The sequence below is a fragment of the Eubalaena glacialis genome, chromosome X (genome assembly GCF_028564815.1).
Source record: "Eubalaena glacialis isolate mEubGla1 chromosome X, mEubGla1.1.hap2.+ XY, whole genome shotgun sequence".
Taxonomy (NCBI): Eukaryota; Metazoa; Chordata; class Mammalia; order Artiodactyla; family Balaenidae; genus Eubalaena; species Eubalaena glacialis.
In genome coordinates, this window is record NC_083736.1 from 99,606,017 (window position 1) to 100,759,449 (window position 1,153,433).

General features: G+C 39.0%; 9 protein-coding genes, 1 non-coding gene and 1 pseudogene across 20 annotated transcripts; 7 read left to right on the forward strand and 4 right to left on the reverse strand.

Annotated features, from left to right (window-relative positions):
- The first annotated feature begins 1,059 nt into the window (after positions 1–1,059).
- MID2 (midline 2) lies at positions 1,060–95,740 on the forward strand. 4 transcript variants are annotated; one of them, XM_061177848.1, is made up of 10 exons: positions 1,060–1,361; positions 13,602–14,317; positions 29,237–29,332; positions 74,419–74,526; positions 75,783–75,931; positions 84,964–85,091; positions 86,192–86,425; positions 92,945–93,106; positions 94,553–94,760; positions 95,130–95,740. In XM_061177848.1, the coding sequence occupies exons 2-10, from the start codon at positions 13,658–13,660 to the stop codon at positions 95,530–95,532; spliced, it is 2,148 nt and encodes a 715-aa protein (XP_061033831.1). In that variant the 5' UTR covers positions 1,060–1,361; positions 13,602–13,657; the 3' UTR covers positions 95,533–95,740. The 4 variants fall into 4 exon arrangements, with proteins under 4 accessions (XP_061033831.1, XP_061033832.1, XP_061033829.1 ...); XM_061177849.1 differs by having other exon boundaries at positions 86,192–86,335; XM_061177846.1 differs by lacking the exon at positions 1,060–1,361 and adding an exon at positions 1,947–2,003.
- LOC133082641 (cytochrome c-like) lies at positions 76,173–81,620 on the forward strand (annotated as a pseudogene).
- Positions 95,741–105,959: 10,219 nt separating the features above from the next.
- Positions 105,960–152,062, forward strand: LOC133081868 (NACHT, LRR and PYD domains-containing protein 3-like). The gene is made up of 15 exons (XM_061178196.1): positions 105,960–105,983; positions 106,236–106,350; positions 107,749–107,815; positions 128,488–128,558; positions 129,601–129,645; positions 132,341–134,000; positions 135,986–136,075; positions 141,312–141,482; positions 141,598–141,768; positions 143,390–143,569; positions 144,265–144,435; positions 144,544–144,714; positions 145,404–145,574; positions 145,693–145,863; positions 149,983–152,062. Exons 1-15 carry the CDS (start codon positions 105,960–105,962, stop codon positions 150,062–150,064), a joined length of 3,360 nt encoding a protein of 1,119 aa, XP_061034179.1. The 3' UTR covers positions 150,065–152,062.
- TEX13B (testis expressed 13B) lies at positions 137,196–139,236 on the reverse strand. The gene is made up of 4 exons (XM_061179310.1): positions 138,778–139,236; positions 138,414–138,651; positions 138,127–138,254; positions 137,196–137,351 (listed from the first exon to the last, which is right to left on the reverse strand). The coding sequence occupies exons 1-4, from the start codon at positions 139,234–139,236 to the stop codon at positions 137,196–137,198; spliced, it is 981 nt and encodes a 326-aa protein (XP_061035293.1).
- Positions 152,063–199,549: 47,487 nt separating the features above from the next.
- Positions 199,550–234,418, forward strand: VSIG1 (V-set and immunoglobulin domain containing 1). Of its 2 annotated transcripts, none has more exons than XM_061178480.1 (7): positions 199,550–199,775; positions 213,778–213,938; positions 221,678–221,753; positions 227,667–227,822; positions 228,216–228,335; positions 232,160–232,307; positions 233,070–234,418. In XM_061178480.1, exons 1-7 carry the CDS (start codon positions 199,727–199,729, stop codon positions 233,371–233,373), a joined length of 1,014 nt encoding a protein of 337 aa, XP_061034463.1. In that variant the 5' UTR covers positions 199,550–199,726; the 3' UTR covers positions 233,374–234,418. The 2 variants fall into 2 exon arrangements, with proteins under 2 accessions (XP_061034463.1, XP_061034462.1); XM_061178479.1 differs by having other exon boundaries at positions 221,678–221,876; positions 233,070–234,412.
- Positions 234,419–238,463: 4,045 nt separating this feature from the next.
- On the reverse strand, positions 238,464–245,502 carry PSMD10 (proteasome 26S subunit, non-ATPase 10). Of its 3 annotated transcripts, none has more exons than XM_061178398.1 (5): positions 243,460–243,646; positions 243,034–243,132; positions 241,847–241,993; positions 241,586–241,752; positions 238,464–239,350 (listed from the first exon to the last, which is right to left on the reverse strand). In XM_061178398.1, exons 1-5 carry the CDS (start codon positions 243,514–243,516, stop codon positions 239,197–239,199), a joined length of 624 nt encoding a protein of 207 aa, XP_061034381.1. In that variant the 5' UTR covers positions 243,517–243,646; the 3' UTR covers positions 238,464–239,196. The 3 variants fall into 3 exon arrangements, with proteins under 3 accessions (XP_061034381.1, XP_061034380.1, XP_061034382.1); XM_061178397.1 differs by lacking the exon at positions 243,460–243,646 and adding an exon at positions 245,308–245,502 and having other exon boundaries at positions 238,466–239,350; XM_061178399.1 differs by lacking the exon at positions 243,460–243,646 and adding an exon at positions 245,308–245,502 and having other exon boundaries at positions 239,263–239,350; positions 241,665–241,752.
- Positions 245,503–245,561: 59 nt separating this feature from the next.
- ATG4A (autophagy related 4A cysteine peptidase) lies at positions 245,562–313,615 on the forward strand. Of its 3 annotated transcripts, XM_061178394.1 has the most exons (13): positions 245,562–245,732; positions 286,211–286,321; positions 289,431–289,502; positions 291,622–291,720; positions 294,106–294,207; positions 294,430–294,502; positions 296,852–296,931; positions 297,644–297,831; positions 297,953–298,031; positions 302,188–302,333; positions 303,804–303,860; positions 305,285–305,393; positions 313,002–313,615. In XM_061178394.1, the coding sequence occupies exons 1-13, from the start codon at positions 245,723–245,725 to the stop codon at positions 313,070–313,072; spliced, it is 1,197 nt and encodes a 398-aa protein (XP_061034377.1). In that variant the 5' UTR covers positions 245,562–245,722; the 3' UTR covers positions 313,073–313,615. The 3 variants fall into 3 exon arrangements, with proteins under 3 accessions (XP_061034377.1, XP_061034378.1, XP_061034379.1); XM_061178395.1 differs by lacking the exon at positions 303,804–303,860; XM_061178396.1 differs by lacking the exon at positions 289,431–289,502.
- Positions 313,616–315,025: 1,410 nt separating this feature from the next.
- On the reverse strand, positions 315,026–607,085 carry COL4A6 (collagen type IV alpha 6 chain). Of its 3 annotated transcripts, XM_061179437.1 has the most exons (46): positions 606,835–607,085; positions 606,589–606,640; positions 483,795–483,878; positions 393,433–393,567; positions 392,200–392,244; positions 385,877–385,993; positions 383,156–383,224; positions 381,431–381,466; positions 374,404–374,466; positions 373,553–373,588; positions 373,332–373,373; positions 372,314–372,406; positions 371,020–371,073; positions 364,465–364,524; positions 363,160–363,204; positions 362,620–362,673; positions 361,388–361,457; positions 360,207–360,314; positions 359,150–359,290; positions 358,219–358,323; positions 348,581–348,741; positions 347,930–348,109; positions 347,212–347,395; positions 344,538–344,591; positions 341,784–341,855; positions 341,266–341,373; positions 339,978–340,199; positions 339,437–339,598; positions 337,618–337,788; positions 336,755–336,898; positions 336,182–336,307; positions 335,563–335,744; positions 333,573–333,636; positions 332,978–333,052; positions 332,357–332,464; positions 332,156–332,263; positions 331,503–331,574; positions 331,058–331,183; positions 322,082–322,198; positions 321,590–321,751; positions 321,303–321,401; positions 319,894–320,040; positions 319,034–319,150; positions 318,256–318,447; positions 317,257–317,543; positions 315,026–316,536 (listed from the first exon to the last, which is right to left on the reverse strand). In XM_061179437.1, the coding sequence occupies exons 1-46, from the start codon at positions 606,843–606,845 to the stop codon at positions 316,276–316,278; spliced, it is 5,121 nt and encodes a 1,706-aa protein (XP_061035420.1). In that variant the 5' UTR covers positions 606,846–607,085; the 3' UTR covers positions 315,026–316,275. The 3 variants fall into 3 exon arrangements, with proteins under 3 accessions (XP_061035420.1, XP_061035419.1, XP_061035418.1); XM_061179436.1 differs by lacking the exon at positions 344,538–344,591 and having other exon boundaries at positions 348,581–348,732; XM_061179435.1 differs by lacking the exon at positions 344,538–344,591.
- Positions 607,086–608,529: 1,444 nt separating this feature from the next.
- Positions 608,530–867,024, forward strand: COL4A5 (collagen type IV alpha 5 chain). The gene is made up of 51 exons (XM_061179490.1): positions 608,530–608,909; positions 730,629–730,688; positions 751,744–751,833; positions 758,920–758,964; positions 761,505–761,549; positions 761,635–761,697; positions 764,031–764,084; positions 764,734–764,760; positions 767,465–767,545; positions 769,282–769,344; positions 770,966–771,001; positions 771,103–771,144; positions 771,304–771,396; positions 773,029–773,082; positions 773,179–773,235; positions 773,524–773,568; positions 775,131–775,184; positions 776,706–776,747; positions 778,771–778,903; positions 785,520–785,693; positions 786,036–786,119; positions 789,119–789,211; positions 791,490–791,560; positions 791,844–792,035; positions 792,850–793,018; positions 794,995–795,087; positions 795,175–795,279; positions 799,991–800,088; positions 801,368–801,518; positions 807,100–807,213; positions 812,429–812,596; positions 813,444–813,533; positions 814,008–814,157; positions 815,544–815,642; positions 817,032–817,121; positions 817,525–817,664; positions 836,515–836,641; positions 839,465–839,545; positions 840,190–840,288; positions 840,847–840,897; positions 842,209–842,394; positions 851,018–851,151; positions 853,619–853,691; positions 853,828–853,899; positions 854,719–854,847; positions 855,675–855,773; positions 857,280–857,492; positions 861,912–862,089; positions 864,301–864,415; positions 864,763–864,935; positions 865,770–867,024. The coding sequence occupies exons 1-51, from the start codon at positions 608,829–608,831 to the stop codon at positions 865,849–865,851; spliced, it is 5,058 nt and encodes a 1,685-aa protein (XP_061035473.1). The 5' UTR covers positions 608,530–608,828; the 3' UTR covers positions 865,852–867,024.
- On the forward strand, positions 833,010–833,220 carry LOC133082765 (small nucleolar RNA U3). The gene has a single exon (XR_009698994.1). It is a non-coding gene; the product is annotated as a small nucleolar RNA U3 (small nucleolar RNA).
- A 25,448-nt stretch (positions 867,025–892,472) lies between the features above and the next one.
- Positions 892,473–896,285, reverse strand: IRS4 (insulin receptor substrate 4). The gene has a single exon (XM_061179280.1). The coding sequence runs from the start codon at positions 896,283–896,285 to the stop codon at positions 892,473–892,475; it is 3,813 nt and encodes a 1,270-aa protein (XP_061035263.1).
- Positions 896,286–1,153,433: the final 257,148 nt, after the last annotated feature.

The following is a 1,153,433-nucleotide window of genomic DNA, read 5'->3' on the forward strand; positions in this document are numbered from 1 at the left end:
GAAATTTTTAAGTTCGATGTAGTCCCACTTGTCTATTTTTGCTTTATTTTTGCCTGTGCTTTTGGTGTGACTCTTTTACTTCTCTTAGGGCCAGATTTTCATCAGGATAGCTTGGTTGTGATTTTTGCCTTCCTTTCCACCTCAGTACTCTCTAGCACATTGTTTTGTTTTTAAATAAATTTATTTATTTATTTTTGGCTGCCTTGGGTCTTCATTGTGGTGCGCAGGCTTCTCATTGCCGTGGCTTCTCTTGTTGCCGAGCACGGGCTCATGGGCTCTAGAGCGCAGGCTCAGTAGTTGTGGCGCACAGACTTAGTTGCTCCGCGGCATGTGGGATCTTCCTGGACCAGGGCTCGAACCCCGTGTCTCCTGCATTGGCAGGCAGATTCTTAACCACTGCACCACCAGGGAAGTCCTAGCACATTGTTTTACAGGGGTGTTGGCTAATTACTATTGGTTCTCTGATGGGATACACCCAGAATTACCTTAATTTTTCTGGAATCATTCCCATGGAAGAAGGTAATGGGAGGCCTATGTGAGAGGGGGTTGTTTCCTCCCATTTTCTCACTTCTTTCCCTTTCATCTCCCCTTTTTCTCCCCTTCCAGAATCTCCTCTGGGGCCTCCTTCCCTCTCCCACCCTCCTCGTGAGTGGGGCGGTGGTCTCTGAGCCAATGACAGGTCAGCCCAAGGGCTGACTCCAGACCAATGAGCGCTTCTGGGTTCCAGAAGGACCAATTAGCTTATTAGGGACATTGAATACCTGTATGGCTGGCATCTGTCCCATTGTCCTCTTATTAACGACCCTCTTGTTTTGTCCATCAAGGATTTGAATGTGTAAATGAAGCCATATTCTCTCTCTCCCATTTTTTTTTGGTTTTGTTTTTAAATTTTGGTGGCTTTAATCCATCCCCACAACTTCTGCCCAAAGCCAATAAAACACAGCCATTCTCCCTTTGTAAAAAGAAAGAGGGGTTGGGTTTCCTTCAATTGTCTGCCCTTTTCTGTCTCCTCCACTATTTTTGTTTTACTCTGTAGTTAACTTTGCATAGAGCAGCTTCGTCCGAGGACCTGTGCGGTGGACCTAGGCACTCTTTTCTCACTGCCGGTTGCAACCGCCTTTTCGTTGTTCTAAGCTGGGGGTTTGTGGGACCAGGGGCTTGGCGGCTGGGAGAAGAGTTTGGCCAGAGCCTTCCTTCGCATTTCACACACATTCTGCTCTCGCTCTCTCTCTCTTACACACACACACACACACACACACACACACACACACACACACACACACACACCCGTTCGGGCCCCTCTCCGTGTGTCTTCCTTCAAGATGACAGGGCGCTGGAGAAAAGGCTGCTGGAATCAGCTGGTAGGTACAGTAGTAGCCCGAACCCCACCCACCCGCTGCCTTTGCTCGCTCAGGTTTCTCCGGTCACTCCTGCCAGGGGAGAAAACATGTAAACGCGCCTCTAGAGGAGGGGCAGGGGGAGCTGGGAGCTGCGGGGGCGGCGGAAGGTGAGCCGGGGAAGGTGGCCGAGCACCCGTGCTGCCGGGCCCTTCCCAGAGCTCCCTCGGGGCGGCAGTCCCAGCCCGGTTCGCCCCCACCCCATCCCCCTTTTCGTCAGGATTGCCTTTTTTCCCCCTCCTTCTGCGGCGGCGGAAATGACAGTGTGGTGCTGCCGCGGTGTCATGGTGCTGCCCCTGGACTGAGGAGCGAAAACTCTAAGTTTGGCTCGGGAGACCCAGCCGCGGTAGCTTGGCGGCCGCCGTGCTGTCCCCGGCGGGGCGCGCGGGCGGGCGGATCCCGGCTGCTGCGCGGCGGCGGCGGCGAAGGCGGGCGGCGGCCTAGAGCGGCGACGGCAACGGCGGCAGCGGCGGCGGCGGCGGCGGCGGCGGCGGCGGCGGCCGGAGAGCTCGCGCCGGAGCCCGAGCCAGTTCGCGCAGGAGGCAGGCGAGCACCCGGCGCCCTCGGGCGCGCCGAGGACATGGCCGGCAACCGGGAATGCTCTGGGTAAAACGCGTCCCCTCGCCGCGGCCCCGGGGGCCGAGCGCCACCGCCGGCGCAGGGCTCGGCCCCGGCTCGGGCCGCGTCTCAGGTGCGGCCGGGGCCCGGCGCGGGCAGAAGGCTGCTCCGGGGCTCGGCGGGGCGTGATGACGGGGCCCGCGAGGCTCGAGGTGGCGGCGGCGACGGAGGGCGCCCCGGCCCGGCCCTGGCTTCCCGTTGCGCCGCTGGGGCCCGGGCACCCGTCGCTGCCCTCCCGGGACGGAGTTTGCACTCCGCGATGCGGGGCGGGGGCGGGTCCGAGGCCTCCCGCGCAGCCTGGTCGGGCCGGGTGCGGCCCCTCGAGCGGCTCTCCTGGAGCCTGGGTGCTGGTCTGGGAAAGGGCACCGCCGCCTTCCCACGCTCCCGCGGCCGGCAGCCTCCTCGGCCCGGGCGGCGCCCCTCGGCCGCCCGGCGGTGGCTGCTGCGGCAGCCGGTTGCTGCGGACAGCCTGCCCGCAGGAAGGCCCGGTGAAACTTAATCCCTTTGCTGCCGGGGGAGCGATCCTCGAGTCTCCGTCTGGGTGGTTCCTTATTTCTGGCCTAGCTGTGAAAGCAGCTCAGTGGGGGAGAGGGAAAACTTACAGGTCCCCAGGACAGGCTGCGACTGAACCCGGGAGAGGTGGGGTTTTTCCATTCCTGGCTCGTAAGAATTAAGTAAATAACGGCGGAGTAGATTTACAGAAACATTTTCGGTGATAAGGATTAGGTTACTTAGCATTTCGTATGCAGCGCATTTCTTGGAGGTGTTTCTTCTCGGAGCAGGAAATTGGGATCCTGAGGGTCGTTGGGTTCTTCACTTTCTCTCTTCCACACTCCCCTACCCGCCTTCACGCTCACTCGCCTTCTTCCTACGTGGTCGTCACACATCTACCTGCCCACCCGAATCTCCCACCAACCACCCGTCCCCTGGACTCCTCCCCATCAATCTGTGCACTCCCAGCCTCCCAGCCATGCAGCCTCTGGTTTGTGAGCCAGTTTGCCTTTTTGAGGGTTTCTGAGTGTGGGGAGGGTGGATGGTGATGGTTGTTTGTGAAGAGGAGCCCTTACAAAGGAATATGTTGGAGGCTATGTAAATAGACAAGTACTGTGTGTGAGTTGATTCTTCTGATTCTCAAATTGGGCCAAGAGGGCTGCCTTTAACCCCATTCTGTTCCCTCCCAGTACTCTAATCAGTTCTCTGGCAATGTTCCAAAAGAAGGGAACTGCTGAATAGGGAGACTCCCTCCCTACTCTACCCGGGCTGGTTACCCCTAACCCTCACATGCCCCTTTTCACTTCTCTCCACTGATCACTGCCCTGGGGGGAAAGAGTCTTTGCTATTTTTCTATATTCCTGCCCAATCAATTAACTTAATGCAGATATATAATGTAAATTAGATTTCTCCTGATTGTTCCTCACAACTTGATTTATGTGCTTGAAATACAAGTCTAGGAGCCAAGAAGATCAGAGAGTTCATCCCAAATCTGATGTTGCATTGGCTTTGTGGCCTTAGGACATTCCTATGACCTTTCACTTGTATGAAAGGCATCATATTGTGTACTGGCTATTGTGAGTCTTGGCTTGGCCCTTTGAAGATGAAAGGGTTCTATAAACTCTCAGCACTATACTTTTCGAAGAAAGTTCTTCATTTACCTTTTATTGGGGTAATAGATTGGGTGTAAGTAGCAACCCTAGTTTACTGGGAACCCTAACTTGCCATTATTAATCCCCTTGGGAGCCAAATCTATCACTCTACTTTGGTCCTAAGTCTGTTTCTTTTTTTTTCCTCTAGTGCACATGCAACTGAATGAAAACATGCATAAAAGTAGGCATACAGAGTAATTGGTGATTATTTTATGCTAAGGCTTGAATCATATCTAATGTACTCCAACCTAACAATCTGAGTCAGACTCATTTGAAAACATAACCTCACTAATTTTTAGCCCATATGGGGGCAGGTAGTTAATTTCTACTGAAAAGTGGCATAAATAATTTTAGGCATGGCTATCTGAGCATGATTAGCATCTAGCAGTGGTGAGTCAACAATATTTATTAAAAGCACCTACAGTGTGCAGAATCCTCTGTTGACTGGTCTAAGGCCCCAGCCTTGGCCTTGTATCTTGGCCTCCTGCTTGTTTAAGGCCTACCTCCTTACTCGAAGCTCCGGGATTAGGACAGGGAGGGGCTGTGCGGGGCAGGGGTAGAGGCTAGGGACATGAAGGAGCGACTGTTTCCCTCCCATTTACTTTCATGACTACTAGACTCCTCATCTAGCATGTTGTACCTTGCAAGGCCACCCCCCCGGGAAGTACTGCCGCAAATCAGAATGACTTGCTTGCTTCATGAACATATCATCTGAACAGTGCAAATTGATTTAGGTGAAATTGGTTTAGTTAATCCCTCCTCTAAGTGCAGGGCAACTTGCTCAAACTTGTATATCCTAAAGCAGTGCCAGTGGAGTCTCATAATAGCGTCCAAAAATTGCTGTGGGTAGTGAGCCTGTCCATTCCCTCATCCCTCCTCCCATGAAATCTGCTGACACCATGACAATTGAGAAGGAAACTGCAGAAGGAGTATGTCTTTGCTACTTGGTGAGGAGGAGAGAATGTCCTCCCTTGACTCTGTCCCTTAGTACTCAGGTTCTCTCTTTCCCAACAGGGACAGACAGCCCTAAAAAGGAGGTGAAGACAGGGCGGAGGCACAGAATGTGTCTCAAATGGCTGTTCTCAGAGGTACCTGCTTGGCCTTGTGTGTGTGTGTCATTCAGTCTCTATGGGTCTTGGTAAGTCCCTAGCTGTTAGGCCATGGGCCTCTGCTGCTAGTGGAGGCCAGGGGGTGTTCCATTTCCAGTTAGCATTAAGTTTTTGGTCTTCTCTTCTGTGCAAAAGGGGAACATGTTGTACTGTGTTTGCGAAGCACCTCCTTACTTAGGCTGAGTGCCTTGACTTAGAGCATTGCATCACCAAGATATGACATGTAACATGTTGTTACTGCATATACGACAGTTCAGGAGAGTTCACAATTGTTCACTTTTTGATGAATGAAATTTGGGTACCAAGGTGGTGGTGTGCTAATGTCTGTATTTCAGGTCTCTCAACAAACATTGTGTTCATCACTGAGCAGTGTGAAAAATAGACTAGAAAAGTGTTTCTCAACCAGTGTGTTGGATCATGCTAACATGTGAGAAGACCAGATGAGTGGTGTTGAGACAAGATGTTCCAACTCCAATGATCCCTCTGTACGGGCTGCTAGCCCTCTTTTTATTTCCCCTCTCTTCCAAGGATCAATATATGTTTCTGTCTCCATTTTCATGAATTAAAACTCTGCTAAGAGTCTTCTGTGGGCACTGGAGGTTTGTGGCTCTTTCTACAGTTTCTCTTTTTCCATCTTCCCCTTCTGCATGATCACAGACAGACATATTCTTTTTTGACAATCTCCCAGCTCCTGCATTGCCCTTAGAAATCCTGTAAGCTGCTAAGACTACTAGATGGTTAAAGTATAGGAGGTGGAGGGATTTTGAGTAATGTGCCAACATCCCTACTCCCTTCTCTGTGTTGGGTTCAACTGAATACATAATAAGGGTGTTGGTTCTGCCTAAGTGGGTTAGCAAGGTATCCTTAGGAAGACTTGTCCTACTTGGGTTCTTTTCTCCCTGCAGAGCTCTGACTGCCTGACTTTGGGCTTTGTCTCAGACTCTTTCCTGCAGGTCACACTCCTCTAGTTGATGAACAGCATCCCCAGTCTCTGGATCTTCCTCTTACAGAGACCAGAAGATCTGATAACAAATTCATTATATAACCTAAAATCCTCCTGAAACAGAAAATCCCGGTATTTACAATTTGCCCAGTTAGGGGAATAATGTATGGGCATGGTAGACAGTGCTAATGCAGGACAGTGACATGTCTGAATGTATACAGCCCAGAGATAGAAAAATGGTTTACAGTCCAGAATCCTCCATCGCTTTGTCTATAGCCCTTTGTTCAGTGTTGCTAAGATCCATGTGGTTCCCAGGGGAGTAGAAGCTTGATTTCAAATAGGCTTCTGTTCTCTGTCCCTTGTTTCTGACCTGAACTTGGGGTCCTCTCAGCCTAACACTCAACAGCATGCCCTACATACATATATTGCCAATTTTATTCTGTAGTAGAGATGACTGCCCATCCAGGGGGGGCACTGAACATTAAAAAATTTACAAATATTTTATTGGGTAACAGAGATTGGGAAAAGCAGTCCTAGAATAGATGGAAAGCTGTGCTGGTAGCAGTAGGTAAATTAAGTTTTTTCTTCATTTGTTCTCCAATCTGGAAACTGCTAGTGTAATTGGCATTAAGATAAAGGTGTTATGAATTATACTTAACGATTTGTGACAATTATCATGTGTTACCTTCGCAAATCTGTTTCTTGGTTACTTAGATTAATCTACTGTGTTTGTAGCAGATCTAGGACTTTTAGTTCTGCTATTGTGATATTCCTTTTAATGTTTATGATGACTATATTGTATAAAATAGTCAATGGCTGGATTTAGGAGCTAATTATTGTAAAAAAAAAAAAAAAAAGATCATTAAGGAACTTCCCTGGTTGAGACTTCGCCTTCCAATGCAGGGGGTATGGGTTGGATCCCTGGTGGGGGAGCTGGGATCCCACATGCCTTGGGGCCAAAAGACCAAGACATGGAACAGAAGCAACATTGCAACAAATTCAATAAAGACTTTGAAAATGGTCCACATCAAAACCATCTTTAAAAAAAGTATAGGTCTCAAGTCATTAAAAAAAATCATTAAATCCATGTACTATAAAATATTAAGTAGGCTTTAATAACCTATTAGACAGGAACTGGCTCTGGTGCTGTCAGTCGGTAATCAACCTCCAGTCCTGAGCTCACCCTGTGCGTGATAAAAGCTTAAGAAAAAAGAAGAGAGACAGTTCTTCCCTTTGGGGGGGACTCCAGTCTAACAGGGGAGACATATGAGCATAATAAATACCACAAGCAGACCCATGGTCCTCCAGAAAACTTGTGGGGGAGTGTAATTGTCCTCCATTATGTCAACCATGCATTTGGGGTGAATTTCCAAACATGTGCTATTTCCTTAATAACTTGCTCTGTGTCTGTCATCTGTGAATGTGTGTTGAGAATATCTGTATTTGTAAAGCAAGTTAATAATTTTATTTTATTCTCATCTGATCCTCACAAGAGCCCGTGAGATGGGTAGGGCAGGTATTTTTCATTTGACAGACGAGGAGGCTGTGGCCCAAACAGTTTAAATATCTTACCTGGGATCACTCAGCTAATTCAGTTTAGAGCCAAGACTACAACCAGGCTCTGTTGTGAGGATCAAATGAGATAGTGGCTTTGGAACCATTTGAAAAGTGTAAAATAGGTACACAAATGTAAGGTGACTGTTATTATTAATTATGCTTACTGACCACCTAGCCTCTTTTTTCTGGGTTTCTATTTTCAGTCTATCTTTTTAGGGTGAGAATTCTATGCATTGGTTGCCTTTTATGTTCCCGAATGATCATTTCTGAAATTAAAGGGGTCTTTTCCTACTAATAGTATTCTAGGATTTGGTTGTCTTCCTTTTCTTCCAAAAGGTGTTGTCATTAGTTTGTACTCCCATGGGACTCTCCTCGCCTTTAGTTGTCCCCTGGAACACCCATTATATCTTCTTTGAAGTACAACAGGCAAAACCAGCCACTGTCCTTGGGCACCTTGGCTTAGCCAAGGGTAAGTAATGCATTTTGTTTATTTCCAGTTCGTTTCATGATGACGCCCATCGCTTGTCAGCCTTTCTAGTCACACTAATGAATAAGACTTGTGTCTTGAGGAGCTGGTTTTCAGTAATCCAAGGTGTCTTTCCTATGTGGTAACAGATAGCAAGAGCTCTGTAATAATAGGATGTCGGAGCTGGAACACATGTTAAAGAGATTGTCTGGTGATTCTAGTCCAACTTGAATGACATTTTACAGTTAAGGGAACATCAGACTAAGCCAGGACTCATTTGCTCATCCTCCAAGGCAGAGAGACAGTTTCTGGTGTTTTTAGGAAGAGCTCATGGGACATTACTGTTAATATCCTGAAGAATGTAAATCCTACAAGCCAGCTCAATCCTCATTGTACAGCCCAGGGGTCAGGTTGGGTTTTACACTCATGGTTTTTCTGTGAAGAAAGGGAGACTGTGGCTCCTCAGGGAGGTAATGAGAGCCCAGACCCATGCTCCGCGGACCTGGAAGATGAAAACTAGATGGAATATAAGCTGTTGAAATAAGTGGGCATTTAATTATGTTCAAATAACACTTGAAATAATAGCATTCTGCCAAGTGCAGATCATGGCTTCTCTCTCTGATCAGAGTTAACTGAATGTTGGATTTGAAGGGCAACGCTGAAATCAATCTTTCATTTTGTAAGTGCAGAATGTATTATTTTTATTCTAATCGCCTGCATTGAAAACTCCTCCTTTGTATTTCTATCTACTCACACAGCCTTATGATACCTTCTTAAGGTTTATTCTCATCAACTTTTTTTTCAGGAGTCTCAGCCTGAAGGGGGGTGCAGGGTGACGATAAGCCATACAGAAACAATTTTATACTAGAACAAGGGCAAATACATAAGCATCCTTATTTGACTACACAGCAGTAACTTAATGATATGGAAGGGAACAAATCAGTGGATGTGGATGTGGGCATTTGTTTCTTAACGTGGCATTTGGTCTGCCCGCCTAGGCATTTCATCAGTGCGTTTTTATGACAAACCATTGTGTTTTCTGGCAAAAGCTTCATGATTACCTGTCATTCGGTGACACTCTATCAGGTTTACATCCTGTCTTTATCCTTAGTATATTCTCTAATTCTGCATAGATTAGTGATTCACAAACTTTTTGAAGTTGCAGCACTGCCATTGTTTTATTTTTTGTCATACCACTTCCTCCTGTACTTCCTAAAGGTATTTTGTGATCTAGGAGTCAAATATTTTTTAGGAGTCTTATCATTTTTAAATGAATAAAAAATTGGGAGCTGATAATTTTCGGACACCCATTGATCATTAGAGATATCCCAGGTATTGCAAAACCTAGACAGGGAATCACTAACCTAGAAAAACAATTGAAAGGAGTAAGCAATTCAGTAGAGTTTAGAAATAGTACATAGTTACACAGTTGGCAGTATGGAATAGTGGTTAGCTGTTTGTTCACACTCTGGATTGTGGGTTTGAATCTGTTTTAAAAATTAAGGTAAAATCCATATACCATAATATCCACCATTTTAAAGTGTACAATTCTGTGGTTTTTAGTATGTTCACAAAGCTGTGCAATCATCACTGCTAATTCCTAAACATTTTCATCATCACCAAGAGAAAACCCATACCATAAGCAGCCACTCTCCATTCCCTCTACCCCCATGCCCCACGACCCAGGCCCTTGACAAACACTAATCTACTTTCTGTTCTTATGGGTTTGCCTATTCTGGGCATTTCCTATAAAGGGAATCATATAATCTGTGACCTTTTGTGACTAGCTTCTTTCACTTAGCATAATGTTTTCAAAGATTATCCATGTCGTAGCATGTATCAGTACCTCATTCCTTTTTCTTGCTAAATTATATTCTATTGTATGGACATACCACATTTGTTTATCTGTTCATAAGTTGAGGGACATTTGGATTGTTTCCACCATTTGGTTATTGTGAATAATGCTGCTATGAACATTTGTGTACAAGTTTTTGAGTGAGCATATCTTCAGTTCTTCTGGATCATATGGTAACTCTACATTTAACATTTTGAGGAACTGCCAAACTATTTCCCAAAGCAGCTGCATCATTTTACATTCCCACCAGCAATGTATGAGGGTCCCAATTTCTCTATATCCTGGCTGACATTTGCTATGTTTTTAAATTATGGCCATCCTAGTGTGTGTGAAGTAATATTATAGGTATCCTAGTGAGTGTAAAGTGGTATCTCAATGTGGTTTTGATTTGTATTTCCCTAATGGCTAATGATGTTGAGTACATTTTCATATGCTTACTGATCATTTGCATATCTTCTTTGGAGAAATGTCTATTCAGATCCTTTGCCATTTAAAATATATTTTTTTTGCCTTTTTATTGTTGAGCTGTAAGAGTTCTGTTTATTTCTAGATACTTGGCCTGTATCACATGTATGATCTGCAAATATTTTTCCTATTCTGTGAGTTGTCTTTTCACTTTTTTGATGGTGTCATTTATAGTACAGAAGTTTTAAATTTTGATGAAGTCCAATTTATTTTTTTCTTCAGTTACTTGTGCATTTGGTGTCATCTAAGAAACCCTTGCTTAACCTAAGTTCATGAAGATTTACACTTATGTTTCCTTCTAAGAGTTTTATAGTTTCTGTGCTTACATTTAGATTGTGGATCCATTTTGAGTAAATTTTTATGTATAGTGTGAGATAAGGCTGTAACTTCACCCTTTTGCCTGTGGGCATCCGGTTATCCCAGAACCACTTGTCGAAAAGATTATTATTTCCCTGTTGAATGGTTTTGGAACCCTTATCAAAAGTCAGTTGACCATAAATATATGAGTTTATTTTTGGACTCTCATTTTTATCTGGTTTTGAATCTTAACTTTGCTACTTGCAAACAAGTGTGACCCTGGGCACGTTACCTTTTTTGTTGTTGTAAAATAGTACCTGCCTTTTAGAGGGTTGTGCCTGGCGCATGGCAAAAGCACAATAAATTTTAAGGGGAAATGTGCTTAGGTAATCAGGGAGGTAGGGAAAATGGGAGATAGGTTGAAAGGATGCTGAAATATTAGGAGTGACCAGAACAAGGTGGCCTCATAAATGAGAGATGAGATGAACAGATGTTTGGAGAAGTTGCAAAAATACTCAGTTCCCCGAAATTGTAAAATAAAACAGAATAGAAGCAGTATAATAGAAAAAGTTACTTACCGTAAGGAACAGACTGTAACCATCTTATATTATTCTCTATACAGCCGAAATCAGTTAAGGTAGTTATTTTAAAGCACTGATGTTTGGCTTTTTTTCTGTCAAGGACTCTTTTGAGAACATTTTGAATGCTATGGACAACCCTCTCCCCGTGAAAGTGTATATATGATATACATACAGCATCCTTTAAACATTTCTGGAAGGTTCAGGAATCCCTGGTTAAAAATCCTATTTTGACCTTATCCAAGGCAATCCTGACCCATAGCATGCTTTCCTAAGCTTAGTTTCATAGTGAGGTTTAAGTGTCTCACTTAGTCAGGAACAACTCTTAGGACTGCAGGAAAATTCGCAGAGCTTTTCCTCTGTACAGAAGAATTAATATGGCATGCTCCTAAGATTTAGAAGAGTTGTGGTACTCTAATTGTTTTTGTAAAGGTTACAACACAGAGGCAGGTCTATCAGCGATGCATCTTGACCAACTATAATTTTGGCAGGAGGCCTTACTCGATTCTCCCAGGTAGCTTCCAGCACAGACACTGAGGAATGCAGACCTGCAGTTCTGGAAGAGACAGTAATAGAAATGCAGAGTAAGGTGGAGATGGGCCTAGAAGAAAGAGATATGATTCTGAAAGGGACTAGGAGTGAGAGGCAGATTCAGAGAAACTCAGAGGGACACAGAGAGACACAAATAGAAGTGGAAACGTGGTGTCTAGAAACCCTCTTGTAAATAGTCAAGATATTTGTCAAGTGAAGGAGGTGAGATGATTGAAATAAAGGTGTGTGGGAAAGAGCACAGGCCTTGGCATTAGACTGCCCCAGTGCTCTGGGTGTGTATGTTCCTGGTTCATTTACTTAATAACACTGAGCCCCAGTTTCCCAACCATAATATGCGTATAGTATTAGTACCTTCCGTACAGCCTTCCTGATAGAATTTAATGAAATATTGTGTGTAAAGTTCTTAACATGGCACTCAGAATACAGGAGGTGCTCAATAAATGCTAGGTCCCTTCTTTAACTTCCTCTACTTGAAGGGATCCTTCATTTAACAATTTTTAAATACTCTGTGAGTGTGAGGCACTGTACTATGAATAAAAATATGAAATAGTTGATGCCCTTGAGCAAGGAGGGTTAGCTGGAGACACAGATGTGTAAATGAAATAAAACAGAATGTTCTGGAAGCCACCAAGTGGTTGAAGTGATAAACATGTTCAGTGAGAGAACTCCTAGGTCTCTAGGCTTGGATGGTGATATTCAACAGATAGGGAAAATTGGAAGAGGAGCAGGTGTTTTGTTTTGGGGGGCAGGGAAGAATAGCAAGTTCATTTATGGACATGTTGAATTTGACCAATGGAACTACCAAAGGCAATATTCCTGCCTTGAGTGGAAGTTGGAATCTATCATCTCTAAAGTCTCTTCCAATTCTCAGATTCTATGATATATGTACATTTTAATTGTTTTACTTTTTCATCTCTATAGGTGAAGGCTGATAGATGTTATAAGCTACAAAATACTAGCCAACAATTTCCAAGCTCTTGTAAATTCTAAAATAAGAATACCACACATCTCACTTTTTTAAAAAGTGGTTATACAAACATCTAAACTTATCAAACCAACTGAGAGTGACCATTTTACCAAAAGATTCTTCACTTTTACAGTCCAATTTCCTATAGATTTCCATTAAATAGCTAGTTAGTTCAGTGCACTTAAAAGGTTTGATTTAGAAACAGCTTTTAGGGACACATCTATTGTGCTTATGCACAATGTATAATTGCACTCAGTATTTAAGTTTCCTGTGAGAGGGCTATGCAGATATCTCTGACAGATGACAAAACCTGAACAAATACCAGTGGCAGAATCAAACTTTCAAGTCCTGATGAGAGTCTCCGGTGATAGTGAGATGATGAACAAAAGTTATTCAAAAGCAAAAGATGCCTTTCTCTTTCCTATAAATAAGATTAACACCTTAAACCGACAGAATATATTTTATAATTTTTATATTTTAATATTTTTCCTAGTTGTCTCAAGTAACTCAGTTTACTAGAAATAAGATGGAACAGAAGTTTCCATGTGTGGTAACAGGAAGTAATTCAAGTTCACACATCTGAAGAATTTATTATCCTGTGCCGAGAACTACATTTTTCTAAAGCTCTCTCTTCTCTTTTTATGCAGGCTCTGAGAATGGGATCATTTCAAGAACTAGAGAGTTAGTTTCAAATATGGCCTTGTTTTCCTTCCACTAGACGTGAAATAGGAGCAGCCTCTGTATTTTAACTGGAAGTAAAATAGAGAACAATATTGGAGAATGGAGACTGAGAATTTGGCAGGGCCTCAGGTGCATCATAGTCCAGGACAAGAGATGTCAGTGGAGAGGGTGTGTGAGAGACTGATCCGCACCAGTGTGGTGAGTTGGAACAGGAATGTGAGTCAGTAAACCGGGATTCAGAGATGGCCTCTAGCTTCTATTTATTAGCGCAGGAAAATAAACCCAGGCATTTGTCAAAAACAAGGTTTAAAGGGGGAGAATGGCTTTTTGATTAATTCCCAACTCACTTTCCTATTGCTCCAGCATCCCTGGGGAATCCAGCCTATAAAACCTCCATTGGTTAGTGTGTCATTATGCTACATCCACGTTTCCTTTGGAAATGCTTAATGACTCTTGCTTCGTGTTCCTTGCAGGTGAAAGCCCAGCCTCTGCGGTTCTTAATGCCTCAGCAGGATTATTTTCACTAAAGATGGAAACACTGGAGTCTGAATTGACCTGTCCAATCTGCCTAGAGTTGTTTGAAGACCCCCTTCTGCTCCCTTGTGCTCACAGCCTCTGCTTCAGCTGTGCCCATCGCATCTTGGTCTCAAGCTGCAGCTCTGGTGAATCCGTTGAACCCATTACTGCTTTTCAGTGTCCTACGTGCAGGTATGTTATCTCACTGAACCACCGGGGCCTGGACGGCCTCAAGAGGAATGTGACTCTGCAGAACATTATTGACCGCTTCCAGAAGGCTTCCGTCAGTGGACCCAATTCCCCAAGTGAGAGCCGCCGGGAGAGGACTTACAGGCCCAGCAGCGCCATGTCTAGTGAGCGAATTGCTTGCCAGTTTTGTGAGCAGGACCCGCCAAGGGATGCAGTGAAAACATGCATCACCTGCGAGGTCTCCTACTGTGACCGTTGCCTGCGGGCCACGCACCCCAATAAGAAACCTTTCACCAGCCACCGCCTGGTGGAACCAGTGCCGGACACACATCTTCGAGGGATCACCTGCCTGGACCATGAGAATGAGAAAGTGAACATGTATTGTGTATCTGATGACCAATTGATCTGTGCCTTATGCAAACTGGTGGGGCGTCACCGAGACCATCAGGTCGCGTCCCTGAATGATCGGTTTGAGAAGCTCAAGGTAAGGGATCTGGGAGATACCCCTTACACGACTTTGTCTCTTTATACACAGTTATACAGTTAGCAAGTTCCCTAGTAAAACAGGTCACTTTTTCTATATGACAAGTGAATTAACTCCAAATTCTTCTCGTGACAAATAGCCTCCTCGCCTGCAGGCTCTCACTGGAACCTGTTTCATCTGTTGCACAAACCTGCTTGCGTTCGTTCACCTCTGGCCAGTTCTGGGGGAATTAGCCTATGGCTCATACTAATAGTACGTCCAGGGAAACAGCACCCTCTCTCCTCTGACAGTGATATATTGTACCCTATATATCTTTGCCATGATCTTTCTACCTCTTCTTTTAAGTATGTGAGTACCCATGTAGGTGTATTACAATTAGCATATGTGCTGATTTGCATATATATGCGTATAGCTATGGGAAGGTTGGGTGTGTCTCCGGTATGTGTGGGTGGAGGTGTCTGAGTGTATCTATGTAGGTGAGACGTTTTTGTGGAGGACAGTAGTGTATGTGTTTGCACACTCAGTACACTGAATAAACAAAGCTTTGGTACTGGCCGCTACAAATTGCCACCAAGCCCTTAAGAGGGGGCTAATTCTAAACCTGCCTTAAAAAACAGAGCAAAACAAAACAAACAGACAAAAAAGGGACTTCAGTGTACCACGAAGTTAGGAAGGATAATCAAATACCTGAACTAAAAATTTAAACTGAAGGCAATAAATATTTAATCCAGTATCATATTTTGTGCCAGTGTTCGTTTTGAAGTGCTTGTTTGCAGTCTCTGCCTGGGAAGTTCCTGTTCAGTGGCCAGAGTTTTCTGAAGTTGTTGTGCCAGCATAGTATTTATATGCAAGTCTAAGTGCCTATTTTTTTTAAAGCACTACTACCTCACGTTGATGTTAACAAATGTCAGATCCAGCAAAATTGTTTTACTCCCATTGCCTGTCTGCTGTGTGGCTTGATTTCTCTTAAGAAGCTACTTAACAGAAATTCCAGAAAAATAAAAATTTAACTGAATAATAAGATTACCACTCCAGAATCAGGCCTAGATATATAAGCCAAGCTGGAAGGAAGACCCAGATGGGATGGAAGGAAGGCAATAAGGGAGTGGAGATCTTCCTCTTGCCATGCTACGGAAAAGTCATTGTAACATATGTAAAAATTATGATGTTGGTGAGGGTGGTAATACTCAGAATAAGATACATTTTCCGTTCTGTAATTTATTGAAAACAATATTGAGAGTCACATTGACAATGGTTTGTGCTGTTTTTGATTTTTTATTTACATTTAATATTTATAAATTTGTACAAAGTTTAATGTTTGTTGATTTCACTAAGGGTGATATTCTCATTCATATCAAGATGCAGAGAGCAACAATCTCAGTGGCTGCAATTCTTTTTTTTCCCCCATTTTTTATTTTTATTTATTTATTTTTTTAACATCTTTATTGGAGTATAATTGCTGTACAATGGTGTGTTAGTTTCTGCTTTATAACAAAGTGAATCAGCTATACATATACATATATCCCCATATCTCCTCCCTCTTGCGTCTCCCTCCCATCCTCCCTATCCCACCCCTCTAGGTGGTCACAAAGCACCAAGCTGGTCTCCCTGTGCTATGCAGCTGCTTCCCACTAGCTATCTATTTTACGTTTGGTAGTGTATATATGTCCATGCCACTCTCTCACTTCATCCCAACTTACCCTTCCCCCTCCCCATGTCCTCAAGTCCATTCTCTACGTCTGCGTCTTGATTCCTGTCCTGCCCCTAGGTTCTTCAGAACCATTTTTTTTTAGATTCCATATATATATATGTGTTAGCGTATGGTATTTGTTTTTCTCTTTCTGACTTACTTCACTCTGTATGACAGACTCTAACTCCATCCACCTCATTACAAATACCTCCATTTCGTTTCTTTTTATGGCTGAGTAATATTCTATTGTATATATGTGCCACATCTTCTTTATCCATTCATCTGATGACGGACACTTAGGTTGCTTCCATGTCCTGGCTATTGTAAATAGAGCTGCGATGAACATTTTGGTACATGACTCTTTTTGAATTATGGTTTTCTCAGGGTATATGCCCAGTAGTGTGATTGCTGGGTCATATGGTAGTTCTATTTTTAGTTTTTTAAGGAACCTCCATACTGTTCTCCATAGTGGCTGTATCAATTTACATTCCCACCCACAGTGCAAGAGGGTTCCCTTTTCTCCACAACCTTTTTTGATTATGGCCATTCTGACTGGTGTGAGGTGATACCTCATTGTAGCTTTGATTTGCATTTCTCTAATGATTAGTGATGTTGAGCATCCTTTCATGTGTTTGTTGACAATCTGTATATCTTCTTTGGAGAAATGTCTGTTTAGGTCTCTGCCCATTTTTGGATTGGGTGGTTTGTTTTTTTGATATTGAGCTGCATGAGCTGCTTATATATTTTGGAGATTAATCCTTCGTCCGTTGATTCGTTTGCAAATATTTTCTCCCATTCTGAGGGTTGTCTTTTCGTCTTGTTTATGGTTTCCTTTGCTGTGCAAAAGCTTTGAAGTTTCATTAGGTCCCATTTGTTTATTTTTGTTTTTATTTCCATTTCTCTAGGAGGTGGGTCAAAAAGGATCTTGCTGTGATTTATGTCATGGAGTGCTCTGCCTATGTTTTCCTCTAAGAGTTTTATAGTGTCTGGCCTTACACTTAGGTCTTTAATCCATTTTGAGTTTATTTTTGTGTATGGTGTTAGGGAGTGTTCTAATTTCATTCTTTTACATGTAGCTGTCCAGTTTTCCCAGCACCACTTATTGAAGAGCCTGTCTTTTCTCCATTGTATATTCTTGCCTCCTTTATCAAAAATAAGGTGACCATATGTGCGTGGGTTTATCTCTGGGCTTTCTATCCTGTTCCATTGATCTATATTTCTGTTTTTGTGCCAGTACCATATTGTCTTGATTAATGTAGCTTTGTAGTGTAGTCTGAAGTCTGGGAGCCTGATTCCGCCAGCTCCATTTTTCTTTCTCAAGATTGCTTTGGCTACTCGGGGTCTTTTGTGTTTCCATACAAATTGTGAAATTTTTTGTTCTAGTTCTGTGAAAAATGCCATTGGTAGTTTGATAGGGATTGCACTGAATCTGTAGATTGCTTTGGGTAGTATAGTCATTTTCACAGTGTTGATTCTTCCAATCCAAGAACATGGTATATCTCTCCACCTGTTTGTATCATCTTTAATTTCTTTCATCAGTGTCTTACAGTTTTCTGCATACAGGTCTTTTGTCTCCTTAGGTAGGTTTATTCCTAGGTATTTTATTCTTTTTGTTGCAATGGTAAATGGGAGTGTTTCCTTAATTTCTCTTTCAGATTTTTCATCATTAGTGTATAGGAATGCAAGAGATTTCTGTGCATTAATTTTGTATCCTGCTACTTTACCAAATTCATTGATTAGCTCTAGTAGTTTTCTGGTAGAGTCTTTAGGATTCTCTATGTATAGTATCATGTCATCTAGTGGCTGCAGTTCTTAGACTCCTAAGACGGTAGGCCTTGGACTTGGTCTAGTTGAAGCTCTACGCTTTAAAGTGGTATAAATGGAGGCTTTGAGAGGTTAAGCAATTTGGTCAAAGTCCCAGAACTGGAACTGGAACTCAGCTTCTAGAGCTGAGTTGAATTAAGTACCCTTTCTATTGCAGCCTGCTGCCACTTTGTTTTGGACCTAAACTTTCCCTATGAAATGTGATTTGAAACTTGCTTTTATGCTCCAGCAACTGCACATTTCATGGGTCACAGATAAACGGTTAACAGCATCAAGGAAAAGACATAGTATAAACTTACAGCTTTTTACTGGCAAGAGGTGGGGGCAGGGTGCAGCAAGAGTGGGGGACATGGAGAGGTAGAACAATCTCTTGCCAAATATTTGCAGGTGTTGGAACTATAATAAGGCATTGGCCTTGAGAAATATTCCAAACAGAAAAATCTGTATCCATATGTACTGTTGAGATAACAAAAGACTGGATAGAATAAGCCTGTATCTACAGAGCACCAGCTTTTTGAAAACATCCGAAAACATGAAAACATTGGATGATTGATTAGATATTTGGCATCGTGCAGCTATAGTCCTTGTCTCCAGGGATAGATGGAACACAAAAGTATTTTACCAAAAGATCCTTTACTCTGTAACTAATCAGTAATTTTTGGAGAAAGAGAGGCCAAGTTTTGAATCGTTCCCCTTTAAGTTTTTAGGAAATGTGCAGAAAATTGAGATTATAAATTAAGTGGAAACTTCTTTGCTCATTTTTGGACGGAGAGTGGAAACATATGAATCATTCCCAACCGTGTGGTTTGTTATGTTGTCTGGAACATCTTGGGCTTTGAGGGGGGAGAGGGAGGTGCTGCTTGTGTGAGAGGGGGATGGAGTGGGGTAGGAATCACTTTGGTTTGGTGCCAAGTATAAAAGGATATTAGTTCTCCACATTAAGCAGAGAGGAAGTCTGACTTTTAGTGTCACATATCCTCACTTCTTTGAGTTAATTTTAATTTAGAAAAGCATTTAGGATTATCCCCTTAAGCTGCTTGATTCTTCCCCAAGGAGAAAGGAGAAAGCCAGCTGTCAGAAGCTATGGGGGAGATGGCCTTGAGCATACCACCCTGGCCCTGAGAGGAGCACGGGAGTCCTACAGGAGAAGGGAAAGGGGTTTGACTTTCTGGCCAGTGACTGATACAGTGTTTGTTTGTACTTTTTTGTTCTGGAGATTCATTGTTGGCGTTTATAACTACACTTTTTGTACTAATCCCTGATTAGGATTAGTGGTCTCTAATATTTATTTGTTCAATAAAGAATAAACAGATCATTACATTATAGATGAAAGGTCAGAATAACCAGAAGCCAGCCTGTCATCTTAACGTGTACTCAAAATGGGCTAGAGGGTTTGGGATACTTAGTATAGTTTATTATCCTTAGTTAATTGTCCAGTCTACCTAAATATCCTTCAGAAGGCTACCAGTGGTTCTTCAATTTGAAAGAATAATTGTGTTCATGACAGTTATTACAGTTGTAAGGCCTATCAGAGTAACTATTTTCTCTATTACTTCTCTTTTCATTTACTACTCCCAATATATATCTTAGTTCATGATCTGTGTCGCGTGTCTAATGCTTCACATTTTAGAGTTTTCATTGTCACATGAGTTCCTCCCCTTAGAAAAGACTGATATTATTGTATTAATAAATGTGGCTTTATAAAAGAGGTCAAATTTGGGTGACTCTCTATTGGTGACAGATCTCAACTCAATATTCCAAGTTCTGTACAACTTGGTTCTCATGCTTGCCCACCTGTCTCTTCTTCCTGCCACTCTCAAACATGTGACCTTCACCTGTCCAGTCTAACCTGTCTGCTAGACATACTACTCTCTTTCCTGACTCTTAACTTTCACTCATACTGTTCTCTTGGCCTGCTTAGGAATCCTACCTATTCTTTAGTGCTCAATTAAAATCCCACAAGGCCGCTCCAACATACCCCAGCTATACCATAAATTCTTTGGGGGCCAGGCACAATGTCTTTTATTTCTCCATTGTCTTCCTTAGTGTCTAGCACACATAGTATATGCTCAAGAAATCCAAGTGAATTAAATCTTTGTAATGGATTTGCAGTAAGTATACCAGCATCTATAGCTTGTTTCCATACTCATAAGATATAAAGCTGTCTTACCATTATGAATACCTTAGAAGTCTGGGGAGAAAAATCTCCTGTGAACTACTGATAATGTTAAAAACCACAGTGTTAGCAAAAGTACGACATGTCCTTAATTTTAGGTGCCTATCCATTTTGATTGCTGGATTTTCCAACTGCCTAACCCCATGGTGACATCTGTATAAATCAGATGTGATTATTGTAATTCTCTTTGAGAGTGATGGCTTCACATTTCCATGCCCACAGCCTGCCAAAAATATAGCTGATGAAAACCAGGGGGAATAGAGGAATTTCCTGAAAGGAATAAACAAGTACATTTTCTTTATCTCATTACATTTCCACAAATTCATTACTACAAATAATTCTTTTTTTTTAAGATATTGGAAATGTCTGTTTCTTTTTTTTAAATATTTCTTTATTTCTTTATTTATTTGGCTGCATTGGATCTTAGTTGCGGCACGTGGGATCTTCATTGCGGCATGTGGGATCTTTCATTGCTGTGTGCGGGCTCTTCCTTGCAGCACGTGGGCTCTTCATTGTGGCGTGTGGGCTTCTCTAGTTGTGGCGCGCAGACTCTAGAGCACACGGGCTCAGTAGTTGTGGCTCGGGCTTAGTTGCCCCGCGACATGTGAGGTCTTAGTTCCCCAACCAGGGATCGAACCCATGCCCCCTGCATTGGCAGGCGGCTTCTTAACCCCTGGACCACCAGGGAAGTCCCTACAAATAATTCTTAAATGTAGTTACATTTACCTATCAGGGGTCTTGTTGTTATAAAATATTACCTGGTATTAGAGTAAGCTTTTTGTTGTGGGAAAGTAAAATACACACACCACACACACAAAGAGAGACTGAGACAGAGAGAGCTAAAGATTGCCAAAGAGAAGGGAGATATGAGACTTGGAGAATATTCAAAGGAAAACCACAACGAGAGTCAAAAGGTTGGAAAATATGATATCCTAGAATCTTATCATAGTTGGTTACTTCTCCTTCTTCCTACTCAGTCACTCTATCATCTACCCACCCGTTCTCACTCAGCCACCACCTTCTCCCAGTCATTTGTCTACTCACCCACTCCTGTCTGCCAAAACAGATACCCTCTCAACTTATCTACCAATGGACGTTTGACTGTTTCTGAACCAGTATGAATATGAGTATAAGAGAAGGAAGGAGAAATATCTTTATGAGAGACTGGGTTGAGAGAGGGCATATTTGCATACATCTGTATGTGCCACTATATACAAGTGTGTGTATTTCTGCATGGGTGAGTGGCTGAGAATTTAATCTGTGTGTGTCTGCGTGTATCTATAAATGTGTGTCACTGTGTGTGAGGAGGAGAGAGTGCCTGTGTTAATCTTCTGTGGGCTTATCTGTGGATAACTTGGGTATGAGGGGGCCATGAGTGTAGGGCAAGTTTTCTGTGGTCACCCTAGGGAGAGTTAGGGCTTCAGTAGAACCTATCCTGAGACTAGGGATCTCCCTAATAAATGAGCCTCATGATGAGACAAATCTTCAGTGGAGGCCAGGGTGGGTTACCATAGCTGAGGGAACAGAAAAAGTTGTTTCTCACTTTCACTCACTTAGGTACTGAATCACAGTAGCTAAATATTATAAGAGCAAAGCATTTGTGTCTAGATTTGGACTCTCTAAGGTATGGTGGTGGACATGTGTGCATGGGGTGGGTGTAATATCTGTCATGGGGTTTTTAGCAAAACCAGCCTTCAGCTCAACAATCGTAAAATCATTCTTGCTTGTAGATCTGGCTTCTCTGTGGTCTCTTAATTGTCCAAGACTTGCTCCCCATTACTTATAATATGTATAAATCTGTACATGTTTTGTATGTGTGTGAGAGGGTAAAAAATGCATTTTATTCCATTTCTACTCGAACTGTGTGCTAAGACTCATTTGAACCCCCCTTTCCCCCCTCCAATAATTGTATTGATTCTCTGGCTCTACTGTCACATAGTATTAACAGGACTCTGTTGGAAGATGTTTTCTATTGTTTCTTAGGTTTGAGAGCAAGTTTAGCTAGTGGATACTCCAACTACCTGTGTTCTTATCTTTCTGTTTTTCTTTTATTTCTTTTGTCCCAAGTCTCCTCCTCATCAACATCTGAAAGAGCTAACAATCATCAGTCTGCGAACAGCTTACAAAACATTGACTCAGAGATTGTTCTTGGGTGGATGAAAATCCTGTCTGTTATTATTGGGCAAAAGAACATGTTACAGAAATATAATATAGGTGAAGAAAGATGAAAGAAACAAGAATTATTGAACCCAAAGAAGTGAGGTTTAAAGGGGAAAATGGGATAATGACACTCAAGTTCATGAAGGGTTGATATAAAGAGGTACTGTCTTGTTCTTTATCTCCCCTGAAGATGGACCAGACGAGAACTTAAACTGTAGCCCCAGGGATTTAGGCCAGGGGCTCATTCATTCATTTAAAAAACAATTAATGAACATGCACTTTGTTTATTAAACACTTAAATTGTTCAAGTCATTGTAGTAGGAGCTGGGAACACAGGAACTAAGGCACAGAGCCCGCCCTGAGGAGCTTTGAGCTCAGTAAGGGAGATAGATAAGGAAATCTTCGAATTCAGTATGGTAAGTGCCATGGCAGAGATTTGCACAGGGTTCTCCGAAGCACAGAGGAAGGGTCAGTGAAAGGAAGTCATTGAGCTCAAAAGCAGGGAATCATAAATGAATTCATCGGAGAAGAGGGCCAACTGGAGAGAGACTGTGAAGAAAGAATTGACAGGACTTGGAGAACGACTGTAGTGGTTATAGATGATGGAGAGAAAGAATTAAAAAATGATTTTTGAGGAGGAGATGTCTTGAAGAATGGTGGTATTGGGCACAGAAATAGAGAAATTAGGAAGGGACTAGCAGTTTTGGGCGATGACTTCAGACTTGAGTCTGAAGGTGCCAAGCGCTAGAAAAGGGGTTGCGGTTCCAGTGATAAGGACAGCACATCCCAACCCTGGTGGAGGTGTCAGCGTAGTGTGCAGAGGCAGACGAGTGAGGACACAGTTACAAGACAGTGTGGTGAGTCCTGTGGCAGTGGAGGCACGGGGCGGGGGGGGGTGTGTGTGTGTGTGTGTGTGAGAGCCCATAGGAGGGACATCAGAAGAGACTTTGGGCGGCGTTTTGGACCCCTAGTTGGGGGACAGGGATGGGGTCAGGGACAGGGAGTGTTCTAGTCCAGAGAAAATAGTTTGTTCAAATATCTGGTGGAGATAGAGCATGGGGCAGTCTCAGAACTGAAAGGGCAAGTGTTCCAGAAAGGGTCGAAATTCAGGCCTTTGTGGTGGCCGAAAGATCAGGGCCAGAGACATAGGTTTGAGGGTCTTTAGCGTGGAGGTAGAGCCAGGAAGTAGGGAGCTGAATGAAGGCTGAGGAGTGAGCCTTGCGGCACACTCCTGGTCTAGAAGGTAGACAGAGAGGAAGGGCAAGTGAAGGAGAAAGGGGAGGATGTGTATGAGAGGCAGGAACCGAAGAGGAATCGTGCAAGTGGAATACAATATGGAGGCCTCCGGGAAAGTAGAGTGGTTTCGGCTCAATATTACCAAAATGAACACTGGATTTAGGTTTTTAGTATAGGTTTTCTTTTCGAAGGTCCAAATAATAATTTATACATTTAAGCTAGAGATTTAACCATGCTATGCACCTGAACAGAGGGAAAAGAAAAGAATGTGGGATTGTTTGTGTAACATTTCTGATAAGGGGACTGGGAGAGGGTGTGTCTTTGCTGGATGATTTCAGAACCTTCTGAGAAGAGGAGGGCTGGCCACCTGTTTCACCTGGCTTGAAGACCAGTCTGGTGATTCCCCAGCAAACCTCAGGTAGAGTAGACCTCATGCCTCCAGTATGTCACCTGCATCTCATTCTGGGACATAGCCCGTGTCTATACAACAGCGAATAAATGTTTGGGGAAAGAATAAACTCAGGCATAAGGGTGTGGGCTTCAGTTTGTGGACCAGATGGTGTGTTCTGCTGTTGAAAGGCCATATGTAATTGATACATAAAGTGACAGACTGAAGCAAAAGCAAAGTAAGTATTTTAAGACAAGCAGTTAAAAAAAGAAGGCAGAATGTGACCCCAAAAGTGTGCTAAGATTTTGGCTACTGGCTTTTGGAAGAGCTGGGAACATCCGTGAATAGACAAGATGTCAAAAAAGAGCTTGTCAAAGAATAGTAACGGGGTCACTGGCTCCGAGTATTTTTAAAGATGAAATTGTCTTCTGTCAATTGGGAAGGCTCGGGTTTGGGGTGGGTTGGCCCTTCTTCCCTTCACTTCTCTTCGAAATCTTCAAGGTTCAATTCCCACATCAAAACAGTTGGGATCTTGTCTAGTTTTAGATAATGTTCGCCTTGTACCTTGTAGAAGGTAAGAGAGAATATAGGCATTCAATGGCAATAAAACATGTTTCAATAGAACAAACAGAAAGGCTCTGCCCCTTTTTAGGCTTCAAGACTCGCTTTGTCAGGTAGGTGTATGTAAGTGTGCTCATACATGTGTGAAGACATGTGCCTTCCCGGAGCGTGACGTATGAAGATCACAGTCAAGTGTGTGCCATGAGGGGACTCTCTGGCTTCAGTGAAGAGCTGGTGTTTGGACATGTAGCTAGGTTTCTTCAGGGAGCCAGTGAGAAAGTTATCTGAAATAACCTGTGTCTGAAGAAGTGAAAAAAAAAACCCAGCAATTATTTGAGAGTGTTAGTGAAGCCATTTCTTTTTATGGGAAGCTGTCTGGAAGAAGAATAGCCTGTGCCTAGCTTTCTCAGAAATAGCAAAACATTTTCCTCTTTGGGAAGGGTATAACAGAACACAAACAGGCCAAGTCTATATGACACAAATGAAGTGGGACTTGGATAAAAATGGAATCAGTGTAGACTGCCAATTTAGCTAACTTGGGCCTTTTAAAATCTCAATTATGCAAATCAGCCAAATCTTCCCCTCACTTTGTGCTGTTTAGACACATGTAGAATTTTGTGAGAGCTCTAACAATGTAGTCACCTGGGGGTGTGGAGGGTCTCACGGTTTCATAGCTGAAATGGCTTCTCTAACCTTCACACAGGGAAGCACAGAAGGGCCCAGAGGTAACCTCCTGCAGCAGGAAATGGGAGCTTCATCCTGCTCTCCCTGCCAACCTCCTGTCCGGTTTCCTCACGGCAGATATCTCCATTCCAATCTCCCCTGCCACTTGGGCTCGCTCGTCATCACAGTTCAAGTATTCTGAGAAAGCTGCACTAACTAGGCTTGGGCAGAAGGAGGCTGGCCCAGTCACTAAGCGGACTGCATGAGAAAAGAGCACAGCAAACCGGTTCTTCACAACCAAACCACCACAACAACAACACAACAAAGAGACGTGTTTAGTTTTACATAAAATTTTGCACACACACACACACACACACATCCTTTTTGTTTACTTAGTCTGCGTGTAGACATGATAATTACTTGGCCAAATCAATGAAATCATTCATACCTAGAGTGGCCCAGAATTTCTAGTTCGAAATGATTCATCAGGGCTAAGCATGATAAGGAAGGGTGAGGAAATCAACTGCATAATTGCTTCAATTCTCTGCTTCCCTTTGCATATGTTGATTATTGAGAATCAATTCCAGCTTGAGAGGAGGCTTTAATTCCTGGTAAATGAATAGGAAGTGAGTAAGTAAATGTTCGGTGTTTCCCTCAAATTATGTCTCGTAATGTAAGAAAACAGTGGCAAAAAGCCATCAACAGATGGTGTTTTCATTAGCCAAAGATTTATTTTTCAAAGCCTTTTCATATTAATGAAGTAAGGATGAAATTAGAGTCATCTTGTCAGTTCTAGTTCTGGATTGTTAAAATGTGCTGGCATTCTGCAAATTGCTAGGGGGCCAGAGCAAAATAACCATTTGCCATAATGTTGTGATGGAGACCCAAGGTCCATAGTCTAACCAGACCCCAAATTATGTGTTCAGCCCTAATTTTTGTTTTCAGTGGCTTTACAGAAGCTGTGAGTCTCAGTTGTGGGCCACAAATGAGGAACACACAGCAGGGATCTTAGTCCTGCTCTGCATTATGAATTATTTATAAGATATCAGTTTCATGACAAGTGTTGCAACAGGTTGCATACACTTGTTAGAAAACATTCTCCCCTTGGAATCCCATGTTTGAAGGAAAACACATTACAGTTGAAACACAGATTTCTTACACTGTATCTGCTCTGAGTTCCTCAATCTACATTATATTTACCTAATATGTCCATAAACTCATTTGTGAGACGTGGAATTTCCATTGATCTAGGAATCTGGACCACTCTGTGGGAGGAAATCACAAACTGATTGGGCCCATTACGCATGCCCACTCTCTAACTTGAGCTGGACCTTTTCATCAAACTACAGCTCCATCATATTCACCTTACGTTCGAATTTTTGAAGAGGAGTCCAGACTTGTAGCCTCCACATCGTCACTATTGACGTACTCACTAACCCTGTACAGTTTGGCATTTGCTTCCAAAACTCTACTGAAACTCCTTTTTCGAAGGTCACCAGTGACCTCTAATTACCAAATCCAGCTGCCTTTTCTCAGGCCTCGTATTTCTTGCACTCTCTGCATATCTGAGAGTGACAAATCCTTTCTTGAAACATGTTTCTCTCGATTATCCTCTTAGCTTGGCCCAGATCTGCATTACCAACTGCTTTGCATATTGCAGTCTCCTCCTAACCAGTGCCCCTGCCCCCAGGCTCTCCTGTTTTAGTCTGCCCCACATAGGTTGATCTCATAAATGCAGCCCTGATTATGTCATTATCTTGCTCAAAAGCCTTTGGTAAACCCCTACTGCTTTCAAAAATAGGTAGAGACTCTTCACCCAGACATTTAAGACCTTCATAACAGGGCCTCTGTCTCCATTTCCAGCCTGTGCCCCTCTATTTTCTTGTACCCTCTGTTCTAGCCAAACTCAACTCTGTTCCCTGGACATGTCCTACACTTTATTCCCTTTTACTTTTTTTTTTTTAAGGTTAGCTATTTGAATTTATTTATTTTTGGCTGTGTTGGGTCTTCGTTTCTGTGCGTGGGCTTTCTCTAGTTGTGGCAAGCGGGGGCCACTCTTCATCGCGGTGCGTGGGCCTCTCACTATCGCGGCCTCTCTTGTTGCGGAGCACAGGCTCCAGACGCGCAGGCTCAGTAGCTGTGGCTCACGGGTCTAGTTGCTCCGCGGCATGTGGGATCTTCCCAGACCAGGGATCGAACCCGTGTCCCCTGCATTGGCAGGCAGATTCTCAACAACTGCGCCACCAGGGAAGCCCCGATTCCCTTTTACTTTTGCTCATGCTACTCCCTGTGCCTGGAACGCCCTGCCCGCCTCCATCTCTGTCTATTAAAATCCTGCTTATCCTTCAAGACCCAGCATAATTTCACCTCCTCTTTATCTCTGAAGTCAAAGCACCTTGAATAGAGTAGGTGCTCAATACCTTTTGTATTAAGTACAAATGAAATACCTTTTGTATTAAATCTCCGAACTGCCATTTCTTTTTTTTCCCCTGACATCTACTTAGCTTAGAACTCATGTCCAAATCAACAATTGCGGCCCTTCGTTTTTCCTTTTTCTCTCCCTTTTTCCTTGCTAAGGAGAAGACCACAGATTGAGATGGTGGTGGAGTTAAAGAAGGTCAGGGGAGACACAGTATCCAACCTAAGAAAAATAGAATAAGTGGTGAAAAAATCACTCCCGTGGGCATAAAGCCAAAGAAACCAAACAAGATCTGGCAAGAAGCAGAGATTAAGCTGATTCTCATAATCCAGATTGAGAACAAGTGAAATCAGACTGCCTGTCCTAGAAATACATATATCTGTGGGAATACTCTTCTGGGATGGATTCATGGGACAGTGCCAAGGGTACTAAGGAGCCACAGCTACCTAGCGGAGAAGAAAGGGGCCAACACGAGTCCTCTCCCCTTCTTCCCACTTTCCCTTGCCCCCTCTCCCCCCAGCCCGCCCCGCCCAAAACATGCACTTTGAACAACTATAAACCGTAGGAACCGTGGAGACAGCAATGAAGCAATGAACACGACCAAGGGAAGGAATGCTGTGCTAGCAGAATAAGGGCCAGGAAGTTGGGGTATTCCATTTGGAACAGACTTTGTGGGGATGTTGGGATGGTGAGTGAGAGAGGAGTGGATATTGGGGCAGGTCCTGGAAGAAGCAGCCGCCAGAGCTGAAGACTTGGAAATGAGGAGGAATAAAAAAAGCCCATTACCAATCTAGAGTGAATAACATTCTATTTTTTTCACATGAGGAATGTAAGAGAGTAGCTTACTCAACTGAAAATATGCGAGGAGGTCTTAGTGCTGTTTTAACTATGTTATAATAAACAGATTTGCAAAGTGCTGCTAATGTTTCCCTAAAAGGATCTATGTCCCAGTAAACAACAGTAAACAATGGATGTCCTGTCTTGATACATACAGCTAGGCTTTGCATTTTGAAGTCTGGCATTTCTGTAGGCTATTGCTTAGTGCCAAAGGAGGGAAGCTGTGAGATACAACGCTAGATTTTGATGAATTCCACACTGAAAATACCATCTTTTTTTCTGAAGGAACCTACTGATAAATATAAAGTGTTATCAACAAGACAAAAAAATCATGGAATACTGGGGCAAAGCTGTATCTGAAGACTAGAGACCTGGATTCCAGTCCTAGCTTTGCTACATACTAGTTATATGACTGTGCAAAACATTTTAAGCCCACTCTGCAGCTCAGTTCTCTCATCTGTAAAACGCTGACATCTCCTACTTCATAGGCTGTCATGATTATTAAATGATATGTATGAAATTGCCTAGCATAGTGTCTGGCAAGTAGTAATTGTTCAATAAATTATAGTTTTCTTAGTCAACTCATCTGTAAAAAAGAGAGAATAAAATCTGTTCTCCCTATGTCACAGGATTACTATGAGGGCAAAATGAGATATTGACTATGAAATACTTTTAAAAGTTAAAAAATATTATAGAAAACATAAAGTTGCTTTAATGTCATTAAATTCCTACATTCACAAAGTCATGAATGTCATCTTTTCCCCAATAATGACAGTCTGGAGCAAAGGTACAGCATTATTAATTGGCACCTAGAACAGTGCTTGGCCCATGTGCAATGAATCTTTGAAATATTTGTTGACTGACTGACTGATTTCCACGTGATACTGGGTCTCAAACTCATTGAACATTTCTTCTTTTTTCCCCTCTTCCCTGTTTCCCTCTGGCTTCATACTCTGCGATGGCAGCAAACTCTGGAGATGAACCTCACCAACCTGGTTAAGCGCAACAGTGAACTAGAAAATCAAATGGCCAAGCTAATACAGATCTGCCAGCAGGTTGAGGTATGTAACAGAAACATCTGTCATTCTTTCGAAGAACCTGGATCAGGGGATCCTTTTGGGGGGGACTTGTTTTGTCAGAGTGTAGCTCGGCCATTTGGAGTGAAGGGCTGAATGATAATTTTAAGAAGTCTCATTCCTTTAGGATGCTTGTTCCAAGAAAAGTGGCAGATAGCTATTGTTTAAAAAATAATAATAAGTGGTGGTGGTGGGTTGGGGAGACGTTAGTCCCAGGGGCAATCCCTTCTCCTTTTCCAATAGCAGGTGGTGTGAGAATCCAACATGAAGTGTGTTTCTTTCTTCATCAGACTGAACATCCTAGCTCCTTAAAAAGATTGCTAGGGAGTAAGGGAAGCTGGGAACCCCAGGTCCTCAGGGTAGAGTGAGGTTTGTTCAGTGCAATATTGTTTCTATAAGAATATTATCAGAACTGCTTCTCCTCTTCCTAACCTCTCCTCCCTTCTTCCCCATGCACCTTACCTGGTCCTCACTCATTGCCTTTCCACTTATTCTTGTCATCAACAAATGATATCTGTGTTAGAGTTATCTGTGAATTATCAAGTGTTGTACAATATGAGGTTATCTACATCAGATCTCAGAACAGAGCCTACAAGAGGAGTCGACCTCTTCATAAGTGGACATAATAAAACAAAGATGTTATTTCTCTCTTTTCTGCAAGAGTGTGAAACTTCAGCCATAGCATTTGGTTTTGTGTTGATTTTGTTGAAGAGGTGATGGTAGGTAGGGCTTAAAGTGTAAACAGGGTCGGGTAAAATATTATACAGGACTCCTCATGGGCAGTGGTTGGATAAAAATGTTTCTGTTTATAACCTGCTAGTCTAGTTCTAATCTTACTTGTATGACAGAAAACGTAATGGTTCAAGTTTATTTTACTTTAAGCAATAAAATAATTTTATTAAGATCTCATCTCTTAATCCCCCCTGGGGAGTCCTATTTAAGAGAATGTGGAGAGTCTTCTTCTAAGGCAAATAATCTTCTTATATAAGTAACCACTCCTGATTGTTTGGATATCTTAAAGTATTGGGTTTCTTAAAGTAGATTGTTGTTGTATGATGGGCATACCATAGCAATTTAATCCCTGCTGGGCACTCCATTTGTGGAAGAGACTGGTGCTATAGGTAGAGTACACAGGATACCAGTTAAACTCAGGTGTGAGATTATGGAATGGGGTGGGGAATTTAGGAAGAAACATAAGGAATGGAAAGAAAGAATGCTGGAATGTAAGTTGGAAAATTGGTTTCTGAACTTGACTCTGTCATTAACTGGTAGTATGAACTTGAGTAAGTCATCTAGCCTCTCAACTTCAGTGTCCTTACCTATAAAATGAGGGATTGAACTGAATACATGACCTTCAGTGTCACTTCCAGATTTCTCAAGTTGTGATTCTATGAATGGTTGCTTTCTTTATTCTTTTCTTTTTCTCTTCGGTCTCATCCTTTCCAAGAGGGGAGAAGCAAAACAAAAGGCATTTTAGAGTGGTTTTCAGCTAATCAGAATCCCTTTATGTTCTACTCTATCAAAGCTTCTGATTATGCTGTTAGATTACAGTATAAGAAACCCACACTGGTGAAGAGACAAGGAAGTATTGTGAGCAGGAGACAAGATAAGAAATCCCTTGGTTTAGAATTTACATGATTGAGGGTGGGGTAACATCTTACAGTGAATAAAATGTGGTTAGAAATTGTAATCATCACTTCCTCATTCTCATCAAAAAGTTGTTTAAGTAGAGAGCAAGTTGTAGTCAAATTAGCAAAGTAAGCAGTTTATTTTCATTGCTTATTCACTTTAGCACCTCTCTAACATCTTATCATCCCACCCCCCCTGCACCGCCCCCCCGCCCCCCCCCAGGGAGCTTATCACTCTGGCCAGCCTCACCCAAACATAGGCCTATTCCAACCGTTCCCAGCCCATCGCACCAATCAAACCTTTATGATTCAGGGCCCTACTCTTTTCAAGTGGCAAGGAGCTAGTCTCATAAAACAGTGCATCGTTGTGTTAGTGGAGGAGGACTCATCCTGGTCCTCTAGGTTATAGGTGATGTTTTCACAGTGCCTTTCTGAAGTTAGTATTCCTGCTTGAGCCTACAGGAGATGACACTAGTGGTGCCATATGTAAGCAAAGTAGGTGGGAAAAGTAGCCCCATGGCAACCAGCAAAGGAGGGGTTTAAGAGACTCCCTCAGGGATGCTTACTAATCCTCGGCCAATCGTCTGCTCTGGTACACAAAAGGTCACCTTTTATTAATACTTACTTATGCATAGCACTGTACCAGGTACAAAGAAAACAGCATAGACACAGTATTTACCCTCTGGGGGCTTACATGTTATACAAATCCACCCTGATGTGGATACACATGTGCAAGAAGTACAGACAATGGAATTAAAATGTTAACTGAGAATTGGGAAAGAATCTTGAGATACTGCATTACATGTCAAGGGCGAGAGTGTATTTTGGGAGTTAACTCCATGGTCTTATTCAGTTTAGGATTCTGTCTTCGACAGGGGCCCTACAGGATGGTTTATGGAAGGCCATGGCTGTGCTCTATGACATCATCCCTTCTGAAAGGTTAGGGATGTGCCCTAACTTCCCCATAATAATAGGGTGAATCCAGGGTACTTATTATGTTCGTTCAGCACAGAGCCTGTGTGTCCAGAAGGCTTCAAGACAAGCCCCGGGATTAGAAATGCAGTTAAAGAAGAGATTTGAGACTTCATAAATGCTTATAAATACTTTATAAAATGAAATAAATAGTAGGATACTTTCATGCAAGCCAGACATTGAGGGGTGGTTTGAATTTTTTTCATTTTATCTAATCCAGATTTGTCTATCGGGAATGACTATATTCAGTGTAAACCAGGCATTTCACATCGGGCGGGGGTGGAGGATACCAGCTAAGGCACTTCTGAGAAAACTAGAATAGGCTATTTTCCTGCCAAACCTGTTCCCCTTCCTGATTGTCTGCAAATGTTTTTGTCACAGATTGACTTTTCATAAAAGAGCCATAAATACTGCCTCCTTCTCCTGGTTCTTTCTCCCTGTTCTCTATTCTCCTCAGAAAGTAAACAAAGCTGCAGTCTTCCTATTATTACAGAAACAGAGATTAGGATCACCACAGATTTGTTAGCTGAATTCTTTGGTAACGCAGCCTGTTAGAGTCACTGCCCAGCTTTCAGAATTCAGTGGATAGGCAGCTGGAAAATATTTTCTGTCGGGGCTGGAGAACATGGGAAGGAGGGAGAGGCAGGCCCAAGACTCCTTTAATCTGGTTAAGGAAGGGCATGCTCTGACCTTGCTACTCTGGCCACTTGATCTCTATATATAGTTCTTTGTCCCGTCTCATCAGGCATCCTTTGTTTACATTTCCAAAGGAAATTTCTGTTTAATGCATAGCCAAGGGAAAATGTATACCAACAGATGAATAGTTCCTCTTGGCTTCCAAGTCTGCATGGTTTTGTGAATAAATAAGCATTCCGGAAAATATTGAGGGGAAGAAAAATGGTTAAATACTTAGTAATCAGTCAGGCAACAACATTTCTTGAGCAAACGCGATGTACTCAGTGTGGTAGGTCATTTGGGGGCTACAAAAGAAACGTATGTTGTTGATGACCTCCAGAAACTTTTATTAGTCTAGCTAGGGACAACCCAGTATCCAGTGAGAAAGAGGAGTATTTATAAAACAGCGTGCAGTACAGGGAGCACAGATGAATGTAGTATAGCCCTTCTGTGTTTACTATTTTAGTCTTATTGTTAACTTTTAGGGCATGGAGCATATTAAAGCACTTTCCTGGCTATTTTGTGTGCCATCTGTTTTCCTCCCCTCCAGAACTGCTGCAGGACAATGGGTTGGTCCATCCCAGAAGCTCCATGGGCAGATTGATTTCTTTCTGGCTCTTCTCAAGCCTTTTAAGGGGCTGGGTGGCATGGCTCTTTAGCATTAAGAGAAAGAAAAAAGAAAGGAGACGAGCTGGAAGAGAGGGAAAGGCTTCCCTTAGTTTGGGGAATTTCAGCGTTTCATCTTGCCACCAGGTCTTTGCTCCAATAGCTTTCAGGAGTCTTAGAGCTCAAACCGTAGGTGGCTTGGAGTTCTCCCCTTTCTGCTCATGTTGCTCATTGAAATGGTATTTGGTTTGGGAAGAGCAAGATTCAATGTCTGACTACTTCTCCAAGCATAAAAATAGGTGTCTTAATAGAAATTAGTTAAAAAAACACACCACTATGGATGATTTCAGCAGATGATCCTGAAATGTTTTAGAGTGGTGGAGCTAGAAGCAATAATAGAATCTAAATCATTAAAGCACAAATACGTTTGTTGGAGGACTCTTCTGCAAGCACGGAGGACATGATAAAATGAAGGAGTGATTAGACTGAAGTAAGTGTAATTAGGGAAAATTTAATGGATAAAATGCATTTTAGCCAAATGTTGCAGGAGGAAAAATAAATTCCTCCCTCTGCTGAGACAGAGAGCAGTGATATTAATGGAGGTGAAAATGAGCAAATTGTATGGGCAAAGTGGTACACTATGCACTAGGTATACACTGGGTATATAGAGATAAATAGCAAATGGTCCCTGACCTCAAGGAACTTGCTTAACAGGTAAAATGTCAAATATAATGTGAAGTCATGATTATTGTAATGAAGGTAAGTGCAAGATGACAAGCTAGCATAGAGAAAGAAACACCTAAGTCTGCCTGAGGGACTTAGGAAGGACTGCAAAATGTAAATAAAAATCAAATTGTCTTGAAATAAGAGTAGAATTTTGCCAAAAAATGAGAAAAGGGAGCAAAGGGAACACCATGTGAGAACATAGAAGGGTAAACACCATAGAGGTGTTCAGGAAATCACCAGAAGTTTGGTTCAGCCAGAATGTGAGATGTGAGATCATTGCAAGAGGTGAGTGTGGAGAAGTAGCTAGGGCCTGGATGGTGAAGGGCCTTGTATGCCATGCATAGGTGTTTGGACTTTATCCTGAAGACTCTAGGGACCCATGGAAGGATTAAAAGTAGGTGAATAACTAGATAAGGTCTTCATTTCAGTATTGCTCTGGCTGTAGTATGCAGGATGGAGCAAGGGTCAGGGGTCAAAACTGAAGGTAAAGAGACCAGTTAGGTGGCTTTTACTGATCCATGGAGAGATGAAAGCCCAACCTAAGGCAATGGCAGTCGGGCTAGGGAGCAGGGGATAAATTCAAAACACATTTGTAGTAGGTAGAATCAGTATGACTTGGTGATCAGTTAGATGCAGTGGGTAGAGAGATGAGAGAATAGTAGGGTGATCTATAGGTTTCTGTCTTGGGTAACTGAGTGGACGTGTTTCCTTTAACTAGGTTAGGAAATAGATGGAGTTCTTTTTATTTTTTAAATTAAAAAATTTTTTTTGAATTTTATTTTTTAATACAGCAGGTTCCTATTAGTTATCTATTTTATACGTATTAGTGTATATATGTCAGTCCCAATCTTCCATTTCATCCCCACCCCACCCCACTGCTTCCCTCCCCCCTTGGTGTCCATACGTTTGTTCTCTACATCTTTGTCTCTATTTCTGCCTTGCAAACCAGTTCATCTGTACCATTTTTCTAGATTCCACATATATGCATTAATATACGATATTTGTTTTTCTCTTTCTGACTTACTTCACTCTGTATGACAGTCTCCAAGTCCATCCACGTCTCTACAAACGACCCAATTTCATTCCTTGTTATGGCTGAGTAATATTCCATTGTATATACGTACCACATCTTCTTTATCCATTCGTCTGTTGATGGGCATTTAGGTTGCTTCCATGTCCTGGCTATTGTAAATAGTGCTGCAATGAACATTGGGGTGCATGTGTCTTTTTGAATTATGGTTTTCTCTGGGTATATGCCCAGGACTGGGATTGCTGGGTCATATGGTAGTTCTGTTTTTAGTTTCTTAAGGAACCTCCATACTGTTCTCCATAGTGGCTGTATCAATTTACATTCCCACCAACAGTGCAAGGGGGTTCCCTTTTCTCCACACCCTCTCCAGCGTTTGTTGTTTGTAGATTTTCTGATGATGGCCATTCTGACTGGTGTGAGGTGATACCTCACTGTAGTTTTGATTTGCATTTCTCTAATGATTAATGATGTTGAGCATCCTTTCATGTGTTTGTTGGCAATCTGTATATCTTCTTTGGAGAAATGTCTGTTTAGGTCTTCTGCCCATTTTTGGATTCGGTTGTTTTTTTGATATTGAGTTGATGTGCTGGTTATATATTTTGGAGATTAATCCTTTGTCCGTTGATTTGTTTGCAAATAATTTTTTGCATTCTGAGGGTTGTCTTTTCATCTTGTTTATAGCTTCCTTTGCTGTGCAAAAGCTTTTAAGTTTCATTAGGTCCCATTTGTTTATTTTTGTTATTATTTCCATTACTCTAGGAGGTGGGTCAAAAAAGATCTTGCTGTGATTTATGTCAAGAGTGTTCTTCCTATGTTTTCCTCTAAGAGTTTTATGGTGTCCGGTCTTATTTTTGGGTCTTTAATCCATTTTGAGTTTATTTTTGTGTATGGTATTAGGGAGTTTTCTAATTTCATTCTTTTCCAGGTAGCTGTCCAGTTTTCCCAGCACCACTTATTGAAGAGCCTGTCTTTTCTCCATTGTATATCCTTGCCTCCTTTGTCATAGATTAGTTGACCATAGGTGCGTGGGTTTATCTCTGGGCTTTCTATCTTCTTCCATTGATCTATGTTTCTGTTTTTGTGCCAGTACCATATTGTCTTGATTACTGTAGCTTTGTAGTATAGTCTGAAGTCAGAGAGTCTGATTCCTCCAGCTCCGTTTTTTTCCCTCAAGACTGCTTTGGCTATTCGGGGTCTTTTGTGTCTCCATACAAATTTTAAGATGATTTGTTCTAGTTCTGTAAAAAATGCCATTGGTAATTTGATAGGGATTGCATTGAATCTGTAGATTGCTTTGGGTAGTATAGTCATTTTCACAATATTGATTCTTCCAATCCAAGAACATGGTATATCTCTCCATCTGTTGGTATCATCTTTAATTTCTTTCATCAGTGTCTTATAGTTTTCTGCATACAGGTCTTTTGTCTCCCTAGGTAGGTTTATTCCTAGGTATTTTATTCTTTTTGTTGCAATAGTAAATGGGAGTGTTTCCATAATTTCTCTTTCAGATTTTTCATCATTAGTGTATAGGAATGCAAGAGATTTCTGTGCATTAATTTTGTATCCTGCAACTTTACCAAATTCATTGATTAGCTCTAGTAGTTTTCTGCTGGCATTTTTAGGATTCTCTATGTATAGTATCATGTCATCTGCAAACAGTGACAGTTTTACTTCTTCTTTTCCAATTTGTATTCCTTTTATTTCTTTTTCCTCTCTGATTGCCATGGCTAGGACTTCCAAAACTATGTTGAATAATAGTGGTGAGAGTGGGCATCCTTGTCTCGTTCCTGATCTTAGAGGAAATGCGTTCAGTTTTTCACCATTGAGAATGATGTTTGCTGTGGGTTTGTCATATATGGCCTTTATTATGTTGAGGGAGGTTCCCTCTATGCCCACTTTCTGGAGAGTTTTTATCATAAATGGGTGTTGAATTTTGTCAAAAGCTTTTTCTGCATCTATTGAGATGATCATATGGTTTTTATTCTTCAATTTGTTAATATGGTGTATCACATTGATTGATTTGTGTATATTGAAGAATCCTTGCATCCCTGGGATAAATCCCACTTGATCGTGGTGTATGATCCTTTTAATGTGTTGTTGGACTCTGTTTGCTAGTATTTTGTTGAGGATTTCTGCATCTATATTCATCAGTGATATTGGTCTGTAATTTTCTTTTTTTGTAGTATCTTTGCCTGGTTTTGGTATCAGGGTGATGGTGCCCTTATAGAATGAGTTTGGGAGTGTTCCTTCCTCTGCAAATGTTTGGAAGAGTTTGAGAAGGATGGGTGTGAGCTCTTCTCTAAATGTTTGATAGAATTCACCTGTGAAGCCATCTGGTCCTGGACTTTTGTTTGTTGGAAGATTTTTAATCACAGTTTCAATTTCATTACTTGTGATTGGTCTGTTCATATTTTCTGTTTCTTCCTGGTTCAGTCTTGGAAAGTTATACCTTTCTAAGAATTTGTCCATTTCTTCCAGGTTGTCCATTTTATTGACATAGAGTTGCTTGTAGTAGTCTCTTATGATGCTCTGTATTCCTGCGGTGTCTGTTGTAACTTCTCTTTTTTCATTTCCAATTTTATTGATTTGAGTCCTCTCCCTCTTTTTCTTGATGAGTCTGGCTAAAGGTTTGTCAGTTTTGTTTATCTTCTCAAAGAACCAGCTTTTAGTTTTATTGGTCTTTGCTGTTGTTTTCTTTGTTTCTATTTCATTTATTTCTGCTCTGATCTTTATGATCTCTTTCCTTCTACTAACTTTGGGTTTTGTTTGTTCTTCTTTCTCTAGTTCGTTTAGGTGTGAGGTTAGATTGCTTATTTGAGATTTTTCTTGTTTCTTGAGGTAGGAGTGTATTGCTATAAACTTCTCTCTTAGAACTGCTTTTGCTGCATCCCATAGGTTTTGGATTGTCGTGTTTTCATTGTCATTTGTGTCCAGGCAGTTTTTGATTTCCTCTTTGATTTCTTCAGTGATCTGTTGATTATTCAGTAACGTATTGTTTAGCCTCCATGTGTTTTGTGTTTTTTACGTTTTTTCCCCTGTAATTGATTTCTAATCTCATAGTGTTGTGGTCGGAAAAGATGCTTGATATGATTTCAATTTTCTTAAATTCCCCGAGGCTTGATTTGTGACCCACGATGTGATCTATCCTGGAGAATGTTCCGTGTGCACTTGAGAAGAAAATGTAATCTGCTGTTTTCAGATGGAATGTCCTATAAATATCAATTAAATCTATCTGGTCTATTGTGTCACTTAAAGCTTGTGTTTTCTTATTAATTTTCTGTCTGGATGATCTGTCCATTGGTGTAAGTGAGCTGTTAAAGTCCCCCACTATTATTGTGTTACTGTCAATTTCCTCTTTTATAGATGTTAGCAGTTCCCTTATGTATTAAGGAGCTCTTACATTGGGTGCGTGTATATTTATAATTGTTATTATCTTCTTCTTGGATTGATCCCTTGATCATTATGTAGTGTCCTTCCTTGTCTCTTGTAACATTATTTATTTTAAATTCTATTTTATCTGATACGAGTATTGCTACTCCAGCTTTCTTTTGATTTCCATTTGCATGGAATATCTTTTTCCATCCCCTCACTTTCAGTCTTTGTGTGTCCTTAGGTCTGAATTGGGTCTTTTGTAGACAGCATATATGTGGGTCTTTTTTTTTGTATCCATTCAGCGAGCCTGTGTCTTTTGATTGGAGCATTTAATCCATTCACATTTAAGGTAATTATCGATATGTATGTTCCTATTACCATTTTCTTAATTGTTTTGGGTTTGTTTTTGTAGGTCCTTTTCTTCTCTTGTGTTTCCCGCTTAGAGAAGTTCCTTTAGCATTTGTTGTAGAGCTGGTTTGGTAGTGCTGAATTCTCTTAGCTTTTGCTTGTCTGTAAGGCTTTTGATTACTCTGTCGAATCTGAATGAGATCTTTGCCGGGTAGAGTAATCTTGGCTGTAGGTTCTTCCCTTTCATCACTTTAAACATATTGTGCCACTCCCTTCTGACTTGTAGAGTTCCTGCTGAGAAATCAGCTGTTAACCTTATGGGAGTTCACTTGTATGTTATTTGTCGTTTTTCCCTTGTTGCTTTTCATAAGTTTTCTTTGTCTTTAATTTTTGTCAATTTGATTACTATGTGTCTTGGTGTGTTTCTCCTTGAGTTTATCCTGCCTGGGACTCTCTGCGCTTCCTGGACTTGGGTGGCCATTTCCTTTCCCATGTTAGGGAAGTTTTTGACTACAATCTCTTCACATATTTTCTCTGGTCCTTCCTCTCTCTCGTCTCCTTCTGGGACCCCTATAATGTGAATGCTGTTGCGTTTAATGTTGTCCCAGAGGTCTCTTAGGCTGTCTTCATTTCTTTTCATTCTTTTTGCCTTATTCTGTTCCATGGCAGTGAATTCCACTGTTCTGTCTTCCAGGTCACTTATCCATTCTTCTGTCTCAGTCATTCTGCTATTGATTCCTTCTAGTGTATTTTTCATTTCAGTTATTGTATTCATCTCTGTTTGTTTGTTCTTTAGTTCTTCTAGGTCTTTGTTAAACATTTCTTGCATCTTCTTGATCTTTGCCTCCATTCTTTTTCTGAAGTCCTGGATCATCTTCACTGTCATTATTCTGAATTCTTTTTCTGGAAGGTTGCCTATCTCCACTTCATTTAGTTGTTTTTCTGGGGTTTTATCTTGTTCCTTCATCTGGTACATAATCCTCTGCCTTTTCATCTTGTCTATCTTTCTGTGAATGTGGTTTTCGTTCCACTGGCTGCAGGGTTGTAGTTCTTCTTGCTTCTGCTGTCTGCCCTCAGGTGGATGAGGCTGTCTAAGAGGCTTGTGCAAGCTTCCTGATGGGAGGGACCGGTGGTGGGTAGAGCTGGGTGTTGCTCTGGTGGGCAGAGCTCAGTAAAACTTTAATACGCTTGTCACTTGTCCGCTGGTGGGTGGGGCTGAGTTCCCTCCCTCTTGGTTGTTTGCCCTGAGGCGACCCAGCACTGGAGGCTACAGGCTCTTTGGTGGGGATAATGGCGGACTCCGGGAGGGCTCACGCCAAGGAGTACTTCCCAGAACTTCTGCTGCCAGTGTCCTTGTCCTCACGGTGAGCCACAGCCACTCCCCGCCTCTGCAGGAGACCTCCCAACACTAGCAGGTAGGTCTGGTTCAGTCTCCTATGGGGTCACTGCTCCTTCCCCTGGGTCCCGATGCGCACACTACTTTGTGTGTGCCCTCCAAGAGTGGAGTCTCTGTTTCCCCCAGTCCTGTCGAAGTCCTGCAGTCAAATCCTGCTAGCCTTCAAAGTCTGATTCTCTGGGAATTCCCCCTCCTGTTGCCGGACTCCCAGGTTGGGAAGCCTGACGTGACGTGGGGCTCAGAACCTTCACTCCAGTGGGTGGACTTCTGTGGTATAAGTGTTCTCCAGTTTGTGAGTCACCCACCCAGCAGTTATGGGATTTGATTTCATTGTGATTGCGCCCCTCCTACCATCTCATTGCGGCTTCTCCTTTGTCTTTGGATGTGGGGTATCTTTTTTGGTGAGTTCCAGTGTCTTCCTGTTGATGATTGTTCAGCAGTTGGTTGTGATTCCGGTGCTCTCACAAGAGGGAGTGAGAACACGTCCTTCTACTCCGCCATCTTGAACCAGTCTCCCAGAGTTCTTTTTAGACATGTGAGGTTTGTTGTGCTGTCAGTCAGAGAGTCAAGTAGGAAATGCCTAGTGGACTGCTGGCTGGATCTGGAGGTCAGGAGAGAGGTCTGGGAAAGGGATAAAAACTTGGGAGTCATCTAAGTGGCACTGAAAGCCACAGAGAATGTACAATGTACAATGAGAAGAAAGCCTAGGGAACAGAAATCCAATTGTTTCACTCAGAATACAACAACAAACTGACTTTCCAAAAATAAATGGAAAGACTGTGGAGTTTTTTATGAGATTATTGAGGGATGGCGTGTTTAAAAAATTAAATATCAGGAGCAAATTTTTCATTTGTGGGAATAGTCAACATTTTAGAAATTACCTCTGTAAAGACTATAATAATAAGTGACACTTAATGAAGATTTCATATATTGCAGGTAAGCACTTTATATGTGTTAACTCATTTAAATCCTCACAACAACTCTATGAAGTAAACACTGTTATTATTCTTGCTTTACAGATAAAGACATTGAGATACAGAGAGATTGAAGTGATTTGCCAAGGTCATGCTGCTAGTAGGTAACAGAGTGGGGATTTGAATCCAGGCACTTTAGCTCCAGAGCCTATGCCCCTAACCACACCATTATACTTCCTTTTGCAAGGCCAAGGTACACATCACTTGGATGTCCCTTGTTTATCACCAGTGGTTCCTGACCCATCATGAGGATGGCTTGTAGTCAGTAAGGGGAATGATATATGGGTGTGAATTCTGGAAGAAAGCAAAAGAGAAACAGATGGAGCAGAAGGGAGGAAGAAAACTGACAAAGCAGAGGCTGAAAATAGCAAAGGAAGAGAGGCCTTCAAGGTGTGGAACTTTTAATAGAGTCCATTGGAGCAGCACCATTATACAGGAAGATATCATTAATGACCTTTGAGGGAGAAGGTTCAGTGGAAAGGTGAGGATAGAAGATAGAGTCAGAGAGGTCAAAGAGAAAGTAAGTTGTAAGGAAATGCACGCTGTGAGAAGTTTGATCATGAAAGTGAAGAGAGAAATAGAGTGGTAGTTATTATCCTTTTGAAGTGCAAAACAATCAGACTCACAAACACTCGTACAATATTCTAGTCGTTTATTTTGTTACTGGGTAGCTAACAGTAGGAGTCACTAGATCCACTGACTCTGACCGCACATGCTTCATTTCCCATCCTGACTTGGCTTCCAGCCATCTTTCCAATCCTGGGCCCTCCTGCCCAGCTCCTAGCCTCAGTTTCTACAACTCACTCCTCCTAGAAAGTGTGTAGGTTCTGGGATGCAATGTGATGTGGTAGCTTTGGAGTTGGGCATACTAGCTGTGTAACCTTGGACACACACATAACTTCTCTGAGCCTCAGTTTCATTATCTATGACACTTAGACTAATCATATTTTGAAGGGAAAGGTAGTACATGTAAAACACTTGCTACTGTAATTGGCAGATAGTCAAGGCTCAGTAAATGGTAGTAGCAGCAGCAGCAGCAGTGACAATAGGAGCAGTTGTTAGTATCAATGGTACTAGTAGTACTAGCAGTATTTCTGGGCACCTCACCTTTGCCAGAGATTCCTAGCCCTGACCTCAGGACTTCTAGAGGATCATCATTATTTCTGAGGGTGGGGAAAACAGTCAATTCCCAATGTTCACAATCAATCTTAAATTTAGCACATGAACCAGAACTTTCCTTGGGAAGGGGGAGTGGTAATGAAATTGCAGCACTAAAAATGTTGGAAATCTCAGCCATATGGCCCTATTTAATCACCCACCAACAACTGTGCAAAGGTGGTACACTAAAAAGGGTTATTATGCTCAATAAGCTGCCAGTTTTCAGTTACTGAATTAAGCAAATTTTATTTAGTATGGAAAAGTTCACTGCCCTTCTGCAAGAATATCTAAGGGATTCTTTAAGTTGATATTTAAGTAAACTTGCCTATTATCCTGCCCAAATTCCTCTTTTTTTTTTTTTTAAATGAACCTGGGAGGGAGACTTTTTTTTTTTTTTTTTTTTTATTTATGGCTGGGTTGGGTCTTCGTTTCTGTGCGAGGGCTTTCTCTAGTTGCGGCAAGTGGGGGCCACTCTTCATCGTGGTGCGCAGGCCTCTCACTCTCGCGGCCTCTCTTGTTGCGGAGCACAAACTCCAGACGCGCAGGCTCAGTAGTTGTGGCTCACGGGCCTAGTCGCTCCGCGGCATGTGGGATCTTCCCAGACCAGGGCTCGAACCCGTGTCCCCTGCATTGGCAGGCAGATTCTCAACCACTGCGCCACCAGGGAAGCCCACCAAATTCCTCTTGATTACTGCCCCTAAGCAAAGGCAAAAGAAAAGTTTTGGGGAGGGACAGATGCTTTCACCTCTAGTGGTTTTAAAAACAGAGAGCTTGGGGGATTTTTTTTTTTTATTGAAATGTAATTGACATACAACTCTGTTAGTTCCAGGTGCACAACATAGCGATTCAATATTTACTTGGGATTTTAAAATGTTTATTAGCCAGAATGTTCTGTATTTTTGTGGGACATGGAAGAGCAAGAGCAGCAGACTTAATATTAAGCTCCTGAGGACGATTTGGGCTATGAGTGCCTCGTGAAAATGAAATAGCTATTTTGAAACCAATGTGGAATTATAGGTGGAGAAAATGGTTTTCATGAACAATGGGAAATAAGTACATAGTGACCTAGTCAGTGTATTCGTTTATACTACTGAAATGACTAATTCAGAGTATTATATTCAATCTTATTAAGTATATGGCAATTAATATTTAATATAGATGAAAGACCTAAATCAACTGTGCAATCTGAAGTGTGGGCATAGCCTATTTTTATACTAGAAAAGAAAATGCTTTATAATTTTCCAGACACCTAATGTGTTTGATTCTTTTTCAAAAATACTTTGTGACAATTCTTGATATATTCCAGTGAAATAAAATTTTCGAGGACATTAAAGGTTGCATTTGAAACATTTGGAGGTTATGGACACATGACAGGGTTGTAAGGATAAAATGAGTTAGGATTAACATTGTTTTCCCTCCCCTCCTCCCCCATATCTATAGGGCATATAAACTTTCCAGTGTGGCCATGTTTTCATAGTCAGAACAGTTCATATAGGCATGCGCTCTTGTTCTGTTTTTGCCCTTTTTATGTTCAGTGCAGTGAAGCTCATTTTATAACTCCATTCCCCATCTGCTGCCTTCTTCCTCCAGTTCCCGTTTCTCAGTGTTCAAATTCTATGTTAAATGACCAGAACACTTGCCTAATGTTGGACCCTTCTGCTTACTTCACTCTTTGCACAATCCACCCAAGTTCCCCATTTCCAGTGTGCTCTTGGAAAGTTGGTGGAGTTCTAATAATTCAAGTTAAAGCCCTATCAAGCCTACCCTGTACCTTTAAATGTTTCCAGTTCCACCCCTACCTCCAATCTCTCTTGCCATCAACCCATCCAAAATACCAAACAAATAAAACAAAACAAAGACCAAAAAAAACCCCTAAAATGGAAACGACTACCACTATAACAGACATGCACACAGCCCTTGAAATGCCCTTTCTGTCTCTGCCTGTCTAGAAGAGTCCAGCTGTATGATATGGTAAGCAGAGATTGGGAGTGGGAGAGAATCATATCTGAATCATATGTGCTGGTCTTTGTGCTAGAGGCATTCTTGTTTCTAATCTCAGTGTTCATGACAACCCTGTGATAACGTTGGTGATATCTCCATTTTACAAATGAGGAACCTGAGAGTGAGAGAAATTAGATGACTTATTCAAGGTCACACATAGAGTAAGCTCAGGCTCTGTCTTGCATCTCTCTGACTCTGAAGTCCATGTTCTTTCCGCTGCACTATTTGTTTACTTGCCACGGATTCATTTGTGTTCAGATAGAAAGGAGACGGCTTAGGATGTCCACTGCTTTTCCTCCCTTCATTAAACAGCTCCAGAAGAATAGATGATCTATTTGGGGCCTTGGCATTCCTGACTCCATGGTAAGCCTCTTATGTACCTATATTTGATAGCCCAGAGTGGCTCTCTGTCCTAACAGCCGTTCGTGGGGTTAGGAAGCAGAGGGAGAACGGCTGCTAGAGTTGGCAGAAGGAAGCAGTAGTGCCTACTGTTAAGACACTTACTTGCTCAGATTATTTTTGTGCCATGAGACCCAAGTCAGGGGTTGAAAACAGAGTGGGCAGCTCCAGGTATCGATACTGACCCTGGTCATACAGTCAGTTTACTGTGGGACCCGGACTTCCTTCCTGAGACTGTCTGGCTGGGTCGTCCTAGGGCATGACTGTCGTCTCCACGCGACACAGATTTTCTTAATCATTACAAAAGAGTTTGACAGTAAAGATTTACTCTCAAAAAGTGTCCTTAATCTTATCATACTTTGACTATAACTAACAAATATAATACCACAGTGACTGCAAATATATGGATCTCCTCAGAAAAAGTGCATATATTGTTACTATTTTTAAAAATTCAATTTATTTAAACTAAAAAAAAATAGAAACAGTTCACCCATTTCTTCCACCCCCCCCCCCACCATCCCTCGCCTCTGGCAACCACCAATTTGTTTTGTATCTATGAGCTTATTTTTTTTAATTAAAAAAAATTTTTTTTAGATTCCACATATAAGAGAGATCACACAGTACCAGTCTTTCTCTGCCTGACTTATTTCAGTTAGTATAATGCCCTCGAGGGCCATCCATATTGTCACAAATGGCAAGATTTCATTCTTTTTTATGACTGAATAGTATTCCATTATATAGGTATATCGCAATTTCTTTATCCGTTCATCCACTGATGAACACTTAGATTGTTTCCATGTCTTAGCTATTGTAAATAATGCTACAATGGACACGGGGGTGCATATTTTTCAATTAGTGTTTTCATTTTCTTGGGGTAAATACTTGGAAGTGGAGTTGCTGGATCATATATGGTAGTTCTATTTTTAATTTCTTGAGGAACCTCCATACTGTTTTCCATAGCAGCTGCACCAATTTACATTCCCACCAAAAGTACACAGGGGTTTTCTCCACGGTGTTCTTACTGCCTATGTTTTCTTCTAGGAGCTTTATGGTTTTAGGTCTTATGTTCAAGTATTTAATCCATTTTGAGTTAATTTTTGTGTATGGTATTAGGTAGTGGTCCAGATACATTGTTACTATTAACAGCGGGCCCATGTCCTTTGATGGAATGATTATTGAGAAGTGCATGTACACCCACGGACTCAGCTATTTACCACCTCAGGACAGAAAGAGAATTCCACATCTCAGCCCATTCCCACTACCTCTCCTCTCACCTACATCATATCTCAAATCTAAGTTTACCCCGTCTCAGGCAGTTCTAGGAACTCTTATTACTCTTAAGAGCTTTATATGCATTCATTCATTTAATCTTTACAATAACCCTATGAGATAAGTATTATTATTATTCTCCTTTTGCAGACGGGGAACCTGAGGCACAGGGCAGGTAACTAATTTGTACAAAGTCACACAGGGAGTAAGTGGCAGAGTGAGGGTTTGTATCCAGTTAGACTCTAGAATTCATGCTCTTAATCACTATGCTGTATTAAAAGTGAAAGGCAAAGCTAACCAGATCACTTAGTGGCTCTATGTGCAGTGCCTTCCAAGTTGCTGATTACTGTGCCTATGATCTGGGTAAGGACAGACGTCTGTCTGTATAACCAGTCTTGGTGTGTTATGTGAATGTGTGTCCATGTGGGAAGGACATGGTGTGTATCTGGAGCAGTGTTTGGGCATGTCCTTCTTTGTGGTGATAAGCTTCCTATAGAGCATGCATCTTAGCACCCTTGCACATGCTATGCATCTCTCTATTTCATACATGGCTGACTGAGTGTTCATCTCGTGTGTGTGTGTGTGTGTGTGTGTGTGTGTAGGGGGTATATTGTAAAGAGGATATATGTGGAAAGAAGAACATGTCTAGTAAGAGAATTAGTGTTTAATTAATTAAACATTAAACTGGGTCGTGAGGACTGCTTTGACATCTGTTTTTTTTTTCCCCTCAAAGGGTTCTTTCCAAACCCTCGGAATTTTCCCCATATAGGGGAAGAAACTGGGAAACAACTAGAGGAGGTTGTCTTCTGTTTCCTCTGATTGGAAACGTTGTCTCTTGTGTTCAGAGCAGTTTTTCAGCCCTCTTCTCCTCCATATCCCAGGCCTGTTCCAGCTTCTTCTAGTAACATCAAAAGCACAAGGCAATCATTGGCTTTGGAATAATTTCTAAACCAATAAGACTTTAGCCAAAAGATTGCATTGTACCAATGGGAGACCATGTCGCATAGAATCACACACTTCTGCCTTTAGCTCCTCCACTCCCAATCTATATACAGGTAGTCACGCATTGGCACACAATGGCAGGCTTACGAGTGCACAAAGACGTCTTCTTTGAAACATCTCAGGTGGAGGGGCAAGCACAGGACAGGAGGAGGATTAGAGAAGAGGGCGAGAGGACCAGGCAGGAAGGGATCACAATGGTACACTGTGAGAAAGTATGTGAAAAGGAAGGGGGAAACCAATCATAAGATGCCAGTTTAGTATATAGTGCACATAACAACGAAATTCTTGCCAAATCTGTGACGTGTTCTAGGATCTGAAGAGCTCTGAATCTTCTAGCCTCCTGGGGCTATTCTGGGCTTCTGATTGCCACCGAGTCATCAGCCAAGAAATCCAAACTATTTTAGGAGGATTCCATTGGCTTTCGAATGAAGTGGAATTTATATTATATTGGTAGCACAGATAGAACATTTTATTTAAGAAGAATCTGATCTCACAGGTGAGTAGGCAAATTGCATATTGTCTGCAGGCCAGGGAGTAGAATTAAACATCTTCATGCTTTCACATTCCATTTCTGTCAAAAACAGGATATTGGCAGCAAACCATCTGAAAAAAACCCCACTGACCTACAGTGAGTACTGCCAAGCACCATGCTTAATGCTAACCTACTGTACAGCTGGTAACACAGTGACACATCATTAGCCCAGGCGGTAAAAGCAAACGGTGTTCCCAGGATATTAGTGTTTACTATTTATGGTCTTCTTTTTTAAAAAATAACTACCCTTATAGAGAGTCAGTAAAACTTCTGTCACTTTTCCTATGTGAACCTTTATCAAAAGGTATTTATTAAACTCCACTCAGTGCTTAGCATCGTGCTAAGTACTACAGGGGACTAGAGCAGGTATGTAAGTCACTATCCTTCTCTTCAAGGACATTATAGTCTAGTTGGGGAAACAAGAACTAACAGTATGAAGCAATGGTAAACAATACAAAATAAAATAATTGGGTCCTCAATTGTGTGATGAGGGCTATAAGAGTTCAGAGGAGAGGGAGATCAAAGAAGGCTGACATTATCATCACTCTCATCAATAGCTAACATTTGTTGATACTTAAAATGTGCCAGATATTGTGCTAAGTGCTTTACACATATTATCTCATTTAATAGTCTCAGCTACCTCTGAGATAAGCATTATTATTATCCCCAAAAGATAAGGAAACTCAGATAACTAGGTGACTTATCCAAGGGGAGTAATGAGACCTGAGACTTAGAGAGGCAAGGAAGGACCTGATCACAAAGGACCTTAAGAGCCATGTTAAGAAGTTTGTAATTCATCCCAAGGTCAGAGGGAAGCCAGTTGAAAATTAGAATGAAGCCGTTTTAAGCCTGGGAGGAGTGCGTATTTTAAAAAGATTATGCTGCCTAACTGCTGGATTAAGAACACATTTTGTATTGGGAAGATACAGACCAGAGACAGAGGGACCAGTTAGATGACTATTGTAGCATAGTGTCTGGTACATATGTATTAGGCACTCAATGCCTATTTGTTGGATGGATGGATAGATTAAGGAAGAGATTCTAGTGGACAGAACTAGTGAAGTAATAATAAAGGATAGAAAGGGATAGGTTCAAATTATATTTAGGAGGTAAACTATATGGGATTTAATGATTAATCGGATGTGGAGGATGAGAAAGAGAAGTTAAGAACAATGCCCAGGATTTCTGAGGGGCTGGTGGTGCCATTCATTCATTTAGGGAGTATTAGAGAAGAATCAGATTTAATGGAAAAGTGTGGGGGAAGGAGATGAGTTCAGTTTTGGAAACACTGATTTTATGGTTCCTGTGGTTATACAAATTAAAGTGTCCAGTAAACAGTTAGATATATGGGTCTAAATTTCAGGAGGGAGATTTAGGATGGAGAGAAAGATAAGTGAGGCAAATAGGGATCTTTTTGGGGTGACAGAATTATTCTAAAATTGGATTGTGGTAATGGTTGCACAGTTCTGTAAATTAATAAAAACTCATTGAATTCTCTAGCAGCACTATTTGCAATAGCCAAGACATAGAAGCAACCTAAGTGTGCACCAACAGATGAATAGATAAAGAAGATGTGGTACATATATACAATGGAATATTACTCAGCCATAAAAAAGAATGAAATAATGCCATTTGCACCAACATGGTTGGACCTAGAGGTTATCAAACTAAGTGAAGTAAGTCAGACAGAGAAAGACAAATATTATATGATGTCACTTACATGTGGAATCTAAAAAATAATACAAATGAATATACAAAACAGAAACAGACTCACAAACTTAGAAAACAAACTTATGGTTACCAAAGGGGAAAAGTGGGGAGAGGGATAAATTAGGAGTATGGGATTAACAGATATACACTACTATGTATAAAATAGATAAGCAACAAGGATTTGCTACATAACACAGGGAACAATATTCAATATCTTGTAATAACCTATAATAGAAAAGAATCTGAAAAAATATATATGAAAAAATATCATTGAATTCTCCACTTAAAATAGATGAATTTTATGGTATGTAAATTGTATCTCAATAAAGCTCTGTTTTTTTGGGTTTTTTTTGGCCACGCCATGCAGCATGTGGGATCTTAGTTCCCTGACCAGAGATTGAACCTGCGCCCCCCTACATTGGAAGCACAGAGTCTTAACCACTGGACCACCAGGAGAGTCCCAAATAAAGCTCTTTTTAAAAAAAGATAAGCAAGGCACTGGCATATAGGTGGTATTGAGGCCTTAAAAATGGATAAGATCACGAAAGACTGAGGGTGATAGAATTCTTGGAATACTGGCATTTAAGGTTCAGGCAAAGGAGTTAGAGTGATCAGAAGGAAAACTAGGAGAGTTAGTGTCATGGAAGCCAAGGGAAGAGAGCATTTCCAGAAGAAGTAAATGGATGATTTTTTTTGAAACTATAGGAGAGACTTAAATATCTTTAAATGTCAATGGGATCCAGGAACCAGTTGACAGAGAGAGGTTGAATGAAGCAGAGAGAAGGGAAGATTGATTAAATGAGGACCCCAAGAGGGCAGGAGAGGATGAGATGCAGAGCACAGGTAGAGGGATGAACTTTCTAGAGGAAGAGAGATACCACTTTTTTTTTTTAAACATCTTTATTGAAGTATAATTGCTTTACAATGGTGTGTTAGCTTCTGCTTTATAACAAAGTGAATCAGTGATACATAAACATATGTTCCCATATCTCTTCCCTCTTGCATCTCCCTCCCTCCCACCCTCCCTATCCCACCCCTCTAGGTGGTCACAAAGCACCGAGCTGATCTCCCTGTGCTATGCGGCTGCTTCCCACTAGCTATCTATTTTACATTTGGTAGTGTATATATGTCCATGACACTCTCTCACCCTCTCACATCTCACCCCTTCCCCTCCCCATATCCTCAAGTCCATTCTCTAGTAGGTCTGTGTCTTTATTCCCGTCTTGCCACTGGGTTCTTCATGACCTTTTTTTTTTTCCTTAGATTCCATATATATGTGTTAGCATACTGTATTTGTTTTTCTCTTTCTGACTTACTTCACTCTGTATGACAGACTCTAACTCCATCCACCTCATTACAAATACCTCCATTTCATTTCTTTTTATGGCTGAGTAACATTCCATTGTATATATGTGCCACATCTTCTTTATCCATTCATCCGATGATGGACACCTAGGTTGCTTCCGTGTCCTGGCTATTGTAAACAGAGCTGCAATGAACATTTTGGTACATGACTCTTTCTGAATTATGGTTTTCTCAGGGTATATGCCCAGTAGTGGGATTGCTGGGTCGTGTGGTAGTTCTATTTTTAGTTTTTTTTTTTTTTTTTTAGAGTTTGATCCTATTTTTATTTTTAAAATATATTTAACTGCTTATAAAGAAATGTATAGAGTGATGTACACCAAATTTTAAACAGTGGTTATACCATGGAGTAGACTCAGAGAGTGAGGCAAAGTACATTTTTACTTTACATACTTAAATGTTGCTTAAAAATTTTACAATAAGCGTGCATTGTTTTTGTCTTTTCTTTTTCTTTTTTTGGAAGAAAAATCTGAGCCTCAGATAAGTGAAGTAACTTGTTCAAATCACTCAAATGGTTAGTGAAAATGACAGGACGAGAACCCAGGTTTTCTAATCCCAATCAGACACTTTTTCTCCTACAGCAAGGCCCTGAGAGACTTTACCTAAACATCTAGCTTCCCGCAGATCTAGTCAGATCTCATATTTCTTAAGAAAGTAGGTAAAATGTGTGGTTTCCTGCTTTTATCAAGGCAAATAAATTTTTGGGTCTCTTAAACAACAATATATCCTTCTCAAAAATTTTTTCTCTATGTACTATTGTAATCATCATGGAAATATTCATTGACGGTTACCATATTTTACTTAGATGACCAGTTCTGATCATTTCCCTAACCACTAGCCCACAAAGACAGGATCGAAATTAACCTGGATATTATTTCATAGTTGAACAGAAGACCCAGACTTTCCAACAGAGCTCAAAAGTTTATTCTCGAACTACAGAGGTATTTGCTATCATGCTTCCTCATCTGTCCTTAGAATATCTTCTGCAGTCTTACTATTGTTGTTATTTTTAGCTGCATTTTGGTATTCATGATGGATGGCACCATTAAGTAAAATAAAATATATGAAATCTTTGTTTAAAATCTACAGCAATAGTAGTTTTTTCTGTATGTTTAATTTTTTTTTTAAACATCTTTATTGAAGTATAATTGCTTTACAATGGTGTGTTAGTTTCTGCTTTATAACAAAGTGAATCAGTTATACATATACATATGTTCCCATATCTTCCCTCTTGCATCTCCCTCCCTCCCACCCTCCCTATCCCACCCCTCTAGGTGGTCACAAAGCACCGAGCTGATCTCCCTGTGCTACGCGGCTGCTTCCCACTAGCTATCTATTTTACATTTGGTAGTGTATATATGTCCATGACACTCTCTCACCCTCTCACATCTCACCCCTCCCCCTCCCCATATCCTCAAGTCCATTCTCTAGTAGGTCTGTGTCTTTATTCCCGTCTTGCCACTGGGTTCTTCATGACCTTTTTTTTTTTTTCCTTAGATTCCATATATATGTGTTAGCATACTGTATTTCTTTTTCTCTTTCTGACTTACTTCACTCTGTATGACAGACTCTAACTCCATCCACCTCATTACAAATACCTCCATTTCATTTCTTTTTATGGCTGAGTAATATTCCATTGTATATATGTGCCACATCTTCTTTATCCATTCATCCGATGATGGACACCTAGGTTGCTTCCATGTCCTGGCTATTGTAAACAGAGCTGCAATGAATATTTTGGTACATGACTCTTTCTGAATTATGGTTTTCTCAGGGTATATGCCCAGTAGTGGGATTGCTGGGTCGTATGGTAGTTTTATTTTTAGTTTTTTAAGGAACCTCCATACTGTTCTCCATAGTGGCTGTATCAATTTACATTCCCACCAACAGTGCAAGAGTGTTCCCTTTTCTCCACACCCTCTCCAGCATTTATTGTTTCTAGATTTTTTGATGATGGCCATTCTGACTGGTGTGAGATGATACCTCATTGTAGTTTTGATTTGCATTTCTCTAATGATTAATGATGTTGAGCATTCTTTCATGTGTCTGTTGGCAATCTGTATATCTTCTTTAGAGAAATGTCTATTTAGGTCTTCTGCCCATTTTTGGATTGGGTTGTTTGTTTTTTTGTTATTGAGCTGCATGAGCTGCTTGTAAATCTTGGAGATTAATCCTTTGTCAGTTGCTTCATTTGCAAATATTTTCTCCCATTCTGAGGGTTGTCTTTTGGTCTTGTTTATGGTTTCCTTTGCTGTGCAAAAGCTTTTAAGTTTCATTAGGTCCCATTTGTTTATTTTTGTTTTTATTTCCATTTCTCTAGGAGGTGGGTCAAAAAGGATCTTGCTGTGATTTATGTCATAGAGTGTTCTGCCTATGCTTTCCTCTAAGACTTTTATAGTGTCTGGCCTTACACTTAGGTCTTTAATCCATTTTGAGTTTATTTTTGTGTATGGTGTTAGGGAGTGTTCTAATTTCATTCTTTTACATGTAGCTGTCTAGTTTTCCCAGCACCACTTATTGAAGAGCCTGTCTTTTCTCCATTGTATATTCTTGCCTCCTTTATCAAAAATAAGGTGACCATATGTGCGTGGGTTTATCTCTGGGCTTTCTATCCTGTTCCATTGATCTATATTTCTGTTTTTGTGCCAGTACCATACTATCTTGATTACTGTAGCTTTGTAGTATAGTCTAAAGTCAGGGAGCCTGATTCCTGCAGCTCCGTTTTTCTTTCTCAAGATTGTTTTGGCTATTTGGGGTCTTTTGTGTTTCCATACAAATTGTGAAATTTTTTGTTCTAGTTCTGTGAAAAATGCCATTGGTAGTTTGATAGGGATTGCACTGAATCTGTAGATTGCTTTGGGTAGTATAGTCATTTTCACAATGTTGATTCTTCCAATCCAAGAACGTGGCATATCTCTCCATCTGTTTGTATCATCTTTGATTTCTTACATCAGTGTCTTATAGTTTCCTGAGTACAGGTCTTTTACCTCCTTAGGTAGGTTTATTCCTAGGTATTTTATTCTTTTTGTTGCAATCGTAAAATGGGAGTGTTTCCTTAATTTCTCTTTCAGATTTTTCACCATTAGTGTATAGGAATGCAAGAGATTTCTGTGCATTAATTTTGTATCCTGCTACTTTACCAAATTCATTGATTAGCTCTAGTAGTTTTTTGGTAGCATCTTTAGGATTCTCTATGTAGAGTATCATGTCATCTGTATGGTAACTTTTAATATTTGGTAATATCTTGTATTTCTTTGTCATAATTTTCTTGCTATTCTTGGATATTTTGTTCTCCATATGAATTTAGAATAATTTTATCTAGTTACTAAATATACTTAATTTGGATTGTGGTTATCATATTACATTGGGAAGAAATGGTGTTAAATCGTCCTAAACAGAATCATGGTATATCCCTGCAGTTTTTTAGGTTTTATTTTTGGGAACTTCTCTTTAGTATTTTATTGTATTCTTTGAATAGGTACACCTTTCTTGTTAAATTGATCCTTAGGTATCTTATGGTCTTTTCCATGTTGTGAGTGGATTGCTTTTCTATTTCCATTTAAAATAGCATGTGGAGGAAACTCTTGATTTTATGTCTTTTCTTATATGTAATAATCTTAACAAATTAATATTTTTAGAATTTTTTAAAAAGCTAGAGTCTCTTAGGTTTATTTGAAGTACTTAAATCTCTTTTTTCACCAATATTTATATCAATTAATTTTCTTATTTTCTTTTGCCTCAGCTAAAACATTAAAAACACTGTTGAATAATAGTGGTGATATCAAACAGCTTTGCCTTGTTCATGTTCTGGGATGGACCTTAGCATTTTCACCATTGAATATCATGTTTGTTATTTGCTTTCTTTATCATATTTAAAAGTCCTTTATGTATAGTTTTTATTTGGATTGCCTGCTGAATTTTGTTTAAAAACCTTTAAGAATGTATCAGTATAATCCTGTATGTTGATATATATTTCTAATGTTGAATCATTCTTTTATTTCTGGAATAAACCCTGTTTGATTATAGTGTTTTATTCTTTTGTTACCCTTCTGGATTTCATTTTCTATTTTATGTAGAATTTTTCCGTATATATTCAGAAGTGAAATCAATCTATTGTCTTATTATTTCCGATACCTTTTTTAGATTTCTGGTATTGTGGTTATACTAGATTCACTGAATGCAGTTGGGATCTTTTTATCTTTCTCTGTGGTCTTCATAGTTTAAGCAGCATGGGAATGATCTGTTTTCTAAAGAGTTTGTGGAACACAGTTCTGAAACCATCTGAACCTGGAGTCTTTTAAAAAACAATTACACATCTTTAATTCCAGTCTGGCCTAAAGTTATCAGTCTCTCTAGGTTTTGTTACTTCTTCTTGGGTAAAATTAGGTAGTATTTAATAGATTTTTCAACTGTACGCTGTAGGTTGCACGTAATATTCCCTTGTAATTACTTTTATGTCCATCTAGTGGTATGCTGCAGTTGGCTAGCCAGTTGTGCACATTTCTGGGTTAAGTGACTACACATTGGTAGCTTAAAATCCACCATGGTGGGAGTTTTTACACCATGAAAATCAGCAAGCACTACAAATAGAGGGTTTTTTTGAGAGCTGATTGTTAAATGTTTACCAGCATACTGTTGTCTGTATCAATGAGTGTATCTCCTTTTCCACTGTGGTTTTTATTTTTTTGTTTTGGCTTTGCTTTCTCTCTTTATCCTTAATCAGGATTTTCAAAGAACCCACTTTTTAAAAAAAATTTCATTTTATTTATTTTTTATACAGCAGGTTCTTATTAGTTATCTATTTTATATATATTAGTGTATATATGTCAATCCCAAACTCCCGATTCATCCCACCACTGTCACCCCCTCCCCCCGCTTTCCCCCCTTGGTGACCATATGTTTGTTCTCTACATCTGTGTCTCTATTTCTGCCTTGCAAACAGGTTCATTGGTACCATTTTTCTAGATTCCACATATATGCATTAATATACGATATTTGTTTTTCTCTTTCTGACTTACTTCACTCTGTAAGACAGACTCTAGGTCCATCCACGTCTCTACAAATGACCCAATTTCATTCCTTTTTATGGCTGAGTAATATTCCATTGTATATATGTACCACATCTTCTTTATCCATTCGTCTGTTGATGGGCATTTAGGTTGCTTCCATGACCTGGCTATTGTAAATAGTGCTGCAATGAACATTGGGGTGCGTGTGTCTTTTTTTTTTTGTAATTTATTTATTTTTCTCATTTTTTTTCACACACACACACTGTATTTTATTTTTACAAGAGATAAATAAACTGACACCAAGCATTGTAAATGGATGACCACAACAAAAGCAACAATGATTGCAATTACCAAACACGAAACACACTCATACTATGTCATAATATTGACATTCAGTCCAGTAATCCTCCACTGTAACAGCTCCTTTACTTTGCAGTGAAAATTGATTTCTATATTTTTTGCCTCTGATTCCTTGTGGGATTTTTTTTTTATTCAAACAGAAAGTCACAAAAATTATAATCATCCTCATCAGTTCACTCAGTCCCATGTAATTAATTTTTTTTTCATCTTGATCTTTTGTTAGCACTTTTATGAATTCATCAGTTTTCCATTAGAGTTCTGAAAATGCTTATTCATTCAGTTCTGCAGTATAGTCAGTTACCAGAAACCTGTACTTGTCAGAGTCTTTTCCATGAATTCCTTGAAGATGAAACCCTTTTATAGGAACATTTTTGCAAAAGCATCAGAGTACACCCAGAACTGTCTGTAAATGACAAAAGACTTAAAAATGACCACGGTTAAAGATTTGATGAAAGGTCATAATAATGCAATTGACAAGGAAATTTAGTTATTTCTGAGATATACATTTTAAAGTAATAACTAGAATTATGACTTATAACATTATACCGGGACATATAAGATTTTTAGAAATTTCATGTAATGTCTGAAACATTTATGTTAACATATTTCCATACAAATAACCCAAAGAAAGTTTAGTATTAGTTGTTTTTTGGTTTGTTTGTTTGTTTTTTTATACTGCAGGTTCAAAGAACCCACTTTTGATTTTAATTATATTTTGTATGATAGTTTCATTTTTATTTCATTAATTTTAACTTTTCAAAAATGAATTCCTTCCTTCTGTGTCCTTTTAGTTTATTTTATTGTCCTTTACCAGTTTGTTAACTTGAAAAATTAATTCATTTATTTTTCATCTTTATGCATTTTCCTGAGTAGAGCTTTAAGCATATCCTGTAGATTTTGTTACTGTGTGCCTTTTCATTCTTTTCTATAAAATTAAGAATTTCAGTTTTAATTTCCTCTTTGATTCCAAAATTGTTTAGGCATATGTTTCTTAATTTCCAAGTACTTAAGGATTCAGGAGTTCATATTCTTGTTATTTTCTTCCTATTTTACAGGATTATAATCAGAGAAGGTAGACTATAAAATCTTTTTAAAATGTATCTATATTATGTTGTTCTTTGTGGTGAAGTACATGATGAATTGTCAATGTTCCATGAATAGAAGAGAAGAATGTATATTTTCTGTAGGGTACAAAGTTCTACATGTAACTATTTTAAAAAATTAATTAATTAATTAATTATATTTATTTTTGGCTGTGTTGGGTCTTCGTTGCTGTGCGCAGGCTTTCTCTAGTTGCAGCTAGCAGGGGCTACTCTTCATTGCGGTATGCGGGCTTCTCATTGCTGTGGCTTCTCTTGTTGCAGAGCATGGGCTCTAGGCATGCGGACTTCAGCAGTTGCAGCACGTGGGCTCGGTCGTTGTGGCTCGTGGGCTCTAGAGTGCAGGCTCAGTAGTTGTGGTGCACAGGCTTTGTTGCTCCGTGGCATGTGGGATCTTCCCGGACCACGGCTCAAACCCGTGTCCCCTGCATTGGTGGGTGGATTCTTAACCACTGTGCCACCAGGGTAGCCCACATTGTTTTACTGATATTTTTTTTCCCATATTCTCTATGTCCTTGATTATTTTTTAGTCTGAAACCTACTTATTTCATCTGTCTGCTTCACACTGTACTGTATCTTTTCCCCTTGTCATTTCTCCTATTTTTAAGAATATTTGTTTCCTAGAAGTGCAACTGACAGGTTTTTTTCTGACAGTTTAAAGAAAAGGCACATCTTTAAAGTTATTAATACATATTGTCAACATTCTCTGTTCACCAAGGCAATTTACGCTCCCACCAGAAATGTACAAGGGAGCAGATGGGGCTTTCCTGTGTTTTCATCTACCATACAGTTACAGAATGCTACTGAATTCAGTCAACTCCACCTAGCCTTTTCGGTCTTCTTTTTCTTTTTTATTTATTTATTTATTATTTATTTTTGGCTGTGTTGGGTCTTCGCTTCTGTGCGAGGGCTTTCTCTAGTTGTGGCAAGCGGGGGCCACTCTTCATCGCGGCGTGCGGGCCTCTCACTCTCGCGGCCTCTCTTGTTGCGGAGCACAAACTCCAGACGCGCAGGCTCAGTAGTTGTGGCGCATGGGCTTAGTTGCTCCGCGGCATGTGGGATCTTCCCAGACCAGGGCTCGAACCCGTGTCCCCTGCATTGGCAGGCAGATTCTCAACCACTGCGCCACCAGGGAAGCCCTCGGTCTTCTTTATAAGAGAAAAATCACTGGATGCCAAGCAGTAGTTAAGAGCAGGAGCTCCCACCGGATTAGGGTTAGGGTTGACAAAACTGACATGTCATCCAGTAGGCCTACTAACTCCTGTTGCAAGGAAGACGGTTGAGTCTTTGGGGTTTGGGTTGTTTCCATACAGAACGAGGTCAGAGAAATCAAAAGCAGTTGTGAGTAAGCAATGAAATATCCCCATGTTGGTCCTTAAGTAGTTTTCTTCACAATTCCTGCCACCCCTGCATCCCCCAGGTTTCTCACTCTCTTTGTTCTGCCCAGTGATGGCTTTTTCTTCTCTCCAGTATCTTTCAAAACTTGTTTTCTGGGACACTGAAATTCACAATGCTTTCTTAATGAATGAAAACTGCTGTACAGAGATCTGCATTTTCAAAAAAGACATACATTTCTGAAAACAGAATTTTAAGGGTCAATAATTAAAGTGGAAAGAGTGCATGGTACTGATGGGGTCTTCCATTTTTTTTTTCACCATGAAACAGCAGTATTTAATTATTCATTAGAAATATACATGTCCTTTGAAAAATCAGTATTAAATTCCTCTTCGTAAAGTATCTGATTCAAAGAAATCAACTGTAAAAGCATGTTTTTTACATAATTGGGAAAATTTAAATATGAAACAAGCACTAGATGAATGATATTAAGGCACTATTTTAGTCATTGTGATTGTGCAATAAAATATCCTTTTATTTTTGAGCTGCAAACTGAAGTATTTAAAGGGTAGAATAATATAATATCATAGATATGCTTTAAAATACTCCAGCAAAAAAGGGAAATAAATCAAACAAGTATAACAAAATGTTGATGGCTTTTGAAGCTGGGGGATGGGTACGTGAGGCTTTTATCTAGAGCATGTCTAGTTTTAAATATGCTTAGAAAATTTCATAATAAAATGTTTAAAATGGTAATAGTGATGTATGTTCACTGCAACCAGTAAAACAATGCTAAAATGAATAAGGAAAACATTTTAATTTTCCCTCCCCTCTCTTCAGTCAGAGTCACAGCCTAGCTTATTTTCTGTCTGCTGAATCCATTTCTATCCAAGTCCTATATCCCCACTCTCGGGACTAGCCCAGTTTTCTCCCATGCCCACTTTATCTTCCTTTTTTTTTGGTCACATTGTTTGAAGCTCCTCAGTGAGGTGAACGTGACAACAGGGAAAGATCCAGGTGCAAGAACTAAACCACATTACTATCTAAAGACAGACCACAAGAATTGGCTGCTTGTGGATGCATCCTTCCTTAGAAAATGCAGTTGGAATCTGGTGCTGGAGATGTGAGATTTGAACTCTAAGGGATCTTAGACCTGAATTTCTACAGTATATTCATAACAAAGTAACTGAATAAGTTAGCTCATCATTCAAATAAGGCCAACCCAGCCCTTTAGGTTCTAGATGAGATTAAGAAGAATGAGAGAATGGAAATAACTTCCGAGTAATAATTGAAGCCTTTAAATGATTTGGAAACACATTCATACGTGCACACATACACACCTACATGTTTTAAATTCCAAAACTATCTCAATTAACCAACAAAAGATTACAGAAATATCAGTTGTAAATGATAAGCCATCAAGAGTTGAAATGCCAGTCATCCTATTTTTACAGTAATATAAATAAGTATAGACATAAATCTAAGACTGAATTTCAGCTTTCTGGGAAAGAAGTACTGCATATTTCCAGTCTAGAGTAGCAAGTAGGGGTGTGGGAGGAGTGGGAAAGGGAATCAATATTTATTTAACTCCTACTATGTTCCGAGTTCTGTGCTAAGGCTGTTATCTCTATTTTCTCATTTGGTTTTTAGAACAATCTGTGAGATAGGTGACAGTGATTCTATTTTACTTGCTGGAAAGATGGGCTCAGAGATGTTAAGTAACTTGTCTGAGGTCACTCAGCTTATAAGTGTTAAAGCTAGAATTCAGACTCAGACCTGCTTGACTTTAAATCCAGAGCTTTTCCCAGTCTACTTTGTTGCCTCCCGGGAGAAAAAAGTGCTAAGAAGAAATGGCAACTTAGCACATGAAAACCCTCAAAAAGAAAAAAAAGAAGGGTGCTTTTTCTCTCTAGTTATAGCTACAAAGAGAGTGATCAAAGAGCAGGATTTCTTTGATGGTTAGAATGAAACATGAGGAATCTGAAGGAGCCGTGGCTTTGAAATTAGAAAACCTAATTTGGGTTGTAACTCCATCACTTCGTAGTTTATATGACTTTGATAACTCACTTTACCTCTCTGGATCTCAGTTTCCTCATCTATAAAATGCAGACAGTAATGCCTGCCCTAGCAATCTTGTAAGGTTGTTATGAAGATCAAATGTAGAGATCAAATATACCTGAAAGCACTCTCTAGTCTAAACCATAACAACTACACAGCTATATTAACTACACAACTGTAACTAATGATTTCCTTGGTTATAATAACATTGTATTAAGATGATCAGCTCTTTGGAATTTCCCAGCAAGTCCTTCTTGCTTCTCCTTTTCTTTGTATTTTCTCTAGGAGCTACTGGACTTCCCAAAGTGAGAAACTGAGCCCTGAGCCCTAGGCAGAAAGTAAAGACCCAAAGTAAATCACATTCTGTGCCCCCTCATACCGTCACTATTTATGTATAGGTGAATCAGGTTAAGGGCAACATCAAGGGCAGACTTATAAGGGAAAAGAAGCTCCCAAAAGGTAGCCTTTTGTCTGAGCAAGTGTGAGGTTGGGGGACACAGACCTACCTGCTTTGTCCTAGTGAAGGTGGAGAGAGATTATGAATAACAGGAATTATACACACACAAACACATATGCAAACACTCACACATATGTGAGCCTCAGGGGCTTTTCACCATAAGGCAATGCCCATCAGGATAGAGTCCCTAGATGTAACCTAGGGCCATCGCTGATTCCAGTAATACTTGCATAATACCATACTTTCTGTTCATATTTTTGACAACTGCCTCTCATCTTTCCTCATCAATACCACAGGCAGGCTAACTGGTGAATCCCTGCTCTATAGAGCAGGGATTGTGTGTGGGAAGGTGCATATTCATCAATGCATTAACAAGTATTTTAATGAGCCTCCAAGGTATAGTGCTCTACTATGCTTGGAGCTCAGAGTACAGGACAGATGGGGTCCTCTCCCTTAGGGAGCACCGCAGAGGAAACTGAAACAGAATGTAATTACGGTATTATATTTTTGTAAGTGAGGGAATGTGTTAGCTTTCTTGCTTACACACCTATTTCTTCGAGACCCACCCTAATATCTTTTGGGCTCTGAGCCTGGGACTTGTGTTAATTATGAGGGAGCCCAGAGCAGAAAAACAGAGAATAACAAGCTTGAGCCAGCCAAATTCCTTCCCAGCCAAAGATGTGAAATGTAATCAGTGTTTTGTCAGAAATCAGCACTTGATCTCCTTTCTGGCATCAGCCTTCTGCTCTGAATGGAGGGGGAAGGTGATGGTCTGGCTCCTGGTAGGAAGAGAGACCGTTTTATCTTCAGATGCAGGGTGAACCCTGTCCAGCAGTGTGGAGGTAACTACATTTGGGCATGAGATCTAGATGCTTAGGTGTGGGAAGAAGAATAAGAAAAGGGACATGGTAATCTCAGAGAAAAGCAAATCATGACCCAGTATGTTCCAGAAAGCAAAACAGATGCAGAAACTGAATAAAAATAAACCAGATGATAAAACAGTGCTTGCTTGTTTGTTCGGCAGAAAACCCCAGAAGATACAGTGGTTTTAGCAATAGTAGTCACAGTCATCATCATCATCAGAGCAGTAGTAGTAAAAAAAAAACCCAACTATTTGGCTACCTATTATATATCAGAAAATGTATTAGGTGCTTTATTTCTGTTGTTTAATCTAATAAGCATGTACAAAACCGTATGAGGCTAGATACTAGTATCATCCTAATTTACAGAAGAGGAAACTTAGGCTGCTTGCCCAAGACCAGACAGGTCGTTGGTAAGTAGCAGAGCTAGGAGGCTAACCTGAGGCTAACTTCAGGTCTGACTTCAAAGCCCATTCTTTTAACAATTTTCAGTTTGGCTTTTGGTTCAGTAAAGACAAACCCCTACCCCAGGACACCCAGGGATCCTTCCCAGCGAGTGCCCGCATGTGTGTGTGTGAGTGTGTGTGTGTGTGCGCGTGTGTGCGCGCGCACGCTCTCTCTCAGTCTCTCTGTCTCTCTCCATCCCCAACCCCATCCCCACCAAGATAGCCTGACCAAGAGCTCTCCTCAGGACCCCTTTATCTCCTTGCACTTTCCCACATAGAAACTCCTTAGCTCTGGTCTCTGTCCTGGCTCATGAGGCAGTCGGGGCCCCTGGAAATATGTTCTCAAGGCATCTTTGTTACCTACTCATGGAACTGGACTTTTTTCTGGGGTCTCCTTTTTCACTGATGCTCTCGCACAGAATTTTTCGGGTCCGTGTCCTGAGGCTCTTTCCTGGTGCTTCTCTGTCTCCTTTCCCTACTCCCCAACTCCTCCACCCTCCACAGCTTAGAAAGCAATACAGGCTCTTCTTCAGCTCTTTCCACTCTTCCACTTGGGCCCTTGCTCTTTCTAGTGACCATCTTCCTTTTCTGAACATAGAACCAGTTTTTTTTTTTTCCTTTTGTCATCTGAAATCCCCTGTCTCATAAAGAATGACTTATTTCTCAGAATTATGGCTTCCCTGACCTTAGCTGTCAGAGTGTGAATTTCCTTGGCTCTCGCAGTAGATTCCTTGTTCTGTATGTATATAGGAAGTATCAGGATACCAAAGCCATCTCCCAGAAACAAAGGTCTTGGGGAGGGATGCTTATGTCAGACTTGAGTACAAAGAAGGGCTAAATTCTCCCCACAGTCTAGTCTGAGGCTAAAGAAGGCATCATCTTTCATTGGCTCGCCCTGCTCTCTTTCTCTTACATAGTTCTGTGGTTGTGAAAGGCAGTTAAAAGGAGGACTTGGGGAAAAGCCCTAGACTCGGAATCAGGAAACCTGGTTTCTGGTACTGGCTCCGCCGCCACCCACTAGCTGCATGACCTTGGGCAGAGTGGCCAGTGCATCGCCTCTGTTACACTGCCTGCTTTGCTGTATTAGAATTACCTGATTCTGTTTTGTGTCCTTCATTGGACTATAAGCTTCTTAAAGGCAGTGGCCATGACCACGCCATATTCATTTTGGAAACCGCAATTCCTAACTGGTCTCTCTGACTCATGCTGTCCCCCCTCTAATCCATTTTCCACATTGTTGTGGGAATGATCTTTTTAAAATGCAAAGCCCACATTTCACTCCCCTACCACAAACCCTTCAATGGTTCTCCATCACCATTCAGATAAAGATTTATAAGACCCATCATGATCTGGACCCTACCTACCTCTAGCATGTGCTTTTTACTACCTGCACTTTATAATTTGTTCATTCATTCCACAGATATTTAAGCATATTTCTGCCTTGGGCCAGGCATTGGGAGCACAGTGTGAACATGGCCCCTGCCCTCACAGAACTTCCACTCCTCCCCTTTTCTCCTGGCTGACTACTACTTGTCTTTTAAGACTCAGCTCAGGCATCACCTCCTCCAGGGAGCCATCACACATGCTCTATACTTCTCTCTCTCTCCTTACCCCGTGTACCTGGAACACCCTGTGCATACTTCTGTCATAGCACTTCTATGTACTGATCTGTCTCCCCACCAGACTGCAAACTCTGAGAGCGGGTACTGTGTCCTATCCACTTTTTTATACCCAGCACATGGCTTGGTACACAATAGGTATTGAGAAAGGATAACTGAATAAACAGTACCCTCTGGTGGCTGACTGTTGTAAGTATAATCTTTTATGCATCATAAGGGTGAGTAAAGCACAGCTGATTATCCGGAGGAGGTAACTTTTTCTTTCTTTTAACATTGGGTGAAGAACCATTTCAGAATATGTGATCTCCTAGCACCCAGGTTGTTATTTGATATCTTTCCAAATCTTCCATAATGCAGCAAACAATACGTAAATGACAGAACAAAATTACCATTTTGAGTAATTGTGTAAAAAGAATATGTGAGGGAAATTTGTCTCATGTAATGAAGAAATGTAATCTAGTATACAATTTTGCATTTGTCCTTTATTTCAGGGCCAACATACTCACATTCATTCATTAATTCAACAGATATTTGTTGAGTACCCACAGTGTGCCAGGCATTATTCTAGGTGTAGTGAACAAAACAAAGTCCTTAACTTTAAGAAGCTTACATTCTAGTTGGGGGAGACACACAATAAACAAATATATTTTTATTAGAGGTTATAAGTGTTATGGATAAATATAAATCAGGGTGCAAAGTGGAGTATGAGATGAGATGCCATTTGGGCAAAGGCCTGAAGACATATTAGTTATAACTTCAGAAAAATACATAAATGTTGGTTCACCAGACCTGCCTAAATCATTGTGGGACATCTAGAGTTTTCTTTCTTTCTTTTTCTTTTAAATTTTGAAATAAGTTTAAGCTCATATAGAAGTTGCTAAAATAAACCTAAGTGTCCATCGACAGAGGAATGGATAAAGAAGATGTGGCACATATATACAATGGAATATTACTCATCCATAAAAAGAAACGAAATTGAGTTATTTGTAGTGAGGTGGATGGACCTAGAGTCTGTCATACAGAGTGAAGTAAGTCAGAAAGAGAAAAACAAATACCGTATGCTAACACATATATATGGAATCTAAAAAAAAAAAAATGGTTCTGATGAACCTGGGGGCAGGACAGGAATAAAGACGCAGGCGTAGAGAATGGACTTGAGGACACAGGGAGGGGGGAGGGTAAGCTGGGACGAAGTGAGAGAGTGGCATGGACATATATACACTACCAAATGTAAAATAGATAGCTAGTGGGAAGCAGCTGCATAGCACAGGGAGATCACTTCAGTGCTTTGTGACCACCTAGAGGGGTGGGATAGGGAGGATGGGAGGGAGATGCAAGAGGGAGGGGATATGGGGATATATGTATACATATAGCTGATTCACTTTGTTATACAGTAGAAACTAACACAACATTGTAAAGCAATTATACTCCAATAAAAAATGTTAAAAAAAGTAAGTTCTTGTATCAAAAAGGGAACTGTAAAAGATCATTAAAATCTAGCAATTTAAAAATAAAAAAAATAATTTAAAAAAATTAAAGAAAAGAATTTGCTAAAATAATAGAGTTCCAACATACCATTCATCTCCCCTTCCCCAGTGTTAACATCTTTCATAACCACGTAACTATTGCAATTAGGAAATTGTCATTGGTACAATATTCTACTATTCAAATTTCACCAGTTTTTACATGTACTCAAACTTTGGGGGGCGGGGGAGTATGTGTATTTCCATGAATTTTATCCCATGTATAGATTCGTGTAATCACCACTATCATCAGAACAATACAGTTTCATCACCCCCAAAAACCTCTGGGGTGCAAAGTCTTTGTCGTCACATCTGCCCCCTGGCAACCACTGATCTGTTCTTCATCACGACGTAATTTGTAGAATGTTATATAAATGGAATCATACATTATGTAACATATTATGATTTGCTTATGCCACTCATCATAATGCCTCTGAGATACATTTGTGTGTATACATAGATTTAAAACATTTTATTGTTGATGTTCCACAATTTGTTTTTTCATGCCTCCACTGAAGAGCATTTCAGTTGTTTTTGGCTAATACAAATAAAGCTGTTATAAACATTCATGCAAGCTTTTTGTGTGTTTAGACATACATGTTCATATTTCTAGGGTAAATACACAAGGGTGAGATCTAGAGAGTTTTATATCTTCAGAGGGGGTTATAAGCAAGTGCTGTGCTTCACAAAACAAGCAGTAGAGTAGGAAGAACACTGGATGGGGAGTCAAAGGACCTTGCTCCAGCCTTGCCCTGTCATTGATCAGTAATATGATGTTGGGTAAGCCCTTCTCCTCTCTAGGCCTCATATTTCTATCTGTAAAGTGAGGGGCTAGGAATTGATGCTTTCTTCAGTCTTTTTAAGATCTAACAGTTCGGTGGTTCTGAAGAGATAGAAAGGAGGTTTCTGCCTCATTTCACGTAGGACTTATAGCTATATATATAGAATCCCAGGTGCAAACCTAGATTATGCCTCTCCTACTTCTGGCATGTTCTAAACAGCAACCTTGTGTGGAAAGAGAATATGGGGGAGAAAGTAACTAACCCTAAGGCTACCAAGGCTTGGGGGTCTGATCGCTGAGGAGAAGGGACTCTAAAACCAACAAAGAATTGCCACATGGCACAGGGCCATTCCTAAGGCATGCGTATGGAGCAAGTTGTCCTCTCTGTTGCCAAAATTTTTGTTAGTTAAACTCAGGGTAAAATAACTCTGGAATACGTGTATGTGTTGATACACATGTGTGTGCATTATATATTCTAAATGTTACATTATATGCATTTTTATACTATATATTATTTTCAAAATCAGGAAGGAATTACACAAAATGTTTGTAATAGTTAACTCTAAGGAATGTGATTATCTTGAGAGGCAACTCTGAGAGGAAAAAAAGTTATGTTTATGAACACGTTTTCTCTGTCTCTGTTTCTCTCTCTCTCTCTCTCTCACGCGTGCGTGCGCGCACACACACGCACACACACGCACACACGCTGGTTAAATCACGGACAAGAGCCAGGCTGCCGGAGGGCAAATGCTGGCTCTGCCATTTACTAGTTATATGTATGACCTTGGGCAAATTACATAAGCTCTACGTTTCTCAGTTTCTTTTGTAAAATGGCAATGATAACAACAGTGCCGACTTCATAGGGTAAATGGGAGAAGTAAATGAGTTAAAATATATGAAGCAATTAGAACAGCACCTAGCACATCGTAAGCACCCACAAGCTGACGGGAAACGTGTCTGTCAGTCGACGTCCATGTCTGTCTCGAGGCCTCCCACAGCATGGATCCCTGGGCCCAATACACTAGGGTTCTTACACTTCAAGAGATGGCCTGGCTGCCACCTCCTCGGCCACACTACTTTTCTAGTGTGTGTGATCCACACCCTAGATGGGAGTGATCCACTGCCATCCCCCACCTACCTCTACCCTGCAACCCCTCATCCACTCCTCTGCCAAAAAATTAAACTTAAGCACTGAGGCAGTAGGTTGCTTAACTATGCCTCAGGAATTTTTAACTTTTTTGTCTCCTAAGCTGCAGTTACTCCAGTACAGGGGACTCAAAATCCTATTAATAGTTTTACATGTCCCCCAGTCTGTTAAGTGACCCCCTCCCTCCAAATCCAATGAAACAGATAAAATTCATAAAAACAGCCCTACTTCATTTAGTTATTTTTATGTAAAGCTGGCAGAATCATCTTTGAAATGTTGCAGTGTTTTGCTTTGGAAAACAAAAAAGAAGGTAGTCTCGTCTTCCTCTTCCTTTTATACATTTGAACCTTCCTTATACGAAGGGCTGCGGAGGTGGTGGTATGGGTGATGGTGTCCTTTAAAGTGTGATCTGGATTAACACCTTAGCTTAGATGCTGCCACAGTAGGTGCAACATCTGTATCATAAACATCGTGGTTTCTTTGTCCCCCCCAGCTTTGTTGACATATAACATTGTGTTTTAATTGACATATATCACATATAATTGACATACAATATATAACACTGACATATAATTGACAGAAAACATTGTGTAAGTTTAAGGTGTACAATGCGATGATTTGATATGCTAATATATCACAAGATTACCACAATAAGGTTAATTAATACATTCCACACCTTACATAGTTACCTGTGTGTGTGTGTGTGTGTGTGGTGAGAATATTTAAGATCCACTCTCATAGCAACTTTCAAGTATACAATACAGTCTTGTTAAGTATAATCAAGGAATCTAAAAAAAAAACCTGAACTCATAGAAACAGAGAGAACATTGTGTTTTCTTGACTGCATCGTTATGAGAGTAATGAATTCTTTGCAGCTCAGCAAGGTGACAGAGTTGTTCGTAACAATTCCTTGATAATTCGTTAGATGTTCAATTTACCTCTCACTTTTCCTTCTCATCTTTGCACAGAAAGTGGCTGCGTGTTGAATGAAGCCCTCAGCCTCTTTTCTCTGACATTTTGGAGTCTGAGAAGGTGGGGCAGTGGTCACCTGGGTGCTCCTGGGCAAGAATGGGAAGTGAGAAATTTGTTGTGCCCTTCCACTTCTTTGAATACTATGCCTGCTTTTTCTCTCCACCTTGTTCTCAACTAAGATGGTTAAGGTGTTACTATGGCATTAAGATCCAGACATTTTATCCAGGTACGTTCAAAGACTCCAAATGACAGTGCAGCTTTCCATAATATATCTGCAGTCTCCGTTTCTAGCCTTATTTCCCTCCCTTGCATCTGTCAGGCTGATCTGCTTTACCCAAACACGTTCTTTGCTTTCCTGCCTGTGTTTTTGCTCATGCTATTTATAGTATTCTCTCTCTGCCTGGAATTCTCTCCCCATAAACCTCATTTCTGCCTGCCCAAGTCTTGTTCATCCTTCAAGACCAGCTCAGCTACATGAAACCTTCCCTAATCCCCTGACTGTCCTTTTTCACAGGCCAAATTATTTTCCCTTCTCTATGCTCTCCTAGAGCTTTGTTTGTATTCTATTGCTTGTTCTGCTATTCATTAAATTGTAATTAGCTGAATTCACACTCATCTTTTGCACTAGACTATAAGTGCCTTGAAGGCAGAAGCTGAGTCTTTTTCATCATTTTGGTCCCACTCAGGAACCCTTGTATGTGGTGTAGGCACTCAATAAGTGTTTGCTGAAATAAAAACATTTCCAAATGATCTTTAATGCTGGCATTTCAAAATCTCCTAGGTGGAAGGGGAAGATCTATTTGGGCAGAAGGTTTCAGGAAATAATCATTTATTTATTTATTATATTTTTGGTTGCGCTGGGTCTTTGCTGCTTCGCGCGGGCTTTCTCTTGTTGCGGCGAGCAGGGGCTACTCTTTGTTGCGGTGCGCGGGCTTCTCGTTGCCGTGGCTTCTCTTGTTGCGGAGCACGGGCTCTAGGCGCACGGGCTTCAGTAGTTGTGGCTCGTCAGCTCTAGAGCACAGGCTCAGTAGTTGTGGCACAGGGGCTTAGTTGCTCCACGGCATGTGGGATCTTCCCGGACCAGGGATCGAACCCGTGTCCCCTGCATTGGCAGGCAGATTCTTAACCACTGCGCCACCAGGGAAGTCCAGGAAATAAACTAAGCTGGCATTGATCTTTTAGAGTGGAGTACACTAAGATGGAGATGCCAAGGAGGAGTTCTATTACCATGTAAATAAATTGCACTTGAGTCTGGGTAGAGGGCTCATCCACTATTTCATACATATTGTTCCACCTGAACATGAAATCGGAGTTCCTCCTGAACTCCAGTGCGGTGCTCTGCAGGACTGATGGACGTGACTGAGCTGAGGGGAGGGTATGAGTGGTGAAGTTTCTCCTGGGGGTGGGCTGGAGGGAAGGCTGATGAACTTAAAACCCAGAGATAAAAGACCTATAGAATGAGTGTGCGGGAGATCTCCCAAGAAACTATGAAATAAGCTCTCTAAAAGAAGGGAAGGGTAAAAGGTTAGTCCATTTACATTTCAATAGGGAACAGGAACAATGACCAAAATAACTTTTTGCAATCTCTTAAACCTTGGCAACTTGTGGCTTTTGTGAACCCCTATGTATTGATTTCCTTGTAGTGACCAGCAAGAAAATCCTTCAAATAGGGAATGTGTGTCTTTGTGTCAGGGAAGGATGGAAATTGGGGAAGACTAGGTCTGACTCTGGGTTTAATCCTTGGGCTGGGAGGTAGGAAAGAACTACAGGAAATAGAGTAGGGTGGGCAGTTGGAAAGAAACATGCGAGTCAAATTCTTGCTGCCTTTGGGAGGAAAGAAGAGAGCACAGAGCAGAAAAGATCTGGAGGCTTAACAGGAAGGCCCATGTTCCCTAGTGCTTAGGCCTTGGAAGACTGGTGCTGAGACTCAGTCTTAAACATCAGAAACTGCCCTTCCTTTACACAAGTAGGTTGCCAAGATTACTCTAATGGTATTTTCAGGGAGGATAGATTTTTCCACAGACATAAAGCCATTTAGTCAAACCCACTAATCTAAACCAAAGAACAAACTTCAAAGAAAAATCTTGAGTCTTCCACAAACCACCAACCAACTAACCAATGAACCAACCAACAGATCAACCGACCAAGAATGCTTATCAAGATAACCCCAGTTGTTTTCAACTGAGGGTTAATAAGCAAGTGAAATACCTCACTGTATTTTCAAAGAAAACTGCAAACAAGGAAAATACCAGGGCTTTCAAGTGCCTTCCAAGCAATTTGAGATGTTTTATTCACATCATGAAGACAGATTTTCCCTGGAGTATTTCCTGTTCAGAAAACACTTAAGGACCCTGCTCTTTTGGGCTGCTTCTCAACATGGAAAGATTTTAATGTCACTGCTTTACCTTTAGTTTGGGATTTTGCCTCTTCAGCCAAGTTTCTGCTCTACTAGTTGCATCTGGCTGTTTTATCTTGCCTGATGCAACTGTCCAAACCCCACCCAAGCTCCCTCACTTCAACCTACATTTTCTCTACAAAATGCATTCACTATAATATATTTTCTGATGTTTGCCATTCCTATTTTGATTTTTCACTTTGCTAAATCCATCAGTAAATGTTTCTTAAGTGTTTGTTATGTTTAAGGCATTGTATCTGTTACAGTGGGAGAAACAAAGTGTCATAAAACCTTTGCTCAAGGAGCTTGCTGTCTAATTGAAGATTTTCAAGCAAGGGGGTGCATCTCATACTTGACCTTTCCTTTCAGTTCCTGTTACCCTCCTTGGCTAGGCCCTGTTCACATCACAATAGCCTCCTAAATTGTCCCCACGCTTACTATTACCCCCAATCACATTCATCCCAGTTCATCTTCTTAAAAAATTTAATTATGGTCATTCTCCCACCATCTTACCTTCTCCCCCCCTCCCAAATTTTCAAAGATACCATATTGTCTAAAGAGTAAGGTTCAATCTCATTAGCTTGGCTCAAAATTTCCCTCCTTCTCACCTTTTAAATCTGAGTCCTATCCATCTCCAAGGCTCAATTCAAGTTCCACTTCATTCAAGTATCTTTTCTCCACTTCCCCACTGAGAGTGATCTTTCCCTTCAATTTCTGTAGATTATAGCCTTCACCACTCATTGATATTTCACTTATGCTAACTTGACTTGTTTGCTTTATATGTATGAGGCTTTCCCCCATAAAATTGGCCAAGGAACCAATAAGCTGAAGCCCCTATCACCCTTTGGACTGCACATTTATTGAGGGCAGGGCCTGAGCATAATGCATTGTACACAAGAGATGGTTAATACATGGTTGATGATGAAGATGGTGATGATTTTCCCTGGTTTCAGGGTGTAGGGTGGATTATGGGGGGCGGTTACAAAGGAAAGATTCTAGAGGTAGGGGGATGAATTAATGAGGCTTTTACAATAATAGTCCAAAAAGATGATAAGGGCTTCAATTTGTTGTTTCCTTGGCCCAGAGCCTCATTGTATTACCAGAAGAACTTTAGTGAGATTGAAAAGAAAAGGAGGGTAGGACTCTGGCAGGACTGCTGTGAATTTATGTGGGAGATGAGGGAGAAGTAGGTAACTGAACCTGAGCAAGTGCAATAATGATAGTAGAAATAACCAAAAAGAGGAAATCAGAGGTGGAAGCTGGATTTAGAGGGAAGGTGATGAGTTTGTTTTTAGACGTACTGAGTTTAGGGTAACTTGAGTAACCAAGTGGACATGTCTGGCAAGCAGTGAGATACTGCCCCCCATTCAATTCAATGCAACAAGTATTTACTGAACACCGACCACATGCCAGTCACTATGCTGGAGATATCATCAAATACGACACAGCCCCTGGCCTCCGGAACTCATGTTTGATCAGGGAAGACAAACTAATAAATTCCTGTAACGTAGTAAAAGGTATAATAGAATTATATGTGAAGTGCTATGGGAATAGAAATAGGGAACCAACTGTATCCAAGCAGGTGAGAAAAAGTTTCAGAAGTGACAATCTTTGATCTGGGCTTGGAAAGATAAGTAGAACTTTGTTCAACAAACAAATAATGAAGTGACTTTCCAAGTGAAAGGAGAGTCTTGAGCAAAGGCACAAGACATGGATGTGCATGGCCTTCTAGGGGAACAACAGGTAGTCTGAAAAGACTAAACAGAATGGGATGACAAAATAAAGATGGATGGTGCAGAAGAGGTAATGATTGTCAGGAACTGAAGACAGGATTCTGTTACACTAGACTGGAGAGGCAGTTCAGTGTGATGGTTAAAGGTGTGGACTCTTAAAGTTGGACTCCCTGGGTTCAAATCCCATCTCTGCCACTTACTAGGCGTGTGGCCTTGAGCAAGTCACTTAGTCTCTCTGTGCTCAGGTTTCCTCATCTGTAAAATGGGGCTAATGGTACCTCCTTCATAGGGTTGTTTTGATGATTGAGAGAGCTAGTATATAAACTGATTAGGGCTGTGCCTGGCATATAGCGAGTGTTATGTCAAGGTTAGTCCAAGGGCTGAATTATAAGAAACAAGGCACCATACCACTGTGTACTATACCATCAGCAGCCTCAAAAGGAAACTATAAATGGGAACTAAGTCTCCAAATAGTCTAAGCACAGATCCAGGGAGCACTAGATGAATCTCTTATTCTCACATGAGTGGGAGTTCTTTGAGAGGGTGATATTATCTGCCTTGGAAAGGTAGATCCAACTTAGGGAGAGAGAGAGGAGTCTGAGAAAAAAAACTAGAATGGCCTGAGTGGGACTGTTCATTCAGGACAAATGGAAGCTCTCATTGTGGCATTTGCCCCCTGGAAAGTGGAAATAAAACAAAACAAGGTTGAAATTCGGCAAGCATATTTTATTTCAGTTAGGTAAGAAACAGAAAATTGGCCAGCAGGGACCTTAGAGGGTGAGAGAGGAGGCAGCAGGGTCCAACGACAGGTATTTTGCTGGGCTTGGGAGTATGTAAAGGAGCCCTTTGAAGAGGGCTAGCAATTGGAAATGCAGCCCTACCTTGCTAATGAAGCACATCTGGCCACTTGAGTTTTGATGCTGTCAAGTAACCCATTGTCTATTCCTCGGCTTTTTAGAGCTCTACTCGAGTGATCCTTGAATAGACTCTTGGAATGATTGTGCTTCCCTGTGTGACTGCTGCTGAAATGGAACTGAACCTTGTCCTCCCACCCCGCCAGCCCAGGGGTTTCCCTTGACACGTCTTGGTTTGAATACTGGTCTCACCACGTCCCAGCTGTGCAATCTTGAGCAAGTTGCTGAAATTCTCTTAGCCTCAGTTTTCGCATCTGTGAAATGGAAATAAGAATAGCTCCTATATTATAAAGTGGTTCTGATAATTATATGAAATAATTTATCTATCGATATAAAGTGATTGACACATTAAATGCTTAAAAGATGTAAGTTCCTTTCCCCTTCCTTTCCTTTTACACTTAGGCAGCCCAAAGATCCTCTGCTCTCATTTTAGCCCAGCTGGGGACTTCATATCATCTAATGTCAACAGTAATAGAGATGGGCAGAAGGAGAAGTCAGTACATGGGAAGACAATGAAGAATGGTGGCTTTTTTTTCACCCCCTACCCTGACTTGGCAGTAAAGATATTTTGATATAGCCAGTATCCCCAAGTAGGAAAGGTATTCAGATACTGGACAGCCCAAAGTGAGAAATATCTACTAAGACATGATGACAACTATGTGAAAATATATCTACACAATCATATATTTAATGTGAAGATATAGCTATGCATTCATATATTTTAAAATGGAAACATTTTCTATATTTTAGAAAGGAACAAGGAAAACTGAAAACACTTTTGTTAGGATGATACAAACATGTTTTTGTAATGTTATCTTAATATTCTTGTGCCTGTGGAGAGGGATCCTCTTTCCCTGATGTACTTAAATCTCCTTACCCTCTTTCCAAAAGAACAGTAAGAGGACAGGGTGCTGGAGTAAAGGGAATTTTACAGTGGGAATAATATGCCCCCATCTCATCTGTCCTTCTGCCCAGCCTCCATTAACCATCATGATCTACCAGAGGCCGGAGAGCTTCCTATCTGTGGTGCTTCAATGCCCTTGCATCATTAATATCATCATCTCTACCCTTCTTCTAGGAGTGGATCTTATGAGGGAGGTATGGAAGAAGTTATGCATGTTTAGCTATCAGTCCGAACCTTTGAGAGCCAGCAGGGGACAAAGGCAGAAATCACTGTGTAACACTCTGGACTTTCTTGGCAGGTGAATACTGCTATGCATGAGGCAAAACTTATGGAAGAATGTGACGAATTGGTAGAGATCATTCAGCAGAGGAAGCAAATGATTGCTGTCAAAATCAAAGAGACAAAGGTAAAGCACAGCAGTTCAGTGAGGCCAAGGCCGAGTTGACTTTACAAATGTCCAAGCTTCATCCCGATGGTTCCAGTTTGAACTTGGATCATGAAAGCAAGAAGAAATGAGGTTTTAGGGAGATGGGCAAAGAAGGAGCAATATTTGGCCTAGTGCTATGAATTCGGTCAAAATGATGGCAGTTCTGGGGTGTTGGAAACGTTCTATATCATGACCTGGTTGGTAGTTACATGGGTGTGTGTATATGCAAAGAATCATGGAGTTGTACACTTCAGATTTGGGTGCTTTGCTGTGTGTATGGTATAAGTCAATACAAAAAGAAAAAAAAAGTAATGGTAGAAATGTGGACCAGAATTACAGAAGGATCATGACTGCCATTGTAAGGACTTTGGGCTTAATCTGAAAGGCATTAGGAAATCATTCTAGTTTCTTAGGAAGGGAGAAGACGGATAGATACGGCAGAAGTGTGCAGGGTAGATCAGAATGGGATGATACTGAAGTCAGGCAAGCATGTTATGAGGCTTATGGAATGATTCTTGGCATGAACTGATGAAGGCCTAACCAGGGAAGTGGTAGCACAAACGGAAGGGAAGAGCATAGCAGGCATTGCTAGCAAGGAACTGATGGGAACTTCTCTGCTGGTCAGTGTAGTGATGATGAGCTCATGCTGTGTGTACAGTGTGAGGAGTTATGAGAGCCTGGAGTGATAACCATTACTTTGTGCCATGCTGGGTGGTTCCAACTAACACAGGAACTGAAGTGTCCGAGAACACAGATCTGTGAACACATAGGTATGCTTAAAGATGCTTAGAGAAATATATACATAGAAATGTAGATACTCATAAAGAAAAAGGAGGTGCTTTTTATTAAACATGTATGTGACAAAAAAGTGTCAACAATGGTGATCTCTGGGTGGTAGGGTTTCTTTTTATACTTTTTATTTTCTAAATTTTCTGTAATGACCACGCATTGCTTTTATGATAAAAATAATTAATGTGATCAATAAAAAGAGGAGGTAGGTAACCTGGAGTATATGACTGTGTTGCAGGGTAAGTGAGCGGGCCGTAGGTGGTAGGAGGGGTTGACAAAACAGACGTGGTGGGTAGGGTGACAAGGTGAGTGCTTAGTACAGGGACCATGGGATGTAAATAGGTCTTATTTTTAGAATCACTGCAGCAGATCTCCTTCATGTTGTTTTATCATTTTAATTAACCACTAGGTATGTTATCTTATTTTTCTTTTGCTAATTCTTTAAGGTTATGAAACTGAGAAAGTTAGCACAGCAGGTTGCTAATTGCCGCCAGTGTCTTGAACGCTCAACAGTCCTCATCAACCAAGCTGAGCATATCCTGAAAGAAAATGACCAGGCACGGTTTCTCCAGTCTGCAAAAAATATTGCTGAGAGGTGAGTTCCTTATGTTCTTTCAGCATGCCTCCTCTTATGAAAAGGGGCCAGCTTAACGTCACTTAATTCTGTTCAGGCATGCATCAATATGTAGCAGCTGCCACCTGAAGATTTTACCAGCTGGCTAGTTACTAAGCCTCAGTGTGGTAGATTGCCCTGTGGACTTCTGGCACCCTTCTCTCTGTCTCTGTAGCCTACCAGTTCTTCTAATGCACAGCCAACCGTGTGCCCTAGTGATGCCATGGCTCTCTGCTGCCCACTCAGGGCTGGAGCTTTCTATGTTGGTGTTGGTGTAGGAGCAGAGAAACTTCTGGCCACATACATAGGTGCATGCCCTTCTTAAGTCTAGACCATAGCACTAGACTCCCTAGATTTGAATCCTGCCTCTGACCCTAAACTAGTTGGCTGCTCTTAGGGAAGTCATATAACCTCTCTGAGCTTCATTCTCATTCTCTCATTTGCAAAATGGGAATGATAATAGTGTCTATCTCATAAAGTTTTTGTGAGGGTTAAATGAGTTACTACTTATAAAGGCTTAGAATAATGTCCAACACAATGTAAATGCTCAATACTAGTATTATTGGAGAGCAGAAATTGGGGATGAGAGGAGATTGCTACTTCTTGCAGTATAACTATTAGCAACATTTGACTATTTAATTAGGTACAAGTATTACGTTAATATAAATAACTTTCAAATGTTTAAGAAGAGTAAATTAGAGGTGAAGAAATGAAAATTCTTTCAAGAAGTTTGCTGTGAAGAGAAGGAGAGAGATATGGCAGTAGCTAGAATGACTATGAGATAGAGGAAAGTTGTGGGTATTAGTTTTTTAGATAGGAGAGATGTGAGTGAGTTTAAAAGTGGATGTAGGTCGGACTTCCCTGATGGTGCAGTGATTAAGAATCTGCCTGCCAATGCAGGGGACAAGGGTTCGATCCCTAGTCCCGGGAAGATCCCACATGCTGTGGAGCAACTAAGCCCGTGCGCCACAACTGCTGAGCTTATGCGCCACAGCTACTGAAGTCCACACGCCTAGAGCCAGTGCTCCACAGCAAGAGAAGCCCGCGCACTGCAACGAAGAGTAGTCCCTGCACGCCACAACTAGAGAAAGCCCGTGCAGCAACGGAGACCCAACACAGCCCAAAATAAATAAATTAAAAAAAAAAGTGGATGCAGGTCAGCTAGAGATGGGGCAAAACTGAAGCTATGGAAAAAAGAAAGTATGTGGCCAAAGCACAAATGAAGGGACATCTCTTCCATTTAACCAGAAGGAAGACGGAAGTAATGGATGTGGATTTCAGTATGCCCAGCAGTTTGGTATGAGAAATTGAGGAATTTATCATTTCATATCTACCCCTCTCTTTGTAAAATAGGAGGCAAAGTCATTTGCTGAGCATGAGCAGGAAGGTAGCAGGGTTCTCTAGCTTTTTGAACATATGGAATACAGTTATAATAATTGCTTTAATGTCTAATTCTAATATCTGGGTCAGTTTCAACTAGTTGCTTTTTTTATCCTTATTATGGGCTTTATTTTCTTGCTTCTTTGCATGTCTGGTTATTTTTTATTGGATGCCAGACATTGTGAATTTTATCTTATTGGGCACTATATATTTTTGTATTCCTATAAGTATTCCTAAACTTTGTTCTGGGACACGGTTAAGTTACTTGAAAATAGCTTGTTCCTTTCAGGTCTTGCTTTTAAGATTTGTTAGGTGTGATCAAAGCAGTGTTTAGTCCAGGGGAAATTTTTCCCCACTACTGAGGCAAGACCCTTCTGAGTACGCTACCAAGTCCCCCATGAATCATGAGATTTTCTGGTCTGGCTGGTGGGAACATACACTATTCCTGGCCCTGTGTGAGCATTAGGGTTTGTTCCCTCTAATCTTTTTGGGTGACTCTTTCTCTAGCATTGGGCAGTTTCCTTATATGCATGTGTTGATCAGTATTTTATTGAATACTAGAGGCAAACCCTCTGAAGGTCCCAGAATTCTCTCTGTGCAGCTTTCTCCTCTCTAGTACTCTGCCCTGTGAACTCCAACCAACTTAGTCTCCTTGGATTCACAGCTCTGTGTTCTTAATTAGGGACTCCATCGGGTTCCACCTGATTTCCCCTTCATGTACCATTTTATTCCCTTAATTTTTGCTGGAACAAATTTTCCCACAGCTTCCTAAGAAAGAGTACAAGGTAAATAAAATTTTGAGAATTTTTTGTTTAAATAATATTTTAAATTTATTTTCTAATTTGCTAGGTTGGAAATAAATTTTCCTTATAATTTTGAAGGCATGGCTCTATTGTCTCCTAACTTCCACTGCTATTTTGATTCCTGATCTTTTGAATGTGACCTATATTTTAAAATCTGAAGCTTTGAAGGTCTTATCTTTAATCTACTTTTTTCTGAAATTTCACCAAGATATGCCTTGGTGTGGGTCTTTTATTATTCATTTTTGTTGGGCACTAAGTGAGTCTTTCCAATCTAAAGACTACTGACTTTTAGTTCTGGGAAACTGTCTTTTATTATTTGCTAAGGACTTCCTCCCCTTCTCTCTTCTCTCTTTCTGGGACTCTAAGTAGCCAGATTTTGGACACCCTTGATTTTCCCTCTAATTTTAAAACATCTTTTATCTCCTACTTTCCATGACTTTATCTTCTTTTTTTTTTTTAATTTTTTAAAAATTTTTATTTATTATTATTATTATTAATTTTTGGCTGTGTTGGGTCTTTGTTTCTGTGCGAGGGCTTCCTCTAGTTGCGGCAAGTGGGGGCCACTCTTCATTGCGGTGCGCAGGCCTCTCACTATCGCGGCCTCTCGTTGCGGAGCACAGGCTCCAGAGGCGCAGGCTCAGCAGTTGTGGCTCACGGGCCCAGTCGCTCCGCGGCATGTGGGATCCTCCCAGACCAGGGCTCGAACCCGTGTCCCCTGCACTGGCAGGCAGACTCCCAACCACTGCACCACCAGGGAAGCCCCATGACTTTATCTTCTTGATCTAAGATGTTTCCTTAATTTTTCATCCAATCCTTCTATTAAAATTTTAATTTAAGTATTTATATTTTTATTTATAAGAGCTCTTTCTTGATCTTTGCTTCTTTTTTAGCACTCTGTCCTTGCTTTATGAATACAAACTATTTATCTTCCTGATGATATTAATGATCACTAAAAAAGTTTTCTTCTAAACTGCATTGTGTTGGTTTCCTCCACGTTCCTTTTCTCTGTTAGTTTCTGTCTTTCCCTAAATGTTTGGGGAGCTTTTCACTGCCTGTTTGAATTTAAGACTAAAAGGTGACTGGGAGATCTGAGGGGGTGGGAACAGTTTGTTGCTTGGTGAACTTTGCTATAGGATTATAAGGCGGAATGCTAGATTTTTAATTTATTTATTTTTATTTTTGGCTGCATTGGGTCTTTGTTGCTGCGCGCGGGCTTTCTCTAGTTGAGGCGAGCGGGGGCTACTCTTCCTTGCGGTGCCCGTGCTTCTCATTGCGGTGGCTTCTCTTGTTGCAGAGCACGGGCTCTAGGCGTGCCAGCTTCAGTAACTGTGGCACGCAGGCTCAGTAGTTGTGTCTCACGGGCTCTAGAGCGCAGGCTCAGTAGTTGTGGCCACGGGCTTAGTTGCTCCGCGGCATGTGGGATCTTCCCGGACCAGAGATGGAACCCGTGTCCCCTGCATTGGCAGGCGGATTCTCAACCACTGCACCACCAGGGAAGTCCGGAATGCCAGATTTTTATTGAGTGGACCCGTCTGTAGGTGTTTTCTCTTGGGTCAGTTACCCGTGGAAGGAATCCACCAATCTCCTGCTTCTGGAGGGGGATGAAGGGTACAAGTCTGGCTGCCATTATTCTAGGAGCCAAGCAGGGAAAGGGTTTTAAGACTGCTTTTAGTATGGCGTCAGGATGAGAGAGGGGTGGTCTGTGGTTGGGTGGATCTAGTGGTCTTGCTGTTCCTCATGCAAACTTTCAACTGTCTGTGGCAATAAATCAGCTTCATGTTTTTGGCTTCCCAATTCAGCTTTCTCTGCTCTGTTGTTGGTTACCACTCATCCATCCCTTTCTAGTTTCCAGACATTTGTTGACAATATCTTACTTGCATCTCTTTTTCCATTCTCTTTGTGGGTTTTGATTTTTTTTCTTTGTCATTTCAGTGGGATTTCATGAGAGCAGAGATAAAACATGTATTTAAACCACTGTATGTAATCATGTCCACTCACTCTTCAAGTCTCTGAAATGTCTTGTGCCACTACCACACTATTGAAAGTATTCTTTCCAAGGTCACCAAATGAATACCTTGTTGCTAAATTATAATAGACATTCCTTTGTTTTATCTTACTGTTTCATCTTACTTGGTCTCTCAGTAGCATTTGTCCCTACTGACCATTGTTACTTGAAATTTCTCTGCCCTTAGCTTGAGAACACTCCTGGTTTTCTTCCTACCTGTCTGGTTTCATTTGCCTTTGTGAGCAACTATTCCTTGACCTATTCCTTTATGCTGTTGTTCTTTGTGATTCTGTCTTAAGCTATTCTCTTTTCTCAGTACACATTCTCCCTGTTGCAGACTTGTAGCACCTAGGGCTTTGGTTACCATTTAGCTGTCGATGATTCCCAACTCTCTATATCTAAATCTTCTTTTCATGGGCTTATGTATAGCCTATGTGGTAGGAAGAATAGATGGCTAACTATGTGGTATGGCTTGAGAATCATCTATGCAACCTAAATATCTTTCTCACTGGTCTCTCATAGGGTCTGAAATTCTTCCCCACAATTATTCATTGTAATGTATTAAGAACCAAGACTTCAGTTAAAATGAAATTTTAACTGAGAGAGTTATTCCTTCCCCCTTACAAATGGCACTTATTACATATTATCCCTAATAGAGATCAGAACCTTGAGAGATAGCTAATGTTGTGTTTTGCTTAAATACAGAAACACAGACACACACACAGACACAAACACTTACATATATGTCAATGTCATTTTTATCTCATCCTTAACCTTCCAGCCACTGTTAACATTTGGGAGTGTGTGTGTATATATATATATATATATATATATACCTCACAAACATAAGGTCATGTCGTATATACTGCATTTTACCTTGTTTGAAACGTAACACATCACGAACTTTCCCCTGGCATTGGATATTTTTTTATAACCTGATTTTCAGTGACCTTATAGTGTTTCATCTTTTGATGTATGACACATTACTTAGCTCAGTCCCCATTGTTAGACAACTAGGTTACATACAATGTGTTGAGTGCTCTTATAGTTGTATCTTTGCATATGTCTTAGTTACTTCTTTAGTAAAAAATTTATGAAGTACTTAGAGAACGGGACGTCTGGTTTGCAAGTGGGAACCTCTGTGTAGTGTGTGATGAAAAAACATATTTTAAAATAGCTGATGTTGAGAAGGGCAAGAAGATTTTGTTCTGAAATGTTCCCAGTGCCATACCGTGGAATGGAGAGCCAAGCACAAGACTGGGCCAAATTTCCATCGTCTACTTGGGTGAAAAACAGGTCAGGTCCCTGGATTCTCTTACACAGAAGTCAACAAGAACAAAAGGCATCACCTGGGGAGAGGAGATATTGAATGGAGTATTTGGAGAATCCCGGGAAGGACATCCCTGGAACAAAAATGATATTTGCTGGTATGAAAAAGGCAGAAAGGACAGACTTGATAGCTTATCTCAAAAAAAGCTACTAGTGAGTAATGTTTGGCCACTGCCTTATTTACTACAAAACAGAAATAGCTCATGACTTTTTTATGTGTACCATATTTAAATTGATCTCATACACCAGAATTCAGATCATGAATGGCTGATAGGATATTTCTGTTGGACAGTCATGACTTAAATAAGATTGGCTTGTGGATAAATGAGTATGATCAGCTTTATGAATTTTGATAGTAATTCCAGTTCAGCAAGTGCCATCACTATTTTCCCCTTCTATAGATATGATTGGGGGACTTCCCTGGTGGCACAGTGGTTAAGAATCCACCTGCCAATGCAGGGGACAAGGGTTCAATCCCTGGTCCGGGAAGATCCCACATGCCACGGAGCAACTAAGCCCGTGCGCCACAACTACTGAGCCTGCGCTGTAGAGCCCGTGAGCCACAACTACTGAAGCCCCCGTGCCTAGAGCCCGTGCTCCGCAACAAGGGAAGCCACCACAATGAGAAACCCGCGCACTGCAATGAAGAGTAGCCCCCGCTCACCGCAACTAGAGAGAAAGCCCTCGTGCAGCAACGAAGACCCAACGCAAAAATAAATAAATAAATTTATTTAAAAAAAGATATGATTGGACTTGATTAATAATGTTCAACTTTGCACAGAGGTGGTGAATGCCATCTCAAAACCTGTGTTTACACAGGTTTTTTTACAAAAAAACCTGTTTTTTTGTGTTTACAAAACTGTGTTTACATTTAGATTTATATAACTGGTGGTATTAATATATTTAAATACTGAGACGATCCCTTCACTGTCTCATTGAACAGAGTAAGACTCACCTGTGCTTCAGGCTGTGTTCATTAGCCTGTTAAGGCCAGGACTAACGATAAGCTGGCAATGTCCACTTTCTCTTTTTGGTCTTAACTATGCCAATTTAATCAAAATTCTCTGTATCTAAAATGTTGCCTTTTACTTAATGACAGGCATTTTAGTCTGGTTTAGGTATAATGCCAAATAAAGAGTATTTAATACTTCTCACATTTTTATAGATAATCTATAAGGTCGGATGTTTTTAAAATTCAGCATGACAAGATACAGTAGCAAATTTTGCTTGTGAATTCTTCACTAAGTCAGACCAAGTTATGGTTCAGGATTGTCTTTTAAACAGCTATCCAAAAACACATACAACTGTAGAACTACTGTATATGTGTGATTGGTAATGGTGCTTTTGCCAACTCATTAGAAGGATTAAAATAGAGGAGATATACCATCAGCACAAATTTTGTACATTATGTGATCATAAGGCTTAAGAATTAAAATCAAAATCACAGATCAAAAAAATTTTATGAAGTAGAACTGTGATGTCAAAGAATATTTACATTTTAAGCTATTTTGATATGTAATGCTAAATTTGGCCTCCAAAATTTGAATCATTTTCAGTCCTAATAAAAACATGTAGGCATTATTTAATATAGACATAAAAAGCTCCTATGATGTCTTTATTTATAATCATAAATGCTATCTCATTTTAATTTACATTTCTTTGATTTTTCATGTAGTTGGGCTTTTTAATATATTTGTTGGCTATTTTCATGTGTTATGAATTAACTTTCTGTTTTATTTGTCTACACTTCTCCTGTCACCACTTTACTTTCTGCTCATTCCCAGACACCTTAAAATCTGATCTGCCTCTAGTTTTGACCCCTTCTAGTCCATCCACTGCAACTGGAGTATTGTTCTTATTTTTTTTAATTTATTTTTTAAAATATTTTTAATTTTTTTTTTTTTTTTGGCTGCGTTGGGTCTTCATTGCTGCGCGCAGGCTTTCTATAGTTGCAGAGAGCGGGGGCTACTCTTCGTTGTGGCGCGCAGGCTACTCATTGCGGTGGCTTCTTTTGTTGTGGAGCATGGGCTCTAGGCGCGTGGGCTTCCGTAGTCGTGGCACACGGGCTCAGTAGTTGTGGCTCACGGGCTTAGTTGCTCTGAGGCGTGTGGGATCTTCCTGGACCAGGGCTCGAACCCGTGTCCCCTGCATTGGCAGGCGGATTCTTAACCACTGCGCTACCAGGGAAGCCCTGGAGTATTGTTCTTGAAACATAAATTTGAGCACATCACTCCTCTGCCTCGAAAGCTTCAGTGGCTCTCATTGTATTAGTCTTTCATTTGTTTATCCTGACCTGAATTTTATTCCTGAAACCTCTCAATTTCCAGAAACAGCCAAAAGCTATTGTAGGTAGATGTGTAACAGGGTATCCATGCATAAGGATATGTATTTGTTTAACTCCTCATCCCCTTACAACTAGTTCACCATACAAGTTTCCTCTCTGGTCTTCCTGCATTCAATGCCTCTTCTCTCCACTCTAACATGCATATTGTTGCCAAGTTAATGTTTCTTTCCATCCTGTTATTTGCATGCTCAAGGATCTTCATTGGCTCTGATTCAGGTCTGGCACAGGACCTAAACATGTATATTTTGATCAAAGCTCAGAGATAAATCTGATGTGGAACAATGGTTTAGAATTGCTGAAGTATGTAAAAATATACCTTTTTTTTTAAAAAAAAAGGAACTGTCTACATGGTTAAGGGTATAAAGTTTAGACTCCAATGAACATAGGTTCAGTTATATATTTTTTTCTGATCCTTGTGTGACCTTGAGCAAGTTCCTTAACCTTTCTATGTCTCATTTACAAAATGGAAATAACCTTTGCTACGCAGGGCGATAGTAAGGAGTAACTTTATGTAGAGTACATGCATGGTGTCTTACATATACTAAATGCTCAATAAGGTTAGCGTTTGTGTTGTTGTTAGTCATTCAGTTATTCATTCAACAATTATTTATTCATTATGTGTCCAACACTGTGTTAGGGACCATGGAAGATGGATCCTGCTCTTGAGACTCTTAGAATTAGTTAAATGGAAATGTTATAAAAGGTCAAACAAAGTAGAGGATTTAGGGGAAGGTTTTAACCAAGTCCCAGCATGCTGGCTTGTTGATTAGCATTAAAAAAATAGAGGGGGAGAAAAAATTCTCTCAAACTGCTCTTACCAAGCCTTCAGAGGTCTAGTTTTGATGCTGCCTGCCAGATGGAAAATGATGCAGAGGGGAAAGAATCCTGTATTTACTTCTCCTAATTAAGACAGGATGGGGGAGTGTGTTTGAGGGGTGAACATATGTGAATAAATATGGTATAACCCTTAATTGGTTCCTGATGATTAAAATTTAAGTGGTTTCCATTGGAAAAGTACAGATATGATATTTTTCACTAAATGAATCAAGCCCTAGCAGTCATTTATTTTCACCTTGTTTAACCAGAAATCAAACATTGGATAAATGTTGCAAACCTATTTTGATGTATACTGATGTACTTTTCTCTCTTCCAGGGTCGCTATGGCAACTGCATCTTCTCAAGTTCTGATTCCAGACATCAATTTTAATGATGCCTTTGAAAACTTTGCTTTAGATTTTTCCAGAGAAAAGAAACTGCTGGAGGGGCTGGATTATTTAACAGGTGTGAAAATACTGTGCTTTCCTTTCCATTTTAGTCCTTTTCTTTTGGTGTGTTTTTACTTTAAAATAATCTGTAAAGGGCAATATTGATCATGAAAATGCTTTTATAATCTTTAAAATGATACATGTATCTCTTTAGATAGAATATATTTTAGTTCATGTAACAGAAAAGAGAAATGAGTTGTCAATGACTCCGGGGACAGAATGGGTATACATACCATCCTTACTTAAAGGTAAAAAACAAGAAGTTGCTGATGGTTTTCTCCTTATGAGCCTGTCAGTAATATAATGTCACTTGTTATAAGGGGTAGAACTCGGGTGGTGATTAAAGAATATTAGAGAATGTCTCACATGGGTATAGGTACCACCCAAATGATTTTAAGGAAATTTAGGAATTAGCAGATTAGGAAGAAAAATATCTGAGTTGCAGAGAATTTTAGAAGATGAGGGAGACAACCAGTCTGTTAAAAATACTGACTACCTTCAGTATTGTTGAATGATCATTCCATGAGAAAAATATACACACAATAACTTTGTGTTTGTAGTTATCTTTGTTACTATGTAAAAATAGTTGTCATTTATTGAACATCTACTTTATACCAGACACTATATATTAATTTTATATCATGATCCTTACAACGAATCTGTGAGGTAATTATCATCCCCATTTTACAGATGAGGGAACTCATATTAATTTGCACAATTAACCCCTATTAATACTGCCAAAAATATATAATACAACTTACTTTGAAAAAAAAGAAATAGGTCGAAGGTCATGTAATAAGGAGACATGTGACCACTTTGCTCTAATATTTACATATGTGTTAGTGCAGGCAGAGTAGACGATGGGCAATCAATCATCTCAATAACTTAGGCTTAGATCTTTGCCTAAAATACCTTTACCATTGAAGCAAAAGTGGTTTGGGGGAACTTGAGGTCTCAGCACTTGGATTCAGGTTGTATGGTACATGCAATCTAAAGCTTCTTATTAAGAAAACCTCCTTTCCACGCGATGTTGGGTTGGGCAGCAAGAATAACGATTGTAAAATTCCAGAACAGAGAGTATGCTTTCCTTACCTTCTTTTCCACCTTTCCTTACAGCCCCAAACCCACCATCTATCCGAGAGGAACTCTGTACTGCTTCCCATGACACCATTACGGTCCACTGGATCTCGGATGATGAGTTCAGCATCAGCTCCTATGAGCTTCAGTACACCATATTCACTGGCCAGGCTAACTTCATCAGTAAGTCATGGTGTAGTTGGGGCCTGTGGCCAGAGATAAGGAAATGTAAGGAAGCAGTAAGCTGCTCAAGATTGGCCGGGGCGCCACGAGGCAAGTGTTTGTAAGACATGTTAGGTTGTTTAGTATAGTGTTTCGTAGTAGACAGTGCAAGCTCCCCCAGGGCATTGCAAAGACCTTACTGATGGGTGACAAGCAAGTTGTGTATTTCCTTGCTGGGCAGTCACTGGGGCCACTCCCATTTGTTATGTAATCCTTAGCTTTTCCTCAGTTAATCCATGTCACTCCACTCTCCCAAATCAGAACACAGCTCAGAATTCATTCCTGAGTAGCTAAGCCACCATCATTGCTGATCCTATGTGTGTGAACATCTCTCTCCTTGACTCTTCTTCCACTTCATTATCATGGTAAAATACATTACATTCAAAGACTACCACTTCCTTTACCACACCTATTTGTATCAGTGAATAAGTGAAGTGACAAGCCTCCTGCCTCTGTCACTCTTCCCTCTACCCCTTCTCCCTTTCCTCCAAGAATTACACCAAATATAAAATGGCCCATCAGTGGGCCATCAAATGAAAGACGTTCGCAAAGCAAAGTCATTTAGCTTACATGTTATGGTTTCGCCTTCTGATGAATTGGAGCAAGACAAGGCAGTAGGATCTTAACTAGAGCTGCAAGTTCCCCTCAATGTGCTGGGGAAAATGGAAATGAAAGCAGAATTAAAAGTGGATTCAAGATTGGAACTGATTTGCACCCTAAGGTTGCATAGCTGCAAATTAGTATTTTCTTTTTACCTTGTGTTTGTGCTTCTGTGTCTGACTTCACAGACCCACATGAGAGGAGTTTTTCCAACGAAACCGTCCCGATAGGCTTCCTTTTCCCGTCTTGTGACAATTTAGGGCCACATGGTGGGATGGGGAGGTGAGAGGACATTTGGGCTCAAACTCTAAAAAACACTTGCCTCGTGCAGCTGCATCCTAAGCCGCTTGGCCCTGGTAGCTGCTTTCCTGGGTGTTTCTTCAGGTTGTGAAGTCGCAAAACGCTAAGGCCTCCCCAACATACTTGTTTGCAGTTGTCTCTCCTGCTCGGGAAAGTCTTAAAGCCAGTAACTGTGCTTCTCTTTCCTGATATGGGGAGAGCAGTGGTCTCCTGGGAGTTGAGAATAAGTCCAAGAAGTGACAAAGATCAAAAGGCTGTCACCTCTGTTTTCAAGGGTACATAGTCCTTTGTAAAGAAAAGCTTAGAGGATAATTCTTAATAGTGAGAGGACCATAGCATCTTAGAATTGGAAGGGACCTCAGACGTCATCTTGTCAAATCTTCCCTTCTACCAGAAACCCTGCAGGTGTTTGTCCTGTCTCTGCTCAAACATTTCCAGTGACGGGTAGCTGAATTCTAGCAAAATAGCCCATTCAGTTGTTGTGCAGCTATAAATAATTGTCAGTGCTTCCTTATAAAAGGCCCAAGACTTCCTCCTAGTGAAAAATAATAACAATTTGGATACGTATTATGCTTTTCCATTTACAAACACTCCCATATATGTTATGTCATTTGGTCCTCATGACTTCTTCCTTAGCCTTATGAAATAGATGATATTAATTCTATTTTATAGACGTAGAAACTCGAGGCTCAAGTTAAATGAGTTGTCCAAGGTCACAGAGCTACAAACTGATGGAGTCATTATTTGAACCCAAGCTTGTCAGACTTCAAGCTTAATGCTCCTTGAATTAAACCAGCTACCAATTAGTCCTAGTCCGCTGAGGATAGCTGTATTATTGCTCTTGTGTGTTAGCTGATGCCCCCTTGTCCTGTACCTTTTTTCCAGCAGCCATGTTGACTGTTGTGTTGACTGAGCATATAGTCAGCTGAAATCCCCAGGCATTCCAAATCCTATTCCTATACAATTGAATATCTAAACTGAAATACAACATCTTGAATTTATTCCTATGACATTTTATCTGGTTAGTCCTGACTCCTCATTCCAGCCTACCAAAATTCTTTTGTATGTAGTTTCTGCCTTTCAATATATTTACTTCCCCTTGCAGCGTGCCTTCTATGTCTTCCTCCTTCGACCATTGATAGAAAAGTAGAATAGGACAGGAACAAAGGCAGAGCCCTGAAGCAAAATTTTGGATGGCAATGGGCAGATAAGTTGAAACTATTTTACTAGGAAAAAATATTCATGAAGATTCCAGTCCTACATGCTGGTCTGGCCTGCCACTGTTGACTGAACCCTGGTTGTGAGAGCTACTTTCCCTTGAGGTTTTCCTATATTTTCTTTTTTAAAACCACTTTATTGAGGTATAATTGACATACAAAAAGTTGTCCATCAACAGATGAATGGATAAAGAAAATGTGGTATATACATAAAATGGAATATTATTAAGCCTTTAAAAAGAAGGAAATCCTGCCACATGCAGTAACATGGATGAACCTGGAGGGCATTATGCTAAGTGAAATAAACCAGACACAGAAGGACAAATACTACATGATACCACTTACATGAAGAATCTTAAAATAGTCAAACTCCACATTTTCTTTAACCAGAAATTTCTTCCTTGCTGGTTAGAATTTTGTCTGGAGAAGTACTTCTCCTTATTTTTTCAACTTTCCCCCTTTATTTTAAACTTTCTCCCCACTTTATGTGAGATTTGAAATTGTCACAAGCCAATAGTTTTTCAGATGATGCTGTTAGCTGAATGAGAATTCCAGCAGATGTTTGGATAATGGTCTTCCCCATTACTGTATATCTTTCCTCTGTTTCAGCTTTGCGTTTTGCATTATGAAAGCACTGGCTATAACCTGTCCCTGGCCAGGCAGTCTGTAACATACTGCCACAAAGATGTAACTTCTATTTCCCCTCATTTTCATTCTCATGCAAATGCTCTCCACACACATTTACACTCAGGTTCATGGATTTCCATATTGTGGTCTTTCCATTTTGAACAAGGTTTATACTTCCATTACCATAATTCAATGATAAATCCCATCTCATTAAGTCTCAGTGATACCCAGAGGATCATATATTTACCTTTTTAAAATTTAGAAATGATTTCAAAATTACAGAAAAGTTGCAAGACCAGCACAAAGAATGCCCATATACTCTTTACCCAGATTCACCTATTGTTAATATTTTATCCCATTTCCTTTATCATTTGCTAACATTCTCTGTTTCTGTCCATTTTTTCTGAACCATTCGAGAGTAATTGGCATACATCATGGCCTTTCACCCCTAAATCCTTCAGTGTGTGTTTCCTAAGAATAAAGAAATTCTCTTATGTATCCACAGTGCGGTTATCAACTTTAAGAGGTATGACGTTGATGCAGTACTTTTAACTAATCCACCATTCATATTCCAATCTTGACGGTTGACCCAATAATATACTTTATGACATATTAAGGACCCAATGTTGTCCTATATAGTCTAGGATCAGGTATTGGACTTAATTGTCATATTTCTAGCATCCTTTAATCTGGAACATTTTCTCAGCCTTTCTTTGTCTTTAATGGCATTGATATTTTTTAAAGTGCCCTTTTATTTGTTTATTATGCTGTTCCTTATTTTGAGTTTGTCTGATGTTTCCTCACGATTACATTCAGATTACACATTTATGGCTGGAAGGCTACATAAGAGGCGTGTTCTCCTTAGGACATCACATCTGGAGACACACGATGTGTACTTGCCCTTCATTGGTGATGCTAATTTTGATCACTTGATCAAAGGTGTTGCCTGATTTCTTCTTTGCATAGTTACTATTTTTCCTTTTGCAACTAATAAGCAATCTGTGCCATGATACTTTAAGGCCATGAAAATATCCTGCTTCCTCATCAAACCCATCCCACCCCCATCCCTGTTTTAGCATCAATCAATAATTCTCACCTGATCCAATCTTTACTCTGATGATGGCAAAATAATGATTTTCCAACTGAGCATCCCCTTCCATGTTTACAAGTTGCCACTCTGCATTCTACTGTAAGCAAAAGTCTCATCCTTCATTTATTTATTTTTTTTACTTCTCAGTATGGACTTATGAATTCTCTTTTTTCAATGGTTTATAATTCTTTACTGCCCTTATTTATTTTGGTGCTCAGATTGCCCAAATTTAGCCAGTGGGAGCCTTTTAAGCTGACTCCTGGGTCCTTATAGTCTTCCATCATTTTCTCCAGTGCTTCCTTACTTTTCAGCATAGCAAAATGTTGTACGTTCATTTTGACCATATCCTGCCCCAGCCCTGAAGTCAGCCATTTTTCCGAGGAACCCTGGTCCCTTTTAGTAGGAGAATGTTATTACAGACCAAAACCTGGGTACTAGAAGTACACACATACACCCATGTACATATACATATTCACACATAATATACGTACACACATACTTAACATATGTGCAATATGTATGCACATACACATACAAATACATATTTTAGAAATCATGAGTTTATACCAATATCTCCAATTCCAGTCCATCCCGCAGGTTCTTTCTTACCTTTCCCCATTTCATATTTGTATGTTCCTACTTCCGCAATGAGAACCCTGGCTCCCAACAACATCAACACGGGTACTCATTTGCTCAATGACATATCTGAAATAGTTTCAGAATGGCGTTGCCCATCCCGCTGCAAACGCAAACAATAGTGAGGATTTGTTTACAGTTCTCCTCTTGCCCTTTGCTGTGATTGTTTACATTTGAAATACAGGTGGCTTCATTTGTTTCGGTTTGCCTTCAGTTTTAGACCCCACTCTTCCCATTCATATTGACAGCATTTAAATTTTTTGAATTTGTAAAACAACAATGTTTCCAAAAGGGAAAACTATACAAAAAAAGGTGTACTCAGAGAAGTGTCATTCTCTCCTGTATCCTTTTCATTTTCTTCCCCCACCTCCATCCCCTGTAGGCAACCAGTTTCATTATTTTCTGGTTTTTCCTTCTTGGTGTTATTGTTTTGTAAATCTAAGCAAATATATGTATGTTTTCTTATTTGCCTTCCTTTCTCGCAAAAAAAAAGGTAGCATACTACATAAACTCTTTTGCAATTTTCTTTTTTAAATTAACAGTATATCTTGGAAATCACTCCATTATCAGTTCATAGAGATCTTCCACCTTCTTTTTTATAGCTGCATAGTACTTCATTGTGAAGTTTGTTTTGGTTTTGTATTGTTAGCAGTATATCTGGAAGATCATATATTTCCCTCTTAGTATTAAAATTTAATGTGCAGTTTATGATTCATACTGTGCATTGGTACATAGGCAACCAAACCCTCAAACATTTTTCCTGGCCCTTATCCTTGTGTCTTTTCATGAGAATCACTGAACATCGCCACCAATTATTCTTCTTTCTATAGCATATCTGTTTGCACCCCATTATGCTTCTTTTTCTAGTTTTAATTTAGACTTCTTCTACTGCTCCCCAAATTAATTATAAAACCCTTCTGATCATATCTCTTTCAAATCACTTATTATTATTTCCAATTTTTAACCTCACTAAATCCTTTGCTAGAGCTGCATAGAAATGACTAAATTCACCACTCACTTTCCCTGCCCTTTCTTTTCTATCTTCTGGTAGAATTATGGTTAAAAAGTGGTAACCTGACTGAAAAGCAGATAACAGAAGAGATAAGTCTAAATTCACAGACTAGAATGTCGATCCCTCTTTTACTAAAAGTTAGCCAAATACATGTTTTTAATTATGTACATTTTCTCTGTTTAAGTCAATGTTTACGGTCTAAAGAGTTTCAAAAGCAGAAACCTAGATCTCTGATCCCTTTCCCTACTTGGGAGGGAAGGAGATTCCAGACAACAATGTGTTCCTGGACCACCCAACCTCAAATGAGTATTGGAATCAGAACCAGGAAGGGGTAAAACTGGGTAGTGTCAAGTGAGGAGATGATATTCTGCTTTGACTGTCATGTCATCTCCTTGGCTTCCCTATGACACCTTGGAGCCCACCAAGATTGGAAGTAAGGGTGAGGATGGTGTGGGAGAGTTGAATCATAAGCCCTGAAAGCTTCGCTACCTTGCAGAGACTAAGGAACATTACTGTTTGCTCCGTGAATTGTGGTGTAGTGGAGAGAACCCTGGACTAGGATTAAAGAGACCAGAGTTCTCCTCTCAGCACCATCGCCAGCTATCTGTGGCCTTGGGCAAGTCACTTTTCTTCTCTCTATCTTAGTTTCCTAGCTGTAAAATGAGGGAAATATAGTGCCTAGTTGTCCTTTTGGCTCTGAGATTCCATGTTACTGTGCTCTGCTCCACCCATTCGAGGTCAGACTCAGATCTCAGAGGATTGGACCTTTGGGGTAAAGACCTAGAGACTCCATAAAAGAGATGATTCTGTGATTTTGTATAGAAGTTTTCCTGTATTATTTGGCAGCAAATTGGAGTAACCTAACTTTCACTAGTGGTTACATTCAGTTACCAGAAGCAAGGAGCCTGGCATAAGCTTAGCTCCGTGGGAGAAAAGAAGCAGAGGAGGTTCATCTCACTATGTCTCCCACGTCTCAAAAGAAAACAAAATGAAATTCACTTTTGGGGGGGGCTTATGATGAATTTTCAGTGTGCTTCTCATCATCCTACCTCTATTACCTTAACATCCTTGCTTTCCCCACGTTACAGGCCTGTATAATTCCGTGGATAGCTGGATGATTGTGCCCAACATCAAACAGAACCATTACACAGTCCACGGACTTCAGAGTGGGACACGCTACATCTTCATTGTTAAAGCCATAAACCAAGCAGGCAGCCGGAACAGTGAGCCTACCCGACTCAAAACAAACAGTACGTTGTGGTGATTCCAAAAGGAGAGAGCAGTTTTGCCCTCTGTGCCAGCAAGTACGCTTAGCCTGACACTGGCACCCACAGCAGTGTAAGAGGGCAGTGGCACTGGGTAGAGGGGCTGTACTGTTGGAGTCTGTGCTTTGGGCAGGGGGTTTGTTTGTGTCCTTGGGAGGTATGTGGACACAGAGATACACATAAAACAGCTGGTGGCCTGGGAGGATGTTAGTGAAGAGTTCTTCTCTGCACTCTGCCTCCATGCTCTGGGGACAATTGAGTAAAAGAGTACTGTTTGTGATAATCTGGTAAAATCCTCCTGCTGAGAAGCCATACCTGCTAGGAATGCTTTTGACTGAAAGTGACAGAAAAATCCAACTAATTTAGCTTAACAAATAGTATTTTTTAGCAGCTTAAACAAATAGTGTTTTTTCTCTCTTTCACGTAGCAAGAGGCTCGAAGGTTAGGCGGTTCAGGGATGGTGCAGCAGTTCTGTGATGTCGTAAGAGACCCAGGCTCCTTCTCCTTTTGTGTGTTGGCTTATTGCCACATGGTCACAACATGGCCACTGCAACCTCTAGACGTCATATTTCCTTTCAAGATAGAAGGGGGAAAGTGTTGGTACACGTGATGGCTGTCCCTTTCATCAAGAAAGCAGACACTTTCCTAGAAGTTTCCTCCACCCTCTCTGACTTCTGCTTCCATCTTCTTAGTCAACCCTAGCAGCGAGGGAGGCTAGGAGCTTGAGTATTTAGCGTTTCTGATCTCTATAGTAAAAGCGGGTAAGAGAGAAAAAGTAGGGGGTGAGTGTTACGTTCGCCAACGGTGTCTGCCAGACGCGTTTTGTGTTATACAGCTCTTGCCATACCCAGCTGTTGGCTTCTAGTAACTAACTGGTTTTGTCTATGACTGTAAGGAATAATTTGTTGTGAATGATCCTGCACAACAAATATTTTTTCTAATTATTGATGATGCAAAAGTCACTCTAACAAAGTTACCTAATTATATGTTATTTACATCCCAGTAGTTAGAGGGCAAACAATTTGTCCTGTAGTTGAGTTATTCTCAGGTTTTTTTGTTCTGCCACCAAGCAGCAGTTATCTTGTCTATTCCCTCACTTTGTCTCACCTCAAATACTCCTTCCCCTGAAATCTGCTCAAAGCCCAAACCACCCACCGAAATAAAGCAAAGTACAAAACTTATTTGAGAACATGAGACCCTGAGAGCCCCCTTTTAACTTGATAGCCTGTGAAGGGAGGACAGCTTATTTTTATTTTATTGAAAACAGTGGCTTCTGGCCTGCTTCCTTAATATAATCCAAACACCAGTCAACTTTCACTGACTCAAGAATGATCATCATGTCGAGGCTCCTCTGATAGTGAGGGTCCTGGAGGACAAAGATAGAATTCTTAAATACTTCCTCATGCATTTTCTTTTTTCTACTTTTTTCAGGCCAACCCTTTAAACTGGATCCCAAAATGACTCACAAGAAGTTGAAGATCTCCAATGATGGACTGCAGATGGAGAAGGATGAAAGCTCTCTGAAGAAGAGCCATACCCCAGAGAGGTTTAGTGGCACAGGATGCTATGGGGCAGCAGGAAATATATTCATTGACAGTGGCTGCCACTACTGGGAGGTGGTCATGGGTTCCTCAACATGGTAAGTGGATCCCACTTTTCTTTTCTCCTCTCTCCCCTGTTGTTAGGTTCCTGGGAGATTCAGTTCTATAGCACAAACGTAATACCAGTAAGTCAAGGTTAAAAGGCGTGTGATGGAAACCACTGCTAGAAATTTGCCAGTTTTTAAAAAATAAAATTAGGGAAAATATACTGAGCTAGGAGTTGAAAATTACAGCACTCTAATTGCTAACTTTTTTTAAAGCTCTAGTGCTGTCAGTATTATGGATCTAAATGTAAACTATTTAAGGAAGAAACATGTATTCTATTTCTTAGATATCCTGTATGGTGTCTAGCATAACTCAGATCATTAATAAATGTTTATTTCTCTCTCCTTTCTACTGTCTCACAGGTATGCAATTGGCATTGCCTACAAATCAGCTCCCAAGAATGAATGGATTGGCAAGAACGCCTCCTCATGGGTCTTCTCTCGATGCAATAGTAACTTCGTAGTCAGACATAACAACAAGGAAATGCTGGTGGATGTGCCACCACAGTTGAAGCGTCTGGGTGTCCTTCTGGATTATGACAACAACATGCTGTCTTTCTATGACCCAGCTAACTCTCTCCATCTTCATACTTTTGATGTGACCTTCATTCTTCCAGTTTGTCCAACATTCACAATCTGGAACAAATCCCTGATGATCCTGTCTGGCTTGCCTGCCCCAGATTTTATTGATTACCCCGAGCGGCAGGAATGCAACTGCAGGCCTCAAGAATCCCCTTACGTTTCTGGGATGAAAGCTTGCCATTAAGTTTCAAGAGAGCGTGTAATTCACTGGCTCTCCAGTTCAGCAGTTCTCCCCCTCCTAAACCTAAAGTTAGTGTCCAATATACAAGATACAAAAATAAAGTTCATTTGAAGCATCCAAAATAACTAGATATTATAGATTTAATTTTTGTGCATTAAAGCTTGTATTTGAATTAATGTATTGAGTTTCTCAGAACAAATTATCTGAGTAGTCTGGGTTCAAACCATTGGAGAAGAAATTTGAAGAATGCTTCTCTTGTCATTGGAGAATTAAAAATTCCCAGTGATTTAGGAGTATAAATGATATGGGAAGGAATTAGGGTCATTCTAGGTAAATAATGTAGAAAGATGCTCTGAACAAGGGGCTAGCCAGCCGGAAAGCAAGGGTGTGTCAGCCTTGCTAGTACTGGCCAATTAGGCCAAGTAGAATTTTGAAGTGTCAAATGACCCCATATTATATATAGCTTTTTATGAGAAAACCTACAATCAAGGATTTATTATAAAGAAAACATGTCTGTGTATATATAATATATATATAAAATGAATAAATAATATATATTATATATTCATTTTATAATTATATATACATAATAAACTTTTTAATTTAGTCATTTGCGTGAGAAATATACTGGAAGGGAAAATAAATGATACCATCCATTTTTGTCCCCTAAAGGGAACATCAAAATCAGTCAACATTTCTCCCCTCCCTCCATTCATCCCTCCCTTCCTCCCTCCTGTCACACACACACATGCACATGCAATAATGACATAGATGGCGGGAAGAGCTCTAGGTTGGATTAGGAGAGATAGGGAGACAAGATTGCACAAGAGATGCTATTGCTGGATAGAAAATTGATCCAGGTAGATGTCTTATATGTAGCACAGTTTCACTGATGCTACCTAATGGAGGAGGTTTGTCCGAATTCTTAAAAATTCTGTCACAGAATATTTCAAAGAAATACAGTTTTCTTACTCTCAAGTACATACAGTTACTAGAATTAGGCTTAAAAAAAAGAGTTGCATAATGGAGGTTCTTTAGGAACCTTCTTTATTTACTTAATCAGTAAGAATGGAGTGTTGTAGATGCAACAACTATTTGCATATAAATGTACTTGTATTTTCAGATAAAACACTTCTGAAGTGCTTAAGAATGCCTGAGAATAGTTTGTTTTCTTAAACAGGTTAAATAATCATTCTTCCCGAAATCTTGTTTACACTATTCATTTGCTTAGCCAACCCTTCATGGCAAATGCGGATGTAAGCTTCAACCCAGTCCTTATCACTATCGTGGAAGGGAATCAAGCTTTGTGGTCTGTGCTTCTGTCAGTTCCGCTGCTGGGATTGGGAGTGTCAGCACCAGAGCTTTCTCCTTTCAGGAGCTGAGTCGGCTTTAAGGAGTCTACTTCTTGGGAGTCGTGAAAATATTGTTGTTGCACAACGTGTTAGTTGTAACAAGTCCCCAGATCGGAGCCTTGAAACAATGCCAAAACTCCCCCTCTTCCTTTCCACAGCCTTGGTGGACGTTCATTCATGAATTCATTCAACCAACTATTAGATGCCGGGTACCACGCTGCAGCTGACCTATTGATAATCCACAGCCCCTGCTGTCAAATGGCTTATTATTCTGTAGGAGAGACAAAGTATCTATATAAATCCCCTAAGGAACAGTTTCGTATTGTTTGTACACCTAACATGGAAAGCAAGACTGATGCAGATACAGATGGCAGGCTCAAACTTACCTATCTAGTGGCAAAGTCAGTTTTTTTGGTTTTAAAAACCCTACGTACTTACTGCTAATCAGGAAATGAGCAACCTCGGTAAGATTCAGCAGTGCTGGGAAATAGCTTGCTGTGATGGAAAGCTCATCATAGCCTTCAGACTAAAATAATCTATTTCCTCTGCCATTTACTAGCTGTGTGACCCAGGGCAAGTACTTCACTTCTCTGAGCCACTGTTTCCTCTTCTGTACAATAATACCTACCTCACAAGGCTGTTGCAAAGATGAAAAAAAGATAGCACATGGAAACTGCTTAGCACACACCCGGCATTTAGTTAAGTATGGCATTAGTGTGGCATACTTAACTATTAAGCATGGCATTTAGTTAAGTATGCAACAAATATTAATCTCCTCCGCTCAGCCCCAGGCCCAGTACAGTGTAGCAGTGCTTTAAAATGGATGTCTTTCATTTCTAAGTTACTCTAAGTCTCTCCTCTAGGGCCTATCTCCAAATTCTTAAACAAAACAGATGATTTTAACCCCTTCATAAAATCTTTCACTGGCTCCCATAGCTTTCAGTAGAAAGTCCCAGTTACTTACCCACTTTGGCTTTTCAAGTCCCTATTTGCTTTCCCAGCTTCATCTTTTGCCACCTTCCCCCTCACACTGATTACTCTAGCCAAGCTTAACGATTTACACAAGTTGTTCTCTGGGCCTGGAATAGAGACATTAGTAACAATTTTGATGCCCAGAGTAAACAGTAGGAATTGTTCTTAAATTAAGGGAATAGTGTGAAAATGCTGTAAGTGCAGAACACTCCACCTTCACCCCAGTCCGATTTTCTTTACCTTGGCCTTGGGACTCCCATGCCATTCATTTTTTGTGCCTTTTAGATTTTAGTGCCCTGAGACAAAACTTCAGTTTCTCTACCCTACTTTTGACTCTAGCCTGGACTTCCTTTCCCCGCCTCTGCCCTGCTCGACTAGATTAACTCCTGAACCCCTAGGCTGGGTTATGTTCTCCTCTTCGGAGCTCCCATGGCACCCTGAGCACTACCCCCTCTCAGCAATAATCACATTGCATAGCAGTGTTTTTCAAAGTGTGGTCCTCAGACCACCTGTTAGAATCATTTTTGGTGTTCGTTAAAACAGTTGATTCCTAGACCTCACCCTCGATCTTCTTAATTAAAACATCTGGGCACATAAGTGGAATTTTACATTTTTAACAAGCTCCCCCAGGTAATTCTGATGCACACAAAGGTTTAACATATAAGAATCGTCTTCCCCACTAGACTGTGAATACCTTGAGGGCAAAGGCTGTGTCTTTTGGTTTTGTTGTATTTTCAACACCTGACATAGGGTGTGGAACAGAGTAGTTGCCTGGCTAATGTTAATTGCATGAATGTATGAATGAACAAATGAATAATCAAAGTTTCCCTGTTGTACTCTGATATCCATATTGGTATTTGTTGTTTTCTGGGCAGAAATGCTTGGCTACTTCTCCATTTGGGCTGTATTGATATTATTTTGCAAATGTCCCGGGACTCATACATATAAATAAGCATTGTCTTCCTCAAAAAGCTCTTTTGGAAGTTGACTTGGGGAATTGTCTGGAGCATGTGGCACCATTCTTTTCAATAACTTTTCAGTCTTTTCAAACTTTGAATGTGGATTTAAGTTTTGGTCATAGCCCAAAATCACTCAGAGCTAAGCCTACTGAATAAAGTAGGAAAATAAACTGGGTTTGGGGTAAGCAATGAAGTTTCTGAGCCAAATAATAAAAAGTGCTTTCCAAGAAAAAACATGGTGGCAAAGTATTCAGTGGGGGTGTGGTGAGTCCCAGATATTTCAGTAAACTTAAGACTTTCATAGAATACTGGCAATGCCAGGTACCTTAAGAGAAGTCATTGACTACCTCTAGCTAAACCCAGTTGGACAAAGGGAATAGGACCTGTATTTAACATCTTCAAGGAAGGAGACTCAAAAAAAAAAAAAAAGGGAAGGAGACTCCATAAGTTTTCATTGTTGCTCTCCTCAGTCTGTTCTCCTACAATCCTTTCTGCTAGCACATTATTCTTTCTGTCTGCAATTTATGCTTATTTTCACTTTTTATATCATCTTATTGAAGAAAGCACAAAAATAATCAGCAATAAAGTTAAACATGTTTTGAGAATATGAAAGAAATTTTAATGCCACATTGGAGTTCTGGCTACTTGTAAGTAAGAGTAACTGCATCTGTATGTGTTTTTATCATGCAATTCCATTGTGTAAACTTTGGATGCAGTGAATTTCAAATTGCAGCAAAATCACTTCTATGTTCTTTTCGGCTAAAATACGCTAGGTGAATTTTCTAAGCTTCCATGGTTTACATATTTATATATGACTACCTGGTTGGAGCAATCCACAGATGGACTTTTTGATAAGTGCAAATGTTTGATACCCTTTCTTCTACAGAATGGAGAATGTGAGGCTGACAGATGAGAACTACTCCCACACTTATTTTAATTCCCGAAGCCAACTGCAGCTTCAGAGCCATTGGGCTGTACTTGGCTGTGTATTACAGGTTGGCCAGGTTGACCGCCATTAGGTCTGGTGAAACTGCCTTTTACAGTCTGGTCTGCCAGCTTCAGATATATGCTATGTTGTTGTTGTTGGCTAGAATATTTATTAGACTATTGTTGGACTATTTTTTATCAAATATTTTATCCCAGGCTTGTTTGTACTGGGAGTTCTGGACCAATAGTGTCTCTCCTAGTGACAGAAATCTGAGCATCTGCGGATTACACAGCCTCATCCCTCTAAAATATCCCAGCCCATTCAAAATGCTATATTATGAATTAAATAAATATATATGTATTCATGAGTTCTTGATTGTCTCTCACTGGAGTTTGAATTGGGGGAAGATTAAAAGGAAAAAGGTCATGAGTTACTGGAATTGTCTAAATGACTTAGGGGAAATTAATTATGTAGTGGGTAGAGATTTGGGCAGGGAGGATCCGGAGCATCTGGAAATCGAGATCCAATCATGAAGACTTTGGTTTCAGGAGCAAGATACAGTCAGGAAGACTAAAGAAATGAAGGTATAAGGCCCAAGGAAACATGGCACATTCAGTTTCAGTGATTGGGCCAGAAGGTGGGAATTAAGGAAGAACAAAGAAAATCCCAGTGCTGGAACCTAGTGGTTAAAGTCAGGATAGGGCCAGATGTAAGCTGACTTGCTGTTAAACATCTGGCCTGTAGGAGGAGCCTGGGAGGGTTAGGAGATCCTCGCCCCCACCCCCACCCCCCAGAGCTGGGCTTGGACATACTTTAATCAGAGTTACTAAAGGGGGAATGCAATGTGAAGTGAAGCAGGCCAGTCAAGGGTGGCAGCTAGCAAAGAGACTAGGAACTATAGCCCAAAGGCAAGAGGGTTAAAATATAAAAGACAAAAATTTGGAATTTCAGGGGTTAGTGGCCCATCTGGAGAACAGCAGCCCATGCAGAAGCTGAATATGGGGCTATTACCCACAGCTAAGAGTTTATACATTTTTGGGGATGTGATGTTTGGAAAGGCTGGCTCCTTCTTAATGTGCCAGGCCAGAGCAGACATGGAGTTCTTTATATTCCCCTTCCTAGAAATAGGGTTGGTCCTAGAGTCTCAGTGAAGCTGAGCCTGTAGGTAGGGGTGAGGTGGTCTGTTACAAAGATTAGGAGTAATGGAGGCCAAATAGGTTGTTACATGGATACTGGAAATGTATATAGCATGATAGCTAATGAGAATGACTCTTCCTCACTGCGAATTTCTAGGAGTTAGGGTTAGGACCAAGGTGGTCTTCCTATAACTGTTGGGCATAATACACAAATTACAGTTGTGATAGGTCTGGCCTGGTCATTCATGAGGCGTTTATTTATGTTCCAAGGACTCTACTCATATCTGCGGAGGCATATTAAAAAGTATTCTTGACTTTATAATCTGGTGGGGTATGCAACTCAATAATTCTTCCCCAATAATTTTCAATCTCTGAATTAGAGTTACTAGTGGTAGCTGAAAAACGAAGCCTTTATTGGAGACGCAGGGGTGAGAGTGGAAGCTCTTACCAGACTTGTACATAGGAGATACTTGGTAAGTGCTGGTTGAATAGAATAAGAACCTGATAAGCAGAATGACAAATGGGCCACCTCATATATTGTGAGGTTTGTCTTAGGTGAACTCCACACCACCACTTATATAATTCCTCTCAGGCATGTATCTCTGGTCCAGCATTCCCACAACTCCCTCTTGGTTAACAGGCTATTGTTCTTTATGGCCAGTCTCTTTCAAAGGGAGCATTTAGAAGAATTAATATATTAGCCATCAGTAATGTGTAAATGGAAGGGCATGGGCAAAATTCACATCTTGGACTTCCATGGTGGTGCAGTGGTTAAGAATCTGCCTGCCAATGCAGGGGACACGGGTTCGATCACAGGTCCGGGAAGATCCCACATGCCGCGGAGCAACTAAGCCCATGCGCCACAACTACCGAGCCTGCACTCTAGAGCCTGTGCTCCGCAACAAGAGAAGCCACCGCAATGAGAAGCCCATGCACAGCAACGAAGACCCAAAACAGCCAAAAAAAAAAAAAAATTCACATCTCTACCAACTCCTCACTCTACCTCTTCCTTCCTTCTCAGAAAACAAGAAAATGTTAACAAGGACCTTCCAGAGGCAATGCTTTTGTTGTCTAACCTAGGGGTGACTGGGGTGGGGCAAGCTTCAGATTTTCAGGTTTGGAAAGGGTCAGCCAACAATGCTCTGGCAAGCCTGTTGGGAACATATTTTGGGCCAAGAGGAGTCTTTCTTTCTTTTTTTTTTAACATCTTTATTGGAGTATAATTGCTTTACAATGGTGTGTTAGTTTCTGCTTTACAACAAAGTGAATCAGTTATACATATACATATGTTCCCAAATCTCTTCCCTCTTGTGTCTCCCTCCCTCCATCCTCCCTATCCCACCCCTCTAGGTGGTCACAAAGCACAGAGCTGATCTCCCTGTGCTATGCGGCTCCTTCCCAGTAGCTATCTATTTTACGTTTGGTAGTGTATATATGTCCATGTCACTCTCTCACTTTGTCACAGCTTACCCCTCCCCCTCCCCATATCCTCAAGTCCATTCTCTAGTAGGTCTGTGTCTTTATTCCCGTCTTGCCCTTAGGTTCTTCATGACCTTTTTTCTTAGATTCCATATATATGTGTTAGCATACGGTATTTCTTTTTCTCTTTCTGACTTACTTCACTCTCTATGACAGACTCTAGGCCCATCCACCTCACTACAAATAACTCAATTTCGTTTCTTTTTATGGCTGAGTAATGTTCCATTGTATATATGTGCCACATCTTCTTTACCCATTCATCTGTTGATGGACACTTAGGTTGCTTCCATGTCCTGGCTATTGTAAATAGAGCTGCAATGAACATTGTGGTACATGACTCTTTTTGAATTCTGGTTTTCTCAGGGTATATGCCCAGTAGTGGGATTGCTGGGTTGTATGGTAGTTCTATTTTTAGTTTTTTAAGGAACCTCCATGCATTTTTCACAGAACTAGAACAAAAAATTTCACAATTTGTATGGAAACACAAAAGACCCCGAATAGCCAAAGCAATCTTGAGAAAGAAAAACGGAGCTGGAGGAATCAGACTCCCTGACTTCAGACTATACTACAAAGCTACAGTAATCAAGACAGTATGGTACTGGCACAAAAACAGAAATATAGATCAATGGAACAGGATAGAAAGCCCAGAGATAAACCCACGCACATATGGTCACCTTATCTTTGATAAAGGAGGCAAGAATATACAGGGGAGAAAAGACAGCCTCTTCAATAAGTGGTGCTGGGAAAACTGGACAGCTACATGTAAAAGAATGAAATTAGAACACTCCCTAACACCATACACAAAAATAAACTCAAAATGGACTAAAGACCTAAATGTAAGGCCAGACACTATAAAAGTCTTAGAGGAAAGCATAGGCAGAACACTCTATGACATAAATCACAGCAAGATCCTTTTTGACCCACCTCCTAGAGAAATGGAAATAAAAACAAAAATAAACAAATGGGACCTAATGAAACTTAAAAGCTTTTGCACAGCAAAGGAAACCATAAACAAGACCAAAAGACAACCCTCAGAATGGGAGAAAATATTTGCAAATGAAGCAACTGACAAAGGATTAATCTCCACAATTTACAAGCAGCTCATGCAGCTCAATATCAAAAAAACAAACAACCCAATCCAAAAATGGGCAGAAGACCTAAATAGACATTTCTCCAAAGAAGATATACAGATTGCCAACAGACACATGAAAGAATGCTCAACATCATTAATCATTAGAGAAATGCAAATCAAAACTACAATGAGATATCATCTCACACCGGTCAGAATGGCCATCATCAAAAAATTTTGAAACAATAAATGCTGGAGAGGGTGTGGAGAAAAGGGAACACTCTTGCACTGTTGGTGGGAACGTAAAAAGGAGTCTTTCAAATAACAGAATGTAAATGCCCACTCTACTTGTGCATAGACGGCAAAGAGGATCTGCTACTCCTCCCGCCAGATTGGAAGTCCCAGAAACATGGAATTTGGGCTGATTCTCCCGATGTACAGTGGCAGGAAAAGGCCATTATGATGTACATATCTTTTTGTTCAGCTCAACTCCCTCAGTGATAAGGGAGGGTGCTGTGATATACCAGAAATGTGAAATTCACAGCAAGCAGCAAGTACACAAGGCAAGGCGAGTCCAAGGCCTAACTCATTTAGCAGGTAAAGATACAATGAATCACGTTCAGAGTCAGTTTTTTATTTTATTAGTGAAAGGAAAAGTAGTCAAAGTTTCCTGCTCCTAGTGGTTGGTATCCCAAGCACCAAAAAGAATTACACTGAAACAAAAGGGGCCAGAGGACTGCAATGGTAGTTATGAGATATCCAGTTGCTCTGAAGCCAATTCTAGACTGCAACTAAATGACTTTATAGTCTGTAGCTCTCTTCTGAGTGGGATGAGTCAGGAAGACTCTTATCTCATCAGATCTCAGCAGGTGGGAGGCGATGAAAAACTGTCTCTTGACAGTTTCCCATGGGAGAGGAGAGATACAGAGGTGAGTGGGAGATGGCCCTGAAGCAACTTCTTGCAAGCCTCCTATCTTCTTGTTCTCTGGGAGGATCACAGGCATTTTGCCAAGACTCAGATTAGCTGTGGTTCAAGCCTTTGCCTGTGGGGTTTATGTGGATAACGCAGTTTCCAGGGTACCGTGGTGGAGCTGTTGTTCTACAGCAGTTAGCTGAAGGCCCAGGTACCTTCCCTGGAGGGGGAAAAAAGGAAGTAAAGTCAGAGTCTGTTGAGGAACTTCCTTTCTCCCTCCTTTCTGCTGACCTTCTATTTATGCCCTTTCATTCAGTCTCTTTGGGGTTTGGGATAGGGTGGGGCAGGAATTAAAGGAATAATGGGACACACAACAGATTCAGGCCCTGAAAGATTCAGTACCAAGGCCAGAGAATCCCAAAGCCCAAGTCCTTTGCTATCCATTTCTGGCTCTTAGTTTTTCAACTCTGAATTGAAATGTATGAGTAATTTCTAAGGTCCCTTCTAGCTCTAACAGTATTAATTTCCATAAATGCAAGTTTAGTGAATGTAGTGGTAGGAGCCTAATCTGCATACCTACCCCAAGAATGTTGGGACATGAGGGCAGATCATCAGGAACCCTATGACTAGAACAGAAAGGTGGATAACATTACTGTCACTTTAGGACCGCTATCAGATTTCCTTTTGGGGTCACTCTACTCCTCCATACACACTTCGATTCATTCAGAGCTCCCCCCACCAATCTCCCCCACTTAACATTTGCCACCATTATTTTTGAGTTTTCCACTTCAGCCCTCTCCCCCTTCCTTCTTTACTTACTAACTGTACAAGATGCAAATACTGATCTAGCTAGCCACAGCTCAGTTTCAAATTTCAGGTCAGCTGTCTGACAGTCGTTCATGTAGGAAACTGCCAAAGACATTCCATTTTCCAAGGGCAGAGCAGGTCACTTGATACAGCAATCAACAGGAGTCCTATGTGCCACCTTTCCCAATCATAGACCTTCTTCCTCAAACTTCCACAAATGCACCCCTTACTTGGCATAGCCACTAGTCCAAGTTATCATTCAATCACCCATTTATTCATTAACTCAACAAATAATTTATTGATAGCTGCTTTGTGTCAGGTGCTGTAGTTCGGTGATAAAGAAAATACGTAGTCTCTGCCCTCATGAGACTCACAATCTAGAGGTGAGACAGACCACCAACAAATGAACACCTTTGTAACAATAGGAGCTATCACTGATGGATTGCTTACAGTGTCCCTGACACTATTCTCAGCACTTGAGTTGTAGTAACTAATTTAATTCTCCCAGTAACACTATGAGGTAAAGACTACTAGTATTGACTCCAAAGGACACGAAGAGTTAATTCCTGTGCCCTTGCCCAGACCAGAAGATTCCGTGGTGCCCGGTAGTTGCTAGCAAGGGTCTTGGCTCTGGCTGCCTTTGGCGCGGGGTAAAGGAGTCAGGTCCCAGCACCTAGGAAAAGATCCAGCCTAGTGGCTCCTGGATTCGGGGTTGACCAGGCAGGATTCCCAGGACTGCGCTAGACACCCTCGAAACCTCTCCCACCGCGGTTTTCCCATCCTCTTTTTTCCTCCCCTTTCCCTACCGCTCCCCAATGCCCCCCCCCGCCCCTTTCCAGGCCGGCCCCTCCCTCTGAGACGCCTCCTCTCTGAGTCATTTCCCCTTCTCCGCCCCAAGACCTTGGCTCTCCCTTCCCTCTGGCTGGAAGGAGAGGAAGGGCAAACTGGCTTTGGGAACCAGGTGAGCGCTTTTCTCAGCGAGGACGAGAAACGCCTCCCGCCGCACCACCCTACCCCCCAGCGCCCACTCCGTTGGGAGGGACAGGAAATCGAGGGAGTTCCCTCCGGCTGAGCGGCTGGCTTCCCCGTAGTCCGAAGGCCCCGGTGGCCGAGCGTGGGAGGTGCCACACCCCGCCCGGTGTCTCCTGGGATGCGAGGAGGGAAGCGGCGGCCCAGTTGGACTGGCCTGCAGCAGGCTCGTGCGGGGTGAGCTCAGCGCGCCGGGGAGGGACCTCGGTGCCCGCGAAGCTGGGGGGCGGGGGGGGACCGGGCCGCCAGCCCCCGAGGAAAGCCCGCCCTGGAAAGAGGAGATGGGAGAGGCTCTAGAGGATGCGCGTGTGGAGGGGGGGGTCGAGGCGCAGGACTTGGGGAACACGCATCTGCGCGGAGAGGCGCGGGAGGACGCGCCTGGTTGCAGCAATTTATGGGGGTGTGTGTGGAGAACCTTAGCGCGTGCGTGCGGCGCGTCCGTGGGGGGGTGCGTGCGTGTGGGGGGCCGTGCGTGTGGGGTGCGTGCGTGTAGGCGTGCGTGGAGGGGGGAGGAGAGAACAGAAAGGAATGCTGAGGGACGCCGGGGGTGGGGACTGACACCGCGAGCTTGCGGGATTGAGGTAAAGATATCAGAGCATCTCTGGCTGACAGCTCCGAGTCAGCATTCTTAACTTTTTTATTTTTTGAAGGGAGGGGTGGAGGGTGGACGTGACCCGTTTGAAATTCTAAGGAAAAGTATCGATCATCTCCTCAAAAAGAAAAAACAAAAACAAAAACCCAAACAAAAGCACATGGTGGTTCCTGGGCCCAAGGACGGCCATCCGTAGACCCCAGACTGTGGCTGAAGTCGGGCAGAAAACCCAAATAGGTGACTTAGGTATTCGCCACTGGGTCTTGTGATTCTGCGACGGGGGAACGGAACAGGTGACCGAGCTGTTGCCTCCTTTCTCTGCGGGCCCGTCCTGGGCTTGGTGGCTTCCAGGCCGTGTCACCGTGCCTTTGGGCGGTGGCGCCCTCAGAGTGGGTGTATGAAACGGGGTCGCTCCCCAGGGTACGGCCGCTCCGGGGCCCATGGCCTTCCCCATCCAGCCGGGGCGCCAGGCCTTGCAACAGGGTCCCGTGAGCCGGCCGGCTGGTCAGCCCAGATCTGGGCACGGGCCTCAGACGTGCTGGTCAGCTCCCTGCTCTTGCTCAGGTCCTCAGGTCGGAGCGCAGCGCGTCCTCGGATCCCCGCACCCGCAAGCGTCTCCACGGCCCGGGTGTAGTGTGGGGAGTGCGGCTCTAAGGTTGGCCCTTGGCTGGGTAAGTGACTAGGAGAGCAGCGGATTGGGGTTCTGATTCCGTCTTTATCATTAACTAACTGTGGGATGTGAAGCGATTTCCCTCATCTTTCTGCGCCTCACTTTCCTCATTTGTAAAATGGGAGAGTAGCTCACAGCGTGGTTGGAAGTGTAAATAAGACTATAATAAATTCCCAGCAAACGGAAGCATTTAATGAATGTCATCATACCTTAAGTATAAATATAAATAAGTAAGTAAGTAGATAAGTTAAAGTAGAAATTGTATCCTGAAAGAATGTATTAAACTGCTGGTTTTCTTTTTGGTCTCTTCTAGGCACACCTAGTTGTGCCATCCTCAGCCAAAGCCCACCAGATCCATCCTGTAAAGTCACACGCCTGAAGTAAGTGGGCTTTTAGTTTGAATCTTTTGTGATGTTCCAAGAGATAAGGCTTAGTCCACCATCAGCTCTCACCTGGATTGCTGCCTTGGTCGCCAAGCCTTCACACTTGGCCTGCTTCCCTCCCGTTCATTTTCTGTGTTGCAGTCAGAGTTATCATTCCCTCTGAGCTACAAAGTAACCTGCTGGTTGGGAGCACAGACCTTGGTGTCAGACAGATCTCTTTCAGATCCCAACTGCACCCTGCTCCATCACTTTTTGTGTGACCTTGCACAAGTTACTTCACCTCTTTAAGAATCCTTTTCCTTATCTGTAAAAGGGGATAATGGTGGTCTCTACCTCATATAGGTGTTGTGAGAAGTTCCAGAAGTAATGCATATAGAGTGGCCCATAGTAACTCATAGTAGCTCAGTAAATGGCAGATTAAAATGGATTAGAGCAGTGAGGCTGCTAACAAGAGTGTTTGAAGTGATGTACCATGGCAACTAGACTGGATAGGGAGTTAAGCAGTGAGGTGGTAATGAGCTGAAGAATGGGAGAAGTCAAAGGATGGGAGATCTTGATGAGAATGAGGAGTGGGTATTCTGAGAACCAAGAAGTAATAAGGGTAAGAGGTTGTAGCCAGAGATTGGGTTAGTGGAGTTCAGAAATTCTGAAGTGGAGCAGCTCCATGTTTATCGGGTGGTCTAGGGCACTAATAGCTAGAAATGGCATGTGAAGTGGCATGTAGTCAGAGGTTGCAGAAGTAGAGGAGGTCAAGGGACAATGAAGCTAGAGTGTTGGATGAGTCATCCATAGCCATTGAGGTTGCTTATCTGATGACATGGGTTGGAATGGAGAGGAAAATGGAGCTAGTGCTGATAAGGTCCACCCTGATTAACAGGGAGCAGTCATTTATTTCACAGATATTTACTGAGCTCTTACTAAATGTCAGGTTATAACAAGACAGACAAGAGTCCTGCTCTCATGGAGCTTACAGTCTAGTAGGAGTGATAACAGACATTAATAATCCCACCTATAAGTAGAAAACTGCAAATTGAGATAAGAGCTATGAAGGAAAAATAAGCATCCTGTAAGTACCTATAACAGGAGGACCTGACTCTGTCTGGAATGTCAGGGAAGACTCTCCTAAAGAAGTGATGAGAACTGAAGGATCAGCTGGGGTAGAAGGAGATAGAGGAGGGATGAATGGAGGAAGTGTTCCACATAGAGGAAACAAACATCATGTGCAGAGACCTGAAGCTAGAACATGTGCAAGGGACTTGAAGTACTGAAAGGTGTCTGCTGTGGCTAGAGCACATTAAGCAAGGGGGAGAGTATTGGGAGCTGAGACTGGATGGCAGGGCCCCTTAATTATTTTGGGCTTTATCCTAGGAGCATTGGGAATACTCCTACTAAAGGGTTTTGATTAGGTGAATGACATGATTTATCTGTATTTGTTTCTTTTTTTAAAAAATAAATTTATTTATTTATTTTTGGCTGCGTTGGGTTTTATTTGCTGCACACAGGCTTTCTCTAGTTGCGGCGAGCGGGGGCTACTCTGTTGTGGTGCACGGGCTTCTCATTGCGGTGGCTTCTCTTGTTGCAGAGCACGGGCTCTAGGCATGTGGGCTTCAGTAGTTGTGGCACGCAGGCTCAGTAGTTGTGGCGAACAGGCTTAGTTGCTCCACAGCATGTGGGATCTTCCCGGACCAGGGCTTGAACCCATGTCCCCTGCATTGGCAGGCAGATTCATAACCACTGCACCAGCAGGGAAGTCCTAGATTTATCTGTATTTCTATGTTTCTTCCTCCCACCTCAGTTTTATTAAGATATAATTGATATATAACATTGTACAGTTTAAGATGTACAACATAATGATTTGATATGTTTATATATTGCAAAATGATTACCATAGTATTTCTTAAGTAATGCACAACTATATGCTCATTAGAACAAAATAATCAAACAACACAAGTATATAAATTGTGAAAGTCCAACTTGTATTTTTCTTTCTATGCATTAGAATACATATGTACACATATATAATACAGTAGATGTATACATTATTCTATATATAGAATTATATATATAATATAGCAACTAGCTTTTTCCACTTAACAGTGTGTCTTTGACTTTTTCCATGTCTTTATTTTTTAATTACTCAATAATATATAAGTATATTTTCATGGTAAAAGATTGAAACAGTACACAGGTGTAGAGATAGTAAATCTTGAGACTTGCCTTTTCTGCTCCCTCTATAGTTGTTACTTCCACCCCCACCCCCCCAAAAAAGCAAAACAAAGAATAAACTAATTGTCAACAGTTTGATGAGTATCCTTACAATCGCCTTTCCATGCATTTATATGAATAAATAAGTCCTTATACCATATATAATTCATTCATATCATTATGCAGCTTTTAAATTTCTTATTTATTGACTTAATTACACAATTGACACACGAATACATTTTTCTTTCAGAGGATTAGAATGTTACAGGGAAGGCTAAAACCTCCTTTAGTCGTCATTGATTTCCTCCCTGATTCTTCCCCTCCCTACTCACTGTTGGACTTAGCTTCTTCCAGACCTTTTCTCTCTCTCTTTCTCTCTCTCTCTCTCTCACACACACACACACAATATATATATAGTATTATTTAGTGTTATTTAAAAATGTAAATTATTTATACTCCAGTAAAGATGTTAAATATATATATATATATAAATTTTATCATGCTTATGTGTATTGTTCTGCTACTTGCTACTTTTCACCCAACATAATGTCTGAGAACTTTTCATGTTAGTACATGTAAATCTAACTTGTTCTTTTTCACTGTTTCGGAGTATTCTACAGAACAGATATGCTATAATTCATGTAGCCATTTCCCCATTGTCATGATTATTTCCAAGTTTTTTGCTAATATAAAATGTGCTGCAATGTATATCCTTCTGCATGCCTCCCTCTTTCCGTTCTCTACTCACTCCAAATGCTACCTTTAATCAATACTAGATTCTTATGCATATTTAGGTTTGTTTCAGAATTCTTTATTTGGTTCTACTGATCCATTTATTTATACTTGCATTCATACCACACTTTAAATTTCTATAGTTTTATAATGTTTGATATCTGACATGGAAAGTCATCTTTTTTCTTCAATTTTGTGTTATTCTTGCATATTTACTTTTTAATATGGATTTTAGGATCAAATTATCATACCCAAATAGAATCTTATTGGCATTTTTGTTGGCCTCGCATTGAGTTTCCGGATTTAACGGGGGAGAATTGGCACCTTTACATTAATGACTCTTCCTTTATATGAATATATGTGGTATGACTCTCCATTTATTCAGATTTTTAAGTCCTTTAATAACGTGTCATTTTCTCCATAAATGTATTGAACATATCTTGTTTGGGCTATTTCTAGATACTTTATAGCTTTTGTTGCTACTATTAATAGGATTTTTTCTTTCATTTTGTAATCAGGGGTATATAAGATAACTTGTTTTTTGTTTGAAATTGTGTCCAACAACTTTACTGAATTCTCCTTCTTTCTAATAGTTTGTTCATTGAGTCTGTTGGATTTTCTAGGTTGGCAAACAGATTATGTGCAAATATTGATAGTTTTCTCTCTGGCTTCAATCTGTATACCACGTGTATTTTTCTTATCTGAATGCATTGTCTAGGACTTCCAGTATAAGACTGAAGAGTAACAACGATATCAGACATCCTTAACTTATCCCTCCCTTTAATGGGAATGCTTCGAAAATTTCATCAAGTATGCTTCTTAGTGTGGGTTCTGGCAGTTGCCCTTTATTAAGTTAAGTAAGTTTTCTTTAATTCCTACTCTTTTGAGGCTTTTTAAAAACAAGAATGGCTATGAAATTTTATCAGTTGCTTTTTCACCTATAAGTTGGACATATAGGTTTTTCCCCTTTAACTTGTTAATGCATTGAATTGCATTGATAGCTTTTTAAAAACTTTCTATTATGATAATTTCCAAACATAAATGACAGTAGAGAGTACAGTAAACCCCCATGCACCCATAACTGAGCTTTAATAGCCATCAACATTTTGCCATACTTGTTTCAGCTATTCCCCTCCCCTCTTTTGTTCTGGGATGTTTTAGGCTAATCATGAGCATCATATGATTTCACTCCTAAATATTTCAGTATGCCTCACCAAAAAAATTGTAGCAAAAATGACATCTTCTCATATAATCATAATGCCATTATAATACTAATACCCAGCATATCTTCCGATTTTTCCAATTGTCTAAAAAATGGTTTTATTTTTTAGACTTTAAAAAAAAATAAATTTATTTTATTGTTGGCTGCGTTGGGTCTTCGTTGCCGCGTGGGCTTTCTCTAGTTGGGAAGAGCCGAGGCTACTCTTTGTTGCACTGCGCGGGCTTCTCTTGTTGCAGTGGCTTCTCTCGTTGCGGAGCATGGGCTCTAGGCACGCGGGCTTCAGTAGTTGTGGCACGCGGGCTCAGTAGTTGTGGCACATGGGCTTAGTTGCTCCACGGCATGTGGGATCTTCCCGGACCAGGGCTCGAACCTGTGTCCCCTGCATTGGCAGGCAGATTCCTAACCACTGCACCACCAGGGAAGTCCTAAAAAATGTTTTTACCATTGGGGTTTCTTCCAGTCAGGACCCAACCAACAACTCATTGTATTAGGTTATATCTCTTAGGTTTCTTTTAAGTTTTTAAAAAGCTAAGACAGGACAACACCTCCTCCCTTTTATTTTCATGGCATTGGTTTGTTGAAGAAACCTGCCATTTGTTCTATAGACTCTCCCACATTCTGGATTTGGCTGATTACTTCCGTGAGGTGCTGTTTTATCTGTTTCTGTATTGCTTGTATTTCCTGTAGACTGGAAGGTGGATCTAAATGCTTGATTAGATTCAGGTTCTTATTATTTGTTGAGACTGTTTAGTGGTTGATACTATGTACTTTCTTTTACATAATGTTTGCTTGTCTCACTCTTAATGATACTAAAAATGGATTGAAGTGGTGTTAGTCTGATCCTGTCATTGTAAAGTTCTCCATCATCCTTTCACCTAGTGGCTTTACCATCCATTTGATAACTATTATCTGAGTCAATTATTTCGTTAAGGATTTCAAAATAATAAGTTTCTAATTCTATTATTCTTTCTGAATTTATTAGCTAGCATACCTCTGTAAGAAGAACTATCTCTCCTCTACTAGGGCTACTTGGTAAGCCTAAAATACAGTTCCTATACGAAAGACAGGATAAACGCTTAACTCTTTCCCTGTAATTGCCAATTTTCCAAGTAAGGAGTTGGTGTCCTGTTCCACATTGACAGGTCTGTAAGTGTTAAACTTCCCTGCATTCCTAATATTAACCTATCAGGTCAGGGAATGATGTGTTTTTTTTTCTTTTTTAATGTACTCTGAGATTTGAGGGACTAATCTTTTATTTAGCAGTTTTTATCTGTGTTCATAAGTCAGATTGCCTATAGTACTGATCCTCAGCCTGGGGCTGAACCATCCCTCTAGGGGACATTTGGAAATGCCCGGAGGTGCTTTTGGTTGTCACAGTTTATTGGTGTGTGTGTGGTGGGAAGTCCTGCTGGCATTTAGTAGATAGGGATCAGGGATACTAAATGAAGAATTGTTCCGCCAAAAATGCCATCAGCATCCCCTTGAAAAATAATGGCCTATAGTTTTCCTGTGCTTGATTATGGTATTAAGGTTATGCATTTTTATATCTACGTTCATAAGTGAGATGGGCCTATAATTTCTTTCCCTTTACTTGTCAGTTTTGGTATCAAGATTATACGAGCCTATAGTTGTATGGTGTCATTTCCCTTCTTTACTTTGCTTTGGAAATTTTTGTATAAAGTTTGATTAATCTGTTCCTAGATGGTGTGGTCAAACTCTCCCACAGAACTTTTTGGGGCTGGTGACTTTTGAGGTAGAGTATTATCATTTCACATTCTTCTATGATTAATTGGTCTATTTAAGTTTTCTATTTCTTAGGCCAATTTTGGTTGTTTATTTTCTTGGAAATTATCCATTTCACCTAGGTTTTTAAAATTATTGCTATAAAAATTATACATACTACTTTTTGGATAATTTTTTAATCTCTTGTTTCTGTAGTTTGGTTCCCTTTCATTTTTTATGTTAATTTATGATGGCTTTATTTTTGAAATCATACTTGCTAAAAATTTGTTCATTCTATTGTTCTTTTCAGAGAACTATCATTTCCTTTTATTGATTTACTCGATTGTTTAATTATTGTTTGCTTTCTATTTTGATAATTATTGATTTTTTTAATTGGGGTATAATTGACATACAATGTTATATTAGTTTCAGGTGTACAAAGTAACTATTTGATATTTGTATATATTGTTAAATGATCACCACAATAAGTCTAGTTAACATCCATCACCGTACATAGTTACAGAATTTTTTTTTCTTGTGATGAGAACTTTAAAGATTTAGTCTCTTAGTAACTTTTAAATATGTAATACAGTATTACTAACTATAGTCACCATGCGGTACATTACATACTCGTGATTCCCATGACTTAGCTATTTTATAACTAGAAGTTTGTACTTTTTGACTCCCCTCACCCACTTTGCCAACTCCCCACCCCCTCCCTCCCTGCCTCTGGCAACCACCAATCTGTTCTCTGTGTCTTTGAGGGTTTTTTTTAAGATTCTGTATGTAAACGAGATCATGTGGTATTTGTCTTTCTATGTCTGACTTACTTCACTTAGCATAATGCCCTCAAGGTCCATGCATGTTGTCACAAATGGCAAGATTTCATGGTTTTTTACGGCTGAACATAGGGGGTATGTTTTGTTTTATGTGAAACTGCCATATCTTTGTACCATTTTACTCTCCTCCCAACATCCTTAGTAGCATTTGGTAGTGTCAGTTTTTTTAATATTAACCATTCTGGTGAGTGTGAACTGGTACCTCACTGCAGTTTTTATTTACATTTCCCTAGTGACTAATGATGTTGAGCATCTTTTCATGTGCTATTGGCCATTTGTATATCTTCCTTTGTGAAAGGTCTGTTCAAATATTTTGCCCATTTTCTTTTTTTATTGTAGTAAAATATATATAACATAAAATTTATCACTTTAGTCACTTTTAAAAAAATTTTTTAATTTAATTTTATTTATTTTTTTATAAAACAGGTTCTTATTAGTCATCAATTTTATACACATCAGTGTATACATGTCAATCCCAATCGCCCAATTCATCACACCACCATCCCTACCCCGCCACCACTTTCCCCCCTTGGTGTCCATACGTTTGTTCTCTACATCTGTGTCTCTATTTCTGCCCTGCAAACCGGTTCATCTGTACCATTTTTCTAGGTTCCACATATATGTGTTAATATATGATATTTGTTTTTCTCTTTCTGACTTACTTAACTCTGTATGACAGTCTCTAGATCCATCCACGTCTCAACAAATGACTCAATTTCGTTCCTTTTTATGGCTGAGTAATATTCCATTGTATATATGTACCACGTCTACTTTATCCATTTGTCTGTCAATGGGCATTTAGGTTGCTTCCATGACCTGGCTATTGTAAATAGTGCTGCAATGAACATTGGAGTGCATGTGTCTTTTTGAATTATGGTTTTCTCTGGGTATATGCCCAGTAGTGGGATTGCTGGATCATATGGTAGTTCTATTTTTAGTTTTTTAAGGAACCTCCATACTGTTCTCCATAGTGGCTGTATCAATTTACATTCCCACCAACAGTGCAAGAGGGTTCCCTTTTCTCCACACCCTCTCCAGCATTTGTTGTTTGTAGATTTTCTGATGCTGCCCATTCTAACTGGTGTGAGGTGGTACCTCATTGTAGTTTTGATTTGCATTTCTCTAATAATTAGTGATGTTGAGCAGCTTTTCATGTGCTTCTTGGCCATCTGTATGTCTTTGGAGAAATGTCTGTTTAAGTCTTCTGCCCATTTTTGAATTGGGTTGTTTGTTTCTTTAATATTGAGCTGCATGAGCTGTTTATATATTTTGGAGATTAATCCTTTGTCTGTTGATTCGTCTGCAAATATTTTCTCCCATTCTGAGGGTTGTCTTTTCGTCTTGTTTATGGTTTCCTTTGCTGTGCAAAACTTTGAAGTTTCATTAGGTCCCATTTGTTTATTTTTGTTTTTATTTCCATTACTCTAGGAGGTGGATCAAAAATGATCTTGCTGTGATTTATGTCAAAGAGTGTTCTTCCTATGTTTTCCTCTAAGAGTTTTATAGTGTCCGGTCTTACATTTAGGTCTCGAATCCATTTTGAGTTTATTTTTGTGTTTGGTGTTAGGGAGTGTTCTAATTTCATTCTTTTACATGTAGCTGTCCAGTTTTCCCAGCACCACTTATTGAAGAGCCTGTCTTTTCTCCATTGTATATCCTTGCCTCCTTTGTCATAGATTAGTTGACCATAGGTGCGTGGGTTTATCTCTGGGCTTTCTATCTTGTTCCATTGATCTATGTTTCTGTTTTTGTGCCAGTACCATATTGTCTTCATTACTGTAGCTTTATAGTATAGTCTGCAGTCAGGGAGTCTGATTCTTCCAGCTCCGTTTTTTTCCCTCAAGACTGCTTTGGCTATTCGGGGTCTTTTGTGTCTCCATACAAATTTTAAGATTTTTTGTTCTAGTTCTGTAAAAAATGCCATTGGTAATTTGATAGGGATTGCATTGAATCTGTAGATTGCTTTGGGTAGTATAGTCATTTTCACAATATTGATTCTTCCAATCCAAGAACATGGTATATCTCTCCATCTGTTGGTATCATCTTTAAGTTCTTTCATCAGTGTCTTATAGTTTTCTGCATACAGGTCTTTTGTCTCCCTAGGTAGGTTTATTCCTAGGTATTTTATTCTTTTTGTTGCAGTGGTAAATGGGAGTGTTTCCTTAATTTCTCTTTCAGATTTTTCATCATTAGTGTATAGGAATGCAAGAGATTTCTGTGCATTAATTTTGTATCCTGCAACTTTACCAAATTCATTGATTAGCTCTAGTAGTTTTCTGGTGGCGTTTTTAGGATTCTCTATGTATAGTATCATGTCATCTGCAAACAGTGACAGTTTTACTTCTGCTTTTCCAATTTGTATTCCTCTTATTTCTTTTTCTTCTCTGATTGCCGTGGCTAGGACTTCCAAAACTATGTTGAATAATAGTGGTGAGAGTGGGCATCCTTGTCTTCTTCCTGATCTTAGAGGAAATGCTTTCAGTTTTTCACCATTGAGAATGATGTTTGCTGTGGGTTTGTCATATATTGCCTTTATTATGTTGAGGGAGGTTCCCTCTATGCCCACTTTCTGGAGAGTTTTTACCATAAATGAGTGTTGGATTTTGTCAAGAGCTTTTTCTGCATCTATTGAGACGATCATATGGTTTTTATTCGTCAATTTGTTAATATGGTGTATCACATTGATTGATTTGCATATATTGAAGAATCCTTGCGTTCCTGGGAAAAATTCCACTTGATCATGGTGTATGATCCTTTTAATGTGTTGTTGGATTCTGTTTGCTAGTATTTTGTTGAGGATTTTTGCATCTATATTCATCAGTGATATTGGTCTGTAATTTTCTTTTTTTGTAGTATCTTTGTCTGGTTTTGGTATCAGGGTGATGGTGGCCTCATAGAATGAGTTTGGGCGTGTTCCTTCTTCCACAATTTTTTGGAAGATTTTGAGAAGGATGAGTGTGAGCTCTTCTCTAAATGTTTGATAGAATTCACTTGTGAAGCCATCTGGTCCTGGACTTTTGTTTGTTGGAAGATTTTTAATTACAGTTTCAATTTCATTACTTGTGATTGGTCTGTTCATATTTTCTATTTCTTCCTGGTTCAGTCTTGGAAGGTTATACCTTTCTAAGAATTTGTCCATTTCTTCCAGGTTGTCCATTTTATTGGCATAGAGTTGCTTGTAGTAGTCTCTTAGGATGCTTTGTATTTCTGCGGTGTCTGTTGTAACTTCTCCTTTTTCATTTCTAATTTTATTGATCTGAGTCCTCTCCCTCTTTTTCTTGATGAGTCTGGCTAATGGTTTATCAGTTTTGTTTATCTTCTCAAAGAACCAGCTTTTAGTTTTATTGGTCTTTGCTATTGTTTTCTTTGTTTCTATTTCATTTATTTCTGCTCTGATCTTTATGATTTCTTTCCTTCTACTAACTTTGGGTTTTGTTTGTTCTTCTTTCTCTAGTTCGTTTAGGTGTGAGGTTAGATTGCTTATTTGAGATTTTTCTTGTTTTTTGAGGTAGGATTGTATTGCTATAAACTTCTCTCTTAGAACTGCTTTTGCTGCATCCCATAGGTTTTGGATTGTCGTGTTTTCATTGTCATTTGTGTCCAGGCAGTTTTTGATTTCCTCTTTGATTTCTTCAGTGATCTGTTGATTATTCAGTAACGTATTGTTTAGCCTCCATGTGTTTTGTGTTTTTTACGTTTTTTCCCCTGTAATTGATTTCTAATCTCATAGTGTTGTGGTCGGAAAAGATGCTTGATATGATTTCAATTTTCTTAAATTCCCCGAGGCTTGATTTGTGACCCACGATGTGATCTGTCCTGGAGAATGTTCCGTGTGCACTTGAGAAGAAAATGTAATCTGCTGTTTTCAGATGGAATGTCCTATAAATATCAATTAAATCTATCTGGTCTATTGTGTCACTTAAAGCTTGTGTTTTCTTATTAATTTTCTGTCTGGATGATCTGTCCATTGGTGTAAGTGAGCTGTTAAAGTCCCCCACTATTATTGTGTTACTGTCAATTTCCTCTTTTAGAGCTGTTAGCAGTTGCCTTATGTATTGAGGTGCTCCTATGTTGGGTGCATATATATTTATAATTGTTATATCTTCTTCTTGGATTGATCCCTTGATCATTATGTAGTGTCCTTCCTTGTCTCTTGTAACATTCTTTATTTTAAAGTCTATTTTATCTGATATGAGTATAGCTACTCCAGCTTTCTTTTGATTTCCATTTGCATGGAATATCTTTTTCCATCCCCTCACATTCAGTCTGTATGTGTCCCTAGGTCTAAAGTGGGTCTCTTGTAGACAGTATATATATGGGTCTTGTTTTTGTATCCATTCAGCAAGCCTGTGTCTTTTGGTTGGAGCATTTAATCCATTCACATTTAAGGTAATTATCGATATGTATGTTCCTATGACCATTTTCTTAATTGTTTTGGGTTTGTTTTTGTAGGTCCTTTTCTTCTCTTGTGTTTCCCACTTAGAGAAGTTCCTTTAGCATTTGTTGTAGAGCTGGTTTGGTAGTGCTGAATTCTCTTAGCTTTTGCTTGTCTGTAAAGCTTTTGATTTCTCCATCAAATCTAAATGAGATCCTTGCCAGGTAGAGTAATCTTGGTTGTAGGTTCTTCCCTTTCATCACTTGAAGTATATCATGCCACTCCCTTCTGGCTTGTAGAGTTTCTGCTGAGAAATCAGCTGTTAACCTTATGGGAGTTCCCTTGTATGTTATTTGTCATTTTTCCGTTGTTGCTTTCAATAATTTTTCTTTGTCTTTAATTTTTGCCAATTTGATTACTATGTGTCTTGGCGTGTTTCTCCTTGGGTTTATCCTGTATGGGACTCTCTGCACTTCCTGGACTTGGGTGGCTATTTCCTTTCCCATGTTAGGGAAGTTTTCGACTATAATCTCTTCAAATATTTTCTCTGGTCCTTTCTCTCTCTCTTCTCCTTCTGGGACCCCTATAATGCGAATGTTGTTGCTTTTAATGTTGTCCCAGAGGTCTCTGAGGCTGTCTTCATTTCTTTTCATTCTTTTTTCTTTAGTCTGTTCCGCAGCAGTGAATTCCACCATTCTGTCTTCCAGGTCACTTATCCGTTCTTCTGCCTCAGTTATTCTGCTATTGATTCCTTCTAGTTTAGTTTTCATTTCAGTTATTGTATTGTTCATCTCTGTTTGTTTGTTCTTTAATTCTTCTAGGTCTTTGTTAAACATTTCTTGCATCTTCTCGATCTTTGCCTCCATTCTTTTTCCGAGGTCCTGGATTATCTTCACTATCATTATTCTGAATTCATTTTCTGGAAGGTTGCTTATCTCCATTTAGTTGTTTTTCTGGGGTTTTATCTTGTTCCTTCATCTGGTACATAGCCCTCTGCCTTTTCATCTTGTCTATCTTTCTGTGAATGTGGTTTTTGTTCCACAGGCTGCAGGATTGTAGTTCTTCTTTCTTCTGCTGGCTGCCCTCTGGTGGATGTGGCTATCTAAGAGGCTTGTGCAAGTTTCCTGATGGGAGGGACTGGTGGTGAGTAGAGCTCACTTTAGTCACTTTTATGTGTACAATTCAGTGGCATTAAGTACATTATATTGTTACCCAAGCATCACCACTAGCCACCTCCAAAATTTTTTCATCTTCCCAAACTGAAACTCTATACCCATTAAACAATAACTCCCCATTACCCTCTCCCCCCAGACCCTGGTAACCACCGTTATACTTTCTGACTCTATGAATTTGACTATTCTATGTACTTCATATAAATAGAATCATATAATATTTTTTATTTTGTGCCTGGCTTATTTCACTTTGCATAATGTTTTCAAATTTAATCCATGTAGCATGTTTCAGAATCTTCTTCTCTTTAAAGGCTGAATAATGTGTTGTATGTCTAGACCACATTTTGTTTATCCATTCATCCGTTGATGGACATTTGGGTTGTTTCCACTTTCTTATTTTCTTCTATAATTGCATTTTTCATTGATTTTTTTCCTACTTTTACAATTGATTTTTTTCTATTTTTTAATTGAGTTATAATTGACATATAACACTGTTTTGGTTTTAGGTGTACAACATAATGACTTGATACATGTATATACTGCAAAATGATTACAAGTTTAGTTTATAGCTTTTATTAAATTGATCTGATTGATTTTATTCACATACCATAAAACCCACCCTTTTAAAGTATACAATTTAGTTATTTTCAGGATATTCACAATGCTGTGTAACCATCACCACTATCTAATTCCAGAATGTTTCCAACACCTCAAAGAGAATCCCATAACCATTAGCAGTCACTACCACTTCCCCTTTTCCCCGAACCCCTGGCAACCACTAATCTACTTTCTTTCTCTATGAATTTGTCTATTATGTACATTTCATATGAATGGAATTTCGTGTCTGGCTTCCTTCATGTAGTGTAATGTTTTCAAGGCTCATCCATGTTATAGCACGCCTCAGTACCTTGTTCCTTTTTATGGCTGGATAGTATTCCACTGTAAATATATACCACATTTTGTTTATTCAGTTCATCAGTTGATGGACATTGGGGTTGTTTCCACCTTTTTTGCTATTTAGTATAGTGATGCTGTGACTATTTTTGTACAAATTTTTGTTTAAGTACCTGTTTTCAGTTGTTTGGGGTATATACCTAGGAGTAAAATTGCTGGGTCACATGGTAATCCTGTGTTTAACTTATTGAGGAGCTGCTGAACTTTTCCATAGTGGCTGCATCGTTTTATATTCCCACTGGCAATGTATAAGTGTTCTAATTTTTCCACATGCTTGCCATTTTTCATTTTTTAAATTACAGCCATTCCAGTGGATGTGAAATAGATTCTTATTCAGTTATAAAAAGGAATGAAGAACTGATACATGCTACAACATGGATGAACCTTGAAAACATTATGCTAAGAAAAGAAGCCAGACACAAAAGGACATGTATTGTATGATTCCATTTATATGAAATGTCCAGAATAGGCAAATCCTTAGAGACATAAAGTAGAATTGTGGTTGCCAGGGGCTGGGGTGGGGGGAGAATGGGGAGTGTCTGCTTAATGAGTATAGCATTTCGTTTTGGGGTGATGAAAATGTTCTGGAATTGGATAGTGGTGATGGTTGCAAAACTTTGTGAATGTACTACAAAGCAATGAATTGTACACTTTAAAAGGGTGAATTTTATGATATGTGAATTATATCTCAATAAAAAAAACCCAGAGTCTCATTTTAGGCCTGGAGGTGAGATTTGTAGCATTTCTTTCTCCTGTTTTTGGCAGCATGCATACCATGTCGAGTCACCATGAAAAGTTGTACAGTTTGTTGACTGAAAAGGCACACAGCCAAGGGTGTGAAGGGGGACTGAAATTAGCCCATACCCTGCTCTCTAACCTGTGTTCCCTAACTTGGTGCTCCCCTAGCCCAGAGGAAGAAGCACCATTTTACCATTTTGTAATTCAACTGCTTGGAGGAGACTGAATTACTTACTTTGATTTGTCTTCTTGAAGAGGGCACCTTTTGGTACTTTGCATAACGATTCCATATATTCTAGTGGAACTCCTAGTACAATGGATACTACTTTCCCATCGTGGAATTTGGGCCATCTCACAGGCTTTTACTCTAACTGGATCTAATAACCAGTTATAAAATACCCCCATAGTTTCCTAAAGGTCTGTTGACTGTAACTCACTCTCTGGTATAATTTCTTTTTCTTTTCAATTTTTTTTTCTAGTTTTTTTGAGATATAATTGACATACAGCACTGTGTAAGTTTAAGATGTACAGCATAGTGATATGACTTACATACATCATGAAATGATTACGTCGTCTCATATAGGTACAACATTAAAGAAATAGAAAAAAATATTTTTTCCTGGCGATGAGAACTCTTAGGATTTACTCTCTTAACAACTTTTATACAGCAGTGTTAATTATCTTCATCATGCTGTATATTACATCCATAGTACTTAATTTATCTTATAACTGGAAGTTTGTACCTTTTGACTGCCTTCACCTAATTCCCCCCTCCCCACCTCTGGTGGTCACAAATCTGATTTCTTTTTCTAGGAGTTTGTTTCTTTGTTTGTTTTGGAAGTATAATTAACCTACAACACTATGTTAGTTTCTGGTACACAACATAGTGATTCAATATTTCTATACATTTCAAAATGTCACCGTAAGTCTAGTTGTCATCTGTTACCATACAGAGATATTACATAATTATTGAGTATATTCCCCACACTGTGACTCATTTACTTTGTAACTGAAAGTTTGTACCTCTTGATCTCCCTCACTTATTTCTCTCCTCCCCCAGTCTCCTCCAATCTGACTACCACCTGTTTGTTCTCTGTATCTATGACTCTGTTTCTGTTTAATTATGCTTGTTAATTCATTTTGTTTTTTAGATTACACATATAAGTGAGATTATGTGGTATTTGTCTTTATCTGTCTGACTTATTTTGCTTAATATAATACACTCTAGGTCCATCCATGTTGTTGCAAATGGCAAGATTTCATGGTTGAGTAATGTTCCATTATATATATATATATATATATATATATATATATATATTCATCTATCAATGGGAACTTAGGTTTCTTCCATATCTTGGTATTATAAATAATGCTGCAGTGCAATATCAGAAAAACAACCCAATCAGAAAATGGGTGGACTATCTAAGTAGACATTTCTCCAAAGAAGATATACAGATGGCTAAAAAGCACATGGAAAGATACTCAACATCACTAATTATTAGAGAAATGCAAATCAAAACTACAATGAGATATCACCTCACACCGGTCAGAATGGCCATCATCAAAAAATCTACAAACAATAAATGCTGGAGAGGGTGTGGAGAAAAGGGAACCATCCTACACTGTTGGTGGGAATGTAAACTGGTACAGCCACTATGGAGAACAGTATGGAGGTTCCTTAAAAAACTAAAAATAGAGCTACCATATTATCCAGAAATCCCACTCCTGGGCATATATCCGGAGAAAACCATAAATTGAAAAGATACATGCACCCCAGTGTTCATTACAGCACTGTTTACAATAGCCAGGACATGTAAGCAACCTAAATGTCCATCAACAGAGCAATGGATAAAGAAGACGTGGTACATATATACAATGGAATATTACTCAGCCATAAAAAAGAACAAAATAATGCCATTTGCAGCAACATGGATGGACCTAGGGATTGTCATACTGAGTGAAGTAAGTCAGACAGAGAAAGACAAATATCATATGATATCACTTATATGTGGAATCTAAAAAAAGGGTACAAATGAACTTATCTACAAAACAGAAATAGAGTTACAGATGTAGAAAACAAACTTATGATTACCAGGGGGTAAGGTGTGAGGGAGGGATAAATTGGAAGATTGGGATTGACATATACACACTACTATATATAAAATAGATAACTAATACGGACCTACTATATAGCACAGGGAACTCTACTCAGTACTCTGTAATGGCCTATATGGAAAAAGAGTCTAAAAAGAGTGGATACCTAGAGGAGTGGGATAAGGAAGGTGGGAGGGAGATGCAAGAGGGAGGAGATATGGGGATATATGTATATGTATAGCTGATTCACTTTGTTATAAAGCAGAAGCTAACACACCATTGTAAAGCAATTATACTCCAGTAAAGATGTTAAAAAAAATTTTTTAAAAATAAAAAACTGGAAAAAATAAAAAAATAAAAAAAATAAAAAAGAGTGGATATATGTATATGTATAACTGATTCACTTTGCTGTACCCCTGAAACTAACACAACATTGTTAATCAACTGTACTCCAATAAAAATTTTAAAAAACTAGTGCTGTGATGAACATAGGGTTGTTTATGTATTTTCTAATTAATATTTTCATTTTCTTCAGATAAATACCCATAAGTGGAATTGCTGGATTTTATGGTAGTTCTATTTTTAATTTTTTGAGGAATCTCCATACTGTTTTCCATAGTGGCTGCACCAATTTACATTCTCACCAACAGTGCACAAGGGTTCCCTTTTCTCCATATTCTTGCGAACACTTGTTACTGTCTTTTTGATAATAGCCATTCTGACAGGTGTGAGGTGATATCTCATTGTGGTTTTCATTTGCATTTCCTTGATGATTAGTGATATTGAGCATCTTTTCATATTCTTGTTGGCCATCTGTATGTCTTCTTTGGAAAAAAGGCTATTCAGTTCCTCTGCCCATTTTTTAATTGGGTTGTTTGTTTTTTTGATGTTGAGTTTTATGAGTTCTTTGTATATTTTTGATATTAACCCCCTATAGGATATATCATTTGCAAATATTGTCTCCCATTCAGCAGGTGGCCTTTTCATTTTGTTGATAGTTTCCTTCACTGTGTAAAAGCTTTTTAGTCTGATGTAGTCCCATTTGTTGATTCTTGCTCTTGCTTCTTTTGCCTGAGGAGACATATCCAAAAAAATATTGCTAAGACTGATATCAAAGAGTGTACTGCCTATGTTTTCTTCTAGAAGTTTTATGGTTTCAGGTCTTACATTTAAGTCTTCAATCTATTTTGAGTTTATTTTTGTATATGGTGTGAGAAAGTAGTCCAGTTGGATTCTTTTGAATGTAGTTGTCCAGTTTTCCCAAGACCATTTATTGAAGAGGCTGTGTTTTCCCCATTGTTTATTTTTGCCTCCTTTGTTGTAGATTAATTGCCCATATAAATGTGGGTTCATTTCTGGGCTGTCTATTGTATTCCATTAATCTGTGTCTGTTTTTGTGCCAGTACCATACTATTTTGATTACTGTAGCTTTGTAGTATAGTTTGAGATCAGGTAGCATGATACTTTATGTTTTGGTTTTCTTTCTCAAGATTATTTTAGCTAATTGGGATCTTTTGTATTGCCACACAAATTTTAGAATATTTGTTCTGTGAAAAATGCCATTGGTATTTTGATAGGGATTGCAGTGAATCTGTAGATTGCCTTGGGTAATATGGTCATTTTAACAATATTAATTTTTCCAATCCATGAGTGCAGTATATCTTTCCATCTCTTTGTGTCATCTTCAGTTTCATCAGTGTCTTATAGTTTTCTGAGTACACGTCTTTTATCTCCTTAGGTAGACTTATTCCCAGGTATTTTATTCTTTTTGATGCAACTGTGAATGGGATTGTTTTCTTAATTTCTCTTTCTGATAGTTTGTTGTTAGTGTTTCTGGTATAATTTCTATGTCAGAGTTCTTTAGTTGCAGGCAATAGAAATTGATTCTGAATAACTTAACTTGAGCAAAAATAGAGATTTTTGGAAGGATACTGGAGTTACTTGAAACTACATGAAGTGCTCAAAAACAAGGTTTCAGGGAGGTCAGGAACTAAGGAAGCTTGGGGCATTTGGGTATCAGAACCTCAGTCTCTATAGTCCCCACTCAGGTTTTAAAATTCAGGCACAGAGAATCTGATTATACCATTAAGAGATATGGGATATCTTATCAAAACCAAGATCAATGAAAGAATGCTGGACAAACCAAACAGTAGTTACCAACAGAGGTAAGAAAAAGAGAGGTGTCAGCATCTAAGTGGAGATGTTGAGTAAGCCTTTAGATGAATAAATCTGGATCTGAGAGAAGAGGGCTAGACTGAGGTAAACAATTAGGAGTTGTAAGGAATGATTGAAATCATGGACATCGTAGAGATTGCCTAGGAAGAGAGTGAGTGACCATGTACCCCTCCAGCTCCATTACCTGAGGGCAGGAGTGCTTACTGGAGGAATTTGTAACTAGAGAATTTTTTTTCTACTTTTTAGAGGACATGCTGTTCCTAGTGACTGGGAAAAGAACCCAGGATGTGGGAATATAACACTGTGCTGGGAACACTCTGTCTCATAAGAAGTTGTTATGTGGAGATTTTAATAGAATGTAACTTCTTTCTGTCAGTTATAATAAATGCCAACTTATTTTTCTCTAACATTATTTATATTGCACTTGGTCCTCTGCTAAGAGTTTTATGTGTGTCATCTTATTTAATCCTCACAACAAAATAATGAAGTAGTTATTATTATCACCATATTTTACAGATGGGTTACTGTAGTCTCAGGAGTTTAAGTAACTTTACTCGAAGTCATCTTGCTAGAAAGCAGTGGAAATGGAATTTAAGTAAGGTCTATCTGAGTTCAGACATTTTTACTCTCTATCAAATGATACAGCAATGCCAACATTAGCTATGGTTTAGGATTATTGAGCCCTTACTGTGTACCATGTAGTGTACTGAATACTTCATATGCATACTTCATTTAATCCTCATAATAACCTTTTAAGAAAGGTTGTGATCAACTGTTGTTATAAACTGTTGTTATCCCTATTTAATAGCTGAGGAATCTGAGGCTTAGAGATGTTAATTCCATGGTTGTCACATAGTAAGTGGTAGAGTCAGGGCCTGAACACATCTGTTTGATTCCAAAGCCTGTGTGTTTCACCAATACACTCTATGAAAAATAACTAATTCTTAGAACAGTGGCTTTTTTCCCTGGCTGTGTATTCGAATCACCTTGGGAACTTAAAAAAAAGTCGATGCCAAACCTCATCATCAAAGATTCTGATTTAATTGATCAGGAATGCAGACTAGGCACTGTATTATTTTTAAGATTTTATTCATTTATTCAATTTATTCAATGAACATTTAATGAATGTCTTCTCTATGTCAAACACTTTCTAGGCATTTACTCTCTAGCAAGATGTATTAGTTAGCTATTGCCACAACAATACATAACGACAACCACAAAATCTCAGTGGCACGAAAAGTTAAGAATTTATTAAGCACTTATTCTCACTGATCCGGAGGCCAGCTGGGACTCAGCTGATTAGGCAGGGTTCTGTTGGGCAACTCTGATTCGGGCTGGGGTGACTCTATTTTTCTTGCTGCAGGACTATGAGTAAACTGGGGTGGCTCTACTGCATGTATTTCTCATCCTTGGATGAGTGGACTACCTGGGGCTTGTTTCTCTCATGGCTCATCTCATGCCAGTGGCAGAATGACAAGAGGGAGCGTGTACAACTGTGCAAGCACATATCAGGCCCCTACTTGAGTCACATCTGTGTACACTCCATTACCCAGAGCAAGTTTCAAAGCTGAGCTCGAAGATAAGAGGTGGGAAAATAAGTTCCACTTCTTTGGTGTGGACCTGCCAAGTTCATGGCAAGGGCTGAGAATTGGGGCCAATAATTCAATTTAAGGGGGAAATACTGAAAGTGAATAATAAACCTAACTCATAAGAAAATAATCAAGTGTGTTAGAAATTGATAAGTAATATTGCAGCAAAGAAAACAAATTCTGGAAGGTGGTGTGAAGGTAATTCTAATGTGCAACTGGGACTTAGGACCACTGATCTTACAATGTTCAACCTGGAAAGAAACCTGGGCTAACATTCTCTCCACCATTTTGAAAATAATAAAACAGATTCAGAAAGTAGAAGAATCTTACTCAAGGTCCATGGTAGATAGTTATAGAAATGGAACTAGGGCTTGGATCTCCTGACTCTCTAGACTGTTTCTCTTATACCACAGTATTCTAATCTGTGGTCTTAGAATTCTCCCTTTACCAGTGGTACCAAACTGACTGTGTTGTAGAAGGACACAGTCATTCTTTCTTATCTTGACCACAAACATTAGAGGTATACTGCCTAAATCCTATCCTTCCCTTAATAACGCATTTTAGAGCTCAATTTGACATTTCCCTTATTTGTACTCTTCAAAAGTCTGTGGACATTCTATCCTCTCTTTAGTTTTTTTTTTTCTCTTCAAGCTGAAGACTGTTGATTTTGGTCTGTCTTCCTGTGATCTCCTAGTCCCACGCTAGCTCTCTACTTGGTTACTGGGCCTTCTCTCTTCCCCAGCTCTGTGATGCTTTGAGTAGTCTTTCTTGAGTTACTTTTTTACTCTGGGCTTCCACCAGGCCTTACAGTCATCATTTCTGTTTTGGGTTACAGTCTTCTTGATTTGCCAGGATGAACAGTCAAAAGAAACGAAAAGATATGGAACCTGCTTGCACCTGGAGCTTATTGTCTGAACAGAAAGGTGAGTAACTGAATGAGGTAAAAGAGGGTATAATCTAGGTAGTCTTGTTCATTCTCTTTCCCCTACTTCTCCTCATGGACTGTGGGATTTTTCTGAATCTTTAAAATTGTGTTGTATGTGTATAGGTGTATGTATATTAAGGTATTACACGGATACAGAATTTACCCATTAATAATCTCTCCACAATTCTTGTGAAGAGGCATCTGGTGTTTATAATGTTTTCCATAGTCCCCAAAGCATCTATAATCATAAAAGACTCTTAAGTCTCTTCCTTTACTGTAACCACAGATTTTCACAGGAGACAGCACAAAAGAGTAAAGAGTGAAGATTTCTGGAGTCCTTCCCCATGTGGCTGATTCCTGAACTCCAAGGAATGTTTAGTTATGGGGAATAGAAACTGGTTATCTTCAACAGACCACTCACTTGCTGCCCATTTCTGTGACATTCTAATATCTGCCTCTCCATACTCTGCTTCCTCCCATACACCTAGTCACTGCTCCCAACTATGTCTCACTCTTGCCTATAAAGGTGTGCAAGTACTAAAAACCTATAGGAATGTGAAGGGACGTGTGTGTGTGTGTGTGTGTGCATTTGAATGTAGGTCATTGTATATTTCTGTCGAACTAACATCACCAATGTCTTATTCTTTCTCATTAACAAGTTAGGCTCAACAGAAGCTCCAACAGAAGCAATAAGCTAACGTTCAAAGGAAAACAAAATACCAGACACAGTCACTTCAAATAATGAATGCCCCTTTAAGTTCATGCCTAAAATTTTCCTTATTTATCATATAAATATAAATGTTTACACCCTAAATATATTTGTGTGGGAATTTCTTAGGTTTACTTTATGTTGGACATTAGCTATGAAATACCTTTTTGGTAAGTTAGAATGGATGTGAGGTGGCTTTCTTTCTTTGTTTTATTTCTGTTTGGGGAAGAGCATGAATGGCTGTAACAGTGTGACTAAATTTCTGTGTATTTCATGTTTTGGTACAAAGGTGTATTTGCGATACTCTTAACCCCAGCTCTTCCTCCCACAGCTGCTTCAAGTTCTCTGGCTTCATTTTCATGGAAGGAGCTTACAGGTAGATGTCTTTTCTGATTTACTCTTTTTCTGTTTTGGGAATAGTGTCTCCCATGAACCCCACTCATCCCCACTCCTCTCCCATTTCTTCCCCCATATTCACTGAGCAACAATCAATGGTTTTTTTGGTAATATTCATGAAGTCCCAAACTGTCATAACAAATAGGACTTTTATATCATTTAGAATAGATATTCAAATACTAGGAGGACCTCTGATGATGGTAGTCAAGCACCAGATGTACAGGACTTTATGGATAGAATAGATCAGTCTGCTTCTGGAATGATCTAGATTGAGGTCAACAAATTACAGCTAGTGGGCCAAATCCAGCCAGCTGCCTGTTTTTGTAAATAAACTTTTACTGGAACCACCCATGCCCATTCATTTACATATTGTCTAGGGCTGCTTTCACGCTAATATGGCAGAGTTGAGTAAAGGTATACCTTGTTTTATTGCGCTTCATTTTATTGTACTTCACAGATATTGTGATTCTTTACAAATTGAAGATTTGTGGCAACCCTGTGTTGCCAGATGATGATTAGCATTTTTTTGCAATAAAGTACTTTTTAATTAAGGTATGTACATTGTTTTTTAGATATAACGCTATTGCACACCTAATAGACTACAGTACAGTTAGTGTAAGTGTAACTTTTATATGCACTAGGAAACCAAAAAGTTTGTGTGACTTGCTTTATTGCAATATTCGCTTTATTGCAGTGGTCTGGAACTAAACCCGCAATATCTCCAAGGTATGCCTGTAATTGCAGCAGAGACCTAAAAGCCTAATCTATTTATGGAACTTTACAGAAAAAGTTTGCAAACACTTATCTAGATCAGCATTCCCCAACCTGCATTCTACAGAATACTGTTCTCCAGGAGTTAATAATTTTGCTTTTAAAAAAGGGTTCTGTAGTCATTTAAGTCCAGAAAATACTGGATTAAACAAAGTTAAACAGTCCGTTTTTTTTTTTTAACTGTTGATTCGCTCAGAGCCTTTCATATGCTAATATGTATTGAGAAACTCTAAAATGGGATAGAAGGTGCATTCCCCTTACCTTGTTTGACCACTGGACACCTTTTTCACAGCTCTCCTATTAATATCTTGCAAAAATGTTACACGAGAAACTTATTTGGAAAATACTAGCTTAGATATTCACTTAACAGAAGTTTGAACTTGATAACTGACTCCTTGGATTATTTTTTCTAGTTGCAGAAAGTGAAAAACTACATAGTATAGTATTTAAGCATATAGGCCATGGCTTCAGACAAACCTGAGTCTTAATTGAAGTCTCTGCCATTTACTAGCTGTCGAACCTTGGACAAGTTACCCAATGCTATAAGCAGGACTGGCTACATATTTATGGGGTATGGTGCAAAATGAAAAGACAGGATTCCTTGTTCAAAAATGATTAAGAATTTCAAGATAGGAACAGCAGAGCATTACACCAAGTATGGATCCTCTGAGCACGAGGCCTAAGCACAGATTGCACACCCATGAATGTATAACCCTGGTTATAAGTTTTCAGTTTCCTCAACTATAAAATCTGGATAATACCTACTTCATGGGATTATTATGATGATTAAATTTTTTAAAAAATCTATGTAAAGGGCCTAGTACAGTATCTGACCCAGAATAGGCATAATAAATGGCTTGTTTTTAATTCAAAAGCAAGCATTTATAGCCATTTTCAATAAATATTGAGTGTCTACCATGTTCCAGGCACCAGCTAGGTACTTAGGGTACTATGATGAAAAAGACAGACAAGGTCCCTGTTTTCATGTAGATTAGTGGGAAAAACAGATAATGAAAAAAATAAACAAGACAATTGTAAATTGTGCTAAGTGCTATAAAGGGAAAACAGGGTCCTGGGAGAGGGTACAGTAGAGAGGATCTGCTTTAAACTGGGTGGTCAGGGAAGTCTTCTTCTAGGAAGTAATGTTTAAGGTCTGAAGGATGAGAAGGGGATCTCCATGGGAAGAGCAGGAAGAAGTGTGTTCCAGGCAGAGAGAATAGCTGGTGGAAAGGCCTGGAAGTGGGAAAGAACATGGCATTTGTGAGGAACTAAAAGTAAGCCGGTGTGGCTTTATAGTATAGGGACTGAGAAGGAGAGTGATATAAAAGGCTGGGGAGTGAAGGTAGATAGGGCCCAGATCGTAGCAGACCTTGTAGGATGAGGTAAGGATTTTGGATTTTATATCAAGTGCAATGAAAAGCTCTTGAAAAGTTTTGGGCCATGGCAGTGACGTGATGTAATTGATAGTTTTAGAAGATCACGTTGGCTGCTTGTGTGGAGAGGAGCCATAGATGGCAAGAGTATAGATGCGTAGGAGGCTGTTTCAGCAGTCCAGGAAAGAGTTGATAGTGCCTTGTACTTGGGTGGTATTTGAGGTTGTAGTGGCAAATAAATGGATTGGAGGCTTATTTTGGAGATATAAATGATAGGCCTTGCTAAATGGATGTGGAGGATTCAAGGGAAAAAAAAGAAGTAATGAATCCTAACATTTTTCTGAGCCCTGAGGAGGGTTTTTTTGTGGGGGCGGGCAGTGGAATAGAAATCAAGAGCTCAGATGCATGAAGTTTGAGGAGCCTTTGAAACATCTGAGTAGAGATGGTGGTGATGGTAGTATTAGTTATAGTTGTTGTTTGTATTGTTGTCTAGGATTCTGTGATTACTGACTCTTGGTGTCACCCCATTAGATTACAGGAAAGTATTTAGAAAACATCTAAAAGAAAAATACCTGAAAAAAGGAGTTGACAAATGTTATCACCATGGCAAGCATATAGAGTCACGACTGCTTGTTGTAAAAGAACACTGTATATCAGAAAAGCCACCATGCGGAATTCCTCAACAAAATAATTTTATTGAGATGGAACATATATTTGATCCTGATGAAGAGGGCTCCAGCTTATCCCAAACTGTGGTGCTTCAGGGATGTGCTGGGATTGGGAAAACAGCTGTGGTGCATAAGTTCATGTTTGACTGGGCAGCAGGAATGGTTACTCCAGGCAGATTTGACTATCTCATCTATGTAAACTGCAGAGAAATAAGCCGTTTTGCTAACCTTAGTGCTGCTGACCTGATCACTAACACTTTTCAAGATATAGACGGACCAATCCTGGACGTTATTCTTGTATATCCAGAGAAGCTTCTGTTCATTCTTGATGGATTTCCTGAGCTTCAGTACCCTGTAGGTGACCAGGAAGAGGATCTTAGTGCCAATCCCCTGGAGAGGAAGCCAGTAGAGACCCTCTTATGTAGTTTCGTGAGGAAAAAACTGTTTCCTGAATCCTCCCTCCTGATAACTGCCCGGCCTACAGCCATGAAGAAGCTTCACTCTCTGTTAAAACAAGCTACCCAGGCAGAGATCCTGTGGTTTACAGATGCTGAGAAGAGAGCATATTTCTTGAGTCAGTTTTCAGGTGCTAATGCTGCAATGAGAGTTTTTTATGGTCTGCGAGAAAATGAAGGCCTTGACATTATGTCTTCTCTTCCCATCATCTCCTGGATGATCTGCAGTGTCCTGCAGTCACAGGGAGATGGTGACAGGACTCTTATGAGATCACTTCAAACCATGACTGATGTGTATCTGTTCTACTTTTCCAAGTGCCTCAAAACCCTTACAGGCATCTCGGTGTGGAAGGGACAGAGTTGCCTGTGGGGCCTTTGCTCTTTGGCTGCAGAGGGACTGCAGAACCAGCAGGTCCTGTTTGAAATCAGTGACCTCAGAAGACATGGGATAGGAGTGTATGATACCAACTGCACTTTTCTCAATCACTTTTTGAAAAAAGTTGAAGGAGGTGTCAGTGTCTACACTTTCCTTCACTTCAGTTTCCAAGAGTTCCTGACTGCTGTGTTCTATGCCCTGAAGAATGACAGCAGCTGGATGTTTTTTGATCAAGTGGGGAAAACGTGGCAAGAAATATTCCAACAATATGGAAAAGGGTTTTCATCATTAACAATACAGTTCTTATTTGGCCTCTTACATAAAGGAAAGGGAAAGTCTGTGGAAACTACCTTTGGGAGAAAAGTCTCTCCAGGACTTCGAGAGGAGTTATTGAAGTGGACTGAGAAAGAAATAAAGGATAAATCTTCTAGGTTACAGATTGAGCCAATGGACTTGTTTCACTGTTTGTATGAGATTCAGGAAGAAGAATATGCAAAAAGGATAATTGATGATTTAGGGTCAATTATACTGCTTCAACCTACCTATACAAAAATGGACATTCTGGCTATGTCATTCTGTGTAAAAAGCAGTCATAGTCACCTGTCAGTGTCTCTGAAGTGTCAGCACCTACTTGGATTTGAGGAGGAAGATCGAGCTTCAGCATTCATGCCACCAACCTTGATACTTAATCAGTGAGTATACTAATGTCTTTTCACCAGTGTTTTGGCCTACAGAAATGATAGGCCTTCTTGTTTATTTCAAGTATTCAGGCACATAATCATTTCTAGCATTGTCAATAAATAAATTGAATTATCTCTGCTTTCCATATTGTATGTCAATCAACACAATAAGGATTTATTGAGTATCTATCACATATTGAACACTGGCCAAGGTAGACACTGAGGGAAAGCTGACACTTGTGAGAACTTAACTATGTGCCAGGCACTGTGCTAGCCACTGTAAGTGTGTGTATGTGAGTGTGTGTGTCTATTAGTCTTCACTGTCTCTCTGTGAAGGTGCTTTATAATTATAAAAAGTTATGAGCATATAAATCATTAAGATTATCATTGAAGACTCTGCTATTTTGGTGTTGATGACTATTCTGGAAAAGGTTGTAAACTTAATGTTCAATTGGTCCTCACTCTTCTCTACATATACTTCATCAGTGAGGCCTCAAAGAGCTCCAGGTTGGTAAGGGACAGAGCTGCACTCCTGTGTATATTGCTATAAAGCCTGGGTTCTTTCTGCTAGACTCACACCTACCTGGAAAGTTGAGAGCTGGAGTTCAAAGAGGCTTAGGTAAACCACTTACACAGTATGTACTCTGTATACTACAAAATACAGCTCTACTGACTTACTAAAGCAGCCAAGAAGACTTATACCTGCATTGTCTGGAAAATGCCACTGGTCATAAGTCTGTTCTCAGTACTCAGGTTAATATGGACAGTGCCTCTCATTTAGTTGTGGGGCCGGGGGAGGGGGAGGGGACCTTGAGAAGGAGACAGGAGTGGGCAGAAAGCTCAACTTGGGAAGTGAGTTAACCCGAGTCTTTTCTCTGGTAATTGTTAGTTCCTCAGTGGGCAGTAGCATAGAGGTGGAATTGAGCATGGCATAGGTGTGTTTGTGGAAAGTGAGGAGGGGAAGGGAGGTGCAGCAAGACTTTGGGACCAGAGGGGAAGGGGTATGAGAAGTTACATGGACTTGGAATTACGAAGCACTTTGGCTACAGTGTCTTCATGAATTCATGACAGCTTCAATCCAACTGTATATTATAAAGTAAAATAATGGACAATATACATTGAGAGATTTTAAGCACTGATGGAAACACAAAGGGGCTTCTAGTTCATTTTGCGTTTCCAGAAAATCAGCCTTAGATGGAGTCCCCATCCTTCAACCCCATTGCTTTCATCAGAAGGCTTAAATTCTTTTCAAAGTTTAAACCCCCCCCAAAAAACCCACAAAAACACCCACTTTTCCCAAGCGTGTTGACTGAGTGAGAGTTTACTGCAGTTGATCCTTGAACAACAAAGATTTGAACTGCGCAGGTCCACTTAACATGGGGATTTTTTTCAATAAATGTGTACTACAGTACTATAGGATTGAGGTTGGTTGAATCCTCAGATGCAGAACCTCCGATATGGAGGGATAGGGAGGGCTCACTGTGAAGTTTTACATGGATTTTCAACTGTGGGGGTGTTGGTACCCCTAACCCCCATATTGTTCAAAGGTCAACCATATTGAACTTTCCTAGTTCTCAATTATTGTCGTTAATTCTTCTATTAGTACTGACAACCAAGAATCAGTTACAGTGTACAGATAGCTTGGGCAAGTCACTTGACCTCTCTGAGCATCTGCAAAATGGTGATTACAATACCTGTCATTGGATTAAGGACCAGATAAGATAAATTCTGTGTGTAAAGTGTTTACCTCGGTGCCTGGCATACAATACCATGGCTTTGGCTTCGGAGTCAGACAGACCTGAGTACTGACCTTCATTCTGTTCCTATGTGACCTTGGGCAAATTACCTTTTTGTGCCTTAATTTCCTTATCTGCAAAATGGGGTAATACCTCCTAAGGTTTTTGTAAATTAGTACTAAGATGGCAACAGAAGCCAAAATAAGGCTTTTACTTAAAATTTTGTTTTTAATTTTATTTTTGCTTTCTCATATCTTTTAGGCCCTTCCAGCTGCATAATTTGCCAGTCTCTCCACTACACTTGCTCTGCCAAGCACTGCGTAACCCATACTGTAAAGTCAAAGACCTGAAGTAAGTTGAACTTTGCTTTAAACTCTTAGGTATTTGCAGGTAAAGACTGGGTTGCTAGAAATTACACTCCCAGCTGATGAAAAGATACGCTACAAGCCTAGAAGGGGTAAGGGAGTCAGGCAGCGATCCCTGCCAACCCCTCCTGCCTCTTCTCCTTTTGTATGTGCTGTTTTTTGCTGTAGCAAGTGGGTGTCAGGCTGTAAAACCCAAGAGTTTGTGTCTGATGCCTGTCCTGGCCCTACCCCACTCCCCTGCCTTTTCCTTCCAGACTCCCATTGTCTTTCCCCTTGGTTTCCTTTTCTCTCCCTCCGTTCCCCACCCCCATCCTCCTCCGCAATTATTCCCCCAAGTGCCACTGCTCTGAAGCCCCCACCCCGCACCTGGACCTTACGTCCTCGCTCACTCTCAGGTGCCTTGTCTGCTTGTCTGTCCACATCATACACACACAGACAGGAGCCTGCTTGGTTTCCCACCTCCTCGCCACACAGATCGGTGTCTGCTTTCCTTCCCTTCTGCCCCAGAGGAAGAGGTAGCCTTTCCAAACTCACCCGAGCCAGTAAATTCACTTACTTTTATTTTTTGTATTTTTGTGAGCATTTATTTTACTTTACACAACACCAAACTATATAAAGACATAAAAGCCCTCCATCCCACTGCCCCGTACCCCTCTCCCCACCCCATACCCCCACTCCTGCTTCCCCACTGGGGACTGGGGAGGCTTCTCCTGTCATGGGGCTGAACGACGATAGCAGTCCTCGTCTGCAGCTGGTGCTGGCGTCCTCTGTATGCAACCCTGAAGGATTCCTCTAGGGGGGGTGGCCCTGTTGTAAGCCCCGGGTTAACCCCAGGCCTGTTTTGTTTCTCATGATATAACTCGCTCAGAACATGAATGAGCTTCCTGGCCAGTTCATTGCTGGAGACTTGGGATGCAGGAATCCCCACTACCCATCACTCCCTGATGCACCGCCCCTGCCAGTTCCGACATTTTCTTTGATGGTTTGTGGTTTGCAACTGCTCTTCTGGTGTAAATTTCTGGCTTGGCAATAATCTGGTTGCCCAGACCAAGGACCCTCTCAAGTTAGCTTAAAGAAAAAAGGATCTGTGTAAAGTGGATTTTCACTCAGCACAACTGCAGGAAGTGAAAAGTGGTCGGGCTGCCACTCTGCACGTCTGGGGTCACGGGATCAACTCCTCTCTGCTTCTCTGTCTCTCTGCTCCCTGGGGCCTCAGACTGTGATTCTCTAAAGGGCACTGGGCCTTTGTAAAGCACGCGGTTCTGTTCCCCCACATCCAAGGCCAGGCCTCAGCTGTGGCCTCGGTGTCCATGACTCCGACCTTGCCCCCGACTCCCAGTGACCCACTGCTTCATTGCCCGACACCATCCTGGCTATGAAATCTGCCTCTCTGTTCAGATTCTCTAGTGTGAGGATCTGTTTGGCTCAGGATGGGTCAAATGTCCACTCCTGCTCCAGTCATCTACAGTCTAGTTTCGGGGGGGGGGGGAAGCAGAGACGGGGGTGTTATATACTGTCTGCCCAGGTCCACCAGATGCTAGAGTTGGGGAGAGACACACACAGAAGCGGCAGTAGTTCTGGGGTGTCGAGTACTAGTGCTCTGGAACACAAAGAGGGTCATCAAAACACGTCTGTCTCTCTAGGTCTCTCTCCCCCTAAGCCCACAATCTACAACTTCCCCAGCCACCACCCCATACCCTACCTTCCACCCCATTTCCCCTCCTCTCTCACAGCTCCCTTGCCCCATTCACCCACCCACCCACCCTTTCCTTCCACTCTTCCCAAGCCCTCCCCCACCCCTCCCCCTCCCACTGAAAACGGATTTCCCATCAGGGTACATTTCTATTCTGTTTCACGTTTCTGAATTCAAAGGTTTTATAGCCAGATTCCCCTCCCACAGTGGAAGCAAGTTTTCTGCCTTGAAAAATTCACTTTACACCAAGGGCAGCCCATTGGCCTTCGAAGTACTGGAGGTGTCCTCTGCTGGTGGGGATCAGAGTCCCTCCCGTCTCTTTGTGGTTCTTGAGGGCCCATTACCTGGCCCCCCACATCAGACCGCAAGCTAGAATCAGAGGGCCCCCAGCGGGGAGACCTCTGAGATGGAGCTCCTGCTGTGAACGGCGCTGCTGGTGGGGAGGACGTGGGTGGGGATGGTGTGGGTGCGTCTGGGAAGGGGAATAAGGGGCGTGAGTGTGAGGATGGGAATGAGGCAGGGAGCTGGACAAGAGGGGGTTCCCGTGAGGCTGTGGACCCGGACTTTGCTATCCCAGATAAATAAAACATGGGTGGGCCCACGGACCTGAGAGCTCCCTCCCTCTGCCCACCAGAGGTGTACTTTTTCTGGTTCCCAACTCCGGGAAGCTGCATAAGGTCTCCGCGCAGCTCCTCTGCTCCCTCGGCAGCTTCTGACCCTTCCACACCCTTCTGTCTTCCTCCTCCTTCTGTGGCTCCAGAAGCGGCTGCAGCAGGAGCAGTGGCCCCTGCCTCCTCTTCCTCCTCACCTGCTCCTTCTGCCCCGGTCCCACTGGCAGTGGCCAGGCCTGGTCCCTTTGCAACCGGCTCCTGGAGAGAAGTGAGCAGATCTGAGACCTGTTCTGGGGGCGGGGGGGGGGGGGGGGCGGGGGAGCGGCGAACGGGACTGGGGGCGGGTCCTGGGACGGGCCAGGGACCAAGTCAGAGTAATCTTACTGCCTGCGCCAGCTTCCACTTCAGGAGGTCCCGCTCTCTCTGCACCTCCGCCAGCCTGGCATGGGCTAGCTGCAGCAGGAAGGCCGCCTCCTTGCGCTCCACCTCCTGCTGTGCCTTGAGCAACTTCAGGTCTGAGACCAAGGCCTCCGCGGCCGACTTGTGCAGTTCGGTGAAGTCTTGCAGCCACTGCACCTTGCGCGTGTGTAACTGGCTCTGCCTGTGGGCGAAGCGCACGCCCAGGGCCAGGCTGCCCCAGACACAGGCCTCTTTGGCCTCGCTGGGCACCTGACGATCCTCCAGTGTGGCCTGGAGCTTGTCCTCCACCTCCGCCCAGGACAAGTGTATATTCCCGAGATAGAACGCAGAGCCTTTCTCGTGCCTGCTCATCCTCTCGTTGATGAAGGCCACCACCATGTCATGCTGGAACCCATTACTGGGGTCCTCGGGTTTCAAGGCCATGATGGCTGAGGGCCTTTGGGGCTTGGCTGGCCCTGCAGGGATGAATCAACCAGTTGTCCCCTCCCCTCCCCCTCCGTCTCCTCATCTCCGCTTGCTCCCCCCTCCCCCCTCCCCCCCTCATAAAGAGCTCTCCCCCCGACTGGCTTGCGCTGCCCCAGGACACCTCCTGCCAAGCCTCACCTTCTGGCCAGCGCGGGTGCAGGCCGAAAACACAGGCCTACCACGCTTAAAGAGAGGGTACCGCTCTCTCTTTCTCCCCGAGGGCTCCGAGGAAAGAAAGCCTCGCGTTACCACTCCCCGCTTTTACCGTGGGACTGTTCCAACTTCCAGAAACAGCGGGGGTGGGTGGGGTGCGTGAGGAAGATTCCCGCCCCCCGCCCCCGACATAAGGGAACCCCCTACGCTGTTGAAAGTCTTTGCAGGCGGGAAGAAACAGGAGTGGTCAGAAAAGATTCAGAACCAAGAACGTGAAGCGCTTGTAATCAAGTACAAAAAGTCTCAGACACCCCCCCCCCACCACCATAATGGTTTGTCCCACTCGGTGGGCCCGCCCTTCCTAGAGGTGGAATATTCTAGAACAGGAAACAGCCGCCATCCCTCAGTGGCCTCCGCTACCCTGTGGAGGAAGAAGGTGGAGCCAGAGTACAGCCTCATCCCCATCACCCTAAGTGGTAATAAATCCTGGCCATACCCCCCCCCAAAAACGTGTCTTGAATTTCTCTACCTCCAGCCCTTCCCCCCTCCCCCTGGGCAGCTTATTCCCTGGACCACTGCAGCCCTCTGACCCCAGGTTTGTTTCCTGCCCTACCCTGGCATCAGAGGGATCTGACCATGTCTCTTTAAACTTCTAATGGTTTTTCCAGGCGTAGAGGATAAACCAGACAGCCCTCAGGTTGAGTACTACTTTGTCACTTACTGCATGACCTTGTGCTATAATTAAATTTCAGTTTTTACCTATGGGCCTAAGATGAGGACTGAATGACAAAGAGCATGTAAAGTAGTAATGTTTTCTATGGTCCCATTTTTGTAAAATGTACAAATCCTGTGTGTGTGTTTGCATATGTTTCTGTGATCTTGGAGAGAGGAGTGGGAGCATACACATCAGACTCTCAACGCTGGGGACCTCTAGGAGGTGGAGTTGGAGGGGAAGTTGGGAAAAGGTTTTCGTCTTCTAAAATAAATCTTTCTGTGATTTCATTTGTTACAGAGAACATATAATGCTATATGTATGCATGCATTAAAAATCTGGAAAATTATATACTAAAATTTTAACAGTGGTTATCTTTGGGTGGTAGGAATACAGAACTTTCTCAAAAAAACTTTATTCTTTATATTTTTCTCTACTGTAAAAATTATTTATAATAAACATGTATTATGTTTTTCAGATTTTTAAGATATTTTTTTCCTGATAACTTCTGATCACTGTAAACAATTTCTAAATATCTAGAAAGTAAATGTCTCCCTGTAATCCAACCCTTCCCTTCAACCTGGAAGATAACCATTGTTAGCAGTTTGATATATATCTTCCAGTGTTTTAAAGTAGGCCATAGCAAATAATTGGCAGTTTCTCAAATGAAGCATCCCATCTCTTGCCTCCTGGCTTTCACTCAGGCTGCTCCACGAGTGGATTGTCCCTCAGCGCCTCCTGCTCTCCCCACTCCCATTCTCCTCATCCATCTAAGTCCGGTTCAATTTTTATTACCCTTTCAGAACAACACTCAAGTAGTGGTTCTTCTTACAAATATTTCTTGCTCCTCCAAACCCCACCTCAAGCTAGGCTGAATTGTGCCACCTTTCTGTGTCCGCATGATACCTTGTGCATACCACTTGCACTACTTTTCACACTGTATTATAATCCATGATTTTCTAATTTTTTCCCCATTAACTGGGCATTCCTTGAGGGCAGGATCTGGATCTTAATTATTTCTGTGTTTTCAGCATCTAGCACAGTGGTAAGAATCTGATAGATTAATTATTGAATGAATTTAAATAATTCATTACATCGGTAAGGGACAAACAGGTACCTTTAAAGAGAGTTCTATTTTCTTCTCTGAAATGCCTTTTTCTCCACACAGACTGATTTTCTGCCACCTCACAGCTTCTTATGGCAGAGACCTCGCCTTAGTATTTGAAACCAACCAATATCTGACAGATTTGGAATTTGTGAAAAATACCCTGGAAGATTCCGGAATGAAGCTTCTGTGTGAAGGATTAAAACAGCCAAACTGTATCTTACAGACATTGAGGTAACTGAGAGCAGGAGAATTTGTTGTCTGTGTTCATGTAGTTTTTTTGTCAATTTCTTTTGTTTTGGGGGAGAGCATGAATAAGGTAATGAGGTCATTCTTCTGTTCTCTGAAGGTTGTACCGATGCCTTATCTCTCCTGCTTCTTGTGGTGCACTAGCAGCTGTTCTCAGCACCAATCAGTGGCTCACTGAGCTGGAATTTAGTGAAACAAAACTGGAAGCTTCAGCTTTGAAATTGCTCTGTGAAGGCTTAAAAGATCCAAATTGCAAAGTACAGAAGCTCAAGTAAGTTGTCACTATTAGTTTCCATACTGCAAGAAAAAATTTAAAAATATGCAGCTCAAGATGGATGTTGTAAGATCAAAACACATTTCAAGGAGTCATGGAGAGGAAGAATAAAAGTGGCAATAATGTTAATGACAGTAATGAAAACCCACACTTACTGAGCAATTACTTTGTGCTAAGCATTCTGCTGAGTGCTTTGTATACATGATTTCCTTTAATGCGCACAACAGCTCTGAGAGATTCAGATTACTATCCCCATTTTAGCAGATGAGGAAACAGAAACCCAAGTTCAAAAGGCTAAGTAACATGGCAAAGGCACAAGTAGAAACCCAGATGTGTCTGACTTCAAAGTCCATGTAGTGACCATAATAAAAAATTTACCATATATGTATTAGTCAGGTTTCTCCAGAGAAGCAGGACCAAAAGGATGTGTATAAATATATAGAGAGATTTATTTTAAGGAATTGGCTCACGCGGATTATGGCAGCTGTCAAGTTCAGTATCTGCGGGGTAGGCCAGCAGACTGGAGACACAAGGAAGAGCCAGTGTTGCAGTTCAAGTCAAAAGGCAGTCCGCCGGCAGAATTCCATCTTCTTCCTGGGAGGTCGGTCTTTCTCTGTTAAACTTTCAACTGATTGGATGAGGCTCACCCACATTATGGAGGGTAGTTTACTTTACTCAAAGTGTACTGATTTAAATGTTAATTTCATCTAAAAAGTACCTTCACAGAAACATCTAGAATAATGTTTGACCAAATATCTTGGTACCATGACCTAGCCAACTACTTGACACACAAAATTAACAATCACAATATATATGTGGGGTTTTCTAAAGTAAAAGCTCTTTAGCATTAAAGCTTTCTAAATCCACTTTGAAACTCATTTTTTTGGCAAAATACCTCTATTTAAAATTTCCAAGTTGGGGAAATATAGATACGTGATGTCCTTATGAGCCCTCTTCAAGACTGAGTTTGGAGCCTGGTAACTCAAGAGAAAATTGAAGACTCAGAGGTTGTAATGTATATCATAGAAATTCTTGAAAGTGATGGAAGAGAAAGTTGATGGGAAATAGTTCAAGGAATTGGACTACCTAATATGGAGAAACAAAGATTGAGAAGACGGGAAGGTCAGTAAAAAACCACTCTTTGTGCCAAAGAAGAAATGTTATATGGATGATGGTGATGAGCTGGGTCTCTCTAAGGATGGCAAATTAATTAGTAATGAACTTATAGATAAAAGAAAAGGAAAGGAAAGATCTTTTGACTGTAAACTTTATTAAGGATGATTATAGCATTTTCCCCTGTGATTCGAAAGAAGATATGAGATAGAGTGCTAAAATCCATGCAGGGAATTAAAATCAGATTAGGTTGTGTTGATATTTCCTCCCAATTCTTTTCTTTTTGGGGGCAGTCAACATGTTTTGAGTTCTCATTGGGGGACACAGTGTTGTGGGAGCAACATACAAGTCCCTCTTCATGGGTAAAAGGGGGTTGTGACATATTCAGGGTTGGGGGGTCTCGTATGGGTGAGCCTGTATTTTCTTTGCTCATGATGTTTTGCGGGTAGGGAGTAGGATGATAAAGTGGCCAATTCTGTGTCTGTTCATCTTTCTTTCTCTCCAGGTTGTGTGCTAGCTTTCTCCCTGGAAGCTCAGAGACTATTTGCAGATACCTTGCCTCTGTTCTCATTTGCAATCCAAACCTCACTGAGCTAGACCTGAGTGAAAATCCCCTGGGGGACACAGGGGTGAAGTATCTTTGTGAGGGTCTCAGACATTCCAACTGTAAAGTAGAGAAACTAGAGTAAGTTTTTTAGAACTATCATCTGGCATCATCTTATAACTATTGAACTTGTTAAATGCCTGCTGTGTGCCAGGATCTATGCTTGGTGCTTGCCAGAAGTTATTTCACGTAATTCACTCCTTGAAATAACTATATAGGGTGGGTTTTCTTACCCCATTGTACAGATGAGGAAACTTTGAGGATTGGGGGGAAAAGTGACTTGTCCAAGGTCACACCATTAAAAAGTGGTATAGTCAGGATGTGACTCCAAAATCTATCTCCATACCCCATGCTCTTTCCAGTATACTGCCATCCTGTGTGTTTACAGGAGTGATGCTAATTAAATATTAACTCTGTAAAGAATACTACTATGTACCCAACACTGGGCTAGACGTGAATGGAGTTATCAGAAGGACTACAAGTGACAGGGCTGCCCTTAAGGACACACAGATATGAAACAGTTAGAGAGCAACACAGTTCAACATGTAATCAAGTGCCGAACACTGTAGAATCATTTAGAAATGCCAGATGAGCCCAGGGAAAGGGAGGAGGTCACTGTGGGCTGGAGACCTCAGGAGGAGGCTCTGTGTAAGTGGTGGGCCGGGAGCTGGAACTTGAAGGACGGCTAGGACTTAGCTAAATGGGGAGGCTGGGAGAACATTCCCAGGAAGCTAAATGACAGCAGTGGCTGATTTTTCTTCTTTGTCTCTGGGTAGCTTGAGCACATGTTACCTAACAGATGCTAGCTGTGTGGAGCTCTCTTCTTTCTTGCAAGTGAGTCAGACTTTAAAAGAGCTGTTTGTGTTTGCCAATGCCCTGGGGGACACAGGAGTACAGCGTCTCTGTGAAGGTCTGCGGCATGCGGATGGTATAATCGAGAATCTTGTGTAAGTGTCTGCTTGTCCTCGTCCTGCTCGTGGGCACTGGCATTTGAGGTTCAGTGGGACTCCCTGCTGCCATGGTTAACAGCCACCTTGGTGTCCCCATCCCTCCAGGCTTTCCGAATGTTCCCTCTCTGCAGCTTGTTGTGAGTCCCTCGCCCAAGTCCTGAGCTCTACCCGGAGCCTGACAAGGCTGCTTCTGATTAATAACAAAATTGAAGATTTGGGACTGAAATTGCTGTGTGAAGGATTAAAACAGCCTGACTGTCAGTTAAAGGATCTGGCGTAAGTATCGTGGACAAGAGCCGCAGGCAGAGTTCCTTGATGTTTCAGCAACTCCCAAAATTAAATGATTTTTTTCTGGCCTGGTGATATAATCTCTGAGGAAACAATAAATGAAGACCCAGATAATTTAGGGGGAATAAATCTTCCCCTCTCCATAATCTCTGTTTGGCTCTGGCCCAAGGGATTTTTTTTTACACGACACTCTGATTTTCTTTTCTTTTCTTTTTAAAATAAATTTATTTACTTATTTATTTATTTATTTTTGGCTGCTTTGGGACTTCGTTGCTGTGCGGGCTTTCTCCAGTTGTGGCGAGCGGGGGCTGCTCTTCGATGCGGTGCACGGGCTTCTCATTGCAGTGGCTTCTCTTGTTGTGGAGCACGGGCTCTAGGCATGCGGGCTTCAGTAGTTGCGGCATGCAGGCCCAGTAGTTGTGGCTCGCGGGCTCTAGAGCGCAGGCTCAGTAGTTGCGGCGCACGGGCCTAGTTGCTCTGCGGCATGTGGGATCCTCCTGGACCAGGGCTCGAACCCGTGTCCCCTGCATTGGCTGGCGGATTCTTAACCACTGCACCACCAGGGAAGCCCGACACTCTGATTTTCTAATGTGTTTTTCTAGTGGGTAATCCCAATACCTAAAGTGACCCAATGCAGATGAAATGATGCCAACCTTATCTACCTTACTTCCTGGCAGACTGTGGACCTGTCACCTGACTGGAGAGTGTTGTCAGGATTTGTGCAATGCACTGTACACCAATGAACACCTACGAGTTCTTGACCTCAGTGACAATGCCTTAGGGGACGAGGGCATGCAGGTGCTGTGTGAAGGGCTGAAACACCCCTCCTGCAAGCTACAGACCTTGTGGTAAGTGCACAGAGACTCTTTGTACCCTGGGCTCTTGTTCCAGGCTGTATATGAAATGGAGGGTCACTGTGGAACTTGGTAAAACCGATTTCTTTCTTGAATCCCCAATCCCCCATAGGCTAGCAGAATGTCATCTCACAGATGCATGCTGTGGAGCCCTCGCCTCTGTCCTCAATAGAAATGAGAACCTAACGTTGCTAGACTTAAGTGGAAATGACCTTAAGGATTTCGGAGTTCAAATGCTGTGTGATGCGCTGATTCATCCAATATGTAAACTACAAACGTTCTAGTAAGTTACTGTAGTGGGGGAAGTGGGAGAGAGGGGGTCAGGACAGGCACGTTGGGTTTGATCATAGTCACTGCAGTGAGAAAAGAGAAGAAAAACTGAGGGCCGGCCACGCCTAGGCAAAATATCAAAGTAAGTGAAATTACCAATAGGCCTCTTCCTTGGACACAGGGACAAGGAGAGAGGTAGAGAACAGGTAGTGCTGGATCCCATTGCTAAGAAAAGCAACAGGGTGTAGGAAAAAGAGCATCAGATCCACATTCTGCTAGGTCTGGCTTAAATACTAGGTCTAGCATCTACTAGCTATATGACCATGCTTACTTAACCTCTCTGAACTTGAGTATCCTTGTCTATAAAATGGGGCTAACATGAGTAGTACCTGACTACCTGGTGTTAGCATGGGGATTGCATGAAGTGAAACGTTAATTATGAATTGCAGCCCCTGGCACATAGGAGGTACTCCATAAATGTTAGACCCTTTCCCTTTCTTCTTCTAATACCTGCCAGAGGGCTTGATGTTTACATTTTGAGAGTCTTCAAGACTCAGGGGGATGAAGCTGTTACAGAATTACAGTTACAGAAAGTGGAGGTCTTCACCCTTTCGGGTCAATGTCCATCTGCCAGCTCAGCAGGCTGGCATAACACACAAAGTAATTCTTAATTAGGATATAGCTATGCTCTGTTGGCAGCTAACCAGTGGCCAAATGGCCATTTATTTCTGGCATTCAGAACTGGAACACATAATGGAAAATAAAGGCTGAGTGCAAAAATTCCACATTCCAAAGCCAATTTGATGGATTGAAGCATAAATGAAAACAGCATAAAGGCCTGATTACAAGTCTGGCTGAAACAGAAGCTGGTTCTCTACTAGCAAAGTGAAGTCTGTTAGACTCGAGACTGCGGTGATTACTGCCCAGGAAGAGGGAATTATTCACAACATAATAAGCCTCAGGGGTTTAGGGACCTCCCTGGTGTCTTTCTCAGAAAAGGGTGACTGGAGTCTGCATTTTCAGTAGGTTGAAATAAACTCAACAATCAATCCTAATGTTTCTTTAAATATAGAGTAATTTAATGTGGTAGCACCCTATGGTGTGTAAGCTTCAACAAAGGTCCTAAACGACATCACAGAGAAATTATTTTGTGATGCCATTATTTATTTTTTTATTGTAAATTGTTGCACCGTTTCCTGTTTCTCTCACCCTTTGTCTTTTAACCAATGTGCTTCCATTGTGTTTTCAGGCCAGCCTTCAAACCCTTGTAATTTGTCAATCTACAAGTTGATAGCAGTGTGCAATAGTAGCTCAAAATACAAAATAAAGGACACACACACACGCACACACAGAGTAGACACCATTCACTGACCTCAAATAAATTTTGAACATCAGGGTGTATATAAGACAGATAACACTGAAATCAATAGACATATATACTTGCCCACGTAAAGTGAGAGGAAACTGTTGATCGTTTAATGTGGTGGTGAGCAAGAGAGGGGATAAATCCAGGAGAGCCTCCTAAAAGGGGAGTCTTGTCTGAAAATTGGAGAGGCTGAAGGAAGAAGGTTGTTTTCTAAGAGCTGCTTCAGTGTGAGGTCTGAATCTTATTCCTCATTGTATTTTCCCCATAAACTTTCTAGTTCAGTGCTTTGCGTTTAGTAAATGCATATAGGAAATCAGTTATTAATTTAGAGCATCCGGGGGCAAGGCAAGGAGACAGTTGATGATATGTTCAGTAAAGACTAGGTATCTAGACCTTCAGAAGATTGAGGGAAAAAAAGAGGTGGTGGCCTCAGAGTGACAGTGCTCACCTTCACTCGTGTTACAAGCACTTGCTCAATATCTGCTATGTGCTAGGCAAATGTGCCAGGTGCTGGGAGACAAGAATGAGTAAGATGAGAGACATGATTTGTACTCTTTAGGGACCAGTGGACCTAGTGGTAGAGACAGGCACATAAACTGATGAATGCAGTAGGGTAATCATGAAATCTTAAGGGAACCATGGCAGGAGACAACTCACCCCGCCCAGGAGGCTCAGGGAAAGATTCCTGGAGGAAGGGCCACCTGAGTTGAGTCTCGGGACTATAGCCAGGGACATGGGGGTAAGGATGGAGAAGGGTAGTCCATGCTCAGGAGATAGCATGAGCAAAGGTAGACAGACAATAAGCAGCATGTTTTGTGGTACTTGAGGGGGATAGAGGTGGGAAACCTCTAGGAAGTTCGCTATTGTTAGAGCATAAAGTGCAAAGCAGAATGTGTCAAGGAATGAGACTGAGGGGGTAGGCAAGGCCTTGTATGCCATGTGTGATTAGTAAGATCTGTTTGCAGAATTCCGGGTTCGAATTCAGTTGTCACTCTTTTCGTTCACATATCTGAGTAGTAGTACATTTGGGGGCCTTTCCTCACCTTTCCAAAACTGGTTCCAAGGATGGAGCCAGTTTTGCTTCCACTGCTACTGCTGTTTCTTACTGCCACATGGGGCTCATCTTGAGAACTGGTGATCCTACCCAGTCCCACAGAAGCTTGGTGACTGGATGGTGATGCCCTGGCTGGTGTGGATCCCTCCCAGCCCTGCAGTGCCGTTAATACTTGGACTCCGAGATTACATATATTTTAGTCCACACCCAAATGTGCAGTCATTGTTCTCTAAAGTACCATATGTGTCAGAGTGTCTGGGTCTAGAAGAGCTCTTTGAATCAGCCACAGGTATGTATGTGTGAAGCCAGTCCTTGCCCACAAAGATGTAGGCCCCTGAGTTGAGTCAGGAGCCCCACTTAAGCCTTCTTCTTTCTTCAAGATATTTTATTTTTGGTGCTTTGGTGCCTTTCCCAGGCACTGGGCCTTGGATAAAGCCCCCTAGATCACCCTGACACATGTTCCTAATTCTAAATTTGGAAAGACGGGGATGAGAGTAGGTGGTCTCTTAACTCCTGGAAGACCTCCAGGCTTCCTAAGCGTATTGGCCTGCCTCTTCTCCAGCAGTGAGTTATACATGTCAGGAGGTAAGACAGCTTTTGCTAAGTCATTCAAAAAATTCTAAACTTCTTGTTACACTTCCATGGCATTAAATGTCTACTTACCCTACAGTTGCATAACTAGCAGGGCTACTCATTTCACTTTGCTAGATAAAGATTAGCTTCTATCTATTAAAAACTGAAAACTGTACCTCACTACACACTTGAAAGAGTTTATACCTTCTTTTGTAGTCAATAGGTTTTAATCAGGGACACACATGTGGAGTTTGAAGTGCCTGCAGGACATTGTGGGAAGTTTTCTAGTAAGTAACAGTTGGATATAGGAGTGTTCCCTGGAGGTGATAGCTGAAGCCATGGCAATGGATGAGATCCTCTAGGGAGAATGAGAAGAGAAGAACCTCTGAGGAACATCTCTTGGGAATTAGCCCTGGGCAGTACCAACTTTTAAGAGGTGGGTATGGAAAGGAAAACCCATGGAGAAAACCAAGAGAGAAAGGTGTCCTGGAAGCTATGGAAACAGTGAGTTTCAAGGAGGAGTTGCTCAACAGTGTCAAATGCAGCAGAGATTTCCAAAATGATGAATACTGAAAAGTGTCCTTTGGATTTACCAATTAGGAGGCCATAGGTGACCTTGTCAGGGGCTGTTTAGTGATGCGATGGGGCTGGAAACCAGATTGCAGTGACTTGAGAAGATGGAAGATAAGGAAGTGGAGAAGGAGTGGAGACTACTTTTTCAAGACTTTTGTGAGAAGGAGAAGAAATGTGGGGTTGTAGGCTGGGGAGGGATTCTTCGTTTTCTTTTTTGTCTTGTTTTTTAGGATAGGCAAATTTGTAAGCTGAGGGAAAGGAGCCCATAGAGAGGGAGAGGTTATAGATACAGGATCGGGAACTGATGGACTCATGGAGCAGGGCCTTGGACAAATGCAGGGAGGGATAGGAGTGAGAGTTCAAGAGGAAGTTAAGCATTTTCTCTTTTGGGATCCGAGGAAGGGAGTTAAGGCTGAGGGAGAAGGTAGATACTGGAGTGGATGAAGTAACTGAGTGGTGTTGTGGTGCAAGTGTGAATAGGAATCTTATCCTTAAGAACAGGAAAGAAAGGTACTGAAGGCGTCTGTTGGCTTGACTTGACACAAGATTCTTTTCATTTTTCATAGCATTGACACGGATCATTTACATGAAGAAACATTCAGAAAAATAGAAGCTTTAAAAATGAGCAAGCCTGGAATCACCTGGTAGTTTCCAAGGAGAGCCCCTGAATCAGCTGCATATAGACCTCCTCTGTCTGGCACCATCTCTAACAGTTGTGCAGTATTCTTGTTCTAAACCTGTTAACCTTTGCTGAGGATGCTAGTGTGAAACAAGCAGCAGTGATTGCTATTTCTTACATAGAACCATCCACTAAATAGGATGTAAAAGGTGGAAGCACCTTAGTTGAAATGTCTTCAGCAATAATACCTTACATTCTTATATTGTGTTACAATGTTTACTGTGTTTTTACAAAAACCTTCCAAGGTCGGAAGATGAGGCTCAGAGAGGTTGTGACGAGCTCCAAGTCACACAGCTCAGTGGGAGAGTTGGGACTAGCATCCAGCCAGGTTTCCCAATACTCAGACAGGGCAGGGAAACAATAGAAAAAAAGACATGTGAAGGAGTCCACTTAAAGAGACAAGATACCTGAAATGATCAAAGAACAAGAGGGTGGACAAACACATGTTATATATTATGGTGCTGATTTTAAGTAAAACTGTAATTCACAAAAGAAAGTGAGAGGAATGAGTTGGGTTAATAGGTAAAGGCTTCATCGAGGTGAGACTTAATGTGGGCCTTGAGAATGAATAGGATTAAGATGCGGGGAGATATACTGGCCAGTGGCTATAAGACTGCAGGCAAAAGGGCTATGTTTGTGAGCAGCTCACCAGAAGCACCTAGGGAGAGAGAAATATTTGCATTAGAGTTTCTTGAGCTGCCACAATATTCATATCCTAGGCTCCTGAGGGTGCTCTCCAGTTCCCAGGCTCCACTCCCTTTCTGAACTTTTAATACCTCCCCCATGTGTTTGTTCTTGTTCATGGACTCTTATGACTGACTCACTACTCATCCCTCACAGCGTATTCCATAGCCTAGCATGGATCCTGCACAACCCCATGTTTGTATCTCTGCCTGGCTTCCACAAAACACTAGATGAGACAAGTGGAGAAAGGGAGCGCCAGGCAAGGAAAATAGCACAGAGCCTGTGGGACCGACAGAAAAGTAGGCTGAGCTGATTAAGGTGTAGAGCTGTCTCTGGAAGCTACTTACTAGCTGTGTGACCCTGAATAAGTCACTTGGATTCTTGGAGCCTCAGTTTTCTAATCTATAAAATGGGGGTAAATTGACATTAACCTTGCAGGGCTGCTGTTCCCAGCATGGTGCCTATCCCACAGTAGGTACTGATTAATGGTAGCTGTATGTATGAGTGTGTACCTATAATATAGTTGAGCTGTGTAGTCTTTGAGCCCCCAGACTGTGTAGTCAGTGTGAACTGTGCATTTGAACTAAATGTGTGTGCTGGAGGTGGTGAATCTAGTGGGGGAAGAGACACACAGTGGAAAGTTATTGCAAGCAAGAGGTCCAGCTCTCCATGTCCTCATCTATCATCAGGTATTGTTCCCTGCTGCCCTGGGAGGTGGTAACTCTCAGAGACCCGGTCTGGCCTGAGAAGAATGGTCAAGGTAGCAATTTGTTTCCAGTTTTCTCAAGTTCTTCTTTCCCTTTAGTTATTTAACACTTATTTATTGAGGATTTATTATGTGCCAGGTTTTGTGCTAAGTGTTGGCTTTACAGAGGTGAATATGCCTTTTTCTGTGCACTTTCCTTACTATGTTCTCTGACTGCCCTAGTCCCTCTGTCAGTCTGGTGAACATCTGATAAAATTCAGTCACGTTAAGAACTCAAAGATATAATGTTAAATGAAAAATTGCAGAACCCTGTGTGTGTGTGTGTGTGTGTGTGTGTGTCCTGTTTGTGTACAAAAGGATAAATATGCATGTGTATGTATGTGTCCAGAGTATGTAAGGAAGGATGTATACAAGAAATTGCTAACAGAAGTTACCTCTGGGAAGAGGAAGTTGGCAAGCAGGGGCATTGGGAGAACAGGAAAGGAACTTTTCATTTTCATCTACAGCCCTCTGTTTTACTTGATTTTTACCATGTGCATGTATTACTTTTATAATTAATAAACTTGATGTTAAAAATAAAACTTATTCATACTGAGGAGTTATTTTTCTTCTTTTAAAACATGACAATTTAGAAGAAAATACAGGGCAGTCATTTATAAACATGACATAAAAACCCAAAGGAAGAGAAAGATCTGACAACATCAAAATTAAAAATTTCTTTATGAAAAAAAATCACCATAAATAAAATTAAAAGAATATTGATAAACTGGAGGAACATATTTGTCATGTGTATAAAGACAAGACTAATGTCCGTATATATAATAACAAATGTCCAAATATAAATAACAAGTCAGTATGAAAAACAAAACATAGAGGACTTCTACTTCCAGCAATAATGAAGTAACAGTGAGTGGATTTACCCTCTCACATGAACGACTCAAAAAATGGGCAAAATATGGGAAACCGCAGTTTCCAGACATTGGATAACAGGCAGGGTTGGGACAAAAAATAGCAAGATGGTAGTTTTGAATAGAACTGTATCAGTAGTCATATTAAAGCCAATGGTCTCACAGCAACCCAATTAAAAGGCTGAGATTGGTAGAATGGAAAAAAATATTTTTTAAAGACTCAACCATATGCTGCTTATAGATAATCCATTTTAAATATAAAAACACAAATAGGTGAAACATAAAAGATGGGGAAAGATACACTATGTTAACATTATTTTTTAAAAAGCTAGAGACTATATTATTATCAGAGAACGTACACTGCAAAGGAAAAAATATTAACAGAGGTAAAGAGGGCCATTTCATAATAATGTGACTAATTCATCATGAGGACATAACAATCCTAAAGATATGTGCATTTTAGTAACATTCAAAATACATGAAGAAAAAACTGACTTGAGAAATAGACAAATCCATAATTTTAGCCAGAGACTTCAATATCTTTCTCAATAATGGATAGACCAAAAAGACAGAAAATAGGAATATGGAAAATTTGAATAACACAAATAATATATTTGACCTAATTGACATCTATACAACACTCGACCCAACAACAACAGAAAACATTCTTTACAAGTGCACATTGAATATTTACCATGATAGACCATATCTGGATCATGTAACAAGTCTCAGTATTAAGTTAAAGGATGCAAGTCATACAAAGTGTGTTCTCTGACCACAACGGAGTTAAATTAAAAATCAATAAAAGAAAAATACATGGAAAGTCCTCCAAATATTTGGAAAGAATTACACACTTCTAAATAATCCATGGCTCAAGAGTAAGTCTCAAGGGAAATTCGAAAGTATTTTAAACAGAATGAAAATGAAAACATGAGACAAATTTGTGGGATATAGCTAATGCAGTGCTTAGAAGGAAATTTATAGCACTAAACAGCTATTTTAGAAAAGAAAGGTCTTAAATCAATGACTTCAGGTTACATAATAAAACACTAGAAAAATGAGATCAAATTTAATCCAAAGTAAGCAGAAAAAAGGAAATGAAGATAAGAGCATAATACACATATATTGCATGATTCCATTTTTATAAAATTCTAGAAAATTCAAAGTATTCTTTAGTGACAGCAGATTAGTGGTTGCCTAGTGGCAGTTGAGGAAAGGAAGGGATACATTATAAAGGTGCACAAGAAAACATTTGGGTGTGATGGATATGCTCCTTATCTTGTTTGTGGTGATTATTATTATATCTAGCTTATTGTATGTGAATTGTACCTCAACAGAGCTGTAAACACATACACACACAAACACCACAAACATGTCTGAAAGAGTCATTTAAGAACACCAGTTGGCTAAGCCCCTTATTCTGCAGATAAGGAGCCTGGGATCCAAAGAGGTCAAGGTCACACAGCCAATTCATGATAAGACTGAGATTAGAACTTGTGTCCTTATTCCTGGTCTTGCTCATCTTAGTATACTAAAGGCAGAGCTCAGATCAAAGGAATAAATTGCAAATGGTTGGTCTTCAGCCTTTTGTGGCATACCAGTGGGAGGGAGACATGTGCATGATGAAAAGGGGTGATTTCCCAGGGTTCTTTCAGTGATGTGCCGGAACTGGCTCATACTGACTGGTGAAAGTTGATGGTTACATTTTCAGGAATTTTGCAATCAGTTGTTAAAGCCATTATTTAAAAATCACATGATATAAACTTGCAATTACATAACTTTTATTAAAGGTAATAAATATTCTAGACTCATGACTTCCTACTTATTTTTATCACATTTTACTATCATCTGTGCTCTTGAGGTAATTCACATCTGTTGTATTTGTGTAGTGGAAATGTTAAATAATGGTGTTCTACTCTGCATCTCTTCGGTAGCTTGAAAATGGCCATAATGTGAGTGTTTACAACACAGAAATGGGCAAATGCTACAAATTAGGGATCCCCCTCCTCCTCCTCCCCAGGAGAGCTGGTTGTTAAAACTTTACCAGCACATTTTTGCCTTAGAGCATCACTTTCTCTGCCATTCATTTAAGGCTGGCCTGGAAGGCAACCCATCAGTACCTAAAGTCATGCTAGATAAACAGTGGGCAGTCAATAAATGTTTGAGGGTAACTTAACTAACCATCCCAGTTTATTCAGGACTCTTGATTCCTGAACATCCCAGGAAACCCCTCAGTCCTGGGAAAGCCAGAATAGTTGATCACCCTAGTGTTGGTACACTTTTTTTTTTAAAAAAAGGGAGGAGGTGGGTAAATCAATTGAAAGCTCTCTCCATTCTTGGGAAAGTAGCTTCAATATATCTCTTTCTGTGAGCTAACTAGTGGCACATTTGTGCATAAAGCTCCACACTTTACACAATCTCAGTAGTAGCCAGGAGGAAAGATAGAACCTTACATGTGATAGGTGTTCAGAGATGTCCACTGGTGGTAGATGATTGCAGAGAGGCAGGCCTGTGATGGGAATGGAGGCCCAAGGATGGTGGAAAGCTGGAGTCTGGTCCACCAGCTGGTGGCAAATGCAGGTGGCAACAGACTCTGGATCTGAGGCAAGCAGGGGTTGGGGAAGCCTCAAAAGAAAAAGGATCACAAAAGGTAGTGTCAATGAGAGTGATAATGAGTGTGAGTACAAAAGGGGGTGGCTGCAACTTTGAGGTGTTTATTGTGGTTGTTAGCACTTTGAGGGCATCAAAGGAGTTTATTGGGAAGCACCTGCCTATTCCACTTTGTTTTCCTTTTCTTCTGTTCAAGACTCACTCCGCCCAAGGGCTAAGTAGGCAGTTGCCTGTGCAGCATGGGAAAGTTTTCTCTGTCCAAAGACTTTCCCCCTTCTGCCCCTTCCCCACCACCCAGACCTGTAATTTTTATAAGCCAGTCTCTCTCATGAGTTAAGGTGCTCAAAAGTGCTGTGCAGGGAGGAAACAAGAAACTATTGCCAGCCTGTTAACATCTCACCTCAGGTTGGTAAGTTAGTTCCTGATTGGTTTCCAAGAGTCTAGAACATACAGAACATGTGAGCTAGGTGGTAAGAACAGGAGAGGGGAAGGTTCTAGAGCACTGACAGACAACACGGAAGCCTGTCTGGGCATATCATTAAAAGCCTAAATTGGAAAGAGAGGTAATGACCTTGGCGTGGAAGGGAGTCACCGCAGACAAATGTCACCCACTTCTCAGTTTTGTTTATGGTTGATTGTTTCTCTTGCTCACTTATCTCTTTCTTGCTTTTCCAATCCAGGAAATCTTCCTTGAAAAAGTTCCATTCTGGGACTTCCTTGGTGGTCCAGTGATTAGGACTTGGTGCTTTCACTGCGGTGGCCCTGGGTTCAATCCCTGGCCAGGGAGGGAACTAAGATCCCTCAAGCCACGTGGCACGGCCAAAAAAAAAAAAGTTCCATTTCCTAGTGTGAATGTATCACACTCTCTCTCACCAAGCCTCTCTCTCACTTAATCCCCATCAGAATGGAGGGAAGGGGGAGGCATGCCCCCTTTTCTGAAAGAAACAGATAACAGTAGTAGTAGTAGTAGTAGTAGGAATTACTGTTCAGGCACTCAGCTGTGACAGGCATTGTGCTTTACTATATATTCTCATTGAATTCTATGAAGTAGATATTTATTTTCTTCATGTTCTATATGAGATGCAGAGTGGTTAAGTAATTTGCCAAAGGTCACACAGGTAAGTGGCAGAGCCAAAATTCAAACCTACCTCACCCCAAAACCTGTGCACTTCATGTGGACTCTGGCTAGGGATGGAGGAAGAAGGAGGTAGACATAAAGGGAGAATATTTTCATTCAACACATGTGTATGCACTACTTACTATGTGCTGGGTTTATGGGGTATAAAAAGATGAGTAGGCACAGTCCTTTCCCTTAACAAGATCTCAGTTGAACAGAGGGGATATGTCCACTGTTCTAATAGCTCTACTAGAAGGCAGAGTTTGATCAGGACCATAATATAATAATGATAATAGGAACCGGTTACTGAGAGCATACCATGTGTCAGGCACTACGCTAATGTAATCTGCATATATTTAATCCTTGTGACAACTCTGGGACGATTACTGCATTTTACAGGTCAGGAGACAAGGCTAGTAGAGGCTTCATTAACTTCTGTGGCTCAGAATAATGTGTTACTGGGCCTTCAGAGGCAGGAGAGGACTGGGCTGAACATTCACTTATGCCTTCCGTTTGAGTGAACTAAATGTATATGCACCCACCTCAGAGCCTACAGACCAGAGCCACCAGCTGCTTCAAGATCATGCATACCTCATCCAGCACTTGGTCTGAAGTACCTTGTCACTATAATTTCGTTGCATTTGGAACCTTGAGAACAGTGAAGGCCACCAGAGTTCATCATTGGCCACCACCACAAATGCGCCCCACCAGCGTTTTTTTGTTTAAAACCATTCATTCGTTATGATTGTACTTTGCTGCCACTGGTCTGTACACTTTCAAATAGATAAAATGATACATTTTATGTTATGTGTAATTTACCACAATAAAAAACATTTATTACACAAAATGTTCACTTTTATACAAAGTTTAATAGACATTGCAGGTTTACAGAAAATCACTTTCCTGCACAAACAATTTCAAAAGCTAAATAGTATAGAGTTCATAATCAGGACAACAGAGCCTTTTCCCAGGAGACCGGCTCTGCCACCACCTCAGCAGTTTGGGAGAGCAGCCTTGCTGCGATCATATCTCACATTCTCATATAGTCATACCTCATTTTATTGTGCTTCTCAGATATTGTGTTTTTTACAGATTGAAACTTTGTGGAGACCCTGTGTTGAGAACAGAACTGCACCCATGTAAGACGATAGAGTTAACCAATAAACGTTGTGTGTGTTCTGACTGCTCCACGGACCAGCCGTTTCCCCATCTCTCTTCCTCTCCTTGAGCCTCTCTATTCACTGAGACACAACAATATTGAAATTAGGCCAATTAATAATGCTAAAATGTTCTCTAAGTGTTCAAGTGAAAGGAAGAGTCACATGTCTTTCGTTTTAAATCAAAAGCTAGAAACAATTAAGCTTAGTGAGGAAGGCATGTCAAAATTCCTTAAGCCAAAGTCTAATCCAGAGCAAGGTCCTAACTCTTCTATTCCGTGAAGGCTGAGAGAGGTGAGGAAGCTACAGAAGAAAAGTTTGAAGCTAGCAGAGGTTGGTTTACGAGGCTTAAGGAAAGAAGCCATCCCCATAACATAAAAGTGCAAGGTGAAGCAACAAGTCCTGATGTAGAAGCTGCAGCAAGTTATCCAGAGAATCTAGCTAAGACAATTAATAAAGGTGGCTACACTAAACAACAGATTTTCAATGTAGATGAAACAGCCTTCTATTGGGAGAAGATGCCATCTAGGACTTTCAGAGCTGGAGAGGAGAAAATACCTGGCTTCAAAGCTTCAAAGCTTCAAAGAACAGGCTGACTCTTGTTAGGGGCTAGTGTAGCTGGTGACTTTAAGTTGAAGCCAATGCTCATTTTAGGATTTCAAAAATCCTAGAGCCCTTAACAATTATGCTAAATCTACTCTGCCTGTGCTCTAAAAATGGAACAACAAAGCCTGGATGACAACACATCTGTTTACGACATGGTTTACTGAATATTTTAACCTTACTGATGGGACCTACTGCTCAGAAAAAAAATATTCCGTTCAAAATATTACTGCTATTGACAATGCACTTGGTCACCCAAGAGCTCTGATGGAGATGTGCAGTGAGATTAATGTTGTTTTTCTGATTGCTAACACAACATTCATTCTGTAGCCTATGGATCTAGGAGTAATTTTGACTTTCAAGTTTTATTATTTAAGAAATACATTTCATGAGGCTATAGCTGCCATGGATAGTGATTCCTCTGATGGATCTGGGCAAAGTCAATTGAAAACCTTCTGGAGAGGATTCACCATTCTAGATGTTGTTAAGAACATTTGTGATTCATGGGAAGAGGTCAAAATCAACACTAACAGGAGTTTGGAAGAAGTTGATTCCAACCCTCACGGATGACTTTGAGGGGTTCAAGACTTCAGTGGAGGAGGTCACTGCAGATGTGGTAGAAATAGCAAAAGAACTAGAATTAGGAATGGAGCCTGAAGATGTGACTGACTTGCTGCAATCTCATGATGAAACTTGAATGGACAAGGAGTTGCTTCTTATGGATGACCAAAGAAATTGATTTATTAAGATGGAATCTACACCTGGGGAAGATGCTGTGAAGATTGTTGAAATGACAACAAAGGATTTAGAATAGTATTGACGCATAAACAGCTGGTAAAGCAGTGTCAAGGTTTGAGAAGATTGACACCATTTTTCATAGAAGTTCTATTGTGGGTAAAATACTATCAAACAGCACTGCATGCTATACAGAAATTGTTTGTGAAACGAAGAATCAATTGATGTGGCAAACTTCATTGCTGTTTTCTTTTAAGACGCAGCCACCGCGACCTTTAGCAAACACCACCGTGATCAGTCAGCAGCCATCAATATCAAAGCAAGCACCTCCACCAGCAAAAAGGTTACAATTTGCTGAAGGCTCAGATGATGGTTAGTATTTTTCAGCAATAAAATATTTTTAAATTAAGGTATGTACATTGTTTTTTTAGACATGACACTACTGCACACGCAATAGACTACAGTATAGTGTAAACATAACTTTTTTTCAATGTGTAAGATTCCTTTATTCTGAGACATCCAAAAGATACATCAAGTAAACTCACTTTGCTAATATTTACTGAGCATATGCTGTGGGTGGCCAGGAAGTGATAGGGGAGGGGGGTGGACCAGCCTCAGACACAAAACCTCCAGGGACATGCTGTGAGGCCATGTGACAGAGAGGACATTTGGGCTTGGGTTTTTTTTCCGAAACCAAAAAAGAAAAAAATTGTGTCACTCCTTCTATTGCAGTATTCACTTTATTGCGGTGGTCTGGAACTGAGCCGCAATATCTCCAAGGTATGCCTGTACTATTTTATGCTTCTTCTCCTCAGCCCTTCTTCCCATGATTTCTCTCCCTCGCAAATATTTGTACTGTGTCCCTCAGATCCTTTGCTGTGTGATAAACAAGCTCTCCTACATGCTCTTCCTAGTCACCATCACCAAATGCTACTCACTCCTCCTTGCCCTAGCTGACTCTGGCACTTTGCCAAGGACACTCATTTATAAGGACTGCAGGAGTGATTTGCAGCCTCCTGCTTTTTTGAGGCAGCTTCCAGGCCATTGTTTCTCTGCCCTGCTGGAAACACAACATTAAGTCACATACTAGTCTAATCATCTACCACAACCTCATTTTTGTTGTCTAGACACTGTTCATGCCCTCAAAGTAAATCAGGCCTTTTAGCTTTTAATACACAGCCTTCCTTGCCAATATCATGTCATTGTCCTGAGGGGCTTCACTGTTCACCCGTTTTATTCATCCAAAATTTTGGCCTAGCAGTTCTTGACTTCTTAAAACCTAATGACTTTGACCTGCCTCCATTTTATTTATTTTTTAATTTTTATTTTATATTAGAGTATAGTGGATTTACAGTGTTGTGTTAGTTTCAGGTGTATGTTGATCTCTTTTATTATGGGCTGAATGGAGTGACTTTGAGGAAGACAATTTTGTTTCTTTGTTTTTTTAATTTAATTTTATTTTATGTTGGAGTATAGTTGATTTACAATGTTGTGTTAGTTTCAGGTGTACAGCAAAGTGGTTCAGTTATACATATACATATATCCATTCTTTTTCAGATTCTTTTCCCATGTAAGTTATTACAGAGTATTGAGTAGAGTTCCCTGTGCTATACGTAGGTTCTTGTTGATTATCTATTTTATACATAGTAGTGTGTATATGTCAATCCCAAACTCCTAATTTATGCCTCTCCCCCCACCTTTCCCCTTTGGTAACCCTAAGTTTGTTTTCTAAATCTGTGAGTCTGTTTCTGTTTTGTAAAGAACTTCATTTGTATCATTTTTTTAGGTTCCACATATAAGTGATATCATATGATATTTGTCTTTCTCTGTCTGACTTACTTCACTCAGTAAGATAATCTCTAGGTCCATCCACGTTGCTGCAAATGACATTATTTCAGTCACCTGTCGATGGACACTTAGTTTGCTTCCATGTCCTGGCTCTTGTAAATAGAGCTGCAATGAACATTGTGGTACATGACTCTTTTTGAATTATGCTTTCCTCAGGGTATCTGCCCAGTAGTGGGATGGCTGGGTCGTATGGCAGTTCTATTTTTAGTTTTTTAAGGAACCTCCATACTGTTCTCCATAGTGACCTGCCTCCACTTTAGTCACGCTCTTTCATGGCTGCTCTCTTGACTTGTACAGCCCAATACATTAGCCACTAGCCACAGGTGGCTATTTATTTATTTATTTTAGACAGGTCTTTTAAAAAATTTATTTATTTAATTTAATTTTGGTTGCATTCAGTCTTCGTTGCTGTGCGCAGGCTTTCTCTAGTTGAGGTGAGAGGGGGCTACTCTTCATTGCAGTGCGCAGGCTTCCCATTGCGGTAGCTTCTCTTGTTGTGGAGCACAGGCTCTAGGTGCATAGGCTTCAGTAGTTGTGGCATGCGGGCTTCAGTAGCTGTGGCTCGCGGGCTCTAGAGCGCAGGCTCAGTAGTTGTGGTGCACAGCTTAGTTGCTCTGCGGCATGTGGGATCTTCCCGGACCAGGGCTCAAACCCGTGTCCCCTGCATTGGCAGGCAGATTCTTAAGCACTGTGCCACCAGGGAAGCCCCACAGGTGGCTATTTAAATTTAAATTAACTAAAATTAAATAAAAATTAAAAATGAGCTCCTCAGTTGCACTAGCCACGTTTCAGGTGCTCAATAGCCACATGTGCCTAGTGGCTGCCATATAGAGAAAATTTTCATCAGTGAAGAAAGTTCTATTAGACAGCGTAGCTTGTGACATCATCCTCACCCAGAATTGCTCCACCCCAGAATGTGTGTCTACAATTTTCTAGACACTGTTCAAGGAGCTGAGGATACAGTGGTGAACAAAATAGGTATCATTTATTAAGGCTTACTACATTTATTAAGCTTACTACTAATCAAGATAATGTGGCATTGGAAGAGGGATAGACACATAGATCACTGAAACAGAATAGAGAACCTAAAAATAGACCCACACAAATATGCCAAGGTTTTTTTTTTTTTTCAAAGCAGTTCAATGGAGGAAGGATAGCCTTTTCAACAAATGGTGTTGGAACAATTGGACATTCATAGTTGAAAAAAAGACAGAAAAAGAAAAAGAAAAAGAAAAAAATGAACCTCAGCCTAAACTTCACACCTTATACAAAAATGAAAATGAATTACAAACTTAGAAGCAAAATATAAAAGTATAGAACTTTAGAAAAAGCATAGGAGAAAATCTTCAGAACCTAGGGCTAGATAAAATTTAAAACTTAATTAAAAACTTTTGCTCTGCAAAAGACTCTGTTAGGAGGATTAAAAGACAAGCTACAGGGCTTCCCTGGTGGTGCAGTGGTTAAGAATCAGCCTGCCAATGCAGGGGTCACGGGTTCGATCCCTGGTCAAGGAAGATCCCACATGCCGCGGAGCAACTAAGCCCGTGTGCCACAACTGTTGAAGCCCGTGCGCCTAGAGCCCATGCTCCGCAACAAGAGAAACCACCGCAACGAGAAGCCCGCGCACCGCAGCAAAGAGTAGTCCCCGCTCGCCGAAACTAGAGAAAGCCCGCGCGCAGCAACGAAGACCCAACACAGCCAAAAAGAAATTAATTAATTAATTAATTAATTTTTAAAAAAGACAAGCTACAAACCAGTAGGAGTGTTACAAACCACATATCCAACAAAGAACTCAAATCTAAAATACATAAAGAAGTCTCAAAACAGTAAAAAACCAAACAGTCCAATTAGAAAATGGGAAAAATACATGAACAAATATTTCACTGAAGAGGATATACAGATGTCAAAGAAGCACATGAAATGATGTCAAACATCATCAACCATTAAAGAAATGCAAATAGAGCTACCAGAAAACCCCCCCCAAAACAAAAAACACTACATTCCTACCAGAATGGCAAAAATAAAAAACAGTGATAATACCAAATGCTGATAACGATGGAGATAAAAAAATCACTCATACATTTCTGGTAAAAAGTGGTACAACCACCCTGGAAAACATTTTGTCAGTTTCTTATGAAACTAAACATAGAACTACTATATGGCCCAGTAATTGTACTCCTGGGCATTTATCCTAGAGAAATGGAAATTTATGTTCACACAAAAACCTATACATGAATGTTCATTGGAGTTTTATTCATAATAGCTCCAAACTGGAAACAACCCAAAATGTCTTTCAACAGGTGAATACAAAACAACTTAAACCATGGTACATCGATACCCTGGACTACTACTCAATAATAAAAAGGAATGAACTACGCAATACACATGATGAGCTGGATGAATCTTCAGAGAATTATGCTGAGTGTCAAAGGCCAGTCTCAAAAGGTTACATACTTTATGACTCCATATATATAACATTCTTGAAATGACGAAATTTAAAAATGAAGGACTGATTAGAGGTTAAGGGCAGGGATGGGGGAGAGCAAGTATCTGGGAGAGAAGAGGGTGTGGCTATTAAAAGACACTGTGAGAGATCCTTGTGGTGATCGAACTGTTCTGTATTTTGACTGTATCAATGTCAATATTCTGGTTAGGATATTATATTATGGTTTTGCAGGATGTTACTGTTGGGAAAAACTAGGTGAAGGATATGAGATCTCTCTGTATTATTTCTTATAGCTGTATGTGAATCTACAATGATCTTAAAAGAGTAATTTCAACTTTTTAAAAAGTCAAGGAGGTGAACATTTTAAGAAGGAGGAAGTCAAAGGCTGCCAAGAAGTCTAGCAAGGTGAGAAATGAAAAATGCCCATTACTTTTGACAGTATGGAGGTTATTGTGACAGGAGCTGTTTTTGCTGTAGTAAAGGGCTGGAAATTAGATGGAAGTGGACTGAGGTGTAGACAGGAAGCATGGAAACAATGACAGTAAGAAAGACCACTGTCTCAAGAAGTTTGGCTGTGAAGGGGAAGGTGGTTGCTTGAGTGAAGTGTGGGGTTAAGCAAGTTTTTGTTTGTTTGTTTTCTTTTGTTTTGTTTTTAATAGAGACACTTCAACATGTTTAAACCTGTTGGGAAGGATCCAGTGGAGAGAAAAAATTTGAACAAATAGGAGAGATGAGTGATCATTAATAGTGTAAGACTTCTGAAAGACATAGACAATGGGATCAAAAGTATACACAGAACTATTGCCAGTGGAGAGAACAAGCAACACCTTTTTTCTAATGTAACAAAAAAGAAGATGAAGATGGAAGGAGATAATTTTCTTTGTGATGCTGGAAGAACTGCTGAGAATAGAGGTGGTTATGAAGGGAAGAGGGAGGTATATGAGGGAGAACTGGGATTTAAGGAGGCCGAGAAGGTTTGAAATACCTGTGTGAATTTCTCTAGCAGTGCTCAGGTGCATGTACAGAGAAGACAGAGTTGGGCTTAGCAGGGTAGGGGGTTTACAAAACAAGTTCAAGGCAAGGGAACTTAGAACTGGCAAGAATGGTACTGAAATGATAAACCATGGCATCTAAGCTAAGTAATGAGGGAAATAAAAAAGAAGAGTCCTGATAGATTGGGAAGAAGTAGAGGGATCCATGGACTTTAGGAGCTGAGGAATTTTCATAGTGCTAGTTGAAGAACTCAAAATAGGAGGTTGTGGCTGGAGGAGTGATGACAACCAGGGTGAGGGCCTGGTGGATTTAATCTCAGCAGATCTTGGAGGAGAGTGGAAACCAGGTCCGATGGCTAGAGTTCGTTCAGCCTAGCATGTATAGTCTCTGCCTATTTGGATTAACATGATGGCAAACCCAGAGGTTACAGTTTCTATACTGCCATAGCCTGGAATGGCATCGATCCCAGAAGAGGTAGCTTCAGTCTCAATCCTTGTGGCCTAGCATTGTGGCATCCCTGGTGGCTAGAGTTCCACTTCTCTGACCAAAACCCTCTATTTCTCTAGTCTTTATTGTCACTACAGTTATTCTTCTAAGTCATTTAACCCTCTACTCCTTTGACCCCTCCATTATTTCCCAAGCAATCTATCAGCCCTCTCTTCTTCATTTCCATCTCAGACAACTTACCAATATTTTCAAACTGCTTGCTGTTTGCCCATCCTTTGTACTTGCATAGTAGCAGAACCCCAAACCTACATCAAACGAAAATGTCTATCTCTTATGCATGGGGATTGGCTTCAGTCTCAGCTGGGTTTTCCACACTGCCATGATGGATACTTTGTGTGCCCTTCATCAGCGTTCTCTCCCATTCGCCCAAGAAGCCAGTTCAGCTCCTCACCAGTTTTCCTAAGCCCCCTTCCCCCTGCCTCTCAGCAGTTAACCTGGACTCCCACTTTTCCATAATTACAGAGGCCAGAAATTACCTCAACTTCCTGCCACCCAACCTGATACACCCCTCACAGACTTAAAGACATCTATTTAACGTTAATCATGGCATCTATGCCCTGTATCCTCCTTCCTTCTTCGGAACTTTGATCCATTGTTTGACAACCCTCCCTTCCTGCCTCCCAGCTGTATCTTCAACCTATCTCTCTCTACTAGTTTCTCCTTATCTCTGACACACACACACACACACACACACACACACACACACACACACTGTTAGGTATAAATATGCTCAAGTGTCATTCAGCTTAAAAAACCCAAATTCTCTTTTCAAACAAGTATTTCTCTGATATTTTATTCAGTTTCTTCATATTTTCTTCAAAATTAAGTCTATTTGAATTAATTACACTTCCAATGCATGATAGCTTGTGTTTGGGGGGTGGGGGTGGGGAGTGGGATGGAAAAGAATGGAAGAGACTAGAAGGAAAGGAAAGGGAATGGAAGGGAAGGGAAGGATGCTGGCTGTGAGAGAAATGATGTTTCAATATGGCCCGTAGGAATAGCAAGCAAATATTAGAATGATGCTTACATAGCACATTTATTGCTATTATCATTGCAAAGTGTTTACTATGTATTTTAATTAAAAAACAAGTTACAAAACAATATGAATGGTTTGATAACATTTTTCTAAAAATGTGTGCGTGTATGTATAGGACAACGATGGACCAGAAAGATAAATGCCAAAATATTACCTGTGATTTTTTCTGGTTTGTGGGATACCATTGATTGACCAATGTCTTCTAAATCTCCTACATTAAACATGTAAGTTTTGTAATAAGAAAAAAACCCCTCCCTTCCTGTAGTTACCACCTTATCTCTTCTTTCCTTCAAATCTAAATGCTTTGAAGCCTCCATTTGCTTTTCCACGTCTTTCCTCTCCAATCTCTCCTCAACTGTCTGCGATCCAGCCTGACTTCCCACCACCTACTGAAACCATCCTCACCAAGGTCACGTATGGCATCCTTGCTGCTCATCTGCTACACTTTTTCTGTACTTTTCTGACCTGCCTATGTTGTTGGACTGGATTAGATGCTATAGATTGCTCTGTTCTTCTTTATATTCCTTAATTCCTTGGATCCCAGGACCACCCTCTTTCCTAGGTTTGCTGGCAGCAAATGTATGAACTGAAAAGGCAGACGAATCTGGGTTTGAATCCTGGCTCTGGCACTGACTAACAGCATACATTTTTGCAGGCTTCCTTAATGTCTCTGGGCCTGTTTCTTTCTCAGGAAAATGGAGATGATAATGCCTACTTCACAAAGTTCTGTTCAGGATTAAATGAGATGATGCTTGTGAAGAACTTGGCATAATCATTGGCACATGGCAAGTGGTAGTAAATGACAGTAGTAGCTTTGGTAGAATTGTTATTCCTCCTTCTCTGAATTCTCACCTCAGGTTCCCCTTTAAATGTCAGTGCTTTCTAGGACTCTGTCCTGGGTCTTGTTCTCTTCTGTTGCTATGCCCTGTCCCTGGGTGATCTCATCCATGCTCATGGCTTCAACTCCCACCACATGCTGATAAACTGTCAAATATGTACCCTCATCTAGACTCATTTCTCCTGAGTTCCAGACCTTTCTAATCATCTGCCTGAGGTTCATCACTTGGATGTCCCCTACCAGAATTTCAGAGATGGGAGGATTGTGTAGCTCAGTGGTTATCAACTGGGGACCACTCCGTCTCGTCAGGGGACATTTGGCAATGTCTAGAGTCATTTTTGGTTGTCAAGACTGGTGGTTGGGGGGCGGGGAGTGTGCCCTACTGGCATCTAGGGGATAAAGGCAAAGGATGCAGCTAAACCTCCTACAATGCACAGGACAGCCATCCACACAAAAGAATTGTCTGGCCCCAAATGTCAATAGTATCAAGATTGAGATACCCTTGCGTAAATAACCCCTAGAGGCCCCACTCTGACATTCTTGCAGGGGACATTCAAGTGATGTTGAACGTCGACTGTGAGGTCTAGGGAAGGAGGTGACAGAAGGAGGTTTCAGTGGCAGAGTGATCATTGATGTCATCCTCCTCACTCCTTGTTTGCCTCCCACCCCTCTTGCTGCTTCCCTCTGCTTCCTTTGTAAACTCTTCTTGTAACTATTCCTTAAACAGCTGTCCCTTCAGTCTTCTGTCCTCATCTGCGCCCCTCTGAATAACTGTCCCTGAGTGAGCGCATCTAGTTCCGTGGCTTCAACTTCAACCTTTATGCTGATGACTTCCAGGTCTATGTTTCCAAGCCAGATTTTGATCTCTCAAGTTCCAGACTCATGTAGCCACCTACTTCCTATTATTCAGAGTATCTTCTGAACATAATTTCTATTCTCATATTTAAGGCTTGAGGATTTTGAAGGACTATATACATGCTACTTTCTGCCTGTACCCTCTGTTTTATTCACTTAACTGCCTAGTGTCTCAAGACCAATTTTCCACTTTTTTCCACCTATCAAAATTTACCCATTTAGCATCACACTCCCCGGAATCCTGGCAGGTGGCAAGTGCTAATCTTATAAATTCTACTCATACAAGTATTTGCCAAATGACTTAGTATGTCTGAGATGCAGCATTGTCTTTGGGGAAGTCAATATAAGGTTACTGTAAGAGATATAATTGATTAACTTGTATCCTGGTTCTGTCACTAACTGGCTGTGTGACTTTGGGTAAATTAGTTTCATTTTCGGGGTCTCAGTTTCCTAACCGGGAAATTGAGAGGGTTAGACGAGAAGAGTTTTGGGAATGTGCCTGATTATAACAATCAATAGAACTACTTGCTAAAAGTAAAAATCTCCAGGCACTTCTCTAGAGTAGGATTCAGGATGGGTTATTATGTCATGGATTTAACCAGCTAAAATCTCCTATAGCAACCTTAATTCCAATAGACAAACTCAAGAGCCAAAAATCTCCATCTGCAAAACTCAGGATTTTCCCCCCCAGTCAGCTGTCTCATCCCAAAGGACCCAACACTCCCCTGCACTCCAGCACTAATGCCTCTCCCTGTCTCCCCCTACTCACTCCATAGCCACAGGAGAGACTGCAACTGCTGGGTTGAAGAGGGGACACAAAATTACCCAGGGCTACACGGATGAGGCTGCGTTTGGGCTGGGCCTTGAGGGATGGGGCAGGATTTCCCCAGAGGTGGAGGGAACGACTGCTTCAGAAAGAGACCGTGGTGTGAATTCATTTATTCAAATGGTGTTTATTGGTATCTACTACGTGCCACAGGCTAAGAGCAAGGTAAAGAAGGGCACGGACTTTGGAGTCAGCGGGACCTGGGCTCTGTCGACTGAAAAAAACGCACAACCTAAAAATTGAGAATTCTGTTTTATTCAGGGGACTTTCTGAGGACTTAAGACTGGGAGGCAGCCTCTCAGATAGCTCTGAGGGACTGCTCTGAAGCAGTAAGGGAGGAGCCAGGATATAGAGGAGTTTTGCAACAAAGGCCAGGTAGTCGGGGACATCAAAAGATTACTGTTAGTAAAGCAATTATACTCCAATAAAGATGTTAAAAAAAAAAAAAGAAAACCCAGACATCTCAAGTTAATGAATTTAGCGCTTTTTAAATTGTTTTGTATTTTTTATTGGGGTATAGTTGCTTTACAATGTTGTGCTACCTCCTGCTGCGCATGGACGTGGACCAGCCATATGTATACACATATCCGCTCCCTTTTGGATTTCCCTCCTATCCAGGTCACCACAGAGCACCGAGTAGAGTTTGCCGTGTTATACTGCAGGCCCTCACTAGTTATCTATCTCATACCCAGCGGCATGTATATGTCAACCCCAATCTCCCAATTCATCCCCCCCACCCCCGCTTTCCCCCCTGGTGTCCACACATTTGTTCTCTACACCTATGTCTCTATTTCTGCTTTGCAGATATGTTCATCTTACCATTTTCATGTGTGGGAAGATGTAAGAGTCTGGGCTCATTGAAATCATTCCTCTGATAGGCACCTTAGCTCTCTAGGGCCAGTATCCTGTTCTTTCCCATCCTGAGTTCACCCAGGGCTCACCGTTGGGGCGGGCTATAGTGGTTGAGGGCATCCTTTATTTGCTAATATGGCAGGCACCGTTTTTCATTCGCAGCTCCAAATACCTGTTTGTACCCTCATCCACAACACCCGCCTGACTGCCTACAGCAGCTCCCTGTTCTCCTTGGGCTCCGGAAGCAGCTCCCAGCCCACCCTCGCTGCTCAAATGCAGCTGTCTGACCCACAGCCATTTTCCATCCAATTGCTGCTCCCCAAATACGCTTCCTAGGCAGCTGGAATTATGTCCCCATGCATCAGAGACCCATTTTGGTGACTTTGGAATTTGTCTGTAGCAACTCCAGCTAAAGTACGGGCAAACTCAGGTGCAAAACTCTTGAGTCCCTCACCCCCAGTATCAGGTCAGGAAAAGCCCTGCAGGCCCTGTTTGCATACTTTGCTCCTGGTCCCTCCCCTCGTCCCCCCCCACGCCCCCCTCCCCCCGTGCCTCTGTGTGCACGTGCAGTTGGCTCTGGCAGCCATATTGTCTCCCTTTTGCTGGTGGTGTGTCGGCGGTTATGTTGTCCCCAGGGGCTGCATGGGTGTGTTTGTGAGGGTTTCTCCTCGAACCCATCAGTATTAGTGCAAGAAGGTTTGGTGACCTTATAGTTTATTGTCCCAGCCAGGTTATAAAAGCAGTGCTGCTAGTCTTTACACTGTGACAAAACTTCCCCCGCGGGGAGGTAAGTCCCTGAACTGCCTGGGGCCAGCTGTGATCTATGGTCACACTATTTATACCCTTATAAATACGAGGGTACAAAATCAGGGGTAAAAATATCCGTATGCAAGCAGGGGTTCTGGCCCAGAAAGGCAGTTTGAACCTCTTGGTAATAAGTCTGAGTTGATTGCATTAGTCTTTTGCAGTACCGAGTCGTTTCTGCTTGCAGCAAAGTGGAGTGGAAAATCAGGGTGTAATGCCCAGTCTCCACTAATCTGTCTGTGATATAGTCATAAAGTGACAATGTCTGCCAAAAGGAAAGGGCGCCTTAGGGCCAACGAGACTACCTTAGGCCAAGGTAGGTATAAGTATTCAGAAAGTTTAGGAAGTTTTAATTTTGAAACCCCATTAGCTCAAGTAGTCAGTTCCAGCAGAAAGCAAGGTGAGATTAGAGCTCCAGCCCTGGAGACGTCCTGGCCAGGGCTGGTCTGTGAGCTGGAAGGGGGGTGGTGGCCAGTGGCTTCGGTACTTCAGTGACCTGGAATCCTTGACACTGCAACCAGTCCGGTCCTGGCCCTGAGGCAGTGGTGACCCCACCCACTGTGACCTGAAGGTTGTATTGGCTTCCCTGGGTCCTGACCACACCTGTAGCTGATGGTCTCCCAGCCCACCCTGGTCAGGCCACCAAGGATGTGGCACCTTTGGGCAGTGAGCTTGGTGGGGCAAGAAGAATGGTGGCATCCCAGGTGCTAGATGGGCTATGAGGAACCCTGAGGACCGGAGAAGGGAGATCAGCATGGGTGTCAGCTAGGCCACTTCAACTTCAGACATTGGACCCACACACGTCTGAGGATCTGGTGTGACCGCTGTTTCCCAGTTGGAGGAGATGCTACTTGGCCCTGGCAACAATGAGCAAAGGCTTTGCCAGAGCAGAAGCCTGCTGGAATCCTGAAAGAAGACAAGTGGAGGGGTCAGTAGCCAATAGGTGGTCTCCATTCTACCAGACCTTGATAATGGAAAAAAGAAGGGGTAAGACAACATACCACATTTGGTCAATAGGAACACTAAGGGAAGATTTTCTGTCTCTTGTTTGAGGTCCTGTGTATATAATTGAAAAGGTTTCTCTTAACTTTCCCCCAAACCATTAAAAAGAAAACTTATTTTGCTATATCTACACAGACCGTCTAGCAGTAAGGACTCTTGTAAATGCTCCATTTTTCCCCTCTTTTTAAAAGTTAAGTTTTGGGGCTTCCCTGGTTGTGCAGTGGTTAAGAATCCGCCTGCCAGTGCAGGGGACACGGGTTCGAGCCCTGGTCCGGGAAGATCCCACATGCTGCGGAGCAACTAAGCCAGTGCGCCACAACTACTGAGCCTGCACTCTAGAGCCCACGAGCCACAACTACTTAGCCTGCGTGCCACAACTACTGAAGCCCGCGTGCTTAGAGCCCGTGCTCCACAACAAGAGAAGCCACCGCTCGCCGCAACTAGAGAAAAGCCCTCGTGCAGCAACAAAGACCCAACGCAGCCAGAAGTAAAGTAAATAAAATAAAATAAATAAACTTTAAAAATTTTAAGAAAAGTAAAAATTAAGTTTTTTGAGATAAATTTCGCTATTTTAACCACTTTTAAGTGTACAGTTTAGTGATTTTTCGTATATTCACAATGTTATGCAACTATCACCACTATTTAATTCCAGAGCATTTTTGTTACCCCAAAGATAAATCCTGTACCCTTTAAACAGTTGTTCCCCATTCTCCCCCTGGCAGTCACTAATTCGTTTCCTGTCTCTATGGACTTGCCTACTCTGAACATTTCATATAAATGAAATCGGACAATATATGGCCTTTAGTGTCTGGCTTGTTTCACTTAGCATAATGTTTTCAGGGGTCATCTATGTTGTAGTATGTATCAGCACTTCATTCCTTTTACTTTTTCTTCAGCTAGGACGACAAAAGAGATGATTTATTGTACACCTGTTACATTCAGCCACAACTGAGAACAGAACTAGCCCATAATGTTACAGGTCCAGGGCAAAGGACAAAAAGGGACCGTTTTGATATGAGCAAGGTGGGTCTCTCAAAGGTAGTCGAGGCAGTCAGAATGGCCATGCATGTTCTAGATCCATTGAGATAAGTTCTAGACAGTAGGCATGCAGTCCAACAATTTGTACCAACATCCCTGGCTATGGCTTCTCTTGTTTCTGCTCCTGTGGCTTCCATGGGTGTACAAGTTTACTTGGACCTCTGCCTCATCTTTCTTCCTTTGTGCTTTAGCCTGCACATTCTCTTCTTCCTCCACTTCACTCTCATGGCACAGAGGTTTCTCAGAAGATGGTGCTAAGGCTGAGAAACTTCACGCCTTTTTTGATGGCTGTATAATATTCCATTGTATGAATATATCATGTTTGTGTATCCATTCATCAGTTGATGGACAATTGGATTCTATCCAGTTTTTGAATAATGCTGCTGTGAACATTTGTGCACAGGTTTTTGTTTGAATGTAGTTTTTCACTTCTCTTAAGTATATATTTAGGTATAGAATTTCTGGGTCATATGGTAACTCTATGTCTAACTTTTTGAAGAACTGCCAAACTTTTTTCCACAGAGGCAGCACCATTTTATATTCACAGCAGCAATGTATGACGGTTCCAATTTCTCCATATCCTCACTGACACATTGTTATTTTTCATTTATTTAATTATAGCCACCCCAGTGAGTGTATCTCATTGTGGTTTTGATTTGCATTTTCCAAATAACTAATGATCTTTTCATATGTTTGTGCCATTTGTATATTTTCTTTGGAGAAATGTCTATTCAAATCCTTTGCCCATTTTTAGACTGGGTTCTTTGTCTTTTTATAGAGTTTATAAAGTTGTAAGCATTCTAATATATTCTATATACTAGACCATTATCAGCTATATCATTTGCAAATATCTTCTCTAATCCCATGGGTTGTCTTTTCATTTTCTTGGTAGTCTCCTTTGACATACAAAAGTTTTAATTTTGATGAAATCCAATTTATTTTTTCATCGGTTGCTTGTCTTTTCAGTATTATGTTTAAGAAACAACTGCTTAGGGCTTCCCTGGTGGCGCAGTGGATAAGAATCTGCCTGCCAATGCAGGGGGCACAGGTTCGATCCCTGGTCCGGGAAGATCCCACATGCCGTGGAGCAACTAAGCCCATGCGCCACAACTACTGAGCCTGCGCTGTAGAGCCCGTGAGCCACAACTACTGAAGCCCGCGTGCCTAGAGCCCGTGCTCCGCAACAAAGAGTAGCCCCTGTTTGCCACAGCTAAAGAAAGCCCACGTGCAGCAACGAAGACCCAACACAGCCAAAAATAAATAAATAAAATAAAAATTTTAAAAAATTTTTAAAAAAAGGAAACAACTGCCTAGTCCAAGGTACAAATATTTATTACCTATCTTCTAAGAGTTTTATAGTATTAGTTATTACATTTGGTTCTTTGATTCACTTTGAGTAAATTTTTACATATTGTGTGAGGTAGGGTTCCAAATTATTATTATTATTAATTTTGCATGTGGATATCCATTTGTTCCAGCACCATTTTTTGAAAAAACTATTCTTTCTCCATTGAATGGCCTTGGCACCCTTGCCAAAAAGTGATTGACCGTAAATTTATTTCTGGACTGTCAGTTCTATTCCATTGATCTACATGTCTGTTCTTATAATACCCCCACTATTTTGATTACTGTAGGTTTGTAGTACGTTTTGAAATTGGGAAGTGTTAGATCCCAGCTTTACTCTCCTTTTTGAAAATTGTTTTTGCTATTCTGGGTCCCTTGTATTTCCATATAAATTTTAGGACCAGCTTGTCAGTTTCTCCAAAGAAGGCAGTTGGAATTTTGATAGGGACTGCTTTGAGTCTGTGGATTAATTTTGACAAGTACTGCCATCTTAATAGTATTAAGTCTTCCAATCCATGAACACAAGATGCCTTTCCATTTATTTAGGTCTTTTAAATTTTTTTTCTACAAATTTTGTAGTTTAGAGTGTACAGGTCTTACACTTCCTTGGTTAAGATTCTTCTTAAGTATTTCATTCTTTTTGATGCTGTTATAAATTGAATTGTTAACTTTTTTTTGATTTTTCGCTGCTAGTGTATAGAAATAACACTGATTTTTTGTATATTGATCTTGTATCCTGCAACTTTGCTGAACTCATTTGTTAGCTGTAATAGTTTATTTGTGGGTACGTTAGGGTTTTCTATATATAAGATCAAGTCATCAGTAATCATTGGCACTTTTAATTCTTCCTTTACTATATGGATGCCATGTATTTCTTTTTCTTGCCTAATTTCCCTGACTAGAACCTCCCATACAATGTTAAGTAGAAGTGTCAAGAGCAGACATCCTTGCCCTGTTCCTGACCTTAGGAGAAAACATTCCTTTTTTCACCATTATGTATGAGGTTACCTGTGTGTGTTTCATAGATACCCTTTATCACCTTTAGGAAGTTCCCTTCTATTCCTAGTATTTTGAGTTCTTTTTAATCATGAAAGTGTGTTGGATTTTTGTTAAATGCTTTTTCTGTGTTTATTGAGATAATTGTGTTTTTCCCCCTGTAGTCTATTAATGTGGTATATTATATTAATTGACTTTCATATGTTGAACCAATCTTGCGTTCTAGGGATAAACCCCACTTAGTCACGTCATATAATCCTTTAATATGCTGATGTATTTGTTTTTCTAGTATTTTGTATCTAGATTCATAAGGGATATTGGTCCATAGTTTTCTTTTCTTCCGATGTCTTTGACTGGCTTTGGCAATGTTGGCCTTATAGAATTAGTTGGGATGTGTTCCCTCCTTTTCTACTTTTTGGAAGAATTTGAGAAGTACTGGTTTTAATTCTTTTATTGTTTCATAGAATTCACCAGTGAGATCATCTGGTCTTAGACTATTTTTTATTGGAAGTTTTTTTTTTGTTTGCTTCTTTTATTTATTTATTTATTTTACTGCTAACTGTGTCAATGATTATACCTGTGGTATTTTAATTTGTAGAGGTGACTGAATGTCAACATGGAGAAGCTAATGCTACTGAAAGAAGATTTTTATTACTTATATTTTCCAGGAGGAGGGAGTATGCCGTACCATGCAAGGCCACATGGGGAAGCACCAGTGTCAGTCAGTAGGCAGAAAGGAGTGAGTGGAAAGCCTAGGCCAGAGCCTTTACTGGGGTTTCCAGGAAAGGCAAGGCAAGGCAAGGCAGAGCAGGGTAAGTAGCTTAGGACTGGCTAGTTTGAATAATTCTAGTGGGCCTTGGGGCATAGGGGGGCTGTCCCTAGTTGTCTGTTATCTGGCCTGGGTTGACTTAGTTCAGGGGAAATATGGGCTTGGTATGTGAGAGTTAGATAAGGAGGTGGCTCAAAGTATGGGCTCTGTTTATATCACAGAGGAGATATAAACAAATTTGGCCATTAGTTTGGCCCTGTAATTAGTGGATGCCAAAGAGACAGATACAGCTTCTAAGAAAACTCAGTCCAAACACTGACTCACTTTACCTGTTATTCAGATTTTCTAGTTTCTTCTTGAGTCACTTTTGATAGTTTGTGTGTTTCTAGGAATTTGTCTGTCCCTAGAAACAGATTATCTGATTTGTTGGCATACATTTGTTTGTAGTATTCTTTATAATCCTTTTTTAAAAAAATTTCTCTAAGGTCAGTAGTAATGTCCTCAGTTTGATTCCTGATCTTAGTAATATGAGACTTCTTTTTTTCTTCATCAGTCTAGATGAAGGTTTGTCAATTTTGCTGTTCTTTTCAAAGAATGATTAATTGATTTTCTCTATTATTTTCTGATCTGCAATTCATTTATTTATGCCCTAATCTTTGTTATTCCTTTTCTTCTGCTTGTTTTGGGGTTAGTTTCCTCTTGTTTTTCTAGTTACTTACGGTGGACATTAGGATATTGTTTGAGATCTTTCTTCTTTTTTAATGTAGGTATTTTACTGCTATAGGCTTCCCTCTGAGCACTACTTTTGCTGCATCCCACATGTTTTGGTATGTTGTGTTTTCATTTTCATTCATCTCAAAATATTTTCTAATTTACTATGTGATTTCTTCTTTGACTCATTGGCTATTTAGGAATGTGCTGTTTAGTTTCCACTTATTTGTGAATTTACCAAATTTCATTCTATTGACTACTAATTTCATTCCATTGTGGCAAGACAGCATACTTTGTATGATTTCAGTCTTTTAAAATTTACTGAAACTTGTTTTGTGGCCTAATATATTGTCTCTTCTGGAGAATGTTCCTTGTGCATTTGAGAAGAATGTTTATTCTACTGTTGCTGGGTGGAGTATTCTCTAGATGTCTGTTAGGTCTAGTGGGTTTATAGTATTACTCAGGTCTTCTATTTCCTTGATAATCTTCTCTCTATTTATTCTATCCATTATTGATAGTGGAACATTGAAATCTCCTACTATTATTGTAGAACTGTATTTCTCACTTCAATTCTGTCAATTTTTGCTTCATATATTTTGGGGCTTAATTTTTGGGGGAACTTATATTTATAATTGTTATATATTCTTGAGTGTTTGACCCTTTTATAATTATGTATTGTCCTTCTTTGTCTCTTGTAACAATCTTTGCCTTAAAGTCTGTTTTGCTTGATATTAGTATAGCCACTCCAGCTCCCTTTTGGTTATTGTTTGCATGGAATACATTTTTCCATCCTTTTATTTTCAACCTATTTGTGGTTTGGGTTATAAATGGGTCTCTTATAGACAGCATATACCTGAATCATGTTTTTTTTTTCTTTCCATTCTGTCATTCTCTGACTTTTAATTGAGAGTTTAATCCATTTACATTAATGTAATTACTGATAAGGAAGAACTTCCTTCTGCCATTTTGCTATTTGTTTTCTATATGCCTCATTTTTTTGTTCTTCAGTTCCTTCATTACTGAATTCTTTTGTGTTCAATTGATATTTTGTAGCATACCATTTTAATTCCCTAGTCACTTCCTTTAATATACATCTTCAAGTTATTTTCTTAGTGGTTGCCCTGGGGGTCACAATTAACATTCTAATCTGTAGTAATCAAGGACCAGGAAAAACTTCTAGCTATCCAGAGTGAAGGCAGACAATAGTAAGTATATATTCAAATTCTTGTGATGTAGGAGGTTGTACAAAGTTCATCTGTAAATGTTCAAAGCATCCCCAAGGCTATGGTTTCTGTCTATGTCCCACCTTAAGAGTTTTTCCAGGGACTTCCCTGACGGTCCAGTGGTTAAGACTCTGCACTTCCACTGATCCCTGGTTGACCCCTGGTTGGTGAATTAAGGGATTTGATCCCTGGTTGGTGAACTAAGATCCCATGTGCTGCGTGGCCAAAAAAAAAAGTTGTCCCAGAGCAGTTTTCAAGTTTGTTTACTATGATAGGTCATAGCCTGCAAATTTTTCATCAAGCTTCATTCCAGAGAGACTGGAGAGACCAAGGGACAGTCTTGGTGTCTCCATAGCCCATTTGATGAAGGGAACATCCAGATTTCTCCCAATATCCTTTTTTTTTTTTCAGAGTCTGATGCTTTAACTGAAGTTTGCTCAAGGTTTCATAGAAGTAATCTGGAGTAACCAGATCATCTTTGATTTGCTGAGCCAAGTGAACTTGTGTGAGAGCACTGTGTTTAGCATACTGATCAGCCAAGGCATTTTCTTTTGCCTCATGGGTTTGTTCCTTAGTATGAGCATGGACTTTAATTACAGTCACTTTCTTGGAGAGGAGTACAGCATCTAGTAAAGCTTGAATGTGCTCACAGCTGCTTAAGTACCAGCAGCTATCAGGAAGCTCTGTTGTTTCATTAGTATGCCAAAGTAATAAACCACACCAAAGGCATATCTTCTTTCTGTGTATATGTTAGCCCTTTCATTCTTTGCTGGTTGGTAGGCTAGAGTCAATCCTATAAGTCAACTAGTTATGTTAAGTGGACTTCAGGAAAATAATTGTATTCAGTAAGCTCTTGGAAAGTGATGACAGTATACCTAACTTGAAAATATACTTGTTCAGTCTCAAGATATGACTTGTCTACAAAGAATTCTAAGTCTGGGTTTTGTGGAGATGTTTCATGGGGATAAGAAAGAGACAGATGGAGTTCTTAGGTTAAAGTTAAACAATCATGAGATTCTCACTTCTTTGGAAGAGGGAATAAGATAGCTGGATTAAGATTATGACAAAAAGACATATGGATGGCTAATAAACACATGAAAAGATGCTCAACAGTACTAGTCATTAGGGAAATGCAAATCAAAACCACACTGAGATACTACTTCATACCCTCAAGGATGGCTCTAAGAAGAAAAGATGGACAATAAGTGTTGTAAGGATGTAGAAAATGGAAACCCTATACATTGCTGGTGGGAATGTAAAATGGTGCAGTCACTGTTGAATAGTTTGATAGTTCCTCAAAAGGTTAAACATAGAGTTACCATATGATCCAGCCATTCTACTCCTAGGTATATAGCCAGGAGAATTAAAAACATATGTCCACACAAAAACTTGTGCATGAATGGTCATAGTAACATTATTCATAATAGTCAAAAAGTGGAAACAACCTGAATGTCCATCAACTGATGAATGGATAAACAAAATATGGTATGTGCCTGCAAATGGAATATTATTTAGCAAGAAAAAGTGATGAAGTACTGATGCCTGCTACAACATGGGTGACAACACATGCTAAGTGTAAGAAGCCAGCCACAAAAGGCCACATATTGTATGGTTCTACTGACATGAAAAGTCCAGAATATGCAAGTCCATACAGACACAAAGTAGATTAATGGTTGACTATGGCTGGTGTGGGAGGAGACTGGGAAGTGACTTCTAATGGATATGGCTTTGCTTTTGGGGATCATGAAAATCTTTGGGAATTATATAGTGGTGATGGTTGAACAACTTTGTGAATATACAAAAAACGACTGAACTGTTCACTGTAAAACATAAATTTTATGGTATATGAATTATATCTCAATTTTGAAAAAGAGTATGACTCCTAGAGAAGGTAATATGAGCTGAGGACAGAAGCAGCAGTTCATGGGAAGTGAGTCTGAAAGCAGAAAAATGTTGCGTGTTTTTGGTGAGAAGAATTTGAACTGCATGAGGTACCATTAGGTGGAAAGGTGACCCCAAGATCAAATGCAGCTGCAGCTATTGCTCTTAGACAAGTGGGATATGTTTAACTACTGAATAGGGAGAAAGATTGTAACACCAAATGAGCCTCTGATTTCCATTATGTTTCTGAGATAAAACACAAAGAACTTGACCATCCCTGTTATGTTCAAAGAGAAGAAAAGACTTCAAAAAATTTGGGGGTGACCCAGAATGGTAGGGTTGTGGATAGTAGCCTTGAGTTGGTCAAAAGCTAACTCTGTAGTACCCTCTGAAGGCAGAGGTTTAGGGATGCCATTTTTAGTCATGTCATAGATGGTGGCAGGTGATTCAGAAAAGTTGGGAATCCAATAACTGCAATATTCTCCAAAGGCTCTAAATCTGCTAAGTTGCCTTTTAGTAATAAGGTGAGGGCGATTTTGAATGGCTGTACTTCTGTCTGCTCAGAGAGATTTGCCTCCCTAGGATATATCATGGCTTAGGTAGTGAATCTGAGTGTAACAAAATTGTAAGTTATCCTTACAAACTGTATGTCCTTTTATAGCCAAAGTTTCTAAGAGATAAAGAGGCCTCTTGAGAGGAGGTTATATCAGGTGAATATAAGAGCAGCTCACCTGTATATTGGATCAAGTTAGAGGAACAGAGAAATTGTAATTCTTGGAGATTATGATTGAGAACCCGAGATAAGTATGAAGGGGCTTCAGTGAGGCCTTCTGGCATCACAGTCAAGGTGTAATAATTTTTGCATGTTAAAGTGAAAAGGTATTGGAAATCAGGATGTAAGGGAACACTAAAGAAGGCTGAAGAGACATCTACTGCTATGAAGTATGTTGAATTTGGAGGTATAGAAACCAGGACAGTGCTGGGTTGGGAACCATAGGGAAATGTGGGATACTATACGGTTTGTAGCCTTACATCTTGTACAAAGAGGTACCTATGTCTATTAGGATGTTTTTACTGGATGGATAAGAGTGTTGCAGACACTAGTACAAGGAATGATTAAGCCTTTAACTATGAAATCTGTCACAATGGGTCATACTCCTTCTAGTGCTTTGGGTTTTAGGAGATATTGGCCAATTTAGGCAGAGGCATTGTGAGGTCAACATTGACTTGCAAGGGTTCTATATCCTTTATTTTTCCCATATCTGTAGATGAGGGGGCCCCGAGGATATTGGGTAATGAAGAAATTAAATCAGAAAACTGAGGTAATTTTAGGGGGAAAGTGAATGGAGGACTCAGGAGTAGTCCTCAGGTACTACTCAGGTAGTTGAGGATAGCCAACTTAAGATGGCATACTGGGTTATCAGAGTCTAAGAGATCAAGAAAAAGCCCTTTGGGTGTACACCTAATAGTAGTTCCCCACTGAACCAAAAGGTCCCATCTGAATTGGTTAGAGAGGGTCTAAGGACAGAAGAGAAAGGTACGTTGAGAAGTTAAGGGTCCCAAAGAGATAGGCAAAGGGCTAAGCAAGAGGGAGAGAGTGTATTCAATTGGTAAATCCCATCATGGAGATTTTTTATTATCCCAAGGGAGGGTGGTGGGAAACTAGAAGGAATTAATGGTAGAGAGTGTGGCTCCAGTGCCTACTAAAAATGAGATTGAATGACCATTTGTGAATAAACAGAGTTATTTCTCCTTGTTGATCCAAAGGCAATTGGGGATACTCTAGGATGCCTTTCTTGGAGGGGAGGAATCACTTTGTTTCTGATTGAGCAACCTGTATGGGGTTGCCAGGTAAAATACAGGAAGTCTAATTAAATGTGAATGTCAGGTAACAAACAAATCACTTTTTAGTGTACGTGTGCCCCAGATATTTCATGAGACATACTCACGCTAAGATATTACTCGTTGTTTATCTGAAATTCAAAATTTCCTGTATTTTATTTTGCTAAATCTGGCAACCCTAGTTGAGTGTCTTGTTTCCTGGCCGAAGTGGGACATTCGCAGGCCCAGTGTCATTTTCTCTGCAATATCTACAAGTATGCATGTCTATCTGTGTTGTATTTGTGGAGGGCCATTTATTTCCTTCAAGCTGTTTAAGTCATAATGACATAAATTTGCAGTGTGCGGTTTTCTCTGTGTTTATTATGCTCTCCTCAAAATGCTGAACAAAAAAGTGCTGGACACAAAGTGTAACTCATGAATGGGTGTAGTGTGCCAGGCTATTTTGTGCTTCTGAATATCTGATATTTCAGGCTTAAGGCCATTAACAAAGAATGTGAGAGAGTGGCATGGACATATATACACTACCAAATGTAAAATAGATAGGTAGTGGGAAGCAGCCACATAGCACAGGGAGATCAGCTCGGTGTTTTGTGACCACCTAGAGGGGTGGGATAGGGAGGGTGGGAGGGAGCCTCAAGAGGGAGGAGATATGGGGATATATGTATATGTATAGCTGATTCACTTTGTTATAAAGCAGAAACTAACACACCATTGTAAAGCAGTTAGCACTAATGCCCAACCCTGAATATTCTTTAAAAGTGGTTTCTAATTGGTCCCTAAAGTTAGAGACAAATTCATTGCGCCTTTGTTGACAGGTTTGAAATATTCCTCAGTCAATGGAAGAGGGAAAACCTTCAGGGATTGCCTTGAAAAGACTTTCTCCTATCTCTATGCCTTGCGCGTATCTGGAGAGTTCTGAAGGTAGGGATCTAAAGGTGAGAGGAAGCTAAGAAAGGGAAAGAGGAGGAGAAAGAGGGCAGAGCAGAGGACAGAGAGCAAGAGAGGAGGAAGGCCAGGAGGGAATTGGTTTATAAGGGGCAGGCACAGAGTTAGAAAGGAGAAGGTCTTTGGGAAGAGAGAAGGCTGAGGTTGTTTTAAGAGAGGACTCAATAGATTGGAATCTTTCTGTACTGTTTCTTTTCTCAGCTTCTCCTTACCAGTTAAAGAAAGCTGCCATCTTATTTCCTTTTATCCCTTTTATTCTAAGGCTCAAGTCTCAATGGGTCCCAAGAGTCCCAAATGGACCACTGCGGTTCAAAATTGTCTTCCTCTACATACAGATGGCCGAAAAGCACATGAAAAGATGCTCAACATCACTAATTATTAGAGAAGTGCAAATCAAAACTACAATGAGGTATCACCTCACACCGGTCAGAATGGCCATCATCAAAAAATCTACAAACAACAAATGCTGGAAAGGGTGTGGAGAAAAGGGAACCCTCTTACACTGTTGGTGGGAATGTAGACTGGTACAGCCACTATGGAGAACAGTATGGAGGTTCCTTAAAAAACTAAAAACAGAGCTACAATATGATCCAGCAATCCCACTCCTGGGCATATATCCAGAGAAAACCATAAATTGAAAAGATACATGCACCCCAATGTTCATTACAGCACTGTTTACGATAGCCAGGACATGGAAGCAACCTAAATGTCCATCAAAAGAGGAATGGATAAAGAAGATGTGGTACATATATACAACGGAATATTACTCAGCCATAAAAAAGGACAAAATAATGCAATTTGCAGCAACATGGATGGACCTAGAGATCGTCAGACTGAGTGAAGTAAGTCAGACAAAGACAAATATCATATGATATTGCTTATATGTGGAATCTTAAAAAAGGATACAAATGAACTTATCTACAAAACAGAAATAGAGTTACAGGTGTAGAAAATAAACTTATGGTTACCGGGGGGTAAAGGGGGGAGGGATAAATTGGAAGATTGGGATTGACACATACACACTACTATCTATAAAATAGGTAGCTAATAAGGACCTACTGTATAGCACAGGGAACTCTACTCAACACTCTGTAATGGCCTACATGGGAAAAGAATCTAAAAAAGAGTGGATATATTTATATGCATAACTGAACCACTTTGGTGTACACCTGAAACTAACACAACACTGTAAATCAACTATACCTCAATAATAAAAAAACAAACAAACACCCTAAAAATAGAACTACCATATGATCCAACAATCCCACTCTTGGGCATATATCCAGAGAAAACCATACTTTGAAAAGATACATGCAACCCGATGTTTATTGTAGCACTGTTTACAATAGCCAAGACATGGAAACAACCTAAATGTCCATGGACAGAGGAATGGGTAAAGAAGATGTGGTACATATATACAATGGAATATTACTCAGCCATAAAAAAGAATGAAATAATGTCATTTGCAGCAACATGGATGGACCTAGAGATGATCATACTAAGTGAAGTAAGTCAGACAAAGACAAATATCATGATATCACTTATATGTGTAATCTAAAAAATAATACAAATGAACTTATTTACAAAACAGAAACTCACAGACTTAGAAAACTTATGGTTACCAAAGGGGAAAGGTGGTGGGGGGAGGGATAAATTGGGAGATTGGGATTGACATATACACACTACTATATATAAAATAAATAACCAACAAGGACCTACTGTATAGCACAGGGAATTCTACTCAATATTCTGTAATAACCTATATGGGAAAAGAATCTGAAAAAGAATGGATATATGTATATGTATAACTGAACCACTTTGGTGTACACCTGAAACTAACACAACATTGTAAATCAACTATACTCCAATATAAAATAAAAATTAAAAACAAAACAAAATTGTCTTCCTCAAAGTCACTCCATTCAGCCCATAATAAAAGAGGTCAATATAGAAGAAGAGAGAAAGGCCTTGCTCAACCTTAGGATCATCATCCCATTCTCTGCTCCCAGAGAACCTGAAAGGCCAGAAAACCTCAAAAGACGAAAAGGAAATAGAAGCAGTGACTTCAGTCAGACAATGGGTTAACCCTTTCAGAGAATCAAAGCCTGAAACTTGAGTGCAACCAAAAAGAACGTGAGTGGGAACTGGACTTACCGTTCAACCCACCAGGGGCCTCCAAGAAGGGAGGAAGAGGTTCCCCAGCTTGCTCTGTCCGCAGCTGAATCTCAGTAGGTCCAAGGGTTATCCAGACCCAATCCGAGTCATAGCACCAGACTGTCAAAAATAGTTAAAGTGACTCAAATAGAGGTTACAGACTTATTCAGTTGATATGCATCCAGGAGCACCTCAGCATCAGGTAACTCCCTGAGCCGAAGTAGGATTGAGGTTTTTACAGGACGAGCAGAAGAGAGGGTTATAGGACTGTGGTCTTGTCTCAGGTTGCAATTTTCTTTAACTGTTAGTGCCGCACAACTTGAAGTTGGAAAATAAGTTGGAGATTGTTCTGGTTTATGGCGACTCTCTGGGCATTGTTGGTGCAATCTCATTTTGGCTGCTCTCAGTTCTTTGGAAAGCTGTCTTTTGTAAGCCTGTGGGTCCTCTGTTAACTCTTTAATGCCAGTTAAGGTACAGGGGACAGACGGCTAGAAAAGAAAGAAAACAACATTCCAAGCAAGGAAAAAGCTGGGATCTGTTTTACTTCTTTCACAGTTGTCGCTCAGCTTCCACCGTTTATGCACTCTCCACTCAGGTACACAGATTCTTAAGTTCAAACCTCAGATTTTTCCTTCCCCCTACAGCACAGCTCGAACCATCCCAGTGCTCCCCACAATACACCCTTGTACCCCAGGTTTGTTGCCTTCATATCCTCCACCCCATAGCCACAGGACAGGTCACATCTCTTGGGTGAGGAGAATGAAATCAGGGAAGGCTTCCTGGAGGAGGCTGTATCTGAGCTGGGCTGAGAGATGGGGCAGGATTTGCCTAGGCAGAGACAGTGGGAAAGACTTTCTAGTAGGAGACAGTGGTATGAATTTGTTCATTCTTCAAATAAAGTATTATGGAGGGCCTTTTTAATGCCAGGCATTAATCGGGTACTGGGTAAGAGTGCGGGTTTTGAGGACAAAGACTCAAACCCCAAGCCTTGCCACTTTCTGGCCATACTAGGGGTTGGGGGATCAGCCATAACATAATCAGTGAAGCAGGCTGAGTGGAGACTGACAAATTGGAGAGCAAGAGCCCTGTTTAATGAGGACAACTGCTCAGATGCTGACAGTCATAGCCATGTGGGCTAGTTGGGTGTGATATTCTGATAGTTCAAGAAAAGCTAAAATACTGGATTTTTATGTGAAATACTTTAATTTTTAAAATATTGGCTACTACATTTAAAAGAATGTTTGTAGCTCAAACTATATACATCTGTAGGCTGGTTCTCTCCATGGTTGAGACTTAAAGGCTTAACTCTGTACTTAGTACAGCAGGCAAGACCCTATAGCTAGCACCTCTGCTTCATGCCCTGACTTGATTCTCCCTACATCTCTCCTTCCCTGCCACTCTGTGGCCCAACACAGTAAAGTTGTTCTCCACATGGGCCTCTATGTTCATGCACATGTTGTCGAAATGCCCTTCTCCACATCCTCACCTCAATTTTCTTCTCTTAACATCTCCTACTCTTCAAGAGCCATCTCCCTTTAAGAAGCAAGCCTTCACCAGCTCCTTCTCTGTGCTTCCAAAAACACTGGGTAGTACTTACTGCACTGTATTGTCATTCCCTGTCTACACATCTTTCTTTTCCACTAGTCTGAATATACAGTGCCTGAGACATAAGGGCATGCAATGAATATTTGTTTGGTAAATGAATAAATGGAATGAATATGTGTTTACAATGTCACTTGCTATATGTAACCACACACCAAGAAAAATATGAAGTCCCCTTTCTAGCCACTCATCCATTTATCCAGCAGATTTGAGCACCCATTATGTGCCGGGGACTGTTCTAGGTGATGGAGATTCAGGAATGAACATGCCAGACAAAGTCCCTATCTTCACATATCTGATATTTCAGTGTGGGAAGACACTAAACAAAATATGTAATATAATACAAGATGGTGATAAATGCCATGAGGAGAAAATAAAAGCCGGTAACGCCTTAGAGGGTGACAGGTGCACTTTTAGACAGGGTAGTTGGGGAAGGAGACATTTGAGCAAAGATTTGTGGGAAGGGTGGGAGCAAACCATACAGATAGCTGGAGGAGAACAGTAAGTGCAAAGGCCCTGGAGTGGGAGTATGATTGGCATGTTCGAGGAATAGCAAGGAGGCCAGAGTGGCTACAGAGGAGTGAGCAAGGGGGAGAGTGGTGGGAGGTCAGAGAGGCAACGGAGGGCTAGACCATGTTATCATCACCCTCCTCGACCACCCACTGAGCACAAAGCCTTAGCTGAGAAATAGGGTAAGGAATTTCAGACTTGCTGGGTTGTGTGGTGGTAGTGCCTGGGAGATATGCATGGGTCAAAACAGCTTCCCCCACAGACACATGCTTCTCTTAGTGCCCTCTCTACCCAGAGTCTTTACCGCAAGGCTCTCAGATGCTGGTCCCACCTGAGACCAGGCACTGTTTGCCTTGGGAGGGTCATGAAGTAGTGGAGATTGGCCAGAGTCATTTCCTGCTGGTTTGGGGCTGGGACCAGGCTGCGCACCTCCGCCCAGTTGGAAAGGGCTCCCGAGTTGTTATTCATCAGATACGTGGGTGTTTAGAACAAGTCTCGAGTTTCCCACTTCTACACCTTTTCCTCTCCCAGGAAGTCATACCAAAAAGCCAGGAGACCTGTGTCCTCCTCCCTGCTCGACCTCTACAAGGCGCTGTGAGACGCAGGGCGAGGTTGGTGCTCCATGAAATGAAGGATTTGGACTCGATGGTCTAGAGGTGTCACATCATGTCCGTGTCTTAACTCTTCCTGAGTGATGGGCAACGTGACTTCTAACCCCAGAAGTGGGCCTCCTGTGGCCCTCTTCGCGAAGCCGCATGCAGGTGTAATAGCCGTGGCACTTATTCAAAGGCAGTGGCAGCCGCGGGGTTTGACTGAAGCCCCAAGGTCTCTTTCTCCAATTATCTCCTCCCACAGCTTTTCCTCTCCTGCATGCCCTGACATTCCCACCGTTAATCATTCCTCACAAGCAAAGGTGGTGACACCTAGGAGCCGGCAGGCCTGCACACCCACCCCGCCCAAGCAGGACTCAGTCACTCGATCGTGCTCCTGGAGGGCGGAAAGAAAGAACACCTCCTCTGAGCGAGAGACACACCGGCTTCGAGACTGTCAGAAAACCACTGGGGGTGGCTCAGGCCAGGGTCTCTACTGAGTGGCCCTGAGCAGCTCCAGCACACGAAGAACCGGGGACCACTAGGAAGCCGACTGCCTGGGAATGCTACAGTGGATGGTGGCTCTGAAGGAAAACTTGGTTGACCTCGCAGCGTGGTTTGGGGCTAGCTGCTGTGTAAATTCTTCCTGAGTCGTGGAGCTTTGGGACCTTGAGGCACAGTTTAATCCCCTAAATGAGCATAGGAGGAGGACATAACTTGTCAAGGCCTGGTCACTCAGGGGAAGCGTACCCATTCCTGCTTTGCTGGTCTCAGCTTTGTGCTTCCCGCACAGTTGCTGCTGCAAAGGATTATGGGAGCCCTAAGTCCTTCTTCCCATCAGAAACGCTGAACTGGGCAGGAAGACCTGAGTCAGTGGAGGAGGCTTTGGGGATGGGGGTGCTGGTGCCTCCCAGTGGCCCAACACCTGGGGCCAAGGAGGGACCCCAGCTGGGGAGGAGGACAGATACTTCCCTTAGACTCTAAGGGTGAGAGCATCCTGTGAGCTCAGCCAGGCCTGGGATCCTGGCCCAAATTGCTTCCTTTATGAGCTCTCTTTGTAAATATAGGGGCTTATTAGGAATCAGGATGTCCCTTTCACTTTAAACCGGGAGTCACAAGAGCACATGAGGTGGGCCAGGTGTAAGCAGTTGGGGGTGACGGGTACTGGGAGCCCTAGAGGGTTACAGCCCCGTGTGAAGGCATCAGCCACTCCTCAGCTGTCCTCAGTTGGTGCCATGCTGCAATCTGCCTGGATGGCCTCATCTACCAGTTGTTTTAGGAGAAGGATCTTTACACAGTGATTTTAGAAATTTCCCACATATTTCAATGTTGATAAGAAATTGCATTTGTATTTATACAAAAAGCACATCTATAGTGCTTACTAAATGTAGGCACTGTTCTAGCACTTTGCAGATAATAACTTGTATGATTCTTGTAGCAATAACAACCTCACGAGATAGGTCTTCTTTTATCTCATTTTATGGGTGAGGAAAATGAGGCACAAAGAATTGAAATAACTTACCCACAGTCCCTCAGCTGGTAAGTGGCAGAGCCCGGGCTTAAAGCCAAGCTGCCTGACTCTGGAGACTGTGCTCTTTGTTGCTTTGCTATGCTGCCTCATTAAAACTAGCAAACGAGCACACTCTTAACGGCAAAAACAAAACACCGCGCAGGACAAAAAACAAGCAGACAAGCAAACACAGAAACAGGCCTTTCATTTGCTTCCCTACTTTAAACCAAATCTGACAGAATTTGACACCTTTGCCATTTTTCCTGCTTTTGTCGTCTATCTTCTTTGTAAGCTCCTTCATGCCTGACCCCCATCTTAACAACTCTTTTTTAGATATTCCCAATGATCTTTTTTCCAGCCCTTCCATAAAGCAACCTGACCTCCTTGCCTTATTGTCCTTCTTGCCCTCTGAAACACTACCTCTCTCTTTTCATTGTTCATTATAGATCTTTACCTTCAAAAATCCTACTCAAATCCTCCCAGAATCCCTCTCTCCTGCCAGGTGGATCCCATGGAGCTCATTCTGTAAGGAAGATTTGGGGGCTTACCGCCATCCCTTGCAGTGGCCCACATTCTGCTTTCTGTACTTGTATTTATTTGTTTTCTGTGTTGCATAATGTGGGCTTTCATAATCTCGTACTTCTTAGCATCACTCCCTGTTTGGTGTGTATTTGTCTTGTCTTCCCAGCAAGAGTGTGAGCCACGCAAGCAGGAGCTGTGTTACCTATGTGTTTTACTGTCCCTTGTTCACAGCTGGGAGGTCACATCACATAATTGGCAAGGGCATGGGCTATGGAGCTGTCACACTTGGGCTCAAGGCCTCGCTCTGCCACTTACAAAGTGTGTGACCAATGAAAGCTCATTTTATCTCTCTGGACTTCATTTCCCTCATTTGTAAACCGAGGAGCATAACTAATACTTCCTTCATAGGATTAGCGTGAGACACAATGCGTATTAAATGCTTAACCCAGGGCCTATCAGCTAGTAAGCCTTCAGCATTTGGCAACTCATTACTATGTCCCAGTACCATTAATCACCTCCCGCAGCTGTGAAACTCTTCAATCTCTTGGCTCCAAAAGGACCTCTGAGTTTTAGGGTTACTTTCACTCAGGTATGGCAATTTTAGGAAGTGTTGAATAAGACTGGCTTAAAAAACCAACCAACCAACCAAACCAGGGCCCTGCAATTGTACAATTAGAATGTGACTTTTCTGGATTCAAGTCAAACTTGACCTCTCCCAACTGGAAGGAATGGGACGGTCTGAGACCTCTTTGGGTTGGATAGGTGTGTGCCTGTATGTGCGCTCATGTGCGTGTGCTTGCGCCTGCACATACATGCAATTTTTTTCCGAAGCAGAGCCTATGACATGTGTTTATACAGTGCGTCAACACAAACTGCCTAGGAGTAGGCTTCCCCAAACACATTAATGTACACAGCAGGTTGAGTCACACTATCGGTTAACATAGGGTTCCTGGTACTAACTCTTTCCAGCCTCCCTACTATCGCTAGGTAAGCAATCCCAGGCTACTCAACACAAGCTGACTCATACTTCTTGTTAAAACACGACTTACCAAAGGAGAACTTTCTGCATGATTCTTCCCTCCAGGACAGGAAACAAAGATTTCCCAAATTCGACACGACAGGAACCTCCATAGTCCTAACTAAATATATTCCTGACGTGCCCTTGCTTCACAGCTTTACTGAAAGCTGCTGCTGGCCGTTCTCTGGAGGCGTCTGGGGGGATTCTCAGCAAGGTGTTCAGAGAGCATATTTAGGGGTTGCGAGTTCACACGGGGTTGAGTGCCGAGGGAAATTCCTGTCCTTACACACAGGGATGGGAGGGAGAAGGAGGACTCTTTCACTGAATAACACCGTCACAGAATTTACTTGAGAGTTTCCCTTTCCGGAATCCCTAGTTTGGGACTCCCAGCCTCCTGGTGTGGAGAATTGTAGAATCACGTGCCACTTCTTTTTATTGTTTTTAAGGCAACTCAGTGTTAACTTGGAATAAGGAAGTTTGTTGTTGTTGATGTTATTCTAGATTTGTTCATCAACAAGTATACGAGATCATGCACATCCAAATGAATGCTACCATTCAAATAGTCACTTTGATATACCATGAACCTGAAAAAGTGAATTCACCAAACATTACTAGGCCGGTTCCTTTAAGTCACAGTCTACCATGAGTTAAGAGCACGTGTCCCAGAGCCAGCTGACTTGGGCTGAAGTCCTGTCTCTGGCATTTATGTGATCTTTGGAAAAATTCTCTCTGAGCCTCATTTTCAGCAATAAGGTGGTTACCAGGGACTGAGGTTTTGACCAACAGCAGCTTTACTTGTGAGGGGGATGACTGGCAGCCGTTTCACAGCAGGGAACTGGTAAAGCAAGATAAACATGGCTGCTCAGTAGATGTGTGCAGTAAAGGACGGGGAGGGGGAACAGGAGCCAATGGGTACTGCCCACTGAAGAGAGCAGAAGACCATCTAACTGTGCATGTGAAATAGGATGCAGGCTATATAACAGGAATATTTGAAGCCAGTTGAGAGGGACGAGAATATGAGTCCTGAGTCTATCTGTTGCTATATGTGAGATTTGTGCAAATTGCTTGATTTCCCTGTGCTTCTGTTTCTTCTGCTATAAAATGGGAATAATAATACTGCCTATATATCATAAAGCTTTGAAGAAGATTGTGATATAATACATATAAAGAACTTAGCATAATGCCTGGCCCATAACAATCTCAGTGTGTGTGTGTGTGTGTGTGTGTGTGTGAGAGAGAGAGAGAGAGAGAGATCACCTAAACACAGTCCTTATCCTCCTTCGGAGCTCGCATTCTTAGAAGCATGAAGAGGACCAGTACATGAGTAGCTGCATTAACCTCTAAGTGCTGAGCAAATGGTATTCACTAGTGCTGTAAAGATGAGATCACATCATATGGGAATCAGGAGACAACCTATGGAGGAGTTAGCATTTGTGATGAGGCTTATAGGATGAGTAGATATTTGACAATGAGACTTGGTGGGGTGAGTGATCTAGAAGGAGGGAATAGCTTTGTAAGGGCACAGGGGTGGAAAAGTGAGGCATATGTTCAGGGAACAGAGAGTATTTTGTTTTGTTTGGAGACTACTTGTAACACTTCGGCCAGCTCTGACATTCTTTGGTGTTACAAATAGCAGAAAATAGACAGGAAAGGTAGGTTGGGTACCTATTGGATGCCAGATAAAAATGTTTATGTCTTGGCAAAAAGGTAATGGGGAGTCATGGAAGATTTTTGGTTATAAGAATGACATGATTACATTGGACTTTAGGAAAACTTATCTGGCAGGGTTTTAAAAGATGAATTTGAGAGGAAGATTTGAGGCCAGGAGATGGGCTAGGAGGCTACTGCAACCATCTAAATGAGAGATAACAGTGACTGAACTGGAGTAAGGCAAGAGATGGAAAGAAGAAGATAGATTATAAAGACGTTCTCAATAGGATTTGGGACTGGTGGATTGGCAGGGTGAATAAAAGTAGAAGTCAACGAATACCCCAATGAAGAGTTATAATGGGAGCACCAGCAACAGTGGCTGGGAAGTGGCACAGGTTTGGAAACAGAGGATGATATGTGTGAGGTAAAGTTTGATGGGCAAGTGGGGTACCTAAGCAGAGATGCCTGGCAGGCAGTTGGAAAAAGCAATGAAGCTTCAATGGTGCTGTGATTGTACAAGGAATTTTTGAAACAACTTCTTCAGAACCATTCCAACAGGAATGAATTAAAATCTTTAGACTCAAAGCACTGAATAGATGGTGCCCTTCTAAATATAATTCAAAATTTTAAAAATCATACAAAGCCATAAATGGTGTATAAGGAAGTCCAATAAATTCTGATTTTCCCACGTTGACTACTTCAACTATCAAAAAATATATATGTCCCAGGGAGGCAAGGATTCTTCAATACATGCAAATCAATGTGATACACCATATTAACAAATTGAAGAATAAAAACCATATGATCATCTCAATAGATGCAGAAAAAGCTTTTGACAAAATTCAACACCCATTTATGATAAAAACTCTCCAGAAAGTGGGCATAGAGGGAACCTCCCTCAACATAATAAAGGCCATATATGACAAACCCAGAGCAAACATCATTCTCAACGGTGAAGAACTGAAAGCAATTCCTCTAAGATCAGGAACGAGACAAGGATGTCCACTCTCACCACTATTATTCAACATAGTTTTGGAAGTCCTAGCCACGGCAATCAGAGAAGAAAAAGAAATAAAAGGAATACAAATTGGAAAAGAAGAAGTAAAACTGTCACTTTTTGCAGATGACATGATACTATACATAGAGAATCCTAAAAATGCCACCAGAAAACTACTAGAGCTAATCAATGAATTCGGTAAAGTAGCAGGATACAAAATTAATGCACAGAAATCTCTTGCATTCCTATACACGAATGATGAAAAATCTGAAAGAGAAATTAAGGAAACACTCCCATATACCACTGCAACAAAAAGAATAAAATACCTAGGAATAAACCTACCTAAGGAGACAAAAGACCTGTATGCAGAAAACTATAAGACACTGATGAAAGAAATTAAAGGTGATACCAACAGATGGAGAGATATACCATGTTCTTGGATTGGAAGAATCAACATTGTGAAAATGACTATACTACCCAAAGCAATCTACAGATTCAATGCAATCCCTATCAAACTACCACTGGCATTTTTTACAGAACTAGAACAAAATATTTCACAATTTGTATGGAAACACAAAAGTCCCCGAATAGCCAAAGCAATCTTGAGAACGAAAAATGGAGCTGGAGGAATCAGACTCCCTGACTTCAGACTATACTACAAAGCTACAGTAATCAAGACAATATGGTACTGGCACAAAAACAGAAATATAGATCCATGGAACAGGATAGAAAACCCAGAGATAAACCCACACACCTAGGGTCAACTAATCTATGACAAAGGAGGCAAGGATATACAATGGAGAAAAGACAGTCTCTTCAGTAAGTGGTGCTGGGAGACTGGACAGCTACATGTAAAAGAATGAAATTAGAACACTCCTTAGCACCATACACAAAAACAAACTCAAAATGGATTAAAGACCTAAATGTAAGACTGGACACTATAAAACTCTTAGAGGAAAACATAGGCAGAACACTCTGTGACATAAATCACAGCAAGATCTTTTTTGACCCACCTCCTAGAGTAAGGGAAATAAAAACAAAAATAAACAAATGGGACCTAATGAAACTTAAAAGCTTTTGCACAGCACACAGCAACGGAAACTATAAACAAGATGAAAAGACAACCCTCAGAATTAGAGAAAATATTTGCAAACAAATCAACGGACAAAGGATTAATCTCCAAAATTTGCAAGCAGCTCATGCAGCTCAATATTAAAAATACAAACAACCCAATCAAAAAATGGGCAGAAGACCTAAATAGACATTTCTCCAAAGAAGACATACAGATGGCCATGAAGCACATGAAAAGCTGCTCAACATCACTAATTATTAGAGACTGCAAATCAAAACTACAAATGAGGTATCATCTCACACTGGTTAGAATGGGCATCATCAGAAAATCTACAAACAACAAATGCTGGAGGAGGTGTGGGGAAAAGGGAACCCGCTTACACTGTTGGTGGGAATGTAAATTGATACAGCATCTATGGAGAATAGTATGGAGGTTCCTTAAAAAACTAAAAATAGAATTACCGTATGACCCAGCAATCTCACTGGGCATATACCCAGAGAAAACCGTAATTCAAAAAGACACATGCACCCCAATGTTCATTGCAGCACTATTTACAATAGCCAGGTCATGGAAGCAACCTAAATGCCCATCGACAGATGAATGGATAAAGAAGATGTGGTACATATATACAATGGAATATTACTCAGCCATGAAAAGGAATGAAATTGGGTCATTTGTAGAGACATAGGTGGACCTAGAGACTGTCATACAGAGTGAAGTAAGTCAGAAAGAGAAAAACAAATATCGTATATTAACGCATGTATGTGGAATCTAGAAAAATGGTACAGATGAACCAGTTTGCAGTGCAGAAATAGAGACACAGATGTAGAGAACAGACATATGGGCACCAAGGGGGGAAAGCAGGGTGGGGGATGGTGGTGGTGTGATGAATTGGGAGATTGGGATTGACATGTATACACTAATATGTATAAAATAGATAACTAATAAGAACCTGCTGTATAAAAAATAAGTAAAATAAAATTTAAAAAACATATATATATGAAAAGCTTTACTCCCAGATCTCTCTGTCTCTGTCTGTTTGTCTCTCTCTCATAATGGTGCCATAAGAATGGCCTTGGTCTGTCTTTTGCAAACCTGAGATTGACTTCTGAGCCAGCTCCCAAGCCACACAAAGACACCAGCCTCATTACCTTATAATTATGCCTCATTTCTTGACCACAAAGCAGCATTACTGAACTTGATCACCTACCTTAACTATTAGAATTAGCCTCAAATGATCTAGCTATTTTCAAAGACAAAATTCCCTTAAAGGGTAAGGCTTTGCTCTAATTTAGGACATTAGGGCATTAAAAAAATATTTCTCCCTATCTCACACAATACACAAAAATAAATTCCAAATGGATTAAGTCCAGATTCACAAATGTGTTCATTTAACAAAAAATTATTGAGTACCTGGTATGTGTAAGGCACCATTCTAGGCCCTTGGAAAAACAGACAGGAATTCCTGCCCTCTTGAAACTTACTTTCTAGTTGGGTGAAAAAGTAAACAATAAGTAAGCTGTATAGTATGTTGGACGTTAATGAGTGCTATGAAAAAAGGAAAAGCTAGTGGTGACTGGGAGGGCTGGAGTGGGGAGAGCTGCAGTTTTAAATTGTGTGAATAAGGGAGACGTTGAAAACTGACGTTTGAGCAAAGACTTGAAGATGAGGGAGTTTGCCCTGTTGATATCTGGGGTTAGAGTGTCACAGACAGAGGCAACTGCCAGTGAAAATGCCCTAAAAAGTGGGAACATGCCTGGCTGGTGTGGAAGGTCAACAAGAAGAGCAGGCGGCTGGAACAGAGTGAGAGAGGGAAGAATGGTAGGAAATAAGGTTGGAGAGGTGGTGGAATGGGTGATGCAGATCACCTTAGGGTCTTCTAAGTTATTTTAAAGACTTTGGCTTTTACTGCGAGAGAAATTGGGAACTATTGGAGGATCTTGAGCAAAAGTGAGACATAATGTGACTTACATAGAAAAGAATCACTCCAGTTGCTGTGAGAATAGACAAGGGGGACAAAGGCGAAGCAAGGAGACCAGTTAGGGGCCTATTGCAGTGAGCCAGGCAATTGACGCTGGTGACTCAGACTCAGATGGTAACAGTGAAAGGTGGGGAAAGTGGTCAGAGCCTGGGTATATTTTGAACACGAACCCAGAAGAATTTGCTGATGAATTAGTTGTGGTACATGAGGGAAGCAGAGGAGTCAAGGATAACACAAAGGCTTTTGGCCTGAGAAAGTGGAAGGAGAGAATTGCCATAACTGAAAGATGGGACAAAATTATAGAAACACTAGAAGAAAATATAATATTATATATTAATATTAACATTATATAATAATATTTCTATAGTCTTGGATTGGAGAAGGATTTCTTAAAGAAGACATGAAACTCAGAAGCTGCAAAGAAAAAAATTGCTAGATTTAACTACAACAAAATGCAAACTTCTTTATAGTAAAAGACAAAATTTTTTAAAAAGTGATGGACTGGAAGAAAATATTTATAATGTATATACCAAACTCAGATTAAGATTCATAACTGTAAAGAGTACTTCTACAATATGAAAAGATAACTCAGTGGGAAAATGGTATAAGGTCATAAAACAGGCAGTTTACAGGAAAAGGAACACAAATTAGGCCAGTAAATCTATGAAAAGAGGCTTAACCTCATTAGAGAAATACAGATTAAAACAACAATGCAATACCAGTTTTCATCCATGATACTAATAAAATTAAAAGACTGATAAATTTAATTGTTGACAAGGCTGTGGAGAAACGGGCACTCTCATACACTCTTAATGGAGGTGTAGATTTGTAAAGAATTTCTGGTGAGCAATGTTTCATAATCTGCCCAAAATTAAAATGTTCATACCCCTTGATCATCCAGAAATTCCATTTCTAGGTACCTAATCTACAGAAATAATCACATAAGTGGGCAGAAATATAAGCAAAAGGATGTTCAGTTCACCATTGTTTATAATAGTGAAATACCAGAAATGACCTAAGAATTCACCAAGAGGAGAATGGTAAAGTAAGTTGTGGTATTGTACATTCATACTATGAAATACTATATAGTCTGAAAACGGATAAGGTAGATCTATAGATGTAGTTGTACATGGTGACATAAAGAGATAACAAAAGCGCTTTCTGGGGGGAAAAAAAACCAACTTAATAGAACAATACATATGTTATGATTACCTTAAAAAAAAAGAAAAAACCCCACCTCATGTGCATGTGTGTAAATTCATAGAAAGGCTGAGAAAAATGCAAAACTCCCATTGCTTGTGAACATGGCATGAGTTTACACATGTGGGTGAGAGAATGGAGACTTTCTTTTTATCCTCTGTATGCTTCTTTGTTCTTTGAAATCCCTTTACAGTCAAAATGTATTACTTTTGTAATTTCTAAGTATAAAAAAAATGAGGGATAAGTCAGATACTGCAGATTTCTGAAAGTTCCCAGAGAAGAACCCTGAAGGCAGTGGCATGTTTGTTACGATATAGTTACACTGTGCAGTGTGACGGGAGGGACAGCATCTAATGCGCGCTCTGTGGCCTTGGGAAAGACACAACGTTTCTGAGCCTCTGTTTTCTTATATAGAGAATGTAGATAATACCTGCCCTATCTATTTTATTATCAGTGGTGAAGATAAAATGGAAAAGCAGTTTAAAAATTGTAAAGCTCTGTAAAACTGTGCAAGATATTTGATAATATTTCACGTGCCAGTGAATGACTCGCTTCTTCTGAGCAATAGTCAATGACATCAAAATTCAGTCCGAAGTGGAAACTTTAGATTATCTCTTATTTTAACAGAGCTCTACCTGTCCAAGTGGTTTCCCATATAGCAACAGTGTAAGCATTTTACTTAAATTTTCTAGAGTGTTTTGTGTTTGTATGAGAGATTCTGGTGCAGATGGATTTTGGCAATAGCCTTAAGTTATACCCTCCACTCCCCATCTCAGGGTCAATCACCTTGGACATACTGAATTAATTAGCAGGCTCTTACTTAGCACCTGCTTTGTGCTTAGCACTCTCCTGTGGGCAGGAGGCCAGACGTTCAGGTTTGCCTGGGACTGTCATGGTTTACACTATCTGTCTCATGTAATTGCTAATAGCACCACTTTCACTCTCAAAACTGTCCTAGTTTTATGATTAATTACATAATCACCCTACTATAGTCACCTATGGCGCACGGAAGGAAACACAGGAAGTCCTTAGCTGATAAACACCAGACTCAGAGAAATTTCTTTCCCCATTTCAGCTCCCCACCACTGGAAAAGCCAGTATTACTTCCAGAGGAGCCATTATGAAAACTATGGGTCTCCTGGAGGCTTGGTGGCTCAGAGGTAAAGGCAGAACCCAGGCTGAGAAGAGCTGGTGTGGGCCTCCAGAAGGCTGCCCTGCAAGCTGTCCTCCTCTGCAAAATCTCCTCCTTCAGACCATTTCTCTTTATTCATTGCCTGATACTCCTGTTCAGAGATTTATCTGCGGGAAGACAAGCATTCTATTTTCAATAGTGTAAACAGGTTGGGGAATGTTCATGGCAATTGATTTTTTTCCCTCCTAGCATGGAGCTGATACCTGCTTATACAGAGGAGGCAGTGTGTTTCTTGGAGGAATAGGATTGGAAAGAAAACAGTAATTTTGCCGCACAGGATTCTGGGGGAGTAAGAGCCTCCCTTAGGGAAGCCTAGGTACACAAGGGGCCAGTGGACCATGAGGGTGGGGGGCAGAAGGGAAGGTGGGTGACAAAGACATGTAATAGTTATTTGGGAAAAAAACGTTGCCTTGTGCTCAACCTGTGTCTTGGGAAAGGAAAGGAATGTTCTTTCTCTGCCACCTGCTACTCCCAGCACCCAGAATTCAAGCCAGTGCTAGACTATGCTCTGTGTAGGTTTGGGAATGAGACTTCATTTATAGCATTGCTTTAGCAGGAATGTGTACTCTTGGGTCCAGACAATGGGCTTACCAATACATATTGGGGCATACCCTTTCTTAAGTTGGGAACTACCTGTATAAGACCTGGTCCCTGCCCTGGAGGGGCTCACAGCCAGTGGATTTAGGGGAGACCCCATTAATAAACAGGAGACTACTGAAGAGTAATCAGGTGCCAACTGTAGGGTATTGGATCTAAGTACAATACAGATTTACCCAAGAGGGAGCCCAGAGAGGGGTGGTTTGTGGGGTCTTCAAAATTTTCACATAGGACAGCATGACTGATCTGCGCTAAGAATATGCTTAGATAGCAAAAGGAGGGAGGAGAAAGTTCTAAGTAGTGATGGAATTCACCTGAAGCCAAAGTTTGGCATCAGACATGAACATGGACAGAGAAGGCTTCGAGAAGGTATCATACCTGATGAGAGCAAAATGGCTTTCTGAGGAGCAGTGGGAAATTGGCTTGGCTGAGATGAGATGGTGTCAAATATTTCCTGTGAATTAAAGTTCATAAAACACCTCACTGCAACTTGCACATATTTCATGTGACTGAACACTTTGAGGCAATAACCTTTGACAGCATTTTTCAGGTGGATGATTTAACATGACTTAAGTTCAGATGAGGTGAGGACCAGATCCTGGAAGGCTGGGAATCCAGAATAAGGACTTTGGACTTGATGAAAGAGTCCATAATGGTGTCATTGAAGATGCGTGATCAAGATTGGAACATTGGCACGTGGCTGGTACACAGAGTGAAGGGGGAGGGAGTCAGGGAGGCCATTTAGGAAGCTGCTACAGTAGGCTAGAGGTGAGGAGCTGCGTGCCTGGACCAGGATGGAAGCAGCAGACTGGAGAAGGGACAGATCTGAGAACTACTGTAGAGACAGAAACACCAGCATTTAGAGATTGCAGGTGAAGAGCCAGAGGAGGCCCTTATGTATCTCAGGGTAACGTAAGCATGAGAGCAACTTTGTTAGAAGTTCATGTTCAGTTGAAGGCCTCTCATCTCTGCAGCCTGCCATTCCTTTCTAGTGAGCCCCCTTTCCAAGTTAACTCTGTAGCACCTATTCAGTATCTTAATTCTGCAAAAATTCAGACTCATCCAGTGGAAGTCTTAAAGCATTTATTCATTCACCTGATTTTGCAAAATTAGGTGGATGAATAAATGCTATCGGGTTTCTAACTTGGAAGACAAAAGCATGCAATTCATCCTACTGCTAGGGCTTCACAAAAGTGTGACATGTCCAGAGTTTGTTCACATAGAAATGAATGCTTTCTTGCTTCATGTCCGCTGTGCCCTTTCTGTGAACCCTGTCTCCTGAGAAAATCTTAGAGCACCAATTTGCTAACTTAATTTGTAAAAGGTTAGTGAATCAATGCCCTGAGACTTTTATAGAAGTATTTGAAATTAATTAGCCTTGTCAACTTTTATTTATATAGGCTCTCTTCCAAAAGGAGCTCTCTTTTCCCCCCCAAGTATAACTTTTCAATAAGATTGATTTTAAGCAATAAAACTTAGAGAATCTGTGTAAGATTGAAGAATTTAAATACGTGGGTTTATTATTAACACAGTAGCAAATATGCCAAGGAAACACGCCCCATGAAAAGTGTTTCAAAGAAAGACACATCTGCTCTGAGAAAGGTTTGTACCCAATAAGTAAGCCCGAAGAGGCTTGTTTGCTTGGTGATGCCAGCAGATAAGCCTGGCAAACCTCGGTGTGACTGAAGAAGCCAGTTTGAGACTCAGCCTAGCCCAGGCGAGCTACTGGACCCTGGCTGCGCTCAGCGAACCTTGGCACGATGGTGTTCACATTTTGGAAGGTCTTTCTGATCCTAAACTGCCTTGCAGGTAAGGAAAGGATCTCCAACTGACCAAAGATCATTGGGAATGGAGTTTCTTTTTAAACTGAAATCGCAAAGTTTTACATAGACTATTCCCCTCCTGTGCTTAAAAGGAACTATGATTAGTATGCTGAGTAAAATAATTTTTGGAAATCTTGCTTAGCAAATATGTGCCATGCCGATATTTTGGGGGCCCAGCCTGTAAATAGAATTGTTTTATGTAGTTTCTGAATTAGGATTTTTTTCACAGAAAAATCACAGTGTCTTCCTTTTTTTCGTTTGAAAGTTGAACACATGAATTTACTCAGAAGCTGAAGTTGTGCCAAGGATACAGTTTTCTCTGTTTTACTTGAGCATTTCCTTCAAACTCACTTTGATTGACTTGCTAAGCCTGGCTGGGAGTGCCTACCATGCTTTACTATCTAACATTTCTTAAGAGTTGTCCTTTTCCAAGCATAAGACTGTATTTAGGAAAATACGTGAGTGATTTATCATTGTGCACAGTATGGGTGTTTTTAGGGGTTTGAGCAGAACAAAATTATTTTTAGAGTCAAAATCCTAATGTTGGTAGACCCAGGAGAGAGCACTAATTCAGAAAAACCCCTTGGCTAGTTTTTTCAAATACCGGATACATTTTGAATCTGTTCTTATGATAAATTAGGTCCATGGCAGATAAAACAAGATTGTTTATCCAATAAATGATATTTTTAAGCCATCAATAATATTAGGCAGTTATTAGAATGAGGTTTACTAAGCATATTTAATGACATAAGAAAATGCTCAGGATAAAATATTGAGTGAAAAAGCAGGATATACCCACAGGATATGCCTAGAATAAATTACAAGAAGGTTATATACCAAACTGCTCATGGTGATTGCCTCCGGCTGCTGGGATTAGAGATGTTTTTTTATCTTATTCTCTGCCTTTTTCATATTTTCCACGGTTTCTACAAAGAATATTACACTATTTCTATAATCAGAAAAAAGTGTTACTTTTCAAAACTATATGGTATTTAGTAATAGTTCTCTAACTGTTCGTTACTGTTTAAACAAACATGTTCCGTGGAGTCACCAGAAGGCAATACTGCATTTATCCAGTGATCTAACCAGGACTTAGAGCTGGAAAAAGCCGCCTTTCTCAATTTCCATCCTGGTGGGAACATATGTTACTATTTTCCCTTTCCCCCAGGGATATTCATTTTAAACCTTAACTTTAGACAGTGAAAGTCTTTGTCCCTTTTAAAGAGCTTCCAGTCATTAGCTAATTGGGTCGCCCCTGGGCCTTCTGCACTAGCCCTCTAAAAATCACACCTGTAGTCAACACCTACTTCCCTATGTGACGCCTTTCTCTGGCCTATACTAGATGCCAGTTTCAGAACTGTTGCAAGAGTGGTTTTTCACTATAACAAACATATATAATTTTTACTGATTATAAATGTAATGTATGGTCTTTGTAGAGAGATTGGAAATACGGAAATGTATAAATAAGAAAATAAAAGTCACCAGAAATCTTACCAGAGATTTGGGTGAATTTCTTATTTTTTTCCTTTGCAAGTGTATATATTACATTACAAAATTGGGTTTATACCTTGTATACATTTTTTTTATTGTTTAAAACTTACTTAGATGATGTCAGGATCTTACTTGATTATGACTTTTGGAACAAAGCCCAATCAGAGTGACCAATAAATACTTCAGAGCCTTTGTTTTAAAATTACTGTATAACTGGTTTTGTTGGTGTATAGTGTACATATACAATTTAGCTGGCCCAAAGCAAAATGTGGTAGTGTCAGTCTAGTAGATAGAATGGAAATATGGTACAATATATTGTTGTTTGCTTACATAAGTATGGAAGTCAGAGAAAGAAAGAGTTCAGTAATCTATGCCTGGCATTAGTAGTGACCATCAGTTGATCCAGAAATGGCTGTGAGGTAACTGGTAACGTTTCCATCCATGTGTAATTTGATGTCCTACCTGAACTTGTTTCCTGGTCAGGAAGAATGCCACATTTTTGGTGTCAAGCATGGTGCTTGGCACATAGTGGGCACATAGGAAAGGTTTACTGAAAGAATTAACTACCTTCCGAAATCTTGCCATTTGTGACATGGATGGACCTTAAGGGCATTATGCAAAGTCAGAGAAAGTCAGAGAAAGACAAACACTGTATGATCTCACTCATATGTAGAATCTAAAAACAAAAACAAAAAAACAAAAACCTGAATTCATAGAAACAGAGAGTATAGCAGTGGTTACCAGGGGTGGTGGGTGTGCAGTAATAGGGAGATGTTGGTCGAAGGGTACAAACTTCTGGTTAGAAGATGAATAAGTTCTGGGGATCTAATGTACAGCATGGTGACTATAATTGACAATACTGTATTATATGGTTGAAAGTTTTTAAAAGGGTAGATCTTAAATATTGTCACCACAAAAAAGAAAACATAATTATGTGATGTGATGGAAGTGTTAGTTAACGTTATGGTAGTAATCATTTTGAAATATATATCAAATCAACACTTTGTACAGCTTAAACTTACACGATGTTATATGTAAATCATATTTGAATAAAGGTGGAAAAATAAAAGAGTGGATTACCTCCTCAAACCCCAGACATCCAGAAATGATTTTCACTTACATATATAAAATGAATTTTTTGTACAGCTAAGCATGACAGATTTTATTTTAATGAAAACTTTTCGGCTGACTTCTAAGGAAGTTAGGTTAAATTCCACTTCAGGAAAATAATGTTAATCAAAAATGTCTTCTGCAAAAGTTCAAGCATATCATTTTAGATGCTTGTAATATATATTAGTCACCTGTTGGAAAGATATGTTAATGTTGTTTCCATTCTCGGGAGGTACGTGCTATGCATTTTAATGCAGTAATATATTTGAACTTTGGTTTTGCAGTCAGATCCATAAAGTTAGTGATCATTTGGTTATATTATTCCCTAACTCAAAAAGGAAGCAATTTTACATGAAGTTGCTGGAAATTAAATCACTTCAAATGCATCAGGTCAAATATGGCTATTTGGTATATTAGGAGAATAATAATCCCCCTACAAGCAAAGTGCCTTCCACATTGTAGGCATTAAATAGATGAATGAACAATCATTACCAAAACATGAGGCATTTAAAATCTTTCTAGAGTGTTGATTAACTCAAGTGTATACAACTTGGATTATTTTCCTTTAATAGTATGCACTGATATTTAAAAGCAGTCACACATATTTCAACCACGTATATGTTTTTTTGGGGGGGGGGTGTTTTTTTTAATTCAGTCAGGTCAGTGAGTGAAATTGCAATTCTGAGTTTTGTTTAAATCAGGTACTAATCTTTATTTTGCTGTTTATTCACAGTCTTGTCAATGTGGAGATTTTTTCTGACTTTTTCAATTTTTAAATAATTTCTCAATTTAGACTAAATGAATCCAAAGGAAGGGAACATTTTTTTCCCTGACACACACAGAATCACTTTCAGTTTAAGACTAAATTTGTACTGTTCAGTATCCACATGTGGCCATTTAAATATAAATGAATTCAAATTAAATAAAATAAGAAATTCTGTTCTTCAGTCACACGAGCCACATTTCAGGTGCTCCATAACTCCATGTGGGTAACGGCTGCTGAATTGGACAGTACAGCTGTAGAACATTTCCATCATCACAGAAAGTTCTACTGGACAGTGCTGGGCTAGACAGTGGTCTCAGAGGTTTAAGTAGTGTGCACTAATTGAATGATGTGACATTTTTTAAAAGTTCATCTGGAAATATATAACTCAGCTCTGAAGTGTATTGTCATTATATTAGAGATGGACAGTTTCTGAAAACTGTCTTTTCTTCAGAATTTAAGGATTGATTATGGTGCTGAGTATTGGGAATCAGGGCAATAAAAATGGCCTGGAAATATTGCCATGCCAGTTGTTACCTATTTCAGAACAATGTGTCGTATTCTTAAAAATATATTGTCTCACAGTAGATTTGGAGGTTACCATACTTATTCCGAGGTGATATTGTTGAGCTTTTACAGATCTCAATTTACATATTTATATGTCTTCTATTAAAAATATGTTGAAAATCCCAAATCCTTGATTTTCATTTGCCTCCATTCTGGTCTGTACTATAAATGGTTCCTCATGCGTTGACATGGCAGGCAGAGATTGTGTCTGTCTTGTTCATTAGTATTTCCCCAGTGTTAGCACTGTTTGTGGCAGAAAATAGGTGCTCAACAGATATTAGCTGATAGGCATCAAGGCTTCTTCCATGGCTTACCTTGTGCGAGAATTGTGTTTACTCTGCCTTCAGGCACTTTTGTCGAGGGTAGCCCTTGAAGGTTTTTTTGGTTTGTTTTTTGTTTTTGTTCTTTTTTTGCCTTACCTATCATAAATTATTACCATTAGCCAATCCCATAATAGATACTGGGACATAAACTAGAGGACAAAAATGATGGCCAAATAATATCTTCAAAATCCCTTTTTTAGGGGAAAGTTTATGGGAAATTTAATGGCCACCAAATCCCCATTCTACCCCTTTAATTTTGGATGCTTTAAAGACATTTGGAAGTCACTATTTGGGCATAGCCAGAGATGGATGTGGCTAACTTCCAGGAGAAATGAGATGGGCTTCTGAGGGCAGGAGAGAGTCACTTAGCTTTCTCCAGTGAACTTTCCATCAAAAAAAGTAGCTGATTTCTGCAGGCCAATTTTGGTTTTGGGGTAGGCATTATGGGAACCAGGAACACATAGGGAGGAGAACATTGGAAAGGGAAAACTGCATGGAGTTAGAAGGTGCTGCATTGGTGTCTACCCTAAAACACTTCTCTCAATTCATCAAGACATTGGTTGCCATGTAAACAGCCAACTCTGACAGAGAAGCAGCTGGACCAGATGGTCTGGCTGTGACAAAGAACATGGCTATTGAATCCAGGAAACCAGGGGTAATCAGTACAATGGTTTGCTTTTTCTTTAAAATTTTCAAAATGTTTGTTAATTCCCTGAGTTCCTTTTGCCTGACCACTGTCATTAAGAAAAAATAAAATCAAAGTCGTCTTTGGGAAGGGGGCCAGGAATTTGTCTTTCTGTACTATTTCCTCTGACCTTCCCACCATCTTTGTATCCTCATCCTGTCCCAACCTGGAAGGCAGCTAGCGTTCTCACTCTAGCCCCCCTGCAGCATAGAGAGCACCTCTTAAACTTGACCTTTTCTAATACCTGCCTGACAGTCTTATGTTCCATCCTGGAAAGCTTCTATACTCTGACTTTGCAATGGAGAATAACCAGTTATTACGATGAGCCAATGCCTCTATAGTGTTACCCAAAGTATTGTCCCCTATAACATCCCTTGGGAAAATGTTTACGTAGTACTAAGGATTTCAAGTACAGTGGTAGGCTGGATTTTGGGGTAGGGAGCTCTTTGGTATTCCTCCAAATCATATGGGCAGCAGATCCTTTTCTAAGGCCAATAGTTCTCTCAGGCCCCTTTTACAATCTTAAATCTTGAGGGAGATTTCTGGTTTGGACAAAATGACATAGATCTGTGTCTCCTTGCTTCTCCCTGCTAAGCACAAGTATAAACCCTCCCTGGAAATAATGCAAGAGACAGCCAAGGGAGAACTCTGAAAGATAGTAAGAAGAAAGCAAACTGGCTTGGACCCTGGGAACTACAGAGAGGCAGGGTATCTTATGCCTCTTTACCCAAAGGAGGAAGGGGCCCCAGTCCTGGCATTTCCTGATCCTAACATAGCAGCCCACAGGGAGACTGATTCTTCCCCCAGACTGAGTGGGAGTCCCTCTAACATCAGATGAGCTCAACACCACTGGCAAGGGGCAATCATCAGGAGACCCACCAACAATAGGAGAAAAAAGAAGCAATCTCCTTCCTCACTGGGCCTGAGACTCCCCACTTTCACCTAGCGATACTGAGGAGGGAGGGTGGAACAGAAAAGAGGGATGAAACCACAGAAACTATCTGGTTCTAGAAGGCTCTTTGTCTCTCCCCCACAGAGAGACACCAGGGCAGCTGGGGGTTCCAATAGGAGTGACCTGCCATACCTATCTCCCACTGAGAGATACCCAGAAACCTGACCTAGGGAAATGCTTCCACGTGCTCAGGCAACAGGATCAGGGATAAATAGAAGCCCTGGTGACCCCAGATAACCAAACAGACCAAAACAACACCACAAAAATTAAACTGGCATGAGAAATATGCAAAAGTAGGCCAAGACCTGTGTGCAAAACATAAAACAAAATAAAAGTGACTGTCCACTAAAATAAAAGATTTAAGTAGGAGTTTTCTAACATAATAGACAAAATGTCTGTAGGTTCTGACAAATGTATAATCACATGTATCTACCATTATATTATTGTACAGAGTATTTTCACTGCCCTAAAAATCCTCTGTGCTCCACTTATTGATGTCTTCCTCTACACCAACCCCTGTCAACCACTCATCTTTTTACTGTCTGCATAGTTTTGCCTTTTCCACAATGTCATATAGTTGGAATCATACAGTGTGTAGCCTTTTCAGATTGGCTTCTTTCACTTAGGAATATGCATTTAAGGTTCCTCCATGTATTTTCATGGCTTGATAGCTCATTTCTTTTTAGCACTGAATAATATTGTCAGTGTCTGGATGTACCACACTTTATTAATCCATTCACCTACTGAAGGACATCTTGGTTGCTTCCAAGTTTTGGCAGTTATAAATAAAGCTGCTATAAACCTGTGTGCAGATTTTTGTGTAGACATAAGTCTTCAACTTCTCTGGTTAAATATCAAGGAACACAATTGCTGGATAGTATGGTAAGAGTATGTTTAATTTTGTAAGAAACCACCAAACTGTCTCAAAATGCCTGTACCATTTTACATTCCCACCAGCAACAAATGTTGCTGGTTCTCCACATCCTCATCAGCATTCAGTGTGTCAGTGTTGTGAATTTTTTAAAAAAATTAAAAAAAATTTTGGCTGCGCCGTGCGGCATGTGGAATCTTAGTTCCCCGACCAGGGATCGAACCTGTGCCCCCTCCATTAGAAGCGCGGAGTCTTAACCACTGGACCACCAGGGAAGTCCCCCAGTAGTGTTGTTTTAATTTGCATTTCCCTGATGACATAAAGTGTGGAGCATCTTTTCATATGCTCATTTGCCATCTATATAGCACCTTTGGTGAGATGTCTCTTTAAGGTCTTTGCCATTTTTTAATCTGGTTGTTTGCTTTCTTATTATTGAGTGTTAAGAGTTCTTTGTATATTTTGGATAATGGTCCTTTATTATCTATGTCTTCTGTAACTAGTTTCTCCTAGTCTGTGGCTTGTCTTTTCATTCTCTTGACAGTGTCTTTCACAGAGCAGTTTTAATTTTAATGAAATTCAGCTTATCAATTTTTTCTTTCATGGATCATGCTTTTGGTGTCATCATCAAACCCAAGGTCATCTAGATTTTCTCTTATGTTATATTGTAGGAGTTTTATAGCTTTGCTTTTTACATTTAGATCTGTGATCCATTTTGAGATAATTTTTATGAAATGTGTAAGTTCTATGTCTAGATTCTTTTTTTTTTTTTTGGCACATGGAAATCCAGTTGTTCCAGCACCATTTGTTGAGAAGATTTTCTTTCCTCCATTGTATTGCCTTTGCTCCTTTGTCAAAGATCAGTTGACTATACTTATGTGGGTCTACTTCTGGCCTCTCTATTCTGTTCCATTGATCTATTTGTCTATTCTTTCACCAGTATTACACAGTCTTGATTACTATAGCTTTATAGGAAGTCTTTAAGTTGGTTAGTGTCAGTCCTCCAACTTTGTTCTTCTTCAGTATTTGTCTTGGTTATTCTGGGTCTTTTGCCTCGCCATATAAACTTTGGAATAACTTTGTTGCTATCCACATAATAACTTGCTGGGATTTTGACTGGGATTACATTGAGTCTATAGATTAAGTTGGGAAGAACTGACATCTCAGAAATATTGAGTCTTCCTTAAACATGGACTATCTCTCCATTTATTAATTCTTGTCTGATTTCTTTCATCAGAATTTTTTAGTTTTCCTCATACAGATCTTGTACATACTTTGTTAGACTTACACTGAAGTATTTCATTTCTGGGGGTGCTAATGTAAATTGTATTGTGTTTTTTTAATTTTAATTTTATTATAGTATAGTTGATTTACAAAGTTGTGTTAGTTTCAGGTGTACAGCAAAGTGATTCAGTTATACATATACATATATTCATTCTTTTTTAGATTCTTTCCCCATGTAAGTTATCCCAGAATATTGAGTAGAGTCCCCTGTGCTATACAGTAGGTCCTTGTTGGTTATCTATCTTATATATAGTAGTGTGCATATGTTCTTCCCAAGCTCCTGATTTATCCCATTGTGTTTTTAATGTCAAATTCCACTTCTTCATCGCTGGTTTATAGATAGGAAAGCGATAAAGTTTTGTACATTAACCTTGTATCCTGAAAATTTGCTATAATCATTTATTAGTTCCAGGAGATTTTTGCTGATTCTTTCGGATTTTCTACATAGGCAGTCATGTCATCTCTCGTTTCCTTCACAATCTGTATACCTTTTATTCCCTTTTTGTGTCTTAATGCATTAGCTAGGACTTCCAGTATGAGGTTGAAAAGGAGTGATGAAAGGGGATATCCTTGCCTTGTTCCTGACCTTAGTAGGAAAGCTTCTAGTTTTTCACCATTAAGTATGATGTTAGCTGTAGGGTTTTTGTAAATGTTCTTCATCAAGTTGAAGAAGTTCTCTGTTCCTAGTTTATTGAGAATTTTTATCATGAATGCATGTTGGATTTTGTCAAATGCTTTCTCTGAATAAATTGATATGATCATGTGATTTTTTTCTTTAGCCTATTGCTGTGATGAGTTACATTAATCAATTTTCAAGTGTTGAACCAGCCTTGCATACTTGGGGTAAATCACACTTGTTCTTGGTGTAGAATTCCTTTTATTCATTGTTGGATTTGATTTGCTAATATTTTGTTGAGGATTTTTGCATCTATGTTCATGAGAGATGTTGTCCTATAGTTTTCTTGTAATGTATTTTTCTGGTTTTAGTATTAGGGTGATGTTGGCATCTTAGGATGAGTTAGGAAGCATTCCCTTTGTTCTGTTTTCTGAAAGAGATTGTAGACAATTTGTACAGTTTCTTCCTTAAATATTTGGTAGAATTCACCAGTGAACCCATCTGAGCCTGGTGCTTTCTGCTTTGGAAAGTTATTAATTGTTGATTCAATTTCTTTAATAGCTATAGAATAGATATAGGCCTGTTCAGATTGTCTACTTTTTGTGTGAGTTTTGGCAGATTGTGTCTTTCAAGGAATTGATCCATTTCATCTAGGTCATCAAATTTGTGGGCATAGATTTGTTCCTAGTATTCCTTTATTATCCTTTTAATGTCCATGGTACCTGCAGTGATGGTCCCTCTTTTATTAGTAATTTGTGTCCTATGTATTTTTTTCTTAGTTAGCCTGGCTAGAGCCTTAACAATTTTCTTTATCTTTTCAAATAACTAGTTTTGGTTTCATTGGTTTTCTCTATTGATTTCCTGTTTTCAATTTCATTGATTTCTCCTCTAATTTTCATTATTTCTTTTGTTTAAAAAATTAAAAAAAAATTTTATGGAAGTATAGTTGATTTACAATATTGTATTAATTTCTGCTGTATAGCAAAGTGATTCAGTTTACATATATATATTCTTTTCCATTATGATTTATCACAGGATACTGAAATAGTTCTTTGTGCTATACAGTAGGACCTTATTGTTTATTACTCTTCTTTTTCTAGTTTCCTAAGGAACAAGCTTAGATGATTGATTTTAGAGCTTTCACATTCAGTGTTGTAAATTTCCCTCTAAGCACTGCTTTGGCTGCATACCACAAATTTTGGTAAGTTGTATTTTCATTTTCATCTAGTTAAAAATATTTGTAAATTTCTCCTGAGCTTTCTTCTTTGACCCATGTGTTATTTTGAAGTGTGTTGTTTAATCTCCATGTGTTTTGGGACTTTTCAGTAATTTTTTTGTTATTGATTTCTACTTTATTTTCATTGTGGTCTGAGAGCAGACACTGTGTGACTTCTTTTAAATTTGTTAAGGTTTGTTTTATGGCCCAGAATCTGGTCTATCTTGGTGAGTATTCATAGTGTTTTAAAAGTGCATCTCTTTGTATAGAACACTCTACCCCAAAACAGCAGAATGCACTTTTTTTCCTCCGAGCACCCACAGAACACTTACCAAAATAGACCATAGGCATGGCCATATAACAGACCTCAGCAACTTTAAAAATTTTTAAATTATACAGTCTGTTCTCTGAGCACAATGGAATCAAACTAGAAACCAAGAACAGAGAGACAACAGGAAAGTCTCTAAATACTTGAAAATTACACAACACACTTCTAAATAATCTGTGGATCAAAGAGAAAGTCTTAAAGGAAATTTTTAAAAAATATATAGAACTGAATGAAAATGAAAATATAACATATAGACAAATATAACATGCAGCTAAAGCAGTGCTGAGAGAGAAATTTATAACACTAAATGCTTACATTTGAAATGAAGAAAAGTCTCAAGTCAATAACTGAAGTTCCTACATCAAGGAACTAGAAAAAGAAGAACAAAATAAACCCAAACAAGCAGAAGGAAGGAAGTAATCAAGAGTTGAAATCAATGGAATTTAAATAGGAAAACTATAGAGAAAATTAAATGAAATAAAAATCTGGTTCTTTGAAAAAAATTGATAAACCTCTAGCAAGACTGGTAAAAATAAAAAGATAAGACACAAATCATCAATATCAGAAGTGAAATATGGGATATCACTATATATCTTGCAGTCATTAAAAATATAAGAAGGAAATACTATGAACAACTTTACATTCATATATTTGACGACTTCTTAGAAGAAATGGATAATTCCTCAAAAACAACAAACTACTAAAACTCACCCAATATAAAATGTATAAGCTGAATATCCCTATAATCATTAAAGAGATTGAATTCGTAATTTAAAAACCTCCTGAAAAAGAAATCGCCAGGCCTAGACACTTTCACTGGATAATTCTACCAAATGTTTAAAAAATAATTAACAACGATTTTACGCAATCTTTTCCAAAAAATAGAAGAGGAGGGAACATTTCAAACTCATTTTTGAGGCTCGTATTAACCTGATACCAAAACCAGACAAAGACAGTACAAAAATAGAAAACTACAGACCAATATCTCTCATGAACTTAAACTCAAAATCCCTCAAGAAAACACTAGCAAATTGAATCCCACGATGTTTAAAAGGAATTCTACCCAAGTGGGATTTATTTAAGCTATGCAAGGCTGGTTCAGTATTCAAAAATCATTCAGTGTAATCTCTCATATCAACAGGCTAACTTAAAAAAAAAGAGCATATCAATTGATACAGAAAAAGTACCTGACAAAATCCAACACCCATTCATGAAAGAAAAAAAACAAAAAAACAAAACAAAAAACCCAAAACCTCTTAGCATGTTAGGAATAGACGATGTGTTAGTTTCCAAAAGCTGCTGCAACAAATTGCCATAAACTGGGTGGCTTAAAACAGACAAATTTATTCTCTCACAGTTCTGGAGGCCAAAATTCCAAAGTCAAAGTGCTGGCAGAATTGATTCTGGAGAATCCATGCCATGCCTTTCTCCTAGCTGGCTGCTAGCAATTCTTGGCGTTCCTTGGCTTGTATAGGCATCACTCCAATTTCTGACTCCATCTTCACATGGCCTTTCCTTCTATGTATCTGTGTGCCAAATCTCACTGTCCTTGTTCTTATAATGACAGCAGTCATTGGGTTTAGGCCCCACCTTAAATCCAGGGTGATCTATGTCATCATTAATTACATTGCAAAGACCCTGTTTCCAAATAAGATCACATTCACAGGCACCAGGGATTAGCACTTGTTCGTATCCTTTTGGGGGCCCCAATTCAACCCATGGCAGGAGAATTCCCTTAACTTGATAAAGAACATCTACAAATATCCTACAGCTAACATTGTATTTAATGGTGAAATACTGAATGCTTTTCCCCTAAGACTGGGAACAAGACAAGGATGTCTACTTTCTCAACTCTCTTATTCAATAAAATACTGGAAGTTATAGCTGCTGTAATAAGGCAATAAAAATTAATTAAAGACATACAGATAGGAAAGGAAGAAATAAAGTTCGCTCTACCCAACAAAAGACTGGCATCTAGGTTGTGTAGAGAACTCTCAAAATTCAACAGTAAAAAATTAAGCAATCAGAAAACGGGCAAAAGACATGAAAGACATTTTGCTGAGGAAGATATACAAATGGCAAATAATCACAGGAAAAGTTATTTAGCATCATTAATTTGCATTAGGGAAATGCAAATTAAAACCACAATAATATATTACTACGCACCTATTAGAATGGCTAAATTAGAAAATAGTGACAACACCAAATGCTGACGAGGATGTGGAGAGGCTGAACCACTCATACACTTTGGAAAACAGTGTGGCTGTTTTTTGCTTACTTTTAATAAAACTAAACATGTAACTACCATCTAACCCAGCAATTGCACTCTTGGGAATTTATCCCAGAGACATGGGAATTTATCCTCATACAAAAATCTGTACATGAATGTTTGTTGGAGTTTTATTCAATTGCTAAAAACTAGAAACAACCCAGATGTCCCTAAATAGGTAAATGGTTAAACAAATCGTGGTACATACATACCATTGAATGTTACTAAGCAATAAAAGGCAATGAACTACTGATACACACAACAACTTGGATGAATTTCTAAGTAATTATGCTGAGTGAAAAAAAGTTAATCAGCAAAAAGGTTACCATGCTTCCATTTATGTAACATTTATGAAATGACAAAATTTTAGAAATGGAAGACAGATTAGTGGTTGCCAATGCTTAGGATCAGGGATGGGGTACAGGACGGAGGTGAGTGCGATTATGGAAGGGAAATATGAGGGATCTTTGTGGTGGTGGACTGTTCAGTATCTTGACTGTGGGTGTGGATACACAAACCTACACATGTGATAAAATTGTGTAGAATTAAATGCATACACACACAGGAGTACAAGTAAAACTGGAGAAACCTGAAATGAATAAAATCAGTGGACTGTATCAATATCAGTGCCCTGGTTGTGATATTATACAGTAGTTTTACAAAATAAGTTACCATGGGGGTGCTGAGTAAAGTGTACATGAGATCTCCATCTTATTTCTTAGAATTGCGTGTGAATCTACTATTATCCCAATAAAATTTTCAATTAAATATTGTTGAGGGCCCAAAAGACTTTTTGCTATGTAGGTTATTTCTATCTATATTTATTGTATTAGAAAGTAAAACTAAAAGAAATTTAAACACAAAAATACACAAGCATGCATTCCATTAGCCACTAGAGGAATATCATTACTTGTCATGTAACTGCTGGAACACTCCGTTGTACACTCATGAGAAGATGAGAGTGAAAAAAGTAACAACTTAGTATTATTATGAACATCATTTTGATCTTGTAGCCTCCCCAAAATGGTCTCAGGGCTAGGATGACCAACTCATCCTAGTTTTACTGGGACCTTCCTGGTTTAAGCACTGAAAGTCCTGGCAAAACCAGTATAGCTTACCCGAGACTCACCTGGTTTTAAAACTGAAAGTGCCATATCTACAGAACCTCATCAGCCCTGGGCAAACTGAATTGGTTGTTCTCCATACTCATGGACTTTTTGGGTCCTTGGACAACACTTTAAGAACCTCTTTGTCAGGCCATCCTTACACAGAAGAAATTCCCAGTTCAGTGTTATTACCTCACCATCACATAGGAGTTGAACATCTTCACATTGTAATTTGTTAGAAACTCCCCTACCCCATGCCAGTTGCTTGCTCGACTTTCCTATATGGTTCATTCTACATTCTCCTTACCTTGGATTCCTCAAATAAGATGTCATTGAAAGTGCTTTGTAATGAAAAAAATGTCATTAGAATGTGAGTGTGTACCATCGTTTTTTGATGATTATCTTTTCAGGTCCAGTTAGTGGAGTGCAAGTGACCATCCCAGACAATTTTGTGAATGTGACTGTTGGATCTGATGTCACTCTCATCTGCACCTACACCACCACTGTGGCCTCACTGGACAAGCTTTCCATCCAGTGGACATTCTTCCATAAGGAGTCACAGCCAGTTTCTGTAAGGACTTCTTCCCCCTAAACTCCTCTCCTTTGGTAGTTCTGACACATAAACTGTTGGGGTCAGTGTGAGAAGAAGGAATGGTAAGCCAGTGGCAACAGGAGCAGAACCTCAGATACAAGGGGTTTGAAGATAGCTGTTTAGGGAAGATCATCATCTAAGTGACTTGGCTTTTGTCCTCTCCTCATATTCAGTTACAGCCTGTTATCTCAATTCTGTGTAGGTCAACATCAAGTATATCATGTATTCTAGAGTAGACAGGAAGGGTCTTTCTCACAGGTGAAATTAGCAGTAGTTCTGAAAGGGCTTCTCCCCTCCCCCAAATCTCTCCCTATTATTTCCAGAAAACCCCAGTTCAAATATATGTCCTAGTTGATCTGCAAATCTCTGTCAAACTTAATATCTGGGCTCTGCCTGTCAAGTGAGCTAGCTCATTGTGCCAGACTGAGTCCTGATGGAATGAGACTCTCCAGGTGGGCGGATAAGGGCAAAGTAGTAATGAACCTTGGGTAATAAAAGGCATCTGGAGGCTAGAGGATAAGGGACAGGAGGGGAGGCTAGGGTCTGGGGAAGAGGTTGCTGGAGGAGGGTGGGTGAAAGTCAAAGGAGGAGGATTATTCTACTTGCAAGCTGCCTATTCCCAGTTTTTTTTCATCTGGCCTTAAGGATAATGCTTTCTTTAAATTAGTCCAGGGACTAAAATTGTATACTCAAAAGTATGTGTGTGTGTGTGCACGTGTACGCCCGTGTACGCATGTGCATGCACTCATGCATGTGAGTGTGCAAGCATGTGTGCCAACACATATCCTTCGAGGGAAAAAGTCTGTAGCTTTCATCAGATTTTCAAAAGGATGTATGAGCCAAAACAAGGAGTTCAGAGAAGAGACAAATCAGTGTGGTTTGGATATAGTGGAGTTGGGCCTTGAAGGAAAGCAAGGGTTCTGATTATAGAAAGACAGAGGGAGAGGCGAGTTGAGCGGACTAGAGGAGGCCCAAGGGCAGAGGTGGAGAAGAAGGAGGGCCAGGGTCTCTTCAGCCATCACTGGTCTTTCGGTCTTTTGTCTTTACCAAAGGTCCTGAACACTTGTTTAGCAGGAAACATCGTTCAAGAGGAGACTATCAATGCCACCCTCTAGTCAAAGTTCAACAATTTTGCTCAGTACTGGTTACCTTAGACAAGTATCTGAATCACTCTGTGCCTCTCTTCAAAATATGGTAGAATAGTAATATTCTTCTACATGGGCAGTATACCATGCAGCATTCAGTTCTCAGATCCACCCACTTCTGTTCAAACACAGCACAGCCCATGCCTCGATATTGAGGGTATGAAGGAAAAGGCAGTCAGTCAGTGTCTAAAAATGGTGCATGCAAGAGATGCTTGGGAAAGATGTAGTTGGACCTGTCAAGCAAGAACACCTGTACTGGACCCCTTCATTGTTTGGGGTCTCTAGGGCAATGGCACCAGCTTTTAGGAGTGGGATGGGAGGGTCTGAGTTTGGTAACAATTCAGATCAGCACAAGCCCCTGGCAAAGCTGGGACAGTCTCGAGTTTGCCTTCTCATGCCCATGTCTGGAATTCCTTTCAGCTTCCTCCAAAAGGCTTTGGGACCTGTGGCTGCCTTGAGCAGGGCAGTGGTCAACTCTTGCCATAAGTTCATCTTCTTTTCCTCCCCCAAGATCATTGTGTTAAAGGAGCAGTTGACTCCAAGACCTAGTATTTCTCAGTACCCAGGGGAGAATATCATCTCTTACTGACTATCCCCGCCATGGGGTTCCTTTGTGAATGGGGGCTACGGAAGTATGCCATAAGTCTTCTGGCCAGGAGCCAGGGTATTCATTAGCATGGTCTTTCTCTTAGAGAAGCCCTCCTCTCAGAAGACATGGACAGATTCAGATAGTCAGTCCCTCAGCAGGGAGTCACAGCTGAAGTCTCTAGGCCCCAGAACAGGCAGGCTAGCATAGAAGTTTTGGTTCCCCTCTGATCACGTGAATGGCCTCCTCTTCCATCCAGCTAGTCACTGGTAAAAGTACAGAGACTTCACCTGCCCATGAACAGAACAGGCATTGACCCTACTTAGCATGAGTCTCTCAAACAACACTTACTCTTCTAGAATAGCCACAGTGGAAGAAACCCTGTGCCGTCTTCATCTTTCTAACACACGTATAATGTGGACAACTTCTTTCTAGAACCTAGTATCTTTATATTCCATGGCTGCTCAGATTCTTCCAACTTGGCCTCTGCAGATAGCATTATATCAAATGCTTTTCAGATGTTGGTGGGGTGAGGTTGCTTCACCTCCTCAGGGGCATTTGAAAATGAGAGGAGTATTGGTTTAAGTGTTATAAATGGGAGTCACTACCGGCATTTAGTGGGTGGTGGCTAGAGAGGCTTAATGTCTTGCAATATGTAGGAGAGACCCACACAGGAAAGAACTGTCTGCCCCAAATGCCAGTGTGGCTCTCACTGAGAAACACTCCAAGTTCTTCTCTTCCCACCACCCCTTCCCATCAAAGTTTATCTATTCTGTGTCCCATTCCCTCAGGTGTCTATTCTTGTTAAATCTGATAAATTAATGTAATGCTAAGGTGTTAAGGACTGGTGATCGTTCACTTTGTTCTCTCCCAAAGAAAATAATCTAAGCAGAAACCTTCCATGCTTCAAAGAAGCAGTTCGGTTGGTGGGTGTCTCAGGCAAATGGCAGGCTGGGAAGGGAGTGGTTTGGAGGCAGGGAAGCCTTCCTTTTGGTGTTATATTCCTTCCACGTGCAATCCCAGCCCCCCCTATGCAGTCTAGAGAAAATTCTGGGCTTGAGACCATTGCCACTCTACACTCCTCACCTCCCATGGCTAGCGCCTTTATGAACAGTGCAGGAAAGCAAGAAGCTGGAAGGGAAAGAATGGGTGGTTTGCTGTGGACTTCCATGCCCTTCTCATTTCCAGAATGTACCCACAAAGCAGCTCTGGAGGCTAAAGGCATTTATTAACTCCAACTCAGACTCAAACAGAAAGCAGGCTGAATTCTTTCAACCCTTCTTGTTTATACTCCAGCTTCTAGTTAGAGAGCAGTGTCACAAAGCTGAGGGGAAAGAAATCTTTTTGGACAAATCTGGCTCCCAGCTGCGTGGCCTCCTGTGAATAGGAACTTGGCACAGTAGGAAGAGAAAGGCTGTCATTGCAGCTGGCAGCCGTCGAAGGCCTCATGCGGTGAACCCACTCGGCATGGGAAGCATCATGCCAATGAATAGCAGCAACTGGCAGGAGAAGGGTTGGGTTGGAGTAGCGGATGGGATGGCCCCAAGAGGGGAAGGTTACCTGGGAATCATCTTCCTCATCTAAGGCAGGGCTATGAGTGCCAGGTTGAGGTATTCAGCGGGAATAGGGAGGTCTGGATTCTAGGTCTGACTACAAATTGTGTGACCTTGGGAAGATCACTTCCTCTACTGGGGCCTCAGTGGCCTTTTCTGTAATAGAAGAGGATGAATCAGAGGTTGCAAACTGGCAGCCTCTGGGCCTGATTTGGCCAGTGGATGCATGTTGGTTGGCCAGCCCAGTATTTTGTTCGTTTCCACAGTTTGAAAGCCTTGTTTGTCTTGGCTCTCCAGTTCACCACAGTTCCCACTATCCTCCATGATCTTACCACTACCCACCAGCCCCTCACAGCCATTTCCCATATGTCCAATATCCAGCTGGTTCCTGAAGGCTCTTCAACCTTAGCAACCATGAGCTAAGTTATCTCTAAGGGGCTCTTATAACTAATGTGCTATTATGTCTCCACATGTCAGCCTCTAACATCACCAAGGGGCAGGCAGAGAGGACCTTGGGGGGAAAGTGGGGCAGTCTGTCATGAACACAGCCACAAAGGGCAAGTGGGCAAAAGAATGAACAAGCACCGCTTAAGGGAACACTTGGATGGGTTTTCTTAAAGCTGACTTGCCAGCCCCCAAATCACCACCCCCAAAGGATGTGGCCTGTTGAATGAACATCCATGGCTGTTCCTGGACCTCAGTTGCTTTGATCTCTAAATTGACAATATACTTTCTTTGAAAAGTGTACAAGACTCACAGGATCATGGGCCGGGATTTGGCCATCGTTCAGCTTTGATTTCTAAAAGCGTTATTCTTTTGTGGAAAATGGAACCAAGTTTCAGTCCTTCCTGTGTGATTAGATAAGTGGTTTCAGGAAAGCATTTCATTTTTTTTCTCTTTACAAGGACAGTGTGACAGTGTGGACTTCCCCTAACAGAAAGCCCCTCCATTTGTGTGTCTGGCCGCTGACTGGCCCTGGGGACTTTCCTTCTCACACAGCACCCTGAGGCCAAGGCCTTTCCCTTTTAGGTCTCCATGTTACACCTCCTTACCTCCATTTCTATCCCAGACACCTCCAGTATTATTTGTGAGAGGGCAGGATATATTAGGCTACAGTGCGAGGAGCAAGGACAGAAGGGTTGGTGAAGGTCCTTTTTGTCGGGAAGTTACAAGTCCAGGGCCTCATGACTTATTTGCTCATTGATTCCTGCCCAACCGTGAGACTTTTACAATGTGGCTTCTTTTCATGTCCTGGTCCTGACCTAAAACACATTCTCTTGGCCCCCTGCTTTCTGCAGAAATAAAGTCCTTTCAACTAGATCCTCTGGGATTTACTGTGGGCCGTAGGCAGGACTGATGTATCTCCTTGTGATGTCATCAGACTTCAACATAAAACAGGCCGACCTACCCTCAGTCCTCCTAGGAGCAGGGGAAGCGGCCAGATGTCTAAGTTGTAAAGGGCTTCCTTGATAGACCACAGGCTGCGTTCCAGGTAAGAGTCCACAGGACCGCAAATTGTTAATTAGAAAGTAAATAAGGCCAGCGCTGGCTAGTGAAATGGAAAGCCGGATATCTTGGATGTCAACTCACATGAAGGTAATAGACCTTTGACAAGTTGAACTTCCTCCCGGCCTACTTGAATACCTTAGGTTACACTGGCTTTCCAGTTTGTAAGTCAAACAAGACCCCTCTGGGGCAAAAGTTTGTGATTTCAGCAGGTGTGAATGGATGAATTGAATTATAAATGGTTCCTTTAGGGCAGAAAAGAAAGCTAGTTGATGTTAGAGAACCGGAGGAGAGAGACAAGTTGTTTTCTCCTTAAATATACTCTTTTCTTTGAATTTTCCATCAGAATCTCCCTTTCTGCTTTAGTTTAAAAGTATATTGGCTTTCTACCTGAAGGAGAATACATTTGAATTTATCTAGACAATATCTTTTGGTTTACTGATTGCCTTCCCTCTCATTAGCCTGTTAATGTAAAAAGCACTGGACAAGGAATTAGAAGAACTGCGTTCTCGACCCAGCCCAGCTGTTAACTTTGTGTGTCTTTTTTTTTAACCTCTTTGGGCTTACAGTCTCTTCTGTAAAGTGAGGAGAGTGAATTAAATGAACCATAAGTCTCTGCTAGTAGATTTTATGAAATATTAATTGCCATTGGACTAGGGCAATCCCAGTTTATTGAATAATAAAAAACAATCCCTGGGATTATACACATTTATATGAAACTAGCAAAGTGTGTACATAGACTTTGTGTATTATGAAGGGACCTCAGGGATCACCTAGTCCAGTGATTCTCAAAGTTTAGTCATTCATGTCTCATCTTCATGAGTTGTGTCATATTTGTGTATTACCAACACTAGTAATTATTTAATGTTGTTTTCTCTATTGACTTGGTTTTTTTTTTTTTTTTTTGGCTGCACCACGCAGCTTGTGGGATCTTAGTTCCCTGACCAGAGATTGAACCCGGGTCCAGTAGTGAAAGTGTTGAGTCCTAACCACTGGACCACCAGGGCACTCCCTGACTTGGTTTTTAAAAGTCTTAAAAATGTCTGGCTTAGTTTCACTGTAAGCAGTAATATCCACGAAGTCACAGATTTGATGTGATAGCTATGTCTCTAATACACATTACATTTTTAAAGTTTCCAATTTCTTGCCACCTAAAATCAACTTGTGGGCCTATGCTTAGGGAGTACATATCATACTTTAGAAAACACTACTCTGGTTCCTCATTCAGATGTGGAAACTAAAGGTTGGAGAGATTAAATAACTTTGTTTCTTATTGCAGAGTAGGTTGCCATGTAGACATGAGGAGAGGCTACTTCCCCTATGTCACAGTCAGAGGTCCAGCATGGCTAAAACCCAGGTCTTATGGAAGCAACCTAAGTGTCCATCAACAGAAGAATGGATAAAGAAGATGTGGCACATATATACAATGGAATATTACTCAGCCATAAGAAGAAACGAAATTGAGTTATTTGTAGTGAGGTGGATGGACCTAGAGTCTGTCATACAGAGTGAAGTAAGTCAGAAAGAGAAAAACAAATACCGTATGCTAACACATATATATATGGAATCTAAAAAAAAAAAAAAGAATCGCTCTAAAGAACCTAGGGGCAGGACAGGGGTAAAGACATAAAGACGCAGACATAGAGAATGGACTTGAGGACACGGGGAGGGGGAAGGGTAAGCTGGGACGAAGTGAGAGAGTGGCATGGACATATATACACTACGAAATGTAAAACAGATAGCTAGTGGGAAGCAGCTGCAGAGCACAGGGAGATCAGCTCGGTGCTTTGTGACCACCTAGAGGGGTGGGATAGGGAGGATGGGAGGGAGATGCAAGAGGGAGGAGATATGGGGATACATGTATATGTATAGCTGATTCACTTTGTTATAAAGCAGAAACTAACACACCACTGTAAAGCAATTATACTGCAATAAAGATGTTAAAAATAAATAAATAAATAAATAAAACCCAGGTCTTCTTACTCCTAGACCAGGTCTCTTTCCATCACACCATGCTGCTTCCACAGTTGTCATTATGATCTGAATATCCATATTCTTTAACAGAGATGGGACTATAATCAAGATCTTTCTTAAATCTAGTAAATATTAATAATAATAAATAAATCTTTATGGCTTTGGGTGAGTCGTTTAATCTCTGTGTTTGAGTGCCCTTATTTGTCTAAAAGCAGTAATAATTCTAGTTCTGCCTCCTGCCATGTGGGGAGAAAGGTAGTAGCTACCGTTGACCAAGCACTTCCTAGGCCCTTGGCTAAGTTACTTTGCTTCATCCTCGCACCACCACTATGAAGTGATGGGGCCAGATGGTTTCTCAGGAGCCTCTCTGCTCTGAAATGTTATTCTTCTAACAAACAGGATGAACTCAGTTTTCCTTACCCAAAGGAATATGCATGTAAGGAGCGTGAATATTCTTTTAGGGAAATCAGATATTCTAGATAATCCCACTGGGTAAAGTAAATTGAAATCAAAAATGTTTATCAAGTAGGAAAGATGATGGTTTTGGTTTTCCCATCAGACGTTTGTGTCCTATATAATGAGTTTCCTCCAGGTAGACTCATCAGGTGAGCATCTTGATCTGTTAGCCTAAGCTTAGGAGTTGAATCCTGTCAGCTCCAGCTGCCTACTGTCTATAAGATCTGCATATCTCCCTGCCCTGATGACATCACAGAGCTGCTTTGAGCACAAATGAGGTCGCGGCTGTGCAATGCTGTGAGAAAGCTAAAGTGTCCCACTGAGCTGAGAAACTTTTGCCACAGGGACCTGTTCCTTACCGGGGGCGGGGGGAGGGGGATACTGCTTCATTTTTCATTCAATGTCAAAGCAGGTAACATTGGATAAGGGGAACTTCCACGTAGCTTATCCTAGCCCCGGACACTGTCCATGTCTCATTTCTGTCATTTTCTGTCCTAGATTTACTATTCTGAAGGTGGACGAGCTACAGCCATCGGGCAATTTAAAGATCGCATTGTAGGGTCCAATGCTCCAGGTAACGCATCCATCACTATTTCGCATATGCAACCAGCAGATAGTGGCATCTACGTCTGTGATGTTAACAACCCCCCTGACTTTTTCGGCAAAAATCAAGGCACCCTCAACGTCAGTGTGTTAGGTATGGACAATTTTTTCTGCTTTTTCTCTTCTTGGAGCAACTTAGGACATTGAATGAGCTAGGGCAGTGAGTTATTGGTACCAATTAAGTCCCAGGGTAAATATCTTCCCTGCTCCTTTTATTATCGGGAAAATAAAGACACACCACAAACCCAACCCATAGAGTAACACTGAGAAATCACTCATAAAACATGTTGAAACAATTGTCAAACCAAAAGGGCTGCCAACATGACAGATAGCAATAGATGACCACTTCCTGGACCCCTATCTCTGAAGGATGCGATGAGAACAGATGGGAAAATGCACAGTCCCACTATATGATCACTAGCAACTCTTTCAGAGGGAACCTCCAATTAGGGTCAGTCCTACCTGGGGGAAACAACTGTCAATTTGTTACCTCTCCAAAGCCAGCCACAATTCCCACCATTAAATCATTCTGTGGAATAAAGGCAGATGGGTCCCTTTCTAAAATATTAATGCTATTTGGAAAAAAGAAAGAGTTGAGAATTAATTTATTTATGCACAGATATTCAGTATGTGACATGGGGCAAGTCATATCTGCTCTTAAATGAATTTGGAGAGGTTCATTTATGCAGCATTTATTGAGTGCCTACTTTGTGCCAGGAGCCAGGATGGAGGCGTGGTTTCTGCTCTTGGGGAAGTTCACAATTTTGGTGATTCTTAGGGATCCTTCCCATCTCTGTCTGAGAGGACACTGGGAGTTTTGCTCCTGTCTGTATGCCTAGCAGGTCCTGTCTGCAGGCCTTCAGATGTACTGAAGGGAGGGATGAAAGGGCTGTCAACCTTTACCAACTAACCAGTTGAGCTAAGGGCTCTCCCACTTCTAAGTAACCCCAAATGGAGCTTATCTAGCCATCGCTGCTCTTGAGCTGTGTATATCCATCACGGGAAAGGAGGAACTAGATCAAACCAGTGACTCGATAATTGAGTAGCTTTGAAAAGCTGCAATTGGTAACCAGGTGCACACCCCAGGAGGACTGCCCAGAACCGTCTGAGCTTGCTGCCCAGGTGATGCCTAAAAAGAACCAGCCATTTACTGTGAGGTTTGCTACTGCATCTACCCACCTGGAAAAGAAGAAAAGGTAATCGAGAGCTGATTTCTAGGAACGGGATAACTCCATCATGTTTTTATTTTGCTGCACCCTGTGCTAGGCTTTGGGGTACAGGGGATGACAAGAGAAGTATACACAAGCCCTTTCCTGGGAGAGTTGATGTTCCAGTGTGGAATAGATGCTAGCACATCAGGCTGGGAGTCAGAAGACCTAGGTTCTAGCTCTTGCTCTGCCACTCAGTGGCCTCAGACAAGTCAGTCCACCTTTCTCTGGCCATTTTGAGATGGGGTTGAAATTCCTGCCCGGTCATATTATCGTTATGAGAATCAAATGATATGCTGGAGATTCAGTGTTCATAGAATTTGAGGGATTAGTCCCCTAATGGTTTTCTGTTACTCCCTGGCTCTGGGTTGTCCTTCTGACCAGAAACAACCCAAAGAAGCCAAACCTCTTTTTCTCTGAGCTTGGAAATAGCCCTGAGGTAAAGTTAGGGTGGTTAATATTCTTAAATTTAAAGTTCAGAGAGTCCCCAATCAACTTCCATAAGAAGTTGAGGGTCATTTCCTCTCTAAGTTGTTTTTTCCCATGAGTCTTTGGGTCAGTTGTTCTTGCAATGACTGTGCCATGACTTTTCCTTAAGCATCCAGTATCCAGGCAAGATAAGAGACAGAAGGCTCTGTGGATTTGTTTGGGAACTCTCAAAATCCTATTTTTATTAATTAGGCTAAGAACAAAGGCATTCCACAAATTTATGCTTTCTGGAAATTTTGAGACTGATAGTTTCCTCTAAAAATTGCAGAGGCTGTTTGCAGTTCTCAAATTCTATTGCACATGAGTGCCTGTTCTGCTTGCCCTGACTGAGGGATGGGGCATGGTAGGGGCAAGTGTGTAAGGGAGACCAACTGAGGAGAGAGGTATTGATATTTCCTTAAATATTGCTCTTCCTAGCAATGCATCTTTCGGAGACTTTTCATAACCCAGTGGTAGACATAGATCCCATGCATTCACTCATTCATGCATAAATTCATTCGGCAAACCCTGAACACATGTTCAGTTACTATGGTAGGCAATGGAGATGGAAAGATGTAAAAATTCAGCTCCCAGCCCTCCTAAACTTCAAAGTCTAGTGGGGGAGGCAAATATATAACATAAGTTTACAGTGGAGGGAGGAGAGGAGAGCTGGGAGATCACAGGGGAAAGGGCATAAAGCCGTGCAGGGGGAACTGGAGAAGGTTTCCTGCAGAAAGTGACTTCTGTATTGAATGTTGAAGGATGTGCAAGAGCGTATCAGGCAGAAGAGGGGCTGAGGTGGCAGGGCACGATTTAGGTGAAAGAAACAGCAATGCGCAAAGGCCCAGGTGGTTTGGACCCACACCATTCATTTGAGAGACTTCCATTAGGTATGATAGCCTTGGAAAATGAATCTCTGAAAAATACCCAGCAGAAGTTTGAATAATTATTTTGTATGCATTTGGAAGGAGCATCATCTTCCTTCTGCAATTTGGCACATAAAAAGAAAATGATGAATTTAGAGAAGGTTTGAGAACACACTGAAGCATTTTCATTTATTTTCTGAGGTGAGCCTCTTCTTCCCATCCCAATTCTGTTGAAAGCAATAAAGCTAAATGGTAGATCAGTGGCTTTGCCAGTAAAACATTCAAGTTCTGTCGGGGACTTTAACTGGATGAAATGTCAATTCAATACTGAATCAGTAGTCTTAGAAAATATATGGGTTTGGGATGTGGTTCAAAGTGATTCACTAAGTGTTTGGTTAATAAAAAATAAAAGAAAAATGTGTTCAGCAAAATAAAAAAATGCCTATCTGGGTTTGATTCTGGGCTCAAGAAATGAACGCAAGTCATTCCAGGTTTTTGTCCATAATTAGTTCAAGTCCTGGGGTCTGGCTCCGTGATGAAGCACCCCCATTTAATTTTCGGTTCAGATTATTCTATTCCACTTACAGTGGAATAAAATCACCATGTTTTTTAAAAAGGCAATATCTAAATCTAGTGATAGGTGCACTGGATTTCTGGTTAAATAGCCTAGTTTATTTAGGGTAGGCAAATCCAAGGAGTTATCTCCATCTGAGGAAATCCACAGTAAGAAAGAATAAAGAGGAACTTCCCTGGTGGCACAGTGGTTAAGAATCTGCCTGCCAATGCAGGGGACACGGGTTCGATCCCTGGTCCAGGAAGATCCCACATGCTGCGGAGCAACTAAGCCCATGTGCCACAACCACTGAGCCTGTGCTCTAGAGCCCGTGAGTCACAACTACTGAAGCCCGTGTGCCTAGAGCCCATGCTCTGCAACAAGAGAAGCCACCACAATAAGAAGCCCACGCACCACAACGCAGAGTAGCCCCTGCTCGCCGCAACTAGAGAAAGCCTGCGCGCAGCAATGAAAACCCAATGCAGCCAAAAATAAATAAATTTATTAAAAAAAAGAAAGAATAAAGAGCTAAACAGAAAAATACTTCTTTTAATTAAAAGACACCTGTTTAAAAGAAGGGATGGCACAACAGACAATTGGCTAAGAAGGTATGGTACATATACACAATGGAATATTACTGAGCCATAAAAAAGAATGGAATACTGCTGGTTGCAGCAGAATGGACGGACCTGATAATATTATGGTTAGTGAAATAAGTCCAACAGAGAAAGACAAATACTGTATATCATTTATACGTGGAATCTAAAAAATAATACAAATGAATGTATATGCAGAACAGACTCACAGACATAGAAAACAAACTAGTGGCTATCAGAGGAAAGAGGGAAGGGGGAGGGACAGATTAGGGGTGTGGGATTAACAGATACAAACTACTATATATATAATAGATAAGCAACAAGGATATACTGTATAGCACAGGGAATTATACCCATTATCATAACCTATAATGGAGCATAATCTGCAAAAATACTGAATCGCTCTGCTGTACATCTGAAACTGTAACAGAATATCGCACATCAAGCATACTTCAATTAAAAGACAAGAAGGGATTGTGAAATTTTCAAAGAACTCTAGCTATATCCATCTGTTTTCCTGCTCACATGTACAGTGGGTTAGAGTCTGAGATTGGAAGGTTGTCAGTGGCAAGGTCGGAAATGAGGCAGCAGGAGTTCATTCCTGCCTGTGGCCAACAGCAATTCCATGTGTACGATACTATATACATTATTTTATTTATATAAATACAATATATTTGGATTAGCTGGAGGCCAGGTAATCTCTTTTTCACATTTTACAGATGAATCAACTGAGGTTTGGCTATGCTAGGTTACTTGCCTAAATACGTCTAGGGTAAAGTTGTGGAGCAGGGTTCGGTGTGGATCCAGAGCTGTGCTCTTAACTGCTGCCTCCCAAGTAAGAGCCAGAGAGCTGGGCAGGCTGGAGCATTTAGGGTCTAACTAGCCTAAGGTAGAGAATCTATGCCTTTGGAGTGTTTTATATCCAAATTAAGGAAGGTGAATTGGAAAGTATCGATTCAGATCCTTATCTATAAGTCAGACTGAGGATAGAATAAGCTGTGAGCATTAAGATAAGTGAGGAGAATCAGATTCTCAGCTTCCCACAGGAGTTCCCCATACGCAGCTGAAACTCAGTATATCCCAACTGACCTCATCATCGCCCCTTCCTCCTCCTCGCTACTTCCCCGAAAACCTGCTCCTTACCCTAACCCTAACCCTCACCCTAACCCTGTATTTCTCTCAGGGGATGGCAAGATCGTGTACCCAGCTGTCAAATCAGGAACCTGGGAGCCATCACTGAGCCCACCCTCTTCCTCATGCCACAGATCCAGCTGGTCCTCAAGCCCTCTCGACTTCTTAATACGGCTTGAATCTGTCTCCTCCTGTCCCTTGGCTCAGGAACCCCTGGAGTCAGAGCAATTCATCTAAAACGTTAAAATGATCATCGTTCCTCCCCTGCTCAAATTCCTTCTGTGGTCCTGCTGTTCTCGGTATAAAATACATGAAACACAAAGCCCCCTAATCTATGGCCTCACTGCTCTCTAGCCTAATCTCTTACCACTCCCCGACCCTACTTCAGAACTGTGTCAGAGTCACTTTTGAATTTCTGGTGCCTAGTCCGGTGCTGGGCACACAGAAGGCACTCAAGTAAATGCTTGTGGCGTGAAGGATGAATCAAGATTTCAGTGCCCTGTAGCACACCCCTCCCCCCCAATGGGTTTCCCCTCCCGATGAGGGACACGGACAAATTCAAACCCTCCATTTTGTGTCACCCCCAGAAGAATAAATGCCAAAAAATGACTCACAAAGGAAAAATATGGCATTAATAAAACAATGTTTTAAAAAGAATAAGTAACCAGTTATCTCCAAGTATTTAAGGGTTCTGTTTTCCTTTAAGACTGTGCTTCCAAAGTATAAACTATGTTCCTAGTTGTTTTTTAATAAAGGCATATTTTAAGGCACAATGCGGAAATTCATGGTTATGAATCTGGGGAGCAGGCAGATAGAATGGATGCTATTAGAATATTAATGGTCCAGTGACGGAAGGTCTTTGTACCTGAAGTGTTCTACTCCCATCTGGTGGTACAGCTAGAAAACTGTCAAAATAAGTTTTTAAAGATTAAAAAAAAAAGTAAGTATACATATTCTACAAAATGAAAGTGAGGAACTGAATGAAAGTGAGGAAGTGACCAAAACTGGTACAGACTGCCATTCATCATGCAGGAGTTTTTACTCTTTGTCATTGCCTTACAGTCAAACCTTCCAAGCCCTTTTGCAGCATCCAAGGAATACCAGAACCTGGCTATCCTATATCTCTTACTTGCCTCTCTGTGCTTGGAACACCTTCCCCGGTGTACTACTGGTATAAACTTGAAGGAAGAGACATCGTCCCAGTGAAAGAAAGCTTCAGTGAGTATAGCCCTCTGCTGCCCCTGGCAAGGCCTGGTGTGTGGGCTTGGTTGACAGCATGTGTGTGTGACTGGCTGCTTGTTCTTAGAGCACAGTCTTCTATTTTTCTGGGGGGAGAATGTACAAAGAATGTCAATCTTCCATCAAGATGGTTGTCCTCTGGTCTTCTCCCTAGCTTCCAGAAGTCAAGACCATTTTTGGCTCACAGGTGGTGGGTGTGGAGAAAATAGGCATGGTCCCAGATGGGAGTCTCCAGGGGTCTAGTCGGACCCTGGACATCTCAAGAAAGGGAGGCCAATGTGAGGAAGTGGGTGGGCATTGAATGGTCTGCTACATTCACATGATCTCTACCCACATAAGAGATTTCAAAATGATATTTCCTGGTTTTGACAGACCCAGCCACCGGGATTTTGTTTATTGGAAATCTGACCAATTTTGTACAAGGTTATTACCAGTGCACCGCTATCAACAACCTTGGCAATAGTTCCTGTGAAATTGACCTAACTTCTTCACGTGAGTTGATCATATAACTTTAACAGTTTCTCCTTAAGTCAAGTATCCTGGGCCTGCCAATCAAGTAAATTAATTAGAATCCCCGGTTAGTCCTTCCTGACTGGAGATTTTGGTGCTTTATTTATAGGTTGACGTGGTGGATGACCATCCTAATATCTAATGCTTACATAATACTTAATATATGCCACATGCTGCTTCAAATTGTTTACAAAAATTAATTTGCTTAACCCTCACAAAACCTCCAGAAAGTAAAACAACAGCCTCATTCATAGTATGAAGCTGAATTTTCTTTGTGATGCTGTTGGTAGATCCAGGTGAAGCTATAGCAATCTGTGTCAAACATGGAGCTCACAAACTTCCCAGTTATTGACTAATTTGCTAAAATCTGCCTCTAATAATAATAGTAATAACGACACTTGCACCTACATTCAGAGTAGCTAATGTTGCGGAGCACAGAATATGTGCCGGACGCTTGGCCGGGTGCTGCGAGCATTATCCCACTCAGTCCTACAATCACCCCGTCTAGGAGGCAGAATATATTGTTAAGCTTCACTTTGCTGAAAAGGAAACTAAAGCTCAGGGAGGTAAGTGACTTGCTCAGGGTCATTCAGTTTGTAACTGGCAGAGTCACGATGCCTCTAAACCTCAACCTTCCAGTTCAAAGGTGCCTAGTTACTAAGCATAGACTTGAGGGCCTGAGATGGTCAAATTGGGCCAATCAGGGGGCAAGTTCTCACAAGGGATATCTTGCTACACCTCTCAAGGATCACTTCATTACATTTCAGATCCTGTCATTTATTCATTTTTTCAAACTTCCTTTGAATCTGTGATTTTAATATATACCATATCCAGGGGGCCCAGTTCCATTGGATTATTATTCTCCTATGAAGCTGAGCTTTCTTCCTTTTATTTGTCCGGAATCAGACATTTTCCAACTCCAGTTTGCTCCTTCATTTTCGTATCACTTTCAGCCATTTTTTTTAACATCTTTATTGGAGTATAATTGCTTTACAATGGTGTGTTATTTTCTGCTTTATAACAAAGTGAATCAGCTATACATATACATATGTCCCCATATCTCTTCCCTCTTGCATCTCCCTCCCTCCCACTCTCCCTATCCCACCCCTCTAGGTGGTCACAAAGCACCGAGCTGATCTCCCTGTGCTATGCGGCTGCTTCCCACTAGCTTTCGGTTTTACATTTGGCAGTGTATGTATGTCCATGCCACTCTCTCACTTTGCCCCAGCTTACCCTTCCCCCTCCCAGTGTCCTCAAGTCCATTCTCTACGTCTGCGTCTTTAACCCTGTCCTGCCCCTAGGTTCTTCAGAACCATTTTTGGTTTTTTTAGATTCCATATATATGTGTTAGCATACGGTATTTGTTTTTCTCTTTCTGACTTACTTCACTCTGTATGACAGACTCTAGGTCCATCCACCTCACTACAAATAATTCAATTTCGTTTCTTTTTATGGCTGGAAACTTCATCTTTTTGTGTGTCCTTTCTTGTGGTCCCGTTCTGTCCCTGCTCCCTTGATCATTTCTGCTGTTTTTCTCCAGATCTTCCCCAATCTCTTTTTGCCTTTCTAGAGGTACAGTCATGTTGCAGATATAGAGACTCCTCAGATTTGTACTTGAGCCTTGCTTCCTTTTGAATCCTCTTTTCAATGATGTCTAGCATTTGGCTTCCTTCCTGCCTTCCTGCCTTCTTGACTTCCTGCCTCCCTCCTTCCCTCCATCCCTCCCTTCCTCAAACCTTCATTGACTATCTACTGTATGCCAGGGAATGTCCTAGGCGATGGAGATTCAGACATTAATAAGATATATGTCTTACACTCAAGGAGCTCACAGATTAGCTAGAGGCACAAACACTAAAATTTGTTAAATGTTATAACAGAGGTCTGCACAGGGTCTATAGGATGCCAAAGAAGAAACAACTAATTATGCTTATAGAACCAGGGCCAGCTTTACCAGTGAAGTGCTATTTGAGATGGAGCTTGCAAAGCCTGTTTCTTTATCTTTAAAATTAGGATGAGGGTAAAAGGAGGTTGAAGGATGACAGCAGAGCAGCAGGCTTAGGAGGGCAACCAGTCCATGCTCGGGGAGGAAGGTGGGGGACTCCAGAAGGGATGTCTCCAAGGGAGGAAACAACAACAACATAAGAAACCGATAGGGCTTCCCTGGTGGCGCAGGGGTTGAGAATCTGCCTGCCAATGCAGGGGACACGGGTTCGAGCCCTGGTCTGGGAAGATCCCACATGCCGCGGAGCAACTAGGCCCGTGAGCCACAACTACTGAGCCTGCGCGTCTGGAGCCTGTGCTCTGCAACAAGAGAGACCGCGATAGTGAGAGGCCCGCGCACCGCAATGAAGAGTGGCCCCCGCTTGCCGCAACTAGAGAAAGCCCTCGCACAGAAACAAAGACCCAACACAGTCAAAAATAAATAAATAAATAAATAAAGAAACCGATAGATTAGCCGATGTGTTTGAAACCACTGAAAGGACTTTTGCTGGAAATTTTGGGGATTAGTAATAATACATTAAAAAACCCATAAATCCCCAAATGAGGCAATTATTAACCTTGGGGAAATTTTTAAAATGTTGTACAAGAAAGAATCATACTATGTTCTGCAGCTGTGAACAGTATTTACATAGTCATAATACTGCAAACATTGATTTAACGATACTTTATGTTATATTAGGAGAATATGGCGGGATGTGAGGGGACTGGTGTAGGAGAGTTAAATCTTCAACCTCCAGAGTAGGAAGCCAATAGAAAAATGACAAAAATTGGAAAAGGCAGAACATATTAGAACAAGTGTAATAGAAACATGGGGGTAAATTCCTCTTGTGAATGGGACTTAGAGATGGGAAGGAGTGGAGAAAGGAACTGCTGATTTTTTTTTTGTTGTTAGAAGCCTAGTAGAACTGTTTGACTTTCTAAATGATGCACATGTATTCCTTTAATCATAGAAAGTTAAAAGAATGATCAGGCAACTCAACTAGCCTTTCATCTCAAAGTGTAAGATATTCATCCTTGCTTGAAGGGAGGCCGATGGGGATGGGCCCACCTGGAACCCAGACATGGTCTCTTGCGGACAATACCTCAGTGCTTGAAGGTCTGGCGCTCAGCTGGATCATCTCACACTCATTAAGTTTCTCCGTAGACTGATCTAATAAACCAGATGCCTGTTTATGGAAATGGGCATATCCCTTCCCAGTGGCCAGAATGCATGAGGCTCTTTGGTGAGCATGGAATCTGTGGAAGAGAAGGTTTTTAGGGAACTACTTCACCCTGCTTTGGGAAAGCCTGGTGAAATGTCCCTGCCTGTAGCAGACGTCATTTCTCTGGTGACTGGATTGCAGCTCCATTGTGTCTCTCTCACTGCCCAAACAAATGCACGGTGAAGACTTACTTCTCCAAACCGCATTTTTTTTGGGGGGGCGGGGTCGTGCCACAGGATCTTAGTTCCCCGACCAGGGACTGAACCCGCACCCCCGGCGGTGGAAGCGCAGAGTCCTAACCACTGGACTGCCAGGGAAGTCCGAAACCGCATTTCTAAAGCAACCCCACTTCCCCCAAGTTGGCATATTTTTTTTCTTTATGTGTGTAAATGTGAATGGGAAGGCTACATAGTCAAGCCAGTCACCTTTCTTCTCCCACTATGAGTCCAGCTGAAAGAGTTCTAGGGGTTTCCACGCTCTCAGCCTATACAAGGCACCTTCCCACTATATGAATGCCCCGGATATTCCCCACTGGTCACGAATGCACGTGGATGAGGCAGACACTATGCTCCACTTTACTAACCAGCTGCTTGTGTCCTCCAGATCCAGAAGTTGGAATCATTGTCGGGGCCTTGGTGGGTACCCTAGTAGGTGCTGCCATTATCTTCTCTGTGGTGTGCTTCGCAAGGAACAAGGCAAAGGCGAAGCGGAAGGAAAGGAAGAGAAATTCTAAATCCACCACAGAACTCGAGTAAGACCTCACTTTGTTGTCTTTACTTGAATAGACATTTCTCAGGCCTATCTCTTTCAGTCAGCTCTTCCTAAGCACTCCTTTTAGCATAAGATACAGAGGTATCTTTCTGCTTACTCACTGCTTTTATAAAAGAATGGTGATGGCTATCGTGTACTGAGTGCTGTGGGCCAGACTCTGTTCTAAGCATTTTATGTGTATCAACTCATTTAACTGCCACGACAATCCTTTTAGGGTTAAGAAAATGTTTTAATATATTAATATACTTGTCGTTCTACCAGTAGTGATAAAATATAATTTTTAATATTTATTTTATGGAACAAGGGGCCCATGGAAGCAAAAGTGCTGAGGGCCCAGGCTCTTGACCACTTTGTTATTTCTTATCAAATGTTATTTCTTATCCATTTCTGTGCTTCCACAATCAAGTGCCAAGCATTGTGCTAGATGGAGTGGGTGCTAGACATGCACCAGAGCCATGGATTTGGCCAAAGACCTTATTAGAACTTTAGACCCTTTCAACCTCACAACAGTTTTCTCACCTCTTAAACACTAGTTTGTCTTTCTTGAACTTTCATTATATTGTTGAGACCTAACCTTTCTGCACTCCAAATGGAGACCCGTGGTCTGACAGTGAGTCAGACTATCAGAAATCACAGAGGTCCCGAACAGATTGGGACCTATGGTCACTGAGGCTACAGAGCCTATGGCTCCATGTGAGATGTCAAACCCTAACTTGTTCTTCCCTGGGCCTTCTTCCTGCAGACTAATGACAAAGATAAACCAAAGTACAGAGTGTGAGACAATACCAGATGAAGATATCATCCAAATAGAAGCAACGCTGCCACCTTCCATCCATGAGGCTGAGCCTAATACCACCCTGGGGCCAGATCACAAGCCTATCCCCAAGCCTGAGCCTGCCTTGCAGCCTGCGCTGGAGCCGGCCTCAGGGCCTGAGCTTGCCCGGGCGCCTGAGCTTGAGATCAAGCTGGAGCCACAGCAGGAACCAGAGCCCTCGATTGTAGTTGAGCCCTCCTGTGACGAGGGAAAGGGGGTGATTAAGACATAGGCCGGTGGCCTGAGTACAGTCTTCATCACTAAGGAACCCATTACCGGCGTTTGGAATTCAGTTGACCTAACTAACCCACCACCTCCCTCCATTCTGACCAACCCTCTTCTAACAAGGTGCTCCTACCATCAATCCAAAACAGACAGGTCAAGATAACTACTAAATAAATGCAAGGGTTCCTGCATTACCAGTATAGAGTACTTACAATTTGACTAACATGTAAACACAACTAATGAAATGACAAGTGATTTTGAACTCAGTTGAAGGTGTTTTGCAACACCTGTGTCTTATTGCAGACAATCTTACTTCTCTATTTTTAGCTACTCTTTGAGATTCCACATGCACACATGACAAGGTGGCATTAACTGGATTCAATATTATTTCTAGGATTTGTTGTTGACAGAGCTTCCCTATTCATTTTCACATTGACCACTAAGAAAAGAATTCACCAGCATTATCTCATAGATTGGAAAAAAATTCCTTAAAATTCCAGAGGGAAATAAAGGGTACATATTAATTGGTACATAGCATTTAAAACTAGGTCTTAAAATTAATGCTTCATTTATCATATTAGATTTCCCAAAGAACCACTGGCTATCCAATATCTGAGCACAGCAAAAATTTAAAATAACCCAATTTTTAAATGCAAAATAACGTACAGGCAAACAATTCCAAATACACTTTTCCTTCAATGAATACAAAATATTGATATTACAGGTGATGTACAATTTAGCTTTGAATGAGCTATTATGTTGTCACACTGTCTGATGCTATCTACTTTGGAAGGGCCAGACTAGGAAACTGTTCTAAATGAACACTTAAGATCTATTTTAGATAATCTGAACTAATTAATCTATTTTACTGTTGGGATATTTCACATTAATAAAGAGATATCATTCTTGTATACATGCTTAATATTAACTAAAATGCATTGATATCACCTCTTCTTCACCTGTTAAAAAGCTTTTCTATTGATCATATTTCACCCACATCTCACTTTGAAGAAATTTACCTGTAGACTTTTTCATCTGTGTAATCAATCAGATTTTAAATCTTATTTTAAGGTTCAATAAGTAATACTCAATAAAAATCTTATTTTAATGATCCTAAGGTAAATCTTTTATAAATAATTTTATTGATATATACATTATGTACAATAAACTGCACCTATTTCAAGTGTAAAATTTGATGAGTTTTGACAGACGTATACACCCATGAAACCACCGTGATAATCTAAATGGAGCATTTCCATCATCCCAAAGTGTTTCCTGTGTCCCTTTGTGCAATCCCACCATCACCCTGGACCCAGGCAACCACTGATTTGTTTTCCATCCTTAGAGATTAGCTTTGCCTTTTCTTGACCTTCATATAAATAGGACCATACAGTATGTACTTTTTTGTGTCTGACTTCCTTCTAAGTGAAGTCTTTTTTTAAAAAAATTTTTATTTATTTTATTTTTTATTTTTGGCTGTGTTGGGTCTCCGTTGCTGTGCGTGGGCTTTCTCTAGTTGCGGTAAGCCGGGGTTACTCTTCGTTGCGGTGTGTGAGCTTCTCATTATGGTGGCTTCTCTTGTTGCAGAGCACAGGCTCTAGGCGCGCAGGCTTCAGTAGTTGTGGCACGTGGGCTCAGTAGTTGTGGCTTGCGGGCTCTAGAGCTCAGGCTCAGTAGTTGTGGCGCATGGGCTTAGTTGCTGTGTGGCATGTGGGATCTTCCCGGGCCAGGGCTCGAACCCGTGTCCCTTGCATTGGCAGGCGGATTCTTAACCACTGTGCCACCAGGGAAGCCCCTAAGTGAAGTCTTTTAAAATAATGAATCTGTAACTTATCACATTCAGATTTTCATGTAGAGGAAACTGTGAAACCTTTTGTATACAGATCATACCTATACACTAATTGAGGTAGAGTCTTAGAAGGTTTTAGGGTAGATTGAAATTGAAATTAATATTACGCTTGTCCAGAGTCACGGAGAGAAGAGATAGCAAGTTTTTACTTATGCATTTTCCTTGATGTGTTAATTTTCAGCCAATCGCAGGGATTTTTGAAGCATCTGTAATTCCATTCAGACCAAATATAATATTATGACATACGGTGTCTGATGTGTTCAGGAAGCAAAATGATGAAGGTCTTAAGAATGATCTAACATTTAGAGCTTAAAAATTTCAATTACCAGAATGCCAAAGTAGCTGGAATTCACCTTCCTTCTACTCTTATGATAGAGGTAAATCGCAAGAGACTAATAATATATAATAGTCAACACCACCCCCAAATTTCTGCTGAATTGGTGCTGAACAGGAAGGCAGGCACCCTTGGTGGTCTTATAGAGCTCTGCTCTTATTAGCACTGTTCTGATCAAAATGCCAATAAATAGTTGGATCAGCGGTTTTTAACCTTTTTTGAGGCCATGGATCACTTTGAGAATACACTGAAAACCCTGGACCCCTCTCCTTAGAAAAATGCTTATACACACAAAATGTCAAGTACAGTTTTAGATAAATTACAGACTCCCTGAATCCAAGAATAAGAACTAGTGAATTAGATAAAAACACAGAAGGTACACTTAATAAATCATGCATCCTGGGATGCGTGGATACTCAAAATGATCTTGATAGTCTGGAAGCTGAGTTGAAATCAACATAATGAATTTGCCAGGAATGGAGGGTATGGTCCAGATTTAAGGATATAGAGTACATGTTGCCAATGCAGAAACCCTAGCTGGGCAAGGTTGGGAAGTAGGTGAGGTTAATCTAAAGTGGTATCTTTGGGTCTCTCCTTTCAGTGCCCTTCTTGGCCTTCTGGCATTACTTTCCAAACACCCAGGATTGTCATGTGCCTACTGGCTCAGTGACCCATTTGGATCTGCGTCCCTCAGGCAGGATTCATTGCTCAACCTATCTCTACCCTTGCCACCCTTTCAAAAGGTAGCTGTTCTGTGACCTGTTCTTGCCCAGTGAACGTTATCTTTCATCATCCAGTGATGTCATTCAGGTTGATAATAAACTAGCTCTCTTAGGAAAATTTATCTTTTAAGAGGGGACTCTTTAAAAAATTTTTTTTTAAATTTTTGGCTGCATTGGGTCTTCGTTGCTGTGCGCGGGCTTTCTCTAGTTGCAGTGAGCGGGGGCTCCTCTTCGTTGTGGTGCGCAGACTTCTCATAGCAGTGGCTTCTCTTGTTGCAGAGCCCGGGCTCTAGGCACGTGGGCTTCAGCAGTTGTGGCACTCGGGCTCAGTAGTTGTGGTTCACGGGCTCTAGAGCGCAGGCTCAGTAGTTGTGGTGCACATGCTTAGTTGCTCCACGGCATGTGGGATCTTCCTGGACCAGGAATCGAACCCGTGTCCCCTGCATTGGCAGGCAGATTCCTAACCACTGCACCACCAGGGAAGTCCCTAAATGGGGACTCTTGAAGACAGATAATTCTTTAATCCAAAGATACTAAAAATGGTGGAATTTCAAGCACTGGAACAATCCAGAGGGGAGATATTCCTGGAGAAAGAAGCTTTCTCAGCCCCTCTCAAATCAAACCATGCGGGTTACCATCTATCTACTCCACCTACTTATAAGGCCATTCTGGGTCAGTGCAACTTTTATCCCAGTCTCCTTAATCTTCTATTAGTACATCCATAATATACCATATATTTATGTTTGTGATGAATCCTGAGACTGTATAAAATACAGAATCGTAACAAAATTGTGTTCACTAAATTTTACTTGGGCAGGAAAATGGACTCCTATGTTAAAGAGATTTCCAATAAGGGAACAAAAGAAAGTTTTTTTTTTCCTGCTTATTCATCAGTGGATCAGAAGATAAGTAATAGAATAGGTCATTACCCAAATAGTCTGATAGCTTAAGCTTCGACCAAATTGTTTCAGCTTAATTCTCACTCAGATAAGGTACTACCTGATTTATTTTGCTACAGGTAGTTAAAAGTTAAGTGGGTAGTCCCAACCAAATCCCAAACCAGCCTTGGCTTCTTAGCCATTCACTTCTCACCACCCAAAAAGACTTCCAGGAACTTCTCTCACCTCTTTGTTTCTGCATTTAGCAACTAGGATATGCTAAAGTCAGTGGAACAGCTTTGGGGCTGTCGGTCCTTATTCTCCCCAATTCATCTGTTTATTCAGTCACCCACTGGACATTTACTGAATGGGTACTATGGACCAGGTACTGTGGCTGATGATACAATGGTGAGCAGAATCAGAGCTAGCTCTTGTCTTCATGTAATATACAGCTTTACGAACTATGACAAGTTCTTGCACGTCATTATCAACAGTAGTGTGCTGACTGAAGGGGAGAAGGCTGGAATTTGTACGGCACTGTGGAGGGCCTCCAAATAATAGTGATCTATGATTAAAAAAAAAAAGGACTAAAACATAGTAATTCTTGATCGACAACCAAGAAACTATGCATTTGAGATCTCCCATGTCCTTTAGAGTACCAAGTGAACTTTCCCCGCAATATTGTATGCTGAGAAGTTAATATTTGCAGCTTTTACACTGGCCTGTAACTCCTGGTTTGATGAACTTTCAGTAAGAACTAGAAAAGAATATGCTTCCCTGATTAATAATTGTAAAGCTCAGCACTCAAAATACTTACGTAAAAGGGTCTGAATATCAACAACACAGTTTGCGTTTACAAAACTCATTTTAGATACTGGTCATTAAGTCTCTGACCCCAAATTAATTGAAGTTTGTGGACTCACTTGGATTACTTATTTCAAGCAATATTTGCAGCATAAAGTTCAAATTAAAAAATAATTTGAAGAGTCACTTGGAGTTCATTAGATTTTATGACTAGTAATCATTTAAAATGCTTCCCTAAATTGAGATGAAGTTTACACTTATTAATTTTCTTTTGCTCCACATTTAATTAGCAATTCAGAAGATTACTATTTTTAAAGATTTTAGCTGTAGTTCAAGCTTCACTAATTTTATTGACTTCAGAGCTACCAAAAACTAAGAAATTGTCTTTATAAAGGATTTAAAGGCTTAAGTGGGTGTCTGATTTGCAAAAAGAATTGGGAGATTCTCTCAACATTTTATTTTTTTAGTTTCTGAAATACAAATCAAAATACATTTTTGTTACACATCATGGTAACAAGCTTGACATTCTTTTCAATACAGGATGACTTAATATAGGTACTTTAAAACTTCCTTTTTAAAAACAATACACTTTATTTTGGAGGGAAATAGCCCATTAAAAACATACATTGGTACACGGGCTATTATTTTTCATTATTTTAGTGTTTATGAATGCCAAACTTGGATAGCATGCCCTCTGAACTGAAAATTTCGTCCTCACAATATATAAGTATTCCTCCTATAACAAAAACAAATTAAACCATACTGTTGGAAAAAACAGAAATATTTGGCATAGGCCTCTGAGTGGGCTTGAAAAACGAGTTACAATGTGTTTCAACTGTATGGAAGAACATTCTAGAATCCACCTAGAAACATTTGGCAAAACAATTGGCCTGGTGCTATTGGGGTTGTTCTGCCTCAGAGGGGGACAGAGGGTGCATGGCAGGGTGCTGAAGACTCACAACAGCCACAGAATCACTTATTCAAAGTTAACCAAGATTCAATACAGAATAATATACAACAGTAGAACAATCTCAATTATTATTATTGTTACTCAATGCCTGGAAAGCAAGTTGTAAGCTAAGAAAAAATACCTCAGCAGGAACAATAGTCAACATGTTTATAAGACTTGGAAGATGAAAAAACTTCATCATTCATAGATGACGTCTTGTGCACAAGTACATTAGTTTCCAGGACATTAGGGGACAACCACAAAACATACAAAGTAAGAGTAAATCCAAGCTGCTTAACTTTCCACCATTCTCTTGAGTATTAAACCCAGACCACCTTTGGCCACTTGCAGGGGTGTCTTTTCTTCTTTATTCTCAATGTAAATACTTGCTCCTTGGGACACCAGCAGTTTTGCTTCTTCCACTCTCTCCTCATCACAGGCTAAGTGTCTGAAATCAAGGACCACAAAGACGGATTAATCATTTGCAGTTCTATGTAATGGTTAGGATTTCCTGACAGGTAGTCTAAACTGCATATTATTAGGTAGTGTAATATTGGAAAGTTACTTAATCTGGAAAGGAAAATCGATTTTCATGGGGAAGACTGTTTATAAGTTAAAATTCATTGGAATAGTCTTATAATACCAGATCATAAATCACAATTCTGGTCCTACTACAACAGAAGTGATCTAAATGTCAGCCTAAGGAATAACGTCCTTATTTTATGAAGATTAGTGGTTTACACCAAACACATGCAATAATTCCAGGCTAGAACTTAGAAAAACCTCCATACACAACCTGCTAACAGCAATTTGTGTGGTTTAAATTTTGGAAAAGCAGTTTAAAAAATTTTATATCATCTGATTGTTACAGACACCTTGTAAGTTAGCAAGGTATTATTATCACCATTTTACAGTTGAAATTGTAACAGAGGTTAGTCTTTGCCTATGATGACATGGCTGAGCAGTAAGTGAGGGGGAAACCTTGTCAGGCACTTAACGGTTTACCAGGTAGGGTATTAGACACTAACATGTTATTTTATTTAACCTTCACAACAATCTAGTGAGGAAGGAATTATTATCCTCATATTACAGATAAGGAAATTAGACTCAGGAATGTTAAGTAACTTCTCTGAGTTACTTAATACAAGTATTTAATATAGTTGTTTAAGTGGCTGAGTTTGGATTGGGTAAACAGCATGTAGCTATTCCTTAATCATAGGCTCTGCTCAGGACCCGATACTGCCTGACTCCTAAATTTCCTCCAGGCCACCCTGCCTTTCTTATTTGGAGAAAAGGGCTAGAATATGTATGTTTTTCTAGACAGAGTCGCTCAGAACTACAGAAAAAAATTGTAAAACTAAGAGTTAAGAAAACAATACTTTAAAAAAAAATTGAATCCTACTTTGGACTAAAAAGAAGACTCACAGAATTTCTGGTTCAAAAAAGTCACCATTCGATAAGGAAGAATAGTGGCTAAGTACTGTAGAAAAAATATCAAGGTAGAGGACGGCTTCAGGTCAAGCATAAATCAATTCCAGATGGATTTGAGTTAAATGAAAAATAATATCCAAACCAAACCAATGCAATGTTTTAAAAAAAACTACAATAAAATACAGGTGAATAGTTAACTAATTTCAGGGTGAGGAAGCACTTTCTAGCTATGAGGGAAGATTAATAGGTTTGACTGTATAGAGTTGAAATCTTTGGTTATTTCAAAAAAAATCATAAACAAAATGAAAAGACAAACTGGGAAAAATATTTTCAACTAACATGGCAGAAGGTTAATATTTGTACTATGTCAAGTCAAGGGTACATAAAAAAATCAGTAAAAATAAATTAATTCTCCAAAAGGAAACAGAGAAAGGGACACAAAAAGTTATAATTTAGAGAAGGAATATAATTAGTCATAGGCATTAAAAAATGTTTAGCTTCATTGATAATAAAAAATGTAAATTACAACTCTGAAATACAATTTTTCCTATAAGAAAAGGATATTTTTGGTGTTGGTGAGGGGTAATAGGCACTCTCACACTGCTATTGGGAGGGTACAATGATACAACTCCTCTGGAAGCAATCTGGGAATATTCAGCAATTGTCTTAAACTATGTGTATCTGTTGACCCAGCAATTCTACTTCTAACTTCTATACTAAGATAATAATCAGCAGTATGGCCAATGATTTTTGTATAAAGTTGGTCAATGTAGCATTATTTATAATAGTGGAAAACTCAAAAAAGCTTAAATATACAGTAATAGAGGAATTATTAAATTATGCCATATCCATAAAATGGAGTTGTGGATAGCCATTCAAAAACGTTTTAGAAATATTTATTAACATTGGAAAATGCTCACAATATACTATGAGGTGAAAAGAACAAGATATAAAACTACATACACAGTATCGTCCCAATTTTACAAAAAAAAAAAGCGTATGTAAAGTATGCACATTTGCATATAAAAGACAGGGAGGAAATACGTTAAAATGTTATCAGTGGTTATTTCTGGGTGGCAAAATGATAGGCATTTTGAATTTTTATCTTTATACTTCTGTGTACTTTCAATTTTGTTTTACCATAAACATGTATTACATTTATAAGCAGACTAAAAAAAGAAATGATGGGTAAGAATTAGTGCAAGAGGGCTGATGTCAGGTAGAATACAAATGACTGCTACTTGTCACTTACAGAGGAGTGTTACCCTCAGTGTCTTGGATGTTTGTGGAAGCTTTGTAGTACAGAAGAATATGAATCATCTTCAAGTTACCCTTGGCTGCTGCCCGGTGCATTGCTGTAGCCTCATAATGGTCCTTAGCGTCTGGATTAGCCCCGCCTTCCAGTAACATGACAGCAATCTGGGAAGATGGAGAAGAAAACAATGCAAAGATCTATTTGTGTTTGCGTACAGGTTTAGAACTCAAAAGAAGTAGCCTAGGAATGGAACCCTACCTCATGCCTGTTTTTGGAAGCTGCATAATGTAGGGGAGTACAGCCATTTTGATTGACAGCATTCACTTGAGCACCTTTTCCCAGAAGAGCTTTTACAATCTCATCCCGGCCAGCGGAAGCAGCAATATGAAGAGGAGACCAACCTGCCTGTAAAAGAGGTGGGCAGAACAAAAACCAGGGAGAAAAGGCACAGGGATTAATGCTAACATTTAGGCAGGGTTTACAGAGCTGTGTGTAAATGGTTTAAAAAAATAATATTCTTTCTCTTTCCCTCATTAAGCACTGCAGGATATTTGGAAACCAGATATATAAAAGAAAAGAAAAGCACCCATAATCCCACAACATGGAAATAATACATAAGTCTAATGCTAATGTGTTTTAAGATTGGGATCAAGGATACCCCAATAGGATATCAAGTTCCATGAGGGGCGTTTTCCACAATGCCCACTTATCATTACTTTGTGAGAATTTTTCTATGTCATTCTTTGGAATCATAACTTTATTGGTTGCATATTATTATCATTATTATTATTATTATTATTATTTTTGGCCACGCCAGGCGGCTTGCGGGATCTTAGTTCCCTGACCAGGGATTGAACCTGTGCCCTCAGCAGCAAAAGCACGGAGTCCCAACCACTGGATCACCAGGGAATCCCCTGGTTGCGTATGATTTTATTAGGTGGATATATATGCTGTATTCAACTGTTCCTCCATTAAACTGTTTTTACTTTTTTGCCATTATCAATATTATTTCATTGAGCATCCTCGAAAAGGAATCTGCCTACAAAAACATTTCCATCCTTATTCTTCACAAGTCTTATCCTAATATAACCAATACCATTACACCAAATCTTTATATAACAAAAAAAGATATCTAGGCCCTCATTATTCAGGCAATATTCACCGAAAACAATTTCCAACATAATAAAAAGGATTTGTAGTCTCTTAGGGGTCATCATAATAAGACTTGACCTGCATGTTTACCTTAAATTACAGGCTATGAGTGGCAAAATGAACATTCTGAAATAATGCAACCACCAGTCCTGTATTTGGTCATTGGGGCCATGCTGTAACTTCCTAGTCATAAAGGTTAAAATTTGTTTGTGAGCTTAATACTCGGGCTTTCGTAAACACCAGTCTGGAGTCTAAAGATAACTGGGAATTTATCAACTCTGCCTAGTACTCACATCATCTTTATCATTCACTGGCACTCCAAGTTGCAGCAAGAATTCAACAATTTCTGTATGTCCGGCTGAGCATGCCCAATGCAAGGCAGTTCTGCTGTCCTATACGGGAAGCAGAGAAGCAATAAGACCAACATTCTTGAAGAGAAATAGAAGAACTAAGGCAAGAAAGCAGAAAAAAAAATTAATATTGGAGCCAGCAAACCTACGGTTTGGGAACAAGAAATGGAGAGCACTGGATCCTCAGGTAGGTAACCTTAAACCATATTACTTACATAAGAGAGACCAAGGTTTTAGTAACATGAGGAGAATACATTGATGAATGTAGGTAATTCTGGGCAGACTAGAGCCATGAAAGCAATAGAGCAAAAAACTGATTTCAGTGCTTTGGCAGAAATACAGCTTTGGCTATTTCCATTATTTACGTACTTTTATGTCAGGCACTGTGCTAAGAGTTTTACGTGCATCATCTCCTGTAGTCCCCATGATCCTATACAGTGGATATTATCCCCATTTTACAGACTCCTCAGGGTAAGCAACTTGTCAAGGTCGCACAGCTAGTAAATCGTGAAGTTGGGACACAAACCCGTCAGCTCTGAATTTTCTAGATGCTCTAGAAAGAACAAATGTATCTTGTGGGAAAGAAATGTTCATGAAACTAGTTGAGATTATAACCATTTAAAAAACATACCACACACAGAATTAGAAAGCAACATTACTTTAAAAAAATAATAAGCTAGGAGTTATGTTTCTCAAAAGGAATCTCTCTCTCTCTCTCTCTTTTTTTTTGCAGTGACTGCTATATTTCTTAGCCCTATGTAAAAGAAAATGGTATTTTAAACTTTATTACAAAAATTTCAAACTCATATAAAAATACAGGGAACATAATATAATCCATATGCCTATCACCTACATCTTATAACTATTTTGCCATATTTGCCTCATCTGTTTTCCTCCTTGATGAGATTTTTAAAAACAAATCTTAAATATTATGACCTTTCATACCTAAATATTTGAGTATCTAAAAAATACTTCACTACATAGCTATTACACTGATTAAAATTAACACTAACTCCTTTATAACATCAAATACCCAGGTTTCCCCAACTGTCCCCCAAATGTCTTTTTGCAGTTGGCTTGTTTCAATCAGGATCCATACAAGCTCCATAAGTTGCAAATGTTTGTTATGTTTCTTAAGTCTTGATCTTGAATAGTTTCTCCCTTTTTTATGCCATTGACTGGATGAAGAATGGTTAGAAGTATTATTAAATCTTAATTTAATATTGTTAAATTAAATCTAAAGTATTAAATATCACCAGACCAAAATGAAGGTAAACTAGACAAAGGCATTTTCAGGTTGAGCAATAAAGGAAAGTTCCAGAAAAAAAGTCTCCGAACTTCTAATTCTCTTCCCAAACACACAAAATGGAGATTTGTAATTATGTGACACTGTCTTACTAGTGCTTAGCACGGTGCCTGTCAAAGAGGAGGCAATCTATACATGTATGTTGGCTTACTGAGGGCACCATGAATCCTTCTAGAAACTCAGGGTGAAAGCATGAGGGTCTTTTGAGCAGGAGGGCAGAAAGAAACACTTCCCAAGGTCCACTCACTTTTGTTCTGCCTTTGCCTAGAATACCCCTTCATCCCCCAGGGAAATCCCACTCGTCCTTCAAGATACAGCCAACCTTCCCTCCTTTGCAAAGCCTCTTCAGTTACGACAACATTCGGCTTTTCTAAGCGAGATTAAATCAGGTCCTTCCATGATATGTCCTGAAAGCCCCACGTCAACTTCTCTCCCGAGTATTTACCACAATTTATAATCGGACATATGATTTGGGATTATTTTATTAACGTCTGCTCCTTCCATTCGACTGTATCCTTAGCTCCCAGCTGAGGCGTTCAGTTACACGTGTTCCATAGAATAAAATCACTAATAAAAGCAAACAAACCCATTTCCAAAAACCAAAAACTTTCCTTCTCACGGATGTCTCAAAGACTGGGCATTTCTGAGAAACGCGCAAACGTTCTAGAAATATCCAAGATACAGCGACTAAGTACTGGGCCAAAAAACAACACTGGCGGTTTGTGGGGCTAGCTCCGGCCGCCCGGTCCCGAGTCCTGAGGTGACCCTGGGGTAAGGATGGGGCGGCGGGGGCGGGGATCTGGCCCTCTCGGCACCGGCCTCCCCATGGGTTGGGCTGGGCCGGGCAGCCACGTTGGTCTCCGCCGCTGCCGCCGCCGCCGCCAGCGGAGAGGCCCCAAGCGTTGCTTTACCTGGTCAGTCCTAGTGGCCAGGGATTTATCGGCCAGGATCGTCTCCTTCAACTCCTCCAGCTTCCCGCTGTAGGCCAGGTTGCAGACCATTAGGTTAGACACACACCCCTCCATTTCGCTTTCCCAGGATCTCGGTGAAGCCTGACCAGGGACCGCCTCACGTCGCCAGCTCCGACTGCCAATCAAAAGAGGCGTTAGAGCTCCCCCAGTCACCAACCTCGCTCGTTCCTTTGCTTCTTTTCCCATCGCAGGGCGCCTCTGGGAGTTGCAGTTTGAGCGCAGTTCCGGGCGGGGAGGCGCCTTTGCCGCTGTCTCAGTCTCTGCCATTAGCAGCGCGGAACTACGAGTCCCGGGGTCCCTTGCGGCCGCCGTAGTCAAGTGGCCGGTGGAATTGGCCCAGGATGACAGCTGGAGAATGGAGTCAGGTACGGGGAGCGGCTTCGTGTAGAACCGGGGTGGGTGGTCGCTGTTGGGGCATTGAGTCGGTGACGCGAAGTGGGTGCGGGGTCATGGCAAGAGAGTTATGGGAGCCAGAAAGTCCTGTCCCACGGGGGCCCTGACCTGCAGTGGTAAGCGGAAGGGAAAACGGTAGCAGCTGAGTACTACCTCCTGAGCTCGAACCAGTGCCTGTGGCCATCCTCCCCCTCGCTGCTACCGCCGCCAAAGGAATGGAAAGAACTAGGGGTTAATTATTCTGACGTTTCGGCGGAGTGGCATTAGGGCAGAATTCTGCCACAACAGTGATAGCATATGACACCGTAGTAAGGTGATGTGCCAGGGTGATGCCAAAGGCAGAGTGTGATGCCATAGGACCCACTGGATATCTAAGAGATCTCGGGAAGTCCATGGCGTGGTGACATCACAACTTGATGAGGGTCATCTTGACACTGTGGTATGGTGTTGGCTCTTTAATATCACGATAATAACGGTGACATCGAAGTCTTGCTAGAACTATTAAGCTAATAGTGTTTCTATTTCTGGGATTCCTAAATAGTGCCATAGCAGAAGAGATGCAAGGCTTATCCTTTATAGGGCATATCCAGACTGGCATCATACCAAAACCAGGTAACGATAAGAATACACTCAAGAAAGAGACTGACTGTGTTTATATTTACCCTGTTATGGTGTAGAACAGGGCTTGGCAACCTTTCCGTAAAGAGCCACATAGTAAATATTTTAGGCTTTGGGGGCCAAAAGGCAAAATCGAGGATAATTTGTAGGTACTTATATGACAAGGGAGAAAACAAATTTCAACAAATATTTATTGATGAAATTCAAGGTATAGTAATAATAATTGAGCACTTTTTTTTTGTAATATGAGACTACTAATGAGAATAATGGAATTCTTTTGGGGGGGGTTAACATTTTGTTTATTTGGGGCTAATAGTCAGTGTTCCCTATCATCAAAATCATTTCAAATGTTCATCTGTTAGTACTGATCTGTAATGAGATTTTACCCATTTCATCTTTGTAAATGTCTTTTCACACAGATAGGTATGAATCCACAAACATATTCTTGTTATTTTTTATTTGAATACATTTTAAATTTCAGAATAGCTTTAGATTTATGGAAAAGTTGCAAAGATAATGCAGAATTCCTGTGTACCCCTCACCCAGTTTCCCCTACTGTTCCTTTCCTATTTTTAACAGCTTTATTGGGATATATTTTTCATATCATAAAATTCACCCATTTTAAGTATAAATATTTTTAGTAACTTTACTGAATGGTGCAACCATAATCATAATCAGTTTCAGAACATTTTCATTTCCCCCCAAAGATCCCTCATGCTCATTTATTTACAGTTAATCCTCGTTCCCTCTCCCAGCCCCAGGTAACCACTGATCTACTTTGTCTCTATAAATTTGCCTATTCGGGGCATTTCATCTAAATTAAATCAAATAAGAAGTGGTCTTTTGTGCCTGGCTTCTTTCACTTAGCATAATATTTTTTGAGGTTCATCCATATTGTAACATGTACCAGTACTTCATTAATTTTTATTGCCAAATAGTATTTCATTATGTGGCTATAACACATTTTGTCTGTCTACTCACTAGACATGTAGGTTGTTTCCAGTTTTTGGCTATTATGAATAATGCTGCTAAGGACATTAGCGTGCGAGTCTTTGTGTAGACAGGTGTTTTCATTTCTCTTTGGTAGGAACCTAAGGGTGGAATGACTGCATGATATGGCAAATTTAATCTTTAACTTTATAAGAAACTATAAAACTATTTTCCAAAGCGGCAGCACTGTTTTGCATTGCCACTAGTAATGTATGAGGGTTTCTGTTTCTCCACTTCCTTGCCAACATTTGTTATTGTCTTTTTGATATAGCCATTCTGAATGGATGTGAAATTATATCTTATTGTGGTTATAATTTGTACGTCCTTAGTGACTAATGATGATGAGCACCTTTTCATTTACTTACTAGCCATTCATACATCTTTTCCATTTTTAAATTGTTATTGTCTTTATTGTCTTTTTATTATTGAGTTGTAAGAATTATTTATATATTCTGGATACAAGTCCCTGTAGATATGATATGTGGATATTTTCTCCCACTCTGTTGCTCGTTTTTTCATTTTCTTAATGATGTCTTTTGAAGTGCAAAAGTTTAAAATTTTGACAAGATCTAACTTATTGTATTTTTTTTCTTTTATGGATCATGCTTTTGGTGTTGTACACTTTTAAAATTTGTACAATTTAATGTTATTAGTATTTTAGAATTGTGTTACCATCACCACACTCTTATTTGAAACATTTCCATTACCCCAGAAAGAAACCTCATGCCTGTTTTCACTCTCTCCCCATTTCCACTCCCAGGCCTAGGCAACCACTAATTTATTTTTTGTCTCTATGGATTTTCATTTTGGGAGATTTCATATAAATAGAATCATACAGTATGTAATCTTTTGTGTCTGGCTTCTTTCACTTAGCATAAGGTTTTTGAAATTTATCCAAATTTTAGTTTGTATCAATACTTCATTCATTTTAATGGCTGAGTAATATTCCATTGTATGGCTATACCATATTTCACTTATCTGTTCATGAGTTCATTGGTTTCTGCCTTTTGGTTATTATGAATAATGCCATTATAAACATTCATGTACACGTTTCTGTGCAGACATGTGTTTTCATTTCTCTTAGCACGTATCTAGGAGTGGAATTGCTGGGCCATATGGTAGCTCTATGTTTAACTTTGTGAGGAACTGCCAGACTTTACCAAAGTGGCTGCACTATTTCCCTTCCCACCAGCAATGTATGAGTGTTAGAATTTCTCCACATCTTTACCAACACTTGTTAATGTCTTTTTTTATTATAGCCATTCTAGTGAGTGCAAAGTGGTATCTCACTGTGATTTTGTTGTTTTGACCTGTGACAGCATGGGATGCATATAAAGCATGTTGACATTACTTATGATTCAAACAATGTTAGCTGTTGAAATGACTTTCCTACAGTGTAAGTTTCACATATAAGTGCTGTTTTGCCTTGTAATTTTAAGTTGAATTAATTAAGAAACATTATCAAGTCTGGAGCAAAAGCTAATTTCCAGGGCCATTTGGTGTTTGGTAATAGTGGTTGAAGGCAGTTCTTCCAACAGTTAAAAAATGTAAAAATCATTCCTACCTTCCTTACCATAAGAAAAACACATAGTGGATCTAATTTGGCCTGCCAGATGTAGTTTGCTGATGGCTGGTGTGTAAAAGTGTCCTGTATTTAGCAGGTGTTCAATAAATATTTATCCAGTTGATTACAGAGGTACAGCAGGCCTGCTGTGTGGTATTCACAAAGGATTGGGTATAGTAACATTTCACCGTAATAATACATCAAGAAATTGGATTTGATTGTCAGAAACAGCTGGAAAAACAACTCCAAGTGCCTCTCCTACTGAGTGACTTGTTTGGGTAATCTTCCTTTATAGATGGTGTGTTGTGCTTTTATTTTATTTGATACGACAGGGTGGTTAACTTTCAATTCTGAGTCCCTTAAGGCCAAGGGTAAGGTATTCTTTGACTTTCTGAAAGCTTTCAAAGGTGTCTTCCCTTTTGTCACTGTCCTCAAGTATGGAGGAACAATGTGGTTACTGTTTATCAAGAAGAGTCAAAGGGGGGCCCTGTTAGGGACTGACTCCGTTGCTGTGCATACAATTGCATATTCCCTTTACTACTGGTCATATAGAGTCTAGGTCCTAGAACAAGCCAAGTTCACCTTCTGGCCTTTAGAATAACTAACGTTTACTGATCACATGTGTCAGGTATTGGGCTTATCTCATTTAATCCTTCACAACAACCCTATGAGGGAGGTACCATTATCCTCCAGTCCCCACCTTTTAAAAAATGAGAATACAGGCACAGAGAAGCGAAGTAGCATGCCTGAGGTCACACAATTTGGTGAAAGTTGGAGCTAAAATTAAAATCCAGTGCTATTCTACCCCAAAGCCCTAGCGCTTAACCACTGCAATGTACTGCTCAATATTGCTGAAGATGAAATTATGTGTAAATGCAAACCTCAGGTAATGCAATACTAATTCCTGTCAGAGCTCTTTGGACTGTAACACTACCTATGATTCTTGGGAAATGACATGATTTTCATGCTCTAGAGCAACACTGTCCAGTAGAACTTTTTGTGATGATGGAAAAGTTCTGTATCTATGCTGTTCTGGTAGGGTAGCCACTAGTCACACTGAGCACTTGAAATGTGTCTAGGGACTAAATTTTAAATTTAATTTTAATTATTTTTAATTTAAATAGCTTCATGTGGCTAGTGGTGATCATTGTGGACAGTGCAGAGCGAGGCAGTTTCCCCCTACTTGCTCCTTTCTAATTATCACTAAACATTTTGTTTAATGTAAATATTCTTTCCGTAGCACAGCTGGAAACCAATATATTCTATAGTGAAACAAACTTGAGGAAACCCTACAGAGGTATATGACAGTTAACTGTATGACAGTCACAGGAATAGGTTCTGGCTTATCCAGAATGAAACTTCTCCATTCCCACCACTTACTAGATAAAGTTTGAACAACTGGCCTGAAGACCCTTTGCGATTGATTTTTTTCACTGTTTGCAGGTGTAAGTTGTTTATGTGGTTAATTGCAAGCAATTCACAATAACCAGTTGCCTGGTTTAAGATGAGACATTTTAATCTGTGGCTCTAATATTTTTTTAAGCACATGTTTTAATCCTACAGATAAAAATGTCCTTGGTATTGTGTGTCACTGACCTATGCAAATCTTCCCCGTTTAAATCTCTCTCTTCATAAAGCTGGCATATTGTTATAGGCTATTATAATAAAACATTTTATTTACTTGCTCCCTGGGTTTTAGCTTCCACACACTCTTGTTTTCTGAGTTATTTGCTTTATAAGTGGTTTACTTTTAAACTTTTTACTATAAAAAGGGACTCACAAGATGTTGCAAAAACAGTGCCATATACTCTTCATCCAGTTTACCCCAATCATTACATTTTATGTAATTATAATACAAGGTAAGAAACAGGAAATTGACATTGGTAGGATGTGTGTGTACAGTTCTATGCTATTTTCTCACTTGCGTAGATTTGTGCAACCATAACTGCAATCAAGATACAGAAATATTCCTTCACTAGAAAGCTACCCCTTCATAGTCACAGCTATCCACAACCCCTGCCAAATACTAATTTGTTTTCCTCCTCTATAATTTTGTCATTTTGAGAATTTTATATAAATGAAATAATGGAGAATGTGATTTTTTCCAATTTTTTCCACTTTGTTTAATGACCTCAAGATCCATCCAGGTTGATACGTGTATCAATAGTCTGTTCTTTTTTATTGCTGAGGAGTGTTTCATGCTATGGGTATACCACAGTTTGTTTAACCATTTACCTAATGAGAGACATTTTGGTTATTTGCAGTTTGGGTCTGTTGCAAATAAAACTGTTATAAACATTTGAGTATAGGATTTAGTGTAGACATAACTCTCATTTGTCTGAGATACATGCCCAGGAGAGTAATTGTTGGGTCATATGGTAAGTGTATGTTTAGTTTTTAAAGAAACTTCTCCAGAGTGGCTATATAGCATTTTACACTCCCACCGGCAATGTATGAGAGATCCAGTTTCTCTGCATCCTTACCAGCATTGTCGTTGTAATTGTTTCTTATTTTAGCCATTCTGATAGGTGCATAGTGATATCTTATTGTGGTTTTATTTGCATTTCTCTAATGGCTAATGATGGTCAGTATTTTTTCATGTGTTTATTTTCCATCCCTGTATCTTCTTCAGTGAAATGTCTCTTCATGTCCTTTGCCTATTTTCTTTAAAATAAAAAATAATTATGAGGTAACAGTGGTTAATAACATTATATGTTTCATATGTACAATATTTTATTTCTGTGTACACTACAGTGTGCTCACCACCAAAAATCTAGTTTCTATCTATCACCATGCAGTTGACCCCCTTTGCCCATTTTGCCCTCCCTCCGCCCCTTCCCTTCTTGTAACCACTACTCTGTTCTCTGTATCTATGTGTTTGTTTATATTTGGTTTCATTTGTTCATTTATTTTGTTTGTTTATACATTTCACATATAAGTGAAATCATACAGTATTTGTCTTTTTCCATCTGACTTATTTCACTTAGCATAATACCTCAAATTCCATCTACATTATTGCAAATCCTTTGCCCATTTTATAATTGCATTGTTTGGGTTTTTTTGTTTTTTACCTGTTGAATTTTGAGAGTTCTTTATATATTCTAGATATAAGTTCTTTGTCACATATGTAGTTTGCAAATATTTTTCTACCAGTCTATGGCTTGTCCTTTCATCTTATTAATAGGATTTTTTCATAGAGCAAAAGCTTTTAAATTTGATGATGTCCAGTTCATCAATTTTTTTCTTTTATGGATTGTGCTTTTGTTGCTATGTCTAAGGACTCTTCACTAAGCCCTGGGTCTCAAAGATTTTCTCCTAGATTTTCTTCTAAAGTTTTTTTAGTTATATTTTACCTTCAAGTCCATGATCCATTTTGAGTTAATTTTTGTATTTAGTGTGAGGTTTAGGTTGAGGTTAATTTTTTTAAACTATGGATGTTCAGTTGCTTCAGCTCTATTGAATTGCTTTTGTACTATAGTAGAAAATGAGTATGCTGTACTTGTATAGGCCTATTTTGGGGTTCTCTGTTCTGATTCATTGATCTGTGTGTCTGTCCCTTTGCCATCTCACACAGTCTTGATTACCATAGCTCTATAATAAATTTTAAAATTGGGTAGAGTGATACTTCTTCCTTTATTATTTTTCAGTATTGTTTGTTTGTCTTTCCCTATACTTTTCAGAATAAGCTTGCCTATATCTAAAAAAAGTTTGCTAGGATGTTGATAGGAATTGTATAAGAGCTGTATATCAATTTGGGGAGAACTGAAATCTTTACTATGGTGAGTCTTTCAATGCATGAACAGGGCATATCTCTCCATTTATTCACTTCTTCTTTTATTTCTTTTGCTAGCATTGTGTCGTTTTCAGCATTGTGTAGTTTTCAACATACAAGTCCTGTATATGTTTTGTTAAAATTATAATTATTTCATTTTTTGTGTGACTGTTAATGGTATTGTATTTTAAATTTTGGTTTCCATGTGTTCATTGCAAGTACATAGCAATACAATTGATTTTTGTATAATTTGTACCCGGCAATGTTGCTGAATTTACTGATTAAGTTCTAGGAGGTTTTTTTCTGTTGTTGGTTTCTTTGGATTTTCTTTGTAGACCATCTTGTCATCTGCAAATAGGGACAGTGGTATTTCTTTCTTTCCACTTTTTATGCCTCTTATTTCTCTGTCTTCCCTTATTGTTCTGGCTCAGAATTCCAGTACTATGTGTAATAGCTGTGGTGAGAGCTGAACCTTTGCTTGTTTCCAATCCTAGGGGGAAAGTAGTCAATCTTTCAGCATTAAGTGTGATGTTAACTGTAGTTTTTTTGGGGTAGATATTCTTTTTAAAATTGAGGCAATTCCCCCCTAATTCCTAGTTTTCTGAGGCTTTTTGTCGTCAATAAATGTTGAATTTTGTCAAACAGCTTTTTCAGTATCCACTAATATGACCATGTGCTTTTTTTTATTACACTGATTGATTTTCAAATATTGAACCCACCTTGCATCCCTGAAATAAATCCACTTGGTCATAGTGTATAAATTTGTTTACATATTGCTGAATTCTATTTGCTAATATTTTGTTAAGGATTTTTATGTCTCTATTCATGAATGATATTGGCTTGTTATTTAATTTTTTGGTACTGTCTTTGATTTACATATCAATGAAATATTAGCCTTATAATAAGAATTGGGAAGTATTTCCTCCTCTTGTATTTTCTGGAAGAGATTGTGTAACAGTCTCTACACAAAATTAATTGTGTATTAATTTTCCTTTAAGTGGTTGGTAGAATTCTCTAGTGTAACCAACTGGGCCTGGAGATTTTTTTTGGAGTTTTTTTTTTTTAAAGGGAATTTTATTTTTATTTATTTATTTATTTATTTTTGGCTGTGTTGGGTCTTCCTTGCTGTGCAGGCTTTCTTTAGTTGTGGTGAGCGGGGGCCACTCCTCATTGTGGTGCACGGGCTTCTCATTGTGGTGGCCTCTCTTGTTGGGGAGCACGGGCTCCAGGCGCGCCGGCTTCAGTAGTTGTGGCTCGCAGGCTCTAGAGCGCAGGCCCAGTAGTTGTGGTGCACGGGCCCAGTTGCTCCATGGCATGTGGGATCTTCCTGGACCAGGGCTCGAACCTGTGTCCCCTTCATTGGCAGGCAGATTCTTAACCACTGCGCCACCAGGGAAGCCCTGGAGTTTTAAAAGTACGGATTCAATTTCCTTAATAGCTATAGGACTACTAAAATTATCTATTTTGTATTGGGTGTTTGTGTTTTTCAAGGAATTGGTCCAGTTTTCAAAATTGTAAAATTTGTTTGTAATATTTCCTTTATCCTTTTGGTGTTTGCAGAGTCTCTAGTGATATCCCCTGTCTCGTTCTGATATTAATAATTTGTGTTTTCTCTCTTTTTTTATTTGTCATTCTCGCTAGAGGTTTGTCTATTTTATTGATCTTTTCAAAGAATCAGCTCTTTACGTCATTGATTTTTCTCTATTAATTTTCAGTTTTCAATCTCATTGATTTTTGCTCTTAAATTGATTATTTCCTTCCTTCTCCTTGCTTTGGGTTTATTTTACTCTTATTTTTCTAGTTTTTTTTTTTAAGGTGGGAAATTATATTTTTAAATTTGAGACTTTTCCTCTTTTCTGAGGTAAGCATTTAGTGCTATAAATTTCCCACTCAGCAGCGGTTTAGCTGCATATCACATATTTTTTAATTGTGGTAAAAAACACATAATATGAAATCTACCCTCTTAAAAAAATTTTTTTAATATAAATGTTTACCTACTTTTTAAAAATTAATTAATTAATTAATTTATTTATTTATTTTTGGCTGTGTTGGACCTTCGTTTCTGTGCGAGGGCTTTCTCTAGTTGCGGCGAGCCGGGGCCACTCTTCATCGCGGTGTGCGGGCCTCTCACTGTCGCGGCCTCTCTTGTTGCAGAGCACGAGCTCCAGACGCGCAGGCTCAGTAGTTGTGGCTCACGGGCCCAGTTGCTCCGCGGCATGTGGGATCTTCCCAGACCAGGGCTCGAACCCGTGTCCCCTGCATTGGCAGGCAGGTTCTCAACCACTGTGCCACTAGGGAAGCCCTACCCTCTTAAAATTTTAAGTGTACATTACACAATATTGTTAACTATAGGCACAATTTTTTTTAAAAAATTATTTTATTTTTAGTTTATTTTTGAAAAATTTATTTTTATTTATTTATTTATTTTTGGCTGCGTTGGGTCTTCATTGCTGCACGTGGGCTCTCTCTAGTTGCGATGAGCGGGGGCTACTCTTCATTGTGGTGCGTGGGCTTCTCATTGCGGTGGCTTCTCTTTGTTGCAGAGCACAGGCTCTAGGTATGTGGCTTCAGTAGTTGTGGAACGTGGGCTCAGTAATTGTAGCTTGCAGGCTCTAGAGCGCAGGCTCAGCAGTTGTGGCGCATGGGCTTAGTTGCTCCGTGGCATGTGGGATCTTCCCAGACCAGGGCTCGAGCCCATGTCCCCTGCATTGGCAGGCGGATTCTTAACCACTGCGCCACCAGGGAAGTCCTCCCCACAATGTTGTTTTCATCTTGCATGACTGAAACTCTATACCCATTGAATAACAACTCCCCATTTCTCCCTCCCCCTAGTCCCTGGCAACCACCATTCTTTCAGTTTCTATGAGTTTGACTACTTTAGATACCTCATTTAAGTGGAACGATGCAGTATTTGATCTTCTGTGACTGGCTTATTTCACTTAGCACAAGGTCCTCAAGTTCCATCTGTGTTGTAGCGTATTGCAGAATTTCCTTTTTATATGGCAGACTAATATTCTATTGTATTTATATACCATATATATACCACATTTTCTTTATTCATTCATTGATGGACACTTAGGTTATTTCTTCCTCTTGGCTTTTGTGAATAATGCTGCAATGAACATGGGAGTGCAAATATCTCTTCCAAAGCCTGTTTTCAATTCTTTTGGATAAATACCCAGAAATGGTATTGCTGGATTATATAGTAGTTCTATTTTTAATTTTTTGATGAGCGTCTATACTATTTTTCCATAACAGTGGCATCATTTTACATTCCTACCAACAGTGTAGAAAGGTTCCATTTCTCTACATCTTTGCCAACATTTGTTATTTTTTTTAAATAGCCATCCTAGCAGGAGTTAGATGATGTCTAATTGTGGTTTTAATTTGCATTTCCCCGATGATTAGTGATTGTGAGCACTTTTTTCATATATCTGTTGGCCATTTGGATGTCTTCTTTGGAGAGATGTCTATTCAAGTCCTTTGCCCATTTTAAAATAAAGTTGCTATTATTATTATTTGCTATTGAGTTGTAGGAGCTCCTTATATATTTTGGATATAAACCCCTTATCAGAGATATGGTTTACATATATATATAACCTCCTATACTGTAGGTTGCCTTTTCATTCTGTTGATTGTTTCCCTTGCTATGCAGAAGATTTTTTTTTTCAGAAGATTTTTAGTTTGATGTAGTCCCACCTGTCTGTTTTTGTTTCGGTAGCCTGTGCTTTTAGTGTCATATCCAAGAAGTCATTGCCAAGACCAATATCTTGAAGTTTTTTCCCTAGGTTTTCTTCTAGGTGTTTTATAGTTTTAGGTCTTCTGTTGAAGGCTTTAATTTTGAGTTGATTTTTGTGTGTGGTGTAAGATAAGGGTCTAGTTTCATTCTTTTGCATGTGAATATTCAGTTTGCCCCACACCATTTGTTGAAGTGACTATCCTTTTCCCATTGTGTACTCTTGGCACCCTTGTTAAAGATCATTTGACCATATATGTGTGGGTTTATTTCTGGGCACTGTGCTCTGTTCCATTGGTCCATATGTCTGTCTTTATGCCAGTGCCATTTTGTTTTGATTACTGTAACTTTGTAATATGTTTTGAAATTAGGAAGTATGAGGTATCTAGCTTTGTTCTTTCTCAAGATTGTTTTGGCTATTTGGGGTTCTTTGTGGTTCTACATGAATTTTAGGATTTTTTTCTATTTCTATAAAAAATGCCATTGGGATTTTGATAGGGATCATATTGAATATGTAGATTGATTTGGATAGTGTGGACATTTGAACAATATTGTCTTACAATCAATTAACATGGGATATCTTTCCATGTATTTGTACCTTTAAATTCCTTCCAGCAATGTTTTGTCATTTTCAGTGTACAAGAGTTTCGCCTCTTTGGTTAAGTTTATTCCTAAGTATTTTATTCTTTTCGATGCTGTTTTGAATGAAATTGGTTTCTAAATTTCCTTTTCAGATGGTTCATTGTTAGCATATAGAAATATAACTGATTTTTGTATATTGATTTTGTATCCTGTAAAGACTTAATAGTTAGAGCATATGCTGAATTAATTTATTAGTTCTAACAATTTTTGTGGTGTCTTTAGAGTTTTCTACATATAAGATCATGTCATATATAAACAGAACTAATTTTACTTCCTCCTTTCTAATTTGAGTGCCTTTTGTTTCCTTTTATTGCCTAATGGCTCTGGCTAGAACTTCCAGTACTATGTTGAATAGAAGTGGTGAGAGTAGGCATCTTTGTCTTGTTCCTGAACGAGGAAATCTTTCAGTTTTTCATGATGGAGTATGATGTTAACTGTGGACTTTTTATACATGGCTTTTATCATGTAGAGGTAATTTCCTTTTATTCCTAGTTTGTTGAGTTTAGAATACTCAACTTTTTAACCTGAAAAAGTGTTGAATTTTGTCAAATGCTTTTTCTGCATCTATTGAGATGATCATGTGATTTTTTTTCTCCCTTCATTCTGTTAATGTGGTGTATCACATTGATTGATTTGCATATGTTGAGTTATCCTTGCATCCTGGAGATAAATTCTACTTGGTTATGGTGTATAATTTTTTTAATGTGCTGTTGAATTTGGTTTGCTAGCATTTTGTTGAAAATTTTTGTATCTGTATTCATCAGGGATATTGGCCTATTGTTTTCTTTTCTTGTAGTGTCTTTCTTCTGGTTTTTGCATCAGGATAGTGCTGACCTCACAAAGTGAACTGGGAAGGGCTCCCTCTTTTTCAGCTTTTTGGAAGAGTTTGAGAAAGATTGGCTTCTGAAACTTTTTAAAAAGGAATGAAGTTAATTCTTTAAGTTAAGAATTAACTTAGACATGAATTTAAAGTTAATTCTTTAAAAGAAGTTAATTTTTCTTTAAATGTTTTATAGAATTCACCAATGAATCCATCTGGTCCTGGGCTTTTTATTTGTTGGAATGTTTTTGATTACTGAGTCAATCTCCTTGCTATTTATAGTTCTGTTCAGATTTTCTGTTTCTTCATGATTGTCTTGATTAGCTATATATTTCTAGGAATTTATCCATTTCTTCTAGGTTATCCAATTTGTTGATGTATAATTGTTCATAGTAGTCACATATAATCCTTTTAATTTCTATGGCATTCATTATAATATCTCCTCTTTCATTTAAAATTTTTTTCCTCTTTCATTTTTGATTTTATTTATCTGAGTATTTTTTTTAAACTACTGTAGTTAAAGGTCTGTAAATTTTGATGATCTTTAAAAAAACCCAACACTTAGTATCATCGATTTCTTTCTATTCTCTATTTTGTTTATTTCTGCTCTTAATTACTTCCTTCCCCTAACTTTGGACTTAATATGTTCTTTTTTCCTAGTTTATTGAGATGTAATATTAGATTGTTCATTTGAAAAATTTCTTCTCTTTTAATGTAGGCAATTTTCACTATAAACTTCCCTCTTAGTACTGCTATTGCTGCATTCCATAAGTTTTAGTATGATGTGCTTTCATTTTCATTTGTCTCAAGGTATTTTCCAATTTCCCTTTTGATTTCTTCTGTGACTAACTGGTTGTTCAAGAGTGTGTTTTTAAATTTCCACATATTTGTGATTTTTCCAGTTTTCCTCCTGCCATTATTTTCCAGTTCCATTCCATTGTGGTTGGAAAATATAGTTGGTATGATCCCAACCTTTTAAAATTTGTTAAGAATTATTTTGTTGCCTAACATGTGATCTGTCCTAGAAAATGTTCTGTGTGCACTTGAGAAGAATGTGTATTTTGCTGCTATTGGGTGGAATGTTCTATATATGTCTGTTAGGCTCATATAGTGTTGCTCAAGTCTTTTGTTTTCTTACTGATCTCATGTCTGAGTGTTCTGTCCATTATTGAGAGTGACATGTTGAAATCCCCTACTACTATTTTGTTGCTGTCTATATCTCCCTTCAGTTTTGTTGGTGTTTGCTTCATATGTTTGTGTCCTCTGATGTTGCATGCTTTATATTTGTAGTTGTTATAACTTACTGGTGAATTGACTTTTTATCATTATATAATGTCTTTCTTTGTATTTCTTGGCAGTTTTTTTAAACTTAAAATCGATTTTGTGTGATATAAGTATACCACGCCTAAGCTCTTTTGGTTACATTTTGCATGGAATGTCTTTTTCCATCCTTTCAAATTCAGCTTATGTGTGTCCTTAAATCTAAAGTGAGTCTCCTGTAGTTTTCTGAGTACAGGTCTTTTGCCTCCTTAGGCAGGTTTATTCCTAGGTATTTTATTCTTTTTGTTGCAATGGTAAATGGGATTGTTTCCTTAATTTCTCTTTCTGATCTTTCACTGTTAGTGTATAGAAATGCAAGAGATTTCTGTGTATTAATTTTGTATTCTGCAACTTTACCAATTTCATTGATTAGCTCTAGTAGTTTTCTGGTGGCATCTTCAGGATTTTCTATATATAGTATCATGTCATCTGCAAACAGTGACAGATTTGCTTCTTCTTTTCTAATTTGGATTCCTTTTATTTCTTTTTCTTCTCTGATTGCCGTGGCTAGGACTTCCAAAACTATGTTGAATAATAGTGGCGAGAGTGGACATCCTTGTATTTTTCCAGATTCTAGAGGAAATGCTTTCAGTTTTTCACCATCGAGAATGATGTTTGCTGTGGGTTTGTTGTATATGGCCTTTATCATGTTGAGGTAGGTTCCCTCTATGCCCACTTTCTGGAGAGTTTTTTTTTATCATAAATGGGTGTTGAATTTTGTCAGAAGCTTTTTCTGCATCTATTGAGATAATCATATGGTTTTTATTCTTCCATTTGTTAATATGGTGTATCACATTGATTGGTTTGCATATATTGAAGAATCCTTGCATCCCTGGGTTAAACCCCACTTGATCATGGTGTATGATCCTTTTTATGTGTTGTTGGATTCTGTTTGCTAGTATTTTGTTAAGGATTTTTGTATGTATGTTCATCAGTGATACTGATGAAAGAAATCAAAGATGACACAAACAGATGGAGAGATATACCATGTTCTTGGATTGGAAGAATCAATATTGTGAAAATGACTGTACTACCCAAAGCAATCTACAGATTCAGTGCAATCCCTATCAAATTACCAATGGCACTTTTCACAGAATTAGAACAAACAATTTTACAATTTGCACGGAAAGACCCTGAATAGCCAAAGACCCTGAATAGCCAAAGCAACCTTGAGAAAGAAAAACAGAGCTGGAGGAATCACTTTCCCTGACTTCAGACTATGCTACAAAGCTACAGTAATCAAGACAGTATTGTACTGGCACAAAAACAGAAATATAGATCAGTGGAACAGGATAGAAAGCCCAGAGATAAACCCACGCATCTATGGTCACCTAATCTATGACAAAGGAGGCAAGAATATAAAATAGAGAAAGGACAGTCTCTTCAATAAGTGGTGCTGGGAAAACTGGACAGCTACATGCAAAAGAATGAAATTAGAACACTCCCTAACACCATACACAAAAATAAACTCAAAACGGATTAAAGACCTAAATGTAAGGCTGGACACTATAAAACTCTTAGAGGAAAACACAGGCAAAACACTCTGTGACATAAATCACAGCAAGATCTTTTTTGACCCACCTCCTAGAGTAATGAAAATAAAAACAAAAATCAACGAATGGGGCCTAATTAAACTTAAAAGCTTTTGCATAGCAAAGGAAACCATAAACGAGATGAAAAGACAACCCTCAGAATGGGAGAAAATATTTGCAAATGAAGCAACTGACAAGGGATTAATCTCCAGAATATACAAACAGCTCATGAAGCTCAATATCAAAAAAATAAAAAACCCAATCAAAAAATGGGCAGAAGGCCTAAATAGACATTTCTCCAAAGAAGACTTACTAATGGTCAATAGACACATGAAAAGATGCTCAACGTCACTAATTATTAGAGAAATGCAAATCAAAACTACAATGAGGTATCACCTCACACCAGTCAGAATGGCCATCATCAAAAAAATCTACAAACAATAAATGCTGGAGAGGGTGTGGAGAAAAGGGAACCTTCTCACACTGTTTTTGGAATGTAAATTGATACAGCCACTATGGAGAATAGTATGGCGATTCCTTAAAAAAACTAAAAATAGAACCATCATATGATCTAGCAATCCCACTCCTGGGCATATACCTGAACCATAATTCAAAAAGACACATGCACCCCAATGTTCATTGCAGCACTGTTTACAACAGCCAGGACATGGAAGCAACCTAAATGTCCATCAACAGAGGAATGCATAAAGAAGATGTGGTATATATATACAATGCAATGTTACTCAGCCATAAAAAGGAATGAAATTGTGCCATTTGCAGAGATGTGGATAGACCTAGAGTCTGTTATACAGTGAAGTAAGCCAGAAAGAGAAAAAAAAAATTTATGATATCTCTTATATGTGGAATCTAGAAAAATGATACAGATGGACTTATTTGCAAAGCAGAAATAGTGACACAGACTTAGAGAACAAATGTATGGATATCAAGGTGGAAAGGCAGGGGTGGGATGAATTGGGAGATTGGGATTGACATATGTACACTACTATGTATAAAATAGATAACTAATGAGAACCTACTGTGTAGCACAGGGAACTCTCCTCAGTGCTCTGTGGTGACCTAAATGGGAAGGAAATCCAAAAAAGAGGGGATATATGTATACGTATAGCTGTTCACTTTGCTGCATAGCAGAAACTAATACAACATTGTAAAGTAGCTCTACTCCAATAAAAATTAATTTAAAAAGAGTTTAAAAGAAAGAATACCAAAAAATAAATAAATAAAGTGAGTCTCTTGTGGACAGCATATAGTTGGATTTTGTTTCTTTGTCCATCAGCCACACTACGTCTTCTGATTGGGGAATTTAATTCGTTTTCATTTAAAGTAATTATTGATAGGGAAGAACCTACCATTGCCACTGTATTATTTTCTGTCTGTCTTGTACCTTTTTTGTTCCTCTTTAACTCCCTTGCTCCCTTCCCTTCTTTCATTCATTTTTTTAGTGACATGCTTTGATTCCTTTCTCATTTTCTTTTGTGTATATTCTATAGGTATTTTCTTTGCAGTTACCATGGGGCTCATGTAAAACATATTACAGTTATAATCATTTATTTAAACTGATAACAACAACTTCAATTACATACAAATATTCTACACTTTTACTTTTCCCCCCACCACACCTTATGTTATCAGTGTCACAAATTACATCTTTTTATATTGTGTATCTATTAACATATTTTAGTTATAGTCATTTTTATACTTTTGTCTTTTAACCTCATACCAGAATTAAAATGATTCACACTCCACTATTACAGTACTCAGTGTTCTGTATTTGCCTATATATTTACTTTTATTAGCTTTGTACTTTTGTATGCTTTCATGTTTCTTTTCATTTCAGTTAGAAAGATTCTCTTCAGAATTTTTCGTAGGACAGATCTAGTAGTAATGAACTGCCTCAGCTTTTGCTTATCTGGGAATGTCTATTTCTCCTTCATTTTTGAAGAATAATTTTCTTGGAGATAGTGTTCTTGGCGGGCATTTTTTTTCTTTCAGTATTTTGAAGGTATTATCCCACTCCCTTCTGGCTTGCAAGGTTTCTGCTGAGAAATACACTGATAGTCTTATAGTAGTTCCCTTGTTGTGATGAGTTGCTTTTCTCTTGCTGCTTTCAAAATTCCCTTTGTCTTTAAATTTTGACAATTTTATTATAACATGTCTTAATTTCAGTTTCTTTGGGTTCTCATGGGAGTCCATTGGGTTTCTGAATGTACATGTCCATTTTCTTCCCCAGATTTGGAAAGTTTTCAGCCATTATTTCTTCAAATAAATTGCCTATCCCTTTATCTTCTCCTTCTGGGACTCCCAAAATGCATTTATCAGTCAATTTGATAGTATCCCATAAGTCTTTTAGACTTTCTTCACTCTTTTTCATTCTTTTTTCTTTTTGTTCCACTGACTGGATAATTTTAAATGACCTGTCTTTGAGTGACTGGTTATTCTGCTTACTCTAGTCTGCTGTTGAACCCTTCCAGTGAATTTTTTAGTTATTATATTCTTCAGCTATAATTTTCTGTTTGGTGCCCTTAAAAATATTTTCTGTCCCTTTGTTGATATTCTCATTTTGTACATACACCATTTTATTGAGCTTGTAGATCATCCATGATGGCTATTTTGAATTCTTTGTCAGATACTTTATATATCTCTGTTTCTTTAGTATCAGTTTCTGGAGATTTATTTTGTTCTTTTTTTTTTTTTTTGGTCATGTTTGCCTGTTACTTTGTGTGTCATGTAACTTTGTGTTGGGGTCTGCGTATTTGAGAACATAGCCATTTCTCCCATTTTTCATGGACTGGCTTGGTACAGTGAAAGACCTTCACCAATCAGCATGGCTAGAGATTCTGGGGTTTCTGAAACCTTTTTTTAGGGGGATGTGACTTCTCTGGTCCTATGCATACAATTTCTCAATTAGAGCGGCTTGCCAGTTTCTCTTTCAGGAGATTGTAAATCCTTGCTCTTACTGGTGCCTCTCTGTGCCAATGCATGTTCTCTGGTTCTACAGGAGCAAGCTGCTCCACTCTCTTTTGTTCTCAGTGACCACCAGGCATCCAAAGTGAGCCAGCTCTCTATCAGCACCCCAATTCTGGTGAGACAGATACCAGTCCCTTGGGCAGCCCTCCTAAGAGCCAGAATGCTGGTGCACATTCCAGTCCTCTCCTTCCCTCTTGTTGAAGCATTTTTATAATGGCTGCTTTAAAATCTTTCTTGGATAATTCCAGTATGTGTGTTATCTCAATGTTGGTTTCTGTTGATTGTCTTTTCTTACTCAACTTAAGATGTTCCTGGTTCTTTGTATGATGAGTGATTTTCTATTGTATCCTGGACGTTTGGGGTATTATGAGACCCTGGATCTTAAATCAATGTTTTCTTTTTAGTGAGTCAGCTCTGAGACTGCTCAGGTGCAAGAATGGGGGCATGGCTTCATTACTGTCAGGGAGGGGTGGGAGTCAGGGTTTCCCACTCACAATCCATTGATACTGAGGTAGGAGTAGGGGTCCCTCATTATTACTGGGCAAGGGTGAAATTTCAGGCTCCCCACTAGACCTCTGCTGACACCACCCTGGCTTAGAGAGAGAAGGACATCTTGCTATTGCTCGTGGCCTCCTCTGCCATCATGTTCTAGGGGCTTCATTACTGCCTGGAAGGGATGAATGTCCCAGATCCCCACTTAAGCCTTTTTTGAAATCACCTCAGGGAGTGGGGGAAGGGTATGTGTGACTCTTTACAGCCAGATGAAGGTAGAAGTCTAGGCTCCCCACTTGGTCTTTGCTGATGGGTGTGGGATGAGGCCACAGGTTTTTCTCTGGTGCTTGGATAGTGTATGGCAGTTACTGTCTTAAAGTTTTCTATCTTGGTAGGCTGCCGCTTTCCTATTCCTTTGGCTAGAGCTTTTGGGAGGACATTTTTGTCTGCATCCTTTGGCATTTCTGGGTTGCTGGCTTCTCCATCACCAGGTCCAGGAGGTATATTACTTAGAAACAAAACACAGGGAACTCATTGCCAGGTCATTGCCTATGTCTTGAGATCGCTAGCCAAACTGTCTTCTCTCTACCTTTCAAAGTTCATATATATATACATATATATATGCACACACATACATGTGCTATATTAATATTATTATATTATATCATTATATTAATATGTTACTTATTATTATATATATTATAATGTCCAGTGTTTTTAGCTGTACTTATTGGGAAGAATAAAGAAATGTATCTATTCTGTCTTTTCTTAGAACCAGAAATTATATAAGTAGTTACTTAAAGAAAACATGGATGCTGTATTAGCTATAGCCTTTCTCCCAGTAAAAATCTAGTTAAGAATAGGTAAAATCACTCTCATCCCTACCTGCATTGGTATACTTCTTTTTTTAGGAATTTTTTTTTTTTTTACTGTGGTATAAAGCACATAACAACAACAAAAAGAAACCCGTCTTAACTAATTTTAGGTGAACAGTTCACTAGTGTTAAGTATATTCACATTATTGTAAAATAGATCTCTAGAACTTTTTCATCTTGCAAATCTGAAACTCTGTACCCATTAAACAACAATTTACCTTTTCCCTAGTTCCTGATAACCACCACTCTACTTTCTGTTTCTATGAGTTTGACTAGTTTAGTTAGATATCTCATATAAGTGGAATGATACAGTATTTGTCCTGTGATTGACATTTAACCTAACATAATTTTCTCAAGATTCATCCATGTTGTAGCATGTGACAGGATTCCCTTCCTTTTTAAGGCCGAATAATATTTCATTGTATGTGTATACCACATTTTGTTTATTCAGTCACCCATCGATGGACATTCAGATTATTTACTTCTACCTTTTGGCTACTGAAAATCATGCTGCTATGAACATGGATGTTCAAATATCTTTTTGAGACCCTGATTTCAATTCGACTCCTTTGGTTTTATTGTCTGTCTTTATGCTAGTATCACTGTTTCGATTACCATAGCTTTGAAACATGTTCTGAAATTAGGAAGTATGCGTCTTCCAACTTTGTTCTTCTCTTTCAAAATTGTTTTGGCTATTTGGGGTCACTTGAGATTCCTTGTGAATTTTGGGATGAATTTACCTATTTCTGCAAAAAACTGCCACTGGGTTTTGAGGAATTGCATTGAATCTGTAGATCGCTTTCAGTTGTATGGACATCTTAACAATATTAAGTCTTTCAACCCATGAACACAGATGTCTTTCCATTTCTTTGTGTCATCTTTAATTTCTTCAGTAATGTTTTGTAGTTTCCCATTGGTATACTTCTATATACTAAATAAAAGTTGACTGTGAAGTAAAAATTCTTTGCTAAACCTTGCTTTTCCAGTAATTTCAGAGTAAAGAACTATGGATGGGGTACCATTCATCATTCCTACAGATTCTCTGCTGTTTGGCACAATTGCTGCCCATACCAGAGACTCTGCTTATTCAGGCATTGAAGCCTTAGCCAGCTCCTTTATGATACAATAGAATGGGGTCAGGGTCTGCATCCCATCTTTCTCTTTATTCATTATCATTAAATTTCCCTTAGGACTAGTCTCCTTTAGTGACATTCAACCTGAGGCCCTGGCAGGTGTGCTTAAGGGTGGAAATCAGTAAAGGCAGAACCAGACTTTGAATGGAAAGAGACTTCAAAGTAAACCCAACCCTGAGCCCTGCCTCCTCCATGAAGCCTTCTCTGACTAAGCTATCCCATGCTCATCTCCTTTTTCAGAAAACCTCTGCTACGTGGCTCTTTCTGGGAAAAAGACATTTTTATTTATTTATTTTTAAAGATTTTTTAAAAATTTATTTATTTTTATTTTATTTTTGGCTGCATTGGGTCTTCGTTGCTGTGCACGGGCTTTCCCTAGTTGCGACGAGTGGGGGTTCCTCTTTGTTGCGGTGCACGGACTTCTCATTGCAGTGGCTTCTCTTGTTGCGGAGCACAGGCTCTAGGCACACGGGCTTCAGTAGTTGTGGCACGTGGTCTCAGTAGTTGTGGCTCATGGGCTCTAGAGTGCAGGCTCAGTAGTTGTGGTGCATGGTCTTAGTTCTGCAGCATGTGGGATCTTCCCGGACCAGGGCTCGAACCCATGCCCCCTGCATTGGCAGGTGGATTCTTAACCACTGCGCCACTGGGGAAGCCTCAAGACATTTTTAATCACTAGGTTTTTCAAATGGCTCGTGATTTCTCTAATTTAAGCACCATGAGTTTTTTTTTTTTAAACATTTTAACCACCCTGAGTGGAATTCTCCTACAACAAACAAAAAACCCCAATGAAACAGTCTACTCCTCTGACTTCTTATACTGTGTTTATGGACATAATTTAATCTTTTTTGGTTAAGGATCATTATTATGACTGTCAGTTGTTGTATTGTGTTATAATATAGTGGTATTCTAAGGCCTATTGAAATGTGATTTAATGTTTGCCCTTGCACTAAATGGTCATAGGCCATTTAGTATGTGTGTGTGTGTGTGTGTGTGTGTGTGTGTGTGTGAATCCATATTAGATTTTCATGGTTTTCTGTCTCGTCCCTTGTCAGTTGACCCTTCTGGCTGCTCTTGATCTACTTTTGTAAAATTCATCCCCATTCCCTAGCTCACTAGGCTCGACAGAGACTTCTAAACTAGGACTTAATGCCTGAAGGGAATGTTTCTCACGGATCTTGTGAGGCTCGGGATTTACCTTCTCTAGTCTGTTTTGTTTGTTTATCTGCAGGCTTGTTCTAGTTTGGGGAGCTTAGCTGTGGAACTAAGAACAAAATCTCCAGGAACAGGAACCACTGGAGTCCTTGAAGCCAGATCATCCTAATTTTTCCTTCTGTCAAGCTCCTCTCACACTGCATGGCTCTCCAATCAGGAGTTTCCTGCTGGGTCCAGTGGAAAGAACAGTTGGTGACAGGAAGCATTTTGAGGCTACTCTGGCCTATATCACTTCCTCTCATCAGAGAAACAAACTTCCAAAGGTGACACAAAAGAGCTTCCATTTGGGGCTCTCTGACTAGGAGTATTCGGGGCTCTGACAAAGATTTCAGAGTGAAGAATATTTAAAAAACTTTTTATAGTGGTCACAATGGATGGCAGAGGGTAGAAATGGGAGCAGCCTTCAGGGGCAGATATTGAGAAGTTCATAATGGAGAGGGGGACTATGGCGTGGGTGTTGCAGACACAGTTCAAAGTTCTAGAAGTGTGAACTGAATATAATGCATATTACATCACTAGAGCTACATCTAGAAGTCATAATTAGGAAAAACAAGGAAGGCAGTTATTAACTCTACTTCCCTGAACATATCTATTTTCAGTATTTATTATAATGGAATTATTTCAACTTTTCAGATATCTTAGAATTTGAGTGTATGTGCTAATCCTGACTCTGGTGAAGTGTAAGATATGTGAAACTGAAATACAAGCTTTGAAATTTAAGTACATTTTCTATTGGCCACACCCAGGCACAAATTCTAATTAAACACAGCTTTGAGGATATTAACACTTCTTTAAATTTTACAAAGCACTTTCACAACCATTTTCTTATTTGATCCTCACTATAGCTTTGTAGGGAGGAAAGTATTATCTCCATTTTATAGATAAGGAAAGGGAATCTTTGCTTGAAGACTGGCCCAAGGTAACTTGGCTAGTAAAAGAGCAGAAATAAAACCCAGCTCTTCTAATTCATAGGCCAGTGTTCTCTTTAGTATACTATGTTTTCTTTCATTAAGCTTTGGGGAACAAATTCAATATATTTCTCTGATGAAGTGACTTTCAAATCAAAATGATCCTGTAAAAATAGATAACATTTTGGAATGCTATAAATGGAAAAATCCAATAAATTAGCCTTATATCTAAATAATATCTGAAGCCCTAAACTACTTGCACTTATATTTGATATGTGTGTGTATGTGTGTGTGTGTGTGTACAGGGATAAATTCATAACTATATCTCTGCTCCTGATAACAAAATAATATTTTGTTGTTAGCATAACTTTTATTTGTATTGCCAATCTGTACCAGAAATAAATCCACTATAGGGACTTATCTTTTTCTTTTTTCTTGAACTGAGGTATTTCTTACAGACAATAAAGTACACAAATCTTAAGTGTACAGCTCAATGAAATTTTATGTATGTGCGTCCTCCACCCATATCAGGACAGAACATTTCTGATCCCCCAGAAGGTTCTCTCTTGCCTCCTCTTAGTCAGTACCTTCTCCCAAGGGTAACAACTACTTTGACTGCTATCATCATAGGTTAGCTTTTCCTGATTTCAAACTTTATATAAATAGAATTGTATTGTATGTACTGTTTTGTGTCTGGTTTCTTTTGTTTAACATAAGGTATGTGAGATCCATCCATGTTTTGCGTATAGTATTAGTTAGTTCTTTTTTGTTGCTGTGTACCATTCCCATGTGTTATTCACCACAATTTATTTATCCATTCCCCTTGTCTTGGTCAATTGAGGCTGCTGTAACAAAATTCCATAGACCGGGGGGATTAAACAGCAAACATTTATTTCTCACAGTTCTGGAGGCTGGGAAGCCCAAGAACATGGAACCAGCAGATTAGGTGTCTGGTGAGGTCCCTCTTTCTGGATTGCAGACGGCCACCTTCTTGCTGTGTCCTTACATGCTGGAGAGAGATCATCTCTTTGGTATCTCTTTTTATAAGGCCACTAATCCCATTCATAAGGGCTCCACCCACATGACCTAATTACCTCTTGAAGACCCCAAATACTGTCACATTGGGGATTAGGGCTTCAATATATGAATTTTGGAAGGACACAAATATTCAGTCCATAACATCCGTGTCGATAGACATTTGTGTTTTTAGGTTTTGGTTATTATGAATAAAACTCCTATGAACATTTTTTACCATATCTTTTGGTGGACATGAGTGCTCATTTTTCTTGGATATAAAACTAAAGAGTGGAATTGCTAGGGTAGGTGCAATAAAATGACATTTTAACTGAATTAATTTAACTTAGAATAATTTAACTTAGTATTAATGAAAGAACTGATGGCAGAGAATGAGAAAACCCACTTTGTGAAGAGCCACTTTTAGGGATTAAAAATGGATCTGTGTTTTGTTCAGCAGGTCAAGATTTTCTGCCTGTCAGATATTAGAGAGTATTTTTGTTGTGGTTGGAGGGTTGGGTCTTTCATGCTTGTGGGTAGATAGATATTTATTTTCCTTGTGTCTGATACATAGAGTGCACATCAGGGCTGAGGAACCATTTTAATACAAGCTGTATCTTTTCTGGATGGGGTCAAATTGTCTTTTCTTGGGTAATGTGGCTCAAATGATCATAAAATAACATTGAAAAATCAAGTTCACTTTACAGAAATCTGCCTTAGGATTAACTTGGGAGTACATCTTTTGTTTTGGAAGTGAAGATACACATATAATTTTATGTAATCCAACAATTTAACTCTGGCAGTATAATTTTACATTACATTGGAGGTAAAGAATTTGTAAACATCATATGTCTGCTAGCAACATTTACTAATGAAGTGTGATGTTGAAAGGGTGTGTGGAAAATTCCTGTGGTCTGGGAAGTGGGTGAGGTGGTTGTAAACAGAGGAGAAAACTGGAAAAGTGTTCCAAATGAAGAGTACTGTTTCTGGAAAGGATTCAGGGTTTCTCCAGTTGTGCTGTACCACTGAGTGTGCTGTAACACAGAGACCCACCTTAAACCCCTCCTTGACAAAGATGGTTACTTCAGGTTTTTGAGGCTTTCTGTTTTGTTTTGTTTTGTTTCTTAACAGAATTTAATTTGATAATGAATGTAAAAAAAACCCAACTACATTACAGGCAATTACTTGTTGCACAGCTTGGTTTCTGCAAATAGTGGAATACCTAGACTTCCTCTTGGATGTATTTGAAACCCTTCAGGGGCTCCATGAAGCCTGGGTTAAGTCCAGAATTTTTACCAAGGCTTCCAAGACCAGCATCTCTCAGCCCTCCTGCCTCATCAACTTCAATCTTTGACAGTCTCCATGTGGCATCACTATTCCATAGTCTCTCAGCCCTCAGTGTTTTGGTACACGTTTCTCCTCGGCCTGGAACGTCCTCCCCCTGCCCAAATTGCCTAACTTTTATCCGTTAAGGCTAAGTCCTGCCATCATCTTTCTTCCCAAAGCCTTCTCTGTACCCTAGGCTGGCTTAGACAACCCTCTGCTGTTCTGCCCTAGCCCCCTGTGCAGACACTGACCATACTATGTCAAAATGAACTCTCCTTCTCCTTATCTTCCCATTAGACTTGAAATTGCTTAAAATATGTTGCTAGCCCCAGGGCCTAGCACAGTGCCGGTCATATGATAGGCACTCAGTAAAGGATTGTTAAATTAATGTGTGGATGGACATATAAACCAGCTTTTGGACTTTAGTCAGTGTGCCCATTCATTCAATAAACATTTGATGGCCCTTAGGGGACAACTTACTGCAGGGCACTATGATCAGAACTGTGGGAGATACAGAGATGAACACTACGTGGGCTGAGATGGGAATTCATTCCAATAGCAGAGAGATGACATGCCTGCAAATAACAATAATCTAAAGTAAAAAGTGCCCAGTGCTATAAAGGAGATATAAATAAAGGACTATAGAGGCTTAGAAGAAGGAGCAAGTATTTCTTGGTGGGAAAATTGAGGAAGAAGGGTTCATAGAGAAGGTAGTATTTGTGGTAGGACTTATGCGCAAGTAGGACATGAATGAGCAAAGAACCTCCTGTGTATCATGTGGTTTATATTGGCTGAAAAGAGTAGATCTCATGAGGGAGTAATGAGCAGTGAGGAACAATTAGAAATGTAGAATGTGGCCATATTGGAGAGGGCCTTAAATGCCAGGCTGATGAATTTGTATTTGATTCCTATCAGTTGGAGCGATCTGGGAAGCTGGTGGAAATTTCTGAGCAGCTTAGTGACATGGGCAGAGAAATCCTTTAAGATTAATCTGGCAATGGTGTATTTTAGTGTTTTCTTAGTAAATCATTATTAGGTAATTAATTGCTAAGCTAATAATTAGTTTTACTAAATAGGGTGGAAAAACTCCAAGGCCTGTAGCTCCTTGACCTTTTTGCACTAGTCCTTTCTCACTGGAAATGTAGATGAGGTAAGAAATCATATGACCAATTAGTTTTCAGAAATGAAAATTGAAATTGACAGAGGAAAGAAACACTATCAAGTCAGAAATGGCTCATAAAAATGCATAGACATATAAAGTGATATTTGCTTAGGAACCATGTCCAAAACATTGCCTACAGCTGTCTGGAAAAGTCCGGACACAGTATATGAATTATATTGTTAATATTTATTCCTTTGGGGGTAGTTTAGATCACTTCCAGTTAAAAATAACTATAGTGTTCTAACCTCAGACTGTCTACTCTTACTCTCCCGTATAAACAGTGGGTACTGAATTGTCAGTCTGCTTTATGGGATATTATATAACCAGAGCATCTGGTTTCTTGCCACCTTAGGTCAGGCCTTCAACACTTCATGCCTGGATTATTACAACTTTCTCATTGGTCTCCCTCTCTCCAGTGCTTCAAATCTAGCTTTTATCCTAACAGCAAGGTATAGTGGGAAGAATACTGAATGGAGAGTAAGATTAACTCAGTTTGAATCCTGGTTATACTGTTCATTAACTATATAACCCTGGGCAAGTCATATCACCTGAGACTCAGTTCCTCAACTCTAAAATGAAAGTAATGATCCTTGCCCTGGCTATCCCAAGGGGCTGTCACAGGATCATGTGAAAGTGCTCTGAAAAGTGTTAATGGCTTTACCGAGACTTTGGACTATACTGCCTGGCTTTCCAGCCTCCACAATCCAGTCCCAAGCCACCTATTTAATCTCTTTGCTCAGTATTCTCTGGAACCTATCCCTGTCTCTGACACACATGAGGTGTTCCTCTCATCTGGAATATTCTCCCCTCTTATCTCTGCTCATCCATATCCAAGCAATAATTTAGGGACCAGTCCAAATCCTACATCGTCCTTGAAATCTTCCCTGATGACTCCAATGCTGACTGACTTCCCCCTTCTCTGAATTTTGACAGCACTTAGTTATTATCAACACTTGCCTATATACATTACCTTATATTTTTAGCTCTTTCATTTACCTAAGGCTCGTATGCTTAACTAGATTACGATTTTATGATGCCTTAGCTTGTTCATTTAACATTTAGTGAATGTTTATAAGGATGTTTCCTCTGTATTCCTCACAGAACCACGTACGGAACTTAATAAATAATTGCTGCCTCAATTACTTAGAAATTCACATACAGGCTCTCTTAAGAAAGAGACAAGTGAACCCATCTTCTCTTCCAAGCACTTGGAGTACCCCTCCTAACAACCCACCCCACCTCCACCTCCTACAGAATCATAGAAATGCCATTAGAATAGGACTGTCCAGTAGAACTGTGATGATGGAACTATTCTACAGCTGTGCTGTCCAGTATGGTAGCCACTAGCTGCATGTGGCTATTGAGTGCTTGAAGTGTGGTTAAGGCAACTAACTGAATTTTTGGTTGTATTTAATTTGAATTAATTTAATTGTAGATAGCTGCACGTGGCTAGTGGCTACTGTACTGGATAGCATAGGTCTAGACCAGTGCTAAGAATTGTTATCCAGCTCTTTATTTTCAAAATTCTTGGTTGTCAGAAAAGCAGGGCACTGGAAGGAAGAGAAATGAAGATGGAGGCAGGGCCTATTCACAGATGAGCAGAGGCTGGGAAGACCAGGACACTAAGTGGACACAGGAGGAAGGGGATGAAGGTACATTTTAGGCTGAGTTTTGTTTTTCTGGATTCCTCCTGTTTTCCTAGGCTCTGCTAATCAACCTGCCATCTACCATGCCCGTCTACATGATCCATATGCAGGTTGATTTTCCTCTTCGCTTTTTTTTTTTTTTAACCTCTCATTCCTTTGTGAACCAAATCCATGACTCCAACAGGTTCTGGCTGGATCAAGATTATTATCCCCCTATCCCCAACCATGTTTTTCTGCTACCATTTCATCACCCACACTTGAAAACTGCAATTTATTTTTGACTCTCTCTCTTTCTCACTCTTCCCAGACCCATCCCACATGCAGTTGCTTGCCAAATCCTTTTGGTGTTCCCCCATACAGGAGTTTCCTCCCTTCCCCCATCCCACTTATATCTTATTTCCATTAAGGTTCAGCTCTGATGCCACCTTTTCAAGGTTGTTGAAGATCCATTCATTCCCAGATTAATCATTTGTTGCCTTCCACATCACCTTCCTTTCTTTTTTTTAAATTGAAATATAGTCGATTTACAATATTAGTTTCAGGTGTACAGCATTGTGATTCAGTATTTTTATAGATTATACTCTGTTAAGCTATTACAAGACAATAGCTATAATTCCCTGTGTTATACAGTATATCCTTGTTGCTTATCTATCTTATACATAGTAGTTTTTATCTCTTAATCCCATACCCCTAATTTGCCCTTCCCCCCTTCCCTCTCCCCTTTGGTAACCATTAATTTGTTTTCTATATCTGTAAGTCTGTTTCCGTTTTACATATATATTTGCTTGTATTATTTTTTATATTCCACATATAAGTGATATCATACAGTATTTGTATTTGTCTAATTTATTTCACTAAGTGTAATATTCTCTAGGTCCATCCATGTTGCTGCAAATGGCAGTATTTCGTTCTTTTTTATGACTGAGTAATATTCCATTGTATATATATACCACATCTTCTTTATCCATTCATCTGTTGATGGGCACTTGGGTTGCTTCCATATCTTGGCTATTGTAAACAGTGTTGCTATGAACATTGGGGTGTATGTATCTTTTTGAATTAGTGTTTTCGTTTTTTCCAGGTGTATACCCAGGAGTAGAATTGCTGGATCATATGGTAGTTCTATTTTTAATTTATTGAGGAACCTCCATACTGTTCTCCATAGAGGCTGCATCAATTTACATTCCCACCAACAGTATACAAGAGTTCCCTTTTCTTCACATCCTCTCCAACATTTATTATTTGTAGGCTTTTTGATGATAGCCTTTCAGGTGTGAGGTCATATCTCCTTGTTGCTTTGATTTGCATTTCTCTGATAACTAGTGATGTTGAGCATCTTTTCATGTGCCTGTTAGTCATCTGTATGTCTTCTTTGGAAAAATGTCAATTCAGGTCTTCTGCTCATTTTTTAATTGGGTTGTTTGTTTTTTTGATATTGAGTTATATGAGCTCTTTGTATATTTTGGATATTAGCCCCTTGTTGGTCATATCATTGGCAAATACTTTCTCCCATTCGTAGTTTATCTTCATTTTGTGGATGATTTACTTTGCTGTACAAAAGCGTTTAAGTTTAATTAGGTTCCATGTGTTTAGCTTTGCTTTTATTTCTTTTGCCTTAGGAGACAGACCCATAAAAATATTGCTAAAATTTATGTCAAAGAGCATTCTACCTATGAGCTCTTCTAGGAGTTTTATGGTTTCAGGTCTTACATTTAGATCTTTAACCCATTTTGAGTTTATTTTTGTATATGATGTGAGGAAATGTTCTAATCTCATTGTTTTACATGTAGCCATCCAGTTTTCCCAGCACCACTTATCGAAGAGACTGTATTTTCTCCATTGTATATTCTTGCCTTCTTTGTTGTAGATTAATTGACCATAGGTGCTTGGGTTTATTTCTGAACTCTCTATTCTATTCTGTTTATCTATATGTTTGTTTTTGTGCCAGTACCATACTGTTTTGATTGCCGTAGCTTTGTAGTATAATTATGAAGTCAGGGAGTATGATACCTCCAGATTTGTTCATTTTTCTCAAGATTGCTTTGGCAAGTCATGGTCTTTTGTGGTTCCATATGAATTTTATTTGTTCCAGTTCTGTGAAAAAAAATGTCATGGGTATTTTGATAGGAATTGCATTAAACCTATAGATTGCTTTGGGTAGGATGGCCATTTTAACAGATATTAATTCTTCCAATCCAAGAGCACAGTGTATCTTTCCATTTCTTTGTATCATCTTCAGTTTCATTCAGAATGCTTTATAGCTTTCAGAGTATAGGTCTTTCACCTCCTTGGTTAAGTTTATTTGTAGATATTTTATTCTTTTTAATGCAATTTTAAAGGGAGTTTTTTTTTACTTTCTCTTTCTGATAGTTCATTATTAGTGTACAGAAAAGCAACAGATTTCTACGTATTAATCTTGTATCCTGCAACTTTGCCAAATTCATTTGTTAGTTCTAATAGTTTTTGGGTGGAGACTTTAGGGTTTTTTGTATAAAGTAGCATGTCATCTGCAAATAGTGACAGTTTTACTTCTTCCCATCCAATTTGGATACTTTTATTTCTTTTTCTTGTCTGATTGCCATGGCTAGGACTTCCAATACTATGTTAAATAGTGGAGAGAATGGGCATTCGTGTCTTGTTCCTGAATTTAGAGAAAAGGCTTTTAGCTTTTTACTGTTGAATATGATGTTAGCTGTGGGTTTGTCATAAATGGCCTTTATTGCATTGAGGTATGTTCCTGCATTGAGGTATGTTCCTGCTAATTTGATGAGAGTTTTTATCATGAATGGATGTTGAACTTTGTCAAATGCTTTTTCTGCATCTATTGAGATAATCATGTGATTTTTGTCCTTCCTTTTGTTAATATGGTGTATCACATTGATTGGTTTGCAAATTTGAACCATCTTTGTGTCCCTGGAATAAATCCAACTTGAATAAATCCAACTTGATTATGGTATATGATCCTTTTTATATATTGTTGGATTCAGTTTGCTAATAGTTTATTGAGGATTTTTGCATGTACATTCATCAAAGATACGGGCCTGTAATTTTCTTTTTTTGTAGCGTCTTTTTGTGGTTTTGGTATTGGGGTAATGGTGGCATTGTAGAAAGAATTTGGGAGTGTTCTATCCTCTTAACTTTTTGGAATAGCTTGAGAAGGAGAGGTATCAGTTCTTCTTTATATGTTTGGTAGAATTTCCCCGTGAAGCCATCCAGTCCTGGAGTTTTGTTTGCTGGGAGTGTTTTTTTTTTTAAAATTACAAATTCAATTTCGCTACTAGTGATCAGTGGATTCAAATTGTCTGTTTCTTCTTGATTCAGTGTTAGCAGGTTGTATGTTTTTTGAAATTGGTCCATTTATTCTAGGTTGTCAATTTGTTGGCATATAACTATTCATAGTATTCTCTTATGACTTTTTGTATCTCTGTGGTATGGATGTCATTTCTCCTCTTTCATTTCATATTTATTTGGGACCTCTCTCTTCTTGGTGAGCCTGGCTAAAGGTTGATCAATTTTGTTTATACTTTCAAAAAAACAGTTCTTGGTTTCATAGATCTTTTCTATTGTTTTTTATCTCTATTTTATTTATTTCCTCTCTGATCTTTATTATTTCCTTCATTCTGCTGACTTGGGCTTTGTTCTTTTTTTTTTTTTAACATCTTTATTGGAGTATAATTGCTTTACAATGGTGTGTTAGTTTCTGCTGTATTGTTTGTTCTTTTTCTAATTCCTTTAGGTGGCATGATAGGTTGTTTATTTGAGATTTTTCTTGTTTCTTGAGGAAGGCCTGTATTGCTATAAACTTCCTTCTTTGAACTGCTTCTGCTACATCCCATAGATTTTGGAATGTTGTTTTTCCATTTTCATTTGTCTCAAGGTATTTTCTGATTTCCTCTTTGATTTCTTCATTGACCTGTTGGGTTTTTAGTAGCATGTCATTTAGTTTCCATGTGTTTGTGATTTTCCCATTTTTCTTCCTGTCATTGATTTCTAGTTTCATACTGTTGTGGTCAGAAAAAATGCTTGATATAATTTCTATCCTCTTAAGTTTGTTGAGACTTGTTTTGAGGCCTAGCATGTGATCTATCCTGGAGAACATTCTATGTGCACTTGAAAAGAATGTGTATTGCTGTTTTTCATTGTAATGTCCTGTAGATATCTATTAAGTCCAACTGGACTATTTTGTCATTTAAGACCACTGTTGCCTTATTGATTTTCTGCCTGGATGATCTGTCCATTGATGTGAGGTGGTAAAGTCCCCTACTATTATTTATTATTGTCAATATCTCCTTTTATGTCTGTTAGTATTTGCTTTATATATTTAGGTGCTCCTGTATTGGGTACATATATGTTAACAAATGTAATATCCTCTTCTTGAATTGATCCCTTTATTATTATATAATATGCTTCTTTGTCTTTTGTTATAGCTTTTGTTTTAAAGTCTATTTTGTCTGATATGAGTATTGCTACCCCCGCTTTCTTTGCATGTTTCTGTTTGCATGAAACATCTTTTTCCATCCCCTCACTTTTATTCTACGTGTCTTTATCCCTGAAGTGAGTCTTTTGTAGGCAGCATACTGAAGGGTCTTGCTTTTTATCTAATCAGCCACCCTATGTCTTTTGATCAGAGCATGTGGTCCATTGACATTTAAAGTAATTATTGATAAGTATGTACTTATTGCTATTTTATTACTTGTTTTCCACTTGTTTTTGTAGTTATTCTCTTTTCATTTCTTCTTCTTTTTGCTTCTCCCCTTGTGGTTTGAGGATTTTCTTTAGCAGTATGCGTGTGTTCCTTTCTTTTTAGTTTTTGTGTATTTATTGTAGGTTTTTGATTTGTAGTTACCATGAGGTTCATATATGCTGACCTATAATTATATCTACTTGTTTTAAAGTAGTAGTCATTTAAGTTCAAACACATTCTAAAAGATCTACATTTTTTACTTCCCTGCCCTACATTTTGTGTTTTTTGGTGTCATATCTTCAATCTTATCCCTTTACTGTTTACTGTAGTTATAGTTGCGTTTACAATTTTTTGTTTTTTAATCTACATACTGGCGTATTTAAGTGTTTGATCCTCAATCCTTACTACATATTTGCCTTTCCTAGTGGGATTTTCCCTTTCCTATAGATTCTTACTTCTTTTCCATTTAGAGAAGACCCTTCAGATTTCTTTTACGGTAGGTTTAGTATTGATGAACTCTTCTAGTTTTTGCATATCTGAGAAGTTCTTTATCTCTCCTTCTAAATGATAATCTTGCTGGGTAGAGTATCCTAGGTTGCAGGTGTTTCCCTTTCAGCACTTTGAATATATTATGTCACTCCCTTCTGGCCTGCAAGGTTTCTGCAAAGAAATCAGCTGATAGCCTTATGGGGGTTCCCTTGCATATGACTCTTTGTTTTCCTCTTGCTGCCTTTAGAATTCTCTCTTCATCTATAACTTTTGCCATTTTAATTATGATATGTCTTGGTGTGGGTCTATTTGGGTTCATCTTGTTTGGGACCCTCTGTGATTCCTGTACCTGGATATCTGTTTCCTTCTTCAGGTTTGGGGAGTTTTCAGGCATAATTTCTTCAAGTACATTTTTGATCCCCTTTTGTCTCTCGTCTCCTTCTGGAACCCATATAATGCAAATGTTTGGATGCTTAATGTTGTCCCAGAGATCTCTTCAATTGCTTTAATTTTTAAAAATTTGTTTTTCTTTCTGCTGTTCTGATTGTGTGGTTTCCATTATTCTGTCTTCTAGATCACTTATGTGCTCCTCTGTATTACTTTGTCTGCTATTCATTCCTTCTAGTGTGTTTTTTATTTCAGCTGTTAAATTATTCATTTCTGATTGGGTTTTTTTATATTTTCTAGTTCCTTGTTGAAATGGTCACTGTTTAGATCAATTCTTTTCCCTAATTCAGTTAACATTTTTATTACCAATGTTTTGAATTCTTTATGTGGTAAATCGTTTATTTCTGTTTCATTATTTATTTTTCAGGGGCTTTCTCTTGCTCTTTCAATTAAGAGTAGTTATTCTGCCTTTTCATTTTGCTTAACTTTCTTGCCTCTGTGATTTAGGTGAAACAGTTATCTACTGCAGTCCTGAAGGTGTATTTTTCTGTGGGACCATCTCTATACAGACTGTGTGTGCCAGATGCCATTGGTGGGAGAGCTGGATTTGATGTGAATGCAAGTCACATCTTTCCTCAGGGTGTGCTGGCAGCTATCACCTTCGTAGCTGGTGTGGCTGGAGATGTAAGGGCTAGAGCTGGAGGTGGGTGTGAGGTGGGACTTCCTCTCTGCTCAGTGGCTGTCACCACCCTCTCAGGGGTGGGGCTGAGCTAACTCTGTTCCCTTTAAGTGTGTGTTTTTCCCTCTCCCCACACCAGGACCTTTGCCCCAGAGGAGGGGAGTGCTGAAGCAAGCGGGGCCCGTGCGCTGACAGAGGTCTAATGCACGGCCTGTATAGGTGTCCGTGGCTCCACACAGACATAGCCTCAGGTGCAGATCCCCTTTGTTCCTCACAGCCTCTGCCACCCCTGCCCTGTTGTGGAACTGCCCTACAGGAAAGACGGTGCCTGTGTGGACTCTCCATGTATATTGGGAGGTTAGCTGTGGTGCAGCGGCCACTGTCAGAGATCCGGGGGGCTTCTGAGGCACTGCTTGAGTAAGAGCTAAGAGTAGCTCCACTCTGGGACTGGGTCACCTCTGTGTCCCATAGTCGAGTCTTCTCCTCTGTCATGGGCACCCCAGATCCAGTTCAGTGCTATGGCATGGGTTGAGCGGGGCTAGAGTATTCACTGAGCTTGGGCTTGGCAGGCACGGCAAGGCAGTCACGGGGCAGTTCCCCTTTGTCTCTCACAGCTGATCACTGTCCCCAGCCTCAGCTGCTCCCATCCTGTTGTGGAACTGCTCTGCAGGGCAGGCGGGGCCCTTGTGGTCACTCTGTGTGTATTGGGGTGGGGGAGTGAGCAGTGGTAGGGTGGCTGCCATCAGAGATCTGGGCGGCTGCTGGGACGCTGCTTGAGTAAGTGTCAACAATGGCCACTGCTGCCCCACCCAGGCTCCACCCCACGACTCAGTCACCTCTGCATCCCATGGTCAAGTCTTTTCTCTGGTCGTGGCTACCCCAGATCCAACTGGCATGCTGTGGCATGGAATGAGTGGGACGGAAGCATTGCTCGGTTCTTCGGGCTGAGGTGCATGGCTAGCTGGTCATGGGAAACCCAGCCGCCTCAGAGCAGATCTCTCTCTGCCCTGCCTCGGGGACAGCCAACGTGCGTGCACTCCTCACAAGTGGAGTCCAGTCTTGTTTGTCTAGCTGTCCTCCAACCAGCCGAGGGGGCTTGTCTCCTCCACAAAGAACCCCAGCTCTGGGACACCCAGTCTGTGGCTCAACCTGATCACTCCCCAGGGTGGGTGTCTACCCATGCGACCTCCCTTTTCCTCTGATTCCCCTCCCAGGGCCACAGGTCTCAACCTGATCACTTCTCCTCCCTTCCTACTGGATTATGTGTGGATCGTTCTTACAATCTTGGTTGTACAGGAGTGCTTCTGCCAGTTTCCAGTTTTTTTAAAAATTAATTAATTAATTTATTTATTTTTGGCTGCGTTGGGTCTTTGTTTCTGCGTGGGGGCTATCTCTAGTTGTGGCGAGAGGGGGCTACTCTTTGTTGTGGTGCATGGGCTTCTCGTTGTGGTGGCTTCTCTTGCGGAGCACGGGCTCTAGGGGTGCGGGCTTCAGTAGTTGTGGCTCGCGGGCTCTAGAGTGCAGGCTTAGTAGTCGTGGTGCAGGGGCTTAGTTGCTTCTCAGCATGTGGGATCTTCCCGGATCAGGGCTCGAATCCGTGTCCTCTGCATTGGCAGATGGACTCTTTTCTTTTTTCTTTTAATTAATTAATTAATTTTTAATTTTTGGCTGCGTTGGGTCTTCGTTGCTGCATGCAGGCTTTCTCTGGTTGCCATGAGCAGGGGCTACTCTTCCTTGCGGTGCATGGGCTTCTCATTGCGGTGGCTTCTCTTGTTGCAGAGCATGGGCTCTTGGCGCACAGGCTTCAGTAGTTGTGGCTCGCGGGCTCTAGAGCGCAGGCTCAGTAGTTGTGGCGCACGGGCTTAGTTGCTCCGCGGCATGTGGGATCTTCCTGGACCAGGGCTCGAACCCGTGTCCCCTGCATTGGCAAGTGGATTCTTAACCACTGCGCCGCCAGGGAAGTCCCTCCAGTTAGTTTTAGTGAGAATTGTTCCACATGTAGATGTATTTTTGATGCTTTTGTGGGGGGAGGTGGGCTCCATGTCTTCTTACTCCACCATCTTGATCTCTTCTCTCTCACTTTCCTTTCTTATAGGATTTATTGTTGTTAGTTGTTTCCAGACCTATCCTCTCTACTAGATTAAAAGCTTTTGGAGGATGGAGGCTACATCTCAGTGATGTCTTATCCTCTGTGCTTAGCACATAGTAGGTACTCTGTAAAAATTTATGGAATGAGTATATTAATGTATATTCAGCCCTTACCATACCTGTCTGACGTGAACATTTTCTTATGTTTTTGAAGCTGTGACCTGACAGTATGTTAAATGTGTATGTATTAAACTAGTGAATATAACAAAAAGGAAACAGACTGACAGATATAGAGAACAACCTAGTGGCTACTAGTAGGGAAGGGCAAGATAAGGGTCGGGGATTAAGAGGCACACACTACTATGTATAAAATATAAGCTACAAGTACATATAATACAAAACAGGGAACATAGCCAACATTTTATAATAACTATAAATGGAATATAACCTTTAAAAATTGTGAATCACTGTGTTGTACACCTGAAACTTAAATAATATTGTACGTCAACTATACCTCAATTTTTTAAAAATTCAAAAAATGTATTGCTGAGAAGGCAGTTTTGGAAGCAGCAGTATCCTGGAGTGCTTTTAGAATAGGGTGATCTACAAGGAAGATACGCTGTGGTGTCTCAGGCTTTTTCTGGCCCTGAGATTCTGTGACCTTTTGATTTCATTTTAGAGTGATTGTATTGTTTGTGGGGCACAAACCCCACAGAATCTGGGAGCCTTGATGTACAAGGTTTGTTAAGCCCTATCAGAAAATCTGTTGTTTAAAATGATTTTTTCTTCATTTACTTGCAGTTTTACAAAATAATCCTTAGAAATATAGCCAATCACTGGAAAGCAAATTATTAAAGTAAGTTATCAGCAAAAATGGCACAGTGAGGACTTCTGAAAATTCTACCCATAATAGAAATGACAAGAAATGGCAACAATGATCAGAATCAACTTTTGCAGCACTCTGGAAATTAACCAAAGGCTTGCACCAATCTGGGGAGTATTTATTCATGAAAAACGGCTGCATTTTTGTAAGAATAGTAAGCTTTGTGGCGTTTTCACTTGCGCTATGCCCATCCTTTGCTCTCCAGCTCTGCAGTAGCCTTGAGAATCCACAGCCTGCAACCATAGGGAAAGCCAGCAACCTGGTAGCCCCTGGAGGACGCAGAACACGGTTGGAGCTCCTGTAAAGCCTCATTTCTAGAGAATTGTCATTATTTGATCTGTCTGACGATTCCCCGGAAGACCCCACTTACAAGACTTGTATTTATTTGTCCTGACTTGGAGGTACAGAAAGCCTTCCCTGCCGGGGCTTTTTTGGAAAATTATTAGAGGCAATTAACTTCACAGCTGTTTGAGGAGTAGATAACCAAAAAGTTTAAAAGGTAAAGCTGAGGAATAATATATCCATTGGGGCTTTGAAAAGTTCAGGCATATTCCTGGGAATCTAGAGGACCACATGCATGTTCAGGGCTATGTGCATTCCTAAGGCTGTGTGCATGCTCAGGAAAGACCTGAGAAGGCCCTCAGCTCTCACTCTGGCTAACCTCGAGCTCTGTACAAGCAGAAAGGGAAAACTAAGGCAGAGTTGATCAACTGCCTGGCTGACTGTTGAAGGCATGCCCCAACATGAACACAGAGCCACTTGGCCAAGACTGGGAGACTTTTTGGTTCCAGGAGTTTATGGAAACCTTTTTATCAATTATTAGTTGACTACTAAGCTAACCCAGCAGAGACTTCGGTGCAATAATTATTGAAGTAGAATGGAACAGAGTGAAGCCTGTTGTCCATCGGACCTTGTAGAAGCTAATTCTTGGTCCACCAAGCTGCAGTATTTGTAGCTCTGCCTGTACAGTTCTATGTCTTTAAACAGGCTGAAAGGGCAAGGAACTCATATGGGGCTGATGTCTTGTTTGTTAATTTTAAGGCAAGACAAAAGTAGTTTTTGAAAATTTTTTTCAAAAAGATTGCCATTAGTGAGAAGTGATTTGTTTGGAAATGCCATTTCACTTCTGCACCTCAACCACATCCCAGCTGGCTTCTTCATCTCTTGGAGGTCTTCTTGTGGAAGACCAATTCCCCTCTCCTCCCCAGACTCCCATTTATATACTCTCCCCGTGTTACTGCTCTTTGCTTCTGTTAATCTCATGTTCCGTTCTGGCTTTCATTTGTTTCATCCATGTAGCTTTCAACTCAGGCTGGCTATGGCCTGACACACTGCATTCTGGGAGTCTATTTTCTAAGAGGAGAATCAGGAAGAATAGAGACTGCAATGCCCTTTTTGCTGGCCTTGGGGGTGGTGTGGAAGAGCAAGAGGAAAATTCTTTGGCTACCATTTTGGTCAGAGCCATCTCAGATGAAGCAGTGCAGTTCTCACAGGCTTTAAGGGGCTGTACTAATTTGACCAGATAGCTGGGCAATGACTCACTGAGACAGGGTTGGCGATAGAAAAATGTTTTTCTTTTTCAGCCAGTACTAAAAAAAGACCCAAGGCTTATATGCATACATGCTGTACATTCATCCAATGCCACCCTTCCTCATCCCTACCAGGGGAATGCCAGAGAGGTTGCCCCTTTCCCACACTCCTCTGAAGCTACTTATTTCCTGACTTCTTTTTTCTCTTTTCTATGCTACACTGGATGTTCGTTTTAAGCTGATTTCTCTTGCCTGTGAGGGGTGGAGAGTAGGGTGGGGAGGTACACAGTGTGATTTATGCCACCTCAGTCCACCACCTCCTGGGGATGGCCTGACCTGGATGATCATTTTTAGCCTGCTGTTTCCTGGGCATGGGCCAGGGGCTGAGGCCAGTGGCAGAAAGGCTAAGACGGCACAAGCTCCCTGGCAGATTCGGCAGTGATGAGTTTTCACTGGGGAATGAAATGGCTGTCTCATTTCTAGCTTCTTTAGGTTTGAAATACTGCCAAGGCTGTAACCCTAATGATTAAAACATCTTGAGGAGAAAGGCTACCTAAATCCCTGAAAGATTGGACTTCTGTAATGTGTTTCAGAAAGGCAGTATCCCTGGGTAGCTGTGTTTCTAAAATTTTAACTTCAAACAAATTATAACTTCAATTTATACAAATTATACAAAGTATAACATCAGCCTTCAACCACGTAACCTGTTTTCATGATCAGATAAGACTCATTTATACTTAAGAACATTTATTTCTATGAAAACAGCATGCCTTAGAAAACAAAGCCAAAAGAAAGCAATTTGTCCTTTCAAGTGAGCTTAAACACATCCCACAATGCCATTTTTTATAGGAAACTATTCCCCTGGCGCTCTTAGGGACTGGTCTGGGAGAGTCCCTGCAGCTACTTGTATCTGCACAAAATGGCCCCTACTCTGTCTGAGCTCCCCTCCCCATAGGGGCTGGGAACCTCCAAGAGCTGAGAAGAGAAGGTGTGTGTTGGGTTGTCTCAGCTTTGAACTTGAAATATGATTTGTCATTGAAATAACACCATAAACTACGAAATATACTAGCAATTTGATTTTTCTGATTACAGGTTAAGATAGATTTTTGTGGGCTGGCTTGGAAACTTATTTACCTACAATACCTACAATATTCTTTCTCTCAGAAAATTACTTAAAGGGAACTTTTGCAATAAGACCCCTTCATAAATCAGTCTCGACTCTTTTAGCAGACCCTTTCTCCGCAGGTGGTACAAAAGTGAATATTAACATATCTCGCATTACATGGCCATAAGTTCTGAGACTGTGGCCTGTGAACTTATGAGATTTAATTGTATTTTGTTTGGTTGCTTTCTCTTGAGAGAGAGTCACTTGTGAATCCCAAGAACAAGTTATATTTATCGGCAGCTTCAAGATTCTTCTTTGCAGAAGTTATAAGTGAATAAAATGGTAAATGAAAGTACTGTTAAAACATCTGGTCTTCCAGCTAAAATATTACGTTTTCACAGTTGTATAGTCTTTCAGGCTTATCATAACCCTCTTCTAAGCCACTGGCTGCTAGAAACCTCACAATATTCCCTGTGATGTGGACAGGGGTTAGGTATGCAGGTATTATTGCGCCACCTGCTACAGTCACACTAGGAGAAGCTGGAAAGTGACTATTTACAAAGAAAGCCCCATTGGAAAAAAAAAAGGTTTGACATAGCTGTGACCAAAAAATTATTCAGAGATGGTGCCAAATGGGACCATGAGAAAGGAAAGGTCAAAATAGGTGGTCAAGAGGAAATCCCTCTACTAAAGGATTTTCAGGCCTTGTGAGTGTCTTTGTTCCTCAAGGAAAAGGATTTGCTTCCATTAAATTCTAGCCAGCGACCTTTTACCTTCAGGACAAAGGTAATAATCAGTAAACCACAGAAGCAAGCCCTCTGTATTAAATTTTGCCTAAGTTTCTTTCTTTTTCTTTCAGTTTTATCCAAGTATGAAAACCAGATTACTATTTTCGCTGACTACCTAGAAGAATTTCCAGATACAGATGAGCTGGTATGGATCTTGGGGAAACAGCATCTCCTTAAAACCGGTAAGGTTTGGTAGCATTGGTCTGTGAGAACCCAAATGAGGTGGGTGCCCAAGGTTAAGGTCCTATCCTGTTTTCCTCCTTGGGTTGATAAGGGTTAATGCTACTCCTAGGCGGATTTACCTGACAACCAGAGGAGTTTAAGCCTCGGGCCCCTTGCTTGCACGCAAGGTCCCTTCTAAGGCCCTGAGGGGCCCCTAGCAGTGTGTTCACATGGTCATTGGTATTTGTACGATTTGAAAAAGTCATATATTTTTGTTCTTTTCCTTAAAGGAGAACCCCCAGATTCTATAAGCCTCGGGTTTCAAAAAACATGGACCTGCTCCTGGTATCACTAACCGGTATCTAGTCTTTGATGACTGGGCTACATACTTCTCATTCCTCTCATGTCCTTTTCTATCTAGATGAAAAACACTGCCACCCAAGGGACTTCTAAACAGCCCATGGCTGTCAGAAACAATATCAGACACTGAGAAGTCTTACAGTTTTAGAGCTTTTGCTGACTGCAGCACTGTCTCAGTTTATTCTGATTTTGTATAGAACTTTTACCCACTGCAGCTAGATGGAAAGGAGGCTTGGATTTTTCTTCCTTACCCTTACGCTCTTATAGATTGGGAAAGACCTTTTCACCTGAAACTGCTAACAACCCAGCACATAGATAAAGCCTGAACTTGGAGAGAGGCAGCTCTGATTTTTGTATCTGAGGAGAGATCCTTTTTGGAGGCCCTAGCATGGAGGGAGGGACAGGAAGAAGCTGATCAAAAGGCAGGAGGGGGGACTCCCCTGGCGGCCCAGTGGTTAAGACTCTGCGCTTCCAATGCAGGGGGCGTGGGTTCGATCCCTGGCTGGGGGACTAGGATCCCACGTGCCACGTGGCACGGCCAAAAAATTAAAAAATTAAAAAAAAAAAAAAGGCAGGAGAGGAAGTTAGCATCTCTTAACTCCATCTGAGTCTGGCTTCATCCTTTTGATTGGAGAATCCTGAATAGTAGAGAGCACCTAGTGCTAGCAATTAGGAGACCTTTTGTATTCAGGCTCTTCTACCTTGGATAATTCACTTTCTCTTTCCAGATCTTAACTCCTTTCACCAGTAATTAACTGGAGGGGAACTGGAGATGATCTCTTCTAGTTCAGCATTCCATGACAACAGGGATCCCCAAGTTGCCAAATATGCCCATTTTCTTTTTTTTAACATCTTTATTAGAGTATAATTGCTTTACAATGGTGTGTTAGTTTCTGCTTTATAACAAAGTGAATCAGCTATACATATACGTACATCCCCATATCTCTTCCCTCTTGCGTCTCCCTATCCCACCCTCCCTATCCCACCCCTCTAGGTGGTCACAAAGCACCGAGCTGATCTCCCTGTGCTATGTGGCTGCTTCCCACTAGCTCTCTATTTTACATTTGGTAGTGTATATATGTCCATGCCACTCTCTCACTTCGTCCCAGCTTACCCTTCCCCCTCCCAGTGTCCTCAAGTCCATTCTCTACGTCTGCGTCTTTATTCCTGTCCTGCCCTTAGGTTCTTCAGAACCATTTTTTTTTTAGATTTCATATATATGTGTTAGCATATGGTATTTGTTTTTCTCCTTCTGAGTTACTTCACTCTGTATGACAGTCTCTAGGTCCATCCACCTTGCTACAGATAACTCAATTTCGTTTCTTTTTATGGCTGAGTAATATTCCATTGTATATATGTGCCACATCTTCTTTATCCATTTCATCTGTCGATGGACACTTAGGTTGCTTCCATGTCCTCAAATATGCCCATTTTCAAACGTTAGGCTGGAAAAGGCCTTTCAAGGTGAAATTATTATTAAAATGTCTCTACAACTTTTCCCCAGACTTTCTAGCATATAGGCAAGCTGGAAGACGTAGAGAATATCAGAGGAAGGAGTGAGTGGCATGAGCATTTGAGAGGAGGGAATATAATAACAGCTAACATTTACCTCAGGCTTACTGCATACTGTACCATATAAGCTACTACTTTCCATGTAGTATTATCTTGTTGAATACTCATAAGTCTATGAAGTAGGTACGATCATTCTCCCCATTTTACAGATGAGGAAACAAGCTTAGAGAGGTTAAGTGACAAGCCCACACAGTTGGTAAGTAGTAGAGTCAGGGATCAAACCCAGGCAGAATATGGCTCCAGAAGTCTTACTCTTAACCGTTTTACGTCTGCTTCCCATAATGTGCTAGGCACCGGCAACATGAAGGGGAAGGAAAATCCAGACAGCTCAACTTTCTGATTTGTTCAAAGGAAAGGCAGGAGAAAAAATAGAGACTATTGGCTAAAATTGAACTTCCTTTTCTTCTTTTAAAGTGCAATGGCTATAAGTTCTCTATAGAATACAAATATAGATGTGTTGTTGAGAAGGGGGAGAGAGAAGACTAAGAAAGACAGAACCACATCTAAGTACAGATGACATGTGGATGCCAGATTTGTGGCCATCGAAGTAAATTTATGCCATAAAATACAAGAAAGCATGCTTTGGAAAAAAAATATACAAAAGCACTTGTGATGTTATACATCCATTTAGATTACAAATGCCAGTTGCAGTAGGTAGTATTGATAAATTTCTTATACATTTAATTTGCTTAGCAGGGACATCTCCTTCTTAGTTAAACATTTGTGTGTACCCCCCCCACATACACACACACACACACACACACATGACCCATCCCTATTTTTAGATAACAGACAGTGGATGCTGATAAGAGATCCAACCAACCATCATCATTCAGGCAGGGGCTGATTGCCTTGTTAGCAGGTTATCCAGGATCCTCGCTTTTCCAAGTCCTTGTCTTTTGGCCATGTGACCCCAGTGTTAAGTACCTGTTGGGGCTTTGGCTCTCAGTGAGAAGGAGGCAGGAACCACTCAGCATCATTGTACTAGCCAGTAGCTCTGGTCAAAACATAGGTGGGAGGAAATGCTGAAATTATTTGGCTAAAATGAGATTGGGTTTCCTATGAATTTCCCTTAGCCTCATAACAATGGAATTGACTGGTTATTTGAAATTGAGTTTGCTGCTGGCTCAGAAATCAAAGGCAGATATCTTCAGATGGGATACGATGATTTAATTTTAATTTCACATTTAATTACAGAAAAATCTAAGCTGTTGTCTGATATAAGTGCTCGTCTATGGTTTACATACAGAAGGAAATTTTCACCAATTGGTAGGTATATCATTTATTATACTGTACTTTCTTCTTTGTAGATAGCTTTCCTGAGGTTATCAGTGACATCATGGAAGCCTCAGAACTAACAGCTCACTATGGCGAAGAATTTAATTTGGGGGAGTAGTTAAGTCTTATGCTTCATCCAGAAATTTCATTGCCGACATGCCTCATCATGTATGGTTCCATGGTGTTAATGTGTAATGCCAGTATACTTTTGAGCCCACCCACCTCCAAGTGTTCAGGCACTTAGAAGTGTTACTTGTTTTAATTCTAAGAGCAAGCAAAAAGTCAAACTTTTAATTTGGACAGTATCTATTAAATTATAATCCACTGCTTTGTGGAGCTATTTGATTATTAAAGATGGCTGTACCTTGAAGGAAAGAAAATAATTCCTTTGCTTTTTTTTTCCCTGTGAGATGAAAACATCTTGCCACTGGAAGATGAATTATAATGGACTTGCTTGGAACTAATTCTAGTCAGTTAAGAGTACCAGCCGCTGTCTAGAAAAAAGGACAGTTCAATGAGCTAAGTGAATAGGATCCCTCCAGAGAAAATTTGTGAAATGTTTGCAAGTAGGGTGACCTCTTCCTAGTCTCGTGGTACTGTAGGAAAGGATCACCAAACTCAAATGGTGGAAGCTATTCTCCTAAGAGGAAACCTGTTTGACTGATTTTGGTCCAGGACTGGACCTAGTAACTGGAGTGAAATCAACCCTTCTGATAAGTGCAAAGAGTGAAGTTCACACAGACATTTTTCTTTTTTTTTTTTTTTTGCTCTCCACAGGAAGTACCTGAGCAAAATACACAAAAGAACAATCTTTAGTACCCAGTGATTCTAAACTGTTAAACTTTTTTCTGGGTGAAGAGATCTTTGCAAGATTTGAAAACATTTGCAGTTCAACTCTGACAGTGTTTCGGAAGAGATGATCTTTTTTTTATGTGGGCTTCCTTGCATCTTTTCCATACTAATCTGGCCCATAATCCCACCATTAGCAAGAGCCAAAGGACTCCCCTTCCAGCTCACAAATTGGCTCAACCTTCCCCATCTTGCTGTAGCAACTCTCCTTCAGTCCCCACAACAAAAGGAAAGGAGCGGCCACCTTGGCCCACTTGTCTTACGTGGTTGATGACCCCCTTTACAGTTAGTCTTGTGAGACCATGCTTATAGCATACTTTTCCACTTCCATGTTGGGAAATGAAGCAATGAAAGCAGAATGTCTCCTCCGCCATCCAAGTTATCTCATTTCACTGGTACCTTGAAAAGGATATTGAGCTCACCCTGGCCACGTTTATGGGATTTTTGTTACATCAAGTGTTCTTAAAATGGAACCCGTTGTCTTATTAACTGGCTTTGTGCCTTTTAAAAAGGTAGTACATTTCTAATTTATTAGTGGTATTTTTAATTATGACCATACTCATAACACCAAATATTTACATCGTCCTGAGTGGGTTGTAGAACACTTTTATACTCTCTCTTTTAATTCTTACAATATCTGCTAATAGTAGGCAAGGCATGTGCTATTATCCCCAGTCTACAGATGAGACTTGGATTAGGTAACTAGAGACTGGTCTTCTGATGCCTAATCTAAGACTCTTTCCTCTATTTTACATTCTCCTTCTTACTGTTCAGACCTTCATAATGTATATTTAGAACAGTCAAGAGCCTTCCAGATTTCCTTGACCATTTTGATAATCAAGTTTGGTAGCATTTACTCCTTAACTAAGGTAAGATTGCCCTCCCCGAGAAGTGAGTTGTGAAAAGTCAGGTTCGGTCAAGCAGATGATGACATGGCATGGACTAAGTGTTGGTAGTCATACATGGTAGTCATGTACCAAAACTGCACGGATACCTGGATGTCTCTAGGCAGAAAACATAAGGGGCAGGTTTTGTTCATTTGTTTGTTTTCCTTTGGCCATAGAACCTGTTTTGGTTAACTCAGCATTATCTTTGCAAGTTCCACCCTGTAACAAACTCTGTTTGATGTCTGGCTATATCTCTTGCCTCTCTATTCCGAGTATGTGTGCCTGTCTGTCTTGTATGATTCCCAAATATGCTGATGTTTCGGGAAAGGGCAGTTCAAGGAACTCATATTCATTCCCATCCATTTTGCCAACAGGGGGAACGGGCCCTTCTTCAGACGCCGGCTGGGGATGTATGCTACGCTGTGGACAGATGATGCTGGCTCAAGCCCTTATCTGCAGACACTTGGGCAGGGGTGAGTTAAATTTGTTCTGGAAACTGCCTCGGAGACCTCTGCAGCTGCACTCGCCGCTGGTAGTTTAGCACTGGTGCTGAGGGGACAGAGCAGCAGGTCCTGAAGTGCTCTCTGCCAGTCCAAGTAGTGGGGCTGACAAGTTGGCAAAACCTCTCGTGAGAAGGAAACAGCCGGCATTTCCTTGTGACTCACCAAGCCGGAGACTTATTTTCCTGGGACAGATGAACGTTGAGGCAGGTGTATCATTTAGAGTTTCCATCTTCACTATTGTTCGCGTGAGTCCTTAAACAGGTCAGATAACAAAGGGAGCAGGAAGAAGGGTGTGGTGGTAAGTCTGTTTTTTGACCTCATTTAAAATATCTGCCTAGTGAAGGATGTCAGTGACCTAAAGGAAGTGCCTAATGAGGGAGCTATTTTGGTTTGGGTTCACTGATGATGTCCATTCGATGATGAAGAAATCCTTAAATTAGCTTCCTCAGGAGGCTGCTTCATTAAGAACCTTCCAGTAATCACTGTTGGAACTCTCGAGTCTTGCTTTCTTAAGACACGTGTGTGCTTCCCTGTTGGCATCTGTAGGCTGACCTTGGGTAGATGCCAGTTCAGGCACTTGGGTGAAAGTCTGGTTTGCCTTGGGGATGAGGGAGTGAAAGAACACCTTGGATGAGATTGGGCTGCCGAACTCATCGGCTGTTGCTCCTTAAGATTCAGAGGTACAGAAACGTCGCTCCCTGTCCGGGACTACGCAACCTCACACATCCTCCTGTGGTTCCCAGAGAAGACTGGGGAAGGGGCTGGGGAGGGTTTAGGGCTTCGTGCCTTCTTTTCAGGGTTTAGCATGTCCTGTGCCTGTGTTCCCTGGGTAGTATCATAATTTCTGTTTTACAGATGAGGAAACTGAGGCTCAGGAAGTAAGGTGACTTGCCCTGGGTCAAACAGCAAGAAGGCATCGATTTGGGAATAGAATGCAGGTCTTCTGACTCCTTGTCCAGTGATTTCTCTACTGTACACATACTTCTTGGAGCAGATCATTCTTCCTGTTTAACTTTCTCATTTATGAAACACTTCAAGATGATTCTTCTGGAAGTGAATTTTGTGGAAAGCAAACGGGGGGGAAAAAACCTCACAGTCAGCAATCTCAATTGTCTTAATATAAAAGCAAGTAGCAGGAAGAGTGTGGAAATAGATCTTGTAGCTAAGACGAATGAGAAGATGTAATTTTATGAAGAAGTATTTTGGAGTGTTTCCTATTCGGTTATTTTACAGTTGAGGAGGGGTGTTCACTTATCACCGTCATCAGTAAATATTTAGTGGTACTTAGCAGCCAGCTAATCAGGATTTCCCCCAGACTTGGACAGTTGGGTAGCTGATGAAAAACAGTTGGGTGCTGTTCACCCTTTGAAGACTGCTGGATACGAAGTTTAAAACTTTGGTTTCAGAAATACTAGAAGCAAAGAGAACTAAAGACTCTGGAGATAGTGGCCTTTGGCTTCAAGTAGATTTCAATTGTGAATTCAAATGCTCTCTAAAACCTCAGGAGAGAAATTTCTGTCTTGGAAGCAAACTAAGTCTCAGAAATCTGTCCCATTAGACAGAGTTCCTAGAGCTGAGGAAAGGGGAATAGTGTGTCCTGTCCACAGCAGTGACGACGAGAGTTTTTGCAGTTGTCCTCAGTAAGCGATAAGCAGCCCCTGTAGGATTTGTGGGGCCGTGCCTGAGGCACAGACGGGATCCCCACAGATGTAATTATTTTAGTTTTGGTCATAAGGAAACCTGGAACACCTGATAACAAAGGTGTTTGTTTTTCCAAAACTCACTGTGGCCTTCTTAAAAGGTTGTGTAAAAATGGCAGCATGCATTTTTAAAAAAAGCTTCCTTAGTTGCAAATTGTGTATATTCCCCTGGGAATAGGTGTGTGTCAGAAGAGCACTTCCCCCCATGAGACTCTGTTGGCAATGCTGCCAAAATATACGGACCAAAGCCGTTGCTGTCTGTGTGGACATGAGACATAACAGCGTCTGGGTGAGACACGGATATACTGCCAGGTTTTGTGGTGACCTCCTGCTCACTGAGTAGCTGACCAGAAAGGCCTTGTGACACTGTCTTCATGTAATATTTATCCAACTCAAGCTCGTGGGCTAAGTCAATTCCTTCGTCAACTTCTTGTTTTGCTTTTACTTTATACCCACTGAGTCTTTGAAATAAATCAGTTTCCAGATTCTTAGTCATCAACATTAAAGATACTTAGGAATGTTCTGACCTGATCGCTCCCACCTTCTACATGTAACTCCTTTGTCTTCCTTCTAACCTCGTAGTCACAGTAAGAGTGCAGAGATAACAAACAGTTATAAAAATGATTTTGACTCATTTTTTCTTTTTCCTAAAAAGACTGGAACTGGGAGAAACAGAAAGAACAACCCAAAGAATACCAACGAATCCTACAGTGCTTCCTAGATAGAAAAGACTGTTGCTACTCTATCCATCAAATGGGTAAGGTCACATGAGTAGTTTAAAGGCTGTCTCTCTGTTCTGTAGTTCAGTTAAGAGGAAAGGAACACTGTATGTGAAATTCAGCTTACATTGCCCGTACTTGCTTTTCTTGTCCCCTGCTTTGTATGTGGCTCTACTAAGTCGTCCCATCTACTTATTTATGCAAAAAATTAGGAGTTTGTGGTTTGCTAACCTGTTTATTATTTTTCCACATAAAAACAGCACAGATGGGTGTAGGAGAAGGGAAATCAATTGGCGAATGGTTTGGACCAAATACAGTTGCACAGGTGTTAAAGTAAGTAAAAGAGTCTGGCATGCGCCTTATTCTACCATCTCCTATGCCTCCCTCCACCAACTCAACATCCCATCAACCCAGCTGTTCCTGCCATCCCACTAAGCCACCAAACATCTGTACCATTTTGCTCAGATAGTTCTTTGAAATGTGTGATGTGTGTGGGCAACTGTCTTGGTAAATCACAGTTATAGTCATTGGTACCAGTCTATAGGGAGGCCCCTCAGGACTCATTCCGTATCCCACTTGTAGATTGGTGCTCACGTGCTCAGCCATCAGCCTGAGGATCACTTTGAAGCCAAAGGGTTTGCACTAAGCGGGGAAGCCTGAGCCAGCCGAGGCAAGACACAGACTCCCACCCTGTATGGTATAAAAAAAAAAATTCTTCACTGATTCATTCAACATTTACTGGGTGCCTCTGTTGCCCTAAGTACTGAGTGCACAGAAATAAACTAGGTGTAGTTCTTGCTTCAAGGACCTCACCACCTATTGGAGGAGACAAACCCCAAGGGAGCCTTAGAATCAGTTTGTCATCTCTTAGGAGACTCAAGGTACCCCAGCATGGTACTTTCGCAATTGTCCTGTTAAGTCTCAGAATTCACCTCCCACAGCAAGAGGCGACATGGAGAGGCCAGGACCAGTGCTTTGGAAATGAATGGGGTGAGTGGCATCAGCACCTACACCTGCAGGCCATCTCACCTATTGTCACTCTCCTTTCTGACAACTTATCACCAAATGGGAACTCCATGAGGGCAGAGATTGTATTTGCCTTGTTCACTCTTGTAATATTAGCACGTGAAGCTGCCTGGCACATGTAAGTGCTCAATAAATACTTGATGAATGAATGAATGAAAATAGCAGATAGAATCTGGGGCTGGATTTAGGCATCAGAAAATTGAAACCGTCTAGCCTCCTTTGGTAGCTACTTCAATTCCTGGGCTCTCTGGCGTGTGATGATGGGACCTGCTCCATGCAAAATACAGATGGGGCACTGTTTCAATTATTAGCCAACCTTCGATGAACTGGAATGCTTTGTAAATGTGCTTTTGAGGGGAGTAGTCTGGACTTCCTGGGGACCCAAGTGAAACCTGTAGCTTTGCATTACTCTTTGCTAACAGGGCAGCCTCTCTGAGACCACTTTCTTACCTTGGTCTGTAGTGGTTTTTGGGGCGGTGTTGATCTGCTGAGTGAGGATCTGGTGGTATTTCGGGAACCACTGTAGGAACCCAGGGCAGAAAGTGTAGAAGATTAGAATGGCTGTGCCGAGCCCAAAACCTAGCTTGATATGGTTGGTTTATAAATGACATCCCTCAGAATTTGCTTGTTTCTTCTAAATTTTGAGCTTCCCAACAACAAGCAAATGGAAACATACATTTTTAAAGAATTTAAGTGGGTTCTGAGTCATTGTGATTGTTATTAACAACAGTAGATGATGATGATGATGATGTCGTCATTATTATTTTGGGGGAAAGATACTACATTAAATGAAATTAAAATATAATGGTAATTAACCTCTTCTTGGGAGTTACTTTGGTTTGGGAGAGAATGTGTCTTTTGTTTTGTTTTGTTTTGTCGGCCATTGAGACTGGGCTTTACTGCAGAATTCCAGAGTAGCCAGGGTAAACATGTCTTCTTCAAACTGGCGAGAGGAGAAGGAAATAAGGGAGAAATAGACAAGGTACTTTACTCAGACATCAGATAATCTCTCTTTTAAAGGGGTTTTCCTTCTAATCTCCTCTGAAGTCATGCACTTCAGCATGCTCTGTCTTCAGCTGTTGACCAGCAAGGCCCGGCACTGAAGCCATCTGCGGCCCAAGTCTCCTGGGACAGCATTCTTACCGCATGTGGGAAGGGACAGAAGAGATCACCTCTCTCTCTCTCTCCCCCCCTCCCTGGATTTCCCTAGAACTTATTGTTTGTATTATGTATGCTCCTAAACAAATATATATATATGTGTGTATATTAATAACAGTTTTCTTTTTTTGGAAAACGGACTAAGTCAGAATGTCTCTTATTTAAGAAAAGAAAACAAAATCTCTTGGGAGAAGATGCACTGGTAACCTCTCTCTTTCGCCCAGTAGGAGTAACATCCTTTTGCAAGGCAGCCTTTTCCATTTTGTAAAGCAGGCCTTCTTTTTGAGGTGCGGAAACAGTGCCTCTGGCATTCTCAAGGTCCCTGGACATAGAATGTTCCAGAGCTCAGTCAAGGGAGCCAGACCTGACCTGAATCCCAACTTCTCTGTGGCTCAATGTTCGGTACCGTCAGGAACGCTGGGCATACATAGGTTGTACTGCTTCCTGCCGAGAGGTCCATCTTCCCTAATTGTGACTTCATTGTATGTTGCTTTGCAGAAAACTTGCTTTATTTGATGAATGGAATTCCTTGGCTGTTTATGTTTCAATGGATAACACCGTGGTTATTGAAGATATCAGTGAGTCCCGGGCCAGTTTACCTTCTCGGGTGGCTGGGTGATGAGGTTCTTCCTCACCATTCAGAATGTGTGTGTGGGGCGCGGTGGGAGAGAAAGACAGAAAGCGAGGGAGAAAAAGAGAAAGAAGATGCACACACACCCACATTCCCCCGCCCCCCGACTCTCTGGCCTGCCCATCTAGCAGGACAGGGGGGCACAGGGCTCCGGTTACTCATTCCCTGTGTCCCTTCTTCTCTTCCCTCTCAGCTTTCTGAAAGGGAGAAAACAATTAGAGGATCTCTGCTGCCCCTCAGTGAGGTACTAGGCCCTTTCCCTGCAGGTCTCCCCGAGTGCAGGTAATCAGTTAAACCACTGACAGGTCTTCTGTGGCGGCCCCCCCTGTGCTCCCCGCCACGGGGTTAGAGGGACCAACAGATACGGTCCCTGTTTCCAAGGCCCTTGCAGTCTAGTTGTGAAATGAGATTCTCCCAGTGAGCCCATAATATCTGACAAGAGGTAAGTGAGTGTTCAGTTGCCAGAAGGAGGAGAAGTAAGGGCTGGAGGAGTGGCCTGGGCTTCCCGTAGGAGGTGGGGCAGCCGGGCCCCGCTGGCAGGGGGAAGGGCCTTCCAGGCAGCGGCTGTCATGTGAGGTCTCCTTTAGTTTTTGCCCTTGGCACATCTCCTAGGGCTGGATGCCCCTTATTTACCCAGCTCTCTTGTCTTCTGTTTCTAGAAAAAATGTGCCGCACCCTCCCCTTGAGCGCCGAAACAGCTGCTGAGAGCCCCCCTGAGTCTCTGAGTGCTTCGACCCAGAGTAAGGGCCCCACTGCCTGCTCTCCAGCCTGGAAACCCTTGCTGCTCATTGTGCCCCTCCGCCTGGGCATAAACCAAATCAATCCTGTCTATGTCGACGCCTTCAAAGTAAGTCGCACCTTTCCCCAAGCCGCTTGCTGCCCGCCCATCCCACCGCCATGTGAGCACGGAGATCCGTGAGCAGCAGTCCACAGATGAGCTGAGAATCTTGCGTTCTCTTTCCCTCCAGGAGTGTTTTAAGATGCCACAGTCTTTAGGGGCATTAGGAGGAAAACCAAATAACGCCTATTATTTCATAGGATTCTTAGGTAAGAAAAGAGGAATCACAAGTAAGTCATCATGGGCTAGGGGAGGGTGGGCAGAAGGTCTGCACGGGAGACCAGGCAATTCCAGTTTTAGGGGGCCCTCACCTAGCCTGGAGATGCTGTGGCCTCTGGGCAGCTCATCTTGTCTCTGGCCTGGAGAGTAACGTTTACCTGTGCCTGACAGAGAGCAGATCCCCCTTCAGTGCCTCTGCTTCATTGCCTCTTGATAAGGTGGTTCCATGGCTGCTTTCCCACTGGACGGCCCCAAGGTCATAGCATTGCTTCAGCACCTGTCTCTCTTTCCTGTGGCGCCCAGGGTGGCAGGGCTTCACTCCCCTGGCCTCGCCGATACCCCTCTTACTGGGGCTCGGGCGTTCGGGCTAGGAGCCGTCCTCTGGCTTCCCGGGCTCATGCAGCCTGGGCTGCTAGCTTATTGTTCAGAGCCCTGACTCTGGTGGGAATAAGAGGAGGTGAAGACAGAGGTATCCCTTTCCTGATACTGGAGGCTAAGCCTTAAAACGACTAACCTCCTAATGTTAGTAGGATCCTGATGAGCAGCCTGGCATTACCTGCCTCAGTAGATGCCTCTGGAAACCCGGCCACCTTACTCACTAGCTGTGACCAGAGACATTTAAGGCCCTTGGCACACGAGGGGAGCTAGCCCGGTGCTTCTCAAACTTTAATGTGCACATGAATTTCTAACTAGGTAGTGCCGGTGCTGCTGGTGCCACACTTTGAGTACCAAGGGCCTAGACACCTGCTTAGTGCCGCGGAGTAAGGGAGTGATGCGGTGAGGGAAGTGGGATACGGGACACCTCTCGCAGGAGTGGGCTTCGAGGAAGCTATGAGCTTAGAGTGCAAGGGAGAGCCAGAGCAGGCGTGGGGAATGGCCTGAGGGATGTGCAGAGGGCTGAGTGAGATGGGCTTGGTCACCTTCCCACTCATCTCCTCCTCGGAGATTCATGGAGGTGGGGCGGGTGGAAACAGACCCAACCCTGTATGTGGCCAGTCTCCCACTGGCTAGCTGTGTGCCAGCAGGAAAAGAGTTTCAGCTCTTTCAGTCTCAAGTTCCCTTTATGGAAGATAGGGCTGACCCCCAGCTCACCATGTTGTCACCTCATAGGAAAGCGCTCAGCAAAAAGAGCCAGCCTGACCCCAGCGCCTCTTTCCTCTGCTTGCTCTTTCTCTCTTTAAGGTAGGGTTTCTCCACAGCTGCTGGGGCTCTCTCGAATGCTGCCATCTACTGGTCGATCCTAAGAACTACAGCTTGATGGAACATTTGCAAAGTGGAGGCTTTTCTTTTTCTAAGTACAAACCCCAGTATTTAGAGTTTTATAAATTTAGGTGTTCTCTGTTTCTAAGCTTTTGGGTTCCTGTCAAAGAAAATGTAGCAAAAATCTATTTCCTATTGTCCGTGCTTGAGGAAAAGGTGGAAACACTGGAAAATAATTTTGGAGGGATCTCAGTGAATCCTGGGCACCCTGGCCTCCTTTATCCCAAGTTACCCAGAGAGAATTCGCCAAGCTGGCATAGTCCTCCTGTTTCCTGGGGCCACTGGGTCGGGGAGACATTGGTGGAGTTGGACTACTTTTGAAAGAGATGTGGGCAATCCTCAGTTCCCAAGACAGAGGTTTACATAGTGCCCATTTGCCCATTAATTTCCATAAATCCTTTGTTTAACCTTCACTTGAGGCTCCAAACTCCCCTCAACCCCCATTTTCTGACTTACCCCCTTACTGTATTAGGCTCGGGTGGGGAGAGTCTGGATTGGCAGAATGTCTGAAGGGAGGGGGCAGATGAGAACTGCCATTTTCTGAACAAGGGACTCTGCAGAGGGTTCTCTCTCAATCTCTCTCCCCCTCTTTCTCTCTCTCTCTCCATGTATAAAAATATATATATTTATATTACTTGTCATTATAATATATTGTTTCCTATATTATATATAAATATATAATTTATATTTATATTATGTAATATATAATTATATATTAAAACATATATACATGTATAGAGAGATACAGATTAATATCGATAGTTATATAGAGATGTATAGCTTTAGATAGATTGATTGATTGATAGAGTTAGCACAACACCCCTGTGAGGTAGAGATCATTATTTCCTTTTATGCCTAGCGGAAGACTTAGAGGGGTTGTTTCCTCAAGGTTACTGAGCTCAAAAGTAGCAAAGCCAGGATTTGATCCCAATTTGGCCGTCCCTGCCAACCACACCACATTGCTTCCCGAGTGCCCTCTTGCCCGGTGGGAAGCTGGGAGAAGCTCCTGGTGCACAAGACTATGGCCAGGGTGAGAGACTGGCTGGGAGATTTTTTTTCTGCTTAGAATATTTGCCCCCTGCGCTTTGGTGGAGGGTGCCACCTGGAGATCCATCGCATGAGCCCAGTGTCTGCGGGTGGTGGACCTGCCTGCCACTCCTTCTTGGGCCTCATTAGAGACCTTGATTTAGTCCCCATATCATTTCTAGGACTTTTTTGATCTCTTACTGTATCTCTTTTAAGCGCTCTCGGAAATAGGGCAGCCCACAAAGCTCCACTACACACACACACACACACACACACACACACACACACCCCCATGGGAAAGGGCCAGAGTCAGAGAGGACACTGTTATTATTCCCAGCACCTTAACTCAAAACTGGCAGGACACTCGGTTCTGATCCTGCTTTGGAGTCGCATTTTCTCGTGCACAGCTTCCTTCTCCCCTTCCCTTTCTATGGTCTTAGGTAGGCTTTCCTCTAAACGTCCTGGTTGTTGCTCTTTATTGAGCCTTGACGCTTTTTTGATATCACTGGTCTCACCCGCCTGTGGTCTGGGGAAATATGTACCTTGACTTTCCTAAAGCAAGCCATATGGGGGCATTGATTTCCATATGCTCTTACACATGTATTTGTAGGAAAATCCTTTTGAGTCTCAGCAAGGTACATCTATGACTACCTTGCGTTTGTATTGTGTTTTAAGCAGTTCACAGAGGTGAGGTCTTCTCATTCTGATAATACCCTGTGAGGTAACTGGAACAGACCCAGTGACCCCAGTTTAAAAGCAAGAAAATTAGGACAGAGTGAAGTGGTTTGTCCTAGGTCTGCGACAGAGATAAGTTAAACTTGGCATCAGACCTCAGAAACACTCTTGGCCAACAGAAGCACTTAGATGTACCCAAAAGAATCCTGGATGCCATTCCAGAGAGCGTCTTCGGGGTGTCCCTTCCCACCCCATCCTCCTGCCTCAGGCAGATCTCTCTCTTTGCTTGTTTAACCCAGTCTAGAACACAGAGGCCCAGATGGTGCTCAAGCCTGGACAGCGGGGTTGGGGTGACCCCTTAGGTACGTCCGCCTACTCAGTATGCTGCTGATGAGCATTAGAGAGACTCTCAACCCTTTGAGCGTTAGATAAAAGTAGAGATTTTATTATCGCAAACTCCCCCCAGATCATTATTGGGCTAGACTTTTTCAATTTAATGAAGCAGCGTTTTTCTCCAATTTGTAACGGTCGACCAATCTCAAAGTGAGTTTTCCCAGCAAGGCGTATCTGTACTGATATTACTGTGACCAAGGCAGTGCTTTCTGACAGGAATTACTGACTTGCTAACAATGACTAACTTGCTAGCGAATCAAGACCAGAAGTCAGCTCCCTGGTATCTCATCCATGGCAGAGTCAGCATTCCCATTTCTTTTGGAGGCCAAGGCCTTTTGCCTTCCCAGATGTGCTCTTTGACCATAGGTCTAAGAACCAATCGCCTAGAGCAAGAGGCTTTCCAGTGTTGGAAGGGTCAGGAAGCTCCCTGATGGCACCTGGACTCATGGCCTGGTGATTCCACCTACCACCTCTGGGCTACTGCTGCTCACCGAGCCCGCCATGTCATCTGTGGTCGCTCACTCCCCCCTTTCCCCAAACCTGTGCCTTTCCGCTTTTGGACTTGGACTTTGAGGAGATACAAATGCTAGGGCAAGTCTTCGCATTGAATGATTGGCTTTGGGTGTGGGTGGCTTCCTTCAAGCATGTGCACCCTCCTTCCGGCTTTCTGTCATCTCATTCTCATTGTCACCAAGGGAGGGGTTAGGACAACCAGAGCGCCTCATCCCAAGGACAGCAGTGCGGCCAGGGCCGGTGGTTCTTCGAAGGTTAAGCATGTCTCATTCAAAACAGGTGATGAGCTCATTTTCCTGGACCCTCACACAACCCAGACCTTTGTTGACACTGAGGAGAACGGAACAGTTGACGACCAGACTTTCCATTGTCTGCAACCTCCACAGAGGATGAACATCCTGAACTTGGATCCTTCCGTAGCATTGGTGGGTATCTGAAGGTTGGGTGGCCCAAGAGACACAACGCTGCCCTATCACAGTTTGGCTCCCTGGAAACTATCCAGGTTGCTAGGTAGGGCGGCAAAAGAATGTTCGCTCCCCACCCCCACGAGAGGTAGTGTCGTGTGGTGTAGTGGGGAAGGAATGGGCCCTGAAGCCGAGTTAGGATCGAAGCCGCTTACCAGCCATGGACTTAGGGGGAGTCCCTTAACTTTTCTGCGCTTCGGCCTTCTCATCCCTCCAGTGGGCAAAACGGTAGTTCCTTCCTTGCATGGCTGTATGAGTACACTGTGTGTAAGGCACATAGCACAGTGCCTGGCATGTTGTAAGCATTCTAGAAATGTTAGTTATGCTCAGTGTTGCCATCTTTGCCCCTTTTCCTTCTTGCCCTCTAAATATTGCTATCCAGGCACCGGGAATAAGGTGAGACATAGGGAAGGAGGGATAAGGAGGCAAGACCTCCTGGGTGGACAATCTCCATTCCTCTGGGCACACAATCCAGGAAGTTGCAGGCTTTCCCCCGCTAGAAATATGACTGCCGTCCACACATGGAAGGGACAGCTGCCTGGGAAGTAGCCAGTGGTTCTGAGGCCTGTCTGCATCCTCTCTACCAGTTTAACCCGATTGTCGGAGGGCCAGTGACGGAGAGCTGACGGAGTCCTCCTCTTGTTTTGGACCATTCTTTTAGTGCTGTAGGATGGTTCTGAGGATGGGGAAGGAGGCTGATGGCTCTCTTTATTCTTTTTTTTTTTTCTTTTTTTTACCACCAGGGAAGTCCCTGACTTTTTTTTTTTTAATTTTTGAATTTTATTTTATTTGATTTTTTATACAGTGGGTTCTCATTAGTTATCCATTTTATACATATTAGTGTATATATGTCAATCCCAATCTCCCAATTCATCCCATCACCACCTCTTTATTCTAAAAGATAATTTCCTTAAGGTCAAAGCCACCTCGTTAAGTGATGCCTCTAGCTAAAAGTACTATTTGGCTTTTGTTTGCTGGTTTTAATGGATTGCTTTTTATAGGTAGGTATATTTGTGCACTGAATGTAATGGAATTAACCCTGTGCTTTGGAGATTGGTTTTCAAGTTACTATATCTCACAGTGTGAAGGGAGAGGATCAGGGAGGGAAAGGGACAGGGTAAAAGGGAAAGGGACAGGGTAAAAGGGAAAGGGACAGGGTAAAAGGGAAAGGGACAGAATAAAAGAAAGAGACAGAGAGAGAGAGAAAATATGAAGATGAATGAGCAGATGTGTGTGTCCAGGTGAGGCCCTGATCTAGGAGACAGATAAGCTCAGACACTCTTCCTCCTTGTTGCTGGGAGGACACATCCAAAGGAAGTGGCCCACATCCTACATCACAACTCTGGGCCAACGGCTCCATCTTGCAATACAAAGGGCCTGCCTGGGTGCCCCTGACCAGTTCTAAGTTGTCTTCTTTTGCTTTCCCCCAAGGGATTTTTCTGCAAAGAAGAAAAAGACTTTGATAGCTGGTGTAGCCTTGTTCAGAAGGTAAAGATGTATGTTTTTCTTAGTCTTAAAAAACAAGTGTTATTCAATATAATTCCTTTTCAAGACGGTTTTTCATAGTAACATAAATCCAGCCTGATATGACTTTATTGCAAGAGAAAGAAACTAGGATGTGGGGAATTGTACATAACTTTGGGGAAACTAAAGAAAAACTTTGGTTTGCAATATGCTTAGTGTGTCAGGTGAGCGATATTTTTAACTACTGAATGTTCCATCTCATTGAGCCCGTGAGTCAATGAAATATTTAACTAATATTCTACCATTTTAACTTAAAAATGCCAATTTCATGTAGCTCAGCCTAAATTCTTCCTTACTCTGTTTGTGACACTGAGATGGTTGAAGAAGCCAAACTACTTTTCTATTTGTTTCGTGTCCATTTACAGTTTAATGTGTTCCACTATGGTTTAAGGGGCTTGCCTTTCTATTAACTGTCTTATTTATATAAAATATAGGCACACTGCCACTTAAAGCAAACACAGTTTGCAGAAATCTGTGTAAATACGAAAGCAAGTTATTCTTTCTTTTTGGCATTTTATGTCGAAGGGTATTTATCATTTTGCTGGCTAACAACTTTTGTATCTGCCTCCCTCATCCTTTGCTTCTAACACATGCCAATTATGTGGAAGATATTGATCAACGCTTATTGAAAGAATGAGGGGAGATCATAGGGAGTAGTTTAAAGAGCCCTGGATGGGGTGGCAGGAGACATCATGTTCTCTTATCTGCAAAACAGAGGGGTTGGAGAGATGGGATCCCAGAGCCTCTTGTAAGTGTAAGGAGGGAAGATTTTTCTTCACAGGTGAACAAATAATTAACACTAAAGTCCCCAGATGAATCTGAAACCCCGGTTAATAATTGGCTGAGACATAATGGAGAATTATTTTCTAAAGGCATTACTTACATTTCAGAATGCCGCAAAACTGTATATCACATTTAATGTTAGAAAGAAAATTTTCTGATAAGACTATGCTATTTAAATTAGGACATATATCATATGTCTTGGATTGAAACTGAAACCATGCCAAAATGTACCAATATTCTTTGGGGGCAGATTTAACTTGATTAACCAACATTTCTTTGGAGCCAACACTTCAGGAACATCTCACCCCTAAATTGAGTTGGTCCCATGCAACTGGCATAAGACCTCATGATGGAGCATGGGCAGTGAGTACTGGCCTTCCATCAGATCCTCCCTCCAGTGTCCTTCCTTCCTGGCCAACAGTATCTAGAATTGAAGAGAGCTGGGTCTTCAGACAGGTCAAGTAGAGGATGGGTGTATTTGCTAAGCCTTTGCTTTCACCTTTCAACAACGAGGCCACTCTCTTAGGGTTTGGAGTCATATACTGCCAACTGGGCAGAAATGTAGTGACTCTGCAGTGTTTACAACTGTTTCTATGTCTCCTCAGGAAATTCTAAAGGAAAATTTAAGGATGTTTGAATTAGTTCAGAAACATCCATCACACTGGCCTCCCTTTGTTCCTCCAGCCAAGCCAGAAGTGACAACCACGGGGGCAGGTAAGCTGTTGTTCAGAAGCTCTCTGGCCAGCAGACCCATGGATAGCAGTTGTTTTGTGAGACAGAAGCAATTGTGGGTCATGTTTTCCGTGGAAATGAAAAATTTCTACTCAGCTGCACTGATCATGGAATGGTGTTTCTTCTGATGAACTGATATTTACCAATTTCAAAGAATGATAGTAAAAACAAATGAGCTCCGTGCAAAAGTTCCATACAAAATCAAAATTACTAGAATTTCTTTCTTTCATGGTCTGGTTCAGAAGGCAAATCAGAGGCCATGGGTAATTCAAAAGGTACCTCGAAGGTCTTACAGAGCTTCAACTTTATCACTTTGAATAGGACTGTGTAACAAGTCCAGTTAGTTTGATTCTTTTTTTTTAATTGAAGTATAGTTGATTTACAATGTTGTGTTAGTTTCAGGTGTACAGTAAGAGATTCAGTTATATATATACTTTTTCAGTTTCTTTTCCATTATAGGTTATTATTAGATATTAAATATAGTTCCCTGTGCTATACAGTAGGTCCTTGTTTATCCATTTTATATATAGTAGTATGTATCTGTTAACCCCAAACTCCTAATTTATCCCTCCCCCCTTTCCTTTTGGTAACCATAAATTTGTTTTCTATGTCTGTGAGTCTGTTTCTGTTTTGTAAATAAGTTCATTTGTATAATTTTTTAAGATTCCACGTATAAATGGTATCATATGGTATTTATCTTTCTCTGACTTACCTCACTTAGTGTGATAATCTCTAGGTCCATCCATGTTGCTGCAAATGGCATTATTTCATTATTTTTTATGGCTGAGTAATATTCCATTGTGTGTGTGTGTGTGTGTGTGTGTGTGTGTGTATCTCACATCTTCTTTACCCATTCACCTGTAGATGGGCATTTAGGTTGCTTCCATGTCTTGGCTATTGTAAATACTGCTGCTGTGAACATTGGGGTACATGTATCTTTTCAAATTAGAGTTTTCGTCTTTTTAGGATATATGCCCAGGAGTGGAATTGCTGGATCATATGGTAACTCTATTTTTAGTTTTTTAAGGAGCCTCCATACTGTTCTCCATAGTGGCTACACCAATTTACATTCCCAGCAACAGTGTAAGAGGGTTCCCTTTTCTCCACACCCTCTCCAGCATTTATTATTCATAGACTTTTTGATGATGCCCATCCTAACTGGTGTGAGGTGATACATCATTGTAGTTTTGATTTGCACTTCTCTAATAATTAGTGATGTTGAGCATCTTTTCATGGGCCTGTTGGCCATTTGTATGTTTTCTTTGGCGAAATGTCTATTTAAGTCTTCTGCCTATTTTTTGATTGGGTTGTTTGTTTTTTTGCTATTGAGCTGTATGAGCTGTTTGTGTATTTGGAAATTAATCCCTTGTCAGTCACATCATTTGCAAATATTTTCTCCCAGTCCGTAGGCTGTCTTTTCATTTTTTTTTTATGATTTCCTTTGCTGTGCAGATGTTTTCAAGTTTAATTAGGGCCCATTTGTTTATTTTTGCTTTTGTTTCCATTACTCTAGGAGATGGATCCAAAAAAATATTGCTGCAATTTATGTCAAAGAGTGTTCTGCCAATGTTTTCTGCTGGGAGTTTTATAGTATCTGGTCTTACATTTAGGTCTTTAATCCATTTTGAGTTTATTTTTGGATATGGTGTTAGAGAATATTCTGATTTCATTCTTTTACATGTAGCTGTCCAATTTTCCCAACACCACTTATTGAAGAGACTGTCTTTTCTCCATTGTATATTCTTGCCTGCTTTGTCGTAGATTAATTGATCATAAGTGCATGGGTTTATTTCTGGGCTTTCTATCCTGTTCCATTGATCTATGCATCTGTTTTTGTGCCAGTACCATTCTGTTTTGATGACTGTAGCTTTGTAGTATAGTCCGAAGTCAGGGAGCCTGATTCCTCCAGATTTGTTTTTCTTTCTCAAGATTGCTTTGGCTATTTGTAGTCTTTTGTGTTTCCATACAAATTGTAAAAATGTTTGTTCTAGTTTTGTGAAAAATGCCATTGGTAATTTGATAGGGATTGCATTGAATCTGTAGATTGCATTGGGTAGTATGGTCTTTTTAACAATATTAATTCTTCCAATCCAAGAACATGGTATATCTTTCCATCTATTTGTGTCATCTTCAGTTTCTTTCATCAGTGTCTTATAGTTTTTGGAGTACAGGTCTTTTGCCTCCTTAGGTAGGTTGATTCCTAGGTATTTTATTCTTTTTGATGTGATAGTAAGTGGGATTGTTTCCTTAATTTCTCTTTCTGATAGTTCATTGTTAGTGTATAGAAATGCAACAGATTTCTGTATATTAATCTTGTACCCTGCAACTTTACCATATTCATTGATGAGCTTTAGTAGTTTTCTGGTGGCATCTTTAGGATTTTCTATGTATAGTATCGTGTCATCTGCAAGCAGTGACCGTTTTACTTCTTTCTTTCCAATTTGGATTCCTTTTATTTCTTCTTCTTCTCTGATTGCTGTGGCTTGGATTTCCAAAACTATGTTGAGTAAAAGTGGCGAGAGTGGACATCCTTGTCTTGTTCCTGATATTAGAGGGAATGCTTTCAGCTTCTTACCATTGAGTAAGATGTTTAGCTGTGGGTTTGTCATATATGGGCTTTATTATGTTAAGGTATGTTTCTTCTATGCCCACTTTCTGGAGAGTTTTTATCATAAATTGATGTTGACTTTAATCGAAAGCTTTTTCTGTATCGAGATGATCGTATGGTTTTTATTCTTCAATTTGTTAATGTGGTGTATCACATTGATTTGCAGATATTGAAAAATCCTTGCATCCCTGGGATAAATCCCACTTGATCATGGTGTATGATCCTTATAATATATTGTTGGAGTCAGTTGGCTAGTATTTTGTTGAGGATTTTTGCATCTACGTTCATCAGTGATATTGACCTGTAATTTTCTTATTTTTTGAGATATCTTTGTTCTGTTTTGGTATCTGGGTGATAGTGGCCTCATGGAATGAGTTTGGAAGTGTTCCTTCCTCTGCACTTTTTTGGAATAGTTTGAGAAGGATAGCTGTTAACTCTTGTCTAAATGTTTGGTAGAATTCATCTGTGATGCCATCTGGTCCTGGTCTTTTGTTTGTGGGGAGTTTTTAAATTACTGACTCAATTTCAGTACTGGTAATTGGTCTATTCATAGTTTCTATTTCTTCCTGGTTCAGTCTTGGGAGATAGTACCTTTCTAAGAATTTTTCCATTTCTTCTAGGCTGTTCATTTTATTGCCGTATAGTTGCTCATAGTAGTTTCTTATGATCCTTCGTATTTCTGTGGTGTTGGTTTTAGCTTCTCTTTTTTCACTTCTGTTTTTATTGATTTGGGCCCTCTCCCTTTTTTTCTTGATGAGTTTGGCTAAAGGTTTATCAATTTTGTTTTTCAAAGAACCAGCTCTTAGTTTCATTGATCATTTCTATTGTTTTTTTAGTCTCTGTTTTATTTCTGCTCTGATCTTAATGATTTCTTTCCTTCTACTAACTTGAGGTTTTGTTTGTTCTTCTTTCTCTGACCTGTTTTAGGTGTCAGGTTAGGTTGTTTGAGATTTTTCTTGTTTCCTGAGGTAAGCTTCTATCGCTATAAACTTCCCTCTTAGAACTGCTTTTGCTGCGTTCCATAGGTTTTGGATCATCATGTTTTCATTTTCATTTGTCTCTAGGTATTTTTTAATTTCATCTTTGATTTCTTCAGTGATCCATTGGTTGTTTAGTAGCATATTGTTTAGCCTCCACATGTTTGTGTTTTTTGCAGGTTTTTTTTTGTAGTTGATTCCTAATCTCATAGTGTTGTGGTTGGAGAAGATGCTTGATATGATTTCAATTTTCTTAAATTTACCAAGGCTTGTTTTATGGCCTGGCATGTAATCTATCCTGGAGAATGTTCCATGTGCACTTGAAAATAATGTGTATTCTGCCACTTTCGGATGGAATGCTCTACAAGTATCAAGTTCATTTGGTCTAATGTGTTATTTAAGACCTGTGTTTCCTTATTGATATTCTATCTGGATGATCCATCCATTGATGTGAGTGGGGTGTTAAAGTCCCCTACTATTATTGTGCTACTGTCAATTTCTCCTTTTATGTCTGTTAATATTTACCTTGTATATTGAGGTGCTCCTATGTTGGGTGCATATATATTTACAATTGTTATATCCTCTTCTTGGATTGATCCCTTGATCATTATGTGGTGTCCTTCTTTGTCTCCTGTAACAGTCTTTATTTTAAAGTCTATTTTGTCTGATATAAGTATTGCTACTCTGGCTTTCTTTTGATTTCCATTTGCGTGGAATACCTTTTTCTATCCCCTTACCTTCAGTCTGTATGTGTCTCTAGATCTGAAGTGAGTCTCTTGTAGGTAGCATATATACAGGTCTTGTTTTTGTATCCATTCAGCCAGTCTATGTCTTTTGGTTGGAGCATTTAATCCATTTACCTTTAAGGTAATTATAGATATGTATGTTCTTATTGCCATTTTGTTAATTGTTTTGGATTTGTTTTTGTAGGTCTTTTTTTACCTTTTCTTCTTTTGTTCTCTTCTCTTGTGATCTGATAACTACCTTTAGTGTTATGTTTGGATTCCTTTTTCTTTTTTGTGTGTATATCTATTATAGGTTTTTGGTTTGCAGTTACTATGAGGTTTTTGTATAACAGTCTATATATAAATGTGATTGTTTAAGTTGCTGATCTCTTAATTTCAAGTGCATTTTAACTACCCTGTATTTGTACTCTCCTCCCCTCACGATTACAGTTTTTGATATCATATTTTACATCTGATTGTTTTCTGTATCCTTTAACTGCTTATTGTGGATACAGGTAACTTTACAAGTTTTGTCTTTTAACCTCCCTACTAGTTTTGTCTGTGTATGATATACTACCTTTATTTGCCTTTACTGGTGAGCTTTTTCATTTTATAATTTTCTTGTTTCTGGTTGTGGCCTTTTCTTTTTCACCCAGAGAAGTTCCTTTAACATTTATTGTAAAGCTGGTTTGGTGGTGCTGAATTCTTTTAGCTTTTGCTTGTCTGTAAAGCTTTTGATTTCTCCATCAAATCTTAAGGAGAGCCTTGCTGGGTAGAGTATTCTTGGTTGTAGGTTTTTCCTTTTCATCACTTTAAATATACTGTGCCACTCCCTTCTGGCCTGCAGAGTTTCTGCTGAAAAATCAGCTGATAGCCTTATGGGAGTTCCCTTGTATATTATTTGTTGCTTTTCTCTTGCTGCTTTTAGTATTCTCTCTTTATCTTTAATTTTTGTAATTTTGATTACAATGTGTCTTGGTGTGTTCCTCTTTGCGTTCATCCTGTATGGGACTCTCTGTGCTTCCTGGACTTGGGTGCCTGTTTCCTTTCCCAGGTTAGGGAAGTTTTTAGCTATTATCTCTTCAAATATTTTCTCAGGCCCTTTCTCTCTCTCTTCTCCTTCTGGGACCCCTACAGTGCGAATATTAGTGCACTTGATGTTGTCCCAGAGATCTCTTAAACTGTCCTCATTTCTTTTCATTCTTTTTCTCTTTTTTCTGTTCAGCTGCAGTGGTTTCCATTACTCTGTCTTCCTGCACACTGGTGCATTCTTCTGTATCATTTGGTCTACTATTGATTCCTTCTAGTGTATTTTTCATTTTAGTTATTGTATTCTCCATCTCTGGTTGTTCTTTATATTTTCTCTTTGTTAAAAACTAGCTTCTCATTCTGTGCATCCATTCTCTTCCTGAGTTCTTTGATCATCTTTATGACCATTACTCTGAACTCTTTCTTGGGTAGATTGCCTATCTCCACTTCACTTAGTTCTTTTTCTGGGGTTTTATCTTGTTCCTTTGTCTGGAACATATTCCTCTGCCACCTCGTTTTGTCTAAGTTGCTATCTGTATTTTTATGTCTGTGGTAGGTTAGTTACGTTTCTCAACCTTGGAGAAGTGGCCCTCTGTAGGAGGCATCCTATGTGTTCCAGCAGTGCGCTCCTCTCGTCACCCAAGCTATATGCTCTAGGTGTTCCCCCTAAGAGGGCTGTGTGGTTCCTTCTGTTGTGGTGGGCTGACTATATGTGGGTGGTCTGCTAGGCTTAGTTGGCTTCTAGTCTGGTTGGTTGCCAGGCCCTGCCTTGTGCAGATGCTGCTGGTTGCTGTTTAGTGGGGCCTGGTCACGAGGTGGCTGGTTGTGGAATCCATGGGGGCCCCGGGGCTAGTGCTGGCTCACTGGTGGCCAGAGTCAGGGTCCCGAAGCCTCTGGGGCTGTTGCCCAACTACTGGCAGGGGTTAGTGCTGGATTACTGGCAGGCAGAGCTGTTTCCTGGAGTGTGGCTCCTGGGCCCAGGGATCCCAGAGCTCATTTCAGATCACTGGTAAGGAGGAGCTGGTTTCTGATACAGTTGGGTATGGGGTCTGGGGTGCCCCTAAGGTTGCAGTGGCCTGCTAGTTGGCAGGGTCAGGGGCCAGCTGGTCCCAGGATAGGGTCTGGCCTGTGTTGTGGGATTGTAGTTTTCTTGCTTCTGGTGTCTGCCCCCTGGTGGGTGAGGCTGCTTTAGAGTCTTGTTCAGGCTTCCTTGTAGGAGGGGCCAGGGCCTGCCCACTGGTGGGTGGAGCTGGGTCTTGGCCCTCAGATGGGCAGGGCCATGTCTAGGGGCTTGTCTAGAGGCCGTGGGCTCAGGACTTCTTTAGGCAGCCTGTCTGCTGATGGGTGGGGCTGTGTCTCTGCCCAATTGGTTGTTTGGCCTGAGATGTCCCAGCACTGGAGCCTATAGGCTGTCGGGTGGGGCCAGGTCTTGGCACTAATGATCCAACATGTCAGCCACCAGGAGTGTTCATGTAGTTGAATGTTCCCCAGTATGTCTGCCACCAGTGTGTATGTCCCCCGGGTGAGCTTCAGCCACCCCCCTGCCTCTCCAGGAGAGTCTCCAAGCCCAACAGGTAGGTCTGGCCTAGGCTCCTATCAAATCACTGCTTTTGTCCTGGGTCCCAGTGCACATGAGATTTTTGTGTGCGCCCTTTAAGGGTGTAGTCTGTATTTCCCCCAGTCCTGTGGGGTTCCTGCAGTAAAGCCCCACTGGCCTTCAAAGCCAAATGCTCTGGGGGCTCCTCCCCCCAGTGCCAGACCCTCAGGCTGGGGAGCCTGATGTGGGGCTCAGAACTCTCACTCCTGTGGGAGAACTTCTGTGATATAATTATTCTCCAGTTTGTGGGTCGCCCACCCGGGGGGTATGGGATTTGATTATATCGCGAGTCTGCCCCTCCTACCCGTCATGTTGTGGATCCTTCTTTATGACTTTAGTCGTAGAAGATCTTTTCTGGTAGGTTCCAGTCTTTTTCATCAATGGTTGTTCTGCAGATAGTTGTGATTTTGGTGTGCTCATGAGAGGAGATGAGCTCAGGGTCTTTCTACTCCTACATCTTGGCCCTTAAACCTGTTTTGATTCTTTATAGAGAATTGCTAATACTCAGCAGTGGTCCCGCCTATAAGTCTCCTCTACACAAGCTTTTCTGTAGCAAAGCAATTTAAAATGTATGGTCTTAACTACTGAGTAACTTATTGACCGCTTGAGCCAAAGTGTCAAGCTTTTTTCTTCCTCTTTTCTGTATTGTGATAGAATTCATTGACTCTACTGAACAACTAGAGGAGTTTGACCTGGAGGAAGATTTCGAGATTCTGAGCATATAGAATAGTGGGAACTCACCTTGGACATCTGTCTTCCATCTGGCACCAGAAGAACATGAACTCATCACATAAAACTTTTCTAGTCAGCAAGTGCCTGATATGCCAACAGCATACAAACTTGATAGCAATCATGACTGAGCCAATCACCTTTTCTCAGAAAAAAACAGACAAGTGAACAATATACCCCTTCCCCAGAAAGAACTAAAACAATCATGGAATCTAGGAGCAGAAAGATTAGGAGTCGTCTCTTGCACTTCCCAGCTTCTTACATGGCCACAGCGGATCTTCAGCTACTGAAATGAGGAGGTGGATGTCTGGAAGATAGACAGCAACTCCCACCTTGCTTCCAGCACCAGCAGATGAGAGATGGTTACCCTGTGCTTCTTCACCCTTTCAGGTTTGACCTCTCTGGGCTAAATACTAAGAAGCAATCTGTTCTCTTGCTCTAATAATAAAGTGATAATCATTGTATCAGGGAAAAAAAGTTCTTGTTAAATTATTTGAATATGTATTTAAATAATTATAATTGATCTCAAAAAGTGTGTCAAAGACATTACATCAAATGTATACTTATTGATCTCCTTCCTATTTGAGGGAACCTTAACTATTTGATGGGTCACTGTCCCCATCTTTACTGATACTTTTGTCAGATGGTCACCCTGTCCTTAAATCATTATCACTTAAATCAGGGGTCTGCAAACTTTTTCTGTCAAGGGTCAGATAGGAAATGTTTTAGGCTCTGAAGACTACATAGTGTCTGTCACAGCTACTCATCTCTGCTGGTGAAACCCCAAGACAGCCATAGACAATGTGCATGCACATGAGCCTGGCCGTAATCCAATAAAACTTTATTTACAAAAACAGGCAGAGGGCTGGCTTTAGCTCACAGGCTGTAGTTTGCTAATCACTGACTTAAATTGTTGATTTTTGTTCAGGAAATTAAAAATTGTGTTTGAATTTGACTCCATTTTGCGTGACAGTCATAACTGCAAAGAATTATTCATGTGGTGACATTAATCTGTGCATCAAATACAATTCCAAACCGTTTCAGGACTAGCAAGCAACATACTAAATTTGAAAGCACATATTCGTCAAATTGGCTCTGCTAAGCACTCTCCTGTGTGGATGCACCTCATGTCCCAGTGGTATCTTCCCCTTTTACTCTCCTTGTCTTCTTAACCTATGCATGTCATCTCCGTGCTCAACCAAGCCCCCAGGAAGGCCAGCAACTGCGGTTTGAAAGCTAGCACCAAACCAAGGTGGGTTTTTTTTTGTGGTGTATTTAGGAATATTTGAACACTTGTTTCCTTAGATTCCATTTTTTTCTTTTCCAGTAGGTAATATATTCCAGCGGTTCAGAATTCGAAAGGTGCAAAATGGTATTCAGTGAAATGTCTCTCCCTCCCACAGGTCAGTTCTCTTTCCTGAACACTCCCAATGTTATTAATTTCTTATCTTTCCAGAGGATATATTTTATGCGCATACAAATATATGCACGTATATCTTAGATTTGATTTTAATGACTTTAAAATTTCTCTACTTTTATCTGTAAATGATCCTGAGGCCCCAGAAATATGGAAATTCCTTTCTTGAACTCTAGCATGTGATGGGGCTAAAAACAGTTGTAGGCTTATCTTGAAGCATGTTGTGGATTTGTTGCCTGTTGGAAGACATTATCAACCCTTGACTTTAATTGTATTTTTCCGTGTCTCAGTGTTTTGTTATAAAGCTCGACTTGCAGTGACAGGAACCCCCATGGCTCTGAGGGGGGCTTATGAATTTCAATGAGATGGACTTTAGAAAAGTTTTCATCAAAGAAAATGTCAAAAGAGTCAAATGTTCATATTGGATTCCTTTTATTTGCAATGTACAAAGCTGACACCATGCTTATTACTGAGGAGATGAAGGTAACAATAGTTCAGATTATACTGATTATGCTTTGTCTGTGTTGGCACAGTTTACATAATATTTAAGGAAACAGAATCACCTGGAAGGAATTGCCTCATGTCAACATAGCTAAGTGTTCTGGGAAACTGATAATTAAAGGAAATGGTTAAAACAAATCCCCCTAAACAGAATATACTTTACAGTCTACTCAGGCTTGCTTTGGGTCTGCTAACTGCTAAAGAGAGGACTGTGCTAGATTTTTATGAGGCTTTAAAAACATATCAAAATGGTTTAACAGGCTACCTGTGAAAGAGCAATTGGATGGACATTTTAGTGGAAAGTCTCTCACAGCCTCAAAATGCAAAGGAACCAACACTGCAGTGTCGATTTGCCACACTGCACACATCTGAATGGCATTTGGAATAAACAGGGGCTTCTGAGAAATTGGGACAAGGGATTTTCCTTTTTGTTCCTGGAGTCAAAAGCAAAATTCACACCTCCTTACCCATCCTCCCCTCTCCCCCCCGGCCCGGGAGAAAGGGCTGCGGTTCTCATTTCCCTTTATGGGTCTGAGCACATTTGGTGCATCCTCTGCTCTACTCTGAACCAGGCCAAGTCTGCTGCCTGTGGCTGGGGAGGGAGCTGGCAAGGAGGAAGTGATTTGTCTACGACCATGTGAAGTTAATGAGCACCTCTCGGCTGCTGGTCTTCCAGCGTCCCTAAGCAATCTGGGGCCCAGTCGTGCTCACCCTCGAAGCAGTCAGAGCGCACCCCGGGACACTGGCTGGCACCTCATTCCAGCTCTGCTGCCTGCCTAGACACAGTGGGTCTCTGGGAAGAGTTGAGAGCTTGCCCTGTGCAGGCTTGAGCCATCCATAATGTTGAGCCAGAGAAATTTTTTTCATGTGGAAACACTGGGTTCTAGTTTAAGCCAAATGATGTGCGGTGACCTCTGGACATAATGAAATGACTCCTTAGCTATCACGAAGAGCTTTCTGATCAAGAGAGTGAGGAAAACTAGCATTCTAAGAAAGTGGTGGCCCAGCAGGTCTTTCTGAGGTAGCCACGAAGAGTCACACAAACATCCAAACCAAACTGTAGCACCGAAATGGGACAGCAGCTCTCAGCAGGGTGGGCTCACCGTGGGGCCTGAGGGTGGAGGCGATCAGCGTCCAGCGGTCCAGCCCAAACGAGACTCCAATGGACAACTTGACAGATGGGCAGAAGGGCTTGGCCTTCCTTCTTCAGACCGTTCAGGTTTGTGAGGTGACCGTTGTGTGGGGCAGGGGAGGGCAAGGGGCAGAGTGGCAGGTGCCACCCTACACGCTTTTCATACACACCTGGCAGCGGCTGACCCGGGTGTGGAGCTGCCCGGCTTTCAGCGTCTCAGATACGGGCTCCTCCCCAAACTGCTGCCTCTCTTCCACCGTCGTCAGCCAGAAGCTGTACTTGTTGGCAAAGTAGTGGCAGGTGCCCCGGGCACCACTGCACTCGATGAAAGGAGTGGCTCGGAAATCCTCTAGGCAGGAGCCGGGGGAGACCAGGGACTGGCCCCCGCCCTCAGCGCCAGCGGCCGTGTGCTGAAACAGATGGGGGTGGCTGTGAGCTGGTCACCTTGGGAGGTGATGGACTCCGCCGCTCCGGCTCTCAGCTCTGGTCCCTTGGCTCAGCCCCCCTGTCTGGCCAGCGGACCAACAGCTATGTTTTAGGACCGGGGGCGCTCATCCTCCCTTGTCTCAGCCTCAGAGCCGGGAGCGCCCCCTCCAAGCTCCCTAGCGCCCTCCTAACCCACGGCTCCTGGGCTGCGGCTGCATCCCAGCCAGTATTTCCCAAACTGCTGCTGTCCCGCCGAATCCAAGGTGTGGTAGGTGCCCCCCGAGCATTTCCACTGACAGATCTGAGAAAGGCTGAATTAAGGAAACTGCCAGCAGGGTTCAGGATGCAGTTCTTCTCAGAGCCCTCCGTCTGCCCCAGGCCCTTGGCGGTGTGCTCCAGAGAAGGGAGAGAGCGCGGAATAGTCCACAAGGTCGTTAGACCATGGGCCCTTCCCCCCAGCGGACCTATTAATAGCTCTGGCTCTGAAGTCCCCTTCATTGGAACTTTTACTGCAATCTGTACCATACCCTTTAGGGTGCCATTTAGTGTTTGTTACCTGCTGAGGACAAGTAGGCCTCGTATTTGGCCTAACGTCCCAGCCCTCTAGTCACAGGGCTCCCTCAGCACTCGATTTCAGAATTTCCCTCCCAGCGCTCCCTGCCCTCGGCCTTCATACTGGTGGAGAGGGCAGTGCGGGACCTTACCATGAGGAAGGAGTACCCAATCCAGAGGCTGCGCCAGCCCAGGGGGCACTGCGGGATGGTGATGTCCTGGCTGTGCACAGCAATGGCTTGTGAGGGCGCCTCACACACAGAGCAGCGGCTGATGTACTGGGGAATCTGCGTCTGGCCGACGGGCATCATGGGGATGGGCGCAGTGGTGGAGAGCCAGTAGGATTTATCGTTGCGCCGGGCATAGTGGCACACTTCGTTGATGTTGCAGTAGATGAAGGGCATGGTGCTGAAGCGGGGCAGGCAGGAGCCAGCAAACCCTGCAAGGAGAGAAGGTGGGCAGGGGCAGGTAAGGTCTGGCTGAGGGGCAGGGCTGGGATTGTCCCTGGAGCCACTACGACTGGACTAGATGGTGGTTTGGGTTCATATCCAACTGCTTGTAGCAGAGCAGGGACGCCTTTCCTTCCTATCCCGGACCACTGTACACACACTGAAGTCTATTTTCTATGCACCAGGGAAGTTTGATAATGAAAAGAATCTTTTTAGAAACTGAATGATGACTCCCTAATTAGTCTGCTTTGTAAAATCAGCATTTAATAGAGTGAGCCTGCGGTTCTCTGAAACACACACCTGAAGACAATTCAATTAATTCTTGGGTAATCGTTGCCGGCAGGTCATATTATTATTACTACTACTAATTGCTAACGTTTAATGGATGCTTAATACGTGTCAAACGTTGTTCTCAGCATTTTACATGGGTGATTCCTGTAATCCTTAGTCCGCCCTGTGGGACAAGTACTAGAATTAGGCTTGTTCCACTGAGAAAGAGGCGGAAGCTTAGACAGGTTGAATAACGCGTCCAGAGTGAGTGGCAGAGCTGGGGTTTGAACCCAGATCTGCCTGACTCCAGAGCTGGTGCTTGTAACCCACCACCCAACATGGGCCCACCAAGGGTTGGGAGGAGCGAGGAGTGTGGCTCTTGGGCCTTGTGGGGACAGAGGGCCAGGGCTGGATGTGCAAGCCGGTACCTACCCAGGTCCTGGTTGTGGGCTTTCTCCTGCCCCTCCACGAACAGCAGGCTATAACCCACCCACAGCTGGCTCATCCCGACGGGGCACAGGGGCACCTGTTCCGACTGGCTGTGCTTCACCAAGGTGTAGCCCACTCTCACGCTCTGCCCAGGCACTCCAGCCCTCCCGAAGGGGCCCGGCTTCCCTGGAGCTCCTGAGATGGAGAGAGCAGAGATAACCAAGGACCTGCTGAATCAGAGGCAGTGAAAAAGCAGAGCTGGGGTTAGCGAGGCAAAATCACACCCTCCTCTCCGGCCCGTGGCAGACGTGGCTGACAATCGCAGCACTTTCCCAGCGAGCTTCAGGACTGTTCTCTACTCAGTACAACTGATTTGCCATCTCTGATATAAAATGGAAGGTAAGTAGCAGAGCAGCCATATCTTATCTCAGATTCTCTTCTCCCTTGAACCAGCCCCCTTCCATCCACGTCAGAATCCCTGGGTAGAAGAGGGGGTGTGCAGGGCAGGGGGCCACGCTATAGTATAGGGTTATAGCTCTTAAGAGCTGGAAGAGAACCCAGAGAACTATGTGGAACAGTCCTTTGCCTTCTGGAATGCAGGGCTCTAATCCTTCACAGGCTCAGAATGGAGTGAATGGATTCGAGCCCAGTTTTCCAGCCTGCTAGTAGTGTCAAGCTTTACTGCCCGGTTTCCTAATGCCACGATTTGAGATTTTGACTCACCCTCAAGCCTCAAACCCTTACAGAAGCCCTCTGCCCCCTAGTGCCGACATTGCCAGACCTTCAAATCCTGGAGGGCCTTGCAGTCCAGGGAGACCAGGGTCACCAAGAGCCCCAGGTGGGCCAGGGAGTCCATTGGGGCCATCTTTGCCAGGGATGCCAGGTAAACCTTTGAAGCCTGCCAGGAGAGAAGGCCCACAGCAGGGTACTCAATGTGCAGGGTCTGGAGGAGCCTTCCCTGGAGAAAGGGGACTCGTGTGTCATGCCCAGGACTCACCAGGAGAGGGCGAACTGGCCATGACCCTGGAGTGCACGCTGAGCTCAGGGCTGAGCCTCCTGGGCTGGTCCTTAGTTCACATCCGGGCAGCTCAGCCCTGGGACCTCACTCTGAACTTAGCCCTTCTGAGCTCCTTCACACCCATGTCCCCCTCCCTTCCTCTCATCTTCCCAGCAATGCTGGGGAGGACGCAGGGCAACTGCTGGGGTCCCATGTCAGAAATGAGTTCACCGAGGCCCAGAGAGACTGCTAGCTTACTCCGGCTGGGGCAAAACTGGGATCGGAAGCCGGGTTTTCCGTCCCCCAGCCCTGGGCTTTCTCCGTTGCTCTCTGTCCCCACACCACGCTCCCTCCTTCCCGCAGCAGCACATTAGCGAGGGACGAGCTGTCTGGATTAGCTGCTGTGCTCTGCCCACGCAGAGCACTTCGTTCGGTGTGCTTCGTTCTCTGAAGCCAAGTACAACTGCTGGCCCTGCTGGTCCCCTCCTTCCTGGCGAGAAGCTTGGAAGCTTTGTGAGGGAGCCGAGGAAACGCTCGATGAAGGCGCCCCCTTGGAGCCGGGGTTCCCAGCCAGTTGCTTCAGCCTGCCAGCCAAAGCCTCCTCAGCTCCCCGTGAAGTCCCCTTTCTCTGGCGCCCTCCTCACCTTGTAGGCCTCCAGGGCCTTGGACCCCAGGGTCCCCCATGAGGCCAGGGATGCCATCGATGCCTGTTAGACCCATGGGTCCAGGAGGAGCCTGGATGTCTTCTGCAATTGGTGTTTGTCCAGGAGCACCTCGGGGGCCGGATAAGCCTGTGGGCACGTGGGAGAAATGGAAATGTCAAGCGGAGGCAGAGGAGGTGGCCAGGGTGGGCTCCCGGAGGTTCAGTTGGCATCACAGCCGAGACCCCAAACCCAGCCAGCTGGCTTACTAATAGAAGCCAAACAAGCCAATTTGCTTATTAATTCATTGAAAAAGTATTTCTCGAGTGCCTACTATGTGCCAGAGCCTGGTAGATCAGGGGATAGAGCAGTGAGTAAGACCTTTATGAGACGATGGTCTGGTGATAAAGATGAAAAATGCATAACCTGACAAAAACCATTAATCTTACTGCAAATTGTAAGAAGTGCTACAAAGGAAATGGACAGTGCACGGACAGTGGGAGGGAGCGGAAGGGCTATGGGGTGGAGAACCTGCTTTAGAGAGAGTTATAAGTGGCCTCTTACAAGCAGTGACACTTAAGCTGAGACCATTAAAGCATTAGAACAAGCTGGGGGGTGGGGGAGAGTATTCCAGAAGTAGAACTAGCATGTGCAAAGGCCCTGTGGCCAGCCAAGGTGTGGTGTTTTTGGATAACTGAAAGAGGCTAGTGTGACAAAAGCACAGTGAACAGCAAAGGGGAAGGGCTGGTAATGAGGATGGAGAGGGAGGCATCACAGAGGGCTTCATGGCCATAGTTAATTCTTATGCCATGGGACGCCCATGAATGATTTCTGTTTTTACAAGACCTCTCTGACCACTGTCTAGAGAAATGATTGTTGGGGGAGGTGAATAATGGAAGCAGGGAGACCAGTTAGCAGTCACCGCAGTGATCCACGTGAGAAACGTTGGTGGCTGGGACCTCAGTGGTAGAGGTGGAGGTGATGAGAGGGGGGCAGATGCAAGGCACATTTATAGGAGACACAGCCCTCAGGGCTTGCTAATGGATTGGATGTGTGTGTGAGGGGAGTGTTGATAAAGGACAGAAAGGATGGTTCTTCATTTCTGGATTCAGCAAATGGGTGAGTGGTGATCTGAGTGCAAACGCAGTGACCGCATATGCAGAAACAATGCAGAGAGGGGAGGTCAGTGGCAAGATCCATGGCGGCAAAGCGGCAATGACCTTGAGTCCTGGGAGCTAATGGAGGCAGAGGTATCACCAAGGTGGAGAAACTCCCTCCCTGGAGGAGCTTTATCCAGCTGCTTCAGCCATCCAGGCTTTCTTGGCGTGCTTAGCAGTGACTCCTGAAGGAATGATACCCCCCCAACCCCTCCCTTGAGCTCAGGATCAGCCCGGCACATGCTCTCAACTCACCTCTTGGCCCTGCCTTCCCCTTCATCCCGGGAAGTCCTGGGTCTCCAGGTGGCCCAACTTTGCCTGGAGTCCCCATGAAGCCAGGCTCACCTCTCATGCCTGGCAAAGTCCAAAGGAAAGCAAGTCAGAGCCTGGCATGGTGGTGCTGGTGGTGGTGGGGTTGAGACTAAGCAGAGGTGAGGGCAGGAAAAGCATCATCAGCTGGTCTCTCTTCACAGGGCTGCAGGAAGGGGCCATCTCTGACAGTGGAGTGGGAAAGGACCCAGTAGCCAGCCACGCAGTCATACCTTTCAGTCCTAGCTCTCCAGGGAGGCCAGAGAAACCTGGAATTCCTTGGTCTCCCTTGGGCCCTTGAGGGCCAGGAATTCCAGGGAAGCCAGGGTCTCCTGGGTCGCCTTGATCCGAGGATGGCCCAGGGGGGCCTGGGGGCCCCGGGGGGCCTGGGCGGCCTAGAGATAAGATTGGAAGAGGGATGAGGGCAGAGGGAAGAGGAAGTGGGCATTGCTGAAAGCCTCGGGACTGATAGGAAGCCAAAGGCTATTCCCGGGGCAGATAATGTTCCCTTGCCTTCTGTGGGGCCCCAGTGCCCAGACCTTCCCAAACCCTTTTAGCAAAATGCAGCCCATTCCAACCCCCTGTGTCCCTGCGGGAGGAGGGAGGTGAGGCCTCACAGGCCCATGCACATCCAGCAGTGGGGATGGGGCTGGACTGTAGACAGGCCCTCCCCAAACTCCAGACAAAAGGTGATGGCCAGCCCTCTTCGGGCTTCCTGGCTTTACCTCGTTCTCCATCTAGGCCTGGTCGCCCGGGGTCGCCAGGCTGTCCTGCTATGACTGAGGGCAAGGAGAGGCCTGGGGCACCAGGGAGACCAGCGGGGCCCTGGAGACCTGGGAAACCTGCAAAGAATAAATAAAAGGGGCTGCAGGGGCTTTGTGTGCTTAAGAGAGGGCCAGGCTCTCTCAGAGAAAATGGAAGTTCACACAAGAAAATGGAAGCCCTTAAGGTAGGAGCCAGACCAGCCGAGGCCAGCAGAGGGCTCTTCTCCCTTTCTCCTCCGTTGGCAGCCATCGGCCCAGCGCAGCTGACAGCGGCTCAGAGACTCCTCGCTCGCAGCAGGCGCTGCATTGAATTGGGACGGATAGAGCTTCGGAAAGTTCTAGCTCCCCAACCTCGCTGGTAATGGAAATACTTTAGACAGATTTCCCCTAAATCAGGAAGAAAAGAAGGTATGACTGCAGCACCTGGAATCGAAGTTTCCTACAGTGATTTTAAACCTACTGTCCCTGTTGCACAACATTTCATCAAGTTAGCCAGTCCTGTCTGCTGCTACTCCGAGGAGGTCACAGATCAAGGTGGGGCACAGGCCCCAGCCAGTCAGAACAGACACCCACTTGCCCGGTCGAGCAGAATGGAGGTGGCAAGGGTGCTATGACCCCCGGTGTCTCCTACAGCTAACTACTGGGTCTTCCAGGCAAGCTGGAAAACAGTTTTATAGGTAATTCATGATATTAGCTGAATGCTTGCTGAATTGCCTGAATCCCTTCTTCCTGTTTGGCCGAAGAGAATAGCCATTTACTAGAGTACATACATAATACTCGTTTGCTCAAAGTTTAATACTGCTTTACATGTTTGTTTTCTGTTTGTGGAATGAGTTCTATTATAATATGTTCAAAACCAAAAATTTCAACCGATTACAGTAGATTTATACAATATGCATACATTGAAAACATAGATGGTAATCTTGCTGGGAAAACACATCAAAGCCATGTATACAAATGTAGAAATCTATTTTATTCTTGTAACATGGAAGAAATGTATTTATTACTTTGGTATATTCTAAAAGATAGTCAAATGAAGAGGAATAGGTTCGAATTGGTTGACAAACTGTTTTGGTGGTTGAGATTCTTGTTTGCGACAAGAAAATCCCAAAATAGGATGTTGAATTTTATTTTTCTGACAAGAAAAGCTGAAAATATTCATGTTGAATTTCTCATATTTTGCTAAGAAATAGTAAATCCACGATAATTTGTAAAGAAAGATGGCAGATTGGTTAATTTGGGTGTCTTTAACAGCTCATTGATTAATTGAATACTGAGGAAATATAAAGGAGGAAAAAATAAATTTAAAGAAAAGTTTCCACTTATTAGAAGTCTGGAAAAGAAACAAAGGAAAAACAAAGAGCAAAACTAGTTGCAAAACCACTTGGTGCTACTTTTAGCATTGTCAGTTATGTCTTGATGAATCTTTGAAGTATTTTTCTTTTTCACAAAGGTAAAAATCGGAAGAGAGACACATTGTATTTTTGTCCTGAAAATATAACTTCATATATCTATACATATATATGTGCTGAAGTTATGCAAAACCAATAAACAAGACACCACATATAGTAGAGTAAGTGTGGACAGCGCACGGATTGTAAAAATCTCTGTTTCCATGGCAATATTTGGAGCCTCCTTCTCTTTTCACCTGTTTCTTGATTTTATAATTACACCAATATATCATTAAACCTGAAATAAAGGTACTACTGACCTCAAGTAGTAAAAAAAAAAAAAAAAGCTCAAGTATTTAAGATTGAGACATTATTTTTTTAATTTTTTAATTTAATTTTATTTATTTTTTTATACAGCAGATTCTTATTAGTCATCCATTTAATACACATCAGTGTATACATGTCAATCCCAATCGCCCAATTCATCACACCACCACCCCCACTCCCCGCCGCTTTCCCCCCTTGGTGTCCATACGTTTGTTCTCTACATCTGTGTCTCTATTTCTGCTCTGCAAACTGGTTCATCTGTACCATTTTTCTAGGTTCCACATATATGCGTTAATATACGATATTTGTTTTTCTCTTTCTGACTTACTTCACTCTGTATGACAGTCTCTAGATCCATCCACGTCTCTACAAATGACTCAATTTCGTTCCTTTTTATGGCTGAGTAATATTCCATTGTATATATGTACCACATCTTCTTTATCCATTCGTCTGTCGATGGGCATTTAGGTTGCTTCCATGACCTGGCTAATGTAAACAGTGCTGCAATGAACATTGGGGTGCATGTGTCTTTTTGAATTATGGTTTTCTCTGGGTATATGCCCAGTAGTGGGATTGCTGGATCATATGGTAATTCTATTTTTAGTTTTTTAAGGAACCTCCATACTGTTCTCCATAGTGGCTGTATCAATTTACATTCCCACCAACAGTGCAAGAGGGTTCCCTTTTCTCCACACCCTCTCCAGCATTTGTTGATGGTAGATTTTCTGATGATGCCCATTCTAACTGGTGTGAGATGATACCTCATTGTAGTTTTGATTTGCATTTCTCTAATAATTATTGATGTTGAGCAGCCTTTCATGTGCTTCTTGGCCATCTGTATGTCTTCTTTGGAGAAATGTCTATTTAGGTCATCTGCCCATTTTTGGATTGGGTTGTTTGTTTTTTTAATATTGAGCTGCATGAGCTGTTTATATATTTTGGAGATTAATCCTTTGTCTGTTCATGCGTTTGCAAATATTTTCTCCCATTCTGAGGGTTGTCTTTTCATCTTGTTTATGGTTTCCTTTGCTGTGCAAAAGCTTTGAAGTTTCATTAGGTCCCATTTGTTTATTTTTGTTATTATTTCCATTACTCTAGGAGGTGGATCAAAAAAGATCTTGCTGTGATTTATGTCAAAGAGTGTTCTTCCTATGTTTTCCTCTAAGAGTTTTATAGTGTCCAGTCTTACATTTAGGTCCCTAATCCATTTTGAGTTTATTTTTGTGTATGGTGTTAGGGAGTGTTCTAATTTCATTCTTTTACATGTAGCTGACCAGTTTTCCCAGCACCACTTATTGAAGAGGCTGTCTTTTCTCCATTGTATATCCTTGCCTCCTTTGTCATAGATTAGTTGACCATAGGTGCGTGGGTTTATCTCTGGGCTTTCTATATTGTTCCATTGATCTATGTTTCTGTTTTTGTGCCAGTACCATATTGTCTTGATTACTGTAGCTTTGTAGTATAGACTGAAGTCAGGGAGTCTGATTCCTTCAGCTCCGTTTTTTTCCCTCAAGAATGCTTTGGCTATTCGGGGTCTTTTGTGTCTCCATACAAATTTTAAGATTTTTTGTTCTAGTTCTGTAAAAAATGCCATTGGTAATTTGATAGGGATTGCATTGAATCTGTAGATTGCTTTGGGTAGTATAGTCATTTTCACAAAATGATTCCTCCAATCCAAGAACATGGTATATCTCTCCATCTGTTGGTATCATCTTTAATTTCTTTCATCAGTGTCTTACAGTTCTCTGCATACAGGTCTTTTGTCTCCCTAGGTAGGTTTATTCCTAGGTATTTTATTCTTTTTGTTGCAATGGTAAATGGGAGTGTTTCCTTAATTTCTCTTTCAGATTTTTCATCATTAGTGTATAGGAACGCAAGAGATTTCCGTGCATTAATTTTGTATCCTGCAACTTTACCAAATTCATTGATTAGCTCTAATAGTTTCCTGGTGGCATCTTTAGGATTCTCTATGTATAGTATCATGTCATCTGCAAACAGTGACAGTTTTACTTCTTCTTTTCCAATTTGTATTCCTTTTTCTTCTCTGATTGCCGTGGCTAGGACTTCCAAAACTATGTTGAATAATAGTGGTGAGAGTGGACATCCTTGTCTTGTTCCTGATCTTAGAGGAAATGCCTTCAGTTTTTCACCATTGAGAATGATGTTTGCTGTGGGTCTGTCGTATATGGCCTTTATTATGTTGAGGTAGATTCCCTCTATGCCCACTTTCTGGAGAGTTTTTATCATAAATGGGTGTTGAATTTTGTCAAAAGCTTTTTCTGCATCTATTGAGATGATCATATGGTTTTTCTCCTTCAATTTGTTAATATGGTGTATCACATTGATTGATTTGCGTATATTGAAAAATCCTTGCATCCCTGGGATAAATCCTACTTGATCGTGGTGTATGATCCTTTTAATGTGTTGTTGGATTCTGTTTGCAGTATTTTGTTGAGGATTTTTGCATCTATATTCATCAGTGATATTGGTCTGTAATTTTCTTTTTTTGTAGTATCTTTGTCTGGTTTTGGTATCAGGGTGATGGTGGCCTCATAGAATGAGTTTGGGAGTGTTCCTTCCTCTGCAATTTTTTGGAAGAGTTTGAGAAGGATGGGTGTTAGCTCTTCTCTAAATGTTTGATAGAATTCACCTGTGAAGCCATCTGGTCCTGGACTTTTGTTTGTTGGAAGATTTTTAATCACAGTTTCAATTTCATTACTTGTGATTGGTCTGTTCATATTTTCTATTTCTTCCTGGTTCAGTCTTGGAAGGTTATACCTTTCTAAGAATTTGTCCATTTCTTCCAGGTTGTCCATTTTATTGGCTAGGGTTGCTGGTAGTAGTCTCTCAGGATGCTTTGTATTTCTGTGGTGTCTGTGGTAACTTCTCCTTGTTCATTTCTAATTTTATTTATTTGAGTCCTCTCCCTCTTTTTCTTGATGAGTCTGGCTAATGTTTTATCAATTTTGTTTATCTTCTCAAAGAACCAGCTTTTAGTTTTATTGATCTTTGCTATTGTTTTCTTTGTTTCTGTTTCATTTATTTCTGCTCTGATCTTTATGATTTCTTTCCTTCTGCTAACTTTGGGTTTTGTTTGTTCTTCTTTCTCTAGTTCCTTTAGGTGTAAGGTTAGATTGTTTATTTGAGATGTTTCTTGTTTCCTGAGGTAGGCTTGTATACCTATAAACTTCCCTCTTAGAACTGCTTTTGCTGCATCCCATAGGTTTTGGATTGTCGTGTTTTCACTGTCATTTGTCTCTAGGTATTTTTTGATTTCCTCTTTGATTTCTTCAGTGATCTCTTGGTTATTTAGTAACGTATTGTTTAGCCTCCATGTGTTTGTGTTTTTTACGTTTTTTTCCCTGTAACTCATTTCTCATCTCATAGCGTTGTGGTCAGAAAAGATGCTTGATATGATTTCAATTTTCTTAAATTTACTGAGGCTTGATTTGTGACCCAAGATGTGATCTATCCTGGAGAAGGTTCCGTGCGCACTTGAGAAGAAAGTGTAATCTGCTGTTTTTGGATGGAATGTCCTATAAATATCAATTAAATCTATCTTGTCTATTGTGTCATTTAAAGCTTCTGTTTCCTTATTTATTTTCATTTTGGATGATCTGTCCACTGGTGTAAATGAGGTGTTAAAGTCCCCCACTATTATTGTGTTACTGTCGATTTCCTCTTTTATAGCTGTTAGCAGTTGCCTTATGTACTGAGGTGCTCCTATGTTGGGTGCATATATATTTATAATTGTTATATCTTCTTCTTGGATTGATCCCTTGATCATTATGATGTAGTGTCCTTCCTTGTCTCTTGTAACATTCTTTATTTTAAAGTCTATTTTATCTGATATGAGTATTGCTACTCCAGCTTTCTTTTGATTTCCATTTGCATGGAATATCTTTTTCCATCCCCTCACTTTCAGTCTGTATGTGTCCCTAGGTCTGAAGTGGGTCTCTTGTAGACAGCATATATATGGGTCTTGTTTGTGTATCCATTCAGCAAGCCTGTGTCTTTTGGTTGGAGCTTTGAATCCATTCACGTTTAAGGTAATTATCAATATGTACGTTCCTATGACCATTTTCTTAATTGTTTTGGGTTTGTTTTTGTAGGTCCTTTTCTTCTCTCGTGTTTCCCACTTAGAGAAATTCCTTTAGCATTTGTTGTAGAGCTGGTTTTGTGGTGCTGAATTCTCTTAGCTTTGGCTTGTCTGTAAAGCTTTTGATCTCTCCATCAAATCTGAATGAGATCCTTGCTGGGTAGAGTAATGTTGGTTGTAGGTTCTTCCCTTTCATTAAAGTATATCATGCCACTCCCTTCTGGCTTGTAGAGTTTCTGCTGAGAAATCAGCTGTTAACCTTATGGGAGTTCCCTTGTATGTTATTTGTCATTTTCCCTTGCTGCTTTCAATAATTTTTCTTTGTCTTCAATTTCTGCCAGTTTGATTACTATGTGTCTTGGTGTGTTTCTCCTTGGGTTTATCCTGTATGGGACTCTCTGCGCTTCCTGGACTTGGGTGGCTATTTCCTTTCCCATGTTAGGGAAGTTTTTGATTTTAATCTCTTCAAATATTTTCTCTGGTCCTTTCTCTCTCTCTTCTCCTTCTGGGACCCCTATAATGCAAATGTTGTTGCATTTAATGTTGCCCCAGAGGTCTCTTAGGCTCTCTTCATTTCTTTTCATTCTTTTTTCTTTATTCTGTTCCACAGCAGTGAATTCCACCATTCTGTCTTCCAGGTCACTTATCCGTTCTTCTGCCTCAGTTATTCTGCTATTGATTCCTTCTAGTGTAGTTTTCATTTCAGTTATTGTATTGTTCATCTCTGTTTGTTTGTTCTTTAATTCTTCTAGGTCTTTGTTAAACATTTCTTGCATCTTCTCGATCTTTGCCTCCATTCTTTTTCCGAGGTCCTGGATCATCTTCAGTATCATTATTCTGAATTCTTTTTCTGGAAGGTTGCCTATCTCTACTTCGTTTAGTTGTTTTTCTGGGGTTTGATCTTGTTCATTAATCTGGTACATAGCCCTCTGCCTTTTCATCTTGTCTATCTTTCTGTGAATGTGGTTTTTGTTCCACAGGCTGCAGGATTGTAGTTCTTCTTGCTTCTGCTGTCTGCCCTCTGGTGGATGAGGCTATCTAAGAGGCTTGTGCAAGTTTCCTTATGGGAGGGACTGGTGGTGGATAGAAGGAATGAGACACTGTAAATGATCACATGAAAATGCAAGATGGCATGTTTTCCCAACTCATTCCATTGTCAGAGACCTAAAAAAAAAAACCTCCAATATACTAATGCAGCCTCTCAATATTTAGTGCAAATACGAAAATGTTTGGCCTAATTTAATGTTATTTAGGTGAAGGTATTGTAGGGATGGGGATTGGTCCTAGGAAATTTTCTTGGGGGTACATCTTCATTGTACACTGATTTCTATAATCAAATCAGAGATTCTGTTCCTGTTGGAATTTCCTATATTCTTTTAAAACAAATTGTTTTAATCAGATATTGAGAAGAACAGAAGAATATTTATAAATCGTATGTAAAAAAATCATCCAGATACAATGAACATCTGTGTTCCAACCACCCAATTTAAGGAAAAGAAGCTAGCGATACCTTTGAATTTCTTTGCATGCCCTTCACAGATTCCACCACCTTCCCTCCCTCCCAGAGGAAACCACTCCTGAAGTTTGTGTTCATCATTCCCTTTTCATCACAGTTTGACCATGCATATTTGTATCCCTAAACAACATTGGTTGGAGTCATACCAAATGTATTCCTCTGCAACTTCCTTTTCTTCCCTGTCGCCATTATGTGCCTGAAATATATCCACCTTGACATGTGCTGTTTACTGCATTTGTAATTGTGATTTTATTACCTCAGATAGCCAAAGGCAATGAATAATTTAATGACCAGGAATTCATAGTCAAGGTTTAAAAACAGAAAAGGCATCATGCCTGTGCTTCCACCCAGGACCCTTCTTCTCTATCTCCTGCCAAAGAAGCCACACAACCTCCCTATAGGCTCAGACCCTGTTGGAGGCCTCACTCTGAAGAAGCTGCTGGCTTTCAGAAAAGTACAGGTTGGTCCAGACAAAGGAAAGAGTAAACACAGAGATGGCAGATGCCCCAATATAAAATGCAACTGGAAATGAATTAATGCATGAATATAGTTCCTAGAAAACCTACACACACATGCACATAAACACATAAAATAATGTGGTGGGACATCAGGCCCCAGAACTATAAGGAACAGAACATTTTGAAAACATGATTTCCCCAGGTAACATGTGATGGTAGAATGGCCAGTGTTTCTTGACCAACTACTATGTGCCATGCACTGTGCTAAGTGATTCCATATACATTACCTCACTCCTCATTGATTCCTCACCAAACCTATGGGGTAGATTCTCTTATTCACCTTTTATGGAAAAGGAAACCCACGTTCCTTTGGGGTGGAGGGGCAAGTAACTTCCTTGTTCAAGGTCATGTAGCTAGTGAGAGGAAGAGCTGGAATTTGAATCCAGCAGTCTGACTTCAGAGCCCATACTCTTAGCTGTGATGCTACACTAAATTCATTTCTTGTTCTACGTTGAGTGGGAGGTATATGCATCTCCAGAACATTTCTAAGGAGAGTTAACAAATCAGAATTCATTCACACTATTTGAGAAGTGGGGAAATGGGGGCTCAGAAAGGGACTTCAGACTATGTGATGAGTCAGGGGCCGAGATTAAGACGAAACTGGATTTCTAGTAAACCTAATAAATCCTAATCAAGTGCTTGCTGTGTGCCTGTCCTAGGGAGACATTTATCCTCTTAGACTTGGGCTCCTTCCAGCAGCCACACTGTCGTCTCAGGGCCCTGGGACAGCCAACCGCACTGGACACCAAGGAACTTCTGGTAAACCTCTTGCTATGTGGACAAGCACAGTCCCTCAGGACCATTAAACTCAGGCTGTGCCAAAGTGAGAAAGGGAGGCCCTGAGGTTAATAAGGGAGAATGGGAGGGAACCTGGAGGCTGGGGGGGTACTCACTGAACTGCTCTCTGACACCCCTTCCCAGGAAAGCCCTAAGTGTAGCCTACCCTCTTTTTGTCAGTAGTCAGTTCCACTGGGTTCTGAGATTCCCAGAGATGCGGAGATACGCACCGCTCATCCTTGTGAGCCGCGTGGCCCTGAGGAAACCCAACCCTGGCTGCCCAGCCAAGCCTGACTTGGGCTCACTTACCTCGGCTACCTTTTGGTCCTCTCACGCCTGGCTTTCCTGGAGCTCCGATGCCAATTCCTAGAGAACCTTTTTCTCCTTTGGGACCAGGCAGGCCAGCTGGCCCAGGCACACCGGTTATACTAGGTCCTAGGAGGAGATGCAGAGAGATGCGGGGACAGAAGTCAGTGGGGGTGAGACCTTTGTGCCTAGCTCACTTGCAGGGGGCCTGCTTGACAGACACCGGAGGCTGAGGATTGAAATGACAGGAAGGAGAGCTCGTTCGGGTAGAAGGACGAACCCCATCCTCCTTCCTCCCCACATCAAGGCATCCCAAATTGGGGGCTGGCAAGGAGACCTAGGAGTCTAAGGATATGGGATACACCGCAGCCAAGAACTCAAGGCCAGCCTCTGTCAAGCTTCCGGAAGAGCGAGTGCTCTCCTCTTTGCCTTTGAGGGTCTTGCTTACCTGGAGTTCCATGGTTTCCCTTGGTTCCTGGCAGCCCATTCAGTCCATGTAAACCAGGAAGTCCAGGGAAACCTGAGGGGAGAGAATATCAGAAATGGCTCCAGCAACTCTGAATCATGAAGGGTCAGCAAAAGGTCCTGCCCCCAGGGGCACTGCAAAGTCCTCATTTCAAAGGTCATGGTCTCTCTTGAGGCATTATTTAATGCCCTAAGGGAGACTGGACCACACCTAGTCTCCACCCTCCACCCTAAGTCTTCCTGCCTCTTATTAGAGACCAATATAGCTTAAGAGCAGGGTGGTAGATAATGAGGTATCTTCAAGAAGAAATCAGAGTGGCAATGCCAAGACCTTGAGTTGCCAGCTCCCAGAGACTTGCTGCCCAATCTCTAAGTCAGGAAAAGGCTACATATGCCAAGGCAACGACCTTCCTTCCCAACTCTGCTCTCCATGGATCCCATGTTCTCCTCTTCCCATTCATGTTTGCACTCCTTTCTTCTTCTTCTTCCTCCTTTCCTGTTATCCCTCATGAAACCCAGTCAATGACTCCCCTGGATACGGCTTAATCCCAGCTAGGTTCTCCTAAGAAAAAGTAGTTGCCATCCTTTTTTGAGGAAAGGACCCTTTATCCCACTGCCCACTCCCAACTCTCATACCTTTGGTTCCTATTAGGCCAGGGGGTCCCAGGGGCCCAGCTGCCCCTGGGTGGCCTGAAGAACCTGGAAGCCCTGGATTGCCTCTCATGCCTGCGACCCCAGGGAGTCCTAAAAGTGAAAACAAGGCAGAAGTTCAGAAGGGGTTGTGATTTGAAGTTGATCTGAACTTTTTCAGAGTAAAGTTGTCATGTGTCATGGTACCTGGGGAGGCAGGAAGGCCAACATCTCCAGAAATACCAACTTTCCCATCTTCACCTTTGTTTCCTGGGAAACCCACATCACCAACTGGTCCATCTTTTCCTTTCACACCTACAAAGTCAAGAAAAATGCTGAGTGATCAGGCCACGGTTCAGGCAGTGTGTTCCTCCACGGGAGAGGGGGAGCAGGAAGGTGAAGCCATTTTGAGTTGCCATGGGAGCTGGATCCAACAAAGATACTCTGAAAGGGATTGTGACAGCTGTCTTCATATTTGAAAGATGCTTCCCAATTGAAAAGTAAGTAAACTTGTTCTGAGTGTTCCCAGCAGTAGGAGTGATGGGTGGAAATGTTCACGAAGTATTTAGTTTAACTAAAAACTAAGGGGGTGGACACCATTATCTTAAAGGTCTTAGACTTATCCCGTAAGTCTGTGAGTCTTGAAGGAAAAGTAGGCTGGTTTGCTTGGGAAAACTGTTGATGGCCTCTGAGTGGATACATGTCAGGTAGGAATTTTTCTGCACTGTATAGAAGTTGCACAACTTGGGGTTGGCCTCCAAAATTCCTTCCGATCCTCAGTTTTGAGGAGTCTGTGAGACATGGGAGACAAAAGTACAGTAGCCTTACCTTTGAAACCAGGCTCCCCAGGTTGTCCCTTGGGTCCTGGGCTACCAGAAATTCCAAGTGTCTGGCCTTGGTCTCCTGGGGATATCAAGACATTGTTCAAGTGGTCAGGAGAAGCTACAGCTCAATTCGCAGCACATAGATTTTTGAGGGAAAAAAATCATAGCCAGAGAGTCTCCTTGACACAGTTACCCACCAGGTAAAAGGTTATGCTTTTATGCCTCAATGAAGGGCTGGGATGCTACCAGACTATTGCCATGAAATGCTGCTACATGCAGCATATCTCCATTGGGAAACACATCACTAGGCTCCGTATGGGCAGAGAAGATGAGAGGAGGGGCCCTAAAACATCACCAGAAGGGGAGACTGTCTAGAGCTGAGGTTCTCCTCTGCTGCTGAGTCTGGAAGGCAGCTGGGTCAAACCACTGTTTGTCGCATATCTTTGAGGAACAAAGACTGCAAAGGGGGTTCAGCCAAGGGGAAATGTAAATTGATTCCTTTTCCTCGAAACACAATGTCTCCCCCAAGGAGAGCCCTGGGCCTGTTAGAAATCCACCTTGCTCTGGAAAAATGCATTAAAGGGGAAAATGCTCCTTACCTTTTAAACCTGGGAGACCAGATGCTCCTGGGAGCCCGGGAGCTCCATTGAGACCCTGTGAACCCTTCAAAGCAAGACGGGAGTCAGTAGTTCTGCCCAGCGCTCAGGGCCTCCCACCCTCTCTTACCCCTCCCTTCCCTGAGCCACTGCTGGAGAGATGTCCATTGAGTAGTCTGTGGCAGGGGCAGACAGGTGGGGGGCATCCTGCAGAGGGGAAAGTGATGAGCAAGGGGGCGGAAATGCATATTTACGGGTTATAGGGGAGGGATTTGATCTACAGATTAATCCTGGTCTTGTCATTCATAACCTCCCAATGCCTATCAAAATTGGTATCTTGGGAAATCAAGGTGTGGATGTTCTAGCAAGTCTCTTAGAAAATACAAAACCTAACAGTCAGGCCAGGCATTTGATTTGCTCTGCATACAGTTGGCTATCACCGCCCATGCCAAAGCTCTGGAGCCATCATGCACGAGAACAAGCGTGGCCTCACCAACGTGGGGCTAGCTCTCTGCTGCGGGTTCCTCAAGGAACAGAGTCTTTCTGCCACCAGGTAGTGGGCTGTATGCATACAGGTACTGGAGTCTGAATTTGGGTTAATATTTCCATGATTTTCACAAGAAAAACTGCCTTCACTGGCTAATGTCCAACACACTATCTGAGTCTGGGAAATGGGCGTGTCAGCTGCCATTGGTACAATTCTTCCCCTGGTGTCTGGTATGGTTTTGATTCATTTGAGATGTACCCAGTAAGGACATACGCTACCTAGTGCCTTGGGTAGGAGTCCAACTTGGGTCACTCTGGTCACTGGACCACGACCCAGGACACCCCCTGCATTCACCTGGCCTTTTCTGCATATTGCCATAGCTACCCATTCTGAGCCTCTGCTCATGCTGGGACCCCTCCCAGAATGCTGTCCCACTTTGATTCCATCCTTTCTAGTGTGTAAGTAGCAGGTTGAGAATTGTTTCTTTTGCAATTGCTTCAGGGGTGTGTGTGTGTGTGTGTGTGTGTGTGTGTGTGTGTGTGTGTGTGTGTGTGGTGTTTTCTCTCCACAAGCTGGATTGACGCTTTTAAAGGACAGGGACTTTGTCTGCAGGGAACACAGGTGTCCTGTGATCCAGTTTATTAGTCCCTTCAATACTACTACTATTATTGCTACTATTTATTCAGAGCCTACCATGTGCCAAATACAACGTAACTGCTTTATACACATCAGCTCACTTAACCCTCACTATGGTCTGAAGAAGGTTTGAAAATGATTCCCATTTTTAACAGATGAGAAAAGCGAGGCTCCGGCAAGTTAAGCGATAAGCACAAAATCACAGAGCTAATGAGTGATGGAGCTGAGATTCAAGCCTACGTCTTCTCATTGCTAAGCCTACTCTACCACCCAACCTTTTAAGAACCCAGAGAAAATGGTTTTGATTCTTTGTTGTCTCCACAAGAGGCAACAACTGGCAAAGACCTTTCTGAAATCAAAACATCAAATAGTCTGTACCGAATTCTTCTGCTGTCCCAAACTCAACGTGGGATGCTGGCGGCGGGATGCAGACAAAAAAGCATGCAAGGCGGTTCTTGTTCTCAAGTCCTAACAGTCTCGTTGAGGAACTCAGACCCACACAGAACCAACTAGGATAAGTGTAAGCAGTGAGGAATGTAGGGTGCCAGCGGGGTGGGAGCTCAGGGACGCCTGGAGGGGCGGGTGCCTGGGCTGGGGCCTGAAGGACAGGCAGGTAGTCAGCGATTTCTAGGCGGAAGCTCTGCCACGTGGGGGAAGATAAAAGGCCCAGGAAGGAAGGGGGGATGTTTGGGAAAGGGTGAGAAGACCTGGCAGACTCAAGGAGGGGCCTTGTCTGGGGTGAGCTGGGGGAGGGAGCTGGGCGAGGGGGCTGGGAAGTGGGCTGGCATCAGAAAGGTGGGCAATAGGAACACATCCCCCTGCTACGGAGGCCGTTCCCTGGTGGGGAGATAAGGATGTGGGCAGACTTACACTTTCCCCTGGTATTCCTGGGAAACCTGTGATTCCAGGGGACCCCTTCAGGCCGGGTAAGCCCCGTAGTCCTGTGGAGCCAGGGGTGCCTGGTCTCCCACTAAGTCCCTTGATGAGGCTGGGGAAGCCAGGAGCTCCAGGCAAGCCTGGTGGCCCGGGGCGGCCAGCCTCTCCTTTGTCACCTGGGAAAGAAGCAAAAGTCTTGGGGAAGGACTCTAGGCAAGAGAAAATCTGCTCCCCAGGGTGCAGGTGCCCTGGGTCACAGGCGGCCGAAGCGCAAGCTTGGGCACGGTTAGCTTAGGGGGAGGAGTGGGGATAGAGGGAGGTGCCCCACTGGCAAAGCCACGCAGTGCCCATCCCCACTGTCTGCCAGGCCCTTCCAGGGATACAGCCGCCCGTGGTTCAAAAACGGAGTTCCACAGTGGCAATGAAAATTGGCAGGCTCACAGCCCAGGCCCCCCTCAGGCCCAGGGAAGGCAGCCTCCGTGGATGCCCAGCTGCCACCCATACTGCTGCTCTGGGGGTTCTTGTCCTTTGGGGCCTTTTCTCAGGAAAGAAGTTGAATTTGGTCATAAAAACTGTCTCGGGCATTTCTCCTGCCCATTCCCTGCCCCAGCACCTCTGGGCCCAGGAAATCCGATGGATCCAGCTGAGCCCTGAGAGCCTTTGTCTCCTGTGAAGTGGAGGTTCAGCACTGGAAGTCTGGGGCTGGGTACTCCGACTGGCCCCGGGTCGCCTCTGTCTCCTGCAGGGATGGAGATCATGAGACCCGTGTGAGCCGGAGCTTAGACACGAGGTCAGGCACGGGCTGACCGCTCATATCAGCTCTTCCCGCACCACCCCAGGCCCCCTTTCTGGGCTCTTCCACCTTCTTCCCCGCCCCTGTTTCCCCAACTTTGCATTAATGTGCACGCCCTCTCCCTCCTTCAACAAGCTCAAGGTCCACCTGCAACTTTAGACCCTACTCAAAACCCTTCTCCGTTGAGCATCGGGAATGTGTGTCCAGGCCTCTAACACGCAGTAGTAACTCAGAGTGATTAGGTCTTTTGGTTTAAAAGGACTTCATTCAGAAACCTCAAATCTTATCATCTAACACAGGGTTGGTATAAGCCACAGGAACGACAAAGTTGATAAACAAAATGTACCGTGGGAAGCATGGGTGGCAATTCCAGAATTCGATTCCCCAGCTCACCTTTTACACCAGGGCTACCAGCCTGTCCAGATGGTCCGACTCTTCCCGCCGACCCAGGAATTCCCTTTAATCCACTTGCACCAGGAATACCAGGGAGACCTGGAATCCCTGGAAAACCTATCAGTCCAACAGACCCCTTCTCACCTGTTGAGAAACAAGAACTTCTATTATTATCCCTGTTTGACATATAAGAAAGTGGAAGCTCAGAGACGTTAATTAACTCACCCAAAGTCACACAGCTAGGAAGTTGCAGAGAAGGGATTCAAACCCAAGTTTCTCTAACCCCAAAGCCCAAGCTCTTAGTCAGTACATGTTATGCTGCTTCCCTGAACAGGGACATTGTACTAAGCACCAGAAAGGAAAGAAGAGGTGGGCACCTCTCATGATTTGCCAAGTTAGAGCTCATGTTTGGCACAGGAGGAAAAAAAAAAGCCTATGGCCAGGAGGCAGGGAAATGAGCTCTAGCCTGGTGCTGTTGCTAACCAGTTGTGTGACCTTGGACCAGTCACTTTCCCCCTCTGCCCAACCTCTGGTGTCTAGCAGGACAGTCACAGGAATTGAGAGCTATCAGGCTCTATGGTAGAAGTTGTGCAAATGAGTAACCTTGGTGTGGCTGTTCCTGTCTTGGGCTCCCTGCCCATGCTATTCAGCCCAGTGATCCACCCAGCAGGCAGGGAAGGCGACTCACCTTGGGTGGGGTTCCTCCTTTAGCACCAGCCTTGTCCAACTATCTTGCCGAAAAAGCCCTGCCCACCTCCCTCCCCATTCCTCTTTTCCAGGCAGAGAGGAGGGAGGGGGCAAGCTGGGCAGCATGGCAGCTCCTTTTTGGCCCCCACTGGTGCCTTCCTGATACCTTCACTTACCCTTCGGACCTGGCAGGCCTGGCAGTCCAGTGGCCCCTGGCAAGCCGGAGTTCCCCAGGAAGCCAATTAGCCCTGGAGATCCCGGAAGGCCTTTCAGCCCAGGCAGGCCTCTCTTTCCAGCTGATGCAGGGGGACCTATATCGCCTCTTGGACCTTTCTTTCCAGGATGTCCTGAATCAGTACAGGAGAGAACACAGGACAGCTGTCAAGTGAGACTCTGTCCAGATCTGGGCCGCTGCCCATTCCCATGGCTTCTGGTTGGTTGGCTTGTTGGCGTTTGTAAACTGCCCTTTAACAATGGCTTAGGCAGGCTGCTAACAGGCAGAGTTCTTAGTTGGCTGAAGCATTAGCACCTACCGCCCAGGGCGCCCCGCCAATGGCGACTTCTTTCAACATGGCACTGTAGCTGGCGGGGGCGGGGAGGGGGGGGTGAGCAAACCCCTTCTGATGATAACTTCCCCCTTTATGAATGTGGTTCACACTTTAGCCTCTGAATGGAGCTCTGGGAAGCCAGGGTGGCAACTGGACTCTAGTTTCCTGGTACTTCCAGTTTGAATCACTCCACAATGGTTGTTTCCTGAGCCAATCGGTGAAGTAGAGGTTAAAGCCAAGCCATTGTTTCAGCCTCCCAGGGAGCCATGGATACAGGGCTGCCCTTTTAATCCCTCATGCAAGCAGTTAAGTCAGCCAGTTCCTTGGCATTAGGGTTGAAAGACCCCCTAGTGCCAAGTACTGTAGAAATCCCCAAGGCCCATCTGGTATCCTAGGTATTCTGAAACTTCTTTCACCAGGCTTTAAGTTGCTCAACGGGATTAACCTCCTGAGCTGCTGCCAAAGTGGAATGTTCAGGTACAAAGCAAGGAAATTAAAAAACCAAAGGATTAAATCAGTGACGACAGAGGTATTTGGGCCCCCAAGGACCTAAATGAATGGCTGACTTGGCCTTCTATGGATTGAAAAGCATCAAGTAGCTGCGAGCCCCAGGATTCTAATGGGAGGCTGTGAAGGGGATTCCACAACAAGGGAAGGAAATTCAATGGGGGCCAACCCCACAGCATGAGTTCAGGGACCCCTGGCCTAGCCAGGTTATAGTGTATAGTAAGATAATTCCCCAAGAGGCCAAGCTAGTGGGAGTGTTAGTCTGTGAGCTTGTGTGCTGTTTTCTCACCTGGACAGCCTATGTGAAGACCCCAGAAACACAGAAGGACAAAGGGGATAAAAAAGATATTAATGGCTGCGTAAAAACTCAACTTCAGTCACGTGGCTGGGAGTCGGGGGGCGGACAGCAGGGTGAGGAGGGGGGTGTGAGAAAAAGGCAAGCTGCAAACAGTAGGCTGGAACCAGGGGCTGTCAGGCCCCGCTGCGGAGTGAAAGGCACTTTGGCCCTGGGTCCTCAGAGGCCTGCTGGCCCGAGAGGCAGGCTGCCAGCACGGTCACCCTCTCTGCCTGAGCTCCTCGCCCGGCCCCAGTGAGGGCGGTGGGCAGGGGCGAGGCCCACCTGCACAAGGAGGGCAGGAAGGCAGGAGGGAGGCTGAAGCCTGAAAAGGGGGACTGAGGCCATGGCGGAGGGGCGGGGAATGATCATATTTGGGGGCCACATTTTGGAGGCTACACTGCAGCCATCGGTTCAGCTTGGCACCGCGAGGGTGACTTGAGATGTGAAACTTGAGAGGTCAGGAAAGTCAGTCTCCTTGTCAACTCTGACCCTGTCACACTGCTGCTACTGGCCCTCAGGGCGCCGGGTTGGGAGTTGGGGGGAGAGGAGGGGAGGGCTTAGCTTAAGTCTGTCAGGATGGGGCTCCTCCTCCGAAGGACCTACCTGCAGTGCCTGGAAAGCCTGGTGTTCCTGGGAGCCCGGGTTTGCCCTTGATGCCGAATAGACCACCAGACCCCCGGGGGCCTAGCTGTCCTGCGCGGCCTGGTATTCCAGGGCTGCCCCGCTCACCTTTGGGGCCGAGCAGGCCCGACTTCCCAAGCAAACCTAAGGAAAGGAAGGGCCAGACAATTACAGCCTGGACTGATAGCAGGGACCGATTACCTAACCAACTTCCAGCCGAAGAGCCTGCCCAGGATGCACCCTACGTGCCACTGTCTTATCAGCTCCAGCCTTGTTGCTAATCACAGGCTCTGCAAGAAATCTGACTATGGATTATAGATACTTCTGGAATTACTAAGACGGGAGAATGGACGCAGGTGATTTAAGAAAAAGTTCCACAAAGGGAAGGACAGAACAAAATGACTTTTCATTTCAAGCCCCTAATTAATCCATCACCCCAGAGTCATGCAGGTATTCATGCAAGTACAGCAGTTACTGAAAGGCTTTCTGTAGACTGTCAAATAAGTGGGGCAAAGAGAGTCACCCTTGGGTCCTGTAAGGCCAGAGTCTCCAGGAAATCCTCTGTCCCCTGGCAGTCCCTGTAGGCCTTGCTCCCCAGGAGCACCGTTTTCAGCACCAATGATGTCACCAGGGGCTCCCTTGGGACCTGGTAAGCCGGGACTGCCAACTTTCCCAGGCAAGCCATCTTTTCCAGGGAGCCCAGGAAACCCAGGCAAGCCCTTCTCTCCACGAGGTCCAGGAAATCCTAAATGTAAAGAGGCAAAAATAAAAGGCCATGGAGGTTTAGAAGTGACAGGTTTGGGGAGAGGACTCTGACACAGGTTTTTTCCCTACTACAAAAGCTAACATATTAGTAATGTGTGTCGCTTCCCTTAAAGGTCAGGAGTCTCTGGTCCTGGGAAGACTTGCCCAGTGGCAGGGACTGCCCCGTGTGCCCTGCAGGAGGTTCGAGCTCAGCGGGCAGAGCTCAGCAACCCGCTCCTGGGGAGCCTACAGTGGCCAGATAGCACAGGTTACGCCCGGGACCTCCTGTCAAAGGTCTGGTCTCTTCTGGAGTCATCTAACTCCTGCTATCACGCCTCCCTCTTTCTGGGTGGCAGACGGATCTGCAGCACTGATAAGCCCGAGGGAAGTGACCTAAGATGAGCCCCAGGCTGCAGAGCAGGCGTGGTTCTCAAACTGAGCATGCATTAGAGTCTCCTGGGGCAGGGGTGCTTGGGAAAACCCAGATTGCTGGGCCCGCCCCCAAAGCTTCTGATAAGTAACTCTGCCAAGGGGCCAAGGCACTGCGTTACTACCAAGTTCCCAGGTGATGCTGACGCTTCTGGCCGAGGGAACAGTTTGAGAACCACTGGTGCAGTGCAGAACAATGAAGCTCAGGTTGGAATGACAGGGTGTGAGCGAAGGCTTTGAAATATGACAACTTCCCTCTCACTCATCCGAATCTCCTTATCTGACCTTTAAGGAGTTGATCCAGGAAACTGCCATAGAACTTGCAGTCAGACCACGTGGCAGAGTCCTAGCTCTGTCACTAGTGACCTTGTGATCTCAGGTGAGTCACTTTCCATATGAGGCTCAGTTTCCTCCTCTGAAAGTGAAGGGGTTGGCCCAGCTCATCACAAATGGCCCTTATTGCTCTGAGATGCTGTCATTCTATAGCTCTAAGCTCTCTTGCCTGAGTATGAAATCAAAACCATCCCACTTACACCAGAGCACAAACCTAACTTCCTATAGTGGGTGGATGGCTACCACAATCCAAACACACACTCACACAAAAGGAGAAGCAGGTGAGGAGAAGCTCCTTTTCTTACCTGGCAATTCAGGGAGGTGAACCAATCCTGGACTTCCGGGCTCTCCTTTATTTCCACGCAATCCAGGCTGGCCTGGAGTCCCAGGGAGGCCACGGGCCCCGTTAGGGCCTGAAAACCCAAATGTGAGTGGTAAGGGGAAAGGAAAGTCGGTGTGGCTAGCTATGATTTGCGATGTCCAGTCAAGAATCCTAGTCTCGGGAATTCCCTGGTGGTCCAGTGGTTAGGACTCCATGCTTTCACTGCCGAGGGCGTGGGTTCGATCCCTGGTTGGGGAACTAAGATCCCATGAGCTGCGTGGTGCGGCCGAAAAAAAAAAAAATTCTAGGCTCTTGGAGAGCCTCTCTTATTCTCACCTCCCCACACAGCCCTCTCTAGCAGCCATTCTATTTCCTCAATCCTCAAGGCCGCCCTCTCAGGAGGAATGTGGATCCCCAAATGCTACCGGGCTATCCTCAGCTTCCTTTGGTGCATGGCCCTTACAAGTGTGCTCAGTGGCTTTTTCTGGCCTCATTCCATACCTGGGAATCCGGGAGCTCCTGGGAATCCTGATGGACCGTATGGCCCAGGAATAATACAAGGCAAGGTGATACCTGTAAATGGTAACATGTAAGCAGGTGGTGAACCCCCTGAGTCAGAGACGAGTTCCCCCTAGCATGCTCCTTTACTCCCATTCCATCGAATGGAACAGCTAAGTTATTCTTCCCACCCAGAAGCTGGGAGCCCATGCAGAAAAATCGTAGCATCAGAAGCTCTTGGGAGTTACTCCTAGTGCAATTTCTCACAGATAAGAATGCCCCTAGTGTCCAAGTCAGGACATCTCATTCTAACAAAGTTTCCTGTTGTGTAGGAATAGCAGCAAATGGCAGTTGCCTATTCACCCTGCCTTCAGATGGAGCCCCTCCCTAGGATGCGTGCTTGGTGTTAGTTATTATTATGCCCACATCACTAGATTGGAGTGTTGAAGCCAACACCCCTCAAGTTCAGATGACTGCTCTTTTCTTGGAATGAGGCTTTTCCCAAACCACTGGGTTCTTTTGACACATGTTATTTGAGATCTACTGAAACCTATTGATTGTCCTTGGTCAGATGGACCCATATGTCTGTACCAGGTAAACACTGAAGGCCACTCTCTTGGCCATGGCAGACACTGACCCTTCTCTCAGCTCCTCATTTGAAACTGTCAACTCTGCTACTCAGGGAGAAGGGGTAGTCAATTTCAGTATTCAAGACATTGAAATTGACCTGCGGAGCCCTTCCCTGGCAAATTCTTCCTTGCTCACTCATAGTGCAAATAAAGAGTCTATAAGATCACAGAGGGGAGGTTTAATAAAATACCAGTGAACAAATTGTTAGTTGGCTCCTTTAAATGCCATTTATAAACAATTGCTAATTAAAATCAGTCTTGCCTACTCATTAAAACAATCCCCTGAGATCTACTTTAAGCCAGAGTCCACAGTTCTAATAAACTGCTATAGCTTTTGCCTGTACGTAAAATAAATCACAAATTGCATCTCTTAAAGTTATGTATACAACCTATGATTCAGACTGCTTACTGAACTGGCTGGCATTCCTCCTCCAGTCTCGCTTCCATTTTCAAATTTAAAGGCTTGATGGCATTTTAGCCCACCTGTTCTAGTCCTAAATCAAAATTGGAAATTGAACAGTATAATGTATTGGTTAAGAGGTTGGGCTCTGAAGCCAGACGGAGCTGAGCTTGCATCGTAGTTCTGCTACTAACTAGTCGTATGAGCAAGATACGCAACCTCTCTGAGCCTCAGGTGTAAAATTGGAGCTACTTACGTCATACGGTGCTTGTGAGGATTATATGGAATAATGTTAACGGCACTTAGCACAGCGCCTGGCACCCTGCTATGTGCTCAGTGAATACTAGTGTTTTAGTATCTTACTTAAGGAGGAGTATTCAGAAGAGCTCCCGCAAGGCCATCCCCTGGATTCTACCTCAGTCAGGTTAGTGACACTACTTTGTAGCCTGGGCAGCAACTCTCTGCCTTCTAGACCTCAGGCTCCTATAGTTATATTTTCACAGGTGGAAAGATGGCCACAAGCCTGATCTTCCTCCATAGGTAGTCATACCCATCTCCATCCTGCCAGATGTTGAAATGATGGAGCTATTTTGGAGGGCTATTTCCCTACTGCGGAAATATGCTTTATGAGCAAGCATCTCATGATAGATGAGATGCATCATGGGGAGAGGGCTGCCTGTCCTGTGCTCGGCTTTGGACTAGGCTGAAGAACTGCCTCGCTAGATGGTATCATGAGAGGGACCCTGCAGAAAACTCTCCTGCCCCAACTATTTCAGTAGCTGATTGACTCTAATGTGTCAAACATTGTAGTTCCATTGCTTTATGTCTTAAAAAACAAACTGGATAAAATACAAATATCTCTGGGCCAGGTCCAAACACGAAGCCATCCATCTTCAATTTATCATATCTGTTTCATAGATTCTTTTCACCTGTGATAGCCAGAGCAAAACAAAATCTTTAGAAGATGGGGCCAAGGACAGGCATCTGGAAAGGTTCCAGGGCAGGAAAAATACTTAGAAAAGGGAAGATGAGTAGAACCCAGAGGAAATCAAGGACAGACCTCCCTTTGCCTCAGACCAGTCCTGTACAACACACCACATTTGTGTATTGCAAGCAGAGGGTCAAAATGGTGAGAAGGTAAGGACTTCAAGTCATACTGCTATCTGACTCTTTTACTTCACATTCCTGTCTTTTACTTTACATCCCTGAATTCTGAGCCTTCTCCCCAACAAAGCAGAAACCAGCTCTACCCTTGTTCTGTTTTATAAGTGCAACAAATGACCTAGTTATTCAGAATTTTCCCCATTAATGACAAAATTCATCTTCAGAATAAAAAAGCACCTCTGGTTATCAAGATTCTAACATCTCAGTTGATTCTGGTTCCAATGAATAAATATCAGACATGTGTGGCTCCTTCCAGGTACCTCCCAAGGCAAGTCATGGCCTCAGTTAAGTTCATAAATGAAGATGCTCAAGGAAGAGATCAGCCAAGCCATCAACATGCACAGTGAAGGAGACCAGCCCCTCACAGAGACTGCATGCCCACTTCCTCTGTCCTCCCTCCCAGGAGAGGTGTGCTAAGGAGACTTTGCAGCGGTGTCAGCGTGAGTCTTTGCACCCCAGCCTTAGGATCACCCCTAAGTGTCTGAGATTAAGTGAACAAAAAGGAAGGGGGGCGGGTTTGCCATCATTGGTGTTTGAGAACCTCTAGACCTAACTACCTCTCACCTCCCTCTGTGTCTAAGTCTCCTTGCCCAACCTTCTCCCTGCAGCAGCAGTCACCTAGACCAAACAAGTAAAGAAGAAAATTAAACCGGGACAGAAGTTCCTTGAGGCCCAAGGGAAGTCTTGTCTGTAGCCCACCGATCAAATTCCCTGTCTGGACTGAGTCGAGAAAGCTGGCATCCTCACAGGATCAAGGACACAGTAGCCGCTGCAGTGATAACCAGGGTGATTGATTACTATGAGCATCTGGATCAGAGCCTCTTTGGAAACAGCCAGTTGTCTCCTTGCCCAGGATTTGTAATAATTCACACTATTAGGTTGAAAGGCTTCTGATGACTTCATTCCCTTTCCTGGCAATGTAGTTGTCCTAGCCTGAGCCACCACCAGTTGGAGTGAGTACATTTAGGAACAGCATCTTCATCTTTCATGGCAACAGTAATGGCCATAATGCAAATGTTTAGGGCCCACAGGTTAAGTGTTTTTACAATTGTGTGGAAAGAAAGCTAGGTTTGAGGAGTTATATTTGGTGGCTGTAGAGAGAAAAAGAAAGCTAATGCTCTTAATTGAAGTAATTTTTTGGAAAGTCTTGGTATTGCAACAAGAACATTTTCTGCATAAGGCATCTCCCAGGCTATAGCTTTTCTAGATCACTAGTTTCCTGAGAACTTTCTGGGTCCAGGGATAGTGAAGTTTGGGACAGAAATGTTCCTGTGGGCTTCCTTCTGTTTCCAAGCAGTTAGAATGTTGATAATATCCAGATTTGAGCGTGTCTGAGTTTATAGGCACCATGTTAATATAACTCAGTTTAAAACCTAGTTGCCTGCAAAATGGGTTGAACTAGAATGAAGACCCAATTGGCGGAGGGGCGGTGGAATGACCATGAATAATGTCTCTGGGAACAGAGCTGGAAGCAAGGCTATAGCTGACACCAGGACTTCCAAAAGGCCGAATGGTTTTGTTTGACAAAATTCCTCACAGCCTTAATAGGGATACTGACTTGGACTGAAATACTGACTTGGGTTTAAGAATCTTGAATCATCCATCTTTAACTTGTACTGTAATCCTTATTATACCAATTCACAAAAGTACATTTTAAAAGAAATAAATTTTTACAGGACCTGGTATCTGTCTTCTTTTTTGTAATTCTTCAAGGTGATGAGGTGGAAAGAGGAGAAATAGGTCTAAGAAAAAGCTCCTTGGTTATGGAAAAGGCCCTTTCCTCTGTAAATGTATATTAGTCTCCTGTGGAACACTGCACTATACTAGGCAGGGTGAGAAACACTAAAAAGGATTACTCACCTTCCTTAGTATCCAGAGGCTTACAATGCAGTTGGAAAAAGTAAAAGCATTAATGGAAGGAAATATATAATCTAACTGGCAAAGACATACTATAGGGGTCATGAGAAAGCTTAGTGGAAGAATTAAGGTCTATATCGAACCCTGAAAGTTGGATGGGATGTGAGTACATAGAGGAAGGAGGAAGAGTATCCAACAAAAAGGCAACGTGGGCAACATCTTGGAGTTGGAAATGAATATATTGTTTATGGGGACAGTGAAAGATACTGTTGTCTTAGTGTTTTGTTTTGTTTTAATCATGAAGAGTATGAGATAAAGTCAGGTTAGAAAGATTGGTTGTGTCCATGTTTGGAGACTTCTGAATTCTAGGCTGAGGAGTTTGAACATTATCCTCTATTTAGTAGAGGACATTTGTGGCTTTGGACTAGGGGAGTAACATGATGGAACCAGCACTTTACAGATTATTAAATTGGCAGCAGTGTTCATAGTGGAATTGAGTGGGGAAAGTCTAGAGGTAGGAAATGAAAAACTACTTAGGAAGTTGTCATTCTTCCATCCATCCATCCATCTATTCATCCATCCATCCATCTATTCCAACAAGCATATAGGTGTTAGCTAGGCATGAGATAATGAGCTTAATACCAAGAAGAAGAAGGGAAGAATATAAGAGGCATTGCAAATGAAGAATATGAGATGAATTTCAAGTTTTCAAACTTCAGATGACTACAAGAAGTGTGGTACCACTAATGGGAACATAGAAGTTGTGGAAACATAGAAGTTAGGATGAAGAACTGTTCTAGCTGTATGCAAGGAGGCAAGTTAATAGCATAGTACCTTAATCTATAAGCAGGGCTGTCACTCATTATAATTACTAAAATTCAAGTAGAAAGAGAAGTTATATAAATGGGAGGGATTTAAGGTATGAAATGGAGATCGGACTAGATAGAACTAGGGTCTCTTCTCAATCTGAGATCTCATGAATTAAGGAAAGGTTCTTCCCTACTGATGATATTACCATACAACTTAGAGGATACCTTCCTTGTCCAATTTCCACTCATTACTTCCATGGCACTTGTAATAAATGGTCATCCAGCTTCTGCTTGAAATCTTCCAGGGATTATGAGCTCATAACCTCCCAAGGCCATTCTGTTATACTTTCAGACTGCTCTGTTAGGAAGTTTTTCACTTAGTAGGGCTGAAATCTATATTGTTCTGTGTAACTGTACCACAGTATGATCCTTCTTCCACATGAAAACCCTCAAGAGGATTGAAAGCAGTGATTCCAGTTAGCCTTCTTATGACACATTTCACGCATCTGGGTCATATCTACCCTCAAGGAGTCAGTTTTCCAAGTCCAAAGCCATCTGATTCCCTGACTCACCTGGAATCCCGGGGGGGCCTGGTTGCCCTGGGAATCCATCTACTCCTTTATCTCCAGGAAGTCCACGAGGTCCAGAAGATCCTGGTAGCCCAATTCCTGGGGGGCCAATTGGACCAGTGCGGCCTTTTTCACCAGGAAGTCCTGGTAACCCCTTTTCACCTGGGAAGCCCTGTCCACCATCACCCTAGACAACACATAGGAAAGGATGAAAGCATGACTTAAGAGACTTATCTGGAGAGCCCTCTGACCATAGGAAAGAAACACCTAACCAGTATGAGCAGGGCTTTATTTTTTGGTTAAAATTCTCTGTCACTCTAGTTTTTCAATCAATTCTTCTGAGTCGAGTTAATGGGAATGAAGCTCGTCAACCCTGAGTGATCTGATAATGCAAAAGGTTCTAGATTGGCGGGGGTGAGGGGGAAGGACAACTCTGGTGGGTGGGGTGGGGGGCATAGAAAGCAGCTGGATTACTTGCAAGGGAAAGCTCCTGAGAAGCTGAAACATCTTAAGTGATGTGGTCAGTTGTCACTAGCGTTTACCAAGTGAGCCAATGACCCATTCTGAGAAAAAGATTCCTATTTTACAGAAAGGAAAAGCACAGCGCCAAAAGTGTCAGTGGCAGAGGCAGGAAGTAGCCATCAGATACTCCCCACCCGCCCACCTGCCAAGTCAGGTGTGAGGATTTACAGCACTATTTACCCAGGAACAATCGACTTACCTGAAAGCCTGGCAGGCCTGGTAAACCTGGTACTCCGTCCCTGCCTGGGGCTCCTGTCTCACCAGGGAGCCCCTGGGGACCAGGATCACCCTGATCTCCTGGCATCCCTGATCCCGTACTGAGAGTCGCTTCCCCTTTCTTTCCTTTGGGGCCTGCCAGACCTCGAGGCCCAAATACACCCTGACAAAAAGACAGAAGGGAATGATGAGGAGACGCAGACTTCATAGGATTCTGGCACCTCGCACAGGTCTGACCTAAAACAGGTCCTTGGGTACACTTTCGCGCAGTTCTGGACACTGGATTATGTCGTCATCTTGGACTATAATTGCCCATTTATTTTCTTACCCTTTCTAAATTATTAAATCTTTGAGGATGGGAACCTTGTCTTCAGGGCCTGGCACAGTTCTAGGCAAATGTAAATAATTTTGTGGAAGGAAGGGAGGGAAGTAGGGAGGGAACATAGGTAGGTTAAAGCAGAAAGGGACTTTCAAGACACCTAGATAGACTTCTTCATATTACGGATCAAAACCTTGAAGGTCTGCTTTATCCCCATCTTTCTTTTATGTGTTTTAGGAAAGTGATTGGTGAGGAGTGAGGGGCATTTGAAAGCTCCCATTTGCTCCCTCAGGGCCAAAGTTTGGTAAGACTTACTGGATCCCCTGACGGGCCCTGTGCACCCCCAGAGCCTGGATCTCCTCTCGTTCCTTTCAGGCCCGGAAGGCCCAGGAGACCTGGTGGCCCAGGCAGGCCTGGCTCCCCAGGTGGTCCAATGTTTGGGACACCACCATCACAAGCACAAAAACCTGAGTCCCCTGGAGGAAAAAAAAAAAGACAACATTAATCTAAGTGGGCCATCTTTCCAAGAAGAAGGAAGACCTGCCAGTGGTAATTTGTGACCTGAACAACTCCATGGAGGGAATCAGAAGGCCTGCAGAGAACAGACTTGAATGAACTAGGTTCACTTTCCATCAAAGTACATCTGTGCTAGTGATTTGGATTTCAATCATCTGGGGTGGAGCCCAGCCATCAGCGAGTCTAATGTGCAGCCAGAGTTGAGAACCACTGACCTATACTAACCAACTGAGAGTCTGGAATCCAAGCCACTCGAACATCCTATTCACCAAAATGTCCTTCCCCTGTCTTTTGTACACAGAGACAAATGCCAAATAAATTGATGACAGAGATTTCAGCAAAGCATCTTTGAAGAGATAGCAAGGAGTCACTAGCACTATAGCCCAGCCATTTATACCTTCCATGCTTATGGTCTAGGAAATGAGACTCTGGATCAACACAGGTGACTCTGAGTTTCCCTAAGATCCTGAAGGGCCTCTTCCTACCTTTAGAAAATCGATAATCCCTGAAACTCTGAAAGAACAGCCTGTTCTCCAAACAATCACTTCTCGAGTGTGATCCATGAACCTCCTGCATGAGTCACCTGGGATGCTTGTTTATAAGGCAGCTTGCTGGGCCTCACCCCAGGTCCAATCAATCAGACTCTCAGGCGGCCAGATCCAAGAATCTAATTTCTAGTAATTTCCCCTAGGTGATTCTCATGTCCAGTGAGTCACTTGAGAATCACTATCACTATTCCAGACTTAGAGAGAGAGAGAGAAAAAAAAAAAAAAAAAAAAAACTTCTGGTCCCATGGGAATATAGGAGGGGAGGCATTAGAGTTGGCCCTGTTTTTAAGTATGAGAATGGTATCAAGAAGCACACTAGCGGGAGGGGCAAGATGGCGGAAGAGTAAGACGCGGAGATCACCTTCCTCCCCACAGATACATGAGAAATACATCTACACGTGGAACTGCTCCTACAGAACACCCACTGAACGCTGGCAGAAGACGTCAGACCTCCCAAAAGGCAAGAAAATCCCCACGTACTTGGGTAGGGCAAAAGAAAAAAGAAATAACAGAGACAAAAGAATAGGGACGGGACCTGCACCAGTGGGAGGGAGCTGTGAAGGAGGAAAGGTTTCCACACACTAGGAAGCCCCTTCGTGGGCAGAGACTGCGAGTGGCAGAGGGGGGAAGCTTCGGAGCCACGGAGGAGAGCGCACCCACATTGGTGCGGAGGGCAAAGCGGAGATTCCCGCACAGAGGAGCGGTGCCGACCAGCACTCACCAGCCCGAGAGGCTTGTCTGCTCAGCCGCCGGGGCGGGCGGGGCCTGGGAGCTGGGGCTCGGGCTTCGGTGCTAGCCGGGAGGGAGTCCGGGAAAAAGACTGCAGCTGCCAAAGAGGCAAGAGAATTTTTCTTGCCTCTTTGTTTCGCGGCGCGCAAGGAGAGGGGATTCAGAGCGCCGCCTAAACGAGCTCCAGAGACGGGCGCGAGCCGCGGCTATCAGCGCGGATCCCACAGCAACAGGGACGCAGAGGGAAAAACGGAGAGATTCCCGCACAGAGGCTCGGCGCCGAGCAGCACTCACCAGCCCGAGAGGCTTGTCTGCTCACCCGCCGGGGCGGGCGGGGGCTGGGAGCTGAGGCGCGGGCTTCGGTCGGATCCCAGGGAGAGGACTGGGGTTGGCTGCGTGAACACAGCCTGAAGGGTCTAGCGCACCACAACTAGCCGGGAGGGTGCACGAGAAAAAGTCTGCAGCTGCCGAAGAGGCAGGAGACTTTTTCTTGCCTCTTTGTTTCGCGGCGTGCAAGGAGAGGGGATTCAGAGCGCCACTTAAACGAACTCCAGAGACGGGCGCGAGCCGCGGCTGTCAGCGCGGACCCCAGAGACGGGCATGAGACGCTAAGGCTGCTGCTGCCGCCACCAAACAGCCTGTGGGCGAGCACAGGTCATTCTCCACACCGCCCCTCCCGGGAGCCTGTGCAGCCCGCCACGGCCAGGCTCCCGTAATCCGGGGACAACTTCCCCGGGAGAGCGCACGGCGCGCCTCAGGCTGCTGCAACGTCACGCCGGCTTCTGCCGCCGCAGGCTCGCCCCGCCTCCTCCGTACCGCTCCCTCCCCCCGGCCTGACTGAGCCAGAGCCCCCGAATCAGCTGCTCCTTTAACCCCGTTCTGTCTGGGCGGGGAACAGACGCCCTCAGGGGACCTACATGCAGAGGCGGGTCCAAATCCAAAGCTGAACCCCGGGAGCTGTACAAACAAAGAAGAGAAAGGGAAATCTCTCCCAGCAGCCTCAGAAGCAGCGGATTAAAGCTCCACAAACAACTTGATGTGCCTGCATCTGTTGAATACCTGAATAGACAACGAATCATCCCAAATTTAGGAGGTGGACTTTGGGAGCAGGATATATTAACTTTTCCCCTTTTCCTTTTTTTTGTGAGTGTAGATGTGTATGCTTCTGGGTGAGATTTTGTCTGTATAGCTTTGCTCTCACCGTTAGTCCTAGGGTTAGGTCCGTCCGTTTTTTTTTGTTTTTTTTGTTTTATTTTTTTATTTTTTATTTTTTGGCTTAAAAATTTTTTTTTTTCCTAATAAATGTTTTCTTAATAATTTTTTCCTTATTTTCTATTTTTAAAAAAAAATTTTTAATAAGTTTTTTCATATTTTTTATTTTAAAAAATTAAAAAAATTTTTCTTAATAAATTTTTTCTAAATAATTTTTTTTCTTATTTTTAGTATAAAAAATTAATAAATCTATTTTTAAAAATTAAAAAAAATTTTTTTTCTTAATAAATTTACTCTTAATAATTTTTTTCTTATTTTTTATTATAATTGCTTTATTTTATTTTATTTTATTTTATCCTCTTTTTTTCTTTCTTTCCATTTTTTCTCCCTTTTATTCTGAGCCGTGTGGATGAAAGGCTCTTGGTGCTCCAGCCAGGCATCAGGGCTGTGCCTCTGAGGTGGGAGAGCCAACTTCAGGACACTGGTCCACAAGAGACCTCCCAGCTCCACGTAATACCAAACGGCGAAAATCTCTCACAGATCTCCATCTCAACATCAAGACCCAGCTTCACTCAACGACCAGCAAGCTACAGTGCTGGACACCCTATGCCAAACAACTAGCAAGAGAGGAACACAGCCCCATCCATTAACAGAGAGGCTGCCTAAAATCATAATAAGGCCACAGACACCCCAAAACACACCACCAGACGTGGACGAACCCACCAGAAAGACAACATCCAGCCTCATCCACCAGAACACAGGCACTAGTTCCCTCCACCAGGAAACCTACACAACCCACTGAACCAACCTTAGCCACTGGGGACAGATACCAAAAACAACGGGAACTACGAACCTGCAGCCTGTGAAAAGGAGACCCCAAACACAGTAAGATAAGCAAAATGAGAAGACAGAAAAACACACAGCAGATGAAGGAGCAGGGTCAAAACACACCAGACCTAACAAATGAAGAGGAAATAGGTAGTCTACCTGAAAAAGAATTCAGAATAATGATAGTAAGGATGATCCAAAGTCTTGGAAATAGAATAGACAAAATGCAAGAAACATTTAACAAGGACGTAGAAGAACTAAAGAGGAACCAAGAAACGATGACAAGCACAATAAATGAAATTAAAAATACTCTAGATGGGATCAATAGCAGAATAACTGAGGCAGAAGAACGGATAAGTGACCTGGAAGATAAAATGGTGGAAATAACTACTGCAGACCAGAATAAAGAAAAAAGAATGAAAAGAACTGAGGACAGTCTCAGAGACCTCTGGGACAACATTAAACGCACCAACATTCGAATTATAGGGGTCCCAGAAGAAGAAGAGAAAAAGAAAGGGACTGAGAAAATATTTGAAGAGATTATAGTTGAAAACTTCCCTAATATGGGAAAGGAAATAGTTAATCAAGTCCTGGAAGCACAGAGAGTCCCATACAGGATAAATCCAAGGAGAAACACACCAAGACACATATTAATCAAACTATCAAAAATTAAATATAAAGAAAACATATTAAAAGCAGCAAGGGAAAAACAACAGATAACACACAAGGGCATCCCCATAAGGTTAACAGCTGATCTTTCAGCAGAAACGCTGCAAGCCAGAAGGGAGTGGCAGGATATACTTAAAGTGATGAAGGAGAAAAACCTACAACCAAGATTACTCTACCCAGCAAGGATCTCATTCAGATTTGATGGAGAAATTAAAACCTTTACAGACAAGCAAAAGCTGAGAGAGTTCAGCACCACCAAACCAGCTTTACAACAAATGCTAAAGGAACTTCTCTAGGCAAGAAACACAAGAGAAGGAAAACACCTACAATAACAAACCCAAAACATTTAAGAAAATGGGAATAGGAACATACATATCGATAATTACCTTAAATGTAAATGGATTAAATGCTCCCACCAAAAGACACAGACTGGCTGAATGGATACAAAAACAAGACCCATATATATGCTGTCTACAAGAGACCCACTTCAGACCTAGAGACACATACAGACTGAAAGTGAGGGGATGGAAAAAGATATTCCATGCAAATGGAAATCAAAAGAAAGCTGGAGTAGCAATTCTCATATCAGACAAAATAGACTTTAAAATAAAGACAATTACAAGAGACAAAGACGGACACTATATAATGATCAAGGGATCGATCCAAGAGGAAGGTATAACAATTGTAAATATTTATGCACCCAACATAGGAGCACCTCAATACATAAGGCAAATACTAACAGCCATAAAAGGGGAAATCGACAGTAACACAATCATAGTAGGGGACTTTAACACCCCACTTTCACCAATGGACAGATCATCCAAAATGAAAATAAATAAGGAATCACAAGCTTTAAATGATACATTAAACAAGATGGACTTAATTGATATTTATAGGACATTCCACCCAAAAACAACAGAATACACATTTTTCTCAAGTGCTCATGGAACATTCTCCAGGATAGATCATATCTTGGGTCACAAATCAAGCCTTGGTAAATTTAAAAAAATTGAAATCGTATCAAGTATCTTTTCCGACCACAACGCTATGAGACTAGATATCAATTACAGGAAAAGATCTGTAAAAAATACAAACACATGGAGGCTACACAATACACTACTTAATAACGAAGTGATCACTGAAGAAATCAAAGGGGAAATCAAAAAATACCTAGAAACAAATGACAATGGAGACACGACAATCCAAAACCTATGGGATGCAGCAAAAGCAGTTCTAAGAGGGAAGTTTATAGCAATACAAACCTACATCAAGAAACAGGAAACATCTCGAATAAACAACCTAACCTTGCACCTAAAGCAATTAGAGAAAGAAGAACAAAAAAACCCCAAAGCTAGCAGAAGGAAAGAAATCATAAAGATCAGATCAGAAATAAATGAAAAAGAAATGAAGGAAACAATAGCAAAAATCAATGAAACTAAAAGCTGGTTCTTTGAGAAGATAAACAAAATTGATAAACCATTAGCCAGACTCATCAAGAGAAAAAAGGAGAAGACTCAAATTAATAGAATTAGAAATGAAAAAGGAGAAGTAACCACTGACACTGCAGAAATACAAACGATCATAAGAGATTACTACAAGCAACTCTATGCTAATAAAATGGACAACCTGGAAGAAATGGACAGATTCTTAGAAATGCACAACCTGCCGAGACTGAACCAGGAAGAAATAGAAAATATGAACAGACCAATCACAAGCACTGAAATTGAAACTGTGATTAAAAATCTTCCAACACACAAAAGCCCAGGACCAGATGGCTTCACAGGCGAATTCTATCAAACATTTAGAGAAGAGCTAACACCTATCCTTCTCAAACTCTTCCAAAATATTGCAGAGGGAGGAACACTCCCCAACTCATTCTACGAGGCCACCATCACCCTGATACCAAAACCAGGCAAAGATGTCACAAAGAAAGAAAACTACAGGCCAATATCACTGATGAACATAGATGCAAAAATCCTCAACAAAATACTAGCAAACAGAATCCAACAGCACATTAAAAGGATCATACACCATGATCAAGTGGGGTTTATTCCAGGAATGCAAGGATTCTTCAATATACGCAAATCAATCAACGTGATACATCATATTAACAAATTGAAGGAGAAAAACCATATGATCATCTCAATAGATGCAGAGAAAGCTTTCGACAAAATTCAACACCCATTTATGATAAAAGTCCTGCAGAAAGTAGGCATAGAGGGAACTTTCCTCAACATAATAAAGGCCGTATATGACAAACCCACAGCCAACATTGTCCTCAATGGTGAAAAACTGAAACCATTTCCACTAAGATCAGGAACAAGACAAGGTTGCCCACTCTCACCACTATTATTCAACATAGTTTTGGAAGTGTTAGCCACAGCAATCAGAGACGAAAAAGAAATAAAAGGAATCCAAATCGGAAAAGAAGAAGTAAAGCTGTCACTGTTTGCAGATGACAAGATACTATACATAGAGAATCCAAAAGATGCTACCAGAAAACTACTAGAGCTAATCAATGAATTTGGTAAAGTAGCAGGATACAAAATTAATGCACAGAAATCTCTTGCATTCCTGTATACTAATGATGAAAAATCTGAAAGTGAAATTAAGAAAACACTCCCGTTTACCATTGCAACAAAAAGAATAAAATACCTAGGAATAAACCTACCTAAGGAGACAAAAGACCTGTATGCAGAAAATTATAGGACACTGATGAAAGAAATTAAAGATGATACAAACAGATGGAGAGATATACCATGTTCTTGGATTGGAAGAATAAACATTGTGAAAATGACTCTGCTACCCAAAGCAATCTACAGATTCAATGCAATCCCTATCAAACTACCACTGGCATTTTTCACAGAACTAGAACAAAAAATTTCACAATTTGTATGGAAACACAAAAGACCCCGAATAGCCAAAGCAATCTTGAGAACGAAAAATGGAGCTGGAGGAATCAGGCTCCCTGACTTCAGACTATATTACAAAGCTACAGTAATCAAGACAGTTTGGTACTGGCACAAAAACAGAAATATAGATCAATGGAACAGGATAGAAAGCCCAGAGATAAGCCCACGCACATATGGTCACCTTATCTTTGATAAAGGAGGCAAGCATATACAGTGGAGAAAAGACAGCCTCTTCAATAAGTGGTGCTGGGAAAACTTGACAGCTACATGTAAAAGTATGAAATTAGAACACTCCCTAACACCATACACAAAAATAAACTCAAAATGGATTAAAGACCTAAGTGTAAGGCCAGACACTATCAAACTCTTAGAGGAAAACATAGGCAGAACACTGTATGACATAAGTCACAGCAAGATCCTTTTTGACCCAGGTCCTAGAGAAATGGAAATAAAAACACAAATAAACAAATGGGACCTAATGAAACTTAAAAGCTTTTGCACAGCAAAGGAAACCATAAACAAGACCAAAAGACAACCCTCAGAATGGGAGAAAATATTTGCAAATGAAGCAACGGACAAAGGATTAATCTCCAAGATTTACAAGCAGCTCATGCAGCTCAATAACAAAAAAACAAACAACCCAATCCAAAAATGGGCAGAAGACCTAAATAGACATTTCTCCAAAGAAGAGATACAGATTGCCAACAGACACATGAAAGAATGCTCAACATCATTAATCATTAGAGAAATGCAAATCAAAACTACAATGAGGTATCATCTCACACCAGTCAGAATGGCCATCATCAAAAAATCTAGAAACAATAAATGCTGGAGAGGGTGTGGAGAAAAGGGAACACTCTTGCACTGTTGGTGGGAATGTAAATTGATACAGCCACTATGGAGAACAGTATGGAGGTTCCTTAAAAAACTAAAAATAGAACTACCATATGACCCAGCAATCCCACTACTGGGCATATACCCTGAGAAAACCAGAATTCAGAAAGAGTCATGTACCAAAATATTCATTGCAGCTCTGTTTACAATAGCCAGGACATGGAAGCAACCTAGGTGTCCATCATCGGATGAATGGATAAAGAAGATGTGGCACATATATACAATGGAATATTACTCAGCCATAAAAAGAAATGAAATGGAGGTGTTTGTAATGAGGTGGATGGAGTTAGAGTCTGTCATACAGAGTGAAGTAAGTCAGAAAGAGAAAAAGAAATACAGTATGCTAACACATATATATGGAATCTAAGGGAAAAAAAAAAAAAAAAAAAAAAAGAGGTCATGAAGAACCTAGTGGCAAGATGGGAATAAAGACACAGACCTACTAGAGAATGGACTTGAGGATATGGGGAGGGGGAGGGGTGAGATGTGACAGGGTGAGAGAGTGTCATGGACATATATACACTACCAAATGTAAAATAGATAACTAGTGGGAAGCAGCCGCATAGCACAGGGAGATCGGCTCGGTGCTTTGTGACCACCTAGAGGGGTGGGATAGGGAGGGTGGGAGGGAGGGAGATGCAAGAGGGAAGAGATATGGCAACATATGTATATGTGTAACTGATTCACTTTGTTGTAAAGCAGAAGCTAGCACACCATTGTAAAGCAATTATACTTCAATAAAGATGTTTAAAAAAAAAAAAAAAAAAAAGAAGCACACTAGCTCTGTAGTGAGTCAGGGAAGGGCCAAAGTTGACATCCTAGGTCAAGACTTGACATTTAATATCCTTTGCCCTCAACCATCTTCCTTGGATCTAAAAAGTAGAGATGGGGCTTTCAAAAATTTCTGAACTAGCTCCTATACTTAGCTAGTGCCATTTTATGATAGGGCAATGAGAAAGGAGAGGAGTGAGTTAAAACCTCTCTGTTTGAGGTTGAGGAGAGCTGTAAATTCCTTGAGAGAATAGGAGAGATCTCAGGTACCTGAAACCCCCGGGTATACCCAAACCTCTCCTCAGCCAGTACTTTCACCTCTTCCTCCACCCTGCCCTGGGCTGGAACTATAATGAAGTGATTTATTTGCACTTTAGCATCTGCCCCTCAGAGTATGAAATGGAGGAATGACCCAAAGGCAACAGGAAGATGGAAAGTGCAAGGCAGCCAAAGGCTGGGGCAATCAATCAGTCCTTCAGTCAATCTGTGGGGACCGGAGATGTTTTCCTGGAGCCAGTTGGCTTTTTCAGAGTTCCAGGTCTTGACCTCTCCTTCAGGCTGAAGATAATCATAAGTGACTTCCTGCCTTGGCCTTGCAAACTGAGAGGGGCTGCAGAATGTGCCGAGTAGCTTCTGCAGGTGGAAGGGGCAGGAAGAGTAGTAGCCTGGGGGCCACTTTGTCCTGTGTGACCTCAATCGCCAGCCTCAGTCTTAGAGCTCCAAATATAGCACTTCCAACAGTCGTATAATCACATCCCCAGTCAAGATCCAGGATTGGTCCTGTTCAGGTTCCCAAGGCTGTTAGTTTGCTCCTTCCCAGAGGGCCTTCTCCAGGGAGTTTGGGGAACAAAGAAACCTAAGGGGACAAAATCACCTTTGATTCCTTTGAGGCCTGGGTTTCCTTTTGGACCTCGTTCTCCTCGGAGACCAGGCAACCCTGGCTCTGTGCTCTGTAGAGTTCCCGTCTCAAATGCTGGACCTTTAGGAAAAAGAAACATAAAAGATTGGCAACTTACAGGAGCCTGGGCTCATGTGACTCAGCATAGCAGCTCAGTCACCAAGGGTCCTTGAGCCTCAACCACCAGAGCAGAGGCACCCTACCCCCAAAAAATCCAAGACAAGGACCCAAAGTCTGTAGCAAGTCCAAACTCTGTTGGCTCAATTCTCTCTACTACTACTACTTATAGGATGTCTACTATGTTCCAGGCACTGGACTAGACATTGGGGATATGGGAATAACCAAGGCAGCTTCAGCAGCTCAGCAGTCCCCGTGTCTATCCCAGGAAGTCCTCTTAGGACAAAAGAGGAGATGGGTACAAGCTGCAGTGGTCAGGGGTTGCAGGTTACAAAGAAACATGTGGGGCATATTTCTAGCCTTTCTCTTAGAATCTAGAATCTCATACTCAGGTAGATGACCTAAGGAGAATAAGCCCTGTGGAGGCTTTTAGCAGCCACTTTGAGGATCCAGGCTTGGTCTCCCATTTCTTGGACTCTCAGCCCGCCCCGCTGGAGCCCTGAGGACCAGGGAAAGCTTGAAAGAGCCAATGCTGCTCCTTCAGGAGCTGCAAGACCACAGGCCTAGGGGCTGAGAACAGTGAAGGGGGAAATGGAATGACTACGAAGTCAGAAGGCATTAGGTAGTGTCTGACCATCGAGATGGCCCTCACTTGCCTATTCCTTGATGAACACTCTGATTGCTGTGGTCCCTAACCTGTGAGATACTCCCGCCCTCAAAAATCAGGACTGTTCTGCAATCTGGATCACACCTGAATCTCAAGACCAAAGAGAGAAACAAAACAACTTACCGGGTGGGCCTGGTAGGCCTGGTAGGCCTGGCAAACCATCTCTGCCAGGGAGGCCAGCTGCCCCAATTGTGGTGCGGCCGGGGTTTCCTTGGTCCCCCTTCAGGCCTGGAACTCCCTGGAGCCCTAGAGCACCGGGGCCACCTGGAAGGATAAGCCCACACAAAAATGCTCACCATATCACCCTCCTCTTCAGGGGATTCCAATCAGTGCCAATGTTAGACACTAGCTCCAAGGAAGAATTTGGGAAAGCATTTGCCCTTCTCCTGCAGCTGAGTTAGAAGGGTCCCTAGGAATCAGCTAGCCTAACCTCTTGGGAAATGGAGGCCCAAAGACGTACAGAAACATGGTCAGGGGTGCAGAACTTCTAAGTGGCACACCTGAGAGGGAAACCTGGGTCTCCAGCCTCCCATTTCTAGATTTTTTCCACCTTGGTGCTGAGATCAGCTGTACCTCCTCCAAGGGGCCGTTTTAAAAGCACAGGTATCCTTACAGAGGCCCATCTCCAAGGAATTTAGAAACTGCTGTCTTTAAAAGTAATGTCTGAGGCTTTATATTTGGGACATCACTGCCTCCCAGACTCTGGCATGCCCTTTCTCTGTTTACTACTATAGAGTGACATATGGGCGTGTTCCTCCAATGATTGTGTCAAGGATGTCATCCACAGGATCCTGGGGCCATTTAGTGCCTGGGTTAAGCACAGAGTGAAGGTCTGGGTACAAACTTTCATCTGGGCTTTTGTTAGCTCCTTCTGGCAAGCATCAACTGGGATGGCACATAAACAGAAGAGTGACAGGGCTCTGGCAGGCCAACCCAGGCCCCCTCATTGATGGTCTGGGATTGCCTGTCTAGCGATGGTACATTATTGAGGCCAAAGGAAAGCTGCTTACCCAGGCCCTATCCTCATATACATTGGCCTTGGGCTTGCAGCAGGGAGCCTACTGACTATAGTGTACCTTTCTTTTGACTTTGGCTGGGTATGTACCCAGACCAGAGTATAGAAGGGGATGCTGATCACCAGAGTGGAGATCTGTGCATGGGGTGGGTTAGTTTGTTTTACCTGGCAAAGCTGGTAATCCAGGAGCACCAGGAGGGCCAGGCAGGCCCTGGATGCCTTCATCTCCTTTAAGGCCTGGGAGGCCTGGCACACCGGGGTCTCCAGGATAACCTGGCATTGCAACAACAACAAAAAAAGCAGTAAGCAAACCGAAGGGAGGCCCACAAATGCCACAAAATGCCTCAAAAGAGTTGCAAGGAGATGTCCTCAGGTTAGAAGCACCTTTCTTGCCCTTCATAGGTCTCCCAGATGCTAATGCCCTCATGTGATAATGGGCCTATTTGAGCTAAGGCTCTCCTACTGTTCAGTACTGGTCTGGCCAGGGCTTACCTTCCATGGTAAGATCTGATAAGTACTAGGAAGGTTCTTCTACTACTAGTAATCTTGTGTCATGCCTCAAATCTCTGCCATTTGGGTTAAGGTGTTGAAGTCTACTCTTCATGTTATACACAGGTTTCTTGAGCGTGGAACACAGGAAGCCACTGTCAACCATTAACACCTCAGCTTTAATGAGTTTACCAGACAGGGCACAGGCCTGAGAGGATGTGAGGAGAAGGAAGTTAGGAGACCCAGATGGAAGAGGCACTATAGTAGAAGCCTTTGGTCAAGCGAGAAGTAGCTGGAGACACTGACATCTAGATCTCTAGAGAAGGCGAAGGGAAGAGTTGGGCACACACCGTAACTACAACAAGGAGAGGTGAAGACAAACTTCCAAAGTGTCATACTATTGAGGGCTGTCCTAACCAAAAGATACTTGCTCCCCTAACCAAAGATACTTTTCCACTTCCTGTGAAATTGTCAAGCTCAAGCATGCATGGGATCACGTACATGAGACCCTATGTATCCCAGAGTATCAGGCTGAAGTTAGCCTAGCTGGGAGGGTATGAATCCTTCCCTAAGCATCACTAGGAGAAACATTTTTAGCAAATCCAGACCCAGGCCAATGCAAATCCTAGTCTTGGTGGACCCAACACAAACATGGAGTATGGGGCTTGGCTTCTTTGCCTAAGACATTGGAGTTAGATTCATTTCCCAAGTTTAGGATCCATGAGTGGCCCTTGTGGGGATCGGGTTTCGCAGCAATCCAGTGGCTGACAAAGTATCCTCTTAACAATTACAGAGGATATAGAATTCAGCTTCCTATCTTTTTTTTTTTTTCCACTCCAATCAATGAAAAGTTGCACCTGAGATCACAGCACCATCTGTATCGATGAAAACATCTGGGCCTGGCAGGCCAATGTCACCCTTTTCACCCTGCAAAGATTAAATACATTAAACACAAATATTTCTGTGACCTCATCACGTAAGATTTATGTTCCCTCAAAACCATTCGCTGGGACAATGGAAGGTTCCTCCTTCTGTAACCCCTGATTTCCAGGGCCAAATAATCCATAGGTTAATTTCAAAGTCCAGTACATTTAAGATGAAGGTGACACAAGGCAGCCCAGAGGCCTGACACTCAATTGAGAACCTGTCAAGGACAAGGGATCCCAATTTTATTTTGCAACCTGACTCCAGGACAATCTGCTTCTGGGCCTGGGAAACATATCGCAGGAATAGACAATACGGCTATACCCAAGAGGTGCTAAGGAGGGAACAGAGTTTTAACTTTTTTTTCCCACTTTCAGCAGGCTTGGGACTCTGCTACTGTCACGGCCCTTGTTAGTGGGTGATGTCAGGCAGAGGAAGTCAAAAGAGTCCTAATTCTCTCAAAAGGGAGACTCAGGTACCAGAATCAGATAGAGTGGCATATCCAGGGTTTGGGGGGTAGGAGCTGTCTGCCCCAGGTGCAGGCAATAAGGGGATGCATTGCTTGAGAGAATTTAAAAACGATAACAAAACCCAAAAGTTGGCAATTCTAAACAATGCCAATAATAAAATATTTCTCCTTGTAGGGATGGATTTGCTTGTACGCATTTCGTGTGAAAAGGGTGACATCTAAAATGTCAAAATACTAAAAAATACTCCATCTCATCACATAGGCATTTGCTATGATCTGAATGTTTGTGTCCCCCGAAAATTCATGTTGAAAACCTAATGCCCAAGGTGATGACGATATTAGGAGGTGAGGCCTTTGGGAGGTGATTAGGTCATGAGGGCAGAGCTCCCACCATTGTTAGTGCCCTTATAAAAGAGGCCCAAGAGAGCTAGCCTGCCTCTTCCACCATGTGAGGACACAGCAAGAAGTAGGCAGTTTGCAAGCCGGAGGAGGATCTTCACCAGAAATTAACCATACTGGGCCCCTGATCTCAGACTTCCAGCCTCCAGAACTATGAGAAATAAATTTCTCTTTTTTATAAGCCACCCAGTCTGTGATATTTTGTTATAGCAGCCCAAATGGACTAAATAGCATTTATATTAATTCTTCACCCTTCCATTTCCTCAATCCTGGATTTTCACTTCCCAACAACATTACCTTAATTCCTGGGAATCCATTAAGCCCGGGGAAACCTGAAGACCCCTTCTTGCCCTGTGACAGAAACATAGTTACAACTGAATTGAATGTCTAAGAGCATAAGAGGGGGTGGTTTTTGGATTAGGCCAGGGCAAATGGCACAGGGATTTTGGCCGGCATTCCAGGATATATATGGATCATACCTGACTCTGGAAGCCGTAAAATGTTCCAGAAGGCAATATGGCGCTTAGGTAGCCAACTTGCATGTTAGGAGGTACAAGGGCCACAAGGCTAGAGATGAATACAAGCAGGCTGGCTTTGCTAGGCCCTGATAACATGTTAAAGGAGTACGACTGCATCACAGCACTGAACACTGGACACTCATCTTCTTGGGTAAAAACAAAAGAAGTGAGTGGCTGAGATTCTATCAAACAAAGAGAGGCGGACAATTTGAATTGTAAGCAGTGTTTCCCTTTGGATTGATGGTCATGTAAGTAAAGCAAGAGGGCCTTCTGATTTGGATTTTATACACTGAGGCTTTAATGATATTAACCAAAATACCTGACTCCCTGGAGGGCCTTGGACTCCTTCTAAACCCACGGGACCCTGTAAAGAGAACAGAGGTACCTTAGAAAGATTAATAGCCCATACTAGACAAAGCAACTAGACTTACATAACAAAGCTCTCCAACTGAGATCAGGATTTAGCAGCTCCTAAAACCAGGTAAGAGAATGTTCCTAGACTTGCCTTAATGACTTCTTTCTAAGCACTAATCCATCAGGCTGAATAGGCACACAGGGAATTTTTAAAGAGCTAAATAAATGGAAACATTTTAAGTACTAGGTGGAATTGGGTAGAAGGGCTGGGTGGTATTATACTTAGTCTGCATTAGTTCCAAGTCATGAGATTTTTAAATAGATTGTGGGAGGGCCTCTTGCCTCTCTCCCCCAGTGCATTTTTTTGTTGGTGATTTTGTGTTTTCAAGACAAGGGAGTAGAGGAAAGTGGAGAAAGAAATGGCAGGGTAATGGATGAACATTGCTGAATAGTCAAAAGACTCTTGACAAACTTCATGACCAAGCTAAAAAGACAATTAATTCTCTGAAATGTTGCTTCTTTAAGGCTAAGGCTGGCCAATTACTAACAACGTAAGACCTAAATGCCTGAAGCTAGGAATCAGAGAGGCTAACAGTTATTTCTCCACTTGAAGTGAGATTATTATTGGAAACTGTTGACTCCAAACATTACTCACTATGTTCTAGAACTTCCCAGGTTTGTTTCTGTCCTATAAAAATTGCACTTGGTCCTCTTCCTTCCATTCCTGCAAACTGCCCCTACCCCACCTTCCCTCAGGGTAGAATGGAATGAAAGTAAGACATGTCATTCTTTAGCCCAGAAGATAATTATAGTTGAGGACAAGGAGAGTAAACGGGCTGAGGAGCCACCTGGTGTAGGGGGTACAGTAAGTCCCCTACATGCGAACGAGTTCCATTCCAAGAGTGCGTTTGTAAGTCCAGTTTGTTCGTAAGTCCAACAAAGTTAGCCTAGAGACCCAACTAACACAATTGGCTATATAGTACTGTACTGTAATAGGTTTATAATACGTTTGCATCTTTGAAAGGTTCACAACTTGAAGGTTCGTATGTAGGGGACTTATTGTACCTCATTCCTTATTCAAAGGAGCCACTAAGTCAAGGGAATGTGGCAGAAGGGAGAGGAAGAGGTCTTAGGGACCTGCCCGAGGGTTGAGAAAGAGAAACAAGAGAAGCTTAGGAGGCCATCAAGTTACATAACAGAGATGCAAACAGGAAAGAAAAGGGACCGGGTGACTTGACAGATCCAGGCAAGCAAAATTCCAGGTTCGTACCCTAGGTCCCGGCAAACCAGGGATTCCCTTTTCTCCTTTTTCTCCAGCAATTCCAAATCCCTAAAGGAAAAAAAGAGACCACAGATTATAACATTCATTTCCTCACAGGTCTCCTGGCTCCATCCAAAGCAAGGTGGTAATTTCCAATCAGCTCCACTGTCCCACTGGGGAAGTTCACCATGCTGAGCGTCTCGTCACCACCTGAGAAACACATAGGACTTGAAGATAATTTGAACCATTCATTCAAGGCTTCTTTTTGGTTCTAGAAGTAATGTCTTCTCCCCAAAAAACTATTACAAGTATTTATGGAAACACGAACTAACAGCATAGAAACGATGACAGATCTAACCTCGTTGATTTTACAGATGGGGAAACTAACACTAAGAAGGGCCAAGCATCTTGCATGGGTTAGAGAGTCAACGAGACAGTCAGGGCTTCAGCTTCCATTACAGGGCCCTTTCCAAGAGAACAGGCTGCTTCCCACCATCTAGGAGCTTGGGTCAACGGTGACCCACAAATGGAGAATTGTGTTAATCCTTGGGGATCGATGCTAGAGAGAAGAGCTTTTGCCCTTTGGAGACATGATGACTGCAACATCCTCTTCAGTGGGAAGGAGTGTTTCTATCTAGGCGTGATCTAGAACCATGCGGGCTTTAGGAACACTCTCAAAGGGACTGCAAGATGGTCGCCAACCCCTCTTGCCCTGCTCACAGGAGGTGAGGGCTTGCAGCCACAGACATGACTTGGGGATTCTCTAGGAACAAGCAGAAATCCAAAAAGCAGAGTGAATGAGAGAGCTTCCCCGCCTCTGGGTCCAGGGCAAGCATATTCTGGGCCCCCGAGATACAGAAGAATTCATCACCAGAGTGGATAAAGTCTTTCATGGCAAATGTAATAGAGGTCACTTTGTCGTTACTGTTTAAAATGGGACTTCCTGGAGCACGGATTTTGGCAAATAGCATTTAGGCCTATTACGAGAGTAAAGGAGGCAGTGAAGTTTTCTCAAATGTAAGCTTGTGAAAGACACTAAATGCTATGGCACATCTCCTGTTGTCCTCTTGATGTGACCTGGCTCAGCTGATTGTAAAAGCATTGCTCCAATCCCATTTGTAGTGTTTTTCTTCCTCTTCCATACTCAGAGCATTCCCGTGGGTACAGCTGGCTGAATAGCCCTTAGTTTTCTAGGCCCAAGTTTTTACTTTCTTTTGTTTTTAAAACGTGAGTTGTTTTTACTGTTGTTGTTGTTGAGGAGGGGAGTGTATGTCTGTGAAGGGTCCAACTCAAAGCAGCCTTTGGTTCCTACTTGCCTTCCCTCTTTCCTACATCTACAGTTAGGAGTCAAATTGCTCAGACCTCATACTGAATAGGATTTCTATTTGAAAGGCCCGTGTGTCAAACTGAATGCAAACTTAGTTCTGCAGCTCAAATTGGAAACCAAGGCATGCTGCCCCCTGGTGGCATGTATCTATTGGCGGCTGAAGTCAAACACTTCACGGAGCCTTCCCTGGCCTGTGCACAGAAGCTACAGCAGCCCACGCTGCCCCAAGCTCTTCAAGCACTAAGCCGGGTTCCGGATGAAAGTCTGGGAGCAGAAGGTCTGTATCACATTCAGTTCTGCCTCCTCCAAGGCATGTTACTGTAGTCTGAACACATACAAGGTGGTCCAATACATACTTGTTGAATTAAATGGAACAGTGACCCAGGGAAAAAACTGTTCAAAAGCGCGAGAAAAAGAATGTCCACAGCCTCCACCTATCTTTTCCACAGTTGTAAAGACAAGGGGGGGGGGGCTTGTTCTTCTTCTCCAGAAAGCAGAAAGAGCCTCTGGACTCTTGCTTTCTCAGAGAGAGGGTCTGAGAGCTTGAGCTACAAGGTGAGCAAAAAAAAATATACAAAGTTTAAAAAGGAAAAAAAAATTGTTAAAAAGCAATTTGTGTGTCGGGGTTAGAGCCAGTAAAACATAAATGACTTGGCAAGATATTGGGCTGTAGGCTCAGCTTGTCTCCCAGCACAGGGGGGCCCTGTACGAGGCCCTGCTGAACCAGCTGCTCTAGCAAGATGTCTTGGGCCCCGGCCCCGGCCCAGTCGGTCGCCACCACGAGCTGATCAGCACCCACTGCTCCCTTACCCCTTCTCAGCCACGGTCAGGAACCCCTCATTAGAGCACTAGCTTAGCTGTTTACAGGCCTGCTCTCTAGGGCCCTGGGCTCCTGGTATTTTGGGTTCATGGATATTAGTGGCTCTGCAAAAACTCAATTTCAGTCACGTGGCTGGGAGTCCGGGCGGACAGCAGGGTGACGAGGGGGGTGTGAGAAAAAGGCAAGCTGCAAACAGTAGGCTGGAACCAGGGGCTGTCAGGCCCCGCTGCGGAGTGAAAGGCACTTTGGCCCTGGGTCCTCAGAGGCCTGCTGGCCCGAGAGGCAGGCTGCCAGCACGGTCACCCTCTCTGCCTGAGCTCCTCGCCCGGCCCCAGTGAGGGCGGTGGGCAGGGGCGAGGCCCACCTGCACAAGGAGGGCAGGAAGGCAGGAGGGAGGCTGAAGCCTGAAAAGGGGGACTGAGGCCATGGCGGAGGGGCGGGGAATGATCATATTTGGGGGCCACATTTTGGAGGCTACACTGCAGCCATCGGTTCAGCTTGGCACCGCGAGGGTGACTTGAGATGTGAAACTTGAGAGGTCAGGAAAGTCAGTCTCCTTGTCAACTCTGACCCTGTCACACTGCTGCTACTGGCCCTCAGGGCGCCGGGTTGGGAGTTGCGGGGAGAGGAGGGGAGGGCTTAGCTTAAGTCTGTCAGGATGGGGCTCCTCCTCCGAAGGACCTACCTGCAGTGCCTGGAGAGCCTGGTGTTCAGCAGAAGGAGAACTGCCGCCTGTCCAGTAGTTGCCTCAGATCCACTCAATAGGTACCTCAGGATTCACCGCTTTCTTCCCTTCTCTCTCCCATCATCTGCCATGTTGCCTTACCCTGCGTTTGCTGGTGCCTTGGAGGGCACAGAGGTATATGACTCTCTCTGACAATCTCCACGGGAGCATCTGTGGCCTACACGTGAGTGTGCTGCTGGGACAATGTCATGAAATGTGTGAAGCTGGGGCTGAGCCAGAAAAGCAAGGATGCTGGGTCACTGCAGAAGGGGCAAGGGAAAGAAAGTGAGGTCTAAATCACTCAGGTTGGCCACTTGTCAGCAGCTCCTGCAAAGATCTGGGCTAGGATGGAAAGGAAACAAATGGTTGAAGGGAACATTTCAGATTCCCTAGAGATTTCCACCCTCAGCGCTGCCTTGTTTCTCAGTGAGTGTGGATAATTGAAAGCCGACGTGAGGGCTTTGGATTTGAGAAGTGTCACCACCATTCTTCTTACAACTATTCTGGCAGAAGTCACAGAAGTTACCTGTAAATGTTCCCATTAAGCAGATAGAGATATTAGCAGCAAAGGAGTTATAGGATTTGGCCAGGGTTGCATGTGGAATCCACACCAAAGTGGCCTGAGAACTCTGGTTTCTTGATTCCCACTCTCTGAAAATATGCTGTACCATATAAAGGAAGCTTGTTTTCCACCTTGGATGTCTTTACAATCAACTGGGGTTTCTATTTGTCAGGCCACACTGTGAAACACTGGAAATGCTGAGCTTGAAACGGTATTGCAATTTATCACTGTGCATTGCTGTCAGTCAGTGTGTCTTTCTTTCACAAGGCAAAAGGGAACGGGTGAAATTGCAGAAGGGGAAATCCTCTGAGGTAGAACAGGGAAGGGAATGGTAAGGAGGGAGGGAGCATGAGCCAGTGAACTGCAAAGCACCAGAGATCACGCAATCCACGACCACCATGACAAGAATGAACTGAACAGTAGGGGGCAGTATGGTATGAGGAAAAAGCCTGGAGTTGGCTAGTATTCAAGAAAACTGAATTTCAGTCTCAGCTCTGCTAAAAACTTGCTGGCTGACTCTGCACAAGCCTCTTTACCCGTTCAGGCCATGGTTTCCTCATCAGTCAGGGATATAAACCCAGCCCACCTTGCTTACATCATAGGGGTGATATGAGGTGACTAGAATCTATGTGAAATGCTCACAAAGAAAGGTGCAGACTTTATTCCCCAGCCCACTTGCAAAGTACTCTATATCTGTGCTGTCCAATTGAAACATAATGTGAACCACTATGTTATTTTAAATTTTCTAGTAGCTTCATTAAAAAAGTAAAACAAATAGGTGAGATTAATTTAACACCTAGGTTTGGAAATCTGGTGTGTATTTTACACTTACAGCACATCTCATTTCAGACTAGCCACATTTCAAGGGATTGGTAGCTGTTATGTGGCTAGTGGTTATCATATTGGACAGCACAGATTTATACTTTGTAAAGAAACCTGATGAACATTGTGAGCTGGGCCTCAGAACAGTAGATATGACCATTGCCACGTGACATATATACAGAGAGGTTCAGATACTTGAAGGCCCAGAGCTGGGGCTGAGGCTGAAGTCCAGGTGTCCTGTCTCCAACATCAAGATTCTTTCCCTTTATGATTCATTAGATACTGAGCTGATTAAAATCAAGGCCATTGAATAGATGGTTCTCTGTTGCCCCTGTGTCTCTATGGAGTAGTAGGGATCATTGTGGAAGCAATCTGTGCCACTGGCTCTACTGGCTGTGCTTTCCAGCGACCTGGAAAGACCCAAAGTGTTTCAAAGAACTGCAGGGAAGCACCGGAGTCATCTCTCCCCACTTTGCCAGCAAGCCAGGGGCAGGCCTAGTCATCTTTGATTCATCCATTTCCCTCCTGACCCCTACACCCAATCCATGGAAATCTCATCAGCTCCTTCAAAACATATCTTGTAGTTTAAGAGATATATCAACCAAATGTAATGTGTGAGCGTCGTTTGGATTCTGATTCAAAACCAGGTAATTATAAAAAAATATATTTATGAGACAATCATAAACCTGAATTCTGACTTAACAGATATTGTCATTTCTGATAATTAATTAGTGGTGATGAAATCATCATTATGTTTTTAAAAAGTCCTTATCTCTTAGAAATACTGAGGTATTTGTAATGAAATGCTACATCTGTTGTTGGCTTCAGATTGGCCGTGAGTTGCTAATTATTGAAGCTAGGTGATCGGTATACAGGGGGATCATTATGCCATTCTCCCTACTTTGTATATGTTTGAAATGTTCTGTAACAAAAATTTTAAACTTTTTACATTTTGAATCCATGCACTTCTCTCCATTTCCACTGCCATCACCCTAGTCCAAGCCACCACCATTTCTCACCAGGATTGTTGCAGTAGCCTCTGTTTGCTGCCTTCCCCTCCCCCCATCCTCCATGACCCAGCCCCCCAACTCCCACTACCACCAGAGAGATCTTAAAAATACAAGTCAGGGCCTTCCAATGGCTTCCCATTACATTTAACATAAAAGCCACATTTGACCTACAAAGGTCTCCATGATCTGGCTCCTGCCTCTCTGCCTGGTTCTTGGCCTCACTCACTCTTCTCCACCCGCTCACCTTCTTGCTGTTCCTCTGAAGCACTGAGCTTGTTCCAACCTCAGGGTGTTGACACTTGTGGTTCCCTTGGCCAGAAACACTCTTCCCGACCTTTCACATGACTCGCTCCCTCATAATAAGCGCTCCCTCAGAGAGGCCCTTCTTTTTTTTTTTTTTTTTTAAAGATTGATTGATTGATTGATTACTATGTTGGGTCTTCGTTTCTGTGCGAGGGCTTTCTCTAGTTGTGGCAAGCGGGGGCCACTCTTCATCGCGGTGCGCGGGCCTCTCACTATCGTGGCCACAGAGGCCCTTCTTGACCACTCTTTCCAAAGGTGCCCATCCCGTTCCCCATCCACACTCCATCACTTTTACCCTTTTTTATCTTCTATGTATCACTAACCAATATATGAACTTGTTCTCCTTCATTTGTTTACTTGTTGATTCTCTCCCCTCCCTCATCCCCCCCAATTGGAATGTACTTTCCTCAAGGACTTTTACTTATCTGACTGTCAGTTGCTGTTGCAGCCTTAGAGTCCAGCAGAAGGCCTGGCAAATAGGGGCCCTCAAAAAGTATTTGTTGGGTGAAAGAATCTAAGATACAAGGGCATATAGGAAAGTGAAAATAGGATCACTAACACTAACTACCATTTACTCAACAATTGATACGTGCCAGGCATTTATTAAGCCCTTTTCATGCATATTATCTCATTTAATTCTCATAACCACCCCATTATTATCCCTTTTTTGGTAGGTTAGGAAACTGAGGTTCAGAAAAGTTAAGAAACTTGTCCAAGGTTACATAGCTAGAAACTGCTGAAATCAGAAGTCAAGCCTAGGTCTGTTTTAACTCTAGAGCTTGAGATAATAACCTCTAAGCTATAGAGTCTCATAAAGAACCTAATGTCCCCATGGGTTTGAGAAACAAGACATTTCCTTAAATGCCTTCTAACAATGAAGATGGTGAAATTCTCTACAATAACCATAGGAAGGAGGTCTTCCTGTTAGCTTTCTATTGGTATAGCTTTTGTCCAATCAGATCCTTGAATACATGTTGACCAAATAGGGAGACTTACCGGGAGACCTGGAGGACCACTTATTCCTGGGAAGCCCTGAAGCCCTGGTTCACCCTGGAAAATCAACCAAAGCTTAGTGAGTAGCAGCAGGAAGCAGTGAACATAAAGGAGATGGTTCCCTTGAGTTACTTGGGCTGGGCAGTGGGAAACCATAGGGTATCACAATTGGGACACCAGAGGCTGGTGCAGACTGCCTAGTCTCCACAACTAGTAACTACACCAGGATGTCTTAGTTTACGGAGCCCTTAGTAGTGTGGAAAGGACCAAAGTCCATGACAGGCAAAGAAAACTATCCAAAACAGAGTCTCAAATGCTCAGGCTAATTGGGAGATAGAAAAGATGATCATCTGCTTTCTTTCTAGCGGAAGAAGCTGTTCAGTGCGATTTCCTCTAGCAAATTACTGGCTGCAAAGACATCAATGGTTTTGGGAAAAGAGTAACAATTACAGTTTGCAAAGGGCCACATAATACTCTAATCTCTTTCCTTGATATGCTAATTTATCTATAAGTGCCATGAAAGGGCTCCCTAAGGTTTGGGAATGATTAGGGAGGCAGGCAATTTTTCATATGCTCCCAAACTGTTCCCAACTCAATAATTACTTCCTGTAAACCTGGAGAAGGCCTGGAGCTGTTGCTTCCACAAAGACAGAATTAAAGAAATGGGACTAAACACTTTCCCCTGCCTGGGTCCCTTGACCACAGGTGCAGGATCACAAAACTTAAGGAATCCCCAGGAAGGAAGGGAAGTCAGGTTATTGAAAGATATCTGCACATCTTAACAGCAAACAGTCATTCAAATACAACCACGTGTACACTCATATCAAAATACAGATTATAAAATATCTCGGTTAAACAGGTCTACAGCTTCAGCCTTGGTAGTTCAGATCAGGCAAATTAGGGCATCTACTGCCACTTGGTGACAGTATACCCTATTTGCAGGGTCATGTTCTGAGGGCAAATAATTTCTTTAAACAGATAACTTGAAAGCAACCATTATACCCTATTGTTCTGTCACAGTGCTTTGGGGACAACATAAGTATTGACAGGGTTGGTAGTTAGGAGGGAAACAACCCAACTGTTCAATGTTTGTTTTAAGTTATTCAGCATTTTGATAACTGAATCTGCAAAACAAACACAGAAAATAGCACTTGAACGAATATTCAGAAACCCAGGCAAGCTCATATCCATATTACCCAGAACCCTCTATCCTTCCAGTATACTCTGGTTATTAGAGTTTAACTCTAGTATTAATAGGAAAAGGCTTATTAACTTCTTGTTCTCAAATGTTCACTACCTTGGATCCTTTCTTCCCTTTGGGAAATCCCATGAATTCCAGTTCCCCAGTAGATGGTGGGGGTCCTGCAGGGCCAGGCAGGCCAACATCCCCCTGTAAGATCAAAGGAAACATTAAGCAAAGCAGACACCACACAGATATTTCTCCGGAGCGTAGGTTTGTCCTCAGGATGTAATTCACAAATCAACTGTCCATGACTTTAGCCTCTTCACCCTCACCCTTGCATCAATGAGGAAACAAAGCTGCCAGTCTCAAGGGGTGAAAAGAATTATAAGCCTGACCAGATGCATTTTGTACCAGCACTGCAGAGGGAGAAAGCAAAATGGATGAAAGTAAATGGCAGGTTCACGGTTGCCATGGTCATGCATGAAAGGGTGTTTAGAAGAAAGCAAAAAAGGATTTGAGCAAGGTAAATGGCTACATTTTGGCAACAGTGATCAGACTCTAATTGGTCCAATCATTGCCAAGAGCACAAGCAGAGGCAGTGAAGTCCCTGCTGGAACACTGAAGACTGGATTTGCTCCTTGAAGACAGTGCAATCTTCAAGAGGCAGCCGCCAAGGATGGGGAGGGCAAGCTCCCAGTCTCCCTTGAGGCTCCTAAATCACTATACAGTTTGTATAGAGGGAAATAGGAGAATGAGGGAAGGGAAATAAAAGGGAATGATGAGAGAGGGTTAAGAAGGAGAGATAGAGGAAATAGAGAGAGGAGGAGGAGGAGGAAGAAGGATGGAGAGAAGAGAAGCAGAGAAAAGGAAAGAGAAGGTGACACAATATAATACAAATCAGCAGGGAAATACCCAGGAGGAAGGAAGAGAAAATATATCTCAAGAGCGTATGTTTGTAAGACATGTACATTTCACAGGTAGGAAGCAGGAAGATTACAATATTTTGAAGGAAAAAGACCATAGTAGCCTATGTGTGCACATGCAGCCCTAACACAAGCAGGCACACGTGTGCAGCTAGAGACATTTCTAGGAGCATATGGACTGCAGAGCGTATGTTCCAAAATTTATTTACCTTGACTCCTTTCTCTCCTTGGAAACCTAACCCCATATTCCCCTGGGGCACAGGGGTGTAGGGAGGAAAAACAAAATCAATTACTAAACAACCTCCAGGAACTTAAATTGGAATGCAATCTTTTTTACCAGAAAGTATGTTTAACCAGACCAGAATATCTCTGGGGAAACTAGAGCACTTAGTGGTAGGAGGTCAAATGCCCCAAGACAAAGTATACTTACATCAGGACCAGGGAAACCAGGGGGGCCTGGAGGACCCTAGATTTAAAATGAAAGGAAAGAGCGCTTTTTAGTTTCAGCCCCGAAGAATCTAGGCATGTTGAGAGTCACTGAAGATAAGTCCCCCACCCCCTTGGTGTGGTCTGGCTTTGGTGTAGCAGATTCTAGCTCCCTCTCCCTGGGTTCCTTTTTTTTAAATCTCCTTTGAAATTTCCCCAATTGACCTGATAACCACATTCATGCTAAGGTAGTGAAGACTTCATGTGTCATTCTTCCCATTAGGCCAGCGCTTTTTAAATGATGACTTTTGGTGAAAGTAAACCAAAGTAATCAGTGGTGGTGGGATTTCACACATTGGAGAGAGAACAATCTGGGGATGTGGATTTCCCAGAACCACACAGATGGCTGGCTACGCTCTTCCTATAGCCAGTGATGGGAAATAGGTAGGTGGGACGAGCTCTCCAAGGTGAAGTGTTGAGAAAGATTTTGAAGCTGCCTCTGTGCTCAGGGTGGGTGATAATGGTGTGATTAATTAGCAATGTCTGTCGTGGGTAAGGGGAGTGGAAGGTCACAATAGATGTGCCGGGTATTAGCCATCCTTGGGCTACACTTTAGGTTGAACTAGAGTAGGAGGTTTTGGAGGCACAGAGTGGATGGTCAGAGAGACTCTGATAAAAGAAGATAACAAATAGCTCCTTACAAGACCATGCTTCACTTTAACCTCCAAGAATGGAAGTTGCCTTTCTCTGCTAGGAGGGCCTACATTTACATAGGCTTACATTTAATCCACGGCCTGGTAGGGAAAGCATTCATGTGAATGCTGTGAACACGTGGTAGATTTAGGTGGGTCTTACTTGCAATCCTGGTGGTCCTATGGGTCCCACAGCTCCTGGAGATCCGGGTGCTCCTTGTGGGCCCTAGAGAGGCATGTTTTTATCAAGGTCAAAAAAGTATGGCAGTTTCTCAAGAAAAATATAGCCACAAGAATTGCACAAGAATGTTCATAGCAACTTTATTCATGATAGTTAAAAACTGAGAAAAAACGATGGCCCAACACCTATGGGATGCATCAAAAGCAGTTCTGAGAGGAAAGTTTATAGCAATACAATCCTACCTCAAGAAACAAGAAAAATCTCAAATAAACAACCTAACCTTACAGCTAAAGCAATTAGAGAAAGAAGAACAAAAAAACCCCCAAAGTTAGCAGAAGGAAAGAAATCATAAAGATCAGATCAGAAATAAATGAAAAAGTGATGGAGGAAACAATAGCTAAGATCAATAAAACTAAAAGCTGGTTCTTTGAGAAGATAAACAAAATTGATAAACCATTAGCCAGACTCATCAAGAAAAAAAGGGAGAGGACTCAAATCAATAGAATTAGAAATGAAAAAGGAGAAGTAAAAACTGACACTGCAGAAATACAAAGGATCATGAGAGATTACTACAAGCAACTATACGCCAATAAAATGGACAACCTGGAAGAAATACAAATTCTTAGAAAAGCACAACCTTCCGAGACTGAACCAGGAAGAAATAGAAAATATAAACAGACCAATCACAAGCACTGAAATTGAAACTGTGATTAAAAATCTTCCAACAAACAAAAGCCCAGGACCGATGGCTTCACAGGCAAATTCTATCAAACATTTAGAGAAGAGCTAACACCTATCCTTCTTAAACTCTTCCAAAATATAGCAGAGGGAGGAACACTCCCAAAATCATTCTATGAGGCCACCATCACCCTGATACCAAAACCAGACAAAGATGTTACAAAAAAAGAAAACTACAGGCCAATGTCACTGATGAACATAGATGCAAAACTCCTCAACAAAATACTAGCAAACAGAATCCAGCAGCACACTAAAAGGATCATACACCATGATCAAGTGGGGTTTATCCCAGGAATGCAAGGGTTCTTCAATATATGCAAATAAATCAACGTGATACACCATATTAACAAACTGAAGAATAAAAACCATATGATCATCTAAATAGATGCAGAAAAAGCTTTCAACAAAATTCAACACCCGTTTATGATAAAAACTCTCCAGAAAGTAGGCATAGAGGTAACTTACCTCAACATAATAAAGGCCATATATGACAAAATCACAGCCAACATCATTCTCAATGGTGAAAAACTGAAACCATTTCCACTAAGATCAGGAAAAAGACAATGTTGCCCACTCTCACCACTATTACTCAACATAGTTTTGGAAGTTTTAGCCACACCAATCAGAGAAGAAAAAGAAATAAAAGGAATACAAATCAGAAAAGAAAATGTAAAACTGTCACTGTTTGCAGATGACATGATATTATACACAGGGAATCCTAAAGCTACCAGAAAACTACTAGAGCTAATCAATGAATTTGGTAAAGTAGCAGAATACAAAATTAATGCAAAGAAATCTCTTGCATTCCTATACACTAATGATGAAAAATCTGAAAGAGAAATTAAGGAAACACTCCCATTTACCATTGCAACAAAAAGAATAAAATACCTAGCAATAAACCTACGTTGGAGACAAAAACCTGTATGCAGAAAACTATAAGACACTGAAGAAAGAAATTAAAGACGATACAAACAGATGGAGAGATATACCACGTTCTTGGATTGGAAGAATCAACATTGTGAAAATGACTATACTATCCAAAGCAATCGACAGATTCAATGCAATCCCTATCAAACTACCAATGGCATTTTTCACAGCACTAGAACAAAAAATTTCACAATTTGTATGGAAACACAAAAGACCCCGAAGAGCCAAAGCAATCTTGAGAAAGAAAAATGGAGCTGGAGGAATCAGGCTCCCTGACTTCAGACTATACTACAAAGCTACAGTAATCAAGACAATATGGTACTGGCACAAAAACAGAAATATAGACCAATGGAACAGGATAGAAAGCCCAGAGATAAACCCATGCACATATGGTCATCTTATTTTTGATAAAGGAGGCAAGAATATACAATGGAGAAAAGACAGCCTCTTCAATAAGTGGTGCTGGGGGCTTCCCTGGTGGCGCAGCAGTTGGGAGTCTGCCTGCCAGTGCAGGGGACACGGGTTCGTGCCCCGGTCTGGGAGGATCCCACATGCCGCGGAGCGGCTAGGCCCGTGAGCCACAACTACTGAGCCTGCACGTCTGGAGCCTGTGCTCCGCAACAAGAGAGGCCGCGATAATGAGAGGCCCATGCACCGCGATGAAGAGTGGCCCCCGCTTGCTACGACTAGAGAAAGCCCTTGCACAGAAACGAAGACCCAACACAGCCATAAATAGATAAATAAATAAATAAATTTATTAAAAAAAAAATAAGTGGTGCTGGGAAAACTGGACAGCTACATGTAAAAGAATGAAATTAGAACACTCCCTAACACCACACACAAAAATAAACTCAAAATGGATTAAAGACCTAAATGTAAGACCACACACTATAAAACTCTTAGATGAAAACATAGGCAGAACACTCTATGACATAAATCACAGCAAGATCCTTTTTGACCCACCTCCTAGAGAAATGGAAATAAAAACAAAAATAAACAAATGGGACCTAATGAAACTTCAAAGCTTTTGCACAGCAAAGGAAACCATAAACAAGATGAAAAGATAACCCTCAGAATGGGAGAAAATATTTGCAAATGAAGCAACTGACAAAGGATTAATCTCCAAAATATACAAGCAGCTCATGCAGCTCATACAGCTCAATACCAAAAAACAAACAACTCAATCCAAAAATGGGCAGAAGACCTAAGTAGACATTTCTCCAAAGAAGGAATACAGATTGCCAACAAACACATGAAAGGATGCTCAACATCACTAATCTTTAGAGAAATGCAAATCAAAACTACAATGAGGTATTACCTCACACCGGTCAGAATGGCCATCATCAAAATATCTACAAAGAATAAATGCTGGAGAGGGTGTGGAGAAAAGGGAACCCTCTTGTTGGTTGGAATGTAAATTGATACAGCCACTATGGAGAACAGTATGGAGGTTCCTTAAAAACCTAAAAATAGAACTACCATATGAGCCAGCAATCCCACTACTGGGCATATACCCTGAGAAAACCATAATTCAAAGAGTCATGCACCACAATGTTCATTGCAGCTCTATTTACAATAGCCAGGACATGGAAGCAACCTAAGTGTCCATCGACAGATGAATGGATAAAGAAGATGTGGCACATATATAGCATGGAATATTACTTAGCCATAAGAAGAAACGAAATTGAGTTATTTGTAGTGAGGTGGATGGACCTAGAGTTTGTCATACAGAGTGAAGTAAGTCAGAAAGAGAAAAAACAAATACCGTATGCTAACACATATATATGGAATCTAAAGAAAAAAAAATTGGTTCTGAAGAACCTAGGGGCAGGACAGGAATAAAGACGCAGATGTAGAGAATGGACTTGAGGACACAGGGAGGGGTAAGGGTAAGCTGGGACGAAGTGAGAGAGTGGCATGGACATATATACACTACCAAATGTAAAATAGATAGCTAGTGAGAAGCAGCTGCATAGCACATGGAGATCAGCTCGGTGCTTTGTGACCACCTAGAGGGGTGGGATAGGGAGGGTGGGAGGGAGGCACAAGAGCGAGGGGATATGGGGATATAAGTATACGTATAGCTGATTCACTTTGTTATACAGCAGAAACTAACCCAACAATGTAAAGCAATCATATTCCTATAAATATGTGAAAAAAAGAAAAAATAATAATAGTTAAAAATTGAAAATGTCAGATGAATGGATAAAGAAGATGTGGTATATTTATACCATGGAATACTACTCAGCCATAAAAAGAATGAAATAATGCTATTTGCAGCAACATGGATGGACCTAGAGATCATCATACTAAGTGAAGTAAGTCAGAAAGAGAAAGACAAATACCATATGATATCACTTATATGTGGAATCTAAAATACGACACAAATGAACTTATCTACGAAACAGAAACAGACTCACAGACATAGAGAACAGACTTGTGGTTGTCAAGGGGGAGGGGAGTGGGGGAGGGAAGGCTTGGGAGTTTGGGATTAGCAGATGCAAACATACATAGGATGGATAAACAACAAGGTCCTACTGTATAGCACAGGGAACTATATTCAATATCCTATGACAAACCATAATGGAAAAGAATATGAAAAAGAATTTATATATATATATATCTGAGTCACTTTTCTATACAGCAGAAATTAACACAACATTGTAAATCAACTATACTTCAATAAAATTAAAAAAATTGGAAATATCTCAGGTGTCCACTGTTACTAGGATTGATTAAAAAAAACTGATACATCTATATGTAGAATAATACTCAACAATAAAAAGTAACAGATTATTGATATATGAAACAATGAGGATGAACCTCAAAAGTACTGTTCTAAGTGAAAGAAGCCAGACCCCAAAGGCTACATATTGTATTATTCTCTTTGTATGAAGTTCTAGAATAGAGAACACTTATCTATGATAGAAAAAAATCAGAACAGTGATTGCCTGTGATGTGCGGCAGGAAGGAGCAGGAGGGAACTTTCTGAGGTGACGGGAATGGTCTGCACCTTAAGAGGGTTTGAGTTACACAGAAGTGTGCATTTGTCAAAACGCAGCAAATGCACATTTAAGACTTGTGTATTTCATTATATGTAAATTTTACATAAAAAGAAAAACTGTGAACAAAATTTGAAGTCTAGCTAATGGTAGGCATGCTGTAGTATTTAGGGGTAAGAGTACTATTGTCTGCAATTAACTTTGAAATGCATCAAAAATAAGATGGCTTGATGGATGGAAGTGTGGTAAAGCAAGTAGAATAAAGTATTCATGGTACAGGTGTTCACTGAAAACTTTCTTCAACTTTGCTCTCTATTTGAAAATTTTCATATTAAAGTGATGAAAAAACCAAAAACTTAAAAAAGAAAAAAGTTATATTAATATCAGATAAAGTAAACTTTGAGACAAAGAATATTACTAGAGATAAAGAGGGGGCATTTTGTAACAGTAAAATAGTTCAATTCATCAAGAAGACATATATATATATATCTTAGATGTGTATGCACCTATTAGCAGAGCTTCAAAATACATGAAGCAAAGACTGATGGAACTGTAAGGAGAAATAGATAAATTCACGATTCTAGATGGAGATTTTAACATCCCTCCCTCAGTAATTAATAGAACAACTAAACAAAAATATCAGTGAGGACAAAGAAGATCCAAACCACATTATCAACTACCTTGACCTAATGGATATTCTTTAGATCACTATACCTGCCCCAACCAGCTGAATACATAGTCTCTTAAAGTACATATGGAATATTCACCAAGATAGTTCCATAGGTTGGGCCATAAAATAAAACTTAACAAATTTAAAAGCATTGAAATCATCCAGAATATGCTCTCTAACTGTAATAAAATCAAACTAGAAATCAATAATATAAAGATATCTGGAAAGTCACAAATTTGGGGAAATTAAGCACCACAAATCTCCATGGGTCAAAGAAAAAATCCGAAGGGAAACTAGAAGATATTTTGAAATGAATGATGCCAGTATTAAAAGCAAGAGAACGAAATGTGAAGAGAAATGTGGTATGGGAAAATGCATGGCTCTGTTAAAGTTGGGGAGCAGCATTAAGGTGATATGTGCTTAGGTAAGGGATGGAGAGGCTAAGTGAAGTTGAGACTTAGACAGGAGGAAGAGAAAGTAGGGGTTCAAAGATTCCCCAGGAATATATGAGAGTAGAACATTGCTCTGACAATAACTAATAACCTGTGGTCTCCTTACTGATCACAAATCTCTTATCCAGCCAGGAACCACCCCCCTCCCCAAATCTAAGTGGTTTATTTATCATGTCTGTATATGCAGACAAACACTGTACTTCTGGGGGCAGGGAAAGGCATCTCTAAGAGAAGTTATGCAGCAAATACACTGGATGTTATTCTACAGATTTAGTTAACACACCATCTAAGCCAATGCTGTTTCACTGTAGGAGACCTCTATGCCCTTGGTCCTCACTCATCTCTGTTTACATGTGTGCTTGCTCACACTACTCTCTCTGTTTAGAAAGCTTCCTCCCATTGCCAGCCAGCCTAAATGTCACCCACACTTTTCAGAGGCTACCTTCTCTTAGATATAAAGTTTCTCATGATGTAGCCTTAGGTGGACAGCATCTCTTTCTTGATGCTGTCGGTGGAATCCTTACGCCACATTCCGACTAGTTTTTCACATCTTGGGGTGGGAGGTGGCTGTGTGTGTGTGCAGAGACCGTGTCTGAATTGTCTCAGGGATCACTCCTAGCCCTTTGCTCAGTATCTGTTCTGCTCAGTATCTGTTCTGGAATGGAAGAAGGAAGGAAGGAACCGTGATACAGGAAAAGAGGAGGAGAGAAGGGGCCTTTCTGAAGCCACTTCAAAGGAAAATGATGACAATGTGGAAAGTCAAGGAAAAACAAAGCTCTTATTAATACAACTCATGGCCTTTCATGGACTCACTCTTATTGAGTCCCTAAAAATTTTTTCTACATAGAATACCTTTTAAAGAAGAGTGTTTTGCTTCTTTTATTTTATCCACAGTACTCTGAACACACAGAAAACACTTAATAAATGCTTGCCAAATGACAGGCAAAATTCTTTCCTAATACATCCCAGGGAGGATGCAGGTCCCTGGCCGAGAGGTCTGAAAGCCAGCCTGCCATGTCACTGGAGGTAGACAGTCCATCCTCTCAGTACTTTCTCATTTGGAAAATGTCAACAGAGTGATCTAGTCTACTTTACCTCTCTGGATTGTCCTTGAGAAGGTCTACAAAGACCTTCGAACACCGTAGAGAGGAATGAAAAGGGGTCATTGGTACTGTTGACTAGACAAACATTGGGAGCTCAACACATAGGTAACAACTTACAGTGATTCCATCCAGTCCGGGCAGCCCAGGCTCCCCCTGAGAAACAGACAAAGGCAGGACATTGAAGAGATGAATACATTAAGCTTGTGGTATTTCACAGATAACTGACCTAAGATGCAATAGGCATAAAAACGCATCACTGAAGCTTGGGCCTCCTCTGTCAAGGTCTTGTGTTTTAAATAATGCATGAATTGGACAGACTCAACCATCTACTTTTTTTTTTTCCTAAGAAAAATCTAGACTCTAGAAGAAAAATATTATAGCCTTGGTTGAACAGGAATTCATATTTTACTTGGATTAATTAATTTTCACCTTTGCTAGGAACTTATCAATTAGAAACTGCTTCTGCGGGCTGGTGATTTTCCTGCTCTTTTTGGAGGAAAGCAAAGCTACCTTCCGGTGTGCCTTCATCCCCAGAGAATCTGTGCCCATATGTATACAATGCAAATCAGACATTTCAAGGGAGAATCAATAGAGCATATAGTCTCTGATTACGTTTTAATTACTTTGCAGCATCTTAAGTCACCGTATGAATCTGTAATATAACCATCTTGTGGAAATTGCTGTGTTCCGCTGGGTCCAGGGTCTCTTTGGTTTTTGGCAAAACCATTTAATCAATGTTTGCTACAACAATGGTTACATTTTGACACCTGCTAGTCTTACCCCGCTTGGCTTACAGTGAAAAATCAGCTCTCTGCAACCTGGGAAGAGCACTGCCTGGGTTGTAGCTCTTCGGGAAGCTGGCTTGTGCCTGTGAGCAAGTCACATAGCCTCAGGCTACCTCAGTTTTTCTATCTGTAAAATGAGCAACATGAATCTGACAATCATGAGGTCCTTTCCAAGTCTAACATTCCATCTTCAGCTATGGCTTCTATAGCCAAGAACCCAAACCCTGTACCTTCTTCAGTTCTCAGCTACCCACACCCATCACTGCCTTCCAAAGTGATTTCCAATATTTCTGGCTCTGTGCATGGGTGGAAGACAGAAAGGTGCCATCTTCAGCTGAGTGAGCTTGGGTGCATCTTCCCCTCAGATGTTGCACACATAGATACCTGTCTGCTCCCAGGGAAATGATGGGCTCCCTTCCCACTCTGCAAGGGATTAGGGTCAGTCATTTGGCACCAGAGTTTACTGAAGGCCCACAGGATACCAGGCAGCATACACCAAGAATACAGCCACAAGAATACAAAAGGTTCTTGTCAATTCCAGGAAGAGGTGAAAGTTTCCAGCCAGCTGCAGAGTTGATGGGCAACTTTTGTAGATAGCCAGGGGCCCAGCGAGGGTGATGGCTGGTATGCAGGTACAGAAAAGGGCGGAGCCATGATCCTGGGCTGGTGGCCATGTTAAGATGGGCAGAGACATACATGGCTTCAAACCAAGGTATGCAGACATCAAAGATTCTGTAGTAGACAAAAGGTATCTGCCTCCAGGAAATGTCTCGGCTTGTCAAGGAAAATGACACCCATGCAAACTGTTTGTTTGCTGATCTGTCTCCTATTTTTGGCCTAGATCTTACAAAGCAAATCTTTTTGACAGTATGGTTGCAAACATTTCTGTCAATGTTTCCACCACAAAAAGCTCTGGATTCTTTTTAAATCCAGCTTGGTCTGCTCCTTAAATAGAGACGCAGATGCTAGTTCTGGAAATGTTTTCATTGGATGTGGGGCTCCATCCCGGGGAACTCAGCTTATAGCCTACTCAGCTGTCTGCCTTAGAGGCTCTTACCTTCATTCCTTTGAAACTACCTTGGGCAAGGATAGGTTCACCTTTAGAGCCTTTTTGACCAGGAAGCCCCTGAGTAAAATAAGAAAATTTTGTGAAGAAATGCACGCACATACACACACACACACACACACACACACACACACACACACACAGAGTATTGTTAATAGTATGATCTGATCAGATAGAGGATGGAAAAGCAAGAGCCTGAAACCATGTGGCTTATTCTATGGCAGAGCTGGCCATGCCAAGGGGGCAAAGTACATCCCCTGAACTGTGCTGTGTCTCAGAGCTGCATGCCTGCTCCCCCAGCCTCCAAGTCAGAAGTCTGTAAAGGGATTAGAAAGTAGACTTTGAATCTATTCAGAGTACCAATCTGAACATCCACATATAATACACATGCCGTTTATAAGCCTATATAGCTCACCTGCTCCATATCTCACAGGTACACGTCACTGACAGGGACTAGGTCTAGGACAGAGGTTAGTGGACTTTTTCTGTAAAGAGCCAGATAGTAAATAATATAGGCTTTGTGGGCCATATCTGTGCTCTGTTTCATATTCTTCTGTTTTTCTTCACAATCTTTTAAAAATGGAAAAACAAGCCATGGGACAAGGGTCCCGTGGGCCAGTTTGCAGACGCCTGGTCTAAGATATAGCTACAAAACCATCTCCATCCTGTGCTTCTACCATACAACTTCAGTTTCTACACCTGTCTAAGAGGCTGGTGTGTCTCACTGTTAACATGGAAAACAGTTCAAAGTATGCCCAACCCATCCAGTCAGCCAGACTTTTTAATGTCTCAGTGGCAGATGCCACCTAATATCTGCTAGATGTTGGCCTCCTGGGGAAAATCAATATCCCTATACCTAAGGGGAAGTTGGGCTTAGTGTTGGGGGTAGGGCTAAGCTTTGGGGACTGAAGCGTTGATTGTATGATGGATTCCTGAGTTCAAGGTCCATAGGTATAATAAAAGTACAGTGTGGGGCTTCCCTGGTGGCGCAGTGGTTGAGAGTCTGCCTGCCGATGCGGCGGACACGGGTTCGGGCCCTGGTCTGGGAGGATCCCACATGCCGCGGAGCAACTAGGCCCGTGAGCCGCAATTACTGAGCCTGCGCGTCTGGAGCCTGTGCTCCGCAACAAGAGAGGCCGTGATAGTGAGAGGCCCGCGCACCGTGATGAAGAGTGGCCCCCACTTGCCACAACTAGAGAAAGCCCTCGCAAAAAAAAAAAAAAAAAAGTACAGTGTGGTTCCAGAAGCACAAACCAGTTTCTTTCCTAACACTTCCTATTTCCCCTTATTCTCATGGCCACTACTTTCATCAAAGAAGATTCAAAGGATATCCATTCAGTATTCGGCAGGGTTAGTAAGGTTCAGCTTAGTAAAACACACACCCAAGTTCCTATTTAGGCTTAAGGGGAGGTTTAGGGACAGGATTAGGTTTTACCCTGGTCCTTTGGCTGTCAGGGGCTGTTTATTACCTCAAGATTTCTTTTCTCCCTCTTGGGGGCAGTGATTCCTTACTTTGCTGGATTTCCATTGTCTTAACACAGATGTGATTTGTTTTCCTCCCCTGTTGCCATGGCAGTGTTTGGAGGCCTTTGTGACTCAAACAGCTCATATTATGTTGGTAATACATCTTTCTCCCCCACTCCCTGCTGTATATTGGTTTGGTCCTTAGTTGTGAAGGTCCTTATGCCAATCTGGCGCTTGTGCTTTGTCCGTCTCACCTTCTCACGTATGCACTCGCACCCACAACTTGGTCACTGAAGGCAATGCTCTTCCAGTAAAACGCCAATTAATTCATGTAGCTATGGAATCTAACAGATAGTGCAATTTCTAGCTAAATGTATCACATCAGTACCCTTATTCTCTTAGATTATTTCAAATGAGGTTGAGAATGGGCTTGAAATGTGTTATTTTTCTCTTTCCAGCCACTCATAAAAGCAGCCTTGCAAGGGCATGGTATCTTTTAGATCTAAATATTTGAGCTTTATCTGGATGAATGGAATGAAATAAAAGTGATGACACCAAGATCCAATGAACATCTTAACAATCCCAGAACTGAGGGTTGTGATGTGGGGAGCGGGTGGGAAGAGGGAAAACTACATCAGTGTAGAGCAGGATTTCTCAACTATTTCTCACTATTGATACTTTGGGACAGATGATTCCTTGATGTTGTGATGGGGGGCTATCCTGTGCCAGTAGCACACCCCCAGTTATGAAGACCAAAAGTGTCAATAATAACTGTCAAATGTCCCCGGGGGTGGGGGGCGGGGCAAAATCACCGCTGGTTAAGAATCGCTAGTAGAGACCAAGCTTGCCAAGCCCTTTGGGTCACTGTTAGTGCTCCCATGATCCCATGTAAGCCTTCCAAGTACTGCATCTCCCAATATCGTCTAATGTGGGAAAATGTCAAATAGCCCAAGTGTGTACTTTGCTCTAAAATTTACTACAGTCTTTTCACAATCTTGCCAACTCTAAAAGCATCATTAAAAAAACCAAACCCTAAGTAGTGTAGCATGTGTACACTTCCCTGCAACTGGTATTCTTCTTTAGACTTTTAATGTTGTGGTGCTGCCAGCACACACTCCTGCATTGGACAAGGGGCTGCAGTGGTTGCCCCTCGGCTACTTAACGAGCTCTCCAGAGAAGCAGAAGATAGGGCACACCTGGAGGCAAGCAAAGCCATTTGAAATAATGTACAAAGATCTGGCAGCATACGGGTGGTCCGAGAAGGCCGGGATAGCCATCAGGGCCTGGAAATCCAACAGCTCCTTGAGTTCCATTACAGCCATCCAGGCCAGGTGGGCCTCTGGGCCCTGGCTGTCCAGGGTGGCCCTGTTCAAAGAGAAAGAAGGGATCAAGTCAGCCACAGGACTCTCAGCTACTCCGACAAGCTCCACAGTTAGAGAAGTCAAGGATGCTGTCAAACTCTGGCTCCTTGTCCACTCCCTTTGCCCCATCACCTCTGTTGCCATCGCTGTTCATTATACTCAGGTGTAGGTGGCTGATGACAGCTCGGTGTTACCCCTCCCCAAAAGATCGATGCTTTAATAGGATCCAAGCTGAAACCAAAGGGATCAAACATGAAGAGATGGGCTACACGGGGTGCTGCAACTTCACCTTCCTTCAGTACAAAGATGTACTAAGATGTACTAAGATGGGGCTTAGCTGCCAGGCAGCTGGACTGCTACCCACAGGGAATCATGCCAGGCCTTGGGAATTCCTCAGAACAGACTGAAACCTGGGTAGCCTGGCACGGCTTTCTGTATTGGAAGCTCTGCATGGGAAATGAGGCTGGATTTTGGTCAAGAGCAGGAGTTTCCATAGCACCACCTCTCCTGAATGCTGCTTGGTCAAAAATAAACAAGTCAAGGAAGAACCACACTTTGAACCTTATTTTGTCATTGTCTCACGTCATGCTATTGCTTCAGTCAGGGAACTGTATCTTCTCTTCTTCATACTCATTACTGAGGCAGTTGTTTTGCTGGGGAATCAGTAATCATTCACATACAGTTGGTGTCTGAATTCAATAATTCTGTGCTTCCTTGGTGCATAGAATCTACCTCTTTGTAGGAAATATATCTTTTTCAATCTATCAAAAGCAGGTTGTGTGTTGGGTATGGAACAAAGAGATGACCTGAAAGACCAAAAATCTAGATGGGTCAATAAAAGGTAGACTCCCACCGTCCCATACACACTTTTAAAAGCCAAATATATATATATATACACACACACACACACATATATATATATGCATGTATATACATATATTTTATTTGGCTTTAAAATATATATAAAATATATATTTGGCTTTGAAATATATACATATATGTATAATATATATGTATATAATATATATGTGTATATATTTAATGATTTGAGGGAAACATGCCATGTGTTCAAAAATCAACTTTTCAAATTATTAGAGGAAACAACCTTTTGTCAAATGCTTATTGTGAGAATGCTCCATAGAATTCTGTTTCATTTTCATTGCTATTATAGTTGTAGGAGATAGATGATCTGTTAATGCAAGAGTATGAGTCTAGACTGCTGGTCTCATGGAATGCAGAGTCCAGAGGAGTGGTCAATAAACATATCTTTGCAATAAACCTGTTATAAGCTGTGCCTCTCCAGACTCAGGTGAGGAGTTTTAGTTGCACTGGGGAAACTGAGACAGCTTACTAGAGTCATCAACATTTTATTACCAAATGAGATGGCTATTCCTGTTTGCCCTGAAGATCTACACTCTACCTTACCTAGATCTGTGCCTTGGGAGGCTGACCTTCATGGATGGTACTGTCTAGGCTCCCTTTCCCTCTGTCTTCCAGTTATATTTGGTCACTGGGAGGCACAAGCAGGAGATGGGAGAGCACGAGAAGGATGAGCACAGATTGTTTATTTCTCCCATGCCCTCCCTCCTTGGCTATATTTCTGGCAATGGCCACATTTCTCTATAATCTTAGCTCCCACTGGGCAACTGTTATTCCATGGCTCCAGGTCTTACAGGGTTCCAGTATTACCATTCCTCCTTTCCCCTTTGGGACTAGGGGTGGTAACAGCTTTGTGCTGGTTGCTTCACCCTGCACTGTTGTTTCCCTTAACCCTGCTTGCATCCTTTAAATAAACCCTTCACTTAACTCTATTTAGTCGACCCCTTCAGGTGGAGTGTCTATTTCTTCCTGGGATCCTAATCACCATTTTAAAATGTCCCGGCCAAGTTTGCTAGGGATTATCTCTCAACTGGGTAACAGAGATGAGTTAAGACAAGACAACAGGCTGGCTCAGTGCTAGGGATCTTCCTTAGTCCTGGGACCTTGGTTCTGCCCTTTCTGGGTAGAGATAATGACTTTACATATGTGTGTGCCAGCTCTCCAAGGGAATGCAGCTCTTTGAGGGAGAAAATCACGGTTCTATATAATCACAGGGAATTGAACACACAGAATAGGTGGATCTGCTGTATTCCAGAAAAGCAATGTTCCTCAGAACCCAGAGTGCAAAGGAAAAGTTTCCATTTGGTGAGTGGTACGTGGTCACTTTGAAGATATAAACCTGGTGTGTTCATTTATGAGTCTCTAGGCGGGGAAGTGTTTGAGATTGACTCCATGGGAAAAGCTAAACATAAATTGCAAATGACAACTTGAAAACTTCTGCTTCCAAATTATTTGAACTGAAAACATTGGCTCAACCTACATTTCTTGTGGGTGCCAACAGCCCAACTCACAGCTGTGATATCGTTAAAAGCCACAGCCCTACCGCCCCTCGTCCACGTTGTTTTAATGTTGAATATCTTGATGACTGCTTGTTTGTTCACTCTCAACTGGTGGCCGTGCCCCTCAGTGCACAGACTTGGATGCTCTCGCTCATTCATGTGGAAAGTGTCTACGTGACAGCAAAAATGGAGTTCTGGGACCAAAACCAGTGACACAGATGTGAGCAGTCCGCCAATATTAAGAGGGGAAACCAGATTTGTGCAGTGATCCAGTTTAGTAAGATGTGTTTTGGGGAAGCTGTTGGTTTTAGCCAAATGGCTTAATAAAGTGCTGCTGAAAGTTGGGCGAAATAATTAGTCTGACTGGGCCGGGGGTATCTGTGTTTTCCTCTGTCTGAGGGAGTCTTGCCAGTCTGAGAACTGCTGCTTCTATAGGCACTAGAGGTTGCAGTCAGTCCCCCCAATATTTCTGGAGTTCCCACTCTATGCTGAAGTTAGCCCTGGGGTCTCTGAGGCCTCTGAGGGGAGCAGAAGACAGACTCTGTGCTTTCAAGGAGCTAGATAAGGCTATCATACAAGACAGTCAATAAATACTATGCACCATATGTAATAAGGAGCTAGAGTGTGTGGGACAGACACCAAAGACTCCTGGAAGAATAGAGATGGAAAGGAGAGGTAAGCTGTCAACAGGAGGTGCTCATTAATACATCATGAATAGCTGGAAGAGAGGGAGGGAACAGGGGATAATAATTTCTTAGAGTAAGTGAGGCTTGGAACCTGAAGCTAAAGCGATTGAAAGTCAAAAGAAAAAATGTACAACCTTAGGTCAAGGGAAGGGCCAAGCGAAGGGCCAAGGGAGTGGGGACTTCTACTGGGAGCAGCGCACTCATCTGGAGGAATCTGGACAGCTGCGACTCATTCTCCCAAGCAACGAAGCCCTCAAAGAGAAGTGGTCAATTTCTAGAAGCCCTCTGGCTCTGTTGGCCACAAGTTGGAGGCAGAAGTGTCCAGTTGGACTCTGGGGTGGGTTCCAGCTCAGAACTGGAATCAGCCTCTGCTTCACAGGATTCATTTCCTTCCAGCCCGCATTAAAAAGAGACTACAGGAGGAACGGTATAGTACTGTTGCGAGCTTCATATCCTCCACTCATCTCTGGTGAAGCCAGCTCCGCAGGATGAATGGAAGAGGTGGCCTCCAGTTTGCTAGTTTCCCTCACCCATTGGTTCCCACAAGATACACATTCTGAGTGGAGACTCTGGATGACGTGGTCATAGAACACAGCCATGAGAAAACGCCAGGGGATGGCGTAAAAGGGTGGCCAACCCCATCCACTTATTTCCCCACTGGCCCCTTCCTGGGCATTTTGCAGACTCTGCAGTTGAATAACAGGCAGAAATATGATGGCCGATTTGTTGATACGTATAACAAATACAAGGTAAGTGAGCCTTCTATTCTCCAAATCCACAAATGTATACGAGATCTGGGGATAAAGTGAATCAGATGATAATACCTTTGAGGGCAGAGCCATATGCCTTTTTTGTATTCCCATAGTAGAGTGCTAGCACATAGCGGGTACTCAAGAAGTACGTATAGATTGGCACAAAGAAATTCGAACCCCCTTAGCTGATACTAGATGATTATGTAGTGTAACACAAGAAGCTGTTAAGTCAAGAGTTTACCAAACTGCTTTGATATGATTCAAAAGAACCCCTTAGAGGTTGTTTGAAAGATAAAGGCATGCTGTAGGACTTCCCTCAAATGGAGGAGCTCCATTTTTTCCTGTTCTATATATGCTGAGCTTCTACACAAGAGTTGGTTCTTCTCTTAAGGTTGAAAACCACTGCTAGAGGCAAACACAGTCCAGGCTAAAGATTAAATATATAGAGAAGTGCTGAAGGATATAACTAAAAAGTGATAGCAGTAAGTTCCAAATACTGTATCTTAAAGGCTGGAGAAATGTTACCATGCAATCTCCAGTGGCAGGATAAGTAGGGATATTGGGTGAAAATGGAGAAGCTAAGGGATTGGGCTGGATGGAATGGGAAAAGGAGATGTCTGCAAGCTCCAGACTCCCCACTTATCTCCAGCAAAGCCAGTTCCTCAGGATGAATGGAAGAGGCTGTCTCCAAGTGATCTTAGGAGTAGCCACTTTGTAAAAACCATCAACAAAGCAAAAAAACAACCTAATGAATGGGAGAAGATATTTGCAAATGATATGACTGATAAGGGGTTAATATCCAACATATATAAACAGCTCATACAACTCAATATCAAAAAAACAAACAACCCAATTAAAAAATGGGCTGAAGAACTGAATAGACATTTTTCCAAAGACGAAATGCAGGTGGCCAACAGGCACATGAAAAAATGCTCAACATCACTAATCATCAGGAGATGCAAATCAAAACCACAATGAGGTATGACCTCACATCTATCAGAATGGCTATCCTCAAAAAGAACACAAATAACAAATGTTGACGAGGATGTAGAGAAAAGGGAACCCTCCTACACTGTTGGTGGGAATGTAAATTGGTGCAGCCACTGTGGAAAACGGTATGGAGGTTTCTCAAAAAAATAAAAATAGAACTATCATATGACCCAGCAATTCCACTCCTGGGTATATATCCGAAAAAAACAAAAACACTAATTCAAAAAGATACATGCACCCCAATGTTCATAGCAGCATTATTTACAATTGCCAAGATATGGAAGCAACCTAAGTGTCCATCAACAGATGAATGGATAAAGAAGATGTGGTATATATATACCACAATGGAATACCACTCAGCCATAAAAAAGACCGAAATTTTGCCATTTAAAGCAACATGGATGGACTTGGAGGGTGTTATGCTAAGTGAAATAAGTCAGACAGAGAAAGACAAATACTGTATGATGTCAATTATATGTGGAATCTAAAAAATACAACAAATTAGTGAATATGACAAAAAAGAAGCAGACTCACAGATATAGAGAACAAACTAGTGGTTACCGGTGGGGGAAGGGAGGGGCACTATAGGGGATGGGGGAGTGGGAGGTACAAACTATTGGGTGTAAGACAGGCTCAAGGATGTATTGTACAGCACAGGGAATATAGCCAATGTGCTGTAATAACTGTAAATAGAAAGCAACCTTTAAAAATTGTATTTAAGAATCAAAAAAAAAAAACAACTAAAGGGAAATTCACTCTGAAATAAGGCTGAAGAGAAGCAATTATTGAAATTAAATGTATTAAGGTATCACTAAGTATTTTTCTATCTAATTTCATGTATCCTCTTAATTTTCTTATAATGAGGATGTATGTGCTCTAATGTGGCACTGTCTTCACACCAGTCCCGCATCCCCAATGAAAGCTCCCCTCAAGCCATAAGACCTAACTCATTCTGTCTAAGATACTGATGGTCTTTTATGCCTGCACATGTCTCTGCATCCCCCAACCACATGGTTTAGCTCTGCCTGTAACTGAATCCCAAGGAAACTGTGGGTGAGCACTGCCCTTTAAGCCTTACCACGCACATCTCAACACTTGACCCTGAGCATGTGTGCCTGAGACAGGGTGTTGTTAAGGCCAAAGTGCTTGAGCTATGAGGCACAACCTAGAGGTTGTATTAAAAATGCCTCTATGCAATGGATAAACAACAAGGTCCTACTGTATAGCACAGGGAACTATATTCAGTATCCTGTGATAAACCATCATGGAAAAGAATATGAAAAAAAAATGTATATATATGTATAACTGAATCACTTTGCTGTACACCAGAAACTAACACAACATTGTAAATCAACTGCACTTCATTAAAATAAATTTCAAAAATGCTTCTATGAACACACTCACCAGAATCCCATTGATGCCAAGAAAGCCAGGAACTCCCATGGGACCCTAAAAAAAGGAGTAGGGAGAGGAATGTAAGAGATGCTATAACTGATCTCCATTAGATGAAGTGGGTTTGTTCATGTGATTCATGACCTAAGTCGTTAAGAAGTATTTTGTACCTCCCTCCCCACATTGCATCGCCTTGCTCCCTATTCCACTTCCAAGCGATCACTAGCCTCTACCTAAGGTCTCGGACAGTTCTTGTCTTAGACAATGTGGTGTAAGACCTAAAAATAAGGCTCAATATTACATGCTGCCTTGACATCTGGGAAAACTGGGAGGGCCTCAAATGGCCTAAGCAAAAGTTCCCTTCTCCACTCTGCTTCTGAAGATAAGGTCTCTTGGGCAAACGACCCTTCTTATTAAATAGACCACGTGCAGTTCCTGCTTATTCCTGAGTAGTGGGCTTCAGTCCCCTGCTGGCCCACTGAATTATTCAAACAAGCCAGTCATACCCTCCCTCGAGAATCAAGGGGCACTCACCCTGTTGACATGACAAAAATCTGCCTCTCACAGCCTCTTCTGGTTCATTCTGTTCCAGAGTGCAAGCCCTGTGTAGCCCTGCATGGGGTGTGGTGTCCTCCTCCCCTGTGCTGTGAGTGTACGTGACTAATAAACCTGTTGTTGATCTCTTCTGTCCAGTGTCAGGTGTCATGTCTTTGGCCATCCCCAGGACCCTAGAGTAGGAATCCCTCCCTCACCAATGGGGTCAATAGGAGGTGATTAAAACCGGCAGATAACATAAACTGAACTGCTAACTTCAGTCAGCCAGCCACCATGACATGACCAATCTTTCTTGCATCTCTTTCCCTATATTGGTGGCCCAGCTGGTTTCCAAGCATTCTGACCCCTTGCATCCCTTTCCCCCTGCTTGGATTCCTTTGCTGCCCTGTTGATTGGCCTTCTGACCCACGCCCAGTTCAAATCCACATGACTTCCCACCACGGTCAGCCCACTTGTCTAGCAAATAGCTTATACATGCACTTTCTGACTTGCTGGCTATGGGAATCTCTCCAAAAATGGGCTGTAGCAGCACAACACCCAGCCTGTCTCTTATTAAAGTATGTAGCCTGGCACCAAGGTATTTGGGATTAGTATTCTTTCCATAAATAAACAGAACTGAGATTTAGAACCTTTTACCTTCACACTCACAGCCCATGAGTCAAAGGAAAAATCAAGCTTTGGTGTTCTTACCTTATCTCCTTTTGGTCCATACGGTCCCAGAGGTCCTGGGGAGCCCCTTTCTCCTTTCAACCCTGATAAACCACTAGGGCCAGGAAATCCTTGAGGACCCACCGGACCTTGAATTCCAATTGGTCCTGGTCGCCCCTAAGATGGACAGAAGGAGTACGATTAGGCAACAGAGGACTTACCATCCCCGCTTCCCATTTTCCCATGCACAAAGAACACTGTCGTCACTTCACTAAATAATTTTGGCTTAGAGACCTCTGAAGCATGCCAAAGTTCCAGACACGGATCAGAACAGGCTATTTTAGGGGCTGCTAAGCTTATTTGGATAGAACATATTTTATAAGCACATTTAATAAGATTCATGTGCACCAAGATCCTTCAACTTTGTACTTCTTAGGAGATTAGTTATTCAGGCTGGATAATACTGTCCTCTTCCTAGTTAATGCTAGGCCATCCGTCAGGTTGTCCAGAGTGAAAGAACAGAACTCTGGACAGCATCAGGACGTTTTCGAACCCATGCCCAAATGGCCAACCGCATGCTTGCAGTGAAGTCCGGAAATGGCTGTGCCTGGAGAACACTGCCTCGGTGGGCCAGAGGGAGGAGAACCCAGAAACCCACGGTTGACCAACCAACCTGTCAGCTTATCTTTGACGGCAGTTCCCAGAACCCCAGCACTGCAGCTAGAAACAGACACTCACAGCGAACACACATGCATTGTTTATTTGCTCCCTCTCTATGTCTCTCTTCTTCCCTTTACTCCTCCCCGCCCCCGCGCTCCCCGCCATCTGTACAGTGTTGAATGTGTAAAATCCAAGAAGCCTGAGAATATCCATTAAGTATCAATTATGATAGCAAGAGGGAGCAGCCTGAGGATTTTGAATGCCCTGGTGATAAAGTGTCTGTAACAATTAAGTCTGAGAGTTCAGGCTGACATTTTCAAGCTGACCGAGATAGAGAATTAACCCCAGTGGGTGCAACAGAGGCCGGCTAGTCTGTTTAGAACAAATCCCAGTAGGGACTGAATTTTCTTGGCAGAAAAATGAAAACCATTAGTAATGTGCATTAATTCTCAGAGAACACAACACCATATCAGGTAGAAAGCCTATTTTCATAAACACTTCCATCTCTGCCCCTTAGCCCCTTTTACCGACTGTCCGCAATTTCCTACAAACCTGTGCAAAACTCTGAGAAAAGTCCATTAAACATGCCCTTTAACATTCACCTTCAAGATTTACTTTTGAAAGGGCTGAGAAGAGGACAGATGCTTTATGCAGTGGTTAGAGTCACATACTGGAGACGCAAGTGGCTGCCAGCTATGCAGGGCCTTTGGACTAAAATTTCCCCTGTCAATCAGGCCCACGAAGACCTGGGACTCTTGCAAAGAAGTAAAAGATGCTCTTCCCAAGGAGATGCAATTCTCTGCGGGTGCCACCCACCAATCAAACTTTCCCGACCCCTAACACGCAACCTACAGAGGGTGCTAGGCTGCAGAATGCTTAACAGGCTTATTTCTGGGAATGATGGGGTGGGAGGTTAACTTTTACTTTTTATGCTCTTACCTCCTGTTGGTTGGACTTCTGTTTACAATGATTCTCTTATTTATTACTCTTCTAAATGTTCACTGTGGGGCTTCCCTGGTGGCGCAGTTGTTGAGAATCTGCCTGCCAATGCAGGGGACACGGGTTCGATCCCTGGTCTGGGAAGATCCCACATGCCGTGGAGCAACTAGGCCCGTGAGCCACAGTTACTGAGCCTACGCGTCTGGAGCTTGTGCTCCGCAACAAGAGAGGCCGCGATAGTGAGAGGCCCGCGCACCGCGATGAAGAGTGGCCCCCGCTTGCCGCAACTAGAGAAAGCCCTCGCACAGAAATGAAGACCCAACACAGCCAAAAATTAAAAAAAAAAAAATAAATGTTCACTGTATATACACACACACACAACTAAAAAGTAAAAGAACAACACTTAAAAAAATAGTGCTGGGTTGTGGTTGAGGATTAACAAAGAAGTCTAAAATGTGGGCCTAGCTTTCAAGACTAATGTACACAAAACCATTGCAAACAGTTCAAGTCCAGAATGGAGCAGAAGTGCTGCAGGAACACAAAGGCAGGGTTGGCCATGGAGGGTTTGTGGAATGCTTACATTCTGCCCACGGCTCAGGGGAGTCACGGGCCACACTGGAAAGGCTGAGTGGGCCCCAGCTGAAGTAGGTCTGGAAAGCAAGGCAGGGAAGTTGAAGACTTGATGTGGCAGGAAATAGGGAACCCTTAGAGGTCCTTAGAGGTTTGGGGACACAGGAGGGATGGGAGGAAGGCAGTGTTTCAGGGCTGAAACTCATCAACAAGTGTTCGGGAGAACCCGCGCATGCGCGCGCACGTGTATGTGTGTGTGTGTGTGTGTGTGTGTGTGTGTGAGTGCATGAGGCCAGGACAGCCTGCCTGAGGCTGGAACAAGGGAGACAGAGAAGAACCAGCTGTTGGGGGAGGAAAGGACTGGTTGGTGGGAGGATGAGGGACACGATAGGTTTGCCAAGACCATGTTATTACCAGCAAAGGAGATGCAGTCAGGGCACTGAATGCTTGACCGAAATCTGAGCCCTGCCCAAAGCTTTCACACATCAAGGGAGGGGAGGTGAGAGCATGGTAAACCGTTGAACAGCTACTGAGAGGGCAGACTGTGGCGTGGCCCAGTTCCCATCTTGCTCACATCACTAGAGCCCGAGCAGTGCTTGGTGTGGGCATATGGGCTGGCACACTCCAGCCCTGGTCTCTTGCCTTTGTGAGTGCACACTCAGCAAGAATAAGCAAAGAGACATAGGAGTGAGGCAATTCTCGGGCTGGATTTAACAGGAAATCTGATTCCATCCAGAAAAGGCAGGCTTCCATGGCCCGCTCCCTTTCTCTTGGCTGGGAGGGCAGGCGGAATTTACCATAGCCACACAGATGACTCCTCCATTCCAGTCACAGAGCTTAAAGTGAGTCTCTGAAAGAGCTCATGGATTCTTTGAATTCGAATTCTTTTTCCAAAGGGGCATTTGAAATGGTACCCCTTGGAGGAAGGTGTACTTCTGGGCTGGTGCCGGCTAGAAACCTCTCAGACAGAAGCAGGGCCTGCGGGATGTCTTAAGGCCTCTGAGGCGCTGCTGGCCCAGAACTTCCTCTTTAGTGTGGTGCCAGGCCCTTCTGGAGCCTGCAGTCCTAGGATACGAGACAAGGAGGCTTCTTATCCACTGAGGTCCTTTCTTTCATACAGTGGCACAGAGCACCATGAACAGACGAAGATGGCAAAGAAAAAACTTGAGAGAGACATTTCATTCTTGGGCTGTTCTGTCAGCCATCTCTAGCTATGCTTACTCTGTGCGTATAGCTGTAAGATCTTTTCCCTCGTCTCCAAGGCATAGGCTTTCTGTCACCGTGCCCAGTGGACTGCTGACGCTTAATATTAAATCAACGATGAAGTGCTTTTTTGGTTTGTTCGCTTGTTTTCCTCCAAAGAAGCCATCGGTGGCACTTTTCACAATGGCCAGCAGAGGGCAGTGTGAGAACATAGCGGCTACAGATAAGCAGGTGGGTGGGTGGGCCTCTCCCTCTCTCCCACTACAGAGAAAAGGAAATCAAACCAGTGTCAGAGAAGTCACGGAATGTTGGAGCAAGAAGGGCCCTTAGGGAACGTTCCATCCAGGCTCTATTTTATACACAGGGGGAAAAAGGAGGCCGAGAGAATGGGAAGGACTTGTTTAGGTCACATAGCTAGTGAGGAACAGTGTGGGACTCAAACTAGACCACCCGTTGCCAGTGTGTGGCTCTCTCCCTGTTTGCCAGTGGCAGATGTCCTGGGGGGTCCTTGAGGCTGCCCCCCCCTCACCCCAGACCCGCCCCTGGGACTGTCCCCATCAGTAGGCTGCAGTAGCCAGATGCTCACACATCATTTCTCTCTTCCTAACTGATCATTTCACAGAACCAATCTGAAACATCATCACTGTTTGGACCGCTAGCAGAATTTCAATGCGCTTGGACCAATGCCCTGCCCTGATACATGTCATTTATTTTGGCAAATAGACCCAGACAGGGCAGAAGGGACTCCTGCAAGTCTTTCCAACAAGCTCTCCTGCCTCCATCTGCTCGGTATTTTAAATATGCACATCAGGGTCTAATTCTCAAGAGAGTGAGCTGGGACTTGAGCCTAAGGCCCAGGCTGGCTGCCTCCTGCTGACCACAGTGGGTTGGGGTCAGCGTGTAGTGGTTTTTTTTAGATAATGCTTGGGACAACATTGGCTTTTTTAATATATATATATAAATTTATTTATTTATTTTGGCTGTGTTGGGTCTTCGTTGCTGCGCGCGGGCTTTCTCTAGTTGCGGCGAGCAGGGGCTACTCTTCATTGCGGTGCGCGGGCTTCTCACCGCGGTGGCTTCTCTTGTTGCACAGCACGGGCTCTAGGTGCGCAGGCTTCAGTAGTTGCTGCACGCGGGCTCAGTAGTTGTGGCTCGCGGGCTCTAGAGCGCAGGCTCAGTAGTTGTGGCGCACGGGCTTAGTTGCTCCGTGGCATGTGGGATCTTCCCGGACCAGGGCTCGAACCCGTGTCCCCTGCATTGGCAGGCGGATTCTCAACCACTGCACCACCAGGGAAGTCCCCAGTGTGTAGTTCAATTTCACCTTCGATCAGACCACACCCGAGCCCCAGCCCCAGATAACTGGGGTAGCTGACCCAGAAATGGGCTGGCATATAAAGTAGTATACATATGCAGAAATAGCATCTAAGAACCTTAACAGCACATGCCTCCAACCAAGTAGAACTATGAAACTAAGGGGGGAATGACTTTTCATTACGAAGCCCATTTCTGCCTTTTTATCCCTCCCTAAAGGTTCCAGTGTCCTTCTCCCATAAAATTAAAATTTGTTCTTAAGGAAGAATCTGAAATTCATTCCCACTGAGGCATAAATGACTGACAACAACTTAGAGCTTTACTTCTCCCCAGGGGATCTGTATTTTAATGGAGAGCAAAGTGTTAAGCTAGGGGATGCAGATGATATTTATGAAGCACAGAAGGGAAAAGCGGTGTGCACAGGCTTTCTTAAGGATCTGGCTATACTGCAGGAGGTGGTGGAGTGCTGTTAGGTGGTATCATGGTGCAGGCTCTGGAGTAGGACAGACCTGGAGTCAGATCTTAGTGCCATTTAATAGCTATGTGACCTTGGGCAAGTGACTTAACCACTCTGAGTTTCTAAGGGCTCCAAGAAATAATAGCTCTAGTGTAGGGTTATTGGGAGCATTTGAGTCAGTGAATGTAACACACCTGGTAGATAGCATGAACGTATCTGTTTCCTCTCTTCTTTAAGGCATGTTTATGGTAAAATGGAGAAGTTATAATTGGGTACTTAATGCTCCTTCTCTTAAGTATAAGTGGGCAATGCACAGACAACATTGTGAAACTCTCTTTGGGGCAGAGATGTGTGCCCAGGAATGAATGGGCACTCCACATCTGGGAGAGTATTTCCCCTCTTAGCACTGATGTCCTGGATCTCTTGGGCACTCAGCTCTTCAGGATGTGCTCATTCTCCTCAAAGGGACCTCATCTACAAGCTAATGACTCCCCAGTCTGAACCTCCAGACCAGATTCCTCTTCTCAGTGTGCCAGATCCTTATAGCCAATGGCTTACCAGACCTCTCCATCTGGATATTCCAACTCAAACTCAACAAGACTAAAGCTGAACCCATCATCTCTTCCCCAGCCTCATTCCCCAAACCAGATCCTTCCTCCTGAGTTAATGGAACTAACTCTGTAAATAGCAGTCCACCTACAAAGCTGATAAAGCCAGAAACCCAAGGGTCCTCCATGACCTCTCTCTTTCCCTCATCTTCTACATCCAATTCACCAGCAAGGACTGTCAATTCCACCTTGAAAATATAACTGAAACCTGTCCATCTTTCTCTGCCTCCATGGTCTTAGTTTAGGACTTCCTCGTCTCTCCCCTAGAGTGTTGCCACAGCCTCCCAATTGGTCTGCCATTCTCCAGTCTAGCTTTAGTCTCTCCCAGCATCCTGCCTCAGGGCCTTTGCACATGCCTTTGTTCTCCTGGCTAGCTCCTATTTATCATTCAGGCTCCAACCAAGATATCAGCTCTTCCAGGGAAACTTTCATGATTACCCCCCTCCACAGAATGGGCTAGATTGCCTATTTGTGTCCATACCCCCCCCCAAGAGATTGAACTCCTTGAAGACAGGGCCTGTGTCTTACTTCCCACTGAATCACTTGTGCTAACTACAGTGCCTCATACACAGTGGGTGCTCAGTAAATGTTTGCTGAATGGAGAAATGAATGAATGAATACACACACCAAGAAGCCAGAGGGCCAGGTGTATCACTAGGGACCACGTGGCTTGAATTCTACAATTTGTCCCTACTTTTCAGCTGGAGTTCCCATCTCAGCTATGAGGCCAGGGCGGAGGGGGTGTAAAAACTTAACAGATTCTGGCCTAAGTAGCTGGGATCTCTCCCTAGCCGTGAAATATGTGGTAAGAAGGAAACTAACGATGATACCCCCCAAGGGCAGATTACTTAAGAAACTTGAGAACACTATTCCTTTCACCATTCTTTTGGAGCATCACAATACACCTGTGAAGTAGGTGGAGGGCACCAAGCTACAAAGTGGTTAGCCAATGAGGCTTGCTAATTTCACATAGCTGGTCAGGGCCTCCCCATCAACTCTGTGCTCCTTCTACTGCGACAAGTGGAAACAGCCATCCGTACAGCCCTACAATCCACTCTCCTAGTAACAGCACTAATGGGCTAGCGCTGTCTGCAGAAGTAAATAAGGGAGAAAGAACACCGGCAGGTGAAGAATAGGTCTAAAGTCGGCAGATAAAGACTCATATTATACAGATATACAGATCCATTTGGTGGCCCAGGAAGCCCTGGTTCAGCTTGATAATGTTAGCATCAGCTACAATTTGCCAGCACAGCCAGTGACCCTTCCCATCTTCCAAAAAAAAAAAAAAAATAGGTGATTGGTGTCTACTAAAGAACGAACCCCCGAAATTCTGTGTCTGCCATAGCTGAGAAGCAGTATCAGAGTCTTGCCCTCAACACCCAAATGAAAACACATTTATTTTCTAGTTCTTAAGCTATAATCAGTGTTTGAAGCAGCCAGCCCAGGCATGAAGACATGCATCTACATGTTTTGTTTGCAAAGACACACACACCCATCCCATTGGCTGTTGTCAGCATGTTGAAATTTTTGGAAAGACACCTCCCAGAGTGCTAACGTTTAACTCTTGCTAGGCAAGGCTTTGCAGCCCTCCCTTCTACCTGTTTATTCACATTTCTCTTCTAAAACATAATAATAACCTTCTTTTCACCAAACACATACTAAGTGCCGTCTCATTTAACCTGTCTCCTTTAATCCTCTAAACAGCCCTAACAGGTGGGTATTAGCTGCATCTTACAGATGAGGAAACTAAAATATAGACAGGGTAAGGAATTTGCTTGAATTCACACAGTAAGCAACCGGTGAAGCCAATTTTGGTGATACCAAATCCTCTGCTTCTTCTACCAAGCTTATATTGCCTCTCTGCATTGAATAATGCTCTGAAAGTATCAATAGAAACACAAACCCACTTGAAGAGGGGCAGTGAGAGCTACTCTGGGCAGAAAATACTTTCATTTTCATTGATACTGGAACAATTTATCTCAATTTTCCCAATCTTTTCACTGGAACAGGTACTATTTAATAGAAACTCGCTTAACAGAATTAGTCAATTAAGTCATAAAAGGCACTTCAAGGGATAGCACGTCCTAGACCTTAAAAAGATGGAATATTCCTTCTTGTTCCACAATTAAAGTGGCCTTATTGATTGGTCTGTGGGCAATGGACAGTTTACTATGTTCTCGTAGACAAATTCTGATGTGCTATGAGCCCCTAATGCTAGCATATTCAATTAGGGGTGGAAGGGGGAATACAGGTACAGTGTACTAATTTGAAGATCATCGTGGTGAGCAGAAATTGGTAATTTTGTCTTTAAACATGTCGTATTTTCCCTTGCCCTTGGGGAATGCTAATAATTGTTAAAATAGGATGAAGCAGAGATGTCTGCTAGATAGAGGCAAATAAGTTGATGAAGAATTTTCAGGTCTCCCTTTTCTCTATAACATGTTCCTAAAACTACATCAGAAACCAGAAAAATCTTTTCTTTTGTGATAATAGTATAATGGGGATGGTCAAGAACCCCAAATCAAATGAAACTGGAAATATGACCAATAGTTGGCCACAAAAATAAAAACAGAACAACCAAACACCTCTGTAACCATTACAAATGGTTGAATGAGTCCCCATAGCCCTTCAAATATACATGCAGACTATACAAAGAGCCCCACTGTACTATAAAGTGTGTGCTGAGTTTCCAGACTGCATGAGAAAATAAATACAGCTCTATCTTCTTAGGATGAATTTAACCTAAAACTAATACACACGTGGGAAAAATTTGAAATACTTAACTTACCATAATTTTGTTTTCCTTCTTAGAATTTGAAGGGCAACTTGTGTATCATTTGATGGCACAAGTCTCTTAAGAAAGCCTTCTAGTAAACAGAAAATTCGCCTGTTTAAAGCAGAATCATAGGATTAAGTTTCTATTTCCTGCCCTCACTTTCTAACTGTGTGATCTTGAGAAAGCCAGTTCATCTCTCGGCCTTAGTTTTCTCATCAGCAAAATGGGGATATTACTTGCCCTACCTATTTCCTGAATTGCTTTGAGCATCAGTTGAGACAATGTATGTGAAAAGGGGCTGAGGGTTCATTCCATGGACTAAGCTTTGCTTTGGGGGAAAAAAAAACCCTAGTAACCAAACTCCCAGTTTTCAAAAACCCCTGTTTGCTGGGCCCATAGGGCAGTAAGCTCTTAAATAAATACAGGCTCACGAGGAGGAGATTTCAGTAGACAAAAAATTGAATGAAACAAGGAGCAGAATGTAAAGCTGCGAAAGGTAGGAGCAAATTGACGGTCCAGTACAGGGTTGTCATTATAGTTTAGAAAGGATGTGGACCTACCCTCTTATCCTAGTATTGTAGTTTAAAAATATGTGGTTTACAATGTTCATTGCAGCTCTATTTACAATAGCCAGGACATGGAAGCAACCTAAGTGTCCATCGACAGATGAATGGATAAAGAAGATGTGGCACATATATACAATGGAATATTACTCAGGCATAAAAAGAAATGAAATTGAGTTATTTGTAGTGAGGTGGATGGACCTAGAGTCTGTCATACAGAGTGAAGTAAGTTAGAAAGAGAAAAACAAATACTGTATGCTAACAAATATATGTGGAATCTAAAAAAAAAAAAAATGGTCATGAGGAACCTAGGGGCAGGACGGGAATAAAGACTCAGACCTACTAGAGAATGGACTTGAGGACACGGGGAGGGAGAAGGGTAAGCTGGGACAAAGTGAGAGAGTGGCATGGACATATATACACTCCCAAATGTAAAACTGATAGCTAGTGGGAAGCAGCCGCGTAGCACAGGGAGATCAGCTTGGTGCTTTGTGACCACCTGAATAGAGAGGTGGGATAGGGAGTGTGGGAGGGAGGGAGACGCAAGAGGGAAGAGATATGGGGACATATGTATATGTATAGCTGATTCACTTTGTTATAAAGCAGAAACTAACACACCATTGTAAAGCAATTATACTCCAATAAAAATAAATAAATAAATAAAAATATGTGGTTTATTTTAAAACACATGATTTAATTACAACCTGGAGCCAATCTTTTTTTCTTTTCTTTTTTCTAGCAAAACATAGCCATGGTTTTATAATTAAAAAATCAAAGTGAAACAGGTGTTGCCAGAAATTCACTTTACAGCAATTTTTGCTGTAGTGTACCTACTCCATTAGAAAAGGGATACTTGTGGCATTTTTCTCTGACATAATAAATTACCCATCATTGATATACCGCACAACCTTTGGTCCAATACTGAGCTGGTGTGAGCTGATTGCTTCTGGATCAGTGTTGGCTTCCCCAAGTCTCTGGTGAGAAGCCCTCAAGTTTTGGGAGTGGAAGGTAACAGGGAGTGACCAATTACTGCTCCTTAAACAGAAGGAGAAAAAGGAGGATAGGATCAAAGAAATCTGCTAGGACCCCATTGCCAAAGAACTCAGGGAGCTCTGAAAGGGGAGGGGAGGGCAGGGGAGGGAGAGGAACAACTTACTCGTATAGTCTCCCTGCTGTTCTCCTACAGGCCCACACCCCTGCATTCATTTAGAACCAGAGGAGCATTCATTTCCACACCCATGCAGATAAAGAGATAGGCATTCCAACCCCAATACACATGCCCGCAGGCACAGGAGTCTGCTAAAATGCTAGGGCTTGCTGGTACTCTGGCTTAGCCTACCCTACACCTCCCAGCCAGCCACGGATTTGAATTCAAGAAGATGGGATGACTTACAGCTCCCCCTGCCGGCTGTATGCAGTAGTCCCTATGGACAAGTCCAGTCATCCGCGCAGCCGTGCACAGGCCAAAAAGGAGAGGGGAAGGGGGTCTAGAGGGCAAGAAGCGCCACAGTTCTGATATCTTTTCCTTTTACGTGGTGGACAATGGGAAGCTGAGATGAAATCAAGCTCTGTGTGCAACAGGAAAGACGGGCTGTGCTGGCGGAGGCTGCTGCGGTATAGGTGACGAGTAGAAGCTCCAGAGCTATTAGTGGCATCAGAAACAAGCTGCAAGCTTGCTTTGGAGAGGCGCTTCAGATTTCAATTGTGTTTGCACATCCATGACTCCACTGAATGTTCAGAATAACCCCATCCTCAAAGTACTAGAGAAGTAATTGAGCCCAGAAGTGAATTAACGTGTCCGTGGCCACACAGCTTCTGAGCAGCAGAGCCAGACCTTCTTAGTCCCAGTCTGGTGCTCTTTCTCCCTTTATAAAGAGACAGGTCAATTCTGGGTCCAAAATTCCCACAAAAATGTCATGTAACTCCACCCAAAGCCCTGGATCTGGAGCTTATTGAATCCTTTTGACTCTTCCCTTCATCCGTCTTGCTGCGCAGTGGCACGCTTATTAACCAGTTCAGTAGATGCACAAAGGACAGAGAACTCAAGTCAATCTACATCGTCCCTTCATAACTCATCAATTGAGAAAACAGTTGTGGAGCGCCTACTGTGCGCCAGCCATGGTGCCACATGTTGGGAGCACATAGATGAAAGTAACACAGTCCCTGCCCTTGAGGCGCTCTCAGTCCAGGTCAGAGAGACTAGTTATGTACACACGTGAATATACCATAAGGCAGAGGAAGGCAGAAGGGATAGGATTCTGAACCCAAGGGCCATCGATAGGTCTGTCTTGAAGATAGAGGAGCACATTTTATCCCTCCAAACTAGAGAGTGGAGAAGGATGCATAACGAAAAGGAGCCAGGATGAGTTTTGGTAAGTAAGAGGGAAGTGGAGAAAGTCCATTTCAACTTGACCTCAGTTATCTCAATAAATGTAGGAAGTGAGGTTGCAGGTAGAGAGTGAGGGTATTTGAGGTTGAGGACGACTGGCAAAGGGCGGGGAGGAGATGCTGTGGAGGCCATGGCAGGAAGTCAATTGTTAGAAAAGTGTGAAGGGCTGCCAAGCAGCTCGGAGGGCTCTGCCGACACTAGGGATCGTACTTTTGTTGGGGAAGCTTCCTCAAACAGTACTTGGCAGCCCAGGAACTGGAGCAGGCAAAGCAGGTAGCGGGGTTTTCCAGGGTTGGATGCTGGCACATACATCAGAAGTACTGGGGGTGAGGGAGAAGGGTGGGTCCAACAGGAGGATAAGAAAGCACTGTTGACATAGCTGATCTTGGGGGCCAGGCTGGAGAGTGAGCCGGAGGGGAGCTAGCCATTCCTGATAAACAGATGACTTCCTAGACCATTTGGGCCTGGCTCAAAGGGAGAAGGCTGGATTAGCTATAGCTAGGAACTATGCACAGCATTTAGTACTTGAGTCAAGGCTGTCAAGACAAATCTGGAGCCAGAGAGAGCAACCTGGTGATCCAAATGTGGAGAAATCCACCAGACCATTAGCGATGTCACGCCACATCTACACGGCCTTGGTGTAGTATCCAATTCAAAGGGAGATGGTATGGGCTGATGCAAAGATAATGGTGCCAACGCCCAGGGCAGAGTCAATGGCATGTGTGGGTAGGGAAGCAGGTAGCTCCCATGTTCACAGTTCACTGAAGACATGTTTTGTCTGAGTTCTTGGTCCTCTGTACCTTCCCCACTGCCACAGTGTCATTTACATTTTTGTTATATTTCACTCTGCCCAACTATTCCCTTAGAGATAGGAGAAATGAAAGCACTTTAAACAGCTTAAAACAATAATCTGCTTCCCAGAGAAAGCAGAGTTAGGGATAAATCAGGAGAGGATTCTGAGAGGAATCCAGGTGGAAAATTGGGGAGGGAGGAAGCAGCAGCTGGAAAAGAAAGCAAAAGGAGCCAAACCCTAGGACCTGGGGGACAAAAGATATGAAAATGGAGCTGGCCTGTCCAGGGGCCTGGCCTGGGGAGGTTATCTGGGCAAGAGGCCCCATGGCCCCCCCTTACCTCTCCATCCATCACCACTTTTTTCATTCTCTGGTTTTATGAGGATTTTAAAAGCTTTTAGATCTGGTGCTGGCAATCTTTCAGAAAAAGTTAACAGAGAATTCTGCAGAGATAAAGTCCCCAGTGAAGCCTGTAGCCAAGAGTAGCAACAATTGTCCCCTAAAGCTGAGTGGTAAACAGACCTTCAAGTGCTTTCCCCTTCAAGGCTTTGAGTGCTGCAGGTCCTTTGGCCTAAGAACCTAGCAGCTAATCACTTCTCTCAACTTGCTGACTGACAAAGAGAGGTTTCTTTGTTAGTCTAGTCTCAACCAGTCTCTGGAACCCAGGAGAAGGAAAAAAAAAGTGAGGAGGTGTAAAAGGGGGGCAGGGCAAGGCTCTAGTAAGTCATCTGGGAGAGGGACGCTCTCCCAAAGGCAAAACAAAGGAGCATGATTAGGGGAAAGGTGGAAATCAAGGTACAGCAAGGCTAGCTTTCAATGAGCATGGCCAGGTAGGCTGCTCCAGGGCTCAGAGGAACCCTCCTATCCCTTGAGACCCTACTCCTGTAACTACCCTCTCTTCCCCTTCTATCTTCTGGACTGGTTGCTTTCTGTTGGTCTTCAAGATGTGCTCTCAACTGCTTGATGCTAAAAAAATAAAGAAAAATCTTTCCTCTGCTGCTCTGACACTCCGTCTCTCCATCACCCTTCCAGAACAAACCTCTTGATAGACATCACTCATTGCCGCCACTCTTCCTCTCCTACCACTCTCCCCACCCCCAGGCCATCTGGGCCGGCCAACTCTTCTGTCTCGAAAGTCCTCTCTGGAAAGTAACCAGTGATCCCTGCTAAATTCAAATCCCATAGGCCTTCTCTGCAGCTTTTGTCATTGCTAAACACTCGTTTCCCTTCCGAAACCCTCTCCTTGGCTTTCATTGCTCTATACTCTGGACTCTCTAGTCTTTTATCATGTCGCCATCTTCTTTACTGGTCCCTTCCATTCTGCCCAGAGGCTCTTGCCTGTCTCTTGGTGATTTCATCCACCACCTACAGCTTCTACCACCTCCTCTATAAAGATGAGGCATCGCTCTAATTTATTTCTCAGGTCCTGTCAATTTCCCAAGTCCATGTCCACAGCACTATTATTGGTCCCCTTAGGGACCAATACCAAAGCTTATCTCAGTCCCTCATTAGCTCTCCCCTGGATAATGACAACAGCCTCTGGAGTTCTCTCTGTGTCCAGTCAAACATTGCCACAATCTAACACTCTGGACAGTAATCTTCTTAAGTCTGATCCTATTGCTTCTCCGCTCAAAACTGTAAATCACTCCCCATTACTTTCGCAACTAAACCCGTACTCCTTAACTGGGCACTGATGGCCCTTCATTCAGTTCCCACGTGTTTTTGCAGGCTTATTTTTCCCCTAAACACCCTTACCTGCCCTAGACTCCAAGTATAACAGTCTCCTTGCTGATTCTTAAATCCACCCTGTACTCTCTCACCACTGGGCTTCCAACCAAGTGGTGTCCTTGCCAAAAATACCCTTCTCTTCCAGAACTCTCTACCAAGGTTCTAGCCATCCTTCAAAGCTCAACTCAAATCTGACCTCTTCCAAAAAGACTTCTCGTATTTCCCTGCTTGGAGTTAACGTCTCCTTTTTCGTAACACTTGAAACAACTTTTTTTGGTTTGGAATTCAGCTATAGAGAGCTGGATTAGTCACACCCCTCAGTTCATGGCAAAACAGAATCATTAGCCCATATAAGGCACCTCCTTTTATTTTTAAATTTTCCTTCATCCAAATTTCCACTCTCATTCTTGTCCCCTCACAGGAAATCTCTCGAATGTATTTGATGTCAGTCCAAGATATCCATCTATATCTAGATCTACACCTACACCTACGTGTACATCACCTACATCCACATCTATATCTGTCTCCTACCTTTGGTGTGTATGTGTGTATTTAAATTCAAGCAAATGTCACTGGGCTATATAGAGATCATTCTATTTCTCCTTTCATGAGAATGTTTTTAAGATCTATGTTGGTATTTGCACAACTACTTTACTGCTCCTAATCCTTGTTAGTATGCATTCAGCTTGCTTTCTATGTATATTCCCCCACTGATGGACAACCTAGTTTGCCGCCAATCCCTTAACACAAATGATTCTGTGATAAACAAATGATTCTATGATAAATATCTTCATAAGGTTCCATTTTAGAACTATGGAAAAGTTGGCCAGGATATATACTCAGGAGTGAGGTTGCTGGGTTGTAGGAATATATACATAGTTACCATCAAAAAGTGCCACCATATTGCTCTTCAAAAAGCTATTCCAGTTTACACTCCCACCAGCAATACACGAGAATTCCTTTTCCCCCCCACATGCTCACAAACACTTGGTGTTATCTGACTTTTTAATTTTTGTCAATTGGATGAGTACAACTTGTTCTCTGTTATTTTAATTTGCATTTCTCTGAATACTAGAGAGATCGATCATCTCTTCATATGCCTGTTAGCCAATACAGTTTTCCCTTCTGTGAGCTGTCCATACTGTAAATATGCTTTGCCCATTTGTCTATTGTGTTTTCTGCCTTCTTCTTGATAAGTTACCAGAGTCCCCCGGACATTCTAGATATCAATGCCTTGTCAGTTTTAGACATTGCAAATACCTTCAAGTCTATCATCTGTCTGTTAACTTTGTCTATGGTGTCCTTTCATTGAATTGAAAGTCTTAGGTTTGTTGTAGTAAAATTCATGACTTTTTTGACCTTATGTTTTGGACTTTGGGGTCTTACTTATGAAGTCCTACACCATTTCAAACTATAAAGAAATTGTACATTTATAGTTTTACCTTTCACATTTAGGCTTCTAATCCACCTGGAAGTCACCTTGGTAGGTGATGTGAAGTAGTGATGCACCTTCATTTTTCTCCATATAGCAGTGCTTCTCAATCTTTTCGATGTCATGGCATAGAGAGTATATGGTAGTATGCGCCAAGCATAATGTGGTAAACGGATGGGGCTGCTCCTAGCCAGAGGTGGAGGCCACTGGAGCTCTGGTCACTTTAGGTCCTGCCTGGCCATCCTAAGGGTCAAGGGGATCAATAGCTCTAAACCCCTATAATCCATTTGTGGCTTTCAGTATGACACACTGATTGGGAAGTTTTGCCACATGGTGACCCACTCCTTCCAACACCAAACAATCCATCCTTCCCTTGCTGTGAAATTGCATTGAACTTATTATCACCTGTTTCTGTGCTCTATGTTCTATTCCTATGGTTTATTTGCCTTTTACTGTGACAGTCCTACAGTTTATGATGATGATGATGATGATGTCTCAAACTGTAGAAGAGCAAGTCTCTCATCTGTTCTTTTTCAAAATTGACTTAGATATTCATAGACATTTATTCTTCTATATACATTTTAGAATAAGTTTTTCAAGTTACTTAACATATTCTGCTGGTATTTTGATGGGAATGGCATTGAATTGATAGATTTGGGGAAAATTGACATCTTTACAATGATAAGTCATCCCATCTGCCAACATGGTATATCCCACCATTTATTCAGGTCATTTATGTTTCATTAATGGAATTCAAAAATTTTATCTGGAAAATGTCTGATATACTTTTTGTTAGGTGTACTACTAACAAAAAAAATGTTACAGGTTTTCCTTTTTGTTGTTATTGTGAATGGTAATTTTCCATACAGAACTTTGCACCTCTATTGTATATTCAGAGTGTGCATTGAACAACTAGAACTCTATGTCTAAGGGTCTGTTTCCCTAACCGGACTTGGAGCATCTGAAGATGGGACTTTGCTTCACCTTTCTTTCCACTACTGTGCTTTGCCATAGTAGGTGCTCACTTAATATTGGTTGAACTGAATTGAGGGGTCTGTGAAGTACTTCAGAATGTTTTAGAAATTACCATCCATGTAATTTTCCGACAAAAATGTCATGTGATTCTCATTTAAAAATAAATAGCTATGTTACTTCAAATTAGATATTGGAGGAAAGAGAGGGAAGGAGAAAAAGAGATTAACTAATGTAGAGATTTTTAAAAATTAATTTGGTTGGAGTATAGTTGCTTTACAATGTTATGTTAGTTTCTACTGTACAGCAAAGTGAATCAGCTATATGTATACATATATCCCCTCTGTTTTGGATTTCCTTCCCATTTAGGTCACCACAGAGCATTGAGTAGAGTTCCCTGAGCTATACAGTACGTTCTCATTAGTTATCTATTTTATACATAGTATCAATAGTGTATATATGTCAATCCCAATCTCCCAATTCATCCCACCCCCACCCCCTTTTCCCCCTTGGTGTCCATACATTTGTTCTCTACATCTGTGTCTCTATTTCTGCTTTGCAAATAAGATCGTCTATACCATTTTTCTAGATTCCACACATATGCGTTAATATACGATATTTGTTTTTCTTAATGTGGAGTTTTGACTTTTGAACCATGTTAGTGTTTTGCCTATCCCCAAATTATATTAAATTATGAAAGATGGAGGGGGAAGGATCTCTGAAATTGAATAGAAACAAAAACAAATGAGTAATTGTGGTGGGTAATAAATGGGAGGGGACATATGGGGGACTTCTGGGGTGAGGATGATGTTTTATATTTTGATCTGATTGTTAACATGGCTGTATCAACTTTGTAAAAATTCTTTGTGCTGTACACTTATGATTTGACTACACTGTATATTAAATGTAATTTAAAATTTGTTGTAGTATATATAATACATAATTTAAAAGCTGTGAAAAATAAAAGTGAGGCATGATGGGAGGTTCACATGTAATATAAATGCATATAAAACACAATATAGTATCTGCACATAAATAATAACACCCAGTATTCACTGTATGTCAGGCCCGTGCTAAGCACCTCATAAGGATGCTCTCATTTAATGCTCAGAAAGTCTTATGAAGGAGGTACCATTATCATCCACACTTTGTATATAAGGAAAATGAGACAAAGAGACATTAACTAACTAGCCACAGTCATACAGTTGGAAAGTGGGAGAAGCCCTATTCAAATTCAGGCTTCCACACTCTTAACTATTATGCTGAGCTGACATTCCGCAAATAGTACTATTAAGAGCCGCTGTGAGATACGTAGAAGTAATGAATTAACTTTTTACAGCTTGGAGCCCTGAAGGAAAAGTGCCCTCTGACCAAGTTATTTGCAGAGGACCATATCATGGTGAGGGGTGCTTTGTTGATCCTTAGCTGCCATCATTTCTAAGGGGCTTGACCTGAAAGCTCTGGAGAAGAAAAGGATTCTAGCTCTTGTTGTCTTCTGTCAGATTGCTCTACTGGTCTTTCCTACATCCTTTCCAAAGTGATGCGTCAGACTAGAAACAATTTTTAATATTTTAGTAACCTGTTTTGGGGAATAATCTTAGATTTATAGAGAAGTTGCCAGGGTAGCAAATTCTCATATACTCCACACCTCCATCACCTGATTTCCCCTAACGTTCACATCTTACGTAACCATTGTACATTTATCACAACCAAGAAATTAACATTGGTATGAGACTATTAACAAAACTCCATTCTTCATTCAGATTTCATCAGTTTTTGTCCTAATGCCCTTTTTCTGTTCCAGGATCCAAACCAAGACACATCACTGCATTTAGTAAAATGCATTATTTTTTTAAATTGTGGTAAAATGCATGACATAAAGATTTACCATTTCAACCAATTTTGTGTACAGTTCTGCGGCATTAAGTACATTCACGTTGCTGTGCAAACATTGCCACCATCCATCTCTAGAACTTTTTCATCTTCCCCAGCTGAAACTAGTAAAATGTATTTTTACAACAACAAAGAAAACCTTATTGCCCAGAGTAGCTGGCACCAAAGAAAAACAATACCACCATGCAATTAATGACGAGGTTGTAACAAGACCAGACAAAGAGGTTGATTTATGTGGAAACCATGGAAACCGCTAAGTATGAGCAGTACATATAGGAAACATCTAGACTGGGTTAGTAGTATGCCCTCTTAATAATCAAAACCTTTGGCAATAATAAGCTAAGCAAGCCAACTGGGTGAAATTCATAGCCTGAAAAAGAGGCTGCAAATGGTTTTGAGAGAAGATCATTCTGTGAAACTGATCCAATAGCAGAAACATCACCAGGAAGAAACAGGGGACTGCACTCCTGTTTTCAGAAGAGAACCTCAAACTGGTCACTTCACTCACATTGTTGGCAGTTACCCAACAACGCGTATGGCACCTGAGTGAGTGATCAGACCCCAGCAGACCACCTCGTACTCTGTACCATCCAGCAATTGTCTGAAGACTGCCCAGCCAAGCACCTGGTATCGGAGATAAACCTATAGTCTGTAAAGGGCTCACATAGCTATTGTTGCAAATATTTGACTGCATAAGGAAGGAGGAAGATTCTCTAGAGTAGAAACGTATTAGATGCTCTCAATCAGCGCTTCTCAAAATGTACCGTGCATACGGATTACCTCGGCATCCTGTTAAAATTCAGGTTCTGGTTCCGGAGGTCAGGGGTAAGACCCAAGATGCTGCTTGTCTAACAAGCTCCCAGGTGATGTTGATGCTGCTGATCTGTGGGCTGCTCTAAATTAGTAGTTCTCAGCTTGGCTGCATATTGGAATCACCTGGAGAGCTTTAAGAACTACTGATGTCTGGGTCTCATTCTCAGAGAGTCTGATCTAATTCATTGGTTTAGGGTATCCAGTGGGCTGAATTGTGTTCTCCTAAAATTCATAATGAAGCCTACACACCTGCCCCCCATAATTATATTGGAGAAACAGGCTTAAGGAGGTGATTAAAGTTAAACGAGGTCATAAGGGTGGAGCCCTGATCAGAAAGACCTGGTGCCCTTATAAGAAGAGGAGACACCAGAGTTCTCTCTCCACCATGTGAGGACACAGTGAGAAGGTGGCCATCTGCAAGCCAGGATGAGAGCTCTCACCAAAACCCAACCATGCTGGCTCCCCAATCTTGGACTTCCAGCCTCCAGAACTGTAATCAAATTTCTGTTGTTGAAGCCACAACAATGATATTTTGTTATGATAGCCCAAGCTAAGACAGGGTGTGGCCTGGCCACTGGGAGTTGAAAAAGCTCCCCACGTGATTCTAATGTGCAACCAAAGCTGGGAGCCTCTGCTTTACATAGTAGTTGAAGTGAATGCAGCGTCAAAGTTGCATCACCCTTGCACCTGTGTGAACACAAAAGCTACCGCATGTGTTTGGAGAAACACCAACCTACATCACCGCTTCATCGCAGGATAGACACGAGCCCCCTTCCTGCTCAAACAACTTAGTCCTACCCATCAAACACATGAATGTCCTCCCCCAAAGTTGGGGCAGCTTATGTGACACTTAATGAAATGACAGCTGTCATATTTTCTCTTTTAGTTCTCTTCAGAAGAAAGGCAATGTTATGATCTGTATTTTCTGTTTGTGGACTTAACTAAGACATATGATCCCCTTGTCTGCGTGGGCATATGGGAAGCCCTGTGAAGAATGGGCTCTTCAGATGTGTTCATCAACATTTTTTGCTTCCTTCGTGGGAGAATGAGAAACGAGCTATCAAACGCTCTTCTCTGATTACACCAAACAGGGCTCCATTGCCACAATGTGTTATTCAGTGTTCACTTTTAAGCAACATTCTCAGAGTTACAGTGCTTAGAATCAACATTGAGTTTGGTCAAAGAAGATTTAATTTGAAAGAATTTTACAGCAAAATCAAAGGGTTGAGAGAATCAAAGTCTCTTGTTGGTCATCGTTGCATCGTTGGTCATTGATCATAAAAACATGCAACTGTGAGTTCAGTTTGCTTAGGCTCTGCTTCTCTTTGAGCTGCCCAGTAATGCCACAATTCCCCAAGTCCCAGGCCCCGGGCACCTGGAAACACATACCCGAGCACCTGACCTGCCGAATGGCATAACTGTCGACCAACTGATCTGCAGGGTAGCCCCTAATCATGGAACTTGCACTGGATTGTTGCGAGGGTTTAACGAGAATCTTCAATGGGAAAGTGCTTTGAAAAAGGATTCAGTACTAGGTGAATATGATCAGAGCATGGTGATTAGACCTTGCAAATGAGTGTGCTGAAGGCTGGTTCGACTGTCCTAACCTGCAGGCTGGTTCAACTGTCCTGACCAACACTCCTTTTCCACATACAGATCATCAAGAAATAATAATGAAAGTTCCTAATGGCTTCCCTGGGTTCACTCTTTTGCTAGTTAGCTCCAGGCACTCATCCAAAAAAGAGCCAGCTCGGACAGCCATGGAGATGGGTTTTGACCCACAGCAAAAAGACGTCTGTCTTTAGACACCATTTCGAAAGTCCCCTTGGCCCATTAGCAGACGGTTAAAAAAAAAAAAGGCACTCCTGGGGGACCATCACGTGCTACAAAATACAGGACGCTCACAAATTTTCTCCCAACCTACTTGGCAGAAGTAGGGTTTTCTTCTTTAAATTATCAGAGAGAGAAGTTTGCTGGGGGTAACATCACTCCATCAGTACACGTGACAATAATGAAACTCACAAATTCTCCCAAAGAGCTTAAAAGAATATTCTTTTAACAGAAAGGTGTGTGTGTGTGTGTGTGTGTGTGTGTGTGTGTGTGCCCGTCAGTCCCCGCGTGCATACACAAACAGGTCAGTCCGATAACACTCCAAAAGCCTTGGTCCAAGAAGCCTCCTTCACCAGTCTGCAGTTTGCTCCTTCCAACCTTCAGACTCTTCCAACAGAAGGCTCGTTGCTGTGAGATGTTTACTTGTCATTAATTAGTTTAATTAAATGGTGTACTGAGCAGGGGGAATGCCGTGTTATTCTAAGGATTCACAAGAGTCCCGTGGAAGGAACTCCAGGCCCAGTGGGTGAGACTGAAAAGCTGTATATGCCCGAACCTTCTCCCACCCACCCCTGAAAAGCTGTGGCTTATTGGCCACTGTCGTCTGCATTTAGCAAAGCAAAAGCTCCAGACCGCTGAGCTCAGGGTGAAAGTGACCATCTGCCCTAGTCACACAGAGAGGACAGAGGGTTGCCTGTGAAATTAGCTTTTGTGGTCATCTCCACATGAGCCACTTCAAAAGACGGCACCGACTACATATTTCAATATGTAGGTGGTATTAGTGAGCAAGCCTTGCACCCTATATAGTCAGGCCACTCAAGATGGCTGTTCTCTTGCTCCTTGTACATCCCCTGCTCGACCAGTTCCTGCCTCACCTACACCCTACTCACAGGAACGTGCTTGCCCCCTGCCCTAGCTAGTGATTGTTCGAATCCTTAGGCTCGAATGGCTCCACCTGCTATTTTATTAAAGAGAAACATCTGCCCTCGTGACGGTCATTAACCTGAGGCTGTGCCCAAGCTGCTGGTTTCCCTGGTAACTGATGAGCCAACCTGACATAATTCCCCCTATTAATGGTAGCTGCCTTCTCCCCCAGGAGTGAGGATGACTGCCAAGTCTTGCCTGCCGTCCACAGTGGGGTGTGTCATTCCAGGCCCTTTTATTGAGGACGTGTAATGTCCCCTACCCAATAAACCATTGACATCCCTGTCGCTGTCTCTGGGCTCTTTCTTTGGTCTCAAGGCTGGGCAACTACAAGGCTTACAGGCCTGTGGGGTGCAGCCCAACACACTCTGTCCTCAAAAGGCACAGATTTTAGCAGAGGAAACAATATGGTACTTCAGCTCCTGTCACCTGGATCCAGCATAGGTCCAAGTGACCTGAAGAGAGAATTCAAACTCCACAGTCTAGTATACCTCTGGGCTGCAACTCAAATGTATTCTAGATTTCTCAGCAAGCAAAAGGCTGGCAGAGGATGTAAGAATTGAGAGGTCGGTGTAACCTTTTGACAGAGGCTCAAACCAACATTTTAGCAGACTGCGTAGAAGCAGCCAAGAGGGAGATAAACAGGTCAAACCCAAGCTGCTGCTATCTCTATTCCTTTCTCCTCTCTGTTTCCATGGTGCTGATCACTTTGGTGCTTTTGCACAACACGGGGAAAGAATTTTCCTTCATTTGCTATCTCAAAACAGGTCTGGGACTGCTAACTGCTCCATCTCCATTTTCTTCATTTCTTTCATGTATGATGGAGTCAGATAGAACTGGGCTGGAATTCCAGCTATGTCACTTCCTAGCACTTATTATCTGTGTGATCCCGAGCAGATAACCTCCTTGTGTCTTAGTTTTCTTCTCTTCAAATTGAGGTTAATGATAGCACCTGCTTGTCTGGGTTGTTGTGAGGATTAGATGAGATAATACATTTGTATCAGTTAAAGTTCTTGGCTGTAAGCAATAGAAATCAAGTCTTCATATATTAAGCAAAAAAGGGATGTACTGGAAGGATGTAGAGCAGGAGAGGGCAAACTTTCTGGAAAGGGCCAGGTAGTAAATATTTTAGGCTTTGTGGGCTGTATGTATGGTGTTACAACTATTCAACTGTATGTATGTTGCAACTATTCAGCTCTGCCACTGTAGGCCCCAAACAGCCAAAGATAATACGTATTGAATAAATGCATGGGCGTGGCTGTGTGCTAATAAAACTTTATTTGGAATAAAAGGTAATGGGCCAGATTTGTAGTTTGACAATCTGTGATATAGAGACTTCCAGAACAGATGGAAGGGTGGAGAAGACTTTGGAACCTCGGTAGCAGGAACAGTCTGGTCGAGGTACCATAACCACAGCCATGGACTACCATTGTAGTTGAATTCTGTCTTGTCACCTTAGCTTCAGTTGCTCCAGATTGAAAGTTGCAGGGAAAGTGTCCTATTGGCCCGGCATAGGTCCTGTGCCCACCCCCTAGCTACCCGGGAACGGGGAAAGAAAGTATCTGGTCTCCTTCAGCTTCCACAGTAAGGGGTGAAGCCCTGCCCAACAACAAGACTCATGCAATGGGGAATTCTTTCCAACCAGAAATGGCATTTGGGTGCTGAGTGATTTTAAAACGACGTATATTCACTATGCCCCAGAAAGCGCTTGGTGGTTTTAACTATGCCCCTGCTACTGACTTTATTATTATTAGAGCACTGGCACAATGCCTGATCCATGGGGGTGCTCCATATGTGCTAATCCTTTCCTCTTCTCCTCTCCCCTGTGAACTTTCCCATCACTCACTCCCCACCCCTCACTCTTTTTTTTTTTTTTTTAACATCTTTATTGGAGCATAATTGCTCCACAATGGTGTGTTAGTTTCTGCTTTATAACAAAGTGAATCAGCTATACATATACATATGTCCCCATATCTCTTCCCTCTTGCATCTCCCTCCCTCCCACCCTCCCTATCCCACCCCTCTAGGTGGTCACAAAGCACCGAGCTGATCTCCCTGTGCTATGCGGCTGCTTCCCACTAGCTATCTATTTTACGTTTGGTAGTGTATATATGTCCATGCCACTCTCTCACCCTGTCACATCTCACCCCTCCCCCTCCCCATATCCTCAAGTCCATTCTCTAGTAGGTCTGTGTCTTTATTCCCGTCTTGCCCCTAGGTTCTTCATGACCTTTTTTTTTTTTTAGATTCCATATATGTGTGTTAGCATACAGTATTTCTTTTTCTCTTTCTGACTTACTTCACTCTGTATGACAGACTCTAGGTCCATCCACCTCACTACAAATAACTCAATTTCGTTTCTTTTTATGGCTGAGTAATATTCCATTGTATATATGTGCCACATCTTCTTTATCCATTCATCTGTTGATGGACACTTAGGTTGCTTCCATGTCCTGGCTATTGTAAACAGAGCTGCAATGAACATTTTGGTGACGCCACATGGCATAGTGCTCAGGGGTAGAGATTCTGGAGACCGCTTGGGTTGGAATCCTTACTGATACTTCCTAGCTCTGTGACTTTGAGGCAAGCTGCTTTATTTCAGTTTCCCACTTATAAAATGGAATGATGATTGTAATAGCGCTTGCCTCACAGAGGTTGTCATAAAGATCAACTGAATCGATGTATGTGAAGTGCTTAGAACGGTGCCTGGTACATAAATGTTAACCATTGTTATTCTGTCTGTTCTCATAGCTGCTCTACTCCCATTCTTTCAACTCCCCAATCTGTGACTCCTGTCTGATTGTTTTCCCAAGCTTCATCCCCCATTTCTCACTGTCCTCAGATGATTTCTGTTGGGATGCTGGGCTGTCGTCTGAACCAGTTTACAGTTTCCAAGAATCATTGCCCTTCCTCCACTACCCGAAACTTGAGGTCTCAGAGTTGCCATTGATTCCCCTCCCTCCCCTTCATCTGCTATTGATCACTGAGACCCGCTCACACTTCCTTTGAAATGTTATTTGCATCTGTTCTCTTTTCCATTGTCATTACATTTGTACTTCAGGCCTGAGGTTTTGAAATAGCCTATGAATTTGTCTCCCTGCTTCTACCACCTGCCACACCACCCTGGCCACAGCCAATTCATCTTATGCACGATGACCAAATTCAATGAAAAAATTAAAGTCTACAGGCTGTTATACTACTCAGAAGTCTTCAGTGCCTTTCTCCACCCAGGGAAGGGGTTCTTAAACTGGGGTCTAAGAATGGGCTTCAAAGGGTTCATCACCTGTTCCACCCTTTTCGAAACTGTACAAAAAACTTAAGCATCTGTGCATGGATTTCTGGGGAGAGAAGAGGACATGTAGCTTTCATCAGATTTTTAAAGGGCTCTGTGGTCCCAAAATGTTTAACTGATGCTCTAAGGCAGTGGTATCCAGAGCAGGGGTGCAGGAACCCCAGGGGGAACACAAGATGATTCTTTGGGGTATGAGAAGGAAATATTAGAACTTTAAAAATTTTATTACATCATCCTTTATAATTTTTGCTTATGCTTTATAATGTACTAGTGCATTAGTATAAGTATACACTTTATAAATAAATATACGTATGTTGGGGGTATGCTAATGTATTATTTATTTATTTATTTATTTATTTATTTTTGGCTGTGTTGAGTCTTCGTTTCTGTGCGAGGGCTTTCTCTAGTTGCGGCGAGCGGGGGCCACTCCTCATCACGGTGCGCGGGCCTCTCACTATCGCGGCCTCTCTTGTTGCGGAGCACAGGCTCCAGACGCGCAGGCTCAGAAATTGGGGCTCACGGGCCCAGCTGCTCCGCGGTATGTGGGATCCTCCCAGACCAGGGCTCGAACCCGTGTCCCCCGCATCGGCAGGCAGATTTCCAACCACTGGGCCACCAGGGAAGCCCCTAATGTATTTTTCTGATAGGAGTGTATGATCAAAAAGGTTTTGAAGATACTGCTGTAAAGGATCAAATCAAGATTCCTCTGCTCTTTACTCTGGTCTGAAGCTTTTTTTTCTACCCTTATCTCTTTTCCATAACCCCTCCACAGACATTTATAGGCTCATTCCCACCTCTGGACCTTGGTTCGTGTAATTCTCTTTGCACAAATGGCCCTCTTCCTTCTTCTCTTCATATTAAAATTATACGCATTTTTCAAGGCCCCAGGAAAAGTCTCATCTCCACCAAGAACCCTATCCTGACTAATCCGTCTGCTACATCACTGCAAAACTCTATCTGGGGCTTTCCTGGTGGCGCAGTGGTTGAGAATCCGCCTGCCAATGCAGGGGACACGGGTTCGAGCCCTGGTCTGGGAGGATCCCACATGCCGCGGAGCAACTAAGCCCGTGTGCCACAACTACTGAGCCTGCGCGTCTGGAGCCTGTGCTCCGCAACAAGAGAGGCCGCGATAGTGAGAGGCCCGCGCACCGCGACGAAGAGTGGTCCCCGCTTGTCGCAACTAGAGAAAGCCCTCGCACAGAAACGAAGACCCAACACAGCCAAAAATAAATAAATAAATAAATTTAAAAAGTGAAATTCTTAAAAAAAAAAAACTCTATCTGGAGCACTAATTATGTCACTTAGCACGTGGTCCTTAAAGGTATACATTGCAGATTTTGTTGACTTATCTCCAATAACCAGAAAACAAGCTCATTAAAGGAAGACTATGGAAATGTTTTCCATATCCTCTACAGGACCTAGCACAGTGCTAGAATTAGTGCTTAATACAGATTTGCTGAAAAAAGCAACAAACTGCTTGGGATGCACTGGGATATAGAGTCCTCTGATGGTTTTACCAGTGATAAGGCTGTTGGCTGGCAGATAAGTGAACTCACATGAAGCAGGGAATCTTTAGTGCTTGCTGATTATCTAGGAACCAGGTGTCAAAGGGTAAAAAGACTAAGCAAACAAAATCCTCTCCAGTCACCGTAGAGAGCTTTATACTTTCAGTCCGTTTCCCCAGGGGTCCCAATTTTCTCTTGAGACTAATTTGATAAATGCATTTGAGGGGAAAAGTATTAATGACTGATAATGTATCTGATGCCTGATCGCATTCCAGATAATGATTGCACTCAGAGACCCTTCAATGGAGTGATTGATGAATGATTGTCAGTGTAGATACTAACAGGATTGGTTAGGGAGATCTGGGCTTGGCATATCATCATGTCCTTCACATCACATCCCAAAAATGAATAGGGAGAAAAGTAAAAAATGATGCATCCGGATATTTCACCACACAAAGAGGTGAAGTATACAAGGTCAGAGTAGGCACTACAGCCCTGGTCTTTGCCTTCCTCTGCAGTGCTTTCTGCCTTCCATGACACTCCGCCTCCTCCCTTTCTAGAGCCTGCAGTGTATATATCACATACAATTCATGATTAAAATGCCCTCCATTGCACAGTTCAATGTAGGTTGCAGTGACATGAAAGATATGGAGCTGGAAACACTTCAAAATCCAAATAACTCTAAATTTGAGGCTACATTTATTGCAACGGGTCAACTTCCCTCAGGCTATGGAGCCGTGCAAATGAAACTCCAGGAACACAGAATGGCATCCCCTTCCCATCTCTCTTCAGCAGGAAGTCCAGAGGATCAGAGAGAGAGCACCAGCTGGCCAAGCCAGGAAACTGTAAATTTCCAAACAATTTCCAATTAGCTTTAAAGTATCTGCTCTCTATACAGCACTGCCTTCTATTTCAAGTCTTTTGGGTGGTAGTAAAGGAGCTCTGACAGCTGGAGGCGAAAATTAAGACCCCCAACAACTCCCTGAGAAGGGGACAAGTGAAAAAAGTAGCCCTTGGTGTTTAAAACTTCTCTCCACTACAAAGTGGCGGATGTGCAGTGGGCAAACATCCTGAGATGAACTCTTTACCTATCTCAATTCCTCTTGGCTAAAGTCTATGAAATAATTAATTCCAGCCCCCTTGTCATCACTTACATGATCTAGAGAAGTTCATGGGCATTGATGACAAGGCTGTCAACCTCTCCCTACAGCGCCATTTCTTTGTGCGCATAGGCTCCCCTTCCAGTCTGCTCAATCTCTGGAGGACAGAGGCCTTTGTCTCCGAAATCCCTCCCTCCACAATACAATCAGGGCTTAAGTGACTCCCTGGGCCTGTAGAACCAGTCACAATGCCCCACGCTTCCTGCCCTGAGAGCCCAGAATTCATGACCGTGCAGATAAATGAATTATACACTTGGCCAGAGATTAAGCCTGGTCCTTTGTACAGCAACCTCTGAGGTCTGGGGGAAGATTTGACCTGTCAGGATCTGCGTTCATTCTGCCTTGATGAGAGGCAGAGCAAAGCGGTCCTGGCTGTACAATCCCACACCCTGGGGTGTGATAATCAGCAAATTGCAGACAAGGAATTGGCTAATGCCCGATTCTCATTGTCCGGGGCCCAGGCTGAGCTGTTCAGTGGTTGGCAGGCTGTTTTTCTGACTCCAGATGGCAGACCTGTCTCTTGCCAACGAAGAAGAGCATTCTGAGCGGTGGTGCTAGCTCCAAAGAGGTCACAGAGGAGTTTTAAGAGACTGAATGCACGGAGCTAAGTCTATCCAGAATCCCACATGGGGACTGAAGCAGGAGGGAAACATGGGTCTGAGCTCTGTTGCCTTGGCTTTAAACCCAATGATTTAGGTAGAACTGGGAGACTGAGATAATCAACAAGAACCTTGGCCCACAAATTGCCACTTCGAACCCATTTCTTTTTTTTTTTAATATTAATTATTTATCTCTACTCTTTGCTTTATTTTAGGAAACATGATGGCTATTGGAATTCTGAGATATGACTGAAATTTTTCTGCATAGTTTTGGGCTGGTCTCAGGCCAGCTTAAGGAGTCTCTCTAGTGTTTACATTCTTATCATAGGAAACGTATAATATTAGTTCCTCTCAATTCAGAACCCATGGTTCAATAGATACAAAAAAAATTAGATCCAAGCACAAGAAAATTATATTCTACCACTTGTAGGGTCACCAGGGAGAAGTAAATTTCTAAAAACAAAATTCTGTCTTCCTGACACAAAGGGTTAACAAGCCTTAGCAGTATCCCAGATCCTAAAGTCATGCCAGAACATACCAGAGTGCTGTGATTGCATTACCCTTTCTTACACAAGTCTCAATTCTTTCTCTCCTCATAAAACACAGCATAGAGGAAAGAGTAGCATTGTTCAGATGCCCACTTGTACTTTGCTTTTGTCGAACCCATTTCTTAACATGTCAACTGAGTAGCCTGCAAATGTGAGTCACTTAAAAACCAGACATCTGCAAATTTCCAGGAGTTTTTGTATGCCAAATGGGAGCTGTTTGTTGTCTAAAGGGTAACACTCTTGTCTTGGCTGACTCTTCATGTCTCTGCTCAAATGTCTCTGGCTCAGAGAGACCCATCAAGATGCCCTGATCTACAGCAGATCCCCTTGTTATAATCTCTAGCCACACACATTAATATTCTTTCATGGCACTTCTCATAATTTTTAATCATCTATATTTAATTTACTCATCTGTTCAACAAATATTTACTACACATTTACTGGCTCAGTTCTAGGCGCCGCAGCTACAACAGTGAATGAAACAGGCAAAAATCCCTGCCCTCGCGTAGCTGACATTATAGAAGGAAGCTAGATATACAAAAGTTATGTTATATAGTAAATAAAGGCCCAAACGTGAATTCTCATGTGAAAATATTTTTGCAAGAAGTTTTATGCTGGTCCACATACATCCCTATAACGTACAGTAATGAACTAATTATGTTTTTTCTTTTTTTTTTCTAGTTCAAATAAATCTGATCTTAATCCATAAAAACAAAGTGGTCACGTCAGCAAAGGAAATAATCATCCTTATAGCTATTTCTACTATCTGTTAAATAACAAAAAATGCTCACTTTGCATTGTGTTTATACCTCTATAATAACATTTACCTCTGTAAATTGTGATTGTTAATCTCTTGGTCTCCTTCTGTCACCGGGTAGTGAGGTGCTTGAGGGTGGGGTCTCTGCCTTATTCATCTTTGTTTCCCTAGAACCTAGCCACATGGCCACGAAATATTTGTTGAAATGAGAATCCTGGATCCTGTCATAGGTACTGAGACCACTGAATGATTTGCACATAAAAGCCCAGGAACCAAGTAAAAATAGAGAATGCATATATTCCCGTGGAGCCCAGGCCAGGCTGGGGCAGAACTAGAACCCCTGTTTCTTTCCCAAGCTGGAGAAGGTCCTGTCTGATTCACAAGCCCTTCCTCAGCCCTTGGGAATTATATCCTAGGATTTGTGGGTTCCTGTGGGCCCTATCTTTTAGAAAAGTCATTAATTTATTAAGGTATTTATTAGAGTTTACAGCAAATCTTTTATGTAATGGGGACTCTTGGAGTATGGACTGTGCAAATTTACAGAATTGTATGGTTCATTGAGGCCTAATGCGAAAACCCTTATTGATGCAAATCTCTCTAAATTGTCAGAGGCAACCTTCCTGTCTCATAAGGTAGAGTCACGTGGAGATGATAGAAAATCTTTCTTTGCTATTTGAGAGCTCAGTGGCTTCTGAGTTATTCTCCAGTAGATCATTTCCCATTGTCTGAGTCTGTATTTGTTGGAGCTGCAGGACATGGACTAAATGGGAAGGGGTCCCAGGATGCCACCTGGAGGCTCCTTTTTTTTTTTTTTTTTTTCTGGGCTATATCCCTGACCTCTCAGGTCATTTCCCTCTCATATGTGAATCTTCCTAAAAGAGGAGTACCACAGATATCCCAGATAGCAAAGGTTCTGGCCTATCAAGATTTTACTGAACATTTCAGTGGGATATCTGTAATCCTATGGGCACACCTAATTTAAAGGGAATGATTTTTACTCTATGATATTCTTCCCTAAGATGCCTGGAATAGGGTTGCAACAAAAGTACTCTTAGACAGTTATAGTTGACATCAAGGGACTTTTGTAATTTGGTTTGAATTAACACACTCCGAGTCCCAAAGAACATGACACATTGGTTTGCTAACATGCAAGGGGAATAATTAATTCCTGTCTGGGAAGAAAAAAAGGTGAAATCAATCAACTGTACATGTTAAACGCACAATGACTTGAGGCCAGAATGTCCATTTTATACAGCTCACACACTTCTCTAAATCTTGTATCAATAGATGTGGTAACACTCGTGGGCACTCTGCATATAGCTACCTCTATTAGTTTTGTTTATCTTGGGGAACTGTGCAGAATAGAAGAGGGGTCAGAGGTGTGTATATGCCAGGATCATGGGACTAGGATGGAAGGACTGCATGGGGAGAGGGGAAGTTAAGCTTGGAGAAACCACCAGTGGGGTAAAACATTTTGTTTACTTTACCTTATCTGCGCAAATCCTGAACTTTTTTTTTTTTCAGTGAGATAAGGTTTTTTCCCATTTTTATTGGAGTATAATTGTTATATATAGTTTCTGCTGTACAACAAAGTGAATCAGCTACATGTATACATATATCCCCATATCCCATCCTTCTTGGTAGTGTATATATGTCAATGCTACTCTCTCACTTTGTCCCAGCTTCCCCTCCCCTCCCACTGTGTCCTCAAGTCCGTTCTCTACGTCTGTGTCTTTATTCCTGCCCTGCCACTAGGTTCATCAGTACCATTTTTTTAGATTCCATGTATATGCGTTAGCATACGGTATTTGTTTTACTCTTTCTGACTTACTTCACTCTGTATAACAGACTCTAGGTCCATTCACCTCACTACAAATAACTCAATTTCACTCCTTTTTATGGCTGAGTAATATTCCATTGTATATATGTGCCACATCTTCTTTATCCATTCATCTGTCGATGGACATTTAGGTTGCTTCCATGTCCTGGCTATTGTAAATAGAGCTGCAGTGAACATTGGGGTACCTGACTCTTTTTGAATTATGGTTTTCTCCAGGTATATGCCCAGTAGTGGGATTGCTGGGTCATATGGTAGTTCTATTTTTAGTTTTTTAAGGAACCTCCATACTGTTCTCCATAGTGGCTGTATCAATTTACATTCCCACCAACAGTGCAAGAGGGTTCCCTTTTCTCCACACCCTCTCCAGCACTTTTTGTTTCTAGATTTTTTGATGATGGCCATTCTGACCAGTGTGAGGTGATACCTCATTGTGGTTTTGATTTGCATTTCTCTGATGATTAGTGATGTTGAGCATCTTTTCATGTGTTTGTTGGCAATCTGTGTGTCTTCTTTGGAGAAATGTCTGTTTAGAGCTTCTGCCCATTTTTGGATTGGGTTGTTTGTTTTTTTGATATTGAGCTGCATGAACTGCTTGTATATTTTGGAGATTAATCCTTTGTCAGTCGCTTCATTTGCAAATATTTTCTCCCATTCTAAGGGTTGTCTTTTCATCTTGTTTATGGTTTCCTTTGCTGTGCAAAAGCTTTGAAGTTTCATTAGGTCCCATTTGTTTATTTTTGTTTTTATTTCCATTACTCTAGGAGGTGGGTCAAAAAGGATCTTGCTGTGATATATGTCATAAAGTGTTCTGCCTATGTTTTCCTCTAAGAGTTTTATAGTGTTTGGCCTTACATTTAGGTCTTTAATCCATTTTGAGTTTATTTTTGTGTATGGTGTTAGGGAGTGTTCTAATTTCATTCTTTTACATGTAGCTGTCCAGTTTTCCCAGCACCACTTACTGAAGAGGCTGTCTTTTCTCCATTGTATATTCTTGCCTCCTTTATCAAAAATAAGGTGACCATATGTGCGTGGGTTTATCTCTGGGCTTTCTATCCTGTTCCATTGATCTATATTTCTGTTTTTGTGCCAGTACCATACTTTCTTGATGACTGTAGCTTTGAAGTATAGTCTGAAGTCAGGGAGCCTGATTCCTCCAGCTCCATTTTTCTTTTTTCAAGATTGCTTTGGCTATTCAGGGTCTTTTGTATAATCCTGAACTTCTTAACTCCAGTGATACAAAAAAGCAACAATGGAAAATGGTGCCTCAGGGAAAAAGCAAACCCTGACCAAGTTTTGTATAAACCCTTCCCTAGATCTGCCAGGGAAGCTTTCCAAAAGTTGGATGGCTTAAGAAGGCTCTATCCCTCTTGAGAGCACACTTACAAAGAACCCCCAGTGTTGGTTCTGCTAATTGCTCAAGCCACTCGGAGTCTCACAGGGAAGAAGAAAAATGGAAGGGCACCTCAGAATTGAGGGGGCTTACTTCCTGAAGAGAGCTGTATGCAAAGTTCTGCTCTGATGGACTGCTATTTGAATTGGACCAAGGTGAGGGACTATGCTATCTAGAAGAGTCTGTGTTAGTGCTCCACACTAAAATGTAAAGCAGCATTTCTCAAAATGAGGGCCAGGATTCCTTGGGTGTTGAAAGAACTTGAGAAAGGACTGATGGTTCCATAAAGAGACTCATCAGCAAAATAGACTTCTCCCATGCTTGCATATGGCCTACCAAACAACACAGCATTCGGAGCCTCTTTCCTCTTCCCTGTTCTTCTTTCCTCTTTCCTCTAACTTTGTTGAGATCCAAGTTGTGTATGTACCCTGAATCTGCTTTTCAGTTCTCTCCTGTCACTGGTCTGCCAACCTCACCCTGTTAAAAACCTCTGACTGTTTTTCTTGCCCATGTTCATTTTTCACATCTCCTCCTAATTATCTGGCAGCCAGCATGTTTGGCTTCTCTTCCAACTCTAAGCTCTTAGGACAATAATCAACCATGGCCAAAACCTCTATGATATAACAACAGATGTTGTCACAGACCTATAAAATCAGGTTAAATGACAAAACCTTGATAGAAATTAGGTGTCTTCAGTATTAGAGACAGCTGCTATAATGTCATCCTAAGGCAGGAGGAAGGGGTAGTGGGGCATTTCTTCCAAGAGGTAGTAAAGACAGTATCCTTGTCAGGGATTTAGGAGACTTGGTCTCAGCTCTACCATTAACTTTCTGTGATCATAAGTGAGTACCTCCTTTCCTTTGGATTTCAGTTTCCTTATTTGAAAAGAAGGCTTATGAGTGACATCAATCCTCTTTCAAGAGGGATATCCAAACAATCAGTGGTTTGAGGTGGTACACAGATAAATTTATTTTATTTTAATAGTTTTGTATATATTCTATCTTAAATTTGGAAAACACTGGTCTTCCATTTCTAGTTTTATTTTAAAATAAATTTAGCCAGGTAAAACCATGAGCCAACCTAAAGAAAAGCATTTAGTAAAATAATGAGTACTACATACAGCAAGAATAAAGGTATTATGCGAATTTGGACTTGGATTTGGTGAGGGATGGCCTAGATTATTCTTACTGGCTCTAGCATTTTGGGTCAATTGAACAATAATACCTAACAATTTACAGCATTTATTATGTGCCAGGCATGTGCCAGTGTACTAAGAACTATATATATTAAATCATGTAATCTCCACAATAACCTTATGAGGTAGGCATTATTACCTCTATTTTACAAATGAGGAAACTGAGGGACTTAGAACTTGCCTAATGTTACACAACTTAAGAGTCAGAGCCAGGATTTGAACTCAGGCAGATTGGATCCAGAAGCCACACTCTTTAACTGCTATACCAGTGCTTCTCAAAGTGTGGTTCCTGGACCAGCAGCATCCACATCACTTGGGAGCTCGTTAGAAGCTCAAATGATCAGATCCCCACCCCAAACCGACTGAATCAGAACCTCTGGGAGGGGAGGTCCAATAATCTGTGTTTCAACAAGCCCTGCAGGTGACCTCTGACACACATTCGCATTGGAACATGTATTACACTGTAATGCACTATCCTGAACCAATGGCAGCAAGTGTGGAATGATGGGAAAGTAATTTGGATTTCAAATTGAGGTAGAGTGAAGGTTTATGCAAGAGTGGAGAAACCAGGACATGTCTGATAGCAGAAGGGAAGGGGCCAGATTATGGAAAGATTATGGAAACAGAGGAGAAGTAGAAGAAAGCAGAGTAGCTTGGGGTCACAAAGGACAACGAGGATGGCTATCTCTTGAGCACTGGAAAAGACAGAGATGGACCCAGGGAAGAAGAAGCTGATGCTTTCGATTTTTGCTCATATGACCAGAAAAATTGATTAATAGATTTTAGTGATGGTGCAGGGGAACTGACCAGATTTTGAAGAAGGAGATCGCTGATTCAAACAACCTGCTGTGAGCCACTGACACGGGTGAAATAATGTTTACTCACAGTGCTTAGGTCAGAGTAGCAGATGGAGATGAAGATTTTCCAATGAACCAAGCCCAGTGATTATTAGGTTTTGTGGCAGCCCTGAAAATGTGCCACACAGGTCTCTTGCTTTGGGGAGCATAATTGACAGATGGCCCTAGCTGCTGACCCTCTGAATCCATCACTGCATTTGAGCTGAGGTCATGCTTCCAGCAGGCAGTTCCTAGCCAATGGCTGAGCATGGCAAGAATACTAATGTGGGCCCCTTCCGTGAGACAGAGGACTCCTCTCTCATGGGCGACTTTGGCTTGAGGACTCCCTATTGGCTTGGATGAAACATTCTCAAAACTGTCTTGCAATATGAGATTCTACTTGTCCAATCCTCTTTCCTTCCCTCTCTCTTTCACGGGGGTTGGCCCCGCACTATGATCTAACAGCCCCTACTTCCTTTGGCTCCCTTCCCATTTTTCCTCATGGGAACCCAGCTCAATAAGCCTCTCGCATATCTAATGCCATATTAGAGTCTGCTTTATAGAGGTCCCAAGCTAATAAAGGATTCTTCCCCAACCATGATTTGCTGTATGAGCAAAGATATGGACTCTGCAAGTATCTCAGGGATGGATGGTTTGAGGATAAGGGTAACACACATTCTAAGGAGGTAAAGGGGAGTAGAAGTAGAGATTCCTTAACCCTAGACCTTTACAACAGAGGACCTGCAAATTCAAATTCATTCAAATTCCCTCATAGAGACAAATGTCAGGCATTTATAAATTAGCAATTGGAAAGCTCACCATTATACTGGTTTTGCTCTCTATGTGAATTCCACAGGAAAAGCTCTGATACAAGGCCTTGAGCTTAATAGTGTGGAAGGAGTCAATGATCTGGGTAGAATGGGTGGATCCTAGTGTGGGATGAGATACCTTCCTTCATTATTGATTGGAAGGTACCTGATTTCATGTGAAAATGAGGCTGGTGGTGACAGCAAGATGAGAAAGAAGAATGATCTGGCAGAAGTTGAAGGAGCTAATGTTGGCAGTGAGACTTTCCTTTATTAAGAGTGTACACTAAACTACATATACTCTTTGGGAGGGGCCTCTTTGAGGCTAAATAGTGCCAGGAGAAGTAACATCTTAGGAACCAACATCTCAGAGGGCATAGTCTGTGATACAGTTGGAATAGAGCTCATTAGAGATGAGTTATGGGGTCTCACTGAAAGAGGAGCTGAGATAATATGAAAAAAACACAAATTTTTACAACTTCCCCTTTTCTACTTTTGCCCTGTAAGGGAAGACACTCACATCCTCTTCTCTGTCAAGAAACCCTGAGGGTCCCCATTTACCACTGCAACAAAAACCCACAGGCAACATTGTTTTCAATGGTGAAAAACTGGAACCATTTCCACTAAGATCAGGAACAAGAAAAGGTTGCCCACTCTCACCACTATTATTCAAGAGTTTTGGAAGTTTTAGCCACAGCAATCAGAGAAGAAAAAGAAATAAAAGGAATCCAAATCAGAAAAGAAGAAGTAAAACTGTCACTGTTTGCAGATGACATGATATTATACATAGAGAGTCCTAAAGATGCTACCAGAAAACTACTAGAGCTAATCAATGAATTTGGTAAAGTATCCGGATACAAAATTAATGCACAGAAATCTCTTGCCTTCCTATACACGAATGATGAAAAATCTGAAAGAGAAATTACGGAAACACTCCCATTTACCATTGCAACCAAAAGAATAAAATACCCAGGAATAAACCTACCTAAGGAGACAAAAGACCTGTATGCAGAAAATTATAAGACACTGATGAAAGAAATTAAAGATGATACAGACAGATGGAGAGATATACCATGTTCTTGGATTGGAAGAATCAATATTGTGAAAATGACTATACTACCCAAAGCAATCTACAGATTCAATGCAATCCCTATCAAACTACCAATGGCATTTTTCACAGAACTAGAACAAAAAATTTCACAATTTGTGTGGAAACACAAAAGACTCCAAATGGCCAAAGCAATCTTGAGAAAGAAAAACGGAGCTGGAGGAATCAGTCTCCCTGACTTCAGACTATACTACAAAGCTACAGTCATCGAGACAGTATGGTACTGGCACAAAAACAGAAATATAGATCAATGGAACAGGATAGAAAGCCCAGAGATAAACCCACGCACATATGGTCACCTTATTTTTGATAAAGGAGGCGAGAATATACAATGGAGAAAAGACAGCCTCTTCAATAAGTGGTGCTGGGAAAACTGGACAGCTACATGTAAAAGAATGAAATTAGAACACTCCCTAACACCATACACAAAAATAAACTCAAAATGGATTAAAGACCTAAATGTAAGGCCAAACACTATAAAACTCTTAGAGGAAAACATAGGCAGAACACTTTATGACATAAATCACAGCAAGATCCTTTTGACCCACCTCCTAGAGTAATGGAAATAAAAACAAAATAAACAAATGGGACCTAATGAAACTTCAAAGCTTTTGCACAGCAAAGGAAACCATAAACAAGACAAAAAGACAACCCTCAGAATGGGAGAAAATATTTGCAAATGAAGCAACTGACAAAGGATTAACCTCCAAAACTTACAAACAGCTCATGCAACTCAATATCAAAAAACAAACAATGCAATCCAAAAATGGGCAGAAGACCTAAATAGACATTTCACCAAAGAAGACATAGAGATGGCCAAGAGGCACATGAAAAGATGCTCAACATCACTAATCATTAGAGAAATGCAAATCAAAACTACAATGAGGTATCACCTCACACTGGTCAGATTGGCCTTTATCAAAGAATCTAGAAACAATAAATGGTGGAAAGGGTGTGGTGAAAAGGGAACCCTCTTGCACTGTTGGTGGGAATGTAAATTGATACAACCACTATGGAAAACAGTATGGAGGTTCTTTAAAAAACTAAAAATAGAACTACCATATGACCCAGCAATCCCACTACCTGGGCATATACCCTGAGAAAACCATAATTCAAAAAGAGTCATGTACCACAATGTTCACTGCAGCTCTATTTACAATAGCCAGGACATGGAAGCAACCTAAGTGGATGAATGTATAAAGAAGATGTGGCACATATATAGCATGGAATATTACTCAGCCATAAAAAGAAACGAGATTGAGTTATTTGTAGTGAGGTGGGTGGACGTAGAGTCTGTCATACAGAGTGAAGTAAGTCAGAAAGAGAAAAACAAATACCGTATGCTAACACATATATATGGCATCTAAAAAAAAAGGTTCTGAGGAACTTAAGGGCAGGACAGGAATAAAGACACAGATGCAGAGAATGGACTTGAGGACATGGGGAGGGGGAAGGGTAAGCTGGGACGAAGTGAGAGACTGGCATAGACATATATACACTACCGAATGTAAAATAGATAGCTAGTGGGAAGCAGCCACATAGCACAGGTAGATCAGCTCGATGCTTTGTGTCCACCTAGAGGGGTGGGATAGGGAGGGTGGGAGGGAGGGAGACGCAAGAGGGAAGAGATATGGGGATACAGGTATATGTACAGCTGACTCACTTTGTTATAAAGCAGAAACTATCACACCATTGTAAAGCAATTATACTCCAATAGAGATGTTAAAAGAAAAAAAAAAAAAGAAACCCTGAGTGTCTGGTCTGCTTCTTCGTAGACCCAGGGTATGGCAGGAACCAAGCCAATCTTTTAAAGGAAATTACAAGTCACTAGCTGAAGGGTGTGTCTTCCTATGGAAACTGGGGGATCAGGCCTCTCCTGCTCATGCCTTCGGAAGAGCTGAGAAGCTTCAGACACATTGAAATTTAATTTACTGAAAGGATTATAAGGATCTAATTGGAAAAACAAGAATGGGATCTTTGAGACACAACCGAAGTGTTAAAAAAAATTAAAAAGGAAGGAGGGTAAATTACTCTAATAAAACTTGCTGCTTAATGGGAATGTTCAACAGCAGGGGAAACTTTAGGATATAAACACACCTTCTAAACAGAGGCACTGAATGTTTGTTCAGAAACAGATGCACCTGGCAGTTAAATGATAATGCCATTAACCACAGTTATACCCTTCTCCTGATTGTTCATTTATAGTCATTATACTACTTGATAAATAATAAATGTGATTCTCACTTTGCAAATCATTTAACATTGCCAACCTAAAGAATCATTTAGATCGTAAACACAATCTAAAGAACGGGTAACTCCAAAGGCGGAAGGGGGGAGGTATAAATTAGGAGTATGGGATTAACAGATACACAACACTATATATAAAATAGCTGAACAAGAAGGATTTACTGTATAGCACAGGGAACTGTATTCAATATCTTGTAATAACCTGTAATGGAAAAGAATCTGGAAAAGAATATATATATGTATACATATATATGAGTATATATATGAATATATATATATATATATATATATGTGAACCACTTTGCTGTACACCTGAAACTAACACAATATTGTAAATCAACTATACGTCAAAAAAAATAATAATAAAGATGGAATAACCCAGACTCCCAGGTTCCTGCTACTGCATGATTAGCATAGCAGGTTTCACTCCTCTCTATTTAAAATGTGAGGGCTCAACCCTTAGAAACTGCCTAACAATGATATCAATGTTATTAAACTTAATAAACACAGTTTATTAAGGCATAGGAGCAACCCCTCTTGAGGACACAGGCTGTAAGTAAGAGGAGCAAATTATTAGGTGGAGAGCAACACATTAACAAAGGCAAACATCCAGGAATTTGCTAATGATAAAAATAAAGATTGTATTTGTTAATCAGAACTAAACATTCCAGTGGGTCCTGCTAAGCTAGGGTTGGTCGTTTCAATTAATGGGCTGCTATTTCTTTCTTCCAATCAGGTGGCATTGGACACAGATGTCTGGAAAACATGTAAATCCGACTCATGGGAAAATATACCAAATAATCTGTTTGGATGTGGCCACACCACAAACCAATAGATGGGCCCAGTTTAATAGGCCTATCCAGTCTCATTTATCCAGGAAAGTAGACATCATTTCCAGTAAACTCAAGAGCAATGATAATCCTGCACCAAACATCCAAAGTACAATTACCACGTGGTAGGCTGGAGGCGGTGTCTTGCTGAGTCTGTCTGAGTCAGGAGGCTGGGATCTAGTCCTGTTTTTGCCACCAACTGACTTTGTAACCTTATTTAACTCGCCTCACTTCTTTCAGCCTCAGTCTTCTCATGGATAAAATAAGGGGATTGGATTGCATGCTCTTTAGGGATCCTTTCAGCTCTAGAGCTGTGTGTATTTTACCGTGCTTTTGTTTCTTACAAATCGATCATGTCCACACAGCAAAAACTAGAAAGGGAAAATAAGTTTCATCTTAAACATTGTCAGTTAATTGTCTTTCTTGTTTGATACTCGCTGCCTAGAACACTGTGTTGAGAAGAATTCTGAGGCTAGGTCCAAGCTCAGTGGGAAAGAAAGCCAAAGACAAAGGAATGGGTGGGAAATGACAGCTTTCATGCCATGGATTTACCAACCCTAACATACATAATACCACTTGGGCAAGTGGATCATATTCTTTAGAAGCCTCCATTCTCACCAGTTCATGGACTGGGGTTTAATACTTTTTCAAATATTCCCAAGACTTATCATGAATGCTATTTGCACTATAAGAGCTATGATAGAAAGTCTTGACTAATAAATGCTTATTATTACTTAGTTATTACTGGTACTAGTTTTAGTAATAACTAATAATCATATATTATTTACTATATCAAGACAAATATTGTAAATTTGAAAGCAAGAAAGGCAAGTCCAGGAACAGCCATAGCTGATTTTCAACTCAATGAGTTGTATAATGAAGAGCTGCCACTATTTTTAATTCAGACAGATGAATAACTCTCTGCAGTCAATGCTATGAAATATAGATCAGTAAACTATTAAATGGCAAAGAAACACTTTGCAAATTAAGTAAACAAGCTCTTTTTTGGTATAAAAAATGTTTAATGTGAAATGATGAAGGTTGATTCTGTGCGATCTGCTGTGATGTCTTAGAATGCCCTACACTGATACTGTTTTCCCAGCTTAACATGGTGCAACTAAAAGCATATTAACATTTCAGACAGAAAAAAAGAGGAAATTAGTTCAATGGCTTGCCACTTTTTAGTGGCATTAATAAGAACTCAGGAGTTGTACATTTTGAAAACCTCAACCCATCTAAGGATATTTGATTGTATCCCACCTTCTACATCAAAGAAAGAGCATTCCAACTGAGCAGTGTTTACCAACCACTTTAATCTTCTCCAAATTAGAAACCATCGTTAGCGCAGATAATGGCCTTCTGTAAGGAGCGAGGCAATACCATTGTTAATCGTCTAGCATTATGCTGCCCTATATGGTAGCTCCTAATCACAGATGGCTATGACATTTAAATTAATAAAATAAGATTTAAAATTCAGTCCCTCAGCCACATTAGCTACATTTGAAATGCTCCACAGCTAAATGTGGCTAGAGGCTACCTTATTGGACACCACATTTCCATCATTGCAGAAAGTTCGATTGGAGGGCACTGCTCCAGAGAGCCTGAGTATTACACCTGGAGTGGGTAGAGATTTCAAATGGCTTAGAGAACGTTTCCATGAGGATTCAGAGCTGGAAGAAATTTTAAAAATTCAAATTCATCTCTTTTATTTTATATATAAGGAAACTGAGGTCCAGCGAAGGTCACACACCTAACTGGTAGCAGATTGGAGGCTAGAATCCAGGTTTCCTGATTCTGAGGCCCCTCCTGATTCCATGATCCTGGTAATATACCTAGAGTATTTTCCTGGTTACTCTACTAGCTCGGGGTCAGCTCCCACCAACATCAGAAGCTCTGTTCCAGTAGCCAGATGTGCCCATCATCTCCCTGCTACTCCTTATAGAGAGAAAACATCAGGAGAACACTGAATAGGGTTGGAGGTGGGGGAAGAGTATGCAATTATGCAAGTAAATACCTAGTTCCAGAATGAAGAGTAAACATTCCAAATGATCTATAAATATTTAACCAAAGTCATACATCTGGGCGCCAAAGAAGGGGGTTTGTTCTTGGCATTTGCGATTAAAATGGATTAATCCCCTGACACAATGTTAATACTAACCTTTCTTGAGTATAAACATGTCCTAGGATACTCCACACTGAGTGAAAATGTATAGGAACACGTTATTCACTGGATAGCCAGCTCTTGGCGAAAACACAATGGTCTATTCTCTGAGCACATGGATGGGGATATTACATCAGCAAGGGGTTTGTTGGGTCCTGTTTTCCATGGGCGGGGGGAAAGGAAATGGTCTTGTTTACAAGGATGATTAGGCTGTCCTCCAGAAGTTTGGCTGTTGGGACTCATTTGGCTGGGTCCAAGGCTGGATCCAAACCTCCCATGGCAGTTCTGCAATGATACATTTTCACTGGCTGCCATTCATCAACTATCCCAAACCAGGTGCAGGGGCTACAGAGATGGCAGGGCCCCAGCACATTATTTCTCAAAGGACTCATATTGGTTTATTTATCTATTTATTTAAGGCTTCTTAAAAACATCTTTATTGGAGTACAATGGTGTGTCAGTTTCTGCTTTATAACAAAGTGAATCAGCTATACGTATACATATATCCCCATATCTCCTCCCTCTTGTGTCTCCCTCCCACCCTCCCTATCCCACTCCTCTAGGTGGTCACAAAGCACCAAGCTGATCTCCCTGTGCTATGCGACTGCTTCCCACTAGCTATCTGTTTTACATTTGGTAGTGTATATATGTCCATGCCACTCTCTCACTTCATCCCAGTTTACCCTTCCCCCTCCCCGTGTCCTCAAGTCCATTCTCTACGTCGGCGTCTTTATTCCTGTCCTGCACCCAGGTTCTTCAGAACCATTTTTTATTTTTTAGATTCCATATATATGTGTTAGCATACAGTATTTGTTTTTCTCTTTCTGACTTACTTCACTCGGTATGACAGACTCTAGGTCCATCCACCTCATGACAAATAACTCAATTTCGTTTCTTTTTATGGCTGAGTAATATTCCATTGTATATATGTGTCACATCTTCTTTATCCATTCATCTGTTGATGGACACTTAGGTTGCTTCCATGTCCTGGCTATTGTAAATAGAGCTGCAGTGAACATTGTGGTACATGACTCTTTTTGAATTATGGTTTTCTCAGGGTATATGCCCAGGTAGTGGGATTGCTGGGTCATATGGTAGTTCTATTTTTAGTTTTTTAAGGAACCTCCATACTGTTCTCCATAGTGGCTGTATCAATTTACATTCCCACCAAGAGTGCAAGAGGGTCCCCTTTTCACCACACCCTTTCCACCATTTATTGTTTGTAGATTTTTTGATGGTGGCCATTCTGACCAGTGTGAGGTGATACCTCATTGTAGTTTTGATTTGCATTTCTCTAATGATTAGTGATGTTGAGCATCTTTTCATGTGCCTCTTGGCCATTTCTATGTCTTCTTTGGTGAAATGTCTATTTAGGTCTTCTGCCCATTTTTGGATTGGGTTGTTTGTTCTTTTGATATTGAGTTGCATGAGCTGTTTGTAAGTTTTGGAGGTTAATCCTTTGTCAGTTGCTTCATTTGCAAATATTTTCTCCCATTCTGAGGGTTGTCTTTTTGTCTTGTTTATGGTTTCCTTTGCTGTGCAAAAGCTTTGAAGTTTCATTAGGTCCCATTTGTTTATTTTGTTTTCATTTCCATTTCTCTAGGAGGTGGATCAAAAAGGATCTTGCTGTGATTTATGTCATATACTGTTCTGCCTATGTTTTCCTCTAAGAGTTTTATTGTGTCTGGCCTTACATTTAGTTCTTTAATCCATTTTGAGTTTATTTTTGTGTATGGTGTTAGGACGTGTTGTAATTTCATTCTTTTACATGTAGCTGTCCAGTTTTCCCAGCACCACTTATTGAAGAGGCTGTCTTTTCTCCATTGTTTACTCTCGCCTCCTTTATCAAAAATAAGGTGACCATATGTGCGTGGGTTTATCTCTGGGCTTTCTATCCTGTTCCATTGATCTATATTTCTGTTTTTGTGCCAGTACCATACTGTCTCGATGACTGTAGCTTTGTAGTATAGTCTGAAGTCAGGGAGACTGATTCCTCCAGCTCTGTTTTTCTTTCTCAAGATTGCTTTGGCTCTTCGGGGTCTTTTGTGTTTCCATATAAGTTGTGAAATTTTTTTGTTCTAGTTCTGTGAAAAATGCCATTGGTAGTTTGATAGGGATTGCATTGAAGCTGTAGATTGCTTTGGGTAGTATAGTCATTTTCCCAATGTTGATTCTTCCAATCCAAGAACATGGTATATCTCTCCATCTGTTTGTATCATCTTTATTTCTTTCATCAGTGTCTTATAGTTTTCTGCATACAGGTGTTTTGTCTCCTTAGGTAGGTTTATTCCTAGGTATTTTGTTCTTTTTGTTGCAATGGTAAATGGGAGTGTTTCCTTAATTTCTCTTTCAGATTTTTCATCATTAGTGTATAGGAATGTAAGAGATTTCTGTGCATTAATTTTGTATCCTGCTACTCTACCAAATTCATTGAGTAGCTCTAGTAGTTTTCTGGTAGCATCTTTAGGATTCTCTATGTATAGTATCATGTCATCTGCAAACAGTGACAGTTTTACTTCTTCTTTTCCGATTTGGATTCCTTTATTTCTTTTTCTTCTCTGATTGTTGTGGGTAAAACTTCCAAAACAATGTTGAATAGTAGTGGTGAGAGTGGGCAACCTTGTCTTGTTCCTGATCTTAGAGGAAATGCTTTCAGTTTTTCACCGTTGAGAATGATGTTTGCTGTGGGTTTGTCATATATGGCCTTTATTATGTTGAGGTAGGTTCCCTCTATGCCTACTTTCTGGAGAGTTTTTATCATAAATGGATGTTGAATTTTGCAAAAGCTTTTTCTGCATCTATGTAGATTATCATACGGTTTTTATCCTTCAATTTGTTAATATGGTATATCACATTGACTGATTTGCATTTATTGAAGAATCCTTGCTTTCCTAGGTTAAACCCCACTTGATCAGGTGTATGATCCTTTTAATGTGCTGTTGGATTCTGTTTGCTAGTATTTTGTGGAGGATTTTTGCATCTCTGTTCATCAGAGATATTGGCCTGTAGTTTTCTTTTTTTGTGACATCTTTGTGTGGTTCTGGTATCAGGGTAATTGTGGCCTCATAGAATGAGCTTGGGAGTGTTCCTCCCTCTGCTATATTTTGGAAGAGTTAGAGAAGGAAAGTGTTAGCTCTTCTGTAAATGTTTGATAGAATTCACCTGTGAAGCCATCTGGTCCTGGGCTTTTGTTTTTTGGAAGATTTTAAATCACAGTTTCAATTTCAGTGCTTGTGATTGGTCTGTTTATATTTTTTATTTCTTCCTGGTTCAGTCTCAGAAGGTTGTGCTTTTCTAAGAATGTGTCCATTTCTTCCAGGTTGTCCATTTTATTGGCATATAGTTGCTTATAGTAATCTCTCATGATCCTTTGTATTTCTGCAGTGTCTGTTGTTATTTCTCCTTTTCATTTCTAATCCTGTTGATTTGAGTGTTCTCCCTTTTTTTCTTGATGAGTCTGGCTAATGGTTTATCAATTTTGTTTATCTTCTCAAAGAACCAGCTTTTAGTTTTATTGATCTTTGCTATCATTTCCTCCATCTCTTTTTCATTTATTTCTGATCTGATCTTTATTATTTCTTTCCTTCTGCTAACTTTGGGGTTTTTTGGTTCTTTGTTCTCTAATTGCTTTAGGTGTAAAGTTAGGTTGTTTATTTGAGATGTTTCTTGTTTCTTGAGGTAGGATTGTATTGCTATAAACTTTCCTCTCAGAACTGCTTTTGCTGCATCTCATAGGTTTTGGGTCGTCGTGCTTTCATTGTCATTTGTTTCTAGGTATTTTTTGATTTCCTCTTTGATTTCTTCAGTGATCTCTTGGTTATTAAATACTGTATTGTTTAGCCTCCATGAATTTGTATTTTTTACAGATTTTTCCCTGTAATTGATGTTTAGTCTCATGGCATTGTGGTTGGAAAAGATACTTGATACGATTTCAATTTTCTTAAATTTACCAAGGCTTGATTTGTGACCCAAGATATGATCTATCCTGGAGAATGTTCCATGAGCACTTGAAAAGAAAGTGTATTCTGTTGTTTTTGGATGGAATGTCCTATAAATATCAATTAAGTCCATCTTGTTTAATGTATCATTTAAAGCTTGTGTTTCCTTATTTATTTTCATCTTGGATGATCTCTCCATTGGTGAAAGTGGGGTGTTAAAGTCCCCTACTATTTTTGTGTTACTGTCAATTTCCTCTTTTATGGCTCTTAGCATTTGCCTTATGTATTGAGGTGCTCCTATGTTGTGTGCATAAATATTTACAATTATTATATCTTCTTCTTAGATTGATCCCTTGATCATTATGTAGTGTCCTTCTTTGTCTCTTGTAATAGTCTTTATGTTAAAGTCTATTTCGTCTGATATGAGAATTGCTACTCCAGCTTTCTTTTGATTTCCATTTGCATGGAATATCTTTTTCCATCCCCTCACTTTCAGTCTGTATGTGTCCCTAGGTCTGAAGTGGGTCTCTTGTAGACAGCATATATACGGGTCTTGTTTTTGTATCCATTCAGCCAGTCTATGACTTTTGGTGGGAGCATTTAATCCATTTACATTTAAGGTAATTATCGATATGTATGTTCCGATTACCATTTTCTTAATTGTTTTGGGTTTGTTTTTGTAGGTCTTTTCCTTCTCTTGTGTTTCTTGCCTAGAGAAGTTCCTTTAGCATTTGTTGTAAAGCTGGTTTGTTGGTGCTGAATTCTCTTAACTTTTGCTTATCTGTGAAGGTTTTAATTTCTTCATCGAATCTGAATGAGTTCTTTGCTGGGTAGAGTAATCTTGGTTGTTGATTTTTCCCTTTCATCACTTTAAATATGTCCTGCCACTCCCTTGTGGCTTGCAGAGTTTCTACTGAAAAATCTGCTGTTAATCCCTTGTATGTTATTTGTTGCTTTTCCCTTGCTGCTTTTAATATTTTTTCTTTGTATTTAATTTTTGATAGTTTGATTAATATGTGTCTCAGTGCGTTTCTGTTTGGGTTTATCCTGTATGCTACTCTCTGTGCTTCCTGGACTTGATTGACTATTTCCTTTCCAATGTTATGGTAGTTTTCGACTATAATCTCTTCAAATATTTTCTCAGACCCTTTCTTTTTCTCTTCTTCTTCTGGAACCCCTATAATTTGAATGTTGGTGCGTTTAATGTTGTCCCAGAGGTCTCTGAGACTGTCCTCAATTCTTTTCATTCTTTTTTCTTTATTCTGCTTCCTGACAGTTATTTCCACCATTTTATCTTCCAGCTCACTTATCCGTTCTTCTGCCTCAGTTATTCTGTTATTGATTCCTTCTAGAGTATTTTTTTTTAAACATAGGCAGTATGCTTTTTTTTTTTAATTTTATTTATTTATTTATTTATTTATTTTTATTTTTGGCTGTGTTGGGTCCCCGTCTCTGCGTGCGGGACCCCTCCAGCTGCGGCGAGCAGGGGCCACTCTTCATCGTGGTGTGTGGGCCTCCCACTGTCGTGGCCTCCCCTGCTGCAGAGCACAAGCTCCAGACGCGCAGGCTCAGCAGTTGTGGCTCACGGGCCCAGTCGTTCCATGGCATGTGGGATCCTCCCAGACCAGGGCCCAAACCCGTGTCCCCTGCACCAGCAGGCAGACTCTCAACCACTGCACCACCAGGGAAGCCCTAGAGTATTTTTAATTTCAGAAATTGTGTTGTTCGTCACTGATTGTTTTCTCTTTAGTTCTTCTAGATCCTTTTTAAATGTTTCTTGTATTTTCTCCACTCTGTTTCCGAGATTTTGGATCATGTTTACTATCATTATTCTGAATTCTTTTTTAGGTAGGTTGCCTATTTTGTCTTCACTTATTTGGTCTTGTAGGTTTTTACCTTGCTCCTTCGTCTGTAACATATTTTCTTGTCATTTCATTTTTTTTTTGATGGGTGTTGTTATATTCCTGTCTTACTGGTTGTTTGGCCTGAGACGTCCAGCACTGGAGTTTACAGGCAGTTAGATAGAGCTGGGTCTTGGTGCTGAGATGAGGACCTCCTGGAGGCCTCACTCCAATTGATATTCTCTGGAGTCTGAGGTTCTCTGTTAGTCCGGTGGTTTGCACTCAGAGCTCCCACCACAGGAGCTCAGGTCTGACCTCCAGCCTGGGAATCAAGATCCCACAAGCCAGTCTCTGGGGGTTCCTCCTGTCCACTTAGGTGTCCGTGGTCCCCCACCAGTGCCTGGTAGGTGCCTTAGTTGCGAGGAGATGTGAATTCTACGTCCTCCTAGTACTGCTTTGGATAGTTTTAAGGATAACTCTCAGAAGGTAAGGGTGGAGTATGGAGCTGAAAACAGGAATGGTAGGAAGTCTGTGTATCAGTCTCCCATGTGTCCTCCTTCACCCTAAGCAGCCTGGAAACGATTGTTCCTTTATCTGCTGGTCTTGGAGAGTCTCCCGGAGAGGCAGAGGGTGGCTGCAGCACATACTGGGGAGCTCCTTCTACCACATGAAGCCCGTGCTGGCAGGTGCCATTGTGGAGGCTCCTCCCTCTTGCCTCACATTGGTTTTTAAAACAGGTTACCTCTGCAAGTAAATCCTGATATGGGAAGTGCAAGGAAAAACCAACTTGCATTAAAAAGAGAAGTTAGTCTTCGAAGCCTTGGGCTCTCTTTTTGAGGTTCTTTTAACCTCTCTTCTATGGTGTCATTTCTCCACCAAGATTGTCATGGCTCTTCCTTCCTGAGAGTATTGGAGGTATTGGGGACTTAATGTGTTAGTTCTGTTTATATGTAAAAACACGGATCTGACGAGGGAATGTTTAAATGAAATACATTCATCACTAGTGATGGAAATTCAAGGCTAAATGAGGAAATAGAGGGAGTTTTTTAAAAAATGCATTTTGAGGAATAAGCAGGTGTTCCTACTGTATTCAGCAAATCTCACCATGTTTGGTGTGGTCATCCCTGCAAGGCTGACTCTGTCTGTGGTTGTCTAGCTGTCTTACACAACTAATGTGAGGCAGACAAACATAAAGACAAAGCTTCTAAAAAAAGTAATAATATTGCTTCCATTTGCTTCAAAAAGGACCAGCCAGGTGATGGGGTTCAGGGCATGCTACCCCCAAACATGGCACCTCGGCATATTGAATATTTTAAGCTGAAGGAGTTTGAGAAAACTGCAGAAGTAAGAAGGTCACTCTGACCTTCCCCCCACCCTTCTCCCCTGAAGCAGGTCATAAAACCCTTATGTGAGATGCCTTCCCCATACCCAGAGGAAAGGAACATCCTTGTCTCCGAAGACAAAGAGACGCGAAGAAGAATCTGAACAAACAGGCCTTGCTAAGTGTTCCCCAGTTTACTACACTTACCTCATACTCCTTAACCTATCATATTTCTACACAACTACCCACTCTTCATCAAATCTAGCATAAAAATATACAAGTATAACTGTCCCTTCCAGTCTCCGGTTCCTTATGAAGGTTCTCGTATCATGTAAAACTTAAAAGTTAATTTGTATGCTTTTCCCCTGCTACTCTGTCTCTGTCAGTTTAATTTCTAGACCCAGCAAAGGACCCTAAGAGGGTCAAGGAAAACTTTTTTCTCCCCTACAAGAGCTAATCATGGATTGGTAGTTAAGCTGTCTTTTTGCTCCTACTAATTCACAGTGAGGGGCCTTGAAGGCCTCTCACTTTAAATACAACTTTGTCTTTACAAAGACTGTCTCTTAAAAGCATCAATTGCCCTTGTTTTCATTTGATTACCTAAATAAAAATTAAAAAAACCATCTTCAAAAACCTTTCTTTATAGAGGTAGAAGATATTGGAATCTACATTTTATAAACACTCAGATACACTCAGTAGCTATTTGTTTAAAAAAATGAGTAAGCAACTGTAGCCAATGTTTACTTAGTCCAGGAAGACCCATAAGACCACCATAACCATAATAAATGATAGATTCTAGTGGGTAAACAAGGTTAGGGAAACAGAAGGGGTTCTACCACCTAACATCAAGCCAAAGCACTAGACTAAGTCAGGGACGGAATCCATAGCAAAAGAGAAATGAAATCTACCTGATGAAGTTCTCAAATGAGGTTCCTGCATCCTACTTCTTAGAGCATTGATTCTTAGGGTTTTAGCTGCACATTAGAATCATCCAGGTTCTAGAGAGTATACCCTAGAGAGTATGATTTAATTGATCTGGAGTTAGACCCAGGCACTGGTGTTCTTAAGAATTTTCCCAGGAAATGCTGATGTGCAGTCTGGGTTGAAAATCACCGTCCTAGAGTACAAGGTTCTGCTTAGAGTTGTCATTCATCTGAGGCATTACGAAGAGCTCAGGGCAGTGGTTTCCAAACCTGGCTGCACATCAGCTTCCTCCTGTGAGGTTTTTAAAAATACAAATTCTTGGGACCTATCCCCATACTTCCAAATTCGAAATTTTAGGAGTTGGTCCCAGGAATCCCCAATTTTACAAGCTACGTAGACAATTCTTATGCAGCCAGACTGGCAGGTCCTTGTTGGAGGAAGTGCATTTGAGAAGTACTGAGTTAAGTCTTCTGTATATCTGTGATGGTACAGAGCAGTGGCTCTCAACCCTGGATGCTCGGATGCCTGAATCTCACCTCCAGAGAATCTAATTTAATTGGTCTGGGGTGGACTCCAGGTACCAGTATTTTTTAAAAAGCTTCATGTGATTTGTGTGCAATCATGTTAAGGAACTACTAGCTCTGAGCAAGAGTGGAAAAAAAAAAAGTAGATCATTTGTTGGCAAATTTTCATGTCCATGGCGGACATCACTAATCAATTCTGGCACTCTTTCCTGCAGAGCTCATATGTGGCCTCATAATTCTTCTCACTATATTGTTCTAGGCAGCCACTCATGCATGGAGTGGGCATGAAACTACTGTTTGCCATCTTTACCTTAAATCCTGCCTGGCAGAGATCTAATAACCTCTGGAGAACCCTTCCTGGCTTTTGACTCTAGTATCATACTTAAGTATCCAGATTGTTGTCCACCAGGACACTCTTTTGAAGCAGGAGAAGGGGGAAGCCAGAGGTGGATGCAATAGAGAGATTCCTCACCTAGCTACCTCTACTACCCAGTGAAGCACTTTCAACCCCAACTTCTGCTACAAGTTGAAAGCCTTATGCAGAGGAATTTATCATATTGGGTTCATGGAGGGTCTCTGTATGACCTCCTAGTATCAAGTGTACAGGAAAGGCCAAGCATAAAGGGAGTTTCACTCAATATTTACCTTAAATCCAAACTAGAGTTCTTGTTTGTACATCCCAATCTATTTTCCATAAACATTCCACCTATTGATGGTTGTCTTATCACAGGACTCATACCCAGCACTCTGAACCTTTGTCCCAGGCTATGGTATGTGGGAGAGCACTTGAGCTTCAGAATGAAGCTCTTCTCTTGCTGTGCTGCTTCCTGCTCTGGAGGAGAAGAAAGGCTAAGTGGGCCAGAAGTTTCAGCAGTTTCTTCTGTAGCTGATAATTAATGTGGTATGTGAGGAGGGCAGAAAGAACATTGTTTTTCTTCTAAAAAAGGGCCTCTTCCCCTGGGGCCTGTTGTTTCTACAAATGCAGAACAAAGAATTGTAGGAAGACAGACCTTTTTCCCTCGGTAACATGCAATAAAGCACCTTTAAAGGCAACAGATCATAATTCTGATTAGGACTGGAGAGGTAAGTGCACATTGAGCTTGCCAAGGATCCAGAAGTCTGCAAATGAGGAAAGCTTTGTGGGAGGCAAGTAGCCTGGAATTAAAGGAAAGAGGAGGGCTTTGGAGTCAGAATATGTTGAGTGGCTCTATGACTTATTATCTGTGTGACTCTGGGCAAATTACTTAACCTCTCTTAGCCTCAGCTCTCTAACTTACAGAATGAGGGATTAAATTAATACCTTCCTCATAGACTAGTGGAAAAGATTAAATTAGGTAATGATAGCTTTCTATAAGGCCTCCTGGAACAGACCAGTATCTGGCAAACAGTAACTATCAATGGATGGTAGCTAATATTATTATCCGAAAAGGTCATTACACTGCTCAAACACTCAATTCAAAATCCATATTAGGCATTCTCAAGGTATGATTCCTGGACAATCAGCTTCAGAATGACCTGGGGGGAGCTTCAAAAACACAGATTCCTGGGCTACATGCTAGATCTAAAGAATCAGAATTGATCTTGGCTTTAGGAATAAGCAATTTTAAGAAACACTGGGTGATTCTGCTTCATATTTAAGTTTAAGAGTCACTGATCTATCTAATAGGGCCAATTATATCTGGCTTGTTCATCTTACAAAAAATACAATTAATTCATAGGGGGAAAATTATGTAGAAGTACTTGAGGAAAACAACATTGTAAACTTTCTAAGTAGTATTAACTAATATCATTTAGATGACAGGAAAGAAATGGAGTTAATTTCAGGATTCCAGGTTCAGGGGGAATCCCGAAACACTGGAAACTTTCTCTGCCTTCATTGCTTCCTTCTTTATGTATAAGTGGCCTAAGATTTAAGAAAGGTATGTTTTGACTGGACTCCACAAAGATGCCAACATTCCTTTTAACTAATATTTTTTTTAATATATACTATAAGCTGGGCACCGGTGGTGACACAGCAGCAGTCGATAAGATAGACGAGGTTCCTGCCTCACTAAGCTTACATTTTAATTGGAGGAGACAGATAGTAAACAACTGTAAAAGTTGAGACTAAAAGATCATTCATTCATTAGTTCATTCACCCACACTCCTTTTTTCAATAAACATGGAGCTTACATCTAGAGGAAGAAAAAAAAAAATCCAAGTAATTACAAGTTAATAAGTGCTACAAAGAAATGCATGGTGCTAAAGGATTATGTGTCTAAGGGAGGATACTATCAAGGGAGGCCTAATACAGGGGTGATTTTTAGTGAGGAGGGTGGGGGCAGGAGTGGGAAAAGAAATAGCTGATGATAAGCATTTCAGGAAGACGCAGCATGTTGAAGGCCCAGAGGTTGAAGAGAAGATGGAAAATATCACAAATGTCTGATATTTGAAAATATCAGAATGGTTGCTGAGGATAGTGCTATAGGCTGAATATTTGTGTTGCTGCCAAATTAATATGTTGAAATCTACTCCCTCAATGTGATGGTATTTGGAGGTGGGGCCTTTGGGAGGTGATTAGGTCATGAGGGTGGAGCCCTCATGAATGAGATTAGTGCCCTTATAAAAGACACCCCAGAGAGCAACCTCACCCCTTCCACCATGTGAGGACACAGTGAAAACATGATCATCAATGGATTTTGAAGTGAGCTCTCGCCAGACACCAAATTTGCCAGCGCCTTGATCTTAGACTTCCCAGCTTCCAGAACTGTAAGTAAAACAATTCTGTTGTTTATAAGCCATCCAGCCTATGGTATTTTTGTTATAGCAGCTTGAAAAGACTAAGACAGATGAGGGAGGTGGAGAATGGCACTAGAATATGAAGAGGAAGACAGAGCTGCCAGATCGTGATGACTCACAGCGCTATGATGAAGAGTTTGGACTTTATTCTGAGGGCAGTGGGAAACCATTGAAGGGGTTTCCAATCAGGAAAGTAATAAAACGCAGATGCCACATGTAATAGAGGAAAAAATGACAAATAATAAAGGACACAAAGGCGTGACTCAGAACTGTGCATACTACAGAGGCAAAGGTGAGCTGCTATGGCTGGGGAGGGGACTGTTGAAGGCAGACATGAGCTGGACCTGATAAATGGGAGAGACTTGGAGTTCATGAGGTCCTTCATTTTGGATGGAGGAAAACACCTGAGTGGAGTGGAAAGCTTACAACAAACATGGCCATGTGGGAAGATGGAGCATGAGGGAGCCATCCTTCTCTTTGGTGGAAATATCTGTTTTGTTGCTGGTATTTTTATGTTGGAAGACTGTAATGATAGAATTCCGCAAAGTCACTTTGTGGGATGGGTGAATGGGTGAAAGAGGAGATACCAGAGTCACAAATCAAAAGCAATCTGAGAAAAAGGATTAGGGGAAGAATGGAGTTCGTAATGGCCTAAACTCTCTGTTTTACAAATGAGCAAAAAACAAGGTATTCCTCAGTCAAGAAACAGGAAGATGTTGAGAACCACCTTCCTGTAAAATATAGGTTTTGAAATGGGAAGAGATAATGAAAATAGCCTGAGAGCTCCATGAAGACAGATCCTTTATCTATGCTGTTCATCAGTGAGGCCTTAGCATTTAGTGTACTGCCTGGCAAATGGTAGGAACTTAGTAAATACAGTGCTTCTAAGGCCAGACACAGATATTAAGTGTAAATTCTGTGTCTAGGGTACCTGAAAGTATGAAGGGCCTAGGTTTCCTATAAGCACAGTTGTGGGACCAGGAGGTGGTAGTGGTGGTGATGGTTAGGGGATAGAACTTGTTGTTTGTCATCAACTTGGCTCAATGTCTGCAAGAGTTTCTTATTACTACTATAACAAATTACCATAATCCTGGTAGCTTAACAACACAAGTTTATTGTTTTACTCTTCTGTAGGTCACAAGTCTGAAATGCATTTCACTGGGTTAAAATCAGTGTTGGCAGAATGGCATTCCTTTCTGGAGGCTCTAGGGGATAATCAATTCCTTTGCCTTTCTAGCTTCTAGATGCTGCCCACATTCCTTTGTTCATGGCCCCTTCCTTCTATCTTTAAAGCCAGCAACATTGGTCAAGTCCTTCTTACCTCACATCACTCTGACACTCTCTCTTCAGCCTCCCTCTTTCCACTCGTAGGGACCTTTTTGATTACATTGGGCCATGCCAGGTAATCCAGGATAATCTTCCCATCTCAAGGTCAACTGATTAGCAACATTACTACCATCCACAATCTTCATTCCCCCCTGCCATATAACATAGCATGTTCACAGTGTTCCAGGGATTAGGATGTGGACATCTTTGGGAGGGGGAGGCATTATTCTGCCTATTACAAGCTCTCACCCATAAAGCTGGTAAATGTACTCTACTGGGCCTTCTTTCAAGCCCAGAGCATATAAATTACTTAACACAATACACTGACCATATAGTAGAAGCTCTCTTGTATATATAATACTCTCTTGTATAATAAGTAATTGATTGGTTAAAGTGAAGAATCATATAAAATGATACATATGGTCCTTAAGCATTTTATTTGAACCTAAAACACACAAATGTATATTCATTCAGCAATCTGGTGATGTGATGTAAGACCAAGACCCTCTTTCTGAGTGTGGGTCCTTTGGCTGACATTTCTGACTCTTTCTTGCATAAGCTACATCCCAAATGCATCCCATTTGATTTCCAGTTTCATGTTTCCCTCTGCCTCAACAATAGAGCAGTTTTTAAAAGTAACTTTTCTTTATCAAGTCTTCCAAAGAATCAAACTTAGTTTACATGGAAACAGTAGCCTCCCTTTTATGCTCATATTTCATAAATTTATAATGTTACCTAATTATATTAGCAAGTACAACTGGCAAAAATGGGTTTGGTGATGAAACAACTAATTCTTTTTTTTTCAGATCAAGCTAAATATATTTGTGACCTTATATGAGAGAAATGACATTTAATTCAGTGGCTATAGGGCAGTACGCTCCATAAATGGTGCCAGCTGATAATGAAAACAACTAATTCTTGATAAGCATCAACTTGACACATGGGAGCAGAAGTGTAAGGGTCAACTGAAGGGTAACTTACTGCCCATGACCTTTCTTTGTGCCCTGAGCATTAGTCAGTATATATTTCAGTAGGAAGGGAAAGCATCAACTCAATCCACCACATCAGTTAAGTAGATGTCAGTGATGGGAGCTTTTACTATATTTAAGAGTTTACTAAAAAAGGAATGCCCAATAGATACCACGTAGTCTCAATGTACTCTGGTACTGATTTCCTTCTTGAAAGTCCCCCCACCCAAAATGTGCATCAGCTAATATTAACAATGGTTAATATTTATTTAGTGCTTCTTATGTGCCCAGAATTGTGCTGAGAACTTTATATTTTATTTAATCCTCACGACAACCATATGAGGTAGGATGCATCATACCCATTTTATAGATGTGATAACTAAAATTTAGAGTTAAGAAACTTGCTAAATGTCACACATCAAAAGACATTCAAGCCCAAGCAGTCTAGCTCTAGAGCCCACACTGACTACTATTGTACCATGTTGTCAACTATTAGACACGCAAGTCAGGAATCATAGCATGTGGTGCCACCCTGCCAGCTGCCTCCTTGCTTCCTCTTCATATCCCAATGGTGGACCATACCAAAGTGAGAGACAAAATATCTATGGCAATGCTCCTAACCAGACTTCTTTGCTTCCTTATCTCCCTAGCAATGAGTCAGCAAGATAATCAGGGACCACAACTGGACACTGTTTGAATTTACTGAGGTTCTTTATCAGTAGCAGAAATTTGTTTCTTCCAGCAACTGCACCTTTTTTTTTTTTTTTTTTTTTTTTTTTTACCAAGCTGGCCCTTATTCACTTTTCCTCTGGATTTAGCTATATTCTCCAAAGGCTCAAGGACAACCAGCATTCCCTCTTAGTTCTACCACTATAGAGGCTACTCACTTACCTTCTGCCTCCAGAAATCACTGCAAGTAATCTGTCTTCCAGTCTTCCATGGAAGTATGGAGAAAGAGATCAGAACTCAGCCTCCTTGCTATGGAGGCACATTAGCCCTTAGACTCAAAAGAGATTAGACGGAGCCTCACTGAATGATATAGCCAGACAGCCATGGCAACCAGCTGCTGGAAGTTAGATTACAGAAAAAAAAAGATAAGGAGAGAACCGTGCTAAGGAAAAGGGAGGGGCTTTCAGAGACTGGGGTCATGGAGACTTCTGTCTAGAAGGTTCATATAAGGCAAACACACTGTCAGTGCATGCTGGCCAGAAACCCTGAGGAGGAGAATTTAAGGGCAGATGGTACCTTCTACCTTTAGGATGCCAAAAGCCAGACTTAGCAGTGCAAGTGTACCGAAAGCCAGAGACACAGGTTGCCATGGAGACTCACACCTGAAAAAATCTTGCAGGCTATATCAAAGATACCAGCTCATATCTCTTCAGGCTAGGTTTGAGCAGCTTGGACTAAAATTCTACCCAGACCAGACTGGGCAGGATGGGGCAGAGGCATGATTTGAGGGCAACTAAAAACTCTACAAAGGCAGTCAGGTAAGGGCTAAGACAACACTAGCCTGGACCTATTAACATCTAAGTAAAGCTCAGAGTCAGCAATAAGCACGTTGACAGATTTCAGATGATTATAATATTCCCATTCTTCGAAGAACCATAGTATATTGGGGTTTGAGGCCACTCTAGTTCAACTAACATGTGATGTTTAGGTTTTTTTAAAGATTTATTTTTATTAAAAATGGAGAGATAGGTATGTCTGTTTCAGGGACGGGAGAATTTGTGTCTGCATGTTTCAGTAGGAGGAACTTCCAACCTCCCCCCCAAACAGGTCCAAATGGAAGAGTAGATTGTGACAACTGTGAAGGAGGCAAACCCTAGGGGCATAAGAGAGAACAGAAAAGGACCAGGCCATGAGGATTCATCCCTGAAGAGAAAAGAGCCATGGACCTTTACCTAGCTGTGTATGTTATGGGATCGTGGAATTTAGTGTGGCAAAAAGAAGAGAGGACTAGAAGTCATAAGAGTTGGGTGTGCATTCCAGACCTGCCCAGATTTTCCATGTGATCTTGAGCAAATCATTTAAGTTCTCTGGGTCTCGGGTTTCTCATCTGTAAAACAAGAACAGTCATATCTGCCCTAGCTACCTGTGGAAAATTGCATTATTGACCCCAATTCTTTGCCCCTGCCATCTCCCATCCATTGACTCTGGGTTTGATCATGGAGCTTGCTTTGGCAAATTGGATGATGTGGAAATAACAGTGAGCCAATTACGAGCCCAGGCCTTAAGAGGCATTACTGTTTCTACTCACTCTTGCATCTCTCTCTGCCTTACCATGAAAATAACACGCTCAGGTTAGCCCATGGTTCTAGGAGGAGGATGAGGAAAACGTGAAGCACAGCCATTCCCAGCCTAGACCAGGTAACCCCTAGACTTGCCACAGACTCATGACCAAGCCCAACTTAGACTGGCCTATGCCCAAGAAACCTACAGCCTGGTGAGAAATAAGAAATCTTTTAAGCCACTGAGTTTCCGGATGGTTTGTTACATAGTGACAGTTATTTGATATAACTTGTAGAGGTGATATGAGTCTCAAATGTGATAATATATGAGAGTACTTTTACAAAATATCCAAGGTTTATACAAATGCAATGGACTGTTTTAAGAGTGTAGTAGCTTGAAGGGCTAGAATGCTAGGGTAAAGTGGAATTTGGTCATGTTCTGTTACTGCAGGTTTTAATTGAAAGGGTCCCCTTTGCCACAAGTAAACTAAGGGGGCTAAGTCTCAAGGTTCCACTCCAGTGACCTCATCCTGAAGTCATAGTTGCCCATGAGTCCCGGTTCAGGCACTTGAGGAAGAACAACAAAGCCTAGAGTAGAAGGAGATAGAAAAAGGATGGCTTAATGAGAAGCCTTGCAGACTTCTTCAGACAGCAGAACAGGATGCCAACAGCTCTGCACTGTGCCTCTTCAAATACTTGCTCTGTTCACTGAATCAGCCATAAAATTCATCGATGTTGGTGGAGTCATGTGGGCTGTGGCCGGCAGGCTTGCTGAGCAATAATTCTGTCAGCTCTCTGTTCCAAGCAACTGTCTCTGAGAGTTCCAAAAGCTAAACACAGGAAAACCACACCAGCCACAGGCCTCATTAACCAATAAACCCTTGATGGAAAGCAGGATCTCACACGGTTGTTTCTGGTACAAAACTTCCCTAAGGGAGCGGGACAGTTGTACTTAAAAATCCCACTGGGCTGACTAAAGATGCTCCCATCCTTCACAATTTACTTCAGAGTTTGGGTCAGGCCAGTATTTCTACCCATAAAATAAATATTAGAAGGGATATTTAGAAGACCTTGGCAGAAAAGTATAAGTAAATATAAGAGCACAGGCAGGGGTATTTTGAGAAGTAATATTAACTGAGCTCAGTGGACTAGAGAGTAAATTATTTACACTCCTAAGGATTCAGGGCAGACTCAGCCATTTAAGGGAAGGAGGAACGACCATCTGCTGCTTCAGCTACAAGTGACCAGCTTACAGGTCGCACGCCAAGGCTTGAACCACAGCCAGAAATATGAATCACAACCAGATACAGCCTCAGAAAATTCCACCTTGGGGGTCTATAAAGGGAAAAAAATTGTGTGCTCTCTTTATTGGCAGCTGGGATTGCTGGTTCTCACTGTATGCAGCTGTCCAAAGGGAGTTCTCTCCTTTATAGAGAATGCGAAAAAGCGAACTACTTTAAACCACTTTATTTCTACTACGTTTCCCTTGTGAAATCGGTCCGTCACCCATTCACTCTGAGCAAGGGAAAGCCTACGGTGGATGAATTCCCTTAGTATCAGCTGCCTTCAGGGATACCCAAGAACATCTGAAATCTAATTAATCAGTTTACCCTTCCTTTAACCACAATGCCAAAATAGATACGTTTTGATCAAATCCCTTATTACCATCTTACCATCATACCCAAAGCTTGGCAACCCACATCCAATAGGTCCTTCAAATTTGCCTTTTCTTCAGATGCATCTCTGGATTTGTCCTGCTCCTCTCCCCTTCCACTGCTCTGCCCTATAATAGGCTCCGTTCCCCATGCTTTGCTTACTGTAACAGCCTGTGAGATTCCTGGCTTTTAGGTTTTCTCTACTTTCCTTCATGTTGCACTCAGGTCGTCTTTCTCAGCTACCGTTTTGAAAAAATCTGTTCATTCCCTTTCTTTTCAAGGAATGAGAACGACCCATTTTCTTATAGCACTGAAGCCTCTGTGTGACAGCCTTGTTGCTCTAACTTCACTCATTGTGTCAACCACTAACTTCAGGCTCATACCTGGAAAACTAATTCCCTCCTTTGAAACTGCTCATAACATTTCCTTTGGCTGGAATGCTCCTTGAGACCTCCTCAACATTCCTGCCACTCCATGTATGCATAAGCAGCCTTGAGTTTCTATCTTATCATGAAAATTCTCCTAATAATACTAATGAGATGAGTGGAAATCTAATTGGAAACAAACCAAACAACAACAAAAGCAAGATGAGAAGGAGGATTCTCAGTCTTCTTACTACTGGGTTATTGGTGGTTTCCTCAGCAATGCCTTATTCACCCTATCCCTCCTTTTCGATTTCCACAGGACCATTTTATTTCAAGATTGCACACTCTACCTCTACCTGCCAGTGGTTCTCAACCTTGGCTGTGTATTAGAATCACCTGGGGAGGTTTTAAAACACTGAATACCCAGGTTGTACCCTAGACCATTAAATCAAAATCTCTGGGCGTAGTGAGTCCCAGGTATCAGTACTTTAAAAATTGTTCTAGGAGATTCCGAGGTTGAGAACCACCAATCCAGATAACCAGTATAATCTCCTGCCAGGTTTCCTCCACTTCTGGATTTTCTTAACTGTACCACATTTTACTGCTGTTTAAATTCTCAGCTCTAAGTGGTTCATTCCCTTACTCAAGATCTTTTAATGGTGTATCTATAGCTATATATCCATTTCTATCTATTTATCTATATATACATAAACATAAATATGCTATATTAAATGAAAAAACATAGGTTAGAGAAGAATATAGTATGTTTAAATATCAATTTTATGTGTATGTTAGTTTTCTATCATTGCATAACAGATTTCCACAAACTTAGCAGTTTAAAACAACACAAATTTATTAAGTCACAGTTTCCATGAGCCAGGAGTCTGGGCATAGTTTGACTGCTGCTAAGGGTCTCTCACTGTTTTAAAATATCGGTATTATTAACAGTCACGTATGGTGAGGCCAACAGATCAGGGGATGACTGCCATTGAAAAGATAATTTGTTACTACAGGTCCCAAGAAGAGGGGCACAGCACACCACACAGGGCCACATGGGAAGTACCAGGGTTGGCCAGGAGGCAGAAGGAGTGAGGGAAAAGCATGGGCAAGGGCCTTTATTGTAGTTTCTATGGGAAAGGCAAGGCAAGGCAGCGTAATCAGGCTTAAGACTGGCTAGTTTGAATAATTTCAGTGGGCTCTGGGCTATAGAAGCTGTCACTAGTTGTCTGGTACCTGGCCCTGGGATGATTAGGGCAGAGGAATATTGCCTTCTGGAGTGTAAGAGCCAAATAGAGGGGGTGGTTCAGATACTGGCTCTAGATTGGTTTGTTTGCATAAGAAAGGCACCCTTCTGGGCCAGTCATTTGCTATCTTTAAGAACTGGCTACAGAAAAGAAGAAGATGTAGTCAATACACTTAGTAGGTTGAAATTACAGCATCAGCCAGGGCTGTGACCCAAGCTCACTACTTATTGTCAGAATTCAGTGCCTTGTGGTTTTAAGACTAAGGTCCCCGATTTCCCCAGTCAGTTGCTGGCTGACTGCTGGGGGTCAGTCTCAGCCCCTAGAGGCTGCTCTCAGGTCCTAGCCACATGGCTCTCTCACAACGTGAAGATTAGTCTTCAAAGCCAGCTGGAAATTCTTATATAATGCAATGTAATTACAGGCGTGACTAGCTCACCACCTTTGGCATATAACGTGACTTATCAAGGGAGCCATAGCACATCATATTCACAGGTATGCCCACACTCAAGAGGAGGGGATTATATAGGGCATATAGCCAGGGAGCAGGCATCTTAGAATTTTTCCTTCTACAAGTATGGAATATCCAATAATATGGAATTATTTATATGTATATATTTGCATGGGATAAAAGTCTGGAAATATATATCTGTATACATGGAGAGAGAGAGAGAGAAAGAGAGGGATAGAGAGAAAGACAGAGATGTTAACATGAATAATCTCTGTTGGGGGCTTTCAGGTGGAATTCTCTTCTTTTTTTTAGATATTAATTGTTAGCACATATATTACTTGGGAGGCAAGGAAAGAAGGAAGGAAAAGGGGAAGAAGGAAAGAACCTTCAGTTGCTTACTGAACTAAGCATAAATTCATCCTGTCAAAACAGGTTCCCCATAACATAATCCCAACTCTGTTTAAGGAATCATCTTCCAATACAGCCTTCAAATGACCCCATATTCTAGCCAAACGATCTACCCTGGCCCACATTTTACCCTGTGCTTTTCTACCTGTATGGCACACTCATATTATTTCAATGCTTTGTTCTGTCAAAATCTATCCCTCAAGGCCCATGGTTATTTTCTCTGCAAACTCACCCTTGACTCCACCAGCCTTGAGGTGCTTCCTCTTGATTTTGGAATCCCTGAGCAATAGAGCATAGGGGTTAAGCTCCTAAACTCTAAGGTCGTATTGCCTAGGTTCCACTCCTGGCTCTTGCTACTTTCTAGCCAAGAAATCTGGGGTAAATTGCTTAACTTTTAATAAATCAGGACAACAGCTCAGAAGAGATAAAGCAAGTAGGAGAAGAGGGGTTTTTATCCATAATCCAAGGAAAAATAGCAGAGTGGGAACACTGGAATTGAAATATCTAAGTCAGCAACCCAAAGGAAACCACATATGTCTTCAGAAAGAAATCAACTATGTGGGACTGATAGTAGGATGGTGGTTCAAATGAGTGGAGCTTTGATCTTCAAGTCCAAAATGTAACCTTTGCCTTGGAAAATTCCCCAGCCAAAGTCATAGAAACTAAACAGAAAGCAAATGCTCCATGAAACCAGGCAATGCCATCAATGACACTTCCCAGGCCATGTCTCCAAAACAGAGGGTTCTTCCTATTTAGGTCTCTATGCAGTGATGTATGAGTATGTTAATTGCAAGTGAGGAAATTTCATTTGTGATTGTTTTTTAGAATTGAATTCATCCAAGAAAAACAAACATACTTTTTGACAATTTTCTTCTCCATTTATACCATCTCAATTATGAGAGGCAAAGCATAGTATTTTCCAGACCTGTGCTTTAAAGAAACCTAGTACCACACCCTCTATTTAGCTCTCTGTCCTGGCACAGTTGGATACACTAGGATTGCCAAACCCTGCCAGGCTCCCTGGGAAGAGAAGGATGTGCCTTGACTCCACCAAATAATATATGAAATTGGCATCCATCTGGTAAACCAGTTTAGCTCATCCTGGACTTGGATTCTGATTCACAAATCCTCATTTTCTTTGCCTATATAATAATTGGGAGCCACATCACTGAAAGATACCACTTTATATTCCAAAGAAATAGCTATATGATTAAGATTTACCATTTATTTAGCACCTATTATATGCCAGACTCTTTGCATGCATGATCTCAATTAATCCTCACAATTCTACCAGCTAGGTAGTCTTATTGCTTTGTGAAGGATGAGGACCCACTTGGGGGAAGCAAAATGGGAGGCTGAACAATATCTCTCACTGATCTCTCCTTTCTCTGATACCGTGGAATAACTCAGGCTAAGTACTTGGCTCAGGATACCCCAAAGCAACTTCCTCCTGCTCCTGAGACAAGTGACTCTTCTTAAGATGGCAGGCCATGCTGATATTTTAGAAATGTCTGCTGCTAGGCTGCTAGGTGACATGGGGAAGTAGATCACAGGAATCAGAAAACTGAGGGTTGCAGCTTCTAACTGGCCATGGAGCCACACGCAAATTAACTTCACTTTCTGGGGCTCTGTTTCCTCACCTGTAACACGAGAGGGTTGGACTAGATTTATGGCTCGTAAATTTTCAAAAGCTATGGAGCTTTAGTTACACAAACAACATCTTATAGAAGTTCAAAACAGTGTCACCGGTTGAAAGGGATAGAGGCAAGAAGGGCAGAGAGGCAGCATTTGAGGCACTTTGCTGAATCTTAGGGCTTGAGGATCCACAGTTTGAAAACATGGTTGTACTAGGTGATAACTAAAGGTTCTCTCTAGCCCTAACATTTGATGGTTCATAAGCTGGACACTCTACTCTTAGGTTTTATAATATATTTCCCTTCCCCAAGCTGAAAACAGAACATCATCCAAGATGGGGACCATGCTATGCCCATCTTATTTCTACTCTGGTACCTAGCTCAATGCTGTACACAGAACAGGTGTTCAGTAAACACTTGCTATGTACCTGTTGGTTCAAAGAGAATGTTTGCTCTGGGATGTCTGTACCTTAAGGTGAACAACCTCTTTTGTCCATAGAGTGGCTCTCTGAAGTTTCGAGGGGGAAGTGAGCCTCAAAGTCTCTCATTCTTATTCTCTTCAGTAGCTAAAACTGACAATTGTGGGATCTGACATCCTTGATTACAGGTAAGGGCAGGACACAGTGCTTTATAACAGGAACACTTTAAAATCTACCTTTAAAATCTACCATGACAAGGGCATAAAAAGTGACAAGAATGTATTAGACATGGGCTCCCAAGAAAAAAGAGGTCTTGGGAGGAAGGTAGAGCCTCTTTAATAGAGGGTGCTGGGGGAGGAAGATTGTTGGATGCTAATTTGCTGTTTGAAAATATGTTCTGGTTATATAAGATGACATCTGAAGAAGGGCCACACTTGAGAAATACGAGCAAGATGAAGAAGCCCAAAATACAGAGGCAGAGAGAATTGTAACACGTTCAATAGGTTTAGTGTTATATTTATTGATTTGCTAATACTACTCTATTGCCCTGCCTGACTGGTGGAGGGCAGATAGCTCTTGTGCTTTAGGTTTAATCCACTGAAAAGAAAGATACAAAGACCTAAAGCTGAATTGTCCTTTTGTATATTATTGGGTGAAACTCTCAACACGTTTTTTTCTCTAAGACCACATAAAATCCTCTTTGATTTGCCTCGTTTGTGGCAATTCACTGTTTGGATCCAAAACACTTCACAGATCTGGAGCCAACCAGTTCAAAGAATGTTATGTTTTCCAAATCAATAAAAAAAGAGGGGTCAGAAAGACAGGCGCTCAGCTAACAAATGTTTGCAATTTTTAGTGTTAATAGTCATTGACAGTTGAAGCATTCACCCCAATCTTTTGATAGCATGGTCAGTGAGGGGTTAGTTTGAATAAATGGAACAAAGTTCTAGTTTTTGGAGCTCATATAGCATCAAACTTCAAATACATCTCCATGCCTAACAGAGGTTTCCTTCTCACCTTCACCTGGAAAACAACTTAAGTTGTTAATGTCCATTTCTTATTGGGTGAAAACACACCCAGTCTCATGAGTTATCTTCCCTTTACATTAACTCTCCATCCATACCCTTCATTTTATCCAAACTTCAAGGTCTTACTGAAAACAAAACTGCACCTGACAAACAGCATTTTGTTAAGTCAAAAACCATCTCTTTCCAATTGGCCTAGATGGTATGCTCTGGGTCTACTGGATGTCCAATGGGAAACATTAGATAGGGCACAGCAGGTCAATGAGTGCATTTACTGAATCTACTCCATCGTGACTTCTGTGGACAGGTTCACAGTGGGAGAGCCCAAGAGTAGCCAGAGTGGTGGTTGTCCCGTTCTCTCAAAGATTTGGGGAAGGTTGAAATAGGAGAGGGGATTGAAACTGAGTTTCCCTAAAGCCGAGTTCCTCTGCTGAGTTTATGATTAACCTCTCTGTCCAAAATTGTATTCTCTTTCTTGTTCTGAACTTGTTCCCCTCAAGATTGAGGAGTATCAAACAAAAGGGGGTATTGAAACCACATACAAGCCCCTGTGTCCCTGTCCTTTGAAGTAAAAGGGTTTTGCTTTAGTCTCCCAGGCCTCCCCTGAGTCTTGAAAGGCTGGCTCAAGAGTTAATGATTAGGAAATGTGAAGATGTATAAACAAAGAATACTTGTTGGGCCAGGAAACTGGTAACAATTTAGACTATAAATCCGCCACATCGCAGAATCACTGAACTCCTAGTTCCCTGAAAGATGGAGATACAGGCCTGACACACATTCCTATATTGTTTTTACAGGAAGCAGATCCCCACCAGATGAAAACTGCTGACCACAAGCATATAGACTCCAGACTGGTTGAAACCAGAAGATTGGTGATGCTCGAAACTTAACCTTGATGCCAACCAATCTGAGAATTATGCATGAGCTGATCACGCACCCTGCAGCTCCCTCTCTCACACTGTCTTTAAAAACCCCTCCCTGAAAGGCATCAGGGAATTCGGGTCTTTTGAGCATGAGCTGCCCATTCTTCTTGCTTGGCACCCTGCAATAAACGCTGTACTTTCTGTCACCACAACCTGGTGTCAGTAGATTGGCTTTACTGCATGCAGGAGAGTGGACCCAAATTTGGTTCCATAACAAGGAAAGAGTCTTCCCCTGAGGTCACAGTCTGGAGTCCAAATAAGCACTGTAGGTTCTATCTCAACTTCTTCCACCAAAGCATTTCTTTAGGTTGTTAGTTTGCTATATGAAACTCCTATGCATGTTATACTTCAAAAATCACTATTATTTGGTGTAAAGAATAATGATGGTGGTGATGTTAATAATAGAGAAGCAGTGTGATTACAGGAGGAGAGAGCTTTTTGTGGAGAAAGTGGAAATATTATACTGCAATGTCTGAGCAGAAGGTTATTAAAACATTACTAACTGGAGAGCACCCAGGCCTGACTTCTTGTAGATTTTTTGGTCTGAGTTGCTCAAGACAGCACACAGAGCTAGTGCAAAATGCTCTATGGGAAGACTCAGTGAGCCAGTCATATACTTGGTTTGTATGGCACCTTGAAAGAACTGCCATTTTTCAGCAATAGTTTCTTGCCTGACAAAAACAGATCAATTGCATGTCCACCTACCATCTCTTGCAAATGACAGATTGTATCTATCATGTGCTAAAATTTCCTCCATCAGGAAGAAAGCCCTGAGGTTCCAGGGCATGCAATATGGATGCCCCTGTGAAAGTTAGTTTCAGCTGCAGGTGTTAGTGACTTTATTAGGAAAGAAAGAAAGTGAGCTGTTTCAGGACTAGGGCATAAACACATTGAATGACCCTGCTTTCTTGGCCAGGATAAACATAGGCATAAGTCAAACAAAATGTTAAACTCCACCTTCAGTTTGGTGTCACTGATCGGGGAAATGGAGCAATTCTGGCAGTTTGATATAAACTCAAAATTATATGGAGGTATGGGGGCTGGAAGTCAAACAACCTCAAACCAAATTAATCAGATTTTAAATTTTTGAGTATGAAAAACACTGAGGTGTGTCTTATTCAGATTGTTTTTAAGCCAGGAATCATAATGTTATTCAAACTGGATCAGGACCTCTCCTGCACTGATAGGAGTCTGAACTTGAAAAGTGGTGGCTAGTTGTCCCCCTATTTTGGTTCTCCCATTCTTCACTAAGTAGTAAAACTCTGACATTTTAACTGGGCACACAGCCACCCAGAATAAAGACTACAATTCTTGATCTCACTTTCAGATGAGTATGACCCTGAAACTATATTCTGACCAACTGGATGCAAGGGAAAGTGATGTCATGTGATTTCTAATTGTCTTTAAATGGAGGGGCTATACTATTTTCCCCTAGTCTCCAAACCTGCTGGTTGGAATGCAGATATGATGGCTGGAGCTAGAGCAGCCATTTTGGATCATAAATTGGAAACCATATTTTGAGAATGGGAGAGCATCAAGACAGAAGGAGCCTGGGTCCCTAGGGATCATGGAGATGCCATACAAGCCCTCAACTACCTATATGGACTTTTACATCATCTCAGACATTGAATTTTTCATCTCTAGAAGTTCTATTTTGGTCTTTTTAACATCTTCCATATCTTTATTTAACATGCTTAATCCTTCCTCTAGCTTCTTGAACATATGGAAAACAGTTATAATAACTGTTTAAAAGTCTTTGTTTACCAGTCCCATTATCTGTGTTATTTCTGTGTCAGTTTTAATTTATTTCTCTCCTTATTATGGGTTATATTTTCCTTCTTTTGGACGCCTGGGGGTTTTTGATTGGATGTCAGATGTGAATTTTATCTTGTTTCATGTTGGATATTTTGTATTTCTATAGATAGTCTTAGGCTTTGTTCTGGAACACAGTTAAGTTACTTGGAAACAGTTTGATCCTTTCAAGGCTCTTTTTTAAACTTCATTAGGCAGGTCTAGAGCAGCCTTCAGTCTAGGGCTAATTTGGCACCACTACTGAGGCAAGACCCTTTTGAGAACTCTGATACTCTGAATTATGAGATTTTCCACTCTGGCTGGAAGGAACAGGCACTATTTCTAGTCCTGTGTGATGATATCTGTTCCTTTTGGGTGGTCCTTTTCCTAGTCTCATATACATGTGTTGATCAGTATTCAGTTGAAGAGTCAAGGGGGACTCTGCAAATCTCCAGAGTTCTTTTTCTGTACAGCTTTCTCTTCTCCGGTACCTTGTCCTGCAAACTCTAGCTGCCCTGGTTTTCCCAACTCCCGGTTCCATATCCTCATCCACCTGGCCCTGCCTGGATTCCCTCTCCCTGTATCACTGACTGGAAACTCTTTCCAGGCAGTAAGCTGGGGCAATCATAGGGCTCACCTTGTTTGTGTCCTGTCTCTCAGAGATCACTGTTGTTTCTTGCCTGGTGTCCGATGTCTGAAGACTATTGTTTTCATTTTGTCTGGTTTTTCACTTGTTTCAGGCAGGAGGGTAAATCCAGTCCCTGTTACTCCATCTTGGCCAGAACTAGGGACTTTTACATCAGAGAGAAATAAATGACTGTATTGTTTAACCCACTGTTATTTTGGGTTTTCTGTGATTTGCGGCCAAGTCTAATCCTAACAAATACAGGGCTGATCCTTGATTTATTTAGAGCAGTTTCTGACTTTAATATAGAGAAGCTAAGATTTTTAGAATAACCAGAGACTAGAATAGTGCCTGAGTAAGGTCAAATACCTGGATGAAAACTGAAAGTTCTGTCATTTCCCATGAGAAGAGTGGTGCTTAAGCAGCCAAATCAATTCCAGCTGGTGCCAGTTGACAAAATAAAGTACATTTTTGTACTTAGTATGATTAATTTCTCATTCATGGAGACAGTACAGTTGGAGAGACATTTATTCCATAAACTTTCCCTGAACACCTATGGTAGCCTAGGCACTAGGCTATATTCTAGGGATACATATATGTATAGACTGGGACATACGCTTCCAGCAGCAGGTCACAATTTAGATAAGGAACCCCTTATTTAGATAAGATCTCTTGTCATGTGAATAGCTCATGAATTTGGCTAAGAGGCTTAGTGCCAGCTTTTTTTTTTTTTAATAAAGCTCATCTTCTATTTTTTTTTTTCTTTTAATTAGGGAAAATGCCTTTTCAACCCATGGTTCTGCAGTGAACCATGTAATTTATACTTTCAGTAATAAGGTAATTTATACTTGTGGCATAAAGAAGCTTCTCCTGGAACAGGATATTCACATAAACTCAAAACTTTACCAGTATCAGTGCAATGGAGAAATATGTTGGATACCACCCTAACCAAATGATTGAGTTTACCATTATCAATAATGGTAAAAATGACATGTTCTTCCTGTTGTGAGGCACTGAGAAGGATATAACATTATGGAAAACAAAAAAGTTTAAGCTCAATGTATTCATGAGAAATAATCAGAGGAATCAAACTGAGAGACATTCTGCAAAACATCTGGCCTGGACTCTTAAAAAAATGTTGATGACATAAAAGACAAAAGAAAAAAAAAAGTGGGGTGTGCGGTTCTAGATTAAAGGAGACCAAAGATACTGACAATTAAATGCAATTCATAATATTTTATTGCATCAAAAAAAAAAGCAATAAGGACATTACTGAGACAATTGGGGAAGTGTGAATATAGACTTTATACCTGTCTGTGGTATCAGAGTTGTATTTCCTGAGTGTGATGACTATATTGTAGCTATATAGGATAGTGCCCTTGTTCGTAGGAGACTCTTACTCAAGTATTTAGGGGTGAAGAGTCAAGATATCTGCAAATACCTCTCAAATAGTTCATAAAAATAGAGTAATAAAGTAGATGTGGGAAAATATTAAGAATTGGTAAATCTAGGTGAAGGCTATATGGGCGCTCATTGTTCTATTCTTGTAACTTTTTCTGAAGGTTTGAAAATGTTCAAAATAGAACGTTGGTGGGAAAATGAAAAGCTTGACAAGCAGGGGAAAAAAAAAGTTTCTCTCATTCCTATGACAGGTGTTAGCTTTGGCTTTACTGAGAGGTTTCATGAATGGCCAGACCTGGACTTGCAGGCAGTAACCAGAAGCTCCTCTGTTCCCCTGGGCCTTCCCTTAAATTATCTCACTGGCTGGAGTATCCTAACCCATTACCTTATACTCCCTTCCCCCTCCCTTTTTGACATACTAAAACCAAGCTCCTTGAATAATGCCCATACTTGAATTCTCACTGAGTTTATACACGCTCAGGAAAGCAACCGATTCAAAGTTGGTATTCTGCTTTTAGTGGTGCGTTGGAACTGGCCTGCCTTGGCTTGTACTGGCTAGCATTGGTTCACAGAAGCCAATCACAATGGTAGTTTGAAATCAGCCCTGGTGGAAATATTTATGACATGACGTCTGAACATGCTACAAATCAGGGTCCCTCTACTCCCTCTCCCAGAGCCAGTGGCTAAACATTTACCAGAACACTACTGACTTTCAGCCTTACTGTATGAGAAGTGTCTTGCAGACCTTGTAATTGGTTTACAGCCTTTCTAAAGAATCTTGAAGTTCTCTGAGGCTTGCTAACAAATATCCCATAGATTGTTCCCTGGTGTCCTCTATTTGGTCTAAGAGTAGGTTTTGACTAAACTGAAGATGTACGTAAGAAGAAGGTTGTCTACAGTAAAAAGAAAAAACTGTTGTCAATGTTCTCAAAAAAAGCCAAAAGGCTTTTGACTGGGTGGCAATTTAATAAAGTGGAAAAAGAGTGCTGGACCAGGGGACAAATGGCACTATCACTTACTGACTGTATACACTTAGGCAAGGCAGTTAACCTCTCTGAGCCACAATTTTCTCATCTGTAAAACGGGAGTATTACTCGAAGCACTATCTCATGGATAGTACTTTTAGGGGATTCCCATATCTGTCTTTTCAAGTTGAGACATATAATCAGTCACATATAATCATCAGAGCTAATGTTTAATGAGTGTTTACTAGAAGACAAGCATTGTATTAATTTATTTAGAAATATAATCTCACTAAGACTTCAAAATTCTATAAATTTGGGATTATTAATACTCCCCTAATCTTAGAATTGTGCCCCAAAGTGATGCAGTGTGTGCCTAGTACATGTTTATTATTACTGATAATCCCTTGTATTTGCGAATAATTGAATTTAGTCTACAGAACAAGCTGGTGAGCAAACAAGGTAAGTGTTTATAGCCATAACTAAGACTGAAATTAAGTATCTTGCTAAGAGGCAGCAAAATAGGGAGTAGAATTAAGCCCTTTGAAATCCCAGTCCAGTGCTCTGCTTCCTGTGTGACTTTGGTCATGACACTACCCATCTACCAGCCTCAGTTTGCTTGAGTCTGGGGTGACTAACGCATCCCAGTGTGCACAGAAATTTCCCAGTTTTAACACTTCAACTCCCACATCTTGGGAACCCCCTTAGTCCTGGATAAACCAGGATGATTGGTCACCCTACCTGAGTCCGCCCTCTCATTCACAGAATAGATCCAGGCCTCTTCCCAAGAAAACCTACCTGGCTCTGCTACCTAGCTATCTCCTCATTCCTTCAGATCTCATTAGCATCCTATTTAGGAATACTTTCTCAGTCTTTTCTTGTGGGCTCTTCTTCCTCTGCCTGTCCAAAATTTCCCCCACAATTCTGCCTCTTGGTGATAACCACTGCTAACTTTGTGGTGTATGTCCTTTCAGTATTTTTTTTTTTACAGTTAGATATATATTATAATTATCATCATTACAAACTTGAGATCATACTGTATAAATACTTGTTGCCCATAATTCCCACTTAACATTATATCATAAGCATTTTTCCAAGTCATTAAAGATTCTTCAAAGAAATATCATATCAGCGACTACATTATTCCACTGCAAGGGATATACCATATTTCTTTACTTAACCATTCCCCTACTGTATGACATTTAGGCTTTTTCCACTTTTTACTGTTATAAATAGGCTCTAACAAATATCTTCATTCATAAATCTTTCTGTACTGCTTTATTTCCTTCAATTACATTTGTAAGAGTGGAATTACTGTGTCAAAGGCTGTGAACATTTTTAAGGCTATTGATACACATTGCCAAAATGCAGAGAGGATTAATTGGGAAGGGAAATTGGCAGTATTAATTTGGTAGACACATTTGGAAATTGTTTGAACAGTATCTGGGTGATTGTGGAACTTCATTTTATAAATGGCTCTGTGGAAAGAACTTAGATTACTTTGGAAAGCACTTTAAAGTTAACATCTAAGAAGGTGAAAAAATTGCTAATAAAAAGTTTAGTCAATGTATATTGTATTGTTTATTTTAGGTGGCATTTGATAATTAGATGAAAAAAGAATGATACAGCAGGGATCCCTTTTATAATCATTATGTAGACTGTACCTGTGTCCATTATAAGGCGCAAGCCTTAATTTTATTATTTAGAATTATTATAGTCCTACTGTAAGTGTATCTTTGCTAATATGACAAATTGTTGGTCATATTTTAAATTTATTTGATATAGTGTCCTTGGTTTGAAACATAGCTCCAATGATAACATTATTCTTTAAGGAAGTAATCTTCTTTGGATGTTATTTCCAGGATTGCACTTACAGTAAAAAGTGGGCACCGCTTATACCACCGTTCTTTCCTCCTTCCACTGACCACTAGAGGGGAGAAAACATTCAGAGGTAGCTAACAGCATATCTCCACCCTCCAAAAAGAGCAAGGTGGTTTCCAACAGAGGCCACCCATTTACCACACTCTTCAGCACTTTCCTCCTTAGCAAAGTGCCTGTTATATGGTAAATAAATAATGGCAACTATGATCATGGGTCAAGTTTGGGTCTCTGGTATTTGCTCCTGGATTGTGTCGGGGCATCCCGCTCTTTGGACCTTTGCTGACTGCTCACCCTGCTCCTGTTTGGATTGGATGTTGAAATTGACTTAAAGCCTAACCTGATAACCCTGCTTGAAATCTATATTCCAGATTCTCATCTTAACCTGCTAACTCTAAAAGAGCCCATGGGTTATACTCTCAGCTATATTTGGGCCTTTGACCTCTATCCAACCACATGGGTCTGCCAGGACTACTTGATCTCCTCAGGCAGGTCAGACCCAACTGGACACTGTGCCACTCCTGGCTGTGCTCAATATCTTCCAAGTCAAGTTTTGCTTTTTGATGACAACAGGGAATCCGTGTAGTTTCTTAAAGAGGGAAATGCTGTGACTGCTGTGAGGAAAGCAACCAGAGATTTAATGCCAGAAGGGATCTTTATGCTTTTAGTTGATTAACCTGGCAAGAATTTGCAGGAACTATTTAACTTGATTGGTATACTACCTGGCAAACTATCATTCATTTCCTTGCATAATAAATGCTTTTTTTTAAAATCAAAGTTTGCCCTGTGGGCCTGCAGTCTAGGGAGATTCTAGGCCATATATCTTAATGTGTGCTCTATAATTCCGCATTCTACCCATTCACTGAAGCCACCAAAATAACTACTGCCATTTACTGAGCATGTACTCTGTTTCAAGGCATTGCATTATACATTTAGCATGTATATGCCATTTAGCCCTCATAGCAGGCCTGTGATGCGTGTGTACCATTATTATTTTTTGGTCACTCCACGTGGCATGTGGGATCTTAGTTCCCAGACCAGGGATTGAACCCGCGCCCCCTGCATTGGAAGTGTGGAGTCTTAATCACTGGACTGCCAGGGAAGTTCCGCATGTACTATTATTATTATTTGCATTTTACAGCTGAGGAAACTGAGGCTCACAGGGGTGAACTGCCCAGAGTAACACATTTAGCATGGGGAAACCAGACTGGAACTTAAAATCTAAGCTTGATGTCAAAAGTTTTCTTCAGGGCTTCCCTGGGGGCGCAGTGGTTAAGAATCTGCCTGCCAATGCAGGGGACACGGGTTTGAGCCCTGGTCCGGGAAGATCCCACATGCCGCAGAGCAACTAAGCCCGTGTGCCACGGCTACTGAGCCTGCACTCTAGAGCCCGCGGGCCACAACTACTGAGCCCCCATGCCACGACTACTGAAGGCCACACACCTAGAGCCCGTGCTCCGCAACAAGAGAAGCCACCACAATGAGAAGCTCCTGCGCAATGAAGCGTAGCCCCCGTTCGCCGCAACTAGAGAAAGCCTGCACGCAGCAATGAAGACCCAACGCAGCCAAAAAATAAAAAATAAAAGTTTTGTTCTTTTCACTATGCTAAATGATGGCTTACTGTTAAACAAGAGTAGGCCTAAGAGAGTACAACAAATTCAAGTTTTACAAGTCTTTTAGACCTTCAATGCAAAGTCAAGTCACTAGCTGAGAAGAGATTTTGACAGGGGAACTGTGTGCTGTATATTAGTATGTATATGAAGGCGGTGTGGGCAGGAGGAGGGCGGTTGCTAGGGATACCAAAGCCATTAATCCCACGAGGGATAAAGGAGAGGAGGGCAAGAAGTGGAAGAGAGAAATAAGAAAGTTACGACTTTTCCCTTTGGTGTCCCTGTTGGTGGAACCGATAATGGACCATGGTACAAATAAAGGACCATCAAGGGGATAGAAAGAGATGTATGGGTTTGGGGCCCAGATAGATCTGCCTTTGACTCTCAGTTCCACATGAAAGAACTCTCAGTTCTTACACGCTGTGGGAACTTGGTAAATCACTTAACCTCACTAAATCTTTGTTTTCTCATTTGTAACATGGGGTTTAAAATAAATACTTACTCCCCAAGGCTACTGTGAAAATTAAATGAGACAGGGTGATGAAATGTAATGGAAGTAGATAGTTGTGATGGTTTTGGGCAGCCTTGTGAATGTACTAAAAACCACTGAATTGTACTCTTTCAAAGGGTTAGCTTTCTGGTATGATATTTATATCTCATTAAAATATTGAGACAACATACATAAAATACCTAGTACAATGCCTGGCACATAGTAAATACTTTATAAGTGGTGACAACTATTATTATCTCGTTGTTATGTGTTATCACTTTTATGATGGCGACCATGAAAGAGATGACAATCATTTTCTCCGACAGCTCTGAAAGCAATGCCTATATCTTAGTAGGAAAAATATGTCTCTGTGAGCACATTAGTCGACATGAGGAGATGAGTGGGTGGTTTCTGGACACATTTAGATCACAGATGGGATTACTAGGCTAGGAGCTCATTTGGCATCTATAGAGGGCTCAGGGGACTCGGGCAGCTGGGTCACCTTTCCAGAATGAATTACAACTTCCCCCCTTGGGCTCTATCAACACTTCTTTCAGGAGCCTTGGCTATCTGTGGACCCAGATGGATATTGGAGGATCTTTGACAAATAATAGTAGAACTGCCAGAAGTCACCAACAGCACAGCCAGTTGGAAAATCATGGTGGCCTTTATGTCACTTGTATGTCACTTGTGTATTTACTCAGCACCTACCGGAAGGCTTAAAAAACAAGACTGTTGAAAAAGTTTAGAAAATTTAGAAACTAAGTTAATTTTTAGAAGATCTTTGAGTTGATGGCAAGTTCAAACCCAAAGAAAATTCATGCTGATTTGAAAATAAAGTTGTATTAACATAATTCCTTTTGAAGTCAATGGTTAGAGTTTTGTGGATTAAAAAAAAAGTCTTTGGTTGCTAATGTAAGCCAGGTTACAATTTTTCTCTGCACTTGGCCAGGTCCCACCTGGCAAGTTACAGATAGGCTGAGCCATCTGTAAAGCAGGTTGGTTATTGCACATGGGCTATAATGCAAGTGAGCAGGAGTGTGGGTTTTAGATGGTCAGGGACTGAAAACATATGGGTTTTATTTAATAGCATTTCTTAGGGTCCAAGCTACGGACATTTTGTTTGGAGTAGGTGGTGAAGGAAAGAAAGGAAAGGCTAGCCATTACTTAATGCCACAGTTGGCAGTAGTTAATGGCATGAATATTATAAAAACTAGACATTCCATTTTTAATGGAAAAAAGAATCTTGGTTCAAATAGCCTATTTGGTTATTACCTCATTTTCACTAAAATGCTGACAAATTATGTTATTACAATGATCAGCAACACTTAATAGATGTTTTGAGTGTTCACAAGTTTTCTAATAAAATTTGGGTTATGTACTTTTTCTAATGGCTATCCCTAAGGAGCCAAATTCTCAGGCTAATATAAACGCCACTTGCAAATTTGTACAGATGCTAATAGGAGCTGATTAGTGTACAAAGTTGCTCAAAGTTCAAGATGACTGAAAATGAAGTTCAATCAGTACTGTGCGTCAAGTGAATTTATGTTGCTTACTCTGTCAAACCCAACAGATAAGCTCTGTTCATGCTAACATTTGGTCACAGTCCCACTTCTCCCCCATACCTGGGAGAGGAGGAACTGAGATGATTAATGGGTGAGAACTGCTACTCCCTACCTTTTATGGTCTCATCATTTATGAAGAGGGGAGTGGAAATGGCTAAGATGTGACTCCCTTCTGGATGCCTATTCCCATGAGACTCTAGCCACCCACCCCCACCCCCAATCAAGCTCTTCCAAACCTATTTCTCCTCTAAGGTCCTGCTCTAGGCTCGTGCCCTCGTCAAGTACTCTCGTCCATAGCAAATTGTTTTCTGGATATATATCCAGATTTGGATATATACCCTGCTATTGAATAAAGCTAAACGTTAATCCATGCTCGAGGCTCATAGCCCAGTAGGGGAGAAGGATAATAATAGCAATAACATCAGTGGTAATAGTTGTAGTAGTACTGGTAACAGTGACCAGTTATTAAGTGCTTGATGTGTGCTAATCACTTTACATACCTGATCTCATTTAATCCTTACAATAAATATTATTCATTACTTTATTCATTCAACAAAACAAAACAAATCAGACCAAGTCCCTCTCCTCTTGGAGCAAAGTTTTCTACATTGAGGTAAAAGGAGAATCAAAGGAGTGGTGTCCTGGAAGCCAAGCAAAGAAAGTTTTTCAAGAAAGAGGGAGTGAAAAGCCAATTCAAATGCTGATGGCAAGTCAAGTAAGATGAAGACTGAGACACGGTCGTTGCAATTAACAAAGTGGATGTCACGGGTGACATTTATAAGAAAGGAGTGGTGGCAAAGAAAGCCTGATTAGAGTAGGTTCGAGAGAGAATGTGAAAAGTGGAGATTTTGAGTATAAACAACTATTTCAATGAGTTATGCTGTAAGAGGAACAGAGATACAGGGCAGTAGCTATAAGAGAAGGTGGAGTTAATGGAGGGTTTGGGGAACTAATAGCTAAAAATTAGTAGAGCACTTACTTTGTGCCAGACACTATGCTAATGGCTTTATATGTTTTAGTCTATATATTATAACAACCCTGTGAGATAGGTACTATTACTCCAGGTCACAGATGAAGAAACTAAAGCTTAGAATGGTTAAGTCATTTGCCTAACACAGGATTTCTCAACCTTGACACTATTGACATGTTGGACCAGATAATTCCATGTTGTGAGGGACTGTCCTGTGCATTGTAGGATGTTTACCAGCATCCCCGTCCTCTACTGATTAGATGCCAGTAGCACCCCACCAGTTATGGCAACCAAAAATGTTTCCGTACCTGGCCAAATGTTCCCTGGGGGGCAAGACTGCCCCTGGTTGAGAACCACTGGGTAAAGACCACACATCTAGTAATTGATAAAGCCAGATCTTAAAAGATGGGCTTATCTGGCTCCAAAACCTGTGCTCTCAACCACTGTACTTTCTTGGACTACCAAAATGGGAAATTTCCCCTACCCTGTTCTGAGTACCTGTGAATCCCTGGGAAGTGGGAAGAATATCTGGTCACTGGGGTAAGGGCATTCCTGCTCACAAGTTCCATGGGTCAGTATTCCAGATCAGATAGTCTGTCTGTCTGTCTCTCTCTCTCTCTCACACACACACACACACACACACACCCCCCTGGCCTTCATAATCAAGGAAAACTCCTTGGAGCTTAAGTCTCTTCCTCACTATGGACCCCCATACGTAAGCTGAAATGGTTGGACGACATGATCCCCCGAGGTGCTCTGGCTCTGCCATCCTGCAGTCTAAGTGCCTAGGTTTTTTCATGAGGCAAATGCTTTTTTTGCGAGGGGGCGGCCAAGGTATAGTTGAGGACTTTCAGTTTGGAAGCTGGTCCAAAGTTCCCAGGTTGTGTTTGTTTCCGTGTTTGCTTCTTCCCGACTGGCTTCTCCCATCGCTAAGGGCCGGCGGCCCCTCGGTTTGGGCCTTGAACGCGGTGGGGCGGCGGGTCGGTGGTTCAGGGCCGCCCCAGGCCTCCCCCTCTGGCTGCGGAGGAAGTTCTGTGTCTCCTCCGGGCCGGTCCTCCTCCCCTGGGAGGCAGCCTTGCGAACCGAGCCGAGCGACCCCCTCGGAAACCCGGCCCCCCGGGCGCCTGGGGCGGGCTGGGTGTGGGAGTGGGTGCTGGCTCGGGGCCCTTGGGGAGCGGGGGCTTCTGGGGACCCCGCGAGGAGCCCCCGGGCGGGCAGGCGGGCGATGAGCTCCCCCGCAGGAATCTGGGACACTGGGGCCTGCGGGTGGCTTGTCATTAGGCTGTCGATGAGCCTGGGGGAGACGAGGGGGCAGGGGCTCTGCTACAGCGCCTGCTCTGCTTCCTCCAAGGGACCTGGGAGGCCTTCAAGCCCGGCTCCTCATTTCACACGGGCTGGAGGAGACAGGCTTCCATCCTGCTCTTAGCTAGAGCTAGGCTTGGGCTTGATTTGGAAGGTAAACTCAAAGAGAGATTCGTGTGTCCTACTCTGGTGCCAGTCATTGGAACCTTGGCCCCAGGTGCCAGTACTGGAGTTATCAGGCATTAAGCTCTGTCACATGCCTCAAAAACCAGCCCACTGTTAGGCATGGTGGGACTCCCGGTGTTTCTGCGCTGCTGAGCCTCTCTGAGTCTGTTTCTGAGGGGTGGTACCCTTGGGGTTTCTGGGGATCAATATTAATATCTCTGTGGATGTACAGGTTTAGGTACGTTTCTAAATTCATGGAGTGTCTGCGCGGGTTTTAACAATAACAAATGTTGCTCTATATGAACACGTGGGGCTTTTCTATGTGTGCTCAGTTAATCATTCTTCAACTGAATTGCAAAGGCTGTATTTAACCCCTGGCTCCCCTCCCTTCCTGAGCTTTGTGAAGTTTAAGGCTCTGTTCTTACAGCACGGGGGCCCTGTCTGGGGAGCCTGTTTAGACCTGTCTCTTCCTTTTGTTTGCTTTCTTTTTGTCTCTCTCTGGGGAAACCTGGCTCCTGAACCCTGGTTACCCCTCATTCCATTCAGGGCCTCACAGCCTGTTTCTCCACAGCTCCCTGCTTTGCTCAGAGCTTTACTGGCATTCCCGCAGCAACATGTGAAGGGGGCAGCAACCACTGATTGGTGTCAACCCCAAGAGGGAACCCAACCAAAGCAGTGGAATGCCAAGTTGCTCCAATTACTTGAACTAGAAAAGACATGTACAGGGCCAGAGACCATGGTTTCTTTGATATGGCTGATAACCAAACATATACATTAATCTTCCTGGGGTCTAAAGGAATGAACATTTTTTCCTCTGGGTTTTCAAAAATTAAGGAGTAAAACTAACCTTGTAAAAACTGTAAAAGCTGTCATAGCAAAGCCGAGTGCTTAGTTAAGTCCACAGAGCCTGCTAAGGTCCTAGCTGGTAATTCAGGATAAGGGAACCATTCTAAGGCATTCTGTAGATTTCTCCGCTGATCAAGCTTTAAGATCTGTCTTATATGAACCAGTGACTTCCTTCTTTCATGATTCCTCAAACCCTACCTTTCACTCATAACTCCCACAACAAAATGCATCAAGTCGGAAACAGATGCTCTTTCAGAACCCACTGAGGTGGCCTTTCTCACTGGGCATTGTAGTAACTGTAGGAGCTTTTAGCGTGCGATGGAGAGAAGCACCTTACTGTCCTCTCTGTAATCAAAATAAGGTCACTTCAGTGCTGCTGATTCCACTTGGTTTTGGGATGAGTTTTCCTCAGTTGGCATCAGTAGAGACTAACCAATGGGGATACTGGTTTCCAAGGAGTTAGAGGAATGTGGTGGAAAGGAACTAGTACCATCGTTCAGTTAATAAAAAACAAAAAGGTGATACCTTCAATGAAGATGAGCCCTCATCATCAAATCACTGTTTGAAGGTGTATGCATCTCTGCGTGTGTTCAAGGTTGGAGAGAATCATTTAAAGAAAGATAGGATCTCAGCAGCAGAAAATGCAAAGTTTCCATTCTGTTGTGCTAGGGGATTTTGGACATGCCACTTAACCTCTAAAAATAGAGAGCATTCTATCCGCCTATCATGTCTCTCACTCTAATCCACTCTGTACAGCCCCCATCAAATTAATCTTCCTAAAGAAACATTTTTGTCATAATATTAAAAAAAATAGTTTGTTTAATCACTCCAGTCTATACCAATACCTCCTTTTGAGGACTTGTGCTCTGGCACTCAGACTTTCAATCAGATGATGCAGTGCTGTGTAGTTAAGGGCTGCTGCTGGCTGCGGTGTGTGTGTGTTTGTGTGTGTGTGTATGTGTGTAGTCTCCCTAACTCTGGTGCTTGTGATATGTCTGCATTCTCCAGAGTGCCTGCACCACCCCCCCAGAGTGTTTCCTTAAATGTCTGTGTAGTGGGCTTGAACCTGATGCAACACAATGAGAAAAACAAAATGCAGAGCATAGTCCTAGGACCTCTACCTCTATAAGTAAAGGTGGTCATTAAATAATTGGCCATTTGCCTTATGTGTTAAAATAAAAGCTCTTTTGAAAAGATGACAGTGAGGTAAATTTCTGCAAACAAAGCAATGCACATTTCTTCCCCATCGACTTCTATAGCTTAAGAGAGATGCCATGCAATTAATTTTGTTAAACATTCTTGGAAGACTTCCATTAATGCAAGTCTTCTCAGAACAGACACCATATTATTTCCTTGACATATATTTGGTAGTTTCATCTATACACATTTCTAACTCCATTGCAGAGAACTTCCATACAGCGAGTGGCCTACATAAAGGGACAGATCTGTATCAGAGCTGTAAAAACTGATGTGACACCTCACAAAACTTGTAATCACAGATGAAAACCAGGCTTTCCTTATGCATGGATTTCAGTTCTTGTGACTTTTAAAAGACAGGGATATTAGGAAAACATTTTAAAACCCAGACAAGGATATAAACAGATGCTATACACATGGTCAGGGGTTACTTCTCACTGGGGAAGGGAAAGGACGATTGATTTGTTGATATCTGGTCTACATCTTCTTGGCATCTTCTTCTCCACTACAAGTATTCCTCCATTCACAACAATCTAACCAAGATGAGCTCAGCTGATTATGGCCATGAAATTAAGAGGCCATTTGACATGGTGGAAAGAACACTGAGCAGGGGGCTAGAATACTTGGTTCAAATCTCAGCTACGCCACTCGCAAGGGACCTTGGGAAAGTCTCTTAACCTCTCTGAAATGCCTTCTTCTAAAAGTCTTCACATTTAAAGAGAGGGAAAGAGCATTCACACGCATGGTTTATAAACCATGATATGCCACTTGGGGCTTGGATCCAACCTCCCAGGCTTGAGATTTTATGATTTTTAAATTTCTTTGCTGTCTCACTTCTGCCAGCTCCTGAGAAGCCCATTGCTTTATCTAATATAAAGTTGTCAAGGTGAGGCTCTAAAGTTGGTGCCATGGCTGTTCGAAAGGGAAAGAACAAGAGATTTGGGGACAATTATTTTTTTCTTATTCAAGTTCTTTTGCCTCTGCTCGTGGGTCCCATCTATGTTAAGTATGGTCTAGGCCGGCGGTCTCCAAGTCTTTCTGATTGCACACCCTTTTCAGTTAAAAACAATTAGAGCATGCTTTATATATATACACACTATATCATTAATGATTATATAAATTATATACATGTCCTACTCTGCATATATATGTACCTACACATATATTATGAAATGCACACAATAAATAGAAAATGTAAAAGGATGAGCTAAAGCTGAAATAAATAGCATGTCAAATGTCTTGTTCATTGTGATGGCTTCATTGTATTATTAGCTAGTATTTCAAGGCACCATATACACTTAGGGAAAGATCTTTCATTACTGAGAATGGGTATAAATCCATATTTCATTTAGTCTTCTTGATTATTCTTGCATTACTTTTTTGCTGACTTCTTGTCAGGTATGATTAGGTTGCTGTGCTTTTTACCTCACAATGAGGCTGATGGAAAAACTCATTCAAGGAGTAAGAGAAGTGTGAGCGCTGCCATTTTCATGTGCTTACATTATTGGTATTATCTTCAATACATGGTTTATTTGCGGGAATCTTCTTAAGCCAGTTGTCCATTTTGTGAGGGTTAATGTAGTTAGATAATATAATCCGTAAATCCGTTTAACTGGGCCCAAGGAGATAGCAGTATCTCTGGTATACATAGAGGAAAACAAAAAAGTAAGGGCTCCAGGGTCAACCCTTCCACCTGTGGGCTCCCATTCTTCCCTCAGAATACCTTACAAAGCATATGCAACAGAGGGTGCCAGTGACAATATGTGTATTACATATTTGAAAGGCTTAATAGTAGTGCTAATAATAGCTAATATTTAGATAGCACTTGGTGTACTACACACTGTTTGAAGCACTTTACATAAATTAAATTGTTTTAATCCAAATCTTAATTTCTTTCTAGATGTTTTCAATTTAAATGGAAATAGAAGTCGTAATATTTTCTTTCACACTGATTCTACAATGGGCTGATCTGCATGTGCCAACCTCCCCCTCCCCACAAACCCACCAGTTTTGGAGACCACTGATCCAGGCTTTGAGATTTAGAATCTCTGGAGAAGTGCAATGCTTCTGTAAGTACATCTCAGCCACTCTTTCCGATCTCCTGCTGCTATAATTTCACACCTGCTCATAGAGGACGAAAAATAGGCACTGGTGACACAGGAAGCCCTCCCAGGCAACTGAAAGCAGAGGGCAGTAACTGGGTGAGGAAAATGAGAATGAGGGATGGAGAGCTAGAAATGCTAGAGCCGGAGGGAGGGAAGCCGGGAAGGAGAAAGAAGGAAGTTAGAGACCAGAGAAGAACAAGGAGAGGAGAGGAGAGGAGTATACATCTGTGGAGGAAAGATGAAGGCAGATCCTGGGAGGAGAGACTACGTCACACGTTAGCAGGCAAGATGCTCACCCATGTCTTGATATCCAATGTCTCTGACATATGGACGAGCAGGGCAGGACAAGGAAACTGAGCAGTCTCTAAAGATTTGTACACACGACTCCTCCCCAGAGGAGAGGCCTATGCAATTTATTCAAGCAATGCAAAGATGGGGCCATGCTTAACCTAAAGAGTATGTCTCTAAAGCTAGAACTGCAGGCAGGCCAGGCAGGGAAGGTATTTGGGGGGTGTGTGTGGTGAGTCGACATCCCGGTGACTCTCTTCAAATCACACCAGCCAGATGGCCAAGGAGGAGAGCAGGGCACATTCCTGCAGGGGTGCAACTTCAGCTGTTAGGCGCTTCCAGCATCGGCAGTAAAAAGCCACAGCAAGTGATTTACGTCTGAGGCAGCTGCCAAGACACCACTCCAGAGGGTAGAACACTGTCAAAAATGGCCCTCCGTATCTCACTGCTGCACTAGAAAGCACGATAAGACACTTTAGGGGCAAGGAACTGTCATGGTACAGTAACACGGGGTCTGACTTCGATCATCAGAGCTGGTGGGTGGTGGGTTCTTTGAGATCACCCTGCCCAAACCCCTCACTCTTTTGACTGGTAAACTGGGACCCTGAGAGGGGAAAGCACCAGCCCAATGTCATCCAGTTGGCAAAGCTCAGGCATGGCACTGAGGTCTCTGGGTATCTAAAGCAGTGCTCTTGACTCCACAGCTGTGTATTAATCTCCTCCTCCAGCCCCTTGGCTTCTCTTTAACAGAAGCCTCCCTCACTAGTACAGATAATATATTCCATAAATCCCACACTGTCCCAATATGATCAAAGAGAGGATTAAGATAACCACAAACATCTGCTGGGCTACGATTGCATCTTGACTCAGGGCAGAGACACTAACTTTTAACATTACCATCAATTATCCATGACCCAAACAACTATATTTAAAATACACAGAGCTCTTTGATTTTTTTACTTCCCTCCCCTGCTGTCACCCAGTGGCTACTTCCCTGTGCAAACACTTTTCCTCTCCCCCCACAAGGAAGAGGAACAAGGGAAACTCAAGACCATCAACTTTGCGTAAGGTTAAGAGGCTTTAAGCAAAAGGTTTGGTGGAGAGGAGGGTGAAATCAATGTCGAAAAGAAAGTTTGTGATTATCTTTCACTCACGATTATTCATGAATGTCCTCACCTTGGAAAAAGCACGAATTGCTGGTAGTAAAACAACAGCATTTTGCCAAGTCCCTTGCCTTGGTAGGCATAGAGTAAGAAGCAATCAGGCAAAAGAAGCTTTCAAGGTCAAAAACCCAGAGGAGTTAGGTAGAGCAAGATCCCAAAGCAAGCTATGGGAACCAGAGTGTGGGAAAGAGCTGGGATCCTTACAGCTAACAAGATCTAAAAAAGATATGGAAATGACTGCCCTGGCTTTTTGCCTTCTTTTAGCAGAATGGATTCCTCCCTAGACAAGAGACTCTCATCTACTTCACAGCAACCTAAGAGCTAATCCAGGAGAGCGGGGCTGCAACCATACCCAACCAAATTGGTTGGTTGGTTGGTTGGTCAGTCCTTCATGAAACAATCTGTACTGCCTACTGCCCCTGCAGAGTCTAAGGAGACCAAATCTCTGCCCTTTAGGAGTTCATAAGATAGTGGAGATCAGACAAGTCATTAGATTGTTGTAGTTCAGCATGAGAACGATGAGAAGAGTAGATAACCTTCTATCATGGAAAGCTTCTGAGGAGGTGAAATCTGTGTTCAGTTTTAAAGGATGGGTAAAGAGAAGCAAGTCAGCAGAAAAAGGGTAGAGCCAGTGGAAGTACATATAAAGTGGAAGTACATGTAAAGGGAGTAGCAGGTATAAAACCTGGAATGTATTAAATAACATAGCAGGTTCTGTGAACTATAAATAGTTCGGTTTATGTGTAGGGTTTTGTTTTGTTTCTTTTTCTGAAGAGGGAGGCCCCTAGTGATGAGAGATAATGTTGGAGAGGTAGTCAAGGGCCCTGTCATGGAGGACTTTGTAAGCCTGCTAGAGTTTTAAGATTTTATTGTGAGATCTATGGGGAGCCATTGAGAGATTTTAAGCAAGAGTTTTGTGATCATATTTATGTTTTGGAAAGATGATGACAGCAGAGTGGCAAATGGATGGTAAATAGTGGGACTGGGGGTTGGGAGACCAGTCTGGAGACTATTATGGCAATTCAGGTAAGAAATTATTCAGGCCTGGGTTGGAGAAAAATAGGTATGGAGAAAAGTGGATGGATTTGAGCTCAATTTAAGAAGATAAATAGATGGGATCTGATGATGAATTGGAGGTGGAGAAAAGAAAGAGAAGACAAGAATGACTCCTGGGTTCCTGGCTTGAGCAATGGAGTGCTTGGTGGGGCTGAGATGGGGAAGACATAAGGTAGGACTTAGGAAGGAACGTGTCTGGTGGGAGTTGCTGGTTGAATTCTGTGCGATACATGTTTGTGGTGCCAGTGAAACTCCAAGCAGAGATATCCAGCAAGAAACTGATAATGCTGATCCGAAGCTACGGAGAAAGGTCTGAACTAGAGATAGAGACTGAATATCTATCATTGTACGGGTGGTAGCTGAGATCTCTGGAATATATGAAACCACCCTGGGAGAGGCCTACAGTGAGAAGAGAAGTAGGATGAGGACAGAACGCTGGGGAGTCCCAATCAGAATAGGAAAGAACCAGGAGAGAAGAGCGCGATGAAATCCAAGGGAACCGAGAGTTGCAGGAAAGAAGGGGGTGTCTCGGGCAGCAAAGTCAAAGAAGATAAGAATGAAAAATGTCCATTGTTTTTGGCAACAGGCAGGTGAGTGGTGCCCAGCGTTAGCAGTGAGGCCAGCCTGCAGAGGGGCAAGACGCCTGATCGCAGGCAGCTGGAGCAAGGCCCGGCCACCCAAGGAGCTCATGCGCATTATGTGCTTTCCGCTTTGGAACTGTAGAGGCTAAGGACGCTGGCTGGTCAGGGCACCCAGAGAGAAGGGAAGGATGTTTTACCGGAATTGCCTAATTCAGGAGAAAATGGAACAACCTCTGGGTACTCTCGGTAGCCATGGCGCCAGTCAGCTGACACAGGGAATGCCAGCTGTTTGCAGGAGGAGAGTAAATTGAAGGGGCTGGTGGTGAATGCATCTGGGCTCTGGAATTCATGGGAAACACACTTTGTGACAGAGAAGCAGCAGGATGCAGGCAGGAGATAAGGAATCAAGAAACCTGGGCTGTTTCTCGTGAAACTCAGGCTAGTGTCATAAACTCTCTAGCTAGGACATAGCTTCCACAGCCATAAAACAGGGGCCAACAGCCCTTACCTAGGGGGGGAATCCAAACATCCCCTGTGGTTTGGGATTCTCTGTGATAATGCACCCTTAGATGGCATGGATAATTAGGAGCTCTCAATGCTTTATGTAAACACCAGAACACTTAAAACAGGGAAAACTCTGAAATGCTATTAAGGAATAGTAGACTCAGAACAAAACAAACAGTCCCGCCTGCTCCTAACTCAGACAAACACACGCCGGTAATGCAGAGACAGCTTTCAAATCCAGTAGGGAAAAGAGGGCAAGGGATGGAAATGTCAACCTACAACGATTTGATCAATCCAATGGCAGAAGAAAAAAAAAAATACCAGGGAAGAGAACAACTCAAAAGAATGGTTTTTCCAGATAATAACACTTACCCCCAAGAAAGAAAGCTTGAAGTCAAACATTAAATCCAAATTTAAATGTCCAGGGGAGGGGGAGAAACACCTTTATTTAACATTACTAGGCATGTCATTTTTTAAAGTTGCCATTCTCCTAAAGTAGGCTAAATAAGGTTTAGCCACTGACAGGCTAGTGACCTTGGGCAAATCACTTATCAGTTTATTTGCTGCATACAGATAATGATACAGACCCTGGGAAAAGATGCTTTGGAAAGCACAAAGCAGTGCAGCAACGCTAGGCTAGGGCTTTTTACCAGGCATGGCATGCCTTCCAGAAATCAGTTTGAGATGGCTTAAGCCAAAAAGGGTTGGATCACAGTCGTGCAGGAGTGCTAGGTGTTGTGTAAATGTCTTAGTCAGTTCAAGAGGCCTTTGGCAAAGGAAAAATACACACTGCCCAGCAAGCTATGTGCTTGATGTCTCCCCAAGGCAGGAGGCAGGCCCTGCAAAGGGCTGCAGCATATCTCAGGGGTGAACCAACGTTCCGTTCCCCTCCCAGCTCGCAGAGCTGGAGAGGAACAGCTTGAAATCCAAAAGGGGCCCTCTTCTCAGCTAAGGAAAACAGTCTCAAATCTTTCTGACATCTGCACAAAAGGGGTACTGAGGGGCTGCCCTGCAGGGTCAACAGTGCTGGGTCCAGTTTAAACAATCCTGCTTGGCCCTGGGAACGCGGGAGGGTAGGGAAGATGAGTAAAAAGGGCCTGGCTGCGTGGGCAGCTTCAAGCATCCGTGTGCACAGGATCGGCCCCACGTGCACTGGCCTCCTGATCTACTTGGGAAATAGGACATTCCTGCCCTTGACTCATGAAATACAGCTTGGTCTGGTTCACTAACCTTGACAAGCGTTCCCAGAAACTTCAGGCTTCACAAATAAAGTTTTAGGAGCATATTTGACTGTGTGGACACCGAGTCTTTTAAATATTGACGAAAAAAATCTGTGCGGTGATATTCTATTTTTCTCCATCCCACGCCCCTTCAACCACTCATATTTTCAAAGGAGAAGCCAGATTAGGGCTCCAGATGTTTGGAATCCAAATGAGAGCTCCTCACAGAGGAAATCTACCGCCTTCTATCTTCAAAGATCAAAATCTCAGCCAGGGGTGAAACAACGAGGTCATCGTAGGCATGTTTGCCTGGTGTAGGACTGACCTCTGTTCAGAATATATAAGAATTTCTAGTTTTAAAGGCTCCCCAGCCCCACAGACAGTTCAGAGTTGTTTCTCAGTTCCCTGGTTGCAGGGTCTAACCAACTTCCTGCCCCTCACGCTCCACCAGGAAATGCCCTTTTGTGTCAAACTTCAAATCTCATCTGCTTCCACTTGGGCCATTTTTACTTGCTGTATCTTTGCAGGGGTAAAGTAAATCAATAAGAATCGCCCCTTAGGAAAGTGGGGAGAGGATATGTCCAGGAAATTCACGGAGGAAATACAAACCTGCAATGAATATGTGAAAAGATGCTTAAACTTACATGTAGTCTGGGAATTGAGATGATTTTCACCCATATTAACAAAAATATCAAGTGATGGCAAGGGTATAGAAACATGGGCACTCTTGTACAACAATACTGATGTAAATAAATTCGAATAAATACTCTGTGGGGTAATTGATCATTGGCTTTTAGAATTAAAAATGCCCATTACCCTTACATCTGGTAATTCGGATCCTTAGTATCTACACTAGAAATGAGTACAAGGAGGACTGTTCAAGGATTTCTACTGTAGCACTTCCATTTTTTAAAATAGCAAAAATTTGGAAACAACCTATGTGTTCATCAAAAGGGAAATGGCTAGATTAAACTTTGGGGTAGAGGAAAAGATCTTAAGGACATATTATGTGACCAAACAAACAAACCAAAAAAGGCATAGAATATATACTTATGATTATAGTTTGGGAAAAAAAAACAGAAAATGAAACTACTGTTATACATATTCGTACATATCTTTGATCATGCACAGAAAAAGACCAGAAAGACAATAGTGGGACCGAGAGAACATCAAGGGAGACTTTTGCATTGTCTGTGTTGCTTGCTGTAGTTTAAGAACATATTCATATATTTGTTGTAGAATTATTTTTTTCCAAAGTGTTTCCTAGATATAGATCAGAGGAAGAACGTGGGCCTCGGTGGCTATAGTGAACACGACTTCCCTGGGAGACAGCAGTGGGTAAAGTAAACAGGCGAGAAATCAAAAGACCCAGGTAATAGCCTGAATCTGTCATCAATTTGCTGTGTGACCCGGGAAGTCATTTTCCTTCTCAGAGACTGTTTCCTCTACCATCTGTGGATAAGATGAGAAGCTCATGAAGATACCTTCCCTTTCTAATATTTTATGATTCCCTAAGTCTGTGCCTTTAATGTACAATATGTCTGGTCCCTTTTGATGAAGAGATGGCTTTTTATACTTTTCCTTCAAATTCTGGCATAGTTTGACATTTCACTGTACTGCAAATGGAAGATAATGAAAGAGGAGGTGGAGAGGTCACTCTGTTCCCTGTTCGGCTATGTTTTTAAGTGTTTGGTTGACCTATTTATGCTACCTTCCTTTGACAATGTAAGCTCTTAGGCTTGTTTGAATGTGATGAGAGTGCAAATACAATGCTGCAAGTCGGAAGATCTCAATTCTACAGTGTGGCCATAAATTTTGAAGATGTAGATTGGATTTTATTTTTTTTATGGATTGATCCCCCTTGAATACTTTTGCTGAGTTATACTAAAGATGCAGGTTTCTTCAGTGCAAATCAAAAATACAAATCATCTGGGGCAACACATCACATATGCATATACGAGGATTGATAGAAATGCTGTATCAAGGCACTGTGTTCATTGCAATTTGCACAATTTGAACTGGGCATGGCTATTAAAGGACAATACATTGAATAAATCACTTAATGTTTTGAAACATGTCCTATGCTTTAATGTAATATCTATAAATCATTCTTTATGTATAGTCACCTATATTTCTGGACTTTATGGCTACCCTGTACCCTTGATTTTGGATGAAGCACATCCCTAGTCTGTAGATAACGATTGGACCACTTGTCCCCCAGAGTGGTAGGGAAGAGCCTACCTATAAATGACCTATGAAAATTTACGTGCGTCTACAAACATATCATAATCTGGTTCTGCACAACTTAATTGCCTTTTGGAAATACCCCAGATGAAACCTTGAGGAAACTTTGGTATCGAGTCAATGAAAGAAACCTCTTCCCGGTCCGTCAGAGACTTTGACTAATCTAGTTCTGCCTATCATTAGTCAGCAAAGCTCCTTCCAGCTGGTCTTCATCACTTCGCTTGTTCCATGAGGTCATAAGAGTAAATTCTAAGCAGTTTAATTCTAAAGAAAACACACACACTTCAGATATCGGCTCCTGTGACTACCTGTCTTTCAACAATGAAGGAAGCAACTTACTCGGGCTCCTTTCTCAGGAGAGCATTTACAGCCCCCAATGCAGTCTTGGCCTCCACATGGCTTTCCATAGGGCTTCTTCTCTCCCTATTAAAAACAAGAAAAAAAGAAAAAAGTTAGTGAACCATGTGAAGCAAGAGGCAATGCTGCCCAGGGAGCATACCCCTTAGCCACACTCCTCCTAACCAAATAAATCAGAGCGGCTTAATCATCTCACTTGGCGGTGTCATGAGTCACATGAAATAAAAAGTCATCTTAAGCTAGCACCCTTTTAGGTCAGGTCTGTACTTCACTATATAGCCAGTTTGGTAGCTGGTTGGGGAACTGTGACTTAAATCTCCCCACATAGGTAGAAATTCCAGCCACAAAATACAAGAGCATTTCTTTACATGGGGCTGGAAATAGGCTCTAGCTGTATCCCTGAGCCCCGCTGGACTTATATATTTGCCCTCATTGAGAAAGCAGCAGCTGTAGCAGAGAACTTGAGAGAAATTCAAGTGCCAGAAATGTAATGATAGATGAAAATAGTCACCCTGTACTCTGCCCTCAGAATTGTTCTCCTCAGGTCCCACTTTCAGCACAGCATTCAAACCCCTGTGCCCAGTTAGTCAGATCCAAGTTTCTCAGGTGGTACTGTACACTATTCCTTTAACTCTCCAATCCAACTTCCTTTTCCCTTCTCTGCTTTTTTTTTGGGGGGGGGGCCGCGCTGCGTGGCCTGCAGGATCCTAGTTCCCCAACCAGGGAACGAACCAGGGCCCCGGGCAATGAAAGCGCCGAATCTTAATCACTGGACTGCCAGGGAGCTCCCACCTTCTCTGTTTTATGATGATGATTATAACAAGCTGAATTTCTCCAAGGCCCCCCGCATGACCTGACATGTGCTGACCCTCTCCAACCTGTTCTCCTCACTCTCTCCCTGGCCCACTCTGCTTCAATCACACTGGTATTCATTCTATTCTTTAAAAACTTAAACCTGTTCCTGCCTCAGGGCCTTTGCCCCAGCTGTTACTTCTGCCTGGAATGCTCTTCCCCTAGATGTTTCTGATCGCTGGCCTCTTTTTATCACCCAAGTCTCAGTTCAATTGTCTATTCTCAGAGAGGCCTTTCCTGACCACTCAACCTAAAGTGGCCCCCAGTTACTTCCAATCATATCACTGTTACCTTTTCAACATTAAACATTCTGTCTCCGCCCATTAGAATGTAAGCTCCATGTTAGTAGGGACCTTATCTGTGCTGTCCAACACTGCATCCCCAATGTCTAAAACAGTAGATGGCATGTGAAAAACGCTTGATGACCTCACAGAGCTGGGATTTGCACACAGGTCTAACTCCAAAGCCTTGACCTTAACCCTTATGCCTTTTAGTGTTTCCTAAGTCTTCTGTCTCAATGCAGACTCAAAAATGAGGAAACTGCCATTCTGACCCTACCCACCTTGGAAAAAAAGCAACACATAAATTCTAACTATTATCTGTAATAAGAACTTTATCTCTGGGATGGATTTAGTATCATCCAACTTTTTTGCTTAATGTTGGCTGTTTTGTTCAAAAGAGAAAGGCATATTTATGAGCCAGCCTCACACTTAATCATTCTTGTCTCTTTGTACTGTGAACCTTTTCCTAACTCCCAGGGAGCACTGTGAATTTCTCAGATGGTCTCTTATCTCTTTAGACATTCCCACAACCCTTTATCACCACAACACCTCGGTAATAAGGTAGTGATGGCAGAGCTATGACAAAATATTGCTATTTTAGATTCCAAACACCTTCCTGATATGAAAGATATTTTATCTCTCTTATATGCCTTTGACATGGTAAGTGCTTTTGTACACTTTCCAGTTTGCCCTCCACTTTATGGTATACAGGACAGGCAAGTTTTCATAAGGGTGAGATCAAGAGGTGCTGTGGAAGGTGAAAGCTGGGGGCTGGAATGGAATAGAGAACAGGGAGACAGAGCAGCATTGAATTTAATCCTCACCAATGCTGTGCCCCCTTTGTCTAATGTTGAGTGCTATATCTCAGGATAATGGATAATTTCTATTTGCTTTTCCATATAGTTCTGTATTTTCCAAGCAGTCTTCAATGAACACGTATAATTAGTAAGAAGAAAAAAACCAGTCTGTTTCCAGATGATAAATTCATCACCTTCAAGGGAGAGGACTCAACAGGCATTGCCAAAGTGGTATCTGTTTGGAGCTATGGCCTAATTCGAAACAGTGCCCTTTAGGTGTCCCATAAAATTTGTCCATCATGGACCAAAAGTTTCCAGATCTCTAGCGTGGAGCAAGGAGGCTGGAGGCAGGGAGCTGGATAAGACAGGGGGAAAAATCCCAACAACAGGAGCTGAACAAAAATATAAGGAGCACAAGCTGAGGTTTCTTGGGAACTTGGCATAACAAGGAGGCAAAGACACCCAGCTAACAGACAGGAAGCCATCACTGTCTTCTGTCACTGAGGAAAGTAACCAGAGAAGCCCCACTGGCCACAAGGCAATTTCCTGTAATGCTGGCCCTGGCAGTTCCCCCAGAAGTCTTCAGTTACACTGGGCGGGGGGATGGGGGGAGGGCAGGGATAAAAGGAGTGGCTTCCAGGGAACATGGCAAGACCAAGGACAGAGGAAGTCTCTGCCCTATCCTGGCTTGTCTGGGGACACGCCAACCGTTGCTAAACCAGGCCATATCACTGGTGTCATTCCCACCCTGGAATGCTTTCTCCCTTCCATGTATATGTATGCAGTGCATATCCAGTGGTTAGGACTCTGTGCTTCCACTGCAGGGGGCCTGGGTTCGATCCGGGGAACTAAGATCCCGCAAGCCCCGTAGTGCGGCCAAAAAAAAAAAAAGCACTTATTATGCCACAATTGTATTGCAAAGAAAAAACAAAAGTCGTTCATAATTATTGTTTCATAATGAAACAATATGTATTTTAATATGTAAATGCTCATACATGGCTCTATTAGAAGATGTAGGGACTTCGCTGGTGGCGCAGCGGTTAAGAATCCGCCTGCCAATGCAGGGGACACGGGTTGGAGCCCTGGTCCGGGAAGATCCCATATGCCGTGGAGCAACTAAGCCCGTGTGCCGCAACTACTGAGCCTGTGCTCTAGAGCCCGCGAGCCACAACTACTGAGCCCTCATGCCACAACTACTGAAGCCTGCGCACCTAGAGCCCGTGCTCCACAACAAGAGAAGCCACCGCAAAGAGAAGCCTGCCTACCGCAAGGAAGAGTAGCCCCTGCTCACAACAACTAGAGAACGCCCAAGTGCAGCAACGAAGACCCAACACAGCCAAAAATAAATAAAGTAAATACGCTGATTAATTTTAAAAAAATGAAGATGTAATGAAGTCATCAGAGGCTAGCAGCTTGATGCAGAATCACCAGGAATGCTACAGTCTGCTGAAGCAGAATGATTCTGGAATGTGGTATTGCTGACTCAAGTACCACAGATGGAGTTGCTATTAGTGCAGTGATTCTCTGAAATGGTGAATAACTCATGGTAAAGCTCTGTTTTAACAGTGTCAGATTTCTTCAAAACACCTTTCACACCAAATCTCATTTGGTTTTCTACCACAAATCTGACATAGGTGTTTTAGAGGTACAGGTATATGTAGCGACATACACACATACACAATATTACAATGCTTTCTTTATATCTTCACCTATCCCCCTAGACAGTAAGTTCCTCTGAGGTGATGTTGGTTTGTTCACTATAAAGCAAATCAGTTTAAACCCTCTAAGCCTCAATTTCCTCAACTATAAAATAGGGATAATAATATTTGAGTTCATTGGGTTTTGGGAGGTTAAAGATAATGCCCCTAGCAAAGTGCTTGGCACATATAGTATGCTCAGTATATGTTAGCTGGTATTATTTATAACTATAGCATCTAGTACCGTGCCTACCTACTAGGTGATCACTGGATGACTGATTTGCATTTTAAAGGTGAGGAAATGAAGCCTCAGCTGTTAGTGACTTCCTCACCATAGGAAGTTAAGTATCAGACTTGGGATAAGAAACCAGCTATCCTCACTCTCTGCCTTGTTTTTTTTTTCCCACTGAACCCACTGCCACCAATTCCAGGAATCAGCTTGAAATTGGGAAGTCAGGAAAAGAAAGATGAGTGTTGGGAGGTGACTTTTTATTCTTTTGCCTTTTTTATCAAGATGGGTTTACTGACTTTACCATAACTTGCATTGTTTGTACACTTACCATAACTTGCATTGTTTGTACACTTTCTAAACAAACTTCCTATCGATATAATTCTCACAACTACTTTTGAAACAAGGAAAATTTATATATAAATTTTCCAGGTTAAAAAAAAATTTAAACGTGAGTCTCAGAGTTGGTATTACTTGGCAGTTAAGTGACAAAGTGCAGACTCAAAGCCAGGGCCTTTCTTTTCAGTGCACAGGTAAACTTCTAAAAAGAAAAATAATACAAGATGCTGAGGTGCCCTTTTACAATCTTCATTCCCTGCTGGTTGCCTCAGGGTCCAAAAACCGAGAGAGGCCTCTTTGGCTGGATCAGAACAAGTCCTGGGGCCACATTCATAAAAATGGGTACCACTCATGGAGCATCTGCTATGTGCCTGGCTAAGTACTTCACTTTTGCTATATCACAGAACTGTCCCAACTGCACTGTGTGGTAGGCACTATTACCACCATCATTTCACAGATGAGAAAACTGAGGCTTGAAGGGGCTTACTAGTTTGCCTACTCAAGGTCATACAGCTAGGGAGTGGCACAAATTCAAACCCAAGTTTGACTCAAAATCTTAGTGCCCTTCCATTAAGCCTGGCCCCCTGTAGCATCATCCTAGGTTTCTGTACTTTGAGATAATAATACAGAGAGTCTGGCTTTACTTTGAGCAATTCCAAAACAAAACCTATTCATTGAAATTTAAACACACACACACACACACACACACACACACTAAACCGACCTTAGTCTTCTCCCATGTTTAATGTGCATTTGCCTTTTAAGAACAGTTCTCTATGAGTTTATGAATGAAAGGCTCTGGGAAGAGAAGAAATGGATCTGTAGGAGCTGGCTCCCTACCAGGTGAGACTTGTCACCCACACTTTATTTTAAGGATGAAGCTGACACCAGACATTGACGAGTAGTTCAGGAAGGCATTTCCCTCCGTCTGTCCAACTGTGGTCACACACATACACAAACGCAACAGATGGGCTCAGTGGGTGGGGAGAGGAACAAGCATTTTGGATTTCACTTGGAAAAGCCCTAGCCAGCCAGAATGAACCAGGGCCTGAGGGGGTGTACCGTCCAGCTAGACCTTAAAGTGAATTCACCAAGCAAATGTTTAAGACACACAAACAGAAAAACTAAATCTTGTCCATAATGCTCTTAGAACAGCATTTCTGAAGGATATATGAGAAAAATATGTGAGAAAGAGACTGGGAGAAAGTGAGGAATCTTTGAGCTTTAAAGCTGGAAGGGGCCTGAGGACCAGAGGTCACACAGTTCACATGTAGTTAGGGTAGCCAGTTTTAACAAATAAAAATCCAGGATGCTGAGTTAAATTTGAATTTCAGAAAAACAATAAGTATATCCCAATTAGCATATTTTCTTATAAGTATGTCCCAAATTAGCATAAATATGTTCCATGCAATATTTGGGACATACTTACACTAAAAATCTATTTGTTGTTTACCTGTAATTCAAATTTAACTGGGCATCCTATATTTTATCCGGAAATCCTACAAGTAGCATCATGACACACTTGTGTGACAAGTTCAGATGTGAGGAGTGTCGAAAGTAATTGTTAGTAATAACATTTTAAAGTACAAACTCTGCAACTTACTTTTAAACATATTAAGAGGGTATTCACGTTTCTTTCTGTAATTGAGTCACTCTTACTTATTTGCCTTCTAATATGGTTTCTAAAGCAGGAAGGAAAGGTACAGTTATCACTAACATTGGAAGGATTAGATTCACTCATTTACTCAACAAATGTGTATTGTGTGCCTGCTGTGTACGAGGCACTGTGCTAGGTGCTGGGGATAGGATGATAAAAAAAATTGAATATGACTTTTTCATGAAAGTTCATAGCAGTTTTATTCCTAATAATCCCAAAGTGAGAAGAGCCCAAACTTCCATCAATAGGTGAGTAGATAAACAAACTGTGGTATATTTGTACAATGGAATACTATTCATGAATTAAAAAAATGTACAAAGTATTGATACATGTAACTGCATGGATGAATCTCACAGATACTATGTTAAGTGAAAGAAGCCAGGCAAGTGCATATTCAGTATGAATCCACTTATACGAAGCTCTAGAATAGGCAAAGCGAATATATGATGATAGAAATCAGTGGTTACCTCTGCAGGGTTGTGAGAGTGAGGTTGACTGGGGGCATGAGTACTTCCTGGGATAATGGATATGTTCTATATCTTGTTTGGAGAGATGTTTATGAGTGTACACATTTGTCAAAACTCATGAAACTACACATTTATAATCAGCACATTTTATTGTCTGTAAAATATAATTTGATTAAAAAGTAAGCATAGTACTTGCCATCATGGAGCTGATATTCTCATATGGGATACAGATAAATACTTACACAAATATTTGAAGAATAATCATTGTGCAAAGTGTGATGGAGAAAAACAGGATACTCTGAAAGTTTACAATGTTCAAGTCATTAAGATATAAGCACTACTTCTTCATTCAACAAAGATTTACTGAGTGCCTACTCTGTGCCAGTCACTGGATTATGCCCTGGGAGTATCCTGTTAGACAAAATAGACTTGCTCCTTTGCTCTATGCTCTTGTAGAGGAGACAGATGTTGGAAGAGTAAATAATAATCTTTTAATTATAATTGTGCTATACGATACAAAGGAGACAAATGGAAGGATATGAGAACGTACAACAGGGACACTTGGCCTCCTTGATGGGATCAGAGAAGGTTTATTTAAGAAAGTGCAGTTAGAGGGACTTCCCTGGTGGTCCAGTGGTTAAGACTCCATGCTCTCAATGCAGGGGACACGGGTTCGATCCCTGGTCGGGGAAGATTCTCCATGCTGAACGGCGTGGCCAAAAAAACCCCAAAAAGTGCAGTTAAACTGACGTCTGAAGAATAGGAAGCATCAGCTAGGTCAAGGGATGGGAATGAGGCAGAGAATCTTCCAGACAGGGAAAAATCAATGCACATGCCCTATGGTGAGAAAGAACATGGCAGCTAGGAGAAGCTAAAGAAAGCCAGAGTGACTGAAACAGGAAAGTAAAGGGGAGAGTGACAGAAGATTTTGCTGTCTAGGCAGGCAAAGACTTGCTCATGCAGAGTCTTGTGGGCCATGTTAAGGAGGTTTGGTTTAATTGTCAGAGCAACAGGAAGTCACTGAATAATTTTAAGCAGAGAGTAACATGGTCAGATTGATATTTTAGAAAAAATTTTCTAGTGGCAGTATCGCTAGTGGACAGGAGCGGGTAATAGTGAGTTGGGAGACCAATTAAGAGACTGTTGGAGAGGGATTTCCCTGGTGGCGTAGTGGTTGAGAATCCGCCTGCCAATGCAGGGGACACGGGTTCGAGACCTGGTCTGGGAAGATCCCACATACCGTGGAGCAACTAAGTCCGTGCGCCACAACGACTGAGCCTGCGCTCCAGAGCCCGCGAGCCACAACTACTGAGCTCGTGTGCCACAACTACTGAAGCCCACGTGCCTAGAGCCTGAGCTCTGCAACAAGAGAAGCCACTGCAATGAGAACCCCGTGCACTGCAACGAAGAGTAGCCCCTGCTCGCCGCAACTAGAGAAAGCCTGCACGCAGCAATGAAGACCCAACGCAGCCAAAAATAAATAAATAAATAAATAAATTTATATATATATATATATATATATATATAAAAGAGAGACTATTGGAGAGAAGATGGTGGCCTGAACAAGGGTTATGGCGGTTGGATGGGGAGAAGTGAATGAACCTGAGACATATTTAAATAGAGGGGACACGACCAGAAAGGGACAAGACTAGAACAAGGCTTTCTCACACCAAGTCTACTTCACTGATTTGAGGACAACCTTCAATGCACACCTGCTATGTATTAAGTCACTGTGTTGGGCACAATGAAAGAAAGACAAATATTTAGGAAACTTTTATTACACTCAAGGAGCTTAAAGCCTAATGACAACTATGATCAAAAGAAGAAAGTGAGAAGTATTATTGGAAAAGGTAAAGAGATACTTTTCTAAAACTTAGATGTGATTATGTCCTGTCTTCTCTCAAAAACCCTTCATGACCCTCTCTTATCTGCAAACTTCTAAATCCAAGCATAACACTTAAGAGCCCCTTTAAATCAGGCTCAACCACCATTGCAGGCCAAACCATCACCTCCAATATTCTACTCATAGAGTTCTATTTATCAGCTATTCCATTTTCATGGAATGCTTTTCATATCCTATCCATTTCTCTGGAAATCCTAGTCACATCTTTTCTTTCTCTTTTTTGTAACAATTTTATTGAGATATAATTCATATACAATACATTCATTCACACATCCTTTCTTAAATTTTACCTTCCCTCTTTTCCAACAATAGCACTATTTATGTTTCATTATGGTATTCATTGCTCACTCTAACAGCTTCTCCTTTTGACTGCTTCAGAGAAATTGTGGTGACAGTTTCTAATAAAAATATACAAGATTATTTTGAGTGGCCAGGTGGATCCTCAGGTTCCTCAGCTGTGCAAAGCATGGTGGGACTGCATGTCCTACTTTCTGTGAGCCCATTCTTGCTACTAGACTTTAGGCATACAGTGTCATGGGCTTTAGTGGCCGGTCCCAGAGCCTTATGGCTTATTTATAATATGATGTCTTTAGGGAAATCATTCCGAGTTGAAAAAAATCCCTTAGGGTTTCTAGTTGGTAGCCTAAGTTAGGATGGAAGAGTCAATAAGTTCTCTAAGAGTTGAACCTACAGGAATAGGAAGGACTGGGATTCCAGGGCAGAGTATTCGACTTGCTGGAAATATCCTGACGGACTGTCTCATCTATTATTGAGTCCAAAGGATCAAGGACACTGCCATTTCTGTCTTTTGTACTTGGAAGAGAGAATTTAACCAATGCTCAGTTGAGACGGACAGTGAGTCCATGTGGAATTCACCAGCAGTAGCAACTATTAGAAGGATATAGAATGGGAAACAAATGCAGGTTGTTTCTATAATTTTTTAGCTGGATATTTAGCTCATGATATAGAGAGTCTCTAAGGCATACTGATATAGATGAGAGTATAGATGTTCTGCTTGCTCAGAAATGAGGAAAGAGGACATGGGGAGGAGGATCTAAACCAGGGAAATAGAACGGTTCATAGCAAATCCATCCCTCATGACTAGAAGGAAAATGAGAGGGAAACCCTCCCCAAATTACAAAACCCAGTAAATAGAACACTAGGATCTCTGTCTTCATTTGCCAAGAACTGCATGTTACTTTTACCTAATTTTATGGCTGTAATTTTAAGCTGTAAATCCTTTCAGAAGTTGTTTTTAATTTTGCGTGCAGGGTGAGCAAGACAAACCAACTTGTCACATATGCCTGCATTTCTAAAATTAGGAGAAACAGCCCTAATCCCTTCTCATATGCAGAAAATAGAAACTAGTCGAGTAGTCTACTTGGTTGGTGGGAACAGACTTTAAAAAAGAAACATGCCAAAAAAAATAAAATAAAATAAAAGCATGATATGTCGTAAGCAAAGTTAAACTCCAATTCAAACTTTTTGGCCTTAGCCAAAGCCCACGAGCAAAGGAGTGGGCCAGTATTTCTGTCTCTGATTCTGTTTCATGGCTTTGAAACTCATCTACTTTTTGTTTCCAGGCAAAGTGACATGCAAAACTCATTTCAGAAAGCCCATCTATAGCAAGGCCTCAGCTACACCTTTGGTAAGTCCTTTGCAATATACAATCTACCAAAGCTCACTGAGAAGAAATAGGTAATCTGAATAGTCCTATATTGATGTTAAAAATTGAATTTGTAGTTAAACCCTCCCCACAAAGAAAATTCCTAGGCCAGATAGCCTCCCTGGTGATTTCTACCAAACCTTTAAGGAATAAATAATACCATTCCTATGCAAACTCTGCCAGAAAATTGAAGATGAGGGACTACCTCCTAACTCATCCTATGAGTCAAGTATTACCATTACAGACTAATATCTTTTGGGAATATAGACACAAAAATTCTTAACAAAAATTAAGGAAATTGAATCCAACAGTATATAAAAATAATGGTACATTATGACCAAGTACAGTTTATCCTAGGAATGGTAGGTTGGTTTAACATTCAAAAGTCAATCAATATAATTCATCATATTAGTAGACCAAAAGGGAAAAATATGATTATCTCAATAGATGCAGAAATATAATTTGAACAAAACTCAACATCTATTCCTGATAAAAACCCAAAGCAAACTAGAAATGGAAGGGAATTTCTTCAGTCTGCTAAAGAGCATCTATGAACAAGCCTATAGGTAACATTATACCTAATGGTGAAAGCCTGAATGCTTTCTCCACTAAGATTGGGAGCAATGCAAATATGTCCACATTTACACTTCTGTTCAATATTGTGCTGGAGGTTCTAGCCAGTGTGATAAAGCATGGGTGAAAAAGGCATCCAGATTTGGAAGGAAGAAGTAAAACTGTCTTTATTCACAGATGACAATGTAAAAAATACTATGACATCTACGAAAGAAGCAACTAGAACTAAGTGAGTTTAGTAATGTTTAATGACACAAGTTCAATATACAAAAATCAATTGTATCTCTATATGTTAACAGCAAACAACTGAAAATTGAAATTAAAATATGATTATAATAACATCTAATATATGAGACATTTAGGAATAAACCTGACAAAATATTGGCTAAACCTGTACACTGAAAACTTAATTGCAGAGAAAATTAAAGAAGACCTAAGTAAATGGAAAGCCATTGTTAAGAAATTGATTTCTACCCAATTGATCATCATAGATTCAATGCCATTTTAAAATGCATACAGAAATACAGAGGACCTAGAATATCCAAAACAAGTTTGAAACAGAAAAACAAAACTTTAAGACTTCCAGGACTTGACTTTTGAAAGTATTATTATGAAGCTATAGCAATCAATACAGTGTGTTATTGGGACCAATGAAACAAAATAGAGAGTCCAGAAATAGACCCACACATATATGGCCAATTAATTTTCAACAAAATGGCAAAGGCAATTCAGTAAATAAAGGATAGACTTTAACAAATGGTACTGCAACAATTGGATATCCTATGCAAAAGAAAAGAAAGAAAGGAAGAAAGAAAGGAAGAAAGAAAAAGAAAGAAAGAAAGAAAGGAAGAAAGAAAGAAAGAAGAAAGGAAAGGACCTTGATCCGTACCTCACACCATATACAAACATTAACTTAAAATGGATTGCAGATCTAAATTTAAGCCCAAACTTTAAAATTTTCAGTAGAAACACAGGAGAAAATCTTTATGACAAAGATTTTAGGTTAGGCAAAGATTTCTTAGATACAACACCAAAAGCTTGATGTAAAGAAGAAAAAATTGAGAAATTGGACTTCATCCAAATTAAAAACTTCTACTTTTTGAAAGATATTCTTAAGAGAATGTAAAGACAAGCTCCAGACTGAGAGGAAATATTTGCAAATCACGTATCTCCTAAGGGACTATAATAGAGTCAATACCATAAATGAATATAAAAATAAATATGCTAAGTAAAAGAAGCCAGTAAGAAAGCATTTACATTCTTTATTTCCATTTACATAGAATTCTGGAAAATGAAAATTAATTTATAGTGACAGAAAGCAGATTTGTTATTGTCCAGGGACAGGGGGTGATGCAAAAGTGTGAGGGGAGGGATTACAAAGGGGCATGAGGAAACGCTTGGGGACGATGAATGTGTTCATTATCTTGATTGTGGGGTATGTTTTTATGGTTGTATACATATGTCTAAACTTAAAATGTACACTTTAAATATATGCAGTTTACTGTATGTCAATTATACCTCAGTAAAGCTGTTAAAAATACTATTAGGGTACTCAAAAGGACTCAAGAGCCAAACTGAGTACACTTCCACTGGCCAAGTAAGTGATGATCTGTATATCAATAATGATAACTGCAATGAATGAAATGCTTAAAATATTTAAAACTCCATGAGTTCATAATGGTACTCTCCTCCAGACCCCCAAACAAAAACCCCTCACTAGTCACCTTTGGAGGATGCTAGACAATTAAGTATTTTTTAAATTGGTAGGAGAAAAATGGGGGGGAGTGGTGGTGGAACCAAGCATTTATCCTGCCTTTACTAAATGAACTAAAACTCAGGGTAACCGTAAAAATCAGTGAAGGAATGTTTCCCCTAAAATAAAAGATGGAATTACAGAATCAACATTTGCAAGCCCCTATGAGGTAAAGGATTGAGGCAATGCATATCAACAACTGCTGACATCACAGAGAAACAAGCAGATATTGCAGACATTTTACAGCTCCTGATGGGAAAGATAAAATACGACCTGATGAAATATGATGAAACAGTCTTGGAGAGAGAGGAAGGGAGGGGGAGAAAGAGACAGAGAGGGAAGACAGAGATAGAGATAGAGGTAGAGATGAGAGAGAGGGAGGGAGGGAGAGAGAGAAAGAATCTGATCAAGTGTCTAGATCTAACTACAAATGCTTTACAATAATGCAAGAGCAAATGCAGGAAACAGCAACCAACAAATCAAAACCGTGGGCGACTGTTACAGGAAAAAGTGACTTAAGAGACTTACTACCTAATCATAATGTAGGGGCTTTATTTGGATACTCAAATGTAAGGAAGCAAAACAATGAGAAAATATGAACACTGACTGGCTATTTGATTATATTATGGAATTACTGTTCATTTTGTTTTTGGTGTGATAATGGGATTTTGGATGTTTTCATGACTTATTTTTAAGAGATACATAATGAAATACAGATGAAATGAAATGATCTCTGGAATTTGTTTCAATATAATTGAGAGTGAGGAGAAGTGGGGATAGATGAAACAAGATTGTCTGAATTGGTCAATTTGAAGCTGAGCACTTGGTACATGGGAGGAGTTTCACTGTACTATTCTATTTTGTATATGTTTGAAGTTTTCGATAAAAAAGGATTTTAGGAGAGGAATTTAGGTTTCTGAACTGGTGAATGGACGGATGAAGGTGAATGATTAGATGTGGGAGATGAAGGAGAAAGAGGAGTCAAAGGTGACTCCTTCCGCTTGAGCAACAGGGAGGATGGTGGTGCTATTTGCTGAGATGGGGAAGCATGGAATAGGACCAATATGTGTGTGTGTGTGTGTGTGTGTGTGTGTGTGTGTGTGTGTGTGTGTGTAGAGAATGAGTTCTGTTTTGGACACACTGAATTTAAGGTAACTGTGAAAGCCAGGGAGACATATCTAAGTAGTCAGATATATATGTACTTAGAGCTTGGAAAGATTTGGGCTGAAAGATATAATTGTGCAGGAATGACATTGTGCGTGGAGAGAAGAGGTCCTTGGGAAAAGGCCTGAGGAATACTCATTAAAGATCTGAGCAGAGAAAGCCGGGTCTAAAATTGTATGGATACAAAGCAGAATGGGACAAAGACTGCCTTTGGGGAGCTCACACTTTAGCCAGTGAGACACATTCACTTAAGTTCTATAAGCCTGGTACTGGCTCAGATACTGGGGAGAAGACAAACTTTTGAAAATATTCACATGCTACCTTGCATGGTTCTCCAAGTATTTTATGGACATTAATTAGTCTTCTCTCCCCCAAGGCTGTAAATGACTCCAGTGCAGGGAATAAGAGAAGAGCTTGCATTTTGGGGAATAAGTGGAATTCAGCACATTTTAAGGACATAGGTCTTCCCTAAAATACCAGGTCAGCCTTTCTGATGGGTGCTACATGCAAGTTAGGCACTGATAGAGCCTGAAAACTAAAGAGGCAGTCCTGAAAACCAGGAGGTGGGAGCCGGGGGACAGCTTACTGTCCCAGCCCATAGATGCACTGTTTAATTTGGCTCAAATCAAGTTGTCAGAGAGACAAATGCGCTGACCAGGAGCATCCATGTGCCTGCTTTTCACTGCACAGTGACATCAAGCAACTTCTCCATCCCTAACCTGGGCTCCAGAGATTAGGACAAGATTAGGGAAAAGCTCTGGCAACACTGAGGCTTCTTAGATCATCACCACTTTGTCATTACACACCATGTAGAAAGCCAAGATTCAATACATGTTTATCGAATTAATAAATTCAATCAATAGATTTAAACAATAGCCTAAAGAGAGAAGCAGAATCTATTTTTGCCTAGTGGCAAGCTTTCTCCTTCAGAATTAAGTATATTGTCCATTTACAGACAAAGTCTGAGTGCCATGAGCATTATTAGCAGGTGTAAAGGGCAGCAGGAAATACACCTGTGTACTCTTCTTGTGGCTTTATTTTCCTACCTTGTCCTACCTTTGTCAAGGTGCTTTGTCATATTTTGCCACATTGTACAAATCTCTTTGTACAGAGATCTCTTCTCTATATTCCCAGAGCCTAGTACTGGGCCTGGTATATTAGTAGGTGGCTGTATTAGTTAAGGTTCTCCAGAGAAACATAACTATGAGGATGTGTGTGTGTTGACTGTATGTATGCATGCATGTATGTACGTCTGAACATATGTCTGTACATATTTAAGGGAACTGGCTCATACAATGGGGACTGGCAAGTCTGAAATATGCAGGGCAGGCTGTCAGGGTGAAGACTCAGGGAAGAGTTGATGTTACAGTCTCAAGTCCAAAGGCAGTCTGGAGGCAGAATTTCTTCTTCCTTAGGAGATCTCAGTCTTTTCCTCTTAAGCCCTTCAACTGATTGGATGAGGCCCACCCACATTATGGAGGGTAGTATGCTTTATTCAAAGTTTATTGATTTGAATGTAATCATGTCTAAAAAATACCTTCATAGCAATATCTAGACTGGTGTTTGAGCAAACATCTGGGCACCATAGCCTAGCCAAGTTGACACATAAAATTAACCACCACAGTGGTTAATACATGTTTATAAAGTAGAACTGAAATCAGTGGACTGCCCACATTTGCATATCTACTTTTGAATATCAAGTAGCAAATGCAGTGGGCACACAGGCATCAGGGAACACAGGTCACTGGTTTATTTCTAACTGGACAAAACAGTTTTTCAATAAAGCCTGTGAAACATGAAATGGAAGTAATTAAGGTACAGATGAAACTTATTTTCAGATTCCCTCCAATCTTTTAATCATTTTTTAACTGATGAGCCACTACATTATTCATTCATTTAGAGTCAAAAAAGTAACATGAGCTGGCATTCTTGGAACTGGTTTCTAGTCCCTTCTTTACCATTAACTGGCTTAAGTGAATTTGGGTAACTCACTTTACCTCTTTTGGTTTCTGCTTCACCAACAGCAAAACAAGATCTCAGACATTCTTTAAAGCAAGTGTGGTATAGTAAATTGAAGCCTTCAGAGAGATCTGGGTTCAAATCTTGGTTTATAACACTTACTAGTTCTGGGCAAGTTGCTTCTGAGCTTGTTTCTGCAGCTGCAACGTGGGAATATGGATACTTACCTCACAACAGGGTTGTTATACAGATCAAATAAGACAAACTGAGTGCACAGTGTACAATGGATGTTAATTACTTTCACTGCCCCTTCCCCTTTCAGCACAAATACTATATGATTCTGTTTTGTGTAGGTGGAACGTTAATCCCTCTTAGAAAAATACAGCTTCCAACCAAGAGACTAATCATAAGCAGGAAACTCAAAAGATACATTTGAGATTATAGAGTCTTGAGCTGCTTTTGTTATGGTGTAATTTCATTTCATTTGGAAAGAATCTTTACGATCATTTGATATTCTTTCGAATCTGGCTAAAGTCCCTTGACTCTTTAACTCCCATGGGCCACATCGATGGCTTGGAGGGTGTGGGAAAGCAGGGAAGGGCAAAGTCATGGGTATTTCTGCAGCAACAGACAGAGGGTTGAGAACTTGCTGTGTGGCAAGCACTATGCTTGCATGATCTCATTTAACATTCATAACAAACCAACAAATGTAGGTACTATTAATATCCCCATGTTTACAGATGAGGAAGCTGAGGCTCAGAGGGGTGAGGTAACTTGCCCAAGATTGCACAGCTAGGAAACACGGAATTGGAATTTATTCCCACATCTGTTTGATTCAGAACACATGCTCTTAACTAGTACACTGTCTCTTCTTGGAAAGTGTCTGTTATATAAAAAACACACAGGCTTTTGACATTTTAAAGAAACTTTTTGAGTAGAAAAATTAATGTGTATATGTAAGTGTGTATGTATGTATGTGCGTGTGCATATCTGTACATGTGTACACACAATTTAAATAGTTAAAAATTGAGGTGTTAAGAAACCAGCATACCTCATTTCTCTGGAGATTAAGATCACTTCCAGAGTTCTACAAGGGGGTGCGGGGGTAAGTGGCAAAGTCAAGAAAAAGGCTGTGCCTCTACTTATCTGTGGTATTGACTATACATCACATTTAGCATGAGACTTATATAGGGTATTCCTAGTAGCTGCCATGTATTTAGTGCTTACTATGTGCCAGGCACTGTGCTAAGTGCTTTGTATGTATAATGCCATGTAATCCCCCAAGCAACCATATTCAGTAGATGAGAGGCTGAGGCGCAGAGGTTATATCACTTGCTCAAGACCATATAACTAGTAAATAGCACAGCTAGGATTCAACTCAAACTTCAAAACCTTTGTTTTAAACCACTATGCTAGATTTCCATTAAAAGCATGCCATTTCCTCAATAAATTAAACATAGGTTTATCATACGACCCAGCAATTCCACTATTTGTTATATACACAAAAGAATTGAAAACTAGTGCTCAAACAAAAATTTATATACCAGCCTTCATGAAAGCTATATTCATAATAGCCAAAAGGTGTAAACAATCCGAATGTCTATCTACAGATGAATGAATAAACAAAATGCGGTATACACACACACACACATATATACACAATGGAATATTATGCAGCCATAAAAAGGAGAAAAATTCTGATACATACTATAACATGGATGAACCTTAAAAATATGCTAAGTGAAAGAAGCCAGACACAAAAGGCCACATATTGTGTGATTCCCTTTATATGAAAGATTCAGAATAGGCCAATCCATAGATACAAAAGGAGATTAGTCATTGCCAGGGGCTGAGGAGAGGGGGGAATGAGGAGGGACTGCTTAATGGGTATGGGGTTCCCACTTGGAATGGTGAAAAAATTCTGGAATAAGATAGTAGTGATGGTTGCACAACATTGTGAATGTACTCATGTCACTGAATTGTAGACTTTAAAATGGTTAAAAATGGTTAAAATGGTAAATTTTATGTGATGTGTATTTTACCACAATAAAAATCAATCAATTAATCAGTCCATTGGTCCCTGATTTTCCCTGTGTCTAATTGTGGGTTGTGCCCCGTAAAGCATTTAAGTGTCTCTTCTCTGCTGGCCCATCAACACTCCGGGCTCATTTTCCTCTTTGCCATAACTCTTTCAGTCCCTTCCTGATTCTTCCTGGGACCTGGAGTCTCCTCCCTCCTCCCTACCAATTCGAACGTGACCCGCCCTTCCATGAAGACTTCCTGATTATTTCTTGTCTTCTGCTTCTAATCAAGAAACCCAGAACGACCCAGGTAAGCCCACTTTATTTTAAAATTAATATGAAAAGTTAACATTACATGACTGTTTCTAAAACAACACCTTTTGGCTCTTAGGCCTGTGTCCTTTCTATTAACACCTTACTGTCTCCCACAGCACTTAGAGATGTCACCTGAACTGGCGTATTATTATTTTTTAAATTAATTAATTAATTATTTTATTTTAGGCTGCATTGGGTCTTCGCTGCTGCGTGCGGGCTTTCTCTAGTTGCGGTGAGCGGGGGCTACTCTTCACTGCGGTGCGCAGGCTTCTCATTGTGGTGGCTTCTCTTGTTGCGGAGCACGGGCTCTAGGCGCATGGGCTTCAGTAGTTGCAGCACGTAGGCTCAGTAGTTGTGGCTTGTGGGCTCTAGAGCACAGGCTCAGTAGGTGTGGCGCATGGGCTTAGTTGCTCCGCGGCATGTGGGATCTTCCCGGACCAGGGCTTGAACCCGTGCCCCCTGCACTGGCAGGCAGATTCTTAACCACTGCGTCACCAGGGAAGTCCTGGCATATTATTTTTTATACATACATATGTATATGTTCTCGGAGGGGTTCCTGTGGGTTAGCCTTATTTCTCTGGTAAGACACTTCTTGATGGTAATACCTGTTTCTTACACATCTTTGAAGCACCCAACATGTGCTGGCACATGATAGATGCCCAATAAATACTTTTGATGCGTGACCTACAAATTTCCACACTCTGCCTCAAACCCATTAGTGACATGTCAAATAGGACAATAAAATCCATCACTTCATCAGAAAGGAAACATCTGTTTATTCTACTGCATTTTAGTTTCTAACAAATTAAAATCAGATGAGCTCTCGCTAGCGAAGCAAGGAGCAGACAGACGCTTTTCAAGAAGAGACAATGTAGTGTACTAGTTAAGAGCATATGTTCTGAATCAAAACAGACCTGGGAGTAAATTCCAATTCTGTGTTTACTAGTTGTGTAATCTTGGGTAAGTTACCTTACCCACCCCGAGCCTCAGTTTGCTCATCTGTAAATGGGGGATATTAATAATAGTACCTCCGCTTGTTGTGTGTTGTGAATATATCACTTATATGTGAAATTTTAAAAAATGATAGAAATGAAGTTATTAGCAAACAGAAATAGACTCACAGACAAAGAAAACACACTTACAATTACCAAAGGGGAAAGGGGAGGAGGAAGGATAAATTAGGAGTTTGGGATTAAAATATACACACTACTGTAGATAACAATCAACAAGGACCTACTGTATAGCACAGGGAACTTTACTCAATATTCTGTAATAACCTATAATGGAGAGAATGTAAAAAAAAGAATACATATATATGTATATCAATCACTTTGCTATACACCTGAAACTAACACAGCATTTTAAGTAAACTATATTTCAATAAAATTTTTTAGAAAACAAAGTAAAAAAAAATAAATGAGATAATGCAAGCATAGTGCCAGGCACATAGCAAGTACTCAACATACATTAGTATTTATGATTATCAATTGCTTTCCCAAAACTCCTTCCTAAGGACACAGTTTATTCATAGACTTAGGGCTCAGGGAAGCATTCAGCCTAGTTGTCTATATGCTAGTTGTCTATCAGTTCAACCACTGGATCCTAGATGGTGGCATCAGGACCCAAAGATATACATTAGGAAGGCTCAATAATCACATCCAGAAAAATTCAGGCTGATGCTCTGATACTGTAATTATGACCTAATAAGTCCAATTAACTGTGCCAGCCAGATTCCTTTTGGAATAACTGCAGCATTCCTAAGCCTGAGAACAAAAGTGGGACTTGAAAGAAGGGCTAGTTTGCATCCTGGCAGATGAACAAGGGATCTGCTTGTGGCTTACCAGCTGATAATAGAGAAATCAGTGCACGGGAATGAGATGGCATTCCCAGTGTTTAACCACAAGAATAAGCCTTTTAATTCCCTAAGCCCCATGGATCTCTTGGACACATGGTTATTCATCAATTTTCTTCAAACATCTGATTGCCCATGCATGCCAAGACAGTTGCCCATGTTTCAGTAGACTGGCTCATGCCTGGGCACAGGGATTTGAGGCTGAAGAGTGAAGTTACATGAGGTGGAAAGAAATAGGGGAATCAGAACAAGAAATAGCCTTGGGAATCAAAGAGCTGTAATCTTTGTAAAGAATTAGCCATGCACACACACAGCTCTTTCAGACCGGTCTTGTTCAGGAATCCAAACCTCTGACAATATTGCTAGAGGATATAGAAAGCCATTGAGAAAGATTTCTGTGATTGCAAACCCACTGTTGGTAGACAGTTGGCTGCTCTCGTAATGCATAATCTCCACTTGAATGATTACTTTCCTAAGGTCAGATAGGTTTGTTTCCCCTTTGGGTGCACTGTGTCTAGCTCCTCTGCCATTGGCTTTGGTCCTCAAAAGCCATGGTTAGAAATGAGTTTGCAATATTGTAAGCAAGCAAATAAACAGAGCTTTGTTTCCTCTGGTCCTAGAATTGATTATATCTCTATTTGCTTTGAAGGTAGGTACTACTCTGATTGAGTTTTGAAAATAACAACGGAAATCTGAACTGAGTTTGGACTATCTATAGCATGTGAAAGGATGAGGGGTGGGCAGGAGAGAGAGGATTTTTATTGTCAAGCTAAGCTTCACAAGATTTCAGACAGCAACATGGGATACCCTGCTTGACTCATGCACTTTCAAATGGCTGTCTCTGATTTTCCACTCAGAGCCAACTTCCCCTGTGGCCACACACCTGTTCCCTCCATGCCGAAAATGTTGGGGACCAGAATTTTTTCATCACTACCTCTGACTTGGGGAAGTTAGTGGATTCCGGGGAGAAGCTTTCAGGAAAACTAGGAGTGGACTGCAGAGCAACTCAGAGAGCCTGGGGCTAGAACTGTACTTTCTAACTGAATCAGACCCATGGCTTCTGAATCTCACACAGCATTCCTGTGTTTTGTTTTGTTTTGTTTTTTTAAATTTCTAGAAAGAACCCTACAATTAATTGGAAACCAATATTAAGACATGTAAAATGCCCCCACTCGTATTCTGCTTCATCTGACCCTTGCCCTTTTCATTCCCCTTTCCTTTTCGATCTGCTCTTCTTTTACCACACCTGCTCCCTCCCTGTCTCTTACTCTTTCCAGAGTAATTACTCTCTCAGAATGCAGTTCTCAGCAGCCTAGTCCAGGCCCCATCCTCCAACCTCCAAATGTTCACAGCTACTTGTAATGGGACCCAAATCCTAATCTTCTTCCACATTCTTCCAGATAACCCTCTCCTAACCATAGCTTCCACTAAAAGTGGACAGGCCTCCCCTCTTGTGGGTGATGGCAATCTGCTCAGGAAATAACAAGATTTTCATCTCAAAGCCAGGAGTACACAGGCTTCAGAGATCTTCACATTTTTTCACAGCCTCTGTCCTGAACTGCTCTCTCTGACCTGCCTTGCACTCTACCTCTTGGCCTCCTTTTAATCTTTTTGGCTTCTGACCTCATGACTCATTTTCCCCACTCACAGTCTTGCCTTGGATCTTATTCTTGCTACAGCTTCTCTGTTTTTGAGCTATCTGATTTCCTCCACAATAATGATTCCAACTCCTTTTCTTGCTATGTTGCACTTGACTGCCTTGGATAAACACCTTGCTCGATTCTCCTCCAACCTCATGCACAGGACCCTGAAACTCTGCTCAAATCCCACCCCTTCTAAACTTGTTCAGCTATTATTCCTGGAACTCATTTAACACTTACCATATACAACCTCATAATGCAATATTTTCACATTCATTCATTCCGTAGATATCAGATGTTTTTTACGTTCATGGTATACTGGGCATATGCAAATAAAGTCATTCTCCAAGGCAACACTGGGGAATTCAATAGAACTTTCTGCAATGATGGAAATGCTCTATATCTGCGCTGTTAAATTTAGTAGCCACTAGCCACATGTGGCTATTAAGCACCTGAAAGGTGGCTAGTTCAACTGAAGAACTGATACTTAAATTAATTAAAATTTAAATAGCCACATATGGTTTATGGCCACCATATTGGATACTGTACATCTAGTGTATATATCTAGGGATGGACTTGCTTGTGTTGAAGAGCATGTGCATTTTTTTTGTTTGTTTTCTTTTTCGTTTCTTGAGAGTCAATACATGGGATGATTTAGAAAAGTATACAAATTTTTTTAACTTTTTATTTTATATTGGAGTATAGCTGATTGACAATGTTGTGCTAGTTTCAGTGTACAGCAAAGTGATTCAATTATACATATACATGTATCTATTCTTTTTCAAATTATTTTCCCATTTAGATTGTTACATAATATTGATCAGAGTTCCCTGTGCTATACAGTGGGTCCTTGTTGGTTATACATTTTAAATATAGCAGTGTGTACACATCAATCCCAAACTCCCAATCTATCCCTCCCCCCCACGCTTCCCCCTGGTAATCATAAATTCATTCTCTAAGTCTGTGAGTCTGTTTTGTAAATAAGTTCATTTGTATCATTTTTTTTTAGATTCCGCACATAAGCGATATCATACGATATTTGTCTTTCTCTGTCTGATTTATTTCACTCAGTATGACAATCTCTAGCTCCATCCATTTTAATTTTACTAAATATCACCAAATTTTCCTAAAATGGTTGTCTGTGTTACCCCAAAATGGAAAAATAACTTAAATATCCAACAAGAGGGAATTCCCTGGTGGTCCAGTGGTTAGGACTCCATGCTTCCATTGCAGGGGCCACGGGTCCGATCCCTGGTCAGGGAACTAAGATCTTGCATACCGCACAGCATGGCCAAAAAAAAAAAAAATATCCAACAAGAGACAAAAAGATACACAAATTATGATTATATGCATACAACGGAATACTAGATAATAGTTAAAATGAAAGAAATGGAATTATAACATATTTGAATCTTAAGACATAATGTTGGATGAAAACAGCTGTAAAATTATGTATCATTTACATAAAGTTTATAAATATGTAAAACAATATTCTGTGTTTTTGAGGAATGTAGTAAAAGTATAAAGACAAGTATAGCGGACTTCCCTGGTGGTCCAGTGGTAAAGAATCCATCTTGCAATGCAGGGGATGCAGGTTTGATCCCTGGTTGGGGAACTAAGATCCCACATGCCACGGGGCAACTAAGCCCACATGCGCCACAACTACTGAGCCTGCATGCCTCAACTAGAGAGCCTGTGTGCCACAACTACAGAGCCCACGCACCCCGAGCCCGAGCACCACAACTAGAGAGAGAACCTGCACGCCACAACTTGAGAGAAGCCCACGCACCACAATAAACAGCCCGTGTGCCACAACGAAAGATCCCGCGTGCAGCAATGAAGATCCTGCGTGCTGCAACTAAGACCGGACACAGCCAGAAAAAAAAAAAAAAAGACATGCATAGGAATGATAAATATCTGAAATAGTTCATTAAAAAATAAAGTCCTTTCTTTTCCAGTAACTTAAAATCTACTAATAGAGGGGAGTAGACAGGAGGGCAGATCAAACTTGTATATTTACACAAATAGCTATGCTTTATGAAGGCCATGAGAGGAGAAAAATGGCCAGAAGCTTACAGGGGAACGATTCTCATATTTAGCTTTGTATAGTTAAACAAATTTTTTTTTCTATTTTTTTGGCCGCACTGCACAGCATGTGGGATTTTAGTTCCCCGACCAGGGATCAAACCCACGCCCCGTGCAGTGGAAGTCTTAACCACTGGACCTCCAGGGAAGTCCCTAGAACAGATTTTTTTTTTTTATTGAAGTATAGTTGATTTACAATGTTAGTTTCTGGCATACAGCAAAGTGATTCATATGTATATATATGAACACACACACACAAGGAATCAAGGATGGTATGCAGGTTTCTCCTCTAGCAACTAGGTGGATGGTAGGACCATTCACTAACATAAAGAACAATGGAGCAGGACCGCGTTGGGGTTTTGTGGGGAGGGTAGAGGGGGATGTCTTTTGTTGAGTTTGAGGTTCCTTTGAGACATCCAAGAAGAGTTATCAAGTAGACAATTCAATTGCAATAATCTCCTAACTGGTCTTCCTTCATCTGTTCTTGCCTTCCTACAATAACCAGTCATCCTTTGAAAACATAAGTCTATAATGTCTGTCCTCTGCCCCACATTCTCCAAAGGCTCCCCATTTTACCCAGAATAAAAGCTAAAATCCTTACAATGGCTTACAAGACTCTATATGACCTACCTCCTCCCTTTTTAAACTCTCTAAGCTGACCTAAAACTCTACCTTCCCTTTATTTCATTCTAGCCACACTGGCCTCCTTGCCACACTCCTACTGCAGGGCCTTTGCACTGGCTGTTCCTTCTGCTTGGGACACTTTTCCTCCAGATATCCACAAAGTTAATTTTCTCATTTTTTCAAGTGTTGGCTCAAATCTCACCTTTTCAGTGAAGCCTCTCCTGTCCACCCTATTTAAATGCTGCTACTTCATTCCCAGAACTTTCAATCCTCCTTACCCTGCTCTACCTTTCCTTTTTACCATAGCACCTCTGACCTTCTGGCATACTATATAACTTAATTATTATATGTATTGTCTGTTTCCTCCCCTAATGTAAGTGAAGTAAAGTTGTAAGTGTTGAAGTAAAGTAAAGTAAGTGTTGTCTGTTTTGTTTCACGGTGAAACCAAAGTGGCTAGAAGAGTGCCTGGCACATAGCAAGCACTTGATTAATACTTGTTGAATGAATGAATGCCAAAGTGGGTCCGGAACTCAGAGCTAAGGTCTGGACTAGAGCTATCACTTTGGAAATCATCAGCATATATGAGATCTCTAAAGCCATGAAAATGCTTAAGATTGATTAGGATACAAAGAAATGAAAAGAGGGCCTAGGGCCAAGCGCTAGAGGACTACATAATTTAGAGGTCAGAGGAAGCTGAGCCACTGGAATAGGAAAGCACTTCCACACAGGAAGGAAGAGAATAAATAACTCTGTTGAGAGCTGATGAGAGGTTCAATAATAAGAGGGATAGAAGTTACCATTGGACTAGGGAACAACTTATTCAGTGATAGCGCAGGCTTCTTATCTCTTGCCTAGATATTTGCAGCGGTTTTGCAATATCACCTTGCCCTCTGCCTCTCCCTTTTCTTTTATATCCAATATACCAAAACCAGATTAATATTCCTACAAACAGATCATTCAGTATTTACTGGGCAAGTATGTCCCTGGGCAAGTCAATGAACCCCATTGTTACCCAGCTTATCCATCTAGAAAATGGGGATCAGAATGACTGCTCTGCTTCATAGGATTAGCAGGAAGAACAAATGAAATGATGAATGTGTAACGTCTGGGTCTTGCATCCGTGCAATTTGACGTTACTTATGTGGAATACAGTCAGATTGGTCTAGGCCTGCCTTCCTTTCCTGGCATTCCTGGGGATGTCTGAAATACAAACAGTTGTTTATTCCACAAGGTTGCATTAAGAGGCATAAGTAACAAGATTACACAGTGCACACAAATGTTAGGTGAATCTGTGTCAGGACCATGAGAATTTCCATGCCGTATTATCCTTTCTATCACCCCCCTCCCATCATTCCCTTACCATCTACCAGCTTCCATGTTCCTCCCCTGTGCTGGAGGTGGTAACTTCTCTGCTCCCAGCTTCTGAGCTTACTGAGTTGGAACTGACCTGAAGGAACTGACTTTGCCTCCCCTAAGGCCCCCAAATGGGGTTGAAGTTTGTTTCTTCCCCGGCTCCCCCTGAAGTACCCACCAAATCTTGGAAGCAGGCAGGAAATGTTGATCTCCTTTTACAGCCACAGGCCAAGTTGCAGGGGGATGAGAGTGAGGGTCTGGATGGGTGAGGTTATGGGAACTCAGGCCGAGATGAGACCCACTCTGCTTCCAGAGACCACACAGTGATTTGCAGCATCCCCCTAGCCTCCTAAGCAGGCCTTCTAGCTTGTTCTCGAGCTAAGACTTACAGGTTGCTAACCCTCACTGGTTTCTCCAGAGGGAGGGAAGCTCATTGTCTTTCCCTGGCAGTTTTCCCTTTTCTTCTTTCCCTCATTCAAAGTGTCACAGCCTCTTCTGGAGACCACCTCTCTCCACCCCCTGATACTTCCTATAAATCTTGGCCTTGGTTTTTCAATTTATATTAACACTAGAGTTAGCATACATGATAATAATTTGGTAAGATTCACTTACCCTCAAGAAGTGTATATCTCAAGGGAGCAAAATCATACATATCCACTCAACAATTATTTATTTAATACCAACTGTGTATCAGGCATTGTTCTGTTGGGTTGGCCAAAGAGTTCTTTTGGAAAAACCCAAAAGAACTTTTTGGCCAATCCAATAGGTCTCAGTGATAGATCAGTGAACCAAAAAGACAGATCCCTGCCACGCTTCCACTGCAGGGGCCGCGGGTTCCATCCTGGTTGGGGAACTAAGATCCCGCATGCTGTGCAGCGTGGCCAAAAAATAAAAACAAAACAAAAAGACAGATCCCTGGCCTCATGGAGTTTACATTCAGTTGAAAATACAATGGACTATGAAACATATATCAGAATACAGAGTAACACACGTTAATTGCCATAAGTAAGGTGCAAAGACAACTCTGTGGGTTCAGATTTAGCAGTAACCAGCGAAACAGCAGCACAGGGCAAGGGGACAAGCACAAGTTTCAGGGTTGACCTGGATCCAAGTTCCATTTATGATGCTTGATTACCTGTGTGCCTTGGGTAGGTAACTTAACTTTGCTGAGCCTAATCTTTAAATTGAGGATGAATGCTACATATCTTATAGGGTTTTGGGGAGATGTTTTAAATCATGCAGAGCAGACATAGAACATTTAGTTCCTTTCTCATTCTAGACAACTAACTACCCCCATATCTCATGCCTTTAGGATTTTCAGATTTTTGAACTAAAGGTCTGAAAAATAGGCAAAATATTCAATATCTGTGAATTTCATTTTTTTATCTGTAAACTGGGGATTAGAATAATTACTTCCTAGGGTTATTTGAGAATTAAAAAGCCTCTAGTATAGTGCCTGGTTCATAGCAAGTAATCAATAAATGGTCATTGGCTTCCTTTATTATTCTTTCTGCCTTGTCCAGGTCACCTACATAGACTCATATCCAATGTTCGAAAGGGACTTAAAAAACTCAACTATCAGGTATTTGTTGATGAAATCTACTTTGGCAGGGTTATTGTCAGGATTAAAGGAGATAAGTCATGTGCCTGGCCTAGTATCCACACATAATAAATCTCATATTCCCCATCCCCGAGAAGTCTAACTGAAAAAATATCCAAGCCCAAGATGCCACAATGGGTGATTCAGAAGGACTGGTCATACTCCATCAAAAACCACACGAGGCTCTCTTTTCTGAGTAAGCAAAAGAGCAGAGTAGAAGAAGCAAAATAAAGGCGGACTAGGAGAGCAGCAAGAAGTACTCAGTAGGTAGAAGTTGGGAACTTTGGGTGATAGTTAAGAACATCTAACTTTTAAAATGTATGGCTGGTAATTTTTGCAGTTGTGATAACAGTACTATAGTTGTGTTAAAAAAAAAAAGCCTCCTTATCTTTTAGAGATACACACTGAAATATTTATGGATAAATTTTTAAAAGGTATTGAAAATTTTGATTTAAATTGCACTAAACTTTAAAATTTTAGGAATATGAATACTTGAGCAGTAATCTGGTTTTCTAAGCAAAGCACAGACGGGCCCAGTTGATACATCATAAACACGCACGCTTATTTACAAATTATATTCTAAGCAAGGACATTCTCCACTTCCTATCCTTTTTCAACTCAAAAACACACTATTAACTTAATTACCCCAGATTTATTGAGCACCTACTATATATGTACAATGGTTGGGGGTTGTCAGTGTACCCATAAACTACAAGGTACACTCAGTTCAGTTTAACAAACATCTGCTATGTGTAAGCCACTAAAATAAGGCTCCTGCCTTCATACCATATAAACCAGAGGGACAGCAGTGTAGCATTATCTGGGAGGCATAGATAACGATCTAGGGCAGCGAAAAATTGAGGTTGAGGTTCTTAAGGTTCATTTTTGGTTGGACAGGATGTCTAATTACAGAATGAAAGCTACTGCATATAGAACAACCCCTCTCTTTCAAGAAAAAAAAACTAACAAAAACACTGTCTAACAATAAATATTCCTAGCCATAGCAGTAGAGCAGTATATAGGTTTGAGATAAACAGGATTTGGGGATTGGAAGGGAACCTGGTTTTGAGATTTGATTTCACTGATGAATTTTAACTCTTAGTTGAAATAGAAAACAGAGCATTAATAAAAGTTTAGAGTGACTGAATGCCAGAAGTGACTGAGGCACCAAAAAGATCGCAGTAAAACTTTGGTTTTATCCTTCCATTCCAAATTAGGATGAGAATGAACATAATTTACCAGTTATTTTTGGCTGCAGAGGCAAAAAGCCAAAAATGGCAGGGGTGGCGGGGGGGAGGGCAAGGACTGGGGAGAGTTAAGTTGCTGCCATTTAAACGTATCTAGCCATTAACCAAAGGCGGTCCAATCAAACAACAATAGTGAAATTGATTAGAAACCTTAACTGTCTATTATCAAATGGTAGGGATAAGATACAATAGCTTGACTTACTGATTAGGGAGGGTGGGAGGGAGACGCAAGAGGGAGGAGATATGGGGATATATGTATATGTATAGCTGATTCACTTTGTTATAAAGCAGAAACTAACACACCATTGTAAAGCAATTATACTCCAATAAAGATGTTTAAAAACATACGATAGCTTGATTTTTGTTGTTTTCTTTTTCATGAATGTTGTATCTGTAAAGATCTACTTTGCCGACAGTAGCTGGTATACTGCATCCATTTAAAAATCAAACTCCAAGGATAAAATCAACTCCATTCTAAAAAGTAATATTTCTGGAAGCCTCAGATCTGCATTAAAAGTTCCAGGATAAAGCTCTGTGTCTAAAGTCAGCCCCCTGAAACACCCAAAACTTTAGTTTCCATTTAGAGTGTACTTAGAGGCAAAAGTTGCCTCTGCTTTTCACTTCAAGGGAGCAGACTAAGGATTTCGAAACCCTTCATTTGGTAAAGTAGTGATCCCAGATAAAGAACAAAGCAGCCCAGGACCTCTCTCCTGGCCACCACAAATAAACAAGAAAGAGGAACAGCTTTACAAACAAAACAAACCGAACTATCCTCCCTTTCTGCTTTCTTCATCCTACTTGGCAGCATATCAGAGTTTTGGGGAAGATTTTGGAATATATAAGATTTGTCCTTAAGATAAAACTCAAATTTTGCTGAGGTTTAGCAGTAAGTCCCTTCCAGAAGGCATTTTTTTTAACATTTCTGAAAGATACTTTAAACTTTTCTTCAGCAAGTTAAGTCACACATTAAAAGCCATATTATCAATAATTCATTTCCAGTGAATGTTCTTTCTCATAAGAATGCTTTAAATTAATACCATATTATATGATCAACCATCATTTGTTTCTGATTCGAGATCATCTGATTTCAAATTGGTAAATTTATATGCAACTGGGCTTTTTGGGGTTCAGACAGTTGCTTCATAAATCATGTCCCTGTGTAAAAACCAGATCCATTTTCCTCCATCAAGAGCAATGAGACTTTTACAGGAAAGAATCCAGGCAGAAATGCCAGTATTTGAGTGATGATTTATATTTCCATTTTACATAGAAATTAACTGCACACTGAGCCTGTTACCCAGATGAACACTAACCATGGGGGGTAGGTGGCGGGATGATCGTGCCTGTATTACTAATAGGTCCCACCCTGGATTAAGTGTCTACACCAAGCTAGAATACATCACAGTCCTATAAGGTGGAGACATGTTCCTAACTGCTGCCCTCTCAAGGTAAGTTTTTGTTGCCTGGCTTTGAGCCCTCCAAGCAAACAACAGTTGTCCTACTTGTCTGTAATCCATACTTGACGAAAACCTCATCTCTTCCCTTCCTCATCTCTCCCATCCCATGAGACTTCATTAACCAAACAAATCTGTTTTCAGATGATTTTTAGTGTGCAATAATGAAGAGTGCATTTTACCACTTATCATCCACAAATGGGCCAAAATTACCAAAAGAGTTGAAAGTCGGCAATAATTACAGTTTATCTAAATAAAACACATGTCGTCATCTTCTGGAACTGACAGAAGGGCATGAGTTATAGAACCATCTGGAATTGTGGACAAGGCAGATACATGTTGAAGCCTAAATTAATAAAAGCTGAGCAATAGCTAACAGCCCAAGCACAGGAGATCAGCATTAATGAGATTAACTCTTAGGCTACTGTCATACGTTTACTCAACTTAATCACAAGGCCAGGTGTGAGCTTTTTTATCCTCTCTTATGCACATTGGACACATTAAACGGAGAGGGGTACAGTATGGCTGGGGGTGACATCTGGTAAATACAGGTGGGCCAATGCGGATTCTGTGGATTGGTGATTACTGCCCTGGGTCAAGAGATTTGAGAGGAATCTGTGATCGAGGCTGCGGTGGCAGCAGTGGCTGTAGTGGCACTCTGCTGCCTTCAGTGGCATGATGCTGATTTTCATCATCTTTATCACAGATGTGCAGCATCTGCCTAAAATCAAGTGGTTCTCGACTCTCGATGCCCATTAGAACCACTTGGGGAGCTCTGAAAAATCCCATTGCTCAGGCGCCACCACAGATGAATGAAATCAGAATTTCTGGAGGTGCGGCCCAGACATTTGTATTTTTTAAAGCTCTGCAGGTAATTCCAATGTGCAGCCAAGGGTGAGAACTACAGGTTTAAATGTTGTGATTCACAAGGATTCGAAGCAACACAATAGGGGGAAACAGGGAGCCACTCTCCCCCTTCCATGGCACCGACATTTAACTGGAGGGTCGGCTGGTTCCCTTGTCTTGGGATTGCTACCTTACAACTACGAGGGCTACGAGGACATTGGCTTCCCCTTGGAGAAAACAGTCAGCATTGGATGGGCATTTACTCTGTGGCAGGCACTGTGTGTAAAGCACTGCACGTGCTCTGCCTCATTTAATCCTTGTGACATCCCTACGAGGTATATATTAGTTATTGCCTTTTACTGAGGAGGAAACTGTGGCACAGACAGGTGAAGTGATTTTCCTAAGGTCACACAGCTAGTACTCTTCACTCCTCTGAAACTAAAAAATACTTTGTCTTTCACAAACTGTCCAGAGGCCTGGGTTCTCTTTGGTCACATTGTTTTCCCAGCTAAAAAGGTTCCTTCTCTCTGGAAGGAGCCCGACAGTCTACCTCACCAATAATGATGCATTAGAACAAAAATATCAGCAAAAATCCATCAAACATCACCCATTTCTATATATGCAATTTACCACAACTTTAAGCAACTCCTAATTATGAATTACGTTTCCCCAAACATTTTGTGGTTATCCATCTTTCAACTGTGGCCTTCAGGTAGGGAATCAAACTCAGGAAACATGGTAGAAGAGGATCTGTCAAGAAAATCCACAACTGAGATTAAAAGCCCAAAGCCAAGATTCCAGAAAGGTCAGCTACTTTACCTTACCTTTCGGCGACTCCGATTGGCTCCTATTCCCCAACTTAATAATGAGCATCTATTTCAGAAAGAAACATTAATTTCCCAGAGTCAATGATTTCGCATTGTTATTATGACCGGTAAATTTTTCTAGGGTATTGTTTCACTAGAATCAAGACTGAGTAGAGGGAATGAACAAATTCCATTTCTAACAGCGCCCCACTGGGCTGGACATGTGTGAAGGATGGATGGCCCCAGGATACCAGATCAGACTGTTGTATGGTGAGCTGCAGTGAGGCAACCCCAAGCAGGGAGGGCAGAAGAAAACCCATTAAAGCTGCTCTGAAGCCCCACTTCAAACAATGGGGCCGAGCTGCAGGCAGCAGGAAACAAGCAGCAGGCAGGCCAGTCTGGCTACAGCAATAAGGGAATGCAGGAGGGGGTTGTTTTCTGAGCTCCAGGATGACCTCAGGTCTCAGAGGCAGAGTCCCGATCAACCACCCTATCAGCACAGCTGCAATTGTAACTCAAAAACAGTCTTTGTGTGTACAGTGGTCTACGGACTGGAAAGGGCTGTGACTGTCACCCTGGTCTTTTGAGCCCCATCTGTACTCACAGATAACAATCCCCATTAGTAATATTATCTTCAAATGCGTGTAGAACATCAACATAAATATAGCTAACATACCATTTCCGTGAATACAAATAGAGTGGCAGGACCTGTACCGGGAGGATAATAATCTGTGGTATCTTTTCATTCTGTAAATGGATTTCTTTTACAGTAGAGCCATTTCTGAAAAAAAAAATCTATCTGCATATAAGAGAAAAAATATTAGAAATATGCACACTAATATGTTAGCCATGTTTATCTCTGGCTCTTGGAATAACAGATGAGTTTTTAACCTATTTTCTTTTGTTTGTTTGTATTTTCTAAATTTCCTAAAATAAACATATATTCCTTAGGTTATTTTCTAAATTTTAAAAGGGTTTTTGGCTGTTGTAGATTTTTTTTTCAAAAATAAAAACAAACAAACAACTTATAAGTGCCTTAATTTGTCCTCAATCTCAAAGATATCATTTGAGAAAAGGGATTTGCATTTCTAAAGATAGAGCATGACACAATATATTCCTGTACCCTTTGGGGGGAAAAAAGATTCTATAAATAAGTCACAAGAGGCCCTTGACAGGGGCTCAATATCAGTAATAGAGCCAGGCCTAAACTCTAAAAGAAGAGTTGGCCAGAATACCAATTCTATTGAATTTTAGAATCCTGGCATATAAGAAACATTCATTTCTTTTTCTCTTGACTCTTGGAATCTTACCTTGAAACAATACCCAGGGTTTGGTTTGTCATTCTCTAAAAAGATGGAGGTGGTGGTATGCTAGAGCCAGCTCACGTCAGCTCAAGACTCTGGATTGTACACATCTCTTCCCAACGATGCATTTAGTGACATCACTTTGATAGCTTGAAATCAGATTTGGTGGGAGTATTTATACCGTGGAAATTGGCAAATGCTACAAAACAGGGCTTTCCCCTCCTCCCATAGAGAACTGGTTGTTAAACATGGGAATATCTAACTGCCCCTCCTAATTCAGCAGAGCCATTGTTTGTCCAATGCTTTAGCTGGGGAGTGAAAACTTTTATTTGTAGGAAAGCAAAACTACACTGCCGTAAAAACTGCAGAGGTTGGGTTCAATCCACGTTTGAACTCTGCCATTAGTGAGCTGGAGTATCTTGCGCCCCTTCCTGTGCCTCAGCTCTTTCCTCTCTACAGTGGGAGGACCAGACTATGATGTCTAAGGCCCCTTTTAGACAGGGACAGCTTATGATTCTAAGCTGAAGAGGTAGTGGTTAGAGGTTCAGACTCTGGACAGATGACAGCCCTTGGTTTATTTTTCTCTATTTCTTTTTTATTGAATGACAGCCCTTGGTTTAAATCTTCGCTCTGCATTCACTAGTATCTGTGTGACCTCAGGCAAGTTACCTAACCTCTCTGAGCCTCCATTTCCTCATCTGAAAAATAATGATAATAATAATAATGCCTTCATTATAGGGCTCTTATTAGGATTAGATGAGATCATTCTCGGCAGTCATAGTAGAGGGCACCAATAAATTCTAACTATTATTATTAAACTTGTTCCCGCTTGTCCCTGACACAAAAATGCCTTAGAACTATAGGGAAAACTTGATTTGCTAAGATATCTATGAGATGTTGCCTAGGCTCCCTCAGATATTTATAATCTATAACAGAGTAATCAGCACTGGAAATAGTGGTAGAGCGTCACTTGCAGTATAAATGTAGATAATAAAAGGGGGATAGAGGCCTAATATTTATTGTCTTCTATGCTAGGCCTTTCATACATGCTTTATCTTGTCTAATGTTCACACTCCCTGGGCAAGCCACGTGTTTTTCTGTTTGTCTGGGGTTTTTCCTTTCTACAGATGTAGATACTGAAGTTCAGAGATATTAGGGAACTTGCTCAAGGATCTACAGCTAATAATTGGCAGAGCCAGAAATCCTCTCTCCCAAAGAGACAGGCCCAGGTATCATCTGAAGGTATTGGAAGACTGTATTTTTTCAGAAACACCAATATCAGAGCAATTCTGTTGATTAGAAGGCACAGGGGTAGATAAAAAGGAACTCTGGAACAAAAATGCTGTTAAGAGATCTGAAAAGTAAAATCTGCAACATGTATGGAGTGGTGGAGTGTGGTGGTAGCTAAGTCCAATAATTTTCTGTAAAAACTCGCCTAAATCAAGAAGAGTATTTTGGATAATTTACAGTTTCATTTTCTCCCTAAATATTTTGGGATAGGATCCTTCCTATACATCCTAGTAGGGCAGTGGTTCTCAAAATCTGGGCCTCAAATCAGCAGCAACAGCATCACCTAGAAACTTGTGAAAAATGCAGATTCTCAGGCCCCCATCCCAAACCTACTAAATCACAAACTTGGGAGCAAACACCCTTTTCTTAAATCCTCCCATGTCCCAGGTGTTTCTGAGGCACACTACAGTCTGAGAACCAGAGCTGTAGGTGTAAGTGGAAAGAGTGAAAAACAGAATTCAAGTGTCTAAAGAAATCTTTATATATAAATATATTGCCCTAACATGCTGATGGGTGGTGACAATGTAGTAAAAGTGCTACAGCTTCAAGAAAGATTTAAATGATTCATCGTTTTATACATAACAACTAAATCCTGCCGAACACTGAGCTTCACGTCTTTCTGCCACATATCCTACTCTCCCAAAAAGCACCTATAATTGATTTTTTTTGAAAGAGTGGTTTCTGAAAAATAAATGATGTTCAAAGGACCTTGGTACTTAGTATTAACTTTGTTTCTAGTTTGGGGGCAGTGAGGGCCTGGAGAGCAGGAGAGTTGACTGTCAAAACTAACCCTTACCTTTTCGAAAGCTAGAACTCAAGGTTTTAGCCAGCAATGAGCAGGGAAAGTTTTGCTTACATTACAGAGCCTGGGCAGGGACAGTCAATCCCTCTGAAATGGCTTCTGTTCTGGCACTTAATTCTACATTTCCTCCACAAGGAATTCTGCTGCAGCCAAGGTTAGCCTCAGGGCACCCAATAAGCTCTCAGGTGCACATCCTAGCACCCTGACTTTGCTTCATTTCAAGTCACATTACTGCTATCCCCCAAAGAACTGTGCCCTATTGACAGTTTACCATTCATTACTAAGTTGAAATTAAATGAATCTGTGTTCTGGAAAGATATAATACCCACTGTTAGAAATGTTAACAGTGGCTATTTTGGGGGAGAGGTGGTGGGATGGTCTTTTCTTCTTTATATTTATCTGCATTTTTTTAATTTAAAAATAAAGTATTTTTTAACCAGTATAATTTAATTTTTAAATTTAGGGTTTAAACGTAAAAATAAGCAGTATTCGGGAATTCCCTGGCGGTCCAGTGGTTAAGACTCGGCACTTTCACTGCTGAGGGACCGGGTTCGATCCCTGGTCCAGGAACTAAGATCCCGCAAGCCACGTGGTGTGGTGGGAAAAAAAAAAGACAAAAAATAAGCAGTATTTTTAAAAGGAGATGACTGTGTGTGTGTGTGTGTGTGTGTGTGTGTGCACGCGTGCGGCACACGTGCCCTCATGCATGCATGCGTACTTCTAGATAGAAAGGGAGGGACACACTTGACCCATAGAAACAAATTCTAAAAATGTGTTAATGTGAATGCAACCCAACATTGTACCCTGGAAGGTGTGAATTGCAAAGTGCTTCTCTCAAAAGAGGACTTTTACTTTGCCAGGAAGCAAGGAACAAGCGTGCTTTGTACCCGTGCTTCACAGAATCCTCGTGACAAACCTTTGAGGAAGATAGTAATCTCTTAATGGCCAAAAAACCGTATTCTGAGAGAAATTAACCACAAACACGTCCCATGTAGACAGCATTTACTATCTATCTGGCGCTGGGCTACATGCTTTCTATGTATTATCTCACTGAATCCTCACTAATCCAATCCAGGTTGAGAATATTCTGGAATGTTCAGTGGTGTGCCAGGTAGTCCCTGAAAGCCACAACAGCATAAACCTGGTACACGTATTTGGAGCACCAACTTTAACTTCAAACGTTATTTTATTTATTTATTCATTTTTTGGCCATGCCACAAAGCACGTGGGATCTTAGTGCCCTGACCAGGGATCAAACTCGCACCCCCTTCAGTGGAAGCATGGAGTCTTAACCACTGGACCGCCAGGAAATTTCCTCAAACATTATTTTAAATATTCAAACAAACACAGTTACATTATGGATGAGACTACAAAGCAGGTCTGGATTTTAAGATAAAGCATGAGCATCAAACTTATGGAAGGTGCTTTGGGCCACCATGCTAAGGTCCCTAAAGGGCATGTGCTTACTGCCCTCTGTCACTGGCATTACACTGTGTTATACTGCTTCTAAACAAGGTAGCAGGCAATTTTTGTCTATCATTTCGTGCGATTTGCTAGAACTTGGGTTCCTTATGAGAATGTCTTAATGAAAGGAATATGTATGGTTTTCTTTCCTCTTATCTATTCCCTCCCTGTGGAATCCCATTATATAGTTTCCTTGACATCAGGGTGATAGGCCACTGGTTGAAGAGGTGATGAGTTTTCTGACAGGCAGGCTGAGCTACACAGGGTAGTGGTGGCAAGAAATAAGAAAGACCAGACAAGGCCACAGTCCTCAGTGTTTGGTCCCAGGGCCCTTCCCTCTAAGGCTTGTGTTGTACTGCTCAGGGCAGTGAAAAGCCAGGTCTTCTGAGAAATTCCTTCTCAGTGGTAGTCAAGTAAGCCTCCTTCTCTTTGCCTGATTATCACTTCCCAAACAATCCCCCAAGTCATCTTCTCTTTGTATCGTGGAAGACAATGAGAAAACAGGCTTCAGTATACAGAATACCTCCTGGCCAGCCTTGCTAGATGGCGGTCACTTCTGCCTCTATGGCCCTGGGATATATGTGAATCAACCTACAGTTCATTTATGAGTCTACAAATATTTGAATACCTGTATGGAGGCTTTGTGTTGAGCCTCAGGAGGATGAAAAGAAGATTAGGAGAAAAGGCTAAAGGAATTCGCAACACCAAAAGATCACTTCCCACTGAGGTGGCATTTAAATGGGCTTTAAAGGATGGGAAGAATTTCATTAGCTAGAGATTATAGGGTGAGGGAGAGGCATTCCAGAGGGAAGGAACAGCATAAGCAAACATTCGGTAGGGGAAGGGGTGGTGGGAAAGATTGATCCAACAAAGCACAGGGAATAACCAGGAAATGCAAGATAAGTACTGCAGGATGTCTGAGATTAGGGTATATTTTGGAAGGGGTGGGAAAGCAAGCTAGAAAGATAGATCTTGAAAGGGTTTTAGTGTCAGACTCAGGGGTTTGATTTTATTTAATCGGCAGGGAAGCACCATTAAATGTTTGGATAGAAAGCAAAGCTATCAGAGAAGTGATTTAGAAAGATTAATACAAGGGAGTGGGAAAACAAGAGAAACCTTGCAGATGAGACAGGGCAAGGTGCTATACAGGATGCAAAAGGAATGTTAAGATATGGTCTCTTCCCTCAAGAAGCATATACTCAGATAAACTGAAACCAACAAACACCATGAAATAATTCCGGGCTGCTTAGTTCACTTCTACCGTATAAGTGCTTTATTGTAGGACACAGACTATAACAACTTCTGAACACACATTTCCCCCTACAAATGTTATTTTCTGTGACAACGACTATTACAGGCACATTGCAGCCCTGAACTTTGAACCTTGTGACCTGGGACCCTTCCCTCTTTCCTCATATTAACACATCCTCATTCATCAGAGGGGAAAGGAAAGGCTTTCCAACAATAGCCTTTTTTTAGGATGGTCTTTAGATTCTCTTTCCTCACTTCATTTAACAAACTAGACCTTTATAGGGTAGCAAGACCTCCAAGCTACCATAGCCACCCCCTCCCCACTCTTAAATCACCTGTGCTAATTTGCTGACCAGACTTCTGAGATTACAAGCAAATATTATTTAGGAAGAAAAACATGCCATCTCTATGGCAATCTGAAAGTTTGAGAGGGAGCCCACCTTGAAACCACCAAACAATGGTCTCTTTGAGAAGTCTCCAGGGCCTGGGTTAGACAGTCTCTGTTAAGAGCTTAGCTGTTGTTAGTGTATCCACTTCTCAAACCCCCAAGTATAAGCCCTAACTCTTGAAATTCCTATGCAAGTGGTCTCTTTTCTTTCCACACCTCATTGACATATAAAGTTGTGACGCTAAAAAAAAAAGCAAATTCATTCATACAGTGGATAATTATTGAGTACCCGCTGTGTGCAAATCATGTGCTAAATGCTCTAGTGATGATATAATAAAAATGGCAAGGTCATACCAATTGAGATGTCAGGATCTATCCAGAGAGACCCATGGGAGCAGGAGGCTGTGACCAACATTATCAGGTACCCATTTTGCAATGACCTCCATAGGAGACGCCAGCATCGCAGAGATCATATGCTTGGATTTTCCAATCCAGTGCTAATGACATTCTCTCTTCTATCCCACCTAAACCACTGAAAATGTACAAGAAATTTCAGTATTTCAGGATCCAAAGTATATCTTCCAATTGTTTCTCATACCTTGAAACATATAAAGGTTCTTTGACAGAAGAGGTTGCCTGGATTTTGGTTCAGAAAATAGAATAACTGTATTTGTTTCTTTGTTCAACACATATGAATTGAACTCTGCCATGTGTTATGCACTACTATACAGATACAGTGGTGAACAGGGCAGACAAGGACACTGGCCTTGTGGAGTTTACGTTCTAGGGAGAGTACTCAGATAATATGTAAATACAGAAAGCAGATGGTTTCAGAGAGTAGATACAGACAATGAAGTAATCACAGTGCGATGTGATAGAGCACAGCAGGGAGGGACCTACTTTAGATTAGGTGGACAGCGGAGGCGTCTGTAAGGGAATGACATTTGAGTGGACATCTGCATGATGTAAAGAGTCAGTCATGAATATCGCTTAAGGAAGAAAGTTATGGAGAGAGGAAATAGTGAATACAGAGTTTCAGAGGCAAATAATAATATTAACTCTGTGACAGGCACTGTTCAAATGTTTTACCTGTTGAAGTCATTTACTGATAATTCTCACCAGAACCCCCTGAGGTGGATACTATTAATAACCCCAGTTTTCATAGGTGGAAACTGCATGATATACAGAGACAAAGAAACTGCATGATATACAGAGACAAAGAGACAAAGAGAGGTTGCAAAACTAGCTTAAAGTCAATAGCTATTATGGGGGAGGAATGGAGTGGGGTTTGGGGTTAGCAGATGCAAACTATTACATATAGGATGTATAGACAACAAGGTCCTACTGTATAGCACAGGGAACTATATTCAATATCCTGTGACAAACCATCATGGAAAAGGATATGAAAAAGAATGTATCTCTATATATACAACTGAGTCACTTTGCTGTACAGCAGAAATTAACACAACACTGTAAATCAACTATACTTCCATAAAATAAATTTTTTAAAAAGTCAATACCTATTAAATGACATGACTAGGATTGAAATCTAGGCAATCTTGCTCCATATTCTGTATCTAAACCATACAGGGGGGAGGTGTCCAAGCAATATAAGAATCTATCCTTAAGAGTTGAAATTTGCATAACACACACTGAAAAGTCTTACAAAGCAACCTAGGAAGTTATGGGGCTAACCCAAGTAGCTGGGATCCTAGGAAGCAGGTGGGTTTGAATAGTGAAATAACTCACTTTATATTGAATCAGATTTAAAACATGGGATTTTGATCTATGGAGTTGTGCCTCAGCACCCAGACTTAAACTTTTCTATTGATAAAACATTCAGAAGTATCATAAAAAGGGCAGGAAATACCAGAGGGTAGGAATATTAACTCTCTTCATAAAAAACAACCATAAATCCAAGTTTCCATCACCTACCTAAAGACCTCTCCAAGAAAAACAGTCTGATTAAATAAGTGTGAAGAAGCTGGCAACATGTCATCAATGCAGACAAGTCAGTTCAGGGGTATAACTATCATTCTTCATTTCCCTGGAATTTTTTTTTCTTTATTAGGTCCCATTTGTTTATTTTTGTTTTTATTTCCATTACTCTAGGAGGTGGATCAAAAAAGATCTTGCTGTGATTTATGTCAAAGAGTGTTCTGCCTGTTTTCCTCTAAGAGTTTTATAGTGTCCGGTCTTACATTTAGGTCTCGAATCCATTTTGAGTTTATTTTTGTGTATGGTGTTAGGGAGTGATCTAATTTCATTCTTTTACATGTAGCTGTCCAGTTTTCCCAGCACCACTTATTGAAGAGACTGTCTTTTCTCCATTGTATACCCTTGCCTCCTTTGTCATAGATTAGTTGACCATAGGTGCATGGCTTTATCTCTGGGCTTTCTGTCTTGTTCCATCGATCTATGTTTTTGTTTTTGTGCCAGTACCATATTGTCTTGATTACTGTAGCTTTGTAGTATTGTCTGAAGTCAGGGAGCCTGATTCCTCCAGCTCCGTTTTTTTCCCTCAAGACTGCTTTGCATATTCGGGGTCTTTTGTGTCTCCATACAAATTTTAAGATTATTTGTTCTAGTTCTGTAAAAAAATACCATTGGTAATTTGATAGGGATTGCATTGAATCTGTAGATTGCTTTGGGTAGTATAGTCATTTTCACAATATTGATTCTTCCAATCCAAGAACATGGTATATCTCTCCATCTGTTGGTATCATCTTTAATTTCTTTCATCAGTGTCTTATAGTTTTCTGTATACATGTCTTTTGTCTCCCTAGGTAGGTTTATTCCTAGGTATTTTATTCTTTCTGTTGCAGTGGTAAATGGGAGTGTTTCCTTAATTTCTCTTTCAGATTTTTCATCATTAGTGTATAGGAATGCAAGACATTTCTGTGCATTAATTTTGTATCCCGCAACTTTACCAAATTCATTGATTAGCTCTAGTAGTTTCCTGGTGGCATCTTTAGGATTCTCGATGTATAGTATCATGTCATCTGCAAACAGTGACAGTTTTACTTCTTCTTTTCCAATTTGTATTATTTTATTTCTTTTTCTTCTCTGATTGCCGTGGCTAGGACTTCCAAAACTATGTTGAATAATAGTGGTGAGAGTGGACATCCTTGTCTTGTTCCTGATCTTAGAGGAAATGTTTTCAGTTTTTCACCATTGAGAATGATGTTTGCTGTGGGTTTGTCGTATATGGCCTTTATTATGTTGAGGTAGGTTCCCTCTATGCCCACTTTCTGGAGACTTTTTATCATAAACGGGTGTTGAATTTTGTCAAAAGACTTTTCTTCATCTATTGAGATGATCATATGGTTTTTATTCTTCAATTTGTTAATATGGTGTATCACATTGATTGATTTGCATATATTGAAGAATCCTTGCATCCCTGGGATAAATCCCACTTGAGCATGGTGTATGATCCTTTTAATGTGTTGTTGGATTCTGTTTGCTAGTATTTTGTTGAGGATTTTTGCATCTATATTCATCAGTGATATTGGTCTGTAATTTTCTTTTAGTGTAGTATCTTTGTCTGGTTTTGGTATCAGGGTGATGTTGGCCTCATAGAATGAGTTTGGGAGTGTTCCTTCCTCTGCAATTTTTTGGAAGAGTTTGAGAAGGATGGGTGTTAGCTCTTCTCTAAATGTTTGATAGAATTCACCTGTGAAGCCATCTGGTCCTGGACTTTTGTTTGTTGGAAGATTTTTAATCACAGTTTCAATTTCATTACTGTGATTGTTCTGTTCACATTTTCTATTTCTTCCTGGTTCAGTCTTGGAAGGTTATACCTTTCTAAGAATTTGTCCATTTCTTCCTGGTTGTCCATTTTATTGGCATAGGGTTGCTGGTAGTAGTCTCTCAGGATGCTTTGTATTTCTGTGGTGTCTGTGGTAACTTCTCCTTGTTCATTTCTAATTTTATTGATTTGAGTCCTCTCCCTTTTTTTCTTGATGAGTCTGGCTAATGTTTTATCAATTTTGTTTATCTTCTCAAAGAACCAGCTTTTAGTTTTATTGATCTTTGCTATTGTTTTCTTTGTTTCTATTTCATTTATTTCTGCTCTGATCTTTATGATTTCTTTCCTTCTGCTAACTTTGGGTTTTGTTTGTTCTTCTTTCTCTAGTTCCTTTAGGTGTAAGGTTAGATTGTTTATTTGAGATGTTTCTTGTTTCTTGAGGTAGGCTTGTATACCTATAAACTTCCCTCTTAGAACTGCTTTTGCTGCATCCCATAGGTTTTGGATTGTCGTGTTTTCACTGTCATTTGTCTCTAGGTATTTTTTGATTTCCTCTTTGATTTCTTCAGTGATCTCTTGGTTATTTAGTAACGTATTGTTTAGCCTCCATGTGTTTGTGTTTTTTACGTTTTTTTCCCTGTAACTCATTTCTCATCTCATAGCGTTGTGGTCAGAAAAGATGCTTGATATGATTTCAATTTTCTTAAATTTACTGAGGCTTGATTTGTGATCCAAGATGTGATCTATCTTGGAGAATGTTCCGTGCGCACTTGAGAAGAAAGTGTAATCTGCTGTTTTTGGATGGAATGTCCTATAAATATCAATTAAATCTATCTGGTCTATTGTGTCATTTAAAGCTTCTGTTTCCTTATTTATTTTCATTTTGGATGATCTGTCCTTTGGTGTAAGTGAAATGTTAAAGTCCCCCACTATTATTGTGTTACTGTCGATTTCCTCTTTTATAGCTGTTAGCAGTTGCCTTATGTATTGAGGTGCTCCTATGTTGGGTGCATATATATTTATAATTGTTATATCTTCTTCTTGAATTGATCCCTTGATCATTATGTAGTGTCCTTCCTTGTCTCTTGTAACATTCTTTATTTTAAAGTCTATTTTATCTGATATGAGTATTGCTACTCCAGCTTTCTTTGATTTCCATTTGCATGGAATATCTTTTCCCATCCCCTCACTTTCAGTGTGTATGTGTCCCTAGGTCTGAAGTGGGTCTCTTGTAGACAGCATATAGATGGGTCTTGTTTTTGTATCCATTCAGCAAGCCTGTGTCTTTTGGTTGGAGCATTTAATCCTTTCACGTTTAAGGTAATTATCGATATGTATGTTCTTATGACCATTTTCTTAATTGTTTTGGGTTTGTTTTTTTAGTTCCTTTTCTTCTGTTGTGTTTCCCACTTAGAGAAGTTCCTTTAGCATTTGTTGTAGAGCTGGTTTGGTGGTGCTGAATTCTCTTAGCTTTTGCTTGTCTGTAAAGCTTTTGATTTCTCCATCGAATCTGAATGAGATCCTTGCTGGGTAGAGTAATCTTGGTTGTAGGTTCTTCCCTTTCATCACTTTAAGTATATCATGCCACTCCCTTCTGGCTTGTAGAGTTTCTGCTGAGAAATCAGCTGTTAACCTTATGGGAGTTCCCTTGTATGTTATTTGTCATTTTTCCCTTGCTGCTTTCAATAATTTTTCTTTGTCTTTAATTTTTGCCAATTTGATTACTATGTGTCTCGGCATGTTTCTCCTTGGGTTTATCCTGTATGGGACTTGCTGTGCTTCCTGGACTTGGGTGGCTATTACCTTTCCCATGTTAGGGAAGTTTTCGACTATAATCTCTTCAAATATTTTCTCTGGCCCTTCCTCTCTCTCTTCTCCTTCTGGGACCCCTATAATGCGAATGTTGTTGCGTTTAATGTTGTCCCAGAGGTCTCTTAGGCTGTCTTCCTTTCTTTTCATTCTTTTTTCTTTATTCTGTTACACAGCTGTGAATTCCACCATTCTGTCTTCCAGGTCACTTATCCGTTCTTCTGCCTCAGTTATTCTGCTACTGATTCCTTCTAGTGTAGTTTTCATTTCAGTTATTGTATTGTTCATCTCTGTTTGTTCTGTCATTCTTCTAGGTCTTTGTTAAACATTTCTTGCATCTTCTCGATCTTTGCCTCCATTCTTTTTCCGAGGTCCTGGATCATCTTCAGTATCATTATTCTGAATTCTTTTTCTGGAAGGTTTCCTGTCTACACTTCATTTAGTTGTTTTTCTGGGGTTTTATCTTGTTCCTTCATCTGGTACATAGCCCTCTGCCTTTTCATCTTGTCTATCTTTCTGTGAATGTGGTTTTTGTTCCACAGGCTGCAGGATTGTAGTTCTTCTTGCTTTTGCTGTGTGCCCTCTGGTGGATGAGGCTATCTCCCCCTGGAATTTTTCATCTACAATACTTATCTATTGAAATAATAAGAGCAGAAGTAGCACCTTTTGTCTGAAAAAACCAAAAATGCCTGCAAACATTAACTCATTGTCCTCATGATATTAAGAACAAAGTGTAGAAAAGTCTTTTCAATTCCTTTTAGGGAGAAAAAAAAGAAGGGTTTTGAAGTTGAAATACTTTTGTCCACACCACCTCATACTAGACTGTCCTTTGTTCCTTTTCAGTTGTATCATGCTTTTAATACTATCTTCTGAACATACATACCTGTATACAAACAGACAAGTCTAGAGAATTCATTCAGTGAATGCTTACAATGATGGGCAGAGAGCTTGAAAATACACAGGACTGGGACAAGAGAAAAATGAATGTTAGAGCTGGAAGACATCTGGTAGAGTTCTATCATTACACACCCTGGGAACTAGACTATACAGGATCCAAAAACCTGCAGCAGATAGGCTAGGCCTCCTCTACTGGCTATTTCACAGTCCCTAGCCCAGAAGTTGGTGACTTCTCAATAAAGACATGATAAAATGATTTCACTCCATGCCGGTTTTGACCCTAAAATGTCATTCCAACCTGGAATTTGGTAAAATTCCACTTGCACCCCTTGCCTCAGTTTCCCTCCCTGACAACCACTGAGATAGATCAATGACAACACACGGAGTGACCCTCACTCTTAAATGCAGCTGCTTCTGTGGTTTCTCATTACCTTACAGGATGAAGTCCAACTCCCTTACTATGGCATACAAGGCCCTCTGTGACTGCTTCTCCCACCTTCTCTTGTTACATTCACCAACCTCCTTTTTCACTAAAAATTCCCCTCTTTCATCCCCTTCCTTTTCCATACACTCTTATTTCCTTCCTGCAATGCCACCCCTTCTTCCTCTCTTTGCTTCTTCCTCTCCCCCTTCTCGTGGATAATTCCAACTTGCCAACTCATCTTGGGAACTTTTAGAAGAGTAACTCTGGCCATTAGTATATGATGGCCCAGAATAGGATTAGCTAGGAACTGGGGACGTCCCTAGTTAAGAAGGTATTTTATAGACCTCTGTCATAACACATAGACCTGTTAAAAACAGTAGTAGGCTATATCTAAATAATTTGTCACAAACAGTTGTTAAAGTACCAAAGTTTGCAAATGACTGAAGCAGATTCAAGGATATTCCTGTATAGTATCACTAGCACTCAGGTTCCCCACGAAGTCTTGCCTGATACCTCCCACACAATTTCATGTGTCCCACATTTCTACCATACCCCTATGCATAGCACTTAGAACTCTTCCTTGGAACTATCAGTTTTCTTGTCTGTCTTCTTTACTAGACTATGAGTTCCTCAAGAGCCAGGAGAATATATTTTTCATTTCTGTATTTCCAGTGCTGGGCACAGCATGTGGTACAGCATAGGCATTTGCTGAATGGGAGCATGAACATTGATAAGTAAAGGAGCTAAGTAAACACTAAGAATTCATTCTGCTTCACCTATAACATCTGAGCAGACCTAAGCTCAATGGATAATTACTTTAAAAAATTTGTCTCATCTTCTCATTCTATTGGTTATCATGGAACTCAATCAATATTCCTTTTGACTTGGAAGGCTGCAGACACAACAGAGCAGAAGTCTTTCTACAGCAATCCTTTCCTTTTGAATTCGATGAGCTGACAATACAGCATAAATTGAAGTATGAGTAGAATAAAGTAGCTGAAATGGAAAGTTAGGAGTCCAGATCCTTTCCAGAGGGTGGCGTTTCTAGACCAGGCACGGGAAGAGGGTATCATTTGAAGAGAACTTCAGAATGCTAGGGCTTGGATCTATACTAAAGATATACAGTTTGAACATGGTTCAAGACAGAAAAGAATCCCAAACCATTCTGGAAGCAGCTTTATCCACTGCATTCTAGCCACAGCATTCAAAAGATACTATCTCCAAGTCCTTGTTAATCAGTGATTCCCTCCCTTTTTTGTATCAACCTCTCATTCTCTACTGGCTCCCTCCTTACCTCCCCGCAAATGCCCAAGTGTCCTGCATCATTTCATTTGATTCTCAAACCAACCGTATGTAGTATGCAATATCATTATCCTCATTTGAGAAATGAAAAAACTGAGGGCCAGAGAATGAATTACCCAGGGCTACACAGCTAGCAAGTGACCAAATCCAGAATTCTAATCCAGATCTGTCTGACACCAAAGTCCTTGTTTTAAACCACTCTGCTAATTTTGTCTTCTTATCTAACTCAAGCAAGTTGCAATTGCAGGTTTTTCCTATTATCCTGTCTTCCCAGGTAATGGAGGACAACTGTCTACACTATCCATGTAATACTCTACCTTGTACCAGGAGATTCATGATCATGCCTCTCCTTAATCATTTCTTCTTAAAATTAAACACAGATGGTTTAGCCTTTAGACTCTATTTAGCAGATCTCTAATTAAATCAGCCAAACCTGGAAAAGTTTATTAGGTACGAGTGAGCAAATGTACATTATTTATTTCAAATGCTCACATGTTCAGGAAAATTAAATGACAAAGGCTGTCATCATTTGCCTTTGGGATGTACAAGTTTCAGGGAAATACTACCTGCATAACATATTTGGAGTTAAGGAAATAAAAGAATCCCCATGTATATATCTTCCTTGTGTAGAGTCAACAGATGTGATCCAGAAGTGCTATATTCAGAGCAGTTGCTGGAAGACTGGACACAGCTGGACAAGAGTCATTAACTTCAAGAGCAAAGTATTTCTAAGCACCCCAACAGCTGTGCCAATGATATTTGGAGGCAACCAGATGTTTTGGTCTGTGTGGTGGCTACCATCAAATACTTTTACCCAACTGTTAAATAATCCCAAACTCCAGAGATCTATTCAGTTTTCTTTTAGTTCAACTGCTTGGGTCCCCACATCCTTTCATCCAGGCCAACTGTTAGTCTCACTTTTCCATTCTGTTCAACTACGACTCTCCTCAACATGAAGTTCTCAACCGATTCACTTAGTGTCTCCTCTGCACGTGGTGCTGTTGGGAACACAATGATACATCATTTAAGGCAGCAGTACTAGGCTCCGTCTCTCAGGAGCTTACAAACTGCTAATATTTGGGAGACAAGAATGACTCACATGAGGAGATTATTAGAATTTACTGCCTTAAAGTATGACGTGCCAAATGAGAATGCAGACAGGTGTATAGGATTTCAGAAGAGGGAACAGAAAGATCGATGTTTGAGGGTAAACATAGTCAGGGCAGTTTCAAAATGGAGTTATCACCTGAACTCCTGAGGGACTAGTGGGTTGTGATTTAGGAAGGAAGGGGACTTTATAAGCAAGGAGGGATGAGAATGATTCATGGGAGAGAGAAGAAATGGATGAGTCTGGAAAACTAGTCTGGGGTCAGATCAGGAAGGTCTTGTATTCCTGGTAAATGATCTGACTGTCATCCTATAGGAACCTGGAAAGCCAGGGCTATCAGGATGATAGTCTACAGAATATTGCAAACATTGATTTACCATTTTTAATTTTGTGGAAACCAGTCCCCACGACCTCTCCATGTAATATTTAATTATTTTTCTGCTATCACTTTTAATTCTGCTTTTGAGGATCTTTCCCCCTCTGGTTGATTAAAATAATATATTTATGGTATGAACCCCCAGGTTCAATGCCTTTATCCCTTAGAAGTCACAACCTGAAAAGTTGCTAACGTCTATCACACTGAGTTCAGTTTAATTAACTGCACAAATAGATTGATTCTCTAACATAAAAAATTATCTGGAGAGAGAAATAAAAGGATAGGGAAGGAAGCTATGAGAAGCAGAAGCCAGAAGACAAATTTATCTCACTCAGGAAGCCATACTGGTTATCTTAACAATAACAAATATTTATAGAGGGCTTTCATCCTGAAGAATACCAGAGCCCCAGAGCAATGAACACTTGCAGTAAATAGAGTAAAGGAGCTACTCAGCTATCTAAGAGAGGAAGCCCTCTCTCCCAGGCCCAGTGCACTAAGTCATTCCAGGGACAGCATGTGATTTTAGCCAAGGGATTTTAAAGGAAGGTGGATGGAACTTCCAAGTCACAAAACCTGGACAGCATGCATAAAGAACATCCCAGAATCTTTTCACAGGAGAGAGCCTGGGAGCAACAGGCATGCCCATAGTCATCTTAAGTTTCATGCATTAAGAGCACAGCAGCTTCAGGGGCCAGTGAAACTTCACTGATTTGAGATAAAAGAAGTCACAAATACCATGAGATATTGTTTTATATCTTGAAACCATAGATTTGCCTTACTAACACACAATTCTAAATAAATTAATATAATACATAGTTGGTGGGAGGATATTAGAGAAGGGCTTACTATCTTTAGAAATTAAAACCACACCGTTAATAATGAAGTGTATGTTGTTCTGGTCACATTTCTGGATCTAAAATAAGTAGCCATATGATCTTAGACAAAGTCATTTGGCATCTCTGGATCTCAATTTCATCAAACTAGTTGTGTGTGTGTGTGTGTGTGTGTATGTGTGTGTGTGTGTGTGTGTGTGTGTGTGTCTGTAAGAAAAAGGGAGGCGGGGAAGGAAGGGGGGAGAGAGAGAGAGAAAGAGAGGGAGGGAGAGAGGGAGAGAGAGAGGGAGAATATGTATTACATAATTCTAATAACTTTTCTCTGCCTGCATGGAGTGGTCAAAGGTCATTTGGCTCAAGGACCCCTTTGGAGACCTGAGAAATACAGTCTACTAGAAAGCATAGAGCTCCCCACTTAGAAGTTTAAGAAAAAAATTAAAAAGCGAAGCCGATTACAAGACTGTAGAACTTGAACAAATGGGTAAAATCTATAGATATACTTATGTTTGAACATGGGAATAAACTAGACTGTAAAGGTCACTTAGGTCCAGTGGTTTTCCAATGATTCCTTGGAGTATCAGGCTTCCTTGAGAGCATCTCAGGGTCCACCAACAGGGCCAAAAGGGCTGGTCTCCCAATCCAATGCTGAAATGTCCTCTACAACAGCGGTCCCCAACCTTTTTGGCACCAGGGACAGGTTTCATGGAAGACAATTTTTCCACGGACAGGGGGTGGGGGGGATGGTTCAGGTGGTAATGCGAGTGGTGGGGAGTGATGGGGAGCGGCAGATGAAGCTTCACTCGCTCACCCGCCATTCACCTCCTGCTGTGCAGCCCGGTTCCAAACAGGCTGTGGACCAGTAGTGGTCCACAGCCCAGGGGTTGGGGACCCCTGCTCTACAACATCCTTTCTGCTTTTGAAAAGCATTCAGCCTATGTTGGAATAACTTCAGTTACTGGGAATTCCTTCCCTCTCAAGGTGGCCTACTGTACCTTTGGAGAGCTCAGACTACTAGACAGCTTTCCTCCATGTTGAGCTGAAATTTATTTCCTGTAGCTTCAACGTGTTGATCTTAGCTCTAGTCCTTGTGGCAATATGGACCACGGTTACTCTCTTTTCCCCATGACGGCATGACCCTTCAAATATTTAAAGACTGCTAATCTGCCCCAGAAGTCCCCTCTACTCCAGTCTCAACAGCCCCAGTTCCTTCACCTGTGCCTTCACTTCTCAAGCCTCTCTCTTCTGAACACAAGTCAATTGCCTTACATATGTGTTAAACCTCATGGCCCAGAACTATCCTTAAATTTTGAGGTATGATCTAACTAGTACAGAAGAATACAGGGCAATCAAGTCTCTTGGTTTAGAGACTCTGCCATGTTTACTTCTATTTATGCGTGTCATATTACAGTAGCTCAAAACAAGGAGAAATCTCCTCAAACTCAGAGTGGCTGAAGATAATTGTATTCAATACTAGCACAGGGGGGCATGAACTGTAGCTGGATGTGACACAGGCCTATTGGAGGAGCATAAACATAAAGTGGGATTATTATTTGGTAGGTATATTGTAGCGGGATTTTGGTGGGGTAAGCAATGTTTCCCCATTCCCTTTGAGCCCTTGAGTCTATGATTCCATGAATCAACTGACATCCTACAATCTCTCATACACGTCTACATCTGGGATGATCGGAACCTCTTCAGATGTTTCTCACAGTAGAGTCAATAAAGCAAGGAATCTAGCGGGCACTTACTTAGGAGTGTTAACACCCCAGTTGAGCTTGTGGTTTCATACAGGAAGGTCTTTCCCAAGTAGGGAAGCAGGTGATAAAAATAAAAAATAGCTGGGGCCTATTTTCAGCCTCCAAACATAGGCATAACTTTCCTCATACCCCACAACTAGTAAGTAGAAGAGCAAGGCTCAGATACTGGGTGTCCAGACCCCAAACTACAAGACTTTATCTTCACAGCTGTGAGCTTATCCCAACTCCAACCTCATGTACTTCCACCTTCACTTTCAAGACACCTGCAAGTCTGTTACCTGTAAAGGGGGCCTTCAACAACCTAAGTGTTCATCGACAGATGAATGGATAAAGAAGATGTGGTATATATATATATATATATATATGTATCACACAATGGAATAGTACTCAGCTGTAAAAAAGAATGAAATAATGCCATTTGCAGCAACATGGATGGACCTAGAGACTATCATACTAAGTGAAGTAAGTGAGAGGAAGACAAATATCATATGATATCACTTATATGTGGAATCTAAAAAAATGATACAAATAAACTTATTTACCAAACAGAAATAGACTCAGAGACATAGAAAACAAACTTGTAGTTACCAAAAGGGAAAGGAAAGAGGGGAAGGATAAATTAGGAGTTTGGGATTAGCAGATACAAACTACTATATATAAAATAGATAACCAACAAGGACCTACTGTATAGCACAGGGAACTATATTCAATATCTTGTAATAACCTATAATGGAAAAGAATATGAAAAAAGGGGGCCTTCAAGGGCTCTTCACCCATATCAGACATTCTGTATGGGTTTCAATGACATAATAACCCACATTTTATTCAGATCAATTTGTTCTGAGCCTTTAAGTTGTGCTTTGACTTGACAATTCTGATAGGGGGCTCTCTTCAGTTAGGCACATTTTCCTCCCCCATCATGGCAGGCTCCTGACAATCCTAATCAAGAATGCAAAATCCAGAGCAAATTAAAGGACAGTTTGTCTATACCCTTGAAGAGACTCTTCTCTCTCCTTCCACAATCAATTCAAGGAAGTTTTATTGAGCACTTGTTATGAGATGATAATATCTGAAAATCACTAAGAACTACCCATTGTATAATGAAAGGAAAAAATACCCCCTAAGTTTCTTAGTGTTATACATGTTGGATAGGACCTTTTTTTTTTTTTAACATCTTTTTTGGAGTATAATTGCTTTACAATGGTGTGTTTCTGCTTTATAACAAAGTGAATCAGCTATACATATACATATATCCCCATATCCCCTCCCTCTGCATCTCTCTCCCACCCTCCCTATCCCACCCCTCTAGGTGGTCACAAAGCACCGAGCTGATCTCCCTGTGCTATGTAGCTGCTTACCACTAGCTATCTAGTTTACATTTGGTAGTGTATATATGTCCATGCCACTCTCTCACTTCTTCTCAGCATACCTTTCCCCCTCCCCGTGTCCGCAAGTCCATTCTCTACATCTGCATCTTTATTCCTGTCCCGCCCCTAGGTTCTTCACAACCATTTTTTTTTTTTTTAGATTCCATATATATGTGTTAGCATACGGTATTTGTTTTTCTCTTTCTGACTTACTTCACTCTGTATGACAGACTCTCGGTCCATCCACCTCACTACAAATAACTCAATTTCGTTTCTTTTTATGGCTGAGTAATATTCCATTGTATATATGTGCCACATCTTTATCCATTCATCTGTCGATGGACACTTAGGTTGCTTCCATGTCCTGGCTATTGTGACTTCGAGCCTAACTTTGAGCCTTATCTGCAGGCATCCAGCCACCTCTGCCTTCCTCCTCCCCAGCATGCACACATAGCCCACATGATGTACGCACACCTGACTACTTGCCATTCCCTAAACATACCGTGTAGTGTGTGTGTGTGTGTGTGTGTGTGTGTGTGTGTGTGTGTGTATGAGCGCTATTCACTCTGTGTGAGAAACCTCTTCTACCTGGGGGTTCAAAGTCAACTTCCAAATTTGACCCTAACTTCTTTCTGTAGCCTTTCCTACCTCCTCATTTCTGAAATCAATCACTCGACTGCACTCCTGAGGCAACACTGTTATAGCATTAAGAAACATTTATTAAAGATACTTGCTTCTGTAGAGAATAGACTTGTGGGTGCCAAAGGGGAGGGGGGTGAGGGAGGGATGGATAATTTGGGGTTAGCAGATGCCAACTATTATATATAGAATGGATAAACAACAAGGTCCTACTGTATAACACAGAGAACTATATTCAATATCCTATGATAAACCATAATGGAAAAGAATATATAAAAAATGAATGCATATATATGTATAACGGAATCACTTTGCTGTACAGCAGTAATTAACACAATATTGTAAATCAACTATACTCCAATAAAAAAAGAAAAAAAAACCAAAAAAGCAACCAACCAAATAAATAAATAAATAGCTACTCGTGGCTAGTCACCACCGTACTGGACAGTGCAGGTATAGGAAATGCAGAATGGCAAGAATACAAAAGTAATCTTGAAAAAGTAAGACATAGGTTACCACTCTCCAATTTATTATGAAATTCTAGGAATTAAGGCATGGGGTACTGGTCAAGGAGAGGCTAATAAACCAATGGAATATTACAGAGACTATAGAATCTATCTATCTATCTATCTATCTATCTATCTATCCATACACATACTGGTTCATCACACAGAGCATGGGAAGTTGGGGTTAGCAGATGCCAACTATTACATATAGAATGGATAAACAACAAGGTCCTACTGTATAACACAAAGAACTATATTCAATATCCTGTGATAAACCATCATGGAAAAAAACACGAAAAAGAATGTATATATATGTACAACTGAATCCCTTTGCTGTACATCTGAAACTAACACAACATTGTAAATCAACGATACTTCAATAAAATATTTTTTTAAAAAAGATACTTGCTTATGGTCATATGTATTTCCACCAGACTCAAAAGCAGAGGCTTTGTCTTGCCCATCCTTATATTCCCACAACTAGTGTCGTGTATGGAACAGAGTAATGTTTGGAAAACGTTGAGGGATGGAAAGAAGGAAGGAAGGAAGGAAGGAAGGAATCCCTCCCTTTACTAGACCTTGAGCTCCTCAGGGTAGGTACTACATCTTACTCATTTTTGTACCCGCAATGGCTTATACAAAGGAGACCTCTGTGGAATTGAAAGCAGGTAAAAAAATGATTCCTAAATACAAAATCATTAAATAAATAGCTGCCTCCCAAGTGCTTACAGTCTAAAAGTTGAAAAGAAGTTTAACTGGGAAGCAATTCAATAACAAGACAGACAACCCCAAGTGCTCTAGAAGTTCAGAGAAGGGAGAAGTAAATGAGGGCTGGAGCTGTGTAGGACAGCACTTCTCAAACTGTAATGCGCAGTGGGGAGTTTGTTAAAATGCAGAAGCTGATTGTTGGGCTGCACCCCGCAGGCCTACAAGGCCTGTACTTGCCCAGCTTCAAGGCCGAAGAAAGAGCCCGGAGTCAGCGACAGAGACATCAATGGTTTAATGGATGGGGGAGCTTACGTGTCTGAAGCAAGGTCCTGGAGCGACACCCCACCGTGTGCGGCCAACAGTGGGCAGGACATGGCGGCAGTCTTCGCTACTCGGGGGCAGGGGGAAGGTTACTAGCTATAGGGGCAATGGACGTTAGGTTGGCTCATTGGTTACCAGGGAAACTAGCAGAGGGGCACTACCCCCTTTGATAAGGTATCATGGTGGAGATGTTCTGACCTAAAGGTTAGAACAATCACTAGCTGGAGCCGGGGGCAAGCACGGAGGCATTTACTGATTAGGCTGTATGATTAAGAGGGAAGGTCAGTCATGTGAGTAGGGCGTAGGTGGAGCAGGGACTGGTAGAGCAGGGGATGTACAGAGAGCAAGTGAGCAGCCATCTTGGGTGGCCTGATCATAAACTGGTTCAGTAGGTCTGGGAGGTGCCTGGAAATCTGCATTTCTAATGGGCTTCTAAGCGATGCTGATCCTGCTATTGTGGGGACCATGCTTTTTTTTTTTTTTTTTAAACAACAGCTCCTGTTTATTTTTTTATTTTTATTTATTTATTTTATTTATGGCTGTGTTGGGTCTTCGTTTCTGTGCGAGGGCTTTCTCTAGTTGCGGCAAGCGGGGGCCACTCTTCATCGCGGTGCGCGGGCCTCTCACTGTCGCGGCCTCTCTTGTTGCGGAGCACAGGCTCCAGACGCGCAGGCTCAGAAATTGTGGCTCACGGGCCTAGTTGCTCCATGGCATATGGGATCCTCCCAGACCAGGGCTCGAACCCATGTCCCCTGCATTGGCAGGCAGATCCTCAGCCACTGCGCCATCAGGGACCATGCTTTGAATAGCAGTGAGGATGTAGAAAGCCTTCTTGGAGGAAGCACTTCTTAAGGTAGGTGCATTTCCTGGCTGTTTTAGTCAGGTTAAATAAAAGGGGACGGGCAAAAGGCAGGAAGAACAATATAAGTCAAGTAACAGAGGCAGGAAGATAACGTTTTATTCACAGGAGAGCAAATGGAACCATGTAAATAGAGCAGAGAAGTCTCATAAGGGCATGAATGAGAAGGGTAGAGAGATGAGGTCGGGCCACATTATTAGCTGCATCAAAGCCTCTTCTGAGGATTCTGGACTTTCCAATGTAAATTCTTAAGAACCTGATGTATCATCTTCACACCTTATACTGTTATAGAATTGTTCAGTTTATAAAACACATTTCTTACTCATTATTGTCATCTGATCCTCCCAACAACACTGGGAGTTAGGTCAGGTGTTTTGTTTTCATTGCTATTTTACAGGATGAGGAAACTGAGGTTCACAGAAGTGAACTTACTTTCCGAAGTTTATCCAAACTTGGATTAGAGACAGTAGCCAAACCAAGTTTTTATGACACCCACTCCAACGTAATTTTTCATCACATCACACTGCAGATTGCCACTTTAAAACAGAGGGTCCTGAAAAGGGGCACTTGTGAAATTATCTTCACATTATTCCAATCTTCTCTTTAACTGCAGCTCATTATCTGGCTAAGGAAAATCTGCCTTTAGAATTATAATTCTCTGACCTAAAAGGCTATTAATTTCCTTCTATTTAGTCACTGAAGGATTTCTCCCTGCCCCCTCCATTCTCACTGTATGTTAAAGAAGAATGAAATTATTGGAGTAAGAATATGAGGAGGCACCTGCTAATCTATTTTGTTTGAGAAAATTAAATGGAACCAGTTGGAGTCTCTTAATGATAGAGTCAGAGTCTCCTCCCAGAGGCCTTCTTTTGTAGTTTCACTTGCCGTGCATCTTTTGTTTGTATCTCCCAGCCTGGAGAATTGATCACTCTGTTATTGCCTATTGTGACCTTACAGGAGTCTATTATTCACAAATTTCCCTTCTTTACTGACTTTTTTTTTGGAGATTTGCAGGGCTAGGGGACTGATGGCGTGGCATCAGTGTCATATTTTCTGATGCTTTCTTTTCAGTTGCAAAGAATGAGTTTTGCCGTGTTGGAATTAAGTGGGTCCAAATTCCATCTAAGCAGCTCAGGAATTAAGAAACACTTTTTCTAGAAAGGAGAAGAGAGAGAGAGATGGACTCAATTGAAAGGTCTACAGAACTTGTATCATCAAACAGGTGATACAAACTCAGGAGGTTCTCAACCAGCATTTCAAATTTGACTAATTTCTAACTTATTGGTTGAATGTTCAGACAGAACCAAATTGAGTTTATTTGTGTTTATCTTGTTACTAACTACTTAGGCAAGAAAAATTTACTGGCTGTGTGACCATGGGCTAGTCTCTTAACCTCTCTGAGCCTCAAGCATCATTAACTGAAAAGGGGATAATGAATTGTGTCAATCTTGCAGGATAGTTGTGAGGATTAAATGGTATAATTTACACAAAGCACTGTCCGGCACCAAAGTAGGAACTCAGTAAATGATGGCTTATGCTCTCTCACTCATTGTCATGCTTTCTCTGAAAGGAACATGAAAGGAAACAGACCTGAAGAACACATCCCTCTGCCTTTAAAGGCAGGCAACTAAAGAACAGAGCTGTTATCTGATAAACTGTAACTTTATAGAGTCAAGGCAGATCCTTTGGATCAGTGACTCCCACTTTCTAGACTGACTCACAGTAAGAAATGCATTTACATAGTTTCACAAAACAATTATTTCCAGTAATGCAATATGAAAGTTTCATTCATTTCTACTCCTGTCTTGTCCATTCCACTCTATTGTATTAGGAAACAAATGCTGGTCAGGATCCATACAATTGATCAAAAAAAAAAAAAAAAAGAATGGGTTTCATTCAACCTGCAGTTTGAAAAATACTGATTTAGATGCCCCAAACTCCATTTCCATCAACCAAGAAAAGAAACAGATCTCACTAGTACTATCTAGATTATCAATCCTACTCATCCTTCAAATTTTAGCCGAAATGCTTCCTCAGAAATCATTCTCTGACCTCTCCAGTCTAGAGCATATTCCTTTGTTATATGCTGTCTTAGGACCGTGTTCCTTTTCTTTAGAGCATTTACTACAGTTGAAAATTATATATTTATTTGTGATTTTTTGATTAACATATATCATCCCCAATAGAATGTAAGGTCAACTAGGACAGGAAATTTGTCCATCTTTTTCATTAGCATATTTCAGTATCTAGCCCAGCCCAGCACCTGGCACATAGTAAGAACCCTATAAATACGTGCTGAATGAATGAGTGAATGAACAAACTAATAAATGAATGAATGAAGATGTTCATAAACCCATAGGTAAACCTGGTCAGTCATCAACCAGCTATGAAATAATTAGTTGGCTTTGCTTTCCAAAGTGAAAGATGTGCTGAAGTTCTGTTAAAAAGTGTCTCTTCTAGTAGACTGTAAGCTCCATGAGTGCCAGGATCATGTCTGGTTTTGCTCCCCATTGCACCTCAGAACCAGTAGAGTCCGTAGCAAACAGCAAATGCTTCAAAAAGAGTTGTTGCGTTAGTAACAAATTTATAGATGGGGCCTCTGGAAATTTTCCAAGTTTTATGAAAGGTTTTTAAGATGAACCTAATGATTGCAAATGGTCTCATGCATTAAGCCTTTAGCAGCATCGCAGAATGTCAGAGGTGGAAGAGACCTTACACGTCAATAAGCAGTCAGCTAACATTTTTTGTAAAGGGTCAAATAGTAAACGCGTTCAGCTTTGTACACCATACAGTCTCTGTCACAGCTACTCAACTGTGCCATTGTAACTGCAAAACCGACCATAGATAATACCACATGAATAGGCATGGCTGTGTTCCAACAGAACTTTACTTATAAAAAACTGGTGGCGGACTACATTTGGCTGCAGTTTGCTGACCCTAACTAACTCTAATCCAACCCATATTTTATAGGTGAGAGCAGAGAGGGACTATTTCTCCATAGGGAAGTGGCTTGTTCAAGGTCACACCACTAATAAATGACAAAGTGGGGACTTTCAACTTCTAGCTTCAATTCTCATGACATAGCAGCCATGTTTTAGGGTCTGCCTGCTTCAGTCCTGGTGTTGGTCCTACACTGCCTTGTTTATTGAAGCTAACAGACTTTGCCTTAAATTTGATTTGCATTGGCGGTTTTTCACTTTTACTTTTTATTCTATCAATCATCCATGTAGTCTAAAATCCTTGGGAGAGATCAGCTTCACAGGGAAATTATACAACTCCTATTTTATTAGATGTAGGAGTTCTGTCTCCTCACATATCCAGAGAGGGTATGTACTAGGTTCTCTCAGGCAAAATATTCTGACTTGTATAGTATCAAGGGCTGGAGGAGACTAGGAGGTGAGGGCTCTGTCATATCATGTCCTACCATACGCCTACCCGGCTCTCTCATAAATCATTCAGTAGCAGGGATTCACTGAGTTCCTACTGTATATGCAGCACTACGTTAGGTTTGGGAAGGAAGGAATGATAAGAATGAGAATATTAATAGCAGCTAACTTGTACAGGTTCTCATTATATGTCAAGCACATTATATACAGCTTCCTGAAAACCTCACCACAACTCTTTAAGGAAGGATCAGATAGACTAAACTGCTTGGATTGGAACCCAATTTGGTTCATGTTGAAACCCTGGGCTCTCTTTACCACCATTGATGTTCTCAAGGCCATACATTCCTGAATACCCTTCTAAGGATTGGAGGTGAAAAACACAAAGCACCTAGCCCAGTGTCCAGCACACAGTATGCACTCATCTGTTCTCATTACTCACCACACTCGCTCGCCCACAGACACAGTTTCTGACCACACGGAACCTCCCAACACTCCTAGAACTAGCACTGTGCCTTTACAGGTGCTGTCTATTCTTCTTGGAATGCTTCCCACCCCATGTCCTCTGCTCTACCAAGCCTCAGCTCAAATGTCACCTCTTCTGTGACACTTTCCTGACACCTCTGGAGACACCAAATCAGTTTCCCCTCCATGCTTTCCCTGTCCAACACTTTGTTCAAATCTCTATTATTGGACCTAGTAAAGCATTTGTTCTCTGGTTCATCACACTAAGAACTCTACTGTCTTATTGATTTCCTTTTTAAAATAACATCTATTGTGTGTTTTTAATACAGAGAAGTATAAAAAAGGGAAAAAAGAACCATAATTCATCTCTCAGAAACCTTTTTTGGTTTTTAAGAAAACACAGCAATACAGGAACATATTAGGAAAATTCAAACTGTATAATAAAGGTACAAAATGAAAAGTAAAACTCTTCCACTAGCCAACCCTCACCCCAAAAGAAATCGTTGATAACAGTTGTTTACATAGCCTACCAAAAATATATTTGTATATATATGTCAGAATACATATATAGCATCTTATTAAAACAGGTTTTTTTTCACAAAGGTTTTTCTAAACACGATATTATGTATCTTAACTTTTCCTCTTAATTATATACCTCAGAAATTTTTTTTGAATCATCACATATAGATCAACCTAATTTTTAAAGTAACCGCATAGGATATTATTTGGGATGAATGCAAATTAGTTAACCAGTATTCTATCTATGGACATTTATGCTTTTCTTGATCTTACTGTTACAAGTGACACTGCAATAAAAATCTATATGGTAACTTCTTGTGAATGTGGGGAAGTACCGTAGTTCATTGAATCAAAGGTGCATCCCAATTGCACAAATATTAAGATATGCATAAAATGCACATCTATAATATAAGTGTGCATCTTAGAATTAATGAAATATGGTATATTTGTGGGATATCTCCAATAAGTGGAATTGATGGGTCAAAGAGTACGTGAATTTAAATTTTTGACATATGTTGCCAAATTACCCAGTAAAAGGCTACATCACTTTCCACTCCCACTAGCAAGGTCTGAGATCTACCATTTTCCCACATTCTTGCCAACACTTGGCAACAGCCAATGTTTTAATTGCCAAAGAAAAAGACTGTACCTAACTTACATTCATGAAGTACAGTTTGAGAATCATTGCACTAAATGCCTCTCAAACTTTCAACCTTGAGATACTCTGACTTCCTGTGAAATTTCAACAACTAATTGGCTCTAGCAAATTAGAAGTTTTCAAGTAAAGCCATTCAAAGGGAAAGTTTTCCATTTGGAGCAGCATCTCTGAGCCAAAGCACAGCAAGACAGACAATAAGGCCAGATGCAGGGCTGGAGATTTTATGCAAGAAAAACACTCCCTCCTTCGACAGGAGCAGCTGAAATCACTCAGATCTGAAGCAAGAATTCAGCTCTCTCTGCCTTCTCTCCTAACCTTGCTTAGCTGATTGCCTTCTTAGATTTCTGCACCATTGTTTCAGCCAGCCCCCAAACCTGCCCCCGATCATGCATCTTCTGGGAAAAGATCTATCTTCTCTAGGTAAATGCTGTCTCATTTTATCCATTGCTCTGGACATCTAGATAACAAAAACCTGCACTTGAGAGCAAGGCACTTTCAGCTGACTTAAGAGCTTTGAGCTATCACTGTGGTTGTTGTCTCCTTGGTGTTGAGGTGGGTGATTTCTCAGCTTCCCATAGGTACGGTTGATACCAAGAGTGAGATGGCGAGTGCAGTTCCTCACTTGGGAGAAGTGAGCTCATTGGGATCTTCAGCAGAGTGTCCACATAATCCAACGACCCAGAGAAGAGCAGACAGACAAAAGCTACTTATTTTATTCAACAAATATGTACTGAGCAACTACCAAGTGCCAGGCTAGTGGTGCAGCCTTGAACCCCCAAGCTCCTGCCTCTGTGGAGCCTACATTGTGTATGTGGAGGGAGGGGGTATGGGGGGTGTAGAAAGGACACAACAAAGAAACTAACTAAAATATATAGTATGGCAGATGGTGACTAGTGTTATGATGAAAAGTAAAGCAGGGAAAGGGGAAAAGAAATACCAGGGGTTGGTTAAACTATCATTTATTTTGCCAGGCCCAGTGCCAAGTATGTTCCATACATGATGAGATGAAAGACAGGGAGAAGAAGAACAGGATGGGGGAGGAAGGGAGCCACTCCACTTAGCTTAAGCTTGTCTTTAGAATCAGTTTGAGGGCTGACACTGTCCAGCTTCACTACAGAGTAGCGGACACACAAAGCAGAGAGAAGGGAAAGTGAACCACTTCTCAGGTTTTCACACTTTTAGGCCTTCCTCATAGTACATCTTCCGAATTTACTTTGCTGGCTGTTGCAAGATCAGAAACACTCCTATTCTTTTTTTTTTTTAATTAAAAAATTTTTGGGGGGGCCATGCCGCACAGCATGTGGGATCTTAGTTCCCCATCCAGGGGAATCAAACCCGCACCCCCTGCATTGGGAGCGTGGGGTCTTAACCACTGGACCACCAGGGAAGTCCCAGAAACACTCCTATTCTGATATTAAGCACAGTACAGCTCCCAAAGGCAAACCTATACTCTTTAGGATTATATAATTTCTTTTCTTCCAATCACACAAATAACTAAGCATATAGAGAAGAGCTTGAATGCAAGGCGTATGTACGGTGAGGGGTTGCACGTGTCAAAAAAAAAATAAAATGGGTGAGTGCCATGGAGAGGTATGGGTTAGATCAATGTAGACCATGACAGAGGCGCTATTTGGAAAAAAGACCAGCATGGGAGGTGGGGAAGAAGAGCGTGTAACTAAGTGTAAAAGATGGAAAAAAGAGAAAGGACAAAAGCCGGGGTAGGGGTGGCCGGGGAGTCAGTTGAGCTGCCGCTGAGATCATGGGAAACAAGTAAAAAATGAAATCTCTGCTTTGCTTCCTCTGCGCAGACTTAAATCCCCACCCTCAAACAAGCATTGTACAAGACAAGCTAAGGGGTTGGTTGGTTAAAGCGCTTTTCAAGTGCTTTGCAAAATCAAGGAAACTAATAGTCATTTTTCTCATTGAGGAAGGCTGGGCCTCTCAACATCAAAGAATGGCCTCTCTTTTCAATGAGGCAGCTTCCCACAGCAGTACCTGGCTCCCTTAATCTCAGTAACTACAATAAATGCACAAGCCCCCTTTTGTGTGGAACTCCTATCTAATCAAACTAATCGCCAAACAGATCTTTGCCTAACATATCTGAGTAACAGAGCCAAAGTCTTTACCCCAGCAGAGGCCCCCAGTAAGCCTCTGTGAATGAGAGGAAGGGTGGTCGGGGCTGCTTGGCTACGGGAAGTGGCTTCCTCAGTATCCAGTGAAAACTCTTGATATTGACAGGAATTAAATCAGATATACGCACAGGCATTTGAAGGACAAGGATATGGTTCAACTCTCTACATCTAGATTGACTGGGACCAGGCAGATCCAGATACTGACAAATTGAGAATAGCAGAGATGCCTCCAAACCTGTTTCCTGGGAGTGGAGCGGAGGAAGTCTAATAGCGTTGGGGGAAGGGGCTGTTGTGTAAGCTGACACGGAGGCCCTCAATTTAAAGATGATAAAAGCTCAGTCTCTAAGGAGGGGCTAAAGAGGCCCCTTTGTGTAATCTAACTTGTCTAGCAAAACAGTCAAGCCAAACCAGGGCTCCAGTAATTGGGAGGAATAAATGGCTACCATTTATTGAGTGTTTATGGCAAGCCAGGTGGGTAAAACATGCTTTGCTCAGATTAACTCATTTAGTTTTCAAAACAAGCCTATTAAGTATATAGTATTACTATTCCAATTTAAGAGTTAGAAAGTTTTGGCTCAGAGAGGTTATGGAACTTGCCTGAAATCATAACCAAGTGGATAAACTGGGATTCAAACCTTGGCCAGGTCTAGTCAAATCCAAAGCTTATGTTCTTTCTACTACATGATACCACCTCTCCCCAAATTTAATGGATCTGCATAGTTTTTTAAAATTTATTTATTTTTTATTTATTTATTTTTGGCTGCATTGGGTCTTCATTGCTGCGTGCGGGCTTTCTCTAGTTGCAGCGAGCGGGCTTCTCATTGCCGTGGCTTCTCTCGTTGTGGACCACAGGGTCTAGGCACGGGGGCTTCCGTAGTTGTGGCACGTGGGCTCAGTCGTTGTGGCTCTCGGGCTCTAGAGCGCAGGCTCAGTAGTTGTGGCACACGGGCTTAGTTGCTCCGCGGCATGTGGGATCTTCCCGGACCAGGGCTCGAACCCGTGTCCCCTGCATTGGCAGGCATATTCTTAACCACTGTGCCACTAGGGAAGCCCCAATTTAATGGAGTTGATACAGAATTTTCTCTCATGTATATTTTTCTCCATGACTGGTTTTTCCTTATTCTGGTCCTGAGTTTTAATGGAGGGGCCTTCAGAAGGTTCATTCCTCACCCCTGTAATCTATCACTCTTCAGCCATGAGACCTATTGAGAACTTGAGAACCTGACTGGATTTAAAATTTAAAACTCACTTCTCTGAGAAAGCTTTCAAATTCTAGAATGCCCTGGTTGCAAGTCCCTTATGTGGTCCCAGCCCCTGCAATATGGAGGGGTGACCTAAAGTTTTGAGAGGGGAAGTGACCAACCCAAGGGCAAGAAGCTGCAGAACGAAGTTTGCAACAGGACTAAACCCAGCTCTTCTGAATCCCAGCCCAGCACTCTTTTCCCTATAGCCTCCTTCTCCCCGTTTCCCCACCCTCTTCCTTGATTAAGCTCTCCTTCCCTGATTAAGCCCTTTATATATCCCTCCAAAGTCCATCCTACACACATCACCTTGTTCATTACTATCCAAAGCAAGGCCTCTACATTAGTCAAGCCTGTTACCTTATGCCCACTTCACTGCTCATTTACTGGAGAGTCCCTTCAGACATATGCATAATGTTTGTGGTTTACCATTTTTTATAACTAGCTTAACCTTCTCAGATCCATCAGCGCCTTTTAAAACTTTTCTTTTGTATTCTTCCGTATCCCGCATAAGCCTTAAAGGTGCTTAGTAAACATGGGTTAAATCAACAAATATTGTCTCCTTGGAAAAAACAAATGTTTGCTAAAATAATATATCCTCCCCTGAGAGAAAATAAAACCTGGTAAAAAGACTCCTTATCAGTTCTCATTAGAATTTGACAAAGTATACACTAGTTAATTAGTCCTTCGAAAAGGCTTAGATAGGAGCTTGTGGATGCTAATTAACCCCAAGTCCCACACAGACCAAAGGCAGAGAAGTGGGAAAATATTTTAAGCAAATTTTGTTTTCAAGAGAGTACGGTTCTGTGAAAACCAAACATGGCATATTTACAACATTATATGTTTAACTGCTGTAGCAACCGAGCCAGACTAGAAGCAAAAAATCCTGAAAACAAGGCAGTTCATCATCGAAGCAGCTCACTAACTGCTGAATTCTCAAAACACCTTTCTGAGGTAGGAAAGTATCATTATCCCACTTGAACAATGGGGAAACTGAGACAACCAGGCTAAGTGACTTGTGGGGTGGTGGGGAGGGAGCTAAAGTTATCTGAGGTATATATACCTGGAATTCTACACATTTGTTTACTGTTCATAAATCACTAATAGGATGATCCCTAAAATACAGGTGTGCTTGACAGTTTAGTCTTCGAAGGTAATTGTCAAAAGGGTATAAATCAAATCCTATTTTCAACACAGAGAGAAGGTTCCTGGTGGTGAGTGAATTCTTTAGTAAACAGCCCCCTCATTTATCTGTTTGGTAAATAACCTCCTGCCTTCTTAATCACAAAGTCCCTGGACGAGCAGTCTGACCAAAGAAAAAGAGCTAGAATCTACCACTATAATTCACAAAAGAGCAGCAATTTCGGGTGTTTTTTCGAAATGTTAATAACTACTTCATTCATTATACTGATTAGAACTTCACGCTTGCTCTAAGGGTGGAAGTAAGGGTTGACCATCCATGGCACAGAAGGATTGTTATTATCAGCCCTTGGCAGAATTTCATTCAGCTATTTGAAATCAGGAGAGAGCTCTCTGATCCATTTTAAAAAAGCTTGCAGCCTCTTTAATAAAATTTACAAAAGTATTTTCAAAGCGTTAAGTAAGTAAACTGGAAAGAAAGTGTAATGAAGTTGTCTTTTCTGAGTTGTCTGTCCCCTGGATACCATTACCACCTATCTAAGTTAGCTCAAGGACTTAGTATCATTTTAAGTAATCAAGCGGAAGGCTCCAGACTTTTTAATCTAATTGCCATCTCCTGGGAAGTGCCTTCTTCACTCAGCTAGGTTGAAGGGGAAGAGCATCTCTAGGGATTAAGACATGAGTGATTTGGACGGTAGATTTTTCAATCATTTTGATGGTGCTTGTCTCAGGAATTAGGGAGGTTCCCCCCCCCAATTTGGTTTGTAGTGAAAACGCTGGTCTGGGTGGGCAGGTGTAACAATCTACCTCTTTGGGGAACACCACTAATCTGTGATGCCTGGTATGCTTCTCCTTAACATTTCAAGGGCTACAAATTGCTGATCGCAAGAATCTGGACTAATCTGACTGGAAGATGTAAGAAAATAATATTATCCTCAAAGATTTTTTTTTCTGAGCTGCCTGGGGAAGAGAATTTTTATCATCAGAATCAGTGGGAATTTAGAAATTTAACATGGTATCTGAGATTCTTAGAAAATTCTTGCTTTTAACACCCTTATTTGTATTCTGGTATAGAGTAGGTGCCCTTACCTATTCCAACACTATCTTTTCTTCAGGTATCTTAATATACCAGTCAGGCCTCTACCTGGTTTCCAGCTTTTGTGGCTTTCCCTTTTGGGGCCATTTGCTTACCACCTGTAGCTTCAGCCAGGCTCCAACCCCTAGGATTAAGATAAATAATAGCTGAGAAAGGAGGAGCATTTAAAGAACCCTAACTCAACTTTCTAGTCTATAGTCATCACAGCACCACTGTCATTGCCAGTCTGGCCCTAATTCTGTATCCTAGTCCTCATAATTTGATGGCTCTGCTATTCAGTTCACTTCAGCAAGCTTTAATGAGCATCTATTATGTGCCAGGTACTCTAGTTAGGCCTTGGAAATAGCTCAGCTTAGTCAGGTCCAGACATGTAATCTTAAAATATCATAGCATTTTTTCAGAGCTAGAGTTATGCCTAGGGTGCTATGAGAGTCTGAAAGAAACCTGGTCACTACCGCATATGCTTGTTAATAATAGAAACTGGATTCTTCCACCCCTTCCTGGATTGTTCATGTTGCCTGAGTTTTTTAGTTCCCTTAGCTTAGTACCCTATTTGTAGGGTTGGAGCCATGCTCTGGGATGTACATATATATATACAGACTCCTACTTCTCCCACAGATACACTCCAGTCTCCTTCTTCAGAACTAGCCACTGTTAAAAATTTTCTATGTGTCGTGTATGTGAATTTTCATCTGATGTCAAAGCTTATGAAGAAAAAAGGTTGAGAAGAACGCTCAAACCCTGGGTTTCTAAACCTAACGAAGCATCAGAGTGACGAGAGTCTTTTCAAGTAATAAACGTTTATTTTGTCTTACAGTTTCTGTGAGTCAGGAATTTGGGGGCAGCTTATCTTGGTGGTTCAGGCCCTGTGTCTCACATTAGACTGCCATCAAGGTGTCAGCTGGGGCTGCAGTCATTTGTAGCCTTACTTAGGGCTGGAGGCTTCCCTTTCAAGGTGGCTCACTTATAGGATTGACCAGATGATGCTGGTTGTTGACAGGAGATCTCAGTTCTTCCCCATGTGGGCCTTTCCACAGGGCTGCTTGAGTGTCCTCCTGACATGGCACCTGGCTTCCCACAGAGTGGGAAAAGAGGTCAGAGTGAAAGCTGCAATGTCTTTTAGACCTAGCCTTGAAAATAACACACTGTCACCTTTGCCATATTCTCTTGGTCATACAGATGGATTCTGAGTCAATGTGGGAGATGACCACACAAGGGTGTCAATGGCAGGAGCTGAGAATCACTCGGGGTCATATTGGAGACTGGCTATCACAGGTATAGAGCAAAGCAAAAATGGGCAGAAAATGAATTGGTGGGAATGGGGAGGTGGTGGAAATCAGAGAAAAAACAGCACCCTTCATTGACCACCCTACTTAAAATGTTACGTGCACTCTTGACATTCTATGCCCCACGACTCTGCTTTATTTTTTTTTTCCCATAGGACTTAATGCTACCTGACATGTTACATATTTGTTAACTATTTTACTTGCTGATTCCCCTACTAGAATACAAACTCCATGAAATAAAGAACTTAGTCTGTTTTGTTCCCTGTTGGTACCCAACAATCTTTAATTAAGTGTTTATGTATTTGAATTAAATATTTATGTATTTATGTATTTGAAAAACAATTGAGTTTTTCAAAGTTCCAGATTCCCCGATCCTATCCTTAGAAATTCTGATTCTGGAAACCTGGAAATCTATATTCTTCTAAATCCCTCCTGGGTGATTTTTATTATCATCTGGGTTTCTGAATCACTGCTCTAAACAATAGGGAGGTTGTGTTTGATACCCTAAATGACCTGTCCTAACTGGAGGGTGCTTGGAACTGGAATAGACTATTGGATGGAGAGATACAGATAGAGATAGAGAGATAGAATCAATAGCTGTGGATACTAAGAAGAAATCTAGTCTAGCAGGCAGCACAAGATTTCATTTATGCAGCATTTATTGAGTATCCACTATGTGTCAAATAGTATTGTAGGCATTGGCAATACTACAGTGAGGGATGAAACAAACAAATGTCTTTGGAATCAAAATTAAAGCTGAACGTGAAGGTGGCATGAGGGACAGCACGCCAGAGGCATGAGGCAGAGCACAGTAATAGGCATACAAACATAACATACAGAAATTGAAGTAAGCAAGTAATTGGTATAGGCGGTAGGGAAGGAATCTTACTTTTATTTTTAACTATGTTCATGTATTGGCTTTACAATTAATTTTTTAAAGTTTTCATGCATGAGGAATTCCCACGAGCACATCTGGGATTGCAAATAATACCCCCAGCTTTACCTGTAACCCTGCTTCCTTCATCTCCCACTCAGAATGCAGGTTCGTATCAGTGACTTTATTATAAAGCAGAATTCACCAAAGTTTTTTAAAAAAATGTATATACTGAAGGACTTTTCAGAGCCTTTGATATATTAATATCCATTATAAATCTCAATGCAGAGGGAGAATCTACTAAACATATTTCCCAATTCATATGGCCTCAGACCCAGTTTTCCTCTAAGAAAGTCTCCAGTGCATGTGTTACATATATGGAACGTCCTTTGGGAAACAACGGTTTACAGCAAAGTTGGAAGTAACAAGCAACACATGCAATCCTCCACATACTTTCTCTCCTCTTATTTGCCCTCAGATGCAGAGAATTCTAAGAAAGACTGTGATGCCTTAGGCCAGGGTTGGCAAACTATGGTCCAGGGGTCAAATCCAGCTGCCACCTATTTTTTTTGTAAATATATATATTGGAATACAGCCACACTCGTTCATTTAAGTATTATCCATAGCTGCTCTTGCGCTACAACAGTTGTAGTTGTGACAGAGACTGTATGGCCCACAAGCCTAAAAGTATTTACTACTTGGCCCTTTACAGAAAAGTTTGCTGACCTCTGCCTTAGGCCATCACACAAACTTGATGGAAGGAACTTGGGTCCCTGAATGACTGCATGGAACAGAGGCTCCTATTTCCTCCATGGATCCTCATTGGACCTTTATCATGTTAAGTCCTTGACATTTTGGGTTTGTTTATTACTGCAGTTGGCCTAACATATTGTTAAGGGATGTGCTAGATATTCTTCTTGCTCTTCCAGATTGACTGTCCATCTTTTTCTACTCTGTTTTGTGCCCAGGGAGGATGCCTACACTTTTCTGAATGGTCACTTTATTAAATTCTCTTTTATTAGTCTTTTGAGTGTGCCATATGCTTTTTGCTGAGATCCTGATACAAGGAATAACCTTGAGTCTGCTTTATTTATATTAAGAAATCCACACATTTTATATGTTACTATTAATACATTACTTGTAGTGCACTTCATAGCCGATGGAGACACAGTAGTAGTATTATAGCACATACAGGTAAAAAAATACTAGATTTGTCTCCATATCACATTTAAAATAAGTTAATATTTTTAAAAAGCTCTCAAGGCTGGGTGGTACAGAAAGAATATCCCCCAAGGATTTGGCAATGAAGAGTCTTCTATTTGCTCTGCCCTGTGACTCCCTTGGTATCCTCTCACTTCATTATTGCCAATGAGCAGAGGTCTTCAGAGCTCTTTAGAAGGCTGAAGCTGGTGGTCTGTCTTACACATCTGTTTGCCACCAGTATTTGATAATGATCCCAAGAATCCACCCACTAACTAACCCAACACACTAAGAATTCAGCATGGAACCTCCTGGGTTTATGCATTATTGAGATTTTTCAGCAGGGGAGTTTGTGCTCAACACTCAGTTAACGAGGTAATGCTGTCAATCTACTATTTTAAGAACACAAGCTAACGGAGGCCTTAATATATTTAATTAACATAGATTAAATTTAAGGAGGCTATTTATTACTTCTGTGAATCAAGAATGTTGTTGATATTCTTTCCTATATAAATTGCTCTCTACAGCTTAAGGGGATTATCTCAGTAAACTAGTTCATAAATAGCTGGCTTGCCATTTAAGAAAAAAAAAAGTTTAACTGAATCACTTTTTAGAAACTGGATTTCTTCGGGGCTGGAGACATAGATCATGCACTGGCCAGAGTGAATAGTGAGGTCTCCATTGACCCTCAGGTTATTTACTGAGCTTTATAATAGACAGGGGATTGGATACACTTTGGACTTAGGAGTTTTTCCACAGGCAATAACATCAATTTCAATCCAGAACAATCTGTAGTATTGATTAACTTTTGGGATCTCTTTTTACCACTACTGATCTGTCTCATCTTTTATTCAACAGCTCCCTGAAAGAAACTGAGAGGCAACTCTGGAACACCTGAGGCAAATCCTACTTGCAAATTCTCTGCAATACTGTTACCTCCTCAGTTTACAAACTGTCCTTAGAGAATGGGGAAACTGCCCAGATTTTCAGCTCTTTCTGTCACTGCTCTGTAAAGGACACTGAACCAGAAATCAGGAGCTCAGGGGTCTTGAGTCACTGAATAGCTGTGTGTCCTTAAACAAATCACCAAACTGGTAGGGGCAGCAGTTTCCTCATCTGTAAAAAGAGAATAATATTCGTCTACTTCATAGGGTTCTTGACAGGATTCAAAGAGATATACTCATGTAAAGCATTTATTACAATGCCTAGCACATAGTGAGCACTACTATTATTGGAGTATTATTTTCCATAAAGTAGATCAACTCTGCCTATGATTCTATTTTCACCCACTCTTCAATGTAAGCCATCTGTTGTAAAAATGCCCAGTTCATAACTATACCTTTAAACTGTGCCTTCAATTGTAAGTGTATTATTAAATTATAAGTTGTATTATTTCTTATTGTTTTATCTATGTTTGTCTTTCTCTAAAATTCCCTGAGAACTGTAGGTATGTCTCATGCCTTAAGGATTGTGACTCATATCCCTACAAGGACGGTCAGATAACATAAATGAGTTAAGCAGGCTGGGTAGGCATTGAAGTCTACGAGAGCCTATGCTCTGTCTAAAGCAGAGGCTCATTAAGTCCAGCTGAACATTGCCATGTGGGAAAACATGCCAAGTGTAGCTAGATTTTGGCATATATTTTAAAAGAAGCTGAAAAATCTGTATCTTTTAAAAAACGTAAATTGTCTTTCTTTTTACATGTTGAAAACAAACTAGTTTAAAAAAACGTTGTACAGACGAAACAAAAGATAGCAACACCTTCAGACTATATTTGGCTGCATTACTGACTACTTTGTGTGACTTTGCACAGTTACTTAACCTCCTTGTACTCTAGCTTCCATAACTGCAAAATGAGAATAATGGTACCTAACTCATAGGCTGTTATGGGGGTTAAATGAGGTAATGTATGCAAAGAAAATAATTACAACAGTTCTGAGCACTTAGGTAGCATTTAGTAAATGTTAACCGTTATCATATTCATTTAAAAAGTTATTGGTGAGGAGTTTCAAGATGGTGGAAGAGTAAGCCGTGGAGATCACCGGCCTCCCCACAAATACATTAGAAATACATCTACACGTGGAACTGCTCCTACAGAATACCTACTGAACGCTGGCAGAAGACCTCAGACCTCCCAAAAGGCAAGAAACTCCCCACGTACCTGGGTAGGGCAAAAGAAAAAAGAAAAAACAGAGACAAAAGAATAGGGACAGGACCTGCAACAGTGGGAGGGAGCTGTGAAGGAGGAAAGGTTTCCACACACTAGGAAGCCCCTTCGCGGGTGGCGGGGTGGGGGGGAAGCTTCGGAGCCACGGAGGAGAGCGCAGCCACAGGGGTGCAGAGGGCAAAGCGGAGAGATTCCCGCACAGAGGATGGATGCCGACCAGCACTCACGAGCCCGAGAGGCTTGTCTGCTCACCTGCCGGGGCGGGCGGGGGCTGGGAGCTGAGGCTCGGGCTTTGGTCGGATCGCAGGGAGAGGACTGGGGTTGGCGGCGTGAACACAGCCTGAAGGGGGCTAGTGCGCCACAGCTAGCCGGGAGGGAGTCCGGGAAAAGTCTGGAGCTGCCGAAGAGGCAAGAGACCATTGTTTCAGGGTGCACGAGGAGAGGGGATTCAGAGCACCGCCTAAACGAGCTCCAGAGACGGGCGTGAGCCTGGCTATCAGCGTGGATCCCAGAGACGGGCATGAGACACTAAGGCTGCTGCTGCCACCGCCAAGAAGCCTGTGTGCAAGCACAGGTCACTATCCACACCTCCCCTCCTGGGAGCCTGTGCAGCCCGCCACTGCCAGGGTCCCGTGACCCAGGGACAACTTCCCCGGGAGAACACACGGCGCGCCTCAGGCTGCTGCAACGTCACGCCGGCCTCTGCCACCACAGGCTCGCCCCGCATCCGTACCCCTCCCTCCCCCCAGCCTGAGTGAGCCAGAGCCCCCGAATCAGCTGCTCTTTTAAACCCATCCTGTCTGAGCGAAGAACAGACGCCCTCAGGAGACCTACACGCAGAGGCAGGTCCAAATCCAAAGCTGAACCCCTGGAGCTGTGCGAACAAAGAAGAGAAAGGGAAATTTCTCCCAGCAGCCTCAGGAGCAGCGGATTAAATCTCCACCATCAACTTGATGTACCTGCATCTGTGGAATACCTGAATAGACAATGAATCATCCCAAAATAAGGAGGTTAACTTTGGGAGCAACGATATGTATATATTTTCCCCTTTTTCTCTTTTTGTGAGTGTGTATGTGTATGCTTCTGTGTGTGATTTTGTCTGTATGGCTTTGCTTTTACCATTTGTCCTAGGGTTCTGTCTGTCTGTTGTTTTTTTTTTTTTTTTTAGTATAGTTTTTAGTGCTTGTTATCATTGGTGGATTTGGTTTTTTGGTTTGGTTGCTCTCTTCCTTCTTTCTTTCTTTTTTATTACTTAAAAAAATTTTTAATAATTATTTCTTATTTTAATAACTTTATTTTATTTTATTTTATCTTCTTCTTCCTTCCTTCCTTTCTTTCTCTTTCTTTCTTTCTTTCTTTCTTTGTTTTCTCTCTTTTATTCTGAGCCATGTGGATGACAGGCTCTTGGTACTCCAGCCAGGTGTCAGGGCTGTGCCTCTGAGGTGGGAGAGCCAAGTTCAGGACATTGGTCGACAAGAGACCTCCCAGCTCCACATAATATCAAACGTCGAAAAGCTCCCAGAGATCTCCATCTCAACGCCAAGACCCAGCTCCACTCAATGACCAGCAAGCTCCAGTGCTGGACACCCCAGGCCGAACAACTAGCAAGACAGGAACACGACCCCACCCATTAGGAGGGAGGCTGCCTAAAATCATAATAAGGCCACAGACACCCCAAAACACACCACCAGACGTGGACCTGCCCACCGGAAAGACAAGATCCAGCCTCATCCACCAGAACACAGGCACTAGTCCCCTCCACCAGGAAGCCTACACAACCCACTGAACCAACCTTAGCCACTGGGGAGAGACACCAAAAACAACGGGAACGACGAACCTGCAGCCTGCAAAAAGGAGACCTCAAACACAGTAAGATAAGCAAAATGAGAAGACAGAGAAACACACAGGAGATGAAGGAGCAAGGTAAAAGCCCACCAGACCTAACAAATGAAGAGGAAATAGGCAGTCTACCTGAAAAAGAATTCAGAATAATGATAGTAAAGATGATCCAAAATCTTGGAAATAGAATGGAGAAAATACAAGAAACGTTTAACAAGGACCTAGAAGAACTAAAGAGCAAACAAACAGTGATGAACAACACAATAAATGAAATTTAAAATTCTCTAGAAGGGATCAATAGCAGAATCACTGAGGCAGAAGAACGGATAAGTGACCTGGAAGATAAAATAGTGGAAATAACTACTGCAGAGCAGAATAAAGAAAAAAGAATGAAAAGAATTGAGGACAGTCTCAGAGACCTCTGGGACAACATTAAACGCACCAACATTCTAATTATAGGGGTCCCAGAAGAAGAAGAGGAAAAGAAAGGGACTGAGAAAATATTTGAAGAGATTATAGTTGAAAACTTCCCTAATATGGGAAAGGAAATAGTTAATCAAGTCCAGGAAGCACAGAGAGTCCCATACAGGATAAATCCAAGGAGAAAAATGCCAAGACACATATTAATCAAACTATCAAAAATTAAGTACAAAGAACAAATATTAAAAGCAGCAAGGGAAAAGCAACAAATAACACACAATGGAATCCCCATCAGGTTAACAGCTGATCTTTCAGCAGAAACTCTGCAAGCCAGAAGGGAGTGGCAGGACATATTTAAAGTGATGAAGGGGAAAAACCTACAACCAAGATTACTCTACCCAGCAAGGATCTCATTCAGATTTGATGGAGAAATTATAACCTTTACAGACAAGCAAAAGCTAAGAGAATTCAGCACCACCAAACCAGCTTTACAACAAATGCTAAAGGAATTTCTCTAGGAAGGAAACACAAGAGAAGGAAAAGACCTACAACAACAAACCCAAAACAATTAAGAAAATGGTAATAGGAACATACATATCGATAATTACCTTAAAGGTAAATGGATTAAATGCTCCAACCAAAAGACATAGACTGGCTGAATGGATACAAAAATAAGACCCGTATATATGCTGTCTACAAGGGACCCACCTCAGACCTAGGGACACATACAGACTGAAAGTAAGGGGATGGAAAAAGATATTCCATGCAAATGGAAATCAAAAGAAAGCTGGAGTAGCAATTCTCATATCAGAAAAAATAGACTTTAAAACAAAGACTATTACAAGACAAAGAAGGACACTACATAATGATCAAGGGATCAATCCAAGAAGAAGATATAACAATTGTAAATATTTATGCACCCAACATAGGAGCACCTCAATACATAAGGCAAATACTAATAGCCATAAAAGGGGAAATCGACAATAACACAATCATACTAGGGGACTTTAACACCCCACTTTCACCAATGGACAGATCATCCAAAATGAAAATAAATAAGGAAACACAATCTTTAAATGATACATTAAACAAGATGGACTTAATTGATATTTATAGGACATTCCATCCAAAAACAACAGAATACACTTTCTTCTCAAGTGCTCGTGGCACATTCTCCAGGATAGATTATATCTTGGGTCACAAATCAAGCCGTGGTTAATTTAAGAAAATTGAAATCATATCAAGTATCTTTTCCAACCACAACATTATGAGACTAGATATCAATTACAGGAAAAAATCTGTAAAAAATACAAACACATGGAGGCCAAACAATACACACTTAATAACCAAGAGATCACTGAAGAAATCAAAGAGGAAATCAAAAAATACCTAGAAACAAATGACAATGAAAACACGACGACCCAAAACCTATGGGATGCAACAAAAGCAGTTCTAAGAGGGAAGTTTATAGCAATACAATCTTACCTTAAGAAACAAGAAACATCTCAAATAAACAACCTAACCTTACACCTAAAGCAATGAGAGAAAGAAGAACAAAAAAACCCCAAAGGTAGCAGAAGGAAAGAAATCATAAAGATCAGATCAGAAGTAAATGAAAAACAAATGAAGGAAACGATAGCAAAGAGCAATAAATCTAAAAGCTGGTTCTTTGAGAAGATAAACAAAATTGATAAACCATTAGCCAGACTCATCAAGAAAATAAGGGAGAAGACTCAAATCAATAGAATTAGAAATGAAAAAGGAGAAGTAACAACTGACACTGCAGAAATACAAAGGATCATGAGAGTTTACTACAAGCAACTATATGCCAATAAAATGGACAACCTGGAAGAAATGGACACAGTCTTAGAAATGCACAACCTTCCGAGACTGAACCAGGAAGAAATAGAAAATATGAACAGACCAATCACAAGCACTGAAATTGAAACTGTGATTAAAAATCTTCCAACAAACAAAAGCCCAGGAGCAGATGGCTTCACAGGCGAATTCTATCAAACATTTAGAGAAGAGCTAACAGCTATCCTTCTCAAACTCTTCCAAAATATAGCAGAGGGAGGAACACTCCCAAACTCATTCTACGAGGCCAACATCACCCTGATACCAAAACCAGGCAAAGATGTCACAAAGAAAGAAAATGACAGGCCAATATCGCTGATGCACATAGATGCAAAAATCCTCAACAAAATACTGGCAAAAAGAATCCAACAGCACATTAAAAGGATCATACACCATGATCAAGTGGGGTTTATCCCAGGAATGCAAGGAATCTTCAATATACACAAATCAATCAATAGGATACACCATATTAACAAATTGAAGGAGAAAAACCATATGATCATCTCAATAGATGCAGAGAAAGCTTTTGACAAAATTCAACACCCATTGATGATAAAAACCCTGTAGAAAGTAGGCATAGAGGGAACTTACCTCAACATAATAAAGGCCATATATGACAAACCCACAGCCAACATCATTCTCAATGGTGAAAAACTGAAACCATTTCCTCTAAGATCAGGAACAAGACAAGGTTCCCCAGTCTCACCACTATTATTCAACATAGTTTTGGAAGTTTTAGCCACAGCAATCAGAGAAGAAAAAGAAATAAAAGGAATCCAAATCAGAAAAGAAGAAGCAAAGCTGTCACTGTTTGCAGATGACATGATACTATACATACAGAATCCTAAAGATGCTACCAGAAAACGACTAGAGCTAATCAATGCATTTGGTAAAGTAGCAGAATACAAAATTAATGCACAGAAATCTCTTGCATTCCTATACACTAATGATGAAAAATCTGAAAGTGAAATTGCGAAAACACTCCCATTTACCACTGCAACAAAAAGAATAAAATACCTAGGAATAAACCTCTCTAAGGAGACAAAATACCTGTATGCAGAAAATTATAAGACACTGATGAAAGAAATTAAAGATGATACAAATAGATGGAGAGATATACCATGTACTTGGATTGAAAGAATCAACATTGTGAAAATGACTATACTACCCAAAGCAATCTACAGATTCAATGCAATCCCTATCAAACTACCACTGGCATTTTTCACAGAACTAGAACAAAAAATTTCACAATTTGTATGGAAACACAAGAGACCCCGAATAGCCAAAGCACTCTTGAGAAAGAAAGACGGAGCTGGAGGGATCAGGTTCCCTGACTTCAGACTATACTACAAAGCTACAGTAATCAAGGCAGTATGGTATTGGCACAAAAACATAAATATAGATCAATGGAACAGGATAGAAAGCTCAGAGATAAACTCATGCACATATGGTCACCTTATCTTTGATAAAGGAGGCAAGAATATACAGGGGAGAAAAGACAGCCTCTTTAATAAGAGGTGCTGGGAAAACTGGACAGCTACATGTAAAAGAGTGAAATTAGAACACTCCCTAACACCATACACAAAAATAAACTCAAAATGGATGAAAGACCTAAATGTAACGCCAGACACTATAGAACTCTTAGAGGAAAACATAGGCAGAACACTCCATGAAATAAATCACAGCAAGATCCTTTTTGACCCACCTTCTAGAGTAATGGAAACAAAAACAAAAATAAACAAATGGGACCTAATGAAACTTCAAAGCTTTTGCACAGCAAAGGAAACCATAAACAAGATGAAAAGACAAACCTCAGAATGGGAGAAAATATTTGCAAATGTAGCAACTGACAAAGGATTAATCTCCAAAATTTACAAGCAGCTCATGCAGCTGAATATCAAAAAAACAACCCAATCCAAAAATGGGCAGAAGACATAAATAGACGTTTCTCAAAGAAGATATACAGATTGCCAAGAAACACATGAAAGAATGCTCAACATCATTAATCATTAGAGAAATGCAAATCAAAACTACAATGAGATATCATCTCACACCGGTCAGAATGGCCATCATCAAAAAATCTAGAAACAATAAATGTTGGAGAGGGTGTGGAGAAATGGGAACCCTCTTGCACTCTTGGTGGGAATGTAAATTGATACAGCCACTATGGAGAACAGTGTGGAGGTTCCTTAAAAAACTAAAAATAGAACTACCATATGACCCAGCAATCCCACTACTGGGCATATATCCTACGAAAACCATATTTCAAAAATAGTCATGTACCACAATGTTCATTGCAGCTCTATTTACAATAGCCAGGACATGGAAGCAACCTAAGTGTCCATCAACAGATGAATGGCTAAAGAAGACGTGGCACACATATACAATGGAATATTACTCAGCCATAAAAGGAAACGAAATTGAGTTATTTGTAGTGAGGTGGATGGACCTAGAGTTTGTCATACAGAGTGAAATAAGTCAGAAAGAGAAAAACAAATACCGTATGCTAACACATATATATGGTATCTAAAAAAACAAAAAAAAAGGTCATGAAGAACCTAGGGGCAAGATGGGAATAAAGTCACAGACCTACTAGAGAATGGACTTGAGGATACAGGGAGGGGTAAGGGTAAGCTGGGACGAAGTGAGAGAGTGGCATGGACATATATACACTACTAAACATAAAATAGATAGCTAGTGGGAAGCAGCTGCATAGCACAGCGAGATTAGCTCGGTGCTTTGTGACCACCTAGAGGGGTGGGATAGGGAGGGTGGGAGGGAGGGAGATGCAAGAGGGAAGAGATATGGAGATATATGTATATGTATAGCTGATTCACTTTGTTAAAAAGCAGAAACTAACACACCATTGTAATGCAATTACACTCCAGTAAAGATGTTAAAAAAAAAGAGTTATTGGTAACAAGGGTATCATTAACAACAGCAACAACCATAATGTTATTAATGACAACATTAGTATACAGTCTCATATTTACATCATCACATACAATCAATGATATTGTTATTAATAATTGACATGATTACTTACTGTTTCTTCCTCAGCTTTGCACAGTAATAGGCATGAGGTAGGATAGGGACTTTTCATTCTTGATTTTCCTCCTTTTTCTCTCTCTCTTTATGACTAATGCAATATCAGGTCATATTGATTCTAATGTATACATTTCTCTTTTTCTCTTGAATTTGAATTTCCCCTTCCACCTCCAGAATTACTGTCTAATTTTAGGACCTCATCATTTCTCACCTAGGCTGTAACAATAGTGTCTTCACGGGTTTCTCAGCCCTAGTTTTGATACCCTCCAATCCATTTCCAATACAGTAGCCAGAGTTATTTTGCTAAAATACAAGTCTGCTCACATCTCACCTCTGCTCAGAAATCTTCAAATGTACTCCAGTAATAATAATATATAATTTTCCTTTCATCTCCATTATGTCTGCCAGGGTTTGTTTGTTTGTTTGTTTTGAATTTTTTTGATTTTATTTATTTATTTTTATAGCAGGTTCTTATTACTTATTTTATACATATTAGTATATCAATCCCAACACCACCATCACCCCCCCTCCACTTTCCCCCCTTGGTGTCCATACGTTTGCTCTCTACATCTGTGTCTCTATTTCTGCCAGGGTTTTAATCCTGGATCCGTTCTTTACTTGCTATGTGACCTTTGGAAAGTTACTGAGTCTCAGTTTTCTCATATCTACTCCATTAGGTGGTTGTGAGGATTAAATGATTTAGTTTAATGTGTATAAAGCAGTTACCACCGCACCTGGCATATAATAAGTAATTGATAAATGGAAATATTATGATCACTCTAGTCAGATTAATTGGTTATGTTAACCCCTACGTTGATCTCTGAGATCCAGGTTCAAAGAACATCTTAGTTTCCAAACATTCCAGATTATTCTCCACCTACATACTCATGAACATGTGTATTGTGGTTAACCATAATCCTTAGTGCAACCACTACAAACAACCTCCCCCTTAAAAAAAAACAATAACCAAGAGACATAACTAAAGAGCCAATATTGTGAGGAGATAAAACGGAATACGAAACAAAACAAAATTTAAAAACATTAATTCAAAATAAGGCAGGAATTGAAGAACAAAGGAACAAAGAACAGAAGGGGGCAAATAGAAAACAAATAGCAAGTAAGTAGACTTAAGCCCAGCCCTAACAGTTACTACATTTAAAGTAAATGGGCTAAATGCTGCAATTTAAAGGTAAAGACTGTCAAAATGGATAAAAAACAAGACCCATCTGGTTCAACCATAGACTCATAATTTTAGCATAAATAGTCACAGTTTAAATGAAGACAAAATCAGACAAAATGTACTTTAAAACAAAAAGTGTTACTAGAAACAAAGAGGGACATTTCATAACGATAAAAAGGTCAACCCAGCAAGAAGATATAACAATTATAAATGTATATACACTTAACAACAGAGCACCAAAATACATGAAGCAAACCTGACGGAAATAGATAATTCAGCAATATAGTTGGAGACCTCAATTACTCACTTTCAATAATGAATATAAGTAGGCAGAAGAGCAACAAATGTTGAGCAATGCTATAAACTAAATAGATCTAACAGACATCTTTAGAACACTCCACCAAACAACAGTAAAATATACATTGCACATGAAACATTTTCCAGGACAGACCATAAAAGAAACTTGAATAAGTTGAAAATGATAGAAATAATACAAACTATATCTCCAACCACAGTGGAATGAAATTAGACATCAATAGACAGGAAATATTTGGGGAAATCACAAGTATGTGGAGATTAAATCACACATTGCTAAATAATCAAAGGGTCAAAGATGAAATCAAAGGGAAATCAGAAAATACTCTGAGATAAATAAAAATGAAGACAAAACATACCGAAACTTAGGAGATGCAGCTCAAGCATTGCTTAAAGAGAAATTTATAGCTACAAATGCCAATATTAAGAAGGAAGAAAGATCTCATATGAATAATCTAACTTTACATTTAAAAGAATTGGAAAAGAAAGAGCAAATTAAACAAAATAAATTAACGTAGTACACTATATCACATGATCATCTCTATAGACATAGGAAAAACATTTGACAAAATCCAACACCCTTTTATGATAAAAAATTCAACAAACTAGTAATAAAAGGTAATTTCCTAAACCTGATAAAGGACATCTTCAAAAAATCCACAGCTAACATCATACTTAGTGGTGAAAGACTGAAAACTTTCACTCTAAGAACAGGAATAAAAATGAAGGTGTCTGTTCTCACCACTTTTATTCAACATTGTACTGAAAATTCTAGCTAGAGCAATTAGGCAAGAAAAAGAAATAAAAGTCATCCAAATTGTAAAAGAAGAAACTAACTAAAAACTATATTTGCAGGTAACATAATCTTGTATATAGAAAATCCTAAATAATACATTAGAATTAGCAGAAGAGAACTATTAGAACTAGTAAGAGTTCAGCAAAGTTGCAGGATACAAGATCTATATACAAAAATCAATTGTATTTCTATACGCTGACAATGAACAATTCGAAAATAAAATTAATAAAACAATTCCATTAAAAAGAATAAAATACATAAGAATTAATTTAATAAAGGAAGTGTAAAATTTATGCTCTGAAATTTATAGAACATTTTTGAAAGAAATTAAAGAAAATCTAAATAAATGGGGAAACATCCATATTCATTCATCAGAAGATAATATTTTAAGTGGCAATACTCCCAAAATAGGTCAACAGATCCAATGCAATTCCCATCAGAATCCCAGCTGGCTTCTTTGTAAAAATTGACAAGCCAATTCTAAAATCTAAAGAAATAGCAAGAATCCCAGAATAGCCAAAACAATGTTGAAAAAATAAGATCAAAGTTGGAGGATTCACATTTCCTGATTTCAAAACTTACTACAAAGCAACAGTAATTAAGACGGTGTAATACTGGTGTAAGGATAGACACATAGATCAATAGAATAGAATCAAGACTTTATTGAGAAATAAGCCTACACATCTTGATCAACTGATTTTTCACAAGCGTGCCAAGGTCAGTCAAGGGGAAAGAAGTCTTTTCAACAAATGATGCTAGGACAACAGGATATCCACTTGCAAAAGAATGAAGTTGGATCCTTACCTTACCTTTTTGTCATATACAAAAATTAACTCAAAATGGATTAAGATTCTAACTGTAAGAGCTGAAAGTACAAAACTCTTAGAAGGAAAGGGGGATAAATCTTTGGATTGGGCAATGGATTCTTATAAATAACTCCAAAAGAATGGGCAACATAGGGAAAAAATAGAGTGGACTTTATCAAAATTAAAAACTTTTGTGCCTCAAAGGACATTATCAAGAAATTGAAAAGATGATGAGAGACATTCATATATCTGATAAAGAATTTGTATCTAGAATATTTAAAGAACTCTTACAATTCAATAATAAAAAGACAACCAATTAAAAATGGACAAATGATCTGAATGAATAGACACTTCTCCAACAAAAATATACAAATGACCAATAAGCATATGAAAAGATGCTCAACATTATTACCTATCAAAACCACAATGAGATGCTATCTCACACCTGCTAGGATGCCTATAGTCAAAAAGACAATAACAAGTGCTGACAAGGATGTGAGACATTGGATCCTTCATAACACTGCTGGGTGGAATGTAAAATGGTGCAGCCACTTTGGAAAACAGTCTGTCAGTTCTTTAAAAAGTTTATATAGAGTTATAATTTGACCCATCAATTCCACTCCTAGGTATATACTCAAGAGAAATAAAAACATGTCTACACAAAAACTTGTACATGAATGTTCCTAGCAACGTTATCCCTAATAGTCAAAAAGTGGAAAAAAATCCAAATGTCCTTAAACTGATGAATGGATAAACAAAATGTGGTATATCCATACAATGGAATATTATTCAACCATAAAAAAGAATGAAGTACAGATATATGCTACAAATTAATGAACCCTGAAAATATTATGCGAAGTAAAAGAAGCCAGTTATAAAACACTGCATACTATATGACTGCATTTATATAAAATGTCCAAAAGTGGTTGCTTAGGATTTGGGCAGATGAAGTTATGGTGGCGGGGGGGGGCAGTGACTGCTTATGGGTACAGGGTTTCTTTTGGGGATGGTGAAAATATTCTAAAATTAATTGTGGTGATGATTGCACATATCTGTGAATATACTAAATATTACTGAATTGTACACTTTAAATAAATGAATGTAATGTTACCAAATAACTATAAAGACATAGATAGGTTGAAAGTAAAAGGATGAGAAAGGTAACCCTTACAAACATTAGTCACAAGAAAGTGGCTGTGGCTATATTATTATTTTTAACCTGTCCATCTTACCTTCTAAAGCTGTGAGTTCCTTGAAGGCAGGGACCACATATAACTGGGCTATGGATTCCTAGCACCTAGCACAATGCCTGGTATATGAAAGGCATTTATTATCTGCTTGTAGAATTACTGAATTGTTCACTAATAGTACATGCTGCTTGCAAAAACATGAATGAATCTCATAGACCTGATGAGACAAAAAAGCTAGACATAAAAGAATACACACTGTATGATTCCATTTTTATGAAGTTCAAGAACAGTCAAAACTAATCTATGGTGATAGAAGTTAGAAAGGAGTCTGGTGCAATTCTGGAAATATTCTATATCTTCATCTAGGAGGTTGTTCTATATATTGCACTAAACAGTTAATGTTTGTATACTTTATCGAAAGTGTGTTATTACTCAATAAAGAGCTGACACTAAAAATGATCCATATATGAATAGAGGTTCTGGAGTTCTATGTTGCCATTCACCACTTTCTTTAGTAAGGTATATTTATGTAGATTATCGCATGAAGCTTGCTTTTATATTAATATTGTCACCATCCCATCCCAACCTCAGCCAATTTACCATTGCTTGCCTTTGTCTCTTGATGCATTACAGAAAAATAAAACAAAAAATAAGGACAAGAATACCCTTTCCTGCAAAGGTTATAAACAGATCCTCATCAAAGGCTAAATATGTGTTAATGCATGGCCTTCCACATGCTACCTCCGGAACATCAGATTATGATTCAATGTTTAAAATGGGAAGAACTTATCAGTTTGGGGGTTGAGGGAGACTATCCTCCATGACAGCAGATCCTGTGTGCACTATGAAATATGCTCCCTCAGTAAAAGGATCATTCTTTAGGTAAGGAGCAAAAGCCCCCTGACAGTATTCATCAATCTCAAAGGAAAAGTACGATCGAAAGAAAAAATCACAGTGAGTGGACACTATAACTGTAGGTATCTCAGATTCTTCCTTAACCCAATATCTAGAATGCATTAAATCTGATAAAACAGAAATGACTTGACTTTGGTTTATCCTGTCAGTCTGATTGAGCACGTTCCACATTTCCTTCACCGTTTTAGGTGCCCTGAATTATACTTGATATTTGCCCTTACAGTTTGCATGGCAGTTTGAACAAATGCACTACGCTTGTGCCAGTATGTGTTTTATATTTTCTGAACTTAACTTCTGTCCCAAGAGTTTCTCTGTCCCAAGGCAGTCCAAAATACATTTAACTAGCTTTTCCAAAGGATTCCATAATAAGAGGGGCTGACCTCATTTTTTCTCCCAGTTAACCATCTTGCAGTTTTATGATGAATCAGAACAAACACAGTTTGTATTCCTTGTATTCCTCATTTAAACATGGCTGATCCAGGACAGCTTTAACCAGCATTAAACCATACACGCTGTCATTCCGGATATCCTTATAAGTGTCTCAAAATGGTATTTGTCTCTCCTCCTTTCTCACGGTACCCCTCTCTCATTCCCCAAGCTCTGGGAAAAAAAGCAGAAAACATTAATATTAATGTTAATTCTCCAGAGCGAACTGTCAACTGTCTATGGAGGAATGGGAGTTGGATTAAAAACTGCTTTCCCCAGGTATGTGAGAGCACTAGCCTGTACCTGTGCCTCACGCTGTTCACACATTCCTCTGTTGTGGAATTCAGGTCAGAAACTCCACTCCTCCTCCTCCTCTTTCCACTCTCCCTTCTCAAGGCCTCACAAGAATGAATTCACAGTCTTGGAATGAAGAAGGTGAATGGAGCTTTTTCTTTGCTCATCTGAATGTCTGTGCACTGGCTTGGGTTTTCCCAAATTGAGTGAATTCATCAAATGTGTCGGGGCAGAGGTGCTCTCTCTTGTTAAGCGCACTCCAGCACAAAGGCATTGTCTTCTCTAAAGCCTGTGGCCCAGTGCCTGAACTCCTGGCAGTGAGATACCTATAGAAGCTCCGGTAACTATTTCAGGACAGAAAGGTATGATCCAGCACCACCTCCCAATGCTAAATAATCATTCAACAGGCTGGTTGGGGAAATAGGCTTACAATTCAGAAACAATTCAAGGCACTATTCACTTAAGATTTATAAAATAATATCATTCAGAAGGTAAGTCACAGGAAGAGAGTTCAATACTGACCAGGAAGTCAGGGAAGGCAAATCAATGTCATTTCACATGGGCTCCTTCTTCTTCTGCCTATCCAATTTCCATGTCTCTTTTAAGGTCTAACTCAAGTTTCACCTGATCCAGGAAGCCTTCCCTGACCACCAAGGCAAATGTTGAGCACTCTCTCTTTTGATCACGTATTGCCTGAAACTGACACTTATTTTAAAATTATTTCTATTTGTAATTAAATTTGTATTTGTATTTCTATTATTTCTATGCATGTAAATCATGCCTCTCCATATAGGTTGCAACTTTCTTGAGAATAGGAACCTTGTCTTACACATCATGTCCTCCACAAAGGCAATGAAACACACAGTACATTCTGAATCCTCAACCAAGAAGACCCTCTCTTTTTCACTAAAAGCCAGACCCCATCTATTCTTCAAGATCTAACACAAATAAACATATAATCCACAGAAGAATAATGTGCTTGCTAATGTACATGTAGCTTCAAGATAAGTCCTCCATCCTCCCTTCTAATCAGATTGCCATCCCCTAAGCCTCTCCTATACAGAAATTCTGAATCAACCATAATGGTGACAATCTGTTTTCTTTTTCTTTTTCTTTTTTATTTTTTGGGCCGTGCCACGTGGCATGCGGGATCCTAGTTCCCTGACCAGGGATCGAACCCACGCCCCCTGTAGCGCAAGCATGGAGTCCCAACAGCTGGACCGCCAGGGAAGTCCCGACGATCTGTTTTTGAGACCTTCTCCAACGTCCCAAAAGGGAGGTTGCAGTCAATAATTTTTATTGTCTTTACCATTTACTATTGTTGCTCAAATATAGTCAGCCTTGCATCTTTTTTAGCTCTCTTTCATTATTATATCTTGTTTCTCAAACTAGGTATTAAATTACAGAATGATTGGGATCAGTGTATTATATTTCTGTTTCATCTGCCACAGCCTTTGAATGCAGTGCTGTGTGTATAGTAAGCTCTCAAAAATGGCATTAAATGAACAGAAGATATTCAGGACAATAAAATGCTAGGCAAAAAGAACATAACTAGGGGTAGATCAGCCTCTGCCTATACTTGGAGGGCTGTGTAGTGTTGTTCACCCTCAGTGCGAACATAGCTCCCTGTAACGGACACCAAGCAAACAAATTCCATTGAAGTTAGTTTAAAAACTGCCAAGCAGACAAGATGTACCTTTTTGAAAGAATTAATTCGCTGACATTTTGTGTCAAGATGGCCAACCAAAACACAAAATGAATAATCAGATATTTATTGAGCTTATTTTACATGCAGGACCCTGTGCTAGATGATGTGAGAATTTAGTCCACAAAGCAGATAGCTATTCTTAAAATTATTTTGAAAAAGACAAAGCCATGAGCAATATATGATAAAATAGTTAAATAAAGCTCATTTTGCTCAGTCAAAAAGTACTCTCCCCACCCTGCCCTCACAGCAAGAACTGACTAACGATGAATCAATCTCTGCAAACCTTCGGCACTGCCCATCTATTTTAGGCATTATCAGATTCTGAGTCACTTTACTCTTGCAATTAGTTCTGCACATTTTCCCTCGTTTTATGTGAAGAATCAGACTCTTAGAAATCCTAGAGCTGGAAAGGCCGAAGGGGTTGTCCAGGGGTTCTGCACCATTGTGTGTCTGTGTATTTGGGTGGGGTGCCATGGACGTTTTGGCAGTCTGGTGAAGGCTTTGGAGACAGAATAATGGCTTTAAATGCATAAAGTAAAACACATAACAGTGATTTGTACTATTTAAAGTTTTAGAACAGGTAAAACTAAACTAGAGTGCCAGAGTCATGACAGTGTTACCTTTGGGGGTTCTGATTGGAAGGGGGCCTGAGGAGCCCTTCTGGAGTGCACGTAATATGCTTATTTCCTATTCTGGGTGCTAATTATACAGTTATGTTCACCTTGTAAAAATTCATTGAGCTGTACACTATGATTTGTGTACTTTTCCGGATGCATGTTCTATTTCAATGAAAAATTTAAAAAATAAATAAGCTATATTGGATTACAAAGAAATCTATTACATTGAAATACAGTTCTACCCAGATTCTTAAGGGATCCATTCCTTAGGTTAATAATCCAGAAAAAAAAGAGGAAGGGTATACAAAGAGATATGAGACATTACAAGGAGTTAAAAATCTACTTGAGGAAAAAAGACTGACAAATCTGAAATCTGAAGAAACCAATAAGCATACTGGATAAGAGCCAAACTAGAGGAGAAGCCAAAAGAGAAATGTGGGAATAAGTACTTTGGAGCTAGAGTGTCAGGGCAGAATAAGTAGAGGATGTGGAATCCATACTGTAAATGGAAGGGTGTGAAGTGTTTGGTTAAGTTGAAGTGAGAGCATTCCTCTTGTAGTATGGGTAGTCAAGGGCTTAGGAGATCTTGTATCCATTTGGCCATGGTGAAGGAGGAATGACAGTACGTAGGATGAAATAAAGCTGGTGACTACTGCTGGGTGCAGAATGGGAAGAAGATTTTGAACTGGGATTTCTCACTAATAGAAAGCCATTGAATTTTTTTTTTTTTTTTTTTTAGCTAAGCAGTAAGACAGAACGTTGTTTTGTGAAATGATTCAGTTCAATTTAACAAATGTTTATGAAATGCCTACTAGGGTCAATGTACTATGCTAGATTCTGCCCTGGTTGATGGTTTTAAATATTCTCTAAGATTCTCTGTTTTGTATCTTTCATAAATACTAGACCTGTCTAATTTGTAAACTGCCAAATTACATTTACATTCTAGGTTGGTATAAATTAGACTGCAATTTATTCAAAACTGCAACTCTTTAGATATTACAAATCAAGCAAAACTGGGGCAAAAAGACAATAGGATATCTTCCTATTTGGGTCAGGAACATGCCTCAAAGTTTTTAGCTGGATTCTTTCCAAGCGTACTGTTTGTCCAAGTGTTTCCCCTTCAGGCAACGTTCTTTTCAACACACAAAATGCTAGGGCTGGAAAGAAGATGAGACACCCAGGGAAGGCAGCAAATTTTAATAACCATTGAATAGCCCAATGAGTCACCCTAACATCTTTCATTATTAACCATTTTGAAAGTTTGATAATGAAAAAGAACCATGGGAAAGTCCATCCAAGTATATATACCCAGATAATGGAGAAACTTCCAAACTTCCCAGCCCATTCTGTTTTCCTACTTGTCTAACATGGAGGTCACACTAAGTTGTAAGTTATCGAAAGTCAGTTTCACATTGAGGAAGAAAATGGAGATGGCTGATTTCAGGGAGTTTATTGTGTTCCTTTCAGTGCCTGAAAGCTATTCTATCTTTGTCATCATGACTACCAGTCAAGGCATGCTTTATGATTTCTATAAGACATTCTATCCAGACTACATGGCTGCCAATAAAGTATTTCTTTTCTGAAGACCAACACTAAGCCTCCTTTATTGTGAGGTGCAGGTTAGTAAAGATTAGTATTTGCTAGCAAAATGTGTCTAAGACAATTCTACAAGAAATGAGGTCTCTACCACATTTACTGCTGGGCTAATATTTTGCCCTTATTACCTCTAGGAAACAGAAATCCCTAGGTTTGTAGTTTGATTCTGCTCTCCCTCTCTCCTCTCCTTCTTTCCTCTCTCTTCCAGAGGATCTTAAACTATAGAATTTCTGTACTACAATGTATAAAGACTTTAGTCATACAAATCACATACAGGTGGTAATGTCTCACTAATCATTTCACATCGGAAGAGGTTAATTTAATTATCAGCATTTTAATAGTCACTCCCAGATTTTCATAGCCCTCTTATTTTTTCCCTTAGCTCAAGACTAGAGCTGCATCTCAAAGCGATGATGGAAGGAATATGACTTTTATCTGGGCTCCAAGTATAGCGAGGTGAAACTGCTGTGTCTCATGTCACCTGAAACTCAGACTAAAAAGCTTCTTATAATTTCCATATAGTCTCAGATAATCCGTTTTCCAGCTCCCAACCTGAAGAAGGCTAAAAGAGAAAGCTTTGACTTCTCTTTCTTGAAAAAGACCCAAGCAATCATGTGTGTTTATATTTTCATACACATATACATGCACACACAAACCATAGATAACCTTCAGTTCTTTAAATAGTAATGGATTAAGCTTTTCTTATGCATGTGTTGTAAATGTTTTCCCAAACGTGACATTTGTCTACCAATTCTTTCGCATTTTTCTACCAATTCTTTCGCGATATATTTTTGACACAAAAAGTTTAGAATGTGCTCCAATGTATCAACATTTTTCCTTATGTTTTAAGATTTTTATAAGAGTAGTTATTCCCTACTTCACACTTATGAGAACATTTCTCTACATTTTCTTCTAGGATTTTTGCAGGCTTTATCTCTTACAGTTAAAACTTTACTGGCATGTTAAAACTTTACCTGGCATATATTCTGGTACATTGTGTTCAACACAGATTTGACTTTTTCAAAATTATTAGCCAACTATCTCCAAAAACTGATTTGAGATGCTACCTTCACTATATCTTAAGTTAATACATGTAGCTGGTTATGTGCCTGAAGCTGGTAATTTCTTGAGTCTTTAGAAAAGGTGTATACCCTTTAACTTAGCAGTTTCACATGTAGTTATGTACCTTAAGAAAAATCATAGATAAGTATAAAGCCTCAGCTATAAGAGTGTTAATCACAGCATTATTTATAAGAACTTATATTGAAAACAACCTAAACTGCCTAACAATAGGGGAGTAACTCAATAAATTACAGTATAGCCATTTGATATGATTCAGTACAGCCATTGCATGATAATGTATAAAGTTGTTAGGGATGTGATATGAAAAATATTTATGATATTGATAAATGCAAAAAGGAGGTTACAACAGAGTAGTATGCACAGTATAATCACATTCATGTAAGTTACACAAATGCACACACATACACAAAACTATTGGAAGGATATGCACAATAATGTTAGGTGTTGTGGAATTATGGGTAATCTTATTCTTTTTTGTGTTTTTCTGTGTTTTTCTACTTTCTACAATGAAGATATATTATTTTGTAATCAGGAAATTATAAGTTTTATTGTTAAATAAAATAAAATAAAATTCACAATATCCGCATGTTAACAGTAAGTAACCAAACTGAAATATGAGACATAAAATTTATTGCTTATTGCTTTAAAGATGTTTCAACCTCTGTGGAGATCAAATTAATTGTCAGGGAGTTATCCATACACTATTGTGTGAAAATCTCTCTACTGAGAGGAGCATAAGTTTTTCTTCTTGAATCTATTAATATGGTAAATTATATTTATACAGGCATACCTTGGAGATATTGCTGGCTTGGTTCCAGAGCAATACAAGAAAGTGAATATCTCAACAAAGTGAGTCACACAAATTTTTTGGTTTCCCAGTGCATATAAAAGTTATGTTTGGGGACTTCCTTGGTGGTCCAGTGGTTGGGACTCTGCACTTTCACTGCAGGGGGCATGGGGGTTCAATCCTGGTCAGGGAACTAGGATACCACATGCCTCATGGCATGGCCAAAAAAAAAATGTTATGTTTGCACTTTACTGTAGTCTATTAAGTGTGCAATAGCATTATGTCTGAAAAAACAATGTACATATCTTAATTTTTTTCCTTTGTCTTATTTTTTTATTGAGGTATAATTGATGTACAATATTATATAAGTTTCAGGTATACAACATAGTGATTCACCATTTTTAAAGGTTATATTCCATTTATTTTTAGTTATTATGAAATATTGACTATATTCCCTGTGTTTGTACATACCTTAATTTAAAAATACTTTATTGCTAAAAAGACAATTACAATAGTAACATCAAAGACTGCTAATCACAAATTACCATAACAAATATGATAATAATGAAAAAGTTTGAAATACTATGAGAATTACCACAATGTGACACAGTAGACATGAAGTGAGAAAATGTTGTTGGAAAAATGGTGCCGATAGACTTGCTTGCAGCAGGGTTGCCACAAACCTTCAATTTGTAAAAAAATGCAATAAAGTGGAGCATGATAAAACAAGGTATGCCTGTTGCATTCCTGGAATTAACCCAACATGTCATGATAGATTTTTCTGTTTTATATCCTGATGGATTTATTTCTCTAATATTTTGTTTAGGCTTTTAACATCTATATTCATGAAAGAAGCTATCCAGTAATTTTCCTTTGTTGTCATTTTATCTTTTGTTTTTCTAAAAGTTATCTTTATTTCAAAAAATGAGTTGTGTGTGTGGGCATACTCCCACTTTTTCTATTCTCTGGAAGAATTTGTTTAATATTGGGATAATCTGTTTCATGAAGTTTTGGTAAAACTTTAACTACAGAATTCATTTCTTTAATAATTATTCTTCTAGAAAACTGTTCACTATCAAAATTTATTGCCATAAAGTTGTTCATAACATTCTCATTATATTATTTTTTGCTTTAAGCCATTTATTCATGAAATATTCATGCATCAATTTATAACAGACTTTGTGTTATATACTGGGAATACAATAAAGAGTAAGACGATGAGGTCTCTGCCCTCAAGACAACTACCATCTATGGTAGGGAGGCAAACATTAAACAAATAAGTATACAAATAAGTATTTAATTACAGTGCTACAAAGGAAAAAGTCAGGATGCCATCAGAGCTTAAATTGGGAACTCAATCCAGAAAGTTAAGGAATTCTTCCATGAAGAAGTGGTATTTAGGCAGTCATATTTAGGTCATATTTAAATCAGGAATAGTACTTAGCCAGTCGAAGGAGAATAGGACTATTTCAGGCTAAGGAAATAGAATATTCCAAGTCTTTTCCTTGAGTGGGATGAATTCCAAGAAGTTAAGAGAGAGATCAGTGAACGTTGAGGTTGTAGAAGAAGGCAGATCATGAAACATTTTATAAACCATGTAAAGATTTTGGATTTTTTTCTTTTTCTTTTTTTAAACGTCTTTATTGGAGTATAATTGCTTTACAATGGTGTGTTAGTTTCTGCTGTATAACAAAGTGAATCAGCTATATGTACACATATATCCCCATATCCCCTCCCTCTTGCGTCTCCCTCCCACCCTCCCTATCTCACCCCTCTAGGTGGTCACAAAGCACCGAGCTGATCTCCTTGTGCTATGCAGCTGATTCCCACTAGCTATCTAGTTTACATTTGGTAGTGTATATATGTCCATGCCACTCTCTCACTTCGTCCCAGCTTATCCTTCCCCCTCCCCATGTCCTCAAGTGCATTCTCTACGTCTGCATCTTTATGCCTGTCCTGCCCCTAGGTTCTTCAGAACCATTTTTTTTTTTAGATTCCATATATATGTGTTAGCATACGGTATTTGTTTTTCTCTTTCTGACTTATCTCACTCTGTATGACAGACTCTAGGTCCATCCACCTCACTACAAATAACTCAGTTTCTTTTTATGGCTGAGTAATATTCCATTGTATATATTTTTAATATCTATTACATCTGTACTTATATCCTTTTTTCTAAAATATCACTCATATTGATTATTTGATTACTGACCTTATTTTTCTTGCCAGAGGTTTTTCAGTTTTATTATTCTTTTCAAAGAACCAACTTTTGGGGCTTCCCTGGTGGCGCAGTGGTTGAGAATCTGCCTACTAATGCAGGGGACACGGGTTCGAGCCCTGGTCTGGGAAGATCCCACATGCTGCAGAGCAGCTAGGCCCGTGAGCCACAATTACTGAGCCTGCGCGTCTGGAGCCTGTGCTCCGCAACAAGACAAGGGAGGCCGCGATAGTGAGAGGCCCGCACACCGTGATGAACTGTGGCCCCCGCTTGCCACAACTAGAGAAAGCCCTCGCACAGAAACGAAGACCCAACACAGCCATAAATAAATAAATAAATTAATTAATTTAAAAAAAAAAAAGAACCAACTTTTGATTTTAAGGATGCTTTCCACTGCATGTTTGTTTTCTATCTCATTAATTTCTGCTCATATTTTAATTTTCTTCAATCTTTTAGATTTATTCTATATCTTTCTAACATCTTTTAAGGTAAATGTTTATACAATTAATTTTCAGTCTTTCCTTTTTATTATAAGCACTGAACACTATATATTTTCTTCTCTATATACCTTTCACTATATCTCACAGTTTTGATATGTAGACTTTTCATAATCATTCAGTTCTAATGTTTAGTTTACATTATGATTTCTTTTTTTAATGTGTGCTTTTAATGTCTAAATGCATGAGGATTAAACATTTTTTCTTTTTGTTATTGACTAACTTAATTTCAATGTGGTTAGAAAACATGTTCTGTGGATATGGATTTCTTTGAATTCTGTTGGAATTTGCTTTAGGGCACAAGACATGGTCAATTTTCATGTATGTTCCATGTGTGCTTGAGAAGAATGTGTATACTCTAATTGCTGGGTACAGCGTTCTATATACATTCATTATATCAAACTTGTCAATTAGGTTGTTCAAATATTCTACAGTTTTGTTAATTTTTATCTGCTTTAAGTATCAATAATTGAGGGAGGTGCTTTGAAATCTTCCTCTAAGATGGTAGATTTGTGAATTTCTTCTTGCATTACTGTTAAATTTTGCATTCGATTGTGAGTGGTAAGTGATCTGCTATCAGTTTAACTGTAGTTCCTTCGTAAGTGATCTTTCTGCTTTTAAGATATTTTTGTTGATGGTGTACTGAAGTTTCACTACCTTTGCCTAGGCTAGGATTCTCTCTCTCTCTCTCCCCATCCCTATCTTTCTATTTCTATCCCTGTCTCTATTTCCCTCATCCTGTTTGGTATAAGTTGTGCTTCCTGAATCTGGGGATTCATGTCTTTCATCAGTTCTGGAAAATTCTCAGTGATTACGTCTACAAATAGGGCCTCTCTTCAATTCCCTCTATTCTCTCCTTCTGGGGAGCTAATTAGATATAACTTAAGTGTTCACATTCTGTACTCCATCTCTCTCTATTTTTCAAAAATATATTCCAGCTCCTTGTGTTTCTGTCTCTATTGTAGATAATTCTTCTAGATTTTTCTTCTAGTTTACCAATTCTCTCTTCACCTGTGGCCTGAGCTATTGTTTTAAACAGTCACTGCATTTCTTATTTCAATAAATACATTGCTCATTTCTAATAATTAAGTTCCACTTAATTGACTAGAATACAGATTTTCGATGAATGGAGGGGAACCTGGGTGCTTTCAGGATAATAATTCAATAAATAAGCATAATTACTTTATTTTTCAATAGATCAATCATACCTTATTTTAATAAAGAAAAATAATGACTTGCAAAAACTACTTCATTTTTAACTTCTTAAATATGCAAACTTTATTAATCCATTCCTATCAGAGAAATATAACACTGATCATCTTTATATGCTTGACTTCTAGGGATTTATTTCCTTTGCTGATAACTCATAAAACTGATACAAGTTTTGTTGCTTAATTACTGGAGTGGGATGGAGGAGAGACAGAAGCTATCACCCTCATAAGCAGATTATCCTTTTCCCAGGTTTTCAGAAGAAACAATGACCAACAACCTACCAGAAGTTTTCATTTGTAGAAATTTCATCACTGAGTAATCATAATTGTCAATTCACCTCATGTGTCATATATGATGAGTGAAAAGGTTGAATGGCAGAAGCCCACTGAAGAACAATGGCTTCTAATTGTTCATTTGATCATATCCAAACTCAAGAGCATACTATTTAAGAATCTACATTATTTGGCCTTGTCTCAGTACTCAATACCTCATCTGGCAGGCATCTCCTAACAAATATGTATTCCATTTTCCCATCTATTAGCTCATGCTTAGCAATATATGATGATTTAGTGATGTTGAAGTGAATGAAATAGAACTGAATGCTGGCCATGTATCATTACCAAATTTTCAACATTGATCTCATTCCTTCCTTTTCACCAAAAGTAGAGTCTGAGCCATTATATTCATCCCACATATTTTGGTTTTTGATTATATTTAAATCAGTCCTTCAGAGAAGTGGTTGCCAAATTCTCTTTTTTAACAGTAAGGTCCCCACTCACCCCCACCCAAATCATTTACCCACACACAGAGTAGAAATGAAGGTGCTCTAGTTAAGCATGCTGCTAGTGAAGCATGTTCTGGCATGAGTGAAGTGGCTGCCCAGCCTCTTCCTTGTTCCATGCAGCAGCCTCACTGGTAGCTCCTCAGAACCCTGGCACTTTAAGGAACAGTTTGAAATTCAGTATTATCTTTTTTAAAAAAAATTATTTATTTTTACTTATTTGGTCGCGCTGGGTCTTAGTTGCAGCATGCGAACTCTTAGTTGTGTTACGCAAACTCTTAGTTGTGGCATGTGGGATCTAGTTCCCTGACAGGGATCGAATCCGGGTCCCCTGCATTGGAAGTGTGGAGTCTTAGCCACTGGACCACCAGGGAAGTCCCAGTATTATCTTTAAGTAGGTTGTAAAGTGCTTGAGGTCAGGGCCCTCTTATATTTAGCATAGACACTCAGGAAGCATTTGTTAAATGTTGATGTTGTACCAGGGTTCTATTCTCAGATCTCTGCTCTTTTTATTCTACATGTTTTCCTTGAGTTAAGCTCATCTTTTCTCATAGTTTCAACTACCATCAATATATCCATCATTCATATATATCTATACATATCTGTATCTATATATCTCTCATTTTATATATATATATATATATATATATATATATATATATATATATATATATATATGTATGTATGTATCTCAAGCCCAAACCTCTACCGAGAAATAGTATTTGCAACTGTCTCATGGTTATCTCCACTTGTAAGGACCAAGGGACATTGGGCATCTCAAACGTAAAACATCCAAAACTGATGTCATGTCTAATTCCTCCTAAATCTCTCCCTCTTCACGTGTTGAATCAATCATTGCCATCACTAAGCTAGAAACCTAAGGTGGGAGTTTTCCTGAGTAATTCATCTTTTTCTGACCCCATGTGCACCAAATCAAAAAGTCCTACCAATTTTATCTCCCAAATATCTCTTGTGAATCTGCTTTTTCCACTCCACTTCTACAATCGTTGCCCTAGTTCCTGCACTTATCACCTCTTACTGTACAACTTAGGAAAACTGTCACCCAATCATTCTACTAGACTTCTAGTATCCACCCTTATGTTAGAATCTTCTAGTAGATCACTATCACTTAGATGAAACATTTCAGGCTTCTTATGTTATTCAAGGTCCTTCTTGATCTGGAGTCTGCCTGTCCTGGCTTTGTTTTTCATTGATTTCTACCTGGCACATGGTGCTTTTCTAACACTGAACTGCTTGGAGATTTCCAAACACACCATGCTAGTTCTTGCCTTGGTTTTATGCTCAGTGCAGCAACCTCTGCTTTAGTCTTTCTTTCCATCTTCACCCCTGTCCCTGGAAAACTCCTTTCTGTCCTTTAGGATGTCCTACAGAGACTTCTTTAGGTGCTTCCCTCCTCTTTGCTTTCGTAATATTCTTTGCATATTTCAAGTAGAATGCTATGCAGTAAATGCAATGGAAATCTGTTTGTGTGTCTGTCTCCCTTGCTAGACATTTAACTCTTTCAGGGCAAGGACTGATGGTGGTGGTGGTAACAATGGTTTATAGAATGTTTGTGGAAGGAAGGAAGGAAGGGAGAAAGAAAGGAAGGAAGGGGGGCAGTAGTCCTCTAACTCTTTAAGGAATGGCATTCTAAATTTGCCTGCTGGATTTTAAGTACAGATTGTATTAATATACAACTATCAGGGTTTTATGGTATCTGTGATTTTACTACCAGAAACCTCAACTCTGGCAGTGAATTATATGTAATCAAATGGCTTGGACTATGCTGTGACTGCTAATGACTTTTAGATGGCTGCTAAAAGTAATTTTTATAACCAGAAACTGTCGAGCCTAAAATCAAATGTTTCTTGCCTCTCCTATGAGAGATTAATGCTAAAATGCAAACTCTCGGGAGGGCCCCAAACTGTGGTTTGAGAAGGAGGTCCAGTGACCTCTTAGTGACTGTTGAACAGGAGTAACTTCCTTTCCTTCTTTAGTGGATATTAAGTCCTTCAAAATCTGAACGTTCTTGCTGAGAAGCTGAGGAGCTCCTTACCTACATAAAGGTTGGTACCCTCAATTCAGGAGACAATAAAAAAAAGTATAGCAATGTTGGAGAAAATGGAAAGAAAGACCAAGAAGAAAATTTAGTTTTATGTGGCAAGGGGTTTGGGGGTGAAGGGAAGTTTCTTTCAAATCCAGCGAAGTGAACTTGAATACAATCCAAGAAATAGTTTTTGAACATCTGCTGTCCCAGGCACTATAAGGAATACATAAATAAATAAAATATAGCCCCTGCTCTCAAACAGCTCATAATCTGCCAGGCAAGGACTTTGCAGAAACCTAATCAGATGTCTAGACCAGTGGTTTCCAAATTGTGTACTAGAAAACCTAGAGTTAGTATTTGACAGAGATGGACATTTAAAATGAAGCATTTAAAATGTTGTAAGATACATTTGAAAAAGTGTTTCCCACCCAACAGGGAAGATGCAAGGAGCTAAGGAATATATTGAACAATTCTATTGCTCTATGATTTAAGGAATTCAAGCAGATGCTGCTGGTCGTGGTGATCATGACAGTGCCAGTTAATATCTACTGATTGCTTACTACGTTCTAGGCACTCTGAAAAGTCTACAAAATTCTTCAAACACCTTTACATACAATATCTTATGTTCCCTCATAACCTTTTGAGCTAGATACTATTATACAAATAGGGAAACCAAGGCTCAGGGAAGTTAAGTAGCTTATACAAGTCCATGCAATTTTTTTCTATTAATATTCTTTTAAGCACTGGATTAGTTATTGAGACAAACTCTCCAACAATTTTTGATTACTACATCTATGTGAACTTTATTTTTTTTAACTGTGTGGAAAACAAAATGCAAAAACAAATGTGGATTACAATGACAAAAGACTACAACTGTCATCCTTAGCACCTAGTTTCATTTTTTGCACTGAACATATATACAAGTATTATATACATGCACCTATGAAAAATTTCAAACTAATAAAATACTACCTTTATATGTTTTCTATATTATGGCTCTTTGTATGATTTCACGTGGGTGAAAAAGAGGTAAGCTGCTGTTCAAAAAGTTTTGAAAACCACTGTTCTAGACCATTTAAGGACTGTACTTTGGGAATTAAGAAGAGATGCAGCCTAACTGAAATGTTCAGGATCTTTGGTCTCCATAGCTGGGAACCCAGTGGTTGCAATGCCTAGCTTTTAAGCAGTCTATATTCACAGAAGGCATAATCACATTAGGTAGAAGGAACTTGGCCCGAGTTTGTAAGGAGAAGAATCTAGTAAACTCTTCTCCTTAAGCTGTGGCCCACAGAGCTTCCCAGAGACCTTCTATAATGGCCACGATGATAGGAAGTTATTATTTATTATATTAATAATTATAATGAAACTATGACATTGGGAGCAACTACGAGCAACAATCAAGTGATTACTATGCTAAGTGATTTAAATGTACCATCTCATTTATTCCTCAAAACAATCCTGATATACGGATACTATTATTATTCCTATTTTACCAGTGCAAAAATTCAGGCTTGAGTAAACTCGAAGGAGTTAAATCACTTCAGCAAGGTCTCATTACTAGGAAGTGGAAGAGCTGGAATGGAACTGGGGTCTATCTAACACTACCTCCCGTGCTTTCACCACTATGTCAAACCCTGTCGCCCCCAGTCAGCCCTGTAAAAACTCCATTATGCTGCTCTCTTTAATTGAAGCCCCTCAAAAGTAGTAGGAAAGGATAGCAAGGCATCAGGCAAAAAAAAATGGGTTGGATACCAAATCTCGTGCTGAAAGCTATGACCCTTAAGGTCAATAGTGGCACTGTATGGTCAAGGGTAGAGGATGGTCTTCATTTTTCCATTGAATGGCTAATGAGATTGCCCCCAACAATGTTTTCCCTGAGCTGAGCATGACCAACCCTTCTGCATATCTCAAGCAGCTCATTCCAGGCTTGTCCCCTGTAGTCTTCTCCAGGATCCTCCTCCTATCATCCAGGAGAAAGATCCTTGGGGAAGGTGAGAAATTGAGAATAAGGAAAGAGTTTCTCAGTGGCTGTCAAGCATCAGGTCCGAGGGTGTTTGGGAATTGATCAGTATGTTTTGTGAAGGTTCTGCATGCATACATAATTAATACAATTGATCAATAAATATCTCTTCAAAGACTGATTATCACGATTTTAGGGTGAACAAGACTTGTTTTGCACTATCCCTAACAAAAGTCCAACCATTCATGTTACTTTACTACCGCATATTTGCACTTTCTTGGTGAAATTTGCACGAAGAACTCAATTTCCATCTTGTATGAATGACAAACGAGTTGTGTGTGCGTTTTTTAAGCTTAAACAGAGGATGTTTTCTCCTAAACAAACTCTACACTAGGGCCACCTAGGACAATAATTTCCCAAACTTTTAATAACCGTTATCTGCCTAGACATCAACTCATACTAAAAAAGAGAAAAAACTGTCAAAGGGTAAAACAATCAACATCTGCAAAACTGAAGAATTTGGGTACAGTAGAGGTAGATTAAAAAGTAAATAAATTGCATTTCAATATGGTGATTAATGCATAAGAAAGATAAGCCCAGAGGTGGGCTAAGGCAGGCACTAGTAAATATCTTCTCTTAAAAATCTTGCCAGTAAATCATAATTACATACCAAGATCATAAAGTCTTTTCGAGAAGGTACCTTTCACTTGGTAAGTGGACAGTGTCTTAAAAATATAACAAAACTACAGAAAACATTAATGATTATAATAAGTTTACATTTTAATTTCTTCTAGCTGCAGTTGATAGGAAGTGGTAGGCAGTTTTGGCTCCTTTGTGATAGGGAAGGGAGGTGTCTGAAATAATATAACTTTCAAGTTCTGTGGGGTCTTGTGTACACTTTCACTATTATGTGGGAACTTGGCTCCAACCTTGTGAGGTGTACAGGGCAGATACTGTTATCATCATTTTGCAAACGAAGCAACTCAGGAAGAATTGAAGTGAAATGCCTAAGACCACAGTGGTAGGGCCAGAAGTCCTCCAATTGGTACCCAGTGAATTTCCACTACTCCTACCCCTTTGAAACAAACAGGTTAGATAAGAGTACTAGGTTATCTATGAATTTAATTTATCCAGGATATTCTAATCTACCAGCAGGACAAACAGAGAGATGTACTTCAATTGTTTTAAAACTCTAGGTACCTGAGACCTGTAAATCCAGGGCGCCTGTGCATGCCAGAGTTGATCCTTCAGAACATTAAGCTTTATTTTAAAATCTGCAGGCCTTTCAAGTGCATCTCTTTAGTTTCATTTTTTTCCCCTCTACTGCTATTTGGAGGGAGGGGATGCTCAGTGTTGAGGGTAGGGGTGGGATCAGAGGGAAGACGAGAGATTTATGGAGACCATGTAAAGGAGGCCATAGGGGTGCCTGTTGTGCTGGGGGGGCTGCATTTCACATACTAAAATAGGCATTTTCACAAAAGCACACCTAGATCTTAATGAAGAGGAGCATGAGATAAGCCTTATCAGGGAAAAAGAAAAGACTCACAGGAATAACATTAGTGTTTGCTTTAATAGAAAAGCAGGAAATGTGTTTTGGGACCCATCCAAAATGCCTGCCCAGGAAAAGGAGTGAGAGATGGTGTCAGTAGATTTGTAGGTTTATCTAGCTTTCCCCAAACAAGTATTATATGTAAATACTGGTTTATTACTACTCACTCTAATTATATTAGTTAGACGATCTGGCACAACTTAGGACAAACAAAGATTTATATTCTCTCAGAAATATCAGATGCAGTACAGCACACTGGCTAGAGTTTCTATATCCCTCTCACAAGAAGTTTGAGAACAGAGGTAGTTTCTCGCTGCTTAACATGTCTTAAGCTTATTACGTGAAGGAGCATTCTACTTAATCTAAGACTTCCATAAATTCAGAAAGGATGAGGAAGCAGAGGTGAGGGATAAGGGTGCATCATTATCATAATGTGCCATTTGAGGGGCCATTTTTGGTTTGTAGGAGATCTGTGGAGGGATCACACAACCCCACCCCTGCCCACTGTGAATTAAAAATGCTGCCCGCCATATCAGCAAACACAGGATGCTGCGGCCATCAAGCCATCAGTCACTACCCGCACCAATGGTGAGCCTGAGGGAACTCAGGATGGAAACAAACAGGCTGTCCACAGCCAAGCCCTCAGCCACTGCAGCTACCCCCCCAAAGGTGTACCCTGAGGGGACTCAGGATGGGAAAGAACAGGATACTGGCCCTAGAGAGCTAAGGTGCATATCAAAGGAATGATTTCAAGGAACCCAGACTCTTGCATCTTCCCATACATAGAAAAGTGCTAAATTCATTAACCTGAGACATCTGGTTTTCTTTAACTAGCGGTAAATCTTCTGATGTCTTTGTTGCAAAACCCCCTATATATCCTGGCTCCTCCCTTACCTCTTTGGAGTAGTTCCTCACAGCTATCTGAGAGGCTGCCTCCCCAGCTTGAGTCCTCAGGAAGTCCGCCAAATAAACATAATTCTCAACTTTTAGGTTGTGCAATTTTCTTTAGTCGATACCCTACTAATTTGATAAAAACACTAAAATGCCTTTGCCTCTCCCGTGACCCTCTGGCACCCAACCATTTTAGGCACCAACTCCACTGAATGAAAAGGGAGCCCAGTTGACATAGGAAAGGTTCCGGGATTCTGACAGCCAGTGTATAATGATTCCAGTGGGTACACACCCGTTAGCTGAACAAAGGCATTTCCTTGATCCAGGAAACAAAACATTGAATTTCATGTTCAGCTAATTCAACAAAATTCTGGCACAATCAAAAAGTTTGCACAGCTTGGAGTACCGTGAAATTGATTTGGTATATGCATGTCAAATAATCAAAGCTAGGGAAGTGACTTTCTTTTGAAAGGTCTTGTTAGTCATCGCTGGGCAGTCTATATCATTTGACCCATTTGCTGTTGTTTGGGGAAACTGAAGGTTGGTAGTACCTTATTGTGGAACTTGGAAGAGTAGGTTATATACCCTGAATGTTTAGTAGTCGTAATGGCACACAGGAGGATTGCTACATCAGTCAAAGTAATAAGAGGCAAAAAGACTTTATTTGGGGATCATGTTAGGGAGTCGGCAACACAATCCCACACAAAGTTAGTGTGTAAAGATGTGAATCTCCAAATGAAAGTACGAATGTTAAAGTTCAGGCGTAAGAAGATGATAGATTTAATCTTCACACATTTTAAAAGAAAGGAAATAGTCTATATGATGGAATTGAGTCAATGGATTGCCTGGCTTACGAAGTTAATCATAACACTGGGGGCTAGGGTCAGTCTAGCCCATCTGAGCTGATTCACCACGCTCTGCAGGACCCCGAAGAGAAGAGATAATTTAACCCTGCCATCCTTCTAGCAGCATTCAGGCAGTTCCCACTGCTTTACTGCAAACAGGATGCACTGACTTTGCCTGGCTTCTAGACAGTCTATTCAGAACTAGTTTTCCCAGCCTAGGTCCATGGCACTCTGGAGGTTCACAAAGACTGAAGGCAATGTAGGAGTTAAACACCTATTACTACTGGTTTTCAGGGACCATGTAGATAATATCTAGTGATTCTCATCTATGCAAAGCTCTTCAGAACCATCGTATTCTCAAGAGACACTAATTAAAGGTTTCACTCTCTCCCCATCTCATTTGTTACAAAATGCATGGGTTGAGGGTTAAGTCAATGGCCAGCGCACATAGCAAAGGGAAATTCATAGAGACATGGAAAATGCACTGTATGACGATTTTTAATGGAACTCTCTAATCAAACCTCTCAGAGTTATGCTCGGTAGTCAGTGACTAATAGGTTGAGGAGGAAAAGATTATATTCAATCTGCCTGTTAACTACAAGACTTTAATCAATTTCAGTGGACAATTGATTTGAGGCAGAAAGAAATATAATAGGGCGGTGATCTAATCTCTAAGAAAGCTTGGTGCCATTTTCTCTTTTCTCTCCAGTTGGGGAGATGCATTAGCTGAGACCATTCCTAAGTGTATTCTACATCAGTGCTGAGGAAGAAGAGGGTCATCTTGCTCAATGAACCACACATATCCTTAGCTACGAACTGCTGAAACCTGGCTTTCCCAGTATGGTTGTATTTCATCGCACCAGAGCATCTGGAGGGCCTTGCTGGGGGATTGTGGCAAGCCTGCGGGCTCAAAGGCCTGCTCTCCTGTCCAGGAAAGCCAACAGAGTCCTACCTCTAGCATACAGCATGATGAGAACAAAGCACATCTTTGAGCCAGATTTGGACCATGGCTCACCAGTTTGCAACCTCCAGTCTAGACCGTAATTATTAGAGGATTTTAGAGAAAAGGGAGATTAATGGAGGCCAGAATGGTCACAGCATGCTTTGTGGAAGTAGTGCAATTTGAATGGACCTTGGCAGGTGAGTAGGATTTCTCTTCGTCCAATGACTTCGTTTCACGTAAACATACTTTTGAAAGGTCTACGAACAACACCCTCCCACCCCTACACATGCTCACCAAACTCTATCAGCACATATCTACCCCCATCAATTTAGATTCAGGGAAACATATTCTTTTCCCACCTATGGGAATTATCAAAGAAGGAGGGAAATTGATATATCATCCTGCAACTCAAATTTACAAGGAAACTTTCCTGGTTATCCTCTTCCCAAATGGGCTCTCCCCTCAACCACCCCAACTGACTACTCTAGGACTTAATGTCTGTACCATTTATTTATTCACAGAAGAGGCTTGCAATAAAATAGCAGATCTCTTTGTAAGATGGGATGTATCAAGTCACAGGATGGACAGAAAAGCAAATAATGTGGGACTGTTGGAAGACCACTGAATTCAGGTTGTGGCTCTGTAAATGACTTTACTACTTATCGGCCAGGTGACCACTTAAAATCAGTTAGCTTCAGTCCCTTTCATCTATAAAATGGGTATAATAATTGCTACCTCTCTCATATTAACTGTTGAGTAGCTCAACTCAGATAACATATGAGAGGCCTAAACACAAGTGGAAAGGTACCGTCATCATTATTATTCAACATTGCAGCCTGTGAGAATGGGTTGTTTAAAGTTCACTCCGGAAGAATGATCAAACTTTCTATTTACTAGTTGCAAAAAGCAACTCTCCTGACGTATTATTCATTATTCCTAGTAGCCTTGCATGACAAGAATTTATAAGGAACACATTTTGAGCTACACATTGGAGATAAGATTTATATAAAGAACATCTGACTATATTGTTCCGGCTCCACTTGAGAAACAGCAACAATGAAGACCAAAGAGAGTAAGTAAATAAGCACAAGTAAAGGCAAAGTAGCCAGTAATGCTGAATGAAAGGGAGGTGATTACCTAGGGGGAATCCAGGCCAAAATACCTGACATAGGACTTGAGCCCACAGATCTGAAGTCTCCATTGTGACTAAAGTCAATGTTTGGCTTGGGCATCTTCCTAGCAACAATTTATACATTCCTTTTCATTCTTTTCCCCTTCTTTTCCTTACTCCCACTGATTAGGTAGTTCAGGGTAATGGTTAAGAATGGGAGATTTGGGTTTAGTCAGACCTTGGTTTAAATCACTGTTTTGCCACTTGCTTTTCTGAGTCTCAGGTATCTCATTTGTAATAATGAGATAATAATAGTAATAATAGTAATTAAGGCACAGAGTGGCACATAGTTATTCTTTTTTTTTCTTTTTTCTTTGGCTGCACAGCTTGTGGGACCTTAGTTCCCCGACCAGGAATCGAACCCAGGCCCCCAGCAGTGGAAGCATGGAGTCCTAACCACTGAACCACCAGGGAATTCCCTGGCACATAGTTATTCTTAACAAGTATTAGTTATTGTTGTTACAGTAGATAATAAACAATTTGTTCATACACTCCTTCAAAATTCTCCCTAGTAGTGATCCATGCTCCAAAATGATCTTTTACCTCCTTCAAAACTACCCTGGCCAAACACTTAGCAAAGATTTTAAAAAAATATTTTGTACTAATCTATAAATGACTTGTACTTTCTAGAGATATATGTAATTAAGGATAATGTCTAGGAGTATCAGTGGCCAAGGGAATGGATCTATAATAGTCTAATTTTAGACAGTATGTGATAAATGGCAGGTAAAACATTTGGGGCCCTTCTGTAGCAGGGAGTTCCTAGGAAGGTTTAGAAGACTATATAGCTTAATGAATAGCCACATACTAATGGCAAGACTTATCTAAAATTTATTTTATTCTCATAGCTCTTCTTCTATTTAAGTATAAAATCTAACAATCCAAGTCAACAGGCATTTATCAAGTGTCTGTTGTATGCCTGACATCATGTTAGGTGAAAGATATATAGTAAATGAGGATTAGTTTGTCTCCCTTTTAAGCAAAAAAAAAAAAAAAAAAGATGAATATACTTTCAACAGTTCAAGAGGAGTCAAGATTGAATATAACAGGAGCAGAAGGTGATGTGAAGAAGTCTTGTACCTCGAGCAAGTAAGAAGTATCTGAGCCTCCATTTTTTCATCCTAAATGAGTATATTACTGTAAAATATTTTCCTTTCCTATTTCATAGTGTTCCTGCTAGGATCAAATGAGATAGTACACATAAAAGAGATTTTGTTAACTGCATGTAAATTTAGATGCTGATGAAGTACTCATACCCTGCTATGAGAATGAGTGTTATAGCAGTAGCAACTGTGAATGAAAAATGTTGCCTGCCATATTAGCAAACAAAGGATGCCCTCAGTCACTGCAGCCACCTCCAAAGGTGCACCCTGAGGGGACTCAGGATAGGAAAGAACAGGATACAGGCCCTAGATAGCTAAGGTGCATATCAAAGGAATGATTTCAATGAGCCCAGACTCTTGCATCTTCCCATACAGAGAAAAGCACTAAATTCATTAACTTGAGATATCTGGTTTTCTTTAATTAATAACAGTAATCTTTTGATGTTCCAACTACCTGGTTTTTGTTGCAAAACTCCTATATATCCTGGTTCCTCCCTTACCCTTTCGGAGCAGTTCCTCAGAGCTATTTGAGAGGCTGCTGCTTCCCGGGTTTGAGTCCTCAGAAATTTTGCCAAAAAAACCATAATTCTCAACTTTTAGGTTGTGCATTTTTTTCAGTCGACACAACCCATTGCAAGATGGAGAAACTGCCCATAGGAAATACAAACAGATGAGCTCTAGCGCCTTCCACCAATGTACACTACCTGATATCAACAGTACCTCAAGCAAACAAGGAAGGAAGATCCTCTCACCCTACTATCCTTGGGTTGTTGTGAGGATGAAATAAAAAAGTAAATAAGATCCTTAGTACAACGACTGGCACACGGCGTTATCATCTTCTTTTGCTATTGTTATTGTATTATTGGTAGTAGCAGGCATTAATTTACATACAATAGCTTAAGCTATGGTCTTGCCTTTCAGAGCTCTGGAGTGAAAAATGAAAGCACTAGTAAGTTTGCATCCCAAAGCCTGCTTAGAATTCTCCAAAGCCACTAAGTAACCTGTGTTTCAGCAGATAGGAGCCCTCCCCCTAGCAGATCATTGTTACATGTAATATAGGTATAAAATTAAAATAATGTTCAGTTCTGCATGACAAAAAAGTACTAAAACCTTCATTGTTGTCAATTTCAATGCTTACTAATGGAGATGAATACAGAGAGAATATCGTTTTATTTACAGAGTATTAAAACCCAGTATAGAATCCTACCTTGATATGGAGACAGGCTTCTACACTGTACATAAGAGTAGAAAATGACTGCCAAAATATTCTCCTACTGAGCCTCCCAAGTTTACAGAATCCACACTTAAAGAAGACAATACCCCCGACCTCACATAAAACAATATCATATTGACAGAAAATATAAAAGTGTAGACTCCTTAACCTATTGTATTATGTTTTAACTTAAATAATTCAGTTCCAATACACCTTTATAATGTTATTTTCCACTACTAACTTTTCAACCTTATATTCTTCAGAAAGCTTTTTTCTCCACCAGAATGTCCACATTCTGTTCACTGAGGGCACAACTAAACTTTGGGGCCTCTCTATTTGTTTCAGTGGTAACTTGTGTGATAAAACTCTCAATTTTTCCTGTATTCTTCCCTCAGAGTGGGATTTCTCCTCCTTCAGAACTCTAAGGAACTATAGAATGGATTCATGGATCTATTTGAGAAACACTGACTAAGAAAGTGAAATCTTATTTTATAAAAATGCCTTCTGATAATGCATTGCCATTTTAAAAGATAAGTACTGATAAAAGAATTCAACATGAGTACAAGAGTGAACACTCAGAAGGATTATTACCAGTTTGATATTGGAAGAATGTTTCTTAACCTTAAGAACTTATAGATCCCCAAGAATACATTTGCTAATACCCAAAGGTTGACAGACCACAATATGAGAAGCAGTGGTCCTTTTCTAGCTTTTAAGTCCTTTGATACAATGGATAGATCCTGATAGAAGGATGTTGGCTCCCTTGACTCTAAGAATTTCTTAGGAAATTTGTTGATAACATCTGCAGTTGAGCTATTCTAGTGATATGAATATTTTGAAAACTATTTTTCTGGTGGTGTGAATAAATCCTCTTTATGTAAAAGCCTAATATTTATACTTACAGTTGCCATAAAAAAGTGAAAAGATATTTAAAAATAGTTCATAGCCATGAAATGCAAATGATTATGATAATCCTCATAAAGACCTCATAGCAGATTGGCCATGAATTGATAATTGTTGAAGCTGGGTGATAGGAACATGAGGTCATATGATACTGTTCTCTCTGCTTTGTTCATGTGTGAAATTTTCCATGAGGAAAAAAATTGACCTGGTAGCTAAATGACTATGGCAAAGGACTCTGTGAGAAAACATTACGAAAGATATTCTATCACCACAGATATAATATAAGAGAAATTGGCTTTGACTTTGCACTAATGGCCAGTGTTCTCAGATATCTAGCACTGTGCTTCTATATATGACAATAATGCTGGGTTTTAGTGTCCAAAGAGTAATCAAGATCACCTGATAGCAGAAGGCAAAGTATTGGAACAATTCAGAATATCGTCCTAATGGGTTCTGTGTGGCATCCTTTAAAAAGGTTCCTTCTTCCTAACCCACAATTTATATTATTGAATGTATATAAAATGGTGTATTCTTCTATTAAGCCTGGGCAGAGGTTCGTGTTATCTGCAGATACCCTGGACCACCCATGTCATATTTGTTCATATCTTAACAAGAATTCTATGCCTGTGTGTTAGGGCTTGTTTTTGTATTAGAGATGCCTCCTTTATTATCTATGATTTTTAGTGATAGTCTCATTGGCTAGGGCCTTTTTTTTTTTAAATCTTTTGGCCACGCGGCGCAGCATGTGGGATCTTAGTTCCCCAACCAGGGATCAAACCTGCGCCCCCTTCATTGGCAGTGTGGAGTCTTAACCACTGAACTGCCAGGGAAGTTCCTGGGTAGGGCCTTTTCTTAAACAGTTATCAATAGTGAATTTGGTTAACACTAGAAGTGCCACTGAAGAGGTTTATAGTAAACTATACCTGAGGAGAGCCCACAGCAGTTCACACAAAAACTAACTCCAAACTGAGACAGGCTGACACAGCTTGTGCAGTAATGCTTTCACTAAGCTATTGATACCATTTGTAATTTGAAGCCTTGAACATTGTCTCACATTCTAAATACTAGTGAGAAACAAACCTGCAAAAACACAATGTGTGCAATGCCTTATTCTAGATTGAGATAAAGTGAAAGTCCTTATTTGTTTGAGTCTTACAGATAGTCAGGATCATGTCATTGATTCATTCAGGGCCAGTTGTTTATTTGCTTCAAGAAAGAACACAAACTTATTGGCATCGGAATCCCAGGAATCTGATTTTATGACATGGAATTCATCAAAATACTCCAAAGGAGACATTTAAGTGGAAAATTCCTTCTGTTCAAGATTAAAGACTAGGTTCTGTTGTTACCAGTCATCTCTGGTAGTAAATTACAGAGCTGCCAGTTATACAACTTTCTTTATAATAGGGCCTGGTGTAATAAAAAGAAAACAGACTCTGAGTCAGAAAACCTGAGTTCTAGTTCAGGCTCCTCCAATACCAACTAACTACACACCCTTGGGCAAGTCATTTAATCCCATCTTTATGGTCAGAGGATCACAGAATTATAGCTATTCTGTTACTTACAACTGTAAACAGCAGGAGGTGAGGAAGAGTCCAAATGACAGCATTTTATTGAAACAAAACTATTTCAAGCTAATACCTCTCTGTATATCACAGCAGCATACAACTGCAGCAACACCAAAGAGGCTGAAGGAATTCAAATCAAGGGGAAAAAAAACCTTGCATTAAACAACACAGCCTACTACGGTATGCACAATAATTACCAAACTGATAAGAAGTAGCTTGGTTTTTACAGAAGCAGGTAAACAAGAATGAGTGAAATTGAAGGGAAGTGACTTAGCAAGATGTCCCAGGGAAAGGGACAGGGCTAGAGAGACCAGGGATGTCTTTCTAAAGAGAACATTAAGTAACAGTGTGGCTGACTATTTCCAGCTCTCCACCTTCAGGGCACATGGTAGGATTGCCCTTCTTGGCCTCCAGTTGGTCTCTGATCAAGGCTGACCAATGGTATATGAAAAAAGTGACATGTGTCACATACAGAAATAAGATTTAATTGGTAGTCCAGTGTGAGACCTGCAGAGCTCTCTTTCCCTCTGCTACAACAATCAGTAGTGTTCCGGATGGTGGCTGTTCCATCTGGGTCCTAGATTGAGGACCACATAATGTCCCCCAGATGACCCATGATGGACATGCAGTGTGAACCAAAAATAGACCTTTGTTATTTTAAGCCACTGAGATGTCGGGAGTAGTTTGCTATAGCAACATAACCTATCCTATCCTGACCGAAGGGATGGCAGTTATGAGGTCAAGCACTCTACCTAACAGAGGGCAAAGATAACTTGGCTGATTTTCTCTTAGCTGATGGGCCTCAGTGAGGGCTTTGGTGCTTCTCAGAGGTTTGTGCCCTCAGATATTTTAAGGTTCTGTTATGCATATGAACAAAAGTATGTCACTGTTACTGGCAGCTAATAGAGGACGTGAAGGATAAAGAGGACAGCTCAGGACAGGGCAGACTCAGGGGACCGGTAACTTGATATAAATCCTTCCTCTCATTCTGTTCCAAGTAAATAGTGTCTGAAAGTCATATGGCTCTTCAATGGCCTGTCCAGGATAACTGGCCCTAGGCCAGCTTGAAGCCAGCAGGTGTCCTTCGTAATAGAGTTGGCACCTACATTTGTCAGTCTGTTTAGTAGCAGAGTGGGCAAAAAGCTGAACAAACAAGGAAAGGAGGACTAACTTCTTACCATCTGAGGTTTTTAAAGGTGACCAGGCTGAGAACAGCGTTACAAACTTTGGGGGATGAAATTTAAAACTATATCCATATGTAATTCAAGGCTAACTAGACTTCACCTAAATTATTTTCTCTTAAAGACTCTTAGGATCACTGATCCTGCCCTAAGGAGAACTATTAATAGGTATAGGGGTTACTATTAGGCTAATGAACGGCACCGCAGGAAGCTGAGGCAGTAATTGCAGGCTGTCTTCCTGGCTTGACCTCTGTCCATTCATAACACCTTAAATAGGGGGCTGGAGGATGATGAGACACACCACAGTGGTATGAGAATTGACTGCAAATAATAGCTACAGTTTATTGAGCACATACAACAATCAGGCACTTTATGAACATTTTAACTAACCCTCACCACCATATGAGGTAGGTATTATACTTTTCAGATGAGGGGACTGAAGAATGTCGAGAGTGCAGAAACCAAGGCGAGGGAAAGAGTCTAGAAGAAGTGAGTCAAGACTAAGAAAGATGCTACTGGTAGTTCAGTGAGGATGGGGACTGAGAAGAAGCAATTGAATTTGGTGATTAAGAAGTGACCTAATCAAATCAATCTCAGTGAATTGGTTGGGGAGAAAGCCAGAATACAAAGAGCTAAGCAATAAATGAGTGGCGGAAAAGGATATGCGCTAACTGTAGACTATTTTTTTGTGAACTCTGCTACGTCACACACAGCTTACATTTATGCATGTAAATCTCATCAAAGCTATGGACCTTTTCCCCAGAAAAATGTACATGCATATCTAATTTTACGTACAGTTTCAGGGCACTTACAGACCCACCTGAAACCCACTTAGAAACTCCATCTTAGGAATGAATGATATATACCACATTCAAGATGGTGGAGGTGGGGCTGGGAGTGATACACAGGTGGTTTCAACTGCATTTTATTTCTTAAGCTGGGTGATGGTCATATATTCATCATATTTTGTTTAATTACATTATTATATATGTTCATTATATTATTTTACATATTATATAAATAACATTCCTGTTGCCTAAAATATTTCATAATAATTTTTAAGAGAAAAAATGACTACATAGCAGAATATCTTTGTTTGTAGGAAATATACACTAAAGTATTTGGGAGTGATGTCGGATCATATTGGCAACTTACTCTCAAATGGTTAAATAAAAAATTATTGTAGCATACTTGAAGCTTTTCTGTAATTTTGAGATTGTTTCAAAATTTTAAAAAGACAGTAAAAGACACAACACGAAAAAGAAAAAAAACCTGACAAACAAAAAGTGTTAAATAAATACATACTCTCACAGGTATACAGGAGGGCATAACCAAACTTACAGAGAAATGTACACATAGAAATGCATAGGGAGATCCTTCAAAATAGAGAAAGGAAGTGCTGTCAATTTGGCTCTAAAGTACAATGTTTTATGTCAGAACTCTCTTTTCTTCCCTGACTTATGGTCTGACAGGGAGAGTATAAACTGGGAGTCAGTGGACGAAGAAGCTGCCATCTCTCTCAGCACCTTTGGTTATCACAGCCATTAGGGAAAGTGGGAGCCACAAGCCAGTCTCAGGGCTTCAAGACTGGAGATCGCAGGCTGAGGGCTCAAAACAGGTGCTGGACATTAAACCAAAGAAAGCTACGGATCTCTTCCAACTTGACCACTGTGCCTTAAATTCTTCAGGTGGCCCAGTAGGGAGAGATTTGGGGGTGTGGGGGCGAACTACAATGTTTTAATGGAGTAGACATCTGGGTGATGTTACAACTTCTTGAGGAGGGGAAGAATAAAAGTGGTGATTTAGGATAATACATAGAAGGCAAGAAAGTAAAGGCAAAGACTGTGGTTAAAGCTAGAGAGTAGTCTTTACAATAAAAATAAAAAGAAATCAATAAAAATAAAAACAGCACACTCTTGGTATGTATATGTGTATTTATGTTGGATATATAGGATACAGGGAGTTATATGTACAGGCACTTGTCTGACATAAGAAGAGTGGGCAAAAGACCCATTGATCATGTCAGTATTTCCCTCAAATAGCAATCAGCACAGCGCTTTGTAGCCAAATTTTTCTCTCTGCCTGGGTTTTAAGACCTCCATAACCTAACCCTGCCTCAGCTGTCCATAATCATTTCCTTCTACTCCGGTGCTTTACCCAGGCAGGTCTTCTCGCTGTCCTCCATTCAACCATATTCATTCTTGCTAGGGCTGCAGTGTATGACTGTTCATGGGGTTCACTGCAAAAGGAACCTTGACTGAGGAGGCACATGGGGGTTGAAATCCACACTGCTTGCTGCTCAGCAAGGAGTGAGGCGTGGCAGGGAGCTCTGACCGCCTAGAGGAAAGTGTGCCTTTTTCTAATTTCCTCAAAGACACTGCACCCTTATACCGCCTCCATGTTTTTGCTCATGCTCTGATCAGCTTGTCTCTTTGATATTTAACAGGACTACATTTAACTATCAAAGATAAATCATCTGTCCTGACAAATACAAGTATATTTATAGAGACCTAGAGAAGAAAACTTGAAATCGGGGATGTCCTGGAAAAAATCTAGAATATCCCGTCTCCACATTTATCATTTATTTTCTAGGAGTCCTTTAAGGCCCAGCACAAATTTTACTTCTGTGAAGGTTTCTCTAACTACAATCCATACTGACCTCTTCCTTCTTTCACTTTCTAGAACACTTCATTTTGATCTATGAAGTTTGATGCTGGATTATCATATAATCCAGTGTTTTTAAATGGTGGCGGTATTTCAACAGTTCCACAACATCTGACTTTAATTTCAGTTAAAAATTATATTTTAAACTATTTTAAGACTGTAATAAAACACAGCATGTACCATTCAAATGGGTTCCACACCAAACATTCACACATCAGAAACCACCACCGATTGTGCTAATCCGTGCTGTCAAGTTGGCAATGTGTGTGTATGTGTGTGTATGTGTGTTTATGTGTGTGTATGTGAGAAAGAGAGAGAATGAAAGTGAGAGGACAGAGAGAGTAGTGTATGTATACCTAGAAATATAGATTTTCTTGCTATGTCTGTTTAACTGAAGAGTATCCAGAGATGACAAGACAAACTATTAAGCAAAAAGCCACTACTTATTTGGGTACATCAGAATTTTCCCCACACAGGAATAAACTGGAGACTAAGACTGCCATAGCTCTCAATTTCAGATTTTATGTTTTTTTCATTCTCTTCCTTCTTACTGACTTTACAAATAAATATTAAAAACTTTGACTTATTAGCAAAACACTTACTTCGGTTTTTATGTTGGGGGTCACATAAGATTTTGTTCGGGGGGACAGGGTCTACTGCTGTAAATTTTGAAAAGTGCTCTAATCATTCTTCTTCATCATTATCAGCATCAACACCAACATTATTATCTATGAGCATGTTCTGGGTATCTAGATGCTGGCGAGTATTTTTGCAACTTAATCTTATCGCCAAGGCAAGGTCACATAAATCTTATAAATCTCAAGTTGATCTTCATTCTCAAGGGATCTGCTACACTCACAAACAGAATTTAGAGATTCTAGGCATTTTAGATTTTCTCTGCCAACTCTCTTTGCTCTGGATAAGGAAAAATGGTCACTCAAAGATTTACAGAGCAAAGGAGAAATACCACTTAACTTTCCTTCTCTCCCCCAGAGAAAATGTGTCTCCCAAAGGACTAATTCAGTCTCTTGGCCAGAAGTCCCAGACATTTCTGGGAAAGCCTGGTCTCTCTGAGGTAAATACTGTTAGAACTTTAGGGCCAGGGAAACTTCCACTGAAGAACACCAACTCCCCCTCAGTAAAAGCAACCAGATTGAGAGATAATGGCAAACTAGCTCTAGTGTTGTTAGACTAAAGGGAACTGGGACTTCAAAGATGCCTGAAGAGGTGTCTTCAGACAACATCTTCAGTTGGTACCCTGGTCTCTACAGGAAGTCACAAAGGTAGGGAAGCAGAGGTAGAAGTGGCTTTGGAGAAACTGGAACAAATATAACAATTCTAACTCTTCTTCTCCCTTTAGGAAGCTTGAAATACAAATTCAACACATAATTAAGCAATTTACTCTAAAAATGCCCCCAAAATGGGTTCACCACTCATTTTTAGTGCAAAGGTAGTCACAGTGAGTGATGGGAGCAGAATAACAACAATAGTAATAATTTTTCAGCTAATAATACATTTAGGGATTTCTCCTAAGGCCATAATTAATGCTGGAGTCTGTATCTGAACTGAGAAACATTTGGCTCCAAATATGGAGCTCTTTATTTTTTAACCACACTATAATCCATAAAGGGAAAAAAATATCAGGAAATAGACCTCCAGACTTAAAACATGGAACCCCCCCAAAAAGCTGAAGAAAAGACACATACCTCATGACTTACCTAAATTTTATAAATCTGGAAGGGGTAGATATGTGCCACAGGAGTGAGCCCTCCAGGCATAAGGGTTTGCCAGTGCTAGATACAGAGATGGTGGCCAGCAATAACTATAACGCCTATTACACTCCACCAGAGAAATACACCTTAGCACAGGCATTAGGTAAACGCTCTAAGGAATCAGGAGCCAATAAGAGTGCAGGGTAGGGACTTCCCTGGTGGCGCAGTAGTTAAGACTCTGTGCTCCCAATGCAGGGGGCCTGGGTTCGATCCCTGCTCAGGGAACTAGATCCCACATGCATGCCACAACTAAGGAGCCCGCTGGATGCAACTAAGGAGCACACGTGCCGCAACTAAGACCCAGTGCAACCAAATAAATAAAATAAATATAAGAAAACAAAACAAAACAAAAAGAGTGCAGGATATATCTGGTCCTTTCCTGTTCCTCCAGCCTCATCTCACACAGTCTTCCACCTCCCTCCCTCTACTTCCCCCTCCCTGTGTTCCAGCCACACTGGCTTGGTACTTGCCATGGTCCTTCAAACAACAGGGATGGTCACAGTGTTTGACACATAGAAGGCACTAAATAAATCTTTGTTGAAGGAAGGAAAGAAGGAAAAACAGAGGGGGAGACAGAAGGCTAGAAAGAAGGGGAGATTTCAGAAAAACATTCACTAAACTGGGCCTTAAGGGAAAAATACTAAGTCCATCTGCAGAGACAGGAGGAAGAAAGAGGATGAGAAAAGAAGGGTGTTTCAAGCAGAAGGCAAAGCAGGATGAGAAAAGAAGGGTGTTTCAAGCAGAAGGCAAAGCAGGAGGATGTTGGCATGCTGAGCCAACATCAAAAGCAAACTGTGGTCTAAACATCAGAATGAGAACAGTAACAGGAGATGGGGTTGGATGGGTGGGCAGGGCCAGATGATGATGGGTATGGGGAACTTGGAGTGGCATGATCATATTTGTGTTTCAGAATAGGCCCCTTGCTTGCAGAGGATGGCTATCAGGAGAGGGGGTGGGGGGCAGGGGAAGACTGAAACCAGAGGAAGTCAGGTCTGTTTTGGAGTCCAGATAAGAGATGATAAGATGCCTGAATTAGAGAGACAGCAGAGTATAGTGGGTTTTAACCCAAATGCTGCCATTTGCTGGATTTGTGATCTTAGAGAAATCAATTAATCTCTCTGAGCTGAGAATATTTGCCCTATATATTTCTCAGGGTAGTCTTGAGCTGCTAATAAGATAATATTGAGAAAGTGCTTTGTAAACTTAAAGCACTAGTAATTATATGTCATTATTAAAGTGGTAGAAGAGGGAAAAAGAGACAAGGGGGCAATTGAGAAACACGACCATTCTTCTAGACATACAATCTACAAAACGAGAGTCTTGTCCGGCATCTCTTTTTATCAGTTGTCAAAATTGGGAGATACTTTAAAAATTTCCCTCAGCATTAAAAGAAATGGAGAATACTTTTCCATAGGGGGATAGAGTGGGGATTTAGCAACTACCTTGTGAATGGTAACTACACATACGTTCTCCCTTCTAATCACCCAACACTCTCAGGAGGAAGGTGTTATTATCCCTTTTTTACTGATGAGAAAATTGAGTCTCAGAAAGGTAAAATGAGTTGCCTTACGTCACACAGAGGGCAGAGGCAGCATTCAAACATAAGTCTGATTCCAGAGTCCTTTCTCTTAAACATTATACCATTGAACAAGGTTGTTATTTTTCCATCAAAGCAACTGTTATTAGAGTTAACATTTGTAATTCTCAAGAGAGACAAGGAAAAGGCAGTTGTTACAGGCCATTAGGAGTAGATCTGTTTACTCACTTTAAAGTCATCTATTGATCACTTCCTATATGCTTGGCAGTATCCTGGACATCATAAGTTTGAAGAGGGCAACATTGCGTACAAACATAGGAATTTCACAGCTATGTGGTAGGTTCCACCAAAGGGGCCCAAAGAGTTTTGGAAGCACAGGGGAAGGAAGAATACATTCTTTCTGAAGAGGACTGGGACTGTTTCATAGAGGAATCAACATTTTATCTGGGTATTAAAGATTGAGTAGGAGTTCACTAGGAAGAGAAGGTGTAAATGGTGGAGAAAGACATTCCAGATGGAGGGGACGGCATATAGAAAAGCAAAAAATGTGAAAGAACATAAAGTAGTTTGGGAATGGAGAGAAGTTCAGTCTGAATGAAGCGTAATGTACACTATGAGTTTGAGAAGGAGAGGTGGCAGGAAAAACCACTCAGACATGAGGCTGGAATGGTAGTTGGGGCCAGATAATGAAGGCCCTTAAATGTGTCAAGCCAAGGAGTATGTATTTTAATCTTGGAAGAAACAAGAAACCAACAAAACTTAAATCAGGAGATAACATAGTTGGATTTGTTGTTAATAAAATAACTCTGGTGGCAGTGTAGAGATTAGAATGGAGTCAGGGGGTAGAAAAACTAGTTAGGAGATTATTTATATATGATGATGAGATTTGGAACCATTAGAATATGAATAGAAAACTGGATTCTGCAGGTCTTTGGTAAAACTAACAGAACTTGGTGGAGATGGAGATAATGAGGTTTGGTGCCTGATTCTATAGTTTCTCGCTTGAAACTGGGTGGATGGTGATGACATTTAACAAAGATAAAAAAGATAGCAGGTTGGAGTATCATGGTAAAGACTAGAAAATAATTTCATGTTCAGATACACTGTGTTTTGGGGCAATACAACATAAGACCTGGCATTGGTTGAGTGCTTATACTAAGCTTTAGGCACCATTTTAAGTGCTTTGTATGTAACAACTAATTGAGATATAGGTACTTAGTAGGTAATTGGAAATAAAGATTTGGAGCTAAAAAGAGACATCTGGGCTGGAAATAAAAATTTGATAGTCATTAATGTATAGGAGGCATAGTTAAAACTGTTGAGGCAAGAAGAAGGCAAAGGATAAAAATGCTGAGCAAAACCACCATTTTATGACCAGGGAGTGATGAAGATTGTAACCTCCATGATGGCAAAGATCACGCCTGACTTGTTCACCACTGTGTCACCAGAGCCTGTCATACTATTTAGAATACAGTGGCTGCTCAATAAATAAATGTTGAATGAATGAAATAAAAATATCAGAGGGAATTCCCTGGTGGTCCAGTGGTTAGGACTCTGCACTTTCACTGCCGAGGGCTTGGGTTCAATCCCTGGTTGGGGAACTAAGATCCTGCAAGCCATACAGTGCACACCTTCCCCCCCCCAAAAAAAAATCAGAGAAGTGTAATGAGAAACAACGAGGCATCATGACTTGGAAGACAAAGGGGGAAAGGTGGTTTGAGAATGACTGGAAAATGCCAAGCACTACAGTAAAGAAGTCAGATAAAATGGGGACTGCAATGAAACCATTGGGATTGGCAGTTAGGTATCCACTAGTAACTTGAAAGAGGGCAATTTTGGTAGAATAGCCTCCTTCTAGACTGTAATAGGCTTAAGGGTAAATGGTTGTTGAAGAAGAGTAGAAAATGACCAGAAATTTGGTGGTAATGTGATTGAAGGGGTTAGAGTAACAGAGGAAAATGAAGCCATGGTTTTTTAAAAATTTTATTTGTTTTTATAATGGAGGAGACTTCAATATTGCTTATAGAAGAAAAAATATCCTAGGAGAGGGATAAATTACAGATGGTAAGAGTGGATAACTGTTCTTGGCTAATTTTCCTGTCACTGTTTTCCCTTGGGCATGCTGATCAGGTGTTCTATTTATATTTAGACTTTAAAACAAGTTAGAGCTCTATGATCTGCCTCACTGGGACATTTGGTCAGCTTAAAAGGACTTGCTAGTTTAATACAGCATGGTGCTTTCCTAATAGCTTCTTTCTAGATGTATATGTCTTGTCATCTACGCAGGATAGGACAAGTCTATACTCCAAGCATGGTGGTGAAATTATGGAATTATGCACAAATTGAGGCAAGCGAACACCAGCATGTATTGATAATTGAGGTCAATCTATTTGTTTCATTATTATATTAATGAAGTAATTAGGGGAATAGCCCACTTTGCTCCTGTGATTTGGCTTGACTATGATCTTATAGAATATAGGGGCATATTTACTGGAGACTCCATAATATGCCTAGAATCTAAAAGGTTGTTGGCACTTGTAGTCAATACAAATGTGCCCTCACACCTGAAGATGCCTTAGACAGTGACAAACTGTAAAAACCAACTGCATAACTAGATGGGTTCTTTTTCAATACCATGGATTACTCTGACAGTCTAGTGAAGCCTACAGACTCCCTTTCAGAAAAATATTTTTAAATGTAGTCGATAAAATACATGGGGTTACAATAAAAACCAATCATCAAAATATATAATAAAACAAATTTGTGATATAGTAATATATCTATCTGATTCTTTAGTAACACATTAAATAATATTTATTTTCCCTTCCACTCCTATCTGAAAATGTTTCTTTTGACCTGTCAATAATATAACTACATTATCATCTATTGCTACCTATTTATGTAGTCATTTGATGGTTCACTTGATGATGCACTCATACATATGTATCAGTATTCCCAGTCACCCAAGATACATATTTGATGTCCATGCACACACACATATATATGTTATATATTCCAATCATTCATAGCTAGCTGATATAGGATATTTGCTAGCAGGCAAAGCAGAAGACTACTTTAAGAATTCATATTAAGAAAATGAAAACATAAGCCACAGACTGGGAGAAAATATTTGCAAACTGTATATATGGTAAAAGACTCGTATCTAAAATATACAAAGAACTCTTACAACATAATAATAATAAGACAATCCAATTTTCAAATGGGCAAAATATTTGAATAAACATTTCTCCAAAGAAGACATCCAAATGGCTAATAAGTACTTGAAAAGATGCTTAATTGATTAGTCATTAGGGAAATGCAAATTAAAACCACAATGAGACACCACTTCACACCCACCAGGATGGTTATAATAAAAATGACAGACAATTACAAGTGTTGGCAAGGATGTAGCAAAACTGGAATTTTCATACAGTGCTGATGGAATGTGAGGTGGTACAGCCACTTTGGAAAACAGTTTTGCAGTTTCTTAAAAGGTTAAATATAAAGTTTTCATACAACCCAGCAATTCCATCTACTCAGGAGAAATAAAATATATGTCCACACAAAGATTTGTATGTTAATGTTCATAGCAGTATTGTTCGTAAGAGCCAAAAGTGGAAAGAGCCCAAATGTCCATTAATTGGTGAATGCATAAAGAAAATGGGGTATATCCATAATGGAATACAAATACTAAATACCAATACCAATACAAAAAAAAAGGAGTAAAATACTGATATATGCTACAACATGAATGAATTTCAAAAATATTATGCTAAGTGAAAAATGCTAAACACAAAAGATTATATATTAATTGGTTCTATTTATATGAAATGTCCAGAAAAGACATATCTATAGAGGTAGAAAAGTAGATTCATGCTTGCCTAGGCTTGGGGGGTGGGAATAGGGATTAATTAAAGGGATATGAAGGATCTTACTGGGGTGATGAAAATGTTCTAAAACTGGATATAGTGATGGTTGTACAACTTGGTAAATTTCCTAAAAATCATTGAATGATATACATAAATGGGTGAATTTATGGTATGTAAATTATATCTTAATAAAGTTGTTTTAAAAGAGAAAAAAAGAAAAATCCTAGAGACAGCCCAAACAAGGCAAATACTCCTCTTGATCCTTAGATTAGGAAGGCATTTTCTCCATCTCTGAAAAACCTTAACACTCCCTTCATACTTTGATGACTGTGATTATGACTGAAAATCACATTGGAAAGGACCAACCTGAGCAAGTTACAACTTTAAGAAGTTTGTATTTCAATCAGATCTTGATTTGAATGTGGCTAAAGGCACTTTACCTGTGCTCTAGGCAGAGTTGATAATAGACAGGTGTTTTCTCCCCTTTGCCTCTTCCCCACTCAAATAACTCTCCCGCTGGGCTTTGACTTTTAAATATGTCTGGTTGTATTAGATCCTCTTGTGAAAGCAGATTTGGGGCAAAATGGGAAGAAAACATGAGGACCCTGGCTAATTTGGGACATATTTTAACTTCTAAACATATCGGCCTTTGGTGAGATATGGATCTTTCTAGTCTCTTCTCTAACATGATGCTGATAATAATTTATCATTAAGTATCCTATATTTTTAAAAATATTCTTATTTATTTATTTGTCTGTGCCGGGTCTTAGTTGCGGCATGTGGGATCTTCGTTGTGGCACGCAGGATCTTTTAGTTGTGGCATGAGGGATCTAGTTCCCTGACCAGGGATCAAACCCCGGCCCCCTGCATTGGGAGCTTGAAGTCTTAACCACTGGACCACCAGGGAAGTCCCAAGTATCCTATCCTTTAAGGAACAAAATGACAACAATTGTCTGAGAAAGTGAACTCCTACAGAGTTAGAGACTACGTTTAAATAAATCTTTGTGTGTGGTGCCTTAGGCACTTAATAACCAAAAAACCATTATGGATGTTCTGAAATTCTAGGCTCTATCTCATTCAGATAAATTGTGAAAATATTTCAAATAAATGAAGATCAGCACTCTTTTAAAAGAAATTTAATGAAAACTCATTATTTAATCCTGGGTTTTAACATTTAGTTTTCCATCCCTTCAAAAGTACTGCTTTATAAACTCTGACAAAGAAAGAACTCAGAAGCACCTAAATGACCCTATCTTAAATGCTCACCAGTATTCCTTTATTGACAACGTAACTCTCACAGTGAAGAGACTTTGTCATAGTGAAGCACAACATAGTTCCTGCCAATCTATTTATAAGTTATTTTTCACTAATATAAGTCAAAAAGTTACAAAGAATTCAAATGTTTAAAATCATCTGAAAGGTGAAAGACATTACAAACCCAGATGATGAACTAGAATTGAGAGTAAAAGATGAGAACCAGCCAATATAAATGAGAATCCAGTACAAAGAGTACAAAGGAAAAAACTTCCCCTCAGCAAAGTCACCTTCTGAGAACTTATCCTGTTACTCTCCTCTTTCTCTTTGCCATTTTTCCAAAAATTAAAAATTAGCTTTACAATGTCAAACATATAATGCAGAAGCAAATAATAGGTGAATGAAGTAGTTACGAACTGAAGGCAAAAAATAAAGTACTGTCAGTGTATCTCAAGGTTTATTTTAGTCTTACCAAGGTCAGTCACACTGACATAGCAGGTGACATGGTAAAACAATGGGACAGAGTCTAAAATCCACACACCAAAGTAGTGCTTGATTTTGGAGACATGCTTCAATACTTCTAAGAAATGAAGACAACATCCTCTAGTAACTTTTAAAGTTATCAAGTGATAGGATGCAGTGTTTGGGAAATCTCCATAGAATGATTTGTTAATGCTTTTCCCAAAAGTACACTGAATACGATCAGCCAGAGTCTGAAATAAAGGTTTTACTGGAGGGTATTCTGCCCAAGCATGACATTTTTATAAGTGGCAAGATTCCCAGACAAATTGTTAACTAATCAAAACCTGGCATTTTCAATAAATGTAGTATTGAGCCTCAAGGTAACATATAACTAAACTTGTATACTGCAGGAATCAGAAAGAGAAGTGTGCAGAAAACTAGATCAATACCTCTGCTTACAAAATCTAGAATTTACTTACATAAAAGCTGATGTTCTGAGTTAAGGCGTCACAAAACATTAAAAGTCAAGTTTTCTGGCATCATCCTCTTTTCACAAGAGAAGTCATTTCACTTTATTCTGATATTTTCTTAAAGACATATACCAGGACAAAGTAATCCATTTTTTTCCCATAAAAGTATTAGGTAATTTTACTGGGTTGAATTAAGTATGGCTCTATAAATAGTATTTTAAAATATTTAAAGTATTAAAAATAGAGCCAATCAGTGAAAATTGTCAAAACTCACAAAGTAAATATTTGGAATATATATTTAGCTGTCATATATATACACACACACATATATAGAGTACATGCATGACTTTGGCAATTATTAAGAATTTTAAAAATAGAACAGTGAAACAGTACTCAATAGTTAACTTCATATTTGAACTCAATGATTAACTTTATTTCTGCAGGCATAAGTTGCTAGTGAGTCTGGAAAACTGCAGCATCTCTGATTATTCAGGTCACACCACCTTTGGTAGCTTATCCTAGTAATTCCATTGGAATTACTACTTTCTGGGATCTATTAAACTTTTCTTGACCAAACGTCTACAGAAATTCCTTTGCCTGCAGCCCCTAGCTGATTTGATGGATGATATCTAAACAGCCTATGAAATGTTAAATTTTAGAATTTTTTTTTCCTATTCTAACCACTTTAACTTTTAACTTTCTGATGATAGAGAAAACCAGTAAAAGGAAACATCAGGCAGAAACTGAACATCATCTAGTAGTATCAGTGCAGTTCAGGCAGTTAAAGAATCCAGATGTTGTCACCTGGTACTGTCACAGGACTCACAAGCAAATACTTAAGTTTAACTTCTAACAACATTCTCGGTACTTCCAAGTCCCACTTCTTGTATACTCCTCCCACTTTCAAACTTGTGTGCCAATTCATGTTCTTGTAAACCAGGGAAAATTACATTTCTTCTGCCTTGGAGATCGATACAGAGAAAGGCATCAGATGTCAGTCATCTTTAAGTCGTCCGGGAAGACGCTCAGAAATCCGTGCCTTTTGTGTCTTCTACTTTTATTTTCCCAACCCCTTACGAAGTTTTGGAACAGAAAGATGCCTGAGTCCCAAAGGCATTAGCCTGACACTGTGCTATTCCTTTCTAAGAACCCCATTAACTCCCAGTAGAAATGAGAGTGATGTGAACTCCGTTTCATGGCGCAACCCTCTGCAACCCCCTAACACAAACACAAGAGGTGGGATGGGGAGGAGGTCAAAGGAGGAGGAGGGAAAGGGGTCGGGAGAAGAGACTCACAGCTCCTGCCAGTTCCTCGGTCAGGCACAACGTAACCAGGAGAAGCCACAACCTGAAACGGGAGAGAGGGTGAATAACATGGGTTCTCTAGGCTCCGGGGTCCTGCGTCTGCCCATAGACCCTCGACCCCTTTTTGCTGCCTGCCCCCACTTCCTCTGTAATGACAGAAGTACAAGTATAGTCCCGGTCCGGCAAAGTAGCCCAGAATAGGAAAGAGGAGAGGAGCTCGGGGCAGCAACGGCTCACCCAGGGTGCATGCTTGCGGCTCCTCCGGAGCTGGGTCCCGGGAGACTGCTAAGCGGCTCCGCGGCCCCGGCTCGTCGGGGCTCCGCTGATGCTTGGCGGCTGTTTCCTTATTCAAGAGGATGGGGTAGGGGGGCGAAGTGGCTCACTTCTGAAGAAACTAAACTCAGCTTCTAGATAAAGAGGTGCCCCAAAGGGAAACCCGGTCAGCGGTGCCCGCTACAACTTGCCTCACTCAAAAGATAGTTCCATGCACCAGGGGAGGAAGGAATGGAGGGGAAGGGGGCGGGGCTGTCTGCTGTCAATCATCCCCCCTATCTCGGGCAGCCGGTCGTCTTTCTCACTTTCAGGCACCTCTACACATAACATTCCCACGCATCTCCACAGCTTCATGCACAGGCCCACAGACCTACACACTAAGATGTAAGCAGCTGTGCATCATACACTTCCTTAAAGCACTGTTAATTGTTACACATATACAGATTAAGGCATACTCCTCCCACATAGACAAATGGCCTATGCACACTTTCCCAAATGCATATCACTCATTCTAATTTATTGCACACTAAGCTCTTGGGGTGGTGGTAGTTTCTGGGGTTGTAAAACTACCCTTAGCTGAGCAGAACCTAAGGATAAGTGGGCCCCCGTGATATAGGTCCAAAGCCCTGAAAGACGCTAAAGTGGTAAATTCTAGGGTGTGAGATAACAACTGTTCTGAAGAATTCGTCAAGAAATCCCTGAAAGATCCTCCAAGGAGTCCACATAAAGTATTTTCTGGGCCTGATGGTGCTTAAAAAAATCTGTATGTCAGAATTACCAAAGTAACGTTCAAGTCTACTTTATTTGGGAGACATCAATTCAATTGCCATTAACTCCATACAAATATTTCCAATTAAGTGTTCGTGTTAGTGTTAAGGAAAATTGCACTAAAGTTAATTAATTCCCTACCCTAAATCTCTCCGAGAAACATCTGCAATGAGAGTCAATACCTTTTATGTTAGTCAGTATGAGGTAAATATTAATTATGGCACTCAATGTAGCTAAAGAAAAAGATATGACTGTATTAACTATAACATCCAACCACATAATAATTACTCGTATCTACTGTGAACGCTCCCAAATCTTATATGAATATAATACGCATAAAATCTTCACACACGTATACGTACGTTCATTTTCTTAATTCTTCAGCTGGAAGCATATATTTAATTATATAAATATATTCATATGTTTCTAACATTTGCACGTTTTCTGTTGTATGTAGAAACTCCCTCCTGTGAGCAGGTGGAAGGCAAACAACCCCAGCAGCCCTGGGAGCAGGCACCAAAATTTGTTTCTAATCATTAACAATAAAAGGAACCGTTCTCTTAGATCCCTCCGCTACAAAAAATAGTCCCAGCTCAGGTCTATTTGTAATTGGCTTTGGTGCTCGCACCAGTGAAAGTGGGACTGGGCAGGGAAAAGGAGTATCAACGGAAGGTGCAAGTGAACGAATAGAAAAGCTTCCCGGGGGGAGTCAGGGTGCGCAGTCAACTGGCCTGGACGTTTCCCTCCTCCAAATAACTGAGCGTCACTCCCTCGCAGGTTGCTGGTGCGGTCTAAAACTGTGGCGGAGTGATCCTCAAATTCCCCAGGGCTGGTGGGGAGGGGGCGGTGCGGGGGAAGAGAGGGAGGAAAGTAGATCTGTGGGACTTGCGCGAGGAAAAAGTTTGCAAGTCTGGACAGAAGGGAAAAGTGCTCCCGAGAGACCGGCTTTGGGGAGGGGAGCGGGGAGGGAAGAATAGCTGCTGCTTTTTTTTTTTTTTTTTTTTCTTTCCCTTTCCACTCTTAAAAACCTACTTTCTCCTCACCCAAGACGACCGGCACAATTGGGACACCCTCGCTGTCTCTCTCCGGCTCTAGCTCTCTCCCTATAAACCCTCAAGATTATGTCAGTTGGTCAGAGCCAGCCAGGGATTTCGTGCGGGTGCTGAAGGAGCTGCGGGAGCCGGAGAAGAATGAAACTGCGTGGAGTCAGCCTGGCTGCCGGCTTGTTCTTACTGGCCCTGAGTCTTTGGGGGCAGCCCGCAGAGGCTGCGGTAAGTCCTTCCTTCTACCCTCGACCCCCATCCCATCACCTCGCTCTCACGCTGAAATCACTTTTTGTCCCTTTACCTTCCTTTCTCCTGGGCCTCGGCTAGGGAATTCAGGTGTGCCTTCACTTGTTTAGGAAGAAACATTATTTACAACGCTAGTAACTCAAGCCTTCTGAAGTCCAAGGGAGAGGTTTAAGTGTTTAAAAATAGGGCTGCTTGCTTTCCCTGCAGCTAGCTGCTCTGGGGGCAAGAGCAGAGCCTGGGGAGGAGGCTGCATGTTAATAGATAACTAAGCTCTGGTGGATATTTAAAACTTTTCCTCCGCACCCTCCGCCCTCGAGTGTTTCCCTACATGCCCGCTAACCTTTTCACTAGTTGTGCCCAATCCACGCACTCTTTAAACTTTGTCGATAGTTTACTATTTTGGCCTTTCTAAAATCCACCTTCCACCGAAGTGTTAAGCGCGCCCGTGAAGTTCTTCCCTTTTGCCTTTTCCTTAAGGAACGTGAACCTACCCTCACCTCTGGTCAGTAAAGCCTCTGTAGAGACTGCTTCCCTCTTGACATCCTTGTTGCAAATGCTCAGGTAACATACCAAGAAGAATGAGGTAAAGACGGATGGCTTCAGGCTTCGGTTCTTCTGCATCTTTTTTTTTTTTTTTTAAGTTCTCGGTTTTTGTTGTTTACTTTTTTTAGCTTACTAAGGCACCTGAAACAAATTGAGAATTTGCCCATCACCTATTTAAAGGAAAAGAACGATCTCTTTTTCACAGGAGAATGAGTGTTCTGGTTTAAAGGAGAGTGGAGGAGGGAAGTACACAGACAAAACTGACAGAGCAAAAACTTCCACTCAGTTTTAGGAATGTAGAATTAAAATCCTAATATATCTCTTAGAAGGGTATCTAGGTAGTCCCACCCACTATCCTTCTGGGAATGAGAGGCAGATCTAAAGGAATGAATGGCTTTGTCAGAGAAAATGTTCTCCAGACTGAAACCCATCATCCTGAATTTCACTTAACCTCTAAATAGAGAATTAAGTGTGTGACAAATTATTTAAAAGTTATATTTGAGTGAACATAATGGGTGGTTTTAAAAACACTTTAATATGAGATCATGGCTTAGGCCTTCACATGGTTGAGTGACTATCAATTCTTTATATGCAACTGCTGTGTTATATAGCTTACGTGGGTCCACTTGTAAGTTAGCTGTCTAGCTGTTCTATACACTCAGCATGCCTCAGGTTACATTGCCCTCCTCCCATCCTCCAGAAAGTGTGTACTCAAGGTATGAGAAAACTAACTTTCATATTACTCTAAGCACAACATAATAATAATGGCAACTCTGCTGAAAAACCATGCATATCAAATATTTTTAATTACACTTGCCATAATTATTCCTCCATCAAAGTAGATAGATAATTTAAAATTGCTTTTATGATGCAGAGCTTCTTAATGGGCTAAGGTTTAGCCACTCAGTAGGGCTGCAGGCCCCTGGATAAAACTACAATTGTGTTGTTGAAAATAGTTCCTTTTAAAAACATCATCTTGGTGTTTACTGCTTGTGGCATTTGGCCCGGGGCAAAGATTTTGTGGATGTTTGATTAAATATTTCTCATTTTTTTCTTTTGACGTTGCTATTAATAAATGTGCACCAGATACCAATCATACAGGTATGTATAGCTATACTTTATGTCAGTTTATATTAAATCATGTTATGTTAAAAATGAAATTTCTTTTTATGATTGACAAAATTTGGGAGCAAGCTTGTTTTCTTGGACTCTTTAACAATTGAGTGTTCATAAAGAAATTACAGAAGACACCAGGCAGGTTTTTTTTCCTTTTTTCTCCTATATAATTATTTATTTATTTTTCTCCTATATTATTTTTAAAGAACATTTTAGACCCCATTTCCCTATCATTAGTATAATGTGCCTCTGATAAAACCAGTGTTTGTTTTTTCTGCTTCACACATTAATATCCTAGTTAGATTAATGTTTTAATCATCTCAAAGATATGAATGGTATCTGCTCTCCATACTGGTGCTGGGGATATTGGTGACCTTCTCCAGAGTAAACTGGATAGTAGTGGGGCTGCTTGTTGACTGAAGTAGTCTAGTATTGGGACTTTTATACCAGGAAGAGCATTGCTACTTAAATTGCTTTAATTTTTCATAGTTAAGTGATTTCTTTATCTCTGAAGTCATGCCAAATTGGGATATCGCAAATATGTGGAAAATTTTTTAGGTGGAGAGTTTGTTAGGTGGAATAAAGTAACTCTTATTCCGAAAGGTTAGCAATAAAGGAAGAAGGCAAATTTAGTTGGAAAGGTCAGTTCTAGTGATGGAAGTACGTATTTTTATGTAAAGGTACCTGTGCTGACTCTCTGTTAGTAGGATATACACTTAGATTTATGAATATGGTGTGTAAAATTCTAGTACTACTATACAGTTATTAGTAACTTCGTGTGTGCGCGCAGTGGAGTGGATAAGTTTCTTTAAATGTACTATCTCCCTTGTGACTAAGAGCAACAACTTGTTAAGGGTAGCAGTGTGGTTTGTGGCCATGGAACAGTTTTTCATCTGAAGTATACTGCTCCACAGGGAGAATTTGTTGACATTGTTATCATAACTTAACATTTTTGCATGTTTACTGTGTGCCAGGCACTGTGCTAATATGGAAATGTACATTATCATATTTAATCTTCACAACAGACCTATGAAGTATATACTATTGTTATTCCCACTTTACTGATCAAGGAGCTACAGATCACAGAGGTTAAGTAATGTGCCAAAAATAACATAGTTAGCAAGTTGTAGAGCTGGAAATTTGAATCCAGGCAATTTGACTCCAAATTCTTTACCCTTAATGACTGTCCTATACTGCCTCCTTTGTATGTGGTCTATAGAGATGTATTTGCTGTTCAGAGTATTTGGATCTCTGCTACTTTTTTTTGAGTAAGGGGGAGAGACAGGAGGTGAAATGGAAAATATAATGGGGATTACATCTCTTCCTGCTGATGTTAGGAGAAGCATCATGTTGTAATGGAAACAGCTCTGGGATTAGAATAAAAAGATCAGAGTTTGATCTCTATATGTATGTCTATTTATAGAGAGATAATTTAAAAGTAATCTAGAAGCAATTGCTTGTTGCAGATTGTATGATTTTATATAATTACATATATAAAAGGTTAGATTTATAGAACAAGTGTAATTTGTGGTAGGTGATTATTTTGAAGAAAGATTTGCCTTATTATATTTGTAATTAGTCAGTTTCCATAATAATTTTAAATATACTGAACTTTTCAGGAGCATGTCTATTGTGATAAGACAGAGTATGTGTATGTGGTAGCATACTTTGCTTAAGATGTTCGATTCACTTCTTTTGTTTTACCGATTTACCCACCCATCATATCCAATTCTGTTCACTCAACTATCTATATAACTTTAGTCTTGTGTGTGTATTTGTATATGTATGTGTCCTGTGACTGTATAAGAGTGTGTACCTTTTTTTCCTGTGTTTTTACTTGGCTTTTGTTGTATGTATATGCAACATATGAGACTCTACTTTGAGTTAAAATTGATAAGTTGGTCAAGGTTGTGTCTGCCAGGTTTATCCACTGTAAAGTCACTATTTCTCCCTGTGTAATTACAAAGCGACCAGATTTTCTAAGACTATATGGGGCACTATTGCGAGACAATGTACATTTCTTGTTTCTCATCATAGTTTCGCCCACTGTTTTAGCATCTATTGAGGATTCTGACCTGAATAATTAATGCTGTGATATTTGCCAAATGGTGATCTTCAGTTATCAACATTTTCTGCATTTATTTGTTGAATTCTAATGTAACAAAGAACTTTACCTTCTTTGCTGTTTGTTTCTGTTTATTTATTTATTCAGTGATTTATTTATAGTAGTATGGACTTACGGATACTTGTTTTATTCTATGAACTATAATGAATTATGCTATTTTTCCTATTTTTTTTTTGCTGAAATTACCCCAGATTTGGTCAATAGAAGCCCCTTCCAATTGGCTCCTGTGTCCTTTCAGTGTGTCCCCATCATTTTTTGAGCATTCTCTTACATTCTGGTACCACAAGGTATTCCAGACTCATTTTCTACTTTCCCTGCCCCAACCCTGGAATGAGCCATTTTTCTAAGGAGCTCTGATTCTTTTTGTTGAGTAATGGTATTTAGAGATCAAGATCTGGGTGCTTGGCATGCTCATTATTACTGGGGTGTCATTGCTTCTAGGCCTTCTCAGCAGATAAAACTAGGGAATATATGTATATATACATAGACACATACCCACTTCTATATTTCTTACAAAACCATGAATTTGCACTGATATCTCTGATTCCAGTCCAAGATCACAGAATAAACATACCTCTTTGATACTATGGGATCTCGCTGCTTTCTGGTACCTCTCCTCAGGCATATTTTTTTTTTTTTATGTTCATATGATGGTGTATTATACAGCAACTCAAAAGAACAAACTACAACTACAAGAAACAACATGGAGGATCTCACAAGCTTAACGTTGAACAACAAAAAAAAGCCAGACACAGAAGAACACATATTGTACAATGCTGTTGATAGAAAGTTCAAAACCAGGCAAAACTACTCTGTGGTGGTAGACGTCAGGGTGGTGATTACCTTTAGGGAAAGCAGAGATTAGGGGGAGGCAAGAGGGGCCTTGGGGGATGCTGGAATTAATCTATTTTTTTTGAGCTGCATTCTGGTTACATATTGTGTTCATTTTTTTGTTTTAGAAGTTTGATTTTTTGTTGATGTTGGCCGGGCCATGTGCCATGTGGGATCTTTTATTTATTTATTTATTTATTTGGCCGCACTGGGACTTAGTTGCAGCACGCGACATCTTTGTTGTGGCATGTGGGGTCTTTAGTTGTGGCATGCAGACTCAGTTGCGGCATGCATGTGGGATCTAGTTCCCTGACCAGGGAACGAACCTGGGCCCCCTACATTGGGAGTGCAGAGTCTTAACCACTGGACCACCAGGGAAGTCCCACATATTGTGTTCATTTTGTGAAAACCCATGCACTTTTCTGTCTGTATGTTACACTTCAATAAAACATTCACATTACAGCAAAATTAAATGGTGGCCCAGAGAGACCTGTGAACTTGCTCAGGGTCACACACCTCTTAGACTGGCAGTTAAAATCCTAGGTTCTTACTCCTGCTTTGTTCCCCCCCAATCTATATGGAGTGGGAAGAAAACAAAACCACAGTTGCTGTTATAAAAGCTGACAGCAGAATTCCCCTGAGAGGAGGCTCTGCTTGGGAAATAACTTGCTGGGCTCTCTCTGGGCATGAAAGGAAGAACAGCATGGCCCCAGCTAATAGCCTGGAGCACTCTGGGTTTCAGGGGAGAGTTCCTGAAGAGAGATGTGGGTGGGGCGGGAGGGTGGGGGGAGACAGAGAGAGGCTGAGAATCAACAAGATAACAAGATGGTGGGTGACCAGGGCGAGATGAAAACATGGCGGCCGGCAGTGAGAGGAGAGGGCAGCCGTGGGGCTTGAAGACCAGTGGTATCTGATATTCATCACTCCCCTCCCTCCTCCAGCACCCCCACCCCGCAGGAATGATCCTCCACCTTCACTGTCCTCAGGCATATTTTGTGGTCTTACACAGAGTCTTTAAGAGATTGCCCTCTGGAGTCAGATCTGGAATCTGAGTGGAGGATGTGTGACCTTCGGACAGGTAGTAACCTCTGAGCTTTAATTTCCTCATTAGCGAAAGGGGGCCAGTGGTACCTATGTCACACATTGTTTTGAGGATAAAATGAGAGAAGTTATGTAAAGCGTTTAGAATAGTACTTGGCGCATAGTAAGTGCTCAATAAGATTTCAATTAGATTCCATTATTGTCATTACAAACTAGTTATTGACTTGCCATTTCTTATTGCATTAACTCTCAAATTCTCTGCCTGATTTTCAAGGTCTAGCATGATCTTTCCCTTCATTCATCCTTATTTTTCATTACATTTTACAATACACTTCCTCCATTCTAGCCTAGGTGAACTTCCCTATAATCCCTTGAGCATTACATACATTTTTTTTTGAATTTTATTTTATTTATTTTTTTATACAGCAGGTTCTTATTAGCTATCTATTTTATACATATTAGTGTATATATGTCAATCCCAATCTCCCAGTTCATCCCACATTACATATGTGTTTTGGCTCTCCATCTTGTTTAGAATCCTGTGGATCCAAATCTTTCCTCAATTTCAGCATAACATTTACATTCATTCAGCAGATATTTATTCAGCAACTCGTAAGTACTTAAGAATTATATTTATGTTGTTCTATTTCTCCCCTCATGGATATGTACTATCCACAAAATCATTCTGTGCTAGACACTATAGATAAAACTGAATAAGATAGACAGGGTCCCTGCCTTCACGGAGCTTCCATGCTAGTGAGCATAGATAAATAGTTCTGTGGAGCTTTCCCTTACTATTAAATCAGTTGCTGATTTTACCCTTCTTTGAACATTTGTCATATTTAGCCTCTTGTCTAGTATCTAAATGTATTTGGTCTTACAAGCATTTTGTTTCATGGGATTTTATGTCTTCTCCCTATTAGATTATAGACTTTTTGAAGGCAAGAACTGTATATTTGTTCATTCAACAAACTTACATGTTGATTTTGTCTGATGACAAAAATAATACATGCTTAATGTTGGAAACTTGAAAAATGAGAAAATTATAAAGAAGAAAATAAACATCTCTCCACAGTTCTACCAACAGCACAGAAATAACCTGTATTATTGTTTTGATGATTTTCCTTCTTATGTATCTAATATTTTCTTAAAAAAGTAGATTGGTTAAAATTTTTTAAAAGTTGGGATTACGATATATACAATTTTATATGTTATTGTTTTTTCACTTATTAAGTGTTTTCCTGTTATTAAAATTCTTAGTTTAAAAATATTATTTTTAAATGATTGCATACAATTTATATTTATACACACCACAATTAATTTACGTGTTCACTTTTATAGACTATATTTTTAAATTTCAAGTTTTTTTAGTCATTATAAGAAATACGGCCATAAACAATTCTTATTCCATATTTTGTATTATTTTGTTAGTACTGCCTCCTTCATGGGGAATTATTGGGTTAAAGGTCATCAGTATTTTTAAAGTCTTTGGTACATGCAGTAGATCCTGACATTTAGAAAGGCTATATCAACAGATAATATGATAGCTAACTTTTTTTTTAGTGGTTACTATGTTATACCCTCTTAGGTAGATAATATTATTCCCATTTTATGTACAAGGAATCTGAGGCCAACAGGGTGGTTAAAAAACTACCAGAGGTCACACAATTAATAAGTGATTGAGCAGTTTAGCTCTAGAACATGCTCATGAAATTTTCCTCAGTTCCTATTTCATTCACGGTAGTACAGAAAACTAAAGTCATGTTGAAAAGTTGAATAATTCCCATTACCCTTTCCGTGACTGGTCACTTGAATTGATTTTAGACACTAGCCTATCTTTAGAGATAGGCTCACCCACCAGTTCATCCTTTAATAGCTCTTTACTATAATTGCCTGGGTCATTCATCCTCAAGGACCTAAATTTTAATTTTGTAAACCATGCATCCCCCTACATTTCTCCCCTATACGGAAGGTGGAGCCTGTATTCCATGAATACCTCCCCCACTGACCTCTTCCTAGCTATAGCAAGGGTGTAACATACTCCAAACTCACTGACATTCTCCATCCCCCAGGAGAGTTTTGGAATGCGTCTGAATATGGAGACCCCCTTTACCCTCTCTCCCCACCCCCTACCCCATAGCTGCCTATGAGCTTTACACTTAAATGCCGGTGTCTTTGCCTAGTGTTGTCCCTTGCTTTCATCCTCCCTAAGTGATACTCCAGAACTTTCCCCCCATTAATTACTAATCTGTTTTTCCCACTTTGGGGTGATACTGTTCCAGCCCCCATCTCCTGTTTTTAGCAACAAACTTGGAAGTACATATGGAGTGAGAGGTCCCCCATCCATTTTGCAACACTCCTGCCTTACCTTTTCCTTGTGTTTCCTCACTAGCTAAGTGACTTTACTGCCTTTATGATAGCCTTGTGGCTTGTGCATTTCAAATGTATTCCTCCACAAAATCAAAAACTGTTACACATTATGGCTTTTCCAGGTGGCATTTGAATAGCTGAACTTTAAGCTTCTGAATGATAGGGATCTGCTCTTGCCAAATTACTTTCCAGAATGGTTTTACCAATTATATTCCTATCAGTAGTGTAAAAGAGTACCTATGAGACAGTCTTAATAATTTTTTTTTCTATCCAGTACAGTGACTATAGAATTGATGCTCAATTGATTGCCAGTTGGTTGGCAGATTTGGTTCTATCCTCTAATGATTTTCTTTTTAAAATATAATCATTCCATCATCTCATCCCCTTCTGACAATAGCAACCATAGAACAGAACTGATTTTTGAAAATAAATTCTCTCTAATTAACATTATAAATGAACCACCCAACCACTTAACTAAATCTTCATTACAAAGATTGTTTTTAATAGCAGTAATTCTTGAGGTGTTTTGGAGAGGCATCTTTAGTGTGATCTCTGATACATTAGCTTCTTTCATTTTAACCAGATTCTCATTTTATGCGTCAATGCTTGAGTTTATTTACCTTCATAATCTGTACAGGTCCAACTGCCCTTGGTTCCTTTAGAAGCTTCTGCTGGCCTTTTACCAAAAGTGTAGTCTGTGATGGTACCTGCTACCCTGTTGAAAAGGGAACCTTAAATCCCTTGCTATTTGCTAACCAAAGACAACCAAAGGCAAATGTTATAAAAGAAAAAGTTTTTGCTAAATTTAATTTTTAACTTAAAAAATTTTTACTAAATCATTTGCTTTACTTTTTAACTTGTAGAGAGACTTAAGCACCTTTTTTGAGCAAGTGCTAGTCAGGTTAATGGAATTGGTTTTATGACAGTGAGTACTAAAATAGAACTGGAAGAAATTCTGTTGGCATTTGTATCATCTTATAATTCAGTCAAATGACACTCTTCATATATGTTAAGAGAACTGGCTGATTTGCTTCCAAAATTTCTTATAGTGTGTGTGACATTAATGGAATCCTGAAGGAAATATTGGAACTTTGGTGGGGGAAGATGGTATTAAGAGTGGGACACTAGTGAAAAATTGTTTCGTGTATTCTGTATTTTGAGCTCTCCAGGACTTGCTAAAGGAGGAGAAGTCCTTCTCTGTCCATAATCTTATAATCTAATTGATGTAGTAAAACATTTCTGTATGTGAAAGGCATAGTAGTGCCTGTTTATATCAGGTTGTTTTCTGTTGCAAGTGGTAGAAAACACTAATTCAACTGCCTTAACAACAGAGAAAAATTTTAGCTCACATTACAAGAAGTTTGGAGGTAGAGTACCTCCAAAATTAATTAATTCAGCCAAATAGTGACCCAGGTACTTTCCACTTTCTCCTCTGCCGTACTCTGCCTATCAGCTTACTGTCTCAGATTCGTGCCCCTCATACTTGCAAGATTGCTGCTGCAGTTCCAGGGATCACATACAGATGCCACAATGCCCAATAGAAGAAGAGTATGAACTGTTCATTTGTGTCCCTTTTTATCAGCAATGAAAACTTTCTCAGGAGTCCCATACCTTCACCCTTACATCTGATTGGTTAGAATTGTATTGCATGTATATGTTTACACCAGTACATTGGCAAGTGGAATAGGACCATAAACGTAGAGTTAGACAAGTGACTTACACTGCCACCTCCCCCTGCAACACACCAAAGCACATTGCTGCCTGGAAAAGTTAGAGGATGGGAAAATTTGAATAAAATCAAGGTTCTTTTAGGAAGGAATAAATAGTTCCTGCTTCACAACCTCATGAGTTTGTTGTCAGGATCAGTTGACTAAAAGATTTGTAAGAATTTGATGTATTTGTTAAATGTAAGATGTATTTCTTAATAGGGAAACTAATGTTTTATAGAGTTGTACAAATGAAAGATGTTGGCTATTTACGTAACTATAGACATTTTAACGTTGGAGGGACATTAGGTCATTGGTTCTCAAAGTGTGGTCTGCAGACCCCTGAGATTCCTGAGATCCTATCAGGGGGAACATGAGGACTATTTGAACAATAATTTGAAGATTGTTTTGCCTTTTTCACTGTGTTGACATTTGCACTGATGATGGGTAAGACAGTGTAGTATACCAAATTGTCTTAGTAGCTGTATTCTTCATAGTCTTGGAGGACAAAAAGCCAATTTTACTTAACAATGTCCTCCCTGTAGCATTGATTTTATTCAGTCTTGACCCTTGAGTACAGATATTTTAAAATTTCTGTATGACAAATGGGAATTATACAGAAAACGCTTCTGTATGCTGAAGTAACATCGTTTCTAGGAAAAGCTCTTGTGCTTTGTGAGTTGTGTGAGTTGGGGGCTGAACTAGTTGATTTTTGCCTGGAACACATTTTTACTTGAAAGAACAACTGAGACAAACTGTGGTTATTCAGACTTGAGTATTTGGCAGGAATTTTCTTGAAAATGAGCAAAGTGAGTCTGTCATTTCAAGGAAGACAACTGGCAGTGTTTGTTGCCAGTGAAAACATTTGAGCTTTTCAAGTATTAGAATTTTAGAAAACTTGAATCTTGAGTATGGGCTTGATAGCTTTCCAAAACTTAGCCTTTTCTAATGAGATTGGTAACTATATTAATGTGTGTGATTTTTTTTGTATTATGTAATAAAATGTGTTAACATTTGGAAGTTCTGCAAATCCCACTGAACTAATATTTTCCAAATGACTAATGCATGATGTTACAAAATCATGCATGGCTAAAAGATCCATTGAAAGACAAGTTAGATCAATCAGTTTTAACATAATTGAGTACAAAAATTAAATAGATAAGGTATCAGATTCTATGTTGCAACTTAGCTTCTTTTAGGTAGACTCTTCTGTCTACCACTTGCAGAATTTTGGCATAGTATCAAAGAATATCTACAGTTATTTTAAAAGGGTATTAAAATACTCAGTTTTCCAAATATATAACTTCATGAAGCCAGATTTTCTTCATATATTTCAACCAAAACAACATATTGCAACAGAACGGATGCAGAAGCAGATATGAAGATCTAGCTGTCTTCTATCAAGGCAGACATTAAAGAGATTTGCAAAAAAGATGTAAAACAATCCCTCTTCTCCCTTTCTTTTTTGTTTTGGAAAATATAATTATTTTTCATGAAAATGCATAATATATGTTAACATGTAATGAGTTCATTATTTTAAAAAATATTTGTTTGTTTATTTATTTATTTATTTTGGCTGCACCGGGTCTTAGTTGTGGCACGCGGGATCTTCACTGCGGCATGCGGACTCTTAGTTGCGGCATGCATACGGGATCTAGTTCCCCGACCAGAGAGCAAGGAACCTGGGCCCCCTGCATTGGGAGCGCAGAGTCTTACCCACTGGACCACCAGGGAAGGCCCCTGAGTTCATTATTGTTGCTTTTAAATGAGTAAAGAAATAATTATTTTAATTATTACTCAGTTTTATTTTATATGGTACATACTGATAGATGTAACCCACATAAGCAAAAGCTTTGGGGTCCTCAGTGATTTTTAAGAGAGTAAAAGGGTCTTAAAAAGTTTGAAAACCACTACTCTACAGAGACCAGCTCCATCATTTTACAGGAAAGTGAAGTGATTGATGAAAGATGCAGCTTATTAGTTGCAGAGGCAGAGAAGTAATATTATTCCATTCCTCTCTCCAGTATACCACATTGGCTTAGGGATTGGTGATATGATTTTGTAATTTTATTCATTCTAGTAGATAGAGTTAAAATACCAAATAGAAAATGTACTAGATTGTACTTGTATCTTTCCTACAATCTTCCGTCTTTGTGGGTATTGCAAGTCAGAAACATCCTCACTATACAAACCACAGCAGAGGAGACACTGATGAAGAAAGACTATGAGCTAAAGTTACAGTTATTTTTAGATACCAAATTGGAAAACCCATAAAACCAGAGTTCTTGACTTACATATCTTTGTATTCGTCACAGTGTATAGACTGGTTCCTTGTATGTAGTTGATTCTCAATAGCTAATTGTTGAATGAATTTTGAATTTTGGGGAAGGGTAGATTTATTTGCCAAGAGGCAAGACCTAGAATCAATGAGTTAAGTTATAGAAACGCTTGATATCAATTATTTTCTAACCATTAAGCTATTTAGTAACAGGAATGACCCATTACTAAAAGTGCTCAAAGAGAGGGTAGATGCTACGTTGTCAGCAATACCCACAAAGTCTCTTTCCACTCTAAAATTCTATTGTTCTGGTTGTTAGAAGGAACTTTTTTTTTATTGAGCTCAAATCCTTGTCTCTATAATTTTTAAGTAACTCTGAGGTATAATTGACATAAAATAAAGTGCACATATTTAAAGTGTACAATTTGAGGAGTTGTGACTTATGTGTACACTTGTGAAGCCACCAGTACATTAAAAATAATGAACATATAAATCACTCCTGGAGATTTTAATGCCTCTTGGTAGTCCCTCTCTCCCTTCCTACTCCTATCCCCCATCCCCAGGTAACCACTGATCTGCTTTCTGTACATTAATTTTGTTTTCTAGAGTCATATAAATGGAGTCATATGTACACTTTCTTTGTTTTGGATCTTTTTTTTCAGCGTTTGAGATTCATCCACATTGTAGTGTGTATCCGTAGTTCATTATTTTCTTGTTGAGTAGTATTCCATTGTATGGATATACCACACTGTGTTTTTCTGTTCACGTGTTGATGAATATTTGGGTTATTTACAGCTTGTCTATTACAGGTAAAGCTTCTATGAACACTTTAATTTTTGCATTTTAACAGTTATTTTATTGAAGTGTAATTTACATAAAGTGATATGTACCGATCTTAGGTGAACAGCTCAAATATATATATTTTTAATTGTATACACTTTGGTAACCACCATCCAGGTCAAGATATAGAACATTTCCATTACGCAAGCTCCGCCATGCCCCTTTCCTTTCAGTGCCTTTTGTGTCTTCTATAAAAAATTTTAAACTCCAAGGTTGCAAAGATATTATCATATGTTTTCTTCCAGAATATTTATAGTTTCAGTTGTCTTTAGGACCATTTTTCTCTATATAGATAACCAGTCGTTCCAGTACCATATATTGAAAAGAAATACCTCTTTTCATTGATTTGGTTTGATGGCTTTATTGAAAATCAGTTGAATGTATAGGTCTAGGTCAGAACTTACTAGTCTGGTCTGTTGATCTGCTTGTCTATCCTTATTCCAATATTATGCATTCTTCATTATTTTGGCATTATAATAACGCTTTAAATTTTGTAGTATAAGTCCTTCAAATTTGTTCTTTAAGATTGTCTTGACTATTGTCTTGAATGTTTATTTTATTCCATATAAATTTTAGATTCATCTTGTAAATTTTTACTAAAAAACTATTTGAGATTTTGGTAAGGATAGCAATAATTCTATGGATCAATTTAGGAACAAGTGAAATCTTAAAATTATTGATTTTCCCAATCTATTAACACAGTATATCTCTCCTTTAATTTAGATATTCTTTAATTACCTTCATCATAGAAGTCATGCTCAGCATTTGGTCAGTTTCTTCCTATGCATATGCTTGTATAGTAAATGGTATAATTTTAAAAATTGTATTTTTAGTTGTTTGTTGCTAAGATATAGACATTGATTTATATATTGATCTTTTTACCCTAAGATATTACTATTTTTTCTTTTTCAGGGTATGATTTATATATTGTAAAATTCACCTATTTTATGCACAGTTCTGTGAGTCTTGACAGATGCATACAATAGTAAGTGTAGTCAATCAAGATATAGAACAGCATTGCTAAGATTATTCATTAGGTTCTAGTAGTTTGTATTTTCCATGTACATAATCATATCATCTGAAAATAGAGTTTTTTTTTTCCTTTTCAATCCGTATGCCTTTTTCTGCTCTCCACCTTATTGACTGGCTAGGACTTCCAGTACAAGTTTAATAGAAGTGGTAAGAGAAAATATCCATTTTTTTGCACTCTATCTTTTGGGGAATATATTCACTATTTCGCTCTTATGTTAGCTTTAAGTTTTACAGAGTAACAGATTGAGGAGCTCCTATTTGCTGACATTAAAAAAAATGTTAAATTTCATCAAGAACTAATTTGCACCTATTTAAATGATCATGTTGTCAGGGACTCAGCTGAACTGCTAGGTGTCTTAGTAGCCAGTTAAAACAAGCAAGCCAAAACGAAAATAACAACCCCTTAATTGCTTATTATGATTGATAAGCAAGAGACTAAATCAGGGAAAGTGCCAACTCCCCTTCCCTCCCATTTACATTTTTCTCCATGCAGTGACTGCAGGTCTGGGGGATCAGCACAGACTTGGGGATCAAGTCATCTCACTGATGAAGGAACCTCAAACAAAAAGCTCCTGCAGTTTTAGGGAGCTGGAGACCTAGGAGAGGAAGAGGAGAAGTGCTATGAGTGAGAAAGGTACTGAGTACTGAGTCAGATGGAGAAAATTGTCTTCAGAGTTTCCCCACACTTCCTCTGCTATGAATGTTGTGAACAAGTCTTTGTGTGGACATACACTTTCATTTTTCTTGGGTAAATATCAAGGAATGGAATTGCTGGGTTGTATCATAAGTCTATTTTAAATTTTACAAGAAACTGCTAAATTGTTTTTTAAAGTGGTTTTACCATTGTACATTCCACCAATGTATAAAAGTCCTAGTTGCTCCTCATCCTAACCTATGTTTGCTACTGTTACTCTTTTTAGTTTTAGCCATTTTGATGTCTGAGTATTGCTACCTCCTTGTAGTTTTCTTATAGTTCTTTTTATTTATTTATATACAGTAAAATTTACTATCCTTGATATACTGCCTGTGAGTTTTGATAAAAGCATACAGTCTTGTAACCACTGCCATAAACAAGATTCGGAACAGTTCCATCACCTCACAATGTTTCCTAATGCTGCCCCTTTGTAATTAGCTCCTCCACTTACCCACAGTTCCTGGCTATCAGTGATCTATTTTCTAATTCTATAATTTTACCTTTTTCGTAATGTCATATAGATTGAATCATCCAGCATGTAACGTATTGAGTCTTTTTTCTCTTAATGTAATGCATTTTAGATTTATCCATATGGTGTCTATCAGTAGGTCATTTCTTTTTTCTTATATTTGAGTGGTAAGGGCTCTTACATATTTTGGATACAACATCTTTGTTTGATATATACAAGTTTTGTGGATGTGTTCTCCCATTTGGTGGCTTGCCTTTTTGTTTTCTTAACTGGTCTTTGACTACTCCAAGGTCACCAAGATTTTCATCCTTGTTTGCTTCTAAAAGTTTTTTTAAAAAAGTAGTTTCAGCTTTTGACCCATTTAGTTGTTTGTGTATGGTGTTTGGTAAGGGTACTGGTTCAGTTTTTTCCCATGTGTTTAACTAGTTCCAGTGCCATTTTTTGAAAAGATAATCCCTTCCGCATTTAATTACTTTGGTACCTTTGTTGAAAATCAATTAACCATATATGCGTGGGTTTATTTTTGGACTCTAATAAATTCCTCAATCTATATGCCTACACTTAAGGTAATAGCAGACTGTCTTCATTACTGTAGTTTTATAGTAAGGCTTGAAATCAGGTGGTGCAAATCCTCCAAATTTGTTCTTTTTCAAATTTTTTGTTCTCCTCCTCCTCTCCCTTCTCCTCTTCCTCCTCCTTTCCTTTTCCTCCTCTTCCTCCTTTCATCCTTCTTCTCCTCCTTTGCATTTCTATATAAAATTTGCAGTCACCTTGTCAATTCGTACAGATAAACCTCCTGTAATTTTGAATGGGATTGTGTTTAATCTGCAGATCATTTGGGGGAAAATTGATATCTTAACAGTATGCAGTATTCTGATAAATGAACATGGTATATCTTTCTGTTTATTAAGGTGTTCTTTAATTTCTCTCAGCAATGTTTTGTAGTTTTCACTGTGTAGGTCTTATACATATTTTGTTAAATTTATCCCTAAGTATTCCTGTGTTTGAATAGTATTATGTAGTATTAATAGTATTAATAGTGTTGTATTTTATCTTCTATTTTCAATTATTAGTGTATCGAAATATGAGTGATTTTTTTCCCTATTGACTTATATACTATGATCTTGCTAAATTAATTTATTATTTCTGGTAGCTTTTTAATGAATTTCTTAGAATTATCTACATAATGTGATTATATCTTCTGTGAATTGAGATATAAGATAGATTTACTTCTTTCTTTGTAGTCTGCACACTCAATTTCCCCCCTTATTTTATTGTTAGGACCTTCAGGAGAATGTTTTAAGTGTTGAAACCACCATCTTTGCTAACTTTTCCCAATGTATGAAAACATTTGTTTCACATACTTTGTAGAGTTTTTTGGTTGTTTATGGCAAGATGGCAAGGCCAGTAGCAACTGTTCCAACATAGCCTGCTTTCATTTCTTCTGATAACACTGCTGTGAACATTGCTGAACAAAATTATTTGCTTTTCAGATTATTTCCTTTGAGTAGACTTCTAAAACTAGATATTGTCATCTGTATACCTATATCTGTACCTGTCTATCTGTCTACCTACTTATTATCCATCCATCTATCTATCTATCTAAACTTACAGTATAAGAGTTACCTTGGAGGGGACTCCCATGGTGGTCCAGTGGTAAAGAATCTGCCTTACAATGCAGAGGATGCAGGTTCGATCCCTGGTCAGGGAACTAAGATCCCACATGCTGCAGGGCAACTAAGCCCGTGTGCCACAACTACTGAGCTCGCGCAGCTCAACTAGAGAGCCCATGTGCCACAAACTACAGAGCCCATGTGCTCTGGAGCCTGTGTACCACAACTAGAGAGAGAAAACCCGCACGCCACAACTAGAGAGAAGCCCGCGCGCCACAACGAAGAGCCCGCATGCCACAGTGAAAGATCCCGCATGCCTCAGTGAAGATCCCATGTGCCGCAACTAACACCCGACACAGCCTAAATAAATAAATAAATAAATAATCTTTTTTTAAACAAAGAGTTACCTTGGAATGGAATTGCTGGGTCATATAGTAGTTCTATTTTTATTTTTTTGAGAAACTTCCATACTGTTTTCCACAGTGGCTGCACCAATTTACACTCCCTCCTTTTTTCTACATCCTTGCCAACATTTGTTATTTGTGGTTTTTTTTTATTTTTTTTATTTTATTTTTGATGATAACCATTCTGACAGATGTGAGGTGATATCTCATTGTGGTTTTGATTTACATTTCCCTGATGATTAGCAGTGTTGAGCATCTTTTCATGTGCCTGTTGGCTATCTGCATTTCCTCTTTGGAAAAATGTCTGTTCAATTCTTCTCATTTTTTAATTGGGTTGTTTATTTTTATTTTTTATGTTGAGTTGTATGAGCTGTTTATATATGTTGGATATTGATCCCTTATTGGTCATATCATTTGAAAATATTTTCTACCATTCCATAGGTTGTCTTTTTGCTTTGTCAATGGTTTTCTTTGCATTGTTGTGCAAAAGCTTTTAAGTTTAGTTAGGTCCCATTTGGTTATTTTTGCTTTTATTTCCTTTATATGACTTGACAATTCCACTCCTGAGTATATATCTGGAAAAAACAAAAACACTAATTCAAAAAGATACATGCACCCCAATATTCATAGCGGCATTATTTACAGTTGCCAAGGTATGGAAGCAACCTAAGTGTCCATCCACAGATGAATGGATAAAGAAGATGTGGGGGGTGTGTGTGTGTGTGTGTGTGTATGTATATATATATATATATATACATACACACACACACACACACAGACATATACACACACAATGGAATGTTACTCAGCCATAAAAAAGGATGAAATAATGCCATTAGCAGCAACATGGATGGACCTAGAGATTGTTATACTGAGTAAAGTAAGTCAGACAGAGAAAGACAAATAACATATGATATCACTTATATGTGGAATCAAAAAAAGGCCACAAATGAACTTATCTACAAAACAGAAATAGAGTTACAGATGTAGAAAATAAACATGGTTACTGGGGCATAAGAAGGGGGAGGGATAAATTGGAAGATTGGGATTGACACACATTATATATTCACTAAAATAGATAACTAATAAGGACCTACTGTATAGCACAGGGAACTCTACTCAATACTCTGTAATGGCCTATATGGGAAAAGAATCTAAAAATCAGTGGATATATGTATATGTATAACACTTTGCTGTACACCTGAAACTAACACAACATTGTAAACCAACTGTACCCCAACAAAAATTTTAAAAAAGAACAGAAGACTAGGGTCATTCCTATAGTTTTTATTTCCTATTACCTTATTTTACTTCATGTAAGTGTCTTATTTCTCTTCGATAATGTATGAAACAAAGAATTAAACTATATGTAGGACTAAGATTGGGTAACTGATAAAAATATTTTAGAAAAAAATACAGTTCAGTTTATTTTGAGATGAGGAAGACACTTTTTCTAACTTTCCTTCATTTTGACTTAACTTCGTAGGAAAAATGCTTGAACGATGACCCTGTAGGAAATGGCCCTATCCATTTTGAGTTAATATGATTTAATTTAGTTTCAGGAAGCCTTCTGAAATGTGAAGCATTTATTTAAGCTTTAGTATCCCTTCTGAGTAGTTTTCCTAGCTGGCTATAAATGAGCCAATTTTCCCTAGCTTTAAGGTCATGTTAATTTTCATTGTTTTGTTTCAAAATGAAGGAGTCAATTCCTTTTATGTTTTGATTTTTGAAATAAGCTACACAATTTTTTCAGATGTGGGTATGTTGAAAGTTTCCACTATCTGGCAAGATTCATCTCCCTAGATTTCCCCCCTCCCATTTTCCTCACTCCTTAAAGGTACTAAATACATTTTGGAGGAAGAAAAATAATATCTTTTTTCTTCTAGTTCTTATGGTCAGTTGAGTTCCTGGGTTTTTAATTTTAAAAAAATTTTTTTACCTTGGAGTGAATGTACTCAATTTATAGTAATTTGGTTCATAGTGAATAAATGCATCCCTAGCTCTTCTCTCAATTCTATTTGCTTGTTTATCTTTTACAGCTTATTTAGGCATTTCATTTTTCTCCACAGTTGCAGTAAAGACTTTTTTTTGTTATAGCACAAGCTTATTAGACCTTATCATAGCCTTCATGCCTTCATTTGAGTATACTGTATAATGGAAAAAACCACAGACTAATGTTGTAAAGTAACAAGTGAGATTAAACTGAGAAAGGTCACCTTTTTTAGAGGCGGAAAAAGAGGTTCATCTTCAGGGGCTTAGGTTTATTTTGCTAACTAATTTGAATGACACATTTGAATTTGCAGATTGACAACCATTATATTTAAAACATGAGCTTACAAACTTATCTGTATCCTAGTAGATTTTCACACCCATATTCTCATTTTTTCTGCACTCCATTATACCCAGATAGGGAAAGAGAAGTATCTTTTTTCTTCAGATGGTTAAATCGTTATAATTTGAAGTTGACAATATGCTAAAAAACAAAGGTGAGTTCAAAATCAGGTCTTTCTGATTTCCATGAGACATTATAAACATTTTGTTACTCGGGCTTTGTTTTAAAATCAGGTCCTAATTTATTTTGAAAAACTGAAAATATTCATAGGCAAGAGGGATTAAATTATTTCAGGTTATAATATTTTTTCTTACTTCTGCTTACATGTCTACTTTTTCATCTGTATTCTTCATGGTACTTAAAAATTCTGTAAAGATTTTTATTGGGTTTAAATGTTAATAAAATCATAAATTATTATGGAAGAAAAGTATATAGACATAGGTTTTCATAAATCACAATTAATGGAAATGTATACTCATAGGAACATTAACTTGGTTCATTTTGGGTAGAATACTCTAGGGCATAAAGTTTCATCTCCTTTCCATACCATTGTCTTTAAGAATGCAATATCAGTCTAAACATGAAATTTTTATATTAACAAAGAACTTCTCTATGATAAATGTTTATTCAAAATTAAATGGAGAAAAAAGATTCAGAAGATGATAGATTATGGGTCCTTATTTTTTTTTCCTTGTCTATTTTCTCAGTTATCTATAGTAAATGTTTATTATTTTTGCAATAAACATGTTTTTAAAATATTGCATACTAGTTGATGGCTGTATATTTCAACTTTTTTTGGATTTAAACAATTTAACAACACATTTTAGAGTTTAACCATTTTTGTGCCATTATTCCAGTTAAAGGAAAAGAAGACTAGGTGAATTAATGAAAAACTAAAACAGGATTTTATTATTTTAATAAACATTTCAGGTCAATTTTAGAGTTTTCCTTTACCTGTCTTTTTTTTAAAGAACTTCAGTGGGTTTTTTTTTTAAGTAAAAAATTACAGAGGCTGCCAGAATAACCTAATGCCAGTAGTAATTCTGTCATTGAACACTATGGAGAGGAGTTATCTTTAATTCGTATGTACTCTTTCGTGTAAAGTGTAACATGTATTCTCATCTTTTCCCCTCACTATTTACAAACACCTTCCCACTTTTTACTTTACCAACACTAAAAAGAGTGATATTGAATGCTGGATTCAACTTTTTCACTTATATTTGGAGCAAAATATGTAATGTATGTATGAAACCTGTGATTTTATTTTAAGGTCTCATAAATATATCCAAAATATTTAGATAAATTGACACAAAATTTGCGATAAAATAGAAATTCCCTCTTAAAAGGAAGACTTTTTTATTATTTTTGAAATAAATTTATTTTTATTTTATTTATTTTATTTTTGGCTGCGTTGGGTCTTCGTTACTGCACGCGGTCTTTTCTCTAGTTGCGGCGAGCGGGGGCTACTCTTCGTTGCGGTGCACAGGCATCTCATTAAGGTGGCTTCTCTTGTTGCAGAGCACAGGCTCTAGGTACGCAGGCTGTAGTAGTTGTGGCACACGGACTCAGTAGTTGTGGCTCACGGGCTCTAGAGCGCAGGCTCAGTAGTTGTGGTGCACGGGCTTAGTTGCTCCACGGCATGTGGGATCTTACCCGGCCAGGGATCGAACCCGTGTCCCCTGCATTGGCAGGCGGATTCTTAACCACTGTGCCACCAGGGAAGCCCCAGAAGGAAGACTTTTAAACTTTACATTTTAGTTGAGTGTTTTCTGGTTGAATTAGGAATATTCAGGATTTGTAAAATATGTAGTAACTCTCTAATAAACACTTCAAGAAGGTATCTTAGTTTTTAATTACTTACAAGTTCTATAATTTATTCCAAAGCCTTAATAAATCATTTTAAGTAATGATTTATTAAGGCTGTTTATGCTGTTTCCCAGTATTGGTTGAAAATAATTGGATAATATTACCTGTTGCTGCTCTAATCCCCACCCCATTTTTTAATTTCCCTGAAGAAAAAATTGTGCCAGTCTCAGTGAATGTCTGAGAGTTGACTTCATAGCCAAGATAGGGTGTTGTGGTAGTGAGATATACTTTTAGGGTTTATATTGATGAGAGGATGTACACTTTCTGAATCTGTCTAGAAGATGGTGTAAGTGAATGCAGCTGGGAAAAGTGAGAGTGGCATCCCATTAGGCATGTTGTACCCATCTTATTTTAGGATTCTGCACATTTCTTAGTCATTTCTTTAAGAGGTAGTCAGCATGTAGTGTGGGAGGTACATTCATCTTCTCCACACTGTTGCTTTAATGTTGCACTTTATCACAGCAAATTATTGGACAGAGCAGGATTTGGAAGTTAGGTTATTCTATAGAACTGGGGTAGAGAGAGACTGCTCAGAGAGTTTATCCTGAATAGCAAAGGGTCAGGAATTAGAATGGTGGATAGCTTTAGCATTTTGGTGTTTTGCAGTAGGTAGGACAGATTCCTCTCTTTTTTGTGGCAGTGCAAAACCCCTGCAATGGCTAGTTCTAAAGTTACCGTGGTAGTACAGTGTAATGGTTTAGTTTAAAGCATGGACATTGACATCACGCTTGGTTTAAGTCATGACTCTTCCACCTACTAATTTGGCTAATATTATTGACCTAAAGTGTCTTAATGCCTAGCATATAGTAAGTGTTCAACAAATGATAACAGTGATTCTCCTGCAGGATCTGTAGTCTGTCTCAATATAATTTACTGAAATCTAGTTGCCTTTCTTAGGCATAGTAATTTGTTTTCCTTCTTGATTAGCTTTCATCTCTGGTCTTTACCATGAAGTGGAAAAATGACTTAGAAACACTATTTTAGTTTATTTCTAGAGGTGTTGGCTAGACATTATGTCAGTTAAGTATGCCTATACCAGTATTTGATATATTAAAAACAGATATAATTTCATAAATAGTGTTGTTTGACTAGAGATGAAATGGTCCAAAAGAGACAGGAAAATGGGGAAGTGGGAGTAGTTGTAAAGGCAAAATTAAAACTAGTGTGTAAATAAGAAAGCAGGTTTATCTGCAGCCATAGAGAAAAACTATTAAAACTACTTAGCTCACTTTAATTTCCTAGGAAGCTTCCTAAGGTTCTTAATTATTAAATTATATATTTGGTTGAAACTAAATATTTAGATAGTTGTAGTATAGATATGCATGTCTGCATGCATGTATGTTACATATATGTAAATTTGTTATTCCTAAACTAATTTGGGGGGGTTCCTTCTCACCTAAAGGAAATTTAAATAAATACTTTAAATATTTTAGGAAATACAACATACCATTTAGTAAATTTACGGGAACAAGTGAATAACTTAGCTATTCCAACAATGTTTTGCCTCCGCATTCCTTGGCGCAAACAGGGACCTCAGTGAAGCGTCCCTCATGGGAGTTGCCTGTGGAAATCTTACGAAGAGGTCCAAGTCCCAATTCAGGCTCCCTCCCTTCTATTTTTTAAAAGTCAACTTTATTGAAGTATAGTTTACATACAGTAAACTGCATTCATTTTAAGTGCACAGTTTAGTGAGTTTTGACAAATGTATACACCCTCAACAATCAAGATAGTGAATAGTTTCATCACTCCAAAAAGTTCACTTGTGTCCCTTCCCAGTGAAATCTTGCCCTGTCCCTGTACCCTGGAAACCACTGATCTGCTATCTTTTGCTGTGAACATTGGTGTACAGTCATCTTGTACACAAAATTTTCATTTCTCTTAGGTAAATACAAAGGAATGGAGTATATAATGTATTTAACTTTACAAGAAACTGCACAAATATTTGTCAAAATGATTTTACTGTTTTACATTCCTACCAGCAGTGTATAGGAACTTTTTAATTATTGCTAAGTGAACAATTCAGTGGTATTTAGTACATTCACCATGTTGTGCAATCACCACCTCTATCTAGTTCCAAACATTTTTATTACTCCAAAATAAAACCTTGTACCCAATAAGCAGTTTCTTCCCATTTCCACCTCCCTCCAGCCCCTGGAAACCACCAATCTGTATTCTGTCTCTGGATTTACCTGTTATGGATATTTCCTACAGACGGAATCATACATTTTGTTTATCCACTCATCCATTGATGGACATTTGGGCAGTTTATGTTTTGGCATTTGTGAATAATGCTGCTATGAACATGTGTATACATGTATTTGTTTGAGTACCTGTTTTCAATACTTTGGGGTGTATACCTAAGAGTAGAATTACTGGCCATGTGGTAATTCTATCTTTAAGTTTTTGAGGAACTGTCAAATTGTTTTCCCACCAGCAATGTACTGGCATTCCAATTTCTCCACACCCTTTCAACACTTGTTATTTTCTGTTTTATTATTATTATTATTACCATTCTAGTTTGTTAATGAAGTAATTCTTCATTGTGGTTTTGATTTGCATTTTCTTACTGACTAATGATGTTGAGCATCTTTTCATGTGCTTGTTTGCCATTTGTGTATCTTTGGAAAAATGTCTATTTAAGGCCTTTGCCTATTTTTTAATTGGGCTGTTTGTCTTTTTGTTGTTAGGTTGTAAGAGTTCTGTTCTGTATATATTCTGAATACTAGACAAATACATGACTTCAAATATTTTCTCCCATTCTGTAAATTGTCTTCTTACTTTCTTAATAATACTAGTTTATGCACCATTTAAAAATTTTTTCATGAACTCCAATTTATCTTTTTGTTTTGTTTTGTTACTCATAATTTTGGTGTCATATGTAAGACTCCATTGCCAAATCCAAGGTCGTGAGGATTTACTCCTTTGTTTTCTTATAAGAGTTTTATGGTTTTAGATTTTATATTTAGGTCATTGATCCATTTTGAATTAGTTTTTGTAAATGACATGAGGTAGAGGGCCAACTTTATTCTTTTGTGTGTAGATATCCAGTTGTCCCAGCACTATTTGTTGAAGAGGCTATCCTTTCCCATTAAATGGTCTAGGCACCCTTCTCAAAAACCAATTCACCATATGGGTTCATTGCTGGACACTTAATTCTATTCCATGGACTATTTCTTTATCCTTATGCCAGTACCGCAGTTTTGATGACTATAGTTTTGTAGTAAGTTTTGAAATCAGACAGTGTATGTCCTCCAACTGTCTTTCTCTTTTTTTTTTTTTTTTCAGATTATGTAGGCTATTTTGGGCCCCTTGCAATTCCATATGAATTTGAGGATTGGCTTTTCCATTTCTGCTCAAAGGCTGTTGGAATTCTGATAGGTATTTCATTGAATCTATAGGTTGCTTTGGGTCGTATTACCATCTTAATATTGTTGTTTTCCAATCCAAGAGCAAAAGATGTTTTTCCATTTCTTTATGTCTTTAATTTCTTTCATCAATTTTTTCTGGTTTTCGATGTACATGTTTTTCACTTGGTTAAGTTTTTAAAAAAATTTTTTTATTGGGGTATAGTTGTTTTACAGTGTTGTGTTAGTTTCTACTGTACAGCGAAGTGGAGTTCCCTGTGCTATATAGCAAGTTCTCATTAGTTATCTATTTTATACATATTAGTGTATATATGTCAATCCCAATCTCCCAATTCTTCCTACCCCCCCTTTCCCCCCTTGGTGTCCATACGTTTGTTCTCTACATCTGTGTCTCTAGTTCTGCTTCGTAAATAAGTTCATCTGTACCATTTTTCTAGATTCCACATATATGTGTTAATATATGATATTTTATTTTCTCTTTCTGACTTACTTCACTCTGTATAACAATCTCTAGGTCCATCCACGTCTCTACAAATGACCCAATTTTGTTCCTTTTAATGGCTGAGTAATATTCCATTGTATATATGTACCACATCTTCTTTATCCACTCCTCTGTTGATGGACATTTAGGTTGCTTCCATGTCCTAGCTATTGTAAATAGTGCTGCAATGAATATTGGGATGCATGTGTCTTTTTGAATTATGGTTTTCTCTGGGTATATGCCCAGTAGTGGGATTGGTTAAATTTATTTCTAGGTATTTTATTCTTTCAGATGATATTGTAAATGAAATTGTTTTCTTAATTTCCTTTTCAGATTGTTCATTGTGGTTGTATAGAAACAAAATTGATTTTCGTCTGTTGATCTTGTAACCTAACACTTTGCAGAATTTGTTTATTAGCTCTGGTATTTCATTTGTGGATACTTTAAATATTCATTTACTTGGCTGCGTCATGTCTTAGTTGTGGCACATGGGATCTTTTACTTGTGGCATGTGGGATCTTTAGTTGCGGCATGCAAACTCTTAGTTGTGGCATGTGGGATCTAGTTCCCTGACCAGGGATGGAACCCGGGTCCCCTGCATTGGGAGTGCGGAGCCTTAGCCACTGGGTCACCAGGGAAGTCCCCATTTGTGGATACTTTAAGACTTCTGTATGTATGTATGAAACAGACATAGTTTTACTTCTTCCTTTCTAATTTGGATGCCTTTTATTTTTTTATCCTTACCTAATTAACTTTGGCCAAGACTTCCAGACTATGTTGAATAGAAGTGGTGAAAGCAAGTATCCTTGTCTTGTTCCTGATCTTTGAGGAAAACCTTTCAGTCTTTCACCATTGAGTATTGAGTTAGCTGTGGGTTTTTCATAAATACTTTTTATCATATTGAGAAAGTTCCCTTCTGTTCCTAGTTTCTGAGTGCATTGATCATGAAAGTGTGCTGAATTTTGTCAAATGCTTTTTCTGTATCAGTTGAGGTGATCATGCGTTTTTTTTCCCCTTGTTCTATTAATGTGGCATATTATATTGATTGATTTTCTTATATTTAACCATTCTTGAGTTTCTGGAATAAATTTTACCTGATCATGGTGCATAATCCTTTTTAGTCAGCTATTGGATTTGGTTTGCTAGAACTTTGTTGAGATATTTTGCATCTATTTTTATAGAGGATATTGGTCTATGATTTTCTTTAGTGTCTTTGTCTGGCTTTGGTATCAGGATAATACTGGCTTCATATAATTAGTTAGGTTGTGTTACCTCCTCTTTTTATTTTTTGGAAGATTTTGAGAAGAATTAGTGTTAACTTTTCTTTAAATATTTGGTAAAATTCACCAATGAAGGTATCTGATTTTGGACTTTACTTTGTTGTGAGGTTTTTGATTATTGATTCGATGTCTTTACTTGTTATAAGCCTTCTCAGATTCTCTATTTCTTCTTGAGTTACTTTTGGTAATTTGTGTGTCTAATTTGTCCATTTCATCTAGGTTGTCTACTTTTTTGATATATAAGTATTCATAATATTCTCTTATAATCCTTTTTATTTCTGTAAGGTTGGTAGTAATGTCACAACTTTCATTATTTATTTCATTTATTTACATCTCTACTTTTTCAGTCTAGATAAAGGTTGGTCGATTTTGTTGATCTTTTCAAAGAACCAATTTTTGGTTTCATTGATTTTTCTCTATTTTTCTATTCTCTATATCATTTATCTCCACTCTAATCATTTTAATTTAATTCCTTCTGATAACTATGCCTTTAGTTTGATTTTCCTTTTCTAGTTTTTCTAAGGTGCAAAGTTAAGTTATTGATTTGAGATCTTTCCTTCTTTTTAATGTAGGTATTTACTGCTATATATTTCCCTGTGACCACTCCCTTTACTGTATCTCATAAGTTTTGGTATGTTGTGTTTTCATTTTTATCCTTCTATGTTTTCTAATTTCCTTTGTGATTTGTTCTTTGATGTATTGGTTGTTCAGGAATGAATTGTTTAACATCCACGTATTTGTGATTTTTCTAGTTTTTCTCCTTTTATTGATTTTTAGCTTTATTCCATTGTGGTTGGAGAAGATCCCTTGTATGATTTCAGTCTTTTTTTATTTATTGAGATTGGTTTTTTGGTTTAACATATGTTCTCTCTTAGATAATGTTCCATATGCACTTGAGAAGAATGTGTATTCTGCTCTTGAGTAGAGGGTTATATATTTATGTCTTTTAGGTATAAGTTTATGGTGTTGTTCAAGACCTCTATTTTCTTATTAATGTTCTGTCTGGATATTCTATCTATTACTGTAAGTTGGTTATTGAAATCTCAAACTATTATTGTACAACTGTCTAATTCTCTCTTCAATTCTGTCAATATTTACTTCATATGTTTGGGGCTCTGTTTGGTGAGTATGTTTATCATTGTTATAAATTATTGATGAATTCACCCTTGAAAAAATATAGAGTCCTTCTTTGTCTCTTGTAACAGGTTTTCACTTAAAGTTTAGTTTGTCTGATATTGTTATAGCCAGCCACCCAGTTCTCTTTTGGTCATTATTTGCATGGAATATTTTTTTCCTTACTTTAACTTTCAAACTATTTGTTTCCTTGGATTTAAAGTGAGTCTCTTATAGAGATCATATAATTGGATCCATGTTTTCATATCCATCTGCCAGTCTTTGCCTTTTGATTGGAGAATTTAATCCTTTTGCTTTTAAAGTAAATGGATTAATAAAAAGGATTTACCTCTGTCATTTTGCTATTTGTTTTCACCCTTTTAGGGTGCTTACACCCTTTTTGCCCCTCATTTTCTACACTAATCTCTTCTTTTTTGTTTAACTTATTTTTTAAATTCCTTATTTATTTATATTTTTGTCTGCGTCAGGTCTTAGTTGACATATGCGGGATCTTCGCTGTGGCATGTGGGATCTTTTGCAGTGCCTGGGTTCTTCGTTGCGGCACGCAGGCTGCTTTCTAGTTGTGGTGTGTGGGTTTTCTCTCTCTAGTTGTGGCGCGAGGGCTCCAGAGCATGTGGGCTGTGTAGTTTGCGGCATGTGGGCTCTCTAGTTGAGGTGTGTGGGCTCAGTAGTTGTGGCATGTGGGCTTAGTTGCCCTGTGGCATGTGGGATCTCAGTTCCCTAACCAGGGAACGAACCCGTGTCCCCTGCGTTGGAAGGCAGATTCTTTACCACTGGACCACCAGGGAAGTCCCTAATTTATTTTTTGCATCGTACCATTTTGATTCTTTTTTCATTTCATTTTATGGTTTTTGTTTTTTTGGGTTTTGTTTTTGTTTTTTGTTTTTTGGCCACTCTGCATGGCTTGTGGGATTTTAGTTCCATGACCAGGGACTGAACTGGGACCCTTGACAGTGAGAGAGTGGAGTCTTAACCACTGGACTGCCAGGGAATTCCCTTATGTATTTCTTTTACATATTTTCTTGGTGGTTACCATGGGGATTAAAATTACTGTCCTAAATTTATAACAGTCTGATTTGAATTGATACCATAATCATTGTTGTCACATGTTATATATTTATACATTGTGTGTACTTTAACATATATTTTTAGTTATCTTTTTATGCATTTGTCTGTTAAGTTATATAGGACATACTGGGTTTTATATTTACCCATGTAGTTACCTTTACTAGAGATCTTTATTTCTTCATAAGGCTCTGAGTTACTGTCCAGTGTCCTTTCCTTCCTGCCTAAATCCCTTTAGCACTTCTTATAATGCAATAGCAATGAAAACCCTCAGGTTTTGTTTATCTAAGCATGTCTTAATTGTTTTAAATTAATTTATTTTTATTTATTTTTGGCTGCGTTGGGTGTTTGTTGCTGCACGCGGGCTTTCTCTAGTTGCGGCGAGCGGGGGCTACTCTTCATTGCAGTGCACAGGCTTCTCATTGTGGTGGCTTCTCTTGTTCTGCAGCACAGGCTCTAGGCACACGGGCTTCAGTAGTTGTGGCGCATGGGCTCAGTAGTTGTGGCTCGTGGGCTCTAGAGCGCAGGCTCAGTATTTGGTGCGTGGGATTAGTTGCTATGCAGCAGGTGGGATCTTCCCGGACCAGGGATCGAACCTGTGTCCCATGCATTGGCAGGTGGATTCTTAAACACTGTGCCATCAGGGAAGCCCCTAAGCATGTTTTAATTTTACCTCCATTTTTGAATGTTTTTTGCTAGATAAAAGAATTCTTGCTTTTTATTTTTTTTTTAATACAGCAGGTTCTTATTAGTTATCAATTTTATACATAGTAGTGTATATATGTCAATCCCAATCTCGCAATTCATCACACCACCACCCCCCCTCCACCACTTTCCCCCCTTGGTGTCCATACATTTGTTCTCTGCATCTGTGTCTCAATTTCTGCCCTGCAAACCGGTTCATCTTTACCATTTTTCTAGGTTCCACATATATGCGTTAATATACGATATTTATTTTTCTCTTTCTGACTTACTTCACTCTGTATGACAGTCTCTAGATCCATCCACGTCTCAACAAATGACCCAATTTCCTTCCTTTTTATGGTTGAGTAATATTCCATTGCATATATGTACCACATCTTCTTTATCCATTCGTCTGTCGATGGGCATTTAGGTCGCTTCCATGACCTGCCTGTTGTAAATAGTGCTGCAATGAACTTTGGGGTGCATGTGTCTTTTTGAATTATGGTTTTCTCTGGGTATATGCTCAGTAGTGGGATTGCTGGGTCATATCGTAATTCTATTTTTAGTTTTTTAAGGAACCTCCATACTGTTCTCCCTAGTGGCTGTATCAATTTACATGCCCACCAACAGGGCAAGAGGGTACCCTTTTCTCCACCCCCATCTCCAGCATTTGTTGTTTGTAGATTTTCTGATGATGCCCATTCTGACCGGTGTGACATGATATCTCATTGTAGTTTTGATTTGCATTTCTCTAGTGATTAGTGATGTTAAGCATCCTTTCATGTATTGGTTTGCAATCTGTATATCTTCTTTGGAGAAATGTCTATTTAGGTCTTCTGCCCATTTTTTAATTGGGTTGTTTGTTTTTTGATATTGACCTGCATGAGCTGCTTGTATATTTGGAGATTAATCCTTTATCAGTTGTTTCATTTGCAAATGTTTTCTACCATTCTGAGGGTTGTCTTTTCATCTTATTTATGGTTTCCTTTGCTGTGCAAAAGCTTTTAAGTTTTATTAGGTCCCATTTGTTTATTTTTGTTTTTATTTCCATTACTCTAGGAGGTGGATCAAAAAAGATCTTGCTGTGATTGATGTCAGAGAGTGTTCTTCCATGTTTTCCTCTAAGAGTTTTATAGTGTCCAGTCTTACATTTAGGTCTTTAATCCATTTTGAGTTTATTTTTGTGTATGGTTTTAGGGAGTGTTCTAATTTCATTCTTTTACATGTAGCTGTCCAGTTCTCCCAGCATCACTTATTGAAGAGACTGTCTTTTCTCCATTGTATATCCTTGCCTCCTTTGTCATAGATTAGTTGACGATAGGTGCGTGGGTTTATCTCTGGGCTTTCTATCCTGTTCCATTTATCTATATTTCTCTTTTTGTGCCAGTATCATATTGTCTTGATTACTGTAGCTTTGTAGTATAGTCTGAAGTCAGGGAGTCTGATTCCTCCAGCTCCGTATTTTTCCCTCAAGACTGCTTTGGATATTCGGGGTCTTTTGTGTCTCCATACAAATTTTAAGATTTTTTGTTCTAGTTCCGTAAAAAATGCCATTGGTAATTTGATAGGGATTGCATTGAATCTGTTGATTGCTTTGGGTATAGTATAGTCATTTTCACAATGTTGATTCTTCCAATCCAAGAACATGGTATATCTCTCCATCTGTTTGTATCATCTTTAATTTGTTTCATCAGTGTCTTATAGTTTTCTGCATACATGTCTTCTGTCTCCCTAGGTAGGTTTATTCCTAGGTATTTTATTCTTTTTTTTTGTAATGGTAAATGGGAGTGTTTCCTTAATTCCTCTTTCAGATTTTTCATCATTAGTGTATAGGAATGCAAGAGATTTCTGTGCATTAATTTTGTGTCCCGCAACTTTACCAAATTTATTGATTAGCTCTAGTAGTTTTCTGGTGGCATCTTTAGGATTCTCTATGCATAGTATCATGTCATCTGCAAACAGTGACAGTTTTACTTCTTCTTTTCCAATTTGTATTCCTTTTATTTCTTTTTCTTCTCTGATTGCCGTGGCTAGGACTTCCAAAACCATGTTGAATAATAGTGGTGAGAGTGGACATCCTTGTCATGTTCCTGATCTTAGAGGAAATGTTTTCAGTTTTTCACCATTGAGAATTATGTTTGCTGTGGGTTTGTCGTATATGTCCTTTATTATGTTGAGGTAGGTTTCCTCTATGCCCACTTTCTGGAGAGTTTTTATCATAAACGGGTGTTGAATTTTGTCAAAAGATTTTGCATCTACTGAGATGATCCTATGGTTTTTCTTCTTCCATTTGTTAATATGGTGTATCACATTGATTGACTTGCGTATATTGAAGAATCCTTGCATCCCTGGTATAAATGCCACTTGATCATGGTGTATGATCCTTTTAATGTGTTGTTGGATTCTGTTTGCTAGTATTTTGTTGAGGATTTTTGCATCTATATTCATCAGTGATATTGGTCTGTAATTTTCTTTTTGTGTAGTATCTTTCTCTGGTTTTGGTATCAGGGTGATGGTGGCCTCCTAGAATGTGTTTGGGAGTGTTTCTTCCTCTGCAATTTTTTGGAAGAGTTTGAGAAGCATGGGTGTTAGCTCTTCTCTAAATGTTTGATAGAATTCACCTGTGAAGCCATGTGGTCCTGGACTTTTGTTTGTTGGAAGATTTTTAATCACAGTTTTAATTTCATTACTGTGATTGGTCTGTTCATATTTTCTGTTTCTTCCTGGTTCAGTCTTGGAAGGTTATACCTTTCTAAGAATTTGTCCATTTCTTCCAGGTTGTCCATTTTATTGGCATACAGTTACTGGTAGTAGTCTCTCAGGATGCTTTGATTTCTGTGGTGTCTGTTGTAACTTCTCCTTTTTCATTTCTAATTTTATTGATTTGAGTCCTCTCCCTCTTTTTCTTGATGAGTGTGACTAATGGTTTATCAATTTTGTTTATCTTATCAAAGAACCAGCTTTTAGTTTTATTGATCTTTGCTATTGTTTTCTTTGTTTCTATTTCATTTATTTCTGCTCTGATCTTTATGATTTCTTTCCTTCTGCTAACTTTGGGTTTTGTTTGTTCTTCTTTCTCTAGTTCCTTTAGGTGTAAAGTTAGATTGTTTATTTGAGATGTTTCTTGTTTCTTGAGGTAGGCTTGTATAGGTATAAACTTCCCTCTTAGAATTGCTTTTGCTGCATCCCATAGGTTTTGGATTGTCGTGTTTTCACTGTCATTTGTCTCTAGGTATTTTTTGATTTCCTCTTTGATTTCTTCAGTGATCTCTTGGTTATTTAGTAGCATATTGTTTAGCCTCCATGTGTTTGTGTTTTTTACGTGTTTTTCCCTGTAACTCATTTCTCATCTCATAGCGTTGTGGTCAGAAAAGATGCTTGATATGATTTCAATTTTCTTAAATTTACTGAGGCTTGATTTGTGACCCAAGATGTGATCTATCCTGGAGAATGTTCCGTGCACACTTGAGAAGAAAGTGTAATCTGCTGTTTTTGGATGGAAGGCCCTATAAATGTCAATTAAATCTATCTGGTCTATTGTGTCATTTAAAGCTTGTGTTTCCTTATTAACTTTCTGTTTGGATGATCTGTCCATTGGTGTAAGTGAGGTGTTAAAGTCCCCCACTATGATTGTGTTACTGTCGATTTCCTCTTTTATAGTTGTTAGTAGTTGCCTTATGTATTGAGGTGCTCCTATGTTGGGTGCATATATATTTATAATTGTTATATCTTCTTCTTGAATTGATCCCTTGATCATTATGTAGTGTCCTTCCTTGTCTCTTGTAACATTCTTTATTTTAAAGTCTATTTTACCTGATATGAATATTGCTACTCCAGCTTTCTTTGATTTCCATTTGCATGGAATATCTTTTTCCATCCCCTCACTTTCAGTGTGTATGTGTCCCTAGGTCTGAAGTGGGTCTCTTGTAGACAGCATATAGATGGGTCTTGTTTTTGTATCCATTCAGCAAGCTTGTGTCTTTTGGTTGGAGCATTCAGTCCTTTCACGTTTAAGGTAATTATCGATATGTATATTCCTATGACCATTTTCTTAATTGTTTTGGGTTTGTTTTTGTAGGTCTTTTTCTTCTGTTGTGTTTCCCACTTAGAGAAGTTCCTTTAGCATTTGTTGTAGAGCTGGTTTGGTGGTGCTGAATTCTCTTAGCTTTTGCTTGTCTGTAAAGCTTTTGATTTCTCCATCGAATCTGAATGAGATCCTTGCTGGGTAGAGTAATCTTGGTTGTAGGTTCTTCCCTTTCATCACTTTAAGTATATCATGCCACTCCCTTCTGGCTTGTAGAGTTTCTGCTGAGAAATCAGCTGTTAACCTTATGGGAGTTCCCTTGTATGTTATTTGTCATTTTTCCCTTGCTGCTTTCAATAATTTTTCTTTGTCTTTAATTTTTGCCAATTTGATTACTATGTGTCTCGGCATGTTTCTCCTTGGGTTTATCCTGTATGGGACTTGCTGTGCTTCCTGGACTTGGGTGGCTATTACCTTTCCCATGTTAGGGAAGTTTTCGACTATAATCTCTTCAAATATTTTCTCTGGTCCTTTCTCTCTCTCTTCTTCTGGGACCCCTATAATGCGAATGTCGTTGCGTTTAATGTTGTCCCAGAGGTCTCTTAGGCTGTCTTCATTTCTTTTCATTCTTTTTTCTTTATTTTGTTACGCAGCTGTGAATTCCACCATTCTGTCTTCCAGGTCACTTATCCGTTCTTCTGCCTCAGTTATTCTCCTATTGATTCCTTCTAGTGTAGTTTTCATTTCAGTTATTGTATTGTTCTTCTCTGTGTGTTTGTTCTTTCATTCTTCTAGGTCTTTGTTAAACATTTCTTGCATCTTCTCGATCTTTGCCTCCATTCTTTTTCCTATGTCTTGGATCATCTTCACTATCATTATTCTGAATTCTTTTTCTGGAAGGTTTCCTGTCTACACTTCATTTAGTTGTTTTTCTGGGGTTTTATCTTGTTCCTTCATCGGGTACATAACCCTCTGCCTTTTCATCTTGTCTATCTTTCTGTGAATGTGGTTTTTTTTCCACGGGCTACAGGATTGTAGTTCTTCTTGCTCCTGCTGTCTGCCCTCTGGTGGATGAGGCTATCTAAGAGGCTTCTGCAAGTTTCCTAAAGTCTTTGGCTTTTCTCTAAAGGTAATGGTGAGCTCTTGGAGCTTTTTGAGCAGAAAAATGACATGATCTGACTTACATACCAGTATCTCTCTGCCTGCTGGGTTGAGACATGCATCTGATTGGAGCCAAAGCCTTCATTCAGATGTTCTTACATTTCACACCTCACAGTTTGCTTTGACGACCAGTAGAGATAACGCTTCAGAGAGGCAGCCAGAACCACAACCAAGAATTCTAGTTTTTCAGGTTTTTTTTTTTACTTTCATTACTTTAAATATATCATCCCACTCCCTTCTGGGCTCCATAGTTCCTGATGAAAAATCAGTTGTTAATTTATTGAAAATCCATTCTTTGTGATGAGTTGCTTCTCTCTTGCAGCTTTACAGATTCTCTCTTTGTCTTTGTCTTTTGACAGTTTGATTATAATATGTCTTGGATCTCTTTGAGGTTGTCCTACCTGGAGTTAATTGAAGTTCTTGAATATATTAATTCATGTATACTGAAACTTGGGAAGTTTTCAGCTAATATTTCTTCATATATTCTTTCTCAGCCTTTCTCTCTCTTCTGGTATTTCCAAAATGTTTATGTTGGTCTGCTTGATGGTATTCCACAGGTCCCTTAAGCTCTGTTTTTTTCCTCTATTTTTCTTTCTGCCACTCAAATGGGATAATTTTAATTATCTTCGATTTCATTGATTCTTTCTTCTGCTTGCTGATATCTGATGTTGAACTTTTCTTGTAAAGTTTTCATTTCAAATATTATCCTTTTTGGCTTTAGATTTTCTGTTTGGTTCGTTTTTATTTTTTCTATATCTTTGGTGATAGTTTCCTTTTGTTCACATACTATTTTTCTGGTTTCCTTTATTTCTTGGTCCATGGTTTTCTTTTGCTCATTGAGCATATTTAAGATAGTTGTTTTAAGTCTTTGTCTAATAAGGACAAAGTCGATACTTCCTTAGTGATGATTTCTGTCAATTTTATTTCTTGAATGGGTATACTTTCCTGTTCTTTGTATGCTTTGTAAGATTTGCTTGAAAGTGGAATTTGAATTTTTTCTTGCAATTTTATTGAGATATAATTGGCATACTGTACTGTATAAGTTGAAGGTGTATAGCATAATGAGTTGACTTACATACGTCATGAAATGATTATCACAATAAACTTAGTGAACCTCCACCATCACATTTTGTATAGATACAAAATTAAAGAAATAGAAAAATATTTTTTTTCCTTGTGATGAGAACTCTTAGGATTTACTCTTTTAACAACTTCCATATATAACATACAACAGTGTTAATTATATTTATTATGTTGTACATTATATCCCTAGTACTTATTTATCTTCTAATTGGAAGTTTGTACCTTTTGACTGCCTTCCTCCAATTCCCTCTCCTCTCACCCCCCCACCCATGGTAAACACAAAGCTGATCTGTTTTTCTCTGAGTTTGTTTGTTTTTGAAGTATAATTGACCTACAACACTATGTTAGTTCTTTTCATTTTTTATTTTATGTTATTTAGTGTTTTTTTTTTTTTTTTGGCTGCCCCGTGTGGCATGCTGGATCTTAATTTTCTGACTAGGGATTGAACCTGCTCTCCCTGCAGTGGAAGAATGGAGTCTTAACTACTGAACCACCAGCGAAGTCCCAACACTGTGTTAGTTTTTGTTATGCAACATAGTGATTTGGTATTTCTATACATTTCAAAATGAAATGATCACCAGGATAAGTCTAGTTACAATATGTTACCATACAAAGATATTACATAGTTTTTGACTATATTCCCCACACTGTACATTTCATACCTTGACTCATTTATTTTGCAGGTGGAAGTTTGTATTTCTTAATCTCCCACACCTATTTTTTTCTTCCCCCCATCCCCTCCCTTCTGGCAATCACCTGTTTGTTCTCTCTATCTATGACTCTGTTTCTGTTGATGTTTGCTCATTTGTTTTGTTTTTTAGATTCCACATATAAGTGAAATCATATAGTATTTGTCTTTCTTGGACTTATTTCACCCTCTAGGTCCATCCGTGTTGTTGCAAGTAGCAAGATTTCATTCTTTTTTATGGCTGAGTAATACTCTTCTTTATCTATTCATCTTCTTTTTCCATTCCTCTGTTAGTGGGCACCTAGATTGCTTCCATATCTTGGCTATTGTAAATAATGCTGCAATAAAAATAGGGGACCATATATTTTTTCCAAGTAATGTTTTTGTTTTCTTGGGGTAAGTACCCAGGAGTGGAATTGCTGGGTCATATGGTAGTTCTATTTTTAATTTTTTGAGGAATTTTTATGCTGTTTTCCATAGTGGCTGCACCAATTTACATTCCCACCAATAGTGCACAAGGGTTCCGTTTCTCCACATCCTTGCCAACACTTGTCTTTTTGATAATAGCCATTCTGACAGTTGTGAGGTGATATCTCATTGTGGTTTTGATTTGCATTTCCCTGATGATTAGTGATGTTGAGCATCTTTTCATGTGCTTGTTGGCAATCTGTATGCCTTCTTTGGAAAAATGCCTATTCAGATCCTCTGCCCATTTTTTTTTAATTTTTAAAAATTTAATTAAAAAAATTATTGGAGTATAGTTGATTTACAATGTTATGTTCTCTGTCCATTTTTTAATTGGGTTTATTTTTTTTTTTGCTATTGAGTTGTATGAGTTCTTTATATATTTTGTATATTAACTCCTTATTGGATATATTTTTTGCAATTATCTTCTCCCATTCAGTAAGTGGCCTTTTGGATTGGTTGATAGTTTCGTTTACTGTACAAAAGCTTTTTAGTTTGATGTTGTCCCATTTGTTTATTTTTGCTTTTGTTTTCCATGCCTGAGGGGACATATGCAAACAAATATTACTGAGACCAGGTGTTTGTATATTTTATTGTGGTAACTCTGGCAATCAGATTCTTGCCCTTTGCCAGAGTTTGAGGGCAGCAGTTATCTGTTTGGTGACTTTAAAACCTATTTTTGCAGAGACCATATCCCTTGTTATGTGTGGTACTGAAATTTGTGTTCCTTTATCTTGTGTTTAGATAGTGTTTTGATAGGTATTTCTTTGAATGCCAAGAATCAATAAAGAGAGAGAGGGAAAAGGATTAAAGAAAAAAGGGGAAGGAGAAGAAAAATCTCCTTTCTCTCTCTCTCTCTTCCTCTATCTGTGTGTGTGTGTGTGTGTGTGTGTGTGTGTGTGTGCGCGCGCATTGCAGCACTCTTTCAACACTTAGCCAGGCCATGCGTAACTAACTCTGCCTTAGCTTTTACTTCCTGCTTACACTGTGCCTGGAGATCAGCTAGAGTGAAAATTCAAGGTTTACTCAGGTTTTTCTTGAGCATGGGTCCTCCTCTGGGCATAGGCCTGGTTTTTAAAATTTCCTAGTATACATGGGCACTTTTCAGTGCCCTAATTTTCCCAAAGAAAGTCTCTCCCCTGCTTTTCCTCCCAGGTTTTTGGCACTCTCTCCATATTCCTCACCTGTAATCTTTTGCCCCAGGAAGCTGTAGGTTGTTCATTCACTTTACAGTGTTTTCTCACAAAGCGTATGGTTCTTCTGTCCTGAGTCTTTTCTAAGTTAGGTGAAACAAAGATAAATGCCCTGCATCAGTCTTTTAGGTAGCCCCCATAGAGATTAGACAGACAAACAATTCTTTGGGAAAAAAAGTCTGCTCTATTCTCGCTGGAACCAGGGACAAGTGTTCCACAATGTGAACGTGGCTGCCCTTTTGAAGACTGCCACTAAGCTGGAGAGGCAGTTGGGTCAGAGCAAGCAAAACCACCACAGACATTTTCTACCATCTAAAGTTGTGTTTTTCTTGATTCAACGTTTGCTTGGTTGTTGTAAACCTTAGATTGTTTTCCAGAGTTCTAAAAAATTTGGTTCTGATAGTTCCTGCTTGATTTTTTGATGTTTCTATGGAGGGACAAGTGTTTAGAGCATCCTACTTCACCATTTTCACTGGTGTCCAAACATAATTTTCAGTATGAATATCCAGTTGTTCTTTCACTGTTTTCTTTTCTTTTGGAAAGACAGTCCTTTCCCTGTTGAGTTATGTTTTCATTTTATGTTGCAAGTCAATTGACCATATATGTATGAATCTATTTCTGGACTTTATTTTGTAGATCTACTTGTCTATCCATACGCTAATACTATGCTGTCTTGATTACTGTAGCTTTATAGCAAGCCTTGAAATCAGACAGTACAAGTTTGTTTTAAGTATTTTAACATTATTTTGTTTCCATATAAATTTTGGAACAGCTTGTCAATTTCTGAAACGTCTCCTGGGATTTTGGTTGGGATTGCATTTAATCTGTAGTTCAGTTAACATTAATGATATTGAGTCCTCTTATACATGTCTATAATATATTTAGTTTTTAGGACTTCTTTAATTTGTCTTAGCAATGTCTTATACATTTCAGTGTACCAGTTTTATTACTTCTAGTAGTAGCTTTTTACAGATTCTCAAGAACGTTCTATATGTACAATTATGATGTCTTTGAAAAGGGACAGTTTTACTTTTCCCTTTCCATTCTTTATGCCTATCTATTGTTTTCTTTGCCTTGCTCTCTTGGCACTGAACTCCAATACAATATTCAGTAGAAGCAGTGAGAGCAAAGTGGTGAGATCAGTCATCCCTGCCTTGTTTCTGTTATTAGGGGGAAAGCATTCAATCTGTTACCATTAAATGTGATGTTAGTTCAGTGATTCTCAATGGGTGGGGAAACTGCCACAGAGGACAGTTGGCAACGTCTGGAGACATTCTTGGTTGTCATGATTGGGGGCTGTTAATTGGCATCTAGTAGATAGAGGCCAGAGATGCTGCTAAACATCCTACGATACATAGGACCCCCACCTACCTACTCTGTGCAACAGGGAATCATCCAGGCCAAAATGTCAATAGTGCCACTGCTGAGAAACTCTGTTAGCTCTAGGTTTTAAGGGATGTCCTTTATTGGATTAAGGAAGTTACCATTATTTCCTAGTTTGGTGTGTTTTTATCAGAATTGGCTACTGAATTTTTGTTAAATGTTTTTTCTGTATCTACAGAGATGATTATACAGTATGTTCTCCCTTTTTCTATTAATATAGTGAATTACTGGCTTAGTCTGTTCAGGTTGCTCTAACAAAATACCATAGACTGGGTGAGAAATTTATTTTTCACCGTTCTGGAGGCTGGAAAGTTGAAGATCAAAGTGCTGGCAGAGTTGATGTCTGGTGAAAGCCCCTTCCTGGTTCATAGACAGCTGGGACAAAATCTGGATCTAGGAATACACTTGATTTATTTGGGATTTGTGAGACTAAACTGGCTAACAGAGCTTCACATTGGGAGGTGTGGAAAGTAATTTTTACCCCTCTGTTGATTATCTCATTACAGTTGGGCTGGAATATATTAGGATATTTTCAGAAATGAGGTAATGCTATTAACATTACTTAACTATTTCGTTTTACTTGGCATTGAACATTTAATTTTCCATGTATATTAGGTTCCAATCACTGCTCTAACAAAATACCACAAACTGGGTGGCTTAAAATAACAGAAAATTATTGTCTCGTGCAATTCTGGAGATTAGAAGCCTGAAACCAAGGTGTCAGCAGGGCCATTCTTTTCTGAAGGCTCTAGAATAGGATCCTTCCTTTCCTCTTCCTAGCTTTTGGTGATTACTTGCATTCCTTGGCTTATAGATGCATCATTCCAGTCTCTACCTCTGTCATCACATGGTGATATGATGTGTGTCTTTGTGTGTCTCTGTGTCCAAATTTGTCTCTTTTCATAAAGACATCAGTCATTGGATTAGGGCCTACCCTAATCTAGTATGACATAATTTTAGTTTGATTACATCTGCAAAGAACCTACTTCCAAATTAGGTTACATTCTAAGGTTCTTGATGAACATGAAGTTTGGGAGGACAATATTCAAACCAGTACACCATGTATAAGAACGTTTCTTATTTGTGCTTTCAAAGGATACCTTGGAAAGTATTTTCATTTCAATGTATTTTGGTCTATATGCCAAATCTAAATAGTCTTATGCGCAAATGTTCAGATAGACTAAGATTAAAATAGACTTTCCCGAAGTTTTCTAAACAATAAAAATGTGGAAGGACATGTTATCAATGTTACTTTCTTCTGATTTAAATTTATCAGAATTTAGCAAATAATGATTACATGAGAGAGTGTTTTGGGGAGGAAGTTAGGCAGTTGTCAGACTTTCACATTGCAATGTATATGCCAGGGTGAGTAGTGCATAATCTCTTCACATGCAAAGAGCTCACAGTTCTGTTGAGAAAGAAGTTACAATATAGCATGATGAGTGCAATACTAGAATTGTACATAAGGCACATAAAGAAAGAATTATCTATATTGAATTATAAAAAAATCTCTGTGTGTGTGTGTATGTGACACAGAGGGAGGGAGAGAGAGAGAGAAAAAAAAGAGAGTTAACTGATCTGAAAGGTAATTAGGTAAACCGAACAACATTGTATATTTCACTTACACTAATTCAAAAGTAATGACCCTCACAGTGTTGTATTTATCAAAATGTTGACTTATTTATTCCAAAATGTTGATTCTCTGATGATGTATTTTCTTTTGGATCTGGAGGATCTGCTAAAGGTGAAACTCTCATATAGCTTATCAGGAAACATCAGTGGGGAAAACTTACCAAAATACCATGAAACAAACATCAACCTGATTACTGATTTTGTAACTGAAATAAATTGGTACCTTTGGTTCTTACCCTGCCCCAAGGTGTTTTTTAGACAGGAGAAATTAGCTGTAATAATTTCCTCTTGAAGATGAGCTGTGCTACTCTGGATTGTTTTTCTTTTTCTTTCTTTTGTTCTCTCCTTACGTTTATTTTTGATTAGGTACTGCATTCAGGTGGTTCAAATTTTGGTAGTTATAAAAGAGTATACAATGCAAGGGCACTCTTTGTGTCCAGCTACATAGTTCTCCTTCCCAGAGCAACCTGTGTTAACATTTCTTGTTTTTAGTTCTAGAGCTATTTGATGCATAAAAAGCATGGGCACTCACAAACATAAATATACTTTATTGTTTTTCCTTATTTTTACACATTTTTATGTACTTTGCTTTAGATCATTCCATATTAGTACATAAAGAGCTATGGCTACACAGTAGTGTTTGATTGTATGAATATGCCATAATTTATTTAACCAGTCTCCTGTTGAGGAATATATAGATTGTTTCCTGACTTTTGCTATTGCACTTTTGCAATGAATAACCTTGTAATAGGTCATTTCAGATATGTACTATCTGTAGGATAAATTTCTAGAAATGGGACTGCTGGGTTGGATAGTATGTACTTTTGTCATTTTGATGGATATAGCCAAATCGTCCTCCATAGACGTGCCAGTTTACACTTATACCAGCAGTAGATATAAAAGTGCTTGTTTCCCCAACCCTCACCAACATATTGTGCTATCAAACATTATATCGTAATATGATAGGTGAAAAATTATATCTCATTGTGGTTTTAATTTGCATTTTTGTTCTGGGTAAGGTTGAGTCATCTTTTCGTATATTTAAGACCCTTTGATATTTATAAAAAATAATTTCCTTTTTATAATGGCTGGGATGCTACTGGATTGAAGGGCACAACGTCTTTTCTCCTTAATTTATGCCTATGGGCATGTTCCTTTGCACAAGAGAACAAGGGTGATTCCGAAGAGCATGTTTAGGTCAAATAAACTCTAAGCCAGGAACATTTTATGTGTTTAAAAAATTCACTAGCTTTTTATAATCCACTCATTATACAGCTAATATATCATGGTTGACAACAACTGAACTAACATCCCCTAGTAATTTTTTTTTTAATAAATTTATTTTTTTATTTATTTATTTTTGGCTGTGTTGGGTCTTCGTTTCTGTGCAAGGGCTTTCTCCAGTTGCGGCAAGCGGGGGACACTCTTCATCGCGGTGCATGGGCCTCTCACTGTTGTGGCCTCTCCCGTTGTGGAGCACAGGCTCCAGACGCGCAGGCTCAGTGGTTTTGGCTCACGGGCCTAGCCACTCCGCGGCATGTGGGATCTTCCCGGACTGGGGCACGAACCCGTGACCCCTGCATTGGCAGGCGGATTCTCAACCACTGTGCCACCAGGGAAGCCCCCCTAGTAATTTTAAATGATTTAAATTACTCATAAGAAATTTAACTCAATATTTTGTTACTTCTTAACATAGATTGTACTTTTTAAAAATGTTTTTTGTATTCCAAGAGAAATGAAATTATTTTTTTAATTAGAAATTTAACAATGTGTTAGAATTTACACAGAATTATTTAAAATTATGATATGTTCTCATTTGAAGTATGTGTATGAAGCCACATTATAGGAAGGTTAGAATTTCAGTGTATATTTATTTATTTATTTTAAAAATTAATTAATTAATTAATTAATTTTTGGCTGCATTGGGTCTTCATTGCTGTGCGTGGGCTTTCTTTAGCTGCAGTGAGCGGGGGCTACTCTTCGTTGCGGTGTGCAGGCTTCTCATTGCGGTGGCTTCTCTTGTTGTGGAGCACGGGCTCTAGGCGTGCAGGCTTCAGTAGTTGTGGCATGCAGGCTTAGTAGTTGTGGCTCGCGTGCTCTAGAGCACAGGCTCAGTAGTTGTGGCGCACGGGCTTAGTTGCTCTGCAGCATGTGGGATCTTCCTGGACCAGGGCTTGAACCTGTGTCCCCTGCATTGACAGGCGGATTCTTAACCACTGCACCATCAGGGAAGCCCCACAAGTTCAGTGTATATTTAAATGTGTTTGATGATGCATAAATGGCTCTGGACTCTTTTGCATCATACAACAAAATTGTTCTCAGCTTTGTCTATCGCACAGTAGATCACTTCTCTTATAGGACTTATCAGCATCTGCATATGTCATCATTAGTTATTTATGTGTCTGCCTTTCTCACTAGATTGTGTACTTCTAGAGGTTATAATTTGTATTCCACTTTAGCACTAGCTTAAGAGTTTTGCATGTACCCCATACTCACAAACTGTTTCTTGAATTGAATTGAATCACATTTACATTTAGGTTTTGAGTTGCATTTTTGAAAACAGTTTTCCACATATTGTTTGATTTTGTTTTTCTTGTAAAATCTTATTCTAATGCTGCCTGGATTTGCTCTCTGCTAATATTATTGACTTTGTGTCAAAAAGAATTACTCAGAATGCTCCTCTAATAATAGCATTGAAGAGGTAGATTTTTTGTACATATTTCTTTTCCATTCTTCATTTTTTCTGTCAAAGTCCTACTTTATTTCTAGCCACAGACAGTTCTAAGTATTAATTGGGCAATAGTGGGTAGACTGAACATTTTGGTGAGATATATTAGTTGTTTCATTTCACTAAGATTCCCAATTTATGTATGCAATTTGAAATGTGCAATTAAAGTTCTGATCACTGCTAATATTAAGTAATTTAGAAGGTTCTATAGCAGAGTGAACAGCTTTTCAAATTGCTGCGTTTTTCATATAAATTTTTATTGAAATAATTGTAGATTCACATTCAATTCTAAGAAGTAGTACTGAGAGATCTCTTGTACTCTTTGCCTGTTTCCCCAAATGGTAACATCTGTGTTATGTAATATCACAACCAGATATTAATATTAATGCAATCCACCAGTCTATTCATATTTCACCACATTTACTTGTGTTCATTTGTGTTTTAATACTATACAGTTTCATCAGGTATATAAATTCATGTATCCCCCACCACAGTTAAAATACTGAACAGCTCCGGGACTTCCCTGGTGGTCTGGTGGGTAAGACTCCGCACTCCCAGTGCAGGGGGCCCAGGTTCAATCCCTGGTCAGGGAACTAAGTCCTGCATGCTGCAACTAAAGATCCCACATGCCACAACTAAATATCCTGCCTGTGGCAACTAAGACCCAGTACAGCTAAATAAATAAATAAATATTTAAAAAAATACTGAGCAGCTCCAATATCACAAAGATACCTGTATTGCCCTTTTATAATCACATACACTTTACACTCCCACCTCCACTATCATAACCCATGGCAACCAGTAATCTGTTTTTCCATTTCTAAAATTTTGTCCCTTAAAAAATGTTATACAAATAGAAGAGTATAGTATGTATCTTTTTGTAATTAGCTTTTCTGATCAGCATAATTCCCTGGAGCTACATCCAAGTTCTGATTATCAATAGTTATTCCCTTTTTACTTCTGAGTAATATTCCATCTTATGTATGTACTATGTAATGATTTTTTAAATCATTCATATACTGAAGGAAGCCTTGGCTGATTGCAGTTTTGGGCTATTATAAATAAAGCTACTTTGAATATCACTGTACAGGTTTTTGTGTAAATATAAATTTTCATTTCTTTGGGATAAATGACCAGGGGTATAATTGTTGGGGCATGTGGTAGTTGCATGTTTACTTTTATAAGATAGTGCCTAACTGTTTACAGGGTAGCATTCTCATCCCAAATAAATGAGAGATCCAGTTTCTCTTCACCCTCACAAACATATATTGTTATCACTATTTTTTAATTTTAGCTACTCTTTACAGGTGTGTAGTGATATCTCAAGGTTGTTTTCAATTGGTAGTTCCCTAATGGCTAATGATATTGATCATCTTTTGATGGACTTGTTTGCCATCTTTGTATCCTCTTCAGTGAAATGGCTTTTGCTCATTTTCTAATCGGACTTTGTTCTTTTTACTATTGAGTTTTGTGAATTCTTTATATATTCTAGTTCTAGTCCTTTGTTAGAGGTGTGGTTTGCAAACATCTTCTCCCAGTTTGTAGCTTGTCTTTTTGTCCTCTAAACAGGGTTTTTTTGCAGAGCAAAAGATTGAAAATTTGATAAAGTCCAATTTATCAATGTTTCCTTTTATGGATTGTGCTTTTGGTGTCAAGTCTAAGAACTCTTCACCTAGCCCTAGATACTAAAACTTTTCTTAAAAGTTTTATAGGAGAGGGCCTTCAAGATGGCGGAGGAGTAAGATGCAGAGATCACCTTCCTCCCCATAAATATATCAAAAATATATCTACATGTGGAACAACTCCTACAGAACACCTACTGAATTCTGGCAGAAGACCTCAGACTTCCCAAAAGGCAAGAAACTCCTCACGTACCTGGATAGGGCAAAAGAAAAAAAAAAAACAGAGACAAAAGAATAGGGACGGGACCTGCACCTCTGGGAGGGAGCTGTGAAGGAGGAAAACTTTCCACACACTAGGAAGCCCCTTCACTGGCGGAGACAGGGGGTGGGCAGGGGGTGCAGAAGCTTCGGAGCCACAGAGGAGAGCGCAGCAACAGGGGTGCAGAGGGCAAAGTGGAGAGATTCCCACACAGAGGATCTGTGCTGACCAGCACTCACCAGCCTGAGATGCTTGTCTGCTCACCCGCCAGGGCGGGTAGGGGCTGGGAGCTGAGGCTCAGGCTTCGGACGTCAGATCCCAGGGAGAGGACTGGGGTTGGCTGCATGAACACAGACTGAAGGGGGCTAGTGTGCCACAGCTAACCAGGAGGGAGTCTGGGAAAAAGTTTGGAACTGCCTAGGAGTCAAGAGATCATTGTTTCAGGGTGTGCGAGGAGAGGAGATTCAGAACACTGCCTAAATGAGCTTCAGAGATGGGCGTGAGCCGCGGCTATCAGTGCGGGCACCAGAGATGTGCATGAAACGCTAAGGCTGCTGCTGCAGTCACCAAGAATCCTGTGTGCAAGCACAGGTCACTATCCACACCTCCCCTCCCGGGAGCCTGTGCAGCCCGCCAGTGCCACGGTCCCGTGTTTCAGGGACAACTTCCCCAAGAGAACACATGGCATGCCTCAGGCTGTTGCAACCTCATGTTGGCCTCTGCTGCCGCAGGCTAGCCCTGCATTCCATACCCCTCCCTCCCCCGCCCTGAGTGAGCCAGAGCCCCCTAATCAGGCGCTCCTTTAGCCCCCTCCTGTCTGGGCAAAGAACAGATGCTGGAGGGCGACCTTCATGCAGAGGTAGGGCCAAAACCAAAGCTGAACCCCAAGAGCTGTGTGAACAAAGAAGAGAAAGGGAAATTTCTCTGTGCAGCCTCAGGAGCAGCGGATTAAATCTCCACAATCAACTTGATGTACCCTACACTTCTGGAATACCTGAATAGACAATGAATCATCCCAAAATTGAGGCGGTGAACTTTGTGAGCAACTGTAGACTTGGGGTTTGCTGTATGTGACTGACTAGTTTCTGATTTTTATGTTTATCTTAGTATCGTTTATAGCATTTGTTATCACTGGTGGATTTGTTTATTGGTTTGGTTGCTCTCTTCCTTTTTTTCTAACTTTTTAAATTTTTTAAATCATTTTTAATAATTTTTAAAATTTATTATTTTAATAACTTTATTTTATTTTATTTTGTTTTGTCTTTCTCTCTTTTTTCTCCCTTTTCTTCTGAGCTGTGTGGATGACAGGGTCTTGGTGCTCTGGCCGGGTGTCAGGCCAGAGCCTCCGAGGTGGGAGAGCCGAGTTCAGGACATTGGACCACCAGAGACCTCCAGGCCCCACGTAATATCAATCATTGAGAGCTCTCCCATAGGTCTCCATCTCAACACTAAGACCCAGCTCCACTCAACAACCAGCAAGCTCCCCCATGCCAAACAACTAGCAAGATAGGAATACAACCCCACCCATTAGCAGAGAGACTGCCTAAAATCATAAAAAGTTCACAGACACCGCAAAGCACACCACCAGATGCAGTCCTGCCCACCAGACAGGCAAGATCCAGCCTCATCCACCAGAACACAGGCACCAGTCCCCTCCACCAGGAAGCCTACACAGCCCACTGAACCAACCTCACCCACTGGGGGCAGACACCAAAACCAATGGGAAGTATGAACCTGCAGCCTGTGAAAAGGAGACCCCAAACACAGTAAGTTAGGCAAAATGAGAAGACAGAGAAATACTCAGCAGATGAAGGAGCAAGGTAAAAACCCACCAGACCAAACAAATGAAGAGGAAATAGGCAGTCTACCTGAAAAAGAATTAAGAGTAATGATAGCAAAGATGATCCAAACTCTTGGAAATAGAATGGAGAAAATACAAGAAATGTTTAACAAGGACCTAGAAGAACTAAAGAGCAAACAAACACTGATGAACAACACAATAAATGAAATTAAAAATTCTCTAGAAGGGATCAATAGCAGAATAACTGAGGCAGAAGAATGGATAAGTGCCCTGGAAGATAAAATAGTGGAAATAACTACCTCAGAGCAGAATAAAGAAAGAAGAATGAAAAGAATTGAGGACAGTCTCAGAGACCTCTGGGACAACATTAAATGCACTAACATTCGAATTATAGGGGTCCCAGAAGAAGAAGAGAAAAATAAACGGTCTTAGAAAATATTTGAAGAGATTATAGTTGCAAACTTCCCTATTATGGGAAAGGAAATAGTTAAAGTCCAGGAAGCACAGATAGTCCCATGCAGGATAAATCCAAGGAGAAACATGCCAGAACACATATTAATCAAACTATCAAAAATTAAATACAAAGAACAAATATTAAAAGCAGCAAGGGAAAAGCAACAAATAACATACAAGGGAATCCCCATAAGGTTAACAGCTGATCTTTCAGCAGAAACTCTGCAAGCCAGAAGGGAGTGGCAGGACATATTTAAAGTGATGAAAGGGAAAGACCTATAACCAAGATTACTCTACCCAGGAAGGATCTCATTCACATTCAATGGAGAAATTAAAACCTTTACAGACAAGCAAAAGCTAAGAGAATTCTGCACCACCAAGCCAGCTTTACAACAAATGCTAAAGGAACTTCTCTAGGCAGGAAACACAAGAGAAGGAAAAGACCTACAATAACAAACCCAAAACAATTAAGAAAATGGTCATAGGAACATACATATCGATAATTACCTTAAATGTAAATGGATTAATGCTCCAACCAAAACACATGGACTAGCTGAATGGATACAAAAATAAGACCCATATATATGCTGTCTAGAAGAGACCCACTTCAGACCTAGGGACACATACAGACCGAAAGTGAGGGATGGAAAATGACATTCCATGCAAATGGGAATCAAAAGAAAGCTGGAGTAGCAATTCTCATATCAGACAAAATAGACTTTAAAATAAAGACTATTACAAGAGACAAAGAAGGACACTACATACTGATAAATGGATCAATCCAAGAAGAAGTTATAGCAGTTGTAAATATTTATGCATCCAACATAGGAGCACCTCAATACATAAGGCAAATGCTAACAGCGATAAAAGGGGAAATCAACAGTAACACAATCATAGTAGGAGACTTTAACACCCCACTTTCACCAATGGACAGATCATCCAAAATGAAAATAAATAAGGAAACACAAGCTTTTAAATGATACATTAAACAAGATGGACTTAATGGATCTTTATAGGACATTCCATCCAAAAACAACAGAATACACTTTCTTTTCAAGTGCTTATGGAACATTCTTCAGGATAGATCATAGCGTGGGTCACAAATCAAGCCTTGGTAAATTTAAGAACATTGAAATCATATCAAGTATCTTTTCCGGCCACATTGCTATGAGACTAGATGTCAGTTACAGGAAAAAAACTGTAAAAAATAAAAACACAGGAGACCAAACAATACACTACTAAATAACCAAGAGATCACTGAAAAAATCAAAGAGGAAATCAAAAAATACCTAGAAACAAATGACAATGAAAACATGATGACCCAAAACCTACAGGATGCAGCAAAAGCAGTTCTAAGAGGGAAGTTTATAGCAATACAATCCTACCTTAAGAAACAAGAAACATCTCAAATAAACAACATAACCTCACACCTAAAGCAGTTAGAGAAAGAAGAAAAAAACAAACCCAAAGTTAGCAGAAGGAAAGAAATCATAAAGACCAGACCAGAAATAAATGATAAAGAAATGAAGGACACAGTAGCAAAGATCAATAAAACTAAAAGCTGGTTCTCTGAGAAGATAAACAAAATTGATAAACCATTAGCCAGACTCATCAAGAAAAAGAGGGAGAGGACGCAAATCAATAAAATTAGAGCTGAAAAAGGAGAAGATACAACAGACACTGCAGAAATACAAAGGATCATGAGAGATTACTACAAGCAACTCTATGCCAAAAAAATGGACAACCTGGAAGAAATGGACAAATTCTTAGAAAGGCACAACCTTCCGAGACTGAACCAGGAAGGAATAGAAAATATGAACAGACCAATCACAAGCACTGAAATTGAAACTTTGATTAAAAGTCTTCCAACAAACAAAAAGCCCAGTACCAGATGACTTCACAGGCAACTTCTATCAAACATTTAGAGAAGAGCTAACACCTATTCTTCTCAAACTCTTCCAAAATATAGCACAGGGTGGAACACTCCCAAACTCATTCTACGAGACCACCATCACCCTGATGCCAAAACCAGACAAAGATGTCACAAAGAAAGAAAACTACAGGCTAATATCACTGATGAACATAGATGAAAAAATACTCAACAAAATACTGGCAAACAGAATAGAGCAGCATATTAAAAGGAACATACACCATGATCAAGTGGGGTTTATCCCAGGAAAGCAAGGATTCTTCAATATACGCAAATCAATCAATGTGATACACCATATTAACAAATTGAAGGATAAAAACCATATGATAATCTCAATACATGCAGAAAAAGCTTTTGACAAAATTCAACACCCATTTATGATAAAAACTCTCCAGAAAGTTGGCATCGAGGGGACTTACCTCAATGTAACAAAGGCCTTATATGGCAAACCAACAGCCAACATCATTCTCTATAGTGAAAAACTGAAACCATTTCCACTAAGATCAGAACAAGACAAGGTTGCCCACTCTCACCACTCTTCACCACTCTTCACCACTCTTCACCACTCTTATTCAACATAGTTTTGGAAGTTTTAGCCACAGCAATCTGAGAAGAAAAAGAAATAAAAGGAATCCAAATCGGAAAAGAAGGATTAAAACTGTCACTGTTTGCAGATGACATACTATACGTAGAGAATCCTAAAGATGCTCCCAGAAAACTACTAGAGCTAATCAATGAATTTGGTAAAGTAGCAGGATACAAAATTAATGCACAGAAATCTCTTGCATTCCTGTACACGAATGATGAAAAGTCTGAAAGAGAAATTAAGGAAACACTCCGATTTACCATTGCAACGAAAAGAATAAAATACCTAGGAATAAACATATCTAAGGAGAGAAAATACATGTATGGAGAAAACTGTAGGACACTGATGAAAGAAATTAAAGATGGTACAAACAGATGGAGAGATATATACCATGTTCCTGGATTGGAAGAATCAACATTGTGAAAATGACTGTACTACCCAAAGCAATCTACAGATTCAGTGCAATCCCTATCAAACTACCAATGGCATTTTTCACAGAATTAGAACAAGAAATTTCACAATTTGTATGGAAACACCAAAGACCCCGAATAGCCAAAGCAATCTTGAGAGAGAAAAATGGAACTTGAGGAATCATGTTCCCTGACTTCAGACTATACTGCAAAGCTACAGTAATGAAGCCACTATGGTACTGGCACAAAAACAGAAATATAGATCAATGGAACAGGATAAAAAACCCAGAGATAAACCCACACACATATGTTCACCTTATTTTTGATAAAGGAGGCAAGAATATACAGTGGAGAAAAGACAGCCTCTTCAATAAGTGGTGCTGGGAGAACTGGACAGCTACATGTAAAAGAATGAAATTAAAACACTCCCTAACACCATACACAAAAATAAACTCAAAATGGATTAAAGACCCAAATGTAGGCCAGACACTATAAATCTCTTAGAGGAAAACATAGGCAGAACACTCTATGACATAAATCACAGCAAGATCCTTTTTGACCCACCTCCTAGAGAAATGGAAATAAAAACAAAAATAAACAAATGGGACCTGATGAATCATAAAAGTTTTTGCACAGCAAAGGAAACCATAAACAAGATGAAAAGACAACCCTCAGAATGGGAGAAAATATTTGCAAATGAAGCAACTGACAATGGATTACTCTCCAGAATTTACAAGCAGCTCATGCAGCTCAATATCAAAAAAACAAACAACCCACTCCAAAAATGGGCAGAAGACCTAAATAGACATTTCTCCAAAGAAGATAGATTGCCAACAAACACATGGAAGGATGCTCAAAATCACTAGTCATTAGAGAAATGCAAATCAAAACCACAATGAGGGGGCTTCCCTGGTGGCGCAGTGGTTGAGAATCCGCCTGCCAATGCAGGGGACATGGGTTTGAGTCCCGGTCTGGCAATGATCCCATGTGCCGCGGAGCAACTGGGCCCGTGAGCCACAATTACTGAGCCTGCGCGTCTGGAGCCTGTGCTCCACAACAAGAGAGGCCACGGTAGTGAGAGGCCTGCGCACCGCGATGAAGAGTGGCCCCCGCTTGCCACAATTAGAGAGAGCCCTCGCACAGAAACGAAGACCCAACACAGCCAAAAATAAATTAATTAATTAAAAAAAAAAAAAAGGAACTCCTATTTAAAAAAAAAAAAAAAAACAACCACAATGAGGTATCACCTCACACTGGTCAGAATGGCCATCATCAAAAAATCTACAAACAGTAAATGCTGGAGATGGTGTGGAGAAAAGGGAACCCTCTTGCACTGTTTTTGGGAATGTAAATTGATACAGCCCCTATTGAGAACAGTATGGAGGTTCCTTAAAAAACTAAAAATAGAACTACCATACGACCCAGCAATCCCACTACTGGACATATACTGTGAGAAAACCATAATTCAAGAAGAGTCATGTACCACAATGTTCATTGCAGCTCTATTTACAATAGTCAGGACATGGAAGCAACCTAAGTGTTCATTGATAGATGAATGGATAAAGATGTGGCACATATATAGAATGGAATATTACTCAGCCATAGAAAGAAGCAAAATTGAGTTATTTGTAGTCAATTGGATGGACCTAGAGACTGTCATATAGGGTGAAGTAAGTCAGAAAGAGAAAAATTTATACCGTATGCTAACACATATATATGGAATCTAAAAAAAAAAAAAAAAGTTTCTGAAGAACCTAGGGGAAGGACAGGAATAAAGAGGCAGACGTAGAGAATGGACTTGAGGACACGGGGTTGGGGAAGGGTAAGCTGGGATGAAGTGAGAGAGTGGCATGGACTTATTTATACTACCAAATGTAAAATAGATAGCTAGTGGGAAGCAGCCACATAGCACAGGGAGATCAGCTCGGTGCTTTGTCACCACCTAGAGGGGTGGGTTAGGGAGGGTGGGAGGGAGACACAAGATTGAGGGTATATATGTATATGTATAGCTGTTTCATTTTGTTATACAGCTGAAAGTAACACAACATTGCTAAGCAATTATACACCAATAAACATGTTAAAAAAATTATAGTTGTACTTTTAAAATTTATGTCCATGATCCATTTTTAATTAATTGCCCCAGCACCATTTGTTGGAAAGGCTATAGTTTCTCCATTGAAGTGCTTTTTTACTTTTGTGAAAAATATCACTTGGGTTTATTTGTGTGGATGTATTTCTGGGTTCTTTATTCTGTTCCGTTTATCTGTGTGTCCTTCCACCAGTAACATACTATCTTGGTTGCCATAGCTATATAGTAAGCCTTACTGGGATAACTGATTCTTCTCACTTATTCTTTTTTCCCAAGATAGTTTTAGGTATTCTAGGGTCTGTGCCTTTCCATATGGATTTTTTAATTAGTTTGTCTGTGTCTACAAACCCTTGCTCAAATTTTGATAGCAACTGAATTAAACCTACAGAAAAATATGGGAGAATTGACATCTTTACTATGCTGAGTCTTCCAGTTCATGAGCATGGTATGTCACTCCATTATTTAGATTTTTCTACCCAGAATAGTCCTTATGGTGTTTTTCTTGTTTTGTTGTCAGATGGGAGTGCATACATTAATCTGGATTTCAACTTCTGTAGGCTTGCTGAGAATGATTAAGCTCATTTATTAATATTCATTCACTATTTATTCATTCATTCATTCATTCACAGTGCAGGTATATTTGTCTTACTCCATTGTGATTGATAGATAATATTTTATGTTTGTAGTATTAATTTTGATTTTAAAGATTACAACCCTGTAAATAGGTGAGGAATTGTACTAAAGAAAGAACAATAGTGTTATAGACTAAGAAATCTTTGTAATAATATTTACTGTAATGATTTTTATCTCATATTAAATAAATATGATAGGCTGAGGGAGGGATTACTGACTAAAGGAATAAGGATTTATTGGAGGGAGGGTATAATCTTTGACAAATGTCTTATTTGACAATTTTTGAGCCCAATATCAAAAAAAATTGAGGGTATGGAGAGGTCAACTCAGGAGGTGGAAGTAAGTGATTATTATTTAGATGACAGCAGATAAATAAGCTTGGCCTGTACTAGAGGGATCACATCATGGAGTAATAAGAACATTTTGCTTAAGCTTGTAACTCTTTCTTGAAATAGGAAAATCTAAGGAGTTATTTATTCATTTAACAAGTATTTATGGAGCCCCTACTATTTTCCCCACTTTTTTGCTGGGAACTGTTAATATATAGCTGTTGAAGAGATAAGATCCCTGAATTCATGGGATTTATACTGTAATATGATTTATGACATACCAATTAGAGCATCTGTAGGTTTTTCAGCAGGTAAATGGCATGATAAACTCATTATTTGAGTAGGCCTATTTACAGTTATTAGTGGCCAGTACAGTAAGGAATACCAACCTTGTACATCAATTTTTAAGTTAGGGGGATTTTTTCTGGTTTTAATGGTTTTCAAGGTTTTGGAATCTATACATTTGAGATTATTGATTCTATTGTCAAGTTAATTATGACTTAAAATAAATGTTTTTTGAGCCATTTGTGAACAGCATTTTATATATTTTTGGTGAATAGTAATATATGTCAAAAGGGAAGGCATATACAACCTTTGCTATAAGAAATCTAGCATAAATGGCTGATTATGTTAAAAATATGAGTCACATTGTACTTCCCTCTTCATTCATAAAAGATCAAGGAGTCTGTAGAAGCCTGTGTAAAGTTTATATTAAAATAGATACCCTGGAAAGCAGAAAAGTATGCTTCCTGTCATGTTAAACAGTCGAAACCCACTTTAAAATGTGGTTCAGATTGAATGGCATGTTAATAGGAATATTGGGAATGATTATATATTTCAAACCATTGATTCTTTTGTGTATTGCATTTGTTAGATCACAACCATATATTTTACAGTTTTAAAAATTCCTTTTGAATATTTTTCATTTTTAAACCTCCCATTCTTATTGGATTTCTGTTCTATGGAATTGTTTTTGAGACATTAGTGATTTTTCACTGTTCACTTTCTTTGTTATTCTCAGTAAGCACATTTCTGGAAAATTTCTCTTAAGTCCCTAGGGACATTTAAAGGAAAATCTAATTTATAGGGAATAATATTTCCACATTTTCCTCTGAAAATCTGAATTTTCATGAAATAGAATTGCATAAAACATGGTATCTTATGCAGCTGCCTTTTATAAAAACCCAAATGTGTTAAAATATTTATAATTTCTTTAAAATAAATGAATAAATGCAATATGATTTGTTTGAATCTTTATTGGAGAAGCAGTCTGTCTATTTTAGTAAAGAGTAGGGATGGTTTGGGTTCTTAGAAATAGATATCCGCTCTACCCCTTGATATGGGTGGGGTGGTTATTGTAGAATGGAACTGTAGTGTATTCCAGTGGTGAGGCAGTAAAAAGAGGATAACTTGTTCATGAGCTCCAAGTTTCCATATTATCTATAACATATTTATTTTGTTCTCTTTTTTCTCTTATACTTTTTTGTTTCCTCTTTTTTAACTTTATTTTTATGTTTTTAAAATTTTTATTGGATTATAGTTGATTTACAGTGTTGTGTTAGTTTATGCTGTACAGCAAAGTGAATCAGTTATACATATACATATGTCCACTCTTTTTTAGATTCTTTTCCCATATAGGTCATTACAGAGTATTGAGTAGAGTTCCCTGTGCTATACAGTAGGTCCTTATTAGTTATCTTTTATATATAGTCATGTGTATATGTCAATCCCAATCTCCCAGTTTATCCCTCCCCCGCCCCCACTACTTTCCCCCCTGGTAATCATACATTTGTTTTCTACATCTGTGGCTCTACTTCTGTTTTGTAAATAAGTTCATTTGTACCATTTTTTTTTAGATTCCACATATAAGCCATATCATATGATATTTGTCTTTCTCTGTCTGACTTACTTCACTTAGTATGACAATCTCTAGGTGTATCCCTGTAGCTGTAAATGGCATTATTTCATTCTATTTTATGGCTGAGTAATATTCCACTGCATATACATACCACATTTTCTTTACCCATTCCTCTGTCAATGAACTTTAAGGTTGCTTCCATGTCCTGGCTGTTGTAAATAGTAATGCAGTGAACATTGGGGTGCATGCATATTGGCTTGCACATGGCCAACATACCTTTGTAGCCATTCTGTATCATGGCCTCTTGGCTTTGTTCTCATTGCTACCTAAGTTAATCTCTTACTATTTCCTGGTTCAAATTCATGAGGGTAAATCTGCTCAGTCTGATTGGTATAATTTATCTTTTCATGCTTGCCACATCATAGTCCACTGGCCAGCCTATAGATTGATTGTCTTTGAGTTACCTTGCTTCTTCCTGGTCTATAATTACCTATAGTCATGTGCATGGGAAGTCTGGGTCATGTGGTCTAAAATATGATTGCCTGTGGCTGGCCTTGTGTTAGGAACTGTTGGCAGGACCATTTCACTTAGAAAGGACTTTAGTTGTCACTATGATCAATAATAGTAAAAAGTAACTTATGCAAATATACTACCTTCAAGTAGGCTTATTTAGGCCTAGAAACTAGTCTTTAGGAAGCATATCTCCACCGTGTTACAGTTAACTGGGATGTAATATTGATTCAGAGTTGTCTTAGTTCTTTGTTTTAGAAAGTTGCTGGTACCCTAAAATTTGCATTGCACACATTACTTTTGGGAAAATGGACCAATTTCAGGTCTTCATCTAACAATATTTATGTATACTGTATAAATATAATGAAGTGTAACTTACTTGGGCAGTGTCTACCTATTGTTCATTACCCAGTTTGAACCTCATCGATGTTATAGAGATAACTAAATTGGTTTGGTTTATCTATACAGACCTGTGTCAATGTTTGGATAGACTGAGCCAAGAGTACAAATACAAATCTATATGCCATATGTATAAAATTTTTAAAATTTGTAACCCAATTTAACAAACTGTTAAATAAAATGAAGTCCTATTCTCACATTTTGACAAATATGCCTTTATAATGAACTGGAAGGTCAGGTTCAAGTTTAGAATTCTCAGACTCCTCCGACTTCAACACTGGCACATGATTGCACTGGGAAAGTTGGCTCCTAGACCTTGGCTGGCCTCCTTCTCTTTAGATACCTGTCTCTGTCTTGCACCAGAAAGGGCCTCACTCTAATGTATGTTTCACTCCAGCCTATGTTTACAAGCTCTGTCCATGGTCCCTGTCACTGGCCTACTTTGACCACCCCTTGGGCTTAATAGTGGGCACATAGATAGCAAGATCCACCCTCTAGAACAACACTTCAAAATGAGTTCCAGGAGAGAATTAAACCATTAAGTTATTTAAATAATTAAACCATTAAATGCTTTAAATTAAACCCCAAGGCATCTATTAGATGAAAAAATTAAAATGCTATCAGCCTTGTGCTGTATTTGGGAGAATGGAGAAAATGGTTACATGAATAATTTTCTTTAGGGCTTGAGAAAGGTTAGTGGGCTGAGAAAGGCTGGTGAAGAGCAGACCTGAAGAAGAGGCCCATGTGGGCTCATGAACGTGGCTTGGGGCTATTTGGGCAGGGAATTTGGGGATCTTGGGTACACAAATTATGATCTAGAAGGGGGAAGCACAGGCTTCTGATGTTTTTATATCTGTGGCCCCACAGATTCTTTCCTCTAGGAACTGGGAGCAGCTGAGGAATTGCTAGAGTGGGTTCTGCTAAGTTATGGGGCCTCTCTTACCCACATCAAAGTGTGGCACTTCATCCATTAATTGTTTTTGTGTCTTAACTGTTAAATGCTATGTTAAATTTTTTGTCTTGAAAATGTGTTTAGATGTAATCAGGCTTGATTCCAATGAACGTGGCAGAGCAGGGAATCCCAAAAATCCATATTTCCATAAAACCGCAAATAAACTAGCAGATACTCTCAGAATCAACCTTATTGGTATTCTGGAAACCAATCAAAAGTTTATAGCAACCAGGTAAATGCTTAATCAAGGAAAAAAACAGTTGAATCTCAGTAAGAGAGCTTTGTGGCATTTTAACTTACCTTGTCCCCATGCCCTTCACTACAGATTGGAAGAAGCTTTGAAGACAACAGTCCATATTCCAAGTACAAGTTCTTAGTCCCAGAGGTAGTAGAAGTGACCTCATTCTTAAAGAATTGTGGTTGTTCATTTTGACCAGCCTAGTGGATCCCTGAAGACTAGCTCTAAAAAGCCTGCCCTTATTTTGCCTAACTCAGAACTCTCCGAAGGTTGAGGCAGCTACTTTGGGGGGCATTTAATAGATTTAAGGGCAAATGTATTAGCCACTGCCTCTCAGAGCAAGGAATAGCAGTTGGGCAAACAATAGACCAACCGAAAATAATAGTATTTGGGTGTAAAGTATCTCTTTGAGACCCTGCTTTTAATTCTTTTGAGTACTTGGAAGTGAAATTGCTGGATCACATGGTAATTCTGTTTTTAATGTCTTGAGGAACTGCTACACTTTTCCATAGCAACTGTACCATTTTACATTGCCACCAACAGTGCATAAGGACTCCAATTTCTCCACATTCATAGTAGTCACCCTAGTTGGTGTGATGTGTATCTGGTTTTTTAAAAAATATTTATTTATTTATTATTTATTTGGCTGCACCGGGTCTTCATTGCCACTTGCGGGATCTTCATTGCTGTGTGCGAGATCTTCATTGCAGCATGCAGGCTCTTAGTTGTGGCATGCGGGATCTAGTTCTCTGACCAGGGATGGAACCCAGCCCCCTGCATTGGGAGCGCGGAGTCTTAACCACTGGACCACCAGGGAAGTCCCGCATTGTGGTTTTGATTTACATTTGCGTGTTGATTAGTGATGTTGAGCGTGTTTTCATGTGCTTCTTGGACATTTCTGTCTTCCTTGGAGAAATGTCTCTTCAAGTCCTTTGTCCATTTTTAATCTGGTTGTTGTTTTTTTGTTGTTGAGTTGTAGAAGTTCTTTGTATATTCTGGATATCAACCCCTTATCAGATATGATTTGCACACATTTTCTCCCATCCCATAGGTTGCCTTTTCACTCTATTGATTGTGTCCTTTGATGCACAGTTTTTACTTTTGATGCAGTCTAGTTTATCTATTTTTACTTTTGTGATCTGTGCTTTTGGTGTCTTGTCCAAGAAATTGTTGCTAAATCCATTGTAATTCATGAAGCTTTTCTCTTATGTTTTCTTCTAAGAGTTTTATAATTTTAGCTACTATATTTAGGTCTTTGGTCCACTTTGAGGATGTTTTCATTTTTTAAAATATAATGTGACATTCATCATTAAAGGTGAAAAAGAAGGATGGAAGTTGTTGAGTGGGAGAGATTTAACTTGCTGTATTGCTCACTGAATAAATGAAATGGATGAATAAAGTATTTAACACAACTGAGGGGACTCTCATTTACTAGTAAAATATGCTTTTACAGAAATAGATAGCTATTAAAAATGTCTGGCCTTTTTATTGCATTATAACTTATAATTAAATTTTGGTTATTGTTCTGTCTTATTTTGATATGTAGAAGCTAACCCATTTCGTGTGAGCATATGGATTGATGAGTTTTGCTCAAGTGTTACAAAATCACTGAGTATTTTGCAGGATTTGGTTCTTTGACTCTAGATAAAATAGTATGTGTAAACCCTTTCCCGAATAGTACCTGGTTTTGCTATATTTCTCTTTCTTCCAATTATATAGCCCAATTTTTACCATCTCACTTGTACCCTCTACTGGACATTTAAATTTGCTTAATATTTTCACTTTATAAAGAAAGCATTATATAACTATTTTAAAAATGGATCGTTTAATGTAATACCATCTTAAACTATAGACCTCTAGTACCTATCAAGACTTAGCAAAAGGAAGAGGAATTTTTAAAAAGATATATTTATAAGCAAGGGTAGAGGGGGGGTTCAGTAAGTGAGTCTGGAATTGTGCATCCATTTCAGGGCTCTTATTAATAGAAAATAGAGAACATCAGGGAAAAGACTATCAGTTTTATCAGCTAAGTATACTTCATGTATATAAAGCAATTTGAGTAGAGTTCAAAGGGAAAATGAATGATTTCAAAAATAAAAGTATCAATTTTACTTCACAAGCTGCTAACTCAAGTAGTGAGCATCTAGGAAATGTACTGGGACAGCCTATAGGTGACTTAAATTTTTTTCTTAATTAAGCCTTCGTTGGAAGAGTTGAATTTAGTGATTAAGATGCTTCTTTGTGGCGTTTTTCTGTGTTGGCTTTTATTTACATACTTTATGTTGGTGACATGTCATCGGTAGAAATCATAAGGCAATAGATATGCTGTTGTTTAACTCCAATTCTGTTTTTCTTAAAAAAGAGTAAATGTGTGTACAGAACAGTTTGTCTGTTATCCAGGGATTATAGGGACTTAATCCTTGGGTCTACATAGCCATCAAATAAAGTACCATATTTCACTTGAGGGAGCTCCCCAATTGCATGGGGGATTAACCAGCATTTATAGGGCTTACCTTGTATCTGCAACATAGAACTGATGCAAAGAATAGTATCGTCTAAATGTTCTTTGACATTTTAGTTGATTCTCACTTTTAATTATTTTGTAAATTAGTATTTTGGCAGGAATAGGCTAAAGCTATAGTGAAGCACATTAAAATACGTTAAATTGTGACTGCTTTGTTTACCTTGTGATTTATTTTGGTATTGGCCAATACTCAGAAAATAATAAAAACTCTTCATAAGAAACCAAATTGCAACTATTTAAGTCCATAGTACTTCTTTCTTGTTTTTATAAATTAAATTTCAAGCACAGGCTATATTGAGGCTATATTTAAGGCTGTTTTTGAACTAAACAATTATAATACTGAACTCTGTGTATAGTTTTGTAGAATTTCTCTGTAAGTCCAAACAGATCTAGCATTATGGAGACAGCAAAAAAGATGCTGCCTCAGGGTGTAACAGGACCCATAATTGAATTACTTGAAATTATTATTCTAGAAAAAAATTTCACTCCAACACATAGATTTTCTTTTAGGTCAGCATTTTATATAAATGAGCCTTATGGCAAATGGGTGATAGGAAGAGCAAGGGAGGAGAAAAGATCCATAAGTAAAGATATAATCAGCTGCAGTTAGTATAAGGGGCAGGAGGTAAGAGGACATCTGGTTCTTCTATCTTTTCATTTTGAGATGCTTAAATCTTTTATAGATAAGAAAATATTTCATGTTTTAATACATTTATGCTATTTTCTTAATTTGTATTTCAGCATTCTATAAGCATTTACTTCCAGAAGGACTTTTTCTGTTATAAATTAAAGTGCTGATGTTTTCTCAGATGTGTTTATTCAGTGCATTCATAGGTTAGATAATGTAGAGAGAGGTTTATGTGGAAATGATTGTTTTTATAAATAAACAATCATCCAGTGAGTCACTCACATGTTCTCAAAATGCCTTAAATGTATTAATATATATGAGTGGCAGATTCTATACTGCAGAAATAATGCCAACTTTGTAACAATTAACATAAAATTAAGCTTTTTCATCCTCTCATTCTCTCTACCCCCATGATTGAAATTAGTGTCTTTGGGGATGAGAACTTATTTAGATAGATGTACACTTGATGTGTTCGGGCTCTGGGTTAGAGTAAGATGCTTAAAACTCAGTTATGAATATTGAAAAAGAAGAGTAAAGGTGGGAGGAATCACTCTACTTGATATTAAGGCCTACTGTATAGCTAAGTTAGTCACCGTAGCTGTGATAATGTAAGAGGGATAGACACATAGATCAATGAAACAGAAGAGAGAATCAAGAAATAGACCTACATAAATATGCCCAGCTAATTTGTGAGAAAGCAGCAAAAGAAATTTGATGGAGGAAGGATAACTTTTGCAAAAAATGATGTTGGAGCAATCGGACATTCATAGACAAAAAGGTGAACCTTGACCCAAACCTCACATCTTTCAAAGTATTAACTCAAAATGAATTGTGGACTTAAATGTAAAAATGAAACTTTAAACTTTTAGGAAAAAAATACGGGAAAATCCTCCATACCTAGGGCTAGGTGAAGAGTTCTTACATTTGATACCAAATGCCTAATTTAAGAGAGAAAATACTGAAGAATTGGACTTCACCCAAATTAAAAACTTTTGTTGTGTGAAAGTCTTTACTAAAAGGATGAAAATACAAGCTATAGACTGGGCAAAAATATTTGCAAAACACATATACAACAAAAGATTAGTATTTGAAATATATAAAGAACTCTCAAAATTCATTATTAAAAAACAAAGAATCCTATTAGAAAATGGGTAAAGGACATGAACATACATCTTACAGGAAAGGATATACAGATGACAGTTAAGCACATGTAATTATGTTCAACATTGTGAGCCATTAGGGACATGCAAATTAAAACCACAATCAGATATCACTATATACCTATTAGAATGGTTAAAATAAAAATAGTGACAACGCCAAAAGCTGAACAAGGATGTAGAGAAACTGACTCATTTGTACATTAGTTCTCCTTTGTAGTGATATTTCATCATGGTTTTAGTTTTCCTTTCCCTAATGGCTCATGATGTTGAACATCTTTTCATATGCTTATTTGTATAACTTCTTTTGTGAAGTATCTGTTCAAGTCCTTTGTGCATGTTTAAATTTGGCTCTTATTTACTTACTGTTCAGTTTTTCAGATTTCTTTATATTCTTGGGATACAAGTCTTTTGATTACTACGTGATTTACAAAATTTCTTCCAGTCTGAGCTTTTCTTTTCATTCACTTAACAGTGTCTTTCACAGTTCAAAAATTTTTAATTTTGATGAAGTACAATTAATCCTTTCTCTCTTCTATGGAATGTGCTTTCTTCATCATATCTCTAAGAATGTGTGTGTGTGTGTGTTAGACAGATTTTATTGTTGAAGAATATTTTTGCCTAAGGAAGATTTTGTCCTATATTTTCTTATAAAATATTTATAGTCTTAAAGCTTACATTTAGATGTCTCCTCCATTTTGTGTTAATTTTTGTGTAAGATGTGAAATTTCATTTAAGGTTTATGTTTTTGTATATGGATTACCAGTTGTTCGAATATCATTTGTTTAAAGGACTACCCTTTTTCCATTGAATTGCTTTTGTACCTTTGTTAAAAATCACTTGACCATATTTGTGTGGTTTTATTTCCTGACTATTCTTTTACACTAATCTATGTGTATATCCTTTCATCTATACCACTCTGTGTTGATTACTGTAGCTTTGTCATTAAAAGTCTTAAAATCTTCAGTGGGTTTCTTTCTAATTTATTGTACTTAAAAATGTTTTGGCTATTCAACTTACTTTGTTTTTCCATGTACATTTTTAAATTAACTTTTATTGGAGTGTAGTTGCTTTCAATTCCATGTAAATTTTAATACTAGCTTTTCTGTATCTACAAAAATTTCTGCTATGATTTTTATTGGAATTACACCAAATGTATCTATCATTTGGGGTAGAATTGACATCTTTACTATGTTGCATCTTCTAATCAACAAACATAGTATATGTCTCCATTTACTTACATTGTCTTTAATTTCTCTTATGAGCATTTTGTGGTAAAAATGCTTAAAAATATATAAATCTGTTCATAATTTGTAGATTTATACCAAAGTATTTTATGTGTTGGAGTTGTTGTTAATGATATTTCTTTCTTAGTTTCAGTTTTCAATTGCACATTGCTAGTATATAAAATACAATTGATATTTTCTATCTCTTTTTTCCATTTACTGATTTGCATTAGTTAATTAATTAATTTAAGCTGATCATTGCAGTTATCCTCTTAGAGTACAGCCTTGGTAGTCTCAATTATTAGTTATACCAGATGTTTTGTTGATTCCCTGGGTTTTTTTACATAGAAATTTCTTTTATATTTCTAGCTCATTAGGTTTTTATTATGAATAAGTATTTTATTTTCTTAAATGCTTTTACTGAATGAAGTTTTTATTCTTTAGATTGCTAATACGTAGGATTACATTGATTTTCAAATATTGAAGTACTTCATGCATCCCGGAAACATATCCCATTTGGTCACAATATATTATTCTTTATGTATATTGCTGGCTTCAATCTGCTAATGTATTATGAAGAATTTTTGCATTTATGTTGATGAGGGATACTGGGTTGTAATGTTCTTTTTGTACTGTCTAAATAGGGTTTTGGTGTTAGCATAATGCTGGCCTCATAAAATAAATTGAAAAGTGTTCCATCTTCTTCTACTTTCCAGTAGAGATTATATACAATTGGTATTATTGCTTCTTCAAATGTTTGTAGAATTTGCCAATGAAATTATCTGGGCTGAAATATTTTTTTCAGAAGGTTTTTAACAATGAATTCAATTTCTTAATAGTTACGGGACAATTCAAGTTATCTGTTTGATTTGAGGTGAGTTTTGTAATTTGTAGATCTTTAGGAATTGGTTCATTTCATCTAAGTTGTCAAATTTATGAGCATAGAGTTGTTCGTAGTATTCCTTTATTATCATTTTAAGGGCTCTTGGATTACTAATGATGTCTCCTCTTTCATTTCTGCTATTGATAATTTAGGTGTATTTTTTCTTTAGTCAGCCTGGCTAGAGGTTTATCAATTATATTGATGTTTTCAAAGAGCCAGCTTTTGTTTTCAGTGATTTTCTCTATTTTTCTGCTTTCAGTTTCATTGATTTCTGCTCTACTCTTTCTACTTCCTTTGGTTTTATTTTGTATTTCCCTTTCTAATTTCTTTAGGTATAAACTTAGATTATTGATTTGAGACCTTTTTTCCTAATATATGCATTTAATGCTATAAATTTCCCTCTAAGAACTGTTTTAGCTATATGCCACCCATTTTTTAAATTGAAGTACAGTTGATTTACAATATTATATTAGTTTCAGGTGTACAGTGTAGTGATTCAGTATTTTTGCAGATTGTATTCCATTATAGCTTATTACAAGATAATGGCTATAATTCCAAGTGCTCTACAGTATATCATTGTTGCTTATCTATTTTATACATGGTAGTTTGTATCTGTTAATTTCATACCTCTTAATTATTTTCCCCCACTCCCCTTTGGTAACCACAAGTTTGTTTTCTATATCTATGAGTCTGTTTCTGTTTTGCATATACATTATTTGTATTTTTTTTAGATTTCACATGTAAGTGATATCATACAGTATTTATCTTTCTCCATCTGACTTGTTTCACTATGCATAATATTCTCTATATCCATCCACGTTGCTGCAAATTATATGCCACTCATTTTTTTAAAATAAGTTTTTTTATTTTATTATTTTTGGCTGTGTTGCGTCTTCGTTGCTGCACGTGGGCTTTCTTTAGTTGCGGTGAGCTGGGGCTACTCTTTGTTGCAGTGCACAGGCTTCTCTTGTTGTGGAGCACGGGCTCTAGGGGCACAGGCTTCAGTAGTTGTGGCTCATGGGCTCTAGAGCGCAGGCTCAGTAGTTGTGGCACATGGGCTTAGTTGCTCCACGGCATGTGGGATCTTCCTGGACCAGGGCTCGAACCCATGTCCCCTGCATTGGGAGGCAGATTCTTAACCACTGCACCACCAGGGAAGCCCTGCCACCCATTTTTGACATGTTGTTTTCATTTTCACTTATTCAAAATACATTTCTTTAAAGAATTCTACTTTGACCCATAAGTTATTTAGACTTGTTTTGTTTCATTCCAGACATTTGGGTATTTTTCCCAGTATCTTTCTGCTTCTGATTTCTATTTAATTCTATTATGCTCAGATAATATACTTTGTATGATTGTATGATAATATACTCTGTATGATTGTTATTCTAAACTTATAATTTTTTATGTCCCAGAATATGTTCTATCTTGGTGAATGTACTATGTACACTTGAGAAGAACATGCATCCTGCTGTTGTTAGATGAAATATTCTATAAGTATCAAGTTGCTTAATAGTATTCAGGTCATGATGAAGAAATCCTTACTGATTTCATCATGTTTGTTCTATCAATTACTGAGAGGACTGATGAAGTCTCAAAATTCAATCAGGGGATGATTGGTTCAAGATGGCAGAGTAGAAGGATGTGCTCTCACTCCCTCTTGCAAGAGCACCAGAATCACAACTAACTGCGGAACAGTCATCGACAAGAAGACACTAGAACTCACCAAAAAAGATAACCCACATCCAAAGACAAAGGAGAAGCCACAGTGAGATGGTAGGAGTGGCGCAATCACGATAAGATCAAATCCCATAACTGCTGGGTGGGTGACTCACAAACTGGAGAACACTTATACCACAGAAGTCCACCCACTGGAGTGAAGGTTCTGAGCCCCACGTCAGGCTTCCCAACCTGGGGGTCCGGCAACGGGAGGAGGAATTCCTAGAGAATCAGACTTTGAAGGCTAGCGGGATTTGATTGCAGGACTTCAACAGGACTGGGGGAAACAGAGACTCCACTCATGGAGGGCACACACAAAGTAGTGTCTGCATTGGGACCCAGGGGAAGGAGCAGTGACCACATAGGAGACTGAACCAGACCTATCTGCTAGTGTTGGAGGGTCTCCTGCAGAGGTGGGGGGTGGCTGTGTCTCACCGTGAGGACAAGGACACTGGCGGCAGAAGTTCTGGGAAGTACTACTTGGCGTGAGCCCTCCCAGAGTCCTGCATTAGCCCCACTAAAGAGCCTGGGTAGGCTCCAGTGTTGGGTTGCCTCAGGCCAAACAACCAACAGAGAGGGAACGCAGCCCCACCCATCAGCAGACAAGTGGATTAAAGTTTTACTGAGCTCTGCCCACCAGAGCAACAGCCAGCTCTACCCACCACCAGTCCCTCCCATCAGGAAACTTGCACAAGCCTCTTAGATAGCCTCATCCACCAGAGAGCAGACAGCAAAAGCAAGAAGAACTACAATCCTGCAACCTGTAAAACAAAAACCACATTCACAGAAAGACAGACAAGATGAAAAGGTAGAGGGCTATGTACCAGCTGAAAGAACAAGATAAAATCCCAGAAAAACAACTAAGTGAAGTGGAGATAGGAAAGAATTCAGAATAATGATAGTGAAGATGATCCAGGACCTCAGAAAAAGAATGGAGGCAAAGATCGAGAAGATGCAAGAAATGTTTAACAAAGCCCTAGTAGAATTAAAAAACAAACAAACAGAGATGAACAATACAATAATTGAAATGAAAACTACACTAGAAGGAATCAATAGCAGAATAACTGAGGCAGAAGAACGGATAAGTGACCTGGAAGACAGAATGGTGGAATTCACTGCCACGGAACAGAATAAAGAAAAAAGAATGAAAAGAAATGAAGACAGCCTAAGAGACCTCTGGGACAATATTAAATGCACCAACATTCGCATTATAGTGGTCCCAGAAGGAGGAGAGAGAGAGAAAGGACCAGAGAAAATATTTGAAGAGATTATAGTTGAAAACTTCCCTAACATGGGAAAGGTAATAGCCACCCAAGTCCAGGAAGCACAGCAAGTCCCATACAGGATAAACCCAAGGAGAAACATGCCGAGACACATAGTAATCAAATTGGCAAAAATTAAAGACAAAGAAAAATTATTGAAAGCAGCAAGGGAAAAAACGACAAATAACATACAAGGGAACTCCCATAAGGTTAACAGCTGATTTCTCAGCAGAAACTCTACAAGCCAGAAGGGAATGGCATGACATATTTAAAGCCATGAAAGGGAAGAACCTACAACCAAGATTACTCTACCCAGCAAGGATCTCATTCAGATTCAATGGAGAAATCAAAAGCTTTACAGACAAACAAAAGCTAAGAGAATTCAGCACCACCAAACTAGCTCTACAACAAATGCTAAAGGAACTTCTCTAAGTGGGAAACAAGAGAAGAAAAGGACCTACAAATGCAAACACAAAACAATTAAGAAAATGGTAACAGGAACATACATATCGATAATTACCTTAAACATGAATGGATTAAATGCTCCAACCAAAAGGCACAGGCTCACTGAATGGATACAAAAACAAGACCCATATATATCCTGTCTACAAGAGACCCACTTCAGACCTAGGGACACATACACACTGAAAGTGAAGGGATGGAAAAAGATATTCCATGCAAATGGAAATCAAAAGAAAGCTGGAGTAGCAATACTCATATCAGGTAAAATAGACTTTAAAATAAAGAATGTTGGAAGAGACAAGGAAGGACACTACATAATGATCAAGGGATCAATCCAAGAAGAAAATATAACAATTATAAATATATATGCACCCAACATAGGAGCACCTCAGTGCATAAGGCAACTGCTAACAACTATAAAAGAGGAAATCGACAGTAACACAATCATAGTGGGGGACTTTAACACCTCACTTACACCAATGGACAGATCATCCAAACAGAAAGTTAATAAGGAAACACAAGCTTTAAATGACACAATAGACCAGATAGATTTAATTGACATTTATAGGGCCTTCCATCCAAAAACAGCAGATTACACTTTCTTCTCAAGTGTGCACGGAACATTCTCCAGGATAGATCACATCTTGGGTCACAAATCAAGCCTCAGTAAATTTAAGAAAATTGAAATCATATCAAGCATCTTTTCTGACCACAACACTATGAGATTAGAAATCAATTACAGGGAAAAAAACGTAAAAAAGACACACACATGGAGGCTAAACAATACGTTACTAAATAGCCAAGAGATCACTGAAGAAATCAAAGAGGAAATCAAAAAATATGTAGAGCCAAATTACAATGAAAACACGACAATGCAAATCCTGTGGGATGCAGCAAAAGCAGTTCTAAGAGGGAAGTTTATAGCAATACAATCCTTCCTTAAGAAACAACAAACATCTCAAATAAACAATTTAATCTTACACCTAAAAGAACTAGAAAAAGAAGGACAAACAAAACCCAAAGTTAGTAGAAGGAAAGAAATCATAAAGATCAGAGCAGTAATAAATGAAATAGAAACAAAGAAAACAGTAGCAAAGATCAATAAAACTAAAAGCTGGTTCTTTGAGAAGATAAACAAAATTATTAAACCATACACAGACTCATCAAGAAAAAGACAGAGGACTCAAATCAATAGAATTAGAAATGAAAAAGGAGGAGTTACAACAGACACCACAGAAATACAAAGCATCCTAAGAGACTACTATAAGCAACTCTGTGCCAATAAAATGGGCAACCTGGAAGAAATGGACAAATTCTTAGAAAGGTATAACCTTCCAAGACTGAACCAGGAAGAAATAGAAAATATGAACAGACCAATCAAAAGTAATGAAATTGAAACTGTGATTAAAAATCTTCCAAGAAACAAAAGTCCAGGACCAGATGTCTTCACAGGTGAATTCTATCAAACATTTAGAAAAGAGCTAACACCCATCCTTCTCAAACTCTTCCAAAAACTTGCAGAGGAAGGAACATTCCCAAACTCATTCTATGAGGCCACCATCACCCTGATACCAAAACCAGACAAAGATTCTACAAAAAAAAAAAAACTACAGACCAATATCACTGATGAATATAGATGCAAAAATCCTCCACAAAATACTAGCAAACAGAATCCAACAACACATTAAAAGGATCATATACCATGATCCAGTGGGATTTATCCCAGGGATGCAAGGATTCTTCAATATATGCAAATCAATCAATGTGATACACCATATTAATAAATTGAAGAATAAAAACCATATGATCATGTCAATAGATGCAGAAAAATCTTTTGACAAAATTCAACACCCATTTATGATAAAAACTCTCCAGAAAGTGGGCATAGAGGGAACCTACCTCAACATAATAAAGGCCATATACAACAAACCCACAGCAAACATCATTCTCAATGGTGAAAAACTGAAAGCATTTCCTCTAAGATCAGGAACAAGACAAGGATGTCCACTCTCAGCATTATTACTCAACATAGTTTTGGAAGTCCTAGCCATGGCAATAGAGAAGGAAAAGAAATAAAAGGAATACAAATTGGAAAAGAAGAAGTAAAACTGTCACTGTTTGCAGATGACATGATACTATACATAGAGAATCCTAAAGATGCCACCAGGAAACTACTAGAGCTAATCAATGAATTTGGTAAAGTTGCAGGATACAAAATTAATGCACAGAAATGTCTTGCATTCCTATACACTAATGATGAAAAATCTGAAAGAGAAATTAAGGAAACACTCCCATTTACTATTGCAACAAAAAGAATAAAATACCTAGGAATAAACCTACCTAGGGAGACAAAAGACCTGTATGCAGAAAACTACAAGACACTGATGAAAGAAATTAAAGATGATACAAACAGATGGAGAGATATGCCATGTTCTTGGTTTGGAAGAATCAATATTGTCAAAATGACTATACTACCCAAAGCAATCTACAGATTCAATGCAATCCCTATCAAATTACCAATGGCATTTTTTTACAGGACTAGAATAAAAAATCTTAAAATTTGTATGGAGACACAAAAGACCCCAAATAGCCAAAACAGTCTTGGGGGTAAAATACGTAGCTGGAGGAATCAGACTCCCTGACTTCAGACTATACCACAAAGCTACAGTAATCAAGACAATATGGAACTGGCACAAAAACAGAAATATAGATCAGTGGAACAAGATAGACAGCCCAGAGTTAAACCCACGTACCTATGGTCAACTAATCTGTTGCAAAGGAGGCAAGGATATACAATGGAGAAAAGACAGTCTCTTCAGTAAGTGGTGCTGGGAGACTGGACAGCTACAGGTAAAAGAATGAAATTAGAACACTCCCTAACACCATACACAAAAATAAACTCAAAATGGATTAGAGACCTAAATGTAAGACTGGACACTATCAAACTCCTAGAGGAAAACATAGGAAGAACACTCTTTGACATAAATCACAGCAAGATCTTTTTTGATCCACCTCCTAGAGTAATGGAAATAAAAACAAAAATAAACAAATGGGACCTAATGAAACTTAAAAGTTTTTGCACAGCATAGGAAACTACAAACAAGACAAAAAGACAACCCTCAGAATGGGAGAAAATATTTGCAAATGAATCAACGGACAAAGGATTAATCTCCAAAATATATAAACAGCTCATACAGCTCAATATTAAAAAAGCAAACAGCCCAATTCAAAAATGGGCAGAAGACCTAAATAGACATTTTCCAAAGAAGACATACAGATGGCCAAGAAGCACATGAAAAGCTGCTCAACATCACTAATTATTAGAGAAATGTAAATCAAAACTGCAATGAGGTATCACCTCACACCAGTTAGAATGGGCATCATCAGAATATCTACAAACAACAAATGCTGGAGAGGGTGTGGAGAAAAGGGTACCCTGTTGCACTGTTGGTGGGAATGTAAATTGATACAGCCACTATGGAGAACAGTATGGAGGTTCCTTAAAAAACTAAAAATAGAATGACCACATGACCCAGCAATCCCACTACTGGGCATATACCCATAGAAAACCATAATTCAAAAGACACATGCACCCCCGTGTTCATTGCAGCACTATTTACAATAGCCAGGACATGGAAGCAACCTAAATGCCCATCGACAGATGAATGGATAAAGAAGATGTGGTATATATATACAATGGAATATTACTCAGGCATAAAAAGGAACGAAATTGGGTCATTTGTAGAGATGTGGATGGATCTAGAGACTGTCATGCAGAGTGAAGTAAGTCAGAAAGAGAAAAACAAATATCGTATATTAACGCATATATGTGGAACCTAGAAAAATGGTACAGATGAACAGGTTTGCGGGGCAGAAATTGAGACACAGATGTAGAGAACAAATGTATCGACACCAAGGGGGGAAAGTGTTGGGGGGGGGTGGTGGTGGTGTGATAAATTGGGAGATTGGGATTGACATATATACACTAATATATATATTATGGATAACTAATAAGAACCTGCTTATAAAAAAATAAATAAAATAAAATTCAAAAAACTAATTCAATCATGGATTTGCTACTTAGTTTTTTTTTTTTAATCAAGTTTTGCCACATGTTTTTTGAAGCTCTGTTGTTCGTTGCATACACACATAAATATTGTCATGTTTTCTTGAATAATTTATCCCTTTATTATTATGTAATGTTCCTCTATCTTGTCAATATCACTTATTCTGGATAATATGATGTCAAAAATTAATATTGCTGCTACAACTTTAATTTTTTAATACTGTCATTCTTTTTTTAAATAAAAAAATTTATTGAGCTGTAACCCACTCATTCAAAATGTACAAATCAATTTTTTTTATTGTACTCATAGATTGTTGTACAGTTATATCCACAATCTAATTTTGAAACATTTTCACTGCCCCATAAAGGAACCTCATACTACTAGCAGTAAGTCCCTATTTTCCCCTAATCTCTCAGATCTAGGCAACCACTAATCTACTTCTGTCTCCATAGATTTGACTGTTCTGGATATTTCATATAAATGAAATCATACAATATGTGCTCTTTTGTGACTGTATTCTTTTACTTAGCTGAACTTTTACAAGGTTCAGCCACGTTGTAAGATAAATCAGTACTTCATTCCTGTTCATTACTGAATCAAATTCCATTATATGGATACATCACATATTGTTCATTAATTCATGAGTTGATGGACATTTTGGTTGTTTCCTCATTTTGGCTATTATAAATAATGATGATATGAATATTTGTGCAAAAGTTTTTGTATAAATGTATGTTTTCATTTATCTTTGACATATACCTAGAAGTAGAATATTTGAGTGATATGGTAACCCTATATGTTTACTTAATTGGAAAACTAACATTCTGTTTTCTAAAGTGACTACTTCATTTTACATTCCCACCAGAGAGCCTGGTGAGGTTCCTGGAAAGGGCTATTAGAGAATGTCTTCTGTGTAGCTCCCAGAAGTTTCACACTCATGCCTGTCCATGCTTGACCTTTGGCAATTAGTTAAAATTTCTAATTTCATCCTCCTGCCTGCTTCTATGCATTCAATATTGTCATCCCCAGATAATCACATGTTCTAAATTGGTTTCTCTCTGGAAGTTTGGGCACGTTGTTTGCCCTGTGATCTCTTTTATCTGTGATTGGTCCAAGGAAAGTTGTTAATCTGCAAGTTGCTTAGCTTTTTCTTGTTTCAAGTTTAGGAGTAACGTCTTTCTAGTTATCTACATCTCCAAGCTAAAAATGCCATTTAATGTTCAGTTTTAACTGTTCCTTATATATTATGCATACTAATCCTTTATTATATATGTCTTGCACAGGTCTTTTTCCAGTCTGTTCCTTGTTTATTCATTTTATTAACAACGTTTTTTGATGAGTAGAAGTTTTTAATTTTGATGAAATCTAATTTTTTTTTAGTATTTATTTCTTCTGTTTCTTGTCTAACAAATCTTTTCCTATACCAAGGTCAAAAAGGTATTTCCTTTTTTCCCCTAGAAGCTTTAAAATATTATCTTTTATATTTAAGGTAATTATTGATCTCAAAGTAATTTTTTGAATGATGCAAGATAGAGATTGACATTTCTTTTTAAAAAATATGGATATCTTGTTGCTTCATCAAAATTTATTGGAGAGTTTTCTTTTCCTAGTGAAGTTTTCTGGTACCGTTTTTGGAAATCACTTGACTTTATTTGTGTGTTTCTAATTTTGGGTTCTCCATTTTGTTTCACTGATCTATCCATTCACTAACATTATACCATCTTGTTTGTGTAGCATTCTAGTGAGTGAGTCTTAAAATTGTGTAGAGTACATTTTACAACTTTCTTCCTCTTCTCAATATTATTTTGAACAGTTTATGTCCTTTTCATTTCCATATAAATTTTATAATCAGTTTGTCCATTTCTTAATGTCTCCTAGGATTTTAATGGGGGTAAAATTGAATGTATGGATCAATTTTTGGAAAATTGATAGTATTTAGACTCTAGTACATGAACTTTGCGTATATTTCCATTTATTTAATAACCTTTTAATTTTCTCAGCAATATTTTATTATTTTCATTGCATAGGTCTTGCACATCTTTCCTTAACTTTATCTCTTAGTAATTGATGACTTTTAACAACATTGTAAATCGTATTATTTAACAGTTTTTAATTTTATAATAATTAATTTAATATTAGTTTCATTTTTGTATAATTACTTTTTATACTGTGATATCACAAAATTCACTTACTTAGATTTTACAGTTGTTTACACATGACTTGGAATTTTCAACATTTAGTAATTGTGTCATCTTCAAGTGATGAGAGAGGATATTTATCTCTGTTCCCAATCATAGGGAGAAAAGTCTTCAATATTTTATTATTAAGTATAATGTTAGATGTATTTTTTTACATGCACATCATCCAGTTGAGGAAGTTCCCTTCTATTTTTAGTTTGGAGACAATTTTTATTATGAATGGTGTTGAATTTTATCCAATGACCATATAATTTTACTCCTTTAATCTGTGAATGAATAAGATTGTATTTATTGATCTTTAATTGTTAAGCCAATCTTGCATTTTGGGAGCTAAAACCTATTTGAGCAAGATATAATATTCTTTTTATGTATCACTCTATTCAGTTTGGTAATATTTCATTAAATTTTTTGCTCCTGTGTTCTTGAGGAATAGTTGTCTATAGTTACATTTTCTTGTAATTCCTTTGTTTAGTTTTTGTATCAAGGTAATTGACACCTTCTAAATGAGTGTTTTCTCTTCCTGTATTTTCTGAAAGTGTTTGTAGCATTGATATTATTTTTTTTCCTTTAATATTTGATCAGACTCACTAATGAAGCTATCTGGACCTAGATTTTTCTTTGTGTTATAATACAATTTTTACTGTATTTATTTAATTCACATTATATCATGAGAATTTTCCTATTTCATTAACTATTTTTCAAAAACAAGATTTTTCACAGTTGCGTAATATTTGTTTGAATAAATATACCATAATGTATGTAACTAGTCCCCTACAGTTGGCTAATTTGGTTGTTAAATATTTTCCTCTCATTGATTTCTTTTTTCTTTTTTTTAAAGATTTATTGATTGATTGATTGATTGCTATATTGGGTCTTCGTTTCTGTGCTAGGGCTTTCTCCAGTTGCGGCGAGCGGGGGCCACTCTTCATCGCGGTGCGCGGGCCTCTCACTATCGTGGCCTCTCTTGTTGCGGAGCACAGGCTCCAGACGCGCAGGCTCAGCAGTTGTGGCTCACGGGCCTAATTGCTCCGCAGCATGTGGGATCTTCCCAGACTAGGGCTTGAACCCGTGTCCCCTGCATTGGCAGGCAGATTCTCAACCACTGTGCCACCAGGGAAGCCCCCATTGATTTCTTATTACCAAGCAAGACAATTGAACTGTGATGTTCTTTTTATAAAACATGCATCAATGTGTATGAATATTTATGTATAATATATATTATATAAAGCTATATAACACAATATATTATATACATTATGTACATAGATAATAAATGTATATGTTTATGTATAAAAAATACACACATATACACACAGATACACACACACACTGAAAGAGATAGACAGATTGACAGACTATGGTATTAGATACATCAGTACATTAACATAGTCCAACTTTGGATGTTAGGAGTTTGGGAAATTTTTTCTTTCTTTTCATAGTTTTTGGTATTTCTATGTTTTTATTTCCAGACTGAGAATGTCACTTTATAGTTAGAAAGGAAAGAAAAAACCTGAACTGTTTTTTTTCTTGGGAATTAAAAAATAAAGGATTTATTAAGCTATCACAGGCAGTTTGAGAAATTACTAAAATACTATATGGTAGTTAAAATTCTAACAATGTTTTACATTTGAGAATTTTTTCCCCCAACAGCAGAACATTAAATGATGTCTGAGTAGGTGCAGTATTTCAGGCTCCCATGGGAATTGCCAAATGATCAAAGGGGCACTTACGCTCTTTGGGAATAGGTCCAGGTTTTATTTTTTTCCTCCTTTTTCAAAGTCTTAAAGAAATAAAAATCTTCACAGCCAAATACATTTTTTGGTTCCCTTTGGTTTAGAGCATGGAAGGCTAGCCAATGTCAGGAGACACTGGGAGAATTTGGCTTGAATTTTTAAAGCTATTTGAGAGGGGGAAGGGAGATGAAAAGAATTACTTTGAAGAATTACCCAGCTAAATCTGGTTAATGTAGCCAGTGATAGGATAAAGTAAGTTTTAGCACATGTAATCCATTGTGATTGCTCCAATTTTCCAAGCCAAGTAAGAAATAAACTTTATTGCTCATAGTCTTTAGAAATAATGGAAAAGTACATGGATACTTCATCAGGTGCTTATAAAATTAAGTGGGTGACAGTTTAGAACTGTTACTTAAACTCTTTAACTTCTTTGTCTTGTACAAATGTATGTGACAGCTTATAAGTTTTTAAAAGAAACATTGAAAGAACAAAAATAGAGGGCTTTTTAAAAGGTGCATGTATATACGTAGAGCTCTAGTATTAACCCTCCCTTCCAATAAAATTGTGGAAAGAAAGATGTAATCATTAGAAGTCAGAGTTACTTAGGCTGTTTTAGATCAACTGTGAGGGATGAGTGTAGCAAGAGGAATAGAACCAGAGGACCAAGGAAGGATGAGAGGTTGTTGGGAGGTGGAGAGAAAAACTGGAAACAAAATAATTAGAGAAAAATCCAAAAGGTTATTGGGCATAGGGTGAGGAAGTTATTTTTTTTCTAATTCCCTAAATTGGATGATTTCAGGATGCTCATATCTGTATCTGTAAGTATGTTATTCTTAGATCAGTCTAGGATTAAATGATGCTAAGTACAAATAATGAGGCCATAAGAAAATGAAAGGAAATAAAATCTTATTTGCCCTTATTTCTCTAGCTCAGTATCTCATAATGTGTAGTCAGAAGACTACCCAGTTTTGTCACCTGGGATGCTTGCTAAATAGAATATAGAGTCCTGAACCCGCTTCAAACAATGAATTTCTGAGGGTTTGAACCTGGGATCAGCATTTTTAACAAGCTTCACAGATGATTCATAACATAGGAAAGTTTAAGAACCATTGCTATCTAGTGTATGTCAGACTTACTCCCATTATTTCCTAATCCATAACTCTCCTCCTTTTCCACCCCATCGCCCCTGCCCCCTTAAACACAAGTGTGGATCATTTATTTGATCTGGAATAGATGCCACTTATTTCAAAATTGTTTTGCTCTATCATTCCTTTTTTCGGTACTGAACTAAAGGTACATTTCTTATAGTTGTTTGTAGTTTTACCGCAGTACCAAATTGAATAATGCATCCTTAGGCCAGAAGGCAGTTCAGGGCAATCACTTAGTTTGTGAGTGAGCCTAGGCAGCTGTCTGCTGGACAGTTATATCTCCTTGTGGCTGTATTTCCTCTGCTCATTATTAGGGACACTCTAATTGTTGTGGAGTTATAAATAGTATTTATTTATTTTTTTGTTTGTTTATTTTTAGTCATAATGATCCTAACCAGAAAGCTATCTGCTGATGATTGTGATGGAAGTGAAATAATGTGAGAAAATTAACCTTTAGCCATGACATAGCTGTGTCAATGACCTTTCAGTTACATATTACTACAGTTTGTTTGGGACATTATATATCCTAGTGCTTTTTGTAATTGTGGGTTTGGTAGTTTGAAAATTTATGGAGAACATTCTACCGATACTCTCTTTTTTCCCCATTAGGCAATCATCAAAGTCTTGTTGGGTTATTTGTGTTTCCTTATTTCCCTTTGATTATTTGAGAGGTAGCAAACCAAAGAAGAAGGAACTGGGGCTCCTAAAATGGGGCAACTTGAAGTATCACCTTTGTTTTTTTGTAGCCAGATGTTTGGTGAACACGGATGAAACCCAGAGAGTATAGAACAAAACCAGGATATAGGGTAGGTTTCAGCAGTAGGCATTTTGTAAGTCCAGATATCTGTGTAGTCAGTATGGTTGAGAGTGTGGTAGGTATTGTTCACAAGTGAGTTGAGTACAAGAACCAGGGTAGCTAGCGGTAGGCAATATGCTGAGATCCAAGTCAACATTATATCTCTGGTTGTGGGATTGGAGCAAAGTTGAAAGTTTTACAGTGATCACTCATGTAGCCACTGCCTAGATTTTATCATTTAATTTTGCTGTAGTTGTTTTATCTGTGTGTCAATTTATCCATTCCATTATCTATTCATTAATTCATATTATTTTTTAAAAGTAAATTGTGGAAAGACATCCCATGATCATACATCAGAAGAATTAATATTGTTAGATGGCAGTACTCCCCAAATTGATCTAAGGATTCAATGCAATCTCCATAAAAATTACTGCTGGCTTCTTTGCAGAAATTGAGAAGCTGACCTAAAATTCCTATGGAAATACAAGAGAGCCAGAATAGCCAAGACAGTCTTCAAAAAGAACAAGTTTGGAGGACTCACACTTCCTAATTTCAAAACTTACTACCAAGTTACAGTAATCAAGACTGTGTGATACTAATATAAAGAGAGACATATAGATCAATGGAATAGAATTGAGAGTCCAGAAATACATCCTCATTTTTACAGGCAATTGATTTTTTACAAGGGTGCCAGGGCAATTAGATGGAGGAAAGAATAGACTTTTCAACAGATGGTGTTATGTCAGCATGCAAAAGAATAAAGTTGGACTCCTACCTCCACCATATACAAAATTTAATTCAAAAATGGATCCTTTGTATGAAATGTACAGAATAGGCAAATCTCTAGAGAGAGAAAACAGATTAGTGGTTAACTAGGGCTGGGAGAGGATTGGAAGGAAATATGGAGTGACTAATAGGTATAGGCTTTCTTTTTGGGATGATGAAAATGTTCTAAAATCAATTGTGATGATGGCTGCAAAACTCTATGAATATACTAAAAACCATTGTACTGTACAGAAAGCATGGCTTAATAAACTGTTAGATAAAAACAAGTAAACTGTAGAAATCAGTATTTTCCCCCAAGTACTTCAATATATATTATTAATATATATTCAATATTTGTTTACAGATTTTCCTTTTGATGTTAAAATTATATAGAATGAAATGCATAAATCTCAAGGGTGCATTCACTGATTTTTGGCAAATGCATACAGCTGTGTAACCCATTCCTCTATCGTGTTATAGAACATTAACGTCATCCCCAGAAAGTTATGTCACCTTCCCAGTCAATTTTCCCTTACCCCCATTAAAGGCATCCTTTGTTCTTTGTTCTGATTTTTTCCACCACACAATCATTTTGCCTGTTTTAGTATTTTATATAAATGGCAGCATATAATACGTACTGTTCTGTGTGAGACTTTCACTCGGTATACTGTTTCTGAAATTAATCCATGTTGCATTTCTTTAATGGCTGAGTCATATTTCATTGTATGAATTTATCAAAGATTGTTTATTCATTATCATAATGATACACACTTAATCTCTTACCGGTTTCTGGATATTATGAATAAAGCTGCAATGGACATTTTATTACAAGGCTTTTTGTGATTCTGTGTTTTCATTTCTCTTAAATAAACACTGAGGAGTGGAATTGTTGGGTCGTAGGGAAGGTGTATGCTTCCCTATGACACATAAAAGCTGCCACAGTTTTCCATTTTACATTACCATCAACTATGTATGAGAGTTCCAGTTATTCCACACCTCTTCAATATTTGATGTCATGTCTTTTTTAATCTTTAGCCCTTCTGCTGATTGTATAGTGCTATTTCATTGTGCTTTTAATTTGCATTTCACTGATAATTAGTGATGTTGATCACTTTTTCATGTCCTTATCGGCAATTTGTATATCTTCTTTTGTGAAGTGTCTGTCCAAATCTTGTGCCTGTATTTGCATTAGGTTGTTTGTATTTTTATTGTTGAGTTGTAGGAGTTCTTTTTATATCCTAGATATCAGTTCTTTGTCAGATATATGTATTGTGAATATCTTCTTCCATTCTGTACCTTTCTTATATTAATTATGATGTCTTTTGATGAATAGACATTTTGAATTTTGATGAAATCTTATTTATCAGTGTTTTTCTCTTATGGTTTTTCCTTTTTTTGTCTTGTCTAAAAAAATCTGTGCCTAAGCTCAAATCACAAAGATATTCTCTTATATGTTCCTCTAGCAAGTTTGTGGTTTTTAACTTTTATGGTTTTTTTCTATGATCCATTTCAAATAATTTTTGTGTTTGGTATGAGGTAGGAATTGAGGCTAATTTTTTCCCCATAGGGATATCCAGTTATCCCAGCACCATTTTTTGAATATATTTTCCCTATTGGATTGCTTTGGCACCTTTATTGAAAATCTAATATGCTATATTCTGTTTAATTGATTTATTTCCTAATCCTTAGGAAACCACACTGTCTTAATTACTGTACCTTTATAGTAAGTCTTGAAGTCAGGTTTGTGACCACCCCCCAAGATTAAGCAAAAGATCTAATAAAGAAAAACAAGCTTTTAACTAAGTTATAATAAATACCCTCATTTTCCTAATATGAATAATGATTCACTTTGAGTATTTTCAGCTGGATTAAATGAACCATTATAATTTTCGGAAGGCCATTTCAATTTATTAGGGAAACTACTCTAATATGTATAATTTGGGGCATAATCCTTAGGAATATGTGAACCTAGCATTAGGTAACCTTTCCTGAAACTTAGCAGGACTCACGATCCAAGACCTCTGCACTAGTTTTGTACTGTTTAACTCCAGGGGGCGCCATTCACACAGGCATAGTTAGAAAAGTAAATAAAAGCACGAAACAGATTAGAACAGAGAGGAAAGATGAGGAAAAGATAAGAGAAATATATGTTGTGTAAATGGTAGGTCATCACATGTCGGGTATCCTATAGATAGACTAGGAAATTTAGTTTCAAACATTTATTTTAAATGTATCAAAAAAGTAAAGCAAATATAAAAGTGGAGCTTCTCTGGCTAAAGGATATATGTGTGTAATATCACCAGAGCTCCTTCCCATTCACACCTTCGCTTCTCCTATAGTCCCTAAAGTTGAAATCCAGTATATAAGGCTATTATGTTGCATATTGCAGTTTGGACTTTTACACGTTATGGTGGTAAAAAAAAAAAAAGTATTGTGCTACGTGCCAAAGTGAAAGCTATATAATTCTTTGAATCTTTTTGCCATTAAAGCAATTAACAATTATTTAATTAATTATGCAGTTGTCTCTGATTATTGCATCTCCGTTTGATTTTGACCATTGGGGAAATTGTGTACAAGATAGATTTATTTAAAAACTATGTACTTGAGGTTGCTAACATCTATCTAGTTAAACTCAATGTAATGAATAAAGTACAATTCTGCACATACACTTACAAATATTTTCTTTATTCTCCATCTCTTTCACTTTCTTTCCATGTTCAATAACTAAGAGAAGGTCAAAAAGTTGATATAAGTATGAACACCTCAATCAGAACTATGACTTTTTCCTAACAGGTGAGAAATTCAGAACTGTCATTTGTTCCTATTATGTAAGTGGGAGAAGGTAGAGATATTTGCTGATTTTTATTAGTTGCTACCCAATTTTCTATTCATGGGTGTTTTATTTTCTGATTTTCTGATGTGTAGTTTATTTACCATTGTTATAGGATAGGAGTATTTTGGTTTAGTGATCTTTTTTTATTGGAGTATAATTGCTTTACAATGGTGTGTTAGTTTCTGCTTTATAACAAAATGAATCAGTTATACATATACATATGTTCCCATATCTCTTCCCTCTTGCATCTCCCTCCCTCCCACCCTCCCTATCCCACCTCTCTAGGTGGTCACAAAGCACCGAGCTGATCTCCCTGTGCTATACAGCTGCTTCCCACTAGCTATCTATTTTACATTTGGTAGTGTATATATGTCCATGCCACTCTTTCACTTTGTCACATCTTACCCTTCCCCCTCCCCATATGCTCACATCCATTCTCTAGTAGGTCTGTGTCTTTATTCCCGTCTTGCCACTAGGTTCTTCATGACCTTTTTTTTTTTTTCCTCCTTAGATTCCATATATATATGTTAGCATACTGTATTTATTTTTCTCTTTCTGACTTACTTCACTCTGTATGACAGACTCTAACTCCATCCACCTCACTACAAATACCTCCATTTCGTTTCTTTTTATGGCTGAGTAATATTCCATTGTATATATGTGCCACATCTTCTTTATCCATTCATCTGTCGATGGACACTTAGGTTGCTTCCATGTCCTGGCTATTGTAAATAGAGCTGCAATGAACATTTTGGTACATGACTCTGTTTGAATTATGGTTTTCTCAGGGTATATGCCCAGTAGTGGGATTGCTGGGTCGTATGGTAGTTCTATTTTTAGTTTTTTAAGGAACCTCCACACTGTTCTCCATAGTGGCTGTATCAATTTACATTCCCACCAACAGTGCAAGAGTGTTCCCTTTTCTCCACACCCTCTCCAGCATTTATTGTTTCTAGATTTTTTCATGATGGCCATTCTGACCGATGTGAGATGATATCTCATTGTAGTTTTGAATTGCATTTCTCTAATGATTAATGATGTTGAGCATTCTTTCATGTGTTTGTTGGCAATCTGTATATCTTCTTTGGAGAAATGTCTATTTAGGTCTTCTGCCCATTTTTGGATTGGGTTGTTTGTTTTTTTGTTATTGAGCTGCATGAGCTGCTTGTAAATCTTGGAGGTTAATCCTTTGTCAGTTGCTTCATTTGCAAATATTTTCTCCCATTCTGAGGGTTATCTTTTCATCTTGTTTATGGTTTCCTTTGCTGTGCAAAAGCTTTGAAGTTTCATTAGGTCCCATTTGTTTATTTGTGTTTTTATTTCCATTTCTCTAGGAGCTGGGTCAAAAAGGATCTTGCTGTGATTTATGTCATAGAGTGTTCTGCCTATGTTTTCCTCTAAGAGTTCTATAGTGTCTGGCGTTACATTTAGGTCTTTAATCCATTTTGAGTTTATTTTTGTGTATGGTGTCAGGGAGTGTTCTAATTTCATACTTTTACATGTAGCTGTCCAGTTTTCCCAGCACCACTTATTGAAGAGGCTGTCTTTTCTCCCCTGTATATGCTTGCCTCCTTTATCAAAGATAAGGTGACCATATGTGCGTGGGTTTATCTCTGGGCTTTCTATCCTGTTCCATTGATCTATATTTCTGTTTTTGTGCCAGTACCATACTGTCTTGATGAGTGTAACTTTGTAGTATAGTCTGAAGTCAGGGAGCCTGATTCCTCCAGCTCCATTTTTCGTTCTCAAGATTGCTTTGGCTATTCGGGGTCTTTTGTGTTTCCATACAAATTGTGAAATTTTTGTTCTAGTTCTGTGAAAAATGCCAGTGGTAGTTTGATAGGGATTGCACTGAATCTGTAGATTGCTTTGGGTAGTATACTCATTTTCACAATGTTGATTCTTCCAATCCAAGAACATGGTATATCTCTCCATCTATTTGTATCATCTTTAATTTCTTTCATCAGTGTCTTATAATTTTCTGCATACAGGTCTTTTGTCTCCTTAGGTAGGTTTATTCCTAGATATTTTATTCTTTTTGTTGCAGTGGTAAATGGGAGTGTTTTCTTAATTTCACTTTGAGATTTTTCATCATTAGTGTATAGGAATGCAAGAGATTTCTGTGCATTAATTTTGTATCCTGCTACTTTACCAAATTCATTGATTAGCTCTAGTAGTTTTCTGGTAGCATCTTTAGGATTCTCTATGTATAGTATCATATCATCTGCAAACAGTGACAGTTTTACTTCTTCTTTTCCGATTTGGATTCCTTTTATTTCTTTTTCTTCTCTGATTTCTGTGGCTAAAACTTCCAACACTATGTTGAATAATAGTGGTGAGAGTGGGCAACCTTGTCTTGTTCCTGATCTTAGTGGAAATGGTTTCAGTTTTTCACCATTGAGAATGATGTTGGCGGTGGGTTTGTCATATATGGCCTTTATTATGTTGAAGAAAGTTCCCTCTATGCCTACTTTCTGCAGGGCTTTTATCATAAATGGGTGTTGAATTTTGTTGAAAGCTTTCTCTGCATGTATTGAGATGATCATATGGTTTTTCTCCTTCAATTTGTTAATATGGTGTATCACGTTGATTGCTTTGCGTATATTGAAGAATGCTTGCATTCCTGGAATAAACCCCACTTAATCATGGTGTATGATCCTTTTAATGTGCTGTTGGATTATGTTTGCTGGTATTTTGTTGAGGATTTTTGCATCTATGTTCATCAGTGATATTGGCCTGTAGTTTTCTTTCTTTGTGACATCTTTGTCTGGTTCTGGTATCAGGGGGATGGTGGCCTCGTGGAATGAATTTGGGAGTATTCCTCCCTCTGCAATTTTCTGGAAGAGTTTGAGAAGGAAAGGTGTTAGCTCTTCTCTAAATGTTTGATAGAATTCGCCTGTGAAGCCATCTGGTCCTGGGCTTTTGTGTGTTGGAAGATTTTTAATCACAGTTTCCATTTCAGTGCTTGTGATTGGTCTGTTCATATTTTCTATTTCTTCCTGGTTCAGTCTCAGCAGGTTGTGCATTTCTAAGAATTTATCCATTTCTTCCAGGTTGTCCATTTTATTGGCATAGAGTTGCTTGTAGTAATCTCTCATGATCGTTTGTATTTCTGCAGTGTCAGTTGTTACTTCTCCTTTTTCATTTCTAATTCTATTGATTTGAGTCTTCTCCCTTTTTTCCTTGATGAGTCTGGCTAATGGTTTATCAATTTTGTTTATCTTCTCAAAGAACCAGCTTTTAGATTTATTGATCTTTGCTATCGTTTCCTTCATTTCTTTTTCATTTATTTCTGATCTGATGTTTATTATTTCTTTCCTTCTGCTAACTTTGGGGTTTTTTTGTTCTTCTTTCTCTAATTACTTTAGGTTCAAGGTTAGGTTGTTTATTTGAGATGTTTTCTGTTTCTTAAGGTAGGATTGTATTACTATAAGCTTCCCTCCTAGAACTGCTTTTGCTGCATCCCATAGGTTTTGGGTCGTCACGTTTTCATTTTCATTTGTTTGTAGGTATTTTTTGATTTCCTCTTTGATTTCTTCAGTGATCTCTTGGTTATTTAGTAGTGTATTGTTTAGCCTCCATGTGTTTGTATTTTTTACAAATCTTTTCCTGTAATTGATATCTAATGTCATAACGTTGTGTTCGGAAAAGATACTTGATACGATTTCAGTTTTCTTAAATTTACCAAGGCTTGCTTTGTGACCCAAGATATGATCTATCCTGGAGGATGTTCCATGAGCACTTGAGAAAAATGTGTATTCTGTTGTTTTTGGGTGGAATGTCCTATAAATATCAATTAAGTCCATCTTGTTTAATGTGTCATTTAAAGCTTGTGTTTCCTTATTTATTTTCATTTTGGATCATCTGTCCATTGGTGAAAGTGGGGTGTTAAAGTCCCCTACAATGATTGTGTTACTGTCGATTTCCGCTTTTATGGCTGTTAGTATTTGCCTTATGTATTAAGGTGCTCCTATGTTAGGTGCATAAATATTTACAATTGTTATATCTTCTTCTTGGATTGATCCCTTGATCATTATGTAATGTCCTTCTTTGTCTCATGTAATAGTCTTTGTTTCAAAGTCTATTTTGTCTGATATGAGAATTTCTACTCCAGCTTTCTTTTGATTTCCATTTGCATGGAATATCATTTTCCATCCCCTCACTTTCGGTCTGTATGTGTCCCTAGGTCTGAAGTGGGTCTCTAGTAGACAGCATATATATGGGTCTTGTTTTTGTATCCATTCAGCCAGTCTATGTCTTTTGGTTGGAGCATTTAATCCATTTACATTTAAGGTAATTATAGATATGTATGTTACTATTACCATTTTCTTAATTGTTTTGGGTTTGTTATTGTAGGTCTTTTCCTTCTCTTGTGTTTCCTGCCTAGAGAAGTTCCTTTAGCATTTGTTGTAAAGCTGGTTTGGTGGTGCTGAATTCTCTTAGCTTTAGCTTGTCTGTAAAGGTTTTAATTTCTCCATGAAATCTGAATGAGATCCTTGCTGAGTAGAGTAATCTTGGTTGTAGGTTTTTCTCCTTCATCACTTTAAATATGTCCTGCCACTCCCTTCTGGCTTGCAGAATTTCTGATGAAGGATCAGCTGTTAACCTTATGGGGAGTCCCTTGTGTGTTATTTGTTTCTTTTCCCTTGCTGCTTTTAATATTTTTTCTTTGTATTTAATTTTTGATAGTTTGATTAATATGTGTCCTGGTGTGTTTCTCCTTGGGTTTATCCTCTATGGGACTCTCTATCTTTCCTGGACTTGATTAACTATTTCCTTTCCCATATTAGGGGAGTTTTCAACTATAATCTCTTCAAATATTTTCTCAGTCCCTTTCTTTTTCTCTTCTTCTTCTGGGACCCCTATATTTCAGATGTTGGTGCGTTTAATGTTTTTCCAGAAGTCTCTAGACTGTCCTCAATTCTTTTCATTCTTTTTTCTTTATTCTGCTCTGCAGTAGTTATTTCCACTATTTTGTCTTCCAGGTCAATTATCCGTTCTTGTGCCTCAGTTATTCTGCTATTGATCCCTTCTAGAGAATTTTTCAATTCATTTTTTCTGTTGTTCATCACTGTTTGTTTGCTCTTTAGTTCTTCTAGGTCCTTGTTAAACGTTTCTTGTATTTTCTCCTTTCTATTTCCAAGACTTTGGATCATCTTTACTATCATTATTCTGAATTCTTTTTCAGGTAGACTGCCTATTTCTTCTTCATTTGTTAGGTCTGGTGGGTTTTTACCTTGCTCCTTCATCTGCTGTGTGTTTCTGTGTCTTTTCATTTTGCTTAACTTACTGTGTTTGGAGTCTCCTTTTCGCAGGCTGCAGGTTCGTAGTTCGTGTTGTTTTTGGTGTCTGTCCCCAGTGGCTAAGGTTGGTTCAGTGGGTTGTGTAGGCTTCCTGGTGGAGGGGACTAGTGCCTGTGTTCTGGTGGATGAGGCTGGATCTTGTCTTTCTCGTGGGCAGGTGTACGTCTGATGGTGTGTTTTGGGGTGTCTGTGGCCTTATTATTTTAGGCAGCCTCTGTGCTAATGGATGGGGTTGTGTTCCTGTCTTGCTAGTTCTTTGGCATAGGCTGTCCAGCACTATAGCTTGCTGGTCCTTGAGTGGAGCTGGGTCTTGGTGTTGAGATGTAGATCTCTGGGAGACTTTCACCATTCGATATTATGTGGAGCTGGGAGGTTTCTTGTGGACCCGTGTCCTGAACTTGGCTCTTCCACCTCAGAAGCACAGCCCTGATGTCTGGCTGGAACAGCAAGAGCCTGTCATTCACACAGGTCAGAATAAAAGGGAGAAAAAGAAAGAAAGAAAGAAAGAAAGAAGAAGATAAAATAAAATAAAATAAAGTTATTAAAATAAAAAATAATTATTAAAAAAAATTTTTTTAAGTAATAAAATTAAAAAAAAGAAAGAAGAGAACAACAAAACCAAAAAACAAATCCACCAATGATAACAAGTGCTAAAACTATACTAAACAAAACAAAACAAAACAAAAACAAAAACGGACAGACAGAACCCTGGGAAAAATGGTAAAAGCAAAGCTATACAGACAAAATCACACACAGAAGCATACACGTACACTCAAAAAGAGAAAAAGGGAAAAATATATATATATATATCATTGCTCCCAAAGTCCACCTCCTCAATTTGGGATGATTCGTTTTCTATTCAGGTATTCCACAGATGCAGGGTACATCAAGTTGATTGTGGAGATTTAATCCGCTGCTCCTGAGGCTGCTGGGACAAATTTCACTTTCTCTTCTTTGTTCGCACAGCTCCTGGGGTTCAGCTTTGGATTTGGCCCCGCCTCTGCATGTAGGTTGTCTCAGGGCGTGTGTTCTTTGCTCAGAGAGGGCGGGGTTAAAGGAGCAGCTGATTTGGGGGCTCTGCCTCACTCAGGCGGGGGAAGGGAGGGGTACGGAGTGCGGAGTGAGCCTGCAGCGGCAGCGGTCGGCATGACGTTGCACCAGCCTGAGGCACACCATGTGTTCTCCCAGGGAAGTTGTCCCTGGATCATGGGACCCTGGCAGTGGCAGGCTGCACAGGCTCCTGGGAGGGGAGGTGTGGATAGTGACCTGTGCTTGCACACAGGCTTCTTGGTGGCTGCAGTAGCAGCCTTAGCGTCTCATGACCGTCTTTTGTGTCCACGCTGATAGCCAAGGCTCACGCCCATCTCTGGAGCTCCTTTAAGCAGTGCTCTTAATCCCCTCTCCTCGCGCACCAGGAAACAAAGAGGCAAGAAAAAGTCTCTTGCCTCTTCGGCAGCTCCAGACCTTTTCCTGGACTCCCTTCCAGCTAGCTGCGGCGCACTAGCCCTCTCCAAGCTGTGTTCACGCCGCCAACCCCAGTCCTCTCCTTGGGATCTGACCTCTGAAGCCCGAGCCTCAGCTCCCAGCTCCCACCCACCCTGATGGGTGAGCAGACAAGCCTCTCAGGCTGGTGAGTGCTGGTTGGCACCGATCCTCTGTGCTGGAATCTCTCCACTTTGCCCTCCACACCCCTGTTGCTGCGCTCTCCTCTGTGGCTCTGAAGCTTCCCCCCTCTGCCACCCACAGTCTCTGCCAGCGAAGGGGTTTCCTAGTGTGTGGAAACCTTTCCTCCTTCACAGCTCCCTCCCACTGGTGCAGGTCCCGTCCCTATTCTTTTGTCTCTGTTTTTTCTTTTTTCTTTTGCCCTACCCAGGTGCGTGGGGAGTTTCTTGCCTTTTGGGAGGTCTGACGTCTTCTGCCAGCGTTCAGTGGGTGTTCTGTAGGAGCAGTTCCACGTGTAGGTGTATTTCTGATGTATCTATGGGGAGGAAGGTGATCTCCGTGTCTTACTCTTCCGCCATCTTCTCCTCTCTCCGGTTTAGTGATTTTTCATGCTGGTTCTGGAATCAAAGATATTGGTGGGAATATTGGCTCTACCATTTACTGTGTGAATTTGGACAAGTTACAAACATTTTTGCTACCAGTGTCGTCATCTCTAAAATGAAAATCACTATTACTGCCACCCACAATTGCTGTGACGATTGAGATATAATGCATGTAAAGCACTTAACACAATAGTTCCGATGAAGTAAGTGCTCAATAAAAGGTAGCTTCTAATGTTCATACCATCTTCTTCTGAAAAGGGTTTGATGCACGTCAGAACTGCGTACTCTTCCCTGAAATGGGACTATAACCCACCCACTTTTGTTATCAGTTTCTTTAGTTGTCATTTCTGTTGCCTGCTCTCTGTTACAATGATGTAATTCTTCATTGTATGACTTAATTTCCCCCCATTTGAAAGGATAAGGAAGAAGCCTTACTTTTGATAAAAAATACATTCATGGCTGTTTTGACCAGTCAGCTGTACCCATGGAGATGATACTGTAAATGTTATATTTAGTGAAAGCTTTGTAGATGATAACATCATGTTTGTTTTAGGTATAACAGTAATAGTTTGGCTGCTTAAATTGAATTCCAATGAAAATGAAGACTTCACACTCTTTAATAGTAATTATCTCAATGATATAAATAACAGATGTGGTATTGAAGTAGATATAAACAATTGAAAGGAACTAACCATCTCATTTAGTGTGTGTTCAAGAAACTAGACTGAATTAAATGGATCAATAGCACTTTACTATTTACTCACATGTACTTAAGCTTATTTACTTCCTCTTATTAATCATGAAAGTCTTTTTGAAGTGGTGATTAACAATTTTTATGGATTTCATTACAGATTTTATCTGAAAGTCTTTTATCAATTTTTTTATAGAATTGTCATCATTTTTCATAGACTTTTTTAAAAATTAATTTATTTATTTTTGGCTGTGTTGGGTCTTCGTTTCTGCGCAAGGGCTTTCTACAGTTGCGGCGAGCGGGGGCCACTCTTCATTGCGTCGCATGGGCCTCTCACTGTCGCAGCCTCTCCCGTTGCGGAGCACGGGCTCCAGACGCGCAGGCTCAGTAGCTGTGGCTCACGGGCTTAGTTGCTCCGCGGCATATGGGATCCTCCCAGACCAGGGCTCGAACCCATGTCCCCTGCATTGGCAGGCAGGCTCTCAACCACTGTGCCACCAGGGAAGCCCCTGTCATCATTTTTTTCTGAGCATGTTAGAGCCTTCGGTAGGCAACTCAGTTTTAATAACTTGGCTTGTTCAAAGAGGTATCATAAACTGCAGAGAAGCAGTAATAGGCAGGGTGTACCTTCAGATTGTATTGCAGGTCTGACAGCTATGAAAGGACAAGTGGAAGGAAGTGTGCCAGACCGCAGTGCAGTTCTAACAAAGTTTTGACCAGGCCAATGGAGAGTCCTTGAGCCAAAGTCACCTGTTGGTGGAGTCCCTTGTCCTACAAGAATGGGTCTGTAATAGCATTCCTGCTATGCTCAGTCATTGTCTTGGAGCAGCCTGAGTGAAGCATGACCTTGTTCTGAGCATGATGGTGGTCTGGAGGGATGGCAACTTGGACTGTAAATCCACCATGATCCCTGCAGTATATTTGAGTGGCACATTTCCATAGCCCCCACATTCACTGTGCTGCATACATCCACTTCCCCATGCAGATTTGGGGAGCAGTTTGTCCATGCATGGTGCCCATGATCCTGTCTTCTTGAGGGGAAACTTAGAAGAGAGAGGTTAGTTGGATGAACCATGGTCTACCATTCTTGCAGTTAGCCTTGGGGCTTCCATCTTGGCAGGGATTATTGATTCTAATAAGGAGGAGGTTGGGCTGCTTTTACACATGTGGGATCAGGGAAGAATACAGGTGAAACCCAGGGGATCTACTTAATGTCTCCTTGCCCCATTTAAACTGTGAATGGACACCTGGAACAACTCTGACATGACAGATGGATCATTACCAATGGATTAATTCCCTCAGGAATGAATATTTAAGTCACACCAAGACCCATAGAGGGAAAGCTAATGATGAGAGGGATTTAGAATGGCTAGTAGAAGAGGGAGAAGATGAATAGCACTGTTTCAGATACTGGGATCTACTAGTAAACACAATAAACTCATTGTCTTCATGGTTACATTCTAGTGTGGAGACAGAGTATACACACACACACACCCACACCCAACCACATAGTGAGTCATAAGTACTATGAAGAAAAATAAGAAATAGAGAATGATGGTTTTGCTTTTTTAGATAGAATGATCATGGCAGAACTCTTTGTAGGGATAATATTTGAGCTGAAACCTGAATGAAATGAATGAATGAGCCAGGTATGTGGATATCTGGGATTGGGTCATTCCAGTCAAAGGCAACAGCAAAAGCAAAAGCCCTAAAGCATGAACACTCTTCAACATGTTTGAGGCAGGGCAAAAAGGTTAGATAGACAATAGGATAGTGTGAGAAATAAGGTCTGAAAGGTAGGAGGGGAGTCAGATATTGTGGGACCACCTTGTGGTCTATGGAAAGGACTTTAGGGAACTCATGTGACTGAATCATAATTTCATCCAGCCACATTTTGCCATTTTATCTATAAGTATATTGTGTTAAACGCCTTGCTGAAATTAAAGTCACTATGGTATTCCATTTCCCTTATCTAAAAAACTATTCTCTTATTTCACCTGGTATTTATGTCATATTAACTTTTCTGTAGTTCCTCTAATTCTTCTCTTTTTAACAATACTGAAAATTTTCCAATTTGAGTCATCCAAACATCTTTATTGCTTTCCATACATTTAAAGATTTTCCTAAAAGTGGTTATGAGAAAGCTTGCATTAGCTTAGTGCATAATTTATTTGAACCTGGAAACGTGAATACATTCAACAGTTAATGACATTGCCTGCCCTTTAGTTAGGGTCTCAACTTCTCTTCTGTCCAGTTTGAAGACCACCTTTCTTGTTGGAGATGAAGGAAACCAAATGTTTCCCAAATAGCACACTAACCACGTCTCTGTTTGCTACTTTTGTTTTTCTAAGCATTTTTTCCCCCATGAGCTTTGGTGCCTTTTATGTTTTTATCTTTCCTGTGATTGTTCTTACAGGTTTCTGTTACTCATTTGTGCCTTTCTTCATTTCTTTTTCTCCTTTTTCTATCTTTTCACATTTTAAAAATCTAATTTAGTCAGAGTGTTCCCTGTGTTGTACCTCTGGTTTATTCACATGGCTCTATTTTCTTTGTCATTGAACTCTCATACTTGTATGATAGAATTTTACTTTTTAGCATTGCCCATAATCACTATGCTATTAGAGTCTTTGGTCATGAAATCACAGTTATAATTTTGAACTTTCAGAAATCTGCTTTTTAGCTTACAGGGTCTGCGGTTGCCTGAGCTCAGCCTTCTCTTCCCTTACTATTAACAACCCCAATCTGGCATTACAGTTTTTCTTCCCTAGGTTCCTTTTACTGCCAAATGTCAATCAACTCAACTGTGCTCTTCAGGCTTAAAGAGCAGAATGCTTTGGTTGGAAATAATCTGACTTCAACCACCTTTTGAAGACTATGAGTCTTCCCAATTTTTTAAACTTAGTGGTTCTCAGCCTTGGGTGCACATTAGATTTAATTGGTCTGGATTGGGGACAAGGCAGTCAGATTTAGGACTACCATTGTAACGGAAAAGGAAGCGGCACAGAAATTTTTGTATTACCCAGGTGATGAGAAGGTTTTTTTAATTCATTATCATGTTTTTAATATTTCCTCTTATTATAAGATAGTTTTTCCCACCCACTCTTCATTATTCTTTTTTTCTTGGTTCTCTGTCTTATAGCCCAAATATATCTTGCCGGTAATGATCACAATTGTCATTTTTGTTTTCTAGATCAGCTTTATTGAATTGAAGTATAAGGCATGTGACCTATAATTTAAATTTTTCTACGAATGACCTTAACAAAGCATAAAAAACAGGTGAAATGAACATTCGTAACATGTCGTTTAACTCACTATATCCAAAAATGTTATCATTTCATCATGTAATATATAATTTATTAGTGAGATATTTATACTCTTTGAAAGCTGGTGTATATTTTACATTTATAGCACATTTCACTTTGGACTAGCCATGTTTCAAGTGTTCAGTAGGCATAGGTGGCTAGTGGCTACTGTTTTGCACAGAGTAGGTCTGTGAATAGTTGTCCGCATTATTTTCCCTTAAAATCTGCTATAGAAAATGCCTGTTGATTTGTTCTTTTGTCATGACTTTTTCCTAATTAGAATTAATCCTTTATCTTTTCTCACATAGCACTTTGTTTTATACTTCCATCATAGCATTTTTATTTCCTATTGTTTTTATTATATTATAATAACTGATTTGCCTGTGTGTTTCTCCAACTAAATTGCCAGGTGTTTGAAGGCAGATTTTGTGTACTGTATTCACCTTTGTGCCATCTTTCCCCATCCTCAGCAGTTATCATTGCTTTCTGAGATAGTAAATCATGCAATAGATGTTTATGGAATTGAATTGAATACAACCCATCTCGTGGTTTGTCTACATATTACAGAGGGTTAGTAACTAGGAATGTGGTCGGTATTCCCTCAAGAATAAGGAGACATTCCATTTTCAAACATCTAGCCACAAGCCAAGATAGCGTACGTTCTGTTCTGATTTTGTCTACTCACATATGTGTAGCTCTACCAGATGTACCATTTGAATTTCTTTTTATGATTTTCTGTTATGTAGTATTTATTCTTTTTGTTTCAAATTCAGCTTTGCCTTCAATTATACTTATAGATGACTAGCCAGGTAGACTTTGATTTCTAAAATTGTTTTGCTAGTTTATGTATGGTTCTTAAAGCTTTTCACCCAACGGTAGTATTTGTTCCTAAGAAATGAACTGATGATGGAAATCAGGTACAATATCATGTTAACAAACTTGATTAAATAGCAAATTGCAAGGTTGTTGCAATTTTTATTAAAATAAAAGCTCATAGATTGACTCTATGTATGTAAGGTATGTGTGGACTCTTTCTGCCTGTAAAGGATTTTCCATCTTCATCTCCCAGATCTGTTTGTCAAATCATCTCTCTCACCTGCACTTCCACCGATCTCTCTAAGACAGGGCTAAGTAAAGACAGATTTTTGTCATGACAAGAGCACAAAGTGACAATAGATTTTGAGTAGTATATAAATTGAAGCTACTTTGTAAATACTCTGAGTGACAAATATTGAAAAAGTACTGCCAGCTTTAATGTTAGAGGAAGTTGTAAGTTTTCTAAATATTGACTTGACAATTACCAGCCTATTAGATGGAGCTGGAGCTTTTGTGATTTGGGAGGGGTGGCTGCGGTGACGGTGGTATACTTTCTCACCTTTGATATGTGACTTTATGTAATCAGTGTCCCAAAATCAAGAACACTATTTTTTTTTTGATTTTTAAACATCTTTATTGAAGTATAATTGCTTTACAATGGTGTGTTAGCTTCTGCTTTATAACAAAGTGAATCAGTTATACATATACATATGTTCCCATATCTCTTCCCTCTTGCATCTCCCTCCCTCCTACCCTCCCTATCCCACCCCTCTAGGTGGTCACAAAGCACCGAGCTGATCTCCCTGTTCTATGCGGCTGCTTCCCACTAGCTATCTATTTTACATTTGGTAGTGTATATATGTCCATGACACTCTCTCACCCTGTCACATCTCACCTCTCCCCCTCCCCATATCCTCAAGTCCATTCTCTAGTAGGTCTGTGTCTTTATTCCCATCTTGCCACTAGGTTCTTCATGACCTTTTTTTTTTTCCTTAGATTCCATATATATGTGTTAGCATACTGTATTTCTTTTTCTCTTTCTGACTTACTTCACTCTGTATGACAGACTCTAACTCCATCCACCTCATTACAAACACCTCCATTTCATTTCTTTTTATGGCTGAGTAATATTCCATTGTATATATGTGCCACATCTTCTTTATCCATTCATCCGATGATGGACACTTAGGTTGCTTCCATGTCCTGGCTATTGTAAACAGAGCTGCAATGAATATTTTGGTACATGACTCTGTTTGAATTATGGTTTTCTCAGGGTATATGCCCAGTAGTGGGATTGCTGGGTCGTATGGTAGTTCTATTTTTAGTTTTTTAAGGAACCTCCATACTGTTCTCCATAGTGGCTGTATCAATTTACATTCCCACCAACAGTGCAAGAGTGTTCCCTTTTCTCCACACCCTCTCCAGCATTTATTGTTTCTAGATTTTTTGATGATGGCCATTCTGACCGGTGTGAGACGATACCTCATTGTAGTTTTGATTTTCATTTCTCTAATGATTAACGATGTTGAGCATTCTTTCATGTGTCTGTTGGCAATCTGTATATCTTCTTTGGAGAAATGTCTATTTAAGTCTTCTGCCCATTTTTGGATTGGGTTGTTTGTTTTTTTGTTATTGAGCTGCATGAGCTGCTTGTAAATCGTGGAGATTAATCCTTTGTCAGTTGCTTCATTTGCAAATATTTTCTCCCATTCTGAGGGTTGTCTTTTGGTCTTGTTTATGGTTTCCTTTGCTGTGCAAAAGCTTTTAAGTTTCATTAGGTCCCATTTGTTTATTTGTGTTTTTATTGCCATTTCTCTAGGACCTGGGTCAAAAAGGATCTTGCTGTGATTTATGTCATAGAGTGTTCTGCCTATGTTTTGCTCTAAGAGTTTGATAGTGTCTGGCCTTACACTTAGGTCTTCAATCCATTTTGAGTTTATTTTTGTGTATGGTGTCAGGGAGTGTTCTAATTTCATACTTTTACATGTACCTGTCCAATTTTCCCAGCACCACTTATTGAAGAGGCTGTCTTTTCTCCACTGTATATGCTTGCCTCCTTTATCAAAGATAAGGTGACCATATGTGCGTGGGCTTATCTCTGGGCTTTCTATCCTGTTCCATTGATCTATATTTCTGTTTTTGTGCCAGTACCAAACTGTCTTGATTACTGTAGCTTTGTAATATAGTCTGAAGTCAGGGAGCCTGATTCCTCCAGCTCCATTTTTCGTTCTCAAGATTGCTTTGGCTATTCGGGGTCTTTTGTGTTTCCATACAAATTGTGAAATTTTTTGTTCTAGTTCTGTGAAAAATGCCAGTGGTAGTTTGATAGGGATTGCATTGAATCTGTAGATTGCTTTGGGTAGCAGAGTCATTTTCACAATGTTGATTCTTCCAATCCAAGAACATGGTATATCTCTCCATCTATTTGTATCATCTTTAATTTCTTTCATCAGTGTCCTATAATTTTCTGCATACAGGTCTTTTGTCTCCCTAGGTAGGTTTATTCCTAGATATTTTATTCTTTTTGTTGCAATGGTAAACGGGAGTGTTTTCTTAATTTCACTTTCAGATTTTCATCATTAGTATACAGGAATGCAAGAGATTTCTGTGCATTAATTTTGTATCCTGCTACTTTACCAAATTCATTGATTAGCTCTAGTAGTTTTCTGGTAGCATCTTTTGGATTCTCTATGTATAGTATCATGTCATCTGCAAACAGTGACAGCTTTACTTCTTCTTTTCCGATTTGGATTCCTTTTATTTCTTTTTCTTCTCTGATTGCTGTGGCTAACACTTCCAAAACTATGTTGAATAATAGTGGTGAGAGTGGGCAACCTTGTCTTGTTCCTGATCTTAGTGGAAATGGTTTCAGTTTTTCACCATTGAGGACAATGTTGGCTGTGGGTTTGTCATATACGGCCTTTATTATGTTGAGGAAAGTTCCCTCTATGCCTACTTTCTGCAGGGCTTTTATCATAAATGGGTGTTGAATTTTGTCGAAAGCTTTCTCTGCATCTATTGAGATGATCATATGGTTTTTCTCCTTCAATTTGTTAATATGATGTATCACGTTGATTGATTTGCGTATATTGAAGAATCCTTGCATTCCTGGAATAAACCCCACTTGATCATGGTGTATAATCCTTTTAATGTGCTGTTGGATTCTGTTTGCTAGTATTTTGTTGAGGATTTTTGCATCTATGTTCATCAGTGATATTGGCCTGTAGTTTTCTTTCTTTGTGACATCTTTGTCTGGTTTTGGTATCAGGGTGATGGTGGCCTCGTAGAATGAGTTGGGGAGTGTTCCTCCCTCTGCAATATTTTGGAAGAGTTTGAGAAAGATAGGTGTTAGCTCTTCTCTAAATGTTTGATAGAATTCGCCTGTGAAGCCATCTGGTCCTGGGCTTTTGTGTGTTGGAAGATTTTTAATCACAGTTTCAATTTCAGTGCTTGTGATTGGTCTGTTCATATTTTCTATTTCTTCCTGGTTCAGTCTCGGCAGGTTGTGCATTTCTAAGAATCTGTCCATTTCTTCCAGGTTGTCCATTTTATTGGCATAGAGTTGCTTGTAGTAATCTCTCATGATCGTTTGTATTTCTGCAGTGTCAGTGGTTACTTCTCCTTTTTCATTTCTAATTCTATTGATTTGAGTCTTCTCCCTTTTTCTCTTGATGAGTCTGGCTAATGGTTTATCAATTTTGTTTATCTTCTCAAAGAACCAGCTTTTAGTTTCATTGATTTTTGCTATTGTTTCCTTCATTTCTTTTTCATTTATTTCTGATCTGATATTTATTATTTCTTTCCTTCTGCTAGCTTTGGGGTTTTTTTGTTCTTCTTTCTCTAATTGCTTTAGGTGCAAGGTTAGGTTGTTTATTCGAGATGTTTCCTGTTTCTTGATGTAGGCTTGTATTGCTATAAACTTCCCTCTTAGAACTGCTTTTGCTGCATCCCATAGGTTTTGGATCGTCGTGTCTCCATTGTCATTTGTTTCTAGGTATTTTTTGATTTCCCCTTTGATTTCTTCAGTGATCTCTTCATTATTAAGTAGTGTATTGTGTAGCCTCCATGTGTTTGTATTTTTTACAGATCTTTTCCTGTAATTGATATCTAGTCTCATAGCGCTGTGGTCGGAAAAGATACTTGATACGATTTCAATTTTTTTAAATTTACCAAGGCTTGATTTGTGACCCAAGATATGATCTATCCTGGAGAATGTTCCATGAGCACTTGAGAAAAATGTGTATTCTGTTGTTTTTGGGTGGAATGTCCTATAAATATCAATTAAGTCCATCTTGTTTAATGTATCATTTAAAGCTTGTGTTTCCTTATTTATTTTCACTTTGGATGATCTGTCCATTGGTGAAAGTGGGGTGTTAAAGTCCCCTACTATGATTGTGTTACTGTCGATTTCCCCTTTTATGGCTGTTAGTATTTGCCTTATGTATTGAGGTGCTCCTATGTTGGGTGCATAAATATTTACAATTGTTATACCTTCCTCTTGGATCGATCCCTTGATCATTATATAGTGTCCTTCTTTGTCTCTTGTAATAGTCTTTATTTTAAAGTCTATTTTGTCTGATATGAGAATTGCTACTCCAGCTTTCTTTTGATTTCCATTTGCATGGAATATCTTTTTCCATCCCCTCACTTTCAGTCTGTATGTGTCTCTAGGTCTGAAGTGGGTCTCTTGTAGACAGCATATATATGGGTCTTGTTTTTGTATCCATTCAGCCAGTCTGTGTCTTTTGGTTGGAGCATTTAATCCATTTACATTTAAGGTAATTATCGATACGTATGTTCCTATTCCCATTTTCTTAAATGTTTTGGGTTTGTTATTGTAGGTGTTTTCCTTCTCTTGTGTTTCTTGCCTAGAGCAATTCCTTTAGCATTTGTTGTAAAGCTGGTTTGGTGGTGCTGAACTCTCTCAGCTTTTGCTTGTCTGTAAAGGTTTTAATTTCTCCATCAAATCTGAATGAGATCCTTGCTGGGTAGAGTAATCTTGGTTGTAGGTTTTTCTCCTTCATCACTTTAAGTATATCCTGCCACTCCCTTCTGGCTTGCAGAGTTTCTGCTGAAAGATCAGCTGTTAACCTTATGGGGATGCCCTTGTGTGTTATTTGTTGTTTTTCCCTTGCTGCTTTTAATATGTTTTCTTTATATTTAATTTTTGATAGTTTGATTAATATGTGTCTTGGTGTGTTTCTCCTTGGATTTATCCTGTATGGGACTCTCTGTGCTTCCAGGACTTGATTAACTATTTCCTTTCCCATATTCGGGAAGTTTTCAACTATAATCTCTTCAAATATTTTCTCAGTCCCTTTCTTTTTCTCTTCTTCTTCTGGGACCCCTATAATTCGAATGTTGGTGCGTTTAATGTTGTCCCAGAGGTCTCTGAGACTGTCCTCAGTTCTTTTCATTCTTTTTTCTTTATTCTGCTCTGCAGTAGTTATTTCCACCATTTTATCTTCCAGGTCACTTATCCGTTCTTCTGCCTCAGTTATTCTGCTATTGATCCCATCTAGAGTATTTTTAATTTCATTTATTGTGCTTTTCATTGTTGCTTGGTTCCTCTTTAGTTCTTCTACGTCCTTGTTAAATGTTTCTTGCATTTTGTCTATTCTATTTCCAAGATTTTGGATCATCCTTACTATCATTATTCTGAATTTTTTTTCAGGTAGACTACCTATTTCCTCTTCATTTGTTAGGTCTGGTGTGTTTTGACCCTGCTCCTTCATCTGCTGTGTGTTTTTCTGTCTTCTCATTTTGGTTATCTTACTGTGTTTGTGGTCTCCTTTTCACAGGCTGCAGGTTCATAGTTCCCGTTGTTTTTGGTATCTGTCCCCAGTGGCTAAGGTTGGTTCAGTGGGTTGTGTAGGTTTCGTGGTGGAGGGAACTAGTGCCTGTGTTCTGGTGGGTGAGGCTGGATGTTGTCTTTCTGGTGGGCTCGTCCACGTCTGGTGGTGTGTTTTGGGGTGTCTGTGGCCTTATTATGATTTTAGGCAGCCTCTCTGTTAATGGATGGGGCTGTGTTCCTGTCTTGCTAGTTGTTTGGCATAGGGTGTCCAGCACTGTAGCTTGCTGGTCGTTGAGTGAAGCTGGGTCTTGATGTTGAGATGGAGATCTCTGAGAGATTTTCGCCATTTGGTATTACATGGAGCTGGGAGGTCTCTTGTGGACCAGTGTCCTGAAGTTGGCTCTCCCACCTCAGAGACACAGCCCTGATGCCTGGCTGGAGCACCAAGAGCCTTTCATCCACACGGCTCAGAATAAAAGGGAGAAAAAATGTAAAGAAGGAAAGAAAGAGGATAAAATAAAATAAAATAAAGCAATTATAATAAAAAATAAGAAAAAAATTATTAAGAATAAATTTATTAAGATAAAAATTTTTTTTAATTTTTAAAAATAGATTTATTAATTTTTTATACTAAAAAGGAAAAAATTATTAAGAAAAAATTTCTTAAGAAAAAAAATTTTTTTAATTTTTTAAAATAAAAAATATGAAAAAACTTATTAAAAAATTTTTTTTAATTTTTTAAAAATAGAAAATAAGGAAAAAATTATTAAGAAAACATTTATTAGGGGAAAAAATTTTTTTAAGTAAAAAAACAAACAAACAAAAAAAACGGACGGACCTAACCCTAGGAGTAACGGTGAGAGCAAAGCTATTCAGACAAAATCTCACCCAGAAGCATACACATATACACTCACAAAAAAAGGAAAAGGGGAAAAGTTAATATATCCTGCTCCCAAAGTCCACCTCCTAAATTTGGGATGATTCGTTGTCTATTCAGGTATTCAACAGATACAGGCACATCAAGTTGTTTGTGGAGCTTTAATCCGCTGCTTCTGAGGCTGCTGGGAGAGATTTCCCTTTCTCTTCTTTGTTCGTACAGCTCCCGGGGTTCAGCTTTGGATTTGGACCCGCCTCTGCACGTAGGTCGCCTGAGGGCGTCTGTTCCCCGCCCAGACAGAACGGGGTTAAAGAAGCAGCTGATTCGGGGGCTCTGGCTCAGTCAGGCCGGGGGGAGGGAGTGGTACGGAGGAGGCGGGGCGAGCCTGCGGCGGCAGAAGCCGGCGTGACGTTGCAGCAGCCTGAGGCGCGCCGTGCGCTCTCCCGGGGAAGTTGTCCCCGGATTACGGGAGCCTGGCCGTGGCGGGCTGCACAGGCTCCCGGGAGGGGCGGTGTGGAGAATGACCTGTGCTCGCCCACAGGCTCTCTGGTGGCGGCAGCAGCAGCCCTAGTATCTCACGCCCGTCTCTGGGGTCCGCGCTGATAGCCGCGGCTCGCGCCTGTCTCTGGAGCTCGTTTAAGTGTCGCTCTGAATCCCCTCTCCTTGCACGCCGCGAAACAAAGAGGCAAGAAAAAGTCTCTTGCCTCTTCGGCAACTGCAGAGTTTTTCTCGGGCACCCTCCCGGCTAGTTGTGGTGCGCTAGCCCCTTCAGGCTGTGTTCACGCAGCCAACCCCAGTCCTCTCCCTGGGATCCAACCAAAGCCCGCGCCTCAGATCCCAGCCCCCGCCCGCCCCGGCGGGTGAGCAGACAAGCCTCTCGGGCTGGTGAGTGCTGCTCGGCGCCGAGCCTCTGTGCGGGAATCTCTCCGTTTTTCCCTCTGCGTCCCTGTTGCTGTGGGATCCGCGCTGATAGCCGCGGCTCGCGCCCGTCTCTGGAGCTCGTTTAGGCGGCGCTCTGAATCCCCTCTCCTTGCACGCCGCGAAACAAAGAGGCAAGAAAAAGTCTCTTGCCTCTTCGGCAGCTGCAGTCTTTTTCCCGGACTCCCTCCTGGCTAGCACCGAAGCCCGAGCCTCAGCTCCCAGCCCCCGCCCGCCCCAGCAGGTGAGCAGACAAGCCTCTCGGGCTGGTGAGTGCTGCTCGGCGCCGAGCCTCTGTGCGGGAATCTCTCCGTTTTTCCCTCTGCGTCCCTGTTGCTGTGGGATCCGCGCTGATAGCCGCGGCTCGCGCCCGTCTCTGGAGCTCGTTTAGGCGGCGCTCTGAATCCCCTCTCCTTGCACGCCGCGAAACAAAGAGGCAAGAAAAAGTCTCTTGCCTCTTCGGCAGCTGCAGTCTTTTTCCCGGACTCCCTCCTGGCTAGCACCGAAGCCCGAGCCTCAGCTCCCAGACCCCGCCCGCCCCGGCGGGTGAGCAGACAAGCCTCTCGGGCTGGTGAGTGCTGGTCGGCACCGCTCCTCTGTGCGGGAATCTCCGCTTTGCCCTCCGCACCACTGTGGCTGCGCTCTCCTCCGTGGCTCCGAAGCTTCCCCCCTCTGCTACCTGCAGTCTCTGCCCGCGAAGGGGCTTCCTAGTGTGTGGAAACCTTTCCTCCTTCACAGCTCCCTCCCACTGGTGCAGGTCCCGTCCCTATTCTTTTGTCTCTGTTATTTCTTTTTTCTTTTGCCCTACCCAAGTACGTGGGGATTTTCTTGCCTTTTGGGAGGTCTGACATCTTCTGCCAGCGTTCAGTGGGTGTTCTGTAGGAGCAGTTCCACGTGTAGATGTATTTCTCATGTATCTGTGGGGAGGAAGGTGATCTCCGCGTCTTACTCTTCCGCCATCTTGCCCCTTCTCCCCAAGAACACTATTAAGAAGGCATTGATTTTTTTCCCTGCTGATTATAAGTGAAACAGCCAGAACTGAAGCATGCCTGCTTTTTGTGATTGTACTAAACTAGGGTTTTCTGATCTCTGTGTTGGAAAATACCATGGAGGTTTTCATGCAGAACACTTGCTTTACTGAAAGTGGTAGCAGGGTTTCCTGCTTTGCTGCCTGTGAAATAAAGATCATATGAGCTCCTCCTACCATGAATACCAGCTGCTGCGGTGATCAGCCAGTAATTCTGTTAGAAATGCACAGGAAATGTTGGTCTACTCAGTGTAAGGGCAAAAAACAATTTCTGCTTCTTACCTTCCTGCCAGCAGCCAACAGGGAGGCCTAGGGTATATTAGTGCATTTTTACACTGGTGTAGGGCCCTGGAATTGGACGCACTAAGTCTTAAATGCACTTAGAATACAGGTTTTGACTGCTTCATAGGAGGCATTCCAGACATATTTATGCTCAGCAGAACTCTGAAGTTCTTATTCTTATTATCACGGTACTGTGGTCTTTCTGCTTGTTTCTCTTATCTGTGATGTTAGAACTCTTCCAAAGCCACAAATAACTCAGATAAGTTCAACTTGTGCTAACCTCTTTACATTTATGGAACCGCTTTACTGAAATCCTAAGAAAGATGTTGAAACTCAGGATATGTCTGTACAGGCCTGGTAGAATGGAAAGCCACAGTGCTTTCAATAGCCAGTCTGTAAAGATCTTGCTACAAAATCAAGGTTTATTTTACTTCTCAATTTTCTTTTCTCAGTGAACCCATAGTTGTGGTTAACTCATTTATCTGAAAGTAAATCATTTTAAATGCTGTTGGAAGTTTTCATAATGCCCAGAAATAAATTATAACATAAAATCCAATGATTTTATTATGTTACTCATGTTTATAATTCCATCATTCTGGACCACTAATTTTTAATTGGAAATTTTGGATACTTTCTTCCAGAGTTAGTAGTGGAAGGAACATAGCATTTGGAGGCAAAAGACAAAAATCTGAGTTCAAGTATTAGCTTACTATGTGGTCCTATATCAAGTCATTTAAGCTCTCTAAATCCCCATTTCTGCATCTGATACCATAGGTAAGTATAGCTGCATACATCCCAGCAATATTACTGAGACGACCAAATGTGATATATATCATATCATTTGTAAATTGTAAAGAGCTATTAAAATGTTGGTTATCATTTTTATTATTCTACAACCCTTTCACCCTAAAATCTTCAATACATTTATCTCATGCTTATAATCCCTTAGTGGCAGGTTGGATATGATAGTATCACTTAAGAATGTATGTTTCATTTTACTACTGAAAATGTATATATCACCAGATTTTCTTACAAAGTTTTCATATTAAAAATGAATAATAATCATTCCAGCAGGAACAATTTATGTGTAAGCACTGTCCATCTTCTACCCACAAAGTAAAATAACTGCTTTTAGTTTGAGTAGGGAAATTAAATGTTTCTTCTTTGCTTATATTACAGCTTTATTAAGTGATTCATTGGGTTGATCTCATTTTAAAGTGATTTTAATCTGTTACTTGCTTGAGTTCCCATTGTTGAATTTTCTTTGTAAGAGACTTAAGCAGGTTAAATCTCTTACTGCACAAGTGTCTTAAACCTTAGTACTATGGGCTGCATTATGAGTTCATCACTGGAGGTGTTAACTAGGTGAGGCTGGATGGCTAGAAATGTTTTAGGTGGATATCATAGATCATATAGAGCTAAGAATTGGAAAGCTGCTAATTCTGTGATGTTGTGATCCTTACTTGTGTTTATTTTCAAATTTAGATCATGAATATGCTTATAGATACTTATTTCCTTCAAATATTGCTTGTCCCACTTAAAAACTTTGTAAATTCTTGCTAGGGAAAAATCTACTAGAGTAACATATGAAAAAAAATATTTTGTGTGTGTTACCAGTTTTCTAAGCATTTTTTTCTTTTTTCAATATTCATAATACTTTATGTTCATCTTCTGTCATTTATCTTATTCTGTCTAATAAATACTAATTTGCTTATTTCTCTAATTCCTCTTTTTAGGTTATAAAATTTTCTAGAGAGATAAGATATTTAATAATCTCCATACACTCCATATTAATTTGTACAGAGCCAGACTCAATAAAAACTTCTCAAATTTAATTTACGGTTACTGGTACCTAAAACTGGGGAGAAAGTTGCTCTTGATTAAGGTAGCTTACACTTGGTCTTTCTTCCTATCTGCCAATCATAGAATCTACTCTCAACAAATGCCATTCTGATTTAGGGTAATTTTCTAATGTAAAAATCCCATTTATACAAACATCATTAAAAGTATCTAGTAACCTAATTTTTTAAAAAGCTCCTCCATTTCACATATTTCCAGATGGTATCCAATAATACTTGGAAATAATAAAATTTGCCCAAAATAGGTATAGCTTCTCCACCCTAAATGTAAAATCACTAAAGCTAATGTGAGTAACTTGTCTGTGGATTTTTAAGGTTAAAGTACTTCTGGTAATAAAGCATTTGGTAATTTGTCCAGACTAGATGCCAGAATAGCTCCATTGTCTGATACCTGATATCTTTAAATATTTGGGTTCACTTTGATCACCGTTAGTTTATGAGCATCCTTAAAGTGTGGCATACTTCTGCCTGGTAACCTTTCTTAGGCCACCGCCTCCTTTCCCCAACATTCTTACATCCCTGTTGGAAAAAAAAAAAATAGAATCTTGAAAACCAAATGAGTGTGTCTTTTTCTTTAGTTATCTTAAAAATTGTAATGTTTTTAATCAAGGAAACTCATTACCTATGTTAGTATTGGTGAATCACATGTTGTAGTCATCAAATTTTTAATGAGTCTCCACGTATTTCTTAGTTCTAGATTTGTAGAAAGTGGCAGGTGCTGCTTTGGTTAAAAGGCTTTCAAACTGATTAATATGTTCATCTATAATTTGATTTTTAAAGAAATACATTTATGATAGTGAGAAAATGTTTCCTCTTCATAAAAAATCTGGCAAGACATCCTGGCTTTTGCTCAGAATTTGAAAGTATATGGGAATCAGTTTGGAATATTGAAAAAGTCAAGAAACTGATTCTAGCTCTGGCGCTGTCTTTGACTGGCCGTCCATTTCTTTATATTTAAAATGAGGGAGGTATATTAAGTAATTTCTAAGACCTTCAACTCTGCTAACATTCTTTTATTGATAGCATTTATTCGGAAGAAATAGATCTGTTTATGGATTGTGTCAGGATATCAAATGAAGGGATGTAACAAAAGTTACGTAAATTTTTTACCCTTGGACTGTTAAAGAATGGCGACTCTCTGTCCCCTCCATCCCCCAAAATGGAGGTTTTGTGTTAAGAGTAGCCAGGTCAAAGATGACTTCTGTTTTGAAATCTTAAATTACTATCTTCTAAGAGTTTATGAGACTTGTGAGAGTAGCCATTGTGTGATGATATGGCATAGTATTATATTGTATGCATATGGTATTTTTCTTAACATCTTTATTGGAGTATAACTGCTTTACAATGTTGTGTTAGTTGGTATTGTATAACAAAGTGAATCAGCTACATGTATACATATATCCCTATATCTCCTCCCTCATGTGTCTCCCTCCCACCCTCCCTATCCCACCCCTTTAGGTGGACACAAAGCAACGAGCTGGTCTCCCTGTGCTATGCGGCTGCTTCCTACTAGCTATCTATTTTACATTTGGTAGTATATATATGTCCATGCCACTCTCTCACTTCATCCCAGTTTACCCTTCCCCCTCCCCATGTCCTCAAGCCCATTCTCTATGTCTGCGTCTTTATTCCTATCCTGCCCCTAGGTTCTTCAGAACCATTTTTTTTTTCGATTCCATATATATGTGTTAGCATACGGTATTTGTTTTTTACTTTCTGACTTCACTCTGTATGACAGACTCTAGGTCCATCCACCTCACTACAAATAACGCAATTTGGTTTCTTTTTATGGCTGAGTAATATTCCATTGTATATATGTGCCACATCTTTATCCATTCATCTGTCGATGGACACTTAGGTTGCTTCCATGTCCTGGCTATTGTAAATAGAGCTGCAATGAACATTGTGGTACGTGACTCTTTTTGAATTATGGTTTTCTCAAGGTATATGCCCAGTAGTGGGATTGCTGGGTTGTATGGAAGTTCTACTTTTAGTTTTTTAAGGAACCTCCATACTGTTCTCCATAGTGGCTGTATCAATTTACATTTCCACCAACACTGCAAGAGGGTTCCCCTTTCTCCACACCCTCTCCAACATTTATTTTTTGTAGATTTTTTGATGATGGCCATTATGACCGGTGTGAAGGTGATATCTCATTGTAGTTTTGATTTGCATTTCTCTAATGATTAGTGATGTTGAGCATCCTTTCATGTGTTTATTGGTAATCTATATATCTTCTTTGGAGAAATGTCTATTTAGGTCTTCTGCCCATTTTTGGATTGGGTTTTTTGTTTTTGGATATTGAGCTGTATGAGCTGCTTGTAAATTTTGGAGATTAATCCTTTGCCAGTTGCTTCATTGGCAAACATTTTTTCCCATTCTGAGGGTTGTCCTTTTGTCTTGCTTATGGTTTCCTTTACTGTGCAAAAGCTCTTAAGTTTCACTAGGTCCCATTTGTTTATTTATTTATTTATTTTTCCATTTCCTTAAGAGGTGGATCAAAAAGGATCTTGCTGTGATTTATGTCATAGAGTGTTCTGCCTATGTTTTCCTCTAAGAGTTTGATAGTGTCTGGCCTTACATTTACGTCTTTAATCCATTTTGAGTTTATTTTTGTGTATGGTGTTAAGGAGTGTTCTAATTTCATTCTTTTACATGTAGCTATCCAGTTTTCCCAGCACCATTTATTGAAGAGGCTGTCTTTCCTCCATTGTATATTCTTGCCTCCTTTATCAAAGACAAGGTGACTATATGTGCGTAGGTTTATCTCTGGGCTTTCTATCCTGTTCCATTGATCTATATTTCTGTTTTTGTGCCAGGACTATACTGTCTTGATCACTGTAGCTTTGTAGTATAGTCTGAAGTCAGGGAGCCTGATTCCTCCAGTCCTGTTTTTCCTTCTCAAGATTGCTTTGGCTATTTAGGATCTTTTCTGTTTCCATACAAATTGTGAAATCTTTTGTTTTAGTTCTGTGAAAAATGCCATTGGTAGTTTGATAGGGATTGCACTGAATCTGTAGATTGCTTTGGGTAGTATAGTCATTTTCACAATGTTGATTCTTTCAATCCAAGTACATGGTATATCTCCCCATCTATTTGTATCATCTTTAATTTCTTTCATCAGTGTCTTATAGTTTTCTGCATACAGGTCTTTTGTCTCCCTAGGTAGGTTTATTCCTAGGTATTTTATCTTTTTGTTGCAATAGTAAATGGGAGTGTTTCCTTAATTTCTCTTTCAGGTTTTTCATCATTAGTGTATAGGAATGCAAGAGATTTCTGTGCATTACTTTTGTATCCTGCTACGTTGCTAAATTCATTGATTAGCTCTAGTAGTTTTATGGTAGCATCTTTAGGATTCTGTATGTATAGTATCATGTCATGTGCAAACAGTGACACTTTTACTTTTTCTTCTGTAATTTGGATTCCTTTTATTTCTTTTTCTTCTCTGATTGCTGTGGCTAAAACTTCCAAAACTATGTTGAATAATAGTGGTGAGAGTGGGCAACCATGTCTTTTTCCTGATCTTACTGGAAATGGTTTCAGTTTTTCATCATTGAGAGTGATGTTGGCTGTGGGTTTGTCATATATGGCCTTTATTATGTTGAGGTAAGTTACCTCTATGCCTACTTTCTGGAGGGTTTTTTATCATATGTGAGTGTTGATTTTGTTGAAAGCTTTTTCTGCATCTATTGAGATGATCATATGGTTTTTCTCCTTCAATTTGTTAATATGGTGTATCACATTGATTGATTTGCGTATATTGAAGAATCTTTGCTTTCCTAGGATAAACCCTACTTCATCATGGTGTATGATCCTTTTAATGTGCTGTTGGCTTCTGTTTGCTAGCGTTTTGTTGAGGATTTTTGCATCTATGTTCATCAGTGATATTGGCCTGTAGTTTTCTTTTTTTGAGACATCTTTGTCTGGTTTTCATATCAGGGTGATGGTGGTGGCCTCATAGAATGAGTTTGGGAGTGTTCCTCCCTCTGGTATATTTTGGAAAAGTTTCAGAAGTATAGGTGTTAGTTCTTCTCTAAATGTTTGAAAGAATTCTCCTGTGAAGCCATCTGTTCCTGGGCTTTTGTTTGTTGGAAGATTTTTAATCACAGTTTCCATTTCAGTGCTTGTGATTGGTCTGTTTATATTTTCTACTTCTTCCTGGTTCAATCTTGGAAGGTTGTGCTTTTCTAAGAATTTGTCCATTTCTTCCAGGTTGTCCATTTTATTGGCATATAGTTGCTTGTAGTAATCTCTCATGATCCTTTGTATTTCTGCAGTGTCAGTTGTTACTTCTCCTTTTTAATTTGTAATTCTGTTGATTTGAGTCCTCTCCCTCTTTTTCTTGATGAGTCTGGCTAACGGTTTATCAATTTTGTTTATCTTCTCAGAGAACCAGCTTTTAGTTTTATTGATCTTTGCTATCATTTACTTCATTTCTTTTTCATTTATTTCTGGTCTGATCTTTATGATTTCTTTCCTTTTGGTAACTGGGGGTTTTTTTGTTGTTGTTCTTCTTCTTTCTCTAATTGCTTTAGGTGTAAGTTTATGTTGTTTATTTAGGATGTTTCTTGTTTCTTGAGGTAGGACTGTATTGCTATAAACTTCCCTCCTAGAACTGCTTTTGCTGCATCCCATAGGTTTGGGGTTGTTGTATTTTCATTGTCATTTGTTTCTAGGTATTTTTTGATTTCCTCTTTGATTTCTTCAGTGATCTCTTGGTTATTTAGTAGTGTATTGTGTAGCCTCCATGTGTTTGTATTTTTTACTGACTTTTTCCTGTAATTGATATCTAGTCTCATAGCGTTGTGGTCAGAAAAGGTACTTGATACGATTTCAATTTTAATTTGTTAATTAAAGGGTTAATTTGTGACCCAGGATATGATCTATCCTGGAGAATGTTCCATGAGCACTTGAGAAGAAAGTGTATTCTGTTGTTTTTGGATGGAATGTCCTATAAATATCAATTAAGTCCATCTTGTTTAATGTGTCATTTAAAGCTTGTGTTTCCTTATTTATTTTCATGTTGGATGATCTGTCCTTTGGTGAAATTGGGGTGTCAGAGTCCCGTACTATTATAGATTCTTGCTGTTCATACTGAGATTTAGTAAATTTTGTTGAATAAATGTTTCTTCATTTGCTTTAGGTTTTCCAGACAATATCCAGAGACTTACATTTTTAGTTTTTTTTCTAGATTTCGTCATTTATTGTTGTTTCGTTAGGGAGTTGGTTCATAGAGTTCCTTAAGCTGTCATTTACAAGTGGCATGGCATTGACTTTTTGAATAATCCATGCTAGTTTTTTTTATTAATGTACCATATTCCAAATTTGTCTGATTTATTTCTTCATGCTGTGTCATTTTATACTTAATTGCAATTAATATAATTGCTGATATATTTCTTTAAGTTGTATTGCCTTCTCTAAGATAGAATTTTCTTTCTCTTTCTCTTTCCTCTTCTTTTGGATTTGAGTATTGTCCTTCTCTAATAATTTGGAAAACTTTGCTTATCTTCTTTTAAGGTTTATCGTAGAATTTAGAATTCCTAGGTTTTATGCTTATCTTACCAAAGTCTAAAGTAATCAGTGGCCATACTTGTTTTTTACAGTTACAAGGATCGAAGAATACTTTAACTTCACACATCCTCTCCTGTCTTACATTGTATTATCTTTTAGTACTGTATTTTTGAACCCTGCACCTACTTTTATAATTGTATTTTATAGTTAGTATTTATTTAAATTCAACCACAAATTTATTACTTTTTTTCTCTTAATTCCTTTTTGTATTTTTTAAAATATTTATTTATTTATTTATTTATTTATTTGGCTGCACTGGGTCTTACTTGTGACATGCAGGATTTTCGTTGCCCCATGTGGGATCTCTGTTGTGGCATGTGGGAACTTTTATTTGCGGCATGCAGAATCTTTAGTTGCGGCATGTGAACTCTTAGTTGCAGCATGTGGGATCTAGTTCCCCAACCAGGGATCGAACCTGGGCCCCTGCATTGGGAGCACAGAGTCTTACCTACTGGACCATCAGGGAAGTCCCCCTTTTTGTATTTTAGACCCTCCACTTCATTTATATTTCCTTTCACATACAGGAGAAGATATTTGAAAGGTTTGAATTTCCTTTTGTGAAGTCCTGCTGGGGGCATACTTTCACAGTTTTTGTTTGTCTAAAAATATTTGTATTTTTATCTTGTTCTTGAAAGGTATTTTCACTGGGTAAAAAATACAGGTTGAAAGTTTTCTTTCAGCATATTAAAGATGTAATTTCATGGTCTTCTGGCTTCTGTTTAATTTCTGAGAACTAATCTATAAATGAATTGTCACCCCTTTGAAGACGGTGTCTCTTGTCTTTCTTGATGCTTTTAAGGCCATGGGTTTTTTGTTTGTTTGTTTTTGTTTTGTTTTGGTTTTATGTTCTGACATTACACTATTTTGCATCCAGTTTGGGGTTTGTTTTTTCTTTCACTGGATATGCTGGACTTTTAGAATTACAGATATTTTTAATTAGTTCTTAAAAACTTTCTAGCATTATCTCTAACTATTGCTTCTGCCCCATCCCCTCTTTCACCTCTTCTTCTATAACCCAAATTACCTGTTTGCTATACCACCTCACTCTTCCTTCCATGTCTCTTAACTATTCTTTTACATTTCCCATGTGTTTCATCTCCATGTTACATTATAAATAATTTCTTTTTACTTTACTAAGTGTTTTAACTGTCTTCAGCTGCATCTAGTCTGCTGTGAAGCTCATCCATTGAATTTTAAATTTCATAGCTTTTACTTGTAGAATTCATATTTCAATTCAGCTAGGTTACTTTTTTTTTTTTTTTTTTTTTTTTTTTTTTTTTTACCGTTTCCTGGTCCCTTTATTTTCTTCAAGTTAAAAATCTTTCATCATTGTAAAAATAGTCATATATTTTGCGTCTAATTCTAATATTAGAAACTTTGCTGAGTAGTTTCTGCTGTGAGATGTTTCTCCTGTTTTTTGCTTATGGTATTTTGTTTCCTTGTATGCTTAGTGATTTTTGAATGGGATAGCTTATTTTCTTTTCAAAAAGGATTTTTTGGAATTCTTTGAAGCTTAATATGAAGGTATGCTCTTCTACATAGGATTTATATGTATTTCTGCCCAACCTCTGGGAGGTCAAGGCAGTTTGAGTCCACTCTGAACAAATTTACAGTTTGAGGTTAGTGGACCACCCAGCTAAATGCTGATTTGCACTGCAAATCTGTATGAGGACCAGTTTGTGGTTACAGCGTCTCAAGGATCTTTTTCCCTTGTACTTCTCTGCTGAGACCTAAGGTATCTTTTTCTTGAAATTCCCTGAGGTTATTTTGTATGTGACTCCCTTACAATGTAAAAAAGAATCTCAAATTCTCCAAGTTTTGTAAATGCCCTCGGGGAAAAAGTAGTTTCAGTGGTCAGCTTACTAGGGTTTTCCCCCCTAGATTTTAGCCTGATAAATCCTATTGTGCCTCTCTTTGAGGTTTTTAAGATATTTTTACATTTTTTTCAAGCATAAAAGTTTTTTTTTTTTAAGTAGGCATATCAGTCTGGATACCTAACTCCATTATTGGGGTATTATTTCCCTATGCCGTTATTTTGTAGTATATATCTTAGAACACGTGAATCAGAATCACCTAGAGATGTTTATTAAAATTTCAGATTCTGGTAGCCAACCTCAAGCTTACTGAAACAAAATCTTTAGGATGGGGGTTGTAGTATCTGAATTTTTGTGAGGTTCTGTAAGTGATCCTAATGCATACAGAAGTTTGCTTTTATTTGTACTTTTAGTCCTATATCTAGTATTTTTTATTGTAGGAGCCTGAGATCTAAATTTATTGTTTTCTGTACTTGTCCTAGTATCATATGTTGAACAATACAATATTTTCATATCTATTTCGTATGCCAACTTATATTTATAGTAGGGGTGTGTGTGTGTGTGTGTGTGTTTATGTAGATCTGTTTCTGGCCATTGTATTTTGGTTTATTGAGCTGCCTATTCATTGAGCAATACCATACTGTTTTAATTATTGTATCTTCATGATGTGTTTTACTACATGATAATTAAAAAATTTTCATACTTTTTATTATTTTCTTCCTCACTAAAAAGTATACAACATTACTATAGTTGCACCAGTTTTCTTGCTTCAACAGTGTTCAGTGACTTTGTAGAATTAAATAAGTTTTTCCACAGTTTTTGAAAGGTTTTTTTTGGGACTTATCTCCTACTGTATTTTTTCCGTATGTACTTAAGAAGTCCTTTAGACTGAGGTACTTAATGTTTATTTTGCCTGACTCTTTGTTCACAAAAAATTTATATTTTAATTTTATTGCTTAGCATGACCATTTTTTCCTCTAGATATATTTCTGCCCATTTTTAGAAATTGAAGTCGAGTTATTTACATTCTCTACAGAGCCATTATGAATACTCCCAAGTTCAAGGGAACTCTCTTAAGTTTGATAACAATTATTGATTATAAAACTCGTTTTCACTTGGGAAATCCCACTGAATCACAGCCTGTAAAAGCTGGACGCTACCTGAAGATATCATATTGTCTATATAATTTTACCAAGGAGAAAACTGAGCACTAGGGTGTAGGAATGACTTATCCATAGTCATCTAATGAATCAATTCCTGAGGTAAAATCAGGATGTATTTCTTGTAGCTTAGAGCTCTTTCTCTTATTATTGTCTGCTATATCATTATTCCATTGTATTTAAGTATTATTTTCATTTGTTTGGTGGGCCTAGTTTGTTTGTTTGTTTTTTGCTAGATTGGAAGTTCCTTAAAGGCAGCACCCATTTTTTTGTATAACTTATAGCCCTAATATTGTGCTTGGTGCTTATTAAGCACCTAATCAGTATTAATAGATGTTGGTAAAAAACAAATTGTTCCATTAAACAGATGTCAACTTGGGGCTGTTTCCTTGTGGGCATCATGGTTATAACTATATGAAAAATGGCATCTAGTGGTTGGTTTGTGTATTACAGTTGCCTTTTTTTTTTCTTGAACTTAGTACCGGAGCCATTATCGTAACCTAGGTGGAATAAATAGAATATAAATTAAATTTTCAAATTGAATTCAAACAAATTTTTCTGTAGATACCAAATGTTTTACATAGTGAGCTCTCTAAAGTATAACTACATGTTAAGTAATAAAGAAGTGCAAAAAGATGAAATTACTAATTTTTAGAAAACTTTGTGTAAAATCACTTCAAAAATGACATGTATGGGTAAAATTTTATTGTTTGTTTGTAAATTATATTAGGAGTTGGAGAATATTGTTGGATACTGAAAAGTCAGAAATACATTTATAAAGACAGGTTACATAGTATCTTCTCCATATTGATCAATCCTATTAGGCTGTTGCTTTGTATTATTTTCAGGAACTTAATTTGTATTTTAAAAAGGTGGAACTCCTTTAAAATTTTTTTATTATTTTTTAAATTGTAATACAGTTGATTTACAATATTATATAGGTTTCAGATGTACAACCTAGTGATCCACAATTTTTAAAGATTTTACTCCATTTATAGTTATAAAATATTGGCTATATTCCCTCTGCTGTACAATATATCCTTGTAGCTTAGTTATTTTATATTTAGTAGCTTGTACCTCTTAATCCCCTATCTCTATCTTGCCCCTCACCTCTTCTCTCTCTCCACTGGTAGCTACTAATTTGTTTTCTGTATCTGTGAGTCTGTTTCTTTTTTTGTTATATTCACTAGTTTGTTTTACTTTTCAGGTTCCACATATAAGTGGTAACACATAGTACTATATATATATATAACATATAATACTATATATATATTATAAGTAAGATACAGATAATATACAATACTTACATTAAAAAAACTCTTAATGAAAGATGAAAATGGAATGTTACACCACCTTTTACTTACAAAACCAAAACACTATGCAAATATATTTATGTATAAAATGCAGACATACACTTCAAAGTCAAATTTTAATTGTTCTTAGATTTACAGTCATTTTATATTATCGCTGTCCTTTACTCCTCCATTAATGCATGTAATTGAGTGTTGATAACATGCACAATCTAATTCCATGAATATAACCATTCTCGTGAATCAGTATCTTCTAAAATTCATAAGTTTTACTTTGGAATCTAGAATTCATGTTTGTACAAAACACTATTATATACCTTAAATTAACCTCTGTTCCTGATACACTGTAATGTAATTTTTGTGTATGGGATTATCCTTTCCATTAGAGAGCAATGATGTACCGTCTTTGTATCTCTACGTGCAACTAACATAACCAAATGGCTAGCACATTACAGGTGATCAATAAGTATTTGTTGAATTAGTTATGTATGTTGGAATTAGTCTTGCCTTATTCATTTTTAGCGCCTAACAGGTTTTCTGGCCTCTAGTAATACTCACTTCATGTTTGATGTGTAAGTCTTAAGAGTCTGTATAGAGCTTCCAAGTTGGTGAAGCAGAATGCCTCCATGTGCCACTGTGCTGGGCTCCAAACTCCAAGAGGACTGAAGTTTCTTTGTTCTCGACCTCACCCTATGAATCTCTTCATCTGGCTGTTGGTTCCTGTGCTTTAATATCCTCAGTAATAAACCACTCATCTGCTTTCCAAGACTCATCATAACGGGCTACAGGAGAGAATGGGAAAGGAATCTTCTACATCTCCAAGCAAAGATGTGAAGAAGCCAGAAGTTGTCTTGGTCATAAGGGAGGACTGATCTTGCCGTAGGCTGCTATCTGTGCCATAGTTGGAATCTGAATCTTGAACTTTCTGAGGAGAGCATCTGAGCTTTAGAGTTCCTATCAGCCATGTGGCTGAGAGGGTCTTAGTGCTCTGGCCGGGTGTCAGGCCTGAGCCTCCGAGGTGGGAGGGCCGAGTCCAGGACATTAGACCACCAGAGACCTTCAGGCCCCACATAATATCAATCGGCAAGAGCTCTCCCAGAGATCCTCGTCTCAATGCTAAGACGCGGTTCTACTCAACGACCAGCAAGCTACAGTGCTGGACACCCCATGCAAAACAACTAGAAAGACAGGAACACAACCCCACCCATTAGCAGAGAGGCTGCCTAAAATCATACTAAGTTCACAGACACCACAAACACACTACTGGCTGTGGTCCTGACCACCAGAAAGACAAGACCAGCCTCATCCACCAGAAAACAGGCACCAGTCCTCTCCACCAGGAAACCTACACAACCCACTGAACCAACCTCACCAACTGGGGGCAGACACCAAATGCAATGGGAACTACGAACCTGCATCCTGCAAAAAGGAGGCCCCAAACACAGTAAGTTAAGCAAAATGAGAAGACAGAGAAATACTCAGCAGATGAAGGAGCAAGGTAAAAACCCACCAGACCAAACAAATGAAGAGGAAATAGGCAGTCTACCTGAAAAAGAATTCAGAGAAATGATAGTAAAGATGATCCAAAATCTTGGAAATGCAATGGAGAAAATACAAGAAACGTTTAACAAGCACCGAGAAGAACTAAAGAGCAAATAAACAATGATGAACAACACAATAAATGAAATTTAAAATTCTCTAGAAGGAATCAATAGCAGAATAACTGAGGCAGGAGAACGGACAAGTGACCTGGAATATAAATAGTGGAAATAACTACTGCAGAGCAGAATAAAGAGAAAAGAATGAAAAAAATTGAGGACGGTCTCAGGGACCTCTGGGACAACATTAAACGCACCAACATTTGAATTATAGGGGTCCCAGAAGAAGAAGAGAAAAAGAAAGGGACTGAGAAAATATTGGAAGAGATTATAGTTGAGAACTTCCCTAACATGTGAAAGGAAATAGTCAAGTCCAGGAAGTGCAGAGAGTCCCATACAGGATAAATCCAAGGAGAAACATGCCAAGACACATATTAATCAAACTATCAAAAATTAAATACAAAGAAAAAATATTAAAAGCAGCAAGGGAAAAACAGCAAATAACATACAAGGGAATCCCCATAAGGTTAACAGCTGATCTTTCAGCAGAAACTCTGCAAGCCAGAAGGGAGTGGCAGAACATATTTAAAGTGATGAAAGGGAAAAACCTACAACCAAGATTACTCTACCCAGCAAGGATCTCCTTCAGGTTCAACAGAGAAATTAAAACCTTGACAAACAAGCAAAAGCTAAGGGAAATCAGCACCACCAAACCAGCTTTACAGCAAATGCTAAAGGAACTTCTCTAGGCAGGAAACACAAGAGAAGGAAAAGACCTACAATAACAAACCCAAAACAATTAAGAAAATGGTAATAGGAACATACATATCGATAATTACCTTAAATGTAAATGGATTAAATGCTCCAACCAAAAGACATAGACTGGCTGAATGGATACAAAAACAAGACCCATATATATGCTGTGTACAAGAGACCCACTTCAGACCAAAGGACACATACAGACTGAAAGTGAGGGGATGGAAAAAGATATTCCATGCAAATGGAAATCAAAAGAAAGCTGGAGTAGCAATTCTCATATGAGACAAAATAAACTTTAAAATAAAGACTACTACAGGAGACAAAGAAGGACACTACATAATGATCAAGAGATCAATCCAAGAAGAAGGTATAACAGTTGTAAATATTTATGCACCCAACATAGGAGCACCTCAATACATAAGGCAAATGCTAACAGCCATAAAAGGAGAAATTGACAATAACACAATAATAGTAAGGGATTTTAACACCCCACTTTCAGCAATGGCCAGATCAATCAAAATGAAAATAAATAAGGAAACACAAGCTTTAAATGATACATTAAAAAAGATGGACTTAATTGATATTTATAGGGCATTCCATCCAAAAATAACAGAATACACTCTTCTCAGGTGCTCGTGGAACATTCTCCAGGATAGATCATATCTTGGGTCACAAATCAAGCTTCGGTAAATTTAAGAAAATTGAAATCGTATCAAGTATCTTTTCCGACCACAACACTGTGAGACTAGATATCAATTACAGAAAAAAGAGCCATAAAAAATACAAACACATGGAGGCTAAACAATACGCTACTAAATAACCAAGAGATCACTGAAGAAATCAAAGAGGAAATCAAAAAATACCTAGAAACAAATGACAATGAAAACACGACTGCCCAAAACCTATGGGATGCAGCAAAAGCAGTTCTAAGAGGGAAGTTTATAGCAATACAGTCCTACCTCAAGAAACAAGAAAAATCTCAAATAAGCATACTAACCTTACACCTAAAGCAATTAGACACACAAGAACAAAAATAACCCAAAGTTAGCAGAAGGAAAGAAATCATAAAGATCAGATCAGAAATAAATGAAAAGGAAATGAAGGAAACAATAGCAAAGTTCAATGAAACTAAAAGCTGGTTCTTTGAGAAGATAAACAATATTGATAAATCGTTAGCCAGACTCATCAAGGAAAAAAGGGAGAAGACTCAAATCAATAAAATTAGAAATGAAAAAGGAGAAGTAACAACTGACACTGCAGAAATACAAAGGATCATGAGAGATTACTACAACCAATATATGCCAATAAAATGGACAACCTGAAAGAAATGGACAAATTCTTAGAAAAGCACAACCTTCTGGGACCGAACCAGGAAGAAATAGAAAATATAAACCAACCAATCACAAGCACTGAAATTGGGACCGTGATTAAAAATCTCCCAACAAACCAAAACCCAGGACCAGATGGCTTCACAGGCGAATTCTGTGAAAAATTTAGAGAAGAGCTAACACCTATCCTTCTCAAACCCTTTCAAAATATAGCAGAGGGAGGAACACTCCCAAACTCACTCTATGAGGCCACCATCACCCTGATACAAAACCAGAGAGAGTTGTCACAGAAAAAGAAAACTACAGGCCAATAACACTGATGAACATAGATGTAAAAATCCTCAACAAAATACTAGCAAACAGAATCCAGAAGCACATTAAAAGTATCATCCACCATGATAAAGTGGGGTTTATCCCAGGAATGCAAGGATTCTTCAATATACAGCAATCAATCAATGTGATAAACCATATTAACAAATTGAAGGAGAAAAACCATATGATCATCTCAATAGATGCAGAAAAAGCTCTTGACAAAATTCAACACCCATTTATGATAAAAACTCTCCAGAAAGTAGGCATAGAGAGAACTTACCTGAACATAATAAAGGCCATATATGACAAACCCACAGCCAACATCATTCTCAATGATGAAAAACTGAAACCATTTCCACTAAGATCAGGAAAAAGACATGGTTGCCCACTCTCACCACTATTATTCAACATAGTTTTGAAAGTTTTAACCACAGCAATCTGAGCAGAAAAAGAAATAAAAGGAATCCAAACAGGAAAGAAGAAGTAAAACTGTCACTGTTTGCAGATGACGTAATACTATACATACAGAATCCTAAAGATGCTACCAGAAAACTACTAGAGCTAATCAATGAATTTGGTAAAGTTGAAGAATACAAAATTAATGCACAGAAATCTCTTGCATTCCTATACACTAATGATGAAAAATCTGAAAGAGAAACTAAGGAAACACTCCCATTTACCATTGCAACAAAAAGAATAAAATACCTAGGAATAATCCTATCTAAGTAGACAAAAGACTTTTATGCAGAAAACTATAAGACACTATTAAAAGAAATTAAAGATGATACAAACAGATGGAGAGATATACCATGTTCTTGGATTGGAAGATTCAACATTGTGAAAATGTCTATACTACCCAAAGCAATCTACAGATTCAATGCAATCCCTATGAAACTACCAATGGCATTTTTCACAGAACTAGGGCAAAAAATTTCACAATTTGTATGGAAATACAAAAGACCCCGAATAGCCAAAGCAATCTTGAGAAAGAAAAACAGGACTGGAGGAATCAGGCTCCTTGACTTCAGACTATACTACAAAGCTACAGTAATCAAGACAGTATGGTCCTGGCACAGAAACAGAAATATAGATCAATTCAACAGGATAGAAAGCCCAGAGATAAACCCATGCACATATGGTCACCTTATTTTTGATAAAGGAGGCAAGATAATAAAATGGAGAAAAGATAGACTCTTCAATAAGTGGTGCTGGGAAAACTGGACAGCTACATGTAAAAGAGTGAAATTAGAACACTCCCTAACACCGTACACAAAAATAAACTCAAAATGGATTAAAGACCTAAATGTAAGGCCAGACACTATAAAACTCTTAGAGGAAAACATAGGCAGAACACTCTATGACATAAATCACAGCAAGATCCGTTTTGACCCACCTCCTAGAGTAATGGAAATAAAAACCAAAATAAACAAATGGGACCTAATGAAACTTAAAAGATTTTACACCGCAAAGGAAACCATAAACAAGTCGAAAAGACAACCCTCAGAATTGGAGAAAATATTTGCAAACGAAGCAACTGTCAAAGGATTAATCTCCAAATATACAAGCAGCTCATGCAGCTCAATATCAAAAAAACAAACAACCCAATTAAAAATGGGCAGAAGACCTAAATAGACATTTCTGCAAAGAAGGTATATAGATTGCCAACAAACAAATGAAAGGATGCTCAACATCAGTAATCATTAGAGAAATGCAAATCAAAACTACAATGAGATATCACCTCACACCGGTCATAATGGCCATCATCCAAAAATCTACAAACAATAAATGCTGGAGAGGGTGTGGAGAAAAGGGAACCCTCTTGCACTGTTGGTGGAAATGTAAATTGATACAGCCACTATGGAGAACAGTATGGAGGTTCCTTAGAAAACTAAAAATAGAACTTCCATACAACCCAGCAATCCCACTCTTCGGCATATGCCCTGAGAAAACCATAATTCAAAAAGTGTCATGTACCACAATGTTCATTGCAGCTCTATTTACAATAGCCAGGACATGAAAGCCACCTAAGTGTCCATCGACAGATGAATGGATAAAGAAGATGTGGCACAGATATACCATGGAATATTTCTCAGCCATAAAAAGAAACCAAATTGCGTTATTTGTAGTGAGGTGGATGGACCTAGAGACTGTCATACAGAGTGAAGTAAGTTAGAAAGAGAAAAACAAATACCGTATGCTAACACATATATATGGAATCTAAAAAAAAAATGGTTCTGAAGAACCTAGGGGCAGGACAGGAATAAAGACGCAGACATAGAGAATGGACTTGAGGACACGGGGAGGGTGAAGGGTAAGCTAGGACGAAGTATGAGAGTGGCATGGACATATATACACTACCAAATGTAAAATAGATAGCTGGTGGGAAACAGCCGCATGGCACAGGGAGATCAGCTCGATGCTTTGTGTCCACCTAGAGGGGTGGGATAGGGAGGGTGGAAGGGAGACGCAAGAGGGAGGAGATATGGGGATATATGTATATGTATAACTGATTCACTTTGTTATAAAGCAGAAACTAACACACCATTGTAAAACAATTATACTCCAATAAAGATGTTAAAAAAATAAAAATAAGTCTGTTTAACTCAATGTAGTTGACATATAGTACTAAAAGCAGAGTGTATAACCTAATCACCTATGTATAATAAATAGTGGCTATATAACAGTTTCAATTAGAAATGTCAAGTTCACATCTTTTATTGGAACAGTCTTTTGCAATGTGCGTGAGAGATTTCCCCCAACATCAAGCCCCTGTAGTTTGCTGTTATAATCAGGAAAAGGAGTTTCAGCATGAGGGTGACGTCTAGTTGCAGCTGAGTGGGTTAGGATTTCTAACCAGAAGGACAAGGTTAGTAGTTTGTTAAGGATTGAGGGAGGTACTCTGGTAGTGATTGGAGTAAAGGAAAGCGTGGAATGTTGGGAAGGAGGCTAAGGTACATTTTAATTCATAGCCTCCCATGGCTGAACATTGATAAACATTATTTGGTATTTACATCACATAAAAATTTCTCTGATTTGATGAGAAGCATAACCCCTTATTGTACATAAATGCTGAGCTATCTACATATGTTAAACTAATTACTATTTGTTTTTCTAAGCAGTTCAGCTTCACGCCAGAGTAAAGGATAGTTCTGGATGGCAGACATCATCTGTTGTCTTCTTGTCCTACAGGTTCTTATTTTGGAGGAGTATATTTTTCTGGCTCTAGTACCTCAATTCCTCATATGAGTGAATGAAGTTGTTACGAGTGGCTATTTAGGACACCTAGGCTGTGGGAACAACTTTTGTGGTAAAGTTTGGAGCTATTAGAGACTGAGCTACTAGTGATGAAATAGTGGAAGCAAAGAAAAGAAAGGTGGTAAAAGCCAGTATGTATTTCATGCTCATGAATGCAGAAAAGCAAGGGACTTTAAGTGGCAGGCATCTTTGGCTAGTTGCCAAGGTCTTTGCTAATATTGATTGAGAGGTAATTTCTTACAAGTGATGTTAGGAGAGAAAATGAGTTCCTTAGAGCTGAAAATCATATTACAGGGCAGTTGTATGGATTTCTTTTTCATTTTTAAAAAGACATTTTTCACTTTAAAATTATAAGTATTATATTTGCTCATTTTGAAAAGTTCAAACAGAAATGTATACAATAAAAGATGAAAGATTCCCCAGAGGTAACCATTGTTTGCAATTTAGTATATATCCTTTCAGATGTTTTTCTGGTAGTTGTTTTACAAGTTTGGATTGTTGAATTCATTTGAGCTCTAAGTCAGAGTCTGGTTTTCAGGTTCATATTTAATGATTTTCCTCCCTTTTTCTCTTCCTTATAGGCTTGCTATGGGTGTTCTCCAGGATCAAAGTGTGACTGTAGTGGTATAAAAGGAGAAAAGGTAAGATATGAGATGAGCCTTCAAAAACTTGGAAAACCAATAAAATCGTGATTTTAATATTTTTTTAAAAAACAGGGCTTGTACCTCAGCATCTAATTAAATAAAATGAATTTTACTCTATTGCTTATTTTAGATTGCTGTAAGGATTAGACTATATCTCAGAGATCAGCAAACACTTTCTGTAAAAATCCATATGGTAAATAATTTAGCCTTTGTGAGACACATAAGGTCTCTGTCACATATTTTTCTCCTTTTTTAAAAGCAGCCTTTTAATAGTGTAAAAAAATTATTGGCTCTTGGACTATACAAAACAGGGATCTGACTGAATTTGGCCTGAGAGCTGTAGTCTGCCAACCTCTGATGAATCTTGTTGCAGTCAATGACTTAATAGGCAAAAGAATGCAAAACACTTAAGGAACCAAACATTTATCAGGCTACTAATCTGTGCTAGTTACCATACAATTTCATGTATTTCATGTATTTTTATCTAATCCATTTAAGTTAATGATTGGTCTATCTCTGTTTTCATCTCACTTTTCCCACAGCAGCATCCCTATTATATAGATATGATGATTACAGAGTAAGTATTGGTGATGATTAAATAGCATAAACCTAGCCACTATGAATCAGTGACTGACACTGAAAACAGAAGATAAAAAAGGGATAGTGAATTGTGGCCAAAAAGGAATTGTACTAGGAGGAAGGTGATCGTACCCTAGTCTTCACTCTTTGGGGCTCAGTGAATATTTTTGAATGAATTATTGAATATTACTAATGATATATGAAAAAGTTTGGGATAATATCTCAAGAGCATATTCCATTTAGGCATATAGAAGGCACACTAGCATACTAAAGGTGTTTAAAAGTCCTGGAGTAAAGAAACCTATTTGTTTGTTTTGCAGTGCTGTATTTCCAAGCTCTATTTAACCATTTAACCCACTTTCCTTCCTTCTAACAGAACACCTATTAATAATAATTGAAGAGTGTTATACAGAACCTTATTTGAATAACATTAGCTTGAGGGGAGTAGTTTTATAGTAAAGCTACTTTCTGTAGCAGTAAAAAGACCAAGAGGGATTCATTTCTGATATTAGCAGAATGACTTTTATCAGATTAACTCTCCTTAAGATAAGAAGTAAACACTCTGGACAAAATATAACAACTATTTAATAGTACAGGAGAGTGGCCAAAGTAGGAAAAAAGTAGAGAGGAATCTACCTTTTAAAGAAGGGAAGTACAGTGGGCAAGTTTGCACTTATGTGCCTTTTCTCCTGGGTGGGCACTTCAGTCTGCAGGACAAAGGATGGCAAGAACCCAGACAGAAAAACAAAGTCTCAGTGGCTTGAGACGTCAAGGACAGAATTGAGGATGCCAAGATGGCTGGAAAATGATGGGAGATATGCTGGAATGGAGGGAGTCACAGAATGGAGAGCCCAAAAATCTGCTTGTAAATGCAGCCCAAATACTTGGTTGGACCCTGGACTTTATATGTATAGGAGAGGATTCATGCAACCCAGCAAGAAGGAACAACTGGAAGCCTGCAATAAGTGAACATAGACTTAACTGCTGTCCACTGAAAGGAAAACAGAGTTCTAAGTGTTAGTTCAACTGAGTTAGCTATTTCCTAAAATAAAAGTTCAGTACTTTTTAGACAATATAAAAGAATCCAGTATGTGTACATATTAACTACAATGTCCAATGTGCAATTAAAACTTACTAGACATGTGAAGTAACAAGTAAAAGTGACCCATGGTCAAGAAAAAGACCAATCAATGAAAACTAACTCTGAAATAACACAGATGTTAGAATTTTTAGACAAAGTTTTAAAGCAGATAGGATAAATATATTTGTTGATTTAAAGGGAACTCTGCTAATAATGAGTGAACAGATAGAGAATCGCAACAGAGCACTGGAAATTGTGAAATAAAAAGGAGGGAAATCTAGATTTGAAAAGCAAAATATAAGAAAGAACAATTTACCAGGTGGGCTTTTAACAGCAGAATGAAGAACACTGAAGAAAGATGGACAAATAACTTGAGAAATACACATTACCTAAAACTAACTAACTAACTAAATGAAGCAAAATATGACTAGCCCTATATCTACTAAGGAAATTGAATTATCAAACTCTTCCCACACACACATAAAAATTCCAGTCCAGAAGTTTTCACTGATGAATTAAATGAAACATTTATGTAAGAGACAATATCAATCTTGCATAAACTTAGAAAATGGAAGCATTAGGGCTGATGTCCAGCTAATTTTATGAAACAAATATGTCCTAATACCCAAACCAGACAAAGATAAAATTTTAAAAATCATTAAGCTATAGCTCATTAACGTAGATGCAGAAATGAAGAACAGAATTTTAGTAAATCAGATCCAATGGCATATAAAGTGGATAATGTGTTCTTACCAAGTGGGGTTTATGCAAGGAGTGCATGGTTGGTTTAACATTTGAAAATCAAACTTATAATTCACCATATTAAAAGACTAAATACAAATTTTAAACATAAATAAGCCCACCATGTAACTATCTCAGCAGATGCAAAGAAAGCATTTACCAAAATCCATCATGGATTTTTTTTTTTAAGGCAAGGCTTTACTGGGGCCCCTGCTGCAGCAGGGGTAGGGGTGCATCCAGGGATCGGGCCAGGGGGTGGCTTAGGTGTTTTGCCCACCCCTCTGGTGGTGTTGTGTGCAGGGGGCATGCTCAGTACCCTGCTTTTGCTCCAGGCTCTTCAAAAGTGGCAGTTGGGTTTTTTGATCTTTTGTTTCTTTTTGGGTCCAGGATTTGCCCCAACTGCACATGCATGCAGTTATTTTTAGTCCCATATAGTTTCTGTGTTATTTTTAGTCCCATATAGTTTCTTTGTGTTTTGTTGCTCGAGGAGAGGTGTGTCCAGGTGCAAGCATTGCAGCACTGCAGCAAAGGGTCCCAGGTCCCAGCCTGTTTCTGATAAAAACTCTCAGCTAACTAGAAATAATAGAACTGATTTCCTCAGTCTTAAGGAGCATCTACCAAACCACTGTAGCTAAAATTATATTCAGTGGAGAAAGACTACATTGCTTTCTCCTAAGTTCATAACATGTCTGCTCTCACCATTTCTATTCAACATCACCAGTGCAGTAACACAAGAAAAGGAAAAGGAAAAGCATCCAGACTAGAAAGGAAGAGTAAAGCTGTCTCTTTTTTTGTGGATGAACAATACTAAAATACTCCTAAAACTCGTGAGTGCAGAAAGGTCACAGGATAAACATAACCAATAAGATAAGATCAATAAACAAAAATCAGTTATATGTATATATTTTAACAATGAAAATTAGGAAAATGGAATTATAAAAATGCCTTTTGCAAGAGCATCAAAAATTTAAAATACATAGGAGCAAGTCAGTCAAAAATGTGCAAGTCCAGTGCACTGAAAACTACAAAAATATTGTTGAGAGCAATAAAAGAACACCTGAATTAATGTAGGTATATATCATGTTCAGGGATTAGAATACTCTATTACTAAGATGCCAATTCTCTCCAAATTTTTCTACAGATTCAATAAACATTCTTGCTTTTCTTGTAGAAATTAACAAGCTGATTCTAAAATTCAGATAGAAATGCTAATACAGCTTTTTAAAAGAATGAAGCTGGAGTATTTATATTACACAATTCCAAGACTTAGTATAAAACTAGAATAAATGATAGTGTGCTAGTAGTTAAAGGATAGACATATAGATGAATGGAACAGAATAGAGTCCATAACTAGACCCATAGGTGCATGATGAATTGATTTTTTTACAAAAGTGCAAAGGCAAATCAGAGGAGAAAAGATAGTCTTTTCAACAAATAGGACTGGAAGAATTGGATATGCATATGCACAAAAATGAACTTTGACTCATTGCTTGCACTGTTTACAGAAATTAACTCAAAATGGATCATAGACCTAAATATAAAACCTAAATCTATAAAGCCTAAATCTACAAATCTTTTAGAAGAAAACAGGAGAAAATCCTTGTGACCTTGGGTTAGGTATCAATAGATATTGCTTAGATATGACACCAGAAAACATGATCCATAGAAGAAAAGGCTGATAAATTGTATTTCATCAAAATTAAGAACTTATTCTTTTCTGAAGATATTGTTAAGAGAATGAAAAGACAACCTACAGTCTAGGGAAAAATGTTTATGAATCACATATCTGATAAGAATCTTGAAACCAGAATATATAAAGAAATCTTAAAATGAAATAATAAAACAAACATCCCCAAATAAAATTAAATTAGAAACAAATTGGAAAAAGGTTTTAAGACACTTCCCAAAAGAAGATATAGAGATGGCAAATAAACATTTGAAAAGATACTCAACATTATTAATTAGGAAAATGCATAATAAGACCATAATGAGATACTACTATAAACCTATTAGAATGTGTAAATATTAAAGCATAACCATACCAAATATAGACAAGGGTGTGGAGCAACTGGAACTATCATAGATTGCTGGTGCAAATCTAGAATCATGCAAACACTGTGGAAAATAGTTCGGCGGTTTCTTAAAAAGGTAAACATAAACCTGTCATATGACCCTCTCTGTTCCTAGGCATCTACCCATGAGAAATGAAAGCATATGTCTAAACCATACTTGTACATGATGTCATGATAGCTCTATATGTAATAGCCAGAAACAGGAATCAACTCAACTGCTTTTTAACAGGTGGATGAATCAACAAATTATAGTACAGCTCATCCTTGAACAACACAGATTTAAACTGCATGGGTCTACTTGTATGGAGATTTTTTCAATAAATACCTAGTACAGTACTGTACAGTCTGCAGTTGGTTGAATCCACAGATGCAGAACTGCAGATTTGGAGTGCGGACTGTAACGTTATACTCAGATTTTTAACTGTACAGGTGTTGGTGTTCCTGACCTCCCCATGTTGTTCAAGGGTCAAATATATATTTATACAATGGAGTACTACTCAGTGATAAAAAGGAATAAACTATTGACACACCTCTAAATCTCAAGATAATTATGCTGAGTGAAAAGTTAGATAAAAAGGGTATATTCTGTATAATCCCATTTATGTAAAATTCTAGAAAATGCAAATTAATCTATGGTGATAGAAAGCAAATCATTTATTGCCTGGGGGTATGGGTAGAGGTATGAGGAAGATATAAAGGGGGGTAAGGAAAATTTTTTTAATATTTATAATGTTTACTTTAGTACTGTTATTTTTTAAGACTTTATTTTTTTAGAGCAGTTTTAGGTTCACAGAAAAATTGAAGGAGATACAGATTTCCCATATGTGCCCTGCCCACACACATACATACATGCACAGCCTCCCCAACTATCACCATCCCCCACCAGAGTGGTACATTTGTTACAGCTGATGAACCTACATTGATATGTCATTATCATCCAAAGTTTATAGTTTACCTCAGAGTTTACTCTTGGTGTTATACCTTCTGTGGGTTTGGACAAATGTATAATGACATGTATCCATCATTATATTATCATACAGAGTATTTTCACTGCCCTAAGAAAACTCTGTGCTCCACCTATTCATCTCCTCCACCTGTACCCCTTGGAAGCCACTGATCTTTTTACTGTCTGCATAATTTTGTCTTTTCCAGAATGTCATATAGTTAGAATCACATGGTATGCAGACTTTTCAGATTAGCTTCTTTCACTTAGTAATATGCATTTAAACTTCCTTCATGTCTTTTCATGGTTTGATAGCTTGTTTCTTTCTAGACTGAATAATATTCCATTGTCTGGATGCACCACACTTTATTCACCTACTGAAAGACATCTTGGTTGCTTCCAAGTTTGGCAATTATGAATAAAGGTGCTATAAACATCTGCATGCAGGTTTTTGTGTGGACATAAATTTTCAGCTCCTTTGGGTAAATACCAAGGAATGTGATTTCTGGATCATATGTTAAAAGTATGTTTAGTTTTGTAAGAAACTGCCAAAGTGTCTTCCAAAGTGGCTGTACCATTTTGCATTCCACCAACAGTGAATGAGAGTTCCTGTTGCTCCACATCCTTTTCAGCATTTGGTATTGTCAGTATCCTGGATTTTTGCCATTTTAATGGGTGTGTAGAGGCATTTTTTAATGTGCATTTCCCTGATGACATATGATGTGGAGCATTTTTTCATATGCTTATTTGCCATCTGTATATCTCTTTCGGTGAGGTGTCTGTTAAAGTCTTTGGCCCATTCCTTTTTTTTTTTTTTTTTCATTTTATTTATCTTTGGCTGTGTTGGGTCTTCGTTGCTGCACACAGGCTTTCTCTAGTTGCGGCAAGCGGGGGCTACTCTTTGTTGCAGTGCACGGGCTTCTCATTGCGGTGGCTTTTCTTGTTGCAAAGCACGGGCTCTAGGCACGTGGGCTTCAGTAGTTGTAGCACGTGGGCTCAGTAGTTGTGGCTTGCGGGCTCTAGAGTGCAGGCTCAGTAGTTGTGGCACACGGGCTTAGTTGCTCCATGGCATGTGGGATCTTCCCGGACCAGGGATCAAACCCGTGTCCCCTGCATTGGCAGGTGGATTCTTAACCACTGTGCCACCAGGGAAGTCCTCTTTGGCCCATTCTTAAATCAGGTTATTTGTTTTCTTATTGTTGAGTTTTAAGAGTTCTTTGTCTATTTTGGATAACAGTCCTTTGTCAGATGTGTCTTTTGAAAATATTTTCTCCCAGTCTGTGACTTGTCTTCTCATGCTCTTGACATTGTCTTTTGCAGAGCAGAAGTTTTTGATTTTCATGAAGTCCAGCTTATCAATTATTTCTTTTGTGGACTGTGCCTTTGTTGTGGTATCTAAAAATTCATCACCATACCCAAGGTCATCTAGGTTTTCTCCCATGTTATTTTCTAGGAGTTTTATGGTTTTGTGTTTTACGTTTAGGTTTCTGATCCATTTTGAGTTAATTTTTGTGAAGGTGTAAGGTCTGTGTCTAGAATCTTTTTTTTTTTTTTTTGGCATGGAATGTCCAGTTGTTCTAGCACCGTTTGTTGAAAAAACAAGGAAATTTTTGTGAGTGATGGATATGTTCATTATTTTGATTGTCACATATGTGACAAAAATGTTCAAATTGTATACTTTAAATAAGTGAAATTTATTGTATGTTAATTTTACTTCAATAAAACTGCTTTTTAAAAATAAGTTTAACACGGTTATAATAAAGTATGTACATTCTGCCAAAAGACTGTGTCCAAGTGCATACTGCTAAAAACAAACAAAATTCACCAGACTCCTGATGAGAACAAGAAATTAATCAGTTGACAACCTGAAATTCATGTCACAGTCAAATATTATCTAAACAAAGTGTGCCCCTCTACCAGTTGCATCAGCATTTACTGAGAGCTTGTTAGAAATGCAGATTCTTAGGCTCCATAGCAGACCTACTAAATCTAACTCTGGGGGGGTGGGGCCAGGTAATCTTGTTTTAACAAGCTGTCCAAGTGGTTCTGATGCAAGCTAAAGTTTGAGATTCTCTGACCTAGATTATCTCCATTTTGACGGTTGCCAAAGATCCATATTCTTGTTCTAATTACATCAAATATTTCTTTGTGCTATATAATTACAAAAACAAAATAGAAATTACATAAAAAAGAGGACACAATTGCACATAATTTATATAATTATAAAACCATTATAATTGCATTACCTAATTAAATTACTGTTTCCATTTGTCCACTAAGGGTATTGCCTTGCCCATATGCTTGTATAATTTTTACATTTTTACAATATTATAATCCAAAATAATTTTAATTATAATTGTCGTTCTAACAGTTTGTCCTAATTTTTATTTTTCCTATCAGAAATTCAATATTTTTCCTGTTAATTTTGTATCTGCCTTGAGAAACTATTCTTTTTTTTAAAATTTAAATCTGAGATTTTATTTACTAAAGAAAATATGAATTTCATGGAATTCATTTAGAAAGCATAGAATTAAGAGGTTACAATACTTTTCTTCAAACCCTTCATTTTGTATGTGAAAGAAGAGAGTTTAAGGACGTAAGTATTTTTTGGGATTTCTGACCTTTCTTGGTTGTGCTTTTGGTCCAAACTTATCATGTCAATAGCTAATCAATTTTCCTGAAGTAAAGTATCTTGCACTTGTCTCAGGTTTACCAGCTGTAGGTCACTTTTTTCTTCTAATTTTTACACTTCCCTTTAGTACAAATTCTATAGTGAACCAAGCCCCTACCAGTTTCACTGATGTAAATTCTGTTAACACATCCTCAATACTAGGAGGTTCAAGAAAGGTTTGTAATTCATGCCCACAAATCAGCCTGTCAGCTGAAGTTATTGTGTGACATGTGCCTTATTTTATGAGAAACTATTCTTAAAATATTTTTTTATTCCCATGATTGTATAACTTTCTTATTGTGATTATAAAGTGCCCTTCCTGTAAAACTGTAACATTTTTATGTGTACCTCTTACTCACAAACTAGGTTCTACATCTAAGTAAATCAGTCTGTTATCCTTCTTTTTAACACTAGTTTGTGATATATAAGCCAACTTTATCACAAAAAAGTCATCTTTTGTATAATTTCTCCTAAACCTACCTCTTTTTTTTTTTTTTTTTTAACATCTTTATTGAAGTATAATTGCTTTACAATGGTGTGCTAGCTTCTGCTTTACAACAAAGTGAATCAGTTACACATATACATATGTTGCCATATCTCTTCCCTCTTGCATCTCCCTCCCTCCCACCCTCCCTATCCCACCCCTCTAGGTGGTCACAAAGCACCGAGCCGATCTCCCTGTGCTATGCGGCTGCTTCCCACCAGCTATCTATCTTACATTTGGTAGTGTATATATGTCCATGACACTCTCTCACCTTGTCACCCCTCCCCCTCCCCATATCCTCAAGTCCATTCTCTAGTAGGTCTGTGTCTTTATTCCCATCTTGCCACTAGGTTCTTCATGACCTCTTTTTTTTTTTTTCCCCTTAGATTCCATATATATGTGTTAGCATACTGTATTTGTTTTTCTCTTTCTGACTTACTTCACTCTGTATGACAGACTCTAACTCCATCCACCTCATTACAAACACCTCCATTTCATTTCTTTTTATGGCTGAGTAATATTCCATTGTATATATGTGCCACATCTTCTTTATCCATTCATCCGATGATGGACACCTAGGTTGCTTCCATGTCCTGGCTATTGTAAACAGAGCTGCAATGAATATTTTGGTACATGACTCTTTCTGAATTCTGGTTTTCTCAGGGTATATGCCCAGTAGTGGGATTGCTGGGTCATATGGTAGTTCTATTTTTAGTTTTTTAAGGAACCTCCATACTGTTCTCCATAGTGGCTGTATCAATTTACATTCCCACCAACAGTGCAAGAGTGTTCCCTTTTCTCCACACCCTCTCCAGCATTTATTGTTTCTAGATTTTTTGATGATGGCCATTCTGACCGGTGTGAGATGATACCTCATTGTAGTTTTGATTTGCATTTCTCTAATGATTAATGATGTTGAGCATTCTTTCATGTGTCTGTTGGCAATCTGTATCTCTTCTTTGGAGAAATGTCTATTTAGGTCTTCTGCCCATTTTTGGATTGGGTTGTTTGTTTTTTTGTTATTGAGCTGCATGAGCTGCTTGTAAATCTTGGAGATTAATCCTTTGTCCGTTGCTTCATTTGCAAATATTTTCTCCCATTCTGAGGGTTGTCTTTTGGTCTTGTTTATGGTTTCCTTTGCTGTGCAAAAGCTTTTAAGTTTCATTAGGTCCCATTTGTTTATTTGTGTTTTTATTTCCATTTCTCTAGGACCTGGGTCAAAAAGGATCTTGCTGTGACTTATGTCATACAGTGTTCTGCCTATGTTTTCCTCTAAGAGTTTGATAGTGTCTGGCCTTACACTTAGGTCTTTAATCGATTTTGAGTTTATTTTTGTGTATGGTGTTAGGGAGTGTTCTAATTTCATACTTTTATATGTACCTGTCCAATTTTCCCAGCACCACTTATTGAAGAGGCTGTCTTTTCTCCACTGTATATGCTTGCCTCCTTTATCAAAGATAAGGTGACCATATGTGCGTGGGCTTATCTCTGGGCTTTCTATCCTGTTCCATTGATCTATATTTCTGTTTTTGTGCCAGTACCAAACTGTCTTGATTACTGTAGCTTTGTAATATAGTCTGAAGTCAGGGAGCCTGATTCCTCCAGCTCCATTTTTCGTTCTCAAGATTGCTTTGGCTATTCGGGGTCTTTTGTGTTTCCATACAAATTGTGAAATTTTTTGTTCTAGTTCTGTGAAAAATGCCAGTGGTAGTTTGATAGGGATTGCATTGAATCTGTAGATTGCTTTGGGTAGCAGAGTCATTTTCACAATGTTTATTCTTCCTTTTTTTTTTTTTTTTTTTTTTTAAACATCTTTATTGAAGTATAATTGCTTTACAATGGTGTGCTAGCTTCTGCTTTACAACAAAGTGAATCAGTTACACATATGCATATGTTGCCATATCTCTTCCCTCTTGCATCTCCCTCCCTCCCACCCTCCCTATCCCACCCCTCTAGGTGGTCACAAAGCACCGAGCTGATCTCCCTGTGCTATGCGGCTGCTTCCCACTAGTTATCTATTTTACATTTGGTAGTGTATATATGTCCATGACACTCTCTCACCCTGTCACATCTCACCCCTCCCCCTCCCCATATCCTCAAGTCCATTCTCTAGTAGGTCTGTGTCTTTATTCCCATCTTGCCACTAGGTTCTTCATGACCTCTTTTTTTTTTTTTTTTCCCCTTAGATTCCATATATATGTGTTAGCGTACTGTATTTGTTTTTCTCTTTCTGACTTACTTCACTCTGTATGACAGACTCTAACTCCATCCACCTCATTACAAACACCTCCATTTCATTTCTTTTTATGGCTGAGTAATATTCCATTGTATATATGTGCCACATCTTCTTTATCCATTCATCCGATGATGGACACCTAGGTTGCTTCCATGTCCTGGCTATTGTAAACAGAGCTGCAATGAATATTTTGGTACATGACTCTTTCTGAATTCTGGTTTTCTCAGGGTATATGCCCAGTAGTGGGATTGCTGGGTCATATGGTAGTTCTATTTTTAGTTTTTTAAGGAACCTCCATACTGTTCTCCATAGTGGCTGTATCAATTTACATTCCCACCAATAGTGCAAGAGTGTTCCCTTTTCTCCACACCCTCTCCAGCATTTATTGTTTCTAGATTTTTTGATGATGGCCATTCTGACCGGTGTGAGATGATACCTCATTGTAGTTTTGATTTGCATTTCTCTAATGATTAATGATGTTGAGCATTCTTTCATGTGTCTGTTGGCAATCTGTATCTCTTCTTTGGAGAAATGTCTATTTAGGTCTTCTGCCCATTTTTGGATTGGGTTGTTTGTTTTTTTGTTATTGAGCTGCATGAGCTGCTTGTAAATCTTGGAGATTAATCCTTTGTCCGTTGCTTCATTTGCAAATATTTTCTCCCATTCTGAGGGTTGTCTTTTGGTCTTGTTTATGGTTTCCTTTGCTGTGCAAAAGCTTTTAAGTTTCATTAGGTCCCATTTGTTTATTTGTGTTTTTATTTCCATTTCTCTAGGACCTGGGTCAAAAAGGATCTTGCTGTGACTTATGTCATACAGTGTTCTGCCTATGTTTTCCTCTAAGAGTTTGATAGTGTCTGGCCTTACACTTAGGTCTTTAATCGATTTTGAGTTTATTTTTGTGTATGGTGTTAGGGAGTGTTCTAATTTCATACTTTTACATGTACCTGTCCAATTTTCCCAGCACCACTTATTGAAGAGGCTGTCTTTTCTCCACTGTATATGCTTGCCTCCTTTATCAAAGATAAGGTGACCATATGTGCGTGGGCTTATCTCTGGGCTTTCTATCCTGTTCCATTGATCTATATTTCTGTTTTTGTGCCAGTACCAAACTGTCTTGATTACTGTAGCTTTGTAATATAGTCTGAAGTCAGGGAGCCTGATTCCTCCAGCTCCATTTTTCGTTCTCAAGATTGCTTTGGCTATTCGGGGTCTTTTGTGTTTCCATACAAATTGTGAAATTTTTTGTTCTAGTTCTGTGAAAAATGCCAGTGGTAGTTTGATAGGGATTGCATTGAATCTGTAGATTGCTTTGGGTAGCAGAGTCATTTTCACAATGTTTATTCTTCCAATCCAAGAACATGGTATATCTCTCCATCTATTTGTATCATCTTTAATTTCTTTCATCAGTGTCCTATAATTTTCTGCATACAGGTCTTTTGTCTCCTTAGGTAGGTTTATTCCTAGGTATTTTATTCTTTTTGTTGCAATGGTAAACGGGAGTGTTTTCTTAATTTCACTTTCAGATTTTTCATCATTAGTATACAGGAATGCAAGAGATTTCTGTGCATTAATTTTGTATCCTGCTACTTTACCAAATTCATTGATTAGCTCTAGTAGTTTTCTGGTAGCATCTTTTGGATTCTCTATGTATAGTATCATGTCATCTGCAAACAGTGACAGCTTTACTTCTTCTTTTCCGATTTGGATTCCTTTTATTTCTTTTTCGTCTCTGATTGCTGTGGCTAACACTTCCAAAACTATGTTGAATAATAGTGGTGAGAGTGGGCAACCTTGTCTTGTTCCTGATCTTAGTGGAAATGGTTTCAGTTTTTCACCATTGAGGACAATGTTGGCTGTGGGTTTGTCATATACGGCCTTTATTATGTTGAGGAAAGTTCCCTCTATGCCTACTTTCTGCAGGACTTTTATCATAAATGGGTGTTGAATTTTGTCGAAAGCTTTCTCTGCATCTATTGAGATGATCATATGGTTTTTCTCCTTCAATTTGTTAATATGATGTATCACGTTGATTGATTTGCGTATATTGAAGAATCCTTGCATTCCTGGAATAAACCCCACTTGATCATGGTGTATGATCCTTTTAATGTGCTGTTGGATTCTGTTTGCTAGTATTTTGTTGAGGATTTTTGCATCTATGTTCATCAGTGATATTGGCCTGTAGTTTTCTTTCTTTGTGACATCTTTGCCTGGTTTTGGTATCAGGGTGATGGTGGCCTCGTAGAATGAGTTGGGGAGTGTTCCTCCCTCTGCAATATTTTGGAAGAGTTTGAGAAGGATAGGTGTTAGCTCTTCTCTAAATGTTTGATAGAATTCGCCTGTGAAGCCATCTGGTCCTGGGCTTTTGTGTGTTGGAAGATTCTTAATCACAGTTTCAATTTCAGTGCTTGTGATTGGTCTGTTCATATTTTCTATTTCTTCCTGGTTCAGTCTCGGCAGGTTGTGCATTTCTAAGAATCTGTCCATTTCTTCCAGGTTGTCCATTTTATTAGCATAGAGTTGCTTGTAGTAATCTCTTATGATCGTTTGTATTTCTGCAGTGTCAGTGGTTACTTCTCCTTTTTCATTTCTAATTCTATTAATTTGAGTCTTCTCCTTTTTTCTCTTGATGAGTCTGGCTAATGGTTTATCAATTTTGTTTATCTTCTCAAAGAACCAGCTTTTAGTTTCATTGATTTTTGCTATTGTTTCCTTCATTTCTTTTTCATTTATTTCTGATCTGATCTTTATGATTTCTTTCCTTCTGCTAGCTTTGGGGTTTTTTTGTTCTTCTTTCTCTAATTGCTTTAGGTGCAAGGTTAGGTTGTTTATTCGAGATGTTTCCTGTTTCTTGATGTAGGCTTGTATTGCTATAAACTTCCCTCTTAGAACTGCTTTTGCTGCATCCCATAGGTTTTGGATCGTCGTGTCTCCATTGTCATTTGTTTCTAGGTATTTTTTGATTTCCCCTTTGATTTCTTCAGTGATCACTTCGTTATTAAGTAGTGTATTGTGTAGCCTCCATGTGTTTGTATTTTTTACAGATCTTTTCCTGTAATTGATATCTAGTCTCATAGCGTTGTGGTCGGAAAAGATACTTGATACGATTTCAATTTTTTTAAATTTACCAAGGCTTGATTTGTGACCCAAGATATGATCTATCCTGGAGAATGTTCCATGAGCACTTGAGAAAAATGTGTATTCTGTTGTTTTTGGGTGGAATGTCCTATAAATATCAATTAAGTCCATCTTGTTTAATGTATCATTTAAAGCTTGTGTTTCCTTATTTATTTTCATTTTGGATGATCTGTCCATTGGTGAAAGTGGGGTGTTAAAGTCCCCTACTATGATTGTGTTACTGTCGATTTCCCCTTTTATGGCTGTTAGTATTTGCCTTATGTATTGAGGTGCTCCTATGTTGGGTGCATAAATATTTACAATTGTTATACCTTCCTCTTGGATCGATCCCTTGATCATTATATAGTGTCCTTCTTTGTCTCTTGTAATTGTCTTTATTTTAAAGTCTATTTTGTCTGATATGAGAATTGCTACTCCAGCTTTCTTTTGATTTCCATTTGCATGGAATATCTTTTTCCATCCCCTCACTTTCAGTCTGTATGTGTCTCTGGGTCTGAAGTGGGTCTCTTGTAGACAGCATATATATGGGTCTTGTTTTTGTATCCATTCAGCCAGTCTGTGTCTTTTGGTGGGAGCATTTAATCCATTTACATTTAAGGTAATTATCGATATGTATGTTCCTATTCCCATTTTCTTAAATGTTTTGGGTTTGTTATTGTAGGTGTTTTCCTTCTCTTGTGTTTCTTGCCTAGAGAAGTTCCTTTAGCATTTGTTGTAAAGCTGGTTTGGTGGTGCTGAACTCTCTCAGCTTTTGCTTGTCTGTAAAGGTTTTAATTTCTCCATCAAATCTGAATGAGATCCTTGCTGGGTAGAGTAATCTTGGTTGTAGGTTTTTCTCCTTCATCACTTTAAGTATATCCTGCCACTCCCTTCTGGCTTGCAGCGTTTCTGCTGAAAGATCAGCTGTTAACCTTATGGGGATGCCCTTGTGTGTTATCTGTTGTTTTTCCCTTGCTGCTTTTAATATGTTTTCTTTATATTTAATTTTTGATAGTTTGATTAATATGTGTCTTGGTGTGTTTCTCCTTGGATTTATCCTGTATGGGACTCTCTGTGCTTCCAGGACTTGATTAACTATTTCCTTTCCCATATTAGGGAAGTTTTCAACTATAATCTCTTCAAATATTTTCTCAGTCCCTTTCTTTTTCTCTTCTTCTTCTGGGACCCCTATAATTCGAATGTTGGTGCGTTTAATGTTGTCCCAGAGGTCTCTGAGACTGTCCTCAGTTCTTTTCATTCTTTTTTCTTTTTTCTGGTCTGCAGTAGTTATTTCCACCATTTTATCTTCCAGGTCACTTATCCGTTCTTCTGCCTCAGTTATTCTGCTATTGATCCCATCTAGAGTATTTTTAATTTCATTTATTGTGCTTGTCATCGTTTCTTGGTTCCTCTTTAGTTCTTCTACGTCCTTGTTAAATGTTTCTTGCATTTTGTCTATTCTATTTCCAAGACTTTGGATCATCCTTACTATCATTATTCTGAATTCTTTTTCAGGTAGACTATCTATTTCCTCTTCATTTGTTAGGTCTGGTGTGTTTTGACCCTGCTCCTTCATCTGCTGTGTGTTTTTCTGTCTTCTCATTTTGCTTATCTTACTGTGTTTGGGGTCTCCTTTTCACAGGCTGCAGGTTCGTAGTTCCCGTTGTTTTTGGTATCTGTCCCCAGTGGCTAAGGTTGGTTCAGTGGGTTGTGTAGGTTTCCTGGTGGAGGGAACTAGTGCCTGTGTTCTGGTGGATGAGGCTGGATGTTGTCTTTCTGGTGGGTTCGTCCACGTCTGGTGGTGTGTTTTGGGGTGTCTGTGGCCTTATTATGATTTTAGGCAGCCTCTCTGTTAATGGATGGGGCTGTGTTCCTGTCTTGCTAGTTGTTTGGCATAGGGTGTCCAGCACTGTAGCTTGCTGGTCGTTGAGTGAAGCTGGGTCTTGATGTTGAGATGGAGATCTGTGAGAGATTTTCACCGTTTGGTATTACGTGGAGCTGGGAGGTCTCTTGTGGACCAGTGTCCTGAAGTTGGCTCTCCCACCTCAGAGGCACAGCCCTGATGCCTGGCTGGAGCACCAAGAGCCTTTCATCCACACGGCTCAGAATAAAAGGGAGAAAAAATGGAAAGAAAGAAAAAAAGAGGATAAAATAAAATAAAATAAAGCAATTATAATAAAAAATAAGAAAGAAAAATTATTAAGAGTAAATTTATTAAGAAAAAAAAAATTTTTTTTAATTTTTAAAAATAGATTTATTAATTTTTTATACTAAAAATAAGAAAAAAATTATTTAGAAAAAATTTATTAAGAGAAAAAATTTTTTAATTTTTTAAAATAAAAAATATGAAAAAACTTATTAAAAATTTTTTTAAAAATAGAAAATAAGGAAAAAATTATTAAGAAAACATTTATTAGGGAAAAAAAAAATTTTTAAGCCAAAAAAAAAAAAAAAAAAAAAAAACGGACGGACCTAACCCTAGGACTAACGGTGAGAGCAAAGCTATACAGACAAAATCTCACCCAGAAGCATACACATCTACACTCACAAAAAAAAGGAAAAGGGGAAAAGTTAATATATCCTGCTCCCAAAGTCCATCTCCTAAATTTGGGATGATTCGTTGTCTATTCAGGTATTCAACAGTTGCAGGCACATCAAGTTGTTTGTGGAGCTTTAATCCGCTGCTTCTGAGGCTGCTGGGAGAGATTTCCCTTTCTCTTCTTTGTTCGTACAGCTCCCGGGGTTCAGCTTTGGATTTGGACCCGCCTCTGCATGTAGGTCCCCTGAGGGCGTCTGTTCCCCGCCCAGACAGAACGGGGTTAAAGGAGCAGCTGATTCGGGGGCTCTGGCTCAGTCAGGCGGGGGGGAGGGAGCGGTACGGAGGAGGCGGGGCGAGCCCGCGGCGGCAGAAGCCGGCGTGACGTTGCAGCAGCCTGAGGCGCGCCGTGCGCTCTCCCGGGGAAGTTGTCCCCGGATTACGGGAGCCTGGCCGTGGCGGGCTGCACAGGCTCCCGGGAGGGGCGGTGTGGAGAATGACCTGTGCTTGCCCACAGGCTGTTTGGTGGCGGCAGCAGCAGCCTTAGCGTCTCATGCCCGTCTCTGGGGTCCGCGCTGATAGCCGCGGCTCTCGCCCGTCTCTGGAGTTCGTTTAAGTGGCGCTCTGAATCCCCTCTCCTTGCACGCCGCGAAACAAAGAGGCAAGAAAAAGTCTCCTGCCTCTTCGGCAGCTGCAGACTTTTTCTCGTGCACCCTCCCGGCTAGTTGTGGTGCGCTAGACCCTTCAGGCTGTGTTCACGCAGCCAACCCCAGTCCTCTCCCTGGGATCCGACCGAAGCCCGCGCCTCAGCTCCCAGCCCCCGCCCGCCCTGGCGGGTGAGCAGACAAGCCTCTCGGGCTGGTGAGTGCTGCTCGGCGCCGAGCCTCTGTGCGGGAATCTCTCCGTTTTTCCCTCTGCGTCCCTGTTGCTGTGGGATCCGCGCTGATAGCCGCGGCTCGCGCCCGTCTCTGGAGCTCGTTTAGGCGGCGCTCTGAATCCCCTCTCCTTGCGCGCCGCGAAACAAAGAGGCAAGAAAAATTCTCTTGCCTCTTTGGCAGCTGCAGTCTTTTTCCCGGACTCCCTCCCGGCTAGCACCGAAGCCCGAGCCCCAGCTCCCAGGCCCCGCCCGCCCCGGCGGCTGAGCAGACAAGCCTCTCAGGCTGGTGAGTGCTGGTCGGCACCGCTCCTCTGTGCGGGAATCTCTCCGCTTTGCCCTCCGCACCAATGTGGCTGCGCTCTCCTCCGTGGCTCCGAAGCTTCCCCCCTCTGCTACCCGCAGTCTCTGCCCACGAAGGGGCTTCCTAGTGTGTGGAAACCTTTCCTCCTTCACAGCTCCCTCCCACTGGTGCAGGTCCCGTCCCTATTCTTTTGTCTCTGTTATTTCTTTTTTCTTTTGCCCTACCCAAGTACGTGGGGATTTTCTTGCCTTTTGGGAGGTCTGACGTCTTCTGCCAGCGTTCAGTGGGTGTTCTGTAGGAGCAGTTCCACGTGTAGATGTATTTCTCATGTATCTGTGGGGAGGAAGGTGATCTCCGCGTCTTACTCTTCCGCCATCTTGCCCCGCCCCCTCCTAAACCTACCTCTTATTTTTTTCTGAATTTTTGAAGAAAGCATGTGCCATAAATTTTATATAATCCATTAAGGAAGTTCATTCATTGGATGGATATTTTCTGAGTATTTGTCCTGTTGGGCACTAAGAATACAATGATGAGGATAACATAATTGATTTGATGAAGGAGTAATGGAGAGAGTGGAGTCAAGATTATTATAAATTTCTGGCTGAGGTAGCTGGGTTGTGTTATTTCCTGAAATAGGTAAGATGGTAGAAAGATAATGAATTCAGTGTCATTTATATTAAGTTTGCTTTTGGAAAAATTATTCAACTTTTCTTTGCCTTAATTGTTCATCTGTAAAATGGAGATAATAATAGTATTTACCTAATATTGTCACTGGGATGATTAAATAAGATAAAACACAGAAAGAGTTTAGAATGAACTCTGGCACATAGAAAGCACTCAATGCATGTTTGCTATTATTACTGTTGAATGTTAGGTGCCTGTGTGATATTCAAGTGGAGATGTTTAAGATGGTTGGCCTGTGAGCCCAGTTTTTAGGGAAAATGTGTTGATGTTTGAGATTTCCCAGGAAAGAGTGAGAAAGGGTCAAAAAAGGGCATCCAGAGTAATACCAATATTTAAAGGACAGGCAGGGAGAGAAGAATATTATTCCATAAAGAAAAATAAGACTGATTTTTTATTCAAATATGGGCAGGCAGCATAAACCAGGTTTTTTTTTAAAGTTTGACCTTCAGAAATAGATGTACTACATCATTTTCTATGTTAGTGAGTGTTAGCAAATTACAGTAAAATCTAGGTAGCTGTAAGGATTAAATAATTGCCTGACAACCAGTAGCAAAGGGTAGGCACATAACAAATGTCAGCCTTCCCTACCATCTGTATTAGGAATTAGGTAGAGGACCCTCCTGGCACCCTCTCCTCATGGAAGCCTTCTGTACTTTCTACTGCAGGAAACTTTCTACCTTTCAAAGGCTGGGGATTGCTATTGCAATTCTTTTTGCTACTTTCCAGTAATTGCCCTTCTATCTTCCGTGGTATAATATTGCTCTGTCAGCTAGATAGGACTACAACATCGTTTGACTATAGTGTGAGATTTCAGGACAAGTATCTGGTATAGGTATATGGTTTTTATTAATACCAACACGGTTAAGCTTTTTAGCACTCTCTACTTTCAGTTTCTAGTGTATTCCTCTCGTATCTATAGCCTGGGTAGCAGTTTTGCTTCTGAGAAAATATAGCTCTCTTCAAGCATTATCCTCAAGTTTTGGCAGAGATATGCTCTAAATACTAGCGGAGATCCCAAAACGTAGCTGTGTTTTCCACTTATGGAAATCTACTCGAACTAGATAGTTTTTTTCCTTCTGGCTTCCTTTCTGACTGGCACTTGTGGTCAGATTTCTACTACCCGCTCTGCCAGTATGGGCTATGTAATGATTTGAGCCAATCCAGCTCTAAAATTTTTGAATCTTTTATTTTTCCTCTCTTGCTCTATTTCCTTCAAAATAATGGCATTGAGATTGATGGATACTAAATTATCATAATTCTATGAGTAATTAAAACAATAAAGAGATATATTTATAGAAAATAGAAAATGCTGCAATATGTCAGTAATAGTTATTGTCAAAGCTACAGGAATGTTTAGGCCTACCTTTAACTGGCTAACATTTGCTTCATTGGCTTTGAAGTAATAAGTGAAAACTGACCAGAAGTAGCCTTTTCAAAGTACTTATATTTATTGTAGGATGCTTCAACGTAAGAAGTTATTCGATACAAGATCATCTAAGCTATCTAAGCTAAACTTAGTATTTACCCCCTGTTGCCACACACACAGAGACACACACAGATACACACACATACTGGGGTTATGAATGAAAGTCTATTGTACCTTAACCTCCAAGGGTAAGTGCTTCTAATGGCCCATTAGTCAGTTGCCTTGTAGATATGGATGCTTTCTTTTCCTCAGGTGCTGCCTAGGCTGTCACTGTGGATAGGATCTGGGGAGAAGAGGGTTCCCAGAACAAAGTCCAGAGCCTCTGGCCAGAGAGTCCACCTTCAAGCCTTAGGAAAGTAGAGGAACTGCTTGCAGCACTGCAGTTGGAAGCACATGCCATGGGGCTGTGAGCCCTTAGGGTTCTTAAACTTAATAGTGGTGAATTTGCTTTCTGTGACTGGATCCCCTAGAGATGTTAGGGTTCACACTCTTAATATAATTGACTGTATGCAAGTTAACTAACCCTAATGTGTCTACCTAATGGTATATTAGTATACATGGTCGCCCTGCAACACCCACCTATCTGGTTGTATAGATAGGCACATCAGGCAGCCTTTCCTGATAGATGCTGATAAGATGTAGACCTAGTAGACCCTCACTAGTAGGTAGACAGCCCTCCTGTGCTGGTGTTGATAAGTGCTGTGGTCACAACTGGGACTTGAGTCACAATTACTGGTGGTTTTTTCTTTTTCTCTACAACAAACATTTATTCCTTTTTGTATTGATTTTACAATCAGAGAAAAATATAAAAATTTTGATGTTATAGAGCCTTTTTCTAGCTAACTCATCACTAATCAGCAAATGAATTTCCATTCTGAATAATCCTGCAACTCTGTACTCCACAGCAAACCTGAAATCTTCTCTGATGTTTTCCTTTTACCCTTCTTCATCCCTGCACCATACTTATTTCATGTAACTCCTTCATTCCTGGTTTCCTGGATTTATTGCCATCTTCCCTGTTAAATTCTTGATGTCAGTATGTTTAAACTTCACTTCATCTCTGATAAGCTTTTTACTTTTACGAGAAAGCAAGAGATTACATTACCAAATATGATATAAATTCAGAGTGGTTTGTGTTTTTCCACTCATATCTTACAGGTTTCTCCATGTTAGTGGATACTCTGAACTTAGCATAATTAAATTAATTTAATCTTCTCTAGATAGTCATTTGATGTTTTTGAATCTCAACCATGTTTGTGCTTGAAAATTCACAAATGACTTTATCTTTCATTCTTGTTCAATTGCAGGGGGAGAGAGGATTTCCAGGTTTGGAAGGCCACCCAGGTTTGCCTGGATTTCCAGGTCCAGAAGGGCCGCCAGGGCCTCGGGGACAAAAGGTATGTGCCAAGTTACCAACCAGTAATACCAAAGGAATTGAGCCATCTTAATGTGGGACACGTGTCTAATCAATTAAAAAGTTACTGAATTATAGCCAGAAACTAATATTTAAATAAAACAATAGAATGGCCAAGAATCTATACTTCATTGTTGTTTTTTTTTTTAAAAAGCTGAATATTACTGCTGTATTCAAATGCTTTTGGAAGCTGTTAATTGTGTGTGGTCATTGGGATCCTTAACAAAAATTAAGTCCTGTCAGGAGCTCAGCTGAGCTGGAGAGAACTTAACTGCCAGGTGTCAGAGTACTGATTAAGACAACAAGCCAAAATGAAAGTAACAGGCAAGCCTTTAGTCACTTACTGTGACAGTGTGTATAAGCAAAACATAAACCAGAGAAAGCGTGGGCTCCCCCACTGTTCCATTATTCCTCATGGAACAGTGCCAGTGAGGGTGAAATGGGTCAGCACAGACACGGGGAATTGTTTCACTGCTCACGGAGCTTGGAGCAAAAAACTGCTGTTTTTTTAGTATACCTGACAGCGGGATGAAAGAAGGGAGGGGGGAAGGGCTAGGAGTGGAGAACTACTGAGTCAGAGTACAGAAAAAATGTCCTCAAGGTTCCCCCTCTCTCAATGAAGACGTCTTCACCAAGGTTCCATATAAAGAGGCCTTTCAGTGCAGATATGCATAAGAGCCTGACCAGCCAGGGGGATTGACTCCTTTACTACAATTCCCTTCAGAGACTGACATGCATTGGCTGTGCACTAATTCTGGTGTGGGATGGACAGCTTTTCTCTATGAGGCTTACCATATGGTTGGGCCTGAAAAATCACACATAGGTCTTTAGCCAGGAGCCAGACTCCTCGATTCCATTTCTTGATTTTTCAGGACCCAAATGAGAAACATAGGTTACTCCAACATGGACCTGAATGGGTCGGACTTTGAGGAGTTATGTCAAAAAACAGGTAATTAATCTGAGGCTACAATGGATCATGGTCATGATCAAAATTATTCCAAGCAGGACAGTCAGGCCTGCCTGGAGCAGTGAGTGTAACCATAAGCTCCAAACATTACCAAGCCAGGAATAGACGGCCCATAGCCCATCTGATCTAATTTAGAGAGCCAGGAGACTTTTTTCTTAAGTCTGGTGATAGACTGCCCTACCTTGCCAGTTTTTGTGATGTAGGTACAACATGAGGTTCTGGAAAGAGCAAGACCATTCCTTGGTTGGCCAGCAGGAAGTTGAAGACTAGGCTGTTATCCAACACTACTCAGGCCGAGGACTTGAGGCTGGCCTGTTGTGCTTCCAAAGCTGAAGTGGTATCATTAATGACTTCAGTAGAGGTCAAGGACAGGTTGCACACCACTTTCTCTGTGATATGCTCAGTGGAACGGGCCGTTTTGAATATTTGGAAGTCTCTTATCAATGCCCCCGTATGTACGTGTTACATTGGTAGGAAAGTCGAAGGCCTGGCTTTTACAAAAGAAATACCCAAAGGGCGGTGTGCACATGGTGCTGGGAGTAAAAAAGTCATCGATTACCATGAGGGTCAACCAGCCAGAAGTCCCTCCTGATGGGCAGAGTCCTTGAGTGGAATTGGAAGATTTGTGTATGGTAGGGGCATGTATGGAGGAGAAGCCGCTACTATTGAGGTCAAAATAGCTCCCATGGCAGATCCCATATCCCTTTTCCCAGATGCTTCAGTTAATCCCATCTCAGACAGGAACAAGTTGACATCTGAGGGGGTGTTTTATTTCTGTAGTGCCAGAGTCCAACTGTGGCAATGCATCAGTGTAATAAGGTTGGGATATCTGAGGTACTAAAAAGTTCCCTGTTTAGAGAAGTGTCCATTTGTTGTATTCAGTGACACAGCAGTCAGATGTTATCTGCAGTGTTGGATGGTGAGAGACATGTCTACCAGTTTGTCAAATTTAGACTGGTGGCAGCTATCTGAGACAGGTGTATCAGTGAATTTGGTGAGGTGGATGTCACACAGGCTATTCTGTGGGAGAGAAAGAAGGAGACGATAGATCCTTACACTCTCCCTCTCCTGTACCCAGGCTCATAGATCCAAAGGTGCTGTTATCCTATCAGTTGGGAATACTTTTCCCCATTGACTGCTGTGTGGGCAGTTTCTCCTATGCCACGAGCAAGGATAGCATCTTATATGCATGTTAAGGTATAGGATGTGAAGAGATAATAGTGAATTTTAAGATTGGGAAAAGCTTCTGGTTCTTTTTTTAATGGCTCTTTGACTGATGAACTGATATATGAAAGGGCCAGTTCTGTTCATTTTCCTGGAAAATAATAGTGGTTTAGAAACCCTTTTTTCCTAATTTTATTTCACGGAATAGTGGTACATCGTGTCATTAGAGCATTAAGGAAATCAAATGGATACTCATCAAGTAGTCCTCTGAGTAAAGGGGGAAAATTAATTTAAATGCACAAATACTTTTTCACACTTAACTATACCATAGCATAGATTGTGGGAATAGGCTTGAGCATGGTCTCTGAGGAGGTGGCAGTACACCAGGGAAGTTTTATTAGATTCAAGAGCAGAAGGGACGTGTGCTAAATTTCCTGAGTAGAACTTTACACTGAGGAAAAGGCAAGACTCTAAATGACTGCATAAAATTTAAGTAGATGGGACATACAACAGAATTTCCTATGTCCAATGAGGTGCAAAACAGCAGAATGTTTCTTGTGCACCCAGAAATAGCAGAAAGATCTGAAAGAGTCAAGTGGGTAGAATTGAGCACTAACTCAGCAGCAGTCCATGTAGACTGCTGGCATGGGACATCTCAATGGATTCCAGCTTGGACTAGACTGTCCCACCCCTCAACATCTTAGAACTACTTAAGCCCTCCATAGCTTAGGCACAGCCTTGTGAAAATGAGGTGGGAAGTCCAATTAACTGAGGTTAAATTTCAGCCATCTTAGTGAAATGGGTGCTTTGAAATAGAAATTAAGTTGAACCATAGAAAAATAAAGTTACATTTCTTGTATCTGAGTTTACCTGGGATTTGGGGCTGAGTTTCTTGCACACTATGCTCACTGAGAGGTGGCAGGTCTAATAAAGATTTAGGTCAGATTAAAAAGAGCTAACTACATCAGATTTTTTGAAATAGTTTAGCATTAACTGGGACTATTCTACAATAGTATGATAATTTTTAAAGGTGTGGTTGTATGCAGTTTAAATTTAGAAAGCAATCCAGTCTTTTGCTGTGATTCCATTTCTATATCCATAAAAGGAGGAGGTTTGACTGCTTTCTAAACTTTGGGGATTTTGAATTAGAAGCACTTTGTGCTTCTATCTCCAGTATGACTTCATGCTCCCCAACATAGCTGAATTTATACTTTTTATGTGATTGGGTATTCGGGCACATGTGTATGTGTTAACATACATACCAAGTCAAAAATTTTGTAGGATTATTCTTTAATCTGTATACTCATATGTGAAAGTAAATATGTATAAAACAAATATATATAGGAGTGTATATATAAAAATTTCCAAAGGATTTCTTTATTCTTAAAAATAAAATTTAATTGATTTTCAGTAGATAATATATTCATTTTATTCAAAATAAATTAACATAAAAAGGGTATACAATGAAAAACATCTCCTTTCCACTGTGTCCATTAGCCACTGAGTTCTACATATTCCTAATGGGTATCCACTTATGTTATTTTCTTGTGAATATGCCCAAGAATTTTTTATGAATATGCGTGCAGATACAAATATATACATGCACATACATGCATATACACACATACACACTTTTACCTCCCCTTGTTTATAAAATGGTATCCAACACATTGTTTGACCTTTGTTTTTCACTTGATATACATTGTAGATATCCCATATCAGTATACACAGAACCCCGTCATTTTTTTATAACTGCATTGTATTATATTGTGTGTATAAACCATAACTCATTAAGCCAGTTCCCTACTGATGATCATTTAGGTGGTTTTCATTTTTTTGCTACCACAAACAGTGCTGCTAAGATGTACAATTTAAATAGATTTTCTTTCCCCAATAAGGGATTATCTCTGTAAGATTACTAGAAGTGGTTTTGCTGGATCAGAGCATACATGTATTTATATATTTTTGTGGATATCGCCAAATTGCCACCCAAGAAGTTGTATGATTTATCCTTGGTTCAGCAATGTACAAGAAGATCAATTTCCCTATAGCTTCACCCAATCCTATTATGAAACTTGGAGTCTTGCCAATCTGTTAGATGAAAAATGGCCTCTCAATGTACTTTTAGTTTGCATTTCTCTTATTAAAAATGAGATTGAGTATCTTTTCATTTCTGTGAACTGTCTGTTTATACCATTTGCCCATTTTTCTACTGGATTGTTGGTGTTTTCATATTTCAATGAGCTATTTATATTTTAGGGAGATTGCCCTTTATCCGTGTTGTGAGTTACAATTATTTCCCACCAGTTTGTCATTTGTCTTTGCTGGGTGTGTGCATGTGTATGTGTATATTTAGGTGTCTGTGTGTGTGTGTTTTGTGTTGTGTGTGTGTGTGTGTTTATCAAAGGTCTTTTGTGGCATTTGGGTTTTGAATAGGAAATGCCTTCCCCACTGTAAGAGTATAAAATAATTCTCCCATGTTTTCTTCCAGTATATTAATAGTTTCACTTTTTTCATGTGAATATTTTATTGATTTCTAATCCATCCTGGTATGGTTTGTGATGTAAGTTCCACTTTTTTTTCCAGATGTCCTCACAAGTGTGTCCCAGTATAATTTTCCCCACTGATTTGCAATGCCACTTTCATTATATACCAAATTCACATGAATATATGGACCTGTTTCTCAACTTTTCATACTCTTCCAATGGTCTGGTTATTCAAATATCAGAACCAAACTATTTTAATTATTGACATCTTATGCTATATTTTTATATCTGACAGTACTAGTGTCCCCTCATTGGTCTTTTTTTTTCTTCAGAATTTTTCTCAATGTTCTTGCTTGTTTATTTTTCCATATAAACATTAGAGTCACCTTGTCCAGTTTAAAAAAAAATTCGTGTTATTTCTATTTTTATTGTATCAAATTTGTAACTAAATTGTTGAGAATTGACTTTTTTAATGTTGAATCCTATTATCCAGGAACATGGAATGCCTTTCCATTTGTTCCAGTCTTCCTTTTTGAACTTCAGAAGTGTTTTAAACTTTTCTTCTTATGAATCTTATACATTTCTTGCTCAGTTCATTGCTAAATATTTTACCTTTTTCTGCTGTTGTAAATTGCACATTTTCTTCCATTATGTTTTCTAACTGGTAGTTGCTGGTATATAAGAAAGCTATTGATTTCTTCATATTAATTTTATATACAGTTACCTTACTGAATTATCTTATTGATTATAGTTCTTCATTTAATTATCTTGGGTTTTCCATGCATACAATCATATTATTTGCAAATAATATGTTTTACCTCATTCTTTCCAATTTTTATACCTCTAATTTCTCTCTCTTATTTAGCCATGTTGGTTAGTATGACCAATATAGTTTTAAGGCATCCTTGTCTTATTTTTACCTTTAGTGGGAAGACACAAAAAGATTCATTGAACGAACAATTTTCTAGTTTTAAAATAGAATTAGATTTACTTTAATTTCCTTAGAGATGCATCGTTTGTGAAAAGAGTAGATTATTAACCTTGTTTTAAAGCAAGGTGTGGTAGGCAGAATAATGCCCACCCCCTAAAGATGTCCATAACTTAATCCCCAGAACCTGTGAATATGTTAGGTTACATAGGTAAGCGAAATTAAGATTGCAGGTGGAATTAAAGCTGCTAGTCAGCTGGTTTTAAACGAGGGTAATTATTCTGGATGATCTGGGTGGGCCCAGTATAATCATAAGGGTCCTTTCAATGTGGAAGAGGGAGGCAGAAGAGTCAGTGTCAGAGTGGTGCAATGTTAGAAAGACTCATTCAGCCGTCAGTGACTTTGAACATAGAAGAGGGCCATGAGCAGAGGGGTGCTGGTAGCTCTGGAAGCTGGAAAAAGAAAGTAAATGAATTCTCTCCATAGAATCTCCAGAAAGTAGCATAGCTCTGCCACTGAAACCCGTCATACCTCTGACTTCCAGAACTGTAAGACTGTATTATTTTAGGCCACTGAGTTTGTGGTAATTTGTAAGAGGAGGATAAGGAACTAATACATCAGGTAACCTTTTCTCCAAATAAAACTTTTCATGGAAGCCCCAAATAAAACAGATAAAAGCAGAGCTTCAGTGATTGAAGGAGGGTGACATAGGCATAAAGGAACCTCCAGGGGAAATTCTAGGGTTGTAAGTAGAGTAGTTTGAAAGCCACTTGTATAAAGCAAGATGTCCCAGTTTAATAAAAACTATCTAAAGGCTCAGATGGTGGCCTCCTAGCTGTATGTTCCACTGAAATTCCTGCCTATTGGAGCAGAATTAGGTTTTCTTTATTCCATTTTTAAAAGAAACTACATAGTAAAACTTAGTGAAGCAAGACTTTAAATTCTCAGCCATGCGGTTGTAACTAGAAATGGGTAAATAACAAACATGTGGGCAGCCCCTTTTGCATGGAGTCTATAGCAGAAGCTTGAAAGGAAAGTCTATGGTTTTCTTTTTCCTTCTTAGCTCTGCCAGTAGAAAGTGTCTTATAAAACATAGCAAAGGTTTAAAACAGCAAACTCAAGAACAGCTCATATTTAGGCCCAGAGATGATGCAAGCAGATTGACACAATATAGAAACTGCCCAGATTTTCAGCTCTTATTTTGTTTATGCATAAGTGATTTGGGGAATATCTATACTACTATTTCATCTTTCTTTTCTTGCATGATTCATAATTAACTTTACAGGTATAAAGTTTCTTCTACATGTTAACAGTTTTCTTCTCAGTAAATAAAGGCGTTTCTTTTAGCATATGACTTACCTCAGTGCTTTCAGTCTCAATAATACATGCTTCTTCCCTGGGTATGTAAGTTTCTCACTAACTTTCACAAAGGTTCACAAAAATTTGTCTCAGTTTACAGTCTAAAATTAGTTATTTGAGGGCTATTTTTGAAGGAAAAATAACTAAATATGTTGTATTTTTCAGGGTAGTGATGGAATTCCAGGGCCACCAGGACCAAAAGGGATCAGAGTAAGTGATATTTGCTGTATCAAATGGTTTGTTGGTCAAAATAGAGAAGAAACAAATGAAGTGTTATGAGGCATCTAGAAAAGATTCATATTGAAATGCAGAAAGAAAAATGAAGTCTTTAAAAAGTTAAATTGAAGAGTTTGTATATGTTTACAATTAGCCTTTCTCTAGTATTTTGATAGTTATCTTTATATATCCAGATGTCTGTTTAAACTAATGAAAGAAGACTTTTGGTTAAGAAATATGAAAGTGTTGAATTACAACAATTTTTCAATTTATTAAAAATATACATCATACAAGTGATTTAAAGCAGAACTTCCCAACCAGTGCGATCATCTCAGTCCTCTGTGTTCAGAGGGCTGATCAATCACATCAGGCTGTGTACCCTCCCCGGGTACTACATACAAATATTATGATTTTATTTGTGTATCTTGAAGAGAACAAGTTTGGGAAGCACTAGTTTAAACCGTTATGTTAAACAATAACTATTTTTGGAAGAATACAATATTTCCTCAGTTCTAAGATGTATGCTTTTTCAAGTTTTAATGTTCTGGAAATCAGGATGTGTCTCAAAATTGAAGGGCACATTTAGTGTAATTTTTCTGAAAAGCTTTTAGGTTGATATATACTTTTCAGTGTGTTTTAGATTTGGGAGGAAACTGTAGTTTAAAAATAGTACTGGCTTTTGGAAAATCATATTTAACTTTTTGAGCCTCAGTTTCTTCATTTGTTAAATTAGAGAGTCAAACAACACAATCTCCAAGGTCCCTTTTAGCTCTGAAATTCTGTTATCATGGATTGACAAGGTCCCTGAATTTGAATATAAAATATATGGGTGGTGGCATAGCATATTTATGTGTTACAAAGACAAACATTCTGATCTTCTGGATCTCCAGAAATTTAGTAGATGTACACATTTTATATAAATATTTAAAACATTCTGTTTGCTATCTACGTCTTAACAACATGTAGCTTGCCTTATGTGCTTGCTTGTGACTGGTGTGGGTAGGGCACTGGAAAAGCAAGGAGGAAACTCAAAACCCTTAGTTTATTTTAGCAGACATGTATCTATGTTTTTTTGTAATAACTGAATATCAGTATACTATTAAAGCTCTTCCTAATAATCATATCTCTTAATAGGTATAGCTACCATTAACTACGTTCTAAGCACTGTTGAGACTAAATAGCTTCAAAATAACAATAAGCAAATAAACAAAACAACCATTTCAATTTTAATGCTAATAATAGAATTCTTAAATGCCACTAATTATTTCTTTGCTGTTCTTTTTTTCCCCTTTGAATTGACTAATTTCCATCAAAATATCATGTTTTAAAGACACTTGAAGGAATTCTCTTCTCTGTTTGGGTGACTGTCCACAATTTGCTGTACATTAGGTTCATTGGTCCCAGTTTGCTTTCAATTTTTAACGATTTCCTTTTTACCGCTTTCTAATTTTTCATTATTTAAAACATTTACATTGTTCTATAAGACAAGGTATAGTCAGAGATGCTACCTATCCTTCCTTCCATCTCCCTATTCTCTTTCCTCCTTCCCCCAGAGGTAATCATTTTTATTATTTTCTGTTTATCTTTTCATTGTTCAGTATCGCTACCCTTGCTATAAAAAGTTAGTGTATTATATACACTACTTACACTTTGGGTTTTTTTGCTTAACATTATATCCTGGAGATCACTACGTATTTCAATGTACAGAGATTTTGCTCATTCTTTTTAACAGCTGCATAGTTTTATATTATGCGGATGTACCATAATTTATTTAGTCATGTCCCTATTTAGTCATGTCCCTATTTAGGTTAGAAACCTAGAGGTTTCTAACCTTTAGCTATAAGTATGGTTATACGGCCATTTCTGAACTTTAGCTATAATAATGCTTCAGTCAGTAACCTTGAATTTCATATTTTGTTTCGTAATTTCTTGTGTGCCTTTGGGATAGATTCTTAGAAATGAATTTCTTCAAAGAGTAAATAAATACATGTGTAATTTTGTTAGGTATTTCCAAATTTCTCTCCATGGTGTTTAAATCCCATTAGCAGTTGTATGAGAGTACCTTTTCCTCATAACCTCACCTACAGAGAGTTTTGTCAAACTTGTATTTTTGCCAATCCTGACAGGGGAATTTGATTAAAGAATTTTGGGGGTGATCACATTGATGTTCTCAGGGACAGATATATTTGTCACATACCCATACCCTGCTGAATTCAGTATTCATCACAAACCTGGGAGAATCACTTTGTCTTTTAGAAAAGACCTTTCATCCACTAATTTGCCTGCTCCTACTAAATGCAGTAAAGGCAATGCTCCCTCAAATAGGAGATTTTTTCTATAGTTTTCTATAAAAGAGATTTTTAAACACATATAGGAGTTTTTTCTATAGTGTTTAAAAGAGCGAGTGGTAATAATCAATGAAACACATTTTGTCCATTGCTATTCTAAATGTAATTTTCATAATTCCCTTAGGTAGGATATTATTTTATTGTTACTGATTGTTATTTGATTCAAGGAATTTATTTCTTTTATAGGGTCCTCCTGGACTTCCTGGATTTCCGGGGACACCAGGTCTTCCTGTAAGTAGGATTTGGCTTCTTATTTTAAAATCCCTTAAAAAGTAATCTAAGAAATATTATACATGTGTTATATCCTTTTTCAAAGGGAATGCCAGGCCATGATGGGGCCCCAGGACCTCAAGGTATCCCCGGATGCAATGGAACCAAGGTGAGATTTCTGTGACTTAATCTTAGGCAATATGCTTGATAATAATAGACTTAAAAATTTCAAGGAATCAATATGAAGAATGTCAAAGAAGAGATATAGTAGCTTCATGTCTAGGACAGACATAGGATATGTTCTCAGTTAACATTTTCAATATATTGAAACATCAGTAATTCTTGAAGCTTGTGTAATTAGCTGGGATATTGCATTGGTTTGAAGATTACTTACCAAATGCATTTTTTTGACTTTAGTGTAAAGTAAGATGAGAGTTAAAAAGGAATTAGGATATATATGTTTCAAATATTGTATCGGTTGTTAAGAGTAATACTTGTGAATGTCATTCATTAGCTTTGCCTTTTTTTAAAAACTAGGTACAATTTAAGTTTTCAAACCTTTCATATTCTTAAAACTTCTGTACCTTGCCTAATAACTTCCTTAAGAAAAATCTTAAAAATCTATATGTAATACATCACATCAGTTTTTACCATAAACTATTAGTGTGAAACCTGAAACTTCTTCTCCATCAGTGAAAATAATGAATTTAACAAGTGAAAAAATAAAACTTCACATACTACAGACATTGTTTCCTGACCCACTTTTCTTATCTTTAGTCAATCCTAAATCCAACTATTTGGATTTAATATAAAGTGAGAGCAAGAAAAACAAAGAGGAAAATCTGCTCTCTTTAAAAGCTTACATATTATTGTTTCTGCTTCTTCTTCCCTCACTTTTCTCATTTTCCTATAGGTTAATGAAATATATTATTATTTTCTGTACATCCTTTTGGCATTTCCATTTTGCACATAATATTCAGTGAAACTATTTATGAAATACCCTAGATTTTTCTAACTAATGACATGTGTCATATTTTATATTAGGGCATATATTTAAAATAACTTGAACAAACTATTTTGCATTATGGGAGGCCACGTTTTGTGATAATCATTGTAGTATATACTTGAAGGCAATAAAATTATTTTTACCTCCAGTATTTCTCCAAGTCGTGACCCTTGCCAATAATAATAGTAATAATAATAATGCCATTATTATTATTATTATTATCATCATTTTGATTTTGATTTTGGGTTTGTGAGGCTTAGTTGTGTTCTTCATTTCTGCTTGGGGTGACCTTACAGTGATAGAACCAATGTGGAATTAGTTTGCATGGCACATTGCATGTTAAAGTAGGCTACATTTGTATGCCTATTTTGGAAATTTGTTTGGTTTTTGCCAGCACGCCTTGAGCAACAGACCACTAGCCAGTTTTAATTTTGAAGACCAGATGTATCTACAATGAGTATAGTATGCTATGTGATTAAAGGGATCTTTTTCTTTCTTTTTGTTAAAGCAGCACCTTAGCAGATCTCATGATTAGTTTGTGTTTGAGGCCCCCAATTATGTGAGCAACAAAGTTTTGAAAATGGATTTAATATGCATACTTTCAGATTAAATGGTTTCTTATATTTCTAACTACGTAACTAATAGAATGAACCCTAGAGATGGAGCCAGAATACATGGGTTGTTTTGTTTTCTGCCTTCTAAGCTCAATGTACAGGCCACTCCCTTTCTCTCTGGGCCTACTTTGTCCATGTGTAAAAAGTGGTGGAGAGAGGGTTATTGGACAATAACTCAAAGGCACAAAGCTGTGATCATTTTACTCTTTTAAGCCTCTGACGAGGATGTTTCTAAGATTACTATGGCACATAGGTATTTGAAAGGAGGTTGCACTGGGGTTCTTCTACAGCAATTTTAGCTTTTGTTTTCTAAACCAAATGTCCATATTAGTACTTTACAAAAGGGAGTGAGAAAAATTGGGTGCCTAGAGAACATAATGACCTGCAATTGCTAGAACTATTGCTATTATTGTCCTCTTGGTGATATTAATGGCGTTCTTTCTTATCTTTTCCTCTTTACAAAAATAATTTGAAATAGTTTACGATAAAAGAAAAATGCAATAGGGCAGTTAAAATAAAAATCTATATAATACACGGGCAGGAAATTGGGGCAGATCATTAACTATTAAATGTGATGATGGCCAGGAATCTGTGGTATGATTGTCTCAAAATGGATTTGTCAGAAGAAAATGACTAAGGTAGAAGATTTTTTTCTTTATTTCTGATTGGGATTGATGAGTAGAGATAAAAGTATCTTAGAAGGCTGAATTGATATGGATAGTTGATATTGAAGTAATTGGAAAGTGAAGGCTAATGAATTTTTGGCAACCTGGTATGTTTCAAAATAGCTTTTACAGAAATCTTTTCAATAAGTCATTGTTTGTTGGTATAGCTGTGCTTTGTTTTTTGTTCCTCACGCTCTTTATTTTTAACTCCTTCTAGGGAGAACGTGGATTTCCAGGCAGTCCCGGTTTTCCTGGTTTACAGGGTCCTCCAGTAAGTTATAAAATTTGGGATTATAATGAACACAGGAATTAACAGAAGAAGCAGGATTGTAGAAAGTGAGCTCAGTGCATTCATGTGGAACAAAGTAGTACATTTTGAAATAGTAAACTAGAAGAGGATTTTTTTAATATAAATTTATTTATTTGTTTGTTTGTTTGTTTATTTATGGCTGTGTTGGGTCTTTGTTGCTGCACGCAGACTCTCTCTAGTTGTGGCGAGCAGGGGCTACTCTTTGTTGCGGTGCGCGGGCTCTAGGCATGCGGGCTCAGTAGTTATGGCTCGTGGGCTCTAGAGCCCAGGCTCAGTAGTTGTGGTGCACGGGCTTAGTTGCTCTGTGGCATGTGGGATCTTCCTGGACCAGGGCTCGAACCCATGTCCCCTGCATTGGCAGGCGGATTCTTAACCACTGTGCCACCAGGGAAGCCCAAGAAGAGGATTTTTTATAAAAGAAGTTAGTAATACACAGAGCTCTCTGCTCTGTAAAACTAAAGATTCTGTGGTATTTAATATAAATGTCATCTCTAAGTATCGTAATATACCTTGTACTCAGAATGATCTTATAGTAGTCTATTCAGTTTGTGTTCTTTTGCTTGCTCCCCTCTCATATATATAAAATAATCCCTTTTCTTTTTAATAATAGGGACCTCCTGGGATCCCAGGTATGAAGGTAAGCATCTCATGTTGGGAAGGTAAACATTTTGAATAAAATATTTAGAAAGCCTGCATCTTCAATCAGATAATGTCTCTGACTTCTGTCTTAAAATGGATGCTTCTAGAAGTGTGCAGGTGCACATTTACGAGCTCTCCTTAAGTAGTCTCCTTTGTTCTCGTGGCTTTAAGTACCTTTTATGGGCTGATACACTTGCAAATGTATATCAGACTCACATTTCTTTTTTGATACCTTCCTCATTACATTTTTTAAATATTTATTTATTTATTTATTTGGCTGCACAGGGTCTTAGTTGTGGCACGCGGGATCTTTGTTTTTTAGTTGCGGCATGCAAACTCTTAATTGCGGCATGTGGGATCAAGTTCCCCGACCAGGGGTCGAACCCAGGCCCCCTGCATTGGGAGCGCAGAGTCTCAGCCACTGGACCACCACAGTTGACCACCTGCTCCCTCTAGAAATATTCTTTCTCTCTGGCTTCTGAGACGCTACCTTTTCCTGATTTTTCTTTTGCATCTCTGGTCATTCTGCAGTCTTCTATGCAAGCTCATGTTATTCTATCCAGCAGGTATCAGGACATAGTCCTGACCCCTTCTTCTCTTCTATGCCTAGCAATATTATTGATGCTCATGCTATTGATTGCTGTCTAGTTATGGAACACCTACATTTCTTTGTCTAAAACAGAATTTTATTCTGAGTTAGATGCATGTATTAAACAGCCTCCCTGACATCTCCACTCAAATTTATCTCCCAGACATTCAAATTAACATGCTCAAAGTTAACCCAGACCCCCAAATGAACCTGTTCCTCCTGTTTTCCCCATCTCTAAAATTTGTATCACTATCATGTACACTTTTGCATGTATCAAAACCTGAGAGTTAGTATTTGCATTTTCTACTTCTTCACACAGCTCCTCATTCCGTGCTATCACTAAATACTGTTAATTTTGCTTGTAAAATATATCATAAATTCATCCACTTTTATTCATTTCCACTGCCACCACACTAATCATAATGCCTCATCTGGACTAGGTAGTAGCCTCTTAACTAGTTTCTTTTTTCACACCCCCTCACCTCCCAGCCTGATTTATTCTGTATAAAGCAGCCAAGAATGATCCTTTAAAAATGTAAATCAATAATTTAATCTCCCTCCTTGTTATGAAGCACAGAACTTTTGGAGAAACCTTGAATCCCAGAAGAGAGGTTTTTTGCCGCCTCCATGGTTCCTAATGCCAGACCTGGCTCTGTTTCTGGTGTGGGACAGCAAGACAGAATATTTGATTTGAATGACATGTTTGCCAGCAAATAGATTGCCTTTCTATTGCATAATGTCATTTCATACCAAAAGATACAACAGTCCAAAAGCCGTAATCCTAAATAATGTTTAGTCAGTATCAGTCCGGATACACTAAGAATATAAGAAGTTTCTGCATAATAAAGGACTCTCACAAAATGAAAAAAATTTAATCTCCCTCCTTATAAACCTTCAAGGGCTTTCCACTGCATCTAAGATACAGTTCACATTCTTTTCCATTGCCTGTAAGACCTGCATATTCTGCTCTTTGCCCCATATTCCAGCCATATCTTAAACCACTTTTCCTTTGGCTCACTGATCACACCTGTCTGCATTAAGTTATTTGAATGTGCCAAGCTCTTCTCTTTCTGGGTCCTTTGTTCATGCTGCTTACGCTGCCTAATGCTCTTCCCCCATCTTCACCTGGCCGACTCCTTATTATCCTTTCGATCTCAGCATGAATGTTAACTTCATAGATTGCCCTTCTTTACTACCCAAACTAATTTCCTCCACTATTTCTTTTTTTTAGTTGAAATATATTTGATATATAACATTGTATAAATTTAAGGTGTACAACATGTTAATTTGATACATTTATATTTTGTAATATGATCGCCATTGTAACGATAGTTAGCCCCTCCATCACGTCACATAATTATCATTTCTTTTTAGTACTCCACTGTTTCTTTTTTTTTTTTTTTTAATTTATTTATTTTTGGTTGCGTCGGGTCTTCGTTGCTGCACGTGGGCTTTCTCTAGTTGCGGTGAGCGGGGGCTACTCTTCATTGGGGCACATGGGCCTCACTAGTTGTGGGGCACGGGCTCTAGAGTGCAGGCTCAGTAGTTGTGGCACACGGGCTTCGTTGTTCCACGGCATGCAGGATCTTCCTGGACCAGAGCTCGAACCCGTGTCCTCTGCACTGGCAGGCAGATTCTTAACCACTGCCTCACCAGGGAAGCCCTCCACTGTTTCTTTATCATGTACCATGTAGTTTTCCTTTATAGTCCTAAACAGAAAATTTTGTCATCTTATTTGTTTATGCATTATGGTCTGCATTTCCCCAGTATATTATTAGCACAATAAGAACAGAAGTCTTGTTTATCTTCTTCACTACAAAGCACCCAAAGCCTAACACAATTCTTGGCAAATATTTATATTTAATAAATGTTTTTAATGAATGAGTAACTAAAGGTATGACAGGTTCTTAATAAATCGACTGTACTTCAGTGTACTCTGGCCACTTCCTCATTTTCCTTTAAAAGGTAAATTTATTCATGTTAATTACTGAGATCGCCTAATCTTTGGGGATACTTCTGTGACAGATTGAATTCTCAGATCACTTTTTTGTGTTCTTGCGAGTTTTCGTGTATCATAACTACTACTTAAATTTCCATTGATGATTTCTTTCAGGGAGAACCAGGTAGTATAATTATGTCATCACTGCCAGGGCCAAAGGGTAATCCAGGATTTCCAGGTCCTCCTGGAATACAGGTAAGCATCTGGTGATTTTCTTCTTTGCTATACTGATTAAATCAGATCACAGCATCACTTTTTTATCCTCAGCCTTTAATACTCTCTATTTTAGTTATAGAAATTATCACCTGAGGTTTGATAGACATTGCAGGTACCTTGTACGTGAAAATAAAAGTATTCTGGACCAGGGAGAATTTTAAGAAGCGCTGCTTTGTTCTTTTAACTCTCAGTCCAGTTTCCATGGAAATTTTTGTTTTGGGGTTTCGCAGCAGAAATAGGCTTCTATATTCTTATTCCTATGCTGTGGTTATCAGTAGGGTGGTAGGAGTAAATGGTCTGATTAAAAATAAAAATTGTGGGTTTCCCATTTAAGATATTAGAAGACATAATTTGTAACATTATCAGTTATATATAACATGAACATATTTTGAAAGCTAAAAGAATAAAATTTATACGTAGTGAACATCAAGTATCATCTTCAGAAAAATAGTCATGTCAGCCTACACATAACATACATGGAGACAACAATAACTTTTGGGAATTTATAGATTAGGAAATTAATTTCTTGAGGTTTATTTTTCATGACGATTGATCCCTTTGCCAAAAATAAAAAGCAGTACTTTCTAGTATTTGATCACTAAGATACAATGTCAGGAACTGTTTTCATTAGCCACCTTCTCATTCCATACTTGATATAACCCATCCATATGTTCTTAAGTATTCCCAATCTTTTATCTCTTATAAATTTGTATTATGTTATATTTGAAAATATCAGAATACATGCAAAATATATGTAGGTTATGAAGCATAACAACCAAATGAACACTTATGAACCCAACACAGTGTTTAAGAACTAGAACATTACAAATAATTTTGAATCAACCTGTGGTTTCCTTGGCAGCCACGTCCTTCTGCGTTCTCCCAAGATGTGACTACCATCCTGGGTTTTCCATTGCTTCTTAAAAATAGTTTTATTATATATGCATATATCTTTAAACAAGAGTATTTAGCTTTTGAAATAATACAAAATTTATGTGTAGTTTTCTCCAACTTTTTCTATTTGGTATGTTAAGATTCATTCATATTATTGTATGAAGCTGTAGTTCATTCAGTTTCACTTCCGTATAACAGTCCTTGTTTGAATATACTAGAATTTGTTTCTCTGATCTCCTATTGTTGGATATTTGGGTTGTTTTGAGGTTTTTTTAAATTACAGAATAATCCAGGATTTATACCTAGATATAAAATTACTAGATTTCAGGGCAGTCAAAATTTCAACTTCTTAAGATGCCAAATTGTGTTCCCAAACAGTTACATCATTCCCTTACCTTTTGTCCCAGTTATTCTCACTTCCCTCTTTGTCTTTAATCTTATTTATTTTTATTTTAAAATTAGAGAAGCCACCTTGAATCTAGTAGCCTTTCCCTTCCCATTTCTAGCATAAAAGCCCCACTAAATGCCCATCATTATTGCTTTATATTTTAAAACTTCCTTACTATGTGTTTGTCCCACATTTGTTATGTACCACTGTAAAACATGTTTTCTAATGCCTCCATTCTGTTTAGTTGAATTTCTTTATAGTTATTTAATGCTTTTATTCTTCTACATTTTAAAATTCTGCTTATAACACTTCAAAATTATAGAATTGTAGAATAGAATTCTGGCAACTGAAGTTAGAATTTCATCCATTTAGTTCTTTATACAATGCAGTGAGAGTTTTTTTCTCATCCTTTTCTTTACTTCCTTTGTAACAGGGCCCAGCTGGTCCCACTGGTATACCAGGGCCAATTGGTCCCCTAGGACCACCAGGTTTGATGGTAAGCTTGCTTCTGTAATTTCATTTCTCCTTTTCTTTTGATTTCTTTCACAAATATTAATATTATTTGTATTACTTGAAAGTATAATGTATTTACAGTGTTCATGATCTATAGTTTTCTTAAATTTTCTTATTTATGGGAGATTTTACAGTGTTATGGTGAACAATATATATGCTAAGTAATAGCTCCATTTTATAGATGGAAAAAATGAAGTACACAAAAGGAAAGATTAAAATATTTTGTCAGTTCTGGCCATCTTATGAAGTCTTCTAAGGCAGTTCTTTAGTCACTTGATGAAATATGTTTCTTCAAGCTGTGGTTTGCTGTTAAAGAGGTATTCACAAAACAGGTATTCACAAAAAAATTGGCTCTCATTTCTTAAGGACCTGTAACAAAACAGTAGGATTGGTGAGGGTAGTGAATCACTGTGCAATGGGATAAGGATTGGTATTCCCCAGGAAAGAAGCAAAAACTTATAAAGACCCTGAATGTGCAACCAGTTCTCTTACTTTACTACCTGTATGGTCACTTATATTTTCTACTGTAATAAATTATAAGTACTTTTACCCCTGAAATACTTAGATTTCATTCAAGTCATGTTTTAGACTTAGAGCTCTGCTGTTGCCCTCTTAAAAGGGCAAGAAAATTGTACTTCAAAGTAATTTCTCATATGCCACTCTATCTCTCATCTACCATATATTTAAGTGGCAGTTTTCATTATACCTTTATAGAGTGTACATTTTTGCTTGTGACAATTGGTCCTCTATTCATGAATGAAGGAAATAACGTTCGATAAATACTAGAAGATCTACCAGAAAAGATTGTGATTTCGGCTTTTTTAGAAATCTTTGGGAGAGGATTAGAAAACCTCTGAGTTTAGTTTGTTTTAGTTGTAGGTGTCTTGCAACACATGAGATTCTGGACCATGGCACTTTTTCCTAACTCTGTTATTACAACCTTGGCCTACCCTAGGTGTATTGTTACACCTTGAATTTCGTTAACTCTTGTGACCACATAACAGATTCACTCTGTACTTCTTAATGTCCCTTCAATTAACCCTGATTCAACAGATGAAGCAAAGTCTTAGAAATGCCACCAAGGTACAATATGTAAATAAATAGGTCAGCTGACATCAAGAAGTGATATACTTGGGCAGACAAATGCCAATTTAACTTTTCAAACCTTCAAACATTCTCAAATATACAAAGATTATATAAAATAAAACTGGACTAAAAAAGTAAACACATGCTTTTTAGAACTAGACAGTTAATTGTCTTATGGTACCTAAATTTAACCTATAATTCTGATATGATAAATCTGATGTTTGTTGAGATTAATTTTTGTATTGATTTTTGGCACGAGTGCTACTCCTCTGCCTCTACCCATCCTTGCATTTCTTCCCCCGCCCACTTGTAGCCTGTCATGAGAAGTCTCCACAATCATCTAGTTTCTTTAAATCAATTTAAATGTGTGTCTCTGACTAGAAAGCAATGAGAAAAAAACCCAGGAAATATTATTTTGAAGGGCTTTTTCAGTCCTCACTTTTTATGAAACCAAATAATTTTTTAATATACTCATTAATATAACACTTTTTTCCCTTTTCTGTGTCTTTTATTCTTAGGGCCCTCCTGGCCCACCAGGACTTCCAGGACCAAAGGTAGTTTTCTTTTTTTTTTTTTTTTTTTTTACATCTTTTATTTGGTGTGGATTATTTTTGTTATTGTCAATGAGGTTTTAAATTGAAATCTCTCTTTTCAGGGGAATATGGGCTTAAATTTCCAGGGACCCAAGGGTGAAAAGGTGAGTAAAGAAGAAAGTTGCTTATTTAGCCCTCAGTTTTTTCCTTTCATAGTCATTTGAACTTGTGTTTTTGCTTCTTGCAACTGTCTTAGCTTACATGTTATATTATTGTCTGTTTAAACTATGAAATATCACTTTCTTATTTTATCTTGCCAACAGGGTGAGCAAGGTCTTCAGGGCCCCCCTGGGCCACCTGGGCAGATCAGTGAACAGAAAAGACCAATTGATGTAGAGTTTCAGAAAGGAGATCAGGTAAGTATGTAGGGAGGAAATCAATGAATATCTTGCTATGAAAGTAGCATTCCATTAAAATGCATTACAAGCTGGAATAAGGTTATATGTGAAAGTCCTTTTAAAATAACAAGGATTTGAGATAATTAAAATTTTAAAATAGCTTGATTGAGATATACTTTATATACCATACAATTCACCCATTTAAAGGGCACAATTACTTTTTTTTTTTAGTATATTCACAGGGTGGTGAAACCACCACTACAATTTAATTTTAGAATATTCTCATGAGCCCCTGCCAACAAAACCCCATACCAGTTAGTTGTGACTCCCCATTCCTCCCCAAACTCTCGAGCCCTGGGCAACCACCAATCTAATTTTTGGATCTGTAGATTTGCCTATTTTGGACATTTTGTATAAATGGAATCATACAATATACGGTCTTCTCTGTCTGGTTTCTTTTACTTATTATAATGTTTTCAAGTTCATCCATGTTGTAGCATGTACTGGTACTTTGTTCCTTTTTATGGCTGAATAATATTCCTATGTGTGTATATTCCACATTTTATTTATTAATTCAACAGTTGATGGGCACTTGGATTTTTCTCCATTTTTGGCTATTGTGAATAATACCTTTATATACAAAATCAAGTCATGGTAAGATAGATTGTCATTGTTTTAGATGACTGTGTTCTCTACATTTCACTGATATGCAGGGAGAAAGATGGTATTACTCTATAAAATCTTGTCATTTTTAGAAATAATTTTCTGATACATTGCTTCTACTAGAGTAGATGAGGGGATCAAACACATCTTCTATAGAATAGTGGCTCACCCTTCAGTAGAGTGTGTGCACTGTTGTTTCACTTAAATGCTAATAAGAAAGTTAAGAATAAAGGACAAATTATACTGAAACTCTACCATCAATATGTATTGGGCCATTTAAATCTCTGCCAAAGTATGTGTGTTATATAGCTCCCAAATCTCCAAGTTTTAGGTACCCTTGCTTTTTATAAAATATTTTATAAGAATAAAAAATCATTAATACTTTTGGGACTTCCCTGGTGGTGCAGTGGTTAAGAATCCGCCTGCCAATGCAGGGGACACGGGTTCGAGCCCTGGTCCGGGAAGATCCCACATGCCGCGGAGCAACTAAGCCCGGGTGCCACAACTACTGAGCCTGCGCTCTAGAGCCCGCGAGCCACAACTACTGAGTCCGTGTGCCACAACTACTGAAGCCCACGCGTCTAGAGCCTGTGCTTCACAAGAGAAGCCACTGCAATGAGAAGCCCTAGCACCGCAACGAAGAGTAGCCCCCGCTTGCCGCAACTGGAGACAGCCTGTGTGCAGCAACAAAGACCCAATGCAACCAAAAATAAAATAAATAAATAAACTAAAAAATATCATTAATACTTTAATTTGAAGTGTTTTCTTGCTATTTACCTCAAAACTTGGCTTGTCCTAAAAATTAACTGAAATGAGCAAAGATGGCTCTAGATTTTTTGCCTAGTAGATATCAACTTTGAATTTGAAACATCTTATTATCTTTGGTTATATTACATGAGTCTATAGTTCAGCTTGTTAAAAGTGTTCCTAGCTAGCTCTAGTACTAACAGTATTTATATTGCTTTCCTTCTCCCTACTACTGCATAGGGACTTCCTGGTGACCGAGGGCCTCCTGGACCTCCAGGGATACGTGGTCCTCCAGTAAGTAACCTAAAATTCTTTAGCATCATTTAATGTAAATTGATATTGACACATAGTACTCCATGAACCAATGTAAAATTACTTTTGTGTGTACAGGGTCCTCCAGGTGGTGTGAAAGGTGAGAAGGGTGAGCAAGGAGAGCCTGGCAAAAGAGTAAGTGTTACGGCTACTAATACTCTGCAAAAAATTTTAAATGTGTCTATGTGTGTGTGTGTGCATGCCGGTGCACAGGCACATGTATGTCATTTTCTTCTTTTCCTCTTAAATCCTGCTTTCATTGCCTCAAAATGTCATGACTGACATATTCATTTATTTATTATAACATTGAAGTCCAAAAAGTCTACTTAAGAGAGTCCCAGGCAGGAAAAAGCTTGTTATATTCTTTAACCTTATATTTCCAAATAACAAATATATATTCTTACATTTCCTTGAATCCTATAGGGTAAACCGGGCAAAGATGGAGAGAATGGCCAACCAGGAATTCCAGTGAGTATTTAAAGTCTATCCCTTCCCTCAAAAAAAAAAATGGCAACATTTGTACATGTTGGTAAAGAAGCAGGATGGCAAAGAAGCTTGGGTCTGGAAGTAGTTTAAATGAATGGAAATTAGCTTTCTTTCTTTTCTGAATGTGAATTTGAAATTTCTCTGTTTTTCAAGACAGATTTTTGTCAGATTTATTGAGATATAATTTGTATACAGTAAAATGAACCATTTTTAGTGTACAGTTCTGTGTGTTTTGCTAAACACATACAGTTGTGTAACGATCTCCATAATACAAAATAGTTCCGTCCCCTCAAAAGTTCCCTCACGATCCTTTGTAGCTATTCCCTACCCTTCCCCAAAACCCCTGGAAACAACTGATCTGTTCTCCATCCCTATAATGCTGCCTATTCCAGAGTGGCATATAAATGGAGTCACATTGTGTATAGCTTTTTGAATCAGAATTCTTTCATATAGCATAACGCACTGTACTGTATATCAGTAGTTCATTAACTTTTAATTGCTGACCAGTATGTGGTTATATGGATGTACCAAGGTTTGTTTATGCATTTACCCATTGAAGGACATTTTGGTTGTTTCTGGTTTTGGCCATCATGAATAAACTGCTAAAAACATTCACATACTATTTTTTGTGTGAATGTAAGTCTTTTCAGTAAAAGTTTTGACATATAATTCTAATTGCTACCAAAAAAAGAGGAAAATAAAATGTGCAAGTCCAGGAACATTATTTCAGGCAGCCTCAGTTTCAAGAGTATCCACCATAGATGTTAAAAGAGGTTTTCAAGGACAGATAGAAAATTTGATGAAATTTGGAGACTATTCTGAAGGAAAGGGAAGCATTCTTAACAAGACTGGAAGTTATAAAGTCAGATAAATTGATTTCCAGATGATTTTCCTAAACAGGCAGTCCTCAGCTTATAAACTCTAGATTCACCAATGGCTTAAACATATAAAATGGCATAAGGTGGGGTTAAATTCAGGGCCTCAGTTACTGGCTTCCTTTGGAACAGTGATTTAGGCAGCCATGATGTTCAGCAATTGCCTCTGATTGTTTTTGACTGATATGCCCAGGGAAAACGCTTTTCTCTGTTTGCACTGGGAGAACTAAAATTAGGTCAAATAAAGATAGCCATGCAAGTGGGATCTTTCTGGGAACCACCAGACAGGTCAAAAATGACAATTCTCTGGGAATGGGGCTTTGAAGAAGCTTCAACCTGGTTCTTTCCCTTCCAGTTGCTGCTGTGCTGCTGGTTTTTACCTTGATTGTGAGCTGTTGGTTTTCAAGGCTACTGCGGAGCTGAGGAAGTGTGATGGGAATAGAGCCACAAACCTCTGTGTTCTCACCAAGATTCAATCTTTTATTTTTTTTTTTCAAGAAACACTTCCTGGATTGCTGCAAGCCTTTGGTTAATTTCTAGAGTTCTAAAAAGGTTGACTCTGACCATTTTTGCAAGTGTCCTTGTTGCTTTCATGGAGGAGAGGATTTTTGGAGGTCCTTATTACTCCACCATTTTTGCTGATGTCACTCTGTCTTCCATGTTTTAAAGGGTTTGCCTGGTGATCCTGGTTACCCTGGTGAACCAGGAAGGGATGGAGAAAAGGTAAGAATTTTAACACTTTGAAGTGACCGGTTTTATTCCAGTTAGCACAATCCTTTTCTTGCCCAAGTTTGAGTTATAAATGAAAAAATTCTAAATAACCATCTTTTGGTGTTGCTCCCTTTTCTGTTATACCAGTTCCTCTAAATTTTCATTCACTATCCTAAATCACAGTCCATGTGATAGAAATACATGGAGAAATGTTTAACTTTAGCATTTCCATTGTTAAAAGTTGATGCCTTTGCTTTGAGCATGTATCGGCAAAACTTTTGTTCTCCAGAAAGAGGATTCAGCACTATTTTAGTCAGGTCCTCATACTAAAAAGGCTTATATAGTTGTGAATTTAGAATGTTGCCACGAAACATTTCCATTCTCTACGCAGTTATTGTCTGGAAGTCCGTGGCTAATTCTTTGTTGTTTTTTTCATTTGGCTACGCAGCCTGACTGAAGTCATTTATTTAGCAGCCTATTTTAAAAGTGACTTTGAAAGAATGTATGAAGCACACAGTTCTCCTATTTATAGCAAATCACAAAACATCCAGTTTTCCAGTCTCTCTGATCTTTAATTGCTTTCTATGAAAACCAAAACTGAAAAGCTTTGTTCTGCGGGCAAGGAGGGAAAGGTGTTACAAACTTGAATGTACCCAGAGGGCACACGTTTTAATGGTGGTTTATCTCTAAACTAGATCCAAGTTCTAGCTTGGCTTTAGAGGCACAGCTAGAATAAATACTCAGAGAATAGAATTTTGTTTTTCTAGTGTAAGTAAAGTTATAGGATAGAGTATCTTCTTAAACTAAAAGGAGTTTATAGATAGATGAAAGGTTCCTATGAACAAGTCTAGAATGAGAATAGAGGTGTGAGAGAGAGATCTATTCTTGGGTCTTGGCCAGTAGAGTAACAGTTGAATACTGTGTTCTTCAGCTGTTGTAGCTACTGGTTAAGGGTAAACAGTTTTGTCTGAATATGTCTTTCATTAGATTCTAAGAGCAAAGTCACAAAAGTAATTATGATTTATTAACTGTTCCTGATGATAGTTAAGTCCATCAGCTCTAAAATATCTGTCACTGATGGAAATGACACCAAATTTATGCCATTGACAAGTTTTTTGAAAAGGAACATGGCTAAATGTAAAAAACAAAAATGTAATGATTATAGCTGATTCTAGTGCTACCAGTTTGTAAATCAGCATCTTCTTTATAGAGTATTTATAGTTTTCTGGAAACTAGGAATCTTAAAATCAAAGGATGTTACAGCTAGACATACCTTAGAAGTCTGGTCTATAGATAAGGCAGAGAAGTTAATTGATTTAGTCAGCATCATAGAGCTTGTAAATCTGAGACAACATCACAGGTCTTCCTAGGCTTAGCTAAGTACTGTTTCATTACCTCATTTTGTATTTCTCTTTGAGATATTTTATTATGGATTTCTGGGTCTTTATGAAACATAGTTATCTGTTATATCTTTGAGGAAATTGATGTTTTCATGTGATTTTTACTAACCTGTTTTACAATTGTATTGAACAGGGCCAAAAGGGTGACATTGGCCCAACTGGGCCTCCTGGACTTGTAAGTTTTTTGTTTCAGTTTTTATTTATTAAATTTATTAGTGTATTTTAATTTTCATGTTTTAATTATATACTCCGTACCTTTTCCTCATAGAACACAAAATTCCAAGATCAACTTTTCCTGGCTTAAAAGTCTTTACATCCAAAACTTCAGTGATGTTGACCTCAAAGTCTTTGTATTGTTCTGCCTGTGTATTACTTCTCCATAATAAAGGTCCAAAATTACGGCATTAGGTTGTTTTGCATCATGATTGCCAAATCATTTCTCAAGTAACCAGCAGGTGGTGCAAGTGTTGCTTACAAAGTTTCAAAAAAAGAAAGTGTTGGGGAACTAGGGGATTGGTCCTTTCCCCTGCAGAGCTCAGGGGAAAGATGGATTTGGTCTTAATAGGTTTTCTCAATTTGTAATTGTCTGATTCACACCTCTTTCTTCCCTGAGTGTGTGCTTTCTAGGGGCTCTTAATCAGAAATGTAGGAAACTGCTCTGTAAAAGAATACTTGAGGGGTTTACAAATCTTCTGTCATGTTTGCATTCACCATGAAATTCTAGTCAAATATATTTTCATTCTTATTAAGAATAAAATGTCACTGTTGCAGTTGACATATTGGTTTTCCTATCATTGAAATTTGCTAAGACTCTTGACTTTAGGCTGCACTGAAGCTGCAAAGGGTCAAGTGCCATAAAACCTATATGTTCAGACATTTGAATAACATTAATTATTTTTGTCCATAAGTGAGTCTCAGATATTGATACTTGGTACTTTAGCAAATCTAATGAGGAGGTACTTAAAGAAGATCTTAGACAATTTTTATTCACTTTCATTTTAAAATCAGAGTTTTACTTCTCTAAGAAGCAATTTCTCTAAAAAATGAAATAAAATTTTGATGAACATCAGAAGAAATGGAAATTTTGAGAGTGCAATCCAATCCAACAGCTCACTTCCCCTTTTGAACTACTATCCCAATTCTAGGTCCCACAGATTTCAGTGTCCATTTGTCTGAATATTTCTTATATCCAAAAGAGCCAGGATAATTATCTCACTTTGCCAGTAGGTGATGATTTCTGTCTCAAACTGATAGTTTCTTAAATGTAAAGCTTACTTTACCTTTATAGCTCTGTGAAGTTAATTTCTTTATATTTAGATTATTTAATGTAAAATTATTTAGGCATAAGGTTCTAAGAAGATAGAAAGGGAATGATCAGCTAGTTGATTTTGATTAGTAAAGCCTTCCTGGTAGAGATGTGTTTTCTTTTTTTTCTTTTTTTTTTTTAAGAAGAAGAAAGAAATGTGGGTTGACAAAGAGAAAGATTGGGGGAAGGCATTATAGATGTTTAGAATGGCATATTCAAAGGCAAAAGCAGGAATGTGCAAGATACATGAAGTGGTTATAATCAGACCTCACTCTCCTAAAAGATCATTCAGGACATGAAACAGGTGAGAGAGGTATTGGGAGTGAGAAGTAACTTGACAGAGTCCAGGGTTAAAAGTGACATCAGATATAGTAAGAAGTAGTGAACAATTTTGAATCCTTTAACAGGATAAGTAACACAGAAAAATTGGTTTTTGAGGAAGTGTGTCCAAGTAGTAGATTTGGATTAAATGGGACAAGCTCAGAGTTACTTCTGTTAGTACAAATGTAAGGTAAGGATAGAAGCTGTTGCAACAAGAAAGAAGGGGACACATTGGAGAGACATTTTTAGTAAAGAATTATCAGGCTTAGGTGATTGGAATGAATCGAATGTGAATTATAAGATAAGAGACATCAAACATAATTCTAGCTCTGTAAGTCTGGGGCTCAGGAGGGTGGTAATATTAGTACTGGCATTGAACATTTTCTAATCTGTTGAAGCATAGAAGTAACATAGAATATGACTCACAATCTACGTAAGTAGTCTTGATGATTTTGCATCTGAACATTTTGTGACAGTGATACACTGTAATCATATGTAGCTGCTAGGTTATTTTCAGAAGAACAAGTCTCTGCCTCTTTGAATTCCTTTATTTTTTTCTTTCATAATAAAGGTAATTCCTAGGCCTGGAACTGGTGTAACTGTAGGAGAAAAAGGAAACATTGGGTTACCTGGCTTGCCTGGAGAAAAAGGAGAGCGAGGATTTCCTGGAATACAGGGTCCACCTGGCCTTCCTGGACCTCCAGGTAAAAGAGACTGTACTGTACTTAATAGCCTTGAATTTATAGTATCTTTACTAATCCAAGTATACAGTATTATCATACTAGTTCCAGGGTGAGCATGGCAGTAGAAGGCAGAGGTATTTTTTAATTGACAGAAACTTCTCAACTCTTACTATAGCTTTTCTCACCAAGTTTCTTACCTGTACTTTAAAAAAAAAAAAAAAAGCAAAGTTACTTGAATAGTGTCCTTTTACCCTAAAAAAATACCATTTCTACCTTTTGTTATTAATAAATTACACCAAACAGTACTATGATCCAAAAATTAATCATTATACCTGTCATGCTGTTATGAAAGGGAACATTGTGCTAATAATGCCTAGTTATGTAAGATTTACTGTATTTTTATATAGTAAATAGCACTATCCACTTAGAATTCCAGAAACATCTACCTAGAAATCCCCATGGTGATTTTGCTGTGCAGTAAAATCTTGGAGCTCAATACTGAGTTTTATATCATTCCTTTGTTGAAGATACACAGTATAGTAGAGCATTTCTAATTTGGCCACAAACTGAGCAGTACCCTTGTTTAGCATGTTTATTTGGATGTTCTGTGAAATGAGGTGATAGTAAGGATTTCTGTAAAATTTGAAAAAACATCTACAGTATCTGTCACACATACATGTATAATAAATTATGGTTACTTTTCCTTCAAAAATATTTGGCTAATGAAATATTAACATGATGAGATGAGTGACACTCAGTGTTCCTCCCAAGGAGAAAGAGAATAAATTGTGGGTCCCATTTTGCTCTAAGTATGCACTTTGGATTTTGAACTTCAAGGTAGTGGACTAAACACATACTGTGTCTGGAAAATTGAGATAAAGAATTCTCCAAGGATGTAGCAAAAAAGTTAAAGTGTTAGATAGTATGAAATAAAATTTAAGACGCACGAAGGATAAACCTAGAAGTCCCAAAATCCAGCATGAATGAGTTCAAGGAGAGAATAGGACAAGAAGCAATATTTGAAAAATTAATGGCTGAGAACGTCTATCTATTAAAAAATGATTCCCTGTGAAAAGGCTTATGAATTACGAAGCAAAAGTAAAATAATAATACAAAAATACGTAACTAGACACATTTTAGGGACATTTTAGAATTTAAGGGTAAAAAGAAATTCTTAAAAACCGTCTGAGAGCAAAGGCAGATCACCTACAAAACAGTGAGAATAAGAGGAAGATAATGGAGCACATTTTCAAAGTAATAAGGAAAAATAACTATGAATTTGAGATTCTATATTACATCAAACGATCATCCTAGCGTGCAGATGGGATGCTTAGAAAGTTTACTACCTCCAGATCTTCTCTGAAATAGTTACTTGAGGTATTACTCCAAGAAGAAGACAATGAATTCAGGATGAAGTTGGCGGTGGGGGTGGGTAAGATACAAGAATCAGTGGTTAGGAAAGATATTGATAAAGTATTTTAAGTCTAAGTAAGTATGGATCATAAAAAATAACAGAAGTATTTTAAGTAACAATATGGAAGTATAATTGTACACATGACTAAAACAGGATATGGACGTACAGAGAGAATGGGGAAGTGAATGATAAGGTTTTTTGTTTTGTTAGAGGGAGAGAATATAAATATTATTAACTCTCTAAGTTTTTCGAAAAATATAAGTTTTAGTACATAGGTTAAACATTTTAATAGTAACCACTAGAAAAGAATAGAAATAATATACATTACTTACTTGTTGAGGAAAGAAGGTGACCAAAAAGCTGGATCTATGTCACACAAATTAGGATTGGGATGAAACAGACACAGATAAACCTGAATAAATAGAAAAAAATAAATAAAATGACAAGAAGAAGTTAAAAATAAATCAGCAACTCCAATAAATGTGAAAGGACTAAACACTGATTAGTAGACAAAAACTAAAATAAAATTGGAATAAAAATATCTGTATGCTGTGCACAGTAGACATATCTAAAGTAAAACAACATAGAAAATTTGAAAATAAAGCAATGGGAAGATATTAAGCAAATGCTCCCAAAAGGAAAGCTGGTTTAGCAATTCTAATACAGTATGAAATAGAATTCAATGAAAAAATGCATTAAAAAACAGGTATTTCACATGGATAGACAACTTATACCACAGTGATATAAAGGTCACTAAACTTATGCATCTAAAAATATAGCTTTGAATATGTAAAATGAAAACTGATAAACTACAAGGGATAATTTGGCAACTCCCCAATATATCAAGTAAGTGAAAAATAAATAAGGATATAAATGATTTGAGCAACACAATTAAGCTGTATTTATGGGGGAGAGAGAAAAACTGTGTGTGCAGCAGAGAATGTACATTCTTTTCAAACACACATGAAGCATTTATAGAAATTGACTCTATTAGACCAGAAAAAATCTTTTAAAATTATATGCGGGCCATGCTCTGTGACCACAGTGAAATGAAGTCAGGAATTAACAACAAAAAGCACCAAATATTTGTATATTAAAGTGCATATTTCTAAATAACTCTAGAGGTAAAGAGAATACAGAAATGGAGATGATGAACTACTAAATGCTAAATAAACAACCTCGTATCAAAACTCATTGTACCCTTAATTTATCACAAAATTAGAGATACTGAAAATAAATGAGCTAAGTTGGAAAAATAATAAGAAATAAAACAAGCACATGCCATTTGCAGCAACATGCGTGGACCTAGAGATTGTCATACTGAGTGAAATAAGTCAGACAGAGGAAGACAAATATCATATGATAGCGCTTATATGTGGAATCTAAAAAAAGGCTACCAATGAACTTATCTACAAAACAGAAATAGAGTTACAGATGTAGAAAACAAACTTATGGTTATCAGGGGGCAAAGGGCGGGGAGGGATAAATTGGGAGATTGGGATTGACATATACACACTACTATATACAAAATAGATGACTAACAAGTACCTACAGTATAGCACAGGTAACACTACTCAGTACTCTGTAATGGACTATATGGGAAAAGTATCTAAAAAAGAGTGGATATATGTATATGTATAACTGATTCACTTTGCTGTACCTCTGAAACTAACACAACATTGTAAATCAACTATACTCCAATACAAATTAAAAAAAAAAAAACAAGCACAAACAAAATAGACGGAAAAAATTGAGAAAGGTAAAAATAAAATATGATCAAGATAAAGGGAAGAGAAGGCACAAATAAAATCAGTAAAGAAAAAAGATTATTACCATAAATACAATTAAAATTTTTAGATTACAAGAAAACTATAAAACTATGTCAATATGTTTTAAATTCTAGGTGAAATATACATTCCTCATGAAACAGAAAATATAAAGTAATAAAATTTTCCCGAGAAAGTAGGACACCTGAGTAGATCAATTACCATAGAAGTTTTTGAAACGTTAATGGTCTCCATGAAAAAGCATTGGTTTTGTGGGTGGTTTTATAGAGTTTTATGGATGAAATCTACCAAGTTCTTGAGCAGGTGTTTCTCATAGTTTATAAACTGTTTCAGAACATTTTTTTAAAAAGGAAATTCAGTTTAGCAGTATCAATACCAAACCACCAAGGAGATACACTGGAAATAACTATAGTTCAATATCATTTATGAATGTGGAAGTAACAGTCTTAAATAAAATTTTATCAAATCAATCCAGAAGTATATTAAACAATATGATATTATGACCAAATAGATTTTACCCTAAGATTGCAAGGATGGTTCAACATCACTGTAATTGACCACATTGACATATTAAAAGAGAATAGGCCAATAGATGCAAGGAAAACAGTAAAATTCAATACTTATTCATTTTTAAAAGGAAAAAAAAATATTAAACTAAGATTAGGGACTTCCCTGGTGGCGCAGTGGTTAAGAATCCCCCTGCCAATGCAGGGGACATGGGTTCGAGCCCTGGTCCAGGAAGATCCCACATGCCATGGAGCAGCTAAGCCCATGTGCCACAAGTCCTGAGCCCACGCACCTAGAGCCTGTGCTGTGCAACAAGAGAAGCCACTACAATGAGAAGCCCACACACCACAACGAAGAGCAGCCCCTGCTCACCACAACTAGAGAAAGCCCACACTCAGCAACGAAGACCCAACATAGCCATATGTAAACAAATAAATAAATAAATAAATTTATTTTTAAAAAAAAACTAAGATTAAAAGGGAACTGTCTTGAAGACCTAAATAGACATTTCTCCAAAGAAGATGTACAGATGGCCAAGAGGCGCATGAAAAGCTGCTCACCATCACTAATTATTAGAGAAATGCAAATCAAAAGTACAGTGAGGTATCACCTCACACCGGTTAGAATGGGCATCATCAGAAAATCTACAAACAACGAATGCTGCAGAGGGTGTGGAGAAAAGGGAACCCTCTTGCACTGTTGGTGGGAATGTAAATTGATACAGCCACTATGGAGAACAGTATGGAGGTTCCTTAAAAAACTAAAAATAGAATGACCATATGACCCAGCAATCCCACTACTGGGCATATACCCAGAGAAAACCATAATTCAAAAAGACACATGCACCCCAATGTTCATTGCAGCACTATTTGCAATAGCCAGGTCATGGAAGCAACCTAAATGCCCATCGACAGATGAATGGATAAAGAAGATGTGGTACATATATACAATGGAATATTACTCAGCCATAAAAAGGAACGAAATTGGGTCATTTGTGGAGACGTGGATGGATCTAGAGACTGTCATACAGAGTGAAGTAAGTCAGAAAGAGAAAAACAGATATCATATATTAACACATATATGTGGAATCTAGAACAATGATACAGATGAACCGGTTTGCAAGGCAGAGATAGAGACACAGATGTAGAGAACAAATGTATGGACACAAAGGGGGGAAGTGGCGGGGTGGGTGGGGTGTTGTGATGAATTGGGAGATTGGGATTGACATATATACACTAATATGTATAAAATGGATAACTAATAAGAACCTGCTGTATAAAAAAATAAATTCAGAAAAATAAGAAAGGAACTGTCTTGGGCTTCCCTGGTGGCGCAGTGGTTAAGAATCCCCCTGCCAATGCAGGGGACACGGGTTCAAGCCCTGGTCTGGGAAGATCCCACATGCTGCGGAGCAACTAAGCCCGTGCGCCACAACTACTGAGCCTGGGCTCTAGAGCCCGTGAGCCACAACTACTGAGCCCATGTGCCACAACTACTGAAGCCCGTGCGCCTAGAGCCCGTGCTCCACAACAAGAGAAGCCACCGCAGTGAGAAGCCCACGCACCTCAATGAAGAGTAGCCCCCGCTCGCCACAACTAGAGAAAGCCACGCACAGCAACAAAGAACCAAAGCAGCCAAAAGTAAATAAATAAAATAAATAAATTTATATAAAAAAAGGGAACTGTCTTAACTTGATGACAGAATATAAGGCTTGATGTCTTATATTCTCTTGAAGCTATCTACTTCATACAGGAAGTACAGGACTGTGCAGGAAATGTCATACTTTTTGGTGAAACATCAGGAGCATTCTCATTCAAGTCAAAAATAAGGTAAAGATATGGTCACCAATACCGTTTGTTCTTATACTGAAGATCCCAGCCAGCATACTAAGTCTGGAAAAAAAAGAGGTGTATGGATAAAAGACAAAAAGCAAACCAAATTTTGGTTATTCACAGGCCATGTGGTAATCTACCCATAGAGCCTAAAAGAATCAAATGACAAATTACCAGAACTTAGAATGTTTGTAAGGTAGCCAAATATGAGTTGCAAACTTAAATAACTTACCTTCCTCTAAACCAGCAATAAAATAATTAAACATATAAGAGGACAAAATCCAGTTAACAAAAGTAACAGTCATAAAACTGACATTAGCAATCAAATTTACCCATGAATAAACCAAACAAAAGATGTGTAAGATCTCTTTCATAACTTTGTAAAATACTATTAAGTAATATAAAATTAATAAATGGAAAGATATAATACTTAATTATTACTTGATGCGAGAACTCAATATTATATACAGGCGAGTCTACCAAAATTTAATCTTTAAATTCAAATTAATCTCATTCAAAATTACAATGTTTTTTTAAAATGAAACTGACAAGCTGACTCTGAAATTCACTTAGAAGAGTAAATTTGTAAGTGTAGTGAAGATGATTTTAAAAAGAACAAAGATGGGTATATTTTCCTTACCAGTTTTGAAAACATTATAAAGCTGTAGTAATGAAAAAGTGTGTTAATGGTGCAGGAACAGATAGTGGAACAGAAGAATGTCCAGAAACAGAGCCACGTTTACATGAGAACTTTGAGATGCCTCTTTTTTTCCTGTAAATGGCTTCCTGGTATTTCTGAGATTAAAAGATCATAGTGTCAAAGGAGAGTGAGTAGAGAGTTAGTTATTAGTATATTTCCAAAAGTAATAAAGCTACTTTAAATTATTCTTTCTTATACTCAAAGTAGTACTTACATTATTGGAACTTTCCATCTTTTCTCTAGATGTTGATTCTCATAGAAAAAACTAAGAACATAACCGGTATTATACGTTAAAGGAAGATCTTATCATTACTTAATGTCTCATTGAGACCCAAAGTAATATGTCTAAAATAAGATCATTTTGATCACTTTTAATGGGTATTTGCTTTTATCTTAGGACTTGCAGTTACAGGTCCTCCTGGGCCCCCTGGCTTTCCTGGGGAAAGGGGCCAGAAAGGTGATGAAGGTCCACCTGGAATTTCCATTCCTGGATCTCCTGGACTTAATGGACAGCCTGGGGCTCCTGGCCTTCCAGGGCCTCCTGGCCCTCCTGGCCCTCACATCCCTCCTAGTAAGCTATAGTTTTTTCCTGTTAAGTTCTATTGTTGTTTTTGTTTTGTCTTTATTTATAAGTGAATCTAGCTGAAGGTTGGCATCATTCTTTGTATTTCTGATAGCTAAATATTCTTCCACTGCTTCTACTTTTGATTTTTGGTGATTCTTTGATATTTAGATTTGTTCTTCAAATTATCACTAATATTATATCTTCTGTTTGTTTATAGGTAGTTGTATTAATGCAGAGAAATAACTGAAAATAGATCTTTTTTTTTTCTAGCCTATCAGACTTTCTCTTTGTTGTCTTCTGGATATTTTACAACAATTGGCTTGCTGTTCTTGTTTTATCTTATCTCAGGTGATGAGGTATGTGAAGCAGGCCCTCCTGGCCCTCCAGGATCTCCAGGTGATAGAGGACTCCAAGGAGAACAAGGAGTGAAAGGTTTGATTCCCATATTCCTTCATCCTTTGAAATCATCAGCAAAATCCCCTATATCCTCCACCCTACCTCAGCCACTCACTCCCATGGTCATACCCCAAGACCACACGTTACCACTAGTGCACACTTCCATATTTTGATTTCCTGAATCTCATTTTGTGACCACTACATCCTATCTTTCTAGCTTACTACCTCTAATAACCTGACTCCAACATTACTTCACACTCACTGAAACCTACCAACTTTGACTGTCCCTCAACCTTTTGATGTCCTTTCTTCTCTCTTAACCCAGCTTAAATTCCATAATCAATCTCATGCATAAACTCTTGACACCTTTGCCCTCCTCTCCTGCCATTGTACTCACTTCAAACAAAAGCACAGCCCTGGTAATTCCAAATTATCACCTCTTCTGAACCTGTGCCTTCTCTTCTCTCTTCGAACTTCTAACACCTCCTCTTCCATTCTCATTTTAGGATTCTGACTTAGCTTCCTCCTCCACTGACCAGTTGAAGCAATAACAAGAGAACTTTCACAGATTGCCGCCACCACCATATTTACCCACCTATTTGCACCTTTGCCCCTATGTTCTGCCTTCCTGCCTATTATTGTTACTGCTCCTATCTAAAGCAATTCTTCTGTTTGTACAATAGATTCAGTTTCCTCTTGTTCCCCCCCCCCAAAATTCATTCCAGAAATTCTTGTCTCTCCCATATCATCAATTTTCCCCTTTACTGGATCATCCGCAGCAGTATACAAATATGCTTTTTTCACCCATCTAAAAATATTTTATTATAATCCCACTTCCCCTGCCAGATACTACGCCATTCCTCTGCTTCCATTTGCAGCAAAACTCTTCAAGAATTTTCTACTCACTGTCTCTAGATAACTCTACTCTCATTTTCTCTTAAACATACTCCTTAGGACTTCACTCCCCTCCCCGCACCACTCCACAGGTGCTGCTTTTGTCAAAGTCATCAGCAGCCTGTTCACTGCCAATTCAAATATCAAGTCTCAGTCCATTATTTCCTTGATTTTTCCATTCTTTAAACACTTTCTTCACTTGGTTTTCAGTATATTACATGCTCTGTTTTTCTTCCTACCTTCCTGGCATATCGTATATATCAGATATAGATATAGGTATAGATATGTCTCTCTATATATAGATATGTCTCCTCCTATATATACTCTGTCTCTATATGTATATCTCTCTGTATGTATGTCTATCTATTACCTCCCATGTAACTACTGTCTAAATCAAAATATAGAACTTTTCCAAGACTCTAGAAGACTCTCTTGTGCGTCCTAGTCAGCACTCCCAAAGGTAACCACTGTTGTATCCTCAGTCAAACAGTTTGCCTAACTTTGAACTTTGTATAAATGGAATCATACAGTATGGGCTCTTTTATGTCTTAATATTTTATCTGGTTTCTTTTGCTTAATATTATATCTGTGAGGTATATCCATGTTTTTGTTTGTAGCAGTATTTTTTCACTGCTCTTTGGTATTTCATTGAATGAATATTCCTATTCATATTCATCCATTCTAATGTTAATGGGCATTTGGTCTGGGGCTATTATGAATAAAGCTGCTATGAACATTCATATATATATATATATATATATATATATATATATATATATATATATATATTTTGTAGGACATAAGCATTCATTTCTGTTGTGTAAACCTGGTAATGGAATTGCTGGGTCATAAGGTAGATGTATCTTTGATTCCATAGATATCACCAAACCATTTTACAAAGAGGATTTAGTTTCCATTTCCCTCACAACTTATTGATGCTGAGCCTCTTTTCTTATAGTCTGTACATTCTTTTTGTAAAGTACCTATCTTTTTCTATTTTAATTGGATTGTTGGATATATGTATCACAAATATATTTTCCCATTCTGTGACTTGCTTTTTTACTCGCGTCTTTTCTTGAACAGAAGTTGTTAATTAAAAGAAGTCAAATTATTAATGTCCTCTTTTATGGTTAGTGCTGTTTATGTTCTGTTTTAGAAATCTTTGCTTATCCCAAGGACCTGATGATATTCCTCTATGTTTTCTTCTAAAAGCTTTATCGTTTTTGCCTTTTACATTTCGACCTTTGATCTGTCATGGAGTCATCCTTGATTCCCTTCTTCTTTAGCATTCTATATATGATCCATGAGAAAACCCTATTGGCTCTACTTTCAAATATGTCCAGAATCTAACCAATTCTCACCATGTTCATTGCTGTCACTCTGGAATGAGCTACTATCTCTCCTAGATCACTTCAGCAGTAGCCACTTATGTGGTTACCCTGTTTCCATCCTTGTACTTAGATTATACTATTAACATAGCAACCAGAGTCATCCTTTTAAAACTTAAGTCATATCATGTTGCTTTTCTGTTTAATTTCTTCTCCTAGATTCTCATTTCACTCACAGTAAAAGCCACAGTCTTTGTGGTGGCCTATGTGATATTTTATGATACGCCACTTGTTATAACCTGTTAACTGTCTGACCTGGTTCCCCTTCCTCACTGTACTCCCGCAATCTGTTCTCCTTGATGTTCCTTCTATATGCCAAACATGGCTACTCTTTCTACCTGGACTGCTCTACAGTCATTATGCACGTGCCATGTCCTTTAAGTTTTTTTAATCACGTGTCATCTTCTCAATGAGGTCTTATCCTGACCACCCTATTTAAAATTGCAACCTGCCACCCACCCCTAAGCATATCCAATTTCACTTACCCAGCCACTGGTAGAATGTAAACACTGTGAATGTATGGATTTTGTCTGTTTTGTTTATCAGTGTATTACAAACTCCTCGAACAGTGCTTGGCACATAGTAGGTGCTCAGTAAATATTTATCAAGTAAATTGATTCTAGATATAGGCTTCTCTAACTACACTGTTAGGTAGGAATATTGTCCCTTAGTGCTAAATTCTTTAGAACCTATCTAAAGAAGGTATATGTACCCCTTCAAGTAAAATTTGTTTTTTATTATGGTTTTCTCTAGGTGACAAAGGTGACACCTGCTTCAACTGTATTGGAACTGGTGTTTCAGGGCCTCCAGGTGAACCTGGTTTGCCAGGTCTTCCAGGTCCCCCAGGTAAAACATTCTTCCTCAGGGCAACCTTAAAAATATTTCTTGGCTAGATATTAGTGAGCTTATAGTTTTAAATGATGCCAGTTTCTCATTTTATGGCTAGTCACTCATATCCATAAATAATTAAATATGAAATGTCACTATCTGCTATGAAATAAATTATGCTCTTGTTTCCAGTAGCTAAAGCTACCAACATTTTCTATTAAAGAATTTCGACAGTATTACTCCAGGAAAAATATATTCCTTATTTTCCATATGGTGAGGAAAATAACTTATACAGAGTCAGACTTCTTTATTCCAGAAAACTGGGGAAAATGTTCATAATACCTGGCCCCTGAATATGGTTTTCAGTGGCCAAGATTCTAGTCATTGGGATGTATCACATGTTGTCATTAAGAAACGGTCTTCTACCAGAGTTTGGCAATCAACTGCCAATATTCCTCTTTATTTTTTTTTAATTTTTAGAAATTAAAAAAAAATTTAAATGTTCTTCTTTCTTTTTTTAAAAAATTTTTTTATTGGAATATAGTTGATTTAAATGTTGTGTTAGTTTCATGTGTACAGCAAAGTGAATCAGTTATACATATACATATATCCAGTCTTTTTTAGATTCTTTTCCCATTATAGGCCATTACAGAGTATTGAGTAGAGTTCTCTGTGCTATATAGTAGGTCCTTATTAGTTATCTATTTTATGTATAGTAGTGTGTATATGTCAATTCCAGTCTCCCAATTTATCCCCCTCCTCCCTTACCCCCCTTGTAGCCATAAGTTTGTTTTCTACATCTGTAACTCTATTTCTGTTTTGTCGATAAGTTCATTTGTACCCTGTTTGTAAATTCCACATATAAGTGATATCATATGATATTTGTCTTCCTCTTTCTATATGTAACTCCCCCTTCCCCATTTCCAATCAGAAACATATTTGATATACATCAGACCCACAACTCTTTTACTCAACTGCCTCTTGGGGTTTCCCAGTATTATATTCTCTTGAAATCACACTTCATGTCTGAGTCAGTCAGGGCTGAGAATAGATACCAGATCTCTTAACTTTCTGTCTAGTGTGTCTGCCAAACACACACTTGGTGCTTGGAAATAGATTTTCAGCAAGTCTTATAGCTGCCCCTGGAAGTTAATCATCTAGCCTTGTACTTCCAGTCTAGTGGTTTTCAAACTTGGGAGTGCATCAGAATTACTTGGAGGGCTTGTTAAAACCCAGATTCCTGGGTCCCACCCCCAAAATTTCTGATTCAGTAGACCTGGGGTGGAGGGCCCAAGAATTAGCATTTCTAACCAGTGCCCAGGTGATGCTGATGCAGCTGGTCCAGGGACCCATTTTGAGAGCACTGCTTTAGTAATATTTCCTCTAGCCTTTGAGCACCAATCCTTTCTCATAAACCAAATTTTAGGGAGTGACAAACCAAAGAAAGAACTGGTAGGAATCTAGGAAAATTGTTTAAGTAAGAACAAAGAAAGATACACAGACTTTGTCCTTATCTCCTTCTCACCTTGGCAATGGGGTGGTTATAAGAGCCAAGCATTTCTGTGCATAGTACTTGGTAGCTGCGAGCTCTGAGAGGCTTTGGAATTGGAAATACCTAAGGATACAATGCCGTATGTACCAGGAAATGTTAGATTTACCTAAAAGAAAGGATGATCTCCTCACCTTCAGAGCATAGAATAGAAAAATCAAAATGTGACTTGTTAAATGGGATTGAATGGCATTCTTTCTTTCTTTCTTTCTTTAATTTATTTAATTAATTAATTAATTTATTTATGGCTGCGTTGGGTCTTCATTGCTGCGCACGGGCTTCCTCTAGTTGTGGCGAGTGGGGGCTACTCTTCGTCATGGTGCCCGGGCTTCTCATTGCGGTGGCTTCTCTTGTTGCGGAGTCCGGGCTCTAGGCGTGTGGGCATCAGTAGTTGTGGCACGTGGGCTCATTAGTTGTGGCTCGCGGGCTCAGTAGTTGTGGTTCTCAGGCTCTAGAGCGCAGGCTCAGCAGTTGTGGCGCACGGGCTTAGTTGCTCCACGGCATGTGGGATCTTCCTGGACCAGGGATCGAACCTGTGTCCCCTGCATTGGTGCATTGGCAGGTAGATTCTTAACCACTGTGCCACTGGGGAAGTCTGGCATTCTTATTTTAAAACTTGACTTCCTGACTTGCTGATTTTTATATGAGCTTTGTCAGGATTTCAAGCTCAAAGCTCACATTACCCTGTGTGTGTGTGTGTGTGTGTGTGTGTGTGTGTGTGTGTGTGTGTGTGTGTGTGTGTATTAGGATCTCTTGGTTTCCCTGGACAGAAGGGTGAAAAAGGACACGCTGGTGCAACCGGTCCCAAAGGATTAACAGTAAGTTTTGAGTATATTATATAACAAAAGAAGTAGAAGAAACCCATTTATACTTTGATTTTCACTTGTGGATATATATAAAAGAAATTTAGTTTTCTTATTATGATATATTTGATTCTTTCACTCTCGCTGACTCATGTCTCACTTGACTCATAGCTTGGTACACTAAATGTTATTGGGCAGGTTGATGGGATAAACTGGAGAAAGTATTAGAAAAAAAGAAACTGATTTCCTTTTTCTCTCTCTTCTTTTTGCCCTCTTTATTGCCCCCCCCCCTCCTCAGGGCATACCAGGAGCTCCAGGCGCTCCAGGCTTTCCTGGACCTAAAGGTGAACCTGGTGACATCCTCACTTTTCCAGGAATGAAGGGTGACAAAGGAGATTTGGGTTCTCCTGGAGCTCCAGGGCTTCCTGGTTTACCTGGCACCCCTGGACAGGATGGATTGCCAGGGCTTCCTGGCCCCAAAGGAGAACCTGTGAGTTGGTTTGATATTCTTGGTTTTGTCATGTCAAATTGTTAGTGTTGTTTCCTAGGATAGGCCTGGTGCTGAGGTGAACATGTAATCAATGCTTAAAAGAATGTGATTATATATACTAATGGTACATTGTTATTGACTACGTAGGGTTTCTTCACAGTTCTTTTCTCAGTGGTTTTATTAATTCTTTCTGCTTAACCCACTGCTATATTGAGTAATATTTGCTATGACTAGGTAGGCAGGAGGTTAAGATGCTTATGGGTCACTGTGAGGTTCCCCTTTTCTTATCCCACATAGCCTTGTCTGGTTTTTTTTTTAGACCAGACAACAAAAGACTAATTTGGTTTTTATATAAAGTAAGCTTAGAGATTAGTGTGAGTAGATGGCCGTATTAAATGTGCCATGGAGCCTAAAGATTGAAGATAAATGAATAGATTCTTATTTTGTGCGCAACACACAGCCCGGGATATTTAGGTAGAAAGTGCTATTTTATTAAATGTTAGCTAGGCTGTAAACTTCTTGACTTCATGAACGCAGAGATTTTTGAATGTAAGCTTCATGAATGCAGAGATTTTTGCCTATTTTTATTCTTTGCTTTATCACCAGCACCTGGCACATAGTAGGAACTCAAAAATATTTGTTAAAAGAATGAATAAGTAGAGTGATCACACATACCACCCCATAATAACACACACTTATGCAGTTTTTACGAACTATTTATGGCTGTATCATTTCTCTAGTTGTACTTAATAATACCAACCTACAGATAGCTGTTATATCTATATGTTTCTGTATTAAATTTTTCCCTTTTCAGGGTGGAATTGCTTTTAAGGGTGAAAGAGGTCCCCCTGGGAACCCAGGTTTGCCAGGTCTCCCAGGAAATAGGGGGCCTATGGGCCCTCTTGGTTTTGGCCCTCCAGGCCCACCAGGTGAAAAAGGCGTACAAGGTGTAGCAGGAAATCCAGGCCAGCCAGGAATACCAGGTGAGTTTACTGTGGTTGTTTTGTTTTTAGTTTGGTGCTTAAAAGCAGAAATGTGTTTATTATCTTTTGGCCATTCTTGGCTTCCTTTTATGAGAGTTGTGTTTCCGTCGCCATTTATATTTGGGCTTTTCAGAGCTTCTTAGCAGGGAAACATAAATGTGTGTGTGTGTGTGTGTGTGTGTGTTTTAAGAGGGGCTTCTCTTTAAATATTTTGACTGTATTTATTGTTACTGTTGTTGTTTTTAAGTGCATGATATATATAATGTACATGATATATATAATGCAAAGTTTAACAAATAATTATAATGGAAACACACACATAACTACCACACACGTCAAGAAACACAACATTGCCAGCATCCTCGAAACCCCTATCCTCCTCTCTCTGTCCTTTCCTGATCATAATCCCCTTCCATTTCTCCAAAGGTAAACACTGTCCTGACTTTTGCATAATTTCCTTCCATATATAGTTTTATCACCTAGATATGTATTCCTAAACAAAGTACTTTAATTATGCTTCTTTTTGAGCGTTATATTAATGGAAGCATAGGGTAAGTATTCTTTATGTTAACTTTGTGTATGGATACAGCATATTCATTTTCACTGCTGTACAGTATCCCACTGTGTGTGTGTGTGTATGTGTGTGTATCACCGTTGCTTTATGCATTCTATTGTTAATGGACAGTTGGGTTATTTATAGTTCAGGCCTATTATGAATAATGCTTCTATGTGCATTCTTTTATATATATTTCTGGTGTACATGTGCATACACTGCTCTGTGATAGAGATCAGCAAACTACAACTCTGGCCCTCCACATGTTGTCATAAATGAAAATTTTATTTGAACACATCCACAGCCACTCACTATTGTTTATGCTTGCTTTTGCACTACTACTGCAGAGTTGTTGTTGCTACAGAGACCAGATGGCCCACAAAGCCTAAAGTATATGCTGTCTGGTCCTTTACAGAAAAAAATTTGCCAATCCCTAGGCTAGGGTATATATTTAAGATTAGCATTCTTGAGGCATAGAATAAATACATCTTCAGCTTTACTAGATAATTCCAAACTACGTCCAAAGCAATTGTACCAATTTATACTCCCACCAGCAGTATTAGAGGTTTCTTGTTGCTCTATATCCTCATAAGTATTTTGTATTGTTAGACTTTTTCATTTTTGCCAGTCTGTTGAGTGTGATATATCTCATGGCAGTTTTATTTTATATTTCTCTGATTATATTAATGTTTACCACCTTTTCATATGTTTGTTGACCATTTGAATTTCTGTTTGTGAAATGTCTATTCAAATGTTTTGACCATTTTTTCTTTTGGATTGTTTCTTTTTCTTATTGATTTGGAGGAATATATATGTGTGTGTGTGTGTGTGTATATATATATATATATTATGTGTATTAGTTCTTTATTAGCTATTTATTTTGCAAAAATCTTAATTCACTATGGCTTGCCATTTTCACTCTCTGTATGGTGTCTTTAATGAACAGAAGTCAATTTGAATGTAGTCAAATATATCAACCTTTTCTCTCATGGTTAGTGCTTTTTATGTCATGTTTAAGAAATCCATCTTTGTCCTGAGCCTATTTCAAATTCTTATTTCAATTAATGAGAAGTAGTTGTACTTGGACTTTGCACACATAAAACCTTAAAGTACCACTAGTTAACCAAAAAGAAGTATTTTTCTTTTGGACCTACATTTAGAAAATATTTTTATAGATGCCTAATATTTTTATAGATGCCATCTTCATGGAAACCCTTAAAACCGTCATCTACTTTTCTCTTTGAAATTTCATCCTTCTGTTTAGTATCTTCCTTGAAAATATATATAGGATTGTTTTTCTCGTGGATTTTTGTTTGTTTGAATTTTTAGAAGATTGTAAGTACTTTCGTTTTTGTTTTAATTAGTGGAGATCTTTAGTCAAGTGAACACTTCCCATTCACTATTAATGCCCACTTGTTCTTAGGTCCTAAAGGTGATCCAGGTCAGACCATAACACAGCCAGGGAAGCCTGGCTTGCCTGGTAACCCAGGCAGAGATGGTGAAGTAGGTCTTCCAGGTATGTGAGGAATTTATTTGACCATGTCTTCAACACTTGTTGGTTTCTTTCTTTGGCTACTTCCAAAAAACTGCTGTTTCTCCGTAGGTGAACCTGGACTCCCAGGCCAGCCAGGCTTGCCAGGTATACCTGGTAGCAAAGGAGAACCAGGTATCCCTGGAATCGGGCTTCCTGGACCACCTGGTCCCAAAGGTATGTAGGACTGGGTAGCAGGCAAGGTAGGTTAGCTGGTTAGTATGATATTATTCTTTGATATAGTTCACACAACAGATAAAGTATATTCGTGCAACTTTTTTCTATGTGCAATAAAGAATGTAAGGGAAAAGTCACAGCATGTATGTACTATAGTTTCATTGTCTTTATGTAAAGCATTCCAGACAAGAAAATACCTAAATCCTAGATATGCAAAAATGATATACAAGCTTTAAAAATCACAGTAATTATTGTCTTTTGTGTTCACCACTGTATTTTCAGGGCTCAGAAAAGTCCCTGGCACACATTAAGCACTCAATAGATATTTGTTAAATGAATGGATTGTATTAAACAGAAACAGATTTATTGCACACATATATCCAAGTAATGTTTTATCCTAAATCATATTCTCTTGATTTACTGAAACTTTTAGGGCTGTTGCTTCAGTTATGCTTTATTCTTCACAGAATTTCTTTTCTCGTGAATGGCAAGAGTGTGCATTGGTCTGAGAGCAGTGCTTAAACATGTCCTTACTCATTTATACTAAATGACTTCAAGAGTCAGATTTGATTTTTTGTGTATATATGTGTATAATATCTGCGATTTTTTTTTATATCTTTATTGGAGTATAATTGCTTTACAATGGTGTGTTAGTTTCTGCTTTATAACAAAGTGAATCAGCTATACATATACATATATCCCCATATCTCCTCCCTCTTGCGTCTCCCTCCCACCCTCCCTATCCCACCCCTCTAGGTGGTCACAAAGCACCGAGCTGATCTCCCTGTGCTATGTGGCTGCTTCCCACTAGCTCTCTGTTTTACATTTGGTAGTGTATATATGTCCATGCCACTCTCTCACTTCGTTCCAGCTTACCCTTCCCCCTCCCAGTGTCCTCAAGTCCATTCTCTACGTCTGTGTCTTTATTCCTGTCCTGCCCCTAGGTTCTTCAGAACCATTTTTTTTCTTTAGATTCCATATATATGTGTTAGCATACAGTATTTGTTTTTCTCTTTCTGACTTGCTTCACTCTGTATGACAGACTCTAGGTCCATGCAGCTCACTACAAATAACTCAATTTTGTTTCTTTTTATGGCTGAGTAATATTCCATTGTATATATGTGCCACATCTTTATCCATTCATCTGTCGATGGACATTTAGGTTGCTTCCATGTCCTGGCTATTGTAAATAGTGCTGAAATGAACATTGTGGTACATGACTCTTTTTGAATTATGGTTTTCTCAGGGTATATGCTCAGTAGTGGGATTGCTGGGTCATATGGTAGTTCTATTTTTAGTTTTTTGAGGAACCTCCATACTGTTCTCCATAGTGGCTGTATCAATTTACATTCCCACCAACAGTGCAAGAGTGTTCCCTTTTCTCCACACCCTCTCCAGCATTTATTGTTTGTAGAGTTTTTGATGATGGCCATTCTGACTGATGTGAGGTGATACCTCATTGTCGTTTTGATTTGCATTTCTCTAATGATTAGTGATGTTGAGCATCCTTTCATGTGTTTGTTGGGAATCTGTATATCTTCTTTGGAGAAATGTCTATTTAGGTCTTCTGCCCATTTTTGGATTGGGTTGTTTGTTTTTTTGATATTGAGCTGCATGAGATTCTTATAAATTTTGGAGATTAATCCTTTGTCAGTTGCTTCATTTGCAAATATTTTCTCCCATTCTGAGGGTTGTCTTTTCGTCTTCTTTATGGTTTCCTTTGCTGTGCAAAAGCATTTAAGTTTCATTAGGTCCCATTTGTTTATTTTTGTTTTTATTTCCATTTCTCGAGGACCTGGGTCAAAAAGGATCTTGCTGTGATTTATGTCATAGAGGGTTCTGCCTATGCTTTCCTCTAAGCGTTTTATAGTGTCTGGCCTGACCTTTAGGTCTTTAATCCATTTTGAGTTTATTTTTGTGTATGGTGTTAGGGAGTGTTCTAATTTCATTCTTTTACATGTAGCTGTCCAGTTTTCCCAGCACCACTTATTGAAGAGGCTGTCTTTTCTCCATTGTATATTCTTGCCTCCTTTATCAAAAATAAGGTGACCATATGTGCATGGGTTTATCTCTGGGCTTTCAATCCTGTTCCATTGGTCTATATTTCTGTTTTTGTGCCAGTACCATACTGTATTCATTACTGTAGCTTTGTAGTACAGTCTGAAATCAGGGAGTCTGATTCCTCCAGCTCCATTTTTTCTTTCTCAAGATTGCTTTTGCTATTCGGGGTCTTTTGTGTTTCCATACAAATTGTGAAATTTTTTGTTCTAGTTCTGTGAAAAATGCCATTGGTAGTTTGATAGGGATTGCATTGAATCTGTAGATTGCTTTGGGTAGTATAGTCATTTTCACAGTGTTGATTCTTCCAATCCAAGGGCATGGTATATCTCTCCATCTGTTTGTATCATCTTTAATTTCTTTCATCAGTGTCTTATAGTTTTCTGCATACAGGTCTTTTGTCTCCTTAGGTAGGTTTATTCCTAGGTGTTTTATTCTTTTTGTTGCAATGGTAAATGGGAGTATTTCCTTAATTTCTCTTTCAGATTTTTCATCATTTGTGTATAGGAATGCCATAGATTTCTGTGCATTAATTTTGTATTCTGCTACTTTACCAAATTCATTGATTAGCTCTAGTAGTTTTCTGGTATCATCTTTAGGATTCTCTATGTATAGTATCATGTCATCTGCAAACAGTGACAGCTTTACTTCTTCTTTTCCCATTTGGCTTCCTTTTATTTCTTTTTCTTCTCTGATTGCTGTGACTAAAACTTCCAAAACTATGTGGAATAATAGTGGTGAGAGTGGCCAACCTTGTTACTGATCTTAGAGGAAATGGTTTCAGTTTTTCACCATTGAGAACGATGTTGGCTGTGGGTTTGTCATATATGGGCTTTATTATGTTGAAGTAAGTTCCCTCTATGCCTACTTTCTGGAGGGTTTTTATCATAAATGGGTGTTGAATTTTGTCAAAAGCTTTTTCTGCATCTATTGAGATGATCATATGGTTTTTCTCCTTCAATTTGTTAATATGGTTTATCACATAGATTGATTTGTGTATATTGAAGAATCCTTGCATTCCTGGGATAAACTCCACTTCATCATGTTGCATAATCTTTTTAATGTGCTGTTGGATTCTGTTTGCTAGTATTTTGTTGAGGATTTTTGCATCTATGTTCATCAGTGATATTGGCCTGTAGTTTTCTTTCTTTGTGACGTCTTGGTCTAGTTTTGGTATCAGGGTGATGGTGGCCTCTTAGAATGAGTTTGTGAGGGTTCCTCCCTCTGTTATATTTTGAAAGAGTTTGAGAAGGATAGGTGTTAGCTCTTTTCTAAATGTTTGAAAGAATTCGCCTGTGAAGCCATCTGGTCCTGGGCTTTTTTTTGGGGGGAAGATTTTTAATCACAGTCTCAATTTCAGTGCTTGTGACTGGTCTGTTTATATTTTCTATTTCTTCCTGGTTCAGTCTCGGAAGGTTGTGCCTTTCTGAGAATTTGTCCATTTCTTCCAGGTTGTCCATTTTATTGGCATAGAGTTGCTTGTAGTAATCTCTCATGATCCTTTGTATTTCTGCAGTCAGTTGTTGTTTCTCCTTTTTCATTTCTAATTCTATTGATTTGAGTCGTCTCCCTTTTTTTCTTGATGAGTCTGGCTAATGGTTTGTCAATTTTGTTTATCTTCTGTAAGAACCGGCTTTTAGTTTTATTGATCTTTTCTATTGTGTCCTTCATTTCTTTTTCATTTATTTCTGATCTGATCTTTATGATTTCTTATCTTCTGCTAACTTTGGGTTTTTTGTTCTTCTTTCTCTAATTGCTTTAGATATAATGTTAGGTTGTTTATTTGAGATTTTTCTTGTTTCTTGAGGTAGGATTGTATTGCTATATACTTCCCTCTTATAGGTACTTTTGCTGCATCCCATAGGTTTTGGGTCATCGTGTTTTCATTGTCATTTGTTTCTAGGTATTTTTTAATTTCCTCTTTGATTTCTTTAGTGATCTCTTGGTTATTTAGTAGTGTATTGTTTAGCCTCCATGTGTTTGTTTTTTTTACAGATTTTTTCCTGTAATTGATATCTAGTCTCATAGTGTTGTGGTTGGAAAAGATACTTGGTACGATTTCAATTTTCTTAAATTTACCGAAGCTTGATTTGTGACCCAAGATATGATCTATCCTGGAGAATGTTCCACGAGCACTTGAGAGGAAAGTGTATTCTGTTGTTTTTGGATGGAATGTCCTCTAAATATCAATTAAGTCCATCTTGTTTAATGTGTCATTTAAAGCTTGTGGTTCCTTATTTATTTTCTGCAATTGTTTTTAGCTCACTTCCCGAATTATGTAGTAGGTCTTTTATCATACTGTATCCAGATGTAAGCAGAAGAAAAGTTTCTCTGCATTTTTGTGTTGGATTCATTCCTTAATTTTAGTTCTATCTCATTGGTAATAGCTTTGATTTTCCTTAGAAAAGCATATCTTCCACACACATTAGCCCTATATGACAATAATAGGGGACCATATGGTGATTGAGAGAGAATATCTGGTATCTGTAAGGCTTAGTCTGAAGTAGTCATCTAGAATGTCATTGTGGTTTTACCATCTTACTGTAGTCACTAAGCATGATTGAATAGGGTGAAAATGTGAGTTTGGGAATTTGGGTATCTTTCTTACAGTGTCTTCTCTTTGGAGATTAAAAAATGACTTCTAATTTTACAGGTTTTCCTGGAATTCCAGGACCTCCAGGAGCACCTGGGACACCTGGAAGAATTGGTCTAGAAGGTCCTTCTGGGCCACCAGGCTTTCCAGGACTAAAGGTCTGAGACATTTTAATTTACTTTTTCTTCTTTTTCTATTCCCCCTACCTTCCTTAGCCTTCTCTATTTTGATTTAGACATCATCCCAAGTCTTCACTGTATAAATAAAACTTAACTTATTGTATTTTTATTTAAAAATATTTAATTCCAAACACTTTTTAATAGTCCAAGGGGTCAAATTTGAAGCAAAAAAAAAAGAAGTTTCTGAACCTGTTTAGAGTGACTGGTTATATGATGAGATGAGATGAGAGAATACAATCATCAGCTTCCCCTGTGCTTTTCTGTAGTACCATCATTCCATTTAATCTCTGTCCATGTCTGTGTGATGTTTGGTTGAAATGGTGTTGAATATCATGTCAAGTACTTCTCATACTTTTCCCCTCTGTCCCAATTCCATCCCAGATACATAATGCAAATCATTGCTATCGACTTAGTACTAATAATGGTACTATGTTTGAGTTGGTTTCTATTCCTCTTACTACATTTTAGCTAATCTAAAATTTTCCTTAGTCAGTCTTCAGCAAACTGCCATGGTACGTAATTATCCTAACTGTTCCTGTATTTTCTCTGTGCTTAATTAATTTAAACTTCCTGTGTTTTTATGATTACTATCAATAACTTTTTTCCATGGGAAGAAAAATTGACCATGGCCACAGTTCTCATGAGAAATCATTTCTCTATTGATTGTTTTTATTTTATTATTAACCTTTTCAAATGAACGCAAAAGTAAAAGGAATAATACAGTGAACTTTCATATATCTATCACTCAGATTCCAAATTATCAAGATTTTATCATATTTGCTTCATCTACGCTTTTTTTCTTTGCTGAAGTATTTTAACCCAAATCTCAATATTGTGTCATTTCACCTATAAATATCTATACTTCAGTATTCATCTCTAAGTAAACACATTATATAGAAAACCCACAATTCTATTATCATACTTGGTCAAATTTAAAATAATCATCTAATACAGTACCCAGTCTGTAATCACATTTCATCACTTCGGTTCTTTAATCTCATGCTGTCTCAGTTATTTCTTTCTTGTCCTGAAACCAGACCAAATAATTCAATTTGTTTTACTAAGCCCAGTTTCCTCTCCTTCCAGATGTTCTGTCCTGCATACCAATTACTTTTCATTTAATTATCCTACTCCCTTTACCATGGCGGTGGGGGGGGATATTACCTTGTATTTTCTGCTTTAAATTCTCTATAGTAAACAGTAAACACCAAGAAAGTCATGGGAGTTTTTGTTGTGTTTTATCATGTGTATGCTCAAGGGAGAACCAGGATTTGGGCTACCTGGGCCACCTGGGCCTCCAGGACTCCCAGGTTTCAAAGGAATACTTGGTCCAAAAGGGGATCGTGGTTTCCCAGGACCTCAAGGTCCTCCAGGACAAGCTGGCTTGGATGGGCTACCTGGACCAAAAGGTATGGAGGCTGTTGCTACTTCTCAATTTGCTTTTAAATTTATGGAAATTGAAACTGTTGTGACAGTTTATGGGTGATAATCCCAATTAACTAGAAAGCCCATGCTGCCACTCTATCATGGCTTTTTTTTTTTTTAATCCTCCATTGGTATATGTTGTGTTTTATTTCATTGTATAGATGATACAATCATATATGTATTGAAGTAACACTTTTGTAAAAGTCTTCCCTTTACCCCATATCCATCCACTATGTGCCTCCCCATCCCATACGTAGCCATTTTTTAGTTACTTATTTATCCTTCTGGTGTTCCTTCATACAAATACAAGCCAATAAGAATATACATATACATATATATAGTTTAACATCTTTATTGGAGTATAATTGCTTTACAATGGTGTGTTAGTTTCTGCTTTATAACAAAGTGAATCAGCTATACATATACATATATCCCCATATCTCCTCCCTCTTGCGTCTCCCTCCCACCCTCCCTATCCCACCCCTCTAGGTGGTCACAAAGCACCGAGCTGATCTCCCTGTGCTAAAGAAGAATATATATATTTTTATTTTCTACCTTTCTCAAAAGATAGAGTACTACCTTTTGCACTTTACTTATTTCATTTAGCTTTATATTCTAGAGAATCCTCCATGTTAGTACATAGAGATTGTGATTTTTAAAAAATAGTTGCCTAGTATTGAATTGCTTGGGTATGCCGTGGTTTATTCTACCAGTTGCTAGTTGCTAGACTGTGTTTTTGGCAATATTTTCTTATTAGAAACAATGCCACACTGAATAATCTTGCATACATGTTATTTCATGTGTGTACAGGTGTAATGTTAGAATAGAGTAATAAAAATGGGTTTTCTGAATGGAAGGGCAAATGCATTTCTAGATATTGACTGATTCCTCTCCATTTGTACCTTTTTACACTCCCCCCAAAAATGTATGTGTGTGCTTGTTTCCCCACAGCCTTGCTAAATGAGTATGTTGATAAACGCTTGGATTTTTGCCAAACTGTTGGAAACAAGTAGGTATCTCAGTATAGTTTTTTAAATATTTTATTGTGAAAAATCTCAAACACAGAAAAATTAACAAGAATTGTACAGTGAAAACCCATCTATCTACCGCCTAGATTCTACAATTCACATTTTATCTCTCTGCCAACATTTAATTTTTAAAAATTTTTTATATATAGCAAAGTAGAAAGAATTTTACAGTGACTACTGTATACCCACCATTGATATTCTACTATCAACATTTTACTATGCATGATTTGTCACGTATTTGTTCATCCCTTTCTCCTTTCATTGACTTATTTTTAATGCATTTCAAAGTAAATTACAATTGCAATGCACTTCTCCCTAAATACTGCAGCATGCATGTCTATGGTTGTTCTTTTTCTTTTGATACACTACCAAATGTAAAATAGATAGCTAGTGGGAAGCAGCCACATAGCACAGGGAGATCAGCTCGGTGCTTTGTGACCACCTGGAGGGGTGGGATAGGGAGGGTGGGAGGGAGACGCAAGAGGGAAGAGATTTGGGGATATATGTATATGTATAACTGATTCATTTTGTTATAAAGCAGAAACTAACACACCATTGTAAAGCAGTTATACTCCAATAAAGATGTTAAAAAAAATGAAATGTGCAAATCTTAAAGGTACATTTTCTGGATTTTAACAGATGCATACTCCTGTTTAACCAAACCCCTATCAAGATATGATCCCAGAAATTTCCCTTTTGCCCCTTTCCTCAGTCCTAACCCCAACATCCACAGTGGCAACTATACGGTAACGATTTTTTTCATCAAAAATTAATTCTACCTGTTCTAGAAATCCTTTGGAATTATACAGCGTGTACTTTCTTTGTAAGGCTTCCTTCACTCAGATTATTGTTTCTGAGATTCATTCATGTTGTTGTGTTTATCAGTAGTCCTTTATTTTTTTTAATGAGCATTTCATTTTATAAGTATACCAAAGTTTGTTTATCCATTCTCTGTTGATGGACACCTGGACTGTATCAAAGTGTTTGGCTACTATGAGTGAAACTCTTAAGAACATTCTTTTACAACTTTTTTTTAATGGATATGTGCTTTCATTATGCTTGGGTAAATACCTAAGAGTAGAATTGTTGGGTCATAAGACAGGTGCATGTTAGTTGTATAAGACACTATTAGACCTTTTTCAGGGAACCCTTGTACATCGTTGGTAGGAATGTAAATTGGTATGCCCACTGTAGAAAACAGTATGGAAGTTTCTCAAAAAACTAAAAGTAGAACTACCATATGATCCAGCGATCCCACTCCTGGGCATATATCCAGAGAAAACCACAATTCAAAACGACACATGCACCCCAAAGTTCATTGCAGCACTATTTACAATAGCCAGGTCATGAAAGCAACCTAAATGCCCATCAGCAGATGAATGGATAAAGAAGATGTGGCACAGATATACAATGGAATATTACGCAACCATAAAAAGGAATGAAATTGTGCCATTTGCAACAACATGAATGGACTTGGAGGGTGTTATGCTTAGTGAAATAAGTCAGACAGAGAAAGACAAATACTGTATGATAGAACTTATATGTAGAATCTAAAAAATAAAACAAAATAGTGAATATAACAAACAGGAAACAGTCTCACAGAAATAGAGAACAAACTAGTGGTTACCGGTGGGGAGAGGGAAGGGGGAGGGGTAAGATAGGGTAGGGGATTAAGAGGTACAAACTACTATGTACTATAAAATAAATAAGCTGCAAGGATATATTGTACAGCACAGGGAGAATATAGCCAATATTTTATAATAACTATAAATGGAGTATAACCTTTAAAATTGTGAATCACTATGTTGTACACCTGAAACTTATATAATATTGTAAATCAACTATAACTCAATAATAGAAAAAAGAAATTACTAGACCTTTTCCCAAAATGGTTGTATCATTTTCTAACCAATACGGTATGAAAGTTTCAGTTGTTCCACATTCTCTCCAACATTTGGTTTTATCAGTCTTTTCATTTTTGAATTTTAGTAGGTATGTAGGTAACGTATTTTGGTTTTAGTTTGCATTTCCCTGATGACTAATGATGTTGAGCTCTTTTACATGTACTGGTGAATTATTTACATATTCAGATATTTTTCCCACTTTAAAATATGGGTTGTTTCTCTTTTTATTGTTAAGTTGGAAGTGACCTTTACGTATCCTGCATACTGGTTCTTTGTCAAATACGTGTTTATGAGTATTTTATCCCTATCTGGCTTGCCTAGTGTATTTTGATGAGCAAAAGTTTTAATTTTATTGATTTTTCATTTATCAATTTTTTTCTTATTTGATTATTATTTTCTGTGTTTTATCTAAAAAAACTTTCCCTGTTCCAAAGTTGCAAATATATTCTTTTTTATTTTGTAAATTCTATAGTTTTAGCTTTTATGTTGGAGACTATCATCCATTTCAAATAATTTTTGCTTAGCATCATTTATTTAAAATAGCTCCCTCCTCATTGGATTATTTTGGTGTCTGTGTCAAAAATCAAATGGCTGTTTATGTGTGGGTGTATTTCTGTGCTGTCAGTTCTGCTTATCTATCTTACTATCCTTAAGTTCCTACCAACTGTTTATATTACAGTAGCTTTACAGTAAGACTTGATTTCAGGTAATGTAAGTTCTCCAACCTTGTTCTTTTTAAAAATTTCTTTGGATATACTAGGTCCTTTTCCTTTACTCTCAGGGTAGTTTAAAATTTGTATTTCCATTATTATGAGGGAAATTGACCATCTTTTCATATGTTTAAAGGACATACATATTTTTTCCTGTAAACTGCTCATGTCCTTTGCTCATTTCTTTATTGGTTTCTTCTATCCCCTTGATTTTGATTTCCCTAATTATATATATGAATAGAATTAGTCTAACTGGTTTGGCAGTTGTTTTTTTTTTTTTCCTTTCTGGTTTGCAAGGAACTAGACTCTCCTGGTCAACGTTTTGGCCCCCAGAAAATAATCTGAAGAACCCCATGCTTCTGAAACATGTTGGATTGATTCCTATTAAAGCAATAAAACAGCATAGCCAAATTTAACCAGGCTATATTCTGCCAGCAAGAGCCCCAAACTAACCCAATACAGATTGTTCTCAGATAAGCGCTTTTAAAAATACCTTCCTGTCTTTGAGTACACAATTCTGGCCGGCTATAAACTGTAACACTCAAAGTTACAGATAGTGTTTCCCATCAGTTACCTCCCCCAGCTTAAACCTGTGACCCCCAAAACTTGCAGATAGAAACATTTCAAATGATAAGCTATGTGGCAAACAATCTCCATATGGAAATTACTCACTCATTATACTTTGTTTATGAAAATATCCTTGAGACAGAGGTTGGGAAGAAAGGGGTTGAAGCCCACTTTAAACATCAGCTCTTTACCAAGCATTTGCCTAACCTTTGAAAGGAAGTATAGGATCCCCATATCCTAATAGGAATCATTCTCAAATATTAAAACCTCAGTACAGTTCCTAAGGTGCTAGAAGAAAAAGAATTTGGGGCTTTCTGCCACGTAATTCCTTTATTCCTCAAACATTCATTATGTTCTTATTCTGTGTCTATTACTACTTGAATCGTTAGAAACACAAAGGCATAGACTCCGCTCTTGAAGATCTCAGAGATTGTTCTCTACTATAAGAAACTCTAGGTGGCATCACCATGATAGTGTTTATCTCAACAGGAACTTTTATGAATATGTATCACTAATGTTTTGGACCAATAGACCATAGTCAAAACACAGCAAGCAGATCACAATAAAAGTCCACCCACCAGATATACTTACACCAGTGGCTGGGTATCAGAACTTAGTGACTAAACTATAGGAGAAATTGGTACAACATTTTCAAGGCAACATAGTGACCAATAATAAATTAATAAGGCTAATATCCATCAGGAAAGAACTATATGAGGAAGAAAATGTGCTTAAGACTGAACATTGGAATCATTAAACAAAAAAGAAAAAAATGATGACTTTGGAAGCATTCAGTTTACCTCATATGTTACTTTTGTTCAGGACCGCATCTAAGGTGCCTTGGGAAGCTTCATATACAAGGTGACATTTGAACTGAATCTTTAGGGAAGGATGTTCCAGGTAGCAGAAATAACGTGCAAAATATCATTGTGACAAATAGAATGGTGTGTTTGTAAATATTGAAATAAATAAGAAAGTATAATTTGCAAAAAATCTATATCATATCTAGAAATTAATAAAACAAAATGTGCCTCATGTATTTGTGGGGAAAATTAAAACTCTATTATTAACAACTTGAAAAAGGGTAGAATTAATTGGTTGATAAATCGTATGTGTAGATGGGAAGAGACAGTCAATTCTCCCCAGACTTGTCTGCAAATATACTGCATTTTCAATGAGAATTCAAGTAGAAATTTTCTGGATATGACATAACTGATTCTGAAACTTGATATTTAGCACACATATGATAAAACATACTACAAAATCATTGTAATTATAACTTTGTGAACCAATGCTAAAGGCTAGTGACTCAGCTATTGTTGTTTTTAATATCTAAACTATATTTATTCCTTAAAGGTGACATTGGACCAAGTGGACAACCTGGGGCAATGGGACCTCCTGGGCTGCCAGGAACAGGTGTTCAGGGACCACCAGGGCCACCAGGAATTCCTGGACCAATAGGTCAACCTGGTAAGATTGGAGTAAATGTGCATTTTGTAGCACTAATTATGTAGAGGTTGATTAGCCCCTCAATAAAGTGTAACCTATGTAACAGTCTTCCAGAAAACAGATTTGAGAGTTAACATGTCCACTTATATAATTATGTAAAAGTGAAAGAGCACAGATCACAACATAAGAGCTACTTTAATCCCTGATATTTCCCCTCCCTGTTAATTTTAAATTGATCTATTAACAGCAGTGCAATTTAACAATTGCAGTGTGTTGCCGTGGCTTATAATCATTGAGCTAGTCATAACCTTGGAATCCCAGACCTTCTAGTGCTAATCATTTCAGACCTGAGTAGCTATATGGCATTAATAGACCTTTGTGGAACCTCATAACATTTCTTAGCACATGAGAACTAGGGTTAAAAAAGTTCTTTGAAAAATATTTCTTAGGCATTCTCAATTTTTTAAATAAAACAAGTGAGTTTACTTGAATTTTCTCTTCTTTTGCCCATAAATCAGCATTTACTTTGCAACTCATAAGCACGCTAAGGTTTTTTTTTAATATGAATACTCAGAAAAGTTTTGTCAGCTTGTAACCTAATAGAGAATCATATGATTCCTCTATGTTTGTGTGAGAGCTTACTCGAGTTTGTGGATTCTGAGCCATCTGGTGATGTGAATTATTTTTATCTTAATCTAGGCAGGCATAGTAAGGGCCACACTTGGGCCAAGATTATGTTATTGCAAAGCACTATAATAATATATGAAATTAAAACAAATATGGAACATTTAATCATTCCTTACTTCACATGAATACATCGGATGACTTAAACGCACCGTTCAGATATACATACATTGACTTTGAAACAATGGAATATATTTTCTGACCTTAAATGCCAATAGGTATTTTGTTAGTTATTATGCTAAAAATCTAGAGACACTGATTAACAATATAAAAAGCCTGGAAAGTAAAGGTTATTTTTGCTTATGTCCTATTTTAAACATTTATTTTATGACACATTATACCTTTTTTTTAGTGGCCCCTAACATGTCACTACTGATTTAGAAATAAGAAAACTTACAGTGTTGCTTTGAACCAGCTTGTTAAAAAGTAAGTGCTTCAACATTCATGAGAAAACCATCTGTCCAACTAGCAGAGGGATCTTGAGAGAAAACAATTAATTTTTAGGTTTGGCCATTATAGTCTTGGCCCGCTGTTTCACAAAATGGCTAAAATGAATTTATCATTTCTGTTGTGTTTTGTCATTTATTTTATTTCCCAAAATTGCATGAGGTTTTGGAAGCATTTTGAATTATTAAATCACAGCTTAGCAAGAATAAAAAGAGACCACTGTTAATACCAATATGAACAAAATAAAAATACATTCATTTGCGCTTTATGCCTTTTCAAATTTAGCTAATACTCTACGATGTTTCATTCATCTAATGTTGTTTCTTTTTAACTGATGGATATATAGGTATATTTATAAAGTCCATATAGAATGGGCAGGGGGAAAAGTAATGATGCTGAATTTAATCTCATCTCTTCCTTCTGTAAATATATATTTTGCTACAGAATTGAAGATCTTAACTAATATGGTTCAACAAACAAATGAAGTTAACAGCAACTGCCATGAAAATGTATTGAATGCATTCTTATTAATATAGAAATGTTCTCAAATCATGATTTTTTTTTACCACAGGATGACCACATTTTATATTTGATAATAGCAACATATACTCACTTTTAAAGTAAATTTTATTTGTCTCACCAAAGCAGAATATTATCTTAGTCCATTTCAAAAATACCATAATTTCTGTTTGTACATCTCAATAACAGGATGATCAGCAAGGCTACTACTAATATCTTGATACACCTGACTTATACTGCATGGCTGAAATTCTAACTACCAATTTTTTTTAATAAGAAGCTTATTAAATATACTTGCTGTGTTTCATTTTGCAGTAGAAAACTTAATGCAAAGTATTCTATGTTGTCAGTTCTCCAGAAATATATGCTTTTCAGGCTTTTCTTTTGACTCCAGTTTTCTATTATTTAATTAAGCTTTACTATTTGTCATTCTCTTTTCCAAAGCAGGCTGTACAGCTTAATGCATGTTTATAAGTTAAAGACGTGTTGAATATCAATTCCTCATTTGGCAGTAGGGAAATAAAATTTTTTTAAAATGCCAAGGGACAAGAAACAAAATGCTTTTCATCCCATGCCTTAGTTACCCAGGCAGAAATGGAAGTTGTTGGTTCTTGTTATTTGGTCTGGCCACTAACTAGAAGATAATTGCTTTAGTTAATCTTTTTAGAGGTCAGTTAAATATACTCAATTCCACGTCTACAGATAATACCCTAACCTGAGTTAAATGTGTTGTAACACTTGCCCAGTCTCAGGAACACGTGCATGGCTGAATCAGCTCAGGCTCATCACCACTAATGTGAATCAAAGGAACAAGGAATTAGTCGTGTCATTTTTATAGATGAAGGAGAGTACATTGTAGTTTCTAACTTTTTTTGGCTATAAAACCCTTGGGCTGTGTGTGTGTGTGTGTGTGTGTGTGTGTGTGTGTGTATGTGTATGTAAAGTTTTCACAGATAATGCATGTTTTTGGAATTTTCTTTTTTTTTTCCATAAACTCATTCCATTTGGCTGCAAATAAATTTAGAGCATTATACACCTCTAATGTACTTAGCTTCTATAGATATATCCATATAATTCCTTTTATTGTGTAAGGAGATTCAGCAGAGCCTTTGAATTTATATTGACTTTCTTCATTCTGGATCTTACCAGGATGCCAATTCCTGACATAGTCATGGAAAAGATCTATGCTGTGAAAAACACAGCATAATATCTGTTACTACTACTAATGACAATGCAGAGATCTTTGCCTAGTACATGTATTTTGCTTAATCATAGACTGCACTAATAATTATTGAGTTATCTGTACCTAACCTGTTACAGTATAAAATCAAGTTTATTTTTAAATTCTAACTAACCTTTAGGAGCTTAAATTCCAAAGTGATCATTCACAGCAATATAAAGATCAGAGATAAACAAGAGTGTAAAGCCGATCTTCATCAAAAAGTATTACTTTTTGTGAATGTAAATATTTTATTGTGTCTCTGTTGGCAAACACATTTATAGTATATGTTATACGAGCATCTGAGCAAATGCCTAAAATAAATTTCTTTACTGATTACTAATATATGTTAGTAGTGAATCAATATCTAATAAATTCTATTCGTAGACTTTTTGTTCTAATCTCTACATGGTTAGTTTTGTTTCCTAACCTAATGAATCTTTTTGCAACTTGCTTCTGCTTGGGTGGTTCATCTTGCTGCTGAACTGTAACTTCCTGCCTCTTGAACTTCAGGTCTACCAGGTACTGTAGTTCTCTCTCAAAAGCCTTATCTTTTTCTTTTTTAATATTGAGAATTTATTATATTAGAGCAAATAGAAAATATCATTCAAATATAATAGGATCATCGTAAAAGATGCAAGAGATATTTCATGAAAATGGTTCTGAGAAACTGTAAATAGGATATTTCCTTTGATTTATTATCTTTTGAGCTCTATTGAGGTATAATAGACAAATAGAATTGTAATATATTTCAAATGTACAATGTGATTGATTATTTGATATATGTATACGTGGCGAAAGGATTTTCACAATCAAGTTAACACATCCATCACCTCACATATTTTCCGCTTTCTGTGTGTGAGAACCCTTAAGTTCTACTCTATTAGCAAGTTGCAGTTATACAATACAGTATTATCAATGATAGTCATCATGTTATACATTAAATCCTCAGACCTTATTCATCTTTTTTTTTCCCAAAAGCCATATCTTAAAGCTTTAAACTTGGAAAACAAACAAGATTTCTCCAGATTGAAGTCTTTGGTTTCTTTTAATTATTTTGTAGAACTGCTCTCTTGGGGCATATTTCAAAGGACTAATTAGTTATCTTGAAAACTCAGCTATTAAAAACTACTTGGGCTGTAATATAACAATAGACAGTGATTCATATAGGGCTATAATTGTGCACATGATTAGGTATCTCATCATATTTCATAAATATAATATAAAATATCTCTCCCCTTTTAATAATCTTTTTACTATGAAATGGCAGCATTGGAATCATCACTACTGTACCCACTAAATGGAATTCTCTAATCTTCAAAGTGAATTTAATCAGTTTAAAGGCATGCTGGTATATGACATCAAACAGGTCTTAAAATGCCAGCATCTTGCTCTCTTATAAAAATAATTGTCTGTGAATCTTCAACAGTAATAAAATTCGGTCTTATTGTTGAAGGGATGCTTGGAATGGTCACCTGTTTCATCCCGCAGCTTTCAGTCAGTTATGGCACATCCCCATTTAACAGATGAGGACCAACAACATTAAGTGACTTAATAAGTCACGTAGCTGATAGGTATTGGAGTGGGAACTTGCACCATGTTTGTAGTGTAATTCTTTTCATTAAACATATTCTTTTTTAACCACCTTGTTTTCTGGAGTATATTTTTGCAATGACATATTTTTTCTATAAAATCCTGGCTGGATTACTGTGAAACAGAAGTTAACAACAAAGACTAATAATAATGTATTATTAAAACAACATGTAAAACAAAGCCAAAATAAAGTCAGAAGGGCCCATGTAACTTACTTATTCAGTAATTAATCTTTTTATGGATTATAGAAATACATCTTTATAATTCATAATACCTTAGAGCAATGCCAATCCAAGTGTGGTCAATGGACCAGTGTCGAATTACAAACTGTTTGTTACCAGTCTGCACTGGAATTAGAAGAAATAGAGAGTAAGCATTTAGAAACTTTTATAGCAGTTTGACAGTATAATTGTATTTATTGAATATAATAACCAAAAGGTAGGATTGTATTTTATATGTCTTTGATTTTTTTATTTTAGTATTTTAGTAATTTTTATTGTGTTTTATTAAAAAAATAGTCCATGATGGACCAGGACTTAAGAAAAGATTGGTCGTTCATGAGAAACAATTTCAGAAGCACCTTCTTAGAGAAATATACTTGAGAATCCTAAAGTTTTATTGTTGGTTATTTTCTGTGCATGATGCCAAAAGTATCTCTAACTCACTGTTAGGTTTGTTATATACAGGATTCTATCACTTGTTTGCTAGAAAAATAACCAGATACATCTCTTAAAACTGCTTCAATACTTCTTAATATTGGTTTGTATTAACTAGGCTTGCATGGAATACCAGGAGAGAAGGGGGATCCAGGGCCTCCTGGATTTGATGTTCCAGGACCCCCTGGTGAGAGAGGCAGTCCAGGGATCCCTGGAGCACCAGGTCCTATGGGACCCCCAGGATCACCAGGGCTCCCAGGAAAAGCAGGTGCCTCTGGCTTTCCAGGTAAGTTTTTAGTCTTCCCTGATTTTGGATTCAGGAAATTAAAACTAATATGACTCTGGTATATTATCCTCTTGTACTTTTCTGGATTGACACTATCCTTTAAGGAAAAGTGTTAAATGTCTTTGATTGTAGGAAACTCACTTTGCTATTTGCATTACACTTTTTCTCTCTGAGGGCTCCAGTTATATATTGCTGTGTAACAAATGACCCCAAAATTTAATGATTTAAATCAACCTTTTAATTTTGCTCAAGGTTTGCGGGTCAGGAATTAAGGGATGGCTTGCCAGGGTTGTTTATCTCTGATCCACATGGCATCAGCTGGAGTAGTTGGGGTTGAAGGATCTACTTCTCTGACACCTGAGTGTTCATTGGCCTCTTCACATGGTATCTCATTATCCATAGTGGTACTTTGCATTATGGTAGTATCAGGGTAGCTGCTCTCCTTCCAGGGCAGCTGGCTTCCAAAAGAGAGAATCCCCAAAACTGAAAGTGAGTGTACTAAGAGCCACAGATGGAAGCTGCAAGACTTCTTATGATCTAGCATTGGGAGTCATACAGTGTCACTTAGTCAAGGGTAAGGCACAGAGTCATCCCAAATTCAAGGGGAGAAGGCTACTCTAGGCTGTGTATACTGGGAAGTGTGGTTCATTTGGGGACCATCTTTAGAGACTAACTACCACAATGATATAGGCAGTAGTGGTCACTAAGGTTACAGTAGTTGGAAAGGGGTGAAACTTAGTGCCTTCCCTCCAAGTCTCAATAGTTTTCCAGTTGACATCTTTAAACTTATCTTTTATCTTTCCAAGGTCAAGGAAAGGTAAAAGATACTTATCGATATTCTTAAAAGGTGCCAAAGGTGAAATGGGTATGATGGGACCTCCAGGCCCAACAGGACCTTTGGGAATTCCTGGCAGGAGTGGTGTTCCTGGTCTCAAAGGTAATATTCAGGGTTTGCTGGCAGATGCATGAAAGAAAGAAAATTAAATATTTTACTTTGTCGATACAGAATATTTTTATTTGACTGCTTTAAAATGAGCAATGCTTACTTGTATTTTGTTTCTTGTATTTTCATGGCATTTAAATAGGTACTGTTTTAAGTTTGGTGGTATGCTTAGCTTGAATACTATGAAACATGGTAAGTGCTTAGCTCAAAATAACAGAATATAGGGATTAAATTTTTACTTTTTACAGTCTTTGTAATTGTCAAAGAATCCCAGAAGAGAGATTGTTATTTGAGTGTAAAAGTGTGTGTGAGCTCGAGTTATTTATAGACAGTAAATAAGGTGCCTAAGTGTTTTGGGTGGTCAGTGGCCTACCCAACTATGTAACATATGAATAATCTTTATATATGCATTAATCGTGGATGGATAAATCTGATCTGCTGTGTCTTCCCCACACATGTTGGGTTTAGGTGATGATGGTTTGCAGGGTCAGCCAGGACTTCCTGGCCCTGCAGGAGAGAAAGGTAGTAAAGGAGAGCCCGGCCTTCCAGGCCTTCCTGGACCAATGGATCCAGATCTGCTGGGCTCAAAAGGAGAGAAAGGGGACCCTGGCCTACCAGGTGAGTGAATGCATTTATTTATTAATGTGTTTCCTGCTATCTATGAATTTTGATTTTTAATAACATGGGAAGTGACTTGTAATCCAGGACTCACCAACAAAAGGCAGTTAGGTGCATCAAATTTTGGTAACGAAAATTAATTTTCACTGCTTTCACTGATCAACTTTTGTTTGAGTATTTTCTTTGTAGTTTATCTGTCACAAACTCTGAGGTTTTAAAATAGACAGTCACTTTCAGGCCTTCCAGAAAATAGTATATAGGATGTGGTCAAGAGAAAAAAGATATATAGCCAGAATTACTTGGAAAACAGATTTCAGTGTTTGGAAAATTTGCTGGTCCTTTCAACTTTTTCGCCTTGAAACCAGATGAAGATGAGTGGTACTTTGTTGCCCTGCAGTGTTTTGATATCCACATCATGCTTGACTTTTAAGTACAGTTCATTGTTATTCTACCCTGGAAGAATAAACAAGTATTGGACTATGAACAGCCAAGCTCAGCTCTGGGGGAGGTCGCTAAAAGTAGGTCTAGGGAATGACTGTGTTGTTGTAGTTATTTTATTAGAAGCAAATAAGGTATGAAGTGTAAAAGGTTTTTAACATTTAAAAGTCCTGTTTTCTTTTTATAAAAGGATAATATATTCATAACAAAGCACCAGAAAATATGAATAAGCACAGATCAATAAATAAAACACAATCCAATCTATATAGAATAGTCTTTCAAACAACATGGAACTTTAAAAACTATCTATGTTTATTTGCAGATCATAGTAAAGTTTGTGACTCTTTCTGTGTTGTAACCTTTACTACTGTCAGTCCGCGTGTGAGTGTGTGTGCAGGTGTGTGTGTACACAGATGTTATAAGCTTCCCTGCGAGCAGGACCTGTGGGATTTCTCCTCAAAAAAGAGTGTTAAGACATTACTGTGATTTTGTATACAGTCATGAAAGAGGCAAAGCCACCTAATTTTGTATTCTTGTTAAAATGAGATACCTTTCTTGACTTACTTCTTGCAAGGCTTCTCTTCTCTTTCCATTATGCCTTCTGCAAAACAGAGGCAGTAAACTGTATTTGCCTGTGATATAGGGTTATTAAAGATAGGTATAGAATCTAAGAGACAGCTTAGAGATAATCTTCCCCAATTCCTTCATTTTACAGTGTAAGAAACTGAGGCCCAAAGAGGAAAGTGACTTAATTATTGAGTGCTCTGCAATTCTTAATGGTAGCTAAATAAAAAAGTGGGGGATTTTAGTGAGTCCAGTTCTGTTGGTTCATACTATATCAGAATATCACTGTATTTCATTCATATTTCAGAGTTTGGTTAGCTTGCTTCACCAGATTTATTTAATGATATCAGCCTAACTTGTCTTTCTTATACTCATCCTTGGAAGGTATTCCTGGAGTTGCAGGGCCAAAAGGTTATCAGGGTTCGCCTGGAGACCCAGGGCAACCTGGACTGAGTGGACAACCTGGATTACCAGGACCATCGGGTAAGTGTGATAAACCACCTGTAGCAACTGGGTGGTTGATCCTGAACCCTGGAACAAAGTAATTATGTATTTATCGTGTATGATGATGTTTTGAATCTGGTCATGGCGATATGCTTGGGTAGCTACTGAGATACGGACCTCTCCTTAACAAAAATGTTGCCATTTGGCCCAAGTGTCAACAGACAAGATTTGTAGAATATTTTACTTTGCTCAGTTTCTTCTTTTTGTGGCATCAGTGTGTACGCAAAATCAGAAGTACATCCAAGTAAGGTGCTGTGTTTTATTTATATCCATTGCAGCATATGTAAATAAGACAGGTTATCTGGTAGGAGCCTAAAGAATTCACCCTTTTCAGTTCTCTGTCTTCAGACAAGTCAATCATTAAACCATGTGAAACAGATGGCTGCCAATTCTATTTTTAAAAGTTTCTAGGGATAAAAATTTCACAATCTACCTTGGTAATGTGTTATAGCATTAATCACTCTTACAGTCAACATGGATTTTTTTTTCTTATTTCTAATAAAACTCTTCCTTGCTGCTTCTTAAGCCATTTTCTTTGAGTTGGGCCCCTAAGGAATAAAGAGTAGCTCATCTCCATCTTTGTAAGAGCCCTTTAGGTCAGTTATTCTGTTCTGGACTCTGTACTGCATTACCTTGATGTAGTGGGAAGGAGAAATTATCTCCTTTTCTATCCTTCACATATTTTGCATTTTCTTCCCCAAGCTGGAAGACAGTGTGAAAGAAAAAATAAAAGAAAATAATATTTAAGGCAACATTGTGGTCCTTGGAAAATACCTGGGTGACACCACAGAGCTCAAGTATCTAAGCTCTGGGAAGAATGTATAAACACAACAGCCATGACTGTTGGGGGGAGATAGTCCAGTACTTCTCCATCAACTCTTGTCTATCCCTGGCCTAATGTGCTGAGGGTGTATCATGAGAGGTTACCACTTTCCTCTTCTGGTCTCACATGATCAGGCTCTACATGGGAATGCCACTTCTGAATCTTTTAAAAAGAGTCCCTTTATATTGGATTTACCTGTGATAAATATAGTAAGGTACTTATACACAAACAACAAATAAGATTTCAGGTGACTGGAATAGTTTTAGGGCAAGAAACAAGGTGTCTTGGTGAAAGTTTTGCATTTTTAAAATAAATTTGTATCGGGAAACCTCTGTTACCATGATTATATTATAATATGTTCCTAAAGAGATTTCTTAGGTAACTCTTACCTGTTTTATGCTGAGTTAGATCTGTGGAACTTAATCATATGTTAAGATTTAATCCATTCAATCTCACGCTTGCATTTTAATTACAACCCATACCAGGAAACCAGGCAACCTTAATATTGCTGAGTTGTCTTAATTTTACCAATTTGACTTTTGTAGGTCCCAAGGGTAACCCTGGTCTCCCTGGGAAGCCAGGACTTACAGGGCCTCCTGGACTTAAAGGAAACATAGGTGATATGGGTTTTCCAGGTGAGTGATGAAAATTTCGCAAATGTTTAGTTCCATTAATGGAAGATGGTTCACTATCTTTGTTATTAGAAATGAGACTGGTGTTGATAGAGTCAAACTGAGACAATATCTAAGGCAGTCAGTGGGTAGAGCTCTCTCATTACCCAAATATTTGAAGTGCGAATTAAGAGACAGAGCTTTAGAAAGAATTCACAGACTTACATTTTTTTCTCCAGCTATACCCCCTTTCACTTAAACTTCCTTGAAAAATAGGCTTTTATATAATCCTGGTTGTAAAGCTCATTATTATATATATCAGAATTTGCAGAATTCTTTTTAAAAATCTTTTTGCTTGGTCATGTGCATCATATATATCCCACAAACAATATTTTGTAAAAGATTGCATATTACATGTTTCTAACAGGCCCCCAGGGTGCAAAAGGGTCTCCTGGACCTCCTGGAGTTCCTGGACAACCTGGATCCCCGGGATTGCCTGGACAGAAAGGAGAAAAAGGTGATCCTGGTATTTCAGGCATTGGTCTTCCAGGTCTTCCTGGCCCAAAGGTAATCCTACACTCTTTTCTCCTATATTGTAAGGAGATATATTTTAGGTTTGCAGCCAGTCCAAAAAAAAGGGGGGGAAATCTTTTTGATTTATTTTCCCTCTGTCTTCCTCTTTGAGTATGTTTCAGTAACCCAAAAGCATATTTCTGCCTAGTTTTGGGTTTTTTTTTTTCCTTTTTAGTGATGGAGCTGTTGGTCTTTGTCCTAATATTATTATTAACTAATTTGAAGAGGCTTATAAGCAAAGTAACTTATAAAATTAATGAAGGTGCAGTAGTATTCTTAACTGCATATCTGAGGTGGTTCTCCGAAAACAGTTTTATGTATCTCTCTCTGTCCCTAGTCAATGTGAAAACTTTGGTGGTATTTCTCAAGCAGTCAAATCTAGAACTTGTTTAAGAATCACTGGACTCACAAATGTTTGAGAACTGCTTAATTCCATGTAAAAAGGTAATAATTGCTATTGATTTGCAGAAGTATTGTATAACTAGCAGAGAGGTATCCATTGTCGAATATATATGTTGCAAGTATTTTCTCCCAGTGAATTGTTTGTCTTATAACGATGTTTAATCATTCAGTTACAACACAAAACCTGAGAGTATTAGAAAAGGAATTGTGTTACTCAACTTCCATGAAATTAGTGAAAGTTCCCACTGAGATAAGAATTTATTGAATAACATTTTAAAGATAATTTCTTTTTAATAGTATGCAAAAAGACTATATTTTTAAAAATATTTATTTTCTTTCTTGTTTTGGCTGCATCGGGTCTTAGTTGTGGCATGCGGGATCTTTTATTTGTTGCGGCGCGCTGGCTCTTCGTTGGGGCGCACAGGCTTCTCTCTAGTTGTGGTGCGCGGGCTCCAGGGTGCATGAGCTCTGTAGTTTGTGGCACGCAGCCTCTCTCATTGAGGCACGCAAGCTCTGTAGTTGTGGCACATGGGCTTAGTTGCCCCACGGCATGTGGGATCTTAGTTCCCCAACCAGGGATCGAACCCGTGTCCCCTGCATTGTAAGGTGGATTCTTTACCACTGGACCACCAGGGAAGTCCCCAAAAAGACTATATTTTGATTGCCCAGTCAATCAACTTATTTTAAGAAGTAATCAAGAGAAATTTCTGCATATTAATTGTGGATTAACAGTATAAAGTTTATTGAGATGAATCTTAATTTTTTCTATTTAAATTTTATCAGTAATACATGAATACATATTTTACTAAAAATAACAATACAGACATATCAAGGGTAAAAGTGAAAATCTCCTTTATAACATGTCTTCTTTATTCCATTCCCTTCCCCATAGAATCCACTATTAATAGTTGGTGTGTAAATTTGAATCCCTTGCAACATATTCTCTTTCTCTTTCTCTTTCTCTTTCTCTCTCTCTATACACACACACACACACACACACACACACACATACATACATACACACACACGCACACACATATATACACATACACACAGAATTTTGGTTTTTCTACACTTTGTGCATATGTAGAGTCATAGAATACACACTATTCTGTATGTTACCTTATCACTTATGTCTTTTAATATTTCTTCTTTCAGTATATCTTAATCAGTTTTCTTCGTCAGTGTACATCATTGTTAATGGCTGCATGATATCCTACTTCTGTTGCAATTCATATCATAATGAACATTCTTACACATATCTGTGGACACATGTACAATTATTTATACTGTAGAGATTCTTAAAAGTGAAATTGCTGGGTCAAAAGATAAGTGCATTTCAATTTTTGTCTTTTTAAGTTTTTATATTAATAGTAACAAATTAGATTGATTTTAAAAATCAACCAGCACACCATAGTGTATACAGAAATAGAAATATAATGTTGTACACATGAAACTTTTATGTATAATGTTATAAATCAATAAAAATAAAATCAACCAGTATGAAATGATGTAAAATGAGAACTCTTCTTTCCACACATTTACATACTCCAAATCCATAGTTCTTCCCCAAGGTAACCACGTTTAGTAGTTCCTCATGTATTTGTCCAGAAAAAGCTTTTTATGCATATATATGTATGTATATATGATAGGTATTTCATCAATTTTAAGACTCAGTTTTGTACAATTCAAAATCTCTGATATTGAGGTGCATCTTACAATGGGAAACACCTTACAATTATAATTAGAAGCATTTTTCCCTCAGTTATTGATGCATGGAATGATGCGGCATCTTCTAATGGAAGTTATATTTTTATTTATATGCAAGAAATCATATTCAATACCATATATCTGCTCTGGACCTAGTGGTCGTAGTTTAGTAGAACTTAGCATACTTTCTTTATCAGCCTATAAATATACACCTCATTCTTTTTCATAATTATATAGTATTTTCTGTTTAGGTAAACCATAAATAATTTAACCTGTTATTAGTACTGAAGTTGTTTCTATATTTTCATGATTACAAACATATGTTGCACTGAAATTCTTATCCATATCTTACATAAATATCTTAAGATTATTTGGTAAATATTGCCATAGAATAAATTCTGAGTAGATTTGCTGGAATCCAGCATATATATGCCTTTTTGTTTTTTAACATCTTTATTGGAGTATAATTGCTTTACAATGGTGTGTTAGTTTCTGCTTTATAACAAAGTGAATCAGCTATACATATACATATATCCCCATATCTCCTCCCTCTTGTATCTCCCTCCCACCCTCCCTATCCCACCCCTCTAGGTGGTCACAAAGCACCAAGCTGATCTCCCTATGCTATGCGGCTACTTCCCACTAGCTATCTATTTTATCTTTGGTAGTATATATAAGTCCATGCCACTCTCTCACTTCGTCCCAGCTTACCCTTCCCCCTCCCCATGTCCTCAAGTCCATTCTCTACGTCTGCGTCTTTATTCCTGTCCTGCTCCTAGGTTCTTCAGAACCTTTTTTTTTTTTTTTTTAGATTCCATATATATGCGTTAGCATACAGTACTTGTTTTCTCTTTCTGACTTACTTCACTCTGTATGACAGACTCTAGGTCCATCCACCTCACTACAAATAACTCAATTTCGTTTCTTTTTATGGCTGAGTAATATTCCATTGTATATATGTGCCACATCTTCTTTATCCATTCATCTGTCGTTGGGCACTTAGGTTGCTTCCATGTCCAGGCTATTGTAAATAGAGCTGCAATGAACATTGTGGTACATGACTCTTTTTGAATTATGGTTTTCTCAGGGTATATGCCCAGTAGTGGGATTGCTGGGTCATATGGTAGTTCTATTTTTAGTTTTTTGAGGAACCTCCATACCGTTCTCCCTAGTGGCTGTATCAATTTACATTCCCACCAACAGTGCAAGAGTGTTCCCTTTTCTCCACACCCTCTCCAGCATTTATTGTTTGTAGAGTTTTTGATGATGGCCATTCTAACTGGTGTGAGTTGATGCCTCATTGTCGTTTTGATTTGCATTTCTCTAAAGATTAGTGATGTTGAGCATCCTTTCATGTGTTTGTTGGCAATCTGTATATCTTCTTTGGAGAAATGTCTATTTAGGTCTTCTGCCCATTTTTGGATTGGGTTGTTTGTTTTTTGATATTGAGCTGCATGAGCTGCTTATAAATTTTGGAGATTAATCCTTTGTCAGTTGCTTCATTTGCAAATATTTTCTCCCATTCTGAGGGTTCTCTTTTCGTCTTCTTTATGTTTTCCTTCCTGTGCAAAAGCTTTTAAGTTTCATTAGGTCCCATTTCTTTATTTTTGTTTTTATTTCCATTTCTCGAGGAGGTGGGTCAAAAAGGATCTTGCTGTGATTTATGTCATAGAGGGTTCTGCCTATGTTTTCCTCTAAGACTTTTGTAGTGTCTGGCCTTACATTTAGGTCTTTAATCCATTTTGAGTTTATTTTTGTGTATGGTGTTAGGTAGTGTTCTAATTTCATTCTTTTACATGTAGCTGTCAAGTTTTCCCAGCACCACTATTGAAGAGGCTGTTTTTTCTCCATTGTATATCCTTGCCTTCCTGGGATAAACCCCACTTCATCATGGTGTATGATCCTTTTAATGTACTGTTGGATTCTCTTTGCTAGTATTTTGTTGAGGATTTTGCATCTATGTTCATCAGTGATATTGGCCTGTAGTTTTCTTTCTTTGTGACATCTTGGTCTGGTTTTGGTGTCAGGGTGATGGTGGCCTTGTAGAATGAGTTTGGGAGTGTTTCTCCCTCTGCTGTATTTTGGAAGAGTTTGAGAAGGATAGCTGTTAGCTCTTCTCTAAATGTTTGATAGAATTCGCCTGTGAAGCCATCTGGTCCTGGGCTTTTCTTGGTTGGGAGATTTTTAATCACAGTCTCAATTTCAGTGCTTGTGATTGGTCTGTTTATATTTTCTATTTCTCCCTGATTCAGTCTCGGAAGGTTGTGCTTTTCTAAGAATTTGTCCATTTCTTCCAGGTTGTCCATTTTATTGGCATATAGTTGCTTGTAGTAATCTCTCATGATCGTTTGTATTTCTGCAGTGTCAGTTGTTACTTCTCCTTTTTCATTTCTAATTCTATTAATTTGAGTCTTCTCCCTTTTTTTCGTCATGAGTCTGGCTAATGGTTTATCAATTTTGCTTATCTTCTCAAAGAACCAGCTTTTAGTTTTATTGATCTTTGCTATTGTTTCCTTCATTTCTTTTTCACTTATTTCTGCTCTTATCTTTATGATTTCTTTCCTTCTGCTAACTTTGGGGTTTTTTTGTTCTTCTTTCTCTAATTGCTTTAGGTGTAAGATTAGGTTTTTTATTTGAGATTTTTCTTGTTTCTTGAGGTGGGATTGTATTGCTATAAACTTCCCTCTTAGAACGGCTTTTGCTGTATCCCGTAGGTTTTGGGTCATCGTGTTTTCATTGACATTTGTTTCTAGGTATTTTTTTATTTCCTGTTTGATTTCTTCAGTGATCTCTTGGTTATTTAGTAGTGTATTGTTTAGCCTCCATGTGTTTGTATTTTTAACAGATTTTTTTCTGTAATTGATATCTTGTCTCATAGCATTGTGGTTGGAAAAGATACTTGATATGATTTCAATTTTCTTAAATTTACCAAGGCTTGATTTGTGACCCAAGATATGACCTATTCTGGAGAATGTTCCATGAGCACTTGAGAAGAAAGTGTATTCCGTTGTTTTTGGATGGAATGTCCTATAAATATCAATTAAGTCCATCTTCTTTAATGTATCATTTAAAGCTTGTGTTTCCTTATTTATTTTCATGTTGGATGGTCTGTCCATTGGTGAAAGTGGGGTGTTAAAGTTCCCTACTATGATTGTGTTACTGTCGATTTCCCCTTTTATGGCTGTTAGCATTTGCCTTATATATTGAGGTGCTCCTATGTTGGGTGCATAAATATTTACAATTGTTATATCTTCTTCATGGATTGATCCCTTGATCATTATGTAGTGTCCTTCTTTGTCTCTTGTAATAGTCTTTATTTTAAAGACTATTTTTTCGTCTGATATGAGAATTGCTACTCCAGCTTTCTTTTGATTTCCGTTTGCATGGAATATCTTTTTCCATCCCCTCACTTTCAGTCTGTATGTGTCCGTAAGTCTGAAGTGGGTCTCTTGTAGACAGCATATATACAGGTCTTGTTTTTGTATCCATTCAGCCAGTCTGTGTGTTTTGTTTGGAGCATTTAATCCATTTACATTTAAGGTAATTAACAATATATATGTTCCTATTACCATTTTCTTAGTTGTTTTGGTTTTGTTATTGTAGGTCTTTTCTTTCTCTTGTGTTTCCTGCCTAAGGAAGTTCCTTTAGAATTTGTTGTAGAGCTGGTTTGGTGGTGCTGAATTCTCTTAGCTTTTACTTGTCTGTAAAGATTTTAATTTCTCTGTCGAATCTGCATGAGATCCTGGCTGGGTAGAGTAATCTTGGTTGTTGGTTTTTCCCTTTCATCACTTTAAATATGTCCTGCCACTCCCTTCTGGCTTGCAGAGTTTCTGCTGAAAGTTCAGCTGTTAACCTTATGGGGATTCCCTTGTATGTTATTTGTTGCTTTTCCCTCGCTGCTTTTAATATTTTTTCTTTTTATTTAATTTTTGATAGTTTGATTAATATGTGTCTTGGCATGTTTCTCCTTGGATTTATCCTGTATGGGACTCTCTGCACTTCCTGGACTTGACTGACTATTTCCTTTCCCATATTAGGGAAGTTTTGAACTATAATCTCTTCAAATATTTTCTCAGTCACCTTTTTTTTTTCTCTTCTTCTTCTGGGACCCCTATAATTCGAATGTTGGTGCCTTTAATGTTGTCCCAGAGGTCTCTAAGACCGTCCGTAATTCTTTTCATTCTTGTTTCTTTATTCTGTTCTGCGGTAGTTATTTCCACTATTTTATCTTCCAGGTCACTTATCCGTTCTTCTGCCTCAGTTATTCTGCTGTTGATTCCTTGTAGAGAAATTTTAATTTCATTTATTGTGTTGTTCATCATTGTTTGTTTGCTCTTTAGTTCTTCTAGGTCCTTGTTAAACGTTTCTTGTATTTTCTCCATTCTATTTCCACAATTTTAGATCATCCTTACTGTCATTACTCTGAATTGTTTTTCAGGTAGACTGCCTATTTCCTCTTCATTTGTTTGGTCTGGTGGGTTTTTACCTTGCTTCTTCATCTGCTGTGTGTTTCTCTGTCTTCTCATTTTACTTAACTTACTGTGTTTGGGGTCTCCTTTTCACAGGCTGAAGGTTAGTAGTTCCCATTGTTTTTGGTGTCTGCCCCCAGTGGCTAAGGTTGGTTCAGTGGGCTGTGTAGGCTTCCTGGTGGAGGGGACTAGTGCCTGTGTTCTGGTGGATGAGGCTGGATCTTGTCTTTCCGGTGGGCAGGTCCACGTCTGGTGGTGTGTTTTGGGGTGTCTGTGACCTTATTATGATTTTAAGCAGCATCTCTGCTAATAGGTGGGGTTGTGTTCCTGTCTTGCTAGTTGTTTGGCATAGGGTGTCCAGCACTGTAGCTTTCTGGTCGTTGAGTGTACCTGGGTCTTAGTGTTGAGATGGAGATCTCTGGGAGAGCTTTCGCCGTTTGACATTACGTGGAGCCAGGAGGTGTCTGGTGGACCAATGTCCTGAACTCGGCTCTCCCACCTCAGAGCCACAGGCCTGACACCCAGCCGGAGCACCAAGACCCTGTTGGCCACACAGCTCAGAAGAAAAGGGAGAAAAAAAGAAAAAAAGAAAGAAAAAATAAAATAAAATAACGTTATTAAAATAAAAAATAATTATTAAAAATAAAAACAATTAAAAAGTAACAAAACAAAACAAAACAAAAAAAACCAGACAGGCAGAACCCTAGGACAAATGGTAAAAGCAAAGCTCTACAGACAACATCATGTAAAGAAGCATACACATACACACTCACAAAAAGAGAAAAAGGAAAAATATATATATATCATTGCTCCCAAAGTCCACCGCCTCAATTTTGGGATGATTCATTGTCTATTCAGGTATTCCACAGATGCAGGGTGCATCAAGTTGATTGTGGAGATTTAATCTGCTGCTCCTGAGGCTACATGGAGAAATTTCCCTTTCTCTTCTTTGTTCGCACAGCTCCTGGGGTTCAGCTTTGGATTTGGCCCCGCCTCTGCATGTAGGTCACCTGAGGGCGTCTGTTCTTTGCTCAGACAGGACGGGGTTAAAGGAGCAGCTGATTCGGGGGCTGTGGCTCACTCAGCCCGAGGGGGGAGGGAGGGGTACGGAATGCGGGGCGAACCTGTGGCGGCAGAGGCCGGTGTGACGTTGCAGCAGCCTGAGGCCCACCGTGCATTCTCCCGGGGAAGTTATCCCTGGATCACGGGACCCTGGCAGTGGCAGGCTGCACAGGCTCCCGGGAGGGGAGGTGTGGACAGTGACCTGTGCTTGCACACAGGATTCTTGGTGGCTGCAGTAGCAGCCCTAGAGTCTCATGCCCGTCTCTGGGGTCCGCGCTGATAGCCGCGTCTCGCGCCCGTCTCTGGAGCTCGTTTAGGCGGTGCTGTGAATCCCCTCTCCTCGCGCACCCCAAAACAATGGTCTCTTGCCTCTTAGGCAGGTCCAGACTTTTTCCCTGACTCCCTCCCGGCCAGTTGTGGCTCACTAGCTCCCTTCAGGCTGTCTTCATGCAGCCAACCCCAGTCCTCTCCCTGGGATCTGACCTCCGAAGCCGGAGCCTCAGCTCCCAGCCCCCGCCCGCCCCAGCAGGTGAGCAGACAAGCCTCTCGGGCTGGTGAGTGCTGCTCGGCGCCGAGCCTCTGTGCGGGAATCTCTCCGCTTTGCCCTCCACACCCCTGTTGCTGCGCTCTCCTCCGTGGCTCCAAAGCTTCCCCCCACCACCCCCCATCTCCGCCAGTGAAGGGGCTTCCTAGTGTGTGGAAACTTTTCCTCCTTCACAGCTCCCTCCCCGAGGTGCAGGTCTCGTCCCTATTCTTTTGTCTCTGTTTTTCCTTTTTTCTTTTGCCCTACCCAGGTACGTGGGGGAGTTTCTTCTGCCAGCGTTCAGTAGGTGTTCTGTAGGAGTTGTTCCACGTGTAGATGGATTTCTGATGTACTTGTGGGGAGGAAGGTGATCTCCACGTCTTACTCTTCTGCCATCTTGAAGGTCTTCCTCTAATTGCTGCTTTTCCTCATTTTCTCGTGGAGTGTCTAACTTTTTTTCCCTTGTTGCTTAGTCTGGTTTCCCTTGCTCATAGGGGGCCGCATGCAGAGGCCTCGCACCTGGCCCTTCAGACCAGAGTTCCTCCTGGGAAATAACTGTGCCGACACCTCAGCTCTGGGACGGTGTGCAGAAGCCTGTATATTCCTTTTTAATATTGATAGTTACTGGCAAATTTTCCTAATTAAATAGCTCTACTGCTTGATACTCCCTTGATCAGTGTAAGAAATTTTCTATTTTCTCCTCATTTTACAAGTATTAGGTACTATCAGTCTTTCTAATTTTGTCAGTCTAATGGGTAAAAAGTAGCATATAATTGTTTAAATTTGAATTTTCCTGATTCCAAGTGAGATTTCTTATATGTGTATCTCCTCAGCAAATTGTCTATTCATACTCTTTGCCTCATTTTTTAGGAGGGAATTTGCTTATGTATTTCTTATTGATTTGTAAAAGTACTTTATAAACACCGAAGATGCATCCATTGTCTATTATATATGTTGCAAATAGTTTCTCCCAGTCAGTTGTTTGTCTTACTACAGTGTTTACTGTACATTTCATCAAGTAGAAGTTTAACATTTTAACATAAACGAATGTTATACTCATTCATTCATTCAAAAAATACCTATTGAGTATGTATGATGTGCCAGGAACTATTTTAGGTGCTGGAGATAGAGTATGAGTGAAACAAATTCACTGCCTGCATGGAGTTTACATCTAGTCAGTGAACAAAATAAACAAAATAAATAAGTTTGTAAGAAGGTATTGCAAAATTAGAGTGAGGCTTGGGGATAAGAATTGCTGAGAAATGTTACATTTTTTAAAATAGGGTAGTAAGGAAAATCTTCTCTGATTACAATTGTTTAAGTGGCCTCATGCAATGAGGGGCTTAGTCATTCAAAGACCCTGGCATTTCGAGAAATATAAACGAGGCTAGTGTGAATTAAGCCAAGTATTGAGGTGAAAGTCAGTAGGAGATGAGATCAGGTTGGTAATGGAGGATAGATTATCTAGAGCTTTTTAGATCATAGTAAGGCTTATACTCCTAAGTGAAATAAGGGACAACTGGAAAGAATAACATGATTATACTTTAATTTAAAAAAAATCACAGCTCTCATTTTGGATATAAATCATAGAGGAGTAAGGATGAAAAGAGTGAGACCAATTATGACACTATTTTATTATTATTATTTTATTTTTATTATTATTTATAATACAAACTAGAGATGTTGATAGCTTGGATCAGGGTGGTGGCAGTGGAAGTGATAAGAAACTGTCAGAATCTTAAGATATTTTCCATGTCAAGTCAGCAAGATTTGTGTATGGAATATGAGAGAAAGAGAGATGTCAAGGATGACTCTAAAGTTTTTATCCTGAACAACTGCAAGAATGGAGTTGCTACATACTGAGATAGGAAAGATTTGGGGAGAAACAGATTTGGCAGGAAAGATCAGGAGCATAGTTTTCTGATTGTTATGAAGACTTCTATATCTAAGATTATAAAAAGAGTCCTATATATTCTATTCCAGTGTTTGCATGATTTTGTTCTTTATGTTTACATCTTTAACCCATCTGACTTTTTCTGTATGTTTTGCGAGGTGAGAGACTATATATTTTTTTCCAAATAAATTATCCAAATAACCCAAACCCATTTGTTATGAGCTCCATTCTTTACTCATTGATTTGAAATTACGTTTTAAAAATTTTCTAAATTTGTTTATACATATTTTTTTCTAGACTGAGTGAATTTTAACATTCATATAGTGCAACCAAAATTACCATAATAATTCATCTCTGAAACTATAATGGATGGCAGCAGAAAACCATGTTTCAACTGGCCAGTGTCCACAGTATATTCAACTCTTCAAGCAAGAGGCTAACTCTTAGTTTTTCTATGCATCCTACAAGTATTTTTCAATAAGGAAATCTACACTAAATTTGGACATTTGCAGAGCTGATAAAACCAGGAAATCATGTATTTGAAGTATCCTACTGTTTCTTTCAGATGGTATTATTTTATCTTAAAATGATGACATATTTAAAAAATATGATTTTACCTCTCAGTTCTGATAGGCACAGGCAGTCCTTGCTTTGTACAGTTCTGATATGCACAAATTTGTTACCACAGTTTAGTTAAATAGCATCAGTCCACAACAATATGGTTCAAGTTTAAGTTACCATGATACATTAGCTCTTCAATCCCTAAACCACTATGTAAATATCTACTGCGCATCATGATCAGTGAGCAGTCATTTCACCTCTTTCAAATTCTGTCAGTGATTCATCACTGTGAATCTATTGTTCCCATAATGCATTGACAGCAAAGCATGTAGATGTGTTGCCTCTGTCTGTCATTGATAAACCAAACTGAAATTTAACAAAAATGGATAATCAAAAGAGAAAATTGACCAACAATGATGAAAGTGTAGTAAAAAAAAATGAAAGGTGATAACACTGGAAATGAAATTTAAATCTAATGTAGATGGAGTTAGAGATGAAATAGCCAGCCAAAGGAATGTTGACACTGCCACCATTTGAGAGACTTTAGATGTGCAGCCAAGAAAGCTAGTGAAGTTGAAATGATCAACATATGAACTTGACTCTCTATACATGTATAACTGACAGGAGGAGGGATTTTAGAATTTTGAGAAAAACTTTACAGGTCATAGAATGATCATATTTTTCCCATTGATTTTTAAAATCTCTTTACATGGTTTCATCTTGCATTTTCATTTTTATAGTCCAATACTGTTATGCAAAATGAGGAGTGCCTGCCTATATTGTAAAGGAAAGTAGAATAAAAGTTTCAGAAGACATGATAGTATGATTAGGGGATGTCAAGCATAAGAAAAATTCTATAATTAGTGAGCTGTTAAGAAGTAAGGATAGTGGTAAAAGGTCAGATGGTAGTTTGTTTTACAAGTGACACAATTTATGAGAGCGTGTCCTTGTTAGTCAAAAAGCATAATTAACATAGTACACTGAAAACCCTGGACAGGGAATCAATAGGCAGAACTTTGAGTCCTGAGTCTGTCTACATGACCTTGTAAGTTACTTAATTCTTTTGTATCTTCACTACTTTGTCAGTAAAATAGAAAGAAGAATTATACCTATTGCACAGAGTTATTGTGAGGCTTCAATTAGATTTAAAAAAAACACTTTGTAAATTATAAAGCACTCTATACATAATATTTGTCTGTGAGATGAGAGAGCTGGACTAGATAGTACCTAAGATTTCTTCAACTCTTAAACTTAATGACTGTATTCTTTAAATGTGGCATAATATTTCTAACCTCCATTAATCCTTCTTAAAATCTAATCATACTACAGACTCAGAGCAATCCCTGTCATAATCCCAGATAGCTTTTTTGCTGAAATTGACAAGCAGAAAGTCTTAGAAGAAAACATGATATATCTTCAGGACCTTGGGTTAGGGTAATTATTTCTTAGATATGGCACCAAAAGCACAAGCAAACAAAGAAAAAATAAATGAATTGAACCACGTTAAAATTTTGTGCTACAAATGATAGCATCAAGAAAGTGAAAAGACTACCCACAGAAAGGGAGAAAATATTTGCAAATTATATATCATATAAGAGATTGGTATCCAGAATATATTTTTAAAACTCTTATAATTCAATAAGAAAGCAAATAGACCAATTTTTAAATGGGCAAAGTCAATTGGGCCTAACAGACCTATACAGAACATTCCAACCCACAACAGCAGAGTATCTATTTTTTCAAGTGCCCAAGAAACATTCTTCAGAATAGAGCATATGTTAGGCCACAAAATAAGTCTTGATAAATTTTAAAAGATTGGAACCATACAAAGTATCTTTTCCAGTTACAATAGAATGTAAACAGCAAAAGGAAAACTGGAAAATTCACAAATATGTAGAAATTAAAGAACATACTCTTAACAACCAGTGGGACAAAGATGAGGACACAAGGGAAATTAGAAGATATCTTGAGACAAGTGGAAAAGAAAACACAACATACCAAAACTTATAGGATCCAGCAAAAGCAATGCTAAGAGGGAAATTTACAGTGTAAATGCTTGCATTAAAGAAGAAAGATCCTAAGTCAACAATTTACCTTCATACCTTCAGGAACTAGAAAAAGAAGAACAAACTCAACCCAAAGCTGGCAGAAGGAAGGAAATAATAAAGATTAAAACAGCAATAAATACAGTAGAGATTAAAAATAATAGAGAAAATCAATAAAACCAAGAGTTGGTTCTTTTGAAAAGATGAACAAAATTGAAAAACCTTTAGCTAGGTTGGCTAAGAGAAAAAGAGAGAAGACTCAAATTGCTAAAATTAGAAATGAAAGAGGGTGCATCACCACCAATTTTACAGAAATAAAAAGGATTATGAGGGTACTATGAACAAGTGTACAACAACAAATTGGATAACTTTGAAATGGACAACTTCCTAAAAACACAAAATTTACCAAGACTGAATCATAAAGAATAGATTTTCTGAATAGACTTATAGCTACTATAGGATAGTATCTTCCTTGGGTGGTAAAGGATACCATAGGGTCCATTATTTTATAAACTTAGTTCATATTATTTTTCTCTAAGTTCATCGCCTTTTCTCTAAGTTCATCACCTTACACATACTCATTGAATCCCATGTACCATGTTTTGGCCTGCCCAGGCAGCTTTGAGCCTTTATTTATCAATTTGTCCCTGTTAGCTTGAAATTTCACTACCTGGGAGAGGAAAGTAGCATGCAAACTTGAAGATCTTATTTTATACTCCCTTTCCTATATCATTTAGTAAAATGTTAAATAAGAGTATCTCTGCATCCACTCTTTAAATCCCTATTGTTAATATTTCCTAACTAAAGAAGAATCTATATATGGCTTGGTTCATGGTATCTTTAATCTCCAAATATAAATTGAATTGTAAAACAATTTAATAATTATGTGGGAACCACAACTTCCAACTGGTTGGACTACTATTGCAATACTCTTCTTGCCATAAAACAGGGTATGGTTTTTACCCTTTCTCACCAAATATTTTCAACTCATTGTCCTGTTTTTTTTTTTCTACTGGCAGTGCTTCTTCAATTTTACAATGGAACACAATAACAGTGTTAGCTTTTTCACCAACTTTGATGTCTTCTATTCTGTATATTGAGGTCAGCCTGATATTTTATTCTGGGTCTTAGGTTATAGCATGGAATGGAAGCGAGATTCTGTTATTAAGAGATAGTAGAGAATGACTATGATCCAAATACTCTTAGATAACCAATTTGGATTTTAACAGCAAAAAAGGTATCAACTTGACTCCTATTTCTACATGGAGTGCGTGTTATACAACACAGTGACCTTGAAAGCAGTTCTAGTTTCAGGCTTGTTAAAAAGCATTTTAGTCTTACAGTGTTACTGTATTTGTTAGGTAGTTTCACAATGTTAAATTTGACTCATTAGGGATGATATATTCCATTTTCAGTTATATCAAATCTCCCAAAAAATAAAAGTCTAGAACCAGACAGCTTCATTGGTGAGTTCTATCAAACATTTAAAGAAGAATTAATACCAAGCCTTCTCAAATTCTTCCAAAAAAATAGAAGAGAAAGGAACACTTCCAAATTCATTTTATGAGGTGAGCATTACCCTGATACCAAAACCAGACGAGGATACCACAGGAAGAGAAAATGACAGCCAATATCACTGATAAACACAGATGAAAAAATCCTCAATAAAATATTAGCAAACCAAACTCCAGTACATTAAAAGGATCATACACCATGATCAAGAGGAATTTTCCAGAGGTGCAAGGATGGCTTAACATCTGCAAATCAAACAATATGATACACCACATTAGCAAAATGAAGGGTAAAAATCATATGATCATCACAATAGATGCAGAAAGGCATTTGACAAAATTCAATACCCACATATGATAAAACTGTCAACAAAGTGGGCATAGAGGGAACATACCTCAACATAATAAAGGCGATACATGATAAGCCCACAGCTAGCATCATACTCAATGGTGAAAAGCTGAAAGCTTTTCTTCTAAGATTAAGAACAAGCAAGGATGCCCACCCTTGTCACTTTTATTCAACATAGCATTAGAAGTCCTAGCCAAAGCAATTAGGCAAGGAAAAGAAAGAAAAAACAATCAAATCGGAAGGGAAGAAGTAAAACTTATTTGCAAATGACATGACATTATATATTTTAAAAACCCTAAAGACCACACCAAAAAACTGTTAGGACTAATAAACAAATTCAGTCAATTTGCAGGATACCAAATCAATATTAAAAAATGTGTTGTGTTTCTATACACTAATAACGAACTAGCAGAAAGAAAAATTAAGAAAACCATTCCATTCACAGTTGCATCAAAAAGAAGAAAATATCTAGGAATAAATTTAACCAAGGGACTTGCACACTGAAAGCTGTAAGACGTTGATGAAAGAAATTGTAGAAGACACAAATAAAAGGAAAGATATTCCATGCTCATGGATTGGAAGAATTAATATTGTTAAAATGTCCATTCTACCAAAGCAATCTGTAGATTCAGTGCAATCCCTATAAAATTCCAGTGTCATTTTTTCAGAAAATAGAACAAACAATCCTAAAATTTGTATGGAACCATAAAAGACCTCAAATAGCTGAAGCAATAGAAAAAAGGACAAAGCTGGAGGCATCACACTCCCTGATTTCAAACTATATTTCAAAGCTATAGTAATCAAAAAAGTATGAAGACTGTCTTTTCAGGGATCATTTGTATAGTTTGTTACTAGAGAAGTTTTTCTGAACGTGTAGAGCACCGAAAACCACGAGACGGAGGTGCAGCATTCTCTCCTGAGTGTGAAGTCAGCTCTTGGTGTTACTTCTGCAACTGCCACTAGCCACTGATGATTGTTCTTCTCTTCCTTTGGGAGAGTAAGAGGGAGAGAACACTGTCAGAGTTAAAAAAAACAAAAACAAAAACAAAAACCAAGATGGTATTCACACAAAAACAGACACATAGATCAATGGAGCAAAATAGAGATCCCAGAAATAAACCTAAGCATGTATGGTCAGTTAATTTATAACACAGAAGCCAAAACTATACAATGGGGAAGGGACAGTCTCTTCAATAAATGGTGTTGGGAAAATTGGACAGCCACATGCAAAAAAATTGAAACTGGACCACTATCTTACACCATACACAAAAATCAACTCAAAGTGGATCAAAAATTTGAACATAAGACCTGAGACCATAAAACTCCTAAAAGAAAACACAAGTAGTAAACTCCTTGACATTGGTCTTGGCAATGAGTTTTTGAATTGGACACCAAAGCAAAGGCAACAAAAACAAAAAAATAAACTAGTGGGACTACATCAAACTAAAATACTTCTGCACAGGAAAGGAAACCAACAAAATGAAAAGGCAGCCTACTAAATGGGAGAAAATATTTGCAAATCATATATCTGATTAGGGGTTAATATCTAAAATATATAAAGAACTCATACAACTCAATAGCAAAAAAATCAATCTGATTAAAAAATGAGCAGAGAATCTGAATAGACATTTTTCCAAAAAAGACATACCTATGGCCAATAGGTACATGAAAAGGTTCTCAATATCACTAATCATCAGGAAAATGCAAATCAAAATCATGAGATATCACCTCACACCTTTTTGAATGGCTATTATCAAAAAAATAAAAAATAACAAGTGTTGGCAAAGATGTGGACAAAAGGAACTCTTGTACACTGTTGCTGGGACTGTAAACAGTATCCAGGTTCCTCAAAAAATTAAAAATAGAACTACCATATGATCCAGCAGTTCCCCTTCTGGGTATTTATCCAAAGAAAATGAAAACACTAACTGGAAAAGATATATGCACCCCCATGTTTCTTGCAGCATTATTTACAATGGCTAAGCAACCTAAATGTCCACTGATGGATGAATGGATAAAGAAGTGGTGTACAAAAAAGAATGAAACCTTGCCATTTGTGATAACATAGATGGACCTTGAGGGTATTATGCTAAGTGAAATAAGTCAGACAGAGAACAACAAATACCATGTGATGTAATTTATATGTGGAATCTAAAAACAAATAAAATCAAAACAATAAAACAAACAAAAACCAAGCTCATGGATACAGAGAATATACTGGTGGTTGCCAGAGGCAGGGGAGGGTGGGGGTGGGTGAAATAGGTGAAGGGGGTTAAAAAGTACAAACTTCTAGCAATAAATTAAGTAAGTCATGGGGATGTAATATACTGCATGGTGACTATAGTTAATAAATTGTATTGTATATTGAAAATTGCTTAAAACTTTTCCTCACAAGAACAAAAATTTTTTAACTGTATGGTGATGGATACTAGCTAGACTTACTATGGTGATCGTTTCACAATATATGCACATATTGAATCATTATGTTGTACACCTGAAACTAATATAATATGTCAATTATATCTAAATTAAAAAAATAATTATATCAAAGCTTGACATTAGAATAAATATAGATATTTGTGGTTTAAGTATATGGATAAGTGTGGTTTAAGTCATGCCTAGCTTTTGCTGAGAGTATTAATAGACTAGAATTTTCCCTTCTCAGCGTGATTTATAGGATTCTTGGCCAGGTTGTTGATTTTCTGAGTACTCGTTTTCATTATCTTCTTGCTTATCTTTTTAGAAGCTCATTATTTTTTCTGCAAGTGTATGAATAATAAAAGCTTAGGTGAAACTTAAACTAGCAAATTGTAGTACTTTTCAGAAGTCCTAGTGAAATATTTACTTTCTTTTTTACAGTTCACTTGGTTTGAAGGAATAGGGCCATACGGTGGTAAGAACTGTATCAGGGAACAAGAACTGGTCGAAATTACAATTTGGGGTTCTTTGTAGAATTTAACATAACTTCATTATAAATAATCAGAAGTTTATCTACTGCATTTCATGTTTACCATTAGCAGAATAATGGAATTTTCTTCTTGTTTTTTTTTAATTTTGATATATGTCATTGGTTCATGAATAACAAGAAGAATTATGATAGTTTATTCAAAGCTTTTCTGTGTAAGTACCTAAGCTGGAACCAGTTCAATCCAAAATTCAATTGTATACCTATTATGTGTGTAAAAATATGCTAGATATTTGATTTATAATGGTTCAGACAGAAATACATATATTCCAAACCCAAGATTGTTAATTGTTTTTTAAGAAAGGGAAGTAAGGAGAAAAGTCATTAGTATAAAAAGCTTTTACCGTAGTGCGGAAACACTTGAGTCACAAATATATGATCTTACTCACCTAGGCAAGCATAAGCACTAAATGAAAAAGAAAGTATTCAGCAGGTGATGTTGAACACTTTGTTGGACAGGTCATGGTCCTCATGAGCAGAGCAGTGAACACTGTGGTAGATTTAGTGTTATGACATATATTCTCATTGTTGTTGGGAAAAACTTGTTTTAATTGTGAAAGTGGGTGTGAATTCTTCTAAGGCTTTATTAGAAGAAAATAATGCAAATGTTCGTTGAGCAAAAGTGGTTATATATGAATTATCTCTGACCCCAAAGAAGTTTTCAGTGTAATTGAAGAGTCAAGACATGCATATGTGAAAGCATTATAAACATAATGGAATAAGAACCTACCCTAAATTTTTAGGGTAGGCTCTCTGTCCTGGAAGTCTTCATGGAGGAAATGGGATTTGAGATGTCCACTGAAGAACTGATAGACTTCTTCATGTTAAGATGAAATTTCCCTTTTACAATAGAACCTACTGTAATTATTGTTTGATATGCTTATTGTAAGCAATGAATTTCATTGTAGTATACTAGGGATGATGATCACAGGTTCTGAAATCAAACTGCCTGGACCCAAACTCAGATTCCACCACTTATTAGCTGCATTACCATCAAATGGGGATAATAATAGTATCTTTCTTATAGAGTTAGGATTAATGAGAATAATGCATCTACATATCATGGGAATAGCATGAGCTCTGGAGTCTGACAGATCTTGGTTCAAATCCCAGTTCTGCTACTTACCAGAGACCTTAGGCACTTGAGTTCTCCAAGATTCAGTTTTCTCATTTATAAGTGGAGATGATAAAGCCTAACCCAAAGGGCTGTTGTGATGGTTAAATGAAGCAATTTATGTAAAGCACTTAGCAGAGTGCCTGACATACAGTAAAAGCTCTATGAATAATTTTATGTTGTTATAAAATCTAAGTCATGTAGAGACTTCAGTTTTATCTTTCTATTCATGTTTTTAGGGTGAACCTGGTCTGCCTGGATACCCAGGGAACCCTGGTATCAAAGGTGCTATGGGAGATACTGGTTTGCCTGGATTACCGGGGACCCCTGGAGCAAAAGGACAACCAGGCCTTCCTGGATTCCCTGGTAATATTACTTTTCTTAAATGCTTCCTTCTCTCCTTTCTTATCTACTCTAACCCATGTCACAAAGCAACTTCTTATTTGACAGACTTCTGTTCTATTTCTCAATCAGCTACTGACCAGCAAAGCAATCTCGAACTAGCTCTTTAACATTTTTGCCCAAATTTCTTTCTGTATAAAATGAAAATGGGCATTACCAACTCAGCAGGACAATATCCTGTGGGCAGAGAGCACTTTTGAGTCTTTGACTGCTAGCCACAAGTCAACTGAGAGGCCTTACTATTTTTCTAGGTGATAATGTACACAGCCAAGCCCTAGCCTGCTGCTGATTCCCTTAGAATGTTGTACTCAGGCACACAGTGGGTAGCTGTTGGTAGAACAGTCATACAGTTCATTCAAATGATAAGGACTGAGTCATGCAAGCAAAGGGACTTAAGCACTGTGTCAAGTAGGTGGTCTGAGCTCAATTGTTATAGTACCTGCTCTGTTTATGCTTGTATTTATTTTTTTTTGTTTGTTTGTTTTTTGGATTGCAAAGTGGCATGGATGCAGTGGGCCTTTGGTTATCTTTTCGTTAACCTTTTTATTAAAGTATAGCATACAATAAAATGTACAAGACAATAAATGAGTTTTTACCCATGTGTGTGTGTATATATATATATATATATATATATATATATATATATGTATATGTATATATATATATATATATCCATGTACCCACCACACATATCAAGATATAAAACAGTTCCCTTACCCCATGAAGTTTACCTATGCCCCTTCACAGTGACACCCCCCTTCCCCAGGTAACCACTACTATAACTTCTATCACCACCAGTTAATTTTACATGTTTTTGAAATTCACATAAATGGAATGTACAGTATATATCTTTGTGTCTAGCTTCTTTCACTCATCATTATGAATGTAAGATTCATTTATCTTGTTGCCAGTCAGCAGTTTTTTTGTTTTTTTTTATCATTGCTCCATAATATTCCATTGAAGAAATAAACCATAATCAGTTACCCATTCTCTTCTTGATGGACTTTTGGGTTGTTTCCAGTTTGGGACTATTAAGAAAAAAGATGCTATTAACATTCTTTGACACGTCTTTTGGGGGGGCACGTGTACTCATTTCTTTCACACAAAAACTTAGTGGTAGAATTACTGAATCAGAGGGTAGGTGTACATTTAACTTTAGTAGATGGTGCCAGTTTTCCAAAGTGATTTTATACATTACAATCCCACCTGCAATGTATGAATGTCCATGAGTGGCTCCTGGTGGCTTGCCATAATCGTATAGTGGTTAGTACTTTGTGTTGTGAAATGTCCAGTTGCCTGTATCCTCACCTCACTTGATATTGTCGGTCTTTTTAATTTTAGCAATTCTTGTGGGTATATAGAGGTATCTCAATGAAGTTTTAATTTACATTTTCCTAATGAATGACAATGTTAAACACCTTTTCATATACTTATTGGCCATTTGGCATCTTTATGAAGTGCCTGCTCCAAGTTTTTTTGCTCTTATTTAATGAGTTGTTTGCCTTTTTTCTTATTGATTCAGAGCAGTTCTTTATATATTCTGGATATGTATTACAAATAGATTCTTTCTGTCTCAAATTTGCCTTTCACTTTCTTAATGCTGTCATGCGATGTTAATAAAGTCCTTTCTTACTCTTCTTTCATGGTTAGTGCTTTTTGTGTCCTATTCAAGAAATATTTGCCTACTCAGGTTTATGGAGATATTCTAATTTTTTCTGTAACTTTCAATGTTTAAGGTTTAAGGTTTTATATTTAGGTTTATGGTCTGTCTCGAAGAAGAATAGTTTTATGGTGTGATTAGGGGTCAAGGTTCATTTTTTTTCATACAGATGTCCGATTGCTCCACACTGTTTTTTTATTTTAAAGAAACTGAGTTCTTCTTTTCTTCTGCTCATTGAAAGACACCATTAAGAAAATGAATAGGGAAGCTACAGACTAGGAGAAGATACTTGCAAAACATGTATCTCATAAATGACTGATATCTGGGATGTATAAAGAACTTCTACAACTCAATAATAACAAGACATGCAATCCATTTTTCTAAATGCCGAAGACTTGGAACGTACGTTTCACAAAAGAAGATTCACGGATGTTCAATAAACACGTGCAAAAGTGATCAATATCGTTAGCTATCAAAGAAATGCAAATTAAAACCACAATGAGGTAGCACTACATTTCTACTAGAATGGCTATTATTAAAACAACTGGTATCACCATATGTTGTACAAGGATCTGGAGCAACTGGAATTCCCAAATATTGTTGTTTGTTTGTTTATAAATCACAGCATATACCTATTCTGTGACTCAGCAGTTTCACTCCTATCCAAGTATTTACCCAAGATAAATTAAGACTTATGTCTACAAAAATACCAGCACAGAGATATTCATAGCAGCATTACTCATAATAGCTAAGTAAACCAGGTTTCCATAAATAGAGTAGATATTCATGATAGCTAAAACCTGACAACAACCCAAATGTCCAAGAAGAAATGAATGGATTCTTAAAAATTTGGTATATCCATACAATGGAATCCTACCAATTAATTCTACCAGTATAATATGGTGATAATTGTTTTTATTATGAATATAAAATAATGTCAACCTCTGGATAAATCAATTTAAAACTTAAAATTATTCTTAAACCATCAAGCAAACACCAGCATCTTTGTGGGTTTTCTTTCTATTCTTCACTGTTTCTATGCTAACACTCTAAATTGTAAATTTGAATTGTAGCTCTCAAAGCAGTGCGGTTTTTCTTTTATCATTAAATTGAGTTCTTTACTCTAGGAACCCCAGGCCTTCCTGGACCAAAAGGTATTAATGGTCCTCCTGGGAACCCTGGCCTTCCAGGAGAACCTGGTCCTGTAGGTAAGAATGAAAAATAAGGGTTTGCTGTTCTGTTAAACTAAGGCTTTATTCATTTTTGGAAAGTCAAATCATTTCTGGGAGCTGTGAACATTTTCAAGACAAAGAAACATGGTGATCATTCACTTAATACTACCTGTTAGGTACGAAGTGAACAATTCTTAATAAAAGTTGCTTAAAATTATTATTATGGGACCTTATTTTGGGGGCTCACTTTTTCCAAGGAGAGTTATTTCAAGTATCCTATAATAGATAGACGCTCTGATTATTTTAGAATGGCAAGGTGTAGTTTTCTTTGTTTACTGAATTCTAAAGCGAATCACTTCCTTTGGCCCCATACGAGGCCTATAATTCACCCCACTTCCATCCCCCCACACACGCACATCTTGCTTTCTTATATATTCTAAAGGTAGATTAAAATGAGAAAGTGAAATGTTTTGAATACTGAATGAATGATAAAGCAGTTCCTTATTCTCAAATTATCCTGTATTTCTTTTCCACAAGATTTCATGATTTAAAGGAGTGTCCCAGAGACACTTTGTGTCTTTTGGGTAGAACTCTTTGAAGCCAAGATGGAAAGAATTGGGGATATGGAAGGAAAAGGGAATTGGGAAGATAGGTGTAACCTGCTGTACTGTGTTCTGCAGGTGGTGGAGGTCGTCCTGGGCCACCAGGGCCTCCAGGTGAAAAAGGCAAACCAGGTCAAGATGGTATTCCTGGACCAGCTGGACAGAAGGGTGAACCAGGTGCTATATTTTTTTATTGTCCTTAATTTTCTAATTTCTTCCTTGTCTACTTTAACTTTTGCCCTTTTTTACCCATAGTGAAATTGTATCTTCTTTCTTACCCTCTAAGCTACCACACACTTTTCCCTTCCTAATTACCTTCTTCCACTCCGTCCTGAGAATATTATCTCACATTTATCGATAAAGTTGCCTCCCTCTTATGAAAAACTCCATATCCTTTCTTGTTCAATTTTTCATGTCAAGAAGCTACCTGGACAACTTCTTGTCATCAAGAAGTCAACTACTCTGGATGACCTCCTTTCACTATGCAATCTCTATTCCATTTATATATACACACATATATTCATATGACATGAGTTTTTAAAGATAACACTCATCACAAATAGAATATAAGTTTATATGGTTTTCTCATGTTAGAATTGTAGTTCCATGTTGGAAATGTCTTCATGTTTCATATACATTGCAGCACTTACGAAAAACCTAAATGATCCAAAAATAATTTGTCCTTGTTTCAGTTATTATTATCTATTTGAGAATTTTTGGTTTATGCTCTAACAGGTCAACCAGGCTTTGGAATCCCAGGACCCCCTGGACTTCCAGGACTTTCTGGTAAACTTTAATGAAGCATGCTAAATCAGTCCATAAAATATAATATTCTCCAGTACACTTACTTATTCATCTCCACATACAACCCCAGACAACTCAAAGCTAGAGTTACATCTTAAAGCATTTCTTAATTAGCAACTTAGTATAAAGAGTTGTACTATAAAAAATGCACCATTAAGAACATTTACATATAGATATCTCTTCATTAACCTCATAAATAAATGTTAGGGGTGGTATAGGGAGGGTAGGAGGGAGATGCAAGAGGGAGGGGATATGGGGATATATGTATACATATAGCTGATTCACTTTGTTATACAGCAGAAACTAACACAACCTTATAAAGCAATTATACTCCAATAAAGATGTTAAAATAAAAAAAATTTTTAAAAAGAAAGCAAAATTGTATGAAGAGGTAGATTTCACTAAGTTTTTAAAAACCCTTTTAACCAGAAGAAAAACACTTTTTTCTCCCCATGGAAACCAAAACCAAGGTAATATAAGAAAACTGTAGAAATATGTACCAATAATAAAAATGTCTATTGAAAACTCCATCTTAATTTACATCTTGCATTTTGGATGGGTAGGTGTGCACACACATCTACCTTCCCTCATTTGTTCTTACTATTATTGTAAGCACCAAGTAGTCAATTAAATGACTGAATGTGTGTACAGATATGTATGTTTATGTTCTGAAATGACCATTAGCTATTCTATGGAGGCTTTTTTCAAACCACACATAGATCTCTTAGAAATTCCTGTATTTTTTTCATGAATCCAACATAAAAATTATTACTCTAATGTGCGACTGTTTTATTGCTCTCAAGCATGTCGGTGGTGTAGAAAAGGTGTTGAAAAGAGTTTATCTAGATTGTGTTTCTAAATCTTGGATAGAATGGTCTTCACGGACACACAGCAACCGTTGAAGATCCATAGCTTCCAATGGTCTCAAAAATTAGTCTCAGAACATTTGTGTTAGGAATTTCCTCCAGCTATCTCTAAGCTATTGTTGCAGATATTTTATACTTTTCTATTTTTTTCTCCTTTTTTCTCATAACTACTGGTCATGTGATCATTGCTCTATGTCCTAATACAAAGGATATCTTTTAGGATGCAAGTTATTATTGTTTCTATATTTCTATACACAGAAATAACAGTATGGGTTTTCTGGATGGGCTGGGGATTTGGTAGGAGGTAGAAATGACCTCAGTAAATTGCATTACTTGTTCTAGTAAGTGAGAGCAGCTTTAGTCTTACAGGCAAGCCTGATATTCAGTATCATTTAATGTGTTCTCTAACATGACTTCACTTTCATAGGTCAAAAGGGTGATGGAGGATTACCTGGCATTCCAGGAAACCCTGGCCTTCCAGGTCCAAAGGGTGAACCAGGCTTTCATGGTTTCCCTGGTCTGCAGGGTCCCCCAGGCCCTCCTGGTTCTCCAGGTCCAGCTCTGGAAGGCCCTAAAGGCAACCCTGGGCCCCAAGGTCCTCCTGGGAGACCAGGTATGTACACGAGTGGTAGGGGAATGGTCTATTTATTAGTCCATTTATTTCATTTTGCTGGTAGGTTATTCAGTCTTTAGGACTTTAGAATCTATAATCCAAAGAATTTCTTAAAAAGAAATAGCTTGTTTTATTCATAGCTCCGTCCATTTCCATGGCATCTAATAATTCTTTTCAGTAATGCGTTTCATCATTTAAAGTTGAACTAAAACATGCCAACTTGGAGGAAAAAAGGAAATAGTGGATTTATTAGTCTTTTTATTAACCGTAAAGCTATACTGATAACCTGGCAGCAAAATGTCATCTGCATTTTTAATGTGAGCTTCTCAGCATGTCATCACAGAAATCATTTTAGTGATCACCCAATAGATGCTTGTGGTCCATACCAAAAGTGTTGCTATGGTTCTGTCATATGATCAGCAAATGTCACCAAGCACAATAAAGAAATTTTATCTTCTCTAGGAGCTAGGCAATCAAATTTATCTTCAACATCACAGCATGATTAAATTGAATAGTGATCTCTTCATACCAGCTTCATGTCTATACCTCATTTGTCTTGTGTTAACTGCTCTAGTAGTCTCAGTTTTGCATCCAATGTTCACTTTTCATTTTGTGTTTGTGCTGTGTCATTTCATTTTAGTAAGTTTGGAACCGCTCATTTTCATCCTGAATTAATGTCGCTGAGCTCAATCACTGGAGATAGATTATTAATACATTCTTGAGACTTGATATTCAATTTTTATATTTCTAATTACTGAAAACTTGGCCCTCATTGATTTTTTAAAAATAAGAGAAATGTAAGATTAAAAAAACAAAGCAATTGCCTTTTTATCCTTTGAAGGTCTCTGACCCTTTTTTTTTTTTCACACACACACACTGTATTTTATTTTTACAAGAGATAAATAGACTGACACCAAGCATTGTACATGGATGACCACAACAAAAGCAACAATGATTGCAATTACCAAACATGAAACACACTCATACTATGTCTGACCCATTTTTTAAATGTATTTAAAAGTGAAAATTTCCATAAACTCTGAAGTGATTGCAGTCAGTTTTAATACGATGTGCTCTAAAAACATGAATTAAATGGATCACATACTTTGTTCAGAAGATCATTTTCAAAACTAGATTTTATCTGATCTGATTTGACTGTTTATAGAGAGTGTTATTTAAAGTTTTACTTTGGTTTACTACTGAAGAAAAGCAGTGAAAATCTCCTCAGCCATGTTAATTCTCTTGCATGTAATGTAAAGAATTGACACAAATATCTTGCTTGGTTATGCATGCAATAATTCAAATAAACCAAACTATTATCCCTTTTTGTATTTTAATCAGCACTGTGGCTATTTATTCTTACCAGTAATAGAGCTCAATGCTGAACATTACTCTGAAATATGTCAACATAAAGACATCAGTCAAAAAGGTTCTTTAAAAATTACTGTTTCTAAAAGAAATAATAACAAAAGTAGTCAGAAGAAGAACACACATCTGATGAGTATTTGTGACTTCTCGATTTGTTCATAAACTACAAATTAAAGTGGAATTTTAAACCCAATTGCTTTTAGAATTGATTGTTGTTGTCTGCACTCATAGTAATAATTATTATAAAAATGATTTTTGGTCTTTCATAATATGTCACATGTGCTGTTTTTATTTTAGTGTTGATGTGAAGTGGTGATAATTTGGTTTATATACAGATGCATGAATATGAGCTTGCAGAGTATTCTTTTATTGAATTAAAGTTTAACTTGAAAGAAGTTAATATAATGCTTTAGTTTCTTGATATTTCTAACAATTTTGATATTTTTCCTTTTTGTTAATGATGACATTGGGCCTTGGTGAACTTTGATCCCTATCCAGGTCCTACAGGTTAGCTCCTTAACTCCAAAGTAGTATCTGCATGAAGTATGAAACTTTTCTTATATTTTTATATATATATGTATGTGTATATTATTTATATACACATATATAGTGTATGTATATGTGTGTATATAGGTGTATATACACCTGTACCTAATATTTTCAAGTGTTTGAATATATTTTAAGAGCATATATGCCAATTCAATTCTTACGTGTTGATCTATCTCTGAAAGTTGTCAGGAACTTGCAGAGTCCAGTTTTTCTGTCTATTGGAATAACTAAAAATTACCTAATTAGGAAAACTGATTTATCATTTTAAAATTCATATATTTGTGTCATTTTTAGTTGAAAATTTTTAGTACTCAGAAGTATATTGTATACTATTTTACGTTTACCTTTAGAGTGTATTTCCTATTTTTGCCTCGTATCTGTTAATGTAAATGAAATTGAACTATTCTTCAAAAAGACATTCTTTTTAAACAATAATATGTATTATCAGATCCTGCAAATATGCAATTCTTGATGAGCCATACCTCTTGTAATTTTTCAAACCACCCCATCTTCACATTTTGGTTTGTCACAAAGTTCTAAATTCTACTGCTATGTAAATGGACTAATAGGCACAGAGTAAAAAAAAAGTCAGTGCAACCAGCACAGATTAGAAACCTCTTAATCTTATTTTCATCCTATACATATAAAAAGTACACACCCAAGAACAGTTACCAAGAGCTGCCCATTAGAAAACTGCTGATTCATATTAAAAGATGTTCACCTAATCAGGAGTAAAAAGAACCACAAATATCTGAGTGTGTTTATTATTTTTCAAGATAAATAGCCCTTTTCAAATTTCTAAGGAGGAACTAAAACGGGAAGAAGTATAATCCTGAGTTCTGGCTATTGGAAATGGCAGGAATTTTTCTCTTCTTATGATTTTAAAATTCATAATTTTTCAAGATTCTTTTTAGGAAGCCATCTATCTCTGTGTGAATCGATTCCCTGGTTTATTACTCCCCCACAAACCCATTATTTCATATAACCATAGATTATCGATCTAGAAGGACCTAATTTTTACATTTGTCAAAGAGGTATTCATGAGACACTTGATGATAGCAAGACAGATTTTATTCAAGACTACTGCATTAGGGGAGAGACTATTGCAATAGGAGAGAGAGACTGAGCTCAGCTCTGAGTACAACAAAGTCAAATGGAGATTTATAGTCCACTAGCAGAGTGAAGGAGTCAGTGGATGAAAAATTACTAAAAGGAGACATCAAGGGTAAGCAGATTCTTGCTAAACTGGCTTTTTAGAGTTCTCGCTAAAGGCAGTCCAAGGACTTAGACATCAGGATAAGGAATGAGGAACTTGATCAGATATCAAGGGTGGGGAGGCTCTCCCTAAACTGACTTAGCAGGATTCTTGCTAAAACTGGACTCAACAGACCAAGGCCAGGGCCCAAGGGGTGAGGCCTAGTTGAGAAGAGGGCTCAGAGGAACCTGTCTAAAGTTTAGTCACAGATGAGAAAACTAAGGCCCAAAGAGGTTAATAAGCTTGCTCAAGGTCATATTGTTAGTTACTGGCATAGCTGGGAGTCTGACTTGGGGCTCTCCAGTACTCCGTTAAGTGTCTGTTCTACTAGTAACACGTATCATCTTTCCACAGAGGTAGTTATATAGCTTGATGCTTATGATCTGGCCTCTTATTCTAGTTATAAATATGGTTAGTGTTGGAGCAAAGCTGCTTCTGCCATTTTAGGAGACTCTTATAGATAACAGACTGGGCCTTGCCTTCGCTTTCTTGTTTTCTGTTAACTTAAAAGCTCCATCAACCCCTACTAACTGCTTCTTGTGTTTTTCCTAAATGGATGTCATCAAAAAGATTAAGACAAACACATGCTATTTAACTCTTGCCAAGATAAAGAGAAGACTAGGGTATTCTTTGAAGTAATTTTGAGTCCTGCCCTATCTGACTTACATAGAAGTCTGCTGCCTTGATCACTTCCAGACTTTACTGTCAGCTAGAATATTGTTTTCTTCTGAGACACTAGAATATATTCAAAGAAGAAAAAGGAAAGTAGCCACATTACTTTAAAACCGATTTGACAACTTATTTACCAGATGTACTCTAAATTACATAGTTATTGGAACCTGGTATCTGCAGTGTTCTCTTCTTTGCAACAGTTGAAGACTACAACCTTAAGTGGAAACTGGATTTAAAATTTACCAATCAATTCATCAGCTTATCTTTAGTTATTACCACGTATATACAAGACTTGAGATTTTTGTTTTATTTTGTTTTTCAGTTAAACTTTGTTAGATCATTTGAGAAATAATGGATTGAGAGCCTCATGTACAAAATTGACTTGGCATATAACTCATTAAAATGTTACCTTTTAGAAATTAAAGTCTTAGAAGTTTTGCTATGATATGATCTGATGTTTTCCTTGTTACTTGCTCAGACTGAAATATCATATAGTTCAATGACACATTTTTCTAAGAGTTCTTGTTTTGGTCCTTCTATATCAAACACATATATAAAATGTCTTTACTCAAACTCTGAATTACCTATGGTAGGAATTCTAATTTATCTAGCTAATTGTGTTGCCAGACTCTGCTCAAAGGGTTGTCTTGAGTCAGTTTGCTGTATGTGATTTAGAAACCATTTAAACAAACAGAAGCTGATTTTTGGCCTCCTGAATTTCAAATTGTCAAATGCTTTAAAAGTTTTATTACTAGGTAGTAATAGCAATGTTTTATATTTATATGACATGCTACCATTTATATCATGTAACATACTTTCATTATAAGCTCCTTGAAGGCAGAGTTTGGGTCTAGCTAATCTTTGCGTTCCCTGTAGCATCTTGCACATGGCAGATATCAGGTCAACATTTTTAAAAATGAATTTGATCTTTAGAACAACTCTGAAGGAGGTTAGGACAGACAACACTATTCCCATTATGTGGGTGAGAAAACAAGCTCAGAGAGATTGAATTACCCAGAATCCCATAGATATAAGTAGTAGAGCCAAGAATAGATCCTAGGTCTTCTGATTCCTAGGATTCAGTGCTCTAGCACAATTTATTCTCTCTGCTAACCTCAGTGCTTATAAATCATAGCAGGACTTGTAAGAAAAGGAAATTGTGTTTATAGTCAATTAACATTAACCAAGGGTTGTCCTGTTTGTAGACTTTTTATCTTTTTGTTTAATGATCCTTCTTTTAATAGTTAATAGCCTATTTTAATATGTGCATTGAATAATATAAAGTAAATGTGATATTTTCTGTGGTTTGGGGTGGGATATTGCATGCCAAAATATTTTGAAGTGCCCCTTCACTGATGGTCTTCATATCTTTGGAAAATCCGAGTTCAATAGTGAGCAAACATATATTGGCTTTTTGTCTTTGAGTAACTTATTACAAGTAATAATGCACAGAAGAACGCCTCTTGATGGATTATTTTAAAAAATCACAATCTGGCTTCATGGAATGATTTTCAAAGAAGACAAACTGAAGTACAGTTGGTAATGGCCATTGTATACTCGTGTTTTAATTTCTCTATTTGGTCACCTATGATCTTTGTATATTTGTCTAATAAGGCCTTTAAATTTAACTGTAGCTCCTTGGAGCAGCCTGCACACACCAATAAATTTGCACCTCATGTTTTTACTAAAGAATGGCAGAGGCCAAGATAAACTTTTACCCAAAAGTTTTACCCAGAGGAATAGAAGGCTATCAGTGAAGTGGTACTACCTTTCCAACTTTAATGTTTTGAAGGTGCTAACTTTTGGAAAGCCACTGTAGCAGTGTTAACATGTCTTCAGTAGAGTTTTGCATTTTTTGCATTAATGAAAATTGGCAGCTTATTTTCTAGAATAAGCTCTATTTTAAAATATTTGGCTCTCTATACTCCTGTAGGGTTCTGTTTGCATACTGATTACGCTGTAGGTATAAGAAATGCTGGCAAAGAGGATTATTGTTTAACTTGTGCTATAATGTGAACCACTTCTAACTCATAATCTTATTTTGTACTGTGTGATGTCTGATACTGCTAACATCGATCTTTGGGCTTTGGTGAACTCTGATCTTCCCAGGTTTTCAAGGTTAGACTCTTCACTGGTCAATTCTTTTTTTTTTTTTTTTTAATGCTTTGTATGTGTGACAAGAGAAATGCACTTTTTTTGCTATAATTCAGAAGTCATTGAAGAGTGCTGTTATCCTCAAATACTACCTGCTCTGGTATTTAACATTTTGGTGAAGGTAATGTGACTTGTTTATAATCAAGTTTGAAATGACATTAGGTCTTTGTGGTTTCAATTATTTATAATAGGTAATTCATACATAGAAACATGTTGAATTTTAAGTGGAAATACACTTATTTTTATCTTTAAGACTGCATTAAGATATTTAGGCAGGCATCTGGCCCATTTGTAACCTCTGTATATTGATTTTATTTTCTTGAATTTTTGTTGCTTGAGATTGATCAGATCTGTGTTTTCATGGCTATTTTCAGTAATGGAAGAGGGTAACTATTGAGTATTGTTAAACATAAATCTTGTATCATTAGCAAATCAGTAATTTAACTTTGAGAGACTCTAGAACAACAGGTCTGAATTAATAACATGTAAATTTCCCCAAATTTCCTTTTAATTGCAAACAGAGCAATGCCCAAAATATGCCTACTTTGTTTCCAAATGATAACAATGCTCTGTTTACTTTTCAAACTGGGGAAGCGGGTGTTCCTTTTTTTCTTCCTCTTAATCTTACCCTAGTTATTGTTAGGCTGATTCACAGATAGTTTACTTTTCTCTTAATAACCTGATTTGCTACCTGATTTCTAGTCCAAATTACACATATGGATGAGACTAACAATTTTTCTTAGAAAACCCTATCAAGGGGTTTGAACTCAGAAGTTGTTTTTAATTTGTTTGTTTAAGTTCAAAGTACCCCAACCCTTTCTTTATGATTGGGAAGGGAATTTCTGAGTGTGTCTATCTGATTGCTGGGCTAGGGTGACTATATGATTAAAACTGTTTAAAGATAAAATGATTGTTGTACTGTTGTGAACCTGCTTCCTCTTTCTCATGTGACAGATAGAACACTGTTATATTATGAAATCACATAGATATAGCCGAAAGATTAAAAACAGGTTTATATTTTAAAGATATGTTCTTACCTTCAGTTTTACTAATAATGAAGATAATACTAGTAATAATAATAATTGTTTAAAACTTCTTATATAATTCTTACTATGTGCCAGGCACTGTGTTTACATATATTATCTTATTTAATTATTGGAACAACCTGATAAGGTAGGTACTATTCTTATTTCCATTTTAAAGAAGAGGAAATTGAGGCTAAGATGGTTAATAAACTTACTGAGGTCAAACAGCTAATGATTAATGGAGCTGGGATTCCAACCCAGCATTCTAGCTCCAGAGTCCGGCATTCGTAATCCCTATACCATGCTGCCTTGTTAGCCTGTAGCCATTGATTCTGGGTCATAAGAGTATTGGAAAGGATAGGATCAAAAATGTGACCTTTTGTGCATATTGTAAGCATGAACTCAGTATTCTAAATTCATATGCCTATGCTATTTCCTTCAACAATAATCCCTACATATTTTCCTTTTTTGTTGAAACCAATGAAAAACTAAGATTACTGGAGGAGAGAAGGTATAAGTGCTCACTAGTTGCTGTTCATTATTTGGGGCTTCATAATTATTTTCTTAAGGCAGGACTACTTAGTCTCCACCTCAGCTATTGCTTAGCACTCTGTAGGCAAGTAACAGCTATTTCCCACCTAGTGAGAAAAAATGTGGCCATTTATAAGATCTTCTTGGTTGCTTAATGGACCTGGTATCTTTATTTAGAAAGAAAAGTTTAAAACACAGTATAAGGAAAGAGCTTACCAAATCCCCTTTTAAATTACTTTATTTATTAAGAAGTTATATGCCAAATCCTTTATTTTTCTTCAGAAATATTTAAAATGTAAATAATGCAAAAACATTTTTTAAATAAATTCAAAAGTACTATATTGAATCAATAACTTTCTGACACTAAAATATTCCCATGTATTAAGCATATCACTAAAACGAAATTAAACAATTAGTTTGCTTAAATAACTATCTTAATTACATAGTAATACAAGCTGAATAAAAGTAACTACTTCCAGGCAAAGCAATTTTATTTTAATCACAATAAGACAAATGGTTTGAATCCCTGATTGTGCTACAAAGTGTGGTCATGAACCAGCAACTTTAGCTACAGGACACTAGTTTATCTGCAGGGCATTTGTTAGAATGCAAATTCTTGGGCCCCTCTCCAGCCTAACAAAATTCAGAACTCTGGGGTTAGACCCAGGAATCTATTTTAACAAGCCCTCCTGGGTATTCTGATGCATTTCCAATTTGAGAAGAGTGCCCTATGGTGTCTCTTTTGGTTCACTTAAACTTAGTTAGGGATTACAGAAACAATCTTTATTATAATGTCCAAAGTCCTTCCTTTAGATATGAGCTTATTGGATTAAAAATATAATAAAATACAAACTAAAAGAGTCTGCAAACCAGTGTTAATAACAAAAAGAACCCAGCCCAGTTTACATTAGAGAGTCAGCATGGATCTATATATTTAATGTAGTCTGGATTTTATTCTGCAAACTAATAGTATTTAGATGACTAATAGTATTTGGATAATTTAAAAGCCTGACTTTTATGCTATTCGTATGTTATACTGAAATGTGATTATTTATTGTGCATTATCAAGGTCTACCAGGTCCAGAAGGTCCCCGGGGTCTCCCTGGAATTGGGGGCATTAAAGGAGAGAGAGGAAACCCAGGCCAACCTGGGCAACCTGGTTTGTCTGGTTTGAAAGGAGATCAAGGACCACCAGGACTCCAGGTAGGAAATGGGAGTATTTGACGAGAAAGGGGTGTGGGTGCTTGCATTCAAAATGAGAATTCCAAATTGCATTATTTTAATTAGCATTTACTGGTCAAAGCTCTTGACTAAGCTATATATATATGAGAGCATTGCATGTGGAGGAGTAGTCCTTCCATAGAGAAGTAATCATGGTGGGTGTGGGGATATTTTAGACTTTGAAATTAGGTAGAGTTAGGGTCAGATTTCAGCTCCTCTGTACACTTCTACTTTGTGTCTATGAGGAAGGCAGACAGACACTTTGCGTTTCTGTCTTTACCTGTAAAAAGAGAATAATAGCATATCCCCACATCTGTGTTCATGTGTTTTCCACCTTGGTTTGAGCGACCCAGAAAGTCACATACTTCTTTATGGATCCTCAAAGCTTCCTTCCTTCATTCAGGAGGATTGTTGTTAGATTTTGCAGCCAACAGAGTCTGGGCTCAGTCTTTTAACTCTGATGGCTGCTTTATAGCAGAAAAAAAATATCTAAAGAAATTGTCCTTAAAGCTTTCCAACAACTAACCATTTTTTCCTGTTATCACTATTCTTCTAGACATCTAGACTTAAAATTTTAATCTGCTCTTTATTCATTCTCTACTCACTTCCTAACTCATTCATTTCCCATGTCCTTCCAGTTCACATGTCACTGTGCCTGATTCAAGACTACTGTCTGATACCAACATTTTATAAATCTGGTATTGTCGAGTTCTATTCATTTTCTTTCATGCAAGTTCTTACATTTGCACCTTTCTAATTTTTGTTTGGAAATAATGTTAAACTTATAGGAAAATTGCAAGAATGGTGAAAACCCGCATTTACCCAGATGAACCAATTGTTAATGTCTTACCCCATTTGCTCTCTGTATGTATGTTGTGTGTGTATGCGTGTGTGTGTATAATTATGTATTTTTTTCTGAAATATTTGAGAATAAGTTGTATCTATCATGTCCCTTTATCACTGAATACTTCAGTGTGTAATATTTCCTAAAATTAAATATATTCTTTTATATCACCATAGTACAGTTCTCAACTTCAGGAAATTGAGCATCGATGTAACATTTTTATTTCTGCCCACATGTTCTAATTGTATCAGTTGACTTAGTAATAGCCTTTATAGCATTTTTCCTCCTCCAAAATAGGATCCAGACCAAACCATGCATTGCATTTAACTGTTATATCTCTTTATTCTCCCTCAATCTGAAACAGTTTCTAAACCTATTTCTTTCTTTCATAACCTTGACATTTTTGAAGAAATGTAGCCCGTTCCCATTAAAAAAAAAAAAAAGAATGTTTATTCTTTTGTCTGCTGTTTCTTCATAATTAGATTCAGGTTATGCATCCCCAGATGGAATACTCCATGAGTGGTGTGTTCTCAGATACGGAGGCCCATGATGTTCATCTGCCCTTCATTAGTTATCTTAATTTTGATCTTCCCATCAAGTTGTTACCTCGTTTCTCCACTGCATGGTTACTATTCTTCCCCTTGTAACTAATAAGCAAAACTACAGGAAGACACATTAAGATACTGCAAATATATATACTATTCCACATCAAAATTTCTCCCTAGATATAATATCTATTTATGATTCTTGCCTCAACTGTTCGATACTGTGATAGTGGCAACTACCTCCACATATACCACTCAGCCCTACTGTAAGCAAGAGCCTCCCTTCTCTGCTATTTACTGTCTATTTGTTGTCATTATGGACTCACAAATTCTCATTCTCTTCAATGATTCATAATTTTTATTCTATCATTACTTATTTTGATGCTCAACCTGTCGTAGATTTGGGAGCCCCTTCAAGCTGGATCCTGTGACTTTCTGACATGCCCCCCCGTTTTAAAGTTCTTTCTTACGTTTGGGCATAAGATGTTCCAGCCTTGCCTCTTTTTCATTACTGCTAATAAGAGCTTCATCGTTCCACACTTATTTTCCCTTTAGATCCATTCTAGAGTTATTTTCAACTCTTCTTCTTCCCATAGTTTTCCTGGTCCTCAAACCCAATTCATTAATAAGCCCACTATATTTTTTTGCTTAATCTTTCAGACTTTATCATTTCTTAGATTCTAATTCACACACTTAGCACATCAGGGCTACACTAAAAAAGAAGTGCCTTTGTTAACGATAATAAAATAATAACTAAATTTATTAAGTATACATCATATGCCAATCAGTTTTCTAAGTACTTAATATGAATGATCTTATGTAATCCTCACAACAACTTCATGGAGTAGATACTATTATTTTCTGTATGTTAGAGGTGAGAAAATGATGCATCAGAGAGGTTAAACAATCAACTCAAGGTCACACAAGCTAATAAGAGGTGAATTGGGTTTTGAATCCTGGGAGTCTGACTCTAGAGCCAGTACTACAAATCACCACCTATGCCCTCACTTCCTTCCCTCCCCCAACTTTTTTTCTAAAATTTATGATTTTATTTATTCAGGGTAATCCTGGCCGGCCAGGTCTCAATGGAATGAAAGGAGATCCTGGTCTCCCTGGTGTTCCAGGATTTCCAGGTATTTGAAGGGGTGTTTGGAAGTTTCCCCCTTTACATTAAACTCCTTTGGGAGAAGACACCCATTTTCTGATTTGGCTGGGTAAAGGCTGTGGCCCTGTTGCTTTGCTGTGCAATTGTGTGTACCTTCTTTGCAGGCATGAAAGGACCCAGCGGAGAACCTGGTTCAACTGGCCCTGAGGGGGATCCAGGACTTATTGGCCCACCAGGTAAGAGTTATTTCTGGAGCTAGTTATACCTGATACTTAAACTCATTGAAGAATTTGAAAGTTTGCATTCTGCCTTTCAACCAAAACTTTCAGAGTCTCAGTCCCCAACAACTGAGGGGAAATAGGCAGGACTCTCCCTCTATTAACTAATCTTCTCAAGCTCTCTATTTCAATAAAGTAATATCAGGAGCAGACCTTTTAAGTTTAAGGTAGATGCAGGACCAACAAGAATGCTTCAATGAAATTTTTATTGACCTTTATACTAACTTTCCCGTATTCACTTGAATAGATCACAAGAGCAAGCCACATAAGTATGTTTGTATATTTTTAATATGAAAAGAGTTCTTTTTGCTGAGAGACTTAAAGAGGTTTCCTGTAAACTGTGAAACAGAGCATCTACTAAATTCCTCTACTAGTTAGTTCAGTGGGTCCCTTGACAAGCACAACAAACAAGAACTGCAAATGATGTCAGAATCAGAATGGACTTTACAGCAAATAGAATTGTCTAACCTTGACACCAGTGTTCACAGATTTGCAGTGGATTAGACTTCTTGTAACCGAGTCATGATTCAAGGCTTGAAAATTGAGACAATATGCCTAATTTGTCCATGGACCCTAAGAAAATTATTTATTTTTTCAGCCTTTTGGGTGAGATAATGATAATTTTCCCAAACAGATTTCTGTTGGACATAGCAAATTCCAATACATGTAACTTGTTTCTCTCAAACCAATTCTTATTCTGATCTGAGGTTACTTTGGCATCCATTCTTTCCGACCTTTCTCTTCCCTACCTTCAACTTCATGTGCTTTGCCTCTTAGGTCCCCCTGGATTACCTGGTCCTTCAGGACAGAGTATTGTAATCAAAGGAGATGCTGGTCCACCAGGGGTTCCAGGCCAGCCTGGATTAAAAGGTCTACCAGGACTACCAGGACCTCAAGGTTTACCAGGTACCTTTGTAGATCATCTTTTTAAGCCTTATGTATTTGAAAACATTTCCCTCATTCTTCTTTCACTTGTTAGAGTTTGTCTCTAACAATAGGAGTCTCAGCAACTAGTAGAATACCAGACCACCAGGTTCCGTTTCCTTTTTTTCTTGAAAATGTTCACTTCTCATGCCCTAATTTCTTTTAGGCCCAGTCCAATTTCTTTCAACTCCTCTGGCTATCCTAACTTGAATGATTAGGTTAATGTTGTTAAAATCTCTGTAATGAAATTAATATGCATTTAAGATATGGTGCTTTCTCTATCCCTACCACAAGAAGGATAGAAGGCTGATTTGGTGGGCTATCAGTTCCCCACTGTGAGGCCTCCTGATTTTTAAACTAAATCCTATCTATAGGTTGGCCACTTAACTCTATGCTTGCAGCCAACTTTGATTAAAAAGAAAGCTAGAAACTAACTTCAGTCTTTCTGTTTTATCAGGTGGCTTAATAGCAGTCTTTTCATAAATAAAGTGTACCAGGCAGTAACAGCCTTGCCTATGGTGAGATATATAATAAAAGTTGGCCTTGCGCTCTATCTTGTTCTGAAGGCAAGGAGAACACAACTGCCGTATTATGGAAATCTCCACAGAGGCAAATGAATTGTTTAAAATTAAAGCTAAATCCTTGTCTGCTTCTTTTGTCCTGGGCTTGAGCTGTTCCTTCGTTTATCTGAATTAAAGACGAAACCAGATTATGAATTCAGTGACACTCGAGGACCTAAGTGTCCCAAATCTATCTGGATGTGGATTTATTCTACCCACATTTGAAAACCCTACTTCATTTTCCTGTAGGTCCAATTGGCCCTCCAGGAGATCCTGGACGCAATGGACTCCCTGGCTTTGATGGTGCAGGAGGGCACAAAGGAGACCCAGGTTTACCAGGCCAGCCAGGTGAGACGTGCTGCTGCTACTAGTTTTTAAGTCTGGGGGACCTCTGGACATAACAGCCTCTGATTGAAGCTGTGAGAGCCTCCTCTTGAGAGAGCATAGCTAGGTGGGGAGTCTATTGCTTGGGAAAAATGGGATGACACAGATGTGCCAGTATAAGAGAAGCATAGAAAGGTGGTTTTTATTTATGTGTTTAGAGCACTGGAAAACCCAGCTTTTCCTCAAAATGAGGATTTTCCAGGTACTCACTGTACTTAACTGTTCTGATAATTTTCAATATTTTTTGAATAAATTTATTTATTTTATTTATTTATTTTTGGCTGCGTTGGGTCTTCATTGCTGCGCGTGGGCTTTCTCTAGTTGTAGCGAGCGGGTGCTACTCTTCGTTGCGGTGTGTGGTCTTCTCATTGCGGTGGCTTCTCTTGTTGCGGAGCCCGGGCTCTAGGCGCGTGGGCTTCAGGAGTTGTGGCACGTGGACTCAGTAGTTGTGGCACGCGGGCTCAGTCATTGTGGCTCGCAGGCTCTAGAGCACAGGCTCAGTAGTTGTGGTGCATGGGCTTAGTTGCTCCACGGCATGTGGGATCTTCCCGGACCAGGGCTCGAACCCGTGTCCCCTGCATTGGCAGGCGGATTCTTAACCACTGCGTCACCAGGGAAGTCCCTCAATATGTTTTAACAACTTTAGATAATATAAATATAACTCTAAATAATATAAACATAAAGGTTTGTATTGGTAAAAACTAGCAGCGGCAACAAGGCAGATTGGTGATAACTATGTTGCTTCTAGAACCAACACCCTCCTGTTTCATTAACTGTATTTCTAGGGAATAAACAAGTTAGTGCCATCTTCATCACATATATGGGCATTGCTGTGAAATTCCCCCAAATGAAAATCTATACACACGGTGGCCAAAGGCCTGTAAATAGAGAAATGTTTTAAATAAGCTCAAGTCGAGTGGCCAAATGGAGAATGGGAACCAGTGGTAGATTGAAATTAGACATTTTGAAAAGTTTCTTTAGAGTACCCTGCCTATTCTCTAAACAAAAAGGTATGCGTGAGAATAATTCCCCAGACAGATTCAAAGGAAAATGTTTATCAGCACTGAAGCTGTCAGGTTGATGGCAGCCACACCCTTCCTTTCTCGTTGATGAACAAAACAGCAGGCTGAAATTTCATCATGGGGTTTGCACTCCTTTAGTACAGCAAGAGACTAGATAACACAAACCCCCCAAATAAGCATCACTTTTTCCCATCTAATGTTCCATTCACTCAGTATTTATTTAGTGCCTAATGTCATCAACCAATTTCAGAAGAAAAAGAATACATTTAAATCTCTTTGAGGGCAGGGACTGTATTTTATTTATCTCCAAATCCATGATACCTGACAATGCCTTTGTAGACATTCTATAAATATTAACTAATCAAACAAGGTCATAATGTTGTGTCGATAGCCATAATAGTGAATCAGAACTTACTTAATTTGTGTACTGATGATTCTTTGGAAATAGGTATCCGTGGTTTGGATGGTCCCCCCGGGCCAGATGGATTGCAAGGTCCCCCAGGTCCCCCTGGAACCTCCTCTGTTGCCCATGGATTTCTCATCACACGTCACAGCCAGACAACAGATGCACCACAGTGCCCACCGGGAACTATCCAGGTTTATGAAGGCTTTTCTCTCCTGTATGTACAAGGAAATAAAAGAGCTCATGGTCAAGACTTGGGTGAGATAATCAGCATCTTATTTCTTACTATGCATTTTGTTTTTGTTTTGAAAATCTTGTTGGGTTCTAGAGTAGCCTTGGCCAAAGTGTCTCTCTCTATTCTTTTGGGGCTTCCAAACTGAAGATCATGTCAAGGGCAGCTGAATATATTCACTATAAGTTTTAAATAAATAATATTTAACTTTAAAAGCATTAATTAGCTAGTGTGAGGTACAATTCTTGGCCTAAAGCAAGGCATTTGGAAAGGGCCATATGTACTTTTGTTAGCTTAGTTATTGAGGAAACAGATTCTCTGGGCTCTCTATAGTATAGCAGCTGCTTAAGTGGGCAGTTTTCATAACTCATGGGAGATAGTTTCCTCTTTTCTGACACTGGTCTTTATCAAGTTAAAGATAAGTGCTGAAGAGATTCTTGGTTTCTAGATCAAAGAAAGTAAGGTCATTGCTTAATTTTGCTAGTTCATGAATAAACGCCTTAGCTTTATAAAGTGTTATCAGAGTGGTTTAAAGCTATACAAAGCACCATATTTCCATATAGGATCCACTTCATTTAATGTGTTCTCATGCATCTTCTCTATGCTAGGGTGGGCAGTTTTGTTGATGGGATGAGGCTGGACTGAATGACTTTCAAGACCTCTTCCAAATCCCTAACATTTCTTTTTCTGGAATTCTGGCTTTTCATTTTGAGGCCCCATTGTTTGACCTGGGGCTGCCTATTTTAGAAATCACTATCCCTTTTGCCTCCATAAAGACATTTAAGAAGATAGTCTAGGTCTCCAGTTTCTGGGGTCTCCATAGTAAGAGGCCTTCTGAAGTCTCTTTACCTGGGCCATTCTGTGAAAACAGTTCTGCAGCAACAGAGACCTCCAGAGGTCTGCTGTGCTCACGCTGTTCCAGGGCACATGGCCACACCTGCCAGGCACATCTACCTACATGGAAGCCAGTAGTCACAGGTCATTTTAAAGAGCCTAATAAAGTAGGAGTTTGCCCAACAACTTTCTTCTTTCTCTTCTACTTCTCTTTTTCTCCTTTTCATCTTCCCTCTGCTACTTTTCCTTCTCTCTTTTGCTTTCTTTATGTAGCATCTTTTTCTAATTTTAGAATCGACAAATCTTCATTGTGAAAATACTCTTATCTTTAAGATAATTTTCTCTAGTTTTTCTCCCATAAACTTTTTCTCCTTTTAGTCCGTTCTCTCTTTACTGTCAGAGTCTAGCTTATACCCGTAATCAAGCTTATAAACTTCAAATCTCTAACCTATCAAGTGAACAGAAAGCATTAGAAGTTTTTGAACGTCATGAAATTCACAAATGTAATGCAAAGAAAAAATGGGATCTCTTACCCTGTATATCACTATAACTTTTCAAAATGTGTGTATTTGGTCAAACGAGACCCATCATAGTATGTATTCAGACGTAGAGGCTATAAACTGGCCCTGACTCAGGTACAGCTTATGCCTCAGACATAGGAAGGCCATGATAGGGCCCAAGATCCCAAGTGTGATACTGGATTGCAGGGTCTATGCTAGAGCTCACTCAAGGATCAAACTGGAGATGTCTTGATGGCTAAGCAAAGAATAGTTATAGGTTTGATGTTAAGGAAACAATCACCTGATTAAGTAAATACATAGTCTCTGCTGGATTAGTGAAAGGATTATGGTGTATAAAAAAGAGGGTGGAGGAAACACACTGAATACTGTTCTATGTTTGAAAAGAGTCTGAAAACTGTTCTGTCTGGGAGAAAAAAAGCATACTAGGAGCCATTAGTCTATAGTTTTAATAGAGGCATTGAGAGTTCATGAGATCACAGTCTCTTTGAATGTTTAGAAACTGTAACCAGAATTCTGCATCATGATGGGTAGCCTACAGCATAAATACAACCCAAACGCCCATGTTCTCATCATTATGGGCCTTCCTTTTATGCACATCTTCCTTTTCTTTCTGAGACCAGGGATATTTCCATCTCTGTCCCTGATTAGTAATATTAGTGTTTTTATTTTTAAATTACTTTATAATTAAAAAGTACTTTCATATTCATTATCCAATTTGATTTTCACAACTATAATCAAGAATGATATAGGACAAGTATTGTATTTTTCCACTACACACACCCACACGCATGCACACACACACACACACACACACACAAACTGGCCAAGCGGTTAAGTGACTTATTCAAAACCAAACACTCAGAAAGTGATGGAGATAAGAATTGACTCCAACACCTACCAATTCTTTTTTTTTAATTGAAGTATAGTTGATTTACAATGTTGTGTTAATTTCTGCTGTACAGCAAAGTGATTCAGTTATACATTTATATGCGTTCTTTTTTATATTCTTTTCCATTATGGTTTATCTCAGGATACTGAATATAGTTCCCTGTGCTATATACAGTAGGACCTTGTTGCTTATCCATTCTATACGTAATAGTTTGCATCTACTAACTCCAGACTCCCAGTCCAACCCTCCCCAAACCCCCTACCCCTTGGCAACCACAAGTCTGTTCTCTATGTCTGTGAGTCTGTTTCTATTTTGAAGATAGTTTCATTTGTAACACCTACCAATTCTAAACCCATTCGTTTTTCAGTTATGTCAATTTTGTTATTTGCTCTCACATGACTTTGAACTCATTCACCTCTCTGAGCCATTTTTTTCTGAAAAAAGTATAAATTACAATAAATCAATGATTTTCAACCTGGGGAACTTTTGAAAAGATTCCTGGGCCCATCCCAAACCTATCATGTAAAAATTCCCAGTGATCCTGACAGTCTACCAGTTTTAAGAATTATTGGTCTTTTATCAGTCACCTTCAGCCTGAGATAAGCATACCCCTTTGGATACATGAGGAATTTCCAATGTATAATTTTAAAGGACTTAGTTTACAAATCCTCAACTTTCATATGTACTTTGTCCTAAAGTCGAACTGCCTGTGTATGTGCTTTGGATAATCTTGTTTCCCACATCCCCTTTCACTACCACCCACCTCCCACTTTATAAAAGACTCATACTATGGCATATTGCCTTGAAACATGAAAACCTCTAGGGGACAAATTCAGAGGAACAATTCAAAGTAATGGCTTTGTTAAAGTCTCCATCAACTCAGGCTCTATAATTCACTTCTAATCCATCTCATTAGGAAATGCATTTCCAATAAAAGTTTTCTTTTAACGTTTAGTAACTATCAAAATTTATAATAAACTATCTTTTTGATCAATGTGAATTAGTAATTATTATGATGATGACCATTCAAAATAAAATATTTAACACGTAAAGCCTTAGGGTCACAGGAAGTTTTTAAAAGTTACTTTAAATTTTTGTTTCAGAAAACTATGATTGGATAATCAGTAAAAGACTTTCAAAAATAAAAAAAATACATTAGGATAAAACTGTGTGAGAGAAGTGGAATGGAAATATAATTTCCAAATGCAAAAGGAGCACTGTATAATTTCCAGTTATTGAAGATGAGTTTATGCACTTTTCAAAAGGTTTATTGTTAGGTTTCAGATACTTACATTGGATACATTTAAAAGAGTGATGTCAAAGTTTGTTTTTAAATATAAGTATTCACAAAACACTACAAATGACAGCTGGCAATGTTGAAATGTGGTTTGCAAAATTCCAGGCTCCGGTATTACGAAGTATAGAAGGGTGGGTTTGAAGCCAAGAGACAGTAACCAATAACTTAATAACTGGCACAGTATCAATTTAAACTTCTGATGAAAAATTTGAGATGTCAACTTAAAAATGTGTGAGGGGGGTACATCATTCTTCATCATTCTTTTGTGAGTAAATGAGAAAAGAATGGCCTAATCACTGGTAGAGATAACCTCTATTGCCCCTACCAGCTCAGAAATTTAAAGACTCTAGTTCCTTTCCTTTTTTTTTTTCCCTTACGTTCTTCCTTTCTCCCTTATTTACTTTTTTCCTTTGTATTATTTACCTGCAAACCTGTCCACGGTTGCTGTGCATATTAGTCAGCACTACAGTTTTCCCTAGGCTTAAAGAGACTGTGAACCCACATAAGACATATACTGGGGATGTCTTGGAAGAAGAGAGGACAGCCTGCAGAGGAAATACTGATATGATATTATAGGGAATCAGTGTGTGCCTTTCACTCATCTACAATAAATTACCCAATATTCTCCATAAGACACCATTGTTTATAAGATGCCTCTCCAGTTTAAAAACAGTGTTGGGGAGTATATAATAAGCTACCACAATAAATGTCTACGTAAGTTGTAAGATCTATCCTGATTTTAGAGATGTAAAAATATGAGTAAATGTGCATCTTATAACTGAAGAATTAAAGTGTATTTATTATCTAAGAGATGGGGGAAAGTTTCTCTTTGAAAGGTTGTTAGTATGTTAGAAGAAACTAATCATCATGACATTTTTTTCTTTTTCTCCCCATTTCTTCCCAGGAACGGCCGGCAGCTGCCTTCGTCGCTTCAGTACCATGCCTTTCATGTTCTGCAACATCAATAATGTTTGCAACTTTGCTTCAAGAAATGACTATTCTTACTGGCTCTCCACCCCAGAGCCCATGCCAATGAGCATGGAGCCCCTGAAGGGCCAGAGCATCCAGCCATTCATTAGTCGGTGAGACACTGGTATACCTTTGATTTTTATCAATCTCCAGTTAGTTTAGCTAGTTAGTTTAGCTAGTTAGAAATGAGTCCAAAGCTAATAATCTGATCATATTCATCTCAGGTTAGGTAGAATAGAGGTGCCTTTATAATACTCAGTGCAGTATGTAGTTTGATCCATATTTATCGGGGATGTACTTTTGACCAGGACCCATGATAGACTAGTGTAATATACAAAAAAAAAAAAACTCACAGTCTAGTCACTAGGCAAATATATGTAAATTAATATATATCAGGCTTGGGCTAAGTGCTGCAATAGATCCAGTAAAGTGTTATGAAAGCATTGGGAAAGGGATATTTAATTCCAGCTAGAGAAATCTGAGATGACTATATGGAAGAAATATGTTTTGAACTGCTTAGCCCTTGAAGGATGCAGAGGACTTGAGACACAGGCATTTATAAGGGAGAAAGGCATACTAGGTAGAGAACATTGGAATGGGTTGTGGATTGATATGTCTAGAATGTAGTTTCTAAAAGTTGCAGAGGGAGAAGAGATTGGAAAGTTAGCTTGGACCCGGACTGTAGAAGACTTTCAATGTTAGGTTTTAGTTTGGAATTTATTTGGTATGTAATGGGGACATCTGGAGTTTTTGAGCTACATTTCAGGGAAGATTACAGAAACATCAACGTATAACATGGATTTCAAAGGGGATAGTCCAGAGGTAGAGAGACCAGTTAGATTGAGAATATTGCTGTAGTCCTGGTAGGAGTGGATTGGAACTCTCAGTAGGGTACATGTATCACATTAATAGAATAAATAAGATTCGGCATGATTAGTTATGGGAAGGAGAAAGTGGTAGCTGAGACTTGGCACATGAGTAACTAAGAGGAGGGTGGTACCATTAATAGAGATTTCCTAGAGTGTTGCTACATTAGAACCCTAGTTTAACTTGACCTCCTGGGCATGTTAGGTATTGCCATTTTCATTCTGATCATGACCCAATTGACCTAGGAGTCTAGTAACCATAAAGGGTGAATCATTGGAAACTCTAGTTTCTTTGACATTGACTATAAAGGTTAAACCTCGTTCATCCTCTCTTTTTTTAAAATTTTTTTATTAATTAATTAATTTATTTATTTTTGGCTGCATTGGGTCTTCGTTTCTGTGCGAGGGCTTTCTCTAGTTGTGGCAAGCGGGGGCCACTCTTCATCGCAGTGCGCGGGCCTCTCACTATCGCGGCCTCTCTTGTTACGGAGCACAGGCTCCAGAGGCGCAGGCTCAGTAGTTGTGGCTCACGGGCCTAGTTGCTCCGCGGCATGTGGGATCTTCCCAGACCAGGGCTCGAACCCGTGTCCTCTGCATTGGCAGGCAGATTCTCAACCACTGCGCCACCAGGGAAGCCCCCATCCTCTCTTAATAGCAAATTCATGGTGCCCTTTTCAATATATTTGCCCTAATCCTTTGGGAATTCATTTTTTTGTGTGTGATTTTTTTTGTCAGTCCCAACCCTTGGGAATAAAAGATCCCCTAAAGGCATTCCCTGTTTTGTAGATAAACTTTACCAAATTGGTTTAGTCATATTTCAAAAGGTACCCTCATGCTCTTTACTACAGATTTGGTAGACTCAGCTGTATTTTACTTGATTTTATAGATTTAAGCCACATCTCCAAGTGCCTGGGTACTTGCCCAGCATTCTGGATATGTTGTACTTCTACAGATATGGCCAAAGGGTTAATAAATATCCTTTGGGCCAAAAATAATGGGTGGGGATTAAGAAAGTGTCTGTTTCTTGTCTTTTTAAGTTTACTAGACATTGTTCTTACCACAGTTTTAGCATTACTAAATGTCTCCCCTCCGGTTGGGCACTTTGACGGCAAGTAGTATGTGCAGTACACTAAGCCAAGCTCTTACAGTAATTATGACATTGATTACAGCAAGTATGGATACAAATTTAGGGCAGAATAGAAAATGAAAATGCTATAGCAGTGGTTCTGTAGTTTCTTTTTAAAAAAGCTTACACTTTTCATTTATAACTTTATTATGTATATTGGGAGACTGGGCTTATGCAAAAGCAATTCTCAAAGTGCATTTTTCTCCTCTTTTTCTGAGCACTGAAGACACCTTAATGGGCTTTTATACCAGGAAGCCTTCCAAAGAAGAGGGACTGCTATTTTCCATATGCTTACTCTGTAGATTGTGTTCCTTCTGCCTTTCCCTTACCAGATGTGCAGTATGTGAAGCTCCGGCCGTGGTGATTGCAGTTCACAGTCAGACCATCCAGATTCCCCGTTGTCCTCAGGGATGGGATTCTCTCTGGATTGGTTATTCCTTCATGATGGTATGAAACACTCTTCCTTGTCTTTGTCATCAAAGCTGACTGTCCATCATATCTACATTTCTTTCTAATATGAGGAATCCCTATCATTTATGTAGTAAGAAGCTTGAACCTCATATAGCTTCTATCCAAGCACTGTGTTCCCTCTCATACATTTGCTGGAACATATTTTCATAATCTGCCTGTTTCTTTTGTTGGATACCTTTGGTGTGGATACTGTTCTGTTACCTCTGGCTCTAGTTCCTTCACTGGCTTTGAATTTTTGGCCCAGCTCAGCATATATCTTTGGGTACTCACTAGGGTATCATGGCACATGGGTATTGTGGCACATTTTCCCTTGTCTTTTCTAGCACACAAGTGCAGGGGCAGAGGGCTCAGGTCAAGCCCTGGCCTCCCCTGGTTCCTGCTTGGAAGAGTTTCGTTCAGCTCCCTTCATTGAGTGTCATGGGCGGGGGACCTGCAACTATTATGCCAACTCCTACAGCTTTTGGCTGGCAACTGTAGATGTGTCAGACATGTTCAGGTAAGGTGCTTATGGCTTTAGTTTAGGTCCTAAGCTTCCTTCAGAGGTGCTAGCGAACAGAGAGGCAGTTCATGGATGGTTTATACCCAACAAATGTTAGGAATTTAAAGGACCATGTCGTTTATTCTTGCTTGTTCTCCTCATATACCAGACTCAGGTCAGAAAAGCAGACTTGGCTAATAATAGGTACATGTAGTTTGAGATGGCTTGGTAATAATTCTTCAGAAGCAAAACAGAGCAAGGGAAGGTTATGTGACCTGCTCAATAACAAGTGAGCAACTGAAGCCACCCCAGAAATTGAAGCAATAATCTGTGTTGCCTTCCCCAGTCCAGTAGTCTCCTTTCCCAGGATGTTTTCAAGGCTCTCATCCAAGTGTTTGAATGAGTAAGACCACATATGATACATGTACCTCAGGATACTTTATCCTATTGGATTTTTTTTTCAATTTCAATTTATTTTTATATGTTGCTTCTTTTGTTATCATTAATATTTTTCTTATGTATTATCTTTATGTAATTGTTATGTGTTATGTGTTATCATTTATTCATCATCAATTGCCCAGATCCCTCTCGTTCTAGGACTATTAAAAAAATGTATAAGAGAAAGAGAGGGAGAGACAAATAGACAAGGGTAATGGCGGCAGGGAGGAGAGTCACAAAAATACCTATGACCACTAATGACTCTTAGGCTATAGCAGTCATTGCGTTAGATTGCATTGCTCAAAAGTTAACCAGTAAGTCATCAGAAGAGCTACTGAAACACAACGTTTACATATGAATTTGAACCAAATACCAGAAAAGGCTAATCTGATAATCTTGTTTCTTATTTCCCAGCAAACCTCAGTCAGAAACGCTGAAAGCAGGAGACTTGAGGACACGTATTAGTCGATGCCAAGTGTGCATGAAGAGGACATAACATTTTGAAGAATTCCTTGTGTGTTTTTAAATGTGATATATATATATATATATATATATATATATATATATATATATAAATTTCCCAGGATGCAATGTCTCACTCTCCCCAACTTTACCACTGCTGCCACCAATGGTGCTACTATATATGACCAGGAGAACATGCTGACTAGTAATCATGAAGATTCAAATGTACCTCAGCAATGTGCCAGAGCAAGGTCTCTATTATTTTTCTACGAACAAAATAAGGAAATGAATTTACTTTTTGGGTCCAGAATGACTTTCTCCAAGGATTAGAAGATGAAGATTATATATTTTGCCCAGTAACTAAAATGGCACGTTAAAAATTCAATTAAGAGAAGAATCACACTGAGTAAAATAAAAGACTGCAGTTTGGGGGAAGAATTATTTTTCATGGTGCTACTAATCCTACTGTATCCCAGTTTTTTAATATAAAAGTGTTAAGCTTATTTTGCTCTGTAAGTAAAGAATGTGTATATTGTGTAAACAGCCTTTTAGCTCAAAATGTTGAGTCATTTAGATGTGACCTGACATGAATCACTCTTTACAGAAAACTTAGGAAAACCTAGAATACAAACAGCAAGATTTTATATCCATGTTTATCAAAGTGAGAGAATTTATATTCTCGCATCAAGTTATTACCGAGAGTGAATATAACTTGAATTTTATCCCCTAAGTTCTTATTTGACTTTTTTAAAAAAATAGGTCATTTTTAGTCACTTTAATCAGAATTTTAAATGTACGTGTTACATACCAAATTATAATATTTAATGAAGTAATTTCTCTTTTGCTATATTCTCCAAGACACTCTTAACACTAGATGCCCCCAGCTTTGATGTTTCTTACATCTTGTTTTTGCTCATCCCTGACTGGGCAAAGTTCTCCCAAATAATTTTGAGAAACAAAAATGTATTTAAAAAATTGACAATTCTTTTCCCTGTGCTTTTTATGTAAGAATTATTCTCCTGTGGGCTGTGCTTGTGCAAGAACTGGGAAGACAATACTTAGTCTTCTCTCTTCAATTACAAAGCCAATTGATGTTTCTTACTTTTTTAATTTTAAACATTTTATTATAAATAGTCATAAGAATACCTTATTTCCCTAGCTGTCATCTTCTCACTTAATGTTTTTTAACTCACCAATATCAATTTAATTAAAGATATCATATGTTGTAAGGATGGTTTGTTGTGTATCTCTTCAGCCTATGTGTAAAAATCTGCTCATTTACAGATAGACTACACATCTGCACATCAACAGGTAGTCTGCCTTCTCAGAGAATCATTTAGAGCAGTTCTAAAGCAAAAGGAGTTTCTGCAGACTTTGATCACTCTGATACCTGATAGGAGACATAGTAATGTACTTTTTCCAATGAAGAAAACAACTCCTTGGAAAGTATTTTTGAGGTAATAAATTTATTAACAACATTGTGTTGATGGCTGAGAAAAGAAGCAGAACTACTTTCTATTTTGGGAAGAATTCATTAATAATGTTTAAAGCAGATTAGTGCGTTAATATTCCTAATGATTAAGAATGAACACATGTAGCTCTCTAAAATCGTTGAGGACTTGCCTCTATAATAAAATGTGTATTATAGCTAAGATATGAAACAACCAAATGATTTTGAGAATTTTAGACCCTAATATGAACCCACGTAAAAACTAAAGCTTAGAGTCTATAGTGGTAAAATTTAGGTTCTAAATAATGGTAGATCATAGTGCTGATTGCTCATAATACTGTTGATTTCAAAGCTAGCCAATTGCAAATTCTAGCTTTATTTTTCCATGAGCTACGCGCATGAAAACACTAACGGGTAATTGTAAGTGAAAATGCCATATTACATCCCATACATTTTTCTATATGCTGTACACCTGAAGGTTGCTCCTTGAGTTACAGCTGCAAACACTGATTCCAGAGGTTTTGCTGTTTGTAGCTTTCCCTCTCATGTTTAGCTGGTTGAAAACCTTGGCTCAGAAAGAAGCTCCTAGTATTTTATATTTTAATAGTTGCATGTGCAGCTGGTCTTTGTGTTTCTTAAATCCCCTAACTATCCCCAGCCCCGCTTTGTTGTTTAAAGTACATGAACCCAGTCCATTCCAGGATCTTAATGTTGTTGACTCACCCTTGCCACTGAATATTCAAAGATTATTCTGATGTAACTGCTCTAGTAGTTACCTATAGTGAGTTTTGCAGTCAAATACAGTTAATGGTTTTCCCACGTAGGCAGGCAATGAATGAACTGTTCTGCTTAATCAGATACAAATAGTTATTACATGTACCAACCAAATGAGATATATGTGTGTGTGTGTGTGTGTTTGCATATGCCACATTGCTATCACACTCAGCGTCTCCAACACTTCCAAAAGTATTTTTACTGGACACCTTGTGATTATACAATGTCTTTTCTCACCTGGGCAAATCTGAAAAACACTTTCTATTTCTTATGGTGCCAGTGAGGTTCTTTGCCTCAATTGGCATGTTTAATTGAAATCTCACTGGTCATGCCAAGCCATCAGAAGTTTATTCATATGTTAATCACAAGAGGGCACTATCGCCTATAAAAATAAATCAACATGGGAAAAAAATAAATGTCAGCATATATTTGTTGAGCTCATTGTTGATGAGATTCCTTGTTTTAGCTTCATGTATTCTTTCATCCTCATAAAGATCAATAGCAAGTATTTTAAGAGGTGGCCCAAAAAAAAAAAAAAAAAAAAAAGAGGTGGCCCAGTTACCCAATATCTGCATCCAAGATAAGGGACAGCTTTGCTGTCAAAGATTTTCTTAAGAGCCTGATTAAGAGTTGGCTCTGGTAGTAATTCCTGTGCCTCTCAACACAGAAGCAAATGTCCCTGCTCCCCTATGCAGCCACTTTTGTTTGGCCAGGATTTCAATTGGCTTCTTTAGCAGAGAACCTCTGTTCTCGGACTGGACTATAAAAACACCTTCATCCATAGGCAGCTCCAAAATAAATTGAATAATATTTAAAAATCATATGTCATTTCCATTTTACAGCAGTGGTTTCTAGAGTACATTCAGGATGTTTGGAAGGTTTTTACGGTAGAAGCACTCGTAAGTTGGGACACGGAAGGAAAAAGTTGAGCTAGGCCTGTCTCCCAAGTTCCATAGCAACAAACGTTCATTAGATACTTATTAGCTGTAGGGCACCATAATAGATAGGAATCCAAAATCAACTCAACCAGAAAAATAGGTAGTCACTCTAATATATACTCCTAAGAATAGGTATGCTATTACTACCAAATCTAATTCTAGGCCGGACTAGGACAGATCATGAAGCTTTTTGCCAGCGGTAGCCGTCTGGAGGAAGCTGGCTCACCAACCCATTCTCTAACACATGGGCAGGCTAAAATCACATTTATGTAACCGTAATTCTCTTTTTTTATGAGTAGACAGCATGCCCAACACCTGACCCCACAGGATGACGAATTGCTGATATCATACCAATTTATGCCACATATCTTCTGTTTTCCTTTTCCAGATTCACATTGCATTCTTCACCCTGCTTTCTGCCCCCGAGGGTTCCTGTGCCCTCTGGCTTCTGCTTGGGTTCAACCAATGCGATTCCCCAACAGGATAGCAGAGTGATGCCCAAGACTGAGATTAGGGTATTTATTTTTATGGGGCCTCTAGGGTCACCTCAGGTTGGCTTGTACTCCTCAATTGAATGTCTCTGCTCCTCTCAAGATGACCTGTTCTTCTTAATTATCTCCCCCTCTGATTCTAGTAACCTCTTCTCATCCCTTCAGGTCTATGTTTATGATGACAAGTCTGCTGTTGCTGTACTGCTCGCCCTGGATTCCTGCATTACCTTTTGTGGTTTCCCTACAGACTCCCTATATCTTTCTAATTAAACTCTCCTCAGACTATCCTAATATAAGTGTATTGTATGTTGTTGATAACCTGACGAATGAACAACTGCTTCTTGTTTCCAAAATCTGTTGGAGGTGCTTTATTCTGCAGGTGGCACAATGAGGCTGAATTGATAAAACTGACATGCATGATTAGCATCTGCCACTTTGTACTGAGGGATAAGCCAACAGAAATGACTTAACATCACTTACTCTAAGACCTAGTTTACCAGGCTTTATTGGAAGCTGTGTTCCAAGGTTCTTAGGGTGAAACGAGGCAAAATATATTTGTTATGATCTTAAATTATTTAACTTTTTTCAAATATCGTTTCACTGGATCTCTAAAGAATGCATCTTGACTTCCCCCAAGGTGGTCATTTGGCTTGCTTCATCCTACTCCGAATGAAGATTCTCAGTTGGCAGACTAGATGCTAAGCACTGGTAACTGATCCCTGAAAGCTCCAGAAAGAAAACTCCTAGTAGTACTACTTCCACCAGAGAAATCTGCCAAGTCAGGTGTACACGCCTGCAGTTAGTTAAAAACCCCAAAGTATTACTAGGCCAAGAAATAGACAATTTAAATCACCTAAAACAAGTGGTGTTCTAACTTCAAGAGCCCCTGTGAAAGATGAGCCAGCAGAAATACTTCAGATCTGCTTCCCTGTGTTCATCAAGGGTACCAGAGTGAATACTTAGACTGGGGATTATGGAAGATGCGACAGCCTCTAAAGCCAAAGGCAGTCTGAGACTACTTGTAAATTTCAACCAGGGCCACATGGAGCCTGCCAAGAAATGAAGATATTTTCGTTTAAAGTGAAATAGTTTTCTGGTTGATTTCCTTGGGGCCAGTAAAGTGTTTGCTATTGCCAGTCTATCGCAAGCCAGAATGGTAAACCAGATGCCAGATTTTTGTGTCTTTCTCTGATGCAGTAATTTGACTCTTGCTTGGGCTGTAAGGAACACTATCACTGATGCCTCAGTAGCAAACAAGAGTAACACCTTACATTTATATAGTTCTCATTAAAATGTCATTCTTCAAACATTATTTCATCTGAACCTCAACAATGCTGATCTATTCAAACTGCATTTTACAGATGCAGAAGCTGAGCCTTAGAATGGTTAAGTGACTTTCCCAAGGTCATAGAACAAACTGCTAAGTTCTTTTTCACTCAGAATCTAATCATCACCATCTAGTCATGAAGATGCCTGTATCAAAAAATTCAGAACCCTATGTATTGGAGATTCCTGGCACTACAGGGCTCCCTGCCTCATGAGAAGTGATAAGTTGCATGTTTTGAAAATCTTGGTTCCTAGTTAATGATGAGTGATTTTTCCCAGCACCTTTGCAGCACCTGAGACCCTTTCGAATTAGCCCTTGGACATAGGGGACTTACAGTAAACCCACGGTACCTCAGGATACTTTTGTCTGTCTGGTCCAAGTCTCTGTAGTGAAAGTAAACCTTGTGAGTCTGGCCTGGTGTCCGCCTCACATGACCTTCCTTGGGGATATTGAATCCAGATGAGCCCCTGGAATTTGAATGCTCTGATCTGCAAACACTCCAGTGCTACTAGTGTCCAAGTAAGGACCAGTGTGTATTGATTGCTATGTAAACCTGAGACCATGCAGATACTGTCTATTGTCTATTTTAAACAACGTAAAAAGTACTCTGGGGAGGGGAACTTTTCTTTAGTTCCAACAGGAAAGTTCATTATATTTCATTAACACCAGCATACATAAACACACAGAAGCAACTAGAGTTTGCTAACTATAACCTGCACTGGTCATATTTTACATGCAATAACTTTCCTTATTTGGCTCCCTTCAGCAGAAATTTAGGCTGGGAATCAAATGAACCAACATCAAACCAACTGGGCCAAGCAGTATGTGGTTACTTATCAGAATAAAAATGAAGGGAAGGTTAAAGACAAGTTGGAAAACATGTAGGCTAAAATAGGGCCCTGCTTAGCTTATAATAATCAGTACAGTTAAGAAGCCAGGCTTTGAGATTACTAGACTTAAATATGTTCTTAAATTAACTGTGTACTTTCAGGTGGCAGCTGTTGCCCACCTCAAGTCCAGCAGCAACACAGAAAACTGCCCACATGGAGTGGAAAGAGATAACAGTCTAAAGCCATTTTCACAAATGCATCCTTCTCCTGCTCTGAGAAAGCGGTATTTTCTTTTTTTTCCTGTATTCAGTTTTTTTAAAATTGAAGTATACTTGATTTACAATATCATATGTTTCAGGTGTACAACATAGTAATTCACAATTTTAAAGGTTATATTCCATTTATGGTTATTATAAAATTTTGGCTATATTCCCTGCATTGTACTATATATCCTTGTAGCTTATTTATTTTATACATAGTAGTTTGTACCTCTTAATCCTCTACTGCTATCTTGCCTATCCCCGCTTCCCTCTCCCCACTGATAACCACTACTTTGTTCTATATATCTGTCTGTTTCTGTTTTGTTACATTCATTCGTTTTATTTTTTAGATTCTACATATAAATGAAAACCTATAGTATTTGTCTTTCTCTGATTTATTTCACTTAGCATAATGCCCTCCAAGTCCATTCATGTTGTTGCAAATGGCATTCTTTTTTATGGCTGAGTAATATTCCATTGTGTATATCTGTCTAGATAAATAGATAGATAGGTAGATAGGTAGATAGATAGATAGATGGATAGATAGATATACACAACATCTTCTTTATCCATCCATCTGTTGATGGACACTTAGGTTGCTTCCATATCTTGGCAATTGTAAATAGTCCTGCTATGAACATTGAGGTGCATATTATCTTTTCAGATTAGTATTTTCATTTTCTTCTGATTTATACCCAGGAGTGGAATTGCTGGATCATATGGTAATTCTATTTTTAGTTTTTTGAGGAACCTCCATAATGTTTTCCATAGTGGCTGCACCAATTTACATTCCCATCACCAGTGTACAAGGGTTCCCTTTTCTCCACATCCTCACCAACATTTGTTATTTGTAGACTTTTTGGTGATAGCCATTCTGACAAGTGTGAGGTGGTATCTCATTGTGGAGAAACTAGTATTTTCTTTTGTCCTCTCTGAGCAAGCAGAAGCAGCCATGGGCACATGACAATGTGCTAAGGCTTTTCTCCTTGCAGGTCTGTCAGGTTTTGCTTCATCTATTTTGAAGATCTCTTATTAGGTGCATGAATATTTACACCAGTGGGTGTAAAGTGGTATCTCACTGTTGTTTTGATTTGCATTTTCCTAATGCCTAATGATGTTGAACATCTTTTGTATGCTTGTTGGCCATTTGTGTGTCTTCTTTAGAGAAATGTCTCTTCAGATGTTTTGCCCATTTTTAAGGTGGGTTATTTTTCTTTTTACTGTTGAGCTGTAAGAGTACTTCGTACACTCTGAATACTAGTCCCTTATCAATATTTCCAAATATTTTCTTCCATTCTGAGAGTCATCTTGTTACTTTCTTGATGGTGTCCTTTAAAGTACAAAAGATTTTAATTTTGATGAAATCCTATTTATCTATTTTTCCTTTTGTTGCTTTTGCTGTTGGAATCATATCTAATCCAAGGTCATGAAGATTTGCCCCTATGTTTTCTTCTAAGAGTTTTATAGTTTTAGCTCTTACATTTAAGTCTTTGATTCATTCTGAGTTAGTTTTTATACATGGCGTGAGGTAAAGGTCCAACTTCATTCTTTTGCATGTGGCTATTCAGTTGTTCCAGCACAATTTGTTGAAAAGACTATTTTCCCCCCATTGAATTGTCTTGGCATCCTTTGAAAAATCAATTGATCACAAATGTGTGGGTTTATTTCTGGACTCTCAATTCCATTCCATTGATCTGTATGTCTGTCTTTATGCCGGTACCACACAGTCTTAATTACTGTAACATTTTAGTAAGTTTTGAAATTGTCAAGTGTGAGTCTTCCAACTTTGTTCTTATTTTTAAGGATTGTTTTGGCTTATTCAGTCTCCCTTGTGATTCCATATAAGTTTTAGGATCAGCTTGTCGCTTACTTCAAGGGAAAATATAGCCAACTGGGATTTTGATAAATTGCACTGAATCTGTACCTCACTCTGGGGAATTTTGTATTTTAATAATCACTATTCCAACCAATGAACACAGGATGTCTTATCATTTATACAGGTCTTCTTTAACTTCTTTCGATGATGTTTTGTAGTTTTCAGTGAACAAATGTTGTACTTCTTTTATTTAATTTATTCCTAAGTATTTTATTCTTTTTTACACTACTGTAAATGGAAATTTCCCCTTAATTCTCTTTTTCAATTGTTAACTGCTTGTGTATAGAAATACAATTTTTTTGTATATTGATCTTAGTATCCTATAACTTTACTAAATGCATTTGTTAGCTTGAATAGTTTTTAGTGGATTTCTTAGGATTTTCTATATATAAGGTCATGTCATCAGCAAATAGAAGTAGTTTTACTTCTTCCTTTCCAACCGTTATGCCTTTTATTCATTTTCTGTTATTAATTGATCAGGCTAGAAACTCCAGTACAATATTAAATAGAGACGATGAGAATGGACATCTTTTTCTTGTTCCTAATCTAAGGGGAAAAGTTTTAGTCTTTCACCATTAAGTATGTTAGCTGTGGTTTTTCATAGATGCCCTTTGTCAGGTTGAGGAACTTCCCTTCTATTCCTAGTTGGTGAGTGTTTTTATCGTGAAGGGTTGTTGAATATTGTCAAATGATTTTTATGCATCAATTGAGATAATCATGTGAGTTTTTCCTTCATTCTATTAATTAGGTGTATCACATTGATGGATTTTAATATGTTGAACCAACCTTGCATTCTGGTATAAATCCCACTTGATCGTGGTGTATAATCCTCTTAAGATGCTTTTGAATTTGTTTTGCTAGCATTTTGTTGAGGATTTTTCACATCAGTATTCATAAGGGATGTGAATCTGTAGTTTTCTTGTAGTGCCTTATCAGCATACTACTGACCTCATAGAATGACTTAGGAAGTGTTCCCTCCTCTTCAATTTTTTGGAAGAGTTTAACCAGGGTTTTATTAATTCTTCTTTAAATGTTTGGTAGATTTCACCAGTGAAGCTGTCTGGTCCTGTGCTTTTTATATGTTGCTTAGCTGGATTTGCTAGTGGCTTTTATTGTTTGTTTGTTTTTTTAAAGATTTTGTGTCTATATTCATAAGGAATATTGGTCTGTAGTTTTTTGTGGTGTCTCTCTCATGTTTTGGTATCAAGATTTTGGTATCTATGAGGTTTTGGCCTCATGGAATGAGTTGAGATGTTTTGCCTCCTCTTCAATTTTTCTGGGAAATTTTGTGAATGATTAGTATTAATTCTTCTTTAAACATTTGGTAGAATTCACCAGTTATCTTGTTCTAGGCTTTTGTATGTGGGAAGTTTTAAAATTAATTATTCAATCTTTTTACTTGTTATATCTATTCAGTTTTTCCATTATTTATTGTCAGTTTCGGTGGTTTGTGTCCTTCTAGAAATATGTCTATTCCATTTAATGTGTCTAATTTGTTCACATATAATTGTTCATAGTATTCTTTTATAGTTATTTTTATCTGTGTAATGTCAGTAGTAATGCCCCCTTTTTATATCTGATTTTAATAATTTGAATCTTCTCTGTCTTTTGTCTTATCTATCCCATGAATTCTAGCCACATTGACCTCCTTGGACTTAGAGGTCCATCTCTTTAATTCAAGGAATTGGCTTAGATTCCACAACCCTGCTCCATGGCCTGAAATTGTTCTCAAGGCAGTAAGACAGGGCAGATGTAGGTCTTACCAAGTTTGTTTCTCATCTCTTAGGGATCACTATTCTTTATTACTTGATATCTAGTGTCTTGAAACCCCTTGTTTCATATTCTGAGGTTCTTTTTTCAGTTGTTCAGGTGGGAGATTAAATATGGTCTACCTTGGCCAGAAGTGGAAGTCTCATATCTCATTACTTACAATTACTTGGTGCCAGCACAGGGCAAATATTCATTACAACAGTAGGTCAAAATCTTTGTAGAGGATTTTGTTTACTATATGGCACATAGGGCTTTAACTGCAGGGTCATCTGTTACCTCTTGTAATATGAATATTTGTATTAGGATAGCCTAGACTTTTGTCTCAGCTGTGATTTAACAGTTGGAGTTTCAGATAAGATATTTTTCTCATTAACTTTAGTAATACAGGGTTTTACTTTATCGTAAGTGGGGAAAGTAGAAAAAACGGTTTTAGGCTCTGAATCCACAAAGTGAAATATTGTGAGCACCATTGGTGTAATGAACACATTTCTTAGTGGGGGTGGGAAGTATGAAAACAGGGAAGGAGAAGTGAAAATCCTCCTTTCAAATCCTATATGGCAAACTCTCATTTTTTTTCATGTATCATGGGTCATAGAACTCTAGACTAAGAAGAAATCTTTCCAATCATTACATCGTATTCTCCTACTAGACTTCTTATCAGGACTTTAATAGCTAGGAAAGATGGTTAAAATAAACTTCTCCAAGGGAGAGAAGTGGATGAAAAGAGAAGTAGTTGGAAGGGTGGTAGGGCCTGGTCTATACCATGTCTAAGATCCCTTGTAGTTCTAAACCCAGTTCCAGAGTATCAACTCTATACAAACCAAGAGTCAAGTGTAGTTTTCTAAGGTGTTAAGGAACCAAACTGGAACCCTCGACAACTAAAAGGTTGACCTATTGTCATTGTCGTGCTCCCACCAAAAGACCTGGTAGTCTTGCAAAAAAAGTTTTTTGCAGTTTCTGTGTCTTATATGTGTTATATCTACTGTGTAATTAATGTGAGATATTTAGCTATAATTCTAAGTACTAAGCACCACCACCAATACTGCCTGTCTTCCTAGAATGAGCATATTCTTAATATAAAGAGGAAAAGAAAACATAATAAAAAGGCAAGGTCAGAAAGATGGTTCCTAAACCGCTTCTGAGAAAGTTAAAATAAAACAATAACAAAAATCTGAGCATGGATATATTTTAAATGGCCGATATGCATTCAATTCCCTCAAAATGATGCAGAAAGTACAAAAATGTTGAAAAACTTCTTGGGAGTTACAAGTGTGGAAATACAGAATGAACTGTGGGCATCACATTTTTCTGTAGATGTTTAAGAATCTGCTTCCCATTTCAATATTTCCTTGCTCCTTTTGTTATTGAAATGATATTTCAGGTTACTGCCAGTGCGGTAGAATACCCTATAATGCATATTCTGAAATTGAAGAGTCAAATCATTAGCAAAATGAAAAGGCAAACTACTGAATGGGAGAAAATATTTGTAAAGCATATAGCTGATAAGGGATTAATATCCAAAATATATAAAGAACTATACAACTCAATAGCAAAAAAACAAAACAAAACAAACAAAAACAACCACAAACAATCTGATTTAAAAAATGAGCAGAGGATATGAATAGACATTTTCCCCAAAAAAGACATACAGATAGTCAATAGGTACATGAAAAGATGCTCAACATTACTAATCATCAGGGAAATGCAGATTGAAACCAAAATGAGATATCACCTCACACCTGTCAGAATGGCCATCATCAAAAAGACAAGAAATAACAAGTGCTGGTAAGGGTGGAGAAAAGAGAACCTTAGTTCACTGTTGGTGGAAATGTAAATTGGTGCAGCCACTATGGAAAAAAGTATAGAGGTTCCTCAAAAAATTAAAGATGAAACTACCACATGACCGAGCAATTCCACTTCCGAGTATTTATTTTAAAAAAACACGCTAATTTGAAAAGACACATGCACCCCTATGTTCATTGCAGCATTATTTACAATAGTCAAGGTATGAAAACAACCTAAGTGTCCATCAGTGGGTGAATGGATAAAGAAGATGTGGTACATATGTACAATGGAATACTACTCAGCCATAAAAAGAATAAAATCTTGCCATTTGCAGCAACATGGATGGACCTTGAGGGCATTATGCCAAGTGAAGTAAGTCAGACAGAGAGAGACAAATGCCGTATGATCTCACTTACATGTGGAATCTGCAAAAACAAATGAACAAACAAAACAAAGTCCATAGATACAGAAAACAAAAAGGTGGTTGTCAGGGGGAGGGGGGATGGGTGAAATAAGTGAAGGGGGTCAAGAGGTACAAATTTCCAGTTATAAAATATATAAATCATGGGGATTTAATGTACAGCATGGTGACTATAATCAATAATATTGTAGTGCATATTTGAAAGTTGCTAAGAGAATAAATCTTACAAGTTCTCATGGCAAGAAAAAAATTTTTTGTAACCTTGTATGGTGACAGATGGTGACAGACTTATTGTGGTGATCATTTTGCAGTGTATACAAATATTGAATCATTACATTGTACACCTGAAACTAACAGTTTTATATGTCAATTATACCTCACTTAAAAAAAAGAAAAAAAAAAAACAAGAAAGGTCAAGGAGGGGATTGTTTCTATTTCAGTTCTATGGACCCAAATGTTTAAGTTAAATCAGTGGTCTCCTCTGAAATTCTCAGGACTTTAAATAAGTTTCCCCCGTTTATATAGCACAGCACTGATGTTACTGACAAATTCCAAAGTAGTATGCAACAGTGGTTCCTAATTGCTTTAGCATTTACCATGCACAAGAGACAGGAGGGAAGTTGTCTCATTTTGTACAGCTCAGTTGCATTTCTTATCTCCAAAGTACGCATAAGCAGCAAACTGGGACTTAAGGTAGCTTCCTGAAAACCAGCATCCGTTAAAATGCCTGTCTTGGAGGGAAAATGTATTGGTTTTTCTAAAACAGAATACAGTTGAGCCTCATTCTGTGGATTAATTTTGCGTAATTTCTCTTTTGCACATTTTATAAATTAGGGGCCCTGATCTGGTTTACCATATTTTTTTCATACTCGCATTTTCCAGGTTCTGCCTTTGAGCATTTTTGTTTTCAAAACATTTAAAAAAGCATTTTGGTGCATTTCCAAGATGCCCTTTGGGGTCAATTACCACCTAGTAATATTTTTCTAAGCAGTCACTGAAGGTGCTTAACTTGTGTATACTTAGGCACGTTGTACCTGACAAGTCTTCTGAATAGGTTTTATGCTTTAAAGAAACAGTACCCCTTCACATTGTATAGTGAGCATGTGGCTGCTATGTATGTGATTAGGGGAGTGGGGAAGCTGAAGTTCTGTTCACATACTCTTCAATGTAGAGCTTTCCAGCTGGCAAGCTCTGCTGATAGTCAAAGCAGCCACACTGACTATGCCTACTGTTCCAGGAATTCAAGTTCCATTAAGATGTGAATCAGCAAATGAGTATACAATGATTATATAGACTGAAAAGCACAGATGTGCCTATCTGTCTTTGAGGGGCTGTTTGGGATGAAAAAAATATATTTGGGCTATGCCTTGGCAAATATAGATTGCCTCCCTTGAAGAGAGGAGAGATAGATAGATCGATCTATCCATATATATAGATATAGATAGATAAATATATTAAATCTGTAAAGTGTGTGTGTATATGCATTTATATATACATATGTGTATGTGTGTACACATACACGTACACATATACACATTTTAATTACAGATTTTAAGATGATCTCTGTTGTGGACACTTTCTAATGATAAAGGCAGTCTAACTATACATTCCCACTGTGATATTCTTTTACACACAACTTCTTAGGTGCATCAAGTAAACTCAAGCTGTATAATGAACTCAACTGTCCACAAACATACAATCCATGTAGCTTGTGGCTTATGCACATGATGTGGGAACTGCTTCCTACTCTGTGGCCCATCTGACTCCACCGATCCCTCCCCCTTTTCCCCGTTGATCCTTGAGCAAGCATGGGTCCCAAAGTCTTACTACACTGCCCTTCTCTGTGGCAAGGGTGATTTGGTAAAGGAAGGAATCAGGGATGCAATCATTTGTCTAGTGTTCCTTTAAACCTTTGGCTTCTGATTAGGCTGACAATATAATTTACTAATATATTCTTGACGTTCAATCCATTCATCAATGCAGAAATGTTTGCTGTCTGTTCATTGGTGAATTTTCCATGTACTCATATTTATCTTCCCAGGGGTTAAAAATAAGTAAATAAAAAGGGAGTCATTTAAAGGGCAAGAGTAAGTGGCAAGAGAAGGAGACCAAAGAAAACCGTAACTGATTACCTGAAACCTTATTGAGTAGTCCCTTCTACTTAGGATTCACACATTATCAGGATTGACATGAAAACTCAGGTTAAGTTCTACACCAGGGACCTCCCTGGCGGTCCAGTGATTGAGACTCTGTGCTTCCACTGCAGGGGGCACGGGTTCGAACCCTGGTCATGGAACTAAGGTCCCACATGCCACGCAGTATAACCTCCACTTTTGGAGAATCAAGACTTGGGAGATATCAACTCTATTAAAAAGCCTCAAGTTTCTAGGCATAGTAACTTTAACCCAAACCCTCAGTTATCTATCCCAACTGCTTTATTCTGAAAAATGCAGTCAATCCTACCATGGAGCAGAAAAATATATTTATAATGAAGTAGTAGAGATAACACCATTAAGAAAAAATGAGTCTCCACACAAATAACTTTCATGAACACATTTATTGCGAGTAGCTCTATGGAAAGGCAAGTCAGATATATATATAAACACTATACAGAGTTGCACGTTTGTCTCCCAAAACTGCAAATGAGATGTTTACAAAGAAAAAAGAATATAAGAGTATTTACAAAGGAAGACAAAGCCAGAGCAACTCAAAGCAGATCTGTGAAGCAGAAATAGCAAATGTAATGAACTGTTGGAACTGTAAAGTTTTAGATTTTACTGACCAAGTGACTATGTCTGATACCAAATGAAATGTAGACGTCACAAAAAATCGTTCCATCATTGGTTTTTCTTAACAGCAGCATAAACTGGTAGCTGGACGGTAAGTGATATGTTGGTACACATATTCTAAAAAGATTCTTCCATCACAATACTGAATAAATTAGTTGTGTCTGTAAACTAAGAAGTAGCATCAAAAGATTGCATATTTGTTATGCTGTACCTGTGACTATTTGTACCTGTTACTATTTGTACTGTTGTGCATGAGGTTTCCCATTCATTTATTCAGCAGTGTCACATCTGTGCTGTACCCTGTCTGCTGGCAGCCTCTGAACCTAATATGCAAATAAAGCAATACAGCATTTTCCCCCCAGATAATCTTTTCATTCCACAATTCTGAACGATTATGACTTAACTTACTTGAAAATAAAATGGTGACAGAAGGCTTGAGAAAAGGCTGCCTAAAGACTGCATTGTTACCATAATGAACAAAAGCCACACTGAATTCTTTGATTAGGTTGGAAAAAGAGAAGAGTCTGAAGGAACTGATGAAACTGATGCCCTAGCAGTGACCAGTAACCGGAGTAGTGATTGGTACTGCAGCCTTATCCTCTCCTCAGCACCACTCACAAGGGAACAAACAGTAAAGAGCCCCCCCCTATCCCTTTGGTTGGTAGGCAAGGAAAAATCATAGAAGTCAACTCGGTTCTTCGGAAAAGTTAGTGTAGCAACACATGTACTATAAGCCTGCTTGAAGATAGAAGTACACGTTCAAAGACATCAAAACCGAGTGGCGAAAAACTTCTGGTAAATATTATACTATTTCAAAGTTGCACATTAAATGCGAAGCAATTTTTTTAAACAGAGTTACGCACAACAGGTACATCTACAATCACATGTACACAGGTACACAAAGGTGTGCACACACGTTAGCACTCACACAGTTATACAGACACTCACACCCATCTGTGATATGATGAGGTTTGCCAGTGATGGTACAAGTCGTGATTTGTGTGCCACCACATAACAAAGCTCTAAGCAAGCTTCAAGACCTTTGTACCTATCCTCTGTGATCACCACCTGTTAGTGTCATGTTCTCAAAGGTCCAGGTTCCTAAAATCTTAATTCAGTTTCCATCAGAGGCAAGCAAAAACAGGAGGGGGGAGCTTGCTCTGATTCTTTTTTCTTTTTTCTTCTTTTTAATTTGGTACGTCTTACATAGTCTCATTGTCCAAAGGGAAACAAGACCTTATAAGAGGTTCCTTTTGGCTTAAGTTTTAGTCAGAATATTGATTGATATGTATACACTAATGTCTTGAATATGGGAAACTGATCTCTTTATAGGAGCCCTGGGCATAGGAGGGAAAGTATGTGTCAAGGAAAGAGCCAGAAAGAGGGGAAGAATGGAGGGTGAAAGGGGGAGGCCCAGAGTGGCAGAGAGGGTCTTTGTGAGGAAACGTTTTGAAGAACTTTGCTTCTTTTAGGGGGAAAATGTAGGTTTTAAAATTTTTTAAAATTAGTGGGTTTGGAAATGCTCGATTGATTTGCAAGCAGAACATCACAGTATTGTATAAGAAGAAACAGATCATCTGTTCCTCAGTTCTGCCTTTATAACATTGGAAATGTTCAATCACGGTATCAGTTTAGTTAACATTTAATGTGGACAGAATGTTGCAGTTTTGTTAATGAGCAAAACTGAGATAATCTGCCCTTTGGTGCTGCCTTTAAAATATTAGAAATGTCCCATCAAGATATCAGCTCAGTTGGTGTTTAATTCCTTGACCAAGAAAAGTTTTGTGTATATACTACTCAGAAAAAAAAGATTCCAGATCATACCTACCTTCTCAGGAACATACCTTTCTTCTTTATCTCCTCTTATTTCAAAGGTTTCCAACTTCAAAACTAAATCTAAGTATTATACATTAGTAAAATTGGTATTGGCCACATTTACACATATGTAAATAACATTTTTTTTAAAAGAGGAAATGAGTTATGAGATGCTCACTTTTATAGTATTTGTTTCCTTTCAAAAAGACAGATTGGGGAGGGAAACCAGAAAACAAAAACAAAATACAGTGGGAATTTCTTAGTTCAAAATCACTGGATCTATAAGGCAGCAGTACGAATGATCTGTTGCAGGATCATTCAACTGCCAGCATCCACTTGTAGGCTTTTAGAAATTCAGGTTGCTTTCTATTCAGAAGCCTGTTATTTCTCTTTCTTTTAGGCAGATCTGGAGTAGACAAAGATGAAATTCCATAAGCATCACTTTTCTTCTAAAATGTGTTTTTGTGGCAATGTAATCACTCTAGAAAAAAAATGACAGAATAAAAGTTACTTTCAGAATTAAAAGTGTGAAGCGCTTTTACCCGCACCCTATTCTAAAACAAAACAAAACGAAATCGAACTAGTAGTTTTGGGGAGCCACATTGAGGAGACTGCCTTTGCACGGACATGCATAACTAGGCTGGCTGCCTGTGACGTCTTAAACGCCAGCACAAGCCCAGCAAAGGCGCAAGGGCAGTTACTCCTTTTGCCCCCAGGCTCCACTCTGACTTTTCTGGTGGATAGCAGCTTTGTCAATGTGCGTGCACTGCTCTACTTTCTCCCAGTGGGGCCAGCAAGTGAGCCTGGCACTGGGCAAAGAGAATTTTTTTCTTCTCCTACATGCTTGATTATGCCTTCATCAAATTATTTGGCACGAGTCAAAGGCTTTAAGCACAGCCTTGGTGCTAGTCTCCAGATTCAATCACTAAGTTTTGTCTAAAAGAGCAAAATCATACCTGTAAAGGAGATATGACTGAAATCTCCATCTGTCTAACAAAAAGAAGTCTGGTATTACTCTCTTGGCCTTCTGCTTATTGAGAGGGTGCATAATCGGGAGTGGGGCAGAGGAAGGGTGTCTGGTACATTGAAGAAGGTGCTGAACTGGAGAAGGGGTGGGGATAAATGGTCAGCAAACTGATTATGGGATGTGAGTGTTACTTTAAGATCAGGTCACATCAAAGAACCAAATACTCTATTTCATTATAGCCAATGTGAAAGAATCCACGGAACACACACACCCCGCCCCCCCCCAGAGTAGGCTTCAAGTACAGATCTTGCATTAAACCAGCAGTATACGTTTTAACTATTCATTCTTTCATCAGAGGTTTTAAAAATGTAACAACGTGTATCTGGATGAAGCATCAAAGCTCTCCATTCCCCTCCCACCTCCTTATGGCTATTCATCATGATTCATTGTATAGGGCCAGTTCCTCCATATTAAAAGTTTTTTTTTTTTAATTAACACCTTAGATTAGTAAAGATATTAACTTTTCTTGTCAGCAGTGGGCTTAGGAAATTTTAGATTCTGTGTATCTATCAAGTTTACACAGGATGAAAGGTGTGATAGCCAGACGTTAACCACGGCAGTACATACTAGCAACTCAGTTATCCACTGCAAAATTAGGCTAGACATTGTGGAATTTTGAAGCTCCTGTCAGCTAGAGGATTTTAACAGAAATTTAAGGTTAGAAAGGTATTGAACCTAAGTTAGTTTTCTACTTTGTTTTAATATAAAAATATGTCCATATATAGTATACTGAATGGGCTTTAAAGGAGATTTCTTACTACCGTCTATAATATACTATATTTCACAGGTATTTTTTCTAGAAACATACAAATTAAGCTCCATCTAACTGCCCCATCAACATTACACTAAGCCTGAACTTAGGGGCATTTGTTGCTATTACAGCTTTCTTTCTTCTTACTTTTTAAAAAAATGACAGGGGCTCTACTAAAAATTTGATTCATATTTCAACTGCTTTCCTATAACACCTACACACCAGCATTGAGTGAATGCTTGATAACATACTAAAACCTAGCAAATAATGGTGTGATTTCAAGTTTACTTTACAAAATATATTTGTCAACTCTTGATTAGCCATGATGGTAGAAAGGAATAATGCTATCCAAAACAAGATAATCCAAAAATAATTTAATTTGCTTTTGAAATGCATTATGGGAACTTGAGCCACAGATTTACCTTTATAATCCTGTTTTACTTAGGCCAATATTAAAATGAGTTTACATTCCCGGAGCACATTCCAAAGAACAGCGTACGTAGGAAATAACCCAGAAGCTTGCTGGGTGGCAAAGGAAAGCAATTTGGGATTAAAACTCCATCAAAAACAGTCTGCAAAATGAATCAAAGGGCTGACAGTCATATCTTAGTTCTGTTTCCTGTTCACTTTGATATCATTCCACCACCAGAAAGGTAAATGTCGATGCTTTTAATAATGTGATCTGATTTTGATGGATTACTTCCACTTGAGATTGACAGGTTATAAATAATTACCGTACCAGGTATTCTTACTTTCTGATTAATCAAAGATCTCTTTAATGACAAGTTAATTCCACCCCTTTTAATGGGAGGTATGCTCTTCAAGTAGTTTTTCTCCATAAGGGAGAAACCTCAATGGACTCTGGATGGGTCAAAACATTTGCCTACTCTTGGCCCCCCAAGTCTGGCAGGTATCATTTTCTTCTCAAATACAAACGCAGTAAATGTTTCTGGTTCAATTTGTCTAATGATATAAACCTAAACATTAATCTTCAGTATACTAATAAAACACACATGACTTCAATATCCCTGGAAATGTGTAGGGTGAGCCAGGAAGGCAGTTCCTCCAGGGCATTCCAGGCCTCTTCACATGAATTGCAAACATGCCTCTATTACAGCCTGAAGTCCAACACAGCAATGGTTCCCCTGCCCAGAGAAGCCCAAATGATAACAATATATCCAGTTAGCCTCTCATTCTCTTTCCACTCTCCCCAATCTCGTGGCCTCAGTTATCTTTCTAACTCCAATCTTCCTAGAACTAAAAAAAAAAAAAAAATTCAAGTTCTTTTGAAAACTTCTGTTTATTACTCAACATGCTAGCCATCCCCATGATCAACTGGTGATCACAAACAAGCAGGGACAAACAAGTAAAGCATTGAAGACAAACAAATGAAAGTAAATGAGGAGAAATGGAAGCATTTACCCCAAAGATGAGTGTATAGTAATACAGTTACATTATTCAGCTTAGCACTGCTTCTGGCTTATATACAGTTTTTTTTTCCCCCAATAAGAATAGATCATCACACCTTTCTGTGCCCTGTAAATATATGGGAGGATGCCTCTCAGGAGCCTGATAAAAATCGAAGTGCTGTCCCTCAAGGGTGAAAACTAGCAATAACTGCTGCTAGTCTTTACAACACCAATCACAGCAGACTGTTGTCTCCTTTACAGATTAGAAGATCAAATATGCTTCTCCTCATGGCGGCAACGGTTTTGTGATGGAATACTCAAAAGAATCTGTTAAGGGAAATGGATGACGCTTGTAAACCTCCATCTCCTCAAAGGTCAGCTCAATTGTTTCACACCTGCCCTTCGCAAGCAGGCCCTGGACCACTTATGCATGTTCATTCCAGTCTTGATTATCTGGATACAAACTATCTGGGGATCAGCTACAGGATTTTCATCGCAGGTCAGCTTCGCCACTACCTCCCAACACACACTTGGGCCACTTCACTCTGCTGCCTAGTTACTGCAGACTTAAAGAATGCAAGTTACTAGAACTCTAATATAGGCAGTCTCCGATTTACAAAAGAGACATATTCCAAGGCTCATTGTTTAGTTGAAGCTCAGAATAAATTATCCTACGGAAACAATGTTATAAATAAATGGCGGATAGGTTCCTAGGTTCATCCACACATGCTGTATTAAACCTATGCAGGTCCTGAACTGAGAGAGGAACGATTTTGACTGCACCCAATGGTCACTTCTGTGGGGAGATCTGTTTGAAGTTTCAATATGAGGCTCCAGGAAAAGATCTCTTCTAGCCATGGCAATAAGAATAGGGTCCCCTAAATTCAAGCAGCTAAAATAGCTGGGGGCAGGGTGGCAGGAGAAACTATGGTCAGAGCTGCAGCCACAACAAGGAGTCCTTCATAGGAGGTGGCAGGTTTGCGTGCGAGGACAGTGTTGATATGCCTTCCAGACCAGAGGCACAACTTATGAAGAGGCAGGAGTTAAACACCACACTTATTGGTCAGACTTTCAAGGGCACCGTGGGTGCACATGTGAATCATTTTCAAGGTGAATTTAGAGGTAGTCTTCGTGGATATTCTCTCTGAGTTTCAAGTCTACAAGTAGCAAATTAGTAATCATAGAGAAGCCAATTATATACATTGGGAAAACTAGCTCAAGTGACTACAGTTTATGGGAAATTGGATATTCAGTAAATCCAGAAGGTCTGGCTAGCATCAGACATATTGTGGTCAACCCAACCAGAAAACAGCTTTAAACACCGGCCCAGCTGCCTCTGTGCCAACAAGTGAGAGCAGGGCAGGCAGCACAGCCCGGGACCTGCAGAACAAGGAGGCCACAAGGAAGGCTGTTCCTGCGAGCTAAGCGCAAGCAGGTTGTGAACTAGGAGTGGCAACGTCTGGGGAAAGAAATCCTCCCTCTGGGGGCCTCCAGGGACTCCCAGAGCAGCCTCACCTTTACAGCTAGAGAGAGACCAGGAGAGGCATGTTTTCCTGAAATTAGGGACACAAGTTTGGCAAAGGGCACAGGAGGGTAAGACTCACATAATACAATCAATGCGACCCTAACCAATAAGAAAGGGCGTGTCAGGAAGCTAGGGAAAAATAGCAATAATTTTCTCATTTCCATAAATAAATATTAAACTACATATTTTCCATTAATTCTAAAAGGAATTAAGCCCTCAGTCAGAAATTGTAAGGTACCCTCTAAAAGAATGCAAATTTAAACTAGGATAGAGGTCTACATTAAAGAAAATCTTTAAAAATTCTTATTTCTCAAGTGTGCAGCCCAACATTTTCAAAAGAAGATGGAAATCTAAGACCTGTTGCTGCACTACCAATAACCAATGCAGAATTGCTAGAGAATGTATTTTAATTTCATATGGTGAGTGCATTATCTGGGCAATTTTATCAATAGCTTTAAAATTAGCAATCTAATAGTTGTGGTAAAAACTGAGTGTGCTGTAATGTATTCATTTCATTATTATAAAAGGTAGCCTTTTTCATCTCTCATTTCTCACTCAGGACCAAGCAGTGCTTTCCAGTAAACGATCCTCACCATCTTTGAGCCTGGCAGCATCTCTGAGACAAAACATACTGCAGGCTTTAATTAAGCATTTGACAAAAGCTATTTTCCAATACTGCCAATAAAATGTCTGAGCTACTTGAGCTATTTTTACATAGTCTTAAAGCATTTTCAAAAAGGTGCTAAACAAAATGAATTTAATTTTAAAAACGGATTTTTTTGTCCCAAGGAGAGGATTTGATTTTCAAGGCTTCTAAAGTCTACTTTCCTGACTGCCAAAAGCAAATTTGCTTTTTAAACAAATGAAGAGCATCTCTTTCTCCAGTGCTTTTGCTTCCACCTGTCTCATTTTATTCTGTTTTTCTCACCATGATGGTGCAGATTAAAATATCAGATTGGAAAAAATGGAATTGAAAGACTTTTGGCCATAACTGGCAAATGTCAACGGATTATTCGGACAACCACACATAGGTGACTTCAGTTAAGGAAAGGACCATTCCTGGAAGTTTACTGAATGCACCCCTTTCATTCCTTTCAGTGTTTCCGTGGGATCCAAGTAGATACACACACTATTCGTGTTTGGGAGGCAAAGATGAGCAAACTCCTCCCCCAGATTGAAAGCCTTCGATTCCAGTACAGGTCAAATTCTTTTATTCTAAAGCTATGGCAAACAGTTCAATGTAATGAAAATGACCCAAGCTCTGGTGGATGGCTCACAGTTATAACACTCCGAATGAATTACTTACAACGAAATTGGATACTATCAAGTTCAAGAAGCCTTTAAATCTTCCCAATCCTCGCCTATATAATAATCTTTCATAAACAGGAAAATAACATATTGAACATCTGATGAAAGGGCAGTGTGGTGTGCTGGGTGGAGCCCTGGACTTGAAATCAGATGTATGGGTTTGATTTTCTGCTCTGCCACTTGCCTCTTTGACCAGGGGAAAATTCTTAACACCAGCTTCAGTTCCAGTACCTACTGTCCCCCAGTAAAATAATGAATGTAAATATGCTTTGCAAATTATAAGGCAGTAGGCAACTGTAAGGCATTTCCTCCATCAGCAAGCTGACAATTTAACAACGATCCCTTTTAAATCACACACAATAGTCCTGATTTCTCCCTACACCGGTTATCCTCATCTATTCCAACATGAAGACTTGGGGGGGGGGGGGTCACTCGAAGAAGCCCGAGTTTGTTCCCCAAACAATTCCCTGCCAATGACTGAAGTGTTTTGGTTCATATTTGGTAATTAGGGGGAGGAAAAGAAAGCAAGAGATCTTATTCGAGTTTTGATGCATGTGTGATATTCAACTCCTAGTCCTTGTTTAAAGGTCTTTTGCTAGTGAATGGCCAAAATTTTTACCTGGGAAGCATCACTCTTAAAAATGGAATGAATGCACATCGATAATGATTGCCAATAACTTTAGTTAACTTTAATTGAATGAAATCTTTAACTGTTATAGGTCAAATATCTCTGCTCCAAATGACTGTCCAGTTCTTTTTTGGTGGGGATGAACGTTGCCTAAAATAAGTGACCCATCCATGGTGACTGACATATCTCTGCTATATGGAGATTTTATTCTAGTAACGTATAATAAATAAGTCCAATACAACAAAAACTTTGCTCTCAAGCACCTATAATTTATAGCAAGAGGATCTGGCAGTAGTACACTGAAAAGAAGCTTATACCTCCTTCATGTTAATAACAGTGTCTAAAATTTCAAAAGGTAATTACTACAGATTTTTTTTTTTTTTTGCTTTTTCATACCAGGTGCTGTTATAACTTTACTAATTTGGCTGGCCAATTCTCTCACCTCTCTTAGAGCTGCTCTTATCTTCCCATCTCTGGAATGGAAAAATCAGTGAATTTTTTTAACCTTAAGTCATTTCAAACTATGAATTCTATATCAGATACAGCAGTAAAAGAGGCAAAAATGCATTCGTGGGTCAGGAGTCACACTAAACCATATAAGAAACTGCATTCTCCTCCTAAATGCTAATACTTATAACCCATGTGTTTAAAATCTGAAGACTTCACACTTCTTAAATTATTTCATTTATAAAAAAGTCAAGTCCAGGTTATATTTCTGTGTGCTTCTTTCTAACTGACTTGAACAAATGGCTTTGAAGTACTTACTTATATGCAATGTGACTTGTAGGTAAATGAGATTATATATTAATTTTGTGTTACATGAAAAAAGTTGTCTCACTGCCTTACGGGCTTTCTTCATTTCGCTTAAGTTATAAACAGATCTCAACTCTGAACAAGCATGTAAACCATTTTAAGTGAAAGTAATGACTAACTGAACTGTTCTAAGCATTTGCCATAAATTAAAATTACTCCGGGGGATATCTAACTCCTAATGAAGACTGTGCCTTTGCTCCTTTGTCAAAGCATATTTGTTATTTTCTAAGATGATCTTTTTTTTAATGTTAGATAAGAAGGTGAAGAGAGATCAGAAATGGGTGAAAATTATTCTATAGCTTTATAGAATCAGAATTAGCCAGCTTGTTCTTAACCCTTCACGGACAACATTCTACCATATCAATTTACACTAAGATGGTAGCGAAAGTAATTTCCTGCAATGATTTCTTTCTATATATCCTCCCTTTTATATATCTCAGCAAATCACGTGCTTTAATCAGTCTCAGGACCAATCATTTTGGCAAGAAACTAAGTCATCTGTTGAAATTGTTGAAACGTCAATGTTTGTTAATCCAATGACAAAATTAAAATATCTTACACTTGTAAAGTGCTTTAAAGGTCCAAAGTACTTCCACATTCACTCTCTTGTTTTAACCTAACCACCTACCTCCCTGTGAGATACAGCCTCCTTGCTGTAGTTACTCAATAAAGTTAGGAATTTCATCAATGAACAACACATTTAGAGAACATTAAGCCTCAGGAATAGTTACGAAGTCATTTGAAGTTATTCATAAAATCAGTAACTTATGCTAAGATAATGTTGATTATTTTAGGATCTAGATAATATTTGCGAAGACAGGGTTTATTTAAGGAACAAGAAATTTTCATCTTTGCTTAAACAAAGAGTAGTGGAAAGTATAGACAAACCTCTATGAAAACTTGTCCTTTCCAAAGTACCACAGGGACATAGACAGCTATGGAACACCCACATCAACATCATAAACGGTGTCTTCAGCAGTTAGGTGCAAACAGTAGCTTAAGACCAATTTCCAGGTGTACTTTACAGAATAAAACAGATCTGTTCTTGAAAAGCTGGTTATGAATTAAATTCTTGGAAATAGATCTGTATATTTTAAGTGCATGGTTCTAGTAGTAGTGGTGATTGTGTGTGTGTGCCTGCACGTGTACGTGTGTGTGTGTTGGGGGGAGCTCACAATTTAAAGGAGATCTGAATTGAATCCTTTGGCAAGCCAAAGCATCCTTTTGTCGTTTTAATGATCACTCTTTAATGTGTCCGTGCTGCAAACGTGAGTTTTTGTATGGCAAGTTTTCTAAAGCAGGGGGAGAAAGGGGAGGGGGCCTACACCTGCACTAAATAGGGAGCTTGTTAGGTGACTGCTGTGATCAGTCCCCAACTTGTTCTGCCTGATCAAGCACAGTGGGCAGAGATCCAATCACAAAAGCATTCCGCAAAGCAAGCAAAGCAAAAATCTTCACTAAACTGACTACTGGAATGAAAACTGCTGGGGTCCATCCCTTCTCTTCCCTGGAAAAGAAGCACATTCTGGTAAAGAGGGAAGGCAGTTGAGACTATGGAGACATCATCTTCCAAAATCATTTCTTGAGAATGTCTCCAGACAGCCTGATAACAACATTGCACGATGTACACAGCAGATTTACTTGAAGTCTTATTTCCAAGATCCTATTCTTTCTTATTTCTTCCTTTGGAAAAGTAACCCTTTAAAAAAAACTTCCACTCTTCCAGGGTAGGCTGCCCCTGGGGTCAGGTCTTCCTCCAGCCCTTATTATCTTGCTTACTGAATTGCCCAGAAGACACACCAATTAGATGTTTTAAATGCTTTTTAAACCTTTCAAACAACATTCATACCCATTATAGTGTTGTCACCATACCCTCTTTGGGGGGAGTTACATGAAGAAAATGAGGCACAGCAGAGGTGACTTGCCTGTCACTATTAGTGACGTAGAAAAGGAATGCTCAAGGTTTCTGGCAATTTATCCTGTGTAAAAACTAAACAAATCAACACAAAAACACATTCCAGAGCCAAATACCCTCTTCTTTCAATCACCTGTTGTTCTGGATTATTTACCTTTTGTTCCCTCCAGACCTTCATGCTAACAGTTGAGATTTAACTTTCTTGGTAAATCACAGCAAACCAGCATAACAATGACTGCTTTTTAAAAAAGTAACTTTCAGAAGGAGAATGTCATCAACCCCCAAAGGTTAACAGTTGATTATTACTGCTCAGTATTCGGTGCTCTTATTAAATTTCCTGCAATTAAATATGGTCATTTGTAGAAAAGCAGCTTTTACTTGTTGATTTGAAAATGAGTTGATGGGATTCAATTTACGACGTCCTGTTTGTGTAAATCACTAAGCGTTAGGGAAGGATATCTGAAAGCATCCTCATGCTACATATCCTTAAGTTTGAACTACTCCTAAAAAGTAGAACCAATGTTTAAATGATACTCGGTCCTTTCCAGGTAAAGAAGCTTATCATTAGATAAAAACAAGTTTTTGCAACGATCACAAGGTATTGCATGATTAAAACTGAATTCTACCTTCCATTCTAAATAAGCACCAGTGAATGAAATATTAGCTCACATTTTCCTAACACTGTAGACAGAGTAGTGCATCGATCGATTCATTAAGCAATAACCATTAACTTCAGGGAAATGAATTCTAAACTTACCAACCTCTTTGGGGAGAGTCGAACTTCTCGTTGTCAGGTCTGGCAAAGTCCATTCTCACGTACGTGTCGTCGTCGTCAGAATCTTCTTGCTCCGGGGGTCTCGGCGCCCGGCCGCGGCCAGGAGATGGAGGGGGAGCGGCGGCTGCAGCGGCAGCCCCGCCGGCTCTGTTGTTACCTCCGGCAAGGTCTGCCGATGGGTTCTGCGCTCTGGGGTTCGAGCCACCCGCAACGTCTTGGGCGCCTCTTACCGCTTCGGCACCAGCAGCATTAGCAGCAGGTTGGAACCAGCGGACGGAGGCGGAGTCAGATCCCACGGCGGCCTCGAGGTCCGCGGCGGCTGCGCCGATGCCCGGGGCAGCGACCAGGGCGGAGGCGGCGGCTAAAGCTCGGCTCACGGCTAAGGTTGGCGCGGCTGCCGCGGCCGCGGCTAAAGAGGCGGAGAGGTCTCTCTCGAGGCTGTCGGTCGGGAAAGCAGAGACGGCGGCTCTGGCAGCTGCAAAGAAACTTTGCGAGCGGCTTTGTGGGCGTCTACTCTCGAGCTCTTCTTCCAGCAGCAGCCTCGCTACAGGTGGTGGTTCAGAGCAGCGGCTGGGGGAGAGAGAAATGTCCATACAGCACTCAGAAAATGGGTCGACCACGTAGATGCGCCCCGTTTCAGCATCGTAGCGAATGGCACTGTCAGAAAAAGGCACGGCCGGGGTCATTGCTGGGTTGAAAATCACTTCAATGTAGTCACCTTCTTCCTCATTAGCACTGTTACCTGTAGCACTGGGAGGAAGAGGCGGAAGTGGCCACCTAGCACCGTCCAGAGAGAAGGGGTTGGCACCTGGAACAGCTCTTAAAAGATCTGAGAGATCGTTTGCTGGATTTGGAAATGGCACTCCGAACTCAACATTCACGTAATTCGAAAAGGCGAACTGTCTGGGGTCGGCAATTATGCCCCACAAACCTGGCAGTCTTTGAATACAGGGAGCTGGCATATTGCTACCTCTTTTAGGGAAGTCAATGTTGATGTAGCCACGAGCGCTGTCGGCTTCTTTCCGCTCATGTGTGGGCTTTTGTGGTTTTGGCTTGATTTTATTTCCTTTTGTAATAAAAGAAAGTCGATTAGGTCTCTTAGTCTTGTTCTTGGGGGGCCCATCACCTGAACGCTTGGAAGGTGATCCCTCATCTCTAGGCTTTGAGAATGACCCCTCAACTGAAGGCTTTGAAGTTACATCTTTGGGGCCTCTGTTAGATGAGGCTGCTTTGTCTAGGCCCTTCCCCAGGAATTTTCCAGGTAACATTGGTACATACTCACTGTGGTCACTCTGCCCCAACGGGGAGCTCCGAAAAGCATTTGGCAGAGAGAAGTAGGAGCTCCAACTTTTGGAGGAAGAGCCTCCCTGAGGATTTCTGGGGTTTTTTGGAATTGCACCAGCTCCAGGAGCCATAAACATGTAGTCACTGTCACTGTCATTGTCCTTTGAGTCATCCTCTTTGTCAGGATCAGGTGCTTTTGGAGGACTTGGTGCAGGTGGTGGGCTCACTCTGGGAAACATCATCATGTACCCTCTTGAATCTTCGAAAGGTGATCGAGAGTGGCGCTTCTTTGACACAGAGACATTTTGAGGAGCCATTGGCATATAATCACTGGAGCTTGAGAGAGGGGCAGCCACCCCTGGCCTCATTGGCACGTATGGGTCATCCTCATCTTCATCAAAAGCTCTGGCTCTGTGGGGACCCCGAGCTGCACCTTCTGGGGTCTCTGTGTCTTTAACTTCTTTGGCTTCTTTGCGTTCTTTTGTGGCTCCTCTGTCAGCACAAAAATAAAGTCGGAACCTTCCCCCAGACTTTCCTTTTCCACCAGTTGCTGCAGCTGGCGGGGGTGGAGGTGGAGGTGGTGGAGGTGGTGGCATTTGCTGTTGCTTGCTTTGAGTTAATCTGCCAAAGTAGGATCTTTTCTTCAGAGATTTCCCATGATCACCATTGCCTTCGGAGCCTTTCCCACTTCCTGAGCCTTTGCCCCCTCCAGAGTTCTTGCCCCTGCCTGAGCCATGGCCATCTCCGGGTCCTTGGCCACGGCCTGAGCCATGCCCACCTCCAGCTCCCTGGCCACTGCCTGAGCCATGCCCACCTGAGGTGCCCTGGTCATCTCCTGAGCACTGGTTTCCTCCTGCACCCTGGCCCCCGGAGCCCTGGCCACTTGAGCCCTGGCTGCCACTTGAGCCCTGGCCACCTCCGGAGCCGTGCCCCCTGCCCGAGCACTGGCTTCCTCCAGAGCTCTGGCTACTGGAGCCTTGGCCACTTGAGCCCTGGCCACCTCCGGAGCCCCGGCCGTGTCCGGAGCCCCAGTTGTTCATGGGCATATAGTCGCCTCCGTTTCCTTCCTGATCCTGTTTGCCCTGAGGGTTGCCTTCTTCCCCAGAGTTGCCAGAGCCGGAACCAGGTGCTTCAGAAGACAGGCAAGCTCCCTCGTTGGGGGCTTCTGCAGGGTGCGGGCCACGCACGGGGCTGGGTGCTACGCGGCGAAAAAAGCTGGCTGGCACTGAAATCGCTCTCCTGGATCTCCGCGCTCTGGGCAGGTGCAGTCTTCCTCGCCTGGAGGCGGGCACAGGCTCACTGGGTGTTATGTAGCGCCTGGCGAGGAGCATCTCGTCTTCCCCGTCACCGATGGCCCTGAGGTGGCAAAACTGCTCAAAGCGGGACCTTCTGAGCCAGCCGCCGGGCTCGAGCGGCAGCATGTCCAGGTGCCTCCTAGTGGACAGCAGGGTTAACAGGTGGGCGCCAATACTGATGCTGTAGCTGCGGCAGCGGGCTCTGTATTCGTCTGCACACAAGGCTCTCATCTTCTCCAAAAACAGCTCGTGCATGTTTTGGGCCACCACACAGTCATCGACCTGCATCCAGAGCTCCCCCGGACCGATGACGGTGGACCTGCCGACTTCCAAGAAGAAATACTGCTCCGAGTGCCCGCAGCGACGGATGCTCAGGAGCTGGACGACCACGCTGGCCACTTCGGTATTTAGCCTCACAAACACAACCTCCTCGTCGGTAAGACAGAGCCGGAACACGCCGCTCAGCTCTTTTCTGTGCCCCAGCCCCCTGGGTTTGACTATTACCTGCCACACATCTTTGTAGAAGGGTGGCTCCGCCGCCGCTGCAGCCGCCAGTGCGGCTGGCTCTCCATCCGGCTGCGCGCCGGGCGTGCCGCAGCGGCGGCGCTTGCTCTCGAGGATGAGGCGGCTGAGCAGCAAGTACCAGCTCTCTTGCTCCGACTCGTTCTCGGCCACCATCGCGAAGTACTCGTCCTGGGTGAAAAGAGCGATGAGGTGTCGGTACCTCGCGTCGGCTCGCTGGCTCACCGAGAAGCACTGGTACAGGGTGATAACGCGCCGCGGTGGGATGAGCGCGGGGACCGCGGCGCCAGAGGCAGCCGCCGCTGCTGCAGCCGCCGCGGCGCGGACACTGTGCCGGAACTTCCTGGCATTTTCGTAGTATTCCAGCCGAGCTGGGGCGTCGGCGGTCTCCAGTTTGAGCACGAAGTAGCGCCTGTGGCCATGCTTCTGCTTCCGCAGGTAGCCGCGTTTGCAGACTTCGTCCCCGACGGGGAGGTCCTCCTCATCGGACTCGGAGTCTGACCGGGAGCCAGTGGCCGTGGAGAGCCACATGGCTCCCGGACAAGACGACCCGGTCCCAATGAGTGCGGTCGGGGTTCCCGAGGAAAGAAGTGGGGTGGTCGCCACCTCAGCTACAGCTGCCGCTGTTGCCGCTGCTGCAGCTCGCCGTCTCCTTGTCGCTTGGTAGCGAGCGAAGGAGCAACTCGCCATGGTGATGCACGATGGTTTTAAGGTGAGCGGGCGGAGGTGGGGGGGGCTCGGGGAAGGGAGGGTTGGGGGAAGAGGCCGTCTACCCCCGTCCGCCCGCCCGCCCCAGCCCCCTCCCGTCTCGGCCCGCGCCCCCGCCCACTCCACTCCAAGCGCGCGGCGGCGGGCAAAACAACACGTGACCGCTGCCTCACGCGGCGGCCGCTGTGGCTCCGGCTACCGACGCAGTGGAGGGGCGCGAGCGGCCGCCAGCAGAGGTGTGCGAGGGAGTGGGCGGTGGGCCCGAGAGGCGGGGCCACCTCCTATCCCGCCTAGACCCTCTTGGAGAATCTTCCGGCCTCTGGGCCTCGGGAGGACCGACGGGAGGAGGAGGGGCTTTCTGGCCACGCAGGTCCTCACGAGGAGCCCACGGAGGCACGAGCGTGGTGGGCGGGGGTTGGCGGGAGAAGTTCGAGAGAGGCGGAAGAGAGAGCGGCCCGCGACGAGGGGCAAGGGCATGATTGGCTGGAGGGAGCGAGAAGTGGCGGGAGGAGGCGGAGCGCAACTGTCTCGGGCGGCGCAGGGGAGAAGAGCTGGCAAGGCCCCGGGACGGTTTGTTTGTTTGTTTGGGAAGCCGGAGCCAGGTGAAACTGTTGCAAGGTTTTCATTGGATGGGATGGGAGCCAATGGGAGTGTCTGGCAGGGAGGCGGCCTCGAATTAATTAGTTTGGGGGGCAGGAAGGGAGCTGAGGGGCGAGGAGGAGTGGCTTGGGTCCCGGAGTGGGCTCCGCTGTCTGGTTGTCGCGCGTTCGGCGGTAAACAACCCTCTGCGAGTAGCTGTTAATGGTAGTGATAAACTCGTGCAAATCCCGAAGCCACGGTGTCCCGGGACCGAGCCGGGCGCCCTCTCTTTTTCTTCCCGTCCCTCACATAAATCCTCTCTTTCTGTCACAGTTTGGTCCACTAGTTGCTGCCGCGCACGGCGAGCCGAGAATCTCGGGAGAAAGCGTGGGCACCCCCTGGAAACGTGTTAACCACCAGGGCACTCAGACCTGCCGCCCACTGCGCTGCAGGCACTCGCGAGCTCGCTCCAGCCCTGACAAAAGCCCGCGAGTCTGAGGCACACAAATAACAGCGATGCGTTCAAAAATGAACCTAATCTTTCATCAGGGCGCGTCTGTGGCCCACGAGACGCAGGTTGGCTAAAGATGGTGTTTTTGGCTATTAGATTAATGCTGACTATGAAAGCACAAATTTGGGGACCTGCAAAGTATACAGCCATGACGAAAAAAAAAAAAAATCGGACTCGATTCTTACTCAAATACACCAGTGTTGAGCTGTCGTGATATTTACCCGTGGGAGATGCTTTGAAAGGCGCCTTTAAGAGAATTTCAAAATAATTTTAAGTTTCCCTTTCCTTGATCGAGACCGAAAAACTTTAGAAAAAGAAAAGCTCATACCTAGAACAAAGGATCATACTGAACACATATCCTAGAATATATTTCACATCCCTTGCGTCAAGAAAAGAAGATTTTTGCTGAATCTCAGTCTACAACTTGACACCTCAAAAATAAGAACTACTGCCTCCTCTGTTTCTGGAAAAACTGCTGGAGTGTAAGTGCAACCTGAAGTGTTTCTCAATTCCCCTCTCTCTCTCTCTCTCTCTGTCTCTCTCTCTCTCTCTCTCTCTCTCTCTCTCTTCTACTAGGATTTCAGCTTCCTAACTGTGGAGATGGGTCCATGTTACATTAAAATGTTAAAGGGGTGACCACAATTGCAAAGAGGGATTTTGGAGGGGGAGGGTGGGACGTGGTATTTCTAAAAGAATGGAATGTCAGTTCACCTTTGCCCTTGGGTAGATGCTGCAAAGCGCATTATTTATAAAATCTAACAGTAAACCAAGCAATGTATACATCATAAAAATAACCCCCAACCCTGCCCCCTTAAGAATTTGTTCTCTGTTAGTAACAGAATAAACACATTGGATGAATGACTCCTTTTTGATGTTCCCATTTTGGGAGAAAAGAAATTGGTTTTGGTTGTCTCCAAAATATTAGAAACAACCATTATCATTCCCTCTGCTGCCACCGGTTTATAAACACAGTATATTCACAGGTGCTAGGAGCAGCCGTGATTTCTGAAAGGGGCTAGAGGTAGAAGGAGTGAGGATGCTGACAGAGCTCTGACTGGAGCTGCTACCCACGTTTCAGCTGCTTGGTCACATATGTAGAAGATTCCCTACTCCTATAACCAAAATGAAAATGATTAAAATCATTTGAGATTTTTATGATAGATGTTATAATGTTTCATAAGCCTTTCCAAGCACTGGGTTTTGCTTTAGATAGAAATGTTTTGAAAACAAGGCAATGCATTTGAAAGTGCTTTGAGTAAAAACATGACATTTAAAAATGTATGGAAAAACAAACTGCATGTTGAATAAAATTTTGAAAATACTGAGAATAATAGATTTTAAAATCCTCATGTCTTTATAGAATTTTATCATAGAGTGGTAGGCTTACAATGTATATAATATTTTATCTTGTTCTTTTTACTTAACATACATGATAACATTTGCCCATATTATTATAGATCAACCTAAACATTATTTAAAATGCAGCAAACTATTCTAGGCAGCTGTATATTATTGTACTTAATCATCCCTCTGTTCGAGGTATTTAGGTTGTTTTCATTTTTTTAATATTATAAATAATGCCACAATGAACATCTTGGACCTATAGATTTTTTTTTTTTAATGTTGAGAATTATTCTCCTGGGGTAGAAACCGAGGAGTGGAATTACTGGGTTAAAATATATGAACTTCTATCTGATGCATTATTTTTCAAAAACATTTTATCAGTTTACCCTGTCACCACACTGATTGCCAGAATTGTATATTGTTATTTTTTTTTAAATCACTGGTAAGATGGGTGAAATGGTATTCCACTGTTTTTTTAATTTCCTTTTTTTTTTTTACTAGTGAGATTAGAAAAAAAAAACTTTTACATATATTTGCGGACAATAGTGTTATCTTCTATAAAGTGTCTTTTTGTGTCCTTTGCCTTACCTTTTGGGTTCTTAGTGTTTTGGGTTTTTTTTTTGTCTTATTATGTGTGACTTGTTTACATAATAAAGATATTAAAACCTTGTCATATTTGTTGCAAGTTTTTTCCTAGTCTATTGATGAAAAATATCACTTTTAAGCTAGATTCTCTTCTGTTTTGAAAGATGTGTAAATTTGGCACAAGGAGGTTTGTAGTGTAGTTTAGAAGGGAGATACTGACACACACAAATGTTACCATGATCACTTCTAACCTTCTTTTAAACAAACTCACATATCTAAACTTACCTGCTGTTTTAAAGAGAGAACTAAGTTTGTTCTCATATCAACAAATTATGAGAGCATCTATACTTCTTAAATGTTACGTAGCACTCTTAAACAATAGTTTGTAAGACATTATTTTCTACTCTAGCGGGGGAACCCCTAGGACTAATCAATGTGTTAAACAACAACAAAAAAAAAAACAAGCATGAAAATAATTTTAAACAACTGCAGTGAAAGATTAACAATGTTGATTATTTGTATCCAAAATATATTATTTGGCTGCAACAGAATGGAATTAGAGAGAGAGTGAAATGTTTCATAGAGGGATTTCACTTGCTGTGTTTTCTAGGATGGGAGAGGATACGGTCAATATTAGTATTTGTGAACAGGGAGAATGTGTGGCTAGAAGAACGTTATTTTCTTTACATAGGTTAACCAAATCTCCTCATCAGTTCTAAAAGTTGTTCCAACACTGAAGCTCTCTGGAGGAGACGATCATTACTGAATTGCACCAGATGCTGTAGCTTGTCTGACATATATTTAAACTTTCATCTTCCTGGACAACTTAATGATATAGAATAGTTGTTTAGTTTAGGTCAGGTTTCCATAGGCAAAATAAAGCAGAGGGGTGGTACAGACCTCTAGATGGTTCAGGCAAAAAGGAGAGACTTTGTATTTGGCCTGAACTCACCAGATGGTTGCTTTTAATGTTCTACTCTCCTTTGGTTGTAGATTCTTGTCTCTTAATTTTTTGTTTTTATATTTAGGACAAGTTACCCCAGAAAGCTCAAGTTGTCATAATTTCTGTAAAGTTTGGACTCTGAACCAAGAATCTCAAGCACAGATTTTTAAAACAGCAGATAAGGAGTAATGAAATCTACAATATTTTTAATTTGTTTACCACTTTAGCTGAAGGGGGGAAACTCAAGCATTTCAGCTGGTATTTTACACCTAGAAACTAAGATCAATGGATAAATACAGCCACAGTACCTTTAAAACAGTTTCTATCTAATGAAGAAGTATGCCTTTAATGCAGTTTGCCTTTAAAAGGAATCTCCTGTGAATCCTGTTTTAAGAAAGCAGTTGTTTGACTGAGTTGAGTAGTCAGTAGTAATAAAAACTCATCTGCTTTTTTCCTCATACAGATGATCATCAGTCTTCTAAATTCCACTTGTACTGAAATCAAAATGAACAATAGAAGTGTGGATTTACTTAGCTTGAAAATTAAACCGTTACTTTAAATATGGACATTGTTCAAGAGAATAAAGCCTGAGAGGAAAAAGTAGCCAGTATAAAAAACACTATTATTCTTGCCCAATATATAAATTGTCCTTTAAGTATTAACTCTATAGTTTTTGTGAGCTAACATCCAATTATGTTGATAAAAATGTGGTGCTACCTTGATATTAAAAAATGATGCTAGTGATGATGATTGCTTTCTCTGTGTTAGGACATAAATAAAATCATGCACGATAAATGATGTTTTCTACACTGTGCAGGAAAAGGGGCTGCCCTGTGATTTGTGGCTGCAGCCACTGCTTGCAGATGATGGCTTTTCGTCTCAGCTTTACTTCTGTGCTACTCAAAATCTCTGCTGGAGAAAACAACCGTCAAATGCCTGGCCGCTGCGCACAGAACAGGTCTGTTTGCTGCTTTTGTTTCCTTGCAGTCTGCGGCTAAAGTAATTAGAGCAAATACAAGGTTTAATTAGGCTCCTAAAGCTTCCCTGTTATCTCAGGAGTCAATTGAAAATTAACTCAGTTAAAAATCAAGCATTTCTTTCCACCTTCAAAAGGTAAAACTTTCATTTGGAAGTTACTTAGTAAGTAAACTGAACATCAGAACAATTAAATCTAGCAGATTTCACATAAATGTCAACAACTTCATACTATATGCATTTTCTGTGTTAGTATAAATGAACAGTAAAAGAAAATTAGCTAATGCTGTTCCTTGTGGTATCATACAGCAGCCTCGTTCTTAGTGTCAAAAGATTATCAATTCATACTGCCTCATCGTGAAGAGTTAGGATCTTTATTTTGTAAATTAGATAGGATTGTTCTATGGCTAAATTTGCTATTTTAAAGGAATTAGTATTAGAGACTTACATTTTTCTTTGGGTGTTTAGAAAACCAGCTATCATATTTAAGATGTAATATATTATGCTTATCATCGATTCCTCTTTCTCCGTTCCTCACATGGTCTTGCAATATCTGTCAGATTGAACCCTTCCTTTCATTTCCATAGTCACCATACTGGTTCATGCCCTAATGAACTCTTCCCCAGGGTTGCTGAAGTAGCCACTTAAACTGGCCTTACCCTTCTTCAGTCTCTATATAGTCAGCAGAATGGTTTTCCTCATATGTCACTTTCATCATACTGCTCGAGGACGAGCAGAGTAGCCCCCCCCGCCCTTTTTTCCTGCTACGTCGGAACTAAACTTGTAACCCTAGCATATGTTTCCCTCTTCCCAATTGACACTACAACCAACCCCCTCTCTCCCTTGCTACACACGACCCATTCTTCCAAATGCACTCTTCATCCTATTACAATACATTCTCACTGCCCACACTTCCAGTTAAGTCGGTCTCTTTAATAGCATTCTATATATATGATTTATCCATTTCCACTGTTACTTGGGCTATTTCTCACGTCTAAATGTCCTCCCCTTCCTAGTCACCAATTAATGCCGATCTTCTTTCTCAAGACTAAGCTCAGGACTCACTCAGGAAAGCTTCCCTCACTCACATAATCTCGCTACAACCACTGCCTTCTTTTCCTAAGTGTTGGCTGTAGGTAAAGCTAAGGATTGAATTGGTACCCATTGATACAGTCATATCATCATTAAATGACAGTCATTGTTAACATGACTAATACTTTTATACCATTTGGTAAATAGTTACTGCCACAAACCAAACCCCCTCCAAGTGCTGTTACCTACCCAATTATCCTGGCTACTCCAACCCTTCCCTCAGGACCTCCTTCCTCTCCACTATGCAGCCACTACAAGGTTAACTACTAGCACAGCAGTGGATTTCCAGAACCCTACGCTGGAACCTTGACTGGCATATATTCTCATTGGCAGGCTTGTGCTACATGGGTTGCTAAGTAGTTAAAAGTACTACCCCTGGATGTAACTAATCCCTGAGTTGGCAACGCTGTTTTAGGCTATAAACTGCTTAGGATTGTCCTTGGCAATCACCAATATATGTTTGCTTCAAGGAAGGAAGGAGAGAAGGAAGGAAGGGAAGGAAGGAGGGAGGGAGGGGGAAGGGAGGGAGGGAGGGAGGGGGGAGGGAGGGAGGAAGGAATGGAAACAAGGAAGGAGGAAGGGAGAAAAAGAGGAGAAAAGAAATGGCCAAGACAGGTTTAAATGGCCAATGCAAACTACCTCCTTTTAACAGTGCCCAAGCTCTCCGTGACTGATGGCAAGGCTTGGTGATTTCTGCCTGATGTAACACCCTTCCTCCTCAAAGGAATCATGCCCATTTTTTTCTCTCATTGGTCATAGCTGAGGTCATCTTTTCCAACATACGTCCCTTTCCCATCCTGCGGTTGTTGCCAGAAACCTCAGGAAATGTCTGTGCCCTATATTTGCCCCACCCTCCTTTAGTTCCATTTAGAACAAAGAGACATTCCAACCCCAATCATGGAGGGTGGTAAATATAAAATTAATATTGGTCATAAGCATAGAGTAATGGTCAACACGAAGCAAGGAAAAGCACTTATCCCTTCTTGACATCATTGTTTTTCCCCCCCAGCTCCCACTAGAAGGTAAGATCCCTGTGTTCTGGTGTGTTCCCCATGCGCTCTCCCCATGTACTCCCAGTGCCTAGAACAGTGCCTGACATGTAGTGGAGATCCTCAATAAATACTTGTTGAACGAGTGAATGAAAGTGAAAAATATATATTTTGAAGTTGAAAGAGAGATACGTCACAGACTGCAAGTGCTCTTGATAGGGATCCATTTCCGAATCTCCACAGAAGTCTTCATCTACCTGCTTTAATTAAACATGCTCTTTCTCAAGCCTCAGCATTCAGAATATATTGAGATGTATTGTATAAACCTATTTCATAATCGTTTTTGTTTTCCAATTTTTGTCTAATGGTATTACGACACTTTTGCTTTCTACTGTATTTTCCTGGCAAATATACAGAGAAAATTTCCCTATGTTCCGAATTAAATGAGTTTCTTTTGGCAAACCTATAAACCCAATCAACATTTATTTATAACATTTCTGTGGGTAAAACGTGTTCTAAGTTGAAAACAACACCCTTACAAACTGCTTTAGTTTCGTGAGTTTCTATATTCAGTCTGTGCTTTACTCTCAGACAATTGTTTATGGATTGTAAGTACTTTTTTCAGTTGCCTCATTAGTGGATGCTTTATCTTCCCCAGTGTTTTTAAGCTCCCCTGAAGGCAGGGATTATGTTTTTCCACTTTTGTTCACCTCTTCATGGTGCTTAGTACTGCATTGAACTCAGTAACTACTTGTTGAATGAAGGATTTTACCTAAATGCAAAATACTACATAAGGTGATAAGCCCAGAAGACAATGGATTATTATTATTTTTTTTTTTTGGCAAAAGAGGAAACATCAGTCATTCAATGCAGTCTTCAGTATTTAGGGCCACTGCACTTGAGAGTCACATTAGAGACCACGTTTTATTTAGGCTTATTAATCATTCTTCCCTGTCAAATTTTTCACATGAGGTTTTTAAAAAAAATAGCAACAATACAGGACAGTAAGTCATAATTATAAAAACATCAGCAGCATAGGTTTAAAATATTTCGTTCTTCATTACTTATACGTTCCCTCCTCCCCTTGAATACCTCACCAGGGAGCATCATGAACTATTATGTAAAGAATTTAATTTGCGTTCAGGAGTTAGGAAGTAAGATGTTTGTACTTGTTTACTTCAGGACCTTTTCCAAATTTGGGACTAACATGTCAAAGGAGAAATGAGGAGGGAAATTTTTCATTTTTGATTAAGGAACAACAAGGAAATTTAGACTCTGTCTCATCGTAAACTGCTCCCTTCCTTCTGTGACAGTGCATTAAAAAACACCTGGGATTTTATTTCTTAACCTGAGTGATAGTTACATGGGCATTCAGTGGGTAGTTATTATTTAAACTGCACATATGTATTTTGTACAGCCTTCTGTGTATATGATGTATTTTACAATCAACGAAAAGAAACCTTGAAGAAAAATCTGGTCCAAAGAGGGAAACATCAATATTTCACATTGATTCAAAATCAAGAACCAAGTATGAACCATTCCTTCTTTTTGTTAATTAGCATTCAGAAAGGAATAATGTTAACATTTGAATAGAGTGTTTAGGAAATAGTCACATTTGCATCTGAAAAGAGGTGTCCCTTGGAAAATAAAATTGGTGCTTTCAGAATTAAAAAACAAAAACCAAACGAAATAAAAAGTTTTGCCTACCTAAAAAGATTTCTTTAAAGATTGTTTCAAGGTCCACCTGAAGACTTTTGTCACATGGTTCAGCACTCCTCTGGAATCTCTGAGGTGTTACAGAATCAAAGCTGAGAGCACTCCAGAAAGTGAGACATGTAAGCTGAGAAACCCTATTCACAGTGCCTAATAGTACAAGCTGATATTTATCAGGGAAGAGATACCTTTAAAGTTTATTTACTTTCTATGATTTTACCCTCTGTGCATATGTGTGTACAATACAATTGTGGTTTTTGATGTAAATTTTTTTCTCATCAACAAGATTGTAAATTTCTTGAGGGCAGGGATAATCTGCTGTCTTTCACGCTCCCTGAGTGTCCTAGCTCTGTGATAGTCACCTAATACCTCCGCTTGATTTGCAAATGCACACATGTCATATTCTGATAGCTTGTGACTCCTTTGTCTCCTCCATTTTATACTCAAAAGAAATTGTGCTGGAGAATATAAGGATCACAGTCTCCTGTCCTGTAATGCATGTGATCTGGAGGCATTATAACCATTAATTGTAAGTTTTAGGGGTTTTGTACAGTGAAAATGATTGAAATATAAATGTGAAAGCATGCTGTGATCTGGAAATCTTTTAAAATAGTATTAACTCTATAAATCAATTTTGAAGATTTTCAGATATCCAGGTTAAGTTTTTGCTACTCTGACCGTAAGTTTTAAAAAAAAACTCACTCAACTTACTAGAACTATAAGCTTATGCCTTTTTTAAACTTCTATTACTTAAAGTGGAAATTGATTTACTATATACAATCTTTCTGTGAATTGAAAATCTAATATGTTAAAATTGAATCATCTGTGACATTTTGCAATGTTACAAATTACTTCTAGCACCTGTATTGCAACACATCTCTAACTTTTAGATGTCATCATTCAACTTCAGCTAAGTGTTAGTTTTTCATGAGGATTGAACATGTGTGATTTATTCTTGTTTTACAATTTTAAGTTCTCACCCATAGCAGACCATACACTCATAAGTAAAACTTTCTTTAATTCATTAGTTCTCTTCATGAAAGACCTACCTTTTAAGCTTTGTTATGCCATAATAGAACAAGTATTTGGTAATGACCAAAATATTTATTTTTAGTAATAAGAAAGGTGTGGAAAGAACACCACACCGGAAATCAGGCGAGGTGGGCTCCAGTCCCAATTCTGCAACTTACTAGCTGTGTGATCATTTAATCCTATATATCAGCGGTCCCCAACCTTTATGGCACCAGGGACCGGTTTCGTGGAAGACAGTTTTTCCACGGATGGAGTGGGGGGGATGGTTCAGGCCGTAACGCGAGCAATGGGGAGCGACGGGGAGCGGCACATGAAGCTTCACTTGCTCGCCCGCCACTCACCTCCTGCTGTGCGGCCCGGTTCCTAACAGGCCGCGGACCGGTACCCGTCTGCAGCCTGGGGGTTGGGGACCCCTGTTATATATCTTTGTTTACTCTTTTGAAAAATGAGAGGTTAGGGACAAGTGATTTCTAATGTTTCTGAGACAGGGAGGAAGAGGACAGACATACACATCCCAATTGCTATATATTTAGATTGTTCCTTATTTTGAACCATCCACAGAGAGTAAGCTTTACCGTGTGCCCTTGGAGCAACAAATCTTAACCACTGAACATCTCGTTAAATTATTAAACACGAATTTGTTTTCATCCTCTTTTTTCATTCATTTATTTAGAAATATTTATCACAAATCAGATATGTTCCAGATAGTGTTTTAGGAACTGCAAATATGGCAGTGAATAAGATAATGTCTTTAATCTCGTGGAGTTTACATTCTAGTAGGGAGTAGCCAAATAAATAAATGCATAAGAAAATACCAGGTGGTAAAAAGTGCTGTTTAAAAAATGGAATTGGGTGATATGATAGAGAATATAACTGTGTTGGTTGATCAGAAAATGTCTCTCTCAAAGGAGAGGACATTTGTTCTGATATGCAAATGCCAAGAAGAACCGAGCCATGCAAAGATCAAAGGAAGCATTCCAGGCAGAGAAACAGAAAGTACAAGGCATAAAAGCAGGCATGAGCTTGGACTGTTGGAGGAACAGAAAGAATGCAGGGTGCTGGAGCATAGTGGGGTCGGAGCCAAGGGCCACATCAGGGAGGGGATTGTAGGTTAGGGTAAGGAGTCTGGAATTCTTTCTAGATAAACTGGGCAGCCATTGGAGAGGTTTTAGCTGAAGAGTGACATTATCTGATTTATGTTTTAAAACGGACACCACACCACTGTCACTTGGATTGATGGTGGTCAAAAGTGGCAGCTGACAGACTAGCTAGGAGAATGTTGTATTGCTCCAGATAAAGGTGGGTAAAACAGTGTTGATAGTAGTGGAGGTAGAGATAAATGGACAAAGTTGGGATATATTGATATTTCGGAGGTAAAGTCTACAGAAGTTGCAGAGGGATTGGATTTAGAGTATGAGGGACAGGGATGAATCAAAGATAACTCCTAGGTGTTTGGCATGAACAAGTTTAGTGGAGTTATTATGAACTTAAACAGTTTTACAGAAAATAGAACCATTGAACATTAAACTCTATAGGATTTCATTTCTTTTTCCATCTCTTAGTATAGTCTCATATGATTTTACTTAACTGTAATAAGTGAAGCAGGAAGTTTGAACAGTTTGATGTTATTTTCAACTTAACATTATTTTCAGCATGACTATATCATTCTCATACACTCCCCTGTTTTATAGATACACCTTGTTTTATTGCGCTTCACTTTATTGAGCTTCACAGATTCTGCGTTTTTTTTACAAATTGAAGGTTTGTGGCAACCCTACATCAAGCAGTCTATCAGTGCCGATTTTCCAGCAACATTTGCCCACTTCTTGACTCTGTGTCACATTTTGGTAATTCTCACAATGTTTCAAACTTCATTATTATTATATTTGTTATGATGATCTGAGATAAGTGATCTTTGACGTTACTATTGTAATTGTTTTGGGGTCCACGAACCGTGCCCATGTGAGATGACAAACCTAATTTATAAATGTTCTGTGTGTTCTGATTGCTCTACTTACTGGCTGTTCCCCCATCCCTCTCCTTCCTCTCGGGCCTTTCTATTCCCTGAGACAGAACAATATTGAAATTAGACCAATTAATAACCCTACATGGCCTCTAAGTGTTCAAATTAAAGGAAGAGTTGCACATTTCTCACATTAAATCAAAAGCTAGAAATGATTAAGCTTAGTGAGGAAGGCAGGTCGAAAGCTGAGATAGACCATAAGGTAGGCCTCTTGCACCAAGCAGTTAGCTAAGTTGTGAATGCAAAGGAAAGTTCTTGAAGGGAATTAAAAGTACTAACTTTGGTGAACACACAAAACAGGCTTTTTGCTGATGTGGAGAAAGTTGTAGTGGTCTGGGTAGAAGGTCAAGGCAGCCACAACATTCCCTTAAGCCAAAGCTCAATCCAGAGCAAGGCCCTAACTCTCTACAATTCCACAAAGGCTGAGAGAGGTGAGGAAGCTGCAGAAGAAAAGTTTGAAGCTAGCAGAGGTTGGTTCATGAGGTTTAAGGAAAGAAGCCATCTCCATAACATAAAAGTGCAAGGTGAAGCAGCAAATGCTGATATAGAAGCTGCAAGTTATCCAGATCTAGCTAAGATCATTCGTGAAGGTGGCTGCACTAAACAACAGATCTTCAATGTAGGCAAAACCGTCTAATATTGGAAGAAGATGCCATCTAGGACTTTCATAGCTACAGAGGAGAAGTCAATGCCTGGCTTGAAAGCTTCAAAGGACAGGCTGACTCTTAGGGGCTAGTGCAGCTGGTGACTTTAAGTTGAAGCCAGTGCTCACTTACCATTCTGAAAATCCTGGGGCCCTTAAGAATTCTACTAAATCAACCCAGTCTGTGCTCTATAAATGGAAGAACAAAGCCCAGATGACAGCACATATGTTTACAACATGGTTTACTAAATATTTTAGGCCCACTGCTGATACCTACTGCTCAGAAAAAAAGATTCCTTTCAAAATATTACTGCTCATTGACAACGTATCCAGTCACCCAAGAGCTCTGATAGAGATGTGCAATGAGATTCATGCTGTTTTCATGCCTGCTAACACAGCACCCATTCTGCAGCCCACGGATCAAGGAGTCATTTCAACTTTCAAGTCTTATTATTTAAGAAATACACGTCCTAAGGCTATAGCTGCCATCGATAGTGATTCCTTTGATGGATCCAGGCAAAGTAAATTGAAAGCCTTCTGGGAAGGATTCACCATTCTAGATACAATTAAGAACATTTGTGATTTGTGGGAAGAGGTCAAAACATCAACATTCACATGAGTTTGGAGGAAGCTGATTCTAATCGTCATGGATGACTTTGAGGGGTTCAGTGGAGGAAGTAACTGCAGATGTGGTAGAAATAGCAAGAGAACTAGAATTAGAAGTGGTGTTTTAAGATGTGAGTGAATTGCTGCAGTGTCATTATAAAACTTAAATGGATGAGGAGTTGCTTCTTATGGATGAGCAAAGAAAGTGTTTTCTTAGGACTGAATCTACTCCTGGTGAAGATGCTGTGAAGATTGTTGAAATGAAAGCAAAGGATTTAGAATATTACATAAACTTAGTTGATAAAGCAGCGGCAGGTCTTGAGAGGATCTGACTTCCAATTTTGAAAGTTCTGTGGGTAAAATGCTATTAAACAGCATTGCATGCTAAAGAGACACCGTTCATGAAAGGAAGAGTCAATTGATGTGGCAAAATTCATTATTGTCTTATTTTAAGAAACTGCCACGGCCGCCTCAAACTTCAGCAAACACCACCCTGATCAGTCAGCAGCATCAACATCAAGACAAGACCCTCCACCAGCAAAAAGATTATGACTGGCTAAAGGCTCAGATGATTGTTAGCGTTTTTTAACAATAAAAAGTATTTTTTCATTAAGGTATTTACATTGTTTTTTAAGACATAATAATGGACTACAGTATAGTGTAAACATAACTTTTACATGCACTTGGAAAACCAAAAAAATTGTGTGACTCGCTTTATTGCAATATTTGTTTTATTGTGGTAGTCTGGAACTGAACTCGCCATATCTCTAAGGTATGCCTGTATTCCTGTTATCACCCCAACCTTAAAATATATATTTGTAAAAACACTGCCACTTTAAATCTGGGACCCATTCCACACTACTTTTCCAGGTCTGCTTTTCATCTTTATCAAACATTTATTAAACACCTTTACTTACTAGGTAACTAACCACATTATTTTATTTAAAAACTTTAAAAAAAAATACTGTGCAACTCTGGAGGAGGTTAGGTACATAAGCACCTGAAAGCAATTGAGGAAATTTTGTCCCACTTAGTTGCAAATACAGTATTAAGCCACTTTATGACTAATGCTGTCATACACGATATGAATGATGGTTGTAGTTATCTTCATGTTTGGCTAGAACTATAGGGCTCTGTTGCACAAAACGAGTACACATACAGAGATGGTTCACACTTTTATGATAATCCTTTTTTCAGATTATAGTGGTGTTATGCTGGAACCTTTGTTTGGAAACAGTCGTTCAATCTCTGATAGCTACAGAAAACAAACTGATGTGCCTTCTGTTGCTATTACTTCTCAGCTGAAAATAGAATGCTACATTGTTTGAAGTTTGTTTTTTTTTTATTCAGAATGCCCTTGAAATGCTTCTTCTGTTCTTCTTGCTTATTATTTCCTTTCTGAAGATCACTATTCCTGCTTTCATCCATTCTTCTCATTTACTTTGCAAAGATTCTATCTCATAGAAGACACTAATGAAAAACTCCAAAAGGCTATCAGGCTCTTTATAGTAGTCTGTGATTTATAGTCATGAAAAAGATGGAATGCCAAATTCTAATGCTTCTGTTTAATCTGGAACTACAGTTAGCCCTCCATATCCACAGGTTCTGCATCCATGGATTCAACCAACTGCAGATTGACAATATTCAAAGAAAATTCCAGAAAGTTCCCAAAAGCAAAACTTGAATTTGCCAAGCACTGGCAACTATTTACTTAGCATTTACATTGTATTTACAGCTATTCACACAGCATTTACATTGAATTAGGTATTGTAAGTAATCTAGGGATGATTTGAAGTGTATGGGAGGATGTGCATCGGTTATATGCAAATACTACATCATTTTATATAAAGACTTGAGCATCCACAGATTTTGGTATCCTTGGGGCTCCTGGAATCAATCCCCTATGAATGCAGAGGGATGTCTGTATACTTAAGTTGTAGAATGCTGGCAGGGTTATGTTTTCATTCTTGTTCTTGTTGCATTTGGGCACATGGCTTAAAAAATAAATATCTCTACAAAGCTTGTCATAAAAACAGCTATGCTCTTCCCCCATTTTCTCCTCTCTAGAGGCAGCCATATTTAATCTTTATATCTTAACTTAAAAAAAATTTTAATAGATCTTTATTGGAGTATAATTGCTTTACAGTACTGTGTTTGTTAGTTGATGTGGCACAATAAAGCAAATCAGCCATATGCATACACATGTCCCCATATCCCCTCCCTCTTGAGCCTCCCTCCCCCATCCTCCCTACCCCACTCCTCTAGGTCATCGCAAAGCACTGAGCCGATCTCCCTGTGCTATGCTGCTGCTTCCCACCAGCCAACTATTTTACATTCGGTAGTGTATATATGTCAATGCTACTCTCACTTCATCCCAGCTTCGCCCTCCCACCCCATGTCCTCAAGTCCATTTTCTATGTCTACCTCTTTATTCCTGCCCTGCAACTAGGTTCATCAGTACCATTTTTTTTTTTTTAGATTCCATATATATATGCGTTAGCATACGGAATTTGTTTTTCTCTTTCTGACTTACTTCACTCTGTATGACAGACTCTAGGTCCATCCACCTCACTACACCTCACTACAAATAACTCAATTTCGTTTCTTTTTATGGCTGAGTAATATTCCATTGTATATATGTGCCACATCTTCTTTATCCATTCATCTGTTGATGGACACTTAGGTTGCTTCCATGTCCTGGCTGTTGTAAATAGTGCTGCGATGAACATTGTGGTACATGTCTCTTTTTGAATTATGGTTTTCTCAGGGTATATGCCCAGTACTGGGATTGCTGGGTCATATGGTAGCTATTTTTAGTTTTTAAAGGAACCTCCATACTGTTTTCCATAGTGGTTGTATCAATTTACATTCCCATCAACAGTGCAGGCGGGTTCCCTTTTCACCACACCCTTTCCAGCATTTACTGTTTCTAGATTTTTTGATAATGGCCATTCTGACCAGCTTGAGGTGGTATCTCATTGTAGTTTTGATTTGCATTTCTCTAATAATTAGTAATGGTGAGCACCTTTTCATGCGCCTCTTGGCCACCTGTATGTCTTCCTTGGTGAAATGTCTATTTAGGTCTTCCGTCCAGTTTTTAACTGGATTGTTTGTTTTTTTGATATTGAGCTCCATGAACTGTTTGTATATTTTGGAGATTAATCCTTTGTCTGTTGTTTCATTTGCAAATTTTTCTCCCATTCTGAGGGTTGTCTTGTTTATGGTTTCCCTTGCTGTGCAAAAGCTTTTAAGTTTCATTAGGTCCCATTTGTTTATTTTTATTTCCATTACTCAAGGAGGTGGGTCAAAAAAGATCTTCCTGTGGTTTATGTCAAAGAGTGTTTTTCCTATGTTTTCCTCTAAGGGTTTTATAGTGTCTGCTCTTACATTTAAGTCTTTAATGCATTTGGAGTTTATTTTTGTGTATGGTGTTAGGGAGTGTTCTAATTTCATTCTTTTACATGTAGCTGTCCAGTTTTCCCAGCACCACTTATTGAAGAGGCTGTCTTTTCTCCGTTGTATGTTCTTGCCTCCTTTGTCGTAAATTAGGTGCCCATATGTGTGTGGGTGTATCTCTGGGCATTCTATCTTGTACCATTGATCTATATTTTGGTTTTTGTGCCAATACCATACTGTCTTGATTACTGTAGCTTTGTGGTATAGTTTGAAATTGGGGAGCCTGATTCCTCCAATTCTGTTTTTCTTTCTCAAGATTGCTTTGGCTACTCGGTGTCTTTTGTGTTTCCATACGAATTATAAAATTTTTGTTCTAATTCTGTGAAGAATTCCATTGGTAGTTTGATAGGGATTGCACTGAATCTGTAGATTGTTTTGGGTAGTATAGTCATTTTCACAATACTGATTCTTCCAATCCAAGAACATGGTATATTTCGCCATCTGTTTATGTCACCTTTGATTTCTTTCATCAGTGTTTTATAGTTTTCTGAGTACAAGCCTTTTGCCTCCTTAGGCAGGTTTATTCCTAGGTATTTTATTCTTTTTGTTGCAATGGTAAATGGGAGTGTGTCCTTTATTTCTCTTTCTGATTTTTCGTTGTTGGTGTATAGGAATGCCAGAGATTTCTGTGCATTAATTTTGTATCCTGCAACCTTACCAAATTCATTGATTAGTTCTAGCAGTTTTTTGGTAGCATCTTTAGGATTTTCTACGTATAGTATCATGTCATCTGCAAATAGTGACAGTTTTACTTCTTCTTTTCCAATTTGTATTCCTTTTATTTCTTTTTCTTCTCAGATTGTTATGGCTACGACTTCCAAAACTATGTTGAATAAGAGTGGCGAGAGCGGACATCCTTGTCTTGTTCCTGATCTTAGTGGAAATGCTTTCTGTTTTTCACCATTGAGTATGATGCTTGCTCTGGGTTTGTCATATATGGCCTTTATTATGTTGAGGTAGGTTCCCTCTATGCCCACTTTCTGGAGAGTTTTTATCATAAATGGCTACTGAATTTTGTCAAAAGCTTTTTCTGCATCTATTGAGATGACCATATGGTTTTTATTCCTTAATTTGTTAATGTGGTCTATCTCATTGATTGATTTGCGTATATCGAAGAATCCTTGCATCCCTGGGGTAAATCCCACTTGATCATGGTGTATGATCCTTTTAATGTGCTGTTGGATTTTGTTTGCTAGTATTTTGTTCAGGATTTTTGCATCTATGTTCATCAGTGATATTGGTTTATAATTTTCTTTTTTTGTGATATCTTTTTCTGGTTTTGGTATCAGGGTGATGGTGGCTTCGTAGAATGAATTTGGGAGTGTTTCTCCCTCTGCAATTTTTTGGAAGAGTTTGAGAAGGGTAGGTGTTGGCTCTTCTCTAAATGTTTGATAGAATTCGCCTGTGAAGCCACCTGGTCGTGGACTTTTGTTTGTTGGAAGATTTTTAATTCCGGTTTCAATTTCATTACTTGTGATAGATCTGTTTATATTTTCTAATTCTTCCTGGTTCAGTCTTGGAAAGTTGTACATTTCCAAGAATTTGTCCATTTCTTCATGGATGTCCATTTTATTGGCATATAGTTGTTCGTAGTAGTCTCTTATAATCCTTTGTGTTTGTGCAGTGTCAGTTGTGATTTCTCCTTTTTCATTTCTAATTTTATTGATTTGTGTCCTCTCCCTTTTTTTCTTGATGAGTCTGGCTAAAGGTTTATCAATTTTGTTTATCTTCTCAAAGAACCAGCTTTTAGTTTTATTGGTCTTTGCTATTGTTTTCTTCATTTCTCTTTCATTTATTTCTGCTCTGATCTTTATGATTTCTTTCCTTCTACTGACTTTGGGTTTTCTTTATTCTTCTTTCTCTAGTTGTTTTAAGTGTAGGGTTAGATTGTTTATTCGAGATTTTTCTTGTTTCTTGAGGTGAGGTTGTATTGCTATAAACTTCCCTCTTAGAACTGCTTTTGCTGCATCCCATAGGTTTTCGTTGTCATTTGTTCCTACGTATTTTTTTAATTCTTCTTTGATTTCTTCAGTGATCTCTTGGTTATTTAGCAGCGCACTGTTTAGCCTCCATGTATCTGTGTTTTTTACAGTTTTTTTTCCTGTAATTGATTTCCAATCTCATAGCGTTGTGGTCAGAAAAGATGCTTGATACGATTTCAATTTTCTTAAATTTTCCGAAGCTTGATTTGTGACCCAAGATGTGATCTATCCTGGAGAATGTTCCATGTGCACTTGAGAAGAAAGTGTATTCTGCCACTTTTGGGTGTAATGTTCTATAAATATCAATTAGATCTATCTGGTCTATTGTGTCATTTAAAGCTTGTGTTTCCTTATTTATTTTCTGTTTGGATGATCTGTCCATTGGTGAAAGTGAGGTGTACAAGTCCCCTACTATTATTGTGTTACTGTTGATTTCTCCTTTCATGGTTGTTAGCATTTGCCTTATGTATTGAGGTGCTCTTATGTTGGGTTCATAAACATTTATAATTGCTACATCTTTTGCTTGGATTGATCCTTTGATCATTATGTAGTGTTCCTCCTTATCTCTTATAACAGCCTTTATTTTAAAGTCTATTTTATCTGTTATGAGTATTGGTACTCCAGCTTTCTTTTGATTTCCATTTGCATGGAATATCTTTTTCCATCCCTTCACTTTCAGTCTGTATGTGTCCCTAGGTCTGAAGTGGGTCTCTTGTAGACAGCATATATATGGGTCTTGTTTTTATATCCATTCAGCCAGTCTGTGTCTTTTGGTTGGGGCATTTAATCCGTTTACATTCAAGGTTATTATCGTATGTATGTTCCTATTACCATTTTCTTGATTGTTTTGGGTTTGTCTTTGTGGGTCTTTTTCTTCTCTTGCGTTTCCCTCTTAGAGAAGTTTCTTTAGCTCTTGTTGTAAAGGTGGTTTGGTGGTGCTGAATTCTCTTAGGTTTTGCTTGTCTGAAAAGCTTTTGACTTCTCCATCAAATCTGAATGAGATCCTTGCTGGGTAGAGTCATCTTGGTTGTAGATTTTTCTCTTTCATCACTTTAAGTGTATCCTGCTGCTCCCTTCTGGCCTGCAGAGTTTCCGCTGAAATATCAGCTGATAACCTTATGAGGATTCCTTTGTAGGTTATTTTTTGTTTTTCCCTTGCTGCTTTTAATATTTTTCCTTTGAATTTAATTTTTGTTAGTTTGATTAATATGTCTTGGTGTGTTTTTCCTAAGATTTATCCTGTATTGGACTCTCTGTGCTTCCTGGACTTGGGTGACTATTTCCTTGGGAAATTGGGACGTTTTCAACTATAATCTCTTCAAATATTTTCTCAGACCCTTTCTTTTTCTCTTCTTCTGGGACCCCTATAATTCCAATGTTGGTGTGTTTAGTGTTGTTCCAGAGGTCTCTGAGATTGTCTTCAATACTTTTCATTCTTTTTTCTTTACTCTGCTCCTTGGCAGTTATTTCCACCATTTTGTCTTCCAGCTCACTTATTCATTCTTCTGCCTCAGTTATTCTGTTATTGATTCCTTCTAGTGTATTTTTCATTTCAGTTATTGTGTTGTTCATCTCTGTTTATTTGTTCTTTAGTTCTTCTAGATCTTTGTTAAACATTTCTTGTATTTTCTCAATCCATGCCTCCATTCTATTTCCGAGATTCTCGATCATCTTTACTATCATTACTCTGAATTCTTTTTCAGGTAGATTGCCTATTTCCTCTTCATTTATTTGGTCTTGTAGGTTTTTACCTTGCTCCTTCATCTGTGACATATTTTTTTGCCATCCCTTTTTTTTTTTTAATGAGTGGGATTGTGCTCCTGTCTTACTGGTTGTTTTGCCTGAGGCTTCTACCACTGGGGTTTGTAGGCTATTGGGTGGATCTGGGTCTTGGTGCTGAGATGAGGAACTCCATGAGACCTCACTCTGACGAATATTCATTCCCTGGGGTCTGAAGTTCTCTGTTAGTCCAGTGGTTCGGAATCAGAGCTCCCACTGCAGGAGTTTTGGCCAACGCCGGGCTCGTGAACCAAGATTCCGCAAGGTGCCTTGGGCGGCAAAAACAAAAAAACCCAACGATAACAAAGTAAAAAGTAAAATTAGACTAGAAAACTAAGAGATATGTTAGGAAGAATATAAAAATAAAAATATAGATGAATGAACAACCGGAAGGTACATCAGTACCACAATAGTAAAAAAGAAGAGGAGAGAAAAGAAAAAAAAAAGAAAAGAAAAAGGGGGGGAAAAGGCCTTGTCTATGGAGGGCAGGGCCTAAGCAAGGGCAAGGTTTGGGTGGTGGGCAGGGCCAATGCTCAGGACCCACAGGGCTGGAAAAGGCCCTGTGGGCTGTGGGGGGTGGGGCTTAGGCTCAAGGAACAGAAAAAGTAGGAATGGCTAGGCAGCAGGTGGCAAGGGCAGATTTTTCAGATCAGAAAGATGGTGGACTTTCATTAAAGGTGAAACAGTCACCTAGTATATCTTGGAAGTCAGACCACATGCTGCTGACTGAACCTGCAGTGTTACAGGAAATGATTTTAAAAATTCAGTATATTGGTATGTCTTCTGCTTTGTGCTACTTTTAGCTACTGAGTTGTCTTCCAAGGGAGACAATGCAGTCCAGAGATAGACAAAAGGAGGCATGTTATGCTCATGGTTTATAACCTAATTTTCTAAGATTCCTATAATTTGCCTAACTTTCAGGGTTAAAACAAACCAACCACTTTAAATATTCCAAAAGAAATCAATGGTAATCAATAAGACAATACAAGCAAGAGAGAAAATTTTGGCCCAAAGTATTTTTCAGGAAGCTCCACTTAAGCATTCTCTTTCCTGACAATGGGATCCAGCAAAAATCAAAGAGAATTTCCTTCCCACTCAAATTTATTTTTAGAAGACCTCCAGGTATCCACCATTGCATTGAGATAGAGTCAGGCAAAGCACAGAGGGAAAAAAAAAAACAGAGAAAGGATTAAAAACTAAGTCTAGAGAAGATCTTTGTTTGTGCTTACTCCCTCATGAGACTGACAAGAAGTAATGAGACTAGAAGCCTATAGGCTTTCTTTGTTGTTTTTAGTTTGCTTGTTACCCAGCTTTTTTGAGATATAATTGACATATAACATTGTATAAGTTTAAGGTATACAATGTGTTGATTTGATACACTTGTATATGACAATATGCTTACTTTCATAGCTAGCTGACACCTCCATCACGTCACATAGTTACCATTTCTTTTTTTGCGGTAAAAAACACTTAAGATCTACTCTCTTGGCAACTTTGAAGTCTATAATACAATATCATTAACTATATTCACAATGCTGTGTATTAGATCCCCAGAACTTATTCATCTTCTAACTGGAAGTTTGTACCCTTCAACATCTCCCCATTTCTCCCACACCCCAGCCCCTACTAATCATCATCCTACTCTCTGTTTCTATGAGTTTGGCTGTTTTAGATTCCACATATAAGTGAAAACATACAGTATTTGTCTTTCTCTGTCTGATTTATTTCACTTAGCATAACACCCTCCAACTCCATCCATGTTGTTGCAAATGGCAAAACTTCATTCTTTTTTATGCCTGAGTAATATTCCATTGTGTGTGTGTATATATATATATATATATATATATATACACACACACACACACACACACACACACCCAACTTCTTCTTTATCCATTTGTCTGTTGATGAACACTTAGGTTGCTTCCATATGTTGACTATTGTAATTAGTTCTGCCATGAACACTGGGGTGTGTGTTATCTTTTCAGATTAGTATTTTCATTTACTTCAGATATGTACCAAGGAGTGGAATTGCTGGATCATACGGTAGTTTCTCCAAGGTGACTGTACCACTTTACATTCCCACCAACAGTGTATTAGGGTTCCATTTTCTCCACATCCTCACCAACATCTACTATTCATTGTCTTTTTGAGGATAGCCATTCTGACAGCTGTGAAGTGATATCTCATTGTGGGATTTGAATTTCTCTAAGGATTAGTGATGTTGAGCATCTTTTCATGTGCCTGTTGGCCATCTGTATGTTTTCTTTGGAAAAATGTCTATTCAGGTCTTCTGCCCATTTTTTACTTGGGTTGTTTCCTTTTTTGATATTGAAGAAGAGCTCTTTATATATTTTGGATATTAGTCCCTTATCAGACATATCATTTGCATATGTATTCTCCCATTCAGTAGGTTGTCTTTTCATTTTGTCAGTAGTTTCCTTTGCTGTACAAAAGCTTTTAAGTTTAATTAGGTACCATTTGTTTATTTTTGTTTTGTTTCCCTACCCTGAGGAGACAGGTCCAAAAAATATATTGCTAAGACTTAGTCAGAGTGTACTGCCTGTTTTCTTCTAGGAATTTTATGGTTTCCAGTTATAAATTTAGATCTTTAATCCATTTTGAGTTTATTTTTGTATATGGTGTGAGAAAATGTTCTAATTTCTTTCCTTTACATGTAGCTGTCCAGTTTTCCCAACACCACTTATTGAAGAGATTGTCTTTTCCCCATTGTATATTTTTGCCTCCTTTATCATAGATTAGTTGACCATACGTGTATAGATTTATTTCTGGGCTCTCTATTCTGTTCCATTGATCTATGTGTCTGTTTTTTTTTAAATTTTATTTATTTTATTTATTTATTTTTGGCTGTGTTGGGTCTTCGTTTCTGTGCAAGGGCTTTCTCTAGTTGCGGCGAGCGGGGGCCACTCTTCATTGTGGTGCATGGGCCTCTCACTGTCGTGGCCTCTCTTCTTGCGGAGCACAAGCTCCAGACGCGCAGGCTCAGTAGTTGTGGCTCACGGGCCTAGTTGCTCCGTGGCATGTGGGATCTTCCCAGACCAGGGCTCGAACCCGTGTCCCCTGCATTGGCAGGCAGATTCTCAACCACTGCGCCACCAGGGAAGCCCTATGTGTCTGTTTTTGTACCAGTACCATACTGTCTTGATTACTGTAGCTTTGTAGTATAGTCTGAAGTGCAGGAGCCTGATTCCTCCAGCTCCGTTTTTCTTTCTCAAGATTGCTTTGGCTATTCGGGGTCTTTTGTGTTTCCATACAAATTGTAAAAGAATCCACAAACCAAGGCGTCAAAAGCATGTGAAACAATGGCACCAAAAATACCATAAAATACTGGTTATAACTCTAATAAATTATGTGCAGGATCAGTATGTTGAAAACTACAAAAGACTGATGAAATGCAGTCCTAAAGAAGTGGAGAAATATGGTATGTTCATGGATTGGAAGACTCAGTATTTTTCATATGCCATACTCCCTAATCCTGTGATTCAATGCAATCCCAATCGAAATCCTAGCAGGATGCTTTATAGATACAAGCTTGTCAGTTTCTTATAAAATTAAGTATACACTTACCATAAAACCCAGCAATCCCACTCCTAGGTATTTAGCCACAAGAATGAAGACTTAAGAAAGCACACAAAAATTTGTATGTGAATGTTCATAGCAGTTTATTTTTCATGATCACCCCCAACTGGAAACAACCCAAATATCCTTCAGTTGCTAAGTAAAGAAACAAAAAACTTTGCTTCATCTATACAATGGAATACACTTCAGCAATAAAAGATAATTAACTACTGATACAAGCAGCAGCATGCATACATTATGCTAAGCTAAAGAAGCTAGACTGAAAGTCTACATATTGTGTAATTCCACTTATATGAATCCTGGAAAAGGAAAACAATAGATACAGAGAACAAATCAGTGGTTGCCAGGGGCTGGGGTTGGGAAGAAGAGTTGACTACAAACGGGTAACATAAGGCTAGATTGTGGTGATGGTTACATAGCTACATGTGTATTTAGAACCATACATAAATGTTCAATAAAAAGAATGAATTTTACTCTATGTAAACTATACCTCAATAAAGAGGTATGAAAGAAATGGAACTGAAAATAACCTATGATTATTTGACATTTTAGCCTCCCTCCTGTGCTCGCAGGAAGTGAACTGTAAAAGCCTTCCAGCCCCCAAAGAAGGGCATACTATTCTCCTAAGATTCACTTCCTATATACTTCAAAGGGTAGACCTGAGGAATATGAAGGAAATAGATAAGAGAATTGTCACCATAGGACTTCCAGAGGAACTTACCTCACTGCTAAGGTAGGGAAAGAATCATCACAATCATGTTTAGAAGGATTCAATGATTGCTACAGGGCAAGGGTGATTACCACATGTTCTCATTCTTACTTTCTTTGAATGGAAGTTTTTATTGCATTTTATTTTGTCCTTACCCCACCGTTTTGTATTGGCTGTTTTGGGTGTAGGGTAGGGAGAGGAAGGTAACATGTCATTTACACGAAGCTGAATCTATAGCCTATCTTAAACACTGCATGGTCTGTTTACTACAAGTTAATCTCTTCTATTTGTTTTGGTTGCTGTCTTTCATAAGAAAAAGTTATCAGGTTATCATTTATTGTCTGCTCATTTTAAAGATTGTGGAACTAAAATGTTGCTTGGGGACTTCTGCTTCTGGTAATTGCAGATTTGATAAATTGGACTAACCTTCCCACTGAGGATAACCGCAAAAAAAGAACTAATCTTTCCTGAAATCTTCAGTGTATCAGAGAATAAACAAGGTAGTGAAGAAACACTGGACTTGGATCAAAGAAGATGGGAATCCAGAAACGTGAACTATCCTTTTGGAACTACTCTTCCACTTGGATGTTGTCAGTTCTATAAGACATGGCAAAGATACAAAGCAGAAATGTTGAAAGACTCTTGAGTCTAGAGGAGCAAAAGAGTCCATGATCTGCTAAGAGGCAGGAGGCCTGGGTAATCCCATATGTTTTGGATTGGAGCCCTGAAGGATCTGCCATAGAAGTAAGGGTAACCTTGAAGTAGGTTAACTTTTGCAGGGATTGCAGCTTCAATCCAGCTTCAAATCATATTCATCTCTGAAATTGTAGTATAGTGATTCTATATTGTTATTTCCCACAGGTGCTTGGCAAAAAGCTAATGTAAATTTTCTCTGGAGGATGATAACATTATCTTAAATTTCAAATTATTTCTATAAACAAATTTTAATTAGAATGTTTAATATACAATAAGATCACACCAAGAGACAAAACAATATGAATAAGAACCAGCAGAGAAAATAATCAATAGCAACATATGCATGGGGGAATCCCGAAATATGAAGTATCGCACACAAATTTTAAAATAACTATGTTTACCATGCTCAAGGGGCTATAAGACTAGATTGAAGTTTTTGGCAGGATACTAAAAAGTATTTTAAAAAAGACATGAGGGATTTGAAAAACAACAAAATGGATATTTTAGAATTGGAAAATTATGATAACTGAAATTAAAAATTTGGTGGATGTGTTTTTTTTTTTAACATCTTTATTGGAGTATAATTGCTTTACAATGGTGTGTTAGTTTCTGCTTTATAACAAAGTGAATCAGTTATACGTATACATATGTTCCCATATCCCATATATGTTCCCAGTTATACATATACATATGTTCCCTCTTGCGTCTCCCTCCCTCCCACCCTCCCTATCCCACCCCTCTAGGTGGTCACAAAGCACTGAGCTGACCTCCCTGTGCTATGCGACTGCTTCCCACTAGCTATCTATTTTACGTTTGGTAGTGTATATATGTCCATGCCACTCTCTCACTTTGTCACAGCTTACCCTTCCCCCTCCCCATATCCTCAAGTTGGTGGATGTGTTTTAACATCAGATAAAACCTAGCCGAAGAGTAATTTGATGAACTGAAAGATAGGTCAGAAGAAAATTGCCCTAATAAAGCATATACAAAAGGTGAAAAATAAAGAAATGAAGCTGGAACTATAGAGAATGCATGGAGAAGTTCTAACATATGCATAGCTGCAATTTCAGAATGAGAGGGAAGAGAGAATGGGGCAAAAGTGGTATTTGTAGAGATAAAGTAAAGGCTTTCTTTCAACAAATAATGCAGAAACAACTGGATAGCAATTTTGAAATAAAAAATTAAATTTTATTCTTACTTTTCACATTCATAAAAATTATTTTCACAAAGAGTGTAAATGTACATATGAAAGGCAAGATAATAAAAACTTCCAGAAGATAATATAAGAGAATATTTTTATGATGTTAGAGTAGAGAAATATTTCTTATACATGATAATGTACTAAAAGGAAAAAAATTGATAACATAAAATTCAGAGCATCTATTTAGCAAACCATTCAGAAAGGGAAGAATGAAGCCATGGAACATATTTGCAAAATATCTATTTGACAAAGGGCTCATATCCAGAATGCCTAGGAATCTATAAAATAACGGGCATGAACATGCTGTTCCAAAAAGAGAACATCCAATAAATGTATGAAAAATTGTTCAACCTCCTTAGTTATGAGGGAGTAAATCAAAACCACAATGTGATAACATGATTGATCCAATAAAATGGTTAATACCAAGTGTTAGCAAGGATGTGGGTTAACCAAAACTCTGAGACAGTGCTAAGGGGAATATATATTGGTACACTATTTGCAAAACTACTTGACTCTATCCACTAATTTAAAAATATCCATATCCTATGATCCAGCAAAGGTATATTTCTAGTAGATACGTGTGCATATGTGCATGAAGAAACATGTACAAGACTATAGCAGCATTATCTAACTAGGCAAATTGGAAACAATTCAAATGTCCATTAATAGTAGACTAAACAAATAGTAGTAGTTAATAGAATAAACAAATCATGGCATATTCATACAACAGAATATTATATAGCAGTGATTCTCAAAGTGTGATTCCTGGACGAGCATACCAGCATCATCCAGAAAGTGAGTAGAAAAGCAAATTCTTGAGCCCCATCCTAGACCTTCTGGATCAGAAACACTGGAGGTGTGGGCCCATACATTTGTGTTTTAAGAAGGCTTCTGGATGATTCTGACACTCTCGAGTTTGAGAACCACAGCTCTACAATAATGAAAATGAATGAACTACAGCTACATGCAACAACATAGATGAACCTCACAAACATAATGTTGAGTGTAAGAAGCCATATATAAAGTATGCTATGTGATTTTATTTATATAGAGTCTAAACAATTAGGCAAAACTAAACTATATTGTTTAGGGATGCATGCTGAAGTAGTAAAACTAGAAAGAACAATCAAGGAAATGCTTACTATAGAAATCAACATAGTGGTTATTTCTAGGTGAGGAAAGAGCAGGTAGAGATTTGGAAGGGGCTCTGAGGAGTCTTCTGGGGCTGATAGCGAGCTTCCTTCATCTGCATGGTGGTTACTCAAGTGTTGTTTGTGATCATTCATTTGTTTGCTTATCTATTATATATATCTAATAACTATATACATAAAATATTTCACAATACTTTTTTTAAAAGGTGATTGTAAATTCCAGGTCATTTTGAGGAGAAACCCCAACGTTTCTTTCTCTAAAACGTTTCTTTTAGAGAGTCAGATTTCCAAGAAGAATCTTTAAATCTCTTGCCTGGGAGGCCTGAGCCTGGCTTCCAATGTTCTGAGAACCGAGTCGGGAAAGAGGGCTTTCCTCACAGTTGACAGTTACCACTTGTCCTTCTGCTTACCTGAAATGTTGTAGCTTTTACCTCCTCTTCCATATTTTTTTTTGTCTCTGTGGGTTTAAGCCTTTACACAGTTCTTACTGTTGCTTTAGTGGGGTTTCAGGAGGAAGAAAAATAAACATATGCATTCAATTTCCCATCTTTGCTTGGAAGCCCTCTATCATTAGGACTTTATTTTGCACGTTGGAAGACTTCATAAGGAAGTGTTCCTTGTCTATGTTCATAACTTAAACATTAAATACATTCCCATTGGGTAATACATTCCCTTGAGAAAAACATAAATATAAATAAGAAATTAAAAATTAGTCTTCTTTAATCTTTTTAATATTTTTCTTAATTAAGTGCATACTATAACTATAATTCTTTCTATTTTTTCATTTAACTTTGTATTTTCTCATGTTATTTAAACTCTAGAGAATGACATCAGCAAAATGGCAGCATAGGTGGTTCCCTGTTCTTATGTCCCCTCAGCAACAATAATTTGGCAGCCATCCACAGACAAAAGTTTCTTTGTGGGAGCTTTGGAATCCAGGTAGTAGACTGTGACATCCCAGTGGAGGCCAAGTCTGAGGAGGTCCACTTTCACAAGGCTGGCCCATGCCGGGGTGGCAGACTCACCCACTGTGGTCATGGCTATAGACTGGGCAACAGCACTTTCCCCCTGTGGATTCAGATACAGCCCCATTTAGCCTTGGTCCTACCACTAAGTGGTACCATCTGCCAAGGGACCTGGCAGGAGTTACATCTCCCCATGCTTAAGGTAACAAGCCCACCAACCTTTGTCCTGGTTGTGGACCCTGAAGTGGCTAGTGACCTGACTCCAGCCCCTCTTAGCCATGGTCAGGGAGCAGTCCTGCTCACCCAGGGATCCACTGGAGTCACACCCATCTGTGCTTTCAGAGGTAGGCACACAGGCCTCAGCCCAGCTACAGATCTTGAAGTGGTACTGTAAGCTAGCTCCAGCCCCTCCCAGCCATGATCCAGGAGCAGTTCTGCCCGCCCAGGGACCCCCCAGGAGACACACTTCTCAGTGCTCCCAGAGACAGGCCCACCAACCTCAGGTCTAAATGCACACCCTTAAGGAGCCTGGTGAACCGGCTCCAGGCCCACTTAGCCCAAGTCCAGGAGAATTCCTGCCTGTCCAGGGACCCACTGGGTCCTCTTCGGCCATATTAGGACACAGCAAGAAGTCAATTGTCTGCAACTTGGAAGAGGGCTTTCACGAGAACCTCACCATGTTGGCATCTTGATCTCAGACTTCCAGCTTCCAGAACTTGAGAAATAAATTTCTGCACTCCCGTGTTCATTGCAGCATTATTTCACAGTAGCGAAGATATGGAAACGACCAAAGTATCTGTCTATGGATGAATGGATAAAGAACATGTGGTATACAAGTTCAATGGAATATTATCTAGCCATGAGAAAGAAGGAAATCCTGCCATTTACCACAACATCTATGAACCTGGAGGACATTATGTGAAGTGAAATAAGCCAGACACAGAAAGACAAATACTGTATGATCTCACTTCTATATGGAATCTAAAAAAGTTGAACTCATAGAACCAGAGGGTAGAACAGTAGTTGGCAGGGGCAGGGAGGTGGTGAAATGGAAAGATGTTGATCAAAGGATGTAAACTTTCAGTTATAAGATGAGTAAATTAGGGGGATCAGATGTACAGCATGGTTACTACAATTAATAATACTGTATTGTATGCTTAAAATTTGCTTAGAGAGTAGATCCTAAGTGGTTGCACCATACACACAAAAAAGTAACTATGTGAGGTGATGGGGTGTTCATTAACGTGATTGTGGTAATCATTTCACAATGCATATGTATATTAAATCATTACATTGTACATCTTAAATAAGCACAATTTTGACTTGCCAATTATACCTTAATAAAGCTGAAAAAATAAAAACATCAAATTATTTTATTTTTAACAGCTACATAATATTTCATCATAGAGGCAAGCCAGAAATTTACTTATATATTACTATGATTGGATTTATAGAGTTACCCCCACCCCAACTTCCCTTTATTATGAGGAATGTTGCAATGAATAGCTTTGTGATCCTGATCTTTCCCTTAGGAAATATTTCAAGAAATATATCAAAGAACACAAAAAATTTGTCTATTTTTCTTCCAGAAAATGGAATAATTGATTGATTTTTTTCTGGTTAAGCTAACACATGCTTATAGGAACTTTCAGAAAGTAGAGAAAAGTAGGACAAAGCAGGGAAAAATTACCCACAATTCCACAAGCTAGTCCTAGAAATAAGCACTGTTAACATTTTAGAATATCCTTCCACAAATATTCACAAATACAAATACAGATTTAAACATGAATCTATTCTTATAACTTATACTTTTTTTAAAAAATTGAGATATAATTGACATGTATCATTGTGTAAGTTTAAGGTGTACAACATGTTGATTGAATTCATTTATATACTTGCAATACGAGTACCACCATAGTGTCAGCTAGCATCTTCATCATGTCACATAATTATCATTTTTTTGTGGTGAGAACATTTAAGATCTAGTCTCTTAGTAACTCTGAGATATATAATACAGTATTGTTAACTGTAATCACAATGCTCTGCATTAGCTTTCTAGACGTTAGTCACCTAATTGCATGATGTACACTTCTTGTTTAACAACCTGCTGCAGACATCTATACACCACTGTCCAGTAGAACTGTTTGGAATGATGGAAATGTTCTGTTCTACACTGTCCAATACGGTAGCCACTAACCACATGTGGCTAGTTCAACTGCGGAACTGGATTTTAAATTGTATTTAATTTTAATTAAGTTAAATTAGATAGCCACATAAAGTTAGTGGCTCTTTTATTGGACAGCACAGGTATATAATATCTACATATTCATTTTCATAGTTTGCAGAGTACTTCACTGTATGGATGCACTATAACTTGTTTAGTTACTATCTAACTGTTAGGCATAAGTTTCTTGCAATTTTTGCTATTATAAACAATGGTTCAGTGAATTCTGCAAAGAAAGAATATGTTCAAAGAATACTGGGCTAGTTCACCTTTCTGGTGTATTATCAGTTCATAATCTTTTGCCAATGCTATACATAATTTGTTTGATTACTCTTTTAATTCAATTATGGAAATATTTTGCTGTACCTGGATAAATGTTTCATAACTTTAACATTCCGAGTATTTCCTTTTGGAAGATTTTCCTAGTGTTCAGATAAATTTTCTTGCACTAGTTCCCTAGTATGACTGAATATAATATTTTTATTCCATACCAATTATAAAACACTCTTGTGATGGCAAGGAATGGATAATTTAGTAAATTAACCAGCCTTAGAATATTAGTGAAATTCTCAGAGAACTAACTGTATGTGATATACTTTAATATATTTTTTCCTTTATAGGGTAGTAGTTTTATATTTTTCTTAACTTTGAAAATTAGCATACACACAAAAAATATATTGAAAAGTGTTTGTAAAGTTGATGGAAAAAGTAAAAATCAACATACATGCATGTACCACTCAGTCTAAAAAATAGAATATTACTGTACCCCAAAAGCCCTATACATGACTCTCTGTCATCATATATCCTCCCATTTCCCAAGGGATTAAACACTTGACTTTTGTGTTAATCATTCCTTGTTTTCTTTAAAGTTTTTAATGCTTAAATATGTATCCTTAAAAAATACATTGTCTAGTTTTGCCTGTTTTTGAACTTTATACACATGAAATCATAAGTATGTTTTCTGTATGGCTTCTTTTATTTGAATTATATTTTGTTATTGACGATGTTATTGTTTTATATTGAAGGATAACATACACACAGTAAAATGCATAAAGTGCATTAATCTTTATTGTACATCTTATTAATTTTTTAAAATTTATATTGACACCCATATAGCCATCACCCTTATAAAAATAAAAATTTTTCAGCACCCTATAATATTCCCGTGTGAGCCTGCCCTGTCCATCACTCCCTTAGATGAAATTACTATTCTGATTTCTATCATTAATGGTTAGTTTTGAATGTTTTTGAAGTTTATATGAATGCAGTCATACAGTATGCGATCTTTTGGAGTCTGGCTTCTTTTGCTTAAAGTTATATATTTGAGAGTCATTCATGTTGTGATACCATTTATGTGTCATTATTATTATTATTTTTCAATAGGATTGCATTGTATAAATATACCACAATTTTTTGGCAACTTTTTTGATGATGAATATTTGGGTTGGTTTTAGTTTTTTGCTATTATAGAAAAGGTATTATGATCAATCTTGTACATGTCTTTCTGTGGGTATAAGCATTCATTACTTTGGGATATATTCCGAGGAGTGAAATTGCTAGGCCACAGAGCAAGCATATGATTAGCGTTGGTAAATACTTCCAAAGAGTTTTCCAAAGTGGCTATACAGTTTTACATTTCCAGGAGGAGTGTATGAGAGTTCCAGTTCTTCCACATCTTTTCCAGCAATTCATATTGTCAATATTTTTAATTAGAACCAGTTGGGGTTGTATCTCATTGTGGCATTAATTTGTATTTCACTGAGGAGTAATGATGATGAGCACCTTTTCATATGCTAATTGGTCACTTTAATCCTCTTTTGTAAAGTGTCTCTTCAAGTTTTTTGCCATGTTTTTATTGTTTTCTTTTTCCTATTAACTTGTAGAAATTACTTACTAATTTGTAGAAATAAAATTTCTTTTTATATATTTAATATGAGTAATTTGTCAGATATGTGCATTGCAAATATCTTTTGGAACCCTTTAGCTTGCTTTTTCATTTTATAAACGATGTACTTTTAAATAGCCTTAATGAGACATAATTCACAGATCACACATTTAAAGTGTGCAGTTCAATGGCTTTTGGAGTTGTGCAACCATCAACAAAATAAATTTTAGAACATTTTTATCACTCCATAAAGAAATATATTACCTATTAGCAGTCACTCTCCACTGTCCCTCAATACCCCCAGCCTCTTGCAACCACTAATCTGCTTTCTGTCTCTGTAGATTTGCTGTTCTGGATTTTTCATATAAATGGAATTATACCATATGTGGTCTTTTGTGACAGGCTTCTTTCATTTAGAATAATGTTTTCAAGGCTCATCTATGTCGTAGCATATATCAATACTTCTTTCCTTATTGTGGCTGAAATAATATTCCCTTGTATGGATATACCATATTTTTTTTGTTATTCATTCATCTGTTAATGGACATTTGGAGTGTTTCCACTCTTTGTCTATTATGAATAATGCTGTTATGTACACTCATGTACACGATTTTGCATGGACATATGTTTTAATTTCTCTCGGGAATATATCTAGGAGTGAAATCACTGGATCATATTTTAACTCTATGCTTAGCTGTTTGAGGAGCTATCAGATCATTTTCTAAAGTGGCTCACCTTTTTTTTCCATCCCCAATAACATCTACGTGGGTTCCAATTTCTCTGTATCCTCACTAACACTTTGTTATTGTCTGGTATTTTTTGACTATAGCCATCCTAGAGGATGTGAAATAGCATCTCACTGTGGTTTTGATACGTATATCTCTGATGGCTAATGATATTTAGCATCTTTTCATGTGCTTCTTGACCGTTTGTGTATCTTCTTTAGAGAAATGTGTATTCAAAACCTTTGCCCATATTTAGTTGGCTTTTCCTTTTATGATTGTGTTGAAAGATTGTTTATATGTTCTGGATATAAGTCCCTTGTCAGATATATGATATGACACTAATTTCTCCAATTCTGTGAATTATCTTTTCACTTTCTTCATGGTGTCCTTTCATGCACAAAGATTTTATTTTGATGATTTTAATGATGGTATTTTGATGAACAGCACAGGACTTTTAATTTCAGTAAAGTCCAATATGTAATTTTTAATTATAAATGCATTTTGTATCCTATTTAAGAAATCTTTGCCTATCCAAATGTCATGAAATTATTCCTTTGTGTGTTCTTATAGAGCTTTTTGGATTCGTTTTACATTTAGAAATATGATCCATTTTGAATTCATTTTCCCTATAGTGTGAGATAGTCATCAAGATAATCTATTTCTGAATTCTCTTCTCTTTCATTGATGCATTTGTCTATCTGCTAATACCACACTGTCTTAATACTGTTGCTTGATGGGAAGTCTTCAAAACAAGTAGTATGAATCCTCCAACTTCATTCTTCTTCAAGATTGTCTTGGTTATACTAGATCCTTTGCATCTTAGATTTTTAAATTAGCTTATCAATTTCCACAAAAATTCTTCCTGGAGTTTGATTTGGATTAAAATAAATCTGTAGGGAATTCCCTGGTGGTCAAGTGGTTAGGATTCCACGCTTCCACTGCTGGGGGCCCGGGTTCAATCCCTAGTCAGGGAACAAAGATCCCACCAGCCTCGTGTCATGGCCAAAAATATATATATATACATATATATCTGTAGTTCAATTTGAAGAGAATTAATATCTTTGATTCATAATTGATATGTTAACAATGTTGAGGATTCCAATTCATGAACGTGATATAACTCTCAACTCATTTATGACTATACTCAGCAATGTTTGTAGTTTTCATTGTAAAACGCTTGTACATCTTTTATTAAATTTAGCCTCAGCTATTTGAAATTTTTGTTGCATACATTAGAAAAAAGCATTAAAAAACACATTTTCCAATTGTTTGTTTCCAGTTTATATAAATGCAGTTTATGATCCTTGTCCCTATGGTGAGCCACAGACACCCCCCACCTCTGCAGGAGACCCTCCATCACTAGCAGCCGTGTCTCTGGCCAGGTGTCAGGCTGGAGCCTCTGAGGTGGGAGAGCCGAGTTCAGGACATTGGTCCACCAGACACCTCCCAACCCCTTGTAATATCAATTGGCGAGAGCTCTCCCAGAGATCTCCATCTCAACACTAAGACCCAGCTCCACTCAACAACCAGCAAGCTCCAGTGCTGGACACCCCATGCCAAACAACTAGCAAGACAGGAACACAACCCCACCCATTAACAGAGAGGCTGCCTAAAATCATAATAAGGTCACAGGCACCCCAAAACACACCACCAGATGCAGTCCTGCCCACCAGAAAGACAAGATCCAGCCTCATCCATCAGAACACAGGCACCAGTCCCCTCCACCAGGAAGCCTACACAACCCACTGAACCAACCTCACCCACTGGGGGCAGACACCAAACACAACGGGAACTACAAACCTGCAGCCTGTGAAAAGGAGACCCCAAACACAGTAAGCTAAGCAAAATGAGAAGACAGAGAAACACACAGCAGATGAAGGAGCAAGGTAAAAACCCATCAGACCAAACAAATGAAGAGGAAATAGGCAATCTACCTGAAAAAGAATTCAGATTAATGATAGTAAAGATGATCCAAAATCTTGGAAATAGAATGGAGAAAATACAAGAAATGTTTAACAAGGACATAGAAGAACTAAAGAGCAAACAATGATGAATAACACAGTAAATGAAACTAAAAATTCTCTACAGGGAATCAATAGCAGAATAACTGAGGCAGAAGAAAGGATGAGTGACCTGGAAGTTAAAATAGTGGAAATAACTACCACAGAACAGAATAAAGAAAAAAAAATGCCAAGAATTGAGGACGGTCTCAGAGACCTCTGGGACAACATTAAATGCACCAACATTCGAATTATAGGGGTCCCAGAAGAAGAAGAGAAAAAAAAAGGGACTGAGAAAATATTTGGAGAGATTATAGTTGTAAACTTCCCTAATATGGGAAAGGAAATAGTCAATCAAGTCCAGGAAGTGCAGAGAGTCCCATACAGGATAAATCCAAGGAGAAACACACCAAGATACATATTAATCAAACTATCAAAAATTAAATACAAAGAAAAACTATAAAAAGCAGCAAGGGAAAAGCAACAAATAACATAGAAGGGAATCCCCATAAGGTTAACAGCTGATCTTTCAGCAGAAATTCTGCAAGCCAGAAGGGAGTGGCAGGAAATATTTAAAGTAATGAAAGGGAAAAACCTACAAACAATACTACTCTACCCAGAAAGGATCTCATTCAGATTCAACAGAGAAATTAAAACCTTTACAGATGAGCGAAAGCTAAGAGAATTCAGCACCACAAAAACAGCTTTACAACAAATGTTAAAGGAACTTCTCTAGGCAGGAAACACAAGAGAAGGAAAAGACCTGCAATAACAAACCCAAAACAAGAAAATGGTAATAGGAACATACATATCTATAATTACCTTAAATGTGAATGGATTAAATGCTCCAAGCAAAAGACATAGACTGGCTGAATGGATACAAAAATAAGACCCATATATATGCTGCCTACAAGAGACCCACTTCAGACCTAAGGACACGTACAGACTGAAAGTGAGGGGATGGAAAAAGATATTCCATGCAAATGGAAATCAAAAGAAAGCTGGAGTAGCAATTCTCATATCAGAAAGAATAGACTTTAAAATAAAGACTATTACAAGAAACAAAGGAGGACACTACATAATGATCAAGGGATCAATCCAAGAAGAAGATATAAAAATTGTAAATATTTATGCACCCAACATAGGAGCACCTCAATATATAAGGCAAATGCTAACAGCCATAAAAGGGGAAATAAACAGTAACACAATAATAGTAGGGGACTTTAACACCCCACTTTCACCAATGGAAAGATCATCCAAAAGGAAAATAATAAGGAAACACAAGCTTTAAATGACACATTAAACAAGATGGACTTAATTGATATTTAGGACATTCCATGCAAAAACAACAGAATAAATTTTCTTCTCAAGTGCTCATGGAACATTCTCCAGGATAGATCATATCTTGGGTCACAAATCAAGCCTTGTTAAATTTAAGAAAATTGAAACTATATCAAGTATCTTTTCTGACCACAACGCTATAAGACTAGATATCAATTACAAGAAAAAAATGTAAAAAATACAAACACATGGTGGCTAATAAATACACTACTTAATAACCAAGAGATCACTGAAGAAATCAAAGAGAAAATCAAAAACTACCTAGAACAAATGACAATTAAAACACAACGACCCAAAACCTGTGGGATGCAGCAAAAGCAGTTCTAAGAGGGAAGTTTATAGCAATGCAATCCTACCTTAAGAAACAAGAAACATCTCAAATAAACAACCTAACCTTACACCTAAAGCAATTAGAGAAAGAAGAACAACAAAAAAACCCCCCAAATTTAGCAGAAGGAAAGAAATCATAAAGATCAGATCAGAAAGAAATAAAAAAGAAATGAAGGAAACAATAGCAAAGATCAATAAAATTAAAAGCTAGTTCTTTGAGATGATAAACAAAATTGATAAACCATTAGCCAGACTCATCAAGAAAAAAAGGGAGAAGGCTCAAATCAGTAGAATTAGAAATGAAAAAGGAGAAGTAACAATTGACACTGCAGAAATACAAACATCATAAGAGATTACTACAAGCAACTATATGCCAATAAAATGGACAACCTGGAAGAAGTGGACAAATTCTTAGAAAAGCACAACCTTCCAAGACTGAACCAGGAAAAAACAGAAAATATAAACAGACCAATCACAAGCACTGAAATTGAAACTGTGGTTAAAAATCTTCCAACAAACGAAAGCCCAGGACCAGATGGTTTCACAGGCGAATTCTATCAAACATTTCAAGAAGAGCTAACACCTATCCTTCTCAAACTCTTCCAAAATATAGCAGAGGGAGGAACACTCCCAAACTCATTCTACGAGGCCACCATGACCTTGGTACCAAAACCAGACAAAGATGTCAAAAAAAAAGAAAACTACAGGACAATATCACTGATGAACATAGATGCAAAAATCCTCAATAAAATACTAGCAAACAGAATCCAACAGTACATTAAAAGGATCATCCACCATGATCAAGTGGGGTTTATCCCAGGAATGCAAGGATTCTTCAATATACACAAATAAATCAATGTGATACACCATATTGACAAATTGAAGGATAAAACCCATATGGTAATCTCAATAGATGCAGAAAATCTTTAAACAAAATTCAACACCAATTTATGATAAAAACCCTCCAGCAGGTAGGCATAGAGGGAACGTACCTCAACCAAATAAAGGCCATATGTGACAAACCCATAGCCAACATCGTTCTCAATGGTGAAAAACTGAAACCATTTCCACTAAGATCAGGAACAAGACAAGGTTGCCAACTCTCACAACTGTTATTCAACATAGTTTTGGAAGTTTTAGCCACTGCAGTCAGAGAAGAAAAAGAAATAAAAGGAATCCAAATTGGAAAAGAAGAAAAACTGTCACTGTTTGCAGATGACATGACACTATCCATAGAGAATACTAAAGCTGCTACCAGAAAACCAGTAGAGCTAATCAATGAATTTGGTAAAGTAGCAGGATACAAAATTAATGCACAGAAATCTCTTGCATTCCTATACACTAATGATCTAAAATGTGAAAGAAATTAAGGAAACTCTCCCATTTACCATTGCAACAAAAAGAATAAAATACCTAGGAATAATCCTATCTAAGTAGACAAAAGACTTTTATGCAGAAAACTATAAGACACTATTAAAAGAAATTAAAGATGATACAAACAGATGGAGAGATATACCATGTTCTTGGATTGGAAGATTCAACATTGTGAAAATGACTATACTACCCAAAGCAATCTACAGATTCAATGCAATCCCTATCAAACTACCAATGGCATTTTTCACAGAACTAGAACAAAAAATTTCACAATTTGTTTGGAAACATAAAAGACCCCAGATAGCCAAAGAATCTTGAGAAAGAAAAGCTGAGCTGGAGGAATCAGGCTCCCTGACTTCAGATTATACTACAAAACTACAGTAATTAAGACAGTATGGTACTGGCACAAAAACAGAAATATAGATCAGTGGAACAGGATAGAAAGCTCAGAGATAAACCCATGCACATGTGGTCACCTTATCTTTGATAAAGGAGGCAAGAATATACAATGGAAAAAAGACAGCCTCTTCAATAAGTGATGCTGGGAAAACTGGACAGCTACATGTAAATGAATGAAATTAGAACACTCCCTAACACCACACACAAAAATAAACTCAAAATGGATTAAAGACCTAAATGTAAGGCCAGACACTATAAAACTCTTAGAGGAAAACATAGGCAGAACACTCTATGACATAAATCACAACAAGATCCTTTTTGACCCACCCCGTAGAGAAGGGAAATAAAAACAAAAATAAACAAATGGGACCTAAAGAAACTTAAAAGCTTTTGCACAGCAAAGGAAACCATAAACCAGATGAAAAGACAACCCTCAGAATGGGAGAAAATATTTGCAAACGAGTCAATGGACAAAGGATTAATCTCCAAAATATGTAAACAACTCATGCAGCTTAATATCAAAAAAACAAACAACCCAATCCAAAAATGGGCAGAAGATCTAAATAGATATTTCTCCAAAGAAGATATACAGATTGCCAACAAATACATGAAAAAACGCTCAACGTCACTAATCATTAGAGAGATGCAAATCAAAACCACAATGAGGTATCACCTCACACCGGTCAGAATGGCCATCAAACAAACAATAAATGCTGGAGAGGGTTTGGAGAAAAGGGAACCCTCTTGAACTGTTGGTGGAAATGTAAATTGATACAGCCACTATGGAGAACAGTATGGAAGTTCCTTGAAGAACTAAAAATAGAACTACCATATGACCCAGCAATCTCACTTCTGGGCATATACCCTGAGAAAACCATAATTCAAAAAGAGTCATGTACCACAATGTTCATTGCAGCACTATTTACAATAGCCAGGACATGGAAGCAACCTAAGTGTCCATCGACAGATGAATGGATAAAGAAGATGTGGCACATATATACAATAGAATATTACTCGGCCATAAAAAGAAATGAAATTGAGTTATTTGTAGTGAGGTGGATCGACCTAGAATCTTTCATACAGAGTGCAGTAAGTCAGAAAGAGAAAAACAAATACCATATCCTAACACATATATATGGAATCTAAAAAAAAAAAAAGGTTCTGAAGAACCTAGGGGCAGAACAGGAATAAAGACGCAGACGTAGAGAATGGACTTGAGGACATGGGGATGGGGGGAAGGGTAAGCTGGGACGAAGTGAGAGAGTAGCATTGACATATATACACTACCAAATGTAAAATAGATAGTGGGAAGCAACCACATAGCACAGGGAGACCAGCTCGGTGCTTTGTGACCACCTAGAGGGGTGGGATGGGGAGGGTGGGAGGAAGATGCAAGAGGGGGGGGATATGGGGATATATGTATACGTATAGCTGATTCACTTTGTGATACAGCAGAAACTAACACACCATTGTTAAGTAATTATACTGCAATAAATATGTTAAAAAGAAAGAAAAGGAGCAGGTTTGGGAATTATGAAGTTAGTTTGGGATGTGTAAAGTTGAGATCAGGGTCGTTGTTTTGCTCTGGGTGTGATCAGCTGCACAAATACAGATCAGAATGATTAGTTCTATGGATTAAACAAGATTTATCAAAAGAGTGACTCATGAGACAAAAGAAGGCAAGAAATATTGCGAGGGTATATGTAATTATGTTAAGGACAAATCATGGAATAAAGACAGAAGCTGGTTCAGGAGCTCATTAAAAAAAAATGCTGTTTAGTTTTGTAGATTGATTTTATGTCCAGCTACCTTGCTAAACTATCTTATTTATTCTAATGATTTACCTATAGTTGCCTTTGCATATTCTTGGTATACTATATTATCTGTGAATAATGACAGCTTTGTCTCCTCCTTTCCAATCCTTATGTATTTTATTTAAAAATTTTGTCTATGTATTCTGGCTAGGTTCTTCAGTACAATGGTGAATAGAAATGGTAATAATGGGCAATTTTTGTCTTGCTAATGATCTTAAAGGAAATGTCTTCAATTTTTAAGATTAGTGTGATCTTTTCAAAAGAATTTTTGCAGATACCCTTTATCAGGTTAAGAAAGTTCCTTCTACTTTTAGTTTTCTAAGAATTTTTCTTATGAATTCATGTTGGATTTTATCAAGTCTTTTCTACATCTATTGAAATGATCACTTGGTTTTTCTTTTTAAACTATTAATGTCATGGATTACATTATTTGATATCAAAATAAACAAATTTATATTCCTCAAATACATTTTTATGATGATATTCTATTTTTTATAATTTTTAGATTTAACTAGCTAATTTTTAAAAATTATTTTTATATCTTGGTTCATGAATGAGACTATCTTGGGATAGTTTATGTGAGATTTGAATTCCTTGTTCTTTGAATGTGAGATATTGCTCACTAGTAAACTTTGTGGAGCTGGAATTTTCTTTATAGACACATTTTTGAATAATGATTCATTTACCTAAGGGTTATAAAACTATTCAGGTTTTCTATTTCTTTCCAGTTCAATCTTAGTAAGTTATATAATTTTGGGGGTAATTTGGTTTATACAGATTGCTAAAATTTATGGGCATAATTTTGTTTATAATATATTTTATATTTGTTTTGTTGTCTGCAGTATCTATAATTAGGTACCCCACTTCATTCTTAATATTGTTTATTTCTGCTTTCTATCATATTTTTCCTTGATCAATCTTAACAGTAATTTTGTTAGTTTTATTAGTTTTTTCAAAGAATCATCTTTTGTCTTCATTCATTCCCTCTATTCTTTGCTTTTATCTATTTCATTAATTTATGCTTTTATTCATTATCATTTCCTTCTTTCTATCTTATCTGAATTTATTTTACTGTTCTTTTACTAAGTTCTTAAGATATGTATAGTATATATAATTTTCAGAGCCACTTGGGAGTACATTGTAGACAGGATGACTGTTTAGCCCTAAATATTTCAGTATGTATTTTCTTAAAAACTTTTTTCTTACATAACCACACTGCAATTATCAAAATTAGGAACCTAACACCAGTTCATTTCTATTATCTAATCTACAAACCTCATTCAAATTTTGCCAATTATGCTAATAATGTCATTTATATAAAAAGATTTTCATTTTCTGGTCTAGGTTCCAGTCCAGGATCACACATTGCATTTATTTGTGACGTCTCTTTAGTCTCCTTTAGTTTAGAACAGTTCCTCATTCTTTCTTAGTCTTTAATGACTTTTGTTACTTTTGAAGAGTTTAGGCTAGTTATTTTTGTAAATTGCTCTCAAATTTTGTTTATTTGATGTTTTTCCATGACTAGATGCAGGCCACACAATTTGGCAGGATTACCACAGAAATAATACTGTGTTCTTCTCAGAACATTATATGAAGACTCAACTATGTTGATCTGTCCCCTTCTGTTGATACTAATTTTGATTAGCCACAGCCACTTGTGTTAATATCCATTGAAAATTCTTGCCCAAGTCCATTATTATTATGATGATTTGGTTGCCAAATTCTTATTCTGTAATCCCATCATTACTTTTACATTTGTTTGTTGGCATTCTAATGTAAGAATGAGATATTTTGCTCTTTATTTATTTGTTTGTTTGTTTGCTTATAGTAGTATGGATTCATGCATTCTTATTTTATTTAATAGGTTATAATTCATAACCATCATTATTTATTTTGATACCCAAATAGTCCTAGATTTGGCCAGTAAAAGCCCTTTCATACAGACATCTGTTATCCCTTTGGCATGTACTCATCATTCTTTGAGCCCTTCCTTACTTTCTGACTCTACAGGATCCTCAGACTCATCTTTTAATTTCTCAGCCTCAACTCTGGAATGAGTCATTTCATCAAGGAGTCCTGGGTACTATGTGTGCTTGTTGTTACTAGAGTGTCATTGCTTCTAGGCCCTCTATATCTATATAGGCCAAGCTATATACATTTCTGTTTATTTATATACATAAAATGCTAATTTGTTATATTAATTATAAAGTTATAATTTTACATATATTTTATGATATGTATGCGTGAAAATCAAGAGTTCACACTGATACGTCTAATTCTAGTCCAATATCACAGGGTTGATTCTAGCTTACCCCCTTTCCACAGTTGTAGCTCCCTTTTCCAACAGTGAGAAATCTGGCTCCCATTATCCATAATATATTTACTCATTTGCTCAATCCTAGAATGCACAGAAAGCAGTTTTATGATTGCTAACCAATTCTACTGTGAGAAACAAACCTATAACTCAAGCTCAATATTTGTTTATAGGGTTTTTTTGTTTTGTTTTGTTTTTAGACTGAGGATATATAGTCAAAATACTGCATTCAAACATTACTTGGGTTTATTCTGCCCCCTCCTTTGGTTTGGTTATAAGTTAGGTTCATTTGTTTCTGTTTCCATTTTATGTTTTCCCCATCCCTTTTTTGAGTATGTGAAATATTAACATGGTTCCAAAAGTCAGAACTATAGACAAAAGTATTCTCAGAGAAATGTAACTACCTCCAACCTTTATATCCCATTTGCACCCCCCATCCTTTCTACCCTGCCCCCACCCCAACATATGTATAAATCTCATTATTTCTGCTTTTTTTTCTTCCTATGTTTCCTTTTGCATAAATGAATAGACATTTTTTCTTATTTTCCGTTTTTGCTTACACAAAGATGACTTACAATAGACACTCTTTAACACTTTGCTTTTTCCATCCACTTAGTGTATCCTGGAACTGATGTTCAGAGATTTTTTTCATTCTTTTTAAAAAATTATAATTAATAGACTTTTTTGGAACAGTTTTAGGTTTACAGAATAAATTTTACCAAAAGTACAGAGTTACCATATGCCCCTTACTTCCCAACAATTTCCTCAATTTTTAACAGCCTGCATTAGTGTGCTACATTTACAAATGATGAGCCAATATTTATACACTATTATTGAAGTCCATAGTTTACATTAAGTTTCACTTTTTGTGTTGTACATCCTATGGGTTTTTGATAAATGTATAATGACGTTTTATCCATTACTACAGTATCATGCAGAAAAAAACTTCATTGTCTTAAAAATCTCCTGTGTTCCATTACCATATAATTAATCCCCATCACCCATTTTGCCCAACCCCCAACCCCATTCCCCCTTGTAACCACTAATGTGTCCTCTGCATCTATGAGTTTGTTTCTGTTTTATTTTGTTCATTCGTTTGTTTTGTTTTGTTTTTTAGATTCCACATGAGTGGAATCATACAGTAGTTGTCTTTCTTTGTCTGACTTATTTCACTTAGCATAATACGTTCAAGGTTCATCCATGTTTTCAAAAATAGCAGGATTTCATTATTTTTTATGGCTGAATAGTATTCTGTTGTATATATAACCACATCTTTTTTTTTTTAACATCTTTATTGGAGTATAATTGCTTTACAATGGTGTGTTAGTTTCTGCTTTATAACAAAGTAAATCAGTTATACATATACATATGTTCCCATATCTCTTCCCTCTTGCATCTCCCTCCCTCCCACCCTCCCTATCCCACCACTCTAGGTGGTCACAAAGCACAAAACTGATCTCCCTGTGCTATGCGGTTGCTTCCCACTAGCTATCTATTTTACGTTTGGTAGTGTATATACGTCCATGCCACTCTCTCACTTTGTCACAGCTTACCCTTCCCCCTCCCCATATCCTCAGGTCCATTCTCTAATAGGTCTGTGTCTTTATTCCCGTCTTGCCACTAGGTTCTTCATGACCTTTTTTTTTTTCTTTTTCCTTAGATTCCATATATATGTGTTAGCGTACTGTATTTGTTTTTCTCTTTCTGACTTACTTCACTCTGTATGACAGACTCTAACTCCATCCACCTCACTACAAATAACTCAATTTCGTTTCCTTTCATGGCTGAGTAATATTCCATTGTATATATGTGCCACATCTTCTTTATCCATTCATCCGATGATGGACACTTATATAACCACATCTTCTTTATCCATTCATCCATTAATGGACACTTAGGTTGTTTCCATATCTTGGCTATTGTAAATAATGCTGCAATGAACATAGGGGTGCATATATATTTTCAAATTAGTGTTTTTGTGTTCTTCAGTTAAATACCCAGATGTGGAATAGTTAGATCATATGATAATTCTATTCTTAATTTTTTGAGGTATTTCCATACTGTTTTCCATAGTGGCTACACCAATTTACAGTCCCACCAAAAGTGTACGAGGGTTCCCTTTTCTCTACATCCTCTCCAACATTTGTTATTTCTTGTCTTTTTGATAATAGCCATTCTAACAGGTATATCTTATTGTTTCTTGATTTGCATCTCCCTAATAATTAGTAATGTTGAACATCTTTTAACATGCCCATTGGCCACCTATATGTCCTCTTTGGAAAAATGTCTGTTCAGATCCTCTACCAATTTTTAATCGGATTGTTTTGTTGTTGTTGTTGAGTCATACAAGTTCTTTATATATTTTAGATATTAACCCCTTATCAGATATATGATTTGCAAATATTTTATTTCTGGGGTCTATTGATCTCTGTGTCTGTTTTTGTGCCAGTACCATACTGTTTTGAGGACTATAGCTTTGTAATATAGTTTGAAATCAGGGAACATGATACTTCCAGCTTTTTTCTTCTTAAGATTTTCTGGCTATTCGGGATCTTTTGTGGTTCCATACAAATTTTAGAATTATTTGTACTAGTTCTATGAAATGTTATGGGAATTTGATAGGGATTGCATAGAATCTGTAGATGCTTTGGGTAGTATGGACATTTTAACAATATTAATTCTTCCAATCCATGAACATCGGATATCTTTCCTTTTATTTTATTTGTGTGTGTGTGTCTTCTTCAATTTCTTTCATCAGTGTCTTATACTTTTCAGTGTATAGGTTTTTCATCTCCTTGGTTAAACTTATTCCTAGTTATTTTATTGTTTCTATGCAATTGTAAATGGGATTGTTTTCTTAATTTCTCTTTCTGATTATTTGTTGTTAGTGTATAGAAGTGCCACAGATTTCTGTATATTGATTTTGCATCCTGTGACTTTACTGATTTCATTTATTAGTTCTAAGAGGTTTTTTTGATGGAGTCTTTAGGACTTTCTATATATAGTATCATGTAATCTACAAATAGGGACAGTTTCACTTCTTCCTTTCCAATCTGGGTGACTTTTATTTCTTTTACTTGTCCAATTGTTGTGGCTAGGACTTCCAATACTATGTTAAATAGAAATGGCGAGAATGGGCATCCTTGTCTTGTTCCTGATTTTAGAGAAAAGCTCTCAACTTTTCACCATTGTGTCTGTTTTTAGCTGTGAGTTTGTCATATATGGCCTTTATTATGTTGAGGTATGTTCCTTTTGTACCTACTTTGTTGAGAGTATTTGTCATATGTGGATGTTGAATTTTGTTAATATTTTTTTCTGCAACTATTGAGATGATCATATAATTTTTATCCTTCATCTTGTTAATGTGATGTGCATGTTGATTGATTTGTGGATGTTGAACCATCCTTCTATCTCTGGAATAAATCCCACTTGATCGTGGTTCATGATCCTTTTAATTTATTGTTGGGTTCAGTTCACTGATATTTTACTGAGGATTTTTGCATCTGTGTTCATCATGGATAGGGGTCTGTAATTTTCTATTTTTGTGGTGTCCTTGTCTGGTTTAGGTGTTAGGGTAAGGCTGGCTTCATAAAATGTGTTTAGAAGGTTTCTCTCTTCAGAGTTTTGGAAGAGATTGAGAAGGATAGATATTGAATCTTCTTTGAATGTTTTCTAGAATTTGCCAGTGAAGCCATCTGGTCCTGGGCTTTTGTTTGTTGGGGGAGTTTCAAATTATTATTTCAATCTCCCTACTATTAATCAGTCTATTCAGAATTTCTCTTTATTCATGATTCTATTTTGTGAGATTATATGTTTTTATGAATTTATCCATTTCTTCTAGGTCTTCAATTTGTTGGCATATAATTGTTCTTAGTAGTCAATTATAACCCTAGTCGTATTATAATACTACTAGTAGTCTCTTATAATCCTTTGTATTTCTGTGCTATCAGGTGTAACTTCTCCTGTTTAATCTATGATTTTGAGTTCTCTCTCTTTTTTTTCTTTGTTAGTCTAGCTAAATACTTGCCGATTTTGTTTATCTTTTCAAAGAATCAATTCTCAGTTTCATGGATCTTTTCTATTGTTTTTTGTTTTTGTCTCTATTTCATTGATTTCCCTTCTGATCTTTATAATTTCCTTCCTTCTTCTAATTTTGGGCCTCCTTTATTCTCATTTTTCTAGTTTTTTAGGTGCAAAATTAGATTATTTGAATTTTTGCTTATTTCTTGAGGCAGGTCTGTATTGCTATGAACTTTCTTCTTAGAACCACTTTTGCAGCATCCTATAGATTTTGGTATGCCATATTTCTGTTTTCATTTGTCTGTAGGTATTTTTAAATTTCTCCTTTGATTTCTTTGATGACCCATTGGTTGTTCAGTAACATGTTTTTAATCTCCACGCTTCTGTGTTTTTTCCTGTTTTTTTCTTTGTGATTGATTTCTAGTTTCATACCATTTGGTTGGAAAAGATGCCTAAAGTGATTCAACCTTATTGAATTTATTAAGACTTGTTTTGTGACCCAAAATGTGTTCTATCCTGGAGAATGTTCCATGTGCACTTGAGAACAAAGTGTATTCTGCTGCTTTTAGATGGAATATTCTATATATATCTATCTATTAAGTTAATCTGGTAAATGTATCATTTACATTCATTGTTTCCTTATTGATTTTCTGTGTGGATGATCTATCCATTGACGTAAGTGGCATGTTGAAGTCCCCTATTATTATTGTATTGCTTTCAATTTCTCACTTTAAGTCTATTATATTTGCTTTATATATCTTGGTGCTCCTCTGTTGGGTGCATATACATTTTTAAATGTTATATCTTCTTGCTGGACTGACCCCTTTATCAATATATAATGACATTCTTTGTCTTTTGCTGAAGTCTTTGACAGAGCAGCAAAATGAGAAAAGAGTCTATTTTATCTGATATGAGTATAGCTACTACAGCTTTCTTTTCATTTTCATTTACATGGAATATCTTTTCCCACCCATTCACTTTCAGACTGTGTGTGTCCTTTCTTCTGAAATGAGTCTTTTGTAGGCAGCATATAGAAGGATCTTGCTTTTATATCAATTCAGCTACTCTATATATTTTGACTGGCAAATTTAGTCCATTTGCATTTAAAGTGATTATTGGTAGGTATGTACTTATTGCCATTTAGTTAATTATTTGCTGGCTGTTTTTGTAGTCCTCTATGTTCCTTTCTTCTTCTTCTCTCTCTCTCCCCTTGTATTTTGTTGGGGTGTTTTAGTGTTATTCTCATCTTCTTTTCTGTATTTATTGTAAGGTTTTTGTGGTTACTGAGGTTCACGTATGACATCCTAGGTATTATTGGGTTGGCCAGAAGGTTTATTCGGATTTTTCCATAAATGGCTCTAGTAGTGCTTAGTTGTCTTTAACTTCATTCAAAACAATTTTGTTACATTGTATTGTGACAGCTGTCATATCAGCGTGCATTAAAAAAAAGACTTATCAAAATTGGTGGACTTTTGTGTAGCCATTTTAATATTGAAGGTGGAAGAAAAGAGCAACATTTTTGGCATATTATCCATTATTATTTCAAGAAAGGTGAAAACACAACTGACATGCAAAAAAAAGAGATTTATGAAGTGTATGGAGAAAGTGCTGTGACTGATTGAACGTGTCAAAACTGGTTTGTGAAGATTTGTGCTGGAGATTTCTTGCTGGATGAGGCTCCACGGTTTGGGTAGACCAGTTGAAGTTGATAGCCATCAAATTGAGACATTCACTGAGAACAATCAACGTTATACCACGTGGGAGATAGCCGACATACTCAAAATACCCAAATCAATTGTTGAAAATCATTTGCACCAGCTTGGTTATATTAATCACTTTGATGTTTGGGTTCCACATAAGTTAAGCAAAAAAAACCTTCTTGACCATATTTCCCCATGCAATTCACTACTTAAATGTAATGAAAACATTTTGTTTTTAAAACAAATTGTGACAGGGAATGAAAAGTGGATACTGTACAATAATGTGGAATGGAAGAGATCATGGGGCAAGTGAAATGAACCACCACCAACCATACCAAAGGCCACTCTTCATCCAAAGAAGGTGATGTGTATATGGTGGGATTGGAAGGGAGTCCTCTATTATGAGCTCCTTCCGGAAAACTAAACAATTAATTCCAACAAGTACTGCTCCCAATTAGACCAACTGAAAGCAGCACTCAATGAAAAGCGTCCAGAATTAGTCAACAGAAAACGCATAATCTTCCATCAGGATAACGCAAGACCACATGTTTCTTTGATGACCAGGCAAAATCTGTTACAGCTTGGCTGGGAAGTTCTGATTCATCCCCCGTTTTCACAAGACATTGCACCTTCGGATTTCCATTTATTTCAGTCTTTACAAAATTCTCTTAATGTAAAAATTTCAATTCCCTGGAAGACAGTAAAAGGCACCTGGAACAGTTCTTTGCTCAAAAAGATAAAAAGTTTTGGGAAAATGGAATTATGAAGTTGCCTGGAAAGTGGCAGAAGGTAGTGGAACAAAACAATGAATATGTTGTTCAATAAAGTTCTTAGTGTTGGACAGCTACATGTAAAAGAATGAAATTAGAACACTCCCTAACACCATACACAAAAATAAACTCAAAATGGATTAGAGACCTAAATGTAAGACTGGACACTATAAAACGCTTAGAGGAAAACATAGGAAGAACACTCTTTGACATAAATCACAGCAAGATCCTTTTTGATCCACCTCCTAGAGTAATGGAAATAAAAACAAAAATAAACAAATGGGACCTAATGAAACTTAAAAGCTTTTGCACAGCGAAGGAAACCATAAACAAGACAAAAAGACAACCCTCAGAATGGGAGAAAATATTTGCAAACGAATCAACAGACAAAGGATTAATCTCCAAAATATATAAAGAGCTCATGCAGCTCAATATTAAAGAAACAAACAACCCAATCCAAAAATGGGCAGAAGACCTAAATAGACATTTCTCCAAAGAAGACATACAGATGGCCAAGAAGCACATGAAAGGCTGCTCAACATCACTAATTATTAGAGAAATGCAAATCAAAACTACAATGAGGTATCACCTCACACCAGTTAGAATGGGCATCATCAGAAAATCTACAAACAACAAATGCTGGAGAGGGTGTGGAGAAAAGGGAACCCTCTTGCACTGTTGGTGGGAATGTAAATTGATACAGCCACTATGGAGAACAGTATGGAGGTTCCTTAAAAAACTAAAAATAGAATTACCATATGATCCAGCAATCCCACTACTGGGCATATACCCAGAGAAAACCATAATTCAAAAAGACACATGCACCTCAATGTTCATTGCAGCACTATTTACAATAGCCAGGTCATGGAAGCAACCTAAATGCCCATCGACAGATGCATGGATAAAGAAGATGTGGTACATATATACAATGGAATATTAGCCATAAAAAGGAACAAAATTGGGTCATTTGTAGAGACGTGGATGGATCTAGAGACTGTCATACAGAGTGAAGTAAGTCAGAAAGAGAAAAACAAATATCGTATATTAACGCATATATGTGGAACCTAGAAAAATGGTACAGATGAACCGGTTTGCAGGGCAGAAATTGAGACACAGATGTAGAGAACAAACGTATGGACACCAAAGGGGGAAAGCCGTGGGGGGGTGGTGGTGGTGGTGTGATGAATTGGGCGATTGGGATTGACACGTATACACTGATGTGTATAAAATTGATGACTAATAAGAACCTGCTGTATAAAAAATAAATAAATAAATAAAGTTCTTGGTGAAAAGGAAAAATGTGTCTTTTATTTTTACTTAAAATCCGAAGGAACTTTTTGGTCAACCCAATAGTAACCTGTTTTAAGTTGGTAGAAACTTAAATTTGAACACATTCCAAAGCTTTATTGTTTTACCCCTTCCCCTGTCATTTTATACTTTTGATGACACATTTTATACTTTTGAGGACACTTTTTTTTTTAATTTTAATTTTTAATTTTTTTTTAATTAATTAATTTATTTTTGGCTGTGTTGGGTCTTCGTTTCTGTGCGAGGGCTTTCTCTAGTTGTGGCAAGCGGGGGCTACTCTTCATCGTGGTGCGCGGGCCTCTCACTATCGCGGCCTCTCTTGTTGTGGAGCACAGGCTCCAGACGCGCAGGCTCAGTAGTTGTGGCTCACGGGCCCAGTTGCTCCGCGGCATGTGGGATCTTCCCAGACCAGGGCTCGAACCCGTGTCCCCTGCATTGGCAGGCGGATTCTCAACCACTGCGCCACCAGGGAAGCCCTGAGGACACATTTTATATTTTTATATTGTATGCATCCCTTAACTAACTTTCTGTACTTTTATTTTTACTGCCTTTGTCTGCTAACCTTCATGCTTGCTTTATAAGTGATTGATTCATTACCTTTATTATATATTTACCTTTTCCATTATGATTTTTTGCTTTCATATGTTTTCTTGTTATTAATTAGTGCCATTTCTTTTCTGCCTAAAGAAGTTATTTTAATGTTTCTTGTAGGGCTGGTTTAGTGTTGGTGAACTCCTTATCTTTGCTTATCTGGGAAACTCTTGGTCTCTCTTTCAATTCTGTATGATAACCTTGCTGGGTAGAGAATTTTTGGTTGAAAAATTGTTTTCCTTTCAGCACTTTGAATATGTCATGCCACTCCCTTCTGGCCTGTAAAGTTTCTGCTGAAAAATCTGCTGACAGCCTTATGGGATTTCCCTTGTACATAACAAGTTGTTTTTTTTTTTCTCTTCCTGCTTTTAGGATTCTTTCTTTATCCTCAACTCTTACCATGTTAATTATATGTCTTGATGTGTGTCTCTTTGGGTTCATCTTATTTGGAAATTTCTGGGTTTCCTGGACCTGGATGTCTGTTTCCTTCTCAAGATTAGGTAAGTTTTCAGCCATTATTTCTTCAAATAATTTTTCTGGTCCTTTCTCTCTCTTCTCCTCTGGGACCCATATAATGTGAATGTTATTCCACTTAATGTTGTCCCAAAGGTCCCTTAAAATGTCTTCACTTTTAAAAATTCTTTTCTCATTTTGCTGCTCTGTCTTGGTGAGCTCCTTTGTTTTGTCTTCCAGCTCACTGATTAATTCTACCTCGTCCATTCTTCTATTGAACCCCTCTAGTATATTTTTCATGGGTACTTTATTATATTTTCTATCTCTTTTTTTGAAGTCCTTACTGTGTTCATCCATTCATCTCCCGAGTTTGGTGAGGATCTTTATGACCTTTACTTTGAACACTTTATCAGGTAAGTTACTTATCTCCATTTTGTTTAGTTTTTTATTTTTTGAGATTTTTTCTTGTTCTTTCAATTGAAACATATTCCTCTGTCTCCTCATTTTACCTAATTCTCTGTGTTTGTTTCTATATATTAGGTGTATCAGCTATTTCCCCCAATCTTGAAAGAGTGGCCTTATTTAGGAGATGTCCTGTGGGGCTCCTAAAAGCAATCCTGCCTGGCCACCGGAGCCAAGCGCTCAATGGGTGTCTCTTGTGGTGGGGCCAAAGCTGCCATGGGACACTGGTGGGTGGGGCTGTACCCCTGGACTAGCTGCAGGACCTGGTGGTAGCTGTGACAGGACACGGGTAGGTGGAGCTATCACTTGGCTGACTTTGAGGCCTGGTTAAGGTGCAGAGATGGGCAGGGCTCTCAGTGGGGCATGTACACTGGTGCTAACAGGTTAGATGGAAAGTTCCAAAATGGCACCCATCAGCACCAGTGTTAGCAAGGTAGCCTGAAATTGCATAAATGGTTCCCACCAGTGACTCAGTCCCTGGGGAGCATCTGAACTGGTTCCTGCCTCTTTGACAAATGCTTCAAAATTAGTAAGTGGGTCCCCTTCAACTATGATGTTTTTGCACTGGTTTTCAGGTTGAGTGTGTCTGCATGTGAGCCCATTAAGAGTGGATTTTCCATTTTCTAGTTTTCCTGGGCATATTCCCATTGGTTTTCAAAGCCAGGTGTTTAGGGGTCTTGTTTCTTCTGTGCAGGATCTAAGGGTTGTGGTGCCTGATGTGGGGCTTGAATCTCTTGCTCCTCACGGAAAAGAGTTTTACTTTTGTGATCCCTCCCAATTGTGGATTGCTGCAACTGGGTTTTGGTTTTTTTTCTTGGCAAGCTTGTATCTCTGCCTCTCCTATCCATCTCAGTGCTGTCATTTTACCCTTTTTTGTGAAGCCTCTGTTCATCCAATAAGGTTCCTTTCCAAGGGAATTATTCCATATGTAGTTGTAGATTTGTTGTTTCTGTAGGAGGAGGTGAGTTCAGGATCTTCCTACGCCACCATATTGAACCCTCTTGGCAATTTTCCTCTTGATCTGTTGGGAAAGCAGATTTATTTATAGATTATTCTTAAACTGACCTCAAATTTTTGAGATTCAAGATTTCCATAAGGACCTTTTGGTTGATTCCACACCTTGAGGAAGCCCTGGGATTTGTCTTCTGTTTTCTAAACCCTTTAAATCTGCAAAAATTAATGCTTAATTCCACATAGTTTGGTGAGTATTATCATGATGAAAACTTTAGTGTTCCACTTAATTTACTGTGAGGTAATTTTTTTTTCTTTTTTTTTAGGTAATTTTTTTAATACCTAGCCAAACAATTCCTCGCTTTTTGTCAGACCTTAAAAGGCCCTAAAAATACTTTAAAGTGTTTTACCCATTATTTTTATTGTTTTCTTATGGAGGATCATTCTGGGCATATAATCTGCTTTGTTGCTAAAAAATGGAACCATCTTGAAAGGACAGAAAAGATAGTGGTTTTATGTTTTCCTATATTTTATGTGCAACAAAAATATATTCTACTATTTTGATTTTGGGTTGGTCTTGACTGGTAATACGGTAGATTCAGAAGGACTAGAGATAGCATGTCAATAATGAAAAACAGATAAATTTTATGATAATCATTCTTATCAACTTTATTTTCTTTCTACTTGAAGAACAGATTACAAGAGATAACTCTGGAATCTTTTGGCATTATTCACTGTTTAATTTTTTAAGAGATAGCCTTTAAAGGCATCTTCTCTTGCCAGTGTACTTAAAGATATGTTGTCAAAGCCTTTAGCATTATGTTTCTTCACAGCTGTGAAGGTAGTGTATTGCAGTGAGTGAATGATCTCTGTCACTTCTTTAGTAATCCCCCTGTCTTTGTGATTAGAGGAGAACCATCTTATTTTGGCAGTGATACTGTGAAAATAGGAAATGGCTTTCATTTTGCAGTTATCTTAATGGTATAATATTCTTTAGTGATATAATAATTTGAAAAGCCCTGAATTTCTGCAGCAAAGAATTAATTTGGCATGAGCTTGTCAAACAAGGCCATAATTTGAAGTGGAAAAATTATCTTCAGTTAATCTTCACAATTTCTGAATTTATGACATTCCCTGCTTTTTTGAGTTTCATAAATCTTAATAAAAGTTTTTATTATGCCCTTACACTATAGAAAAGTATCTATGTACTATTACAGTCTAAAATTTCTGCCAATTTATGCTACAAATAAAGTTTCCATCTATAAACAGAAAATACAATAATTTCTTTGACATTTGTGGCTAGCTATGATAATGATATTTAACAGAAATTAAACTTATGACACTCATTTAAATGCTATTTTAATTTTTCCTTCCAGTTTTATTGAGATATAATTGATATACAGCACTATATAAGTTCAAGCTGTACAACATAACGGTCTGACTTACATACATCCTGAAATGATTATCACAATATGTTTAGTGAACATCCATCATTTCATATAGATACAAAATTAAAGAAATAGAAAAAAATGTTTTCTTGTGATGAGAATTCTTAGGATTTACTCTCAACAATTTTCATATATAACATATAGCAGCGTTAATTATATTTATCATGTTGTACATTATATCCCTAAGGCAGCCATATTTTTAATCTGAGTCCAGCCACAAATCCAGATACCAAATGCACAAAGCTGGAAACCATGTAGGTATGGTCAGAATTGAAATTGTTTTGAAAGCTTCCTGCAATTGCTTTATTTCTGTTCAGTTCAGTAGTGTGTATAATTGTAACAAATTTCTTATCTCAGAACTTGAAGACAGAGTAGTTACAAAGAGATTTATCTTTGATGCAACCAAGATATAATCTATCACCATTGGTGCCTCCAGTTACATTTCTCAGCCACTAACCTGATTGTTTTACTTCCCAGCTCAAAAAAAAACTTTTGCTATCTCCTCAGTACTCAAAGGATAAAGTTAAACTCTCTCTCTCTATATATATATATATACTAACTTAAAAGTCCTAATATCCTCTCCAGTTTCCTTTCCTATCACTTTCTCTCAATGTCTCTTATTTTTCCATGCTTTAGCTGTACACATCTTGCCATTCCCATATCACATTGTGCCTATATACGTGTGGACATCCTATTCATTCTGCCTGCAATGTCCATTCCTTTCATTGACACAAGAACAACTGATTCATTTTTCAAGGCCCAGCTCATATATTACTTCCTCTGTGAAGCCTTACTTTACATTCCCAGGTACAGTTAAGTTATTCTTTCTTTATTAGATATGGTACACCAGGCTTTAGTAATAAATAGATCCCCAAATTTTATCACATTAGCACTATATAAATATTTTCTGTCTTTTAACATTTGTGAGAGATTTTTCAGGTTGGTGGACTAGCTCTCCTCTATGTAGTCATTCAAGACCTAAGCTGAGAAAGCACTCCAATCCTCAACACATGACTTTCATTTTGCCCTGAATGTCAACATCCTAGGCAGCCAGAAAGAGGAAAGAGCATGGAGGAGCAAGCATGGGTAGTTTTAGGATCTAGATCTGGAAATGGGGTATGTCACTTGTGTTCAGACTTTATTTGAGACAACATATTCCCTTGGCCATACCTAACTACATTAGGTGCTAGATTGTGGCCTAGTTGTGGGGCCAAAAATGGAAGAAAAACTTTAGTGGAGAGCTGTAATTTCTGCCATATCCTCCTAGAGGGTTCCCATAACACTACATAAGCATATTTCCATTTGTAATGCAATTATCTTTTTGTATGTTTATCTCTCTCAATAATCTGGTCTTAAACTGTGAGTTTTTTGAGAACTGGGACTTTCGTCAGTATTCATAATTCATTCCCTCAATAAATGCTTATTAAGTGTCCTATGTGTGGCAGTGTCTCAGTACCTATTACATATTTCCAAATTAATTAGTTAAATAACAGAGCTTATAGTATTATGGAGTAGGGATTGGCAAATCTTTTCTGCAAGGGGCCATATAGTAAATATTTTAGACTTTGTGAGACACATACAGTCTCTGTCACAACTACTGAACTCTGACTTTGTAATGTATAGGTTTCCCAGCTTGGCCTGTGGCAGGCCATAAATTGCCAACCTCTGGCATAGGGTAATATATGCTAAGATATAAAATCACTGGCTATTTCTATAGCCAAGAAAGGTATAAAATATATCAAATAGTTTTAATAATTACTTGGAAGGCCAATATAAAAGAATTTTGTTGGCTGAAGCAAGATGGCAAAGACTCAATTTTCCCTGTTTCTTGGCTCTAAATAAAATTAGATACCATAACAAAGGGGCTCAAAAATGTAGAAAGCAAAAGGTAGACTGGCTAGAGAGCCCAGAACTTGGAGCAGGACACTACAGTGAGCTCCCTGGGTTTTCTTTTTATCTTCCATGTATCCTGGACTGGGTGCTGGAGAGTTCAGCAACCCAGAAACACCAATAGGTATAGAAAAAATAACCCTCAAAAAAGTTTGCTCCCTCTGGCCAAAGGATTGAAAAGGGGGGAGCCCAGCAGGGACTTAATGGTAAGACCTAAACCTGCTGGCATCAGTAGAAATGATCCTCTAGAATTAGCGGCAAAAGTGGATTGATTCAGGGAGTGAGAGCTCACCACGTTCCCCACACCTGCTGGAGGAAGTGGATACAATCTGCCCACAGTGGTAACAGCAGAACATGGGCAGGACAATTCCCTCCATACTCAATACCAAGAGGTAGCAAGTATGCCCCTCTGCCCATATTAGAGGCACCACTGTGCCTGGTATCTCCTGGCCCTCCACCCAGAAGAATATGACTCACGGCTGGCATCTCTTGACCTTCCTCCAATGGCAGAGAGTGACTTAGGCTTGGTGGCCCCAGCCCCTCCACCTAGTAGGAGAAGGAGGCCCAGGTAAGCACTTCCTTTCCCTGAAGGCAAAAGCAGAAATATAGTGGGAAGTCCATCAGCAGGCATCCAGTGGGAGAATAGGTAAGGGGAAATGCTCTCCATCCTGTGGGTCTGGTATGCCCACTCCATACCTAACAACACTGGGTAGCGTCAGCAGGGATCCAGCAGGAGCTCAAGCAGAGCTAGAAGTTGGAAACACCAAAATAGCATCATAAGAGCTCAGAAATCTCAATTTTCACTGGAACTACAGATCACAAAAGTAAGCCATAATCTACATGATAAACCTAAACAAGGTGACTGCTTGCTAAATTCAAAGATTTAGATAAGATCAAGAGTCTCCTGACATCTAAAATATACACACTATGACAGAAAATCACCCATCATACCAAGAGCCAGGAAAATCACAACTGGAATGAAAAAAAAAAAATGATGCCAACACTAAAATGAATCAGAAGTTGGAACTACCTGATAGATATTTTAAAGCTGCCACCATAAAATTGCTTCAATGAGCAGTTACAAGTTATCTCAAAGCAAATTTAAAAAAGAAAAATCTCAGCAAAGGAAGAGAAGTTATAGAAAAGAATCAAATGGAGATGATAGAACTAAAAATATGATAACTGAAATAAAAACTCTCTTGATGAGATGAATAATGAGTGGATATGACAGAAAATATAATCTGAACTAGAGGACCGATAAATAGAACTTAATCTGAACAAAGGAGAGAAAATAGACTGAGAAAAAATAAACAGAAACACAGGGATCTGTGGGAAAATAACAAAAAAAATTAACATTTGCAGATCCCAAAGGGTCTATGAGTCCCAGAAGGAGAAAAGAAAGAATAAAGGGCTGAAAAAGTATTGAAGAAATAGTGGTGTAAAACTTCCCAAATTTGGCAGAAGACATAAACCTACAAATTTAAGAATGGAGTGAATCTCAAATAGGATAAACCCAAAGGAATCCATGCTAAGATACAACATAATTAAACATATGAGGACTAAAGGCAGGAAAACATCTTCAAAGCAACCAGGGAGAAATGGCCCATTACTCATAGGGGAACACCTATGTGAGTGGCAGAGGAATTTTCGTCTGAAATCATGGAAGCCAGAAGAAGGAGGCACAACATTTTTCAAGTCATGAAAGAAAAAAATCTATATACCCCCAAACCTATATCTATTCTTCATCAATGAAGTGGAAATAAAGACATCCTCAGGCAAAGGGAAATTAAGAGAATTTATTATTAGCAGACCTTTCCTAAATAAATGATTAGGAAAACTCTTCAAACAGAAGGAAATTATAGCAGACGAAGGCTTGGAAACTCAGAAAGGAAATAAGAATAAATAAATTGATAAAATATGGGTATATAATAGACTATCCTTCCCCTCATAAGTTTTCTAAGTCATATGTGATGGTTGAAGCAAAAATTCTAACAACATCTATTGTAATGCTCAATGTATGTGGAGGAAATACTTGAGACAATTATATTTTAAATGTGTGAGAGTGAAAGGAAGTAAGCGTCAATACTTCTTTCAAAGTAGTAAAACATGGATACTAGCAGGCTGTGATAAACTATGTATAGATATTGTAATACCTATAGCAATCCCTAAAAACCTATGCAAAATGACATACCCAGAAGCAGTATAAATAAAACAAGAGGAATCCTGGAAAAATGTTCAGGTAACCTACAGGAAGGCAAGAAAGGAAAAACAAAGGAAAGAAACAGAAAATTAATAATAAAACACAGACAAACCCTAATAGAGCAATAATTACATTAAATATAAATGGTTTAACTACACTAGTTTAAAGAGATTCACAGAATGGATTAAAAAATATGTGCTAATCATATTCTGTCTACAGGAAATTCATTTAAAATACATCAACAGAGGTATGTTGAAAGTTAAAGGATGGAAAATGATATATCATGCTAACATTAATTTAAGAAAAATAGGAGTGGCTATATTAATATTGATAAAGTGACTTCAGAATTATCTGCCAAAGAGATATTACATAATGATAAAAGAGTCAATCACCGAGAAGTTATAGTGATCTTAAATGTGTATGCATCAAATAACTGAGCTTCAAAAATACATTAAAAAACCCAATAAAGCTAAAAGAAAAAATAGAGAAATCCAAAATTATAGTTGGGGACTACAACACCCCACTCTCAGCTATTGATAGAACTTACAGATGGAAAATTTGCAAAGATATAGAATAACTCAACAAAACCATCAACCAATAAGATCTAATTGGCATTTATACAACACCCCACTCAACAACAGCAGAATGCACATGTTTTCAAGCACCCATGGAACATTCATTGAGATAGACCATGCATTAGTCTTCGTGGTGTCATAACAAAATACTACAGACTGGGTAGCTTAAAAAATAGAAATTTTATTTTCTAATAGTCCTGGAGGCTAGAAATCCAAGATCAAAGTTCTGGCAATTTCAATTTATGGTGATATCTCTCTTCCTACTTGCAGACAGCCACCTTCTCCCTGTCTTTACATGGTCTTTCCTCTGTCTATGCATGGAAAAAGAAAGGGAGAGTGAGCTCTCTGGTATCTCTTCTTATAAGGACACAAATTCTGTCATATCAGGACCCCACCTTTATGATCTCCTTTAAACTTAGTTACTTCCTTAGAGGCTTTATCTCCAAATACAGACACATCAGGGGTTAGGGCATGAACATATGAAGTTTGGGGGGACACAGTCAATCCCTAACAGACCATATCCTCAATCATAAAACAAATCTCAACAAATTGAAAAGAATTGAAATTATACAGAGTATGTTCTTCAAACATAACATAATCAAACTAGAAATCAGTAACAGAAAACCAATAAGAAAATATTCAAACATTAAAAATTAAACAACACACTTCTATCTAATCCATGGGTCAAGGAAGAAGCCTTAAAAGAAAATTTAAAATACATAGAACTTAATGAAATAAAAACTTAACATATCAAAATATGTGGTATGCAGGTAAAGCAATGCCAAGAGGGAAATTTATAAAACCAAATACTATCAAATAGAAATGAAAGGTCTCAAATCTATAATCCAAGTTTCAAGACACTAGGGAAAAAAGAGCAAGATAAATCCAAAGCAAGCAGAAGGAAGGAATAAAGGTATGAGCAGAAATCAATCAAATTGAAAGTAGTAAAACAAGAACATAAATGAATCCAAAGCTGGTTCCTCAAGAATATCAATACAATTGACAAATCTTATGCAAAAATGACAAAAATAGAAAGAGAGAAGTCATAAACCACCAATATCAGGGCTGAAAGAAATCATATAGCTACTAAAAGACACTAAAGGAATATTATGAGGAACTTTATATGCACATAAATGTAACAACTTAGAATAAATGGATCAATTCCTTGAAGACCACAAACTACCAAAACTGAACCAAGATGAAACAGTTAACCAAAGTAGTCCTATAAAAATTAAAGAAATTGAATTTGTTATTAACAAGCTCCTGAAAAAGAATTTTCCAGGCCCAGATGGTGTCACTAGACAATTCTATGCACTTAAAAGAATTAACAGCAATTGTATACAATAAATTTTTCAGAAAACAGAAGTTTTAAACTTATTTTATGAGGCAAGTGTTACCTTGATATCAAAATGAGACAAAGAAAGTGCAGAGAAATATACAGACTAATACTTTTCATGAACATAGACATCACTCCTGGTGAATATGCTGTGAAGATTATTGAAACGACCACAAAGTATTTAGAATACTACATGAATTTAGTTGATAAGGGAATGTCAAGGTTTGAGAGGATTAACTCCAATTTTGAAAATTTTTCTATTGTGGGTAAAATGCTACAGAGGAATTGTACATGAAAGGAAGAGTCAATTGATGGCGGCAAACTTCATTGTTGTCTTATTTTAAGAAACTGCCACGGCCATCCCAACCTTCAGCAACCACCACCCTGATCAGTCAGCGGCCATCAAAATTGAGGCAAGATTCTCCACCAGCAAAAAATGATACAACCACTATGGAAAACAGCATGGAGGTTCCTTAAAAAACTAAAAATAGATCTACCATATGACCCAGCAATCCCACTACTGGGCATATACCCTGAGAAAACCATAATTCAAAAAGAGTCATGTTACCACAGTGTTCATTGCAGCTCTATTTACAATAGCCAGGACATGGAAGCAACCTAAGTGTCCATCGACAGATGAATGGATAAAGAAGATGCAACATATATATACAATGGAATAGTACTCGGCCATAAAAAGAAACGAAACTGAGTTATTTGTAGCGAGGTGGATGGACCTAGAGTCTGTCATACAGAGTGAAGTAAGTCAGAAAGAGAAAAACAAATACCGTATGCTAACACATATGTATGGGATCTAAAAAAAAAAAAATGGTACTGATGAACCTACTTGCAGGGCAGGAATAAAGAGATAGACATAGAAAATGGACTTGAGGACATGGGGTGGGAGGGCGAAGCTGGGATGAAGTGAGAGTAGCATTGACATATATACACTACCGAATGTAAAATAGTTGGCTGGTGGGAAGCAGCAGCACAGCACAGGGAGATGGGCTCAGTGCTTTGCAATGACCTAGAGGGGTGGGATAGGGAGGATGGGAGAGGCTCAAGAGGGAGGGGATATGGGGACGTGTATGCCTATGGCTGCTTCGCTTTGTTGTGCAACAGAAACTAACACAGTACTGTGAAGCAATTATACTCCAATAAAGATCTATTAAAAAAAAAAGATTATGACTGGCTGAAGGCTCAGATGCTTAGCATTTTTAAGCAATGAAGTGTTTTTAGTTAAGTATTTACATTGTTTTTTAAGACATAATGCTATTGCACACTTAATGGACTACAGTATAGTGTAAGCGTAACTTTTATATGCCCTGGAAAACCAAAAAAATAATTGTGTGACTCGCTTAATTGCAACATTCACTTTATTGCTGTGATGTGGAACTAAATCCACGATATATCTGAGGTACGCCTGTAGTATGCTTAAAATTACAAAATTATAAAAGATGGAGAACAGATTAGTGGTTGCCAGGGGTTAAGGACACACAAGAGAAGTGGCTGTGGTTATAAAAAGACAACATGTGTGATCTTTTTGGTGATGGAACTCTAAAAATAAAACTGATGAAGTCTGAACAAGATTGGTGGATTGTATGGGTGTCAAAATCCTGGTTGTGATATGGTACTATATTTGGGGGAAACTGATTAAACTTATGTGGGATATTTCTGTATTATTTCTTACAACTGCATGTGAACCTACAACAATCCCAATGTAAAGGTTCAATTTAAAAAAGTATGGTTTGGCGTGAAAGAATCAGAAGTTGGTTAAGTCTATGAGAAATGATTTTTTTAAAATTCATAAGAAGGACACCATCTAACAATGATGCATTTTTCATAGCTAAAACAGGAAGCAGAATTATGAGAAGTATTTTTATGGAAAATTACTCTAATGGTCAATTGTGAATTAAAGAAAAAAAGTAGAAATGTGAATATAAATGGAAATGGCATGCTCTTTTCTTTGGAAATAGTGTTAAATTTACTTCTTAAAATTATAGCAAGTAATTTTACTGATATTTTGCTGCTCTATTTTTCTGATGAAATAATACTGGAATAAACTACCAGAAAGATGTGGATTTCCAAATCCATGAGGGATTTCAGACTCTGTGTTTGCACTCTTTGCTTTGGCAAGATCACTCTTATTTGGGGACCATGATTCCTGCTCAATTCAAAACCCTTCTGTATGGGGAGGGAATCTTTCCCCTCATGGAAATCTTGCCAGAAAAACAAAATTTTTTTGTGAAGACCAAAAAGCTGACAGCGTTTTTCATCTTGGTAGAAATTATTTTAATTTTTTCAGAATATTTGTCTTCTGAAGTTTATCAGAGAATATCAATTCTATTAAATTAATACATTCTGAAAGAGGCATCACTGGGTTTAGGACAGAGGTGGAGAAAGAGAAGGGGGACATGTTTGACCTCCATAGCATCCAAAACATAGACGCCAGTTTTCTTCTCTCTCCCCAACATATTATGGGGTTTTTAAAAAATATTTTATTTATTTATTTATTTGGCTGTGCCGGGTCTTAGTTGTGACACGTGGGATCTTCGTTGCAGCATGTGGGATTTTTAGTTGCAGCATGTGAACTCTTAGTTGCGGCATGTGGGATCTAGTTCCCTGACAAGGGATCGGACCCGGGCCCCCTGCATTGGGAGTGCGGAGTCTTAGCCACTGGACCACCAGGGAAGTCCCTCCCCAACATATTATGTTTATTTCAGGACTCAACCTTGTGCTGTTTATTCTATCAGGTGGCTAATTGTGGAAGTAAATCCCCAAAGGAAGTTTTCTGGGGTTTTTTTCTGGTGGATATAGGTCAATTTGAAAATCTTCCGATTCTCCCTTGGCAACATATTACCACTTGAAGCTACTCTTCTACCATTTCACCCTTGAGTTTCTTTAAACATTAGAGTAAATGGCACCTTCATATGTATATCATTTCACATCATATCTGTAACTCTGCCTGCCTGCTTATGATCTAATATCTCTGACTTCATTACTTCACATTTCATTTAGATTCAGGATTCTCCTTCATGGATTCCACAGTAAAGAAAAAAAAACCTCACTGGGTCTCTCTGCTACCACTCTTTCATGCTTGATTATACTTTTAGCCTGATCATAAGGCAGCCCCACTGATTCTCTAGCTCATTCCCTGTTTTTATATCTTAAAAACATTTTAATATTCATTTAAGAATGTCTTGTAGGGTGATCCTTGAAATTATTATTATTTTTTTTACTTCACCAGGCACACATTTAAAGATTTCCTGTTCTCTACATGTAGGGAATTTTTTTTCATCTTTGAAAAGTGTATTCCCCTCTACCCCCTACCACCTCTCTAAGCCTCTTTTACTTTGTCATATAGCTGTGGAGATCTTAAAGTTTTTTGATTGCTAAATTGTTTTTAATCCACTGCACACATTTTTGGTCTTTTTAAAATAGAGATGTAATTGACAAATAACACTGTGTAAGTTTAAGATGTTTAACATGTTGATTTGATACATTTATATTGCAATATGATTGCCAATGCACCATTAAATAACACCTCTATCAAGTCACGTGATTATAATTTCTTCTCAAGTACTGGGAACAGGGGACTTCCCTGGTGGTCCAGTGGTTAAGACTTTGCCTTCCAATGCAGGGGGTGCGGGTTAGATCCCTGGTCGGGGAACTAAGATCCCACATGCCTCGTGGCCAAAAACCAAAACATAAACAACAGAAGCAATATTATAACAAATTCAATAAAGGCTTTAAAAATGGTCCACATCAAAAAAATCTTTTAAAAAAAGTACTGGGAACAATTAAGATCTAGTCTCTTAGCCAGTTTAATGTTTATAATACAGTTTTGCTGTCTATAATCACTGTACTGTGTATTACATCTCCAGGACTTATTTATCTACTAGTTGCAAGTTTGTACCCTTAAACTCTCCCATTCTCCTACTTCCCAGCTCCATAGTAACCACCATTCCACTCTCTGCTTTTTCAAATTCATTTTAAAAAATTTTCACATATAAGAGGTATCACACAATATTTGTCTTTCTCTGTCTGACTTATCTCACTTAGTGTAATGTCCTCAAAATCTATCCATGTTGTCCCAAATGGCCCGATTGCCTTTGTTCTCGTGGCTGGATAGTAATTCAGTTGTGTGTGTGTGTGTGTGTGTGTGTATCACATTTTTATCCATTTATCCATTGATGGACACAGGTTGTTTCCATTTCCATATCTTGGTTATTATCAATAATGCTGCAATAGATATGGGAGTACAGATATCTCTTAGATAATCTGCTTTCATTTCCTTTGGATATATGCCGAGAAGTGGGATTGCTGCATCATATGGTGATTCTATTTTTAATTTTTTGAGGAACCTCCATACTGGCTGCACCAGTTTATAATCCCACAAACAGTCAATAACAATTCCTTGTTCTCCATATCCTTGCCAACACTTGTTGTCTTTGTATTTTTGATGATAGTCATTCTTACAGGTGTGAGGTGATAGCTTATTGTGGTTTTTATTTGTTTCCTTGATGATTAGTGATGTTCAGCACTTTTTCATGTACTTATTGGCCATTTGTATATTTTTTTTGGAAAATGTCTATTTAGTTCCTCTGCCCACTTTAAAGTCTGATTTTGTTGTTATCGAGTTGTATGAGTTCTTTAAAAATTTTAGATATTAACTCCTTATCTGATACAAGGTTTGCAAATATTATTTTCCCATTCCATAGGTTACCTTTTCATTTTGTTCATTGTTTTGTTTGCAGGGCAGAAACTTTTAAGTTTGATGTAGTCCCACTTGTTAATTTTTGCTTTTGTTGTTTGTGCTTTTGGTGTCATATCCAAAAAATCATCGCCAAGACCAATGTTGAAGAATTTCTTCCCTATGTTTTCTACTAGGAGTTTTACAGTATGAAGCCTTATGTTTAAGTCTTTGGTCAATTTCGAGTTAACTTTTGTGAGTAGTGTAAGATAAGAGTCAAATCACATTTTTCTGCATGTATTTATCCAGTTTTCCCAGCACCATCTGTTGAAGAGACTGTCCTTTCCCCATTGGATATTCTTGGCTCCTTATTGAATATTAGTTGACCATATATGCAGGTCATTATATGCAACTAATTTTGGGCTCTCTATTCTGTTCCATTGGTCTATATGTCTATTTTTATGCCAGTACCATACTGTTTTAATTACTGTAGTTCTATAATATAGTTTGAAATCAGGAGGTGTGATACCTCCAGTTTTGTTCTTCTTTCTCATGATTGCTTTGGCTGTTCAGGGTCTTTTGTGATTCCATACACATTTTAGGATTGTTTATATGTCCATGCCACTCTCTCACTTTGTCCCAGCTTCCCCTTCCCCCTCCCCTACCAAATGTAAAATAGATAGCTGGTGGGAAGCAGCCACATAGCACAGGGAGATCAGCTTTTTGCTTTGTGACCACCTAGAGGGGTGGGATAGGGAGGGTGGGAGGGAGACGCAAGAGGGAGGAGATATGGGGATATATGTATATGTATAGCTGATTCACTTTGTTATAAAGCAGAAACTAACACACCATTGTAAAGCAATTATACTCCAATAAAGATGTTAAAAAATAAAAATAAAAATAAATAGAGTTTCTTGCAGCCAAAAAAAAAAAATTTTAAGATTGTTTTTTCTATTTATATGAAAAAAATCCACTGGAATTTTGATAGGGATTGCATTGAATCTATAGATGGCTTTGGATAGTGTGAAAATTTTAATAATATGAATTCTTCTGATCCATGAACAAAGGATGTCCTTCCATTTGTTTTTGTCTTCTTTGATTTCCTTCAACAAAGTTTTGTAGTTTTCATTTATTTTTGGTCTTTTAAAGTGATTTTTAAAAGATTTTAGTTTGTAAAGGTATGTTTTAAAAAGTAGCAACACCTGCATTTTATCATCACTCTCTTTGCTGAAACTGAATAACCAAGTGATTGATAAGTCTGTTTTTTTGTTTACACTAGTATGCGAAACTTAATCACTCTTATGCAGTAGTTCCTATGGATATTTTTGGTCTCTCAAAGTCATATTTTTTTATTTAGAGTCATACAAATCTCATTATAAGAAGTGGTCATTTGTTTTATGCAAATCTCAATTATCTATTTCATCTCAATGACATGTTTGATAAATTTGCTTGTGAATAATTAAAAACCTCCAGAAGTATAACATTGACTTATTTCCATTTTGGGTGGCAAAACTGTATTATTCTGGTCAAGTCTTCTGTGAAGTAGACATAGGCTACTAATTTTGTTAATGAATTTTACATTTTAAAGATGGTATCTTTGCACTCACATAGTTTGTATTGCCCTTTCCTTGTCTAAATATTCTATGCTTATACTATGTATGTTGACCCTTATACACACAACAGTATACTTCCCTATCAGCCCAGGCTGGGCCTTCGTGTAGTTATATGTAACTTGGCATTGTAAATGGTTGGTTTTCCTCCTTCTTTCAAATTGCTTAAAGGCTAGTTATATATCCTTACATGCTGGTCTACATTCCAATTCAGCTATTTTCCTTTTAAGGCTTCTAGAAAAAGTATAAAAAATATGTACTTATATTGTATTCTTACTTATTTTAAACCACTTCCTATATATGTCAATTGTGTATTTAAGAAGTTGGCATTGTAAGTTGTCTTCAATTTTATTTATACCACTGTCATAGCCCTGACCCATTTTCCACTCCTTTCTTTAGTTTCCTTTACTCTAGTGGGATCTACATTGGTTTGAATATTATGCTTTTCTACTAGCTTGCCTCATGTCCTTTCCTTTTTAGTACAAGATTCCTGATGACATTTTGTTCAAGAGGAACATAGCCTTCCTGTATAGTCTACAACTATTAAAAGAGTTCTGTTGGGTTAGGAAGAATTTGGAGTGTCCATTCTTATTTCTCTGCATGGAACTGATGCTTTTTAGAAAACATTAACATAGAGATTTTGGCCTTGAGTTTCTTGTCTAGGGCTCTAAATTTGGCCTCCAAGACTAAATTTTCTTAAGTCTTAATATTTAAATGTGCAATGACTACTGGCTTTTCCTCCTGCCATCACTTGAGGTTTGCCTGGTACATGGTTGCCATGTGGCTAATATGGCTTCATGCTCTTACATAACCTTCATTATTATCATAGGCATGGCTATCTATGCAGTCTATGATCTAATCTATCAATGCTAACACCACTTGTTGCTAACCTATCTTGGAGACATACTCTCCATATATAGGACATTGTAGCAACATATTGATGATTGGATCTCATTTAAGGATCTTTTTCTATTCAAGTCCACCTTCTTTAAGGATTTTTTTTTTTCTCCTGAGCACCACAGTAACTGCCCTCATGGAAATGGGAATATTCTACAATAATCTAGAAACCCTTTGATGCTGTTTTTATCTGCTACTTCTCCTGTATTTACTGACAGAAAATGAGCCTATTCTATGAGGGCCAAGAGTTCTTTGAACTTAACGTGGACACACCACACTTTTCAGGGATGCTATAGCTCCCATGCTAGTCCTGACATTTAAAATTGAACGTAGCAAGCCATACTAAATATTGTGGTGTTCAGAGTCCAAAGCTCTGACTTTGGGTCCTAGCTTCAACTATTTATATCCTTGAAGAAGTCATTTAAATATTCTGTGCCTCAGTTTTCTTATCTGTAAAATGGTCTACCCCACACAGTTGTTGAAAGGATTGAATTAATGCATTCAAAGTGTTACATAAAATTTTGCTATATAACTATATAAAATATATATTAATATAACATACTAATGCTATATATAATATGATATATAATATTAACATACTATATATCATATATCATATATATAATACTATATGTATATGTGTTTTTACAACTTAGATTTCATAGACTCATAAAATATTAGACTTGAAGCCACCCTAGAGATCATCTAATCCAAATACATATTTTTACACATGACTAATCAGAGTCCCCCCCAAAATTAAGTTGCTCAAGTTTACTACAGCTAGTGTGGCATACCTAGAGCTAGAACACAATGTCCTAATCTCTTTGCTTTTTTTCTGTTTGTTTCCTTCAGTCAGTTACCAAGTCCTATAGATTCTGCCTTGGAAAAGTGTTTGAATAATAGTTAACATTTATTGAATATTATTACTGTGTGCTACACACTCTTCTAAGTATTTTGCATGTATTTCCACATTTAATCATAATGACAACCTCAAGATGTAGATACTATTTTTATTCCCATTTTGCAAATGAGAAAATTGGGGGGGGGCAGAAATACTAACTACAGTAAGTCCCCTACATATGAACGAGTTCCATTCCAAGAGCGCGTTTGTAAGTCCAATTTGTTTGTAAGTCCAACAAAGTTAGCTCAGGTACACAATCGGCTATATAGTACTGTACTGTAATAGGTTTATAATACTTTTCACACAAATAATACATAAAAAGCAAACACAAAAAATAAAGAAAACATTTTTAATCTTACAGGACAGTACCTTGAAAAGTACAGTAGTACAGTACAGCAGCTGGCATACAGGGGCTGACATCGAGTGAACAGGCAAGAAGAGTTACTGACTGGAGGAGGGAGAGGAGGTGGGAGATGGTAGAGCTGAAAGATCGTCAGCAATAGGAGATGGAGGGCAAGCTGCAATTTCACTCACGCCTGACGTTGATGGCACAGGTTCTGGTTCCTTGCTGGATTCAATTCTATCTACCCTCTTGAAAAAATGATCCAGTGAGGTCTGGGCAGTAGCTCTTCTTTTCTCGTCATAGGTGACATGGTAGCACTGGATTGCATTCTGAACGGCTGCTGCAACCTTCGTGTACCGTCCTGTGCCTCAAAAACTAACAGTGCCTCCTCAAATAAAGAAAATCCCCTTGCCATTTCCTGCGTTGTGAATCTCTTCTGTTCTTCAGTTACTTCTTCTTCCTCTTGTCTCTCTTTGTCCTTTCTCTGGGCCTCCAATTCCATCAGGTCTCCATTAGTAAACTCCTCGTATTGCGCAGCAAGGAGTTCAATGTTATAAGAACGAGCGACGTCTACCATCTTTTCGCCTTGCTCCACTCTCTCAATTATTTTCACTTTTGTTTCCATCGTTATCGCTTGGCTCTTCTTAGCAGTACCAGTTACATCACCACTGCTTTTATGCTTGCTTCTGGACATCCTGGGCTTGAAATAAAGATACTGTACTACTGTACTCTATACAGTACTGTACAGTAAAGTACACAAAAGCACAACTACTTGTAGAGGATGCACGCACGTGACAATGTACGCCAGACACGTGAACTAACTTACGTGATTGGACATGCGAACACATGTTCATATCTTTGAAAGTTTGCAACTTGAAGGTTCGTATGTAGGGGACTTACTCTCATTTACTGAGAGATATGTAATCTTCCTAAGATTAAAGTTTCAAATGCTAATGAAATAATGTGACTAGTTGGATAGAAGTAATATGATTGGTATCCAAAGTAAGGTAATGTAGGGTATAAATAACAATAGTAGATTCCAGATTCTAACTCAGGCGGTCTCCAGAACTCATGTTATTAACCAAAATACTCCTCTATCCTTTTCTCTATATTTCCCTCACCACCACCATAGGCCAGGCCCTCAGTTCCTCCTAAAGGATTTCCCTGCTATCTTCTTGCTCTTTTCCCTGCAATCCATTATCTTTGCCTTGGTCTGATCAATATCCCTAGGCCACCACTTCATTCACATCATTATCTTTTTAAGGAACAAGTCATGATTCTTAATTGCCTATCATATCACGTCCCAAATTCTGTCTCACTCACTCAAGTTTCTCTACAATATAGGCTCTCTTCATTGTCCAATATGATTGCTCACTATTCACCAGCATGAATCCTTTGCTCTATTCACATGAATGGCTGGACAAAACCTGATTTCATTCCAATAAAGAGAACTTACTAGCTTATATAACTTAATAAAACCAGAGATAATTCTGGCTTCAGGCAAGGATCGATCTAGCAGTTTAGTGATGTTACCAAGGATCCAGGTTTACTCTGAATCTCTTCCACTCTGCTTTCAGTGATGTCCATACCAACCCACAAGGTCCACATAGTAGATCTTTGGCAACTCCAGGGTCTCCCTACAACACTGGTTTTAAATGGCTAGAAGCTTTGAATCTTCATAATATACTAACCAGTAGAAGAGAGATCTGTGTCCCAGCATTCTCAGAAAATATGCAGAAGTTTACTCTGATAGAAGCCTTTAAGAATCTACTTTTATATTAATTACTGGGGCCAGAGGAATAAGATTCAGTAATTCGTTTAGGCTTGGGTTACATGCCCATCCCGAAGGCAGTCACTGGTGCCAGGAGGATAGAATATCCTGATTGACTTAATGCAATTATCATGCACACCTGGAGCTAGAGTCAACTCTGCCTAAAGCACTTGGCTGAGAATTGTCTATGCAATGGTTTCCCAAGCAAGAATTCAGCAATACTGCAAGAAGAAGGGAGAAATAGATTTTTGAGGGGAGGCACTCAGCAAATGCGTGATACAGTTTTTCTCTCTCTTCAGCAATTCAAATCTTATCTTTTCTTTGATGTCCAACTTAATTTTGCTCACTCTGGCTCATACTGATCTCTGAAGCCACATAGCAGGTACCATATTGTGTACTCTATACTTGGGTTTACACTGCTTTAATAGTTTATATCAAAGCAGTATAAACCCCATTAGAAGACGATGTCTTCTAACTCTATAGCCCCCACAGAATCTAGAACATTTCTGGTCATATAGCCAGTGCTATGCAAGCACTTGTTCACTTGACATTGACTGGTTGGGTTAGGTACAGCCACTTTGTTCATTTTGGTCATCCTCAAGATTGATGCTGATTGCTCTGGTTCACTCAGTCATTTGGCTCTCCACATCAATCATGAAGATAACCAAAATAAATGGGTTGGCTAGGCTTCAGTTCATTCATTGTGCACTTATGGATAGATATAGCCTTGCTGGTAAGTAGTACTTATCTGTATGTACCCAAATCATACTCCATAGTTTTGTGTAGGTTTTTGAAAACGTATCTTTTTGTTTAGCTATAGTTACTGTTAATACCATTTCTATTGAAAACATTCTCTAATAATTGGTTACATCTGAGTTACTGGTAAGTGCTTTCTATTTTGCAATGTTTACTTGCATTAACTATTGTACCCTATTTGGTGTGCATCTACCTTAATCTTTTTCTATTTTGTGTTATTATATTTTTCATGTCCCATAATCAGACTTCTGGAAAACAGCATTAGCCATGTTGAGTGCAGTTCATCTTGTACACATAATCCACTATTAGCATGATTTCACCTAAGTGGAACACTCAACTTTTTCTCCAGATCCATGGGACTTTTATTTTCCTAACAAAAAAAAAGTTAAGTGGATCCCAAAGAATTGTCTTGTCCTGCCTTTAAGATTAGTTTCAAAGCTAATGAAAAGATAATGTGGATAGTTGAATACCAGTGATACGATTGGTATCCAAAGTAGGGCAATAGAGAGTATAAGATTTGGTGTCAGAAGACCTCAACTAGAGTCCTGATTGTGCCCCTTAACTACATGATCTTAGTGAGTTCACTTTACGTTTTGTGAACTTAGGTTTCTTCCTAAGTAAAATGAAGAAAATGATATCTACCCACCAGGATGTGGAAAGATAATGTGTATGGGAAAGACTTGAAAACTTTCAAGTACCCCCAGAAAAATTAGTGGCTATAATTATAGCAAAGGAATTTTGGAAAATGACCTTTTTAAAAGGTACGATTGATTATGTCATCCCCTGCAATGTCTTCTAATTGAGCTTAAGAGTATTATTATGCCTATAAGGCCTTCCATGATCTGGCTGCAGTTTCTCCATCTTCATTTTCCTTCATTTTCCTCCTCACTCCCTTCCTATACTCTAGCTATGTTCCTCCTCACTCACTACTAGGTCTTTTTTTTTTTTTTTTTTTTTTTTTTATTTATCGGCTGCATCGGGTCTTAGTTGGGGCATGTGGGATCTTTTGTTGCGGTGTGTGGGCTTTTCTTTAGTTGTGGTGCACCGGCTCCAAAGCGTGTGGGCTCTGTAGTTGCAGCAGTCAGGCTCTCTAGTTGTGGCACGCGAGCTTAGTTGCCCTGCGGCATGTGGGATCTTACTTCCCTGACCAGGGATCGAACCCACATCCCCTGCGTTGCAAGATGATTTCTTTAACCACTGGACCACCAGGGAAGTCCCTAGGTCTTGAATTATTTCAAGCTTTTTCTTTCTTCTGGAAATTTGCAGACACTAGTCATTCTTCCTGGAGTCACTCTTCCCGATTGTTTACCTAACTGTTATTACTCCTGCTCATTCTTCCAGTCTCAGCTAGGTTTCATTTTTTCATGAAAGCAGACATTGTCTGTTTTGTTCACTGCTGTATTAGGTATTCAATAAATACTGACTGAATGAATGAATGACACATTATTTACTCCCATCTCTACTAAACTTTAATTTGCAGTGGATTGATATAAGTATCATTTTCAAGTCAATGCAACATCTACTTTAAAAACCAAAAGGGTCATAAATATTTATCTATTAAACACTTAAAACATTTTGGAGATATCTTTTAAAGCAAAACAGAAATCTTCAAGTTAAATGGAGGTAAGCTCAAGTAACAATAAAGATCTACACTTAAAAGTTCCTGTCTTGAACATTTTAGAGTAAAGGAAATAAAACCTTAAGACTTAACTTTGAAAGATTTATATAAGTTAATAAAGAATCTGTAAACACATAGTGGAGAACCCATTTCCAAAGGCTAGTACAGAGTAATCTTTGTTGTTTGGGACATGTAAGTTAACTAAGAGTTATATTTGGTTTTTATTTCTCCCAAACTTCTAAAGATTTCTGCTTTCTGACTCTGTACTTTCACCCATCAGATATTTCTTATAACTTTTGAGTTTTAAAAAAATATTTTTACACAAGTATTGCACTCATGAAAGAAAAAATATAGGCAAATGTAGACAGGAATAATAAAATAAAATCACCCATAAAATCGCCACCTGACGTAAAATACTGTTTACATTGTGGTGCCTAATCAACTGGACATTTTAGTGAACATATACACATATGGTGGGCACAAAATAGGATCATGTTATACATGGTTATTTGCAATTGGCTTTTAAAAATTGTGATAAAATATATGTAACAAAATTTTACCATATTAACCATTTTTAAGTGTAAATTTAGTGGCATTAAGTACATTCACAGTGTTGTGCAACCATCATCACTATCCATTTCCAGTACTTTTCATCATCCCCAGAAGAAACTCTGTACCCACTAAATTGTAACTCGCCATTCCCTTCTCTCCCCAACTTCGGGTAACCTCTATTCTACTTTTTGTCTCTATGAACTTGCCTGTTTTAGATACCTCATATAAAGGGAATCATACAATATATTTCCTTTTGCCTCTGGTTTATTTCACTTAGCATAGTGTTTTCAAGGTTCATCCATGTTGTAACATATATGTAATTGATTTTTTTGCTATTTAAAACATATTGTGATTCTCTCTCTCTCTCTCTCTCTGTCAGTAACATAAAAATAACAATTTTAATGGTTGCATAGCATTCCATTATAATATGGGTTTACATAATTTAACCAACTATCATTGAGATTATTTCCAATATATTGCTATTATAAACAACACTTTGCCGAATATTCTTAAGCATACATCTTTTCACCCTTGTCTGATTACTATCTAAAAGTAGAATTCTTGGATCAACAGATATGCACATTTTTCAAGTTTTTGATCCTTATTGACAAAAAGCCCTTCAAAATGCTGGTACCATTGGAAACAGCCACCTTTGGTAGAGGAGTGCTATTTCATACATCCACTTGATTATTTTTGCTGATCTGATGGGTGAAAAAGGTGTATTGTTTTTGTTTGCACTAATTTAATTACTAGTTTTTAGTACTTTTTAACCTATTGTTGGCTATTGCACTGTTTACTGGATAAATTGCCTGTTTATGGCTTTTGCCCATTTTTCCCTGGTATTGTTGCCTTTTCATATTGAATTGTAAAACTGCTTTGTGTACTGATATGGTATAAATTTCATTATGCACATTGTATATTATCATTCTACAAAAATTAAGAAATATGGATGAGCGAAGGGCAAAGTAAAGCAAATAAAATTCCACCATCCAGAGTCAACTACTGCTGACATTTTGGTGTATATCTTCTCAAAATTTTTCCATACAAATGTGATCATAATATGCATAACTTTTTTTCACTTTATTTACTGTGAATCTTTTCATATCAATAAACATACACATATATAACTGTCTTAATGGCTTCATAAATATTTAACCAGTTTCTTATTGATAATTTAAGTTGCTAATTTTTTGAATGAAAAATAATGGTATGTTGGACCTCCTTATCCACCAGCCTTTTTACATTTGTCCAATTACGTCCTTAGAAAAATTCCTAGCAAAAGGATTGCAAAGTAAAATGGTATGAACTTTTGAGGACTCTCGGTACATGTTTCACCCAAATTGCCCTCCAGAAAAGTTGTGACAATTTATCTGTCCACCATCAGCATTTGAGATAGTGTCCATCTTCCTCCATTTGCTCAACATTGAGTATTTTCATTTTATTCTAAGCTTTGCCACCCTGATAGACAGAAAATGGTATGTCATTATTCAATTTGCATTTTTTTGATTACAGACAAAGTTGAATTTTTTGAATTTTCTTTTACAGTTTATTGGTCATTTGTATTTCTTATTTTGTAAATTGCCTGATCTTGTTCTTTGTCCATTACTTTCACCTATATCTTTTCCTTATTAATTCATAAGAATACATTCTATATTAAGAATATGATTCTTTTGGCAGTCATATATTTTTTTGGGGGGTTTTCACTGTTGCTTTAATGGAGAGTAATATGCAGACATCAAATAAGCACTGTCCATTTTGAGAATATGTTTGTTAAAGTCCCCATTAGTCCATTTGAAAATTGGCCAAAAAGACCACATCAAGTTCAAAGGAACAGTTTGGATTTTAGGTCCCAAGATCTAAAGAAATTAATTATACTATAAAACTCATTCATAGACCTTATAATTTTAGGTATACTTATATTTGTATAATTTATTTATTTATTTAAACATCTTTATTGAAGTATAATTGCTTTACAATGGTGTGTTAGTTTCTGCTTTATAACAAAGTGAATCAGTTATACATATACATATGTTCCCATATCTCTTCCCTCTTGCATCTCCCTCCCTCCCACCCTCCCCATCCCACCCCTCTAGGTGGTCACAAAGCACCGAGCTGATCTCCCTGTGCTATGCGGCTGCTTCCCACTAGCTATCTATTGTACATTTGGTAGTGTATATATGTCCATGACACTCTCTCACCCTGTCACATCTCACCCTTCCCCCTCCCCATATCCTCAAGTCCATTCTCTAGTAGGTCTGTGTCTTTATTCCCGTCTTGCCACTAGGTTCTTCATGGCCTTTTTTTTTTTCCCCTTAGATTCCATATATATGTGTTAGCATACTGTATTTGTTTTTCTCTTTCTGACTTACTTCACTCTGTATGATGTGGCACATATATACAATGGAATATTACTCAGCCATAAAAAGAAATGAAATGGAGGTATTTGTAATGAGGTGGATGGAGTTAGAGTCTGTCATACAGAGTGAAGTAAGTCATATATATTTTAAATATTGCTTTTTATTTTGCTGTCATTTTTATTTCATCAAGATTTTCCAGTTTATTGCATATAACTTTATACTTATTTTTTAAGAATCCCAGGACTTCCCTGGTGGTGAAGTGGTTAAGAATCCTCCTGCCAATGCAGGGGACACAGGTTCGAGCCTGGTCCAGGAAGATCCCACATGCTGCAGAGCAACTAAGCCCATGCGCCACAACTGCTGAGCCTTCGCTCTAGAGCCTGTGAGCCACAACTACTGAACTCACGTGCTGCAACTACTGAAGCCCGTGTGCCTGGAGCCTGTGCTCCACAACAAGAGAAGCCACAGCAATGAGAAGCCCGTGAACTGCAACAAAGAGTAGTCCCCGCTTGCCGCAACTAGAGAAAGCCCATGCGCAGCAACAAAGACCCAACACAGCCATAAATAAATAAATTAAATAAATAAAGGTTCCTTTAAAAAAAAAAAGAATCTCTATTATGCTGTAATAATTGTTTAATTTTTTTAATTCTAAAGTTTGGTTGTTTGGATTTCTCTATTTTGCTTGTTTAATATTACTGTTTCTCAACATTTTATTTTGAAAAATTTAAACCTATCAAAAAATTGCAAGAGTAGTATAATGATCACTTTCTATATTTACCACTCTCACTATGTTTGCTTTCTCTCTCTCTCTCTCTCTTTTTCTCTCTCTAATATATGAACATATATAGCTGTGATTTCCTTATTAAGTTTGTTTGTAATTTTGCTCCACATAAAACTTGAAATTTTTATATAGTCCAATCCATTACCCTTTTCCTTTATGAATTCTGCCTTTAAGTTCATATTGGAAAGTCTCTCCTCATCACGAGATTATGTGTATATTCACCAGTATCCTATTCTTTCTTGCTTTTTATTCACATTTTAAATCCATATAGAATTCATTTTGGCTTATTGCTTTGGGTAGGAATTTTTTTCCAAATGGTGAGCTAACTTTTCTTGCTATATAAATAATTCCTATAAATCAATAAGGGAACAGACCAACAATATGCTAGAAAAAATAGGCAAAAAATAATAACTAGATAATTTGTATAAAAGGAAATAAAAATGATGGCTTATAAATATATGAAAACATATCAAACTCACTTATTGTAAAAGAAATGCAAATGAAACAAGTTCGAGATAACATTTTTCACCTATTAGATTGGCAAAGATCAAAAAGCTTCTAGTACTCTGTTTGGGAACAGTCAAGGGAATCAGGCACTTTCATGCATTGCTGATGTGAGTTTAAATTGGTAACTCCTCAGTGAAATAAGTCAGACAGAGAAGGACAAATACTATATGATCTCACTTATATGTGGAATCTAAAAAACTGAACTAATTGAAACAGAGGACAGATTGGTGGTTACCAGAGGCAGGGAGTGGGCAGGTGGGAAAATGGGTGAAGGTAGTCAAAAGGTACAAACTTTCACTTTTAAGTACTGGGGATGTAATGCACAGCATGGTGACTATAGTTAACGATACTGTATTGTATATTTGAAAGTTGCTAAGAGAGTAGATCTTAAAAGTCCTCATCACAAGAATATGAGGTGATGGATGTTAACTAAACTTATTATGGTAATCATTTCACAATGTATAAATACATTAAATCATTATGTTGTACAACTTGAACTTACACAATATGTCAATAATATCACAATAAAACTGGAAAAAATACATTGACATTTCCTCTATGGAGGACAGTTTGAAAACAATCTATCAAAAATAAAAGGAGACAAACCGTTTGACTTAGAAATTCCACTCCTAAGTACTTATCCTATAAATACAGTCATATTTGAGTGAAATAATTATTGCAGCCTTGTTTGTACCTTCAAAAGATTGGAAATAACCATCACTGAGAGCTACTTAAATTATGGTACATCTATATAATGGAATATTATGCAGTTATTAAAAAGAGTTTGGCAGCTCAACATGTAGCTATATGGAAAGATATCCAAGATATTTTTAAGTGAAAAGAACAAGGTGCAGAGCAATGTGATGGTATGCTACCATTTGTGAAGGGAGAAAAGAACGTATAAATAGAAAATCTTTGAAAGTGCAAAGATTATCTCTGGCAGGATATACAAGAAACTGGTAACACTCCAGGGAGGTTGTAGTACACGGGAGAAAGGGAGACTTAGCTAGCCAGTTATCTCCACATTATTTATTGAATAATCTACCATTCACTACTGGCAGTGGTTCATGCAAGATGCTGCCTTTGACATATATTAAATGTTTATATGTATTTGGCTCTGGTCTGGACTTTCTATTCTACTGATCTACCACTTCAATTCCTCAATGGTACTACACTATTTTAATTATTCATTATTCAATTTTTAACATCTAAAAAATACCTACTATAGAAAATTCCCCTTCTTTACTCTTTATTTTCTCAAAGATTTCTTTACTATACCATTATGCTTATTTTTTCCCAAACAACTGAATAATCTCTTTGTCAAGAACCCCTTTCCCCAAATACTACTGGGATTTGATTGAAATTATTTAAAATTCATACATTATTTTTCCTTCATTCATTCTATAAATATTCATTGAGCATCTACTATGTGCCAGGCACTATTATACATACTGGGAATAAATGAACAAGTCAATGAACAAGTCAAACGAGATCATTGCTCTTGAGGAGCTTACATTTTAGTCAGTGGTGGTAGTGAGGAGGTGGGTAGTAAACAAGTAAATATATACAGAAATAAGTTCAGATAGTAGTGAATGCCATAAAGACATTTAAAACAAGGTACTGTGATATGAATATCTGTTTCAGCAAATGGAGAGGAGTATTTTAGATCAGGTGGCCTGGGGAGTTGACATTTGAACTGAGACCTAATTGATGAGAAGAAGCCTTATGAAGATCTAGAGGATAAGTGTCCCAAGCTGAAGTTAGAAATCAAAGGTTCTGTTCTGTACCTTTGAAGTTTGATATGCCTAAGATTCATCAGTGTGACAGTGTCAAATAGGTAGTTGGATATATGACTCTAGCAGTCAGAGGAGAGGTCAGTGCTGAAGTCATCAACATATAGATAGTATTTGAAATCACAGGAGAAGATGAGTTGACTTAGGAAGAATGCAAATAGAGAAGAGAAGATGCTTAAGGACTAAATACTTCAGAGGTTCCTGGGAGAAGGAAAACCCAGGAAAGAAGACTAAAAAGGAGCAGGCACTAAGGTAGCAAGAAAAACAGGAGAAGATTATAGAATAAATGCCAAGAGAAGAATGCGTTTCAAGGGAGAGAATGGTCACATCTTTACACTATTAAGTCTTCCCATTGAGAAACATGACATGTCTCTCCATTCATTTAATTCTTCTTTTATGTCTTTTCTGTTTCTCAGTGAAATTTTATGGTTTTCTTCACAGAGGTCCTTAACACACTCACAAAATATTTAGTTTTGCTCTGAGTAGAAAAATGACTCACTTTAGATTTGGTCTTGGTTTATTTTGCTAAAAGATCCAGCTGCAACTTGATATTTACATTTTTATCACTGATTACTTGAATATCTATTTTATACTTGTCTATATTGTGTGTGTGTGTTTAAACAGATTTTAGCTCCTTATATCTATTTCTAGTCATACTTCATTTTGAATGATTTGTTCTTTCTCTTGGAATTCAGATGTCTACCCCTGTGAATTCTTTTAAGTGGAAAATATTTTTAATATTCATGAAAGTAATTCAAGTTAATTGTAAAAATACAAGCAGTACAGAAAGTAAAAAATGAAGTCTCCACCATTTCCATCTTTCAAAGAGAAACTTTGTTAACTGTTTTGTGTATATCCTTCCATACATTTATCTCTGCATACATGAACCTACATATACATATTTTTTCTTTACAAAATTGAATACTAGTTATATACCACAACCTGCTTTTCTTCCCTTAAAATATATGGGGAACATCTTTCCATGATAATACATAGAGTTTTAATCCATTCTTATTCTTTAACCAAGTAGAGATGCACTTATTTTTAACAACTTATTCTACTTAGTCTATCATTCATGTCCACTCTTTCTATATTTTTTATTTCAGCACTATTTTAGAAAAGTTGCACTACAGCCCTTTACTCCTAAATATTATTCAGCATGTGTTTCTTAAGAATGGGTATATTGTCTTACATGATAGTACACTTTCCAACTTCAGGAAATATAACATTGAAAAAATATTTTTTTCTAATCTCCTATCCATATTATATTTATGTTAATTGACCCCAAAATGTCCTGCTACTAAAGGATTCAGCCTAGGGTCAGGTATTGCAGTTAACTGTCATGCTATTTTTGTCTTTGGTTACATTGACAGTTTTGAAGAATACAGTCTCATCCTCTCTTTTTTCTTAAAAGGTTTCTCATATTTTCTGATATGTTCTCATAATTAGATTTAGTTTATGCATTCCTGGCCAGAATAGTACATAAGTGATGCTGTGTTCTTCTCGGGGTACCATTAAGTAGGCACACAATGCCCATCTGCTTCTCCTTGGTGATGTTACTTGTGATCATCCAGTCAAGGTGTTATCTGATTTCTCCACTGTATAATTAGTATTTTCCCTTGAAAATAATAAGCAATCTTTAGGGAGACACTTTCATAACATGAAAATATCCTTCTCCTCATCAAAAATTTTCCCTAGATTAAGCATCCATTGATGATTCCTGCCTGGACCGAGCTTTATCATAATGATTGCAAAATGAATCATCTTCTAACTCATCACTCCCTTCACATTTACCAGTTGGCACTCAGCATTCTAGGTAAACAAGAGACCTCCTTCCTCTCCAATTTACTTACTTATCTATCTAGTTGTTACCAGTATGAATTCCTGGGTTCTTATTTTTTCAATGTTTTATAATTAATCATTGTCCTTGTTTTGTTTTTTTTTTTAATCCTAATTTTGTTCCAGATTTGGCCAATGGTGGCTCATTCAAGGTGGCCTCTGTGTACTTTTGACACGTTCCCATCACTTTTCTAAAGCACTTCCTTGCTTTCTGGCATAACAGTGTATACCAGGCTCCTCTTGTGCCTACCCTGCTCCATCTCTGAAATCAGCCATTTCTCCCGGGTTCCTTTTTAGTACAATTTTCTTTTCAAAGGCTGCATATTATTCAACTATATAATATAGCATATCTATTTAAACTTTCCCCTATGGTTGGACAATTTAGGTTGTTTCCAGTTTTCTCATTATTTTAAATGCAGCTGGGTGTTCTATTTGTACCTAATTTGGATGACAGTCTGTATAACCAATGAGTGCTACAAAACCAGGGTTTGTAGAACAAAATACCTTTGAGGGGATCTATTTGCATGAGTTGATATGCATGGGGGCTTAAAGAAGTTTTGTTTTGTTGCCTGATGAAGGTCTTTTTGTTAACTAGGGTAGAGGGAGGGAGAAGATAAAGATAATGTGGATAGGTAGGTGCACTTGGAAAATGCTGTACATCATCATACAGAGCCAAAATAAAATTTCTTGGCCCCATATTTTAGCAATATCAAAGAGGAAACAAAGAAGAAATTATAAATCAAGCATAGATTTTATATTTGATCAGGGGAGGCCACTTCATATAGAGGGAGCAGAAGGGTGGAAGGATCATAAGGATACTTTTTTTTGTAGTTTCCAGTACAGGAATATTATCATCAGGTTTAAATTATGTGATAATGACTCATATTCTGGAAACCATGGAACCTCTTTATTTGTGAAGTTGTGTGCCTAGTCTTGAAATCGCTTTGAGGTTTGGAACCTATATTGAGTCCAGTGACCTATTTTTCTCCTTGATCCCTTCTTTAGTAAACACTAGCACTGTGAGCAGGAGATGGAAGAGTTGATAGCCTTAAAACCAGTTAATAAGGGGGAACCACCCCATAAGCACATGGATGAAAGTGGGTGTGAGCTCGATCACATGATTTATAGAATTGTTGGCAATTTATGCTTATATAAAGTGAATTGCACTTTTGTGAATAGGGCTGAGATCAAGTGAGTTACTTCCTTGGTATGTACCTTATGTAAGGAATTGTGAAAAGGCATAAGAATAGATAGCCAGACTATTATGTAGAATATCTGATAATCCTTCATGATGGCTTTTAGTGAATACCAATAAATATTCCTAGAAATAAGAAGTGGTCTTCGTCAATACCCAGCAGCCCTCAAGTAAAATGCCCTCCTGGTTCAGAAAGTAAGGAAAACTAATAACATTTTCTTTTCCCAAATTTTTAGGCGGCAAGTGTGCTTGTTCATTCAGAATTAATTATTCTGCTACTGGGGTCTTTTAGTTTTAAAATGGTCCAGTCTTTATTCTTTTTCAAACAGAGTGCACTTTGGAAGAGAAGAAAAGGTTCAATTAAATCAAAGTCAATATTTCTCAACTCCATGCCTTCAAATTCTTCTCTTTATGAACCATACCATTGGAAGGAACTGAAACCACCCCCTAGATCATACTGTGGATAAGCAGTTATATACAGGGTTCACTAGCTCCATGTACAATCAAAGAGATTTTTTTGTCTCAATGCCTTGGTTATTTGATGAATTTCCCCAAATCCAAAGGTGAGAAAATGAACTTGGGAAAACCGCTGCCTCGATTTGAGTCCCACCTCAGCCATTCACTAGCTTACAACCTTTGACAAATACCTTAACATTTCTGTTACAGTCTGCTCCTCTATAAAATAAGAATGAGGATCAGGGTATGGATAAGATAGCATAGACTTGTCTCTTCCTGCTCCTCTCTATTAAATACAACTTTAAATCCAGGAAATAATGCAAGGTAAGTCTGAATAGTGGTAAGAGGAAGGTGAATTGGTTTGGGACTTAAGGAATAGAGGAACGACATAGTGGCAGTGTGTAGAACCACCCAACAGAAGAAGGTGACCCAGGCCCAGAATTTCCTGACCACCCCCCCCCGACCCTAGAAACAGAAGAGAGCCTAGGTAGGCTCATTCTTCCTCCAACTGCACAAGTTCCACAGATAAGACCAAGCAAGCCCAGAAGGTAGTGAGGATTGACTGACTGGAAGTCTTGCTGACAATAAGCAGTCTGGTGAAGTGCTCTTCTTCTTGAGATTGGGCCCAAGATTCTGCTCCTCCACTGAGAAATACTGGGGTGGCAAGCACCAGGAAGAGGGACCCCACCTTATGAAATGGCCTGGCTTGGGAAGCCTTTATGTCCCTGCAGGTCAAAGACTTCCTTCTCCTTCCCAGAGGCAGCTGGACAGATGGATGGCACCAGCAAGAGGGGCCATACCAGAAAAAGTGACCAGGTCTGTACCTCTTTGATCTCCTGGGCCTGAGACTCCCCTCTCCCTCAGGGGTAATAAACTCACTGGATGAACTCGTTAGTAGAGTGAAGATGACAGAGGATAGAATCAGCTAACTTGAAGATAGATTAATAGAAATTACCTGATCAGAACAACAGAGAGAAAATAGTCTGGAAAAAAAAAAAAAGGAACACAGCCTCTGTCTGGGACTGCAGCAAATAACAAAAGATCCAACATTTGTATCACTGGAGTCCCAGAAGGAGAGGAGAGATGGGACTGAAAGGGTATTTGAAAACATAAGGCCAAAACCTTCCCAAATTTGGCAAAAGACAGACTTATAGGTTCAAGAAGCTGAGTAAACCCCAACTAGGATAAACATGAGAAAATCCATGTCAAGATATATCATAATTAAATTTCTGAAAACTAAAATGGGGATAACAAAGCTTTGGTCATTATGAGGATTAACTGATGCAATTCATAGAAATTGCTTGGGGCATAGCAAATACTCAAAATATATGAACTATCATTATAAGCTTCTTTCTTCATTATTTCTATAGATAGTCAGAGATGATCCTTGAATCATCAGAAGAGTGTACATATCACTATGTCCAGAAGCAGAGGCTTCTTTCCATATCTTATAGGTTTCATAACCTTTCAGAATTGGGATATCTAATTTCTGTTTGTGAGAAGAAGGGCAGGGCAGGAGAAAAGGAGGGTAAATTACCTGGGAATCCAGTCAGTGTCATGGTAGGAAAGAGATGACATGCTTAAATGGTGTAATTGAGGAAAGCTAATTAAAGGGGCTATTAGCAAATGTGTGGTCAGGGTTAGGGGAATGCAACAAAGGATGGTGCAAGATCCTAGGACCAGAAACAGTGGGGAGCCTATAGGCCCAAGGGAGCAAGAGGACTGCACAGTTGCCAGAATCCATTAAAAGCTGTAAGAGGACAGCCTGACAGAAGGTATGGCTCTTATTCGATTGACTTAGACAGCCCATGGTGATGCAGCAGAGAAGGAACTAAGGAAATAAATATCCTGATCTCACTATGATGCCCTTAAGTCATCTGCCAGTATTTCCCATCGACCACACCTAATGTGAAGCCAAAGGACAGGATGACCTGTTGATGCAGCCTGTAAAGTCCAGTTTCCCAGGCCACAGATCAGGATGAAAAAGGGTAGAAATGGATTGGGGGTGTGGGGGGGGACAATGGAAAATAGCTAACACAAGAAGTTTGAGTCTATCAATTGTTCATACTCTAATTAATATGAATTACTTTATTCAGTAACCAGAATTATTTCATTTTTGCTGGTCAGCTGAGGGAACAAGATCGTAGGGAGAGGGAAGAGTCAGAAAGAAGATTATTTTTAGTATAAATCACTTTTTTATTGAGGTATATAATTGATGTACAATGTTATATGTTTTAGGCATAGAACATAGAGGTTCACAATTTTTAAAGGTTATATTCCATTTATAGTTATTATAAAATGTTGGCTATATTCCCTGTGTTGTGCTATATATCCTTGTAGTTTATTTATTTTATACATAGTAGTTTGTACCTCTTAATCCCCTACCCCTATCTTGTCCCTCCCCCCTTCCCTCTCCCCACTGGTAATCACTGGTGTCTATATATTTGTGAGTCTGTTTCTTTTTGTTATATTCACCAGTTAGTTTTATTTTTTTAGATTCTACATATAAGTGATATCATACAGTATTTGTCTTTCTCTGTCAGTATAAATCAATTTTGAGGAGGTCATCTTGGGTTACTTTGAACTTACCGAGGCCATGGAATAATATAATGGCCCTAGATAGTGGTGAGTAGCCGCTAACTGCAAGTGAGAATGGGGGTCAGAAAAGAAGGTGAGAAGGGTCAAAACCAACTGGGCATACTCTGCAATTCGGCTTTAGCCCTAGTGGTCATCAAACCTCCCTGCCTCATTTCCTCTGGCAACTTAACTGATACACCATACAAAATGAGTGAGAACAGCCATCTGAATCTTGGCTCAAAGCTTGGCTCAAAGCTTTCAAAGCTTAGCAGTACCTTAGGAATGACTAATGTCAGAGCTTTTCAAATTTTGAAAAGATAGGTTTACGTCTGCCAAGGCAACTAAAGAGTATAGATTTATAATCAACTGTTTTAAAACTGTTTTAAAGCAGGAATTTCCTGTATACACATATTATCAGAGCTCAGATTTCATTTAATATACCTAAATGCACTCACTTGAACACTGATGGTTATCTTAAAACCAAGTGATTAGAACCTTAGCATGACTATTCAAAAGACAATTTCTCTTATGGATTAAGTGATTCTGAAGCCACATTTGTAAACATCATTTACCAAAAGAGCCACAGGACTGAATGCTCTATGTCCCATAGTACCTCTTGCAACCTAATATTTTAACACAGAAACCAGAGGTCCAGAAGCGTGTGAAACGGTACCTACAGCTCAAGGCAGCTTATGAACTTTTGAGTATCTCTCCAATAGCATGGAAGAAGGAACAGATTTTAGCTACTGATAAAAATACTGAATTCTAAAAATTTTGGCTTTCCTCAGGTCTCCTATCCTGGAAATAATCTCCTATCCTGGAAATAATCTCCTTTGGCTCTGTGTGGTTTTAAGAGCAAAGAAAACTACAGCTCCACTCTCTAAGCATTGATGCTAACTGGCTCATTAATGTTTTACTGAAAATCATGGATAAGGCCACATTGTTAGGCTCACGATTTTAAATAAGAAATAACTCTCCTGTGTTCACCCTCCCCCCAACCCTTTCAGAGGTGAGAGGGCATGTTCTCTCCCAGGTTTTGTTTTATATTTTATGGTGGATGCCAGACAAAAAAAGAGACATCAAATGTTTTATGAATTTTGTTATGACAGCACTATTAAAATGCATAAGCTTATATTTTCTAATGGATAATCAAATGTAAACAAAATATCTGTATTGAACAAAAGCTGACAAGCAGAGCAATATATGGGAATTTTAACTTAATTTCTCAGAATTAATTTTAACATGAGAAGCAGAATGCATTTATATTCCCCAATGTCTGTTCTTTGCTGTTTACCAACATAGCTCTCCAATAGGAGATAAGCTCCTTTATTACTGAAATCTTAAAATTTTTATCAATGACATGCTTGATGCAAAAGTCATTTTTACAGCCATTTTAGAAAACGGTTTGGATGTTTCTTAATAGGTATTTACCTAACGGAAAGAGAAACATATGCCCATACAAAATCCTGTATGCAACTGTTTATAGCCGCTGTATTCATAATCGCCCAAACTGGAAATAGCCCAAATATCCATCAGCTAGAGCATGGAGAAACAAACTGAATCTTCCATGCATACAATAGAATACAATTCATTAATAATAGGAACAAACTGTTGATACATGCAACGACATGGATAAATCTCATATTTGCGTTGCTATATGAAGGAAACCAGACTCAAAAGGCTACATGCTATATGATTGCATTTATATAACATCATGGAAAAGGAAAAAAGAACATAAATCAGACCAGTGATTGCTGGGGAAGGGGGCAGGGTTGACTACAAAGGGAACTTTTTGATTGTGGTTGTGATTACACGGCTGTATACAGTTGTTAAAATCCATAGAATAGTACACCAAAAGGGTGAATTTCACTGTATCTCACTGATTCACTTTGTTATAAAGCAGAAACTAACACACCATTGTAAAGCAATTATACTCCAATAAAGATGTTAAAAAAAAAAAAAGAAAGAAATCTCCCTTTAAGTAGCAGCCGCATAGCACAGGGAGATCAGCTCGGTGCTTTGTGACCACCTAGAGGGGTGGGATAGGGAGGGTGGGAGGGAGATGCAAGAGGGAGGAGATATGGGGATATATGTATATGTATAGCTGATTCACTTTGTTATAGAGTAGAAACTAACACACCATTGTAAAGCAATTATACTCTAATAAAGATGTTTAAAAAAAAATCTCCCTTTAATAAAACACACTGTAAGCTATTAAATTAATCATTACAGCTAATAATTAGTCAGAGATGATTAATCATTTGGTGAAATTTCCAGGCCCTTTCTTTCTCTTCTTGCACACATCTTCATTGGTTCCTGACATATTCACACTTCTACCGAAGACTGATGGAGGCCAAAATAAGAATGGAGTAAACCTTAAATCTGTTGGTATATATTAATTACGGAAAGTATAGAGATAAATATAGGAAAACCAAGGTCTAAAATTAGATTTGGGGGCATGCTATGAATTTCAATGATCTAGCCCCAGTAGTTCTAAAACATGAGTGCCCAAAGAGCTTTGTTTTTGTGAATTATATCCATCAATATTTACCATGTTATAAATTAAAACTGAGAAAGGTTAAAATATTTATTTCTTAATTCATTTAAAACGAACAATAATAAATCCAGTATATGTTAATATAACAACATAACATATAGCTGTAAAAAACCACTACATTAAAAAATATAATAGTGAAAAGTGAGAAGAGTGACATTATTTTGCATTTTTGCAAATCTCTTTAATGTCTGGCTTAATAGAAGACAGCTGGATTCTCCTAGCTGCTTCTCCATTCAATCTGTTGTGGTACCCCACTCCACTGTAAACTTCTAAGAGGATGAGAGTGAAAAAGGCAAGTAATATTTTAGTGTTATTATGAAAATAGCTTTGCTCTCACAGACCCCCTGAAAAGGTATTGAAGACCCGCAAATTTCCCCAGACTACACGGAGAGAACAGCAGTTCTATACGATTAGTGTGGCGGAAAGGACACAATATTTATGAATTACCTACTATGAGCCAGGCACTGTGCTTAATGCTTTGCATAAATTGCTTATTATTATTCCCATTTTATAGATGAAGAAACAGATGTTCAGGGCCATTAAGTTCCGATCACACCAGTAGTAAATGACAGCTTTAGGATTGAAACCTAGGTGTTTCTGCCTCTAAAACAGGACTTTCTTCACTGTACCCCAACTCCATTTTTACTAATAAGTAAAGTGTACTCATAGAAACTGTTTCCATCCTGTAGTTGAAAGAAATATTATTTTATATTACTGGAGCAAATAGAGATTTTACATAATTACTGTTTTATTTCGTGTGTTTAGAATTTATTCCTGATGAAATTGCAAGGGATTAATGACTCAGAAGAAAGGCATGCATTAATGCTAGTAGAAGTGCATTCCAAACTCCCTTTAAAATCCTCCTTTGCCCTTTTTATCCCTCAGTATCTCTTGCAAGAAGGGATCGATAAAACTAATTCTCACTTAGGTGTTAGGGATTTAATGATACTCCTCTGAGGAGTATTTTTAGTACCTGAGGGTGGAGAATGGCTCTTATTTATCTTTGTAACCTCAGCAACCTGTACACTGTCTGGAACAGTCGGTGTACAATAAATATTGGTTGCCTTTATAGACTAATGGGAAGTAAAAAGCCAAAGAGGGAGTTCTTAAAACCAAAGAGTGGAATTTCAGTCATCAGCAGAGGAAATATATTTATTGGATTCAACAAATCACAACACCCAGAAAACTACATATCTAACTGCATGGAAAGACAGAAACAGCTGCTTTCATGTAAATGCCCTTTACATTCAGTTTTGATTTGATTGTTCTAGAAACTCTAGAAGGTAATTAATCTTTTAAAATGTTCAAATCAGCTGTTAATTACCAACATTAAACTAACATTTTTTGGCCACAGTATTTGTTTTTATGCTGTTGGTTTTCCTCATGGGTGTTAGAGAAATGGAGAGAGTATAACTCCATTTCAACTAATAGCAATGTTGTTCATTACTTTTCTCATCAATGGTTTGTCTTTATTGTAGCTTCTGTAGTAATTCAAAGAAAGCTCCTAGTCATATTTTTCATTTGTTCCATTTGGATGTTTGACCTAATCTAAAAGGAAAGAGGCTTAGTCATTGTGGAGAGGATCAAAAGCAGGGCACACCACATAATATGTGTGTTCTACTGTAAACTAATCTCTGCCTGATATCAATATCAGTTTTGTCTATAGCCAAATTATGTTTATATTGCATGCAGTTTTTTAAACCTGCAGAGGAATAATGCAAATGATAATTGTGTGTGATGATTAAGGAAATATGTTTTTCATTTAAAATTTGAAAATAACCATGTTCAAAGTAATAGCTTCCAGCCAGAACTCATCCTAAAAATTCTGATGGAGATGGGCTCATAATTCATGCAATATTATTAAATCTTTGGTGTGTTGTTTGCAGTGCTTTTTAACTTCCTCTTTCATAATCCTAAACCCAATACTGAATTTGTCCATCTATAAATAATGATTGATAGACAAGGTTATTAAGTTTTGTCTTCTTGGTGTCGCTGCTCTCTAGAATAATGAAAAATATTAATTTCCTTTCAACCTCTAGGATAGAAGACTGTTAAAAAATCCAACGGACAACTTGTCCTACCCATGTGCTTGTCAGTAAAAGATCAGTCTTAGAGGAATTCAGCAATTAATTATACAAGTTTCTTAGATATTTGGAACCCATTACCACTGGCAGCCACTTTCTATGCATATTGACATGTTATTTCCACTCTGGGCCTTGGATTATTAAGATGGTCAAAATAAGTCATCATGTGTATGCTAAAATTACCCTGGGCTAATGTGGTTTTTATAACATAGAGAATATTTAAATGTGACCAGGACTTTCTTTTTTCATCACTGTAGCATATAGCTCTGAATTACTGAGCTAATTGGATTCAGATAAGTATTAGGTTGGCCAAAAAGTTCTTTCAATATTTTCCGTAAGATGGCTCTAGTAGCTCTTAGTTGTCTTTAACTTCATTCAAAACATTTTTGTTAGATTGTTGTGAGAGCTGCCATATCAGCGTGCATTTTTTTAAAAAAACGTATCAAAATTGGTGAATTTTTGTGTAGCCATTTTAATATTGAAGATGGAAGAAAAAAGCAACAAGTTTGGCATATTATGATTTATTATTTCAAGACAGGTAAAAACGCAACTGAAACACAAGAAAAAGATTTGTGCAGTGTATGGAAAAGGTGCTGTGACTGATCGAACATGTCAAAAGTGGTTTGTGAAGTACTGTACCAGAGATTTCTCACTGGACGATGCTCCACGGTCAGGTAGACCAGCTGAAGTTGATAGCGATCAAACCGAGACATTAATTGAGAACAATCAACGTTATACCACGCGGGGCATAGCCGACATACTCAAAATATCCAAATCAAATCTTGAAAATCATTTGGACCAGCTTGGTTATGTTAATCGCTTTGATGTTTGGATTCCACATAAGTTAAGCGAAAAAAACCTTCTTGACCATATTTCCATGCATTTCTCTACTTAAACGTAACGAAAACGTTCTGTTTTTAAAACAAACTGTGATGGGCGATGAAAAGTGGATACTGTAGAATAATGTGGAACGGAAGTGATTGTGGAGCAAGTGAAATGAACCACCACACCAAAGGCCGGTCTTCATCCAAAGAAGGTGATATTGGGTATATGGTGGGATTGGAAGGGAGTCCTCTATTATGAGCTCCTTCCAGAAAGCCAAATGATTAATTCCAGCAAGTACTGCTCCCAATTAGACCAACTGAAAGCAGCACTCGACGAAAAGCATCCGGAATTAGTCAACAGAAAACGCAAAATCTTCCATCAGGATAATGCAAGACCGCATGTTTCTTTGATGACAGGCAAAAACTGTTACAGCTTGGCTGGGAAGTTCTGATTCATCCTCCGTTTTCACCAGACATTGCACCTTCGGATTTCCATTGATTTCTGTCTTTACAAAATTCTCTTAATGGAAAAAAAATTTCAATTCCCTGGAAGACTATAAAAGGCACCTGGAACAGTTCTTTTCTCAAAAAGATAAAACGTTTTGGGAAGATGGAATTATGAAGTTGCCTGAAAAATGGCAGAAAGTAGTGGAACAAAATGGTGAATGCGTTGTTCAATAAAGTTCTTGGTGAAAATGAAAAATGTGTCTTTTATGTTTTACTTAAAAACCGAAGTCACTTTTTGGCCAACCCAATAATTGTAGGTTGAAGTAATAGCACGCTGTGGATCTTGCTAAGAGTATATCTCATGTAGAAAATAAAAATGGCTAATATTTTTGGGTCACTTTTCTAACCACTAATTTTCACTCTAAAAACCTGCTTTGTAGTGAAGGGGGTTACGGAATGCTTCTTCTCCAGGGTAATGTGTCCTATCATGTGGAGGGTTGGCCACCACTGTAATGCACTTGACCTCTCTCCACCCTTTACTGTGCCTCCCCATGAGAGGTGGAATGACATGGCTAGTGGAGTTTGGGAGCAAAAACTGGATTTGAATAGTCCCCTCCCTTCTTCTTGGGAATGAGCTATACCCTCTTTTGTTCTTCTTTTGCTCTTATAAGGAAAGGACTCTCAACATACCCCGTGGGGAGAGGCCTGATCTCATAGAGCACTGCCTGTGCCTAGGTTGTTATCTCTGTTAATTCTGGAATTTGGTATCAGGAAACTCTCTTGACTAATGTTATGAGCTACATCTTCCAACACATCCCTTATCAGTGATAAAGGCTCACTGTTTTGTCTTATTTCACAATAGATTCAGAATTCAGGCAGGGAAAGGATGACCTTTCTAAGATACCAACACCAATTTCCATCATCTACTTACTGAGCCATTCTTTCCAGTGCCACCTATTCTCCATTCAACTGTTCCATTCTCTTTCTATCTACATGCCCACCAAGCCATATACCATCTGAAAGAACTGCTGTTATCGCTACGTTTTCTGGTAAATGGTGTAACCTCGGATCATACCTAGGAAGAACTCAACATACTAGCAACTAAATAAAAAAAAATCAATAATAAATTTGAGGCAGGGTTTTCCCTAGGACACTGCAAATTCAAAATTGTCCAGGTCTCTTTGCCTAAGGGAATAGGTAGTGAAGGAGAAGAAGTGATTCCCTTCATGAACACTAAAATTATTTGAGACTTTTATAAAAACAATTTCATAAAATCTCCAGTTATCTCCAGTGTAAAGTAATTGGGCTACTCCTCCTCATTTCCAACGTATTTCCTTTTAATTTTATTTTCCTTATTGAATGCTACCTGCAACGTACATTGGAAACTTATTTACCTGTAAGTAGGTTTAGGAATATGAAGAGAGGTTGGGTAGAAACACATGGTGTGATTTCCTCCATGACTTCCTCCTCTGGATGACTCTGGGTTCATGCCACCCTAAAAAATGCCACCATAGAGGGGTACATTCATGTAAATTGCCCAGACCAGTGGATACAACCTGGCCAAATGTTATCACCAGGCTGTCATGAATTTCAGGGAAGACAGAAAGCAGGTATTCTGTGACAACTTTGGATCTGAAAGTTCAAATGCAACAAGCATTCATTCTGTTCTTAATATGTGCATGACTGTACTAAATATTGTGAGGAATATGAAGATATCCACAGTATATTCCATCACACAATCCTGAAATTATCTTAAAGCTATCCCAGAATGCAGAGTGTGCAACAGGGATGACAAAAAATGCCAGACATTCACAACACATGCAGAGGGCCCCCAGGGCCTCGGACTTAGCTCTGGGTCATATAACACGGAGTATACCCTATGAGGGTTAGTTTTTTGAACATGAAACCTTAGAGTCAGAAGAACCTTAGAGATTATCTAGACTAGCCTCCAACTCAGTATAGGAATCTCCACTACAGTACCCCTTAAAGGTGGTCCTACAATCTCAAATTCAATGTCCCCAGTGATGGTGAGCTAACTGCCTCAAAAAGGCAGCATGTTATGTGTCTATAAACTTCGGGTAAAATTGCATGTTACTTGGGTATTTACGTATGTAATTTAAATGCTTATTTCGCAAAATATTTTTTTTCTACAAAGTACTCAGCAAAAGTTCATATTACCAGGGCAACAGAAAATGTGGCATATTATGGTTGTTGAACAAGTGGGTTACCAATAGTGCCCGTAAAAGATGAGGCGCCACATAAAATCTCAACCCAAAATAGAGGAGAAAATCCTAGGAACCTTCTCTAGTAACTTGAAGGAAGTGTACTTCTTGCTGCAGTTCAGCACTGGCTATGTGGCTACCAAAACCATCTAGCTGCCACGTTTGGAGAGTAGGCAGAAGTTGTACAAAGCGTCTCTCTGGACTCCATAGTATCAGGAAAGATGGAAAGCATCCACAACAATTGGGGCAATATTATTAAAAGAAAACAAAGAAGTTTTAGATTCTAATAACATAGAAAGAACTCAAAGCTAAGGCAAGATTGCCAGTCTTTCTATTTTAGCAACTAGAGATTTGTATCCACTGTCCCTAAAACCATGCCCTGCTCATAGTTGAATTTTCATTGAATGTGTCGCGGATGAGGAAAAGAAGGAGAAATAAAAACGCCTGACCCGGTGAGGTATATAACATGTCCAATAGGTGTAAGGCCTTTTACCCAGAGCATGAAGCTTGATTTTTTTAAAGAAGCAGCAGCATCCCAGGATCCGTGGGACAAAGGTGTCATGGCTAAAGGTATCAAAGACAGAGTCATGGAGGGAAGTAGGAGAAAGGTTCACAGAAAAGGAAGAGAAGGTGAGGAATCACTGTACAACTGTAAATAACTATAAACATAAATATGTATAAAGCATAATAATAGATGTGTGACTCTAATCACAATGGAGAGAACTAGATCATCTTTAAAAGCGTAAATTAAAAAAAATAAAATTAAAAAAAAATAAAAGCGTAAATTACATGAAGGATTCCTGAGCACTATTAAAAGCAAGAGAATGTGCTACAGACCTTCAGGGGAGCCAAATCTTGGCCGTTAGGATTTCCCATTGAAGGTATAGAGGAAGTCGGGAGTAACTCAAATACGGCCAACCTGAAAGTGTGCCATCTTCCAGGAGCACTTATCTAGGATGTGCCATAGAACCTGCAGAGACTTACCAAAGCTACTGATCATTACCCATTCCTGTTGATGCTTAGGACACCATCAGAAGATCAGAGAGATATCTTTAAAGACTGAAATTTGCGGCAGTAAATTGAACGACCTGGGAATCTAGGAACACAGGTTTTTTTTGTTTGTCTTTCTATTTCTCCTTTTCGAAAGTTGGGCCTTTGGAAGAAGAGTTAACAGGATTGGAAGGTGGCTGCCTGATTATGCAGATTGTGTCAAATAACAGAGAAAAATGCATAGATACTAAATCTAGTTCCAATAGAGGAAAGCAGATATGACAGGAAAAGGGGGAAAAAAATCAAAGTTTAGAATTCACCTGGTGATTAACATGAGAAAGCAATTAGGGAGAAGGCTAGTCACAGTATTGTGTCCACAAATGTTTGTGTACTAATGCCCAGAGACAGTATGTGTAATAAAGTGAAATTTGTGTTAGAACTCAGGACATTACATGTGAGCTCATCAGTATCACTGAGACCTGATCGAATGGAACATCTGGCTGGAAATTGGAGTTGGTGGGTAACAGGAAAACCTACTGTGAGAGGACTTGGAGTACGATTACATCAACACTATGTACACCAGTCTGAAAATTCATGAATGGTGGTGTCGGAGGAGCATGGTGGCATTCTCTGCTCAGTTACACCAGTCATTCTTCAAATAGATATAGACCTGTGTTTGAGGAGAGCCATCAGGATGAAGGGACTCGAATGCCTTATGAAGGTCAGACGAGGGAACTAGGAATGTGGGAATAACGAAAGGATAACAGGCTTTGGACTTCGAAGTTGAATCCCAGCTCCACCACTTACTGGCTGTGTGACTTGGGCCCTGGGCCCCACTCATTCAAATCAGTTACTGTTTACCTTAACACCTGCCATGTGTCAGGTGCTGTGCTAAGCATTGGGTCTACAATGCTGACATAAACAGGCACAGTCCTCGCCTTTAGAGAGTTTTAGTTTCTTCACTAGTAAAATGGGGTTAATAATATTAAGCACATCCCTTATACAAGATTATTGTGAGGATTAAATGAGATGGTGCGTGATGCATGTTCGTGATGCATGGAGAGTTCGGCTCAGTACACAGTGTTGGGGCTTTGTCAATGTGTAATAAATGGTAACTTTATGTACATGTAGGGATGCATGAATGTTTTACTTATCTTCAACTATCAGAAGAAATGTCCTGTAGAAGATAGGATAGGCTTTTCTGTATGTTAGAACCAGGAAGTATAGGTTGGAGCCTCGGGGAGAGGCAAATTACTGCTCAGTAACGGAAGATGTTTCTTTTTTTTTTTTTTAATTAATTAATTAATTTATTTATGGCTGTGTTGGGACTTCGTTTCTGTGCGTGGGCTTTCTCCAGTTGCGGCAAGCGGGGGCTACTCTTCATCGCGGTGCGCGGGCCTCTCACTATCGTGGCCTCTCTTGTTGCGGAGCACAGGCTCCAGACGCGCAGGCTCAGTAGTTGTGCCTCACGGGCCTAGTTGCTCCGCGGCATGTGGGATCTTCCCAGACCAGGGCTCGAACCCGTGTCCCCTGCATTGGCAGGCAGATTCTCAACCACTGCTCCACCAGGGAAGCCCCCGGAAGATGTTTCTAATAGAGCTGACCAAAGATGGAACGAGTTGCTTGAGAAGCTTAAAAGTTCCCCACTGTGAGAAGAAATTAAGCAGAGGGTAAATAGCATCCTTACAAATATGTGCCCTGTCTTAATTCTTGGTTGTGTGGTCCCAGTGTTTTGTTAAAGCTCCTTTGCTTGTATGAACTGCATAGTACCAGATGCAGATGAGGCAATGGACTTTCTTATCTGGTTTTCCCAGTCCAGATGTGGCCTGATGGAGTTGTTTGCTTTTTAGAGTGAGGTACAGGGCCCGGAGTAGGATAAGGCAAGAAAAACGCCTAAGGAGCAAAATTTAAGGAGACACTCATTCTCATGGCCATGCAAGTGTATGGTTAGCAACTGCATGACCCTGAGAGTGAGTGCCTTATTCAATTTTGCACCTTAGGCATTTTTCTTGCTTCACCCTAGTCCTGGACCTGTTGAGATATTAGGACAGTAAGGAGTGGGTTTGGTTGGGAGTTCTTTCAAACAATAATGACATCAGCTTTCTCGGGTTCAGGTGTCTACGTTGCCAGTTACGGTACCCCCTAAATCTGCTTTTGACCCAGGCAGTTGGTGAGCTCGAGGCACCTCTTATCCCTGAGTGACTCCACCTTGTTCATGTGCTGCTCAGGTGCCAATACTGCCAAGACATGGAGTGCACCGCATTCTGCACCTGGTGAAAACTCTGAGCACCGAGGAAGTCTCCAGGGGAACACTCCCTGAAATAAATAACTTTGTAAAAAGACATGTTTATGGCTTTTCTCTCACCCTGTAGGTATGTGCACATTTGTCTCTGTCACCAGAGATGCTTCTGGGGTTTCACAGTTTTCATCTCCTCATCCATCTCTCAGAATCCTTTCTTCCCCACCCGTTTTGCTTAACCTGCAGCTGAAGATGCAGTACTGAATTCTTTGACTCCCTTGTCTAGCTGCCTGGAATCTGGGATAGGGCACCCAGGCTCTGAAAGAGCCCTGTTAAGAACACCTTTACTAGCACACAGAGAACTTAGGGAGATGGTTGAGGAATCTCCCCGGGAAGAAGAGTTCTGAGAATAGAGGTATTGGGGCAAGGCAGCTGGAAACCTCTATTACACGTAGCTTGGTTTATCGCTACATCTCTGGTGTGTCAGGCAGGGAAGGATGCCACCTACAGAGTCTAGCGTGCTTGGCATGTGGAAGTTTGCTCCATCCTAGGAACCAAATCTTGGGGTTATTGCGTTGCCCTATTTAGAGTACTATTCACTTCCTTATTTTTCCCTATGGCTGTCTGGAGGATTACAGGGATTCCAAGGAGGAATATAGTGAGGGTCTGGGTTGGCATCCAGAGAGGGAGGTACTCCTCACATACCCCCATCCCTACTTCCTTCATGACCAACTGTTGTCAGTGAGCATAGTTGTATCAGGACTACCAGACCTTTTTCCGGTAAATAGTGAAGAGGATTTGGGGACTGATGGCCAGGTTATAAGACTATAAGTTTAATACTACTGATCAAAGAGAGGACAAAGAGATGCCCCCTACTCCTTCACCCCTTCTGGGGAAGGGGGTCATGGTGTCAAGAGTGAGACAGGATTTTATCCAGAGGTAGATGAGGATTGAGAGCTCTGGACCATACCCTGACTCACTGCTTCATCTCCGGGAAGAGCACTTTTGAGTAAGGCAACGAGTAAGTAAGTAAAATGCTGTCCATCCCAGCTCCTGACAACCTGCCCCAAGGTCTTCCGCAGGGGAGACCGCGAACTCAAAGGGCCAGATTACCCTTTGGGAGCCTCAGGAAAAGTTGCAAACATTAGTGAGGTGAGTGGCTGCCCCACCTCAGCCCGGGAGCTGAGAGAGCAGTTCCAGCCTGCTGCCTTGCTCGGTGCCTCTACAGCGACCCCAAGGATCTGCCACATTTGCGAGCAGCCCCACAGCTGGGCCCTGACACACCCACAAGCTGCCTATACAGCAGCCGGGTTTTTTTTTTTTTTTTTTTTTTTTTTTTTTTTTTTTGCTGTGAGGCCAGGGTTTGGGGGAGGACTGAGCGGTTGGAAAGAATTTGGAGGTTGCGGGGCGCGGGGCCTTGTGGGAGAGAAATGAAGAGAAAACAAATCGGTCGGAGAGGTATTGCCTAAGTAACGGGGCGTAATGTTGGGAAATGAAAGTGGGGTGTACATGGTCCCAGGCAACAACTCTACGCTGGATGGTCTCAAGTCTGCTCAAAGTAGCTGAGGGATTTCAGACCCTCTCTAAACGAGGTGCAGCAGTGTTTGCGTGCTGTGTTTCTGTGCGCAATTGATCGTGGACAGAATGGTGAGGGAGGCACAGTTAATCTTTGGTCTTATCCATATTTGAAGTGAACGGAACAAATCCGAGTAAAGTGTGTGTGCGGGTGTGTAAAATTCCTAGAGGCTCATAGAATTCAGCACAGAGACTGGCTTTGAATGCCCTCCTTTGCTTCCTTCCCAGGCCTCTCCTCCTGCAGCCCCTGCCCATTACCTCTCATATTGGGTTTCTCGTTCCCCCTCCCCACCTCTGCCCCCTCTTCAGTTCTCTGCTTCCCTCCACCTCGGGGTCCCTAGCCCTTCTCGCTCTCAGCTTCCTTCTCCCTGCTGCTCTCCCCTCTGGTGTCGCGTTCTCTGCACTCCCCTTCTCTGTACCCCTCTCTCCCACTCCCCTCCCTTCCCTCCTAATCCCCCTCCTGTTTTCCTTCCTTCTGATCCAACTGCGCAGACCTCCCAGATTTCTCCCCTCCGGGGCCTCAGTGTTGACATTTTGCTCTCTCCCTTACTTTCTTCTAATACAAGGCAGAAAAGGAGAAAACCCTTAAGTCTTTACGTACACTGAAACTGCTCTAATTCATCCTAATTGCGGACTGGAGGTGGAGGGTGGGAGAAAGGGAGGAGGTAAGGTCAGTCTGAATTAATGAAAAATCGAAGTAATAGAACGTTTTGCAAGAAATGTAATTGTAGTACTTTCAGGTACATCCAGTAATACTGCTAACTGGAACAGAAGCCAAGAGACTCTTATAAGTGCTTTAACAAAGAGAGGAGAATCATGGATAATTAACATTATTATGCAGCTGGAAGGCCCTCACTCTTAAATAGGCTGATATTTCCCTTATTTATACTCTAAATCTGTTAGTAGACCTCTTTTCTTAGCTAGAGGTAAAATCCTATTATAAGGGTTCTTTATAACCCTGATTTCCATGTCACTGCAGATGGTCCATTATAACAGTGCTTTGTTGATCTGGTTACCAAAATTACTGACAACAATGATGTACAACAAATGATTTTTCTGGTCCCTATCTATTTAATAGTGATTCTCCATAAAGAGAGCTCTTTTCCACTGTAGATGGTAAACAGGAGAGGGGAGTGGAGATGAGTTATTCTGGAGCTAAGCCATGTAGATGTGTGTATTTGTGTGCACAGATCCATTGCTGTTGATTTGTGGGGAAGCATTTAATGGGATTGTGTGCACAGTAGCATATATAAGGGGGTCGGCTGTGTGTCTGTATGTATAAAGGCCTGGTAGGTACCTGGATGTGCGTTGAGGTCACTAAGTATGTAAGTATCAGGATGTGTGTGTCTGAGATCTGAGTCTTTTTATGGGTATGGGCGTGTGTGAGACAATTTGTTTAAACAACTGTGTGTGAAAGGTAGAGTTTGGGAAAATTGTAGTTTAATCCTGTGAGTGTAGCTATGTAATGTGTATGTGTGTGTAAGAAAAAGAAAGACTATGTGCTCTGTACATTAGTAATTCTCAAAACAGGGCTATGAGATACTCCTTAAACCCTACTCCTCTCCTAATATAGATCCTTTGAGTTCTCTACCACCATTTTTTCCTTTGTTGCCTCTCTCCCTTCCCTTCTTCCTCCTGCTCTTTCTCCCCCCTTTTTTTTCTCTCTGATTTCAAAGCAAAAAACCTCCCCAAGCCTCCATCAGTTATTCCTATCTTAATCCTGTCTTTTCTCCTCCATCCATAGCCTTGTCAGTTTTTCTCTCCAGGAACATTCAACCATGATTAATTCAAAACACCATTCAGAAATGTGCCCAGCATCCTACTAGGTGCTGAGGAAGAGCAGGTGGGGAAAGCTGCCAAAAAAGCCTTGTAAAGGTGACAGTAGGGAAGAGAGTACAGTAGTCCCCTGTTTTCCATGGGGGATATGTTCCAAGACCCCCAGTGGATGCCTGAAACCGAGGATAGTACTGAACCCTCTATATATATGTTTTTTTCCTATACAAACACACCTGCAACAAAGTTTAATTTGTAAATTAGGCACAGTAAGAGATTAACAAGAATAACTAATAATAAAATACAACAATCATAACAATATACTGAAATAAAAGTTATGTGAATGTAATCTCTCTTGAAATATCTTATTGTACACATTAAATGCCTTTCCCGTCTTAACTAAGCACTTACCATGCACTGTGGCCGTGACTTTTGCTGTTTGAGGGTTATGGGTGTCCCTGGTGGGACCGGGGGGAGGGGGATGGCACGAGATTTCATCATGCTTGCTACTCAGAATGGCACACAGTTTTAAACTTATGAATTGCCCATTTCTGGAATTTTTCATTTAATATTTTCGGACCACAAATGACCACGGGTAACTGAAACCATGGAAAGTGGAACCTCAGGTAAGGGTGGACAACTGTAGTCTCCTTTGGTGAGTTCAGCAATTTTAGGATACAAGGTTCCTCAGGTAACGCTCACAGTGTCTCCCTAGTGCCTCTGAAAACACCCTGGCACCACAGCGATGGTGCCGGCTTTCTTACTCCCAGTGATCCGCCTCACCACTTCTTCAACCCCCTGAGGGGAGGCTACGCCTTCACCACTCACAGTTCTTCTTCCATGATTTCCCCAAACTCTGAATTTTGGTCTCACTTACTATAACCTCCTATTTATTCACTTATTCATTCATTCACTCAACAAATATTTAGTGATGGATATTCATGTTATCAGTTACTGTTTGTTTCAGGCATGTGGAGTATATTACTGAACAAAAGGGACAAAAATCCCTGCCCATGAGCTCGTATTCTAACGTGGGGGGACAGATAAACAGCAATGAACATTAAAAAACATGTAAACGGTATACTCTATTAGACGGTGATAAAGTAGACCAAAGTGATACAGCTTGGGAGTGTATAGGTCCACTGTGGGAGTGGGTGTCACAGGTTTCAATTTTAAGCAGCGTAGTCTGAATTGCCCTCACAAAGAAGGTGACATTTGAGCCCAAACTTGAAAGATCTCAGACAGTGAATACACTAGTCCTCCCCACCCCATCTGAGGTTTTGTTTTCCATGGTTTCAGTTGCCTGCAGTCAACCACGGTCCGAAAATATTAAATGGAAAATTCCAGAAATAGACAATTCACAAATTTTAAATTCTGCGCTATCCTGAGTAGTGTGATGCAATCTCGAGCCATCCCACTCTGTCCTGCTTGGGATGTGAATCATCCCTTTGTCCAGCATATTAGTTATTGTCTGCCCATTAGTTACTTGGTAGCCATCGAGGTTTATCCGATAGACTGTTCTTGTATCGCAGTGCTTGTGTGTTCAAGTCACCCTCACTTTACTTACTAATGGCCCCAAAGCACAAGAGAAGTGATGCTAGTAATTCGGAAAGGCCAAAGAGAAGCCATAAAGCGCTTCCTTTAAGTGAAAAAGTGATTTCTTTCTTCCTTTAAGAAAAAAATCAAATGCTGAGGTTGCTAAGATCTACAGCAGGAACGAATCCTCTATGCATGAACTTGTGAAGAAGGAAAAGGAAATCCGTGTAACTTTGGCTGTCACACCTCAAACTGCAAAAGTTATAGCCACAGTGCATGGTAAGTGCTTAGTAAAGATGGAAAAGGCATTCAGTTTGTACAGTAAGGTATTGAGAGAGGGAGAGAGAGAGTGAGAAAGAGAGAGAGAGAGACCACATTCACATAACTTTTATTTCAGTATATTGTTATAATTGTTCTATTTTACTATTAGTTATGTGGATTCCTGTATGCCATTCTGAGTAGCAAGCATGAAGAAATCTTGTGCCATCCCCCTCCCCCCGGTCCCACCAGGGACACCCATAACCCTCAAACAGCAAAACAGTAGGAAACCTAAGGGAAAAATATGTTTTGGGCAATATCTTACTGTGCCTAATTTATAAATTAAACTTTATCATAGATGTGTATGTATAGGAAAAAACATAGTGGATATAGGGTTCAGTACTATCCTTGGTTTCAGGCATCCGCTAGGGCTCTTGGAATGTATCCCCTGCAGATAAGGGAGATTACTGTAATATGGATTCCTGGGAGAAAGATCTTTGCAGCACAGAGAATAGCTAGTGCAAAGGCCCTGTGGTGGGAGCATGGCTGATATTTTTTAAGGCACAGGGAAGATGCACAGTGGCTGTAACAGACTGAACTGTTAGCAGGAAATGTGTTCCAGAAAGGAAATGGTGAAGGGTTGGGGGGGGTGGGGAAATTGTCTATATACTTCTTGTCCTCTACTCCTTGTTGTTCACCTCATCGTGATTACCTCCTACATAAAATGCTTAAGAAAGAGGGTTGTGAGGATTTAAAGAGAAAACATATATAAGGAGCTTGGAACATTATAGGTCCTTTTGGAATGTTTTCCTCAGCTCCTTCCCACTCTCCTTAAGTATCCCATGACTGGCCCTTCACCAATTTTATATGGAGATTTAGTGAGAAGTCCCATAGTTTCTATTTCAAAATGTTTAACTTCCTCCTCTCTCTCTTGCTATATTCTGCCTTTAAGAAAAAATTATTCCTTTCTTCTTGCCAAAGCTGACTCCTCTGTACCTGAGCTTGGTCTTCCCATCTCTTCCTCCTCTTTATCCCCTTTCTTGCATGCATTTTCAAACCCTCTCTTTCAGCTGGCATCTTCTCTTCTGGGGACAAGTATGCACAGGCCTCCATTACCATAAAATACCTTCCTTTAACCCTACTACATACTCAAGCAACAGCTTCATCTGTCTCCCCTAACAAATTCCTTGAGTCTTGTTGCTTTTTCTGTTTCAACCTACATGCAATTTGACTTCCACTTTCATTTCTATATAGAAACTGAACTCAAGATGGTTACTAATATCCTCTTTCTCACCAAATCCAAAAGTATATTTTTCGTCCTCCTCATTCTTGATTCCTTTGCAATGGGCTTTGATGAAAAGAGCACAGACTGGATCAAAACCAATGTGGTTTTGGATTAAAATCCTGGCCCTGCAACTATGTAACTTTTTTGAGCTACAGGTGTTTTTCGTCTTCAAAAAGGTGTTGATGATATTTGCTTTGCCAGGTGTTGGTGAGGTTTAGAAACAATGGATGTAAAGTACCTAGTATATACTAGACACATCGAGTAATTTACCTCTACCTTCTGTGATTGATTTTTAAATCACTTTTGCTGAGTCTTCCTCCTCCTGAATCCTTAAAAAGATTTGCATAACCCAAGATTTTGCCCTTGAATCTCATCACACTGAAACTTCCCAGTCTGTTACCTACTGCCACCTCTAATATGGATATTTGGATGACTTTTACACCTAATTCTAGGTCTGTAGAAACTTCTTCTAAATGCCTGGCATGGATTTCTGACTTAAAGGTACCTTCTAGTATGTACTTTCTGTGATTCTATTTTGGAGATAAATGAAAACAGAGTTTTAGAGGGGCATGGATAGAGAGACAGCTGAGGTAGGGTACTACCTACTCTAGGCTGATGAGTTTAAATTGATAAAGTCAGCAGACTAAAGGAGTTCTGAGAAGTGGAGTAACATGGTTTGAATTTAGCATCTATGTGGGTTGCACTGGAGCAAAGCAAAGCTGGGGCAAGGAAACCATTTGAACATATATTATGAAAGTCTTGATATTACTTGATGTGATTTTACAAAGAAAAATTAAGCTGCAACCCAAGGAATTTTGCAGAGGAAGAATTAGAAAGACTCAGCAATATATTGGATGTAGTATAAAGATTTGAGAGAAATCAAAAATATTCCACAGTTTCAGGGAAGAGACACTGGAAAACTAATGGTGTTGGTGGCGGTAGTGGTGAGATTAGGAGGAATTCTTGTTTTAAAAAGGATCCAAAAAGTGAGAAGGGAGAATAATTAAAAATTTGACATATTAAATTTCAGGGGACAGTAGGAAACCTAAGGGAAAAATATCTTTGGGGCAACTGGAACTAGAATACAGAAAAGAAAATAAGAAACTAATGTTAGTCAGTGCTGGTGCTAGACATATTAGATTCATTTGTATACAAGGAGTAGCCAAAATTGGAAGAATAGATTAGCTCCCCTAAAGGAGTGAGTACAAAGGGGAATGGTTGGGGGACAAGAATTGAATTTTGGGAGACAGCCAGAGGGAATAAGTAGGAGGAGGAAGGAGAGCTGGAGGAGCCAGAAACAGAGAATTCAAAAACATAAAAGGAGAAGCAGTGTGAGAGAAACCTACTGACTTTCACACTAATTCATTGGTCCCTGACTGACTTTTCCATTTTGTACCCACTCTCTTTTACTCCCCCACCTGGTCCCAAGCTTTTCTTTCCATCTATCGTTTATCTGGGCCTCCTGGGCCTCAGAGTCTAATTATTATTCCTACTGTCGAAATCACTCTCAATTAATGCTTCCCTGCACCATCAGTTATTAACTCTTCTGTCCTAGGTAGTTAATACAGTCAAGACTACTCATTCACAAAAAACACACAGAAGGTGCTGTATTTGCTAATTTGGTAAGTGATGTTTATGAACTGGAATACAATAGTAGAGGGTCTTCCTTCCCAATAGGGTGGTCTGTAGGAACAAATACAGATGATCCAGTATGCATTTATTTGTTTAGAAACAATGAGTGAAATATCACATTCTTATTAAGGCCCTATTGTGTGTCCAGCTGCCCCAAATCAATGAGAATATTGTGAGCAAATTAATATATAATATGAATAATCAGAGTAACATATCTAGACTTATGTGCACTCTTTTTCTATTTTTAAAAGCTTTCCTTCCTCAACATACTTCTTGCCTCCCCCATTCCCCCTTTTCTTCTTTTACACTCAATCATATTTCTTTTTTTTCACATGCTCACAGTCTACACACATCCATAAATATTTTCAAAGACTCAGGGCTCTTCTACATTGCACTAACTTGCACACAAAAACTTCCATTCATATGTTTTAATACTTTTCTCCAGCTTGAATATTCAGCCAACTCAATAAAGAAATGTCCTCAAAAACCCAGCATAAGAATTAAATCATTTATACTTGTCCATCTTTGTATTTCTAATAACATTTTGCTAATGGAGGGTGTAACATAGAGATCTAATATTGTCTTTGATTCAGAAACTGATATTTTCTCCTGGATTAATATTTTATTTTATTACGGTTCTAAAAATTTTAAATATGTCTTTATTATTTCATCTGATTACTGAAGCAATATATATATATATACACACACACTAAAATATTAAAAATTTAGAAAAATATAAATAATAACCAAATATCCTCTGCAACCATGACAGAGTAGCTGGCAATGAACTTGATCTCCTGCCATAAACAACAATGAAACTAGAGAAAATATTTAAGGACACTATTTTCAGGAACTAGACAATAGACAGTACAGGAATATGAACCCTAAGAGAAGGGAGACAAATGAGGTGAGCCTCACATTCTCCCACCTCTCTGCCTGGGGACAATTTTCCAACAATGGCACAGAGACCAGAGTTTGTGAGAGGGTTTCCTTTAGGTGTTTGGCTTAGGCCTGAACTTGCACAAGTGCAGAGCAAGATGCCATGAGACCTAGCAGACTGTGGCTGTTAGAAGTGAGCAGAATGGAGATTTTAGAGGTCACACAATGCAAGGAGATATTAGGATTCAATTCCAGCCAGAATGGAGAGACTTTGTTAAAACCTAGGCACCGGAAGGACCATGCCTTAAGAATAAAGACCATGCCCTAAAGATAGGGCCATTCTAGACACATCTTAACAAAGCTTAAAACCAAGCCTCCACAGGGTAAAGGAAAACTACTAGTAAATAAACTGAATATCAGAACAAAAGTCATCATTCTTTAATGGAAGTAAAATCCAGACTCCTTAAAGTGTATCTTTGACAATAACTGGCATGCAATAAAAAATCACTAGACATGTGAAAAATCAGGAAAATATGACTAAAATCAAGAAAAAAAAATGCTGTCAATGGAAAACAACTCTGTGATGATCCAGATATTGGAATGATCAATCAAGGATTTAAATCAATAATTTTTAAAATGCTCAAGGTCATAAAGGAAAATACTATTTTAATGGACAAAAAGATGGGGAACCATAGCAGAATGTAAGTTCTAGAAACAAAAAGCACAAAAATATAACATGAAAAATAAGCTAGATGAACATATCAGATTGATGATGGCAGAAGAAAGGGACAGTGGACTTGAAATACCATAGAAATGACCCAATCTAAATAATGGAGAGAAAAATGATTGGGAAGAAAATGAACAGAGTTGCTGAGACCTGTTGAAATCCCAGATGGGAGGAGAGAGGGAGAGAATGGAGCAGAAAAAAATATTTTAAGAAGTAATGATTGAGGGACTTCCCTGGTGGTCCAGTGGGTAAGACTCTGTGCTCCCAATGCAGGGCGCTCGGGTTCAATACCTGGTCAGGAAATTAGATCCTGCACGCCACAACTAAAGATCCCGCATGCCACAACTAAAAAAGATCCCGCACATGGCAACAAAGATCCTGCATGCTGCAACGAAGATCTTGCATGCAGCAATGAAGATCCCACATGTCGCAACTAAGACCCGGAGCAGCCAAATTAAAAAAAAAAGGAAAGAAAGAAAGAAAGAAAGAATGATTGAAAATTCCTCAAATTTGGTGATATTCAGCAACCTACAGATCCATGAAGCTAAGTGAACTCAAAGAAGAAAAAAATACAAAGATTTCCACACCTAGTTTCATTATAGTTGACCTGCCAAAAAATAAATAAATAAAGTGAAAATTTGAAAGCAGAGAAAGAAAAATGACACATTACATACAGAGGGAAAGCAATATAAATAAGAGCTGATGTCACATCAGAAAAAAGGGAGGCCAAAAGTCTGTAGAATGATATGAATGAAAACAAAAAACCTGTAAATCCAGAATTTGACACCCATCAAAAAATAATCTTCAAACATGAGGGTAAAGAGAAGACATTTTTGGATAAATGAAAGCAAAGAGAATTTGTCTGCAGTGGATCTTCACTATAAGAAATATTAAAAGGAATTTTTCAGGCAGAAAGGAAATGATACTAAGTAGAAATATATAATATATAAACAGGAAGAAATAAGGAGCACCAGAACTGATAATGAATGAAATATGTGGGGAAATATGAGACAAAATTTTTATATTTTATTAAACTTTTTAAAAGGCAAATTACTATTTAAACAAAAATAATGTCATTGTAAGGGTTATTGCATATATTAAAGTAAAATATGTGACAACAAAACAACAAAGGATGAAGATAAATGGAATTATACTGTTGTAAGTTTCTTACATTTGTGGAGTATGAGCTATGAAATAATAACATTAATTTTAAGCAAATTATGGTAAGTTAAGAATGCATATTCTAATATCTAGAACAATCACTAAAAATTACCTAAAGAGGTAAAGCTTAAAAGTTAATGGTGGAAATTAAAGTGCGTATTAAAAATATTCATTAAATGCAAGAGAATACAAAGAGAAACAAAGGAAAACAAACAAATGAGACAAATAGAAAACAAATAGCAAGATATTTAAATCCAAACACATCAATAATTACATTAAATATTAACGGAAAAAAACTCCAAAATGTCAGATTGCATTAAAAAGCAAGACTTCTCAAATATATGTTGCATATCAGAGACAAATTTTAAAGACGCAACAAAGTAAAGGATAGGTAAAGATATTATGCAAATGTAAGGATATGCAAACTGGGGTAACTATATTAAGATTAGTCAAAACATTATCAGGTGGAGGAAAACTTTTAAAAATTTGTTACCATCATACCTATCATAAAAGAATAGCTAATAGAAATTCTCTAAATAGAAAGGAAATGATAAAAGAAGGAATCTTCAAACCTCAGGAAGCAAGAAAGAACCAATGAAAGAGAGAATACGGGTAAATACAATAGGTTTTCTTCCTCCTCTTGAGTTTTCTAAATTATGTTTGATGGCTGAAGGAAAGATTAAAATCCTGATATAGTTCTCAATGTACACAGAAAAATATTTGACAGTTGTATTATAAATAAGGGAGGGTAAAGAGATGTAAGGGAGGTTAGGTTTCTATGCTCCTCTTGAACTGGTAAAATGTTAACACCAGTAAACTGTGATAAATTAAATATATATAATATAATGCCTAATGCAAATGCTTAAACAGCAGAACAAAGAGATGCACTCAAAAACACTATAGATAAATTCTATAAAATGTTCAAGTAACTCACAGTAAGGCAGGGAGAAGAAAATGGAGACATCAGAGATAGAGTCCAAATAGAAAACAAAAAATAAAATGGGATGCTTGAGACTAATGTCAATAATCACATTAAATGTAAAAGGTATAAAGACACCAACCAAAAGTCAGAGATGTCAGGATGGATAACAAAAAGTGACACAACTCACTCACTTCAAATGTAAAAATATAGGTTGACTGAGAGAGTAACAGGATGGGAAAAGATGTAACAGTGTGGAAAATGTAATCAATAGAAAGCAGGAGTGGGTATATTAATATCAGATAAAGTAGGCTTCGGAGCAAAGAAAATTACCAGAAACAGATAAGACTATTACATAATGATGAAAGGGTCAATCCATTGAGAAGACATAGCAGTCCTAAGTGAGTATGCACCAAACAACAGAGCTTCAGAATATGTAAAGCCAAAACTGATAGAATTGAAAGGAAAAATAGACAAATCCACAGTTATAGTTGAAAAGTATAGTACATCTTATGAAGAATTGATAGAATAGAAAAAAAATCAGCAAGTATATTGAAGAGCTCAACAACACCATCAATAACAGGATCTAGTTAACATTTGTAGAACACTTAACCCAACAACAGCAGTATACATATTCTTTGCAAGTGCCCTTGGAAAAATATATGAAAGTAGACCCTATCCAGGGCCATAACACAAACCTCAACAAATTTAAAAGAATTGAAATTATTCAGTATGTTTTTTGGCCATAATATAATCAAACAAAACATCAGTATTAAAAAGATAACAAGAAAACCTCAAAACACTTGGAAATTCAACAGAACAGCTCTCAATAATCTGCAGGTTAAAAAGTAAGTCTCAAGGGAATTTAAAAATGCATGGAACTGAATGCAAATTAAAATACAATATATCAAAATTTGTGGGATGCACTGAAAGCAGTGCTCAGAGGAATATTTATAGCACTAAGTGCTTCCATTACAAAAGAGATAAAGTTTCAAATTAATAATATAAACTCCTGCCTCAAAAAACTAGGAAAGAAGAACAAAATGAACCCAAAGCAAGAAGAAGGAAAAAAATACTAAAAATAAGAACATAAATCAAAATGAAATTGAAAACAGAAAATCAATGAAACAAAGATCTGGTTCTTTATAAAGATGCATAAAATGGACAAACCTCTAGTAAAAAAAAAAAGGAAAGAAAATACAAAAATTACAAATATTAGGAATAAAACAGTGGACATCACTACAAACTTTGCAGATATCAAAAAGATGAGTAGGTCCAACTTCAGAGTACTTAAATAAATTAAGTAAATATTAACAGATCTGAAGGGGAAAATAGACAACAATGCAATATAGGGAACTTCAATACCCCACTTTCAACAGTGGATTGATCATCCAGACAGAAAATCAACAGGGAAATAATGGACTCAAACTATACTTTAGATCAAGTACACCTAACAGACATACACAGAACACTCCATCCAACAGCAACAAAATACACATTCTTCTCAAGTGTACATGGAACATACTCCAGGATAGATCATATGTTAGGTCACAAAATAAGTCTTAGAGAACTTAAAACACTGAAATCATACCAAATATCTTTTCCGACCATAATGATATGAAACTAGAAATCAATAACAGGAGGAAAACTAATAAAAAGCACAAATATGTGGAAATTAAACAGTACACTCCTGAACAACCAGTGAGTCAAATATGAAATCAAAAGGGAAATTTAAAATTCTTGAAACTAAAATGGAAGCACAACATACCAAAAAAAAAAAAAAAGGTAGTGTTAAGAGGGAAGTTTATAGTGATAGATGTCTACATTAAAAAGAAAGAGCTCAAATAAACCACCCAAATTTACACCTCAAGGAACATAAAATAGAGAGCAAACTAAGCCCAAAATTAGCAGAAGAAAGGAGAGAAAAAGATCAGAGCAGAGAGAAATGAAACAGAAAATAAAAAAAAAAAATAGAAAAGACCAACAAAACTAAGGGTCGGCTTTTTTTTTTAAGGTAAACTAAATTGACAAACCTTTAGCTAGACTTACTGTGAAAAAAAGAGAGAGGATTCAATTAAATAATCTTAAATGAAATAGGAGACATTACAACTGATGCTACAGAAATACAAAGATAATAAGACACTGCAATGAACAATTATATGTCAACAAATTGAACAACCTAGAATAAATGAATAAACTCCTAGAAACATATAACTTATGAAGACTAAATCATGAAGAAATAGAGAAACAGAACAGGCCAGTAATGAATAAAGAGTTTGAGTCAGTAATCAAAAATGTCTCAATGAAGAAGTGCCCAGGACCAGAGGGCTTCATGGGTGAATTTTACAAAACATTTAAAGAAAAATTAACACTAATCCTTTTCAAATTCTTCCCCAAAAGTTAAAGAGAGATCACTCCCAAACTCATTTTACAAGGCCACTATTACCGTGACACCAAAGCCAGATAAGGATACTACAGGAAAAGAAAACCACAGGCTAGAATCCCTGATGAATATAGATGCAAAATGTCTTAACAAAATACTTACAGGTCTAATTCAACAGCTCATTAAAAGGATCATATGCCATGATCAAAAGGGATTTATACCTGGAATAAAAGATGGCTCAACCTATGCAAACCAATAAATGTGATACATCACATTAATAGAATTAGAGATAAAAATCATATGATCATCTTAATAGATGCAGAAAAAGCATTGACAAAATTCAGCATCCTGTTATGATTAAAAACTCTCAACGGATTAGGAATAGAAGAAAATTACACCAATATAACAAAGGCCATATATGACAAACCCACAGCTAACATCTTACTCAACAGTGAAAGGTTGAAAGCTTTTTCTCTAAGATCAGGAAGAAGACAAGGGTACTCTCTCACCACTCCTGTTCAACATAGCACTGGAAGTCCTAGCCAGAGCAATTAAGCAAGAAAAATAAATGAAAGACATCCAAATCAGGAAGAAAGAACTAAAATTATCTCTTTCTGCTGGTGACATGACCTTGTATATAGAAAATCTATATACAAAAACAGTTCACCAAACCCTGTTAGAACTAGTAAAAAAAATTCAATAAAGTTGCAGGATACAAAATCAATGTACAAAAATTAGTTGTGTTTCTATACACTAAAAATGAACTATCTGAAAAAGAAGTAAAGAAAACAATTCCATTTATAGTAGCATCAAAATACTTAGGAATAAATTTAACCTAAAATTGTAAGACATTGATGAAAGAAATTGAAGAAGAAACAAATAAATTGATAGATATTCTATGATCATGGATCAGAAGAGTTATTAATGTGAAAAAGTCTACACCACCTAAAGCCACCTATAGATTCAATGCAATTTCTATCAAAATTCCAATGGCGGTTTTCACAGAAATAGAAAAGAATCCTAAAATTCATACGGAACCACAAAAGACTCTGAATAGCCAAAGAAATCTTGAGAAAAAACAAAGCTAGAGGCATCACACTTTCTAATTTTAAGCTATATTACAAAGCTATAGTAACCAAAACAGTGTGGTACTGGCATAAAAAGAGACACACAGACCAATGGAACAGAATTGGGAACTCAGAAATAGACCTATGCATATATAGTCAACTCATATATGACAAGGGAGCCAAGAATACTCAATAAGGAAAGGATGCTCTCTCCAATAAATAGTGTTGGAAAAACTGGAAATTCACATGCAAAAGAATGCAATTAGACTCCTATTTTACATCACTCACAAAATTAACTTGATATAAATTAAAACAACTGTAAGAACTGAAACCATAAGACTCCTAGAAAAAAACATAGCAGAAAAGCGTCTTGACTTTGGTCTTGGCTATGACACCAAAAGCACAGTCAACAAAAGCAGAAATCAACAAGTGGCACTATATTAAACTAAAAATGATTCTGCACAGCAAAAGAAATAATTAACAAAATGAAAAGGCAACCTATAGAATGGGAGAAAATATTTGCAAACCATATGTCTGGTAAGGGATTAATATCCAAAATATATAAGGAGCTCATACAACTCAATAGCAAAACAAAATAAACAAAACAAAACAAGAACCCACAATCTGATTTAAAAATGGGCAAAGGACCTGTACTCTCTGTTTCTCTGAGTTTGTCCTTTTTAGATTCCACATAAAAGTGATATCATACAGTATTTGTCTTTCTCTGTCTGATTTAGTTCTCTTAGAATAATACCCTCAAGGTCCATCCGAGTTGTCGCAAATGGCAGGATTTCCTTCTTTATCATGGCTGAATAATATTCCTATCTTCACATCTTCATTCATCCACTGACAGACGTTTACATGGTTTCCATATCTTGGCTATTGTGAATAACGCTGCAATAAACATGGGAGTGCAGATATCTTTTCGGTATCTTGTTTTCAATTCCTTTGGATATATACCCAGAAGTGGGATTGCTGGATTATAGGATAGTTCTATATTTAAAAATTTTAGGAACCTCTATACTATTTTCCATAGTGGCCGCATCAATTTGAATTCCCAGTATCGATGCACTAAGCTTCCCTTTTCTCCACACCCTCACCAACACTTGTTATCTCTTGTCTTTTTTTTTTTTTAAAGGAACCATTTTGAGATATGTCAGAGCACACGGTTCTTTTTTTTTTTTTTAATTTTATTTATTTATGGCTGTGTTGGGTCTTCATTTCTGTGCGAGGGCTTTCTCTAGTTGTGGCAAGCGGGGGCCACTCTTCATCGTGGTGCGCGAGCCTCTCACTATTGCGGCCTCTCCTGTTGCGGAGCACAGGCTCCAGACGCGCAGGCTCAGCAATTGTGGCTCACGGGCCCAGTTGCTCGGCGGCATGTGGGATCTTCCCAGACCAGGGCTCGAACCCGTGTCCCCTGCACTGGCAGGCAGATTCTCAACCACTGCACCACCAGGGAAGCCCTATCTCTTGTCTTTTGACGGTAGCCATTCTAACTAATGTGAGGTGATATCTCATTGTGGTTTTGATTTGTATTTCCCCGATGAGTAGTGATGTTGAGCACCTTTTCATGTACCTGTTGGCCATTTGTATATCTTCTTTGGAAAACTGTCCAATTCCTCAAAATGGGCAAAGTATTTAAACAGATAATTCACCAAGGAAGATATATGGATGTTAAATAAGCCAATAAAAAGATGCCCAATATCATTAGTCATTAGGGATACAGAAATGAAAACCAAAAAAATGAGATATCACTACACACATACCCTAGAATGGGTAAAATAAAAACACTGAGTATATCAAGTGTTGTGAAGATGGGAGCAACTGGAAATCTCAGACATTGCTAGTGGGAATGTAAAATGACACAACTACTTGAAAAACAGTTTGGAAGCTTCTCTAAAAGGTAAGCATTTCACCTACCATATGGATCTAGCTATTCCTCTCCTAGATATTTATCCAAGAGAAAGGAAATGATATGTCCCTATAAAGATTTATACATAAAAGTTTACAGCAGCATTATTTGTAATAGGTAAAACCTGTGAAAGTCCAAATGTTCATCAACAGAGAAATGGATGGATAAACAAATTGTAGTTTGTCTATACAAGGAAATACTAGTCAGGAAAAAAAAAAAGGAATGAACTACTGATAACCCAAGAGCATAGATGAATCGCAAATAATTATTCTTAGTGAAAGAAGGCAGACAAAAAAAGAGCACATTTCATTTATATAAAATTCTAGAAAATCTAACCCATAATGACATACAGCCAGCCGGTAGTTGCTTAGATGGAGGTGGGATGGTAGAAGAGGTAGGATGGGTTGATTGTAAAGAAGCATGAGAAAGCTTTTGGGGGTAATAAATGTGTTCATTATCATGATTGTGTTGATAGTTTCATGGGTGTATGTGTATGTCAAAACTTATCAAATTGTACACTTTAAAAATGTGCAGTTTATTGTATGTTCATTATACCTCAATAAAGCTGGCTAAAAAAGAAATTTAAAAAACTCCTTGAAATGTTTGCTTAAAATCTCTGTACTTTATAGTAAAAAAAATATGCTTCAATCAAGTTGATTTAATTTTAAAAATGGAAAAAATAATTATAATCACTGTTGGCATTTAGGTATATACCTTTTTGGTCTGTTTTCTATGTACAAGTATAGAGAGGGATGCATATTTTACAGGCATATTATACATACTATTTTAAATTTGGTTTTTCACTTCATTCATCAAGAATATACATCTATTCCAATAGATATAAATTGACACAATCTTTTTAATGGCTATATAAAATTCTATTGTATGTATGTACTATATTGTATTCAATGGCTCCCCTATTTTAACTTTGGTTTGTATTTTATTATTATATACAAAACTGGGATGAACATCCTTATACATATGTTCTTGCAAATTTTTATATTATTTTCTTATAATAAATTATTCTAATTGATTTCTATGTCAGAGGACATTCTTTTTTTCTTTTTAGGGCTTTTGGTGCATACTGCCAAATAGTCATCCATAAAAGGTTATAGCAACTTATACCCTTGCCAGAAATATATGAGAGTGCCTATTTCCAGTCATCATTGAGTATATCCATTTTTTTCTTTGCATATCTGATGTGTGAGAAGTGGTTATCTCATAGCTATTTTAAATTACATTTCTTTGAATAATATTGAGGATGTATATTTTAAAATTTTTTGGCATTTGTATTTCTTCTTTTGTAAATTGTGCACATCCTTCTCCATTTCTCTATTAAGGTGTTATTTTCTTATTTATTTAATGGAACTATTTTAATAGTAAGGATATTAACCGCTTGTCTGCCATGCATATTTCAAATATTTTCCCTCAGTTGTTCATCTTGTCTTTTAACTTGTGTTTTGCTGTTTAGAATCTTTTCATTTTATATTCTTTTTACAATTTATATTCGTAGACTCTAAATTTTGTGTTGAAAAACAGGAGTTATCATTTTGTGTCTTTCACCATACATTCTGTTGTACTTATTTGACATTCACAAAATGTAAGAGTGCATAGAACTATACATGTAGAGCACTAGGAACAGTGCCTGGCATATAGTAAGTATTCAATAAATTTTAGCTACTACTATTATTGTTATCCTTATTAAGTTAATAAGTGAGTCTGATGATCTGGGAAATGAGATAGTTATGTCAAATACAAAAATAAGGCTCCATTTTGTGGCCTCCACCCAGAATGAAATATAAAGTTGACTTCACCCAAATATCAACCGTCAACTTCTTCCTTTTGCTCCCTTTACATGAAGATTGAATGGCTTGATCTTTGGAGCTGATATAAATCACCCATCAAGTCTAGTTGTCCATCCTCTATGCTTACAAATCTACCCTAAAGCTCCTTCTGGCTCTGACAATTTCAATGGAATATTTTGGTAAAAGAAAGATTCCCTAATAATTGAACCTGAGTGTGCAGAAAAAACTTTCAAACATCTCACCTTTCCAACTCCTGTAGCTGCAGGCATCATACAGAATGAAAGTAAACAGAGACAGTAATGATGCCATAAACAAGAATCTGCAGCAGTCGCCAAGCAGCTGAAGGACTCTGAGAACAGAGTGATGCCTGTTGGAAAGAAGTTGTCTGATATCGGGAATGGTAGCATGTGATTGACATAGGTGAGAGTTATAATTGACCATCTCTCTCCAGCAGGGCAAATAGTGGGTAAAGATGTGTTCTTATCATAGTCACGTTTGTACTTTAGAGATGTTCAAAGCATCTAGAGTACATGAATTTGGAGGGTGATATAATGAACATGTTAACAGTCAATTCACTCATTTTATGAATGAGATTTGGGTAAAAGTAATAATGAAAATGGATGCCTGGACCTAATATAGCATTGTAGCATTTAATCATAATCAGAAACTGTGCCTTATCTGGATCAATGAGAAAAATAAAATAAAGTTAACCATGGAACACTAATGAAGTTTGCATGAAAATTAAGACATGCACTTTACTGCACACAATATTTATGTTTTTAAGTGGGTTGTACAAATGTAAGGTTTTAATTACAACAGAGAACAATCACATAGGCGTCTCTTCTAAAAATATTGTCTATTGGTCAGGTAGCCCCTATAGTTTATCACAAAATCCAACTCGACTAATGCTGGGTTACAATGCTCCCATACCCTTAACTCACTGCCCGAAATGCTAGTGTCATGCTTCCTCCATCCCTTTTTTTTGCCTCTCCTGGTAGATTCTGGGGAACTCTCAGAGGTTTCTGCATCTTCTGATGTCAGCAGCAGCTGTCCCTGCTGGTTTGGTTGAGAAGCATAGTAGTGCCTCGCCATAAAAAGCTTGGAGAAGATTGCATTTAGACTGTAAATAAAAATAACCTGCAAATGATCTTTAATTCATTTTCTATTTTCCTTGGATTTCTTTTTCTTCAATAAGGATAAAGCTGATGAGATAGTATGAAGAGAACACACGATGCTTCAGGAGCCTCTTGGACTCCATTATCCTTGACCTCTAGTTGCCTGTCACGCTTTAATGGTGATCATCCTCTCCCTTTTGAAATTTTATTCTCTTGGTTTCCATGACACTGTATACTGCATTGCTCTTGTCTTACCTCTCTCCCTGCTACTTCCTATTTTTCTATCTTCTTCGCTGATCTCCTTCAAAATCTTGCTTCCCAAATGTGTGTGCTTCGGGTCAGTCTTTGGCACTCTCCTTTTCTCTGAATACATACTGTCTCCACGCTGTTTCAAATGCCACCAAAATGTGCATGACTCCCGAAATTTTCTCCAGGCCCTAATATTTCTCCAAGCTCATTTCACCTTCAAATCCTGGCTGGGTATTTCCACTTGCTTGTTTCACCTAAACTCAATACATCTTGAAATAAGTTCACTACCTTTGCTATTCTTCATGTGAAGTGACTTTTCTTCTGACTGAATGATTTCTGTTAACAAGCTCTTTTCCCAGTTACATAGTTGTGAAGCCTCTGGATCACCTTTAACTTCTTTCTCTGTCAGCCTTCTACACCCAGTCAGTTACCAAGTTCTGTCTGTTCTTCCTTCCCAATTAGTCTCATATTCTCTATACCTTTTACTTCCCACTGCCACCACCATACCTTACTATTTCACACCTTGTTTATTGTGCTGGTCCTTCTGCCTCCTGTATTTCTTTCTTCTAAACTACTTAAACAAAAGTCCAAGCTCATCTTTTTAATATACCATTCTCATTGTGTCATTAAATGCCTGAACCTATTGTCTCTTCATTGAAATCCTAACTCATTATTTTGGCGTTTAATCTTTCTAATATCATGATCTCAATTGTCTTGTCCAAACTTATCTTCCATTATTTCTTAGAAGAATTTAACTCTGTTTTTCCACATCCAGATTTCTATGCTATTGTTGCTGCATTTTAATTCTATATTGTTAAAATCCTCCAAAGGATTATTATTGTTTCAGATAGTCAATATTCATTTAGATTTACTCAAATGTTTACCACTTTGCTCGTCACTCCTTCTTTCTTTTTCCTGGAGTATATCCTTTAGAATACCTTTGATTCTATTTCACTCTTCTAAAAGACACCTTAGTTTTTGTTTGTTTGAAAAAGTCTTTACTTAAGTAATAAAATATTAATTTCTAGGTTAGTAGTTATCTTTAAGCTAATTGAAGTTATCATTCCCTTGTCTTCCCATTTCCTTTGTTGCCTTTGACACATCAGCTGTTGTCTAATTTGCTCCTTTGAAGGTAATCTGCCATTTTAAAATTCAGGTTGCTTTCAAGATTCCCTCTGTGTCTTTGTTTTACTGCAATTTTACTCTGATGTTTCCAGGTGCAGCTTTCTTTTTATTTATTTTAGTTCATATTTCTAGAACATTTTAAATTCATGAATTAGGGTTTTTCATTAGTTTAATGAAATTGGCAAGTATTATTTCCTCAAACATTACCTCTGCTCCATTTTTTTTTCTCTCCTCTCCTGGGTTCTGATTATACAAATGTCACATCTTCTCACTCTGTCCTCTGTCTCTTACCTGCTTTTCTTTCTGTATATTCTATAATTTTTCTCTGTGTGCTGGATTCTGGATATTTTGTTTTGACTTATTTTAAGTTCATCAATTTCTCTTTAGCTATGTCTAATCTGCTGTTATACCCACCAAAGAGCTTCTAATCTTGACATTGAATTGTTCCGTTCTAGAAGTATATTTGGTGCTTTTTCATATCTGCTGTATCACTTTTTATGGTTTCGTGTTCCACGCAGACCATATTCATGCTTGTCTCTTATTTCTTTAAGCATAGTAACCATACATATTTCTTAGTCTGTATCTGATAGCCCAAAATCTGAAGTTCTGTGGGCCTGTTTCTGTTGTTTCTTGCTGGTTCATCCACATGATATATTGTTTCTGTATGGGCCTGGTTGTCTTTGTAGGCTGACAATTAGATCTTAATAACTATTAGTAAGAAAAATTCAAGGTCGAGAATGATGGTATCCTCACCAGAGAAGATTTTTTTTAACATCTTTATTGGAGTATAATTGCTTTACAATGTTGTGTTAGTTTCTGCTGTATAACAAAGTGAATCAGCTATACGTATACCTATATCCCCATATCTCCTCCCTCTTGCGTCTCCCTCCCACCCTCCCTATCCCACCCCTCTAGGTGGTCACAAAGCACCGAGCTGATCAGAGAATATTTTTGATCCTTCTGCCAGGCCCCAGGGAGCATTAGCGATTTGGGACCATGTTAACCTAAATTTATGGCCTGATAGTCTCTGGGCTACTCATGAACTGGGTTGCAAGTCTATGGAAGGGCAAGTCCAGTTCCCCTTTACCCTGAGGGTGTAGCCTGTTGGGGTCTGAGCTTATTGACAAAGGGAGTTTATCAGAATCTCCACTTTGAAAAGGTATTGGGCTTTGACTTCTGCTCCCCTTACCACGTGCCACTACAAAAACCACTACTCAATTTCACAGCTATTTATCTCAGACTGTCAAAAGACCTCAGGACAAAAGCAGCTTTTAGTACTAGGCTTACCTCTCTGGAATATTGCTTTCTCCTAGGTTTTGAAAAAGCAATTCCTATCCAGTTAGTATTTTGATACTTTTAAGATGATTTTAAAATATTTCATTCTTCCTAACTGGGAGCCATCAGTAGGAATTACCTAGCCCACAATTATCAGAAGCAGAATTTCCTCTATGTTTCTTTTCAATGAATACTGTACTCAAGCCAAACTGCCCTGTGCCCTCTTACCTGAAATGTGATTTGCATATTCCCAATTACTAGTCCTTTCTTATGTTATACATTATGTTTAATTCCATTCTCTTTGGGTTTCCATTTAAACCACTCACTTGTCTGTCATTTGTCTCTTGTAATCTTACCTATGCATTAGGCTCTGTTTATTCTCACCTCCTTAATGTAGTCTTCCCTTACTACAGATTAAAATGAATTATCCTCTGAATTCTTATGAGAACTCTTTGCCTAACCTACTCCTTTGTCACATATATATTCCCTTTTGTTTACTGCATTTCATTTACCCCAAGATGCCATTCTGATTTCAGAAAAGTTAACATGCGAAAAAAGTTCATATTTGAATTGATGAAATTTGATTTTGTATTAATTGCACCATTTCTTGTGTACGTCTAGAGAGTAAGCTGCTCAAAAGCAGAGCCTGTGTCTTAAGACTTTTCTGTAACCCCTTCAAGTATAAGTCACATGCTAAGTTCTAAATATATGTATTATTTGGTTTATTGGTTCTTTCTGTGATTTAATTGGAAAGTTTAAGATTGTGACACTAGAATAATCTTTCATATTTCTTGTTTAGTGTTTTCTCAAACAGTCAGAAGGACTCTGGAGGAGAAAAAGAGCTCTACTTAAAACTTGTAAAATATCAAGAACTATGTTGTTATAATTTTCAGCATTTTATGTAGCCTATCTTTAAAAAAATCAAACTTTTAATTTTGAAATAATTGTAGATTCACATGCAGTTATAAAAATTACAGAGGTTATATACCCAGGAGTGGAATTGCTGGGTCATATGGTAGTTCTATTTTTCGTTTTTTGAGAAGACTCCATACTGTTTTACACAGTGGCTGCACCAATTTACATTCCCACAAACAGTGTATGAGGGTTCCCTTTCCCACATTCTTGCCAACATTTGTTATCTGTGGTCTTTTTGATGATAGCCATTCTGACAGATGTGAGGTGATATCTCATTGTGGTTTTGATTTGCATTTCCCTGATGATTAGTGATGTCTTTTCATGTGCCTGTTGGCCGTCTGCATTTCCTCTTTGGAAAAATGTCTATTCAATTATTCTGCCCATTTCCTAATTGGGTTGTTTTTTTTGACGTTGAGCTGTATGTACTGTTTATATATGTTGGATATTAAACCCTTATCAATCATATCACTTGTAAATATTTTCCCCCATTCAGTAGGTTATCTTTTCATTTGTCGATGGTTTCCTTTGCTGTGCAAAAGCTTTTATGTTTAATTAGGTTCCATTGTTTATTTTTGATTTTATTTCTTTTGTTTTAGAAGTTGAATCCAAAAAAATATTGCTACAATTTATATCAAAGAGTGTTCTGCCTATGTTTTCCTCTAGGAGTTTTATGGTATCTGGTCTCCCATTTAGGTCTTTAATCCATTTGAAAAGCTACATGCACCCCAATGTTTATAGCAGCATTGTTTACAACTGCCAAGATATGGAAGCAACCTAGGTGTCCATCAACAAATGAATGCATAGAGAGATGTCACACACACACACACACACACACACACACACACACTGGAATACTACTCAATCATAAAAAAGAATGAAATTTGCAGCAACATGGATGGACTTGGAGGGCATCATGCATCATGCTAAGTGAAATAAGTCAGGCAGAGAAAGACAAATACTGTATGGTACTGCTTATATGTGGAATCTAAAAAATACAACAAACTAGTGAATATAACAAAAAAGAAGCAGACTCACAGATTTAGAGAACAAACTAGTGGTTACCAGTGGGGAGAGAGAAGGGGGAAGGGGCAATAACAGGGAAAGGGGATTAAGAGGTACAAACTTTTAGGTATAAAATAAACTATGAGAATATATTGTACAACATAGGGAACATAGCAAATATTTTATAATAACTATAAATGGAGTATAATCTTTAAAAATTGTGAGTCACTATATTGTACACCTGTAACTTATATAACATTATACATCAACTACACTTCAATAAAAAAATACAGAGGGATCCCAAATACTTTTTTCTCCATTTCCCTCAATGGTAATATTTTGTATAACTATAGCACAATATCACAACTAGGATACTGACATTGATACAGTTAGTTCTATCACCACAAAGATATACTATGTTGTGCTTTTATAATCACACCCACATTTTTGCTTCCTGACCCCACTTAAGCCCTGGACACCACTAATCTGTAATCCGTTTGAGTTAATATTTGAATAATTTATGAGACTTAAGTCAATGTTTTTTTGTTTTTGTTTTTGTTTTTTGCCTATGAATGCCCAATTTCTCCAACACCATTTGTTGAAGACAAGTTTTCCTCTACTGAATTGCTTTTGCTCCTTTGTCAAAAGTCAGTTTGGCATATATGTGTTACATCTTAGTTCTTTACATATGGGTTGATGTATGTGTCTATCCCTAAACTAATACCATACAGTTTTGATTACATTACCTATACAAATCTTAAAATCAGAGTTATTCCTCTACTTTATTCTACTTTTTCAAAACTGTTTTAGCTTTCTAGTCCTCTTGCTTTTCCATATAAACTTTAGAATAATCTTTCTTATATCTACAGAAAAACTTACTGAGATTTTCTTGGTAATCCTGTTTATTAATTTGGGAAAAATTGACATCTTTACTATGCTCTTTCAGTCCATTAACACAGTATTAATCTCCATTTATTTGGACCTTTTCTATTTCCTTCATCAGCATTTTATAGTTTTCAGTGTGCAAATCCTGTACATGTTTTTTACATTTATACACAATTTATTTTTGAACAGTTATAAATGTTATTGCAGTGGCCATGTATGTGTCCACTGCTAATATATATAAATGTAATTGATTTTAGTGTTTATCTTGTGTACTTTGACCTTCCTGAACTCACTGAACTCATCTAGGAGGGTTGTTTTTTTTTTTTTTTGTAGGTTCGTTGGTTATTTTCTACAAATATCACCATGTGATCTGCAAATAAGGATAGCTTTATTTCTTTTCCAATCTGTATTCCTTTCATTTCCTTTTCTGGCCTTATTGTACTGGCTAGAATGTATAGTACTATGTTGAATAAGAGTGATAAGGGCAGGCATCCTTGCTTTGTTTCTTAACTTAGGGGGAAAGTATGTAGTCTTTTACCATTAAATAAAATTTTACCTCCAGTTTTTATATGGACGTACTTTATTAAGTGGAGCAAATTCTCTTCTATTTCTGTTTTTCTGAGAGTTATTTTAATCATGAATAGATGTTGAATTGGTCAAATGTTTTTTTGGCATCAATTGGTATGATCATGTGATATTTTAGCCTGGCTAATATGGTAGATTACACTGATTTGATTTTCAAATATTGAACCAGACTTTTATCTCTGGAAACTCTATTTGGTCATGGTGGATAATCCTTTTATGTATTGCTGAATTCTATTGCTAATATTTTGTTAATTTTTTGTATCTATATTTATAAGGGATTTTTGTTTGTAATTTTCTTGTTTTGTACTGGCATCTCATTGTTATATCAAAGTAATACTAGTTTTTTAAAAATTAATTCCCTCCTTCCCCTTATTCTATTTTCTGGAATATTGTGTAGAATTGGCAAAAAATCTTTAAAAGTTTGGTAGAATTTTCTAGTGGAACCATGTGGGCTTGGAAATTTTGAGGGGGAGGATTTTAAAATAAGAATTTAATTCCCTTAATAGATATAAGGCTGTTTAAGTTATCTATTGAATTTTGGATGAATTGTGGTAATTTGTATTTTTTGATGAATTGGTCCAATTTATCTAAATAGTCAAATTGATATGTGTGGAGTTGTTTCTACTATTCTCTTATTATCCTTTTGATGTCTTCTTTCTTTTTATTTTATCTTCCTTGCTAGAGGTTTGTCAATTTTATTCATCTTTTCTAAGAATCACACCTTTGAATTTCATTGAATTTTTTTTTGAATTTTGAATTTCATTGAATTTTTGTTGTCGATTTTATTGATTTCTTCTCTTACTTTTATTATAATTGTGCTTCTGCTTTCTTTGGGCTTATTTTGCTCTTCTTTTTCTAGTCTCTTGAGGTGGGAGTTTAGATTATTGACTTAAGACTTTGCCTCTTTCTTAATGTAAGCATTTAGTGCTATAAATATCCCTCTCATCATTGCTTAAGCTGCAACTCACAAAATTTGGTATATTATTTTATTTTTCTATTTTCTATTTCACTTGAGACTTATTATTTGACCCATGAATTATTTAGAAGTGTGTTGTTTAACTTCCAGGTGTTTAGAGATTTTCTTGTTTATTTTTCTGTTATTGATTTGTAACGTGATTCCATTGTGTCAGAGAAAACACTGCATATTTCAATTCTTTCACATTTGTTTTATGGCCCAGGATATGGTCAACTTTGATATATGTTCTGCGGGCAGTTGAAAAGAGTATGTATTCTACTGTTGTCAGGTGGAGTGTTCTATAAATATCTCTAAGATCCTTTCAGTTGATGACATTGTTGAGATCTTCTATAAACTAGCTGATTTTCTGTCTAGTTGTTCTATCAATTGTTGAGAAAACTGTGTTTAAGTTTCCAACTATAAATGTGAATTTGACTATTTTTCCTTTCATTTTTAATCAGTATTTGCTTTGCATATTTTGCAGTTGTGTTGTTTGGTGCATAGGCATTAAGAATTGCTATGTGTTCTTGGTGGATTGACCCTTTAAATATTATATGATGCTGCTCTTTGCCTTGAGTAATCTTCTTTGCCCTGAAGTCTATCTGATATATCCACTCCTGCTTTACTTTTATTAATTTTTGTATGATTTATCTTCTCTCATTTTACTTTCTACCAGCCTGTATCTTTATATTTGACATGAATTTCTTTTAAATAGTGTATAGTTTGGTCATGTTTTAAAATCCAATTTGCCAATTCTTGTCTTTTAATTGTTGTCATTAGACCATTTACATTCAATGTAATTATTGATATCTACCATAACTTGAATTATTTGTCCCCTATAAGCAAGATGTCATTTTTCTCTGGCTGTTTGCCAGTTTAATTTTGTCATTAATTTTCAGAAGTCTGACCATGATATTTTGGTGTGGATTCTTTTGGGGGTTGAAAAATCTTCTGGAACTTGTAGCTTTATGTCTTGTGTAAAATGTGGCAAGTTTTCAACAATTTTTTTTTTTCAACACTGCTCTCTTTTTCTTGCCTTCCAGGACTCCAGGTACATGACTGGTAGAGCTTTTGTTACTGTCTCACAGATCCCTAAGGCTCTGTTTAATTTTAAAATCTATTTTCTCTCTGTTGTTCAAATTGCACAATTTTTATTGTTTTAACTTTAATTTTGCTACTTTTTTCATTTGTCCCCTCCATTCTGTTCTTGAGTCTATTCATTGTGGTTTTTATTTTATTTTGTTTACTGTAATTTCTTAGTTCTAAAACATCCATTTGTGTCTTTTTCTTTAATTGTGATAAAATACCTATAACAGAAAATTTAGCGTTAGTGATATTTAGTACATTCACAATGTTGTACAACTATCACCATTATCTAGTTCCAGAACATTTTCACTACCCCAAGGAGTAACCTCATACCCATACGTAGTCACTTCCCATTCCTCTCTCCACCAAGTCCCAGCCAACCACTAATATGCTTTCTGTCTCTGTTGATTTGCCTATTCTGGATATATCATATAAATAAAATAATACAATATGTAGCCTTTTATGTCTGGCTTCTTTCACCTAGCATGTTTTTGAGGTTCATCCATGTTGTAGCATGTATAAGTACTTCATTTCTTTTAATAGCTGAATAATATTCCATTGTAGGGATATGTCACATTTTGTTTATCCATTAATCACTTTATGGATGTGTGTGTTGTTTCTACTTTTTGGCTATTGTGAATAATGCTACCATGAACACTTGTGTATAAGAATTTTTTTGAACATCTGTTTTAAGTTCTTTGGGGTATATATCCAGGAATGGAATTGTTGGGTCAAATAGTAATTCTATGTTAAATTTTTGAGGATTGCCAAACATTTTTTCACAGCAGCCTCACTTTTTTACATTCCCACCAGAAATGTATGAGGATTATATCTCCACATTGTCACAAACACTTGTAATCCTCTGTTTTATTATTATTATTATTATTATTATTATTATATACATCCTAGTGGGGGTGAAGTGGTATCTCATTGTGGTTTTTATTTGCACTTCCCTAATGACTAATGATGCTGAGCATCTTTTTATATGCTTATTGGCCATTTCTATGTCTTCTTCGGAGACATGTCTAGCCAAGTCTTTTGCCCATTTTCAATTGGGTTGTTTGTTTTTTGTTGTTGAATTGTAAGAGTTCTTTATATATTCTGGATACTAGATCCTTATCAGATATATGATTTGTAAGTATTTTCTCCCATTCTATGAGTTGTTTTTTCACTTTCTTGACTGTGATCATTGATCCACAAGTGGTTTTAATTTTGATAAAGTCTAATTTAAATATTTTTCTTTGTTTTCTTTATTTGTTGCTTGTGCTCTTGGTGTTATATTTAAGAAACAATTGCCAAATCCAAGATCATGAAGACTTACCCCTATGGTTCCTTCTAAGAGTTTTAAGGTTTTAGCTCTTATGTTTAGGTCCTTGATCCATGTTAATTTTTGTATAAAGTGTGAAATGTATGGAACTTCATTATTTTGCAAGTGGCCATCCAGTTGTTCCAGCCTCATTAATTGAAGAAAATATTCTTTTCCTGTTGAATGGTCTTGGCACTCTTGTTGAAAGTCAACTGACCATAAATTTGATGGTTTATTTTTGGTTTCTCTATTCTATTCTATTGATCTATATGTCTATCCTTATGCCAATGCCACACTATTTTGATTAGGGCAGCTTTGTAATAAGTTTTGAAATTGGGAAGTGTGAGTCCTCCAACTTTGTTCTTTCTCAAGGTTGTTTGGCTATTTGGGTACCTTGCAATTCCATATGAATTTTAGCATAAACTTTTCCATTTCTATGGAAAAAAGGCTGTTGGGATATTGATAGCTATTTCATTTGATCTGTGGATTGCTCTGAGGAGTATTGCCCTCTTAACATTATTAAATCTTCTAATTCATGAACTCAGAATCTTTTTCCATGTATTTAGGTCTTCTTTATTTCAGCAGTGTTTTATAATTTTCAGTTGTACAAATCTTGTACCTATTTGCTTAAATTTATTCCTGTGTGTTTTATTCTTTTTGATGTTATTTTAAATGGAATTTTTTCTGAATTTCCTTTTCAGATTGTTCATTGCTAGTATATAGTTGTACAAATAATGCTTATGTGTTGATCTTGTACCCTACAACTTTGCTGAATTACATTGGTTCTGTGTTATATGTTCTATTTATTTGCTGAAAGCTTCTTTTTCTTTCGTGAGGCTTTCTATCTTGTCATTTGCTTCAAATGTGTTCATAATTGCTGTTGAAACATCTTTATAAAAGCTATTTTAAAATCCTTGTCAGATTATTCGGATATCTCTGTTATCTCGGTGTTGATATTTATTTATTGTCTTTTTATCATTCAGTTAGACATCTTCCTGATTCTTATTACAAAAGATTTTTTTATTGAAACCTGGCTTTCAGATATTATGAGACTCTCATTCCTATTTAAACTTTCTGCTTCAGCTGGTCTCCCCTAAGACCATGCCATCAGAGGAAATGAGAGTGCCACTTAATTACTTCCAGGTGGAAGTAGAAGTCCAGTTTCCCTACTTGGCCTGTGTAATAAAGAGGGGGCTCTTTATTACTGCCAAAAGAGTGTGGGCGTTCTGGCTCTCCGCTTGGCCTACAGTGACACCTCCCTGAATGGGAGGATCAGGTATTCCTCATTAATGCTCCCCAAGTAGCCTTCACTGACACCATCAGATGATGGTCTCCTTATCACTGGGGTTAGTGAAAGTTTTACTCTTCTCTAGGCCTTTTCTGACATTGCCCTAGAGAGGAGGGGTAGTGGTGCTTTGTCACTGCCAGATGGGAGTGGGGGTCCAGGCTCCCCACATGGTCCCCACTAACATTGCAGTAGTGGGAGTCAGCAGGCAGGGGGAGGAGGAGAACCTCATTACTTCCCAGCAGGAATGAAGTCCCAGCTCCCTACTTGTCCTTCTGTGACACCACCCTAGCAGAGTGTTTGGGGCACTTCATTACAGCCTGGCTAGCTTGGAAGACTTGGCTTCCTACTTGGCCTTTGCTGGTATGTAAATGACCACAGATTTTTTCCTGTGGTGTTTAGATTTCTGTCTTGCTAGGCTGCCTCTTTCCTTGTCCTTTGGCTAGAGAAAGCAAGATTTTGTTGGAGGCTTTATTTTGTCCAAGCCCATTAGCATTTCTGGGTTGCTGGCTCCTCCAGCACCTAGTCTGGGATATATGAGGCAAAAAGAAAACCTAGGGAACTCATTACCATGTTATTCTTCAGATCCTGAGGTTTCTAGTCACTCTGCCTTTTCTTCTCCTCTTTTCTTGTGTTTGATATATAAGTACCAAACATATAACAAAATAATATATATATGTATATTCATTCCATATATAAAGTTGTTCTTAGTGAAAGAAATAAAAAAAAGTATGTCTACTACATCTTCTCAGAAAAATAAGTCTCTACAGAGGTCTTAGAACAAGTCTGTGTAGACTATTTCTAAAGAACTTTTCATTTTATTCTTACCACATAGTCATAATGGAAAGGCAAATAATATTCCTGTATTAGAGATAAAGAAACTGAGGCCCAGAAGTATTAGATACTTCCCCATGCGAAGTCATGATTTCTAGGTGAGTACACGGGGAGAACCAAACCCCATTGTTCTGATCAATAACCTAGGGTATTTCCATTAGGTCGTGCTTTATAACCCAGGTAAACTTCCAGTCTTCTATGTGCAAAGAAATAATTTTGTTGTAATAACAGAATACATGCATGCTAGTGCATGCTGTGGAAACACTGAGAATTCTTGAAATTCTGGAGGAAATAAAGCCACAGGGGACCTCAACCTGTGGGTTATGATCAGATGGGACATAGCTTGGGTGTAGCATCAGCTATCACAGGATCCCTGTTGCAGACATCAGGTAAATGATTAAGGTACAATTTTCTGGTAGAAATTCCTAGTCAGTATACATTTTCCAAATATGGTTCCTGGTACAAGCACAGGTCTTCAACTTTAGGTCAATTTATAAATGTAGAGTTGAAAGGGGTCTCAGCTTTTCTTAAATGAATCCTTGCTGCTTCTTAGAGCTAGCAATCTTAGAGTTACCAATCTGTGCTGGGTGGCTCTAGAGAACAAAATAAAGGACAGTGGCAATTAGAGGAAGACAGGTTACATATTGATATAAGACTTTTCAAACTATCAAAGCTAGCCATTATGATATGGGCTGCGTCATTGAATAGTAAGTCTTTTATCACTGGATAGCTTCAAGCCAAGGGATACTGTAGAATTGATTCTTGCACTCAGTGGGCACTTGGTCGAGATGAACTCAAAAATCCCAACTTACTCTAAGGCTTTATCATGACTTCTTGTGCAAAATCAACTCAGCAATGCCCTCTTAGTGTTCTCAGGCTGCCATAGCAAAATACTATTGATTGGGTGACAGAAATGTATTTTCTCATAGTTCTGGAGCCTGGAAATCTGAGATCAGGGTGCCAGCATGGTCAGATTCTGGTGAGGCCTCTCTTCCTGGCTTTCAGATGGCCACCTTCACACTGTGTCCTCACACGGCCTTTCCTCAGTGCATGTGCCTGGAGAGAGAGTGTGAGTTCTCTTTCCTTCTTCTTATAAGGGCACCAATCCTATTGGATTAAGACTTTACCCTTATGACTTCCTAAAAGCAGTATCTCCAAAAACAGTCACATTAGAGGTTAAGGCTTCAACAAATGAATTTTGAGGGACAATTCAGTCTGTATCACTCTCTCCCGTTCCTGCTCAAGTTTTTTGTTTGTTTGGTTGGTTTGGGTTTTTTTTTTTTTTTTTTTTTTGCTTCCAACCCTATCACCTAGAACCCAGCCACACCAAATTCATTGCTCTTTCCTGAGCACATTAAGCTCTTTCATACGTCCAAACATCTGCCTGGGTAAAAGCCCCTTTGCCTGAAATGGCCTTTTTTTATCTTTTTCACCAGGCAACACCTTCAAGATCCAATTCAAATGTCACAATCTTTATGAAGACCTTACTAATTTCTCAAGAAAAAAATAGCAGTTTATTCCTTTAGATTCCCCAGCATTTTCTTCATGCCTCTATAATAGCCCTTCTCACATAGCCTTACAGTTATTTATTAACATCTGTTTCCCCCACTAAACTGTGAACTACTTAAGGGCAGGAACCCTTGTCTCTTTGTACTCCTAGCACCTACTGAATAGTAAATAGTGGGTGTTCAGTAAATGTTTATTGGAAACATATGTGCTTTTGAGCTGCACAATCTGATAGTTATTGAAGTATATTTAACTTACAATGTTGTGTTAGTTTCAAGTGTACAGCAAAGTTATTCAGTTATACGCACAGACACACACACACACATGCACACACACACACACACATATATATACACATATATATTCTTTCTCAGATTCTTTTCCATTATAGGTTATTACAAGATATTGAGTATAGTTCCCCGTGCTATACAGTAGGTCCTTGTTGTTTACCTATTTTATATAGTAGTGTGTATATGTTAATCTCAAACTCCTAATTTATCTCCCCCCGCCATAGTACTTTGGCTAGTCTTTTTATTTATAAGTGAAGTTTAGTTTTATTTAAGATATCAATCATGTAAAAATAAGATAAATAACAGAATGAGGAATGTAATCATATTTATTTTACATATATATTTTTTACAAGAAATTTTGTGATATATGGAGGTGGCATGTTCCTGAAGGACTAGTAAATTTCATGTCTCAAAAGTTAAATAACCCTGAGGAATACTATGTGTATGCATAGAGAAGCACTCATACTTGTAGTTCTCTTTTTCTGATTCAGCATTATTTTGATTTTAGCATGCAGTGTTTTAAATTAACAGAATTAATACACATTCCATCTAGAGAAAGGTAGTTAATTCAACTTTCCAGTACACACATTAAATCTGTGCCATTTTGTCTAGATAGGCTTTATGTAGGCATATGTGAAAAAGATCTGTACCTCCATTTTAGATGTTGCCACGTGATAATTCAGTTACTAAAGATGTTTTTCACTAAATTTTAAATTCTAATATCAGTCCTGTAATGGAGATTGAGAGATATGGAACATTAAGGGAGCAGAGATTAAAGGGAAATTGGCATGGTTTCATAAACACTTAGAAAAAAACCCATCCAAACAAAAGTTGAAAGAAATAGTTATCACTAGATCTCTATCTACATGAATTTGTCCATGTGGACTAAGTGAAAATTAGAACAAGATTTTGGCCAATATTGGTTAAAATATGAGAATTATCTTTCTAGTCTTCTCTAGATAAGTGTTTTGCAGTACGACCTGCACTAGCAGCATCAGCTGCTGACAACTTGTTAGAAACTCAAATTCTCAGGTCCTAACAAAGACCTGATGAATCAGAAACTTTTCGGGTAGGGCCTAACAACCTGGTTTTTAACAAACCCTGCAGGTGATTCTGATATGAATTCAAGTTTGAAAACCACTGCTCTAGATATCTGGCATTTATGAATTCCCTGGGTAATTAATCTTCCTTCCTCATTTTTTCCTTTATGGGACTGATGATACATTGTTTTCAGGTGTTAATCATCATTATTATTATTATAAAGATTGTTCCAACTCCCTTTGTCCGTGAGTTTTGCGATACTTGGACTCCTAGTCCAGAAGCCCCAGATTGGTTTTCCATCCTTTGATACCTAATTTGGCCTCCCCTGTCTTAGAATATAAGTTTTATCTTGCCAGCTGACGAAACCTGGAAAACACACTTTCAAATAACAGAAATAGCACACACTGTTTTCTGGGTGTGTAGACTGTGTGTGGGAGTGAACTCTGCCTAAAAGTCCCCTTATCCCATTTCTGGAACTCTGTCCTAAGAATATATAAAACAAATGTGGAGATACATATCCAAAGTTTTTCATTGTAACCTTGTTTGCCAATATGAAAAACTGGACAATTCAAATATTTATCAATGGGGGATGATTATATAAATTATGTTAAATTCATATTATTGAATATTATGTATCTGTTAAAAGAATTTAGTAGCTCAGCATGTACTGGAATGGAAAGATATCCAAGATATGTTGTAATGGGATAAAAGTAAAACCATGGTGCAGAACAGTATTGTTTATATGATCTCACCACTTGAGAAAAAAAGATATTTGAATTTTCAGCATGGACGTATTTCACATTTACAATGTAAAAAGAGAAATAAGATCTATATTTATTAGAAACAAAAGATGATCACAATATGCTTTTAACTGCAAAAAGAGTGCACTACAAAACAGTATGCAGTAAGAACTTTTGGAAGCGATGTGTCTATCTCAATGGGTCTTGGGTTGTATGCGTGTATGCATTTTTTAAAACTCATTAAATGGTACCCCTAACATTTGTGTGTTTCACTGTATGTGAATTTTATCTAATTAAAGGGTCATACAAAAGAATGAAACTGAACCCCTAACTCACACCATATACAAAAATCAACTCAAAATGTATTAAAGATTTGAATGTAATACCTGAAACTCTAAAAATCCTAGAAAAAAACATAGGGAGTAAGCTCCTCGACATTGGTCTTGGGAATGATTTTTTGGATTTGATACCAAAACAAAGGCAACAAAAGCAAAGATAAAAAAAGTTGGACTACATCAAAATAAAAGCTTATGCTCAGCTAAGGAAACCGTCAACAAAAATGAAAAGGCAACCTTACAGAATGGGAGAAAATATTTGCAAACCATATATCTGATAAGGGTTTATAATCCAAAAAATAAAAGGAACTCATACAACTCAATATCAAGAAAAACCAAGTAGCCAAATTTAAAAATGGGCAAAAAGACATGGAAACAACCTCAATGTCCATCAGTGAGTGAATGGATAAAGAAGTCGTGGTATGTATGTATGTATGTATGTGTGTCTATATATATATATATATATATATATATATATATAAAGGAATATTATTCATCCATAAAAATGAGGAAATCCTACCATTTGCGATAATATGGACGGATCTTGAAGGCACTATGCTAAGTGAAATAAGTTAGAGAAAGACAAATATTGTCTGATTTCATTTACATGTGGAATTTAAAAACAAAAACCAAACAAAACCCCTCACTAAACTCATAGAAAAAGAGATCAGATTTGTGGTACCAGAGGCATGGGGTAGGGGGAGGGGAAATTGAAGGAAGGTGGTTAAAAGGTACAAACTTCCAGTTATAAGATAAATTATGTACTAGGGATGTAATGTACAACATGATGACTATAGTTAACACTGCTATATGATATATAGCAGTGTTAACTATTAAGAGAGTGGATCCTAAGAGTTCTCATCACAAGGAGATAGTTTTTTTCTTTTCTTTTTATTGTATCTGTATGAGATGATTGATGGTAACAAAGCCTATTGTGGTAATCTTTCCACAATATATGTAAATCAAATCATCATGCTGTTCACCTTAAACTTCTACAGTGATGTATGCCAATTTTTCTCAATAAAACAGGAAAAAAATTTTAAATGGGCAGAGGACCTGAACAGACATTTTTTCCACAGAAGACAAACAGATGGTCCACAGACACATGAAAAGATGCACAACATCATTAATCATTAAGGAAATGCAAACCAAAACCACAATGAGATACCACCTCACACCTGTCACAATGGCTATCCTCAAAAAAGACAACAACTAACAAATGTTGGCGAGGATGTAGAGATAAGGGAACCCTTGTGCACAGTTGGTGGGAATGTAAACTGGTACAACCACTATGGAAAACAGTATGGAGTTTTCTTAAGAAATTAAAAATAGAATTACTATACAGTCCAGCAGTTCCATTTCTGGGTATATATCCAAAGGAAATAAAATAATTATTTTGAAGAGACATCTGTTCTCTTATGTTAAAAGCATTATTCACAATAGCTAAGAGGTGTGTGTGTGTGTATATATATATATATATATATATATATATATATATATAATAAAATAATAATAATATATATATTATTCAGACTTAAAAAAGAAGGAAATCCTGTCATTTGTGACAAGATGGATGAACCTGGAGGGCATTGTACTAACTGAAATTAGCCAGAGAAAGACAAATACTGCATGGTATCACTTACATGTGGCATGGACTTATATACACTACCAAATGTAAAATAGATAGCTAGTGGGAAGCGGCCTCATAGCACAGGGAGATCAGCTCGTGCTTTGTGACCACCTAGAGGGGTGGGATAGGGAGGGTGGGAGGGAGGGAGACGCAAAAGGGAAGAGATATGGGGATATATGTATATGTATAGCTGATTCACTTTGTTATAAAGCAGAAACTAACACACATTGTAAAGCAATTATACTCCAATAAAGATGTTTTAAAAAATTCCAAATATAAAAAAATTAAATTAAATTAAAAAAATAAGTTGAACTCGTAGAAACAGAAAAGTTGTTGTCAGGGACTGGGGGAGGAAATAGGGAGAGGTTGGTAAAAGTGTATAACTTTCAGTTATAAGATAAATAAGGTCTGAGGATCTAATATATAACATGGTGATTATAGTTGATGACACTGAAATTGTTAAGAGAGTAGAACTTAAATGTTCTCATAAAAAATAAAAAGAAAGAAAGAAAAAGAAAAAGAAAGAAAAAGAAAAAGGTAAATATGTGAAGTGATGGATGTATTAATTAACTCAATGGGAGGAATCTTTTCACAATGTACATGTAATATAAAATCATCACATTGTACACTTTAAATATCTTACAATTTTATTTGTCAATTATACCTCAATAAAGCTGGAAATAGTTTTTAAAAAGTCATAAACAAATATTGGACTCTAGTTATTCATACAAAGGTATTTAGGGGTAATTTGTACTGGTATCTGCAATTTCATGTGAAATATATCAAAAATTAAGAGGGATTAATGGACTGACAGATATGTGTAAAGCAAACAGGATGTTAACAAGTGAAGAATCAAGGTGATGAGCATATAGGAATTTGTTGCATATTTCTTTCAACTTTTCTAAATGTTTGAAAATAATCGTATTAAGTGAAGTAAGCCAGGCAGAAAAAGACAAATATCATATGATATCGCTTATATGTGGAATCTAAAAAAATTATACAAATGAACTTATTTACAAAGCAGAAATATACCCACAGACATAGAAAACAAACTTATGGTTACCAAAGGGGAAAAGGGAGAGGGATAAATTAGGAGTTTGAGATTAACATATACACACTACTATATATGAAATAAATAACCAACAAGGACCTACTGTATAGCACAGGGAACTATACTCAATATTTTGTAATAACCTATAAGGGAAAAGAATCTGAAAAAGAATATATATATGTATGTATGTATATATATATATATACACACACACACACACGTGTGTGTGTGTGTGTATAACTGAACCACTTTGCTATACACCTGAAACTAACACAACATTGTAAATCAGCTACACTTTAATTTATAAAATGTTGAAAAAACAGCATGTATAGGATAATCTCATTGTAACTCATTTTTTGATTCTCCATGATTTTGAGTTTGGCACATAGTCTATAAATTAACAGAATTTATATAATGTTACAGTACAAGAATATTTATTCTTGACATGGAAAGATATCTAACCTTTTAAGTGGACAAAAAAGTTTGCAAAACATCATATATAATAGGATCTCATTTGTGTAAAAACCAAGGTGTTTATATAGACAAATTAAATGTCTAGAAGAATGAACATGAAACTGTTAACACTGGGGATCCCTGGGGGTTGAAATAATGAGGGCTTTCATTTTTTCTGTACTATTTTAGTGTTTTACTACATTCAAGTATATTCAGCAAAAAAAATAGATATTTCCATTTTAAAATTTAATTGGTTTTAATGATGACAGATGGTATAATTTAGGGGAGAAATGGGAACTTTCTAACCTGTGCTTGAATACCTCTGGGGTTCAGGAGTTATCTACGTCAAGAAACAGTCTGTTCCATTGTTGGAAAGACCTTAATTGTAAGAGTGGTTTTGCTTATAGCAAGTTAAAATCTCCTTGCCTCGGTGTTTTTCTTATTGGAACAACACTGAACAAGATGACATTTTACTATACGACATAGTGGTCTAACAATATAAAGGGAACTAGAGCAACTAACGGTGGCACAAAGTATGGGTGATGGGCATAGACAAGGAGCAACAGTGAGGGCTATAACAAGAGTTTTTGAAAAGAAGGCACAGTAACTTCTAAGAGATTTGACCCGGGTCCTATCTGGAGTGAGAGATGACAAAGCCACAGAAATTCACCTGAGAGCTTTCTAGGGGTTCCCAGTTGTTCTCCGCAGGTCTGGGGGCATTGTCTTGTAAGGGGCATTGTATTTCTGGTGATTCTGTTTAGCAGGAACACTACTTGATGGTATAAACTAAGACTAGAATAAATAGCTGTACTAATAGACATCCTCAGCAATCAGAAAATGATGAAGCTCTAATCAAACTATCAAGATGGCGATTGTCTTTAAGTACGTAATTTTATTATGCCTGAGATATGTGTTTGAGGAAAAACTCATCAAGTTTGCAAATTATACAAAATGACACAGGGGCTGCTAAATATTCTCAAAGACAGAATTCAATTCAAAATGACTTTGACCAATTGGGGGAAATGTCCCTACAACAACAGGATAAAACTTAAGAGGGAAAAGTACAAGTTGTTACTTTTAGGATGGACAGATGTTTAGGTGCATGTGTAAAAGGAAAAGACTGAGTAGGATGGAGAGGATCAGAATTTACCAGAATCTATAGCATAAAGTTGTTGTGGGAAAAGTGCCAACCAAATACTGGGGTAAAATTAGGATTAAGTAGTTCTGGGAGATGGGCCTTTATATTACAAATTTCTCAGAACTCTCTTATTCTCTCTTTCTCTGTCCCCTTACCCATTTATTTATACCTTGCCTTTTCCCAGAAATATAATTATACATCTTATAATGGCACATGAAATAAAATATAATGTAAATAAAAATAGATGGCAAAGAAGAAAGATAAACAAGTGTGAGGATGTAAGACTAGGAATGGGGCTCAAACATGCAAGTTATAAAGACATATGTCTTTTCTGTTGGTGAAAAGCAAATTTAGCTTTAAGCTTATTCGCTGCTAATTAAAAAGAGAAGAAGAAAGAAACAAAGCAGGCCAGTTATATAGTTTAGAAGTGTATGGTGTTTATAGTAGGCTACTAGAGTAATAAAGTGTAAACAAAGTGGAAATGTGATTAAAGAAACTGAAATATCAATCCTATGAGGAAAGGTTAAGAGAATTGCGGCTATTTAGCCCAAAGAAGAGAAATTTAAGGAGTGACCTGACTATTTTCAAATATTTCAGAGGACTTTATGTGAGAGATTCAAAGTAATTGTTTTCTGTGCCTATGGAGAATAATAAAAAAACAAATGGACAATTTAATCTAGTGACAATTGCAATGTACCTAGCAGATAAAGATTCATATCCATAATATATAAAGAACTTCTACAAATTTGTAAGAATACTTAAAACAACTTAATAGAAAAATGGCCAAATACATGAACATGTAAGTTACAGAAGAGGAAATACAAATGACCAATACAAATGAAAAGATGCTTAACTCCACTAGCAATCAGAAAAAAATACAAGTTATATCGGCACCATTTTCTTCCTCATTAGACTGGAAAACAAACAAACAAAAATACCATGATAATAACAAATGTTGAGAAGAACATGGGGAGATACATATGCTCACAGTCTGACAGTGGGAATGCAAATTGGTGTAGCCACTTTGGAATTTAATTTGGGTGTGTATATTAAAGTGGGAAATGCATATGCCCTATGACGTCAATTTTGCTGATTATTAGAGTAATTAGTGATCTTCACTGTTATTCAGTTCTCCTTTCCTTCTGGGCACACAGTAGGACTGCACTCAGTGGTTCTCTTGTGGTTGATTATGACTGTGTCTAGTTCTGGTCAACAAGTTATTATTTCTGTGGCAAGTGGGAAACTCTGTAAAGCTTTTTCTACTGCCATGTGGACTGTCAGTGTTCAAAATGGTGACTGCTCCAGCAGTCTGGGTCCCTGAGTCCAATGAGCAGAGCCCTCTAACCCTCAATGGACATGTAACTTGAGCAAGAAATAATACCTTTTTAATATATTAATCATCAATCAATGTAGCGCGAACTGAAACATTTATGGTTAAGTTTTAAAAAGATGCAAAATGATATGCCTAATATGATACCATTTATGTACAAAAAATCAAACTATCAAACTTCAAAGTATATTATATCTCTTCTATAGCTCCACTTATGTATCGTCGGTACACAGAAAAGAGTCAAGAGGAATACATATCATAACATGCAACCTCAAAATGGTGGTTACTTTGAGGGCAGGACTGGTTAGACCAGATTTGACAATAGTGGCCAAAGGGGATTTAGCTTACTCTAAAATGTTTTAAAGGAAGAATATATTAATTTTAAATAAAAAATTATTTAAAATGTTGAAATGGCATAAAGTCAGGAAGATTTTTATTGTCCATAAGGGAAGAAATTTTTACTTAGTTTTAAAACGTCGATGGAGTGTAAACTCGGCAGATAATAAATTGGTCATATATATCCATATAAAAATGCACGTATCCTGTGATTCACTATTCTAGGGGCACATGTGCATGTAATGTGTGTACTAGAATGTTTATTGCAGCACTGTTTGTAAAAGCAAAAACTTGAAAAAAGCTTGCATCCTTCATTACGGGATTGGTTAAATTAGTTGTTGTACATTCATAAAATGGAATACCTGGCAGCAGTTTAAAAGAAAGAGGAGGATCTATATTACTGATATAGAAAGATGTCCAAGATAGATTATTAAGTGAAATGCAATGTAGAAAATATTTTGTATAGTATATTAACATTTATAGAAAGAAATGTAAACAAAAAAAAAGAAGAACGTATCTATAGTTCTTCTCTCCAAACCAACAAACACAGGAGCAGAATGATAACTTCACCGGACAAAATGTTAATCTTGTACAAGATAAGAAGGTGGCAAAGGGCCTCAGCGTGCCTATGAGTTAGAAAAATAGCTTACCCCAGCCAAGAAACATCAAAAAGGTTTTTACTTTATCCTGGAATATTTGCAAGTATAGTAATAGAAAAGGATTACTTTTGCAAGGAGGCCTATACAGGACTAAACAAATGATGTCTGAGAAAGCAGTGATTACAGAGGAAACAAGATAAAATGTAAGCAATGGAAAAAAATTGGTTAATGGTAGGAGAGGACATGCATACTCCTGCGAGATGCTGAAGGAGCCACTGAGACTGAGCAGGAAGAAGATTCCAAGAGTATAGGTCCTATACTAGAGGAGACAATACAGGAGGACCTGGACCAGTGTTTCTAAAAGTGTAGTCCTGTTATAGTGTAGTGGATCCTCTGGTGTGTAGGCAGTGTAACCTCCTGAGATGGAACTTTAGACTACTTCATATTCTGTATCACTGTTGCTCACAAACATCTAGGTCTACTCTGGCATTAGATCCTATTCTCCTCTGGCCGTGGATGCCCGCACCATCACAGATGAGGAAGTGAATATGGAGTCAGACTGTGTGCAATATTAAAGTGAGATTGTGCGCTCTCTATAAGTTTACATACTAAGATAGGCATTCATAGGTACCCAAAGTTACTATTAGTTGAACATAAGCAGTTTATTAATAATATAAAAAGTCTCAAATAAGATTGAAATTAAAAATGAAAACAAGCTGTAGTCAGGCATTCATGGGTCCATTTTGTAAGTTTTACTTGTGCTATTACCATTATTATGCTGTGATTCTTGATATGCAGCTTCAGCCCTCAAGGGGCTATTTAAAAAAAAAATTATTAACATCAACTCCATCACCAATATCAGAAACCTGGTTGTACTCAATTTCCTCCTTTTTCTTCAACTGAAAATAATTATTGCAACAGATTCCTAATTAACCTCCCTAACTACGTACTCTTTTCATATATTCTTCAAATTATGACCTGAGAATTACTTTCTAAAATCTAAGTGTGCTAAAGTTGCTCCTCTTTACAACTCATCAATTGCTTCCCATCGATCTACTGAGTAAAATGCAAATTCCTTAGCACCATAGGCAAGATTGTTTAGTCCTCGACTCTTCAACCCTATCTCAAGGGGCTATTTTTTTCTTCATCAGGTACTTTGCCCACAATTAGAGTACAGTGCTTTTATAATGAGCCCAGTAGGTGTCTGGATTCATACCGTATCATGATTAAATATACAAGGCACATGTTTTATCTTCAAGTTGAATCACAGACATTAACTTTCCCCTCAATATCATTTTATGGTCAAAAATATAAACCTCTGCTAAAAGAGTTGAATTTAAACATTAATAACAAAGTAGATAGTTCACACAGAACAGTGTTACAGGAGTGTGGTCCTTTGACCACCTGCACCAGAAACAACTGGAAGCTTGTTAAAGCTGCAAATCTCTGGGCCCTATGCCAGCTCTATCAAATCAAGCCCTGTGGAGGTGGAGCCCAGGAATTGGTCATTTTAATAGGTTTCTCCAGTTGTTCCTGGTGCACACATCAGTTGATGAGCCACCTGCCTGTATGATGACGGTGACAGCAGAATTAAGGAGAATAAAGTAGAAAGAAAAAGCTTTTTTTTCTCAAAGAAGTGATAATTTAAAAACTAATTAAATGTGTGCAGGGGTTAGATGAGTTGAACATTACCCTAAGTTACCTCATTCAGGATGTTAAGAAAAAATGATCAAATTTCCCATTTACGATAGGAAAGTTTAGCCTGAAGGAAGCCACAAAGGATAAATGTATGCTCACACTGACGGTGACACTGATAGACATCTGCTAGAAATCTTTTCAGTAAAGTAAATTCATTAAAAGTACAACTAAATGTGATTGAATTTTTGAATCTTTGCAAGTCTTCATATGAATAATTCACAGATCAGAAAAAAAATCCTTTGTCAGGTCATGCATATGTCTCCTGATTTTTGGTGCAGAAAATATGGTTGCCTTAGTTATACAGGACTGAACCCATGGATTAAGCTCAGCGCAGACAAGTAGAATTGTGTGTCATCCACAGAGACGATAATTGAATCCAGGAGACAGATGGTATTGACCCTGGTACAGTAAACCCACCACATTCAGAATTGTGCAACTTGGTGGTTTCAGAATTTCAGCAGAAGCCAATGCTATGGGCAATCAGCACGGAACTGCTAATCTCTCTTGATAGAACTTTTAGCTTGGCTGATTTATTAATTCAGTCAAGGAAGATGTACCTCCATCTCTCTTGTTGACATATTTTAGAATAACTAACTTTTCTCCTCTTCCCGTAGTACAAAGATCTGTAAGTCTCTTTGATTTGGGGATCTCTAACAGTTCGTCTAAGAACAGACAGGACCTCATTTGTATAGCAATAAAAAATCCCAAATGGGAGTCTTAAGGCCAGTGGGAAATGCTTTGATGTGAAAGTATGGAAACAGATACTATAGAAGAAGCCAAAGATAGGAGATGCAAACCAGATGAAGACTAATATTCCTGAGGCCCAGATTGGAGAATGTGTTTAGGAGTATGTAGTGATTCATGGTATCAACAGCAGCAGAGAAGTAGATATGATAAAGAAAAACTATCCTTTGATGTGGCACTGAGGTTTTTATTGACCTTAAAAAGCCAAGTTGAGGGTAGAAAAATCCAAAGATTTTTAATACACAGTGTTAAGAACTCACTCCAGAAATTTGGTGATGAAAAAAATAGAAAGAGGATTAAAGTTTATTGATGCTTACTGTGTACCTGCCACTTTATATTTGTTATTACATTTCTCCCTCACAACAAGGGTGTGGAAACTAAGGCTCAGAGAAGTAATTAACCAAGGTTAAAACAGCTTCTAAGTGACAGAAATTGGATTTGAACCTAGTTCTGTCTTATTCCATATGTAGTGCGCATTCCATTGTAAGAGGCTGATCACATGACATTTAACAGGATTTTGTGACCCACCAGCCTTTTATCCTTTAGGTCCCTACTTTGGACACTGGAGTAACATCAAGGTTGAGGTAGCTGTTGTGAGGAGTTGATTGGCTGTAGGTTGGAGGAGTGGAAAGAAGCCTTATAGGTACTTAAAGGGTACTAACTCATTTAAGCCTTACAACAATCCTAGGATGTAGGTACTATTACCATTTTGCAACTGAGAAAAATGAGGTACAGAGCATTGAAGTAACTTATTCAAAGTCACCCAGCCAGTACAAAGCGGTATTCAAACCAAGTTTGTTTGCACTATGCCGTATTGCTTGGAGAAATGAAGAAGTCAGGTGTTTGTTCTTGCAGATTGAAGAGGAGCCAGAAGAGAAGGCTGAGAGTGAAAGATCGCTTGTTTGGTTTCAGACTAACATCCCTCCTATGGCCCTGAATTCATTCTTTCTTTCTCTCTGTCTTCCTGACTCTTGCTCTTTACTGTGTTACTCAATAAAATCCCTCCTCCATCCCTCTTCACATGTTATTGTTCTTATTTCAAACCTCTCATTACTATGGTCCTCTCTTTAAACCTAGTAATCCCATAGCATTCTTTCATGACATCCCTAAAACAATCTCTTGTTCTTTATCATCTCTCTCTTTATTCTAATCCATTATGTAGGACAACCTCAAATCCCTACCAAATGTTAGAACCCATTTCCTCTTACCTCTCCAGTTCATCTTACCAAGTGGAACTCTCGTTCTCTCCTGCGAACACAGATTTCTCTATGGACTCACCAAAGACGTCTTTTTCAAGTCAATGGAGGTTCTTTCAACTCAGTGGAGTTGAGGAGGTATGCCAGTGGCACACTCAGAGCTTCACCTTAGAACATGTACCGTGAAGTATCAAAGCTGAATGGGGACCCTACTGATCATTAGTCCATCCCTCCCACACCACCTTCTTCAGTGGAAAAATTTGAGGCCCAGAGACTTTTCCTTAAACTGCATATATCTCAAAGTTCACTCATATACTAATCATAACTACGGTAGGCTAGACCCACTTCTCTCCTTGCCACCCCTTTATCACCTTCTCTTTTGTGGGTAACTAGCGCTTAGATGACTTTTTCCTCTCTACTTCTTCCTTTGCTATTTTCTCAGCAACATTTATGTTAAGCCATCTATCAATCAATATTTATTTTTAGTGACCGGCCAGATGCCAGAGATAGAGGAGTCATTGCTCTTCTAAACTTTGTTTAATGTTTGCCTTCATGCTACATTTACCACTCACCAACAATAATAGGACTTCATTCAGCCCAGCTCTATTTCAAACCACAATCTTCTTACAAGCTCCCTGATTTCACCAGGACACTCAATTGCTCTGACTCCAATAACTTCACTGAGATCATTGATTCTTTTCATGCTTTGCTGGGCTCCCTCCGCAGCCTGACTACCATTACTCACTCCTGTATCTTTTATAGTTCTTGAGTTCTCGTAACCCCCATTTGTTGTCCAACTAACTCTTATCTCAAGCATCTTCTGTAACAACCTCTAGCTAACTATTATGCCCTTACCTATTCAATTATCCTTCCTGTTCATGACCTCTCTCTACCTTGCCTGCCATGCTAATGTGTCTCTGCTTATGTGTCTGCTTTTGCCTGTTGACCAAATGTCTTCTTATGTTTTTATCCCCAAATTATTTGCTTGATACTTGCCTGTCTACCATTGGCCTATTATTCCCAATTAGGCAGGTATGCCAATGATCTGCCCCATAGTGTGCCTTGCTAAGGATATAGATCACACCCTATAGTAATTCTGCAACATCTCTGGTCTTTTTTGGGGTATTCTCTCCCTCTACACATCTGCCCCACTCAAGTGAACAAAATTGAAGTGGTTAAAGTGTTCTGCCTTAATATTGACAACTTAAGGCAAGAAAATGATATCTGATAATGAAGGTACTAATTGCTATTCTTGTCTTCGGTTTATGTTCCGTGTAGTTGATAGAGAAGTGAAGAAAATACTCTAGTTGTAGGATTTATATTTATGTGAATTTGGTAGATGAACCTAGACTAAGTTATATTTGATATGTAAACAACCAGAATATACGCATGGAAAGCAGTTTATGTGCTCCATAAGGAGGAGCAATTAGTAAATTTATGGTTTGGACTTGACGTTATTCTTGTAATATGAAAATAACTATTTGTTAGCTAAAGTTAGTTGTTATGCCTTTTAAAAAAATACATCAATTTATTTATTTTTAGCTGCGTTGGGTCTTCGTTGCTGCGCGTGGGCTTTCTCTAGTTGCGGTGGCTTCTCTTGTTGCGGAGCATGGGCTCTAGGAGTGTGGGCTTCAGTAGCTGTGGCTCGCGGGCTCTAGAACGCAGGTTCAGTAGTTGTGGTGCACAGGCTTAGGTGCTCCGCGGCATGTGGGATCTTCCCGGACCAGGGCTCGAAGCCGTGTCTCCTGCGATGTCAGGAGGATTCTTTTTTTTTTTTTTTAACGTCTTTATTGGAGTATAATTGCTTTACAATGGTGTGTTAGTTTCTGCTGTATAGCAAAGTGAGTCACCTATACGTATACATATATCCCCATATCCCTTCCCTCTTGCATCTCCCTCCCACCCTCTCTATCCCACCCCTCTAGGTGGTCACAAAGCACCAAGCTGGTCTCCCTGTGCTATGCGGCTGCTTCCCACTAGCTATCTATTTTACATTTGGCAGCGCATATATGTCAATGCTACGCTCTCACTTCATCCCAGCTTACCCTTCCCCCTCCCCGTGTCCTCAAGTCCATTCTCTACTTCTGCGTCTTTATTCCTGTCCTGCCCCTAGGTTCTTCAGACCATTTTTTTTTTTTAGATTCCATATATATGTGTTAGCATATGGTATTTGTTTTTCTCTTTCTGACCTACTTCACTCTGTATGACAGACTCTAGGTCCATCCACCTCACTACAAATAACTCAATTTTGTTTCTTTTTATGGCTGAGTAATATTCCATTGTATATATGTGGGCAGGCGGATTCTTAACCACTGCGCCACCAGGGAAGCCCAGTTGTTATGCCTTGATTACAATGACGAATATATAAGATTGTTGATGGAAGCTCTTACCCCACTATAAAATACAAGACATGTTAACTTCAGATATTGATATAAATTCTAAACACGCTGTTGCCTAATCATAGGAATTAATGACTTTAATGAAGTCAGATTCTCTTTCTAAAATCACACAAATGAATGGTCTTAGTCATAAAAAGAGAGGCTGTTCCTTATTTATGAATGTATTAATTGTCCTTCAATGTTGGTTTGCTACATTGGAATCCTCATCTCCTGTTATTTCTACTAAGGAAGTGATGGTTACCTTTCTTACCTCTCCCTATCACACCCCCCAACACCTAAATGCTTCTGCCAAACCAAACCAATCCTTTGTTAGTTCCTAAATATATGCTTTAAGGTAGGTGGAGCTTCAGAGAGCTTTAGAGCTCTCATAACCTTATCACCCTTCCAAAGCCATCCAAATAAATACCCAAGCTATGGAAACGTGATGATGTGTCTTCTATGAAAAAATGGCCTTGTCACTTTAAGAGAAGTTTCCTAGACCTTCCTCCTATTCAACTTATCCTCCCCAATTCCCCTTATATAAAATTTCTTGACCTGTCATGGCCTTTAACAATGTTAATCTCTATGCATGCACAATTATTTCCTACTCCCACCAAAGTTCAACCAATTTCTAATTTTCCTTCAAGAACTACCTCAAATGTTGCCTTCCATGAGAAGTCTTTTCTGATCCTGGACTCAAAATAGTGTATTTTTCTTTTGTGATCTTATAATGTTTTGCTAAAACTATAGCATTTCTCAATTTATATTCCAAAGCTTTACTTACATGAATGTCTCCCACGGTAGACTGTCAGCTTCCATATTCAAGAATGATGTAGTTTATATTCTCAGTTCCTGCAACAGTGACTGACATAGGTATTTAATTCATTATTTAATACATGAATACATTATATTGTAAATCAATTATTGTAAAATCTATTAATAAGCATGTCCTCCTCAATATAAATTATTTTTATTAAGTGCCCACTGCACTGGATGTTGTACAGAATGCATTATGAACTAATCAGACATGAGGTACTCATATAATCTAGACATTTAAAACCTCATAAATTCTGATTATACTAATTTAGAAATTGAGACAATCCAGATGGATCAGCCTCAAGATTACCTTGGTTACAAATTCCTCTCTTCGTTTTTGCAAAATAATAGTAACCATATTCAAGTACCCTAGAACAATTTTAAAGTGTTTTATATAAAATAACTGATATCCTAATTAACAATAATTCTTGTCCATTTTCATTAAAGCAAATTTCCCTAAGGACCTCTATTAGGATACAGTTTTTGTTAGCTCACATTTAATTATAATATGTACTTGAGGATAATGATACTTACTGAGGAAAGAACAAATTACATTTATACCAAAAGGTCTACTGCAGTTCCTTTCTTCACCTTAAGCCCCAGTATCTTAAAGGCCTCCAATAAATGTGTTATTTTCTCTCTCACATTTTCCCTCATACAAATCTATTCTCAGGAAAGTATCTGAAAGAATTTTAAAGAATGTTCCTAACACCATGGTCCCACATATCCAAATTTAATTAGTTTGTTTGTTTGCTTGTTTTTTAGTGTGGTAAACTATACATAAAATTTACCACTTTAATCTTTTTAGGTGTACAGTTCAGTGGCATGAAGTATATTCATGTTGCTGTGCAAACATCACAACCATACATACCCAAATTTAATTTTAATAGAGATTGAAACCTTAAGATAGAAATAAAGTCTGGATTGTATTTTCAGCCAGTTGATGAGAAAATACCTGGGTGAGGTGGAGTGGGCCTTCCTTAGATCTGTGAAATCACTTCATTGTGATTCTATTGCCTGCTACTCAACGGTGACTTTTATTAGCCTTGCGCTAGGTGAAGGGCACAGATGTCGGGATATTGGTTTCACCTCCCCGTGATGGTATACATTTTTTCTCACGATGAGCAAAAGTTCTGTCAAAATTTAAAGAATTATTCTTTATTATGAAGTGGGTAATGTGTCCCACTGAACCCCTACAGGCTTCCAGGGCCTTTCCAGAGACAAAGTAAACCTTTCCTCTTTTCTAACATTTAATGAATATTGAGAGAGCATCTGAAATCACATTTTTTCCCAGAAGTAAGTCTTCTGAGTATATTCATCTCTTGCCTCAGCTAACCTTAAAATTCCAGTGGGAATCTTTTGTTATGAAATAAGAGTTACTGTACTTTTAACATGTGAAGCACATTTCTGCTAGTATTCCAGTTTCACGTTGTTATAAATTCGTTTAATTGGTAACTGGTTTAACGATTGTGTAATCTCTCTGGAAATATAGAATGGAGTGAAGAGCCAGAAACGGATTTTTGGTTATAGTTGACATCAAGATCGTTCTTCCTCCAAGAGGAAACTAAATGTTAATTTGCAGTGAAATTGTATGTAGACATGTGGTTGTTGGAGGGGGTGGCGGAGGAGCTGAAGAGAGAAGAATCTAAAATAGAATCTGGTATGAATGGAACACCAAGAGAATCAGGGTAATGAGTTTCCAGTCTCAGCTTTACTGTCTTAACTTTTCCCATTGCTGTCCCTATCTGTAAAATGGGCAGAATTTCCTTCCCTTGCCTACTAAACGGGCTGGTTGAGGATAGGGATATTTCGAGTGCCCTTTTTAAAAGGCCCTACTCATGTTTAACAATTAACTGTCATTGTAAAGGCAAGCCACAGAATAAGAGAGTTATTTGCAGTTCATATATTCAACAGAGGACACATCAGAATATATAAAGAACACCCAGAAAGCAATTTAAAACCACAGTATACTCATAGAAAAAATGGATAACAGATTTGAATAGGCACTTCTCCAAAGAGGATATCTAAACAGTCAATAAGTATACAAAGGATGTTCAATGTCAGTAATCATCAGGGAAATGCAAATTAAAAGCATACTGGCATGTAACCACAAAACCCAGAATGGCTAAAACGAGAAAGACAGCAAATATCAAGAGCATTGGTATGAATACATTATGGTGGGAACATAAACTGAGACAACAATTCTGGAAAACTCTCATAGTATCTTCTAAAGCTCAGTATATGTACACACTATAACCCAGCAAGTTCACTTCTAGGTAATAAACCAACATAAATACTCTTATATGATCAACATATGTACAAGAATCCTAATAGCAGCACTATTCATAAAAGGTAAATATTGGATTCAAATGTTCATCAACAGTATGGATAAATGCATTATAGTATGCCAAAAGAGTACACAAAAGAGTGCATAAAGTATGATTCCATTATGTGAAGTACAAACACAAGCAAAACTAATACATGTTATGAATCAGGATAGTAGCCACCCTTATCTAGGGAATGACTAGAAGGAGACTTGAGGAGGGCTTCTGGGATGTTAGTTTTGTTGTTTTATTTTTACCTGGATGCTGGTTACATGGGGACATTCAATTTGTGAAAATTCATTGAGCTGAAAACTTAGGTTTTCTTCACTTTTCTGCATGTGTGTTATACTTCAATAAAACTTTAAAAAGAATCATTAACATTTTTTATTAGGACTCTGAGACCCTGGTTGGTTCCGATATTCTTTGCACATGCACTAGCAGGCAAACATTGATAATTTAATCTCTTTTTTTTCTAGCTTATCATCTGAAAATGGGTTGATACTTATTCTACCTGGTAGGAATCTCTTTATGTTATGTCATTTCCCTTTTGTGAGGTGAGAAAAAGTTTTCCCAATACCCACCCAGTACATTTCTACTGTGTGTATTTAACTTTTATGGTCTTTATGGTGGAGGCAAGCAACACATTCAGGTTTTTACCATTGAGTATGATGTTAACTATGGGTTTGTCATATATGACCTTTATTATGTTGAGGTAATTTCCTTCTATTCCTAGTTTGTTGAGAGTTTTTATCATGAACGGCTGTTGAATTTTGTCAAATGCTTTTTCTGCTTCAATTCATATGATCACATGATTTTTATCTTTTATTCTGTTAATGTAATGTGTCACATTAATTGATTATCATATGGTGAACCATTCTTACATACCAGGGATAAATCCCATTTGGTTATGGTTTATAACCCTTTTAATATGCTATTGAATTCAATTTACAAGTATTTTGCTGAGGATTTTTGCATCTATGTTCACCTGGGATGCTGGCTTGTAGTTTTCTTTTCTTGTGGTGTCTTTGGCTTCAGTATGAGGGTAATGCTGGCCTCACAAAATGAGTTTAGAAGTGTTCTCTCCTCTTCAATTTTTTGGAAGATTTTGAGGAAGATTGGCATTAATTCTTGTTTAACTGCTTTGTAGAATTCACTCATGAAGCCATCTGGTCCTGGGCTTTTCTTTTTTCAGAGGTTTTTGATTACTGATTCAGTTCTCAAACTAGTTATAGGTTTGTTCAGACTTCCTATTTCTTCATGATTCAGTCTGGTAGGATGTATGTTTCTAGGTATTTATCCATTTCTTCTAAGTTATCCACTTTATTGGTGTATAATTGTTCATGGTGGTTTCACAACCCTTTTTATTTCTGTGGCATCAATTGTAATGGCCCTCTTTGTTTTTAGAAGAGTAAAAATAATGTTTTATTTTTCCCCTTTAAAGAAACATGCTGAATAAAAGTGATGACTTGGAATAACATTATGTAAAAGGATATTTTTACACATAGAATTTTAGTAGAGAAACTCTGAAGCTAGTCTGCCCATAAATACTTACTGAAAGGCTTACCGTATATTTGGCAATATAGCAGTAGCAGAACAGTGACAAATAGAAAGGTCTAGATCATGTTAGTCTAAAACCAAATTTTAGACAAACTTCAGCTACCAGTCTTATCCAGCCCCCCATTACTTTTTAAAATTATAGTTGATATATAATATTATATTAGTTTCAGGTGGACAACATAGTGATTTGATATTTTTATAGATTATACTCCATTTAAAGTTATTATAGAATATTGCTATATTTCCTGTGCTGTACAATATATCTGTGTATCTCATTAATTTTATCCATAGTAGTTTGTACCTCTTAATCCCCTACCCCTATCTTGCCCCTGCCCCCATCTCTCTTGCCAATGGTAACCACTAGTTTGTTCTCTATATCTGTGAGGTAATGATGCTTTTTTCATTTCTGATTTTATTTATTTGGGTTTTCTTTCTTTTTTTGTTAGTCTAGCTAAGAGTTTTTCAATTTTGTTTAACTTTTCAAAACACCCAACTCTTAGTTTTGTAGACTTTTTCTATTTTTTTCTATTTCCTACTTTATTTATTCCTGCTCTAATCTTTGTTATTTCCTTTCTTCTTCTAACTTTGGGTTTAGTTTGTTCTTCTTTTCTAGTTCCTTCAGGTTTAAAATTAGGTTGTTTATTAAGGTGTTTCTTCCTTTGATGTAAGCATTTATCACTATGAATTTCCCTCTAGTACTGCTTTTGCTATATCCCATGAGTTTTGGTATGTTGTGTTTTCATTTTTGTTTTTCTCAAGGTATTTTTTAATTTCCTCTTTTATTTCTTCTTTGGTCAAATGATTGTTCAAAAGTGTGTTGTTTAATTTCCAAATATTTGTAATTCTTCCAGTTTTTCTTCTGCTATTGATTTTTAGTTTTATCCCATTATGGTCATAAAAATACTTAATATGATATCAGTCTTCTTAAATTTACTAAGACTTGTTTTATGACCTAACGTGGGATCTATTCTGGAGAAAGATTCTTGTCTTCATGGACTGAGCTCATGCAGGAGAAGACACTCACCATGTAGCCTAGCCAGAGATTCTGGAGGCCTCTACCGACTCTCAGTTCCCAGGAAAAAGCAAGCTTGCTCTGTGTTGAGAGAGCAGGAAGGAGGAGCCATGGCATCTACCAGCCCAAGCTGCCACCTCCATTTTTCCATGGGAGGCTAGACTGTGCTGGACCCATCAGAGCTCCAAGACTGGCAAGACAGAAGCCAGTCCTCTGGAAATCTCCCTTAGAAAATTTGGGGCACAGGACATGTGAACCAACCACTTCCTTCCCCTGGGTGAAGCTGGGAGCTAGGGGGTCTCTTCCTGATTCTATCATGCTGCAGCAGGGGCAGGGGTTCTTGTGAGAGAGTGTCATGAATCTTCGTACCAGCTTTGGTGAATGTGGTTTTGTGTTCCCTCAAGGTGCAGGAGCCTTTCAATTTGTTTCTGATTTCTCACAAAGATAATTTGTCCATGAATTGTTACTGAATCAGTGTGTTTGTAGGGGGAAGGATTGTCCAGGGCTTCCTCCTCTGCCATCTTGCTGACCTCACTCTCTAGAGAAAATTGGTCCTTATCTCTAATCAAATCACAGTTTTGAATCTCTCAACTTTGTTTTCTGTCAGTAGGGAATGCCATCAAGTAGTTCCTTTCACCATGGTCTAACTAGCCCAGCCCACTCTCTTATTTATCCTTATCTTCTCTTTTATCCACCATTCAGCCCTCATCCTTCTTTCACCTTCTTGTCCATTTACCATCTGCCTTCATCCCTCCCTTTCTCCCTCCTCATTCTCTGCTCCTTCCTTCCTTTTGTATTCTTTATACTTTTCTTTTCTAACTGATGGTTGACATCTTGTTGTCGATCTTTGCCCATCCTATGTATGTTTTTCCTAGAAGTGTGTGCATGTGGGAGTTGTTGGGGATTGTGACCAACTATGGTTGCATGAATTTGAAGGACCTATATGGGAGGGTGCAAACATCTGATGATGGTGCTTGTATATATGTGAATAAGGACAATCACATATGCTCCAACAGCATCTGTGAAAAAGATAATCTTAATTCCTTCTCTTTTTTTTCTTTTTCCTACCAAAGTGACTTTGAGGTTCTCTTTCATGGTTTTCATTGTAGATGGCCAGATCAGGATAGTCTGCTACCTCCTCACTCTGATGTCACCACCTACATCCTTTGTAAGCACACATACTTTTTCTGTTTCTGTGTTTCTCTTTGGGGGAACAATGTAGGATTTGAGATGGAGAGAATAAGGTCCAGGGTCAGCTTCATGGGCATATGATCTGTGGAGTCACACAAGGCTTCACACTCAAAAGGACTCCACGCTTGATTTAATGCTCTGCTGTCAATGTCTTGAGAGCCTTAATAATTTTATCTTTGAATTTGTGTTTTGTAAGTGTAGTAGAATGGGACGAGTCATGTGTGTGAGCAGAGGAGATACATACAGTATGTGTGTCCATCACCATTCCTTGCCACTGTATTTGTATATAGCATTCATGATGCCCCAGAGCACAGAATTCCAGTGGACCCACTCTGCGTGGGAGTTCAACATGTCTAATAGTGAGTAAGGGAGGCGATGTCAGCCAGAGAGGCCACACTTTCCATTCCAACAAGAACTTGCTTCTAACACAGAAAAAAAGCAATAGCATCCGAAGAAACATGAACTATCAAGGAACCCTTCTTATCTCCTTTCTTACTTGTGCTACCTCCCCAAATCATCCAACCACTTAAGCTGAAAACAATGCATATAAAAAAAGGGAAAGATACAGCAAACCATTCTTCCTTTTCCTTTTAGTCCTTCCATATTCATCAGCAAACTGAAGGTAGAGAGTATCAGTAGAATATGAGTTTAACAATAAATTAAATTAAAACGGTTGAGTTAGTTTTGTGCAGCGTTTCCACAGTTCTGGTAAGAACAAAATACATAGGCAAGTATGGGCTATGAAATATGAATTGTGTCTTTTCAGTGATTTCACATAGGAGTTCAGTGCTCTTATATTTGCATTTGAAAGAGGCATTTCACAATATAAAGATGAATGGTAAAATTCATGCTAATACTTTAATGTTTTTACTATTTAGAATGGCTTTCAATAGCCAATAGAAAGCAGTATCACAAGACGAGAGAGAGACAGAGACAGAAACAGAGACAGAGAAGGGTGGTATTTTAGTACCTTTAATGACACTTTTTTGAACAAGGAGACCCACATTTTCATTTTGCCCTGGCCCCTGAAAATTATGTAACTAGCCCTGTTTAGGTCTGATATTGTTTCTGCTGTTCTTTTTTGGGGAGAGTGGGTATTCATTTTCATCCAACAGAAATGGGCTGCTGAAAGTTTCACTGCTCAAACAGCAGAACAGAAATAACTGTTTCTTCTCCTTCCTGTTAATCTATAACCCTCTAAGTTCGTTGTTGTGCAGTTTCTCTATTGGATTCAAAGATCCTACCCATTAGAGCAATATGACTATAAGATGGCATTAGAAATGAGATCAGAGTAAAATTTTCTGTTTGCTCATAAGTACTTATTCATTCAACATATATTTATTAATTGCCTACTATGTGGTAGTCACAGTTCTATGTGTGTGATATGGCAGTGAACAATGCAGGCAAAGTCCCTGCCTTCAGAAAGCTTAAATACTCTATCACAATAACATTTAATGCATTACTAATTGGTGAAGAAAGAGGAATCTTGGGTTCTCCTATCAGCAAATAATATATTTGACATGAGTTCACACAGCTCTGTCTACATCATTATGATGAAGAGCGTCAGGTGATTTAGATGATGAAATTCTTCAATTTAGGTATGAAAACTTTCCTTTTCCCCCAATGGCGTGTTTTTCCATTCAAATTATCTAAGTAACTGTTTCAACTTTTTGTCTCTGTCTATGTAACACTCACTAAATATTTTTTCTCTTTGGAGTTATCTGATCAGTCTAATGAGTGAATAGCACCCTTCTCATTCATCCAGGCTAAACAACTCACTGTCGCCTTTGGCCTCTTTTCCCTTTCAGCCCACGTCTAATCAGCTCCACTCCATAGTAGTACTGAGATCTATTTCCTCCTCTCCTCTATCCATTATTATCTCTCTGCAATAGTTTGTTATCTGATCTCCCTGCCTCTGGATCCTGAGGCTACTCTCCTCACAGTTGTCATATTGATCATTCTAAAGCATGACTCCAATTGCCACTCCAGGCTTCAAATTTTTCAGTGGCTCCCCATTGCCTACTGGATGCAATCCAGACCCCTCAACCTGGCAGTCACAGTTCTTTACAATATGGCCCCAATCTACCTCTTTAGCTTCATTCCTTTACACCTTGAACGCTCGCCAAAACTAATCTCTCGTTCTTTCTTAAAATATGCCATGTTGCTCATGTTATTCCCTTCCTTTTAAGCCACATCTCTACACATATAAATCCTACCTATCCTGCAAATTCAAATCTCATTTCGTGAAGCCTTTCTTTAAACCCCCAAAGCCCAAAAAGAAAATAATTTCTCCATCCTCTGAAACCTCAAATATCAAATTTGAACATTTCCTACAGTATTTACCTCTTTATATTTTTGCTATAAAATTTTGTACTATGATTTTATGTCATTTATAATATTTTATATTTACAAAATAATTATGCTTTTACAATAATTATCAAGCATGATAATTATTATAATCTGCCTTCAGAGATTTGAAACTCATACCTGGTCCATAGAATATACTAAAAAATGTTGAAAGGATGAACGTATGGATGGATGACAATAATAATTTGTTCCCCAGAATATGAGCTGAATACCAAGAGGGCTAATGAAGATTGGAAAGCTCTCTGAAATTTGCAGCTGAAAAATCCCTTTAGGTACAAAGTGTAAATATTTGACAAATAAAAAAATTGACCCATGAGGAACAATCTTATTTGTAGAAGAAAAAGCCTTGTATTCTAGTAGAACAAAACAAAACAAAAAACAAGCAAAATACAGGATAGCTAATCTTGTGGAGTTATCTGAGATGAGAACCAGACCTCATGAGTCCCTTATTCCTTCATGCCTTCACATTCTGTCCCTGAAATGTCTTGTATTACACCCCTTCCTATGTACTCCCACTGCCTGGGTCCAGAATTTTATATACTGTTTTTATCTGTACCATTGCAAATTACGTACTGTTTTTGCTACTTCCAGTTGTACCAAATTTTACAAATGCTTTAAGAGCAGCTGAAACATCAATCGTCCCCCTACTTCAAACTTTTGCCTACTTTCCTTTATCCCCTACCTAGATAAAGTCTAACTTCTTAATAAAGACATTCAAGGCTTTTCAGAGTCTGACTCCAACCTATTTGCAATGGTCATCATTGATATTTCTAGCTGCCTATCCAACATCTTCTGAATAGGTTTTCTATGTTTAGAAAAATGTCACTGTATTTAGGCTCACTCTTTAGCTATACATATCAGAACTCAAATTTCTAGCCTCCCTTGCAGCTAGGAAGCAGACATTTAATCTAGGATCAAACAGGCACACTCATGTGAGACATTGATTTGCGAGTGTGTAACATGAGGAAACTGGCTCTGTGAGGAGCTCTCACTTTGCTGGCACAAGTGGTGGTAGAGGCATCCAACTTTCAGGAGCAGCAGCAACACAGACGTGGCATTGGTACTGGCGGCAGTACCAGTTGCAGTCAAGTTGAGTTCCTGGCACTTAGTTTTTGGCAGTGGTAGAGATTGCAATTTCCTTCTCATCAGGCCAGTTCTGTGGTGTGGTTTTGGGCATTATTCCTGGAAGATTAGCCTTAAGCCTGTTTCTTCAGCCCTCCCAATAATACTATGAGCCACCTAATAACTGTTAATAAATGTCTTTATGCTTTAAATAGCTGGAGTGCATTTTGTTGTTTGCAACTAAGAACTCTAACTTACTCTTCATTCAGCCTTGGGTTTTTTTGTTTGTTTGTTTTTACCAATTTCTCTCATGTGTGCTGCCACACCAGATTACTTACTCATGACTCCATGCCTTTCCTCCTGTGCTTCTCTTTTCTTAACATACACTGCATTCTCCCCACTCTCTCAAGCCTAGTTAATTCCTACTACTCTTCAAAATCTGGCATTGAAAAACTTTGGGCGTATGTTCCAGGACCATCTTTCACCTTCATAATTTTCTTCAGCATAGAGTTCACACTCTTCCTAAGCATTCCAAACTCAGCTGTCTTTCAATGAAGTTTATATTCTGAGGCTGTCCTTGAAGACATAGCACCTGCCACATAGAATTCCCCAAAATGTTCATCCCTTTATGACAGCTTGACTTCATTGTTTTACCAGGAGTCTTCTTCCTTAACTAAATTTGTGTTTTTATTACAAGAGTAATACATAAATATATTCTCATTGTAAAAAATCAAACATAAGAAAAGCAAAAAATTATCTCTTTATAAACAACTCTAAATTTCAGAGCAAAAAATGTATCTGTGTTATTCTTGCTCTGTCTCTAAGAACATAGTTCACACTCAATAAATATTTGTTGAATGAAAAAATGATTCTTCCTCTTCCCATGAAAGAAGAGAAAATATGACTTAGATTCAACAAGACAGAAGGTCTCTCTTATGGCTTTGATTCTTGAGTGAGTGAAAGAACGCTCTGCTGCAGTACTCCATGGAGCTTCTGTTTTGTGGCTTGGCTTTGGGTCCCGCCTCCTTGGTTCCACACAACTTTCTAAGCCTGATCCTCCAGCTAGCCATTGATTCTCTGAATCCCTGATGATCTTCCAACAAGTTCCCCTTTTGTCTAAGATCATCACAGCCAGTTCCTCTTTCTGGAAATCAAGTACCTTGACTGACACATCTTTCTTAGATGACTTATGCTAATCTTTCCTATTTTCTTCTCCCCAGAGCTTCATCCTCATGAAGATACTGACATATAATTCACATCTAGTGATATTCTGCTTTTATGGATCATTACTATTGCATGGGCAAAATTGTAGATTTTTATAACTAGAAAATATCTTAAATATCTTGTTTGATTTTCTTATTTTAAAGAAAGAAAACTGAAACTCAGAGATATGTTGAATCCATTATCCAGGTCTCTAGAACCTTGGTCTTTTTATTCCCACTCTAAATCTTTATGCCTCTCTATAGACTCCTTGAGGAAGTCCTAATTACATAGCTCCAAAATGTCCTTAAAGTTTAAGAGTAAGATTACTTCACTTACCTCACATTTTGTCTTGGAAGGTAAGAGAAGGTAATTCTTCCCCAAAGAATGCATTTTCCCTTTTTTAAATTTGCAATACCTTTTGTACCTTAGGAAAAAAATTAATAAAAAGAATACAGAGAAGTGAACAATTAGTTATATTCCCACCACTATGGGTTAATAACTATTATCCTTTTGTGGCATTTACCTCTAGTCCTTTTTCTTTTTTAAATATATAGAAAATTACATAGAAATTATAATCTCCTTTAGGGACCACCCTCATTTCTATCGCACTCTTTTACCTGCCAAGGGGAAACTACTACCAGAATTTGGTATATATCTTTCTAGTCCATTTTCTATATAAACATATTATATCTATAACTAATACATAATATTGTGTTATTACATGTGTGTTTTTCAATTTATATAAATGATATGAAGCATATTGTTTTATATATTCCTAATATAATTCAGTATTATATATTTGAGATATAATACTCTATTGTGAGAATGTACCATATTTTATCGAATCAATTTCCTTTATATGGGTATCTAGTTGTTTCCAATATTTTACATTTATAAATAATGCCCCAACTGAAAAAACTGTGGGTTTCTTTGCATTTTTTTTGGAGGAATATCTTCAGAGTATATTTCTAGAAGTTGAATTACTGGGTAAAAACATATGTAGTTTTGTTAAACAATGCCAAATCCCTCACCCTGCCATAAAAGTTGCACCATTTTGTATTCAATCCAGCAATGTATGAGAGTGACTTTTATTCACAGCCTCTTCAACAGTGTTTTATTGAGGCTTTGAACTTTTGCCAATCTGTTAGATTGTAAATGATATCTTGGATTAGTTTTAATTGCATTTCTTTTATGTTGTGTCAAATTGTACATCTTTTCATATCTTCAAAGGTCATTTATATCACTTTAAAAATTATCTCTTCATGTCTTTTGCCTGTTTTTTTAAATTGAGTTTGATTATTTTTTTGTTCTTACTTTATGAGTTCTCTACGTAGTAAAGATACTATGATATATGCTGAAATCCTTTCTCCCAGTTTACAATTTGTCTTTAATTTTTCTTATGCTGTTTTGCGTGCATGTTAAAAAATCTTATAGTTGAATTCATCAATATTTTTCTTTATTAAATCTGGATTTTGAATCTTAGTCTTTCCCACACTCAACTTGTATAATTTCACTTTTTACATTGAATCTCTCTCCTCTACTAGAGTTTATTCTTCTCGGTGGTGTGAGGTATGGATCCAATATTTTATTTTGCAAATAGCTATCCAATTGTTCCAACACTACTTAATAAAAAACCCATCTTTGTCCCTAAGATTTAAAATGCTGCCTTTATCATATACAAAATTTCCATATGACTATGCCTATTTCTGAACTTTTATTCTATTCCACTGGTCTATCTCTCCATTACTTTCTAATATGTTATTGATGGCATATATTAAAGATTGATTTCTATATGTCAATATTATAGCTACCTTCTTTCTGTACTCCATTTAGCTGTATTAGTTTATTAATTGGGGATTACTATGTAGATAATATTTCTGCAAATAATGACATTTTCCCTCTTTTTTAGCATTTCATAATCATTTTCTTCTATAAAGTTGCCAAACTTTATACCATTCTTTTTTTTTAACTCTCATTCATTAGCTAAGACTCTAGTAATATGTTGAATAATAATACTACTGACCAGTATCCTTGTTTATTTTTTTTTATTTTAATGGGGAGAGTTTTAATGATTCACAGCTAAATATGATGCTTGATGTAAGTTTCTGGTAGATACTTTTTGTGAAGTTAAAAAAGATATAATTAATTTTCTATGATTTTTAAAAAACTATGCATGTATGCCAAATTTTACTAAGTGCTCTTTACCCCCAAAATCTACTGATGTTTTTATGCGATTTTTTTTCTTCTGCAATCTGTTAATGTGTAAATTTCATTGTTAGATTTTCTAAAATTTATCTACCCTTTATCATGACACACTATCTTTCTTTCCCCCAACTTTATCAAGATATATTTGACATTTAATATTATGTAAGTTTAAGGTGTTACAATAATGATTTGATGTATGTATATATTGTGAAATGATTACCACGGTAAAGTTAGTTAACACCTCTATCACGTCATTTAGTTACAGTTTTTTGAGATACTGTTCTTTTTAATTAGGGGTTCTATTTATCAATATTTTATTTGGGATTTTCCCATCTGAATTCATAAGTGATATTAGCCTACAGTTCTCTTTCCTTGTGCTATCTTTTTTTCCAGGTACATAAACTGAGGAAAATAAATTGTATAGGGTCCAATTTTTTGAATGCTCTTGAAGAGTTTGTGTAAGATAAAAATTATTTCTTCCTTGAATGTTTTCCCACAGTACCACCTGGGCCTCATGTATTTTTTTAGGGAATATATGTTTGACTACTGTTTAAATTTCTTCTGTAAGTGTTGGTATATTCACATTTACTATGTCTGCTGGGCCAATTAGTGTAATCTTATTTACATTTCCTTTTCATCTAGGCTTTCAAAATAACTTATATAAAGTAATATATAGTATTATTTTGTACTATATCTTATACTATTTATAATTTCATCTGTATTTGTAGTTTTTCTCTTTTGGTTTGTGGTTTATATTATTTGTGTCTTCACTTTTATTTTATTTTCTTGATTATACTTGTTAAAATTCAATTCATTTCATTTAGGATTTTTGCATCTATGTTCTCAAGTGTGTAAAAGACTTGCTAACAGCATCTAAAGATTCTGAAAGAAGCAACTCACAGGGCTCTTTGAGAGGCACAATAGAATGGATAAGCAAAAACAGTTAGGAATGTCCCCCAGCGATAGAGAAGATCATTTGGGATTTGTCAGGGGGCTTGCAAAAGAAAAATAAGGTAAAGAGTGAGTCAAGAGTTTGAGAACAAGGTAAATTCTCAAAAGCTGTGGAAGATCATGAGTCATATAACTCAGACGAGACAAAGGGCCACACCAAGGGCAGGTTCTGTTTCTCAGGGAGCAGAGGGGAACAGTGAAGAACATGAACTACATAGAAGGCATTGCCAGGAGAATCAAGGATCAGATGGTGGGAAGGTAGAAAGCCTGGAGATTTGGGAATTAATAGAGAAATTGAGGGGTGGGGAGGGGGAACTTAGAAGGTGCATGCAGAAGGAGGTAGGCAATGAAGATTTTGCCAGTGTTCTCCCAGAACATGAAAAGTGGAAGTTAGTGCTATCGTAAGCTTGTATTTTTGCCATAGCTGGAGTGAAGTCAAGGATTTGAGGTGTGGAGGAATAATAAAAACAATGAGCTTTTAGTGAAGAATTAATACTGTTCTAAATGTTTTCCATACATGACTAATTTTGTCCTCATAGCAACTCTGTAGTGTAGGTATTATTATTGTCCATATATTATAAATTAGTAAGAGGAGTCATAGTGAGATTAAGCAATTCACCCAAGGTCATCCAGCTAGTAAAGTGACAGAACTGGGATTTGAGCCTTTTAGACTCTAACTGTAGGTCTGTCTTACCCTACAGCCCATGTGCTATACATAGGGCTGCTTCTGCTCCTTCTTTGCCTTTTCCTACAAACCCTCTTATGTGCTCATTTTTTCTCCTGTAATTCACCAGAAACGTCTTAGTCATTTTGTTAAATCCAAAGAATATGAAGGGAGCAGTGCACTCTTGACACGGTAACTTATTGTGGTATATGTTTCTGGGATAGTGTCTCTGTGATCTATGGAGGGGATTCCCAATTTGCCATATTCTTTGTTCTGTCCAGACCACATAAAACTCCAATAAATGGGCAGTAAGACTGTGTGCCATTGGGTGGCAAGTGTTGGTGTTAAAAAAGAAAAAGGGCTATGTAGGTCTGCTGTGATTATGACTAATTCCTGATTTCTGATTCTTTACTATAGAGTTATAAAGGTTGTTGTGCAGTGAGTTTAATTTAGAAGTCTTGAGTAATGGAGAAATGGGATAAAAATCCTTTTGGAATTAATCTCCTTCGGATATCTTTCAGCAAGTTAGGATTCTTGCACAGGAAATTTCCCATTGCATTTTCATTCATCAAAATAGAGAATTTCCATTTCAAGTAGTCACTACTGCATGCACAGAAAGGAGGTGTGCAGCTAGAGAGTTAGGCCTTCAGTGTTTAACTGTGAGGAAAAATCCAGTATTATATTCAGGACATGGTATCCATGGCAACCTGCCCAGCAGCTTTTTAACTTTTCAACCTATCAAAAGATGATTTCTTTAGTTTTCGTTCAATTTTCTTCCTCTGATTTTTTTGGTCCGTAGTCATAATCATTCCTGGTTCACGTGGTGTTATTTCTCACACAATAAAAACACTGAATGATCATATTAGATCATCACTAGTATGTTTGTCAGAGGTAAATATGAAAATCTTCATAATCCTGAGTCCACTAATTAAAGATCTTTGAGGGTTGTGGTAAGGCAAGGCTGGACTAAACCTCATCTATGCACTAGGTAAAGACAGAAAGCTTGCTAAGCAGATACAATTGGAGGTGCAATTTTTTAATTGTATTCATATACATGTGAACAATTGTTAGGCTCATTGCAGCAGTCTTGATGACTTTTACTGTTCAAGGAGGGGAGGTTGTAATGATTTACTTTCCTGGTTAACCAAAGGTTAAGCAGAAAACCTTTATATTTCAACCCTCATTACAAATTCCTCTGAAAGATGCTAGTTTACTTTCCTGCTTTAGCAATGCAGTCTACTGAAGATAACTGGCTCTTTCTTCGATGCCAGAGGATACTGCAGTTCCCAAGGCTCATGACTCTGGAAGTCACTGATCTTTGTTTGGAACCACATATGTAGCTGCAGAGACCGGAGGATGGAGAAGAGAGCGTTCAGTGTGTGCTGGTGCCAAAACATACTCTGAAAGTTTTTTTTGTTTTGAAAATAAATCCTTGATATCAGATTTTTTACCTGAGGCCAAAGGTTGTTTATCTGAGGCAGCACAGTACTCTAGTTAATAGCACAGGCCCTGGAGTCAGCCTGTTTGGGTTCAAATCTGGGTTCTAACTCTTAAGTGACTGTATGATTTTGAGCAAGGTACTTAATCTTCCTAAGTTTCCTCATCAAGAAAATGAGGCTAATCATCGAATCTACTTTATACAGTAATAATGAGGAATGAATATGACAACCCAAGTAAATTGCTTAGAACAGTGCTTGCCTGGTATATAGGAAGTACAAAATAAACATTAGCTATTGTTATTTCTCTGCAAGATGGAGTGCCAAGGTGGAATCTGCTTCATTGAAAAACTCTCATAGCTGGGTTCAAGGTAATTGCAATTGTTCTAAACAATCCATTCTGAACTCTTTGTGGAAAGCCGGTCCTTCACCAGGCAAAATTGTCTTAACATAGTTTGAGTAACTGTTTGCACTTGAAAGTAATAAAAATGCATGTCTTTAAAAATATTGTGTATTTCAGATTTTCCACTACTTCAGCTTAGCCCTGCCTCCAGTGACTTACAATAGTGAGATTATATTGGGCATTGACTTAGCCGTCTGTATGTGTGCCTTCAAATGTTTGCCAACACAGAGAACAATTAGAAAAGAAAAAAAAGTAGTTTTTTTTTTTCATTCCCTTTGTCTGTCTAATTTCTGCTTTCCAATGATTAGAAGATGCTCTCAATTTTACAGGATTTTTTTTTTGCTTCTCAGATAGCTGTAGTTGTTTTTGCATTTGTTTTTTTTTGCCTTTCTATCATGAGATGTGCATGCTTACTTTCTTAGAAATACATTTCCTAAAAGTTTGAATTATTTAAATATATATATATTTTATATATACCAATATGATCATTTTGCACTTGCACAATTGTTCTGGGAAGTGAATCTACTGGAGAATGTAGAAAAGGTGATTAGAATTTACTTTAGTGTGTGGAATGCAAAGGCTTGATAGAAAATTCTACCTTTGAAACACTAGTATTTGGGGAGATTTGTGTCTCATTCTGTTCTAATCCACCCTTAGGTGGAGTTTCTATGGAACCAGACTAACTCATTTACCCTCTCTCTTTCACACTTCACTGCTAATCCAGTCTCTCACCTCCACCCCTGCCTCTCCGACCACCTATGGCTTTCCCTACGCTTTCTCCCACAATTCTCCTCTCTGCCTAACTAATTTTTTGAGGGCTTGAAAAATGTGTGTTTTTCTGGATGTCTCCCTTTGTCCCTTTGTTTCTGCTGAAAAGCATACATGTGTCCTGGTAGCCACTGAGGTCTCTGTTGACCATTGTGTATGCATGGGTGGCTGACTGTGTGTGTCTCCCATTGAAGAATAGGGGTTTGGGTATTACAGGTGGCCTGTACTCCGTAAATCATCCTTAAACAGGAGTGTAAGAACATCCTCAATCCCCGCTGCCTTCCTTCTCAGCGCTACCTTAACATTTCTGGCAGGATTCCCACATAAGGAGACCCTGACTCTGAGAGAGGGGTTACAGACGCTTGGGTTATCCCACTCTTGTGTTTATTCCTTTTTGTCTGTCTTGAGAGCAGTGGTCGCTGGTAACTCGCCCTTTAACTCCTCCTTTTCCTACCTATTTCCCTCCTCCCTTTTCTAGGCTATGCCAAAATCTCCCCAGCAACATCTAAAGGGAAAGGGGTTGGTGCAGGGAGTGGGGGGGACACAACCAATCATTGGTTTGGGGAAAATATACAAGTTAATGAAATGTTGGCTCAGATATTGTTCCTGGATCTGTGGATGAATGTGAGTCTTCTATGTACTAAATGGACAGATTAGCAGTATCAAGCAGTAGCATATTGATGAAACCTTTTTTTTTAAAACATATTTATTGGAGTATAATTGCTTTACAATGGTGTGTTAGTTTCTGCTGTATAAAAAAGTGAATCAGCTATACATATACATATATCCCCATATCTCCTCCCTCTTGCGTCTCCCTCCCACCCTCCCTATTCCACCCCTCTAGGTGGTCACAGAGCACTGAGCTGATCTCCCTGTGCTATGCAGCTGCTTCCCACTAGCTATCTATTTTACATTTGGTAGTGTATATATGTCCATGCCACTCTCTCACTTCATCCCAGCTTCCCCTCCCCACCCCCGTGTCCTCAAGTCCATTCTCTACGGATAAGAGACCTTTTGATTAAGAAGCAAAAATGTTACCCAACTTAAAACATGCTTTAAACATTTCAGAGCACCAAGTTTGTTTGATTATACTCTCCCAAGGGTGTGTTAAAATTGAACAGAACATCGATTCCTCCAACAGGCAGGCTTACCTTTCTGTAACCTGCCATGAATTCTGATCACCTTGTGGAATCACACAGAAGACTCTTTCTCCCAACAGAGAGCTTTCCCTTAATCATTTGAATGAGAAGATGGAGATCTGGAGTCTAGTTCCGTTTCTGCCATTGACTTACTGAGTGACCTGAGACACATTGCTTACTATCTCTGCCTCAGCTTCTCCACCTATAAAGGAAAACTCTCTCTGCTTTCTGCTTCCGTATATATTCACATAATAAATGGGGAATATAGGGAAAAGTATGATTTACTTCGGAGGAAATATTTTAGACATTTATGAGGAATACCATTTAACAAATCTGAAAGAGTTCTCTCCTCAAATAATTAGCCTCCAGTGGCTTGACATAATGAAGGGGTCTCAAAAACACGAACTAAGAAAAAAATAACCCTTAAAAGACTTTATTTGCCATCCATATATCTCCTTTGCTGAAGTGTCTGTTTAAATCTTTTGCCAATGGGATCAGTCTTACTCTTAAAAAGTAAATTTTATTTTGGAATACAATTGACATACTGCACTTGTTTAAAGTGTAACATTTGGTAAGTTTTGATATATGTATACACCCCTGAAATGATCACCATGATCAAGATAATGAAGATGTCCATCACTCCCAAAAGTTTCCTCATGCCCCTCTATAATTCTTCCCTCATGCCCTTCTCCACAGTTCTTCATCCCCAGGCAACCACTGATCTGATTTAAGCCTTGACAGATTAGTTTGCACTTTCTAGAATTTTCTATAAGTGAAATCATACAGTATGTACTCTTTTATTACTGGCTTCTTGCACTTGAAATAATTTTTAAAAGATTCATCCAAGTTGTTATGTGTACCAATAGCTTATTCCTTTTTATTACTGAATAGTGTTCAATTGTGTGTTGATACCACAATTTGTTTATTTGTTCATCTGTTGATGGACATTTAGGTTGCTTCTAGTTTGGGACTATTGCAAATAATACTGCTATGAACATCCATGTACAAGTTTTTGTGTGGGCATATGATTTTATTTCTCTTGTGAAGACATTTAGACTGGCTGAGTCATGCAGCAAGTGTAAGTAAGAAGCTGCCAAACTGCTTTCCAAACTGGTTGTACCATTCCCACCATCAATGTATGAGAATTCCAGTTGCTCCATGTGTCTACCAACACTTGATATAGTCAATGTTTTTAATTTTAGCCAGTCTAGTATGTGCATAATTGTATTTCATTGTGGTTTTGATTTCTATCTCCCTAATGACTAATGATACTGAGTATTTTTCATGGGCTTACTGGCCATCCATATGTACCCTTTGCTGAAGTGTCTGTTTAAATCTTTTGTTCATTTTATTTATTTGGTTGTTTTCTTATTATTGAGTTTTGAGATTCATTTATATATTTTAGATATGGCCTTTATCAGATATATGATTTTCAAATATTGTCTCCAGATCCGTGGCTCATTTTTTCATTCTCCTAAAAGTATCTTTGAAGAGCAGAAGTTCTTAATTTTGATGAATAGCAGTATTTTCTCTTTTCTTTTGTGGATTATACTTTTGGTCTTGTATTTTTAAAAATCTTTGTTATGCCTACCCTAGAATTCTTGATTTGAAAGAGTGCCCTAGAGTCTTCAGGTGTGTTACTTATCCTACCAGATGTTCTTAACCTGGAGCCAATGGACAAAGTGGTGTACTATTAAGTATTTAGCAGTTGTCACAGCAGGGTAAAAAGCCCTGGTTTGTAGCACTTCCTGGTTTTCATGGCTGATTTCAAGTTACCAACCTGATGTCACCGAAAGTGGAGTTGGGAAGAGATGGCATGGTAGCATGCTATTATATAGTATTTTTACCACACAGATACAATAGATATAAATAAATAACCTCAAGAGCATAGGCAAAAATAGAATGCAATGAAATAATTAGGAAGTGATGAGTTTTTAGTGTTTATTGACTTTGTTTTTAATATAATTTATTGAATTCTAAATTTATATAATTTACTTATTAACAAAGGCTGCATTTAGCAACCAGTTTGCAAACTGCCTGAAAATTCAACAGTCATCTCTTGTAAGCCACTTCATGTCAACTCCAACACACCACTATGTAGACCCCTTGTGGAGCATAGATGGGGTCCATGGTTTGAATTCAAGGATTTAAAAAAAAATTTTATTAAGAAAAATTACACCTTACATAAATCACAGAAAGATCTTTTTTGATCCACCTCCTAGAGTAATGAAAATAAAAACAAAAATAAACAAATGGGATCTAATGAAAGTTAAAAGCTTTTGTGCAGCAAAGGAAACCATAAACAAAACAAAAAGACAACCCTCAGAATCGGAGAAAATATTTGCAAACGAAGCAACTGACAAAGGATTAATCTCCAAAATATACAAGCAGCTCATGCAGCTCAATATCAAAAAAACAAACAACCCAAACAAAAAATGGGCAGAAGACCTAAATAGACATTTCTCCAAAGAAGACATACGGATGGCCAAGAGGCACATGAAAAGATGCTCAACATCACTAATCATTAGAGAAATGCAAATGAAAACCACAATGAGGTATCACCTCACACCAGTCAGAATGGCCATCATCAAAAAATCTACAAATAATAAATGCTGGAGACGGTGTGGAGAAAAGGGAACCCTCCTACACTGTTAGTGGGAATGTAAATTGGTACGGCCACTATGGATAACAATATGGAGGTGCCTTTAAAAAACTAAAAATAGAACTACGATATGACCCAGCAGTCCCACTCCTAGGTATACACCTGGAGAAAACCATAATTCGGAAAGATACATGCACCACAATGTTCACTGCAGCACTATTTACAATAGCCAGGACAAGGAAGCAATGTAAATGTCCATCAACAGAGGAATGGATAAAGAAGATGTGGTCCATATATACAATGGAATATTACTCAGTCATAAAAAAGAACAAAATAATGCCATTTGCAGCAACATGGATGGACCTAGAGACTGTCATACTGAGTGAAGTAAGTCAGAGAAAGACAGATATCATATGATATCGCTTATATGAGGAATCTAAAAAAAGCTACAAATGAACTTATTTACAAAATGGAGTAGAGTCACAGAGGTAGAAAACAAACTTATGGTTACCAGGGGGTAAGCGGGGGAGGGATAAATTGGGAGATTGGGATTGACATATACACACTACTATATATAAAATAGATAACTAATAAGGACCTATACTGTATAGCACAGGGAACTCTACTCAATACTCTGTAATGGCCTATATGGGAAAAGAATCTAAAAAAAGAGTGGCTATATGTATATGTATAACTGATTCACTTTGCTGTACACCTGAAACTAACACAACACTGTAAATCAACTATACTCCAATAAAAATTAAAAAAAAAAAAAGAAGTCAATGAATGACACTGCACTCTAACCTCAAACATGCCACTCCTTTGCTGAGACTATGAACCAATCACTTCAATTTTTTGAATTTTAATTTTTTTTAAAAATAAGGAAAATTTTAATTCCCTTATTTGTGAAATGATAGTAATAGTACGCATACCCAAGTAATTCACAATATTCTCACAAGTTTCAAATTCCAATAAATTTACATGAAATTCCTTTGTTTTTTTTAAAAGAAAAGTTACATCTTTATTTTTATTAAACTCTAAGTGAAACTTATCATTTCCTTCGATCATGCATGTACTTTGAAATTATAGGTAGAACCACTGCTAGATCTTCTATTTAAACCTTAATAAAAAGCACATATATTGTCATATAATTTTTAAAAAAATTTTGATAAGTAAATTTTAATAGGTCTTCTTTGTAATCCTAAGTCTTTCATGCATTTTAAAAGGGCTTTAATAGGCTTTCCATACATTAAGGAGGTCCATAGCACACACACACACAAATGTTAGGAAATCTTGCAAGGGATTCCAGGTGAATGGGTAGCATCCCTGTTCATAAATGGGATGGACAAGATATAGTCTCTTTGCTTAGATCACTATCAGAAATGTCTACCTCCTTCTTGTTACTTAATGCCTTGTAGTCTGAGGCGTTTTGGAACATGTAGATATAAGTTCAAGCCCCAGTTATGTTATTTATTGGTTACATGACTTTGAGAAACTTCATTTGTCTCTTTGTGTCTCATTTTTTCAACTGTAAAATAGGAATAATAATGCTTGCCTCAAAGGTTTTTATGATGAGGATAAAATGAGTGCCTGGCATGCATTAGGTGCTCAATAAATATTTGATTCCTTCTATTTCAGTACTCAATAAAAGAGGAGAATCACTGACCCATTCCTGGTTGTCTACTGCCTAAATTCATCATATTATAATTATTAGGGTTTTTCTCTGCAGTGGGAGTGTCTCTAATTCTGAAGAGAAAATTATATTCTTTCCTGCTTTCAATACCAATCACTGAAGTCTAGAGGCATCAGCTGTCCTGTGTTCATCTCAACTCAAAGTTAGGGACCAAGAAGATTTCCGGGGAAAGGGTGTTGGATTCTGGTTCTCCAGCTTTGATTATTTTGCTGATCCAATCTGCTCCTGATTCTATGCCTTTACTGGTCAAGATTCTGAGTGTCAAGCATTACCTCACTCAAATACACAGTCACTTCTTTAACTCAGCCCCGAGGGCAGGCCACAGCTTCCAGGACATTGATATAGTGGCTCTCCATCTTTTTCAGTCTGTGGACCTCTTCCAGTGGTAAAAGCTCTGTGGACCACCTGCACCTCCAACTCTCCCTTGTCACAGGCACAAAAACAAAACCCAAACTTAAAACTAACGGGAAGGCTGGCACTACTTTAAATGAGACACCAATGAGATGATGTCTGGTTTAAATGTCATAAGCAAATTATTTACTCATGCCAGAAACCAAAGTATAGGCCTTGCCATACTGCACATGTTAACACATACAAGACATCAGTCTATGGACCTGCTCAGGATAACCTATGGAGACAGCAATAGTCTCATTTGGAGTCTCCATTTTGGGAAGTATTGCTTTCCAAGAGTACTGCATGCTCATTTGATCATTTAGTAAATTCACTTATAAATTTTCTTTTCATAAATTTTATTTTCTTCTTTTTTGGTAGAGAGACAGCAGGGAATAGTGGAAAGAACAGTGAATTTTCAATCAGACAGAACTGAATTTGAACTCTTTCTGTGTTCATTACTTGTCGTTAGCTTCAGCAAGTTCTCTCAACCTCTCTGAGCTTCCGTTGTGTCCTCTGTATAATGGATATATTTATTCCATAAGATAGCGGTGAAGGCTAACTAAAATAATGTACTTTATGTAGCTAGGCCATAACATATTCATGGCCCTCTATTCATTTCTTTCCTTCCTCTTCCTAGGCCACAAAACTAAAGTAAAATAAACCAAGAAGAAGCCAATACTTTACCAGTATCACGTTTATAAATTTTAGACGAAGAATTTGTCCAACACCGGGATCTCCAGGCTCTTTTATCTCATCAATCCTTTCCGTCTTGAGCCTGGACCACATAGTGCTTCACTGAATCCTCTCTCTTGATGCACAATTTCCATGTCCTCCACTTCTTGTTTTTCTGACCTAACTACTTGGCTAAAAACTCCAGTCTTGGATCATTCTAACTGCCTGCTTCTCAACTGCTACAACCAATAATACCATCTACTGAGGACACCACACGGTTGTGCTCATTGGTGTTGCAGCAAATTTGTGTTCTCCAGTCTCAGCTTTATGGCCCTGATCACTGCCTTAGTCCAAGCCCCAGAGTGAAAATTACAAAACTTCCTACCCTGCCATCTTTCCACTCCCTTTAGAAGCTTATTTTAACTCTTATTTCTTAGAGAAAATTGAGACTATTACAGATGGACTCTTTCTATTTCCCACACTTAAGATTATCTTTATCTGTACCCACTCTCATTTTCCTCCCTCTGGTGTCAGAACTTTTCCTTCTCCTGTCCAAGTTTAATATCTCCATCTGGCTCTGGTGCCTATCTCTTAATATTTCTTCAAGAATTTCATTAGCTATTGTCTCTCTCCTTTGTATCTTTAATACATCTTCCCCCTTTCCATTGACATATAAACAAGTCCAGGTTGCTCTGATGCTGAAAATTCAGTAACCCTCTCTGGACTCTGCATTCCTCTCAAGCTACTACCCTCTCTCTTCTCTTTTCTTCTTTCACAAGCTTCTTGAAAAGTGATCCGCTCCACTGTCTCCAGTTCCTTCCTAATTTCCCATCCTTTCACCAGACCATTATAAACTGCTATCTACCCCTAAATCTCCATTGAGACTGCTCTTGCAAAGGACACTAATGATCTCCTAACAGTCAGAGCCAATAGACTCTTTTGATTCTCATATTACTTAATCACTCTGGGTGAATTTGGCACTGTTTAAGATTCCCTTCTTGAAACTCTGTCCTACTTTGACTCCTTAGGCACTACTTTTAATCCCACCTCTTTGAGTGTTCTCCCTCAGGCTCCTTTGCTGACTTGTCTTCCTCTGTCTGTTCTTTTAATGGTAGTTTTCCCTAAAGAATCATCCGTGGCCTTTTATCTTCTTAATCTATAACATATACCTGAGCAAGTTATTTTCATGCTTTTGACTACCACCCATAGAATTATTAAATCTCTATCACCAGTCAGCTCTCTCTACTGTGTTTCAACTCCCTATTGGTCTTCTCCATCCAGCTGAATGTTCTACAGATACCTCAGATGTAATTCAAAGGTTAAGAAATGAACTCATCTTAAACCTATTCTACTCTAATATTTCTTAGAGAATGACAACACTAACCAACCAGTTATTCAAGTCATAAAACTAGATTTTCTCTTATATGTTTCTTTCTTCCCTACTTTCTACCCACAGTGTGCCAGTCATAGGCTTGTTTGCCCTTGGATCCATTCCTTACTTACCTTTCTTTGCTCTGCTCTTTTTTGCAGAGGGGTTGATCACTGCAAGCTATGTTTCCCATGTTTCCATGTTAGGAGGCTCTGATTGGAGTCAACCAATAGGAAACACCAATAGGAAATTGGAGGATGGGATAAAAGGAGAATCCAGTGGTTTTTGGCAGCAGCTGCGTCTCCTCCATGTCTTCAGCTAACACTAGACAAGCTTGCAATGATTCCAGCTTCCACGGTGTGACCTCTGCTCTTGGTCTCTGGTAACAACATCTCTTCTTGTTGTCCTTTCAGCCTTGGGAGTGTCAGGGGATTCCTGCTGTTGCTAATCTCTGTGTAGCTTCAACATCCCCTGTGTGTCATCTCAGTTCTTCCATCATCAATGTTACCAATTGTATTTAATTTCCTTTGTGTTAAATGCTTACAGTGGTTTTTATTTTCTTGTTTGAACCATGGATTAATGCACCCATTCACCAAGCATTATAAATGCTGTCTACTTAATAGCCTTCATATCTATCTGTTCTCCCCAGTCTTACTGCTACTGCTTTAGTTCAGATTTTACTGCAATACTCTCCTAACTAGCCCCCCTTTTTATTTATCCTCCATGTTATAGGCAGATTGATCTTTCTAAACAATAAATCTTATAATTTTACCACCCCTTCTAAAACCCTCCAATATCTCCCTTGTAGAACTCTTTCCCAAATATCAGTCATTTGTACATTACCCTCATAATTTTTTGCCATATCTGTGTACCATCTGTACTATTATTTAGGTAATATTTTTCTTTAAATTTATTCATTTAAAAAAATTTTAGCTCTGCCCTGAGCAATTACATCTGTGAAATCAAGTGTTTGAAGGTCTAATATTTTTCTAATACACATTAAAATAAATACTATTAAAAATAACAACATAACCCATATACTACCTTAAACATCCCTCATATGTATAAGCATACTTTGGGACACACTGGCCTATAGGATCAAGCAAAAAGGTTTTATTGAAATTTATAAGGTCTTTTATGATCTGGCTCTTGAGCCTTCCTTTCCCATCTTCTCCATGGGTCCCCACTCACACTCTCTGTTCTGGCCACCCTCTCCTGCCTGTAGTTCAAACTGATCACTTACTCCTTCACAATCCTCTCTATGCCATATAGAGACATATTTTTTTGCACATACCTATTTACATGTCTTTTTATCCCCACTAAACTGGTTTAAGAAACTCATTGCTGACTGTTGTCCATAGTCTATATGCCTATGTCATTCTGGAATACTAGATGATAGTGAGCCATTTTTTTCCAAATATGTAAGGTCTTCTTAAACAAGAATAACATCAATTTTTTTTTTTTGCTGAAAAAGATGCTGTTTTTTTGGTTATCAAGACAACAATGAATCATCACAGTAAAGTAGTATTTTACTCTTTCTAGTTTCATCTAACATATGGACTCACCTTGGTAAAATTTGTTAGACTACTAAGCATAGAAGTTGGACAGGAGAATAGAAATTATAGTTGGCACCCACATTAATTCCAATACTTCTTTTTGTTTTCAAAGTATAATAAAAGTACCCAAAGGATAAAAAGCTATGTTGCTTTTTTCTTATGCAGCAGTATGGCTTGAACCGACTTTCGACTTTTTGATTTTCTGCTGAGGGCAAGGCTTGAAGTAAAGAAGAAAAAGGGTCAAGTTGCAAGTTTTTACAAGCAGCATCACAAACTCATAGAGCTAGATGGTACCTCAGAGATAATCTAGTCCAACCTCCTCGCTTTACAGATTGGAAGTGAATAAGGTCAAGAGAAAGGGAAATTCCAGTCTAAGTGAGGATTCTTCGGCAGAACTGGGAAAAATACTACCATTTGGAGCTATCTTATTTATAAGCACACAATTCACATATACAATTGCTTTGACTATTTGTGCCAGGAAGGAGAGACCAACGCGTAGTCCTGGCATCACTCACAATCCCCACAGAAGACAGCAGAGTGACCTGTGCCCGCATTGACGATGCATTTCTTTTTTCAATCAAATATGCTCTTCAGTCATTATCAGTTTTTCTTCAAACTAACCCTAGAGTAGTCTGGAGATATCCCTGTTTCACAGATTGGAAATTAGAGCCTGGGAGCAAAAAATTGCTCTGGAAGACAAAAGCAGTCCTAGCACTGAAACTGCCTACATAGGTAGTTTTGGACTCCAGAACTATATATCTAGAGGCTATATTTCACACATCTGATATGATTCTGGAGTTTTAAAATTTTTGACCTCTCCTTTGCTCTTTTGATTCCTGATTTGTGGTCCAATCTTAGTGACGAAACTCCAGAAATATCAGGAAGAAACTAAGGCTATCTAATGAGCCAACACAGACTACTCTTTTAGATCCAGTAACTGATTATTATATTAGTAGATAATACCTCTTCCCCTTGTTTCCCACTCTCCATTTTCCTGCTCATTAGACAGGGATAAGAAAGGAAGTGAAACAAATCTCTACATTTACTTAATTGTCAAGAGCTCTGATAAAACTCGTGATTAGGAAAGAGGTTGAAATTAATGGATAAAAATGAACTGTAGGACTTACCTGTGGAATTACACTTAATCCATACTTTGCCTGCTCCCCATAACCCCAGTTAATTAAGAATTGACTGCACTGCATAATGTTCTTTTCTGACAGAGGTGTCTGTCATGAGAGGGTATTGTGTTACCTCTATATTTGTCAGCCGAGAAAACATTTCTTTAGGAAAACATTCAGTATAATAGAAGATAAGTACTAATACAGCAGTAGGAGGACCGATCTTAATTTTAAATTCTCTCCAGTGACTGAGTTTTGGAAAATAAAATAAATGGCAGTATTTACTTAGAATGACATCCATATGGGCAATTTTTCTGCCAGATATAAAATGAAAGTAGGCTTGGGGAATTTTACATACAGAAAACTGGTTTATTTGGGCTGTCTACAAGTTATCTTTTTGGAGAAGTGGCTGAAAAATGTCCAGGATCCTTTCAGAAGTGTACTAAGTAGATACCAGAAAGGGAGTTCTCAAGATATGCCTCTGACCTGCCTCTACAAACAGAAACTAGAAACTAGTGTTGATTTCCATTAGCAGACTCCTTCAGCTCGCAAACCCATTTCCTCACCTCAATGGCAACTCCCTTTTGAAGGATTGGGCGTTTTTAATAAACATCTCATTTGGAGTTTGTTTGCCAAGGCATGGCTAGACTTTCAAGTTTATTTTCTTAAGCCACTGCATTATTTCTCACTTCTCATGCCTAAAAACTAAGTTCGTAAGAAGATAAGTATTTCGAAGGACAGTCAAAGACAGTTGTGACTCCGACTCAAAGGGAAAGGTTAGCGAACTGAAGTTTTTTAACCATGTTAAAGAAATTTTGAATGAAGGCAGGTGGTAGTGATGTACTGGAAAACGTGGTAATAAAAGAGACAACAGAGCAGCGACGTCTAAAAACAAAGTCATGTGTTATAGAAGAGGAATAATTAAATCTTAAAATTAAGGAGGTATTTTGATGATTCAACTAAAATAGCAAAAGATCTTTTCTTAGCAAAGAAATGACGATAGTTGTCAGTAATCACTTAAAATAGTTAAGTGCAATCAGCAATGCCTTGGGGTGCCACTGGGTGCCAGTGCTAGGCCTAAGGCTTGGGTAGGAGAAAAGGAGAAATAGAAACAAAAAAAAGAAAAAGAAAAAGAAAACTAGTAAGACAGTTGAAAATAAAGGAAGATGAAAAAGAAAGAAAGAGAAATACATAAGGAAGGAATAACCAGCAACAATTCTTCTGATATAATCTTATAGTAGCAGGACCATATATTATGAGTTAAATTTTTAAATATAGGCAGTAAAGTAAAAACGTTGTTGATAAAACTATTGTTTATAAAAAAAAACTTAAGACTTCATATATTCTGGAAGTAAAACCCTTACCCATGAAATGCTTATATGCTTTGTCATTGTTTTCATTCCTTTAAATAACTGTGGTTGTATACTAAAATTAGTTTCAGAATAGTTTGGTAGCTATAAACATTTTTTAACAGTTTGTCCATTCTCTAGCTCAGTGGTACTCAATACTAACATTTTTATGGTTATCAGGATGGCATTCTGTTTTTCTGTTTTAAAAAATCTGGGTGTTGGTACATTGTATAAACCCATTCTTTAATAAGACTATTAAATACTTTAACAGATTGCCTATATTACAAGGAAAAAAACAAATCCTTTACATAAAATAGGTCATAGGAGTTGTCTTAAAGAGTCCAAAGTTAATCAGCCTGCTCCCTAAGATTCATATGCTAAGATACATTCATTTTCCCAAGGCCTGAGAAAAGCAATGGTATCCTTCTAAACATTGATGTTGGCACAGCATATGCCACTATCATTGCTACCCCTGCTTATCAAAGATCCCTGTATCTATGACATGGAATGAAGCCATGGCTTGAATTTGTGGAGTTTTGGAGAACTCACTGCTCTTCAGCATCATGCATTGTTGAGTGAATGAAACAAATGGAATGAATAGTCTAGTGAGGGCATTGTTACATTAGTTGCAGAGCTGTGCTATCTCCCTTAAGACAGTTTTGAAGAACTCTTAGATAACATATCATAGAGTATATAGAGTATGCTCTCTCTATGCATAGAGTTTATTGTCAAATCCTTCAAAGTTACTCCTTTCTAAAACTTTAGAAAATTTTAGCAAAGTAATATGGTTAAATGCTTGGCTAAAAAATCAAACAGCACAGAAGGGCTTATATGGAAAAAAAGGCAATTCTCTCCTGCCCACCTTCAATGTGGCTCCCCAGTGAGAATCACTTTTAATTCTTTCAAACATTTAAATTTTTTCTGGTATTATCTCCATATCTCTTAAGTAATATGTTTGTTATTTCTTAATCGATTTTAGGCATTGTCTATTGACATCCTGCTCTGCTAGATAAGCATGTGGTGAGTTTATGTAAATCCCCGCCCAACTGTCTTTCTTCCTATGTAATTTAGAGCCCTATTCTCATTTCTACCGCTAGTTACCTCTGAAATGTTAACTATATTTAACATTTAAATGGACTAATGTTCCATCTCTGGTTCCATGTTTCTTGATTCCCCACTTTGTAAGATGAAGACATTAACACTCCCACTCTTTTTTCACTGTTCCTCATCATCCCCTACCTTTTTTTTTTTTTAAATGTGATGATCCATTTATTTATTTATTTATTTATTTATTTATTTATGGCTGTGTTGGGTCTTCGTTTCTGTGCGAGGGCTTCCTCTAGTTACAGCAAGTGGGGGCCACTCTTCATCGCGGTGCGTCGGCCTCTCACTATCGCGGCCTCTCTTGTTGCGGAGCACAGGCTTCAGACGCGCAGGCTCAGTAGTTGTGACTCACGGGCCTAGTTGCTCCACAGCATGTGGGATCTTCCCAGACCAGGGCTCGAACCCGTGTCCCCTGCTTTGGCAGGCAGACTCTCAACCACTGCGCCACCAGGGAAGCCCCATCCCCTACCTTTTAACCATTTTCAGTTATACCTTTATTTTTACATTGTTAAGATTGATAACATTTACATTCTGTTATGTAACCATATTTAAGTGTACTGTAATTAGTCAGATTGATTTATTGATACTAAAAGTTGAATACCAGCAGGCAGTCTTTATATGATTATAACTATAGTTCTCACTGTATAGCCAAATTGTGTGCTGGAATAGTAATTGCTTCTCTACAGGAATGATGTTATGTTCCTGTGCCATTCAGTGGAGAATATTTTGAAGATCAAGTTCAAATAGATTCTCCTATTTTTATACTCTACCAATTGCCTTGATCATATCCTCAAGTTGTTTTAAACATTCAATCATGCTATCAATGCCCCTCACTTTTTTTTGCTGGGTACTATTGGTATACCAAGGGCAGGGCAGTGGAAGCAGTCACCATGACTCAACAATCACTGCAACAATTGTTTAGAACTTAGACTAACAAAAGATATTTTTAGGGAGGAATATTTATCACTGATATTTTTTACAATTTCTGGTACATGGTGGTAACAAAAAGCTGACCAACTTTATTCAGTTTCATTACAGCTTTAAATTCTCTATTAAAATGCATTTTCTTACTGCCTACACCCAGAGAAAATGAATCTTACTGCCCTGGCCCTTGGTATACCAATGCTAGTGACAGCTCTCCCAGAATTCTTTTCTATCTTGTCTTCAAATATGAGCTGCTGCACAGTGACTGTCCTAGGACTTCTCTTTCTTACTATTCTGATTTAGATCTACTTTTTCTTAAATCCCATGACTTTCTTTTTCTTTGCTCTTTCATTTTGCTGTAACAATCTTTAAGTAATGTCTCAGAGAGGATGCCTAGGAGGTCAACTTTCTCAGTCTTTCCATATCTGAAAATGTCTTTATTCTATCATCTTACTTAGTTGATATATTTGTTTGCTTTAAAAGTCTAGGGTCAAAATAATTATCCCTCAGAACTTTGTAGGTATTGTTCTATCATCTTCTAGCATCTAGTATTGATAAACTCTATGTCAATCTGGTGCTTGTTAATTTGAGGGTAAACTTTTTTTTTTCCACTAGAAATTTTTAGGATCTTCTTTTTATCCTTAGTGTTTTGGAATTTCATGATGCTGGTTGTTGTTTTGGAGTTATCTTCAGTTCCATATATTCTATTTCCTCAAAGAATATTTTTTATTAATTTGGTTTTTTTCTTTCAGGTTAGAGATTTTCCTCAGTTGTCCTGTGGCTGGTGATTGATTATCCATCATAGTTATGAGTAGGAAAATAGGAAAGCTGACTAGGAGCTCAGTATACGAGAGCAGGGCTTATGGTCTGGCAGGATTTGCTTTGGGTGAGCAGGCAGTGAATTAGCTGGTATGCCAGGGAACTCTAAATGCCAGGATGAGGATGATTTTTATTCTGAGACACCAACTCCCACACTAGCTCATTAGGTTCTTTCCAGAAAGAACAGGCAGTCTTTGCCTAGGGGGAAATACTTTGTTTCATGGCATTCTATGTGGGGGAATGGAAACGTGTGGGTAGGAGGTCAACATTTCCCTATACAGACCTGCTCCATTCCCCCATTTTCAGCTCACTTCTCACTCCTACCCTAAAGTTTTCATGAAAAGATTTCCCAACTCCATTTACTCTAGCTCCCCTCCTAATGTTTTCTAGGCTGTGGCTTTCTTTTTCCTACTTTACCAGTTACCATCCTTTCATCTGCTTTTTCAGCTTCCAGAAATTTGTTTGAAGTCTTTTATCTACTGCAACCCATTCCAATTCTCTTTGCATTCTCTCCTCCCTCAACAAGTAGTTTTTGAGCACTTAGAGGACTCCACACCAGGTACTATTCTATGCACTAAAGACAAGATGAAAAGAAAAAGTGAAAGAGACAGGTATTGAGGACACAATAGAGAAAAGACAAGCAGTCTAGTAAGAATAAACAAGGCAACAAATAAACAAGGTAATCTCAGAGAATATTAAGTTCTATGAAGCAAATAAACAGAGTAATATGATATAGAGATCTGGTGAGAGGCAGAGAAGCTGCTCAGAGAAGGTATCTCATTTGACCCTAAAATCATGGAATCCTAAATTGGGGAAGATAGTTCTAATTTGAGCAAATAGAATGATGAGAAGCATTAGGTCTGGGGAAGGCCACTCCAGAAAAATGAAACAGCCTTAAGGCAGGAAAGCAACTAGCAAATCCAAGGGACCAAAACAAATGACCAAATAAAGGGACCAAACAGGGGCAGATCAATGAAGAAATAGGAGGACAGTAGGAGATGAGATTGGAGAGGGAAGCAGAGGGTCTTGAAACCATGGTAAGAAGTGTGTATTTTATTGTAAATGTAAAGGAAGACCACTGGGGGATTTTTCCCAGGAAAGGACACAATTTGGCTTTTTGTTTTATATTTTCTTTTTGTCCTTCATGATTATTTTAGTGGAATTTTAATGTCAGAGGTAGGAGAGTATAGTTGTCAAGAACGTGGAATTTGGATCCAGATTACTGGCTCTGCCACGGACCATCCTTTATACCTTGGGCAAGATAGTTTGTCTCTCTATGTCTCAATTTTCTCATCTGTAACATGGAAATAATAATGACACCTACCTGATGGAGAATTACTATAATTAAGGTATGTAAAGTACTTAGAACAGTGCCTGATGCACAGTAAGCACTGTATAAGTGTTAGCTATTACTAATATTATTGTTATTATTATTGTATGGGGAGAATATAAATATGTGTAGTCAATCTACTTTCTTGAACAAGAAGCCAAAAGGTGTTGATTTGCTTAAATAGAATAGAGTTTTACAAAGAGCTAAAGACTCCAATTGTCTATTAGATGCCATTACATGTCACAGAAATTAAATAAAAATATTTTTTAAATCATTTTCTTTTTTTCTATATCTTTATTTCATATATTCTTCAAAGTATAAATGGAGATTATTTTCTTTATTTGTTGGAAATCTTCCTTTGCTGTAGTTAAAGAAAGGTATAATGTTTGTTTAGCAACGTATAATATGCACTGTTTTTCAAAATAATACATATGCTTTTTAAAAATAAAATACTATAGTCTTACGATGAAAAACAACCATTCTCTGCCCAATTTATCCCTATTCCCCCTTCCTCAGGTTCAATGGCTTTTGACTTTTTAGCTGTTTACCACATAGCTTTAAATAATAAACTATTATTTTTAATATTTTGGTTTTAGATAGTACCTATTTATTTCCAGATATGGCACATGAGGATTTAATTATCAATCTCTACTGCTACTTCAGGTCCGCAATCCTCCTACTATAGTTATAGTATTCTTTTTAGTTAAATTGATAAACAGTGCTTGCATTATTTTTGATACTCAAATGTTTTTCACTTCAGAGTCAAGTTAGGCAATGGGGTGGGCCTTGCATCCATGGTCCAAAACATCCATAAGACATTGGTCCACACCAAAAGGTCCTTGATATTAGTTAGGTCTTTTTCAAAACCATTTGGCATGCATGAAATATGCTCATGGATGTTTCGTATAGGACCTTTAAACGTGAACCAAATGTCTTTTAGACATCTTGGACAGGACCAAATACCTGCCAACCCATTTTCTATTTCTGGGATTCAGAAATTTTGCAATTACAAGACTTAGTGTGCGTGTGTGTGTGTGTGTGTTTCTTTTTCATTTGCTACGCTGGAAACTTGATGGGCCCTTTCAATTTGGTGATTAGTGTCTTGCAGTTCTAGGAAGTTTTCTTGAAAGGTTTCTTAAATAATTTTCTCTCCTCCATTTCTCTGTTCTTTCTGGAACTCCTGTTATCTATTGTCAGATTATCTGGATTAATCCTCTGATTTATTTATTAATTTTTAAAAATTAATATTCATTAAAATTGACTTTTTTCTGATTTATTTTAGTGTTTCAATCTTTTGAAATCTATTGATAATTGTTTTAAGACCTAGCATATGATCCATTTTAGTCAGTCCCATTTCACTTGTAAAAGTGTGTATTTTACAGTCACTGAGTATAATATTCTCTCAATGTCAATTTGATCAAGTTATCCAAATCTTCCATAATCTTGACAATAGTGTTTCCTCTTGTTCTGTCAATTACTGTGAGAAGAGCTTTTAAAATCTTCATCTATGATTGTGGATTTGTTGAATTTTTCTTACAGTTATATAAATTTTTGTTGGTTCATTTTGAACCTATGTTATTGGGTGCACAAACCTTTAGTATTTTCACATCTTTCTGATGAATTAAACCTTTTGTCATTATGACACAACTCTATTTATAGTAATACTCCTTTCCTTGAAGTCTACTTTATCTGACATTAATATAGCCACACAGTTTTCTTACAATTAGTGCTTGCATTGTATATCTTTTTTTATCTTTATATATTCAATATGTTAATGTCCTTATATTTAAAGTGTGTGTCTTTTAAATAGCATATATCTGGGTCTTTAAAAAACCAATCTGACAAATTCTGTCTTTTAATTGAACATTTTAAGCTATTTATATTAAATATAGTTACTGATATGGTTGGCTTTAAGTCTATCATATTGCTATTTCCTTTATAATTGAACCATTTGTACTTATTACTTTATCCCTTCTTTCCAGTCTTCTTTTTAATTAATCATGGATGTTAGTAATTTGATTTATGTCCTCTGTTGGCTTTTTAGTTATACACATTTGAACCAGTTTTTTCTAGGTTGCCCTAGAGATTGCAATATAAAACCCTAATTTACCACAGTCCATTTTGAACTTCTATTCTATCACTTTACAAACAATGTAAAAAAACTTTTAACACTATAATTCCATTTTTAACCCATCTAGCCCTTGGTGCTATTATTCTCACATATGTTTCTTCTACATACATTATAAAGCCCACCACATATTATTTTTGCTTTAAACAGTTGATAATCTTCTAGAAGCATTAAAAATAATCTTTTATATTAACTGATATATTAACCATTTCTGGCACTATTCCTTCCTTCCTGTAGATTTAGGCTTCCACCTTTTTCCTTTTCCTTTCACCCTGAAAAATTTCCTTTTGTATTTCTTGTAGTAAAATTTGTTGGTAACAAATCTCTCAGCTGTTGTTTGTCTGAAAGTGTTTTTATTCCTCCTTCATTTTTTATTTGGTTATGTGGTCTGCAGCATTTTTAAATGCCCCTCTCCCACGATTCCTGGCCCCTGGTTATTCAATCAAACACTAATTTAAGTGCTGCTATGAAAGGATTTTGCAAATGTAATTGAAGTCTCAAATCGGTTGGTTTTAATATATCTGGGTGGGTCTGACCTAATAACATCAGCTCTTTTAAAGCAGATTTTTCTCTGGCTGATAGCAGAAGAGGAAATCAGAGATATTTGAACTGTGAGAGGAATTCAATGTGAGGAAGATTCTCTGTTGCTGAGATGTAAGGGGCCATGGGGTAAGGAACTGAAAGTGGCCTCTAGATGCTAAGAACAGTCTCTGGCAGATAATCAGAAAAAAAAGGGGGGGTTTCAACTCTACAACATCAATGAACTGAATTCAGCTAACAATAAGTTTGGAAGCATATTTTCTCCCAGAACCTTGAGCTGAGAACTCAACCCGGCTGACACCTTGATTTCAGCCTTGTGATATCTTTAGTTGAGAACCCATTCATACTATACTGGACTTCTGACCTACAGAAACTGTGAAGTAATAAATGGGTATTGTTTAAAGCCAGTAAGTTTGTGATAATTTGTGCTTCAACAATAGAAAACGAATACAAGTTATAATTTGCATTCAGTAAAATGCTTAGATCTTAAGTGTGCCGTATCGGTTTGGTAAAATGCATATGCTCATGTTACCCACATCCCTATCAAGATACAGAGTATTTCCATTATCCTGAAAAATTCCCTCAAGCTCTCCTAGTCAGCTCTACCACCACCAAGTAAACACTGATCTGATTTCTATCATCTATAGGGTAGTTTTTTCTGTTGCAGAATATCATATTAATGGAGTCATTCAGTATGTGCTTTCTGTGAACATATATTTTCATTTCTCTTGGATTACTGCCTAGGGGTGGAATTGCTTTGTTATACATCAGATTTACATTTAACTTTATAAGAAACTGCTGAATAGTTTTCCAAAGATGTACCATTTTGCTCTCCCACTAGCAATGTACAAGAGTTTTTGTTATTCCATATCCTCTCCAGCATTTGATGTTGTCATTTTTTGTCTTGTTTTGTTTTTAGCAGTTTTAGTGGGTATTGCTGTATCTCATTATGGTTTTACTTTTCATTTTCTTGATGACCATTGATACTGAGCATCCTTTCATGTTCTTATTGTCTATTCATGTATATCTTGTTTTGTGAAGTGTCTTTTCAAGTGTTTTGCCCAGTTTTACTCGGTAGGTTTTCATTCACTATTGAGTTGTAGGAATTCTTTCCTTCTATTCTGGATACAAGTTATTTGTCTGTTCTATGCTGCAAATATTTTCACCTAATCTGTAGCTTGCTTTTTCCTTTCCTTAATGTTGTCTTTTGACGAGCAGAAATTTTTAATTTTGATGAAGTAAAGTATATTAATTTTTTCTTTCATGGTTCATGATTTCTATGTTCTCTCTAAGAAACCTCTGCCTACCACAAGTTTGAAAAGATCCTATGTATTCTTTTAGTAGGCTTATAGTTTTAATTGTTGTGGTTAGGTCTATGGTCCATCTTGAATACTTTTTTGGGTGTGGTATGAGATAGTTATCTAGGATTTTCTTCCATAAGGATACCCAATTATTAAAGCATCATTTGTTGAGGTTTTCCTTTATCCTAGTGAATTGCTTTGCACCCTTTTTGAAAATCATATGTGCAGGTCTATTTCTGGACTCTCTGCTTTTCCACTTATCCTTTTTTAACTCCTGTCCCCAGTACCACATTGTCTTGATTACTGTTCCTTTATACAAAACCTTGAAGTCAGGTGGCATGAGTCCTTCAACTTTGTTCTTTTTCAAGATTGTTTTGGCTATTCTAGGTACTTTGCCTTCCAAATAAATTTTTAAATCAACATGCAAATTTCTTTAAAAAAAGAGATTTTTCAGGATTGCATTGAATCAATATTGTCCAATAGAATTTTCTGTAATGATGACAATGTTTTGTATCTGTGCTGTCTAATATGGTAGCCACATACATGTTGTTGTTGAGCAATTAAAATGTGGATAGTACAAATGAAAAAAGGATTTTAAATTTTTATTTAATTATAATTAATTTAAAAATAAACAACCACAAATCTACAAAATAAAACAAACTAGTGAATATAACAAAAAAGAAACAGATTCACAGATATAGAGAACAAACTGGTGGTTACCAATGGGGAGAGAGAAGGGGGAGGGGCAACATAGGGGTAGGGAGTTAAGAGGTACAAACTACTACGTATAAAATAAATAAGGTACAAGGATATATTGTACAGCACAGGCAATGTAGCCAATATTTTATAATAACTATAAATGGAGTATAATCTATAAAAATTTTGAATCACTATGCTGTACACCTAAAACTAATATAATATTGTAAATCGACTATACCTCAATAAAAACAAAAAAATTAAAAAAAATAAACAACCACATGTGGCTAATGGCTACCATATTGGACAGTGCAGCTCTAAGTCAGCTTGCGGACAATTGACACCTTAATATTTACTCTTCCTATCAAAGAACATCTTATTCTACATTTATTTAAGTATCTTTTAATTTCTCTCAACAATGTTTTATAGTTTTTAGTATATTTATCTTACACACTTTTTGCCAAATTTATCCCTAAGTTTTTTGTATTTTGTCAGATGCTTTTTCTGCATCTACTGAAATGATTATAGGATGTTCTTCTTTAATCTGATAAAAATTAATCAATTTTTATATGTGAAACCAACCTTGAATGTCTGTGTAAAGCCCACTGATCAGGGTATATTATCCTTTTCATATATTTCTGTATCTGACTTTCTAATATTTTGTTAAGACTTTTGTATCTATGTTCAGGAGGGATATTTGTTTATAATTTCTCTTTCCTGTATGTCATGTTTTAGTATCAAAGTTATACTGGTTTCATAATTTAGTAAGAAATGTTTTTGAATGATTTTGCATAGGATTGGTATTATTCCTTCCTTAAATGTTTGATAGAATTCATCAGTGAAGTCATCTGGGCCTGGAGCTCTATTTGTGGAAAGCTGTTTAGTTATGAATTCCACTACGTTAACAAGTATAGATTACCTACTTCTTCTTGTATTGGTTTTGGCAATTTGCTTCTTTCAACAAATTTATTCATTTCTTTTCTGTTGTTGAATTTATTGGCGTAAAGTTGTTCATATTATCCCTTTATTATCATTATAAAACCTGTGTAATCCATAGGGATATCTCCTCTTTCTTTCCTAACATTGATAATTTATGTTTTCATTTTTTTTCTTGATAAATCTTGCTTTGTGTGTCTTCATGCTGTTAATCTTTTCAAAAAAAAACACAACTTTTGGCTTTGTTGATAATCTCTACTATTTGTTTCTATTTTATTGGTTTCACATTTATTTTTATTATTTTTCTTGTACTTACTTGGGTTTAATTGGCTCTTATTTATCTGACTTCTTGAGATGGAAACATGAATTATTGATTCTATATCTTCTTTTCTAATACAGGCATTCAAAGTTATAAAATTTCCTCTAAGGGGTGCTTCAGCTGTATCATGCAACATTTGATATATTGTTTTATTATGGTTCATTTAAAAATATTTTCTAATCTCCCTTGTGATTTCATTTTGACCCATGAGTTTTTTAGCAGTATGTTACATAGTTTCAAAATATTTGGGGACTCTGTATATATCTTGTTGTTATTGATTTCTATTTTAATACCTGGGTAATTGGAGAATACACTCTGAATGATGTCAATCCTTAGATATGTACTGGGACTTGTTTTATGGCCCAACATGTGATCTATATTGGTGAGTGTTGTTTACGAAATGTGTATTTTACTATTAATGGGTCTGATGTTACATAAATGTCAATTAGGTCAAATGGTTGATGATGTTGTTTAAGATTTTTCTCTACATGTTCTATCAATTACTGAGAAAATGTTGTTAAAGTCTTCTTGCTTGTAGATTTGTCTATCCTTTATTTTCTAATAATTTTTGCTTCATATATTTAGGGACTTTTCATCAGATGCAACACATTTAGGATTGTTATCTCTTCTTGTTTAATTAAACCTTTTATCATTATGAAATGTCTCACTTTATTTCTAGTATATCTCTTCATCATGAGCTACTTTGTCTGATAGTAATATAGCCATAACATCTTTTTTATGCTTAGGGTTTGCATGGCATATCTTTTTCCATCCTTTCAATTTCAGCTTCCTTGTGTCTCCATGTTTACTATATGTATCAACTAAGAAACATATGGTGGGGTCTTACTTTATCATCAAATTTGACAGTCTTGTATTTTAATTGGGGTGTTTAGTCTATTTACAAAATAAAATTGATATTTTACATTGAAGTCTACCATCTTGGTGTTTGATTTTTATTTATGTCATCTGCTTTTTGTTTTTCAGTTCCTACTTTCCTAACCTTTTTGGGGTTAATCAAATCTGTTAAGTATTGACCTTGCCTGCACTTGCCCAGAGCCAGTAGTTCTCCATACACCTGGCATCCAGTGAGACAATGGAGCAGACATGGGCAGAACAGGGTGGCCAGGCTCAGACTGGGGCTGCTGCTTTTGGTGCTACTCCTACCCATGCAGATTTATTCAAGTCAAACAACTGTTGTAACCCTTTCAAGTAACTCCTCCCAGAATACCTTGGCTGCCTCAAATTCAGTTAACCCCACCACCAAGGCAAGTGGCAGTGCTCTGCAGTCAACAGCCAGTCTCTTTGTGATCTTGTTCTCCCTTTTACATCTCTACTGTTAAGAGACTCAGGCCAAGAAATATCTATACTTCCTCATCTTCTAAACCCAATCCAAATGGCATCTAGACATCTAGTGTGACAAGGGAAAGACAGGTCTTCATTGAATCTGCTAATTCTACACTTTATTTTACTGATACATAAAATGTTGAGAATCTCAAATTTGATTGGTTTGAAGGGGATTTGAAGGGTTTGACTAGATCATGAATTCCAATACTAAATCTGCTCTTGTTGCATCTACGAAATGAAGAGAGACAGCATCCGAAATTAGTTGAGAAGATTTCCTTAAATGTGGCTTAAGTAGCATGGACGCATAAATCTCTACCTTGAAAGCGAGAATAGATTTTACTTTATCTAGAGATGAAGGATTGGATGTGGAATAGAGATTAAGTTTTCATTTGGTATATTAAATCTATAAGGTCATAAAACAGGTAATACAAAATGCTTCCATGATTGTACTTATGTATACATTAGCCGAACTTCCAGGTGTTACTGTAAATCCTCAATGCATGTTTCAGGAGTACTAATTTAATGCTGATATACTCTAGATAAAGTGTTATATTGTTAAGCTAGTGTTACTGTAAATCCTCAATGCATTGCTTCAGCAGTACTAATTTAATGCTGAAATATTCTAGATAAAGTTTTATATTGTTAAGCTATCACTGTTCTCTTGGGAACTGAATTTTTCTTCTGAGGCTTTGAATTTGACATTGCATTTTACTTTTTATATAGTAATTGACATATACCTGGGCAATTATGGATTGGAATCTACCCCAAATCCAAGCAAAATGAGTCAATTTTGCTTATATACTTATCAGCTATTCTTATTTAACAAGAGCGCTAGATTCATTTAGCTAAACTGATAACAAAGAGTAGAAGTACATTGATCTCAATTAATTTCAAACTGCTTTTTACCTCTGCATATGTTGAATACTTTTTATGATTTTAAAAATGATGTGTTTTAAAGGTAAAATTGACAAATCATGAAATTAGAAGGGAAAATACGTGGAAGAGCCAAAATGTAAATCAATCATCTGGAATGTGAAGACTGGAAGCTTATTTACATTAAATTCAGAAAAACTTTTATAGTCTTTCTGTAAATACTTTAAAAAAATCTCTGTGAATCAGAATAGCAACATTTTGAACACTTTCTGTTATCAGTCAAGACTGTTAGATACTTAGAATCTGGTCCTAAGCGTAAAGTAGGCTTCATTTTGGAAAGTAAATCTTTTCACAACTGCCTTGATGCACAGAAATCTTTTTAAAAATAGACACTCCCTAAAGTCTTTTGTCCACATGATCACACGCTGATGCTTAGATGTTCCAATATCTAATATGGCCACAGTAGTCTTGATAGTCAAAGTCATTTTTTCCATTTTTAGAAACCTACACCAAAACAACCATAGCCAGCAGATCTGAAACTACTGTGCATATGAATGAACATTCCCTTTTGTTTAATGCCCCAATGCCATACATCTATTTCGGATTGTATATTGTGTTTGCATATTTATGTTTTGATTCATAGTAACTTCTCATGTTATGGAATTGATTTGCATTAACACAAACTATAAATAAAGAAATGGCTGAAAGAGCAAAAAAAATTATTTAGTATTTTATTTGTTTAGTTACTTACTTATTTAGTCAAGTATTTTAGTATATTTCCCCATTGATATTTTAGTTATTCCTCTATCATTTTTATGATATTTTACTTTTATGCTATTTCATTTTTAATGATTATTCTAGAGATTATAATATATCTATACATCTATTAAACATTCAAAATGTACTATATTACTTCATGAACTATTTAATAATTTTATAACAGTATGTTTCCAATGACTACTCTCCTACCCTTTGGGTTCTTGTCGTATATTTCATTTTCACATATGCTATATTCTGCACATTCCTTTATTGTTAAGTTTACATTAAATAGCCAACAATCTTTAAAGAGATTTAATATGATAATAAATAAATAATAAATAAATAATGAATAAATATAATAATGATAAGATTAATGTTTAAAAGGCAATTTATATTTATTCACAAATTTACTCTTTCTGCTGGTTTTTAATTTGTTCCTGCAGAACTGTTTCTATCTGATTACATTTCCCTTCAGCCCACTTAATTTCTTTCAGTATTTCTTATACTACAGGTCTGTGGGAGATGAAATCTTTCAGCTTTGTCTGCCAAAAATATCTTTATTTCACTTCCATTTTTAAAGGATACTTTAAAATTCTGATTTTATTATTTCTGATAAGAAAGCAGATATCGTTCTTATTATTGTTTTCTTGTAAAAAATGCTGCTTCTTTCTCTGGCTGCTTTCAAGATTTTCTATTTACTTTGGTCTTCGGACTTTGACTATGATTTCCCTAAGTGTGTTCTGTGTATTTCTCTTGTTTGAGGTTTGCTGAGCTTCTTGGATTTATGGGCTAGTATCTTTTATCAATTTTCAAAAAAATTTTGGTCATTATCTCTTCAAATACTTTTTAATGCTTCATTCCCTCTATCCTTTCCCCCAGGACTCCAATTACATATATACTAGACCATTTGATATTGCCTTACAAGTCTCAGATGTTCTGTTCTGGTTTATTTCTTCATTCTTTTTTTTTGTTGTCTCTTTACTTTGATTTGTATAATTTCTATTGACCTGTCTTTGAGTCCACCAATCCCTTTTGTTATGTTCAGTCTTCTTTCATTCCAATGAATTCTCTATTTTAGATATTGCATTTTTTAGTTCTAGAATTTCCATCTTATTCTTTTTAGAGTTTCTTTTTATATGCTGAATTTTCACATCTGTTTACAGTTTTTCCCTATTTTCTCTAATTTTTAAACCATACTTACAATAACTATTTCAAACTATTTTTTTTCACCTATTAATTCCAGCAGCTGGATGATTTCTAAGTCTCCTTCTAATGAATTTTGTTTTTAGCATTATAATTCACATTTTCTTGCCTCTTTACATGTATGTTAAATTTTTTTATTGTCTACTGGACATTGTAAATATGTTGTAGAGACTCTGGATTATGTTGTCTTCTTCCAAAAATTATTAAGTTTTGTGCTGGAAGGCAGTTACATTACTGGAGACTCATCTTGATCCTGTCAAGGCCTGATTTTAGGTTTTGCTGGGGAAGGGTGGGGGGACAATTTCTATTTTCCCTCTAGTCCTAAGGTGCAGCCCCTACTCCTGGTTTGTGGTTCCTACTCCTAAAGTGTGGTCTTTCTCAGGTTTCAAGTGAGCGCTTGATATGTTCACCAAGGACTCTTCACTCTGGATGGGTCAGAACTCTAATATATTCTCAGCACTATATGAGTTCCGAAATCTCTGTTGAGCTGAGGATTTGGCCAAGAACCTAATGGGTACTCCGACACAGATTTCTGTATCCCCTTTTCCAGTAACTGTCCCACAAATTTCAGTGAGCTTAGCAACTCATAACTCTCTCTCTTCCCTTCACTCCATGAGACTGCTACTTTCTGCTTGAGCTCCACTTCCATGCACTACCGTTTGGAAATTGCCCACAGGCAGAAAGCCAGGGAGTATATGGACTTCAACTTGAGTGCTTTTCCTCTCTTGAGTGTAGGAGACCTGCATGTACACTATCAAATGCTTAAAAACTACTGTTTTATATATTTTGTAAGGGAGGCATCTGAGTGGTGTAAAGCCCTCTTGATAAGAAATTGGTCCATACCCACGTGAATCAGTGTCAAAGACATTTATAAACTTAGAACATTTTAACTGAAGTAAGCTGTGAAACAGATTTCTCAAGATATTCTGTGAGAATCTGGGATCTTTTAGGAAGTGTCCAGTGTTACTCAATGTAGTTCTAGCTATTGCACCAATTCACTATGCCTTTTACTCTAAATGTTAGAAAAGCAAGAAATTGATCATTTTGTTGAGTCCTTGCAACAGTTACAAATGCATGACTTGTGAGACTACAGACACTCTGAGTGCACTGTGAACAAGGCACTTACTCCCACCCCCACTATTGCAGCTAACTTTAGGAGTCAAGCAACTCCCTGATACTCTTGCTAGCAGGAAAGTCTCAGTAAAATGTCCTTGCCCAAGTGAATCCAGCATCAAGAGGTGATACAACTGCAGATACCCATAAAAGTATTCTCATGAAGGGGTCTTCTGAATTAAATACCTGTCGTGAATTAAATTGTCATCTTCTTTGGAATTTTTCAGTGTTTTGTAAAGACTCTGCATCTGATGATTCCAGGTGTGCTAACCTATTCCAATAATATCTGAGGGCATTATTTCAAGACTTGGTTAATTAAATCAAACAAAAGAAACAGGAAAGTAAAACTTCTGTTGTTTCAGTATCAGTTTCTTAGGCATGTGGCATTAGCCCTACCCCTTCCCACCTACCTACAGCAAGAGGAGATACAGGAGAGTCCTCTTCCTTAAAATATCAAGATCTGTAAGCCTCCCTGGGGGCAACACAATCTTTACTGTGTTTTTCTTCCACAAGTCAATAATTTCTGAGTCACTTCATTGTCTACTGAGAAAAAATTATGTTTTGGTTTATCAGCATATGGAATCTTTCCAAATCAAGTTAAGAAATTATTGGCTTCTCTGTATGTGCTAGAATGGTGGGATAAACATCAGCTACCTCTTCGTATTTGGGCTTAGTCCCCACAAGTTAAATAGCACTGACATTGTCACTTGCTTGCAACTCAAAAGCAGTATTACCTGTATATAAGAATTCTGCATAAATTGTCAAAGCAACCTTATTGTAATAGAAATCAGGAAGAACCACAACTAGCTCCATGACTATTTCTTTGCTATTTGTATTATTCTCAGCTCTGTGATGATTGCTTTTCAAATCAAGAGGAGATACACTCCGTATCATCCCTAGGTAGACAACATTGAAATTCCTAGCTGAGTTTCTAGGACCATACCCATTAAATGCTGATAATATCAGCTGTCTGCCCCTGCAGATTCTAGGTTATGTTGAGTCACCTCCATCGGAAATTTTGATGCTGAAAGATCTCCCAGATTCAGCTCTTTCGGCTGATCAAATTGCATAATTAAGTGCAAGAGATCTCAGATTAGCCTGGGTGTTGAACTGGATCAGGAGGGGGTATTCATAAGGGAATACCCAAAGAATTTAAGACCTTCAAAGCTGTCAAGATGAGTTACCTGTCCATAAGGAATGCCTTGTATGGGGGAATTGTAGCATTTTTTCTAGAAGGCAGCTTTCTTGTTATCTTGGCCATGCTAAATGTAGCATATCCGGGGTCTGTTTGCATGAAAGCCTCAGACAGAAGCTATTTCTGATGTCCCGGAATTGGTTCTGATATTTAAAAGACTGTAAAAGTGTATAGCCTGTGACAAGCTACTTGAAATAACCAATTAAAGGTATTTACTTTTCTACTGGGCAGAGGGGTGGGTGGTGAGAGGGAATGGAGACGCCGAGGGATCAGAAGACATATAAGAATCCATATTAATTTTGGAGAGCCACTCTAAAGTAATGATTTCTTCATTGAGCTAGGCTCCCTTTCAAAATGTCCCAAAGGGGTCACAGTACCACCTCCAATCTCTGTTGTGCCAATTGTTTTCAATATATGGAGTAACAGGAACTACTATTTCTGACAACGTGGCATACACATTGAGATTTTAAACGTGTTGAACTACTTAGAAGATTAAAGTAACTCCAGAAAATTTAGAAAACACAGAGAAGTTGAAAAAAGGAAAAAAAAAATGACCATGAATCCCTACCCTCACCCACCCTTAGAAAATAATTTCCATTAATATGTTGGTGTATTTCTTTCCTATTTTTCTAATTCATTAAAAAGCATTAAACTAGTTTTTAAAAATTAAATAACTTTGTACATGGCAAAACACTTTCAAGCAACTCAGAAGTGTCTAAAATAAAAAGTAAAATGAATACCCTCATCTCTATCCCCCAGTTGCCCTTGAGTCCCACAGATAAAGACCCCACTTAGGTTTTTATTCTTCAGGTGGTTTCCAATTTAGTATTAGGCAATATGTTTATGCTTCTATTTCTTGGTATTTTAAACAGCATCTATTGGTTCATTTCAATTCAGCGGTTAATAGCATAGATCCTGAAGCCAGACTGCCTGGGTTTGAATTCTGGCTCTGCCACTTCCTGGCTTTGTGACCTTGAGCAAGTTCCTTAATCTCTCTGGGCCTCCATTTTCTCATCAGTAAAAATAGAGATAATAGTAGTACTTACTTCACAGTGTTTTTGTGAAGATTACATGAGTTGATACATGTAAGATGTTTAGATAGTGCTTAGGACATAGTCAGTGTTCAGTAAATGTAATTATTTTTATTATCTTGAAAGATGAAAATTCTATCTCATTTTCATGGCTTCCTATTTCCATTCTACTCCCCCATATTTGTTATATTATTTTTAGGATTTTAAAAATAGATTTCAATAATGAATTAAGTCTATATTTCTTATTTTAACTTCAGACTGTGTCTGTTGATCCTAAAAGGTGAGATGTGAAAGATAATGAAATTAGCACCTTTTTATTTATCTCCACCTTCCTACCATTTCCCACTTCCTAACTTATACCTTTACTTTCATTTGACCAAGTTGGCTAATATTTCCATTCTGTTTTGAAATGACAAGTCTTTTGTGATTCTTTTAGGTCCTGCTACTCAAAGTGTGGTGCTTCTACCAATAGCCTTGGAATTTGGGACCCTGGGGGCTTGGTAGAAAAGCATAATCTCAGGCCCTACCTCAGACTTGCAGGATCAAAATGTGCATTTTAACAAGATCCCCAGGTGGTTCACATGTGCATTAGAGTTTAGGATGACTGCTTTAGAGCAGTTGTTTTCTACTTGACTCCTTCCTATGTGATTCTAATATGCAAGCAGAGTTGAGAATCATTGGTTCATGGCTATCTGTTGTGGGGATCTAAAGTCACCTCAAACTCTCTTCAAAACCCAACACCTTTGGAGCCTCTCCACTCCAGGCAGGTATTTTACTCTCTTTATAATGCAGATGCAGTTTTCAGGTTTAATCCTGGGGGCAGGTCTAAACTGGCAGCCACTGTTTGCCTTGAATGGCAGGGAGGGCCGTGGGTAGGAGGAGCAATTCTACTGGCCTAGCAGTTTTGAATGCAGTTCCTTAATTACACTGAAAATTACCCCGTGGCCCACTTATGCTCCTGTATTTCCTGAGTCTGAGCATGGCACTTCTTGGAGCTCTCTTGCTCCAAGAAGAAAATATTCTTACTACCCTAGTTTTACGTTGCAGTTTTCCCTTCTCTATTACCTCCATTAATCAGATCCCATTTGCTTTACATCTTTAAGGATTTCCTCAAACTTTTGGGCTATTGCTGGATGCCTTTCTTATTTTTTAGCCCTGTTATGTTATGTTTAATTATTTTGAAAATGTGTTTTCTAGCATTTCAGTGAGACTATGGAACGGAAGAGAAGTAAATACATGTACTCAGTCCACCATTTTTTGCCAGAACGCCTTCCCCAGCTGCGTCTATGAAATCTGTTGTCTGAAGCATTCTCCAAACTGTCACCATCACACCACAACACCCTCAAGCAGATAGTCATGATCCAGGAATCATGCAGACAACTAAGAATGCACTGAAGTGGATTATTCAGGGAGACTGGCTGATACTTGCTAGGTCTTTAATTGGTTCTTTTGTCATTTCGTATTCAATGTAGTGAGGCAAGCTTGTTGATTTACTAACTGTATGACATCTCCAGCCTTGCCCTGATTGTGTCCACTCAGACTTCGATGAGGACTTAAAAGTTTAAATTCCAGATGCCACTCTCTTTACACCTAGAACAACATACTAACAGATGGTATGCATTTAATGAATAATTGTTAGATGATGAATGAATGCGTGACTGTGCCTACATAGCACTCATTTGTACCATGAGACTTTGTCTCTGCTAGTAGGTTAGAAGCTAACCCAAGGTGGGTTTCTGCTCTCTAATTTAGGCAACAGACCCTGGGTCATATGAGTCCAGAGACAGATGGGCAGGTGTGGCATTAACATAATGATCAATAGTAAAGATCTTCCTAGGGAGATTTGTCAACAGCCAAACCCTTGGACTCATCTCTGCCAGAGCCATCTGTTGGTGATTTTTTTAGCTACACGTCTGGAAGACACATCATAACAACAAAATGAAGAAAGCAGTAATTCTTCTCTAGCTCCTGAGATGACCAAAATGGAGTCACCTGGAATTTCTACTCTTTTACTAGAAGAACACATCAGCTGATATCCACAAGGGAGCTCCTTTGTCAGTTTAGAGGCGATATTTTAGATACAGGAGGATGTGGGTTATGTATGCCAGGAGGCACTGTGCCAGGCAGTGCTTTTGTTCCCCAGACTAAGTTATGATTGCAGACTTGTAGGGATTGGTTGGTGTGGCAGTGGAATTAAAATACAGTCTTGTTACAGACCAGACAGGATTTTAGTCAGGCTTTGCTTGGTGTAATACAACCTGACACAGTAGAAACAATTGCCTGGAGGAAAACCTGTCCTCTCGCCCTCTGAGCCTATGTAGCAAACGGCAATATTCTAAAGGAATTCCGCTGTCTGTTGGATGATGTTGCCTTTGCTCAAAACACATGCTGACCACCTGTGTCCTACATTTATCCCTTGTTGCTACTTCAGCACCCATACTAAGAATGTTTTCTTAAAGTCTTTCCCCTTCAACTTTCCCCTAGTTTAGTTACGTGGCTTACTTTCTGCCTTTTTTTCCACGAGAGCCCTTGCTTCACACTCTTCCCCACCAAAAAGAGGAAACAAGAGTCTGTTGACAAAGGAAAGATAAGTGTTTTAAGGGGCTAAAGTTGAAAAAAAAACCCCAATACATGGAGGAGTTGGGCTCCCTAAGCAGAAGGGACATTGTTAGAACAGAAAACACTCTGTCATTTTGCTGGAGCTATAGCATATGGTACTTGGCGGTATGACTGTCCATATCCTGGAATTTCTTATAGGAAATACCTACACTTCAAGTGGAAATTTTGCAAGGGACAGGGCCCTAGAGGAAAAACAATCAAAAGGATATGTGAAAACAGAGGGAGAAAAAGAAATATAAAGAGAAGAGGGAGAAGCACAAAGATAGTAATTGTGATTGAGTTGATGGAAAGCTGTTTATGCATAGAAATAGGAAACAGTCTTGAAAGCTGTATTCCTTAATGTCCTACAATCCTAGCTCTGAAGAAGGTAATCAAAGACAGACTCATAAGAGCAAAGCAAGTAACTTCCTCAGTAACCCTATAGGAATCCTCAGTGAAAAGCCACTTGAATAGAATTCTGTTTCATTAGAAAAGCTTCAGATTCACTGTAAGATTTTTGGGGGGACCTCTGAATATCTACATATTCAATTATCACAGTATAATGGAAAATACATCAAATTTGTAATCAGATGATTTGGGTTAAATATTAGATCTGTCACTCACTAAATGTATGAGCTTGGGCATGTTAGCAAAACTTCCTGAGCCTTGGTTTTCAGATATATAATATTTATCTCAGAAATATTTTCGACATGTATCAAAGGAGATCATATGTGAAAAGCACCTGCTTAAAAATCATTTATCATTATTGTCATTATTTCAGGGCATAAGTTTTCAGTTTATTAAAACAAAAAATTACATTCCTCCAGGGTACTGTCAAGTACAGGTCAAGGTTACCAGGCCATCTATATGGCCTTTATTGTGTTAGTTTGCAAATTCAACCCTGTAATATTTACTCCTTCATGGTATTTTCGTTACTACAAGAGATTCTTTTTGGATTTTGGAGATACACACTTCTTCTCTGCAGAGAGAAAAAATTGGTCAAGGGTGGACTTTCCCAAAATAACTTGTGGGAATCCTTTACCCTTAGTATTGCTAAGAATTCACATTCAAGAACAACCAATTTGCAAAATACCTATCGATGGTGGCCATGCACTCTTAATAAACTCTAGTTGTTCAACATTCTGAATAAAAAACTTGAGGAAGAAAAATATGGCTAGTTACTAATGAAATTTGACCATAATTTATTAAAGTGAGAAGAACATGGTGTCCAGTTTGATAGTTTCTTGTTTACACCTGTGTGCTGAGATCAGACCACAGATGCAGCAGGTTAGGTGGTTCTGAGAAGGGTAATGAATTTTAATATTGAATAACAGTACCTAGAATTTACAGAACACCTGATATTCGAGTACTTCTCAGACATCATCTCATTAATTTTCAAGCCCATCCTGTGAAGCAGATGTTGTTTTTGGTATACTAATGGGAAAAACAAGTATCCAAAAGGTCAAAAGACAGGGTAAAACAAGTTAAAGATACAGCTAAGGATTAGAATCCAGGCTGATTGACTTCCACTCTGTTCCTTTTATTACTTTTCAAAATGTCAGAGGTGATAACTTAAGTCAAAAAGATGTTGTTTCAACCACATCAAGTTAACAAGAGGATTGTCATTGGGATGTCTCAAATTTGGGCTTGTGTTTGTTTGTTCACAGATAGTCTGGTGCCTTCCATAGCATAAAATTAGAACCAAATCAAAGAGGTTTCACAACTGCAATGACCAGAAAGTCCTTACTATAACTCTTTCCTAGGTGTGCTTCCCCAAATTTTTTCATTATTACATCTCTTCTAAATAAATACATCCATGCTCATATGTTCATGAAAGAAGAAAATATTAATTAGAAGGCTGAATGCCTAGCTTTTTATCTCTAGATCATCGATTTGGCCACAGTTCAATAAGCAGTATCTAAAATATTTATTTTTCCTATTTACTGTATTGTAGGTCTTTTCATTTCCCATGTGAAATAAGTTATTGGCCATGTCCCAATACAATTTTAATCAAGTTATATCCATCAAGTAAGCCACAATCACTAGCTGGTTCTTGTTAAATCTCTCAAAAACTGGTAGGCTCTGGTTCTAAGGAACCTGACACTGAAAGGGTTCTTGGAGTCTTAGATGCTCTTTCCTCCCTTCAAAATTGTGCACTTATAAGCTGGCAGGAAACCTACCGGGGTTGTGTCAAAAGGCTAGGAAAATGATGGAGTAACTGATTGTTTCCTAACTCCAAGATTAGAATATAATAACTCAGTTTTAGATACATTTATCTATTGGTAGATATTATGAGTGGACAGTATGCTATTTTCTATATCCCATCTATTACAGAATAGTAATCAGGGATAGTTTTAAGATCTTCTGTTCTTGATAATAAAGATTAGAGTAAGGTGGTTCCATGTTTCAACAGTCTTGATTTTTTTCCCCAAAGTTAGTTAACAATGATAATGATTATCTCCACCTTCTTACTCATTAGCTTAAATCAGAAGGGAAAGTAGAGCAGGTGATGGGGGGGGGAGACACAATGTCTTCAGTCATCATGCCATAAGTACCAGATTTCATTAAGGAAATGATAGAAATTTATTCATATCAATAAAGTACATTGTAAGAATGGGATATGGAGTCTGTCATCTTTGGCTAGTAGAGTTTTCTCTTCTCTACCCAAGGATTTCTGGCATTTCTCAAAGTGCTTATTTTGGTGGGGGGGAATCATGTGGTTTCCCTTTGCATTATGTTCACCATTCTAGTCTTCATATTCACCTAGGAATTTTTCCATTTTCGTTATATCCAGGCTCATTCACAAACATAGACATTCCTCTAGTACTCTGGAGCCATTGAAAAGACAGGTAGCGAATCTCTGTTCTCACTAATATGCGGGTCAAGACATAGCATATTACATCATAAAGTTACCAAGGTTTAAGGGTTTTAAATTTAAAAACACAAAATCAGCCTTGTTATTTTCAGTTAAATAGCCCTTTATTGAGCCATTACATTGGGTCAAACACTATGCTAGATGTTGGGATACAAAGATGAAAAGACATAGTTGCTGTCCTGAAGATGCTCCCAAGCTGATGGGAGAAACAGACATGGAAACATATAACTTCTCAACCAATTTGGTAAGTGCAGAGATATGCAAAGGATGTTAGAAGAGCAGTCTCTTATTCCAGACAAGACTCTGTTATGAAACCCAATGTATTCTTCCAACATCTACCAAAAAGTAGCTTCTGATGTCCTGGGAGATTGTTTGTGCAAAACCTCTACTATCGTCCTTCAAATCACCACCCCCGCCGCCTCATGCCTCTGCTATTAGATGTTGCTATGTTTTGTCTGATAACTACAGTTTCCCTTCCTTTCATACTAACTTGAAAGACCAAATTTAAGGCTCAAGCCCTAATCTGGATATACCTATCTATTTCAGGGAGGAAGGTTATGTCTTTCTTATTTTTCATCCCTGTGAAGTAAGTGCATTTCATGGATGAGAAAACTGAGACTCAATGAGTAAGACTTTCCCAAAGTCACACAGCTCATAAGTGGCAGAGCAGGGCATTAAAACACGGGAGAATTCTTAACCCTAACACAAATGTTTCCCAAATTTTAGTCTTTTGAGTACCACTTTCATGATTTTGCCACATCTATGTTAACATCTATACTATCATTTACTTAATTTAAAAAGTTACTCCCTCCTTTTTAGAAACCTTAGTCTTATCCTAGGCAATAGGATCTGAGTAATCACAGTTTTCTAATGCTAGCCATATGTGTGTGTGTGTGTGTGTGTGTGTGTGTGTGTATACCCATAAAATAAAATAAATAAGTAACTATTATCATAAAAATATTAGTTTATGTACGACCTAAAATCATCTCACATATCACAAATAGTATGCATGCCATTCTTTGGAAACAGTGCCCTACTCTATACTGTTTGTATATGTAGCTAATTTATCATAGCTACAAATTTGGTAGTGGATATATTGATTAAAACTTGGGTCATTAGGTGCTGTCTCTTTTTACCTTCTCCAGAAGAATAAATTAATTTACAGAACAATGAGGAGCATCTGAAGAAGTGGCTATGGCCCAGATACAAGAGAAAGTGAGAGCTGACTGATGGAGCTATAACCAGGGGAAAAAATATTTTAGTAAGAAGAAAACTTGGGCTAAGGAGAGAACAGACTTCACTAGTAGTCAGTTAAGGGGAGGAAGCTTGGACCAAAACACCGAGAAAATTGACAGTATTGAGGGACTCGGAGTTATGTACCAGTGATTGTAATGTGTAGATAGGTAAAGCAATACAAGCTTCTTTCACTCCAGTGTTGTCATAACTCACTTTGAGGAAATGTGTGTGAAATCAGGGTCATCAGTGTTTCTGACACTATTGCCACTCCACTTGAGAGACTCCCAGGCCCTCAGGTGCTGACAGCATGAGTGAAGAAAAAGCAGTTAGCTAGCTGCCTGCCTGTTATAAGGGCCAAGAAAACAGTTTGTATGTGTGAGCAGGCCTGAGTTGTTATTATCTTTACCTCTCTGGGATAAGGCAATGATTATAGATATTAATGAGAAGTGTTTGCTTGAGCCCTGGTGGACTGTACTCAGCTTAAACATGAGTTGTTGCTGCTGTTGTTTTCAATTTGTACCATTAACAGAAAACATTTAAGAAGAAACCATAAGATTAAGGATAAAACCAGAAGGCTTGTGGTGAAACCCAATAACGTAGTATCCCCATTTTGTTCTAATTGGTTTTAACTAGCAATCAAATAGGCCAGATGGCCTCCCCTGGGAAGGAGAGCACTATATTTTAGGGAAATATATGCTTGTCCTTCTTCATGAATATTCGTACTCTTGTTCTTGCCAACATCATCATTTTTCATTTTATCTCTTCAATAGCAACTCAGATTTCATTTGCAGTCTTTAAAAAATATGACATGGGTATTAAAATATCAATCTGTGGAATTTTTTTTCATTAAGGTGCTAGTTTTGTTAACCTGCATTTTGGTGTACTTTTATAAATTGGGGAAAACATCCCTCTTTGGGATATATTCAGGACAATTTAGAAACAAACTACAGAAGTTAGTTTAGAATAAGATAGCAAATTTGTTTTTGAAATCTGGAGTCATTTCCAGCAAAGAAATGAAGTAAGAGCTGATGAATTAAATGTTAGATGTGGAGCTAGTCAACAAGATAGGATTTGGGGGATCTGGGAAACCTTGAGAAGTGAGAGAGAAAGGCAGAGGAGTTTGTAGAATGAGAGTTACACCCAAACTGTCAAACTGAGTTGTAAGTTTCAATATGTAGTTCTGTTCTTATGCTCAAAAAATGAGATTGATCTTTCCATCTTCTGGGATCTTCTCTATTTTCTTCCATTTGGTTTATGTTAAAAGCTAACTGCCACTATGCCATCATCCAGTCTATGTGTTCCTTCTAGTTTTTGCAAGTTTTTTCTATTACACATACTATGTTCTGTTCAAAAGAGCTCAGATGAGATTTACTACTATTTACATGCCTAGGTCATAAGTACCAGACTCAAGAGAACATGCATCATATTGACTATCAATGTAAAACATCCTTTAAACATCAGCTCTTTCCAAGGCACCAAATAGGGCTACAGATAGGACTACAAAGAAACTGTAGTCCCTGGCTCTTAACGCTTGCAATCAAGCTGGACAGAAAAGAAATCAGTCCCTGAAGAGACAACTAGTAAACACTCTAAAATATAGTCTATGCTTTTTAAAAAATTTCAGACAAATACATCATAACTTAGCAAAATTATTTCTCAAAACTTCAAAGTTGTTCCTTTGGAGTTTACAAACTTATTCTGAAGTGGCTACCACTGTTCAAAATGACCTTTGGAAATCCTCTTTGATAATGCCTTCAGAGCCTGTGATCCATTCTTTGGAATTTCCTCAGGGGCCAAAGCCATTTCTACTGAGAAGATGAAAATTGATTTCAGGGAACAGTTAAGAGTCATTTGGAGCCAAGGGTGGTAAATAATAAAGCCAAACAAGCTGAGTAATGCCACTTTGGGGTTGAATTGAGGTGTGCCCACAAATCAATAAGGCTGGTTTTCTTGGATGGTTAGGAAAATGATTTTGAATGCAATTTATCTATATGAGTTCCCAAGGGTTTTTTTTCCCCAATGTTGGTGTCATTGGAATAGGTAGACAGCCTCCAAGCCATCAACAGGAAGTTCTCAATCTGGATACTATGTCTTTTAGCGAATCGTGAGAGAGAGAGAGAGAGAGAGAGAGAGAGAGAGAGAGAGAGAGAGAGAGAGAATTTCCCCATAGAAACAATGTCGTAAGTGGTAGTTTGATCTCCAGACCGGATAACAAAAGCTTAAAAAAAAAGTAAAGGGCTTCCCTGGTGGTGCAGTGGTTGAGAATCTGCCTGCTAATGCAGGGGACACGGGTTCGAGCCCTGGTCTGGGAGGATCCCACATGCCGCGGAGCGACTGGGCCCGTGAGCCACAACTACTGAGCCTGCGCGTCTGGAGCCTGTGCTCCGCAACAAGAGAGGCCACAATAGTGAGAGGCCCGCGGACCGCGATGAAGAGTGGCCCCCGCTTGCCGCAACTAGAGAAAGCCCTAGCACAGAAACGAAGACCCAACATAGCAATCAATCAATCAATCAATCAATCAATCTTTAAAAAAAAAAAGTATAGCTGAAGAGAGTAATACTGCTCTTTTAACCACACCTAGTCAGGATTTGAGGCCTTATTTCTATGGGGATTTGGTGTTCAAGTTCTCCCAAAATTCTTGCAGCAGAATCTAAGATTCCCTTATTTCCATGATGACATGGCTAGGAAGATCAGGTAGTATTCCAGTTGAAGGAATAGTGATACATACTACAGGTACCATTAATTTGTTCACTCTATGTTTATAAAACAGTCATTTCTCAAGGGTTTTTGAAATGGTTCTCTCCTTTTCAACTCCTCCTAGTTCTTGCTCTATCAATTATCCTCTCTCTTGTGTTTTCTCTGCAGACTTACTCAATTTTTTTCTATTGAAACAAACAGGCTTCCATCCAAGTTGGTATCACCCCCCTAGACTCCATGCCCTCTTTCTCCTCTCCTTGTTGTCCAACCTTTTCAAGAGAATAGTCCATTTCTGTCTCCAATTCCTCACTGCCCATATGATGCTCAGTCTACTACAAGTTGACCTCTGTCCACAGAATCCAGATTAGTAAATTGACGATTAGAAAACTTCCTGAAAAATCCCTTTCATTTGGTATGGACAGAAGCCTGATTACAGGGTATTAAATATTGTGTGGGCAGTGAAGCATTGAAGGCACAGATACCCAAAACTTCGTGTGAAATTTAGCAATGAAAAAGAGGGGCGTTGGTGGGGAGCTAGCTGAGATAGGGTGGCAAGTGGGTGGAGTGTGAGGGGGAAGACTCAAGCAATAGTTTTTGTTTAGATAAGAAAGACCTATATATGACTGCAGCCATATGGAAAAGAGTCAATGGAGAAGGAGAAGTTGGAGATGTTAAAGAGATATATTCTAAACAGAGGGTTTGAGCTTAGGAAAATAGGGACACCTCTTTCTGTGGACTGAAGGGAAAGATAAGAGGATGAGCATGGCTTAAAAGGCAATTGGGAAGTGTATTAGTCAGAGTTCTCCAGAGAAACAGAGCCAATAGGTGATATCTATCTATCTATCTATCTATCTATCATCTATCATCTATCTATCTATTTATCTCTATCTATCTATTAGATATACATATAGATAGATAGATATGGCTCTATATGTATACCTAATAAACATAAAGATATATATTTTATTTGGCTCACGTGATTATGGAGGCTGACAAGTCCCAAGATCCGCAAGGTAAGTCATCAAGTTCAAGGTCCAGAAGAGCCAACGGCGTAGTTCCAATTTGAGTCTGAAGACGTGAGAACCAGGAGAGCTGATGGCATAGTTCTAGTCTGAAGTCCATCAAGTTCATGACCCTGGAAGAGCTGATGTTTCAGTTTGAGTGCAAATACAGGAAAAAGCCAGTGTTCCAGTTTGAGAGCTGTAAGGCAAGAGCAATTCTGTTTTACTCGAGAGAGGGTCAGACTTCTTGTTCTATTCAGGCCTTCAACTGAGTGGATGAAGACCACTCACATTAGGGTGGGCAATCTGTTTTACTCAGTTTACTGATTTAACATTAATCTCATCCAAAAACACCCTCACAGAAACACCCAGAATAATGTTTAACCGAATATCTGGTCATCCATGGCTCAATCAAGTTGACACATAAAATTAACCATCACAGGAAGTTAACCTAAAAGAAGTTAAAGTAGAATACTTCAATTTCATCTGAAAGCTCCAATTCAAGGCCACATTTGGTAAGAAAGTTACAAATTGAATTTAGGGTGCAAAAGCCACAAAAGATAGTGGAGCACTAAGGCAAATCATTTAAAAATTATACTATGCAAATTTGTGTCTCTCCTCTTCATAGTTCTGAAAAATCTTCATTTTTAACCATGTCCCCCATCAGCTTACCTCAGTGTCCAAGCCTGAACATGGGCAGACCCACTCCTAAGAGGTGATGAGGTTGGCCATGGCTACTATTATTGCTTTTTCAACCTTGATGTTCTTGTAAATATTACAAATAACTGCTGGCATTTTTCTAAAAGATCTCCATAGTCAAGCTTCCATTCAGCAGGACGTAAGAGCCCATTTCAGAGATGTGGATGATTATGAATAATGTCACTCATTTTAAATAAAAATTAACCATCAGACCATGTGACCCTAGTAATAGACTCACTGTTTCCTGCTAAAATATTGCTGAGAATCTCTAGGAGCACCTGGACAAATGGAATGTTTTTACATTTTCCCACCTGATTCAGTCTGTAACTTGGTTTTGAAAATGCCATTCTTCATGTCATGAAAAGTCTTCTTCAAATAACTACTCATTGGAGTCCTTCTATATTCCAGGGCCATTTTTGACTACTGCTTTCAATATTAGTCATGGTTGCTAGTGTCAGCTGACTGTATATATTGCTGAGGTCATCCTTCATTATGGCTGCCTGCACATAACATTCTCTAGCATACTGTTATTGGGAGATGTGTGTGCATTTGAAAATAACAATTCAGAATGGGTTATCAAGTATGGAATTGGTAGTAATGCGGAAGCATATAGCAAATACAAACTGTTCTTCAATTTGAGCAATCATGTATGGATCAGTCACCATGGGCCATGTTAACAGGACAGGACAATTCCTGAATATTTTGTGTAGTTTCCAGGCTGAGTCTGGCAAGTGTTACAGAGTCAGAGGGGGGTTGCAGCCAGAAAAAGACAACCATACTTTCCCCATTAACCCCAGGCCAAAGAGAGTACACCAATCTAAGCCTGTCTCCAAATTTGCTGTGCAAGTTCAGGATCAGAGGGGGCTCAGAACATATAGAGAACACTTGTGAATTCTTTGTTTACGTGTTGGTGTTCCCAAAAGCACTCTTCTTGGTTTAACTTAAGTATTATAAATTGTAAAATCTTCCAAAGCCTTATGGCTTCTCTTTAACCAGATCAGTGTAACTTGGCACTTCACTGGACCCCAGTGTGGGACTTTTCATGGTTACTTGACCACTTGCTTAAAGTTTCCCCATACCAAGATGGTATAGGCGGAACCTGTATGGGCCATCGATCATCTTACTTTTAATATTAAGCCAGCTTTGCTTTCAATTTCCATTCCCGACTAACATTTTGCACAATGTCTGTTGCAAAAATATCTAATACAGTTCCAGAAAGTAACCAACACAGAAGTGAAGCTAGGATCACTAAAATATTTGGTCTTGGCTGTGTACTTCTTCATCAAAGCCTATAGAGTAATCTGTATCCAATTAATATCATTTAGATTTGGGTGTAAAGATCCCTAAGTGCTTCTATGTACCATGCTTTCTGAGTTCTCCACAAAAGGTATTCTTTGCAAACATCAAAGGGAGCAGTGATGAATGACATGCACCTAATGCATAAAATCCCACTCCCACATCTATTTGAAGGCAGCCTGCTTTTCTTTCATGAACCCACACTATATCAATCTGGACAATTCAGGCTGAAAACAACCACATGATGATCCAAAGTAATTCATATAAAAGCAGAAGCTTTTTGCCTAAATTACCTTGGTAATGGTACGTGTGTAAAGAGGGTGCTAGGGACATTTTGTTTAGGTGAAAGACAATTAGATCATCCAATTTTATTGACTTTATTAATGTCATTAGAAATAAGATGTGCTTAATTCTCAAAAATGATTAATCATCCTTTTCTTTTATCTGTAAGAGGCCAGTCTTAACATTTCAACTTCCTGGAAAGGTAGCTGAAATGTAGAGCTCAGAGGAAATGTTTAGATGAAGAAAATAACAGAGATAATAATTGTTGCTTCTGGAAAACAGAGTGCAAAATAGGGTGCTTCTCATGATGTCATAACAATATGGATGTGAGTCAACATTTTGTTATGTAAAACAGTGTAAGGACCACAAGTGTGCTATCTAGAGCCAAATGCTTCCAAAACTTATGTGTTTTCAAGGGCCAAAGACTGAACCAAGGGCAATGTCCAAAACAAGAAAATAATAGTAAATTCATTAATTCATTTTTTTCACATATTGTATCTATTACCCCAGGGCAGTTGTTTAAGTGAAGCTTTCTACTCTAATCAACACTGTGAATATCTAAGAGTGTGAGTCTGATGTTTTGGTATAAAATACAAAATTGTGAAATACAAATATACTTGAATTTCTAACATCTTGCTGAACATCTCCACAATATTTTTCCAGACTCTAATACTCAATATATACAAAAAGAAATTGGCAACCTGCCACTCTGCCCCCTCCTTCTTCCTACCCACTAGTTTTACCTTGTTATACTAAGTTCAGAGGAGCTCCGATTAGTTTATTAGAGCAGAATTCTTCTTTTTTGAAGATTTTACTAAGATTCCTGTTCCTGCAGATACCAGAAGAGAAATGTGGGAAGTATTACACACACAACATTCACCTCGGGATTTGTTTTGTTTGATTTCAGTGATTTGGAAGGCTAGGTTTGGGGTGTGTGTGTGTGTGTGTGTGTGTGTGTGTGTGTGGTCTTTTGGTGGGGAGATGATGGAGAAATATTTTAAGAATGCCACAAGAAGAGTAATTGAGTGGAAATTTCTACTTGATGCCTGGACAAATGAGGATTAAAGAGACTATCTACAGTTCAGTTTAATTTTCTTCTCCTAAACATAGTGCAGATAGTACAGGATCAGGTATTTTTATTATAGAAAGAGGCTATTACATGTACAGGTAGGGGGAGAAGTGTCTTTTTGTACAGAGTCATCATTGCAGAGAATTTGTATAATCAGTTGATAAACAAAGCAATATTACAATGGGTCATCTACCCAGGCACAGGAATGGTCTGTTACACTGAATGTTTCCCCATAGCCACATTCTGCCTGTAGAAGTTTTTACTAAAAGAAATAAGGAATGACCTTACCTATTGAGAGCAACAGAATTGCTCATTATTCTTTTCTCCCATCACTTACCTATGTATATATCATCTTTTCTGTTTAAAGACAGCCCTCCAGTAGTATTGCTATAGAGCCTGGAGGAAATAAGAGATTGATTAAATGGCCTTAGCAAGCAGTACCTATATGCAGACTTCCATTTAGTTTGCAATTTTATAAAATGAACCAGGGTAGGCTTCTACAAGTTGAAATTGCCTTTTGCACAGGGATGGACTAGAAAAAGGTTCTGGGAACAAGGGTTAACAGCTGGATTTATGAATTAATCACTGATTTTCTCCATAAGTGAAAGAAAGCAGAAGAAATACTTTCAAAATCAGAGACATTTTAAGGCAGGATTTGAAAATGGGGAGGGAAGAAGCTAGTTAGATAGATGAACAAAGGTTTAGCAGAGGATCAGGATAATAGTCTTCTAAATAACAGTGACATCCCAAAATAACAAATGAGAATGGCAGTATGAATTTGTCCAGAGTGGCATCTCTTTGAGTCTATGATAGAACCAGCTTCTCCTTGGATCCTAGTGCTAGGACTTTCCATTGAAAAAATCAGAGGACGGTGAGTGACTTCAGCTCACAGCCCTGGACTGCATATGTCACATACTGAGCCAACCCTTGTAGGAGAAGAAGAAATAAGAGGTAGAAGCAAAGTGTTGTGACAGTGAGCTTGTCAGGTAGAAACAATAAAGTGCCATTCTTGATAGCAAGCTATTTGGGAGTCAGAGGTCTGAAGAGGGATTGAGTAAGGTGGCCATGGTTACAAGAATGGAGGAAAATTTTAACAGAAACATTTTGAGCCATTTCAGAGAGAGAGAAGATGGGCTGGATATGAAGGAGAAAAAACACAATGGAGAAAAAAATGATAAAAATGTAGATCATGGTTTCAGCTGTCTAGATGAAGAAAGAATGGAGGTTAAGGAAACTGTGAAAAAAGACATTTAGATTTTGCAATAGCTTAAATATTAATTTTGCCTTAATAGTGCTTTATTGGTCATAGAACAGGATGAGATTCTTTAGGATTCCTCACTCTCTCTCCTCATCCCAGGGACCATTTAGAGCACTGGTTCTGAACCTGGGGTCTATGGCTGCCCCCAAAGGGTCCATAAAGATAATTCAGAGGCCCTGAATTTGTAAGGGAAAAACTTATATCTTTATTTTCACTAATCTCTGATTGAAATGTAGCATTTTCTTTAATTATCAATGTAGGCAACACACTACCATCCCTATAATTTTTTAACCATCCCTGTAATTTTTCTGCAGTAATAATCACAGATATTTGCATATTATACTAAAATTTTACCAGATATTTTAAAATAGTTTATATTTATCACTATTTTGAATTTATGGCATTTATTAGACTTATCACTATATCTTATTATTTAATACATTAATTTAAAAGTACATATGTTAATATATCATAAGTGCATGTTAATATTTTGAAAACTATATTTCAACATAATTAGTTTCCTTTGGAATTCTGTATATTTAATTTTATCTATTTGAAGAGATTTTTAGAGGAGATCGACTTCTGGCATGACTGTGAGGAGCTCCACTGACCTTCTCCCCAGTAAAAATGGAGATTATATATTATATAAAATTATATATATTTATATATAATATATTATATTTATTTATATATATTTAAATTATATCTATATGATATAAAGATATAGATATCCCCATTTAAAGTCTCTGGAAATGGTCATAAGGGCAAACAAGAATGAAGAATGAAGAATGAAGAATCAGCTATTCTAGAAAATCTATGGAAATTTTTAAAGAAAGTCTGGTATTTGAACCAAAACCACTCTCTCCCTCTGCCCTCTCAGTTCAATGAGGAGATTCCACTCCAGATTGCTACAGCCAAGAACACAGGGCTCCCTCTTCCCCCAGCTTCCAGCTGGTGGGCTTTCTTCCCAGGAGGAGCAAGATGTCAGTGTTTCTCATCCTGCTACCAGCTGCCTGTTGCTGAGGCTAAGCCCTCAGCAGTGCAGTCAAGAGGTGGGGATTCCCTTCTTCTGTCTAACCCCCACTTGTGAAACAGTGGCTCTACCTTGGCTATGGTACACTGAAAATACTTGGGTCTCAAGAGCCCTTGCCCCAGTTCATGAGGTGGTGTTTCCATACCAGGAGAAACAAGCTAAGAGGACCTCAGATACTGCCATCCCACTTCACTGAGCACTGAGCTCCTAGAATGGGGGTGTCACTCAAAGAGAAACTTACCATTGTCCCCACCAATAGATCTAGAGCCCAGGCCCAGAGAGTTTCCTGGGATGGGGGAGAGAAAGGTAGAAGTAGACCGTTAAGCAGATAGCTCCTGTTTTAGGAACAGACTTTCTTTGCAACAGAGCATGGAGAAGTGTAAACCTGAAAAAAAGAGTGGAGATTGTGGTGAAGGGAATTGGGAAGAGAATTTAAAATCTAGTAATACAGTCTACACTATAGGTCAGCTAGTTTGCAGGAGAAATCAGGGTAATAAGCAAGCTGGAGGAACCCTCATGAAGTCAGAACAGATACCAAGTAGTGACCTCAGAAGTTATTCTGATTAGATTAGCTTGTAGAGGAATTCATGCTTCAGGGCATTGTAGTAGCTAATAGAGCAATCAGCAGGCAAATAGTGGAGCTTAACAGCTGGGTGTGGTCAGGGAAAGAGTAAAAGAGAGCCCTACTCTACCACTATGATCACAGGGTGACTGTGGGCATACCCAAAGCTGTGATTCCTTGAAGAACAATATCAAAGACTGAACACTGTGTAATGGGGGGAATAGACTTCATAAAAATATCCAGTCAGTAACTAACCAAATAAACATGCAAATAACAACAACAAGCTCCAAAGGAGAGGGACCACTACCCACAGTTGCTATAATATTTTATCTAAAATGTCCAGTTTCCAACAAAAGATTATGAGGCATGCAAATAAATAGGAAAATATGACCCTTGTACCAGAAAAAAGCAAGCGACAGAAATTGCCAGAGAGAGGGACCAGATGTCAATTTAACTGGAAAAGATTTCAAAGTAGCCATTGTATTGATAAATACATTTACAGAACTAAAGGAAAGCTTTCTTAAAGTAGTAAAGGAAGATATGGTGCCAATGTTGCATCAGATAGAGAATATCAATAAAGAAATCGAAATTTTAAAGAAGAACTAAATGGAAAGTCTGGAGTTGAAATGTAGAATAACTAACATAAAAACACATTCTTTAGAGGGGCTTAACAGTATATTTGAACTAGCAGAAGAAAGAATTTGTGAACTTGAATATACATCAATTGTGAGTATGCAAACCAAAAAACAGAGTGAAGAGTAAAGAAAAAAGAACAAAGTCTCAGAGAAACATGGGACACCATGAAGCACACTAACATATATGTAATGTGAATACCAGAAGGAGAGGAGAGAGAGAGAAAGAAGAAAAAAAATTGAAGATATTATGGCTGAAAACTTCCCAAATTGATTGAACAAACAATAACCTATATATCCAGGAAGCTCAGTGAACTCCAAGCAGAATAGATTCAAAGAGACCCACAAGCAGACACATCATAGTAAAAATGATGAAAGCCAAAGACAAGGAGAAAATCTTGAAAGCAGCAAAAGAAAAAAGACACCTCACTTTCAAGACAACCTCAATAAAATTAACCTGACTTCTTAGCAAAAACAATGGAGGCCAGAAGATGGTGGGATAACATTCAACTGCTTAAAGAAAAAATGGTCAATTAGGATTCTCATACCCAAAAAAATTCCCATATCATTCAATAATGAGGGTGAAATAAAGACTTTCCCAGATAAACAAAAACTGAGAGAATTTGTTGCTAGCAGAGCCATCTTACAAGAATCCTATAGAAAGTTCTTCAGGCTGAAAGAAAGTGACCTCAGATGGTAATCCAAATCCAAATGGACAAAGAGCACCAGTAAAGGTAATTACATAATTATAAAAGACAAAATTAATGCACTTTTCTCCTTTCTTCTCATAACTGATTTAAAAAGCAATTGTTTAAACTAATATGTATATAATATATTGTTGGACCTATAACTTATAAAAATGTAATATTGTGTACTATATTTACCAATAACAGCACAATGGAGTTGGGTTGAAGAAAAGCTGTAATGTTCTAAAGAAATGACAATAGATGGTAAAATAACAATTATAACAATGTATGGGTGAGTTTGCACCATTGATAGCCATTGATAGATGTAATATGTATAACAATAATGTCATAAGAAGGGAGAAAATGGAATAGAACCATATAGGAGTGAAATTTCTCTATATTACTAGAATTAAGATAGTATAAATGGGAAGCTGATTCTTAAAATTTGAGATGCAACAACTAAAAAAAAAACACAAAAAAATAAGTGAAACTATCATTTATGAAATTAAAATGCCACAGTAGAAAACATTCACTTAATGCAAAAGAAAGCAGTAAAGCAGGAATAGAGGGGGGGGGGAAAGACATGAGACATATGGAAAACTAAACATTTGATGACAGACCTAAATCTAATGATATCAATAATAACATTAAGTGTGAACAGATTAAACAGTTCAATCAAAAGGCAGAGATTGTCAGAATGGATTTTTTAAAAATGATCCAAATATATGTTATCCACATTGGACGTACTTTAGCTTCAAAGACAAAATAGATTGAAAGTAAAAGGATAGAAAAAGATATATCATGCAAATAGTAACCACAGGAAAACTAGGGGACTATACTAATATCAAACGAAATAGATTTTAAACATAAAAATGTTACTAGAGATAAAGAGGGACATTTTATAATTGCAAAAGTGTCAATCCATTAGGCAGATATAACAATTATAAACATATGTGCACCAAATAACAGAGCATCAAAATACATGAAGCAGAAACTAACAGAAATGAAGGGAAAAAAGGACTATTCAACAATAATGGTTAGACACTTCTATACCCCACTTTCAATAATGGATAGAACAACAAGACAGGAGATCAATAAGGAAATAGAAGACTTGAACAACACTATAAAGCACTTAGACCTAATAGATATCTATAGAACGATCCACTAAACAATAGCCTAAAATACATTTTTCTCACATGCACATGGAACAATCTCTAGGAAAGACCATTGCTAGGCTATTAAAAAAAAAACTAAAGAAATTTTAAAGGGTAGAAGTATTATAAAATATGTTCTCTGATCACAATGGAATGGAATTAGAAGTCAGTAAAAGGAATTTGGGGAAATTCATACATATGTGGAAATCAGCAGCACACTCCTAAATAACCAGTCGGTCAAAGAAGAAATCAAAAGGGAAATCAGAAAACACTTCAACATGAATGAAAATAAAGACACAAGCTACTAAAATTTATGGAATCAGATAAAGCAGTTCTTAGAGGGAAATTTATAGCTGTCAATGATACATTAAGAAAGAAAAAAGATCTCATAACAGTAACCTAATCCACCACCTTAAGGCACTGAGAAAAGTTAAGGAAACTAAACCAAAAGCAAGCAGGAGGAAAGAAATAGAAAAATTAGAGCAGAAATTAGTGAAAGAGAAAAAATAATAGAGAAAATGAATAAAACCAAAAGCTGGAAATATCAACAAAATTGACAAAACTTTAGCTAGTTTGACCAAGAGAAAAAAAAGAAGACTCTACTAAATCAGAAGTGAAAGAGGGGATATTATTACTGACCTTATGGAAATAAGATAGATTATAAAGGAATACTATGAACAATTTTATGCCAACAAATTGAGTCACTTAGCTGAAATAGACAAATCCCTAGAAAGACACAAACTACTGAAACTGACTCAAGAAAAAATAAACAACCTGAATAGACTTATAAGTAACACAAGTGAAGGAGATTGGTCAATAATCAAAAAGTACTTATAAAGGAAAGCCTAGGCCCAGATGGCTTCACCACTGAATTCTAGCAAACAAGACTGTTTTAACATTCAACAATCAATTAATGTAATACATCACATAGAGTTTAAAAATTGCACTATCATCTCAGTAGACACAGAAAAAGCATCTGATAAAATGCAACACCCTTTCATGATAAAAACAATAAACTAAGAATAGAAAGAAACCCTCAACCTGAGAAAGGGGATCTATGAAACCCCCACAGCTAACATCATACTTAACAGTGAAAGACTGCATGCTTTCCTCCTAAGAACAGAAATAAGAATATCCACTCTACGTCTATTGACAGATGATATGGTCTTGTATGTAGAAAATACTAGGAAATCCACTAAAAAATGTATTAAAACTAATAAATGAGTTGAGCAAGGTTGTAGGGTACCAGATTAATATACAAAAATCAGTTATATTTCTATACACTTGCAATGAACAATCCAAAAATAAAAATAAGAAGACAATTCCATTCACAGTAGCATCAAATAGGAAAACTTACTTAGGAATAAATTTAACAGTAAAAGTGCAAAACTTAAACACTACCAAGTGTTGTTGAAAGAAATTACAGAAGTTCTAAGTAAATGGAAAAATACCCCATGTTTATGGATTGGAAGATTTAACATTTTAAATTCAGCAACACTCCCCAAAATGATACATAGATTCAAAGCAATCTCTAGCAGAATCCCAGCAGAATTCTTTGCAGAAATTGATAAGCTAATTCTAAAATCTGGTGAGAGATCCAGAATAACTAAAACTATCATGTTAAAGAATAAAGTAGGAGGACTCACAATTCCCAATTTCAAATTTTACTCCAAAGCATCAGTAATCAAGATAGTGTGGTACTGGCACAAGGATAGAAATATAGGTCAATGGAAAAAAATTGAAAGTCCAAAAATAAACCCATACATTTACGGTCAACTGATTTTCAGCAAGGGTGCCAAACCATTCAATGGGGAACAAAAGTCTTTTCAACAAATCACTGGAACAACTAGATAGAAACACGTAAAATAATGAATTTAGATGCTAACCTCACACCATATACAAAAATTAACCCAAAAGGACCGAAGATTTAAATGTAAGAGGAAAAACTATAAAACACTTAGATGAAAACATAGGAGTAAATCTTCATGACCTTGGATTTGGCAAAGGATTTTTAGATATAACATCAAAAGCATGAACAAAAAAAAAAGAAAAGAAAAAGACATTAGACCTCACCAAAACTTAAAACTCTTATGTCAAAGGATACCATCGGGAAAGTGAAAAGACAACCCACAGGATGGAAGTCCAAAAAGCATGATAACAGCAGGGTGATACTTCCTCTGAAACCTGTAGAGTTGAATTCTTCTTTGCCTCTTCTAGATTCTGGTGTTTGCAAGCAATCCTTGGCATTCCATGGCTTGCATCACTTCAATCACTACCTCGGTCGTCACATAGCTGTTTTATCTCTGGGTATCCCATCATGTTCCCTCTGTACCTATGTCCAAATTTTCCTCTTACAAGGACACCAGTCATATTGGATTAGGGGCCCACCCTACTCCAGTATGACCTCTTCTTAACTAATTATATCTGCAATGATCCTATTTCCAAATAGGGTCACATTCTGAGGCACTGGGGGCTAGGATTTCCTTTTGGGGTCACAATTCAACCCATAACAATGTGGAAATTCATAATAGGGAAATTTATAAAGACAGAAAGTATATTAGTCATTGCTTAGGGTTAGGGACAGGGGTGGAGGGATAGGGAGATGATAGCTAAAGAATATGGGGTTTCTTCTTGAGGTGGTAAAAATGTTCTGACATCGACTATAGTAATGGTTGCATATATCTGTGAATATACTATAAACCACTGATTTACAAATATAAAAGGGTGAATTGTACAGTATGTGAATTATATTTCAATAAAGCTGTTTTCTAAAAGAAAGGGAAAGAAAAGATTTTTTTTTAAACATCTTTATTGAAGTATAATTGCTTTACAATGGTGTGCTAGCTTCTGCTTTACAACAAAGTGAATCAGTTACACATATACATATGTTGCCATATCTCTTCCCTCTTGCATCTCCCTCCCTCCCACCCTCCCTATCCCACCCCTCTAGGTGGTCACAAAGCACCGAGCTGATCTCCCTGTGCTATGCGGCTGCTTCCCACTAGTTATCTATTTTACATTTGGTAGTGTATATATGTCCATGACACTCTCTCACCCTGTCACATCTCACCCCTCCCCCTCCCCATATCCTCAAGTCCATTCTCTAGTAGGTCTGTGTCTTTATTCCCATCTTGCCACTAGGTTCTTCATGACCTCTTTTTTTTTTTTTTCCCTTAGATTCCATATATATGTGTTAGCATACTGTATTTGTTTTTCTCTTTCTGACTTACTTCACTCTGTATGACAGACTCTAACTCCATCCACCTCATTACAAACACCTCCATTTCATGTCTTTTTATGGCTGAGTAATATTCCATTGTATATATGTGCCACATCTTCTTTATCCATTCATCCGATGATGGACACCTAGGTTGCTTCCATGTCCTGGCTATTGTAAACAGAGCTGCAATGAATATTTTGGTACATGACTCTTTCTGAATTATGGTTTTCTCAGGGTATATGCCCAGTAGTGGGATTGCTGGGTCATATGGTAGTTCTATTTTTAGTTTTTTAAGGAACCTCCATACTGTTCTCCATAGTGGCTGTATCAATTTACATTCCCACCAACAGTGCAAGAGTGTTCCCTTTTCTCCACACCCTCTCCAGCATTTATTGTTTCTAGATTTTTTGATGATGGCCATTCTGACCGGTGTGAGATGATACCTCATTGTAGTTTTGATTTGCATTTCTCTAATGATTAATGATGTTGAGCATTCTTTCATGTGTCTGTTGGCAATCTGTATCTCTTCTTTGGAGAAATGTCTATTTAGGTCTTCTGCCCATTTTTGGATTGGGTTGTTTGTTTTTTTGTTATTGAGCTGCATGAGCTGCTTGTAAATCTTGGAGATTAATCCTTTGTCCGTTGCTTCATTTGCAAATATTTTCTCCCATTCTGAGGGTTGTCTTTTGGTCTTGTTTATGGTTTCCTTTGCTGTGCAAAAGCTTTTAAGTTTCATTAGGTCCCATTTGTTTATTTGTGTTTTTATTTCCATTTCTCTAGGACCTGGGTCAAAAAGGATCTTGCTGTGACTTATGTCATACAGTGTTCTGCCTATGTTTTCCTCTAAGAGTTTGATAGTGTCTGGCCTTACACTTAGGTCTTTAATCCATTTTGAGTTTATTTTTGTGTATGGTGTTAGGGAGTGTTCTAATTTCATACTTTTACATGTACCTGTCCAATTTTCCCAGCACCACTTATTGAAGAGGCTGTCTTTTCTCCACTGTATATGCTTGCCTCCTTTATCAAAGATAAGGTGACCATATGTGCGTGGGCTTATCTCTGGGCTTTCTATCCTGTTCCATTGATCTATATTTCTGTTTTTGTGCCAGTACCAAACTGTCTTGATTACTGTAGCTTTGTAATATAGTCTGAAGTCAGGGAGCCTGATTCCTCCAGCTCCATTTTTCGTTCTCAAGATTGCTTTGGCTATTCGGGGTCTTTTGTGTTTCCATACAAATTGTGAAATTTTTTGTTCTAGTTCTGTGAAAAATGCCAGTGGTAGTTTGATAGGGATTGCATTGAATCTGTAGATTGCTTTGGGTAGCAGAGTCATTTTCACAATGTTTATTCTTCCAATCCAAGAACATGGTATATCTCTCCATCTATTTGTATCATCTTTAATTTCTTTCATCAGTGTCCTATAATTTTCTGCATACAGGTCTTTTGTCTCCTTAGGTAGGTTTATTCCTAGGTATTTTATTCTTTTTGTTGCAATGGTAAACGGGAGTGTTTTCTTAATTTCACTTTCAGATTTTTCATCATTAGTATACAGGAATGCAAGAGATTTCTGTGCATTAATTTTGTATCCTGCTACTTTACCAAATTCATTGATTAGCTCTAGTAGTTTTCTGGTAGCATCTTTTGGATTCTCTATGTATAGTATCATGTCATCTGCAAACAGTGACAGCTTTACTTCTTCTTTTCCGATTTGGATTCCTTTTATTTCTTTTTCATCTCTGATTGCTGTGGCTAACACTTCCAAAACTATGTTGAATAATAGTGGTGAGAGTGGGCAACCTTGTCTTGTTCCTGATCTTAGTGGAAATGGTTTCAGCTTTTCACCATTGAGGACAATGTTGGCTGTGGGTTTGTCATATACGGCCTTTATTATGTTGAGGAAAGTTCCCTCTATGCCTACTTTCTGCAGGACTTTTATCATAAATGGGTGTTGAATTTTGTCGAAAGCTTTCTCTGCATCTATTGAGATGATCATATGGTTTTTCTCCTTCAATTTGTTAATATGATGTATCACGTTGATTGATTTGCGTATATTGAAGAATCCTTGCATTCCTGGAATAAACCCCACTTGATCATGGTGTATGATCCTTTTAATGTGCTGTTGGATTCTGTTTGCTAGTATTTTGTTGAGGATTTTTGCATCTATGTTCATCAGTGATATTGGCCTGTAGTTTTCTTTCTTTGTGACATCTTTGCCTGGTTTTGGTATCAGGGTGATGGTGGCCTCGTAGAATGAGTTGGGGAGTGTTCCTCCCTCTGCAATATTTTGGAAGAGTTTGAGAAGGATAGGTGTTAGCTCTTCTCTAAATGTTTGATAGAATTCGCCTGTGAAGCCATCTGGTCCTGGGCTTTTGTGTGTTGGAAGATTTTTAATCACAGTTTCAATTTCAGTGCTTGTGATTGGTCTGTTCATATTTTCTATTTCTTCTTGGTTCAGTCTCAGCAGGTTGTGCATTTCTAAGAATCTGTCCATTTCTTCCAGGTTGTCCATTTTATTAGCATAGAGTTGCTTGTAGTAATCTCTTATGATCGTTTGTATTTCTGCAGTGTCAGTGGTTACTTCTCCTTTTTCATTTCTAATTCTATTAATTTGAGTCTTCTCCTTTTTTCTCTTGATGAGTCTGGCTAATGGTTTATCAATTTTGTTTATCTTCTCAAAGAACCAGCTTTTAGTTTCATTGATTTTTGCTATTGTTTCCTTCATTTCTTTTTCATTTATTTCTGATCTGATCTTTATGATTTCTTTCCTTCTGCTAGCTTTGGGGTTTTTTTGTTCTTCTTTCTCTAATTGCTTTAGGTGCAAGGTTAGGTTGTTTATTCGAGATGTTTCCTGTTTCTTGATGTAGGCTTGTATTGCTATAAACTTCCCTCTTAGAACTGCTTTTGCTGCATCCCATAGGTTTTGGATCGTCGTGTCTCCATTGTCATTTGTTTCTAGGTATTTTTTGATTTCCCCTTTGATTTCTTCAGTGATCACTTCGTTATTAAGTAGTGTATTGTGTAGCCTCCATGTGTTTGTATTTTTTACAGATCTTTTCCTGTAATTGATATCTAGTCTCATAGCGTTGTGGTCGGAAAAGATACTTGATACGATTTCAATTTTTTTAAATTTACCAAGGCTTGATTTGTGACCCAAGATATGATCTATCCTGGAGAATGTTCCATGAGCACTTGAGAAAAATGTGTATTCTGTTGTTTTTGGGTGGAATGTCCTATAAATATCAATTAAGTCCATCTTGTTTAATGTATCATTTAAAGCTTGTGTTTCCTTATTTATTTTCATTTTGGATGATCTGTCCATTGGTGAAAGTGGGGTGTTAAAGTCCCCTACTATGATTGTGTTACTGTCGATTTCCCCTTTTATGGCTGTTAGTATTTGCCTTATGTATTGAGGTGCTCCTATGTTGGGTGCATAAATATTTACAATTGTTATACCTTCCTCTTGGATCGATCCCTTGATCATTATATAGTGTCCTTCTTTGTCTCTTGTAATTGTCTTTATTTTAAAGTCTATTTTGTCTGATATGAGAATTGCTACTCCAGCTTTCTTTTGATTTCCATTTGCATGGAATATCTTTTTCCATCCCCTCACTTTCAGTCTGTATGTGTCTCTAGGTCTGAAGTGGGTCTCTTGTAGACAGCATATATATGGGTCTTGTTTTTGTATCCATTCAGCCAGTCTGTGTCTTTTGGTGGGAGCATTTAATCCATTTACATTTAAGGTAATTATCGATATGTATGTTCCTATTCCCATTTTCTTAAATGTTTTGGGTTTATTATTGTAGGTGTTTTCCTTCTCTTGTGTTTCTTGCCTAGAGAAGTTCCTTTAGCATTTGTTGTAAAGCTGGTTTGGTGGTGCTGAACTCTCTCAGCTTTTGCTTGTCTGTAAAGGTTTTAATTTCTCCATCAAATCTGAATGAGATCCTTGCTGGGTAGAGTAATCTTGGTTGTAGGTTTTTCTCCTTCATCACTTTAAGTATATCCTGCCACTCCCTTCTGGCTTGCAGCGTTTCTGCTGAAAGATCAGCTGTTAACCTTATGGGGATGCCCTTGTGTGTTATCTGTTGTTTTTCCCTTGCTGCTTTTAATATGTTTTCTTTATATTTAATTTTTGATAGTTTGATTAATATGTGTCTTGGTGTGTTTCTCCTTGGATTTATCCTGTATGGGACTCTCTGTGCTTCCAGGACTTGATTAACTATTTCCTTTCCCATATTCGGGAAGTTTTCAACTATAATCTCTTCAAATATTTTCTCAGTCCCTTTCTTTTTCTCTTCTTCTTCTGGGACCCCTATAATTTGAATGTTGGTGCGTTTAATGTTGTCCCAGAGGTCTCTGAGACTGTCCTCAGTTCTTTTCATTCTTTTTTCTTTATTCTGCTCTGCAGTAGTTATTTCCACCATTTTATCTTCCAGGTCACTTATCCGTTCTTCTGCCTCAGTTATTCTGCTATTGATCCCATCTAGAGTATTTTTAATTTCATTTATTGTGCTTGTCATCGTTTCTTGGTTCCTCTTTAGTTCTTCTACGTCCTTGTTAAATGTTTCTTGCATTTTGTCTATTCTATTTCCAAGACTTTGGATCATCCTTACTATCATTATTCTGAATTCTTTTTCAGGTAGACTACCTATTTCCTCTTCATTTGTTAGGTCTGGTGTGTTTTGACCCTGCTCCTTCATCTGCTGTGTGTTTTTCTGTCTTCTCATTTTGCTTATCTTACTGTGTTTGGGGTCTCCTTTTCACAGGCTGCAGGTTCGTAGTTCCCGTTGTTTTTGGTATCTGTCCCCAGTGGCTAAGGTTGGTTCAGTGGGTTGTGTAGGTTTCCTGGTGGAGGGAACTAGTGCCTGTGTTCTGGTGGATGAGGCTGGATGTTGTCTTTCTGGTGGGTTCGTCCACGTCTGGTGGTGTGTTTTGGGGTGTCTGTGGCCTTATTATGATTTTAGGCAGCCTCTCTGTTAATGGATGGGGCTGTGTTCCTCTCTTGCTAGTTGTTTGGCATAGGGTGTCCAGCACTGTAGCTTGCTGGTCGTTGAGTGAAGCTGGGTCTTGATGTTGAGATGGAGATCTGTGAGAGATTTTCACCGTTTGGTATTACGTGGAGCTGGGAGGTCTCTTGTGGACCAGTGTCCTGAAGTTGGCTCTCCCACCTCAGAGGCACAGCCCTGATGCCTGGCTGGAGCACCAAGAGCCTTTCATCCACACGGCTCAGAATAAAAGGGAGAAAAAATGGAAAGAAAGAAAAAAAGAGGATAAAATAAAATAAAATAAAGCAATTATAATAAAAAATAAGAAAAAAATTATTAATAGTAAATTTATTAAGAAAAAAAAATTTTTTTTTAATTTTTAAAAATAGATTTCTTAATTTTTTATACTAAAAATAAGAAAAAAATTATTTAGAAAAAATTTATTAAGAAAAAAAAATTTTTTTTAATAAAAAATATGAAAAAACTTATTAAAAATTTTTTTAAAAATAGAAAATAAGGAAAAAATTATTAAGAAAACATTTATTAAGGAAAAAAAAAATTTTTAAGCCAAAAAAAAAAAAAAAAAAAAGGACGGACCTAACCCTAGGACTAACGGTGAGAGCAAAGCTATACAGACAAAATCTCACCCAGAAGCATACACTTCTACACTCACAAAAAAAAGGAAAAGGGGAAAAGTTAATATATCCTGCTCCCAAAGTCCATCTCCTAAATTTGGGATGATTCGTCGTCTATTCAGGTATTCAACAGATGCAGGCACATCAAGTTGTTTGTGGAGCTTTAATCCGCTGCTTCTGAGGCTGCTGGGAGAGATTTCCCTTTCTCTTCTTTGTTCGTACAGCTCCCGGGGTTCAGCTTTGGATTTGGACCCGCCTCTGCATGTAGGTCCCCTGAGGGCGTCTGTTCCCCGCCCAGACAGAACGGGGTTAAAGGAGCAGCTGATTCGGGGGCTCTGGCTCAGTCAGGCCGGGGGGAGGGAGCGGTACGGAGGAGGCGGGGCGAGCCTGCGGCGGCAGAAGCCGGCGTGACGTTGCAGCAGCCTGAGGCGCGCCGTGCGCTCTCCTGGGGAAGTTGTCCCCGGATTACGGGAGCCTGGCCGTGGCGGGCTGCACAGGCTCCCGGGAGGGGCGGTGTGGAGAATGACCTGTGCTCGCACACAGGCTTTTTGGTGGCAGCAGCAGCAGCCTTAGCGTCTCATGCCCGTCTCTGGGGTCCGCGCTGATAGCCGCGGCTCGCGCCCGTCTCTGGAGTTCGTTTAAGTGGCGCTCTGAATCCCCTCTCCTTGCACGCCGCGAAACAAAGAGGCAAGAAAAAGTCTCCTGCCTCTTCGGCAGCTGCAGACTTTTTCTCGTGCACCCTCCCGGCTAGTTGTGGTGCGCTAGACCCTTCAGGCTGTGTTCACGCAGCCAACCCCAGTCCTCTCCCTGGGATCCGACCGAAGCCCGCGCCTCAGCTCCCAGCCCCCGCCCGCCCCGGCGGGTGAGCAGACAAGCCTCTCGGGCTGGTGAGTGCTGCTCGGCGCCGAGCCTCTGTGCGGGAATCTCTCCGTTTTTCCCTCTGCGTCCCTGTTGCTGTGGGATCCGCGCTGATAGCCGCGGCTCGCGCCCGTCTCTGGAGCTCGTTTAGGCGGCGCTCTGAATCCCCTCTCCTTGCGCGCCGCGAAACAAAGAGGCAAGAAAAATTCTCTTGCCTCTTTGGCAGCTGCAGTCTTTTTCCCGGACTCCCTCCCGGCTAGCACCGAAGCCCGAGCCCCAGCTCCCAGGCCCCGCCCGCCCCGGCGGCTGAGCAGACAAGCCTCTCGGGCTGGTGAGTGCTGGTCGGCACCGCTCCTCTGTGCGGGAATCTCCGCTTTGCCCTCCGCACCAATGTGGGTGCGCTCTCCTCCGTGGCTCCGAAGCTTCCCCCCTCTGCTACCCGCAGTCTCTGCCCACGAAGGGGCTTCCTAGTGTGTGGAAACCTTTCCTCCTTCACAGCTCCCTCCCACTGGTGCAGGTCCCGTCCCTATTCTTTTGTCTCTGTTATTTCTTTTTTCTTTTGCCCTACCCAAGTACGTGGGGATTTTCTTGCCTTTTGGGAGGTCTGACGTCTTCTGCCAGCGTTCAGTGGGTGTTCTGTAGGAGCAGTTCCACGTGTAGATGTATTTCTCATGTATCTGTGGGGAGGAAGGTGATCTCCGCGTCTTACTCTTCCGCCATCTTGCCCCTCCCTCCAAAAGAAAAGATTTTAAAGAAATTGTCCAGTAGGTTTCACCAAACTTCCCAAGGGGTCCATGGCACTTCAAAAATGGATAAGAACACCTAATTCAAAGCTACTTTAGCAAGTAAAATTTAGTCCCCTAAGGCTGTGCTGTGGCTGTATGATAGCCACCCATGTGGCTATTTATATTTGTATTTAAATTAAATTAAAAATTCAGTTCCTCATTCACACTAGGTACATTTCAAGTGCGCAATAGCCACATGTGGCTAGTGGCTACTGAGTTGGATAGTGCAGATACAGGACATTTCCATCACTGCAGAAAGTTTTATTAAACAGAGATGCTATTGCTCCACTCTGCCCAGAACCAACTACCACCAAATTAGGTGAAAGGACCAAATGGATTTCTTACAAAGCTGACATCAGTATCAATCATAATGCACCACTGTGGGACTTCCCTGGTAACTCAGTGGTTAAGAATCTGCCTGCCAATGCAGGGGACACGGGTTCGATCCCTGGTCCACGAAGATCCCACATGCCACGGAGCAACTAAGCCCGTGCGCCACAGCTACTGAGCCTGCGTTCTAGAGCCCGCGAGCCACAATGGCTAAGCCCACGTGCCACAACTCCTAAGCCCGCGCGCCTAGAACCTGTGCTCTGCAACAAGAGAAGCCACCGCAATGAGAAGCCCATGCACGGCAACTAAGAGTAACCCCCGCTCGCCGCAACTAGAGAAAGCCCGCGCGCAGCAACGAAGACCCAACGCAGCCAAAAATAAATAATATAAATAAATAAGTCTTCTAAAAAAAATAAAGCACCACTGTGTTCTTGAAACTTTACATATTTCATCCAATCCTCCAACAACCGCATGGTGGGATATTTCCCATGTATAAATGAATTTCTGGAGCCAAGTAGACTTTAAATTGGAGCTAAAACCTCCCAACGCCTCAAGAGGTGGGATCAGTCATTAGGGTTCATAAGAAAGGACTTGGAGAGAGACTGGTGAAGTCCGTCAACCCCAAATTAAAAGCTGCCAGGTATTTCAGATCAGGTGAAATAAGCTTGGTTGGAATATCTGAGGCTGGATGAAAATTAGAAGATGAATCTAAAATGTCTTTAATAGGAGCATAAAGAACACAAGCTGATTAACAAAATTGCCCTGCTTTGTCTTTCCACTGTATTTGGATCACTCTCATATTGTTTGGTTTGCAACTATAGCTATAACAATAGCAGCAACTACAACAACAGCACAACTATACAATTAGCCAAGATTTAATGAAAAGGCTGTCACTGGCTTGTCTGACTGCCAGACTGTGATTTTAAACTTGTATCCTGGCTTTTAGAAACAAATGCATTTTGCACCCTGAAGCCATCTTGTAGACATATTTTCTAGCTCTCTTTTTCTTTTTTACACTGAAGTGTGCTCCTTGACATACATTACAATTTATAAATATTGGAAACAGCCAAAATATGAAACTAAAGTTAGGAGCAAACTTGACAATGTAAAGAAATTGCATCATTACAAGCTTCCAACAAGAAATGTTTATAGTGCATTTATCATTGTCATTTGGCTCACACTGGACTCTTCATAGTAACAGATATTTTCCTGTGAAAAAGTAGCATGGGGATTTTTTTTAGCAGTTCTTTAGTTAATAACACAAATGCCTGTTCAGACAAGTCATGATGACCTTTAACAATGATTTACTACATGACTCAGAGATGGACCACCAATGAGAGTCAGGTGTTCTGTTATTGCCAAAACAATTTTCCATTTTACTGTTTTGTTCTTTTTAAAAAGAGAATAGGAAATGACATATTATGCTTTTTCCTACCTGCAAAATGTCATTTTGAATTTATGATTTGAAAGAGCTTTACTGATGAGCTAATTTATATCAAAGGTGCTTCTAATATTGCTTCACGTAATACCTTGGTCATAAAGAAGGTGTATAAAGGAGTGATTCTCATCTATAAGAATGAAAATAAAGAAGGGACTGAATTCAGCATTTCTTTTCTGAACCTAATGTAAACCAAGCGTTTGAGCAAGTGTTCTTATTAATCTCCATTTCTCTAGATCTTGAAAAAATTCTTTGCAATGAAGTGTCTAAAGTCCACTAATCTTGAATGCACAGCTCAAGTTTTTCCATATGTCTACACCCGTGTAACCAAGACCTAGATCAGGAGTCAGCAAACTTTTTTGTAAAGGCCAGAGAGTAAATATTTTAGGCTTTGCAAGCCATATGGTCTCTGTCACAACTACTCAACTTTGCCTTTGTAGCACAAAAGCAGCCTTAGACAATATGTAAACAAATGGGTATGGCTGTGTGCCAATAAATATTTATTTAGGGACACTGAAATGTGAATTTCATATACTTTTCACGTGCCATGAAATATTCTTTTTAATATTTTTCCCAACCATTTAAAATATAAAAATTCTCCAGCACCAAAGAAATCTTCCTCAAGCCCCTTCCTAGTTAATACCCTCCCTGCAGAGGTAACTGTCATTCTGACTTCTATTACCATTCATGAGATTTACCTGTTCTTGAACTTCATATAAATGGAATCATATAATAGTACTCTTTTGTGTCTGACTTCTTTCACTTATAATTCCTGTCTGTGGGATTCAGCTATGTGAAATATATCAGTAATTCATTTATTATTGCTGTGTAGTATTCTGCTGTAGGAATGCATAATTAATTATGCATTATTTATTTATTTGTTCTACTCTGTGCACTTGAGTTGTTTCCAGTTTGAAGCTATTATGAATAAAGCTGCTATGAACATTCTTGTACACATTTTTTGATAGACATAAGCATTGATTTCTCTCTCTCTCTCTCTCTCTCTCTCTCTCTCTGTGTCTCTCTCTGTGTCTCTTTCTCTCTCTCTTTGTCTGTGTGCGTGTGAGAAAAATGGCTCCAAACTATTAGATGTGATTGGTGGTCAGAACCACTTACAGCATCTGATTTGTGAGACCATGTGAGCCTCTCCTTTTTTTCATTCTTACATGAGATCTATTACAGCATCCAGTGTTAGACGGCAGTGGGAAGATACCTGGCGGAATAGGTAAGATGGTGAATTCCCTGCTGAAGTGAGCACCACTCCCACCAAGAGCATAGAGAAAATCCTAAGACTGCAATGAGTGCCAGGCACACAGACATTGAAAATGGGCTACATCTTGCCTTACATGGGGCATACACCCAGAAAGCACATAGCACGGCATGGCTGTGGAGGGATGTGAATGTCTGGCACTGGGGATCTGGAAAAATGCTGGTCAATTCATCATGTTGATCCCCTGTCAGCCCTGGCTTCAGCTTTGGCTCCCATACTCCCATAACTGTGATTCCCAAACAATTACATTTGCTAACTAAAATGGGAATAAAACATATTTTCTATAGTCAGATGAAAATATTTGCCTCTGAGCAGCAGACACTGCTGCGAGCAGTTTGCCTCTGAATAGGAGATGATAATAAAATTTAATTTCCAAGTTATATGGAACACAAAAGAAACAAACATTGAAGGTTTCCAATGAGGAAGAAAAAATGGGAGTGATTTCTCTCTTCCCCGATCACCATGCTTTTCCTCGTTCTCTGTCTCAGTTTTTCTCCATCACTCTCAGTCTCTCTCTCACTCCCTCTCAAGCGTTTTTCTTTAGTCTCCCTTTCTATGTATCTTTGTAGATCTGTCTCTCACTCTGCTTCTTTGTGCGTGCCTCTCCCAATTTCTCGGTCTCAATCTTACCCTCTCTCAGTTTCACTTTGTGTATGTGTGTCACTGTTTTTGTCTTGCCATCTTTCTCTGTCACTGTCACTCACTGTGTCTCTTTCTTGTTTCTTTGTGTAAGTGTGTGTATATCTCTGTATATGTGTGTGTGCCACTCTGTGTTTCTCTTTCTTTGTACCCCTGTGTGTGTGTGTCTTTGTGTCAGTATTGTGTCTTTGTGTGTGTCTCTTTCCATGGGTGTCTCTGTCTCTCTCTCTCACCACACATACTCACTCACTCACACACACACATGCCCACAGGCCTGTCTCCTAGCCATAGAGAAAACAAAGCAAAGTATTCTGGAACATTGCACCTATTCAGAAAGAAGTTCAGCAAAATGGAAACCCCTAAATAAGAGTGGGAGCACCTTTCACCCTCATTCTGCTTGTTCACATCTCAAGACCAAAATGGTCTAAATGCAAATTCCTGTTGAGGTTTTGTCTGAGGCCACTCTTTTTAAATGAACCAGCAGGGTTAGCCTTAAATATTGGGTAAATATGAGGTTGCCTATAGAGTGTGATTTGAGGAAGCCCACACACGGCAAAATTTGCCACAGTGCTGTCATGCTATCTTTAGTGATTCATTTCATTTGTTTCACCATTGCCGTCTCCCCACTTTTCTCTTTGGAAATGCAAATATTCCTGGAAGATAGAATGCAATAAAGACATTCACAGTGAGATGTTAGCAGCTTGTGAGAGGCAAGAGAAGCTTCTGCTGGCCACCTGGGATAGTGTGTGAGTACGTGCATATGTGCATGTGTGTTTCTTTTACTAGAGGTGCAAGGGGGTAGAAAATGGAGGTGAGGAAGATGAAAGAAAATTAGGAGTGGAATTAACACTCTTACTTGTTGAGGGAACTTGGCCAAGTCACGTAGTTTCTGTAGACCTCAGCTTCCCCAGTCAGCAAATGTGGGAGAAGATGTGGCGAGGGAGTAGACTAGGTTTCAGACTGCTCGATCCCTACTTTAATTAGAGACTCTCCCTTTTACGAGGTTCCTATGTTGGGCTTTCAAGCAAGATTTTGACTGAAGAAACTTGAAGAAAAGAAATTTGAAAAAAAAAAAATTACTGGGTAATCTGTAAAGTCCCTCTCTACTCAGAACGTCTCTGATTCCAGCCCTAAAGCACAAAGGTGTGGGACTACCTCCAGAAATTAGATATGCCTCATTTAAGAACATGTGTACTAAAAGGGATGCCAAATAGTTTCATTAGTCAGTAAGTCTTCAATTTGTATATTTGGCTACTTTTGATGTACTCTTTTAAAGTCTTTTAAATCACCCTTGGTCATTTTACAGACTTATTCGTGCAGACTCGTAAGCAGAAATTTGTAAACAAAATTCCATTTTCTCATTGATTTACACTTTAGTGTCAAAACTGAATATATCCATAGAAAATATTAGAACGTCAATATGAACAAAAACACACTTCGAATGCAGCCCAGCTTCCTTTTAAACCACGGAACATAGAAGCGAGTACTTTTCTGAAAAATATTGGTTTCTGTCTATATTACACTAAACTTGATTGTGCTACCATTAAAATATTGTGTTAATTGGGCATTTGGGGAGATAAAGGGAGGCTCTTGGACCTTTTTATCATCCTAAAGTCCCAAATAGAAGTCATCATATTCTCACCTCCAACAGTTCCTAGAAATTTGCAGGCAAAGGCTTTCCTTTTAACTTTGCCTTGAAAGTTTCCAGGTATGGATCACTATTTGAATCCAGTAGCCTCACCCCATTCAGTACACTCTGTTAATAACGAATTCCTGTTGCTCCTTTCCAAGCAGCACTATTCACAATAGCCAAGACCTGGAAACACCCTAAGTGCCCATCAACAGATGAATGGATAAAGATGTGGCACATATATACAGTGGAATACTACTCAACCATAAAAAAGAATGAAATTCTGCCATTTGCAGCAACATGAATGGGCCTGGAGGGTATTATGCTCAGTGAAGTAAGTCACACAGAAAAAAAACAAATATTCTGTTTGCATGAACTCCAAAGCACAAAACTTCAGACTAGTTTGAAGTAGACCCATGACCTTGTTCAGCAAATTTAGTGGCTTTCAAACAAACTTAATCCCTTCAAATGTACTTCTAATGGTTTGTAAACAAAAGCTCCTCCCTTATCTCACTAGTTTTGGCCTACTGAACAATTTCAAGGACCCCTTCCATGAATCCTTTGGGTTAAAGCTGAAGAATTTCACAACTGTAAGAAGTAGTCCTTGATTTATGGTTTTTAGAAAAAGTCGTAGTTTTATACCAATTGACTCCCCTAGCAGTGGAAGAAATGCTCATATTATGTTTCCATAGCGAGACATAGAATATCTACAGTCTGAATGCCAAAGAAGTCCTCTGAGACTGCAAGGTAAAGTATGGTGGAATGTCCGTTTTTACCAGTTACCCACTTATCTCCACACTATCAGGGACAGAAGGTCAGGATGCATGGGAATTCAAGGACCCTGGCCTCCTAATGATTCAGAGAGAACTTTGTAGAATTCAGCCCATGTTTCTTCCCATTCCTGCTTAATTGTACAGGAAGAAATTATTGTTGAGCTATGAAAATGTAGGATGGCGGGAGGCTAGTTTGAATTGATGGGAAGCCTTGATTATAAGCTATTCAAAAAGAAAATAAATATGGTTGTTTGCTTCCATACACAATAAAGTAAAATAGGCCAAAGAGGGCTTCCTAGTAGGACTTCCTCAAGGGAGCTGCTTCCAGAAATTGGTAAGAAATTTAGCTAATTAACTTAACAATTATACATAAATGAAGGGAGTGCTCTTCGAGTATTGAACACTGCATGGAAAATTGGTGTTTTAAGGAATTTTACAAATCTTTGCAGGAAAATCTTGTTTACCATTGTAATTAGCTTAGCAAATTGGCTTCTTGCAGCATAAAAATAAAGTAGGCTGATTCCTCAATTTTCACCAGTTCTAAATTAGTAGATTTCAAACTAAGGCCATTTGAGGTTTGGCTCTGCTTGTGTCCATTCAGTTCTTTCCCCTACACGTCCTCATCCTCACCCCCAACTAATAAGAACAGAACAGGAATTTTTTTTCATTGACAGTAACTCTTGCATAGATGAGAAGCAGAAAAATGAGTATTTTTGTTATTGTTCACCATTATTCCTTTTGGAGAATTGGCTGAACAAAGCACTCTTCCTACAGGCCATGTGACATAAGAAAGGGGGTCTGAAATGCTGGACCCTTCTAATGAGATTGTACCTGTGTCTATGATGAAAGAGCTCTTTTCACAAACTAATTGTGTAAACAAGGGAAATATTAGCCTACTTCAGTGCATAGACCTCAGCAGCAGCATTTGTGTCCCCAAACTGAATGTCCTAATTATAAACGAGCCACGCTTATTTGTCAAACCACTTACAGATCTCTGAGACATATAGCTTTGCCTTTTATCCTCTTGTCTTAGTCATTGGGATTACTTTATGTACTTGAAAGTAATGAGATTGCATTTTCTCCCCCCAAATATCCTATCACTCATACTTTTCATTTAAGGCAGACTGACCTTTCCCCCCAATTAGAACAAATTAGTGACGTTTTACTTCATCTCAAAACCACTGAGCCATTGTAAGAGCAGAGTCAATGGTGGGGCCCTAATGGGGCCTTGAAAGCTGAGCAGAAGAGAAAGAAACAGAGAAAGCAGGAGGAGTAAAGGAAGTGGGGATGGTGACAGAGGGCGGGGTGGTGGTGGTGCCAGTGGTTAGGAATCAAAGGAAAGGAAGGGGAAATGAGGGTGAGGTGGCCCAGAGACAAGGGAGAAAAGCCTAGGGAGGGCAGAGGGGGCAGGGCGTCGAGACTGAAAAAGGAGCAAGAAAGAATGAACAGGAGACAGGTGTGAGGTGCATTGAGCCTCCGAATGGGGGAAGTGGGGAGGGTGATGAGGCGGGTGCCCCATCTGCTTTTAACTGACTCCCTTGCTCCTTCTCTATACAGGAAAGAGTTCTCACTTGCTCGCTGGCATTCAGTCTTTTCCTCTGTCCCGGGGCCCTTTCTCTTTCATAATGATAGGAATACATTAGGATAAAAAGGTAGATAAGTGACTGCGTAGGGCACAATGATGTTGTAAAAAGAGGTTGGCATCTGAGTCAGACAGTGTTATATTCAATTCACTGTGATGCCTGGCAAGCCATCTAATCCCTCTGAACCTCACTCTCCTGAAGCAAAAAATATTATTCTTTAATATGTGGTTGGTACCAAATGAAATTTTGTGCAGGCAAGTGCCCAGCACAGGGTCTGGCACATAGTAAGGGCTAAATAGGTTAGCGCTGCATCCTGGCACCAACTTTTACAAATATACAGAACCATTTGTGGCCCTTTGCACAGGGTAGGCAAACCAATTCGTGGTATCAATTGAGACACTGAGGGAAGGTTTGCCTTTGCAGGATTTTTTCTTGCCGAGCTTGTTACAGTTTCTGAAATCACATACTAGAGACCAGAGAGTCTAATGACTGGACAGTCATTCTTGTTATCTAAAGTACTCTTTGCAGACAGTGCTCTTTCAAATCTAACCATCTTACATGTGGCAACAAGAAAAGCCTTTATTTAATTTCTGCTTTGTGCCATATACTTTCTATCCCAATGCCATGCTTCTTAAACAGTGGACACAACGCTTGGAGGAAGGGAAAGCAACAAGACAGACATGGCACATCTTCTTAGAGCTTTCAGTTTTACTTCCAGGTTTAGGGGAAAGCAGTGAAGTAATTCAATTAATGCATAATTGAAAACATTATTATTACATTCAAACAAACACAAATACACCATGAAATAGAAAGAAATCTGAGTGCATTTTCAAGATGAAGCATGAACATGAAATTTGCAAGTTACTTTCCACCGAAACCACTTTGGGCTGTGCTCTCAGACCCTCTAGATCAATCTTGTAATAGTTAAGCTAACCTGCCATAAATAGACCCCAAATTAAAATGCCTCAGCCACAAGAGAACTCTATTCTTTGTTTAGTATAAGGTGAGTATTCCTGGTCAGCAGGTAGTTTAATTCCATGTGGTGATTCAGGACCCAGGCTGCCCCCAGCTCAGGATTCCATTATCTCCCAAGTCAATGTTTCTCAAATTTTAATGTGCGTTTGCATTACCTGTGGAGCTTGTTAAAACACAGATTGTGATTCTGCAGCTCTGGGGTGGGGGCTGAGATTCTGCATTTCTAATGAGCTCCTAGGGAATCAGATGCTAGTGATCTAAGGAATGCACTTTGAGAATAAGGCCATAGAGCAATGGTTATCAAATCTGACTGCACATTTCAATGGCCTGATGAACTTTTTAAAAATCAATTTTATTGACATCATTTATAAAAAAATAAACTGCACCTATTTAAAATATACATTTCCACGAGTTTTTAAAAGTGTGTTTACCCATATGGTTACCATTATCAAGATATAGAGCATTTCCATCACCGCAAAAAGTGTTCTCGTGCCCCTTTACAGTCAATGCTCTCCACCCCCATTCCAGGCAACAACTGATGTGCGTTATATCATTATAGATTACTTTGAATTTTCTAGAATTTCACATTAATGGAATCATACATTCCTGGATTCATTCACTTAGCATAACATTTTTGAGATTTATCCATGTCATTGTATGTATCAGTAATTTGTTCTTTTTTATTACTGAGTAGTATTTCATTGTATGAATATACAACAATTTATTTATTTATTCACCTAATTGTGTACCACTTAAAATCATCTCCCTTAATAGTATTTAAGTGGTACACAATTACACAAGTCAAATTGTGTGTGTGTATCATATCATGTGTATAATGCATATGTATATATTTTATATTTATACATATATATATCTTATATGTGTGTATATATATGAAATAAATATATATATAGTAGCTTAAGAGTTTTCCCCCTGACTCAAATAAGCAAAGAGAATTTTTTTTGTCCATTTTACTACCTTAATTTTTTGGAGGGTGTTAGTTTAATTTGTTTTGACTTTGAATTGCTCATTTTATGTATTTGTATATTTTTTGGTCTGCTTTCTATGTGTGTGAAGCAACATGTTCTGGAACTTAGCAAGAAGCCAGTAGCAGCAGATGGGGTATTAAGTGGGAGACAGGATCGTCTCCATTGTTTCTAGCCTTTACTGCACCTGCCAAATCAAGATAGATGATGAGTATGGGTTCTGCCCGCCCCCCAAGCTAAAGCATCTATGATTCTGTTTCCTGGCCGTGTCATCCATCAACTTGATCGAAGTTGAGTAAGTCCAAAAGCTAAACGTGCCACAACTCTCATCTGACTGCCTTTAAATGGGCTGAGGGTAGGGTAAGGAGAGGACAAGTTGAGAGAGAAAGAAAAAAGGTTGGGAAGAAGAGATAGAGAGGGTAGGTAGTTTCCATCCAATTTTCTTAGATCACATCTGCATTTGAAACAGAAAAGGTCTCTTGCATACTAACTTAAAATCTTCATCTAATGTCAATACTGACATTTTCAATCTCTTTTTACATTTGTCATATTATTGGGAAGTGACTTGGTGTGTCTGTGGACTCTCTGGAATCCTATAAGAATAAGATCACGCAGTACAATGGCAACCCATCAAGTACAACTTGTATTAAAACTCCTTGACTTTGAGAAGTCTCATTATCAACCAAAGCACAATGTTAGTCTAGCAGGAGGCAAGTTAGACTGTTGATTAGCAACACTATGCACCAGCTACTGCATACTTTTTCTGTGATCTTTGTTGTAACCCATCTGGGCTGTGGCTTGTTATGTGTTCTGCATCATGCCATTTATTCTTTTTACCTGGACTTGTGCCGTGGATTTTTAAATGATTTTGTACAGTGAAACAACACAAGTCCAGCCATAGGCCATCTGTACCAAAAACTATCATTATCTTTGCCTCATATTCTGCCAATCCCAGAAAAGAATACCAACATGGGTTATAGTAGCTACACCAACTGGATAGTAGAAACTAAATACTGAATATTCATTCGTAAATACTACTCATTATAGAGACTAGTGGGACAAATAGCTCTCTCTCGCTCTCTCTCTCTCACTCTATCTCTCCCTCTCTCCCCCTTTGGATTCTTTTTTTTTTTTTTTGTATTTTTTTTAACATCTTTATTGGAGTATAATTGTTTTACAATGGTGTGTTAGTTTCTGCCTTATAACAAAGTGAATCAGTTATACATATACATATGTTCCCATATCTCTTCCCTCTTGCATCTCCCTCCCTCCCACCCTCCCTATCCCACCCCTCTAGGTGGTCACAAAGCACAGAGCTGATCTCCCTGTGCTATGCGGTTGCTTCCCACTAGCTATCTATTTTACGTTTGGTAGTGTATATATATCCATGCCACTCTCTCACTTTGTCACATCTTACCCTTCCCGATTCTTTAAATGAATACATTCAACACAGTTTACTGCAAACATTTAGTAGAAGGCAGTAGTATGAGAATAGCCGAGATATGAATTCCTTCCCATTTGGATAATTTTTATCTAGGAAAAATCTTTTGAAAATGCACAGAACTGATGTCTCAACACTGCTTTTTGGATGCAAAGGAATGGAAATTGAATGGCATGACCACATGACCTAGTTACTATATGACCTAGTTACTAAGGCAGTCAGGTGACTGAACTACTGAAGAGACTTTTTTCTCAAGACCTGAAAAGTAGAAATGAGGAGGAGGAAGAAACATTTGTTTACAGACACTGAACAACAGAAAGTACAGTATTATTGTTCCTGAGAGAAAAGAAACAAATGAAGTTAACCTTGGCTTTCTACCTAGAGGTAATTCTAGACCATGGTGCAGGGCAGGGGAACCCAAGTAGAGCACAGTGGTTTCACCGAGTCGAGGGCAGAGAGATCAATATTCAGGAAGACTGAGGTAGCCAGGGAGGAGGAAGCTACACAGAGAAAGAACTCTAGAAATCTGCCTAGAGGTCCCCTGGAATTTGTTACTAAGTAAAAAGCCCTGAACGCATTAGGCAGAACTCTATGAAGCTGGGCAATGAATGATCGGAGAACTGTGAGTAGAGTGAAAAAATTCTGAGTTCACACAGAGCTGGGAGATATTTAAGTTCCTACCAGCCAGAGTAAAGTGGCCTCATGTAGCAACCAGGGCTTCCAATTGGATAGTAGGGAGCTAGGAAGGGTCATGCCTTGCTAGTAAGACTAAATTAGCCAAGAGTAAAGATTATCCTACATCCATCTCACAAACGTAAAATAGACCTTGAAAGGATCAAACTGATATGCAAGTAAGTCAACTGTCTCCCAGAACAATGTCCAACAGTCCTTAAAGGAAGACAAGAAAATCCAGCACTCAAAGGTGTAGCAATCAAATTCCATCCTCCAATAAAAATAATCATTAGACATGCAAATGGGAAATGGGACCCATAACTGGGGAAAAATCAGTCCATAGAAATAGACCCAGAAATGAAAGAGGTGATAGAATTATCAGAGAAGGCATGCAAAACAGCTATTATAAATATGCTCAGGGTTTAAAGGTATACATGAACACAGAGAAAGTAAATGGACTTATTAAAAAATAAACACATGGAAATTCTAGAGCTGAAAAATACAATATCTGAAAAATTCACTGGATGGAAGTGAAGTCAGATTAGTTACTACAGAAAAAAATAGTCAACCTGAATAGATAATGACAGAAACTTTTCAAAATGAAGCACAGAAAGAATAAAGACTAAAATTAGTAAAGATGAGTTCATAGACAGTCAAGCTGAAGGAAAAGTCTAAGCAAATGGCACAGCGGCTTTGAATTTGAGGATGAGGTGTTTAGGGAATAGTCATATTTCAATGCGGTTAGAGCATAGAGAGTATGAAGGAAAATGCTGGAAAATTATATTATAAAATTGGGTTCAGTCCTACCAAGGACCTCATATACTATGCTAAAAATTTTGAACCTTATCCTATGGATGATGGAAAACAATCTGAGCTTTTGAAGTGAGTGCTTGACATGCTAGGATTTGTGGTTTTGAAGGTCAATTTTGATGAATGATGATTTGCAAGCAGGAGATATCAAAGTCAGGGAGATAAATTGTGCAGCTTTTGTAGAAGTCAAAATGAAATAGGACAAGCACCTGAGCTTGGGCAGTAGATAAAAAGAAGAAGGACAATTCACAAAATTTTAAAGTAGAACTGACATTATTTGGTGCTAGGGTTTTGAGGAATATAGGAAGAGGGAGAATGAGGATGTTAATCAATATTTTCTTTTATTGAAGTATAGTTGATTTACATGTTGTGTTAATTTCTGCTGTACAGCAAAGTGATTCAGTTTTGTGTGTGTGTATATATATATATATATATATATATATATATACTTATATATATTCTTTTAAAAATATTCTTTTCCATTATGGTTTATCATAGGATACTGAATATAGTTCTCTGTGCTATACAGCAGGACCTTGTTGTTTATCCATTCTATATATAAAAGCTTATATCTGCTAACCCCAACCTCCCACTCCATCCTTCCCCCAACTCCCTCCCCCTTGTCAACCACGAGTCTGTTCTCTATGTCCATGATTCTGTTTCTGTTTTATAGATAGGTTCATTTGTGTCATATTTTAGACTCCACATATAAGTGATATCATATCGTATTTGTCTTGCTCTTTCTGACGTACTTCACTTAGTATGATAATCTCTAGTTGCATCCATGTTGCTGCAAATGGCATTATTTCATTCTTTTTTATGGTTGAGTTGTATTCCACTGTATATATGTACCACATCTTCTTTATCCATTCATCTTTTGATGGTCATTTAGGTTGTTTCCAAGTCTTGGCTATTGTGAATAGTGCTGCTATGGAACACAAGAGTGCATGTATCCTTTTGAATTATAGTTCTGTCCAGATATATGCCCAGGAGTGGGATTGCTGGATCATATGGTAATTCTATTTTTAGTTTTCTGAGGAACCTCCATACTCTTTTCCACAGTGGCAAGAATGAGGATGTTAAAGAAGAGGAGAATCATTTCTAGGTTTCTGGCTTGAACAAATGGGGAAATGTTGATATCATTCATTGAGACAGAGAATGCAGTAGGAACATCAACGTGGGGGATACAGTTTTGGACATACCGAGTTGAAGTTGCCAAGTCAGAATTTATTCACTCCTAATTTCAGGCTTTGCATGTCAATAATAAATTTCTCCACTTAGAAAATCTCTTTCTGTAAAACTAAACTGTTGTTGCATATGATGTTATTTTAAAAAGTTTTAAGACTAAGAAGCTGCATTTAAAATGAAATTATAAAGCAGATTTAATGAGGTTCCTTTTATATTTTCTCTTTCTCTTTTTTTGCCATAAGTTCCCCCAAGTTCCTGTACAAATTAGTATACTCAAAGCTATGTTCAAGTCAATCTCAAACTCTTTGTGTCCCAGCCCCAACCATACTAGCTCCAGAATTGTTATTATCATAAACCGCTGCTTATAGCTTGAGGCCTGAGTTAGGGCCACAAGGGACCAGAGATCATCCTCTGCTGGGTCTGAAGCTGCTTGAGGTCAGGCGGATAAATGATAGAGGAAGTGCAGGGTACTGGGAGAGCACAAAGCAGGGAGACCTCATCTAGGCTGTGACTCAGGAAAGAGCCTCCCTGAAATCTGAAGAGTGAGTAGGATATAGTGTGGAGGCCTAGAGCTGAAAGAGCATGTGGTATGTTTAAGAAACTGAACAAAATTCAGGGCAATTGGAGTATAGAGAACTAAGAGATAATGGTGTGAGAGGAGAGTGGAGAGGTGGACAAGGTACAAAGCTTGGAAGGTAAGTCAAGAAGAAGACATCCCTCTTAGTGGTATAGAATGCAAGCACAACACTTAAATTATATATTATTGGGAACTCCCTGGTGGTCCAGTGGTTGGGACTCTACACTTTCACTGCCAAAGGCCCAGGTTCGATCCCTGGTCAGGGACTAAGATCCCGCAACCCGCAAACTGCGTGACGTGGCCAAAATAATAATAATAATAATAAATTATATATTATTTTGGCCAATAATAAACCAAATACTGTTCTAAATGTTTTACAGATATTAGCTTATCCACACTCTCTCTTTTTTTTTTAAACATCTTTATTGAAGTATAATTGCTTTACAATGGGGTGTTAGTTTCTGTTTTATAACAAAGTGAATCAGTTATACATATACATATGTTCCCATATCTCTTCCCTCTTGCATCTCCCTCCCTCCCACCCTCCCTATCCCACCCCTCTAGGTGGTCACAAAGCACCGAGCTGATCTCCCTGTGCTATGCAGCTGCTTCCCACTAGCTATCTATTTTACATTTGGTAGTGTATATATGTCCCTGACACTCTCTCACCCTGTCACATCTCACCTCTCCCCCTCCCCATAGCCTCAAGTCCATTCTCTAGTAGGTCTCTGTCTTTATTCCCATCTTGCCATTAGGTTCTTCATGACCTTTTTTTTTTCCTTAGATTCCATATATATGTGTTAGCATACTGTATTTCTTTTTCTCTTTCTGACTTACTTCACTCTGTATGACAGACTCTAACTCAATCCACCTCATTACAAACACCTCCATTTCATTTCTTTTTATGGCTGAGTAATATTCCATTGTATATATGTGCCACATCTTCTTTATCCATTCATCCGATGATGGACACCTAGGTTGCTTCCATGTCCTGGCTATTGTAAATAGAGCTGCAATGAACATTGTAGTACATGACTCTTTCTGAATTATGGTTTTCTCAGGATATATGCCCAGTAGTGGGATTGCTGGGTCGTATGGTAGTTCTATTTTTAGTTTTTTAAGGAACCTCCATACTGTTCTCCATAGTGGCTGTATCAATTTACATTCCCACCAACAGTGCAAGAGGGTTCCCTTTTCTCCACACCCTCTCCAGCATTTATTGTTTCTAGATTTTTTGATGATGGCCATTCTGACCGGTGTGAGATGATAGCTCATTGTAATTTTGATTTGCATTTCTCTAATGATTAATGATGTTGAGCATTCTTTCATGTGTCTGTTGGCAATCTGTATATCTTCTTTGGAGAAATGTCTATTTAGGTCTTCTGCCCATTTTTGGATTGGGTTGTTTGTTTTTTTGTTACTGAGCTGCATGAGCTGCTTGTAAATCTTGGAGATTAATCCTTTGTCAGTTGCTTCATTTGCAAATATTTTCTCCCATTCTGAGGGTTGTCTTTTGATCTTGTTTATGGTTTCCTTTGCTGTGCAAAAGCTTTTAAGTTTCATTAGGTCCCATTTGTTTATTTGTGTTTTTATTGCCATTTCTCTAGGACCTGGGTCAAAAAGGATCTTGCTGTGATTTATGTCATAGAGTGTTCTGCCTATGATTTCCTCTAAGAGTTTGATAGTGTCTGGCCTTACACTTAGGTCTTTAATCCATTTTGAGTTTATTTTTGTGTATGGTGTCAGGGAGTGTTCTAATTTCATACTTTTACATGTACCTGTCCAATTTTCCCAGCACCACTTATTGAAGAGGCTGTCTTTTCTCCACTGTATATGCTTGCCTCCTTTATCAAAGATAAGGTGACCATATGTGCGTGGGCTTATCTCTGGGCTTTCTATCCTGTTCCATTGATCTATATTTCTGTTTTTGTGCCAGTACCAAACTGTCTTGATTACTGTAGCTTTGTAGTATAGTCTGAAGTCAGGGAGCCTGATTCCTCCAGCTCCATTTTTCGTTCTCAAGATTGCTTTGGCTATTCGGGGTCTTTTGTGTTTCCATACAAATTGTGAAATTTTTTGTTCTAGTTCTGTGAAAAATGCCAGTGGTAGTTTGATAGGGATTGCATTGAATCTGTAGATTGCTTTGGGTAGCAGAGTCATTTTCACAATGTTGATTCTTCCAATCCAAGAACATGGTATATCTCTCCATCTATTTGTATCATCTTTAATTTCTTTCATCAGTGTCCTATAATTTTCTGCATACAGGTCTTTTGTCTCCTTAGGTAGGTTTATTCCTAGATATTTTATTCTTTTTGTTGCAATGGTAAACGGGAGTGTTTTCTTAATTTCACTTTCAGATTTTTCATCATTAGTATACAGGAATGCAAGAGATTTCTGTGCATTAATTTTGTATCCTGCTACTTTACCAAATTCATTGATTAGCTCTAGTAGTTTTCTGGTAGCATCTTTTGGATTCTCTATGTATAGCATCATGTCATCTGCAAACAGTGACAGCTTTACTTCTTCTTTTCCGATTTGGATTCCTTTTATTTCTTTTTCTTCTCTGATTGCTATGGCTAACACTTCCAAAACTATGTTGAATAATAGTGGTGAGAGTGGGCAACCTTGTCTTGTTCCTGATCTTAGTGGAAATGGTTTCAGTTTTTCACCATTGAGGACGATGTTGGCTGTGGGTTTGTCATATACGGCCTTTATTATGTGGAGGAAAGGTCCCTCTATGCCTACTTTCTGCAGGACTTTTATCATAAATGGGTGTTGAATTTTGTCAAAAGCTTTCTCTGCATCTTTTGAGATGATCATATGGTTTTTCTCCTTCAATTTTTTAATATGATGTATCACGTTGATTGATTTGCGTATATTGAAGAATCCTTGCATTCCTGGAATAAACCCCACTTGATCATGGTGTATAATCCTTTTAATGTGCTGTTGGATTCTGTTTGCTAGTATTTTGTTGAGGATTTTTGCATCTATGTTCATCAGTGATATTGGCCTGCAGTTTTCTTTCTTTGTGACATCTTTGCCTGGTTTTGGTATCAGGGTGATGGTGGCCTCGTAGAATGAGTTGGGGAGTGTTCCGCCCTCTGCAATATTTTGGAAGAGTTTGAGAAGGATAGGTGTTAGCTCTTCTCTAAATGTTTGATAGAATTCGCCTGTGAAGCCATCTGGTCCTGGGCTTTTGTGTGTTGGAAGATTTTTAATCACAGTTTCAATTTCAGTGCTTGTGATTGGTCTGTTCATATTTTCTATTTCTTCCTGGTTCAGATCGCCAGGCTGTGCATTTCTAAGAATCTGTCCATTTCTTCCAGGTTGTCCATTTTATTGGCATAGAGTTGCTTGTAGTAATCTCTCATGATCGTTTGTATTTCTGCAGTGTCAGTGGTTACTTCTCCTTTTTCATTTCTAATTCTATTAATTTGAGTCTTCTCCCTTTTTCTTTTGATGAGTCTGGCTAATGGTTTATCAATTTTGTTTATCTTCTCAAAGAACCAGCTTTTAGTTTCATTGATTTTTGCTATTGTTTCCTTCATTTCTTTTTCATTTATTGCTGATCTGATCTTTATGATTTCTTTCCTTCTGCTAGCTTTGGGGTTTTTTTGTTCTTCTTTCTCTAATTGCTTTAGGTGCAAGGTTAGGTTGTTTATTCGAGATGTTTCCTGTTTCTTGATGTAGGCTTGTATTGCTATAAACTTCCCTCTTAGAACTGCTTTTGCTGCATCCCATAGGTTTTGGATCGTCGTGTCTCCATTGTCATTTGTTTCTAGGTATTTTTTGATTTCCCCTTTGATTTCTTCAGTGATCACTTCGTTATTAAGTAGTGTATTGTGTAGCCTCCATGTGTTTGTAGTTTTTACAGATCTTTTCCTGTAATTGATATCTAGTCTCATAGCGTTGTGGTCGGAAAAGATACTTGATACGATTTCAATTTTCTTAAATTTACCAAGGCTTGATTTGTGACCCAAGATATGATCTATCCTGGAGAATGTTCCATGAGCACTTGAGAAAAATGTGTATTCTGTTGTTTTTGGGTGGAATGTCCTATAAATATCAATTAAGTCCATCTTGTTTAATGTATCATTTAAAGCTTGTGTTTCCTTATTTATTTTCATTTTGGATGATCTGTCCATTGGTGAAAGTGGGGTGTTAAAGTCCCCTACTATGATTGTGTTACTGTCGATTTCCCCTTTTATGGTTGTTAGTATTTGCCTTATGTATTGAGGTGCTCCTATGTTGGGTGCATAAATATTTACAATTGTTATACCTTCCTCTTGGATCGATCCCTTGATCATTATATAGTGTCCTTCTTTGTCTCTTGTAATTGTCTTTATTTTAAAGTCTATTTTGTCTGATATGAGAATTGCTACTCCAGCTTTCTTTTGATTTCCATTTGCATGGAATATCTTTTTCCATCCCCTCACTTTCAGTCTGTATGTGTCTCTAGGTCTGAAGTGGGTCTCTTGTAGACAGCATATATATGGGTCTTGTTTTTGTATCCATTCAGCCAGTCTGTGTCTTTTGGTGGGAGCATTTAATCCATTTACATTTAAGGTAATTATCGATATGTATGTTCCTATTCCCATTTTCTTAAATGTTTTGGGTTTGTTATTGTAGGTGTTTTCCTTCTCTTGTGTTTCTTGCCTAGAGAAGTTCCTTTAGCATTTGTTGTAAAGCTGGTTTGGTGGTGCTGAACTCTCTCAGCTTTTGCTTGTCTGTAAAGGTTTTAATTTCTCCATCAAATCTGAATGAGATCCTTGCTGGGTAGAGTAATCTTGGTTGTAGGTTTTTCTCCTTCATCACTTTAAGTATATCCTGCCACTCCCTTCTGGCTTGCAGCGTTTCTGCTGAAAGATCAGCTGTTAACCTTATGGGGATGCCCTTGTGTGTTATCTGTTGTTTTTCCCTTGCTGCTTTTAATATGTTTTCTTTATATTTAATTTTTGATAGTTTGATTAATATGTGTCTTGGTGTGTTTCTCCTTGGATTTATCCTGTATGGGACTCTCTGTGCTTCCAGGACTTGATTAACTATTTCCTTTCCCATATTCGGGAAGTTTTCAACTATAATCTCTTCAAGTATTTTCTCAGTCCCTTTCTTTTTCTCTTCTTCTTCTGGGACCCCTATAATTTGAATGTTGGTGCGTTTAATGTTGTCCCAGAGGTCTCTGAGACTGTCCTCAGTTCTTTTCATTCTTTTTTCTTTATTCTGGTCTGCAGTAGTTATTTCCACCATTTTATCTTCCAGGTCACTTATCCGTTCTTCTGCCTCAGTTATTCTGCTATTGATCCCATCTAGAGTATTTTTAATTTCATTTATTGTGCTTGTCATCGTTTCTTGGTTCCTCTTTAGTTCTTCTACGTCCTTGTTAAATGTTTCTTGCATTTTGCCTATTCTATTTCCAAGATTTTGGATCATCCTTACTATCATTATTCTGAATTCTTTTTCAGGTAGACTACCTATTTCCTCTTCATTTGTTAGGTCTGGTGTGTTTTGACCCTGCTCCTTCATCTGCTGTGTGTTTTTCTGTCTTCTCATTTTGCTTATCTTACTGTGTTTGGGGGTCTCCTTTTCACAGGCTGCAGGTTCGTAGTTCCCGTTGTTTTTGGTATCTGTCCCCAGTGGCTAAGGTTGGTTCAGTGGGTTGTGTAGGTTTCCTGGTGGAGGGAACTAGTGCCTGTGTTCTGGTGGATGAGGCTGGATGTTGTCTTTCTGGTGGGCTCGTCCACGTCTGGTGGTGTGTTTTGGGGTGTCTGTGGCCTTATTATGATTTTAGGCAGCCTCTCTGTTAATGGATGGGGCTGTGTTCCTGTCTTGCTAGTTGTTTGGCATAGGGTGTCTAGCACTGTAGCTTGCTGGTCATTGAGTGAAGCTGGGTCTTGATGTTGAGATGGAGATCTCTGAGAGATTTTCGCCGTTTGGTATTACGTGGAGCTGGGAGGTCTCTTGTGGACCAGTGTCCTGAAGTTGGCTCTCCCACCTCAGAGGCACAGCCCTGATGCCTGGCTGGAGCACCAAGAGCCTTTCATCCACATGGCTCAGAATAAAAGGGAGAAAAAATGGAAAGAAAGAAAAAAAGAGGATAAAATAAAATAAAATAAAGCAATTATAATAAAAAATAAGAAAAAATATTATTAAGAATAAATTTATTAAGAAAAAAAATTTTTTTAATTTTTAAATATAGATTTATTAATTTTTTATACTAAAAATAAGAAAAAAATTATTAAGAAAAAAAATTTTTTTAATTTTTTAAAATAAAAAATATGAAAAAACTTATTAAAAATTTTTTTTTAATTTTTTAAAAATAGAAAATAAGGAAAAAATTATTAAGAAAACATTTATTAGGGAAAAAAATTTTTTTAAGCAAAAAAAAAAACCGGACGGACCTAACCCTAGGACTAACGGTGAGAGCAAAGCTATACAGACAAAATCTCACCCAGAAGCATACACATATACACTCACAAAAAAAGGAAAAGGGGAAAAGTTAATATATCCTGCTCCCAAAGTCCACCTCCTAAATTTGGGATGATTCGTTGTCTATTCAGGTATTCAACAGATGCAGGCACATCAAGTTGTTTGTGGAGCTTTAATCCGCTGCTTCTGAGGCTGCTGGGAGAGATTTCCCTTTCTCTTCTTTGTTCGTACAGCTCCCGGGGTTCAGCTTTGGATTTGGACCCGCCTCTGCATGTAGGTCCCCTGAGGGCGTCTGTTCCCCGCCCAGACAGAACGGGGTTAAAGGAGCAGCTGATTCGGGGGCTCTGGCTCAGTCAGGCCGGGGGGAGGGAGCGGTACGGAGGAGGCGGGGCGAGCCTGCGGCGGCAGAAGCCGGCGTGACGTTGCAGCAGCCTGAGGCGCGCCGTGCGCTCTCCCGGGGAAGTTGTCCCCAGATTACGGGAGCCTGGCCGTGGCGGGCTGCACAGGCTCCCGGGAGGGGCGGTGTGGAGAATGACCTGTGCTCGCCCACAGGCTTTTTGGCTGGCGGCAGCAGCAGCCTTAGCGTCTCATGCCCGTCTCTGGGGTCCGCGCTGATAACCGAGGCTCGCGCCCGTCTCTGGGGTCCGCGCTGATAGCCGCGGCTCGCGCCTGTCTCTGGAGTTCGTTTAAGTGGCGCTCTGAATCCCCTCTCCTTGAGCGCCGCGAAACAAAGAGGCAAGAAAAAGTCTCTTGCCTCTTCGGCAGCTGCAGACTTTTTCTCGGGCACCCTCCCGGCTAGTTGTGGTGCGCTAGCCCCCTTCAGGCTGTGTTCACGCAGCCAACTCCAGTCCTCTCCCTGCGATCAGACCGAAGCCCGCGCCTCAGCTCCCAGCCCCCGCCCGCCCCGGCGGGTGAGCAGACAAGCCTCTCGGGCTGGTGAGTGCTGCTCGGCGCCGAGCCTCTGTGCGGGAATCTCTCCGTTTTTCCCTCTGCGTCCCTGTTGCTGTGGGATCCGCGCTGATAGCCGTGGCTCGCGCCCGTCTCTGGAGCTCGTTTATGCGGCGCTCTGAATCCCCTCTCCTTGCGCGCCGCGAAACAAAGAGGCAAGAAAAAGTCTCTTGCCTCTTCGGCAGCTGCAGACTTTTTCCCGGACTCCCTCCCGGCTAGCTGTGGCGCACTAGCCCCTTCAGGCTGTGTTCACGCTGCCAACCCCAGTCCTCTCCCTGGGATCCGACCGAAGCCCGAGCCTCAGCTCCCAGCCCCCGCCCGCCCCGGCGGCTGAGCAGACAAGCCTCTCGGGCTGGTGAGTGCTGGTCAGCGCCGAGCCTCTGTGCGGGAATCTCTCCGCTTTGCCCTCCGCACCAATGTGGCTGCGCTCTCCTCCGTGGCTCCGAAGCTTCCCCCCTCTGCTACCCGCAGTCTCTGCCCGCAAAGGGGCTTCCTAGTGTGTGGAAACCTTTCCTCCTTCACAGCTCCCTCCCACTGGTGCAGGTCCCGTCCCTATTCTTTTGTCTCTGTTATTTCTTTTTTCTTTTGCCCTACCCAAGTACGTGGGGAGTTTCTTGCCTTTTGGGAGGTCTGACGTCTTCTGCCAGCGTTCAGTGGGTGTTGTGTAGGAGCAGTTCCACGTGTAGATGTATTTCTCATGTATCTGTGGGGAGGAAGGTGATCTCCGCGTCTTACTCTTCCGCCATCTTGCCCCTCCCCCCCACACTCTCTCTTATTCCCCATATAAGAGATGAGGAAACTGAGGAATAGAGTAGTTAAGTAACTTGTCCAAGATCACACGGTGACAAAACTGAGACTCAAACCCAATATGTCTGGCTCCAGAGTTTGTGTTCCTAAACATTCTACAATACTGTCTTATGCCAATGTAATGTGCCTTCTTGGGACAAGAAAATAAGAATTTCTTTAGAATGGTTAGAGGTACTAATTCAGAAGCAAGAAAATTTTTCAGTATAGAGGCATTGGACTCCAGGACACTCCATGGATGGCAGAAGCCCAGGAAAATCCACCAAAAGGAAAAAAGGCATGCGTTCATGTGCATGCACACACACACACACACACACACACACACACAAATTAAGTTTTGTTAAAAGATATGTTTGATTACTTCTGATTGTGGGAAGATGGAGTAGATTTACTTTCTCCTATTCCTTCCAATTAAGTATAAGTAAAACCCTGGACATTATGTATGAAACAAACAAGAGAAGACTTAAAATTAGAAGGAAGAAAGCACACTGGCTAGGAAATTTGGGACCCAAGGAATGACATGGTGGTGAGTTCCCTGGGTTTTCTTATTGCCTCATATATCACAGACATGGAACTGAAAGAAACCTTCAACTAGAAAATGCCTACAGGTGGAAACAAAAAGGTCCCCACAAAAGCATCCTCTCTCTAGCTAAATGGCCAAGAAAGGGACAGCCTAACAAGATAGAAAACATTTTAGGTAGTACCTGTTCTACTCCAGCTAAACATTACAGATAAAATGGTGGCCCCATGCCCATCCATGCTAGTAAAGGACATCCAAGCCTACTACTCCCTGGAGTCTGTAACCAGGCAGCACAACACCCTCATAGAGAGGCTGAAGTTGGAGAAGGCAAAATAAGGAGTTGGGACTTTCATCACTGTCAGCTTGTAACAAGGTCACACCTTCACCCGCCACAGTGTCAGTGCAGACTACATGGGGAACCTGAACTTCCACCTGCTTTAGCAGTAATGAGGCACTTCGCCCCCTCCCTGCTTGTGGTGGTATCAGAGGAGGCCTATTGGAGAGTACGAGCTTTCACTACTAGCCAGCAGTCATAAGGCCACTCCACCTCATGGTGTCATTAGATGCCACATGGAGAACAGTAGTGAGGTACTCTTACCCCTCCCAAGCAGGGATATATCAGTAGTAGGGAGCTAAAAATGCCACCACTACCCAAAAATAATGACACCCCACTTTAGTGTCAAAAAAGGCTAAGTATGGTTGTGTATACATGGGGAATATAGCCAATATTTTATAATAACTTAAAAAATGGTTAAGATTGTAAATTTTAAGTTATGTATATTTTAACACAGTAAAAATTTAGAAAAAAAGAGCTTGAGTAGGAAATCTGGAATCTACCTCCTGCTGGCAGTAACAAGGTGCATTCCTCTTCTCTGCTAGGACAGAGTCAGAAGAAGCCAGCTAAAGCAAAATTAAATAAGATCCAGAATCTCATATAATAATACCCAAAATATCCAAGTTTCAATAAAAAAATTACTCATCCTACCAAGAACCAAGAAAATCTCAATCTGAATGAAATGCTTTCACAGGTGTTTGCATATGTCCAAGCTCATAAAGTGTCCACATTAAATACGTACAGTCCTTTGTATGTTAATTATACCTCAATAAAGCTGTTTTTAAAAAGACAGTCAATAGGTTCCAACACCAAGATGACAGAAATATTAAAATTATCTGACAAATATTCAAATCAGCCCCATAAAAATACTTCAGCACACAATTACTTATGTGCTTGAAACAAATGAAAAACTCTTAGCAAGGAAATAGAAAGCCTCAACAAGAAATAGAAGATATAAAGAAGAACCAAATAAAAATTTGAGAACTGAAAATTTCAATTACCAAAAACAAGGAAAAAAACCCCACCATGGATAATTCCCAACAGAAAGAATCAGTGAACCTGAAGAGAGAAAAATAGAAATTGCCCAATCTGACAACAGAGAGAAAATAGCCAGGGAAAAAAGTGAACAGTCTCAGATCTAGTAGTCATGCCATTGGTGTCTCAGAGGAGAGAATAAAGATGGTAAGATGGAAAAAGTAATCAAAAAAATAACTTTTGAAACTTGCCAAATTTGGCAAAAGATACAAAACTACACATTCAAGAAGTGAAACTTCCTCCCCAAAAAAAGAAATCCACAGCAAGACACATTATAGACAAACTTCTAAAAACTTAAAGACAAAAAAAAAAAAAAAAGCATCTTCCAGAAGATGGTAGCATAGCTTTTTTCAAGTGCTGAAAGAAAAGAACTGTCAATCCAGATTCCTGTACCTGGTAGAAATAACCTTCAGGAATGAAAGGGAAATTAAAACATTCTAAGATGAAGAAACACTAAGAGAATTTGTTGCCAGCAGCCCTACCTTAAAAGAATGGTGAAAAGAAGTTCTGTAAACAAAGACATAACAAGAAAAGAAGGAATTTTTCAACTTCAAAGATAAAAAAAAGAAAAAGCAAAATTATGAGTAAATAAAGTTGGCTTTCCTTTTCATCTTGAGTTTTCTAATTATGTTTGCTGTTTGAAGCAAATATTATAACACTGTCTAATGTGGATATAAATTTGTACTCCAGTAACCCAAAGTAAGGCAGGAAAAAGAAAACACAGAAAGGAAAAACAGAGAGAACAAACAGAAAACACAAAGGAACTAGGCAGACATAAGCTCTAACAAATCAATAATGACATTAATCGTAAATAATCTAAGTACACCAATTAAAATAAAGTGGAAGAGTGAATTTAAAAACATGACCCAACCATATGTTGTCTACAGAAGACTCACATAAGTTAAAGCAATTTACAGAGGCTGAAAGTTGAAGGATGGAAAAAGATATATCATGCTAACATTAGTCAAAGAGGCAAGAATGGCTATATTAATATCAGATAAAGTAGACTTCAGATCAAATAAAATTACCAACGACAGAGACATTACAAATGATAAAAAGGGTCAATCCACCAGTAAGACATAGAAATCTTAAATGTATATGCACCAAGAAACAGAACTGCAAATTGTGTGAAACAAAAACTTACAGAACTAAAAGAAGAAATAGACAAATACAGAATTGTAGTTTGAGATTTTAGCACCCCTCTCTCAACAATTGATAGAATAACTAGACCAAAAATTAACAAAGACGTAGAAGAATTCAACGACAGGGTCTAATTGGCATTTATAGAACATTGCATACAATAATAGCAGAATACACATTCTAAATACATATTCTTTTCAAGATCCCACAGAACATTTTCCAAACTAGACCATATCCTGGGCCATAAATCAAACCTTAACAAATCCGAAAGAATTGAAATCATTTAGAGTATGCTCACTGACCACAATGAAATCAAACTAGAAAATTAACAGGCAAATTTTCAAACACATGGAAACTGAAGAGCACACCTCTAAATAACCCATGAGTCAAAGAAGAAGCTTCAAGGGAAATTTAAAAATACATTAACCTGAATGAAATGGAAACATATATATCCAAATCTGTGGGACATAGCTAAAGCAATTCTGAGAGGAGAATTTACAGCACTAAATGCTTATATTTGCCAAGAGGCAAAGTCTCAAATCAATAATATAAGTCCTACTTCAAGAACCTAGTAAAACAATAGCAAAATAAATACAAAGGAAGCAGAAGGAAGGAAATAATAAACATAAAAGCAGAAATCAATACAATTAAAAAAAAAGATAGAGAAAAATCAATGAAACAAAGACCTGGTTCTTAGAAAAGATCAATAAAATTGACAAACCTCTAGCAAGACTGACAAAGAAAAAAGAGATAAAACACAATTTACCAATATAAGGAATGAAACAGGGAATATTGCTGTAGATGCTGCAGGCATCAAAGGGATAATAAGAGAATGCTACAAATAACCCTACACGTTTAGATGAAACAGATTATTGCTTAAAAAACATAAATTACCACAACTAGCTAAATATTAAATAGATACTTTAAATAGCCCTATAAACTATTAAATAAATGTAATTCCTAGTTTTAAGCTCTCAAAAAGGAATCTCCAGACCCAAATTGTTTCACTGGAGAATTCTACCAAACACTAAGAATTAATTCCAATTCTACACAATCTCTTGCAGAAAATAGAGGCTAATATTATGAAGCTATTGTTACCTCAATACCAAAACCAGACAAAGACAGTACAAAAAGGAAAACTAAAAATATTCCTCGTGAATATAGATGCAACAATCCTTAACAAAATGTTAAGAATAGAATTCAGCAATATATAATGAGAATTATACCCCATAACCAACTGGGATTTATTACAGGGATGCAAGGCTGGTTCATATTAGAAAATCAATCAGTGTAGTCTACTATATTAATAGGCTAAAGAAGAAAAACCACAGGATCATATCAACCTATGTAGAAAAAGAATTTGACTAAGTTCAACATTCATTCATGATAATATCTCTCTGAAAAATAGGAATGAAAGGGAACTTCCTCAAAATAAAGAGCATGTAAAGAAAAGAAAAAAAAGAAAAAAAAAAACCTAGAACTAATATTATACTGAATGGTGAAAGAATGACTGCTTTCCCCCTAAGATCAAGGCAAGGATGTGCATTCTCACTGCTTTTATTAAACATAATACTAGAAGTTCTAACAAGTGCAATAAAGCCAGAAAAGGATATAAATGGCATGTGGATTAGACGAAATAAAACTTTTCCTTTTTGAAGATGACATGATGGTCTACATAAAAATTCCCAAGGAGTCTACAAAAAATATCCTAGAACTAATAAGCAAGTTCAGCAAGATCACTGGATACAAGACAAACATACTAAAATCAATTATTAGAGTTTCTATATATTAGCAATGAACCTGAGGTCACCAAAATTAAAAATACAGTACCTTTTACAATTGCTCAAAAATGAAATATTTAGGTGTAAATCTAACAAATATATATAGAACTTGTATACTGAAAGCTACAAAAAGCTGATGAAAGAATTCAAAGAAGATCTAAATAAATGGAGAGGCATGGTTTGTTCATGGACTGAAAGAGTCAACATAGTAAAGATGTCAATTCTCCCCAAATTAATATGCAGGTCTAATATAATTCCTCTTAAAATTCTAGCAAGATTTCTTATAGATATAGACAAGATTATTCTAAATTTTATTTGGAAAAATAATAGAACTAGAACAGCTAAAGCAATTTTGGAAAATAAGAATAAAGTGGGAGGAATCACTTTACCCAATTTCAAGACTTACTATTAGCTACAGTAATCAAGATTGTGATATTGAAAGAGTGATAGAATGATGAAACATAGAATGATGGAACAGAATTGAGAATCCAGAAATAGACCCACGGAGATATGTCCAACTGATTATTGACAAAGATGCAAAATCAATTCAATGGAGGAAGGATCCTTTTCAACAAATGGTATTGGAGAGAGTAGGCATCCATAGAAAAAAGTCATAATAAAGAACCTTGACCTAAGTCTTACGTCTCATACAAAAATTAACTCTAAATGGTTCATGGACTTAAATGTACCCTGCAAAACTACAAAACTATTTAGGAAAACACATAGAAGAAAATCTTCAGGATCTAGGGCTTGGCAGAGAGTTTGTAGACATGACACTAAAAGCACAACTCAGAAAAGGAAAATTAATAAATTGGGCCTCACCAAATTAAAAATATTTTACTCTGAGAAAGACCCTGTGAAGAGGATGAAAGGACAAGTCACTGACTGGGAGAAAATATTTGCAAACCAAATATCGAACAAAGGACTCATATGCAGAACATATATCAAATTCTCTAAACTCAGCAGTAAACAAATAAATAAATAATCCAATTAGAAAATTGGCAAAAAAATAACACATGAAGAAACATTTAACTGAAGAGGATATGCTGATGGGATATAAGCACATGAAAAGATGTTCAACATCATTAGTCATGAGGAACATGCAAATTGAAACCACAATAAGATATCAACTACAAACCCACAATAATGGCTAAAACAGAAAATAATGACAACACCAAACGTTGGTAAGGATGCAGAGAAACTGGACCACTCATACATTGCTGCTGTAAAGTGGTACAGCCACTTGGAAAACAGTTTGGCAATTTCTTAAAAACTAAACATGCAACTACTATGCAATCCAGTAATCATGTCCTTGGGCTTCTACTCCAGAGAAATGAAAACTTACATTCATACAAATTCTGTACACAAATGTTCATTGCAGATTTATTTGTAACAGCCCAAAACTGGAAATAACCCAGATGCCCTTCATTGAGGTGAATGGATAAACAAACTGTGGTACATCCCTGCCATGGAATACTATTCATCAATTTTAAAAAAAGAACAAACTAGTGATACATGCAACAACCTGGATGAGCCTGCAGAGAACTATGCTCAGTGAAAAAAAGCAAATCCCAAAAGGTTACATACTGTAAGGTGCCATTTACATATTCTTGAAATGGCAAAATTATATGAATGGAGATTAATGGTTGCCAGGAGTTACGGAAGGGGGGGGCAGGAGGGAACTGGGTGAGGCAATAAACGGGCAATATAAGAAATCCTAGTAGTGATAGATATACCTTGCGTCTTGCCTGTATCTATGTCAATATCCTGCAATACTGTACTATAGTGTTGCAAGATATTACCATTAAAGAAAACTGGATAAAATGTACTTTGGATCACTCTGTATTATTTCTTATTGCTGCATGATAATCTACAATTATCTCAAAATAAAAATTTTAGTTAAAAGAGATATTTGAAGTATTAGGAATATCAAAATGTATCCATAAATACAACAAGTATTTTAAAATATGTTATTGCCATTGCTGCTCTGCCCTTGGGCACTCTGTAATCTTCAAGGTGATACCTCTTATTACTTTCTTTTGAAATTCTGAGTAGCTGATTAATCACTATTATAGGTCTCTTAATCTTCCTTATCTTTAGATTTTCAATTTCCTGAAAAATGGACACATGAGAGCAAAATTTTCTCTAGGGTGCAGCAACAGGAATCAGAACAACACTGCCTTGAAAGCTAAGTATAATGAAAAAAAGGCTGAACCTGGAGCTTAAGAAACTGCATCTAGTCCCAGTTGTCATAATTAGCAGGGTAATCTAGGAAAATCTGCCTATTATCTCTGAGTCGCAGCCCCCTCATCTGTAGGAGAATGATCTCTAAGGAACCCTTTAGCTCTGACATCCTAGGAAATCAAAGGGAGTCTGCCCTTGGGAAGAGAATTTTCCCACCTGGATCTAATTGGACTAGCTGTGTGAATGCCACTCCAGTCCTTAGATACCTGTAATGACTACCTTTTCTCCAGAAGTCACTGTGGATTTAGGGCCTGTTCTGTCTCCTGAAGATAGTGAGTCTGAAGTTGCAGATGTGATATTTTGTGTAAATGTAAGGGAAAAAAATCTTGGAAAAATCCCAGGAAAGACAGTGAGGTAAGATAATTTCATGCCAAGCAAACGTGTGGTTGACTGTGAGCTCTGAGCCAATCACAATGGGAAGTTCAACTTAGTGATACTGGGAAGAGACTAGGTGCCTTGAAGCAGCACCAAAAGAAAAGTTTTCTGTGTGCCAAGATCCAGACATGCCTACTGAGCGGTGACTTCAACCTGAAACTGCTGAAATTGGACTTAGGACCCCAACAGATAAGAATCCTGCTTCATCGGTGACCCAGGGAATAGAGAAGTAGGTGGTGTGTGTGCATGTGCCGGTGTGTGGGGAGGAAAACCAACAGGGCAGAATGATCATACAAAATATACTACAACAGTTTTCTAATTGACCTCCCCAGTCTCTCCTTACTTCAATTAATCTTCCACGTTGCCATCAAATTCATTTCCTAAATCCCATATCAGATTGTCTCTTCTTGTTTAAAACTTTTCAACAGCTTTTCACTACATTCAGAATAAAGTCTTAACTATCTAGCATGGCTTTTGGCACCTTCCCAGATTTGACTCCAACCTATCTGATCCAACCTTATGTGCAGTTATAGGTTTACCATGTATTCCATACTACTCTCCAACCCAACCACATGCTATTCCACAAACAAATCTCTTGGCACTCCCAACCTATACTTTGTTGGCTTCACATATTTCTTCCCCTATTGCAAATTGCCAACCCCTTCCTGTATGAAGTCTTACTTGACCACTCCAGTTAATGTGCATTTCCTTCCTCTCCTGAACTCCTACAGTACTTTGCATCTACTTTGGAAGGAGAGGAATTAATCATCACAACTGGCTTCAAACACTTTCTCATCTTACAAATTATTTCTCCCAGTCTCATTACTCCACAGTGAAATCTTTGTTTTGCTTGACTTTCCAAAGGAGTATTTAACTATCTCTTCAAGCTATGAAGGAAAAGGCAGACTCTCATACTATTTTGCATGCTCCGTAGTGGTACCAATGCTATGCACTTAAGAGGCCCTCAAGTTTTACTGATTTTACATTGATGACTAGCTGTTCAATGGGTCCCTTCCTCTCCATCCTCCTTAACTCATGCCCTCCTCATCTGTCAGGAACCACTGCAACAGCCTCTTCAGTGGTTTCTACTGGGATGATTTGGCTTCTTAAATGTGAGCAAGACCCATTCCTCCTCTCAAATAAACCCACCAATGGCTCCTCATCTCCTAAAGAAAATGTTCAAGGCCTTTAAGGTGGTATGAAAAGAAATCCCACCAGAGCTTTTTAAGAGCAGGGGCCATGTCTTTCTGCCCTGCAAACCGGTTCATCTGTACCATTTTTCTAGGTTCCACATATATGCGTTAATATACGATATTTGTTTTTCTCTTTCTGACTTACTTCACTCTGTATGACAGTCTCTAGATCCATCCACGTCTCTACAAATGACCCAATTTCGTTTCTGTTTATGGCTGAGTAATAGTCCGTTGTATCTATGTGCCACATCTTCTTTATCCATTCATCTGTCGATGGACACTTAGGTTGCTTCCATGAACATTGTGGTACGTGACTCTTTTTGAATTATGGTTTTCTCAGGAACTTTAGAGAGTATAGTTTTAGAGATGTAGTTCAACCCTCTTGATTTACAAATGAGGAAAACTAGTCTCAGTGAGTTTAACACTAAGCCAGTGTTCATCTCAACCCTCTGTACTGCACTGAACTTTGGTTAAATAATAGAATGGGTCTCCTAAAGTGGAATGTGATGCTTATTCTCTGAACAATTTTAAATATAGAAAGCATGAAGACTATAGGGATGGAACTCACTGGTCTTGGTCAACTCCAGAAAATTTTACAACTTGGCCCAGCACAGTGTGAAAAAACAGTGGTATTTGCCTCCTTCTTAGTAAAGCTTTTTAAAGGCCCAGTATCATTTTCCCCAAATAAACTTACAGAATGCAATGGAGGGGAAAAAAAGACCGTGTTTAAAAAAAGTAGCAAAAAATGGGTTGAAATGTTAGATGCAGACTAGCTTCTACTCAAAGGGCACTTTACCCTGACACCTACAGTTATGTTGCACACAACAGGCCAAGTCAGGAGTTGGCTCTGTACTGGAACCCTGATACAGAGGTCTCATACCTGCTCGTGTTTTCCAGAATGCCTAGCTTTGTAAGAATCCCACTCCAAACATAATAGTAACTTTGCCCTCCTCCTTTCAGTCAAGAGATACCTCTCTAAATGTCAGGGAGTCTTCAGATACCTCCCTCCAAAAGAATCAGGAATATTTGAAAAGCAGCATACATTCTCTAAGGTGCTCAAGAGACAGGAGTAGCTTTAGCAGGAGAGGGATATTATTTTGCCTAGATACACTTATGCCTTAGTGGCCACCCTTCTTCCTAGGGATATCGTGACTGCAGAGACTCCTCAAGGTGGAAGTAACCAGTGACTTAACAATTTAGAAAGGTGTACATATGTTGGGAAGAGGTGAAGACCGTGATGATAGGAAGGTGAGGACCCTTCAAGTGTCAAAAACTCATTGAAGAGATATACTTTCCTGTGTCCTCAAACTCATTTTATATGGTATCAAAAGACAGTTGTTTGATAAAGTCCAGGAAAAGACTTTCTGGATTTACCATACCTTTTCAACTTATTAACCTTCAAAAATGACAAGGGTTTCTTTCTTGCTTCAAACAATATCTGGGTGTGACACCACTTCCTTGTGACCTAAAAAATATGTGTCTTAAAGTGGTTGTGTAGAAGCAACTACTTTGGAACTTGAGTATTTATGAACAGGGCTTGGTGTTGTGATAAAATACAGTTTTTAACTAATTAAGTTATTCTGATATATATTGAATCATCTGCATAGAAATAACTGTGCTTTATGGTCATGTGGAGGCATACTTTAGGAAGTCAATGTAAATGGCTAATTCCTCAAACTTCGACATATAGCCAGATGAAATGCCTAGTTTTTCTTTTTGTCCCTAGACTTTGGGCTGTGGTACCAGGCATTTCCAACCCCTTCGTATTCTCTCAGAACCCTTGGCCTCCCTCCCTGATTACTCTCTGATGTTCCTGTTCTGAAGGATCAGCCCTGGGTACCTAAGGGACTCCTAGCAGCACAAATTCTGGGCCATCTGGTTCAGCCTGATTGGTGTGGGGACCACAGAAGGGGCAGGGAAGGCATGGCAGGGGAAGGGGGTGGCTCCGCTGTGTATGTATGTGGCTGGGAAAACCCAGATAGGTGAGGAGGTAAAAACCCAGGTGGAGTTTTCAATGGACTCTGGATCCACAGAACCTTCATGTTTTGAGGCAGATTGAGAACAAGCTTTCTGATCAGGCTGTCAGTTCAGGCAAGAGCCAGAAAAGCAGGAAAGACTCCAGTTTCCCAGGCTCCTTGGCTCCCAGCAGTCTCAGGGAATAAGTAGACAGGCACTGTTTTAATCCCTGCCAGAGGCTTATTGACTCTAAAGGATGGCAAACCCACAGCTGATCAATCTTTTCTCTGATAAGGAGAATTGAGGAAAAGAGCAGAAGGGAACTGGAGCATAGAAAACAAACATTGCTCATTTCACACTTAGATGTTGGATGTTGTTTTGACCTATTTACCACTAGAGCCTTCTAAGGGCTGGGACCATGTCTTATTCCCACTTGTATCTGAAATCCCTACCCCACACTCCTGCCCAGTGCAGTGTCTCACACATTGTAGATCCTTAATAAATATTTTCAAACAAAATCTAAAGATGTATGGAACTGGACAGGGGAGTGGAGATAGAGGAAGTATTTGAGGTTCTATCTAGCACTGGAAAACATGGCTGGGTCATGAACTTTACTTGTTATATTTTCCCAGAGGGAAAGACTTGCAGTGATTTGAGACCTTAAAAACACTGCCTACTAATGCTTGAGCTGTATGGGTAAGTGTTTGAATTGAACTATGAAGGCTGTACAATTCTAGGTATAAATATCAACAATTTAACTACTTTATTTTTTTTTGCTGTTTTTTCCTTTATCTTTCCAACAGATTTATTGAGATATAATTAACATACAATAAACTGCACACGTTTAAATACATATATATATGTATATATATATATCTTATATATATACGTATATATATACATATATATGTATAAATATATCTCATATATATGTGTATATATATATGTATTTACACTGCACACGTTTAAATACATATATATACATATATATGTATATATATACATATATAAATGTATATATGTATATATATATATCTTATGTATATATATGTGTGTGTGTATATATATATATATATATATCTTCATGAGAGCATCACAACAATGAAGATAGCGAGCATACCCATCATCCGCAAAAGTTTTACCTTAATCCTTTGTAATTCCTCCTTCCTGCTCCTCCTGCCACAGGCAACCATTGATCTGCTTTCTGTCACTACAGATTAGTTTACATTTTCTAGAATTTTACATAAAGGGAATCACACACTATGTACTCTTTTTGGTCTGCCTTCTTTCCACTAAGCATAATTATTTTCAGATTCAAATATGTTGTGGCATGTATCAATAGCTCATTCACTTTTATTGCTATGTTGTATTCCATTGTATAGATACACTAGAATTTGTTTTTCCATGTACCTGTTGAGGGACACTTAGGTTGTTACCAGGTTTTTGGTTATTACCAATAATGCTACTATAAGCATTCATATACAAGTCTTTGCATGAACATAGGCTTTCATTTCTCATGGGTAAATAGTCAGGAGAGAAATGACTAGGTCATTAGGTGTACACTTAACTTTTTAAGAAACTGCCAGATTGTTTTCCAAACAGGTCGAAGCATTTTACATTCCCACCTGGAGTATATGAGAATTTCAGTTCCCACACACCCTTTCTAACACTTGCTATACTTGTTTAAAAAATTTTTAACTATCCTAATATTGTGTAGTGGTATCTCACTGTGGTTTTTTTTTTTGCTTTTATTTATTTTTTTCTTAACATCTTTACTGGAGTATAATTGCTTTACAATGGTGTGTTAGTTTCTGCTTTATAACAAAGTGAATCAGTTATACATATACATATGTTCCCATATCTCTTCCCTCTTGCATCTCCCTCCCTCCCACCCTCCCTATCCCACCCCTCTAGGTGGTCACAAAGCACCGAGCTGATCTCCCTGTGCTATGCAGCTGCCTCCCACTAGCTATCTATTTTACATTTGGTAGTGTCTATATGTCCATGCCACTCTCTCACTTTGTCCCAGCTTACCCTTCCCCCTCCCCGTGTCCTCAAGTCCATTCTCTAGTAGGTCTGTGTCTTTATTCCCGTCTTGCCCCTAGGTTCTTCATGACCTTTTTTTTTTTTTTTAGATTCCATATATATGTGTTAGCATACAGTATTTGTTTTTCTCTTTCTGACTTACTTCACTCTATGACAGACCCTAGGTCCATCCACCTCACTACAAATAACTCAATTTCGTTTCCTTTTATGGCTGAGTAATATTCCATTGCATATACGTGCCAGGTCTTCTTTATCCATTCATCTATCGATGGACACTTAGGTTGCTTCCATGTCCTGGCTATTGTAAAT

Excerpts from the sequence above, each read along its gene's own strand:
- VSIG1 (XM_061178479.1), top strand. The coding sequence starts at position 199,727 with ATGGTGTTCACATTTTGGAAGGTCTTTCTGATCCTAAACTGCCTTGCA. Across the intron at positions 213,939-221,677 it reads AGGAGTCACAGCCAGTTTCT|ATTTACTATTCTGAAGGTGG; the intron begins GTAAGGACTTCT and ends TTTCTGTCCTAG. Across the intron at positions 232,308-233,069 it reads AAATCCACCACAGAACTCGA|ACTAATGACAAAGATAAACC; the intron begins GTAAGACCTCAC and ends TTCTTCCTGCAG.
- ATG4A (XM_061178394.1), top strand. Across the intron at positions 289,503-291,621 it reads AAGGAAATTTTCACCAATTG|GGGGAACGGGCCCTTCTTCA; the intron begins GTAGGTATATCA and ends TTTTGCCAACAG. Across the intron at positions 302,334-303,803 it reads TGGATCCTTCCGTAGCATTG|GGATTTTTCTGCAAAGAAGA; the intron begins GTGGGTATCTGA and ends CTTTCCCCCAAG.
- IRS4 (XM_061179280.1), bottom strand. The coding sequence starts at position 896,285 with ATGGCGAGTTGCTCCTTCGCTCGCTACCAAGCGACAAGGAGACGGCGA.
- MID2 (XM_061177848.1), top strand. The coding sequence starts at position 13,658 with ATGGAAACACTGGAGTCTGAATTGACCTGTCCAATCTGCCTAGAGTTG. Across the intron at positions 74,527-75,782 it reads TCAAAATCAAAGAGACAAAG|GTTATGAAACTGAGAAAGTT; the intron begins GTAAAGCACAGC and ends TAATTCTTTAAG. Across the intron at positions 94,761-95,129 it reads GTCATGGGTTCCTCAACATG|GTATGCAATTGGCATTGCCT; the intron begins GTAAGTGGATCC and ends ACTGTCTCACAG.
- PSMD10 (XM_061178397.1), bottom strand. The coding sequence starts at position 245,421 with ATGGAGGGGTGTGTGTCTAACCTAATGGTCTGCAACCTGGCCTACAGC. Across the intron at positions 241,994-243,033 it reads CAGTGAATGATAAAGATGAT|GCAGGTTGGTCTCCTCTTCA; the intron begins GTGAGTACTAGG and ends CCTCTTTTACAG. Across the intron at positions 239,351-241,585 it reads ACTGAGGGTAACACTCCTCT|ACACTTAGCCTGTGATGAGG; the intron begins GTAAGTGACAAG and ends CCTTGATTTCAG.
- LOC133081868 (XM_061178196.1), top strand. The coding sequence starts at position 105,960 with ATGCCCCCCCCCGCCCCTTTCCAG. Across the intron at positions 105,984-106,235 it reads CCCCCCCCGCCCCTTTCCAG|TCCGAAGGCCCCGGTGGCCG; the intron begins GCCGGCCCCTCC and ends GCTTCCCCGTAG. Across the intron at positions 141,483-141,597 it reads TGTATCTTACAGACATTGAG|GTTGTACCGATGCCTTATCT; the intron begins GTAACTGAGAGC and ends TGTTCTCTGAAG.
- COL4A5 (XM_061179490.1), top strand. The coding sequence starts at position 608,829 with ATGAAACTGCGTGGAGTCAGCCTGGCTGCCGGCTTGTTCTTACTGGCC. Across the intron at positions 801,519-807,099 it reads TGGGCTACCTGGACCAAAAG|GTGACATTGGACCAAGTGGA; the intron begins GTATGGAGGCTG and ends TATTCCTTAAAG. Across the intron at positions 862,090-864,300 it reads ATCCAGCCATTCATTAGTCG|ATGTGCAGTATGTGAAGCTC; the intron begins GTGAGACACTGG and ends TTCCCTTACCAG.
- TEX13B (XM_061179310.1), bottom strand. The coding sequence starts at position 139,236 with ATGGCCTTGAAACCCGAGGACCCCAGTAATGGGTTCCAGCATGACATG. Across the intron at positions 138,652-138,777 it reads AGTGGAAGCTGGCGCAGGCA|GAGCCGGTTGCAAAGGGACC; the intron begins GTAAGATTACTC and ends ACTTCTCTCCAG. Across the intron at positions 137,352-138,126 it reads GGTCTGATGTGGGGGGCCAG|AACCGCGTGCTTTACAAAGG; the intron begins GTAATGGGCCCT and ends GTGGGGGAACAG.
- COL4A6 (XM_061179437.1), bottom strand. Across the intron at positions 374,467-381,430 it reads CCGGACTGGATGGAATCACT|GGCCCACAAGGAGCACCCGG; the intron begins GTAAGTTGTTAC and ends ATGCCTCTCTAG. Across the intron at positions 320,041-321,302 it reads GGGGAAGGCAGGGCCAAGAG|GCTTATCCGGCCCCCGAGGT; the intron begins GTGAGTTGAGAG and ends ACGTGCCCACAG.